Source organism: Carcharhinus amblyrhynchos, chromosome 11 (genome assembly GCF_965287045.1).
Source record: "Carcharhinus amblyrhynchos chromosome 11, sCarAmb.v2.hapA, whole genome shotgun sequence".
In the NCBI taxonomy this organism is placed as follows: Eukaryota; Metazoa; Chordata; class Chondrichthyes; order Carcharhiniformes; family Carcharhinidae; genus Carcharhinus; species Carcharhinus amblyrhynchos.
In genome coordinates this window covers 87,691,955-88,845,387 of record NC_137334.1, presented here as the reverse complement: position 1 = coordinate 88,845,387, position 1,153,433 = coordinate 87,691,955, and the positions used below count along the sequence as shown (strand labels likewise).

Here is a 1,153,433-nt window from a genome sequence, read left to right as displayed (position 1 = left end):
TACCTGACATCAGCCCGCCGACTGTGTCCCATCCATCACATACACATTCCTCACCAGAATCCTTTCACACACCTCAGGCTGCCAGTTTGCATATTCAGGGAGCTTAATGTCTGCTGTAGGCAACCACCCTCCCAGGATGTCCAAAACACCAACCCTGGCAGGTTTAGCAGTGGGAGCACCACTGCACAGATTGGGTTCAGGCTATTCCTCTGGTAAACTGGTATGTGTTCTGTCAGTTTATCCACCGACCCCACTTCACAAAAGGGGCTGGGATGATTTATACCAATTTCTACTCCATTGCTCTTTGGAGAAAAAAAATGCTTTATTGTATTTTTGCTGCTTAATATTTATTTTAAATTAATCTGCTTTTCCTCCTCTGTCTCTCTGGGGAGCTCAGTCAATGAACTTTCTTTAACGCTCTTGGCAAAATGAAGAGGATGATGAACTTGGGTGAGGAGAAGACTTTACAGAATTACTACAGTGCAGAAGGAGGCCATTTGGCCCATTGAATCTGCACTGACTCTCCAAGAGAGCAACTCACTCAGGCCTTACGCCCATGACCCCACACATTTACTCACTAATCCCCCTAACCTACACATCTTGGAACACTAACGGATAATTTAGCATGACCAATCCACCTAACCTGCACATCTTTGGAGTGTGGGAGGACTCCAAACCCCTTTTCCCTGGAATGAACAGAGTGAACCTCCTCTGTACTGCTTTTTACACAATTATTTCCTTTTATCAAATAAGGAGACCAAAATGTGTTGAATGTTTAAAGTTTATTAGTGTCACAAGTAGGCTTACATTAACACTGTAATAAAGTTGCTATGAAAATCTCCTAGTTGCCACACTCTGGTGCCTGTTCGGGTACACTGAGGGAGAATTTAGCATGGCCAATGCACCTAACCAGTACGTCTTTCAAACTATGGGAGGGAACTGGAGCACCCAGAGGAAATTGTCACATACATGGGGAGAAGGTGCAAACTCCACACAGACAGTGACCCAAGGCCGTAACTGAACCCGATCCCTGGTGCTGTGAGGCAGCAGTGTGCTGCAACGCTGCCCACATCTTAGAACGCTCCCCAACAACCATATGCATTTCTATAACCCCATGATGGTGGTGGTACTTCAAACAAATACCAAGACATATGTTAGCTAGTGTTGAAAGGGCCCTCGACATCAAATCCTTTAAGCACACCTAGAGTCTTTGCTCCCTTGAGGTGTCTTTGACAGAGAAAAGATCATTGTCCATCTCCTTCTAGAGAACATCTTTTCAAAGAAGGTCTGGCAAGAGATGCAGAGGTTTTCCTCAATGCTTACTCCAAACAGTTCCTTAAGTCAGGACTCTGCGGCAAGGACACAAATCAAGATAAACATCAACTGTTGCTCCTGCAGACGTTCTTTGCTCTGTCTGACTCTTGTTCCTCTTCCAATGGCCAGGGTTGTCAATGACTAAGCAATGTGGAGACATGTGTCAAGATCAAGCACAGCATGCTGAGGAGCACCACAAAAGCTCAATGAGAGAAAGCAACAGTGCAAGGCCTTAATACACCAAGGGTTTGGAACTCCTTGGAAAACCCTTGACTGTATGCAACAGAGAATGTTTGACACAAGACATAAGCATGTATTGTAAATATATTCTGTAATTGCAAGTATAGTGAGTCATCTCAGAGTGCCGTGCACTGTACGAAATTCAATCGTAATGCATGTATGTAATTATAGCAATGTCAAGTTTTGAACAGATACGTAATGTACTCCTGCAAAATTTTATGAATAAAGTATTCTCTTAGACAGAAGAAAACAATTAATGGATTATAACCTTTCGAGGCACTTACTTTTCAGCTGGAAGGTCTCAGTGGTCTCTTTAAGGATTGTGGTTAGGTCACATGGAAAACACAGTTTCCTCAATGCTGTCGGCAGCTCAAGGATTATTCATTTCACAAAGGAGGGCCTCAAAAAAGGTGTTAGGCCCTTCAGCTGCACAATGCAAAGCTGTGAGTGCCAATTTCAGGCACAGTCCTCTCTCACTCCCTTTACCAATATGGCGGAATACTCTTTCAAGATAAAGGCAGGGTGTCTGAGCAAAGATATCCATTTATACCAGTAAAAGGTAAATTTAAATTTACCAATATGGCGGGAGACACACTTTCATTGTTAAAGGTGCACATTGCCCACCATTTTGGAAACTTTGGTGCCTATTTAAAATAGACAAAGTGTCATCCAATCCCTAATTCTTGAACTTAAGGCTATCACCTCTGGTTGGATGTATTCGCAGAGATATTGTTAAATGGCAATAGGGGGAGATGGTGGCGTAGTGGTAAACTCAACATACCACTAATCTAGAGGCCCCCAGGCTAATGCTCTACATGAGTTCAAATCCCACCATGACAACTAGTTGAATTTAGTAAAATTAATTTTACTTGGGGTGGCACAGTGGTTAACACTGCTGCCTCACAGTGCCGGGGACCCAGGTTTGATTCCCAGCTTGTCTGGAGTTTGCACGTTCTCCCTGTGTCTGCATGGGTTTCTTCCGGATGCTCCGGTTTCCAGAGGTGTGCGGGTGGGTGGATTGGCCATGTTAAATTGCGCCTTAGTGTCAGGGAGCACTTGCATGGGGTTGTGGGGATAGTGCCTGGATAGGATTGTGGTCGGTGCAGACTGGATGGGCCAAATGGCCTCCTTCTGTACTGTGGGATTCTATGAATCTATGAAAATCTGGAATATGAATCTAGTCTCAGTAATGGAGAACAATTATCGATTATTGCAAACACCCACCTGGTTCATTAATGTCTTTTCAAGAAGGAATTCTGCCATCCTTACCTGCCCTGGCCAACAGCAATGCGGTTGACTCTTAACTGCTCTCTGCAACAGCCTGGCGAGCCACTCAGTTCAAGGGTGACTCAGGGTGGGCAACAGATGCTGGACTTTGACTGCAAACCTCCATCCTCGATCGCGGCTGGGGTTCTCCGGTGCTGCTGAAAGTGAATTGAGTTTTGCCAAATTCTCCATTGTCCCTGTTTGGCAGGCATGGATGAGATCGGAGGAGAATCCCTCGCTTTGTCAGCGACACATCCCATGAAAGAATAAAGGAAAAAAATAGCCGTCCTGTTTCAATCACTCTATCCTGCCATTGGCTGCAAGAGATGTCAATCTTCTCATGCACTGCCTTCCTGATCCAATTGGAAAGTGAGTAGAATATCCTGTACTTGATTGGATAAACCATCGAGCTGGTAAAGCAACCTTCCTCTCAACTCATCTGACAACTAATAAAGTTTTGTTACACAGAGGGTGGTGGGTGCCTAGAATGCTCTGCTGGTGGAGGTAGTGGAAGCAGATACGCTAGTGACTTTTAAGGGGCGTCTAGACAAGTACATGAATAGGATGAGAACAGAGGGATATGGTCCCCGGAAGGATAGGGAGTTTTAGTTCAACTGGGCAGCATGGTCGATGCAGGCTTGGAAGGCCGAAGGGCCTGTTCCTGTGCTGTAATTTTCTTTGTTCTTTGACTCTCACCAACGTTTACAGCTGCACCATAGAAAGCATTCTTTCTGGTTGTATCACACTTTGGTATGGCTCCTGCTCTGCCCAAGACCATAAGGAACTACAAAATAGTCGTGAATGTAGCCCAACCCATCACACAAACCAGCCTCCCATCCATTGACTCTGTCTACACTTCCCACTGCCTTGGAAAAGCAGCCAGCGTAATCAAGGACCCCATGCCCCCGGACATTCTCTCTTCCAACTTCTTCCATTGGGAAAAGGATACTAAAGTCTGAGGTCACGTATCAACCGTCTCAAGAAAAGTTGTCCCCTGCTGCCATTAGACTTTTGAATGGACCTACCTTGCATTTAGTTGATCTTTCTCTACACCCTAGCTATGACCATAACACTACATTCTGCAATCTCCTTTCCTCCTCTATGAACGATATGTTTTGTCTGTATACAGCGCAAGAAACAGTATTTTCACTGTATGTTAATACATGTGACAATAATAAATCAAAATGCCCAATAATGTTTCACCAGAGTTCTCAGAAGTAGGGTCCGGGACATTAACCTTTAAACTCTAGAGTCTCTGGGACAGTTCTAGGGAGTTGGCAACAGACATATGGAGCCCAATCTACTCAGCCTGTGTTTTGTACATGCTGTCAGCTTTGCCTCTTCAGTCTTATCTAATAAATTAGCTCATGCATTTTTGTAGTGGCTGAGTGAAGAAATATTTACTGTGATCTGCTTTAAATTTACCTTTCACTCGTATAAATGGATATCTTTGCTCAGACACCCTGCCTTTATCTTGAAAGAATATTCTGTTTTCACCTTATCTCTCTCACTTGGCATTTTATATACCTAGCAAGATCCCCTTTTAACCTTCCTTCTGTGGAGACAGTAAGCTTGTTTAATCTTCTCTTGTTCATTTCCCTTCACAGCTGGAATCAATCCCTGTTAACATTCTTGTTAAAGCCATTGCAAGCTGATTTTCACGAATATAGGATGCCTTGCGGCAATTTAATAGGTACTGTGGGGGGATGGGGGGGGATGTGAATAGAGAAAATTAGTTTTAAAATTAACTTTAAAAATATCCCCTTGACCATTTGTTTTTGACGTTACACCCCTCGCTGCAAAGACAGGATGTATCATTCAATATTTTGAGGTTTATGAAACCAAAACAGAGGTAAGATACAGATCAGACATGATTTGATTGAGTGGTCAAACATGCTCAAGGGGTTGAAAAAGCCTATTCTTGTAAATAAGTTCTAAGACAAGTTCTTGTATCTAAGCAGAAGACTAAGGAAATGTGATATGTCAGCTACGACTCTCACCAACTTTTACAGATGCACCATAGACAAAGCATTCTTTCTGGTTGTTTCACAGCTTGGTATGGGCTCCTGCTCTGCCCAAGGCCGCAAGAAACTAGAAAAGGTCGTGAATGTAGCCCAATACATCAGGCAAACCAGCCTCCCATCCATTGACTCTGTCTACACTTCCCACTGCCTCGGCAAAGCAGCCAGCATAATTAAGGACCTCACGCACCCCGGACACTCTCTCTTCCACCTTCTTCCATCAGGAAAAAGATATGAAAGTCGTTGGTCACATGCTAACTGACTCAAGAACAGCTTCTTCCCCGCTGCTGTCAGACTTTTGAATGGACCTACCTCACATTAATCTGATCTTTCTCTACACCCTCGCTATGACTGTAACACTACATTCTGCACTCTCTCCTTTCCTTCTCTATGAACAGTATGCTTTGTCTGTATACAGCGCAAGAAACAATACTTTTCACTGTATGTTAATATATGAGACAATAACAATAAATCAATCAAACAAAAGTTCTGAAGATACTCTAAGAACTTAATAGCATATGAAATAGGAGTAGGAGTAGACCATTCAGCCCTTCGAGTCCAAGCAGTGAGATCACGGCTGCTCTTCTACTTTGACACCATGGACAGGATTCTCATGTCAGTTAGATTCTCTGGTCCGACCAGCAGCGCGTCCCTGCCCGCGAGTTTCCCACCAGCGTGGGGTGATGTCAATAGGAATTCCAGAGAATCCCACTGCTAGCAAACAACACAACACTTCCTGCCGGTGGGAAATACGTGGAGGCTAGAGAATCTCATCCCATTTTCTTGCACCATTTCTGTATCCTTTGAACTTTTTAATCTGTAGAAATCTAATAGGGACAACTCTGAAGGCTCCCAACTGTTCATTCTCCTCAATTCTTTACCATATCCCTCCCTAGCTTTGAAAGTTCCTCCAAGTTCTACTTCAATTGGCCACACCTTCCTTAACTGTTCCCCCAAGTCTCACCCAATTTGAAGAGAAAAGTCCCAGCCAACATCCCTCTCCCAACCGGTGCCATCAAAAACTGATTTGACAGTCTGACAGAAAGCTTGCATTTATACACCTTTCATGATCTCAGCACTTCATTACTAATTAATTAAATACTTTTGAAGTATAGTCACCGTTGTAATGTAGTCAGTGCAGCAGGCAATTTACACACAGCAAACTCCTACAAACAGCAGTATGATATTGACCAGACATATCTGAGTGATATTGGGTTTGGGATAAATATTGGCCGGGGAAATCTCTCCGGATCTCATTCAAAATAATGCCATGAGATCTCTTATGTTTCACCCCAGGGAGCGGATGGTGATTTGGTTTCACACGTTACCTGAAGACGATGCATCTGACAGTGTCGCACTCCCTCGATGGTACACTGGAGTGTCAGCTCAAATATTGTCTCAAGTACTTTGAGTGGGACTTGAACCGAGGACTTAGCTGGCCCGAAGGTGTGAGAGTACGACCGCTGTGTAAAATGAGTACATAGAACATAGAACACTACAGCACAAACAAGCCCTTCGGCCCACAAGTTGCGCCGATCACATCTATACCTACCAAGCCATAGAACTATCTGTAACTCCCAATGCCATTAAATCCCATGTACTCATCCAGAAGTCTTTTAAAAGACCCCAGCGAGTTTGCCTCTACCATCACCGATGGCAGCCAATTCCACTCACTCACCACCCTCTGAGTGAAAAACTTACGCCTGACATCCCCTCTGTACTTGCTTCCCAGCACCTTAAATCTGTGTCCTCTCATAGCGACCATTTCAGCCCTGGGAAATAGCCTCTGAGAATCCACCCTATCTATTCCTCTCAACATTTTATAAACATCTATCAGGTCGCCTCTCAACCTTCGTCTCTCCAGGGAGAAGAGGCCTAGCTCCCTCAACCTATCAAAGAGAGTGAAAGTGGGAGGTAGAGCGACTGGAATCAAGATGGCACAATAGGCTAAACAGCATTGTTCCTGTGCTGAGATATTCTGTGATTTCAATTTGCTGCTGTTTATGGGATCTTGCTGTACCAATGATGGCTCCCTTTGATAAATGTTCTCGGAGAGTTGATCACGTACTTTATGAAAGGGAGTCTTCTTTATTTTTAATTCCCATCTTTGCCAGGGCAACTTTTGCAGCGTTAAGATCATTATGTACGAGTAATGTGCTGTTTATGTATGAATAAAGAGTTGAATCCTGCACAAACAATATTCGTCATAAAGTAAAGTCTTGTGTGTGTCAACTGCTGTTGTTTTATAACTTCTGCCAGGCATAGCTGTCATCAGTGGTTGTACACTGTACAGACTAAATACTTGTAGCATTGTAAACAATACAAGCTGAACACAGCATCTGAATTTGCTATACAAGGGCATTGCCACTTCAAAAATTCTTTGAGAGATCAAACTCGTAAAACAATGTGACTTACTGGTTCATCTTTTCAGAAACAAAAGCAACATATTTTAAAAAAGTAATAATAGCTTCTTCAGCGATCACTCGCTAATGATTATGATTGTCCAACTAAGAAACTCGGTGTCACTGGCATGGGTTCCTTGTGTAGCTGATGACTCTGATCCTTGTGTGCATCTCCAACCACACACTTGGCAGGTGTTTCCGGGAGGTGGATTCGGGCTTTGGCCTCGGGATTGTTGGTATTCCTTTTTCAGGCTCTTTTTCTGGGCCTCCACTCACCATTGGGTGTCCTGGAAGAACTGTGTCCCTACAGTGAGGAGGTCCCTCCAAGGGTGTCTCTTTAGAGCAAGGGTCCCCCAGACATTGACCCCCATGTTGCATTTCTCAAGGTAAGCCTTCAGAGTGTTTATGAAGCACTTCCTTTGTCCTCTTCTTGTTTGGGAGCCTTCCTTGAGCTGGGCAAAGAAGATATGCGTTTGGCAGACGGGACTCTAACATCCTGAGCACACAGCTGGCCCAGGAGAGTTGGTTTTGGGTGATCATTGCCTCAATGCTGGTGCTCTTGGCTCCTTCAAGGGTGCTGATGTTAGTGCGCCTGTTCTCCCAGCTGATGCAGAGAATAATAACACCACTCAAGTAAACCTACATTCATCTCAGCAATTCATAGATGGAGACCTAAGACGTTGGTTTGTTCTTCCTAATGCATAATTGGGCAAAATTCCTGTTCATTCAGGATTTGTTGGGATAGCACAGTTGTTACCGCTGCTGCCTCACAGCGCCGGGGACCTGGGTTCAATTCCAACCTTGGGTCATTGTTTGTGTGGAGTTTGCACGTTCTCCGTGCGTGTGCACAGTTTCCTCCAGGTGCTCCAGTTTCCTCCCACAGTTCAAAGATGCGCAGGTTAGGTGGATTGACCAGGCTAAAATTGTCCCTTAGTGTCCAAGATGTATAGGTTGGTGGGATAAATGTGTGAGGTTATGGGGATAGGACTTGGATAAGATGCTTTGTTGAAGATGGCACTGACTAAATGGGCCAAATAGCCTCCTTCTGCACTGTAGGGATTCTATGATAAAGGTAATGCCATTGAATGTTGATTTGAGGTGGTTAGATTCTTGTTGGAGATGTTCCATAATGTGGCACAAATGTTACATGGCAATTTTTTATTCTTTCATGGGCTGTGGATGTCGCTGGCTAGGTCGGCATTTATTGCCCATCCCTAATTGCCCTTGCGTGGACGGTGGCGAGCCACCCTCTTGAACCGCTGGAATCTGTGTGATTATAGATACACCTCACACAGCTGTAAGGGAGGGAGTTCCAGGATCTTAACCCAGTGACAGTGAAGGAACGGCGATATATTTCCAAGTCAGGATGGTATGTGGTTTGAATGGAAGGTGGTGATGTTCTCAGATATCTGCTGCCCTTGTCCTTCTAGGTGACAGAGGCCGCATTTTAAAAAGGTGCGGTCGAAGGAACATAGGTGAGATCCTGCAATGAATCTTGCAGATGGTACACATTGCTGCTACTGAGCACTGGTGTTGGAGAGATTGGGTTTTTAAGGTGATGAATGGGGTTTCAATCAAGCGGGCTGAATGGTGATTATCTTCTTCAGAGTTGTTGGAGCCGCTCTTATCCAGAGTATTCCATCACACTCCTGACTTGTGCTTTATAGATGGTGAGCATTTCAGTGCGTTGTTCAGGCCTTGCTTCATGTAGGCACGGACTCCTTCATTATCTGAGGAACTGTAAGTGGAGCTATACCTGTATACTAACCTTTTACAATTCAGGTACTAGGACATTCTGCATCTCAGAGTTCTGCAATCCCTCACTATTTCGATAATATAATTCTTTTTGGCCTTCTCTCTCCTATCTAGTTGAATCAAGTTACCTACATGAACCCAATCTACTCCCTTATCATCTTATAAACTTTGACAAAATCAGCCCTAAGTCTACACTTCTCCCAACAGTTTGATCTTAGTTTGGTCAATGAGATGTTTCAAACTGGGAGATAAGCTAGTGATCCTCTTCTGCACCCTTTCCAAAACATATTGTCACTCATCACTCAATGAACCACAGAGACATCTCCAAAATTCAACACCACACCAGGTTGTAGTTGTAATGCAGTGATATGCATTCAGATTGACATGTGTTTGTGTTTGGAGAGGATATTGCATTGCTTGTCTCTTGCTACGATGCATAACTAGCATTGTACTTCTTCATTCCCTGGCTAGGAGGGGAGGTCTAAAACCAGGAGACATACTCTGACAATAAGGGGAAGGGTACAATAAGGGAAGGGGCCCACCCCAGTCCAACACCGGCATCTCCACAATAAAGGGAAGGCCAGTTAGAACTGAGATGAGAAGGAATTTCTTCACTCTGAGCAGGTGAATCTTTGGAAGTTGTGGGAGTTCAGACGAATGAGGGGGGATCTCATAGAGATTTATAAAACTCTTACAGGACTAGACAGGGAAAATGCATGTTCCCGATGGTGGGGGAGTCCAGAACCAGGGGTCACTGTCTGAGGATCCAGGGTGAACCATTTAGCATGAAGACTAGTGGAGTGCCTCAGGGGTCGGTGCTGGGGCCTCAGCTATTTACCATTTATATAGATGATCTGGAGGAGGGAACCGAGTGTAGGGTGTCGAAATTTGCTGATGACACCAAGATTGGTGGAAAGGCAAATTGTGCGGAGGGTGTGGAGAGTCTGCAGAAGGATCTAGATAGGCTGGGCGAATGGGCCAGGAACTGGCAAATGGAATTTAATGTTGGCAAGTGCGAGGTGGTCCACTTTGGTAGAAATAATGGTAGGAAGGATTATTACTTACGTGGAGAAAAACTGCAGCAGGCGACGGTGCAGAGGGACCTCGGGGTCCTTGTGCATGAGTCGCAAAAACCCAGCCTGCAGGTGCAGCAGGTGGTCAGGAAGGCGAATGGGATGCTGGCCTTCATAGCGAGGGGGATTGAATATAAAAGTAGGGAGGTCTTGCTGCGGCTGTATAGGGCATTGGTGAGGCCGCAGCTGGAGTACTGTGTGCAGTTTTGGGCGCCGTACTGACGCAAGGATATTTTGGCCTTGGAGGGAGTGCAGAGGAGGTTTACTAGGCTGATGCCGGAGTTGAGGGGGTTGAGCTATGAGGAGAGGCTGAATAAACTAGGCTTGTACTCGTTAGAGTTTAGAAGAATGAGGGGAGATCTCATTGAGACGTATAAGATGATGAATGGGATGGATAGGATAGAGGTGGAGAGACTCTTCCCGCTCAGAAAGGACAGTAGGACTAGGGGGCACAGCCTCAAGATAAAGGGGGGTGCGGTTTAGAACGGAGTTGAGGAAGAACTCAAAGGGTGGTGAATCTCTGGAATTCTCTGCCCGTTGAAGTGGTGGAGGCTGCCTCGCTAAATATTTTTAAGAAGCGGGTTGATGGGTTTTTGATAAGAGAGGGGATTAAGGGTTATGGGGAGAGGGCGGGAATGTGGAACTGAGCCACGACAGATCAGCCATGATCTTATTGAATGGCGGGGCAGGCTCGAAGGGCCAGATGGCCTACTCCTGCTCCTATTTCTTATGTTCTTATGAAGATGAGGAGACATTTCTTCATGCAAAGAGTGGTGAGCCTGTGGAATTCATTATCACAGGAAGTAGTTGATGCCAAAACACTGAATGTATTCAAGAGATGGTTGGATAAAGCACCTGGGGCAAATAGGATCAAAGGTTATGGGGAAAAAGCAGGATTAGAATATTGAGTTGGATAATCAGATATGATTGTAATGAATGGCGCACCAGGCTCGAAGGACCAATTGGCCTCCTCCTGTTCCTATCTTCAATGTCTCTATGTTTCTATTCCTGAAAATAGCAGGACAGGTAAATGAGATAGTCGAGAAGACATATGGGATGCTTTTCATACTGACGAAGATTGAGAGTATCAGAGCAGGCAGGCTACGCTGGAACTGTATAAAGCAGGGGTTACCAAACTTGCATTGCGGGGTACCGGGAAGGGTCTCCAGGGGGGTCTGAGGAACCGGTGACTGCCACAAGATCAACAAAGGCCAACTCGAAAGGAGCAAGCCAGCAATCTCAAATATACTTGCTGCAATAGAATCAGCTAATCAGAGAGTAAGGCCTTTTGGGGCATAAGGTGCTGATAGGCTGACTGGTCAACACATCAACATCCAACTGACCTGAGAAGCTTTTCCCTGATTGGTCCATTGGATTTATACTACCTCACTGTTGCTGGGCAGAAAGGATTGATGCTGAGAATGGAGCCAGTGGCAAAAGAGGTGTTCAGGCCTCAGACAGGTATGTGTGTGTGTGTGTGTGTGTGTAGGAGAGCACAGGTGTTCAGGCCTCAGACAGGTGTGCATGAGATGGGGGGCTTCGGGCCTCAGAGAGGCATGTGTGAGTTGGGCGGGGTAGGGGGTGAGTGTGTGTGAGAGAGGGGTATGTGAGCGAGAGAGGTGCACGTGTGAATTTTTTTTTTGGTTATTCGTTCAGAGGATGTGGGTGTCGCTGGCCATTTGTTACCCATCCCTAACTATCCTTGAATGGAGTGGGTTGCTAGGCTATTGCAGAGGGAATTTAAGAGTCAAACTGTGGGTTTGGAGTCACGTGTAGGCCAGACTGGGTAGGGATGACAGATTTCCTTCCCTAAAGGACGTACGTGAACCTGTAGGGGTTTTACAAAAATCCATGATAGTTTCATGGTCAACATAATACTTTGAGTTCCAGATTTTTATTGAATTCAAATTTCGCCATCTGCCACAGTAAGATTTGACCCAGATTTCCAGAGAATTACCCTGCGTGTGTCTGGATTACTAGTCCAGTGACAATATCACCACGCCAACTCCTCCTCTAATAGTGACGTGTGAGAGAGAGAGAGAGAGATGTGAGTGTGTGTGTACGCATGTGAGGAGTAAGATGAGTCTTTGTGAGGGAGGTGAGTGTGTGTGAGTGAGTGTGTGAAGTGAGTGCGTGTGTGCGTGCGGGGGTGAGTGTCTGAGAGAGGTGAGTGGGTGTTCTCTGTGTGAGTGTTTGAGGTGAGTGTGTGTGTGAGTGAATGAGTGTGTGAGGTGAGTATTTGCATATGCATGTGAGGGAGTGAGTGTGTGAGAGAGGTGAATGTGTGTGTATGTGTGTGTGTGTGAGGTGAGTGATTGAGGTGTGTGTGTGTGAGGTGAGTGATTGAGGTGTGTGTGTGTGAGGTGAGTGATTGAGGTGTGTGTGTGTGAGGTGAGGTAAACATCATAGATGTTTACAGCATGGAAACAGGCCCTTCAGCCCAACTTGTCCATGCTGCCCTTTGTTTTTTAGAACCTCTAAGCTAATCTCAATTGCTCGCATTTGGCCCATATCCCTCTATACCCATCTTACCCATGTAACTATCTAAATGCTTTTTAAAATATAAAATTGTACCCACCTCTAATACTAACTCTGGCAGCTTGTTCCAGACACTCACCACCCTCTGCGCTAAAAAATTGCCCCTCTGGACACTTCTGCATCTCTCCTCTCTCACCTTAAACCTATGCCCTCTAGTTTTAGACTCCCCTACCTTTGGGAAAAGATATTGACTATCTGTCTGGTCAATGCCTCTCATTATTTTATAGACCTCTATAAGGTCACCCCTCAGCCTCCTATGTCCTAAGTCCCAGTCTATTCAGTTTCTCCTTATAACTCAATCCATCAAGTCCCGGTAGCATCCTGGTAAATCTTTTCTGCGCTCTTTCTAGTTTAATAATATCTTTCTATAATAGGGTGACCAGAACTGTACACAGTATTCCAAGTGTGGCCTTACCAATGTCTTCAACAAGACGTCCCAACTCTTGTATTCAATGTTCTGACCGATGAAACCAAGCATGCTGAATGCCTTGTTCACCACTCTGTCTACCTGTGTACGTACATGTGTGAGGTAGAGACAGATGCTTGTGTCTGAAATGAGAATCAATTTTCCAACATTTCTCCCGATTAGAAATGACAAAAGGTAAAACCTGAGTATTTTTTAAACAAGAGAACTTTTTAATTATTTCCAGATGACCCATTTTAGGAGTGGATGCTACTTCCAGGAGTTAATATTATGGGGCACTGGAAGGCTGGCTTAGCCAGGGGTTTACGTAAGATGGCAAATGTATTTATGACTCTATGTCTCATCCTAATTTCTAATATATACATAGATATAGCTGGAAAAGATTTGTCTCGATCCGATTTCTGTATTCGCTCCTATCTCATGGCAAAAAGGGGCGTCGACATTATGGGAATGTTTTTAAGTTCCCTGATGCTCTTGGGGAGGTCACACGGGGTTCCACAGCTCATAAAGTTTAGGAAAGCCTGAAATAATCTTTTTTATCAATGAGAACTTCCATCTCACTGAGGAGATTGCATTCAAGCTAATCCACATCCAACAACCTGCTCAAAAAACTCTGCTCCCTTTTTGACAGCTCTTCCAAATTGCATCTCAGCAGCTGGGACGCTCCACTACATTGTAGAAATATGTCAGTCTCATTTTCCAGTGTCAATGGATCCTTAAAAAAAATCCGGAATTCAGATCTGCGTCTGCACCAAGACTAATCTGTTCTTTTTTAGGCCTTATCCTATGCATGTACCAAGATTTACATAAGAACATAAGAAATAGGAGCAGGAGTAGGCCATCTAGCCCTTCGAGCCTGCCCCGCCATTCAATAAGATCATGGCTGATCTGTCGTGTCTCAGTTCCACCTTCCCGCCCTCTCCCCATAACCCTTAATCCCCTCTCTCATCAAAAACCCATCAACCCGCGTCTTAAAAGTATTTAGCGAGGCAGCCTCCACCACCTCAACGGGCAGAGAATTCCAGAGATTCACCACCCTTTGAGTGAAGAAGTTCCTCCTTAACTCCATTCTAAACCGCCCCCCCTTTATCTTGAGGCTGTGCCCCCTAGTCCTACTGTCTTTTTTGAGCGGGAAGAGTCTCTCCACCTCTATCCTATCCATCCCATTCATCATCTTATACGTCTCAATGAGATCTCCCCTCATTCTTCTAAACTCCAACGAGTACAAGCCTAGTTTATTCAGCCTCTCCTCATAGCTCAACCCCCTCAACTCCGGTATCAGCCTAGTAAACCTCCTCTGCACTCCCTCCAAGGCCAAAATATCTTTGCGCAGGTGCGGCCATTGAAATCTGTCCAATTTCAATTTTGAGATATGATATTTACAAACAGACTAACAAATAGGGGTCAACCTGGACAGAGGTAACAACATTCGATGATGCACTTAAAGTTTTGTAACCTACAATGCTAAGGACCAAGAGCTAGAAGATTCACACTAATGGGCCGAATAGCCTCTTTCAGTTCCTTAGATCTTTCCATTCTCTTATATGCTTTTCCTTCTCTCCACAATGGTACATTGTGGCACGGTGGCACAGTGGTTAGAGAATCTTAAAATCATACGGTCCTACAGTGCAGAAGGAGGCTAACGGCACATCAAAACAACACCAACCACAATCACATCCAGGCCCTATTCCCATAACCCCCATGCATTTACCCTAGCTAGTGCCCCTGACATGAAGGGGCAGTTTAGCATGACCAATGCACCTAACCAGCACCTCTTTGAAGTGTGGGAGGAAACCGGAGCGTCCAGAGGAAACCTACGCAGACACGGAGAGAATGTGCAACTCCACATAGACAGTGACCCAAGCTGGGAATCAAACCTGGATCCCTGGCACTGTGAAGCAGCACTAACCACTGTGCCACCCTGGGTTTCACTCTCGGCTTGAGTCACTGTCTGCGGAGTCTGCACATTCTCCCCATGTCTGCGTGGGTTTCCTCCGGGTGCTCCAGTTCCTTCCCACAGTCTGAAAGACATACTGGTTAGGTGCATTGGCCATGCTAAATTGTCCCTCGGTGTACCTGAACAGGTGCTGGAGTGTGGCGACAAGGGGATTTTCACAGTAACTTCATTGCAGTGTTAATGTAAGATGACTTGTGACACTAATAAATAAACTTTAAACATTCAACACACTTTGGTCTCCTTATTTGATGAAAGGAAAGAATAAGCAGCACAGAGAAGGTTCACTATACTCATTCCACAGGCAAGGGGTTTCTCTTATGAAGAAAGATTAGACATAAAGCAATTCAAGTTTAGAAGAATGATCTTACTGAAACATAGATGTGAGGGGATTTGAAGAAGTGGATACTGGGAGGATGAAACCACTCACAGGAGAGACTAGAACTGGGGGACACAGATTAAAAATCAGAGGTTTCCCTTTTAAGACAAGAGATGAGAATTTATTTCTCTCAGAGGGTTGTTAATATGTGGAATTCTCTTCCCCAGAGAGCACTGCGGTCTGGGTCATTAACTTATTCAAGGCTGAGTTAGCCAGATTTTTGATAGATGAGGAAGTGTAGCAAGGGAGGATGGGGGAACAGTGGTGTAGTGGTATTGTCACTGGACTAGTAATGTAGAGACCCAGGGTAGTGCTCTAGGAGACCAGGTTCAAATCCCACCATGGCATACAGTGCAATTTGAATTCAGTAGAAATCTGGAATTAAAAGTCTAATGATAAGTGTGGCGTGGTGACACAGCAGTTAGCACTGCTAGGGACCCGGGTTCAATTCTGGCCTTGGGTGACTGACTGTGTGGAGTCTGCACATTCTCTCTGTGTCTGCGTGGATTTCCTCTGGGGGCTCCGGTTTCCTCCCACAATCCAAAGATTTGCAGGTTAGATGGATTCGTGGGGTAAATCCATGGGGTTAAGGGAATGTGGCGGGGTTAGGGGATGGGCTTTGGTAAGATGATCTGTCAGAAAGTAGGTGCAGACTCGATGGGCCAAATGGCCTCCTTCTGCATTGTATGAGACTTGGGGTCACTCACTGTCTGTGTGGAGCTTGCACGTTCTCTCTGTGTCTGTGTGAGTTTCCGCTGGGTGCTCCGGTTTCCTCCCACACTCTAACGCCGTACAGGTTGGATGGACTGACCGTGCTGAATTTCCCCTTCGTGTCTCAAGATGTATAGGTGAGGTGAACAACATCCCCACTTTCCAAACCCCCTGCCCCCAACTCCAACCCCCCCACTTCCAAGCCCCCTCCCGACTCACAATCTTCCCAATTCCCCCAACTCATAAACACCTCCGACTCACAAACCATACTGACTCCCCAACACCTCCTGACTTCCAAACCTCCCCAAATCCAAACCCTCCAACACCCAATACCCGCGACTTCCAATACCACCTGGCTCCCAATCGCCCCCGACTCCCAAACCACCCAACTCCTGACTCCTGATCCTGACTCCCAAAACCACCAGAATCGCAAAACCCCCTGATTCCCATTCCCCCGACTCCCAATTTCCAAACCCCGACTCCCAAACCTCCCGACTCCCAAACCCTCCTGATTCCCAATCCCCCCGATTCCCAAACCCCCAACCCCGACACTCCCATTCCCCCCAAGTCCCAATCACTCCCAATTCCCAAGACTCCCAATTTGCCGTGACTCCCAAATTGACTGAAAATCCCCCTCAACTCCCAGTCCCCCAACTCCCAATGCCCCCAACTCCCAGTCCCCCAGTCTCAAAATCTACCTGACTCCCAACAGCTTTGCCCACCCCTCCCCCCGCTCCACGACTCCCAATCCCTCCCCCACCCGCAGTTTCTAAGCCCCCTGCCCAGTGGCACAGGGTTACAATGGGAATGCGGGGCGGAGCGGGATCCCCGCCCGCCGGACTGAATGAATGGGAATCCTGGGCGCAGCGGGCTCCCCGCCCAGCGGACTGAATGAATGGGAGTCCGGGGCGCAGCGGGATCCCCGCCCGCCGGACTGAATCCGGATTGAGCCATGGTGACGCCGGCCAACCAATGGCGAGGCGGGGAAGAGGAGGGCGGGCCAATGGGAACTTGGGCCGGGGCTTATCGGGGGGGGGGGGGAGGGGTAACAAAGAAGCTCCGGACAGTGTCCAGCCAGGACTGGGTAAAAGCTGCACTCGCTTCACTCCAGAGTGTCCAGCCTCTCATTTATGTGTGTGTGTGTTAGGGAAAAAATGCTATTTCCTCCCCCTCCTCCCTACATGGCAGGATATTTGAAACTGTACATGTTTTATCCGCAATCTGTCTCCTGCAAAGTGATATTTCATTCCTGTTCCGTTATAAATTTATTAGCCTGGATTTTAAATTTACTACTGGGGAGGGAGGGGGGTAGTGAGGGAGGGGGGCAAGTGGGGGTTGGTGGAGATTGAAATTCGCAGGAACACAATTCACCCATTCTATGTGAGGTACACACACACACCAGCATTCTGTCCCCATAAAACACACGCACACACCAGCATTCTGTCCCCATAAAACACACACACACACCAGCATTCTGTCCCCATAAAACACACACACACCAGCATTCTGACCCCATAAAACACACACACACCAGCATTCTGTCCCCATAAAACACACACACACCAGCATTCTGTCCCCATAAAACACACACACACACACACCAGCATTCTGTCCCCATAAAACACACACACACACCAGCATTCTGTCCCCATAAAACACACACACACACCAGCATTCTGTCCCCATAAAACACACACCAGCATTCTGTCCCCATAAAACACACACACACACCAGCATTCTGTCCCCATAAAACACACACACACACCAGCATTCTGTCCCCATAAAACACACACACACACCAGCATTCTGTCCCCATAAAACACACACACACACCAGCATTCTGTCCCCATAAAACACACACACACACCAGCATTCTGTCCCCATAAAACACACACACACCAGCATTCTGTCCCCATAAAACACACACACACACCAGCATTCTGTCCCCATAAAACACACACACACCAGCATTCTGTCCCCATAAAACACACACACACCAGCATTCTGTCCCCATAAAACACACACACACCAGCATTCTGTCCCCATAAAACACACACACACACCAGCATTCTGTCCCCATAAAACACACACACACCAGCATTCTGTCCCCATAAAACACACACACACACCAGCATTCTGTCCCCATAAAACACACACACACACCAGCATTCTGTCCCCATAAAACACACACACACACACCAGCATTCTGTCCCCATAAAACACTGACATAGACCAGCATTCTTTCCCCATAAAACACACACACACCAGCATTCTGTCCCCATAAAACACACACACCAGCATTCTGTCCCCATAAAACACACACACCAGCATTCTGTCCCCATAAAACACACACACACCAGCATTCTTTCCCCATAAAACACACACACCAGCATTGTGTCCCCATAAAACACACACACACCAGCAGTGTCCCCATAAAACACACACACACCAGCATTGTGTCCCCATAAAACACACACACACCAGCATTCTGTCCCCATAAAACACACACACACCAGCATTGTGTCCCCATAAAACACACACACACCAGCATTCTGTCCCCATAAAACACACACACACCAGCATTCTGTCCCCATAAAACACACACACACACCAGCATTCTGTCCCCATAAAACACACACACACACCAGCATTCTGTCCCCATAAAACACACTCAAGCATTCTGTCCCCATAAAACACACACATACAAGCAATCTGCCCCCATAAAACACACATACCAGCATTAAGTCCCCATAAAACATACACTAGCATTCTGCCCCATAAAACACACACATACATGCATCCTGTCCCCATAAAACACACACACACACACACACATATATGGTCTGTATCCCTTTATGAGTGGGTGGACAGTTACAGCCAGTCTCTGTCTCTCTAGCTGATTTGCATTGAGTCAAGGCTGGGGTGGGGGTGGGGGTGGGGAGTGGAGAGAAAGGGGAAGGGGTGGGGGTGGAGAGACCGAGGGGAGAAGGGGGCGGCCGGGTGAGAGCAGGCTCGATTCCACCACCAGCACCCCCCGCCCCCCCCTCCCTCCCTCCTCTCTCTCTCTCTCTCTCTCTCCCACTTGCTGTGCTGCTGCTATTATTGCAGCCACACACTGTGCAATCGCCCTAGCTCCTCCCCAGCGCAGGCAGAGGCAGAGCCTGAGGCAGAAGCAAAGGCGATTCCCGGTCTGACTCTGCGCCTCCAACACTCAATCGAGCCGCAGCGATGGGGAAGCGAGGGAGCTCGGCCACAGCTGCGGGAGGAGAGGCGAGGGGCGACTGCCTGGCGCAGGGCGCTGCTTCCCGATGACTGGCGAGGCAGAGGATATTGCCGAAGTCCCCTTGCCCCTGTGCCAGCCCCCTGTATACATACACACACACACACCCACCTCCTCTTCCCTCCTCCTCTCCCTCTCTCTCTCTCTGGTGGATGTTACAGTGTGGAACCTCTGGACAGAGCGTTTTCTCCAGCCTCTGGGAGGAACAGATCCATTGTGTTTACAAGCAGTGCACGTCTGGTAAGACAAGAAGCTCTCGTTTGGATGTAGAGAAGCGTGTAGTGCCTTGAAGGATGAAGGCTTAAAATGGAGATGGCACCAAACCCTGCTTTCCAGCAAGGCTAAAATCCTCCAGACCCTGGATTCAAATGAAGCTCAACTGGTGACTGGATCTGGGAGGTAATTGGGAAGGAAACTTTAGATTATCTTCACAGTGTCATCATTTTATATCATATTTATATATAAGAACAAAACCTTGGAATTTGCAATTGTGACTGCCAGTCGATGGGATTGAAGGATTGGAGAGATTTTTTACTCCAGGATTAAACACAATTGAGAAAAGAGGTTTTTTTGTTGGGGGGGGGGGTGGGTGGGTTGGAATTCGGCAGACCTGGAAAATGTTTTCCAGTCCGATTGACCGCCTGGGAGGAATCTGCACCGCTGGGTTTGCCAAGAGGGATTGATTGGGAAAAGTTGAGTTGAGGGGTGGGGGGGGCTGCTTGAAAGTTGTGCAGAGGGAAGGGGAGACTGTCTGTCTGTGTGTGTGTTCCCCCCCCCCCCAACGGGAGAGGGGGTCAGAGGGAGAGAGGGAGGTCAGAGGGAGAGAGGGTCCTCAGAGGTAAGAAGGGAGAGAGGGTGGTCGGAGGGAGGGAGGGAGAGGGGTGGTCAGAGGGAGGGAGGGAGAGGGGTGGTCAGAGGGAGGGAGGGAGAGGGGTGGTCAGAGGGAGGGAGGGAGAGAGGTGGTCAGAGGGAGGGAGGGGGTGGTCAGAGGGAAGGAGGGTGACCAGAGGGAGGGAGGGTGACCAGAGGGAGGGAGGGAGAGGTGACCAGAGGGAGGGAGGGTGATCAGAGGGAGGGAGGGAGAGGTGGTCAGAGGGAGGGAGGGAGTGAGAGGTGGTCAGAGGGAGGGTGGGCAGAGGGAGGGAGGCAAAGAGGGTGATCAGAGGGAGGGAGGCAAAGAGGGTGATTAGAGGGAGGGTGATCAGAGGGAGGGAGGGTGATCAGAGAGAGGGAGAGGTGATCAGAGGGAAGGAGGGAGGGAGGGAGGGTGGTCCAAGGGAGAGAGGAAGGGAAGGTAGCCCAAGGGAGGGGGCAAGACACCATGTCCAGAGAGGGCAGCCTGAGTCCCCCGGGCACCGGCCCCCCTCCCGGGGGAGGGAACGGGCACAGGTCGGCGTGGGTGGAGGGCGAGGGGGGCACCCCGCAGTCCCGGGCCAACGGCATCCCCATCCCGGGCGGCAGGAGCCGGGACAAGAAGCGCTGGAGGGACAAGGCGGGCGAGGAGGGGGACCGCCAGCGCCGCCTGCCCGGCAGCACCGGCCGCCTGAGCTTCCCGTCCAAGTCGGCGTGGCAGGAGCAGCTGGACCGGGCGGCCGGGGCGCCGGGGGGCCGCAGCAGCGCTGCCCGAGCCCGGCTGGACGGCGAGGTCAGACCCCGCTCTGTGGAGGTGGGTCTGGAGGAGGGGGCGGGCTCCTCCGCCGCGGGGCTGGAGAACTCCCTGGCCGGGCTGTGCCACGCTCTGTCCCGCATCTTCCAGTCCAAGAAGTTCCAGTCGGACAAGCTGGAGCGGCTGTACCAGCGCTACTTCTTCCGCCTGAACCAGAGCAGCCTGACCATGCTGATGGGAGTCCTGGTCTTACTCTGCACCGTCATGCTGGCTTTCCACTGCGCCCACGGCAGCTACCAGCTCCCCTACCTGCTGGTGCTGGCCCTCACCATCGCCCTGGTCCTCCTCCTCATGCTGCTCTGCAACCGCAATGGCTTCCACCAGGATCACATGTGGATCATCTGCTACCTGCTGGTCCTCCTCATCCTGGCCGTGGACATCGTCGGGCTGCTCCTGGTGGAGCCTCGCTCGGCCTCCGAGGGCATCTGGTGGACCATCTTCTTCATTTACATCATCTACACCCTGCTGCCCATCAGGATGAGAGCTGCAGTCATCAGTGGCGTCCTCTTGTCAGCCCTCCACCTTGGCATCTCTTGGAGGAGGAACATAGTGGACCCCTTCCTGTGGAAACAGGTAAGAACTCTTGCTGACAGATTAACAACCTTGCCTGATGCTAGAATGTGTGGTCCTGCTGCTCCCCCTTGTTATCCACCCCCTTGCTGAATGGTACAGATGCCAGTATTGGACTGGCATGGGCACGGTTAGAAGTCGCACAACACCTGGTTAAAGTCCAACAGGCTTATTTGGTGTCGCGAGCTTTCGGAACGCAGGTGAAGGCCCACTCACCTGCAGCAATCCAAAAGCTCGTGATGCCAAATAAACCTGTTGGACTTTAACCTGGTGTTGTGAGACTTGTTGCTGAATATCAGTTCTTAATGCTGGATTAGCATTGATTGGGCTAATCAACATACATGCATGAATTGCCTGATTTACAACCCATTGTTTTACCAGTTGTTTCTGAAGCTGGCTCAGGATTGCTTGTGGCAATGAGGTTGCCACTGATACATCAATACTGGTTGGACAATGTCAAATTAGTGTTTCGCTGCGTATTTTTAACATTGGTTATTTTCGGTGGCATTTAGGCGCCTGCTCAATGATGCCCTCTTGATCTCCCCATATACACGTCCCATGAACAGAGAATGCCATTGGCTAAGCCAGTGTTTGTAGCCACTCCCTAAATGCCCTAGAGAACAATTAAGAGTCATCAACATTGCTGTGGATTGGAGTCACATGTAGGCCAGACCAGGTAAGGACTGTGGATTTCCTTTCCTTGAGTGAACCTGATGGAATTTTAGGACTATTGATCGTTTCATGGTCACCATTACTGAGACTAGCTTCCAATCCCAGATTTTTATTTCTCCTCGATTAATTTAGCTTAATTAGTTGAATTTAAATTCCACTAGCTATACTGGTGGGATTTGAACCCATGTTCCTCAGAGCATTAGCCTGGGTTTCTAGATCATTAGGCCAGTGACATCAGCATGAAGCTTCCCCATATTGCTTTTAATTAATGAAACAATAACAGTTGCCCTTCTAAAGGGCAATTAGACAATAAACACTGGCCTGGTTGGTGATGCCCACATCCCATGAATGAATAACTCAAGGATCCAAGAGCGATCCTGTGATTCTAAAATGTTATGAAGACATTAAAACCAAAGAATGTGTGTTGCTCAGAGAAATGATATTTTAGATTGAACAACAAGTTAGGAATGCTGAATGTATGACACCGAGGATAGGGGTAGACAGTGGGCTTGGATATTGTTGGCAGGGAACTGGACAGCCATCTGTCTGAGGGGTTAGTTTGTGGCATTCTTCGAACTTTGAAAGCAAACAGGAAGGTATGTGTTTCTGCCCCTTACGTTCCCTTGTTCCTGCTCACATATGTAATAAATTGGACTGTACCAAATCAACAGCCCTGTGGAAAAGCTGAGATAAGTTTCTAAGCATTAACAGAAACAGGACTAACCACAACTTAAAGCAGTCCTGCCAAGGCAATTATAAAACCCACTCTCTGTTTCATTACAATTCCACTGGGTCAAACCTAGGTCTGGCTCTTTTACCAAATGGCTGCTATCAACATTGGCGCACCTTCTGACTTTTAATTATGAAACAGTTTATTGACTTGAGCTGGAGCTACGGGGAGTCTCCACAAATGCTAGAACACCTAACAATCATTTTTATTTGCGTGCCTGAAAAAAATTGGTATCTTAAGAAAACGATGGAGGTGTCAAGTCAACTGCGCTGCGTCAGTGGCGACTCCGACTGACTGGTCACTCCTTCGGAAAAGTAGACTGCGGTGTCCTTAAAGGAACATTGTCCTCCTTATACAAACGCAAAATACTGCGGATGCTGCAATCTGAAACAAAAACGCTGGAAAATCACAGCGGGTCTGGCAGCATCTGTGGAGAGGGAATAGAGTCAATGTTTCGAGTCTAGATGACCGTTCGTCAGAGCTGACAGGTGCCCACCACCTTCTGGTGTTATCCTCCTTCTTGCTGAGAATGATGTCACAGGATGTTTGTAAATGTTGGATCATTTCCTCCCCCTTTCCCAATGACCATCACCACCCCCCTCGCCACTAAGATTCCCCCACCCCCACCCAATAATTACCACCTGAGATTACTTAATTCTGCACTGACAAACCTGGGGGTGTGGGGGCTTCGTAGCCTGCACCATTTGGTGTACGCCGCAGGACCATAGAAATGTTACGTGCGCAGAAAGAAAAGACAGAAGAAAGAAACTAGTCGCTCATTTTAATCCTACTTTCCAGCACCTGGTCCGTAACTTTGCTCCGGTTACAGCTTTCCCGGGATCTGTTCAACGAGTTGAGAGTTTTAGCCTCAACCACAAATTTCAGGCAGTGAATTCCAGATGCCCACCACCTTCTGGGTTAAAGAAGGTTTTTTCCTTACGTCCCTTCCGATCCCTCTTCCAGCTCCTTCAATCTATGTAGAACCGCACTGGTAATTGACCCCTCAGCTGGGGTCCTCATTGCCCTATCTTGGCTCCTCATCATTTTGTACCCCTCTGTAAGGTCGCCCCTCAGCCTGACACACACAAATTTCAATTGTATGCCAGAATTTCACCACCTTGCCCGCCCGAGGCTCGTAAGATTCCAACGGAGAATGCCGTGTGGGGTGGGCGAGGAGGTAAAATTCTGGCAAAAGTGTCCCTCCGTAGAAGCCTATTGTTTTAGTTTGTTTGAGTCTCCTCACTTACTGTCTCTACCCCCCCCCCCCCCACCCCCGGGGATCTTGCAATTCTTTGCATTTTCAGGATCTAATTTCAGAAGGCTTGCAAAACTATTTCACACAAAACCTAATCTCTTACCAGCATCCGACAGGGATTTCTTATTGCTTGCACATTATCTAAAAATCGTACATTTCTACATGTCCTTCTATGTATTTTTTGCTGAGTGCTTTATGCTGAGAGTGCAAATGCACTAGAAAATGATGCTTTAATTGAATGTGTTTTTTTGGTCAGGCATCCTGTCTCTGCTCAAAACCAGTCCAGTCCTCAATGCCGTCCTTAAGTTTGTTTCAGCCTGAAAGCTCCCCTGTGGGGGACACAACTTGAACATGGGTTCTCATAGTCATTGCAGTGTACTTAGGTTGGGGTCACTGGTACTAAACTCGGTATAGCTGGTGGGGACAGTAAGTGAGGGGTCCCGCTCCTTTCGTCCTTTTGGTGCTGTGCTGACGAGGAACTGAATACATTGAGGACAGTGAACTTAATGTGCTCAAAGCTGTATGTTTCAAAACGTGAAGAGCGAAGAGAAGAAAAGTAGCGAGGTTTATGTGTAGAATCGTAGAATCCCTACAGCTCAGGAGGAGGCTATTCGGCCCACCAAGCCTGCACCGACAACAACCCCACCCAGACCCCTATTCCACCTGTTTGTCCTGCTAGTCCTCCTGACACTAAGGGACAATTTACCATGGCCGATCCACCTAACCTACACATCTTGGGACATTAAGGGACAATTTACCATGACCAATCCACCTAACCTATATATCTTGGGACAGTAGGGGACAATTTACCATTGCCAATCCACCTAACCTACACATCTTGGGACAGTAAGGGACAATTTACCATGGCCAATCCACCTAACCTACACATCTTTGGACACTAAGAGATGATTTGCCACAGCCAATCCACCTACGCTACCCATCTTGGGACATTAAGAGACAATTTACCATGGCCAATCCACTTAACCTGCATATCTTGGGACACTGAGGAGCAATTTAACATGTCAAATCCACCTAACCTGCACATCTTTGGAGTGTGAGAGGAAACTAGAACATCCAGAGGAAACTCACGCAGACACAGGGGAGGATGTGCAGACTCTGCACAGACAGTGACCCAGGCTGGAATCGAACCCAGGTTCCTGCTGCTGTGAGGCAGCAGTGCTAACCACTGCGCCACCGGGCCGCCTCATGATTGTTTTCTCCCTTGTTCACCCTTATCACAGCACCCGGATAAAGTCTTTAAGTGCACCTTTTTCAAGGTTGAGACCAAATGCTGCTGATGATTGGCATATTATTTGATCATATGCACCCTTTCTGACCAGAATCACCAGATAGCAATAATTTTCTTAATCCTTCCTAACCCAAAGGCGCTGAAGGCAATTAAAATAGAAACCCGTTGAGTGGAAGTTCAAATGTACAAATAAGGTAATGTGCTTTGATTTTGAAAGGATTGATGGGGCAGAGGACTCCAGAATCTGCCCTATTAAACCGATGGAAAAAAGAGTCTCAGAATAAATTCCAGAATGTCATTTTATTTTAATTTGTTGATTGAAGTCAGCCTTGTTTGAAAGAATGTGCATTGGGGATAACTGGCTTCCCATAAGGCGGTGTTCTGGGAACTCAATGCCTTATTAGAACTATTGAATATTTTTGGCCATGGAAGTTCATGAAAACAGGATTTGACAAAAGAAATAAACACCCAAGGTGTAAGATGGAACACTCATATTTCCCTCAGCAAGGAAATAATTAAGTATCCGCTGCCTTATAAAGCCCACATTTATTGACTTTAGGAAGCAGCTGTCTAAGGCAGGCCTGATGCCTGGCTCCAGGCCCCGATGCCATGGAGGGTTGCCATGGAAACCTCATCTCCACTTTGCAGTCTCCGGATCCTGAAGCCAAATAAGCGTATTCCTTTCTTGACTGGAGATGTGTGGGTGGGTAAGAATATAATATTAATGGGACGCGGAGGTGGGTGGAGAGAGGGGGATGCATAGCAGAACTGTCAGGGGTCCGTAAGAAAGAAAAGATCCAGCCATCTTATTGAAAGGCGATTTTGTGTATTTTCGGTGTCTGCTCAGCTTACCCCTCTTAAAGGGGCCAGGCTCAATTCCTCAAGCGCTCGTAGGTTGGCCCATTTAATGTGATGCCACCTCCTCGCCAAAGTATTTTTAACAGTTTCCTTGCCGGCACGCACGTATCAAAGCATAAACTATTCCAAAAATGCACCTATGCCTCCTTTTTAATCCCACCCCCCCACCTCCCCCCTTGCTAGTGTCATGCCACAATAGCCAAGAGTGGGTGGCACGGTGACGCAGCGGTTAACATTGTGGCCTCATAGCGTCAGGGTCCTGAGTTCGATTCTCGGGTCACTGTCTGTGTGGAATTTGCATGTTCTCTCCGTGTCTCCCCGACTCCTTCCAGAGTCCAAAAGATGCTGGTTAGGTAGATTGGCCGTGCTAACTTGCCCCTTAGTGTCCCAAAATGTGTAGCTTAGATAGATTAGCAGTGGAAAATGTGCGAGGTTACAGGAATAGGGCAGGGGAGGGAGAGGGTTTGGGAATGATACTCTGTCAGAGAGGTAGTGTAGATTTGATGGGCTGAATGGCCTCTTCTGTACTGTAGGGGTTGTACCTGAAATGGATGTTCTAGCAAGTAACCCAAGGATGTAGAAAACCATCATGAACCTAAACTTTTCGGGAAGATGGTTTGTAAGGTCTAAAAGACATGCTGGTTAGCTGCATTGACCTGAACAGGTGTCGGATTGTGGTGACTAGGGGAATTTCACAGTAGCTTCGTTGCAGTATTAATGTAAGCCTTATTCGTGACTAATAAAGAAACTTTAAACTTTTGTATTTGCAATTGGTCCACCTTTTGTTCGTCTTTTAGTCTCTGTGGGACTGAAGTACAAACTGTGTTAGCTCAATGTACCTCACGCTGCCCGAATTCCAAATTTACTGAGAAATAGGAGTGTGCGTGAGCTGGTGTCCCCATCACCCCCAATTTGTCACCCCTGCTACAGATGCAAAGCTTGACATTGGCAAGCAGAAACAGCTGTTAGTTAACCTCAGCACTTCCAAAGGGGCTCAGAATTACCAGGATTTGCCAAGTTAGCAATAGTGTCCTTCAAGCAACTGGCAAGTTTGACAACCAAAGGTTAACTCCTCCGTGCTACCAGTGAGCTGCATTTCTGTCCAAATAAACTGCATTTACATTTGGTGCGTTGGAAATGGAATGAGCTGTGTTTGCTGCGTGTTTGCACACGGGTGTAGGGCGCTGTTTGCTGCATTTAGCCCAGATCTTTCACCAGACCATATACAAGGCTGATCAGGTATATGTTCACTCATGTCTTACCATGTGGGACACCCAATCCCATTGGCAAAAGTGTGGTTTGGAAGATGTTACCCCTGTAAAAATGATCTGGGGGCGGGGGGTGGGGTGGCGGGGGGATGTGGAGAAGGGGGAATCCACAAGAACCTTGCAAGTTGCTGTCAACTCTCTGTGAAAAGAGAGTAAGAGCAGTTTCAGAAGCTTGACTCTTGACACTAGCAATTGTTATTGTGGCTTCTCTTTGCACCCCACCCCCCCCACCCACCCCTCCCACCTCCCTTGTGTCCTGGGGGAACAAAACAGGAAACGTATTAGCACCTGGTTTCTCTGGAGCTGTATGCCCTGTAAATGATGCCGTGATGATTTAATAAGAGGGAGTATTGGGAAAAGGCTTAGAATGGGTGACCTGTCTGACCTCGCTGGCTGGTAATTGGCACTTGTGCTGTTCAGGAGGGGGAAGGGACCTTGCCTTTTTAAGGAGAAGGCAGAACGTTTGGAAGGTCAGAATAACTTGGGCCAGTAGCTAAAGAATTTGCCGAATGAGTGTTCCACTGGCTATTAGACAAAACAATTCCTGAAATGTTGAACATCTCCAATTTAAGCTACTGGAAGAGAAAAAAAAATCCACTTTGCAGCCTTGGACCCTCCTTCCTTTAATTTCCCGTGAATTTCCTGAGGCTGATTTTCACCTCTAAAGGGGACACAGGGTCACCTTGTGCTGTCCTGTCTATAATTGACCTCAGGGGGTTACTGCGGTACCTCATCAAGAACGTACAAAATATCATTCTCTCGTCGAGGTTCTCCTGTTCTTCCTCTGAAGACTGGAGCACAGTTTCTGCAGCAATTTCCTCCATTACTTCAGCTAAGGGCCAAGAGTCTGCATCGTCGAAGGTAGCTGAGGCAAGTCCTCTTCACATCCACCACTTTCCAAATAAACAAAAGCACAGATTTCACATCATTGGCAAAAAAGAGCAAGGACGATGGGAAGAAAGCGTTTCTCATGCGGTAAGCTAGCGGTCAGTAATGGGAACCCTGAGTGGTTTTTTTTGGCCGGGGAAGGGTTGGTTGGCTGGCTGATGAGGTGAGTTGCAGTATCATACCGGCTGAAGGAAGAGCTTGCATTTATCTGACGCCTCCCACAACCACAGGATGTTGTGGATCCAATAAAGTCATCTTTGAAGTGTGATCACTGTTTGCGATGTCAGAAACCATGCCAACCGATGAGCAAGGTCCCACACACATCAGTGTAAAAAAACAACCAGTCTGTTTGCACGGCGTTGGTTGAGGGAAAAATGTTGTTCGGAACTCCCCCCCCTCTAAAACGAGGCATGGGATTTTTTAAAAAAAAACACAGGACAGGGCCTTGGGTTTGATGCCTCATCTGAAAGGTGGCTCCTCTGACCGGAGTGCAAATTCAGCCTCGATTTTATGCTCGAATCTCTAGATTGGGGCTCGCACGCACAACCTTTGGGTCAGAGGTGAGGGTGTCACCCACAGAGCCATGGCTGACACCAAGGTACTCAGCGTTGAGGTTAATCAAACCCAGGTCCTCATTGGTAACAGCCCTGATTGTGTGTATTTGATACGCAGAGATTCATTAGCAAAGAGCAGTTGGATCTTTAATTCATTTTCAGGTGTTAAACCACTGCCATGTGCGCTGTGCTGTGCTCGGTTACACACTGCTTTGTACTACTTCCCTTTGCTGTAGGGACTGGAAACAGTTGCAGCTGCCAGCTATTCAGCTCCAGATGGATGTTAACTTATTGCTAACCATTTCTCCTCAGACGCACTGACCTTTACAAAGAGTCGTCGTCTTTCTTTTCGATGCGATGGCCCGTTGTTTGCCCTCTCACTGTCTATAGATTGTGGGGCAGCACAGTGGCACAGCCATTAGCACTGCTGCTTCACAGTGCCAGGGACCTGGGTTCAACTCCCGGCTTGGGTCACAGTCTGTGCGGAGTCTGCATGTTCTCCCCGTGTCTGCGTGGGTTTCCTCCAGGCGCCACGGTTTCCTCCCACCTTCTGGAAGACGTGCTGGTTAGGTGCATTGACCCAAACAGGTGTCGGAATGTGGCCATTAGGATATTTCACAGTAACTTCATTGCAGTGTTAATGTAAGCCTTACTTGTGACTAATAAAAAAAACAGATTCAATATGCTGTGTTCCCGCACGGCTAATGTTTGCGGTGGGTTCAGGATGAAGGAGAGAGGGAAGTCTAGGTGAACTATTCACCTGAGTCTCTTGGGGTGTGACCAGGTCTTCAGCAACCCATTTTTTTGGGCAGCTCCATCGATGAGCCATTTTCTTGACTGCAGGTGAGACCTGTACACCCTTCTGCTGCTTGAATATGTTTTCCCATTGTTTCCCTCATCCTCCTGAAGTCTTTGAAACTGAGCAAAGCTGACAGCCATCTGGTACCGAGTACAACTGGGGATTCATCCTCTATCCGCATAGAAGATGAAGCCCTCCAACCAGCACTGACCCATTTAATTTCAGGTGCTGATTGGAAAATTTAGTGAAAGAAAATGTACCGACAAAGACGGTAAGAGGCTAGGAATACTGTGGCGAGTAACTCACCTCCTGACTCCCCCAAAGCCTATCCACCATCTACAAGGCACAAGTCAGGAATGTGATGGAATACTCCCCACTTGCCTGGATGGACGGAGCTCCAACAACACTCAGGAAACCATCCAGGACAAAGCAGCCGCTTGATTGGCACCACATCTACAAACGTTCAAACCCTCTACCACCGATACTCATTAGCAGCAGTGTGTACTACCTACAAGATGCATTACAGCAATTCACCAAAAATCCTTAGACAGCACCTTCCAAACCCACGACCACTTCCATCTGGAAAGACAAAGTTAGCAGATACACGGTAGTACCACCACCTGCAAGTTCCCCTCCAAGCCACTCACCATCCTGACTTGGAAATATATCACCATTCCTTCATAGTCACTGGGTCAAAATCCTGGAATTCCCTCTGTAACGGCATTCTGTATCAACCCACTGCACAAAGACTGCAGCGATTCAAGGAAACTCACCACCACCTTCTCTAGGGCAACCAGGGATGGGCAATAAATGCTGGCCAGCCAGCAAAGCCCATGTCCACACAAATGAATAAAATAAAACAAGTTGTTTTCCCACACATCCTTGTGTAGTTTTGTTTTACTCTGCCAGTTATACTTTTCTAAGCACTTGCCTTCCAGTCAGAGTTTGTCACAGAGCTTGCTTATTACATAGCCAGGTACAACTTTGCACACTGTAGTCCTCCAACCAACAGAGGCGTACATCGCCAGTAATATGCCAGAGGTGTCTATTAAGTGAAAGACAAAGGCAATTTTCTAAGAGGGACTTTCCGCTCTTCAAGAGCTTCAATGGAATTGTCTGCACACCCTCACTATTTCTTCAGAAGGAACTCTCCAAAATGCAGCTCATGAAACAACAACAAAACTTACTCCAACTTATAACTCAAAGAAAGGGTTTAATAAAGAAACATCGTTACTCCAAACATGGGACCTTGCCCTGGGCCACTCCAAGCTTCCCACAGTTCTACACAGTTCTTTATTTATAGTGAATCAGTTGGTCAGCTGACTATTACACCACTCTGTGATTGGTTTCATGCTTTACTGGGTCAGCTGACTCCTACATCTTGTTCTCATTGGTCACTTTACATCCAATACAAATTTGATCACTGGTTACATTCTAACACTCATCACTGCCCTGGAGTCTGAGAGGTCAGCTGAATTGTGGAGCTCACTGCCCACTGATGGACAAAATCTCCGCCAATCAACATCTACACCTAGAGTTTCTGGCAGAAATGCAGACTAACGTTTTCTTTCCCAGCCCAGGAGCACCGAAGCGAACTCTGCCGCCCTAATTGTTGTCTTGGCTAAGGCCACATAACTTAATGTGGGCCAAATATTGAGCGTAGGACGCACATGGTCAGTACTACGCATCGGGTACGCGTTTACTCACTGAGACATTTGGAGGGAGCAAATTTTTTGTCGGGGTCGTGAGGAGGAAAGCAGTACACGTGTAACTAACGTAAAATGTCACTGACAATACATAAGGTTCAGGTAAGGCTGTCTGGGGATATGGAGCTAAGGCAGGTAAATGGTTTATCAATTGAGTGGTTGAATCATTTTGAGGGTCTGAATTACTGAATCCTGCCCCTCTATGTTTTGACATCAATTAATGCTGTTTTATTCTAGATTGGAATATGAATGGAGATTTGATCTAATTGACAAACAAGCTTGAGTTGGAGGGGGGTAAATGGTTACTTCCTCTTTTGCGTTTCTGCATAACTAAACACTACTTCTTCAAGGTGGGGAAACAAATGAAGTCTTTCTGTGTAAAGCGAGCGGCAATGTCTTGCTCCTATGTTCAATACTTCACTGATATGTGGCAGCAGCAGCCCTCCACATCATGCTGACCGCCAGTGGCATTGCTCCCAATGAGGAGCAAGGGGCAAGGTTCAACCCTCAACGTCACGAGGCGGTTCGGCGGTGCCGAGGGCACGAGGGTGCGCAGGAGTCAAAGGTCACCTTGGACGGAGAGGGACTGAGAGGCGGAACGAGAAAGGCTGTACCTGCGGGAACCTCGCAACACTGGATGGGCCAGTGGATGCGTCATGGCCACAAAAAGCAGGAACTGAACACAAGACTAAGCCTCATGAGAATGGAGAGATGAATGGAGGTAAGAGTGAGAGATTTGGCCGATGCAATATGCCAGCGTATTGGTATTTTTGTTTTGCATGCAAACTCTACATGTCTATTTTTGTAAAGGTGTCTGAGAAAGGAGAATGTCCAATTTAGCATTTCCTGCACGTCCATTGAGTGAATTTGAACAGATGTATGACTGTTCCGTTGTGCTGGGGACACGTTTGAAGAAGAACACTCAAGACACGCAGTCGTATGGGAGACAACCCCTGTGTCATTAATTGAGGATTCCGAAGGATACGCTCTTGATTACAATCAGGTATGATGCCTTGTAACACTTAAGGTACCATGAAAGCAATGTACTTTTCCAGCTGATCCTTTGGCTGCTTTGTTCATTACTTTACCCTGTACTTCAATCGAGATTTGCTGCTGATTTACTCTAGCTCAATCGTCCAATTGTTACAGGAAGTGGGCACAGCGCACAAGGCACGTTATTAGCAAACCTAGAAAAAAAGGAAACTTTTATTGATTTTAGAGTCTCCGTCTTTCATCCAGCCACTTAAGTATCCACCACGTAAAAGGATGAGGGAGTGTCACCATCCCTTCGTTCCCCTCCAAGTCATACATCATCACAGCCTGGAAGCCACTTCCCCATGAGCAAACGCCCTGGAACTTATAACTTAACAGCGCTGTGGAACTACCCTCACCAGCCGAGGAAGGTGTCTCACTATTGAACGTTGGCCAACAGATCGGGGAGATCTCTCTCACTCCTCTTCAAAACAGCGCGAGGGATAAATACAAGAATATGCTGCAATGTGGCAAGTAAGTGTGACGATTATAAGGCATTGTGCGTTTTAGCTAAGACTTATGAAAAGTGAAATTAGAAGCACTGCAGGTGTCCAAAGCTGTTAAAACATTTAATCCAACCAGTAGAAGCTACACTCCGCCATTGCACTGTGATTTGAATGCTGTGTCTTTGTTGCTGAAAGGTTAATCAAATGAAAACGCAGTTGATTCTTTTATTAATTTAACCATTGAGAACTTTTGGAACTAATCTCACCAGCAGATTTATTTTCCCTTTGATCCAGCAGCCTGACCTCAGGAAGCTTGTATGTGCAAGTTGGTAAGCAACCAGAATAGAATTGTGTAGATTATTAATGTTTTAATTTTCCAGGGACATTGGAGTGATCTGATAATGCAAAGTTAAAGGTGGTTGCTCTGATATATAAATAGCTGTATATGGGCGGCAAAGTGGCACGGAGGTTAGTATTGCTGTCTCACAGCACTAGTGACCAGCTTCGATTCCCGGCTTGGGTCACTGTCTATGTGCAGTCGGCACATTCTCCCCGTGTCTGCGTGGATTTCCTCTGGGTACTCTGGTTTCCTCCCACAGTCCAAAAGACGTGCCAGTTAGGTGCATTGGCCATGCTAAGTTCTCCCTCAGTGCACCTGAACAGGCGCCGGAGTATAGAACATACAGCACAGTACAGGCCCTTTGGCCCTCAATGTTGTGCCAAACTATGTCCGAACCCAAGATCAAGCTATCCCACTCCCCATAATTCTGGTGTGCTCCGTGTGCCTATCCAATAACTGCTTGAAAGTCCCTAAAGTATCCAACTCCACTATCACAGCAGGCAATGTATTCCACACTCCAACCACTCTCTGAGTGAAGAATCTACCTCGGACATCCCTCCTATATCTCCTACCATGAACCTTATAATTATGTCCCCTAGTAACAGCTATATCCACCCAAGGAAATAGTCTCTGCACCTCCACTCTATCTATCCCCCTCAACATCCTATAAATGTCTATTAAGTCACCTCTCATCCTCCTCCGCTCTACAGAGAGAAGCTCCAGTTCCCTCAACCTTATAAGACCTACCCTCCAAACCAGGCAGCATCCTGGTAAACATTGTGGCGACTAGGGGATTTTCACAATAACTTCATTGCAGTGTTAATGTAAGCCTACTTGTGACACTAATAAATAAACTTAACGAAGAATATCTTTAAAAGATGACAGATGACACCTGTTGCGAGGAAAACAGCTCAGGGGCTAGAAACTGGAAGCATTGAGCACTGTGGAGGCACTGTGTGATAGTTCTTGGATTCCTGTAACTCTCTTCAGTTTAAGCATTTGATTGATTGGCCGATCACGATGTCCCAAACTATTCTCATTGACAGGGGGGAGCATGAGAGCAAAATCAGGAAATGCGAAACCATAAACAGAATTGGAAAGGAAGTAAGAGGTTTCGGAATTCAATGAGACCCAATCAGACTGCAGTGAACGTGTATGGTTTCACTGGTGAACTCACAGTAAGTGCTGCTGTTAAGTATATGCTTAAATATTGTCAATGATAGTTACTAACGTGTTCAATAAATGTGTGAATTTTTACTTGTAAGGCTGTTGAATGTTAACCTATAAGTAAGGACATTGCTCAGTTAACATTGTGGCTGTTATGCTAATGGATTTAATTTTGTATTCTGTATACGCACAATGCTTGACGCTTTTGTTTTTTGGGCACCGAGCGAATCAATGGACGTAGGGCAGGAAAGTGGAGTTGGTGGAGGAGAGCATGGTCGGTGGGGGAGAAGGGCTCAAGGGCTCACGTTCTCGTGTTCTTAGAACTGTTTAATGATGCAGGCAGGAATTTACGCGTGGCTGCATTAGGAATGAAACCAGTGAATGGCATTTTGTGCAAGATCCTGGGTCAACTCATCAGTCCGATGTCTACAGGATTCTCATTCTTGAAGGCACATTGCTCGAATTCGTGGGAATGCAATGAGGCAGTAAGGATCTGATTTCACCATTCCTTGCCAAAATCATGCCAATTATAAAAGTACCGCAGGTTTGGTTGTATTAGATTTAAACGCACAGATTTGTCTCCTGATAATTTTCTTGTAAAAATCATGTCCGATTGAGTTGGCCTTATTTACATAAACCACCAGGGTTCGTTACACTGAACCAACTTGGGGCCAACTTGTAAGAAAGGAGGAGAATATTATTTTTTCCCCTGTTAAAACCCAGGCCTTTCATTCGTCAACTTGACCTTCAGAGAGGAGGACAAGAGAATGCCGTCGCCAACTGGTTCACACGTGAGCCCGGACTGGATGTACATCAACTGTCTTTCATTGTCGCTGGGTCAAATTCCAGCCATTCCCTCTGTAACAGTGCAGCAGCCGAAGAAAGAGGCAGGGTGCCAACATCTGCTTCTAGGAGCCAACAGCAAAACTCTTGCCTTAACCAGCGTGGCCACACACACACACACACTCACACACACAGACAAAAACGAAAAGATCTTGATGCTACCTCTCTGATTTCATGAGCAGGGTCCAAACGTAGCGGGTTTACTCAGTTAGCACTTAGTCCTTTCACGTTTGAGACCCGGGCTGAGACCTTGCACTAGTTGACAGGGCAGTCTTCTTCTTCTTCTCTTGCCCTGTGTCAAAACCTCACACAAAATGAGTTCAAGTAGTCATCTAGTTGCTATGAAAGGTCGTCAGTTTGAAACATTCTATTCCCCTCTCTCCCTCAGATGCTGCCAGACCTGCTAACTAATCCCAGCAGTTTTCCGATTTGGTGTTTTCAGGAAATCTGTGCCCTGTTTGACCATGTAAACAGTTTGCCATTTTTGGGATATATTACGGTTGAATGATCATTGAAGCTATCAGTTCAAAGGTGCAAATGGAGGCAAAGAAAAATTACATTGGTGCAGTGAACATAAGAACATAAGAAATAGGAGCAGGAGTAGGCCATCTAGCCCTTCGAGCCTGCCCCGCCATTCAATAAGATCATGGCTGATCTGTCGTGGCTCAGTTCCACTTTCCCGCCCTCTCCCCATAACCCTTAATCCCCTTGCCTATCAAAAACTTATCAACCCGCGTCTTAAAAATATTTAGCGAGGCAGCCTCCACCACTTCAACGGGCAGAGAATTCCAGAGATTCACCATCCTTTGAGTGAAGAAGTTCCTCCTCAACTCTGTTCTAAACCGCCCCCCGTTTATCTTGAGGCTGTGCCCCCTAGTCCTACTGTCCTTTCTGAGCGGGAAGAGTCTCTCCACCTCTATCCTATCCATCCCATTCATCATTTTATACGTCTCAATGAGATCTCCCCTCATTCTTCTAAACTCTAACGAGTACAAGCCTAGTTTATTCAGCCTCTCCTCTTAGTTCAACCCCAGAATCAGCCTAGAAAACCTCCTCTGCACTCCCTCCAAGGCCAAAATATCCTTGCGTAAGTGCGACGACCAGTGAGGATATTATAGAGAATGGTTTGTGTTAAGATAGATTCTAAGGGTAGAGAGAGATACATTCTAAGGATGTGCGGGTTAGGTTGATTGGCCATGCTAAAATTGCCCCTCAGTGTCCAGGGATGTGTAGGTTAGAGGGATTAGTGGGTATAATATGCAGGGATATGGGGGTAGGGCCTGGGTGGGATTGTGTTCGGTGCAGATTCGATGGGCCGAAGGGCCTCTTTCTGCACTGTAGGGTTCTATGGTTCTACGTTACAGTATTTGGCATTTCTTGACCTGTGCCTCCTAGATACTGAGCTAGAAGCCTGGATTTTTAGATAATTACTGCTCAATACATCAGCAAATGATGTTGACCCAGATACATGTGTCGAAGATGGAGAAATTTGGGTGGTTGGGATTATAAAATTAAGGAATTTAATGAGAATGCAAACTACTTTGGTTATTTGGGAAAGATTGGAGAAGCTGGGATTGTTTTCCTTTGAGAGACTATTAAGGAGAGCTCTTGTAGAGGTGCTCAGAGTTGTGAGGGATTTTGTCTAAGTAAGCGCAAGGAAAAGATGTTTCTTCTGGCAAGTGGGTTGGTAATCAGATTTAAAATAATTGGCAAGAGAACTCGTGGGGAAGTGAGATTTCTCTTCTCACACAGGAAAGTCAAAGGACCAGACAAAACGGTAGTTGCAACAGATTCCACAATTTGCAAAAGGCAATTGGACATGTGAGGCAGCACAGTGGGTTAGCACTGCTGCCTCACAGCGCCAGTGACCAGGTTCGATTCCCGGCTTGGGTCACTGTCTGTGTGGAGTCTGCGTGTTCCCTCTGTGGGTTTCCACCGGATGCTCCTGGTTTTCTCCCACAGTCTGAAAGACGTGTTAGTTAGGTGCAAAAGCTACACTAAATTCTCCCTCGGTGTACCCGAACAGGCGCCGGAGTGTGACGACTAGGGGATTTTCACAGTAACTTGTTAACGTAAGCCTACTTGTGACCCTGATAAATTAACTTAAACTGGTGGTGTTGGTGCGTTACAGTTCACTCAGGGTGTCTGAGTTGCTGTGGCAACAAACATTTTTCCCTGCATATTACAGCCTGGAGCTAGGGATAAAGACGGGAAAAGTGCCAACATTCCATCTATCACATGTGGCTGGCTGGGAGTCTCCCGCTCTTACTGCCTGCCATTGGCATGTGTTGGAAGGGTTTTGCATGTTGACATTCTGCCTGCTTGGCCTCATTATGAATGCATCTTCCTTGGAAATCAAGTCCGGGTGTGGGACTTGAACCTGGAGCTTTTGACTCAGAGGCGGGCATGCTTTGCTGCAAAGGATTATAGGCATCTCTTCCCATTGCAGAGAGAAAGACAACTGGTTTGATATATATAGTTTGATAGACACCATGAGTGTGGCACAAGGGAAGGAGAAAGGCCTTCATGAATGAACACAGCTGGCATTGAACCCACAATATTGGCATCATTCTGCATCACACCTGAGCCATCTAGCCAGCTGTGCTAACCAGTCCCCACAACTGGACAGACTCTTGAAGGGAACCAGGCTGCAGGGCTTTGGGGAAAAATCTGGGCCAGGGAAGTAAATTGAGTTGAAAGGGCTGGTACAGACATGTCAGGTCAAATGGCCGCCTTCTTAAGTGTCTGTGTTCCTAACTACCCAGTTTATTGGCAGAACATCTTCCTCAGTGTGTTCCGTCCCTGTTCAAGTCGTTGGAGACGTTGCCCTTAGCTGCGTGACATGTCAACACACTGCCTCCGTACACCACCGACTCCTGACAGAGGTGTGGGTAAGTCACTGAGGAACGATCAGACCTCTCTGCTTGCATAACTTGACACAAAACATTTGACGTTTCTCCTAATAAGCACTGCAATTGTACTCGAGCAGCAGTTGCTGTAGAAACCATTGGCAATCCAAACCTTCATTTTAATTTAAATTCCCGCAGTCAAAATTCTGTAGAACGTGGGAAGGTTTTGATGCAGGATCTTGCTGAACGAAGTTGCCATATTCTTACCAAACAAGGACACGTACTTGTGTCTTGAGAAGCATTGTGTGAGTTCTGTAGCCTATTTAATCCTTGGTTAATGTTAACTTAGTTACCTCACAAGCCACCTTTGTGACTGTTACTGTATCATATTTGCCTGTCGCATTGGATCGTAAAGAGGCTTCTAGGTTGCTGGAGCAGCTGCTATCTTAATGCTAACCCTGTCTTGTTACAGGTGACTCAAGCTTGTCAGGAATTCAGCCCCGGACATCTTGGCTCTCTGCTTGGTGTAATTGGAGCTTTGGAGTGATTGCCTCCTGAACTGGTCCCTTTGAGGAGAAGAGAAAAGTGACAATGGCCTCTCAAGGATTCAGAATAAGGGAATAAGGTAAATATTGGAACATCATGTTAGAGACTGTGACCGGTGCTATTGCCCAGCCTGTGGAGAGTTCTCGCAAATATCGGTGTCAGGGCATTGGTACCACTAAGGCCTGAAGTTACTCCTATTTTTTAGTCATTCAGGGGACATGGGCGTTGTTGGCTAGGCCAGCATTTTATCACCCATCCCTAGTTGTCCTTCAGAAGGTGGTGATGAGCTGCCTTCTCAAACAACTGAGTGGCTTGCTAGGCCATTTCAGAGGGCAGTTGAAAATCAGCCACATTGCTGTGATCCTGTCGTCACATGTAGGCCTGATCAGTTAAGGATGGCAGATTTCCTTCCCTAAAAGTGATGAGCTGCCTTCTTGCTAAGCCATTTCAGAGGGCAGTTGAGAGTCAACGATATTGCTGTGATTCTGCAGTCACATGTAGGCCAGATCAGGTAAGACTGGCAGATTCCCTTCCCTAAAGGACATTCATGAACTGGATAGGTTTTTTTTTTGACAATTGTTTCATGGTTAATTCCAGATTTGTTTTTAAAAATTCAAGTCTCATTCTGCCGTGGCGGGATTTGAATCCAAGTCCCCAGAACCTCTGTGAATTTTTTGGATTAGTGGTCTAGCCATAATACCACAAGGCTGTCACCTCCCTACTGCTAAACATCACCCATGGCCCAGTTCATCGACTATACTGTGAAGGATACTGGGAGAAAGCTACAGAATGAGACAGTAGGGAGATAAAGAGTAGTCTGACTGACTCTGCTGCTGATTAATGTTAGGAGAATGGCGACCATGTTATTTTCTGTCAGGATGCCAGGGCAGTGGGGTACTGGGAGGGGGAAATGTTGGCCAGTGTGTTGGAGCTTGCCTGGTTTTACTGATGTATAGCAATCTGCCCTGCGTGACTAGTTGGAAATGGAATCAAATCAAAGGCAGGTCTATTGTGTAATTCAGCTGACAACCTGTAGTTTAATGTTAATATGTGAATATCATGAATTAGAACCTAACAGCACAGAAACAGGCCTTTTGGTCTTTCTTGGCTGTGGCGAACCATTTTTCTGCCTAGTCCCACTGACCTGCACCTGGACCATATCCCTCCACACCCCTCTCATCCATGAATCTGTCCAAGTTTCTCTTAAATGGTAAAAGTGAGCCCGCATTTACCACTTCATCTGGCAGCTCATTCCACACTCCCACCACTCTCGGTGTGAAGGAGCCCCTCCTAATGTTCCCTTTCAACTTTCTCCCCTCCACTCTTATTGAGAGAGCGAAACGGAAAAAAGAATTTAAGAAAAGTCCTTGCTATTGTGGCTCCCTGTAAATACAACATAATCCCCACAGATATATTCAAAGCTTTGGGGAAAAAAATACATGGTTAACCATCACATCTGAGTCATCTGACAGTCTTTTGCTCTCATTGACTTGAGTTAGGGATTTGACCTGACTACATTTCATCCAATGTCCAAACATACTCAATCTCTTTATTCTCTGATCTTGTCTTGACAACTTCTGAAGGTTATTTTATGTCACCTATTATCTGCTTAAATCACCAAGGCATATTCAAGCTATGCATCAAGTGCTGGTTATAGGATTAGTATGGATTGGTATTTGATGGTCGGCACAGATGTGGTGGGCCGAAGGGCTTGCTTTGGTGCTGTATGACTCTCTGACAGCCTGACCATTTTTGTGGCAACAGAACAGGTGCCGAAATGTGGCGACTAGGGGATTTTCACAGTAGCTTCATTGCAGTGTTAATGTAAGCCTACTTGTGGCACTAATAAATGAACTTAAAATAGATAGGTTAAGTGAATGAGCAAAAATTGGAGCAGATGGAGTTTAATGGGAGAAAATGTGAACTTGTCCACTTTGGCAGGAAGAATAAGAGACAGGATATTATTTAAATGGAAGGAGATTGTAGAATGCTGAAATACAGAGGTCCTTGTACATGAATCACAAAACATTAGCATGAAGTGCATTAACTAATTAGAACGGCAAATGAATGTTGGCCTTTATTGTTACAGGGATGGAGAATAAAAGTAAGAAGGTTTTTGGTACAGCTGTACAAAACCCCATGGATACCTGCCCAAAACCACTACCCCCAAATTGCTGGTTGCCCAGATCTGGGGCTGTTCGTACCATGGACCCAGAGATGCAGGATGAATTGGGCATTGCTTGATTTGCTGTTGGCATGAGGCAGGTTTAGCAGTACGATGCCAGCTCCCCAGAGTACAAGCACAAAGAGACTGAGTCAGAGCTGATTTTGAAATTGTCCCTAGCCTTTATCTTGTCCTTACTCTGTCTGGATGTCACTTGAGATGAGGAAGGATCTGTAGCCAGCAGTCACAGATATAAGATGATTGGCAAAAGAGCCAGAGGGGTTGGGCATTGGGGTGTGAAGGTCAGGTCACTGAGAGAGAGAGATAGAGATAGAGAGGTTCTTGATTATGGGGAAAAGGCAGGAGCATGGGGATGAGAAAAATATCAGCCATGATTGATTGGTGGAGACAGATTGGTGGCCAAATGGCCTAATTCTGCTCCTACGCCTTATAGTCTAATGGTATGGAGGGGTGTGGGAGGTGAGAAAATGTTTCTCTACGCAGTGAATTATCGGGATCTGGAATCCACTGCCTGAAATGGTGGTGAAAGCAGGTTCAACAGTACAGCTACACTACAGCAAAACCGGCAGCCTCAGGACCCAGGCCACGCCGGATTTCGGTTTGGGCGGTTGAGGCCACGGGTGGGTCAGGTGGGGTCAAGGGTCGCTGGAGTGCAGGAATGGACCTGTGTTCAACCAGCAAAGCAGGTAACCAGACCAGCTGCAACACCGTGCCAGTGCAGCATCTAGTCAAATCGTTGGCTCAATTAGAATGGACGTAGAGCAAATTCTAAAAATGTCCGGTTTTCAGACAATTCTGGATTTATGGACAGTCTGATTTGTGACAGTGCAACTGCAGTTGTCAAATTGGAAATTGGATAAATAGCTGGAGAGAAAAGAAATTACAGGTATCTGGGAAATAACAGGGGAGTGGGAATAATTGGATAGCTGTGTCCGAGAGTTAGATCTGAGGTGTAAGATCCTACGCCATTTGCAGAAATGAATGGCCACAATTGTACTGAGATTACATTATGTGCTGCACAGTTCATTAACTCTGTTTACTGGAATTAAACCTGATTTACTGAAAGTCCTCTTCTTTCTGTGTTTGGGGTAACGGTTGCTAACTGTGGGGATTGATTTTTGCCAGTGATTAAAAAGAAACAATGAGATATGACAATGGACCACATGTTTCAGCAAGTAACTTAAAGACTGTCCAAAATTATGTACATGCAAATCAGGAGTAGGCCATTCAGCCTCTCTAGCCTGCTACCCCATCCAGTAGGATCATGGCTGATCTGATTGTAACCTCAACCCCACATTCACGCCTACCCCTGATAACCTTCCACATCTTTGCTTAACAAGAATATATCTAGCTCTGCCTTAAAAACATTCAAAGACTTTGGGGGCAATCTTATCAAAAACAAATGCGCTGAATAAGTGTGAAATTGGGAGAGAGTGGCGTTCGTTTTTTGAGGGAGGTCCCAGATGCAACTTAGAAACAAAGATTAACCGGAATGTGATTCTTGCCAGCAGGGGGTGTGGTTGGACCCTGTTCCCGCTGGAAAGCTGGCTGCTGAGCTTGAGGGGTGCCATTGCACAGATGCCCTAATCTCCCAGTGCACTGTGTATACACTGTGTACATCTTCATCGTGAGAAGCGAGAAACCAGGTGCAAACCTGATTTTTTTGCCTCTTGTCTGATCTTACCAGCTTGCCATGCCGATCCAATGATGTGACAATAAGCCTGTAACATTGCCCCCTTTGGCAGAAATCATAGAATCCCTACAGTGCAGAAGGAGGTCATTCGGCCCATCGACCATAATCCCACCCAGGCCCAATCTCCATAACACCATGTATTTATCCTGCTAATCCCACTGAGACTAAGGGCAATTTAGCATGGCCAATCAACCTAACTGCACATCTTTGGACTGTGGGAGGAAACCGGAGCAAACCCATGCAGACATGGGGAGAACGTGCAAACTTCACACAGACAATAACTCAAGCCAGGAATCGAACCCAGGTCCCTGGCGCTGTGAGGCAGCAGTGCTAACCGCTGTGCTACATGGCCCTTCCTGCTGATGGAAACCTGACTGCAGCATGTTCCCCAGTGATGGAGTGTGTGGGGCATACAATTTGATTTATTATTGTCCCATGTATTGGGATACAGTGAAAAGTATTGATTTTTGTATCTTTTACAGACAAAGCATACCATCCATAAAGTACGTGGGACAGAAGGAAAGGAGAAGGTGCAGAATACAGTGTTACAATTACAGATAGAGTGGAGAAGAAGATCAGCTTAATGCGAGGTAATGATGGCAGCAGGGAAGAAGCTGTTCTTGAGTCAATTGGTACATGATCTTGTATCTTTTTCTGGTGGAAGAAGGTGAAAGAGATAATGTTTGGAGTGCATGGGGTCTTTGATTATTTTGGCTGTGTTTCCAAGGCAGCAGGAAGTGTAGGTGACTCTGGATGGGAGGTTGGCTTGCATAATGGACTGGGCTACATTCACAACCATTTATAGTTTCTTGATGCCCTGGGCAGAGCAGGAGCCATACCAAGCTGTGACACAACCAGACAGAATGCTTTCTATGGTGCATCCGTAAAGATTGGTGAGGGTCGAAGCGGACACGCCAAATTTCATTAGCCTCCTGAGAAAGTAGAGGCATTGATGGCTTTCTTAACTATAGCATTGGTGTGGAGTGACCAGAACAGGTTGCTGCTAATTTTTGTTACATCAAAAAACTTGAAGCTGTTGACCATTCCCACGGCATCACCACTGATGTAGACAGGGGCATGTCCTCCACTACACTTCCTGAAGTCAGTAACCATCTCCTTCATTTTACTGACATTGAGAGAGAGATTATTGTCGTCACACCGTTTCACCAGATTTTCTATCTCTTTCCTGTACCCTGACTCATCATTGACTGAGATCCAACCCGCTACGGTGGTGTCATCGGCAAACTTGAAAATGGAGTTGGAGCGGAATTTGGCTACAAAGTCATAGGTGTATCAGGAGTATAGTAAAGGTCTGAGGAGACAGCCTGGTGAGGCACCAGTGTTGAAGATGATCGTGGAGGAAGTCTTGTTGCCTGTCCTCACTGATTGCGGTCTGCGGGTTAAGAAGTCTAGGATCCAGTTGTAGGGAGAGAAGCCGTGCCCTAGGCCGCGGAGTTTGGAGGTGAGTTTTGTTGGGATAATGGTGTTGAAGGCTGAGCTGTAGTCGATAAATAGGAGCCTGACATAGGTGTCCTTGCTATCTAGGTGTCCCAGGGTTGAATGTAGGGTCAGGGAGATGGCACCTGCTGTGGACTTGTTGTGGTGATAGACGAAGTCTAGTGGATCCAGGTAATGTGGGAGACCAGAGTTGATGTGTGCCATGACAACCGTTCGAAGCACTTCATAATGATCGATATCAGAGCTACCGGGCAATAGTCATTAAAGCACACTGCCTGGCTTTTCTTTGGTACCAGGATGATGGTCGTCTTCTTGCAGCAGGTAGGGGCCTCAGATCGAGGTGAGGAGAGATTGAAGATATCTGTGAAAACCCCTGCCAGCTAATCCGAGCAGAATCTGAGTGCTCTCCGGGTACCCCATCCGGGACAGTCTCTTTCTGTGGGTTGACTTTCAAAAGGCCAGTCTAATATCTGCGACGGTGACCTCGGATACAGCTTCAGCTTCTGGGGTGGAAAGCATCCTCTCGCTGACCCCTTGCTCAAAACGACAAGAGAATGCGATGAGCTCGTCAGGGAGAGGTGCGTTGTTGCCTGTAATTCTACACGCCTTCATCTTGTAGCCTGTTATGTCTTGTAGACCTTGCCATAGTGGGCAGGGGTTGGTGTGACTAGCCTGGGACTCTAGCTTGGTCCAGTACTGTCTCTTGGCATCCGTGATGGTTCTCGGTAGATCGCGTCTGTGTTTCTTGTATTGGTCAAGGTCGCTTGACTTGACCACCTCAGAGTTGGACTTCAGTTCGACAGTGGATATCTCTGTTCATCCAAGGATTGTGGCCAGCAGTCCCGATTAGCATTAAGGTCTTGTTAGTGAGTGTTGTTGCGACCAGTCGCAAGAGGGAGGGGTCGTGGAGTGAGGTGAGTCTGGGATATTGGGTGTGAAGGGTCCTCTTCTGGCCACAAGTGGCAAGTGACCTGTCTGCCATCGATCTCTCTCCATTGATGCTGCCCTGAGAGAGCGCCATGGCTGAGATTCATCGCCGTGGCAGCATGCTGCTTCGGGGTGTGTCCTGGCGTAACGTACATTTGCTTCTCTGGTGGCCTTCCTCAAGGTGGCGAGGGTCCCTGGAGTTTCCGCGGTCAGCCTTAATCATTGAGAGCTCTGCACACCTTTTCATGTTTTCAGATCTTCAGAGAATAAAGCTCTTCCCCCTCCTGCCCCTGCAACCCTCACCCCCCCCCGCCACCCCACTCCTCCTCACAGCAGCCCCCCCCCCCCACCTCCCTGCCCCTACCACCACACCCGCATTACTCCCCATCCCTACCCCCCACTGAGCGATTGGCCAATTCTGGGCTGGTTGCCTTGTCAGTGATGAACACCTTTTGGCAGCCCTGAGATTTGGGGGAGGTTGAGCGATCATCTTATTGACATGTAAAGATCGCATGGCTATGCAAACCTCTTTGTAACGCTGCATTGAATAAAGACATAAATTGCCTGAGCATTAAATTGAGTGAGTACACTCTGTTCTTTGCACTTAGTTCATCCAAAGTTCCATTTAATGTTGTAATTCCTACCCCCACTGCCGCCCCCTGAGGCCCCAATAGTAAAGAAATATTTTTGTACATAAATCAGACCATTCACTATGTACCTAAGGAATTAATTTGGATCAATTAAGGGACTTACTGACTGCCGTTTTATTTGAGAAGAGTGCTTTTTCTCTTTCACAGAGGGAGGTGATAGCATACTGGCATTGTCATTGATTTAGTAATCCAGCGACACAGCCCTGACAACCCAGGTTCGAATCTCACCACGGCAGATGGCAGAATTTATTCCAACAAAAATATGCAACTCAAATGGTGACCATGAAACCATTGTCAGTTATTGTAAAAACCTACCTGGCTCACAAGGGGCAGCACGGTGGCGCAGTGCCTCACTGCGCCAGGGACTTGGGTTCGATTCCCAGCTTGAGTCACTGTCTGTGCAGAGTTTGCACATTCTCCCCATGTCTGCGTGGGTTTCCTTCGGGTGCTTCGGTTTCCTCCCACAGACCAAAAGATGTGCTGGTTGGGTGCATTGGCCTTGCTAAATTCTCCCTCCGTGTACCAGAACCGGAATGTGGCGACTAGGGGATTTTCGTAGTAACTTCGTTGCAGTGTTAATGGAAGCCTACTTGTGACTCATAAATAACTCATGTCCTTTAGGGAAGAAAATCTGACCCAGACCGACCTATGTGTGACTCGTTTCTAAAATTAAATTGGCGGAGCAACCTCCCCAGTCCAAGGGTCATTAGAGATGGGCCATAAATACCAGCCTAGCCAGTGACACCCACATTCTATGAATAAAATTCTGAATTTGTTTGGTTTGCCCTAGTTGGCTACTCCACTTCTCTGCCGATTAACCTTTCATGTTCCACCCTTTGTAAACTTGAACTTGTCCAAAACACTGCTGTCCACTTCCTCCTGTGCTCGCTGACCTACATTGCTTTCCAGACCAGCTATACCTCGAATTACAAACTCTCAAAAACCTTGTATTCAGATGTCCACTACGGGCTTCACTCCTCTTGGTCTCCTTAAACCTCCTAAAGCTCTGCAATCTTTGGCGATCTCTGCTCTCCTCCAGCTCTGGCCTCTTGCGCATCCCCGATTTCCTTCACCCCACCCTTGGCGTCTGTGTGTTCAATCATTTGGACTCGAAGGAGGAATTCCTTCACTAAACTTTGGAGCCATCTCTCTTTACTAAAGGCACCATACAAATGCAATTTGTTGTTACTTGTGGCGCAGTGGTTAGCGCCAGGGATCCGGGTTTGATTCCTGGCTTGGGTCACTGTCTGTGCGGAGTCTGCACATTCTCCCCATGTCTGCGTGGGTTCCTTCCTCGTGGTCCGATTTCCTCCCGTGTGCTGGTTCGGTGCATTGGCCGTGCTAAATTCTCTCTCAGTGTACCTGAACAGGCGCTGGAGTGTGGCAACTAGGGGTATTTTCACAGTGACTTCATTGCAGTGTTAATGTGACAATACTTGTGACAATAATAAATAAACTAAATAATCTAAACTACTTATTTTCTTTACCTCACATCAGATAATTCAACAGAACTACAGGGCTCGGGAGCCTGGGAAAACTCTGACTTGACTGCGCAGAGAGCTAGTGTTGGAAGAGACCTCACCGGTGAGTTCACCTTTCATTTCTCTTTTTTTGACGAGAGCAGGAATCTGCTGCATGGTTGAAGATTGAAAATCCATTTGAATGTTTGCTGCGATTGGTAAGATAAGAAAAATATGTAGATCCGGCTCCAAGTGACTGAGTTCAATGTGCACAAAAAGGCCTTGATCGCTGTGAGTTTGTTTGAGACCCTATTGTATCAAGCTGTGGTTTTGAATTTCTGTATTTTTAATTAAAAATCTCATACGGGGCAGGGCCCCTTTAGCCTGATTACTTTGTCATTAACATACAGTCCTGGTTAATAAATCCAGCAGGGGATTCAGCAGAAATTTCTTCATCCAAAGGGTGCCGAGAATGTGGAACTCACGATCACAGCGAGCGCTTGATGTGAATAACAAGACGCATTTACGGGGAGGTTGGTTAAAGCACATAGAGTCACAGTGGTTTACAGCATGGAAACAGGCCCTTCGGCCCAATTTCTCCATGCTGCCCTTCTTTTAACCACTAAGCTGGTCCCCAGTGCACGTGTTTGACCTACATCCCTCTATGAATGTTTTTAAGGCAAGGATAGATAAAGTTTTGAACAATAAAGGAATTAAGGGTTATGGTGAGCGGGTGGGTAAGTGGAGCTCAGTCCATGAAAAGATCAGCCATGATCTTATTGAATGGCGGAGCAGGCTCGAGGGGCCAGATGGCCTACGCCTGCTCCTAGTTCTTATGTTCTTATACCCATCTTATCCATGTAACTGTCTAAATGCTTTTTAAAAGACAAAATTGTACCTGCCTCTACCATTATCTCTGGCAGCTTGTTCCAAACATTCACCACCCAATGTATTTATAATTTGCTCTCCCTGTGACCTCATCTCAGAACTAAACAGAAGCAATGAAACTTTACACGGTCACATCACCTGTCTTTTAATCTCTCACTCAATTTCCTGAAGATCACACCTTTTCTCCATATTGTTCTAAAATTGAGAAACCGAGGTTGATAGGGTTGTTAAGAAGGTGTGTGGAGTGTTAGCTTTTGTTGGTAGAGGGATTGAGTTTCGGAGCCATGTTGCAGCTGTACAAAACTCTGGTGCGGCCGCACTTTGGAGTATTGCGTACAGTTCTGGGCACCGCGTTATAGGAAGGATGTGGAAGCATTGGAAAGGGTGCAGAGGAGGTTTACCAGGATGTTGCCTGGTATGGTGGGAAGGTCTTATGAGGGACTTGAGGCTGTTTTCGTTAGAGAGAAGAAGGTTAAGAGGTGACTTAATAGAGGCGTATAAGATGATCAGAGGATTAGATAGGGTGGATAGCGTGAACCTTTTTACCTGTGATGGAGATGGCTAGCATGAGGGGACATAGCATTAAGTTGAGGGATGATAGATATAGGATAGATGTTAGAAGTAGGCTCTTTATTCAGAGAGTAGTAAGGGTGTGGAATGCTCTGCCTGCAGCAGTTGGGGACTCGCCAACTTTAAGGGCGTTCAAATGGTCAGTGGATAGGCATATGGATAATATTGGAATAGTTTAGGTTAGAGGGCCATTAGATTGGTTCCACTGGTCGGCGCAACATCGAGGGCCGAAGGGCCTGTACTGCGCTATTATGTTCTATATTTTCTTGCTGGATCCTAACGAATTAAAAAAAGCTCCAGTTTGGTCTCTTCCTTTTCTCTGTTGCATTTTGTCTCCTTTTTTTGGCTGTTTGTTATAAAAGGTAAAGTTGCTCTAGTCCTAGATGACCATAGGCTGCTCTCCCCTTTAAGGGGGGAGGGTGGGGGTGGAGAGCTGACCGGTAGCGATTTAACCTGAGGGTCACCACACACCTCAGGAAAGGAGCAAGGTTGAGAAGGCGGGGCCTTCTTGAATAGCCTCAGCCGGTACAGGAATTGAACCCACGCTGTTGGTGTCGCTCCGCATTACCAACCAGTTGTCCGGACAACTGAGCTAAGTGACATTGTGTATGATAGGGCCAGAGGAGCAGGTCATTTCCCCTCTCGAGCCTGTTCCACCACTCGCCAAGATCACAGCTGATCTGTGACATAACTCTATTGCTACGCTGCCCCATGGCATCTTGTGAAGCCAGACAAGACCCCAACAATTTTTTCTATTTTGGCACAAATGTGAGGGTGGGACGTTTTGCTACAGGTGTGATGCTGTTGACAAACTAGGGAACTTTTATCAAAACCTTTATTTAACAGCACAGTTTAACTATAACAAATGAATTAGCGTAACATTTTTGCACGGTGGTTAGCACTGCTCACTGCTCCAGGGATCCGGGTTCGATTCCCGGATTGGGTCACTGACTGTGTGGAGTTTGTATGTTCTCCCCGTGTTTGTGTTCGTTTCCCCCCACGTCCCAAAGATGTGTGGGTTAGTTAGATTGGTCACGCTAAATTGCCCCTTAGTGTCCTGGGATGAGTAGGTTAGAGGGATTATTGGGGTAAATAGGTAGGATTACGGGGATAGGGCAAGGATGGGATTGTTGTCGGTGCAGACATGATGGGCCAAATGGCCGCTTTCTGCACTGTAGGGTTTCTATGATTCTATGATTTAACAGTTGAACAATATTAAAAATGAAAGGAAACAATTCAAAGTTCCAACTTATCAATATATGAGATCCAACTGAGCAATATTTATCTTTTAGACTTAAAATGCACTTTAAGCATCGCTAGCAAAACCCAGCATACCTACTTTAACCTCTGTTAATTGTCTTGGAGCTTTGAGAAAACTTAGAGACAACGAGAGACAGAGCCTGTTCTTTCTACCAATTCCAGGCAGTAGGTGCTCTTAATTTTAAAATGAAAATGAAACTGTTTTTCCCTACAAGCCTAGCTCTTCCCATTTCTAGTATCACTTGACACCCTTTGTATTCCTAACTCATCTAAGTTTTTAGATGGCGTCCCTCAGTCCAAGACTCGTGAACCAGTGGAAATAGTTTTGTTTCCATCTGCCTTATCTGTTTCCCTCAATATCTCTCATTATATCTTTCTCATTTTATCTCTTTCACTCAGTCATTTTGTTTTCCGTTCTCCATCTCTCATGTTTCTCTCTTTCTCTAGTATATATTTGTTCTCATTCTCTCTCTCTCTCTCTCTCTCTGTCACCCTTTGTTTTTAGTTTCTGGGTGGGATTTTCCCCAAAATATTTGAAGTGCCAAATTTGCATAAAAACTGGAGTAATTCCTGCTGTTTTTCTTAGCAGAATTTTTGATATATCTCCCACAGTCTGAGCGCTGCAGAGTGCCATAGCATGAATCACGCTGATATTTCTGCTGGAGAGGCCGGCAGCATAGTGCTGAGCGGGCCACTGCACGTGCGCCGATCCGTCAGTGCCGAGATTGGCGCGTGCACCCCTGGTCTCCCGATCGCTGCCCAGCCCTGCGACCCTGCATCGCTGCCCCACCGATTTTTTTTTTTTCGCCGTGGCAACAGGAACCCCCATGTCCAATGATTGCACCCTGGAGGCCCCGCCCCTGTTAGGCCCCACCCCACTCTAGCCCCCAAACCTTGACAGGCCAGGTGGGCAGTGCTAAGGTGACCCCTGGTCATTTCCACTTTGCCCCTTGGGCAGTGTCGGGGGGCCAGGCTGGCGTGCCTGTGGGGTGGGGGGGGGGGGGGGGGGCTGTTGAGGGGAGGGCCTGCATGGTCTGTCTTCATTCCAGAGTGGTCAGGTTGCTGGCTGTCCGCTAGTGGGGAGCTGTTTTGAACCCACCGGAGTGAAACACCCATGGTGGTGGTGGGTGGGTGGGCAGGGGGGGAGGCTAGTGGGCCTGGAGACTTCAGCCCCGGGCCCACTAATGATATGGGAATCCTCATTTACATAAACTGGCATGGAGCTGAACAATTCCTGGCACGGAGCTGACAATGCCAGGCGTCCGGTGGCCGGAGGTGCGCGGAGGTTGTGGTGTCCAGCGGGAAGCCCATTGAATGGCCTCCACTTGAGTCTCCAGGCCCACTTCGCGGTTAAAGCTGAATCACCTCCCTGTCACTTGCTGCCTGTCACCATCAGTGTGTTTCCTTTCTTCTAGCTTTGTAAAAGATTCTTGGGGAACAAAGAGATTTGAACAGCAGCATAAGAAACTGCAACCTAGAGAGGCTGGGGGGAGTGGGAGTTACTGTAGATCAGGAGCTGATGGGCAAGAGGAAGAGGGAAGCTAAGCTTCGGTTGAGTTGAAGAAGAGGGGGTCAGTCAGGAATATACAAACAGGCAGCGTGTGGCCTGATGGTAGAGATATATCTAGAGCAAGTCTACCATCAGTCCACACGGTGCACAGGCCTGGTGGGCAGGTCATGTCATCCGTATGCCAGGCGAGCGCATGCCCACGCAGCACCTTTTTGGGGAACTCTCTGCTGGAAGACGCTCGCATGGAGGGCAGAAGAAACCTTTCAAAGACACACTCAAGGCCTTCCTGAAGTTGCTTGACATAGACGCAACCACCTGGGAAACGCTGGCTCAAAACCGCCCTACCTGGCGCTGCCTCATCCACAAGAGCTGTCAAGCTCACGAAGCAAGGCGCATTGCTGAAGCACATCTTAAGCACGAGCTGCGCAAGTCCAGAGCCACCAGCGCAACAACTATAGTGTCTACACAAGTCTGTGCAATATGCGCCAGGACATTCCGTGTCCGAATTGGCCCTGATCAGTCATCTTCAGACACACCGCATCCAGCCTCAGAATGACTAACGGTGTTGAGGTCCTCATCCACGATGATGGATGAACAACAACAGAAACAGGCAAATTATGAGCAGCAATAGGCCATTTGGCCCCTCAGGCCTGCTCTGCCATTCACTAAGATCCTGCTCGGAATTCTCCGGCCTCGCCCATGGCTGGGATTTTCCACTCCCGCTGCAATGAATGGAGATTTGTCTGAACGCCAAATTCTCCATTCTCGCTCGAAACAGTTGCGGGGCGAGTGAGGCCGGAGATTTCCAGCCTAGGGCTGATCTGATCATGGTCTCAACACTGTTATAGAATGTGCTAAACTAGGATTCTAGCAAGGAGGATCTGTGGGCATTTCAGGGTATTTGCTTAAAAGCTAATTTATTTACATTATTCACTGAATACACTTGATTTGATTTATTATTGTCACATGTGTTAGTATACAGTGAAAAGTATTGTTTCTTGTGCGCAAACTGTAAAGCATACCGTACGTAGGGAAGGTAGTGTTACAGTCATAGCTAGGGTGTAGAGAAAGCTCAACTTAATGCAAGGTAGATGGGTTACAAGGAAGGTACGTCTCCCCTCAGGGTTACCTGTCTGCTACCTACAGCACCTAGCACAGGACTGCCTAACATCAGTGTTACATTATCACATGCCTCATAGATCAGCATATCTGCCCTGTTAACTCTTTATAATGCAAAGACCATCACCCTGCTGACCCCGAAACCTTTCAACTCACTTGTTAGAATTTTAGAGTCCCTATAGCGCAAAAGGAGGTCATTCGGTCCATTGAGACTGCACTGACAACAATCCCACGCAGGCTCTCTCCCCATAACCCCACACATTTACCTTGCTAATCCCCCGAACACTAAGGAACAACTCCTTCTGCACTTCCTATGATTTCTATGAATTTAGCATCCAATCAATCCAACTCGCACATCTTTGGAGAGTAGGAGGAGGAAACCCACGCAGACACGGGGAGAATGTGCAGACTCCACGCAGACAGTGACCCGAGGCCAGAATTGAACCCAGATCCCTGGCACTGTGAGGCAGCAGTGCTAACCACCGTGCCACCCAAAGGAACGTATCTATCTCTAGTTTAAAAATTGTCAGTGACCCTGCCTCTACCAGCCTATGGGGGAGGAGAGTACCACTGATTCATGACCTTCTGAAAGAGCAAAAAAGATATTCCTAACCTCTGTCTCAAATGGGAAATTGAATGAAATCTGTGCCCGGGGATGACAGAGACGTGAGTTTCATAGGTGGAAGTGGGAGCAGAAATAGAGAGAAGGAGCGTACGAGTTCTGTTGCCTTTGCCAAGTGAATCTGATCCAATTTCTCTTAACTTGAGGTCTCCCTTGCACCGAATATCTGTAATTCAGCAGGTGATTAGATCTCAGTTGATGAGAAAGTTGCAGAGGTGGAAGTGGGCAGTCTTTGTGATGGATTTAATGCATCATAATAAAAGCAAATTGGATAAATTCCCAAAGAGGAGGGAATTTCCTCAGCATTGTGGAAGAGCAGAATTGTGAGACTAACCGGATAGTTCTTTCATAGTGGGCACAGACATGATAAACCTGATGGCCTCCTCCTATGCTGATTCTATCATTCTGAAGTGACGAGTCAGTATTATCTCCCTCCTGAAGTCCTGGCCTTTGAAGACTCGCAGAGGAGTCCGAAGATGTCCGGGTTAGGTTGATTGGCCATGATAAATTGCCCCTTAGCGTCAGGGGGATTGGCAGGGTCAGTATGTGGGGTTACAGGGATAGGGCCTGGGTACGATTGTGGTCGGTGCAGATTCGATGGGCCAAATGGCCGCCTCCTGCACGATAGGGATTCTATGGGGAAATGTGTCTAATTCAGTGAGGCTGGTGAGCAAACAAGCTCAGGGTAACAAAACAAAGTGGCTCTTTCCAATGAATTGCAAAGACAGAAGGAAGTTACTTTTGTACAGTACCTGCCACAACCTCAGGAATAATGTGGAACTTAGCCCAGTGTATAAATGATACTTTAATGAGGCTGGCCATTCAGCCTTAGAGAGCAGAAGGTCATGAGTCAGTGGTACTCTCCTTCCCCACAGGCTGGTAGAGGCAGGGTCATTGACAATTTTTAAGATAGCGATAGATAAGTTCCTTTGGGTGGCACGGAGCCTTGCGCTTATGATCACCTCCTTCCTGCCCCAACATCCAAACCACTAGACGTCTATACCCTGACTCCATTGGGCACCGGTCACCCATTAGCCCCCATGCTTGCTGACCTACTTATCTCGGCCTGGCAACATTCTTATCCTGTGTCCAAATACCTCATCTGACCCTTCCCTTCACATCCTCCAAACTGACCAGCCTTCTCAGCACTTCTTCTGTTCTGGTCTCTTGCATAGCCCCAATTTTAATTCCTCCACCAATGGCAACTATACCTTCAGATGCTCAGGCCCTAGATTCTGGAATATCAATCCTGCCACCCATATTCAACATTGTGCCCCTCCTCTCAGGTACGCTTTAAAACCCAGGGTGAGGCGATGGCCTCGGGGTATTATCGCTAGACTATTAATCTAGAAATGTTCTGGGGACCCTGGGTTAGAATTCCACCATGGCAGATGGTGAAATTTGAACTCAGTAAAAAATATCTGGCATTAAGAATGTCTCTGAAGGGAGAGGGTGAGCAGTCAAAGGTTGTGATACATATTGGTATTAAGGACATATGAAGAGTGATGAGGTCCTGCAGCAGGGGTGTAGGGAGTTAGGTAGGAAGTTTAAGAAGCCTAACTAGGGTTGTAATCTCAGGATTACCCCCTGTTCCGTGTGCCAATGAGGCTAGAAATAGGAAGATCATACAGCTCAACATTTGGTTAAATAGCCGGTGTAGGAGGGAGGGTTTCTGGACCATTGGGATCTCTTCTGGGGCAGGTGGGACTTGTACAAGAAGGACGGGTTGCACTGAAACTGGAAAGGCATAAATATTCTGGCTGGGAGGTTTGCTAGTGTCACAAGGGAGGATTCAAACTAGTTTGGCAGGCGGGGTGGGGAACCAAAGCAAAGGCGATTTAACTGAAGGGGAACCAGAGAGTAGGGTCAGTAAGACTCAGAGAAAGAGAAGGCAGGGCGTGGTTGCTAATCAAAGGTGGACTGCAGTGCATCTGTGTCAATGCTAGAAGTGTAACAGGTAAGGCAGATGAACTTAAAGCTTGGATTAGAACTAGGAACTATGATGTTGTTGCTATTACAGAGACTTGGTTAAGGGAAGGACAGGATTAGCAGCTTAACATTCAGGATACAGGTTTTTCAGGCGGGATAGAGGGGGATGTAAAAGGGGTGGGGGAGTTGCACTACTGGTTAAGACGAATATGAAACTGTACTGCAGGGAGCCACCTTGGAGGCTCATACAGTGAGGCGATATGGATAGAGCTCAGGAATAGGAAGGGTGTAGTCAGAATGTTGGGTGTTTACTATAGGCCACCCACCTGCCAGCGGGAGATAGAGGAACAGATATGTAGGCAGATTTTGCCAAGGTGTAAAAGCAACAGGGTTGTTGTGGTGGGAGATTTTAACTCCCCCTACATTGACTGGGATTCACTTAGTGCTAGGGGTGTGGATGGGGCAGAGTTTGTCAAGAACATCCAGGAGGGCTTGAAACAGTATGTAGACAATCCAACTAGGGAAGGGGCCGTACTGGACATGGAATGAGCCTGGCCAGTTGGTCAGTGTTTCAGTCGGGGAGCAGTTCGGGAACAGTGATCACAGTGCAGTAAGCTTTAAGGTACTGATGGATAAAGGTAAGTATAGTCCTCAAGTGAAGGTGCTAAGTTGGGGCAAGGTAATTACAGCAGGAACTGAAGAATGTAGATTGGGTGCAGATGTTTGAGGGCAAATCAGCATCTGGCATGTGGGAGATTTTCAAGTGTAAGTTGATAGAGAATTCAGGACTGACACATTCCTGTAACGATGAAGGATAAGTTCGGCAAGTTTTGGGAACCTTGGATAACGAGAGATATTGTGAACTTAGTCAAAGGTAAAAAGGAAGTATTTGTTAAGGCAAGGAGGCTGGGAACATACAAAGCAAGTGTGAAATAGAAGGAAAATAGAAAGAAACTTAAGAAAGGAGTAAGAGAGACTAAAAGGGATCACAAAAAGTCATTGGCCAGCAGGATTAAGGAAAATCCCAAGGCTTTTTATACATATATAAAGAGCAAGAGGATAGCCAGGGAAAGGGTTGGGCCACTCAAGGATAGGGAAGGGAATCTATGCGGGGAGCCAGAGGAAATGACTACTTTGCATCAACATTCACCAAAGAGAAGGACTTGGTGGATGAAGAGTCTGGGGAAGGGTGTGTAGGTAGTTTGGGTCATGCTGAGATCAAAAGGGAAGAGGCATAGGGGGTCTTGAGAAACATCAAGATAGACAAGTCTCCAGGGCCTGCTGGGATATACCCCAAAATACTGAGAGAGGCAAGGGAGGAAATTGTTGGGGCTTTGAGAGAAATCTTTGTCTTCTCACTGGCTACAGAGGACCTCTCAGAGAACTGGGGAATAGCCAATGTTGTTCCTTTGTTTAAGAAGGGTAGCAAGAATAATCCAGATAGCTACAGGCCAGTGAGCCTTATGTCAGTGGTAGGGAAATTATTGGAGAGGATTCTTTGAGACAGGATTTACTCCCACTTGGAAATAAATCGATGTATTAACAGAGGTAACATGGTTTTGTAAAAGGAAGATCGTGTCTCACGAACTTGATTGAGTTTTTGAAGGAAGTGACGAAGATGATTGATGAGGGTAGGGCAGTGGATGTTGTCTACATGGACTTCAGTAAGGCTTTTGACAAGGTCCCTCATGGCAGACTGGTGCAGAAGGTGAAGTTGCATGGGATCAGAGGTGAGCTGGCAAGGTGGATACAGAACTGACTTCATTGTAGAGGAGAGTAGTAGTGAAATGGTGTGTTTCCGAATGGAGGGCTGTGACAAGTGACATTCCTCAGAGATCAGTGCTGGGACCTTTCTGTTTGTAATATATATGTAAATGATTTGGAGGAAAATGTAACTCATTTGATTAGGAAGTTTGCAGATGACACAAAGGTTGGTGGATTTGCAGACAGCGATGAGGACCAGCAATGAGTAGAGATGGCAGATGGAGTTTAATCCGGACAAATGTGAGGTAATGCATTTTGGAAGGTCTAATATAGATAGGAAATATGCAATAAATAGCAGAACCCTGAAGAGTATTGATAGGCAGAGGGATCTGGGCGTGCAGGTACACAGATCACTGAAAGTGTCAACGTAGGTGGAGAAGGTAGTCAAGAAGGCATACGACATGCTTGTCTTCATCAGCTGGGACATTGAGTTTAAGAATTGGCAAGTCATGTTGCAGCTCTATTGAACCACACTACCAGAAGGATGTGGAGGCTTTGGAGAGGGTACAGAAAAGATTTCCCAGGATGTTGCCTGCTATGGAGCGCATTAGTTATGATGGGAGGTTGGAGAAACTTGGTTTGATCTCACTGCAATGACAGAGTTTGAGGGGCGACCTGATAGAAGTCTACAAGATTATGAGGGGCATGGACAGAGTGGATAGTCAGAAGCTTTTTCCCAAGGTGGATGACTCAATTACCAGGGGACACAGGTTTAAGGTGTGAGAGGCAAGGTTTAAAGGGTGTGTATGAGGCAAATCTTTTACACAGAGGGTGGTGGGTGCCTGGAACTCTGCTGGGGGAGGTAATAGAAGCAGATACGGTAGTGACTTTTAAGAGGCATCTTGACAAATATATGAAGCGGATGGGAATAGAGGGATATGGTGCCCGGAAAGGTTGGGTGTTTAGTTCACTTGGACAGCATGGTCGGTGCAGGCTTGGAGGGCCGAAGGGCCTGTTCCTGTGCTGTAATTTTCTTTGTTCTTTGTACTGATGATAATGAAACAATTGCCCATTGTCAGAAAAGCCCATCTGGTTCACAGATGTCCTTTAGGGAAGGAAATCTGCCGTCCTTACACTGTCTGATCTACATGTGACTCCAGAGCCATGGCAACGTGGTTGACTCTCAACTAATGACCGAGTAAGCCACTTGGTTCAAGGGCAACTAGGGATGGACAATAAATGTTGCCCAGCCAGTAATGCCCATGTCCCACAAAGGAACAAAAATAAACCTTAATCTCTCCGCCCGTGGCTCAGTGTCAAACTTTATTCAGTCGAGCTCCAAAGAGGTGCCGCATATAACCTTAAGGGCGTTACATAAATTGTTATTTTTGTTGCTATTCTTATCTTCTCTCCTACATGAACAGTTGCACTGTGAGGAAGTTAGTGCTGACAGGACAGAGACCCTTTTGAGAGCTAGAGCTTTGATGATGTTTCACTGAATAACAGTCGCTCATCTGTGATAACCACACAATTTATTCAATTCATCCTCAGAATGTGAGCGTGGCCTGTAAGATCACCATATATTGCACATTCCCAGTTGCTCAAGAATGCCGGAAAGGGAGACTTGTGTTCATAGAAAATCTTTCATAACCTCAAGATTTTCTGAAGTACTTCGCAGCCAATTAAATACTTTGGAAGTTGTAATGTCAGAAACACAGCAGACGGTTTGCACACAGCAAGATCATACACCAAGAGCAATGTGATAATGACCAGATAGTCTACTTTGAGTATTGGTTGAGGGCTAAATATTGACCAGTGTTATGATATCATGTACACATACTTTTAATGCAGGGGTCTCCAAACTATGGCCCACAGGCTGCATCCAGATCGGAGTTTGGAGACCGCTGCTTGAAGGGTTTCATATCTTGAACTATTGTCAACCATTACCAGCCCAACAGGATATTAGTCCCATGATTTGGAGTTTACCTTCACATATCGAACTCTCATTGTTGTTTCACCAATTGCTGTGTAAAGTTGCTCAAATGAGAAGAATTTGGTTTATTATTGCCACATGTATTTGCATACAGTGAAAAGTATTGTTTCCCGCGCTACATAGACAAAGCACACCGTTCATAGAGAAGGAAAGAAAAGAGTGCAGAATGTAGTGTTACAATCACAGCTAGGGTCTAGAGAAAGATCAGCTTAGTGCAAGGTAGGTCCATTCAAAAGTCTGATGGCAGCAGGGAAGAAGCTGTTCTTGAGTCGATCGGTACGTGACCTCAGGCTTTTGTATCTTTTTCTCAATGGAAGAAAGTGGAAGAGAGAATTTCTGGGACGCATGGGGTCCTTGATTGTGCTGGCTGCTTTCCCCACTCACCTGATGAAGGAGCAGCGCTCCGAAAGCTCGTGATACCAAATAAACCTGTTGAACTTTAACCTGGCGTTGTGAGACTTACTCTGCTTTCCTGAGGCAGTGAGAAGGGTAGACAGAGTCAGTGAATGGGAGGCTGGTTTGCATGATGGATTGGGTTACATTCACACCCTTTTGTAGCTCCTTGCGGTCTTGGGCAGAGCAGGAGCTATACCAAGCTGTGATACAACCAGAAAGGACACTTTCTGTGGTGCATCTGTAAAAGTTGAATTCAAAAAAGGAGAATGTAACATGGTGGCAGCATGATGTTTGAAGATTTAGATTGCAAAATACACAAGCCTCAACCCTTCACAGGTAACAGAAGAAAAGAGCCAGTGTGGAAGTGAAACAGCTCACTGTGTAAGGATTCTGCAGCTTTGCAATGATTTGGTGCTTGGAATGGGACCTGGCTTCAGCCAGCAGGCATTCGGTCCAGGAAAGGTTGCTTGCGCTTGGGGGAGCTGAAATAGAAATCTTGGGGAACATTAAAGAATGTATCGGCACAGTGGCACAAGCGGCACCTTTAATGCCACCCAGATTATACGCCAGATTATAAACAAAGGGTGAGCATCACCAATTTGCAAAACCGTGGGTGCGGTAGGAACATCCTTCCATTTTGCACATTGAAATACACGTACCTGCAAATGTGATGATTCGCGTAACCGATGCCAAGCTCACCGTGCGCAGTTCTATCCCAGGAATCCATTATACTCAAGTCTCCCTGCAAAATTCATCGTGGTCACCCCAGATATTTTATGTTGTGGACACCGCAGGGCCGGTGATCGTACAAGGGTCTGTACTCGATCACCATCCATCGTCAGGACAATGAGGAGGACCACAACTCACGAGGAGCACCCACGGCAAACCCGTGCTTACACTGGGAGGAGATCACCTAACCGCAACACAAACTACCAGCCGTCAGGCTACACAACAGTGTTTGAACTGAATAAATGCACCCCTTCTGGCTGATACCATACGGCGGAACCAACGTGGAAATTGCTATCCATCAAGCGAGTGTGGACAAACATCCCCAGTCATCACTCAGTGATACTCCGAGCAGCACGTGATGCCCTAATTGAAGAACCAATCGAAGATGAATGCTGACCATGGCAGGTCTGTGGACAGAAAGTTTGATAATGGCACCCATCTGATTGCACTTGAAATCCAACAGAAAGGGCCAACCTGTGCCCAGAACCAAGACCGTTTGAAGGATGAATGCCAGGTTCCATGACAGTGCAGCGAAACCCAGGTACCAAAGCGGGAAACCCAGCTAACAAAGCCGGACAATGCCACAATCAGAAACATCAGTGTCCGATGTTTCCACAGATGCAACGCAAACACAGCGCACCTAAGTAGCATTCTGCAAACATTCAGCAGCCACCAGCAAAGACCACCATAACAACAGCTGGATGGATATCCAAACCTCAATATATTTCAGAGACTTGTAAATTTATTGCTCTGTGTTAACGCATATTTTCATTGATTCATAGAATTCCTACAGTGCAGAAAGAGGCCATTTGGCCCATTGAGCCTGCATCGACAACAATCCCACACTATCCCCATAACCCCACATATTTACTCTGCTAATCCTCCCTGGGACAATTTATCGTAACCGATCAACCTAACCCACACGTCTTTTGGAGTGTGGGAGGAAACCGGAGCACGCAGAGGAAACCCGCAGACTCCATACAGATGTGGAGTGACCCGAGGCCAGAATTGAACCTGGGTACCTGGTGCTGTGAGGCAGCAGTGCTAACCACTGTGTCACCATGCCACCCCACAAAAATCCAGGGGTTGAATTCGTGGGGTGGGGAGGAGAGTGGGTGGGTGTTGGCTAGTAGGTGGACGCTGCACTGGGGGATTCCCAGAATTCCCCATGTGAGGACTGCATGGGACTGTGGAAATCATGCAGTGATTGTCAGTCCACGGAAAATTTAGTCCAATGCTTTGTTTTCCTTTTATATAAATAGTTTGATCTTGAAAGGTAAACATTACTTAGCAAGAAGGGGGGGTGTTATGATATGACGTGCATGTATCTTTAAGGGAGCATCAATCATTATGACCCCAACAGGATATGACATATTAGTCCCATGACTTGTTGACAGTCTGTGAGTGGTTGAGGTCGGATCTGGGCCTCACACCCTCCCAGTAAACATTTTCTCCGTATATTCTAGTCTAATCTTCAAATAATTATTGTTTCACCACTGTGTGTGTGATTGGCACATTTAACAGCCAGAGCGTGAGGGTGAATTTGGAAATAGTGTGATGGTATCTTCTACAAGCATCCAAGGGGGCAGATGGGGGCCTTTGTGATACCTGGATCATAGAATCCGGAGAATCATAGAATCCAACAGTGCAGAAGGAGGCCATTCAGCCCGTTGAGTCTACACTGGCCACATTCCACCCAGGCCCTTTCCCCATAACCCCATGCCTTTAGTCCCCCGACACTGAGGGAGAATTTAGTAGACTCCACACAGATGATGACCCAAGCTGGGAATCTCTTGGACTTGCACTTCCAATGGTGCAGTTTTCCTTCAGTATTGTACTGGAGTGCCACCTTAGATTCTGTGCTTAAGTCTTGACGGGATTTGACCCATGACCTTTTTGTTCAGAGTGATGCTACTGGGCCCTGTCAGACATGCTAAGGAAGCTTATATGGAGCAGATGCTCCAAACTGCATTCAGGTGGGGATTCCAGGGTTCTGACTGAGATCTGACAAAGGAACAACGCGCTGAAGTCATTTGGAATGAACCACAGTGCTCCTTAATGTGATGTGGCATCACCTGACAGTACATATGTCTCAGCCAGAAATGATGTTACCATTATTTTGACATTAACTGATGCCAAAAATGTGACCCTAACGGTGACAGAAGTCATGGGGGTAACTAGTCGAAAAGTGTTAAGAGTCATTATGCCGCAAAGGGAGGCCATTCTCCCCCATATCAGTCTGTACCGTTTCACTATAGAGCAACCTAGGGGGTTACCATTACCTAGGGGAAACTCAACTGGATTCGCCACATAAACACATTGGCTACAAGAGCAGGTTAGAGGCTAGGAATACTGTGGCAAATAACTCATGTCCTGACTCCACAAAGCGTGTCCGCCATCTACGAGACAGAAGTCACGAGTGTGATGGGATTCACTCCACTTATCTGGATGAGTGCAGCTCCAACAATCAAGAAGCTTGACACCAACCAGGACAAAGCAGCCCAGTTGATTGGCATCACATCCACAAATGTCTGCGCCCTCCACCACTCAGTGCAAATGCACTGCAGAAATTCACCAAAGGCAGCACCTTCCAAACATTCAACCACTTCCATCTAGGAGGACAAAGGCACCAGTACGTGAGAACACCCACTTGCAAGTTCCCCTCCAACCACTCACCATGCTGACTTGGAGAGATGGTGGTGTAGTGGTATCATCGCTTGACTAGTAATCCAGAGATCCAACGTACTGTTCTGGGGACCTGGGTTCGAATCCCACCATGGCAGATGATAACATTTGAATTCAATAAAAAAATCTGGAATTAAGTATCTATCGATGACCATGAAACCATTGTTGTAAAGACTCAAATGGTTCACTAATGTCCTTTAGGAAAGGAAATCTGCTGTCCTTACCTGGTCTGGCCTACACGTGACTCCAGAGCCACAGCAATGTGGTTGACTCTCAACTACTACTCAGTTTGAGGACAAGTAGGGATGGGCAAGAACTGCTGGGCTAGCCAGTGACGCGCACATCCCATCACAGAATAAAGAAAAAAATGCATAATCACCATTCCTTCGCTGTCACTGGGTAAAAATCCTGGAATTTCATCCATTGTGGGTCAACCCGCAGCACTTGGACTGCAGCGATTCAAAAGGCAGCTCACCACCACCTTCTCAAGGGCAACTAGGGATGGGCAATAAATTCTGGCCCAGCCAGCGATGCCCGTGAACCATGATTGAATGCAAAAAAGTCAGACCAATTCCTCCACTCTCTCCCAATAATCATATCACCCCACCCCCCACCAAATTTATTCCCTCAAGTAGCTATTCAATTTCGATCAGAGATGCAAAGTTGGTTCAGTAGAAAACTTGGCAGTGAAGTAGGGGTGAAGACAAACTATTGGGAACTTACAGTTTGCAGGCAACTGGCCCCTTGAGAGAAGGTCAAGAGGACATTCTATAAAGATGTTCAAAATCATGAGAGTTTTGATTTATGGTAATGGGAAAAAGGAACAGATGGGAGATAAGGAAGAATTCCTTTGACGCAATGGAATGTCCAAAAGTTGAGTTTGGACAGTAGATAGTGTCCTCTCAGCCACACCAATATCCTGAGAATGAGTTGAACAAATTCTGTGGTTATTGTAGGTGAATGAGTTTGCAGTAAAAACATCATCAAAGCTCCTGCCCTCAAAAGGGCCTCTTGTTCTGTCAGCACCAACTTTCTCACTGTGTGATTGTTCATGCTGAAGGGAAAATGGAAACAGCAACAATAACTACTTTCACAAAGCACCTTCAAAGTGGTGAAATTTCCTGAGGCCCTTCATAGAAGTGTTATCAAACAGAGCTTGGAGTGTGTCAGTAGCATGTATTTGGTCGCAGTTTTCCTTCTGGAATGAGCGGGTTGTCTTATGAGGAGAGGTTGGTCAAAGAAACATTGAAACATAGCAAATAGGAGCATTCGAGCCTGCTCCTCCATTCATTATGATCATGGCTGATTATCCAGCTCAATAGCTTGTTCCCGCCTTCCACCCTTGGAGCCCTCTCACCTCACGTGCCGTATCTAACTCCTTCTTGAAAACATACAACGTTTTGGCCTCAGCTGCTTTTGTGGTAGCGAATTCCTCAGGCTGACCACTCTCCGGATGAAGAACTCCCTCTTCATCTCTGTTCTAAATGTTCTACCCTGTATCCTCAGACTGTGACTCATGGTTCTGGACACCCACATCATTACGAATGTCCTTCTTGCATCTACCCTGTCTAGTCCTCTTAGAATTTCATAGGTTTCTATGAGATACCCCCCTCATTCTTTGAACCTCAGTGAATACAATCCTAACTGACTCTATCTCCCCTCAGACATCAGTACTGCCATCCTAGGAATCAGCCTGATAACTCTTCGCTGTACTCCCTCTATAGCAAGAACATCCTTCCTCAGATAAGGAGACGAAACCTGCATACAATATTCCAGGTGAGGCCTCACCAAGGTCCTGTATAATTGCAGCAGGACATCCCTGCTCCTGCACTCGAATCTTCTTGCTATGAACTGGGCTTGTTTCCGCTGGAGTTTAGAAGAATGGGGTGGGGCAACCCGAGTGAAGTTTATAAAATCCTAAATGGCCTTGACAGGATGGATATGGAAAGGATGTTTCCGCTTGTGGGTGGGTACAGAACCAGGGGGCACTGCTTGAAAATTAGGAGTTGCCTTTACAGGCCAGGGGTGAGGAGAAATCTTTATTCTCAGAGGGTTGCTGGAGTACTGTGTGCAGTTTTGGGCGCCGCACCTGCGCAAGGATATTTTGGCCTTGGAGGGAGTGCAGAGGAGGTTTACTAGGCTGATACCGGAGTTGAGGGGGTTGAGCTATGAGGAGAGGCTGAATAAACTAGGCTTGTACTCGTTAGAGTTTAGAAGAATGAGGGGAGATCTCATTGAGACGTATAAGATGATGAATGGGATGGATAGGATAGAGGTGGAAAGACTCTTCCCGCTCAAAAAAGACAGTAGGACTAGGGGGCACAGCCTCAAGATAAAGGGGGGGCAGTTCAGAACGGAGTTGAGGAGGAACTTCTTCACTCAAAGGGTGGTGAATCTCTGGAATTCTCTGCCCGTTGAAGTGGTGGAGGCTGCCTCGCTAAATATTTTTAAGAAGCGGGTTGATGGGTTTTTGATAAGAGAGGGGATTAAGGGTTATGGGGAGAGGGCGGGAAAGTGGAACTGAGCCACGACAGATCAGCCATGATCTTATTGAATGGCGGGGCAGGCTCGAAGGGCCAGATGGCCTACTCCTGCTCCTATTTCTTATGTTCTTATGTTCTTATGTTGTACGACTTTGAAACTCACTTCTTCAAAAGGTGGTGGAGGGAGGAATATTTTTTAAGACTGAAGTTGATTGCTTCTTAAATTTGAAAAGATAGGAGCACAAGGAGGCCATTTGCCCTTCGATCCTGCTCTGCCGTTCATCATGATCATGGCTGATTGTCCAACTAATAGCCTTAACCCTGCTCTGGCCCTGCCCACATCCGGGATCGTCTGGTCCCACTGAACCCCAATGGATTTTTGACGGGTGGGCTGCACCCTCCCCCCACCCCATCTTGTCCCACACAACGGGTGATGGAACATCCCAGCCTGGGATCTGAGCCACAAAAAGCATATTGTCACTGAAACCCCAGTGCAGTACTGAAAGATTGCTGCACTGTTGGAGGTGCCATCTTTCAGGAAGAACCATTAAGACCAAGGGATGCGCCTGGCTGCCTGGGTGGGTGCAGAAGACCCTGTGGCACTTCCTTGAAGAAGAGCAGGCGGTTTATCCCCTGGTGCCCTGGCCGACGTTCACCCCTCTCAGTTAAGGGCACGAGAAAGCAGATGACCTGATCATTGTCACATTGCAGGATCTTGCTGTGCACGCATGCTCTGTCGCATTTTCTGCATTACTACAATTCGCCGGTCCGTTGTTGGCCGTCAGCTGCCATGTGACCTGTGGTGATCGCAAAAGGTGCTACATGAATGCAAATCATTGGGGTTTTCTTTTGCATCGCTTGGGAAGTAGCACTGCTGCCTCAAAGCGTCAGGGATCCGCGTTAGATTCCCGGCTTGGGTCACCGTCTGTGTGGAGTTTGCACATTCTCCCTGTGTCTGTGTGGCTTTCCTCCGGGTGCTCCGGTTTCCTCCCACAGTCCGAAAGACGTGCAGGTTCGGTGAATTGGCCTGACAAATTTCCCCTCCCCCGTGTAACCCGAACAGGCGCCGGAGCCTGGCGGCTTGGGGATTTTCACAGTAACTCCATTGCAGTGTTAACATGAGCCCGCTTGTGACTAATAAATGAACGCTAACTCTAAGGCGTTGCAATCCCCTAACCTTCCTTGAGTCGAAGCTTTGAAGAGGAAAGATGTGGAGTCGTAATATTCAGGCAATCAGCAAGGGTGCGGCAGTGGGGGTGGGGGTTGGGGGGGGGGTGCTGGGGTTGGGGAAGTGGGGTGGGGGGGTGCGCCTTGCTGGAAAATTCTCCCTTCCAGAGCAGCAGTGCTCTGTGAACCAAACTGTCTCCTTCTGCATGATATGACTCTGCGATAAGATGTTGAGCGAGGAAAATAGTTAAACTTCCCGGCGTTCACGTCCCTCATTCCCAACAACACAAAAAAAAAGAATTCCTTTTATGTTTGAAGTGAAGGCAGAAAATCTTCAATCATCGTCCTGTCGGAATCTGCTTGCATGCACATGAGAATCCTCCCCATCGCTCAGAGGCAGGGCACATCTTGTTCTCTTTTGAAGCCCTGTTTGAATACTGACATTTGTAATCTCATGACTGATATATAATGGAATACTTCAAGTGACTACTCGGCTAGTGAGTGTGCTCTGTTGTTTGGCTGGCTTTATGGAAATGTTAAGTACTATTAATGATATTCAAAATCTTCCCTAAGGAATTATTTTTTTTTTATCCACGTCTGTTGTCATTCTGGGATTTGGTGGTTTGTGTTCATTGGCTCGGAATCAGAAGCACAAATGAGGCTTCGTTTTCACTTGGTGCGTAAAAGCAAGGCAGCCCCGCAGGATCGCGGCGTGCCAACCTTGAGTGGTGGAACTTATCCCTGCCTCAAATCCGCCCCCTTGTACCCTGGTGTTCTCCAAACCCACTCAGAGGGCCCCGCGGCCAGCTGCACCTCGATTTTAAAGCCCCCCCCCCCGCCTCGCTTTCGAATCCCTTCCCCCCACCATCTCCGCAGCTCACCGAGGGCTCCTCCGACAGCTCCTTCCAAACTCGTGGCCGCTACTGAACAGAAGGGACGAGGGCAGCAGGTACCTGGGAACCACCATCACCTGCAATTTCTCCAACCAACTCGCTCACCGTCCTGATTTGAAAATCAATGGGTCAAAATCCTGGAATTCTCTCCCTTGCAATACAACACCACACGGACTGTAGCGGTTCAAGAAGGTGACTTCCCAACACCTTCTCAAGCAGCGATGGCCGATGATAAGACGACCGATCCACTTCCCATGAAAGAATTTTAAGAATCTCCAGCGCCACAGCCCACCACGATACCTGCGTTCCTCCCATTCCGTCTGTTCAGCATCCCGATTTTAATTGTTCCAGATTTGATGGCCGTGTCTTGAGCTGCCAATGCCCTCGCCTTGGGAATTCCCACCCTCCACTGGTGGGGGTGTGGTGGGGGCATGGTGGCACAGTGTTTGGCACTGCTGCCTCACAGCGCCAAGGACCTGGTTTCAGTTCCGGCCTCGGGTCACTGTCTGTGTGGAGTTTGCACATCCTCCCCATGCCTGCGTGGATTTCCTCCGGGTGCTCCAGTTTCCTCCCCACAGTCCAAAGATGTGCTGGTTAGGTTGATTGGACGTGTTAAATCAACCCTAGTGTCAGGGGGATTAGTAGGGTAGGTAAATGGGGTTACGGGAATAGGTCCGAGTGGGATTGTAATCAGTGCAGACCTGATGAGCCGAATGGCCTCCGTCTTCACTGTAGGGATTCTATGAACTTCTCTGCCTCTGTTCCATCCATTAAGATGGTGCATAATGGGCAGGCGGTGGAATTGGGTATTGTCACTTGGCCTAGTGATCCAAGGACCCAGAGTAATGCTCTGGGGGACCCAGGTTTGAATCCACCACAGCGGATGGTGAAATTTGAATTCAATAAAAAATTGGAATTGAAAATTTAGTAATGACCGTGAAACCATTGTCAATTGTTGTAAAAATCCATCTGGTTCCCTCATGTCCTTTAGGGAAGGAAATCTGACCCAGTCAGGCCTACATGTGACTCCAGACCAACAGCAATGTGGTTGACTCTCAACTGCCCTCGGAAATGGAGGGTGGTTAAGGATGGGCAATAGATGCTGGACCCAGCCAGCGATGCCCCTGTCCCGGAAAGTGAGCAAATAAAGAAAGCTTGCCTCTTTGACCAGATTTTTGACCATCTGTTCGAACACCAGCTTTTCAAGTTTTCTTTTGCCACCCTGCTGTGGGGCATCTTGGGCCATGTTGTTGATTTAGAGGCTCTATATAAATATAAGTTGTTGTTGATGTAAAACTGGAGTGTTCGGAAAACAGACTGGGCAGGAGCAAATGGCAATCAACGTCTCGGTCTCGGAGATGTGAGACAGCTACAACGTCAAATGCTTTGAGAAGATGTTTCCAATGAGTACCAACTCCAGTTTGGAAAGTACCCCCAGGTCAACACATGAAAGAGGAGCAAGTTTCTTGATAAGGATTTCCGAACTCGGTGTTTGAAAGGCAGTGGTATAATCAGACAAAGTCAGCATGGATTTACAGAAGGGAAATCATCTTTGACAGATCTATTGGAATTTGACCAATCTATTGGAGGATCTAACTGGTAGTGTTGGCCGAGGAAAATCAGTGGATGTAGTTTATTTAGACTTTCAAAAGGTTTTCGACAAGGTCTCACGTAACAGACTACTATGTAAAGTTAAAGCTGTATGACTCTATAACTCAATGACTGTGTAGAATCTGCATGTTCTCCCCGTGTTTGCGTGGGTTTCCTCTGGGTGCTCCTGCTTCCTCCCACAGTCCAAAGGTGCGCAGGTTAGGTGGATTGGCACGTTAACTTGACTCTAGTGCCAGAGGGATTACCGGGTAAATGTGTGGGGTTACGGGCATAGGGCCTCGATGGGACTGTGGTCGGTACAGACTCGATGGGCCGAACGGCCCCCTTCTGTAATGTTGGGATTCTACTATTCTGTGACCCAGTGGGCTCTGGAGTCACACGTAGGCCAGACCGGGTAAGGATGGCAGATTTCCTTCCTGAAAAGGCATTAGTGATGGGTTTTTCCAATAATCGACAACGGTTTCATGGTCATCAGTAGATTCTTACTTCCAGATTATTTTTATTGAATTCACATTCTACCGTCTGCCGTGGTGGGATTTGTACCGTGGTCACCAGAATGTTAGCTGAGTTTTTGGTGATCATACCACTAGGCCAAGACACGCTTTACGTCAGGGGTCAACTATCGTCCCTCAATCAGTGATGCGTCTTTTTGGACTGTACAATAGTGATGACGGTCTGGAAAGTGCTTTGAGACATCCTGAAGTTGTAAAAGACGCTATGTTAACGTGAGTCTCCCTTCGTGACTTACTGCCACATGTTGCGCTGATGGAGTGAGGGAAACTGGGGCCTGTGCCTGTGGAGGTGAGGATTTTATGAAGGGGGTTAAACAAAGGGGACGGATGCTCTTCTCCCCAGGCTCACTCCACACTCCGCGGGGCAGGTCGACGGAACGGATCTGTCCTGCAGATAAAAGCAACAAGTCACCCTGTCAGAATGCATGATTTAACGTGGCAATCAATTGCCAAGGAGACTGGTTGGCAGGGGATGCAGAGCGATCAGCACATCCAGCAGCGCACCTGGTTGGCATGGCGACAGGCTAATTCCGAGGGCCTCGTTTGAAGCAAATGGCAAAATGAAAAGGGAGCCGTGAGAAGCGCGGTCAACAGAGAAGAAAAGTAAAGAGAAAATGAGAGGTGGAATGCACTCGAGCTGATCGGGCTATGCAAACTGAGCACTTTGGCGCCTTGCCAAAAATAACCACCGAAAGCTGACGGAAGGGATCCATCGGAGAATTAGATGGAATGTACAGCACAGAAATAGGCCATTTGACCCATCTGATCCATGCCAGTGTTTGTACCTCGCATGAGTCTCATCCAACCCCTCTTCACTTCATCGCATCAAATTATCCTTCTATTCCATTCTTATCTTTATCCAGCTTGTCCACTCATAAACACGTCCTTGAGTAACATGTTTCACATTCCTGCAACTCTCTGCATTAATTCATTGCAGGACTAGAGGGTACAGCCTCAAGATAAGGTGGGGGGGGGGCAGTTTAGATCAGAGTTGAGGAGGAACTTCTTCACTCAAAGGGTGGTGAATCTCTGGAATTCTCTGCCCGTTGAAGTGGCGGAGGCTGCCTCGCTAAATATATTTGAGTCACGGGTCGGTAGGTTATTGATAGACAGGGGAATTAAGGGTTATGGGGAGAAAACGGGAAAGTGGAACTGATCCACTTCAGATCAGCCATGATCTTATTGAATGGCGGGGCAGGCTCAAAGGGCTAGATGGCCTACTCCTGATCCTATTTCTTATGTTCTTATGCTCCTAAATTCCTTCATCAATTTGTTAAGGATTATCTTACATTTGGGGCCCTCAATCTTAGTGGAAAAATCTTTATCAAGTCTACTCTGTAAAGTCTTCTCATAATCTTTATGCTGCCCCCTCAGCCTTCTCTTTGCTATTGGGAAGTGCCTCAGCCTGTCCAATCATCGCATCCCAACAGTGCAGAAGGAGACCTTTAAGCCCATTGATCTGCACCGACCGCAATCCATCCAGACCCTATTCCTATAACCCCACACAGTTACCCTGCGAATCCCCCGACACTCGGGTTAATTTAGCATGGCCAATCAACCTAATCTGCACATCTTTGGACTGTGGGACGCAACCGGAGCACAGGGAGGAAACCCACACAGACATGGGAAGAACATGCAAACTCCACACAGACAGTGACCCAAGCCGGGAATCAAACCCGGATCCCTGGCACTGTGAGGCAGCAGTGCTAACCACTGTGTCACCATGCCACCCACTAACTTGACAGTTCCGATATCATGCTTGGAAATTAATTTTTTGTGTCTTCACCCAGTGTCTATTTTATCATTTGTGAGCCAAAAGCAATGTTTGATACATGCCTTTCAAATCTCCAGTTCTCCTTCTAAGGCAGATAGGGCGACATGGCGGCACAGTGGTTAACACTGCTGTCTCACAGCGCCAGGGATCCGGGTTCAGTTCCCGGATTGGGTCACTGTCTGTGTGGAGTTTGCATGTTCTCCCCGTGTCTGCGTGGGTTTCTTCCGGGTGCTCCGGTTTCCTCCCACGGTCCAAAGTTGTACTGGTTAGGTGCATTGGTCATGCTAAGTAACCCTTTCGTGTCAGGGGACCAGTGAGGGTAAATGCAGGGGTGATGGGGATGAGGCCTGGGTGGGATTGTGGTCAGTGCGGACTTGATGAGCCGAGTGGCCTCTTTCTGCGCTGTAGGGATTCTACGATTCTGTGATTCAGTTCTGACTCTCAAGCACCACAAGCACCAACACATAGAACATCACAGCGCAGTACAGGCCCTTCGACTCTCAATATTGCACCGACCGGTGGAACCAATCTAGTGACCCTCTAACCTAAACTATTCCAATATTATCCATATGCCTATCCACTGACCGTTTGAACGCCCTTAAAGTTGGCGAGTCCACAACTGCTGCAGGCAGGGCATTCCACGCCCTTGCTACCCTCTGAGTAAAGAGCCTACCTCTGACACCCGTACGTAGGTAGGATGAGGATGCAGGTTCCAGCCAGAACAACAATCAAATTCCATGCTGTTGGCACCAGTCTGATTCGCACCACCTCACCCCAGGATGGGGGGTGGGAGGGGGGTGATGGGTGGCTTGGGGGGGATAGGGTTGCTGTGGCGACACACACTTCTACATGCCTGTTGTAGCTGGGGCACTAGGAGTAGTGATGTATAGGCTCAGTCTTCCTCACCATCACCAGGAACCTCTCCCGCTGTGTGGGTGTTGGCAGGGTTTATGAGTTGTGAGTCAACCTGTTTGGCCACATTACGAACAGACCTCCTTTGGCCATCAAGCTCTGGAGTGGGACTTGAACCACGGCTCAGAGGCAGGGACGCTACCCACTGTGCCACAAGACTTCCCTTCTTTACCTCCAGAAATATCAGTATGTGTTTTTCTAATGAGCTGCTTTAAGTGGTTTGTGAGTGTCTACCCTGAGGTGAGGGAGCTGCGGGGAGGGGGCGAGGGGAGCTAGGGGAAGGGGCTGGGGGAGCTGCAGGGAGGAGGTGGGAGAGCTGGGAGGGGTGGTGGAAGCTGGGGGAAGGGCTGGGGAGCTAGGTGGAGGGGTGGAGGAGCAGGGGAAAGGGAGTGGTGGAGCTGGGGTTGGGGGAGCAGAGGTGGTGGGGGAGCTAGTGGGGGGGGGTGGGGGAGCTAGGGGCTGAGGGAGCTGGGGGGAGGGGGTGGGGGAGCTGGAACTGGGGGTTGGTGAGCTGGGGAAGGGGTAGAGGGAAGGGTAGGTGGGGAGGCATGGAGGAGAGATCCGCTGGTTCTGTTGAAGCTGCCCTTTGCTAAAGCAGAAATTGGACAAGATAGTACATCTGAGAAACGCTAAATTCTGGACAAAAGCCAAGATGTGAATCAACTTCTTGTATCTCAGAGGAAATAAACATCTCCAACTCATGGCAAAGGTTTTTAATCTCTCCTTTCCACATTTTAATTAACCACAAGAGGGGGAGAGAGTGTGAAAGACCCACAACAAGATACTCAAGTATACACACTCACCCACCCACACCTGCTCACACTCACACCCGCACGCACTCACCCACACCCGCTCACATTCACCCGCTCACTCCCACTCACACCCGCTCACATTCACCTACACCCGTTCACACCCACCCACTCCTGCCCGCACTCACCCACACCCGCTCACACCTGCTCACACTCACTCACTCGCACACACACACTCACACTTACACACTCACACATATACACCTGCTCACACCACACACCCGCTCACATTCACACACACTTGCTCACATTCACACACACTCGCACGCACACAATCACGTTCATGCTTACATGCTCACACTTGCACACGCACTTGCTTACACTCACCCCCCCACACACCTGCTTACACTCACCCTCACACACGCACACATGCACACACGTACACACATTCACTGTCACACAGTCATCCACACTATACACTCTCACACAAACACTCACCCTCACACTGACACTCACTCACACACACACACACACATACACACACATGCATACTCACCCTCACACACACAAAGAACAAAGAACAATACAGCACAGGAACAGGCCTTTCAGCCCTCCAAGCCTGCACCGATCGTGCATTCCTAACTAGACCATCTGTTTGTATCCCTCTATTCCCAGTCTGTTCATGTGGCTATCTAGATAAATCTTAAATGAACCTACGTGTCCACCTCACACACACATACACTCACCCTTGCACTCGCACACACGCTCATACAATCACATTCACCCACACACAATCACACTCACCCACACACAATCACGCACACTCACATACACAAACACACACACATACACTCACACACTCGCACACATACACTCACACACTCACCCACACACACACACATACACAAACACACACACATACACTCACACACACACTCGCACACATACACTCACACACACTTACTCAGACACACACATGCACACACTCACACTTATACAGACACTCACACTCACCCAGACACTCACACTCACCCAGACACACACTCACTCGCGCGCACTCACACACACATACCCATACTAAGGAGATTGTTACTCTATGGCTTTCTTTGTTTCTCAGTTATTTGCAAAGTCAGTGTGCCTCTGCCTTGCTAGTGGTTACTGGTCTGTGTAGATGGGTATGTGACTGTATAGCCTGGTTTTGCATCATTGGATGAGTGGAGCTGGAATCCAGGCTGCAAAAACTGAGCATGTTCATAAGAACATAAGAAATAGAATGATTGATTCAACATCATTAAGCCAGGGATGGACTTGCTTAACATTTATGAAAATTGAGGTTTGTAGTCTAAAGGAAGGAAGTTATAATTCAGAGAGTTGCCTGTGGGGAGGGAGAGGGGAGAATATAGATTCGGCATCCCCTCAAAAACGTGTTTATATTAAAAACTTGCAAGAAATCCCAGATAGAGAATCGGAGATGGTAGTTTTTAAAAACAGTTTAATCAGGGAATTGTTGCATTGAGTTTAGGTTTGAAAAGCCTCACAATTGTTACTGGAAGGACAGGTGCAGGAAGTGTTGAGATTATGTTTAAAATAAATTTGTTAGAATTCTTCAGAAATGGTGCAGTAGTTATTTAATGTATGAATAATTATTTTTATAGTTGCATTAAGGAGTTCCACAAATTAAAATTCATTCTTGGAAAGGGAATGTTACTACGAGAGCAGCATTTATTGCCCATTAAGCAGTCCATTTGATTGACGTTCCTTCAATCACCTTAAACGTTCACTCTGTCCATCTCCGGTGCACAGTCTACATCTACGGTTCCTTCGACAGCAGCCTCTAACCCACAACTGCTCCCACTTGGAAGGACAAAGGTAGCAAGGGAACACCACCACCTGGCAGTTCCCCTCTAAGCCGCACACCATCCTGACTTGGAAATAATGTCACTGTTCCTTCATTGTCGCTGGGTCAACATCCTGGAACTCCCTCCCTAATGGCATTGTAGGCATACCTACACCACATGGACTGCAGCATTTCAAGGATTGTAGAATCCTTACAGTGCAGAAGGAGGCTATTCAGCCCATCGAGTCTGCAACGACCCTCCCAACAGCGCATCCTACCCAGATTCTATATTTGGTATAGGTCCTATATTGTAATCCCACGTATTTACCCCATTAATTCCTCTAACCCACACATCCTGGGGCAATAAGGGACAATTTAGCATAGCCAACCCACTTGACCTAAACATCTTTGTACCGTGGAAGGAAATTGGGGCACTTTTTTGGGGCAGAATACGTCCTCTCGCTCACCTCTTGCTCAAAATTCAGTGACCAACCTGAATAAGTACGCCACTACGGTGACAGACTTCATTCATCAATATGAAGAGGACTGTGTGTCAAAGGAGCAAATCCTTGTGTTTCCCAGCCAGAAACCATGTATGAACAGGGATATCCACCACTTGCTGCAGTCCAGGTCTGAAGTGTTCAAGTTGGGTGACCTTGACCTACACAAGAAATCTCGATACAATTTATAGAGAACCATCGAAGATGCCAAGAGATAGAATGTGTTGAACTCATTGGGGAGGGGTGCGTTGGAGTTGACGATTCTGCATGCCTTCATCTTATAGTCTGTTATGTCTTGCAGACCTTGCCGTAACCGGTGGGTGTCCATGTGGTTAGCCTGGACTTTAGCTTGGTCCTGTACTGCATCAGTACTGGGGAAAGTGGGGGTTCTACCATTGGGATGCCTACATCTGAACTTTGCTGGGACAGTGTTCTTGTGGACTGTATAAAGTTTATTTATTAGTCACAAGTAGGCTTACATAAATACTGCAATAAAGTTACTATGAAAATCCCCTAGCCACACTCTGGTGCCTGTTGGGGTACACTGAGGGTCAATTTAGCATGGCCAGTTCATCTAACCCGCACATCTTTGGACTGTGGGAGGAAACCGGAGCACCCAGAGGAAACACAGACTCACAGAGACTCCACACACACAGTGACCCAAGCTAGGAATTGAACCTGGGTCCTTGGCACTGTAAGGCAGCAGTGCTAACCACTGTGCCACCATGCAACTCCATAACTAGGGAAGTAGAGAGGACTTTACTACAATGTTGGGGTACAATGATGTTCAGTTGCTTGGAAAATTAGAAAGTCAGTTTTTTAAAAAATTCATTTGTGGGACATGGGTGTTGCTGACTGGCCAGCATTTATTGCCCATCCCTAGTTGCCCTTGAGAAGGTGGTGGTGAGCTGCCACCTTGAATCTCTGCAGTCCATGTTCTGTGGACTGACCCACAATGCTGCTGGGGAGAGAATTCCAGAATTTTGACCCAGCGACTATGAAGGAAGAGCGATATATTTCCAAGTCAGGATGGCAAGTGGCTTGAAGGAGAACTTCCCATATATGTGCTGCTCTTGTGCTTCTAGCTGGAGGCGGTTATGGGTTTGGAAGATGCTGTCTCAGGATCTTTGGTGAACTGCTGCAGTCTGCCTTGTAGGTTGTACACACTGCTGCTCTGAGCATCGGTGGTGGCGGGATTGAATGTCTGTGGATGGGGTGCCAATCAGGTGATCTGTTTTGTCTTGAATGCTGTCAAGCTTGTCAAATGTTGTTGGAGCTGCACCCATCCAAGCAAGTGGGGAGTATTCCATCCAACCCCTGACTTGTGCCTTGTAGATGGTGGACAGGCACTGGGGAGTCAGGAGGTGAGTTACTCACCGCAGCATTGCTAGCCTCTGACCTGCCCTTGTAGCCACAGTGCTTATGTAGTGAGTCCAGTTGAGTTTCTGGTCAATGGTAACCCCAAGGATGCTGACAGTGGGGGATTTAGTGATGGTTACACCATTGAATGTCACAGGGCGGTGTCTCTTATTGGTGATAGTCTTTGCCTGGCATTTGTGTGGCATGAATGTTACTTCCCACTTGTCAGCCAAAGTCTGGATATTGTCCAGATCTTGTTGCATTTGAAGTTGGACTGCTTCAGTATCTGACGAGTTGTGAATGGTGCTGAACATTGTGCAATCATCGGCGAACATTCCCATTTCTGACCTTATAATGGAGGGAAGGTCATTGATGACGCAGCCTCGGACACTACCCTGAGGGACTCCTGGAGAGATGCCCCCGAGCTGAGATGACTGACCTTCCACAACCACAACCATCTTCCTATGTGCCAAATAAGACTCCAATCAGCAGAGAGTTTGCCCCCTGATGCCCATTGATTCCAGTTTCGTTAGGGCTCCTTGATGCCACACTTGGTCAAATGCGACCTTCATGTCAAGAGCTGTCACTCTCACCTCACCTCTGGAATTCAGCTCTTTTTTGTCTATGTTTGAACCAAGACTGTAATGAGGTCAAGAGCTGAGTGACCCTGGTGAAAACTCAGGTTATTGCAATAGTGCCAGACAACACGATAGAGGTTATTCTCAATGTGAAGGCAGGACTTTGTCTCCATAAGGACTGTGCGGTTGTCACTCTTAGCGATACTGTCATGGACAGATGAACCTGCGGACGGCAGATTGGTAAGGATGAGATCAAGAATGTTATCTCCTCTTGTTGGTTCCTTCACCATCTGCTGCAGAACCCAGTTTAGCAGTTATATCTGATAGTACCCAACCAATTCGATCAGTAGTGCTGCTGCCAAGCCACTTTTGGTGGTGGACACTGAAATCCCCCATCCAGAATACATTTTGCGCCCTTGCCATTCTCAGTACTTCCTCCAAATGTTGTTTTCCAACACATCCTCTTTCTTAAAGTCCACATACTCAATTTTTTCAGTCCGCCGCAAACCTGCAGTACGACCACCCAGATCTTTTTCCACTGTCAACACCGAGGTAAGAGTATTCATTAAGCACCTCTGCTATTTGCCATGTTGTCCAACATGGAGGAATACTGGTCCATCAGCTGAAAGAGGACGGTACGTGGTAACCAGTAAGAGGTTACCTTGCCCTTGTTTAACCTGAAGCCATGAGACTTCATGGGGGTCCAGAATCAATGTTAAGACTCCCAGGGCAACTCCCCGCCAACTGTATATCACTGTGCCGCCACTTCTGCTGGGTCTGCCTGCCAGTGGGATCGGACATAGCCAGGGATGGTAATGGCGATGTCTGGGGTGTTATCTGTAAGGTATGATTCATGAGAATGACTTATGTCAGGCTGTTGCTTGACTAGTCGATGAGACAGCTCTCCCAATGTTGGCACTAGCCAGTAAGGAGCTGACAGGGCTGTTTGTTTTACCGTTGTCTTTCCCGGTGCCTAGGTCGATGCCAGGTGGTCCGGTTTCATTTCTTTGTTGAGACTTTGAAGCGATTGATACAACTGAGAGGCTTGCTAGGCCATTTCAGAGGGCAATTAAGAGTCAACCACGTTGCTGTGGCTCTGAAGTCACATGTAGGCCAGACCAGGCAAGGACGGCAGATTTCCCTCCCTAAAGGACATTAGTGAACCAGATGGATTTTTCTGACAATTGACAATGGTCATCAGTAAACTCTTAATTCCGGATACTCTTTATTGAATTCAACTGGTGGGATTCGAACCCAGGTACGCAGAACATTATCTGGGTTTCTGGATTAATAGTCGAGCGATAATACCACTAGGCCATTGCTTAGTTAGTGGTAGGAGAGCAGGTTAATGATCACTCTGAGTGTCAACAGAAAACTACAGGTAGGGACAGATCATATGAATGTTATATTGTGCCAAGGACTCATAGGAAGAGGGAGGGTTCTAAAACGGAAGGATTAAAAATTCAGGGGTATGTGAGGGAGCGGTGGCACAGGGTCAAGAGGGGAACTTGACTGTCTTTGTGTGATAGGCTGGGGTAGACGCACAAACAATGCAACACAACTGTAAAAGAAATCAAAGCTAAGATTCTTTATCTAAATGCATGAAGCGTTTGCAAAAAAAATCAATAAATTGATGGCATAGATTGCAACATTTGAGTACGATGTATGAGCTATTAAAGAAACGTGGTTGCAGGGTGACCAGGACTGGGTGGTCAACATTCCAGGGTTTACAATAATTCAAAAGATTAGACCAAAGGGAAAGGAGGTGGGGTAGTGTTGATATACAAGGAAGAACATAAAATGACCTCCAAACCCTGATCATTTCACTTTTCAGTTGCAAACGGCTTTTATTTTCCACGTTTGCGACGGGAGTTGAATTTTTGTGAGTGAGCAGGGGGTTTTGCTAACTGCTCATGGGCTAATTGGACAGCTATGGACCTGGAATCCAGGCAGAGTAATGGTGTGTCTCAAGTCAGTTCTTTTAGACCGTTGTCCATTTTCGCATGCAGTTTGTTCACTGCGGCTGCGTTAGGAGCACTCTTGCCTCTGAGTCATAAGGTTGTGACTTACCCCAGGGACATTTCAATGAGCTGATTCTCACAGTTCCAGTACTGAGGAAGTGCAGCACAGGAACAGGCCCTTTGGCCCACCAAGCCTGACGCATGATGCCCTTCTAAATTAAGCATCTTTTGCCTTTATGCAGTCTGTATCCCTCTATTCGTTGCCTATTCATGTATCTGTCTAGTTGCGTCTTTAACATTGATATTATATCTGCTTCTACCACTTTCTCTGGCAGCAGGGATTCCAGGGACTTTTGGTTTTTATTATTGTCACATATTGGTATACAGTGAAAAGTATTGTTTCTTGTGCTATACAGACAAGGCATACCATTCATAGAAAAGCAAAGGAGAGAGTGCAGAATGTAGTGTTACAATCATAGCTAGGATGTAGAGAAAGATAGCTTAGTGCAAAAACTTGCCTCTCACATCTCCTTTAAACTTTCCTCCTTTTACCTTAAGCCTATGACCCCTAGTAACTGACATTTCTACCCTGGGAAAAAGACTCCGACTATCCATTCTATCCATCCCTCTCATAATTTGGTAAACTTCTATCAAGTCGCCTTTGATGTTCAAGTGAAAGCAAGCCGAGTTTGTGCAACCTCTTCACGAAAGGTCACCCGGACTTGAAACATTGGCTCTGTTCTCTGCAGATGATGCCAGACCTGCTGAGAGATTTCCCAGCAATTTTCTGTTTTTGTTTCAGATTCCAGTAGTACTTTATGTTTATCTTGGGAGCTCTCCCTGTTGCCCCCGGCCAATATCTTTTTATTGATATTAAACCTTGCTGGGGTGTGGGAGCTCGCTGTGTGTAAATTGATGGCCACGTTTCCTACGTTACAACACTTCAAAAGTACCTCAGTGGTTGTGGAGTGCTGTGGACATCCTGAGGTCAGGAAAACTGCTATACTTTTCCTTACAAACTGAAAGCTGGATTTGTGAAAACCACAAACAGTGTCTTCTACTTCTCTAATGTCTTTTTAATATAATAAATTGCCCCAGGAACACTGAGGTTGGGTAGGATTGGCCAGTGCATGGTGTAACACCTACGACAATACAGTAACTGAGTTACCTCTAGACGCACTCCAGTCAGGCCTCCCACATTCTACCCTCTGTAAAGTTGACATCATCTAAAATCCTACTGCCCCTGTCCTTACTAGTGCCACATCTGTTCATTTATTACCCCTGTGCTCTCTGACCTATCGTCTGTTGATCAAGCAACATCTTTGTTTAAAAGCCCTCATGCTTGGTTTCAAATCTTCTCCTTGGCCTTGCACCTATCATAGAATCCGTACAGATTCAGTCCATTGAATCTGCACCGACAACAATGCCACCCAGGCCCTATCCTATTTACCCTGACTATCCCCCAACACTAAGGGGCAATTTAGCAGAGCCAATTAAACTAACTTGCACATCTTTGAATGGTGGGAGGAAACCGGAGCACCCGGAGGAAACCCGTGCAGGCACAGGGAGAACATGCAAACTTCACGAAAACCCTGCGACCTCTTCCAGCCTCACAACCCTCGGAGGTATCTGTGCTCATCTGTTTCCAGCCTGGAGAACCTCACAGTTCATCAAGATCGTTCCTTCAGCTGTCTGGGCCCTAAGCTTCAGAATTCCCGACCTCACAATTTCTGCCTCCCTGCCTCATTTTCTTCCTCTAACCTTGCCTCTTTAATCAAGCCTTTGGACACCGAGTCTAAGTATTTCCACATGTGACTCAGAGTCCAAATTTGCTTCACCAAGATCCTGTGGGAATTATGACGTTCAGGATGCTATATAAATACACCTTGCTGTTGTTGAGCTGGTGAGCTTAGGAGCCATTAGCAAAGCACCAGGCAAGGGGAATGAAGCCCAGAGGACTTGGGGATTGGGACATGAACAGAAAGATCAACAGAAGGATATTATTCAAGGGGTAGAGTCTTCAGAAACAGAACAGTCATCACGATTGTCTTAAGTAGTTGGAGACAAGGTTTGGTACTTAGCATCAGAATTTAATTTCCACTTAGTCCGAGTTACCAGTTTTAATACATGTCGGTTGATAAGCTAATTGGTAGGGGAGGATTCAAAAGGTTTCAAGTTGAAAGTGTTGAGATTAGCCAGCACATCAAGATGATTACATACTTAACAGCAAAAATGGATTTCCTCAGGAAAAAAAATTGTATTTGCGAGTTTGACAGTATAAATAAGGTAAGCCAAGGCTGTTTGCTTTGAAGGTCAAGTTGACATCACAAACTCCAATAACACTGTCTCTCCTGCTAATAGGAAAGCAAATTCCCCACATCTTGCAGACGGCTTACTTGAATCGTAATCACAGAATTGTTATCGCACGGAAGGAGATCATTCCACCCAGCGTGTCTACACCAGCTCCCTGAATGAGCAACTCACCCAGTGCCATTGCTTCACCTTCTTTTCAATTTGATTTGATTTATTATTGTTACATAGATTAGTATACTGTGAAAAGTATTGTTTCTTGCGCGCTATACAGACAAAGCATATTGTTCATAGGGAAGGAAAGGAGAGAGCGCAGAATGTAGTGTTACCGTCATAGCTAGGGTGCAGAGAAGGATCAACTTAATGCACAGTATCTCCATCCAAAAGTCTGACAGCAGCAGGGAAGAAGTGTTCTTGAGTTGGTTGGTACGTGACCTCAGACTTTTGTATCTTTTTCCCAACGGAAGAAGCTAGAAGAGAGAATGTCTGGGGTGCATGGTGTCTTTAATTATGCTGGCTGCCTTTCTGAAGCAGCAGGAAGTGTAGACAGAGTCAGTGGATGGGAGGCTGGTTTGCGTGATGTGTTGGGCTTCATTCATGACCTTCTGTAGTTCCTTGCAGTCTTGGGCAGAGCAGGAGCCATACCAAGCTGTGATACAACCCGAAAGGATGCTTTCTATGGTGCACCTGTAGAAGTTGGTGAGAGTTGTAGCGGACATGCCAAATTTCCTTAGTCTTCTGGACTAAGGCTTTCTTAACTATTGTGTTGGCGTGGGGGGACCAGGACAGGTTGTTAGTGATCTGGACACCTAAAATCTTCTCCAGAACTGTGCAGATTCCTTCTTTTCAGTTAACAGCCTAATTCCCCCTCCAATATCTCAATTGAATCTGACTCCACCACACCCTCAGGTAGTGCATCCCAGATTTCCAACTTTAAGGGCATTCAAATGGTCAGTGGATAGGCATAGGGATAACATTAGAATAATTTAGGTTAGAGGGTCATTAGATTCGTTCCACTGGTCGGCGCAACATTGAAGGCCGAAGGGCCTGTACTGCGCTGTAATGTTCTATGTTCTAGATGCCAACCACTCGCTGCGTGAAAAACTTTTTCCTCGAGTCACTTTTGCATCTTTGACCAATGACTTTAAGTCTTTGTCCTCTCGTTCTTGATCCATTGACAAGTTTCTACTTGGTCTAGACCCCTCATGATTTCAAATATCTCTTTAAAATCTCCAAGGAAAACAGTCCCAACTTCTTCAGTCTGTCTTCATAACTAAAGTTCCTCTCCCCGGAACCATTCCTCTGAATCCTTTCTGCACCCTCTCTAACGTCTTCATATTCTTCCTAAAGTGTGGTGCCAAAAACTGGGACACGATGCTGTAGCGGAGACCAAACTCGTATCAATTTCAACGCAACCTTCTTACTCTCCTGCTGCATGCCCCTCCTCATCAAGCCCAGGAAACCATAAACTTTCCTCGCTGCAAACTGAAATTGTTGGCAAGGCTTTTCTGTGCATTGAAGGATTTACTGTCATTCACTGTCACCTTGCAGCCCACCGGACAGTTAGAGATTCTGATTGTTGTTATGAAAAAGCCGCTATCTGGCTCAGATAGTGCACTCGTGCCCTGGAGTCGCAAGACTCAGGGTTCAAGCCCCACTCCAGGACTTGAGAGCAGAAGTCAAGGTTGACACCCCAGTGCAGGACTGAGGGAGTGCTGCACTGTTTAAAGTGCTGTCTTTCGACGAGGACATTGTTAGACCGAGGCCTCTTCTGCCTGCTTAGGTGGAAGAAGAGGAAAGATCTCCCCTGTGTCCTGGCCAGTCAGTATCTCTCGATCAACATCGCTAGAACAGATCGTCACCTGTTTGTGGGATCGTGTTGTGCACAAATTGGTTGCTACATTACAACAACAAATAGACTAGGGGAATTTCACAGTAACTTCATTGCAATGTTAATGCAAGCTTTACTTGTGACTAATAAATAAACTTTCAAACAAAAACTTTGTAAAGTACTTGCTCATCTGTAAAGTGCTTTGGGACATCCTTTGGTTGTGAAAGGCGCTACAGAAATGCAAGCATTCATTCTTTCTAATAATTAGAAACATTTATGTATTTATTCCTCCATGGGATGTGCCCATCGCAGGCTGGACCAGCAATTGTTACCCATCCCTAATTGCCCATGAGAAGGGGATGGGAAGCGGCCTTCTTGAAGGAAAGAAGGAGGCCATTCAGTTTGTATTCAAGTGTCAGCGCTTTAAACATCCCAGAGCTGCTTAATGAGGAGCGAGGCTTATTCGCATAAAGCACAATCAACTTGCTTCCAAATCTGTCCTGTGGGCAGATGCATGTTTTACGGATCTAATCTCTTTTGTTAAAGTTTATTTATGTTGGTGTTTTGCCTTTGTCTGGGGAGAATTGCTGAATCAAGAAATTAAATGCAATGTAATGAAAGCATTTTCAAGCTGGCTATTTTTGTCCCAGTCCTCGGAAATCTCCTGTTAACTCTGCACTCAGCAATTCAGTTTATTGCTCTCTCAACATCAAAACCTGAACCATCTCCAAACCTCAGTTCCAGAAATTTGCTCTTGTGTACTTTCTTCATAGAATTGTCTTTCTGTTCCTTGGAAGGCTGTGCCTTTTGATCGATTCCTATGGATTGGGAAAGAAAGGTGGAAATAAAGAAATAGTGGCTTGGCAATAGTGAATTTGAGTATTGCTGATTAAAGAACCACTCTGTCAAATTTTTTGTCTTGGACTCATAAGGACAGACGCAAGAACACCAAATTTCAAAACAATTTATACTGCATGAGAAAAAGGTGCTGATTGGCTCTTTTCTCATGCATTATAAATTGGTGCTTCCTTGGAAATTTGTAATTCTTCCATCTGTCCTGATGAGTGCAAGATGAAAGTTTTGACGGCATCTCTTTTTTCAGTAAGAAACTGTTCGTATTTATATAGCGCCTTGCACACTCCACAGTGCCCCAAAGGAAGCTCCAGTGAAGTACTTCTGAAGTGAAGTCACTCCTGTAGTGTCGGAAACATTGCCAGCCAATTTGGGCAGAGCAAACTCCTGTAAACATGATCAGATAATCTGTTGGGTGAAGGACGAATATTCGCTGGGGAAATCCCTTTCCTCTTCTGGTTCACAGCAACATGCTTTTGCTATGGTTCAGAGGAGCCCGCCTGAATCATGAGTTTTAGATCTTGAATTTGGCTAGGATAAGCATGAGATGTTTCACTTCAGGTATGATTCAAAAGACCCACTAGGGAGTTTTTTTTATCAAACAAAGTTTATTTCAGAATATAGTTAATATGTATAGTAAGAAAATTGGCAGGAACTTTTATCAATTATAAACAAGAAACAAAACAATCATTATAATGTATAACCCTTAATGAAGATATATAAGCTGTCCCAATCAAACCAACCTCCATGGACAACAAAAGAAACCTTTTTCACAGGTTTAACACAACACAGACTAATGCTCACATGATACTGGGATTGAGGGCATTATTTGAATTCTGCCTCCAATGCTCTTGAGACTCAGAACATTTTGAAGACAAGACAGCTTCCCAAACACCAGAGCACAGATTCCTTACTGTAGCATGGCAACAAGCCTTTCTTTCAGCGAGCTGGCAAACGTTTCAAAGCAAAACAGAGAGAGAAAGAGACATCTTTTCCAGCTTGTTTCTAAGTCTGCTTTTAACACTCAACTCAAAACCAAAACTGAAATCCCTGAGCTGTCCACAGTTTTTTCTCCTCTCAACAATTACATCACCTAAGCATGAGGCACATTGACTGTGAGAGCTGCAGAGATCATGATTTAAAAAAAACTCTTAAAGGTACACTAACATCACACTTAAATGTGTGACATTTAATACTGCAGAAAAAGGAATAGACTTTATTGACACCTAGAATAAAGAATTAGCTTGGGGATTTTTAAAAAAAATATTCTTTTATGGGATGTGGGTGTCACCGGCCAGGCCAGCATTTGTTGCCAATCCCCAATTTCCCATGAACTGAATGGTTTGTGGGGCCATTCCAGAGGGCGGTTGAGAGTCAACCGCATCACTATGGGTCTGGAGTGAAATGTAGGTCAGAACAGGAAAGCATGGCTGTTATCTTAGTGAGCCGAGTGTGTTTTTATGACAATCAATGATAGTTTCATGGTCGCCATTACTGTGACTAGCTTTATGTTCCACATTTATTAATCTGCTATAGTGGGATTTGAACCCACAGTATGTTTCTGGGTCTTCTGGATTACTCATACATGTGACATTACCACTGTACCCTCCCCTTTCTGCCTTGTCTGGTGGCAGGTAGCAGGTGCAGATGCAATAGTAGCCTTCCAGAGGGAACTGTGCTGTGGTGTTCTCTATTGTATTATTTGATTTGATTTATTATATGTCTGTTGGGATACAGTGAAAAGTATTATTTGTTTTTTGCATATTATACAGACCTAACATTCCGTTCATAGAGTACATAGAGAAGAAGGAAAGGAGGGGGTACAGACTGTAGTGATATTGTTACAGATAGAGTGTAGAGAAAGATCAGCTTAATATAAGGTAGGTCCATTCAAAAGTCTGATGGCAGCAGGGAAGAAGCTGTTCTTGAGTTGGTTGGTATGTTATCTCAGACTTTTGTAACTTGTTCCTGAAGGAAGAAGCTGGAAGAGAGAATGTCTGGAGTGTGTGGGGTTCTGGATTATGTTGGCTGTTTTTCTGAGAGCATGGAAAGTGTAGATGGAGTCAATGGAAGAGAGACTGGTTTGCATGATGGACTGGGCTACGTTCATAACTCTCTGTAGTTTCTTGAGGTCTGGATCAGAGCAAGATCCATACCAAGCTATGATACATCAGAAAAGGGTGCTTTTTATGGTATATCCATAAAAATTGATGAGAGTCATTGTGGACATGCTGAACTTCCTTAGCCTCCTGAGAAAATAAAGGTGTTGGTGGGCTTTCTTAACTATAGTGTTGGCGTGGAGGGATCAGGCCAGGTTGTTGGTGATCTAGATGCCCAGAAACTTGAAGCTCTTGACCATTTCCACTTAATCCCATTAATATAGATTGGGGCATGTCCTGCACTACTCTTCCTGAAGTCGATGACTATCTCCTTCATTTTGTTGACATTGAGGGAGGGATTGTTGTTGCCGCACCAGTTCACCAGATTCTCTATCTCATTCCTGTACTCTGTCTTGTCTTTGTTTGAGATCAGACCCATTACGATGGTGTCATCAGCAAACTTGAAAACTGTGTTGGAGCGGAATTTGGCCACACGGACATAGGTTCAAGAGAATTGGAACAACTTTAATCAGCCAATTGAGATTAACCTGTTAGAGTAAGAGCTCCCTGATTATTGTATTTACCAGGAGTGTCAATTCCTCTGGGACTCCTAGTGTAGACTGCTAACTGAAAACACTCTGAATGCTATTGTTAGACTTGTAAATAAAGGGATTTTGGTGAAAAGACTTCTGCCTCCAAGGACTTATTACAAGAAGGCTGAGAGATATGTTGGAGGTCTTCAAACAAGAAGGAACTTTTGAAAGGAGCAAGTGTTTTGATTACTAGAAGTTTTGGTAAGCAGAGGACACAGATTTAAGATAATTTGCAAAGTGGAAAGATGAGAGAGTCTTTAACATGATTATTCCCCCCCCACCATAGAATTTGAACTGAAAACAATGACAAATTTAATTGTCATTATAATATCTCAAACTGCGTCAAGTTGGGCATATTTATTTGCCCGAGCGAGTTTTGCTTTGGAAAGTCCCATTGCTCAACACAAGCCCGTGAGCTATTCACATGTTCAGTGTAACAGGGAAGCAGAGGTAGTCAGCAATGTGATAATTAGATTCTTGACACTATCTACATTAAAAGTGATTCCAACCACACAACCCTTAAAACGTCAATTGCTTGCAAAGACTTCTCACTCATTCCGATGGCAAAGATATTTCAGATGATATGTGAATTTTTGTTAAGTGTTTTTGCTTCCGTAATGACATCATGTGGGGAAGCAAGCTTACTGAACATGATAGTGTACAGATTAATAATAATTTTATTCTTTCATGGCAGGAACGTCATTTTTGTTGCCCATCCCTGAATTCCCCCACTTGCGAAGCCATAAAATAATAGAATCCCTACAGGAAGCCATTCGGCCCATCAAGACTGTACAGACTCTCTGATAGAGTATCTTACCCAGGCCGTATCCCCATAACCCCATGTACTTTACCCTGCTAATGCCCCTCACCTACACAGGTTGAGGCACTAAGGGACAATTTAACATGGTCAATCCATCTAATCTACATATCTTGGGGCACTAAGAGGCAACTTAGCATGGCCATTCCACCTAACATGCACATCTTTGGAGCAGTGAAGACCAAGATAAGGCCAAATTGGAATGAATGATGGGGCAGGCTCATTGGACCATATAAGATCATAAGGCATTGGAGCAAAAGTCAGCCCTTCAGCCCATTGAGCGAGTTCCTCCTTTCAATAAGTATGGCTCTACTTCTCCTATTTCTTACATTCTTGAGTTTGTCATAAAATCCCTAAAGTGCAGAAGGAGGCCATTTGACGCATCAAGTCTGCACTGACCACAATCCCACACAGGCCCTATCCCCATAACTCCATGCATTTCCCCTAGCTAGTCCCCCTGACACTAAGGGGTGATTTAGCATGGCCAGTCTATCTAACCCGCACGTCTTTGGATTGTGGGAGTAAACCGGAGCACCCAGAGGTAACCCATGTAGACAACGTGCAGACTCCACACAGACAGTGACCCAAGCCAGGAATCGAACCCGGGTCCCTGGTGCCGTGAGGCAATAGTGCGAACCATTGTGCCACTGTGTCACCGTCATTCCTGGAAGTTGATGGAAGGGGGGCTGGAGTTTGAGTGGGGTGGTATCTAGTCCTGGCTCTCTGAAGAATGGAGCTGTCTCAATGGAGCAGCTGCAGTCGACCAGTCACCCTCCCTATGTTCATGTGTAACACTCACACCTTTCAGATCAAAACTATAATCAATAGGGAACCAACAATTCCTGAAGCAGGAGCGATGAAGTATGGTTGTGTGTCTTCATTCATTCCTGTCATGGTACATAACCTAATAAATGCATCACTAGTTTCACCAAATGTTGCCAATCCTTTTTGGCCTGCGGAAGTGCAGCCACTGAAAATGTTCAAATCAGAAATCGTTACTGGATACCAGTGACACCAAGGGATATGGGAAGAGTGCAAAGAAGTATTCATTGAGGTAGATGTTCAGCCAGTGATCTAACTGAATGAAGGATGGAGCAGGCTTGATGTGTGGAATGGCCTACTCCTGCATTCCTGTGGTTGACCATACTCCGAGGTTTCTTCAAGTGTATCCTCTCATGGGATGTGTGCGTCGCTGGCAAGGCCAGCATTTGTTGCTCATCTATTATTTACCTTGAACTGAGTGGCCCGCTCGGCCACTTCAGAGGTACAGTTAAGAGTCAACCACATTGCTGTGGGTCTGGAGTCACATGTAGGGACAGACCAGTTAAGGATGGCACATTCCTTTCTTCGTAGGCCATTCATTAGTGAACCAGATGGGTTTTTATGACACTCGATGACGCTTTCATCGCTTTCAATTCAAGAATGGCACGGTGGCACAGTGCTTAGCATTGCTGCCTCACAGCGCTAGGAATCCAGACTCAATCCGGCCTTGTGTGACTGTCAGTGTGGAGTTTAAACATTCTCCCCATGTTTGCGTGGGTTTCCTCTGGGCGCTCTGATTTCCTCCATGGTCCAAAGATATGTAGGTCAGATAGATTAGCCATGTAAATTGTCCCTTCGTGTCTCTCACGATCTGTAGGTTAGAACATAGAACATTACAGCGCAGTTTAGGCCCTTCGACCCTCGATGTTGCGCCGCCCTATGAAACCAATCTAAAGCCTATCTAACCTACACTATTCCAATATCATCCATATGTTTATCCAATGACCATTTAAATACCCTTAATGTTCGCAAATCCACTACTGTTGCAGGCAGGGCATTCCACGTTCTTACTACTCTCTGAGTAAGGAAACTACCTTTGACATCTGTCCTATATCTATCACCCTTCATTTTAAAGCTATGTCTCTTTGTGCTAGCCATCTCCATCCAAGGAGAAGGGCTCTCACTGTTCACCCTATCTAATCCTCTTATCATCTTATATGCCTCTATTAAGTCACCTCTTAATCTTCTTCTCTCTAACGAAAACAACCTCAAGTTCCTCATAAGACCTTCCCACCATACCAGGCAACATCCTGGTAAATCTCCTCTGCACCCTTTCCAATGCTTCCACATCCTTCCTGTAATGTGGCGACCAGAACTGTACGCAATACTCCAAAGTGCGGCTGCACCAGAGTCTTGTACAGCTGCAACATGACCTCATGGCTCCTAAACGCAATCCCTCTATCAATGAAAGCTAACACTCCGTACGCCTTCCTAACAACCCTATCAACCTGGGTGCCAACTTTCAGGGATCTATGCACATGGACACTGAGATCTCTCTTCTCAACCACACTACCAAGTAACTTACCAATAGCCCAGTACCTTGTATTCCTGTAACTCCTTCCAAAGTGAATCATTTCACACTTCTCCGCATTAAACTCCATTTGCCACCTCTCAGCCCAGCTCTGCAGCTTATCTATGTTCCTCTGTAACCTCCAACATCCTTCCACACTGTCCACAACTCTACTGACTTTAGAGTCATCTGCAAATTTACTAACCTGTCCTTCCACGCCCTCATCCAGGTCATTTATGAAAATGACAAACAGCAGTGGCCCCAAAACAGATCCCTGTGGTACACCACTAGTAACTGAACTCCAAGATGAACATTTCCCATCAACCGCCACCCTCTGTCTTCTTACAGCGAGCCAATTTCTGATCCAAACTGCTAAATCAGCCTCAATCCCATACCTCCGTATCTTCTGCAGTAGCTTTCCGTGGGGAACCTTATCAAACACTTTACTGAAATCCATATACACCACGTCAACTGCTTTACCCTTATCCACCTCTTTGGTCACCTTCTCAAAGAACTAAGTAAGGTTTGTGAGGCACGACCTATCCTTCACAAAACCGTGCTGACTATCCCTAATCAAATTATTCCTTTCTAGATGATTATAAATCCTATCTCTTATAATCCTCGGTTAGGGGGATTAGAGGGGTAAAATACATGGGGTTGTGGGGATAAAGCCTGGTTAAGATACTCTATCAGAGGGTTGATGGGCTGAATGGCCTCCCCCTACACTATAGGGATTCTATGATTTTAGCATTCTAATTCCTTATTAACTGTATTTTAAGTTTCTCCTGCTGGGATTTGAATCTGTGTGCCCTGCTGGTTTTTCTCACTGACCCTGCTGGTTTTTCTCACTGACCCTGCTGGTTTTTCTCACTGACCCTGCTGGGTTTTTCTCACTGACCCTGCTGGGTGTTTCTCACTGACCCTGCTGGTTTTTCTCACTGACCCTGCTGGTTTTTCTCACTGACCCTGCTGGTTTTTCTCACTGACTCTGCTGGTTTTTCTCACTGACCCTGCTGGTTTTTCTCACTGACCCTGCTGGGTGTTTCTCACTGACCCGGCTGGTTTTTCTCACTGACCCTGCTGGGTTTTTCTCATTGACCCTGTAGGTTGTTCTCACTGACCCTGTTGGGTTTTTCTCACTGACCCTGCTGGTTTTTCTCACTGACCCTGCTGGGTTTTTCTCACTGACCCTGCTGGGTTTTTCTCACTGACCCTGCTGGTTTTTCTCACTGACTCTGCTGGTTCTCCTCCTGGGTCTTCGCTGGCAGCAAGAGTGCCTGGAGATGATGTTTCCATTCAGGGAGACTCCATGATGATCCCAGAGGGTTGGTGACCCGAGCTGTAGCAATCAATGATGAGGAGGTTGGCTGTCTTCTGCCTGAGGATTATTAACCTGGCTGCCGTGGCAACACATTTTGAGGTAAACACAGTGAAAAAAAAACCCTTTCATTCCAGTTGACATCCTTTTCAGACAAAGCAAATTCTCACCTTGTCTGAGTCCTGTTGCGTTGAACATTGCAATCTGTCTGTTGCTATGCCGTCTGTGTTTTACTTTGTTGACCATTCCCCCCCCGTCGCCTCCCTGCACCCTTTGAAAGCGAAAGCAGTGACTGGGACAGCACAGTGGCACACTGGTTAGCACTGTTGCCTCAGAGCGCCAGGGACCCGGGTTCGATTCCTGGCTTCCGTCACTGTCTGCGTGGAGTTTGCACATTCTCCCCGTGTCTGCATCAGTTTCCTCTGAGTGCTCCAGTTTCCTCCCACAGTCCAAAGATATGCAGTTTAGGTGGATTGGCCGTGCTAAGTTGACCCTAGTGTCAGGGGGACTAGCAGAGTAGATATGTAGGGTTTTGGGGATAGGGCGTGGGTAGGATTGTGGCCGGTGCAGACTCAGTGGGCCAAATGGCCTCCTGCACTGGAGGGATTCTGTGACTCAGGGGCAGGACTGAAACTTAGGAGGTTCGTTTCATTTCTGCCTTCCTTCCTCTCTTCTCCCCTTAGCCTCATTGAAACTCCTAGTCAGGCACCCCCCCGCTCCCCCGACCAAACCCCAGCCCTTCCTCAACACCCATGTGCAAGTCTGGAGTGTGAGTAGCACGTGGAAATCACCACATAAACCAAACTTCGTGGTATCACATTATAATGAAGCACAGAAGAAAGCAAAGGCAAAATGCTGGAACCTGAAACAAAAACAGAAAATGCTGAAAAATCCCAGCAGGTCTGACAGCATCTGTGGAGAGAGAATAGAGCCAACGTTTCGAGTCTGGATGACCCAGCGAAGAAGGCCACTCAGCCCATCACATCAGTGTGGGCTCATTGAAAGAGCTATGTAATTAGAATCAGAGAATGTAATCATAGAATCCCTACACTATAGAATGAGGCTATTCAGCCCAAGTAGTCTGTACCAACCACAATTCCACCCAGGCCCTATCCCCATAACCCCATATATTTACCCTAACTAGTCCCCTTGACACTATGGGTCAATTTGGCATGGCCAATCCACCTAACCCGCACATCTTTGGACTGTGGGAGGAAATTGGAGCACAGGAAACCCACGCACTCACGGGGAGAGCATGAAAATTCCGCACAGACTCTACATGGACAGTGGCCCTGAAATATTAAGGGGTTAACATCACCTGCAACTAAGAACTTTCGAGTTGATTTCAAGATGACAAGGTTAAGACATCTGTGATTAACGAATTTACTCTTTAACAGTTCTCCTTCTTTCAACATAACAATATCACGACCTTCGATATGGTTAACCTGACTAGAACAAAAGGTGCCTTGTGATTAGCTATATTGTATCAGACCGCATGTGATCATAAGGATTGTAAAAGCTACATAAAGGGAGACTGTCCCATTATTCAGCGCACCTTTGCTATCTGATTTGCCACCAGCACTGGGTGGAAGTTACGTAGCAAAGCTTTGCCAGTTTGCATACATAAGAAGAATAAAGAACTTTTGAATCAGACAGCGGTTGGTGTTTGCCTTTGCATCAAGGACGGAAGAGCCTCCCGAAAACGAACATAACAACCCAAGGCCAGAATTGAACCTGGGACCCTGGCACTGTGAGGCAGTGCTGTGCCACCGTGCCACCTACTTTATTCGTCCCACTCTTCATGCCTTTCCTTTGTATTTTTCTCCTCTTCTGGTCTAAATCCCTTTCAAAAGTTACCATTGAATCTTTCAGGTCTTGAGACCATAACAACTCGTTCAAAAAGAAAATCCTGCCAGACACCTTAAATCTGTAGAACACAGAAAATGCTCAGCAGGTCCGGCAGCGTCTGTGGAGAGAGAAAATAGAGTTAATGTTTCGGGTTAATGATCTGGGATGAGAACGAGGAGAAGTCGGGTTTGCAATAGGTTTTGAATAAGGAGGGGGCGAGACAAGAGGGAAGGTGTGTGATAGGGTGGAGGACCATACGCAAGTTCTGTATTACTGAGCAACGTTAGTGTAAAATGTATGTTAAACTGAGGGAGGGCTGCACTGTTGAGGTGCTGCCTGTCGGATGAGACATTTAGCCAGGGCGCCAAGTACCATCTCACTGCTGTTATGCACAAAATGTTACAACCTGAAACACTGGTTTTGTATGGTATATATTTTTTTGAATATTAATGAGAAATGCTTGTGGAAACAATGAGAATGCCGACCTCTCTTTTGTTCAACAAACAGATAAGAGTATTTATTAAGGTAGAAGACAGAATAAAACACTGCAAAGAACAATCTTATAGTTCGCCAACTGAACATTATGCACTTAAAAGTTTTTAAAGCTTATTTATTAGTGTCATAAATAATAACATTAACACTGCAATGAAGTTACTATGAGAATCTCTAGTTGCCACACTCCGGCGCCTGTTCGGGTACAGAGAGAGAATTTAGCATGGCCAATGCGCCAAACCAGTGCATCTTTTGGACTGTGAGAAGAAACCGGAGCACCCAGAGGAAACCCATGCAGACACGGGGAAATGTATAAACTCCACACAGACAGCGACCCAAGCCGGGAATCGAACCCGGGCCCCTGGCGCTGTGAGCTAACCACTGTGCCACTTACTTAGTCTCTCAAAGTCGGAAAACTCAAAAGTATATGCTGCCCTCATGATCCTAAACTCTGCTGAGACTCCCATTTCCCAGACAAAAACCATAAACTTATTGGTCAAATCTAGTCAGTGATTGCTGCACTGTACAGTTTAAGTCACTAGGCTTTAGGAATGGTCTTTGGCTCAGTGAAGAAAATGACCCTTTGCACAAATTGCTTCTCTCTCTTGCTGCTGCTTCTTCAGCACCTCATCTGTGTCTCGACCGCTTTCTGGCTCTCAGCACTCTGACTACTATTTGTATCACTTGCATACAACACCCAGCTCCCTATACTTCCCTTTCTCTTAGTTGCTGCCTGGACGTGGTTTACAAAATATGTAGAAGTTTGATTTTACTTGTACAAAAAAAAGTTATAGAATCCTACAGTGCAGAAGGAAGCCATTCGGCCCACCGTGTCCACACCGACCACAATCTCACCCAGGCCCTATCCCCATAGCTCCATGCATTTATCCTAGCTAGTACCCTGACACTAAGGAGCAATTTAGCATGGCCAATCCAGCTAACCCGCACATCTTTGAAGTGTGGGAGAAAACTAGAGGATCCGGAGGAAACCCACACAGACACAGGTGTAGACTCCGCCAAGACAGTGACCCAAGCCGGGAATGGAAACTGGGCCCCTGGTGCTATGAGACAGCAGTGCTAATCACTGTGCCGCCCATAATAATTTTAACAGCATCCTTCCACTTCATTTCAGGTGAGATACAAGATCATGTGACTCTAATGGGAGAAGAATAGGGGCGATATCCCCAGTATCTAACTAAATGTTTGTTCCTCAGAGCAAAATCACCAAAACAGATTGTCTGCCGATTATATTGTGGTTGTTTTGGGAATTTGCATGTGTGTATTGGCTGCTGTGTTTCTGAACATACACCAATGGTTACACTTCAGAAGTGATATGAAGTGGCTGGAGATGGTAAAAAAAACACCTGTATCAATGCAAGGTTTTTTATTTGTTTGCCAGTCTAGGAGATTAGCACCCGAGATCCTGGTACATCAACAGATACTGTTGCTGGAATGGGGCACTAATTAGCTCGATGATGTGTAGTCTGTGCTCGGAATTATTGCCTCTTAATCTTGTGTTTCTCCCATGTAGGAATTGCCACCAACCCAGAGGGCCCAGGAGTGTTCCAGAATGGACAGCCAATTTGATAGGCGCTACTGCCATTGACGCAGAAGCGACCAGTGTTCTGCTTTCGGCCTGAGAGAAGTGGAGAGTTTGCCATCACAATTCTCCTGATTTCATGCAGGTGGGCAAACTTTGGGGAGTCGGGAGATGAGCCGCTCGCTTGCGAATTGCCAGCCTCTGACCAGCTCTTGTTGCCACAGTATTAATGTCCAGCCGAATTTCTGGTCATTAGTGGACACCCTTCAATCCAGGATGCTGGCAGTGAGTGAGTGACGATACCATTGAATGTCAAAGGGAAGAGGTTGGACCATCAAGTCTAGGATTGTCATTTCCGTCCAATTGTTGGCACTTGCCACATAGCAGCACAAGGAGGAATGTTATTCTGATTCTGCTGTTTGCGGATTGCTTCACCATCCGAGGAATTGCAAATGGAACTGAAAACTGTGGAATAATTAGTTAACATCACACTCCTGATCTTATGGTAGACCGGAGGGCATTAAGAAGCAGTTGAAGATGTTTCAGACAAAGCCAGTGTCCGGAAGAACTCCTGCACCCCCATCCTCGGGCTGAGGAGGTTACCCTCCAATAGGAAAAACGCGAGGTAAGACTCTGGAATTTGGAGTGCTTTCTTCGAGACACCGATCACTTCTGCTTTGGGAGTACTTGGTGCAACACTGGTGATTTTGAAATCTCAGGAAGTCACTGTCACCTCCTCTCTGGAATGGAGTTATTTTGTGCATGATTTGACCAGCGGCTGCAATGAGATTTGGAAACGAGTGAGCATGTAGGAACCTCAAATGGGTATCAGAGAGACGACCATTGGTGAGTAAATGGGATTTCAATGTCTGCAACTTACTTGGGCTGGACTGCACGATCATTTTATAGACAGAACACGGATTTCAAACATTCACATTTACAAAAGTGCTCTTCTGTGATCAGTTATGTTATATTCTCTCTCTCTGGGTACAGAGTGATGTTATATTCTCTCTCTCTGGGTACAGAGTGATGTTATATTCTCTCTCTGGGTACAGAGTGATGTTATATTCTCTCTCTCTGGGTACAGAGTGATGTTATATTCTCTCTCTCTGGGTACAGAGTGATGTTATATTCTCTCTCTCTGGGTATAGAGTGATGTTATATTCTCTCTCTGGGTATAGAGTGATGTTATATTCTCTCTGAGTATAGAGTGATGTTATATTCTCACTCTTTGGATACAGAGTGATGTTATATTTTCTCTCTGGGTACAGAGTGATGTTATATTCTCTCTCTGGGTACAGAGTGATGTTATATTCTCTCTCTCTGGGTATAGAGTGATGTTATATTCTCTCTCTGGGTATATAGTGATGTTATGTTCTCTCCTTCTGGTTACAGAGTGATGTTATATTTTCTGTCTGGGTACAGAGTAATGTTATATTCTCTCTCTCTGGGTAAAGAGTGATGTTATATTCTCTCTCTCTGGTTACAGAGTGATGTTATATTCTCTCTCTCTGGGTACAGAGTAATGTTATAGTCTCTCTCTCTGGTTACAGAGTGATGTTATATTCTCTCTCTCTGGTTATAGAGTGATGTTATATTCTCTCTCTCTGGGTACAGAGTAATGTTATATTCTCTCTCTCTGCGTAAAGAGTGATGTTATATTCTCTCTCTGGGTATAGAGTGATGTTATATTCTCTCTCTCTGGGTACAGAGTAATGTTATATTCTCTCTCTCTGGGTATAGAGTGATGTTATATTCTCTCTCTGGGTACAGAGTGATGTTATATTCTCTCTCTGGGTACAGAGTAATGTTATATTCTCTCTCTGGGTAAAGAGTGATGTTATATTCTCTCTCTCTGGTTACAGAGTGATGTTATATTCTCTCTCTCTGGTTATAGAGTGATGTTATATTCTCTCTCTCTGGGTACAGAGTAATGTTATATTCTCTCTCTCTGCGTAAAGAGTGATGTTATATTCTCTCTCTCTGGGTACAGAGTAATGTTATATTCTCTCTCTCTGCGTAAAGAGTGATGTTATATTCTCTCTCTCTGGGTACAGAGTAATGTTATATTCTCTCTCTCTGGGGATAGAGTGATGTTATATTCTCTCTCTCTGGGTACAGAGTAATGTTATATTCTCTCTCTTCTGGGTACAGAGTGATGTTATATTCTCTCTCTGCGTACAGAGTGATGTTATATTCTCTCTCTCTGGGTACAGAGTAATGTTATATTCTCTCTCTCTGGGTATAGAGTGATGTTATATTCTCTCTCTGGGTACAGAGTGATGTTATATTCTCTCTCTGCGTACAGAGTGATGTTATATTCTCTCTCTCTGGGTACAGAGTAATGTTATATTCTCTCTCTCTGGGTATAGAGTGATGTTATATTCTCTCTCTGGGTATAGAGTGATGTTATATTCTCTCTCTGGGTACAGAGTGATGTTATATTCTCTCTCTAGGTATAGAGTGAGTTTATATTCTATGTCTGCGTATACAGTGATGTTATATTCTCTCTCTGTGGGTATAGAGTGATGTTATATTCTCTCTCTGGGTATAGAGTGAGTTTATATTCTATGTCTGCGTATAGAGTGATGTTATATTCTCTCTCTCTGGGTATAGAGTGATGTTATATTCTCTCTCCAGGTATAGAGTGATGGTATATTCTCTCTCTGTGGGTATAGAGTGATGTTATATTCTATGTCTGGGGATAGAGTGATGTTATATTCTCTCTCTGGGTACAGAGTGATGTTATATTCTCTCTCTGTGAGAATAGAGTGATGTTATATTCTATGTCTGCGTATAGAGTGATGTTATATTCTCTCCCTGGGTATAGAGTGATGTTATATTCTCTCTCTGGGTATAGAGCGATGTTATATTCTATGTCTGGGGATAGAGTAATGTTATATTCTCTCTCTGGGTACAGAGTGATGTTATATTCTCTCTCTGTGAGAATAGAGTGATGTTATATTCTATGTCTGCGTATAGAGTGATGTTATATTCTCTCTCTGGGTACAGAGTGATGTTATATTCTCTCTCTGGGTATAGAGTGATGTTATATTCTATGTCTGGGGCTAGAGTGATGTTATATTCTCTCTTTGTGAGAATAGAGTTATGTTATATTCTATGTCTGCGTATAGAGTGATGTTATATTCTCTCTCTGGGTATAGAGTGAAGTTATATTCGATGTCTGCGTATAGAGTGATGTTATATTCTCTCTCTCTGGGTAGAGAGTGATGTTATATTCTATGTCTGCGTATAGAGTGATGTTATATTCTCTCTCTCTGGGTACAGAGTGAAGTTATATTCTCTCTCCGGGTATAGAGTGATGTTATATTCTCTCTCTGTGGGTATAGAGTGATGTTATATTCTATGTGTGGGGATAGAGTGATGTTATATTCTCTCTCTGGGTACAGAGTGATGTTATATTCTCTCTCTGCGTATAGAATGATGTTATATTCTCTCTCTGGGTATAGAGTGATGTTATATTCTATGTCTGCGTATAGAGTGATGTTATGTTCTCTCTCTGGCTACATAGTGATGTTATATTCTCTCTCTGGGTACAGAGTGATGTTATATTCTCTCTCTGTGAGAATAGAGTGATGTTATATTCTATGTCTGCGTATAGAGTAATGTTATATTCTCTCTCTCTGGGTATGGAGTGATGTTATATTCTCTCTCTCTGGGTATGGAGTGATGTCATATTCTCTCTCTCTGGGTATAGAGTGATGTTATATTCTCTCTCTGGGTATAGAGCGATGTTATATTCTCTCTCTCTGCGTATAGAGTGACATTATATTTTCTCTCTGGGTACATTGTGATGTTATATTCTCTCCCTGTGTACATAGTGATGTTATATTCTCTCTGTGAAGATAGAGTGATGTTATATTCTATGCCTGCGTATAGAGTGATGTTATATTCTCTCTCTGGGTATAGAGTGATGTTATATTCTCTCTCTGGGTGCAGAGTGATGTTATATTCTCTCTGTGAAGATAGAGTAATGTTATATTCTATCTCTGCGTCTAGAGTGATGTTATATTCAATCGCTCTGTGTATAGAGTGATATTATATTCTATGTCTGCATATAGAGTGATGTTATATTCTCTCTCTGGGTATATAGTGATGTTATATTCTTTCTCCGGGTACAGAGTGATGTTATATTCTCTCTGTGAAGATAGAGTGATGTTATATTCTATGTCTGGGTATAGAGTGATGTTATATTCTATGTCTGCGTCTAGAGTGATGTTATATTCTCTCGCTCCGTGTACAGAGTGATGTTATATTCTATATCTGCGTATAGAGTGATGTTATATTCTCTCTCTGGGTATAGAGTGATGTTATATTCTCTCTCTCTGGGTATAGAGTGATGTTATATTCTCTCTCTGGGTATAGAGTGATGTTATATTCTATGTCTGCGTATAGAGTGATGTTGTATTCTGTCTCTGAGTGTAGAGTGATGTTATATTCTCTCTGTGGGTACAGAGTGATGTTATATTCTCTTTCGCTGGGTATAGAGTGATGTTATATTCTCTCTCTCTGGGTATAGAGTGATGTTATATTCTCTCTCTCTGGCTATAGAGTGATGTTATATTCTCTCTCTGGGTACAGAGTGATGTTATATTCTCTCTCTGGGTACAGAGTGATGTAATATTCTCTCTGGGTATCGTGTGATGTTATATTCTCTCTCTCTGGGTATAGAGTGAAGTTATATTCTCTCTCTGGGTATAGAGTGATGTTATATTCTCTCTCTCTGGGTACAGAGTGATGTTAAATTCTCTCTCTGGGTACAGAGTGATGTTATATTCTCTCTCTGGGTATTCAGTGATGTTATATTCTCTCTCTCTGGGTACAGAGTGATGTAATATTCTCTCTGGGTATAGAGTGATGTTATATTCTGTCTCTGGGTACAGAGTGATGTTATATTCTGTCTCTGGGTACAGAATGATGTTATATTCTCTCTCTGGGTATGGAGTGATGTTATAGTCTCTCTCTCTGGGTACAGAGTGATGTTATATTCTCTCTCTGGGTACAGAGTGATGTTATATTCTCTCTCTCTGGGTACAGAGTGATGTTATATTCTCTCTCTCTGGGTATAGAGTGATGTTATATTCTCTCTCTCTGGGTACAGAGTGATGTTATATTCTCTCTCTCTGGGTATAGAGTGATGTTATATTCTCTCTCTCTGGGTACAGAGTGATGTTATATTCTCTCTCTCTGGGTATAGAGTGATGTTATATTCTCTCTCTGGGTACAGTGTGATGTTATATTCTCTCTCTCTGGGTACAGAGTGATGTTATATCCTCTCTCTCTGGGTATAGAGTGATGTTATATTCTCTCTCTGGGTACAGAGTGATGTTATATTCTCTCTCTGGGTACAGTGTGATGTTATATTCTCTCTCTCTGGGTACAGAGTGATGTTATATCCTCTCTCTCTGGGTATAGAGTGATGTTATATTCTCTCTCTGGGTACAGAGTGATGTTATATTCTCTCTCTGGGTACAGAGTGATGTTATATTCTCTCTCTCTGGGTATAGAGTGATGTTATATTCTCTCTCTGGGTACAGTGTGATGTTATATTCTCTCTCTCTGGGTACAGAGTGATGTTATATCCTCTCTCTCTGGGTATAGAGTGATGTTATATTCTCTCTCTGGGTATGGGGTGATGTTATATTCTCTGTCTGGGTACTGAGTGATGTTACATTGTCTCTCTGGGTATGGAGCGATGTTATATTCTCTCTCTCCGGGTGTAGACTGATGTAATATTTTCTCTGGATACAGTGTGATGTTATTTTCTTCTCTGCGTATAGGGTAATGTGTTGTTTTTCTCGATATACAATCATATTATATTCTCTTTCCCTGTGTTGGAATTTATTTTATGTTCTTTCTTTTTGTACCTTGTGATATTATTGTCTCTACACATATAGAAGGATGTCATATACTGTGTTGCTCTATTTGATACATGTTTGGATCAAACGATTTTATGTTCTGCGTTCCTCATCTTTAGGTATGCTCGGTGCTGCTCCTGACATGCCCTCATGCACTCTTGGCTGAATCAGGATTGGTCCCCTGGCTTCATGGCAATGCTTGAGTGGAGGGTGTGCTGGGCCATGAGGTTGCCGATTGTGCTGGTGTACAGTTCCATTGCTGTTGATGGCCCACAGCGCCTCATGGAGCCCCAGTCTTGGGTTGTTGGATCTGTTTGAAGCCCATCTCATTTGGCAGGGTGATAATGCCATCTAACACAATGGAGATTATTCTGAATGTGAAGACAGGACTTTGTCTCACAGGGGTGCGCAATTGAAACTAGCTTCATGGTGAAAAGGGCTGAAGGGCATCTTTCCATGCTGTAAACCTCTATGATTCGCTTAATAATATTTATTAATTCTACCTTCCTATGGAGTGATACCATATTCTCTCCTGGTTTGGAGCTTTTTTAATGTACCCATTGGAGAAGGGTGTCTCTGGATTTATTTCCATTTTTCATTGTCCTTGAGAAGGTCATGGGGAGCTGCCATCTCGAACTTCTAACGTCCAGGAGGTGTTGGTGCACCCAGCGTGTTGTCAGGGAGGATGTTCCAGGATTTTCACTGAACAGCAGTGAAGGATTGGCGACGCCTTTCTGAGGCAGGATGGTGTGTGGTTTTGAGGGGGGGGATGTGTTCGGTGGTGGTGTTCCCATTTATTTGTTGTCCTTGTCCTCTCAGGTGAGTTTGGATGGTGCAGACCAAGGAACCTTGGTGAGTTTCTGCAATGTGTTTTGTATTCTCCAGTGACAAGGGAGTCAAAGGATATCAGTGGTAGGCAGGAAAGTGACATTGGGATATCAGGTTGATCAGCCATGATCCAAATTGGAAGTCAAAACATAAAGTGCTGGAAATGCTCAGCAGGTCTGGCAGCATCTATGGCGAGAGGAACAGAGCTAACGTTTTGAGTAAAATATCACCGTTTCAGGGTCTGAAGAGATACGGTAACTGTATATTCTGTCTTGGCGTAAAATGATATTTTATTCTCTCTGTACAAAATAATATTCTGTTGTCTCGTGGTATCAGATGAGATTACATTCTCCCTGTGTTCACGAATGCTTCCGAGTTCATAGGATGCTCAAAGCAGCTGCACAGGTTGAAGCTGTGGTTAAGAAAGTGTCTGGCCTTCATCTATCGAGGAATTGAGATTAGGAGTCGGGAGGTAACGTTGCAGCTTTATAGGACCCTGGTCAGACCCCACTTGGAGTACTGTGCTCAGATCTGGTCGCCTCATTACAGGAAAGATGTGGAAGCCATAGAAAGGGTGCAGACGAGATTTACAAGGATGTTGCCTGGATTGGGAAGCATGCCTTATGAGGGTAGGTTGAGGGAGCTCGACCTTTTCTCCTTGCAGAGATGAAGGATGACGGGTGACCCGATAGAGGTGTATAAGACGTTGAGATGTATTGATCGAGTGGATTCTCAGAGGCTTTTTCCCAGGGCTGAAATGGTTGCCAGAAGAGGACACAGGTTTAAGATGCTGGGGAGTAGGTACAGAGGAGATGTCAGGGGTAAGTTTTTCACTCGGAGTGGTGGGTGCGTGGAATGGGCTACTGGCAACGGTGGTGGAGGCGGATTCAATAGGGTCTTTTAAGAGACTTTTAGATAAGTACATGGAACTTAGTAAGATAGAGGGTTATAGGTAAGCCTAGTAATCTCTAAGGTAGGGACATGTTCAGCACAACTTTGTGGGCCGAAGGGCCTGTTATTGTGCTGTAGTTTTTCTATGTTTCTATTCTCCCTCAAGATAAAGTGATCTAGACCAGAATTCTGTGGCATTTCATGCTGCTGTGAATCTCCAGTCCCGCCTGCAGCACAACCCCGTCCACGGAAGCCCTCCGGAGTTTGGGATGGAGGCCGTTGGCAACCCAGGACCCGGGAACCCCACTGCAGTTTGTTGGGGGGGGGGGTGGGGAAGCATCTACAAGTGTCCTCCAGGAGGTCCTCCTTCCAGATTCCGAATGTTCCTGGAGATCCGTCTGCTCTCTTCATTTCCCACAGATCCAGTAATGGGTCAGTGATATTGGGCGCAGTTTCTATAGGCTGTCCGGATACGACGGTGGAATATGGACCAACAGGCCTGCCCCACCGCAGAATAGGACGCAAAACCCTTGGTTGCATCATTAATGAGATGGGGGCCGGATAATTTGCCGTGTTTTGCCCATGGGCTGCGCAACGGAAAACACTCCTCCCTGCCGCAGGGATTAGTCCCAGGATCGGAGAATCCCACCCTCTGTGCCGATGAAGTGGCTTACTCCAGCTATTTTGCATGGAATCGTCACCTTTTTTTTGTGAATTCAATGTGTTGTCGCCTCGAATCTGAAGCAAGTTGAACTTCCATAATCTCTGACACTAATTCGATCCTTAGTACTGAGCGAATCCAAATAACCTTTTAACCAATCTGTTCCACACAGATTGTCGAGGCACAACCAGTGTTTGACATCACAGAAAACATCATCTGGTCATTAGCAGGCGTGCGTGAATGTGTTATGTGCAAATTGGCTCCTCAGTGACTACACTTCAAAAGTACTTGGCTGTAAAGTGCTTTGAGATGTCCTAAAGTTCTGACAGGTGCTATATAAATGCAAACCTTTCTTTTGTCGTGAAACGGTGTTATCTCCAGTTACATTTCACGATTGTGGTTCAGTTCGGGGGTGATCGTTAACCATTGCTTTTTCCTTTATTTCATAGTTGGGTGAATATTAGAGCGCAGCATGGGTCTTGTGAATGGCCAACTTAAGGAAAGGGGGCTTGCAATCTCTCGTCACCATTCCACGTCTCCATGAAGCAGCAGGATACAGGAATGTTGCAGTGTGAGGACCGTAAGGAGATACCCGATCGGGCAAAGGAGCGATCGCTGCTTTGGACTGTTGCCGGAGTGTGAGGGTGGGAGAGGAGGAGACTTCCCCCCCACAGCCGCCTCTTCCACGTGTGCTGCGGTGTCCCGTCGCGGTCGTGGAGCGAGCGGACGATGTCCTGCTGCGGTTCAGAACTCTGAGGCTGGTTCCTGGGTAAGTGATCTCCGCTGTGTGCCTTGTTGGGTGTGGTGACTAGCTGGGACCTCCCGGGTTGCAGCAGGGAAGGAAACCAAGTGAAAAAGTACAAACAGATGTCTGGATTGCATTGGTCACAGATTTATATTTCATTTCACCCGGCCGGCCGATTATTTCAGCTCAGTTGTGTTGTTCAGACTGTTGGTTGCTGCTGATTCATATCGCGCAGAAGGACACCATTCAGCCCATCAAGCCCGTGCCAACCCTTTGAAAGAACTATCCAATTGCACTCCCGAGCACCATAAAAGAATCCTGTACTTATTATTTTTCCTTTTTGAGTGATTATCCAATTTCCTTTTGAAAGTTATTCTTGAATCTGCTTCCATTGCCCTTTCGGGCAGCGCATCCCAGATCGTAACAACTCACCGTGTAACAAAATTCCCCATCTCGCCCTCTGGTTCTTGAACCAATCATCTTAATTGCGTGTTCTCTGGTTACCAAGGCTTCTGCCGGTGAAAACTGTTTCTCCCAGAAATTAATGCGATTGAAAGTTGATCATAGAATCCCTACAGTGCAGAAGGAGGCCATTTAACCCATCGAGTCTGCAATGACCCACAATCCCACCCAGACCCTATTCCCGTAACCCCACATATTTACCCTGCTAATCCCCCTGACATTAGAGTCAATTTAGCATGGCCAGTCATCCGAACCCACACATCTTCAGACTGTGGGAGGAAACCCAGAGCACCCAAAGGGAACCCACACGGGGAGAATGGGCAAACTCCACACAGACAGTGACCCGAGGCTGGAATTGATGCTGGGTCCCAGGTGCTGTGAGGCAGCAGTGCTCATCACTGTGCCACCGTATACCAATTCCCTGGATCTGATGATCTACATCCCAGAGTGTCGAAAGTGTTGGCTGTTGAGGTAGGGGATGCATTGGTTGTCAATGTCCAAAATTCTATACATTCTGGAAGGTCCAACAGATTGAAAGGTAAGAAATGTAACCCCAGTATTTAAGAATGGAGGGAAGGTGAAAGTGAGGAACTGTAGACCTGTTGCTTGACATCAGTAGTAGGGAAAATGCTAAAATCTATTATAAAGGATGTAGTAACTGGACAGTTAGAAAATAATAGTACGATTGGACAGAATCAACATGGTTTTGGCAAACCTGTTGGAGATTTTTGATGCTGTAACTAGCAGAATGGATAGGAAGCACCAGTTAATGTGATGTATTTGGATTCTCAAGAGGCTTTCAATAAGAACCCACACAGGTTAATCAACAAAATTAAAGCACATGGGATTGGGAGTAACCTACTGGCATGGAATAAAAACTGGTTAACGGACAGAAAACACAGAGTAGGAATAAACATTTTTAGGTTGGTGAACTGTGATTAGTGGGTTAAACAATAGTCAGTGCTGGACCCTAGCTGTTTATAATCCATATCAATGATTTGGAAGTATGGACCAAATGTAATATTTTCAACTTTGCTGATTGCACAAAACTTAACTTTATGCTTATTTATTATTGTCGCATGTAGGCTTACATTAACACTGCAATTAAGTTATTGTGACACTCCCCTAGCTGCCACACTCTGGTACCTGTTCGGGTACACTGAGGGCAGATTTAGCTGTGGGAGGAAACCGGAGCATCTGGAGGAAACCTGTGCAGATATGGGGAGAATTTGCAGACTCCACGCAGACACTGACCCGAGCTGGGAATCAAATCCTGGTCCTTGGCGCTGTGAGGCAACAGCGCTAACCACTGTGCCACCATGCCACCCCGTGGGAGTGAGAGTTTTGGGGAGAATGTAAAGAGGCTTCAAGAACATTCAGACAGGATAAGTGAGTGAACAAGAACATATAGTTTGGAATTTTCCTGTGCTGTTCACCACGGGAATCATAGGTCCGTTGGCCTCAAGAAGAATTTTCCGGTTTTGAGGTGAGCGTGGGAAATCCTGCCCACAGTCTGCAATACTTTTCACTGTACACCAATCTATGTGACAATAACAAATCAAATCAAACATGACAGGTGGAATTTAATGGGGAAAAATGTAAAAAAAAAAATCACCTTGTCAGGAGTAACAGAAATGCAGAATTTTTCTTAAATGGTGAGGTTGAAAAATGTTGATAGACAAAGTGTCCTTGTTCATAAGTCACTGAAAGCAAAAATGTAGGTGCAGCAAGCAATTAGGAAGGCAAATGGCAGTTGGGCCTTTATTACGAGAGGATTTGAGTGCAGGAGTAAATATATCTTGCTGAAATTGTGTGTAGCCTCGGTACAGAGCCAGTTCTATAGAATCTGGAGAACTGGGTACAGTTTTGGTCTCCTTACCAATGGGAGGGTGTACTTACCAGAGACGGAGTGCAACATATGTTCATCAGATGGATTCCTGGGATGGTTGAGGAGATTGGGCCTGTATTCTCTTGAGTTTAGAAGAATGAGAGATGATCTCATTAAAGCAGATGAAATGTGCTAGCTGGGAAATGACTTTGCACGCGCAGTTTGTGTTTTTTTATGTCCTTCAGCCCGGGGACCAGCCCTGCACGGACAAAAACAGGCAAAGAAATAAAAATGCGTGAAACTCCAGGTCAGGTCAGGTCAGGTGACCTGAAACAGACCACCCATCACCGAGAAAGGTGTCCAAAGGTGCAGGGCACAGGAAGAGGGACAGGGTCGAGCAGGACGTCTCAGGCAAAGACAAAGAGATTGGAAAGAGGTCTCAGGGATGAAACGTGGCGGATTCCAAGTTAAAGAGAGAGCTGCATGGAACAGACGTCAAGTGGAGCTGTCTGGAGAGAAGCCCTGATGATTAGGCCATAAGACATAGGTGCAGAAATAGGCTTGGGTGAAGCTAATGGCCCAATGGTATTGTCACTAGACTATTAATCCAGAAACTCAGCTAATGCTCTGGAGACCTGGGTTCGAATATCGCCATGGCGATGGTGGAATTTGAATTCAATAAAAGTTATCTGGCATTGAGGATGTACTGATGACCAGGAAACCATTTTCGATTGTTGGAAAAACCCATCTGGTTTACTAATGTCTTTTAGGGAAGGAAATCTGCTGTCCTTACCTGGTCTGGCCTACAGCAATGTCGTTGACTCGCAACTGCCCTCTGAAAATGGCTGAGTGAGACACTCAGTTCAAGGGCAAGTAGGGATGGGCAATAAATGCTGGTCAGCCAGTGACACCCATGTCCCGCAAACGAATTAAAAAGAAAGGTTATTTGGCTCATTAAGTCTTCTCTGCCATTCATTGAGATCTGATAAGATGATCCTCAACTCCACTTTCCCACCTTACTCCCATTATCCTTGATTCCCTTACTAATTAAAAATCTGTCCATCTCAACCTTGAACATACTTAATGACCCAGTCTCTACAGTAGTAAAGAATTCCACAGATTCACTACCCTCTGAGAGTCGAAATTCCTCCTCATCTCCATCTCAGATCTTAAAGATCTGAAGGACACAAAGCCAACGAACTCTGCGGGGGGCCTTTTGGAACAGCGATGTTCTTGTTTGGCAAGGTTAAGGGTGTGAAATTTCCATATAACTGAAGTCCCTCATATATCATATCAATTTGGTAAATAACCAATGCTTTCTTTCCAAGATCTTGGCATCCTTCTTGTAGTGTGGTGCCCAGAAATGGACACAGTAATCCAGCTGAGATCTAATAGTGAGTTATGAAGTGTTAGAATAATGTGTCTCCAATACCTTGTGCGTTCCCCTCTGCCCTGTGTACTGCGTATCTTGCTCAATGAAGGGTCACCTCACCCGCCACAGAACCAGAGGGGGCAAGGGGTGAACAATGGAAATGTCCATTGTCCTTGGGTGAAATTTTCCGGTCTCGGGTCGAGCGAGGCTGTAAAATCCCACCCACTGTTTCCTTTCCCTTGCATCCTAACCTAGTGTGGGATCCTGGTCAGGCTGCACCTTAGATGACTGAGCACAGTCTTGGTACCATGAAGTAGCAGTGGAGAACGAGTAAAGAACATTGCCAGGGATGCAACTGGAAATGGGTAGCTACAGCTGTCGGGAAAGATTAAACAGGCTGAGGCTTTTCTTCAGACGAGAGGAGACTTTGGAAAGACTTGATTGAGGTCTTTCCAATAATGAATGGGCTGGACTGGGCAAATCTAGGGAGAATACCTCACTTGTGGGAGAATCCAGAACACGGAGTGGAACGTAATGCCCACTTAGCCAACATTTATTGCCCACCACTAGTTGCCTGAGGGGAGATGAGAGTCTGTCACATTACTGTGGCTCAGGATTCACATGTAGGCCAGACCAGGTAAGGACGGCAGATTTCCTTCCCTAAAGGGCATTAATGAAGCAGATGGGGTTTTTAAAGTTTAAGTTTATTTACTTGTGTCACAAGTAGGCTTAAATTAACACTGCAATGAAGTTACTGTGAAAATCCCCAAGTCGCCACACTCCAGCGCCTGTTTGGGGACACTGAGGGAGAATTTAGCATGGCCAATGCACCTAACCTGCACATCTTTGGACTGCGGGAGGAAACCCATACAGAGAACATGCAAACTCCACACAAACAGTGACCCAAACCAGGATTCGAACCCAGATCCCTGGTGCTTTGAGGCAGCAGTACTAACCACTGTGCCACCGTGCCACCCCTTCTGACAATGATTTCATGGTCGTCAGCATATTCTTAATTCTAGATTTTAAAAAAAATTGAATTCAGATTTCACCATCTGCCGTGGTGGGATTTGAACCTGGGTCCCCAGAACGTTAGATGACTTGCTGGATTAATAGTCTAATGATAACACCACTAGGCCAACGCCTCCCACTTTCAACTTCTGGGAACTGCGGGCCAACCCTGGAGCATTGGCAGCCATAGTAAAGGTGGCAGACTCCCTTCTCTGAAGGCTATCTGTGACCTAGATGGGGTTTTACAACAATCAATGATAACTCCATAGTTACCATTACCAAAACCAGCTTAATAATTGAATTTATGTTCCAGCAGCTGCCTCAGTGGGATTTGAACTCACGCTGCCAGAAGATTAGCTTGGGTTTAACCAGTATTAGTAGCCTAGTGACGTTACCATTACAGCATCTCCCCAGTTGTCTGAATGCAGACCTCTTGACCACAGGAAATGGCTGAGGCAAAAAGCTTTGATTCTTTCAAAATGAAAATAGATGCGCCCAAGAGGGAATAGGGAATGGAATGAGTGTCGGACTGAATGGCCTTTGGCATGGTGGTTAGAACTTTGGCCTCACAGCGCCTGAGACCCGGGTTTGATTCCCAAGTTTACTCATCATTCAGCATGAAATTGAATTACTTGTCCTTGCCTGGCAATTATACTTTTCGCTAATCTGTTCGTTTAACTGATTTCTCACAAGTAATTCAAACTCCATGCAACTAGAGTGGAGTTCAGAAAAAGGTCAAGAAACACAATCAGGCCACAATGCGTTACTAACCCCCTGATTTTAATCACCATTGGCGTCCGTGGCCAGTCACTCTAGAATTCATACACTAAATTTCCACCTCATTCTCCTCCATCAAGATGCTCCTCAAAGCCCATCTCTTCATTAAAACCTTTGATCACCCATCCCACTATCTCTTTACACGGCTTGGTATAAAATGTTGTTTGATAAAAATCCTATGTGAAGTGCCCTTGAATGCTTTCCCACATTGCGACTGTTGTATAAATGCAAATTGGAGCCATTTGTCTGGGTTAAGTGTCAGAGTATAAAAAGTTTATTTATTAGTGTCACAAGAAGTCGGCTTACATTGACACTGCTATGAAGTTACATGTGAAAGTCCCATACTCCGGCGCCTGCTCGGGTACGCTGAGGGAGAACTTAGCATGGCCAATGCACCTAACCAACACCATGGGTCTTGGGTCACTGTCTGTGCAGAATTTCCATGTTCTCCCCGTGTCAGTATGGGTTTCCTCCAGGTGCTCCGGTTTCCTCCCATAGTTGGCTGCCTCACTGCACCAGGGACCTGGATTCGATTCCCAGCTTGGGTCGCTGTGCGGAGCCTGCATGTTCTCCCCGTGTCTGCGTGGGTTTCCTCCGGGTGCTCTAGTTTCACCCCACTGTCCGAAAGATGTGTTGGTTAGGTGCATTGGCTATGCTAAATTCTCCCTCAGTGTACCCAATCAGGCGCCGGAGTGTGGGATTTTCACAGTAACTTCATCGCACTGTTAATGTAAGCCTACTTGTAAGACTAATAAATAAACTTCGACACTTAACCCAGACAAATGGCTGCAATTTGCATTTATACAGCAGCCGCAATGTGGGAAAACATTCAAGATCACTTCATAGCATTTTGATCAAACACGATTTTATGCCAAGCTGTGTAAGGAGACATTGTTATGGGTGATCAAAGATTTTAATGAAGAGGTGGGTTTTGAGGAGCATCTTGAAGGAGGAGAATGAGGTGGAAATATAGTGTATGAATTCTAGAGCGACTGGCCACGGCTGCCAATGGTGGAGTGATTAAAATCAGGGGGTTAGTAACGCATTGTTGCCTGATTGTGTTTCTTGACCTTTTTCTGAACTCTATTTTTGTTGCACGGAGTTTGAATATCTGTGAGAAATCAGTTAAACGAACAGATTAGCAAAAAGTATAATTGCTAGGCAAGGACAAGTAATTCAATTTCATGCTGAATGATGGGTAAACTTGTGAACCTTTGGAAACAATTTGTGTTAAAAGTCTTTCCTTCTGGATTAGAAGTTTTGTAACACGCTCATCATATGGCTTTATTCAATTGAATATTGTTAATCTAGGCTGACAGTACAATGCGATACTGAGGGAGTGCCGCACTGTCAGAGGGTCAGTACTGAGGGAGTGCCGCACTGTCAGAGGGTCAGTGCTGAGGGAGTGCTGCACTGTCAGAGGTGCTGTCTTTGAGTTGACACATTAAATCTGCTCTTGTCAGGTAGGAGTCAGTGATCAGGCAGGTCTCTCAGGCTAGCGTTGAATCAATGACTGGGGTTGCCATGCGGTTAAACTGAGGTGTCACCTGATGCGATTTTTCAAAGCTATCTTGACCTTTGGGCTAGGATGAAGTGTCAGATTAAGCCCAGGATGGGGTGCAGTGCCTCATCTTGTCAGCTTGGATCTTACTTGATGAAGCCCAAGTTGGATCTTGTTTGTCCCTCTCGTGAGGACCATGAATTGGATTCAATTTAAATTTGGTCTTTTAGATGGAATCATAGAATAGAACATAGAATCCATAAAGTGGAGAAAGAGGCCATTCAGCCCATCAAGCCTGCACTGACAACAATCCCACCCAGACCCTATCCCCTTCACCCCACATGTTTACCCTGCTAATCTCCCTGATGTTAAGTGGCAATTTAGCACGGCCAGTCTATCAAACCTGCATATCTTTGGACTGAGGGAGAAAACCGGAGGAAACCCACGCAGACATGGAGAAGACATGCAAACTCCACACAGACAGTGACCCGAGGTCAGAATTGAACCCGGGTCCTTGGTGCTGTGAGGCAGCAGGGCTAACCACTGTGCCACCATGCCACCCACGGATAGAATGAAAACATTTTAAAAAGTGAGTATAAACGATCCCATGGGCACTGTTTCAAAGAAGAGCGTGGGTATTCTCCCTGGTGTCCTGGCCAATATTTATCCCTCAATCAACATCACTTAAGAAAAACGGATGACCTGGTCATTATCATATTACTGTTAGTGGGAGCTTGCTGTGCAGGAGTTGGCTGCTGTGTTTCCTACATGACAATGGCTGTAAAGCACTCTGGGATGTCCTGAAACTGTAAAAGGCACTATATAAATGAAAGTTCTTTCTGTCTAATCAACTGCTGTTCAAGAAGCTTAAGTTTGTGGCTTAAGTTTGAGATGCATAAATAAAATAAAAAGACATCCGCAGGATAACACGTGGAATTTTTCAAAATTCTTCCGTGGGGTGTGGCCGTCATTGGCTGGGCCAGCGTTTATTGCTCATCCCTAGTTATGTTTGAGAAGATAGCGGTGAGCTGCCTTCCTTGAATCGCTGCGGTCCGTGTGGTGTAGGTATACCTGGAGCACTGTTAGGGAGGGAGTTCCAGGATTTTGACCTAGTGACAGTGAAGGAACGGCCACTGTGTTTCCAACTCAGGACGGTGTGTGATTTGGAGGGGAATTTGCAGGTTGTGGTGTTCCCAGGTATCAGCAGACCTTGTACTTCTAGGTGATAGAGCTCACAAGTTTGGAAGGCGCCTTAGTGAGTGGCTGCAGTGCATCTGGTGTAGATGGTATGCACTGCTGCCACTGTGCATCAGTCTTGGAGGGAGCAAATATTGAAGGTGGTGGAAAGGGTACCTGTTAAACTGGCTGCTTTGTCCTGGATGGCATCGAGTTTCTTGAGTGTTGTTGGAGCTGCACCAATCCAGGCAAGGGGAGAATATTCTATCACTCTCCTGACTTGTGCCTTGCAGATGGTGGACAGGCTTTGGGTGGTCAGAAAATGAGTAATGCGGTGCAGAATTCCCAGCTTTTGGCCTGCTCTTGTAGCTACCCTATTTATATGTTGGGTCCAGTTCAGAGTGTGGTCACTGGTCACCTCTATGCCAGACTTTGCACAACACCGCGCCTTGGAGTCATTGTGCTTTTATTGCATCATGTGTGACAGAAATAGAAATGGTAATAGCAAGCTTCGGAGACACTGGGGCAAAGTTTAGTCCTGACTGGGGTTACTAACTCTGAAAGAGTTCCACTGTGTTCCATGTACAAGGTGCACTGCAGCAACTCACCCAACCTCCTGACCCCTGACATTGTGACACTGGGAAGGTGATGGCCTAATGATATTATCATTAGATTATTCATCCAGAAACTCAGCTGATGTCCTGGGGACTCGGGTTCAGAACCCACCACGGCAGATGGTTGAATTTGAATTCAATAAAAGATATTGATATATATGTATTAAAAGGTCTCAAGGCAGTATGGTGGTTAGCACTGCTGCCTCACAGCGCCAGGGACCTGGGTTTGATTGGGTCACTGTCTGTGTGGAGTTTGCGTGTTCTCCTCTTGTCAGTATGGGTTTCCTCCGGATGCTCCGGTTTCTTCCTACAGTCCAAAGATGTGCAGGTTAGATGCATTGGCCATGCTAAATTGATCCTTAGTGTCCCAGGATATGTAGGTTACAGGGATTAGCAGGGTAAATATGTGAGTTACAGGGATAAGGTCTAGGTTGAAATTGTTGTCAGAGCAGAATAGATGGGCTGACTGGCCTCCTTCTGCAGTTTGGGGTTTCTATGATTTCTATATCTGGAATTAAGAACCTACTGATGACCATAAAATCAGGGAAAAACCCATGTGGTTCACTAATGTCCTTGAGGGAAGGAAATCTGCTGTCCTTACCTGGTCTGGCCTACATGTGATGCCAGAGCCATTGCAATGTGGTTGACTCTCAACTGTCCTCCAATAACAACTTTTTATTCATTCATTCGTGGAGCGTGGGCATCATTAGCTGGCCAGAGTTTATTGCCCGTCCCTAGTTACCCTCGGAGAGCAGTGTAATAAATGCTGGCCAGCCAGTGATACCCATGGCCCACGAATGAATCTTTAAAAACACCCATCAATGTAACTGTAATTTACCTTATCAGGGTTGGGTGATCTGTAGTTCAGTGTTTCAGGCCTGCAGCTGCTGTGTGAGTATTTCCAGTCCGTGAGCAGGTGAAGTGCTGAAATATAGGGCTGGACGTTGGAGAGAGGTTACACTGAGGGTGCTGGAGAGGTAACGCACTTGGAGGCTGTCTCTCCACCCCTTTCCTCGTTGGGCCCTGCATGGTCTCAGAATCCCTGCAGTCTGGGGGAGTTGGAAACCTTGCTGGTCTTGTAGGAGTTGTGTGGAGTTAGATGTTACGTTCTTGGGTGACCTGAACTGTTGGATAGGTTTAACTTGATTTATTATTGTCACATGTATTAGTATACAGTGAAAAGTATTGTTTATTGTGCATTATATAAACAAAGCACACTGTTCATAGAGAAGGAAATGAGAGAGTGCAGAATGTAGTGTTACAGTCATAGCTAGGGTGTAGAGAAAGATCAACTTAATGCATGGTAGGCCCATTGTCGGACCATTGTCTTGTAGGACAAGACTACAGGAATAGAGCAGGGGAATAGGACAGACTGAATTGCCCTTTAAGAGCCAGTATGGACCTTTTCAGCCGAATGGCCTCCTTCTGTCATAATGATTCTATGATCCTACCTACTAACTAAGGGGGAAGAGGCCTGGATGGGAAACTGAGATTGCTGAGGCAGCAGCATGGTGCAGTGATATGGCTGAGCTGGCCTGATGTGGATTGAACGCTCTCTTCCTTCTCCTTAACCATTCATGACAGTGAAAAGCGCCTTCCGATACCTGGTGCCTTCAGTGTGAAGGGTGAAGGAAATAAAAGTCAATCAGCAAAAAGAAAAATAATTGACTTAACTTCAGAAACGGTGACTGCAGGCTTCAAAAGATTCCTGGGCCTCTGATCTCCATCAAGTTCAGCAGGGCCTAGCTAATTTAATTTAGTGCCTGAGTGCCAGAGTTGGAGTTGAAAGAGTATCTGCCTTGTCAGTACACTGACTATTACGTGGCTACAGGGCTCCCAGCTCCGTGTGAAAAGCAGCACGTGAGTAACAAATGGGCCTTTCTTTTTTTTACCTTGCACTGAGTTTAGAAATTTATTAAGACTCCATGTGAGTTCCATGTTCCCCACAACAAGTGCTGCTTTCTATTTTAACCCATTCTTGGGATGTGGGTGTCATGACTTTAATCAGGCCATTGAGGTTGGCCAATTGGAATGTGAATTCCCTGATTAATGAGTCCCGAAGTTCATTTGATTTCATTTATTTGGTTGGATGCTAAAAGATGTCGCCGCTTAATGAGCCAATTGATGGGCCGATCAGGGAGTCTTCTCCTTGTACTTAACTGGGAGTGTCAGTTCCTCTGGCACTCCTAAAGGTAGACTGTTGACTGATAACAACTCTGTGTTGTCCTTTCGGAACTGTAAATAAAGGGATTTTGGTGAAGGGATTTCTGCCTTCAAAGACTTATTATAGTGGGCACTGCAGCCAAAGCTAGCATCTATGCACCCCCACCCCCCCCAGATCACTGATGTGAACTTGGTCGAACTGGGTTTGTGTTTTATATTTTCTCATTGGCCAGGAGTGCATCAGCTGTGATCATAATGAATATGCTCGAAGGACTGACTGGCCTCCTCCTGCTCCTATTGTCCACATCTTTTACGTTTCTGTTGAGTAGTTTGATTTCACGACTCTCCCGCCTCCCTCTTTCTCTGCTCGGAGCTGCAGGTCGGTGAGACCTGATGGGCGTGCGGGGGCAAAGTGACAGAGAGAGGAAGTACACGGGGCAGGAAGTGCGAGTCTCTTGCAATACCCGAGAAATTGGCCTTCCGTTTGCAGCTGTCTCCCGGGGCAGCATGGAGGGTTAGCAACGCTAATAGTCGGGGAACTGGGTACCTGAGGGCCCTACTCATGAGGGCCTTGCTCCTGAGGCTTGTGTGCGAAACCAGGCCAGCTCATTGCATGGACAGTCTGCTTCCCCAGCCAACTCTGCGGGTCCGAAGGTGGACAATCTTGACCCAGCTTTGCCTGGGCAAAGGCCCTCGCCCATAATTCAGATCTAATTGCTATTAAACTGGCAATCATACTCTGTGAGAATGTATTTATAATTTACACAGGAAATAGAAGTGTCAGACTGTATTAATGGAAACCAGCTGAGGATAAGATTAAATATCTCGTTTGCAGAGTGTGAAAGAGCCTACCCCATAGTTGACTTGAGAATGTCTCATCTTCGTATCTTCTTTCCTTCAGTTTGACTGGTATGGTAACCCCCCAGGATTTGCAATGAGGAATCACTGATTGATCTCTCTGTAGGATTCGTTGAATATGAGCTCTCTGGGGATTGCTAGCTGAGTCACCAGGTGGAGCTTGTATACCGATCTCTGTATAAAGCAGGCCCCTGAGCGGGTTGATTATTGCTTATCCCAGTTGAGACCTGTTGTGTTCACCACAGGCTTGTGGTTTTTACTTTATTTTGAGCAATAAAGCACTGTTCCCTTACGGCCAACTCCTGGAGTTATTATAGCTCTGCATATCAGCAGAGCTTGATAATCAGTTTGGAAATTTTTGAAGCAAAACATGTAATGTCTGGTTTCCATCAAACGCTTTGAATTCCAGTTTGTGCATATCCCCACTGTCACTCTGGTTCCAGTTTCCTGGAACTCCATCTCTGACAGCACTAGGGAAACTCCATTACTAACAGCAGTTCACCGTCATAGAGTCATAGAGGTTTGCTGCATGGAAGCAGGCCCTTCGGCCCAACTTGTCCATGTTGCCCCTTGTTTTAACCACTAAGGTAGTCCCAATTCTCGCATTTGGCCCATATCCCCCTATATCCATCTTACCCATGTAACTGTCTAACTGCTTTTTAAAAGACAAAATTGTAGCCGCCTCTACTACTACCTCTGGCAGCTTGTTCCAGACACTCACCACCCTCTGTGTGAAAAGAATTTCCTCTCTGGACCCTTTCATATCTCTCCCCTCTCACCTTAAACCTGTGCTCTCTAGTTTTAGACTTCCCTACCTTTGGGAAAAGATATTGACTATCTAGCTGATCTGTGCCTCTCATTGTTTTATAGACCTCTATAAGATCATCCCTAGGTACCATACGCTCCAGGGAAGAAAAGTCCCAGTCTATCCAGCCTCTCCTTATGACTCAAACCATCAAGTCCCGGTAGCATCCTAGTAAATCTTTTCTGCACTCTTTCTAGTTTAATAATATCCTTTCTGTAATAGGGTGACCAGAACTGAACACGATATTCCAAATGTTTGTAGTGAGCAACTAAAGAAAGAGCAAAGCCGCGCAATCTTGTTAGTGACACCCACATCTGGTAAACAAGTAAAGAAAAATGGCTTGCCTGCAGCAGACGTGCTTTGACCACAGTTGCAGCTGCATGTTAATATATTTCCAAGGTGCGTTAGTTTTGGTAGAATTGCTCGCTGTGAGTTAGAAAGCCCTGAGATCACATCCCCAAGTCGTGGCTTTTGAAAAATCATTCTTCCCCAGGGCTGCGAGCATCACTACAGGCTAACGTTTACTGCTCATCACCTCTTTGGGGAGCCATGGCCTGGTAGCCGTCATACAGCAACTGTCACGGAGAGAAAAGGAGGAGCCTCACCGGATTGAGAAAGGCAGGAATTCTCCTTCTCCGCAGAAACCACACACTCCCCTTCGCCTGAGATTTAGTCCCTAGACTATTAATCCAGAAATTTAGCTAATTTCTGGGGAGCCGATTTCAAATCCCATCGCGGCAGATGATGGAATTTGAATTCGATAAAAAAAATCTGGAATTAAGAATTTGATAACCATGAAACCATTGTCGATTGTCGGAAAAACCCACCTGGTTCACTGATGTCCTTTAGGGAAGGAAATCTACTGTCCTCACCTGGTCTGGCCTATATGTGACTCCAGAACCACAACAATGTGATTGACTCTTTGTTTTGATTTACTATTGTCAGATGTATTAGTAAACAGTGAAAAGTATTGTTGCTTGCGCCTATACAGACAAAGCATACCATTCATAGAGAAGGAAAGGAGAGAGTGCAGAATGTAGTGTTACAATCACGGCCAGGGTGTAGAGATCAGCTTAGTGCGAGGTAGGTCCATTCAAAAGTCTGACAACAGCAGAGAAGAAGCTGTTCTTGAGTCGGTTGGTACGTGACCTCAGACTTTTGTATCCTCTTTTTCTCAATGGAAGAAGCGGGGAGGAAGGAAGTGCCCTTGGATGGGCAATAGATGCTGGCCAGCTAGCGATGCCCATGTCCCACAAACGAATTAAAAACAAATCTCTAATTGCTCTTGAGATTATGGTGGGAAGACCTCCAGTGCTGTACTTGGAAGTGCTGCACTGTCAGAGATGCTACCTTTCAGGTGATTCATTAGCCCCAGTGCCTATCTCTGAGTTGGTGAAAAAGATTCTATGGCACACGTTTCAAAGAACTAGGGCGTTCTCCTTAATGTCTTTGTGAAGATTTCTGCTCAACTGAAACATCACCAAAACACATTACCTGGGAGCTTGCTGTGCACTAGCTGGGTGTGATATTTCCAACATTACAACAGCAACTACACTTTGGAAGTCCTTCATGCTTTGTGAAGTTCTGAGGTTGTCCCAGTGCAAATCACACTTTTCTTTCTCAATCCATTTGTTGATCGCTTGGAATGAATCGAAGCTTTTGCCATGGGGCATCCCGTAAAAAGGTGGGACCGGGAAGAGCCTCCCCCTCCTCTACCCACCTGTCCCATCAACATGTTAGTCGTTGGTGATTGAAGATTGAATTACTGTTGAATATGTTCAGCCAAGGTTGTGGGAAGGACATCAAATATCCGCATTGAAACAAGTTAGGCCTCTGAAGGAAAGACTTTGGAATGCAACTTTTGTAGTCTTCGTCTCTTCATTCAGTCTCAAGTATTTTGACAGACAACAGAAAATAAGGGGTAAAATTCTTAAAATCGGGAGCAGCGGGGTGTATATATGTCTAGATCATTGAAGATGGCAGGACAGGTGGCGAGAACAGTTAGTAAAGCGTACAGTGTTCAGGGCTGTATTAATAGGGGCTTAGAGTAAAAGGGCAAAGAGATTATGCTGAATTTATACACTAGTTAGACCTCCGCTGGAATGTACAGTTCTGGGCGCCACACCAAAGGAAGGATATAATCGCAGCGGAGAGAGTGCAGAGGAGGCTTACAAGAATAATTCAGAATGAGAGGCAGGCAGTGGTGTAGTGGTTATTCCCAGAATCTTAGGGTAATGCTCCAGAGACCCACAGCAATGTGGTTGACTCTTAAATTACCTTGGGGCGTCCAACGATGCCCACATCCTACGAACAAATTTTTTAAAAAATGAGAAACTGCAGTTATGAGGATCGATTGGAGAGGTTGGGACTGTTCTCCTTGGAGAGAAGAAAGCTAAGAGGAGATTTGAGATGTTCAAAATCGTAAGGGGGCTGGACAGAGATAGGGAGAAACTGTTCCCACTCGTTAAAGAATGAGAGGGCACAGATTTAAAGTGATTTGACAAAGAAGCAAGTGTAATGTAAATAATATGCAGGGGTGCGGGGGAGCGGCAATGAGTCACGATGCTCGTTTGGAGAGCCAGTGCAGACATGATGGGCCAAATGGCCTCCATCTGCACCGTAACAGTTCTGTGATGTATGGAAATCTAAGGCGAAAGAGAATGTGTGGTTTCTGTGGAGAAGGAGAATTCCTGTTTTTCTCAATCCGTTGAGGCTCCTCCTTCTCTCTCCGTGACAGTTGCTGTATGACGGGCAGGCTTCTCTTTTTAAACTTGTCTTTTTTAAAATGTGAGAACCACTTTGGAAAGCCGTACCCAAGAACTTTAAATAACCCACGGATCAGCAGACTGCAGAGTCACTTTCCCTTCAAAGCTCGCCCCCTGAGAGGACGGTGATGAACTGTCTGCAGTACAACTGGCTGTCTAGCTAGGCCATGTCAGAGGGCAGTCACATTGCTGGAGGTCAGGGGTCACGTGTAGGTCAGATTGGGTAAGGATGGAGGATTTCCTTCTCTAAAGCAATACAGCCTGGCCTCCGTGACAGACATATCTCTCTGAGCTATTCTCCACCTTCAATTGAGAGAAGCTTTGGCAAAGGCTATTTTTATGTGAAAAGTGTGCATCTTTTTGTTTGATCCCCCGATTCTCTGGGGCCAGTTGTGTCTTGGTGGGCGACATTTCCTCCTCTGAGTCAGGAAGTTGTGGGTTGAAGTCCCACTCAGGATACTGGACCCCCCATAATTTGGACTGACACTCCAGTGGGGTACTGAGGGAGAGCTGCACTGTAGAAGGGTGAAATGTGAGAAACGAGGCCCCACCTCAGGTGGATCCCTTTGCAAATTACCAGAAGAAGAGAAGGGGGAGTTCTCCACGGGCATCCTGAACGCATTTAATGAGAGAATGTGCAAATTCCACACACAGACAGCCACTGAAGGCTGGAATTGAACTAGCGTCTCTTGCACTGTGAAGCAGCAATACTAACCACTGTGCTACCGTGCCACCCACTAATTCCCAAAGATGCAAATCCTTCCTTTCTAATTGCTTTATGAGTGCTATAAGACCATAAAATATAGGAGCCCGCAGTAGGCCATTTTTTCCTATTTTCAAATCCACTTCCCCGCCTTAACTTTGATTCCCTTACTGATTAAAAACCAGTCTACCTCAGCCTTGACAATCCAGCCTCAATAGCCCTCTGTGGCACTGGATTGTGATAAGAAGCATTATTACTGGGTCGACCCTCCGAGAGGGTGGTTAAATCAATGCGCAACGCTCTGTGTACTTCAGACAGAGGCCTTGTGTCGGTGGGGGAGGGCCGGCAGCTGATGGCGAGAAGTGGTCTTGGAGTGGTCACTTGAGGAGAGCTTCCATCGCTGCGGTTCAGTCAGTTTGTGTGGCAATTGTCTGATCATTGAAACATAGAAACCGCGAAGATAGGAGCAGGAGGAGGCCATTTGGCCCTTCGAGCCTGCTGCACCATTTATCCCAATCATGATGTGGAGTTTGGACTGGGGTAGGCACAGTAAGAAGTCTCACCACAACATGTTAAAGTCCAACAGGTTTATTTAGTAGCACGAGCTTTCGGAGCACTGCTGCTTTGTTACCTGATGAAGGAGCAGTGCTCCAAAAGCTCGTGCTACCAAATAAAGCTGTTGGATTTTAAGCCGGTGTTGTGAGACAACTTACTGTGCATTACAATCATGGCTGATCGTCCATAGCCTAACCCTGCTTCAACCTTTGATCCTGTTCACCCCAAGTGCTATATCCAGCTGCCTCTTGAATAAATTCAATGTTTTGGCATCCACTACTTCCTGTGGGAATGGATTCCACAGGCTCACCGCTCTCTGGGTGAAGAAATGTCTCAGTGAAAATGATTGGTAAGCAGTTGTGCCTTGGGTGTGTTTGGATAGGTATTTTCCAGCTCCTTTTGACCCATGCTGAATGCTGCGGCTGGCCGTGCAGGTATTGCTGAGATGTTATTTGATATTGTAAATTGAAAAGGAGCACTAACAGGCCTGAACTGTGCGTGCAGCTGCTTAAGGGTTATACTGTGGCCTATCAAATAAGAAATTGTGCATTTAAACTGCACAACAACTTAGCACTCAGTTCCATAAATGTGTCTGATTTGTGACCTAGCGCTGGCAAACTATTATGTGTTTATGTCGTTAAAAACTCAACTGATTCATTAGCGGCCTTCAAAGGTGGGATTGAAACAGAAAATGCTGGAAATACTCAGTGGGGTCTGGCAGCATCCGTGTGAGAGAGAAACAAGAGTTAACATTTCAGGTGGCACAATGGTTAGCACTGCTACCTCACAGCACCAGGGACCCAGATTCAATTCTGGCTTTAGCTTGTGTGATGTTTGCACATCCTCCCCGTGTCTGCATGGGCTTCCCCCGGGTGCTCCGGTTTCCTCCCACACTCCAAAGATGTGCGGGTTAGGTTAATGGGACATGGTATTTGATTTGATTTGTTATTGTCACATGTATTAGCATACAGTGAAAAGTATCGTTTCTTGCGCGCTATTAAGACAAAACATACCGTACATAGAGAAGGAACTGAGAGAGTGCAGAATGTACCGTTACAGTTATAGCTAAGGTGTGAAGAAAGATCAACTTAATGCGAGGTAGTTCCATTCAAATTCCGAAGGCAGCAGGTAGAAGCTGTTCTTCAAAGGTTGGTACGTGGCCTCAGTCTGTTGTATCTTTTTCCCGACAGAAGAAGGTGGAAGAGAGAATGCCCGAGGTGCGTGGGGTCCTTATTTATGCTGGCTGCTTTGCCAAGGCAGTGGGAAGCGTAGACAGAGTCAATGGATGGGAGGCTGGTTTGTGAGATGGACTGGGCCTTTTGTATTTTTTTGCGGTCTTGGGCAGAACAGGAGCCCATACCAAGCTGTGATCCAACCAGAAAGAATGCTTTCTATGGTGCATCTGTAAAAGAGAGAACGTCTGGGGTGCGTGGGGTCCTTAATTATGCTGGCTGCTTTGCCGAGGCAGTGAGAAGTGTAGACAAAGTCAGTGGATGGGAGGTAGATTGCCCCTTCATGTCAGGGGGATTAGGAGGACAAATATGTGAGGTTATGGGCATAGGGCCTGGGATGGAATTGTTGTTGGTGTAGACTCGATGGGCCAAATGGCCTCCTTCTGCACTGTAGATTCTACGAAACTGGATTGATGGCCTTTTCTGCGAAGCCATTCCAGCATCATTTCTGCTGGAAGGTCTGAAACATTGGGTGGGATTTCCCCCGTGCGCCCACCAGCAACTTCAATGGCAGGTGGATGGTGGAAGGTTCCACGTCGACATAGATTCCCCATGGGATCTTCTGCTGGTGCTCGCCATGGGGGATCAGGGAACCCTCCGTAGGCAGGCATGAAACTGATTTGCATCCTGCTAATAGGGTGCAGATGAATGTCCCGACTGGAATCTTCCCTCCCCACCCGATTCTCTGTGACCCCAGTGGGAAAACACGCCAGTGCAAAACATGTTCGGAACAACATTTCTTTGATTTGATTTATTATTGTCACATGTATTGGGATACAGTGAAAAGTATTTTTTCTTGCCCACTATACAGACAAAACGTACCGTATATAGAGAATGTGCAGTATGCAGAATGTAGTGTTACACTCATAGTTAGGGCAGTGTGATGATGAGGATGTCGGAACGCACCTCCGGAGTTTGGAATATAGACAGACAACAATCTTGGACCTCGGAACACCACAGCAGTGGGGTGGGGCGGAGGTGGGGGGGGAGCGGTGCATCTGTAGGTGGGTCTTCCAGATTTAGTGTCCTGGAGGGAGATCTATCTCCCAGCCTCTGGATGTTCCTGGAGATCCAACATCTTTCTCAAGAGGTCCATCTTCATTCTTCAACAGCGATGTCTTTTCAGTATGGCGGCCAGACCTGTCCCACCGCGGAATATGGAGCAAAACACCCAGTTGCATCATCAATGCGGTCAGATGAGCGCGGGGAAAAGAAAATAAAGGTAAGTGGTTGGACAGAAAATCGGGGTCTCGTCTTCATTCAATAAATAGGCTGCATCGCACTGGCAAAGCGCGGTGACAGTCGAGGAATTGCAATGTTTGCAGTCACGTTTGACAATCCCAATGCTTACCCAGGAGTCACAAGACATGTTTTAATTGGAGTAAAAATAGGCTAGGTGCACTGAGGTGTTCAAACAAAAAGAAAACTGCACTTTGAAAACTGGGCATTGCATGTGTCAACAAGGAAGCGAATGAATGTCAATCATTAATGAATGGGGAAATCCAGAGTATCTTTAGAAGGCGGAAGAACCACCAAACAAAACACACAATGACACACAGTGATTAAACAACTGAGGTGACACAAATGCACACTGAATTTTCATAATTACATGGGTATGGTTTTTAAATTTATTGTTTCATGTTAGTGTCACTGGTAAGGCCAGAATTTATTTCCCATCCCTAACTGCAATTGAACTGTCCGACCCAGGGCGATCACTTTGTTGTGAGTCTGGTGTCATGTGTGGGTCAGACCAGGTGAGGATGGCAAGTGTCGTAGATCATAGAATCCTACAGTGCAGAAGGAGGCCACTCGGCCCATCACAGTCACCAATCCCGACCAGACCCTATGCCCATAACCCTATGCATTTACCCTAGCTAACCCCCACTGACACTAAGGGGGACTCGCTAGGGGCAATTTAGCTTGGCCAATTCATCTAACCCGCACATCTTTGGACTGTGGGAGGAAACCAGAGCACCCGGAGGAAACCCACACAGACACAAGGAGAATGTGCGGGCCCCACGCAGACAGTCACCCAAGCTGGGAATCGAACCCGGGTCCCTGGCACTGTGAGGCAGCGACGCTAACCACTGTGCCATCATGTCCTTCCTTTCCTTGCTAAAGTTTTTTAAAGAATAAAAATCCCGCAGTGGGATTGGATCCCATGCCCCCAGAGCACTAACCTGGATTACTAGTCTCGTAACAATGCACTACACCACCATCGCCCCATTGCTACCAATCAGATTGCTGTGGTTGGCTTGCTTATTGTTGCATATATTCTTTGCGATGTGATCAGTTCTGAAGTCCACGCTAACGCCCCGGGGATACGGGTTCAAATCCCACCACCGCGGCTGGTGGAATCTAAGAATTGAATTAATAAAATCTCAAATTCCAGAAACCACTGTCCCCTCCCGTCTCTGGTTCAGTATGTCTCTACCTGGGCTGGCCTACATGTGACACCACACGTAGGCCAGACCGGTTTTTGTTGCATTTTTATGTCTGATTCCTTGTAGCTCCCAACTTGGGGTGGGACGATTAGGACAGAGACGATGAGAAACTGCTCCACTCAAAGTGGGGTGAATCTGTGGCGTTCTGTAGAGGATGCTGTACTGTTCAGTATCGTTCAGTGAGGTGGCACGCTGGCACAGTGGTTAGCACTGCTGCCTCACAGCACAAGGGAGCTGGGTTTGGTTCCCGGCTTGGGTCACTGTCTATGCAGAGTCTGCACATTCTCCCTGTGTCTGCGTGGGTATCTTCCGGGTGCTCCGGTTTCCTCCCACAATCCAAAAGACGTGCTGGTTAGGTGCGTTGGCCATGCTAAATTCTCCCTCAACGCACCCAAACAGGTGCCAGAGTGTGGCGACTAGGGGATTTTCACAGTAACTTCATTGCAGTGTTAATATAAGCCTACTTGTGACACTAATCAATAAACTTTAAAATTCAAGAAGGTGGTCAGTAGATTTTTAGGAATCGAGGTGTATATTAAAGTTAATTTATTAGTGTCACAAGTAAGGCTTACGTTAACACTGCAATTAAGTTATTGTGAAATTCCCCTAGTCGCCACACTCTGGCACCTGTTCGGGTCAATGCACCTAACCAGCGCGTCTTTCAGACTGTGGGAGGAAACCGGAGCCCCCGGAGGAAACCCACGCAGACAACATTGCAAACTCCACACAGACAGTGACCCAAACTGGGAATCAAACCCAGATCCCTGGCCCTGTGAGGCAGCAGTGCTAACCACTGTGCCACCCCAGGAGAGCTGGGGAGAGCGCGGGAAGGTAGAGTTGAGGCAGAGGATCAGCCACGATCTTGCTGGATTGTGCCATTGGTTCAGAGGGCCGAATGGCCTGTTCCTGCTCTACTTTGTTTTCTTGAAGAAAGAGCTTGTATTGATTTGAAGCCTTTCACATCTCAGGACGTCTCCGAGCACCTAACAGCCGATACGTTTGACGTTTCAGTTACTGATGTAACGGAGGGAAACCTGGCGCTCACTGCGCACACAGCAAGATCCCACTCAGAGCAATGAGAAAAATGGACAGATTGTCATCTCTTTGGTTCAGGGATGTTGAGTAGCAATCACTAAACGAGGCAATCCCTGAAAAACGTGTCCCCTCGCTTGCCCCCGGGAGTTTGGGATCTCGAGAAAGGATAGTTAGCCTTGGTTGTGTATTCATTTGTGGAAAGTTACCTTCTTGGAAACTGGGCAACATACACATGGCATGATCCGGGAGGAAAATTGGTAACGTGGGAGTTTAGCACTAAATTAGTTTATTTTAAGTGGTATAGTTTGAGTGCTGCAGTCCCTTTATTGGTACATTGCGCTCACTCATGTGAAACCAATAATACTTTTCTCTGTTTCCTTTGGCTGTTAGTGTGAGAGAGTCTGTTTTTACTTTCCCGTTCTCTCATGCCATGCATAGAGGCGTACACTGCAGCAGGGGGGCACAGTGGTTAGCACTGCTACCGCACAGTGCCAGGGACCCGGGTTTAATTCCAACTTTGGGTGTCTTTCTGGAGTTTGCACGTTCTTCCTGTGTCTGTGTGGATATCCTTCTGATGCTCCAGTTTCCTCCTGCACTTCAAAAATGTACAGGTTAGTATGGTTTCGTGAAACTAAATTGCCCCTTGGTGTCCAAAGATGTGCAGGTTAGGTGGTTTCGCCACAATAAACCGCACTTTAGGGGCGGGATTTTCCGGCCTGGCTCATCCCGAAACCGGAAAGTCCTGCCTGAGGTCAACAGACTTTTCCATGGTCCACCCCACGCCCGCTCCGATTCCAGTGGCGTGCGGAATAGGAAAATTTGCCCTTTACCGTCCAAAGATGTGCAAGTTAGTTGAATTGGTCATGCTAAACTGCTCCTTAGTGACCAAAGGCGTGTAGGTTCGGAGGATTGGCCATGCTAAACTGCCCCTTAATATCCAAAGATGTGTAGGTTAGGTGGATCAGCTATGGTAAATGGGTGGAATTATGGAAGGGGGCCTGGGATGGGATGCTTTTTAGAGAGTCGGTGCAGACTTGATGGGCAGAATGGCCCACTTTCTGCACTGTATGGCTTCTATAGTTCTGGGGAGGCCAGTTGGCCCATTGTGCCTGTGCTGGCTTCTTGAGAGAGATATCTAATTCGACCCTCTCTTTCCCCATCCTTCTGTTTCTCATGTTGTGCCCTAAGAAGGCATTGACGACTTTGTGCTTCCTTTGGAATGTCGGAGCCGGAGTAGACCATCCATCTCATCGAGCCATCCATGGTGTACGCTTGGCAAAGTATTGCAGTGGTCTGCGCTTTCTCCACACCCCTGTATATTTTGCTTTTCTAAGTCTTGATCCAATTCCTTTTTGCAAGTTACTATTGAATTTGCTCCCACTGCTCACACAATGCACTGCGGATCGTAAGTCACTGAGTAAAAATAAAAATTCGCAATACCTGCGCTACGACCTTGTTGCTAAGGATTTAAAATCTGTGCCCTCTGCTAACTGACCCCCTTGCCAGCGGAGGTAGTTTCTTCTTCATTATTGAACCAAAATCCTTTCATAATTGTAAACACCTTCATCCAATCTTCCCAAAATGAGGGCGGCATATAGTGGTTAGCACTGCTGCCTCACAGCGCCACACACCCGGATTCGATTCCCGGCTTGGGTCGTTGTCTGTGTGGAGTTTGCGTGTTCTCCCCATGTCTGCGTGGGTTTCCTTCAGGTGGTCCGGTTTCCTCCCACAGTCCAAAAGACGTGCTGGTTAGGTGTATCGGCCGTGCTAAATTCCTCCACAGTGTACCCGAACAGGCGCCCGAGTGTGGTGACTCTGGGATTTTCACAGTGACTTCATTGCAGTGTTAATGTAAGCCTACTTGTGACGAACAAATAAACGTTAAACAAAATCTTTTCAGCTGTAAAAGAAAAACCCCAGCTCCTCCAGTCTCTGTAGCTGTAATCTCACCCTGATATCATTTGCCAAGTTTTCTTGTTACCGTTTGGTCCCCAGATGTTGATAACAATTACACTCTGGGCTTGGAAAGATCTGAACTATTTATCTTTACCTTGCCTTGTCCACTGTTTCTGCCACATGTCACGTCAGCCTCAAGTGCAGCCATGAAATGTGGCCTCCTGGAACACTTGCACATATTGGTTCCTAGCTAATTGGTTCCTAGCTCTTTGCAGATACTCACAGATAGTACTCAGCAAACACTCTGGGATTCCAGGTTCCCGGAACAGTAGCCTCACTGTGCCAGGGATCCAGGTTCAATTCTCGCCTCAGGTGACGATGTGGAGTTTGTACATTCTCCCTGTGTCTGCGTGGGTTTAGATGTACAGGTTAGGGTTGATTGGCCATACTAAATTTCCCCCTGGTGTCCAGGGGCATTAACAGGGAAAAAACCTGGGGGATAGGGCCTGAGTGGGATTGTTGTCGGTGAAAGCTCGATTGGCCAACTGGCCTCCTTCTGCACTATATGGGTTCTATGATTCTATGAATCCCACCATGGCAGATGGCGGAATTTGAATTCAATAAAATATATCCGGAATTAAGAATCTACTGATGACCATGAAACCATTGTCGATTGTCAGAAAAACCTATCTGCTTCACTAATGTTCTTTAAGGAAGGAAATCTGCTGTCCTTACCTGGTTTACATGGGGTGGCATGGTGGCACAGTGGTTAGAGGGATTAGTGGGTAAAATATGTAGGGATATGGGGGTAGGGCCTGGGTGGGATTGTGGTCGGTGCAGGCTCGATGGGCCGAACAATGGTTCAATTCAGGCCTTGGGTCACTCTCTGTGTGGAGTTTGCACATTCTCCCCGTGTCTGCGTGGGTTTACTTCGGGTGCTCCGGTTTCTTCTCATTGTCCGAAAGATGTGTGGGTTAGGTTGATTGGCCATGATAAATTGACTGTAGTGTCAGGGGGATTAGCAGGGTAAATATCTAAGGTTATGGGAATAGGGTCTGGGTGGGATTGTGATCGTTGCAGATTTGGATGGCCTCCTTCTACACAGTAGGGATTCTATGATTCCAGAGCCACAGCAATGTAGTTGACTCTCAACTACCCTCTGAAATGGCCTAACAAGCCACTTAGTTGTAGCATTCACTACCATAAAATGTAATTGAGCTCAAAATGTTGTCTGACTTCAAGAAGAAATTAGATATAGCTGTTGGGACTAAAGGGATCATAGGATTCTTACAGTAGAGAAAGAAGCCATTTGGCCCATCGAGTCTGCACCGACCACAATTCCACCCAGGCCCTACCCCCATATCCCTACGTATTTACCCACTAATCCCTCTAACCTATGCATCTCAGGACACTAAGGGGCAATTTTAGCATGGCCAGTCAACCTAACCCAGACATTTTTGGACTGTGGGAGGAAACTGGAGCGCCCGGAGAAAACTCACGCAGACACAAGGCGAATGTGCCAACTCTACACAGACAGTGACCCAAGCCGGGAATCGAACCCAGGTCCATGGTAGCAGCAGTGCTAACCGCTGTGCTACCATGTTGATCAAGGGATATGGGAGGAAGGGAGGATCGGGGATATTGAATTTGATGATCAACCATGATCAAAATGGAGGGCGGAGCAGGCTGTAAGGGCCTGCTTCTAGTTTCTATGTTTCTATGTGACAAGGAAAGGACAGCCAGCAGTGCCCATCTTCCACAAAGAAAAGTAGAACGTAACTCGAGTCAGTCTTCCTCTTGTCTCCCTGTGAGACTTTGACACTGCTCCTCAGGAGTGGAGCTCAGGATTGGACAGACTGTTCCAGCTGAGGCCTGTAGCCTTTTCCAGAGTCCTGAGTCTGTAAGGGCAGCTGTGGAGATCACCAGATGTGACGGTATGGCCAGCTAGGGGTCTCAAGACATCATCGCTTTCAGCTAGCGAAAGGAAGCTGACCCTTTGTTGAGGCTAATCTATTCTGTTCATCGTGGCCCGCACGTTATAGTTTGCTGAATTATTTCAATTTCCCGTTCCCCATCTGTCTGGTTAAATGAATAACAATTTCTGTGAGGTTGGATGTGGTGATACTCTTTGACTTTAGAAAAAGGGGGCAGACCCTGGGGGACTCGAAAGCTGTTTTTATTTTGCATCCTTGTAGTTTAATTGGCGTAAGTGTTCTCAGTAACAGCATCATTTTTCAAACAATTTAGCATGAGTGGGTTATGTTGAGCTCAAGTGCGCTTGTTTTTTTCAGAACCAACTTGTCGATTGTTTATACTAAGAACAAGATTTTCCATAAACCGCAGTTAAAAATAGCCACTTTGTGAATATTTGCACTGAGACCCAATGCATCATTCTCTGTCCAAACGCTCCGGAATGGTAAAACATTTCCACAGAGCGTCTGTCTCGAATTATGAAATTGGGGAACGGTTTACATTTCATATTGAAATGCCGAATTGAGATAATGAGTTTAGTGGGACGTCAGCTGTGACTTAGCAAGTAGCTCTCTCGCCTCTCCAGTGGAACGTGGGGGCCTCACCAGCTCAAGACCTGGGCCGTTGTTTCCACTGCGAGAGCCTTTCAGACAAATCTTTCGCTGGTGGTCGTTAATGTTCCCGTGGCACCACTTTGAAGCACTGGTGCCCTGGCCAATATCTATCCCTCAACCAGCATCGCCCCACTGCTTGCGGGAGCTTGCTGTGCGCGAATGGGCCGCCATGTTTCCGATCTTACAAGAGTGGTCACGGAAATCTATTGGTGGCAGAGCACTGTGGGACATCCTTGGCTCATGGAAATCTTTTAAGGTTTTAAGTTTATTTATTGGTTATTACAATGATGTTACTAGTGAAAATCCCCTAGTCGCCACACTCCGGTGCCTGTTTAGACACACTGAGGTAGAATTTAGCATGGCCAATGCGCCCTAACCAGCACCTCTTTTGGACTGTGGGAGGAAACCAGAGCACCCAGAGGAAACCGAAGCCAACGCGGGGTGAACGTGCAGACTCTGCACAGATAGTGACACAAGCCGGGAATCGAATCTGCACCCACTTTCCAACAGAGTGTCTTACACAGGCCCTAACCACGTCACCCCAATTATTTACCCTGCTATTCCCCCAACCTATTCATCTGGGGACTCTAAGGGACAATTCAGCATGGTCAATTAACCTAACCTGCATTCTTTGGAACGTGGGAAGGAACTGGAGCGCCCGGGAGGAAACCCTCGCAGACAACGTGCAAACTCCATGCAGTCACCCAAGTCAGGAATCGAACCCGGATCCCTGGCACTGTGAGGCAGCAGTGCTAACCACTGTGCCACCGTACTGCCCCCGTCACTATATAAATGAAAACTTTCCCTTTCTTCTGAAGTGTATAATGAAGGCTGCTGGAAACAGGTAAGAAATATGCCCAATTTAGTTTTACACAACAGGCATTAGTGAGAAGGGGTCCCTCTGTGGAAACAGTGAGTTTCAGCCACTGAGAGTCCCCACAATAGGAGTGAATGGGAAGATGTTCCATCAGCTGCAATACTGATGACGACAAACAGATTACGGGGAGATGGTGGCATTGTGGCAATGTCACTGAGCCATTGCTCTGGGGACATGGTTCAAATCCCACCCGGGGCGGTTAGTGTAATTTCAATTCTGTTGACAATTCTGGAATGTAACGCTAGTCTTGTAACGATGGCCGTGAAACTACTATCAATTGTTATAAAAACCCATCCGGTTAGCTAATGTCCTTTAGGGAAGGAAATCTGCCACCCTTATCTGGTCTGGCCTACATATGACTCCAGACCCACAGCAATGTGGTTGAAGCTTAAAACTCTAGTGAGCCACTCAGTTCAAGGGCAGTTAGGGATGGGCAACAAATGCTGGCCTTGCCAGTGACGTCCAATTCTAAGAAAATATATATATTTATAAAAGACAGGATTTAGACTGAGAAAATAATACATGTGTATGAGCCTGGAGTGAGCTTATTTTAGGATTTCTATATATATATATAGAGATAGATGGACAATTCTCTTCAGAGATAGTTCTGTAGCTGGCAGGCTGGAGAACCACACAAGATATGACCTTCTGTTCTAGCTGGCTTTCAGTTGAACTCAACTGAACTCCCTGAGCAGAACTGGAATCACTGAAGGCAGTCAATTGAATTCCTATTTGTATATGCCTGACCTATGCATTTTCCTCTCATATGATTGGTCCACTGTTGACACAGCAGCAAATTCAAATTTGATAAGGTTCTGATCGCTGAATGTCTTCTTTAAACTGATGGGCTATCAAAATGCAACTGCCTGCAAAGCCTGTTACCAAGGCAACCCTGACGTGTTATTCACGGCAACAAATGTTGCCATCTATGTACTCTGTATACCTGCATTTTAAACATTCCAGCATTGAACACAAAAACAGTTTTTAAAGGGACCACACTCTGCTTTTCCCTCTAACAGTTTTTACAATTCTTTTACATCTTTACAAACTCAGCTTCACAATAATGTCATTGTCGCTTGGGCTGGTGACATCAGGTTGTCTCTCCGAGTCCCACTCACCGGCTCCTCAAATGGATCTAACGGGTGGGAGGGTGTCAGTGCTAGATTGCTAACCTGGCCAGAGTTAGCGGAGCTCCACGGGATTCGGGAAAAGGAAAGGTGGGAGACGGTGGGGCTTGGTCCCGGGGTGGACGTGAGGTGGTGGAACTAGCCTGGGTTTTGGATTGCTGTCGCTGCTGGGAAAATGTTTGTGGGGGTGGTCAATGCATGCAGCGGGCAGTGGAGGGCTGGCTCCAGGGGCATGTTCAACACAACCTTCAGATCGACAAGGGAATCGAGGGTTATGGGAGACAGGCTGGAAAGTGAAGTTAAGGCCACAATCAGACATTGTACTGAATGGCAGAGCAGGCGAGAGGGGCCAAATGGCCTACTCCAGCTCCTCTTCAGCACGATGGCACAGTGATCAGCACTGCTGCCTCACAGCACCAGGCTTTGATTCCCGGCTTGGATCACCGTCTGCGTGGAGTCTGCACGTTCTCCTCATGTCTGCGTGGGTTTCCTCCCAGTGCTCCGGTTTCCTCCCACAGTCCAAAGGCGTGTGCGATCGGTTGATTGGCCACGCTAAATTACCCCTTAGTGTCAGGGGGATTAACGGTGTGGATGCCTGGGGTTACGGGGATAGGGCCTGGGTGGGATTGTGGTCGGTGAAGACTCGATGGGCCGAATGGCCTCCTGCTGCCCTGTAGGGATTCTATAATTCTAAGTCTTGCGTTCCAAACCTAAGCATTTGTTATTTGGAATCAGGTGCAGTGAGTCGAGGCAGTGGGAGAGCTCCAGTTGGTGGAGTCTGTTTTTGGGGGAAGGACATTGCAGAGTGAGGGAGGATGGTGTAGGACGATTTACAAACGGATGTAGTGACGCTCGTGTAATTGAGGAGGCCTCAGTGTTGCTTTGCAAGAGGTCCCCCCTGTCACAACACAGGACGTTTGATGGTGATTCCCAGTGTTTACGGGATAAATGAATCCATTTTAAAGCTCATTAGCTCAGCACATCCGACCCGGTTGATTTTTCCCTGATTGTTTCAATCCATCAGCTCCCAAGGAGGGGAGGTTGTGAGTGAGCAGGAGTGTACACAGTGCAATCAGTCACCGATAAGGATAAGCAAACCCATTAACAGCTTGTCACTGCGTACCTGAATCTGTATCAGACAATGTGGTGGGCGTACAGCGGCAGTTATCAGAGCCACTTATCTACCAGGATGTTTCTAGGATCCATTCATTACCTGCTGTGTTTAGTGGAATAGTGGAGCGCAGAAGGTGACCATTCGGCCCATCGCATATGGGCCAGCTCACTGAAAGAGCCATCCAGTTACTGTTGCTCTTTCTCCCTTTTTGACTATTTATCCAGTTCACTTTCAAAAGTTTCTACTCAATCAGCTCCCGCCCTCCGCCTTGGCTGTGCTTGGATAATAATAACTCACTGCGTTAAAAACATTCTCCCCATGTCCCCTTCAGTTGTTTCGGTTAGTTATCTGAAATGAAAAGAAGCATTTCTTACTGAAACTACGTCCAAAGTGGGATAGGAAGAATGACGTGCTGAACGAGGGGCCAAATGGCCTACTCCAACTCCCCTTTCTTCTTGACTTGTGTTCCATGTCTATGATATGGAGATGCTGGCGCTGGACCGGGGTAAGCACAGTAAGAAATCTCACAACACCGGGTTGAAATCTAACACGTTTATTTGGAATCACGAGCTTTCGGAGCGCTGCTCCTTCATCGGGTAAGTGGAGAAGCAGGTTCACAAACATGGCATATATAGACAGAAGCATAATTGCAAGATGTTGGACTTTAACCTGGTGTTGTGAGACTTCTTACTGTTCCAAATCTAAGCAGTTGTTATTTAGAATTAGGTACAATAACTAGTGGTTGAGGCAGTGGGAGAGCACCAGTTGGTGCCGTCTATCTTTGAAGGAAGGACATTGCGGAGTGAGGGAGCATGAATGGTTTATAAATTGGTTGACAGGATTTAGTTATTCTTTATTGCTCCTTTATTGCTTGTGGAGTCACAGAATCATAGAACTGTTACAGTGCAAAAGGAGGCCATTCGGCCCATCATGTCTGCACCGACTCTCCAAACGAGCATCGTGACTTAGTGTCATTCCCCTGCCTTTTTCCCCGTATCCCTGCACATTAAGTATTCATCTAATTTCCTCGTGAATATCTCGATTGACCCTGCCTCCACCAGACTTCCAGGCAGAGCATTCCAGACCCCAAACACTCGTTGTGCGGAAAAGATTTTTCTAACATCACATCTGCTTCATTTGTGAATCAGTCTAAATCTGTGCCCTCTTGTTCTCAATCTCCTTACGAGGGGAAATTGTTTCTCCCTATCTACTCTGCCCAGAATGATTTTGAACATCTCAATCAAATCTTCCCTTAACCTTCCTCTCTCCAAGGAGAATAGTCCCACCTTCTCCAATCTAACCTCATAGCTGAAGTTTCTCATCCCTGGAAGCATTCTTGTAAACCTCTTCTGCAATCTCTCCAATGCGTTCACATCCTTCTGATAGTGCGGTACCTATACACAATACAGAGGTGGGTGTATCCGTGCATAGTCAGGTGGCAGGACAGGTAGAGTGAGCATAGAATCATAATATCCCTACAGTGCAGGTTAGCTCAGGTCTAACTAGTGTGCCAAATAACTCCAGCATAAGCTCCTTGCTTCTGAGCCCCAATTAATAAAGCCCAAGATACTGTCTGCTTTATTAACCCAATCAGACTCCAATCAGGAATACCAATCTGGAAAAACCCTCCCTCACAGGACTTCATCCCAAATTCCATCCGGACAAGTGAAAGGGAATCTTTGGACACGACAAACAAGAGCCTGATCTCAAACCCAACACAACAACTGTCTGGTTTCAACCTTCCAAGGAAAGAGTGGTCCCCCATCAACAGGTTCAGCACTGGCCAACCTCCATAGATGGGGCATTAGTACCAGCCCCTGTATGCCTTTGGGAGAAACCAAACTATGCAGCACATCATGCCGGAATTGAACTCGAGTCCTTGGCACTGTGAGGCAGCAGAGCATAGCACAGTGGCACAGTCGTTAGCACTGCTGCCTCACAGCGCCAGGGGTGCATGTTCAATTCCGGCCTCAGGTCACTGTGTGGAGTTTGCACGTTCTCCCTGTGTCTGCGTGGGTTTCCTCCGAGTGCCCTGGTTTCCTCCCAGTCCAACGATGTGTGGGTTAGGTAGGTTGGCCATGCTAAATTGCCTTTCAGTGTCAAGGAATTGGCAGGGTAAATATGTGGGGTTATGGGAATAGGGTCCAGGTGAGATTGTGGTCAGTGCGGACTTGATGGGCTAAATGACCTCATTCTGCATCATAGGGATATTATGATTCTATGCTTTCTTCACCTGTCCTACCACCTGATTATGCACATATACACCACATCTTCCTTATTCCGTACCATTCTTCATGTTCTTCTTCTGCCTCCTAACTCCCTCTGCACCAGCTTGTCTCTGTCTTTTTGAAGTTCTACATTTCAACCTCACGGTTAGCAGTAAGTTTTGTATGACCTGAAAGTTTTGAAATTGTCCCCTGCATAGGAAATAGATCATTAATATGTGTCAGGAAAAGCAAGGTTCCCAATACCGACACCTGGAGAACTCCCCTACAAATCTTCCTCCGGCCTGAAAAATATCCATAGTATATTGTCTCTGTTTCCTATTACCCAGCCAATTTTGTATCCATGTTGTTACTGTCCCTTTTATTCCATGAGCTGTAACTTTCCTCACAAGTCTATTGTGTGGCATTGTATCGACTGCTTTCTGAAAGTCCATGTACACCACATCCACAGCATCACCCTCATCGACACCCTCTGTTACCTATTCAGTCATCAGGAAAAGTCTGCAAGCAGGATCCAAACCTACCTGTCGCTTGCCACTTCAACACACCTCCCTGCTCCCCTGTCCACGTTTCCATCCTTGACCTTTCGCAATGTTCTAGTGAACCCCACCAATGCAAGCCAGAGGAACAGCACTTTGCCTTCCGATTGGGCCCTTTACAGCCTTCCGGACCGAACCTGGACTTCAGAGCACGAACTTTCTGCTCTATCTTCACCCCATTTCCATTTATTTTATTTCATTTAATTTCATCTCATTATCGCCCCCCCCCCCCCCTCCCCCAACCAGGCCAATTGCCATATTCCTCAGGCAGTCCTTTACCAAGCTGTACCTTTGTTCTCCATTCTGATCACTTATCAGACACTTTCAACCCTTTCTCAGCCTACTGCATCTTCATTTACATCCTCTTTACCCTCCCTATCCTCATAGTTTAAATCTCTGCTGGCTCTCTTTCCTCTCAGTTCTGACGAAGGGTCACCCAGGCTCAAAACGTTGGCTCTGCTCTCTCTCTCCACAGATGCTGTCAGACCTGCTGAGATTTTCCAGCATTTTTCTGTTTTTATATAATAGTAGAATAATAGAGCCCTTCAGTGCAGAAAGAGGCCCTTCGGCCCATCGAGTCTGCACCAAACACAATCCCACCCAGGCCCTACTTCCATTTTGGTTTCAGAAAGTCTTCTGGTTTCGAGATCACATGACTTTCACATTAAACATCAGCGAGGGACTAATCTGGCAGTTCATTGGAGTTTAGTGTTGTGATTAAGTGGTGGAATAATGCGAAAGTTAAACGGTTAGAACTGTTCAAGGCCAGTGTAAGCCACCAAGTCAAATTGAGATGAAAGACACTTCTCCCAAAGGTGAGGTAAGAATGTTGTTTTAAGAAGATCAGCTTTGGTCAACGAGTTCTAAATTGGGAACATCCAAGCGGTTTGAGTCCTGGGCTGGTAAGCTTAATGGATAAATGTCTTGATGAACTTGGGCATCAAAGGAGCCACAAGGGGCAGTGCACAGCTTGTCTTGTTAATGATAAGTGACACAGCATGAAGGACACCAAAATGGCGGCACCCTTGGGTAAAGTGGCTTATTAAATAATTACGTTTGGCATGACCTTGGATTACCGTGAATTATAAACTAGTTAGATAAGTTGTTTAAAAACCTAGACTAGATTCTTATGCTCCCCCAGCCCCCCATCCCACACCAAGCATCCTCCTTCTGCCTCCACTCCCAGCCAGTTCTGAGGCAGGGTGGGAGGAGATATTCTCAGGCATTCCACCTGCCCTGAACTAGAAGCAATTCTATGATAGGGTGGGCAAGGCTTTGGGTGCCAGAAGGATGGGTTGGGAAGCCCATATGTCCACTTACGGGCATATAATTGCAACTTAAAGGTTTTTTCCCACCCATGCTTTGGGCCAATAACAGATCTGAGGAAGAAAAATGAATGGAAAAACGCACACCTTAGATGGGAAGGGGTTTGGAAGTGCCTCTCCTGGGGTGGGACTTTGCTTCAAGGCCCAGAGACCTCCAGACCTCCTTGCACTCCTGCCACTCTCCCCCCTCCTCCCAGCTTACTTCCAGACCTCAAATATCTCCTTCGCAACCCTTGAGGCAATCCCTATCTTCCCCTCACGAGGACCCCTGTAACTTATTCAAACTCAGACTCCCACCACCCTGGCACACCGGTTAGCACTGCTGCCTCACAATGCCAGCGACCATGGTTCGATTCCCGGTTTGGGTCACTGTCAATGTGGAGTCTGAACTTTCTCCCCGTGTCTGCATGGGTTTCCTCCAGGTGCTCCGGTTTCCTTCCACAGTTCAAAGACGTGCTGGTCAGGTGCGTTGGCCATGCTAAATTCTCCTTCAGTGTACCCGGACAGGTGCCGGAGTGAGGCGACTTGGGGATTTTCACAGTTACTTAATTGCAGTGTTAATGTAAACCGACCTGTGACACTAATAAGTAAACTATTCAAGCCCTAATGTCAAAGATATAGAATGCTACAGTGCAGAAGGATGACATTTGGCCCATCTTACTAGTGCTAGCCCTAGATTGACCTGAGTACTATCGCTTTGCCCCGATCATTTCTCTTTTATTTTCAAATATTTATGCAATTCCTTTTTACTTTGCGTGTCAAAGCAACGCATCACTGCGTGATTAGTCACATGACATGCTGTGACATCACCAGAGGCATTCACAAGTTTTTAATCTCTTTTCTCTGTTGGATGTCAGTCTGGCAATTTTTTTTTTGTGCTGTTAGTACAGCCGATCAAAATACCAATTATTTCGCAAGATGAAGACTGGCGACAAGCAGGATTTGCAGAAGAATTTTCAACAAAAACCCAGTTTTTAAAGATAAAGCTGGTGAACGGAGACACTTCCAACCAGATTCATAGAATCATCGAATCCTACAGTGCAGAAAGAGGCCATTCGGCCCATTGAATCTCCACCAACAACAATCCTACCCAGGCCCTATCCCCATAACCCCACATGTTACCCACCTAACCCTACTAACCTACACACCCCGGATGTTGAGTTGCCCGCGTTGGATTAGGGTGGGCACAGTAAGAACTCTCACAACACCAGGTTAAAATCTAACGGGTTTATTTGGTAGCATGAACTTTCGGAGTCCTGCTCCTTCGCACTAAGGGGCAATTTAACCATGGCCAATGCACCTAACCCGCACATCTTTGGACTGTGGGAGGAAACCAGAGCACCCGGAGGAAACCCACGCAGACACAGGGAGAACATGCAGACTCCACACAGACTGTCACCCAAGCCGGGAATCGAACCCGGGCCTCTGGTGCCATGGAGATTTTTTTCCAGAGTTTTTATTTCAACCAGAGCCTAGACGTTGGGAAGAAAAAAATCCAGCGTCTCAACTCTTAAAATCAGTCGATGCGGCGAGAAAACATTGTTGAAAAAACAGCGAGTTGGCTGAAAGAAAGTGTTTACTTCTGATTTTGAAGCTTGGTAGACTTCCAGGCCGTGGGGAGCTCGCACGTTGCAAGTGGAGAACCTCATAGAGAGAGAGCGAGGGCGGAACGCTCGCCCCAAAACTGGAAAATCTCGCCCGAGGTTTGTATGATCCGTGTCCCATCCGCTATGATACCTGTGGCGGGCGGGGAGGGAAAATTTCCCTCACTCCCCTGACCCCAGAGCCTCTGAACTCTTAAAGGGGGAGCTACGACTCCAAATAAATAATAGAAGAATTCCAATTAAAGCTCTCTTTGCTCAGTTAAAAGGAGACTGATGGCCCACCAAGAAGTAGTTTGAGAAAAACTACAGATCCAACTAAGCCAATCAACAAAATAAATATTACAAACTAGTAAGGAAGAGAAGAAAGAAATGAAGGGAGGAAATGTTAAAGAAACTACTATGATTGAATAACCAGTAACCACAAGAGAGGCATAAAAAAACGTGGAAAAATGAAATACTCACAAAGTGGGATTTCAGTGTTATTTGGCAGCAAACAAGATACCAGATCAGTTTAAAGTATTCATTCCCCGCAGTGTTGTAGGGTTTAAAATCTTTGCACTTGTTTATCTTGTCTATCCTCAGAAGCCTAGTTAAAAAAAACTACAAGGGACTGACCAAGATTTTTGGAAGTAATTTCTCCCCTAAACCACTAACAATCGTTGAGAGATTCCAATTTCATCCATGGAGCCAAGAAGAGGGCGAAGAAAAATCACAGAATTTGTTGCAACGCTGAGAAGGTTAGTGAAGAACTGTGAGTTTGGCTCAGTCCTCGATGACACTCTGCGAGACAGACTCGTTTGTGGACTTGCTGAGATGACGCAATGCTCACCAAAAGCTCTTTAAGACTGAACCTTGTTGTTGAGAGTGTGGCGTCCATGGAATTGGCTGTGAAAGAAGCTTCCCAAATTGGTGCTGGAGCCAAAGTACAATTGATGGAAATGGACGGGAAGAAATCTCTTAAAGAGCAAACATGCCATTGTTGTGCTCAGGTGGGGCACTTTCCACATGAATATTGGAGTAGAGAAAATAAATGTGGAAGTTGTGTCAAGAAAGGTCGCATCACAAAGGCGTGTTGGACACGACAGGCTTTTCCAGCCCCACAGGTTTGCAAATGCAAGAACAGGCCAAGATCTAAAAAAGGGGTCTACAAAATATCTGATGAGGACAAAACTTTCTAAGTTGAAACATCCAAGAAATAGTGACTATCAATTTTGTCATGTCCTATCAGAATGTGACTCATGCCGCAAAACAAAACTCACTGGAAACGTTGTCGCTGAGAAGATTGAGAACTAAACTCGATCTACTCACACCACCTACCTCTACTACAATAGTCGAGTGACAACAACAAGCACAACACTCTGAACAAACATCGAAACTTAAACAAGGAGAAAGAATTTAAGTGAGAAACAACTCTACAAGTAAGAAGTGGTTTTCTGCAAACATTCTAACTAAGACAGGCCCACTTTTTTTGTACAGTGCAACTTGATGATGAGAGGATACGGCAGAGACACACGGATCAATAGAGAAGAAAAGGAGCGAGTGCAGAATGTAGTGTTACAGTCATAGCTAGGGTGGAGAGAAAGATCAACTTAATGCGAGATAGGCCCATTCAAAAGTCTGATGGCAGCAGGAAAGAATCAGAAAGAGAAAGTGCTGGAAAATCTCAGCAGGTCTGGCAGCATCTGTAAGGAGAGAAAAGAGCTGACGTTTCGAGTCCAGATGATCTTTTATTGAAGCTAAGGAAGAAGCGGAACAGGCTCGAAGGGCCGAATGGCCTACTTCTACTTCTATTTTCTATGTGGCGAGTTCCCCGGCAGCGCGACCGGCAACGCAAATGGCCATTGACTTTGGCGACGAGTGGCCAGCCAGCTTCACGAGGAGCTGGAAAATCTTGGCGAAGATTTGTCCCTGGAAAGAAAGATTTGCGTTTTGCTCAGTTGGCTTGGTGTTGTCAGGAAGGCGGGTGCTCCTGTAAGGGTATTTGGACAGTGAAAACACGATGTAAAATCAGGTTGCCTCTGTAGCTTTGCGTTAGTGGAGAGATGAATTTTGCAGCTAACTCTTGGAGGATAAGAAGTCGAAGTTTCCGAGCTTCTTTAATGACAGCTGTATCAGGTAGCAAACCATTCATGCTTATGTGATAAAGGCATCAGTTTAATGAATAATGGATGGTATTTATTAGTTAATGGCTGTGATTGTTAAATAATAAATATTGAGAACAATCTGATGCTATTCATCAATGAACAAGCAGCAGATGTCCTGACTGCATTGTGCAATAAAACAATGCAATAAAATCAATGACAGTGTTGGCATGACAATTTCACCAGTGGCGGTAATGGAGATGAATGATGGGATGGGATACTGGGACAAGCGGAGATCGTTTGGCCCCTCAGACAGGTTCTACAGTTGATCCAGCATTTATTGAGAGATAAGGAAAAAGAGCATTGTGGTAGAAGGTCAGCATCATCCAGCTGGATGGAGGAGCAGCCTCGAGCGGCCGAACGGCCTACTCCTGTTCCTATTTCCTGCGTTCCATCAGTTGGAAAACATTCCAAACTTCTGCCCATGCTTGGATGAAGAGGTGTTTCCCTCTTTGACTGAGGAAGGACCTGGCTCCAATTTTGAGACTCTTGCTGGAATCTTACTGCCTTGCCCGCCCAGGGCTCTCCGTGGCCAACGGAGATTGCCATTCTGCGAGCCTCACCTGCCCCGATTCTGGGAAAATGTAAGTCTTTCTGTAATGAATTCCTACAGTTTAGAAAGAGGCCATTTGGCCTATCAAGTCAGCATTGTCTCTCTCTGAGAGAGTACCTTACCCGTTCCTGTCGCCCCACACATTTTGATCTGATTTGTTTTGATTTATTATTGTCACATGTATTAACGTACAGTGAAAAGTATTGTTTCTTGCGCGCTGTACAGACAAAGCGTACCGTTCATAGAGAAGGAAAGGAGAGAATGCAGAATGTAGTGTTACAGTCATAGCTAGGGTGTAGAGAAAGATCAACTCAGTGCAAGGTAGGACCATTCATAAGTCTGATGGCAGCAGGGAAGAAGCTGTTCTTGAGTTAGTTGGTACGTCACCTCAAGGATAAAGGTGGAAGAGAGAACGTCCAGGGTGCGTGGGGCCTTTAGTTACGCTGGCTGCTTTGCCGAGGCAGCGGGAAGTGTAGACAGAGTCAATGGATGGGAGGCTGGTTTGCGTGATGGACTGGGCTACATTCACAACCTTTTGTACCATCTAATTTACGTTTCGATCTAACCTAAGCGTTTTGGAACACCATGGGGCAATCTATCGTGGCCAAGCCGTCTAAGCTACATATCCGATAAACTTCCGACCTCTGTCCCTGAGTCCTAGACTCCACAACCAGTGGAAGTATTTTCTCTCGATCTACCTTGGCTTGGTAGGAATTGCTTGGTGTGTGAGTGCTTAGACCTTCTGATTGCCAGGCCTGTGTTATTATACTGGATTACCTTGCTCTCCAAGGAGTTGGTTAATCGGTGGAATTTCACCCGTAGCTGGGTGGTTTTTGGGTGGCTGACATGCTCAGGTAAGAGATGGATTTTGCCCCACAAAGTTGGCAGGAAGAGGCAATTAAGAGTCGGCAGGAAGGAGGCGGCCAATTAAGGATTGCACTGGGGGGGGGTGGGGGGGTGGAGGTCTTCCACGATGCTGGCTCATTGAGAAGGCCACTGGGAGAGTTGGGGGGGGGGGGGGGGGTGGCCATTGCTTAGGCAGCAAGGAGAGAGTGGGGGCCCCTCTGTTTTGACGGAGCCCAGCAAATGGAGGGTAAATCCCACCCACCCAGGGCAGTGTTGGGGCTGCAGCGGGGGTATGTTCTCTGTCCGACAGTGCCCCTCACAGGGCCATGGAACCTCCAGCTGTGATGGACACGACCATTCTCGTGCTCTCCCCAAGTCTGTCTCCACATAGCTGGCAGGATCACCCCTTGGCAGGATTTACCCTGGCACTGTCAACATGCCAACCGCAGCCTGAGAAAATTGACCATGAACCGCTGCTTCTGCTCGGTGGGTAGACATTGCCCCCTTGTCCTACCCACCACTGGGAAATCTCCCTAGCAACAAGACTGCAGGTGAGAATTGCGATGATGCGACACCCCGATACTTTACCGTCATCCCACCTCCATTCCCATCACCCAGGGGGCTGACAAACCTCTACCCAACGGCACAGTGGCACAGTGGTTAGCACTGCTGCCTCACAGCGCCAGGGACCCAGGTTCAATTCACAGCTTGGGTCACTGTGTGGAGCCTGCACGTTCCCCCAGTGTCTGCACGGTGCTCTAGTTTCCACACAAGGTCCAAAGGTATGTAGGTTAGATGGATTAGCATTGATAGAGTACCCTGTAGTGTCCTAAAATGTATCAGATGGTAAACATGTGGAGTTACAGGGACGAGTAAGGTACTCTCTAAGGAAGAGTCAGTGCAGACTTGATGGGCCAAATGGCCTCCTTTTACACTGTAGGGATTCTATTGTTTCCATTAAAGAAAGACATGCGTTCTTTCTCAGTCTCACATCATCTCTCCACAGCAAATCATAGAATCATAGCAGAACAGAAGGAGGTCACTTGGCATGTCATCTCTCCACTGGCTCTCCAAATAAGCAACTCATCTGGTTTTCATCGCTTGGCTTTGCCCCTCAGCCGTAAAGACATTTAATTTTCAGCTACTGATCTAATTCCCTCTTGAAAGCCTCGATTTAATCTGTCTCCACCACACTCAGACAGTACATTTCGAGATCCTAACCACTCGCTGTGTGAATCTGTATCCACCACACTCTCAGACAGTACATTCCAGATCCTGACCACTGGCTGTGTGAATCTGTATCCACCACACTCTCAGACAGTCCATTCCAGATCCTAACCACTCACTGTGTGAATCTGTCTCCACCACACTCTCAGACAGTACATTTCGAGATCCTAACCATTTGCTGTGTGAATCTGTCTCCACCACACTCTCAGACAGTACATTTCGAGATCCTAACCACTCGCTGTGTGAATCTGTCTCCACCACACTATCAGACAGTACATTTCGAGATCCTAACCACTCACTGTGTGAATCTGTCTCCACCACACTCTCAGACAGTACATTCCAGATCCTAACCACTCGCTGTGTGAATCTGTCTCCACCACACTCTCAGACAGTACATTCCAGATCCTAACCACTCGCTGTGTGAATCTGTCTCCACCACACTCTCAGACAGTACATTCCAGATCCTAACCACTTGCTGTGTGAAAAATGTTTTCCTCATTTTGCTACTTTTGCCAATCATCTTAAGCTGGCGCCATCTGATTCTTGATCCTTTCACCAATGGGAAAGGATCAAGAATCATTCCTATCTACTCTGTCTAGACCCCTCATGGTTTATGAAAGCCTCTGTCAGATCTCCTCTCTCTTCTCCTTGGAGAAGAGTCCCAGCTTCTCCCAATACTTCAACTGAAGTGAATCTTGAATCACTGCTGCAATGTAGCAAATATGGCTTCCAGCGTACACACAGCAAGATTCCACAAATAGCAATGAGGCAATGATTAGGGGGGTAATCCTTTTTTGTTGGTGTGCTGGTTGTAGGCTAGATGTTGCCTCTCAAGACATTGGGGAGAGCATCCCCTGCTCCTAATGCCTATGGCATCTGTCATGGCCTCCCAAGAATGGGGCAGATGGAGCCTCAGATTCACTCCTCATCTGATAGGCAGCCATTAAACAGCGAGTGGACAGATGACAATTATATAGACAGGCTGATGATTACCCACCAGTAAACTGAAGGCTGGGTAGACCAGAGGCTGAATTGGGGCTAAAGGGGTCAAAGGATACGGGAGGAAGGGGAGAACCGGGATATTAAATTCGATGAGCAGCCGTGATCAAAATGAATGGCGGAGCAGGCTCGAAGGGCCAAATGGCCTACGCCTGCTTCTAATTTCTATGTTTCTATGACTTAAGAGTGAGGTGGAGATTTGCTCCGGCTCCAAATTTCATTGCTTCCGCCTCTGTTTTGCCTCCCACCGTCTTTCGTTTTCACTCTTAGGGCAGAATTTTCCGGACACGCTCACCCCAAAACCGGACAATCCCACCTGAGGTCAACAGACCTGGCGGGGGCAGGGTGAGGGGTGGGGGGGGTGGGGTGGGGGTGCTGGTGGGAAAATTCCCCCCTTTATATTCTTCATTACTTCTCTGTTCTCTTAGTCATAGAAAAATACAGCACAGGAGGAGGCCGCTCGGCCCATCATTCCAATGCCGGCTCGCTGAAAGAGCTCTTTGTCTTCGTTTTTCTCTTCCCTCCATATGCTCGCCTGAAGTGATCTGTTTGGATTACACTTCTAATGAACCAAGAACCACTCCATTAATTCCTTTGCTAAAGCAGGATGTTCCATGCTGTGGGGCTCAGAAAGCTTTGTGCATTCCTGGTTTATTTTCTGTTTGTTTTTATTCCTTCCAAAAATTAAGGCTTGTTAACTTTGCTGCCTTGTCGAGCACTGAGGCAAACAGACCGTGAACTCAGCGTTAACTCCTCGTCTGCTGGTTTGAGGCACAGCTGAAAGGCTGCTTCAGAGCTTTCTATCTGACCACTGCCCCAGTGTCTTCTCCACTGGTTTGGCATCAGTGATGATCACTGCCCCTGTGATGTCCCTTTGCGTCCTAGAATCTCCAGAGTGCGGAAGAGGCCATTCGGCCCATCGATTTTTGAAAGGAAATTTGGCACGCCATAGCTACGAATCTCACCAATTTTCACAAATGCACCATAGAGAGGTTGTATCAAAGCTTCCTGATCTGCCCAAGACCGCAAGGAACTACAAAAGGTCGTGAATGTAGCCCAATCCATCACACAAACCCGCCTCCCATCCATCTCTCTAAACGTCCCGCTGCCTTGGCAAAGCAGCCAGCATAATTAAGGACCCCACACAATTTGGACGTTCTCTCTTCCACCTTCTTCCGTCAGGAAAAAGATACAAAAGTCTGAGGTCATGTACCAACTGACTTCAAGAACAGCTTCTTCCCTGCTGCCATCAGAATTTGAATGGACCTACCTTGTATTAAGTTGACCTTTCTCTACAGCCTAGCTTTGACTGTAACACTACATTCTGCACTCTCTCGTTTCCTTCTCAATGAATGATATGCTTTGTCTATATAGCGCGCAAGAAACAATACTTTTCACTGTATGCTAATACATGTGACAATAATAAATCATATCAAATCAGAGCAAGTTTGCACCAACTCTCTGACAAAGTAGCTTCTCTCTAATCCCATATCTTTCCCATGGCAGGACAGATAGAGAAAGCATAGAATCAGAATATCCCTATAGTGCACAAGGAGGCCATTTGGCTGATTGAGTTTGCACCGACTACAATCCCATCCGTCCCTCTTCCTGTGACCTCACATTTACCCTGCTAATCCCCCTGACATTAAAGGGCAATTTAGCATGGCCAGTCAACCTGGAGGATGTGTTAGAACTTTTGAATTCTATCAAGATAGATAAGTCGCTGGGACCAGATGGGATGTACCCCAGGATACTGTGGGAGGCGAGGGAAGTGATTGCAGAGCCCCTGGCGATGATCTTTGCGCCGTCAATGGAGACGGGAGAGGTTCCGGAAGATTGGAGGATTGTGGATGTAGTTCCTATTTTCAAGAAAGGGAACAGAGATAGCCCGGGAAATTACCGACCGGTGAGTCTGACCTCAGTGGTTAGTAAGCTGATGGAGAGGCTTCTGAGGGACAAGATTTACGAGCATTTGGAGAGGTTTGACATGATCAGAAATAGTCAGCATGGGTTTGTCAAGGGCAGGTCGTGCCTTACGAGCCTAGTTGAGTTCTTCGATAATGTGACTGAACACATTGACGAAGGAAGTGCAGTGGATGTGGTGTACATGGACTTCAGCAAGGCGTTTGATAAGGTCCCCCATGCAAGACTTCTTGAGAAGGTGAGAGGGCATGGGATCCAAGGGCCTTTGGCCTTGTGGATCCAGAACTGGCTTGCCTGCAGAAGGCAGAGAGTGGTTGTGGATGGGTCTTTTTCGGCATGGAGGTCAGTCACCAGTGGAGTGCCCCAGGGATCTGTTCTAGGACCCTTGCTGTTTGTCATTTTCATAAATGACCTAGATGAGGAAGTGGAGGGATGGGTAAGTAAGTTCGCTGATGACACGAAGGTCGGTGGTGTTGTGGATGGTCTGGAAGGATGTCAAAAGTTGCAGCAGGACATAAATAGGATGCAGGACTGTGCGGAGAAGTGGCAGATGGACTTCAACGCGGATAAATGTGTAGTCGTCCTTTTGGCAGAACCAACGGGATGAACGAGTACTCTATCAAGGGCAGGAGTCTTAGTAGTGTTGAAGAGCAGAAGGATCTTGGGGTCCGGGTCCACAGGACTCTTAAATCGGCCTCGCAGGTGGAGGATGTGGTCAAGAAGGCGTATGGTGTACTGGCCTTCATTAATTGAGGGATTGAGTTTAGGAATCGGGAAGTAATGCTGCAACTTTATAAGACCCTTGCCAGGCCTCATTTGGAGTACTGTGCGCAGTTCTGGTCGCCTCACTATAGGAAAGACGTAGAAGCTATTGAAAGGGTACAGAGGAGATTTACAAGGATGTTGCCTGGACTGGGAGGCATGCCTTATGAAGTTAGGTTGAGGGAGCTGGGACTCTTCTCCCTGGAGAGGCGTAGGTTGAGAGGCGACCTGATAGAAGTTTATAAAATGTTGAGAGGAATAGATAGGGTGGATTCTCAGAGGCTATTTCCCCGGGTTGAAATGGTCGCTACGAGAGGACACAGATTTAAGGTGCGGGGAGGAAAGTACAGAAGTGATGTTAGGGGTAAGTTTTTCACTCAGAGGGTGGTGAGTGAATGGAATCGGCTGCCGTCAGTGGTGGTGGAGGCGAACTCGCTGGGGTCTTTTAAAAGACTTCTGGATGAGTATATGGGGTTTAATGGGATTGGGGGTTATAGATAGGTCTATAGATTGGTAGGTGTTGATGTGATCGGCGCAACTCGTGGGCCGAAGGGCCTGTTTGTGCTGTAGTGTTCTATGTTCTATGTTAACCTAACCTGCACACCTTTGGACTGTGGAAGGAAACCGGGAGAGCTCCCGGAGGTGACCAATGCAGACACGGGAAGAACGTGCGGACTCAGACAGTGACCCAAGGCTGGAATTGAACCCAGGTCCCTGGCGCTGTGAGGCAGCAGTGCTAACCACTATGTCACCGTGCTACTCTTTATTATGTTGCTATGTAAATGCAGGTGCTGTTGGTCTGAGTTAGGGATTCTCCAGCCCATATGCAGGCACCATTGTGGGCGGAATGGGAAAATTTGGAGAGTCCTTAATCTCAGAGAGGGAACAGTACCAATGCCACAGTTAGTCTCAGTTCTCTACTTTCCCTTCCTCTCTCTCACACAGCTGGAAGAGTTCAAATTATTAAAATCTAGAATGTGGAGTTAGTCACAGTAATATTTCCATGACAACATACAAACATATATTTTAGGAGCAGGAGTCGGCCACTGGGTTCCTTAAGCCTGCTCCAACATTCAACAAGATATTGGCTGATCTGATTGTAACTTAGGCCTGACATTCCTACCTACCCCAGATACCCTTTCATCCCCTTGTTAATCAAGAATCTACCTACTTCAGCCAGAGAGTTCCAGAGACTCATAAGAACATAAGAAATAGGAGCAGGAGTAGGCCATCCAGCCCTTCGAGCCTGCCCCGCCATTCAATAAGATCATGGCTGATCTGAAGTGGATCAGTTCCACTTTCCCGCTTTCTCCCCATAACCCTTAATTCCCTTGTCTATCAGAAACCTATCTGCCTGTGACTTAAACATGTTCAGCGAGGTAGCCTCCACCACTTCAATGGGCAGAGAATTCCAGAGACTCACCACCCTTTGAGTGAAGAAGTTCCTCCTCAACTCCAATCTAAACTGCCCCCCCCCCTTATCTTGAGGCTGTGCCCTCTAGTTCTGCTATCCTTCCTAAGCAGGAAGAATCTCTCTACCTCTACCCCATCTAGCCCCCTCATTATCTTATATGTCTGTATAAGATCCCCTATAAGTCTTATAAGACTCACAACCCTCTGAGCAAAAAGAATTCTCATCTCTGTCAGGGAGGACGTAGAGGCTTTTGATGGTGTACAGAAAAGGTTAACCAGGATGTTGCCTGGTGTGGAGGGTATTAGCTATGAGGAGAAGTGGAATAAACTGAGACTGTTCTTCCTGGAAATAGGGCGAACAGTTGGAAGCTTTTTTCCAGGGCAGAAATGACACTTCCAAGGGGGCGCTAGTTTAAGGTTAGCGGGGGGGGGAATTGTTTGGGGGATGTGCCGGGGAAGTTTTTACACAGAGGGTGGTGGGGGCTGGAATGTACTGCCAAGTGAGGTGGTTGAGGCAGATATTTTAACCGCATCTTGATAGACATATGAACAAACAGTTCATACGTTGGTTTAGATAGGTAAACGTGATCGGCACAGGCTTGAAGTGCTGAAGGGCCTGTTCCTGTGCTGTACTGTTCTTTGTTCTGTCTTAAATGAGCGACCCCTTAAAACAGTGACTCCTAGCTCTGGATTCTCCCACAAGAGGAAACATCCTCTCCACATCCACCCTGTCAATACCCCTCAGGATCTTAAAAATTTTGATCAAGTCACCTCTCACATTTCTAAGCTCTAATGGGTTCAAACCCAACCTCTCCAGCCTTTCCTCATAGAACAACCTGCCCGTTCCTGGTATTAGTCCAGTAAACCTGCTCTGAACTGCTTCTAACGCATCAACATTTTTCCTTAAATAAGGAGACCAATACATAAAAACATAAGAACATAAGAAATAGGAGCAGGAGTAGGCCATCTAGCCCTTCGAGCCTGCCCCGCCATTCAATAAGATCATGGCTGATCTGTCGCTGCTCAGTTCCACTTTCCCGCTTTCTCCCCATAACCCTTAATCCCCTCTCTTATCAAAAACCCATCAACCCGCATCTTAAAAATATTTAGCGAGGCAGCCTCCACCACTTCAACGGGCAGAGAATTCCAGAGATTCACCACCCTTTGAGTGAAGAAGTTCCTCCTCAACTCCGTTCTAAACCGCCCCCCTTTTATCTTGAGGCTGTGCCCCCTAGTCCTACTGTCTTTTTTGAGTGGGAAGAGTCTCTCCACCTCTATCCTATCCATCCCATTCATCATCTTAAATGTCTCAATGAGATCTCCCCTCATTCTTCTAAACTCTAACGAGTACAAGCCCAGTTTATTCAGCCTCTGCTCATAGCTCAACCCCCTCGACTCCGGTATCAGCCTAGTAAACCTCCTCTGCACTCCCTCCAAGGCCAAAATATCTTTGCGCAGGTGCGGCGCCCAAAACTGCACACAGTACTCCAGCTGCGGCCTCACCAATGCCCTATACAGCCGCAGCAAGACCTCCCTACTTTTATATTCAATCCCCCTCGCTATGAAGGCCAGCATCCCAAACAATACTCCAGGTGTCAGAGAGTCATAGAGTTTACAGCATGGAAACAGGCCCTTCGGCCCATCTTGTCCGTGTTGCCCTTTTTTTAACACTAAGCTAGTCCCAATTGCCCATTTTTGGCCCATATCCCTCTATATCCATTTTACCTGTGTAGCTGTCTAAATGCTTTTTAAAAGACAAAATTGTACCTGCCTCTACCACCACCTCTGGCAGTTCATTCCAGACACTCACCACCCTCTGTGTGAAAAAATTGCCTCTTTGGACACTTTTGTATCTCTCACCTTGAACCTATGCCCTTTAGTTTTAGTCTCCCTACCTTTGGGAAAAGATATTGACCATCTAGCTGATCTGTGCCCCTCATTATTTTATAAACCTCTGTAAGATCACCCCTAAGAACATAAGAACATAAGAAATAGGAGCAGGAGTAGGCCATCTAGCCCTTCGAGCCTGCCCCGCCATTCAATAAGATCATGGCTGATCTGAAGTGGATCAGTTCCACTTTCCCGCTTTCTCCCTATAATCCTTAATTCTCTTGTCTATCAGAAATCTATCTACCCGTGACTTAAATATATTCAATGAGGTAGCGTCCACCACTTCAATGGGTAGAGAATTCCAGAGATTCACCACCCTCTGAGTGAAGAAATTACTCCTCAACTCTGTTCTAACCTGGTGCCGCCGCCGCCCCCCCGCCCCCCCCCCCCAACCTATTTTGAGACTGTGTCCTCTAGTTCTGTTTTCCTTTCTAAGCGGGAAGAGTCTCTCTGCCTCTACCCTATCTAGCCCCTTCATTATCTTATATGTCTCTATAAGCTCCCCTGTCAGCCTTCTAACCTCAAACGAGTACAGGCCCAGTCTATTCAATCTCTCTTCGTAAGCTAACCCCCCTCATCTCCTCAGAGCTAACCTCAGGTTTCGGCAGTATGGTGGCACAGTGGTTAGTACTGCTACCTCACAGCGTCAGGGATCCGGGTTCAAATCATAGCGAGGGGGATTGAATATAAAAGTAGGGAGGTCTTGCTGTGGCTGTATAGGGCATTGGTGAGGCCGCAGCTGGAGTACTGTGTGCAGTTTTGGGCGCCGTACTTACGCAAGGATATTTTGGCCTTGGAGGGAGTGCAGAGGAGGTTTACTAGGCTGATGCCGGAGTTGAGGGGCTTGAGCTATGAGGAGAGGCTGAATAAACTAGGCTTGTACTCGTTAGAGTTTAGAAGAATGAGGGGAGATCTCATTGAGACGTATAAGATGATGAATGGGATGGATAGGATAGAGGTGGAGAGACTCTTCCCGCTCAGAAAGGACAGTAGGACTAGGGGGCACAGCCTCAAGATAAAGCGGGGGAGCGGTTTAGAACGGAGTTGAGGAGGAATTTCTTCACTCAAAGGGTGGTGAATCTCTGGAATTCTCTGCCTGTTGAAGTGGTGGAGGCTGCCTCGCTAAATATTTTTAAGACACGGGTTGATGGGTTTTTGATAAGAGAGGGGATTAAGGGTTATGGGGAGAGGGCGGGAATGTGGAACTGAGACACGACAGATCAGCCATGATCTTGTTGAATGGCGGGGCAGGCTCGAAGGGCCAGATGGCCTACTCCTGCTCCTATTTCTTATGTTCTTAGGTGACTGTGCGGAGTTTGCACGTTCTCCCCGGCTCTGCATGGGTTTCCTCCGGGTGCTCTGATTTCCTCCTACAGTCCGAAAGATGTGTGGGTTAGGTGCATTGCCCACCGAACCTAAATTGCCCTTCAGTTAGGGGGATTAGTGGGGTAAATTTGTGGAGTTAGTATCTGGGTGGGAAGTTCTGTCAGAGAGTCGGTGGAGAGACTTGATGGGCCGAATAGACTGCTTTTGCATTGTAACGATTCTGTGATTCCACTGAAAAGTGGGGGCGAGGTGGGGGTGAAATAGATTGATAAGTAAAAACATCACCTGAAAAGACATGTGGACTAATCCAATATGCCTGAGGTCATGTGTAAGATCATAAAGAGTGTGGGATGAATGGGGAAATTGTTTGAAGGAGATAAATGACTTGTACTGCAGAATATTTACTTCTTTGATGAAAAGATGCTTCTATGTGTGCCCAGCAATCGAGTAACAATGAGGGGGTTGTGATACCAAATGATCGTTATCGTAAATTAATAACCATGATTGGCAAACTGGCTGTACAAGAAATGATCACACTGCCTTTAGGGTAACAACAAACGTCATCTCTTTCAAAGCACAAGACCTTAATTGAGGAAAGAATTCTGTCAATGGGCCTCCCACCTTACCTGAAGCGATTGATAATCTCTTGGCACAAGGTGTTTATTCCTGAACGTCCACTCTATCTATCCCCCTCATCGTCTTATAAACCTCTATTGAGTCGCCTCTCATCCTCCTCTGCTCTAAAGAGAAAAGCCCCAGCTCCCTCAACCTTTCCTCATAAGACCTACCCTCCAAACCAGGCAGCATCCTGGTATGTCTCCTCTGCACCCTCTCCAATGCTTCCACATCCTTCTTATAGTGAGGTGACCAGAAGTGCACACAATATTCCAAATGTAGTCTCACCAAGGTCCTGTAGTATAACCCCACGGCTCTTAAACTCAAAACCCCTGTTAGTTAACACTAACACGCTATAAGCCTTCTTCATGGCTCTATCCACTTGAGTGGCAACCTCCAGAGATCTGTGGATATGAACTCCAAGATTTCTCTGTTCCTCCACATTCCTCAGAACCCTGCCGTTGACCCTGTAATCCACATTCAAATTTGTCCTACCAAAATGAATCACCTCACACTTATCAGGGTTAAACTCCATCTGCCATTTTTCGACCCAGCTCTGCATCCTATCGATGTCTGTTTGCAGCCTACAACAGCCCTGCACCTCATCCACTAGTCCACCAATCAACAAATTTACTGACCCACCCTTCAGCCCCCTTCTCCCATTCATTGATAAAAATCACAAATAGCAGAGGACCCAGCACTGATCCCTGTGATACACCGCTGGTAACTGATCTCCAGTCTAAAAATTTTCCATCCATCACCACCCTCTGTCTCCTATGAGACAGCCAGTTAATTATCCAATTGGCCAAACTCCCCTCTATCCCACACCTCCTTATGTCTTCATGAGCCTACCATGGGGAACCTTATCAAACGCTTTACTAAAATCCATGTATACGACATCAACTGCTCTACCTTCATCTACACACTTCGTTACCTTCTCAAAGAATTCATTCAAATTTGTGAGGCAAGACTTACCCTTCACGAATCCATGCTGACTATCCCAGATTAAGCTACATCTTTCCAAATGGTCATGAATCCTATCTCTCAGGGCCCTTTCCATTAACTTACCGACCACCGAAGTAAGACTAACTGGCCTATAATTACCAGAGTCATTGCTATTTCCTTTCTTGAACAGAGGAACAACATTCGCCTCTCCCCAGTCCTCTGGCACAATCCCCAATGTTTATGGAATTAGATGAAGAAGGGTTGGGAGGAGGCTTATGTGGAAACAATAATTACCTCATTCACCACCTTAAACATTCGCTGCCTCCAGCACTGACACACACTGTGTACTATCTACAAGTTACAGAACAGCAAATCAACATAGAACATTACAGCACAGTACAGGCCCTTTGGCCCTCAATGTTGTGCCGAGCTATGTCCAATCCCAAGATCAAGCTATCCCCTTCTAGCCACGTTCTAGATGGTATTTAGAAGGACAAAGGCAACAGATACCTGGGAATACCACCACCTGCAAGTTCCCCTCTGAGACACACCATCCTGACTTGGGAATATATCGGCCGTTCCTTCACTGCCACGAGATCAAACTCCTGCTCCCTCCCTAACTGTACAGTGGGTATACCTACTGTAGCAGATTAGCTCAGGAATGATGGCCTTTATTGAACCTAATTAACCAGCAAGTAGGTTCCCTGCATTGGCCCTTTCCCCCACTGACTAAATAGAGGGGTCAGTCATAGGATCATAGAATCCCTACTGTGCAGAAGGGCGCCGTTCAGCCCATCGAATTTGCACCAACCCTCCGACAGACCATCTTATCCAGGCCCACCCACCATCCAATCTCTGTAACCCCACGCATTTATCCCACTAATCCCCTTAACCGACATATCTTGGAAGGTGAAGGGGCAATTTACCATGGCCAATCCACCCAACCTGCACGTCTTTCAGAGCACCTGGAGGAAACCCATGCAGACATGGGGAGAACATGCAAACTCCACACAGATAGTTAGCCAAGGCTGGAGTTGAAACTGGGTCCCTGAAGCTGTGAGGCAGCAGTACGAACCACCGTGCCATTGTGCAATCCCACTGACGTGAAGCCTCTCCCCCGTGTTGTTCCGGCCACCTCCAAGTCCACTCTGGCCTGTTCCATTAAACCCGGTGATTCAGGGAAGTTATACATGTGGGTGGCACAGTGATTAGTGCTGCTGCATCACAGCACCAGGGGCCCGGGTTCAGTTCCAGCCTTAGGTGACCGTGTGGCATTAGTACATTCTCCTCGTGTCTGCGTGGGTTTCCTCCGGATGCTCCAGTTTCCTCCCACAGTCCAAAGATGTGCGGGTTAGGTTGATTGGCCGTGCTAAATTGCCCCTTAGTGTCAGGGGGATTAGCAGGGTAAAATTGTGGGCATGGGGCCTGGGTGGAATTGTGGTCAGTACAGACTCGATGGGCCGAACGGTCTCCTGTGGGGATTCTATTCTATGACATCTCTTTTCCCCCTCAAGAAAATAAAACAAATTTCCCAGATACTTTCCACAAATGCACAGACCTCCTCTAAGAAAAGGGAGTTCTTGTTTTAGTTATTATTTTGTGATATTGATTCAGCATCATTCGTTAAGGGCGAACCATTGTACTCCCTGTCAGGCATGCTTTTAAATCACAATCGTACCTGAGGATGGGTTTTTTTTTTCTAATTAACACAGCAGGCCGCAGTGATCTCATCAAACGGGCAGCCCCATTCATAGCTCTAGCAAGATATTGCTAAAGTAACGTCTTTCCTTCCCCCTCCCATTGCGGACTCGATAAACAACGTGGTACAGAATTTACAGAACTCAGTGCTCGCAGCTCAGGCAGGTAAGAGCAGGGTTAAAAATTCCCCTGCATCATTTTAAATATGGATCTTAATGCCGGGTTCAGTGGCTTCCTCCCGGCTTTATTACAGACTACCAGGAAGGGCACCATTTAGCCCAATGTTGTTGTTTGTGTTCCACATGAGGGATGGGGATAGTGTAGTGGTATTATCCCTGGACTAGCAATACAAAGGCACAAGGATCAAGTCCCACCAGGGCAGGCGGTGAAATTTGAATTCATTCGGTATCAAGAATTGAAAGTCTGATAGAATCCCTACAGTGCAGAAGGAGACCATTCGGCCCATCAGATCTGTACCGGCCACGATCCCTCCCAGGCCCTACTCCCGCAATCCCACACATCAACCCTCTTATTGCCCCGACACTAAGGGGCAATTTAGCACGGCCCGCCAACCTAACCTGCACATCTTTGGACTGTGGGAGGAAACTGGAGCACCCGGAGGAAACCCACGCAGACATGGGGGGGGGGAACGTGCAAACTCCACACAGACAGTGACCCGAGGCCGGAATTGAACCTGGGTCCCTGGTGCTGTGAGGCAGCAGCGCTAACCACCGTGCTGCCCATGATGATCATGAAACCATAGTCAATTGTTGTAAAAACCCATCTGGGTTCACTAATGTCCTTTAGGGAAGGAAACCTGCTGCCTTGTCCTGGTCTGGCCTACATTTGAATCCAGAGGCACAGAAATGCTGTTGACTCTTAAGGGTCTTCTGAAATGCCCTCAGTTCAAGGGCAGCTAGGGATGGCCAATAAACACTGGCCCAGCTGGTGATGTCCACCCTTATTCATCTCTTTCCACTACCATGTGCTTCAGTTATACTGGGAATCTCTGAGACCACACCTGGAATATTGTATATGTTATTGGTCCCCTTATTTAAGGAAAGACGTAAATGCGTTTGAAGCAGTTCAGAAAAGGTTCACTAGATTAATCCAGGAATGGGCAGGTTGCCTTATGAGGAAAGGTTGGACAAGCTTCGGCTTGTATCCATTGGAATTGGAGGCAACTTGATTGGAGCATGAAGGGTACTGACAGGATGGATGTGCAGAGGAAATTCCTCTTGTGGAAGAATCTGGAACCAGCGGTCACTATTTTAGAAATAAGGGCACGGCCTTTTAAGACGGAGATGTGGAAATTCTGTTCTGTCAGAAGGTTGTGAGACTTTGGAGCTCTTCCTCAAATGAGGGTCAAGGCAGCGCCTGGGCGAACAAGGGGGTGAAAGTTTATTGGGGGTCAGCAGGAACGTGGGGTTGAGGTTACAATTAGATCAGCCATGATCTTATTGAATTTTGATTTGATTTATTATTGTCACATGTATTAACATACAGTGAAAAGTATTGCTTCTTGTGCGCTATACAGACAAAACATACCGTACATAGAGAAGGAAAGGAGAGAGTACAGAATGTAGTGTTATGGTTATAGCTAGGGTGTAGCGAAAGATCAACTTAATGCGAGGTAGGTCCATTCAAAAGTCTGATGGTCGCAGGGAAGAAGCTGTTCTTGAGTCGGTTGGTATGTGACCTCGGCTGGAAGAAGGTGGAAGAGAGAATGTCTGGGGTGAGTGGGGGTCCTTAATTATGCTGGCTGCTTTGTCGAGGCAGCGGGAAGTATCAATGGTGGAGCAGGCACAAGAGGGCCTACCCCTGTCCCTAAATCATGTTTGTATCATTTGATTCCTTTCTCACTCTCGTGCTTTTTTAGGTTCCCCTTAAGAGCAAATGGTTCGCAGCTTCATCCAGCAGAGAAGGAGGCCATTTAGTCTATCGTGCCTTTGCTTGAATTTTTTTTTGGCTGTGTTTGAGTGGGGCTGAATATCTGGGGGTGTGCATGCGTGCGGGCTTGCACAATTTTCCATCCTGATGGCAATCTAATAAGTTCTGTTCCGAAGCCCGTGCTTAGTGAGACAAGTGAGGGCCAATTCTGGGCTCAATAATGCTGGCTCACACGATCAAATAGCTCACTGAGACTGCCTAGCTTCACACAAGCAGGTGACTTTTCGGGAAAGTCATCCCAGTAGGAGTCAGATGCTTCAGCGGGAGAGGTTTGTGTGAGGGAACAGAGGAATCGTATAACTCCATTTTGTTTATTTAATAACTCTTGTCTGAAAGGATGGCGGAGGCGGAGACTCTCGTAACATTCAAGAAGTATTGAGATGTGCACTTTTGATGCCAAGCCACACAAGTTCATGGGTCAAGTGCTGGCATTGGAATAGTTGAGTGGTTTGCCTTTGACTGGTGCAGATGTGATGGGCCAAGGGGCCCTTTTCTAGGCTATGTACATCTCTAACTCTAAACAACCGGGCGATACTTCTGGGACAATTCATAACATCCCCCAATCCCCTTAGGGACAACATTTCTCCGAATAAGCAAGAGCTCCAGATGTTTGTAAGAGAGACACTGCGGACAGTGGGATTTGCGGGAAATTGCTCCTGTTTGTCCATATTTTAAACATAAATGAAGATAATGACCCTCATGGCAGTTCTGATCTTGATAAACTGCTTCGTTAGGAAGGGGTTCTGCTTGGAACAGGCTTCCTGCCTGTAAACCTCAGACAAGAGTGGCCAATTTGCTCTGTTTTATGACTCAGTTAGTCAGCCTCTCAGCAAATTAAACACAACCCTGAAAAGAATTACACCAAAACTTCACATGAAAGTTACTTGGAGCCTCAATGATGCTGTTCTTCTGGATTAAGTTGCGTAGCTAGATTCTGTGGCCATTAGTGAATAACTTGGGAGTTGTAGACATGCGATGAGCAGCCTGGCAGTGTGACACATGGTGGATGTAAAGCTGACATTGTAAACCATAGGAGCCAGACTTCAGGGAGTCTGTCTATCTCATCTCCACTGATGTGTTACACAGCACGAATTCATCGAGTGCATCCAAAAGCACCAGCTGGCCTTTCCTCCACTTGGCTGTCTTGGTGTTCATGGGATTATAGACGATCATAGAATCCCTACAGTGCATAGGAGGCCATTCAGTCCATTGACCCTGCACTGGCAACAATCCCACCCAGGCCCCACATATTTACCCTGCTAATCCCCCTGACACTAAGGGGCAATTTAGCATGGCCAATCCATCTAACCCACATGCCTTTGGACTGTGAGAGGAAACCGGAGCATCCAGAGGAAACCCACGCAGACACGGGGAGAATGTGCAGACTCCGCACAGACAGTCACCCAAGTCCAGAATTGAACCCCAGCCCCTGGCACTGTGAGGCAGCAATGCTAACCATTGTGCCACCATAACAATGTTGGGTAGTTGTGTGGGGGACAGAGGGGCTTGAGCAATTGAATATGTTTTGCAGGGTGCAGGGGGGCGGGGTATGGTGAGCTACATTGCACCTTAGTGAAGAATGTGATCATTTGTGTGTACTAATGAACATCCCGTGGAGTTGGTCACCGCGAGTCGAATGATGTGTTGTTTGATGAAAAAAGTGTTACACTTTACTTTCCTTAGTGCAACACTGTGAGAACATGTATTTGTGTATATGTAAACTGTGTGCGTATTGATATTGTATTTGGGCTTGTAGGTGTAGTCTGCATGTATGTAGTGCGCATCATGTACATATTTTTTGAGATGTATGCATGCCAGGTGTATGCCATATGTATGTCAGGTGAGTGTATTTATGTTTGCCTGTCCGCACGCTTGAGAGTACATAAATTGATTGATTTGATTTATTATTGTCACATGTATTGGTCTACAGTGAAAAGTATTGTTTCTTGTGCTGTATACAGATGAAGCATACTGTTCATAGAGAAGGAAAGGAGAGGGTGCAGAATGCAGTGTTACAGTCATTGCTAGGGTGTAGAGAAAGATCAACTTAGTGCAAAGTAAGTCCATTCAAAAGCCTGATGACAGCAGGGAAGAAGCTATTCTTGAGTCAGTTGGTACATGTCCTCAGACTCTTGAATCTTTTTCTTGACGGAAGAAGGTGTGTCATGACTCGTGTGTGCATAGACAGGGTAGTTATAAAGTTCTGGAGATCTGTAACAGATGCCTTCAAAATCCAGATCTTGGTCAAGCAAGGTTGTGATATCCTTCATTCTAATTACCATCTACCTGATAGTGACCATTCACCTCTTCAAACACCAGCTGCCCTATGATTTCAGCATCAATTCCATCTAGAAAGCTCAGTTGCCTCCGTGTCAAAACAAAACTGACCATCATAGACATTATCTACAGTTTGTGGATGACCACTCTGCATTCTGATTTTTAAGCCATTCTTGACTTCTTGAACTCTGCATACAAGAATCTTGGTCTGTCAGTGAATGTTGTCAAAACACACTCATGTCAACCCAGACCTAGTCAGCCAAATCTTGCCCTGCCATGTCTGTTGAACAAGACTCTCTGGAATATGCTCAGCACTCCCTCTCCCTTGGCCACCACCTTGATTTCATTTATTATCGCCACATGTATTAGTATACAGTGAAAAGTATTGTTTCTTGCGTGCTATACAGACAAAATGTACCGTTCATAGAGAAAATAAGGAGAGAGCGCGGAATGTAGTGTTACAGTCAGAACTAGGGTGTAGTGAAAGATCAGCTTAGTGTATAATGTTCTTGAGTCAGTTGATTTGTGACCTCAGACTTTTGTATCTTTTTCCCGACAGAAGAAGATGGAGGAGAGAGAGTGTGTGGGGTCCTTACTTATGCTAGCTGCTTTGCTGAGGCAGTGGGAAGTGTAGACAGTGTCAATGGATGGGAGGCAGGTTTGTGTGATGGATTGGGCTACATTCATGACCTTTTGTAGTTTCTTGCGGTCTTGGAAAGAGCAGGAGCCATACCAAGCTGTTATACAGTCAAGAAGAATGCTTTCTATGGTACATCTGTAAAAGTTGGTGAGAGTCATAGCGGGCATGCCAAATTTTCTCCTCAAAAGGCCACCGTTGATGAGGAGATCCAACACTGGATCAGCTTTGCCAGCTCATTCTTCTGTAAACAACAACAGTAATGAGTGTTTGACAACAAAGACTTCCATAAGACAATGGAAGTCCTAGTGTTTGGAGCAGATGTTGTCACCGCAGTCTTGCAGTGCAGTGAGACCCGGACTGTGTATCAGGAACATGAGCTCTGGAGAAGTTTCCATCAGTAAGGCCTCCAGCGCATCCTCTGGATTCAGTGGGAGGACAATTGAAGAAACGCTAGTGTCTTTCTCAAAGCTGGTTCCACAATCTTCCAGGCGAAAACTCCTGAAAAATCAACTTCAGCAATCAGCGTTCCAGAGAAGGGCAAAGAAAATGCTCCAAAGACCTTCTGATACTCTCACTGAGCTACAGCAGCATTGACATGAGGGAGGATCTTACAGCTAATCGTTCAAAATGGCGACAAGCTGTCCATCAAACTGAATCAAGCTCTGAGTCACAATGATGGAGGCAGAGTGGAACCAAGAAATAATTAGAGGGAAGCAAATCATGTACTCTGCAATCCACTACTACATCCTGCCCCAGGTGCCCAAAGATCTGTGGATCAGGAATCAGCCTGTTCGGTGACATGGAGACCCGCAGCAGAAACTCATGACCCTGAGTAGACCATATTCAAATTGAGGGATAGTTACCATAGATACCATACAGTACAGAAAGAGGCCCTTCGGCCCATTGAGTCTGCACCGACCACAATCCCACCCAGGGCCTTCCCCCATATCCCTACACAGTTACCCACTAATCCCTCTAACCTAAGCATCCCAGGACACTAAGGAGCAATTTTAGCATGGCCAATCAGCCTAACCCGCACATCTTTGGACTGTGGGAGGAAACCGGAGCACCCGGAGGAAACCCATGCAGACACGAGGAGAATGTGCAAACTCCACACAGACAGTGACCCGAGCCTGGAGTTGAACCCAGGTCCCTGGAGCTGTGAAGCAGCAGTGCTAACCACTGTGTACGTCTGTGTGTATGGATGTGCAAATTGTCTATGTATCTGAGTCTGTGTGTGGTTTCACTGTATTGGGGGGGTTGGTATGTCGTGGTATTGTCACTGAAGTACTTAAAATTTAAAATTTATTTATTAGTATCACAAGTAGGTTTGCATTACATACCATGCTGACAGCATGGTAGCACAGTGGTTAGCACTGCTGCTTCACAATGCCAGAGACCTGGGTTCAATTCCCAGCTTGGGTCACTATCTGCGTGGAGTTTGCACATTCTCCCCATGTCTGCATGGGGGTTTCCCCCGGGTGCTCTGGTTTCCTCCCACAGCTAAAATACATGCTGGTTAGCTGCATTAACCCAAACAGGTGCCGGAGTGTGGTGACTAGAGGAACTTCATTGCAGTGTTAATGTAAGCTTTACTTGTGATTAATAAATAAACCTTAACACTGCAATGAAGTTACTGTGAAAATCCCCTAGTTGCCACACTCCAGCGCCTGTTCGGGTACACTGGGAGAGAATTTATCATGGCCAATGCACCTGACAAGCAGGTCTTTCGGACTGTGAGAGGAAACTGGAGCACCCAGAGAAAACCCATGCAGACACAGGGAGGACGTGCAGACTCCACACAGGCAGTTACCCAAGCTGGGAATGGAATCCAGGTCCCTAGTGCTGTGAGGCAGCAGCGCTAACCACTGTGCCACCATGCAGCCGAAGACCCAGCGAAATGCGTTGGGGGATCTGGGTTTGAATACCGCCATGGCAGGGTGAAATCTGAATTCAGTGAAAAATCTGGAAATACAATTCTAACGATAACCATGTAACTGTCATCGATTGTTTTAAAAACCCCGTCATGTCCATTAACATTCCTTAGGGAAGGAAATTTGCCATCCTTGCCCGGGGGTCTGGCTTACGTATGACTCCAGACCCACAGTAATGTGGTTGAATGTTAAATGCCCACCACTCAGTTCAAGGGGCAATTAGGGGTGGCTAACAAATGCTGGTGTTTGCCACAGACACCCACACCCCATGGAATAATAAAGAAAAACATGGACTCTTGGTATGATTGGTTTTTCTACAGCCAAAGGCCGAGTACTATTGGCCAATACACTCTTTGAAGTTTAGGAGAAGAAGATCCAGAAGCGTAGTTTTTGACAGAGGGGAATTAAGGGCTATGGGGAGAAGGCGGGAAAGTGGAACTGATCCACTTCAGATCAGCCATGATCTTATTGAATGGCGGGGCAGGCTCGAAGGGCTAGATGGCCTACTCCTGCTCCTATTTCTTATGTTCTTGTGTAGATCTCATTAAAACATACGAAATTCTGACAGGGTGGATGCTGAGAGGGTGGCTTGAAAAATACTCTCCGAAAATGGCAGGAAAACTCACGTGTCAACTTATTGTTGGACACAAAGACATCAGGTCACGTTGCTGGCATCCCCACGCCAGTTTGGGATAACAACCATAGCTGGGGTAGGCGAGAAATCAGGAGGAAATTGAGGATAATAGGCTAATTGTGTTCATTCAAAAGACGACTGGTGACTAAAATATTCACAGAAGCAGCATGGTGGCACAGTGTTTAGTATTGCTGACTCACAGTGCCAGGGATTCAATTCCGGCCTTGGGTCATTGTCTGTTTGGAGTTTGCACATTCTCCCCGTGTCTGCATGGGTTTCCTCCGGTTTCCTTCCACAGTCCAAAGATGTGTGGATTAGGTGGATTGGCCATGCTAAATTGCCCCTTCATGTCAGGGGGTCTAGCTAGGGTAAATGCATGGGGTTACGGGAATAAGGCCTGGGTAGGATTGTTGTTGGCGCAGGTTCGATGGGCTGAATAGCCTTGTTCTGCACTGTAGGGATTTGATGATTCTGTGAATGGAATAAAACAATTTCAGAGTGGGATTTCCACCAATTGCATTTCCTGTTTTCTCATCAATCAGCTGTAATGTTGAGTTGTCTGATGTAGAGTTAACTATTTGCTGTTCCGTGCTCTTTGGCCAGTGGAAGTTCTTTGTTGAAGAACGAGATGTATGCTTTCTGAAATTCATGAGTTAAGATTCTGAGACCTCAGTCCATTTCTTCACTGCACTGCTCAATAGGCCAGACTAACCCTTTAAATTAGGGGCCATGACCTCAATCTGGGTAACAGCCAATGTGTTGCTAAGCTGGATATCCCATGGGTGGGATCCAGTCATGGTGTGGCCCACCATCCTTTAATGGCTCAATTGATGCTTCATTTGGTGTATTTGGATGTCACAGTGGCACAATGGTTAGCACTGCTGCCTCACAGCGCCAGGGCCCTGTGTTCAATTCCAGCCTTGGGTCACTGTCTGTGGGGAGCTTGCACATTCTCCCCGTGTCTGTGTGGGTTTCCTCCGGGTGCTTCGGTTTCCTCCCACAGTCCAAAGATGTGTGGGTTGGGTTGATTGGCCGTGCCCTGAGTGTCAGGGGGATTAGCAGGACAAATACATGGGGTTAGGGGGATCTGGTCTGGGTGGAATTGTGGTCAGTGCAGACTCGATGGGCTGAATAGGATTATATTCTAAGTTGGAATACTGACTGTTTCCAGATGTACAGCCCACATGTCAGCACCAGTTATCCAGCCTGATGTTACCCCCAGATGGAAGGTCTAGAATTAGGGGGCATAGCCCAAAATTTTACTGCCCCCTCCCACCCCAATCATGGGAATCAGAGCAGGCGAGGGGTGGACCGTGGAGAGATTTTACAATTTTGGGACGAGCGAGGCCATAAAATCCTGCCCATCAGTCTCAGAATTAAGGCTCAGTATTTCGAAATTGAGGTATGGACAAATGTCTTCACTCGAGGGTTGTGAATCTTTGGAATTCCTTACCCTTGTGGAAGGTGGACGCTTGGCCTTTGAGAGATCCATGAGAGATCGATTTTCCAGATCTGGGAATATACAAGGATGTTGGTGTTGGACTGGGTAGTGGAGATGGGGCCAAGGTCAGATAGCAGCCAGGGGGATACTGCAGGTGAAGCAGGTTCCAGGCTGCCACACGCACTGAACTGTCTCAGGTCAATTCACCTTATCCAATGTGATGGATGAACAGAGTCAAGACAAAACAAACTGCTACTGTGTAAAAGTTGCAACGATGCTCCAGCTCTCTACTTGCCCCACGCTCGCTCAAATCCTGTAAAAGCCAAAAGGGTGAACAGGAGAAACACGGCAGTGCCCAGTCACGGCCAACACCTTCACTGCAGAGTGTGCTGCCACTTGCTGCAGGAGCTGGCTGTTTGTATTGGGCATCTTGGCTGCAAGAGATGCTGGGAAGTACATCTTGAAAAGGGTCTCGGTGACATTGGTGGCACACACAGCTGTCACTGCAGGTGCTGCTATTGTAAGGCGTGGCGCGTCTGAATGCTTTGGCTACAAGAGCAGATCAGTGGATGTGAATAAGTGAAAATTACTGCGGATGCTGGAATCTGGACCAAAATGCTGGAAAATCTCAGCAGGCCTGGCAGCATCTGTAAGGAGAGGAAAGAGCTGACGTTTCAAGTCCAGATGTCCCTTTGTCAAAAATAAAAGGCATAAAAACGTCAGCTCTTTTCTCTCCTTACAGATGCTGCCAGACCTGCTGAGATTTTCCAGCATTTTCTCTTTTGGTCAGAGGATGTGAATTCCTTGGTGAGTAACTCACCTCCTGACTCCCCAAAGCCTGTCCACCGTCTACAAGGTGCAAGTCAAGACTGTGGCTGAATTTTCTCCACTTGTCTGGACGAGCGCAGCTCCAACAACCCTCGAGAAGCTCGACACTTAAAGGCGAAGCAGCCCGTTTGATTGACACACTGTCTGCCATCATAAGCACTCGCGCCTTCCACTACAGAGGCAGCCATGTCTATCATCTACAAGATGCACTGCAGCAACTCACCAAGGCTCCTTCAACAGCACCTTCTAAACCTGCCATCTCCACCACCAAAAAAAAAACAAGGGACGGCACCACCGGCAAATCCCCTTTTCAAATCACGCACCACCCTGACCTGGAGCTATACTGTCGTTCCTCCATCATTATTGAGTCAAAACCCTGAACTTCTTCCCTCACAGCACTGTGGGTGAACATTTTCTTATTCATTCCCGGGATGTGGACATCTCTGGTTTGACCAGCATTTATTGCCCATCTCTAACTGCCCTCCACGTCAGAGTCAACCACACTGCCGTGACTCTGGAATCACATGTCAGCCAGACCAGGTGAGGACAAACAGACTTCCCTTCCCTACGGTGAACCAGACGGGTTTTAACGCCATCGACAATGGCTTCATGGTTATCAGCAGACTTTTAATTCCTGAATATAATCGAATTCAAATTTCACTCTCTGCCGTGGTGGGATTTGAACCTGGGTCCCCCGATCTTGCCCCCTGGATTACTAGTCCCAGCGCTAATACCACCGCCTTCCCGGAATCCATAGTTTGTGAAGGCCACCACCACCACCGCTACCTGAAGGGCAATAAATGTTATCAACACCCGTAGCCTGAGAATAAATAATGACAAGGATGTGGTCAGTGTTTGGGATCGGCCGTTGTGGCTGAGGTGGTTCACGCCTTCAGTCAAGGCGAAAAATAAGCACAACCAGTCAACAGGGGCACTGAGCTCACTCAACGGTGTGAGGGCCACTGAAACAAAGTCGATTTTTGAATTAATAGCAAGCAGTGGCCTGGCCATTCTACAAGCAGAGTCATAAACTAACATTCAGCAGAACACGCTTGGCAGCATTGATTGTTGAGGAAGCTTTTTTTGTTCTTTGCCAGCCACCCTTCGGTTGTGAATAGGGCTTTAATTTACCAGAGTCGCGGAGGGTGGATGGGTGGAGTGGGGGGGGGGGGGGGGGGGGAGGTTGCGTTCAGGTTGAGGAGAGAGATTTAGAAAAGTTGAGGCAACGGGGCAGTGTTACAATTCAGGCGGAGACACACACGGTGCTGCTGGGAAGGACAGAGAACTCGTTCAACAGGAGCGGTGCAGCAGCGGCTAAGGTTCACGCAGGAAATGTTAATTTAAGAAATTAAACTGAAGACTCTCTCTGTCTGGATGTATGAAGTGTCCGCAATTAGGTAGGTGAACTGGTGGACAAAGTGAGTCGCGATTGCAGAGACAGGCTCACAGGATGATGAAAGTTAGGAATTAAATATTCCAGGGAATGCACCATTTTGAAAAGAGAGATAGAATGGAAATGACCATAAAATACAGGAGCAGAATTAGGCCACTCGGCCCATCAGATCTGCTCCACCATTCAATCATGGCTATAGGATTATCAACACTACTCTCTTACCTTTTCCCCATAACCTTTGATCCCCTTACCAATCAAGAACCAATCTATCTCTGTCTTAAACACACTCGGTGACCTGGTCTCCACACCCTTCTGTGGCAATAAATTCCACAGATTCACCATCCTCGGGTTGAGGTGCCTCCCCTGAACCCATGGACTGCAGTAGTTCGTGAACCACCACCACTACCTGAAGGACAATAAATGTTATCAACGCCCACAGCAGGAGAATAAATAATCGCACAGATATAGTCGGTGTTTGGGATCGGCCGTCATGGCTGAGGTAGTTTCTGTGATAAGGCAAGGCAAAAAATAAGCAGAACCAGTCAACAGAACAATCGGGGCACTGAGTTGATTCAATGGTGTGTGCACCCTAAGTGCCACTGATCCAATGATCTTTGAGTTGTCAGCAGTAATCATCTGTCACTGAGTCTACAACAAGCAGGCGAGGAAGATCTCAAAGGTGGACAGATTTGGGTATAGTGTCACCCTTTTCCTAACAAGTACTCGCCACATGGCAAGGATTTATATACCCGATCCCAGAAACTTATTTTCCGAGATAAATTATTCATTCAATTAATTAGTATGAGCCACTTTTACCATCTCCTGAGGGAGCCTGCCTCATAGGTTCTTACCCCAATATAGGGTTTCTGCAGGTGAGTTTAGAATTGGTCTCCTTTGAGTTGGGTTGTGTCCTCTGGTTCCACCATTCTGGACAATGGGGAGCGGCTTGCCAAGGTCTATCATTATTTTTGAATCCTAAATGCTGAATTCACATGGCCTTACAAACTTCTTCCTAACAATGACCTTCTCAATGTACGTCACTATCCGTTCTCTCCCGCCCCTTGGTAGTTCCAGTCGCTGTTTTGTGTAGCCTTTCAATGGCTGCAAAATCCTTCATGTACTTTGGCAGTCCAGAGCAGTGCCCAGTATTCTAAATGTTGTGGAGCAATGGTTGGTAATTTGATTAGAAATATCTCCAGTTGCACTGTGTACAGAGACTAACTCTGAAGTGTACTGGCTGTTCTGTAAACAACATGGGAAATATTTTGTACACAGAATGCACAGACAGTAATGAGATCAATAACTATTACATTACAAACGACTTGTTCCATCAATCCAATCAATTTGCCCTAATGTGTAGCTCCCTCAGGGATTTAGTATTTGGTGTAGTACTGAGTCAGTTCGGAATCACAGAGCGAGTTATTCTCCCAAAAACATTCTGAATGTCGAATTTGCGTAAAAAACTAGAGTAAATCCCACTTGTTTTTTTCAGCAGGAGTTTCAGAGTGAATCTCCTACACTCTTGTGCACCGCAGAGTGCCTCAGTGTGAATCACACTGAAATTCAGGAGACGGGGCCTATTCCCACTGGAGAGGCCGGCAGCATAGTGCTGAGCGAGCCATTGCGCACGCGCTGATCTGTCAGCACCGAGATTGCCGCACATGCAGTGGAACCGTGATGCCAGCCTCCCAATCACTGGCCAGCCCCGTGACCCCCGCATTGCTGGCCCTCCAACCTCCCCCCCACCATGGCCTGACCACTGGCCCCCCACCCCGCCCCCCCCCTCTGAACATGTCCGGGCCAGCCTCCACACCTCCCCCCCTCCCCCAGCCTGCCTCACTGCCCCCCGCAGCCCCGATCCCCCGATCCCTCCCTCAATCCTGACACCCCTCCCTGCAGCCCCGATCTCCCCAGCAGGCTGACCCTCTCCCCCCACCCCAATAGCCAGCCCTGCTCGCTGCCCTCCCTCCCTCTGTCACTCAGCCCAAGTGCAGCGGGGGCCCCCTAACCCCACTGATCTCACCCTAGAGGCCCTGCCCCCGTCCGGCCCTGCCTCCTTGGCACTGCCTGATGTCCAGTGGGCAGTGTCAAGGTGCCCCCCCCGCCCCTTGGGCATTTGCCACTTTGCCCAGTGGGCAGTTCTGTGGGCCCAGGGTGGCAATGCCCAGGGTCCACCTTCCCCCAACACCTGACCCTCTAGGGACCTCAATTGCCCTCCCTTAATCCAGCGGGTTTGGGCTGTGAACTCCTCGCAAGTGGGGAGTTATAGTAAACCCCGCCGCAGAGAACCCGTCCTGGTGAGGGGTAGGGGAGGGGTGGAGGGGGCATGCTAGTGGTTCCAGAGTCTTCAGCCCCAGGCCTGCTAATGATAGTGAAATTGTAGAGAAATGAGGATTACCATCTTACCATGCTCCGCACCTTGAAATGGCCTCTGCTTGAATCTCCGTCCCGCTCTGCGACACAGCTGGGAGAATCGTCCCAGAATCTTTGCAGTGCAGAATGGAGTCATTCGGCCCATTGAGTCAGCACTGGCTCTCCGGAAGATCATTCCACCCCATCCCACTCCGCTGCCTTTGTCCCCATAACCTTTCACATTCTTTCCTTTCAGGTGTCCTGTTCCTCAGTCGGACCTGCCTCCACGTCCCTCTCAGCAGGCCTGAAACATTCAAGGTTTGTTGACAAGTTGGCACAGCGGCACAGTGGTTAGCACTGCTGCCTTACAGCGCCAGGGACCCGGGTTCGATTCCCAGCTTAGGTCACCATCTGTACGGAGTCTGCACGTTGTCTGCGTGGGTTTCCTCCGGGTGCTCGGGTTTCCTCCCACAGTCCAAAGACATGCTGGTTAGGTGTGCTAAATTCTCCCGCAGTGCACCAGAACAGGTGTCAGAGTGTGGCAACTAGGAGATGGTCACAGTAACTTCACTGCAGTGTTAATGTAAGCCTACACTAATAAATAAACTGAAAGTCACTGTCGCGTCACCTTATTTTAATCCGGGTTACTACAAATGATCTCTGTATATCTGGAGCACTTGGAGGTGCTGGGGCTATAACCTGATGTGTTCCATTGGCAGGGCAGTCTACTCATGATGCTCACTATCTTGGATTGATCTGTGAGGAATGGCCACGTGAGTAAGTTACCCAAATGAAATATGCCCGTTTGCTAATTGTTGCTGATCTCAACCCTTGTTTCCCTTCGGGCGTGGGCAGGCAGTAAAACTGGCACAGATTGACCGTCAGAACAATGCCGCCTTTCTCAGGGTACGTCACACATGCAGTGAAGAACTTTTGAATGTGATGATTATTGGTGAGCCCAGCAGTCAGTTTGCCCACTTCGGGAGCCCAGTGACAAGTAATAAGCTGGATGGCTCATTTTTGGTGATGTTGGTTGACGGAGGGGCCAAGAAACTTGAAGAATCCTTGACGCTTCAAGATCCACTTGAGGCCCCCTGAAACAGAATCCATTATCAGCAACGTCTCATGGAAAGGAATGGCACCTCTGACAGTGCAGCACCCCTCAACACTGCATCGCATTGTCAACGTGCTCAAGCCTTGAGTCCAGAATTGTCTGGCTGTTCCCACTGACGGGTAAGAATAACAGGAAAACAATAGATAGCGGCGGGACTGGAAGAACTCCCAGCTGGCCAAAGGCCTCCACCACCGTAAAACACCGTAAAAAGCGGTGGGCTCCTTGGAGCGAGTCCCCATCTTCATTCAGTCTCTCAGAAGCAGGAGCTGAAACCATAAAAAATCTATGAAAAGTTTGACCTGTTGACCTTATGAAATATTGGGAGGTGATTAGGGGAAAGCGTATGCTGTGAGCCAGCCCAACGCTGTACCAGTATTGTGGAGTGGTTAAAGGGGTTTTGTTTTGTGTAGAGATGACTGGGGTTCTGATGAGGGATCTCTGACCTGAAATGTTAAGCCTGTCTCTCTCTCCACAGATGCTACCAGCATTTCCTGTTTCTCACTGCGGATCGCTCTGACCCTTCAGTGTTTGAAAAACTGGCTCAATTACTTGGCCGCCGCCTTGAGCTATCGCTCAGCCGAAACTTACTGGACAAGCTTTGAAAAGTTGAGATCGCAAGAGTGAAAAAACAAATGATGCTCCGTTGACGTGGTGGATGGAAAAAGCTACGCGTATCCTTAAGTCGATAGTTATGCAGTGTGACCTTGCCAAAGATTTCATATTTTGTCTTCAAGCATTTTTCTTGTGTAACACTAACAATTTGAGTTATGCTGGGGTTGAATTCTTTGAATTTACAATATTTCTGCCATGCTAATTCCTGCATTTTTCTCAGGGCGTGAAGTTTAGGTATCTGGAATATTGAACGAGCTTTTCTTTCCTAATGATCTCCAGGTCATTCTGTCGTTTGACGGGATTCTGGGTGAGTAAAAGGGCAAACATCTGATCCGCAGGGAGGTCTCAAGAAAGTATCCTTCAGCAAAAGCCTGGAAGTTGTGCCAGTGGACTCCGACGCTGCTTCAGGGAGAGGCTGGTTACATAACCTCAAACTGACCAAATATAGCATTCCTGATCTTGCATTTCCTGAAGGTTGCTGCAAAAAAATGAGGAAATAAACTTTAGTGGAAACTTGTACATATACGGGTAATGAGTTGTCTCAGCTCTGGTAATCTTCCCTCACTGAGAGATCAAACCTCTCTGCCTCTGCCTCCTGGCTTTTGGCCACCTGTCCCGATGTTTCATTGTGTGGCGTGGTGTCAGAGCCTGATGATTAATGCTCCGACGCGATTTTCTTTACTTTGTTCAGGGTGTTATAGAAGAGCGCAAGGGAGGAGGGCCAGCAGAGCGGGGAGCAGTAGAGAAGAAAGGATCCAACAACTTGAAACGAGTGCGGACACCGGAATTTTCCTCTTCCGTCCACCACGGGAATCATAGCAAAAGTCCGCTGACCTCAGGCAGGATTTTCCGGCTTTGGGATGAGCGTGGCCTGAAAATCCCACCTATTGTCTCACTACTATGTGTAAATAGTTGTCATTGTCGATTAAAATTACCGACTGCAACCAGATTACTTGTCTCATTGATATTAATTTCCCGTTACTCTGGAGTTTTACACGGTCTTGGAAGGGGTTATGCTTTCCATCAGCAAGGGAGCTCCTTCCAAGGGGTTAGATTTCATTCCCTCCGCGTGGCGAAGGGACGCAATAGTCAAGCAGACACTGAAGAACATCATACTCGCTCGCCAGAGGGTCAGGAATGTCGCTCTGGCCCTCTTTGGCAGTAACAGGAAGGTTCTAGCCAGCGTCAAACACCTTAGTTAGAAGCTAGACTTGCAAAGCGAGTAAGTTGTGTCTTTATTATTGTATTGTAACTGTGGGGGAGGGGGGGGGGAAGCGCATTGGAAATTGACCGTTTCTCTGCAAGCCCGCGCCAGTCTTACGTCAAGTCAATGCGAGGGTGCTTTCCAGTCTGCCTTCCCTGAAGGAAGGAGAATGCAGGCGGCTGGTATGTGTGATGTTTTAGGAGGCTTTGTAACTGGCTTTGCAATGCTTTGCGCAGTGAGTTTCAGCAACGAGAGCTGGAACTCATCGACCTGGAGTTGGGCCTCACACCTCGTTTCTGTAAATACAGAGGAGCTGCAGTGGGCAATCAGGGCCGCTCCTCACTGACAGGACCTTCAGATGAAGTTCCTGGACTGTGGACCCTGGCTGAGGGGAAAGAAACCGAGTGAATGTGTCAAACTTGTAGATGGATGGATGTGTTTTAATCAAACAAAGGTCAACTGTGATTTGTGCGTTCATTCCCCTGTATTTTTCTTGCTCTCTGGTCTATCTCTGCCTTTCGTTGTAACAAGAGTCCAGGTACATCACCTATCAGAGTGAGGGTGGAATCTTCTCAATGGCCAATTGCAACGTTGTGGACAATCGGCCAAAATCATGGGGCTTAAGTGTTGTTGACGCCATTTCCTGATGGTTTGCAGGAACAGCAGGAGGCCACTCGGCCCATTCAGCCTGCCCTGCCAGTCAGTGAGATCATGGCCAATGTCCTGCCAGAGTTTCAGGAGCACATCTGGAGAATCTCCGTATAAACTCTCAAAACCCACCCCAACCACTGACTCAAGAACAGCTTCTTCTCTGCTGCCATCAGACTTTTGAATGGACCTACCTCACATTAAGTTGACCTTTCTCTACACTCTAGCTATGACTGTAACACTACATTCTGCACTCTCTCCTTCTCTATGAATGATATACTTCGTATAGCGCGCAAGAAACAATACTTTTCACTGTATACTAATATTTGTGACAATAATAAATCAAATGAAAAAACCACCACCCAGAACCTCACTGTGACACAAAAACATTTTTTATTTGGGTGCTTGGATTCCTTCTGGCAGGTAATGTTGCAGAAAGAATTAATACAAGCTGCTGCGGGATATCTCTGCCTAAACTCACATTTAGCTCTGGTTGGTGAAGGTGGATTGAATGAGTTTGCTTTTGATTGTAAGGGGAGGTACTTTTGTTGGACTGTTGTCGACCAATCTCCGGTTCTGGTGTTTTTGCTGGTGTTCGTGGGGAGTGAGGGAGTGAGCTGGGGTCCTTGCTGTCAGCCTGGTGTTGGAACTAATGAGGCTGCGCATCGTTCAAGAGCAAATGGCACAGCAACCAAACAGCGAATGTCTGGCTAAATTCAGGTAACCGTACGGTCGCTGGCCAGTTGTGTCCCCTTGAACTGTTGGCTGTGTGGAAATGGCATTGTCGTGTCTGTTTCTGCATTCGTAATGGGGCCAAGTGGGCTGTAAATCCTTCTAATACGCCTGATGGCAGCTGGGGTCATGGTCTCTCGCTGGCTGTGTGTTAAACTTCTCGATGCGGGCCTCCAGGGACCTGCCCCTGTGCTAAGTGAGATATTGAGAACGACAAGGGTTCTGGTTGAATACAAAGACATGCACAGGCCTCGATCTAAGCTGGTTCCGAAGGGTCGTATAGGTTAATCGCTTGACTGTATGCCTGATTCAGAGGCTGAGATGCCCCTGTTTACACCCCACCCTCCGAGCCCACGGTGTGTGTTTCTGCGGCAGACGCAGTTCTCTGCGGGGTTTTCCAGTCCAACCGCTCTGCCTCTGGGAACCTGCCACAGGGGAGCGATGGGAGTGGGGGGCTGCCTTTGGCAGGAGTGGTAAATATTGCCGCAGGAAGGGCCAGAAAATTTCGCACATAACTTATGCATTTATACATGAAGTTTTACTGATACTGAGCCACAGTCTGTAGTGAACATCTGCTATAGGGATCACAGGCAATAATGAACGTCTAACATGGACGCTGTACCTCCTATCCTCCAGCCTTACACGCACTGGTGTCGTAGTAATGTCATGATGCAGCTTCTTAAAGGTACATGCCACCATCTGCAACCCATGGTTCACTAATGTCTTTTAGGGAAGGAATCTGCTGTCCTTACCCAGCCTGGCCTACATGTGATTCCGGAGCCACAGCCCATGTGGTTGACTCGCAGTTGCCTTCTGAGCAAGGGCAAATAGGAATGGGCATTAAACGCTTCCCAGCCAGTGACACCCAGGTCCCATGAATGAATGAAAAAGATCATATCGGGTTAAGAGTGAGAGAGTCTCCAGATCAGTCATATTGCAGTACTTTGCCAAACGTAATCATGGACCAATCCAATGGAAGTTCATGGTCACCAACATCCTCTTAGGGCCTGATAGCTGGAGAAGGAGGATGTGGCCGTCTCACCATTGATGTGTGTGGAATTGCATGAACATAAGTGCACGAGAAATAGGAGCAGGTGTAGGCCATTTGGCCCTTCGCCCCTGCTACACCATGGCTGATCATGGCTGTATTTCTGTTATCAGCATGACTACACCCACTGCAAATGTGTAAAGGTTGTAATTACAAGGATATGTATCCTATTAATGACATGATCAATATTACAGCAAGTGTGGAGTCTCATTCCTTCTGGTTGTGAGTTATTTTAGGACTACATTTTAAAGGAAATTTTTCTCACTTTTACTTTCAGCCCCTTTGTTTTTCTCTTCATTCAACCTCTCTTTCCTTGCTTTTCAGTTTTTGCAGATTTGACATCGGACTGACCCCCTTCAACTTCCCTTCCAGCCCCTGTTCCCCATCCTCAAATCCCATTGATTAGGCAGATACCTGGTTAGATGCTGCGTTCCCTCAGCTGACAAATCTCCTACTTCCCTCGTAGCGTCATTACCAGATTGGACTTTTGACAGAATATTTTTGAACTGAAGGGTGTAGGAACGGTCCAGCTTAATAGGATGTAAAAGCAAATTACTGCGGAGATTAGGATCTGAAACAAAAACAAAAAGTGCTGGAAAATCTCAGCAAGCCTGACAGAATCTGTGGAGAGAGAATAGAGCCAAAGTTTTGAGCCTGGATGACTCTTCATCAGAGATGTTGTTGCAAGAGATGTTGCTGGGTTTTTTTAATTCATTCATAGAATGTGGGCTTCACTGGCAAAGTGTTATCCATAATCACAAAAGCAAAACTCTGCGAATTTTGCAAATCTGAAATAAAAACAGAAAATACTGGAAAAGCTCAGCCGGCGTGACAACAACTGTGAAACAGAACTGATATCCAGTGAAGAATCATATTGGACCCCAAGTGTTAACTGCGTTTCTCTCCGTGCAGATGCTGCCAGACCTGCTGAGTTTTTCTCAGCACTTTACATTTCCATATAATGTTACCCATCCTTAATTGCAGTGCCTGGCCTCACCCCTCTGTAAACTTGATCTCACTTCCCAACTGTTGCTTTTTTCACTTCCATTCGTGGGACGTGGGCATCGATAACTAGTCCAACATTTGTTGCCCATCCCTAATTGCCCTTGAACTGAGTGTCTCGCTGGGCCATTTCAGAGGGCAATTAAGAGACAATCCACATTGCTGTTTCTTAGGAGTCATATGTAGGCCAGACCAGATAAGGATGGCAGATTTCCTTCCCTAAAGGACATGAGTGAATCAGATGAGTTTTTAATGATGGTTGTTTCATGGGTCATCCAGATTTTTATTCAATTCAGACTTTCTGCCGTGGTGGGATTCGAACCTCCAGAATCCAGAATCTGGGTTACTAGTCCGGTGATAATATTGATACATCACTGTCTTCCCTACACTGCTCATATCCTAAAACCTTGATTTTTAAAATCCTCTTCCTTATTTTTGACTCCCTTGCCCCCCTACCTCTCCAATTTCCTCCAGCCTGCAAGTCTCTGAGATCTCTCTGCTCTTCCCATTCCGGTCTCTCGCACGTACTCGATTTTAATCGATGTACAATCAGCGGCCATGCCTTCAGTGGCTTTGGACACACGCTCTAGAATTACCTCCCTAAACGTCTCTACCTCCTCCTCCTTTAAGTCAATTCTTAGAACCAAGCTGTTGATTAACCAAAAGAGAAAAATGCTGGAAAATCTCAGCAGGTCTGGCAGCAACTGTGAGGAGAGGTCAGCTTTCGATTACCTCTTTATAATAGCCCCTTCTGTGGTTCAGTGCCAGATTTTGTTTGAAACGCTTCCTGATGAAGTGCCTTGGGGGGTTTTTAACAGCATTTAAATGCCAGTTGTTATTATCTACCTATGTTGACATTGGGTGCCAATGTTAGCCTTAGTGGTGAATTCCCAAAGGCCTTGTTGCCTGTGGTGATGTAGGGTCAGATCTGTAGAATGTGAATAGAGGGCAGAGTGTTTGTGGTTTTTTTTTTGCGTGTTGGAATCTTCAGACGATGAGTATAAAGTTGGTCCATTTTCAACCCTCCAACTTCTTCCTCTTTCAGCTGGTCTCCAATGTGCTGATCTTCTCGTGCACCAACATCGTTGGGGTCTGCACCCATTACCCTGCCGAGGTTTCCCAGAGGCAGGCATTTCAGGAGACGCGGGAGTGCATCCAGGCCAGACTGCACTCGCAGAATGAAAACCAACAGCAGGTGAGAATCCAGGAGTCCAGAGTCAAAGGGGCAGGTTACAGTGACATAGAACATAGAACACTACAGCACAAACAGGCCCTTTGGCCCACGAGTTGCGCCGATCACATCAACACCTATCATGACCATGATCACATCATGACCACGGTAACACCCCGAGGTTTGCATTTCTATAGCGCCTTTCCAAACCATAGGACACTCCAAAGTGCCTTACAGCCAGTGAGGTACTTTTTGAATTGTGTTAAGGTGGAAAATACATTTTTGTGCACAGCAAGATTCCACAAAACAGGGTGGAATAAACTTGGTTTGTTCTCACTGGAATGATGGAGGTTGAGGTGGGGCGGGGGGTGGGGGGGCGGGGGGTGGAGGGGAGGCGACCTGATAGAGATATACAAGATTATAAGTGGCATGGACAGGGTGGATAGTCAGATGCTTTTTCCTAGGGTAGGAAAGTCAAGTACTAGGGGACGTAGGTTTAAGGTGCGTGGGGAAAAGTTTAGAGGAGATGTGCGAGGCAAGTGTTTTCCACGGAGGGTGATGAATGCCTGGACGGCGCTGTCTGGGGAGGTGGTGGGAGCAGGTACAATAGTGGCATTTAAGGGGCAACACCGGAATAGGATGGGAATGGAAGGATACGGACTCTGTAAGTGCATACGGTTTTAGTTTAGGCAGACATCATGATCGGTGCAGGCTTGGAGGGCCAAAGGGCCTGTTCCTGTGCTGTACAGTACTTTGTTCTTTTCAATAAAGATCAGATAATCTTCTGCTTTTTAAGTTGAGGTGTAATTATTTCACAGGATATGAGGGAAAAGTCCCCTGCTTTCCTTTTGAGATAGTGCCAAGGGATTTTTTTTTTTACATACACGTTAGGGAGCAGATACAGCTTCAGTTTAACTCACGAACTGCGTGCCCGGATTCCATCAGCATTGTACGGGGACTAGGGAGGTAGCCTGGATTATGGGCCCCAAAACTCAGTTGAACCCACCACCTGGGTGGCACAGTGGCCCGGTGGTTGGCACTGCTGCCTCACAATGCCAGGGACACGGGTTCGATTCCCAGCTTGGGTGACTGTTTGTGCGGAGTTTGCACACTCTCCCCGTGTCTGCGTGGGTTTCCTCCTGACGTTCCCATTTCCTCCCACACTGTCCGAAAGGTGCGCCAGTTAGGTGCGTTGGCCATGCTAAATTCTCCCTCAGTGTATCTGAACAGACGCCGGAGTGTGGCGACTCGGGGATGCGGTTGCAGTGTTGATGTAAGCCGACTTGTGACACTTTTAAATAAACTTTAAAAACCCCTGGCCCAGAGGTGGGAGTGCTCTGAACTGAAGACTGACGCCATGAACGTGACGTTGAAGTCTTCCAATAAGTTTTGGAAGGCCAAAGGAGGAGACATGAGGCTCGAGTCAGCAGTGTCAGATCAGGGACATGGAAATGAGGTGTTGCAAAAACCACCCTACTTGCATTTTATGTGTCACCTTTAACATAGTGACATGTCCCAAGATATTACACAGGAAGTAAGAGGAGATGGTGGCAATGTTGCTGGACTGGTAACTCAGATTCCCAAGCTATTGCCCTGGGGACACGGGTTCAAATCCCAGCTAGTGGAATTTCAATTCAATTAGTAAAATCTGGCATTCTAAAGTTAGTCTCAGACATGGTGACCATGACAACCATTGACTGTCATGAAAACACATCTGGTTCACTAGTCTCCCTTTAGGGAAGGAAATCTGCTTTCTGCAAGTGACTCTAATCCACAGCACTGTGGTGACGTTCCAATGCCACTCAGTTAAAGGGCAGTTAGAAGGGTGTGAGGGATTTGAACCCAAGCAACCTGGGACCCTGGATTACTAATCCAGCGACATTGCCGTGATGCCACCACTATCGTAGAATTATAGAATCACTACTAGTGCAGAAGGAGGCCATTTCTTTAGAAACCAAAGCACCCGGGGGAATCTGCAGACACCGCACAGACAATGACCCAAGCTGGGAATCAAACCTGAGTCCCTGGCACTGTGAGACAGCAGTGCTACCTCTGTGCCATCAAGTGTAATGAGCTCAGCAAGGACTTGAGGGGAATCTGGAGAAAATATAGTTTGAGGGCAAAGGCAGTGGATTTTGACTGACTGGGAGCAGCTGAGAGCCTTTGTGACAAAGAGGTCCATGAGCGCCCCGAAGCTGTTGGTGGCAATCAGGGGATGGATTAAATTTTGGAAACAGTTACTCATGCAGACGGAAGCTACCTTTGCACTACTGCATGATTCTGGGTTGTGGCAGAGGGAAGCAGTGGACAATGTTGAGGGGGTGCATGCCAAAGATCATAGAATCCCTACAGTGCAGAAGGAGGCCATTTGGCCCATTGAGACTGCATTGACAACAATCCCACCCAGGCCCTATCCCCGTAACCCTGCTAATCCCCTGACGCTAAGGGGCAATTTAGCACAGCCAATCAACCTAACCTACGCATCTTTGGAATGTGGGAGGAAACCGGAGACCTGGAGGAAACCCACGCAGACACTGGGAGAATGTGCAAACTCCACACAGACAGTGACCCATAGACTCATAGAATCCTTACAGTGCAGAAGGGAGGCCATTTGGCCCATCCAGCCTGCACCAACTCTCTGACAGATCATCTCACCAAAGTTTCCCGCTCCTCCACGCCCCATTCCATTAACCCCACCCATTTACTGCACTAATTCACCTAAACTGCAAATCTTTGGACTGTGGAAGGAAACCGGAGCACCCGAAGGAAACCCACGCAGAGACGTGGAGAATGTGCAAACTCCACACAGACAGTCATCCAAGGCCAGAATTGAACCTGGATCCTTGGCGGTGCTAACTGCTGTGTCACTTTGCCATCCTTATCATTAGGCAGTGACCTGAGGCCGGAATTGAACCCGGGTCCCTGGCACTGTGAGGCAGCAGTGCTAACCACTGTGCCACGAGAGAGGGTAAGAATTTTAATGGGGAAATTGGCATACAAAGTGGGGGTGAGGACGGGATTGTTCAGATTGTTAGCTGCAGATCAAGATAAATTTGAAGCCGTTTCGAAATTAACTAGAAATTAAAACAATAATTCGAATTTATATTGTGTTTCTTTCCTAACAAAAGCCTCCAGTGTTTTTTTTATTCCATTTGATCAGTTCAAGCTGTTGAATAATTCAGGTTTTATTTTTAACAACAATGTTTAATTATCAGTAAACTGTAGCTCGCACAGGGAAAAGTGGGTGTAGCTAATTGTGCTAAGCAGCTGAATAATTCATCGGGTACGTTTAAATGATATGAATAATGAATATTTCTCGAAAACCTCCAATGAATATGTTAAACGGGCATACAAGGAAAACACTTAATGCTAATGGGATTCAGGCAGCAACTCAGGTGTGAGAATTGGCCAGGAGCCCAAACTGGGGAGACAGCAAATCCACGAGGATTCTCAGCCCCTGGTCAACAAACATTGACTGCTGAGTGGGCAGTGCAGGATGAATGGCCGTTGATTAGGAGCGGCACGGTGGCACAGTGGTTAGCACTGCTGCCTCACACCGCCAGGGGCCCCAGTTCGATTCCAACTTCAGGTGACTGTGTGTGTGTGTGTCTGTGTGCGTGCAGAGTCTGCACATTCTCCCCATGTCTCTGTGGGTTCCCTCCGGGTGCTCTGGTTTCCTTTCACAGTCTGAAAGACATGCAGACAACAAAAGCAAATTACTGCGGATGCTGGAATCTGAAACCAAAAGAGAAGATGCTGGAAAATCTCAGCAGGTCTGCCAGCATCTATGAGTAAAAAGTCTGACAACACCAGGTTTTAGTCCAACCTATTTATTTGATAATATTCTCACAAGCTTTCGAGGGGTTACCCTCTTCGTCAGGTGAATGGAGAGTTCTGGCCTCAGACAGAGCATATAAAGCACAGACAGTTTAGAGATTACTGATTAAAATGCGAATCCTTACACCTAACCTGCTGTTCAAGACCTGAAGTGGCTGACAATGTGAGTGGTAGGAGCACTGATCACAGTTTAAAGAGATGTGTATTGTCTCCAGACAGACAGAGCATCTATGAGGACAGGAAAGAGCCAAGGTTTCGAGTCCAGGTGACCCCTTGTCGAAGCAGTGCTTGGGACACTAAGGAACAATTTAGCAAGGCCGATCCACCTTAGCAGCACATCTTTGGACTGTGGGAGGAAATTGGAATACCCGGAGGAAACCCAGGCAGAAATGGTGAGAAGGTGCAAACCCCACACAGACAGTGACCCGCGGCCTGAATTGAACCCAGGTCCCTGGCACTGTGGGGATGCAGTGCCAACCACTGTGCCATCCATAAATGAACCGTAGCATTTAAAGGGAAGTTAAATGAAGGAGAATGGAATGGAAGGATGTATTAATAGGTCAGATGGAGAAGGGTGAGTTGAAGCTTATTGTGGTGCACAAATACCAGCATAGATGGGTTCAGCTGATTGGCCTGTTCCTGTGCAATAAATAGGGATTTGAAGGGTTGTCACGCCTTGAGTACGGTGGGTTTTACCCAGTGTCCTGCCAACACCACCAACTTACCTGGCCATTATCACACTGTTATTTCTGGGAGCTGCCTGTGAATAAATTGACAAAGAACAATACAGCACAGCGATGCTTTCTGCATTACAACAGCGAACACACTTCAAATGTACTTCTCTGGCTGTAAAGCATCTGGAAGATGGCCAAAACTCTTACAGAATGTCTTTTTTATTTGTATTATTCGTTCTTGGGATCCGTGTCTTGCTGGCCAGACCAGCATTTCCCCTAATTGCCCCTTGAGAAGGCGGTGGTGAGCTGCCTTCTTGAACCCACTGCAGTCCATACGGCATGGGTACATCCGCAGCGCTGTTAGGGAGGGAGTTCCGGGATTTTGACCCAGTGACAGTGAGGGAAAGGCGATGTATTTCCAAGCTGGGATAGTGAGTGGCTTGGAGGGAAACTAGCAATGGGTGGTGTTCCCATGCCCCCGCCACTTGCATCCATTTGCCTGCGCAGGCCCTATACTTGAGCCTTGCTCGGTGCTGATTAAGCTTGTTGCAGTCAGTGGCTGGGCCTAGTGTTCCTTGACCACAGACAGGGTGCAGCAAAATCAGGAGTAGCCCCGATTCCAGATTCCTGGATGGACGCTTCCTTTTTGAAAGACCTAGTTGAAGGGCGGCATGGTGGCACAGTGGATAGCACTGCCGCCTCACAGCGCCCAGGACTGGGGTTCATTTCCCGGCTTGGGTCAGTGTCTGTGTGGAGTTTGCACATTCTCCCCGTGTCAGCGTGGGTTTCCTCCGGGTGCTCCGGTTTCCTCCCACACTCCAAACATGTGCGGGTTAGGTGCATTGGCCATGCTACATTGCCTCTTAGTGTCCCGGGATGTGTAGGTTAGAGGGATTAGCAGGGTAAATATGTGGCGTTATGGCGATAGGGCCTAGGTTGGATTGTTGTCAGTGCAGACTAGATGGGCTGAATGGCTTCCTTTTGCACTGTAAAGATTCTATGATTCTATAAATGGATAGAATCGACTTCAGAAGGTGTCCCCAAACATCAAGTTGACATGATAGGAAGCGAAAGGGAGAGTTTTGGAGAAGTATGCCTTGACTCGAGTGCGGGGTCTATCTAATCAATTCCTCTCTATACAGGAACGCCTTCTGTTGTCCGTACTTCCACGGCACGTTGCCATGGAGATGAAGGCTGACATTAATGCGAAGCAGGAGGACATGATGTTCCACAAGATCTATATACAGAAGCACGACAATGTCAGGTAGGTGATACCACCTTTTTCCTAGGTGACCTCTGCCCATCAACAGTGCCATGCTTTGTGGAGAATTGTAAAGGGGCAGTTGCTGCGCGAATGTAAAATTGACCGAGACAGAAAACAGAGCTGCAATAAAGGGTTGCTTTTTCTCAGGTTAGAGGCAGATATACGGTTGTAGAGTCGAAGAATCCCTACAGGGCAGAAGGAGGCCAATCGGGTATAGAGGGATGTGGGCCAAACGTCGGGATGAGCTTTGTGGTTAAAAAGAGGACAACATGGATAAGTTGGGCCAAAGGGCCTGTTTCCACGTGGTAAACCGCTATGACACAGCTCTTTTTGATATTTATTAATGACCTAGACTTGTGTATATGGGACAAGTCAACATGCTATAATAAACACTGAGGAAAATAAAATGAGCCTTCAAGAGGCACAGTTAGAGGTGAAATGGGCAGACAGATGCAGATTAAATTGAATGCAGACTCATAGAGATATGTAACACAGAAAAATACCCTTCAGCCCATCGCATCCATGCCGTTCAAAGCCAAACCACTTAACTATTCTAATCCCATTTTTTAGCACTTGGCCCATAGCCTTGTATGCCTTGGCATCACAAGTGCAGATTAAATATTTAAATGTATTTAAATGTTGCTTCCACCAACCTTTCAGGCAAGTGAGTTCCAGACTCCCACCACTCTTTGGGGTGAAAAAGGTTTTCCTCGCGTCCCCTCCAAGCTTCCTCTTACCTTTATTCAATGACCCTTGGTTACTGATCCTTTCACCAAAGAGAAAGATTTCTTCCTGTCTACTCTATCTATGCCTCTTTCAAATTTGTACAAAGAGTGTGAGGTGAAACATTTTGGTTGGAAGAATGAAGAGAGGTGATATGAACTGTTATATATTTAAGTAGATGTATGATTGCTTTAAGAGCCGATCACATAACTTGATGGTGATGTCATTGAGGTATTGCACATGCTGTTGTTTTAGTTTCAGTTTCTACTCTATACAGGCAAGAGCTTCTAAAATAAACTTCTTGTGTGTTACTTTGAATCTTCATCTGCAAATCACGTCTTTTCCTTTTTGTTTAAAACCCACAGCCCCGAACATAGTTAGGACCTGACATAAACCAAAAGACCCCAACTCTAAAGGAGATGCCGCAGCAGAGAGAGCTGGGGGTGGGAGGGGGGAAGGTTGGCAGCAGGAGAAGACGAGGAGGTTGGTCAAAAAGCACCTGGGATTTAGAATTCAAAATGAAGGCAGTTTATGCTAACTCACTGGTTTGGCCGGGGTTTTGTGTCCAATTGTAGGCACCAGAGGAAGGATATTGAGTCCTTGGACAAGTTGCAGAGGGGAATGGGGCCAGAGATGAGGGACTTCAGTTATGCGGAGAGACTGAGGAAGCTGGGATTGTTCCCCTTAGAGCATAGAAGGCGGAGGGAAGATTTAATTGAGGTGCTCAAAATTATGAAGTAAACAGAGAAAAAAACCTTTCCCCCTGGATAACAAGAAGATGCAGATTTCAGTTAATGGCAATGGGACAAGAGGAAATTAAGAAGAAATATTTATACGCAGCGAATTATTGCAACATATTGCCTGAAAGGATGTTCAGTAGTAACTTTCAAAAACAAATTAGGTAAAGACTTGTAACGTTTTGTAGGGCTTTGGGGAAGGAGTATCCAGGGCTGATATTAATTGGATAGTTCAAGGGGCGATGGTGGTGGAGTGGGAATGTCGCCGGACTAATAAAGTTCTGGGATACAGTTTCAAATCCCACCTTGGCAGCTGGTGGAACTTAAACTTAATTGATGAATCTGGAATATAACTTTGTCTCAGTAAAGGTGACTGTGAAACTATCATCGATGGTTGTAAAGACCCCTAATGCTCCTTCAGGGAAGAATATCTGCCATCCTTAGTTGGCCTGGCCTGCAGGTGCCTCCGGTTGACTCTTGACTGCCTTCTGAAATGTCCAAGCAAACCACTCAGGTCAAGGGCAGTTAGGGATGGGCAACAAGTGCTGGCCTTGGCAGCGATGCCCACATCCCATGAAAGAATGAAGAGAAAGCAATGGGCCAAATGGCCTCCTTCCATGACACAAGATTCTATGATGAAGGAATCCAGAACAAAGGAGCACAATCTTAACATTATGGCCAGGCCATTTAGGAGAGAAATCAGGAAGCATTTTTTCGAATAAAGGTTGATGGATGTCGGGAATATTTTCCTGAAAAGGTTGTGGAGACTTTTTTTCTACTCATTCACAGAATGTGAGTATCACCATCGAGGCAGCATTAATTGCCTATCCTTAATTGCCTTTGAGAAGACGGTGGTGAGCTGCCTTGACTACAACTTAGTGACTTACTAGACCAGTTGCGAGGGCAGTGAAGAGTCAACCACATTGGTGTGGGTCTGGGGTCACATGTCGGCCAGACTGGGTAAGGATAGCAGATTTCCTTCCCAGCATGATAGCATAGTAGTTAGCACTGCTGCCTCAGAGCGCCAGAGACCTGGGTTCAATTCCCAGCTTGGGTCACTGTCTGTGTGGATTCTGTACGTTTTCTGCGTGGGTTTCCTCCGGGTGCTCCGGATTCCTCCCACATTCTGAAAGACGTGCTGGTTAGGTGCATCGGCCCAAACAGGCGCCGGACTGTGGTAACTAGGGGAATTTCACAGTAACTTCATTGCAGTGTTAATGTAAGCCTTACTTGTGACTTATAAATAAACTTTTTAATAAATCTTGAAAGGACATTGGTGACGGAGCGTGGTGACTGGGGGTTTTTTGCAGAAACTTCATTACTGTGTTAATGTAAGCCTACTTGTGACACTATTAATAAACTTTAAACTAAAACTGCCCTCTGAAAATGGCCTAGCAAGCCACTCACTTATCGGCATGCACTGCAGAGGTTCAAGAAGGCTAACACGAGGGGACATAGCTTTAAATTGAGGGGTGATAATTATAGGACGGATGTCAGAGGTAGGTTCTTTACTCAGAGGGTAGTAAGGGCGTGGAATGCCCTGCCTGCAGCAGTTGTGGACTCGCCAACTTTAAGGGCGTTCAAATGGTCAGTGGATAGGCATATGGATAACATTGGAATAGTTGAGGTTAGAGGGTCATTAGATTGGTTCCACTGGTTGGTGCAACATCCAGGGCCAAAGGGCCTGTACTGCACTGTAATGTTCTATGTTCTAAGAAGCAGTTCACTACCATCTTCTCCAGAGCAGTTTGAGATGGGTAATAAAAACGCTGGTCTAGCCAGCAGTGCCCATCACCAATTTCTAAAGAAAAATCAAGGATGACAATTTTCAACTTGAGCCCCTGCCATTCGAGCTTGGGGATTATGAGTGAACTGAGGTGTTCTGAATTTGGCGGCCTGTCGGATTCCCGCGCGCCCAACGCCATGAGGAGTTTGTACAATCAAGCAGGCACTGCCCAGGCCTGCAACGCACCCTGACGATGGATAATCCAGCAGCCAAGGGGAAGGAAAAGGTGATGGAAGAGAGAAGGAAGGAGACCAGGCTGAGCTGCGAAAGCGGGGCTGGATGCGTGGATAGGGTTGGGGGGGTTAAGGGGATGGCCCCTGTGCTCCAGGCATTACTAAAGGAAGTGGCAGTGATTGATGTATTATTCAGCCCACTCTATTCCTGGCCTCTGTTCGGCAAACAATGGAGCTCCCAGTGAGAATGGCAGCGGGCTTTGTGCAGGTCAGAGAGAGAGAGGGTCACAGTGAAGAGGAGAATAGAGCAGTTGACCACAGGGGGCTTGACATAATAAGATTTCAGTTTGTTATAACTCCAAATAACCTCATCTTCTTAGCAGTAAAGTTCAGATCCAAAACTCCACAATAAAGTGGTTTTCTCACTTATTATTTAGAAGAAATAATCACCATCTCTCTTGATAGAAAACAAACTGTTGAACACTTCAGTGATAAAAAGCAATAGAAAGATTTGGGTTTCTATCGCACCGTTACAATCCTTTAAAATTCTCTTAGCATTTAGATGAGCATTTGAAACGCCATAGCTTACAAGGCTACGGATTGGAAAACGGGATTAGAATAGTTCTGTGCTTGATAGCTGGTGTAGATATGATGGGCTGAAGGGCGTCGTCTTGTGCTGTGAAACTCTTTGGGTGGGATCTTTCAGCCGCACTCACTCCAAAGCTGGAATAATTCACCCACAATCAACAGATCTTTCCATGGTCCACCCCTCCGCCCAGTCTGATTCCCGTGGCGGGCGTGACGTGAAAATCCCAGCCTTTGACTCTATTATCATCATCCAGATTTTTTTGTTTATTCATTCATGGGACATGGGCTTCGCTGGCTTAGAACATAAGACGTAGGAGTAGAATTAGGCCACTCGGCCCATCAAGCCTGCTCTGCCGTTCAATCATGGCTGATATTTTTCTCATCCCCATCCTCCTACCTTTTCCCCCCAACCCCTGATCTCCTTATTAATCAAGAACCGATCTAACTCTGTCTTAAAGACACTCAATGACCTGGCCTCCACAGCCTTCTGCGGCAAAGAGTTCCACGGATTCACCACTCTCTGGCTGAAGAAATTCCTCCTCATCTCTGTTTTACAGGATCGTCCCTTTTGCCTGAGCTTGTGCCCTCTGGTTCTAGTTTTTTCCTACTAGTGGAAACATCCTCTCCACATCCACTCTATCCGGGCCTCATAGTATCCTGTAGGTTTCAATAAGATCCCCCCCTCAGCCTTCTAAACCCCAATGAATACAGACCCAGTCTCCTCAACCATTCCTCATACGACAAGTTCCTCACTCCAGGTATCATTCTTGTGAATGTCCTCTGGAATATTTCCAAGGCCACCACATCCTTGCTTAGATATGGGGCCCAAAACTGCTCACAATACTCCAAATGGGGTCTGATCTGGGGGCTTGGTCCAGCATTTATTGCCCATCCCTAGTTGCCCTTGAGAAGGTGGTGGTGAGCTGCCTTCTTGAAACACTGCAGTCCATGTGCTGTGGGTTGACTCACAATGCCGTTCGGGGGGGACTTCCAGGATTTTGACCCAGTGAATGGCGATGTATTTCCAAGACAGGATGGTGAGCGGCTCAGAGGGAAACTTCAGGTAGTGATATTCCCATGTATCTGCTACTGGTTGCAACGATGAGAAGAAATGTTTCCTCTCAGAGATTTCTGAATCTTTGGAACTCTCTTCCCAAGAGACCGGTGGAGGCAGAGGCAAGGAGTAATTTTAAGGTTGAGCTAGATAAATTCTTAACTAACGAGGGAGTGAAAGGTTATTGGGGGTCGGAGGAATGTGGGTTGAGGTTACAATCAGATCAGCCATGATCATATAGAATGGGAGAGCAGGCTTGTGGGGCCGAATGGCCTATGCCTGCTCTTAATTTGTATGTTGACGGCCACCTCACATCGCCAAGGACTTCACAGCCAATTTTGTAGCGTCGTCACGGTTATAATGTGGGGAAAGACGGCAGATAATCCTCATGCAGCAAGGTCCCACAAACAGCAATGTGATCATAGATAATCTTATCTATTGTGATGTTGATTGAGGGATAGATGCATCAAGGATAACTTCTCTTAAAATTAATACAGTGGGAACTTCCACATCCACATAAGTAGGCAGGTGGGGCCTGGGTTTAATGTCTCATTGTAGAAACAGCACCTACAGCAGTGCAGCACTCCCTCGGGACTGCACTGAAGGGTCAACTTGTGCTCAAGTCCTGGACTGGAACTCTTAACCTCGTAAATTATCTCAAGGTGCTTCAAGGAAGAGTAATTGGGAAAAAATCTGATATCAAGTGAAGGAACGAGACATTGGGATACTTGGTCAAAGGGGTGGATTTCAAGGAGTGTCTTTAAAGTTTATTTGTTAGTGTCACAAGTAGGCTTACATTAACATTGAAATGAAGCTACTGTGAAAACCCCCCAGTCGCCACATTCCGGCGTACACTTCGGATACACTGAGGGAGAATCTAGCATGGCCAGCGCACATAACCAGCACTTCTTTCGGACTATGGGAGGAAATTGGAGCACCTGGAGGAAGCCCAGATACGGGGAGGACGTGCACAGACATCGAACCCAGGTCACTGGCACTATGAGGCGCTAACCACTGTGCCACTGAGCCACCATCCATAAGGGTGGAATGGCCAAGAGCTTTGTGGAGAGAGAGAGAATTCCAGTGTTTATCGGTGAGATAACTCCGTCAAACCACAGCCTTCCAGGCGTGCCAAAGGGGGAAATGCAAGAGGCCACAGTTTGAGAGATCACATTGGATGGTAGAGTTTTAAAGTTTTTTTAAACTTTATTTTACTTGTGTCACAAGTAGACTTACATTAACACTGCAATGAAGTTACTGTGAAAATCCCCTAGTCACCACCTGTTCAGGTACGCTAAGGGAGGATTTAGCATGGACAATGCACTTAACCAACACGCCTTTCGGACTGTGGGAGGAAACTGGAGCACCCAAAGGAAACCCACACAGACTCGGGGAGAAGGTGCAGATTCCGCAAATTGAACCCGGGTCCCTGGCGCTGTGAGGCAGCAGTGCCAACCACTGTGCCACCGTGCTGCCCCACTGTGCCTCCGCGGCACCTTGGAGGAGATGACGGAGATAAGCAGGTGGGAGGCCACGGACTCGTACACTGGCTTGGGAGTACAGTATTTGGACGAATCTGAGCGTGTGCCTGCCACGTTAAAAACACTCGAATTCCTGGCTATCTTCACCATGGCAAGAAGCCTCAGAACACCGGGTTAAAATCCATCAGGTTTATTCGGCAGGACGAGCTTTCGGGGTCTCAGGCTCCTTCAGGTGGGTGAGGAGTTGTGTTCACAAACAGGCTATCAGTTGTGTTTCACTTCTCGCTCACCTGAAGAAGGAGCCTGAGACTCTGAAAGTTTGTGCTGCCGAATAAACCTGTTGGACTTTTAACCTGGTGTTGTGGGACTTCTCACTGTGCCCACCCCAGTCCAACGCTGGCATCTCCACATCATCCCTTCACCGTAGGCAGGAGCTAGGTGGGCCCTTGATGTTCCTCTGTTTGCAGAGGCCCAGAGTAGATTACTTTTGTCTGTGTTTTATTAGCACAGCTAAAATCAAAGTGCCTAAGAATAGCACAGAATAATTTTACAGCCACTCAGTGGTCCAATTCATTTCATTTGGAACAATCCACTCGTATCTTTGTAATTTTGGATAATGGCTGTTTTCGTGGGACACGGGCTGTTGGAACGCAAGGATATCATTGGATTACTTTTCAACGGAATGTTAACAGTTTGAATGGCCGATAATTAGAAACAGAAAATGCTGGAAGAACTCGGCAGGGCTGCCAGACTCTGTGGAGTGAGAAACAGAGTTAATGGGTGGGATTCTCCAATCCCGTCCGTTCCCACGGGGCTGCAAGTGAGGCGGGGCGGGGGGTTGCTGCATCTTACCAAAAAATGGCAGAGGGTTGTTGCCAGTGAGAAAACCAACCTGTTTCTCTCCAGAGAAAGAGGTCGGTTTTCTCTCCAGATCTTTAAACACTCTGCCCGAAAGAAAAATCACATCATTGCCTTAACACAGTGGCCCATCGAGTCTGCACTGACAACAATCCCACCCTAAGTCCCGAAATCCCACATATTTACCCTGCTCGTCTCCTCAAAACTAGGGTCAATTTAGCATGGCTAACCCACACATTTTTGGACTGCGGGAGGAAACCGGAGGAGACCCACGCAGACACGGGGAGAATGTGCAAACTCTACACAGACAGCCGGGAATTGAACCTGGGCCCTTGGCGCTGTGAGGCAGCAGTGTTCACCACTGTGCCACCGAGCTGCACCCGCGAGTCACGTAAAGCAGATTCACGCCAGCGAGGGGCGGGGAAAATCCGAAATCGCACTCTCGCTGGTGAGAGTCGTGACGTCCGAATCTTGAGCCCCCACCATCTATCTCGCAGGGAGTGAGTGCAGGTTAGAGACGCTCCCCCACCCCCCTCAGGGAAGTTAGCATCCAACCAAAACTCGACTCGCTGTCAGCGGCACAGGAGGGTCCCGGCCGTGAGCGAGGACGGAGTTTTTTTGGCCAACGTCCCAGGCGGCTGAACCTCCCTCGGAGCTGGGAAAATGTGAACGCTCTTTGGCAACGGAAAAGGCAGGGGCTGGGAAGAGGATGGAAAGGGAAACTCTGCGACAGGGCGGTAGTCAGGATATGTTTGATAACAGAAAGGATTGACGGCCAGGGGAGGGGGTAACGGGACAAGGGAAGAAACAGAAGATTTGTCTAGAGGAGGCATGAATGATGTGAAGGAGTTCCAGGATTTTGACCCAGCGACAGTGAAGGCCGAAAAGGGGATATAATTCCAAGTCGGGAAGGTGTGTGTCTTGGAGGAGGAACCTTGGCTTTATTAATAGGGGCTAAGGCGGTAATTTGGTAATGTTAATGCTTGACTCCCCCACTCCCACCCTCCTTCCCCCCGACTCCCCCAAAGCACGGGGGGAAGGGAGGATAGGGGAGGGTTGACTTGGTAAAACTGATCACCCATGATCTTAAAACGAGGAAGAGGGATAGAAAAAGGAGGGAAGACAGGAAAGCGAGACAGAAGGCGAGAGAGAGAGAGACAGTGGGAGAGAAATGAAGGAGGAACAAGGCTAGGAAGGACAGACAGTCATGAGAGGAATGAGCGAACAGCATCCCAGACAGCGGGCGGACAACAGAGAGAGAAAAGAGCAATAGTATCTTGTGATTTACTGTGCGTGGGTGATCTGCTGTTCTCTTATATAATAAACAATTGAGCTTACTGTACATAGTTTCAGAGAGAAAACAAAGACCTGCATTCATATAGCACCTTTCATAACCACAGGATGTGCCTCAGCGCTTAAGGACCAATGAAGTGTAGTCACTGTCGCATTATGGGAAACACGACAGCCAATGTACACAGAGCAAGATCTCACGAACAACAACAAAAAGGGTGGCACGGTGGTTAGCACTGCTGCCTCGTAGCACCAGGGACCAGGGTTCAATTCCAGCCCTGGGTGACTGTCTGTGTGGAGTTTGCACGTTCTCCCCGTGTCTGCACGGGTTTCCTCTGTGTGCTCCGATTTCCTCCCACGTTCCAAAGATGCGCAGGTTAGGTTAATTGGCCATGCTAATTTGCCCCCTGGTGTCCCGAGATGTATAGGTTAAGGGGATTAGCAGGGTAAAAAGTGGGCTGTTGGGGAGAAGGGCCTGGGTGAGATACTCTGTTGGAGATTGGGTGCAGACTCGATGGGCCAAATGGCCTCCCTCCCCACTGTAGGGATTCTATAATCTTTGTCTGTATAGCACGCGAGAAACAATACTTTTCACTGTTACGTTAATACATGTGACAATAATAAACAAATCAAATCAAACCAAATCAAATCTAACCGTTGTGCCACCGTATGATCCTGCATTCAGAGTGTAGGAAGCGAGGTCACAAATTAGCAAGCTGGACCATAAAGGAAATAACCTCCGGATTACCCCCATGCCAGGTGAAAATGAGTATAGGGCTATAAGGCAGCTGAATGTATGGCTGGAAAGATGGTGCAGGAGGGAGGACTTTAGATTCCCGGGACACTGGGTGGGGGCGGGGCGGGATTTTCCAGCCACACTTGCCCCAAGACCGGAAAAATCCGCCTGAGGTCAGTGGAGCTTTGCATGGTCCTGCCTTGCCCGCGGACACAGGTATATTTTTGTCTTTTGAAAAGCATTTATGTGGCTAAGACGGGTATGGAGGGATAGGGGCCAAACGCGGGCAATTGGGACGAGCTTTTAATGGCGAGGGCTGTAAACCTCTGTGATGTTATGACTCCGAGATTGATAAGGAGGAAGTGTCTGACCGTCAATACTCGAAACGTGGGAATTTCTGTCAGCGTAGCGTTCCTCGAAGATCCATGTCAGTGCCGTTTTTTTTTTGTTTCGCAAGGAGTGTGAGAAAGGCTAAAGGTTGAGTGAAAGTTACGGAGTGGGGGATGGGAAATGGAAGAGTTGTCCTGTTCTCGCAGTTTCTTTCTGCTGGCTACAGCCCATTAATACCAGCCATGATTACCCGTCACGCTGTTTTCCCAAAATAGGACGGATTCTGCAAACAGCGTGGAAAATGCCTTCGGATTGTTTTTTTTTAAACTGGTGAAAGTCAATGTTTTTGTTGGTTGGTTGGTATGATAGAAACCAGCTGTTTCCCAGCCAGTAATGTACTTCAGAGGATCTGCTGTAGACAGTTCTGCTAGTGCGTGGGAAAGAGCTACAGTAATAAACCTCCTTTGTGCACAGACCAAAGCGACAGCAGTTCTCAAAACCACCCTACCTGCTGGTGGACGGTCATCGTGTTCCTGGGGCAAAGTCTCCAGGCGACACCTCTCTCTCTCTCTCTCTCTCTCTCCTGCCTCTAACAAGGTTATCAAAATCTTGACTGCCACTTGTAAATATCTTGGATCTCATTGACTCATTAGCGGGGGTTTGGGGGGGGAGTTTTCCAGCGAATCCTGGAAAATTCGCGCCCAAGGTCAAAGGATCTTTGCATGCTCCTGCCCCGCCCACCATAGCAGGTGGGAAAATTCCGCCCGTAGAATTTTAAGCGCAAAAAGAGACCCTTCCGCGCCCCCCTCGGAACCACGCTGGTGCTACCTGGCAGCCAGTGAGAAAAGGGAAAAAATAAGGCCGGCCCTCATTAGTGCCGTTCACAACCTCAGGACATCCCCAGAGACATCCCCGCACTCTAATAGGGCCACAGAACACTGCAATGGAGGATACGCAGCAGCCAAATTACGCACAGCAAGATCCCACAAAGTGGTAATCATAGAATCCCGACCGTGCAGAAGGAGGCCCTTCAGCCCATCGAGTCTGAACCCCCCTCCCACCCCCCCATCCCACAATCTCACCCAGGCTCTGTAACCCCACATATTTACCCTGCTGGTCCCCCTGACATTAAGGGGCAATTTAGCCTGGCCAATCCACCTAACTCGCGTACCTTTAGACAGCAGAAGGAAACCGGAGCACCCGGAGGAAACCCACGCAGACGCGGGGAGAGCGTGCAGACTCCACACGGACAGTGAGTGACCCACGCCGGGAATCAAACCCGGGTCCCTGACTCTGCGAGGCAGCAGTTTTAAAGTTTATTTATTAGTCACAAGTAAGATTTACTGGTGCTAGCAGTGCTAACCACTGCACCACTGTGCCACCCCTAATGATGCACGTATCATTTTTTTTTAGCGTGATGTTGGCTGAGGGGTAAATATTGGGCAGGACCACAAGAGGTGGGGGGGGGGCGTACTGTGGGGAGGGGGGAGGTTAACTCTCCTGCAGTTCTCTTCCACAACGCGGTGCCCTGGGATCTTTCTTACTGACCTGCGAGGCCAGATGGGGCCTTGGTTTGTTATCTCAGCAGAAGGGCGCTACCTCCGACAGCGTGGCACCCCCTGAGCGCTGCACTGGGAGTGTCAGCCTGGGCCGTGCGCTCAGGTCTCCGACTGGGACCTGAAAGTCGAAGCCTCCCGACTCAGGCAGCAGGAGTGCTGCCCCTCGGAGCCGCTGCTGCTAGTGACCAGATCGCCTCGCCTCAGTGACGTCAGTCTGGGGGTGAACGTGGGCCAGGACACTGGGGAAAGCTCTCCGGCTCTCCCTCGTAACGGAGCCGTGGGATCTTTCACTTGCGTCTGAGCGGATTAGATGACAGCGGGGACCTTGGTGGTTTTTTTTTCCCCCTTGAAAACCTGTAGCTGTGGGGAGGCAGGAACGTGAGGGAAGCGGCCTGTCCCTGTCTGAAGGCAGCAACAGCCTTTCCATGAGTGTCTTAAATTGATTCAATGTGACACTCTGCGCATAGGTCTTGGCAGCGAGGCAGTGAGAGGCAGCCAGATTCCTTGGAGCCTGGCTCTGTCACAAGGCACAAGTCCACGAGACAGCAGGCAGCACAGGGTGGACTTTGCAAAGCTGCAAGTTATTTCTGGTGGCGGCCCCCCCCCATGTTGAAAAGCCGAAGCAGATGCGACCGTAGGCTTGTGTTAGTTTGGTGGGGGGGTGGGGGGGGGCGTTCTCTGGGGGTCTTCTTTAGGCTCCCTGGTGCTGTGAAGGTCAATGGCAATTTATCCTGACACCCGCCACCTCCTCTCCCAGCAGGGACGGGGACGACTCGCAATAAAAAGCAGATCATTTCTGCGGTTGCCTCAAGCCTAAATTGAGGAATTCCCAGCCAGCCTTTCTCTCTCTCCCAACGGATCCTTAGAAACCACCTCTTTGATTGGATCCAGGTTCAATTCCCAGCTTGGGTCACTGTCTGCGTGGACTAGGGGGCACAGCCTCAAGATAAGGGGGCGGGCTGCAGTTTCGATCGGAGTTGAGGAGGAACTTCTTCACTCAAAGGGTGGTGAATCTCTGGAATTCTCTGCCCGTTGAAGTGGTGGAGGCTACTTATATTTAAGTCACGGGTTAGATAGGTTTCTGATAGACAAGGGGAATTAAGGGTTATGGGGAGAAAGCGGGAAAGTGGAACTGATCCACGACAGATCAGCCACGATCTTATTGAATGGCGGGGCAGGCTCGAAGGGCTAGATGGCCAACTCCTGCTCCTATTTCTTTTTTTATGTTCTTTTGAGTCTGCACGATCTGCCCCAAAACACGGACAGCACGTTAGCACCGCTGCTTTACGGCTCCAGGGGCCTGCACTCGATTCTCGGCTCGGGTCACTGTCTGTGTGGAGTTTGCACGTTCTCCTTGTGTCTGCGTGGGTTTCCTCCCATGGTCCAAAGGTGTGCGGGTTAGGTTGATTGGCCAGGCTAAAGTTGCCCCTTGGTGTCCTGAGATGCTTAGGTTAGAGGGATTAGCGGGCAAAATATGTGGGGACATGGGGGTAGGGCCTGGGTGGGATTGTGGGCGGTGCAGACTCGATGGGCCGAATGGCCTCTTTCTGCACTGTAGGGGTTCTATGATTCTCCCCCCATGTCTGCGTGGGTGCTCCTGTTTCCCCCCACACTCCGAAAGACGTGCTGGTTAGGATGCTCTGGCCATGCTAAATTCTCCCTTAGTGTACCCGAACAGGTGCTGCAGTGTGGCAACTAGGGGATTTTCACATTAACTTCATTGCAGTGTTAATGTAAACCTACTTGTGACTAATCGATAAACTTTAAAATCTTTCCTAAATATCTAATTTGGCTGCGGGTGTGAAGCCAGTAAATGGGGGTGGGGACAGAGGGATGTCGCGTTTTGTCCAATTACATACCCGTCAGATACCGCACCTTTTTTTTTACTGAGCCTAAAGGCTCTACAGAAATGTTGTTTTTTAACTTTTACAGCCAATGTTCATTTCATTTATCTTTTTTGGCGTTATTTCTGGTGGCGGCGATGGAGGAAACCCACACAGACACGGGGAAAGTATGCAAACTCCACACAGACAGTGACCCAAGCCAGGAATCGAACCCGGCTCCCTGGTACTGTGACACAGCATTGCTAACCATTGTGCGGTCACTGTTTGTTAAAGCCTCGGCTAATTTGCGTGCATCAGACTCCCACAAAATCAATGCAATGTTGACAAGCTAATCTGATTTAAGTTGAAAGATCAATATTGACAAGGACACAAGGGAGAAACTCCACTGTTCTCCTCCACATGGGATAAGATATTGTTTTCCATGTATACTTCCATGGAATGTGGGTGTCGGATCTGGTGCCCATCCCTAGTTAGAGTTTAACGGCTGGAGGTTCCTGCCCAACATCTCAGACAGTGCTGCACTCTGTCAGTAGGGCTGTCAGTCAGGGTTGTACCCAAGTTTCTGCTGTGTACTTTGAACCCAAAGTCTTCTGGATTCAGAGGGAAGAACGCTGCCTCCTGAACCACAACTGGGAATGACCCCAGCCACTATTTTGCATTACCCTCCCTAAAATGGTGGAGTTTAGTGTAAACCTTCTTGGTTGGGATTCCCTCTGGAATCCCACATACCCCAGCCCAGGCACAATGTCACAATGAGGCAGGCAAGGCAGGGCCTTGGACAGGAAGCCTGCCCAAGCCCCTGTGAAGACCCTTAAGCGACCACTTAATAGCCATGTAGGGGCCTTTCCCACTCTTTTATTCATTCTGGGACATGGGCATTGCTGGCTAGGCCAGCATTTATTGCCCATCCCTAGTTGCCGTCATTCAGAGGGCAGTTGAGAGTCAACCACATTGCTGTGGCTCTGGACTCACAAGTAGGCCAGACCAGGTAGGGAGAGCAGATTTCCTTCCTTGAAGGACATTAAGAAACGGTTTTTCTGACAGTCAACAATGGCTTCAAGGCTATCAGTAGATTCTTAATTCCAGTTATCTTTTATTGAATTCAAATTCCACCATCTGCCGTGATGGGATTCGAACCCAGTTCCCCAGAAACATTAGCTGAGTTTCTGGCTCTGGAGTCTCATGTAGGCCAGACCAGGTAAAGACAACAGATTTCCTTCCCTAAAAGACATTAGTAAACCAGATGAGTTTTTCTAACAATCGACAATGGTTTCATGGCCATCCAGATACTAATTCCAGATATCTTTTACTGAATTCAAATTCCACCATCTGCTGTGACGGGATTCAAACCCAGATCCCCAGAAGATTAGTTGAGTTCCTGGATTAATAGTCTAGCAATAAAACCACCAGACCATCACCTCCCCAGCATCAGTTTTTAGGCTGGCAGGTGCTGGTTGGAGTAAGGTGCCAAATAATGTTAGAGTTGTACAGAGCATTAGTTAGGCCACAGCTGGAGCACTGTGTGCAGTTCTGATCTCCTCACTATAGGAAGGATGTGATTGTACTAGAGAGGATACAGGGGAGATTCACCAGGATTTTGCCTGGGATGGAACATTTGAGCGATAAGGGGAGACTGGATAGGCTCGGATTGTTTTCTTTGGAGCAGGGAAGGCTGAGGGGGGACATGATTGAGGTGTATAGGATTATGAGGGGTTTGGACAGGGTGAGTAGGCAGTCGCTGTTCCCCTTGGTTGATGGATCAATCACAAGGGAGCATTGTTTTTGGGTGAGGGGGATTTGAAAGAAAACTTTCTCGCTCCGAGGGTTAGTCTCAGTAATGGGGACCATGGCAATCGCTGACTCAGAAGGTGGTGGGAATGTGGAATGCCCTTCCTGGGAAGGTAGTAAAGACCAGAAACTTCTCAATCTTTGTAAAAAGTATTTGGATAGAACTTGAAACATCATAACATTCAAGGAAATGGGACAAGTGCAGGAAGATGGGATTAGCGCTTTTAGTGGTAGATATTGTCAGTGCAGACTTGATGGGCCAAAGGGACTTTGTGTGCTGTATTGAGTCTATGACTCGGAAAGACGTTTTAACCTCTGATGTTGCGAATGTTTATATTAGCCCCCTGAGATTATCGAATGGTGCAGTACAGAGGCCATTCTGCCTGTGGTGGATGCCTGCCCGAGTCCTGAGTATCCCTTTATGTAATATCAATGCACATTCTCTAAATTACATTTTTTTCCTACACGCAACAAGTTTTGGCAACTCTTTTCCCCATCCTGTCAAAAGAAAGTAATCCGGCGCATCCCAAAGTGTGTGTCGTGCCTTAACCCATGTCTTGCAGCCAGGGAAGGTGGCGTTGTGGCAGCATCACTGTGCTGGTAAGTCAGAGACTCAGGCTATAGCTCTGGGGACGTGGGTTCGAATCCCACCATGGCAGCTGGTGAAATTTTAAATTCAATTTATAAACCTTCAATTATAAAGCCAATCTCAGTCATGGTGACTGTGGCAACCATCTGACTGTCATGAAAACCCATCTGGTTCACTAGACTCCCTTTAGGGGAAGGAATCTACCTTCTATATGTGACTCCAGACCCACAGCACTGAAGCCACTCAGTTCAAGGATAAATAGGGATGGTGAATAAATGCTGCCAACCACCTCAAGTTCCATAAAAGAATAAACTAGCTCAGCCAGACTCAGTGCTTCTCAAACTTTCTTGTCCGCTTAAGAACTCTTGGACCATCAGACTGTCCTCAAAGTTTATTTATTTACTAGTGTCACAAGTAAGGCTTACATTAACACAGCAATGACTTTCCTGTGAAAATCCCCCAGCCACCACACTCCAGCGCCTGTTTGGGTACACTGAGGGAGAATTTAGCGTGGCCAGTGCACCTAACCAGCATGTCTTTCGGACTGTGGGAGGAAACCGGAGCACCTGGAGGCAACCCATGGGGAGAAATTGCAGATTCCGCGCAGACAGTCACCCAAGCGGGAATCGAACCTGTGAGCCAGCAGTGCTCACCACTATGGCACCGTGCCACCCTCACACACCAAAGCTCATTTGTCACCATAACCAAACTGATCAGAGTGAATGGGAATTTATGGAATTAATAAATACTTTGCTGCCTTTTCATCGCTCAATGTCATAACTGTGAGGTCATTCTTTTTTTCAGTTAATATCAGATGTAAATTATTAATTCACACCACAGATAAAAGTACAGATGTTTATTCATACATAAACATTAACAATGGAAGATTTGTCCCATTCATTTGAAATATTCAAACTAATACGTGTTATAAAATGTCACAATGACCTTCCAGGAAAATATTACTTAACTCACATCCATACGGATTAAAAAAAATTAAACTGGAACATAAATCATGTTTCTAAGACTACATTGTTGTAGCTCCCGTTTATGACACCTCGTGCAGTGCATGTGGGATCCGGTCCAGTTTCGTGACGCGACGTGTCTGATGGGGCTGAACGTTCCGGCCTGCTCTCTCGAGTGCCCCTCGGCTGTGGAATTGCATGTCAATGACTTGTATTTTCTGGACTTGTGCAAGAACCACCTGGAGGATCCTCGCTGAGGCCTGTGCTGTGTGGAGAACTGTGTGGCTACTTTGCAAGTGTCCTACACCTTGCGGGTTGCACTTTCCTGTTTCTTTCACATTCCTCTCGGAACAGAGTACAGGAAGAGAAGGTTCGAACTCCTCTGTTCCTGGCCATTTGTGTACCTTTGATTTTCATCACTCCATCATTGGAATTCATAGAATCATAGGATCAAAGTGCAGAAGGAGGCCATTTGGCCCATCGAGTCTGCACTGGCCACAATCCCACCCAGGCCTTATCCCCATAACCCCATGCATTTACCCTAGCTGGTCCCCCTGACATTGAGGGGCAATTTAGCATGGCCAGTCCACCTAACCCGCATTAGGTTAGGTGGGAGGAAACTGGAGCACCCGGAGGAAACCCACACACTCACGGGGGAGAAAGTGCGGACTCCACACAGACAGTGACCCGAACTCGGGTCCCTGGTGCTAATCACAGTGCCACCGTGCCTCATCGTCCACGCTGATGAGACGCAAAAGCTTCGAGCCCTTTCAGTTAACGTGACTTCCTAGACTCTACATCTGACCCACAAACACAACACAACTCAACGTGCAGAACCATTCCTTTGCGCCTTCTCCTTTAATCGTTCTTAAGGTGTGGGGCATTGTTGGCAAAGCATTGCTTTCCCAATTCAAGTTGCCACTTCAGAGGGTAGGTGCAAGTCGATTCACACTTGCGCAGCTCTGGAGTCGGTGAGGATTAGTGTTGCTTTGCTGAAGAAGCTCCACCTGAAACATTGGCCCCGATTTTCTGGTGGGAGTGACAGTGAAACTCTCCATCCTTTAGCTGCTTAAACTGACAGCGACTCAGGGAGTCCGCATTTGTGCAGAATAATGTGGAAATGTTTCTATCAGTGATTCTTCGCTCCCCCCCACTGAGGGTGCACTGTTAAAGTCCCATCAGAATGCACTTTCTAACCAATCAGTGAATTAATGAAAATTCCCATGTTAAATTGTTTGTCTTGCGGTGTAAACCCGCTTGTCACATAAGGTTTTGCTGGTCACTTGGTATTTCAAAGAACAAGGAAAATTCAGCACAGCAACAGGCCCTTCGGCCCTCCAAGCCTGCACCGACCATGCTGCCCATCTGAACTAAAACCCTCTACCCTTCCAGGGACCGTATCCCTCCATTCCAATCCTATTCATGCATTTGTCAAGATGCCCCTTAAAAGTCACTACTGTATCCACAGCCTCCCCCAGCAGAAAGTTCCAGGCCCCCTACCAGTCCTTGTGTAAAAAACTTGCATCTCCTTTAAACCTTAGCCCCTCGCACCTTAAACCTGCACCCCCTAGTAATTGACTCTTCCACCCTGGGAAAAAGCTTCTGATATCCACTCTGTCCACGCCCCTCAATCTTGTAGACTTCTATCAGATCGTCCTTCAACGTCCGTCATTCCAGTGAGATGAAACCAAATTTCTCCAACCTCATAGCTAATGCCCTCCATACCAGGCAACATCCTGGTAAATCTTTTCTGTTCCCTTTCCAGAGCCTCCACATCCTTCTGATAGTGTGGTGACCAGAATTGAATACTATATTCCAAGTGCAGCCTAACTAAGGTTCTATAACACTGCAACATGACTTGCCAATTTTTAAACTCAATGTCCCAGCCAATGAAGGCAAGCATGCCGTATGCCTTTTTGACTACCTTCTCCGCCTACATTGCCATTTTCAGTGACCTGTGCACCTGTACACCCAGATCCCTGTGCCTATCGGTACTCTTAAGGGTTTTGCCATTTATTGTATAAGAGCCTATTTCAGAACCTGAATATTGCTGAAAAAAGAGAGATGTTATCGAAGCTTTTCATCTTGCACTCATCATGCCAAATGCAGGAATGCCAAATTTCAAACCGTCACAACAATTGCAGGAGAAAAGGGTGCCAGTTGGTTGGCTCTGATTGGCCAAACTGTTACCATGGAGAGAACAGTGGGGAACTATAGACTGCCTACGCTCCTGGGTAATAGGCAGAGTGCAGACAATATTTAATCAATCCACCCTTACAGAATAATAAAATGCACTTCCTATTTGATGTGATTGTAGAATTGGGCAGTACTTACTGAAGAATCCTGACTCTGCCAATAGCTACACTGACAACTAATTTAGATAATCAGTCACACTGTCATCCTCATCCCAATCTCCATTCGCCACCTACCAGGATATGGTGATGGGACAGATAACAAAACCCTTCATTGCTGCCTGGGAACGAACCCTTGCCTCAGCTGTGCTTTGTATTTTTTAATTCATTCATGGGATAGTTAAGAGTCAACCACATTGCTGTGGCTTTGGAGTCACATGTAGGTCAGACCAGGTAAAGACGGCAGATTTCCTTCCCTAAAGGACTTTAGTGAACCAGGTGGGTTTTCCTGACAATTGACAATGGTTTCATGGGCATCAGTATATTCTTAATTCCAAATAGTTTTTATTGAATTCAAATTCCACCATCTGCCGTGATGGGATTCGAACCCGGATCCCCAGCTGAGTTTCTGGATTAATAGCCTAGCAATGATACTATTAAGCCATTGCCTCCCTCCCAGAACTAGTCCCTAGTGTAATTGTGACCTCAGTATCCTGCTGATTCACTTCCTGGAATGGACGGCTGTTAGAGGCGTACTGGGCTTTATTCCAAAGCTATTGGGGAATGTCAGTCATTTGTGATCACATGATTGATGTAGATGTGAAAATGCAAACATTTCATCCTTACTCATTCATCCAAAAAACCATTCTGAAATGCTTCCAAAATTATTGCCTTCACTCCCAACCGAGCCAGCTAAGATGCTTAAAGTTTGTTTATTTGTGTCATAAGTAGGTTTACATTAACATTGCAACTAAGTTACTGTGAAAATCCCCTAATCGCCACACTCCGGCGCCAGTTCAGGTACACGAAGGGAGAATTTAGCAACGCCAGTGCACCTGACCAGCACGACTGTAGGAGGAAACCGGAGCACTTGGAAGAAACCCACACAGACACAGGGAGAACATGCAGACTCCGCACAGGCAGTGACCCAAGCTGGGAATCGAATCCGGGTCTGTGGCGCTGTGAGGCAGTAGTGCATGCCCTCCTGACCTGACACCAGTCCAGAAGGGGTGGCACAGTGGTTGGCGCTGCTGCCTCACAGCGCCAGGGACCCAGATTCGAACCCTGGCTTGGGTCACTGCCTGTGCGGAGTCTGCATGTTCTCCCCGTGTCTGTGTGGGTTTCTTCCAAGTGCTCCGGTTTCCTCCCACAGTCTGAAAGACGTGCTGGTGAGGTGCATTGGCCGTGCTAAATTCTCCCTCAGTGTTACCCGAACAGGCGCCGGAGTGTAGCAACTAGGGGATTTTCACAGTAACTTAACTGCAGTGTTAATAAAGCTGACTTGTGATGTATCAACTTGGAAAAAAAAGTCACCGTTTAACTGCTCTGTCCACTTGTCCCAATCTCACCATTTTCACCCGTTGACAGAAAGATTCCTGATTCTTTAGGGAGTCTGTTGAACAAAATATTTTTAAGACGTTGTGTCAGGAAAGCAGCCACCCCTGGCTTGTCAGCATTTATTGCTCAATCCAGCTGCCCTTCAGAGGGTGTCGGATAAGCCGCTGGAGGTACCATAGCTGTCAGAGATTCCAAAGGGGAAACGTAGCTGCCTGAAATCACAGCTCGTTCTGACAGGGGAGAATCTCCCTCTGACATTGTCTTGTCAGTGACGCATTAATCCCTTGTCATGGCTCAGCTCATCAGCAGGTTGTTCAAGAGGGAACCTCCTCTGGTGAAAGGCCCCTCAGAGTAACACTGAGGTGCTCATGGGATGGAACTGAAATATTTAGGTTCATTGCATTTACAACCCTCCCTAAATAATTAACCCGCGCGAAATACTTACTGCTGCTTCATCCTAACGTGTCTCTGCTTTGCCGTGTCCCTGAGGAGGCCTCGCCATGCAAAGAGCTAACTCCCTAATTTTATCACTATGCCTCCATTGGCAGCACTCTTCCCCCTCTGCCTTGAGTTCCATTCCCAGCCTTGAGCCAGTAATCTGGGCTAGCCATCCGCCTTCCAATGTAGCCGGATCAAGGAATCGGCAACTGGAATTGTAGAATGCTTGCAGCGCGGAAGGGGACCATTTGGCCCATTGGCCGAAACTCTCCTGGGGTGGGTGAGATTCCCACAACAGAAATCTCCGTTGACCTTGGCTGGGATTTTATAATCACGCCCCACCGAGGCCGTAAAATCCCACCCCGTTGTGTCCGTGCTAGCCCTCTGAAGGAGCAATTCACCCAATTCACTCGCCCCTGAGGCCCTCCAGAAATTCCCCGACAGTGCGAGGCAGCAGTGCTAACCACTGTGCCACCGTGCCACCCAGTCCTCCTGTGCTATGTGCGTAAAACAATGGTTCAGCCTCAACTGGGGCATTGCGACCCCTCATGATTATGAATATCTTTGTTAAATCTCCTCTCAACCTTCTCTTCTCCAAGGCAAACAGTCCCAGCTTCTCCCACCTCTCTGCTGAACTGAACTTCCTCATCCCTGCTACCATTCTCATGAGTCTTTACTACACACTCTCTCTAACGCCTTAACACCCTTCCTGACGTACAGGACGCAGTTGAGGCTGAACCATTGCTTTACGCAGATGGCACAGAAGGACATGGGTGGCACAGTGGTTAGCACTGCTGTCTCGCACTGCCAGGGACGTAGGTTCGATTCTCGGCTTGGGTCACTGCCTGTGTGGAGTCTGCACATTCTCCCAGTGTCTGCATGGGTTTCCTCCGGGTGCTCCAGTTTCCCCCCATCATCCGAAAGACACGCTGGTTAGATACATTGGCCGTGCCAAATTCTCTCTCAGTGTATCCAACAGCTGGAATGTGGCGACTAGGGGATTTTCACAGTAACTTCATTGCCGTGTTAATGTAAGCTTACTTGTGACTAATAAATAACTTTAAACTTTAGGAGGCCATTCGTTCCATCATTATTTTGTGTTCTCTTTGAAATTAAGCTGTCCAATTAATTGTTCTTCCCCATTCTTTCCCCTGATGAAAGGTCACTGTATTTTTTTCCTTATCAATTATTTTTGAAAGTTGTTGAATCTGTTTGTGTCGCCCTTTCGGGCAACACATTCTAGAATCATAGCAACTCATTGCATCTTAGAAATGTTTTCATTTCTGATCTTGTTCTTCTGTCAGTGAAGCTGTGAAGGAATGAACAGGAGCAAAGGAATGGTGAAAAGCCATTTAGCCCTCAAGGCTGCTCCACCAATGAGTGAGACCATGGCTGATGGATCCACTCCAAATTCCCAACCTTTCCCTGATAATCTTTCACCTCCTCGCTCAGCAAGAATCTATCCAGCTCTGTCTTAAAGATATTCGAGACTGTACCTCCACTGTCTTTTGAGGAAGAAATTTCCAGAGATTCACCACTCAAGAAGTTTCCTCATCTGTCTTAAACGGACGACCCCTTATTTTTAAACCGTGCCCCCTAGTTCTAGATTCTTCCACAAGAGGAAACATCCTCTCCACATCAATCCTGTCAATACCCCTCAGGATCTTATATGTTTCAATCAAGTCTACTCTTACTCTTTTAAACTCCAGCAGAAACAAGTCCAGCCTGTCCAACTTGCCTTATAAAACAACTCACTCATTCCTTTTTGTTCATTCATGGGACATGGGTGTCGCTGGCTGGCCAGCATTTATTGCCCATCCCTAGTTGCACAAGGGCAGTTGAGAGTCAACCACTGTGGCTCTGGAGTCACAGGTAGGCCAGACCGGGTAAGGACAGCAGATTTCCTTCCCTAAAAGACATTAGTGAACCAGATGGGCTTTTCGGACAATCGACAATGGTTTCATGGACATCAGTAGATTCTTAATTCTAGATTTTTTTTACTGAGTTCAAATTCCACCATCTGCCATAGCGGGATTTGAACCCGGGTCCCCAGAACATTAGCTGAATCTCTGAAATAATACTCTGATGACAATACCACAATTGGAATTGGCCATTGGCCTCCCCCATTCCAGGTATTAGTCTGGTAAACCTTCTCTGAAATGTTTCCAAAGTACTTACATCTTTCCTTAAATAAGGAGACCAGTACGATACACAGTACTGCATCTGTGGTCTCACCAAAGCCCTGTACGACTCTCCGTATTCCAGATCCCTTGATATCTTGAATAACAAGAATCTATTAATCTCAGCTTTAGAATGAACAATTGTTCAAACATTGATTGCCATTTCTGGAAGATAGTTTCCAATCTTCTGTCAGCCTCGCGGTGTAGAAATGCCTCCCATTCTCATTCCTGAAGGGATCCGGCACTAACACTTAGATTCTTCCCCGTTAGCCCCAGAGTCCCCAACCAACAGAAGTAGTTTCCCTCTCAATCCCTAATATGACCAATGGGAGCAAGATGTAAGGGTCAGCTGTCCCAAGAAACCATGGATCCAATTACAGAGAGATTTAATAGTCAGCTGACCAACTGATTCACTATAAATAAATAAGGAGCTATGTAGAATTGTGGAGAGCTTGGAGTGGCCCAGGGTGAGGCCCCAAGTTTGGAGTAATGATGTTTCTTTATTAAACCCTATTTTTGATTTATAAATTGGAGTAAGTTTTGTTGTGTTTTCATAAGCTGCATTTTGAAGAGCTCCTTCTGAAGAAACAAAGCCAGTGCGTTGCAGTCAGTGTAAGAACAGCTAACCATAGTTGCAGCTGTATAAGGTGCTGGTGAGGCCACACCTGGAGTACTGTGTACAGTTTTCGTCTGCTTACTTGAGAAAGGATATACTGGAACTGGAGGGGGTGCAGAGAAGATTCATTAGGTTGATTCCGGAGTTGAGAGGGCTGGCTTATGAAGAGAGACTGAGTAGACTCAGGATATACTCATTGGAATTCAGAAGAATGAGGGGAGATCTTATAGAAACATACAAGATTATGAAGGGAATAGAACCATAGAAAATTACAGCTCAGAAACCGGTCTTTTGGCCCTTCTTGTCTGTGCCGAACCATTTTTTGCCTAGCCCCACTGACCTGCACTTGGACCATATCCCTCTACACCCCTCTCATCCATGAACTTGTCCAAGATTTTCTTAAATGTTTAAAGTGACCCCGCATTTACCACTTTATCCGGCAGCTCATTCCACACTCCCACTACTCTCTGCGTGAAGAAGCCCCCCCTAATATTCCCTTTAAACATAAGAACATAATAACATAAGAAATAGGAGCAGGAGTAGGCCAACTAGCCCTTCGAGCCTGCCCCGCCATTCAATAAGATCATGGCTGATCTGTCTTGGCTCAGTTCCACATTCCCGCCCTCTCCCCATAACCCTTAATCCCCTCTCTTATCAAAAACCCATCAACCCGCGTCTTAAAAATATTTAGCGAGGTAGCCTCCACCACCTCAACGGGCAGAGAATTTTTCTCCTTTCACCCTTAACCCATGCCCTCTGTTTTTTTTCTCCCCTAGCCTCAGTGGAAAAAGCCTGCTTGCATTCACTCTATCTGTACCCATCAAAATCTTATACACCTCTATCAAATCTCCCCTCATTCTTCTACGCTCCAGGGAATAAAGTCCTAACCTATTCAATCTCTCTCTGTAACTCAGCTTCTCAAGTACCAGCAACATCCTCGTGGACCTTCTCTGCACTCTTTCAACCTTATTTACATCCTTCCTGTAACTAGGTGACCAAAACTGTACACAATACTCTAAATTCGACCTCACCAATGCCTTATACAACCTTACCATAACATTCCAATAGATAAGATAAGGAATAGGTAAGATAGAAGCAGGAAGGTTGTTTCCACTGCCATGTGAAACTAGAACTAGGGGGCATAGCCTCAAAATAAGGGGAAGCAGATTTAGGACTGAGTTGAGGAGGAACTTCTTCACACAAAGGGTTGTGAATCTGTGGAATTCCCTGCCCAGTGACGCAGTTGAGGCTACCTCATTGAATGTTTTTAAGGCAAGGATAGATAAATTTTTGAACAGTAAAGGAATTAAGGGTTATGGTGAGCGGGTGGGTGAGTGGAGCTGAGTCCACAAAAAGATCAGCCATGATCTTATTGAATGGTGGGGCAGGCTCGAGGGGCCAGATGGCCGACTCCTGCTCCTAGTTCTTACGTTCTTACAACATTGATCTTTCCCACACAGGGATGTCTTGTAAAAGACATTGGTGCGTGGTTTGATTCTGTGGTTTTCTCTGGAGCAGCAGGAAGAATAAGTTATAACTCTAACTTGCTCTGACAGCTGTAATACCAGAGGGAGATTGATGGTTTCCAATGGTTACCCATAACGTCGGGGATTTTTTTTTTCTCTCCTCTCTCTTTTGCATTTTTAAAGCACACAGTGGATGAATAATAGGTGTTTGCATTCATTCGTTCAACAGTTCCCAGGAACTGTGTGTCTGAGGTGATAATTGCTAAGTGCTGTGGGGATGTTTGTTCTTTGTGTGACGTGTTGTTGAACAGGCACAAATGGTGATTAGAAACATCAGCGTCAAGATGCCAAAGGGTTCCTCTCCACCGCAATAAGGGGTACAGGATTGGAGGACGGGGAGACCCTATGTAAAATGGCAGGATTGATGGCCATTAGCCTGGGGTTTCCCACCCTCCAGGGTTGTCCAGGAGTCTTGTAGATTGAAAAATTAATCCCCTTGGACGCAGTGTCCAGCAATCCAGGGGGAAGAAAAATCACTTGGTGTTAAAAAAATTTCATGGGTTTATTTTTCTTATTCATTCGCGGGATATGAGCATCGCTGGCTGGCCAGCATTTATTGCCCATCCCTAGTTGTCCTTGTTCAGTGGGGAGTTGAGAGTCAACTACATTGCTGTGGCTTTGACCTCACATATCAGCCAGACTAGGTTACTGACTCCCGACAGTGAAGTACAAGGCACTGGTGAGGCCGCAACTGGAGTACTGTGTGCAGTTTTGGTCCCCTTATTTGCGAAAGGATATATCGGCCTTGGAGGGAGTACAGAGAAGGTTCACCAGGCTGATTCCGGAGATAAGGGAGTTAGCTTATGAGGAGAGATTGAATAGACTGGGTCTGTACTCGTTAGATTTTAGAAGGCTGAGGGGGGATCCTACAGAGAATTACGAGATTATGAAGGGGATGGATAGGGTAGAGGTAGAGAGATTCTTTCTGCTTGGAAAGGATAGCAGACCTAGAGGGCACAGCCTCAAAACAGGGGGGGGGGGCGCAGTTTAGAACGGAGTTGAGGAGGAACTTCTTCACTCAAAGGGTGATGAATCTCTGGAATTCTCTGCCCATTGAAGTGGTGGAGGCTACCTCGCTGAATATATTTAAGTCACGGGTAGATAGATTTCTGATAGACAAGGGAATTAAGGATTATGGGGAGAAAGCGGGAAAGTGGAACTGATCCACTTCAGATCAGCCATGATCTTATTGAATGGCGGGGAAGGCTCGAAGGACTAGATGGCCTACTCCTGCTCCTATTTCTTATGTTCAAGATCTTAAGTACTTTTGAGGTGAAGTTGAAACATGGCAGCCAGATTGAACACAAGCAACAATGATGTTGCTTTTGGCCAAATAACCTCTATTTGTGATGTTGACTGAGGAATGAATATTGGCCAGAACACCAGGGAGAACTCTTCAAAATAACGTCAGATGATTCCTTACGCCTGCCACGATGTGGAGTTGCCGGCGTTGGAATGGGGTGGGTACAGGAAGTAGTCTCACAACGCCAGGTTAAAGTTCACCAGGTTTCTTTGGCAGCACAAGCTTTCGGAGCCCTGCCCCTTCATCAGGTGAGGGGACGATCGGTGCTACTCTGCATTGAGATCGATGGGGGAAGGAGGGAGGCCATTAATCGGGGTCGGGGAGAGGGTCTGCTGGGGGGGGAGGTTGTCTGCACTGCAGGGGGTGGGAGCTGGAGATCAGAGCAATCTGGGATGGGGGGGACCAGGAATTGTCTGGGGGCGCAACTGGGCCATTGGGGGTGGGTGTTGGAGGGGCAGCACCGCAGGGGTCCTGGGCCGGGAGACTGACCATTCAGGGCCACTGCGCGTGCGCAGAGATCCATTGGTTTCAGCCCCCTGAGCAGGAGTAGGCCTTGGCTCCTGAAATCTGATGACACTCACGCTGTTGGCCTCTTCATTGCACAGAATATAGGAGATTCTAGTCTGAACTCCCACTGAAAAGACCAGCGTGAACTACAGACAGTCACCCAAGGCCAGAATTGAACCTGGATCCTTGGCGCTGTGAGGTAGCAATGCTAAACCATTGTCTCCTACCAATGGTGGAGTTTTGGCACTGGGCATTGGTCCTGGCCTTGGATAGAAGGTGAAGGAGTGTGAGGGGTACTTTGAGCTAAAGAGTAAGGGTAGTGCACATTCTCACACCTGTGTGTCCACAGACACCATCACTGTTGGTCCAGGGCGTGGCTGTGGGACAGAAATATTCTGGCAAAGGAAGATGGAGAGTGAAGCCGTTCTGCAATGAAACTGGAGTGAATTAGAGCCATTGAGGTTGAAATCAATGGATTCTTTTTTATTGGATGAGGGCAAGAGATATGGGGCAGAAGTTTCCCGTCCCACCTGCCACTGGAATTGTAGGCAGGACAGGATAATGTAAAGGCCCGCTGACCTCGTGCGGGATTTTCAAGTCTTGTGGCGATGAATATTGGCCAGAAAACTCCACCCGTGCAGTCAAGATGTGCAATTGGAGTTGAGCTACAGACACAGAGAGAGAGAGAGACATATAATCCTAAGGTGCAGAAAACAACCATTCGGCCCATCGAGCCTGCACTGACCACAATCCCACTCAGGCGCTATCCCCGTAACCCCGCATATTTACCCTAGTTAATCCCCCTGATACTAAGCGGTAATTTAGCACGGCCAATCAACCTAACCCGCACGACCGTGAGAGGAAACCAGAGCATCTGGGGGAAACCCAGGCAGACACGAGGAGAATGTGCAAACGCCACACAGACGACGACCGGAGGCCGGAATCAAACCCGGGACCCTGGCGCTGCGAGGCAGCAGTGCTAACCACTGTGCCACCACGCCGTCAAGAGCTGACTGTGTGGTGGAGCAGGTTTGATGGGCTGAAAGACTGCAAACGGCTAGTCTGTAGTCTTTCCGCCCCAAATTGGGATAGGATAGGACCAGCAACCTGCTGGGACATTCCTGAAATACAGTGTAGAAACACCCCGAGCAATGAATCTCCCGTTCTGTAGAGGAGTCATACAGACTCGAAACATTAACTCTCTTTCTCTCTCCACAGATGCTGCCGGACCTGCTGAGTTTATCCGGCATTTACTTTATCTCTTTCACCCTTCCCCTCTACCCTGCTGACATACCAGAGACAAGCCCCAAATCAGCTCACCCCAAGTGTACAACCTGGGAGTTAATTGGGAAAGAGTGAATCTGGTGTGACTTTATTTTGAATGAGTGGGGAATTATTATAAGACAGTCCACTCTGCCAAAACACATTCCATAAAAAACTTTCCACATTTAAAATTGATACCTCTGTATCTATATCTACATATAAGTGTGTTTTTGGCTCATGTAAATACAGTTTTACAGCGCTGTGCTAAATCCTGATAAATGCTAAGACATTAGATTTTGGTGTTAGGTTCTGTGTTTTGGATATTAGTTTTCTTTCACTTTTTTATTTTAAGTACTTTTCTGTCATCCACTTGTTGCTGAGAAGTGATGGACACAGATCAGTGACACTGTGCAGACGTTGCAGTGTTTACCCTGTGACACTGTGCAGACATTGCATTGTTTATCCTGTGACACTGTGCAGACATTGCAGCGTTTACCCTGTGACACTGTGCAGACATTGCAGCGTTTACCCTGTGACACTGTGCAGACATTGCAGTGTTTACCCTGTGACACTATGCAGACGTTGCAGTGTTTACCCTGTGACACTGTGCAGACATTGCAGTGTTTACCCTGTGACACTGTGCAGACATTGCAGTGTTTATCCTGTGACACTGTGCAGACATCGCAGTGTTTACCCTGTGACACTGTGCAGACGTTGCAGTGTTTATCCTGTGACACTGTGCAGACATTGCAGTGTTTACCATGTGACACTGTGCAGGCGTTGCAGCGTTTACCCTGTGACACTGTGCAGACATTGCAGCGTTTACCCTGAGACACTGTGCAGACATTGCAGCGTTTACCCTGTGACACTGTGCAGACATTGCAGCGTTTATCCTGTGACACTGTGCAGACATTGCAGCGTTTACCCTGTGACACTGTGCAGACATTGCAGCGTTTATCCTGTGACACTGTGCAGACATTGCAGTGTTTATCCAGTGACACTGTGCAGACATTGCAGTGTTTATCCTGTGACACTGTGCAGACATTGCAGCGTTTACCCTGTGACACTGTGCAGACATTGCAGCGTTTATCCTGTGACACTGTGCAGACATTGCAGTGTTTATCCAGTGACACTGTGCAGACATTGCAGTGTTTATCCTGTGACACTATGCAGACATTGCAGTGTTTATCCTGTGACACTGTGCAGACATTGCAGTGTTTACCCTGTGACACTGTGCAGACATTGCAGTGTTTATCCTGTGACACTGTGCAGACATTGCAGTGTTTATCCAGTGACACTGTGCAGACATTGCAGTGTTTACCCTGTGACACTGTGCAGACATTGCAGTGTTTATCCAGTGACACTGTGCAGACATTGCAGTGTTTATCCTGTGACACTGTGCAGACATTGCAGTGTTTATCCTGTGACACTGTGCAGACATTGCAGCGTTTATCCTGTGACACTGTGCAGACATTGCAGTGTTTATCCAGTGACACTGTGCAGACATTGCAGTGTTTACCCTGTGACACTATGCAGACATTGCAGTGTTTACCCTGTGACACTGTGCAGACATTGAAGTGTTTACCCTGTGACACTGTGCAGACATTGCAGTGTTTATCCTGTGACACTGTGCAGACATTGCAGTGTTTATCCTGTGACACTGTGCAGACATTGCAGTGTTTATCCTGTGACACTGTGTAGACATTGCAGCGTTTATCCTGTGACACTGTGCAGACATTGCAGCGTTTACCCTGTGACACTGTGCAGACATTGCAGTGTTTATCCTGTGACACTGTGCAGACATTGCAGTGTTTATCCTGTGACACTGTGTAGACATTGCAGTGTTTACCCTGTGACACTGTGCAGACATTGCAGTGTTTATCCTGTGACACTGTGCAGACATTGCAGTGTTTATCCTGTGACACTGTGCAGACATTGCAGTGTTTATCCTGTGACACTGTGCAGACATTGCAGTGTTTACCCTGTGACACTATGCAGACATTGCAGTGTTTACCCTGTGACACTGTGCAGACATTGCAGTGTTTATCCTGTGACACTATGCAGACATTGCAGCGTTTGTCCTGTGACACTGTGCAGACATTGCAGCGTTTACCCTGTGACACTGTGCAGACATTGCAGCGTTTACCCTGTGACACTGTGCAGACATTGCAGTGTTTATCCTGTGACACTGTGCAGACATTGCAGTGTTTACCCTGTGACACGATGCAGACATTGCAGTGTTTATCCTGTGACACTGTGCAGACATTGCAGCGTTTACCCTGTGACACTATGCAGACATTGCAGTGTTTATCCTGTGACACTGTGCAGACATTGCAGTGTTTACCCTGTGACACTGTGCAGACATTGCAGCGTTTACCCTGTGACACTGTGCAGACATTGCAGCGTTTACCCTGTGACACTGTGCAGACATTGCAGCGTTTACCCTGTGACACTGTGCAGACATTGCAGTGTTTACCCTGCTTTACAAACACTCAGATCTTGTTTAATTATTCCTGCATCCTTTCCCTGTTCTCATTCCCTCAGCATTCCCTCACCCATCAAACTTACCCCCCTGACTTCCCTCACTCACCCCCCCCTTCTTTGCTTTCCCTCGCTTTCTCTCCTGCTTCCCCCAAATTCTACCACTCTCCATCACCTTCCCCACACACCCCTGAGGTATCCCAATCACACGCCACTCTATCCCAGTCTTCCCGCTCTCTCCTACCTTATCCCATTGTCCCACTCTCGCCTTCTCTACCCCACCCTCCCCTGCGGTACTCCACCCTCCCCCTGTACCCCACATCCTTCCCTTTCCCCTGACCCTTCCACTGCGCTCCTCCCCTCCCTGCCCCTGATCTCCTCCGCCCTCTCCTACTCCCTCAACTTCTACCACTCTCCCAACCTCACCCGCCCTCCCCCAATCTCCTGCACTCTCTCCCACATTCCCCCACTTTCCCACATTTCCACACCCTCCCTCACTCTCCCCAATTTGTCTTACTCTCCCCCTCCCCCACTTGCCCAGCCCCCCTTCCCCCCCACCACCCCAATCCTCTATGCCACTTTTTCAAAGCATGGAGAAGGTTTGTGTAAAAGTATTAGTGAATATCTTCTCCCTAATTGGCATTCTGATTTTTTTTTTCCCCCTCTGGGATTTGGCCTCTTCCAGATGGTTATGGGCTGTTGTGGGGTGACAGAGATTGGGAGGGGGAGGTGGGAGTGAGAGGGTGGAGGTGAGAGGGTGAGGGGGCGGTGAGGGGTGGGGGTGAGGGACGAGCGAGAGAGTAGGGGTGGGGGTGAGAGTGTAGGATGCAGTGTGTTTTTTGTGATGCTGTGAACCTCATGGCGAAGGGTTTGCTCTGTTCCTGTCAAGTCCGAGTGTTCAAATGCTTGCCCAATTTGGAAGTGGCCCAAATCTGACTCTGGAACATTCTTGACCACCCACCCCCCCCCAGCCCCTCCGCCTACATCCTGCTGGCCTTGCTCTCTGCCCTCCAGAGTCCAACACAACTTGCAAAGGGATGAGTATCACAACACAAGCCAATCTCGTTTTCATACAAGCCTCACCATCTGCACTCGTTGCAATGATAATGTCACAGTAAAGGTGAACCTCCATTTCTAGGGCACCTTTCGTGACCTTAGGATGTTCCAAAGAACTTAAGAGCCAAAATATACGCTTTGTGCACAGCAAGATCCCACAAGCTGCAGCGACTGGAAAATGTGTTTGCGTGACAAATGTTGGCCAGGGTGCAGAGGAGACCTCCTCTCTTGTACTTCATTCGGAATAGTATCGCAGGATCTAGAGGGCAGGCGGGGGCTCCCAGTTCACCACCTGAGCTGGAAGGCGGTGCAGCATTTGATAACGGGTTGGGGTAAGGAACTGCAGCCCGCCCGCTGGTTCACAAGCCCAGCCGCTCCAAGGATGACCTCTGACATTAAACCGAGGCCCAGAAAAGATTCTGTGGCCCCATTTCAAAGAGGAGAAGGCAGGCGGGGCGCGGTTGTCCAGGGACCGGCAGGGGAAGCGGGGAGGTGGGGGGGTGCCTTGTACATAAGAACTAGGAGCAGAAGTGGGCCACCTGGTCCCTTGAATCTGCTCCACCATTCAATAAGATCATGGCTGACCTTTTCGTGGACTCAGCTCCACTTACCCGCCCGCTCACCATAACCCTTAATTCCTTTACTGTTCAAAAATCCATCCATCTTTGCCTTAAAAACATCCAATGAGGTAGCCTCAACTGTTTCACTTGGCAAGAAATTCTACAGATTCACAACCCTTTGGGTGAAGAAGTTCCTCCTCAACTCAGTCCTAAATCTGCTCCCCTTTATTTTGAGGCTATGCCCCCTTGTTCTAGTTCCACCTGCCAGTGGAAACAACCTTCCTGCCTCTACCTTATCTATTCCATTCATAATCTTATAAGTTTCTATAAGATCTCCCCTCATTCTTCTGAATTACAATGAGTATAGCCCCAGTCTACTCAGTCTCTCCTCATAAGCCAGCCCTCTCAACTCCAGAATCAACCCAGTGAATCTCCTCTGCACCCCCTCCTGCGCCAGTATATCCTTTCTCAAGTAAGGAGACCAAAACTGTACACAGTACTCCAGGTGTGGCCTCACCAGCACCTTTCACAATTGCAACATAATCTCGCTGTTTTTAAACTCCATCCCTCTAGCGATGAAGGACAGAATTCCATTTGCCTTCTTAATTACCTGCTGCACCTGCAAACCAACTCCTTGTGATTCCTGCACAAGGACACCCAGGTCCCTCTGCACAGCATGATGCTGCAATATTTTACCATTTAAATAATAGTCTATTTTGCTATTATTCCTACCAAAATGGATGACCTCACATTTACCAATGTTGTACTCCATCTGCCAGACCCTCGCCCACTCACTTAGACTGTCTCTATCCCTTTGCAGACTTTCAGCGTCCTCTGCACACTTTTCTCTGCCACTCATCTTAGTGTCATCTGTGAATTTTGACACACTACACTTGGTCCCCAACTCCAAATCATCTATGTAAATCGTAAACAATTGTGGTCCCAACACTGATCCCTGAGGCACACCACCAGTCACTGATCGCCAACCAGAAAAATACCCATTTATCCCCACTCTTTGCTTCCTGTTAGTTAATCAATCCTCCATCCATGCTAATACATTACCCGTAACACCGTGCACCTTTTATCTTATGTCGCAGTCTTTGGTGTGGCAACTTGTCAAAAGCCTTCTGGAAATCCAGATACACCACATCCACAGGCCCACTGTGCATGCAATGTTCTCAAAGATTTCCACCAGATTAGTCAAACATGACCTACCCTTCATGAACCCATGCTGTGCCTTACCAATGGGGACAAATTATATCCAGATGTCTTGCTATTTCTTCCCTGATTCAAGCATTTTCCCTACTACAGAAGTTAAGCTAACCGGCCTATAGTTACCCGTCTGTAGCTGGTGCCCTGGCCAATATTTATCCCACAAAGAACCATCACGAAAACACGTGAGCTGGTCATTATCACATCACTGTTTGTGGGAGCTTGCTGTGCACAATTTGTGTTTCCTGCATTTTGACAGTGACCACACTTCCAAAGAACAAGTACCTCGTTGGCTGTAGACCGCATGTGGAATCCCTGCAGTTGTCAAAGGCGCTGGCAATTCTTTGCTTTCCCGTGTGATGGTCATTGTTTGTAACTGGGCTACTGCTTCGTTTGATTTGATTCGATTTATTATTGTCACATGTATTAACAGTATTGTTTCCTGCGCGTTATACCGACAAAGCATACTGTTCATAGAGAAGGAAAGGAGAGGGTGCAGAATGTAGTGTTACAGTCATAACTAGGGTGTGGAGAAAGATCAACTTAATGCAAGGTAACCGCTTGATATTACAGACAAAAAACCTGGCTAAGTTTAACGTGATTCACATCACTGCTGTACTGATTAATCACATGATTGTTTACAATCCCGTAAACAATCCTTTTGTCTCTTTGAACATCCACGTTCTTCACATCTTGGCTCTTCTGCAACTTGGAGATTAATTTATTTTCTCTCTCTCTCTGTCCGTTCCAGCATCCTCTTTGCAGATATCGAGGGCTTCACCAGCCTGGCTTCACAGTGCACGGCCCAGGAACTGGTCATGACTCTCAACGAACTCTTTGCCAGATTCGACAAGCTCGCATCTGTAAGTGAGTGCCGCGGGGAGGGGGCAAACGCTTACACTCCAGCCTTGCCCTGTCCAATCGGTGTTTACGGTCGTAACATCAGAATGTAAAAACTAGGAGGAAGAGTAGGCCATTCGGCCCTTGGAGCCCCCTCCTGGGTTTAACTTTATTTATTAGCGTCACAAGTAGGCTTACATTAACACTGCAATGAAGTTACCGTGAAAATCCCCTAGTCGCCACTCTGACGCCTGTTCGGGCACACTGTGGGAGAATTTAGCACGGCCAATGTACCTAACCAGCATTTCTTTTGGACCAAGGGAGGAAACCGGAGGAAACCCACGCAGATACGGGAGAACGTGCAGACTCCGACGGGTAGTGACCCAAGTCGGGAATCGAGCCTGGGTCCCCGGCGCTGTGAGCCACCATTCAATAAGATCATTGCTGATCTGACATGGCCATGATGGCTCGGTGGTACAGTGGTTAGCACTGCTGCCTCACAGCGCCAGGGACCCGGGTTCGATCCCAAACTTGGGTCACTGTCTGTGTGGAGTCTGCATGTTCTCCCCGTGTCTGCATGGGTTTCCTCCGGATGCTCCGGTTTCCTCCGACAGTCCAAAAGACATGCCGGTTAGGCCATGCTAAGTTCACCCTCAGTGTACCCGAGTAGGTGCCAGAGTGTGGCGACTAGAGGATTTTCACAGTCACTCCATTGCAGTGTTAATGTAAGCCTACTTACGACACTAATAAATAAACTGAAACTTAAGTAACTCCACCTTCCTGAGTCTCCCCATAACCCTTGACTCACTTTTCAATCAAAAGTCTGTCCAACTCAGGTCTTGAATATATTCAATGTCCCAGCCTCCACTGCTCTCTGTGGAAGAGAATTCTAAAGACTAACGACCTTCAGAGAAAAAAATTCCCCTCATCTGCATTTTAAATGGAAGACTCCTTATTTTGAAACTCTCCCCTGCCCCCGTTCTACATTCCCCCACGAGGGGAAACGGGCTCTCTGCAACTACCCTGCCAATTTATTTCAACAAGGTTACCTCTCACTCTCCTAAACTCCAGAGTATCAGCCCAATCTAGGTTGCCCCACAAGAGGAAGCATCCCATCTACACCTGCTTTGTCAATATCTTTTATCATCTTCTATACCTCAATGTTGGCAGTGCTAACCGTTATGCCACCAGGCGACATGGTGGCTCAATGGTTAGCACTGCTGCCTCATAGCGCCAGGGACCTGGGTTCAATTCCGGCCTCGGGTGACTACCTGCCCCGTGTCTGCGTGGGTTTCCTCCGGGTGCTCTGTTTTTTCCCCACACTCCAAAAATGTGCAGGTTAGGTGGATTGGCCAGTGCTAACCACCGTGCCATCCTACATCTACTTGTAAATTTCTTATTTCCTCATTGCAACCGACTATTCCACCTATTTTAGCGTCAGCTGCAAATTTGGCTGTAGTACCTTGTATCCCAGTATCCAAGTCGTGAATATAGATTGTAAATCGTTGGGGCCTAAGGACTGAACCCTGTGGCACCCCACTCGTTACATCTTATTAACCCAAAAAATACCTATTTATCCTGACTCTGCTTTCTGCCAGTTAGTTAGTCTTCTAACCAAGCTAATAAATTACCACTAACCCAATGTGATCTTACCTTGTGCACTAACCTTTTGTGCAGCACCTTATCAAAAGCCTTCCTGAAGTTCAGATGCGCTACATCTACAGGATCCCCATTATCCACTTGTTTTGTTACACCCTCGAAGAACTCCAGCAAATTAGTCAAACACAACTTACCCTCCATAAAACCATTTTGACTCTGATGGTTGCGTTTTGACTTTCCCCACATCCTGTTATTACTTTCTCAATAATGAATTTGAACAATTTCCCAATGACAGATGTTAAACTGACTGGTCTGTAATTTCTCCCCTTCTGCCTCCCTTCCTTTTTGGAATAAGGGCGTTACTTTAACATTTTTCCAATCTACCGGAACCTTTCCCGCATCCAGGAAAATTTGGAATATTAGAACCAATAGATCCACTTGCCGGAATTTTATTGCTTCACGCACCCGAGGCTCGTAAGATCCTGCCCGAGGCCAAAGAAAAATGCCACTTTGTGAGTCGCGGCCGCCCTGATTCTGAGGTGGGCATGGTGGTAAAATTCCGGTCACTATCTCCACTGCCACTTCCTATAATACCCTTGGATGCAGGCCGTTAGTCCCTGGAGGCTTGCCTGCCTTCAATCCCAATAGTTTGTTGAGTACTCTTTCCTTGTTGATGATGATTGTTCTAAGTTCCTCCCTTGAACTGTTTCCAATACAAGCATATCCCTACTTAAGTAACTAGGAAAACTCTTTGCCGTCTCGCTGTTTCCTGTTCTCTTCTGCTCACCTTTGTTTTTTCCTTCTTTCCCTCTTCTCAGGAGAACCATTGCCTGCGGATTAAGATCCTGGGCGATTGCTACTACTGTGTCTCGGGCCTACCGGAGGCTCGAGCAGACCACGCCCACTGTTGTGTTGAAATGGGGGTGGATATGATCGAAGCTATCTCGTAAGTATGACAACCTTTCACCCGTGCCGCCCTTGGGCCAGGTGCGTTGTTTATTCTCGGCTTCAGGGAATCTCACCGGAACCGGAATACAACTAATCCCCAGTTGCATCAAAGGCTAAATCGGAGGTTAGGAGCAGCACTTGGCAGGCTAACAGTAGTAAAACACTGAATATTTATTCACACACTCAGCATCCCCTGGATATGAAGAATGTGTTTTTTCTTAATTCTTGGGCCAGCATTTATTGCCTATCTTTAGTTGCCTTTCAACTGAGTGTCTCGCTTGGTTATTTCAGAGGACAGTTAAGAATTGACCACATTGCTGTGCCTCTGGAGTGACAGGTAGGCCAGACTGGGTAAGGATGGCAGATTTCCTTCCCTAAAGGATGTGAAGTGAAGTAGGTGGGAATCTGAAACTCACTGCCTGAAACCCTCACAACATTTATGAAGCACTTAGACGTGCACTTGCGATGTCAAGGCTGTGGACCAAGTGCTGGAAAATGGGATTGAATAGTTGGGTGGTTTGTCTTTGACCAGCACAGATGTGATGGGCTGAAGGGCCTTTTACTGTGCTGTATACCTCTATGACTCTATGTAGCACCTGTGGCATCCGCTTGGACACGCCAAGGACACTGGTGACGTGGTAGCACGGTGGTTAGCACTGCTGTATCAGCACCAGGGACCCTGGTTCAATTCCGGACTATGTGACTGTCTGTGTTGAGTTTGCACGCTCTCCCCATGTCTGCTTGAGTTTCCTCCGGATGTTCCGGTTTCCACCTGCAAAGATGTGCCGGTTTGGTGGATTGGCCATGCTAAATTCTCCCTCAGTGTATCTGAGATCTGCTGGTTGAGGTGGGGATTAGTGGGGTAAATATGTGGGGTGATAGGGATAGGGCCTGGGTAATATACTCTGGTGGAGAGTCGGTGCAGACTCGATGGGCTGAATGGCCTCCTTCAGCACTGTTGGGATTCTGTGAAAATAGGAAACACAGCAGCCAATTTGAACACGGGAATCTCCAACAAAAAACCCAATAGTGGTCAGTTTGTGTGATGTTCGATGGTGATAAATATTGGTTAGGAAAGCAGCGGGGGGGGGGGCGGGGAGAGAATGTTCCCCTGCTGTTCTTAGAAATAATGCCATGGAATCTTCCATGTTTACCTGAGAGGGCAGGCAGACCCTTCATCTATCTATCAGGACAGCACGGTGGCACAGGAATGAGCACTGCTGCCTCACAGCCCCAGGGAGCCGGGTTCGATTCCGGCCTCGGGTCACTGTCTGCGTGGAGTTTGTATGTTCTCCCCCTGTCTGCGTGGGTTTCCTCCAGGTGCTCCGATTTCCTCCCTCACTCCAAAGATGTGCGGGTTAGAGTGTTAGCGATGGAAAGATGGTAGGAGTGGAGGGCCTGAATGACATTATTGTTACTGGAGAGGCGGTGCTCGACAGACTGGAGGGACTGATTGTGGACAAGTCCCCAGGACCGGATGGAATGCATCCAAGGGTTCTGAAAGAAATGGCGGAGGTGATAGTGGATGCCTTGGTGATTATTTTCCAAACCTCGCTGGATTCTAGGGAAGTGCCGGAAGATTGGAAAACGGCTAATGTTACGCCGTTGTTTAAGAAGGGTGCCAGGCAAAAGGCAGGGAGTTATAGGCCGGTTAGTTTAACGTCTGTTGTAGGTAAAATGTTAGAATCCGTGATCAAGGAGAAAATAGCGAGGCATCTTGAGGAGAATTGTTTGATAGAGAAGATGCAGCACGGTTTCGTTAAGGGGAAGTCGTGTCTGACGAATTTATTGGAGCTCTATGAGGATGTGTCTAGGGCGGTGGATAGAGGAGAGCCGGTGGATGTGGTGTTTCTTGATTTTCAGAAGGCGTTTGATAAGGTGCCTCACAAGAGGTTATTACAGAAGGTCAGGGGGCATGGAGTTGGGGGTAGGGTGTTAGCGTGGATAGGGGATTGGTTGTCAAATAGGAAGCAGAGAGTGGGGGTCAATGGGTGCTATTCGGATTGGCGGTTGGTGACTAGTGGAGTGCCCCAGAGATCGGTGCTGGGACCTCAGCTATTTACCATTTATATAGATGATCTGGAGGAGGGAACCGAGTGTAGGGTGTCGAAATTTGCTGATGACACCAAGATTGGGGGAAAGGCAAATTGTGAGGAGGGTGTGGAGAGTCTGCAGAAGGATCTAGATAGGCTGGGCGAATGGGCCAGGAACTGGCAAATGGAATCTAATGTTGGCAAATGTGAGGTTGTCCACTTTGGTAGGAATAATGGTAGGAAGGACTATTACTTACATGGTGAAAAACTGCAGCGTGCGACGGTGCAGAGAGACCTCGGGGTCCTTGTGCCTGAGTTGCAAAAACCCAGCCTACAGGTGCAGCAGGTGGTCAGGAAGGCGAATGGGATGCTGGCCTTCATAGCGAGGGGGATTGAATATAAAAGTAGGGAGGTCTTGCTGCAGCTGTATAGGGCACTGGTGAGGCCACAGCTGGAGTACTGTGTGCAGTTTTGGTCGCCGCACTTACGCAAGGATATTTTGGCCTTGGAGGGAGTGCAGAGGAGGTTTACTAGGCTGATTCCGGAGTTGAGGGGGTTGAACTATGAGGAGAGGCTGAATAAACTAGGCTTGTACTCGTTAGAGTTTATAAGAATGAGGGGAGATCTCATTGAGACATATAAGGTGATGAATGGGGTGGATAGGATAGAGGTGGAGAGGCTCTTCCCGCTCAGAAAGGACAGTAGGACTAGAGGGCACAGCCTCAAGATAAACGGGGGGGGGGCGGTTTAGAACGGAGTTGAGGAGGATCTTCTTCACTCAAAGGGTGGTGAATCTCTGGAATTCTCTGCCCATTTAAGTGGTGGAATATATTTAAGACGCGGGTTGATGGGTTTTTGATAAGAGAGGGGATTAAGGGTTATGGGGAGAGGGCGGGAATGTGGAACTGAGCCACTTCAGATCAGCCATGATCTTATTGAATGGCGGGGCAGGCTTGAGGGGCTAGATGGCCTACTCCTGCTCCTATTTCTTATGTTCTTAATTGGCCATGCTAAATTGCTGTAGTGTCGGGGGATTATCAGGGTAAATATGTGGGTTACGGGAATAGGGTCTGGGTGAGATTGTTGTTGGTGCAGACTCAATGGGCCAAATGGCCTCCTTCTGCACTGTAGGGATTCTATGATCCTATCATCCCATCGGAGTGATGGCACTTCCAACAGTTCGGCCCTCTCTCAGCACAGCTCTGGGGTATCGAGATGGGATTTTTCGGCCACACTTGCCCAGAGGCTGGAAATCCCCACCCGAGGTCAACGGAGATCTGCATGGTCCATGTCCCGCCCTCTACGGATCCCGTGGCAGGTGTGATGGGAAAATTCCATCTCGGTTCTTGGTCTTAACTTGAACCCGGAATGTGCCGAGGCAGAGGCAGGCCTGCTACCCAAATGAGCCACAGCCACTGTCATCCACCATTTCATCCAGCCAGCAAGTGTCATTGAATCATAGAATCCCTACGGTGCAGAAAGTGGTGGCACGGTGGTTAGCACTGCTGCCTCACAGTGCCAGGGACCCGGGTTCGATTCCCGGCTTGGGTCACTGTCTGTGCGGAGTCTGCACATTGTCTGCATGGGTTTCCTCCCGCAGTCTGAAAGACGTGCTGGCTGGGTGCATTGACCATGCTAAGTTCTCCCTCAGTGTACCCAAAGAGGTGCGAGGAGGGGATTTTCACAGTAACTTCATTGTGGTCTTAATGTAAGACTACTTGTGACACTAATAAATAAACGTTAACCATTTGGTCCAGCAAGCCCCCCCCCACCAGGTGGATGTCAGCCTCCAGCCGGGGTGTGAGGTGACCCTGAGAGAGGAGGCCAGATGTCAGGGAATGTCTGAGAAACCGCAGTCTTTGTGCTCAGAATCCGCCCCGCCCCCGGCTTTGCTTTAATGAGCTGTGATGTTAGAGGGTTAACGAGGCTGCCGTCACAGTCCTTGCTCAGCCCATCTCTTGGACTGGGTTCAAGTGAAGATATCATCCAAATTAATTAGCAAATTGTCTGTAATTATAAGATATCTTCTTTAAGAAAGTGTTTTTCATTGTAGGCACTAATTAATACCAAGGGAAGTTCCTTTGATCATTCGATAATGAGATCCAGAAATGTCATCCAGTCATGGTTTCACAAAGCGCCCTAACTTTACTCAGAAATAAATTAATATTTTACCAACACTCCTATGGGGAAAAACCAGTGGAAACAAAATAAGAATCATATCGCCACGAGTAGGCTGTCATCTTACACTCTTCAAGAACTCCCTAAAATTAATTTTCTGCTGAAGATTCGCTGCAAGTGTAATAAATAGCCCAGCTGTGTCTGCCTGGGTTTGCCCTGATAACGTAGCTAATAAAGACACCATCCATTGTGGTAATGAGGCTGACGGGGGCAGCCATGTCCCGGGTCAAACCCTGACCTTTATGGAATTTGATGACCTTAGCCAGGCTGCCACTGATTAGCTGCTTTTATAAATATATTCATTCATGGGACAGCATTTATTGCCCATCCCTAGTTGCCCGAGGTCAGTTGAGAGTCAACCACATTGCTGTGGCTCTGGAGTTACATGTAGGCCAGACCGTGTAAGGACGGCAGATTTCCTTCCCATTGCCAAAATATTGAATGTATTCAAGAGGCGCCTGGATATAGCACTTGGGGCGAATGGAATCAAAGGTTATGGGGAGAAAGCAGGATTAGGCTATTGAATTGGACGATCAGCCATGATCATAATGAATGGTGGAGCAGGCTCGAAGGGCCAAATGGCCTCCTCCTGCTCCTATCTTCTATGTTTCTTCTTCTAAAGGACGTTAGTGGACCCGATGGTTTTTTCCGACAATGGTTTCATGGTCATCAGTAGATCCTTATTTCTAGATATCTTTTATTAAATTCAAATTAAGGGTTATGGGGAGAAAGCAGGAAAGTGGAACTGATCCACTTCAGATCAGCCACGATCTTATTGAATGGCGGGGCAGGCTCGAAGGGCTAGATGGCCTACTCCTGCTCCTATTTCTTATGTTCTTAAATTCCACCATCTGCCGTGGCGGGATTCGAACCCAGGTCTTCGGAACATTGGCTGAGTTTCTGGCTTAACGGTCTGGACGTTAATACCACCAGGCCATCACCTCTCCTCTTTGTGTGGGGATGGGGAGTTGAGGAGAGGGTGTGGGAGGTGGGGAAGATGGGAGAAGTGGAGAGGGAGATGATAAGGGGAGGGGAAGGTGGATGGGGAGAGGAATGGGCTTGGAGAGAAAGGAAAGGGGTAGGAGGAGATGGGGAGTGGGGCGGGGGGAGGAGAGATGGAGCAGGGGAGAAGTAGGAGGGAGTAGAGAGAGGAGGGGGGAGGGGGTGAAGTTGAGGGGCGGCTGATGGGAAACATCAGCTGGTGTCCCTGGTAGCTCCCACTGGAGAGGATTGGGTGTATGTGGCTTGTCCGCACTTAGTTCCTGTCGGTTCAGTGGCCACTTGGACACGATACTAGCAAACGATTGAGGTTTAACAGAATTCAACCCAGTCAAAAAAGGGAAGGGATCGGATGACTGCGGCAAACTGCTGTGGATGCTGGAATCTGAAATCAAAAGAGAAAATGCTGGAAAATCTCAGCAGGTCTGGCAGCATCTGTAAGGAGAGGAGAGAGCTGACGTTTCGAGTCCAGACGATCAGCTTTGACAAAGGGTCATCTGGACTCAAAACGTCAGCTCTTTTCTCTCCTTACGGATGCTGCCAGACCTGCTGAGATTTTCCAGCATTTTCTCTTTTGGTGACTGCAGCTATGCTGTTCCCTTGTGTAAGGTCTGCTAATTCTTGATGTACCTATGCCGGTATCATGCCATTCTCATCACCTGAGTCTGTTGCTTCATTTCCATTACAAGTCCAGAAACTTCCTTCTGTATTGGTGGGAATTGGAGTTTGGTTCAGTCTTAAGAGGGCATTAACTTTTCACTCTGATATCGCAGTCCGGATGCACATTAGCCTGGAGACTGCTCATGCTGCATTTAATTAGCTGGATTGCTCCATTAATTAGGATGAGGCCAAGGAGCTCTGGTCGCCATGGCAATGAGGTTTATGTAGTTTGGCCAGGTCTTGTCTTTTTTTTGATTTGATCAGGGGATGCGGGCATCACTGGCTGGACCAGCGTTTGTTGCCCATTCCAATCCAGAGGGAGTTCACAAGAACGATCCCAGGAATGGAGGCTTGGTCATTGGAGGCGAGGTTGAGGAGTCTGGGTCGGTACTCAGTGGAGTTTAGAAAGATGAGGCGGGTTCTGGTTGAAAATTACAGATTACTGAGAGGCCTAGAGAGAGAGTGGACATGGAGAGGACAGTGGGAGAGACCAGAAACTTTAAAACAGAGATAAGGAGAGATTTCTTCAGCCAGAGGGTGGTGAATTTGTGGAACTCCTTGCCACAGAGGGGCTGTGGAGGCCAGGTCATTGAGTGTCTTTAAGACAGAGATAGATAGGTTCTTGATGAATAAGGGGATCAAGAGTTATAGAGAGAAGGCAGAAGAATGGGGATGAGAACCATATCAGCAATGATTGAATGGTGGAGCAGACTCAATGGGCCGAATGGCCTAATTCTGCACCTATATCTTATGGTCTTATTTAAGAGTCAATCGCAGTGCTGTGAATCTGGACTCACACGTAGGCTAGACCAGGGAAAGATGGCAGATTTCTTTCCCCTAATGGAACCTCGGTGAACCAGATGGGTTTTTACAACAATTGACAGTTGGTCATCGTTAAACTTATAATCGAGTGAGCAGCACTCTCCGTCCATCTTACTGCAGCCAGGAGCTTGGGGGTTCAAGCCTCAATCTGGAGCTGACCCTCTGGTGTGGTACTGGGGGAGTGCTGCACTGTCAGAGACACCGGGTGGGATTTTCCAACTGCGCTCGCCCCAAGACTGGAAAATCCCACCTGAGGTCAATAGACCTTCTCACGGTCCGTGTCCTGCCCGCTACAATTCCCGTAAGGGGCGGGACGGGAACGTTCCACCCACGGTGTTTTTCTGAGATGTTAAAGCAAGGCCTCAACTGTGGCATTCATAATGTTGCTCGAGGGACTGATATTGGTCATAATGCAGGAGAGAAACCCCCCCCCACTCTTAACTAGAGCAGTTTCAGATCTTTTACAGCCACAAGAAGGCTGCCGGGAGCCACAGTTTAAAATCCCATCTGCATATTGGCACCTCCAACAGTGCAGCATTTTAAATGTGCTGCATAATTCAGCATGGGTTATATGGGGAAAGAAAGATGGTGCTGTTAGCAGGGTGAGGGAGAGTTACTTGTTACCGAAGTTTAATTATAAAAGTAAGAAAGGTTTGCATTTATATCGCACTTTTTCTGATTTGCAGATGTCCAAAAATTAATTGTCAAGAAGAAATTTAGAACATAGAACACTACAGCACAAACTTTGGCCCACAAGTTGTGCCGATCATATCCATACCTACCAGACCATAGAACTATCTAACTCTCAAGCCTATTAAATCCCATGTACTCACCCAGAAGTCTCTTAAAAGACCCCAGCGAGTTTGCCTCTACCACCACCGACAGCAGCCGATTCCACTCACTCACCATCCTCTGAGTGAAAAACTTACCCCTGACATCTCCTCTGTACCTGCTCCCCAGCACCTTAAACCTGTGTCCTCTCGTGGCGACCATTTCAGCCCTGGGAAATAGCCTCTGAGAATCCACCCTATCTATACCTCTCAACATTTTATAAACCTCTACCAGGTCGCCTCTCAACCTTTGTTAATTTAAAATTAAAGTTTATTTATTAGTCACAAGTAGTCTTACATTGACACTGCAATGAAGTTGGTGTGAAAATACCCTAGTCGCCACTCTCTGGCACCTGTTCAGGTACGCTGAGGGAGAATTTAGCATGGCCAATGCACCTAACCAGCAAGTCTTTGGACTGTGGGAGGAAACCCACACAGACACGGGGAGAACATGCAAACCCCACACATACAGTGATCCAAGCCGGGAATCGAACCCAGGTCCCTGGCACTGTGAGGCAGCAGTACTAACCACTGTGCCACCTTTGGCAGACAATTTGCGCATAGCAAGCTCCCATCAATGGCAATGTAATAATGACTGGGCCATCTGTGGAGTGATGTTGGTTGAGAATATGATTGGATCAGGCATTTAGAACATAAGAACATAAGAAATAGGAGCAGGAGTAGGCCATCTAGCCCCTCGAGCCTGCCCCGCCATTCAATAAGATCATGGCTGATCTGTCGTGGCTCAGTTCCACATTCCCGCCCTCTCCCCATAACCCTTAATCCCCTCGCTTATCAAAAACCCATCAACCCGCGTCTCAAAAATATTGAGCGAGGCAGCCTCCACCACTTCAACGGGCAGAGAATTCCAGAGATTCACCACCCTTTGAGTGAAGAAGTTCCTCCTCAACTCAGTTCTAAACTGCCCCCCCTTTATCCTGAGGCTGTGCCCTCTAGTCCTACTGTCCTTTCTGAGCGGGAAGAGCCCCTCCACCTCTATCCTATCCATCCCATTCAATATCTTATATGTCTCAATGAGATCTCCCCTCATTCTTCTAAACTCTAATGAGTACAAGCCTAGTTTATTCAGCCTCCCCTCATAGCTCAACCCCCTCAACTCCGGAATCAGCCTAGTAAACCTCCTCTGCACTCCCTCCAAGGCCAAAATATCCTTGCGTAAGTGCGGTGACCAAAACTGCACACAGTACTCCAGCTGCGGCCTCACCAGTGCCCTATACAGCTGCAGCAAGGCCTCCCTACTTTTATATTCAATCCCCCTTGCTATGAAGGCCAGCATCCCATTCACCTTCCTGACCACCTGCTGCACCTGCAGGCTGGGTTTTTGCGACTCATGCACAAGGACCCCGAGGTCCCTCTGGCCCCTCGAGGCTGCCCCACCATCCAATGCGAGCGTGGCCCACATTCAACTCAACCCCACTCCATCGCCATACCCCCCCCACTGCCCTTAGATGCATCCCTCTCAGTCTTAAATAGATTGAACTGAGCAGCCAGTAAGAGATAAATGAGGATGCCGGGGAGAACTCCTCTGCCGCTATCTAAAACAGTGCCACTGTCACATCATCCTGAGAGAACAAATGGAGGCTGGGGGCTCAGTGGGAGGAGGGGGTCGTCAATCAGTGGGGGGGGGGGGTATGGCGATGGAGTGGGGTTGAGTTGAAGGTGGGCCACGATCGCGTTGGATGGTGGGGCAGCCTCGAGGGGCCAAATGCCTGATCCAATCATGTTCTCAACCAACATTACTCCACAGATGACCCAGTCATTGTTACATTGCTGCTGATGTGTGCTGCACTCCCACACAACGGGTAATATAATTGCTGTGGGTCTGGAGCCATGTGTAGGCCAGACCAGGCAAGGACAGCAGATTTCCTTCCCTAAAAGGCATTAGTGAACCAAAGGGGTTTTTACCAACAAGCTACAGTGGTTTTATCGATTTTTAATTCCAGACTTGTATTGAATTGCAGAAGGATCTAGATAGGGTGGGCGAATGGGCCAGGAACTGGCAAATGGAATTCAATGTTGGCAAATGTGAGGTTGTCCACTTTGGTAGGAATAATGGTAGGAAGGATTATTACTTACATGGTGAAAAACTGCAACATGAGTCGCAAAAACCCAGCCTGCAGGTGCAGCAGGTGGTCAGGAAGGCGAATGGGATGCTGGCCTTCATAGCAAGGGGGATTGAATATAAAAGTAGGGAGGTCTTGCTGCAGCTGTGTAGGGCATTGGTGAGGCCGCAGCTGGAGTACTGTGTGCAGTTTTGGTCGCCGCACTTACGCAAGGATATTTTGGCCTTGGAGGGAGTGCAGAGGAGGTTTACTAGGCTGATTCCGGAGTTGAGGGGGTTGAACTATGAGGAGAGGCTGAATAAACTAGGCTTGTACTCGTTAGAGTTTAGAAGAATGAGGGGAGATCTCATTGAGACGTATAAGATGATGAATGGGATGGATAGGATAGAGGTGGAGAGGCTCTTCCTGCTCAGAAAGGACAGTAGGACTAGAGGGCACAGCCTCAAGATAAAGGGGGGGCGGTTTAGAACTGAGTTGAGGAGGAACTTCTTCACTCAAAGGGTGGTGAATCTCTGGAATTCTCTGCCCGTTGAAGTGGTGGAGGCTACCTCGCTAAATATTTTTAAGACGCGGGTTGATGGGTTTTTGATAAGAGAGGGGATTAAGGGTTATGGGGAGAGGGCAGGAATGTGGAACTGAGCCATGACAGATCAGCCATGATCTTATTGAATGGCGGGGCAGGCTCGAGGGGCTAGATGGCCTACTCCTGCTCCTTTTTCTTATGTTCTTATGAATTCAAATTGCACTATCCGCCATGGTGGGATTCGAACTCGGATACCTGGACCTTGCCCTGGGTGTCTGGATTACTAGTCCAGTGACAATACCATTACGCCACCACTGAAAAATTGTCGCGTCTTTTTTTTTGTTCATTCATGGGACGTGGGCACTGCTGGTTGGACAGCATTTGTTGCCCGTCCTTAGTTGCCCTTGAAGTGAGCATCTCACGTGGCCGTTTCAGACGGCATTTAAGAGTCAACCATAATTACTGTGGCTCAGGAGTCACATGTAGGCCAGACCAGATAAGGATGGCAGATTTCCTTCCCCAAAGGGCGTTAGTGAACCAGATGGGCTTTTCCGACAGCGGTCTTCATGGTCATAGGTAGATTCTTGATTCCAGACGTTTTTTATTGAATTCAAATTCCACCAGCTGCTGTGGTGGGATTCGAACCCGGGTCCCCCAGAACATTAGCTGAGTCTCTGGATTAATAGTCACGTGATAATACCATTAAGCCATCACCTCCCCATTTGTGACGGTAATAAAATCTGTCCAGCACATTTAGCCATCACCATTTCAAATAAAAATGGAATTGGAACTGAGTGGAATATGACCCAGCAGGGCTGATGTTATCCTAATTTATCGAGTCATTAACATTTCATTTCAGCATTTAATAGGGCTGTGTTGAGTGCTTTCAGTTGTGGGGGCGTATATTGTATGGAATTAACCCGTGACATTTGTAAAGGACAGTTTGACTGTCTGTTCCGAGCGTTAACTCCTCAAGGTACTTCTGATTTCTGGTGCTATGCATCAAATAACTTCAAGAGACTTGTATGGAGCATTTCAAAGTCTCCCCAAGTACTTTGTCAATCTTTCCCAGATGCAGTCACTGTTGTAATGGAAGAAATATGGCAGCTATTTTGTGTACAGCAGGCTCCTGCAAGCAGCAATGCAATAACGATGAGTTCCATTCGCTTAGAGTTACAGAGATGTAGAGCACAGAAACAGGCCCTTCGGCCCAACTCGCCCATGCCGGCCAGATTTCCTGAACTGAACCAGTACCGGCTGCCTGCCTTTGGCGCATAGCCCCTCAACCTTTCCCATCCGTGCATCTGTCCAACTGTTTTTAAATGTGTTTGTACCCATCTCTACTACCTCCTCTGGCCACTCATTCCATACACGCATCGCCCTCTGGGTGAAAACGTTGCCCCTCCGATCCCTTTTAAATCTTTCCCCTCTCACCTTAAACCTGTGCCCTCTGGATTTGGACTCCCCTACCCTGGGGGAAAGACCTTGGCTATTCACCTTATCTCTGCCCCTCATGATTTTATAAACTTCCATAAGGACACCCCTCATCCTCCTACCCTCCAGGGAAAAAAGTCCCAGCTTATCCAGCTTCTCCTGATAATTCAAACCTTCCAGACCCCGCAACATCTTTGTCAATCTTTTTTGCATCCTTTCCAGTTTAATAACATCCTTCCTACAGCGGGGCAGCTAGAATTGTACACAGTACCCCAAATGTGGCCTTGCCAATGGTGGTGTTAGTTGATGGATGAATATTGGCCTGGTTATTTCAGATTGTGCCATCTCCACTGGCGAGGGTTAGTATCACATCCAAAAGATGGCACCTTCGCCAGCTGTCGGCAGTCGACCCCTCATCAGTATCAGTCTGGATTTTGGGCTCAGTTCTCTGGAATGGGACTATGATCCGCAACTTTCAGGCTCCAAGGTGCTACTGACTGAGCCATTTGTGACTGTATAATCACCTAGATCCACAGACTTCCATTTCTTGAATGCTCCTTTTCCTTGCTTTCCTTTCCAAAATATATTAGCTGCCACAATTACCAGCATTAAATTGTGTCTGTCACCTGCCTGCCCACTCCGCTCCCCTTCTACAATCCTGGAACCTGCATGTACTCCCCATGTCTGCGTGGGTCTCCTCCGGGTGCTCTGGTTTCCTCCTATAGTCCGAAAGACTTGCTGGTTAGGTGCACTGGCCATGCTAAATTCTCCCTCAGCGAACCCATACAGTCGCTGGAGTGTGGCGACTAGGGGATTTTCACAGTGACCTCATTGCAGTGTTGACGTAAGCCTGTTTGTGACAATAATAAATAAACTTTAAAACTTTAACTTTATGTAAATGGAATTGTTTTTTTTTAAGGGTAAAGTTAGTTGTGGGTGAACACTTAGAAACCACCTTCCGAGATAAAATTAGTGAGCTTCTCGCAATACTCTGGTCCATCGAGTTTCAGGTGGGGTGGGCGGTGTTTTGGTACGTGAGATAACCCAACTGTGTGAGGCTGGTTGGACAAGAACTGTTACTATTGGTGCATCTTGGAAAGAGGCAGGAGAGAATTGCAGAGGGCAAGTGGTGCCTTCAAGTGCACTTAACAATGATATCAATGGCCCTCTTAACTGCTAATGATAACATTATTGGTAGAGAGAAGCTAAATTACCTGCCTTCAGACCCGCAGTTAATGTTGACTGGGGTCAGTGACTATTTCTGTCTGACGTGCGGGTCTATTATGCGGTCAAGCTTTTATGAACTTCCTGATATAACTTTCCTTATGCAATTAATGCCTAGGATTTATGATTTTTAGCATGTAGCCAACCCTCATTGTAAAGTTGTTTTTAAAATCAGTTGTTTTTTTTATCACTTGCCTTTTACAGCAGTTACATTCTAATCAGTAAACCACTCATGTAAAAATGTGCCTAATGTTATTTTTGATCTCTCTGACACCAGCATTAACTATTGCAAGTCTCAACATTTAGGGGCCAATCTTTAAATTAAAAAAAAAGTTTTCTTTTGGTTTATTTATTAGTGTCTCAAGTAGGCTTACATTAACACTGCAAGTTACTGTGAAAACCCCCTAGTCGCCACACTCCGGCGCCTGTTTGGGTACACTGAGCATGGCTAATACACCTAATCAGCACGTCCTTTCGGACCATGGGAGGAAACCGGAGCACCCGGATGAAACCCACACAGACACGGGGAGAACGTGCACACTCTGTGCAGACAGCAACCCAGACCAGGAATCGAACCCAGGCCCCTGGCGCTGAGAGGCAGCAGTGCTAACCACTTTCTTTTCATCTCTTGCTTTCCATCTCTTTCCTCTCTTTTCATTGCGCCCTCTCTTTATTTTTTTCATTCAGTAGTGGGAGACCATGGTGCAGGGGTAACGTCACTGGACTGGTGACAATCCAGAGGCCCTGGTTAATAATCTAGGGAAATGCAGCTAGTGGAATTTAAATTCAATTAATAAAATATGCAAATCGTCTCAGTGACCATAAGTTTATCATTAACACGCCATAAAACCCATCTGGTTCACTAACACCCCATTAGAGAAGGAAATCTGCCATTCTTACCTGGCCTGGCCTACATGGCCACAAATCCATAGCAGCGTGTTTGACTCTGGCCTAGCAGGTCACTCAGTTCAAGGGCAGTTAGGGATGGGAAGCAAATGCTGGCCCAGATAGCAACGCCCACATCCCATAGAAAAGAATAAAAGCTTGATTTAATGTTGAATTTACCTTCCTTCTTTATCCTTGCATTGTTTATTTTCCATTTCTTATCGCCCACTGGTTAAGGACCAGCAACTCTGCTGGTTGCCCTGTTCACTCTGATACCCTGTGACATCATCAGCTGGTATATCCATTCACCGTGAGCGGCACGGTGACACAGTGGTTAGCGCTGCTGCCTCACAGCCCCAGGGACCCAGGTTCGATTCCCGGCTTGGGTCACTGTCTGTGTGGAGTTTGCACATTCTCCCTGTGTCTGCGTGGGTTTCCTCTGGATGCTCCGGTTTCCTCCCACAGTCTGACAGATGTGCTGGTTAGGTGGATTGGCCATGCTAAATTCTCCCTCAGTGCACCCGAACAGGTGTCTGAGTGTGGCGACTAGGGGATTTTCACAGTAACTTCATTACAGTGTTAATGTAAGCTGACTTGTGACGCTAATAAATAAATTTTATGGGGTATTTTGGTTTGAGCTGGAAGGTGGAGGGGCAAGTTTAATTCAAGGCTGGTGCTGTTAGATATCCCAACACAGCAAACTCTGGCCCTATCTACATTTCTCACAGATTCATGTTATTTATATTTCACTCACCAGACTCAGAGCTGAGATCAGAGATGTTTGGTGTTGATTTATAGGTTTAAGTGTCATCCAGAATTCTAGGTTGCGGCTGTCAGAACCCAGGTGTTGGCAAGAGCTTTGCTGCTACAAGGACATGCTCATCATCAGATACTTAATCCATCTCTCGCTTGTGACCTCAATACTTTTAACAACTAGTTTGGGCAGACATTTAACGGTGCTTTAACAAGCATTGGCTTAGTGAGGAGCAGCTCACACCTCTGAGTCAGGAGGTTTGTTCCTTAGTATTTCCAGAGATGCCAGCATTGCTTACCCATTCCTAGTTGCCCTTGAGAGGGGCTAATAGTCAACCAAGTTGGCCAGACCAGGTAAGGGTGGCAGATTTCCTTCCCTAAAGGACGTCAGTGAACCAGGGAGGTTTTTAACAACTTTCAAATCCAGATTTATTAATTAATTGAACTCAAGACTGCAGATCTTTCACCTGGGCCTCCAAATTACTAGCCAAATGTTGTTACCACTGCCTCACCATCTCCCCCTACTGGTTGTGCATTGAAGTGCAACTCCAGAACCTAAGTACGAAGTCTAAGTGCGAGTGCAACGCGAGAGGTGACATCCTTCAGGCGAAAGGTTAAACCCAGGTCCTGTCAGCCCAGGTCAGATGTTTTTAACTGCTCCCTGGCTGAAGAATTTGAAACAATCTTCAGCCAGAATTGGCGAGTGGATGATCCATCTTGGGCTTCTCCAGAGGTTCCCAGCGCTACAGAGAGTCATAGAGGTTTACAGCATGGAAACAGGCCCTTCGGCCCAACTTGTCCATGCCTGCCTTGTTTTTAAACCCTTAAGCTAATCCCAATTGCCCACATTTGGCCCATATCCCTCTATATCCATCATAAAATGGTCAGTCTTCAGCCAATTCGATTCATAGAAATCATAGAAACCTTACTGTGCAGAAAGAAGCCATTCGGCCCATTGCACTGACAACAATCCCATCTAGATCGTTTCCCCGCTTAGTTACCCCACTAATCTCTCTAACTATCACATCTCGGGGCACTAAGGGCTGGTTTAGCATGTTCAATCAACCTAACCCACACACCTTCAGACTGTGGGAGGAAACCAGAGCATACCCATGCAGACACGGAGAAAATGTGCAAACTCCACACAGGCAGGGACCCAAGTTGGGAATTGAACCCAGGTCCCTGGCGCTGTGAGGCAGCAGTGCTAACCACTGTGCCACCCACATGATACTGAGAAATGGCTGAAGGCACTGGATACTGCAAAGGCAATGAGCGCTGATAACGTTCCAACAATAGTACTGACAACTTGTGCTCCAGAACTTGCCGCTGCCCTAGCCAAGCTCTTCCAGTAGAGTGATGGCACTGGCATCTCCCCGGTCTAGGTGGAAAAATTGCCCTGTGCACACAAAACTGGACAAATCCAACCTGGCTAATTACCAACTCATCAGTCTACACTCAACCATCAGTAAAGTGATGGTTGAGCTCTTTGGCAGAGCTGCCTAGTGGCATTTACTCAGAGATAACCCATTCACTGATGCAGAGTATGGGTACCAACAGGGTCACACAGCTCCTGACCTCAGAGAATCCCGCCACTGATCTCTCTGTTTCTCCTTTAGCCCGTCCTATAAAGCAAAAGTTGAACTTTTCAAATCTTTCTTCAATGGAAATGTGATGTTGAGATGCCGGCGTTGGACTGGCAACGTGGGCACAGTGAGAAGTCTCACACAACCAGGTTAAAGTCCAGCAGGTTTATTTGGGCTTTCAGAGTGCTGCTCTTTCATCAGGTGAGTGGTGTGGTGACTCTCCACTTACCTGCTGAAGGAGCAGTGCTCCGAAAGCTGACGATTCCAAATAACCCTGTTGGACTTCAACCTGGTGTTGTGAGACTTCTCAACGCAAATTGGCAAAGGAAGTTCGTAAAAGAATGAATCAACCGTCAGAATGTGAGTGTGAACTTGATGCATGATTTGATACAATTCTTCTTCTTTCCTCCTCCAGTTTGGTGCGAGAGGTGACGGGAGTAAATGTTAACATGCGAGTGGGGATTCACAGCGGGCGCGTGCACTGCGGGGTCCTGGGCCTCCGCAAATGGCAGTTCGACGTGTGGTCCAATGATGTCACCCTGGCCAATCACATGGAAGCAGGAGGCAAGGCTGGGTAAGAGTTACCTCTCTGTCTGAAGCTGGGCCTATAGCAACCTCCCCAGAGACAAAAGAGCATTGCCCCACTACCCCCAGCCTCATACACCAACTGGCCCTCAGCTTACCCCCTCACAGGCACAAGTTGCTGCCCTTTTGCATCACCTGTGGATGGCACTTACAGTGGCACAATGTATTAAGCACACTGGGCTATTCGAGGTTGGGAGTGGGGGGAGAGTTCAAAGGGTTCTTCACACTGGTTAAGGTGTTCCTTTGTATTTTAAAGTGACCAGACTCCCGTCTCTTTCTCTCCCCGTTCACATTTAGCCAGTGGAGACCAGATCATTTAAGATAGAGATAGATAGGTTCTTAATTAATAAGGAGATCAGGGGTTATGGGGAAAAGGCAGGAGAATGGGGATGGGAAAGATATCAGCCACGATTGAATGGCAGAGCAGACTCGATGGGCCGAGTGGCCTAATTCTGCTCCTGTGTCTTATGGTGTAACAGAAAGTGCAGCCACACAGGGTGAAGATTCCCTCGGCACCGAATAAAATCGTACTGATGTAGACTTGCCACCTCAGACACTAGGGAAGTAGCATCGTCGCGGGGGAGGCGGAGGGGGTTTTGAGGGGAGGAGGGGTGTGTGGTGCTGTAGGGAAATAAGTGCACGGCACTGGGGAGGAGAGGGTTAGCCAGGGTGCCTGGCTCCTTCGGTTATATTCCACTTTGCAAAGTGATATTTGTGAGATGAATCTTTGAATAATCCCTCGCTTCATTAACTAGCGAGGGAGGGAGTGAGTGCAGAAGTATCTCTGGTTACAGGTTTTGGGCAAGAGCGTTCTGGAATGTAACAGGAACTCTGATCTCCCAGTCTCCATTTGATGTAACTGGGTCAGGTTCCAGATACATGAAAAGGAACAATAACTTTTATTGCAGCAATCAAAACATCAAACCCCTCTGGCCCCGTCTCCCAGACTCGGGGATCAGCATCAACTTAAATTTTATCTTTTGTTTTTTCTTTGTGTGTTTTTTTTTCTCCTGCTTAATTGCCAGATCAGCTTTTGTGGCAATTCCTGAGACAGGCCAGCTAGGGAGAAAGCAGGAGCGATATTCCGATAGCTGTCAGCAGCCCTCGTGTCTGGGCTGAAGGAGAGGGAAGGGTAGCTGGGCGGGATTTTACAGTAAAACCCCACCCAAAGTCAGCAGGCTTTTCCATGATCCACCCCTTGCCCGCTCCGATTCCCGCGGTGGGGGGATGGTAAAATTCCAGCTGATATGTCTCTCACTCACACTCTCTGTCCCTCACACTCTTCCTCTCTCCCTCACACTCTCTGCCCCTCACACTCTCTGTCCCTCACACTCTTCCTCTCTCCCTCACACTCTCTGCCCCTCACACTCTGCCCCTCACACTCTCTGCCCCTCACATTCTTTGTCCCTCACACTCTTTGCCCTTCACACTCTCTGTCCCTGACATTCTCCATCTCTCCCTCACACTCTCTGTCCCTCACATTTTCTATCCCTCACTCTCTCTGTCCCTCACACTCTGTCCCTCACACTCTTTGCCCCTTAGACATTCTTTGCCCCTCACACACACTTTGCCCCTCACACGCTGTCCCTCACACACTCTGTCCCTCACACTCTCAGTCCTTCATACACTCTACCCCTCACACACTCTGTCCCTCACACTCTCTTCTTTGTCCCTCACACTGTGTCCCTCACACTCTTTGTCCCTCACACTCTTTGTCCCTCATATTCTCTGTCCCCCATATTCTCTACCTCTCATACTCTCTACCCCTCACACTCTCTACACCCACACACTCTGTCCCTCACTTTCTCTGTCCCTCTCACAATCTGCCTCTCACTGTATCTCCCACACACTCAGTAGTACTTTATGTCTCTGATTTGGTGGACCACCCTGTATCTCTCAAGGTCTGTCTCATATTCTCCGTACCTCTCTGTGCCTCTCGCACTCAGTCTCTCACACTTTGTCCCTCGCACACACTATCACCCACATGTCTGTGATTCTCTGTCACACTTTATATCACGGTCTTCTGTGCCACACAGAAGCCTCCTGCTATGATGTATCATTCTATGATTCTATGATATAAGACGACTGAATTCTGAGTTAGATTCCAGCCTCCAACTCCTGGGCATCCAATATTCCATACATAATTCCCAAAGCCCTGAATCCAGCCCATAACTTGTTCCCCAGTGCCCACTCATCCAAACCAATGGTTTGGTTCCAGTTCTTGTTGGCAGACTGAGATCTCTGGGGAAGGGCTGGTGATTTTAGATTGGACTTGGCTTGAATGCATGGCCTGCCTTTCTCAACCCCTTCACTCTCTTTCTTACAGGCGAATCCACATAACTAAAGCCACACTGAACTACCTGAATGGGGACTACGAGGTGGAGGCAGGTTTTGGAGGCGAGCGGAATGTCTACCTGAAGGACCACAACATTGAGACCTACCTCATCGTGGGATGCAGCCAAAAACGGGTCAGACACAAGAGCTCATAAGGAACATGAGAAATAGGATCGGTAGCAGGCCATTCGGCCCCTCAAGTCTGCTTCACCTTTCGATGAGATCGCACTTGATCATTTCATAGAATCCTAGAGTGCAGAAGGAGGCCATTAGGCCCATCGAGTTTGCACCGACCACGATCCCACCCAGGCCCTACCCCCTGCATTTACCCTAGCTAATCCCCCTGACACTAAGGGACAATTTAATATGGACAATGCACCTCACCCACACATCTGTAGGTGGAAACCGGAGCACCTGGAGGAAACCCATGCAGATATGGAGAGAACGTGCAAACTCCACACAGACAGTGATTCAAACCAGGAATTAACCTAGGTCCCTGGCACTGTGAGGCAGCAGGGCTGACCACTGTGCCACCGTGCCATCCCAATTACCTTATCTATACCCTGCCCCCCACCTTTCCCCTCAATTCAGTGACCAAAAATCTATCGCTCTTAGTCCTGATTGTAGTCAGCACCTGAGCATCTGCAACCTCTGAGATAGAAAATTCCAGAGTTTCACAGCTTGCCAAGTGTAGAGACGTTCCCCCCATCTCAATCCTGGCCAGATCATAGGGAACATTGGAGTTTAGCCTGTAGATTTTGTTTGAAACATAGAAGGTAGGAGCCAGAGGAGGCCATTTGGCCCTTCAAGCGTCTTCCACCATTCATCATGATCTTGACTGATTGTCCAACTCAATAGCCTAATCCTGCTTTCCCCCCCATAACCTTTGACCCCGTTCGCCCCACTTGCTATATCCAGCCGCCTCTTGAATACATTCAATGTTTTGGCATTGATACATTATTAGAACATGTAATTGCCAAGAGAACTGGTAGGGGCATCAAGGTGATTTTTCTTTAACACAGTGAGTTGTCATGTTTGCCAACGCACGAGTGAAAAGTGCGATCAAAGTAAATTCAGTCGAAATTTTCAAAAGGGAACTGGATTAGTACTTGGAAAACAAAAGTTTTTAAATCATTCATGGGATGTGAGCGTCACTGAGTGGATCAGCACTTTTATCCTTTGAGAAGGTGGCGGTGAGCTGTCTCCTTGAGTCGCTGCAGTCCGTGTGGTGTAGGTAAACCAAGCGTGCTGTTGGGGAGGGAGTTCCAGGATTTTGACCCAGTGATTAGTGAGGGAACGGCCAATATATTTCCAGGTCAGGATGGTGAGTGGCTTGGAGGGGAATCTCCAGGTGATGGCGTTCCCTGGTATTTGCTGCCCTTGTGCTTTGAGATGGTGAGGTTGTGAGGTGCTGCCTCAGAGGTTTTGGTGAGAAACGCTTTCAAAGCTATGGGCAAAGAGATGTGGAAGTGGTGGGATTAACGGGATTGTTTTACAAAAGACATACTCCGAAGTCTACCTTCTGTATAACTTAAAGTTCTGTAAAAGGGGGAAAGGTCATCAAACTGTAATAAGACAGCATGTTGGATAAAAAATACATTACAGGGTGGACCTTGCTTTCTCACAGTAGGTAGCAAATCATGATCGCCTGAAACACTCCCACAGCAATGCGCATCATGGGGCGGCACGGAGGCACAGTGGTTAGCACTGCTGCCTCACAGCACCAGGGACCTGGGTTCGATTCCTGGCTTTGGTCACTGCGCAGTGTCTGCACATTCTCCCCGTGTCTGCGTGGGTTTCCTCTGGTTTCCTCCCAGAGTCTGAAAGATGTGCTGGTTAGGTGCATTGGCCCAAACAGGCGCCGGAGTGTGGCGACTAGAGGAATTTCACAGTAACTTCATTGCAGTGTTAATGTAAGCCTTACTTGTGACTAATAAATAAACTTTGACGTTAATGATTTTATACTCAAAGCATTTGGAGCGGGTATCCAAGGTGGGAGTATTACCCACTAAGTCTCAGCTAACAACATGCCGGAACAGAATCCTACAGTGCAGAAGGAGGCCATTTGGCCCATCGAGTCTGCAGCGACCACAATCCCACCCAGACCCTATCCTTATAACCCCATGTATTTACCCTAGCTAGCCCCCCTGACACTCAGGGGCAATTTAGCTTGGCCAATCTGCCTAACTCACACATCTTCGGAGCTTGGGAGGAAGCTCACGCAGACACGGGGAGAACGTGCAAACTCCACACAGACAGTGATCCAAGCCGGGAATCGAACCCGGGTCCCTGGCACCGTGAGGCAACAGCGCTAACCACTGTGCCACCATGCCGCCCATAGATAGATGTTCCGGTGGTAAAGTGGAGGATGGGAACAGCGGAGGGATGGAGAAATGGGAAGGAGGGTTTTGAACCTGGTGCTTTGACAGGATCCCAGTGGAGGGTCTATCGGACAGGATGTGGGGCGAGGGGTGTGGTTTCAAACCTGCTGGAGTCTTTAAACAAGAAGTTGGAGTGGGGAGGGGTGGTGAGGGTTGAGCTTAGATGAGGTTTCAGTGGGTGCAGGTGAGTTAGCAGCCTCTGAGCCTGGTTCGCGACTCATCTCATTCCCACTGTTCAAACACCCGCGCAGGGGCCAGCTGAGAATGTTACAGACGGAGCGAGATTAAATCGCCATCTCACAGCAGATCAGACTGTGAACTAAACAAAGCGCGCTTCCAATCCTCCGACAGACACAACATCTCTCACCAGTCCTCCACTTGCAGACTTTAATTTTCACTTGTAAAGATCACACTGAGTGACTCACTGAGGCACCTGATCCCAGGTGTCAGTAATGTTTCACAGGGACAATCCATCACAGGCGACATTAAAACTCAAAGCAATTTTCAGGAGCTGATTCAGCCAGCTTGCCCGATCACGGAAGGTCGGTGGAAGAATCCCTGTTTCCCTGAAAGTCCGGAAGTTGTGACAAAAGGTTTGGCGGGGGGGTCACATCTGTAAATCCGCAGAGGAATTTCCGTAGAATGTTTCCCTGCAGTCACTCACATCCTGACACGACAGTCTAAAATTAAAGTTTATTTGTTAGTAAGCTTACCTTAACACTGCGATGAAGTTTCTGTGAAAATCCCCTAGTCGCCACGCTCCGGCGCCTGCTCGGCACTGAGTGGGAATTTAGCACGGCCAGTTCATCTAACCAGCGCGCCTTTCAGACTGTGGGAGCACTAAGAAATCCCTCAACAGCAGGTTAAAGTCCAACAGGTTTGTTTGGTAGCATGAGCTTTCGGAGCGCCGCTCCTTCATCGGGTGAGTGGGCAGGAGCAGCGCTCTGAAAGCTCGTGCTACCAAATAAATCTGTTGGACTTTAACCTGGTCTGGTGAGACTTCTTACTGTGCCCACCCCAGTCCAACGCTGACATCGCCACATCAGGACTGTGGGAGGAAACGGGAGCTCCTGGAGGAAACCCCCGCAGACACAGGGAGAACATGCAATCTCCACACAGAGAGTGACCCAACCCAGGAATTGAACCTGGGTCCCTGGTGCTGTGACGCAGCAGCGCTAACTGCTGTGCCACCATGCCGCCCAGATCTGTCCAGATTTTGATGCTCTAGAAGCTATAGCCCTCTTGATTCGAGGGGTGAGAAACCTCAGCCAAGGATCATGATCGCTTGCAGTGAGTCTTCACTGAGGAGCGAGGAATGGGGAGGCAAAGGGTTAAAGGAAAGAATTAGGAAGTTTAGAATCAAAGGCGCTGTAGTTATGGCGAGCAAGGGTGGAGAAGAGGAAGCTTGGTATGTACAAGAGACCAGTGATGCATGGATGCAGAGATCTGAGAGAGGAAATTGAGTTATGGTCTGTGAATAATTTGATTTGATTTGATTTATTATTGTCACATGTATTGGGATACAGTGAAAAGAATTGTTTCTTGCATGTTATATAGACAAATCATATTGTTCATGAGGAGGAAAGGAGAGGGTGCAGAATGTAGTATTACAGTCATAACTAGGGTGTAGGGAAAGACCATATTAATGTATGGTAGGTCCATTCAGAAGTCTGATGGCAACAGGGAAGAAGCTGTTCTTGACTCAGTTGGCATGTGATCTCAGACTTTTGTATCTTTTTCCTGACGGAAGAAGGTGGAAGAGAGAATGTCCAGGGTGTGTGGGGTCCTTAATTATGCTGGCTGCTTTACTGAGGCAGCGGGAAGTGTAGACAGAGCCAATGGATGGGAGGCTGGTTTGCGTGGTGGATGGGCTACATTCACAACCTTTTGTAGTTCTTTGTAGTCCTGGGCAGAGCAGGAGCCCATACCAAGCTGTGATACAACCAGAAAGAATGCTTTCTATGGTGCATCTGTAAAAGTTGGTGAGAGTCGTAGCAGACAAGCTGAATTTTGAGACTGATATGTGCTATATATAACATACTTGGGGGTCGGGGAGAGGGAGGAGGATAACTTTCAATCCATAGTTTTCAAGGTTTGCCATCATTGTGAGTTCTTCTAACCTCCTTCCTGGGTTTGTTGTAGACTATTGAATAGAGTTTGCTTAGTCACTCCATTGTTGTATCATACAATTGCCAGAAAGTTGGAAGGTGAACCAGGTCACCCTTTGTCTTTCCTTGTCTAATATTTCCGTTTTTTATTAACTCAGGTTAGAAACAGATCACTTTGTCCAGAACTTTCTCTGTTGAGACACTAATTAACTCTTTCCTATGTGGTGGTAGAATGTGTCCAAAATGCTGCAGTAGTAATCCGATTCCTATTAGGTGTAGTGAAGGTAAAAGGTGCCTATTCAAAGATTAGGTTTATATCTCATTGCATCTGTTTAAAGGTCCGCATGAATCTCCATCCGCTCTCTTCATTTAACCTCACCGACATATTCTTGTATTCCTCTCTCTTTCTTTTAATGCGACTGTGCTCTTTGTCTCAATCACTCTTATGGTAGTGAATTCCACATTGTAAACCTTCTCTGTAACCATCCCCTGGCTAAAGAAGTTCCTCCTAAATTCCTTATAAGATTTATTGCTAACCAGCCTATATTTATGGCCTCTAATTTTGCACTCATCCAGAAATGAAAGCATTTTTCCTATGTCTATCCTCCTCCTCCAGGTACACTGCTCTAAGAGAGCTTAGCAACCGTGGACTCCCATTGGATTGGCCCATTATGATGCTTGGCAAAGTCCTGCTTCGCTGCCTTCTACAGTGTGGCGGACCAGGAAACTCTCCCACTCTTACCGCCTGTCTTATTGGAAGGATTTATAGATTGATGATCAACCTCTTTGACCACATTATCAATGCGCCTCCCTTGGCCATCAAGTCCTGGGGTGGGACTTAAACCCAGGGCTCCTGTCTCAGAGGCAGGGACATCACCCACTGTCCCACAAAACCACTCCCTCCCATCTTGTACCCCTTCAAAATCATAAAGTCATTCATGAGGTCACCCAACCACCTTCTCTGCTCTAAGGAAAAGTTCCTCAATCTTCTAGGTTTTTCCTGATAGTTATCATCTCTCAGTTCTGGCATCAACCTGACAAATCCTCTTCCTTTTATAATAGAATACAAACACTCAAACCAGCCTTCCATCCATTGACTCTGTCCACACTTCCCGCTACCAGCATAATTAAGGACCCTACGCATGATCTCACCAACTTTTGCGGATGCACCATAGAAAACATTCTTTCTGGTTGTATCACAGCTTGGTATGGCTCCTGCTCTGCCCAAGACTGCAAGGAACTACAAAAGGTCATGAATGTAGCAAACCAGCCTTCCATCCATTGACTCTGTCTACATTTCCCACTGCCTCGGCAAAGCAGCCAGCATAATTAAGGACCCCATGCACTCCAAACATTCTCTCTTCCGTCAGGAAAAAGATACAAAAGCCTGAGGTCACATACCAACTGACTCAAGAACAGCTTCTTACCTGCTGCCATCAGACTTTTGAATGGACCTACCTCGTATTAAGTTGATCTTTCTCTACACCTTAGCTATGACTGTAACTCTACATTTGCACTGTCTCCTTCTGTATGTACGTTATGCTTTGTCTGTATAGCATGCAAGAAACATTACTTTCCACTGTATACTAATATATATGACAATAATAAATCAAATCCAAAGAAGGAGGCCATTCACTCCATTCTATCTAAAACCTGTATCCCTATTCTCAGACTGTTGAGTTTCAAATTCACTTTCCAACTAGGCGTTCAGTTCAGGTCTATGGAGTTACTACTTGTAAGAAGTCTTGCAGAGGCAGAAGTCCCTTCACCAAAATCCCTTTATTTACACACTCTAACAGCAGGACACAGAGTGCTAGCAGTCAGCAGTCTACCTCCGGGGGTGTCAGAGGAACTGACACTCCCAGTTGAGTACAAGGCAAAGACTCCCTGGTTGGCCCACCAATTGGATCCTTAATCAGGGAGTTCATACTCCAATCGGCCAACCTCAATGGCCCGATTGAAGTCATTGCACTAGTCCGATGATTGAACCATCACGTTACTGTGTCTCTTCCTCCTCCTCGTTTCTTCCTGTCTTATCGTGAACTTGACATACTTTCCGTTTCGTCCAGAATTTCCTTCCCCTTCGAAGCTGGTGTTGATTCTGCTTCGTTCTGATTACAGAAGGACGAGAAGGCAATGATCGCGAAACTGAACAGGACGCGGTCCAACTCGACGTCCAACATTGGTTCACCCTGGAATGTGGAGCGTCAATTCTACAACCACATCTCCAAAGAGATGAAGACAATGGTAAGGCTTACCTCACTGTCACATCAGTTTTATTAACTCCTGCTCAGAATGTTTGGCGCCGCTGGCATTTGTTGCCCATCCCTCATTGCCCATAACCTGAGGGCAGCTCCGAATCTGGAGTCGCATATAGGCCAGACCAGGTAAGGACGGCGGAGTACCTTCCCGAAAGAACATTAGCGAACCAAATGTTGTTTTTCAATCAGTGACAGTTTCATGGTTGCCACATTGAGACTAGCATTCAATTCTAGATTTATTAATTCATTGAATTTTTAAATTCCACCAGCTCCTGTTGTGGGATTTTCCAATGTATTAGCCTCAGTCTTTGGATTATTAGTTCAGCGACATTGCCACTACACCATTCTCTTTCCGTCCTCAAGAAGTTAAGGATAAGAAATCTGTATAATCAATTCCTGTGTTGCTGCTTGTAAATATTTCTTACTGATGTTTGCAACATGTTGCATGTTCCATTGTTCAGAAGCAAATATGATTGGCTGCAATAAGCTCCTTCTGTGATTCATTACAACACTGGTGTTCATTACAGCATTGATACACAGCACTGATATTACAGCACTGATATTATAGCATTGATACTGCACTGATACACAATACTGAATATTAATTGCAGCATTTATATACAGTACTGTTGTTTATTACAGCACTGATATGCAGCACCAGTATTAATTACGGCATTTATATAGAGTACTGATGTTCATTACAGCATTGATACAGAGCGCTGATATTACAGCACTGATATTACAGCACAGATATACAATATTGATATTTATTACAGCACTGAAACACAGCATTGATATTCATGACAGCACTGATATACCATATTGATATTCATTACAGCACTAATATTACAGCACTGATACACAACATCAAAAGTCATTACAGCATTGATAAAGCACATTGATATTCATTACAGGAATGCTGTTACAGGACTGATATTACAGCACTGATATTATAGCACTAATATTACAGCATTGATATTCGTTACAACACTGATAAAGCACATTGATGCTCATGAGAGCATTGACATTACAGCCCTGATATTACAGCACTGATATTCTTTGCAGCACTGATATACCACATTGATGTTCCTTACAGCACTGATACACAGTACTGGCATTCATTACAGCACTGACATACAGCACTGATATTTATTACAGCACTGGTGCTCAGCACAGATTCTCAAAGCATCACTGATATTAATTACAGCCTTTTCAGAAGACCCATTTAGCCAGTGTTGCCAGGGTAATGTGCCTGAATAAATAAGCACATTGTGATAACCGAGATCTCAGTTGCAAACTGTTACTGTTTAACCACAGCTCAAGGGCAGACTAACGCAACAGTGACAGCTCACAACCTCACAGCTCTGAGAGGCAGAGGAGCAACAAACGAGTGCATTGGGTGGTTTATTCCTGCACGTGGAAGCATACAGACTGACCCCCTGCCAACCTAACAGGGTAAATCATTGCCCCCCCCCCCAAGCAATTGATCACAAGTGCTGATATGTTCAGGCTGGCATCAGTTTTCCCTAATTGGGCCTTTATTGTGTGGTTTAGATAATCCATGACAATCGGGTTTAGTTGTTTTACATTCTCCTGTCTCGGGTAGAAAATTGTGGGATTTAAGACGATTCTGAATATTGTCAACATCCTTCCACCTACAGAAGGTGATGGACAAATCATGTTGATTAGGGTTGGGTAGCTTTATATGATTGCTGATGGCTGAAGAAATCAGTTCGAGGCTGGTTAGAGCACAAGTGTTATATATGTGAAGTTTTTAAGAATGTATTCTTTGATGGGATGTTAGCCTTGCTGGCGAGGTCAGCATTTGTTCCCCATTCCTAAATGCCCTTGAACTGAGTGCCTTGCTGGACCATTTTAGAGGAGCAGTTGAGAGTCAGCCACATTGCTGTGGGCCTGGGGTCGCATGTTGGCCGGACTGGGTCAAGGCAGCAGATTCAAAGCAAAATACTACAGATGCCGGAATCTGAAACAAAAGCAGAAAATGCTGGAAGATCTCAGCAGGTCTGGCAGCATCTGTGGGGAGAGAATGGAGCCAACATTTCCAGCCAGGATGACCCTTCATCAGAGCCCACACTCAAAACGTTGGCTCTATCCTCTCCCCAACGTTGGCAGATTTCCTTCCCTGGAGGCCATAGAATCATAGAACCCTACAGTGCAGAAAGAGGCCCTTCGGCCCATCGAGTCCGCACCGACCACAATCCCACCCACGCCTTACCCCCATATCCCTATATATTTTACCCATAATTCCTCTAACCTACGCATCTCAAGACACTAATGGTCAATTTTTTAGCATGCCCAATCAACCTAACTCGCACATCTTTGGACTGTGGGAGGAAACCGGAGCACCTGGAGGAAACCCATGCAGACGCGAGGCCATTTCCACCATCCGCTGCAGGATTCGAGCCCACATTCGCAGGTCCCTGGATTTCAGCCCAGTGATTTTACCACCATGTTACACTAAACTGCTATCAGGTGTGGTAGTGAGTTGCTGTTTTCGGTTTTGGTCTTTGTTACCCAGCTGCTGTAGTGAATGATTGCTATGGCGACACATGCCAGTCCACGCGTGATGCCGCCATTTTCTTCTGTCATCGGCTGGCGTTTCTCAACTTGATGTTTCGGGCCTTGTAAATATCCTGGAAATGGAGCTTTGGGAATCTTATTGGTTCACTGTCTCCAGCGATCTCCACTATGACTCTCACCAACTTTTACAAATGCACCATAGAAAGCATTCTTTCTGGATGTATCACAGCTTGGTATGGCTTCTGCTCTGCCCAAGACCGTAAGAAATTGCAAAGAGTTGTGAGTGAAGCCCAATCCATCACTCAAACCAGCCTCGCGTCCATTGACACTGTCTACATGTCCCACTGCCTCGGAAAAGTAGCCAGCATAATTAAGAACCCCGTACACTCCGGACATTCTCCCTTCCTCCTTCTTCCATCGGGAAAAAGATACGAAAATCTGAGGTCACATACCAACCGACTCAAGAACAGCTTCTTCCCTGCTGCCAGCAGACTTTGAATGGACCTACCTTGCATTAAGTTGATCTTTCTCTGCACCCTAGCTATGACTGTAACTCTACATTCTGCATTGACTCATTTCTTTTTCTACGAACTGTATGCTTTGTCTATATAGTGCGCAAGAAACAAAACTTTTTGCTTTCACAATACGGGTGACAATAATACGTCAAATTAGATGAGTCTTGTGAATGAGCCTGAACCTGCAAAGTTGCTTCTGCAGATAAATGTCAACAGATGTTGGAGATTCGCCTGGGAGGGGAGTGTCTTATTCATGACTTTGTCATTTCATGAGCTGCACAGAATTTGCTGCAAATAGCGAAGATTAAATTTGTCGAGCTTCCTTCCTCGCAAGCTAACCTCCCGGAAATTCCATTCGCAATCCGGCATCAGTTGCAGCTCAGTTGAAAGCGAGCCGAAAAGTGGTGAGTTCAAATCCCACGCCAGGGACTTGAGCACAAAACCTAGGCTGATGCTCACAGTGCCAGTACCGAGGGAATGCTTCAGTGTCAGAGGTGCCCACTGTTGGACGAGATGTTAAACCCTCTCAGATGAAGATGAACCAGAGAGAATCTGAGCCAATATTTGTCCCTCCTCAATATCACTAAAAAACAGACGATGTGGCCATTATCACATTGCTGTTTGTGGCAATATGCTATGTGCAAACTGACTGCCGTGTTCCCACATTGCAACAGGGACCACGTTTTAGAGGTACTTTATTCCTGGGGTCTCCTGAGGTAGTGAAAGCTGGGATATAAATGCAAGTTCCTTCCTTTCCTCTACCACGCTGACCTTCTAAGATACCTTCATCACACGGGCATCACACATATTGATGTAACACTAATGTGGTAATTATCGAGGTATACTTAGGCCCAAGCATCAGTGGCTGAGGCCATCAAACAGTGAGATAATGAGAGCTGGCGAATTCACAGAGACGACATTATCTCATGTCTGATATTGAAAGCAAAAGGAACCATCTGATCCGCTGAGAATTTGAGAAACAGCATGTGGCCTGTTATTGTTCTCTCCTCTGAAGCACAGCATTGAGCTCTAATCAGATAGAATGGATGCTGCCTCCAACCCATTGAAGCTCTCCTGACATGTGATTGGTTAGAGTCCTTACAGTTCAAGTTAGGACAAAGGTTCAAATCCAGTTTACAATAGCAAGATGAAGCTTTCTACACACAATCTGGATATAGGGTCCAGTGTGGCATATCTTACAGATAGAACGTTCAACTGAGGCTGTGTCTTCCCTCTGACGTGGATGTAAAGGATCTCAGGGCACTATTGTAACTCTGCAAAGTTACCACGGCCAAACCACTTAACCTGAACCTCGCTGGACACTAAGGGACAATTTTACCTGGCTAATCCACCGAACCTGCACACCGTTGGACACTAAAGAGCAATTTAACATGGCAAATCCACCTAACCTGCACAGTGTTGGACACTAAGGGGCAATTTAACACGGCTAATCCACCTAACTTGAACATTTTTGGACACTGAGGGACAACTTTACATGGCTAATCCACCGAACCTGCAAACCGTTGGACGCTAAGGGACAATTTAGCATGACTAATCCACCTAATCTGCGCATCATTGGACATCTTGGACATGGAGAGAAGGTGCAAACTCCACACAGTCACCCAAAGCCAGAATGGAACCCAGGCCACTTGCACTGTGACGAACTGTGGTGAATTTGCAGAATCACAAAACTATCCCAATGCTGCCTCATTACTCTGGTATATCTCTTCTCTCCTTTCCAGATCTGCACAGTTTTCCAACCCCTCAGATTCCTCCTCACCACAGATTTCTCGCTTAAAACAGATGAACAAAGGGAGATTGAGAAATGCTTGATCTGCCTTTGTGATTCTGGGCTAACAGAGAAATTTGGAAAATCAATGCCTCTCCTTTGTGAGTGAATCGGGTTACAAACTCTTTAATTCAGGTTTTTGAACATCTTTTATAATCAACATCCGCTGGAAACCACAGGCTAATTGAAGTGAATTAAGGGAACATGACAGACAAACGCTTGGAGAAAAACAAAACAACTTCCTGGCATTTGTCCATGGTTTAAAACCATCTAGGAGATAGTCTGGATGCAGAATGCAACACTGGGCCGAATTCCCATACTCAATCTGGAAGCTTCTTCGTGAAGCCCGATATATTTAATGGATAAGCAAGTCAATCACTTTTACCGTAACATAGGCAGGGTGGGGAGAGCTGCAGTCATCGACTCATAGAATCCCTACAGTGCAGAATGAGGTAATTCAGTCCATCAAGTCTGCATTTAACACAATCCCTCCCAGCCCCGTCCCACATATTTACCCTGCTAATCCCCCTGATACTAAGGGACAATTTAGCACGGCCAATCAACCTAACCTGCACATCTTTGGACTGTGGGAGGGAACTGGAGCACCCGGAGGAAACCCACGCAGTCACGGTTGAATGTGCAAACTCCATGTAGACAGTGACCCGAGCCATGGCCTTGATGTCTTGGCCAGACGAGGTAGGTGGCTGGGTGTTGAATTTACCCTGAACGCACACAATCCAGGCTACTGCTCCCGCTACCGTATTGAGGGAGTTCTGAACTATCAGGAGTGCTGACTTACAAACATTAAACCGAATCTCCCCATTCGTGTGAGCATAAAACATTGCGTGCTTGCTGTTTCCAGGAGAGATCCCCCGCCCCCCGACGAACATTGGAAACCTGGTCATCCTTCCATTGCTGTTCTGTGGGAAATTTCTATCATACAGTCATAGAGGTTTACAGAAGGAAGCAGGCAGTTTGGTCCAACTTGTCCATGCCACCCTTTTCTTTAAGCCCTTAAGCTAGTCCCAGTTGCCCGCATTTGGCCCATATCCCTCAACCCATCATACCCATGTAACGCTTTTTAAAAGACAAAATTGTACCCACCTCTACAACTACCTCTGGCAGCTTGTTCCAGACACTCACCAGCCTCTGTGTGAAACAATTGACCCTCTGGGCCCTTTTGTATCTCCCCCCTCTCATCTTAAACCTGTGGCCTCTAGTTTTAGACTCCCCGGCCTTTGGGAAAAGATATTGACTATCTAGCTGATCTAGGTCCCTCATTATTTTATAGACCTCTATAAGATCATCCTTCAGCTTCCTATGCTCCAGGCAAAAAAGTCCCAGTTTATCCAGCCTCTCCTTATAACTCAAACCATCAAGTCCCGGGAGCATTCTAGTAAATCTCTCCTGCACTCTTTCTAGTTTAAAAATATCTTTCCTATAATAGGATGACCACAATCGTGCACAGTATTCCAAGTGTGGCCTTACCAATATCTTGTACAACTTTGACAAGATGTCCCAACTCCTGAATCCATGTTCTGACCCCAATGAAACTGAGAATGCAGAATGCCTTCTTCACCACACTGACCACCTGTGACTCTACTTTCAAGGAGCTATGAACCTGTACCCCTAGATCTCTCTTCTGTAACTCTCCTCAGCGTCCTACCATTAACTGTGTAAGTCCTGTGTGGAAACTGGTTGCTGCGTTTTCTACATATATTCCCATGAGTAACATTGTGTTAATTATTTGACAGTCTTTGTAGCGATTGTTAGCTGAGGAATAAATGTTAACTCAGATGACAAGGAGAACTTCCCTGCCTGTTCATGGAAATTGTTCCCCTGGGATGGGGCTAATGTTCTGGGGACCCAGGTTCGAATCCCACCATTTCAGATGGTGGAATTTGAATTCAATAAAAAATATCTGGAATTAAGAACCTACTAAGGAGCATTAAACCATTGTCGATTGTCGGAAAAACCAATTTGGTTCACTAATGCCCTTTAGGGAAGGAAATCTGCTGTCCTTATCTGGTCTGGCCTACACGTGACTCCAAACCCACAGTTGACTAGTGTAAACGCCTTCTGAAATGGCCTAGCGAGCCATCCAATTGCATCAATCCAAGGGCAACTGGGGGTGGGCAATAAATGCTGGCTAGCCAGCGATGTCCATGTCCCACAAATGAACTTTAAAAACTGGAGAGTCAAATTATCCACAAAGAATGGGCTAAAATGTACATTTTTGTAACCTTCTGCCTCAATCTACGGCAAGTAAATTGCAAGCCAGTACCAAGAGATTTGAGCAATGTTCTGTGTGGTAAAAGTTGTTTAAGATGCACCAAGTTTCCCTTTACGACCATTGCTAATCTATCACAGTCAGTGACTCCTCACAAGAACATTGTTGAAGGGTGGAGCTAGACCAATGGAGTGTCGCTGACCTCACAAGCCAGTGTTCAATAAATCCTTGACTGTGTGTAAAGGAGAAGGTCCATACATCATATCTGAAGCACTGAGGCTGCAGCACAACATCTTACAGCACAGGGGGAGGCCATTTGGCCCATCACACTCAGGAGACTGGTCAGGCAGAGTCCACAGGAAATCAGGTTGAACCTGGTCTGTTGGTGGAACATGGTTGAAGATCAAAATGCCCTTTTCTCATTCCATGTTTATATTGTTAAAAGCCTCCTGTGCTTTTCAACAACTACATTCACGTAGAACTTTTGATGCAATGAAATAAGGGCGACATGGTTATCACTGCTACCTCACAGCGCCAGGGACCCAGGTTTGAGTCCAGCCTTGGGTCACTATGTGGAGTTGGCACATTCTCCTCGTGTCTGCATGGGTTTCCTCCGGGTGCTCCAGTTTCCTCCCGCATTCCAAAGATGTGCAGGTTAGATGGGTTGGCCATGCTTAATTGTCCCTTAGTGCCCAAAGATGTGTAAATTCGGGGGAATTAGTGTAAATGAGTGGGATTAAGGGAATGGGACAGGGTGTGATCCAGAATAAAAGACTCCATCGGAGAGTCAGTGCAGACTCGATGGACCGAATGGCCTCCTGTGCTGTCGGAATTCTATAGATTTAATGACATCCCCAAGGCATTTCACAGGAGTGAGTATCAAACAAAACTTGACACCAAAGAATTGGTCAAGGAGGTAGATTGTAAGGAACATCTCAAAGGAGAAAAGATAGATAAGAAATATGGTGAAATCTGGGGTGTCTTTTCCAAAGCTTTGGGCCTAGGCAGCTGAAGGCTTGGCTACCAATGGTGGAGCGATAAAAATTGAGAATGTGCAAGAGGTCAGAATTTGAGAAGATCTCAGAGGGCTTTGGGGTGGGGGGAGATTTTTAATAATTGTGAATAGGACGGCACGGTGGCACAGTGGTTAGCGTGAGAGCACTGGGGACCCAGGTTCAATTCTGGCCTTGGGTCACTGTCTGTGCGGAATCTGCACGTTCTCCCCGTATCTGCGTGGGTTTCCTTCGGGTACTCCGGTTTGCTCCCACACCCCAAAGATGTACAGGTTAGACTGATTGGCCACGCTAAATATACACTAGTGTCAGTGGAATAGCAAGTTAAATATGAGGGGTTATGGGGACAGGGCCTTGGTGGGATTGTGGTCAGTGCAGACTCGATGGGCAGAATGGCCTCCTTCTGCTATGATTCTATGAATACACAAATCAGGATATTGCTCAGTTGAGACTAATGAGCTGTTTTTGTTCTCTCTGCTGTCATTTCTAGGGCATTGTGGACTACATGGGCAAAGACAAGTAAGTGATGTGCCTTTTTCCCTTCCTGTGCCTAAATGTATTGTCACCTGCTGATTTGAATAAACAGATGAGAACATTAGCCCTTTGCAAAGAATGGTTTGAAGTTCCACATTGTCAGCTGTTGCTCCGTTTGTAGCATGCTCACCTCAGAGTTCAAAGGTTGTAGGTTCAAGTTCAACTCCAGGAATCGGAGAAGAAAATCCAGGTGAATATTCCAGTGCAGCACCGAGGGAGAGCTGCAGTGCTGGAAACGGCATCTTTTCAATGAGAATGCAGTGATTCTCTTGTATCCTGAGCCAATTTTTGTCCCTCAGTTGACAGGTTTCCCTGAACTGTGCTGGGACCAGAGGTAACAATAAAGGGAAAGGATGGCGGGAAGGGACAGAGAGTGGGATTTTCCCTCCCGGGACTAGGTCCCTTGGTGGGGTCGGGAACAAGTTTTCAGGCAAGTAGACCACTGAGAATTTGAGCTGTGTTCTGCGGCCCTGAGCAAGATAGTTGGGGGGTTTCCCAATGTATGATGACACAGCGGAACAGGCTGGATGATAGCACCTCCAGGTGTTGGTGAAACCACCTCCAGAGTAAAGTGTGCAGTTTTGGTCTCCTTATTTAAGAAAGGTTGCAAACGCGTTAGAAGCAATTCAGAGAAGGTTCACTCCACTGAATCCTGGGATGAAGGGTTCACCTTCTGAGGAAGGGTTGGGATCTGTATTGGCTGGAGTTCAGAAGAATGAGAGATAATCTTATTGAAACATGTGAGATCCTGAGGGGAGTTGACAGGGCCAGTGCTGAGAGGCTGTGTCCTCTTGTGGGAGAGATTGGAACGTGAAGTACACAGTTTAAAGATAAGGAGTCTCCCTTTTAAGGCCGGGATGAGGAGAAATTATTTTCTCTCAGAAGGTCGTGAACTCTCAACTCCAGAGAGCGGTGGAGGCAGCAGCATTGAATATTGTTGAGGCTGAGGTAGACAGATTCCCGACTAACAAAGGAGTCAAGGGTGGAGGTGGGAGGTCACCATGATCTTATTGAGTGGAGGGGCCGAATGGCCTTTTGCTCCTCATTCAGGTTGTAAGTTATGAGTTTCACCACGCATATTCTTTTGAGACTGAGGTCTCAAAGTGTTGACACCTTGGGTACAATCCCGCAAGTCGGCTGCAAACTATTCAAACTGAGGCTGTTTTACAAGATGATTTTTGTTTGTTTGAGTTTCTTAGTAAATGTTTCAGAATTATACCCTTAAACTTTTAAAAGATCCCTTGCGCCTAAAAATATCAGCTTGATGCCGGGAGTCTGGTCAAATGGGCACAGTTCACCGCGGTGATTCATGCAGCCTGGCTGTGTGGGAGCAGGATCCACACAAAAGCCACTGGTTTGAAAACTAGTGCAAAGGACCGTCGGAAAGTGATTTGGGCCAAATCGATCTTGTGCTGAAAATTCTGCGATCTCTTTCATCAAGGTCGACGCTGTGGCACTGTGGTTAGCACTGCTGCCTCACAGCGCCAAGGGCCCAGGTTCAATCCCAGCCTCGGGTCACTGTCTGTGTGGGGTCTGCACATTCTTCTCGTGTCTGCATGGGTTTCCTCCGGGTGCTCCGGTTTTCTCCCACAGCCCAAAGATGTGTGGGCTAGGCTAGGTTGATTGGCCATGCTAAATTGATCTTAGTATTAGGGGGATTAGCAGGGTAAATGCATGGGGTTACGGGAATCGGACTTAGGTGGGACTGTAGTCGGTACAGACTCGATGGGCTGAATGGTCTCCTTCTGTACAGTAGGGATTCTATGAGTCTATAATCCTCATTCTTTGAGAATCATAGAACTTCTACAATACAGAACGAAGCCATTCAGCCCATCGAGTGTGCACCAACCACAATCCCACCCTACCCCCGTAACCCCACATATTTACCCGGCTAATCACCCTGACACTAGGGTCAATTTAACGTGGCCAGTCAACCTAATCTGCACACCTTTGGACTGTGGGAGGAAACCGGAGCACCCGGAGGAAACCCATGCAGACACAGGGAGAACGTGCAGACTCCATACAGACAGTGACAGGAGCCGGGAATTGAACCCGGATCCCTGGTGCTGTGAGGCAGCCGTGCTCACCTGTTTGGTTGCTTTTTGGGAGAATTCCACTCAGGGGACGGGGTTGGGGTGGGGACAGACAGCAGGCCGACTGGAAAGTCCAGGTTAAGGTGTCTTTCCAACAGAACATGTGTCAAACCAGGCTTACCAACACCAGGAACATGACCTCAGGATACCTTGCAGGACCTTCCGGGCAGGACCTGGACATGATCCAAGACGTTACTGCGCAGAATTAATTCCCAAATTCCCAAATCGAATAATAGGGATGCCTGAATGCATGAGCGCACATTATAATCTAATATCCTGTCACCTTTCATTTCCATTCTGTAAGAAGCCACATAATCCACTTTATAGATCAGGGAGAGAGTAGGACCTCTTAAGAATCAACAAGGCCATCCGTGTACATAAGAACATAAGAACATAAGAAATAGGAGCAGGAGTAGGCCATCTAGCCCTTCGAGCCTGCCCCGCCATTCAATAAGATCATGGCTGATCTGTTGTGGCTCAGTTCCACTTTCCCGCCCTCTCCCCATAACCCTTAATCCCCTCTCTTATCAAGAACCCATCAACCCGCTTCTTAAAAATATTTAGCGAGGCAGCCTCCACCACTTCAACGGGCAGAGAATTCCAGAGATTCACCACCCTTTGAGTGAAGAAGTTCCTCCTCAACTCCGTTCTAAACCGCCTCCCCTTTATCTTGAGGCTGTGCCCCCTAGTCCTACTGTCTTTTTTGAGCGGGAAGAGTCTCTCCACCTCTATCCTATCCATCCCATTCATCATCTTATACGTCTCAATGAGATCTCCCCTCATTCTTCTAAACTCTAACGAGTACAAGCCTAGTTTATTCAGCCTCTCCTCATAGCTCAATCCCCTCAACTCCGGTATCAGCCTAGTAAACCTCCTCTGCACTCCCTCCAGGGCCAAAATATCCTTGCGCAGGTGCGGCGCCCAAAACTGCACACAGTACTCCAGCTGCGGCCTCACCAATGCCCTATACAGCTGCAGCAAGACCTCCCTACTTTTATATTCAATCCCCCTCGCTATGAAGGCCAGCATCCCATTTGCCTTCCTGACCACCTGCTGCACCTGCAAGCTGGGTTTTTGCGACTCATGCACAAGGACCCCGAGGTCCCTCTGCACCGTCGCCTGCTGCAGTTTTTCGCCACGTAAGTAATAGTCCTTCCTACCATTCTTCCTACCAAAGTGGACCACCTCACACTTGCCAACATTAAATTCCATTTGCCATTTCCTGGCCCATTTGCCCAGCCTATCTAGATCCTTCTGCAGACTCTCCACACCCTCCGCACAATTTGCCTTTCCCCCAATCTTGGTGTCATCAGCAAATTTCGACACCCTGCACTCGGTTCCCTCCTCCAGATCATCTATATAAATGGTAAATAGCTGAGGCTGTGTACGGATCCACAAGGGATGGGTGAGATCCTAAATGAATATTTCTCATCAGTATTTACTGTTGAGAAAAGCAGGAATGTTAGGGAACTTGGGAAATAAATGGTGGTGTCTTGAGGAGCGTGCATATCACAGAGGAGGAGGCGCTGGAAGTGCATCAAGGTAGATAAATCCCCGGGAGCTGATGAAGTGTATCCCAGGATGTTCTGGGAGGCCAGGGAGGAAATTGCGGATCCTCTAGCTGAGATATTTGAATCATCGATCGTCACGGGTGAGGTGCCATTCCTTCACTGTCGCTGGGACAATATCCTTGAATTCCCTCCCAAACAGCACTGTGGGTGTACCTACATATTAGGGACGGCAGTGGTTCAAGGCAGCTCAGCACCACCATCTGGAGGTCTATTAGGAATGGGCAATAAATGCTGGCCTAGACGGCATTTTGCATCAAATGAGTTTAAAAAAACCCAACAACTTGCATTTATATAGCGCCTATATCCAAAGTATTTCATAGAAGCATTGTCAAACAAAATTGGACACTATGGAGATGACCAAAAGCTCGGTCAAAGTGCTGTAGGTTAAAAGGGGAAGTATAAAGGAGTGGGGAGAGGTGAAAAGTTTTCAGGAGAAAGTTCCAGAGCTTTGAGCCTAGACAGTGCAAGTGTACAGAGGGGTTAGTATTCTCTCCTCTTCCGCCTGCAGCTGGGGGCCAGAATTTCATTCTCACACTGCAATATCCCAACGACAGGCCCAAAAGCCAAGGACAACCCTGCCTTGTCTGTCTGTAAGGACCCACAACTACATTTTATGGCTGTCAGGTAACCACTTGGTTGCCAATGGGCATGTTGTCCCTACTAAGAACAGGCGGCCAACCCCCAGGAGCTGGCAGCCAGTCACCAACCAGGTAATTTCATTGGACGTTCAAAAGATATTCCTTACTGTTCTTTAGGGAAGGAAATCTGCTGTCCTTACCCAGTCTGACCTACACATGACTCCAGAGCAACAGCAATGTGTTTGACTCTCAGCTGCCCTCTGAGGGCATTAGGGAGAGCCAATAAATGCTGGCCAGCCAGTGACGCCCATGTCCCATGAATGAATATTAAAAAAAGTGGGGTCTGGGTGGACCGGTGAGGGGATGAGTGTTGATAAGGTTGGGCAGCGCCATTGCAGTGCAAGTGTGGGGGAGACTGTTGCCATTAAGGGCCCTATCATGAGCCATAGAGAGCACCCCCTCTGCCTATGAGCCCCCAGGACTCTCCATGGTTTACTGTAGCCGCAGCGAGGAGAGAGTCTTAACTGGCCTCTTGTGCGTTCCCCATTGTTGGAAGAATGTTGTAGCATCAGGTGGGTGAATTTGTTCCACTCCTCCCCTTCCCTCACCATTTTACACAATAGCCCCAACAATGTATGTCCTCCCTGGGGGTGGGGTTATTGCATTGAAGTGTTGGCCTAGATTTTGTGTTCAAAGATAGGCCTTGGATCCAGGACCAACAGCAACAATTTATATTGCATCTTTAATGTAATACATCTCAAGTGAGGGCAGACAAGTGTGCTGCTTTATTCCTGGTGTGTGAGTGGTACCCATTTTAGGAGTGGACCACTCGTCCTTTCAACAGAGGAGCAAGATACTGGCAGAGCCCAATCCAGCTCACTGGGCCTGTCTGTTAACAGAGGCCTTTGATAATTCACTACAGGCCTGCCTTAATAACAGAGGCCTATGATAACTCTCTATAGGCCTGCTCTATTGACAGAGGCCTATGATAGCTCACTGTATGCCTACTCTATTAACAGAGGCCTATGATAACTCACTGTAGGCCTGCTGTATTGACAGAGGCCTATGATAGCTCACTGTAGGCATGTTCTATTAACAGAGGCCTATGATAGCTCACTGTAGGCCTACTCTATTAACAGAGGCGCATGATAGCTCATTATAGGCCTACTCTATTAACAGCGGCCTACAATAACTCACTTTAGGCCTGCTCTATTAGCAGAAGCCTTTGATAACTCACTGTAGGCCTGCTGTATTGACAGAGGCCTATGATAGCTCATTATAGGCCTGTTCTATTAACAGAGGCCTATGATAACTCACTATAGGCCTGTTCTATTAACAGAGGCCTACGATAACTCACTTTAGGCCTGCTCTATCAGCAGAAGCCTATGATAACTCACTGTAGGCCTGCCTGCTGTATTGACAGAGGCCTATGATAGCTCATTATAGGCCTGTTCTATTAACAGAGGCCTATGATAACTCACTATAGGCCTGTTCTATTAACAGAGGCCTACGATAACTCACTTTAGGCCTGCTCTATTAGCAGAAGCCTATGATAACTCACTGTAGGCCTGCCTGCTGTATTGACAGAGGCCTATGATAGCTCATTATAGGCCTGTTCTATTAACAGAGGGCTATGATAACTCACTATAGGCCTGCTCTATTAGCTTGTGGAATGATGGAAACAACACAGCAGATTGAGGAAGCAAACATTTAAAAAACATGATGGAACCGATGAAAGAGTTAAATACACAGTTGAGGTAAATTAGGTGCTGAGACTTTTTTTTTGTAATTCTTCCTTTAGCAGAAACACTCAAGAAAACATGAATCCTGAGGATGAGGTGGATGAATTCCTCGGGAGAGCAATCGATGCTAGAAGCATAGATCGACTACGCTCTGAGCATGTGCGGAAATTCCTGCTCACGTTCAGGAAACCCGAACTAGAAAAGAAGGTAATTTATTTATTTCCCTCTTTTATTCTTGTGTAGGACGTGGGCATTGGCAGCAAGGCCCGCATTTACTGCCCAGCCCTAATTGCCCTTGGGCCAGTTCAGTGTCAACCACATTGCTGTGACTTTGGGGTCACACGTTGGCCAGACCAGGTAAGAATAGCAGATTTCCTTCCCTAAAGGACCTTAGTGAACAAGGTGGGTTTAAAACAATTGACAATGGTTTCATGCTCACCATTAGACTTTTAATTCCAGATTTATATTGAATTCAAATTTCACCATCTGCTGTGGCAGGATTTAAGTATTACACTGAGTCTCTGGATTACTAGTCCAGCAAGTGCGAAAGAGTCGAGGGTTTATAGGGCTGGAGGAAGTCACAGAGATAGGGTAGAGGGGTGTAGGGCTGGAGGAGATCACAGAGATAGGTTAGAGGGTTATAGGGCTGAAGAGATAGGGTAGAGGGTTATAGGGCTGGAGAGATAGGGTAGAGGGGTGTAGGGCTGGAGGAAGTCACAGAGATAGGGGAGAGGATTATAGGGATGGAGGAGGTCACAGAGATAGGGTGAAGATTATAGGGATGGAGGGGGCCACAGAGATAGTGTTGAGGCTATAGGGATGGAGGACGTCACAGAGATAGGATAAAGTGTTATAGGGATGAAAGAGGTCACAGAGATGGGGTGAAGAGTTACACAGTTGGAGAGATAGGGAATGGAGAGATGATGGAAACATTTGAAAACAAGGATGAGAATCTTGAAATGAAGATGTTTCTTGACCTTACCAGCACAGGGGTGATAGGGAAACAGCATTTGGTGTGAGTCAGGACAATTGCAAATGTGACCAGGGATGATCGGTTTCATTGGTGAGGAGAGGTTGGAAAAGTCAGACTTTCCACCCTGCAACAGAGAAGTTGAAGAGGTGACATATTCACACTTCCCAAGATGACCAGAAATTTTGATCGAGAAAGTATTCTCTCTGGTGAGAAAGTTAATAACCAGGGATCGTTGGTTTAAAATGATTGGTTAAAGCTTTGGAGGAGAGAGACGAGAGGAAATACCTTTCATTCAGAGAATTTAGAAGCTTAAGGACATAAGAACATAAGAAATAGGAGCAGGAGTAGGCCATCTAGCCCTTCGAGCCTGCCCCGCCATTCAATAAGATCATGGCTGATCTGTCGTGGCTCAGTTCCACATTCCCGCCCTCTCCCCATAACCCTTAATCCCCTCGCTTATCAAAAACCCATCAACCCGCGTCTTAAAAATATTTAGCGAGGCAGCCTCCACCACTTCAACGGGCAGAGAATTCCAGAGATTCACCACCCTTTGAAGAATCCCTACAGTGTGGAATGAGGCCATTTGGCCCATCGAGACCGCACCAACAGAGCATCCCACCCAGTCCCTATCTCTGTAGCCCTCTGTATTTATCCCGCTAATCCCTTAAGGAACACATCCTGTGACACTGAGAAGCAATTTAGCACGGCCAAATCCACCAAACCTGCACACCTTTGGAATGCAGGGGAAGACTGGAGTGCCTGGGAGACGCCCACGCAGACATGGGGAGATTGTGCAGACTCCGTGCAGCCCCCCCAAGCTGGGAATTGAACCCGGGTCCCTGGCACTGTGGGACAGCAGTGATAACACTGTGCCGCCGTGCCACCCTATCTGCTGGGATCCAGCAGATTCTCCATCCGAAAAGATGGTGGGAACTGAATTCCATGAATAATTTGAAAAGGACTTTGGACAGGCTTCTTGAAGATGAGGCTCTTAAAGGATTATGGACAAAAAGCAAGGTTTGGGCCCTAAGCAGCTTTGCTCTTTCAATGGGCCAGCAGGCACACTGATGGGCCGATTGGCCTCTTGTACAGTTTTTGCGGTTCTAACCACTTTCTCTGTTTGCTTTGCAGTATTCGAAAGAGGTGGATGACCGATTTGGAGCCTACGTGGCCTGTTCCTGTCTCGTCTTCCTCTTTATCTGTTGTATCCAGATAACCGTCATGCCCCAGTAAGTCTCCTCGGTGGTGGACATTCGAGAGGAATGTCCGGATTCTCACTTATTCCCAACCACCGTGTTGGAAGGAATTGGGAGTCTGGTTGGCAACCAGTCATAAAATCTCAACAAATAGGAGCAGGAGTTGGCCATTCAGCCCATCGAGCCTGCTCTGTCATTCAGTGAGAACATGGCTGACCCTGGGCTTCAACTTCACCTCACTGCCTCATAACCAATGGCTCTCTAGTCTGTCAAAAATTTGTCTAATTTAGCCTCAAATATGTTCAGTGATCCTGTTCGCACTGCTCATTGAGGAAGAATTCAGAATAACAACCCTCTCAGAGAAAAAAATCCTCCCCAACTCCACCTTAACTAGAAGATACCCCCGGCCTCCAGTAGTTGTGGATTCCCCTAGATAAGGAAACATTCTCTCAGCATCGACCTTACCAAAACCCCCTCGGAATCCTACATGTTTCAACAAGACCATCTCTCATTCTTCCAAACTCCAGTGAGTATGGGCCCAAACTGCACGCAATCTTTCTACCAATCACTTAAGTCAATGTCCCCCCCTCCCCCCATCACTGACCTCTGTGCTAAAGTGAATCAGCCCCTTCCCATCCACTTTATCCAGGCCCCCCTCTCAAATTCCCCCTCAGCCTCCCCTGTTCCAAGGAGAACGGTCCCATCCTCTCCAATCTTCCCTCATCGCTGTAACATCCTGGCGAATCTCCTCTGGACCCTCTCGAATGCCGTTCCTTCCTTTCTGTTAGGAGGGGAACAGGACAGGACACGGTATTCCAGTGGTAGTGCCGTCCTCTGGGTGAAATATTAAACCAAGGCCCGACCCCTCAGACAGGTATGAAGGTGCTGTTTGAAGAGCGGGGTGGGGAGGGGAGGGAGGGGGGGTTCTCTCCTTTGTCCGGGCCAATATTTATCCCTCATTTAATGTCACATAAACTGATTCTCTCTGCTCATTCTCACGTTACGTTTTGAGGGAGCTTGCTGTGCACAAATTGGCTGCTGCAGTTCCCACATTATAAAGTAACCTTTGAGCTCCCCAGTGTTGGATTGGGGGGGACCCCAAACGTATGCTGGGGAATATAGAACAGAATCCCTACAGTGCAGAAGGAGGCCATTCGGCCCAGCGAGTCTGCACTGACCCACTCCCACCCAGGCCTTATTCCTGTAACCCCCTATATCTACCCTGCTAATCCCCCTGTCACTAAGGGTCAATTTAGCATGGCCAATCCACCCTAACCCATTCATCTTTGGACTGTGGGAAGAAACCGGAGCACCCGGAGGAAACCCACGCAGACACGGGGAGAATGTGCAAACTCCACACAGACAGTGACCCGAGCTGGGAATCGAACCCGGATCCCTTGCGTAATGAGATAGCAGTGCTAATCACTGTGCCTCCCCGGTGAACTTATTCATAATGTCAAAATAATAAGGTGTTATAATTCCGATCCTTTCTGTGCGACGTGTGACCAAACGTGAGTTAATCGCTGCGTTTTCTCTCTCTCGCTCTGTGCAGTTCCACGTTGATGTTGGGTTTCTATCTGTCATGCCTCTTGGTCCTGGCCAGCGTGCTGTTCATTTCCACCATCTACTGCTGTGTGAAGGTGAGAATGTGAGAGCCCCTCTACCTCCCCTCTAACCCTGCTCAGTCCCTGTAACCTCGCAGCGCACACTCACTCGGCACAAGGATTTCATTGGAATCCAGGAACAGGGGCTGGCCATTCAGCCCCTTACACCTGTCCCACAACTCAATGCGAGTGTGGCGGATCTGTGTCCACCTGCTTGCCTTTGGCTCCATAACCCTTATCAAGAGATTCATAAATATTAAGTACACCTGCTATTTCTCTTCCCGTGCTCCTACTCTCCCCTTACTCCTGCTCTCCCCGTGCTGCTCTCTCCCTGTGCTCCTGCTCCCTCCCTGTGTTCCTGCTCTCTCCCCGTGCTCTCCCCATGCTCCTGCTCTCTCCCCGTGCTCCTGCTCTCTCCCCATGCTCCTGCTCTCGCCCCGTGCTCCCACTCTCTCCCCGCACTCATTCTCTCCCCATGCTCCTGCTCTCTCCCCATGCTCCTGCTCTCTCCCCGTGCTCTCCCCATGCTCCTGCTCTCTCCCCGTGCTCCTGCTCTTGCCCCGTGCTCCCACTCTCTCCCCGCACTCATTCTCTCCCCATGCTCCTGTTCTCTCCCCATGCTCCTGCTCTCTCCCCGTGCTCTCCCCGTGCTCCTGCTCTCTCCCCCTGCTCCCGCTCTCTCCCCACGCTCCCGCTCTCTCCCCCTGCTCCTGCTCTCTCCCTGTGCTCCCGCTGTCTCCCCGTGCTCCTGCTCTCTGCCCGTGCTCCCGCTCTCTCCCCGTGCTCCCGCTCTCTCCCCGTGCTCCCGCTCTCTCCCCGTGCTCCCACTCTCTCCCCGTGCTCCCACTGTCTCCCCGTGCTCCCGCTCTCTCCCCGTGCTCCCGCTCTCTCCCCGTGCTCCCGCTCTCTCCCCGTGCTCCTGCTCGCTCCCTCTGCTCCTGCTCTCTTCCTGCGCTCTGCTGTGTCCCTGTGCTTTATGAATGTTATCCGGTGTTATAATTTAGATGGGTTGGGTCCACGATTATTGGTAATCCATTGGGAAAGAGCTGCTTCGATTGAAAACATTGGTGAATCACTGGGTTAATAGATGCCGTTTAATCTTTGGACTTCCTGTAACAGAGAAACCTTGTGGACATGTTGAAACAATATTTGCTTCATTACTCATCCTCAGTCTCACTCAATCCTGAAAATATGTGACAAAAGTAAAAGAAACGTGTGAGTGGAAATTAGCAGTTACACACGGGAGCCTGAAGAAGGTCTGTGTCCCATGGAAGGTTTGTAGCGAGGGTGGAATGGGGGGATTGTCATCATCCAACGATTATCTGAAAAGTTTCATCCGAAGTAGCAGCACAAATTATTCCTGTTATTGTAAATAATCCTAACTCCGACCCCGTCGCTGAATTGTTACGGTGCAGAAGGGATGTTTTCATCCGGAGGGCGGTGGCGATCGGGATCTCACTGCGTGAAAGGGCTGTAGAGACAGGAATCCTCACCACATTTAAGAAGTATTTCAATGTCTACGTGCAGTGCCAAGGCTCACCAGACTATGGGCCAAGTGCTGGGATATGGGGTTAGGATAGTTGGGTGGTTTGTTTTTGGCTGGCACAGATGTGATGGGCTGAAGGGCCTTTTCCCGTGCACTGTGATTCGAAGGGTGGTTTCATGGTCATCAGTAGATTGTGAATATTTGGAACTGTGAGCTTTCGGAGCACTGCTCCTTCACCAGGTGAGTGTCTCAACTGATGAAGGAACAGCGCTCCAAAAGCTCGTGATTCCAAAACGACCTGTTGGACTTTAACCTGATGTTGTGAGACTTCTTATCTGATAGAAGGAGGCAGTGCCCAGCTCCAGAAGTGACAAGCTATCGTTCTATGGTGACAGGGCCATCTGCAGCTGGGTTAATTCCAGTGGTGGTGGAATCAGGTCCTTAAATTATCCATATTCAGCCATTTGAGGGCCTTAATCGGCCGGTGGACGGAGCTGAGAGCCAAATTATCCATCCTCATCAGAGAATCCCAGCCCTTGTCTCTTTTGCTTCTTATTTTCCAGCGGGTTTTTCACAATGCGGTGCAACTCATCCCCAAATTGTGTTGCTTTTGCTGATGTGTGGAGGTCATTCAAAGTTCTCTCAGTCAGTGACCCTGGAGACCAGCTCTTTGCAAGTTGCTCAGTGGTGTGACTTTTAGACTTGATACTGAGCCACAAGGAAGGCATTAGGATTGGTGACTATAGGCTTGGTTAAAGAGCAGGGCAGAGGTAGTGGCGCATTGGTATTGTCACTGGACTAATAATCCTCAACCCAGGATAATGGTCTGGGGACTAGATTCAAATCCCACCATGGCAGATGGTGAGACTTTGATTGAATAAAACTGAAAGATTTGATTTATTATTGTCACATGTATTAACGTACAGTGAAAAGTGTTGTTTCTTGCGCGCTATACAGACAAAACATACCTTTCATTGAGAAGGAAACAAGAGAGTGCAGAATGTAGTGTTACAGTCATAGCTAGGGTGTAGAGAAAGATCACCTTAATGCAAGGTAAGTCCATTCAAAAGTCTGACGGCAGCAGGGAAGAAGCTGTTCCTGAGTCAGTTGGTACGTGACCTCAGACTTTTGTATCTTGTTCCCGAAGGAAGGAGGTGGAAGAGAGAATGTCCGGGGTGCGTGGGTACTTAATGATGCTGGCTGCTTTGCTGAGGCAGTGGGAAGTGTAGACGGAGTCAATGGATGGGAGGCTGGTTTGCGTGATGGATTGGGCTATATTCACAACCTTTTGTAGTTCCCTATGATCTTGGGCAGAGCAGGAGCCATATCAAACTGTGAAACAACCAGAAAGAATGCTTTCTATGCTGCATCTGGAAAGAATCATAGCTGACATGCCAAATTTTTTTAGTCTTCTGAGAAAGTAGAGGCGTTGTTGGGCTTTCTTAACTATAGTGTCAGCTTGGAGAGGCCAGGACAGGTGTTGGTGATCTGGACACCTAAAAACTTGAAGCTCTCAACCCTTTCTATATTGTCCCATTGATGTCCTTTACGCTTCCTGAAGTCGATGACAATCTCCTTTGTTTTGTTGACATTGAGGAAGAAATTATTGTTGCCGCACCAGTTCACCAGATTTTGTACCTCATTCCTGTACTCTGTCTCATCATTGTTCAAGACCCGACCCACTGCGGTGGTGTCCTCAGCAAACTAGAAAATTGAATTGGAGGGGCTTCAATAAGCCATGATCTTATTGAATGGCGGGGCAGGCTCGAGGGGCTAGATGGCCTACTCCTGCTCCTATTTCTTATGTTCTTATGAATTGGAGGGGAATTTGGCCACACGGTCATAGATGTATAAGGAGTGTAGTAGGGGGCTGAGAACACTTGCGGGACACCGGTGTTGAGAATGATCGTGGAGGAGGTGTTGTTGCCTATCCTTACTGACTGTGGTCTGTGAGTTAGGAAGTTCGGGAGGGAGACGGAGTCGCAGAGGGAGGAGCTGAGGCCCAGGCCACGGAGCTTGGAGATGAGTTTTGTGGGAATAATAATATTGAAGACTGAATTGTAATCAATAAGTAGTTATTGTTGTAAAAGTGATCATCTAGTGTCCCTTAGGGAAGGAAATCTGCTGTCCTTACCCGGTCTGGCCCACATGTGATTCCAGAGCCACAGCAATGTGGTTGACTCTCAAATGCCTTCTGGAATGGCCTGAGCAGAGGCTCATTTCAAGGGAACTTAGGGTTGGGCAATAAATGCTGGCCTTGCCAGCGATGCCCACATCGGATGGAAGAATACATCTTTGAAAAATTGACCAGAGTTGACTGAGTTCGGAGGGTTTGGATTTCAAAGATAGGGAAAACAGAACAAGAGCATGGAGAGATTTAGAAACAAGAATGGGAATTACATCTTTGTTCATGATAGCGCTGGAACGAGGCAACTTTTGCGAACTGTCCTCAGCATATCCTCTAATTCTATCTTCCTCTCATTTACTCTATGAGTTGTATGTTTTGTCTGTGTAGCGCACAAGAAACAATGCTTTTCACTATATTCCCAATACATCTGACAATAATAAATCAAATCTCCTCGTATGTAGTAAATTTGAAGGGGACTTGTTGTAGCTTCAACAGGGAACAGTTTATTTAGGGGGGGCACAATGGTTAGCACTGCTATCTCACAGCACCAGGGACCTGGGTTCAATTCCTGGCTTGGGTCACTGTCTGTGTGCACTCTCCATATTCTCCTGGTGTCTACGTGGGTTTCCTCCGACGGTCCAAAACTGTACCGGTAAGGTGGATTGGCCATGCTAAGTTGCCCCTTAATGTCAGGGGGAGTAGCTAGGGTAAATGTATGGGGTTTTGGGGATAGAGCTTGGGTGGGATTGTGGTCCGTGTAGATTCGATGGGCCAAATGGCCTCCTTCTGCACTGTAGGGATTCTATGATTAGCTCACATAATATATATACAGGATAAGGGTCTGACAGAGCTGTAAACAGTCCACTCTCTTCCCTGGCTCCAGCTAACATTCCTTTCCTTCCCAGCATGTATGCCCTTGCTCCCGATTGGCTCCACTTCCCACCCGACCTCTCCATGTGATCTGGCCGGATCACATGACCTTCAAAGGATCCACCCCTCAAAGGGGCCATGTTACCACATAGTTTATGCAACTGTCTCTCACAATTGAACCCCTCTGGCCTCGGGTTCTTGCTTAGAATCTAAGAAAAAAAAGATTGCAGTCACGTTTCTTGGCAAATTGGATCCTTTATTCAACCCTTCCATTTTCTTTCCAGAGTCCATGCAGGCTCTTTCTCTTGTTGCGCTGCTCTTGCACCTGTAGCTGAAGACAGTGTTGGCAGGCACTTTGATAAAGAACGCCTCAGCTGAAGCTTAATCGTAACCTGGTTAAATCTTTCCCTCATTAATTCAGAGGAGCTGAGGTTAAACGTAGACCGCCCGTGTACCATCGCAGCTGCAGCCTTTCAGACCAAGATGTTAAACCGAAGCCTTGTCTGCTCTCCAGGTGGGCGTGAAAGATCCCAGCGTGGTGGCACAGTGGTTAGCACTGCTGCTTCACAGGGACCTGGGTTCGATTCCCGGCTCGGGTCACTGTCTGTGCGGAGTTTGCTCGTTCTTCTCGTGTCTGTGTGGGTTTCCTCCGGGTGCTCTGGTTTCCTCCCACAGTCCAAAGATGTGCAGGTTGGGTTGATTGGCCATGCTAAAAATTGTCCCTGAGTATAGTGAGATGCTTAGGTTCGGGGGATTAGTGGGTGAAATATGTATGGATATGGGTGTAGGGCCTGGGTGGGATTGTGTTCGGTGCAGACTCGATGGGCCGAAGGGCCTCTTTCTGCACTGCAGGGTTCTATGATTGACTCATTATTTTTAAAAAGAGCCCCAGTGTCCCGACCTATATTTGCACCCTCATCCAACCTCAACTACAGACAAATCGTTTCTCTCTGCAGCTTATGGGAGCTTGCTGTGCACAAATTGGTCCCTCCAGCGGCCACTAAACTTCAGAAGTAGTTTGTTGGTTGCAGAGTGTTCTGGGGACATTGGAAGAGTGTTGTGGAAATGCAAATTCTTTCTTTCTTCTCGACTCTCTGAATTCCACCTCCGTCCTGCCGCGTTTGACACTTTCCCTGACAATCCGTGCTTATCTTACTCGTGCTGATCCGGAAATGGCCGGAAAAATACTTTCTTCCCCCCCCCCCCATGGTGGGATTTGAACCCTATACATCCAGTCTACTCCCGTAGCCCCGAGGCTGTCTTTGTGTCCTGTCAATTCTAAGTTCCAGGGAGGGGGGTGAACCTTTGGACTCCTCTACCTTTTTAACCATAGAATCCCTACAGTACAGAAAGAGGCCATTTGGCCCATCGAGTCCGTGCCGACCATAATCCCACCCTGGCCCTACACCCCTGACCCTCATTTATCCTGCTCATCCCCCTGACATTAGGGTCAACTTAGCCCGGCCCAATCAATCTCGCACCTTTGGAGCGTGGGTGGAAACTGGAGCACCCAGAGGAAACCCATGCAGACACAGCGAGAATGTGTCGACCCCACACGGTCAGTTACCCGAGGCCGGGATTGAACTCGGGTCCCTGGCCCTGTGAGGGCAGCAGTGCGAACCACCGTGCCGCCCTCATCAGTGGCGACTTCAAGCCGTTACCTATTGCGGTTATCTCCAACCACACTCTGTCCCCTAACCACCAGAGAGAACAGGATCGAGCGAAGGGCAGACAAGACAGCACATAAATTCCAGTTCAACAAAATAAATTTCGATTTCATGGTAATCCAGTGGGTGTCATGCACTGCACAGCTGCAATTAAAAATGCACAATCTGTGGAGTCATGTTCTGCTACATATTTAGGACACGCCGCGTGCTGCTGGAGAGAGAGTTTACTCTGAATTAGTAATAAAGCTTACATAATAGCAGACTGCAATATGACTCACCCAATATGACTGAGGCTAAAATAGGAGCAGCAAACAGGGGTGTGCTAGTCAGCAGAGGTGCATTAAAGCCACGTTGCCTGATGTGGTTCCTCTCTCTCCCTCGGCCCTCTCTGCCTCAAACCCCACCCGCTCCCCCCCACGATTCACTCCGCGCCCCCCTCCAGTTCAAAACGAAAAGGCCTTGCATTAAAAGAGCACTTTTCATTGGCCGCAGTAAAGCTTATTTTATTTATCAGTGTCACAAGTAGACTATCATTAACACTGCAATGAAGTTACTGTGAAGATCCCCTTGTCGCCACATTCCAGTTCAAGTACCCTGAGGGAGAATTTAGCACGGCCAGTGCACCTAACCAGCACGTCTTTTGGACTGTGAGAGGAAACCGGAACTCCCGGAGGAAACCCACGCAGAGACAGGGATAACGTGCAGAATCTGCACAGTGACCCCAAGCCAGATTTGAACTCAGGCACTGTGAGGCTGCAGCGCCAACCCCCATACCGCCATGCTGCCCTAACTGTCTAACATTTGAAGAGAGAGGTGTGTTGCTGAAACTTTGTGTCTTGCACTCAGCAGGACAAATGCTAGAGTACTAAAATTCAAACAATCACAGCAACTTACACTGCAGGAGAAAAGGGTGCTGATTGGTGACTGGTATTAAAAAACAACTGTTCATAATAGAAATTCCCAAGGCGCGTCTGAGAAGTGTTATATTTTGATTTTGATTTGATTTGATTTATTATTGTCACATGTATTAGTATACAGTGAAAAATATTGTTTCTTGCATGCTAAGCAGGCAAAGCATACCGTTCATAGAGAAGGAAAGAGTGCAGAATGTAGTGTTACAGTCATAGCTAGGAGGTAAAGAAAGACCAACTTAATGCGAGATAGGTCCATTCAAAAGTCTGACAGCAGGGGGGACGAAGCTGTTCTTGAGTTGATTGGTATGTAACCTCAGACTTTTGTATCTTTTTCCTGACAGAAGAAGGTGGAAGAGAGAATGTCCAGGGTGCGTGGAGCCCTTAATTACATTGGCTGCTTTGCCGAGACAGGGGAAGTGTAGACAGAGTCAATGGATGGGAGGCTGGTTCGTGTGATGGATTGGGTTACATTCACGACCTTTTGTAGTTTCTTGCAGTCCCGGGCAGGGCAGGAGCCCATACCGAGCTGTGATATAGCTGGAAAGAACATTTTCTGTGGTGCATCTGTATATATCGAGCCACATTCATTCAGGAGATATTAAGGTGCGTGACCCAAAGGTTGACCAAAGCAAGGGCGAAAGCAGGGTGGTGAGGGGCAGAGAGAGGCTTAAGGAAGGCTTTAGTCGGGTGAGCGACTAAAACTGGGGATGTCGGTAGGCTAGGATTAGATGAGCAGGAGATTTGTTGGAAAGACAAGAGGATACAATGGAGGACTGAAGCCATGAAGAGATTTGAAAACAAGGATGTGAATCTTAAAACTGAGACGTTGTTTAATCAGGAAATAAAGTAGGTCGGTGAGCAGAGTCTTGGCGGACCTCCAGTTTACAGAGGGGAGAATGTGAGAAGATATTCCGGTGTGTTGAAGTAGTGAAGTTCCTCATTTGTTTTTATTTATTTGTGGGACATGGGCGTCGCTGGCTGGCCAGCATTTATTGCCCATCCCTAGTTGCCCTTGGAGCGCAGTTCAGACTCAACCACATTGCTGTGGCTCTGGAGTCACATGGCCAGACCAGGTGAGGACAGTAGATTTCCTTCCCTAAAGAACATTAGTGAACCAGATGGGTTTTTCCAATGATCAGCAATGGCTTCATGGTCATCAGTACATCCTTAATTCCAGATAGATTCTATTGAGTTCAAATTCTGCCATCTGCCATGGCAGGATTCGAACCCAGGTTGCCAGAACATTAGCTGAGTTTCTGGGTTAATAGTCTAGCGGTAATACCAATAGGTCATTGTCTCCCCACTACCCAACCCTTCCCTTGGAAGAGCCATCCACTTAGCTACACCCTGCCTTCCCTCTCTCCATAGCTCTGCAATGTTCTCACCCTTTGTTTATCCAATTCCCTTTTGAAAGTTACTATTGGACCTGCTCCCACCCTCCCCTCTGGCAGCATGAATCCAGATTAAAACAACAGCGGAAAAATGAAGGTTCCCTGTGCTCAGTGGGTCATTGAGAACTTTTTATGCCGAGTGAGCAAACTTGGAAGATTTGCTGAGGCTCACTTAGCACAATAAGAACAATGACAACAAGAGTTGCCAACTCTTGTTAGACTGTTGCCAGAAGTTCACTGCGTGACCCTCCTGCCTTCAAGTGTTCCATCCACATCTCCAATTATCTGCGTTATTAATAAATGAAAATGTTCAAAGAAAATGATTTGGGACTGTAGGGATTCTGTGAACTCCAAACTGAACTGTAGCTTCTGTGTTTAACACGCCTGCCTGAGCCAGAATATTGAGGCCTCAAGTCTCACGCTGGCTGACGTTCTACTGCTTGCGCCGAGGGAGCGCTGCACTGTCAGAGGTGCCAATTTTGAGTGAGACATTAAGAACAAGACACGCTCAGCTTTCTCAGGCAAATGTAAAAGACCTCCTAGGATTAAGAATTGAGGTTGAGAAAGTCTCCAATTCAGTTTGTAAGATAGATTATAAATTGTTCAGTGCAGCCATTCCAAAGAAATGCTCATGATCCCAGTGTGGAGGGTAGAGGGAAATTGGACGGTACTTAGTTGGCTGACAAACTATACTTTGGACAAGATGATTATCAGAGGCCACTCTCCAGTAGATGTCCAGGGACTATTCAGAAGATAAGGACAGGAGTGTAATGACCTTACCGAGGCCCCATGAGATTGGCCTCTTGGAGTATGAGCTCCCTGATTGCGGTACCACCCCACGCTTCTAATCTACAGGCGCCTGGTGCGGATGGAGGCGGGGAATGGGGAGGACCTCCTCATGAATCTGCTTCTGGGCCTGGCAAGGCATGCCCTCTACAGTCCTGACAGCGGGCGATCGAGGGGGTCATCCAACTTGACTGTCCGCCCCTCTACCATGGCTATATTAGCGGCCGGGTGTCCCTGGAAAGGGAGCATGCGGTGTCCGAGGGCACTGTTGATGCCTTCTGTGCCCATTGGATACCGCAGGGACAAGGCGTGTATTATTGACCCCTTTAGTTTGATGTTTTAAGTTTCCTTTTTGCTTTGTCTTTTGTTTTGGGTGGTTCCCCTCCTTTTGGGGAACTGTGCTTTTTGAGTTGCCCCTAAGTTAATTTGATTTTGTTTATTTGATTGGGAAGAAAAGTTCGATGACTGAGGGAGTCACACCTGTGTATATATCGACAGGTCTACTGACACTCTGGATTTTGTATCTAAAGCGCTTTGAGGAATCAAATTGACAATACCACAATGCCACTGTCTACCCCATTATTTTATTGTGTTATAAATGCAAGGAACTGTTGTAAAGTTACTGGGTACTATAGAACTTGAATATTGCTGAGAGACGTGTTGCCAAAGTTTTCATCTTGCACTCTTCAGGACAAACACAAGAATACCAAATTTCAAATGATCACAGCAATTTATTCTCCAGGAAAAAAAGCATGCTGATTGGTTGGCAAGTCAACTCGTGATTGGTTGAGGCGTTGCCATGGAGAAGGTAATGGGGAACTATAAGTTCATGGATAATTCAAGAAAGGTGCAAGATTTGAACTTTGACTTTCTGTGGGTCCCTGCATGGAATGTATGTTGTTTCTAATACGTCACAAGCTGGTGATGAGCTTGACTGATTATCTTAAATTAAGTTAATGCAGCTGTTAGCACACTTAGGATTGTTCAACAAGTGCTGCCCAGTCACTGAATCACATCTAAGAGTAGACATTTTGTTTTGGTTTTGTTTTTGGGTATCTCACTGATTTTTTTTATTGTGTTAAAGGTAATCCTTTTCCCTGACAGATACAATGGGTGGGATTTTCGGTACAACTCGCTGCCTGTTCCGCAACAACTGAGGCAGCCCAGCATTGGCCGGTGGTGGGATCTCTTAGTCCTGCCATTGTCAATGGGGATTCCTGTTGAACGCACCCCTCACCACCATGAAACCCGCGGTGGGGGTGCACCATTGGCAGGACCAGAAGATCAACGGATAGAAAGTTCCAGCCTGGGGGAGTGAGCTTTACTGTCTGAGTTCAGCCAGTTTTAAAAAATTCCTGACTGCTTTTACTGAAAATCCTTCCACACCTCCTTCCTTCTCCAGTCAACTTATTTAGCCTTACATTGCGGCTTAAAGGCTGTAAATTTGTTTTCTTTTTATAGACAGTCTCTTCTCAAGACAAGGGAATGAAGGGTTATGGGGAGAAAGCGGGAAAGTGGAACTGATCCACTTCAGATCAGCCATGATCTTATTGAATGGCGGGGCAGGCTCGAAGGGCTAGATGGCCTACTCCTGTTCCTATTTCTTATGTTCTTATGTTCTCACTGGCAGTGAATTACATTAGTTCTGACCCATTACAGACAATTTCTAATCAGGTACCCATTATCCATCCTAGTGTAAAGAGTTGTGAATGTCATAGTGCACAGCTAGATCACCGATTACTTCACGCTCAGGTCTGTGTAAAGTTCTCCCGATTCGTTCACTGCGTTGTTGCAGGCATGTGTGTAAAGGTAGGGGCAAACAGAAATGGCTAAACTGGCTTACGGAGGGAGATAGGGGCACTGGAAACAGGAGGAAGCCATTCAACCCCTCAAGCCCGTTCCGTACCATCCAGTTAGACTGGGCCTGATCTGAATCTCAAACCCATTTACACAGTGAGTGTGTCGGAGTGAAATTCCCCAGAGAACACACCGTGCGAGTCAGGAGGTGGGAGAACATTCCGCAGAGGGTATCGGAGTGAAATTCAGCGGGGAACACGTTAACGTGGGTCAGAGTGAGAGCTTGGCAATCGCAGCTGATGAAGTGCACTGAATTTGGGATCGTTGATTCTGTAACCGTGTCAAACACGGACGGCTTAGTTTTGAAACCTCCACTTTACACAATTAAAATCTCCGTCCTTCTCTTGCTCCCCTCCAGCTCTTCCCCCGCCCACTGCAGCAATTGTCAAAGAAGATCGTCCAGTCGAAGTTAAACAGCACGATTGTCGGGGTGTTCACCATCTCACTGGTGTTCCTGTCTGCCTTTGTCAATATGGTAGGTGGAGTCTGTTATGAGATCAGAGCATTGTTTTACAGCAGGCTACGCCCATTATAAATAATGGGAATGGGGTGCCCCATCGTCAGATCCCGGATAATCCAGTGTGTTCAACCCAGGATAACCCAGGATACAGAGTGCATTACACACACGATGACACAGTATGGTTAGGCACAGGATAACACAGAGTACAGAATGTGTTAGACATGGGATAACACAGTGTACGGAATGTGTTAGACACAATAACACAGTGTGGAGCATGTTAGACACAGGATAGCACAGAGTACAGAGTGTGTTAGACATAGGAAAACACAGTACAGAATGTGTTAGACACAGGATAACATAGTATGGAGTGTGTTAGACAAAGGATAACATGGAGTACAGAGTCTGTTAGATACAGGATAACACAGTACGGAGTGAGTTAGATACAGAATAACACAAAGTATGGAGTGTGATAGATACAGGATAACACAGAATGGAGTGTGTTAGACAAAGAATAACACAGAGTACGGTGTCTGTTAGATACAGGATAACAGCATGGAGTGTGTTAGACACAGGATAACACAGAGTACAGTGTGAGTTAGACAGAGGGTAACACAGAATACCGTGTGAGTTAGACACAGGATAACACAGAGTACAGAGTACGTTAGATACAGGAATAACACAGTACGGAGTGAGTTAGACACAGAATAACACAAAGTATGGAGTGTGATAGATACAGGATAACACAGTATGGAGTGTGTTCGATGCAGGATAACACAGAGTACAGAGTGTGTTAGGCCAAGAATAGCTCAAAGAATATTGCATAATAACAGCTACTACACTTCAAAACTACTTCATTAGTTTTAGTCTGAGGCAATAAGAGGTGCTATATAAATCTAAGTCTTTCATGTACTGTCGCTTAACTTCACTTTTGGAAGAGTGAGTGCGCTAAGGACCTCGGATTGCAGACATTGAGAAATAATTGGGAATAGGATTAGCACACAATGAGGAGAATACAATACTCAGCTCCTCGGGGCTTCTGAAGGACTGTATTTCATCCAATATTAATTCAGACTCCTCTTACTGCCGGGGATCATTAATTCCTCTCAGACACCCCCACATTCCCTCTTCGTGTTACTGATTTCATCCTGACTGATCTTATTCCAGCTCCCTGGTGCTGTCTGGGTCAATGACCTCTTCCAATATCCCATGTAATCGACGGCACTCCTCCAGATGTTACTGGAATTCCCGTGTCAGGCTTTGTAATTCCTCCCAGCTAGGATCCTGTGTTCTTCCCAGGGTGGAAGAGCCAATTACCAGGGGACGTAGGTTTAAGGTGCGAGGGGCAAGGTTTAAAGGTGATGTACGAGGCAAGTTTTTAACACAGACGGTGTTGGGTGCTGGAACTGGCTGATGGGGGAGGTAGTGGAAGCAGATAAAGTGATTTTCAAGGGGTGAATAGGATGGGACTGGAGGGATATGGTCCCCAGGGGGTTTTAGTTCAGTCGGGCACCATGGTCGGTGCAGGCTTGGAGGGCCAAAGGGCCTGTTCCTGTGCTGTAATTTTCTTTGTCCTTTATTGATACAGGAAAATGCATTGCATAGAATGAGCCGTCATGCCTGTGATGGCTTTGTAAAGGAGCCAGCCAGTTACTCCAACTCGCTCCTGCTCCATCAACACAGCCCTGTGTACTTTTCATTTTAAATACCTGTCTAATTTCCTTTGGAAAGTTATTATTGAACCTCCTTCAGGTAGTGAGTTCCTGATCACAACTCTGTGCAAATGAACTTCTCCTCACCTCCCCCCTGTGGTTCATTTGCCTTTAATCTAATATCTATATACAAACGCATATTAACTCACCCATGAGGGGGTGAGTTTAGCCTTTACAACCAAGTGATTAACTGCATCTTCATAGAATCCCAACAGTGCAGAAGGAGGCCATTCAGCCCATCAGGTCTGCACTGACTCTCCAACAGATCATCTTACCAAGGTCCACCCACCGCTCTATCCCCATACCCCACTCATTTACCCCACTAATCCCCCTATCCTACACATCTTTGCACACCAATGATCAATTTACCACGGCGAACCCGCCTAACCAGCACTGTGGGAAGAAACTGGAGCACGCGGAAGAAACCAATGCAGACACAGGGAGAATGTGCGTAGAATCCTACAGTGCAGAAGGAGGCCACTCGGCCCATTGAGCCTGCACCGACCACAATCCCACCCAGGCCCTATCCCCACAAACTCACGCACTTACCCTAGGTAGACCCCTAATACTAAGGGGCAATTTAGCATGGCCAGTTCACCTAACCCGCACATCTTTGGACTGTGGGAGGAAACCGGAGCACCCGGAGGAAACCCACACAGACACAGGGAGAACATGCAAACCCCGCACAAACAGTGACCCAAGCCGGGAATCGAACCCAGGTCCCTGGCGCTGTGAGGCAGCAGTGCTAACCACTGTGCCACCCAGAGATCTTGCCTGATTATCTTCTCCAATCAGATGAGGTGTAGCAGCAGCAAGCCTCGCCAGCAAATGCTCACATCCCAAGAATGAATTACAAATTTGGAAGCTAACAACTCAGGTGTTATGTCTGGCTTCAGATACCAGCACTCACGCTTCTGATCCCTGTTCATGGACTCTTACTGTGTAGGTGTGAACACTAGATAGCACCATAGAATTCCTACAGTGCAGAAGGAAGCCATTTGGCCCATCGAGTCTGCGCCGACCACAATCCCATCCAGCCACTATCTCCGTAGCCCCTCCGTAGTGAGGTTTTACCCCACTAATACCTCTGACACTAAAGGGCAATTTAGCCTGGCCAATCAACCTAGCCCGCACATCTTTGGACTGTGGGAGGAAACCGGAGCACCCAGAGGAAACCCACACAGACACAGGGAGAACATGCAAACACCACACAAACAGTGACCCAAGCCGGGAATCGAACCCGGGTCCCTGGCCCTGTAAGACAGCAATGCTAACTACTGAGCCACTGTGCCACCCGGATAAGGACCAGGAATTATCTTACAAAGCTGAGGAAGAAACTAATACCAGATGTTTTCAACTAATGGTTGGAAGACAGAGTTAGGTAGAATAAGGCCTTCTGGTGTCCGGACAGCTCCAACAGAGGGTAGATAGAGCAGGCAAGAGAGGAGACAACTGTGGAGCAAAGTGCAGACACCGCTCAGATGGATTCATGCTGTGACCTTATGATGCTTTGCTTTGTTTCTTCACTCCAGTTTGTGTGCAGCACCCAGGATTTGCCCGGCTGTTTGGCTGAGGAGTACAACACAACCCCAGAACTCGTCAATGCCTGTCACATCGCCAACTCCATCGCCAATTACAGTCTGGACCTAGAGACAGGATTCTGCAAGGGAGAGCGACCCAACTGTAACTTCCCTGAGGTACCTTATTGCCTGATTCAAAGTTCGCAGACTGATTCTGCACAAAAGGAGGCCATTCAACCCACCGAGCCAGTGTTGGCTCTTTGCAAAGCTTATCCAGACAATCCAACTCGAAAAGATTTAGTAGGATGCTACCGGGACTTGATGGTTTGAGTTATAAGGAGAGGCTGGATAGGCTGGGACCTTTCTCCCTGGAGCGTAGGAGACTTAGGGGTGACGTTACAGAGGTCTATAAAATAATGAGATCAGCTAGGTAGTCAACATCTTTTCCCAAAGGTGAGGGGGTCTAAAACTAGAGGGCATAGGTTTAAGGTGAGAGGGAAGAGATACGAAAGTGTCCAGAGGGGCAATTTTTTCACAAAGAAGGTAGTGAGAATCTGGAACAAGCTGCCAGAGGTAGTAGTAGAGGCAGATGTAATTTTGTCTTTTCAAAAGCTTTTAGGCAGTTACATGGGTAAAATGGATATGGAGAGATATGGGCCAAACGCAGGAAATTGGGACTAGCTTAGTGGTTAAGAAAAAGGGCAGCATGGACAAGTTGGGCCAAAGGGCCTGTTTCCATGCTGTAAACCTCTGTGACTCTTTTCTGATTTTTCTATTTCTTTTGAATTTACTATTTTGTATCTGCTTTCACAACCTTTGTACGCACTGCATTACAGATTAATTTGTAAGGTAAAAAGCTTCACCATCCTCTGAGTGAAGAAATTCCTCCTTATTTCAGTCCAAAATGGCCGTCAGAAATTTTAGCTCCCACTCAGTTCCAAACATCTCAGCTGCGGTTAGCAAAAGAACACTTCTTGCTTCTTATCTTCACACAGATGGTGCTGAAATTTCTAAACTCCCCCCGCTTATTTTCCTTAAAGATTTTATGAGTTGAACTGGCTGACGGGGTTTAGAGGCTGAGTTTCCAGCTCTCCCTCCTTCTCTCCAACCCTACATCCTGCCCTTATTCTGAGACCCTGTTCCCCTGGTTCTAGAGCTCCCCTAACCTCCCCAGTATCCCCACCTACCCCTCAGTCCCCCAGCCAGAGGAAACTGTAATAAAGTAAATTTTATTCATTCGTCACAAGTAAGGCTTACATTAACAGTGCAATGAAGTTACTGTGAAAATCTCCTAGTCGCCTGTTCGGGTCAATGCACCTAACCAGAACATCTTTCAGACTGTGGGAGGAAACCGGAGCACACAGAAGAATCCCACGCAGACAAGGAGAGAGCATGCAAACTCCACACAGACAGTGACCAGAGTCATAGAGGTTTACAGTATGGAAACAGGCCATTTGGCCCAACCTGTTCATGCCACCCTTTTTTTTAAACCCCTAAGCTATTCCCAATTGCCCGCATTTGGCCCATATCCCTCTACACCCACCTTACCCATGGAACTGTCTAAACGCTTTTTAAAAGACAAAATTGTATCCGCCTCTACTACTACCTCTGGCAGCTTGTTCCAGAATCGAACCCGGTTCCCTGATTAATTAGTCCTCAGACGCAGAAGTCCCTTCACTGAAATTCCTTTATTTACAGGCCTGACAACAGCGTACACTGTACCTTCAATTAGCAGTCTACACTAGGAGTGCCAGAGGAACTGACACTCCTGGTAAGTACAAAGTAAGAGTCTCCCTGATTGACCCATAATCAGGGAGTTTGTATTCGAACAGGCTCACCTCAATTGTCTGATTAAAGTCGTTACAGAAACATTCATCCTGCATCTACCCCATCACTCCCTGAAAATACTCTTTACGAGATCACTGCTCATTCTTCCCAGGCTCAGTCTCCTCAATCTTTCCTCAGGGAACAATCCCCCATCCCAGGGATCATCCTGGCAAACCTTCACCGCATTCCCCCCTGTGGCAAATATATCTCCCCTTAGGTAAGGAAACCAAAGCTTGGTGGACTACAATCAGATCATGATATTATTGAATGAGGAAGCAGGCTCAATGGGCCGAATGGCCTACTCTTGCTCCTGTCTCTTATGATCTTATAATTAACTGATCACAGGGCAGTGGAAAGTCGGGTTTAGAGAAATCGAGTTGAGATCGATGTCCTCTCTTGAATGTGTTTATATTAATGACCCTTGTAGAACTCATTCTGTTATGATTTGATTTGATTTATTATTGTTACATATATCAGCAAACAGTGAAAAGTATTGTTTCTTGCATGCTATATAGCAAAGCATACTGTTCATAGGGAAGGAAAGGAGAGAATGAAGAATGTATTGTTACAGTTATAGCTGGCTGTAGAGAGAGATCAACTTAATGCGAGGTAGGTCCATTCAAAAATCTGATGGCAGTAGGGAAGAAGCTGTTCTTGAGTCGGTTAGGTACATGGCGTCAGATTTTGTATCTTTTTCCCGACGGAAGAAGATGGAAGAGAGAATGTCCAGGGTGTGTGGGGTCCTTGATTATGCTGGCTGCTTTTCCAAGGCAGCGGGACAGAGTCAGTGAATGGGAGGCTGGTTTGCGTGATGGACTGGGCTTCATTCATGACCCTTTGTAGTTTCTTGTGGTCTTAGGCAGAGCAGGAGCCCATACCAAACTGTGATACAACCAAAAAGAATGCTTTCTATGGTGCATCTGTAGAAGTTGGTGAGAGTCATAGCGGAGATGTTAAATTTCCTTCATCTTCTGAGAAAGTAGAGGCATTGGTGGGCTTTCTTAACCATAGTGTCGGCATCTGACATCAATCAAAATAATATCTTCATTATTACTAATATTGCTGGTGCAGGGTGGAGGCCCTGGGTGGTAATGGTACAGTTCTGACATGTTAAAGATAAGTGAGAATTACTGTCTTTTGTATAAGGGCTAATCTGACAAATCCCTCCGTTTGCCTTTCTTTTGGACAGTACTTCACCTATTGTGTGTTACTGAGTCTCCTGGCCTGTGCGGTGTTCCTCCAGATCAGCAGTATTGGAAAACTCGTCCTCATGTTACTCATTGAGTTGGTTTACGTCATAATGATGGAGGTTCCTGGGGTTACCCTATTTGACAATGCGGACTTACTAGTCACCGCCAACAGTCTGTAAGTAGCCATTTCCGAGCCCGGTCCTTTGTTCTGGAATTCCGTACTCCTGTAAATTCAAGACAAGTTGATGAAGATGTCTAAGATGAAGCTTATGGGATGCTTGACTTTGTACATTCAGTCATAGAGTATACAAGCACGGAGATTATCGTAAAGTTTTATAGATCACTGGTTAGGCTTCAGTGAGATGTCCAATTTTTGGGCACATCACTACTAACACAGGAAAGAGAGACCATTCAGCCCCTCAAGCCCTGGGGTGGCACGGTGGCACAGTGGTTAGCACTGCTGCCTCATAGCACCAGGGACCTGGGTTCGATTCCCAGCTTAGGTCACTGTCTGCGTGGAGTCTGCATGTTCTCCCCGTGTCTGCATGAGTTTCCTCCAGGTGCTCCGGTTTCCTCCCACAGTCCGAAAGACATGCTGGTTAGATGAATTGGACATGCCAAATTCTCCCTCAGTGTACCGGAACAGGCGCCGGAGTTGTGGCAACTAGGGGATTTTCACAGTAACTTCATTGCACTGTCTTACTTGCGACACTAATAAATAAACTTTCAAACTTTAGTAACACCACTCGATCAGATTATGGCTAATCTGTATCCTTAAGTCTTTAAGGAGGCTATCTAAACATTGGAGAGGGCACAGAAGACATTGGCTAGAAGTTCGGACTATTTCTGCCAGTGGGAACTTGCAATCTTGCTGATGGCGAACTGCCATTCAGAGTTTCTCAGCAGCAGGGGGTGCATAGAATGGTTAAAGTTAAAGTTCAAGTTTGTTTATTAATTACAAGTAAGACTTACATTAACACTGCAATGAAGTTACTGTGAAAATCCTCTAGTTGCCACACTTCGGCGCCTGTTCAGGTACACTGAGGGAGAATTTAGCATGACCAGTGCACCTAACCAGCGCATCTTTCGGACAGTGGATGGAAACCGGAGCACCCAGAGGAAATCCATACAGACATGGGGAGAACATGCAAACTCCACATAAACAGTAATCCAAGCAGGGAGTCGAACCCGGACCCTGGTGCTGTGAGGCAGCCGTGCTAATCACTGTGCCACCGCAATGGGAAACCCCCATTGCCCACGGCACGATCTTCTGATCCACCATTGGCCAATGGCAGGCTGCCTCTGTCATTGCCAAATACCCCGCGGCAGTTGCAAAAAATCCCACTCATTCACTTGGGGGAGATGGTGCCTTAGTGGTACTTTCTCTGGACTAGCAATCCAGAGGCTCAGGCTCATGCTTGGGGACATGAGTTCAATTCCCAACATGGCAGAATCTAAACCAATGAACCTGCAATTTAAAGTTAGTCTCAGTAATGGTGACCATGACTATTATATAATCAGTAAGAGAATGAAGGGTTATGGGGGTAAAGTGGGAAAGTGGAGATGAGGATTATCACATCAGGTCTCATTGAATGGCAAAGCAAATGTAATGGGCTGAATGGCCTACTTTTGCTTCTATGTCTTGTGGGGTTATTTTGAGCCAGCGACAACGAAGGTACGCTTCCAAGTTAGGATGGTGAGCGACTTTGAGAGGAACCTCCAGTAGTGATGTTTCCAGGCATCTGCTGTCTTTGTCCTAGACAGTAGTGATCGTGGGTTTGGACAATGTGGTCAAAGGAGCCTTGATGAGTTGCTGTAGTGCATCTTGTAGATGGCACACACTGCTGCCACTGTGCATAGGTGGTGGAGGGAGTGAACGTTTGTGGATGGGGTGCCGTTAAGCAGACTGCTTTGCCCTGGATGGTATTGAGCGTTGTTGGATCTGTGCCCATCCAGGCTGCTTACCATCTGTTTCCTACATTAACTTCTGAGCAGCCCCCCTTCCCCAAGCCCCCAAACTGCGACCGTAGGTTATATAAAATAGTGTAAAAATGTGACAAACGAATGGATAGGGATTGAGTCGGAGCATTGGCAAATATGAAGGGAGCTGGAGGAACAGGGAGTAATTACAAGACCATTGGTTTCATTTTTAACTCACAGAACGTTCAAAGAGAAAATTGCAAATGTGACACACAAGCAACAAACACTGAAAATACAGATGTGTCAGCATCTAGAATGAGTGAAGACAGTTTAATGTGCCAAGTGTCAATACTTTCTGTTGACACATACCAATAAACCCACTGTGTATGGCCAGCATTTGCTAGCTTCTTTACAGCTGTCTCGCTAAGTGGGCAGAACCATCGCCTCCGTACACTTATTAAAACCCAGGCTCTCTCTGCCTCTCCAGTGTCCCGGCCAAGTGTCCTCCCTCAACCAACACTGCCTGATAAACAGCTCATGACCAGTGTGAGCGATACACTTGAAGGAACATAGGTAGTTGACGTACTTTTAAAACGCTACATCCATCAGCAATGTCCCCTCCAGAGATCAATCTGTAATAAGAAGGCCGGTAGGAACTTTATGGATATTTAAATAGTGCCTTTTCTATTCACCAAGCAACCTTTGGAGCAAATGCCGTATTTTTATATGAAGCGCAGTTACTGTTGCAATGCAGGATGAACAGAGGGATCTAGGTGTATGTGTACATAGATCCCTGAAAGTTGGGAATCAAGTAGATAGGGTTGTTAGGAAGGCATACGGTGTCTTGGCGTTTATTGGTAGGGGGATTGAATTTAGGAGCCGCAGCGTCATGTTGCAACTGTACAAGACTCTGGTGCGGCCGCACTTGGAGTATTGTGTGCAGTTCTGGTCCCCACATTATAGGAAGGATGTGGAGGCTTTGGAGAGGGTGCAGAGGAGGTTTACCAGGATGTTGCCTGGTATGGAGGGGAGGTCCTAAGAGGAGAGACTGAGGGATTTGAGGTTGTTTTCGTTAGAAAGAAGGTGGCTAAGAGGGGACCTTATTGAAACATATAAGGTGATTAAAGGTTTAGATAGGGTGGATAGTGATAGCCTTTTTCCTCGGTTGGAGAAAGCTAGCACGAGGGGGCATAGCTTTAAATTAAGGGGTGGTAGCTATAGGACGGATGTCAGGGGTAGGTTCTTTACCCAGAGGGTGGTGAGGGATTGGAATGCCTTGCCTGCTGCAGTTGTAAATGCACCTAGTTTGGGGGCGTTTAAGAGATCCGTGGATAGGTTTATGGATGGAAAGGGTTTGGTTTAGGTTAGAGGGTCATTGTTTTTTAACTGGTTGGCGCAACATCGTGGGCCAAAGGGCCTGTTCTGCGCTGTTATGTTCTATGTACTTCCAATTTGGGCATAGCAAGCTCCCACAGACAGCAAAGAAAAAATAACCAGCTCACCAAATCCAGTGATGTTGGTAGAGGGATGAATATTTTGCCAAGATATCAGAGCAAACACAAACCCCCAGCTCTTGCTCTCAAAAGATCACAGGAATCTTTACTTCCATCTGATCTGATTTGAATTATTATTGTCATTTGTATTAGTATACAGTGAAAAGTTTTGTTTCTTGCACGCTATACAAACAAAGCGTACCATTCATAGAGATGGAAAGGAGTGGATGCAGAATGTCGTATGACAGTCATAGCTAGGGTGTAGAGAAAGATACGGATTAAATGAGTTAGGGTAAGGTTTTAAAAGCATAGAACCAGAATAAAAGATAGAATTAGAGGGTATGCTGGGCACAGCTCGCAAGAAGTCACCATGAATGGTGGCACAGTGGTTAGCATTGCTGCTTCACAGTGCCAGGGGCCTGGGTTCAATTCCTGGCTTGGGTCACTATCTGTACGGAGTTTGCACATTCTGTGTGGGTTTTCCCCGAGTGCCCCAGTTTCCTCCCACAGTCTGAAAGACATGTTGGTTAAGTGCATTGGCCTTGCTAAATTCTCCCTCAGTGTACCCGAACAGGCGCCGGAGTGTGGCGACTAGGGGATTTTTGCAGTAACTTCATTGCAGTGTTAATGCAAACCTACTTGTGACACTAATAAATAAATCAATAAATAAACTCCAGCCCCATCTTGACTCTGAGAGAGCAGGCGGGATTCAGATTAAGATTGCATTGGAAAATTGACACCTCTGACAGTGTAGCACTCCCACCGTCGCACACTAGCAGTGTCAGCTTCGATTTGAACTATGCAGCCAGCTGACTCAGAGGCAGCCCCCGGTGGTCTGCCCAGGGCTACGTACAACACAACGATCACTTTGTCACCTTCTAAACACCACCTCCCCCAACCCCCGCACCGGAGGCAAAAATCGATGTTTAAGTTCACCCCCACGCAAGCCCAGGGCTTGAGCACAACAATCAAAGCTGACACTCCAGTGCAGGGCTGAGTGCAGTGCTGTACTGTCAGAGGTGACATCTTTCGGGTGAGAGAAACCAAGGCTCTACCTGCCTGCTGGGGTGGATGTAAAAAGATCCTATGCACTAATTCAAAGAAGGGTAAGGGAGTTATTCTCAGCATCCTGACAAATATTTAGCCCTCAGTCAAAAGAAATCACCTGTTCAGTATCACACTGTTGTTGCTGGGAGCTTGCTGTGCACACATTGGCTGCCATGGTTTCTACATTACAACAATGACAACACTTCAAAAAGTACTTTCATTGGCTGCAAAATGCTTTGTGATATCCAGTGGCCGTGAAAAACGCTATTTAAAGCAAGTGTTGCTGAAAAATGACATTGTTGAAGCTTTTCGTCTTCCACTCATCAGGACAATTCGCAAGTATGTGAAGGGGAACAACAATTTGTGGGGCGGTACGGTGGCACAGTGGTTAGCACTGCTGCTTCACAGCGCCAGGGACTCGGGTTCAATTCCCAGCTTGGGTCACTGTCTGTGTGGAGTCTTTGCGTGTTCCCCCCGTGTTTGCGTGGGTTTTCTCTGGGTGCTCCGGTTTACTCCCATGGTCTGAAAAATGTGCTGGTTAGGTGCGTTGACCCGAACAGGCACCGGACAGTGGTGACTAGGGGAATTTCACAGTAACTTCATTGCGATGTTAATGTAAGCCTACAATTGACTAATAAATAAACTTTAATTTATACTTTGTAAGAAGAGAATGCTGATTAGTTGGCAAGTTGACTCTGATTGGTACAGGCATTGCTATGGAAAATGCACTAGTTATCTGATGACTGACAGTTAACTCCCAAGCTTTATTTAAACTCAAACCAAGGAGGTTGGTAAAGGCATTTCCCTGAGGAATGAACCAGCCGTTTTTATCTAGTTGAAACAGGTGCAATGTGTGTATGTGTTCTATCTGTCTCCAAAAAACTTGGGCTCTGTGTATTAATTCATGTAGGTCCAGCACATATAAATGAGCCACGCTGCGAGCCCGACAGATAATCTTAAAATAGTTATCAGCACAATTCTTAGCACACTTGGGGCAGAATTCTCCTGTCCCACCCGCCACGGGAATCATAGCGGGTGGGACATGGATCTGGGTCTATTGATCTCAGCCAGAATTTTCCAGACTTGGGGCGAAAATCCCACCCTGCATATTGTTGAGCAAATGCTGTCCAATCGCAGAATCATATTCAACATTGGTATTCTTGCAAACTGTCCTGTCCTGATGAGTACAAGACGAAATGCTTCGACAACATGTGTCTTTTTTCAGCAACATTCAAGTTCTGTACTACTAAGTGACTATGTAAACACAAGTCTCCCTTTTCTTCTTAGTTATTAGCCACTTTGATTATTTTTCACACGTTCTGCACTAGTTTTTAGTGATGTGTGTGGCTGGACATGTAAATCCCTTTCCACACCAACACAGGCTCCTAAACTTTTTTGACTTTCATCAGGTGTGGGGGCGAATGGGATTAAAAGTTATGGGGATAAAGCAGGATTAGGCTTTTGAGTTAGATGATCACGATGAATGGTGGAGCAGGCTCTGAGTGCCAAATGGCTTCCTCCTGCTCCTATCTCATATGTTTCTTCTACACTAAGTAGTCTCACACACCAGGTTAAAGTCCAATAGATTTATTTGGTATCACAAGCTCTCGGAGCACTGCTCCTTCATCAGATGAGCCGTCGAGGGCAGCGGCTTTCCACAGGGGTCTCTGCCAATGGGGTCTTCTACCTTCCTTTCTAAATGACAAACCTGATGAAGGGCCAGTGCTCCGAAAGCTCGTGATACCAAGTAAACCTGTTGGACTTCAACCTGGTGTTGTAAGACTTCTTACTATGTCCACTCCAGTCCTATGCCGGCATCTCCACATCATGTTTCTTCTCCGTTGCAAGGTTACATTACCACGTCTGAATAGTGAAGGGGTTAAAGTCCAACCCTGTGACCTGTCAGAAGTAATATGTTCTGGCATCTCCCAGCATTGCTGGCTCACAGGGAGAAGCTTGGACACTACCCAAGTCAAACAATTAGCCTTAAATTCAACATTTCTAATACATTATAAGTTTTTCAATGTTTGGTTCCGATTAAGATCAAAAGGAGCAGGAAGATTGTGGTTCTGTTTTACTTAAATAACCAGGAACTGACCACTCAGCCAATACTATCCTGAACCGCGCATTTGTCCAACTCAAATATTTATTTTACACATTTCACTGAAATTCCCATTGACGTTTGAATATGAACACACGCACCTTCCGATAGATTTTACATCCGATTATCATTGCCTTTCTTGCGGGATATCACAAAGTTATTTGGTGCAAGCAAAACCCTGATGCAGTAGGAGGGAGTGTGCGCACTACGGCTGATTAATGGGTCTACGCAGTGAGATGTAAATGTGGATTGTGTTGATGTAAATTGGCCCTGTAATTCATAGATGGCAATCAAGGGAGGTCGGTGTACAGTTATTGGCGTCTGCCCCCTTCCTGTCTTTTGTTCTGTCAAATTTGCTGGTGAATGATGGCTGGTAAACAGGTGCTCTTGTACTGAAACCTCCCCCCACTGTCACGGCGGGAAGTTCCGCCCCAGTGACAACTTTAACAAGGAAACAAGCACCGGAATGTTCTGGAACTCCCCAGCAGGACAGGCCAGTGAGCAAAATCGTTGGAGGATTTTGGGTAGAATGAACAAGGGCCTCCACAAGGAATTACTTGAGGCGATTTTGGGGGGAGGTTTTCCATTCTACCCGTCATGGGAATTGTGGCGAGTGGGACACGGACCATGCCAAGGTCTGTTGACCTCAGATGGGATTCTCTGGTCTTGGGGCAAGCGCAGCTGGAAAATCCCACCCTTTGTCTTTGTTCAGATGACTGTAAAAAAAAAAATTCCATCGTGACTTCAGGAGATTGCAAAGTCGACAAACTATTTTTAAAGTGAATTTACTATCGTAATGTGGAAAACATGGCAGCCAATTTGCAAACTAACAAAGTCCCACAAATAGGGATAAGATAAAGGGCAGATAAATTAATGTTCCTTCTAATGATGTGGAGATGCCGGTGTTGGACAGGGGCGGGCACAGTAAGAAGTCTTAACACCAGGTTAAAGTCCAACAGGTTTATTTGGCAGCACAAGCTTTCAGAATACCGCTCCTTCATCAGGTAATGCTGAAGGAGCAGTGCTCCGAAAGCTCGTGCTACTAAACAAAGCTGTTGGACTTTAACCTGTTGCTGCGAAACTTCTTGGTGTTCCTTCTAATGATGTTGATTGAGGAATAAATATTGGCCGCAACACTGGAGAGAACTGATGAAGGGGCATCCAGCCTCGAAACGTTGGTCCTATCCTGCCTTCACAGATGCTGCCAGACCTGCTGAGTTTTTTCAACATTTTCTGTTTTTGTACAGGAGAGAACTCCCTTCATCTTTCGCAAAGTAATATTATCCAAAAGGTGACACTTGTGCAATGCTCTCTCAGTACTGATACTGGGAATGTTAGCCTTGTATTTTGTGCTGAAGTACCTGGATAGGCATTTCCAGCAAGTATGAATGAGCCACTTTACCAATTCAATAGATTATCTCAAACTGATTGTTAGTGTAGCTGTTAGCACACTCAGGATTGTTCAGCGACTGCTGTCTAGAAGTGACATTATTCATATGCAGAGACATGTTCTCTGCAACCAAAGTAATATTTTCATTGCTTGCACCTTTTGTGAATTACCCAGGACTTTGGGGAGCCTATTGTTTCCCTGTTGCTTTCTCCATGACAAAACATCAGCCAATCAGATTGAACTTGTCAACCAATCAGCACCCTTTTCTCCTGTAGTGGAAATTGTGATCCTTTGAAATTTGGCACTCTTGTGTTTGTCCTGATGAGTGCAAGGTGAAAAGCTTTCGCAACGTGTCTCTTGTTTCAACAATGTTAATTGTAATTAATTAACAATCCTGGAATTAAAAGATGGTCCCATTAATGGTGGTCATGAAAACATCACGATGGTCAGAACCAACCCCCTGGTTAGTTAATGTCCTTTAGGAAAAGAAATCTGCTGTCATTACCCGGTCTGGCCTACACGGGACTCCAGATCCACAGCAATATGGTTGAATCTTAACTGCTCTTTGATATGGCCTCACAAACTGTTCAGACTAGAGGCAATTAGGGATGGCCAGCATCATCCACGTCTGATGGAAGAATAAAAAATAGAGTTGTTTATCAGATAGGAAGCGCGTCTCATTCCAAGTGTATTATAATTGTATAACCATTCCTTATAAATCCACTGCACTCTAGTGGGATATTCCCACCCAGCAGAATACTTTGGGTTATGTGGAAGTAATTCATGACATCTGTAAATTATTCCTGACTGAACTTTTCTTTTCTCCAGTAGCCCCTCCAATGGAACATGGACTTGGTGAGTGCAGTCATTTATTCTAACCACAGCTTTGCCAGCTCAGTCCTCAATAATGTTGTAGACCTTACAGGAGCAATAACGGTGAAGCCATCAGCATTTTTGAATTGTAAATCAGGCAGCAGATTTGGCAGCAAGTGCGCAAATAATGTTTGGAAACTGGAACGAGCTGTCCAAGGTGACCGGCACTTCCCGGTACTTCACCAGACCATTATCTTGCTAAGAGGTTCAGCCTGAAAACACATGATTGCTGCACTTATGTCACAGATACCCTCTGAATGTGACAGAAATACTCCGGGTTTGTCCTTTCTAGAGATTATGGCTGGCATGGTAGCACAGTGGTTAGCACTGCTGCTTCGCAGCTCCGGGGTCCTGGGTTCGATTCCCAGCTCAGGTCACTGTCTGTGTGGAGTTTGCACATTCTCCTCGTGTCTGCATGGGTTTCCTCCAGGTGCTCCGGTTTCCTTCCACAGTCCAAAGAAGTGCGGGTTAGGTTGATTGGCCATGCTCAGAAATTGCCCCTTAGTGTCTAGGGATGCGTAGCATAGAGGGATTAGTGGGTATGATATGGGGGTAGGGCCTGGTTGGGATTGTGTTCGGTGCAGATTTGATGGGCCGAAGGGCCTCTTTCTGCACTGTAGGGTTCTATGATTATCTTGAGACAGAATTAACAAGCTCTGTGGAAATGAATGCTGACTTTTACAAGTGTGGAGTCTCAGTCCTTCAGATTTTTAATTATTGTTGGAAATTTTAAGGCTGTTTTAAAAATTTAAGTTTTCCCTTCTGCCTTTTTCATCTCGCTCTTAATCTCATCTAATTTGCCCCTTGCTCCATTTTGCTTTCTGAAAATGAAATTAAACATTCTGGTTTACACTTGCTGGTTTAGACTTGGTTAAAGAGACACACAGTTACCTCTTCACAAAGATCCCCAAGGTGAGGGCGCATAGGCTTTGCCATTAATGGATGACATATTGGCATAAAATGGCTGAAAGGAGTACGATGGTGATCACTAAATCATTTTTCTGCCACATTGACCTCATATAGTACAGTCAGTAGGGCAGCACGGTGGCACAGTGGTTAGCATCGCTGCTTCACAGCACCAGGGACCCAGTTTGATTCCCGGCCTAAGTCACTGTCTTTTGCACATTCTCCCCGTATCTGCTTGGGTTTCCTCCGGGTGCTCAGGTTTCCTCCCACAGCCCAAAAGATGTGCTGATTAGGTGGATTGGCCATGCTAAATTGGTACTGGGGATAAGGTAATGGGGCTAGGCCTGGGTTAAGATGCTCTGTTGGAGAGTCAGTGGGCTGAATAGCCTCCATCTGCACTGTAGGGATTCCATGTTTCCATGAGTTCAGTTGCAGCCCCGAGCTACTGATCAGCCAGAGGCTGACAGCTCTGCTCTACTGGCAGCACCACTGGGAGAGTAGTGGCCACTGCCAGTATTGCACTGGGTTCTACACTGGGATCGATGATGGATCCTCTGGGAGTTAGGTAAGCAGAGTGGGATGGATCCCCCAGGGAGAGGGGTGAGGAGGGAAGCAGGCGGTCCGTGGAGAGGTGGGTTGACAGCTTCCTGTGGGGAATCACCCTTTCACGATCATGGGTCCCTTAATCGGACATAGAGTATCTGAGGATGAGCCTCCTGCACCTCACGTGAAGATCTGCAGCAAACAAAACCAGTTTGTGAATTTCCTGGATGGTGAGTCCCTCTCCTGCCATTGGTTAAGGGCTTCAGTTGGCGTCTGGGCTCACAAACCCTCCCCCCCCCACCCTCCAGCAGGTGGCAGGATCTCCGCCCTGTAATGTCATAAGACCATAAGATATAGGAGCAGAATTAGGCCAGTCGGCCCATCGATATCGCTCCGCCATTCGATCATGGCTGATATATTTCTCCACCCCATTCTCCTACCTTTCCCTGTAAGCTTTGCCCCCTCACCAACCAAGAATCTACCTGTCTCTGTTTTAAAGACACTCAATGGCCTGGCCTTCTGCGGCAAGGAGTTCCACAGATTCACCACCCTCTGGCTAATGTCTCCTCATCGCTGTCCAATCACACTGCCCCCTGCCCTCTGAACTCACCTCAGGGTGAGGCAGTAAACTCCACCCATCATTTCATTCCAGCCCATGTTTGAACTTCAGACGGAATGCTGATGTTGCCTGGTATGGTGGGAAGGTCTTACGAGGAAAGGCTGAGGGACTTGAGGTTATTTTTGTTAGAGAGAAGGAGGTTAAGAGGTGACCTAATTGAGGCATACAAGATGATCAGAGGGTTAGATAGGGTGGTCAGTGAGAGCCTTTTTCCTCGGATGGTGACGGCTAACACGAGGGGACATAGCCTTAAGGTAAGGGGTGGTAATTATAGGATGGATGTCAGAGGTAGGTTCATTACTCAGAGGGTAGTAAGGGCGTGGAATGCCCTGCCTGCAGCAGTTGTGGACTCGCCAACTTTAAGGGCGTTCAAATGGTCAGTGGATAGGCATATGGATAACATTGGAATAGTTTAGGTTAGAGGGTCATTAGATTGGTTCCACTGGTCGGCGCAACATCGAGGGCCGAAGGGCCTGTACTGCGCTGTAATGTTCTAGGTTCTATGATTGGGTCTAGGTTCCTATCGAGCCAGCTCTGAAAGGGTTACCTGAGAACCGCTTAACAACTGGAGTTTGCTCAGTGAGATTATTTCCTCACCTCATCGCTTTCAAGTCAATAGTTATTTATTTCTCCAATTTCCTGGTAGAGCCTAATGGTAAATGAAATTAATATTTTGCAATCCCTGCAAAAAAAAACATACAAGTGGAAATTAAAGGCCAGCATCTATAAAGCAGACGGAATTAGTTATTTGCTGGAATTGTTGGTGGTAGGTTTACATCGACTTTACGTTGGGGAAACGGAATATAAATTCAGGCAGTTCTGTTCATTGTGCCGCACTCAAGATAGAATTGGCCAGGTGCTGCGAACCTGGAGACTGGAATGACCTGATCTGCTTTTGCTGGGGTCACCTGTTTCAGTGGAGCCTTGGAAATATTGGACAGAATGTTCCTCACTGAGGCTAGTAGCGGGAGTAGGGAAAATTCCTGCCTCAGATCCCGCCCCCCCCCCCCAATGCCTTGGAGGAAGTTCTTGCAAAGGCAGGATCTTCTTTTCCTGGGGTGGGAAGTGGTTGGATGCCGACTAGAGGCTGCCACAGACACAGCCAGATGCACAGGTGGGTTGTTTGAGAGATACGCCTCAATGCTGTGGAGCTTTATCCCAGTTATAATAAAGAGCAAAAGACCAAACCCTCAACCCCACAGACTCCCCCTGCCCCATCCATGCTACTCATGCTCTCAGCCCACCACCCCTTGCCCACTCATGCCTCACATAGATTCATAGAAATCCTACACTGCAGAAGGAGGCCATTTGGCCCATCAAGTCAATACCGATGCCAATCCCACCCAGGCCCTATCCCAGTAACGCCACATATTTGCCCTGCTAATCTCTCTAACCTATGCATCCCGGGACACAAAGGGGCAATTTAGCATGGCCATTCAACCTAACCCGCACACCTTTGGACTGTGGAAGGAAACTGGAGCACCCGGAAGAAACCCACACAGACACAGGGCGAATGTGCAAATTCCGCACAGACAGTGACACAAGCCGGGAATCAAGCCCAGCTCCCTGGAGCTGTGAGGCAGTAGTGCTAACCACTGTGCCACCGTGCCGTCGCACATACCAAGCTATACCCCTCCATCAAATCCCCCATGGCCCATGATGCCTTCTAGTCTAAGTTCTGCCCCTCCACTACCTCCCGTGGCCTCTCATGCCCCCGTGCCAAGATATTTCATGCCCATTGATCTGTGCAATGTAAAGAACAAATGAATCCTATAGCGACAGTCGGATGTAAAAGTAAAACTGAAGTCACCATAGTCCCAGGTGATCATTAATTGCTCTCCCCTTTGAGAGGGAGGGGAGAGCTGACTAGTGGTGATTTTAACCTGCGGATCGCCACACCTCAGGCGAGGGGCGAGAATGAGAAGTGGGACCTTCATGAATAACCTCAGCTGGTGCAGGAATTAAATCCAGGCTGTTAGGGTCGCTCCACATCACAAACCATCCGGACAACTAAGCTAAATCAACCCGATGTATAAAAAAATTCACTCATTCATTATGTCCCAAGATGTTGAAAAATGTAATTTCACTATTCGGGCGATAAAAGTGTCAATCATCCAGACCATTTTAAGTACCCATATCAGAAACTGCAAGCACTTGAAACCATTTAACCTTGTGTAAATAAAAAAAAATGTGAAATTGACCACAGAAATCTGAGAGCCAGAGTTGTCAATCAAAGAACATTTTCTCTGGGGCACAGCAGTGTGAGAGAGGGGAATTGACGCACTGATAAGCCCCCCAAAACTCACCCAGCAATGAATGGAAATGTGGACATCACTGCCTCAGCCAGCATTTATTGCTCTTCCCTAGATGCCCTTCAGGAGTTGGTGGTGAGCTGTCTTCTTGAACCGCTGCAGCCCCTGAGGTGTAGTTACACCCACAGTACTGTTTGCGAGGGCATTCCAGGATTTTGACCCAGCGACAGTGTAGGAGTGGTTGCTGTATTTCCAAGTTTGGCGAGTGACTTGGGGGGTGGGGGTGATGGTGTTCCCAGATATCTGCTGCTCTTGTCCTTCTAGATGGTTGTGGTCGAGTGTTGGGAAGGAACTTTGGTAAGTTCCTGCAGTGCGTTTTGTAGATGGCACATACAGCTGCCACTGTATGTCAGTGGTGGAGGGATTGAATGTTTATGGAAGGGATAGTAAACAAGCAGGTCGCTTTGTCCTGGGTGATGTCAAGCTTCTTGGGTTGGAATTGCACTCATCCAGGTAAGTGGGGAGAATTCCATTACATTCCTCACTTGTGTCTTGCAGATGATGGACAGGCTTTGGGGAATTAGGAGGTGAGTTACTTACCGCAGGATTCCCTATCTCTGACCTGCTCTTGCAGCCACAGTATTTATATAACTATTCCCACTAAGATTCTGATCAATGGCAAACCCCACTGGGGGATTAAGCAATGGTAACGCTATTGAATGTTCAGGGGCGGTGGTTAGATCCTCTCTTCTTGCAGACGGTCATTGCCTGACACTTGAATGTTGCGAATGTTACTTGTCACTTGTTCACCCAACCCTGGATATGGTCCATGTCTTACTGCAGTTGGACATGAAGTGCTTCTCGTGTCATTCCCTGCTTCGGTGTGCCATGTGGGAGACAGACATAGGGGGCACAGGGACAAGCTCTGGAGGATCTAGGACTGGAGCTGAATGTGGTCCCTGATGGCATTCAGGCCCTTGCTCACATGGCAAAAAAACAGCATTGTTACTTTGCAGAAAGGTCAGACTGAGCGCTAACAATGCACTTCTGTCCTTTGTGCAAAACAGGAAATACACAGATCAGATCATCAGGCTAAGACTACTAAATTAAATTTATTTACATGTTTTCAATTACACGGAATGAGATAAAGATGGAAAAGTAATGTGACTTATACAATAGTTCAAATTGTCTAAAGAGGTTAGTTTGCAAGATGTTAAGTGTCATTTAACTATGAAGGTGGCAGCAACATGACTTTGAGTCTTTGGGAGTGGGAAGACGAGGGAAGAACAACAGAAATAAATAGCAGTAAGATGCTACCTAATTGCGAACTCAAATAAATGACCTAAACCTGACTCAGTTTTTCAATTGTTCATGCATATTTCAATCAGTCTTTTTCAGATGTAAAATGAGAGCTCAGCAAGGAAAAACCTTCAGCTCTGGCTGTTTATTTCAATTATTTCTTTCTGTGCGACAGCTCCCTGAAGTTCTCGAAGGTAGCCTTGAAGATCATGACTCCTATTGTTATCACGGTGTTTGTTCTGGCACTCTACCTCCACGCTCAGCAGGTAGAATCAACAGCCAGGCTAGACTTCCTCTGGAAACTGCAGGTAGGAATACAGCTACAACCTTCTGATTACAACACTCTTCAATTATTCCGCTGCCAAATCCCCTCTGTGCCAAACCACGTCTGTATCTCCCCGTTTGCTTTAACCCTTCGGTTGTTGATCAACAGTCAAAAAAACCTTTTGTTGACCTGAAATGATTCCCCATCTTTTGATTCAGCGCCCGATGAGTCACTCGTACCAGTAAGTTTCCCAATCTATGCAGTGTCAATTGATCTCGTTCAACAGCCATTTAAGATGGGAGTGGTGGGGGATGGGGAAGCGGTGTGGAACGGGCTCTGCTCCGTATTTAATCACAGTAAGAAGTCTCACACCACCAGGTTAAAGTCCAACAGGTTTATTTGATATCACGAGCTTTCGGAGCACTGCCCCTTCATCAGGTGAGTGGAGAGTTGGGTCCACAAACAGGGCATATATAAACACAGACTCAATTACAAGATAATTATCGGAATGCGGGTCTTAACAGGTAATAAGAACTTGACGTTTCGAGTTTGGATGACCCTTCATCCAGAACGTTCATCCAGACTCTGAAACATTTGCTCTGGTCACTCTCCACAGATGCTGTCAGACTTGATGAGATTTTTCAGCATTTTCTGTTTAGATTCTTATGATGCTTTCTCAAGACTCGGGGGCGGTGGGGGCGCGCGTGGGGTATAGGGACGGAAAGTGTAATAAAATAACAAATGTTAGTGTGCCAGTTTGTCTCTGTGTGTACCACTCTTAACTATTAGCCAGAAGGTCGTGGATTCGAGTACTGAGAAGCATTGGAGCTGTTGTCTTTGTTATGAGACCGGTAAGATGTAAAAAGAAATCTAAACTTCCAGTTAACGGCTGAAAAATAACACTCATCAAGATTTCACGTTTTAAAACTTACTGTAATAAATTTGGCAAGGAAGTATACTATGAAAGTTGATAGAGCAGACGCAGCACGGTTTCATTAAAGGGAAGTCGTGTCTGACAAATTTACTGGAGTTCTATGAGGATGTGTCTAGGGCGGTGGATAGAGGAGAGCCGGTGGATGTGGTCTTTCTAGATTTTCAGAAGGCGTTTGACAAAGTGCCTCACAAGAGGTTATTGCAGAAGGTCGAGGGACATGGAGTTGGGGGTAGGGTGTTAGCGTGGATAGAGGATTGGTTGTCAAATAGGAGGCAGAGAGTGGGGGTCAACGGGTGCTATTCGGATTGGCGGATGGTGACTAGTGGAGTGCCCCAGGGGTCGGTGCTGGGGCCTCAGCTTTTTACCATTTATATAGATGATCTGGAGGAGGGAACCAAGTGTAGAGTGTCGAAATTTGCTGATGACACCAAGATTGGGGAACGGCAAATTGTGTGGAGGGTGTGGAGAGTCTGCAGAAGGATCTAGATAGGCTGGGCGAATGGGCCAGGAAATGGCAAATGGAATTTAATGTTGGCAAGTGTGAGGTGGTCCACTTTGGTAGGAAGAATCTTATTGAATGGCGGGGCAGGCTCGAAGGGCTGGATGGCCTACTCCTGCTCCTATTTCTTATGTTCTTATGAAAGTTCTGACACTGGGAAGTTCCGAAGAACAAGGAAACCTTGTCCAGTGAGCTCTGAAGGTGGAAATGCAGGTTAATAGGGTGGTGAAAAAGCATATGGTACACTCGCCTTTATCAATCAGGGTACAGATTACAAAAGCAGAGAAGTCGTGTTGGAGCTGTACAGAACTTTGGTGAGGCCACAGCTGGTGCGCAATTCTGGTTGCTACATTATCGGAAGGATGTGATTGTACTGGAGGGGGTGCAGAGGAGATTCACCTGGATGCTGCCTGGGATGGAATATTTAAGTTATAAAGAGAGGTTGGGTAGGCTTGGGTTGTTTTCTCTGGAGCAGAGAAGACTGAGCGGGGGGCGACCTGATTGAGGTGTTCGAGATTATGATGGGCAGGATGGATTGGGAGCAGCTGTTCCCCTTAGTTGAAGGGTCAGTCACGAGGGGACACAAGTTAAAAGGGTGGGAGGTTTACGGGGGGTTTTGAGGAAAAACCTTTTTACCCAGAGTGTGCTGACGGTCTGGAATGCGCTGCCTGGGAGGGTGGTGGAGGTGGGACGCCTCACGTCCTGGATGAGTACTTGGCACATGGTAACATTCAGGGTTATGGGCCAAGTGCTGGCAGGTGGGATTAAGTGGGCAGGTCAGGGCTTTTCATGCATCGGTGCAGACTCGATGGGCCGGAAGGCCTCTTCTCTTCTGTAGTATTCAGTGATTCTGTCATACCACAAAGAACAAAAACAGCCCGGGAAACAGGCCCTTCGCCCCAACGAGCCCGCGCCGCCATCTTAATATTACTGATGAAACACTATTTCCTGTTTCTAGGCAAATTGTACTACAGAGGGGATCATTCTCCTTTAAGACTTATCACATATAGCAGTCTCAGTGGAATTATACTCCTCATAACAAACAGTCCACAGTTGCTCAAAGCTTCCATAGCCTCACTGTGCTGAGGGGTAGCTTTGCCTGACCAGGCTCTTCCCTCAGTTTTCGGGATGTTCCTCAAATCCACCACCGGCAGTAAAGATTGCTCCAGTGATTCTTAGATTGCTGCAGGATGTTTCAGAGCTCTGACCAAGGGTCATCTCGACTCGAAACGTTGGCTCAATTCTCTCCCCACAGATACCGTCAATACCTGCTGAGATTTTCCAGCATTTTCTGTCTTTGGGTCAGGTCTAGTTACGGCGAGGACTGCAGTTGAGATTAAAACAAGGAATAGATGTTTCGGCTAGGATTAGGCTTAAGTTTACGTTTGGGGTTTGTCTCTGTGACTACCACTAGCGTTAGATTTTTAAAATAGAAATTTATTTGTTGGTGTCACAAGTAGGCTTACATTAACACCACAATGAAGTTACTGTGAAACTCCCCTGGTCGCCACATTCCGGCACCTGTTTGGGTACCCTGAGGGAGACTTTAGCATGCCCAATGCACCGAACCAGTGCTGTGGGAGGAAACCGGAGCACCGGATGAAACATAAGAACATAAGAAATAGGAGCAGGAGTAGGCCATCTAGCCCCTCGAGCCTGCCCCGCCATTCAATAAGATCATGGCTGATCTGTCGTGGCTCAGTTCCACATTCCTGCCCTCTCCCCATAACCCTTAATCCCCCCGCTTATCAAAAACCCATCAACCCGCGTCTTAAAAATATTTAGCGAGGCAGCCTCCACCACTTCAACGGGCAGAGAATTCCAGAGATTCACCACCCTTTGAGTGAAGAAGTTCCTCCTCAGCTCCGTTCTAAACCGCCCCCCTTTATCTTGAGGCTGTGCCCTCTAGTCCTACTGTCCTTTCTGAGCGGGAAGAGCCTCTCCACCTCTATCCTATCCATCCCATTCATCATCTTATGTGTCTCAATGAGATCTCCCCTCATTCTTCTAAACTCTAACGAGTACAAGCCTAGTTTATTCAGCCTCTCCTCATAGTTCAACCCCCTCAACTCCGGCATCAGCCTAGTAAACCTCCTCTGCACTCCCTCCAAGGCCAAAATATCCTTGCGTAAGTACGGCGACCAAAACTGCACACAGTACTCCAGCTGCGGCCTCACCAGTGTCCTGTACAGTTGCAGCAAGACCTCCCTACTTTTATATTCAATCCCCCTCACTATGAAGGCCAGCATCCCATTCGCCTTCCTGACCACCTGCTGCACCTGTAGGCTGGGTTTTTGCGACTCATACACAAGGACCCCGAGGTCCCTCTGCACCGTCGCATGCTGCAGTTTTTTGCCATGTAAGTAATAGTCCTTCCTACCATTATTCCTACCAAAGTGGACAACTTCACACTTGCCAACATTAAATTCCATTTGCCAGTTCCTGGCCCATTCGCCCAGCCTATCTAGATCCTTCTGCAGACTTTCCACACCCTCCTCACAATTTGCCGTTCCACCAATCTTGGTGTCATCAGCAAATTTCGACACCCTACACTCGGTTCCCTCCTCCAGATCATCTACATAAATGGTAAATAGCTGAGGCCCCAGCACCGACCCCTGGGGCACTCCACTAGTCACCAACCGCCAATCCGAATAGCACCCATTGACCCCCACTCTCTGCCTCCTATTTGACAGCCAATCCCCTATCCACGCTAACACCCTACCCCCAACTCCATGCCCCCTGACCTTCTGTAATAACCTCTTATGCGGCACCTTATCAAACGCCTTCTGAAAATCAAGAAAGACCACATCCACTGGCTCTCCTCTATCCACCGCCCTAGACACATCCTCATAGAACTCCAATAAATTTGTCAGACACGACTTCCCCTTAACGAAACCGTGCTGCGTCTGCTCTATGAAACAATTCTCCTCAAGATGCCCCACTATTTTCTCCTTGATCACGGATTCTAACATTTTACCTACAACAGACGTTAAACTAACTGGCCTAAAATTCCCTGCCTTTTGCCTGCCACCCTTCTTAAACAACGGCGTAACATTAGCCGTTTTCCAATCTTTCGGCACTTCCCCGGAATCCAGCGAGGTTTGGAAAATAATCACCAAGGCATCCACTATCACCTCCGCCATTTCTTTCAGAACTCTTGGATGCATTCCATCCGGTCCTGGGGACTTGTCCACAATCAGTCCCTCCAGTCTTTCGAGCACTGCCTCTCTAGTAACAATAATGTCATTCAGGCCCTCCACTCCTACCACCTTTCCATCGTTTACACCCGGCAAATGATTCACGTCCTCCTCCGTGAAGACCAAAACAAAAAAATTATTCAGGGCCTCGGCCATTTCCCCATCCCCTACCACTAAGTCCCCCCTCTCATCCTCTAAGGGTCCAACGTTCACCCTAGTCAGCCTCTTCCTTTTTATATATTTATAAAAACTCTTACTATCCTTTTTTATATTAAGCGCTAGTCCAGCTTCATAGTTTATCCTACCCTTCTTTATCAACTTCTTTGTCAATCTTTGTTGATATTTAAACCTCTCCCAATCCTCTTCTCGCCCACTACTCTTAGCTACTCTAAACGCATCCGCTTTTAATTTAACACTTTCCTTCACCTCCTTCGTTATCCACGGCTGATTATCTCTCCTCCTACGATCCTTTTTAACCATCGGAATAAATTTCTGCTGAGCACCAAGAAAGATCTCCATAAAGATCCTCCACTGTTCCTCAGCAGGCCTACCTTCCAACGTGCTCCCCCAGTCCACATTCGCCAATTCTTCTCTCATCCTATTGTACTCCCCTCTGTTCAAACAAAGGACACATGTCCGGGAACCCACTTTCTCCTCCTCCATCTGCATCAGAAACTCCACCATACAATGATTACTCTCCCCAAGAGGATCCTTCACCACAAGGTCCCTAATTCTACCCGCCTCATTACATAACACCAGATCCAAGATAGCTCGTTCCCTCGTCGGCTCCAACACACACTGTTCGAGGAAACTATCCCGGCAGCATTCCAAGAACTCCTCCTCGAGCCCACCGCGTCCAACATGGGTCGACCAATCAATATGTAGATTGAAATCCCCCATCATTATCGCCGTTCCATTCCTGCACGCCGCATTTATTTGTGCGTTAACAGCCCGCCCCACCTCCAGATCATTATTTGGGGGCCTATAGACGACACCCACCAGCATCTTCCTCCCTTTGCTGTTCCTAATCTCCACCCACAACGATTCCACTTTCTGCTCCTTGGCTCCAATATCATCCCTTGCTACCACCCTGATGCTATCCTTAATCAGCAGAGCTACGCCCCCCCCTTTTTCCTCCCGCCTGTCCTTCCTAAACACTTGATAGCCCTGTACATTCAGCTCCCAGTCCCTGTCGCCTTGCAGCCACGTCTGTGTAATGGCCACCAGATCATATCCATTTGTGTCGATCTGCGCCACCAGCTCATTCACTTTATTCCGAATGCTTCGTGCATTCAAATAAAGTGGCTTCATCCCAGCCTTCACCTGGACCCTATTTGCCGTAACGCCACCAACCATACTCACGCCACCTACTCCCTTTATTATTGGGACATCCTTGGCCTCTTCCCTTACCTGTACCATCTCCTTAACTTTAGACCCTGTAATTTCACCTACCCTCGCACCCTCCCCCCCCCCCAAATTAGTTTAAAACCCATGCAGACACAGGGAGATTGTGCAGACTCCGCACAGACAGTGATTGAACCCCGGTCCCTGGAGCTGAGCGGCAGCAGCACTAACCACTGCCACCATGCCGTTGGGGTTTTTTTTTCCCCTGTGACTATTGAACTTGGATCAGACTCCAGAAAGAATCAGCAGAGTGTGGGAATCCTGGATTTTTCCAATGTTACTATTTCCATTTGTGTGTTATGCCAGCATATAAGAATGTTACCCAGAAGATCCTGGTCCTAATTTCAGAACTCTGGTGCCAAGAGTGATTGGTCTTCACTGAGTGGTTAAATTAGATGGAACATTGCTGCATTGGATGGATTTGTACAGGCACTGAGAAACTATAATCCGAAAGCTGGACTCAAAATAATTGACAACAGTGGCCCCAAGTGGGTCTGAAGGAGTAGTGCATTTAGTTGAAAGATTTTCTACGTTTGAATATCTCTGTTGTTTGGGGCTGAAAAGGATTGGCAGGAAATGCTTGCACCCACTTCAGCCTATGTCTCTTGCCCTTGCATGTTGGTTGCTACCCATTTGGGTGACAATGCAGATGTTTCTGCATCTGTTGCCCATAAAAGATTCAGATTTATACAGTACATTTCCACAACTTGACTTATCTGAGTTTAAACTCACAGCCCTGACCTGTTGGCAATTGGCTCAGTATCGTAGCCAGGACAATTATACTAACCGGTAAAAGATCATTGAATCAAAGGTTCCTACAGTGCAGAAGGAGGCCATTTGGCCCATTGAGCCCGCACCGACCACAATCCTATCCAGGCCCTATCCCCATGCATTTACCCTACTAATCCCCCGGCACTAAGGGGCAATTTAGCATGACCAATGCTCCTAACGTTCACATCTTTGGATTGTGGGAGGAAACCGGAGCACCCGGATTCATACGGGAGAACGTGCAAACACAGACAGTGACCCAAGGCGGGAATTGAACCTGGGTCCCTGGCGCTTGAGGCAGCAGTGCTAACCACTATGCCACTGTGCCACCCCTGTGATGAGAAGGCTGTGGTTATGGTCTGGAATGCACAGCCTGAAAGGGAGCAGATTGAGAAATAACTTTCAAACGAAACTGAAAAACAGGGCAATGGGGAAGAGCATGGGAGTGGGCTGAATTCGATAACTCTTTCAAAGAATCGACACAAGCATAATGGGCCGAATGGCCTCCTTCTATGCTTTATGGCTCTAGAAGGATCATACCTGAGAGGCGAGATGAGGTACAGTGCAATAAATGTGACCGGGCACTGTGTACATAAACATGAGTCGTTATAAGTGTTTGAAATTGTCCATGTGCCCATTCTTGTTCAGGCCACTGAAGAGAAAGAAGAAATGGAGGAACTTCAGGCGTACAACAGACGCCTCCTGCACAACATCCTGCCCAAGGATGTAGCCGCACATTTCCTTGCACGTGAGAGGCGGAATGACGAGCTGTACTACCAGTCCTGCGAGTGTGTGGCTGTAATGTTCGCCTCCATCAGCAACTTCTCCGAGTTCTACGTCGAGTTGGAGGCCAACAATGAAGGGGTCGAGTGCCTCCGACTTCTAAACGAGATCATTGCTGACTTTGATGAGGCAAGTGTTGCTAATAGCACTGTCAGTGGGTGCGAGGATGTGTATAGATCTGTGTTTCTGTGCTGAAACTGAAGGGGTAGTTGCCTGGCAGTAACATCACTGGGCTAGTAATCCAGAGGCCCAGAATAACCCTCTGGGGACATGGGTTCAAATCCCACCATGGCGGTTGGTGGGATTTAAATTCAATTAATAAATCTGGAATTGAAAGCTAGTCTCGTTAATGGTGACCATGAAATTTTCATTAATTGTTGTCAAAAAACCCATCGGGTTCACTGATGTCTTTTAGGGAAGGACCTTTACTCAGTTTGGACTTCAGAGCCACACCAACGCGGTTGACTCTCAGCTATCGTTGGAAAGAGCCCAGCAAGCCACGCAGTTCAATTAAGGATGGGTGACAAATGCTGAGCTTGCCAGTGATGCCCACATCCCATAAAGAATGAATCAAATTAACCCTCATCCATTACATTGAGTCTGCACCAACTTCCCATAGCATCCCATGTGGGCCCTCCCCTCCGCCCTATCTCTGCTATCCCTGTAACCGCGCACATTTAGCATGGCTAATCCACCTAACCTCCACATCTTTGGACACTAGGGGGCAATTTAAATTACCTTTTTCAATGACTATGGCCCACTGTACTCACAGTGCTGTTACGGAGGGAGTTCCACAAATTTTGGCCCAGCGACAGGGAAGAAACGGCAGTATATTTCCAAGTCAGGTGGCTTGCAGGGGAGCCTGGAGGTCATGGTTTATCATGTGCCTAGTGCTACACTGATCCTCCTGGGTGATAGAGGTCACGCGTTTGGAAGGATGTCCAATCTTCATCCCAGTCCACCTTTCAAAAGATTGCTGTTGTAGCGAGTGTCTCTGAGTCACGACAGGATGTTGTTTGGTTCATTACAGATCATCAGCGAAGAGCAGTTCCGACAGCTGGAGAAGATTAAAACTATAGGTAGCACGTACATGGCAGCTTCAGGTCTCAACGACTCCACATATGACAAAGCTGGCAAAACACACATCAAGGCACTGGCAGACTACGCCATGAGGCTGATGGACCAGATGAAGTACATCAATGAACACTCGTTCAATAACTTCCAGATGAAAATAGGTAACTTGCGCCTTTATAAATCATAGAATCCCTACAGTGCAGAGGAGGCCATTCGGCCCATCGATTCCGCACTGACCACAATCACGCCCAAGTCCTATTCCCCTATCCCTACATATTTACCCTGCTAATCCCCCGACTCTCAGGAACAATTTAGCATGGCTAAGCAACCTAACCCGCACATCCTTGGACTATGGGAGGAAACCCACACAGACACGGGGAGAACGTGCAAACTCCGCACAGGCAGTGACCCAAACTGGGACTCAAACCTGGGTCCCTGGCGCTGTGAGGCAGCAGTGCTGACCACTGTGTCACCGTTTCTCCCAAAGGGGGAAGGATGAAGGGTAATACAAGAAGTGCAGAGGAGGTTTACTTGAATGGTGCCAGGTATAAAACGCTTCAGTGATAAGAGGACCTAAGATTCTTCCTCTTAGAGCAGGGAAGATTAAGAAGGTAATTTGATAGAGGCGTTCAAAATTATGAAGGGGTTTTGATGAAGGAGAAAGAGAGGAGGTTTCCACTAGCTGTACTCAGAGGACACAGATTTAACATGAATGACAAAATGATCAGAGGTGACCTGAAATGAAACTTTTTTTTTACACAGTGAGTTAGTATGATCTGGAAGGATTGCCTGAAAGAGCGGTGGAAGCAGATTCAATAATAACTTTTGAGAGGGAACTGGATAAGCACTTTTCTGAGGCAACTGGAAAGGGGTGGAATCAGTGGAACTAATTGAATAACTGTTTGAAAAAGAAACAGCACCAGCTCAATAGGCCAAATCCTCCTCCTGCGCTTTGAGGTTCTGAGGCCGGAGTTTTTCCATTCCACCCGCCACGGGAATTGGAGCAGGCGGTGGGGGCGGGGGTGGGTAATGTAAAGGTCCTTGACTTTGTGCAGGATTTTAGTTTTGGGACAAACGAGGCTGTAAAATCCCGCCCTGAGATTCAGAGTTGCCGCTTACGCTGCAGTCATTGTATGGTTTACTTCTTGCAAGAAAGCTGCCACTAAGTACCCTGGATGTATCATTCAGGAACTTGATACCCATCGGCACACACACAGGACGTGCTGGTGGTTTACGCTCACTATAAATTGCTTGTATCAGTTTGAGAAGTTAAGAACATAAGAAATAGGAGCAGGAGTAGGCCATCTAGCCCTTCGAGCCTGCCCCGCCATTCAACAAGATCATGGCTGATCTGAAGTGGATCAGTTCCATTTTCCCACTTTCTCCCCATAACCCTTAATTCCCTTGTCTATCAGAAACCTATCTATCCGTGACTTAAATATATTCAGCGAGGTAGCCTCCACCACTTCAATGGGTAGAGAATTCCAGAGATTCACCACCCTTTGAGTGAAGAAGTTCCTCCTCAACTCTGATCTAAACTGCACCCCCCCCTTATTTTGAGGCTGTGCCCTCTAGTTCTGCTATCCTTTCTAAGCGGGAAGAATCCCTCTACTCTCTACCTTAGACACTGTGACTGCTTTTTCATCTTCATAGAATCCCTACAGTGCAGATAGAGGCCATTCAGCCATCGAGTCTGCACCAACTCTCTGACGGAGTATCTGACCAAGGTCCTCTCTCCCGGCCTGAATCCCTGTAACCCCATACATTTAGCATGGCCAATCCACCTAACCCGCACATCTTTGGAGTGTGGGAGGAAACCGGAGCACCCGGAGGAAACCCACACGTAGATAGAAATCAGGGAAACCCTGCAGTACAGAAAGAGGCCATTCGGCCCATCGAGTCCACACCGACTACAATCCCACCCGGGCCTTACCCCCATATCCGTATATATTTTACCCACTAATCCCTCTAACCTACACGTTTCAGAACAGTTAGGGGCAATTTTAGTATGGCCAATTAACCTAACCCGCACATCTTTGGATTATGGGAGGAAACCGGAGCACCCGGAGGAAACCCACACAGACACGAGGAGAACACGCAAACTCCATGTGGACAGTCACCCAAGGCCAGAATTGAACCCAGGTCCCTGGCGCTGTGAGGCAGTTGTGCTAACCACTGTGCCACCAAATGGAAGATTTACATCTACTGCTGCTGAAGAATGTTCCTGATGATGGGGACATCCAGAACTAGGCATCACAGTCTAAGAATAAGGGGTAAGCCATTCAGGACTGAGATCAGGAAGAATGTCTTCACTCACAGAGTTGTGAACCTGTGGGATTCTCTACCACAGAAAATGGTTGGGGCCAGTTCATTCGAGTGGTTCCTGACTCAAAATGTTGGGTCTATTCTCTCGCCAAAGATGCTGTCAGACCTGTTGAGATTTTCCAGCAATTGTCTGTTATTGTCTTCATTCCTGGGGTTCAGTTGTTGAGAGACTTGGGTGAAAGAATTAAGGACCAATTGAGTGAAACACCAGTCAGGCAGGATAGACTTAACACAGAACTCTACAGAAGGTGGTTACTTAGCCCATCAAGTCTCTAGTGCAATCCAGTCAGTCCTGTCCTGCAAGTTTATCTCCCTTAGAGTAGGATGAGTTTATCAAGGAGTTGAGAATAAGGGTGGGATTTAAAAATGTATAGATGGTAGGATGAAGGAAACCATAGGAAAATATTGAATGAAAGCAAGCGGGAAGACTGGAAGGGGTGAGGATTTCCACATCATGTGGTCCTGGAAAGAAGCTGGAGTTTTTGTCACACATCCGAGTGATGCATCAATCTCTCTTTTTTTCTGTTTAGGACTGAACATCGGTCCCGTGGTAGCAGGAGTGATTGGAGCCCGCAAGCCTCAGTACGATATCTGGGGAAACACTGTCAATGTGGCGAGTCGAATGGACAGTACAGGAGTCCCTGACAGAATACAGGTAAAGAAGGAAACTACAGCAGGGACCTGACTTCAGGGTGAAGTAAAAACTAGCGGCATGGGGAACAAGCTTCAGTTTTCCATTAGGCTATAATTACCTCCATAGTCTTGAGATTTTCAAAGGTTTTTGAAACATGTTCTTCCTATTTTTCTATTCATTCATGAGATGTTGGCATCGCTGGCTGGGCCAGCATTTGTTGCCCATCCGTAATTCCCCTTGAACTGAGTGTCTTGCTCGGCTATTTCAGAGGGCAGTTAAGGATCAACCACATTGCTGTGGGTCTGGAGTCACATGTAGGTCAGACCAGGTAAGGAAGGCAGATTTCCTTCTCTGAAGGTGAACCAGGTGCGTTTTGATAACAATCGATGATAGTTTCACAGTGATCTTTGTTTCTCCAGAAGGAATTCTTCAAACTCACACAATAAACATATAACAAAACTTAATCCAACTTATAAATCAGAAGAAAGGGTTTAATAAAGAAACTTCATTACTCCAAACATGGGGGTCTCACCCTCTGCCATTCCAACCTTCCCTATAATTCCCAAGAGGTTCTTATTTATACTGAATCAGCTGGTCAGCTGACCATCACATTCTGTAATTGGTTCCATGGTTTAGTGGGTCAGCTGATCCTTACAGCTTGCTACCATTGGTCCCATTACATCTGATACAAAGTTGGCACCGTTTACATTCTAACAACCATCACTGAGACATGTTTTCAACTCCAGACTTATTAGTTGAATTTAAATTCCATCAGCTGCCGTGGTGATTATTAAACTTTAATTTTTTTTTAAAATTCTGTAAATGAAACCTAGGCATCAGTACTGAAATTAACATTGATTGTTGTAAAAACCCATCTGGGTCACTAATGTCCTTCAGCGAAGGAAATCTGCCGTCCTTACCTGGTCTGGCCTACATGTGACTCCAGTGCCACAGCGATGTGGTTGACTCTTAACGGCTCTCAATGTGTGACTAGACTTGGCCAACATATACCAGCGATGCCCACACCCCATGAAAATAACTAAATTAAGAAAATCTAGAGGTGAACAATGTCTTGCCAGGACACACACACACAGACATACACACACAGACACACACACACAATCATAGAATCTTCACAGTGCAGAAGGAGGTCATTCAGCCCATTGAATCTGCACTAACTCACACTATATCTCGTTCCACTATCCTGCTTTATCCTTGTGCATTCTTTCTTTTCAGACAGCGATCCAATTCCATTCTGTATACCCCAACAATGACATGACAAGCATTATTAATGTTTTTTAAAATAATTTTTAAACATGTTGAGAAAATGGTTGGATATACGTGGTAAAACAATCCTATCCAAAAGGGGGATAAATATATCTTGGGTAGTTTCTTCACCAGAACTGGTTTGCTGGGGCAAGGCCAATTTTGATGGTATTAGGTAGGAACTTTCAAAAGCTGATTGGGGGAATCTGTTGGCGGGCCAAGGGATGGCTGGTAACTGGGAGACTTTCAAAAATGTATCAACCAGGATTCAGGGTAAGCATGTTCCTTTTAAAGTGAAGGGCAAGGCTGGTAGAAGTAGAGAAACCCAGATGACTGGGGAACTGAGGCCCTGGTCAAGAAGGAGGAGGCATTTGACATGCATGGGCAGTTAGGATCAACTGGATCCCTTGAAGAGTATAGAGGGTGTCGGGAGGCTTTCAAAAGTGTGTTAACTAACCAGGGTTTAGGGTAAGCACCTTCCTTTTAGAGTGAAGGGCAAGGCTGGGAGAAGCAGGGAACCCCAGATGACTCGTGGGAGGCCCTGGCCAAGAAGGAGGAGGCGGCATTTGACATTCATAGGCAGCTGGAATCAAATGGATCTCTTGAAGAGTATAGCGAGTGCCAGAGTAGAGTTAAGAAATGAGGAGGGCAAAAAAGGGACACAAGATTGCTTTGGCAGGTAAGAAAAGGAGAACCCGAAGAGCCTCTACAAAAGCATAAAGGGCAAAAGAGTAACAAAGGAGAGAGTAGGGCCTCTTAAGGATCAACAAGGCCATCTATGTGCAGATCCACAAGGGATGGGTGAGATCCTAAATTAATATTTCTCATCAGTATTTAGTGTTAAGAAAAGCATGGATGTTAGGGAACTTGGGGAAATAAACAGTGATGTCTTGATGAGTGTATGTAACAGAGAAAGAGGTGCTGGAAGTCTTAAAACGCATCAAGTAGATAAATCCCTGGGACCTGATGAAATGTAGACCAGGAGGTTATGGGAGGCTAGGGAGGAAATTGTAGGTGCTCTAGCAGAGATATTTGCATCATCCACAGCCACAGAGGTGCCTGAAGATTGGAGGGTGGCAAATGTTGTGCCTTTGTTTAAGAAGGGCTGCAGGAAAAGCCTGGGAACTACAGGCCGGTGAGCCTCACGTCTATAGTGGGTAAGTTGTTAGAAGGTATTCTGAGAGACAGGATCTACAGGCAGTTAGAGACGCAAGGAATGATATGGAACAGTCAGCATGGCTTTGTGAGTGGAAAATCATGTATTACGAATTCGATTGAGTTTTTTGAATGGGTAACTAAGCAGTTAGATGAGGGCAGTGCAGTCAGCGTTGTCTACATGGACTTTCGCAAGGCCTTTAACAAGGTACCACATGGTAGGTTGTTGAATAAGGTTAAATCTCAGAGGATCCAGGTAGCCAATTGGATACAAGGTTGGCTTGATGACAGAAGATAGAGGGTGATTGTAGAAAGTTGTTTTCAAACTGGAGACCTGTGACCAGCAGTGTGCCTCTGGGATTGGTGTTGGGTCCACTGTTACTTGAGACTTATATTAATGATTTGGATGAGAATTTAGGAGGCATGGTTAGTAAGCTTGCACAAGAACACCAAGCTTGGTGGCATAGTGAACAGTGAAGAAGGCTATCTAGGATTGCAACGGGACTTTGATCAATTAGGCCAGTGGGCTGATGAATGGTAGATGGAGTTTAATGATTAATAAATGTGAGGTGATGCATTTTGGTAAATTGAACTGGAGGAGGACTTATTCAGTTAATGGTAAGGTGCTAGGGAGAGTTATAGAACAAAGAGACCTAGGGGTACAGGTTCATAGCTCTTTGAAAGGGGAGTCCAGGTGGACAGGGTGGTGAAGAAGGCATTTGGCATGCTTAGTTTCATTGGTCCAAAAATTGAATACAGGAGTTGGGATGTCTTGTTGAAGTTGTACAAGACATTGATAAGGCCACATTTGGAATACTGTGTACAGTTCTGGTCACCCTATTATAGAAAGAATATTATTAAAATAGAAAGAGTGCAGAAAAGATTACTAGGGTGCTATCGGGACTTGATGGTTTGAATTATAAGGAGGCTTGATAGATTGGGAGTTTTTTTCCCTGAAGCGTAGGAGACTTAGAGATGATCTTACAGAGGTCAGTAAAATAATGGAAGGCATAGATGAAGTCAACATCTTTTCCCAAAGGGAGGGGTTAATTTTGTAGGGGAGTCTAAAACTAGGGGCATAGGTTTAAGGTGAGAGGGGAGAGATACAGAAAGGTCCAGAATGGCAATTTTTTTCCCACAGAATGTCTGGAATGAGCTTCCAGAGGTAGTAGTCGAGGCTGGTACAATTTTGTCTTTTAAACAGATTTTAGACAGTTACATGGCTAAGATTGATATAGAGGGATATGGGGCAAGTGTGGGTAATTGGGACTAGTTTAACGGTAAAAACTGGGCAGCATGAACAAGTTGGGATGGAGGGCCTGTTTCCATGCTGTAAACTTCTCTGATTCTATAACTCTGTAACTCAGTTGGTGACACTTTCACCTCATGGGTTCAAATCCCACTCCAGGACTTTTGAGCATGGAAATCCTGGCTGGCGACCCCTGTGTAGTACCTGGAGTGCAGTACCTAGAGTGCTGCACTGTCAGAGGTGTTGTCTTCTGAGTTAGGTGTCCATCGTCTCAAGCGGCCGTAAGCAATCCATGGGTCTGTTTGGAAGAAAAGCAGAAAAGTTCTCCTGAGCACCCTGATCAATAGCAATCCCTCCACCAACATCAGAAAACAGAATATCTGCCCCATGAGCTTGCTGTGTGCAAATTGGTTGCAGTCCTTCCTGCAGAACAATAGTGATTGCACCTCAGGAATTACTTCACCAGCTGTAGGTGCTCCACTTGTAGGATCCCTACAGTGCGGAAGAGGCCATTTGACCCATCAAGTCTTCACTGACCCTCTGAGAGAGAACCTCACCTAGGCCCTCTTCCTTGCTCTATCCTTGTAACCCCACACATTTGCCATGGCTAATCCATCTGAGCTACACATCCCAGGACACTAAGAGGCAATTTAGTATGACTAATCTACTCAAAATGCACATCTTTGGACTTCAATTGGCACGTCCTGAGGTTCTGAAAGGTCTATGTATGTTACACTCGAAAGATCAGCGCACCTTTTTCTCTGCACTTACTGCAGGGTCCTGCCATGTGTCTACAACAGTTTCAGATTTCCAGTTTGTTCCTTATTTCTGTCATCCTTTAAATTAGTTGTTCCCTCTCTCCTCAGGTGACGACGGATATGTACCAGGTCCTGTCAGCTGAAAACTATCACTTGGAGTACCGGGGACTGGTGAAGGTCAAAGGCAAGGGAGAGATGTGTACATATTTCCTGAACGAGGGACCAGACATTAGTTAGCGAGGTCGGGGCACAGAGAAAAGAACTATGATCGTCAAAGCTGTTGGAATTGCTGTGCCCTCCATGTGATTATGAGGAACGAACTGAGGATGTACAATGTTGGAACCAGAGCCAGTGATGTTCTTGACCCCAACAGGATAAACACCGGACAGAGACCTTTCCAAGAGAATCCCCCACCCCCCCACCCGCCCCCTCCACCAAAGTAGAAGACAACCTAGAAGAAAATGGGAACAGGAGGAGGCCATTCAACCCCTCAAGCCTTTTCCACCATTCAGTAAGATTGTGGCTGATCAGCCGACGAACTCCATCCACTCATCTTGTTCCATCTTGTGTAAGACACAAAGATCATGCAAGCTCTGGCCCACATTCCAATCGGATAATCATTTCCCTCCTCTCACTTTTAATGTCACACAATCAAAGAATGTATATTAAATAGTAGTGTTGTGGAGACTTGGAGTACCAGGAACAACCACACACACACACACACACACACACACTTACAGATGCATAAACACATACATGTATATACAGACACATAAACTTACGCAGAAACACTGACATCTTCACACATATTTACATATGTACAAATGTACTTATGCACACATTTGTAAACACTTACATCTGCACACATTTGCATATGCACAAACATATACATACATAACACACATACACACACACACATAAACACTTACTGATAGACACACATATTTTGATTTGATTCATTATTGTCACATGTATTAGTATACTGTGAAAAGTATTAATACTTGCATGCTATACAGACAAAGCATACCGTTCATAGAGAAGGAAAGGAGAGAGTGCAGAATGTAGTGTTACAATCATAGCAGTGTAGAGAAAGATCAGCTTAGTGAGAGGTAGGTCCATTCAAAGGTCTGATGGCAGCAGGGAAGAAGGTGTTCTTGAGTCGATTGGTATGTGACCTCGGACTGTTTTATCTTTTGTATCACTTAGAAATGCAGATACTTACATACACACACTTACATACATAATTATGTATGTATACACAAAAAGATTTCCATATACACACATAGACACAGACACGTACATAACACATGTATATATGCTAACATAAATGCATATACTGACAAAATTAGACAAAATCATTCATGTACGCACATATATACATACACAAACCTTTACACATACACACTTACGGACATACAAACATGCAAACATTTACAAATACAAGCCTGTATTATTAACACTTAGGCCCCTACAGTGTGAAACTTGGACACAGCACAGATTTCAGATGGACACTGATCACAGATATATGTTGATGTGTTGGGCGAATGCAGGGAACAACAATCTGTGCCAATGTGATATAGATGGCCTCCCATGTGAATGTTTATGACTTGTTAAAATCAGGCCAGGTGTCATTCCTGCTATGATATGCCCAAGGTGAGACCGAGATTGAACACTGGTGATTAACCTGACAGCATTCTCTTCTTCTTAAGTAGATTCAACAGACCACTGGGGCTACTGTTGGGAGTCCCAAATGATCAAGTGAAAATGGGAGAACCTTTGGGTGTTCTGACGGCACCTTCCAAATGGGGGAGATGGGGGGGGGACACAAAATTAGTTTAAAAATCTACCACTTCTTATTTTAGTTTGTAATATTACAACTGCGGACTTAGCAGAGTACTAGAATTCTATATTTTTAATGATAATAGCAGACGCTACATACAGCAGTGCATATTATTCTGATGTATTAGTTGCCATTACAAGCACAAAGCACAGTACTCTCTCTACTTAAAACACACTCTCTCCCAGTCACACATTACTCTCAATTTGCAATATGGCTTCATTGCATGCAGGTCAGAGGACTTAACTGATCTTCCATCTACCTTACACAGCCCACCATCTCTCGATGCCACCATCCTTGCTTCCTCTCCTCCTGGTATTCATCCTTTCATGTTTAAACAGTACCTGAATCAACGGGCACTTTCCCACTGCTTGACCAGCCCATGAGCAGGGATCCACAATGTTACGTGAACGGAGAGGATCACTTATGGGTCTCTGACTGCTGGAACGTAATTGGTAAAATAAAATTTTGTGATTTACAAGAGGGAAATGCACTCTTTTTTTAATCCACATCTTGCAGACATTATGGTAATTTCCCATGGAAATTGAAATGTGTTCAATAATTTATTACAAACTGTATTAAACAAGATATTGCTTCACTTGAGAAGGTCTTGCGTGTCCTTTGTTGGTGGCCCTGACTCCAGGATTAGGAATCAATAAAGGAAAAAAGTCACCATTGTTCTGATGTAAGGTTTAACCCAAAATATTAACAAACAAAAGCAATAACTTGTACTTATTGCCCCCTTCCTAATTTTCCTTGAAGTAGTGAGCTGCCTTCTTGAAATGCTGCAAGTCTCTGAGGTGTAGGTACACCCACAGTGTTAGGGAACGCGTTCCAAGACTTTGAGCCAGAGACAGTGAAGGAATGGCGATATATTTCCAAGTCAAGATGGTGAGTGACGTCACTGAATCGCAGAATTGTTACAACACAGAAGGAGGCCATTTGGCCCATCGTGTCTGCACCGGCTCTCCAAATGAGCATCATGACTCAGTGCAATTCCTCTGCCTTTCCTCTGTACCCCTGCACATTGTTTCTATTCAAGTTATCATCTAATTTCTTGATCTTGAATGCCTGATTGAACCTGCCTCCACCACAATTTTAAGCAGTACCGAAACACGCTTTCTGAAAATGTTTTTTTCCCTCACATCATATTCATTTGCAAATCACTTTAAATCTGTGTTCTGCCTATCTACTTTGTCTGGCCCTCTTCTGATTTTGAACATCTCTATCAAATCTTCTGTAAGACCACAAGATGTAGGAACAGACGTGAGCCATTCGGCCTATCCAATGTATTCTGCCATTCACTGAGATCATGACTAACCTAATGTGATTCTCAATTGCACTTCCCCGCCTTATCCCCTTGATTCCCTAACTGATTAACAACCTGTCTATCACAGCCTTCAACATACTTAATGACCCAGCCTCTACAGCCTTCTGTGGCAATGAATTCCACAGATGCAACCTAGTGAACCTTCTCTGGACTGCCTCCAATTCCTGTATATCTTTAATTAGATAAGGGGACCAAAAACTATTCACACTACTCCAAGTGTGGCCTTGAATGGTTTTAGCAAGACTTCCTATTTTCATACTCTAGTCTCTTTGAAATAAAGGCCAATATTCCATTTGCCTTCCCAATTACCTGCTAAACTTGCAAACTAGCATTTTGTGATTTCTGCCCAAGGTCCCCCAAATCCCCCTGTACTGGAATTTTCTGCAGTCCTTCTCCATTTAAATAATATTTAGCCCCTTTATTCTTCCTACCAAAGTGCATAACTTCCCATTTTCCTATACTATATTCTTCTTACGTACTCTCTCCAATACGTTCCCATCCTTCCTATAGAAAAACTGCACAATAATCCAGCTGAGGTCTAACTACTGTTTTCTATCAATTCAGCATTACCTCCTTGCTCTTATACTCTATGCCCCTATTAACAAAACCCAGAATATTAAATGCTTTATTAACTGCTCTTTCAGCACCAGGGACTTGGGTTTGATTCCCGGTTTGGTCACTGTCCTACACCTCAGAGACTTGGTCACTGTCTCCACACTGTCTGTGTGGAGTTTGCACGTTCTCCCTGTGTCTGTGTGGGTTTCCTCCCACAATCAGAAAGACATACTGGTTAGGTGCATTGGCCAAGCTAAATTGTCCCTCAGTGTACCCGAACAGGCGCTGGCATGTGGCGACTAGAGGATTGTCACAGTAACTTCATTGCAGTGTTAATGTGAGCATACTTGTGATTAATAAATAAACTTCAAACTTGTCCTGCAATGTTTAATGACTTATTCACACATATACCCAGGTCTCTCTGTTCCTACACCCTTTTAAGAATGTTACCCCTTATTTTATTCTCTCCATATTCTTCCTATAGAAAGGCAAAACCTCACACTTAGCACCTTTAATGTAATAAAATGGCCTGAGGCACTGCCCAAGAACATCAATAAATAATATTTGATACAGAGTCATGCAGTAGGGCAGAAGGTGAAAAAATTGACCAACGATTTTAAGGAGTGTCTTGAAAGAAGAGAGGTGGAGAAGTACAGAGAGGGATTCCCTGAGCTTAGGGATCAGGTAGCTGAAGGTACAGCCATCGAAACTAGAATGATTAAAATCAGGTCAGGAACAGAGGAACACAAATACCTCAGAGGATTATAGGGCTGGAGGAGGTTTCAGAGATAAGGAGGGGGCCAGGTCATGCCGGGGTTTGAAAACAAGTTTGAGCGTTTCCAAGTTGGGTCATTGCCCAACTGGGAGCCGATGCAGATCAGTAAGCAGGAGGATAATGGATGAACAGGACAATTTAGCAGAGCTTTGGTTGAGCTTAGATTTGTGGAAAATGGGAGCCCATCCAGTAGAGCGCGGGATTAGTCATCCAAAGGTAACATAACCATTATTTTGTAACTTGAGTTTGTCTCTTTATATGCCCTGTTTGTGAACAGAACTCCCACTTACCTGACGAACGAGCAGTGCTCCAAAAGCTAGTGGCTTTTGCTACCAAATAAACTTGTTGGACTTTAACCTGGTGCTGTGAGACTTCTTACTGGATAAATATTGGCCAGGACACTGGAACTAAGAACATAAGAAATAGGAGCAGGAGTAGGCCATCTAGCCCTTCGAGCCTGCCCCGCCATTCAATAAGATCATGGCTGATCTGAAGTGGATCAGTTCCACTTTCCCACTTTCTTTCCATAACCTTTAATTCCCTTGTCTATCAAAAACCTATCTACCCGTGACTTAAATATATTTTGCGAGGTAGCCTCCACCACGTCAACAGACTGAGAATTCCAGAGATTCACCACCCTTTGAATGAAGAAGTTCCTCCTCAACTCCGTTCTAAACTGCACCCCCCGCCCCCCCCCGATTATCTTGAGACTGTGCCCTCTAGTCCTGCTGTCCTTTCTGAGCGGGAAGAATCTCTCTACCTCTACCCTATCCACCCCTTTCATATACGTCTCTATAAGATTCCCCCCTCATCCTTCTAAACTCCAACGAGTACAGAGCCAGTCTCGCTTCATAGTCCAACCCCCTCATCTCCGGTATCAGCCTTGCTCGTCTTGAGAATAGTTGCCATAAGGATCTTTTACTTCTCCCTTGAGAGGGATGACAGAGCCCCGATTTAATATCTCATTCGAAAGAATGCACCTCCAACAGTGCAGCATTTCCTCAGCTCTGCACTGGAGTGTCATCCTAGCATTCAAGGTTAAGGCTTTGGAGAAAGCTTTAAATCCACAAATGCTAAAACTGTAGTAAATCTAGTTGTATAACTAATCTCATAATATTTATACGGAAGCGAAAGGCAAGTAATGTTTGCACCACACAAATGCCAGGCAATGACCATTCCCCAATAAGAAACACTCTAACCACCATCCTTTGATATTCAATGGTGTAACCATCACCAAATCTCCTACTGGCAACATCCTTGGGGTTATCATTGACCAGAAACGCAACTGGACTCACCACATAAACATAGTGGTTCAAAAGCAGGTCACGTCTAGCAATATTGCAGCGAGTAACTCACCTCCTGATTCCCCAAAGCCTATCCACCAAGTACAAGGCACAAGTCAGGAGTGAGATGACATATTCCCCACTTGCCTGGTTGGGTGCAGCTCCAACAAAACTCAAGAAGCTTGACACCATCCAGGATAAAGCTGCCTGCTTGATTGGCACCACATCTACAAACATTCAATCCCTCCACCATTGACGCTTAGTAGCAGCAGTGTGTACAATCTACAAGATGCACTGCAGCAATTCACCAAACTGATTTAGACAGCACCTTTCAAACCTATGACCACTTCCATCTAGAAGGACAAGGGCAGCAGATACATTGGAACATCACCACCAGCAAGTTCCCCTCCAAGCCACTCACTGTTCCGACTTGGAAATGTATCACCGTTCCTTCACAATCACTGGGTCAAAATTCTGGCATTCCCTCCCTAATGGCATTGTGGGTCAACCGACAGAACATGGACTGCAGAGATTCAAGAAGGCAGCTCACCACCACTATGGATGGCCACTAAATGCTGACTAGCCAGCAACTTCCATGTCCCACAAATGAATTAAAATTTTTAAACAATTAATTGTTAGTAACAGTGGTATGATCTGTTTCACATATATTTACTTTAGACTGCTTCCGTGAATGAAATATTTGAACAGGAAAATTTTGTTCCTCCCACCTGTAACAGAAAAGGCAAAGTTCAAAAGTTTATTTATTAGTGTCACAGGTAGGCTTACATTAACACAACAATGAATCATAGAGTCATAGAATCTTACAGTGCAGAAGGAAGCCATTCAGCCCATCCACTCTGCACCAACTACAATTCCACCCATGCCCTATTCCTGTAACCCAATGCATTTCCCTTAGCTAGTGCCCCTGACATTAAGGGGCAATGTAGTATGACCAATCCACCTAACACGCACATCTTAGGACTGTGGGGGAAAAAAAAACCACAGCACCTGGAGGAAACCCATGCAGACACAGGGAGGATGTGCAAACTCCAAACAAACAGTGACCCAAGCTGGGAGCCAAACACGGGTCTCTGGTGCTGTGAGGCAGCAGAGCTAACCATTGTGCCACCATGCTGCCCCGAAGTTATGGTGAAAATCCCCAGCACCTATTCAGGTACACTGAGGGAGAATTTAGCAAGGCCAATGCACCTAACCAGCACATCTTTCGGATGGTGGAGGAAACTGCAGCACCTTGAGGAAACCCACACACAACATGGGGAGACTGCGCAGATGCCACACAGATAGTCACCCAAGCTGGGAACTGAACCCAAGTCCCAGGACACTGGAGTATCATCCTACAATTCATGGTCAAGGCTCTATAGTGAACCTCGAATCCACAAATACTAAAACTGTAGTAAATCTAGATGTAAAACGAATCTCACAATATTTATATGGAAGTGAAAGGACTAATTTTTAAAAAATCTATTGTCAATAACAATGGTATGATCTGTTTCACTTATATTTAAACTATCTATTTTCATGAATGAAATATTTGAACAGGAACATTTTGTTCCTCCTACCTGTAACAGAAAAGGCAAAGTTTAAAAGTTTATTCATTAGTGTCATAAGGTTTACATTAATACTGCAATGAAGTTACTGTGAAAAATCTCCTAGTCAGCACACTCCGGTTACTGCTCGGGTACACTGAGGGAGAATTTGGCACGGCCAATGCACCTAACCAGCACATCTTTCAGATTGTGGGAGGAAATCGAAGCACCCAGAGGAAACCCACGCAGACATGGGGAGAACATGCAGCACCAACCACTGTGCCATCATGCCATCCCAAGGGTCCGGCTGAAATAAAGATCATTCTTAAATTCGCTAAATGGAACAAGTCTGGATATACTCTTAACACTGTTATTGCATTGATCAGTGAGTGTCCCAACTGGTCCAGCAGAGGGAGCTAGTGTGCACCTGTAAGGGTGGTGAGGTTCTGCAACAGTCGTTCAGAACAATCAGAGTTTTAACAATTACCATTCAAAATAAATCTGCAGTTTTGTTTGCTGTTTTTATTGACTCAACACCAGAGACAGTCTCCATCCCCAACAAGAATATGCATGTCTTACAGGAATTCACTAGATTGATTTCGAATGAGAGTGAAGGGGCTGGGTGGGGGGGAGGGTGATTGAGTAGCATATTCTGTCGTCTAAGGACAGATATAGTATAAGGATGTCTCCTTTAAATATTGTCATGGGATCTTTTATGCCTGTCTGGTAGAACAGATGGGGCTTCAGTTAAACATCCTAGTGCAGAAACCCATCAATACTGGAGTGTGATCCTGGATTTTGTGCTCAAGTCTCTGGAGTCGAACAAAGAACAAAGAAAATTACAGCACAGGGGCAGATCCTTTGGCCCTCCAAGCCTGCACCGACCATGCTGCTCGACTTAATTAAAACTCCCTACCCTTCCGGGGACCATATCCCTGTATTCCCATCTTATTCATATACTCGTCAAGACGCCCCTTAAAAGTCACTACTGAACCTGCTTCCAATACCTCCCCTGGCAAAGAGTTCCGGACATCCACTACTCTGTGTAAAAAATCTGCCTCGTACATCTCCTTTAAACCTTGCCCCTCGCACCTTAAACCTATGCCCCCTAGCAACTGACTCTTCTACTCTGGGTAAAAGCTTCTGACTATCCACTCTGTCCACGCCTCTCAGAATCTTGAAGACTTCTTTCAGGTCTCCCCTCAAACTCCATCGCTCCAGTGGGAACAAATCAAGTTTCTCCAACCTCTTCTCATAGCTAATGCCCTCCATACCAGGCAAATCCTGGTAAATCTTTTTTGTACCTTCTCCAGAACCCTTCTCGGTTCCGATCGAGTCAGAACTTGAATCCACAATTTTTTTAGCCAGAAGTGATGGTGACACACTAAGATTCCATAATTCTAATATCTCTCAACAGTTCCTTCCTTGCTCTGTCTGCGTCCAATAAAAGTTCTGTTATCTCCAGACCAAACCACCTTTTGCCATTTGTTACAAACCCTGGGCTTTACAAAGTGTTTTATTTCAAAATGTCTCCTTTTATTTAAGGTGAAACAGAATGGAACACTCATTGGGCTATGCTCACTGGAATTTACAAGAATTAGGGGGGATCTTATGGGCCAGGAAATGGCAAATGGAATTTAATGTTGGCAAGTGTGAGGTGGTCCACTTTGGTAGGAAGAATGGTAGGAAGGACTATTACTTACAAGGCGAAAAACTGCAGCAGGCGACGGTGCAGAGGGACCTCGGAGTCCTTGTGCATGAGTCGCAAAAACCCAGCTTGCAGGTGCAGCAGGTGGTCAGGAAGGCGAATGGGATGCTGGCCTTCATAGCGAAGGGGATTGAATATAAAAGTAGGGAGGTCTTGCTGCAGCTGTATAGGGCATTGGTGAGGCCGCAACTGGAGTACTGTGTGCATTTTTGGGCGCCGCACCTGCGCAAAGATATTTTGGCCTTGGAGGGAGTGCAGAGGAGGTTTACTAGGCTGATACCGGAGTTGAGGGGGTTGAGCTATGAGGAGAGGCTGAATAAACTGGGCTTGTACTCGTTAGAGTTTAGAAGAATGAGAGGAGATCTCATTGAGACGTATAAGATGATGAATGGGATGGATAGGATAGAGGTGGAAAGACTCTTCCCACTCAAAAAAGACAATAGGACTAGGGGGCACATCCTCAAGATAAAAGGGGGGCGGTTTAGAACGGAGTTGAGGAGGAACTTCTTCACTCAAAGGGTGGTGAATCTCTGGAATTCCCTGCCCGTTGAAGTGGTGGAGGCTGCCTCGCTAAATATTTTTAAGACGCGGGTTGATGGGTTTTTGATAGGAGAGGGGATTAAGGGTTATGGGGAGAGGGCGGGAAAGTGGAACTGAGCAGCGACAGATCAGCCATGATCTTATTGAATGGCGGGGCAGGCTCGAAGGGCTGGATGGCCTACTCCTGCTCCTATTTCTTATGTTCTTATAGAAACATAAAGGATTCTGAAGGAAATTGATTTGATAGGAGGGAGGGAGGTTGTTTCCACTGACGGGTGAAACCAAAACTAGGGAGCATGGACTCAAAGTAAGGAGGAGCAGATTTAGGACTGAGTTGTGGAGGAACTTCTTCACCCAAAGGATTGTGAATCTGTGGAATTCCCTGCCCAGTGAAGCAGTTGAGGCTACCTCATTTTTAAGGCAAATATAGGTTTTTGAACAGTAAAGTGATTAAGAGTTCTGGTGAGTGGGAGGGTAACAGGAGCTGAGAACATGAAAAGATCAGCCATGATTTTATTGAATGGCTCAGCAGGCTTGTGAGGCCAAATGGCCTACTCCTACTCCTAGTTCTTATGTGGAACTTTCTGGAAAAGGAGATGGTGAGGATATACTAAAACACGTCCACCCAGATGTAGGCTCATGTGATCTGGTTACCATGGTGAAGAAATTCAAATAGAAACCTACTGAAAAATCAAGTGACCATTTTCACACCTGGGAAGCCGCTTTGTGAGAAACAAGAGGTGAGCCATATTGCTGTGGGGAGAGAGACAGAATAACTGCCGCTGTGAAGAGGACTATTTGTGTGTTAACAATCAGGATTCTTGTTGGGATTTGTGTTCTGTTTGAAAGGAAAAGGATAGAACGTATGGGACCTTTGAAGATTTAAGGAAAAAGAAGTTGCTGAAATGGGCCTTGCGGGTCTAAAAGAGTCAGGCTGAATGGAACAACTTTGGAAGGACATTGGAAGTTTTGACCCAGCACACAACGGTTGAGAACAAGGAGTAACTTTGGAGTTAGCCTTGTAATACATCTGCAAGAAGTGCAGTGCACAGCAAAAAAGGTTACAAGACATATTTCGATTATAGAACATAGAACACTACAGCACAAACAGGCCCTTTGGCCCACAAATTGCGCCAATCATATCCCTACTTACCAGGCCTATCTATAATCCTCAATCCCATTAAATCCGATATACTCATCATTATATTAGTTCTTTAGTGCTTAGTACCCTTTCTTTAGTTTGGTACATTCGTTACCTGTTAAGTAATGTTTGGTCTATATTAATTTAGTTTTTTTTAAACAGTAAAAGTCATGAAACTTTACTTATTTTATCCTTTGGTTGTGTCGGTCACTGGGAAATGCATTTATTTTAAAAGGTTACTGGTCTCTATGGAGATCGTAACAATTGCAGCAACTTGAGCAATGGAGCACTAAATCCCCAGCACCACAAACATGATTAAAACAGATCACCAAGTCATTATCACAACTTGTGGAGCCTTGCACAAATTGGCTGTCACTTTTCCTACATTATAACAGTGACTACATTTTAAAGTACTTTATGGGCTGTAGTGTACTTTGGGATGCCCTGGGGCTGTGAAAGGTGCTATATAAATGCAAGTCTCTATTTCTTTTTAAATTCCCATGTCATGCATGCCAATTCCACTCTGTAACCATCATCTGGGAAATGTACATGTGTGATTCCTATCTCCTACTTGTCCTCTCTGTATGCACACTTACCAATCAGTGGCCCAAAGTTTTGGCACCATGCCATCTACGCAGCAACAACTTAATTGACTATTTCATAATTCACTTTTATTACTGTGATGTTTAAAACTTGGCACTGAATCTAAAATTCTTTGAACCATTATTAGTTAGTTAAACATATTTGAATTCACAATATGCATAAAGCTTCTGCTAGAGCAATACTTATTTAATTTGCAATTGGTTACACTTCAGTAGTCCTACTGCGCTCTGAATTTGAATATTTTATTCTACATTTTGTATTCTGGGGCAGCTGTTTAGCTTTGTACTTGCAAATTAATGAGAGTGCACTTACACCCTACACGTGTGATCAAACACCTTAAACACTCCAAATTTAATGTGACATTGTCAGAAATAGACTATAACTTAGCAACAGTAAGCATTAAAAAACTTAATGCTTTATGCAAAAATATGGAGCAGACAAAAAGAAGTAGAACCATTGACTTAAAATCAGTGGTGGAATGTTGTAGAGTTTAAATCACAGAGACAGGCCATTTGGCCCAATTGGTTCATGCCAGTGTTTGTACTCCTATGAGCCAAGTCTATTTTTCCTCATCTAACTGATCAGCCTAACATTTCAAGTTCTTTCTCCCTCAATGTGTTTATTTAGCTTTCTCTCTTTACAATGAATTATTTAAACATCCTAGTAGATCTCCTATCGCAAGGCGCTTGGTGATGTTTTAAGCCCTTTATGAAGTTATTAGAGCCTATCTTAACTGCGATCCAGCAGTCATTGGAACAGAGACAGCAGGGAGATGGCAAGCCACTGGATCCTCCACAACATGAAATCCAAAGGCACTTAAACTCCCAGGTCTCATTTGCACAGGCTGTGAGGGGACTGGGAGATGTCGAGAGCAGCACAGGTAAGGGAAGGCCCCATGCTTTTCTTGTGAAATTTGGAGGAATATTCCTGCTCGTTGTGGTCTGACAAAAAATGAAAAACAATTACCTTTCTGGGTCTCTTCCGATTTGGCCTGACAGGTAAACCACAACCTCAGGTTAAAATTACAATTGTGCCCAATCTAAAGAATGCCGCCAGTGCCTTCTATAGCTGTGTCCTTCTCACCTATCTAAAGAGTAGGTTGTGGTTGAACCTGTGGAAGGTGGCGGTGGCCATTCTGACTGCTTGGCCACTGAATTTCCACTGTGGGGGCAATGCGATAAAATCTGCGTTCATAATCAATGCCTGAGAGCTATAATTTGTGCATTGATTTTAAACATTTCTGAGGCTCTTCGGTTTTGAAATAGGTTGATCAAATTTGGATATAACATCCAAGAGTAATAGTTTGCATTTAACCATATTCCACAGCCTCCAGATGTACATTTTACATTGTAGTTGCTGGCTGCCAACGTAACAACTTTTAAAACCTCAACAAAAAAATGCCTTCTGTTTGTTTCTACTTAGAATATTAATACAGAGGTCTCAATATTGCATGCATTTGTTAGTCACAAGTAAGGCTTACATCAACACTGCAGTGAAGTTACTATGAAATTCCTAGGAATCCAAGATGCTACTCTTTGAAAAATAGCACCCTCTTTGTAAAATTCTGCTTTGCCACACTGCTTGGTATCATTCACACAGTAAAAGAACCTCACTGAAACTGTTAATAAGCACATGACACATGGTAAGAGTCTCAGGGTGGGTGCCTGAGGGGATCCATCAGTTAGAACTGTTTAATTGTTACCTACAGTATGCTTCAAAATATCCAGTAAAAAGTCTGACAACACCAGGTTTTAGTCCAACCTATTTATTTGATAATATACTCACTAGCTTTTGGGGTTACCCCCTTCGTCACCTGACGAAGGGGGTAACCCCGAAAGCTAGTGAGTATATTATCAAATAAATAGGTTGGACTAAAACCTGGTGTTGTCAGACTTTTTACTGTGTTTACGCCAGTCCAACGCCGGCATACCCACATCAAAATATCCAGCCCATTTATCATTTAATTTTATGATTTCCTCCTTGAGTTTTGGAACTTTCACTTTAGTCGTAAGTCTCTTGCAAAAGATTTTTTTTCAAAAAAAAAGGCAAGATACAGCAAGTCAGCCACATTCCCTCAGAGAATTCCACTAAGACTATTTGGCATGATCTGCCTTTTATGAACCAACTTTGGCTGAGATATATTGTCTGCTCTCTTGCCAGGTTGCTTGAATCACTTTCTTTGTAACAGACTCACATTTATTTCATTACGGATGCTGACCTCACGGACCTACAGTAATTTCTTCCATAATTCACGCCATAACATATTAAAACATTAGCCACTTTCCAGTTTGCTTTTGGTTGCGTTTCTTTGTGAAAAAAATTTTGTAAATGTTCCATCAGAACACTTCTATTTTTACCCTTTTTTTTTAAGGGTCAATTCAGTTGCTGGTTACTTTTTTAAATTTGCGAATATCCCTCTTGTGATTTTTAAGTATTTGATTTGGAAACAATACCTTAAACTAAAATGCAGTGAACACCACTGATGTGTTAAAAAGAGTATTATTTTAATAGTCTAGCTGAAAATAATATAGACTGAACAATGAAGTTATACAGAAATAATTCTTACACAACACACGGCACATTTTTATTCCCCTATGTGCATAGGGGATCAATATCAGCATTGTTTGAAACAAAATCTAAAGTCATCACACAAATTAACAAATTTTTCAAATATAGACAGGACGAAATACAGAAGCTGGAAATTGCTATTTTAACTCTCGATGTGTAATTCAACTTTGCTTCTGAGGTTTCATTCTGTTCCTTCACCAGCTAGAGGAGAAAGCATTTGGGGAAAAAATTTACATGATGAAATTAACACCAAAGCAATAATTTGCATATACATGCACAAATTAAGGACAACATAATAAATTCAGGATAAATATGATGGTTAATTGGTGTGATCAATCGCAAATACATGCAGAGTTTAATGACAGTAAGATAATTAGATATATGTGCACAAGTTTAATGCTATTGTAATAATGGATACACATCCACAGTTTAACACCAATGGTGATAAATTGAGTATAAATGTTGGGGTTAATTGCATTGTAGTAAATTGAGTGATCGAGCATGAAATTGCTGATGGTAATAAAATGGCTATACCTGCAGAGTTGGATGGTATAAGTGGAATATATTCAGTATGCATGCAAGAGATTAATGATGGTGTAATAATTTGGTATGAGTGCAAGCCCAGAATTTCCTGAAATTGCCAACTGCTTCTTTGTTTGGGTAGGAAACTTTGACAGGATAGACCACAATTCCCTGCCTATCTTATGTCATATCAGACTCCTCCCTTTTTGGCATGTGGGGGTTCCTCTGCCATATCGGGATCAGCTGTAGAGATTAATGGTACTGTGATGAATTCAGTATTTATACTGAAGTTAATAGTAGCATCATAGATTGGGTGTACATGGCACAATATTAATGATGGTAGAATAAACTGAATGTAAATGCAGCATTTAATTCCAGTGTAATAAATTACAAACTAATTAATTATAAATGAAGTGTTTAATTGCAGCATATCAAATTATAAATGAAGTATTTAATTGTAGCATAATAATTTGTAGCACAATATAAATGCAGTTTAATGCTAGTATAATAAATGATAAATTAATTATAAATGAAGTGTTTAATTCCAGTATAATAATTAGTTATAAATGCAGAGGTTAATAGCAGGACAATAAATTAAATGCATATGTGGAAGATGATTGATGATGGAATAAATTAAGACTAAAAGTAGAATTTAATGGCCTATGCCCTAGTAGGGGATTCTACAAAAGTTAGATATTGCTTGTTTAAAGTTTATTTATTAGTCATAAGTAAGGATTATTACACTACAATGAAATTACCCTGAAATTCCCCTAGTCACCACACTCTGGCACCTGTTCAGGTCAATGTATCTGACTAGTTGTGGTATAATGTGAAAAAAGATTCCCCTTCAAATATATATTTTAAATTCTTTAAACATATTTACAAAAAAACATGAAATGGAGACTATTTGTTTGTATTCAGCTAAGTTTTGTGCTTCTGGTTCCAGGAATATAAAACTTTTGGATGAAATCTCTATGCAAAATTCCTCATTTTGCCAGCTGGGAGCAGCCTTTCACCACTTCTGCAGTAATGCTCCCATAACAAATCTGGCCAGCGGCAGTGTACTTTTGATAATGCAGATTTGTTTAACAGTCACTTAACTAGTGCAGACATTAAGTCTAGCTGTGGAGTGCAATCCCGCTCTTTATATCTCAGCCATACATTTGGAGAGCTCATTTCCTGGACAGGGTCTTGTCCAAACTTGTGGATGCAATGCTCAAACAGAGAGATGGGGGTCATTTTAAATTAATTCAATAGTGTAAAGTGAGCGATGTTAGATTGCTTACTTTACAAAGCCCCTCCTGATCTCCACCTCTAAATTTCAGGGCAGCTGATCTGCTATCGCCTGTTTTACATTGTTGGTAAAGGTTGGTAAATCTTGTGGGTAAGTAGGCATGAATACCACCAAGGTCAGTTATTTGAAATCATTCCAAGAATAAATTCTAACCCCTCCCTCAAGGGCAAAGCTTGTAAAGATCTGTAACTTGTATGTGAATCAGTGGTTTACAGAGAATAACCCATTCATTTCATCACTTTTATATTCACTCGCATTTTCAATGTTCATAAATTAAACAGCCAGCACTAACTAGTTCTGTAATCCACAATACCCCTTAAACCTTCCTTTGCATCTTTCAATTAGCACTCATGGGATCACATTGCAAGTTATATTTACCTCTTTTTAGCCTCAAAGTTTAAGAACGTCAATACTCTCGACTTGTATATCTCCAAAAACTGTAACAGTATCTGGCTTCCAATCTTCTAATCGGTGTGGGTAGTCAAGGATATGCCTACCATTCACAGATACCTGTGAATGTAGATGATAATTAATTTTCAAAACAAAAGGGCCAACAAATGGTATGTCTGATACAGCATTACAGGAAATAACAATGTGGAGTTGCCGGCATTGGACAGGGGCGGGCACAGTAAGTAGTCTCACAACACCAGGTTAAAGTCCAACAGGTTTATTTGGTAGCACAAACTTTCGGAGCGTTGACTCACTTGAAGGGGCAACACTCCGAAAGCTCGTGCTACCAAATAAGCCTGTTGTACTTTAACCTGGTGTCAGGAAATAAAAAGTTACTGCTGCTGATACAACTTAGTGAAGGGTCCCAGTGCTATAACCTGCAAATACTACTATGCCCACCCATATTGCAGGGATTAAAGTTCAATGGATATATTTAGATTTAGAAGAATTTTGGCAATAATGTTCAGGAATAGCACACATTGCTTCAGAGATACCAATTTAACCAAGGTCACAAACTTGTAGAATTATAAGTTGTATTTTTTTTTGGATGTTGACTGAGCTTCCATTTATTTCCAGGAATTTTTGTTTTTACACCAGATTTCCAGCATTTGTAGCTTGCTGTGGCATTCAGGGTCTCGTCTGCTGGCTGGAGAGCCAGCAAGAGACCCACAGTGTCTTGTTTCTGGAAGGCCCACTGAATCACAATCAGGCAGTGGCAAGGTCATTGGTGGGTCATCCTCTGGAATCATCCAAGTTCACAACCAGCTGGGGTGGGGATCGCACCTAGTGAGAGTTGTCAGAAAATCAGAGGCCGGCAGTTGTTGCACTCCACAGCTCAAGCCATGACTGCTGTCGAAAGGACACCATCCTGGAGGCCCAGGATTGTGGAGGACCCAGGCTACAAGTAAGTAATGTGGGAGAATGGGAGTTATGGGATACGGGGGTGTGGGGAAGAGGAGGCATAATTGGTCAGAATCAAAGACGGGGTGTGCCTCTTCCAACATCCAGTCCCTCAATCAGGTACTGATTACCTTTGATCGAGGAAATCTACCCATCCCCCTCGTGACAAGCGGCCCACCTGTCATGAATGCCGCATGGTGACAGGCCTGCCTGCCACTGGGTTAATTCCAGAGGTGCTGGGATGAGGCCTTTAAGTGGTCATCATTTGACTACTTAGGGGATTCAATTAATGGTGCGGTGGGAAGACTGACCATGAGCCTACCCAGCCAAGACTTAATTCTGGGGGAGAAGGGAAGGTGCCATGGTGAAGTGTGCCACCACCCCACCTAATTACATGCCCTTTCCACATCCAAGCTCACCAGCAACAGCAGAACATTCTACCCAAATTTCAGCAGAACTATATTGGGGCAGGCCATTAAGGCTACCTGAGCAGCAAATGTGATCTATTTATCTGCAATTATTGCTCTATCACTGAAATGTGATCAGCTTTTTACCACATCACTAACATTCCCTTAATCACATAAGCGAATATTGTATGCAACTATACAAATTAAGCACCTTAACAAAAGACATTAAACAGCTACACATTTTATAACAAGTCAGTTTATTTCACACAGTGTGAATAGAAGGAAGTGGATGCATTTTTAGTTTCTGCTGCCTCATTTAGATCAATATCAGTTCTGAAAGTAATTTCTGGGTGTCTTGTTGATTATATGAAAGCGCTATAACAATTTCAAAGTATTGAAAGAACCTAAAATGACATAGCACCCTGTGCCTAAGTATCTGGACTATGCTTAGGAATTCCACACAATGAGATGATCAGAGGTAAAATCATAGAAACCTATTCAGTGCAGGAGGCCATTCGGTCCATCAAGTCTGCAGCGAAAACAATCCCACCCAGGCCCTATCCCCATAACTTCAAGTACTTACTCTGCTAATTCCTCCTGACACTAAGGGGCAATTTAGTATGGCCAATCTACCTAACCTGCACATCTTTGGACTGTGGGCAGAAACCCACGCTGACACAGGGAGAATGTGCAAACTCCACACAGACAGTGACCCAAGTCCAGAATTGAACCCAGATCTCTGGTGCTGTGAGGCAGCAGTGCTAACCACTGTGCCACCATGCCGCCCAAAATGATGCAAGAGATTGTCAGCATAAATCCATATCCTACCATTCTGAATGTTACATATTGGTACTCCACCACGCCATGCTGCATATAAATGTATGGGGTTATGATCTGGGTGTTAAAGGGAGAAGTGTCATTTACAACTTTAGCATCCCTTGAGAACATGAATGGCAAACAAGTCAAACATAACACAAGTCACATTTATAAGCTTTGCTGCATTTGGAGAAATATTAACAGTTTAAGGAATAGGCAATTAAAAAACAAATTATTATTTCAGATTATAACCTATCATTCGCATTAAGATTTTTAATTCTCCTTGTCAAACAAATCACAGATTTTTGAAAAGATTGGTAAGACAATACCTGGAAAGAGTTATTCCACACCATGAACACCAGCTTAAATGGAGAATTTCTGGAAGCAACCTTTTCATACTTCTCACCCTGGAATCCCCAGCCATCTGGTCCCCGAGAATTAAATACCACTTTTTCAAGATCCTCTTTAAAACGGGGATTAAAATGGAATAAAATGTCTGCATCAGGATGGTCACCCCTTTGAAAGTTAACATCGAATCTAAAGAAAAGATATCCCTAAGTGTTAGTGATGACAAAGCAATGGAAATACTGATGTCAGTGACCGGCAGATACATAGTTAGTAGCATTACAAATTGGTGGCCTTGCCAAACATTCCATGGACATGGAAAACTGAACAGCTTCTTCATATCAAATGTTGTGGAATAGTGAAACTAAACATCAGAACTTATATCACATGCTTAACTGAGCCTCAATAGTTCTCATCCTTCCCACAATAGGTTACATTTGATGCCTGATCATTTTATTAAAACAAATGCAGAATATTGATCGGGAATAAACAGCACCAACTTATATTTGCATAGTATCTCTGAAACAATAAAACTGCCTAAGGTGCTTCACAAGAGCCTTATAAACATGACACCAAGTCACATGGGGAGATATTTATTCAGTCAGATGACCAAAAGAGGTAGGTTTTAAGGATTGCCTTAAAGGAGGAATGAGAGATAAAGGAGTGAGGGTTGTGGGGAAGGCGAGGGTATTCTAGAGCTTAGAGTATGGCTATCAATGATAGGGCAACAAAACCAGGGATCTGCAAGAAGCCAGATATAGATGAGTGCAGATATCGCTGAGGGTTATGAGGATGGAGGCAATTACAGAGATAGGAAGGGGTGAAGCTGTGTAGGGATTTGAAAACAAGGAAGGGAATTTTAAAATCAAGACATTGCTTGACCGGGGTGAAAGTGAATGGGATGTGTTGCGAGTTAAGGCACGAGCAGCAGGACTTCAGATGTCCTCAAGTTTACAGAGAGTAGAATTTAGGAAACCAGCTAGTGTGTCAGACTAGTCAAGTCCAAGATTAATAAAGACATGAATGAGAATTTTAGCAGCAAATGAGCTGAGCGATTGGCGAAATCTGGTGATGTTACAAAGATGGAAAGGAGTGATATTAATGACAGTGTAAATATCTGGTCAGTAGCTTTTCTTGGGGTCAAATATGAAACCAAGATTGTGAGCAGCTTGATTTAGTCTCAGACTGCTGTGAAGGAGAGAGAGAGAGAGGGGGAGTGGGGGGGGTCAGGGCTGGTAGCTAAGTAATAAAAGTTTAGTGTGAGAGCTGAAAGCAATAGCTTCAGTTTTTCTAATAATTAATTGGAGGAAATTTCAGCTCATCCAGTATTGGCCCAAAACAAAACAATTCAACACATAGAAACATTTAATTAAGTTTACTAAAAAAAAGGTGGATTCAGACCCAATGGCACCAATGGTGGAGTGAATATAGCACCCAGAACCAGAGGACTGAAGGAGGCTGCAAGAAGTTGCAGAGCTTAGGTGAAACTGGAAGGGGGTGAAAATAAAGATTTTAAACTTAACAATTAAGCTGACACTATATGGGGCAGGGAATGGGGACCAATGCAGGAAGTCAGAGGAAAATAAAGTGGGGACAGAAACAAAAGGCAGCGGAAGGCAGAGAAGCCAAAGACAAAAATCAAAAAAGGCTACAGTACGGAGTACAGAGACTGCGCAGAACTCGGTGAATGTATCCAGTAAGGCTAATAGAAATAAATCACAAGGAGAATGTACAAAATATGACCAGACAGATAGTCTGGTGTGTTTACTTTAACACAAGGAGTATGACATATAAGGTGGATGAACTTAAAGGTTGAATTACTACATGGAATTATGATGTTGTGGCAACTATGGAGACTTGAATGAAAGAAGGCAGAATTGGCAGCTTAGCATTCCAGGATTTAGGTGCTTCAGGAGGTAGTGATGGTGACAAAAGAGGTGTGGGTGTTGCTCTGCTGATTAGGGAGAATGTCACAGCTATACAGGGGGTCCTCACACCTTAGTGGGATCATGCAGTGAGGCCATATGGGTAGAACTCAGGAACAGGAGTGGTACAATCACATTGTTGGGGCTGTACTACAGCCATCCCAACAGCCAGTGTGAAATGGAAGAATTGATATGTCAGCAGATTACAGGAAGGTGTAAACACAACAGGGTTGTTGTGATGGGCGATTTTAACTTCCACAACATTGACTGGGATTCCTTTAGTGCCAGGGGCTTGGAAAGGGCAGAGTTTGTTCAGTTGTCCAAGAATACTTCCTGAGGCAATATGTAGATAGTCCAACTCAGGAAGAGGCTATCTTAGGCCTGGTTCTAAGAAATAAGCCCAAACAGGTAATTGATGTCTCAGTGGGGGACCATTTTGGGAACAATAATCATAATTGTATAAGTTTCAAGATACTTGTAGAAAAGGATAAAAGTAGTCGCAGAGTGAAAGTACTAAACTGGGGGAAGGCTAATTACAACAGTATCAGAAAAGAGCTAGAGAACATAGACTGGTAGCGACTGCTTCGGGAACCCTGGATGACAAGAGAGGTTATGAGCTTAATGAAAAAGAAAAAGGGGGCATGCATAAATTTCAGGAAATTGAAAATGGATGAGGCTCTTGACGAGTACAAAGATAGCAAGAAAGAGCTTAAACAAGAACTTAGGAGGTCCATAGAGGGCCATGAAATATCCTTGGCAGACAGGATTAAGGAGAATCCCAAGCGTTTTTATACAAAGGAGGAAGAGGGTAGCTAAGGAAAGGGTTGGTTCACTTAAGGACAGTGGAGGGAATTTGCGAGTGGAGCCAGATGAAATGGGTCCTTAATGTACTTTGTATCAGTATTCACAAAAGGAAGTGGTGGATGGTGAGTGTAGAAAGTAGGATGTTGACATTCTAGGACATGTTGAGATATTGGAGTTTTTGAAAAACATTAAGGTGGACAAGTCCCCAGAGCCGGATAGGGTCTATCCCAGAATACTGAGAGGTGAGGAAAGAAATTGCTGAGGCCTTGGCCAAAATCTTTGTATCCTTTTTAGCCACAGGTGAGGTACCAGAGGATTGGAGAGTAGATTCTTACAGACAGGATGTACTCACATCTGGAAGAGAATAGGCTTCTTAGCTATAGGTAGTGGGGAGGTTGTGTCTCACAAACTTGATTGAGTTCTTTGAGGATGAGAACAAAGAACAGTAAAGCACAGGAACAAACCTAACAAGTCTGTGCCAACATGTGCCTCTCAAATTAATATTTTCTTGCTTCTACATGGCCCATATCCTTCTATTCCCTGCCTATTCATGTATCTATCCAGATGCCTCTTGAATGTTGTTATAGAATCTACTTCTATCATCTCCTCCAGTGGCACATTCCAGGCATTCACCTCTCCTGGTGGAAAAATTTGCCCCTTACATCTCTTTTAAACTTTGCCCCTCTCACATCCAACCTATACCTCTGAGTAATTGACCCTTCAACCCTGGGAAAAAGACTCTGGCTGTCCACTCTAGCCAAGCCTGTCATAATCATGTAAACCACTATCAGGTCCCCCCTCATCCTCCAATGCTCCAATGAAAACAACCCAGGTTTGTTCAACCTTGATTTCTTCAAACCAAGCAACATCCTGGTGAATCTCTTCTGCATCCTTCCCAATGTATCAACATCCTTCTGGTAGTGTGGCGAACAGAATTGTACACAATACTCCAAATGTAGCCTAACCAAAGTCTTATACAGCTGCAACATGATTTTCTACTTCCCAACGTCCCAACTGATGAAAGCCAGCATGTCATATGCATTCTTGACACCTTGTCCACTTGAGTTGCCGATTTCAGGGAATTGTGGATATGCAAGCCTAGATCCCTCAGTATGCTAATATTTATAACGGGTCTACTACTTACTGTATGCTTTCCTTCTGCAGCAGACCTTCCAAACTGCACCACCTCACATTTGTCCGAGTTAAATTCCATCTGCCATCTTTTGGCCCAGGTCTCCAGCTGATTTAAATCCTGCTGTATCCTCTGACAATCCTCCTCACTATCCGCTACCTCCCCAATTTTTGTATCACCTGCAAATTTACTAGTCAGACCACTTACATTTTCCACCAAGTCATTTATATATATTACAATCAGAGGCCCTAACACAGATCCTTATGGAACACCTCTTGGCACAGACGTCCAGTTAGAAAAGTACCTTTCCACCACTCCTCTTTGCTTCCTATGCCCAAGCCAGTTTTCAGCCTGCCACGAGGCACCTTATCGAAAGCTTTACTAAAGTCCATGTATACAATTCCCACTGCTATGCCCTGGTCATTTTTTCTTGTCACTTCCTCAAAAAACTCACACCCAAAAGACAATAGGCTTATTAGCGATAGGCAGCATGGTTTTGTGAAGGGGAGATTGTGTCTCACAAACTTGATTGTGTTGTTTTACAAAAGGAACTAAGGTTACTAAAGTTAAAGGAACAAGAGTTTGCTGTTATATAAAAATTGAGTTTCAGCAGGTAAGGATGAAACTGATGAGGCATAGAAATGGAAGGGGTGGAAAGCTAGCAAAGTTCAAGAACAGAGAGAGGGAGGGAAACAGAAAAGGCAGCTGCAAGAACAATTTTAGAAATAAAGAAATATGTGCATTTTTATTTGTGATGCTGGCATGAAGACTGGAATAGCAAGATGGAACTTAAAAGGTTTGAAGAGTTGGTTAGTCATGAAGAAAAGGAATCTCGGTTGTAATATATACTTACACAGCACAATTTTTACAAATGTGAAACATAAAATTGAAAACCATAAATTGTTAAAAATGGTTTGGGAATTATTTCTCCTAATTTTATCTTAATTTGGCGTATTGTTCAAGACGCTGGCCATTTCCCGCCAGAAGCTACCTCAAGGAAAGTAATGTATTAATGTGCACTTTGTTCTTCCAACAGTCCTCATTAAATGCATCTGCAAAATAGCAATAAAACTGCACATTTATTCTAAAACTGAGTATTTCACACCTTACTTGTGGTATAATTGAATGTTCCCAATTTGTCTGGAATGATTCCCAGATACAAACATGACTTATACAATTCACTCACACATTACAATGCTGCTGAGATTTTTGGGACAAATTTTTTAATCAGCACCTAAATGATGATTCTGCTGTTTATAATATTTCTCAGCACACTAGCTGTCAATCTTACATAAAATGTTATGATTTCAGCTAATGTTACTATTGGAGAAATCAAATGCCTAATTTCATAGATCCTAACTTTTATTTTATGTTTAAAAACATGGAGGGCAGCACCTGAACAGACATTCAAGAGTCTGCTAAAGAACTTTATCAAAATAAAACATTATCAAACAAGAAAAATGAACTTTATTAGACAAAATGGTTGGTTGAAGATTTTTCAATACAAACATAAGTAAATGAATTACTTGGCATACTCCTTCATCTCAACTATACCTTTTACAGATACTTAGAATTTCACAATTGCACAATTTAAAATGTATATCTTGTTCTAATATTCATGGTAAGTACACAGTCCTTGCAAACTAATGTGCAAACATTGGTCAGACACACAACACTCCAAAATCAAATGACATACACCACCAAAGCAGAAAACCAATCCCTCTCCCCCCACTACTGCCCACCCTGCAGACGCTTTTCACCTAATGAGTCAATTGGTATCATTGAAACTTTGTTTTCCTCACAAAGGTTTCCAATCTATATTCTTGAAGAACTCGTCTTGGAATTCTCCCCCACAAAGCACCTTTTCTCAATGTCTTCAGCAAGGATTCACCTCCAGAGTTTCAAGCTCTCCTTTCAATCTTCATTCCTTTTGATCATATCATGCAATCAAGCTCCACCTTCCACACACACTCTCAGATTTCAGCAACACAGAACACCACTGCTCCAAAGTCCATAGAAAGGGATCATCAACTCGTGCTGTCTTCTCGGATCTTCTGGCTTCTCTCATGCTCACTTTGTTTTAAGTCTGCTCTCTATATCTCTGTCTCTTTAATGCAGAGTATTTTCCTCTGCTCCTTCCTTAACTTCAACAAGCAGGATCTGCTTAATGTTCCTGTCTTTGTCCTTTGACCAGGCTTCCTGGGACCTTTTTCTCTCCCACTCTCTCGTCTTCGACATTCTTCTTTGCTTTGGGACCAGCTCCATGCAGCTTTTGTGCCCAACTTCTTCTGGCACTTTTTGTGGAATGGCAGTTTCTTCCAGGTCAGCTGACCTCTTTTTCCATGCTGTTTCACTTTTGAGGTTTTCTTTCCCTTCTGCACGGAGCATGGAAACGGCTTCCAGCTGAACAAATAAAAAAAACAAATGCACCTGTATGCAAGGCTGTTCACCTGCCTGACAATGAAAAACTAGCCAACTGTGCATGTGCAATCATTCTCTAGCCAGCACATGAGCAAAACTCAAAGATCACAAAAAAGACAAACTGCAGATATGTGGCCATTCCGTGGCCTGCACACCGCAGACACTGTGGAGTACCATAGTTCCTGAACTCCGAGGGCCCAATTTCCAACTTGAAAGATAAGGTTTTCGTTTTTGGGTTCACAACACTCCCATGTTTTTTTTTAAATTAACAAATACACGACACCCCCTGTGCAAATATTAGGAATGCATGATTTCTTTGCTTGCCAAAGTTCATAATTGGATAATAAAAATTAATTTCAGCTTATTTGAGTATGTTACCTGAGGGGATCATCAGTCAACTTTCCTTTAATAACTACTATTGACTCTTCATGCAATTCTTCATCAAACTTTGCTGTGCAAGGAACCATCTGAAATATAAGATATATAGCAAGTAAACAACTGGTAGGAATCATAATTGAATACCAAGATAGATGCCCAATTCATTTAATCTTTCTGGGGATCCTTGGGCCATACAACTCCCAACAGACAATAAAATCTATGAACAAAAGAGGAGACTCAGGAGATCGAAGGCGACACCAAAAAAAACGTTCCTAGTCTTAACCACTGTTGATGTGGAGTCCATAAATTCCATTAACATGGAAATGGAAAGTTGCGTAAAAAAGTGTCAATGTAGAATATGAAAAGGAAACAAAAGATATCTCTTTTGGATATCTCATTCAAGGCCATAAAACTGAGCCAACTGGCATGTTTCGGTTGTGAAGAATTACATGATTCTCATTACATAATAGTTTCTTTTCTGAAAGTATTAATTTTAAAATCCAATATACTATACACTAATGAGAAATAATAGTGATGTTTCATATTTGAATATGCAGTGTATGAAATCCAATTAAATAAAGATGATCTACTTTGTAGAGCTGTCTCTTTTAAGAAACCTGTAAATACAGCTGAAGTGATCTGGCAGCAAACCTCATGCTTGGAATAACAAAGGACAATCTCTCTAAATTTGGAGAGTTTTGTGACGACAGAACTTTTGCATGATATACAAGTACCAGAACCATCAGTAAGTTTGAGTTTATTTTCAATTAAAGCATTTCCTGGGATGAACAAATGCCAATTACTGCATTTCTACCCTGGGCTGGCTATTTGGAGGTGTAGGGGATGCTCCTTAGAATGCCTAGTTAGGTAATCTTTCTCCATCCTAAATTTACATTATCCTTACATGGTTAGCGATTGAGTAAAATAAAGATTGAGCCAAGAAAGCTAGAAGGTTTTCCAAGGGAATATAGAATCAAGCTGCCAAGACATGCCTGCCAAATGTTATATCATCCATGGCTGGTAGAAAGATTGGATATGGTCTATATAACAAAAAGGGAACCCTGGAGGGATCCACATTACGAAATGTGTTTCTAACTCAGATTTATGAGCTGAATAAAAAGGAAGCAATTATGATTTTTTTTTTGGCCTATATAAAATTGGGAAATCACCTTCAACAGGCAACATGTACAATGATTTAGAGAATGGCATTTGTCCTCTGAGATCGGAGTTCAACTCTAGTATCTAGTGAATATGTGGAATGGTAATAATCCAACACTAAATGACAATTTTAGTTACAGGTAAAAGGATGTCTGATGTGGGAACATTACTTCTCTTCAAGCCTTTTCTTGGTGAATGGCAAAGTAAAAAAGGATTTCCTGATTCATGACTGAACCTTCCTCAGACACCTTGCATCAGTTAAAGTATCTTAAAATAGGCCACATCATGCCCACAAGTCAGGCAAGACATCTAATGTTTAACCAAGGAAGCTTCCAATTTTGATATGCATCAAAGCAGATGTGATCAAAGCACTTTTTGATTAACATCATTTATTTTAACACTCCAATCAAGTTTTTCCTCGAGACTCATCCAGAATCGTAGGACTGAATTTTAGTTGAGGTTACAATGAGATCTCCCATTAATCATATTGAGTGGCAGAGCAGGCTTGAAGGGCCGAGTGGTTTACCCCTGCTCATATTTCATATGTAACTTCACTGTCGCAATTCGTACTTTACAACAGGGTCTATACTTCATTGGCTGTAGGCACTTTGTGACATCCTGAGGTGGTGATAGGTGATACATAAATGCAAGGTCTCTTCTCTCTTCACCTTATGCTCTTTTTGTTATAGTTTCCAACTCCGAATATTGGATTTTAAAACAATTCATTCATGGCATGTAGATGTTGCTGAACATTTACTGCCCATCCCTAACTGTCCTTGAGAAGTTCATGGCCTTCTTGAATCACTGCAGTCCAATAGGCCATCAGTACACCCGACAACCTAAAGCTTAAAGAGACAGCTAAAGATTTTGACCCAGTAACAGTGAAGGAACGGCGAAATACTTCCAAGTCAGGATGGTGAGTGGTTTGGAATGGAATGTCCAGCTGGTGTTGTTTCCACATATCCCTTTCCCTTCTAGAATCTTGATAATAGTGATTGTTAGGTTGGATGGTGATGTCTAAAGCACCTGACGAGACCCCGCAGTGCATCTAACAGAGATGGTGCATATTGCTGCTGCTATGCATCAGTAGTGGAGGAAGTGAATGTTTGTGGATGCTGACTAAAGTAACATTGCAGATCTTACAGGTCTTTGAATCAATATTTGATTAGTTTAGAGTCTAGATGGAAACAAAATGGTGTATGAGGTGGTGTGCTATTCCACATTGCCGAGAAGGGTAAGTGTGGAAAGTATGAACCAAAGTCAAATACCGTCATGTCTACAATGATATTCCCGGAATGTGAGTCTGTTCTGGATCTGACTCTGCCAGCATCATTTGACAAAGAGAAAGAATTTCACTTTAACTTTACTGATTACACAACAACCATTAACTTCTCAGAGACAGTAAGGTTATCTGTAAACTAGATGAAGTCACTGGCCCCAAAATGGTCTCTGTTGACTCTACAACACAAAAAACTGATATGCCACATTTTCCCCCTGACCAATTCTAGCAAAAAGAGATGGACTAATTAGTCCTGGAACGATTCAGGGAGGAGGCCATTTGGCTCATCATGCCTGTGCTGGCTGATTGAATGAACTACCCAATTGATCCCATGCAAATAAAGAATAGTACAGCACTGGAACAAGCCCTTCGGCCCTCCAAGCCTGTACCCAAACACATTATCCTATCTAGACCAACCACTGTAGCCTTCTAATCCCCGTCTGTTCATATGTTGTTCAGATAAGCCTTAAATGTTGCTAACGTGTCTGCCTCAACCATCTCATTTGGCAGTGCATTCCAAGCCCCCACCACCCTCTGCATAACAAATGTCCTCCACACATCTCCACTGAACCTTTCCTTCCTTTCATTGGACTTGTGCCCCCTCGTAATTGTCATTTCTGTCCTGGGAAAAAGCTTCCAATTGTTCACCCTATCCGTATCCTTCAGGAGTTTATAAAATTCTATCAGATCACCCCCTCAGCCTCTGTCTTTCCAGGAAGAACCATCCCAGTTTATTCAATCTCTCCTCATAGCTAACACCCACCACACCAGGCAACATCCTTTTTCATACTCTCTCCAAAGCCTTCATGTCCTTCTGGTAGTGTGGGCCAGAATTGGACACAGTATTCCAAAAGTGGCATAACCAAAAGTAATTCCTCCTGCTCCTCCTTTTTCTTTCCAAATATTTATCCAATCTCTATTTAAAAGATATGACTGGATTTGCTACCATTCAGAGACCTCACACCGGATCATAACAACACTTCGGTGTGAAAAAAAAGTTCATGTCTTGCCTCTGTGTCCATCAGTCAACGTCTCTCCTACTATTGGAAACAGTTTCTTGCTCTACCAAAACAAGCTTGACTGGTTTGCAGGAGAAGACAGCGTAATCTCGTGGTTGGATCTTGCTGTGTGTGAAATAGGTCACGAGCAAGCCTCTGCTGACATATCACCTCCACTTCCAAACCAACCAAACGTGAGGCCTTATGGGGAAATCATCAACCTGTTAGCTTACCTTGAATGGAGGAGTCGAGTTGGGGCGCTGGACCCAAGCAAAACCAGAGTTGGGACGTAAAATGGTAGGAAATCAACACCCACCAAAACGATGCAAACTAGCCTTTTCTAAACAAAAATCATCAGCTGAAATTGTACTCCAACTGACAGTTGAAGACGAAGACGAAGACTTTATATAAAAGAATAGGTTTTTGAAATGAGATACCTACCGGGCGGTGAAGCTTTAGTATATTCATCCTTCCTGTTTTTTTGTTAAAAAAGGCAGGGCAGTGTGAAAGTTGAGGGTTTTGGCAGATTTGTTTGTTGGAAGGAAGTTAGGGGGAAGGGCTTAGAAGTGTTTTCAAATGAGTACCAACCCCTCCCCAGCTCCAATGGGCAGCAACAGCTCAATGGGGCTCAGGTGGGACCAACTGCCATGGAAGGAGCTACCGTTTGCCGCTCACGTGACAATGGGACTGGTTCACCCTACTGGCTCCGCGCTCGGGGCCGCAAGGGAGGGGGCGGGGCCGCGCGGCGGGAGGGGCGAGGGGCGGAGCTCGCGCGCTGCTGCCGCCAACTGTTTTGTACCGCGTGCCCCCTACCGCCCTCATCCTGATTGGTGGATTGCGTCCGCCGCGTGCGACGCCGTCTTTTCCCGCCTCCCGGTTTGAATCCGCGGCCGTTGGGAACGCGCTGGCTGGCCGCCATTTTGTACTGATGGGGTTCGGTCAACCGAAATCCTCACCCCCACCACCTGCCTTTTTCAATTATCTGTTTCTTCCCCAATTATAACAAATATTTGTCAGAAACAAATATCCCATCTGATTTTTTTGGGCCTGTGAATTTCGCCCCAAGTTTTGTCCAATTCCAAATCTAGTAGGCATGACCTAAAATATTGGCCTCTCAGATAATTGAAGGCGAGGATTTTGTTTTTGGCCTGTATATTGAGATGGATTTTTTTTTGCCAATAATCCTATCTTAGATGAGCCTTTCTATAAGAGAGAAAAGGAAGATTGTTCTGATATCTCTGACCAAGGGTCATCCTGACTCATAGAAACTAGAAGCAAGAGTAGGCCATTCGGCCCTTCAAGCTTGCTCCACTATTCATTTTGATCATGGTTGATCATCAATATCCTGATCTGGCCTGCCCCCATTTCTCTTGCTCCCTTTAGCCCCAATTATATCTAATTTCTTCTTAAAAATCACACAATGTTTTGGCCTCAACTACTTTCCACGCATTCACCACCCTCAGGGTGAAGAAATTTCTTCTCACCGCAGTTCTTAAAGATTTACACCTTATCAAACTATGACCGCAACTTCTGGATTCCCCCACCATCGGGAACAGCAACATTCTCTCTACATCTACCCTGTCTAACCCTGTTAGAATTTTATAAGTTTCTAAGACTCGAAATGTTGACTCTATCTCCACAGATGCTCAGACCTGCTGAGATTTTCCAGATTTTCTGGTTTTTGTTTCAGCTTCCAGCATCCATAGTATTTTGCCTTCATATAAAGGCAGATAGTTGCTGTGTTTGAGTACCTAGCACAATGTGTTCACATTTCACACAAAATGTTTGATTCTCCGAGATTAAAAGGAACATACAATGAACAAGGAGATCACTGGATTCATCTGGCCTCTTTGAAAGAGCTAGCCAATTAGCCCCACTTAACCCTTCTCCTTCCCCATGATCCTAATATTCCCTTTTGAGTGTTAGTGAATCCTGCTATCACTCTTTCAGGCAGTGAATTTTCTTAGGAGCTTTGTGAATTGGGTTGAACCTCTACAAAGACACTTTCAAACTACTTCCTCCCTCCCCCAAGGACACCACAATAACATCATAGAGAAACCATCGTCTCAAGATGTTTAACTTACTCTTGTAGGATAGTCTAAACAAGAGCAGGCTGCCCTTAGTACGAAACTTGTTTTTCTTTGGCAGTCCCTCAGGGTTGAGGATGACTTGCTTCCACTCCAGGAAAGAGGGTTCTGTGGTGGCTGAATAGTCCAATCCTAGTGCCTCAGACTTTGCCATACATTTGGAAGATGGTGTATATTTGTAAATACTTCTAAGAGTCAATAAAGACTTATAGTTAACTTACACATGATTATGGAGTCTTTCTCAGAACTACTCAACTACAACCACAGATGCTATGACAAAGCCACAAGTTTAATTTAAAATCTATAGTGAGATTATTTGGCCTCCTTTGTGTTTTTCTTGGTGCTGGAGGCAGCGTGCCATTTGCTGGTGGCAAGATCTTCTGGTCCTGCCACTGTCAGTGGGAATTGAAGCCAACCCATGCTACTAGAAAATCCACAGCAGTGAGTGCGCTACCAGTGAGACTGAAGAATCCTGCCGGCATCAGCGGCTGTAGAATTCAGGCCCTACTTTCTGAAAATTGATCTCAGATCAGTGTAATGCAGTTTTTTCTAACCTAAAGCGCAAGGGGGTCCCTCACATAGTTGTGGAATAAAAGCCCCGGAAAGAGTTCAGAGCAGGCTACTAGATTGATGCTTAGCTTAAAACATTTTAATAACCATAACAGGCTGAGAGAAGTAGGTCTTTTTACTTTAGAAAATCATAGATTGTGAGGAGTTTTGATTGAAGCCTTTAAAGTAGGAAAAAAAGATTAAATTTTGTTCATGTATACAGTTTATTTCTGTTAGATTCAAAAATATCAGGGAACATGAATATATGAGTTATGTCACCACAATGCTAAGTTAGGTGTCAAGACTTCTTTTTGCAAAGTTAGCGAATTCTAACAATTATGAGATGAATATAAATTTGTTAAAAATGTAAAATGACTGAGTTTCTAGCAATGCCATATAAACACCAATAAATTGCATTTATATAGCACCTTTAACATTGTAAAATATAATGAGGTGCATTGGGGGGGGCACTGTAAAACGAAATTTGATACTGAGCCACATTAAGAGGTATTGTAGTAGGTGACCAATCGCTTGGGTAAAAGGGCAGGTTTTAAGAGCATCTTAAAGGAGGCAAGATAGAAAGACTGAGAATTTTAGGAATGGAATTCTGAAACTTAGGGCCCAGGTAGCTGAAGGCATGGCCAGCAATGGTAGAGTGGTTAACATTGATGATGCAAGAGGAGTTTGATCTCATGGGCAGGAAATGCTTAGCAAGGGCATGAGGAGAGAAACTAGAGAAAGATCAAGACTAGGGCAAGAGGGGGAGGGAACCTTTGGAGAAGTTTAATTTGGTGGACTAAGAGAAGAGAAGCAACTGAGGCAATTAAATAGATGGTCTCAGTATTAGTAATAAAAAGGTCTATGAGCTCCTTGAACTTAACTGTGGAGGTGGTAAAGGGAAGCTAAGCATCCCAGGATGACCTTGGTATAATCCAAATTTAGAATAGAGTCTTTAAATACTGTGTCTTTAAGAAATATATGTGTATTATAGTTCTTGTAAAGGGTATGTCTAGAATTCAGATCCATTTTGCAAGGTACCAATTTTTCCAAGAAATCTTTTAAATTGGGAGCTGGGAGAACAGGATAAGTACCTGGGTGTTTGCTTTAAGCTGAGTTAATGCATTTGTGTTTACTTAGATTTCCCCTGGGGTTTCGGTGTAGAATTTTGATTAAACTGATTGACAGGGTGTGTGGTTAGTGCATACTCATTGGGCCAAATGGCTTCCTTCTCACTGTATCATTCTATGAAAGGAACTAAGCTTTCAGGGAAACCAGTTTCTCTTTCATCTTAAAAACAAATAATTTGCTGCCTGGACTGCCAGAAGGAAGCAGCCTCTCTGAAAAAGCCTTTCTGAGAGCTCTGGGGCTGTTAACCCAAGACAAACAAGTAAACCTGTGCTTTGCTGACCAGTTTTTAAGAGGAGATTTAAGTTTATAAGAGGAATATTGATTGAATTGGAATTCATAGTGAGAGATTAGCAGTTAAGAATTGTATCTTGTCTTGTTTAAGTATTGTCAGTTGTTAAAAGTTGTTAATTCATTTGTTATAGTTAAACTGTATTGTTTAATAAAATTTGTTTTGATAAAAACTTCCTAGTAGAATCTTGTCTAGCGTGAAACATAACTTCACGTTAATGCCAAATAACAAATTGTTGGGATCTAGTCTGACTTCATAATATCCCCTGGGGTTTCTGATTCGTACCCTAACATTAGGTAGGTGGGGCATTTAAAAATGCTCTTTGTGACTTCAAATCATTATGTGTTGATTGCTTTCTGGGATCAGAAATTAACGTCACAGATTTATCTCTCCTGAATTGGCCTGAAGTTATTTCCCCTATTTAACCCCCCGCCCCATCCGCCGCCCCCCCCCTCCCCATTTCCAGGAAATGATGTGAAGTAAAAGTAAATGGTATTTATTAGTCACAAGTAAGGCTTACATTAACACTGCAATGAGGTTACTGTGAAATTCCCCAAGTTGCCACATTCCGGCACCTGTTCAGGTCAATGCACCAAATCAGCGTGTCTTTCAGACTGTGGGAGGAAACCAGAGCGCCCAGAGGAAACCCACGCAAACATAGGGAGAATGTGCAAACTCCGCACAGTGACCCAAGCCACAAATCGAACCCAGATCCCAGTATTCTCAGTTGCACCATGATGATATGGTTCAATTCTTTTTTATTCAGTCATGGAATGTGGGTGTCATTGGCTTGGCCAGCATTTATTGCCTATCCTCAACTGCACTTCAACTTTCAGAGCACATTTCAGAGTCAACCACACCACTGTGGGTCTGGAGTCACATGTAAGCCAGACCAGATAAGGATGGCAGATTTCCTTCCCTCCTTCATTGATGAAACAGTTGAGGTTTTATGATAGTGGTTTCATGGTCATCATTGGACCTTCAATTCAAGATTATTCTTCATTGGATTCAAATTTCACCATCTGCTGTGGTGGGATTCGAATCTGGGTCCCTAGAGGATTACTCTGAGTCTCTAAATTACTAATCCAGTGACAAAAGCATTACACTCCCATGGTCAAGCTGCTCTGCAATTTTTCTATGTTCATATTCAATTAAATTTTCATTCCACTGATCACACTACTCTTCAGAAAATCTACTCCAAGGTCTTCCTCAATCTTCAATGAAGTTCCTCATCTTCCAGAAACAAATTATGTCAAAAAGCGGAAATAAAGAACAAAGAAAATTACAGCACAGGAACAGGCCCTTCAGCCCTCCAAACCTGCACCAACCATGCGGCTAGACTGAACAAAAGCTCCTTAACCTTCCAGGGATCATATCCCTCTATTCCCATCCTGTTCATGTATTTGTCAAGACACCCCTTAAAATTCAATATTGTATCTGCTTCCAGTACCTCCCCCGGCAACGAGTTCCAGGCACCCACTGGTCTCTGTGTTAAAAAATTTGCCTTGTACATCTCCTTTAAACCTTGCCCCTTAAACCTGACTCTTCTACCTTGGGAAAAAGTTTCTGATTGTCCACTTTGTCCATGCCTTGTATACTTGTAATCTTGTAGACTTCTATCAGGTCACCCCTCAACCTCCGTCGTTCCAATGAGAAAAGTTGAGAAATAAATTTAGAAAAGTTGTAAAATCGACAAGGACCAAACATATAGATGGAGATGGGAAGAAAACAGCATTAATTGGCTTAAGTTCTCCATGACGAGGGAAGTAATGTTGGGCATTTTTTACATTCTAAACTACAAGCCCCCTTCCCACTGCATTTTCAATGTTGTGACATTATAGGCTTACCTCAACTGCTATGTAGGTTTTAATGAATTGTTACTTTTTTAACGTTATTGGACACTTTACTAATTTCCTAGGCTGCCAAGCATGCTTGAAGTCTCTCCACTTTTTGGTCTTCAGCAAAAAAAAATTCAGATCTCGCTTGGTAGGACAGAACTTGAGTATTGTTGAAAAAAGAGACTTACACCCTGTTATGGATAGGTGAGAGAGGCAAAATCTTTCATTCTCTCATGCACTCTTTTTTTAAAAATAGGCTGTGGTGCATATTCCAAAAACTCTTTGTGTAGATTTTAAGGTAACTATCAGCAAACGCCTTTAAGATTAAATTGACAGTTTAGTTTATTCACACATTCAAACCCAGGTGGATCGATCACAACCACTTTCTGCCCCACGCACAATTAGGTCACGTATTTTCATGTGGTAGCACATTTCCTTGTCCCACTACACATCTCAGGTAAGTCATCTTGGCCTTTGCGAACTCACTTTTATCCAAATTTACCATCAGGTTTTTCAGATGCTGGAATATTGTCTCCAGATAACCTAAGTGTTACTGTAAATGATCTAGTCATTCGGGTACATAGCACAGTTGCTGAAGCCAGCCACTACATGGTTTCCCAACCTCTGAAAGGTTACTGGGACATTTTTTAAGATCAAAGGACATGATCTTACATTGGGATAAGCTAACCAAGGTGATAAAGGCTGAGATTTCCCTCATCCTGAGGGTCATGGGGACTTGCCAATACTCACTTTGCTGAGTGGCTCACCTTGTCTATACAATCCTCAAGACATGGGATTGGGTAGGAGTTAGCCTTGGTTACAGCAGTAGTTAATACAATTTTGATCCACCCAGCCTTAGGACTGGTGGGAGCTCCAACTACTCAGGCTGACTCAATTATGTCATTATCCAACGGGTACTGGATATCCTGTATGACCTAAGCCAGGTTAACACAGTAAAAAGTCTGACAACACCAGGTTTAAGTCCAACCGATTTATTTGATAGTAAACTCACTAGCTTTCGGGGTTCCCCTCTCCGTCAGGTGAGTGGAGAGTTCTGGCCTCAGACAGAGCATATAAAGCACAGACAGTTTACAGATTACTGATTAGAATGCGAATCTTTACACCTAACCTGCTGTTCAAGCCCTAAAGTGGCCGACAATGTGAGTGGAAGGAGCACTGATCACAGGTTAAAGAGATGTGTATTGTCTCCAGACAGTACAGTAAGTGAAGTTTTGCAAACCCAGGCAAGTCATGGGGGTTACAGATAGTGCGTCATGAACCCAAGATCCCTGTTGAGACCATCCTCATGTGTGCGGAACTTGGCTATCAGTCTCTGCTCAGCGACTCTACGCTGTCGTGTGTCGTGAAGGCCTCCTTGGAGAATGCTTACCCAAAGGTCAGAGGCTGAATGCCCATGACCACTGAAGTGTTCGCCACACTTCAGTGGTCATGGGCACTCAGCCTCTGACCTTTGGGTAAGCATTCTCCAAGGAGGCCTTCACGACACACGACAGCGTAGAGTCGCTGAGCAGAGACTGATAGCCAAGTTCCGCACACATGAGGATGGTCTCAACAGGGATCTTGGGTTCATGTTGCACTATTTGTAACCCCCGTGACTTGCCTGGGTTTGCAAAACCTCACTTACTGTACTGTCTGGAGACAATACACATCTCTTTAACCTGTGATCAGTGCTCCTTCCACTCACATTGTCGGCCACTTCAGGACTTGAACAGCAGGTTAGGTGTAAAGATTCGCATTCTAATCAGTAATCTGTAAACTGTCTGTGCTTTATATGCTCTGTCTGAGGCCAGAACTCTCCTCTCACCTGACGAAGAGGGGAACCTCAAAAGCTAGTGAGTTTACTATCAAATAAATCGGTTGGACTTAAACCTGGTATTGTCAGACTTTTTACTGTGTTTACCCAGTCCAACGCCGGCATATCCACATCCTGAGCCAGGTTATCAGGGCTCAGCCAGTAAGGGTTATGTTTGATTGTTAGGTGCCTTCAGCATCCACATCTTTAGTTTATTCATGCATTCAAACCTGGGGTATGATCACAACTTCAAACAGGGGGATAGGAAAGAGGGGTTTTACAACTATTAAAAAGCTTAACAGGAAAATGAACCACAGAAATGGATATCAGCTCACATGATTTCCATGGTCCAGAAAGTCCAAATCCCTCACAGAGAAGTTTCAGTTCAGATGGGTTCTGGCTGAAAGCAGAAAGGAAGAATCCCTTTTAAGGATGATGGCAGTGCACTGAAGTGAGGTTGACATTCAGAGACTTTTAGGCAGGTGATGACCAGTGGCTGTTCAAAGAGGCTCAGACTTGCCAGCTATTTTTTTTTGCTACTTCAAACACAGAGTCCTTGCATCATTCTGGTTACCCTTTTCTGAACTGGTTCATCCCATGAGCCCTCAAGCTTCTTCTGCTACCTCAGCTGTGGAAATGCCTTCTGAAAACCAAAGGATATTATATCCTTATCCAGTAGTTCAGTCTGTTCAAATTTTAGAGGACTAATGAGCCGTAGCAAACTGTTTCTAAATCTATCTAGATTAGATGGTATCTGTGCTCTTTAGGTGAGCATTTATATAATCTAATAGAAGTCTTTTGATCATCTTCCCTATTACAGACGAACCAATGTATAATTTCTAGATTTATCCATCACACCTTTTTTATAAATTAGGGATAAGATTTTTATTCCCTGGTTCTCAAGTGCAGTTCCAATATTTATAGGGATGTTAAAACACTTCCTAGAGCATTACTATTACTAGGTGGAGATGATAGTATCATGAAAATGTCAAACATAAACAGAAAATGTTGGATAAATTCAGCAATAGTGAAATAGTGATGTCTTGAAAAGCATCCACATTACAGAAAAGGAGATGTTGGATGTCTTAAAACACACAAAGGTAGATAAATCCCCAGGACCTGATCAAGTGTATCCCAGAACATCGTGGGAAGCCAGGGATGAAATTGCAGGGCCCCAATGGAGATATATCATCGACAGCCACGGGTAAGGTGCCAGGAGACTGAAGGGAGGCAAATGTTGTGCATTATTTAAGAAAGGTAACAGGGAAAAGCCAGGGAACCACAGACTGGTGAGCCTAATGTTGTTGTTGGAGGGGATTCTGAGAGACAGGATCTACGTGCATTTGGAAAGGCAAGGACTGATTTGGCATAGTCAGCATAGCTTTGTGTGTGGGAAATTGTGTCTTACAATTTTAATAAAGTTTTTTGAAGAGCTAACCAAGAAAATAGATGAGGGGAGTGTGGTAGACATTGTCTACATGGACTTTAGCAAGGCTTTTGACAAAGTGCTACATGGTAGAGGGCTCAGTAAGGTTAGATCGTATGGGATCCAGAAGAACTAGCCAACTGAATACAAAATTGTCTTGCTGGTAGAAGCCAGAGGATGGTGGGAGAGGGCTGTTTATCAGACTGCGACACTATGACCAGCAGTATGCCACAGCGATTGGTGCTGGGTCCACTGTTGTTTCTCATTTATATAAACAATTTGGATGAGAATATAGAACATAAGAACATAAGAAACAGGAGCAGGAGTAGGCCATCTAGCCCTTCGAGCCTGCCCCGCCATTCAATAAGATCATGGCTGATCTGTCGTGGCTCAGTTCCACATTCCCGCCCTCTCCCCATAACCCTTAATCCCCTCTCTTATCAAAAACCCATCAACCCGCATCTTAAAAATATTTAGCGAGGTAGCCACCACCACTTCAACGGGCAGAGAATTCCAGAGATTCACCACCCTTTGAGTGAAGAAGTTTTTCCTCAACTCCATTCTAAACCGCCCCCCCTTTATCTTGAGGCTGTGCCCCCTAGTCCTACTGTCCTTTCTGAGCAGGAAGAGTCTCTCCACCTCTATCCTATCCATCCCATTCATCATCTTATATGTCTCAATGAGATCGCCCCTCATTCTTCTAAACTCTAACGAGTACAAGCCTAGTTTATTCAGCCTCTCCTCATAGCTCAACCCCCTCAACTCCAGCATCAGCCTAGTAAACCTCCTCTGCACTCCCTCCAAGGCCAAAACATCCTTGCGTAAGTACGGTGCCCAAAACTGCACACAGTACTCCAGCTGCGGCCTCACCAATGCCCTATACAGCCGCAGCAAGACCTCCCTACTTTTATATTCAAAAGGCATGGTTGGTAGGTTTACGGAGACACCAAAATTGGTGGTGTACTGGGCAGTGAAGAAGGTTATCTAAGACTACAATGGGATCTTGATCAACTAGACTATGAATGGCAGATGGAATTTAATTCAGATAAATGTGAGGTGTTGCATTTTGTTAAGACAAACCAAGGCAGGACTTACACAGTTAATGGTAGGGACCTGGGAATGTTGTCAAACAGAGAGACCAAGGAGTGCAGTACATAGTTCCTTGAAATGGTGTCACAATTGACAGGATGGTGAGTAAGGCATTTGAAATACCTGCCTTCATCGGTCAGAGCATTGAGTACAGGAGTTAGGATGTTATATTTCAACTGTACAATACATTGGTAACGCCACATTTGGAGTACTGTGTACAATTTGGGTCACCCTGCTATAGAAAGAAGGTTATTAAACTGGAAAGGGTACAAAAAAAGAGATTTACAAGGGTGTTAGCATGATTGTAAAGTTGAATTATTAGGAGAGGCTGGATAGTCTGCATCATTTTTCCCTGGAATATAGGAGGATGAGGGGTAACCTTAAAGAGGTTTATAAAATCATGAGGGCCATAGATAAGGTGATTAACCAAGGTAGGGGAGCCCAAATCTAGAGGGCATAGGTTTGAAGTGAGAGGAGAAAGATTTAAAAGGAACCTGATGGGCAACTTCTTCACAGTAAGAAGTCTCACAACACCAGGTTAAAGTCCAACCAGTTTATTTGATAGTAATCCCACAAGCTTTCGGAAACGGTGTTCCTTCATCAGGTGTGTGGAAGGTTCTGATCAAAGAAGAGCATATAAAGTCACACACAGTTTACAGAATACCGATTAGAATGCAAGTCTTTACAGCTAACCTAAATTGGTGGCCTTACGGACCATCTTTGTGATGGCCTTGAATGTCTTCCTCTCAGCATGAGGCAAAATATGTACTGAGGTGCTGGAAATCTAAAATAAAATCAAGAAATGCTAAAAGCACTCAGGAATTCAGGCAGCATCTGTGGAGCGACTATAGCCTAGAGGATCAAGCCTAGGGGCTCTTATCTGCATAACCCCACCTATTTACCCTGCTAGCCCCCGTAACAGTAAGGGGAAAATTACCATGGCCAATCAACATAACCCACACATTTTTGGACCATGGGAAGAAACCGGAGGAAACCCCACAGACATCGTGAGAATGTGCAAACTCCACACAAAAAGTCAGCCAAGGTTGGAATTGAACCGGGTCCCTGGTGTTCTGAGGCAGCAGTGCTAACCACTGTGCCACCGTACTGCCCCAAATTCAAATTTCACCACAGTGGGTTTTGATCCCATCTCTCCACAGCATCCTGGGTCTCTGGATTACTGGTCCAATGACAATACCGCCACACCACTAGATCCTACAATTGAAAAATTTCCTTCCCTAAAAGATTTGAGTAAGACAGATTCTTTACCACAATCAAAGATAATTTCACAGTCACCTTTGCTGAGACCCCCATTCAATTTCAGATTAATTTAAATTACACCAACTGCCCTGGTGGGATTTGAACACATCCACAGAGCGTTAGCCTCGGACTACTGATTACTAGTCCAGTAACATTTCCATGAATAATAAAAGCAAAATACTGAGGATATAGCAGCATCATCTGGACTGGAAACATTGGCAGGAATTTTACTGTCCCGTCCACCATGGGGATTGAAGCAGACGAGAGGCAGACCATGGAACGGTCCATTGACTTTGGATGGGATTTTCTGGTTTCGAGGCGAGCGAGGCTAGAAAATCCCGCCCATTAAGTCTGTTTCTCTCTCCATAGGTGCTGCCAGACTTAGAGTCAAAGAGATATACAGTATGGAAACAGGCCCTTCAGCCCAACTCGTCTATTCCGACCAGGTTTCCTAAACCAAACCAGTCCCATTTGTCCGCAATTCACTTGGGTCCAGCAAAAATGTGCAAGTGTGTGAGTGAGAGAAGTGTTGAATACCTTGTAAGAAACCCATCTCAAGCATGACAGATTGTAGTGATTATATGGCTGTGACACTGAATTCGAGCGACTTCCTTTCTTTCCTCAGGGGAAAAGTCATATTCTTTCTCCATGCAAAGCAATATTTCATACTGCTTTCCAACTCAATGATGTCAACTAAACTTTCAAATAAGAGCAATTGATTTTACATCTAAAAGCATTTCCAGCTGAGAAAAATATGTCTTTCCTCAATCTAAATTGAGTTGTTTTTCCCAACAACTGACAACCATTAATAACTGTTAAATTGCTCGTTCACCCGTTTAGGGAAAACACAACTCGGTTACTTACAGATTAAAACTATATAGGGGCTTGCAGCTTTGTGGCTGCAATCAGCTCTCAAGATGACACTGAGTACAGAAATCCATATTTAACAGAGTGATCCCCCCACCCTGCACCCCAATTGGTTTCCTGGGTCTTGTGACACTTACTCCGCAGATTGATACTTGAAGGGACAATCACCACAACAGTCTCTCATTGACTCCAACTGTGAGCTTTGACCACTAACTTTTTGTTAGAATGCCTGCGAATAGGAATGGTTGGCTATTATTGGTGTTGGGCCAGCCTGGTGAGATAATAATAGACCACCAGACTGCTACAGTGAACTGAAGGGACTGCAATCTTCAATTCAGTAAAGTTTCAGCTTTCACATCGGCATGTCAGCGCACCATGATGATTTTTTAATAGTACCTCAGCATAGATGTGGCATGTACTACCTGGCCCAAATGTGCAAATGAACTCCATCTCTGTGATAGTAGGAGGGGTCAAGAGCAAGGTAAAGCAAGCCAGGGAGGCAGACCTTCTTTACAATTCCACATCCAAAAAAGGGTCTGAGAAACTTCAAGACAATTGCATTCTCTTTACATAAGAACAATGACAATCTTCCATCTGGTCCATCCCAAACAATTTTGGTGCCTTGTACAATATACTCCCATTCCACATAAAACCATGTGGTCTCCTGGGAGATAAAAAGCCATGCAAATTTGGGGGAAAAAATTCTGGGAAGTCCATCTTTCACCCCACTAGGTAATCAAAGCTAGTTCAGATGATCATTCTAGCCTTAAATAATTTACTATTGTTTACTTTTTGCACGGGTTCATTTCTGCCCTGTCAGAAACTGGTCCAGCTTTCACTAGAAGGAAGTCAGTGAATCAGCATTCACCATGTGAGATGACAGCATGCTCCGAACATTGAGTAATCTCTAGAGAAAAAAAGAACTTTCTGACATCTCATCAATTCTGACTTTGTGCAATTTATAATTGTGACTCCCCTGGTCCTTTCCTAGCCTATTTAATTAGAAAAAAAAATAATCTATTCCCTTCATCATCTTAAAAACCTCAGTCAGATTACTCCTAAGCCTATGCTGCCCTGAACAGTCTCACCACTTTGAACCTACCTTGGTAAGCAAAATTTGTCAGACTGGAAGCTGATCTTGTGTCTACCCCACCCCACCCCCCCCACGCCCCCCCCCCCCCCCCCCCCCCCACCTCCACCACCACCTCCCCTCCCCACAGCTAACTCCACCCTACATCATTTCCAAAGCCAAATATCACCCACCATGTGAAGAGACCAAAACTGGACTTGGTGATCTAGCCGCGACCATGCATGTTATATGGTAGATTATAGTTACAGCTTTATTCAACTTAGTTCATTTGTTATGAGCTTGATCTATTCTGGATGCCAGTCTAATTTCTAAAAGTTTGTTTAATGAATTTCACTCTACTTTGCAGTAAACTTTAGACATGGTTTCAAGAGCCAAAACCTCTCAGCGCCAGGGACCCGGGTTCAATTCCCAGCTTGGGTCACTGTCTGTGTGGAGTCTGCATCTTTTACCTGTGCCTGCATGGGTTTCCTCTGGGCAGGTTAGGTGCATTGGCCACGCTAAATTCTCCCTCAGTGTACCTGAACAGACGCCGGAGTGTGGCGACCAGCGGATTTTCACAGTAACTTCATTGCAGTGTTAATGTAAGCTTTGACATCCAATGCTTTGACAAACAGTCATCTGGATTTGAAACGTCAGCTCTTTTCTCTCCTTACAGATGCTGCCAGACCTATTGAGATTTTCAAGCATTTTCTCTTGGTTAATGTAAGCCTGCTTGTGATATTAATAAAAAAACTTTAAACTTATTTCCTTCAAATGCCTTTGAATTGAAGACACATTCTTGGATGTCAGCATAGAAAATATAATTGAAAGGCTAATTCCATTCATGCAGGCGCAGAACCAGAAACCAACATTTTCAGGTTTTAACAGGTTTGGGAGTAAATGTAATCAATCTAATCTTCAGAATATAACAAGTGATAGAGGACTAAGCGAACAGGCAGCTGAACAGAGACAGGGATTTTGACATTTTAAATTAATTTTGTTTCTGTAAAAAAAAAATTCCCAGTTTCTCATGGATGTTCTTGCTGAATAACCTTTGTCACTTTCGACAAGATCAGGCAGACCCAGGTCAGGACATTAGCATGGAATGGTTGCTAAGTAACCACAGAAAGGCACCCTTACCATTCAATCTAAAGTGACTCTTTGAACAATTTTGGACTTCTGCCTTCAACGTCAGCGCAGAAATTTGCTTTAAACCATGCTGTAATATTGCAACGTTAGATCCAGCTTGTCACACGATAGCTCCCAGAGTTGTGCTGCGTCTTGTTTCAGCATTGGAGCCCCGATGATTTTGAATCCACAGCGCTATCCTAGTAACTGAGAGTGATAATTAAGAAATAATGGGAGTCATTGAGTGCAGTTCGAAACGTTTTACATCATGGTGATAGAATGCTCCACAGGGAACCTCATGCAGCCGAGTCGTGAAGTCATTTATTTTTACATGTTACTGCAGCTTTGAAACAATGAGAAGACTCCATGGACCAGTTAACTTAACCGATCATATCATTCAGGAGCCACTGGGGCCATCTCCTTTGCTTTGACAATTTTTGGTGAAATATGCATCAGCAGTTAATTAAGCAAGAAAAAGCATATTGCCCATATACAGACTTCAGATAGCGAGATCTGTCTGTCAGAGATACCACTACGCTCTGGATAAAGAATTTCAATGACAAAAGAAATTTCTCCTTTTTTTAAAGTTTATTTATTAGTCGCCAGTAGGCTTACATTAACACTGCAATGACGTTACTGTGAAAATCCCCTAGTCACCACACTCCAGAGTCTGTTTGGGTACACTGAGGGAGAATTTAGCATGGCCAATTTACCTAACCTGCACATCTTTGGACTGTGGGAGGAAACCGGAGCACCCTGAGGAAACCCATGCAGACACAGGGAGAAAGTGCAAACTCTACACGGACAATGACCCAAGCCAGATCGCTGGCGCTGTGAGGCAACAGTGCTAACCACCATGCCGCCACAGTTCTCAGATCCAAAAATCTCAGCTTTAAAGTTTTGAACAATTATTTTGAAACTGTGCTGCAAGTTCTAGGTTCCACCCTGAGGGGAAACATCCTCTCAGCACCTACACTGCCGCACAAGGAGACAGTGGCATTATGGTAATGCCACTGGACTAGTAATCCAGAAGCCCAGGCTAATGACACAGATTCAAGCCCTAGCCTAACAGTCAGTGGAATTGAATTTAAACTCAATTAATAAAATTTGAATATCACGCAAGTTTCAACAAAAGTGACTATTAAACAACATTTGATTGTTGTAAAATCCAATCTGGTTCATTAATGTCCTACGGGAAAAGGAATCTGCCATCCATTCCTGGCTTGGCCTAGATCCACAGGTTTAAAAAAATCATTCATGGGATGTAGGTGTCACTGGCCAGGCCAGCATTTATTGCCCATCCCTCATTGCCCTTGAACTAAGTGACTTGCTAAGCCATTTCCAATGGCAGTTGAGAATCAATCACATCGCTGTGGCTCTGGAGTTGTGCGTTGGCTTGACCGAGTAAGGATGGAAGCTTTCCTTCCCTAAAGGACCAGGTGGTTTTTACAACGATCAATGACAGCTTCAATGGTTATTACTAGACTTCTAGTTCCAAACTTTCTTTCACTGAATTCAAATTTCAGCATCTGCTGTGGTGGTAATCAAACCAGGATCTGTGGATTACTAGCCCAGTGACAATAACATACCACCTTACACATCCCCTCCACCCCAATCTGTGAGCACTTTGGTTGACTGCCCTCTGAAATGGCCACTGAATTCAAGGGCAAAACAAATGCTGACCTTGCCAGTGATGCCCACGTTCCAGGAAAGCATAAAGTAAACTAAAGAAAGCCTCCTCAAAATCTTATATCCTTCAATAAAATCGCCACTCATTCTTCTAAACTCCCAGCTGGCTACACCATATCACACACAGAACAACAAGGTTCATCTTTCTGTGGGAGGGAGAGAAAGGAATCAAGTGCTCCCCTCCTCAAAATGTTGCCACATTCTTCTGAGCAGCTGCCGAGAGAGTGGCAGTTGAAACTCATCACTTTTATGGAAGACAAAATAAATAATTTTTTCCACAGCTTTTCTTTTTAAACACAAAAGATATTTTGAAGGATGCCTCAACAGCTCCAAGGAATTCCTAAATATTCACGTCAGCCTCTAGGAAAAATTTTCAATACATAGTTTTAATACAGCAGATGAAAATGAAAATTCTTAGAACCTCAAGGAACTCATTAGATTTTACATCTATTTATAGAGGATGCTTGATGGCATTTCATTCACTGAAGCACAAAATTTGTGTTTATATAGCGCTTTTAAGATAGAAAAACATCCTGAGGCACATCCTGAGGAGCAGACTAAATCTACAAGACTCACAGGGCTACATTAAGACTAATAGCCAAAAGCTTGGCCAAGGAGCTTATTTTTAGAATCATAGAGTCATTTACAGCACAGAAGGAAGCATTTGACACTTTGAGCCCATTTTGGTTCCTATGGAGCAATCCAATCAGTCCCACTCCCTAGCTTAGTCACCGTAGCTCTGCAAATTTATTTACTTTCAGTGCCCATCTAACATCCTTCTCGTAACTTCCACGGAATGGTAATCAGCATCGAATTGCCACTCCATTCCCGATTACTTATGCAAAATTCGTCCTTTGCCCAGCTCTCCTGATGGGGCGGAACAGTGGCACAATGGTTAGCACTGCTGACTCACAGCACCGTGGACGAAGGTTTGATTCCCGGCTTGGGTCACTGTCTGGATAGAGTTTGCACATTCTCCCCGTGTCTGCGAGGGTTTCCGCCGAGTACCCCAGTTTCCGCCCAGAGTCCAAAGATGTGTGAGTTAGGTGGATTGGCCATGCTAAACTGCCCCTTAATGTCAGGGGGACCTGCTAGGGTAAATACGTGAATTATGGGAGGCTGGTGGGATTGTGGTTGGTGCAGACTCGATGGGCTGAATGGCCTCCTTCTGCACTGTAGGATTCTATGATTTTATGAGCTTATGATTCAGGCCATGCAAAATCCAGGCAACATAGTGTCAAAATGCAGGAGAGGCAAACTGGAGGACAACTGGGGCAGCAGCTGCCTTCAATCAGGTATATTTAAATGTCCAATCTAATTTTTTTAATACACATTTGTGAGACTTGGATGTAGCTGGCTGGCCTCCATTTATTGCCCATCCCTAGTTGCCCTTCTTCAGAGAGAAGTTAAGAGTCAACCACATTGCTGTGGGACCAGGGTCACATATAGGCCAGACCAGATAAGGATGGCAGATTTCCTTTCCTAAAGGACATTAGTGAATCAGAGCCAGGGAAAAGAAAAACACCTAACGCTTGTGGATAGGATTTGGGGACCAGGGGAGATTAGATGGGTGGGGTTGATAGGTGTGGGTGTCAGACATGAGAGGATAGGAGCTGTTAGACATTGGAGATGGGTGTCTGATATAGAGAGGTCAGATTGGAGGTAGGTCTGGTTGGGTTGTGACGGATGGTGGGCCAGGTCTTCAGGGCGGCTCCAGTTGGGGCGAGGGATTTCTTATGGGGTGTCAGAGGAATTGGGAATACCATGGGTAGGTAGTCGAAGGGGTGTGGGGAACCCCTGGGAGGACTGGAATGTACGATAAGTCCCATGGCGGGGGCCTGCCTGTGTCTTTACAATATTTACTCAGAAATTAGAAGAGGTTTTAATTCTGACTTTTTCTGAGTAACTATTTGTTTAACACAGCTGGAACTATACAAAGTTTGTGATTTAAATAACTTTTTTGGATGATTCCTTAGGGTGTGGAAATTCAGCAGGGGAGGTTTGCATTTCTGGACAATTGCTGTGCAAGCCCTTACCTGTGAAGTTCTGACAGGGTTCTCCGAGTATCTTCAGGATACCACCACACCTCCCACCCCAATCTGATATTGGAGAGTTTGGAGGTTACAGGCCAATGTTTCTGCTTTCAATATCCTCGTGGGCAGCAAGTTCCAAGTCAAAACCACTCGCTGAGTAAAATTTGTTCTTCCTGTATTTCTCACGCAAAACCTTAAATCTGTGTCCCCTCAGTCAGCTAATGGGAAGAATGTTTCCTCATTTCAAAGCCTGTCACAATCTGGTATGCCTCTGTCAAATATCCTCTCAATCTTTCAGGGAACACCATGAAGGAGGAAAGAAGGGTGGAGGGGCTTAGAGAGTGAATCCCCTGAAGGCAGGTGCGACACAACCACCAACAGAGAAAATCAACCAAGCTCAGAAGGCCTGAATTGACTAAGTGCAAAATCCCAGTGTTGGACGAGATGGAAGAGGGGTAGGGAAGGGGGGTGGATGATGGCCTAGTGATATTATTGCTAGACTATTAATCCAGAAACTCAGCTAATGCTCTGGGGACCTAGGTTCGAAGATCACCACGGCAGATGGTACAACTTAAATTCAATATAAAATATCTGGAATTAAGAATCCACTGATGATCATGAAACCATTGTCGATTATTGGAAAAACCCATCTGGTTCACTAACGTCCTTTTGGGAAGAAAATCTGTCGTCCTTACCCAATCTGACCAACATGTGACTCCAGAACCACAGCAATGTGGTCAACTCTCAACTGCCCTTAGACAAATAGAGATGGGCAGAATGAATAAAATAAAAGACAATGGAGGGCCTTGAAAACAAGGGTGAGAATTTTTAAATAAAGGCAACTGGGTGCCAGTATAGGTCAACGAGCACAGGAGTGATAAGTGAACAGGACTTGATGAAAATACGTAGACAGACAACAGAACATTTGGTGAGCTCTGGTCAGAAGATGTTTACCAAGTGCTCCTGTGCAGTTTACTCACAAACCCAATTTACTTAACACCTTTTATGATTTTGTTTTTTAATGTAACAAAACCAACAAAGATTTGCCAACTGCAGAAGATTGCCGCATGATACAAAGCATCTGTAACGTGATGTGGTTACACAGCGGCTGAGTTCAGTGCCCCAACAGCTGGCTGACATGCATATTATGAAGCAAGAATAATTATGAGAGAAGGGTTCTAATTTTATTTGTGCATTAAACACCGAAAGAGACTGAACAGGGATAGATCAAGCATTCCCTGAGCAGCATGAGCTTTGCATGATGCCGTTTACAGTAAATGCAAATAATCCTGGTTCCAGAAACAATTCAAAAGAAAATTAGCAACCTTTGACGCCCATGTATTTTAATATGCTCTATCTTATATCAGCCTTGCTGTATTTTAGAAATTGTGATTAGCTCTTTGTTCAGACTATTCTACTGATGATTAAGATTGGAAAATCTCTTCTGACTGGTATGCATTTGAAATGTGGTTCTGACCTTTCTCTGTAACAGACTATCCAACAGATATGCAGCAAACTTTCAAAGGAAACATTTTTAAACATTACCGACAGAAAACACAAACTGTTGAAGGAATCCTGCATTGCAACTCGTAGAAATCATGAGTGAACCATGTCTTTGATTTGATTTATTGTCACATGCATGAGTATACATTGTTTCTTGTGCGCTATACAAAGCATACCGTTCAAAGAGAAGGAAAGGAGAAGGTATAGAATGTACTGTTTTCGTCATAGCTAGGGTACAGAGAAAGATCAACTTAATGCAAGGTAGGTCCATTCAAGCGTCTGATGGCAGCAGGGAAGAAGCTGTTCTTGAGTCAGTTGGTATGTGTCCTCAGACTTTTGTATCTTTTTCCCAATGGAAGAAAGTGGAAGACAGAACGTCCAGCCTATGTGGGGTCCATAATTATGCTGGCTACTTTTCCAAGGCAGCGGGAAGTGTAAACAGTGTCAGTGGGTGGGAGGCTGGTTTGATTGATGGATTGGGCTTCATTCACAATCTTTTGTAGTTCCTTGTCTAGGGCAAAGCAGGAGCCCATACCAAGCTGTGATACAACCAAAAAGAATGCTTTCTATGGAGCATCTGTAAAAGTTGGTGAGAGTCGTAAAGACTCAAAGAGGGAAGAAAAGCAAAGAATCTTTATGGATGGTGTGTAGATTGTTTATCTTCTACCATCTAACAGGAATTATTCCAAATGCCACAATCCAGAATCAATCCAAAATCCAAATCCAATTACTAATTGTTCTCATCCAGGATAGAAACTCCAAGGTGTTTTATGAAGACAGCCTGGATCCTAAGTTTTTACCTTTGAATTTGGTACGGGTAAGCATAAGGGCCAGGATTCTCCCAAAATAATTCCAAGTGCCGAATTTGCGTAAAAACGGGAGGAACTCCGCTGCTTTTTCTAATAGGATTTTCAAAATGAATCTCCCACCCTCTGAGCATCACAGAGTGCCTCAGAGAGAGATTCATACTGAAAATCAGGGGGTGAGGCCTATTCCCACTGGAGAGGCCAGCAGCATAGCAGTGGGTGGGCCACTGCGCGTGCGCTGATCTGTCAGTGTCGAGATTGGTGCATGAGCATTAGCCCTGCGCTGCTGGCCTCCAGGTTGCTGGCCTCCAGACCTGCCCCGATTTCCCCCACCAACCGCCCCTTCCCTCTCCACCAGCCCTGATCTCCCTGAATGCTCCCCCCATTCCTCCCCCCACCGGTAGTCCTGACACTGCCCACCGCCCCAAATCCAGACGGCCGATCCCTGACCACTCACTTCCTGCCCTCTGCCCACGATCCACCAATCCCAAGTGCAGAGTGGCAGCAGAACTGCTCAGCCCTATCAATTGCCCCTATAGCCACTGCCCCTTTGGTGCTGCCCAATGCCCAGTGAGTGGTGCCACTTTGCCCCTTGGGCAGTTCTAGGGACCAGGTTGGCACTGCCCAGGGGGCACCCCCTTATCTCCAGCCTCTTGCGGGGGGCCTACATGGCCTCCCTTCACTGTAGTGGGGTAGGGCCACCAGCTCCCTGTTAGAGGGGAGCTGTTGTAAACCCCACTGGAGTGAACCACTTCTGGTGGGGTGGGGGGGGGATATCACCAGGCCCTGAGATTTCAGTCCTGGGGCCCGCTAATGATACTAAAATCCAGAGTTTAATATTTAAATCAGCTCCGTGCTGATTTCCAGCATGGAGCTGATGACTCCAGAAATCTGTCCTCTGGGATGCACAGAGGCTGGCACCCAACAGGAAGCCCACTAAATGGCCTCTGCAGCTGTCTCCTGCTCGTTGCGCTGCTGGACCATCGCCCCCAAGGTGTTTCACTCCAAGTATGATTCAAATGATCCACTAGGAAGCTTTTATCAAACAAAGTTTATTTAAGAACACAATTAAAATATAAGAAAAATTAGCATAACTTTTACTAATTGCAATAATCAACCATGAAATAGTTTAAACCTTAGCTACGATGTTCCAAGTCAAACACCACCCGACAAACATACACCCCTTCCTAGACATGGCAAAAAAAAGTATGCTCACGCAATGCTTGATTTTGCAGCTTTTTAACACCTACTGTGAACTGATCCTTTGAATTTCAGATTAAATCTCTGAGGCTTCCCAGTCCTAGAACTTTCCAAGAAGCCTCTGGAGAGACAGAGATACTGCCTGCCTCCACCAGTTTTTACCAGTAACTCACAGCATTTCCAACTCCAGATAGAGGGGAAAACAAGAAATACAGTTCCCTGTCTCATGTGCAAACAGCTTCTGAGCAAAATGAAACTAAAAGCTGGACTTCTTTCCTGAGGCATAGCTGTCCCAAGCCACATGACATAAACTGTCAATCACCCACAATTAAATTTCTCTTAACAATCCCCAAGGCACCATAAACCCCCAGAACACTGCATTAGGCCAGATTAAAATCAGCAAGATGCCTATTATATTGTTTCAGTAACAATTAGAGATCACCATCTCCAGGCAGTTCAGCAACAATAAAATACCAAGGCCTAATGAAAAACCTGCAGAGAAACATGATTAAAATACATTTCTTAAAGGCACAGTATTGTCACATGATGAAGATTTGAACTGAAGTCATTCAATGAGATTAGCATCCAGATGAAAACTCTGGCCTTGTAAAATGCTGGTCCCATTTTCTCCGTGGACCCATCTGAGACATAAGAACATAAGAATGATAAGAAATAGGAACAGGAGTAGGCCGTCTAGCCCTTCGAGCCTGCCCTGCCAGCAGTTCACCCATTGCAAAAGTTCTTCTGGTCTTTGCAGAATCTTAGTTTCTTTTTTGGTTTTCCTGTTGGGACTCTACTCTCCCCTGCCAAGTTTGAGAATAGCAGGCATAATCTGATACGAAGCCGTTGTCCCATTAACAGCTTCACTGCAGCAACACCTGTTACTGTGTGTGGTGTGGTCCTGTATTCAAACAAAAATCATGCCAGTTTAGTATCCATGGGTGCCACCAGTTGTTTCTTCATGCCATTTTTGAAGGTTTGAACTGCCTGTTCTGCCAGTCTATTTGATGATGGGTGATAAGGTGCAGTCTGGATGTGTTGGAGAGCACAAAGTTCTAGAAATCACAGCTAGTGAAGGCTGTCTCATTATCAGACACTAGGACTTCTGGTTTTCCTTGTATACTGAAGATTTGATGTAATTTCTCAATCGTAGCCTGAGAAATTGCAGAGCTCACGTGGTGCACTTCCAACTACTTGGAGTGTGTGTCCACCATGATTAAAAACAAAGAATCCATAAGGTGTGCCTGCAAAGTCCAGATGCAAACTCACCCATGGCGTCCCAGGCCACTCCCATGGGAGACTGAGTAAAAGTAAAGTTTATTTATTAGTCTCAAGAAGGCTTATATTAATACTGCAATGAAGCTACTATGAAAATCCCCTAGTTGCCACACTCCGGCACCTGTTTGAGTACACTGAGGGAGAATTTAGCATGGCTAATGCACCTAACCAGCACGTCTCTCGGACTGTGGGGGGAAACCGGAGCACCCGGAGGAAACCCACACAGACACGGGGAGAGTGTGCAGACTCTGCACAGTCAGTGACCCAAGCTGGGAATCAAACCCAGGTCCCTGGCGCTGTGAGGCAGCAGCGCTAACCACTGCGGGAGTTTTTTATTTTCCTGGCACATCGCTTCATCGAGTCTGTGATGCCAGAGTCAAGACTGGGCCACCAGACGTAACTCCGAGCCGGCATTTTCATTTTTGATACTCCCTGAGGGGCCATTATGTAGTTCTGTTAATATTGAACATCATCCTGGAGGGCGGAACAATTACTGGGGACCCCCAAAGAATGATCCCTTCCTCAACACCAAGTTCATCTTTCTTAATAAGGTAGGATTTCACTTCTTCAAAGGGTGGTCTTTGGAATCCACTGTATAGGATCATGTACCTTATTTTGGATATGGTTGGATCATTTTGGGTCTAGGCCTTAATCTGCCTTGCTGACACTGACAAAGTCTCCAAAAAGTTCAGAGTCATCACAACCTCTTCCAATGCTGAAAAAGAAATCAGGCTTGTGGGCAATGGAAGGTGACTCAGTGCATCAGCATTCTGGGTTCCAGGGCAGTGTTCCAGAAGATATTCGTAGACTACCAACAACAAGGCCCAGCATTGTATCTGAATGGGCGAATTGTCATGTCCTCTCTGAGGTGGTCCAATAAGGGTTTATGCTTGGTAACTATAAAAAACTGTCGCCCGCGGACATATTGATGGAACTTCTTCACACCAAATACAACCACCAACCCTTCTTTCTCAAGTACCTTCACACTGCGTCTGAAAGGGTCCTGGAGGCATACACAGTGTGCCTTTCCATCCCATCTTTCCACTGAAGTGACATCACCCCACCAATCCCATACAGGAAGCATCACAAGTCAATATCAGTGGTCTTATGGTGGAAATGAGCCTGCAAGTTGGATGACAGTAACTGACGTGAAAGTCTCTGCCTGCAAAGCTTCCCTCGATCATAGTACTGCGTGCAAGGGGGCTAGCACAGAAGCCAAATTCAGGATAAATTTTCCGTAATAACTCACTAATCCCAGGAAGGATTTTAACTCTATGGTGTTGCTTGTGGTTGGTGCTTCCTTGATGGCCTTTAGCTTATCTTCTCTAGGATACAGCACCTTGCTGTCTGCTCAGTAGTCGAAAAGATTACTTCAGCCACTTGGAAAATGCATTTGTCTCTCTTCAAGGGAACATCTGCTCTGGAAAATCTCTGCAAGACTTCTTCTAGATTCGCCAGGTGTTCCTGTTTTGGAGCCCCCATAACCAAGATGTCATCTAAGTAGACTTCTTTAAAAATTAATTCGTGTGACATGGGTGCTGCTGGCTGGCCAGCATTTATTGCCCATCCCTAGTTGCCCTTGAGAAAGTCAAGGTGAGCTGCTTTCTTGAAACGCTGCAGTCCATCTTCTGTGAGTTGACCCACAATGCCATTAAGGTGGGAATTTCAGTATTTTGACCCAGCCACAATGAAGGAAAAGCAACAAATTTTAGGATGGTGAGTGGCTTGGAAGGGATCCTGTGGGTGGTGGTATTCCATCATATCTGCTGCCCTTCTCCTTCTAGATGGAAGTGGTCATAGGTTTGGAAGGTGCTGTCTAAGGAGGTTGAGGGAGTGACCTACTAAAAGTCTACAAGATTATGAGGGGCATGGACAGAGTGGATTATCAGAAGCTTTTTCCCAGGGTGGAAGAGTCAATTACTAGAGGTCACAGGTTTAAGGTGTGAGGGGCAAGGTTTAAAGGAGATGTATGAGGCAGATGATTTACACAGAGGGTGGTGAGTGCCCGGAACTTGTTGTCGGGGGAGGTAGTGGAAGCAGATACAATAGTAACTTTTAAGGGGCGTCTTGGCAACAACAAGAATAGGATGGGAATAGAGGGATGTGGTCCATGGAAGGTAGGGGGTTTTAATTAAGTTGGGTAGCATGGTTGGTGCAGGCTTGCAGGGCAAAGGGCCTGTTCCTGCACTGTATTTTTCTTTGTTCTTTGGTGAATTGCTGCAGTGCGTCTTGTAAATAGTACATCCTGCTGCTATTGAGTGTCCGTGATGGAGGGAGTGGATGTTTGTAGATGTGGTGCCAATCAAGTGGGCCTGCTTTGTCCTGGATGGTGTCAAGTTTCTTGAGTGTTGTTAGAGCTGCACCCATCCAGGCAAGTGGGGAGCATTACATCACACTCCTGACTTGTGTCTTGTAGATGGTGGACAGGCTTTGGAGGTCAGGATATGAGTTATTCGACACAGAATTCCTGGCCTTTGACTTGCTCTGTAGGTCAAAGACTATTTATGTGGGTAGCCCAATTCAGTTTTTGGTCAATGGTAACCCACAGAATGTTAATGGGAGATTCAGCCATAGTAATGTTGTTGAGTGTCAAAGGTCAATGTTTCAATTCTCTATTTGCATGCAAATGCTTCTCCCCCTCCCTTCCCCACCAAGTCTCTGACTTCATACGTTTAATTGAGTTGACGGTTTCACAACTTTTGTTGATTGTGATCTTGTCAGACCTGGTGAATTGGTAGTCTCCCCCTTGGATTTTGGTTTGACTTGATTAGTGTTTGATGAGAGTTGCTGCATCTGGTACATTGTCAGTCTAAATCTCAATGCCTGATTCTCCCAGGAAGAGGATGAAGAAGGATAGAATGAAGGAAATTTATCAATGGACAGCAGCATCGATGGAAGTCATGACAATACAGAAGAAAAGCCATGAATTCTTGATGGGACCTGATTCTTAGAAACCCATTGTAACTGAATCTTGTGGAACATGGTGGCTGAACATCAAAAATACATTTTTTTTTCAATTGCCAAGGTGATTGCTGTAAAATGGAAAAAACCTTCTTTAATATAGTTAATATTTGGTGACAAATATATATTTGTTATATGATGGATGGTTCTCCAGTCTGGATCGAAACCTGATCCTCTTTTTCCACTCCTTGCTGTTATACCTCTCTCAGTCCAATGTTTCTTTCTCATGTTTGGAGCTTGTAGCTTATTCCTCTCCTCATACATTTGTTAAGTGGAGCCTGGTTTGTTTTGACAGTTTTGTCTGTTTTACGATCCTTGTGATCTCTTGTTAGTGAACTCGTGGATAATTCTCATTTTCTTCAACTTTACTTTGAGAGTGTTTGATAGTGGAGAGCAAATCTGAGCTGAACAAAATTGGAAAGCAGACATCTGCATTTGGGGAAGTAAAATTAATGCAATCTAAAACTTTTGGTTAAAATCATAGGATGGTACAAAACTTTAAAATTCCTCCCCATGCTTGATCTGGACTTTAGATCCAAAAATACACCTGATGTTGCCTTCATTTTGTTGCTGTCAAATTACACCAAAGTCTCCTTCCAATCTCAATAAATTGCACCCAAATTTACAATGGATGTAGATCAGCTGTCAGAGCCCTGGAGGAAATGTCAAATTCAATTCAATGCATTCCCTCCCTTCATCTTAAAACTGAAGTAAATTTAACCATGATTCATGCAGATCAACCTGTGACCAGGGAGGTTTTGCACGGCTTGGTGAGGATTTGTTTTTTTTGGGGCCAGGGGAGAGAGTAAAGGAAACTAAGACATATAAAAAAAATTAAGAAACCAAAAAAGACTTTATTTCCCACTGTGCCTGACAAACTGATGTCTTGTAAAGACCCTTGCCCTCAAACAAGCACAACTGGAGAAGACCAGTACTTGAGAATTGAGGACATGGCTAATTTATGAGGCAGAGATTGGTTCAGATGAAGTTTTTGGTAGAAGAGGTTGTGAGAAGTAGCAGAGAGTTGGTACGTTGTAGTTATCCAGGTAACGTGCCTACGCCCCAACCATCCACAAATTTGTAAGGCATGTAATTTGTTCCTGCTCAGATTATGAGTGTCTCTGGGCTCAAATGCAGATGCAAACTCCAACCAAAGCTCGGAGCACAAGTAGACATTTTGGGAAGTACGGTGGTATTGTGGTTATGTGAGTGCGCCAGTAAACCAGCGGCCGAAAGTAATGATCCAGAGGCTGCACCAGGCGAATTGGGGAGTTTAATCAGATACATCAGCCCCTTTTAGCCTGTGACATCATTCAACTAGATCATAACTCTGTTAACCCACCCCGCTTCCATATCTACCCTTAACTAATGAAAGTCTGTAAGGCTCTGTTTCAGTTTGCAGTGAACTCCTGGCCTCAGAGCTTTTAGGCTCAAATTTTCCAATCAGGATTGGAACCCCTTTTTTCACCCAAATTAGACAAAAATCTACCCACTTACCTCCCTCCAATTTTTCTGATCATTCTGACAGAGGGTCGTCTAAAACTCACTCAGGGTAGGAAACCCCTGGGGAGCAGTAGAGAGAATCGGCAGAGGCCATGACATTTTTATCATCAGCACTACCACATTCTGGTAAGAGTAAGAATTTTAATGTCCTAAATCTCCTCCGTGTGTTGGTGAACAAGTGAATGAATAAATGGGTGAAGGTGGGTGAGGTAACATTTCTGAGTAAATATTCAGGTAATTAAGTCGAAACTGTCCAAAGTGTCCAACATTCAGAGTTAGAGACTTTTTCAGACAGTTCTGTGGAGTAGGGAAATTCCCAGCGGAAGTTTAAACTTTTCAGGAAATGCCCACGGAGTCAATGCAAATCCCCTGAGGGGTCCCAAAACACAAAGACTGGTCGTATGGCTGTTGTCCGATAATTCAGAGACTGGAAGATCTGGGCCTTAGTGTCAGCCACGTTGGTAGTATTCTTCCAAGTCAGAATGTTGTTGGTTTAAAGCCCATTCTCAAGAACAGAGCAGAAAGAGCTAGGCTGACACTCTGAGTGCAGTACTAATGGAGTGCTGAACTGTTGGGTCATCCCTCAAATGAGATGTTAAATCGAGGCCTTATCCGTTCCCCAAGGTGGATAAAAAGGTCTCGTGATTCTATTTTGAAAGAAGCTGTGGAGTTTTCCCAGTTGCCATGGCCAATATTTAGCCTTCGCAAAAGCAGATCATCCAGTTGTATCACACTGCTTCTGTGGGAGTTTGCTGCGTGCAAAGATAGAAGGATGGTACGAGTTGAGGGCCTGAACGCGATTACTGTCACTAGAGAGGTAGTGTTTGATAGACTAATGGGACTGATGGTGGACAAGTCCCCAGGACCAGATGCAATGCCTCCCAGGGTTCTGAAGGAAATGGCAGAGGCGATAACTTCGCTGGATTCCAGGGAAGTGCCGGAAGATTGGAAAACGGCTAATGTTACGCCGCTGTTTAAAAAAGGTAGCAGGCAAAAGGCAGGGAATTATAGGCCGGTTAGTTTAACGTCTGTAGTTGGAAAAATGCTTGAATCCGTCATCAAAGAAGAAATAGCGAGGCACCTAGAAAAGAATGGTTTGATAGAGCAGGCGCAGCACGGATTCGTTAAGGGGAAGTCGTGCTTGACAAATTTATTGGATTTCTATGAGGATGTGACTAGTGCGGTAGACAGAGGGGAGCCGGTGGATGTGGTGTTTCTCGATTTTCAAAAGGTGTTTGATAAGGTGCCGCACAAAAGGTTGCTTCAGAAGGTTAGGGGGCATGGAGTTGGGGGTAAGGTGTTAGCGTGGATAGAGGATTGGCTGTCAAATAGGAGGCAGAGAGTTGGTGTCAATGGGTGCTATTCTGATTGGTGGTTGGTGACTAGTGGAGTGCCGCAGGGATCAGTGCTGGGGCCTCAGCTATTTACCATTTAAATAGATGATCTGGAGGAGGGAGCTGAGTGTAGGGTAATGAAATTTGCTGATGACACGAAGATGAGTCGAAAAGCAAATTGTGCAGGAAGTCTGCAGAGGGATCTGGATAGGCTGAACGAGTGAGCGAGGACCTGGCAGGTGAAGTACAATGTTAGCAAGTGTGAGGTTATCCACTCTGGCAGAAATAATAGTAGGAGGGATTACTATTTAAAGGGCAAAAAGCTGCAGCATGCTACGGTGCAGAGGGACGTGGGGGTCCTTGTGCATGAGTCGCAAAAACCCAGTCTGCAGGTGCAGCAGGTGATCAAGAAGGTGAATGGGATGCTGGGGGATAGAATATAAAAGCAGGGAGGTCTTGCTGCAACTGTACAGGGCACTGGTGAGGCCGCAGCTGGAGTACTGTGTGCAGTTTTGGTCGCCGCACTTGCGCAAGGATATTTCGGCCTTGGAGGGAGTGCAGAGGAGGTTCACTAGGCTGATACCAGAGATGAGGGTGTTGGACTATGAAGAGAGACTCAATAGACTGGGTCTGTACTCGTTGGAGTTTAGAAGGATGAAGGGGGGATCTTATAGAGACATATAAGATAATGAAAGGGATGGATAGGGTAGAGGTGGAGAGATTCTTCCCGCTCAGAAAGGACAGCAGGACTAGAAGGCACAGCCTCAAGATAAGGATTGCGGGGGGGCGGGGGGGGGGGGGGGGGTGCGGGGGGTGTGGCGGCAGTTTAGAACAGAGGAGGAACTTCTTCACTCAAAGGGTGGTGAATCTCTGGAATTCTCTGCCCGTTGAAGTGGTGGAGGCTACCTCGCAGATAAATGTGTAGTCGTCCATTTTGGCAGAACCAACGGGATGAACGAGTACACTATCAAGGGCAGAAGTCTGAGTAGTGTTGAGGAGCAGAAGGATCTTGGGGTCCGGGTCCACAGGACTCTTAAATCGGCCTCGCAGGTGGAGGAGGTAGTCAAGAAGGTGTATGGTGTACTGGCCTTCATTAATCGAGGGATTGAGTTTAGGAGTCGGGAGGTAATGCTGCGACTTTATAAGACCCTTGTCAGGCCTCATTTGGAGTATTGTGCGCAGTTCTGGTCGCCTCACTATAGGAAAGATGTAGAAGCTATTGAGAGGGTGCAGAGGAGATTTACAAGGATGTTGCCTGGACTGGGAGGCATGCCTTATGAAGTTAGGTTGAGGGAGCTGGGACTCTTTTCCCTGGAGAGACGAAGGTTGAGAGGCGACCTGATAGAAGTTTACAAAATGTTGAGAGGAATAGATAGGGTGGACTCTCAGAGGCTATTTCCCCGGTTTGAAATGGTCGCTACGAGAGGACACAGATTTAAGGTGCGGGGAGGGAGGTTCAGAAGTGATGTTAGGGGTAAGTTTTTCACTCAGAGGGTGGTGAGTGAATGGAATCGGCTGCCGTCAGTGGTGGTGGAGGCGAACTCGCTGGGGTCTTTTAAAAGACTTCTGGATGAGTATATGGGGTTTAATGAGATTGAGGGTTATAGATAGGTCTGTAGGTAGGTAGGTGATGTGATTGGCGCAACTTGTGGGCCGAAGGGCCTGTTTGTGCTGTAGTGTTCTATGTTCTATGTTCTAAATATATTTAAGTCATGGGTAGATAGGTTTCTGATAGACAAGGGAATTAAGGGTTATGGGGAGAAAGCGGGAAAGTGAAACTGATCCACTTCAGATCAGTCATGATCTTATTGAATGGCGGGGCAGCCTCGAAGGGCTGGATGGCCTAAATGGCCTACTCCTGCTCCTATTTCTTATGTTCTTATTTGACTCCCATGTTTCCTAAATTACAACAGTGACTATATTTCAAAAGCATTTAATTGGCTGTAAAGGTGCTTTGGGTCTTCCCGAGATTGTGAAAGGTACTATATAAAGGCAAGTTCATTCTTTCTAATTCATCCAACCTAATATTCCACTGTACTCTGAATGCCCCAATGTCTTTAACACAATCATTAAGTGAAGAAATAATCTGTACCATAATCGTACCTGATCCTATCAGTTTCAAACCACTTCTTAGCCAGTGAATTACTTTTGAAGTGCAGTCATCTGTTATATGGGTAAAAACAGCTGCCCACTTGTACACATCAAAATCCTGGAAACAACACAATATTGTGACCAGTTAAACTATTCACTATTGCAGTAACGATGCACTTGGAGGGAGTACAGCACTGATTTACCAGAATGAGTCCTGGATTCCAAGCATTAAGAGGAGCGATTACACAAACCTCGGTTGTATTGCCTAGAATTTAAAGAGTTAAAGAGCGATTTGTTCAAATCTTTTGAGATATGTAGAGGACTATATTCGGTAAACAGAGAGAAACTATTTCCAGTGGCTGGGTAGACTCAGGCTGGGGAGTGTAAATGTTACGGCGAGTGAAATCAGCAACACTTTTGCACACAGAGTGGGTAGGATTTTGGACCTCTCGTCAAGAATAGCAACTGATACTGAATCAACTGTTAAGCTTATCACTTGAGATTGATAGATTTCTGTTTGCCCCATATCTCTTAGCTTTGGCTAAGAAAGATTTATGGAGTCAGGTTGCTCATGAACCGATGGCAGAATTGGCTCAAGGGGCTAAGTAGTCTACTTCTATTCCTGTTATTCCTAGCATACCAGATTTCCCTGTTCATCCCAAGTGCCACAGGGAGCTTTTGCGTTCACCCGAATACCTTACCCATGGGACTGCACTTTCAACAATGTAGCACTCCCTCAGTACCAAGGACGGTTTGGATTATGCACTCAAGTTTTAGAATGGGACGTGAATCCATTAACCGTGCTAACCAAGAGATAGTCATTAAATAAGATCTACACCAATAAATTATTTTCAATGTTTTTATTTAATTTAGCCATGACTTATTTCCCCAAATATTTGTCCAAAGTTTATTTTTCAGCAATCCACATTCAAATTTCTTGGTCTTATTGGCTTGATTTTCTTCAAATCAGTGTTCAGTGATCATCTTATCTGCACCGTTTAACACTTCATTTCTGTTAGTGTGATTCTCCTTCAAATTCTTTTCTGGACTGTGAAACTTAAATTCCTCCACATACTTCATCTCCTTTATGCTTGGTATGATTCTTCTTGGCTGATCCACTTCAGATCAGCCATGATCTTATTGAATGGCGGGGCAGGCTCGAAGGGCTAGATGGCCTACTCCTGCTCCTATTTCTTATGTTCTTAAATGCTCTTTCTGGCCAGAATGCATATGTCTCTATGAAATATGGTGATTAAAGTTGCCAACAGTGTACCCTGAGGTTTCATTAGTGCATTCATCCCGGAAGATCTACCTTCATATGATTATAAATCACAACATAAGGATTGATGCAATAGGAGCGTAGCAGGCCGTTTGAGTCCACTCCACCACCCAGTGAGATCATGGCTGATCTTCTACCTCAAGATCTTGTCCCATCTACAAGGGGTGGCATGGTAGCACAGTGGTTAGCACTGCTGCCTGTCAGCGCCAGGGACCTGGGTTCGATTCGCGGCTTCGGTCATTGCCTGTGTGGAGTTTGCACGTTCTCCCCGTGTTTGCGTGGGTTTCCTCCGGTTTTCTCCCACAGGCTGGAAGACATGCTGGTTAGGGTGCATTGACCCAAACAGGCGCAGGATTGTAGTGACTAGGGAAATTTCACAGTAACCTGTACAGTTGCAGTATTAATGTAAGCCTTACTTGTGACTAATAAATACACTTTGCAGCCACTCCCCTAGGCTCCTTCCAAATTCACGGTCACTGCCATCTAAAAGGACAAGAGCAGCAGATACTTGGAAACACCACCACCTGCAAGTTCCCCACCAAGCCACTCACCATCCTAACTGGAAACTATATCGCCGTTCCTTCACTGCCACTGTGTCAAAATCTCACAACTTCCTCTCTAACACTATGGACTGTATCAGTTCAAGAAGGCAACTCGCCACCACCTTTCAAGGGCAATTAGGGATGAGTAATATTGGCTCAAAACCCATAAATGAATAAACTAAAGATTATATCCAAGCCTTACCCTCACATCCAAAAATCCAATGGTCTCAGCTTTGAATGTACTCAATGACTGAGTATTCAGTCCTCTGTGGAAGCGAAGTCCGAAGTTTCACAACTTTTATGTTGTTTAGAACCTGACTGTTCATTCTAAGACCATAATCCTAATTCATAGTGTTGCCAACCCTCCAGAACGGGCTCCAGGAATTGAAAATCAATCTCCAGGATACTGCTGTGTGCAACCCTGGACAAAATCATTAGGACATTTTCGTTATTTTTGTTAAAATTTCTCTTTAACAGACATAAAAATATAAAAATGTTTTGGAAATTAAGACATTTTGGCTGTCAGTCAAGCATCATCCATTTAGATAAAGAGCTTTTTTGCTTTCCAATTGGCTTAGGAAGGCAGTGCGTCAGAAGGCTGGACATGTTGGTCAACTAAAGGCTGAAGTCGGGGGGTAAGTCACATGATGAAACCGCCAGAAACACATTTAATCACAATTGACAACCCAGATAATTCTAGATTCTCTAATCTGAGGAAGCGTTCTCCTGTCTCTCACAAAATCTCAGGATTAATGTACGAGGAGAGATTGAGTCGGTTTGGATTATATTCCCTAGAGTTCAGAAAAATGAGGGGGGAAATCGCCTAGAAACTTATAAAAAGGTAACAGGACTAGACAAGGCTAATCGTTCTCTACACCCTACTTATGACTGTAACACCATATTCTGCAGCCTCTCCTTTCCTTCCCCATGTACGGTATGCTTTGTATAGTGTGTGAAAAATAACACTTTTCACTGTATACCAACATGTGACAATAATAAATCAAATCAAAACCAAAGATGCAGGAAGGATGTTCCCGATAGTGGGAGTGTCCAGAACCAGGGGTGATAGTCTAAAGGTAAGGGGTAAACCTTTTAGCACTAAGATGAGGAGGGGTAGTACATTTGGTGGTGGAACATGTCGCATCCTTTCAGGGCGGTTTGTCCATCTTTTGTCCCCACCTGGCACTTAGCTCTCACCTGTGGCTCCCTGTAGCTGTTTGCACGCGACAGTGGCCACACCCCAGGCAATGGCCTTGACAAGCCAGCTAAACCAGGTGAGGGTAGCTGAAGGGTCTCAACTCTCGGTGAAATAGGGATCCCAGCATCTGAAGACAGAGTCCAGCGGATTGAGCAGACGTGGCCAATAGAAGGTCCAATGGTCAAGAAGGCAGTCTCTGCAAGCGTCACAGAACACGTACAGCGGGACAAGACAGAAGACGTCCTGGTCATCCACTGCGCCTAATCCCACCTCCAACCGTCATGACTCTTGTCTTGCCACTGGATCTACATGGGAATTGGGAAGAGACAGTGAGGCTGACACTGAGCAACTCTCCCTCACTTTAATCCAAATCAAGCGCTAGTTTCAACACCATCATCATTATCATCAGTGTCCAGTTCAACACTTGAAGTCCTGTGGTGATGGGCGAGCGACAAAGCAGGTGTGGATACACTGGAAACTGTAGTTACGGACCTGCACGTAGCCGGCTCAGGTCTAATGGTCGTTTTTCGCTGACTGAAGCAGCAGTGGAACTCGGCGACTGAGCAGTCCTCTTCAGGAACGCACTGCTGACCTCCGTAGAATGAGGAAGGGGCTAGAAAAGGTGCGCTAAACATTGCGTGCTTCACTACACCCTGGCCAGTTTACCACAGCTTGTGGGGATCCCACCTTGCGGCTGAACAAAACACAAGATGACACCGCTCACCATTGGCACTTGGAACGTGCGCACACTTTTGGACAACCCTACAGCAGACAGACCAGAGAGAATAGCCTTAGTTGCCAGAGAGCTTGCAAGATACAACATTGACATTGCAGCTCTGAGCGAAACTCGTCTTGCTGACATAGGTCAGTTGATTGAAACTGGAGGTGGATACACTTTTTCCTGGAGTGGTCGCGGCAGCGATGAGCATCGTGATGCTGGAGTTGGATTCGCCGTCAGGAGTCACCTTGTTTGGAAACTTGATAGTCTACCCAAGGGTGTGAACGACCGGCTTATGACATCACAGCTTCGGCTACAGAAGTCAAGCCACTCTGATCAGTGCCTATGCCCCCACAATGAACAACCCGGATGAGATGAAAGGCAAGTTCCATGAAGAACTAGGCCCCTTACAATCAGCAGTCAGCAGTACTGGCAAGCTGGCGATTTCAATGCAAGAGTAGGGTGCAATCTGGTAGGGAGTCATTGGGAGGCATGGAGTGGGCAAGTGTAACAGTAACAACCTACTCTTATTGAAGACCTGTGCAGCACATGACCTCCTCATCACCAACACAACCTTCCATCTGCCTACCCGTAACAAGACCTCCTGGATGCACCCCCGCTCTAAACATTGGCGTCTTATCGACTATGTCATTGTCAGGACAAAAGACAGGCAGGATGTCAGAGTAACCAAGGCCATGTGTGGTGCTGACTGCTGGACAGATCACAGGCTCATTGTCTCCAAAATGAGCCTCCGCATCAGACCCAAGAGGCGGCCACAGGCAGCAAGGTTATGAAAAGAATCAATGCGGTCAAGCTAAAGAACCCCAGCATAGAAATCAAGCTTGCTGACCTACACCTCGCAGGCAGCGCTGAGGATGACTGGGAATGCTTCAGGGATGCTATCCATACATCTGCGCTGAAGATGCTCGGGCCCTCTACCTGCAAGCAGCACGATTGGTTCGATGAGAATAATGAGGAAATACAGGCTCTACTTGTTGAAAAGCACCGTCTTCATTGGGCCTGTCAGAACGACCCATCTTCAGCTGCCAAGAAAAATGCTTTTATCAGTGCTCGAAGGACAGTCCAGAATAAACTGCGTAAAATGCAGGATGCCTGGCTGAGCGCCAAGGCAGATGAAATACAGGGATACACTGACAGAAACGACTTGAAACAGTTCTATGAAGCCCTCAACACTCTCTACGGACCTCAATCTCTCTGGAGTCGTCCCCCCCACCCCCCTGAGTACAGATGGTACAACTTTCATTACAGAGAAGGCTCAGGTCCTGCAGAGATGGGCTGAATACTTTGAAGCCGTCCTCAACCGGCCATCATCTATTAATGATGAGGCAATAGACAGGATTCCCCAGGTTGACGTCAACAGCGCCACGGATGACCCACCGGTAGTAGCCGGTCATGAAAACCAAGTTGTTCCAGTCCTTTTGGAAGAAGGATCCATTCCTCAGGAACTTAAAGATGCTTCTATCGTACCCTCTACAAGAGGAAGGCAATCGGCAAGTATGTGAGAACCACTGAGGAACCTCGCTGCTTTCCATCACAGGAAAAACCCTTGCAAGAGTCCTGCTAAATCGTCTGGTCATCCATCTGGAGCTGGGCCTGCTTCCAGAGTCACAGTGTGGCTTCCACAAAGGTCGTGGGACTACTGAAGTGCAGCTGAAGTTGCCTTGGTGAGTTGCTGCGTGCCAACTTCAGAAGTGTCAGGAGCAGAATCGCGAGCTCTACACAACCTTTGTTGACCTCACGAAAGCCTTCGACATTGTAAGCCGACAAGGCCTGTGGAGGATCATGTCAAAGTTCGGCTGCCCTCTCAAATTCATTCAGATGGTACGCCAGTTCCACGATGGCCAGAGTACTGGACAGCTGTGACAAGCTGGCAGCTTGTTTATTGTAGAATCATAGAAACTTACTGTGCAGAAGGAGGACATTCGGTCCATCGAGTCTGCACCGAGCACAATCCCAACCAGGCCTTAGCTAATCCCCCTGACACTAAAGAGCAACTTAGATTGGCCAATCAACCTAACCTGCACATCTTTGGACTGTGGGAGGAAACCGGGGTACCCGAAGGAAACCAACGCAGACACAGGGAGAATGTGCAAACCCCACACAGACAGTGACCAGAGCCAGGAATCGAACCCAGGTCCCTGGCACTGTGAGGTGACAGTGTTAACCACTGTGCTGCCCCACTATTGACTAAGGCTGAAAAAAGCTAAAAGTTAATAGTAGAGCAAAGTTAAATATTAAATGGACCATCTTACATACACAACTAAGAATTAGAAGCCAGTCAGAGGGGCATTGGAATAGTTGGGATTAGGGTTTTGTCAGAGGACTGCTCGTCAGAGACAGACAAGATTATAGAGGTGGAAACAGGTTTTTTTTTGCAGTCAAGTGGATTTAGGACTGATTGGCTCAATTTGAGGATGAATTGGATGTTACTCTTTCATTGGATGTGGGCATTGTTGGCTAGGCCAGCATTCATTGCTCATCCTAATTGCCCTTGAGAAGGTGGCGGTTAATTATCTTCTTGAACTGCTGCTGTCCATGTGGTGTAGATGCACCCACAGCGCTGTTAGTGGGGGAGTTCCAGGATTTTGACCCAGCGCCAGTGAAAGATTAACACTACAGTTCCAAAAAGGTGATGTGATGTTCCTATGCATCCGCTTCCCTTGGCCTTCTAGGTTATGGAGGCCACTGGTTTGGAAGTACTGCTGAAGTTGCCTTGGTGAGTTGCTGCACTGCTGGAGAGATTGATGGTGGATGGGGTACCAATCAAGCAGGGCCACTTTGTCCTGGATGGTGTAGATTTCCTGAGTGCCATTGGAGCTGCATTCATCCAGGCATTCTATCACGTTCCTGACTTGAGCCTGATGGATAGGCTTTGGAGAGTCAGGTAACTTGCCACTTAATTCCTGGCCTCTGACCTGCTGGCTGCTTCAATTCAGTTTCTGGTTAATGGTAACCTCCACTGCAGGATCAGTGATGGCAACGCTACTGAATGTCAAAGGGCGACAGTTAAATGGAGTCATGTTGGAGACGGTTGGAACTGAACCTGGGTCCCTGGCACTGTGAGGCAGCACTGCTAACCACTGCCACCATGCCATCCATAGATTCTTAGAGATGCTACAGGTAATAATACAAGGGTGAGAATAAATTGTTGGAGATGTTCTAATTGCAATTGAATAGGTAAGAGTGGAAACAAACAAGGGAAATCCCACTGAGCTGGATATTTACATTTGTTTTCTGGTTCATTTCGGATATTGGAAATTTGAAATGCTCTGCATATATTATTGATTTCACTTACGTCAATCATGAATAAGTTGCAAGTCCGCACTGTGTTCTCTTTGGGTTCATTGAGCAAATTGGTGCTGGAGTTGCAATTCACAAGAGGTTATTGCAGAAGGTAAGGGGGCATGGAGTTGGGGGTAGGGTGTTAGCGTGGATAGAGGATTGGTTGTCAAATAGGAAGCAGAGAGTGGGGGTTAATGGGTACTATTCGGATTGGCGGTTGGTGACGAGTGGAGTGCCCCAGGGGTCGGTGCTGGGGCCTCAACTATTTACCATTTATATAGATGATCTGGAGGAGGGAACTGAGTGGATGGTGTCGAAATTTGCTGATGACACCAAGATTGGTGGAACAGCAAATTGCGCGGAGGGTGTGGAGAGTCTGCAGAAGGATCTAGATAGGCTGGGCAAATGGGCCAGGAACTGGCAAATGGAATTTAATGTTGGCAAGTGCGAGGTGGTCCACTTTGGTAGGAATAATGGTACTTATGTGGCGAAAAACTGCAGCAGGCGTCGGTGCAGAGGAACCTCGGGGTCCTTGTGCATGAGTCGCAAAAACCCAGCCTGCAGGTGCAGCAGATGGTCAGGAAGGCAAATGGGATGCTGGCCTTCATAGCGAGGGGGATTGAATATAAAAGTAGGGAGGTCTTGCTGCAGCTGTATAGGGCATTGGTGAGGCCGCAGCTGGAGTACTGTGTGCAGTTTTGGTCGTCGCACTTACGCAAGGATATTTTGGCCTTGGAGGGAGTGCAGAGGAGGTTTACTAGGCTGATACCGGAGTTGAGGGGGTTGAGCTATGAGGAGAGGCTGAATAAACTAGGCTTGTACTCATTAGAGTTTAGAAGAATGAGGGGAGATCTCATTGAGACGTATAAGATGATGAATGGGATGGATAGGATAGAGGTGGAGAGACTCTTCCCGCTCAGAAAGGACAGTAGGACTAGGGGGCACAGCCTCAAGGTAAAGGGGGGGCGGTTTAGAACGGAGTTGAGGAGGAACTTCTTCACTCAAAGGGTGGTGAATCTTTGGAATTCTCTGCCCGTTGAAGTGGTGGAGGCTGCCTCGCTAAATATTTTTAAGACGCGGGTTGATGGGTTTTTGATAAGCGAGGGGATTAAGGGTTATGGGGAGAGGGCGGGAATGTGGAACTGAGCCACGACAGATCAGCCATGATTTTATTGAATGGCGGGGCAGGCTAGATGGCCTACTCCTGCTCCTATTTCTTATGTTCTTATGAGCTGAGACCAGGTTTATTTGAAATTATTTGATACAGATTTTGATACTTCAGGCACGATTCAAGGTAGATGAAATCTAAAACTCTGCCAGGGATTACGCCATCTGTATCATTGAAATTCAACCCATGAATCTGACATTTCAGCAAAACTAATGTGGTAGCTAAGTCAGACACGAGCAATTTGAATCAATTTAATGGGATGTCAAGTTGTCTGTGGGACAAAGTGTACGTACTCCTCCTCTCGCTCCCCAATGGTAGAGGGATATGGGGCAAAAGCCGGTATTTAGCATTAGGTTGCAGATCAGTCATGAATTCACACGAACGGTGGAACAGACTTACGAGGGTAAATAACCCCTCTGCTTCCCTATGTCCTGAAGGTGGGCTTCCAACCTGGGAGTCTGACAATCACCCTAAGTTCACATTCGCATCTTCCTTTTCGACTTACTGCTTGTGTACAAAATAGGGAGTCCTGACTAACAAAGTTGCAACGCTCGTTTCCTTGCCTTATTCCATTCCTACCATCCGCACCCCCCCACTCCCCAACTTGTTATTTGGTCTCCCCAACTGTTGGAAGGTAACCAGTGATAACATTGGACCTGCTCCAGTTTGAGCTATGGCAACAAGCTATAACGGTCAGCTGACCCAGTAGACCATGTAACCAATGACAGAATGATGTGGTGGTCAGCTGATTCAACACAAGTAGGAATTTGCTGGGAACTGTCGGGAGCTTGGAATGGCCCAGTGTGATGCCTCAAGTGTTGGAGTAATGAAGTTTCTTTATTAAGCCTTTTTATTTGATTTATCTGTTGAACTAAGTTTTGTTTCATTTTACTGCCTATAATTGAAGAGTAGCTTCTGCTGGATGAACACCAAGGGGCTGTTGCCTCAACCCACTGCTTCATTTCAAAGGAGGCAGTGGAGAAGTAAGCTACAGCCTGATCTATGCCTTCCAGCTCCAAATGGACCAAACATGTACCAGGAACAGCAAAGAAACAATGGGACCTAAAGTTGGCTCCAAAGGGTTAGGATATAACTCTATTTGTTCCAAACTTATTACAATACTAAGCTTTGCCAGTCCCCAAAGATCACAGAACTGAAACGTTAACTGTCTCTCTCCCCACAGATGCTGAAGACCTGCTGGGTTTTTCCAACATGTTCTGTTTTTATTTAGGATGCAGGTGTGCAATTTTAGGCTGAATAACACTAGAAAAAGTTACACAGCAAATTATTTTTTGATGGGAAGGTGGGGAATAGCTATTCCGTTGGAATTGCCATATTGAGGTCAACAGATATATATAATGAGATACATTTTGTACTGGAGAAAGCATTTGACATTACTAGTTCCTCTAAATATATACCTTACTTATTTTATTTCTTACCAGTTTTCAACAAATGTTTGGACCATATTCATGTACTGCATATAGACATCTGCTCATATTGTACTTTCCCAAAAAGATTACACGCTTCACCCACAACTGTGAATACCCGATTGGAAAAGAATCGAGATCCCAGCAGGCAGTACGGTGACATAATGTGTGGGTGTAGCAGGATATCGTGTCACAGTCTAGGAGAAAACGGATTCAATCCCGCATTTGCTGACAAACTCAGAAAGGCACGGCTTAAAACAAAGGCTCCATTCTTCACAACTGCATCTCCGTGCAAATAAAAATTTGAGGCACACTTATATTTAGCCTTTTCTCAGTTACAGGATGGCACTGGCAAAGTAGCTTGGCAGTCAGTTCCCTTGCCTCTGTGGATTCTGGGTAGAGCAGAAAGGGTTAGAACTAAAGGGAGCAAGTTTAAATGAGGAAATAACACAGGCAAATTCAGAAAGGAGCGCCATAAACAACAAGTGGCTGGCTGGAAAAGGAATGTTGGACAGATATTGATTCGGATGCAGAAGACAACTCCCCTGATTTTCTTCACAAGTGTGTGATCTGTAACATGCAGCTGATGGGGGAAGATGGACCCTTGGTGTTACAACTTAGAGAGTCAGCGCCACCCCCCTCCCCCCTCAGTTTCCCCTGGTACTTGTTCAAGTCTCTGCAGACACCCTTGTGATCTGTGGTCATGAAGAGCCCAGAGGCTCATGCCCCGAGTATGAAACGCTGCTTTCTGAAGAGGATCAAAAATAAACTGAAAACACTAGTAGTAGAATAAAAGGAAAAGAAATCTCACACCAGTTCAATCCAAACAAAGAACTAATGTAACATCCAGGATGTTTCTAATTCCACACCAAGACAGGTGGACTTTTATACATATATTGCAGCAATAAGATATTAAGGAACCTACAGAAGAAATTCGCCTTCACAATTTTGATTAGTAGCTTTCAGTTTTAGAGTGGCAGCATTTGGCCACAACATTACTGAAGAATGCGAATAAATTCTTCCCCATTTGGCCCATTAAATGTACTTGTCCCTTTTTTATAAAAAAAAACCAAATTCTTTGTCTCAGATCACATATACTTCCCATGGAATCATAAATCTCCTGAAACAAGCACCTTCTATAGTCAGAGTCTCAGACATTGTAATCTGGGGCTTTTCCCTGCGGCTGCCTCATTCGAGTCTGCAGAGTGGCGAAGGCAGCCACCGTGACGTGAAACAGAATCTGCCAGGTATTGCGGAGTTCGTGCAGGTACAGATTGCACAGGCAGACCAAACCCAACATCAGAAACGATTTCAAATTCCTCCATCCGCTGCAGCATACCAGCAGGTAACACTGAAAGAAAATCGAGATTTTTTTTTAAAGAAAAAACAACTTTTTGTTTGGAAGATTCAATCTGGAGGTAAAACAAGCCTGGTGCAATAACAGAATTCATCCCCATGGCATCGGCAGTACAAATAACAAATCATGCTTTTGTCTCTTCCCCAAACTGAAAAAAAAAATGACCAATTCAGTTTAAAACCCAATTCTAAAATGAGATGAAGTGATACCAGAGATTAGACAATTGAGTTACAGGCAGAGACTGAAGTAGCCAGGCATGTTTACCACAAAGAAGAGAGATCAGGAGACTTTATTTAACCTATTCATTCTAACAGATAAAAGTTAACTATTTATTAACAAACTGTTTGACAATATTGAATATTTCTAACCAGCGATAATGACTCCGACTCAGAAGTGAAGAACTAAGAGAATTCGTCGAATTACAGAAACCCTAGAGTGCAGGAAGAGGCTATTCAGCCCATCGAGTCTGCACCAACCCTCTGACAAAGTATCTTACACTGCCCTAAGCCTGTAACCCATTTAGCCCTTTAATCCCCAGCCTACACATCTCGGGCTGAAGGGGCAATTTAATATGGCCAATCCACCTGACCTGCACGTCATTGGAGTGTGGGAGAAAATCGGAATATCTGGAAGAAACCCATGCAGATGTGGGGAGAATGTGCAAACTCCAGACCCCAAAGCTGGAATTGAATCTGGGTCCCTGGCGCTGTGAGGCAATGTTAATCACTGTGCCACCCAAATTCTGAATTCAGATGGAACAATTTCACACACGGTAAATAATTCAGTGCGTCAGTTTATGGTGACTTTAACTAGATTTTCCTCATGGGTTGAGCTAGACAGAGGCAAACTGTTCCTTTTTCTGCTGTGCAGTTACTTCTTCATTCAAACACAGGTATGCCTGGTGTGCTTTTGTTCAAAAACTACTGCAGAATCTCAATACTTGGCACCACGTCCACTGCAGTATTTACTGTCATGCAGGAGAGTTGAAAGAAATTACAATCTAAATGGCACAGTACATAAAAGAAAACAGCAGTACCTTATCACATCTCATCCATGAATGCATTTGGTCCTGTATTACTTTAGTCGCGCTCCTTACATCACCTTTGCAAAGTTCAACAGTAGTTACAGAACACAGTGCAGACTGTGACAGAAACCTGCCTGGTACAATTTACTGCAGGCATTGGCAAGTATCAAAAGAGAAAGACAAATCTGCAAACTGCCTGCCGTGCTGATCCAATGACAAAGACTGCACTGCAGAGGTCATTTATTGGCTATCATGTACTCTGGGGCATTCTGTGGATGTAAAAGGCGCCAAGTTAATGCACGTACTATTTTTCTTTCTAAGTGCATCTGTGCAGTCGAAAACAAGGCTCAATTCAGTTGGCATAAGCGAGATTCCAGAAGTGACCAAAGGCAGTACTTTACAAAATTGTAGCTCACTGAGGAATGCGGATTAGAATAAGGGATCCAATAACATCATAACCTGCTCTTGCAATGAAAGTAACCGTTTAATTTTATTCTTCCAGGAAATCAACCTTAGACCTCTTATTATAGCAGCTCGCTATTCACAAATGTCCTACATTACCTATTCTTCCTGTTGATTGCCCTTTGTGTAAAGAAGTAGTTTTTAGCGACATCTGCCCTTTACTGCACTCAACATACACAGCTTATTTCCCCCGAGCCTGACGCAGCTGGAGTGAATGTTTACTTTATGTATCACATTAACTATCGCATTTAACTTTGTAAGGTCTACGCAAGCGGTATTATTCAAGGCTAAAGGCAAGAATGGTAACAAGAACATAATGATAATCCAGAGAACAGACATTCTAGCTGAAGGGATTTCTCAGCAGTCTTGTTCAGAGACTCCAAGATAGTGACGTGTTTCCACATGCATCAGACACCTGGCTGCACTCTTTTTTCCCCCCACACATGCGCCCAACCACCACCCACCCATTAAAAAAAAGGTTCATCTGAAGTTACTCAATGACCGGAAACCTACCTGGTACAAACATGCAGCAGTCCCAATGAAAAATACAGCAACATTGTTGAATTCCTCCTCATCGTCCTGTTTGATTTAAGAACAAGTCTGTGTCAGAGTGCGGAGGAACATAGAAGGCACAGGAGAAAACACTCCCTCCGGGAAACTGCACCATCCACATCGCAGGTTCTTCTAGCTGTTGCTGAGCATTCAGCAGCACAGTTAATACAATCATTTAGATGAACATTTTAACTTAGTTTCACATTTCTTTATGACACGGATTCAAACAGGAAGTGACAGGAGGGACATAAATATATCTAATCTTTTAAATTGGTATCTGGTTTAATGTCACAAAAGTATTCCTTAATTAAATTTAAGGACATAGATGAGGAGAAACTGTTGGGCTATTGCTGGTGTCCTTTTACCTGGCACAGTGGTTTGCACTGCTGCTTCACAGTACCAGGGACCTGGGTTCAGCTCTGGCGTTAGACGATTGTGTGGTGTTTGCACGTTCTCCCCATATCTGTGTGGGTTTTTCCCCAGGTGCTCCAGTTTCCTCCCATAGTCCAAAAGGCATGCTGGTTAGCTACACTGGCTGTGCTAAATTCTTCCTCAATATACCTGAGCAGAGGTTGGATTGTCGCGACTAGGGGATATTCACAGTAACTTCATTGCAGTGTTAATGTATGCTTACTTGTGACTAATAAAATTATTTGTTTTTTTTGGGGTTCTGTACCACTTGTTTGTCTCTGCAGTTATCAAGTTTAACCTTAAATTGGATTTAGAATTTGAATTTGGTTCTGGTAGATGGAACGAAAGCAGTCTTTCTGTTGATTCCTCGGATCCCAAGTGAAGTGCCTCAACCTTTTCTATTAAGCATCAACTCTCACATTTCAAAATCAATTGGTGTGAGAAAGCTGCAAGTTTTACTTTTGCAGTCAGGCCTTCTGAAGCTGGAAGAGTGGAGACATTTCTCCTCAGCTGCCTTTGTAATAATCTGACTGGTCAATGCTTCCTGCTGATATCGTGTCCTAAACTGGGAGTGTTGCATGCAAAAAAAATCCACAACAAACAATAAAAGGGAACTAAACCATGGGTTCAACGTTCATTAAGAATTGTTAAGGTATCTCCCTGCTGTCAACACGTATTGTATTGTACAAAGCCACAGAGGCTCCGGGTTAATTACTGATCTTGAGAGTTTAACGCAACATGAGACTGGTTGTGGGGGTAGAGTATCTACAACTGGCCTCAATGCCCTTTGGTTAGGCCCAACCCCCTGCAGTACATGTATAAACAGAATCAGGCCCAACTCTCCTTGTCCTCCGCAGTCTGCAGACGGCACTCATGGTTTAGCTTCACACTGGCGAAACTGGGAGAGTGAGTGGGTGGGTGGGTGCAGTTGGTGCCTGGGGAACTGTATCTCAGCCACGAAAAGAATGGGTAAAATAAAACCTCCACAGCAACAAATAACAAGCACGCGGAGACTCCAGCAGAGGGCCATGTAACACCACAGCCTCAATTCAAATCACCATTCACCTGCTCAAAAAATCCTGAAATGCAATAACTGTCTGAGTGAGTGAAAGCATTACAGGTCACAGAACATTAGTCTTAAGAATTGATCTGCTTTCTGGCTAATCCTTTTAAATTCCAACACAGCAGAATAGATTACTTGCATCCCTTGAAGACAGTAACAGAGGAATATTAAAATAAAAGATCATAAATATGCATTAAAATAGACGATTAAAGTGCAACATTAAAATGCAGCATGTTCCATAGATTTGAGAGAAAACAGTAAATGAAGACAAGGTACTCTTGGCTTTGTATTACTTTCCAACATTTTTGTAACACCGAATGATGGGACTAATTTTCGGGAAGAAGTCTGAGTACACAGGATAAGAAGATACCAGGTACCAACGTGCTACAACTCAACAGGCTTGTACCAGTAACTTTACAGATGAAGAAACCCTTAGGGGATGGCAGTTGGCCAAGCACATTCCTACAAAGAAGAAAGGAAAAGAACTGCCAGCAAATATTTCTAGCGGATTTGCCCAATGGCCAGTTACAATGGCATATCAAGGACAATGTGCTTGGCTGCAACCCCAACTAGGGGCTTAGACTGTAGCAATAAGGACATGTGGAAGAGAAACTAACAAGTGTTCCGTTGGCAAAACTCCCACCCAACATAGTCTCATTAGTTGCCACTGATCCAAACCGCCCCTACTTGTGTCACAAATGAACAATTATTCTGGATCACACATGACACTTAGTGTATCAGGGCCAGTAACGTCAGTAATGACTGTGATTCTGTAATGGAGCTGGTGATCCAGACGCAAGGATTAATAACTCGGAGGCACAAATTCAAATCTCAAGACAAGAGCTGAGGAAATTAAATTCAGTTAATTAAATAAATCTGGAATAAGTAGTTAGTAATGGTGACCGCGAAACTGGTTAAAAAACCCAGCTGGGCAGCACAGTGGTTAGCACTGCCACCTCACAGCACCAACGACCCGGATTCAATTCCGGCCTTGGATGACTGTCTGTGTGGAGTTTGCACGTTGTCACCCGTGCCTGCGTGGGTTTCCTCTGGGTGTTCCTGTTTCCTCTCAGTCCAAAAGGTGTGCAGGTTAGTTGGATTGGCCATGCTAAATTGCCCCTTAGTGTCCCAAAACATGTAGGTTAGTGCAATTAGCAGACTAGATGTGTGGAGTTATGGCCTGGGTAGGATACTCTGTCGGTCAGTCAGTGGAGACTAGATGAGCCAAATGGACTCCTTCTGCACTACAGGGGTTCTATGATTTGCTACTGTCCTTTAAGAAAAAAAATCCACCAGCCACAGCAGTGTGGTTGACTCCCAAAATGCTCGCCCGAAATGGATTAGCTGGTAACTTGAGATTCACCACTTTTTCTAGGAGAATTTGGCTTTGGCAGCATCAGTCACATTCCTTCCATTGGGTAAAAGGCCATTTGGTCCATCAATCCTGCACAGAATATATCCAACCAATCAGTTGTACCCATTCAATCTCATGCTGGAAAGATTCCGCATGAAGATTTTCAAAACAATTTATGCAAACTTCCAGACAATCTGAGCATAGCAATTAGCAAAGGATTAGTGATGTCCTGTGGATCAGTTGATCAGCACAGTCTCATTTACAGCCTTTAGCCCGGTACTCAATTAACAATTAAATAAGAAATGTCACTTAAATAGTGTTTCACCGGAAAAATAAATAACTAATGAGTTGAATCTAAAGGAGAAAGAAGTGGGAATGTGTAAACACTCACTGTGCAACCTCAGGATGTCCTGAAGTGCTGTTCAGCCAAAGGTCACTGTTGCAGGAAATGGGGAAGCCCATTCCTACACAGCAAAATCCATATACAGCAATACAATGATCAGATATTCTGCTTTCTATTTATTGTGATGTTAATCAAGGAATAAATATTGGTCAGGATATCAGAAAGAATAGTCCTGCCCTCCTGAGTGTTACACAGGGTCTTTTTCAGCCCAACTGAGGGGGCAGACAGAACTTCAGATTAACATCTCAAGTGAAATGTGACATGTCCACCAACAAAGTGCTGCACTGGAGTATCAGCCTTGATTATATGTTCCTGTCTCTTAAATGGAGCATAAACCCATAAGATGCTGATTCTGAGTTACTTTCCCAGTTATTGACGCCATCCTTCTCTCTGGCAGCAGTCCATTCACAATCCTGTTGTCACATTTGACCTTCAGGTGAAATTATGAGTACACTTCTCACCATCACTAAGACAATTTATTTCCACATGCCAAACTTTGATCATCACACCTTATCTGCTGCTGAAATCCTCCTATGTGCCTTTGTTACCTCGAGACATGACTATTCCAATGCACTCCTGGCTGGCCTCCCACATTTTACCCTCCCAGAACCTGAGGTCATTCAAACCCTGCTGACCATGTCACATCTCGCAACAAATCCCATTTGTCTCATCATGCCGGTTGTAGATGACCTACAGTGGCTTCCCGTCATGCAGCACCTTGGCTTTAAAATCATCACCATTGTTTTCAGCTTCCTCCATGGCCTCCCCATCTCTGTAAATCTCCTGCAAACCCACTACCCTCTGAGAGAACAAGGCTCCTCTAACCTTGGCTTCTTGGGCATCCCCAATTTTAATCACTTCATTGCTGATGGCCATGCCTCAAATGCCTAGGCCCTAAGCCTTGGTATAACCCACCCTACACCTCTCTATCTCTCTTTCCTCCCTTAAAGCTTTTCATCATCTGACCTAATCTATCCTTGTGTGACTCGGTGTGATATTTTGTTTTATAATGTCCTGTGAAGCACCTTGGGACATTTTATTAGCATAAAGGCCCTATGCAAGCTGTTAAGATGCAGACTGCATCCCTGGCACACAAATTATGTATCTTATATGATCTAGTAGTTTTCTTTCTAATAAACCACAAAGTTCTGTTGGATACTAATATTCAGAGTCAACGGAAGAGAAAATACATTGAAAAGGAAGTAGAACCAATTTGTCCCCTGTATTCTATTCACTTATGTTCTTATGACTCTAAAGGTTAGAAAATAAGCAAAGAAAAGTCAGACAAAATACTGTGACTTTCTGTTACTGAAAAATCCAAGGTATTTTTAGATTTGTCACACTGTAACCCCATGTTAATTGCAGAAGGCAAGAGTTGTCAGAGACAGAAGACAAAAAGTCCTTTCCCCAGGACAAGTGTCAAAATTTTCTCTCCTGTTTTCTCCACTTCAATCAGAAAATGCTGGAAATCCTCAGTAGGCCAGACAGCAGCCAAAGAGAAAAAGAATCAACTTTTTACAATTCTAATGGTCATCTGAAACAATGACTTTTACAGTTGTGTTCGGTGATACAGAACGTGTGCTAGGAAATGTGGATCATTTAAATAATTTATATTTGTACTCTGCATGTTAGAAATAAGGTACAAGTTTAAGCTTAATTTGTGTTTCTGTATTTGTATGCTAGAAAGAATGCATTTCTATAGATTCTAGTTTCGCTTTAAACTTTGTGTGCATCGTAAAAGCAATTATAAGCATTTAAAAAAAACAAAGTTGTTGCTTAGCAACCAGAGATTCACACCGAAAAGCAAAAGCAGTTGTTTTCAATCTGGAACCAGGTAACATAGAAGCAAGAGACTTTTTACAGAAGCTTTCAGTACAGGCAGAGCAACAAAGTAAGGGGCAGAAAGCATGTCCTAGAAGCTAAAGGACAGAAAGTTCCAGAAACCAGGGAATAAAAAGAAGAAAGCCCCAGGCAGACTGAACAAGGTACTGTTCAATGAATTTAAAGGAGCAGAATATGATAACATTTGTAACTTGCGTTACCCTTATAAATTATATATATCTGTAAAGATATGAAGGTGTATTATAGTTAATCCTTTCTTATTCAATAAATGTTTTATTCTTTTGTTAAAAGTTAATTGACGGCCCTGTGACTACGTTCATTCATGTCTCTAAAAAAAGGAGAGTTCTGCCCGATAGTAACAGCAACTGGGATTGTCACACTTGTACATTACTGGAATATTCTATCAATATTTTTCATCCTGCACTCATCTGGGCAATTCGTAAGAATACCAAATGTAAATGGAACAACAATTTATACTGTACGAGAAGAGAATGCCGATTGGTTGGCAAGAGGACTCTGATTGGTAGAGCTGTTGCCTTGGAGAATGCAGCAGTTGATGAGTGGGGGAACAAAAGGCTTTGGCAAAACAAAGACGCGATACTTTTATAATAGTTAACCCTTCAGAAATGCTGTCCTAAATTAGACATCATGCAGATTTTAATAATCTACCTAATGGCGCGGCCATTAACACTGGGGAAAGGGCAGGGAAGTCTATTGATTCTACCTATGACTCTGTGGAGGGGAATTTTTAAAATTCTTCCAATCGCCAGCCTTGCTTTTGGCTAGTTAACCCGTGTCTTTTCAACTGCTCCAGCTCCATTAGTGCTCTCAGCGTTTCACACTGAACATGCTGCCAGAGAGGGTGGTGGAAGTAGGCACATTAGCAACATTTAAAGAGGCATCTGGATGGGTACATGAATAGGGAGGGAATAGAGGGGATATGGCCTAAGTAAGGGCAGAAGGTTTTGTTTTCAGTTTAGTTAGGGCACCATGATCAGCATGGGCTTGGAGGTCAAGGGGCCTGTTCCTGTGCTGTATTTTTCTTTGTTCTTTTAAAAAATCCTTGGTCAGGTTGACTCTCAATCTTCCTTTCTGTACTTGAAACAAGTTCACTTGTTTAGGTCTGTCTTCAAAACATAGAACACAGGATGCTAAATCATCTGTGTCACTGCTCTGTGAAGTCTTTCCAACATATCAATACAGTTTTGATGGCAAGTTACCAAAACAAACAGTAACCCAACTGTAGCCTCAACAATTGAGTATACAAGGTTAGAACAACTTACATTAAATCAAATGCCCTCAAGATACATCAGTTGATGTAGAACTGCACTTCCTGCTTCCTGTTGTGCTAGTCTTGTAACTTCTAAATGTTGAAATCTCCTGTGATTCACAGAATGACCTCTTGTGCCATCTCATGCCTCAACAATCTCACCTCTTAATGACAAGTCGATCGCAGTTGCCAATTATTACTTTGTTGAATTTATCAAGACTAATTTCTACTCTGATTGCCTCTGCTGTCTCCTGTTCTGCTCCAGTAAATGCCTTTTCAATTGCTATTATGGTTCATAGAGACATAGAATGGTTACAGCACAAAAGGTGGTCAATCAGCCCATAGTGTCTATGCTAGCTCTCATACAATCCCTACAGTGCAGAAAGAGGCCATTTGGCCCATCGAGCCTACACCAACAACAATCACACTCAGGCCCTATCCCTGTTACCCCATGCATTTACCCTTCTAATCCCCCTGACACTAAAGGACAATTTAGTATGGCCAATCCACTTAACTCGCACATTTTCAGTGGGAGGAAACTGGAGCATCTGGAGGAAACCCACACAGACATGGGGAGAACATGCAAACTCCGCATAGACAGTGGCCCAAGCTGGCAATCAAACCCGGGTCACTGGCGCTGTGAGGCCACAGTGCTAACCACTGTGCCACCATGCCGCTCTCATTGGCAGGAGGAGGACATTGATGTAAAGTGGCTGGCAAAAGAAATTACATTAACAGAAGAAAAATCTTTTTAAAATAGCAAGTGGTTTGCCTGAGGCAAATATAAATGCAGTTTTTGAACAAAGAACAAAGAACAACCCAGCACGGGAAACAGGCCCTTCGGCCCAACGAGCCCGCGCCGCCGCATCACCCTACACCTATTCTACCCTGCATGTCTACGAATGGAACCCTACTCAGTCAGATTCAGGGAAGAAATAGTGTCAATTTGGTAAAAACCGATAAGCCTAAGAGCACATCTTTGGGGTGTGGGAGGAAACCGGAGCGCCCGGAGGAAACCCACGCAACCACAGGGAGAATGCGCAAACTCCCACAGACACAGGCCCAAATCCATGTGTCTGCACAGCCAGCAGTGCTAGTCACTGAGCTGTTGCGGCGCCCGTCTACAGGTCCAGGATCAAGCACACACACCGACATGAAGTACTAGGCCACTCCTGGACTTCCAAGAGCAGCCCACGCACGACCCGCCGTGTGCATGCCCCTCGCTTGACACGAGGTGGACCTCCACCTGTGGAATAAAGACAAAAATATTAATCTTACAGCCTGCCCTTCCGGTGTCTCCCGAGGTTTAACCCTATTTAATAGCCCCTACCATATCCCTCCATTCTCGTTTCACTCATGTGCCTATCAAAGGGGATTGGAAAATCACAGTGGTTAGCATTGCAGTCTCATGGTGCAATGGACTCAGGTTTGATTCCTGCCATGGGTGACTGTGAAGTTTGCACATTCTCCCCGTGTCTGTGTTGGTTTCCTGCAGGTGTTCCAGTTTCCTCCCACAATCCAAAGATGGTGGACTGGCAATGCTAAAATTGCCCCTTAATGCCCCAAGATGTGTAGGTTAGGGGGATTAATGGAGTAAATATAGGGATAGGGCAGAGGGTTGGACCTGGGTAAGATGCTATGTCACAGAGTCAGTGGTGACTCGATAGGCAAAATAGCCTCCTTCGGCACTGCAGGGATTCTATAACTCTCATCACAAGAAAGAATAAACTCTAGGGATCCAGAGAATGGACAGGGGAGTGGGATTAGCCAAGCTGTTTTTGCAGAGGGCCATCATGAACATGACAGGCTGAATGGGCTCCTTTGTAACTGTAACCAAAGTTTCTATGTTAATGCCATTCAACACCAATGTGTGGTTTTAACTGCCCTACGATGTAGCTGGGCCACTCAGTAGCCGCCACCACCTTCTCAGGACAACTGGCAACGGGAAATAAATCAAATCTTCTTTGGTTTTCCACAACTAAGAACCATTGTCTTCCATATAGCATTTAGCAAAGTGACAGCAGCCTCTGATTTAATCCAAGAAATCTGTCTTCCTCTTATCTCCAGGTATTGAGAGACAATGTGGGAGGTCAATCTCTTAAAAAAAGTGGCCGATTTATTAGATCCAAAGAGATTTTCAAGAACAAAGAAAATGACAGCACAGGAACTGGCCCTTAGGCCCTTCAAGGCTGCACCCACCATGTTGCCCGACTGAACTAAAACGCCATACCCTTCTGGGGACCATATCTCTCAATTCCCATCCTATTCATGTATTTGCCAAGACGCCCCTTAGAAGTCACTATCGTATTTGCTTCCACTGCCTCCCCTGGCAACATGTTCCAGGCACCCACCACCCACTGTGTAAAAAAAATCTGCCTCGTACATTTCCTTTAAACCTTGCCCCTCGCATCTTAAACCTAGACCTCCTGGTAACTGACTCTTCCACCCTGGGAAAAAGCTTCTGACTATCCATATTTATATATTTCTTTATATTCAGGAACCTCTTCCAATTCCTTCACATCATGAACATTGCCTCCTCTTATTGTTTTGATCAACCGTAACTATTTTCTCAAGCAAGATCATCCCTCTAAATCCTGGTTAAATGTCTTGTTGCTTTCTAATGGAACAATCATTCTAAATACATGACACTTGCAAGCTTTGGTATTGAATGTGCTTATAAATGAATCTATTTGACAACGAATAATCCCCTTCGGGCTCACTTCACAAAGGTTGCATTTAAGGCATTCAAAATGTCAATACTCCAGTTCATATTGAATTTAATTCAGCCATTAGTAACATTTAGCTGCATTGTTGAACCATTCATTCTGCATTAAAGCCAACGTATTGACTAGGAACAATGATCACACGGACCACCTAAAACAAGCTGAAGGAACAAATTTGGGAGCAAAGTGCTTAAAATATATTAGAGTGAACTTTATACCATCACCCACTCTTTCCCCAACCCAGGAATAGCTAGCATTTGGGTGTGGAGTTGGGTGGCATAGTGTGGTGTCCATTGTCTTTTACCAGTAGCAGAGAGGGGTTGGCCAGCCTGCACACCCTTGAACATGCTGAGGTCTGTAAGTGGCCAACTAATGGTCACTTAATGGGCCTCTTTCTGCTGCTTTGGTGGTTCCAGCAGTGGCTGGGGGGTGGGACCAGGCCATAAGTATCTGGCAGCCTTGCCAAGGGAAGGGGCAGGGTCTCCTGTTTCAGCACTCTGTACTCAATGGAAGGGATGTTGACAAGCACCTCCTGGCCTCCAAAATGGGTACTTAAAAACCCCTCATCCCTCCAACTCCCTTGCTGGGCCTGCCAGATTGATCCTGGCAAAACAGCCCACCACCACCTGAGTGTCTGGCTTGAGGAGCAATTGTCGTTGGGGATGGTACGCAGTCCCAGTGGTGGCCACCTTCCCCCTGTGGTGCTGCTATGATTTATTATTGTCACATGTATTAACATACAGTGAAAATATTGCTTCTTGCGCGCTATACTGACAAAACATACCGTCCATAGAGAAGGAAAGGCGAAAGTGCAGGATGTAGTGTTACAGTCATAACTAGGGTGTAGAGAAAGATCAACTTAACGCAAGGTAAGTGCATTCAGAAGTCTGACAGCAGCAGATGCTGGGGACCAAGATCTGCTGGACATTTGATTGGTCGGTAGTTCTTGAAGGCAGGATTTTCTCATTTAGCATGGTGTCACTTGTAGACATCTACACATTTAGATCATAAGCACTTCCTGTCACCAGCCCAAATATTAAAGCAAAAACAGAATGCTGGAAAATGACATATGAATTGTTAAGTCTGCAGATTTTATAAGGGATGACACACATTACAACATATTCTGAAGGCATCAATTCACTTGGGGTTTATTGAGAAATGATTCTGCTTTTGCGGTTTAGGAGTCAGTTCCAACTCACGTTAAAACTTGCACTGATGCTACTGTAAAATACCCAAGTTGTATTTACATATATGTAATTTCACAGAAAATCTAGCATGTGTCTGTCTATACTGAAAGCAGTAGGAATATTATTTGTTAATGCTTTCATTGCTGTATCCTTCAAACCATATCAAAACAACTTGCTTGAATTTTTTAAATGAAAAAAAAAGTGCCCAAGACCCAGGTTCAATTCTATCGGGTGACGGTGTGGAGCTTGCATGTTCTCCCCATGTCTGCCTGGGTTTTCGCTGGGTGCTCCAGCTTCCTCACAAAGATGTGCTGGCTACGTTGACCGACCATGGCAAATTGCCATTTGGTGTCAGGGGAACTAGCATGGTAGATGTGTGGGGTTATGAAGATAGGGGCTGGGTGGGATTGTGGTCAATACAGGCTCAGTGGGTCAAATGGCCTCCTTCTGCACTGTAGGGATTCTGTGATTCTATATACATACACAACCCCAAGATTAGTGTTTGATTTAATCTAATTTTCTTACAAGTTTTTGGTTTCTCTTTGCTTAATGATAAAAGTCATCAATTCTCGTGATGCTTTAGGATTTGGTCTGTTAGGGGTTGAATTAGGTGATAGTATGGCTTTGTGGTTTAACAGGGTGATTCAGGTTCATGTTACATGGGGAAACAATTAGCCAAGGCAGTTTAAGAGGTGGGAACAGTGGAAGAACAGGCTAAAACTGCCGGAATATCATTTGAAGAAAGTATGGTTTTTTTTGGGATCTTATTTACAATAACATCTGTCACGCTTTGATTCTTAATCTATGACATGTGAGAAAGAGACTACAGAGACCTCACGCTCTTAACAACTTAAAGGAACAAAGACAGTCTCACACCTCTACCCAGAGAGAGAAAGCACAGTTGCAAGGTTTATTTTTCTGCATGTCCAACTGCTTAAAGTTAGTGTGTGTACCGGATTAAATCACAGAAGAATCACAGAAACCCTGCAATGCAGAAGGAGGCCATTCGGCCCATCTAGTCTGCAACGACAACAATCCCACCCAGACCATATCCCCGCTTAGGTACCCTGCTAATCCCTCTAATTTATCACATTCTGAGACACTAACGGTTCATCTGGCACGCCCAATCAACCTAACCCGCACATCTTTGGACTGTGGGAGGAAACCCATGCAGACATGGGGAGAATGTGCAAACTCTGCACAGACGGTGACCCACATCGGGACTCAAACCCAGCTCCCTGAGGCTGTGAGGCAGCAGTGCTAACCACTGTGCCACCTTGTCGCCCATACTCTTGTACATACTCTCGTACAAATAAACAAGAGTTGTTGAAACCATAATCTGATCAGGAATCTGACTCTTAAACCAATTTCTGGTTGAGACACTAGGCAGTGGCATCAAATGGAATTGATCGCTCAACAAATTTTGAAGCAAGGTCAATGAAATGTTTTTTTTAAACTGTTCTTGAACACTCAAACGCAAAGACTGGTCATCCATTGCCTGTTGTGCCTATTAAGATAATTGGCATGAAATCTGTGCGAGATTTTCTATTGTCAGATCAATTTTGCAGTCTCCGTTATCATCGCCTTCCATTGCTCTCAGCCGCATAACCTGGAAGGTAGACACAGAATGCTGCCAATGCCACTCTAATTGTTCATTTACACAAGAGCAGCATGGGTCAATCTGCTCTCAAATTTTCCCTCTCTCCATCTCCGCAGACCACTGCTCATCACCTCCCAGGCAGCAACCTCATCACCTCCCAGGCAGCAATGGAAATTCTTTGCAGCAGTCGGGAAATTGCTAGAAGCTGGCAAGGTGGTGTGTTTTTTAGACCAATCTATCACTGTTTGAAGTGTTCTTCGCACAAGATGCTTTCGTGCAGTAAAGCCTAAATTTCAGGGACAAAGTAAACATGTCGACTTGAGGAAATGTTGCTATGGAATGTTTGCAAATTGCACCTCTCACCTGGAACATGTTCTCCATTGCATGAAACCCACGAATTAGATTCAAAGCTGCACACAACACACAGAGTAAACAAGATATGATTCCCGGCAGCGTCACTGGTTCCAGTCGCTGATTTGGAGCTGTCGGCAACAAAAGCAAAAAAAAACATGAATCTAGCCACACATTTCAATCACCAGCTTAGCTTGCACATTCTGGGGGAGACAATGGCACAGTGGTATTGTCGCTGGGCTGTTAATCCAGAGACCCAGGGTAACGCTCTGAGGACTTGGGTTCAAATCCCATCATGGCACTTGGTGAAATTTGCATTCAAAAAGTCTGGAATTAAAAGTCTAATGATGAGTACTTAGCAACCAGTGCCCTTGGAGATGTTTTTTGGGAGGTGGGGGGCGGTGAGGAGGGGGGGAGAGGAGAGAGGGAGAGGAGATGCTGCAAGGAGTCAATAATAAACCTGTTGGACTTTATGAAAAAAGCTTGGCACATTCAAGGCTAAAGGCCAAGTGCTGGGAAAAAGGATTAGGTGGGAAGTCAGGTGTTTCTCATGTGTCAGTTCAGACTTGGTGGGCCAAAGGGCCTTTTCTGAACTGTATGATTCTGTGATGACCATGAAACCTTATTGACCATCATTAAGGAAACTATCTGGCTCACTGATGTCCTTTAGGGAAGGAAATCTGTTGTCCTTACCCGGTTTGGCCTACAAGTAAAATAAAGTTTATTTATTAGTCACAAATAAGGCTTATATTAACGCTGCGATGAAGTTACTGTGAAATTCCTCATGTGATTCCAGAACTACAGCAATGTTGTTGACTCTCAACTGTCCTCTGGAATGGTCCAGCAGTTCAAGAGGAAGTAGGGATGGACTATAAATGGTGGCTAAGCTGGTGACACCCACATCATGAATGAGGTTTTTAAAAATCCCATTAGTACTAACTTCCTGAATGGCTCAATAGGTAATCTACAGAGATTGGCTTTGACTCCAACTCGGTGCCAAGTGTGTTGATCTCAATCAAGACCATTGTTCTGCAGAGATTTGCCTAAACATTCCCAATGTTGGGGAAAGCAGATAGTTGACTTGGATACCTACAGAATGTTAGATAAGACTGTGTTTGGCTATTATGCTCCCCATAAGCTATTATCAGGCCAACATTTGCCACCTATGAAGAATGTTTAATTGAACAATAAACTGGAGGGTTAGGAACTGCAATCCAATGGAGACAATGGTGGAAAATTGTTTTAGTTAAAAAAAACCCCACCACATCATTCACCATCTGTTATATGTGGTCTGCTTTATGTCAGTGATTGGGTAAAAAGAAAAGGTAGCTTGCAGCAGATATACAGAGAAATGGTTTCCACTCACTGAAGGGTTGGTAAATAGAAGATGTACAAGATAACTGAAAGAAGCAGAGGGTAGTGAAGACTTCTTTTTAAACACATTAAGTTGTTATAATCTGAAACACACTGCCTGAAAGGATAGTAGAAGCAAATTCATAATAACTTTCAAAGAGGCATTGAATACATATTAACAAGAATTGAAGTTATACAGGGAAAGAGGAGAGAGGAATGGAATAAATAGACAGTGAGCCAAGTCTTTATCAGACAGTTGCTTCACACCAATGTCACCCTGACATTCCACTGAGGTGAACACCTGAAATGGCAATTGGACAGACTCTCTTCTGCCTGTAAAGAGTTTGAACATAGAACATAGAACACTACAGCACAAACAGGCCCTTCGGCCCACGAGTTGCGCCAATCACATCAATGCCTATCTATAACCCCCAATCCCATAAAATCCCATATACTCATCCAGAAGTCTTTTAAAAGACCCCAGTGAGTTCGACTCCACCACCACTGACGGCAGCCGATTCCACTCACTCACCACCCTCTGAGTGAAAAACTTACCCCTAACATCGCTTCTGTACTTTCCTCCCCGCACCTTAAATCTGTGTCCTCTCGTAGCGACCATTTCAACCCGGGGAAATAGCCTCTGAGAATCCACCCTATCCATTCCTCTCAACATTTTATAAACCTCTATCAGGTCGCCTCTCAACCTTCGTCTCTCCAGGGAAAAGAGACCCAGTTCCCTCAACCTAACTTCATAAGGCATGCCTCCCAGTCCAGGCAACATCCTTGTAAATCTCCTCTGTACCCTTTCAATAGCTTCTACGTCTTTCCTATAGTGAGGCGACCAGAACTGCGCACAGTACTCCAAATGAGGCCTGACAAGGGTCTTATAAAGTTGCAGCATTACCATTGGTTTGACAATCAGCATCAGGAAGACAAATATTCCAGGATGCGGACACACCACCATCAGCAATGACAATGTGATGCTGGAGTTGTTGATAGCTTCACATGACTAGACTCCACAATCACCAGCAATCTGTCACTCAATGCTGATATCAACTGATGGATCAGCTGTTATGCCCAAGCTGAGTCAGAGAGAGTAAACAAACAGCAACCTGGCTAAAAACACCAAATTGCCAGTCTATTCAGTGTGCTCAGTGCACTCCACAACTGTGGTGAGACTTGGACAACATATGCTAGGCAGGAGAAAAGGCTGAACAGTTTCCATCTTTGCTGTTTCAGACGTATCCTCGACACCTCTTGGCTGAACAAGGTCAACTTGGGGGTGCTACTTCCTTTAGCATACATACACTGTTAAGCCAACGATGTCTGCAGCAGCTCAGCCACATTCATTGGACGGATGACAGCTGCATAATCAAAAACTTCCATACAGTTTACCGGTCACTGCATCATGACCTCCGGGATGTCCATACATCCACTACAAGGACGTCTACTTGCAAGCGAGATGTGAAGATGGTGAACACTGACAGAGTCAGGGATTTACAACATGGAAACAGACCCTGCGGCCCAACCTGTCCACGCGGCCCAGTTTTTACTACTAAGCTAGTCCCAATTGCCCATGTTTCACCCATAACCTTGTATACCCATTTTACCCATGTAACTGTCCAAATACTTTTTAAAAGACAAAATTGTACCTGCCTCTACTGTTGCCTCTGGCAGCTTGTTCCAGCTTCTGTGAAAAAAAATTATCCTTCTGGACCCTTTTGTATTTCTCCTCTCTCACCTTAAACCTTTGCCCTCTAGTTTTAGACCCCCCTACCTTTGGGAAAAGATATTGACTATCTAGCTGATCTATGTCCCTCATTATTTTATAGACCTCTATAAGATCACCCCCGTGTCCCCTATGCTCCACGGAAAAAGTCGCAGTGTATTCAGCCTCTCCTTATAACTCAAACCATCAAGTCCTGGTAGCATCCTAGTAAATCTTTTCTGCACTCTTTCTAGTTTAATAATATCCTTTCTATAATAGGGTGACCAGATATGCACAGTATTTCAAGTGCGGTCTTACTAATGTCTTGTACAACTCTGACAAGACGTCCCAACTCCTGTATTCAATGCTCTGACCAATAACACCAAGCATGCCGACAACTGGGGGACAAACCTTGAGCCTGGAGGCTGAACGCTTGGCAAGCAGAAACCAAAAGCTAAGCTAGCCGAGGAGGGAGCCCAGAGAAAACAGAGTCTAGTGACTGTGTGCCTTCTCAGCCCACTGACTTCCCCTGCAGCCACGTCCAGGGGAGGGCTCCTGATTCGCACCAAATGAGGCTCAACATCGAACTGACCACCAGGACGCAGAACATTGCTTTGCGAGATCAAAGAGCCAGAGCGGACACGATGGGACAAACAGCTTCCTTCTGTGCCGTATCATTCTATCTAAGCTGCAGCATTGCAACTGCTTGGGAGAATAAGCTATGTTCAGCCCACAACTGATATTTGGACCAGGAAAACCACAGGAAAAATAAGGCGAGCGTTTTAATAAAAACTTCACTAAACATACAAATGGTGTTGCTTCATTGAACAGGCAGAATAGAGCAAGCAGCAAGGCATTCATTCCATGGCGGAGATAACATCTTATTCATGTGGGCTTTGAATGTTATGAAAGTAAATCATCCATTAGCATATATAATTTAAAAAAAAACAGAAATCTGATAGGATTCGTCTGCCACTTGACCAATGCATCATTCCGCAGAACCTAACGGTGAACTAGAGATACACTAATCAATTGCCGGCCCCCGAGTTACAAGTTCCTAGACTATTAACTGCTTGTTTCCTGACAGGAAGTCATTTCTTTTTAATTTCCTTCCCTTTCATGTGAGATACTGAGCCATTTTCAATCCACTGCATTTGAACAATGCTTTCCTCTGATGGTCACAATGGTGTCGGCAATCTTGGTCCCTTTCGATACTGATTTCAGAGTGGCGTTAACTTGGCAGCCAGACCCCGCCTCATTACCCCAACTGCGTAGTGTGCAGCGTGGAGTGAATCCACCAGCTATTTCTTTATGAGCAACTCTCTCATATTTTCCGATGGTCACCCATAAATCCAATGTGGCATTCAGGAGAAATTTCTTTATCCAAAGTGTGGCTGAAACGTGAAACTCACTGCTGCAAGGAGTAGCAGCAAGTAGCATAGAAGCTAGATAAGCACTGAGGGAAAAAAGAATAGAAAGATAAGCTGGCAGGGTTACACAAAGAGGGGGAGGAGGCTCATGCAGAGCATAAACAATGGCAATAGGTTAGTTGCGCTTAATACTGTGTATTGTGTAAATATTATAGCTGCACTTGTGGAAAGTTTGTAGATTTTCTCTTTCCCTTATATACAATATGGCTGGAGAGACACTTCAGAAATCCACTTTAAATCATCACACAGTCCCCAGAACCTGCAGCAACTGCATAATGAGAATGAAGACTTGTGCAGAGGAATTACGTACCCCACAGCAACAACTAGAATTTATGCAGCACCTTAATAAAATTCCAAAAAACTGCACAAGAGCATAATCAGATCAAATTACTGATGGTAGCCTACAATGTTTTATCTTTATTTATTTCCTGAAAAGTTTACTTAGTTCAACTCCATTGTTATTCTATGCAGATACTTTTCCTCTGAAGCTAAGCAATCAGCTGTAAAATTATATCTATAATGCTACACAGTTGCTGCCCTGCGGCATGGTATCAAACTGCACTTCCACACAATTGTGAAGTGCCTAAGGATTTACATTAAAGTTGCTATATAAATAAGTCAGACTCTTCCCGCTCAAAAAAGACAGTAGGACTAGGGGGCACAGCCTCAAGATAAAGGGGAGGCGGTTTAGAACGGAGTTGAGGAGGAACTTCTTCACTCAAAGGGTGGTGAATCTCTGGAATTCTCTGCCCGTTGAAGTGGTGGAGGCTGCCTCGCTAAATATTTTTAAGAAGCGGGTTGATGGGTTCTTGATAAGAGAGGGGATTAAGGGTTATGGGGAGAGGGCGGGAAAGTGGAACTGAGCCACGACAGATCAGCCATGATCTTATTGAATGGCGGGGCAGGCTCGAAGGGCTAGATGGCCTACTCCTGCTCCTATTTCTTATGTTCTTATTATCCTACATCTCAAATGAATGCCCAGTTTGAAGGAATGTTAAAATTTGACACCGTTGCCTCATAACCCATGACCACCTCCATCTAGAAGGACGAGGGCAGTAGATAAATGGGAACACCACCACCTGCAAGTTCCCCTCCAAGCCATTCACTATCCTGACTTGGAAATATATTGCCACTCCTTTACACTCACTGGGTCAAAATCCTGGAATTCCCTCCCTAACGACACCGAAGGTCAACCCACAGAACACAGACTGCAGCGATTCAAGGCTGCAGATCACCACCACCTTCTCAAGGGCAACTAGGGATGGGCAATAAATGCTGGCCCAGCCAGTGACGCCCATGTCCCAGGAATGAATAAAAATGAGATACCTGGCTGTCGTCAAAAGGTTTGGCCAAAGATGGAAGGTTTTAAAGAGCATCTTGAAGGAGGAAAGAGAGGCAAAAATACGGAGAGGTTTAGGGAAGGAATTCCAAAGCAGGACTTACAATCCAGCAATATTCAATGGATTCACTCAATCAGGAACAACAGACAGGCGCGCAGAAGAGAGACTTGGGGGCAGAGGGGTCACTGTTGCCCATACCAACATCGGTCCTTGCAACTGTAAAATTAGGCCCTATATTTCTGCATTTGGCAAATTCTGCAGCAGACTTTAAGGGCAGAACTTTCCAATTTGGCCAGGGTGTGAAATGGATTAGTGGATCAGTTGCTGATTGTACAATCACTTGACTTTCCAGGGGCCCACTGATGAAGAAAGTTCCACACTTACAACAAAAAAAAAGTCTCTCATATAAATTAGGTTAACAATGAGTGACAAATAACATAGCAGATTCTTGGGTTAAGTATCTACTTCTTGGCATAGAAGAGCATACGCATCTGACTTCAACTCTCACTGTTCCACATCCTAATAGACAGACTGTATTTGAAGAGATCAATTGAAAAAATGTTTACATAAAAAATAGGATCAGGAGGAGGCCATTCAACCTTTTGAGCCTGCTCTGTCCTTCATTATGATCATGGCTGACTTTCCAATCAACAGCCTGATCTCCTCCTCCCCTCTATATCCTTTGATTCTCTTTGCCTCAAGAGCCATATCCAATTGCTTCTTGGAAACATTCAATGTTTTGACCTCAACTACTTTGTGACAGTGAATTCCACAGGCTCACCACTCTTTGGGTATAGAAATTTCTCTTCATCTCTGTCCTAAATGGTCTACCCTGTATCCTCAGACTGTAACTCCCGGTTCTGGACACCCCCACCATCAGGAACATTCTCCTTTCATCTACCTTGTCTAGTCCTGTTAGAATTTAATAGGTGTCTACGAGATCTCCCCTCATTTTTCTGAAATCCAGCAAATATAATCCTAGCCAACTCAATTTTTTCTCGTGTGTCATTCCTGCCATCCTAGGTAAACCTTTGCTGCACTCCCTCTGGAACATCCTTCCTCAGAAAAGGAGACCAAAACTGTATACAATATTCCAGATGTTGCATTAAGACATCCCTGCTTCTATACTCAAACCTTCTTGCGATGATACTTGCCTTGTTTACTGCATGCTGCATTTAGAATCATATATTCCTACAGTGCAGAAGTAGGCATTCAGCCCATCAAGTCTGCACGACCACAATCCCACCCAGGCCCCATCTCCACAACCCCATGCATTTACCCTAGCTAGTCCCCCTGACACTGAAAGGCAATTTAGCAATCCACCTGACCCATACATCTTCGGAGTATGGGAGGAAACTCATGCAGACATGGGAGAGCGAGCAGACTCCATACAAACAATGGCCCAAGCCAGGGATCTAACCCGGATACCTGGTGCTGTGAGGCAGAAATGCTAACCACTGTGCCCACCATGCCGCCTGCATGCTTTCCTCCAGTAACTGGTGTACGCAGACACCCAGGTCTCATTGCACATTTCTTTCTCCTAATTTATGGCCATTCGGATAGTAACCTGCCTTCCTGTTTTTACTATCAAATAGCAATTACTACCAATATTTGGCTTTAATAGCTCCAGTATATTGCTGTTAACACTATCTTTATTTTATCACTGGCACCTGAAAGGACTTTGCAGCTTAATGTGCAAACAGCCATTTGATTAGCGAGAACATTTAGATCATAGAACTCTACAGTGCAGAAAGAGGCCCTTCGGCCCATCGAGTCTGCACCGAACACAATCCCACCCAGGCCCTACCCCCATATCCCTACATATTATACCCACTAATCCCTCTAACCTACACATCCCTGGACACTAAGGGGCAATTTCATTAGCATGGCCAATCAACATAACCCGCACATCTTTGGACTGTGGGAGGAAACCGGAGTACCCGGAGGAAACCCACACAGACACGAGGAGAACGTGTAAACTCCACACAGACAGTGACCCGAGCCGGGAATCGAACCCAGGACCCTGGAGCTGTGAAGCACCAGTGCTAACCACTGTGCTACCATGCCGCCCCGGAATAAAACAGAAAAACAGCTTGAATGCAACACACAAATAACTATATCATGATTCTATGACACATATAACATAAAAGGCATTCATGCTAATTTACACTTCACACAGTTGCATTATATGATTCAATTAAGTTAGTCAGTCACAGAATGACAGAACAGCATAGAAACAGGGCCATTACACGCTGTAGTTTTTTTTCCCCACAATCTCACTCTCTGCTTACATTTTTCAATATGTCAATCATTCAAGCAACTTATCCTCTTTCAAAAAAATATAATGAAGTCTGCTTCGCTAACTGTGACAGAATTTCATACACCAAACATCCCTGAGATTCCTCTGGTGTCACAAGTGGAAGCAATCACTATGTACTAACATAATCTTGAAAAGTTTTTTTTTAAATCAGGATGCTGTTTAAGTTATGCTGCTACAATATAAAAATGCTTTAATTCCTCCACTCTCACTTCATAGATATAGCTCCAGCACCCTCATCATGGTACCTCTTTCAGTGTCTTCTTGTGATGGGTTACTTAATACTGTATGTAACCATCGGACCATCATTCAAGAAGAGAAGTAGGGAAAAGTCAGGTAGTTACAGAACATGAGTCTAACGTTAGTAGTAGGAAAATTATTGGAAAAAATCCGAGGGACAGAATTAATCTCTACTTGGACTAATCAAGGCGCTGTGTCGGGGAGGTGATAGTTACAAATCTGATTGAATTTCAGGAGGAGGTGACCCTATACATGGATTTTAACAAGGCTTTTGACAAGGTCCCACATGGGAGACTGATCAAGAAAGTAAGAGGCCATGGGGGCCACAGCAATTTGGCAAACTGGATCTAAAATTGGCTTACTAAGAACATAAGAACTAGGAGCAGAAGTAGGCCATCTGGCCCCTCGAGCCTGCTCCACCATTCAATAAAGATCATGGCTAATCTTTTCGTGGACCCAGCTCCACTTAATTGCCCGTTCGCCATAATCCTCAATTCCTTTATGGTTCAAAAATTTATCTATTCCTGCCTTAAAAATGTTCAATGAGGTAGCCTCAACTACTTCACTGGGCAAGGAATTCCACAGATTCATAACCCTTTGTGTGAAGAAGTTCCTGCTCAGCTCAGTCCTAAATCTGCTCCCCCTTATTTTGAGGTCATGCCCACTCGTTCTAGTTTCACCCACCAGTGGAAACAATCTCCCCACTTCTATCTTATCAGATCTCCCCTCATTCTTCTGAATTCCAACGAATATAGCCTCAGTCTACTCAGTCTCCCCTCATAAGTCAAACCTCTGAACTCTGGAATCAACCTAGTGAATCTTCTCTGCACTCCCTCAGTGCCAATATATTCTTTCCGTTCACCTATGGTGGGGCCAAAAATCCATCCCCGTGTTTCTCGCTCTCTGCAAGTTGTGAGAGCGATATAAAGGAGATATCCACCATGTAACATGCAGTGACTGGAAATGTTTCAACCTGGACACCATTCCAGATCTCAGAATCAGCCTCAACATGTTTGACCAAGTTAGCTCACATCTAACTATTCCCTATATAGTGTCCATAGTTTAAATATATTAGCTTGCTTGTTGAATCAGGGACACTGCATCTCCCTTTTGGCATAACCTAACAAGGTCACGTGTGAAAGAGAGATTTGGTAGCTTTAAAGTCTAATTGGTCAAATATTAACACAGAGACAATGGATTCAGCAGAATGCGAACGTCAGTCTAGAATTACTGAAGAGTGAGTTGTTGAAGCATTACAGGTGTGACAACATAATTCACGGAGAGAAGTTAAGTTTAGTGTGATCGTCTCCACTCTTAACTATTGCTACTTTCAAACCTAGCTTTATCCAATCTCCTAAAATATTCAGAACATGAAAATAACATTTTATGCAAGATACAGCACTATTTACTCTAATTACAGATGCGTACGAGTGACGTTTCAGTTTTACTAGTTCTGGCACCACTGCACTATCAGGTATTTGAGAATAAGTTGGCAGCACTGTTGACTTCGCTATGATGTACAGTAAAAACACAGCAGGGACAACAGAAACAAATGTAAAATATGACAAAGCATATAGGTGCGGGAACGTGGAGCGATTCCCGTGGGGGGGGGGGGGGGGGGGGGGCGGGGGGGCGCAGTATCCCATACATTGCATCTCATTAATGGAATGCAGATATAGGCCCAACTCTACACATGCGATTCTCCACAATGTTGGCTGGAAAACAAGCCAGCACAAAGTTAGTTTGGAACAACATGGAATGTAAATGTCTGGATCCACTGGCAGCTGTTGAGCTCTTCTATTATGCACCTGAGTGTTTCATGCCATATTCAGTGGTCGGGAGGCCTGGATGGTGCGTAGTCTGTGTAGTGTATTGAAATGGCATCCAACACCATTCACCCACTGCTGAAGAAAGATGGTGGACTGGAAAATGGACCTCTTGAGAATGAAGATGAACCTTCTATAACGTTGAGCCTGGAAGATGGATCCCCTACAGCACAGTGCACCTGGAAGGTGCTCCCCCAACCCTTTGCTGCTGTGTTCCATGGTCTAGCATTGTGGGCAGCATCCATCCTGAACTCCGGAAGCAGCCTCATGCATTGTTCAGGTGACTCCTGACATCTGTATGCCTGTTCTGAATGCATTTCGTGTTCCTACAGTAAGAAGTCTCACGACACCAGGTTAAAGTCCAACAGATTTATTTAGTAGCACAAGCTTTTGGTGTGTCGCTCCTTCTCATTTCGTATCCCCATCAGGCCTGCAGATAGTCTGGCACGGACTTCAGGCCTTCACCTATATCTCATTAATGGGATGAAAGTGGGGCCCACTCTGGTTTCCGACCTGCCATGGAAGGCACCGGTGAAAAATCTCACCCATTCCTGGGTCTCCCACCATATTCTCCTCTCGAATGCCTACTATTGAACATGCTGGCGGGGTATTGAGAGAATGGCACCCAAGTAGCTTTTCTCTTCCAATCCCATCCCATGACCTGAACACCCATTTTCCTTAGATTAGGTGGCTCGGAGTGTGTGACTCCTCAATGACGCAGGAAGATGTACTGTGCCAAACGTTCCACAACGGGATTGATTCTGCTGCAGTTCTTGTTCTCTCAATCCCAGTCAACACACACTGCTTCCATGTAGAGGCGCTCACATCGAGGTGCAATGAAGTTATAAAATCGCATTCACTCAGCAGAACCGAACTCAAGTGAAATTCAGACAAGTGTACCAACTCTTACAGGTTGACAAGTCAAAATCCATCCCAAAAATACAAATAAAATTGTTAACATGATTGAGGTGAATGGCAGAGCAGGCTCGAGGGGCAAAATGACCTCCTCTTACTTCTATTTTTTTCCCCAAGGTTTATTTACTAGTCACAAGTAAGGTTTACATTAACAATGCAATGAAGTTATTGTGAAATTCTACTAGTCACCACACTCTGGTGCCTGTTTGGGTCAATGTACCTAACCAGCCCATCTTTCAGACTGCGGAAGAAAACCAAGCAGACACAGTGAGAATGTGCAGACTCCATACAGACAGTGACCCAAGCCAGGAATCGAATCGGAGTCCCTGGTGCTGTGAGGCAGCAGCGCTAAGCACTGTGCCGCCTTCAACGTTAACAAGAGTATGAAGCTCTTCGCCACAGTACTGAAAAATCAGAGCAGCCATCACAATTTGCTGAACACTTCCAGCAACTGCTTTTCGTCCCACTTCAAACAACCAAAGGACACCTGCCTTTCCCTGAGTTCGGACTTAAAGTTCAACCTTATCCACTTGCACTGCTGCCCAAACAGATCTTTTCAATGATGTATACAATTCTATTCGCCCATCCCTACGCCTGAGCAAAGCAAGCAAATTCCAGTGCCAGCCACAAGTATTCACCATTTTGAGGCCATAAGCCATCAGTTCAACACTGCCTCTCCCTCGAACGTCAGCACAAGTTTAATGCCCAATGCAGGTGATTAGCTCTCAATCCATATCTACCAATGATTATCTGTTTACACACACTGAGCTTTAGCTCAAGTTTTTCTTTCAAGGCAAGAAAAAGATATGGGGTCACATTCCTTCTCTGCTGAGGTTGTTCTTACAAATATTTAGTAGTCCACATTTAAAAAAGCCTATGCTTTTAAACTGGAGAGTACAAAGCACTGTGCAAGTCCTGTTAAAGCTCTGACTAAAAATACACTACAGGGTTTGACATCTGGATAACCCCCCAACTGACAAGAGGATCAATCATACAAATCTAAGGCCTTCAACTCACTCAATACATTTAAAGTCAAAGGATTTTCATTTTCTTTGACTTTTTTAACCCCACTGATCATCATATTGCTATTAATTTTTTTCTGAGCGCTATTTTAATGCAACAGCACAATGATAAGCACTGCTGCCTCACAGCGCAGGAACTGGTTTTGATTCCTGGCTCGGGTCACTCTCTGTGTGAAGTGTGCACGTTTTCCCCATGTAATTTTATTCATTTTACATGATGTGGGCATCGCTGGCTGGGTGCAGTATTTATTGCCCATCCCTAATTGTCCTCCACTTCAGAGGGCATTCGAGAGTCAACCACATTTCTGTGGGTCTGGAGTCACATAGGCCAGACCAGGTGCTGTAGATTTCCTCCCCTAAAAGGACATTCGTGAACCAGATGGAGTTTTACAACAATCAACAATGGCTTCATGGTCATCAGTACATTCTTAATTCCAGGTTTTTACTTTGAACTTCACCATCTGCCATGGTGGGATTTGATCCTGGGTCTCTGGATTCTAGCCTAGTGACAATAACATTATGCCACTGCCTCCCCTAATGTCTGCATGGGTTTTGCTCCGGTTTTCTCCCAGACTGAAAGACGTGCTGGTTAGGTGCAATGGCCGTACTAAATTCTCCCTCAGTGTACCTGAACAGGCGCTGGAGTGTGGCGACTAGGGGATTTTCACAGTAATTTCATTGCAGTGTTAATGTAAGCTTATTTGTGACAGTGATAAAGAGAAAAGATAATAGTCAGGTTGGACTGAATGAGTTAGTAACCACGTGAAAATAAAGAAAAATAAATACAAAGACAATATATTTACCAATGCAAGAAAAAAGGGGTGGATTGAAAGTTGACGTAATTTAAAAGATCTTTGGGTGCCAGGCTGCAACTTATTCACTCAGCCTCTTGGCCACTAGTGCTCTCCTTCCCTTAGTCAATCCTGAAAACCCATCCCTTCTCCCAATCTTTTGTTCGTCTTTGCTAATTGTCTCTTTATATGTCTCGATGCCACATTTTGTCAGCTAACACTGACAGGAAAAGTTTTGGGGTGTTTTACAATTAATTTTCATTTGTATTGCATTCCAATACGGACATTTTGCTGGAGTACCAACAAATGAAATCTGACACTATACCACTTCAAAAGTACAACATACAGGCAAGTTGCTGCTGTTGAAAGCACAGTTTCAAGTAGATTGAAGCAGGCAGCCAATATCATTTACTTTAATTTTTTCCATCTTAAGTCCACTCAAAAATCATCACTCGCCTGGCAAATGAAGAAAAGCAGGTTTCTTGCTGCTCTCTGTCTTTGGCCTCTGTTGCGTCCGAGTTGGTGCTCTGCACAAATTAAGCTCAGACGTCAATGGAGATCAGGGATGGCGATGGTATCATCGCTAGACCATTAATCCAGAAACTCAGCTAATGTTCTGGGGGTCCGGATTCGAATCCCGCCACAGGAGATGGTGGAATTTAAATTCAATAAAAAAATTTGGAATTAAGAATCTACTGATGACCGTGAAATCATTATCAATTGTCAGAAAAACTCATGTGGTTCACTAATGTCTTTTAGGGAAGAAAATTTGCTGATCTCATCTGGTTTGACCTACATGTGAATCCAGAGCCACAGCAATGTGGTTGACTCTCAACTGCCATATGAAATGGCATAGCAAGTTACTTAGTTTAAGAGCAACTAGGGATGGGGGATAAATGCTGGCCAGCCAGGGACACCCACGTCCATGAATGAATAAAAAGAAACACTGATCCTAACTATCCCTTGACAGTAGTTATTAATAGAAATTCAGAAGCAAATACTTGCACACGAAGAATAGGGCTCATGATGGTTCTATACATGCCAATTGCATCAACTACATTTAAGTAGCACCTTGAATGCAATAAACTAAGTATGGTTGGCAATGTTAGAATGATTGCCCTTGGTGAAGGCTGTGGAGAGGATAAGGATGAAGAAATATCAGATTTGCATGCCCTCTTGTCTGAGTTCTTTAATGGAGTTTGATGGTGGATGAAGGGCAGTTACAATAGTCAATGGAGAGTTGGCTTAAGTCATGGAAGCAAAGAAAGTTCCTCAGAGACCTGCACTGGGACTATTAGACAGCATCACATAGACATGGCTATGCGTATGGGGTTACAAAACCCAAGGCAAATTACATGGAAATATGACAAGGGAACAAGAGTTAATCATTTGAGGTTGCATTACAATCTTCATGAAGTCAGGACTTCTTTTTAGAAGTTATTTAACTTCCAGTCAATAGTTGAAAGGAAAACATGATGATTTCACATTTTATGATTGTTATTGTAACAATGATAAAAATGCTATTGACTAAACACACTGTCTTTGAATGCAAACCAGCCTCCCATCCATTGACTCTGTCTACACTTCCCGCTGCCTCGGAAAAGCGGTCAGCGTAATTAAGGACCCCATGCACCCTGGGCATTCTCTCTTCCGCCTTCTTCCATCGGGAAAAAGATACAAAAATCTAAGGTCATGTACCAACCAACTCAAGAACAGCTTCTTCCCTACCATCAGACTTCTGAATGGACCAACCTCATATATACACACACACACACACACACACACACACAGACACACACATACATATACACACACTATATTCTGCACACATACTCACACTATATTCTGCACACATACTCACACTATATTCTGCACACATACTCACACTATATTCTGCACACATACTCACACTATATTCTGCACACATACTCACACTATATTCTGCACACATACTCACACTATATTCTGCACACATACTCACACTATATTCTGCACACATACTCACACTATATTCTGCACACATACTCACACTATATTCTGCACACATACTCACAGGAAGATTATGGGAAGAAAGCAGGATTAGGCAACTGAGTTGTCAATCAGCCTTAATCGTGATGAATGGCGGAGCAGGCTCGAAGAGTTAAATGATCTCCTCCTGCTCCTATCTTCTACGTTTCTCTATGAATGGTATGCTTTGTCAGTTTGCACAAGAAACAACACTTCTCATTGTTTACTAATACGTGTGACAACAATAAATCAAATTATTATTAAAATCACAAAGCAGAATATCCCTGGAATGGAAAACACTTCCTAGGTATACTTTACATTGCCCTTTAAGTAGGGCAGTGAAGCCGGCATTGGACAGAAGTGGGTACAGTAACCTGGTGTTGAGAGACTTCTTAAAGTCCAACAGGTTTATTTGGTACAGCGAGCTTTCGGAGCACTGCTCCTTCATCAGGTGAGTGGAGCTCGCCTGATGAAGAAGCAATGCTCCGAAAGCTGGTGATGTCAAATAAACCTGTTGGACTTTAACCTGGTGTTGTGAGACTTCTTACTTTAAGTAGGCATTCAATTCTCCTGGAACAAGTCCAAGGCGACTTTTAAGTGAATATAGTTTATTCTGTTATTCTCTCTCAACCTGAGACCTTTTAATCTCAGCACTACCATTCACAGTCAGGCTTTCCCCCCCAGAGATGATTCTTCTACTGCAAACTAGATAAATCTCCCAGCCCTCTTTCAACTTCTCATGAATTTTGTCTTTCAATCAGAGTGCAGGATCCCACCTGCAATTCTGCATGGTAAACTGCAGCTTCTCGCTGCCTATAGTTGCTTTCTCTTTCTCAGTACGTGAAGTTTTCAGAAATCTTTTCACCCCCAAAGTCAATCTCCATGACAATTTGAACCACATGGGCCTTGTATGCAGGTAGAAATGCTGATCAGCTTTTGTTAAAACCTCAACTCTCCTATATCCAGGAAGAAAATGGATAATATAAAGCATTGATGTGCCAGAAGGAACTCTTCAGTTGTAAAATAAAACAAAATTTACTCCAACTTGTAAATCAAAGGGTTTAAGAAAGAAACTTCATTACTTCAATACTTGAGGCCTCACCCTGGGACATTCCAAGCTCCCACAAACCCAGCAGTTTTTTATTATACTGAGTTAGCTGATCACCACATCATTTTCTCATTGGTTTCACATTTACCGTGTCAGCTGACCCATATAGCATTACAACAGATCCAATGTTACCATTGGTTACATTCTAACAGAAAGAACAACTATTGACAAACCAGCATTCTCAACACCTTTCTGGGGCTTTGATTGATTGATCGATTAATTGATTCATTATTGTCACATGTAAATCACTGTAGATATGCTAAATAGGGTGGTCATGTCCATGAAGTACAATAAATAGACAGTGCATACAGTGAAAAGTATTATTTCTTGCGCACTATACAGACAACGCATGCCATACATAGAAAAGGAAAGGAGAGAGTACAGAATGCAGTGTTACAGTCACAGCTAAGGTGTAGAGAAAAATCAACTTACTGCGAGGTAGGTCCATTCAAAAGTCTGATGGCAGCAGGGAAGGAGTTGTTGCTGCCATTGTCTCCAAGCATAACCAACTTGCACCTCATCTCAGTAAAACAACGCGGGCTGCCTTTAATCTTTAAATTACATGACCCTCTTTGTTTTACCTACAGCTAAAAACAGCCCCAAGACATAACAATTTTATAAATCTCTTAGGTGTAACAGCTTCTGCAAGAAATGCAAATCAGTCGATCTTGTATTGCTTCTATCATGGAGTATAAAGAATTGATCAGACTTTGATATCTCCACAGAATAAGAGTAGGATATACACTGTACCCACACACATAGTAACGGCAATTCAAAGGGTACACAGCAGGGCAACCAGAACACTTGAAATCATCGGAGTTCTTTAATATGAATATAGGCTTCAAAAATTAGCATTACCTTGAAAAATAAAACACACATTTGATGTGTATATGACTGAGGTTTACAGAATGATAAATGGATCCTGTAAAGTTAGATACCGCTATTTGAAATGAATGGGGTTGACAGACCCAGAGGTCACGTTTTTAAAGTCCACAAAGTCTGTGCTTAAATGCTAGGAAATACCTTCCTTCACAGAGCATCAGTGTGCTCTGGAACAAACAACTGTGTTACGATGAGTACAAGCATGCACTTCCTTTACAGGGACTTCAAACCCAAGGCTGCATTTGCTGGCAAAACACTACTCACACATGCGGAATGCATTATCATCAGTTGAAAAGTTACTACCAGCCGTGTCTCAGGCAGCTGCCTACAACAAAAGACGGCACTTCTGTAACTCAACTGAGCACAGGAAGTAAAGCAAATAAACTCAGGAGAGTAGTAATGGTACAGGGTTTTAAAGAGAGAAGGATTAAAGACCAGAAGAGTGCTGAGAAATACATAATGTGGAGATGCTGGTGTTGGACTGGGGTAAACACGGTAAGAAGTCTCACAACACCAGGTTAAAGTCCAACAGGTTTATTTGGTAGCAAAAGTCACCTTTTGCTACCAAATAACCCTGTTGGACTTTAACCAGGTGTTGAGACCTCTTATTGAGAAATACATAGCCAGGCTCATCCACATGTTTGGCGACCACCTCTTCTATTCCTCTGACTGAGTTTTAGATATCCCCAGCTCCCAGGTTCTAACAGAGGGCAATATCAGATGTTCTGATCACCCAATTATAGAAAGGATATTAAACTAGAAAGAGTGCAGATACTAGGATGCTACCGGGACTTGATGGTTTGAGTTTTAAGGAGAGGCTGGATAGACTGGGATTTTTTTCCCTGCAGCATAGGAGGTATAGGGCTGATCTTATAGAGGTCTATAAAATAATGAGGGGCAATATCAGCTAGATAGTCACTATCTTTTTCCAAAGGTAGGGGAGTCTAAAACTATGGGGCATAGGTTTAAGGTGAGACGAGAGAAATACAAAAGGATTAGAAGGACAAGTCTTTCTTAGAGGGTGGTGAGTGTCTGGAATAAGCTGCCAGAGGTAGTAGTAGAGGTGGGTACAATTTTGTCTTTTAAAAAACATTTAGATAGTTATATGGGTAAGATGGGTATAGAGATATATGGGCCAACACGGGCAATTGGGACGAGCTTAGTAGTTTAAAAAAAGGGTGGCATGGATAAGTTGGGCCAAACAGCCTGTTTCCATGCTATAAACCTCTATGACTCTATGTGGAGATACATTGTGGACAGTTTCATTGGTTAGGGCAGGAATGATCAACCAGCCGACTAAAAGGCCATTTGGAGAGTGAAAGGATGGAGCAGCAGGCTGCCTCTATCCCAGCTGATGCTGTACTTCTAACACACCCCCGCCCCCTCCCTCACTCCTCCCCAGTGTCCCGCCTGATCCAGTACTCCCCTGAGAGTCTGGGAATAGTGACAAGTCAAGCCATGAGGGAACAAGGGAGAAATAGCCATTACACAACGGATGTTAGGGATATGTGCACATGTGCAAATTAATTCTGCCAATGGCAAATTTGCTGACAGTTTCTGGTGACATCAGTGACTGCTCTATGGATGGCAGGTAACGTTTCTGTGAAATGTCTTGAAAGGTTAAAGGTGCTATACGATAACTCAGTCATCAATAGCTGAGCAGAGAAGGAATAAGGAAGCAGGTGGTAGGACTTCGGAGAGATTTGAAACTGCTAACACATCGCTGTGGTCTGCATATTTCAGAAACTTGGCAAAAACGAAGTGTCTCACCTATTCCCTTGTAAGGGGCAGCATGTGCATTTACGCTTCCATTTACTGTTCCAACATCTAGCATAGTTAGCTGATGGGCTGGCCTCAGTTTGATCTCTGTCTGCATGTCAGCAAGGTTTATCTTCGTTGACAGAGATCGAGGATTATTGTACCTCTGCTTGGTCTTCTGGATAAAATTATCTAGAGATTTAAAGGAAACACATTTTTGAAACGTAGCAATCTTTTCACTTTTTTGAAAAGATAGATTTTTCATTAATTTCAACATCCTGGAATTCCCTCCCTAACAGCATTATGGGTCAACCCACAGAACAGCCAATCAAGAAGGCAGCTCACCACCACCTTCTCAGGGGCAGCTAGGGATTGGCAATAAATGCTGACCTAGCCAAGGACATGAATGAATTAAAAAAAAAAGGATCCTCAGGAGTAAGGACGGTACTGGGCTGCACTAAGGTGGACGACAGGACACGTCAAAACTAGAGTTTGCAACGGGAATATCCCAGAGCGGCCTAGCAAGGATGAGAACACTCCATGAGGCAATAAAATTAACTTTATACAACTCACAGTATCGTAGTATTGTTACAGTGCAGTAGGAGGCCATTCGGCCCATCGTGTCTGCACCAGCTCTCCAAATGTTCATCATGACCTAGTGCTATTTGGACAGTTTGTTTTTCTTCACAAAAAGGTGAAGTGCTTTGAACGTATCATCATTTCAACCAATCAGCATTCTTTGATGGCCCTGCAATGACTAATTGCAATTCATTAGCCAACAATTAACAAAACAAGTAACTTAAGGAACAAAATCAGAAAATGCTGCAAAATCTCAGCAGGTCTGAAATCATCTGTGGAGAGAGAACAGAGCTCGGATGATCCAGACTCAAAACATTAGCTCTGTTCCCTCCACACAGATGCTGTCAAACCTGCTGAGATTTTGCAGCATTTTCTATTTTTATTTCAGATTCCAGCATCCACAGTAATTGCCATTAAAATTTTAAGATAACATATCAATGGAAGTTTAATTCCATCAACCCTCCATCATTTGCCATTTGGTAGATCTCTATTCTTAACCAGGCTGTTCGGGAGGGAGGGGTGTGTGTGTGTGTGTGTGTGTGTGTGTGTGTGTGTGTGTGCGTGTGCGTGCGCATGCGCGCGGGGAATCTTGTAACCGCAAATCAACCTCCGCACCTGTGTCAAAGTTGTAAAAGTGACACATTTCCAGTTGAAGATATGATGTGGATTGCCGACGTTGGACTGGGTAACCACAGTCAGCAATCTCACAATACCAGGTTAAAGTCCAATAGGTTTATTTGGTACTATGTGCTCGATAAACTCACCTGATGAAGGGGCAGTGCTCCAAAGTCTCGTGCTACCAAATAAACCTGTTAGACTTTAACCAGTTGAAGATAGGGAGATTGATTTAATCCCATTAGCCCGAGATGGTCTGAACATCTTAACACTGAACTCGAAGGAGTATTTGCTCAGTTAATGTGCCTTGGGTACTCATTACTTACTGTACATTATTCTACAACATGTCTCAAAATAATAAATTATAGCTTGATCTCAATTACACAACAGACTTCCTTGTTATAAGCTCCCTCCCATCCAAATTAGCACACAAGATAAAGATGTGACCTTATGCACCTGGTTTCACAGTACCAAAATTAAATATTATATTTCACATAATAAAATTAGATTAACATATTTTCAAATTATAATGGCTTCCTCCTCCGTAATATGTAATTAACACTTTTCATATCTCTCCTCTCCATAAATTTGCACTTTAGAAGACAGATTATCATTGCTTCCATCATCATATAATCCATTTACTGAAAAGAAAGCTGTAAGCTCACCAAATTCTATGAAGGAATATGGCCTGACTGCAATGTTTATCCTCATCGTGTCATATAAAGTTATGAATTCTCGTTGCAGTTCATCCAAGAAGCAGAAAGCGAGCACATTCGGGTAGTTTTCAGAGCAGATCATCATATACCCTAGGCCTAGTGAACTTATAAAGCTAAGGAGAAGAACAACAAATTAATAATTAAAGTAATGCATAATACAGGAAAGAGTGAAACAACTAATGTAATAAAATGATTCATGAATAATTGAGCAAATGGTACACAATATTAAAATTACTCATCCATTCTAGCATTGCACATCTAAGTAACAGAAGGGTAGGGGGTTTTAGTTCAGTCGGACAGCATGGTCAATGCAGGCTTGGTGGGCCGAAGGACCTGTTCCTGTGCTGTCATTTTCTTTTTACGCGGATCCTACAATTTGCAAATGCGCCTGCCCCTTCTGAAGGAGAAAAAAATCCCTTAAGAACCATGGGCGAGATTCTCCAGCCATTCACAACGATGGGATTTTCCAGTCCCGCTTCTGTGACCAGAGGTTTGGCTGAGTGCCAAATTCTCCGTCCGAGCTGGCAGCGGGAAGCGGGAAGCGAACGGCCAGAGAATTTCGGCCCACGTTTCATGTATCAGAGCTGGGCTGGTTGCGTGGGATGCACAGAACATTGTGGCACAAAAGCAGCAGGTTTGCACCAGTGTTCACCCTTAATGAGCCACCTAATTGAATCTCGTTCTTGGCCCACAAGTTAAAGAATTTAAGGACTGTGCGTCAACAAAGAATTCCACATCCTATCTTCCCAGCTAAAAAAAAAGCCCACAATCTCATTAATGATTCTTTTTGAGGTGATCATAAAATTCATGCCCTCTTGGCACCATCTCACTGACAGAAATGAGCTTTTGAATATTTACTTTAGGTTACCCTGTCACATCTTGGAGGTCAATATCAGGTCACCTGTCAATTTTGCCAGCACTACTGAAAACCCCAATTTAAATCTCTCTCCTTATCTGTAATGTCAAACCTATGATGAATCACTTCCATTGGTTTTAATTAGACCTTAAGTAGGGTTTCACTAACCAAAAGAGAAAATGCTGGAAAATCTCAGCAGGTCTGGCAGCATCTGTAAGGAGAGAAAAGAGCTGATGTTTTGAGTCCAGATGACCCTTTGCCAAAGCTTTGGCCGGGATTCTCAGCTTTGACAAAGGGTATTTCAGATTCAAAACATCAACTCTTTTCTCCCCTTACAGATGCTGCCAGACCTGCTGAGACTTTCCAGCATTTTCTCTTTTGGTTTCAGAATCCAGCACCCGCAGTAATTTGCTTTTATCTAGGATTTCACTAATTTCTTCTGCCTTAAAATTGCTCCGAACAGGCCATGTGAAAGCAAGCCTCAATTTTCAGAAAATCATGTAAACAGCCAAAGTGATTCTTAACTTTTCTTACACTATATACCCTATTTTTAAAAAAATGGAATCCATAATAGCTTTGTTCAAGTTCTGAGCTTCATGGTTAATCGTAAAGTAACTTGAGATATTAACAGGAGGAATAAAGGCTGGTCTTACCATTGGCTCGAAATACAAAAAAAAGTTGACCAGCCTATTCACAGGAGACTAGATTGCATCAGTGCTGATAACGAGGAACAGGGAGTGAGGGTTACTTCAGAAATTGAAGCACATTATTGCCAACAAACCTCAAACAGCACATCAGAATAGACAACAATATTTCTGGGGGGCAAAATGCCAAACTCTGCCTTCATAAGTTTCACAGAATCTCTATAGTGAGGGAGGCTGCCATTCAGCCTACACCAACAACAATCTCACCTGGACCCTATCCCTATAACCCCAAACTTTTATCCTGCTAATCCCCCTGACACTAAACGGCAATTTAGCATGGCCAATCAGCTTAACCCACACATCTTTGAAATGTGGGGGGAAACCGGAGTGTCCGGAGGAAACCCACGCAGACAAGAGGAGAACATGCACACTTCACACAGACAGTCACCCGAGGTAGGAATCGAACCCAGGGCCCTGGCGCCATGAGGCAGCAGTGCTAACGACTGTGCCACCTTGTTCTGCTGTATCCTGGTGTCCCCACATCACACGCCATTAAGGAGGGAAGGCATGCCTTCCCTTACTCTTAAGGCCCACAAAGATGGAATGGGGGTTAAAAAAAAAAATCAACCACTGAAGTACTCTCCCAATTTGTGAAGAAAAATTCCTCACTTCCCCATCACAACACAACTGAGACATGCAGAACCATGCGTTGGTGTTCCAATGCCCTGTGCAATAGTGCTGGGCAACATCAAACAATTTTAACTCCTGTATGCTTGTCACTCTACGGTAAACTCATGTTGCCTCAGGCAAGATCAATGATCCTAAATGTATAATAACAATTGTGATTTTCCAGTTGTTCTTGTTGGTAGGATCTTCCAGATACACCACCAGCAAGGCCCTGCTGCAGGTTTTCTAGTGACAGGGGGCGCATAGAACGGTAAACCCCATTGACAGTGACAGGGTCAGAAGGTCCCGATGGCGGACTGCCTCCACCACCTTAAAACGTGCTTCAGGGATGGGCGGAAAATTCAGTCAATGTCTTTAAGACAAAATTCATGATTGATAAAACTCATGAGAACATAAGAAATAGGAGCAGGAGTAGGTCATCTAGCCCTTCGAGCCTGCCCAGCCATTCAGTAAGATCATGGCTGATCTGAAGTGGATCAGTTCCACTTTCCCGCTTTCTCCCCATAACCCTTAATTCCCTTGTCTATCAGAAACCTATCTACCTGTGACTTAAATATATTTAGCGAGGTAGCCTCCACCACTCAACGGGCAGAGAATTCCAGTGATTCACCACCCTTTGAGTGAAGAAGTTCCTCCTCAACTCTGATCTAAACTGCCCCCACCCGCCCCTTATCTTGAGGCTGTGCCCTCTAGTCCTGCTATGCTTTCTAAGCAGGAAGAATCTCTCTACCTCTACCCTATCCATCCCCTTCATTATCTTATACGTCTCTATAAGATCCCACCTCAGCCTTCTAAACTCCGAGTACAGACCCAGTCTATTTAGTCTCTCTTCCTAGTCCAAGCCCCTCATCCATTCCCCCCAACTCCATGGGGGTTTAACTACATTGCACCAGGCATGGAAATACAAGGCCATGTTAACATAATAATAAAGATGACGTCAAATACTTTAGAAGTACATTCCTTACTTGCATTCTGATGTTATCTTAGGATGCATTTACAGCATAGCTATAACATTGGTTTGAAGCAAATCTACTTCACTTTGCAATTATAGCATAAAAGCAGATAGAATCTAGTCAAGGGTTAATCTACCACAGGAATAAATGGGAGCAAAACTCATGAAAGTCCCATTCTACTCTAAACACAATTTATTCAACTTAAGCGTAGTGCTGTTAGTATTCCAAACACTGAACTCGAGAGCATGAATAAATCTTGGAACCAGAAAGTTACCATACACTTGAGATATCCTCAGATCACCCTGTAATAAGAGGACAACATTGTGTGTTTATCCTGCAATTTTCCACTTGAAACTGATTATATTAGGTATTTCTTGTATCTGCGATATTAGACCTATTTCTCTTGCCTGCTAAAACTACTAACCACAGTGTTAAATCATGATAGCTGTATCTTCACTAGGATATTTGCATTTCTGTACTCTTTAATAGGCTACATAAAATGTATTTTAAGTAGAATAGCAAAAATTCAAGCTTGAAAAATCGGTACAGAACTTAATGCTCAAATTGTTAACAGATTGATAGTCAATGCCTACCATTCTGCAAAGAAAGGGAGGTTTGAAACTATTTGTTTTCACATCATTGTTCCTCTGACAGATTTCAAATGCTACATGATCTATTTAAGGAGCCAGATTATGAAGTATCTGTCTGCACTATACATTCTAGTTTCAAACAGGAGTGTTCAAAATTACACTTGGGCAATAGAAGAATGGCACAATAGTTAGCACTGCTGCCTCACGGTGCCAGGGACCCTGGCTTGGGTTACTGTCCATGCGGAGTCTGCACATTCTCCCTGTGTCTGTGTGGGTTTCCTCTGGGTGCTCCAGTTTCCTCCCAAAGCCTGAAAGATGTGGTTAAGTGCACTGGCCATGGTAAATTCCCCCTCAGCGTACCCAAACAGGTGCCAGAGTGTGGCAATTAGAGGATTTTCACAGTAACTTCATTGCAGTATTAATGTAAGCCTACTTGTGACACTAATAAATAAACTTTAGGAACTTTAGTAGAGGACAGAGTGGCACTGTTGTTAGAGTCAAGAGACTGAACACCAAGATACATCATGAAGCCAGAATAGATCTCAACAACTTTTATGTTTTGGCATAAATGTGAGGAAAGATACTTTGTTCCAGGAAAGATTCCACTGACAAAGTAGGGACTTATACAGTGAAATTAATTTAATAACGCAGTTTAAATATAACTCTAACAAATGAAGCAACTTAACTATTAACAGTTGAAGAGTACTTAAAAGGAAACAACTTTAAATTTCTAATTTATCACTGTATCGGTTCCAAATAAGCAACATTCCTCTTACAGACTTAAAGACTACTTTAGATATAGCTAAAAACCATAAATATACCTCCTATAATGAGTGTAGGCAGTCTTGAAGCTTTCAGAGAGAGATAGAGTCCCAGTAGAATGCTTCAAAAACTCAACCAACTACAAACTAACTATTTTTTGCAAAAATAATTTTTCTCTGCTACAGATCCAGGATTGCATATAAACAACATCATCACACTGCCCTGTCAATCACTAATCTGAAACCCTAAGGGAATTAAGTAAACAGAAGTCAATTTACTCTAACAAACATAACAACTTGCAACGCTAAAATGGGTAATTATCCTGCCCTCCCAGCATGAGTTGCTTTCCCACCAGACATACTGACTGCCTACAGCATAAAGCTGAACTTTTAAACATTCCTCTTAAACACAATATACATCCATGTCAATTGAACAACTGTCATCACACTGTATGTTAACAGACTGCCCTTTCTCAACTACAGCCTCTAATCCATCTAGACTTGAGGAATAAAAGCCTTATTGCTAACGTAAAAAGCAGTGTCAACCAGTTCTAAGTCAGCATGGGCTAACAGCAGAAAAACAGCCATGCTGTGGCCAACTCACTCAGAGATGTCATTCAAATAGTTCAGTGACAAGTGACTTACTGAAGTGTGTACTTTTCCTAAAAGGTGGTGTCCACAACTGAACACTACTCCAAATGAGACCTGGCCAGTGTTTTATGAAGGTTTTGCCAAACTTCCACACTGTTTGTACTCTTTACTGCTATTCATACCAAATAACCAGTCACAACTCATCCTGGCACCTTTGAAAGATTTAGGTACACATCCCTCCATGTCTATCTGTTCTTGCTCTCGCTTTGAAATTGTGCCATTTACTTTACATTCTCTTCCTCATTATTTCTTACCAATACATACTGCTTCACAATGCTAAGTTCATTTTATTTTGCCATGTGTTTTCTCATTTCACCTGTCTGCCAATGCCCTCCTGAAGTCTATTATTATCCACCTTGCTGACTGCTACATTCTTGAGCTTTCTAACTCCATTGCAGTTTACAACAGGAAAAGGTAACTTAAAAGGATTGAAACCTTAAAGATCTTGAGGGGTATTGACAGGGCGGATGTGGAGAGCATGTTCCCTCTAAGAGGGAAATCTAGAATGAGGGTTCTCTGTTTAAAAACAGGTGGTCAACCATTTAAAATGGAGATGAGGTATTTATCCCAGCTGTATGATACCCTGTTTACTGGCTCCTGGAGAATGTCACAGTATACCTCTTTGCAATCTGAGAAACAACCATTCACCACTACTATTCCATGCGTTCTGTCCCTTAGCCAAATTTGTAACAATGCTGCCTGTGTCCCTTTAATCCCATTGGCTTTAACTTTGCTAACAAGTCTAAATTGGCACTACTTTGTCAAATGTTTTGTTGAAGTCCATATGCACATCAAGTATCTCCATCACTTCAAAGAATTCAATCAAGTTAGACAAACATGATTTGCTTTTAGCAAATCTGCGCTGACATTTAATTATTAGCCCATGCTTTTCCAATTGGCAATTAATTATTTTCCAGATTGTCTAAGCGTTTTCCACTGCAAACGTAAAGCATACTGGCCTCTAAACTGCCAGGTTTAACCCTCAGTCAACTTTGGAAAGACAAGTTTTACGGTTATACGTGAAGACTACAGGTGGGGTTCCAATGTGTCTGCTTTGTAACTGTCTGAATACCACTTACAACGTTTACACTGGTGAAGGTTAGAAACTACTTCGTAAATAATCATATCAGCCAACTACAATGAGCAGATATCCAGGTCGTGGTTTTGTTTTCTTTGGGTAGAAATGTCTCTCCAGTCTTATGCTTTCAACATGTCCATTCATTTTAGATTAAAGAGATGTCAGTCATCACTCCCCCGTCGATCTTTATGCTAGGTTACACTGGACTTCAACAGGGCTGACCTCAGATTGCAGTGGGAACTGCAGAAACATGATGACATTTAAGATAATTAATGAAACAGGTAAACATGCCTTAGGAGCCTCAGACCTCCAGAATAATAGGGAATGCTGGCTTTGTTGTACTTACTTCATTTTAAGGCGAGTTTCAACCAGTCCCGCAAACAAAAGCAGTTTTAATATCTTCATCTTGCACACGCCAAAGCCAATAAGGGGCTACATGCACATTACCAATTCTCCACCAACTATATTTATTTCATACAATATACACAAAACAATGACTAATGCTTGTGCTAAAAAAAACACAACTGACACTTTGGCTGACATTGACCGATATGCAAGTTTGAACAAAAGCGTTCTGCGGAGGACATTAATCTGCATTCAGGTTTACACAGCTTTGTTCCATTTGTTGTCAACATTTCTCATCTATGCCTTCCTTTGTAACATTCAGAATATTTTTGTTTTCAATTAAGGAAAATAAACGTAATGAATGTTACAACAGAGTGTGGAGAAAAATAGGAATTACTTCATCAACGTAGCTTACAATGAAGGACACTTTGCTTACTTAATTCACTAATTTAATGTTCCTCAAAACATTTAGTGTCTGCTAAACTGAGCCATGTGATTTCTGCATTCTCCAAGTGCACTCAAACCCCCTCTAAAAACAAGATCTCTCAAAAGCATTTGCTCTCAGTCGAGTGGGAAAACTACACAGCAGAATTTGGGTACATAACCTCAGTGCAGCTAGAGAGAGTGCTGTATTGTCTACAGCTACTGTCAACCTGATTGCTCAAGTGGATGTAAAGGACCCAAACTGTATTGTGTGAAAAATAAAACAGAATTCCATCAGTTTCTTGCGCAACATTCAAGGCACTGGTTAGACCTCAGCTGGAGAATTGTGTACCATTCTGAGCAACACACTATAGGAAGGATGTGAATGCACTGGACAGAGTGCAAAAGAAGTTTATGATTCCAGGGATGAGAAACTTCAGTAATGAGGATAGAATTGAGAAGGTGGGATTGTTCTCCTTGGCGAGAAGGTGGCCAAGAAGAGATTTGATAGAGATGTTCAAAATCATGAGGGGGGCTGGACAGAGTAGATACAGAGAAACTGTTCACACTGCAAAAGGCTCAAGGATGAGAAGATTCAGATTTAAAGTGATTTGCAAAAGAAGCAAATGTGATGCCAGAAAGTTACTGTTTGGAGCCTGAAATGCTCCACCTGGCATTGTGGTGGAGGCAGGTTCAATTGAGGGCATTCAAGAGGAAATGAGATGATCATCTGAAAATAAACAATGTGCAAAGGTACAGGGAAAAGGCAGGAGAATGGCACTAAGTCCTAATGCTCATCTGGAGAGTTAATACTGACATGATGGGCTGACTGGCCTTCTGCACCATAATAAATATTTGTCTGATTAATACCAGTAAAACCAGATTAAGATTTGACTACTTGACGACAATAACTGCATTGTAGAAGCATTGCACTGGTCGCAAGGTGCTCAAGGACATAAGGCACACTATAAAATTGCAAGTGCTTCCTTTTCTTCTGCATATAGAGGAAAGGGGCAGAGGTGACTTACTGTATATTGTACTGTACACCTTTCAGAGTACATCGATCAGGCAGTTGTCCTAGCTTTTTTGACAGTACTTTAAGATACTTCTTGACCTCCTGAACACCTTTGCTCTGTTCAAAATCTGTGGAAGCAGAAAGCGGAAGGCCATCTCTGACACGCACAACAGAAGCAAACAGGACCATGGACATTTCCGACAACTTCCCAGGAGTGCTGGAAAACATTGAAGGAGAGATGCTTGAGCAAGCTGTTAAATAATTACATAGCATGTAAAAATTACTTCAACAAAAACTATGTTTAAAATGTTGGTACATTTACAATAATTCAGGGTGACAGGTTAGGAATTAAACATCGAGGTGAAGTACAACGAAACTCCGATCTTACACTCCCCGATTTAGCGTGAATTCGGATATAACGCGATGAGTCATTGGACCCTTTTGTTTTGCTCTTTCCGGGGAACTGAAAAGTTTTCGGTGAGTTAATTTTGTGTTTTCGATCACTTTTTTTAAGAAATAAACTGTTGTTTTGTTTATTAAAAAGCTTTATTAAAAATTAGTTTGTGTTTTAATTTCTACTGTAACAACAATTTATTCATGGAATTCTTTAATTAAAAGGTAATTTACTTGCCAGATGGTAAACATGCAAAAAACGGGTCAAATACGACGATAGTAAGGATGTTTTAGGATGTGAGATCAACATTGGGTCAGTGCGAACACTGAATTTCTTGAACCCCGATTTAGCGCAACCCCGCTTTTTTTGCGATAACATTTTATGGACCCCAACCATTGTGTTATAACGGAGCCACACTGTATTGTTTGGTGTAAAATGAAAAAATGTTAATTCAATCGATGTCAAACAAGTAAATAATGTGCAAACGTATGAAGCAACATGAATAGAAATTTCCATCGACATTTCCTCAAGAGCAACATGCAGGCATCTAAATACACCACTCATAGCAAATACAGATCTTAAGTTGCCAAATGTTTCACTCTCCCTCACACCACTTTTGGTCTCAGCATTTCTGGCCATAGGAAGGGAAAAAACAGCTGGAGTTCTGTGACAGGGTGTTATAGTAAGTATCTCCCTACTTGAGTACATATCTTGATGCCTTTGGCCGACATGAACAAGCGCGAGTATTCAGAGTCCTACAGTGCAGAAGGAGGCCATTTGGCCCATCAAGCCAACACTGACTACAGTCCCACCCCAGGCCCTATCTCCCAAATCCCATGCATTTACTCTAGCTAGTCCCCTTGATATTAAGGGGCCGTTTAGCATGGCCAATCCACCTAACCCACACGTCTTTGGCCCGTGGAAACTGGAGCACCCAGGGGAAACCCACGCAGACACAGGAGAACGTGCAATTTCCACATTGACAGTGACCCAAGGGTGGAATCGAACCCGGGTTCCTAGCACTATGAGGCAGCGGTGCTAACCACTGTGCCACCGTGCCGCCCAAGTGATGTTATCAGTACTGCAGGCTTTCATGGCTCTCGTCTTACCGTGAGTGACTTGTGTAACTAGCTGCCTCCTGTTCTGAGTCCATGCTGTACTGTACTTTGATATAATAATCACAACATGTTCAATTACCTTTTCATGGCCAAGTTACCACATCTTTTTGGTGACAAGGAACAGCGAAATGAAAGGAAAATAAAAAGATGAGGTTCAGCATGGCGCCACGAGGATTTGATTTGCACAGAGTAGCCAGTTTGTAAGTGGCTAAGGGCTCTGATCAACGTGAGTTTGACAATGAGAAACAGGTTAGCAATGCCATGATTATGTTTGCCACTATCAGTGAGTTTGTGGAAGAGAACAGAGACAGGGCCGAATATGTGGAAAGGTTGGAATACCTTTCTTGACAAACGGAATTGCAGACGAGGCTAAAAAGTGTTCAATTCTCCTGAGTATGTGCGGGGCAAAGACTTTCAAGTGAATGAGAAATTTAGCAACACCATGGAAATCAAGGGGAGCATCCCATATGTGGATTTAGTTGCACTTGTTCAAAATCATTACAATCCTAAGCCGCGCCCCCCCCACCCCCCCCACCCACCAATGATTGTCTATCATTTAAGTTCCATAATCATTTCCAGAAGGTAGGATAGTCTGTAGCTAACTTTGTTGCTAAACTAAGACAGCAACACTGAATGTTTGGAGCAGCAATGGAAGACCTGCTCCAGGACAAACTAGTCTGTGGCACACTGACTTTCAAGAAGGCTCGAGAAATTTATCAGAGTGTGGAAATGGTTGCTAACAATATAAAAGATATTTAGGTCAATGGCAGCACACAAGAGGGTAGAATCAAGAAAGAGGTTACAAACAAGCAGGTGAAAGCAGTGGAATGTTTCAGGTGTGGAGAGCCAAAACATGCAAATTCTTGCAAATTTATGGATGCTGTTTGTCACCATTGCAACAAAAAGGGCCATTTAGCTAAGAAATGCTGAGGTGCTAACAGCAAGTCAAAGGCTGACTCGAAAATTTAAATCTGAAAAAGCCTCAGTCAGCTACACATCACTGGAGAGCTCAGAGCACACAGAGGAGCACTCTTACAATATGTTTAATATGAATGAGGGGCATGCGCAGCCTATCAATGCTACAATGGAGGTTGATGGAAAACAAAACGAAGATAGAGCCTCTTCATCTGTAATTAGTAAGGAGGCCCACAGAAGATTGAGCTCTAAGCAGGCACCAGCCTTTACTCGGGCAGGAATCCTACTTTGGGCCTATACTGGAGAAGACATACTATTGCTTGGGGTGTTAGAGGTGGACATTGCAAACAACAGCCAAGAAACAAGAGCACAGCTTCCAGTAGTGAAATGGAAAGGGACTCGTTCACTAGGATGCAACTGGTTCAGTAAAATTCAGTTGAACTGGCGTGAGATTAAGCACACACAAATGATACATTCAGACATATCCTGAGGTTTTCAAAGATGAACTGTTCAACGCGTGACACTACAGTCAAATTGTTCATAGATCCTCAGGTTACTTCACGCTTTTTCAAGCCCAGGACAGTGCCCTATGTCAAGAAAAGCAAAGTGGAGGAGGCACTGGAGCAGCTGCAGAGACTTGGAATCATTGAGCTCATTCAGGTCTCAGATTGGGCAGCTCCAATTGTTCCGGTTCTTGAAAGTGATGGTATGGCACGCACACACAGGGATTACAAACTTATCATTAATCAGGCCTCAAACCTGGATGCTTACTTGTTAAAGTGAGTGGAAGATCTGTTTTCAATCCTGCAGGAGACAAGACGTTCTCAAAATTTGACACAAGCTCCCCCCCCCACCAGCAGCTTTCATTAAGAGGATTCAAAATGGTATGTCGTCATCAATACATGAGGGTTTGTTCAAATACAACCATCTGGTTGTTGGGCCAGTCTGGCAATTTTTCAGAGGACAATGGACAACATGTTGCAGGTGATTCCTCATGTAGCTGTTTACTCAGATGGCATTCTGATCACTGGGAAAACTGAGAAGGAACACCTCAGCATACTGGATCAAGAGTTATAGAGATTTCTGGAGGCAGGTCTGCGTATGCCAAGTGCGTCTACCAGGCACAGAGGGTGGAAAATTGCGGTCACAAAATCACCTCTGTCCCTGATGGAATAAAATCAGATCTATCAGGGAAACTCAGGTCACTTCTGGGCATGGTAAATTACTATGGGAAATTCCTTCTGGATCTTTCAACAGTGATGGTGCCACTGTATCTACTACTTTGCGAAGAAACAAAATGGAAGTAGGACCAGCACAAAAGAAAGCTTTCAGGGCTGTGAAATCACTGCTACAATCAGCTAATCTGCTGGTTTGCTTTGATTGAGAGAGAGAGAACTCATTGTGTCATGTAATGTCTTGTCCTAACAGTGTTGGGGCAGTATTCTCTTACCTGAAGGACAGGTCAGAAAATTCCACTGGTTTTGCATATGCTGACAACAGCTGAGAAGTGATATTCAGTTAGACAAGGAAGGTCTAGCCACTTACTTTTTCTGTGAAACAGTTTCATCACTACCTTTACGGTCGTTCATTCACTGATCTCTTTAGTGAATTCCTCCTGGCCTCTCAAGAGAATACAGTACTGGACTCTCACTTTGTCAGCTGACCAGTGTAACTTTGCGTACAAGGCAGGAAAGGACAATGTAAACACAAACACAGTGAGATGTCTGCCTCTTCCAGACATGTCCAATTGTCCAGAGACAAACTTCTCCCTTGACAGACTTTCACATTCTCCAGTGAATGCTAAACAGATTTAGCAGTGGATGGACAGGGACACTGTTCCATCTTGAATGAAAGGATTCTTTACGCAGGTGTGGCCTACAGTTATAGGGGATAATGAATGGAGACCACGTGTAAAGCAGAAAGATGAGCTAGTTGTATCCTTTGGGGATCCACTGTGGTTGTCCTATCACTTGGTCATTCACAAGTTTTGGATGAAGTTCATGAGGCTCACCCAGCTGTCTCCTAAACGAAATGTTCAGCCAGGCTGTACGATTGGTGGTTTAATATGGATCAGCACTTATAAGGGGAATAAGGTGAAATCCTGATCTACGTGTCAGATCAACGAGAAGATGGTGCCTCTACATTTGTGGGAGTGGCCTGTTTGTCTGCGGTCTGGGCTTTATGTGGGCTTTGCAATTCATGTTTCGATTCATCATGGACATGCATTCTAAGTGATCAGAAGTGCACATCATGAGCAACATTACAGCTGCCATTACGACAGAAAAGGCACGCCAAGTTTTTGCAATCATGATTTATCAGATTGTCTTGTTTCTGATAACAGTATGACATTTGAGTGATTTGTTCCAAGACTTCATGCAAAGGATTGGAATATGCCATGTGTGTACTGTGCTTTATATTCAGCTTCAAATGGTTTAGCAGAGCGAGCTGAAAGGAGGATTGAAGAGAATGGCAGATAGGGCGAACAGGTTCAAAGGTTATGGGCAGAAAGCAGGATTAGAGTATTGAGTTGGACCATCAGCCATGATTGTGTTGAATAGCGGAGGACCACAACCTTTCGACTCAGAGGCAGGAATATCACTGAGCCAGAGCTGAGGCACACTTCTAAAAGTCAGTAACTAAAATATTATGAGAAACAAACTTGCCTGGGCAACTGTGAACTTTCTCCTGTCAAGTTTCAGGTTTGGTCAAGGTTAACCTGCAAAATGCATGACGTGTTTCAATGACGGCATTGTGGGTCAACCCACGGTACATGGGCTGTAGCGATTCAAGGAGGCTCAGCACCACCTTCTCAAGGGCAACTAGGGATGGACAATAAATGCTGGCCAGCCAGTGATGCTCATGACCCACAGATGTATAAAAAGGAGAAAGCCTTCACTGTTCTATTATGGGGTCTGGATGATAAACTGCTCTATACAAGAGGATGAAGGAAAGGCTTCATCCTTCGCCTCAGGCAGCAAGGTTATTCAGGTGCTTGATCAATACAAAGTCAGCCACTGCAGCTTCCGAGACTATTTACAGGCACCGAGCAATCTTGCCAATCGATTCTAACTCTTTTTCTACAATCAGATATTCATGGGCAACATTGATAACAAGATCAAGATCACATCATGCAAGCGCTGGCATTCAAGTTTCAACAGTAATTTTGGATTTTGTGTTGCCGCCACTATGATTTCACCAGGGGACCATATAAATCAATGCTATCTCAGCAAGCACTCTGTCTCCAGTTCACAAAGTTCAATAACAACAACTTGCATTTAAACAGTGCCTTTAAAGTAACAAAACAGCCCGAGGCGCTTTGCAGGATGGTGCAAGGTGGGAGGCCGACAAGTACACATCAGGATAGTCAGTGTAACAGTAACAGAGGCATCTTTATCTGCTCACATCTGTAGCTCATGGTTGTTTGGGGTGACTTGCTGCACGCTACAACAGTAACTACACTTTGCAAGTATCTCCAGTGGCTGTCCATGTTTTATGATGTGCCAAGGCCACGAAAGGCCACCATACAAATGAAGGTAAAAGCAAATTACTGCAGATGCTGGAACTGGAAAGAAAAACAGAAAGTGCTGGAAAATCGCAGCAGTAAACGTAAGTTTGTTCTTTGTCTTCTTCAAAAGCAAAGACTTAGGTACAAATAAACTAGCATGCTTATGTATTGAACAGTATGACTTGAGCAAATAATTGAACTCAATGGCCCCTGCACTGAAAACCTATTTTATTAACGATGCTGAACCTACGCTGACAGTCAGTCATCAGTAAGGATGACCTTCATCCTTTGGGGCTTGGATAAAAACTTGATGCTAAGTTGCTTATGAAATCACAGCTCAAACTCCATAAAGGAGCAGGTAACTGTCCTTGACAGTAACAATGTTTGCAAGGGAATTTAATCTGCTGCCAAGGTTGAACGCCACTTTATTAATGAAAATGGAAATAATCTATCCAACAACTGGTCACTAATACACATGTAGATAGATTTAAAGTTAAAGTTAAAATTTACTTATTAGTCACAACTAAGGCTTACATTAACGCTGCAATGAAGTTACTGTGAAAATCCCCTAGTCACAACACTCTGACGCCTGTTCAGGTACACTGAGGGAGAATTCAGCATGACTAATGCACCTCATCAGCAAGTCTTTCAGACTGTGGGAGGAGACCACAGCACCCAGAGAAAACCTATGCAGGCACAGGGGGAACATGCAAACCCCACGAGGACAGTGACCCAAGGAATCGAACCCAGGTCCCTGGCGCCGTGAGGCAGCAGTGCTAACCAACGTGACACCATGTCGCCTTGGAGGAGATGACGCAGATAAAGCAAGGGGCAGGCCATGGATCACTATACTGGTACACAGATTTGCTCTGGAAGCACTACTAAAATGCAGAAGAATGGATTATTGGAGGTATAAGTATCATCATAATAATCTAAATATATGAAACCTTTCATGAATCAGTGGTTAGGTCCCTGCTGTCACGTTATGTCCAGTTCTGGTCACCACACTTGAGAAAATCTTAGAAAGGGAATTGAGGAGGTGCATCAGGACGCTAGCAGGAATATGGGACTTCAGCTATGAGAAGCTGAAAAAGTTAGCACTGTCCACCTGGGAACTGAGGAGGTTAAGGAACAATCTCACAGAGGTTTCCAGGGTGATGAGAGATTTTGTAGAGAAAAAGCTATTTCCTCTAGTGAATGATTAAACCAGAGGTGATAAAATTAAAATGATTGGCCAAAGATCCAGAGGGGAGACGGAGAGAAATATTTCAATTCAGAGAGTTGCCGGGTTGGGGAGTGTGCAGCACCTGGCTCACAGTTTCAATCAGGTTGTCAATGTTAGGAATCATTGCAATCAACTAAAGAAGCTGACAAGATCGAAAACAGTCCACCTAAAATGGTGAGGGAAGACAATTCCATAAATAGATTTTAAAAGGAGTTATATGATGTGTGAGGATCAGGTACTTACAAGGTTACAAACAAAAAGCAAGGACAAAGGACTAAGCACCAACAATATTGTCAAAGAACCAGCGCAGGCACAAATGGCCTCCTTCTACCACACAGGGTTCAATGATTTTCCTATGATTCCACTCACAGTGTCTTAACTGTTAATATTCTAATAGATAATTTTTACTTAGCATTAATTCCCATTTTATTCACACTGCTTAATTCAAATTATTGGATAATTCGCTTTTGACTCCAGCAGTTGGCACTGGTTTTGTTTATGTCACCCACAGAACACCATGTAAGCAATTAAAGGCATTTATATTGCAATACAAATACTAGGCTCTCTTGTGCAGCCAGCTGCAAGCCAAAATGTTGAAGTGCCAGGGTCTCATTAAGACCAGCAGACTGGAAGATCCGCTGAAAACAAGAACTTGAAACCCTTCCCTGCAACCTTCAGGAATTGTTAAGTCCAAGTATGTACACTCAATAATAAACCTGCATAGAAACAGGAAGCCACTCAGCCGCCTGAGGCTATTCCATCCTTAAAAGTTGAGCTGTACCTCCATTCCAATTAATCATCTTCGATTCCTATCTCACTTCATAAAAAAAAATCTGTTCCCCTCAGTTTCGATCATTTTAATCACCCACTATTCACAGCCCACTGAAGCGAGGTATCCGCATGGTAGTGGTACTGCTCCCTGACGTTACTTCTGAAGGGTTTAGCTCTTATTGGGCCTCTGTTTTGGATTCTCTTGGTAAGGGATGTAAATTTTCTGAAGTTAGCCTATCAAATCCTTTTTAACATTTTAAAACGCCTCAATCTGAACCTTCCAAACACAAGGAGATACAAACTGCGTTGATGCAACTTTTTCCAGTGAATTGTTAATCTTTGTTTACTGTGAATTTGTTAATCATCACTCCAAGTGACAATTCTGGGGCTAGCCATTGTTAAGCTAGACCTCTCCTCCCTCAGACATCATGCCCCAAGACAGCATCGGCAACCATAAACTTCCACTGGGTTGGGCAAAGTACTGCAGTGAAGTGATTGATGTCTGCAGCACAGCTGACCAGGAACTGCCACAGTTATTCACTGCCTGCCATCAGGTGTATTGGAGGGGCTTTTGGGCTGATAATCAATCTGTATGGCTACATTATAAATACACTTTCTGTGACTTGGGACTTGAATCCAGAGCTTCTGGCCAGACAGGGTTGAACAATTTAGGCCTATATTCTCTGAAATTAAGAAAGAGGGGAGATCATATGGAGGTACACAAAATGATAAAAGAGAGGGATAAAGTAGACGTGGAGCAGATGCATCCTCTTGTGGGGCATTCTAGGATGAGAGGTCATAGTCTTAGGATGAGGGAGCAATTTTAGAACAGAGTTGAGGAAAAACTGTTTCTCACAAAAGGTTGCAAATCTGTGGAATTCACGACCCCAGAATAGTGGATGCTGGGACAGCGGATAACTTTGAGGAGGAGTTAGACAGATTTTTAATTGGTAGTGGGTTGAAGGGTTATGGGGAAAAGGCAGGAAAATGTGGATGAGGAGCATATCAGCCATGATCGAATGGCAGAGCAGACTCAAAGGGCCAAATGGCCTAATTCTGCTCCTATATCTTATGAACTATCCATGGTATCACAAGACCTTGTGTTAAATTAGACAAGTTTGGGTTTATTTTATTAGCGATCTCAGACACAGACCATGCAAACTACAGTTCCAAGAGCACCATCAGTATTTTGCTGAAGTACACATTATTCATGCATGATCCTAGAGTGGCAGCCAATCACTGCAGGGGAACATCCCCATCAAGGCGAATATTCTTATCCACATTTTTCAACAAGTTTTAGCAAGACAGCCTTTAGGAAGGGAAACAGTGTATGTAGATCTGCTACCAATAAATGAGCCCTTACCATCATGTCATACAAAATGTACAAAACTGACAGGCAGCTAATGACCTTCAATCCAGGCTCACACCACGATGGCTGGACCTTCTTCAGCCACCTCCCCATTCCCTCAGCCGCATAGTCTCGAAAGAGAAGTATAAAACCAGAGGGGAAAACAAATCTAGCTGGAAACAAGATTAAAGTATTTTAAAAAAATGTCGAAAATTCCTCTCCGACACCACCCCCCCCACCCCCCATCAATGAAAACCAGTCCAGGAGATCGCAATGTGTGATCTATAAAGACGTTACCTTCTTTACTATGTGATCGCTGACCCAGACAGGCACCACTCCAGCTCCCTAAAGCAAATAGAGAGAGTTGGGATCCAGCACACCAGCCAGGAACCTATTGCAGAAACTCACTACTGCCTGGAAAAGTGTCTTACCATCCAGTTCTCTTACAGCTAAAACCCATGTTTAATGATCTTCCCCAATCTGGCAAAAGAGAACAATCCAGCAATCGGAATGCTATCCAGTCCTTTTACTTTTACAGACTTTAATCGGGTCACTTCAGAGTGAATGAAGCTCTTATTAAGAGTGGTACAGTGGATAGCACTGCTGCCTCACGGCGCCAGGGACTCAGTTTCAATTCCGGCCTTGGGTCGCTGTCCGTGTGGAGTTTGCAGTTTCTCCCAGTGTCTGCGTGGGTTTCCTCCGGGTGCTCTGGTTTCCTCCCAGTCCGAAGATGTGCGCGTTAGGTTGATTGGCGATGCTAAATTAACACTAGTGTCAGGAGATTAGCAGGATAAATATGAGGGGTTATGGGAATAGGGCCTGGGTGGGACTGCGGTTGGCGCAGACCTGATGGGCTAAATAGCCTCCTTCTGCACTGCAGGGATTCTATAAAATTCACTGCTTTTCTGGAAACTCGTTTGACTGATCAACAGAGGACTATACAAGATCATCTAACCCAACTGAGAGCCACGATCAAACCTGGGCCCTTACTAGTCATTGGGGGCACTGTTAAACATTACATTGTTCTAACCAAATAAATTGCTGCCTGTTCACACGAGCATCTGATTAAAAGAACCACTATTTTTTGCATTGCAGTAAAGAGTAACAGTGTCAGACTTGGCAACCACATTGACTCTGCACTCAAACATTTGTTCAGAGTGAAACATTCCCATCAGAGTATCTTTGGGATCATATGCTTCACATTATTTTTTTCTTTGAGGGTCCTGCTGCAAATATAATGCAGGGATCAATAATTGAGTGAATATAAAGTGAGTCGTTTGGCAAAGACTGAAAACTTTGGCACTTAAACAGAACCATGAAATATGCAACACAGACGAAATCCCTGAGTGAAGTGGCCAGGCCTGCAAACCCTCCCACATCTGCCAGATGTCTCTCGCACTTTGATTCCGAATCTCTAAAGGAGCACTTTTCCAAAAAGACTGGCAATTTTTTTCCACTGCAATTTAACCTTAAAAAGTGAGAGGTGATACACTTTAGAAGGAATAGTTTGATAATAAAGTACTCAATGAATGGTAGGACACTAGCAAGCTCTGTGGAACTAAGAGACCTTGGCACATTTCTCCACAGATCTCTGAAAGCAGGAGGACACATTAGCAGGGTGGTGAAAAAGGATATGGGGCTACTTGCCTTTATCAATCAAGGCACAGATTACGAAGGAAAGGGGAGTCATGTTGGAGGTGTATAGCGCTTTGGTGAGGCCACAGTTGGAGTACTGTGTGCAGTTCTGGTCGCCACATTATCGGAAGAATGTGATTGCACTGCAGGGGATGCACGGAGGTTCACTAAGATGCGGCCTGGGATGGAACATTTAAGTTATGAAGAGAGGTTACAAAGGCTTGTGTCGTTTTCATCGAGCAGAGAAGTCTGAGGGGGAAATGACCTGATCAAGGTGTACAAAATTATGAGAGACAAGGATACAGTGGATAAGGAGCAGCTGTTCCCCTTAGCTGAAGGGTCAGTCATGAGGTGACACAGGTTCAAGATGAGGGGCAGGGAGTTTACAGGGGCTGTGAGAAAATTTTTTTTTAACCCAGTGGGTGGTGACAGTCTGGAATGCTTTGCCTTGGAGTGTGGAAGAGGCAGGTTGCCTCACATCCTTTAAAACATATCTGGATGAACACTTGTCACATCATAACATTCAGAGCTATGGGCCAAGCCCTGGCAGGTGGGATTAGGTGGGACTCAGGCATTTCTATCTAATGTGATGGTGTGAATTTAACAGGCCAAAGGGCCTCTTGTGTGCTGTATGATTCTATGATTCTTCACTTGGTTAGAAAAACACGGGAGATGAAAAAAAGGCATTTGACTCGATGGGGTGGTCATGTGATAGAAATAGGTACAACTCAAGTTGACAAACCAAAGGTTAAAGGGGTGGTATTAGGGTTAGTGACTGCTGCTGTGGGAGGAGGGGTTAGGATAAGCCATTGATAAGGCTGGAACACAATGCTGGGGGGTGGCATCAGGGTGACAGCACAGGAGAAGATTTCTTAATCAGAGTTGAACCCAGTACATGGATTCTCTAACTTAGTATTAGTAAAACCACCTCCCTTGTCATGTCAGCTGATTGGTCCACCAAATTCTGAGTCTGCCAATGATGCAATTGCTGGGATATAGTAGACTTTACAATGTAAACACTGGAAGCCAAACAACTGACCTTACTCTCCTACCCCGAGAACTGCAAAGCACAAAACATAAAAGCACATTTAGTTTTAATTAGAGATCCAAGAACAGCTTCAAGACTCAGGAATAACTAGATCTCCAAATTTCACCATCAACAGCACTCCATCCTCATTAATATGAACACCCTGGGGATATGAATCACATTGTTATACATCAGTATTTCATTATTTGGCTGTGGTGATCTTTATTTTCCTTATGATTTTGATGAATATTTGATTAGGAAAATTATGTTCAGTATTTTACAATTTTAACCTCAAGATGAAAGCAAAATGTTTTCATTTCAAATTCCCAACTGCCACAAAATGTTGGAAAAACTCAGCAGGTCTCACAGCAGCTGTGGAGAGAGAAACAGAGTCAATGTTTCAGATGGAATTTGACTCTACTCTGGAATTCACTATTTTAAATATGCCGTTCCACAAGCAAACATGCTAGCCAATTGTACAGAATAACGTGCTCATAAACAACATAATGGAGTGACCAGTTATATTCTGATACTGCCGAATTTTGAAAATGAATCATATTTGACTCAAAACGTTAACTTGTTTTTTTTTTCCCTCTGCACTGGTACTCCAACTGAGCAGTGCTTAGTAATGTCCCTCCGACAGGGCAGAGCTCCCACGGTACTGACAGTGCAGCATTCCTCAGTACCAATCCTCTGACAGTGAGGCGCAGGCTCAGTAAAGACCCTCTGATAGTGAGACACTCCCTCAGTACTGACCTTCTGACAGTGAGACACTCCCTCAGTGCACACTCTCTGACAATGAGACATTCCCTCAGTGCAGACCCTCTGACTATAGAGGCACTCCTTCAGTGCAGACCTTGTGACAAAGAGGCACTCCCTCAATGCAGACCCTCAGACAGTGAGGCATGCACTCCAGACATTCTCTCTTCCACCATCTTCCGTTGGGAAAAAGATACAAAAATCTGAGGTCATGTACCAACCAACTCAAGAACAACTTTTTCCTGCTATCAGGCTTTTGAATGGACCTACCTCGCATTAAGTTGAGCTTTCTCTATACCTTAGCTATGATTGCAACACGACATTCTGCATCCTCTCTTTTCCATCTCTATGAACAATATGCTTTGTCTTTAAAGCATGCAAGAAACAATACCTTTCACTGTCTACTAATACGTGACAATAAATCAAATCAAAGTCAAACTCCCTCAAATACAGACCCTCTGACAATGCAGTGCTCCCTCAGTACAGACACAAACACTGAGGTAGGCCAACACAGACTCTCCAACTGTGCAGTGCTCCTTCAGGGGCGACCCTTCGAGAATGCAGATCGCCCTCAGTGCTGATCCTCCAACAGTGCAGCACTACGTTAGTATTGACTCTCTGACAGTGCGGCACTCCATCAGTACTGAAGACTTGCACTCCAGAACTTGTTGCGCTCCTAGCCAAGTTGCTCCCACACAGCTACAGCACTGTCATCCACCCGGCAGTGTGGAAAATTGTCCAGGTATGTCCTGTACACAAGAAACAGAACAAATCCGACCTGGCTAAATACTGCCCCATCAGTCTACTCTCAAACATCAGTAAAGTGATGGAAAAGGTCATCAACAGCATTATCAAGCAGCACTTACTCAGCAATAACCTGCTCGCAGATGATCAATTTGGGTTTTGCCTGGGTCAGTCAGCTCCTGACCCTTAATACAGCCTACATTCAAACATGGACAAGACAACTGAATGCCAGGGGTGATCTGAGAGTGACTGCCCTTAACATCAAGGCAGCATTTTACCAAGTATAGCATCAAGGAGCCCTGGCAAACCCAGAGTCAGTAGGAATCAGAGGAAAACTCACCACTGGTTGGAATCATACCTGGCATGAAGAAAGATGGCTGTGGTAGTTGGAGGTTAATCATCTCAGCTCCAAGATGTCACTGCAGAAGTCCCACAGGGTAGTGTACTGAGCCCAATCTTCAACTACTTCATCAATGAACTTTCTTCCATCATAAGATCAGAAGCGGGGATCTTCACTGATGATTGCACAATGTTTAGCACCATTTGCGGCTCCTCAGATACTGGAGCAGTTCGTGTCCAAATGCAGCAAGACCTGGACAATATTCAGGCTTGGGCTGACAAGAGGGGATCTAACCATCATTCCTTGATATTCAATGGCATTACCATTGTCAAATCCCCACCATCACATCCTGGGGTTACCATTTGCCAGAATCTGAACTGGACTAGACAAATATAGGCTGTGGCAGGTCAAAGGCTAACAATCCTGTGGCAGGAAGTTTACCTCCCAACTCCCCAAAACCTGCCCATGTTCTACAAGGCATTAAGTCAGGAGTGTATTGAAATACTCTCCACTTGCCTGGATGAATGCAGCTCCAACAACACAAGATGCTCAACACCATCAGGACAAAGCAGCCCACTTGACTGCTACCCCTTCCACAAACATGCAATTCCTCCACCAACGAGCAGTGGCAAGCTAGAAGATGCACTGCAGGAACTCACCAGGGTTCCTTAGGCAGCATGTTCCAAACCCACAATCGCTACCATCGATGAGGACAACAGCACATACCTAGAAACTCCTTCCTGGAAGTTCCTTCAAGTCACTCATCATTCTTGAATTGGAAAGAAATCACCGTTCCTTCATTGTCTCTGCATCAAAACCCTGGAATTCACCCCTTAACAGCACTGTGGATGTACCTACATTACAGGGACTGCAGCGGTTCAAGGAGGCAGCTCACCACCACCTTCTCAAGAAGGACTAAGGACGGACAATAAATGCTGGCCGAACCATATCTCTCAAACGAATAGAGAAATTTTGAAAACCCGACAGTGCAGCACTCCCATAGTGCTGTCCCCACAACAGTGCAGCGCTCCCACAGTGCTATGCTCAGAACAGTTTTTTCCAGTGGAAAGGACGACATCTGGCCTGTTCAGATCGTCTTATAAACCTGCCATCTCCCCATAACTCTGCACATCCTTCTTTTTCGGAAACATTTAAGTACCTTTTGCAATCCTGAATTGAACCTGCCTCCATCAACTCTCAGGCAGTGCTTTCCAGAATTTAACCACTTAATAAGAATATAAGAAATAGGAGCAGGAGTAGGCCATCTAGCCCTTCGAGCCTGCCCCGCCATTCAATAAGAACATGGCTGATCTGAAAGTGGCTCAGTTCCACTTTCCCGCCTTCTCCCCATAACCCTTAATCCCTTTGCCTATTAAAAACCCATCAACCCGCGTCTTAAATATATTTAGCGAGGCAGCCTCCACCACCTCAACGGGCAGAGAATTCCAGAGATTCACCACCCTTTGAGTGAAGAAGTTCCTCCTCAACTCCTTTCTAAACTGCCCCCCCCCGCCTTATCTTGAGGCTGTGCCCTCTAGTCCTACTGTCCTTTCTGAGCGGGAAGAGCCCCTCCACCTCTATCCTATCCATCCCATTCATCATCTTACACGTCTCAATGAGATCTCCCCTCATCCTTCTAAACTCTAACGAGTACAAGCCTAGTTTATTCAGCCTCTCCTCATAGCTCAACCCCCCTCAACTCCGGCATCAGCCTAGTAAACCTCCTCTGCACTCCCTCCAAGGCCAAAATATCCTTGCATAAGTGCGGCGGCCAAAACTGCACACAGTACTCCAGCTGCGGCCTCACCAGTGCCCTGTACAGTTGCAGCAAGACCTCCCTACTTTTATATTCAATCCCGCTCGCTATGAAGGCCAGCATCCCATTCGCCTTCCTGACCACCTGCTGCACCTGCAGGCTGGGTTTTTGCGACTCATGCACAAGGACCCCGAGGTCTCTCTGCACTGTAGCATGCTGCAGTTTTTCGCCATGTAAGTAGTAGTCCTTCCTACCATTATTCCTACCAAAGTGGACAACTTCACACTTGCCAACATTAAATTCCATTTGCCAGTTCCTTGCCCATTCGCCCAGCCTATCTAGATCCCTCTGCAGACTTTCCACACCCTCCGCACAATTTGCCGTTCCACCAATCTTGGTGTCATCAGCAAATTTCGACACCTTACACTCAGTTCCCTCCTCCAGATCATCTATATAAACGGTAAGTAGCTGAGGCCCCAGCACCGATCCCTGGGGCACTCCACTAGTCACCAACCACCAATCCGAATAGCACCCATTGACCCCCACTCTCTGCCTCCTATTTGACAGCCAATCCCCTATCCACGCTAACACCTTACCCCCAACTCCATGCCCCCTAACCTTCTGTAACAACCTCTTGTGCAGCACCTTATCAAACGCCTTCTGAAAATCAAGAAACACCACATCCACCGGTTCTCCTCTATCCACCGCACTAGATACATCCTCATAGAATTCCAATAAATTCGTCAGACACGACTTCCCCTTAACGAAACCGTGCTGCGTCCGCTCTATCAAACAATTCTCCTCAAGATGCCTCGCTATTTTCTCCTTGATTACGGATTCAAGCATTTTACCTACAACAGACACTAAACTAACCGGCCTATAATTCCCTGCCTTTTGCCTGCTCCCCTCTTTTGCTTGCTGCGTGAAGAAACTTTTTCCTCAGGTTGCTTTTACTTCTTTTGCTAATTATGCTGAAATCTATTCCTTCTTTTTCCTAATCCTTTCATGATTCTGAGTACCTCAATCAAATCCCTCAGCCTTCTCCAGTCCAAGAAAACAGTCCAATTTCTCCAAATGGTCTTCATCATTGAAGTTCCTCATGTCTGGAACTCTCTCATTAAACTTTTCTACACCCTACTGTCTTCACATCTTTCATAAAATGCTCGGTCCGTAACTGGATGCAATATTCCAGCTGAGATCTAACTTGTGCCTTATACAAGTTAAAAAAACCTCTTTGCTTTTGCACTTTATGTCCTGATTAACAGAGCCCAGGAATTGTATACTTTATTTACTGCTCTCTCCACCTGTCCAGCCATTTTCACTGACAAAGGGTCTTCTAGACTTGTAATGTTGGCTCTGTTCTCTCTCCAAAGACGCTGTCAGATCTGCTGAGATTTTGCAGCATTTTTCTGTTTTTGTTTCAGATGCCAGTGTCCACAGTATTTTGCATTTGTCTGCCATGTTCAATGATCTAAGCATAGCCAGAACCCTATGTTCCTGCACCTTTTTAAGATGTTTTTCCTACCAAAATAGAACCATAGAAAAGTTACAGCACAGAAACAGGCCATTCAGTCCATCACGTCAGCCAAAAAAAAAAAGCAGCTCACTGCAACGACTCGACCACTAGAAGCATGTGCACATCGCATCGCCCCATCTTCCAGTATCTCATGTGGTACAGGGTTACAAACATTTCAGGTGCAGATCCAGGTACGTTTCAAAAACTAATCATTTCATATTTCTCTACATTGGACTTCATCAGTTAAAGTTTATATTTTGTCACTAGGCTTACATTAACACTGCAATCAAGTTACTGTGAAAATCTCCTAGTCGCCACACTCCCGCACCTGTTCAGGTAAACTGAGGGAGAATCTAGCATGGCCAATGCACCTAACCAGCACATCTTTCAAACTGTTGGAGGAAACTGGAGCACCTGGAGGAAACCCACGCAGACACGGGGACAATGTGCAGGCTCCACACAGACAGCGGCCCAAGCCAGGAATCAAACACGGGCCCCTGGCACTGTGAGACAGCAGTGCTAACCTTCATGCCACCAAAAGGTCCACCTTTAGGCCCATTCACCAACTTGCCATCCTCTCTTCCACCTTCTTCCATCGGGAAAAATTTGCAAAAGTCTGAGGTCACGTACCAACCGACTCAAGAACAGCTTCTTCCCTGCTGTCAGACTTTTGAATAGACTTACCTTCCATTAAGTTGATCTTTCTCTACACCCTAGCTATGACTGTAACACTACATTCTGCACTCAGATTTCCTTCTCTGTGAACGGTATGCCTTGTCTGTATAGTGTGCAAGAAACAATACTTTTCACTGTACGTTAATACATGTAAGAAGTCTGACAACACCAGGTTTAAATCCAACCAATTTATTTGATGGTAAACTCAGAGCTTTCAGGGTTTGCCCTTCGTCAGGTGAATGGCGTGTTATGGCCTCAGACAGAACATATAACAGCAGTTTACAGATTACTGATAAGAATGTGAGTCTTTACAACTAACCTGCTGTTCAAGTCTTAACGATGCTGACAACGTGAGTGGAAAGAGCATTATGTATAGGTTAAAGAGATGTGTATTGTCTCCAGACAGTACAGTAAGTGAGGTGATCTTTAAGACTTGAATCACAGGTTAGTTGTAAAGACTTGCATTCTAATCAGTAATCTGTAAACTGTCTGTGCTGTTGTATGCTCTGTCTGAGGCCAGAACTCTCCATTCACTTGACGAAGGGCAAACCCCAAAATCTTGTGAGTTACTATCAAATAAATTGGTTGAATTTAAACCTGGTGTTGTCAGACTTCTTACTGTGTTTACCCCAGTCCAACGCCAGCATCTCCACATCATATTAATACATGTGACAATAATAAATCAAATCAAGTCCTTTTGAAGTGAATTTACACCATGCTCCTCACAGTGCTTCCAAATTTGATTTCATGGAAAAATTTTGTAAGTGTGCCCTTTGCACCAAGGTATTAGGTTAATATATAATATCTATATATCAGGAGGATTCAAGGTCCAGGCACTGACCCCTGGGGATGGAGCTCCCATTACAAACCTTCCTGCAGCCTGAGTGAAGTGTAATCGTAGTGACAGCTTGGATTGTTTTGCTATGAGTGGGGCTCTCACTCACTGCCACTCTTGTGTCTGCTGCTTACCCAGCTGCTGCTCCAAGCGACTCCTCCTGCTGTCTCCCAGGCCCCAGGCCTCGGCCTTGTCCCAGTGACCGGCCCCCCCCAACTCTCCCCACCCCCCAGGAGCTCAGGCCTGAAGCTTCCCGCCTGATGTCAGAGGAGCTGGATGCTGTGGCGCAGATTCAGCCGGGCGGCTCTGGAGGAACGCCGAGCTCCGGGAGTCCTGATCTCCAGCCTGTCACCCCCCTACCCCGCCCCCCCTTCCCAGACTGGCAGATCAGCCGCGCACGCGTCAGGGCCGGACACCGGCAACAGCCGGCTGAATACGCACGCGCATATCATCCCCGCTCTCGGCCCGGCCAAGATAGACGCATGCGCACACTATCTTCGATGCCGACCAAGATAAACGCATGCGCACACCATCCTCGATGCCGGCCAAGATAGACGCATGCGCACACCACATCCAGGCTCCGAGCACCTTACACATGCGCACACGGCACCTTGGGTCGTATCACCGGACGCATGCGCACACGACGCTCCCGCTTCAGACTGCCAGGTGCATGTACACTTATTTAAAAGCAAATTCCTGCGGATATTGGAATTGGAACCAAAAACAGAAACCGCTGGAAAATCTTAGTAATGCAGTCAATCTGTTTCTGTTCTGTTGGTATATGCAATCTGCCTGCGTACCGCTGTCCATCGGACGCATGCGCACATTGCGTCCTCCGTGGCGGCCACTGGACACATGCGCACTTCGCTCCTCGCTGGGACCCGCCGCATCCTGACCCGAGCTGACAGGCGCATGCGCGTCCCCCTCCGGCTCGCGGCTGCGCACACGGAGCGGGGGAATCGCCAGCTGTCAATCAGAAGCCACGTGGCACCCGGGGCTGCAGCTCCTGATGGGTTTGCAGACAGTCTGAGAAACCGCATTTATTATTAAAGAGACATAGCCGGGAGCAGGAAAAGCTGCTTGAAGCAGATATAACCATTAGCGGCAATATTTGCAAACACCCAGGAATGACAGAAGTTGCAAACTCATTTGTTTTTCCCAAAAGAGGGTATATGTAAGAAAGATGATCGGATGCTGCATTTTGATAGGATATAACTACAGATAGGGTGATAACTATAGATAACGATGTAGTTAGTACCAAACACAAGCAAAATTAAATATCAGAATATTTTAAAAAAAATACTGGCTAGGACACCAGGAATGTTTTTTAGGAAACCTGGTGGTCATGGACACATTGTGCTAAGGGCCTGTTTCTGTGTAGTACGATGACTCTATTCATTTGTGGGACATGGACATCACTAGCTGGCCAGCATTTACCCAGCTGCTGGTTAGGTGCATTGGCCATGCTAAAATTCTCCCTCATTAATGTGTATCCGGAAGAGAGATATTGAGAGGAAGCCTCAACAGCCTGATGGTTTGTCACCAAGAGACCACCTTCAACCTCAGCAAGGGGACGCACCCTCTTTTGGGAATATCTCCCAGCCATTGACTTTGTCCACACTTCCCGCTGCTTCGGCAGAGCAGCCAGCATAATTAAGGACCCCACGCACTCCAGACATTCTCTCTTCCACCTTCTTTCGTTAGGAAAAATATATGAAAGACTGAGCTCATATACCAACCAACTAAAGATCATCTTCTTCCCTGCTGCCATCAGACATTTGGATGGACCTACCATATACTAAGCTGGTCTTTCTCTACACCCTAGCTATGACTAAAATACTACATTCTGCATCCTCTCCTTTCCTTCTCTATGAACGGTATGCTTTGTATAGCACACAAGAAACAATACTTCTTACTGTGTACAATACATGTGACAATAATAAATCCAATCAAATCAAATCTCAGTGTACCCGAACAGGCGCCAGAGTGTGGTGACTGGGGGATTTTCACAGTAACTTCATTGCAGTGTTAATGTAAGCCTACTCGTGACACTAATAAATAAACTTTAAACTTTCATTTCTTGCCCATCCCCAGTTGCCCTTGGCAGACACTTGAGAGATACTTGAAACATTGCTGTGGTTCTTACCAGGCCTGACCAGTTAAGGAAGATGTCCTTCCCTCAAGGAAAGCATACTAATTTACAGCACGGAAGGAATCCATGTGGCCTATCTTGTCTGCACCAAGCCACAAAACGACCCATTCAGCTTATTCCCATTTTCCAGCTCTTGGCCGGTCGTCTTAGAGTCATAGAGGTTTACAACACAGAAACAGGCTCTTTGGCCCAACTTGTCCATGCTGCCCTTTTTTAACCACTAAGTTAGTCCCAATTGCCCGCGTTTGGCCCATATCCCTCTATGTCCATCTTATCCATGTAACTAAGTGCTTTTTAAAAGATAAAATTGTACCCACCTCAACAACTATCTCTGGCAGCTTGTTCCAGTCACTCACCACCCTCTGTGTGAAAAAATTGCGCCTCTCAACCCTTTTGTATCTCTCCCCTCTCACCTTAAACCTCTGCCCCCTAGTTTTAGACTCCCCTAACTTTGGGAAAAGATATTGACTATCTAGCTGATCTATGCCCCTTATTATTTCATAGACCTCTATAAGGTCACCCCTAAGTCTCCTACGCTCCAGGGAAAAAACAGTCCCAGTCTATTCAGCCTCTCATAACTTAAACTGTCAAGTCCCAGTAGCATCCTGGTAAATCTTTTCTGCGTTCTTTCTAGTTTAATAATATCCTTTCTATAATAGGGACCTGAACTGTATACAGTATTCCAAGTATGGCCTTACAAATGTCTTGTACAACTTCAACAATTCCTCCCAACTTTTGTATTCAGTGCTCTGACCAATGAAACCAAGCATGCCAAAAGCTTTCTTCACCACTCTGTCCACCTGTGACTCCACTTTCAAGGATCTGCTATTCCATGGGATCATGACTGATCTGATCATTTTCAACCCCACTTTCCTGTCTTATCCCCATTACCCTCAATTCCCTTAATGATTAAAAATGTCTATTGCAGTCTTGAACATACTTAACGATCCAGCCTCAACAGTGAAGAATTCCACAGATTCACTACCCTCAAGAAATTTCTCTTCATCTCTGTCTTGAATGGGCGACTCTTATTCTGAGATTATGCTCTCTGGTTATAGAATCTCCCACAAGGGGAAACAATCTCTCAGCATTTACCCTGTTAAACCCTATGAGAATCCTATATGTCGCAACAAGATTACCTCTCATTCTTCTAAACTCCAATGAGTACAGGCCCAACCTGTTCAACCTCTCCTCATAAGAAATTCCCTCCATACCCGTGATCAACCTAGTGAACCTTCTCTGGACTGCCTCCAATACCAGGGAGACGTGGGGTGGCATGGCGGTTAGAGCTGCTGTCTCATAGCGCCAGGGATCTGGGTTCCACTCCTGGCATGGGTCACTATCTATCTGGAGTTTGCATGTTCTCTTCATGTCTGAGGGGATTTCCTCCAGGTGCTCTGGTTTCCTCCCACAGTCCAAAAATGTGCAGGTTAGGTGGATTGGCCAGGCCAAGTTCTCAGTGAACCTGAACAAGCACCGGAGTGTGGTGGATTTTCAGAGTAACTTCATGGCAGTGCGAATGTAAGCCTATGTATGACTAATAAATAAACTTCAAGCATATCATTCCTTTGATAAGAGGACCAAAACTATTCACAATATATCCAGTTAACTAGTGCCTTGTATAGTTTTAACAGAACTTCTTTATTTTTATATGCTATTTCCTTTAAAGTAAATGCTAACATTCCATTTACCTTCTCTATGAGCAGTTGAGCTTGTATCTAGTTAGCAGGTCATGTAGAAATGTAGTAATTTTCTTACTATTGCTTTACATTTCACACAGGAAGAGGCCATTCAGTCTATCATGTCTGTGCCGGCCCTTTGAAAGAACTATCCAATTAGCCCCACGGCCAAACCTTTCCCTATTTTCAATTATTTATCCAATTTCCTTTTGAAAGTTATTATTGAATATGCTTTCAGGCTGTGCATTTCAGATTGTAACTCGCTGGGTAAACAAAATTTTCATCTCCTGCTGGGTTTTTGTGAATAATTTAAAATGTGTGTCCTCTGGCTACCGACACACAGTGTCTTTTTCAGCCAAACAGTGAACGGCACAGTGGTTAACACTGCTGCCTCACAGCACCAGGGATTGGGGTTCAATTCTGGCCTCGGGTGACTCTCTGCATGGAGTTAGAATCATAGAATCTCTGCAGTGCAGAAAGAGCCATTCGGTCCATAGGCCCTACTCCCATAACCCCACATATTTACCCTGTTAATCCCCTGACGCTAAGGTCAATTGAGCATAGCCAATCAACCTACCCCACACATCCTTGGAGTGTGGGAGGAAACCAATGCAGACACAGGGAGAATGTGCAAACTCCAGACAGACAGTGACCTGAGGTCGGAATTGAACCTGGCACTGTGAGGCAGCAGTGCTAACCACTGTGCTATTTTTTAAAACTTTATTTATTCATGACACAAGTAGGCTTACATTAATACTGCAATGAGATTCCTATGAATGTTCCCTAGTCGCCACACTCTGGTGCCTGTTCGGTTACACTGAGGAAGAATTTAGCATGGCCAATCCACCTAACCAGCGTGTCTTTCAGACTGTAGGGGGAAACCAGAGCATCCGGAGGAAACCCATGAGGACTCCATACAGACAGGAATCGAATCTGGGTCCCTGGTGCTATAAGGCAGCAGTGCTAACCACTGTGCCACCCTATACAAAGCAGTGGAAGCAGAGTCTTGTATGTTTTTAAGGTTGAGTTAGATAAATTCCTGATAAAGAAAGGAGTGAAGGGTTATCCGGGGTAGACTGGAAGTTACAATCAGATCAGCCATGATCTTATTCAATAGTGGGGCACCTCAAGGAGCCGAGGGGCCTACCCCTGCCCCTAATTCATATGCCCAGAATTATGTTGCAAGGTGGAGATGCTGAGATACATGGTAATTAAGAAACAATAGAGCCAACCCTTAATTCTTAATGATTTTCTACAAGGTGAAGTAGTTTGTAAATTGCCCACTCCCTTGTCTTTTAGAACTGAAACAGTTAAAGTTCTGCCTGGTGGAACAAGTTTCAACAATAATTTTCAGAATGAAATTTGATTTATGTATTTGGAGCGAAAAGTTTTGCAGAGCTGTGAGGAGGAAAAAGTGGGATGAGTGGGACTAGACGCATCCTTCTTTCACAAGAGCCAGCACAGGAAAAATGGGCCAAATGGCCTCTTTCTCCACCATATAATTCTGTGAAAAACTTCTGCTGATAACTGAAGAAAATGATGAGGGGTGTAGCCAGCAAAATGGGGGTGGGTGGGGGTGGTATAATCATGTAAAATATCTCAAGAGGGTTACAATTCCCACAACGATTTGCAATTAAGGACACAGTGATTGATTTGATTCTAACGCTCACCAACACAAACAAGAAATACCACAGTAACGGCGAGGAAAGTGACTTTGAAACCAAATTTTATTTTGAACCTTGGGGTATTTTGTAAGTTAGACCTTTGGTTAAAAAGCTCGCAAAAGTGTAATCTATCATTTAACCTATATATATAAAAAAATCAATACTTATTAAAATGTCTTGAAGATTCATGCGTTCTTGGGTCAGATTCTATAATGGTATTCCCTCAGGAGTAAGATGGGTTCAATATGCTACATAAATTAGCAAGACAAAAATTATACACGCACCAATTTTAAACCAGCTCAATTCAAAGTGCATTTGTAAACAGGGTATGATTACAAAGGAGACGCAGGCAGCTGTTGGCCTTCAGTTCTGCAGCAATAGCTCCCACGACCCCGATTTGAGGAATTAAATTTAGTCCCTGCTCATAGTAATGATGCAATGTGCATTTCACTCCCCGAATACAGTTCAGATATTAACCATGCTCCTGCCAGAAAATCCACAGCTGGGAAACCTTGGCGCCAAGCAAAGCCACTCCACCCAATCCCATGTCAAAAAACTTTTGACACTGAAAATCTGTTTTTGTCCCACGTCCTCTAACTTGAAAACTATTTTGGCCCAGGTCAGTAGGGAGTGACTTCCAAGAAAGCATCTACTGGGCTATATTGAGTGCATTTCACTTTCCCCAATTTTAATTTCAATCCAGGCAATTTCCCTCATCCAGCAGCACTGATGTCAGAGCGGCCAATCACATGAAAGAATTCCCACCAACAGCAAAGCAGGAAGTTATAAGCTGTTTTTTAAATCATACTTTTGAAGAAAGCAAAAAGATTGGAACATGCACAGGGGACCAAGGTAGGACTTGCTGTATCATAAGTGAGTCATGGCCAATGTGGCACAGTGGTTAGCATTGCTGCCTCACAGAACCAGGGACACGGGTTTGATTCCCTGTCTATGTGGAGTTTGCACATTCTCCCCGTGTCTGCATGGGTTTCCTCTGGGTGCTCTGTTTCATCCCACAGTCCAAAGGTGTGCGGGTTAGGTGGATTGGCTATGCTAAATTGTCCCTTAGTGTCAAGAGGGATTTTAGCTATGATAAATGCATCGGGTTATGGGGATAGGGCCTGGGTGGGAGTGCGGTCGGTGCATTCGATGGGCCAAATGGACTCCATCTGCATTGTAGTATTCTATGATAATGTCATTAGGTAAAGGCAGCCGTCACTTGGCCCATCAAGTCCACCCGGTTCTGAGGAGAGCAGTCCAATCAGTCCCATCCCTTCACTTTCACTAGCCCAACAAGTCGATATCCCTCAAATGCCCATCTTTTGAACTCACATCATCGTTGTTTCTACTATAGCCATGAAGTTCCATTTCAGCATTAAAACATTCTTTCTCACATCCCCCTCCATCCTTAAACCAGAGTCCCCTAATCCATATATCATCAGCTAATGGGAACAGCTTTCCTTTGCCTATGATATCTAAACCTGTCATAATCTTGTATAACTTTATCAAGTTTCTCCTCAATCTCCTTTGTCACAAGGAAAGTAACCCTAGCTTCTCCAACTTAACCTTGTAGCTAAAAAACCTCACCACTGTAACCATTCTGGTAAATCTTCTGTGTACCCTCTCAAGGACCCTCACATCCTTCTTGGTGCAGTGACAGAAACATGCCACAATTCTCTAGTTGCAGCCTAACCAGGGCTATGTTTTGTTACAGCATAAATTCCCTGCTTTCTCCCCTCCTCCAAACATTAATGGCCTTTGTGCTGCATGATTCTACTCTACCAGGAACAAAACTTGACAAAACCAACTTTTGCTCAAATGGACCAAAGCTGGGGTCTTGCCCAAGGAGTGGGTGGCTCCAACAGTGCACACTAAGCGGGGATGTTGATGACAACTTTGGAAGGACTCCTGTTGATGCCTCTGATAGCTTAATCCAATGTACCCTTGTATTGAAAGTTCCTTACATTTTTACAATGGGACCATAATATGGGCTGGCATGGTGGCATGGCAGCCAGCACTGCTGCTTCACAGTGCCAGGGATCCGGGTTCGATTCCCACATTGGGTGACTATCTGCATGGAGACTGCACATTCCCCCTGCGTCTGCGTGAATTTCCTCCAGATGCTCTGGTTTCCTCCCACGGTTCAAAAGATGGATTAGGTGCATTGGCCATGCTAAAATTCTCCCTGAGTGCATCCGAACAGGGTCCAGAGTGTGGCGACTAGGGGATTTTCCCTAGTAACTTCATTGCAGTGTTAATGTAAGTCTATTGTTACACTCCTAAATAAAGTTTAGGAAAATTTCCCCTTCTCAGATATATCCATGGAACCTTGGACAGCAGCGGAGTATAAAAAAACCAGGGTAAGTAAAACACAAGAACACTTTATTTGATTTTTCTGGTAAGATCATCTTCCATATTCATATTCAACATGCAATCCAAAAATAACCAGTCATTACTGGACCAATACGCGAAGGCAATAAAATTATACCCATGATCATTTCAATTTTCTCTAATCTTCTATCTGCTTCATTTAGCTGCAAGTATTCTGAAGCACCCTAAATAATCTCAGAATTCAAAAATAATTACGTTTTTGACGTGCTGTTTTTTTTGGAACTTCCTCATGCCATCCCTGAGCAATTAATTTGATTAAAACTATTAACTGGTTCCTACCCCTCCTACATTTTAACCCCAAAATCACCTCCACACCACCCCCCCCTCCCCAGACTCCCAGCCCCCCACCCCCCCCCAAAAAAAAAACCTGGCAACATTAGGCAATCTCAGCCAAATTTATGGACCTTAATATAGAAAATCAACTACAAAATATTTGCATAGGACACGAGCTAGAGATTGACGATGAAGTCCAGTTGAAATGCTTCTTGGCTGGATAGGGTCCGGTATAAGGTTGGTCTATTCTTGCGCAGCTAATAAGGCGGATGCTTTAAGCCTTGCTCCAAATTCGGCACATAGTCACACTTTGTCTTCCAAAATCTTTGAAGGAATGGCTTTGATCCTGCATTTATTGAACCCCTACTTTAAAAAGTAATCCGAAACTGGAATATTGCGATCAGTGGGGGTACTGACAACACTGGCACTGGGATGCGTTTGTATCAGTCGGTCACCAGTTACAAGCATTGCACTTGGACACAACAGTAGGGAAGGTGGCACCAAAACTCTAGTTGCATTCTTCTCGTGATAGAGTGCGATCCTTTTAAAAAGAAACTGCAAGTGGTCCACTTATGACAACATTTTTCTTTAATAACTGGGCACTCTTCATTTAAAATAAAAACCCCAAAGCTCTCAGTCTAAGAAAGTGTGATGTGTCAGTACAGTAGTGATGGAAATAGGGCCCTTTCACAGTGCAGTGGCAAGCTTGAGGTACGCAACGTTACAACTCCTCTTTCCTCTTTGCAATTTTCTCATGGTCTTGCCCCCTCATCCCTCTGATGTAGTTAACAAAAGCAGCTTCCTAAGGAAACAAATAAAAACACACACTCAAAACCAGTTAATGTTTTTGTAACTCAGTTAAGCCTTTACCCTGGCAGTGATAACACCGCTCCCCCCACCCCCCCACCCCGGCCAAAGGAATGACAGGTAGTGTTTGGGCAGGAAACTTGCAAGTCCCGTTGGAAAGGTTCAAACACATTGCCTTGAGATTCCAGAGGCCAGCCGACGGGAGCACGCACAACTCTAAAGCTCAGAGGGACTTTTACCAGATCGCAGAGATGCATCATTACCCTCAGCTATGTGAAGCATATCATCCTGGTCTTTGTAAGAAATCTCACTCACAACACCAGGTTAAAGTCCAACAGAGTTCATTTGGAATCACCAGCTTTCGGAGTGCTGCTCCTTCATTAGGCGACTGGAGAGTCACCACGCCATTTACCTGGTGAAGGAGAGCGCTCTGAAAGCTCGTGATTCTAAATGAACCCTGTTGGACTTTAACCTGGTGCTGTGAGACGTCTTACTGTGTCCACCCCAGTCCAACACTGGCATCAAGGCTTCATGGTCTCTGTGAGGAAGTTGTGTTTGTCGAAGGGAACAGTGTTATGGGGTGAGGAATGAATCGCGCTTGCCTTGTGCCAGTATCAAAGCATTCAGACAAAATATAGAGTGGTTAGCAGCAGGGTAGAGCCCAGTCTCATCTGCTTCAGCAATTTGTCTTGGGGGTAGTCTTGGGAGGGAGACTTGACCAGTGCCTTTGTCCATTTCCCACTCCATGGCTTCTCTGACTAAGATAGCTGAGTGAGATTAATTGATGGTGAAGCAGAGGCAGTATTATTCTGTAGTTGTCTGCTCGGAACTGGATAGAGACTGCCCGAGCATATTGCACATGTGAATCTTACAGCCAGCAGAATAGTCTGGAACGATGCCCAGAATGCCAAACCCATTGCATCATCAAGTCCATTGTTTTCTTTAAAATTAATCGCAAAGCCTGTGATTCAAGTCGTTGGAATACTTTCTCCAAAACATTCACTCATAATAATCACGCCAGCATGAGATCTCCTCATTCTGCAACGATTCCAGGCAAGGATTTGTGCTAAATTTTCTCAACCTTTTCACCTCTGCTCCCTCTTAGTGCTGAGTGACAAACTCATAAAAACATCAGGAACACGAACAGTAGGCCACGTGGCCCCTTGCATCCATTCCACCATTTGTTAAGATCATGAGGTGGAGATGCTGGTATTGGACTGGGGTGGACATAGTAAAAAGTCTCACAACACCAGGTCAAAGTCCAACAGGTTTATTTGGAATCACGAGCTTTCAGAGCGCTGGTCTTTCATCAGCGCTCTGAAAACTCGTGATTCCAAATAAACCTGGTGGACTTTAACCTAGTGTTGTGAGACTTCTTACTGTTAAGATCATGGTTGATCTAACTCTATTTTTTCACCTGCCCCCAACAACCCTGGACTTCCTTGCAGATTAAAAATCTGCCAAACTCAGTCATGAATATATTCAATGACCAGTGATAGTAATCACTCTCTCCTTACCTCAAGATAGGAGGTGTGATGACTTCAGTCAGGCAAATGAGGTTGGCCTGCTAGACTATGAAGTCTCTGATTGAATCCTAGGCGGCACGGTAGCACAGTGGTTAGACTGCTGCTTCAGAGCACCACAGACCCGGGTTCGATTCTGGGCTTGGGTCACTGTGTGGAGTTTGCACGTTCTCCCCATGTCTGCATGGGTTTCCTCTGGGTGATCCGGTTTCCTCCCACATTCTGAAAGACGTGCTGGTTAGGTGCATTGACCCGAACAGGCGCCTGACTGAGGCGATTAGGGGAATTTCACAGTAACTTAATTGCAGTGTTAATGTAAGCCTTCATCAAAAGATGTACCTGATTGACTCCTAATTGATGGCCCAATCAGGGGGCCATCCTCATGTTCGTATTTAAAGCAGGTGTGTCAGTATCTCTGCCTGCTGAAGCAGGGAGCACTCTGTTATATAGTATGCCTTGTGAAAAAAGGAACTTATGGTGATGGGACTTTCGCCTCCGTGGATTTATTACAGGAGGGTACAAATCATCTACGTCAAAAATGAGGATCTGTTTGTGAGGAATTAGGAGCATCATGGTGGTACAGTGGTTAGTACGGCTGCCTCGATTGGAGTTTGCACGTTTCCCTCGTGTCTGCATGGGTTTTTTCCGAGCGCTCTGGTTTCCTCCCACACTGTAAAGATGTGCAGGTTGGGGGAAATTAGCCATGGTAAATGTGTGGAGGTACAGACCATGATGTGGAGATGCTGGCTTTGGATTGAGGTGGGCACAGTAAGAAGTCTCACAACACCATGTTAAAGTCCAATAGCTTTACATAGTAGCAGGAGCTACCATATAAACCACGATAGTTACATGGGTCAGATGGGTTAAGAAGGATATGGGCCAAATACGGGTAATTGGGACTGGTTTTGGGGTTTTAAAAAGGCGGCATGGACAATTTGGGCCAAAGGGCCGGTTTCCATGTTATAAACCTCCATGACGCTATGAGCTTTCGAAGCGCTACTCCTTCATCAGGTTTAACCTGGTGTTGTGAGACTTCATACTGAGGTTACAGGGATAGGACCCGGGTAATAGAGTCAGTGCACACTCAAAGGGCCAAATGGTCTCTTCTGCACTGTAGCAATTCTACAATTCTAATGAATGGCTAAATTAAAGCTTTTCACAATAAAAGTGAAAGGTTAGAAGGAACAAAATAGAAGTTCTGCAGAAGAGTTATACAGACTTCAGACGTTAATGCTGTTTCTCTCTTCACAGAGGCTGTCAGACTTGCTGAGTTTACCCAGCATTTTTTGTTTTGATTTCTGATTTGTAGAATCCACACTATTTTGCTTTTATTTGAAGGTTAGAGGATATTAGCTGGAGGTGTTCAAAATCATGATGGATTTTAATGAGTTAAATTGGAGAGATCTATTTCCATCGGCTAGAGATTAAGATCATTACCAAAAGGAGAGATCTATTCTAAACCTGAAGGGTTGCATGGAGATGGAGTGCTGTACCAGAGCAATGGTGGAACCAGAATCTATAATAACCTTTCGAAAAACGTCTCACAACACCAGGTTAAAGTCCAACAGGTTTATTGGGTACCACAGGCTTTTGGAACACTGCTCCTTCATCAGATGCAGTTCCAGGACTCACTTGATGAAGGAGGAGTGCTCTGAAAGCTCGTGATTCCAAATAAACCTGGTGTTGTGAGACTTATTACTGTCCTCACCCCAGTCCAACGCCGACATTTCTACATCCTTTCTAAAAATGTGAATTTATGTTTGTTTTTTTTCCTTAAACAAAAGGGACTTGAACTAGAGAACTTTCTCAGGGTACTGGCAGAGATGCAATTGTGGGGCGGCACGGTGGTTAGCACTGCTGCCTCATAGCGCTGGGTTCGATTCCCGGCTTGGGTGACTGTCTGTGTGGAGCTTGCACATTCTCCCCATGTCTGTGTGGGTTTCCTCTGGGTGCTCTGGTTTCCTCCCACTGTCCACAGTTCAAAAATGTGTGGGTTAGGTTGATTGGCCGCACTAAATTGTTCCTCAGTGTCAGGGGAATGTCAGGGGGATTAGTAGGGTAAATATGTGGGGTTACGGGACAAGGCCTGGGTGGGATTGTGGTGAGTGCAGGCTTGATGGACCCTATGGCTTCCCTCTGCTCTGTAGGGATTCTATGCTTCTATGAATGAGCTGAATGGCTCTAGTTTCTGCAATAACATTTGACGATCCTATTTTTCCAAGTGCCACTGTTTGCATGAAGTTACTGTGAACTTCCCCTCGTCACCACACTCCAGCACCTGTTTAGGTACACTCACCTGATGAAGGAGCAGTGCTCATGATACCATATAACCTCTTGGACTTTAACCTGGTATTGAGAGATTTCTTACTGTTTCGGTTCACTGAGGGAGAATTTAGCATGGCCAATGCACCTAACCAGCACGAGTTTCAGACTATGGGAGGAAACCGGAGCACCCAGATGAAACCCATGCAGACATGGGGAGAACATGCAAACTCCACACAGTCACCCCCAAGCGGGGAATTGAACCCAGGTTTGATTTGATTTTATTTATTATTGTCAGATGTATTAACATAGTGAAAAGTATTGTTTCTTGCGTGCTATGCAAACAAAACATACCGTTCATAGAGAAGGAAATGAGAGAGTGCAGAATGTAGTGTTAACAGTCATAGCTAGAGTGTAGAGGAAGATCAATTTAGTGCAAGGTAAGTCCATTCAAAAGTCTGACAGCAGCAGGGAAGAAACTATTCTTCAGTCGGTTGGTACGTGATCTCAGACTTTTGTATCTTTTTCCCAACGGAAGGTGGAAGAGAGAATGTCCGGGGTGCTTGGGGTCCTTAATTATGCTGGCTGCTTTGCCGAGGCAGCGGGAAGTGCAGACACAGTCAATGGATGGGAGGCTGGTTTGGTATTGGATTGGGCTACATTCATGACCTTTTGTAATTTCTTGTGGTGTTGGGCAGAGCAGAAGACATACCAAACTGTGATACAATCAGAAAGAATGCTTTGTATGGTGCATCTATAAAAGTTGGTGAGAGTCATAGCTGACATGCTAAATTTCCTTAGTCTTCTGAGAAAGTAGAGATGTTGGTGGGCTTTCTTAACTACAGTGTTGGCATGGGGGGACCAGGATAGATTGTTGGTGATCTGGACACCTAAAAACTTGAAAGCTCTTGGCCCTTTCTACTTTGTCCCTGTTAATGTGGACAGGAGCATGTTCTCCTTTAGGCTTCCTGAAGTCGATGACAATCTCCTTTGTTTTGTTGACATTGAGAGAGAAATTGGTGAGAGTCCTGGCCTTGTGAAGCAGCAGTGCTAACCTCTGTGCTGCTCCACACAGGGAGTAATCATTTAACACAGAGTAATCATTTAATCCTCCTCTCTGTCAAAAGCCACCCATATTTGCAGCTCCATAATATTGTATTTGCCCATTATTGACCCAGGTCCATCTGCTGTCGAAGCCGTAGATTGTGCTTTTGTTAACTTAACTTTGTTAACTTCAGACTCAATGTTTGCCTGTCCATCTTCCACCCTCTAGAAAGCTGAACCCATCCAAATGACGCTGTGCCAGCAGACAAATTTAAATTAAAATGTTCAGCAAATAAAAGCAAACCATTGCTGGATACTGGAGTCTGAAAGTAAAACAGAAAATGCTGGAGGATCTCAGCAGGTTTGGCAGCACCAATTTTTGACAGCTCTGTTCTCTCTCCACAGAGGCTGTCAGACCTGCTGAGATTTTCTAGGATTTTTGCTTTTGTTCAAAATCCCCAGCCTAGTGTTTGATGTTTTTCTTTTAACCCTTCTGACTCCATAACCTCTTACAATCCTACAAATCTGAGCGATCCCTGCGTTCCTCCAATTGTGTGCAGTTTTGGGCGCCGCACCTGCGCAAGGATATTTTGGCCCTGGAGGGAGTGCAGAGGAGGTTTACTAGGCTGATACCGGAGTTGAGGGGATTGAGCTATGAGGAGAGGCTGAATAAACTAGGCTTGTACTCGTTAGAGTTTAGAAGAATGAGGGGAGATCTCATTGAGACGTATAAGATGATGAATGGGATGGATAGGATAGAGGTGGAGAGACTCTTCCCGCTCAAAAAAGACAGTAGGACTAGGGGGCACAGCCTCAAGATAAAGGGGAGGCGGTTTAGAACGGAGTTGAGGAGGAACTTCTTCACTCAAAGGGTGGTGAATCTCTGGAATTCTCTGCCCGTTGAAGTGGTGGAGGCTGCCTCGCTAAATATTTTTAAGAAGCGGGTTGATGGGTTCTTGATAAGCGAGGGGATTAAGGGTTATGGGGAGAGGGCGGGAAAGTGGAACTGAGCCACAACAGATCAGCCATGATCTTATTGAATGGCGGGGCAGGCTCGAAGGGCTAGATGGCCTACTCCTGCTCCTATTTCTTATGTTCTTATGTAATCCCTGGCTTCTTTTGCCTCCTCATAAGAAGCTATGTCTTCAGCTGTCCAAACTCTGGGGTGCCCTCCCTAAACCTTTCCCCCACCCCAACCCTCTCTTTAATACACATCATAAAACAACCTTTTCTGCGCAAACTTGGATTATTTCTCTCTATGACTCCTAATTTGGCGGAGTAAACGTGAAGCAAATGTGAAGTATCGTGGAGAGATCATGGCGTTTTGGAAATGTCACTGGATCAGTAAGCCAGAGACCGAGGCGAATTCTCGGGCGGGACACGGGTTCAAATCCCACCGAGGACTTTAATAAACCTGGAATATAAAGCTGCTCCCAGTAGTGGCATTTCAATGATTGCTGAGTTGTTAGCAAAGCCCACATTCAGTTCTTTCGATTAAGTAAAGTGGGGCATCGAGAAAATCAAACGCAAACAAAAACCCACCACAAAGTTCCATGCGCTCTAGAAAAGGGAGCAAAATGGACAACGGGGAAAGGAAGAGGGAGCTTTTCACAGATTATACTTATACTCTCAGAATCTAATTTCATTTTTCAAACTATCCTCCCCACCCCCCAAACCTTTCAATACCAAAAACAAATCATTATTTTTACTTTCAAAAATAATTCATTCAGTGAAGCTCTTTGGAATGTTTGGATGAGGAAACTTGGCACATATGTTATAAAAAATATTCTATATGATGAAAAACCTGTGTCTCTGAATGACTGAAGTTATTTGAAAATGTAATTTCTGTGGGTAGACTAAACTGCCTGCGTGAAGGTCACTTGTCTCTTGAAGTCTTTGGCAATTTACTGTCCCGAAAATTGCTCTTTTGAGCTCCCAATTAAGATTTTTTTCTTTTGTTTAGTCGTCAGGCTGAGTTCTCTGAACCGTAAGTGCCATACTTCAAATCTCTCAACCCAAACCTAGTGTGAGTGCTCCATAGGTAGATCTTATTTTTTTTCCCGATCTCTTCTCCCCCCCCCCAGGGATGCACTGCACTTACGAAATGCAGCTTGGCCTTAATTGTGCACACTTGGGGATGCAATGGACCTACTGAGCTAAAACCATGCGGCCTAGCAAAGCTACTTGAATGTTCCCCGCTGGTTCTCATGCTGGGACCACTCACTTATAAGAAAGACTTGTACAACCTTAATTGTGACCTCTATAAGTGACCTTATAGAGATCTATAAAATAATGAGGGGCATAGACAAGGTAGATAGTCAGTATCTTTTCCCACAGATAGGGGAGTCTAAAACTAGACGGCATATGTCTAAGGTGAGAGGGGAGAGATACAAAAGGGTCCAGAGGGGCAATTTTTTTCACACAGAGGGTGGTGAGTGTCTGGAACAAGCTGCCAGAGGTGGTAGTAGAGGCGAGAACAATTTTATCTTTTAAAAAGCACTCAGATAGTTACATCGTATGATGGGTATAGAGGGATATGGGCCAAAGGTGGGCAATTGGGATTAGTTTATGGGTTTTAAAAAAAAGGTGGCATGGGCAAGTTGGGCCGAAGGGCCTGTTTCCATGCTGTAAATCTCAATGATTCTATGACTCTAACCTCAGGATGTCCCACAGCGCTTTACAGCCATCGGAAGTGCTTTCGAAGAGGAGAAATTGAAGCTGCCAATTTGTGCACATCAATGTCCCGTGATCAGCAGAGGTAGATGACCAGATAGTCTCTGCTATAGTGGGGTTGGTTGAGAAACAAATATTGGCCAGGACACCAGGGAGAATTCAAAACAAAAACATAAAATGCTGGAAATACGCAGCAAGCCCATGGAGACAGAACCTGGGTTAACCCTTCAGTCCTGTGAACTTTCATCAGCAAGTGCCTCTCCATTCTCCCGTACAGTGCCGTGGGATCAGCACAGCGTCGCGATATCACAGCGGTTAGCGCTGCTGTCTCTCAGTGCCAGGGGCCTGGATTCCATTCCAGCCCCAGGTCACTGTGTGGAGTTTGCACGTTTTTCCCGTGGCTGTGTGGGTTTCCTCCGGGTGCTCCGGTTTCCTCCCACAGTGTACAAGTTAGGTGGATTGGCCACACTAAATAATCCCTTGGTGTCCCAAGGTGTGTAGGTTAGGGGGATTAAAAGGATAAATACGTGGGTTACGGGAATAGGGCCTAGATACGATGCTCTGTCGAAGAGTCAGTGTCAACTCAATGCGTTGAATGGCCTTCTTCTGCACCGTAGGGGTCCAATGATCTCTTGCATCCACTGAATAGTAGACAGAGACTCTATTTAAGGACTTATTCAAAAATCAGCACTTCTGACAGTGCAGCGTTCCCTCAGTACTGCACAGATTTTCTGCTCATGTGCCCTGAGTGAGGGTCGATTCCACATCCTTCTGACCCAGAACAGGGTGCACTGAGCCACTGCCGATACCTCAGTGCACAGATTGGGAGTCAAAAGGGAAGCACTGTTGCCCCCACACCTAGTTTAGCCCCTCCAGGTTTTATTAGACTATCCAGTCAATCTGATTGTGAGATCGAGGCCGTTAAAACTTCTACAAAGGAAAAGGAAATTTGGTACGTCAGTTACGACTCTCATTAACTTTTACAGATGCACTAAAGAAAGCATTTTTTCTGGTTGTTTTACAGTTTGGTATGGCTCCTGCTCTGCCCAAGACTGCAAGAAGCTACAAAGGGTTGTGAATGTGGCCCAATACATCACGCAAACCAGCTTCCCATCCATTGACTCTGCCTACACTTCCTACTGCCTTGGAAAAGCAGCCAGCATAATTAAGCACCTCCACGCACCCCAGACATTCTCTCTTCCATCTTCCTCTGTCATGAAAAAGATAAAAAGTCTGAGGTCAAGTACCAGCCGACTGGAGGACAGCTTCTTTCCTGCTACTGTCAGACTTTTGAATGGACTTACCTTGCATTAGTTAATCTTTCTCTACACCCTAGCTATGATTGTAACAGTATATTCTGCACTCTCCTCTTTGAATGGTGTGCTTTGGTTGTAAAGCGCGCAAGAAACAATGCTTTTCACTGTATCCCAATGTGACAATACTAGATCAAATTAATAATAAATCAATAATAAATCAATTTTTGACAAATTGGGCCAGTGAGCTGATGAACGGTAGATGGAGTTTAATTTAGACATATGCAAGGTGATGCATTTTGGTAGATTGAACCACGGCAGGACTTACTCAGCTAATGGTAGGGCACTGGGGAGAGTTACAGAACAAAGAGATCGAGAGGTACATGTTCATAGCTCCTTGAAAGTGGAGTCACAGATGGACAGAGTGGTGAAGAAGGCATTCGGCATGTTTGGTTTCATTGGTCAGAACATTGAATACAGGAGTTGGGATGTCTTGTTGAAGGTGTACAAGACATTGGTAAGGCCACACTTGGAATACTGTGTGCAATTCTGGTCACTAGTATAGAAAGGATATTATTAAACTAGAAAGAGTGCAGAAAAGATTTACTAGGATGCTACCGGGATTTGATGGATTGAGTTATAAGGAGAGGCTGAATAGACTGGGACTTTTTTCTCTGGAGCGTAGGAGGCTGAGGGGTGACCATATAGAGGTCTGTAAAATAATGAGGGGCATAGACAAGGTAGATAGTCAATACCTTTTTCCAAAGGTAGCGGAGTCTAAAACTAGAGGGCATAGGTTTAAGGTGAAAGGGAAGAGATATAGAAGTATCCAGAGGGGCAATTTTTTTACCCAGAGGGTGGTGAGTGTCTGAAACAAGCTGCCAGAGGTAGCAGTAGAGGCAGGTACAATTTTATCTTTTAAAAAGCATTTAGATAGTTACATGGGTATGATGGGTATGGAGGGATATGGGCCAAATGCAGGCAATTGGGATTAGCTTAGGGTTTTTAAAAAAAGGGCGGCATGGACAAGTTGGGCCGAAGGGACTGTTTCCATGCTGTAAACCACTATGACTCTTAAATGAAATAAATCAGTGCCAATCACTAGGTATGTTAACCTGGAGCTGCCTCATATCTATTCCTCAGCACCGACTCCTGTGCACACCTCCCCATTACCTGTGCCTCCTCATGGAAAAGACAATGAGAATTGAGCCTCAAGTTGCACTCACCGCTCTCTCCCCGCTGTACCGCTCTACAAATTTGCCGTAATTGTAGTAGCTAATCATTGGGTATCCCTCCACACCTTCCTGTTTGCATAATTCGTGATTCTGCCCTTTAGTGCAATCCACTGCAGCGTAGGCAATCTGAAAGATATGAAATTAAAACAAGCTAAACCACAAGAGAGATGAAAGCAGAGTGCATGCTTTGGACTGAACAGAAACAGTGACAGGGTCAGCTGGTGCATTGGTGAATTACAAACCTTTTACTGGTCAAAGCTCTTTGGGATCATTAAGTGACCTCTGGGACCTAGCACACACCTCACTGCCATGATCCCTACACAGAACATACAAAGGAGGAAGCTTCCTCCCATCATTCTTCATCTATCAGCATGGTTGTCAAATCTCTTCGCCCTTATCTGTTTAGTTAGTTTCCTTTAAATGAATCGATGCTATTCACTTTGACTAATCCCTGGAGCAGCGAATTCCAAATCTCACCATTCCCTGGGGAAGAACGTTTTGTCTAAACTTTTTATTCATTTATCAGACATGGGTATCATTGGCTGGCCAGCATTTATCACCTGTCCCTAGTTGCCCTTGAGAAGGTGATGGTGAGCTGCCTTCTTGAATCGCTGCAGTCCACCTTTCTTGCTTTCATTTCTTTTGGCTATCCTAGATTGACAACCTCTAATGTTGCTCTTCCTCAAGTGTAAGCACTCTCTCTGCGTTTAGTTGATAAAGCTGTTCACATTATAAAGACTTTGATTACAGTGCCTCCCAAGGCCGACTGTAAGGCAAGTGCAGTGTAATTATATGGCACGCAAATCTGAAGTAGATGTTAATGCTGATTCTGTATGGCAGTGGTTCTTGCATCCTGGCAGATATCTGGCTCTATGTATCTAGTGGCCTGAGACAGGAACTATCTGAAAGAGTCCATGAGAATGTGGGTCCGATATCATATACATAATTTCTGCCAAAAGATTGCAGGAAAAGGACAACTATCAGCAGTGATGACAAGAGGAAAACAGCTACTTCTGAAATAGTCTCTAAAATATGGCAGTATTTATAAAAATACTTTATAGAGAGGTGGGACCCGGGTTCAAATCCTGCCATGACAGGTGGTGAAATTTGAATTCAATAAAAATCTGGAATGAAAAACCTACGGATGACCATGAAACCATTGTCTATTGTTGTAAAAACCCATCTGGTTCACTAATGTCATTTAGGGAAGGGAGCTTCCATCCTTATCTGGTCTAGCCTACATGTGACTCCAGACCTACAGCAATGTAGTTGATTCTTAAATGTCCCCTCAAGGGCAATTAGGGATGGGCAACAAATGCTGGCTCAGCCAGTGAGGCCCACACCCTGTGACAGAATAAAATAAATTTCCTTTTCTTGCTTATGAAAAGCAGCAATTCCAGCTGGACCCAAAGCAGCTAGATGCAGTTGTTTGTGCGGAAGTATTAATAGGTAACCAGGACAGGCTATTAGGGAGAACAGGGGAATCCACCCTGATTCTGTCATCAGATTCCCAGATTTCAATGGATAATCTCCAAAAGTGGGATTGTTGGCTGCTTCAGCCTTCTTAAGGAGCCCAACGGAGGAGGCTATTCCCACTGTACCACATGTGACCAACAGTCTCAGTTTGGACAAAATGAAAAGTAAAAGCTCAAGGTTTAAAGTTTATTTATTAGTGTCACAAGTAAGCTTACATAACACTGCAATGATGTTACTGTGAAAATCCTCTAGTTGCCACACTCCAGCAACTGTTCAGGTACACCGAGGGAGAATTTAACTGGGCCAATGCACCTAACCAGCATGCCTTTTGGATGGTGGGAAGAAATCGGAGCACCCGGAAGAAACCCACGCAGACACAGGGAGAACGTGCAGACTCCGTACAGACGGTGACCCAAGCCGGTAATCGAACCTGGGTCCCTGGCGCTGAGAGGGAGCAACGCTAACCACTGTGCCACCTCCTCCTGCAATATTCCTGTTCAGGTGCTCAACAGAATGGACTTGCACCGAGCTCGAGAGCTATTTTTCCCTTTTCATATAAAATTACGTTGAATTTACAGCAGAAGAACAGGCCATTTGACTCAACTGACCAACACCATACCAATCTCCACCTTCCAAGATGCATGTAGTAGTAGGCTTTTGACCTGCCTCACAACTGAAAACATTTTCTCTACATCCACCATGTCGATCCCCTCAGTTATTTCTTAGAGATGACACAGCACCTATATCCAGCACATGTGCTGTCACCCAGAACAGGTACTGAAAGGAAAGTGATGGCGTACGTTTAAGAAACAGAAGGCAAAATAAACTGGTGCTTCACTTTGTGTTTTACATTTCTTCCCCCCCCCTCTTTCTCCACAGGCCATGAAAACAGGAAGGAGACTCACTGCAAGAGGCTGCCGAGAGAGAGTGAGAGCAAATGGTTTGGAATGCAAGTTGTTAATGTTGCGCAACAATGACGATGCACGTGCAAGTGTATGCAACTCTCTGCACGTTGATAAAGATCCCGTGACAAAACAAAGGGAGAAAGTTCACCCTTTGACCTGCCAACTATGAGAATTCCAATAAACCTTGTAATTATTCTAATCATGCTGCTATCACGATTATAAGTCCACGTATGCATGACATTTGATCATAACGATATATTGTTAAGTGCCCAGCTACCATTTTGGCATGGAATTCTGATGGTTCGATTAATTGGAAAAAAATTTCCTGCATGAAATGTCGTGAGATTTAGTTTGCATCTGTTACGAATGTTAATCTCCAAACTAATGCAGCTAACAAAATGATTAGTAAACTGGGGCAGTTCACTTGTTACAGCTAACAGCAAAAGTGCAGAGAAGGCAAAGTAACTGCAAACAGATGGATTGTGCCGGGCCAAATTTACCAACTTAAATGAGAGACTGCTGCTTCTTCCTCTTATTACACTGCCCTGGGGCAGCACGGTGGCACACTAATTAGCACTGCGGCCTCACAGCGCCAGGTACCTGGGTTCAATTCCCGGCTTGGGTCACTGTCTGTGTGGAGTTTGTATGTTCTCCCCAAGTCTGCGTGGGTTTCCTCCGGGTGCTCCGGTTTCTTCCCACAGTCCAAAGACTTGCGGGTTAGGTGAATTGGCTATGCTAAATTGTCCCTTGGTATCAGGGGGACTAGTTAGGATAGGTGCATGGGGTTATCCCTGGGTGGGATTGCGGTCGGTGTCGACTTGGTGGGCCGAATGACTTCCTCCTTCATTGGAGGGATTCTATGAAATGTTTTCCTCCTTCTCTTTAGGAATCGCTGTCTCCTTGTGGTGGTGGAGTATCATGATCTAGCACGTGTGTTTAAGTTAGTGAAACATCCCACCTTTGCTTCATGCAGTGGACATGGAGTAAGAGTTATGGGAGGGCAAGAAAGATGAATTAGAGATGATTGAACGAGGCTCAGGATGCAGGGTCAAGAGAAGCCCACAGTTGTACAAAGAGAAAATTGTAGAAAGAACTTGCATTTTATATCGCGCCATTCACACCATCAGGATATCCCAAAGTGCTTTAAATCCAGGGAAGTACTTTTTAAAAGTGGAGGAAGCATATCATGAACAGGTGGGGAATAGAGGGATACAGACGATTGGTCTAGAAAGGACAACGTGACCAGCTCAGGCTTGGAGGGCTGAAGAGTCTGTTCCTCTGCTGTACTGTTCTTTGTGTCAGCCAACTTCCACATCAACGGCCAGAAATAGCGTGATAATGACCAAATAAGAGATGTTGGCTGAGGGAAAAAAACTGGGAATAATCTTTCCCTGGTCTTCAAATGCACGGAGTATTTGGCGTTCACACAGGGGCTCGATTAATGAAAAGACGGTATCTCGGACAGTGCAACACTCCCTTACCACTGGGCTGTCAGTCCAGGTTTTTGTGCTCACACCTCTGAATGGGACTTCAATCAACAAAGCTTCTGGCACAGAGCTGAGGGCACTACGCACTGAGCCACGGCTGAATACCTTACCAGAAACGCGCAGCATACTAGCTTTGGAAGAGGATAAAAACTGGGAGGTAAAAATCGAGGCCATAGGGATAATGTGTACTGAGGCCTTAGTGTGATCTGTAAATGAGAACCACAATATCGAAGATGATAGTATGCACCAAAGGTTGAATTTTAACAAAGAAACTAGAATTCGTACGATGCCGTGAATCAATGGAAGTGATAACAACTTGTATTTATAGAACGGGATAAGGGCGATGGTGTAAGGAGCTGAAACTTGTTTCAGGAGAAGCTGGGGAGTTTGGTGATTTAAGTATTGGAGCAAATTAAGTCTGAAGAAAATGAAGGCATTGGTGAGGGGATTGCAAATCTTTGGAATTCTCTACCTCAGAGGGTTGTGGATACTCCATTGAATACATTTAAGGTTAGGGACAGACAGACTTCTGGTCTTTCAGGAAATCAAAGGATATGGGAGCTGGCAATAGTTATGGGGCTTGCATTGGATAAGATTTGAAGCTTAGCTGAGGATCGGCACGGTGGCACAGTGGATAGTGCTGCTGTCTCACAGCATCAGAGACTTGGGTTTGATTCCCGGCTTGGGTCTGATTCCCGGCTTGGGTCACTGTGTGGAATTTGCATGCTCTCCCTATGCCCGTGTGGGTTTCCTCCGGGTGCTCCGGTTTCCTCCCGCAGTCTGAAAGACATGCGGGTTAGGTGCATTAGCTATGCTAAATTCTCCCTCAGTGTACCCGAACATGCACCAGAGTGTAGCAACAAGAGGATTTTCACAGTAACTTCATTGCAATGTTAATGTAAGTGCTATTATTATGGTACTAATAAATAAACTTTAAACTTTTAGCTGACACAGGAAGGTGCTGGCGCAGTGGTATTATCACTGGAATCCAGAAACCTAGGATAACAGTCTAAAATGGCAGATGGTGGAAACTGAATTTAATAAAAAAACTGGTATTAAAAATCTAATGATGACCATTGTTAATTGTTGTAAAAACCCATCTGATTCCTTAATGTCCTTTAGGGAAGGAAATCTGCTGTCCTTATGCGGTCTGGCCTACATGTGACTCTAGAGCCTCAGCAATGTGGTTGACTCTTAATTGCCCTCTGAAATGGCCTAACAAGAATTGTCTTTGCAAGGACAATTAGGACAGGAAATTAATGCTGGCCTTTCCAGTGATGCACACATCCCATGAGTTAAATTAAAAAAACGTGGATAGCAAATACACAGTAAAAGTGGATGCAGCCGCATTGAGATTAAAGTTTATTTAATTTATTTATTAATCACAAGTAAGGCTTACATTAACACTTCAGTGAAGTTACTGTGAAATTCCATATACCGGCACCTGTTCGGGTCAATGTATCTATCCAGCACATCTTTCAGAACATGGGAGCACCCGGAGGAAACCCACACAGACACGGGGAGAACGTGCAGACTGTGTACAGTGACCCAGCCCTGGGAATTGAACCCGGGTCCCTGCTGTTGTGAAGCAGCAGTGCTAACCACTGCACTACTGTGCTGCCCTCAAGCCGCTGACAAGTTCAAGAAGCACAGAAGACTTTATTGTGTTGAGTTTGAGATCGCCTAACTCAGCAGCGGTAAGGAAACGGGGCATCCCTAAATGTTTATGTTCAGTCACTTACTGCCTTAGATCAAGGGAGCCTGACAGTGCATTCTAGCCAGCCTGAAATGACCTGGATCCTTTATTAGCGCAAGATCCTATTCGTGTAACTGCTTTATTGGCCAAGAGAAATGGGCCTAATGGAATTGTTATTGACAGTCATTTGGGAAAATAGGGAAAGTGAACAAAGCAGCATAAAATGCATTGATTTTTGGCACTGTTTGCAAGGCGTGCAAGAACAGGCATTGTTTTATTCCATTAACACAAGTTGCTGATCAATATGTACTCTGCAAAGCAAGGCTGGGTAGAAGCATAGGTCAATACCACATCTCTGATACATCACATCATTTTGCATTTAGATAATCCTGGATTTAGCTTCTGAAAATTGGAATTTCTGCAACTCACTGAGGGCAGTGCATCAGCTAAAAGGGTTAAACCAAGAGGTCAAGTTACATAGACCAGCCTTACATTCCCTGAGTGTGGAAGATTAAAGGGTGATCTAATCAAGGTGTTTAAGATGATTAAAGGATTTGATGAAGTAGAGCGAGCAAAACTATTTTCTATGTTGGAGGGGATGGGGGACCAGAATAAGGAGGCACAATCTACAGATTAGAGCTAAACTGTTCCCAGATTAAGTCAGGAAGTCCATCTTCGTAAAAAGGATAATGGAAATCTGGAACACACTTTTCCAAGACCCAACCTCCAATGCCTTCATTGAAAAGAGGATTCCACAGACTTACAGCGCTGGAGAAAAAATTTCATAGAATCCCTACAGTGCAGGAGAAGGCCATTCAGCCCATCAAGTCTGCACCAACAACAATCCCACCCAGGCCTCATCCTCATTACCCCACATATTTACTCTGCTAATGCCCCTGACACTACACTAAGGGAGAATTTAGCACAGCCAATCTAATCTGCACATCTTTGGACTGTGGGAGGAAACCGGAGCACCCGGACACAGGGAGAACATGCAAATTCCATACAGATAGTCACCCGAGTCGGGAATTGAACCCAGGTCTCTGGTGCTGAGAGGTGGCCACTGTGCCACCCGTTGTCCACATCTCATCTTAAAAGGCAGATCTCTTATTCTTAAAGAATGGTATCCCCCAGTTTTAGAGGAAACATCCTTCTGGTGTCCACCTTCAGGAGCTTTTATGTTTCAATATGATCACCTCATTTTTTAAAAATTCTATTTGTCGTGGGATATGGACGTCGTTGGCTGGGCCAGCATTCATTGCCCAGCCCTAATTGCCCTTGAACTGAGTGTCTTGATTAACCATTTCAGAGGGCATTTAAGAAACAACCACGTTGCCGTGGATCTCATTCTCCTAAACTCCAGTGGACTTAGGCCCAATCTGCCTTCATAAAATAAACCCTTTGTCCCAGGAATGCGCCCAGTGAATCTTTTCTGAAATGCTTTGAAAGAAACTGTATCTTTTTTAAGTGGGTAAATGGAGTTAAGATAGCGGCCAGCCAAATCTTACCAAATGGGCGGAACATGACCAGGAGGCTGAATGGTCTACTCTGTCCCTATGTTTTGTGCTCTGTTGTTGGGTCACACCAGGGTTACAAAATGGAATCATTAATCCCCAGGTACAGTGAGGTTGCTCTCCAGCTCCAAGCTGCCCAGCGTCATACACACCCACTTTGTCACAAGAATTATAATCGTACCAGCACCATCAAGCTGGGCGGAGGGGGGGGGGGGGGATAATTTTGTACAGCCCAAGGCTCATGGATTTCCAGTATGGAAGTGGGTGAAATTCGCCCACCACCACTGCCACTTCCAGGTAAATAGGTGCTTGCCTATGGACTTTGAAAATCTACCTGAAGAAATGGACTGAACCTCACTTGAATATTGGGGAAGAATTATCTAAACAACTATAAATTGGCAATGTCCATTGGTAATGTGGACAGCTGAAGCTGGTAAATGTAATACTTGACCAAACAAATGCATCAGTGAAGGCACGGGAGATAGTCCACTTCCAAGCTTGATGATGTTAACCAGCCTGAATGAAACACTGGGCACTGCCGAGGGATAGCAACCACAAAGGTTAGGCATGAGATGGGACTGAGAACGACTGCAGACCAACCTCAAACAAACTTCAAAGATATAAAGAAAGCAGCTTTAACACATTGACTGAGAATGATTTTCAACAACAAAGTGAACAAGTGAGAACTTTAAAGACATAACATTGTTCATGCTACTGGGACACATACAAAACCTGTATCAACAGATATACACTAAATATGGGTGGCGCGGTGGCACAGTGGCTAGCACTGCTGCCTCACAGCACCAGGAACCCAGGTTCGATTCCAAGGTTTGGGTCACTGTCTGTGTGGAGTCTGCACATTCTCCCAGTATCTGCATGGGATTCCTCCGGGTGCTCTGGTTTCCTCCCACAGTCCAAAGATGTGCAGGTTAGGTGGACTGGCCATGCCAAATTCTCCCTCCGTGTACCCGAACAGGCACCGGGAATGTGGCGACAAGGGGATTTTCACAGTGACTTAACTGAAGTGTTAATGTAAGCCTACTTGTGACTAATAAACTTTAAACTATGGGACTCAGTTTATAGAATTAGGGGTCGCCCTTTAGGGCAGAGATGAGGTAATTGTTTTTCTCTCAGGGGGTTTATGATTTTAGAACTTTGGCTCAGAGGGCGGTGGAATTGGGGCTACTGAATATTTTTAAGGCGGAGGTAGATAGATTCTTGTTAGGCGAGGGAATCAGAGGTTGTTGGGGGTAGATGGGAATGTGGAACTCAACACAAACGCATCAGCCATGATCTTATTGAATGGCAGAGCAAGCTGAAGGGGCCAAATGGTCTACTCCTGCTCCTATTTCATACGTTTATATGTAAACCAATTGACAAATTAATAAGTAATATAAGCAAAGGAACAAAAATTAAAACCCATGTAGGGGAAAGGCAAAAAAAACCACTGGGATGAGTACAAAAGCAGATGCAAACACATTAAAAACGGTGACCAGAGTCATAGAATCCCTACATTGCAGAAGGAGGCCATTTAGCCCATTGAGTCTGCAGCGAACACAATCCCACCCAGGCCCTATCCCCATAACCTAATGCATTTACCCTGACACTAAGGGGCAATTTAGCATGGCCAATCCACCTAACTCGCATCTTTGGACTGTGGATGGAAACTGAGGTGCGAAGAGAGGATTGGACGAAAGCAGAGCTGCAGAAACTAAGAGTTTCTAACTGTTAACAATAAGAGGGCAGTTAGAAGGAAGATAATTAACTATATTCTTAATTAAACTTTGTTTGATAAAAGCTCCCTAGTGGGTCACTTGAATCATACCTGAAGCAAAACATCTCATGCTTATCTTCCCCAATTTAAGCTGCAAAACTTACGATCCAGGCAGGCTCCATAGAACACTTTGGAGTTTCTGACCTGAACCATGACACTTGTCAGTATTTACTATGTGCTGGAAAGAAAGGCTTACATTTATAATGTGCCTTTCACGACCTCCCCAAGCACCTTTACAACCAACGACACACTTTAGATGTGTGGTCGCTGTTATAATGTATAATGTGCTGACACTGATTTGCATCATTCACAATTGGGGGATTAGTGGAACTCAGAACAAGGAGAGAAACAAAGACACATGGTGCTCTTCCATGTGCATAGATCCCTGAAAGTTGGCACCAGGTTGATAGGGTTGTTAAGAAGGCATACGGTGTGTTAGCTTTGATTGGTAGAGGGGTTGAGTTTCAGAGCCATGAGGTCATGTTGCAGCTGTACAAAATTCTGGGGCAGCCGCACTTGGAATATTGCGTACAGTTCTGGTCGCCGCATTACAGGAAGGATGTGGAAGCATTGGAAAGGGTGCAAAGGAGATTTACCAGGATGTTGCCTGGTATGGTGGGAAGGTCTTATGAGGAAAGGCTGAGGGACTTGAGGCTGTTTTCGTTAGAGAGAAGAAGGTTAAGAGGTGACTTAATAGAAGCATATAAGATGATCAGAGGATTATTCAGGATGAACAGTGAGAGCCTTTTTTCTCGGATGGAGATGGCTAGCACGAGAGGACATAGCTTTAAAATGAGCAGTGATAGATATAAGACAGATGTCAGAGGTAGGTTCGTTACTCAGAGTGGTAAGGGCATGGAATGCCCTGCCTGCAACAGTAGTGGACTCACCAAAATTAAGGGCATTTAAATGGTCATTGGATAAACATATGGATGATGTTGGAATAGTGTAGGTTAGATGGGCTTTAGATTGGTTTCACAGGTTGGCGCAACATCGAGGGCCGAAGGGTCTATACTGTGCTATACTGTTTTATGTTCTATGTTGGCAAATGGAGCACAGGGTGGTGAGTGCACTAAGAGATGGATGAGATGTGGTCCTAGTGTGGAGTTCATTTGAAAGTCCTTCCTTGTCCATGGGCAGCTGTAGAAGTCAATATCTAAAGCCCTCCCTGTGCTGGGGATCAGGGGCTCACTCTCTGTGGGATTCCATGGCGAGCAATGGCTCCCCTTTGTGTCACCTGATGGGTGCTCAGTTGTTGGAAGTTTGAACATTTCAATCATCAAAGTGGAGGAATGGAGCGTGAAGGAGAGAGGCTGAGGCAAAGGAAATAAAGTGGAAGGGAAAGGAATGCAAGCTGGTGATCCAGCTGGGAGCGTCTGTCTCTCGACTTGTTGGCAAACACAGGCACAAGTGCTCCCTGTCTCACTGCAAAGTTAATTCCCTTCAAGTTTGCAGAGTCATCAAAATATCTAAAGACTGCGACTACAAGCATTGCTGTGATGTGAATTACCGGACAGTGATTTAAAAATCAAAGACTTTGTCCCTTTGACCACAATTCTAACAGGATGACGTTTGTGTCATCCTATCCGAGATGGAGAAGAGTGAGAGCAGCCTCGCGTAGAGCAGAAACTCTGGCCCCGCACAGTTTCTGTGGCGTACACCGGATGCAATTCCATATTTCGGGACACAAGCAGCGCAGAGAGAACTCTGGTCTGCCAGTCACCCACAAGAGATCAGTACAGCAGAGGCGGAGGGCATTCCGTCCACCAAGTCTGCTCTGGCTCTTTCGAAGAGCAATCCCGTTAGTGGGAATGTGGAGTTTACACGTTGGGGCGACACAGCGGTTAGCGCTGCTGTCTCATAGCACTAGGGACCCCCGGGTTCGATGGCCGGATTGTGTTACTGCCTGTGTGGAATCTGCACGTTCACCCAGTGTCTGCATGGGTTTCCTCCAGGTGTTCCAGCTTCCTCTCTCAGTCTGGGTTGAGTTAATTGGCCATGCTAAATTGCCCTTTAGTGTTAGGGGGATTAGCAGGGTGAACTTGTGGGGTTATGGGATAGGATCTGGGTGGGATTGTCATTGGTTCAGGCCATTGGATGGCACTGTGGGATTCTAGGATAGTCCCACTTGCCCCATTTTCCCTCCATATCCCAGAAGGATTAAGCTTCTGTGCAACAAATCCAAACCAATACCCTGGTTTCTCTCAATGCATGTTTTTCCAGCACGGGTGACCATTGGGAGCTGGAAATGAGTCCAATTCCCATTCTTGCACTCCAAGAGGTGCAAAGCTAAATTTTGTGCCCTCATTGCTACCTCAGCTTAAATCAGCTCTGCAGCCTCGGAAGATCCCAGACTATCTATGTCAAAGTCCATTTAAAGGAAATTACTGCGGACGCTGGAATCTGAAACCAAAAGAGAAAATGCTGGAAAATCTCAGCTGAGCTTTGACAAAGGGTCACCTGGACTCAAAATGTCAGCTCTTTCCTTTCCTTACAGATGCTGTCAGACCTGCAGAGATTTTCCAGCATTTTCTTTTTTGGTTAAAGTCAAAGTCCATGCTTGGCTCATTTACCCACTTAGCTACAAGTTGGAAGGGATGTTGCATGGGACAGGCAGGGATAGCTTACACAAGTTCATGCAAATTTAAGGATGAATTGTCTTACACCAAGTTTAAGAGACAGGAACCAGTCCCTTAAACCACAAAATTACCTTTCGTTCTTCCTTAAAATGGTCAGCGGCTGTTGTGAAATGTGGGATAGTATTCTTACAGTGAGGGCACCCTAGAATAAAAAACAATGAAAGAGTTCATAAATCGCTCTGGGCACAAAGTGAAAGCTTGACCTGGAAGACTTAATCATATCGTTAAAAGAAAGAGAAAAGAAAACTCCCAAAACTTAGCTGTTATTACACCTAGCCACATTAGTGTTATGACAAAGGAAGCCAAAGGCCAAATTTGTTTTTCCAAAGTTGTTGCGATCAGATTCCTTCAAGTGCATTGCACTCATGGGAACTACTTGTTTTAACATTTTATGTGTGGAAATAATTCCCGTGTGACATTGAGAACAGATTGGTTCCAGTCTCCAGCTTTGTGTGTGGTATTGGCAGCCTTAACTGGACGTGGCATTCATTCATCACAATTACACAAAGGTCTGTACTGCCCAAAAATGTGGACAACAAGGCTTCTTCGGATCAATCAGCAAGTGGATATCATTGCCATTATATGTGGTTTATATTTTTGCGGCCATCTCGTTTTCATGAGGCAGGGTCACGCAGACCCAGGTATAGATGCGGAGGTTATATTTTATTTTAGCGTCTCAACAAAACATTTTATTAACTCAGTGGTTTTGCCCAAATCCAAATGACAGATGATTGATGCTCCACCCAAAACTACAAGATATTTCACCTTTCTTTCCCTTCTCCCTATCTGGAAGTCCTCTCCATGCTAAGAGGAAACAGCTTTCTGTCAGCAGTCCTTAATTTGTCCCTCTGTTTGGTTGTACATGTGTCACACAATCACAGAATTGCTCCAGCACAAAAGGGGATCATTTGGCCCATCACATCTGCATTCGCTCTTCACATGAGCAAGTCATCTTAATGCCATTCTCCTGCCTTCACCTGGTAACCCTGCACATTGTTCCTTTTCTAATGACAGTCTAATTCCCTTTTGAACCTGCCTCAGCCACACATTCAGGCAATGCAGTCCACACCTTGCCCCTACAGTGTGTGAAAAAGCCTTTCCTCATGTTGCTTTCGCTTCTATTTCCAATTGTTTTAAATCGGTGTCCCCCTGTTCTTGATCCTTTCCTGACTGGGAACAGTTTCTCTCTAACAGACTCCTCATAAGAACTAGGAGCAGGAGTTGCCCATCTGGCCCCCCGAGTCTGCTCCACCATTCAAAAAGATCATGGCTGATCTTTTCATGGACTCAACTTCACTTACCCACCTGCTCACCATAACCCTTAATTCCTTTACTGTTCAAAAATTTATCTATCCTTGCTTTAAAAACATTCAATGAGGTAGCCTCAACTGCTTCACTGGGCAGGGAATTCCACAGATTCACAACCCTTTGGGTGAAGAACTTCCTCCTCAAATCAGTCCTAAATATGCTCCCCCTTAATTTGAAGCCATGTCCCCTAGTTCTAGTTTCACCTATCAGTGGAAACAACCTCCCTACTTCTATCTTACCTATCATGATTTTAGACATTTCTTTCAGCCTTCCCCTCTCCAAGGAAGAGCGTCTCAACCCCTCCAAATCTAATTTCATAACTGAAGTTCCTCACCCGTTGGCACCTATAAGGCAGGTTCAGCTGAAAGAGTTTGCAGGGTTAACTTTTCGTTTCACTTAATATCTCATTAAACTTACAAAGTTCTGAAGGGAGTGGATCGGGTAGATGCTGAGGGATTGCTCCAATCGGTTGGGGAATCTAAAACGTAGGGCCACAGTTTCAGGATATAGGCCAATCATTTAAGAGCAATGAGGAGAAATTGCTTCACTCAAAGGGCTGTGAATCTTTGGAATTCTAGGTTGTGGGTGCTCCATTGTTGAATACATTTCAGGCTGGGACAGGCAGGTCTTTGACCTCTCAGGGAATTAAACAATATTGGGGAATAGGTGAGAAAAATGGAATTAAAGACCAAGATTAGCCACAATCACACTGAATGGCGGAGCAGGTTTGATGTGCCATATGTTCTACTCCTGCTCCTACTTATGTTCTTATTCCTTGACCTTCTCTCAAGGTTAATGAGCATAGGCTTTTCTTCAAACCTTTCCTTATGAGTCCTTGTGACACTTGCAATCATGGCTCTTCACTGCACCATTTCTTGGGGTTGAATGTTTCCCTAAGTGTCTCTGTGACCATAAACGAATGTCAAGGGACAGCCTTACACTAGGCGGCTTCAATCATTTAGGGTAACATATGTCACTTTAGCTCTGCGTTTGTTAACTTCCACACGAAATAGGAATGGGGTAGATTGGTTGACTCCCAGTGATGGCTCCATCATTAAGATCATGGCTGATCTCCTTGTGGACTCAGTTCCATTTTTCTGTCTGTCCACCACCCCTCCCCCCCAACCCCACCCTGCCCCCTCCCAACTCCACCCTGCCTCCTCATAACCCTTGACTCACTTAGAAATCTAAAATCAGTCCAACACAACCTTCAATACAATCAATGATCTCACCTCCACTGCTCTCTGGGTGGAAAATTCCAAAGGTTGAGACGAAAATCTTCCTTAGTCTTTCATCAGTCTAATATAACCCCTACGCCCTAGCTATGACTGTAACACTATATTCTGCACCCTCTCCTTTACTTGTCCCCACGTAATCTATGAATAGTATGATTTATCTGTGTAGCATGCAAGAAACAATACTTTTCACTGCATCAGTACATGTGACAATAAATCAATTCAAATTCAAATTCTTATTTTGAAACTGTAATCCTAGTTCTAGATTCCCTCACGAGAGGGAACATCCTCTCAGTATCTCCATGTACTGAAGCAGTCCACGTCCAAATGCAGCAAGATCTGGACAATATCTAAGGCCAGCCAGAAAGATCAAAATGGTCCCATGCTTATAATCTGGAGTGACATTTGAATTTTAGCCCAGCAAGACAATTGCTTCGAGATAAGCCACTGTTCCATCTCCAACCTTAAACACCCAAACTCAGCCACAAAACCACTCTACTTTATCCAGTTACCAATGAGACTGCCCCCCATCAAATTTTTCCACCCACCTGGTCTCCACCAACTATCCCAATTCATACTCTTCCCTCGACCCCTCCATTCAATCTGGTTCTCTTTTCTCATCACCCCCTCCTTATTCAACCTGCCATTAATCTTTTATCAGCCAAGTTGCAGCTAATATTCTTCATACCCTCCCACTCACGTCCTCCCACATCTTACACCTCCAAAAACAATTCAGCTCGGTACCCAGTACAAGCTCGCAACTTTTCTTCCCTCAGAACGATGCAGCACACACACTCTTTTCTTCATAACCCCTTCCCTTTCCACTTCATTGCACTCCTTCCTTTCATTCCTTCTCTCACATCTGCCACCTGCTCCTTGGTCTGCTCCCTCCCCTTAGTCCTAATTTTACCGAGCCCCGGTCTGATGCCAAGTGATTCTGCTGCAGGTGGGCATGCTGGCTCTCTCAAGAATTTCCACCCAATGCATGCAGTGACAGGATCTGCCTCCAAGTAGCCTGGAGGAGAGGAGATCAAGGCTGCAATGGGCAGACTTGGCTTCTAAATACAGACCACTGGTAGGCAGCAATGTTATTTGGGAAGAATGGTGAATAAGGAATATTGATCAATAAGCAACAATGATCAATGAAACATAACTCAGCATTTACAGTGCATATCCCACTGTTCAGCACAGTAAGTACAGCAGCAAACGAGCAATTTTGTGTGCTTCAAATGGACCAGAAATGTGGACCACTTCAATGCTAAATGTCTAAATCAACATGCAGGCACCTTGATCAGTAGCGTATGTGGCTTCCTATATCCACATTACGCCTATCCAGACCACAGAACTTAATATACCTGTGCCAAACTGTATTTCCTCAACTCCATGAGACAGAGTCTGTGCTGTGTCAATTTAAAATCCTTGCCTCTTGTGCCTTCTATACATGCATCAACTGTTTTGCGGTGCTTAATTGATGGTCCAAGATAGTGGTGCAGTTCTCCTCTCCTTACCCCCACCCCCAGTTCACCCACAACTCAATAGGCAAATGTCACAGCACTGAGTCAGACAGACGATGAAGATCCCAGATTTGGCTCACCGTCTTTGTGATTAGCTGATCTTTGGGAGGACAAGACTACATCTGCCCCACAGTCTGATACCTGTCCCGTATCTGTCCTGAGAGATTTGGGAAAGAATGATCAGCTCGGGATTGTGTTTCTGAAGGTAACTCTGCAATCCTTCTTGAACTACGTACAAGGTGAATGCTGACTCGGGATAAGATCAGGACTTCATGCTCCCTGTGTTTAAAACAAGCCCCTAATACTCATTGACCCCTTACTCAAATGTGGAAAAATGGCCCTAGACGAAATGCAAGGAAATAACTGTGGAAGCATTTCTGCGACCCCCGCCACCTCCAATGCAAGTTTCTGTTTTCAGGGAGAGTAGGCAAGAATGGAGAATGGGAAGGAAAACTGGAATGGACAAACGTGATAGTGTTACCAAACCATGCACATTAGTTTGAGAGATGCCCGCTTTCTCATGGATACTAAGGGAGTGCTGCACTGTCAGAAATGCTGACCTTCAGGTGAGATGTTAAATTGAGGCTCTTCTTATGTGGGCATAAAAGATCCTGTGGCTCGGTTATGAAGAGTAGGGTATACTGTCCCAGTCCTGGCTAATACTTTCCCTTCAATCAACATCACATTACTGTGTGTAGGAATTTGCTGTGCACACACTGGCTGCTGTGTTTCCTACAACACAACAATGACTACATCACAATACCATTGTAAAGCATTCAGGACACCCAGAAGTTTTGAATCAGTGCTTTTTAATACCAATCTTTGTTTTTAAAGTATAAATATACATATGGGAAGAGGGACATCGTTTCACTAAGTACACCACTCTGCTCTTACTCTCACCTTCTCAAGGCCACTAAGGGAAATGATGACAGTCCCCCTACACTCAACCAGCCAACTCTACCCCGAAACTCTCAAGGCTTGAACTCTGGTTCCATGGTAGGCCAAATGTCTGTTATTCATTGGACAGTTTCAACAAGGACAGTCTGCATGTGATTCTTCTGCAGGGCAATTTTGTTCATAGAATCTGACAATGCAGAAGGAGGCCATTTGGCCCACTGAATCTGCCCCGACCACAATCCCACCCAGTCCCCAACCCTGTAAACTCCATGCATTTACCCTAGCTAGTCTCCTTCTGGCACTGAGGGGCAATTTTCACATGGCCAATCCAGCTAACCCACACATCTTTGGAGGAAACTGGAGCAACCTGAGGACACCCATGCAGACACGGGGAGAACGTGCAAACTCCACACAGACAGTGAGCCAAGCTGGGAACCGAACCCAGGTCCCTGGTGCTGTGAGGCAGAAGTGCTAACCACTATGCCACTGTTCTCACTGAACATTCACAAATTATTTCTTGTGAGGGTCACTGGCTAGCACAAAAGAGCTGGAACATTACCCAGAACACCAAGAGTGATTTTACTACACTGTGTGAGATCAGCGCTCTGAGTAAAGATCAGAAGGTTAAAATGGATACTGTTCCTGGCCTGCAAAATCAGGCTAGCTACTGGATAGAATTCACTGAGCCATCAGCTGATTTGTCATTGTGTTTATAGGAGGACACCGCATCTCTGAACCAACTACGGCCTTGCATCAAAATTTCCTGCACAGTACACCATCTTCAGCAGACATTTCACATCAAAAGCATACACAGTGTGCTACAAATTCTGGCAACTGCAACCATAGAGGTACCCCGGATGCTCACTTTCCTGGCTGGTTTGAGATTGCATGGGCCAGAATGTAACATTCCTTTTGGTGTGCAAGTCCACATTGTGTAGCTCTTTGAATTAAAGAAGTAAAAGGTTTATTAGTCACAAGTAAGGCTTACAGTAACGCTGCAATGAAAAAATTGTGGAATTCCCCTAGTCACCACAGTTCGGCGCTTGTTTGGTTCAATGCACCTAACCTGCACGCTTTCAGAATGTGGGACGAGACTGGAGCACCCGGCGGAAACCCACACAGACACGGGGAGAACATGCAAACTCCACACAGACAGTGACCCAAGACGGGAATCGAACCCGAGTCCCTGGCACTGAGGTAGCAGTGCTAACCACTGTGCTACCATGCCATCCCAAGGAGGTTACAGAACCTCCTTAGTCAGAAAGCAAGTGAATTTAAATCTCCATCCATGATGCTCCTTAACCGGCCATTGGGAGCAACAGCTAGTATTTAAAAAGCCCTTTTAGTCAAGATAAACATCCCAAAGCACATCACAGGAGAATTCTCCATCAAAAATTTGACAGACTCACTTTCGGAGATATGGAGTCAGATGACCAAAAGCTTTGGTGAAAGAAGAGGATGTCAAGGAACATCTTAGAACGATTATGGATGGGGATTCCAGAGTTTGGAGCCGAGGTAGCTTAAGGTACAATGCTGAAATGATAAAAACTGGGGCAGTGCACAAGAGAACAAAATTGGAGGCGTGTAGCAACCTCAGAGGGCTGTCAATTTGGAGGAGACACAGTAAGAAGTCTCACAACACCAGGTTAAAGTCCAACAGATTTATTTGGTAACATACGCCACTAGCTTTCAGAGATAGAGATACGTTTGGTAAGGTCATAGAGAGATTTTAATAGAAGGACGAGAATTATACAATTTCATGCAGTGCCACAGTAGGTCAGAAATTCCCCGAGACACTGTTCATCCCCCATCCAACGGGACATCACCTGGCCTCTACTCGAAAACTCAGCAGTAAGAGACCAGAGATAGAAATCTATTATTCAGCGCGTGATTGAGTTCCATCAGATGAGCCACTAATCCGGCTGCAGTAGATCCTTTCCACGGAGCTGGCATTGTGAAGTATACTTTCACAGTAGTTTTTTTTTAGAAAGGAGCAAGAATGTTGCTTTTTACTACATGTGTGAGCATTAATGAAGGTTGAATCAGGATGTCAGTGATGGGCTAATATAATGCAAGACGTGTTTGAAAAAAAGTTCATGCCATCTAGCTCAGTGTGCCAATTTTAGTGTTTCTCTTTCTTCCTTTAGAAATACGACACATTCCACACCAGATTCTTTACAAGTCTCCTCAGAGCACTGATATCTCCCTCGTAGCAATTCACTTTCACAATGTTCTTTGTGCTCCCCAATAGTGGGCCCCATTCCAGTTACCAAGCGTGGTCAGGTCATCAAAAAGACGCACACAACTTTCAAGTCTATTCCGTATTTACATCTGCCTGCATCACAGTAATTCATATTCTCCAATGCTGCTGAAATCACCTAGATTTCCGTGTCAAAGCAAACCAGCCTTTTGTCTGGATGATAAAAACAGATTTTGCTGATATTGTGCGTGTGCAGGAGAAAGGCTTACAGAGGAGCTAAACTGGGCAACGATTCCGGGTCTGGTGCACTGAGTCACCCGTGTAGGCATTTGAGCAAACCAAAATTGACCTGACACAGCGCTGGAAGAAAGCCCAAATTTTCAGACCAGATGAGTACTCACATTATACTGTTCGCAGTCATACTCGCTGGCCACAGATTGAGCTGCTTGGGAGGTCAAACAGTTAGGCATTGTTTTCAACAACAAGCTCCCTTTTCAAAAGGCGGCTCTGTGGAGAGTCGCGCTGATTTGTCATTGCGGCAGGAATTAACTGATGGATCCATTGTTCCCATCGAGTAATCTCACTGATTTTCAGCTGGCCCGTCTCGATCTCAAGTTAACCTGCGACAGTCCTTGCAGAGTTCCACATGTAGCTGCACAACTTCACAAGCAAGCAACAAACTTCTAGCCTCGAAGCAAATCAATTAGCCAACTGTGACGTTACTCAGTATTGGTTGGGTTGTGAAAATTGAAGGAGCTCGCTCCAATAACAAGAAACTGCACTGAAACTAAAGGTGCTATAGCCAATTATCATAAACTGATCCCTTTTGTTTTATACACCAGTGTTAAGACTTTGGTTATAAACTAGTTGGATCTGAGGCTGGAGACACTCAAGGCAGTGGTGTTGGCTAGTTACCTTCCACGTCACCGGATTTAAATTCAGCTTGGGTCAAGAACGTCATTGAGCAGCTGCAGGACATTCAGAAGGGGGAGGGTGAACAGCCAGAGGTCGTGGTCCATATCAATACCCACGAAACAGGGATGAGATCCTGCGAGCAGAATATAGGGAGCTGGGAAATAAATCAAAAAGTGGGACCCCAAAAGTCTCAACTTCAGGATTTCACCCAGTGCTTCGTGCTAGCACGAGCAGAAATAGGAGAATAGACCAGATGAATGCGTGGCTGGAGAGATGGTGTAGGAGGGATTTAAATTCCTGAGCTTGATGGGTGGTACCCCAGCAGGAGTGGGCCAATACCCTAACATACACTCGTACTGGTTTAAACGGAATGGCAGTGGCTGGGAACCTGAGCAGGGATACACAGGAGAGGGAAACAAAGATAAAAATGAAAGACAGAACAGTAAAGTGGAAGGCACTGGAAATAAAGGTCAGCATCAAATAGAGGCATAGCACGTAAAAAAAAATTGTAAAATGTTAAAAGCACAAATCAAAAGGCACTATATCTGAAGGCATGGAGCACTCACAACAAGACAGATGAACGATCAGTCCAAATAGATGTTAATGGGTATGGTATGATATGACTGCGATTATGGAGACATGGCTGCAAGGTGACCTAGGTTGGAAACTGAATATCGAAATATATTCGCTATTTAGGAAGGATAGGCAAAAAGCAAAAGGAGGTGAGGTGGTGGTGTTAGCAAAGGATGCAGTCAGTGCAATAGTGAGAAAGGATATTGGCAAGAAAGTTAAGATGTAGAATCAGTCTGGGAAGATCTAAAATCCAACAAGGGGCAGAAAACATTGGTGAGAGTTGTCAATAAGACTCCCAGCAGTAACGGTAAGGTAAGGGACAGCATTAATCAAAAAAATTTGAGAAGTATGTAACACGGGTCCTACAGCAATCATAAGCGACTTTTAAACTTCATAGCGACAGGACAAACCAAATTAGCAATAATATTGTGGCGGATTAATCCCTGGAATGTATACAAGCTTTTTTTTTTAACATCACTACGCCAAAGGAATAACTAGATTGGTCCCTTATAGTTTATCCTAGATTTGGTATTGGCAATGAGAAGGGATTAATTTGTAATCTTATTTAAAAAAGTAGGAAGGGACTAAACAGGGAATTACAGACCAGTTAGCCTGACATCAGTAGCAGGGAAAACTCTAGCATCTACGATAAAGGATGTGATAGCAGGACACTTCGAAAATGTCAATTAGAATTGGCAAAGTGACATGGATTTATGAAAGTGAAATCATATTTGACAAAACATTCTGGAGTATTTTGAGGAATAATTAGTATAGATATGGGTGAATCAGTGGATGGGGTGTATTTGGAATTTCATAAAGTTTTTGACAAATTCACGCAAGAGATTAGTGTGCAAAATTAAGGTGCATGGGACTGAGGATAATGTATCAACATGGATTGAGAATTGACTGGAAGCAGACAGGAAACAGAGCAGGAATAAATGGTTCCTTTTGTGAGTGGCAGGCGGTGACTAGTGAGGTCCCACAGGGATCAATGCTGGGACCCTAGGAAAGGAGTGGGAAGGGTGTCTAGAACAAGGGATCACAGTCTTGGGGTAGGGGATGGGCAAATTTAGGACTGAGATGAGGAACTTCTTCACTCGGAGGGAGTTGAATCTTTGGAATTCTCTATCGAAGGCTGGGGAGGCCAAGTCACTGAATATATTTAGGGAGGAAGTAGATAATTTTTTAAACATTAAAGGTGTCAAGAAGTACTGAGAAGCACAGGAGTATGGCATTGAGATAGAGGATCAGCCATGAACATATGGAATGGCAGAGCAGGCCTGAGGAGCCTAATGGCTTACTCTTTTTTTATATTGGGGGGGGGGGAACAGCTAACTGGCTAAGGCTTGTTTCTGCTAGCCAAGATTGACTTCCAGTGTGAACACCAACTTCAGGGAAAACAATCCCAAAATGCTAGCAGAGGGGCCCAGGATAGAGCATGATTTTCACTTTCACCAAGTCTAACTTGCATCTTATCCCGGCAACCACTTGGTCCTAATAATTTGGGATTGGGTGTAAAGTAGGTATAGCGATCCAGCATTAATGTGAAACAGCAAGAAGAACGTCTCTGCGTTCCCTTTGCCTTAAAGAGCAACCTTTCCCTCTCTGGTGTCAGCCTTGGCTGTGAGTAACATTCTTTCGACTGAATCTCAAGACTGTGAGGTTAAAATTCCACTCCAGAGACTTGAGCACAAAAACCTAGGCTGATACTTCAGTGAGGTACTGAAGGAAGGCTGCGTCCTCTGCTCTGCAGGAGTAAAGGAATGATCTCGTGGTTAAACTTCCACTCACCTGACGAAGGAACAGCGTTCCGAAAGCTTGTGGCGTTTACTATCAAATAAACCTGTTGGACTTTAACCTGGTGTTGAGACTTCTTACTAAACTTCCAAAGAACAGGAGGACTGTTGTTGGCGCCGAATACGTTTTTCAATAAACGTCAAGCGATTATCTGGTCATTATCACATCGCAGTTTGTGGGAGCTTTGTTTGATTTGCACAAATTGTAGCCAAATGTAACCAGTGGCTACATTTCAACACCATTTCTTGGGTTTCAGAGCAAATGGGACAGTCTGAGGTCTCAAAAGGAGATATATCAATTATATATACACTTATACTGTGCACATTCTCACGCAAGTCTTTCTTTCCAGACAGAGTAACGTGGAGTATCAGATGTTCTCACAGAGGAATAGGACTTATCATTAAGTGTTGAACCTATTCCATGTTTTTAAGGAGACTGTAGCTGATCGGTATCTTGACTCCATTACCCATTTTGCTGCCATTTTCCTCAATAACCTTGGCTAGCAGACATCCATAAATCACAAATTTGAATTTATTGGTTAAACTAGAGTTTGCTGCTTTTTATGGAGAGTTTTCCACGCTCCTACTCTAACCTCTCGTAGCATGGAAACGTTAGTTAAAAACGGAGCCATGCCATCGAAGAGGAAGGTTAAAGATTATATCCCCTCCTCTCAGAATCTTACACCAGCAGAAAAGGTTTCTCTTTCTACTAATCAAAATCCTAAAAAATCTCAATTAATCTTCTATAGTCCAGAGGCTGCAAACCTGGATTATAGAAACTTTCAATTTAACCCTTGGATCTCTGGTGACATTCTAATGGATCTCCACTGCACTCCTTCCAAAGCCAATACATCTAAAGGTGCTGTGTTCAGAACTGCGTACACCACTCTAGATGTGGTTTAAACAGGACTTTGAATAGTGGTAGCAATGTATCCTCTCTTTACAAACATGAAGGCAAATACTGCACTAAACTTCTTGATTCTTTTGTACTTGATTTGACTTTGATTTGATTTATTGTCACATAGATTAGTATACAGTGAAAAGTATTGTTTCTTGCACACTGTACAGGCAAAGCATACTGTTCATAGAGAAGGAAAGGAGAGACTGCAGAATGTAGTGTTACAGTCAAAGCTAGGGTGTAGAGAAAGATCAACTTAATGCAAGGTAGGTCCATTCAAAAGTCTGATAGCAGCAGGGAAGAAATTGTTCTCAAGTCTGTCGTTCTGTGACCTCAAGCTTTTGTATCTTTCCCCAATGGATGGAGGTGGAAGAGAGAATGTCCGGGGTGCGTGGCGTCCTTCATTATGCTGGCTGCATTGTCGAGGCAGCGCGGGAAGTGTTGACAGAGTCAATGGATGGGAGGCTGGTTTGCGTGATGGATTGGGCCACATTCATGACCTTTTGTGCATTGCAGTATTGGGCAAAGCAGGAGCCATACCAAGCTGTGGTACAATCAGAAAGAACACTTTCTATGGTGCATCTGTAAAAGTTGGTGAGAGTCGTAGCTGATATGCCAAATTTCCTCAAGTCTTCTGAGAAGTGGGGTTTCTTAACTATAGTGTCAGCAGTGGGGGTACCAGGACAGGTTGTTGGTGATCTGGACACTTAAAAACTTGAATCTGTCCACCATTTCTGCTTTGTCCCCTTTGAAGTAGACAGGGGCATGTTCTCCACGATGCTTCCTGAAGTCTATGACAATCTCCTTCGTTTTGTTGACATTGAAGGAGAGATTGTTGCTGTTACACTAGCTCAAAAGATTCTCTATCTCATTCCTGTACTGATTACTACATTTTAGTTTCAATCCTATTCTTGATCCCTCAATTACTGATGAAGTCAGTGCACACATACATCAAGATGTAGTTGACACGTGGTAAATAAATCCATGCAAGTGTCAAGCAATGATCATCTCCAACAAGAGAGTTTGAAACCATCTCCCCATGACACACAACAGCATTATCATCATGACAACCCCAACTGACCAGAAACTGAAACTAGATCAGTCACATAAAAACCGTGGCTACAAGAGCAGATCAGAGACTGGGAATTCTGTGACTAGTAGCCAACCTACTGTGTGATGGAATATTCTCCACTTGTTTGGATGAGTGCAGTTCCAACAACATTCATAAAGCTCAACACTATCCAGGACAACATGGAACAGCAGTGGCAGGATGGTTGGCACTGCTGCCTCACAGCGCCAGGGATCCAGGTTCAATACCGACCTTGGGCGACTCTGTGTGGAGTTTGCATGTTCTCCCCATGTCTGTGTAGAATTCCTCAGGCTGCTCTGGTTTCCTTCCACAGTCCAAAGATGTGCGGGTTAGGAAGATTGGCTATGGCTAAATTGGCTCTAGTGTCCGGGGGACTAGCAGGGTAAGTATGTGGGGTTACAGGAATAGGTCTGCGTAGGATTGTGGTCGGTGCAGGCTCGGATGGGCCGACTCCTTCTGCACTGTAGGGATTCACTGATTCTATGAACAGAGTCTGCTTCATGGACCTTCCATCCATCACTGACGCACAGTAGCAGCACGATGTATTATGCACTTTAGCAATTCCCCAAGGCTCCGTCAACAGCACCTTTCAGACCCATGACCTCCATCAATTAGGAGGAGGAGGATAGCAGATGTATGGAAACAACACCTGCAGGTTCCCTGTCAAGCCAAAAACTATCCTGACCTGGAAACACATTGCTGTTTCTTCACTGTCACTGGGTCAAATCTCCCTTCTCACAGCACTGTGAGTGTACCTACATTAAATGGAATGGAGTGGTTCAAGAAGGCAGCTCACCACCATCATGGATGGGCAACAAATTCTGCCTTTGCCACTAGTGCTCTAGTTTTAATTTAAAAAAAACACATGGACCATTAAATTTCTTTGGATCTCCACCATTACTAGCTTTACATAATTACTTGAACCCACTCTTTATTGGTTTGATTTGTCACATGTATTAGTATACAGTGAAAACTATTGTCTCTTGTACACGATAAAGACAGCGCACCATTCATAGAGTACGTAGTGGGGAAGGAAAGGAGAGGGTGCAGAATGTAGTGTTACAGTGATAGCTAGGGGTGTAGAGAAAGATTGGCTTAATATAAGGTAGGTCCATTCAGAAGTCTGATGGCAGCAGGGAAAAGGCTGTTCTTGAACTGATTGGTATGTGCTCTCGGCCTTTTGTACCTTTTTCCCGTTGGAAGAAGGTGGAAGAGAGTATGTCCAGGGTGTGTGGGATTCTTAATTATTCTGGTTGCTTTTCAGAGGCAGACGGAAGTGTAGTTGAGGTCATACCAAGCTGTGATACATCAGGAAAGAATGCATTCTATGGTACATCTGTAAACATTGGTGAGAGTCGTGGCAGACATACCAAATTTCCTTAGCCGCCTTAGAGAATAGAGGCATTGGTGGGCTTTCTTAATTATAACGTTGGCGTGGAGGGACCAGGACAGGTTTTTGGTGATTTGGACATATAGAAACTTGAAGCTCTCCACCATTTCCACTTCATTCCAATTAATGTAGACAGGGGCATGTCCTCCACTACACTTCCTGAAGTTGGTGACTATCTCCTTCATTTTACTGACATTGCGGGAGAAATTATTGACGCCACAGCAGTCCACCAGATTCTCTATCTCATTCCTGTACCCCATCTCATAATTGTTTGAGATCTGATCAAACTTGAGAATCGAGTATAGTCCAAATTGGATGACCTTCTATTTACTGCATTAAAATCCGCTCATCAATTTTGTCTATTTGCTCAATCTTTTAATTCCTTTGTAATTTTATGCTTGCGCCTGCCCTGCTTGATATGCCACCAATTTGTTGTCTTGACAAACTTGGACATCTGGCTTTTGACAGAGAAACAATCTTCCCTCATTGTAAGGTCAGAGTGGGGGTTGTCCGCTGGTGATCCTACCCTGCTCGGCCCAAATTCTCTTGCAACTCCGATAATGGAGCACAGCAGAGCGTGGTCAACCATAGAATGCATTCTTTCCTGATGTATCACAGCTTGGTATGAATCCTGCTCTGACCAAGGCTGCAAGAAACTACAAAACGTTGTGAGCATAGCCCAGTCCATCACGCAAACCAGCCTCCCATCCATTGAACTCAACTACACTTCCCTCTGCCTCAGAAAAGCAACCAGAATAATTAAGGATCCCACACACCCTGGACATACTCTCTGCCACCTTCTTCCAATGGGAAAAAGGTACAAAAGGCCGAGATCACATATCAGTCAATTCAAGAAGAGCCTTTTCCCTGCTGCCAATAGGCCTGTGCAAATATGATACCTGCCACTTAACTGCTGGACAATGACTATCACAGAGAGAAGGATCTCACTGCTGCCCTCTAGCCTTCAACAGAGGCATCAACACACTAAAAGAGGAGAGTTAGAGGAAGGGTGGGGGAAGTTACCATTGAACAGAAAGTTAATTGGAATGGCTATTAACATCATGGCTATGAGGATAGAGGCTATGAGGACAGATCTTGTGCCTTGTGAGAACAGACTCACTTCTTGACCCCTAAAAGCCTGCTGATAAACCACAAGAGTATCAGGAATGTGGTGGAATGCTCAGAACCAGTGAGAATGGAAGCAGCTTAAGTAATTCTCAAAATGTTCAGCATCAGTCAAGTCTGTAAACTACTTGGCTGGTCACCCTGCCACTAAATGCTACATCCATTCACTCTAACATTGCAAGAAGTCTCACAACACCAGGTTAAAGTCCACCATGTTTATCTGGAATCAAGCGCTTTCAGAGTGCTGCTCCTTCATCAGGTGAGTGGAGAGTTGGGTTCACAAACAAGACATATTTTGACAGAGACTCAATTGCAAGATAATGGTTGGAATGCGAGTCTTCACAGGTAATCAAGTCTTTACAGGTACAGATAGGGCAAGTGAAGGGAGAGAGAATTGGTATGAATTGTCTCAAGCCAGGACAGTTAGTAGTAGGATTCTGCAAGCTCAGTCCAAATGGTGCATGTTACATGTAGTGTGACATGAACCCAAGATCCTGGTTGAGACCATCCTCATGCGCACAGAACTTGACTATCAGCTTCTGCTTGGTGATTCTGGGTTGTTGTACGTCTTGAAGGCCGCCTTGGAGAGCGTTTACCCGAAGATCGGAGGCTGAATGCCTTTGACTGCTGAAGTGCTCCCTGACAGGAAGGGAACACGCCTACCTCTAACACTGCTGCATCATTACTACATGTATCATCTCTTGCAGGGTTTCCCTAAATGGGGTCTGTGAAGGGCTTTCCAGGGGGTTCGCAGGGCTGGTGGATGCAAATGCTGGCCTGAAAGGAGCAACCAACCAATTTCACAAATGAAATTACAACAATGAAATAGGCCAAATTGGAATAAGGCCTCTTGGAGACTAGATGCTTACCAGGGGAATAGTCAACCAATCATCATCCAGTAATGCAAGACCTTTTCTCTGATTAGCCCATTTGATTGATTTCATCTTGTTGTTGCTAGGCAGAAGAGTCCAGAGCCATAAGCGAGGATTGATCTGGAGGAGTGGGTCTGATATGAGAATCAGCTCTCCAGCATCATTCCTCCCATTAAAAATGGCAAAAGATAACACAAGAATTTTTCTTTGAGTGAGAGAACTTTTTAATTATTACCAGATTACCCACTCCTAAAATGGGTAATACTTTCAGAGGTTGTGAGGGGGCTTGGCCAAGGGTGAATGTGAGGGGACAGGACTGTGTGCCTCTTCCTAACTCCTGGTATAACATGTAGATATAGTTAGAAAAGACTGGTTTACATTTGATTTCTGCGGTCCCACCTATTTTACGGCAAAAAAAAGGTGTCGTACATTGAGAATGTTTGCGATTCCCTGATGCTCTCGGGTCAGGGTTCTGCAGCTAAAAAAGTTTGGGAAACCCTGATTTCTAGCGAGCACTGCAGCCAAGCACTAGATTTACCTCAACAAATCCATCCAGCCTCTACTGTAACTGAGGACAAGAGCAACAAATTACAGGCATGTCACCTCGCCCAACATGTTATTCGCCTCAACCACTACACGTGGTATTAAGTTCCACATTCTTGCCAAGCTGAGTAAAGAGATTCAGGCCGAGGTCTTTATTGGATATATTAAAGACTATCTTTTTATTCGTTTGGTACTGAATCCACTATGGCTGGAATCATTTTCAGCACATACATCCTATCAAACCCTCTTCAGGCTTTTAAAGATCTCAATCAGGTTCTCTCTCGGTCTTCTCTCCTTGGCCCTGCATTCAACCTTGGAACACTTAGATAACAAGGACACCTATGTCAGACTCCCATTTATTGACTACAGCTCAGCCTTCAACACCACTATTCCCACGAAACTCATCTCCAAACTCTGTAGCTTGGGGTTCGGCACCTCCTTTTGCAACTGGATCCTGAACTTCCTAACTCTCAGACCACCATCAGTAAGGATAGGCAGCAACACCACCTCCACGATTATCCTCAACACCGGTGCCCCACTAGGCTGTGTTCTCAGCCCTCTACTGTACTCCTTATACACCTATGACTGTGTGGCCAAATTCCTCACCAATTTGATTTTCAAGTTTGCTGATGACACCACTGTAGTGGATCAGATCTCAAACAATGACGAGACAGAGTACAGGAATGAGATAGAGAATCTGGTGAACTGGAGCAGCAACAATAATCTCTCCCCCAACGTCAACAAAACCGAGGAGATTGTCATCAACTTCAAGAAGCATAAAGGAGAACATGCCCCTGTTTACATCAACATGTCAAAGTAGAAAGGATTAAGAGCTTCAATTTTTTAGGTATCCAGATTACCCACAACCTGTCCTGGCTCCCCCCATGCCGAAACTATAGTTAAGAAAGCCCACCAATGCCTCTACTTGCTCGGAAAACTAAGGAAATTTGGCATGTCCGCTACAACTCTCACCAACTTTTACAGATACACCATAGAAAGCATTCTTTCTGGTTGTATCACAGCTCGGTATAGCCCCTGCTGTGACTAAGGCTGCAAAGAACTACAAAAGGTCGTGAATGTAGCCCAATCCATCATGCAAACCAGCCTCCCATCCACTGACTCTGTGTACACTTCCCACTGGTTTGGAAAAGCAGCCAGCATAATTAAGGATCACGTGCACCCCGGACATTCTCTCTTCCACCTACTTCCATCGGGAAAAAGCTATAAAAGTCTGAGGCCACATACCAACTGACTCAAGAACAGTTTCTTCCCTGCTGCTGTCAGGCTTTTGAATGGACCTACCTTGCATTAAGTTGATTATTCTCTACACCCTAGCTATGACTATATTCTGCACTCTTTCGTTTCCTTTTCTCTGAACGGTATGTTTTGTCTGTATAGCGAGCAAGAAACAATACTTTTCACTGTGTGTTAATACACATGACAATAATAAATCAAATCAAAGAGAGAAAGTAGCTGAACCGTTGCCGATAATTGGACCTCGATGATTCTGGTATCTATGTAAATCTTCTTTGCACTTTGTCCAGCATTTCTATATCCTGTTTGTAAATTGGAGATAAGAAGAGTGACAGCACGCAAAATATGGTCCAACCAAGATTCCAAATAGGTCATCGAAGTTATCTGAAACCTGAGTTAGAGGATCATAAGTTCCATCCCATAAATTGCAGCAGAATAATCCAGGCTGACGCCCCCTTGTAGTAATTATATTTGAATGCAATAATGGATATTTGTTGAGGTACGGGACAGCACGGTGGCACAATGGTTAGCACTGCTGCCTCACAGCACCGGGGAACTGGGTTCACTTCCAGCCTTAGGTGACTATCTGTGTGGAGTTTGCATGTTCTCCCCATGCCAGTGTGGTTTTCCTCCAGGTGCTCCAGTTTCCTTCCACACTCCAAAGATGTGCAGGTTAGGTTGATTGGCCATGGTAAATTGCCTCAATGTCAGGGGGATTGGGGCCTTGGTGGGACTGATGTCAGTGTAGGCTTAATGCACTGTAAGGATTCTATGATTCTAATAAATATAGGGTGGATCACTTACTCCTCTTCCAAGATAGCATCATTGGATCTGTTGAGGGTGTAGACAAAACTTTGGTTTAAGGTCTTTTGCCAAGATGGTGTCTCCAATAGTGCAGCACTCCCTCAGTAGTGGATTATAGTGTCTGAAATCCAGACTTGAATCCACAACCTTGTTGCTGTATAAATTTAAGTTTTTACTTTATGAACAAAGAGCAGGTTGGATGTTCCCCACTCTCCAAAAGGAGCCAGAAACTTATTGAGCCCATAAAATAGCAAACAGATTCTGAATATTTGAGTATGAACCAGGGCACAGTGCATTAACACATCACCCAACAGGAAGGAAGGAGCAAAATGTAAATTTAAAAACAAAATTATCTGCAGCCTAGTATTCTGGATAACGAATCACACTTGGGGATTTGCTACTTACTCCTCCAGAAGGAAGGATCAATCATTGTCAGACTCGCTGAAGCAACCTTGGGAAGTGAATTTTAAAACGTCACAAATTACATTTCTTCAACATAGAAAGATGCTGAAGTTATTAATTAGCAAACAATTTCAATATTACAGTTTAAAAATTATACTCATTCTAGATGACAGCAACACATTGAGCAGCCTCTCCAAACAGCAAAACAGACTGAATTTAGGAACACTCATGGGTATGTTGTGCACAAATTTATGCAGAACATTGATTTTTTTTTTAAAAAAGTGACTTGCGTTGATAAACTGCTACTTAAATCCAAATACAACCACAACAACTCACTTATATAGCACCTTTAATGTAATGAAATGCCCCAAGGTGCTTCATCGGAGCACTGTAAAATAAAACATGACACATAAGGAGATACTGGGTGAGGTGAATGAAAGCTTGGTCAAATAATTTTGCCTTAAGGGATGTCTTAAAAGAGAGCGGCAGTGAAAGGCAGGGTGGTGTAGCAAGGGAAGCTCACAGCCTGGGGCACAGATGTCTGAAGGTGCAACCAATAATGATAACGCAATTATAACTGGAAACCCTCAAAAGGTTAGAATTGGAGAAGTGGAGATATCCTGGAGGATGTTGGGGCTGGAGATTACAAAGGCTTGGAATATATGAAACAGGTATAGGTGACATAAGGACAAAAGAACTAGGAGCAGGAGTAGGCCATCTGGCCCCTCGAGCCTGCTCCACCATTCAATAAAATCATGGCTAATCTTTTTGTGAACTCAGCTCACTTACCTGCCCGCTCACCACAACCCTTAGTTCCTTTACTGTCCAAAAATGTATCTATCCTTGCCTTAAAAACATTCAATGAGGTAACCTCAACTGCTTCAGAGGGCAGGGAATTCCACCGATTCACAACCCTTTGTGGGAACCACTTGGCTCCTTGAGCTTGCTCCACCATTCATAGTTGCTTCATTTGTCCTTTGAATTCTATCCCCCCAGCCTCCCCAAATAATCTTTGATTACCTTGCCTAGCAAGAATCTATTTCTCTCTGCTGTAAAAACGTACAGCCACCACTGCCTTCTGAGGCAAAGAGTTCCTGAGTTGCACAACCCTCAGAAAACAATTCTTCTCATCTCTGTCCTAAAAGGGTGCCCCTTAATTTTAAAACAGCACCTGCTAGTTATGGATTCACCCACAAGAGGAAACATCTTTCCCACATTCACTTTGATGATACTATTCAGGATCTCCTTTATTTCAACTGAATCATCCTCATGCTTCTAAACTCCAGTCAAAACAAGCCCAGTCTGTCCAATCTTTCCTGACAAGGCCAACCCGCTCATTTCAGGTACCAATCCAGTAAACATCCTCTGAACAGTCTCCAACACATTTACATCTTTCCTTAAATAAGACAGTCAAAATTACATACAATATTTGAGATTTTTGTCTCGTCAATGCCCTGTATAACTGAAGCGTAACGTCTTTACTTTTATGTTCTATTCCTCTCAATGAAGGATATCATTCCATTTGCCATCTTGATTGGCTGCTGCATCTGCATGCTAACTTTTTGTGATGCACATACTCGAACACCTAGATCCCTCTGCACCTTGGAATTCTGCAGCTGTTCTCCATTTAAGAAAGATTCTGCTTGTCTCTTTTGTTCAGCTGAGGATCGATTCCCAGCTTGGGTCTTGTCTGTGCGCACACAGTCTTCACTTTCTGCTTGTGTCTGCATGGGTTTTCCCCGGGTGCCCCGGTTTCCTCCCACAGTCCAAAAGACGTGCTGGTGAGGTGCACTGGCCATGCTAAATTCTCCTTCAGTGTACCTGAACAGTCGCTGGAGCGTAGCAGCTAGGGGGTTTTCACAGTAACTTCTTTGCAGTGTCAATATAAGTCTACTTATGACACCAATAAAATTTAAAAAAAGTGAACAACTTCACATTTCCCCACCTTATACTGCCTTTTGCCTACTCACTCAACCTATCTACCTACACCCATCTGCAGCAATGTAAAATTTACATTCATAGCTGTACTTTAAATTAGGGTGTACTTTAGAAATCTGCATCTTAAGCTGCTATGGAATCAAAGTATTTAATTTCAACTGAAAATTTGAGTTATGTTGAATTATACAGCACAGCAACAGGTTTCTCCACATAACAGACCAATAACTGTGGTCCCATTGTCCCGAAAGATGTGGTTAGATGCATCAGCCATGCTAAATTCTCTCTGTGTATCCGGACAGGCAGCAGAGCAGATCTTCACAGTAACTTCACTGCAGTGTTAATGTAAGCCTACTTGTGACACTAAGAAATAAAGTTAAAGAAAACTTTATTCTCCACACTAGCCTCTGTCTACCTTCTTCCATCTCATATATTGACATATTGACATATTCTTCTATTTCTTTGTTTATGTATTTATCAAGTTTCCCTCCCCGAGTGCTTCAATCCATTTAGGACTCAGATGTGGAGGAATTTCTGCAGTCAAAGACCAGTGAAGCATTGGAAGTTTCTACCCCAGGGGGCCGTTGAGGCTCAGTCACTGAGTGTGTTCAAATCAGAGCAGATAAATATATAGTATAAAGGCAAAATACCATGGATGCTGGAATCTGATTCAGCATTTTCTTTTGTTGTAAAATCTCAGCAGATCTGACAGTATTTGTGGAGAGAGAATAACGCCAACATTGAGTCTGGATGACCCTTCGTTAGGTCGACCCTTTTGACAAAGGATCATCCAGACTCAAAACGTTGGCTTTATTCTCTCTCTACGGATGCTGCTGAGACTTTTTAGATAAATATATGGATACAAGTGATAGAGAGATATGGAGTAATACGGGAAGATGGCATTGAGGCAGGTGGTCAGCCATGATCTAGTTGAATGGTGAAGCAGGATCAAGGGGTCGAATGGTCTACTCCTACTCCTGTGCTGCGACGTTCGCCTCACCTATTCGTGACAGTGAATTCTATGTTCTAACTTCTCTGGGTACAAAAGATTTCTTGGGCAATCAGCCACCAGTCCGTCAAGATGGCAATTAATAAACAGCCGTGTAAGCACGGGTTAAGCGTATTTATTTCTTTGGTGGGGGCTGGTGCAGTCGGGAACTTGAGTTTGAAAACACTGGTGGTTTTGCTTCGCCAATCCATCTAACCAGCACATCTTTGGGCTTCCTCCGCATTGCATTACTGCACAATTTTAGGATGGGGCACAGGCATGCAGGTTCAGTCGGCAGTTGGGAAGGCAAATGCAATGTTAGCATTCATGTTGAGAGGACTAGAATACAAGAGCAGGAATGTACTTCTGAGGCTGAAAAAGGCTCTGGTCAGGCCCTGTTTGGAATATTGTGGACAGTTTTGGGTCCCATATCTAAGGAAGGATATGCTGGGATTGGAAAGGGTCCAGATGAGGTTCACAAGAATGATCCCTGGAATGAAGAGCTTGTCGTATGAGGAATGGTTGAGGACTCTGGGTCTGTACTCTTTGGAGTTTAGAAGGATGAATAGGAGATCTTATTGAAACTTATAGGATACTGCGAGAACTGGGCAGCGTGGATGTGTAGAAGATGTTTTCACTAGTAGGAGAAACTAGAGCCAGAGGGCACAACCACAGGCTAAAGGGACGACCCTTTAAAACAGAGATGAGGAGGAATTTCTTCAGCCAGCGAGTGGTGAATCTGTGGATCTCTTTGCCACAGAAGGCTATGAAGGCCAGGTCATTGAGTGTCTTTAAGACAGAGATCGATAGATCCTTGATCAATAAGGGGTTATGGGGAAAAGGCAGGAGAATGGGGATAAGAAAAATATTAGGGAACAGACTCAATGGGCCTAATTCTGCTCCTGTGGCTTATGGTCCTCTAAAAACTAACAGGGAACTAAATCAGAGAGATGGAGTGACATCCATGAAAGCATGTCCACTTGTTGATGTGCCAAGACAGCCAAGTGATCTGGTCCCACTCCTTTGCTGCACAAGATCCAGAGTAGCAGCGAACTCCTGTGTTCATATTAATACAGGCAGCCTGTGATCACGTGACACCCGGCTTTGGAAACAAGCTGCTCAATTAAAACAAAAGAACTTCCAGTCACTGAAACATTGTCGTTAGAAAGAGTTGTTTTTGGAGGCGGACAACAGTTTACATTTATAAGAGCCTATTTGCAGGGTGAGAATGTTTGTCTTGTTCAGCCGTCCTGCGCACACATCAGCCTCATGTCACAGTCTAAGTAAAATAGATGGTCTAGTTGCAAATTCATGTAGATGTTCAGTTGAAGGTCTGACATTGCTTATGAGGATTGATGCTGTCTAAAGCAAGTATTGTTTTTGACACAAATCCAAAGAGTGAGTGCTGGGTATGACCCCCATACAGAGGAAACTTTCTAGAGGTTAGTCCATTAGATATCAATGCCTTCAACCAAGTGAAGTGAATTTACGCTCGTCAACATGCCTAATATTTCTTCCAAAACACATCCACTAACATAGTGACAGCTACCCAATGTTTTATTGCCAAATTAATTGAAGGACTATTTATATTTACACAAACCTTGATCAGCGAGTACAGGCTATAAAAGAAAGGCAACATCTACATTTAACATCAGAACAATGAAGAGCAAAAGCTGATGAGGCTCACTGAGTTTGAGAACCATTAAAGATTTTCTTTGCATCATAAAGATATTTCATCTGTTTAAGAGTTTGTTTTTTTTAAATCAGAAATTACACTGTTAGACTGGAAAGTGGCGACCATCCTACTCAATGGAAAAGACAGACAGCAGAGAAAACAATGAAGGATCCAGGTTGTAGTTGAGACCAGTGAGCTCAGAGTTACATTAAATAGGCTGCACTCCACGTTCAGAGGGAATAGGGATGTCTTGGTTCCTTCCGTCCAAAAAAACAGTTATGCTTTGAGCATACCATGATAAGTGTACTTGCAGATATCAAAGACAGAACCCAGCCTCGAATACACTTGGGATCGTAATACCAAGCCACCCTTCCACATTCCGCCAACAAAGTAACTTCAGTACACAGACCGCTGCGATTCCACTAAGTGGTATATATGGAACAGTTAGCAGCCTTGAAGCATTCCACGCAGAATGAGATCCAAGATGGGCTGAAATTTCAGTTTTTCTAGTGTACCAGGCACAACGATTAGCACAAGGGGCAAGATGCGGTCTGATAATTAGACCCCTTTATATAATCACTTCTCTGAGCTTGGGAGGTTTCTGGATTACTCACATTTATGTCCATGGACTCATAGCTTGACAACGTTGGGCTCAGAGCTAAAGCTTGCCCTTTAGCAGAAGTGCACTGCTGGCCTTTGGAAAGACCTGATTTGAATCTGCAATGTCAACATTGGAGCTGACTGCCATTGCAGCTTAGCGCAGCAGATTAAAAAATACATCCAGCACCAATAGCAGAGATCGATATGGAATGGTCACTGGAGTTAATACATTGCAGAATTGAACAATGCATCTGAACATAGAAGTTAGTAACAGGGGTAGGTCACTCAGCCCCTCGAGCCGGCTCTGTCATTCAATAAGAGTAAAACTGATTTAACTGTAACCTTGACTCCTCACTGCCACCTATCCCTGATAAACTTTCACCCCCTTCCTTACCAAAAATCTATCCAGCTCTGCAGTAAAAATATTACGAAGTCTCACAACACCAGGCTAAAGTCCAACATGTTTATTTAGTCGCGCTAGTCCTTCATCAAATAAACCTGTTGGTCTTTAACCTGGTGTTGAGACTTCTTACTGTGTCTACCCCAGTCCAATACCAGCATCTCCACATCATGGTTAAAAATATTCAAAGACTCTGCTCCACTGTCTTTTCAGGAAGAGAGTTCCAGACACTCATGAACCTCAGAAAATGTCTCCTCACCTGTTTTATTTTTAAACAACGACCCCTAGTTCTCGTTTCTCCCACAAGGGGAAACGCCCTTTTCACATCCACCCTGTCAATACCCCTCAGGATCTTGCATTTCAATCGTTACCTCTTACTCTTCTAAACTCCAGCAGGTAAGTCTAGCCTGTCCACATGTCCTTCGTAAGATAACCTGCCCATTCCACAGAGAAGTTGAATTCTGTCCCTAATTCTGGGGAATGAAGCCAGACAGGTGGTGGTGGAGGGGCATTTTAGTGATAGCGATCACAACATGGTACAATTTAAGTTTGTTATGGACAAGGAAATAGACAAGCTGCAAAAAAGTTTTGGACTGGGGGAGAGATGATTTTAGTAAAATAAGACAGGATCTGGCCAAGGTTGGCTGGGAATAGCTACACAGGAAAAATCTACAGAAGAGCAGTGAGGGGCATTCAAAAAGGAAATGAGGATGGTGCAAGCCCAGCATGTTCCCCGTCAGGTGATAGGTAGGAATAACAAGCCCTGAACCATGAATGACCAGAGATATTTAGGATACAATGAGAAGGAAAAGAAAGGCTTTTGAAAAGTACAAGGGAAGCAAATCAGAGTAAGATGGGAAATGAGAAAGCTTTGCTGGTAACAGTAGGGAAAATCCCAAGATATTCTATAAGTATATCAATGGGAAGAGGATATCCAAGGGAAGTGTAGGGCCCATTAGGGACCAAAGGGGCAATGTGGTGGTGGAGCCAGAGGACATTGGTAGAGTGTTGAATGAATATTTCACATTCATCTTCACCCAAGAGAATGAGGTCGAGGGTATGGAATTCAGGCAGAGAGACCGAGAGCTTCTTGAGCAAATTGACATACAGAAGGACAAGGTATTGAAAGTGCTAGAAGCCTTAAAAGTGGATAAATCTCTAGGTCCAGATGACTGCTGTGAGGGACAAGGGAGGAGATTGCAGGGGCTCTGACCCAAATTTTCAATTCCTCTCTGGCTACAGGGGGCACATCCCAGAAGACTGGAGCTCAGCTAATGTGGTTCCTTTATTTAAGGAGGATTGTAGAGATAAATCAAGGAACTACAAATCAGTGAGTCTCACATCAGCAGTAGGAAAACTATTACATAAATTTCTGAAGGACAGCAACTTTCTCCACTTGGAGAGGCAAAGCTTGATCAGGGATAGTCAGCATGGCTTCACCAGAGGGAGATCATGCCTAATAAATCTGACTGAATTTTTTTTTGAGTGGTGACCAAGTGCGTAGACGAGGGTAGTGCACTCAATGTAGTTCATTAGGATTTCAGCAAAGTCTTTGACAAGGGCCCACGTGGGTTTCATGGAAAGAAAGTAAATGTACACGGAATCCAGGGTAGTTTGGTAAAGTAGGATTCAAAATTGGCTCAGTTGGAAGAGATAGAGGGTGATGACAGAAAACTGCTTTAGTGACTGGAAGTCAGTGTCCAGTGGTCTGTCACAGGGATCTGTGTTGGGCCCCCTATTATTCGTCATTTACATAAATGACATTGATACCCTCGCGGGGGGGGGGGGGGGGGGGGGGGGAGTAGGATTAGTAAGCTTGCGGACAACACAAAGATTGGACGGGTGGTTAACAGAAAAGCTTGGGCCACATGAAGATATAGAGGAAATAGTCAAATGGGCAGATAAGTGGCGGATGGAGCTTAACCCTGAAAATTGTAAGGTGAAACACTTTGGAAGGAGTAAATTGACAAGAAAGTACTCAATGAATGGTAGGACTTCAGGAAATCTTGTGGACAAAGGGACCTTGGCCACAGAACTCAAAGCAGAAGGGCATGTTAGAAGGGTAGTGACAAAGATATATGGGACACTTGCCTTTATCAACATAAGAACATAAGAAATAGGAGCAGGAGTAGGCCATCTAGCCCTTCGAGCCTGCCCCGCCATTCAATAAGATCATGGCTGATCTGTCGTGGCTCAGTTCTACTTTCCCGCCCTCTCCCCACAACCCTTAATCCCCTCTCTTATCAAAATCCCATCAACCCGCGTCTTAAAAATATTTAGCGAGGCAGCCTCCACCACTTCAACGGGCAGAGAATTCCAGAGATTCACCACCCTTTGAGTGAAGAAGTTCCTCCTCAACTCCGTTCTAAACCGCCCCCCCTTTATCTTGAGGCTGTGCCCCCTAGTCCTACTGTCTTTTTTGAGCAGGAAGAGTCTCTCCACCTCTATCCTATCCATCCCATTCATCATCTTATACGTCTCAATGAGATCTCCCCTCATTCTTCTAAACTCTAACGAGTACAAGCCTAGTTTATTCAGCCTCTGAATTATCAATTGAGGCATAGACTACAAAAGCAGGGAAGAAGTCACATTGGAAATGTATAGAACTTAGGTGGGGCCACAGCTAGAGCAGTGTGTGCAGTTCTGGTCACCATGCTATCAGATGGATGAGATTGTACTGGAGGGGGTGCAGAGGAGATTCACCACGATGCTGCCTGGGGTGGAACTTTTAAGTTAGAGGAGACGTTGTGTAAGCTTGATTTGTTTTCTTTGGAGCAGAGAAGACTGAGGGGTGACCTGGTCGAGGTGTACAAGATTATGACAGAAATGGACAGAGTTGATAAGGAACAGCTGTTCCCTTTAGTTGAAGGATCAGTCATTAACAGGATGTAGGTTCAAAGTGAGAGGCAAGAGATTTGGCGGGGGGGAAATGTAAGGAAAAAGCCTTTTTATCCAGAGGGTGATGACAGTCTGGGATGTGCCACCTGGGAGAGTGGCGGAGGTGGCTTGCCTCACATCCTTTAATAAGTATCTGGATCAACATTTAGGATTATGGGCCAAGTGCTGACAGATGGGATTAGGTGAGTGTTCAGGTGTTTCTAATGTGTCAGTATGGGCTCGATGGGCCGAAGGGCCTTTTCGACACCTTATGATTCTATGAGGAAGATCCCTGGTGTGAAGGGATTGTCTTGTGAGGGAAGGTTAAACAGGAATTTAAAAGAATGAGAGATGATCTCATTGAAACGTACAGGATTTACAATGGGCTTGAAGGTAAACGATGGGCTTGAAGGTAAACGCTGAAAGGCTGTTTCCCTTATGGGAGAGTCTAAGGCCAGAGGGCACAGTCTCAAAATGAAAGGGTGCCAATAGAAGACTGAGGAGTCCCAGACGGTTGAGTGTCTTTGGAACTCATTGCCACAGAGAGCAGAGGAGGTAGAGTCTCTGTGTATATTTAAGGCTGATCAGTAAGGGAATCAAGGGTTACAACAAAAGGGCAGCAAGGTGGGCATGAGGAATGTTGGATCAGCCATGATTCTATTGAATGGTGTAACAGGCTCAAGGGGATAATGGCCTACCCCGTTCCTATTTCATAGAATCATAAAATCCTTAAAAATCCATAAAATCAACTCTTTAGCAACCACAATCCCACCCAGGCCCTATTCCGTAACCCCACACATTTAAGCTGCTAATCCCTCGACACTAGGGTCAATTTAGCACGGCCAATCCACCTAACCTGCACAGCACTGGACTGCGGGAGGAAACCGGGGCACCCGGAGAAAACCTACGCGGACAGAGGGGGAAGTGCAAACTTCACACAGACAGTGACCCGAGGCCGGAACTGAACCTGGGTCCCTGGCCCTGCGAGGCCGATAGTAGTCATGATGTGGGGCGGTGATGCCGAGTTTTTCAAGTTTCCTGTTCTCTGCGAGGCAGCAGTGCTAACCACTGTGTCACCATGCCACCCCTTATTTCTTATGGTCTATGATTCTACCCCCTGAGTGATGGCTGGCTGAAAGAAATCTCTTCCTCCTCAGCAACACATTGCATCTTGCCCTCTCGGTTATTGTTCTGCATAGCAGCAAGTAAGATATTAGTGTCATAAGCTATAATGCCACTGAGGCACTTGGGGATTTTTTTTGGACGTGCTTTCCAATAATACTCAGAACAATTCCTTTCCATCTTAATCACATCACGCAGATTAAAGTTCTTCTGCAGGAAGGAGCTCTCACCTTTGGATTAGTATTTTGCCATTTCTGCGCAATTCCTTTCTCGTCATTCAGCCTACAAAGACTGCTGGGTATGACCAGAACACAGAGTCAATTTGCATATGAATTGAGACTTGGACAAAGGGGGCCATGAGGCTCCAATGATAATATTGCGAGAGGAATTTCGTGACATTTTTTAAAGGATAATCTTTTTGTTCGAGACGTGGGGTGAGGGGGTGGGGGGGGGCGTTGGTGAGACAGTGAAGGGAGAGCTCTAGGAGAGAAAGTGCAAGTTTGCATCTCCACCCATTCATAATGACGGAAGGATTTGTTACAATAACCAGACTCTTCAATACTCCATCCTGTTACATCCTTGTTGGGATTGGGAACAGCAAAAGGATTTTGAATTTAAATTAGGAAATAGGTAGCTCAGAAAATTCCTCTCTTTGCAAGGTTATCACAAGGACAGCTTTGTCTGTCACGTTTTACAAAGGCTGCTATCGGCTTTTCAATGCGCTGCTCTTAAAAAACTAGTGACTCTGTCCAATGTTCAAAATTGCTTTTCTCACAGATTAGCTCACTCGATGCTCTGCATCTCACTATTAACCGTATACTGCCGTAAAGCACTGCGCAAAAAAAATATAAATCCAAGCTGTTAAGACGGTATGACATTTGCAGGATGTGCTAAATGAAACAATTTTACCATTATCCTGGGTTTAAAACATTCCTATTGTCTGGCATAAAATTCTCCAATCACTCCTGTTCCCGGAGCTTGTTATTTGATAGACAACGCCTCTCTCGCCAAAAGCCTCTACAGTTACAAATTTGTACCTTGGTGATTAGAAACATTAAAATTTATAACACAGGCAGCTATTTGGCACACTGGTTAGAACTGCTGGCTCACGGCGCCAGGGGGCTGGGTTTGATTCCCGGCTTGGGTCATTGTGTAGAGTTTGTACATTCTCCCTGTGTCTGCGTGGGTTTCCTGCAGGTGCGTCGGTTTCCTCCCATGGTCTGAAAGATGTGCTGGTTAGCTGCATTGACCTGAACAGGTGCTGAAGTATGGCGACTGGGGGAACTCCACAGTAACTTCATTGCAGTGTTCATGAAAGCCTTACTTGTGACTAATAAATAAACTTTAGCTCATGAATGAATACAGAGAAAAGAATGGATAAGCTGAAGAGCTAAGTTTAGTAACGGTACTTCCCCCAAAACCGAAACATAATTAAAAAAAGCAGCTGATCACGGCCAATAAATTCAAATATTTTGATCCACAATCCTCAATCCCGCTCCCCTTCTACTGGGTCGGTGCAAGGTACAGCTTATATGGAACTACACAGAATTCAAATATAGACTGCCCAAATGGTTTGCGGTGACGTTTATGCTCTATACGGGCTTCCCAACCTACTTCATCACACCTTGTACACTCTGTACTTCTATTGCTTTCCTCCCCCATGTACCTATCCTGCTTCCCCATGAAGGTACCAATGTAACTTTCATTTTGGGAGCTTTACAAACAATGCAGAGAATCCATAGGGTCAATATTTTAGTGCGGAATTTGTGTTGTGCGAGTTAAGTTAATTGGCCATGATAAATTGTCCCTTAACGTCAGGGGAATTAGGAGGATAAATACATGGGGTTACAGGGATAAGATACGACCTGAGTGGGATTGTTGTCCGTGCAGGCTCGATGGGCCAAATGGCCTTCGTCTGTACTGTAGATTATATTATTCTATAAATTGCAGAATGCTTACCAAGTTGTTTATAAATCAGAAAAGGGAGACTAGAGGTTAAAGGTAGTTACCTGAATTGACAAGTTATGGGGAGTGAGGTTCTATAGGATTGGTGCTGGGATCATTGTTAGTTGCCTTTTACATACACATTTCCTCTGAACACCAGCCTTGCTAACATGTATCAAGAATATAATTAGGGCTGAAAATGCACTGCACTAAGTTTTCAGAGGGCAAGGACATGTGAGCTTGTGCCCAGGACACACTGCCACGAGTTTGACCTGTCTGACCATATCGATTATGCAATTATACAGGACCTTAGTGAGGCTACACCTAGAATATTATGAGCAGTTTTAGTCTCCTTTTCTGAGGAAGGATGTTCTTGCTCTCGAGTGAGTGCAGCGAAGGTTTACCAGACTGATTCTGGGGATGGCGGCACTGATGCACGAGGAGAAGTTGACTAGGTCAGGTCTGTTTTCGCTGGAGTTCAGACAAATGAAAAGGGATCTCATAAAGACTTCTAAAATTCTAACAGAACTTGACAGAGTAGATGCAGGGAGAATGTTGCTGATGGTGGGGGCGAATGGGATCAAAGGTTATGGGGAAAAAGCAGGATTAGGCTATTGAGTTGGACAATCAGCCATGATCATAATGAATGGTGGAGCAGGCTCGAAGGGCCAAATGGCCTCCTCCTGCTCCTTTCTTCTATATTACTATTAGACAAGGGAGTGCTGCATTTTCGTCATTCTCCTACAATGACACAGGACCATTTACATACATCCATCAACCACCAGTCACAAGGTTACACTGAGGGGAAACCAACTAAGGTCATTAGAGGATAGAAAGAAGCGGCGGCCAGTCAGCCCCTCAGCCCTCCTCTACCATTAGGGGGATACAATGACCTACTGGTATTGCTGGGCTACGAATCCAGAAACTCAACTAATGTTCTGGGAACCGGGTTCGAATCTTGCCACAGCAGATGGTGGAATTTGAATTCAGTAAAATAATATATGGAATTAAAAATCTACTGATGATTGTGAAACTATTAGCAGTTGTTGGAGAAAGACATTTGGTTCACTAATGTCTTGTAGGAAAAGAAATCTGCCGTCCTTACCCGATCTGGCTTACATGTGACTCCAGAGCCACAGCAATGTGTTGACTCTCAACTGCTCTCCAAGGGCAACAAGGGATGGGCAATAAATGCTGGCCAGCCGGCGATGCCCATGTCCCACGACGGAATTAAAAAATATTAGATGACTAATTTATATCTCAACTCTGTTTACCCATTTTTGTAACATATCACTCCAGCAAAAGGATATCAATTTCAGTTCTTTGGGGAAAGATGAGGATTTTGAGTGGGGGGGGAGAAAGACAAATTAGTTTTGGGCTGGCTGTGATTTTGTGGTGGTGTCCCTTGTTCCCCGCCAGAGGAGAAAAGACTTTCTCATCATGTACCTCAGCAAAATCCACTAATCTAAGATCACCCCTTAGATTAGATACTCAAGGGAATGAATGCGAACCTAGACTCTGCAACGGTCAATTCCAGCCCACCTTTGCAGATGGGAAAAGATGCCTGGTGATGGAAGTTCAAAAGTTGATAACATAAAACGTTCAATATGACACCCATAAATATACAAACAGGAACTTACAGGGAGCGTAGAACATGACCAAAGCATGCTTCTTTTTTTTCATGAACTCTTTAAAATCTTCCACACCGAGGTGAGTGACACTGGTCTGCTGCTCGTCCCAAGACTGTTCTGGTGGTGGAGGGGCTTGAGGACTGGTGGAGTGGGAATGAGGAGATGGTGGTGGGAAAGAAAGGAAAAAAAATGAAAGTGCATTCTGGGGAAATAAACTTTAAGATCCTTCTCTGTGTTTCTCTATCCCACCCCAGCTACAATCACGTATTCAGGTGGTCTCCTCCAGTTTTACACAATCCCTCCCAATACAGTACCACTCTTCATCCCCCTACATTGATATGGGTGGTCACCGCTTTTTTTAAGTTCCATTAATATTTCCCTCAGGCCACCTCCTACCCGGTTTTCTAAAAACCCTCATTTTCATCCCCACCCTTGGCTGCCTTCCAATTTCTCCTGTCATTCCACCCACTCAGCATCCCACCTTTTTCCTATTGCTCCAGAGTGTTTAGGACACCGGAAAAGACTGGTACACTCTGGAAACGTGACCTGACGACCGTCTAACAGTGAAGAGTGGAACTATGGTCGTCAAACTTAGACTGTCTGTGACAGCCAAGATATTTGTTCAGGGAAGCAGGGTTTATGCCTGCAATATGACCAAAAGCATGAATGAATGTTTTGATTTATTTTGTAAATTCATTTGTGGGACATGGGCGTCGCTGGCTGGCCAGCATTTATTGCCCAACCCCTATTTGCTCGAGAAGGTGGTGGTGAGTTGCCTCCTTGAATCGCTGCAGTCCATGTGCTGTGGGTTGTCCCACAGTGCCATTAGGGAGGGAATTCCATGATTTTGACCTGGCAACTGTGAAGGAATGGCGATATATTTCCAAGTTAGGATGATGAGTAGCTTGGAGGGGGACTTGCAGGTGGTAATGTTCCCACATGTCTGCTGCCCTTGTCCTTCTAGATGGAAGTGGTTGTGGGTTTGGAAGATGCTGTCTAAGGATTTTTGGTGAATTGTGCAATGCATCTTGTAGATAGTATACATTGTTGCTACTGAGCGTCGGTAGTGGAGAGATTATAGACGTAGTGCCAATCAAGCAGGCTGCTTTGTCCTGGATGGTATCAAGCTTCTTGAGAATTGTTGGAGCTGCACCCTCCAGGCATGTGAGGAGTATGTCATCACACTCTTGACTTGTGCCTTGTAGATGGTGGACAGGCTTTGGGGAGTCAGGGGATGAGTTACTCGTCGCAATATTCCTAGCCTCTGATCTGTTCTTGTAGCCACTGTGTTTATGTGGTGAGTCCACTTGAGGTTCTGGTCAATGGTAACCCCAAGAATGTTGACAGTAGGGGATTTGGTGATGATGACGTTTGCATTCAGCATCACAGTTGCCAGTCAATATTATGCATTCTCCATCCAATTACTTTACCCAAAGTGGGTGGCACGGTGGTTAGCACTGCTGCTTCACAACATCAGGGACCCGGGTTTGATTCCTGGCTTGGGTCACTGTCTGTGTGGAGTTTGCACATTCTCTGCGTGTATTTCCTCCGGTTTCCTCCCACAGTCTGAAAGACATGCTAGTTAGGTGCATTGACCTGAACAGGCACCGGACTGTGACAACTGGGGAAATTTCACAGTAACTTCATTGCATGTTAATGTAAGCCTTACTTGTGACTAATAAATAAACTTTGATTAAGCAATGAGTATATCTCAGCAAAAAGTACTGGAAAAACTCAGATCTGGCAGCACCTGTGGAGAGAGAAACAGAGTTAACATTTAGACCAATATACTCTTCAGAAGCGTGGATGCTACCAGACCTGCTGAGCATTTCCACCGCTTTTTGTTCTTTGATTTCAGATCACCAGCATCCACAGCATTTTAATTTCATTTTAATAATGAAATCATGTTCATGCAACATGCTTACAAACAAACAAAGAGCCAGGTCAATAGAATGGATCCCTCCACATGAACAATTTACTGTTATCACCAATAGAGATCCAGGTATTACCAGGATTAGGTCTGGGTGCAATCGGAATTATTTCAGTTCATTAAGTGAGTAATTGAGTAACCCAGATGTACAACATCATTGACTTTGAACAAGGTCGAATTAGACCACATCATTTTTTTTCTTAGAAGCCAAACTAGCCACCTGCATACAAATCAAGGTTCCAGCGCACACAGAGCAACTCAAGAGAACAGCAATCAGTGTAATGTGAATATGTGCAGCACAAGTGAATCCACATCACTGTATCCGTACATCAACACCATTCCTAAACAGATTTTTGTTTTGTTTCCTCCTGTTTCGGCTACGCACTCCACTCACACAGTGCAGACACTGGCCAATCAAGCGTGTGTCAGCCCTTTGAAAGAGCTATCCAAATAATCTCTCTTCTATGGCCCCTGAGCCCTTATTTTGAGAGAGAACAGTATTGCCATTATCCATCTCACCTTACAAGTGAACTTTCTACAATAGAGCGGCATGGTGGCACAGTGGTCAGCACTGCTGCCTCACGGCACCAGGGACCTGGGTTCGATTCCCGGCTTGGGTCACTGTCTGTGTGCAGCTTGTATGTTCTCCCCATGTCTGTGGGGGTTTCCTCCGGGTGCTTCGGTTTCCTCTCACACTCCAAACACGTGTGGGTTAGGTTGATTGGCCATGCTAAATTGACCATACTATCGGGGGATTAGCAGGATAAATACATGCTGTTACAGGGATTGTCGTCAGTGCAGGCTCGAATGGCCTCCTTCCATACTGTAGGAATTTTATAATTCTAATTGAGCAGTTCAAGAGTCATACCTATATCAAATATAGGAAGTGGGTGGACAGGTCTTATGCTGGTTTAGGGTCAAGCTCTGAAATTGTCTTCCAAAACCTTCCCATCCTATTCTCCTCCTTTAAAGGTCCACCTTAACTCTCAAATCAAATGTTTGGTCCCAAGACAGTAACAATTTGCATTGATACATGTTATTTATTTGCTCATGTCAGGCCAGCATTTATTGCCCATTCCCAATTGCCTTCTTGAGCCCGCTGCAGCCCATGTGGTGTAGGCACTCCCACAGTGCTGTTAGGGAGGGAGCGCCAGGATTTGGACCCAGCGACAGTGAAGGAATGGTGACATAGTTCCAAGTTAGGATGGTGTGAGGCTTGGAAGAGTTGCAGGTGGTGGTTTTCCCATGCATTTGCTGCCTTTGTCCTTCTAGTAGGTAGAGGCTGCAGGTTTGGAAGGTGCTGTTAAAGGAAACTTGCCAAGTTGCTGCAATGCATCTTGTAGATGGGACAGACTGTTGCCACTGCGTGTTGCTAGTAGAGGGTGTGAATGTTGCAGGTGGTGGATGGACTGCTGATCAAATGGGCAGCTTTGTGCTGGATGGTATTCTGCTTCGAGTGTTGTTGGAGCTGCACACATCTAGGCAAGTGGAGAGTATTCCATCACACTCCTGATCTGTATCTTGTGGATGGTGGACAGACTTCGAGGTGAGTTACTTGCTGTGGAATTCCCAGCTCTGACCTGCTCTTGTAGCTTCAACGTTTATATGGTTGATGCAGTTCAGTTTCTGTAACGGTGACCCTCAGGATGTTGATTGAGGGGAATTCAATTATAATGACATTGCATGTCAAGGGAAGATGGTTAGATTCTCTGCTGTTGGAGATAGTCATTGCCATGCATGGTGAGAATTATACTCCTCAAGCCAAGCCTGACTGTTGTCCAGGTCTTGCAGCATATGAACATGGTCTGCTTCAATAGCTGACAAGTCATGAATGTGCCAAACAGGAACATCCCCACTTCTGACCTTATGATAGGAGGAAGGTCATTCGTGACGCAGCCAGTATGACATCAACTAGTAAAGAGATTTCCCCCCCGTTCCCATTATCTCCAGTTTGCGAGGGCTCCCTAATGCCACATGGTCAAATGCTGCCTTGATGTCAAGATCAGTCACTCCCTCCATTTGTCCATGCTGTAATGAGGACGGGTGGAACCCAAACTGAGCACCTGCGAGAAGGTTACTGCTGAATAAGTGCTACTTGATAGCACTTGTTGATGATCAAGAATAGACTAATGGGGCAATAACTGGCAAGGTTAGATTTGTCCTGTTTTTTGTGGACAGCACATACCGGGACAATTTTACACATTGCCGAGTAGATGGTAATGTTGCAGCTTGGTTAGGGCACATCTAGTTCTTGAGCACAAGTCTTCAGCACTATTGTCAGAATATTATGAGGTCCCATTGCCTTTATAGTATCCAGTGCATTTAGCCATTTCCTGATATCCTGTTGCATGAACTGAATTGGCTGGAGACTGACATTTGTGATGCTGGCGATCTCTGGAGGAAGGAGGGTTGGATATTGCACTCAGCACTCCTGGTAGCAAATGCTTCAAACTCATCTGTTGCACTTATGTCCTGGGCACTCCAATCTTTGAGGATGGGGATATCTGTGGAGTCTCCTCCTCTGGTAAGTTGTTTAATTGCCCACCACCATTTAGGGCTGTAGATGCCAGGACTGCAGAGCTTAGACTTGATCTGTTGATTGAGGAATTGCTTAGTTCTATCACTTGCTGCTTATGCTGAATGGCAGTCAAGTAGTCCTGCTGTAGCTTCACCAGGTTGACACATTTTTAGATGTGCCTGGTATTGCCCATGGCATGCACTCCTGCACTCATCATTGTTTGTCAGGTACGATTCCTTGAGTATGATTAGGTCCAGCTGTTGCTTGACTAGACTGTGCCCAATTTTGGCACAAGCCCACACTAGCCTCAAAGGCGGTCGGCAGGGCAGGGTTTGCCAATTTGCTCCTGGTGCAGAGGTGGCCTGGCTGGTTTCATTCCATGTTGTGGGCCTTGTAGCTGTTTGATACAACTCAGTGGCTTGCTAGACCTTTTCAGAGGACAGTTCAGAGTCAACCACATTGCTGGGCAGCTGAAGTCATATGTAGGTCAAACCAGGTAAGGACAGAAGATTTCCTTCCCTAAAGGACATTAGTGAACCAGATGGATTTTATGATAATCGACAATGGTCAGCGTTAAACTAGCCTTTAGTTCGATTAATAAATCTGGAATCAAAATTCCACCTGTTGCCTTGCTGGTATTTTAACCCATGTTCGGGTGGGTTAAATTAGTGACATAACTATTGTGTCAACACCCACCCTCTTCCGCCCCCATATAGCATCTTTAAAATAAGTAAATGTTCCAAGTGGCTTTGCAGAGCATTATCAAATATTTCTGACAACGAAATTCATTATGAAATGTAAGAACAGGTAAGAGGCAGGTATAATGGAGCATTTTTGGGGCAGCATGGTGGCACAGTGGTTAGCACTGCTGCCTCACAGTGCCAGAGACCTGAGTTCAATTCCTGGCTCAGGTCATTGTCTATGTGGAGTTTGCACATTCTCCCCATGTCTACGTGGGTTTCCTTCGGGTGCTCCGGTTTCCTCCCACAGTCCAAAGATGTGCAGGTTAGGTTGATTGGCCATATTAAATTGCCACTTAGTGTCGGGGGACTAGCAGGGTAAAAATGTGTGGCCAAGGGATAGGGTCTGGGTGGGATTGTGGAATTGATGGGCCAAATGGCCTCCTTCTACACTGTAAGAAGCTTCTATCTCAGAAGGAGGGAGTAGGAGAGGTATAAGGCGGGGTGGGGTAAGGAGAGTTCCAGCGCTTACATGGTCAGACAGTTGATGTGACAGTCAACAAAGGGGCAGAAATTAAAATTAGAATGTGCAAGAGTTTAGAACTGGAGCAGAAATCTCTCGAGGTTGTAGCAGTGCTTGGAGGTAGAGAGAGAGTGATATCTCCTACTTTGGCTCAGGGTCAATTTTTCTTTAATTATGCTCCTGTGAAGAGCTGAAGGTTGCTCCACTGGGTTCCAAGCGCGATAGAAATGAGAGTTGCTGCTACGTCAGAAACAACGCCAGCCAGAAACAATGCCAGCCCAGGTCGAGGGTGTTCCCAACTGCACCTAGGCCGATCACACTCGATCTGCGAGTGCTTGATGAAGATACGGAGGGCAAGGGTGGGGAGAAAAGGGAGAGACAAATTCAGGTTTTACCAGCGCTGTCTCCTTCATAACAATGCTCATCCCCCCCTCAACCAACCAAATAAATATACACATGGGCTTTTTACAAGTGGAAACAATTTGCTCCAGCCCATTCAAGATCCTCTTTAAATCACTTTCATTGTATATTCAGCGAGCGCTTCCATAAGCATCAGTTCGATGTGATAAAATGTTTCCAACATTTTTGCAGCAGAGGTAGAAAATGTCAAGTGTAGGATTTGGATTTCCTGCCAGAAGCTATTGGGGGATTTTAATAAAACAGTTCTCTGAGCCAGCTGCAGCTCTTGGTTATGCTTTTAATAGATCAAAAAAAAATACATTGAGATTTCTGAACAGGGTGAAACACAGTGACTGCCAAACACCGAGAGACTGAAATTTCCATACATTTTTCCACAGGAACCAAATGGATTAGCCCAGGTCACTTCCCCCTTTTCCTCTTACACAATTTAATTAAAGGTTTATAGCATTGAGGATTCACTGCTCACCCTTTGTCATCAAAATGTCAAATTAAAAGTAATTAGTTCCACCGTGGTTCCTGATGAATGACACTGCGTCTGATAGAGTCGCTTATCTGCGGGCTGCCACTGGAGCAGTAACCGTTGAGTGATTCTGTCACAATCAAAGAGCACATCGATATAACCCCTTGAACCATCAAGGACAATCAGCAGCTGGGGGAGCTTTATGTGGGAAAGTAGTGCGGAGCTCAGTGACGACAGACATGTTGCCAGTCTGGGGGGGGTTGGGGGGGAGAGTGGAGAGACAGTAAAGCTCCCATCAGTAATTCCAATGCTCTCCAGGCTGACCTCATTTTAAGTTGCCCGGAGTCCTGCTCACTTATCGTGTGTGCTACATTGGTCCGCAGTTCAGCGAGGCTTGGTGTTTAAATTCCTCTCCCATGCCTTCAAATCCGACTGTGCCTCATCCCTCTCCAGCGCTCTAACATCTTATTGACCCTCTGTGATATTTGCTGCTCTTCAATTCTGGTTTCTTGCATAGCCCTGTCGTTATAAATAAAATCAAAATACTGCAGATCCTGGAAATCCAAAAAGAAACAGAAAATGCTGGAAAAGCTCAGCAGGTCAGGCAGCTTCTGTGGGGCAAGGGACTGAGTCCAAATGACTCTTCTTCAGAGCTGATTTTGATTGCCCCACCATTGGGACCATGCCACAAGTTATCTAGGCCCTAAGCTTGAGAATTCCTTTCTCAAACTTCTCCTTCCACCTTTTAGACACTCCTCAAAACGCACCTCGTTCACCAAAGCTTTTGGTCACCTGTACCAAAGCTCCTTCAGTGGATTGCCATCACGTTCTTATTGAATCACAGAATCCCTACTGTACACAAGGAAGCCATTCGGCACATCGAGTCTGCACCGACCACAATCCCATCCAGGCCCTATTCCCGTGACCCCATACATTTACACTGCTAATCCCCCGACACTAAGGTCAATTTAGCATGGCCAATTAACCTAACCCACACATCTTTGAAGTGTGGGAGGAAACCCATGCAGACACGGGGAGTATGTGCAGACTCCACACACATTGTGACCCAAGACGGGAATCAAACCTGGCCCCTGGCACTGTGAGACAGCAGTGCTAACCACTGTGCTGCCCTTTGTATAATTGATCCTGTGAGGTACCTTGGGACTACTTTACTATAACAGCAGCACTTTAAATACAAAGTGTCATCATTGTTAAATGGATTTTCTCTGTGGACCGAACCAGGGCGTGAAATATGCCGCGCGGCTGAGATGCCTCCTCAAGGGCAGCAGGGTGGCACAGTGGTTGGCACTGCTGCCTTACAGCACCAGGGACCTGGGTTTGATTCCCAGATGGGTCACTGTCTGTGTGGAGTTTGCATGTTCTCCCTGTGTCTGCACAGATTTTCTCTGGGTGCTCCTGTTTCCTCCCACATTCCAAAAGACGTGCTGGTTAGATGCATTGGTCGTGCTAACATTGTACCTGCACTGGAGTGTGGCGACTAAAGGTGCTTCACAGTAACTTCATTGCAGTGTCAACGTAAGCCTACTTGTGACACTAATAAATAAATAAGAATCTGTAGCTTTAGCATATCGCTGATCAAACACAAGCCTGGGACCCACCTGTCAATCACCCCCATCTGTGCCATTCACTCAATCTACCCTTTGCGGTGTCCTGTGCACAAGCCTCAAGTCCACCATGTGGAGTTGTCATGGAGAAAAATTCAGTACATGCAATGATTAATGATCAATAACATACTTGTAGATCCACTCGATGATCTTGTCCTTGGTCCGCAGATGTGGAAGTGTCCATTTCTCTTCAGTATTTTCAAAGTATTTGAGTGTTGGGAAGCCAGTGATTTGATACTTTTCTCCCAAGTACTTCTGAGCTGTGACGTCAACTGCTGCCAACACGCCTGGACTCTAGGTTAACAAAGCAAAACAGTAACTGGAGGTGGTGAGCAGGAGAGAGGTTAAAAAGGCACGCTAACATTTTTGAGAGTATGAGTAAAGGCATCACTATTTCTCTTTTCCAAGTGCGATCGCTCCACTAACTTTGGTTGAAGTACTAAAGTTTAAACTTTAAGTTTATTAGTATCACAAGTAGACTTACATTAACACTGCAATGAAGTTACTGCAAAAATCTTCTAGTTGCCACACTTTGGCGCCTGTTTGGGTACAAAAGTAGAATTTAGCATGGCCAATGCACCTCACCTGCACGTCTTTCAGACTGTGGGAGGAAAGCAGAGCACCCAGAGGAAACTCATGCAGACAGGGAGAGAACGTGCAAACTCCGCACAGACAGTGACCTAAGCTAGGAGTCGAACCCAGCTCACTGGCGCCGTGAGAGGCAGCAGTGCTAACCACTGTGTGAGGGAGAATATAGCACGGCCAATGCACCTTACCAGCATGTCATTCGGACTGTGCGAGGAAAGCGGAGCACCCAGAGGAAACCCACGCAGACACAGGGAGCATGTGCAGACTCTGCACAGACAGTGACCCTAGCCCGGAATTGAACCCTGGTCCTTGGCGCAGAGGGAGCAGTGCTAACCACTGTGCCGCTCATTTTTAGGAAGAAGAGCATCACAAACATTTTCTTACATCACTGTCATTACTCAGCACCTCAGCAGCTTCCTCGTACTCTGGCTTCATCTTCTTACAATGACCACACCCTACATCAGAAACAGGATGAAAATTCAGAATGTACCCATCTCAGACAGGAGTAGCAAATTAATCACATTACTGTTTTTGGGAGCTTGCTGTGCACAAATTGGTGCACTTCAAAAGCACTTCATTGGCTGTAAAGTGCTTTAGCACGTCTGGAGGTTGTGAAAAGTGCTACACAAATTCAAGTCCTTTTTTCCTCCCCAAAGATGGCAGGGCTGCAAAGGCATGATGTGGAGATGCCGGTGTTGGACCGGGGTAAACACAGCAAGAAGTTTCACAACACCAGGTTAATGTCCAGCAGGTTTATTTGGTAGCAAAAGCCACTAGCTTTCAGGCCTCTGATCCTTGGTCAGGTGATCAGAACTCTCCACTCACCTGACAAAGGGTCAGAGTCCCGAAAGCTAGTGGCTTTTGCTAACAATAAACCTGTTGGACTTTAACCTGGTGTTGAGAGACTTCTTACAGGGCTCCATAGGGTCAGGCAAACAGAAGATATAGTGATGTTAGATTTGGCAATAATCCAAATAGAACAAGTCACTGAATTTTGTTAATCAACACAAAACTGATTATGGACCTCTATAATTGACAGTCCATGGATTAAGGACAATTGGGAACTAAACATTGATGTCATTTCAGTAGTAATTGGTTAGCTGTCTCTGCCTTAGCGTTAAGCAGAGGGGTTTAGTCCCCAGCTATTATTTCCATGTTTAATAACTTCCTGTCACCATGGCAATTATCAGCCGTCACCTCAGCAGTGCATCGTCTTACTAACACACACACGCACACCTGTCAACTGTTCAAATGCACTTGAGAGAATCTGGATTTAAAAACTCTTCAGAGGCTAAGGGTGGAGGTATTTTTGGATTATTTTAACAGATTGCATCCGTGTTTCCAAAATTCTGTATTCATCCACCTTGTTGACTGTTCATCCACGAATGTTGACTGGGGGAGCGCACTGGAAGGTAGGTCTGCTGAGGAGCAGTGGAGGATCTTTAAGGAGATCTTTCTTGGCGCTCAGCAGAAATTTATTCCGACGGTTAAAAAGGACGGTAGGAGGAGAGGTAATAAGCCGTGGATAATGAAGGAGGTGAAGGAAAGTGTTAAATTAAAAGCGGAGGCGTTTAGAGTAGCTAAGAGTAGTGGGTGAGAAGAGGATTGGGAGAGGTTTAAATGTCAACAAAGATTGACAAAGAAGTTGATAAAGAAGGGTAGGAGAAACTATGAAGCTGGGCTAGCACTTAACATAAAAAAGGATAGCAAGAGTTTTCATAAATATATAAAAAGGAAGAGGCTGGCTAGGGTGAACGTTGGACCCTTAGAGGATGAGAGGGGGGACTTAGTGGTAGGGGATGGGGAAATGGCTGAGGTCTTGAATGACTTTTTTGTTTCGGTCTTCACGGAGGAGGACGTGAATAATTTGCCGGGTGTTAGCGATGGAAAGATGGTAGGACTGGAGGGCCTGAATGACATTATTGTTACTAGAGAGGCGGTGCTCGACAAAATGGAGGGACTGATTGTGGACAAGTCCCCAGGACCGGATGGAATACATCCGAGGGTTCTGAAAGAAATGGCGGAGGTGATAGTGGATGCCTTGGTGGTTATTTTCCAGACGTCGCTGGATTCCGGGGAAGTGCCGGAAGATTGGAAAACGGCTAATGTTACGCCGTTGTTTAAGAAGGGTGTCAGGCAAAAGGCGGGGAATTATAGGCCGGTTAGTTTAACGTCTGTTGTAGGTAAAATGTTAGAATCCGTCATCAAGGAGGAAATTGCGAGGCATTTTGAGGGGAATTGCTTGATAGAGCAGACGCAGCACGGTTTCGTTAAGGGGCAGTCGTGTCTGACAAATTTATTGGAGTTCTATGAGGATGTGTCTAGGGCGGTGGATAGAGGAGAGCCGGTGGATGTGGTCTTTCTTGATTTTCAGAAGGCGTTTGACAAGGTACCTCACAAAGAGGTTATTGCAGAAGGTAAGGGGGCATGGAGTTGGGGGTAGGGTGTTAGCGTGGATAGAGGATTGGTTGTCAAATAGGAGGCAGAGAGTGGGGGTTAATGGGTGCTATTCGGATTGGCAGTTGGTGACTAGTGGAGTGCCCCAGGGGTCGGTGCTGGGGCCTCAGCTATTTACCATTTATATAGATGATCTGGAGGAGGGAACCGAGTGTATGGTGTCGAAATTTGCTGATGACACCAAGATTGGTGGAACGGCAAATCGCGTGGAGGGTGTGGAGAGTCTGCAGAAGGATCTAGATAGGCTGGGCGAATGGGCCAGGAAATGGCAAATGGAATTTAATGTTGGCAAGTGCGAGGTGGTCCACTTTGGTAGGAATAATGGTAGGAAGGACTATTACTTATGTGGCGAAAAACTGCAGCAGGCGACGGTGCAGAGGGACCTCAGGGTCCTTGTGCATGAGTCGCAAAAACCCAGCCTACAGGTGCAGCAGGTGGTCAGGAAGGCTAACGGGATGCTGGCCTTCATAGCGAGGGGGATTGAATATAAAAGTAGGGAGGTCTTGCTGCAGCTGTATAGGGCATTGGTGAGGCCGCAGCTGGAGTACTGTGTGCAGTTTTGGTCGCTGCAATTACGCAAGGATATTTTAGCCTTGGAGGGAGTGCAGAGGAGGTTTACTAGGCTGATACCGGAGTTGAGGGGGTTGAGCTATGAGGAGAGGCTGAATAAACTAGGCTTGTACTTGTTAGAGTTTAGAAGAATGAGGGGAGATCTCATTGAGACGTATAAGATGATGAATGGGATGGATAGGATAAACGTGGAGAGACTCTTCCCGCTCAGAGAGGACAGTAGGACTAGGGGGCACAGCCTCAAGATAAAGGGGGGGCGGTTTAGAACAGAGTTGAGGAGGAACTCCTTCACTCAAAGGGTGGTGAATCTCTGGAATTCTCTGCCCGTTGAAGTGGTGGAGGCTACCTCGCTAAATATTTTTAAGACGCGGGTTGATGGGTTTTTGATAAGAGAGGGGATTAAGGGTTATGGGGAGAGGGCGGGAATGTGGAACTGAGACACGACAGATCAGCCATAATCTTATTGAATGGCGGGGCAGGCTCAAAGGGCTAGATGGCCTACTCCTGCTCCTATTTCTTATGTTCTTATGTTGGCAAATTAGAAAATCACCCTCCATTTAAATACTGTCAGAAAGTGCAGAAGGCCTTTCTGCCTATTTTGCCTCCGAAAAGCTACTAATTCATTCCATTCCTCTGCCCTTTTCCCTGCATACTGTTCCTTTTCAAATACATATCCAGCTCCCTTTTGAAAAAAATACAACTAAATCTGCTTCCTTCACCCTTTCACGCAATGTATTTCAGGTTTTAACTTATCACAATTTCATTTCTCACCCATTCCCAGTTTTTATTTTCAATTGTCTCAAATCCATGACTTGCTTGCAAGTGACAAGTTTTCACGCTCCACATCCTGACCCCCTCCACCCCAATCCTACACCTCCCTAACTGCTCTCATCACACACTTGTAATTTTGAATTAAATTGCCTTTTGACCTTTTAAGTAATTCTGTTGGCTAAATCATAGAATCCCTATAGTACAGAAGGAGGCCATTTGGCCCATCGAGTCAGTATTGACCACAATTTCACCCAGGCCCCATTTACCCTGCTAATCCCCCCGACTCCAGGGTCAATTTAGCATGGCCAGTCAACCTAACCTGCACATCTTTGGACTGTGGGAGGAAACCGGAGCACCTGGAGAAAATCCACACAGAGAGAAAGTGCAAACTCCACACAGACAGAGACCAAAGCCAGAACTGAGCCTGAGTCCCTGAGGCTGAGAGGCAGCAATGCCAACCACCGTGTCACCTATTACTTATTTTATTCTTTCATAGGATGTGGGCGTCTCTAGCTAAGCTAGCATTTATTGCCCATCCTTAATTGCCCTTCGGAAGATGGTGGTGAGCTGCCTTCTTTAACAGCTGCATCTCTGTGTGTAGGTTCACCTGTAGTACTGTTAGAGAGGGGTTCCAGAATTTTGACCCAGCAACATTGAAAGAACAGTGATCTATTTCCAAGTCACGATGATGGGTGACTTGGAGGGGAACTCGCAATTGGTGATGTTCCCATGTACCTGCTGCCCTCGTCTTTCTAGATAGAGGTCACTGGTCTGGAAGATGCTGTCGAAGGAAGTTCGGCTAGTTGCTTTCCTCAAATGACAGTAACTCGCACAAATTAGTTACATTTAACAAGTTATTTGTGGTACTGTACATGTGGAACTAACTGTCAGCTTTTCAAAGGAGATTCACTGCCTGAACTCAGACGAGCAACGATCTCCTCCAGGTTACTGTAACTATTCTGTCGGTTAGCTTTTATGGTCACTACGTTAACTCGCTCACTCAGATGGCTGTGAATCTTTGGAATTCTCCATCCCAGAAGGACACGGATGCTCAGTGATTGAGATCAATAGCCTTTTAGACATTAAGCGAATCAAGAAACATAAGGATAGGGCAATAACGTGAAGCTGAGGTAACTTAGCCATGATCTTATCAAATGGCAGAGCAGGCATGAGGGGCTGAACAATCTACTGCTGTCTGGAACTCCCTTCCTCAAAAGGCAGAGGGAGCAGAGACTTTGAATGTTTACAAAGCAGAACTTTTTGGTAAATGAGGAGGTGAAAGGTTATCGGGGGTAGGTAGTTGATCACAGTTAGATCAGCTACAAGCCTATTGAACGGTGAGCAGGGTCCAAGCACTGAGTGGCCGACTCCTGCCCCTACCTCGAATGTTTGTATTTTTTTACATTAAGGTAAGACAACAGACAGTGGAAGAAGAGTGGTTTTGTGGCAATGTCACTGGTCTAGTGGGTGAGGTTAATATTCTGGGAGAGGAGACACGGCTTCTAATTACACCATAGCAGCCGGTGTGATTTAAATCCAATTAATAAATTCTGCAATTGAAAGCTCTGCTTAGTAACAAAACTATCATTGATTGTTATAAAAACCCATTTGGCTCACCAATGTCCCTAGGAAATCTGCTACCCTTACCCGGTTTGGTCTACATTTGACTCTAAACCCACAGCAATGTTATTGACTCCTATCTGTTCCTCTGAATAGGATAAACATGCCAGTTAGTTCAAGAGTAATTAGGGATGGGCAATGAACGCTGGCCCTGCCAGTGTCAGCCACACCTTAGGAAAGAAAAAATGAAAAGCTCTGAGGGCTTTCTTTCATTGATTAATAAATTTATTCAGCGGCTGATTGAGCTATACAAACTAACATGGCCACTGGGTGAGGGCTTCGCTGAGGCGCCAATCCCACCCCACCCAATTAAGCAACCAGTTTGCAGAAATTCATCCATGGTTGGCAAGTGCGTAGCATGCTCATGGGTGTGGCATTGGAGGGCTGAGATTGTGGAACTTTTCGACAACAAGTATCCATTGTCCCTGGAAAAAGGGTGTTGCAGGGGAGGGGGGGGAACATTCATATGATAAAGCCCACCAGGTAATGTTGAAGTGGCTGCGTCTTTTTTTCTTAAGAAAAGAGAGAGGGACAGTCCGTTCAAGGTCATGCGAGACCAAAACAACAAGCCACGAATGTACGATAGTCACTAATAAATACAATAGGGAATTCAGGAGAATCTTCTTTAGCCGGAGTGTGATGAGAATATGAAACTCACTGTCACAACACTTAAGATATATATACGCACATATGAATTAGGAGCAGGAATAGGGCTTGCAGCCCCTGCAGCCTGCTCCATTGTCATAACAAGGCTGCTCTGTGGACTCAAGTGCACTATCCTTCCTACCTCCATACCCTTTGACCCCACCTTGTCAATCAAAAATCTCTCACATTCTGCATTAAGCTACTCAATGACCTCCACTGCTCTTTGGGGAAGAGGATTCCACAAACTAATGACCCTCATGAAAAAAAATTCTCATTTCAGTCTTAATTGGGAGACCCCTTATTTTTAAACTGTGCCCCCTAGTTCTAGTCTCTCTCACAAGGGGAATCATCTTCTCAGCATCCATCCTGGCAAGTCCTCGCAAGATCTTATATATTTGAATAAGACCATCTCTTAATCTTCTAAACTCCAATGCATACAGGCCCAACCTGTCCAACTTTTCCTCATAAGATGCAGTACAAGTTGCATAAATGTATTTAAGGAATCTTCTGAGTGGAGTAAAGAATAGAACAATATTCCGAAATGGTTGGATGAAGTAGGGTGGGAGGAAGCTCATATGGAGCACAAACACTGACATGAACATGTTGGGCTGAATGGCCTGTTTCTGTGCTGTACGTTCCATGTGATGCTATACAAAGCTTGTTTCTTCCTTATAAATTTTTCCTGCCACACCATTAACCTCAGTTTCCATCAAACAAAAAAAACATTAGTACCTTGAGCACAGATGGTCAGTGAAAACTGAAGATTATTGCCAGGGTAGTGTGCCCACATCCATTGTACAGTCCCTGCCATGGTTGTGATCAAGGATGTGGCTTTGTGCAGTGGTCCCACGTCAACTGGGTGCTGCTTTGATAATAACCAAAAACTCATTTCACTTGGCAGCACATACATTGAAACAATAGACAGTGAACACCAATCCTGTCATACCTTATCTACGCACAGCCGAGCCAGAGTGGCTTGGCCAGCTTCTTGCTGGAATGAGATTAAGCAAAATGTGTTGCTGCCTAGTTACCAATTGTCCTCAATTCATGGATTGTCAATTATAGAGGGTCGATAAACAGGTCGTGTTGATTAACAGCATTCTAATGACTGACTTTGGCTTGTTGACATAACAGCATGTCACTGTTACTCAGTCTCTATTTGCTGAAATGTATTTGAAGCACAGAGTCCCAGGGGAACAAGCCAAGGTACAAAAGGCATCAGTGGTGCCAGCCTCAGTGACCTTTTGGAGCAGGCCTGATCATTTATGAGGGGGTGGTCACAGAAAATTTCCAGTGTTTTGCTTTCCCTAAATATTTCTCCCCTGGCCAGAGGATTTTGAGGTTGGGATTGAGGATGGGTGGATTTTACTGTGTGGGCAGAAGCAAGCTGGTCATTTCCTCTTCATAAATAAAACTGGAGATTGTACAAATCAGAAACCAGGATCTTCCTCCCAGCTTTTAAAAAAAAGAAACACAACCGCTTTAATATTTCCATTCTTTCTAGAACAGCTCAAACAATATTTAAATAGCAGCTTGTATTTGTATAGCACTTTAAGAATAGTGAAAGTCACCTCACAGGAGTGTTAGCAAGCTGAATTGGCACTGAGCCACTCAGGATATTCTAGAACACAAATACTTCCTCGCTAACCTCAATGATGCTTGTTCTCAGGAAGTGGTCTCCTGAAGATCAGGAGGTGGGCGGACTCTTTACTCTTCCCACCCCATAATGTAAACATGGGTCTGGCTGGTGCGATGGTCAGATGGTACAGAGGAGATTTACAAGGATGTTGCCAGGACTGGAAAGACCAGGCCTATTGACCTTGGGAGTGGTCAGTGACTAGGGGACATATATTTAGCGAATGGTAGAAAGGTCAGAGGGAAGGCAAGGAAAGACTTTTACCCCCAGAGGGTGTAGGAGTCTGAAACTGTGCCTGAACACATGCAGGCAGTGGGACTTAGGAAGGAAGTTGCAGATTCGGGTGACTTGAATTTCTAGCAAACGGGATTGAAATACGGTGGATTTCAATTAGCTTTGAAAAGAAAGCCTCGGAGCAAACACACAATCAATAGGAGCGAGTGGCATCTAGTTTCCTTAGCCCTTTCAGGGCAGGCTTATAAGCACCAGACAAAGGTCTTCTTGAATTCAGACTGTAACTTACACGGCGCATAAAACAGAACGAGCACTGATGAATGTTCCTTCACGAACCCATCGAAGCTATCGTCGGTTAAGTGAGAGACTGCAGACTCCTGCTCCGCCCATGGGACCTCTGGGGCTTTTGGCTGCACTGCTTGTGGACTGGTGGCAAAAGGAATGCAAGGGCTTGATGAAGATGAAAACGCACCAGAGAAACTATTGTCCAAACCATCAATCGATTACCAGATTCCGCTTGATAATGCTTCAATTCAATTGCACCCCCATACATCTTGGTCAGTCTGATTAAGAGCAACTCTTCTGATGGTTGAGTGCATTGAGCCCAGCTGCACTGAAGTTTATGTGGCCAAGCAAGATAAAGTACAACACAAAGAACTTCGTTCTAGAAAATTTTTGTCATTAAACAAGTAATTCTTTTTGTGCTTTTGGCCCTTTTGATTGCTCAGATCCAGGAACAAAATACTTTCACAGACAATAAGCTATTAGTAAACATTTGTTTAGATGAACGATAAGGACATTAAAATAGTCCATGTGTTTCACTGAGTTATTATTAAAACATGCCCAATGTAATTGGACTAACATCAAAGTTTAAGATGAATTCATAATCCCAATGCAATAAAGCATTTACAATGCTGATGTATTAAAATAGCCTGAGGGGCAAAAAAAATCATCCATTGTATCCATGACAGTAGCGTCCGCAAGATAAGGCACATAATTTTCTTTATACATACAACACTTAATCTTACTCACTTTTTCATCCATTCAACAAATTCTTGGGCTGTAGCTCCGTAGTTTTCAAAATTAAACAGAAACTTTCCCTTCCTTTTGAAAGAAGCCAGAGGGGAAAAAAACTCAATTATCAAGTAAATCTATGCAGCATTGCACAATACTCAAAATCGTCCTGATAAAGGACGGGGATTCATGGGATTAAATGGGCTGAAAGGACTGCTTCACACAAAGCCATCTAGTGAATGCATCGTACTGAAATCGGGGCAGCCATTACTTTTCATTAAAAGCAGAAAATGCTGTATAAACTTAGCATATTTAACCAGTTTTTATTTCAGGTTCCCAGCAGCCACAGTATTTTGCTTTTATTTGACTAATATGTCTCATGTTTCACTTATTCTAGTGCAAAATCCAACATGATAGTACTTCAAATTTTGACTGTCCACACATAAATAAATAGTGCAGAAATTAGGCCCTAAACAAGTTCCTGAGACTTGACTAACAGAAATGAACGTAGGAGTTTGTTTGCAAAAAGAGATCACTTTCCCTTTGCCTCCAGGACTGCTGACTCAGGTTGAACCAGAGATCTAAGTCCACGGAGGCTGTTCAATACCTCAGGCAAGAGGCAATTATTTCTGGACAACAGAAACCTTTGAGCGCAATTTCATTTTTTTTCACCAGCACTGGGGAAAATTGGCTCAACGGCCAAGTCAAGTCAGATGCATTTGCTTTCCTGCAGCAACCAGCGTAGATGAGTAGGGTCGCTAGCTGACTCTCTGTTAGCCGTGGCGCAGTGGACAGCTAGCTCGCTGTTAAGGGTTCAAATTCCGTAACAAGTACTGAAGCACAAAACCTCGGCCAGCACTCTCACGCAGTACAGAAGGAGCGCTGCACTGCTGGAGATGCCATCTTTCAGATAAGATGCTAAACCAAGACCCCGTCCGCCCGGGTGCATGCACAGGATCCTGCTGCAACCTTTTGAAGAGTGGGATGTCGTCCCTAGTATCATTGCCAACATCCATTCTTCAGCCAACATCACCAGAGCAGACGGGCTTGAGGTCATATTACATTTGCCCATGGAAGTCATCAAGATCTTTGATCTAAAGGCACTATTTTAACATTTGGGGTGGCATGGAGGTTGGCACTGCTGCCTCACCACGCCAGGGACTTGGATTCGATTCTCGGCTTAGGTCACTGTTTGTGTGGAGTTTGCACATTCTCCCCGTGTCTGCGTGGATTTCCTCCGGGGGTGTTCCGGTTTCCTCCCACAGTTCAAAAATGTGCGGGTTAGGTGGATTGGCCATGCTAAATTGCGCCTTAGTATCCCAGGATGCAGCGGTTAGAGGGATTAGCGCAGTAAATATGTGGGGTTATGGGGATAGGGGGTGGGTGGGATTGTAGTCGGTGCAGACTCGATGGGTCAAATGGCCTCCTTCTGCACTGCAGGGATTCGACTCTTAAGATATCTTCACAATCCAACACAAATAACACGGAAGTGGAAATTTATACCAGTTTTCTGAATTACATCCAGACCTGCTGGGACAATTAAGTCGTGTACTCATTGCCACAGAATAAAAAAACAGCAGCGCGCTCGCGAACATCAATTAGAAGCATTCTGTGTGAAAAATTACCTTTTTTTTTCAATAAAAGCTAGATCGCTTTCAATTCCGAAGACAGAGAACCCAGAAAGTCATGCATTTTAAAAAAACACTTTAAAATTCATAATTTGACAGTTTCTGTGAAATGATTCTTTGGGCAATTTGTGAAGAGAGAATTTTAAATAGGTCCTCAGGAAGCTATGGTAATTTTAAAACAGCTTTTATAGCGATCAATTTTAAGCAACACTATAAACATCATTTTATAAATATACTTCAGAAACATTTCCTAATTTGCTCAAATTAACAAATGGCAATCAGTCTGGGCAAAATTCCAATTAAGTTCATCGACATTCCCCAAAGGATCGGATTTTGCAACAGTAATTACCATCTTTAATGCCAAAAAAGATCATTCTTTTTTCCCCAGCCAAATTGTCATATGCAAATCATTCCTTCCCCCCACCCGCCAGTCTCCAACTTTAGACCGCGAATTGCTTCAAGAAGTCAGCATGACTGCAAGGCAGAAAATAAATATTGATCGGTTGGATTGAGCAGGTTTCCCTCCAGTGCATTCTTATTCATCTTTCAAACTAAATGCTCATAATCGGTGTGCAGAAGACATTGCCTGCCAAAATGATGACTGTTATTCTCTTTCTAAATCTTTTCCTCTGTTTATATTAGACATAAGGGATTCTGAACTTTATAAAGAGAGGCACAAGAATTCAAAAGTCAGGAGGTTGCACTGAGCCTTCAGAAAACACTAGCTCGGCCAGAGCTGTGACCAATTCTGTGCACCGCACTTTTAGGAAGGATGTCAAGGTCCTGGAGCAGTTGCAGAGGAGATTCACCAGAATGACCCATGGAGTGGTAGGTTTCAGATAGGTGGGGAGATCAAAGGGGCAAAGATCACTTTCTTTGCAGGAGAGATTAAATCTCAACACAGATTTAAGACAGATGCTAAAAATATTGAAGGATTTGGACAGAAGAAAGGGCGGGGTGGGAGAAAACAGTAGGGGGGAACAGGAGGGGGGGAAAACAGGAGGATAGATTAAAGGAAGAAAGGATGGAAAAAAGGAAGCAGAGCTATGCAAATCAAATGACCTCCTTCGGTGCTATATGGCTCTATCAAAATTAAATAATTTCCAAGAATATGCTTGACTTTGAAGTGCTGCAATTGGCCTGAAAACCCCCAGGATTTGCAAGAGGAATGGCTACTTGGGTGAGATATTCTAAGTAGGCCAACATCTGTGCAAATATATCCCAATAGAAGCCCTTCAGCGAAGGAACAGGCAAAGAGTCAGATAGGAAAACATCCAGTGTTTTGTTTTTAACCCACTTCAGCAATTGTTTAACATTTGTACTGTTCTGTGAAGATAGAATTGGGCCACATAATGGCAGTAAACCACAGAGAAGCAGCAGTGACTTGGCAGACCAGAAAGACTTGATCGAATCGAATCCTTTATGCCCTTAACACAGCCTCTAATCCGGGGAATGATGCATTCTTCCTCAGACACATGCTTTTCAATGGTTGGGTGGGTTTACAATTCCCAGACTATTTGATGCTGTGGCCACGGCAACATGAAAAAAAAAGACGCACACTCACCAGTGGCATTATCAGTTGGAGTTAGAAGCAAAGGAAGCAAACTGGGGCAGAATGCTCATTTTCAAGTGATCATAAACATCTTTTTTAAACTCCCCAACACTTCTCCAAATCCTCACCCGCCTGCAACCAATTTATCAAACTTCCTTCAACAGCAACCTCCACAAAGGTCAACTGATCTATAGGAACGCCACCAAGATCCCCTCCAAGCCCCACTCCATCTTGATTTGGAAACGTATCACCGTTCCTAGGGCGGCATGGTGACACTGTGGTTAGCACTGCTGCCTCACAATGCTGGGGATTTGGGTCCGATTCCAGCCTCGGGTGACCGTATGGAGTTTGCATGTTCTCCCCATGACCATGTGGGTTTCTTCCAGGTGGTCTGATTTCCTCCCACAGTCCAAACATGTGCCAATTAGGTACACTGGCCATGCTAAATTGACTCTTGATTGTCCAAAGGTTTTAAAGTAAAGTTTATTTAATAGTCACAAGTAAGGCTCATACTGCAATTAAGTTATTATGGAATTCTCCTAGTTGCCACATTCTGGTGCCTGTTCGGGTCAATGCACCTAACCAATAGATCTTTCGGACTGAGGGGGGAAACTGGAGCACCCAGAGGAAACCCACACAGACAAGGGGAGAATGGGCAAACTCTGCACAGTCAGTGGCCCAAGCCGGCTATTGAACCTGGGTCCCTGGCACTGTAAGACAGCAGTGCTAACCATTGTGCCACTGTGCTGCCAGTGTGTAATTGGAGAGTCAGTGCAGACCCAATGGGCCAAATGTCCTCCTTCTGCACACTAGGTATTTACAGTTTCTTTACTGTCATTGGGTCAAAATCCTAGAACTCCCTGTGTGATGGCATGCTGATTAGCACTGCTGTCTCACAGTGCCAGAGACCCAGGTTCGATTCCCATCTTGGGTTACTGTCTGCGTGGAGGCTACACGTTCTCTCAGTGTCTGCAAGGGTTTCCCCTGGGTGCTTTGGCTTCCTCCCACATTCCAAAGATGTGGGGTTTAGGTAGATTGGCTGTGCTAAAATTGCCCCTTAGTATCAAGGGGACTATCTAGGGTAAATGCGTGGGGTTATGGGGATCGGGCCTGGGTGGCATTGTGGTCAGTGGACACTCAATGGGCTGAATGGCCTCCTTCTGTACTGTAGAATTCTATGATCCCTCTCTAACAGCATTGTGGATTATCCACAACCACATCAACTGCAGCAGTTCAAGAAAGCAGCTCATCGCCACCTTGGAGGGCAATTAAGGATGGGTAATTAATGTTGGCCTCACCAGCAACACCTACATCCCATTAAAAAATAAATTAAAAAGTCTCAATTCCGACGAGAACAAAGACAGGTTTTCACTGATATAAACACGTTATGGTCTCAAACTGTCTGAAGCCACTTAATCGAATATTTCAAAATGTGGAGCTTAGAATGCAATAACTATTTCTCCGATTATATTATCCTAATTATGTGTTTCACTTCTTCTGACTTGAATCTTTTTCCTCTTCAAGGTTAATTAGGCAGGAAGCAACTGCACACATCTCCCATCTGCAATTCAATCTGTAAATACTCTGAAGGGAAATTAATAGTTAAACCATTGTAGAATCCAGCAGTGTCTTCTCTTCCTGCCCCATAATGCATTACCTCTGGAATGCTACATAAATCTATCAGAGTCCTTCCTTTTCTGAATGCTACTCCCTTTGGCGACAGCATCTGAAGACTCAGGTTCCACCTACACACCAACCACCCAGTTCTACCCCTCTACCATCTCTCTTCCCCACCTCCAGACCTTGGCGTTGTCGCGCTGCTGTCCAACATCAAATCTTGGATGAGATTCAATTTACTCCAGTTAAGCAGTGGGAAGATTGAAATCATCTGCATTGGCCCACATGATAAACTGCATACCTTGCTGCTCTTTCCAATTCCTCTCTGCCCACTGTCTCAGGTTAAACCAAATTGTTCATCTTGCACAAGAGTTTCAGACCAGATCCTCCCCATCATAAAGACCGTCAACTTCCATCTCCATGACATGATACTCCTGCCTCAGCCCAGCTGTTGCTTAAATCCTCGCAATATTGACTACTTCAATGGGTTCTTGGCTGTCTCATCATCCCTCACATTCCATGACTTCACCTCATCCAAAACTTTGCTGCCCATATCCTTTGCCATATCATCTTGCACTCGCTCACCTGCATTAGCTCTCAGCGCCTTAAATTTCTATAGGCCATTCACAATCATTACAGCATCAAAGGAGGCCATTCAGTCCACTGTGACTGCACCAGCTCTCCGAATGAGCATTTCACTGAGTGTCACAAGTAAGCTTACATTAACACTACAATGAAGTTACTGTGAAAATCCCCTAGTCGCCATACTTTGGTACCTGCTTGGCTACACTGAAGGAGAATTTAGCATGGCCAATGCATCTAAACTAGCTTGTCTTTCAGACTGTGGGAGGAAACACACGCAGACACAGGGAGAACCTGCAGACTCCACACAGACAGTGACTGAAGCCGGGAGTCGAACACGGGTGCCTGCCGCTGTGAGGCAGCAGTGCTAACCACTGTGCTACCATTGAGCCACCCAATTTTACAAAGTTGTGTAAACTAGCAAAATCACACGAGATTGTTTGGACTAGATTGGTTAACCTCAAAACATGCCTTGCTGAACTTACTCAAAATAACAGAAGGTTGGATATCCTTTGACGTTAAATTCCTGTTTGATATCATCAAATTCAGATGGATGCACATTCATTCCAGCCATTACCTATAAAGGAAACAGTTAGCATTAGAATTGAAAAGTCACTGGTACAAAATTGGCCGAGTGTTTAGCGAATACTGGATGAATTAGATGGAGTATTTTAAGACTAGGCAATCTCTCTGAATTGCATCCTAACAGTTGGGGTTGACCTTAATATTAGGATATTATTAAACTAGAAAGAGCACAGAAAAGATTTACTAGGATCCTACCGGGACTTGATGGTTTGAATTATAAGGAGAGGCTGGATAGACTGGTAGTAGGTTTAGGGGTGATCTTATAGAGATCTATTAAATAATGCGGGTCATAGATCAGCTGGATAGTCTATACCTTTTCCCAAAGGTGGGGGGGAGGAGGTCTAAAACTAGAGGGCATAGGTTTAAGGTGAGAGGGCAGAGATACAAAAGGGTCCAGAGGGCAGCTTTTTTCACTCAGAGCGGTGAGTGTCTGGAACAAGCTGTCAAAGGTAATAGTAGAAGGGGGATATAATTTTGTCTTTTAAAAAGCATTTAGAAAGTTACATGGGGTAAGATGGGTATACAGGGCTATGACAAAATGCGGGCAATTGGGACTAGCTGAATGGTAAAAACTGGGCGGCATGGACAAGTTGGGTTGAAGGACCTGTTTCCATGCTGTAAACCTCTATAATATCTACTTCAACTGAACATTAGGGATTCAGTCAGCAGGATGTCCACTAACTACAGCGAAACATTAGAACAATAGAATTCTTATGGTGCAGGAGAAGGCCATCTGGCCCATCGAGCTTGTGCTGGCAACAATCCCACCCACGGTCTATCCCCATAACCCCACCTTTTTACACTGCTAATCTCCCGAGACTAAGGGGGAATTTAGCATTCGCCAATCCACCTAACCCGCACATTTTAGGAGTTCCTTACAGGCCACCAAATAGTTGTGATAATGTAGGGCAAGGTAGAAGTCAGGAAATTATAAGCGCTTTGAACAAGGATAATACAGTAATAATTGGGGGACTTCAGTCTGCAACGAGATTTGGTAAATCTAATGTTGTGGAGGACAAATTCCTGGAATATACACAAGACAGTTTTCTGGAACAATGTGTTGAGGAAGCAACTTGTAATATGGGCTATTTTAAACCCAGTATTGTGCAATGAGAAAAGGCTACTTAATAATCTCGTTACAAAGGAGCCTTTAGAGGAGAAACCATAATATGACAGAATTTTATACGAAGATTGAAAGTGATATCGTTCAATCCAAAACTATGGTCAGAAATCTGAACAATGTACGAAGGTGTGAGGGGCAAGTTGGCTGCGGTGGATTGGGGAACTACGTTAAAAAGGTATGAGGTTAGGCAGCCAATGGCTAACACTAAAAGAATCAATACACAGTCACCAAATACACATTCCTTTGAGGCACAAAGAAACCCAACAGAAAGGTGAGTCAAGCATAGCAACAAGAGAAGTTGAAGATTCTATTAGATCAAAGGAAGAGGCTTATGAAGTTACTAAAAATAGCCTGAGGATTGGGAGCATTTTCGAATTCAGCAAAAGAGACCCAAGAAACTGATAAGGAGAAAATAGAATATGAAAGCAACCTGGCAAGAAACACAAACACAGACTGGAATGGCTTCAGACTGAAATAGGTTTGTAGAAAGGAAATGATTAGCAGAGACAAGTACAGGGGAGAATTTATAATGGGAAATAAGGAAACGACAGAAGTTAAATAATTACTAAGTCATAGAATCCTGCAGTGCAGAAGGAGGACGTTCAGCCCATCGAGTCTACACCAATCACAGTCCCATCCAGACCCTATCCCCATAACACCATGAATTTACCCGAGCTGGTCGCCCCATGACACTAAGGGGCAATGTTGCAGATTCACAATGTTATAGATTCTGGAACAGTTCCTGCAAATTGGAAAGTAGCAAACGTCACCCCACCCATTTCAGAAAGGAGAAGGCTATAGACTTATATAGCCTGGCATCAGTAGTGGGGAAATTGCTAGAATCTAGTATAAAGAAAGTCATAACTGGACACTTGGAAAATAATAGTACACTTGGGCAGAATCAACATGGACATATGAAAGGGAAATCATGCTTGACAAACCTGGAGTTTTCTGAGAATGTAATTAGACTAGATAGGGAGAATGAAAATGTGGCAAATTTGGATTTTCAGAAGGTTTGACAAAAACTTCTTGTGTGGGACCTTAAGAAAAATTTGAGCATGTGGGATTTGGGGTAACATACAGGTTACACAGCAAACAGAGTAGAAATAAATAGTTCATTCGCAGGAGGGCAAGCTGTGACTAGTGGGTTAACACAAGGATCAGTGCTCGGGCCCCAATTATTCACCATCTATAGCAAGGGCTCGTACATGGGAATCAAGTGTAAATATTTCAAAGGTTTGCTGATGACACAACACTCGGTAGAAATGAGAATTTGCTACCCCTTGGGTGGATGCTGGGACAGTGAGTAAATTTAAGAAGGAGTCAGATTTTTAATTGGTAATGGGTTGAAGGGTTATGGGGAGCTGACAGGAAAATAGGGATGAGGAGCATATCAGCAGTGATCAAATGGCGCAGTGGACTCGATGGACCGAATGGCCTAATTCTGCTCCTGTGCCTTATGAGTTTTGAGGAGGATGCAATGAGGTTTCAAGGAGATTCAGACAGGCTGGCTGAGTGGGTAAGAATATGACAAATGAAATAGAAGGTGCAAAATTGTAAATTTATCTATCCCCTTTGATAAAAAATAAAGTTTATTTATTATTGCCACAAGTTGGCTTACATTAGTACTGCAATGAAGTTACTCTGAAAATCTCCTAGTTGCCACACTCTGACGACTGTTTGGGTACACTGAGGGATGATTTAGCATGGCCAATACACCCAACAGCACGTTTTTCAAACTGTGGGAGGAAACCCACGCAGATTCGGACAGCATGCAAACTCCACACAGACAGCGACCCAAGCCGGGAATCGAACCCAGGTCCCTGGTGTTGCAAGACAGCAGTGCTAACCACTATGGAAGTTATTTCTTAAAAGGGGATAGGTTGGGAAGTGTTGATGCTCAAAGGATCCTGGGTGTCTTTGTTCAGAAGTTACATGTCTGTTCAACAAGGAATTATGGCAAATGGCATGTTCACATTTATTGCAAGAGGATTTGAGTATAGGAGTGAGGAAGTCTTGCTGCAGTTGTCTACAGCCTGATTGGGGCCACACCTACAGTTTTGGTTTCCTTACTTAAGGTTACACTTGCCGGAGAGGGAGAGGAACAAAAATTCACCGGGCAGATGGCGTGATCACCCTAAGAGGAGAGATTTAGGAGCCTGGGACAGTAATCTCTCGAGTTTGGAAGAGAGGTGATCACATTGAAACCTACACATCTTTTTACAGGCCTTGACAGAATACATTCAAGGAGGATGATTCCCTTGTCTTGGGTTTGGTTGGGGGGGCATAGTGATGATGGTGGTCTAGAACCAGGGGACAGAGTCTCTGAGTAAGAAGTATATCATTTAAGACTGAGGTGAGGAGCTATTTATGAGGATGGTGAATCTTTGGAATTCTTTATCCCAGTGGGCTGGAGAGGCTCAGTCATTCAATATATTCCAGACAAGAGGCTGACAGATTTCTGGATATTAAAGATAGCAAGGGTTATGTGGCTAGGGCAGCAAAGTAGTGTCAAAACAGAAGATCAGCCAAGATCTAATTGAATGACAGAGCGAGCTTCAGGGGCCTTGCTAGCAGAATCAATACTCTCAGAATCAACTTAAAAGAGTGTCTCCCTGCTGCAAAGTGAGTGCACTTGCAGCTCGAGAGTGAAGCGGGATCGAGCCCAGTTATAGCAGTCCAATAGCTAGTTGGTCACTCACACCACTTCTGAGAGACAAAAGAGCCTAATAGCACCTGTTAAACTTTGTCAACTTAAGTGAACACTTTAAAGAGAAAAGGGTTTAGGGCAGGTCATAAATACTATATGGTGAGTTAGCAAGGCTGTGTACTGCTTAGTGATGAGTTAAAGATCTGGTCTTGGATGTGTATTAGAATGCTGGACCGGAACCTCAAATTACATCAGGAAGCCAGACCAACAATTTTTCTATCTGGCATAAATGGATGTTCCACTCCAAGAGTGATTCCACCGACAACATTGAGATCTTTTATGGTAAAACAAATTTTACTTAACAAGACAATTTAAATATAACTTTAACAAATGAATCAGCTTACCCATTAACAATGAACAATATTTAAAACTGAAAGAAAGCAACTTTATTGCTAGCTTATCACTGTCCCAGTTCCAAATAAGTCCCATTCATGCATAAATCAAAACCACTTTTAATTAAATAGCTAGCAAACCCAGGCATACTTGCTTTCAGACAAAGATAGAGTTCCAGAAGCCTGCAAAGTCCTTCTAACTTCAACCAAGCTTCATGCAGTTGACAACTTTCCACAAAAGCTTTTCTTTTCTGCTACAGATCCAGCTCTGCACATAAACCATATCATCAAATGGCCCTGTCAATCACGCTAATCAGAAATCCCAGGGGAACTTCAGTAAATATAAGTCCATTAGCCCTACTTAATATAAACACTTGCAAGGTTGAAATGATTAATTATCCTGCTGTCCCAAAATCTGAGTTGCATTTCCTCTAGACAAACCAAAGGCCTGTAGAGTAAAGCTGAATTTTTAAACATTCCCCTTGCACTATGCTAATCACATGGGACTTGTTCCAATAATGCAAGCTGTATAAATTGGGGTTACACAGAGGAATCAAATCCAACAGGACGTCCTCGCTTAACATTTTAGTTTGGAAAGCGCAGTGTCACGGGAAACAGTCTGTCTTGAGGTTCGCACAGTAAGAAGCCTCACAACACCAGGTTAAAGTCCAACAGGTTTATTTGGTAGCACAAACTTTTGGAGCGTTGCCACTTCATCAGGTGAGTCTCGTCGGGGGACTCACTTGATAAAGGGACGGTGCTCCCGAAAGCTCATGTCACTGAATAAACCTGCTGGACTTTAACCTGGTGTCGTGAGACCTCTTACTGTGCCTATTTCAGTCCAACGTCTCCACATCATGCCTGAGGTTCGTAACTGCCCGCTTCCCACCGTGCCTGAGACCAAACTCTCGCATGCTCAACATGGGCAAGAATGCCCAGGCATTAATTAATGCAAGGCAGCAACACAATGAGAATGTAGGATTCTAATTGGAGAGCAACATTGATGCAAAATGTCATTGTGCAGGGTGATGTTAAGCGGCAACATCCTGTGCAGTATTCACCTCCTGGGTTTCACAGCCTATAACACACTGAAGCACAAGCTTGCGTTTCATTATTGATATCATTCCCCCAGCTTGATAATCAAAAGTCTGATTGAAAAACCTGAACAGCATAACTGAATCAGGATTGAATATCTAACTGATCTGCACACAAAATTAAGAAAAAACACCAGAAGAGTCCCCACGCACGGTGCTTTTTTTTTGAGAAAAACGAAATCGGCCAGTGAAACCGAGATACTTACATAGGCTCCCTTCAACTCGGTGGCAGCTTGCTGAAAGGCTGGCATCATCCGCTTACACACCCCACACCCTGACTCACGGGGGCAAAAGGTCAGGTCAAAGGCAACAGCAGAACAAGAAGCAGAAACAAAGAGACACAAACATTGTGCTAAATGAGTCAGTGACAGCTTTAACAAAAATCATTTCACCAAATGACATTCCGCGGACACGACAGCATGGCAAAATGTCAGCCCTTCAATTAAAATTGTCCAATCCAGTCACGTTCCATTAGCATCTCTCGATATTTATTTCATTTTAAATGCACTCTACGGCAATGTTACATGCGGGGACGGCAAATTAGAACACATAAGAAGAAAGCGTGACTTGGAGGCAATCAAATGGGGCTTTGATAAAATAGGAAGGAGAAGTTCCTACTGGTGGGCGGATGGGGGTGGGAGGGTGGGGGACACAGGGACAGTTATCAGCCAGTGATTTAAAATAATTGGCCAGAAAAAAGGGGGAAATGAGAATGCTGTTTACACACAATTGTTAACATCTGCAATGCGCGATCTGCGCGAGTAAGGGAAGTGGATCCCTCCAGAAGTTTTGAAAGGCAATTAGACAGTGATTTAACCAGAGCTGATCTGCAGATGTGCGAGCCAAAAAGCTGGGGTCTGAGGCTAAATTGGAAAACCCTTTCAAAGAGCTGGCACAGCACAATGAGCTGAATGGCTTATTTCTGCACTAAGATTACGCAACTTGCTTCTAGCCCTTGTCCTCAATGTAAATCCACTTGTTCACGATTCTTCAATCAGCACAAACTGTCTTTCACTGTTTATCCTCCATCATTTTGAAAAGCTTTATTAATTTGTCTCTACTTCACGCTTCACTATACCACTGAAAGAAGTGTCCAGATTTATTCTGCCTTTCTACACACAATCAGAAATTCTCATTCAATTACATCCTGATCAATATAATTCAGCTATTTATTTGCTATGGTTCTAACATTCTCCCACAACAGCACCTAAGATAAATCCAACAATGCATTATATTCTCAGAAACCCATCTGCCTTTTTACACCCTCTTCAGTCCACAGACAAGATTTCTGTCTTTCTCTACTCAACAGCCATTCAGGGACATTTAATTCTTTTAACTATTCCTCTTCTAAAAATGTACCACTTCCTGTTTGACTGAACGATCTCTGCCCTGCACTGCTAACCTGGCTTTGGTCCCTTTTTTAAAAAAAACAATTTGGTGAGATGTGGATATTGCTGGCTGGGCCAGCATTTATTCCCTATTCCCAGGTGCCCTCGAGAAGGCAGTGGTAACTGTCTTCTTGAACCAATGTAGTCACAGAATCCTTACAGTGCAGGAGGAGGCCACTCGGTCCATCAAGTCTGCACTGGCCACAATCCTACCCAGGCCCTATCCCATTAACCCCGTATATTTACCCTAGCTAGTCCCTGTGACACTCAGGGGCAATTTAGCATGGCCAAACCACCTAACCTGCACATCTTTGGACCACGCGACGAAACCAGAGCACCTGAAAGAAACCCATGCAGACACAGAATGTGCAAACTCCACACAGACAGTGGCCCAAGCTGGGAATCGAACCTGGGGCCTTGGCGCTGCAAGGCAGCAGTGCTAACCATTGTGCCACCGTGCTGCCCTAGATACACCCACAGTGCTGTTAGGGAGAGTGTTCCAGGATTTTGACCCAGAGACAGTGAAGGAACGGCAAAATACTTCAAAGTCAGGATGGTGAGTGATTGGAGGGGAAACTCCAAGTTCTGGTGTCCCCAGGTATCTGCTACTCTTCTCCTTCTAGATGATAGTGGGTTTGGGAGGTGCTGCCTAAGGAACCTTGGTTAGTTTCTGCAGTGCATCTTGTAGATGGTACATACGGCTGTCACTGTTCATTGGTGAATGTTTATGGAAGAGGTAGCAATCAAGCGGGCTGCTTTATCCTGGGTGGTATCAACCTTCTTGAGTATTATTAGAACTGCACTCATTCAAGTAAGTAGACAGCATTCCATCGCATTCCTGAATTGTGTCTTGCAGACGATGGACAGGTTTTTGGGAGTCAGGAGGTGAGTCACTCACTGCAGGATTCCCAGCCTCTGACCTACACTTGTAGCCACTGTATCTACGTAACGAGTCCAGTTTAGTTTCTTGTCAATGGTAGTGGAGGATTCAGCAATGTAGTGCCATTGAATGTCAAGGGGCAAAGATTGTTAAGATATTGCTTTGTTGGAAATGGTCATTGTCTGGTACTTGTGTAGCAGGAACGTTACTTGCCACTTGTCAGCCCAAACCCATATATTGTCCAGGTCCTGCTAATATTTGGACATGGATTGCTTCAGTATCTAAGGAGTCTCAAACAATACTGAGCATTGTGCAGTCATTAGTGAACAATTCCACTTCTAACCTGATGATGGAAGGAGAGTATTGATGAAGCAGCTAAAGGTAGTTGGATTGAGGACACTTCCCAGAGGAACTCCTGCAGTGATGTTCTGGAGCTGAGATGATTGACCTCTAATCATCAGAACTATCTTGCTTTGTGCCAGGTTTGACTCCAACCAGCGGTGGGTTTTCCCTGATTCCCATTGACTCCACCTTTGTTAGGGCTCCTTGATGCTGTATTTAGTCAAATGCTGCCTTGCTGTCAAGGGCAGTCACTCTCACCTCACCGTTGGCATTCATTTCTTTTGTCCATTTTAAACCAAGGCTGTAATGAGGCCAGGAGCTGAGTAACTCTGGCAAAACCTAAATTGAGCATCCGTGAGCAGTTATTGTTGCTTGATAGTGTGACTGATGATCCCTTCCATTACTTTCCTGATGATTGAGAGCAGACCAATGGGGAGGTAATCGGCTGGGTTGGATTTCTCCTGTTTCTTGTACACAGGACTTCTCTAAAGTTTTAAAGTTTATTTATTAGTCACAAGTAAGGCTTACATGTGAAATTCCCCAAGTCACCACATTCTGGCACCTGTTCGGGTCAACGCACCTAACCAGCTCGTCTTTTGGACTGTGGGAGGGAACCAGAGCACCTGGAGGAAATCCACGCAGACACGGGGAGAACGTGCAAACTGTGCACTGACAGCGACCCAAGCTGGGAATTGAACCTGAGTCCGTGGCGCTCTGAGGCAGTGGTGCTAACAACTGTGTCCCCCCCCCCCCCCCACACTTTTCCACATTATCAGGAAGATACCAGTGTTGTCGCTGCACTGCAACAGCTCAGCGAGGAGCACAGAAAGTTCTGGAACACAAGTGTTCAGTCCTATTGCTGGAATATCATCAGATTCGGACTTTACAGTATCCAATACCTTCAGACATTTCTTGACATCACGTGGAGAGAATCGAATTGGCTGGAGACCAACTCGTGTGATGCTGGGACCTCTGGAGGAAGCCGAGATGGATCATCCACTCGACACATCTGGCTGAAGACAGTTGCAGATCTCAATCTTACCATTTGCACTAATGTGCTGTGCTCCTCCATCATTGAGGATGGGGATATTTATGGAGCCTCCTCCTCCAGTGAGTTGCTTACTTGTCAACCACCATTCTCAACTGAATATGGCAGGGTTGCAGAGCTTAGATCTGATCCGTTGTTTGTGGGATTGTTTAGCTTTGTCTATACGGGGTTTTATGGGATTGGGGGTTATAGATAGGTGTTGATGTGATCGGCGCAACTCGTGGGCCGAAGGGCCTGTTTGTGCTGTAGTGTTCTATGTTCTATTACTCGCTGTTTATGCTGTTCTGCATGCAAATAATCCTGCATTGTTGACACCTCATTTTTAGCTATGCCTGGTGCTGCTCCTGGCATGCCCTTCTGCAGTCTCCATTGAATCAGGGTTGATCTCTGGCTTGATGGTCATGGTAGAGTGGGGGATATATTGGGCCATGAGTTTACAGATTATAGATGAGCACTATTCTGCTGCTGCTGATGGCCCACAGCGGCTCAAGGATGCCCAGTTTTGAGCTGCTAGATCTGTCTGAAGTCTGTCCCATTTAGCACAGCGATAGTGCCACATAACACGATGGAGGGTATCCTTAGTGCAAAGACAGGACTTTGCCTCCACAAGGAATGTGCAGTAGTCACTCCTATAGATACTGTCATGGACCGATGGATCTGCGGCAGGCAGCTTGGTGAAGATGAGGTTAACTGTGGTTTGGCGAAGTAACGAGTGCAGTTGACAGAGGGGAACCAGTGGATGTGGTGTTTTTAGATTTCCAGAAGGCGTTCGATAAGGTGCCTCATAAAAGGTTACTACAGAAGATTAAGGTACACGGAGTTGGGGGTAAAGTGTTAGCGTGGATTGAGGATTGGCTATCTAACAAGCAGAGAGTTGGAATAAATGGGTGCTTTTCTGGTTGGCAGTTGGTGACTAGTGGAGTGCCACAGGGATCGGTGCTGAGGCCTCAACTGTTTACCATATACATAGATGATCTGGAGGAAGGGACTGACTGTAGGGTAACAAAGTTTGCTGATGACACAAAGATGAGTGGGAAAGCAAATTGCATGGAGGATGCGGAAAGTCTGCAGAGAGATTTGGATAGGCTGAGTGAGTGGGCGAGGATCTGACAGATGAAGTATAACATTGGCAAGTGTAAGGTTATCCACTTTGGAAGGAATAATAGTAAAATGGACTATTATTTAGATGGTGAAAAATTACGACACGCTACTGTGCAGAGGGACCAGGGGGTCCTTGTGCATGAATCGCAAAAACTCAGTCTGCAGGTGATCAAGGAGGCAAATGGAATGTTGGCCTTTATCGCGAGGGGGATGGAATATAAAAGCAGGGAGGTCTTGCTGCAACTGTACAGGGCACTGGTGAGGCCGCAGTTGGAGTACTGTGTGCAGTTTTGGTCCCTTTATTTGCGAAAGGATATATTGGCCTTGGAGGGAGTACAGAGAAGGTTCACCAGGTTAATACAGATGAGGGGGTTAGCTTATGAGGAGAGATTGAGTAGATTGGGCCTGTACTCATTGGAGTTTAGATGGCTGAGGGGTGATCTTATCGAGACATAACAGATAATGAAGGGGCGAGATAGGGTAGATGCAGAGAGATTCTCTCCACTTAGAAAGGAAACAAAGAACTAGAGGACACAGCCTCAAAATAAGGGGGAGTCAGTTTAGAACAGAGTTGAGGAGGAACTTGTTCTCTCAGAGGGTAGTGAATCTCTGGAATTCTCCACCCATTGAAGTGGTGGAGGCTACCTCGTTAAATATGTTTAAGTCATGGGTAGATAGATTTCTGATAAGGGAATTAAGGGTTATGGGGAGAAGGCGGGTAAGTAGAACTGAACCACTTTCAGATCAGTCATGATTTTATTGAATGGCGGGGCAGGCTCAAGGTGGCCTACTCCTGCTCCTATTTATGTTCTAGCCCTCTTGTTGGCTCTTTCACCATCTGCTGCAGTCCCAGTCTAGCAGCTATGTCCTTTAGGACCCAGCCAGTTTGGTCTGTTGTGGTATTTCCAAGCCTCACTTGCTGATAGACATTGAATTCCCCACCCAGAGTACATTCTGCAGCCTTACCATCCACCGTCTTCCCTCCAAGTAATGTTCAACATGGAGGAGTACTGATTCATCACCTGAGACAGGATGATACATGGTCATTAGAAGAAGGTTTCCTTGCCCATATCTGACGTGGTACCATGAGTTGATATTGAGGACTCTCAGGGCCCCCACCCAACTGTACACCACTCTGTTCTATTGGTGACACAGGGTATACCCAGAAATGATGATGAAGATGTCTGAGACATGATTCTGTGAGTATGACTACTTCAGGCTGTTTCTTGACTAGTTTGAGAGACAGTTCTCCCAATTTTGGTACAAGCCCCCAGATGTAAGGAGGATTTTGCAGAGTTGACAGGGCTAGGTTTCCCGTTGTCGTTTCCAGTGCTGTTCCGATTAGTTCCTTTTTGTACCACTTGCAGCCGTTGAATACAACTGAATTGTTGTGGCAAAAGCAGAAAACATTGGAAAATCTCAGCAAGTCTGACAGCATCTGTAGAGAGAGAAGATAGCCAATGTTTTGAGTCTGGATGACCCTTTTGTCAGAGATTTTCCAGCATTTTCTGTTTTTGTTTCAGATTCCAACATCCACAGTATTTTGCCTTGATCTGAGTTGCTGTGGCTCTGGAGTCACATGTAGGCCAGACTAGGTCAGGATGGCAGATTTCCTTCCCTAAAGGATACGAGTGAACCAGATGGATTCTTACAACATTTGCCATTGTTTGATTTTTAATTCCAGATATTTTACTGAACGTTTAAATTGCACCATCTGCCATGATGGGATTTGCACAGGGTCGCCAGAGCATTACTCTGGTTTCTGGATTATCGGTCAAATGACAATACCTTGTGCCACCCCCTCCCTCCTACAGGTTAATTCCTGAAATGTTAACTATGCTTCTCTCTATCGGTATTGTAGCCGACTTGCTGAGTGTTTCCAATGATTTGTTTTTTTGTTTTTTTTTCCTCCTCCCACAAAGTCTTCCCACATTTATTCTGTCAGCAAACTTCAACATCATTCCTTTGATGCTTAAATCCAAACTCTGGCGGGCAATGGAACCATGAACAAAAGTTACTGCAAAGACAAGGGAATTGTTAGTGCTTCGTACACATCAGAGGACAGCCTAAAACTCGTCACCAGCCAGGAGTTTAGCACAGAAAACACAGCTAGTTACGAACATAGGAATTAGGAGAAGCAAGCAGATTCAGCCCTTCAAGCCTGCTCCGCTATACCATCAGATCATGGCTGATCTCTCCCAAATCCATCTTCCCCACCTGTTCCTCATATACCCTCTTTCCCTTTTCAATATTAGAAAAATGTCCATCTCCCTTATGAAACCATTCAGCGTTTCAGACTCCACTGTGCTGTGGGGCAAGGAGTTCCACAAATGCACCACCCTCTGTGAGTAGTAGTTCCTCCTCATCTCAGTTTCAAATATCGCCTCTCTTGATGCTTTGTTTGCAACTCATCGCACCAGGGCTGGCTAACAATGCAATGACTCAACAATACCTGAAACCAACCCTTTTCCCTGACATCCTGATTCACCTACAGTGCAATTCCAGCCCTTTTCCGCTTTTAATTTAGGTTTCCAAAATTTCTCTCATTACCTATCACTGCTAGGCTGTTCTACTCGTTCAGTAGCGTAGTTGCTGGAAAAACGTCAAGTGCTCCTTTAAATCTATGCAAAACAGCATATGTTTTGTGAACTGTGGACCCTTATTTCTCACATTTCTATTTGCGCAGCTGCAGAATTCAGATGTGAAAATGCACCGCAGAGATGCAGCTATAGGTTGATGGTCATGATCCTACACTACTAAGAAGGTGACAGGAACATAAGCAGATGCATGGCTCACCCTCAAACCCTGGGAAGCATTGGTGCTGGGGGGTTAAAGGGAACAAAAGTGGGGTTAAAAAGAGAGGAAAGTGTTTAGGAGCCAAATCAATGCCTGCTGCACAATGGAGTGGAACAGATAGACTGGGATGCATCCTGCACATCAAAAAAACAACAAAAGCAGCTCTGGCAGCACTCACTTTATTCAATAAATGTATCACTATACAGGTTCTTACAATTTGAAGACAAAAAAAAACACAAAAGCACTAGCATCTGTTCCAGAATTAAAATAAGTCACAAAGCAGCAAACCACACTGAGTAACAGAAGGCTGAGAGGAATCTTGCTGCTTCATTATCATCAGGGGTTACAGCAGTGAAAACGTTGTAAAAAAGTATTCTCTGCAAAAATAGCAAGGAGCGTTTTTCTAATATGATTGGATGAGGAATGCTACAATTTCATCTCCCGCATTTTGCTCTCTCCTGCGCTTCAGTTCAGGAGGCAGGAGGGATGGCTTACATCCCACCGAAACAGCCACCTCTTCAAGCACTATCAGCGTCAGTGAGTGGGACACAAGAACAGGAATGGGCCAAACATTTGTGTTTTCCACTGCAGGAGGAGGAATCCTGGCTGATAACCCACTCAAAATGCCCCAAACCTCCCACCACAACCCAGCTCTCTTCGTAGTCTACATTTTTTTATTTCTTAGTCACAAGTTCGGCTTACATTAACACTGCAATCAAGTTACTGCGGAATTCCCCCATATGCCACACTCTGGCGCCTGTTCGGGTCAATGCACCCTAACCACTATGTCTTTCAGACTGTGGGAGGAAACCGGAGCACCCGGAAGAAACCCATGCAGACACAGGGAGAATGTGCAAAGTCCACACAGACAGTGACCCGAGACCAGAATTGAACAATCCGTAGCATTGTGAGGCAGTAGTGCTAACTATTGTGCCACCGTGCTGCCTAATATGGCCCTCCTGATGGTCTGCTCTTAAAAAGATGGGTGTATAAAAGGAGTCGTGGTTGATCATCCAGCTGAGGTCACTTGCTCCTACTGCCAATCACTCTGCAACATTCACAACTGAGCTACTGAGAGAGAAAACATACACAGAACTACAACCGACCAAGAGTGTGAATACTCAAAGGAAACTTACATGGGGCGTAGAAAATCATGAGAATGGGACGCTCCTCCTTCTTGATCAATTTTCTGAATTCCTAAGGAGACAGTGAACAAGATGAGCAAGGAAAAGCAAGTCAAATACTTAATACATTCGAAAGCAGTGCAACAGAGGTGGGAGAAAAGGCGAGAGAAGCTCATAGGTTTGTAAAGAAATGTGGTACAAAAACAGACCGTTCAAGTGCAGTACGGAGGTTGTGTTGTGCTGTCAAGAGTTGAACATCATTTGGTAAAGGCAATAAACAGAGCTGCTTGCTGAGGTGGACTCAAAAGATTTTCTTGGTGTTATCTGAAGAGACTGCTGGCCATCGCCTCATTCCTCGCCCAATACTTGTGAAACAGAATGCATGGTCAGTTAGTATACAGCTACTTGTGTCCAAATTAGATGCTACATTTGCCTGCAGCAGACAGTGATCACACTTGGGATGTGGGGGAAATCCAATTGGATGTGAGACGGCTTTAGGATATCCCGAGGAGATGAAAGCGATGCTATTAAAAAGTGCAAACTCTTACTCGGAAAAATTACATTGCAAAAAATGTTTCTATGTTTTTTCTCTCTGCAGCCAGAGAGAAAAAACAGGAAAAAAGTCCAGCATGTCACAGGCTGCTTTTCCCCAAATGAATCAACAGATGCCCCTGCTCAAAGTAAAGGCCCAATTATTTTTGAACACTCATGCTGACGTTTGCATTGGACGCTCAAAAGTGCTCAACCCTTAAAAAAAGCAAACAGAACCCCTCTCCTTGGCCACCCCTCCTAACACTGTAAATGTCCTGGGTATAATCAGCGCAAGGACACACCTTGTTGTGTGTATGCTTGGGGTTGACTGCATGCAGCTCTGATATTTTTGACTTGGGATTAATGTTTGAAATTGGGTGCGTTGGGGGAAAGTGGGACCAGATCGCAGTGACAAACACAAGGAGGATGAAACACGAACATGTAATAGCTGTGTCGGGCTTCAGGCTCTAGAATCTGGAGTTTGTGTTCACAAAAAAAAAAGCAGGTATTAAAATTGATGACATCTCACGATGATTTCCTCCCACCACCTGTATTTAACCTGCTAATCTTGTTCATTCCAGAACAGGGAGGGTGCAAAGCATCACAAGCTGTTCCAGGAGGAATACAATGCTTTCTATATTTTATTTGCCTATTTTTATTCCTCTCTGTGACCAGCAGGAAGGAAGAGTAAAAATAGCAAAGATAGTGCTAGCTACAACATCGTTAATGTTCCAGAAAAACCACGGCATTTGACCAGCAGTAAAACATCTCTGGAATATGCATGTTGGAAAGACAAGCTTTGGAAAACTGCCTTGTCTTTATGTTCAATATGACCTTGAGAAAGATCAAGCCTACTGATAACTACATAGTTCCTGGCCTTAACCACGTTCCTGTTCACAATGGGCATCCAATCCCTCTGCACTGTCACCTCCATTCCCCTCATAAGGATGGTCACAGAGCCCTCTGCTTCTCCCTCAAACCGAGTCCCAACCACCACACACTCTTCAGGGCTGAGCTTGTTCTCAATCTGAACAACAATTTCTTCAACTCCACACACTTCCTCCATGGATACCTACATGGGTCCCAATCTTTTTATGGATTAAGTGGAACATACATTGTTCCAGTCCTAATCTATTACAGACCTCCACCTTTATTTTTCCTAAACCCTCCCCTCTTCCACATGCTTAGAAATGCTCATATTTCTTCAGTTCTGATGAAAGGACAATGACCTGAAATGTTAAATGTTTCTCTCTCCACAGATGCTGCAGACTTGCATTTTCCCCCAGCATTATTGGATCTTAAAAATAGAGCCAAACATCATTTGTGAAACTAGATTTGCCTGGAAATTTAATGGGCAAATGGTCAAATATTTTAATTCAAAAATTTATGCAGGCCATACTTTTACATTATTATGTTTACTGGGTCTATCTGAAGCAATAAAGTTAAGTTTATTTTTAAGTCACAAGTAAGGCTTACATTAACACTGCAATGAAGTTAGTGTGAAATTCCCTCAGTCACCACATTCCTGCACCCGTTTGGGTCAATGCACCCAACCAGCACGTCTTTCAGATATGGAAGGAAACCAGAACACCTGAAAGAAACCCATGCAGACACAGAGAGAATGTGCAAACTCCACACAGACAGTGACCGAAGCCGGGAATTGAACCCAGGTGCCTGGCGCTGAGAGGCAGCAATGCTAATCACTGCCACCCATGCCACCACGTAAGTTTGCACCTTACTTAAGATAAGTCTTGCACACTGGTTACTTCCAGTTTGCTGAGATATATTCATACTTGAACTCAAGACACCCACATGTCACATTGCATGTGCGCCCATGGTGCTCAGCACCCTCTCTGTTTTGGAGACTAACAGATTATATACAGTTTAAGTGAAATGGCACATTTTGATGGGCCAAAAATTGCATCAGAGCGTAGACCTGCAGCAATTTTAATATTTGCTATTTTTGTCCCAAAAAATTTGCAAATAGCAAATTCTCTGTCCCAAGCTCAGAGAATTCTTGAGTCCCACATCACACATAGCTATTACATATCTGTTTCAAGTATTAAATTCCACTGTATCCCAAATATTACCTGAAGTGTGCAAAAATGTATTCAATGGCAATAGGATTTAGCACCTGGGGCGAATGGGATCAAAGGTTATGGGGAAAAAGCAAGATTAGGTTATTGAGTTGGATGGTCAGCTATGATTGTAACAAATGGTTGAGCAGACTCAAAGGGCCAAATGACCTCCTGCTCTTCCTATCTTCAGTGTTTCTAAGAGTTGAACTGTTTTAAGGAGATACGTCGTACTTGGGAGGGGGAAGAAAGACTTTTATATACCTATCATATCCCTTGAATTGCCCAGAGCAAGAGACATGTAATGAATTAATAGAAATGCAATAACTCTTGCCATATAGGCAAGACAAGGCAGCCAGTTTGTACATAGCAAGATCCCAGGAACACTTCCAAAAATTGTGCGAGTTAGCTGAACTTGCCATGGTAAGGATCACCAAAGATCTTCAGACAGCATCTTCCAAATCCACGACCACTTCCATCTGGAAGGACAAAGGCAGCAGAGACATGGGAACATCACTATCTGTAAGTTCCCCTCCAAGCCACTTGGAAATATATTGCCATTCCTTTGCAGTCACTGGGTCAAAATCCTGGAATTCCCTCCCTAACAGCACATGGAATGCAGAGATTCAAGAAGATAGCTCACCGGCACCTTCTCAAGGGCATCTAGGGGTGGTAATAAATACTGGCCAGCCAGCGAAGCCCATGTCCCAGAAGGGAATATTAAAAAAAATTATCCCTTAGTGTCAGGGCAAATTTGCATGGTTTACAGGTATTGTGCCCCACTAGGATTGTCGTCGGTACAGGCTCGATGGGCTGAATAGCCTCCTTCTGCATTGTAGGGATTGTGAGTCAGATGAATAGCCAGTTAATCATTTTTTGGTGGTGTTGGAAGCTGTGTCAAAAGCATCTCCTCCCAAAAAGGTGAAGAGTAAAATTGTTTTTTCAGAAAACATCTTCCATCTAACCTGTGTTTCCTGTAGAGCCAGAAAAAAAAAGGTGGGGCACCAACACCTCAGACTTAAAAAGACCTGCTCAATGCACAGGCCATCAATCTGTTGACTGGCAGCTGCCACCCTTCCTGCTCCTGGGTGCCAGGTACAGGTCGAGGGGATGAGCAGAAAAGAAAAGCACCAAATACTGGAAATCCAACAGTAAAAGCACAATTCTGCTGAAGGGGTTACACTCAAAACACACAGCTTCCTCTTTCAACTGCTGACCAATATTCTGTGCATGTCCAGTGCTTTCTATTTTTATTGCGAAGAAAAGCTTTGCGTATTTTGCTTCTGGCTCTTTCTACTCTATGTTGTCCTTGGATCTCTGCCCCTTACATGTTGCAGCTTGAATGACGAGGATTTGCAGAATCAGGGTTATGCAGCTTACACTCATCTATCAGAAAATCTATCACTTGCGCCTTGATAGACCGGCCCATTAACCAGCAAGGTTAAGATTTTTAGGGCATTATTCCCATTGGCGTAATCTCTCCTCCCATGGGGTTATCATAGAGTCGCTGAGGGTTATAGCATATACACAAGCCCTTCTGCCCAACATGTCCATGCCACCATTTTTTTTGAACCATTAAGCTATTCCCAGTTGCCTGCATTTGGCCCATATCCCTCTATACCCATCTTGCCCATGTAACTGTCTAAATGCTTTTTAAAAGACAAAATTGCACCCACCTGTACCACTACTTCTGGCAGTTTGTTCCAGACACTCACCACCATCTATGTGAAAAAATTGCCCTTCTGAACCATTTTGTATCTCTCCCCTCTCACCTTAAACCTAAGCCCTGTAGTTTTAGACTCCCCTACATTTGGGAAAAGATATTGACCATCTAGTTGGTCAACGCCTCTCATTATTTTGTAGACCTCTATAAGATCACCCCTAATTTCCTACACTCCAGGGAAGAGTCCCAGACTATCCAGCCTCTCCTTGTAACTCAAACCATCAGGTCCCGGTAGCATCCGAGTAAATCTTTTCTGCACTCTTTCTAGTTTAATAATATCTTTTCTATAACAGTTGGAAATAAAAAACATGCATTTATACATGCCCCAGGCTGCCCAAAAGTGATTTTCGATCAACAGACCTCTTTTGAAGTGTAGTCGCTGTTGTGATGTAGGAAATGCAGCAAATTACACACAGCGAGCTCTCACAAACAGCCATGACCAGGTAGTGTGCTTTTAGGTGTTGACTGAGGGATAAATATCAGCCAGGGCACCAGGACCAACTCCTTTGCTTTATTTCAAATAATGTCATGGGATCTTTTACGCTCAACCAGACAGGGCCTCCTCTGTTTAACATTGCATAAAAAGGACAGCACCCCTGACAGTACAGTGCTCCTTCAATAATGTACTGGGAGATTCACCGAAGATTGCTGGCTCAAGTCTCAGAAGTGAGTCTTAGATCTAGATAGAACCTTCTGATTCAGAACAGTGTGTGCTCTCACTGATCCAATGCTGACACACAAAACACACAACTTATTCCTGCCTTTAAAAACCTGACCTGAGCGCAAGAGCCACAATTGGCACCCAAGTCCTGAAACTGGCCCCTAGGTACCAACAGATGCACATCCTGGATTAGGCAGAGGTGCAGAAACACCAAAATTGGACCTTTACAGCTGGATCTCCAAGATTCTAGTGACCATCTTTTCCCCGGCTAGACAAGTAAAATGATTGAAATCTCTGCTGCTTCATCCTCACATCAAGTCCAATTCAGCCACTAATATTTATTATTTATTTGTGTCACAAGTAGGCTTACCTTAACACTGCAAGGAAGTTACTGTGAAAATGCCCTAGCCGCCACACTCCGGCACCTATTCAGGTACGCTGAGGGAGAATTTAGCATGGCCAATGCACCTAACTACCCCGTATGCTTGCTGATTTGAACTTCTGGATCACTAATAGCTCACATTTAAAATCCTCACCCTTGTATTCAAACCCTTCCTGTGTTTTCCCTCCCCCCCCATTTCCAACTCCAGCCTTCACTGCCCTCCTCCAATTAACATCTTGTGCAACCCCTCTCTATTTCCTTCACACCTCCTACCCCCATACCCCACTTCTTTTGGGCCCAGAAGTAAAAATTCTCTTAGCCCAACCACAAAACCTATCATGGTCAGCTAGAAGACATGATAACTTTCTCGACAAGTAAAATTTGAGAAGCCACGGAAACGGAGACACATAGCGCGCTGCTGGCCCCAGCATATCCTGAACATGCTGTACAATTTCTTGAAGTTTTTGGCCACTTGTACTAATGTCTCCTCCTTCTTTGGCTGTATGTCAATTACACACCATGAAGGGGTATTTCACAACACAGAAGGTGCTGCATAAATCCAAGTTGATACACCAACTGAAATATTTACTCCTGGGTAGACATTTGTTATGTAATATACTGCTGTGCACGTAATTCTCGCCCTCTCCTCACCCTAAATGGCAGTCCCTGTGAAGACTGAATGAGGAAACAGTTATTCCAATATCAAAGGAAATGATTCATTATTCAAAGGGACCTCATGAATGTCCAAAGATGGCTTGAAATAAATTGTACTGCATGTACAGGATATGCTGTGGTCAGCAGTGCGATATCTGCACCTCCATTTCCATGGTTTCTCATATTTTACTTCTTGAGATATTTATCATGTCTTCCAACTGCCCGGAATATGTTCTGTGGTCGGGCTTTGAACAGAGTTGAGCCGAGACAACTCCTGCTTTAGATGCAAGGAAGTCAAAGAAAATTTGCCCTTTGATGTAATTTTGGGAGTCTGCACGCATCCCCCTTCCCCGCCTCATAGAATTGTAAACATGGACAGCAAACTGGTCAGGTTGAAGGCGTAGGAGGAGGCTCGTGTGGAACATGATCATTGACATGAACAGGCTCTAATTAATGACCATCATTCACTCGACAGGTTAACTGTTTCTCTACACAGGTGACGCCTCCTCTGGGGAGATGAGGTCTCCTGAACATCTGCATCATTTGGCTTACTTGTTCAGCAAGAAGTTTAAGTTTATTTATTAGTGTCACAAGTAGGTTTACATTAACACTACAAAGAAGTAACTGAGAAAAAGTTGCTGGGGGGACACAGTTTTCCACAGGGAGCATTTACAGATTGTACTCCAAATAATGATCCATAGAATCACAGAATCCCGACACTGCGGAGAGAGGCCATTCGACACATTAAGCCTGCACCATCAACAATCCCAACCAAGCCCTGTCCCCATAACTCCACATATTTACCCTTCTAATCTCCCTGACACTAAGAGACAATTTAGCATGGCCAATCCACCTAATCTGCACATCTTTGGACTGTGGGAGGAAACTGGAAAACCCGGAGGACACTACGCAGACACAGGGAGAACACGCAAACCCCACGCAGTCAGTCACCCAAAGTCAGAATTGAACCCCGGCCCCTGGCATTGTGAGGCAGCAGTGCTAACCACTGTGCCATCCCTTAAGTGACAAAGGAAGGGAAGATTCAGACCTACTGGGTTGCGCGGTGTGTGTGTTTGGGGGGGGCGGGGGGGGGGGGGGGTGCGTTGGTTTTGGTGGCAGAGAGCACTGCTGTGGGATTAGTTCCACATTGTTCCAGCAAAGAGCCAGGATAGATGTATGTGAAAGACTGAACATCACCCTGCTGTGCTGCAACTCTCTGAGGCCTTGTGATTGTCTTGTTGTGACTTTGCAGTGGTTATTACTTCAGATTTTCAGCATTAAAAATTTATCTGGTAATACCGCGTCAGCATTAAATTAAAATTTCAAAATATACATTTACATTTCTTTCTCCAGATAAAAATGAAAACCTTCTGCATGGGCACACTGACCATTTCAAGAACAATTCTTTAAAATAGAAACTATGAGTTAAAACAAGGTCATGCTGTGCTGCATGCATTACATGTCCTTTATGCAACGATCTACAACACTTGACAGCGTTCACATTCTCTCGTGTGCACAAACAAAATAAAGCAGCATTGTTATCACCATTGAGTATCCCATTTCCCAGCCAAGTCCATTATCAGGAACAGTGTCAAACCTTCTCACTGTCAATGTGAACCACATCCTTTGCCTCAGGATTCTCTTCCCACAATGGAGCACCCTCCGGGTCCCTCATAAATGCCACCATTGACTGTGAACAATCAGAAACAGTGCAGAGTTCATGAGTTTCTAAGCTGAGCAGCAGAACCTCCGTTTTGAATACACAAATTATTTGTGGTGGTGTGGAGGATTAAAGGAATTGAAAAAGACTATTTGCATCTAAAACTTCTTGGGCTCATCAGTGGCATTGTGCTTATTCCAGCCCGATCCCAAAGAGGTTTCTCACAGACTGGCAGGGACAGGGAGGAGATTACATCAAGCATTACAATGCTAACCACCGGGACAGGCCAACAGATGAGACTTGGAGTGCGTAACGCATGGTTGTGATCCCTTCTTTTCCCTCTCCCCTCACAACACACCCATCGCCAGCCAGCAGAGGAAATTCCAATTAGGGTTTGGTTTGCAAGTGTTAAGTCACATGCGGGGGGGAAAAAAAAAGCAATGGCCTCTTTTGCAAGCGGAATCAAAGGAAAGTGTTAGGTTTTCCACTAATGCTGGTTTTTGCCAGAAAGTCGCCTTTGTTGTGACGCAAGGATTACAGCTCTGCAGCGGGCTGCCAAGACACCCCTGCCACCAGAGTCTGAATACCACCATTCTACAGTCAGTGCATTAGTACACTGATGAGCCAGACCACCAGACCTTTTACAAACCTTCTGCAGGAGAGCCAGAAAGTGGAATTCTTCAGGGGATTTACGGAGAAAGATTCAAAACTTTAACTCAGGGGATGGAGGGAAAAGAAAGAGAGGGAGAGAGAGACAAGCGGCTTAAGGATACAGTTGAAAAAAACACAACACTGGAACGCTGAAGCAGAGGGAAGATGGGGAGGGGTGAATGGTTTGGCAGGAGTAGTGAAAGGCTGGACTGCTGTAAGTCCAATTTAGGAGAGGTAACAGAAGGCTCCTCATGTGACCAGCGATCAGCACATAAAATAGCTTTACAATGGGGAACTTGAAGTTATAAAGTTTATTATTAGTGTCAAAAGTAGGCTTACATTAACACTGCAATGAAGTTACTGCGAAAATCCCTCCGTCAGGACACTCCAGTGCCTGTTCAGGTATACTGAGGGAGGATTTAGCATGGCCAATGCACCTAACCAGCATGTCTTTCGGATTGTGGGAGGAAACCGGAGCACCAGGAGGAAACCCACGCAGACACGGGGAGAACGTGCGGACTCCACACAGACAGTGACCCAAGCTGGGAATTAAACATGGGTCCCTGGTGCTGTGGGGCAGCAGTGCTGACCGCTGTGTCATCGTGCCACTTTGGAAATCGTTCAAAGAAAATGATACATTTTTAACGGAGTGAGTGAGTGAGAGCACAAGAGCGTGCATGTGTATAGGTGGGCAGCAGAGTGGATTGTAGAATTTGAATGCACCAAATGCAAAAAATGTGAAATTATATGTGAAAAGTAAAATATTCCAAAGCATTTGTCATTTGACAAGATATGTAAAAAAATAGGTAAATGTGGTTTACCTCAGGTCCTGTTGTAACTTTACTGTTACGGAAACAATACATCTTACATAATGTGTGTATTAAGAGTCAGGTTAACCAAATGACACCCACAAATACGACCTGTGGTTTATCTTCTTCAACCATAAGAAGGGATGTAATTTTAACACTTCCTGCGTTTAGATCTTTACATTCAGCACCTTGTAGCCCATTTTATATGGAACTTCCTTTTCAAAAAATCTATTGGGCAAGATATTAACTTTCAACACGGGAATCTCTTCTGCAGTTTTTAAAATATCTCTATTTGCACCTAAAAAAAAACAAAAAGGCAAAATGTCTTGCACTAAGATTAGCTGATTTCAGCTCAGATACCAATCGGCTTCAGCGATCTGGAGGACAGCTTGCCTTTGATATCCAGAGACATGTGTTATACACGGCACACTTGGATGTCAGGGAAGGGCAGGTCAAACATTAATGCAACCCTCTTCCAAGATGGATAGCTGCCATGGTTTACTGCCACTAGATTCACAGGATGAGTGGACAAGTTAGTGGCGGACAGCGAATGGAACCTTTCCCTGGCAGGAGTTCATCCTTCCAGGACAAAGAGGGAGAAAATTTGACTCTTCTTGTGGTGCAAGAGGTAGGGTGGGGAAACCTGCAACCAGTCAATAAGAGAGTCAACAGCCGCTTGAGGTTAGCTCCCTATCCCACTTCTCATCCTTACTTAAATAAAGTTATAGTCATGACTGCATTTAACATTCTTCATCAATGACTGGGCTCACACTGGAAAAGGGTATTATAATTACAGACACCTTGATGGGACTGTTGGATTTATTTTCCACATAGCCACATCCACTGATAGGCAGGATAGGTGATTCAGAAATGCTACTCAAACAATTGCACAATTATGAAGGTAACTGAGTCAAACCACAACAGATTGCAGCAAGCTAATTGCACAACTGTGAGAGAGGGTGGAAGAGGGCAGTGAGGTGATACAACACGTAGATGAGAAATGCCAGCCAAAGGAACTATCCTTTCTTCTTGGCTGAAGATTGTTCAGGGATTAGCAATAAAGTTTATTTATTAGTTCCAAGTAAGGCTTACATTAACACTGCAATGAAATTACTGTGAAATTCCCCTAGTCGCCATACTTCGGTGCCTGTTCAGGTCAATGCCTCTAACCAGCACGTCTTTCCAAATGTAGGAGGAAGCCAGAGCACCTGAAAGAAACCCACGCAGACATGGGGAGAACGTACAAACTCCACCCGGACAGTGGCCCAAGCTGGGAATCGAACCCAGGTCCCTAGCGTTGTGAAGCAGCAGTGCTAACCACTGTGCTACTGTGCCATTCTATAAAACTAGGTATGCAACTGTGTTTGTGTATGCATACATGTGATAGTGCATATGAACATAGTGTGCATGCACATATGTAGTGTGCATGTGTGCGCGTAGCATACATCAAGAGGGCTTGCAAATGGGTCTCTCAGCATATAGTTGAAAGCATGGTCACCTGCAAACGAAGTGGACACAGACCTAAAGGAACCCTCTGGCCACAGTCATTGCTAATGGAACCCCTGAATTTTTATTTGGAGCGCTCAGTTGCGATAACTCAAAAGAACTGACCAATGTGCATTCTGCATGGGGTTTTTCAGATGGCTGTGTGGCCACATAGGGTGGAGGGAAAATGAGCTCATCGCTCTGTTCTTTCTCTTGAGCGAAAATGGCATGTGCAAGGCTGATTGTACATTGGAACTCGACTGATTGACTGACAAAACAAAACAATTTGCAACAGGCACTAGGGACAAGCATTTGAGCAATTCACTCGCTCTCAAGCACAACACATCAAGACTTGTAGCCAAGAATATTGTAAACATAAAGACAGCGCACTCTCCAATTAATCACGTGGAAACCAAGTAGCATGTAAATGACCACAAATAGTCGGTAGAAACATTTATTACCTTGTAGGTTTCAGGCCTTTCATATTCAACATGGAAAGCTCCGTCCCTAGACAGACAGTCAGAAACAAGGAGATATCAGGACCTTTCAGTACAAATATCAACACCCTTCTCCCTTGAAAAACAAATACAATATCGCTCTCATTATACTCCTCAAAACAGAGGGAGACTGATTAAGAGGCACAGAAACACATCTGGTATACCTTAAAAACAACAAGAACTGATTCAACCAGTTTCTCATAATTATGTGGCCTGGACTTGACTCTAACTATTGCTTGATCTGAACTGAAGTTAAACACATCATTAGCACTGGCATCAGTTGGGTTGGCAAGAGAAGAATTACTATGAACACGGCATTCCTGGACTTGGTAGGGGAAAAAACATTGAGTACACCAAGTTCGTCCAGAAACCCCAACTCCAAGTGCAGGTGTTGATGATGCTTTCAGCTGCTCAACCATGATGGCTAAACACCACTGCAACAACCTATGCTCACGTGTGGCCACTTAAGTAGCTGTTCCGGATCGGGGTATCGCAAGCAGGGCATCAATAAATACAGCACAGGGAAGGACAAAGAGGCAAAAATAATTTTTGAAAAGTAGCGTTTAAAGATTCTTGGTACGAAGCAAACTCTCATGTTCTTTTATTACTTCATAATGAGAGCAGAGTATAACTAACTAAGGATTTCAATTGTGTTCATTTTAGCATGTAAGCCAACTCACCCCAATAACAAATATAGCGTCTTTCTCAATGAAACAGACTGCACTATATTTTGACAAAATGGGACCCATGTAGAAGGACTTTAAACATTGAGTCAGACTCAATGAACAAGCAGTGACTTTAAAATCCATCATGTTTGTCACCTCATTATCTTTTGACACAGTTAGCTTGTTGCTGTCTTTTTAAGGTTTCTTCAAAGATTGACTGGTGTTGATGTACTAATCTTTGCTTTAGTGCTGAGGGGGGTGTGTAATAACTTGCACAGCAAGATTTCCACTCAAATGGATCCAGCTGTGTTAAACAGAACAGCAAGGCCCCAAATTCGATGCCTGTTCTCTTCTGACCTGGCTGCTCGTCAACCTAGCTGGCTTTAAAGCCACTTTAACTGGCTGATTTAGCTAGAGGTGGGTGAAATATTGGTCAACATTTACACTTATGATGGAAAGTGTATGCTTGGACAGGATCACTTACAATACCCCACCCCAGTCAAAATTCCTGAAGGCACTTATCTGGCCTCTCACCTGAAGAACAGTAGAAGGGTGTTCAACAAAATAGCCAAAGTTCTAGATTAGAACAAGCACTAACCTTTGAATTAGGAAGTTGAGAGACACAAGACCCATTCCAGAGCCTTGAACACACCAGCTACTTGCACACTGCACTGTCAGAGGTGTGAAATGGTGGCACAATGATTAGCACCACTGCCTCAAAGCACCAGGGAGTTGGGTTTGATTCCCAGCTTGGGTCACTGTCTGTTTGCACATTCTCCCCCATGTCTGTGTGGGTTTCCTTCGGGTTTCGTCCCACAGTCCAAAGATGTGTGGGTGAGGTGGATTGGCAGAATAAACAAACAAATGTTAAATTGCCCCTTAGTATCAGGGGACTAGCTGGGCAAATGTATGGAGGTAGGGCCTGGGTGAGATTGTGGTCAGTGCAGACCCAACATGCCAAATGGCCTCCTTCTGCACTGTAGGATTCTATGAAAGGTGCTCCTCTGAGACGAAGCCCTGCTTATCCTCTCAGATGGACTTAAGATTTCTCACGACACTATTTAAAGAAGAATATGGGCAGTTCCACCTGTGTACTGGCCGATATTCATACCTCAACCAAATCCTAACGTGGGATGGGAAATAAAGGGCAGCAGCCAGTGCTGTCTGTAACACACAAATGAATGAAAAAAATTAGAATGATAACTTCAAAAATAAATGGGGAGGCAATGGCCTAGTGGTATTATTGCTGGACTATTAATCCAGAAACCCAGCTAATGTAATGGGGACCGGGGTTTGAAGCCTGCTACAGCAGATTAGGGGGATTGAATATAAAAGTAGGGAGGTCTTGCTGCAACTGGACAGGGCACTGGTGAGGCCGCAGCTGGAGTACTGTGTGCAGTTTTGGTCACCGCACTTACGCAAGGATATTTTGGCCTTGGAGGGAGTGCAGAGGAGGTTCACTAGGCTGATACCGGAGTTGAGGGGGTTGAACTATGAGGAGAGGCTGAATAAACTAGGCTTGTACTCGTTAGAGTTTAGAAGAATGAGGGGAGATCTCATTGAGACGTATAAGATGATGAATGGGATGGATAGGATAGAGGTGGAGAGGCTCTTCCCGCTCAGAAAGGACAGTAGAACTAGAGGGCACAGCCTCAAGATAAGGGGGGGGCAGTTTAGAACAGAGTTGAGGAGGAACTTCTTCAAAGGGTGGTGAATCTCTGGAATTCTCTGCCCGTTGAAGTGGTGGAGGCTGCCTCGCTAAATATATTTAAGACGCGAGTAGATAGGTTTTTGATAGGCAAGGGGATTAAGGGTTATGGGGAGAAGGCGGGAAAGTGGAACTGAGCCACGACAGATCAGCCATGATCTTATTGAATGGCGGGGCAGGCTCGAAGGGCTAGATGGCCTACTCCTGCTCCTATTTCTTATGTTCTTATTGGATGGTGGAATTTGAATTCAATGAATAATACCTGGAATTCAGAATCTACAGATAATCATGAAACCATTGTCGGAAAAACCCATCTGGTTCACTAATGTCCTTTAGGGAAGGAAATCTGCCGTCCTTACCTGGGCTGGCGTACACATGACTCCAGAGCCACAGCAATGTGGTTGACTCTCAACTGCCCGCCAAGGGTAAACTACGGTTGGGCAACAAATGCTGACATGTCGGTAATGCCCATGTCCCATGAATGAATTAAAAAAACCTTCATTGACTGTAAAGTGCTCAAAGGCCCTCAAAGAAAGGCGCTATATTAATGCAAGTGTTTATTTTGTTACTTTTTATAGTTGCTGCTGCTGCCCAAGATGCACAAAAGAGTTGTAGCACACACTGTCATCAAGCTCCTGTCACTCGACATGTTTTGCTTTGAAAAATTGTTTTACCCTCCTGTTTCTTTTGTCGATAAAAAAAAGAAACAGGAGGGTAAAACAATTTTTCAAAGCAAAACATGTCGAGTGACAGGAGCTTGACGACAGAGTGTGCTACAACTCAAAGTGTGCTGCTTAGCCGCACTGATATGGGGAAGTGCCAAGCCAGGAAGACAGGAGGGAAAAAAAACAGGAAGAGCGACTGTAGCCCAGCAGCTGGTTTCAGAACAACACTTGCGGAAGTCATGCAGCAAGGCATCCATCTGCTGCTCCCTGTCAGAGGATGATCCGTGGCTTCGGGAGAAAGGGGCATGCAACAGTAAGCAAGATCCCAGAAAAAAATAACAAATGGCCTCGTTGGAAATACCTAACCCTCGTCACTTAAAGGACGCGGTTTCTGCTTACTTGTAATGCAACAACTCGATACCATTTTTCTTTGAGGCTGGTTCCACTTTCATCTTCTTGCACAGCTTCCTGCTCTCACTGTTCCTGTAAGAAGACAGCAGCATGATATGACTGCAAATTGGGGGAAGACACTCTTGTCTTTGGTTTCCATTGAAATTCCTCCCTCACAAAAAAAAACCAAAAGGTTCTTATACTGCAGAGCAACCTGCCAAGTGCTCTCATAAATTCAGCAGCAACAGATTAAACTAATATCTGGGCTTAATCTTTCTCACAGGTTGCCAGCAGGTAGCAGTCATATAAGCTTGCCTGGCAGAAGGAGCTCCGGTGACACAACAGCAAGACAATTGTCATTTTTGTTGGTAGTCAAGGGCAGGAGTCACAAATCAGAAGCAGTGATGCGGCAATTAATCAATATATCGGGAAACAATTTGGACAAAGCTACTTATCCAGCTTATAAAATGTTCACCTGCTGTACATCACAGCCCTTGTTTTGTTCCCCCCATTTCAAAAAACACCACACAAGCTCTTCCGATGACACAAGGGCACTAGCTTAAAAGGAGAACGCAATGAAGACAGGTGGGAAAAGGCACAAGTGGAACGTAAATGAAAGTACAGACTAGCTGGGCTGGAAGGCCTATTACTGTGCTGCAAATTACTGTGGAGGTGACAAAGAGAACTGACAGGTAGGAATTAAGCAAGCCTGCTTTTGGAAAACCAGAGCAAGAAATGCTAGCAGATTTTCATGCACTGTACCTGAAGGTGTTGTCAATTCAGATGTTTAACAGGAAAAAGCTACTTACTTCAGAATTAAATGAAAAAATTGAGGAAGGTGGGATATTAGGATTAAGACATTGATCGATTGCCACAGCTGACATGAATAGCTAAATAGCCTACTTTAGTCCCTAAATATGCTGTCCAAAGATAAACTTGAGTTATATACAGAGTAAACAAACAAATTAGGAGGAGTATGCCACCAGGAGTAAGCCTGGTCCAACATTCAGAAAGATCATGGCTGATCTGATTGTAACCTCAACTCTACATTCCCACCTACCCTCAATAATCTTGTTTATCAAGAATTTACCTGCCTCTACCTTAAAAATATTCAAAGATTAATCCTTCCACCATCTTCTGAAGAGCATTCCCTCAGAGAAAGAAAAAAATTCTCATCTTTGTCTCAGATGGATGACCTCATGTTTTCACATTGTGACCTCCTAGCTCTAGATTCTCCCAAAAGGAGAAAGATCCTTCTGACATCCACCCAGTCAAGTCGCTTCTTACTCTTCCAAATTCCAGCGGTTCCAAGCTCAGCCAGTCCAACCTTTCCTCATAAGAGGAGGCTCAATCACTGCTCAATGTTGAGTTTGTCAGCTTCGGCCAGAGTGGTACTGAGGGAGATACAAATGTCTTCAGTGCACCTGGCTGAAGGGGGATGGGATACAATGGCCGGTTCACATTCTTGATCATTATGTACTGGCCTCTTTGTGGCTGTGTCCACCACGCTCACTCAAATATCCTGCCAACCTTCACGCTTGAGGCTCAAGGATTACTCTCATAAGATATTAATGATTTTGGCATGAAGATAACCACTAAACAAAAGAATTGATTTGCATGACAAATTAAGTACTGCTCCCCGCCGTGCTGTACGAAGAACAAATTATCCTCTCTGTACAAGCTTAAAATGTAACTGTTGTCACTATTATCCCTGCTTCCCCACCCACTTTCCCACATCACTGGCAAATAAGCGTTGAACCTTTGTTGTGGTACATTTCCACTGACACAAATATCTCACTTATTATTCAATGAATTTGGAGTGTTACAGCTGGCAGATTATCTGACCACAAGAATGGCGGGGACGGAGGTAAAAAAAGAGAGGGGGAGTGAGGGATTGGCATCAGTGCCTTCGCTAATCTTTGCTTCACCCAATGTCCACAGATGCATTCCCAGCAAAGGGAACAGTCTCCAGAAACAAAGACTGTTACAAAGTATGTCGGAGGACCTGCCTCGCAAACGAGGTTAAAACTGGCCCTTCTGTTGCTCCAACTGTAGGTCATCTACCTGAAACATTAAGTCTCCAAAAAAGCTCTTGGATCAGCTAAGTTGTTTCAGATTTCCAGCCATGGCAGTATTTTACTTTTACTTAGCTACCCTGAACGTTGCTTTAGAAGCTAAATGACAAGAATAAAAAGAACAAAAAGGATTTGTGATATATTTGAATGCACGTCATCACCATCATTCAATGTGCTACAGCAATTCTTAACTTGTCAATCAAAAACCCTTCCGATTTTATACACTGTGCACATGCCCCAGTCACCTCAGTAAAAGAAAAACAGTTGAATGGAACATTGAAAATAAGAAATGGAATAGGAAGGGTAAATCTGAAACAAAACTTCAAATAAGGGAGAGGCAAGAGTTCAAACAGCCCTTAAGGCAGGCAAAGGATCTTCATACAAGGGCTGTTCAACTTAGGTATGGGTATGAAGGCAAACACTGTGGAATCATTTTAAATGCATAAGATGTTGTGGTGGGAGGACTGCAAGTTTGCTGTAGGAGGGCACAGGAGCTGGATGGGTTGATTGACTATTCATCTTGTGACCCAGTGCACAGTGAATCACAATAACTGCAGAACGGTGCCAACTCTTCACCTCTCTCATCCTTATTTTCCTACAATCTAGACGCACAAAGCTTTAGCTTGACATCAGCCACCCACAACTTTGTGATTTATCTCACATTCTCTCCTACTTGCCCGACTCTGTTAATATTCTGCATGATGAGTCCTGGTCTTTAGCTGACATTCTTAGTGATAAAATAAGTCTAGGGCATAGGTTGAACACTCGATGCTGGCATCAGTGTAAGCAAAGAACCACTTCATTGCTCTTTCAGGATACACTAATGGAAAGCAACCGCATCCATCTTTTACTGACGTTGAGCAAAGAGCACAGCTATGAGACGAGACTGGATCAGCTAGGATTGTTTTCCTTAGAACAGAGAAGGCTATGGAGAGATGTAATAGTGGTGTACAAAATAATGAGGGGGCTAGACAAGACAGACTTGTTTCTCCTAGCTGTGGGGTCAATTATTGGATGGCGTGGTGGCACAGTGGTTAGCATATTGCCTCACAGCGCCAGAGGCCCGCATTCAATTCCTGGATCGGGTCACTATCAGTGTGCATTCTCCCCATGTCCGTGTGCATTTCTTCTGGGTGCTCCAGTTTCCCCTCTCAGTCCGAAAGACATGTTGGTTAGGTGCATTGGCCGTGCTAAATTCTCCCTCAGTGCACCTGAACAGGCACTGCAATGTGGCAACTAGGGGATTTTCACAGTAACTTCATTGCCGTGTCAATACAAATCTACTGGAGACACTAATAAAAAAACTTTAGATTTAAAATGATTGGTAGAAGAATTTGAGGGGACATGGGAATAGGGGAGGCGATGGCCTAGTGTTATTATCGCTAGGCTATTAATCCAGAAACAACTAATGTTCTGGGGACCCGAGTTCGCATCCTGCCATGGCAAATTGCGGAAACTGAATATTAAAAAAAATCTGGAATCAAGACCAATGACCATGAAACCATTGTCGATTGTTGTAAGAACACACCTGGTTCACTAACGTCCTTTGGAGAAGGAAATCTGCCATCCTTACCTGTTCTTGTGGCTGACACAACTGTCCTCCAAAGGGCAACTAGGGATGGACAATAAATGCTGGCCAACCAGCGACACCTATGTCCCATGAGTGAATAACAATAAGAACTTATCCCAGGAGATGTGGGGGCCTGGAATTCATGGTCTAGTTTGTGACTGAAGTGCTTAGGTATCCAGATCTACATTTGAAGGGCTGTAACCTGCAAGGTTACGGACCATGTACTGGAAAGTAGGATTCAATTGAGCGGCTAGTTTCTTTTCTCTCTTTCTTGGCCAGTATCAACATGATGGGCTGAATGGCCTCTTTCCATACTGTAACCCTTCTGTGGTCCCTTTCCTAACTGCTCTGTGGTGGACCTACACCACAGGAACTGCAGAGGTTCAAGAAGACAGCCCCCATCATCACCTCCAGGGGAACTAGGGATGGGAAATAAATGCTGACCCTAACCAATGACACTCACATCCTATAAACAAATAATAAAAAATATGATAGAAATATGATAGAAATATGACATCCGCTTGTGAGTCATTGGATCAGCATGTTTATATTGTTAAAAATAGGGCAGACGCAGAAATTATTTCCTTTGATGGGCAGGGATGTTGAGGAGGGGTGTAAGCATCTTGGGTTGCTTTGACAGGTTAAAGCTGCTCTATAAATACCATTTAGGATAATCTTAAAATTGGGGCTAAGCCATTTGAGGGGGAAATTAGCAAGCATTCCTTCACACAAAGAGGACTGGAAAATCTGAAATACTCTCTTACAAAATGAATGAGGCGAGCGGAGCTTTTGAGATGGAGAACAATAGATATTTCTTGGGTGACGCTATTAAAGGGTAAGCAGCTAAGCAGGTAAATGGAAATCAGTCTCAAACTCCCTCGAATAGCAGGACAGACTCTAGAGTCTGAATGGTCAGCTCCTGTGTTCTCAACGGATGAGCATATACTAAATGTGCCTGGTGGAACAGGATAGGGGTCTGAAAGCTGGTTAGGGAGCCTGTCGACCCCTTTAAAACAAACGTGCAGCAAATAAATAAATCCAACAGCGGAAAATATTAGAGAAGAGATGGAGGCACGAGAATGAGTTAAATCAAAAAGATTTATTGCTGTTAAAAGATAAAATAACTTACCCACAATCTACCCAGGCAATGGTGCCCTGCCCCTTCACTGCTTCTGCCACGTCAGAGAGCAGTTTCAGTGGTCGTTCAGCAGTGGCAGCTATCACAGTAAGAAAGCAAACACGGGCATTAGTAAACATTGCTTATCACCCACCATTCTGCTGTGATCGGTCAATAGAAAGTACACTGAGCTCATGAACAAGCCCTTCAGCAATACCGCAGTTGTCATGTAATCACCCAACCAGGCACACACTGGCTGCCTGGAGATTGGTGAAATCTGCCAAACTTGCCTGCACCAGTGCAGTGTGACAATGGCTGAGCGCGGTGTTACAACATCTGGGGAAAGGGAAGGTAGACAAGGAAGTATCGCCTCCATAGCCATTCCCAAACAATGGTGGAATCCAGGAGCAGGCAATACTGGTTGCTTCACAGGTCAAGAGAACAGCATGCACGTGGACAGAAGCTAGATCAGTGCTGTGTGCACTCTCAAACTTCTGAACAGGACATCAAAGGCAGCAAAAAGCTGAGTTTACAGACCCAAGGAGGTCGCATTGCAGGGATCTCTGAGGAGCCAGTGAATCTTGGCTGCTGGAGCAGTAGACTAGCTACGTCTCTAGGGAGGCGGAACAACGTTAGAATTTGGGGAAAAGAAACAAAAAGGGAGTAAGCATGGAGCATGAGTCCTGGGAGGGTTATCACTATTTACCAACTCCAGCTAGAAGTGCAATAGTGAAAGGGGGAGGGGGACATGCCAAATGAGAATTGGACTTCACTCCAACGGCCTGCTCTTGGTCAAGTTGCTTGCTGTTAATTGACCAACCGAGCTCACATGTGAAGAATTTTGACATGTTGAAGGACCAGGCTGATTCTGGAATGGCAGGTCTGTCATACACGAGGAGAAGCTAAGTCAGTTAGGCTTATATTCATTGGAATTTAGAGGGGGCCAAGGGGGATCTCACAGAAACTTTGAAATATTAACAGAATTATAGGGTAGATTCAGAAAGAAATGTTCCCAATGGTGGGCGAGTCCAGAAGTAGGGGTCACAGCTTGAGGATGAGGGGTAAACCTTTTAGGTTGAGTTGAGGAGAAATTTCTTCACCCCAAAGGGTGGTGAATGTGTGGAATTCACTACCGCAGAATGTAGTTGAGGCCAAAACTTTCTGTGATTCCAAGAAGAAATTAGATATAGCTCTTGGGGCGAAAGGGATGTGTGGGGGGAGGAAGGATCCAGATATTGAATTAGATGATCAGCCACGATCAAAATGAATGGCGCAGCAGGCTTGAAGGGCCAAATGGCCTACTCCTGCTTCTAGTTTCTATATTCACCGGGTGCCACCACCACCCAACTCCAGGAATAGTTTGTCTTTTAAAAAAAAAATCAGTAACTAACCGCGAAAGCTGTTGGAATGTTGTGAAATGTCAACTTTCCATTTAATTTCTTCTATTTTAGTGCAACGTTATTTCACAGTAGTCAAAATTCTTCACACACCTGGTTGAACAATTTTATCTTTTCGGTATTTGCACAAGTACTGTCCAAGTATGAGCACCAAGTGACTCACATCGCACCTGGACTACAATTAGAGTGCTTCGGCTACGATATAATACATTAGCTCAAAACGTGCCATGAAATAGTATTATCTAAATTCATTCTTGAGGTGTGAGAGCCATTGGCCAGCCTGGCATTTCTCCACCCCTGGTCACCCTCTTCCTTCTCAGGCTGTTGCGTTTTTGCTTTGTGGTGTTCTGATACAACTGAGTGGCTTACTAGGTCATTCCAGAGGCCAGCTGAAAGTCAGTCACTTTAGCGTGGAGCTGGATTCAGATATAGGTCAGGCTGGGTGTTAAAAGACAGAAGGTGTCCTTCCCGAAGGACATTCGCAAACACAGTTGGCTTTCTACAACAACATAACAGCTTCATGTCACAGCTATTGATTTCTTTTTGTTTTGTCTTTAAAAGGTGTGCCTCCTTTTTCTTGATAGTATTCCAGTCAGGGATATACACTGTGCAGCTTCACAGGCAAATAGGCTGCACCTTCACAAAGCCTTAACTGCTGATTAAAATACAGCGCACAGAGCTGCGAGTAGGATTAAGGCAACGTGGGTGTGAAATTTCCATGTTTTAAAGACCAGCTGGAGATGATGCTTGTGCCGTCCAAATGTGGGTTGTTCCTGAAGAAGTTTAGTGAGCTACACAATGCTGGTGGTTACACACTATCACAGTGGTGGTGGGAACAGTTCGAGGTGATGGTTTTGACATGACATCAACTCATGTGAATAAACAAGGACTGTAACTGGAGGACAATATTAGACATGCTTGAATCTTGCTACAATTCTTTGAAGAGCCATCTTTTAAGGTGCCATATTTAATTCTGAAATTTGATTAACAATTAAAGATATTGTCCTTGGACTTGTCTGTCCCCCTTGGGTCCACTTTTCATTTAGGCCTCAATTTTCCTTTACAGTTTTCTGGCTCTCGTTGTTCACCCATCTCCCCATTGCTACTTCAGGGAATGGGGGACTGGTCTTCAGCCATCCCATGTTCAACTGAGAGCTCATTCAAAGAAGATGGACAAGGAAGGGCCTTCAATTACCATTTTCAATAAAAAAGGAGACGTATCACTTGGCAACACACCAAAGGTCACCCACGTCTAATAAAAAATGGTAACACATTGGGTGAGACAGAAGCAACAATTTGCACTTATATAATGGCCTTAATGCACCAAGATGCCCCAAGTGCTTCACAGCACCATTAGCAAACCAATGGTGACACAAGGTTATGTTGGGGTAGTGGCCAAAAGTTTGATCAAAAAGAGGTAGGTTTTAACCATTGTAAAGGAAGAGAGAAGCAGGGAGGGGAAAGGTTTAATTAAGCCAGCCGGAAGTCAGTCCCTTTGTTATGGAACTGGAGTTTCACATCGGCCAGGTTGGGTGTTGAGGTCACCAGACCCCCTTCCCAAAAGGGGAGGCGGCAAATAGAACAGCTTCTAATGATGGAATGATCAAAATAGGATATTAACAAGAGGTATAAAGTGGAGCAATGTAGATATTTTGGGGAATTGAAGGGCTGGTGAAGGTTACAAATATATAGAAGAATTGGAAAACGAGAAAGAGAATTATAAAATTTGAGGCACTGCTTAACTTGGGAGCCATTACAAGTCATGGAGTAGAGACGATAGGTAACAAGGAGCTGGTACAAGTTCAGATTTGGGTGGAAGAGTTTTAGATTAGTTTAAGATTATAAAGGATGGAAGATAAGAATCTCGACACATCTAAACTAAACCAGTGCAGAGTGAAGCGATGTTACAAAGATGGACGAGGGCAGCCTAATGTGGACATGAGCTGGTAGCTTATGTCAGGGTCAAATATAATACCAAGGTTGCAAACAGTTTGATTCGGCCTCAGACAGTTGCCAGGGACAGGGATAAAGTCAATAGACAGGGAACAGAGTTTGGGCAGGGACTGAAGACGATGGCTTTAGTATTTCTAATATCTAACTGGAGGAAGTTTCTACTCATCCAGTACTGGCCATCAAACAAGCTGTCTGACAGTGGAATGATTGAGAAGGTCATCAGTGTACATGCAGAGCCAGATTGCATGCTGTTGAATGAGGTCACCCATGCAGATAAGACATGATGTCACGATTCAGGTGAAATGGGGTGCGGTTTACAGGTCAGGGAGTACAAAGTAAAAGCTCCAGGTTATCGGACAAAGACGCAGAATCTGCTCACCTGATTTGGAGTATAGCACCAACACGTTGTTTCTGGTCCGTGTGAGTTTCTTTAGTTCTTTTTGGTCATCAATTTTCTCAATCAGCGGAGACACTTTAGCTGCCATTAGGCAAGTGGACAGGACCGTCTTGGGGAAGAAAACAGGTAAATCGGGCAGCTGGAAATAGGTGCACTCACACAGGATAATGCCTGCAATGGTTCCATTGATTTCCCATAAATCTTACATCAGCAGAGTTCCAGACCTTAAGCACAGAAGTAGATACAAGCCGCTTCCACTATAATTTCACATGACAGTATTTTGTTCAATACTGAAAATATTCGCCAAAAGACTAAAACTCCATTGCTGGAGAAACCATTTCGCTGTTCAAAAATAGCTCTCCTTATAAATCAGCATTTATAGTGGTTACGCAAAGTTAACTTGGCCTTTTAAAGGTTCAGCCTGGTGCCAGTTACCCTGAGATTTTTATGGGGTAAACCAATTAAACTAAATTAACCAAATTGCAGGACAAATCAAAAGAGCAACTTCTTAATGTACTCGATATTGAACAAAGGCTTAATGTTAATGGCCACCGGCTTTGCATCAACAACTAGCATTTTTGTAACACATGCCAATTATAGAATCCTACAGTGCAGAAAGAGGCCATTCGGCCCATCAAGCCTGTACTGACCACAATCCCAACCAGGCCCTATCCTCATAACCCCATGAATTTACCCTAGCTAGCCCCCCCGACACTAAGGGGCAATTCAGCATGGCCAATCCACTTAACCCGCACATCTTTGGAGTGTGAGGGGAAACTGGAACATCTGGAGGAAACCCTCACAGACATGGGGAAAATGCGTAAACTCCACACAGACAGTGACCCAAGCCGGGATTCGAACTCAGGACCCTGGTGCCGTGAGTCAGTAGTGCTAACACTGTGCCCAATGTAATAAATCGTTCCAAGGCATGTGATTGGGAGGCAGTGGTGTAATGGTATTGTCACTGGACTAGGATAATGCTCTGGGGAATCAAACTCCAAGGATAGAAAAGTTGTGGGATGGAATTCCAGAACTTAGAGCATACGCAAAGTCCAAAGATGTGAAAATTAGGTGGGTTGGCCATGCCAAATTGTCCCTTAGTGTCCAAAGATGTGTAAGTTAGGCAATTTGGCCATTGGTAAATGCATGGGTCTTCAAGAGTAGGGTGTGGGGTTGGGCTTTGGTAAGATTCAATGGGCTGAACGTACTCCTTCTGCACTGTACGGATCCTATGGTTGTTCTGCCTTTAATGTCTGAAGCCATGGCCCCCAGTGGTGGAGTAATTAAAATCAACCATGCACAAAAAGCTAAAATTGGAGCGGAGAGAGCTCTGAGGCTTGTAAGTCTGGGGAAGTGATGGCCTAGCGGTATTATCTCCGGGTTTAACATAACATAACATAAGAAATAGGAGCAGGAGTAGGCCAACTAGCCCTTCGAGCCTGCCCCGCCATTCAATAAGATCATGGCTGATCTGTCGTGGCTCAGTTCCAAATTCCCGCCCTCTCCCCATAACCCTTAATCCCCTCTCTTATCAAAAACCCATCAACCCGCGTCTTAAAAATATTTAGCGAGGCAGCCTCCACCACTTCAACGGGCAGAGAATTCCAGAGATTCACCACCCTTTGAGTGAAGAAGTTCCTCCTCAACTCCGTTCTAAACCGCCCCCCCTTTATCTTGAGGCTGTGCCCCCTAGTCCTACTATCCTTTCTGAGCGGGAAGAGTCTCTCCACCTCTATCCTATCCATCCCATTCATCATCTTATACGTCTCAATGAGATCTCCCCTCATTCTTCTAAACTCTAACGAGTACAAGCCTAATTTATTCAGCCTCTCCTCATAGCTCAACCCCCTCAACTCCGGCATCAGCCTAGTAAACCTCCTCTGCACTCCCTCCAAGGCCAAAATATCCTTGCGTAAGTACGGTGCCCAAAACTGCACACAGTACTCCAGCTGCGGCCTCACCAATGCCCTATACAGCCGCAGCAAGACCTCCCTACTTTTATATTCAATCCCCCTCGCGATGAAGGCCAGCATCCCATTCGCCTTCCTGACCACCTGCTGCACCTGCAGGCTGGGTTTTTGCGACTCATGCACAAGGACCCCGAGGTCCCTCTGCACCGTCGCCTGCTGCAGTTTTTCTCCACGTAAGTAATAATCCTTCCTACCATTATTCCTACCAAAGTGGACCACCAAAGTGGGTTTGAATCTCGTCACGGCAAAAGGTGGAATTTAAATTCAATAAAAGATATCTGGAATTACGAATCTACTGATGACCATGAAACCATTGTTGATTGTCATAAAAAACCCATGTGGCTCACTAATTTTCTTTAGGGAAGGAAATCTGACGTCGTTACCTGGTCTGGCCTACATGTGACTCCAAAGCCACAATTGCCCTCCAAGGGAGTTAGGAATGGGCAATAAATGCTGGCCAGCCAGCGATGCTCATGTCCCATGAATGAGTAAAAAAAAACATATTTGCAGAGATAGGGAGGAATAAGGTTGTGGGGGGATTTGGAAACAAGGATGAGAATTTTAAATGGAGGTGCTGCCAGGCCAGAAACCACACCATCAGCCAGAAAGCACAGGGGTGATACTGCAAGTTAAGAGTATGAGCAGCAGGTTAATATCGGATGGGAGATAGAGGCTGGACAGGAGAGCTTGGAATAGTTAAGTGCAGAGGTAACACACATGTGCATGAAGTTTCAACAGGGGAAGCTAAGGCAGGAGCAGAGTTGACCAATGTAGCAAGGGTGTCAGCAGTCTTCGCATCTCTTTTCAAACCCGTACCTAAATAAATGATTCCAAACTCCAGAGTTCACAGAGTGAGTGCTTGTGACTGCGCTTCACTTATTGACATCTATCACAATTGCCCAGCCTTCAGTTAATGGAAGAGACTACAAACCAAGGCTTGGTCTATAATCCAGTGTGTAGATTTATTTGCCATCAAACAAGCAATATCTATTTTCCTCAAATTGTCAAAGCAAGCAAAATGATTCTCCTGCACTATCTCAAATACAAATTACATCCTTGAAACAGGGCTGCTCATTTCTTTGCCAACATGAAGGCACTGATTGATTCAGTTTAGCAGTTTTCAGACAAGACAGTAAGTAGGCTTGCGCAAACAGGAATGGATAAATCCTTCAACATCTTTCAAAACAAACTGAAACAAAATAATTAGACAATGCTATCTCTAATAATTGCATTACGTTCATCATTATTAACGGCTTGTCAATTATCAAAAGTGCTATTTTGACAAACAATTAGAACAAAGCTTCAACGCAATGCTCAGTCTGTTGGACAAAAGGGTCAAGATAACCAAACTGTATCTGTGGCAACTGTTTAGAATTACCTGAGAGAAGAGTCCTTCAACAATTAAAACTCACGGACCAAACTGTCTATCTCGTTCGAAAGTGTTAAAATTAGAAATTGTGATGTGCATTCCATGTGACAGGGCGAAATGTAAGCACTAACTTATCTCAACTTGGAGAGTGCCATGTTCAGTGAGAAAGAAGTGTTAATGCATTTATAGTTCAGTCCTGTACAAGGTGAACAGGTTTTCAATCAGGAACTCTAGCTGCTTCCTCACCATGGTATGTTGAAGCTGACTGTACCACTCACCCTGCTGGAAGATTAAGTCACCCACCACAAACTGGCACGGTAGCACAGAGGTTAGCACTGCTGCCTCACAGAGCCAAAGGCCCACGTTCGATTCCCGGCTTGGGTCACTAACTGTGTGGCGTTTGTACGTTCTCTCCGTGTCTGCGTGAGTTTCTTCTGGGCGCTCCAATTTCTCTCCAAATGCAATGACCCGAACAGGTGCCATGGTATGGCGTTTAGGGGAATTTCACAGTAACTTCATTGCAGATTTAATGTAAGCCTTACTTGTGACACTAATAAATAAACTTAATTAACATGGGAGGTGGACTGAGTGGGGGTGAGAAGTGTTGACACTGGGCAAAGCCAATAAACTCTTTCAACAAGGGAAGGCTCTTCTGCGTTTTAGTTTTGAATTCACCACCTGACTGGAATCCTGTCAAACACTCCTTTCCCTGAAGAGTTCGGTTATGCATTGGACAGAGTTCTCACTTGAGGGAATACAGAGGGAGTGCTGCACTCTGACAGATGCTCTTTCAGGAGGAGATGGCAAACCCAGGCCTTGTCTGCGATTCAGGCAGGGGTTTAAAGAGTAGGGAGCTCGACTGATATGCTGAGCAGGGTTCCGATTTCCAACACCACCTACACAGATATTCGTCACATTGCTGTTCGTTGTAAATTACTTTGCACACATTAACTCAATGATTTCCTACAGAACAGCAATGACAGCTTTTCAAAGTGAATTCATTATTTATGCAATTCTGAGTACCTCAGTTAAATTGATAGGATATTTGCTGGAGGTTAGAAGGATGAGGGAGAAACCTAGGAAATCCTAACAGACAAGACAGGGTAGACGCAGGAAGGACGTTCCAGACTGGCAAGGAAGACCAGAACCAGGGGTCCCAATCTAAGGACATGGGTAAAACATTTAGCATTGAGATGGAGAAAGGTTTCTTCACCTGGAAAGTGCTCAGCCTGTGGAACTTGTTACCACTGAAAGCTGTTGAGGTCAAAACATTGTATGCTTTCAAGAATCAGTTAGACGTAGCTCTTGGAACTAAAGGGATCAAAGGATATGGGGAGAAAGTGGGAACACGTTATTGAGTTGGATGATCAGCCATGATCAGAATGAAAGGTGAAAGAGGTTACAAGGGCTGGACGTGCAGGAATGGGACGGCAGTAGTTATGGGGGATTTCAATCTGCATATTGATTGGTCGACCCATGTTGGACGAGGTGGGCTCGAGGAGGAGTTCTTGGAATGCTGCCGGGATAGTTTCCTGGAACAGTGTGTGTTGGAGCCGACGAGGGAGCGAGCTATCTTGGATCTGGTGCTATGTAATGAGGCGGGTAGAATTAGGGACCTTGAGGTGAAGGATCCTCTTGGAGAGAGTGATCATTGTATGGTGGAGTTTCTGTTGCAGATGGAGGAGGAGAAAGTGGGTTCCCGGACACGTGTCCTTTGTTTGAATAGAGGGGAGTATGGTAGGATGAGAGAAGAATTGGCGAATGTGGACTGGGGGAGCGCGTTGGAAGGTAGGTCTGCTGAGGAGCAGTGGAGGATCTTTAAGGAGATCTTTCTTGGTGCTCAGCAGAAATTTATTCCGATGGTTAAAAAGGACAGTAGGAAGAGAGGTAATAAGCCGTGGATAACGAAGGAGGTGAAGGAAAGTGTTAAATTAAAAGCGGAGGAATTTAGAGTAGCTAAGAGCAGTGGGCGAGAAGAGGATTGGGAAAGGTTTAAATGTCAACAAAGATTGACAAAAAAGTTGATAAAGGAGGGTAGAAGAAGCTATGAAGCTGGGCTAGCGCTTAATATAAAAAAGGATAGCAAGAGTTTTTATAAATATATAAAAAGGAAGAGGCTGGCTAGGGTGAACGTTGGTCCCTTAGCGGATGAGAAAGGGGACCTAGTGGTAGGGGATGGGGATATGGCTAAGGTCTTGAATAACTTTTTTGTTTCTGTCTTCACGGAGGAGGACGTGAATAATTTGCCGGGTGTTAGCGATGGAAAGGTGGTAGGACTGGAGGGTCTTAATGACATTACTGTTACTAGAGAGGTGGTGCGCGACAGACTGGAGGGGCTGATTGTGGACAAGTCCCCAGGACCGGATGGAATGCATCCGAGGGTTCTGAAAGAAATGGCGGAGGTGATAGTGGATGCCTTGGTGGTTATTTTCCAGACGTCGCTGGATTCCGGGGAAGTGCCGGAGGATTGGAAAACGGCTAATGTTACGCCGTTGTTTAAGAAGGGTGCCAGGCAAAAGGCGGGGAATTACAGGCCGGTTAGTTTAACGTCTGTGGTAGGTAAAATGTTAGAATCCGTCATTAAGGAGGAAATTGCGAGGCATCTTGAAGGGAATTGCTTGATAGGGCAGACGCAACACGGTTTCATTAAAGGGAAGTCGTGTCTGACGAATTTACTGGAGTTCTATGAGGATGTGTCTAGGGCGGTGGATAGAGGAGAGCCGGTGGATGTGGTCTTTCTGGATTTTCAGAAGGCGTTTGATAAGGTACCTCACAAGAGGTTACTGCAGAAGGTCAGAGGACATGGAGTTGGGGGTAGGGTGTTAGCGTGGATAGAGGATTGGTTGTCAAATAGGAGGCAGAGAGTGGGGGTCAATGGGTGCTATTCGGATTGGCGGTTGGTGACTAGTGGGGTGCCCCAGGGGTCGGTGCTGGGGCCTCACCTATTTACCATTTATATAGATGATCTGGAGGAGGGAACCGAGTGTAGGGTGTCGAAATTTGCTGATGACACCAAGATTGGGGGAAAGGCAAATTGTGCGGAGGGTGTGGAGAGTCTGCAGAAGGATCTAGATAGGCTGGGCGAATGGGCCAGGAAATGGCAAATGGAATTTAATGTTGGCAAGTGTGAGGTGGTCCACTTTGGTAGGAAGAATGGTAGGAAGGACTATTACTTACGTGGCGAAAAACTGCAGCAGGCGACGGTGCAGAGGGACCTCGGGGTCCTTGTGCATGAGTCGCAAAAACCCAGCCTGCAAGTGCAGCAGGTGGTCAGGAAGGCGAATGGGATGCTGGCCTTCATAGCGAGGGGGATTGAATATAAAAGTAGGGAGGTCTTGCTGCAGCTGTATAGGGCATTGGTGAGGCCGCAGCTGGAGTACTGTGTGCAGTTTTGGGCGCCGCACCTGCGCAAGGATATTTTGGCCCTGGAGGGAGTGCAGAGGAGGTTTACTAGGCTGATACCGGAGTTGAGGGGGTTGAGCTATGAGGAGAGGCTGAATAAACTAGGCTTGTACTCGTTAGAGTTTAGAAGAATGAGGGGAGATCTCATTGAGACGTATAAGATGATGAATGGGATGGATAGGATAGAGGTGGAGAGACTCTTCCCGCTCAAAAAAGACAGTAGGACTAGGGGGCACAGCCTCAAGATAAAGGGGGGGCGGTTCAGAACGGAGTTGAGGAGGAACTTCTTCACTCAAAGGGTGGTGAATCTCTGGAATTCTCTGCCCGTTGAAGTGGTGGAGGCTGCCTCGCTAAATATTTTTAAGAAGCGGGTTGATGGGTTTTTGATAAGAGAGGGGATTAAGGGTTATGGGGAGAGGGTGGGAAAGTGGAACTGAGCCACGACAGATCAGCCATGATCTTATTGAATGGCGGGGCAGGCTCGAAGGGCCAGATGGCCTACTCCTGCTCCTATTTCTTATGTTCTTATGTTCTTATGACAAAGAACAAAAGAACAAAGAACAGTACAGCACAGAACAGGCCTGTTGGCCCACCAAGCCTGCTCCAGTCAAACTGTCCTGTTTAAAGCAACTGCCTGCGTACTTCTATTCCCAGCTGCTCGTATGTCTATCCAGAAAAGTCTTAAATGTTGCTAACATGGCTGCTTCAACCCCTCACTTGGCAGTGCGTTCCAGGTCCCCACCATCCTCTGTGTTAAAAGTTTCCCCCGTACATCTCTACAGAACCTTTCCCCTCTTACCTTGAACTCGTGCCCCCTTGTAATTGGAAAAAGTTTTCAACTCTTCGTCTTATCTATGTCCCTCATAATTTTATAAACTTCTATCAGGTCACCCCTCAGCCTTCATTTTTCCAGGGGGAGCAATCCCAGTTTATTCAACCTCTGCTCAAAGTTAATACCCTCCATGCCAGGCAACATCCTAGAAAACCTTTTCTCTACTCCCTCCAAAGCTTCCATGTCCTTCTGGTAGTGTGGTGACCAGAATTGGATGCAGTATTCCAAATGTGGCCTAATCAATGCTTTTTACATAATTGCAACATAATTTGCCAACTTTTATACTCAATGTTGAGTCTGATGAAGACAAGCATACCATATCTTTCTTCACCACATTTTCCACCTGTGCTGCCACTTAAGGATCTGTAGGCCGGTACTCCCAGATCTATGTGTCCATGCTCCTGATAGTTCTGCCATTTATTTTGTGGCTTCCACCCGAATTGGATTGACCAAGATGCATCAGCTTGCATTTGTTCGGATTAAATTCCATCTCCCACTTCTCCACCTAACTTTCTAGCCTATCTATATCCTGCTGTATTCTCTGACAATCTTCATCACTAATAACAACTCCAGCAATCTGAGTTATCATCCACAAGCTTGCTAATCAGACCAGCTACATTTTCTTCCAAGTCATTTATACATATTACAAACAACAGAGATCCCAGCACTGATCCCTGCAGAACACCACTAGTTACAGACCTCCATTCAGAAAAACACCATCTAATGCTACCATCTGTCTTTTATGACCAACCCAGTTCTGAACTCATCAAGCTAGTTCACCCTTGATCCCCTGTGATTTGGTCTTTTGCACCGGCCTGCCATGAGGGACCTTATCTAGTGACCTACTCTTGCTCCTATTTGCTATGTTTAGGAAAGGTTTAAGGGAGATGTGCGGAGGAAGATTTTCCCGCAGAAAGTGGTGAGTGCCAGGAACACGGTGCCAGAGGTGGTGGAAGCAGGCACATTAGCAACATTTGATAGGTATATAGATAGGTACATGAAAAGGAAAGGATGAGAGAGATACAGACCAAGTAAGGGCAGAAGGTTTTATTTTAGTTTAGTTAGGACATTGTGATTGGCACTTGGAGGGCCGAAGGGCCTGTTCGTCTGTTGTACTTTTCTTCGTTTCTATGTAATTGGGAATATCCCAAAGCCATGAAAGGCTGCACAGCAAGTCCTGCTTCACTCACTCTACCAGATACATCACAGTTCAGATGTCTATCCTGCCAGTTTTCGATTTCAGTGACCTCATTTATAAAATAGCCTCCAAAACCCCTCTTGGTAAGTCACATGTCCTTTTTAATGCTGCAGTTGGATTTGTGACTGCTGCCCCATTTCACAGCCATCACTGCGACCCGTACTCCCTGATTAACTGACCTGCATTGCACACAAGGTGCCAACACCATTGGCTTCTGTTAATTTATTGGACCTTGCTGGGGAAAACACCAGCATTTTTGAAAAAATTTAAGTTTTACTGTCCCTTTTTATGTGAGGTCATGTGATTTGATCAAATTGGTTCCACCAAGAGTGAGCAGAGTCTTCTGTAGTAACTCATTTCAGTTTACGATAGCCAGTGACTGGGACCAGGTACAACTAAAAATAAAGCCACTAATCTTTATTACCATTGGATGCCTTCCACAGAGGGTTAAGGCTCTGTTTACTGACACTTAGGTGCTAAACTGTCAACTCCATTTCACTGCTAATTTGTACTTTAGTGTTTTAGTCTTTAAGTAAATTGTATTGTGGTGTAGGTTTTGTTGCTGCAATGTTAAAGCCCATTGCCCAAGTCACTATTGCAAATGAGAATTGGTTCTAAATTGGATAAAAAGTTAAATAAACACATGCACGTTTTCTCTCTTTTGCAGATGTCTGAGCAGCTTTCTCAAAGGTCAACCTGCGGAAACTGACTGACGCAGATGGGGTACTTGGACGATCACCCAGATCCTGTGTGGATCAGCTACTGGGGATATTCACAGACATCTTCAACCTTTCTTTACAACAATCTGAGTTCCCTATCTGCTTCAAGACGATAACTATCATCCTGGTATCTAAGAAAAACCAAGCAGCGTGCCTTAATGACTATCAGCTTGTGGCTCTGACATTCATCATTATGAAGTGCTTCGAAACACAAGTCATGGCAAAAATCAATTCCAGCCTTCCGAACTACCTGGATCCACTACAGTTTGCCTACTGCCGCAACAGCAGACGGCATCTCCCTGGCCCTACACTCAACCCTGGAACACCTAGATAACAAGGACACCTTTGTCAGACTACAATTTATTGACTACAGTTCAGCTTTCAACACTATTATTCCCAGGAAACTCATCTCCAAACTCCGTAGCTTGGGCCTCAGCACCTCCCTCTGCAATTGGATTCTAAGCTTCCCAGTCACAGGCCACAATCAAGAAGGATAGACAACACCTCCTCCACGATCACCCTCAACACCCGTGTCCCACAAGGCTGTGTTCTAAGACCCTTACTATACTCCATATACACCTATGACCAAATTCCCCACCAATTTGATTTTTAAGTTGGCTGACAACACCACCATAGTGGGTCAGATCTCAAACAATTACGAGACAGGAATGAGATAGATAAATTCGATGAACTAGTGCGGCAACAATAATCTCTCCCTCAATGTCAAATGGCTCCTGCTCTGCCCAAGAACACAAGAAACTACAAAAGGTCATGAATGTAGCTCAATTCATCATGCAAACCAGCCTCCCATCCATTGACTCTGTCTATACCTGCAGTTGCCTCGGCAAAGTAGCAAGCATAATTAAGGACCCCACATACCCCTGACGTCCTCTCTTCCACCTTCTTCCGTCGGGAAAAAGATACAGAGGTCTAAGGTCATGTACCAACTGACTCAAGGACAGCTTCTTCCCTGCTGCTGTCAGACTTCTGAATGGACCTACCTTGCATTAAGTTGATCTTTCTCTACACCCTAGCTACGACTGTAACACTACATTCTGCACTCTCTCGTTTCCTTCTCTACGAATGGTACGCTTTGTCTGTATAGCACGCAAGAAACAATACTTTTCATTGTACGTTAATACATATGACAAAAATCAAATCAAAAATCAGTTTGGCATAAAGACAAGAAAAATTACAATGGAGAGCATGCGAGTGTGAGACCCTTTAGACTGACTACACAACTGAAAAAATACTAAACAATGTCGAGGTTCATATTTATTTATTTCTTGGACCAATTGATAAAATAAATTCATGACAGAAACCGTTTTCATGGCCACAAGATCTGCAGTTAAATTAGTGAATAACCCGTTAGCCATTTTTAAAAACATGTCAAGAGTTGAAAAGGAGTTTTTTGCTTAGCACAGTAATGATAAAAGGTGCAAAACAAACACAAAGTTTAACGTCTATAGTTTATTTGTTAGTCAGAAGTAAGGTTTAACACTGCAATGAAGTTACTGTGAAATTCCCCTAGTTGCCACAGTTTGGCGCCTGTACAGGTCAATGCACCTAACCCATTTCAGAAAGTGGGAGGAAACCAGAGCACCTGGAGGAAACCCACACAGACACAGGGAGAATGTGCAAACTCCACACTAACAGTGACCCCAAGCTACGAATCAAACCTGGATCCCTGGTGCTGTGAAGCAGCAATGCTAACTGCTGTGCCGCCCCTAGACAAGAAGTCACAGTTAACAAGTTCTTGAAACACAGTAGGAAAATTGGAAACCAGCATCAGCATTTCAGGAAATTCACCCAATTTAACCACAGTAGCAAAAATGAGATTTGGAATAAGTCCCAGGGTAAAGATATGTGCTGTTAAAAGGTTACTCAACATTATCTGTTATGTTAAATTCACAGTTGCAGAACATTATTCCGAAACGGTATTTTATTTCGGTTCACTGATGAGCCATTAACTGAACTAGAACAGAGTGATATGCAAGAGCGTGCATCAACCTTGGATCATTGTCACATCTCATTTGCTATTTTTGCATGCTAGAATTTGCATATTCTCCACAAATAGATACTAATATTCATAAGCAGAAAGAGATGCATTTGAAATACTGTTATCAACATCAGCTTTAAGATTGGAAGAAGAAAAGATAATCACCAACATTCTTACCACTGATTGCTACTGGAAGATTTCAGCTATAGGCAACGTCGCACCTGATCTTGATTTACTCTCAACCAGTGCCCTCTGACCAAAGATGGGCACACTGTCGGTCACTGAGTTTAAACTTAATGTCATCCCATAACCTTCCCCAATGTCAGCTCCATGACTTAAGAAGCTTAGTTCAATTGGTGGTAGCTAGCTGAACTCAAGGGTCTGGAGGTCACGTTAATGACAAATACATGAGCCTTTCAAGGTGTGTTGCATTGTTGCAGTTGCTACCTTTGGCATGAGCAATTAGGAAGGAACAGATGTAGGCCATTCAACCCCTCAGGCCTGTTCTGCAATTGATTTTGATCATGATGGATCTGTATCAAAACTCCGTTAAACCCAATACCCTTCCCTAATAAAAAATCTAACGACCTGTTTCGAAAATTCCCAATGATCCTCAAGCCTCAACAGCTGATTTTCTTTTTGGCAGGGAAGTGGAGATATGCCAAGGGTTTGAAATTTCCACTGCTGTATGAAGAAATATTTCCCTGACATCACCCCTAAACAGCCTAGCTCCCATTTTAAGGTTATGACCCCTTGTTCTGCACTTCAATCCATCAGGAGGTTTTCTCTATAGACCTAACCAAATCATTTTATACAACTGTTATATTTCTTGTATTTGCAGTCGAGGGAATACAAGCCTAGTCTATGCAAATTGTGCTATAATTTAACTTTTACCAGACCTGATATTACTCTGGTGAATCAATCTTACTCCTCCTTTACGGCCAACACATATATCCTTTCTGAGGAAAAATAGGTAGAACTGAACACAATACTCCAGATTGGGTCTAACCAGTTCAATACAGACCTATCCAAGCAGATACAAGAGATTCAGTAGCATTATTTGAACGAGTAGTACACAGCTCTCTGAGTGACTTTGGCAACCAACATTCTTCATACAACCCAGACTATTAAAACAAAATACAAAAGCCAAATACTATGCATGCTGGAAATCCAAGATAAAAACAGAAAGTGCTGGAAATGTTCAGCAAACCAAACAACATCTGTGGAGAGAGAGAGAGAGATGGCATCTTTCAGGTGTGGCCTTTCACTGGAACTGGCGAAATGACAGGATTGCATTGCATCTACAGTAAGTAATTAGGCAACTGTGCTCAAAGTTGCCCATGTCAGTGTTCATGTTCCACGTGGCCCTCCTCCCAGTTCTGATGAAAAATGATCAACCTGGAGATGTTAACTCTTATTTCTCGCTCCACAGATACTGCCTGACCTGTCGAGTATTTCCACCATTCATTATCGTCATAATCATTTTATTTGGCATTTACATCTCTCTACCGTATTTAAATTAGCTGTCATGTTTGTCTAGAGAATAGTAAATGTACTTCAAAAAAATAATTCACTGGTAGTGAAGCATTTTGGGCCATTGAGGATTACAATGTCCTTACATTAGGTAAACAGGCTATTCAGCCCAACTGGCCCATGCTGGTGTTTATGACCCAAATGAACTTCATCTCACCCTACCAAAATATCCTTCTGTTGTTTGCTCCTTCTATTGCTTTCTCCTTCATGCAGTAGTAGATTCCACTTAAATCTTAATTGACCCTTGTGATAGTGAGTTCCACATGCTCATCACTCCATAGTGACTACTTTATATTTATGACTTCTAGCTATTACCTTGCCTGCAATTGGAAGATTGCCCTATATTTACTGTATTAAACCCTTTCATAATGAAGAACTCCTAAGGTTATCTCTTAGTCTTCTCTTCTGGGAGCAAATAACTCCAACCTGTTGAGTTTTTTCGATTGAAAAAGATATCGCAAGATTACTATTTCTAATAGTCAGTCTCTTTTCTCTTAAAGACACATATTTATGTTTATATACACTGGTATATTTACAAACTTATTTCTGAGCATATGGTCACCTTCTTCCTACCAAAATGTGTCAAGGTAGGATCCTATTCCTCCTCAGACTAGCTTCCACTCTGGTTTGGATTTGGAGATGGCTGATACGTTCAACATACAATCTCCAGATGATCACATGCGTAGCAGATGGTGCTCAAAGGGTTGGGCAGACAGATCTTTGGAGACTTATCCCTCTGATGCCTCGATTTAATCTCTGCATATTCCCACTACATTCTCTCAATGAATGTGATGCTTTCCTGGATGAAACATCTCAGTTTTGTTTGGGCGATGGATGCTTGGAACACACTGCCAGTGGAAGTGATAGACGCAGGTATGTTAGCAACGTTCAAGACACGTCTTGATAGACACATAAATGGGAGGTGAACAGAGGGACAGAAACTGCAAATTGGTGTAGGGTGGGCCGAAGGGCCTGTTCCTGTGCTGTATTGTTGTTTCGTCACAAACCTCTTGAATCTGTTGGGATGTTTGACCTCTCAGGGATTTTTTTGCAGGCATCTGTAAAGCATTTCCAGTCCTCTGAGTTCCAAGTAGACCAGTTAGATGTTACGGATTCAGGCACATGAGCAACAAGTACTGCCCAGCATAGTTGATTTTGTATGATTAGTGCCTCAATGCTGGGCACTTTGGCTTGGGAGAGGACAATGCTGAAGCATCTTTCTTGCTGCAGGATTTGGAGGATCTTACGAAGTCACCGCTGGTGGTGCTTCTCCAGCGCTTTGAAGTGCCTGTTGTAGGCTGTCCAAGTCCCTGAAGCACTTTGCACAGAGATTACTGCTGCCTAGTAAACAATGACCTTAGTCATAGATTTGAGATCCTGCTCCCAAAATACTCTTTTCTTCAGTTGGCTGAAGGCTGATTTGGCACACTGGAGGTGAAAAAGAATTATCATCATCTATCATATCAGTGAATGATAAGGTGCTATATAGTTGGGACTTTCCAGCTCAAATCAGCCAACTTGGTGCAGATGGGAAACTGTATTTGGAAACACATCACCTTGTAAATTCTAAAGCATTCATAAGAACATAAGAACATAAGAAATAGGAGCAGGAGTAGGCCATCTGGCCCTTCGAGCCTGCCCCGCCATTCAATAAGATCATGGCTGATCTGTCGTGGCTCAGTTCCACTTTCCCGCCCTCTCCCCATAACCCTTAATCCCCTCTCTTATCAAAAACCCATCAACCCGCTTCTTAAAAATATTTAGCGAGGCAGCCTCCACCACTTCAACGGGCAGAGAATTCCAGAGATTCACCACCCTTTGAGTGAAGAAGTTCCTCCTCAACTCCGTTCTGAACTGCCCCCCCTTTATCTTGAGGCTGTGCCCCCTAGTCCTACTGTCTTTTTTGAGCGGGAAGAGTCTTTCCACCTCTATCCTATCCATCCCATTCATCATCTTATACGTCTCAATGAGATCTCCCCTCATTCTTCTAAACTCTAACGAGTACAAGCCTAGTTTATTCAGCCTCTCCTCGTAGCTCAACCCCCTCAACTCCGGTATCAGCCTAGTAAACCTCCTCTGCACTCCCTCCAAGGCCAAAATATCCTTGCGCAGGTGCGGCGCCCAAAACTGCACACAGTACTCCAGCTGCGGCCTCACCAATGCCCTATACAGCTGCAGCAAGACCTCCCTACTTTTATATTCAATCCCCCTCGCTATGAAGGCCAGCATCCCATTCGCCTTCCTGACCACCTGCTGCACCTGCAGGCTGGGTTTTTGCGACTCATGCACAAGGACCCCGAGGTCCCTCTGCACCGTCGCCTGCTGCAGTTTTTCGCCACGTAAGTAATAGTCCTTCCTACCATTCTTCCTACCAAAGTGGACCACCTCACACTTGCCAACATTAAATTCCATTTGCCATTTCCTGGCCCATTCGCCCAGCCTATCTAGATCCTTCTGCAGACTCTCCACACCCTCCGCACAATTTGCCTTTCCCCCAATCTTGGTGTCATCAGCAAATTTCGACACCCTACACTCGGTTCCCTCCTCCAGATCATCTATATAAATGGTAAATAGCTGAGGCCCCAGCACCCCCTTTGCACATACTGTAGAGATTGAAGTTGCTGCCATGATTGGCACCTTTCAGGACTGTATGCTCCAAAGCATTATTTACAATACAGGCAAATTTTATTTACTGTAACATATCCGTAAACTTGAAGCTTTCCATTTATCTGAAAGAACTTTTTGTTATGCTGTCAGCTTCAATATGCCCACCTTCCTCAAATGAATTGCCTTCATAGACCACTGCAGTCTGTACAGCAAAGATACACCCACAGTGCTGTTGCGGAGTGTTCCATTTTGACCCAGCGATGAAGGATCTATGATACACTTACAAGCCAGGATGGAGTGTGATTTGGAAGGCAACTTACAAATGGTGGTGTTCTTTGTTCCTTTTAGGTGCTAGCGATTGTGGGTTTGGAAGGTGCTAAAGCAGCAGCCTTGGCGAGTTGCTGCATTGAATCTTGTAGGTGGCACACACTATAGCCATGGCATGCCAGGGTTGGATAGAGTGCCAGTCGGATACTGTTGGAGCTGGCCTCATCTAGGCAAGTATCTGTTTTTTCTGGATGTAACTGAGTGGTTTGTCAAGCCACTTCAGAGGGCAGTAAAGACCGAGCACACTGGCATGGAACTAAAGTCATATCTGGTAGATCAGGTAAGGATGCATTTTTCCTTGCCCATTGGAAAAATTAGCCAACTGAATGGTCATGACAAAGCTGGCTTCACAGGGCTTTTAAAGATACCAGGTTTTAATGCATGTTCTAGTGCAAGCTTGATGAAGCTGGAACTTATGAGTACAAATATCAAATTAATTAATGAGGTAATTAGCACATTGTTGCAAGATGCCATTCTCATTAGAACATGGAAATTGTCTTTGGGAATAAAACTACAGATTTCAGATTGATGAGCAAGACAAGCCCTGGACGCAAACCCACCTGTGAAAATCTAACAAGTAGTCATTACGCACTCTAATTGGACTATTTGAGAGATTCAGAATTTACATTCATCAGTTATTAAACGTCAAATTAAGGAGGTTTATACAAATTTTCTTTAGATCTACTGAAAACAAGTGCAAAAAAGCAAAAAAACTGCTCTTCTGTGATCTGACTGCATAGTTTCTGGTTTATTAGACCAAACCTCTGATTGCTAATCTAGCCATTTAATCACTACATAACCTGTACCTGCCCTCTATAAAGCAATTCAGGCAATCAATATGCAGCTAGTCATGAGATGTTATTTTTAAGACTGGTTTCCTTTCTAATAAGACTCCAGATGTGAATATAGTCTTGTTGCACAGCTTAGCCTTTACAGAACAGAAGGGGGAACTTCAGCCCTTCCCAGCTGTGCCAGTTCTCTGCAGATGCAACTCAGCTAGTCCCATTCCCAGCCTTTTAACCATCGCACTGAAAATTCTCTCTTCCCATAATTATCCAATTCCCTTTTAGTCGCCATGCTTCACAAATTAAGATGTGTTTGCACAAAACTTAAGGTGTAGCACTCAATGTTGTGACCAGGATTTCAGTTAAGTACAAGAAAAACTCTATCCAAATTTGGGTAATAGGTAAAGAGTGTGTGGGGAGCTATAAAATGCTTGTGGTTACAGATATGCCACTGATGATGCAGATGGGAACAATGATAAAACATATATCGACACCAATACACTTTTAAAAAAAAAATCAAAAATACATTAATCCATCAATTTCAGGGTTAATTTTATAATTACTACAGCACTAAAGGAGGCCATTTGGCCCATTCTCTCTGCACCAGCTCTCCAAATGAGCATCATGACTTTATGCTGCTCCCCTGCATATTAAGTAATCATCGAATGCCATTTTGATTGCCTCAATTGAACCTGCCTCCACCACATTTCCAGGCAGCATATTCCAGACTTGAACCACTCGCTGTGTAAACAACTTCTCACATCATATTCACTTATTTTGCAAATCACTTCAAATCTGTGCCCTCTCGTTCTTGATCCGTTTACAGCATCTCCCCATCTACTCTGTCCAGCCCCCTCATGATTTTGAGTGTCTCTATCGAACCTAGTCTTAGTCTTCAATTATTTATCTCTAGGGTGTGGGTATCGCTGACTAGGCCAGCATTCATTGCCCATTCCTGTTGCTCAAAGTGATGTTGGTGAAAGCGATGGCCGAGATGGATCATTCACTCAGAACTTCTGGCTGAAGATTGTTGCAAATGCTTCAGCCTTACCTTTTGCGGTTGGCAAAGAGGAGCAGGGCTTCTCCATCATTGAGGATGGGGATATTTGTGGAGCCTCCTTCTCCAGTTGTTGAATTGTCCATCACCATTCATGACTGGATGTGGCAGCCTGCAGAGTTTAGATCTAATCCATTGGTTGTAGGATCACTTAGCTCTGTTTATTACTTGCTGTTTGACATGCAAACAGTCCTGTTGTAACTCCAACAGATTGGCAACTTATTTTTAGGCATGCCCACCTGCACACTTCATTGAACCAGTGTGGATCTCCTGGCTTGGTGGTAAAGGTAGAGTGGGAGATATACCATGAGGTTGTAGATTGTGGTGGAGTACAATTCTGCTGCTGCTGATGACCCATCGATATCCAATCTTGAGTTGCTGTATCTGTTTGAAGTCTATCCCATTTAGCACAGTGGTAGCACCACACGACACCAGGAAGGGTTTCCTGAATGTGAGTTCAACTTTTTAAGTTCAATTCAAATTCTCAAACTGCCATGGGAAGATTTGAGTTCATTCTCAGAATTATATACTGTTTATTTTTTAAACAAGGAAACTCATCCCAACTACGAAAAAGCATTGGCCAGCAGGATTGAGGAAAATCCCAAGGCTTTTATACAAATGTAAAGAGCAAGAGGGTAGCCAGGGAGAGGGTTGGCCCACTCAAGGACAAGGGAGGGAATCTATGTGTGGAGCCAGAGGAAATGGGCAAGGTATTAAATGAGTATTTTGTGTCAGTATTCACCAAAGAGAAGGAATTAGTGAATGATGAGTCTGGGAAAGGATGTGTAAATAGTTTGAGTCATGTTGAGATCAAAAAGGAGGTGGTATTATGGTTCTTGAGAAACATCAAGGTAGACAAGTCCCCAGGGCCTGATGGGATATACCCCAGAATACTGAGAGAGGCAAGGGAGGAAATTGTTGGGGCTTTGAGAGAAATCTTTGTATCCTCACTGACTACAGGGGAGGTCATGATGTGGATGTGCCGGCGTTGGACGGGGGTAAACACAGTAAAAAGTCTGACAACACCAGATTTTAGTCCAACCGATTTATTTGATAGTAAACTGTCTGTGCTTTATATGCTCTGTCCGAGGCCAGAACTCTCTATTCACCTGACGAAGAGGGAAACCTCGAAAGCTTGTGCATTTACTATCAAATAAATCGATTGGACTAAAGCCTGGTGTTGTCAGACTTTTTACAGGGGAGGTCCCAGAGGATTGGAGAATAGCCAATGTTGTTCCTTTGTTTAAAAAGGGTAGCAAGAATAATCCAGGTAGTTACAGGCCGTGAGTCTTACATCAGTGGTAAGGAAATTATTGAAGAGGATTCTTTGAGACAGGATTCATTCCCACTTGGAAATAAGTGGGCATATTCGTGAGAGGCAACATGGTTTTGTGAAGGGGAGGTTGTGTCTCACGAACTTGACTGAGTTTATCAAGGAAGTGACGAAGATGATTGATGAGGATAGGGCACTGGATGTTGTCTACACGGATTTCAGTAAAGTCTTTGACAAGATCCCTCATGGTAGACTGGTACAGAAGGCGAAACTGCATGGGACCAGAGGTGACCTGGCAAGGTGAATACAAAACTGGCTCGGTCAAAGAAGACAGAGGATAGCAGAGAAGGATGCGTTTCTGAATGGAGGGCTGTGACAAATGGCACAAAGGTCGGTGGATTTGCGAATAGCGATGAAGACCATCAGAGGATACAGATCAGTTGGAGACTTGGACAGAGAGATGGCAGATAGACTTTAATCCGGACAAATGCGAGATAATGTATTTTGGAAAGTCTAATACAGATAGGAAATATACAGTAAATGGCAGAACGCTTAAGAGTATGGATAGGCAAAGAGATCTGGGTGTACAGGTACAGAGGTCACTGAAAGTGGCAATGCAGGTGGAGAAGGCCGTCAAGAAGGTATAAGGCATGCTTGCCTTCATCGATCGGGACAATGAGTTTAAAAATTGTCAAGTCATGTTGCAGCTTTATAGAACCTTAGTTCGGCTGCACTTGGAATATAATGTCCAATTCTGGTTGCCACACTACCAGAAGGATGTGGAGGCTTTGAAGAGGGTTCAGAAAAGATTTACCAGGATGTTGCCTGGTATGGAAGGCATTAACTCTGAGGAGGGGTTAGAGAAACCTGATTTGTTCTCACTGGAATGACGGAGGTTGAGGGGCGACCTGATTGAAGTCTGCAAGATTGTGAGAGGCATGGACAGAATGGATAGTCAGAAGCTTTTTCACAGGGTGAAACAGTCACTTACAAGGGGACACAGGTTTAAGGTACGAGGGGGCAAGGTTTAAAGGAAATGTACAAGGCAGATGTTTTACACAGAGAGTAGTGGCTGCCTGGAACTTGTTGCTGGGGGAGGTAGTGAAAGCAGAAATGGTAGTGATTTTTAAGAGGCGTCTTGACAAATACATGAATAGGATGGGAAGAGAGAGATGTGGTCCCCAGAAGGGAAAGGGGTTTTAGTTAAGTCGGGCAGCATGTTCGGTGCAGACTTGGAGGGCCAAACAGTCTGTTCCTGTGCTGTAATTTTCTTTGCTCTTTGTACTTATTAAAAAGTTGGCCAAATATCCCTTTTGAGAAGAGAACTAAAAACCTATGAAGTGCAGGTCATCTGAGGCCAGAAAGATAAGAGTGAGCATTTCAGATTGAAGACACATCACCAACTTTCATATTTTCTTTCTGTCCAGCATTTGAAGTATTTTGATCTTTCACTGACGATGAAAAAGTTGCAGACTCGAAATGCTAACTTTGTTTCTTCAGATACAGACTTAACACACGTTAACATTTTCTGTTTTCCTCTGCCAGGATCTTGTTTCCTTTTGAGAGGATGTTGACTCAGACGCAGATAAGCTTGTGGACTGATGAAATAGCTCACTTGTTACATTGTCACTACTATGTCCCTCCCACCTCCACTTGTCAAAGTTTGCGGACAACCGACACGTATAACGGGAAAAAGTAGTGAAAAGCTCAAAAACGTTTGGGGCCAAATCACAGAAAGTTGACGGTGCACAAGCAGGCATTCTGTCCACCATTTGTGCACCAATTGTTTAAGACTCACCCAGTTTAATCCAACTTTACGGCACGAGGTGAGTAGCCCTACAGATTCCGACTTTTCAAGTACACATCAAAGTACTTTTTTACACAGTGAGAGTTTCCACCCCTATCACCCACTTCAAACAGTAACTTCCAAGTCCCCACCACCCCTCTGGGTGAAAAACAATCCCTCATTTCACTTTAACCAACTATTTTAAAACTTACATTGTTAATTTCTTTTAAAAAAGTTCCTTTAATAAAAGGGCCTTTCTTTTATTAATTGACTCAAGGCATTTGAGTCATTACAAATTATTACAAATATTTGCTTAAGGAAAACAGGTGACAAAATAACTTGACTTAAGTCAAACAATTGAACTACAAGGACATGTTGTGACAGGCCCCCCGGGGGGAGGGGCAGAACAGGCCTCTGAGAAGGGGGCATGGCACAGATCCCTTGCGGGGGGCAGAGCCCGGGGATTTGGCAGGGGGGGCAGAGCCCGGGGATTTGGCGGGGGGGGGGGCAGAGCCCAGGGATTTGGCGGGGGGGGGGCAGAGCCCAGGGATTTGGCGGGGGGGGGGGCAGAGCCCAGGGATTTGGCGGGGGGGGGGGGCAGAGCCCAGGGATTTGGCGGGGGGGTGGGACTGGGCAGAGCCTGGGGATTTGGCGGGGGGGGGGGGCTGGGACGGGGGCAGAGCCCGGGGATTTGGCGGGGGGGGGGGGGCTGGGACGGGGGCAGAGCCCGGGGATTTGGCAGGGGGAGGTGGGACGGGGGCAGAGCCCGGGGATTTGGCGGGGGGAGGTGGGACGGGGGCAGAGCCCGGGGATTTGGCGGGGGGAGGTGGGACGGGGGCAGAGCCCGGGGATTTGGCGGGGGGAGGTGGGACGGGGGCAGAGCCCGGGGATTTGGCGGGGGGGCAAAGCCCTGGGGAGGGGGTACACAGACCCCCGGGGTGGGGGGGGCTGTCGGCCAGCAGACCCCCGAGGGGGTGGGGTGGGCATCACAGACCCCCAGGGAGGGAAAGAGGGAGGGAGAGAGGAAAGGAGGAGGGGGGGGGGGGCGAGCAACACAGACCCCCAGGGAGGGAAGGAGAGGGGTGTGGGCAGCACAGACCCCCAGGGAGAGGCGGGGGAGCAGTAGCACAGATCCCCGACGTGTGGGGGGGGGGGGGGGGCGCCGCAGGCCCCCGAGAGTGGGGCAGAGAAACTGAAGCTTTGAATTGTAAAGATAAAATTACAAACAGTGGTTTTGCGGGTAAGTGATAAGAGCTGTAGTGGCAGCCGGATAGCAGCAGGATGTAGAAGCAGAGACACACACAGACCTCAACCACTTCCCCTCCCAACCCCAGAATAAAAACCTCTTCAACCAACTACCCCTTCCCCCCTTTACTACGACAACTATTTATTATTCCGCCCTTCTTTAATAAATGTCGCCTAACTGTTTCTCCCCTGAGGTAAAGGATAGGGGAACGGGGGTGGGAGCTCACCAGCAATAAGAAACAAACGCTTTGCAAAGTCCCAGCGCCTGGAGCCCTGCGCGCCGCCATCTTGCCACGGTGTCGGTTCGCACATGCGCAGTGTCGCAGCGGCCCCTATATATAGAGAACAGGCAGCCCCGCTGCACCCTGGGGGCTGTAGTCTCCCGTCCTGCCACTCGGGCCTCGGCTCTGGCAGGCGAGGACTACAGATCCCGTCTGGCCCCGCGCCGCCCGGGATAGGCGCATGCGTACTCACAGTCAGATGGTCGCTCCAAGGAGCTCCGACCAGTTGGTCTCTCTGAGCAGGAGCAGGGAGGGGGGAGCTGTTTACATAAATCAAAGAATTTGAGTGCTGGGCAAGACTGAGGGCACAATTATTGCCAGAAGGAATTTTTATACATTTTTTAATTTAACTGGTCTCATATTGTTGTGAAAGAAGCATTGAGTGCGAATGCCTATGTTATGTGTTTTTAACAAAGTCACCCCTTTGGCAGATGGGAATTGCAATGTCCCTGTGAAATGGTTCAGGCTGCGCTGCTGGTGAAAGAGCCATCACTTTGCTGATTAGTTCTTGTGGATACTGTAACCACAGCGGGCTGGAGAACCACTTCTTAAATACAATCCGGATTAAAGAGAGCCAGAAGGAGGGAAGACCTCAATTAATGAATTGATCGGGGCAACTATTCTTATGGTGAGCACAACTTTTGGGAAACCACGTTTTACAACTTGGGTGATTTTTGAAATACAAAAGTTTGGAAAGTTTTGCAAACTTTTATTGCAACTTCTAATTGACGCATGGTAGGACTTCGAGACAGAAAGGGCACTGATCGAAATAGCTGGTGTTTATTACTGATCAGTTACATTTGACCTCATCAAATCTTTTATTTAAAAAACATAATAGATGTATATATATTTTTTGGTAATCTTTTGCATGTTGTAGCTTCGGTGTGACATTTTAGCCATTGGAGGACGGATTGTTTTGTTTGATGGATTGGCTGGAGGGCTATTATGTTGGTGTTAATTCATCTCAGCATGTCTTTGTTTTCTTTTCGTGATATTGTCTTTTTTGAAATAAGATACACAATTAAAAACTGGCGTTTCTGATCATGCTGGCTTATCGCAGTGTTGTGAGTGGATGCAGCAGCCTGGGATCAAACGGGCATGATGGATTTAGTAGCGAAATCCGAATCCTCTTTCCACACACGCTCTGTTCAAACAAGCCATTGAAAGTTCTGCTGGATAACGGAGGGGAGGGGGCTGGGGTGGGGGTGAGCGCAAGGCTGCGACCGAAAAATAAACCTTATCCTATTGAAATAGTCCGGTTAATGAATTGGATTTGTATCCCTCCTTGTTTATTCGTGAAATGAATATCTTTGCAAAGGTCAGGGTTTTTTTTTCTTAAGCTGTTAGGGATGTGAAATCTAGTTGCTGCAGATGTTTTTTTTTGCGTGTGTTGCTGGGAGTGTGAGGAAACCTCGGTGTTGATGTGAAGGCGGTCTTGCCCCGGAGCGATTGAAAGTTGTGAGCTGGGAGCGGGTCCTGCAGAGGCTTGTGGCTGGGTCCTCTCTCTCCAATCCGCTGTATAGTGGGTCACATTTGGCTGGATGGAGCCGTTGCGCAGACCGAGGGTTTCTTTTTTTGTAATTAAAAAGAGAGAGAAGGCGAGACAACGATAGAAATGCTGTGCTGCATTTGCAATGTTGGAATAACATCACTTGCATCAGGAAGTCTGCAGGCAATTAAAACTTTATCCCACGCACCGACATAGCGAGGCTCCAGGTATTTTAGACGGAGGCGCAGAGATTATGGGCTCCAGTCTGACCTGTGATCATTAACGCGGGGACAATAATGTGATCTGTTGTCGAGTCCAGTTCCGTCATTCTGGCGTTCTCCAGTCTACCTGTGCACTTTGCACCTCCCGCAATTAAAGTGACAGCTCCTTGGCAATCAAGTCATGCTAATCAAGGCAACGCAACCTTCAGATACCCCTTTGAGCCGCATTGTGTAATAATTCCAAGTTTTAGGGCATGAATTAGAATTGATCAATTGACCCTTTCAAGTCCCAATATGAGTCGAAACCTGAATTCGTTATTAGCTCCTCCGTTGGATATACGAAATATATAGGAGTAATTAGTGTTTATTGTATGAATTAAATCTGTATGTGTGTATGTATATGTTTGTATGCGTGTGTGTTTGTATAAATGTGTGCGTATATTGTGTGTTTGTCTTTGTACATACGTATATTTGTATATATGTGTATATATGTTTGCATACATGTGTGCGCATATTGTATTTGTCTGTGTGTTTGTAGAAATGTGCCTGTGTGTTTGTAGAAATGTGTCTGTCTCTGTGTGTTTGTGTATATGTGTTTGTCTCTGTGTGTTTGTGTATATGTGTATGTGTTTGTCTCTGTGTGTTTGTATATATGTGTATATGTGCTTGTCTCTGTGTGTGTGTGTGTGCCTTGTTTAACGGGATTGGGGTAGCTTGCTATCTTCGCGTGACTGGCATACAACACACTGGAGGGTGGGGTGGGGTGGGGGGTCGCTCTTTCGGAATTTCGCCCACTGCCCTGACTCCAGTCCGCTTCCAAAGCAGTGCTAACTTCTGTTGGAAGTGGCTGGGGGAGAGAGTTAAGCCTCGTTTCTCCTCCTGCAGGATTGAGCAGCTTGATGTGTCCGCGATCCTCTCTTTCTCCCGCCGCCACGGGAGATGCGTTTTGGTTTTTTTTGGGGGGATAGTGAGTGCGAGTGGGGAGAAAGCGTTTGGCGTTTAATTCCTTCAGCAATGTATTTTCAAAGTATGCATGGCCCCCCCCCCCCCCCGCCCCAATTTACAGCACGGGTAGAGCACTGCCGGGGGGTGGGTTACATTTTTTTTAAAAAACTTGCTTTGTTGTAAATCTTACTCTAGTATTCGGAAACTCCGTTGGGCTGTAATACATTTACAGTAATAACTGGACTGCCCGTGCCTGGCTTGGTTCTGTTCGCAAGACTCCTCTTATTCGAAAGATTGTAGATTCCAGGGATTTGAGAATGTGGTCTAAATTGACAACCCAGTGTGTTGCTGAGAGAGAGAGAGAGCTGCATTCCCCTTATTCCAGTTCAGGTGGGTATAGAAGATCCCATCGCACTATAGAAAGAGCATGAACCCAGTGAGTGAATATGTAATCCCTCAACCATTGACTTTGTCTACACTTTCCCGCTACCTCAGAAAAGCAGCCGGCATAACTAAGGACCTCAGGCACTCTGCACATTCTCTCTTCCACCTGCTTCCTTTGGGAAAAAAGGTACAAAAGTCTGAGGTCACGTACCAACTGACTCAAGAACAGTTTCTTCCCGGCTGCAGTCAGCCTTTTGAATGGACTTAACGTTGCATTACGTTGATCTTTTTCTACATCTTAGCTATGACTGTAACACTACATTCTGCACTCTCGTTTCCTTCTCTACTAATGGTATGCTTTGCACAAGAAACAATACTTTCCACTGTATGTTGATACAGGTGACAATAATAAATCAAAAAATCAATGCCAGATTCACTAACTAATTGTAGGGAACTGGAGCAATGTTCAAAAGGCGTGTGCAGTGCTGTTGGGGAAGAGGGAGGGCAGAAGGCTCAGTGGGTAACACCCCCCAACCTGTGAGTGTGACTTCAAGTCCCACTGTAGGACTGGAGCACAAAATTCAAGGCTGACATCTCAGTGCAGTGCTGAGAGTGTGCAGCACTGTCAGTAGACCTGTCTTTGCGGTCAGAAATTAAGCTGATGTCCCTGTCTGACCTTTCAAGAGGCATTGAAGGTGAGTTCTCCCAGCTGGGTTAGGGTTAGTTCATAAAATATAGGAGCAGAAATAGGCCATTTGGCATTTTGATCATGGCTGATATGCTCCTCATCCCCATTTTCCTGCCTTCTCCCCATAGTCCTTTAATCCATTACCGATTAAAAATCTGCCTAACTCTTCAAATTTACACACTGACCCTGCATCCATTGCATTTTGGGATTGCGAATTGCACAGATTCACAACCCTTTGGGAGAACTAGTTTCTCCTCAACTCTGTTTTAAGTTTGCTTATCCTAAGATTATGACCTCTTGTCCTAGAATGTCCCAAAAGAGGAAGCATCTGCTCCAGGTCTACTTTATCCAAATCTTTTATCATCTTGTATACCTTAATTTGATCTCCCCTCGTTCTTCTAAATTCCAGAAAGTATAAGCCTAAACTGTTCAATCTCTCTTCATACAACAAACCCCTCATCTCTGGAGTCAATCTAATGCACTGTCCTGGCTAATATTTATTCATGATGCCAGCATTGGACTGGGATAAGCACAATCCCTGGTGTTGTGAGACTTCTTACTGTAATATTTATCCCTCAATAAACATCACAAGAACAAACCTCTCTGGTCATTGCTGTCTGTAGGAGCTTGCTATGCACGATTTGCATTTACATGGCACTTCCATGATGTCAGGGAATGCCAATGCAGCAGTCAGTTTTCACACAGCACATAATGTCATAATGATCAGAAAACCTGATTTTTTTTTAAATATCTGTGGCGAATACTCACGTTCTGACACCCAAAAGCTTGTCCACCATCTACAATATGAAGCTGCTGGTACTGGTCTGGGGTGAGTAAGAAATCTCACAACGCCGTGTTAAATTCTAACAGACTTATTTGGTAGCACAAGCTTTTGGAGCACTGTCCTTTCATCAGGTGAATCCAAATAAACCTGTTAGACTTTAACCTACTGTTGTGAAACTTCTTACTGCACCATCTACAAGGCACAAGTCAGGAGTGTGTTGGGATGCCCTTCATTTGCCTGGGTGAGTGCAGCTCCAACAACACTCAAAAAGCTCGACATAGAATCCCTACAGTACAGAAAGAGGCCATTGGGCCCATTGAATCTGCACCAACCACAATCCCACCTATTTACCCTGCTAATCCCCCTGGCACTAGGGTCAATTTAGCATGGCGAATCTATCTAACCCGCACATCTTTGGACTTGGGAGGAAACGGGAGCATCCAGAGGAAACCCACGAAGGCATGGGAAAAGTGTGCAAAGCCCACAAAGACAATGACCCAAGGCTAGAATTGAACCCAGGTCTCTGGCGCTGTGAGGCAGCAAGGATAACCACTGTGCCACCCCAAGACATGGTCCAGGACAAAGTAGCCCACTCGACTGGCACCCTTTCCACCATATTCACTACCCCCCAAACTGGTGCACCATGGCAGCAGTGTGTATCGTCTACAAGATACAATACACCAAGGTCACTTTGACAGCAACCTCTCCCATCTAGAAGGACAAGGGCAGCAAATGCCCAGGAATATCACTACCTGCAAATTCCATTCCAAGATTCTCACTATCCTGACTTAGAAATATTTTGGCTGTTCTTTCACTGTCATTGGATCAAAATGTTGGAACTCCTTCCCTAACAGCACTGTGCATGTACCTACACTGCATGGGCTGCAGAGGTTCAAGCAGGCAGCTCACCACCAGCTTCTCGAGGGCAATGGGCGAGGCGTGGCCCCGTGATATTATCAGTTTACTATCAATACAGAAACTCAGCTAATGTTCTGGGGATCCGGGTTCGAATCCCATCACGGCAAGTGGTGGAATTTGAGCTAAATAAAACATACCTGAAATTAAGAATCTACTGATTACCATGAAACCATTGTTGATTGTCAGAAAAACCTATCTGGATCATTAATGTCCTTGAGGGAAGGAAATCTGCCATCCTTACCTGGTCTGGCCTACATGTGAGTCCAAAGCCAAGCAATGTGGTTTAATCTCAATTGCCCTTTGAATAAGGGCAGCTAGGGATGGGCAATAAATGCTGGCCAGCCAGTGATGCCCATGTCCCATGAATGAATAAAAAAAATCAGGAAATGGGTCAATAAATGCTGTCTAGCCAGTGACACGCACATCCTTTGAACAAGTAAAAAAATGACAGCAGTGAGTACATGTTCAAATTATTTTGTTTGCTGTTAGGTATTGTGGGACCAAACTGAGTAGACAGGTACTTTATAAATGCTAGCCTTGCTTTTAGCTGAATAGCAGCCTGGGTATGATGGGCTGAATAGCCTCCCTCTCTGCTATAATATTCAATGATAACATGAATGATCTCATTGTTAACTCTGACACTTTGCTTTGCCAAATTGATTGGTTTGTTTGACAACAGAACAGTGACCACACAAGGCGAAAAATGTAATTTATTATTTGTGAGGTGCTTCAGGGGCACTCTGGGGTTGTGAAAGATGCTCTCCATTGATACAGTTTTTTTTTAAGCTGGGACATACTGGGTCAGTTTACAGATTCTAGTAGGTTCGGTTGAGAGAGGTTTGTGTGGCACTGACTGCCCTTTCCATGGTTGAGTTTTACATGTTGCTGTCATTCCGTGCTGGTGCTATTCTGAAAGGAGAAACGTGGTTTGAAGTACGTATAATTATCAAGTTAAACCTTGTTCTGACCTTCACATTTTGCCTGTTGTCTGGTGGTGTTGAAACACGTTTGGAGGGGCAGGGGAAAATTACTTGTGTTCTGTTTCTATTGAGATATCCCACCTGGTCTTAACCTCATTATAGGCTAAAGGGAATTTCAAAGTGTTAGAGACATTTTGTGCGATATCTTTAATTCCACATTTATGATAGATTTGCAGCTAAATTGCTTCAAAGCGTCAAGCATAGACTACAGTAAATAATACCAAGCTATCATACATCAAGGTAAAAAAAAATCCCATCTTCTCCTTTGGTGCAGACCTGGACTGTGAAGTCAAAGATTCAGATCAGTCTGGTATAAATGCTTTTATTCCTCTCCCTCGCTTTCATTTCTCTCTCTCTATTTCTCTTTTGCGCCTGCTCTCCGGGTAACTCTATCATTGCCAACCCAGGTTGTGAGTGAAGTTCCCACCCCAGAGACTGAGCACAAAACCTCCAGGCTAACACTCCCAGTGCAGTACTGAGGGAGTGCTGCACTGCCTTTGAGATGAGATGATAACCCAAGGCTCCCTCTACCCTTTTGAGTAGATGCAGGCGACTGGAAAGCACTATTTCAAAGAAGATTCTGGAAGTTCTCCTAAATGTCCAAACCAATATTTATCCCTCGGTCACTTTTCAAATCAAAAAGTCAGATTTTTATGGTTGTTATCACAATGCCGTTTGTCGGACTGAGCTGTCATCAGCTGGCTGCAGAATTTGGACTCCCTATCACTGTAGAAGGTGCTACATAAATGCAAATCATTTTTTTCTTCCCCTTGGTTTGAATCATAGGATCCTACAGTGTAGAAGGAGGCCATTCAGCCCATTGAGTTTGCACCGACCACAATCCCACCCAGGCCCTATCCCCATAACCCCATGCATTTTCCCTTGCTAGTCCTTCCGACACTAAGGGGCAATTTTAGCACGGTCAATCCACCTAACCCGGATATCTTTGGACTCTGAGAGGAAACCAGAGCACCCCGGAGGAAACCCACGCAGACACGGGGAGAACCTGCAACCTCCACACAGACTAGTGACCTGAGACCGGAATTGAACCTGGGTCCCTGGCGCTGAGAGGCAGTAGTGCCAACCACTGTGCCACCCTGAATGATTTTGCTGATTTACAGCGAGAGTGACAAAGTTTTACCTTTGTTGGGTCAAGTCTAAGAAATGCAAAGTTTTTAGCACTGGCTTGTAATTGGTGGGGTTTGCAGTTATGTGAGGAGGATACAGCAGCAGTGGGTGTCATTAGTGCGTCGATTTTACTTGTGCACCTAATAAACTTCTCCATTTCTCGCACACAATTGGAAGTTTCCATTAAATCATAAGCAAAGTGTTTATATAGGTGAGAGTGCTGGAGCACAGATAATTAACATTTTATAGCTGAACATCCATCTCTCTTTAGATGTTGATTTTCAATAATGTACAGTGTTTTATACGACCCTGTTATTGCTTTGCTTACATAGATAGAGGACACAGTGTTACTAGTGGCATGATGATAACAGTTGCTCTGAATATTAGCGCATTTTGAAATGCAGCCTTTACGGTACAACCCACTTTGTATGAGACTCCAACATTTTGCAACTGAATTTTTTAAAAAACGTTTTAGAGAAGAAAATCGGTTCGTCTCCCTGGTCTTTTTTGTCTAACCTTGAGAAAGAGCTGGCATTCTCCCAAGGAGCTGCCAGGGCGCGCACATTTCCAATAGCAACAATAATTAGTAACTCATTGGTCTCTTTGCATGCTGCTGAGTTGCTGTGAGCAATAATCACATTAAAGGGACAGACCAGGTGAGCAGCAGAACATCACAGCGTGCTCTGGACTGTTCTCAATGCACAATTCCAACGGGTGAGAAGCTATCGTCCTGCTCAAAAACTCAGGTCTGTCATACATTATCTCCAAACCAACCATCAGCGAGATTGAAGAAGAAACGCAAAACTGCATTGACACAGAGTCAGCTGTCACTTGCATTGCAGCTTGCACTAATTCTGGCATCCCTCCACCATTGGGAGCCGTGCCCTCAGCTGCCCACAACCCAAGCTCTGGAATACCCTTCCCTAAATCTTTCTGCCTCTCCAGCTCCACTTTCCCCCTCCAGGATGCTACTTACAGATAGAGTTTTCAAAAGATGTTCTAAGTGGAGACAAAAACAGAAAACGGCAGCGCAGTGGTCTCACAGCACCAGGGATTCGGGTTCAGGTCTGGCCTCAGGTGACTGTCTATGCTGAGTTTGCACATTCTCCCCGTGTCTGTGTGGGTTTCATTGGGTGCTCCCAGTTTCCTCCGACAGTCCAAAGATGTGCGGGTTAGGTCGATTGGCTGTGATAAGTTGACTCTAGTATCGGGGGATTACCTGGGTAAATTTGTGGGGTTACAGGAACAGGACCTGGATGGGATTGTGGTCAGTGCAGATGGACCGAATGGCCTTCTTCTGCACTGTAGGGATTGTATGATAAGAAAATGCTGGAAAATCTGAATGGGTTTGACAGCATCTGTGCAGAGAGAATAGAGCCAATGTTTTGAGAAAATTTGTCTAAGTTCTTTGAAACTTGGAGTGCCAGGATAGTCTGCTAAAACAATTTTAATATCTTGCCATGGGTTTTATAGCTTTTAGACCATTTGGAATATTTTAAATCAAATGTAAAATTTATTTTAAAACATATTTTCCTTTCGTTCATGATCTTTATAAAATAGTTTTGTTTGGGGTAGTGTGTTGCACTGCAATGTGACATCATTGGCCTTCATTCCCTATAGTAATCCAGCCCCTTCCTCCCTCCTCATAACACATGCCCAGAACCCCCTAAAATAAATTAATCTCTGCCATAATCATTCCTAGGAACCACAGTTCCCCGTATCCTAACTCGCACTAAGTCCTTTTCACCTCAATACTTGCTGATCTACATCAGCTGATGTCCCAGCTAAGCTTCTGATTCAAAATTCTCATCCTTGTATTCCAAACACTCCGTGGCCTCACCTCTCCCTACTTCCATTACTTCCTCTAGCCCTGCAACCCTCCAAGAACTCACTGCGATTCAATTTCTACTTTCTCAGAAGACTAAGGAAATTTGGCATGTCAGCTACGACTCTCACCAACTTGTACAGATGTACCATAGAAAGCATCCTTTCCCGACGTATCACGGCTTGGTATGACTCCTGCTTTGCCCAAGATGGCATGAAACTACAAAGGGTCGTGAATAAAGCCCAGTCCATCATTCAAATCAGCCTCTCATTCATTCACTCTGTCTACATTTCCCACTGCCTTGGAAAAGCAGCCAGCATAATTAAGGATCCCATGCACCCTGGACATTCTCTCTTCCACCTTCTTCCGTCAGGAAAAAGATACAGAAGCCTGAGGTCAAGCACCAGCTTCTTCCCTGCTGCCATCAGGCTTTTGAATGCACCGACCTCGCACTAAGTTGATCTTTCTGTGCACCCTAGCTATGACTGTAACACTACATTCTGCACTCTTTTGTTTCCTTCTCTATGAACGGTACGCTTTGTCTATATAGCTTGCAAGAAACAATACTTTTCACTGTACACTAATACATGTGACAATAATAAATCAAATCAAATTATGGCCAGTTGTGTGTCCACGGGTTCCTTTGCCCCACTCTCGGCAGTTGTGCCTTCAGCTGCCGAGGCCCAAAGTTCTGGAATTTTCTTCCCTAAGCCTGCCTGACTCTCCCAGCTGCCTTTCCCATTAAGATGCTCCTTTAAGATCTATTTCTTTGACCAAGCTTCTGTTCTAATATCTCTTCATGTGGCTCAGTGTGAAATTTTGTTTGATTACACTCCTGTGGAGTGTCTTGGGATATTATGCTGCATTCAAAGCTCTATGTATATCCAAGTACTTGTCGCTTTTACATTGATTTTAAAGTGATTTCACCATTACTGGAAACAATTGCTTTGAAATGATGTGTGGCATCAAGAGAAATGTCCTGAATGGGGAAAATGTAACATTGGATAATGTATATATTTTCTGGCCTACCGTCTATGGAAGTGCTTCCTTCAGTCAGGAGGCCGGGTTATTCAGAATAAATGAGCGCAGTCTTCCGCCTCATCACGCCAACGGCATCTTCTGGTCCTGCTGATGCCCCCCGCTTCCCGCCCACCGCATGTTTTCCAGCAGCATGAGGGGGAAATCCCACTGGCATTGGAGGGACTGGAAGACCCCACCGCTGACCAATGGCTCACTGTCTCCCGTCGCGGGGAGGCCAGAGAATCCCGGCGATCGTGCTTCTCCCCGACTAGCTATTCCCAACCAACATGCGCATCTTCCAGCACAAGTCATGCTGCGGCTAATGGAGCAAGAGTAGGCCATTGAGCCTTCCACCATTCAGGTAGATCATGGCTGGTCTGTACCTTTACCCAATTTTACTCTTGGCCCTTTAAGCCTTAATGCCCCCTGCCTAATAAAAATCTTAGTTTTGAAATGTGGGGGCAGACAGTTCCAAATTTTCAACGTGACTCGTGAGAAACAGTACTTCCACACAGGTACCCCTGAATGGTCTACCTCTAATTTTGAGGGTATGCTCCTTATACTGCATTCCATCCCCCCTCCACCTCGACCCCACCTACCGCAACCCCTCTCCCTCCCACTAAATTTTTACAATCCGCAGTGGAGGCTGAATTGGTAGCATTTTTGGGGAAAACTTCCCAGCCCCGCCCACTTCAGAAATTGTCGCCGACAGAATGGAAAATTGGGCGGATCGTTTAAATGCCCTTTGCCCTCGGGTGGGAATTTCTCATCTTGGGGTGGGCACGATGGGAAAATCCCGCCTCTTGTTTCCGTGTCAAAACATTATGTTGGAATCCCTCCCTGGGGAACAGGACCACAAAAGTTCAGGCTGTTGTTCCAGAACAGTACTGAAGGAATGCTGCACTGTCAGATGAGACATTAGAATGTCTCATGGTTCTAATGTCTCAGATGAGACATTAGAACCATGGAATGCAGAAGGAACCCATTCGGCCCATCAAGTCTGCGCCAACTCTCCAAAATAACATCTTCCCCCATCCTATCCCTGTAGCCCTGCACATTTAGCATGGCTAATCCAGCTGATCTATACATCTTTGGATACTAAAGGGCAACTAAAGCATGGACCAAACCATCTAACCTACATGTCCTTGGACACTAAGGAGCAATTTAACATGGCCAATCCACCTCACCTGTACATCTTTAGATACCGAGGGAAATTTAGCATAGCCAACCCACCTAACCTTCTTAGATTTCATAGAATCCCAACAGTGTAGAAAGAGGCCATTTGGCCCATCAAGTCTACACCAACCACAATCCCACTCAGAACTAATACCCAGAATTCCACATATTTACCATGCTAATCCCCTGAAACTAGCATGGCCAATCAACCTAACCTGCACATCTTTGGAGTGTGGGAAGAAACCAGAGCACCCTGATGAAAGCGCTTTATCTGAATGCACGAAGCATTCGGAATAAAGTGGATGAGCTGGTGGCGCAGATCGACACAAATGGATACGATCTGGTGGCCATTACAGAGACGTGGCTGCAAGGTGACAGGGACTGGGAGATGAATGTACAGGGCTATCAAGTGTTTAGGAAGGATAGGCAGGAGGAAAGAGGGGGTGGCGTAGCTCTGCTGATTAAGGACAGCATCAAGGTGGTAGCAAGGGATGATATCGGAGCCAAAGAGCAGAAAGTGGAATCGTTGTGGGTGGAGATTAGGAACAGCAAAGGGAGGAAGACGCTGGTGGGTGTCGTCTATAGGCCCCCGAATAATGATCTGGAGGTGGGGCGGGCTGTTAACGCGCAAATAAGTGCGGCGTGCAGGAATGGGACGGCAGTAGTTATGGGGGATTTCAATCTGCATATTGATTGGTCGACCCATGTTGGACGAGGTGGGCTCGAGGAGGAGTTCTTGGAATGCTGCCGGGATAGTTTCCTGGAACAGTGTGTGTTGGAGCCGACGAGGGAGCGAGCTATCTTGGATCTGGTGCTATGTAATGAGGCGGGTAGAATTAGGGACCTTGAGGTGAAGGATCCTCTTGGAGAGAGTGATCATTGTATGGTGGAGTTTCTGTTGCAGATGGAGGAGGAGAAAGTGGGTTCCCGGACACGTGTCCTTTGTTTGAATAGAGGGGAGTATGGTAGGATGAGAGAAGAATTGGCGAATGTGGACTGGGGGAGCGCGTTGGAAGGTAGGTCTGCTGAGGAGCAGTGGAGGATCTTTAAGGAGATCTTTCTTGGTGCTCAGCAGAAATTTATTCCGATGGTTAAAAAGGACAGTAGGAAGAGAGGTAATAAGCCGTGGATAACGAAGGAGGTGAAGGAAAGTGTTAAATTAAAAGCGGAGGAATTTAGAGTAGCTAAGAGCAGTGGGCGAGAAGAGGATTGGGAGAGGTTTAAATGTCAACAAAGATTGACAAAAAAGTTGATAAAGGAGGGTAGAAGAAGCTATGAAGCTGGGCTAGCGCTTAATATAAAAAAGGATAGCAAGAGTTTTTATAAATATATAAAAAGGAAGAGGCTGGCTAGGGTGAACGTTGGTCCCTTAGCGGATGAGAAAGGGGACCTAGTGGTAGGGGATGGGGATATGGCTAAGGTCTTGAATAACTTTTTTGTTTCTGTCTTCACGGAGGAGGACGTGAATAATTTGCCGGGTGTTAGCGATGGAAAGGTGGTAGGACTGGAGGGTCTTAATGACATTACTGTTACTAGAGAGGTGGTGCGCAACAGACTGGAGGGGCTGATTGTGGACAAGTCCCCAGGACCGGATGGAATGCATCCGAGGGTTCTGAAAGAAATGGCGGAGGTGATAGTGGATGCCTTGGTGGTTATTTTCCAGACGTCGCTGGATTCCGGGGAAGTGCCGGAGGATTGGAAAACGGCTAATGTTACGCCGTTGTTTAAGAAGGGTGCCAGGCAAAAGGCGGGGAATTACAGGCCGGTTAGTTTAACGTCTGTGGTAGGTAAAATGTTAGAATCCGTCATTAAGGAGGAAATTGCGAGGCATCTTGAAGGGAATTGCTTGATAGGGCAGACGCAACACGGTTTCATTAAAGGGAAGTCGTGTCTGACAAATTTACTGGAGTTCTATGAGGATGTGTCTAGGGCGGTGGATAGAGGAGAGCCGGTGGATGTGGTCTTTCTGGATTTTCAGAAGGCGTTTGATAAGGTACCTCACAAGAGGTTACTGCAGAAGGTCAGAGGACATGGAGTTGGGGGTAGGGTGTTAGCGTGGATAGAGGATTGGTTGTCAAATAGGAGGCAGAGAGTGGGGGTCAATGGGTGCTATTCGGATTGGCGGTTGGTGACTAGTGGGGTGCCCCAGGGGTCGGTGCTGGGGCCTCAGCTATTTACCATTTATATAGATGATCTGGAGGAGGGAACCGAGTGTAGGGTGTCGAAATTTGCTGATGACACCAAGATTGGGGGAAAGGCAAATTGTGCGGAGGGTGTGGAGAGTCTGCAGAAGGATCTAGATAGGCTGGGCGAATGGGCCAGGAAATGGCAAATGGAATTTAATGTTGGCAAGTGTGAGGTGGTCCACTTTGGTAGGAAGAATGGTAGGAAGGACTATTACTTACGTGGCGAAAAACTGCAGCAGGCGACGGTGCAGAGGGACCTCGGGGTCCTTGTGCATGACTCGCAAAAACCCAGCGTGCAGGTGCAGCAGGTGGTCAGGAAGGCGAATGGGATGCTGGCCTTCATAGCGAGGGGGATTGAATATAAAAGTAGGGAGGTCTTGCTGCAGCTGTATAGGGCATTGGTGAGGCCGCAGCTGGAGTACTGTGTGCAGTTTTGGGCGCCGCACCTGCGCAAGGATATTTTGGCCTTGGAGGGAGTGCAGAGGAGGTTTACTAGGCTGATACCGGAGTTGAGGGGGTTGAGCTATGAGGAGAGGCTGAATAAACTAGGCTTGTACTCGTTAGAGTTTAGAAGAATGAGGGGAGATCTCATTGAGACGTATAAGATGATGAATGGGATGGATAGGATAGAGGTGGAAAGACTCTTCCCGCTCAAAAAAGACAGTAGGACTAGGGGGCACAGCCTCAAGATAAAGGGGGGGCGGTTCAGAACGGAGTTGAGGAGGAACTTCTTCACTCAAAGGGTGGTGAATCTCTGGAATTCTCTGCCCGTTGAAGTGGTGGAGGCTGCCTCGCTAAATATTTTTAAGAAGCGGGTTGATGGGTTTTTGATAAGAGAAGGGATTAAGGGTTATGGGGAGAGGGCGGGAAAGTGGAACTGAGCCACGACAGATCAGCCATGATCTTATTGAATGGCGGGGCAGGCTCGAAGGGCCAGATGGCCTACTTCTGCTCCTATTTCTTATGTTCTTATGTTCTTATGAAACCCGTACAGACATGGGGAGAATGTGTAAACTCCGTGTAGTCATTGAACCTGGGTCCCTGGCGCTATGAGGCAGCAGTGCTAACCACTGTGCCACCATGCCACCGCATTTTAGTATGGCCAACGCACCCAACCAGCATGTCTTTCAGAGTGGGAAGAAACCAGAGCACCCGGAGAAAACCCATGCAGACACGGGAAGGACATGCAGACTGCGCAACTGTACATCTTTGAACATTAAGGGGCAATTTAGCATGGCCAATCCATCCAGGGCGAGGCCCTATTTGCCTTCTCAGATGGATGCAAAGGATACATGAGGCTTTTTGAAGAAGAGTGGGGGAGTTATCCCTGGAGCGGGATTCTATGGCCTCGCTCGTCTAAAAACTGTAAAATCCTGCTGGAGGAAAACAGACCTCCCTATTCTCTGCCCCCTCGCCATTCCTATGGCGGGCAGACCGGTAAAATATTTATCGCTCAGTCAACATCAATTAAACATAAACTGGTTATAGATTGTTGTTTGTGGGAGCCTGTTGTGCACAAATAGGCTGCTGTGTTGCCCACATTGACATTGACTTCATTTTACAATAGCACTGAATTGGCTGTACAGCAGTTTGGGATATTGTGAAAGGCACTATATAAATTATTCCTCTTGACACTACTGAATCGTTAAATGCCACAATTGGCTCACCCCTTGATCTTCTCACTCCCCAAAGGAATACAAGCTGAGTCTGTGCAAACCAATTCTCCAAATATAGCCCTGGTAACTCAAGAGAATCCCCCGAGTTTCCTGCTACTCTCCCACCCCAGGGGATGGTGAAGCGATTGCAACACTCCAATTGTAGCCTAAGCCCAGACTGGTTAAGTCAGCAGAGTCTGCCTGAACCATGATCTGATTCATTTAGCACCTGGTTTGTGTGTCTCGGCAAGCAACAAGCTGCCAGTGTGGAAAAACTAAACCGTCTCGGTGAAAGAATAATGGTTGTGTGTGAGTGTGTCTGTATCTGTGTGTGTGTGTCTGTGTCTGTGTATGTATGTGTGTGTGTTTGTATCTATATGTATGTCCTTGTGTGTATATGTATGTATATGAGTGCATATGTGCATCTGCCTGTGTGTCCTTGTGTTTATACATAATACATGTGTGTCTTCATCTGTGTGTGTGCCCTTGTGTATGCCTGTGCATGTGTTTGTGTGTATGTCCTTGTGTATATATGTGTGTGTATGTCTGTGCATATGTGTGTGTATGTCTGAATTTCTGTGTGTCCTTGTGTTTATATGCGCCTGTGCGTGTCCTTGTGTCTATATGCATGTGTGTGTGTGTGTGTGTGTGTGTGTGTGTGTGTGTGTGTGTGTGTGTGTGTGTGTGTGTGCAGTTTTCTTTTCTCAAGTATAGTAACGCTTTGTTGGGGGAAGTAGCAGATGCCTTTGCTAATATCAACGAGACTTGTTATTTTGAACGGGAGATTTCATGCAGCTTTGAGCTAGTAACAATTTAATTTTTTATTACAAGGGTTGCATGAGCAGAACCCCACACTGCAAATATTGTGTTAACATGAGTGGTTAACAGGGGGTGGGGAGAAGGGGGATGCAGTGGGAGTTAGGGGGATGGGGAGGAAGGGGATGCAGTGGGAGTTGGGGGGATGGGGAGGACGGGGTATGCTGGGAGTTGGGGGGTGGGGAGGAGGGGGATGCAGTGGGAGTTGAGGGGTGGGGAGGAAGGGGATGCAGTGGGAGTTGGGGGGTTGGAGGGAGGGGGAGGTGCAGTGGGAGTTCGGAGTGGGGAGGAGGGGGATGCAGTAGGAGTTGCGAGTGTTGGGGGGAGAAGGGGGATGTAGTGGGAGTTAGGGAAAGTGGGGGAGGGGGATACAGTGGGAGGTGGAGGGTGGGAGGTGGAGGGTGGGGGATGCAGTGGGAGTTGGGAGTGTTGGGGGAGAAGGGGGATGTAGTGGGAGTTAGGGAAAGTGGGGGGGGGGATACAGTGGGAGGTGGAGGGTGGGGGTGGGGGACGCAGTGGGGGGTGGAGGGTGGGGGTGGGGGACGCAGTGGGGGTGGAGGGTGGGGGAGGGGGATGCAGTGGGAGCTGGGGGGGGATTGGGGAGGAGGGAGGATGCTGGGGAGAATGGGAGGTGCAGTGGGAGTTGGGGGTGGGGAGGAGGGGGATGCAGTGGGAGTTGGGGAGAGTGGGGGGAGGGGGGAGAGTGGGAGGTGGAGGGTGGGGGAAAGGGGATGCAGTGGGAGCTGGGGGGGGATTGGGGAGGAGGGAGGATGCTGGGGAGAGTCAGGGGTGCAGGGAGAGTTGGGGAGGGGAAGAGGGATGCAGTAGGGGTGGGGAGAGGAGGGGGAAGGTGTGGAGGAGGGGATACAGTGGGAGTTGGGAGGGGTTGAGTGGGAGTTGGGAGGGGGAGGGGTGTGCAGTGAGAGTTGGGGGTGGAGGCAGAGTGCAGTGAGTGTGGGGGTTGGCGTTGATTTTTCAACATATTTAGCCTGTCGTGACAGCCGCGGATCACTCCTTCTCCACACATCAGAAAATCCTCCTTGTTCCCACCAGCGTCTCACTAATCTATTTCTGTCTTCTCTCAGTTGTCTTGATTTTTATATAAAACAAATCTCCTCGATTCTCTCCCTCTCTTCTGTTGGCAGCTGAATACACAGGGATATAATGAAGAGCAAGTTCAATCAGCAGTGAAACTGGGAGGGTAATTAGCACTCCTGGCTCGATTAAAATTCAACCCAATTCCATGGGGGCTCGGAGGGAGGGACAGGACTTTTATTTTGTTGTACATATTTCTTGTGTGTGGTTTTTATATTTTAAAAAAAGGGGGGCTTATCTAAAGATTTCCTACCTAACATAAGAACATAATTTCCTCCTGATTAAAACCTTGTCACATTATAGAGGTAAGGGAGGGGCTGTTGATTTTTCTCCCCCCTTTCTATCTTGCCTTGTTAAGACTCCTGCTGTGATTAAGCTGCCTTTGTATCGTCCCAGAGCCTGTCATCTCTCTGAGTGACATGCTTGGCACCGTGCAACCATAGAGTAATAATGTGTTCTCTTATCCATGTCAAAGGAAGGGGGGGTCAGGAATGTTAAAATAGCATAAATTAGCTGGGGGGGGGGGTGGTGGGGAGAGAGGAATGGTCAGGTTGAAGCTCAGTGCAGTGAACTCCAGTGACTTCTAACACGGTGGCCCTGTCAACATAACAGAACGCCGCGTTTTAGTATTCCAGCAAGGCTAATTGTGTGATGTATTGCACCGAGGAGATGCATCATCTCTTATAAGCTCCTAATTTTTTGTTTTAGAAAGAGCACTTTCTGTGCTCCCGGACCTGTCCCCGTGTTATCCCACAGTCAGCTCGGGCTGTGATGTTCCAAGCTGATTTATGAATGTGCTTTCCTTGTCATTTTTGTGTCCTGAACTGTTTCCGATGGAGTGTTTTTTTTCTAACTAAATGGTACGTGGCTTTTTTTTTTCACGTCTCTCCCTGAATCCGCCACGGTTTAATGGGGTTGACGGAAGGTTAGTGTTGGCGTTCGTGTGTGAAATATGAACTACATTGTTCACTGGAGTTACTGGGAAGTACTTCTGCAGCGGCCAGGCAGGGACCGGTGCAATATTCCGGAATACAAATCCCACTTCACTCCGTGCCTGTGAATCAAGTTTTGAGTGCGTTTTGTGTCCTGTGGGGACTGATCTTTACTTTTCAAAGCGGAAGCCCCCCCTGTGAAATGGGGCTATTGGACAGTACAGTTGCAGGAAGGGGAATTAAATCACCACAACTTTTCATTTTAATCCTTTTTTTTTGTCTCCTGTCCTAAGGTGGCGCAGTGTCTGTGTGGAGTCTGCACGTTCTCCCCGTGTCTGCGTGGGTTTTCTCCAGTTCCCTCCCACACTCCAAAGACGTGTAGGTTGGATGGATTGGCCATGTTAAATTGCCCCTCAGTGTCAGGGGGGAATCAGTGGGTAAATACGTGGGGTTACAGGGATAGGGCCTGGGTGTTGTCAGTGTTTGATGGGCTGAATGCCTCCCCCCATGCACTGTAAGGATTCTACGAAGGTGGTGAACTTCTGTTATTTAAAGTTTATTTATTAGTGCCACAGGTAGGCTTACATTAACACTGCAATGAACTTACTGTGAAAATCCCCTAGTCATCACATTCCAGTGCCTGTTCAGGTACACTGAGAGAGAATTTAGCATGGCCAATGCATCTAATTAGTGCGTCTTTTGGACTGTGGGAGGAAACCCATGCAGACATGGGGAGAATGTGCAAACTCCACACTGACAGTGACCTAAGGCCGGAATTGAACCTGGGTCCCTGGAGCAATCGGGGACCAGTGCTAATCTCTGTGCCACCGTGCTGCCCCTAGCTAAAGTGAATTCCTTTTGTTAAACCAAGGCAATGTCTGCTTGATAAGGTGGGTATTGCCTCCTCTCCTGGGTAACTTTGACCAGCACTGTCACAGAAGAGAACAGATAACTGGTTAACTATGGTTATTTGGGAGATCTTGTTCTGTTCAAAATGGTTGTGGTTTCTTGTATAGATAACTGCAGTTCATATCTCGGATGTTTTGAGACACTTCAGATATCCATTGTATCAAGCAAAGTTTTCTTCTTTTGAAAATTAAGTTTACAATGATTAGTTTTTTTCAATGGTTTTATAATTTAAATCCTTGATGCTTTAAGACCCATGAATAGTCTTGCCAGCATACTCAGCTAGTAACCTGCTTGCACATCACTTGTACTTTGACATTAAGCAACTGAGTGATGTGAAAGAGTCTCTTCTGTTACAAAGTTTCCTGCCTCATTCATTAACAGAAGACTCATTTATCTGCCAGAGATGAATTCACTCTGGATGAAATCAGCTCTCCTGGGGAACTGTGACTGGCTACGTGACTCACTTCCAACTGGGAAATCCCTGGGAAGGAATTCCAAGACCTCAGAGCCTTGGAGCTGAGAGTATGATTCCCAATAACAGGGTGATTAAAATCAGCAATGTGCAAGATGCAAGCATTGGAGGACAGCAAAGATCTTGATGGATTATAGGGCTGGAGGAAGTTTAGAGATCTGGAGGCATTTGCAGGCAAGGACATGGAATTTAAAATCATGGTGTCGCTTAACTGGAGCCAATATAGGTAAGAGTGGTAGAGTTGAGGGGGTTGAGCTATGAGGAGAGGCTGAATAAACTAGGCTTGTACTCGCTAGAGTTTAGAAGAATGAGGGGAGATCTCATTGAGACGTATAAGATGATGAATGGGATGGATAGGATAGAGGTGGAGAGACTCTTCCCGCTCAAAAAAGACAGTAGGACTAGGGGGCACAGCCTCAAGATAAAGGGGAGGCGGTTTAGAACGGAGTTGAGGAGGAACTTCTTCACTCAAAGGGTGGTGAATCTCTGGAATTCTCTGCCCGTTGAAGTGGTGGAGGCTGCCTCACTAAATATTTTTAAGAAGCGGGTTGATGGGTTTTTGATAAGAGAGGGGATTAAGGGTTATGGGGAGAGGGCGGGAAAGTGGAACTGAGCCGCGACAGATCAGCCATGATCTTATTGAATGGCGGGGCAGGCTCGAAGGGCTAGATGGCCTACTCCTGCTCCTATTTCTTATGTTCTTATGTATGTTCTTATATGAGTTAGAATGCAAGTGAAAGAGTGTTGGATGAATGTAAGAGGGTGGTAGATGGGAGAAGGGCCAGGAGTGTGCAAGCTTGGTCAACTCTAGAGATAAAGAAGGCATGACCAAGTGTTTCAGCAACAGGTGGATCGAGATAGGAGAGGAGTTGGGCAATATTATGGGGATGGAAATAGATGCTCTTGATCACGAGCAGATACATGGCCAAAAACTCATCCCAAGGTCAAGTGCAACACCAAAGTTGTGAACAGTTTAGTTCAGCCTCAGACATTGTTTAAGAAGAAGTCAGTTCATTGGATCAGTGTTTGTGGTGGGGTCATCACAGGTGACCATCCACTTGTCAGGCCCTCAGCTCTTGAATTCTCTCCCTAAATTCTTCCAATGCTCTAACTCCTCCTCTAAGACACTCCTCAAAAACCTATCTCATTGGAACTTAGAAGAATGTGAGGTGAACTCATTGAAACATATAAGATTCTTAAAGGTTTGGCAGGGTGAATGCTGAGGGAATGTTTCCCCTCATAGGAGTGTGTGTGTGTAGGACCAGAGGGCACAGTCTCAGAACAAAGTGGTGCCAATCTAAGACTGTGATGAGCAGGAATTTCTTCTCTCAGAGGGTTGTGAATCTTTGGAACTCCTTGCCACAGAGAGCTGTGGGGGCAGAGTCCTTGTGTATATTTAAGGCTGAGGCAGATTTTTGATCAGTAAGGGAAGGAATATTGGATCAGCCATGATCCTATTGAATGATGGAGCAGGCTGGAGGGGGCTTAACGCCCTGTTCCTATTCCTTATGGTCTTAACCAAGTATTTGCTTATCTGCCCTAATATGGCCTTAGGTAGCTCGGTGTCAAATTTTGCCTGGTAATGTTCTGGTGAAGCACTTGCAACATTTTAACTGCATCAAAGGCGCTATATAAATGCAAAAGTTTCCAGGAAAAAAATGTTAAAATTAAACTAGGAAACAAAGACCATTCCACCCCTCATTTGGTTAGGTTTTGATTGGTCTATATTTCCCTGTAATCATCTTTTCTCCCTATCCCTTGATTCCCCAGTCAAATCTCAACCTTAGGGTGGAACTCCTCTGGCCACGTTGGCTAAAAGTCAGAAATTCCCACCTGACCCATCACATTCTCCACAACTCGCCCACTAAAATCCCAGTGGTGGACAGTGTGGGAAGAAGTCGGCCTTAGTCTTGAAAGCTCTGGTCGACTCCCAGACTTTTGGGTGCGAGAATTCCACATTCCTGCTGCTGGTTTCCTGGAACAAAACGCTTCCCGATTTCACAACCCGAACTCTAATTTGAAGAACATGTCTCCTCGGAGTGAGATTCCCTGTCAGAGGAAATAGCTTTTCCAGCACTGCTGTGAAATCATTTTAATTATTGTCTCCACAGAATAACCCAGTGGATTTGAGAAATGTTCCGAAATGTAGGTCAGGGTCGAGGTTGAGTAGAGAGCATTATTACCAATGATTGAATAGGAGTTGGAGTGAAGACAAGTGTAAATTGAAGAGTACCTTCTCACTGATGCTTCACTTTGATTTAAAAGCCTGCAGATTTGAGGTGGGAAGGAAGATGGAGGCTTTTGTGCTGTCGGGCTTGACTTTCTATTTTTTTTGTTGCTCCCATTAAACTGCTGGACTTTGCAGATGAGCCAAAGGTGACACGTTAACCATGAATGCAAAGAGCAATAGAAAAGCACCATATAGTTCATGAAACAATGCACAGTCCAGGGAGCCAAATAATCAACTTGCAATATAATCCTGATGACATTGTAGCCAATAGTCCAAAGGAGCCAACGTAGAGAGCCAAGTACCCAGGGAAAACCCTTGCATAACATGTCTATGTGTTTGGCTGTGTGTGTGTGTGTGTGTGTTAAAACAGTTATGAACATTGATCTCAAGGAAGTTAGGGAATGTCTGCAAATGCTTGTGTCATCTTACAGGGTGGCACAGTGGTTAGCACTTCTGCCTCCCAGCACTAGAGACACGGGTTCAATTCCCGGCTTGGGTCACTGTCTATGTGGAGTTTGCACATTCTCCCGTGTCTGCATGGGTTTCCTCCAGGTGCTCTGGCTTCCTCCCACAGTCCAAAAAATGTGCGGGTTGGGTGGATTGGCCATGCTAAATTCTCACTCAGTGTACTTGAATAGGCGACTAGGGGATTTTCACAGTAACTTCATTGCAATGTTAATGTAAGCCTACTTGTGACTAATAACTAAACCTACTTGCTGACCATAAGACATAGGGGCAGAATTAGGCCACTTGGCCCATTAAGTCTGCTTCGCCATTTAATCATGGCTGATATTTTTCTCATCCCCGTTCTCCTGCCTTTTTCCGATAACCCCTGATCACCTTATTAATCAAAAACCTATCTATCTCAGTCTTAAAGGCACTCAATGACCTGGCCTCCACAACCTTCTGCGGCAAAGAGTTCCACGGTTTCACCACACTCTGGCTGGCTGAAGAAGTTCTTCCTCATCTCTGTTTTAAAGGATTGTCCCTTTAGTCAACAACATAGGAACAAGAGTAGGCCATTCAGCCCCTCGAGCCTGTTCTACCGTTCAGTAAGATTATGGCTGATCAGTGGCCTAACTCAATGTACCTGCCCTAGGCCCATATCCCTTGATAACCCTGCTCAATAAAAAATTGTCTTCCAGGTTTAAACCGAACAACTGAACCAGCGTCCATTGCCACTTGAGGAAGCGAGTTCCAAACCTCCCCCACTCTCTGCATGTGGAAGTGTTTTCTATCATCTCTCCTGAACGGTTTGGCCCTAATTTTAAGATTATGGCTCCTGGTTCCAGAGCCTTTAACTAGTGGAAACAAAATAATGAATTCTTCAAAAATGATGCAGGGATTCAGTAGATGACACAAATATATAAGGACTATCGTGTTGGCCTTGTGAAAGGCTCTAGTTAGGCCTCATCTGAAGTACTGCGTCCAGCTCTGGGCACCATACTTGAAGAGGGATCTGAAGGCATTGGAGTGCAGAGGAGTTCACAAGAATGATTCCAGAGATACAGAACTGTAGCTATGAGGATGGATTAGAAAGGTTGGGACTGGTTTCCTTCTAGAAAAGAAGGCTGAGGGGAGACCTGCTTCAAGCTCTTGAAGGGTATGGACAGGGTAAACTGTTCCCTCTCAAGAGAGCATCAAGAAGTAGAGAGCACAGATTCAAAATAATAGGCAAGTGATGTGCGGAAGAGTTTTTTTCACTCAGAGGGTGGTTGGAGTCTGGAATGAATTTCCTGAGAGGGTGGTGGAGGCAGCTTCGATCAAGGTATTCAAAAGAAAATTGGATTGCTATCTGAAAAGAGAGAATGTGCAGGATTATGGCAATGGGGCGGTGGTGGTGGGGGTGGGGGGTGGTGGGGAGCAGAGGAGTAGAACTAATTGGAATGCTCTTGCAGAGAGCCAGACTCAATGGGCTGTATGGCCTCCTTCTGCACAGAAAGGGATTCTGTGACTCATAAATCCCATAAGGAATTTAACAGAAACTTCATACAGAAATAGAAAGTCTTGCATTTATAGAACAATTTCCATGACTACAGGACATCTCAAGGCACTTTACAGCTTAATGAAACATATTTTTGAAGCAGAATCGACACTTCTAGTGAGGGAAATGTGGCAGGTAATTTACATACAGAAAACTCCTCCAAACAGTGATGTGATAATGACCAGATAGTCTATGCTTTTTCCTGATATTAATTGTGAGATAAATATTGGCCAGGATACTGGTAACCTTCCCCTCGCCCCCGCTCTTCTTCGAAATAGTGCCTTGGGATCTTTTACATTCGTCAGAGCAGACAGATGAGGTCTCGGCTTAACTCCCATCTGAAGGACAGCACCTCTGACAGTGCAGAACTCTGCCCCAGAGAGAATGGTGAGGATTTGGAACTCTCCAAACTTGAGGTTGTTAAAGTTTATTCCTGGAATGTGAGCGTCACTGACTACGCATCCCTAATTGCCCTTGAGGAGTCGATGATGACCTGCCTTATTGAACCTCTACAACTCATCCGGTCGAGGTACAACCAATGTTTGTTAGGAAGGACGTTCCAGGATTTTGACCCAGTGACAGTGAAGGAACAGCAACTATAGTTCCAAGTCAATGTTAGTCGTGTTCCCGTGCATCTGTTCCCCTTGTCCTTCTAGATAGAGGACGGTAGCATAGATGCATTTAAGAGAAAGTTAGCATAGTACATGAGGGAGAAAAGAATAGAAGATTATGTTGATTGAGTTCCATGCATTCGTATAGGAGGTTAGCACTGCTGCCTCACAGTGCCAGGGACCCAGGTTCGATTCCTGCCTTGGGTCGCTGTCTGTGTGGAGTTTGCACATTCTCCCCGTGTCTGATGGGTTTCCTTCGGGTGCTCCAGTTTCCTCCCACAGTCCAAAAAAGACTTGCTGGTTCGTTGGATTGGCCAGGCTAAATTGCCCCTCAATGTCAAGAAGATTAGCTAGGGTAAGTGCATGGGCTTGTGGTGGGGGGGGGTGGGGGGGGGGGGGGGGAGGGGGCCTGGGTGAGATTGTGGTTGGTGCAGACTCGATAGGCCGAATGGCCTCCTTCTGCACTGTAGGATTCCACGTGACTCATTGGCCTATCTCTGTGCAGTTATCCAATGTGAATACTAAGATGCAGGATCCAAAGTGAATGGGACTTCCCATTTTCAACCTTGCCAAGGTGAGAAAATGTATGTTTCAGTGAAAAAAAAAGAGTTCAGGTGAGTCTGAGTGTTGGTCACTTTACGCTGTTGTTAGTTAGTCACGTCCAAGTGACCAGCCCAAGAATATCACCAGTGAGGGCTGTCAGTAGAAATCCATGCTGTGCTATTGAACAGAGAAAGAACATAATCTCCTGGAAAGGAACAAGAAAATAACAAGAAAAAGGAACAAAGAAAATAATGTCAAATGTAAATAATTATCACATCTCCAACCTACACAGTACAGGAACTAAATAATGTACTTTAGAATGCGAGGCTGCCGCACTCTGTCGAGAAAGTGTCTCCTTCGATGCTGGGAAGTTTTCAAAAACATGAATACATTACACGTACCGAGTGCTTTTCAGTAAATGGGGGTTAAAAGGACCACATGGTAAGTATTCTGATGTGCTTCAATCCACTGTAAATCCATGCAGTTTCGAGTACATTGTCTGAGCATTCCTGTGGGTGGTGACAATGTTCCCAGGGGTGCAACAACCCACTGGATTGAGGTCCACCATTTGCTGCGCTTGGGTCCAGAGCGGCTAACCAAATGCACACATTTTAACAAGTGAATTGGTGCACTTAAAGGGAGGAATAATGGGATTATATAGTGCCTGCAATACCTTTTACAGCAAATAAAGCACTCCTGAAGTGCGGGCAGCTATTGCAATGCAGGGGAGCCCGAGGCCAATTGATGGACAGCAAGCTCTTACTAACAGCGTTACCATATAACCTGTTCTAGTGGGGACAACCCCTTCTCCCGTTCAGAATGGTGCTATAGGACTTTCTTTAAGTGCACCTCAAAGGGTGTACAGCAGTGAGTGGGCTGCACGAGTGGCCCTCCTTCACCTCGGCGGGCCGCAAGATTGGAATCGGGCTTTGTTCACTCACCACGCATAAGATCGAGTACATTTAATACACGCTGAATATTTCAAAACGAGTCATAGAAAATGCTTAATCGTTTATGCATCAATAGAACTGTCATCAACTTCAAGTGGTAAAAAACAACGGAGATATTTACACGTTGGACACAGAGGGAGCGCACGGCTCTCACAGTCAATGTTGTGAGCAATTAGCACGCACCTCACTTCACTTGCCCTCGCTTTACATGAGAGTCACTTCAGTCACGCCAGTAGGTAAACAAACTACACGGACGGAAATCAGTAGAATGTGGCAACCCTGCGCCAAGGGGTCAACAAATTGTCTCGTGGAACCCACGCGGAACCCAGATGGGCCACATTTGGCCCCCGGGCCGCAGGTTGCCCACTGTTGGCGTACAGTGCCCTCAGTATCTCATTCAGAAGACAGTGCCTTCAACAGTGTAACACTCCCTCAGTGTTGCACTTGCTGCATCAGCCTTGATTATCTCCTCTAATTCCTGGATTGGAGTTTAAAGCCATGACTTAATTAAGAGGCAAGAGTGTGATCCATTGAACCAAGGATATGGAGGACCAGGCTGTAATTTTGCCAGTGACTTGCTGGATGAAGCAATTACCCAGTGTCACAGACCAGTGGTGTGCTGAATGGTTTAGTGTGTGTGGTTGGGGATGGAAGGGGTAGCGTAGGTCTGGTTAATTTAACTCACGCAGTACATCTGTGAATATTCCTGGAAAATGCTGACTGCTCCAGACCCGGCACTACAAGAAACAGAGAGAAACCCCAACACTTCTTTATTCCGAAGAAGTTTCATATCGGACTCGCAGTGTTAACTCTGTCCTCTCTACACAGATCAAGTTAGTGACTTCCCCTTCACAAAACCATGTTGCCTCTCACTAATATCTGCTGGGTATTTCCAGCACTTTCTGTTTCTATTTCAGTATCTCTGCAGTGCTTTACTTTGATAAAAAACAGAGAGTCGGATTTTCTGCTCCGAGGCCAGAAAATCCTGCCTGAGGTTAGGGGGGGGTCTTATAGAGGCGTATAAGATAACGAAGGGGATGGATAGGGTAGAGGTAGAGAGATTCTTCCCGCTTAGAAAGGACAGCAGGACTAGAGGACACAGCCTCAAGATAAGGGGGGGTGCAGTTTAGATCGGAGTTGAGGAGGAACTTCTTCACTCAAAGAGCGGTGAACCTCTGGAATCCTTTGCTTGTTGAAGTGGTGGAGGCTACCTCGCTAAATATATTTAAGTCACAGGTAGATAGGTTTTTGATAGACAAGGGAATCAAGGGTTATGGGGAGAAAGCGGGAAAGTGGAACTGAGCCACAACAGATCAGCCATGATCTTATTGAATGGCGGGGCAGGCTCGAGGGGCTAGATGGCCTACTCCTGCTCCTATTTCTTATGTTCTTAACAAGCCTGATTCCAATCTTTGTGTGGCACGTGTCCCGCCCATTGCAATTCCAGTGGCAGGCGGGATGGGAAAATTCTGCCCAGAATTTGGGGGTGTTCAGGACCATTGTTTGAAGTTGCTGGGCTCCCTGTCATTGTAATCTGCGTGCCACGTGTAGGGAGCTTTGGTACGGATGGTAGATGGACCAGAGTGCACTTTGGACGTCAGTAGTGATGGTGTGAGTTGGGAGAAGGCGGGAGGGACTGGGTGTGTTGGGGGGTGGGGTGGGGTGGGTTGGGGAATAGGGATGTTGGCTATTATCTCAGTTTAAGATTATGCAGCAGATTTGTGAAATGTTGTGAGTGTGAATTCTGATGTCAAAGCCAGACTCTATAGAGGAACCTGCGGCTTCACATGGAAAAGCAGTTTGCACTTGTGGCTTTGGAGTTTGTTAAAGATGAATAGAGAAGTGGGACAATTTCAGAGAAGCAGGGATGTGATGGGATAGACTCCAGCATCAGCAATCTATCCGGTAGGTAGCTGAGGGGAAAATAAAGTAAAAAGTAAAGTTTATTTATTCGTCACAAGTAGGTTTACATTCACACTGCAATGAAGTTACTGTGAAAATCCCCTAGTCGCCACACTCCGGCGCCTGTTTGGGTAACACTGAGGGAGAATTTAGCATGGCTAATGCACCCTAACCAGCGCGTCTTTTAGACTGTGGAAGGAAACTGGAGCACCCGGAAGAAACCCATGCAGACACAGGGAGAATGTGCAGACTCCACACAGACAGTGATCCAAGCTGGGAATCCAACCCAGGTCCCAAAATGTCCAACCTTAAAGAATGGCAGATGTGAGGAGGGCAGGGGTGACACCAATTTTGAATGTGGTCATAGGGCTTGGGTTGAAAGAGGCTGGGTGGGGGGGGATAAGGACAAAATCCATATGCTGGTGGGATCCGGAGGAATTTGCTGTGAGCAGGGCTGACTGGAAAGTAGCAATGGCACCAGTCGTAGAAAAATAGATGGAAGGAAAAAAACAAAAGATTTAACATTTATAGTGCATTTGATGACCATTGGAATATAGGAGTATCCCTATCGGCCTCTCAAGCCTACTCCAACATTTTACTAGATCATGGCTGACCTTCTACCTCAATGTGATCTTCCTGCACTCTCCCCGTATCCCTGGATATCACTTGTATTTAGAAATCTACCAGCTTTTGCTTTGAACATGCCCAATGAGTGAACCTCCTCAGCCGCCCCTGAGGTAGAGAATTCCAAAGATTCACCAGCCTCTGACTGAAAGATTTCCTTCTCAACTTGTGCTGAAATGGTCGACCTATTTTTCTGAGACTGTTCTCCGAATCTAGACCTTTCCAGCCTGGGGAAACATCTTCCTGCATTTATCCTACTGAGTCCTGTAACAATTCTGTACACTTCAGTGAGATCACCTCTCATTCATCTAAACTCTAGGGAATACAGGCCCAGTTTCCTCAATATCTCCTCATGTTCCGCCATCCCAGGGATTAGTCTGGTGATCCTTCGTTGCACTCCCTCTATGGCAAGTAAATCCTTTCTTAGATATGGGGATGAAAACTGTGTGCGATATTCTCGGTATGATTTTACCAAGGCTCTATACAATTGCAGCAAGACTTATTTATTCCTGTACTCAAATCCTGATGTTATAAAGTGCTGTGTAGCTGACTTTATAGTTCCTGTTGCAATGCCAGTCCTCAGTTTGCACACAGCACGCCCTATAAACAGCCAAGTGATATGTCCAAATGTTGGCAATATTGGTGCTCCCACGTTGGTAATACTCATGAGGACATCAAGGATCAGTGGCTTCTTCAGAATAGCAGAATAATGTCATGAGGTTTTATACCCAGCTCACCTGGACTGAAAGATGGCATATCCAATTGCAGCACAGGTCAGTACGGCACCCCCTCAGTACTGCACCCCCAACTATGTAATGCTCCCTCAGTACTGTACCCCGACCTGTGCAGCACTCCCTCAGTACTGCACCTCCAACTGTGCAGCACTCCCTTAGTACTGCACCCCCATTCGTGCGGCACTCCCTCAGTGCTGCACCCCCGACTTTGCAGCACTCCCTCAGTACTGCACCTCCAACTGTGCAGCACTCTCTCACCATGGCATCCCCAACTATGCAGCATGCCCTCTCTCAGTAAACCGCCCACAACTGTGCAGCACTCCCTCAGAATGGCACCTCTAACTGTGAGGCACTCCCTGTGTACTGCACGTCTACTGTGCTGCACTCCCTCAGTACTGCACCCCTGACTTTGCCGCACTCCGTAAGTACTGCACCTTCAACTGTGCAGCACTCCCACAGTACTGCACCTGTAACTGTGCAGCACTCCCTCAGTACTGCACCCCTGACTGTGCTGCACTCCCTCAGTACTGCACCCCTGACTTTGCCACACTCCGTAAGCACTGCACCTTCAACTGTGTAGTGCTCCCACAGTACTGCACCTGTAATTGTGCAGCACTCCCTCAGAATGGCACCTCTAACTGTGCAGCACTCCCACAGTACTGCACCTGTAACTGTGCAGCACTCCCTCAGTACTGCACCCCTGACTGTGCTGCACTCCCTCAGCACTGCAACCCTGACCAAGCAGCACTCCCTCAGTACTGCCACCCCGGCTATGCAGCGGTCTGTCAGTACTGTGCTGCCGACTTTACAGCACTCCCTCAGTACTGCATTGGGTATATTTGAGATTTTTGTGCTCCAGTTACTGGAGTGGTTCCTGAACCCACAACCCTCTGACTCCAAGTCCGGGTTGCTACCTGCTGAGCCATGGCTGAGAACAATAAAACCAATAGTCTTGGATCTGTGAAAGCTGCACCCCGAGAAATAGTCTGCCAGGTGCAGAAATGTAGGGACATGACAGGTCTAGTATAACCAGAGTTTGTGCAGACGAGAATTGAGGATTGGGATGGTGCATGCAGATTGAGATTGTTGAACCGTTCCAGAGATTTGCTTTTGATAGGCAGGGCTAGCGATGGTTGATATATTTTGTAATGTTGACATTGCCTCACTGAATCAGGTTCTGTTGCTGACAATGGGAACTGTGTGAGGCCGCTTTGTGTGTTATATTCTCAATGGTGATTAAACATTCTGCAGTGTACAGCGTTAAAGAGGCAGAATTGAAATCCCAGTCTACCGTGGAGCTCCACATTCTCGGGTGGTTTAAGTAACGTTATCAGTGTGAGGAGACAAAGGGGCAAGATTGCCTGTGGCCTCTGGGACCCTGGGATCAAGCGGGTGCCCCGAGCCCTCGCTTGCCGATAGCCAGACCAGCTCGGCGAGAATCTGAGAGGCAGCCTCCGCGTTGGCTGGGCAGGATTCCAATGCCGGGCTGGCACTTGCCGATTCACGGCAACCTCAGCGGGAGAGGCGGGCTACTTGAGGCAGGTCAGAAACCATGAGGGTGCCTCAGAACGGAGGTTCCATCAAAGGGACACAACTAAGTTATTAAATCAGGGCAGGGCAGGGAGGCAGTGGACCCCTTTTTATTTGAGGGGGTTGAAACAGCTTGTGAGAGGCTGGAGTCCTTATTTACAATGGCTTATCACACTCAGGCAGCCACTTCCCGGTACAGGGTACTCACCCCCAGTGCCAGTGACCCAGACACTCCATTATACTGTCTCTGCTGCACTCCCTGATTGGGCAGCCTTAACAGGCCTCACAGAGTAGTTAGCACTGCTGCCTCACAGCTCCAGGGACCTGAGTTCGATTCCCGGCTTGGGTCACTGTCAATGTGGAGTTTGTACATTCTCCTCGTGTCTGTGTGGGTTTTCTCCGGGTGCTCCGGTTTCCTCCTGCAGTCCAAAGATGTGCGGGTTAGGTTGATTGGCCATGCCAAAATTGCCCCTTAGATGCATAGGTAAGAGGGATCAGTGGGTAAAATATGTAGGGACATGAGGATAGGGTCTGGATGGGATTGTGTCGGTGCAGACTCGATGGGCAGAATGGCCTCTTTCTGTACTGCAGGGTTTCTATGGTTTCTGTATTCAATTGAGGTCGCCGCTGGCTGTGGGGGATTTCGACAACATGGGTCTGGTAGGCTCCCCGATGCAGTTTCCTCTCTACGTGTCCCCTTCCTGCAGCACTCCTCCACACCCGCCTCTCCCAGACTGGGAAAATTCAGCCTGTGAGCGTCTGTCCCCTTTAGAAATCGGCACTGTGTCCGCTGGCTAAAGGGGGAGCTGGTCATCTGCTGGGATAGAGAGGTCTCCAGCTGTCATTCACCTCCCCTTCTCTGTAACAATGTCAGAGCGGAGTTGGAGCTTACCAAGGTGATTCATAAAGCATTTCTCCCCGCTGCCCCACCCTGCTCCATTGCCCTGCCCACCCCTTGGCAGACTGATGTTACAATGGCACTGTTTGCAAAGAGGGAGTGTAACAGTGAATATTGCAGCAATCAGGACTGAGCCTTTCCCATGCCAGCGCCTGTGCGTAGGACTTTGCACTTTAATCCTGGTTTACTCTGAAAGAATAGTTGCTCTGGCCTTTTATCGGTTTAGTGTTTAATGTGGAACAGGTTACTGTCAGTGTTTAGCATGTTACCATTTTGCACAGACAGAAAATAACAGGAAGTTGGACTGATTGGACAACTCTTTCAAGGGGTCAAACCAGGCACGATGGGCTGAATGTCCTCCTTCTGTGCCATGTGATTCTCTAAAGATATCTCTAAACATTAAGCAACATCTCAACGTAAGATTGTCTTTAAAAGACTAGTGGATACAGCAATCAGGCACTCTGTGTTCAAACGCTTACAATATCAATAAACAGTGGTTAGCGCTGCTGCCTCACAGCGCCAGGGATCTGGGTTCGATTCCCGGTTTGGGTCACTGTCTGTGCAGAGTCTGCATGTTCTCCCCATGTCTGCGTGGGTTTCCTACGGGTGCTCTACCTTCCACAGATGCCGGAGTGTGGTGACTAGGGGATTTTCACAGTAACCTCATTGCAGTGTTAATATAATCCTGAACTCTCTGTGGGATATATTAGTGACCTTCAGGTATTTATGGCCCAGTGGCTCTGGTCTCTGAGACAAATGAAAACTTCTCCTCTACGTCAATCCTGTCAAACCCCTTCATGATTCTAAAGACCTTTGTTTGACCATCCCTCAGTCTTCAGTGTCCTAGGGAGAGATGATGCAGCCTGTTTATAGTCTGAAAAGATATTGCAAGTAAGTGCTTGAGAATAGAGTGCACTCCCCTACTCCTTTCTCCATACTTTGAAGCCAAATTTTCCAAGTCCCATGAAAGGATATGGGGCGGAATTTTACTGGCATGTCTGCCTGAGGTTTATCTGCCAAGGCCAACGGAGAATGATGTTCTCTGAGCTTCGCCTGCCCCTTGGAATCGGGGTGGACATAATGGTAAAACCCCAACAGGCTTAGTCTCGGCCTTCCAACGCTGAAACTGTCAGGTTTTGTGAGGGGTCTATTGTGCATCTCCAATAAACTGGCCCTACACTCTCCAACTGTACTTCACACAAAATCGTGTGTGAGTCAAAACTCTCTGCCCATGTCCTAACTCGTGCTGCCCATTCACCATTGCTCTACATGTTGGATGATTTACATTGGCTCCTGGTCTGGAAATCACATCTTTCTCTGCAAATCCTCCCAAGGCCCCCGCCCTCCCTAACTCTGTACCCTCCTCCTGCCCTCCCTAACTCTGTACCCTCCTCCCACCCTCCCTAACTCTGTACCCTCCTCCCACCCTCCCTAACTCTGTACCCTCCTCCCGCCCTCCCTAACTCTGTACCCTCCTCCTGCCCTCCCTAACTCTGTACCCTCCTCCTGCCCTCCCTAACTCTGTAGCCTCCTCCTGCCCTCCCTAACTCTGTAGCCTCCTCCCACCCTCTGACATCTCTCTGCTTCTCTAATGTTTTTTGTGCATCATTGATTTTTAGCGCTCCACCATTTGCTCCTGAGACCATAAGACAGAGGAGCGGAAGCAGGCCATTCAGCCCATTGAATCTGCTCTGCCGTTCAATGAGATTTGATGTGCTAATTCTCAACTCCACTTTCCTGCTTTATCCCCTTGATTCCCAGATTAATAATCTCAGCCTTGAATATACTTAACAATCCAGCCTCTACAGCTCTCTGCGGTAAAGAATTCCTCAGATTCACTACCCTCCAAGAGAAGAAACCCCTCCTCATCTCTGTCTTAAATATGCGACCCTTTATTCTGATAATATGTCCTAGACTCTCCTACAAGGGGAAAAAACTTCTCAACATCTACACTTCAATCCCATTGAGGATCCTATATGCCTCGATAAGAGTCATAGGATCTCTGCAGTGCAGAAGGTGGCTATTTGGCCCATCAAGCCTACATTGACACTCCGATAAAACACGTTACCCAGGCCCTGTGCCCGCAATCCTGTGTATTTACTTGCTAATCCCCCTAACCTACATATCTTGGGACGCTAAGGGGCAACTTAGCATGGTCAATCAACCTAACCCACGCATCTTTTGACCGTGGGGGTAAACCGGAGCATCCGGAGGAAACCCACACAGACACGGGGAGAACATGCAAACTCTACACAGACAGTCACCCAAGGCTGGAATTGAATCTGGGTCTTTGGTGCTATGACGCAGCAGCGCTAACCACCAATAAGGTTGCCTCTCATTCTCCTAAACTCCAATGAGTACAACCTACTCAACCTGTCCTCATAAGAAAATTACTCCATGTTTAGGATCAAGCTGGTGAACTTTCACTGGACTGTCTCCAATGCCAGTATATATGGCAGTGTGTCTCATTTGACTAGGCCTTAAGTTCTAGAATTCACTAACTTTGTTCTTATTCATTCATGGGACATGGGCATCGCTGGCTGGCCAGCATTTATTGCCCATCCCTAGTTGCCCTTGGAGGGCAATTAAGAGTCAACCACATTGCTGTGGCTCTGGAGTCTCATGTAGGCCAGACTGGGTAAGGACAGCAGATTTCCTTCCCTAAAGGACATTAGTGAACCAGATGAGTTTTTCCATTGGTCAACAGTGGTTTCATGGTCATCAGTAGATTCTTAATTCTAGATTTTTTTTTATTGAATTCAAATTCCACCATGTGTGGTGGCGAGATTTGAATCCAGGTCTCCGGGACATTATCTGAGTTTCTGGATTAATAGTCTAGCGATAATACCACTCGGCCATCGCCTCCCTTCTCTGACACCCTAACCCCCTTTTAGAATCTCTTTAAAACCTATCTCCTTCACCAAGAATTTGGTCACCTGATTTGACATCGGGTCACGTGGCTAAGGTGTCAACGACTGTTGTTATAACTCTCTTCCGTGGATTGCCTTGAATATTTCACTCCGATAAATCATGATAATGACTGCAAGTTGTTGAGTGTCAATGTTCATCAGATCTATTTCACAAGGAATGAAGCCTGACTGATAGTTAGTGCTTGTATATGATTCATCAATTACAAATGCTTACATTGGCATTTAAAGATGTAAATCAAAATCTCGTCTAAGGAACAAGCTGCGGTGGAGGCTGACTGCTAAGCATTTTTAAAATGGAACCATCCTGGCAAGTTTAAAGTTTATTTATTAGTGTCACAAGTAGGCTTACATTAACACTGCAAGGAAGTTTCTGTGAAAATCCCTTAGTCGCCACACTCCGTCGCCTGTTCAGGTAGACTGAGGAAGAATCTAGCATGGCCAATGGACCTGACCAGCATGTCTTTCCTCACTGTGGAGGGAAACTCATGCAAACACAATGAGAACCTGCAGACTCTGCACAGACAGTGACCCAATCCAGGGATTTGAACCCAGGCCCCTGGCGCTGTGAGGCAGCAGTGCCAACTGCTGTGACACCATTGCCAGCAAGGCTGACAAAATGGCGATATCTCCTCAGGCTCAACCTCTCACCTTTCCAAACTCATTCGCAGGAGTTGGGAATCGTTGGCAAGGCCCAAATTTGTTGCCCGTGGTCTTAAAAGAAGTGATTGCAGAGAGTATGGATACATTGGTTTTCATCTTCCAGGATTCCCTCCTTTCTGGAAAGACCCCAGCCGATTGAAAAACAACAAATGTGATGCCATTACTCGAGAAGGGGGGAGGGGGGACAGAAAGCAGGACGCTGTAGGCCGGTTAGTCTAACATCTGTCATTGGGAAAATGGAAGCATCTGCTATTAAGGAGGTGATAGCAGCGCATTTAGAAAATCAGGATGCAACTAGACTGAGCCAACCTGGTTTTCTGAAAGGAAAATGGTATTTGACTAATTTATTGGAGTCCTTTGAGGATGTATAAAGTGGGACTGATAAGGGGGCAACCAGTCATTTGAGAGAGTATTAAGTGGGACTAATAAAGAGGAATCAGTTCTTTGGAGATGTGTTAAGTGGGATGGATAAAGGGGAACCAGTAGATGTGGTATTCTTGGATTTCCAAAAAGTATTTGATAAGCTGCAACATCAAAGAATAAGTGGGAGTTATAATATTAGCATGGATAGAAGATTGGCAAGCTAACAGGAGGTGGAGAGTTGGCGTAATGGGCTATTTTTAGGTTGGCAAACTGTAACTAGTGGAGTGCCACAGGGACCAGTGCTGGGGCCTCAACTGTTCACTATGTTGATGTTGCATTGTAGCTTCAGTTGCTGATGATTGAGTTAGAGAGAAGAACAAGTAGTGAAAAGCAATGAGTCTGCAAAGGGTGGAAATGGGTCAAGTGAATAGGCAAGAATTTGGCAGATGGAGTACATTGTGGGAAAATGTGAGACTGTTCACTTTGGTGGGAAGAAATAGAAAAGCAGAATGATGGATTGAGATTGCAGAATGCTGAGGTAAAAGTCGATAGAATCATAGAATCGCGACAGTGCAGAGGAGGCCATTTGGCCCATCAGGTCTGCACTGACTCTCTCTGTCAAAGTACCTTACCCATGCCTTTTCCCCCCACCCTATCCCTTTTGAACTGAGAAGCCAGGTCATTGAGTGTATTTAAGACATAGATAAATAGGCTTTTGTTCGGTAAGAGGATCAAGGTTTATGGGAAAAGGCAGGAGAATGTGTTTGAGAAACATATCAGCCATGATTGAATGGCGGAGCAGACTCGACGGGCAGAATGGCCTAATCCTGATCCTATATCTTATGGTTGTGCCACACATTTACCATAGCTAATCCACCTAACCTGCACATCTTTGGAGTGTGGAAGGAAACCGGAGGAAACCCAGGCAGATACGGGGAGAACCTGCAAACTCCACACAGACAGTGACCCAAGACTAGGATTGAACCCGGGTCCCTGGTGCTGTGAGGCAGCAGTGCTAAGCACTGCGCCACCCTGGATCTGGGTGTTCTTGTAAGTAAATCAGAATAAGTCAGCACACAGATACAGCAAGTGATGAGGAAAGCAAATGGAATGATGGCCTTCAGGGGAACGGAGTATAAGTGCAGTCTTGCCATACAGAGCATTAGTGAGGCTACACCTGGAGTACGGTGCACAGTTTTGCTCTCCTTACCTAAGGCAAAATATACTTGCATTGGAAGCAGTTCAGAGAAGATTCGCTTGACTGGTTCCTCAGATGATGGGGGTTGTTTTATGAGGAAGATTGAGCAGGTTGTGCCTAAACTTGTAGTAATTTTGAAGAATGAGAGGTGATCTTATTGAAACATAAGAATCTGAGAAGGGCTTGACAGGATAGACGCTGAGAGGATCTTTTGCTTCCCGGGACACCTAGAACAGGTGGTAGAGCTGCTCTACAATTCAGGATGGAAATTAGGAGGAAATTTATCTTTTGGAGGGCCATTAACCCTCAGAATTCTCTTCCACGTGGAAAAGTGGAGGTTGGGTCATTGAATGTATTCGAGACTGAGTTTGATAGATTTTTGAGTTGAAGGTTACGGGGGGGGGACAAGCTGTAGAATGGAGTTGAGGCCACAATCAGATCACCCACGATCTTATTGAATGGCGGAGCTAGGCTCGACGGGCCAAATGGCCCCCTGCAGCTCCTATTTCTTAGGATCTTGTGATTCCTAATCGCCCTTGAGAAGGGGATGGTGACCCCTAGCCTTCTCAGACGGCTGCAGTCCGTGTGGTGTAGGTACACCCACAGTGGCTTTTGGGAAGGGATTTCCAGGATTTGTCCCAGCGGCAGTGGTGGAATGGTGATAGAATTCCAAGCCTGGCTAATGAGTGGATTGGACAGGGAACCTGCAGGTGGGTGGTGTTCCCATACGGTCACCGCCCTTGTCCTTCTAGGCGGTGGAGGTTGCGTGTTTGGAAGGTGCTGTCACAGGCACGTTTGTTGCAAAGAAGTACAACGAACCTGTCAAAGACATTGCTGTTCAGAAGAGATAGGTAAGACTTGATGGGATGAATGGCCTCATGTGTTATGCTGTTCTGTTTTATGCTTCTATCAGCAAAGACAGAAGCTCATCAGTATAAAAAGAAAATGATTTACCAGAACATTACCTTCAAAGCAGAAAAGATGGACCAGACAATCCAGATTAATTCGGAAACAGATACATTAAGCAGAACAGAAACGTCCTGGTTATGTTACAGAAGCAATCATCCAGACTAATGATCTGGAGATGTGAATTGAAATCCCACTATAGCAGCTAGGAAATTTAAATTCATTTAATAAATAGATCAGCAATGGAGACCATGAAAAGGTCACAGAGGTAGATAAATCTTGTTACTGAGGAAATATATCAACATTGGACAGAAAGTGCGACTCAGAAATAAGACAGAGGACTGGAATGGCCAAAGATACATTTCAAAGACATGGAAAAGGCGACGATCGACTCAAAATGAGCCGAGCTGAAGAATAATCAGATTAATTTTGAGTTAAGCAAGCGAGTGATAAACTTATCAGTTTAGCAATGCAGGGAAGAATTGAAGCTGTGATGTTGTGGTTTCTGGGGCCAATAATGAGGATGTCTTGGACACATCACCCTACCAAAGAAGAGGTGCAAGTTAAATCCGAGATCAAATGAATTCTGCTGCCCGGATCAGGAAGGTACAGTGGGAATTTCTTAGATGCAAATCATGATTTAGAAAGTCTGGTGCTGTTGGGAAAGATTGATGGTGAAAGAGATCGAGGGAGACAAAGAATTTCATTTGATTTATTACTGCCACATGTATTAGAGTACAGTGAAAAATATTGTTTCTTGCACGCTACACAGACAAAGCATACTCTTTATAGAGAAGGAAAGGAGAGCATGCAGAATGTAGTGTTGCAGCCATGGTGGCACAGTACACATTGCTGCCTCACAGCGCCAGGGACCTGGGTTCAATTCCTGGCTTGGGTCTGCATGTTCTCCCCGTGTCTGTGTGGGCTTCCTCCCACAGCCTGAAACATGTGCTGGTTAGGTACATTGATCTGAACAGGCGCAGAATGTGGTGACTAAGGGAATTTCACAATAACTTAATTGCAGTGTCATCTGAAACTTGGATTCTAAACTGTGGGAGATTGCACGAGGAAAGGAATCCTAAGACGTACCTTTTACAGCCTCAGGATATCCCAACAGGTTCCACAGTCAATGAAATACATTATGAAGTGAACTCTAGGGCAACATGGCAGCCAATTTACACAGTAGGATAGCAATTCATAGAATCGTATTATTTCTACTGTGCAGGAGGAGGCCATTTGGCCAATCAAGCCTGCACCAACTCTCTGTCAGACTATTTTACCCAGGCCCTCTCCCCTGCCCTAACCCCAATTTACCATGGCAAATCCATCTAACCTACGCACCTTGGGTCATTGAAGTGACAATTTACCATGGCCAATCCACCCAACCTGCAGGTCTTTGGACTGTGAGAGGAAACCAGAGACACGGGAGAATGTGCAGACTCTACACAGACAGTCACCCAAGGCCGAAATTCAACCCCAGGTCCCTGCCGCTGTGAGGCAGCAGTGTTAACCATTGTGCTATGATGGTGCCTAGACCAATACTCTGGGTTCATGTCCCACCTTGATAACTGGTAGAATTTAAATTCAATTCATAATTCTGGAATATAAATGATGACCACCATCTAACGAACTCTCACTGATTGTTGTAATGACTCATCTGGTTCACTAATGTCCTTTAGGCTAAGAAATCTATCAGCCTTATCTGGTCTGGCCTACATGTGAGTCCAGACCCGCTCTGAAGTGTCCTCTGAAATGTTCAGTTAAAGATCAATTTAAGGACATGTTGGCTTTGTCACAATGCACGCATCCCACCACCAAATAAAGAAAATGAGCGATGGGGGGGATTTTCCACCCCCATTCCCCCCAGCGTGTTTCAGGGCAGTGGAGATGGACCATCTTCTGATCTCCCTCCCTCCACTTCCCGTTCTATGCACCCCTGGGACCAGGAAAGTGGAGCTTTGTTACGGTGGGACCGGAAGATCCTGCTGCCAAGAATGGCTGGAAAATTCCGGGCAAAATGTTTTTAGTGAGGGCTGAATATTGTTTAAGTTTATTTGTTAGTGTTACAAGTAGGTTTACATTAACGCAGCAATGAAATTACTGTGAAAATTCCCTAGGTGCCATAGTCTGGCACCTGTTCGGGTACACTGAGGGAGAATTTAGCATGGCCAGTGCACCTAACTAGCACGTCATCTTTCAGACTGTGGAAGGAAACTTGGAAACCCACGCAGACATGGGGAAAATGTGTAAATTCCACGCAGACTGTGATCCAAGCTGGGAATAGAACTCAGGTCCTGGGGCTACGAGGCAGCAGTGCTAACCACTGTGCCGCCGTACCACCCTGGAAGAGACGCTGGGGAGAACTGTTTATTGGAATAGAGGAGAACTATGTTTTGGAATATCGATACAAAATCTTTTGCATCCACCTGTGTGGGCAGTCATGGTCTTGATGTAATGTGTCTTCCGAAAGAGTGTGGCAGGAGAATGGAAGATGTTGTAAGATCACAACACTGAAGCCACAAATCTCTCTCAGCACGGCAGCTGGAACTTACACTTTCACTTTCAAACTGAAGAGCTTTTCTGTCCTGATTTTTTTTCCTGAGTAACACCACGGTGCAAAGAGTAAACATTGAATAATATCCTTCACTGTCTCAGGAATCGCACCTTCCTCAAGTAAAATCAACATTGTGGTTTCAACAGGAGGCTGTTAACAGTCCTGTGAGAGAACGAATCACTCTCACTTATTTGCTTTTCCATGAACAGATTTAAAATTTTGGAGTGGAGGCTGGCGCAGTGATTGACGCTGCTGCCTCACAGTGCCAGGGACCCAGGTTCAATTTCAGCCTCAGATAACTGTCTGTGTGGACGTTCTCTCCGTGTCTGCATGGGTTTCCTCCCGGCGCTCCGGTTTCGTCCCACGCTCCGGATGTGCAGGTTAGGTGGATTGGCCAGGCCAAATTGACCTTTTAGTGTCCCAAGATGTGCAGGTTAGGTGGATTAGCCGTGTGAAATACGTGAGGTTACAGGGAGAGGGCCTGGGTAAGATGCTGTCAAGAGTCGGTGCAGACCTGATGGGCTGAATGGCCTCTTCTGCACTGTAGGGAAAACAAGGCATTGTGGGACTTCCTACTGCTCCTCCTCTTGGCCACGACCCTTGAATCATAGAATGGTTACAGCACAGAAAGGGAGGACTTTCGGCCCGTCGGGTCGGTGCTACCCCTCTGCACGATCCTGCGATTAAAAATTTCAGAATTCTCATCCTTGCTTTCAAGTGCCCTCATGGCCTCCCGCTTCCTGACTCTCTCCAGCCTCCCCGGGGGTTGCCAACCCTCCAGGATTGGCCTGGAGTCCCCAGGGATTGAAGATCACTCCCCAGCACGCTGCTGTGTGCGAGGCCTGGAATCAAGTCCTTGGAGTGAAATCATACAACGTGATAGAAAAAAGGAAATTGCTTTCCCAAAAGGCTTTCGATGGTGGTGGTTGGCGGAGGACGGGTGGGGGGGAACAGGGAGGGCGGAGGGGGGGATTAGAACAGGGGGTGGGGTGGTGAAGGGTGGTGAGGGGATGGGATGGTTACAATTAGAATTTTTAAGTCTGAGATGGATTCATTTGAGTTGAGCATGTAGGTCAAAGGGTGTGCAGGATTAGAGGTAAATGGGGTGTGGATCAACCATGATCTAACAGACTGAAGGGCTGAATGGCCTTCTCCTGTTGCTATCACTAACCCCCCCCCACCCCCCACCTTCTGAGTTTATGTTCATAGCATCCCTACAGTGCAGAAGGAGGCCATTTGGTCCATCAAGTCTGCACTGACCTCAATCCCACCCAGGCCCTATTCCCGTAACCCCTCATATTTACCCTGCTAACCCCCCCTGATACTAGGGGCAATTATTTTGACCAATCAACTGAACCCGCACATCTTTGGACTGTGGGAGGAAACCGGGGCACGCGGAGGAAACCCACGCAGACACAGGGAGAACGTGCAAACTCTGCATAAACAATGATTCGAGGCCGGAATTGAACCCGGGTCCCTGGTGCTGTGAGGCAGCAGTGCTCACCGCTGTGCCACCGTGCCGCCCACTTCTTCCAGTTCCAATTAATGGTGAAGCCCTGAACAGCTCTCACGGTGCTGACTGACCTGCTCCACATTCCCAATAATCTCTGTTTTTGGCCAAATTGCCTCATACATTTTCAAAACTCCTTTCTTCAGATGTCTGTGTCACTGACCAGGGCAGCATCCGTTACCCATCCTTAATTGCCCTTGAATGACACGACTCAGAGCGACTTTACGTATCAACTGCGCTCCTATGAGTCTGAAGTCACATGCAAGCCAGGCCAGGAAAGGACAGCAGATTTCCATTCCCTCAGGGACGTTCGTGAATGGCACTAGTAAGTGGCACGGTGGCACAGTGGTTAGCATGGCTGCCTCACAGCGCCAGGGACTCAGGTTCAATCCCAGCCTCGGATAGCTGTCTGTGTGGAGTCTGCACATTCTCCTTGTCTCTGTGCGGGTTCACTCCGGGTGCTCTGGTTTCCTCCAACACTCCGAAGATGTGCAGGTTAAGTTGATTGGCCAGTGTGTCGAGGATATTGACAGAGTAAATTCATAGGGTTGTGGGGTAAGGCCTGGGTGGGGATTGTTGTTGGCATAGGCCCGATGGGCTGAATGACCTCTTTTTCCGCTCTTGGGGATTCTACGATTCTCTGAACCAAATGGGTTTTTTTTTTGACAATTGATGATTGTCTGAAGTCCAAAGATGCGTAGATTAAGGTGGACCGGCCAGGTTAAATTGCCCCCTAGTGTTCCAAGGTGTGTAGGTTAGGGAGATTGGTGGGGTAAATATGTAAGGTGACGGGGATGGGGTCTGGGCGAGATGCTCTTTCGGAGAATCGGGAGCGGAATCAATGGGCCGAACGGTCTTCTTCTGTACTGTAGAGATTCTACGATTCTATTGTGATGTGTTCATGGTCACTATTACTGAGATGAGCTTTGCAATTCCAGATTTACTCACTTGAATTAAAATTCCACCAGCTGCCATGGTGGGATTTGAACCTGGGTCCCCCGTGCATTAGTCTGGGCCTCTGGATTATTAGTCCAGCAAAATTGCCACAACACCACCATCTCCCCATGCAATATTCTTTGCTTGTTTATTTGTGTACATATATAGAAGAGATATATATATATTTATGGTATTTTTGAGTTTGTGTATTTTGGGAGGCTGGAGAAATGGAAATTACAATGATTACAGCCCTTGGGGAAGTATTTTGTTAAAAATTGAAGTGTGCATTGGATTGCAATAGTTGACGCCTGTTGGTCTTTTGTGGAGCTGCTTATACAGTCAGTCCTCAATATTTCCTGGGGTAGGAAACTGATAAGTGAGACGTGACTTTACATTTTAAAGCTGTAATTTTTATTTCAAAATCTCAGGGAAGAAAAAGGATACAGGGAACAGGTGGGGAGGTGGATTTGAAACCAGGGAGAGATCAGCCATGATCTGATTGAATGACAGAGGAGGCTCGAAGGGCTGAACTCGCTGACTTCTTCTGCTCTTAATTCTCGTGTTTGGATCACACCGTTTGAGTCCAAAAGAGAAAATGTTGGAAAATCTCAGCAGGTCTGGCAGCATCTGTAAGGAGCGAAAAGTCCTGATGACTCTTTGTCAGAGCTAAAAGGCATAGAAAGTGGGAGATATTTATAAGGTGGATGAGGCAGTGTTGGGGGGAGACATATGGAAATCCTGTCGGAGAGAAGAGCAGTACTTCTTCAGGGTGGGCATTCCTGGGAGTAAAGTGGGAGTGAGTTAAGCACTGGATAAAAGAATGAGGGGAGATCTCATTGAGACGTATAAGATGATGAATGGGATGGATAGGATAGAGGTGGAGAGACTCTTCCAGCTCAGAAAGGACAGTAGGACTAGGGGGCACAGCCTCAAGATAAAGGGGGGGGCGGTTTAGAACGGAGTTGAGGAAGAACTCCTTCACTCAAAGGGTGGTGAATCTCTGGAATTCTCTGCCCGTTGAAGTGGTGGAGGCTGCCTCGCTAAATATTTTTAAGACGCGGGTTGATGGGTTTTTGATAAGAGAGGGGATTAAGGGTTATGGGGAGAGGGCAGGAATGTGGAACTGAGCCACGACAGATCAGCCATGATCTTATTGAATGGCGGGGCAGGCTCGAAGGGCCAGATGGCCTACTCCTGTTCCTATTTCTTATGTTCTTATTTGAGTGATGGTTTCCATGATGGTTAATATCTTTACTTGAGTTCCGGGAGCACGATAGATTTTCTTCCTTTGTGTGTGAACGGTGTGTAATGATGGGTGAGATTGTTGGATGCTCTCTCACAGCTCCCACCTCAGTAGCCCTCCCAATGCAATTAGTTGAATACTGGATGCAGCCACAAGGGATGGAGTTGGTGGGGGTGGGGGGAGAGGGATTGGGGAGGAGGGAAGGGATTGAGACTGGGCTGTGTAAATTGGAGATGGCTGGTTAATCACTCTCTCCATCCATAATGCCTGGAGGTGATGGGTGGAATGTATGAATATAATCTGGATGTAACTATCCTCCAGACCTGCATTTAACCAGAGAAATCACCTGTCATTTATTAGGAGATGTTACTGTAGTTTCTGTCACAAGTTCTGGTTGCAGTAGCTTATGGAGACACTTTGTAAAAACAAAAATAGACTCTGTAGACTGTTTGCTGTGAGTCTTGCTGTAAGTCGCACCACTCATTGGTTGACACAGCAATGTCAATAGATACTGTGGGCGAACTTGTCCGTTCCATTTATTTTCATTACAACAGTGACTACACTTTTAAAATTATTTCATTGGTTGTAAGTTCATCAGATGCAGTAGCACATTATTCAGCTGAAGTGCAGGTGCTGCCAGTTTCCTGTACTTGATGAGTTTGGTAGGGGTGAAGACTCAGCATACACTCATTGCTAAACTGCCAGAACGTCTGCACTGGCCTGGCTACATTCTTTGGATGGATGATGACCATATATCCTTAGATCTCATGTCCTTGAACTGGTCACTGCTTCGAGACCCGCACGGTGTCCATTCACCTGCTCCAAGGACACCTGCAAGCAAGATATGAAGATGGTGGACATTGACACTAACAACTGGAAGACGCCTGCTGGCTGATGGCTGTGATCTCTGGAGGCCGACTGTTTGGAAGAACATTGAAGGAAATGAGCAGTAACCAAATGCTGAGCTGTCTGAGAAGGAGGTCCAATGAACTGGGCACCTTCCCAACTCGCTGTCTTACTCTGTGGCAAATGGAGTCGTGCCAGAATGGGGCGTCCGAGCCACATCAGGTGATTCTTAACATGGAGTTGACCACCAGCACACAAACCATCATCTCATGAGATGGAAGGCTGCCAGCAGAATCCAGAGGCCTGGGGATATGATCTGGGGGCACAAGCTCGAATCCCAACATGGTCTCTGAGGGAAGTTAAACTCAGTTCATCTGTACTGGCTCCACACAATGTAGCTGACTCTTAGCTGCCCTCTGAGCTAGCCCAGCCACCCTTCCAGTTTACTGAAACCACTAACAGTCTGCAGCAGCTTTGTTCATGGCAATACCCCACCACTTTCTCAAGGGCAATTAGAAATGGGCAACAATGGCTGTCCTTGCCAGTGACACCCACATCCTGTGAATGAATAAAAAAAATTACTTTGGGACATTGTGTAAGTCCCTCCTCTGTAAATTGGAGTCCTTTTTTTCCACCACACAACTTCCTATTTGTCCTGAAGAAGAACTCGAAATGTTAACTCTGTTTCTCTCTCCACAGATGCTGCCAGACCTGCTGAGTATTTCCAACGTTTTTCTGTTTTTATTCCTCTGTGTTGAGAGGTCATGCCTCTGTCGGGCTGTGACAGTGGGACAGCTCGGAAAAGATCTCACTTACTTCTGGCACAGTGTCAGGATTGTCCAGATCTTCCTGATTTTCCTCTTATTGGGCTTTGTAGTGATTGTTTCTCATTGTTGCTGGGCCACTTCAGAGGGCAGCTCAGTGTCAGGCATGTCGTGTGGGACCGGAGAGGCATGTCGAGCAGACCAGTTGTAGCAGGTTCCCTTTGCTATTTGGGTTTTGAGGATGATCTGAAAGTGTTCATGTTTTTAATTTGACTCTATTGCAGTGCACTAAGTGTAGTAAATTCAGTTTCACAGTAGGGAATGATTGAGGCAAAAAACATCGATGCTTTCAGGGGAGTGAGATCCGCCCATGAGGGGGCAACGGGACAGAAGGATATGCTGATAGAGTGAGTTGATGAGGGGAGGCTTGTGTGAAGCACAAACACCAGCAGGACCAATTGGGCCAAGTAGCTTCTTTCTGCATTGCAATACTACGTACGTAACTTTCCGTAGTTGAATTTGAACTCTCAATCTCTGGTTATCACCATAGCAATTCAGCTGTAATACCTGGAAACACGTTTATTGAAATGTCTGTTCATGCTTTCTTTGGGATAAACTGGTCTTTATGACAGAAGCTCACAGTGAATTGCTAGCTGGTTTTACACTCCCCCCCCCAACTGTCTTTTCCATTTCCCTCACGGTGTCTGGGAAGATGGGGTCTGGGTGGACGAAAGAAGGTGCCTGACATTCTCCCCGTGTCAGTGTGGGTTTCCTCCGGGTGCTTCGGTTTCCTCCCACACCCCAAAGATGTGCGGGTTATGTGGATTGGTCATGTTAAATTGTCCATTAGTGTTAGAGGGTTTAGCAGGATAAATGTGTAGAGTTATGAGGATGGGCCGTGGGAAGAATCGTTTTCGATACAGACTCGATGGGCTGAATGGCCTTCTTCTGCACTGTAGGACTCTGTGATTACAGATAATGACCAGCATCGCTGGATGGACGGATACCTCATTTGTAACCAGAATTGTTCTTGTGAAGTTTCTCCTCTGGGACATTGGCAAAATGTTGCTGTTCCATTTTAATTGCTTCTTTATGTGTATTATGTAGCTGTGTAACTAAAGCCTATTAAACCAAAGGAATTAGTCTAATTGTTTACCTTTCGTGTTTTCCTGCAACTGAATCCCATTATACGTCATAACTGTGTAAGTCTTCATGAGTAGAATTCAAAGGCAAATTGGGTGGTTTCAACAGAATGTCTTGTTATTTGGAGAGTCAGTTCTCAAACAGTGACCGTGACAATGTGGAGACAGGAGGTCAATAAAATCTGTTCTTCCTTTGCAAACATTACTTCAAGGTTAAAAATAATGAAATAATATAAATAATTATTCTGAACGGAGCTTGGACAACTAGCACTTGAGTGACTTTAATTGTAATGAGTTGCTCATTTAAGCGCACTGTTCCAATCTAGGTGTCAGAGTCCAGATCTCTTTAATGGTGAGTCCTGCTCTGACTAGCTACAAATAGCCACGTTTAGACATCTGTGCAGCTTCAGATATTATGAAAAGGCCCTTCCACTTTTCCAAAATGATCTGTCTGCCACACTTCTTTGTAGGTAAAAGGAACGCAGCTGCCGCTTCTGACATTGAGTCTCTGTCTGCCCTTAGAGCCCTTCCAGTGCCAAAGAAGGCCATTCTGTCCATCGAGTCTGTGCCAACTCTCTGACATCTTAACCAGGTCCACCTCCCCACCCTATCTCCGTAATCCTCTGCATTTACCCTGCTAAACATCCTAACCTACATATCTTGGGACACTAAGGGACAATTTACCACGGACAATCCACCTAACCTGTGCATCTTTCAGACAGTGAGAGGAAACCAGAGCACCCGGAGGAAACCCACTGGGAGATCGTGAAAACTCCACATGCAAGGCCAGAATCGAACCTGGGTCCCTGGTGCTGTGAGGCAGCTGTGCTAACCACTGTGCCACCATGCTGCCCCTCTTTGAAAGAACTATCCAAGAAGTCTTACTTCCCTGCACTGTTCTCATAACCCAGTATTATTTTCCTTTATGAATATTTATTCAATTTTCTTCCAAAAGTTACTATTGAATCTGCTTCCACCACCTCTTTCGGGCAATATGTATTCCTGACCGTATTAACTTGCTCCGTGTAAATTCTCATTTTTAAATGAGGCCATTTTCCAATTGTAGTGTTTTTATAATGAAATAAAGCCATCTTTCACTGTTAAGGGATTAGGTAAACATGTTGTGGGTTGATTTATTGAGACTAGGCGCATGCCAACAGATGTAGCTGTCTTGTAAATGATTTTTATTAAAATCAGTTGGTCATAAGAACATAAGAAATAGGAGCAGGAGTAGACCATCTAGCTCTTTGAGCCTGCCCCGCCATTCAATAAGATCATGGCTGATCTGAAGTGGATCAGTTCCACTTTCCCGCTTTCTCCCCATAACCCTTAATTCCCTTGTCTATCAGAAACCTATCTACCCGTGACTTAAATATATTTAGCGAGGTAGCCTCCACCACTTCAACGGGCAGAGAATTCCAAAGATTCATCACCCTTTGAGTGAAGAAGTTCCTCCTCAACTCTGATCTAAAGTGGTCACTGACAACTCTTAAGTTCTGACCACAGCGTCTTTCACCAACAGTTGAATTTTGCCGCAATGTGCATCCTGGGAAGACCCAATGGAGTACTGAGCCTCTCCCTCTACTTGGCCTTTCTCGCTCCTGTAGGAGCTGGCAATAGCTTTCCACTGGCACAGTGGTTAGCACTGCTGCCTCGCAGCGCCAGAGACCTGGGTTCAATTCCCGGCTTGGGTCACTGTCTGTGTGGAGTTTCCACGTTCTCCCCCAGCGTCTGCATGGACTTCCTCTGGGTGCTCCGGTTTCCTCCCACGGTCCAAAAGACGTGCTAGTTAGGTGCATTGGTCAGGCTAAATTCTCCCTCAGTGTACCCGAACAGGTGCTGGATGGCGACTGGAGGATTTTCACAGTAACTTCATTGCAGTGTTAATGTAAGCCTACCTGTGACACTAATAAATAAACTTTCCCACTACTTTTACCATCACACTATCCGAGTGCCTGTGAAAATGTTCTGGAAATTTTGCCAGCACTACTTTTGCCAGGAGCCTGTAATATCAGGAAGTGCTTTGTGGCATCAGTCTTGACGGTACCTTCACCCAGTTTGGATCTTTGACCCGTTACCCTGGAGTTTGCACTTTTACCTTGGAAAATGGGGGGGAGAGGGGGAAGCAGATTCCGGATTTGCCATTCCTATTTCACTCCCACTGATGGGAGTCAGGCGAAGAGTTAGCTCTCTGTCCCGGCGTCACTCTGTCTGAATGGCTGCGAATCCGCTCTTCAAATCGCAACCGTCTTTCCTGGGGGTGGAATCCCAGAGGCTCCAATCCGTCTCTCGCGCCCCCCCCCCCCCCGAGTTGTGCCGCGCTCGGGAACTTGACGGCTTTCGCTTCTCGCAGGACAGTGCGCGGAGGAGGCCTTCTGCCGCGGCACGCCTGTCACGTACGCTCAGGCCGTTAACCTTTCCACTGACGCTCGCTCACACAAAGGCCAGTGGTGGCAGCTGAGCGAGCTACTTTGAAGGGAGGGACTCCCCACATCCCTGGTGCCACCGCGCCCACCCACGCCACCCTCTTTCTTGTCTCCCCTCCTGGGCACTCATTGGTATCTTTCATGTTAAATAAAAAAAATTTGCGCTGTTAACTTTCCTGATTTTGTCAGCTGGGGTGAATATTGCAGCCCCAGCTTGGGGGTTCTGCTGGCTGGCATCTGCTATTTTGTGCGCTTCCTATTGACTGGGATGAGGCAACCTTTGAAAGGCTATTAATTATTCCTCCTCCCCCCCCCCCCCCACTCCCCGATTCCCCTCCTCCCTCTCCATGCAGCCCTCGAGGGATTCAACTGCCTTGACGACCTCTTCGCTGCCGCTCTGTTTACATTCCCAGAGCCCGAGCAGACAGTTTTGAAAGTGAAAGAGAAGCAAGGAGGGGGGGTTGTTGCGTGTGGGATGTATGACCCTGTCACTGGCGATTGTCGGCTCAGCCGCACACTGAACCCATTCACCACCAAATGGAGAGGCAATGAGTTGTCAGCTACCGGCTCGAGGGAGCGGTCACCAACCCTCCGGGATTGCCCCAGAGTTTCTAGGGATTGGAAGATAAATCTCCAGGTTCGGGCAAACCCAAGGGGAAAAAAAATCACATTAATATTAAAATAACTTCTTTGAACACTGGTTAGATACATGTTGGCCACGGAAGAGAGGACTGACTGATGGCCAAAGATTATCCACGCATATAATGAAGGCAGTAAGAAGTCTCACAGCGCCAGGTTAAGGTCCAACAGGTTTATGTGGATTCACGAGCTTTTGGAGCGCTGCTCCTTCCTCAGGTGAGTGACCAATTAAACCTGTTGGATTTTAGCCTGGTGTTGTGAGACTTCTTACAGGGCCTACCCCAGTCCAACGCCAGCATCTCCACATCAAGGGATGACCTAATAGAGGTCTTCAAAATAGTGAAAGGTTTTGATAGAATGGATATAAAGAGTGGAGAAGAGTATAACTGGACAATGATTAGAATCTTACAATTGTGTCCCGCCTATATATGCCGTGTTTGTGACACCTACCTCTCCATCTGATGAAGGAGCAGTGTCCCGAAAGCTCGTGGTTCCAGATAAACATGTTGGACTTTAACTTGGTGTTGAGACTACTCACTGTGCCCACCCCAGTCCAACCCTGGCATCTCCAGCTCATGTATAATGAAGAGGCTGTTTGTTGTTTGATGTTCGGTGATCAATAAAGGATGGTGGGGGAAGGAATGGGGGTGCTTTTGTGGGGGCTGTCAATAGGTGGTGAGCCCTCCAAGGTTATGCCCAACTGGAGTTGGCAACCCTAACCAGGAGGATGAGCAATGAAGAAATGATCAGGTGAATTGTTGTCTGATTTTTGTGAAACTCATTCGAGTGTGCCTTTTTAATAATTCATTTGTAGTTATTGCTGGCTGGGCCAGCATTTATTAACCCTTGAACTGAGTGGCTTGCTAAGCCATTTAATCGCCAACCACATTGTTGTGGCTCTGGAGTCACATTAGGCCAGACCAGGTAGGGATGGTAGATTTCCTCCCCTAAAGAACATTGGTGAACTAGGTGGGTTTTTACAATGATCAACAATGGGTTCATGGTTATCATTAGACTCTTACTGAAATTCAGATTTCAACATCTACCCTGGTGATATTCGATCCCAGGTCCCCAAAACATTACCCTGGATTACTAATCCAGTGACAATGCCACTATGCCACCACTTCCGCCTACCTTTCACCTCCGCTACTGTAGCCTTTTAATGAATTTGTCTTATCCAGTGAGGTGTTACTCCATGAAGAGGCAGAATCCCTAGCTTTGATCCCTGTTTGTGCCTTGATAATATATCACATGTCTTGACTCCTGCCTCAGCTGAGCTGATGCTGGAACCTTCATCTTATTGAATACAGGAGTTGGGACATCTTGTTGAAGTTGTACGAGACATTGGGTAAGGCCACACTTGGAATACTGTGTACAGTTCTGGTCACCCTAATATAGAAAGGATATTATTAAACTAGAAAGAGTGCAGAAGAGATTTACTAGGATGCTAGGAGACTTGATGGTTTGAGTTATAGGCTGGATAGGCTGGGACTTTTTTCCCTGGAGTGTAGGGGATGCAGAGGTGATCTTATAGAGATCCATAAAGTAATGAGGGGCATATATAAGGTAGATAGTCAACATCATTTCCCAAAGGTAGGGGAGTCTAAAATGAGAGGGCATAGGTTTAAGGTGAGAGGGGAGAGATACAAAAGGATCCAGAGGGGCAATTTTTTCACACACATATTGGTGAGTGTCTGGAACAAGCTGCCAGAGGTAGTAGCAGAGGCGGGTACAATTTTGTCTTTTAAAAGCATTTAGACAGTTACATGGGTACGATGGGTTTGGACAGATATGGACCAAATGTGGGCAATTGGGATTAGCTATAGTTCTTAAAAAAAAGCGAGGCACGTACAAGTTGGGCCGAAGGGCCTGTTTCCATGCTGTAAAACCTCTATGACTCTACCTTGGCTTTTGTTGCCTTGGAAGTTAAGTATCCCAATACTCCCATGCTGGCTGGCCTTCCAACCTCAAAAACCTGAGCTCACCGAGTCCTGTGCTCACTGACCCACAACACGTTCATCCAAATCTTCGGCCCTCCCAATCTCTGAAACCTCCACCAGCTCTGTAACAGTTTAAGATTTCTGTGTCCTCCAGTTCTGGGCTGTTGTGCCACTTCCGACAGCCATGCCTCCAGCTATCCAGGCCCTCGATCAGTGGTAGACAACCTCGGCTAGTGAGTGGGCCTCCTTCATCTCAGTTGGCTGCAAGACTGAAATTGAGCATTTTCACTAACTATCCCCCTGTGAATAAGTTTGGATACATTTAACCCATGGCAGATACTTTATAAATTATAGAAAATGCTGCAACATTCATTAATAAAACTGTCAGTTACAAATGGTTAATTAAGACAAATACCCTTTGAATCAATAAATCCCTACAATGCAGATGGAGACCATTCAGCCCATCTTGTCTGCACTGACAACAATCCCACCCAGACCCTATTCCCCTCACCCTATATATCTAACCTGCCTAATCCCTCTAACCTACTCATCCAGGCACACTAAGGGGCAATTTAGCGCGACAAATCCGCCTAATCCACACATCTTTGAACTGTGGGAGGAAACTGGAACATCCAGAAAAAACCCAAGTAGACACGGCAAAAATGTGCAAACTTCACATGGACAGTGACCTAAGCTGGGAATCGAACCCTGGCGCTGTGAGGCAGCAGTGCTAACTATTGTCCACCGTTCCGCCTAGTGGTTGATTGGACACCGAGGGAGAAAGGATGGCACGGTGACGCAGTGGTTAGCACTGCCACCTCAGAGCTCCAGGGACCTGGGTTCGATTCCCGGCTCGGGTCACTGGCTGTGTGGAGTTTGCACATTCTCCTCGTGTCTGTGTGGGTTTCCTCCGGGTTCTTCGGTTTCCTCCCACAGTCCAAAGATGTGCGGGTTAGGTTGATTGGCTGTGCTAAAATTGCTCCTTAGTGTCCTGGGATGCGTAGGTTAGAGGGATTAGTGGGTAAATGTGTAGGGATATGGGGGATAGGGCCTGGGTGGGATTGTGGTCGGTGCAGACTCAATGGGCCAAAGAGCCTGTTTCTGCACAGTAGGGTTCTATGTTCTATGTTACCACAGCACCAGAGACATCGGTTTGCATCTCGGCTTGGGTGACTGTCTGTGCAGAGTCTGCACATTCTCCCTGTGTCTGAGTGGGTTTCCTCCAGGTGCCCCAGTTTCTTCCCACAGTCTGAAAGACGTGCGGGTTAGGTGGATTGGCCATGTTGAATTGTCCCTTTGTGTCAGGGGGATTAGCAGGGTGAATGCGTGGGGTTACGCCAAAGGGATTGTGGTCGGTGCAGATCCGATGGACCAAGTGGCCTCCTCCTACACTGTAGGGATTCTATGAGTACATGGCTCTCAGAGTCAATGATGTGAGCAATCAGCATGCACCTCACCACTTGCCCTCCATTTACATGCATATCACTTGATTCATACCAGTAGGAAAAAAAACTATGCAGATGGAAATCAACGGAATGTGGCAACCCTTGGCAAACAGTCAAGAAAATATCTCGTGGGCGGCACTCAGACCCACAGGCCGCAGGTTGTACAATATTCTCCTTGGCACTATAATACCCTCCCTCAATCTCTCCACCCATGTATCACTCTTTCCCCCCCGCTTCCCCATTTGATCGACAGAAGGAGAAGTGACAGGATGAGGGGAAACCTTTTACTTTGCAGCGAATGGTTAGGATTTGGAATGCACTGCCCGAGATTGCGGTGGAGGCGGATTTAATCACGGCTTTCAAAAGGAAAAGTGGACAATTATCTGAAGAGAGAAGAAAATTTTACAGGGTGGGAGTGGGGGTGTGTGAGACCAACAGATGCTGTTGCAGAGAGCTGGCACAGACACAGTGGGCCGAATAGCCTCCTTCTGCACTAGGTAGTTTGCAGGGCCAGCACTATGGAAATAGAATGGTGTGGTACAGAAAGAGGCCATTCATTCCATTGCTCCTGTGCTGCCTCCAATTGGCTCCGCTCCATCTGCCTTTTTCCCACAGCGCTGAAAGATACTTTGAGTTTCCTTCCCGTATTGTTTCAGGAAGCGCATTCCCGGAAACCAAGCAAGCTCTTGGATTGTTGACACCTAGTGACAGTTGGGGGAGGGCCCATAGAATGCCTACAGTGCACAAGAAGACCATTCGGCTCATCAAGCCTACACCAATATTAATCCAATGCGGGTGCTACCCCCATAAGCCAATGTTTTTATCCTGCTAATCTCCCTAAGTGGCAATTTATCATGGCGAATCCACCTAACCTACACATCTTTGGACACCAAGGGGCAATTTGGCACGGTCACTCAATCTAACCTGCATATCTTTGGAGTGTGGGAGGAAATAAGAGCACCCGGAGGAAACCCACACAGATACAGGGAGAACCTGCAAACTCCACATAGACAGTGACCCAAAGTCGGAATTGATCCCAGGTCCCTGGCGCTGTGAAGACAGTGAGAAGTCTCACAACACCAGGTTAAAGTCCAACAGGTTTATTTGGTAGTAAAAGCCAATAGCTTTTGGAGCGCTGCTCCTTTGTCAGGTAAGTGGGAGTCCCGTTCACAAACAGGACACAAACTCAATTTACAGAATAATGTTGGAATGCGAGTCTTTACAGGTAATCAAGTCTTAAAGGTACAGACAATGTGAGTGGAGAGAGGGTTAAGCACAGGTTAAAGAGATGTGTATTGTCTCCAGCCGGGGTAGTTAGTGAGATTTTGCAAGTCCAGGTAAGTCGTGGGGGTTACAGATAATGTGACGTGAACCCAAGATCCCTGTTGAGACCGTCCTCATGTGTGCGTGGAACTTGGCTATCAGTCCCTGCTCAGCGACTCTGCGCTGTCTTGTGTCGTGAAGGCTGCCTTGGAGAACGCTTACCCGAAGATCAGAGGCCGAATGCTCGTGACCACTGAAGTGTTCGCCAACAGGAAGAGAACACTGACGAAGGAGCAGCGCTCCAAAAGCTAGTGGCTTTTGCTACCAAATAAATCTGTTGGACTTTAACCTGGTGTTGTGAGGGTTCTTACTGTGTTTACCCCAGTCCAACACCGGTATCTCCACATCACGCTGTGAAGACAGCCATGCTAACCACTGTGCCACCGTGCCGCTCTGCCATGCTGGACATATCCTCGCCTTTACATCACTCTCCCCCCACACACCATGGCTGAGATGAGCAACAAATCTGGCCTTGCAGATTGTCCACAAACAAATCAGTTAGTTATTTTATTCACTCGTGTGACGTTGGCATCACTGGCTAGGCCAGCATTAATTATCCATCCCTAACTGCCCTAAGAAGCTGGTGGTGAGTCTCTTGAACCGCTGCAGTCCATGTGGTGTAGGTACACCCACATTGCTGTTAGGGAGGGAGTTCCAGGATGTTGACTCAGCGACAAGTGAAAGATATATTTCCAAGTCAGGGTGGTGAGTGACGTGACCTGAAGGGCCTAAAAACATTTCCCTATTCACGATCTTAGCTTCACACAAGAGTACAGGGTACCTGTATGTCAGCAATTGCATGGGTATTTATTCGAATGGGAGTGCTGTGTTCATGCTACTTGGAAGGAAGTTATTGAAGCAGTTTAGAACCATCAAGGACAAAACTGTCAAGTATTTCCTAAAGAAAGCTTGAGGAGATTATTGGGAACAGCAAACTGACCCTGGTTTCATTATTTGTTTTTTGTTCCCTTCTATAACCCTCAGTGGCAGCGAGCGCTGCTTTGTTTGATAGCCCACTTTCCTCTGAGCCAGAAGCACTGTGAGTCCAAACTCCCCTCCAGTATGTAAGCTACTGAGAGAAAACTGCTTAAACTTACACATAAATGCCCTTCATGAACCTGATCTCCTCCAAAAGTCTGAACCTGTACCTGCTCCTGTTCACCCTGCGGCTGATTCCTAGAATCTTTGCTTGTGAGGAAAGGTTTTCTGTTTTAATTTCAGAGTCCCAGCCTCTGCAATAAAGGGCGGCACGGTGGCACAGTGGTTAGCACAGCTGTCTCACAGCACCAGGGGCCCAGTGATTGATTCCCGGCTCGGGTCACTGCCAGTGTAGAGTCTGCACATTCTCCCCGTGTCTGCGTGGGTTTCCTCCGGGTGCTCCGGTTTCCTCCCACAGTCCAAAGATGTGTGGGTTAGGTGGGTTGACCATGCTAAATTACCCCTTATTGTCAGGGGGACCAACTATGGTAAATACATGGGGTTATAGGAAAAGGGGCCCGAGTGGGATTGTGGTCAGTGCAGACCAGATGGGTCGAATGGACTCCTGCTACACTGTGTTTTAAAGATTATGGAGAACAGGCAGGAAAATGAGTTAAGGTCTCTGTTGGATCGGCCATAATCTCACTGAATGGTGGAGCAAACTCGAAGGACAGAATGGCCTGCTGCTGAGTTTTTATGTTTACCCCTGACTTCCTTCGTTTACCAGTCCATGGATGCTTCCGATATAAAATCCTTATCCTTCAGTTCCACGGTCTAATTCCTCTCTTTCTCTGTAACCTCCAGCAGCTTTACTCTGAGATCTCTGCTTCCCTCCAATTCTGGCCTGATGTGCATTCCTGATTACCATCACTGCATCTGCATCCAGCCACCCTGGCCCTGAGCTTTGGGCTTTCTTTCTGATACCTGTTTGCCTCTCCAGCGACAGAGTGGTTAACTCTGCTGTCTCACAGCTCCAGGGGCCCGGGTTCGATTCTCGACTTGGGTCACTGTCTGTGTGGAATTTACACCTTCTCCCTGTGTCTGTGCTGGTTTCCCCCCGGATGCTCTGGTTTCCTCCCACAGTCTGAAAGATGCGCTGGTTAGATGCATTGATCCAAACAGGCACCAGAGTGCGGCGACTAGGGGAATTTCACAGTAACTTCATTGCAGTGTTAATGTAAGCCTTACTTATTTCTGATAAATAAAATACTTAGGCCTCTGTATCCTCCTTTAAGAAGTTCCTCGGAGACCTACCTCTTTTGACCACCTTGCCCTAATGTCCTCCTCTTTGGCTCCGCATCAACACCTGTCTGATAATGTCTCTTGTGAAGTATCCCAGGATGTTTTACAATGCTAAAGGCAGCATCTCAGTGCAAATTGCCATCGTTATCATGTTTTGGTAAGATTGTAAACAATAATAAATCAACCTGTTCCACTGGTTTAAATGATCGCTCCATCTATCAATTCATTGAATATGTGACAGAATCTGCAATATGCAATGAGCTGGTGTGTAAAACCCTTTTCTTTTGGTTGCTGCTGCTAGTTTTGGGTGCAGAGATGAAGAATTTCATTCACTGGACCTTCAGTTTAAGGGAAAGAAACATAACAGAGAGATGCTCGTAACAAATAGTATCTCTTACAGATTTGATGAAAGACTCACGTTAAATTATAAGTGTTGTCCCAAAACCACTAAAATGTGACATAAAGTATATTTACAGAAAAAGTAATGAATATTAGGATTTAATACTGGACATTAATACAATCAAAAGAGATTTAACGCGAATTCCCTGACCATCACCTTCCTCCAGTTCATGTATTAATATGTATTTTAAAGGTATTAGCTTTTGTTCAACTTTATATCCATTTTATACTAACAGAGTTGAGTACATGTTACAATGTTAGTAGCTGATAGAAACATAGAAGATAGGAGCAGGAGGAGCCCTTCGAGCCTGCTCCACCATTCATCATGATCACGGCTGATCACTCAACTCAATAGCCTAATCCTGCTTTCTCCCCATTGACCCCATTCGCCCCTAATGCTATATCTAGCTGCCTCTTGAATACATTCATTGTTTTGATATCAACTACTTCCTATGGTAATGAATTCCATAGTCTCATTACTCTTTGGGTGAAGAAATGTCTCCTCATCTCCATCCTAAATCTTCAGACTGTGACCCCTGGTTGTAGACTCCCCCACCATTGGGAACATTCTCCTTGCACCTCATGTCTAATCCAATTAGAATTTTATAAGTCTCCATGAGATCCCACCTCATTCGTCTGAACTCCAGCGAAAGCAATCCTAACCTAGTCATTGCTTTGGAAGCCTTGTTGCTACGTACTACTCTGCAAGGGTCACACACTACTCTGCCCTGGGCTAAGGATGGGGGAGTTTCCGGTCCAATCATGTTGGCCACCAAAATGTGGCCACTTGAGCAGTGTGCCCGGGGGCTCCCACAGAACCACAAGAAAAGAACCTGCATTTATAACACTACGGGCTGTAGGTGGACCTAATCTTTCTGACTTTTTCACAGCACGTTCTCCTGAATGGCTGGGGCTGTGCTTCAAAACAAGTCTACTTTACTCCTGAAGTAAAAAAGCGCTGGGTTAATTCACCACACTTCCAGGTGATGAGTCTCTGGAATTCTCTGCCCGTTGAAGTGGCGGAGGCTACCTCGCTGAATATATTTAAGTCACGGGTAGATAGGTTTCTGATAGACAGGGGAATTAAGGGTTATGGGGAGAAAGCGGGAAAGTGGAACTGATCCACTTCAGATCAGCCATGATCTTGTTGAATGACGGGGCAGGCTTGAGGGGCTAGATGGCCTACTCATGCTCCTATTTCTTATGTTCTTAATGTTCACTTGGTAGCGTTGTCACCTCAGAATTTTGGGTTCATGACTCACTACAAGATACTTGAGGGGAGACACTCCCATTGCTGATATTGAGGAAGTGCTATAACATTGGACATTTTGTCAGTTGGATGTGATCTAAAGCTGGAACTGCCTGCCTCCACACTGCCCCCTCCCCCTCAACAAAACCTCTGTGCCCTCTCAGCTGGGTGGAAAAGATCCCATGGTATTATTTGATGAATGGTTGGACAGACCCCCCCACCACCCCACCAAGTCTTGGGCCATTTTTTATCCTTCAGCCAACGTCACGATAAAGGCATTTCTTTCCCATCCCTAAGCGACCATGAGAAGGTGGTGGCAACCTGCCTTCTTGAACCACTGCAGTCCATGTGGTGTAGGTACACCCTTGGTGCTGTTAGGGAGGATGTTTGACCCAACGACAGTAAAGGGACAGCGGCAGCGTCTTTCCAAACTCAGGATGGTGCGTGGCTTGGAGGGGAACTTGCTGTGGGTGATGTTGTCCCAGTGTATCTGCCGCCCTTGTCTTTCTAGGTGGCGGACATCAGGGATTTGGAAGGTGCAATCAGTCAAAGGAGCCTTGAGGAGTTGCTTGAGTGCGTCTTGTAGATAGCACACGCTGCTACCACTGGATGTCAGTGCTGGAGGGAGTTAATGTTGAAGATGGAATGGGGTGCCAATCAAGTGGGCTGCTTTCTCCATATTGAGTGTGCTGGCTGAGATACTCGAACACTCTCACAAAGGGGCCAAAGACCTCCTTTGATCAGTGTTGATGAATTACCCTCCAGGCACTGCATTTGCCCGCTGCAGTCCCTATTCTGGTAAGGAGACAAGGGATACAAGCTGGAGAAGGCCCCAGCTGTTCAGGCTGATTTCCCACATTGGTTGTAGCCCCGGGCTAGTGAGCGGGGCTTCACTTTCCTTCATCTCACTGGACCGCAAGGTTGAAATTGAGCTTGTTCACGAACCATGAATCAGATTAAATACACTTAACACAGGCTGAATATTTCGTAACGAGTTATAGGAAATGCCTCATCATTCATTTATTAATAGGACTGTCCATATGTAAAATCAAAAGAAGTATTTAAACTTGTTTGGATGCAGAGGGAGTGCACGGCTCTCACGGTCAGTGTTGTGAGCAATCAGCACTAACCTCACTTCACTTGTCCTTGCTTTACGTGGGAATCACTTCAGTCACACTGGTAGGAAAAAGACTTCACGATGGAAGCCAGCGGAATGCGGCAACCCTGCACGTGGGCAACAGTCAACAAAATGTCTAATGGGCTGCACGTTGTCCAACACTGCGTTAGGCTTTCTTACTCTATCCCCTTACCTCTGAATTCCCTGAGTATCCAAAGCTATCTCAAACATCCTGGACTCTATCACTGCTTCCTAATCAACACCTCATAGTGCCCAGATGTAGCAACACTGGCAACTTTCTGCTCCCTAAGCCTAGAATGCCTGACGCTAAAATGCCACTGGACGTCAAGTCTACTACCTTCCGTGGGAGTTCACCTCCATTATCCTGGCAGGAGTTTACATCCCACTCCATGCGGACATGCAGATCCCACTGGATGAAATATACGCAACTATGAATAGCCTTGAGACGAAATATCCCAAGGCCTTGTTCATCATGGCCGGGGACTTTAATCAGGCCAAGCTCAAGTTACCACCAGCCCATCTCCTGTTCCACCAGAGGCCCAAACATCCTAGACCCCTGCTACACAAAAATATTAAACGTGCCTACCGCTCTATCGCCTGCCCACACTTTGGCGAATCAGACCACAAGGCTGTGCTCCTGCTCCCGGCTTACAAGCAAAATGTGAAGCAAGGGAATCTATCAAAGAGATTCATGCAATGTTGGTCTGAGGATTTGGATGATCATCTGCAGGGTTGCTTGGAGGCAGTGGACTGGCCTGTATTTAAAAACTCTGCCTGAATGAGGATGCCACTATAGTAACTGACTTCATTAGTATGTGTAGAAGACTGTGTGCCAAAGAAGCAAATCCCTGTGTTCCCTAACCGGAAACCATGGATGAACTGGGATATCCACTGCTTGCTGAAGTCTAGGTCTGAGGCACTCAAGTCAGGTGACCCTGAACTATACAAGAAAGCCAAATACGATCTAAGGAGACCCATCAAAGAGGCCAAAAGACAGTATCGGATGAAGCTAGCCACATAGGCCCCCACCAATTATGGCAAGGTCTGCAAGACACAAGACAAGATGAAGGCGTGTAAAATTGCTGGCTCCAACACACCCTTCCCTGATGAGCTCAATGCATTCTATGCCCATTTTGAGCAAGAGGTCAGCAAGAGCATGCCCTCCACCCTGGAAGCCCTGGATGAACCTGTATGTTGGGCCGCCATTGCAGACGTCAGAGCAGCTTTCTTAAGGTCAACTCATGGAAAGCAACTGGCTCGGATGGGGTACCTGGACGAGCATTCAGATCCTGCGCAGATCAGCTAGTGAGAGTATTCACAGACATGTTCAACCTTTCTTTACAACAATCTGAGGTCCCTATCTACTTTAAGAAGATGAACATCACCCGGTACCTAAGAAAAACCAAGCAGTGTGCTTTAATGACTATCGGCTGGTGACTTTGACATCCATCATTATGAAGGGCTTCGAAAGGCTCGTCATGTTACGAATTAGTTCCAGCCTCCTGGACTACCTGGATCCACAACAGTTTGCCTACCGCCACAACAGACACCATCTCCCTGGCCCTGCACTCAACCCTGGATAAAAATACATCAATGTCAGACTCCTACTTATTGACTACAGCTCAGCCTTCAACACTATTATTCCCACGAAATTCATCTCCGACCTCCGTGGCCTGGGCCTCGGCACCTCCCTCTGCGACTGGATTCTGAACAATCAGTAAGGATGTGCAACAACACCTCCTCCATGATCATCCTCAACATCGGTGCCCCAAAAGGCTCCCTATTGTACTCCTAATGCACCCATGACTGTGTGGCCAAATTCCCCTCCAATTTGATTTTCACATTTGCTGATGACACCACCATAGTGAGACAGATCTCAAATAATGACAAGGTAAGAGTACAGGAATGAGATAGAGAATCTGGTGAACTGTTGCGGCGACAATAATCCCTCCCTTAACACCAACAAAATGAAGAAGATTGTCATTGACATCTGGAAGCATAGAGGAGAACATGCCCATGTCTCTACATCAATGGGAATGAAATAGAAAGGATTGAGAGCTTCACATTTTTAGGTGCCCAGATCATCAACAACCTGTCCTGGTCCTCGAGCTGACACTATAATTAAGAAAGTCCACCAATGACTCTATTTTCTCAGAAGACTAAGGAAATTTGGCGCGTCCACTGCGACTCTCACCAACTTTTACAGATGCACCATAGAAATTATTCTTTCTGCTTGTATCACAGCTTGGTATGGCTCCTGCTCTGCCCAAGACCGCAATAAACAATAAAAAGTAGTGAATGTAGCCCAATCCATCACACAAATCCCATCTATTGACTCTGTCTACACTTCCCATTGCCTCGGCAAAGCAGCCAACACAATTAAAGACCCCACGCGCCTCAGACATTCTCTGTCCCACCTTCTTCCGTCGGGAAAAAGATACAAAAAGAGGTCACGTACCAACCGACTCAAGAACAGTTTCCTCTCTGCTGCCATCTGACTTTTGAATGGACCTACCTTGCATTAAGTTGATCTTTCTCTACACCCTAGCCATAACTGTAGCATAAGAACATAAGAAATAGGAGCAGGAGTAGGCTATCTAGCCCTTAGAGCCTGCCCTGCCATACAATAAGATCATGGCTGATCTGAAGTGGATCAGTTCCACTTTCCCGCTTTCTCCCCACAACCCTTAATTCCCTTGTCTGACAGAAATCTGATAACACTACATTCGGAACTCTCTCCTTTCCTTCTCTATGTATGGGATGCTTTGTCTGTATGGCGCGCAAGAAACAATACTTTTCACTGTATGTTGATACATGTGACAATAATAAATCAAATCAAATCAATTCTTGGGGACAGAGACTTTCTTGGAGCAAAGGAATTTCTCTTTATCTCAGTTTTCAATGGTCAAAGCTTTATTCTGAGATTGTGCCCCCTGGTCCTCCACCCTTACAAATTGTATATGTTTCAGTGAGACCTCTCACCATTCTTCTGTGCTGCAGGGAATACAGACCTAATCTACTCAATCTCCCTCCCTGGGACAATATCCCTTCATCCTGGGAATTGGTGCATGAATGTGATCAATTGTGATGTAGGGTTGCAGTGAAGTCAAGGGGAAGAGAGGCTGAAAATATCTGTACTGCTTTGAACAATGTGATTGCTATTTATTTTAGTATAAATATTTATAGTTCCTAATCATGGTCTCTGAACTGTAAGTAAAGGCAGTATCTTCGTCACTGGTGGGTTACTCTCTGGAATGATTTGTCAGTCACTCTTGCAGGGTGGGGGAAATGCTTCCTTCTGCAGTCTCCCCACTAGAATACAATCTGAATTCCTCTCCAACCTTCCTATTTCCCAGCAGAGAGCCTCATTGTATTGAACTCAGAACTTACAGAAATCTGAGAGGCCTGGAGAGAGTAGATGTGGAGGGGATGGGAAAGGCTAGAACGAGGCCACAGCCTCAGAGTGAAGGGACGCTCCTTTTAAAATTGAGATGAGGAGGAATTTCTTCAGCCAGAGGGTGGTGAATCTGTGGGACTCTTTGCCACAGAGAGCTGTGGAGGCCGGGTTATTGAGTGTCTTCAAGAAAGAGATAGATTGGTTCTTGATCAAAAAGGGGATCAAGGGTTACGGGAAGAAGGCAGGAGAATGGGAATGAGAATCATATCAGCCATGATTGAATGGTGGAGCAGACTCAAAGGGCTGAATGGCCTAATTCTGCTTCTATATCTTATGATCACATGGTAATGGGATTTTCTTGTCAGCCAAGCTCATCCCAGCATTGATCTGAACACACACACACACACACACAAACACATACAAATACAGACACACACACACTCACATGTATACACAGACACAAATACAGACATACAGACACACACACACTCAAATATGGACACACACAAATACAGACACACACAAATACATGCACAAAAGTACAAGCATACAAGAATACACACAAACATACACGTACACAAATACACACACATATATATACACACACACACACACACACACACACACGTACATATACACAAATACAGGCACAAATATACACACACAAGTACTCACACACACAAATACATACACAAATACTCGCACACACATCCTCATATACACGCACAAATCCTCACACACACTCACACACATAACTACACACACACACACTCACACACATAACTACACACACACACACACTCACACAAACAAATACTCACACAAATCCTCACACTCACAGATACACACAGCCAAATACACACACACACACACACACACACATACACACACATTGACGCAAAGAATTTGCCCTTTCCAAATCTGACTAACAGCCAGTAATCCCCTTCAGCTGAATGCTGCCACATGCACTGGTATATTTACTGGGAACAGGGAAAGTGTCAGAAGGACAGTATCTCAGGACAGCCCTGGGGATGGTTAGTCAAGTCCGGCATTGAGACCATCTCGAGTGGGGCTGATGTGGTTGGGAGGAGGGGGGGTGGTGGGTGGTTATCGACTTGCCTTCTGTTTGCAGCCAGCTACTGTGAGAACAGCCCCTGGCACATTATTCCCTGGTCATCTATTTTTTTTTTCTTTCTTTTGGTCCCTGCATGAGAAGCGATTCACAATGGTAACTGCACAATGGAGGAAATAGAGGAGCTTTACTGGCTTTCGCAGCGTGACTGATTAGCAGACTTTCCCCCAGCACTCGCCCTGTAAAGTGCCTGACTGCAGTTCCAGCCTTTGAAGTATTCACAAATACTTTGAGGTAATTTATGCAGGATGGCTGATTCCGCTCTAACTTGCTGTTTGAGGATAGCTGTAACGTTGCAGGTCAGACAATCCGAAAATTGGTTTGAAATTTTTTGTTTTTAGCTCGTACATCACAGAGCCTCTTTTTCTTGTGTGGTTCTTGCTGATTCCCAAAGCTGTCTTAATTACAACACTGATCCCGCTTCCAAACTGTTTGTAAATCACTGGCCTCTACCTCAAGCTGCAGTACTGTGTCCAATGCAGCAGGCCACACTTTAGGAAGCACTTGAAGTCCCCGGCGAGGATGCACAGGAGCTTTTTTGAGCATCAGAAAGGTCAGGCAAAGATCATCTGTTTCCATTACCTGCTGGTGAGGGCCACAGGTTTATGGAAAAGAGCAGCAGGGATTTGAGGACCAACTTTTTATGAGGCACGCAGCACTGACCTGGAACATTTTTTTTTGTCCGCTATCTTTCTTCTTCCCTCTCTTGTTTCTCTCTACTCTCCTTTTCGCAGCATAACTAAGGACCCCCCTCCCGACATACTCTTTTCAATTTTAGTTTATATTAGTGTCACAAGTAGGCTTACGTTCACGCCACAATGAAGTTACTGTGAAAATCCCTTAGTTGCCACACGCCGGTGCCTGTTTGGGTAACACTGAGGGAGAATTTAGCACCTAACCTGCACGTCTTTCAGACTGTGGGAAGAAATCAGAGCACCCGCAAGAAACCCACGCAGACACAGGGAGAACGTGCAAACTCCGCACAGACTGTGACCCAAGCCAGGAATTGAACCCAGGTCCCTGGCGCTGTGATGCAGCAGTGCTGACCACTGTGTCACTGTGTTGCCCTCTTCCAACTCCTTCCATCGAGAAAAAGATACAAAAGTCTGAGGACGCGTACCAACTGACTCAAGAACACTTTCTTCTCTGCTGCATCAGACTTTTGAATGGATCTACCTCGCATTAAGTTGATCCTTCTCTACACCCCAGCTACAATTGTAACACTACATTCTGCACTCTCTCCTTCTTTATGTACAATATGATTTATCTGTATAGTGTGCAAGAAACAATACTTTCTGCTGTAAACTAATACATGTGACAATAATAAATCAAAACTTTTCTCCCTCTCATTTCTCTTTCTCGCTCACTTTTCTCTATCCTCTCTTTTTTCTCTCCTAACTCCTTTCTCTTTCCCTCTTTTTTCTCTCCTCCTCTCATCCTCTCTCCGTCTCTCTCTTTTCTCTCATTTCTCCTTCTTCTTCACTTTTCTCTACCCTCTCTTTTTCCCTCTTCCCTTCTTTTTCCCTTTCACTCTTCCTATTTTTCTCCCTCCTTTTCTCCTCTCTCTTTGTCCTCTTTCCTTCTTTTTCCCTTTTCTCTCCTCATTTCTCCTTCTCACTCACTTTTCTCTACCTTCTCTTTTTTTCTCTCTTACCTCCTTTTACTCGCTCTCTCTTTTTTCTCTCCTCCTGTGTTTCTTTTCTGTCCCCCCTCCCCCCCACCTCTCTTTTCTCTGTATACAGGCTCAGCCTTATTGCAGGCACATGCAGTTGATGGCGGTTTGGCAATGTGCAGGAATATGCCACCCAGTGCCTGTCTAAAGCAGGAAAACACATGGCCAAGACCATTTGGATTGCTGGATCTCCATGGGTGGCAAATTAGATCAGGGGCACAGATGATGCAGAGGTTGACCCTTCGCTGTTGCTGGGCATAAGTTCAAGCACTCAAAGATCACAAGCCTCAGATATTCTTGAGATATCCTGAAGTTCGCAACAGGATAGTGGGATCAGCTGTCCCGAGTTCTCGGATATCATGTAGTTTGGAATGGTATTGGAATAAATAGAGATGGAGAAGGTTGGGAACATGGTTGATAAAGCTAATAGTATCCTAGGTTTTATTAATGAGAGCATTGAGTACAAGAGCAAGGAGGTTATGTTAAACTTGTATCAAACACCAATTTGGCATCAACTAGAATATTGTGTTCATTTCTGGATGCCATGTTTTAGGAAGGATGTGAATGTGTTAGAGAGAATGTAGAAAGGATTCACATGAATGGTTCCAGGGATGAGGAACCTCAGTTATGAAGATGGATTGGAGAAGTTTGGACTGTTTTCCTTGGAGGAGAGAAAGTTGGGAGGAGATTTGATCGAGATGCTCAAAATCATGAAGGGTGATAGATAAAGAAGATGGGGAGGAACCGTTCCCATTGGTGGAAAGCTTGAGAATGAGAGGGCACAGGTGAGTGTCAAAACAAGCGATGGAGACAGGAGGAAAAGATTTTTCATGCAGTGAGTTATTGGGAACTGGAATGTGTTGCCTGAGAATGTGGTGGAGGCAGTTTGGATGGAGCGAGGAGGAGGAGTGGGACTTGGTGAATTGGAGAGTCAGCGCAGGCATGTTGGGCCGAATTGCCTCCTGTGCTTTAACAATAGCTGCCTCGCAGCAATGCCATCATCTTTGGATTTGATTTATTATTGTTACATGTATTAGTATACAGCGAAAAGTATTGTTTCTTGCGCACTATATAGGCAAACTGTACCGTACACAGGGAAGGAAAGGAGAGAGTGCAGAATGTAGTGTTACAGTCATAGATAGGGTGTAGAGAAAGATCAACTTAATGCAAGGTAAGTCTATTCAAAAGTCTGACAGCAGCAGGGAAGAAGCTGTTCTTGAGTTGGTTGGTACGGACCTCAGACTTTTGTATCTTTTTCCCAATGGACAAAGGCGGAAGAGAGACTGTCCGGGGTGTGTGAGGTCCTTGATTATGCTGGCTGCTTTGCTGAGGCAGCAGGAAGTGTAGACAGAGTCAGTAGATGAGAGGCTGGTTTGAGTGATGAATTGGGCTACATTCACGACCCTTCATAGTTTCTTATGGACTGTATCTAAAGCTGTGTCCAGGGCGATGAGAGAGAATGGCGCTCTTTGAGTGGCACAAGGAGATCTGGCAGGGGTGTAATGGGTTGAATAGCCTCCTCCTGCACAGTATGTTCCGGGTTATCACCGTGTTTACATCCATAAGGTTTTGGCTTGTGATGGGATAAGACTGGATCTCAGTAATTACTTTTCACCACTCTTATTCTGTAAACGTTGTGTAAAATCCTCACACCTGAGGTTATCCTTTATGGTGAGCAGGCGGGCAAGTGGAGCTGAGTCCATGAAAAGATCAGCCATGATCTTATTGAATGGCGGAGCAGGCTCGAGGGGCCAGATGGCCCACTCCTGCTCCTAGTTCTTATGTTCTCATTATTCAGTGCAATCATGCCGGCGAAATTTATCTTTTTAAAAGGAATTAAAATCTTTAAATTTTGATTTGGACCTCTGTTCCCGAGATTACCTCCCTGATTCTCTCTGCCTCTCTCTCTCTATCTATCTCCTTCCAGTTAGGTGAGGTAGATGGAGCACAATATAGGGATGTGCAAAGTTATTCATTTTGAAAGTTAGGGAAGTATGAAGTTCGGTCGTAAGAATAAATGAACAGATTGTCCAGAATTCTCTGGCCATTCGCGCTGGTGGGATTCTCTAGCCCTGCTGGCAGTGGACCCCTCCCCCCCCACAAGTTTCCCCCTGGTGTGGGGTGGTGTCATTAGGAATTCCCATTGACAGCAGTGGGACTGGAGAATCCCACGCTATCAAATAACTCACCACTTCCCGGCAGTGGGGAACACGCGGCTTGGAGATTGGAGAATCTCATCCAATATATTGTATAAAGGTGAGAAACTTGTAAGCGTTGATGTTCAAAGAGACTTGGGCATGCTTGTACTTGGAATACGGAAAGTTAGCATGCAAATGCGGCAAAGAATGAGGAAGGGAAATGACATGTGGACCTTTATTGCAAGTGGATTGGAGTTCAGGAATAAAAGGTCAAGCTAGCGTTCTCAGTTATTATGGTACAATAATACAAGATTTTAGAGAGAATGAGTGTATAGTTTTGGTCTCCGCATTTAAGAAAGGACAGACTTGCATTGGAGGTGGTACAGCAAAAGTTCATTAAATTGGAACCTGTAATGAAGGGATTGTCCTGTGATGAGAGGCTGAGTAAATTGGGTCTATTATCTTTGGAGTTTAGAAGAATGAGAGGCGATCTCAGTGAAACCTATGAACTCCGTAGGGGGCTTGGCAGGGGGGCTGCTGTGTTTCCGCTGATCAGGGAATCTGAAACACAGGGTCACAATGTCAGGGTAAGGAGGCTGCTCATTTTGGCCTGGGATGAGGAGAAAATGAGGAGAAATTTCTTCACTCTGATGATACTTTGCTATTTTGATATATTTTTGTGTAAGGTGGGGTTGCTTTAAGAGGCAGTGTTTTATTAAAGGATCGATTTGTCCAGATAAATATGCAGCCCAACTGCTGAGAGCAGGATAATAACTGATTTTAGCTAGGAATGTGTTACTTTGTGATGTTAATGGACCTTTTGTTTATTTAGGTTTTCCTGGGATTTTAGACTGGATATCCAATGTCATGTGAGTTTTTGATTAGATTGATTGACAGGGGCAAAGTCATGTGGTTAATAGGAGGAGCTAAGCTTGCAGGAAAGAAAGAGTTTCATTTTCATTTAAAAAAACAAACAGTTGCTGCCTGGACTGCCAGAAGAAAGCAGTATCTCTCTGTCTCTGTTCTCTCCAAAGGCTTTCTGAAAGCTGTAAGCCTGATAATCTAAGTATGTCTATGTTTTGCTAACTGATTTTAAAGGGGAGTTTAAGCCTATAAGCAAAATATTGGAACTGACAGTGATAGGTTAACAGTTAAGAATTGTATCTTATCATGTTTAAGTATTGTTCAATTGTTAAATGTCAAGCTAATTCATTTGTTATAATTAAACTGTGTTGTAAAATAAAGTTCGTTTGATTGAAACTTCCCATTGTATCAGTAGAATCAGGTCCAGAGTGAAACATCATGTCCTCACACTAATGTCAAAATAGAAAATTGGTGCAGCCTAGTCTGGCACCTTGGGGTTTCTGAACTGGTACCCAAACAGCTCAAAGCCTTGTCAGTCTTTAGAATTCGGTACCCCAGAGGGTTGTGGGTGCCATATTGTTGAATAGAATTAAGACTGAGATAAATAGATTTTTGATTTCCCAGGGATTATGGAATATGGAAAATAGATGGAAAAATGAAGTTGAAACTCGAGATTAGCCATGATCGTGTTGAATGGTGGAGCAGGCTCGATGGGCCGAATGGTCAATTCCTGCTCCTATTTCCTCTGCAACGATGCACATTAAAGCCTACCTGTCTTCTGGCCAAATCTCCTCAACATCAAAAACGTTATTTTTTGATAGTGTTCAGGTAATTTGCACATCTTCTGAATGTGAGAAGAAAATGGAGCACCCGGAGGAAACCCACACAGACACGGGGAGAATGTGCAGGCTCTGCACACAGTCACCCGAGGCTGGAATCGAACCCGGTTTTAAAAGTTTATTTATTAGCGTCACAAGTGAAGACAAGTAAAGATTCCATACTTCAAACTGCAATGTGAAAATCCCCTTGTCCCCACACTCCTTTTTGGGTACACTGCGGGAGAATTTAGCACGGCCAATGCACCTAACCAGCACGTCTGGTCCCTGGTGCTGTGAGGCAGCAGTGCTAACCACTGTGCCACCGTGCCACCCATTCAGTGCTGTCCATTAATCTGTGGAGTTCCCTGCCCAGTGAAGCAGTTGAGGCTACCTCATTGAATGCTTTTAAGGCAAGGACAGATATATTTTTGCGCAGTAAAGGTTATGGTAAGCAGGTGAGTAAGTGGAGCTGAGTCCGCGAAAAGATCAGCCATGATCTTATTGAATGGTGGAGCAGGCTCCAAGGGCCTGATGGCCTACTCCTGCTCCTAGTTCTTATATTCTTATTATTCAGTGCAATCATGGTTGATCTTTTGGGTGAATCCATCTTCTCTCTCATAAGAACATAAGAAATAGGAGCAGGAGTAGGCCATCTAGCCCTTCGAGCCTGCCCTGCCATTCAATAAGATCATGGCTGATCTGAAAGTGGCTCAGTTCCACTTTCCTGCTTTCTCCCCATAACCCTTAATCCCCTTGCCTACCAAAAACCAATCTACCTGCGTCTTAAATATATTTAGCGAGGTAACCTCCACCACATCAACGGGCAGAGAATTCCAGAGATTCACCACCCTTTGAGTGAAGAAGTTCCTCCTCAACTCTGTTCTAAACTGCTCCCCCCCCCAACTTATCTTGAGGCTGTGCCCTCTAGTCCTGCTGTCCTTTCTGAGCGGGAAGAACCTCTCCACCTCTACCCTATCCATCCCTTTCATCATCTTATACGTCTCAATAAGATCCCCCCTCATCCTTCTAAACTCTAACGAGTACAAGCCCAGTCTATTCAGCCTCTCCTCATAGCTCAACCCCCTCATCTCCGGTATCAGCCTAGTGAACCTCCTCTGCACTCCCTCCAAGGCCAAAATATCCTTGCGTAAGTGCGGCGACCAAAACTGCACACAGTACTCCAGCTGCGGCCTCACCAGTGCCCTGTACAGTTGCAGCAGGTGGTTGTAAAAGACTCTGTGGCTACTATTTTGAAGATGAGTCAGGAATTCTCCCCGTCATTCTGGGCACGATTTATCCTTCAGCCAACATCACTAACGCACATCCTGCCATCGATGTCACTGTTGTCTGTAGGGTCTTTCTGTGTGTAAATTGCCTGCTGCGTTTCCCTCCAGTACCACCATGATTTTTAATGATATTTTGGCACAATTTAACAGTACTCCTGATTTTCAGCCGTTCTTTACTGTTTGCAGGTCTCAGAAGTTAATTTTTTTTTGTTTTAAAAATCGGATGCACGTGTGCGTCACGTCAAAGAATGTTAACAGAAGAATACCGAGGTGCTGCAGTGGGCTAATGTGCTTCTGAGACTCGGGCAGCAAACAGACAGGCTGTTGATAAGCCGGATGCATTTGAGACGGGGGCTACATTGGAGGGTGTTCCGCATTTCCTACAGATCCTCAAAGACCAGCGGGAAAGTGCTGGAAATGGCAGGAGGTAGGGTCGGTGCTGACTCGATGGGCCAAATGGCCTCCTTCTATACAGTAGATGTTCTATGATTCTATGAGACAAGAGGAAATTATTAGTCTCTAATATCATAGAGAAGAAGATCGTAGAATCATAGAATCTACAGTGCAGAAGGGGGCCATTCGGCCCATTGAGCCTACACTGACAACAATCCCACCAGGTCTGATCCCCACAATCCCACATATTTACCCTCTTAGTTCCCCTGACACTAAGGGGCAATTTATATGGCTGATCAACTTAACATGCACATCTTGGCGTGAGGGAGGAAACTGGAGTACCCAGAGGAAACCCACGCAGACATGGGGAGAATGTGCAAACTGCACACGGACAGTGACCCGAGGCAAGAATCGAACCTGGGTCCCTGGCGCTGTGAGGCAGCAGTGCTAACCTCTGTGCCACAATGCCTCCTTGATGCAAAGATGCAATCCTCCAGTCACATTATTGGAGCAGATGAAAGACAGAGACAGTTACTGGAGGGGGATAGCCATGATGTGGCGATGCCAGCGTTGGACTGGGGTGGGCACAGTAAGAAGCCTCACAACACCAGGTTAAAGTTGAGCAGGTTTATTTGGTATCACGAGCTTGCGGAGCGCTGCTCCTTCATCAATTGAGTTGCTCACCTGATGAATACTCGTGATACCATAAACTCGTTGGACTTTAACCTGGTGTTGTGAGACTTTTTATTGGAGGTGGAAATCAATGGAAAACATGGAAGAGGAAAGCAGAGGGGGAAATGGATGACATGTAATGGACTGGATACAGTTAAATTTTGTGGATTTTTAAAATTCATTTATGGGATGTGGACGTCGCTGGCTAGACCAACATTTATTGCCCATCCCTAATTTCCCTTGAGAATGTGGTGGTGAGCTGCCTTCTTGAACCGCTACAGTCCCTGTAAGTGTAGGTACACCCACAGTGCTGTTAGGGAGGGAGTTCCAGGATTTTGACCCAGCGACAGTGAAGGAACGGTGACATATTTCCAAGTCAGGATGGTGAGTGACCTGGAGGGAAACCTCCATGTGCTGATATTCTTAGGTATCTGCTGTCCTTGAAGTTCTAGAAGATTGTGGGTTTGGAAGGCGTTGCCTAAGGAACATTGGTGAGTTCCTGCAGTACATCATGTAGATGGTGCACACAGCTGCTAATGTTCATCGGTGGCAGAGAGATTGAATGTTTGTGGAAAGGATAGCAATCAAGTGGGCTGCTTTGTCCTGGATGGTTTGAGCTTCTTGAATATTGTTGGAGTTACACACATCCAGGCAAGTGGTGAGTGTTCCATTACACTCCTGACTTGTTCCTTGTAGATGGTGGACAAGCTTTGGGGAGTCAGGAGGTGAGTTACTCATCGCAGGATTTTTAGCCTCTGACCTGCTCTTCTAGCCACAGTAGTTACATGGCCAGTCCAGTTCAGTTTCTGGTCAATGGTACCCCCAAGATATTGATAGTGGGAGATTCAGTGATGATAATGCCATTGAATATCAAGAGGTGATGGTTAGATCCTCCCTTGCTGGAGATGGTCATTGCGTGGCACTTATGAGTGGTGGGAGTGTGGAATGAGCTGCCAGATGAAGTGGTAAATGCGGGGTCTCTTTTAACATTTAAGAAAAACTTGGACGGGTTCATAGATGGGAGGGGAGTGGAGGGATATGGTCCAAGTGCAGGTCAGTGGGACTAGGCAGAAAAATGGTTCTGCACAGACAAGAAGGGCCAAAGGGCCTGTTTTTGAGCTGTAATTTTCTATGGTTTTTTATGGTTCTATGGTTATGTGGCGTGAACGTTACTTACTAACCATCAGGCTGAGCCTGGCTATTGTCCAGGTCTTGCTGCATTTGGACATGGACTGTTTCAGTATCTGAGGAGCCGCAGATGGTGTTGAACGTTGTGCAATCATCAGCGAACATCCCCGCTTCTGATCTTATGATGGAAGGGTGAGCATTGATGAGGCAGCTGAAGGTGGTCGGGCCTAGGATACTCCCCTGAGGAAATCCCGCGGTGATATCCTGGAACTGGGATGATTGACCTCCAATCACTTTTGTGCTAGGTGTGACTCCAACCAGTGGAAAGTTTTCCCCCGATTCCCACTGACTCCACTTTGTTAGCGCTCCTTGATGCCCCACTCCGTCCAGTGCTGCCTTGATGTCGAGGGCTGTCACTCTCACCTCTGGCATTCAGCTCTTTCGTTCATGTTTGAACAAAGGCCAGGACCCTGGCGGAGCCCAAACTGAGCATCGGTGAGCAGATTATTGCTGAGTAAGTGCCGCTTAGCAGCAATGTTGATAACCTCCTCCATCACTTTAGTGATGATTGAGAACAGACAGATGGGGTGCTAATTGGCTGGGTTGGATTTGTCCTATTTCTTGTGTACAGGATATACGTGGGCAATTTTCCACATTGCCGGATAGATGCCAGTGTTGTAGCTAAACTGGAGCAGCTTGGCAAGGAGCATGGCAAGTTCTGGAGCCGAGTATTATCAGGGCCCGTTGCCTTTGCAGTATCCAGTTCCTTCAACTGTTTCTTCATATCACATAATGTGAGTGGAATTGGCTGAAGACTGACACCTGTGATGCTGGGGACTTCCAGAGGAGGCTGGGATGGATTGTCCACTCTGCACTTCTGGCTGAAGATTGCTGTAAATGTGTCAGTCTTAGCGTTTGCACTGATATGCTGGGCTCCCCTGTTATTGAGGACAGATATATTTGTGGAGCCTCCTCCTCCAGTGAGTTGTTTAATTGTCCATTCATGGCTGGTTGTGGCAGAACTGCAGAGCTTAGATCTGATCTATTGGCTGTGATATTGTTTAGCTCTGTATTATTTGCTGTTTGGCATGCAAGTAGTCCTGTTTGGTAGTTTCACCAGGTTGATACCTCATTTTTAGGTATGCCTGGTGCTGTTCCTGACATGCCCTCCCGCACTGTCCATTGAACCAGGGTTCATCCCCTGGTTTGATGATACTGGCTGAGTGGGGGATATGCCCGGGCCATGAGGTTTCAGATTGTGGTCGAGTACAATTCCGCTTTTGCTGATGACCCACATCGATTGTCCAGTTTTGAGTTGTTAGATCTGTTCAAAGACTAGCCCATTTATCATGGTAGTAGTGCCACATAACACAGCAGAGGACATCATCAGCATGAAGACAGGACTTTGTCTCCACAAGGACTGTGCAGTGGTCACTCCTACTGATAGCGCCATGGACAGATGAGGATGAAGTCAAATATGCAGCATGGACAAGTTGGGCCGAAGGGCCTGTTTCCATGCTGTAAACCTTTAGATATGTTTTCCTCTTTTGTTGGCTCTCTCTATCCCAATCTAATCCCAATCTAGTAGCGATATCTTTTAAGATCCAGTCAGCTTGGTCTGTGGTAGTGGAATCGAGCCATCCTTGTGAAGGACATTGGAGTCCCCAATCCAGAATTGGAGTCTTTTATACTTTCATGAGATGTGGGTGTCACTGACTGGGCCAGCATTTGTTATTCATCCCTAATTGCCCTTGAACTGAGTGGCTTAATAGGGTATTTAAAAGTCACATGTAGGCCAGACCAGATAAGAATGGCAGACTTCCTTCCCTTAATGACATTACTGAACCAGATGGATTTTTCCAACAATCGGCAATGGTTTCATGTCATCAGTAGATCCTTAATTCCAGGTTTTTTTTTAAATTGAAATCAAAATCCACCATCTGCCATGGTGGGATTCAAAGCCAGGTCTCAGAAAATTAGCTGAGTTTCTGGATTAATAGTCTAGCAATAATACCACTAGGCCATCACCGCCCCACTGATTCAGTCACTGAGACAAGACAGTTTGTGGTAATCAGAAGGAAGTTTCCTTGCCCATGTCTGACCTGGTGCCAAGAGTCGATATTCAGATTCCTCGATCACCACCCCTGCTGGGTCTGACTTGCTGTGAGACAGGATGTGCCCAGGAATAGTGATGGTGGTGACTGGAACATTATCTGTAAAGTATGAATCTGTGATACAGCTCTCCTAATTTTGGCAGATGCCCCCAGATGTTAGTAAGGAGGACTTTGCAGGGTCAACAGTGATGGGTTTGCTGTCGTCATTTCCAGTGCCTCCGTCAATGCCTGGAGTTTCACTCCTTTGTGTTGTCTTTGGAGTGTTGGAATATAACCAAGTGGTTTGCAAGACCATTTCAGACCATTTCAGAGGGCAGTTAAGAATCAACCACATTGCTGTGGGCCTGGAGTCTCACGTGTGCCGGACAATCCCCATCTACACCACTTAAGGAGCAATAAAAGGGCTCCTCATTGTCAGATCAGCAACCGCTGTCCTTACGCAAAGACATGGTGCAGCAGTAGTGTCACTAGACTAGTAATCTAAAGACCTAGGGTAATCCTCATGGGGACCTGGGTTCATAATCCCACTAAGGTAGATGGTGAAATTTGAATTCAATAAAAAAAATCTGGAATTAAAAGTCTAATGATGTCGATTGTCGTTAAAATTGCCCTTAAAGTTGCCAACTTTAAGAGCGCTCAAATGGTCAGTGGATAGGCATATGGATAACATTGGAATAGCTTAGGTTAGAGGGTCATTAGATTGGTTCCACTGGTCGGCACAACATCGAGGGCCGAAGGGCCTGTACTGCGCTGTAATGTTCTGTGTTCTATGTTCTAAAATCCAACTGGCTCCCTAATGCTCTTTAGGGAAGGAAATCTGCCATCCTTAACTTTAAATTCTGCGGGTTAGCAAGGCTTCTTGCCCTCCTGCAGTAGAAAATTTACTGTTGGTACTTTGACCAGAGTCTCTCCCTGGATTTCTGGGAAGCTGTTCTGTCTTCAAACTATTCTGAGTGCATCAGGAGAACTGCAACATTCATCCAAAGGACTCAGTTCCAGTATCACACGAGCATTAGCCTTTGTTGTGTTAAACATGTTGAAGGGTTTTTGTTTGTGGGAGTGCTTTGATTAGAACATCTTACATACCTTTGTTAAGGGTTATACGTTATTGTGGTTGTTTTGTTTTTGTTTGTAATTGATAAAAAATCCTGCTAAGTTTCTTTCCATGCATGTTAACTGTATTCTTAAATAAACTTTGTTTGATAAAAGCTCCCTCGTGGCTCATTTGAATCTTCCTGAAGTGAAACATCTCATGCTTTATCCTCGCAAATTCAAGATGCAAAACTTATGACCCAGGCGGGCTCAATAAAACACTTCGGAGTTTAACAGTGTGGAATCACAAATCGAATCATAAAATCCCTACAGTGCAGAAAGAGGCCATTTGGCTCATTGCGTCTGCACCGGCAACGATCCCACCCAGACCCTATCCCCGCAATCCCACATATTTACCCTGCTAATCTCCCCACACTGAGGGATAATTTAGCATGGCCTATCCACCTAACCCACACATCTTTGAACTGTGGGAGGAAACTGGAGCACATGGAAGAAACCCACACAGACACGGGGAGAACGCTGACACTGTGCGACTGTAGTGCTAACTACTGTGCCACTGTACTGCCCTATGGTTGAATAGTCCAGACCAGGTGAGGATGATAGATTTCCTCCCCTGAACAATTCTCGTGACAGTTTCCCAGCCACTGTGACAAACTTTAAATTACAGATTTATTAATTGAGTTGAGCGACTGGTAAGATTTGAACCCATACCCCCAGAAATAATCATAGAATCTTACAATGCAGAAGGAGGCCATCGGGTTTACACCCTCAACAGTCACACCTTATTCCTGTAACCCCACATATTTACCCCTAGCTTGTCCTCCCGACACTAAGGTGCAATTTAGCATGGCCAATTCAACTAACCTGCACGTCTTTGGAGTGTGGGAGGAAACCCATGAAGACATGGGGAGAAGGTGCAAACTCCACACAGACAGTGACCTGAGGCTGGAATTGAATCAGGGTTCCTAGAGTGGTGAGGCAGCAGTGCTAAGCACTGTGCCACCGTGCCGCCCCTAGGCCTACAGGATTGTTAGTCCAATGACATTACTACTAGATCACTTGTTCCCCCAGACTCATCTCTTGTTTGGCATTCAATCAGAAAATCATTCTCTGAAACTGTCCTAACACACTTACACCCTGTAGGAGTTAGTTATCTTTTATTAGTGGTGAGGTTGCCTTGAAGAATTAGTCAGCAGTAATATTCAAGGTCGTTACTTCAGGGTTATCTTTATTCTTGTTTCATGTCAGAATCTGAATGTAAGGTTTTTCTGATTCTCGCAGCTTTGGGTTATAATTCATGTGAAGAGTATCGAATGGATGAAGGTTTCCTGAAAGAAAATCTTTAGCGTTATTTATTCCACCCTTACTGGAGTAGAGAACACTTGGTGAGCAAGGTCACACTTAGTGGTTCGACCCTCTGGACGAATTGATTGAGAGTTAATTTTCGGAAACCAGAGAGCAAGTGATGTGCTGGGTGGGATTTTCCAGCCTCGCCCGCCCCGAAACTGGAAAATCCTACCCGAGGACCTTTCTGTGGTCTGCCCCTCGCCTGCTCCGATTCCCGTGGTGAGCGGGACGGTAAAATTTCAGCCATTCTTTCTGGTTGTATCACAGCTTGGTATGGGCTCCTGCTCGGCCCAAGACTGCGGGGAACTACAAAAGGTCATGAATGTAGCCCAATCCATCACGCAAACCTACCTCCCATCCATTGACTCTGTCTACACTTCTCGCTGCCTTGGCAAAGCAGCCAGCCTTATCAAGGACCCCACGCACCCCAGACATACTCTTTCCCGCTTTCTTCCGTTGGGAAAAAGATACGAAAGTCTGAGTTCACGTGCCAACTAGCTCAAGAACAGTTTCTTCCCTGCTGCTGTCAGATTTTTGAATGGACTTACCTTGCATTAAGTTGATTTTTCTCTACACCTTAGCTGTGACTGTAACATTACATTCTGCACTCTCATTTCCTTCTCTATGAATGGTATGTCTTGTCTGTATAGCGTGCAAGAAACAATACTTTTCACTGTATGTTAATACATGTGATAATAATAAATCAAAAGCTGTGTTCAGTCTTGGAATGGTTTGTGGCTCAGAGTTTTGAGAAGGTCTCAAAATAGGTTGCTGCCTTACATTTGAAAGGGGAAATAATCAGAGTAATGAGGAAGGGGTAAAGTTTATTTATTAGTCACAAGTAAGGCTTACATTAACACTACAATGAAGTTACTGTGAAACTCCCCTAGTTGCCACACTCCGGTGCCTGTTCGGGTCAATGCACCTAACCAGCACGTCTTTCAGACTGTGGGAGGAAAGCAGAACACCCAGAGGAAACCCACGCAGACACAGGGAGAACGTGCAAACTCCACACAGGCAGTGACCCAAGCTGGGGAAATCGAACCCGGGTCCCCGGCACTGGAGGGCGGTAGTGCTAACCACTGCGCTGCCGTGCTGCCCATAGGGGAGTGGGACAAGTGGGACAGATCAAAGAAAGGCTGAATGACCTTGCTGTGTGCTGTGAGACCCTGTAATTCAACATTCTCCATTGCCTAAGGTGCCTTCTTCATGCATGTTGTTGCCACCGGAATGATTGATAACGCTAAGGAGGTGTTAAATGTACCAAATGGCTTCAGCTCATCTCAATACCCAAGCAATGCGCAGATGCCAACAGTTGGTGGGGTGTCAAAGAAGCCCCTTCAGAGGCCTCGGGCCTACTTTATAGACTCAAGATGACTGAATTAATGCAAGGCATGTACTCAGGGTGAGAAAAAAGTTCACAGAGGAAACATAACCCCAATTACACACATCCGCAAGGAAAGGAGCCAGCATTTACACAATCTACCCAGCCGAGAATGTAATCCTGACTAATGCATTTGATGGTTTTAAAATTTGCAGGTTACTTATCGTCAAGACTGTTTGAACTGCGGTTTGTTTATCAGAGCAGAGAATTGAGGTCCTGCACTGAAGTGTTTTATTTTAATTTAAAATGGATGCTGGTCTCAGCCCCTCCGCACAAGCTCCTGGCTCTGTGATAGGAGGCGGCTGTCAGCAAGGCCTCCAGGAAGCTTCTGGATGGATGAACGAGCAAGCGAAATAGGAGCAGGAGTTTACAGACCGTTCGGCCCCTCAAACCTGCTGCACTGTTCAATAAAATCATGGCTAATCTTCAACCTCAACCTCACGTTGACCGCCCCCACTCTCCCCCCCCCGATATTCCTTTATCTTCTGAGAAACAGAACATTCAGGGGCTGTCGCGATGTCCTAACATTCAATTCCTGGTTGTCAGTTTTGCAAATGATCAAATGCAAATTCACACAGGAAGAATGATTTGATTTGATTTATTATTGTCTCATGTATTAGGATACAGTGAAAAGTATTGTTTCTTGCGTGCTATACAGACAAAGCATGCCATTCATAGAGAAGGAAATGAGAGAGTGCAGAATGTAGTGTTACAGTCATAGTTAGGGTGTAGAGAAAGATCAACTTAGTGCGAGATAGGTCCAGTCAAAAGTCTGATGGCAACTGGGAAGAAACAGTTTTTGAGTCTGTTGGTACATGGGTGGCACAGTAGCACAGTGGTTAGCACTGCTGCTTCGCAGCTCCAGGGTCCTGGGTTCAATTCTCAGCTCGGGTCACTATCTATGTGGAGTTTGCACATTCTCCTTGTGTCTGTGTGGGTTTCCTCCAGGTGCTCTAGTTTCCTCCCACAGTCCAAAGATGTGCAGGTTAGGTTGACTGGCTGTGGTAAGAAATTGCCCCTTAGTGTCCAGGGATAAGTGGGTATGATATGGGGCTAGGGCCTGGGTGGGATTGTGTTCAGTGCAGACTTGATGGGCCAAAGGGCCTCTTTCTGCACTGTAGGGTTCTATGACCTCAAACTTTTATCTTTTTCCTGATGAAAGAAGCTGGAAGAGAGAATGTCCGGGGTGCATGGGGTCCTTAATTATTCTGGTTGCATTACTGAGGCAATGGGAAGTGTAGACAGAGTCAATGGATGGGAGGCTGGTTTGAGTGATGGACTGGGCTTTGTTCACGACTTTTGTAGTTTATTGCCATCTTGGGCAGAGCAGGAGCCCATACCAAGCTGTGATACAACCAGAAAGAATACTTTCCATGGTGCATCTGTAAAAGTTGGAAAGTTGTAGCTGACATGCCAAATTTCCTTATCCTCCTGAAAAAGTAGAGGCACTTGTAGGCTTTCTTAACTATAGTGTCCGCATAGAGGGACCAGGACAGGTTGTTGGTGATCTGTGATCACGAAACTGTGGATCTCTGATGAAAATCCCATGAGACTGCTTGGTAAATTTTCAGAGATATGCATTGTTCAATGTTTTCATATAAATACAGTGAGCAGTCTCACAACACCAGGTTAAAATCCAACAGGTTTATCTGGTAGCACCAGCTTTTGGAGCGCTGTCCCTTCATCAGGTGAATGGACAGTGCTGCGAAAGCTCGTGCTACCAAATAAACCTGTTGGACTTTAACCTGGTGTTGTGAGACTACTTACTGTGCCTACCCCAGTCCAACACCGGCATCTCCACTTCGTATAAATACAGAAGGGTAAACTCACATTTATGTTCTTCCTTTCATAGCCCTTGAATACCCCAAAGGGCTTCACAGCGAACAAAGTATATTTTTAAGGTGCGCTCCATGTTTTAATAGCGAGGGTTTTTGGTGCAGTGGGCAGTGTCCCTGCCTCTGAGCCAGAAGCCCTAGGACTTGGTGGCCGAGGAGGGGACATTCATAATGTGACCGAACAAGTTGAGCGTCTGGTCCTTAGCAACATCTCCGCAGCTTAGTCTGAGTGAAGAAAAATGCCTTCTTGATTTCCTTCCGAACTCCAAGCTTGAGATGATGCTCGGGATATTGCTGTCCCCGTGTTGGACAAACCTCACTCAGGCAGCTGAACGTGGACATGGGGGTGGGGGTAACTTCAATTTGTCACCTAGTTAGCCGCCATTTTGACAAACACAGGAAACCTGTTGTATTGGCAACCGCACGCACACAAAGTGACATCAGGTGTGGCCATTTATCATAGAATAGAACCCTACAGTACAGAAAGAGGCCCTTCGGCCCATCGAGTCTGCACCGAACACAATCCCATCCAGGCCCGACCCCCATATCCCTACATATTATACCCACGAATCCCTCTAACCTACGCATTCCTGGACACTAAGGGGCAATTTCTTAGCATGGCCAATCAACCTAACCCGCACATCTTTGGAGTGTGGGAGGAAACTGGAGCACCCGGAGGAAACCCACGCAGGCACTGGGAGAACGTGCAAACTCCGCACAGACAGTGACCCGAGCCGGGAATCGAAGCCGGGACCCTGGAGCTGTGAAGCAGCAGCGCTAACCACTAAGCTACCGTGCCTCCCATTCAAATTCCAACCTCAATTGCTCTCCCCCTCCCCAAGTTTCGGACTTTGAGGCTGGGGGTTCCTGAAACGACCCTTGGTTCACCTTTGAAGAGTAGGTTCTTTGCCTTGGGACATGAGGGCAGATCTTTGCCTGCAGTGTCGTGGGGAGGGATTAGGCACCGAGAGCCAGAGAAACACAAGGAGAATTCTTTGGTGGTGGCGAATTCTTGGATTTTGTGTTGCTCAGGCCGAACGCAAGCAACCCAATGAAGTCATACCCGCCGCTTAGAAAGGATCTTATTCTCTTTCATGACTGAAGTGCCGTTGCACGTAGACTCATTACATGCTCTAAGCTCCCAAGCTGGCAAGCTCACACATTCTCAATCCAGCAAGACACAATGCACAGCACTGTTACCATGTGGCCATCAATGAATTCTATGGCTTCTGCATTCACGTTGTGAATGGCTTTGATGGAGTAAAGAAGGAGAAAGTATTTTCAGGGACGGTAACCAGAAGACACAGATTGACTGCCAAAAGAAGCAGAAGCAACGTGAGGAAACATTTCTCTCTTTTTGCCGCCCGTTGCTATGACCTAGAAGGCACTGCCTGAAAGGGTGATGGAAATAGACTCAATAGGAACTTTCTCAAAAGTTAAATACTTGAGAGGAGCAAGATAAAATTCAGGTCTGAGGGATTAATACGATCGTTCTGCCAAAGCTCTAGCACAGGCATAATGGGCCAAATGGCCTCTTTCTGTGTCTGATCATTCTGTGATTTTAACATAGAACGTAGGACGTAGAACACTACAGCACAAACAGGCCCTTCGGCCCACAAGTTGCACTGATCGTATCCATACCTACCAGGCCATAGAACTATCTATAACTCCCAATCCCATTAGATCCCATAGACTTATCCAGAAGTCTTTTAAAAGACCCCAGCGAGTTTGCCTCTACCACCACCAACGGCAGCCGATTCCACTCACTCACCACCCTCTGAGTGAAAAACTTACCCATAACATCTCCTCTGTACCTGCTTCCCAGCACCTTAAACCTGTGTCCTATTGTAGCGACCATTTCAGCCCTGGGAAATAGCCTCTGAGAATCCACCCTATCTATACCTCTCAACATCTTATAAACCTCTATCAGGTCGCCTCTCAACCTTCCTCACTCCAGGGAGAAAAGGCCGAGCTCCCTCAACCTATCTTCATAAGGCATGCCTCCCAATCCAGACAACATCCTTGTAAATCTCCTCTGCACCCTCTCAATAGCTTCCACATCCTTCTTGTAGTGAGGCGACACACTACATTTTATTCCACAAAAGCTCCTTAGACAGCATCAGGGATGGATTAATAAATGCTGGTCCAGCCTGCGATACCCACGTCCCATGAATGATTTAAAAAAGAGTTTTACATTTTAAAAGGAGCCTCAGAATCATAGAATCCCACATTGCAGAGGGAGGCCATTCAGCCCATCGAGTCTGCACCCATCGCAACCCCACCCAAGTCCCATCCCCATACATTCACCCAAGCTACACCCCCTGACAGTAAGGGGCCATTTAGCATGGCCAATCCACCTAACCCACACACCTAGGGACTGTGGGGGGAAACCGCAGAACCCAGCAGAACACATGCAGGCAATGGGGAGAATGTGCAAACTCCACACAGACAGTGACCCAAGTTGGGAATCGAACCTGGGTCCCTGGCGCTGCGAGGCAGCAGTGCTAACGACACACTGGCGAATGCGCAACCGTGCTGGGCTACAATTATGGAGGGAAACACTACTCCCTCCAGGAGGCCGCTGCCTGGCAGCAAACCCATTCCCGACACCTTTGCGAGCCTCGTACGCTGACCTGAGCCCCTCAGTTGACCTTAATAGGCCATTAACCTGCTATAATTGGCTACCCGCTCCTTGTGAATGGGGAACTCTTGTACCTCCCGTCTCCCATGTAGGAAAGCAGACTGGCTGGGGTCAGGGAGTTGGGAGAGTTGCAATAGTTAGCACCCGCCTGCGTTAGTCCTTGCCCACCCCATGTGTGGGTGAAAATTTAGCCCACAGTTGGCTTCCCTGGCTGAAGGTTTTGAGGACGATTGTGGCGATTGTGTTGCGGACACCACGGAGAGAGGGGACAGAATGGATTAAGAGATATAAAATGAGCTGGGGGGTTGATGGATGGCGTTGCAGAGGCAGGGCAGAGAGAGATGAAGTGGCTACTTTATTTCTTGGCTTGGTCCACTTATGCAATCTGAGAGAAAGGTGCAAGTAATCTGTCACTGTACAGGCAGATTCCAGCGCGTGTGATCTGTGCCAACGACGGATGTTTGCTGAATCTCATGCAGCGCTCTGATTATTGTTCCAGCCTGTTGATGAATAATGTAATTAAAATAAGAGGCATGACTCTGCCTTCGCAAATAAACATTCTCAGGGCTGGTAACAGCCAGTCCTTGGAGGATTCTTCCTCCATTGAACAGATTAATCAGAAGCAACTTCTTGAAACCCCCGCACCCCGTCCCTTAACCTTAACCGCTTCTGTCTTGGATTATTCCAGGCAACACGAGTTAATTCGAGGTGGCACACTGGTCAGCACTGCTGCCTCATGAGCGCCAGGGACCCGGGTTCGATTCCTGGCTTGGGTCACTGTCATGGCGGAGTCTGCACATTCTCCCCGTGTCTGCGTGGGTTTCATCATAGAAATCATCACACACAATCATCATTCGCTCAAAGGGTGGTGAATCTCTGGAATTCTCTGCCCGTTGAAGTGGTGGAGGCTACCTCGCTAAATGTTTTTAAGACGCGGGTTGATGGGTTTTTGATAAGAGAGGGGATTAAGGGTTATGGGGAGAGGGCGGGAATGTGGAACTGAGCCAAGACAGATCAGCCATGATCTTATTGAATGGCGGGGCATGCTCGAGGGGCCAGATGGCCTACTCCTGCTCCTATTTCTTATGTTCTTATGTTCATCATAGAACCCCTACAGTGCAGAAAGAGGCCCTTCGGCCCATCGAGTCTGCACCGAACACAATCCCACCCAGGCCCTACCTCCTTATCCCTACGTATTATATCCACTAATCCCTCTAACCTATGCATCCCTGGACACTAAGGGACAATTTCTTCCCACACTTCAAAAGATGTGCTGGTTAGATGCATTGGCCATGCTAAATTCTCCCTCGGTGTACCCGAACAGGTGCTGGAGTGTGGCGACTGGGGGATTTTCACAGTAACTTCATTGCAGTGTCAATGTAAGCCTTACTCGTGACTAATAAATAAACTTTCAGGTTGAGTACAGTTGCTGCCAGTGTAGGGGACTCTGTAACTGAATGATGTAAGTATGTTCCTGGTTCAACTTGTACCCTCCATAAGCAGCAAGCCCTCTAAAAGTCTGCCTCCCAGCCCCTAAGTCACACCAAGCCCCGTTTACCCCCTCGCCCCCAACACTCTTGCTGGCCTCACCCTTTCCTGCCAGCAGAATTTCTCTCAGTCCTTTGAGATTTCCATGTCCTCCCATTGTAGAACCCCTACTGTGCAGAGAGAGGCCATTCAGCCCATCAAGCCTACACCAAACCAACTTTTTACCTTACCCAGGCCCTATCCCTGTAGCCCTACTTATTTACCCCACTAATCCCCCCCCCACCAACATCTTGGGACACTAAGAAGCAATTTAGCACGGCCAATCAACCGATAGCTTTAAATTAAGGGGTGGTAGTTATAGGACGGATGTCAGGGGTAGGTTCTTTACCCAGAGGGTGGTGAGGGATTGGGATGCCCTGCCTGCTGCAACTGTAAATGCGCCTAGTTTGGGGGCGTTTAAGAGATCCGTGGATAGGTTTATGGATGGTAAGGGTTTGGTTTAGGTTAGAGGGTCACTGCTTTTTTAACTGGTCGGCGCAACATCGTGGGCCAAAGGGCCTGTTCTGCGCTGTAATGTTCTATGTTCTATGTTCTAACCTAAGCTGCGCATCTTTGGACCGTGGGAGGAAACTGGAGCACCCAGAGGAAACCCACGCAGAAACGGGGAGAATGTGCAAACCCCACACAGACAGTGACCCAAGCTGGGAATCGAACCCAGCGCTGTGAGGCAGCAGTGCTAACCGCTGTGCCACTGTGTCACCATTGTAGGGGTTCCATGATTCTGTGTGACTCCAGACCCTCAAAGCAATGTGGCTGGCTCTCAACTGCCCTGTGAAATGGCCTAATGAGTTGGTTCGAGGGCAATTATGGGTGGGCAACAATAGCTGGCCTTGTCAGTGATACCCAACCTCCCATGAAGGAATAAAGATTTGTGCGTTAAATTTGACAATACTGGTTACGTTTTGAGAAAATCACTTCTTTATTTACAGCGGGAGCCTCCGCACCTCAAGATATCACAACTGGTGCGAAACTGCACAAGCTAGACAATTCGACCCCAAAAGTAAAAATAACATTGCAATCACACCAGCTTTGCAGGAATCACATGTGTGAGCAGGTAGTCAAACGCCGCAGCAGAAAATTAATTTGGCTGCCAAAAGAATGCAGCGCGGGTGGAGGCCATTTGGGCCATCATTCTGGTGTTGGCCCCTTGGAAAAGCTATCCAATTCATCCGACATCCTTTCCGGATAACTGTTGTACGTGGAAGCTACCTTAGATACAGAAATGACGTGAGTTTCTGTGACTGAGGCTCTCCCCTTGCCTGGCATTGTTGAGGGCGGGACAGGAAAGTCAATTGACTTTTGGCCACTCTCCAAATTTTCCTGTCCCGCCGGCGAAATATTTCACATCCACCCAAGCGAGCAGGTAGACAGGGCCTTAGTTCAATGTCTCATCTGAAAAGGGGTACCCCCTCTCCCCATTAGTGTAGCTCTCTTTCCCTACTGAACCAGATGTCTGTTGGTTTTAATATTTGTTCTCATGGCCTGGAGTGCAACTCAAACCCAATGTTGGCTTCTTCTTGAACCTCTAGTCCACGTGCTGTAGGTATGCCCACAGTGCTGTTAGGGAGGGAGTTCCGGCGTTTCGACCCAGCGACAGTGAATGAAGGGCGATCTATTTCCAAGTCAGGATGGTGATGTTCCCATGCACCTGTTTTGTTTTTTTTTATTTTGTTAGTGTCACTAGTAGGCTTACGTTAACACTGCAATGAAGTTACTGTGAAAATCCCCTGGTCGCCACACTCTGGCGCCTGTTCGGGTACACTGAGGGAGAATTTAGCATGGCCAATGCAGCTAATTTGCACATTTTTTGGATTGTGAGAGGATCGGAGTTGAGGAGGAACTTCTTCACTCAAAGGGTGATGAATCTCTGGAATTCTCTGCCCGTTGAAGTGGTGGAGGCTGCCTTGCTAAATATATTTAAGTCAGGGGTAGATAGGTTTCTGATAGACAAGGGGAATTAAGGGTTATGGGGAGAAAGCGGGAAAGTGGAACTGATCCACTTCAGATCAGCCATGATCTTATTGAATGGCGGGGCAGGCTCGAAGGGCTAGATGGCCTACCCCTGCTCCTATTTCTTATGTTCTTAAATCGGAACACCCGGAGGAAACCCACACAGATACGGGGAGAACGTGCAGACTCTGAGTGACCTGAGCCGGGAATTGAACCTGGATCTCTGGCGCTGTGAGGCAGCAGTGCTAACCACTGCGCCAGTCCTTTCGGATGGCAGAAGTCATGGGTTTGGAAGGTGCTGTTGGGAGGCTCGCCGAGAATCCGCAGTGTATGCGTCTCGTGGATGCTATAGACTGCGGTGACTGTGCGTCAGTGATGGGTGTAGCAAGTGTTCAGGCTGATGGATGAGGTGTCAATCAAGCTGCCTTCTTTATCCTGGATGGCATGGAGTTGAATTGTCAGAACTCGGAGCTGCCTGTGACTTAAAAGCTGCATTTCCACACTCGCGGTAGAATTGACAGGAGATTAAAGGCAGCATCTCAGCCTGATAAGGCTGTGAAAAAAAAAATTAATGAAATGCTAGGTTTTATCGCAAGACGTGTAGAGTATAAAAGCAAAGAAGTATTGATAAGACTGTACATAACCCGAACAAGACCTCAATTAGAACGCTGTGTGCAGCTTTGGACTGCAAGCACGCGTGAGAGAGGTGAAGTTCGCGGAAGGTTTCAGTGCGGGGTCTCACACGGACACAGCCTGGTGTTTGGAAATGTAGACTGGAAAACAGGCTCTTTTATCATCGGAATAACACCAATTCCAGGCCAGTCTGACGCAAGTCACAAACGGACGGGTTAGGCGAAATAGGAGCAGGCAGCAGATGGGGGTCTAGACGAGGGTCCACAGACACAAGATGAACGAGAAGGGAATTAAAATAGGCTGCAGGGGAATCCTTTTCACAAGGACAGCAGCAAGGCTGCGGGATTCATTTTCGGGGCTGATAGCTCACACATAAACTGCGTCAACATTCACGCTTAGAACCAGACAGGTGGAGGAGGGAAGAGGGGGATACAAGGATGTGGCAGCTGGGAGAGTAAACAGGACCAGGGTGATTTACTTGTACGTAAGGTCAATGCTGGCAAACGTTGGATGGGCAGAATGGCCTGTCTAACTCCTCGGTTAATCTGTTGCTGAAGTCGGGTCCATGCTGTTGTTATTGGCAGATGTGATTAAAGCTACGCCCTCCTGGATGGAATCCCATCTTTAACTCTTCCTTACCTTTAGGCACATCTGAAACTCTTGTCATCCCCAATCCTTAATTGCACCAGTTTCTGTTCACACATCACCCCTGTGCTTGATGAATTACAATGGATCCAGTACAGTAAAGCCTCCATTTAAAAATGTCACCCTTCCTATCTTTGTAAACCCTTCCATCCCCACAACCCTCCAGGGTTACTGCGTTCCTCCAATCCCGGCCATTTTCAGCATGGTGGATTTCCCCTGTCCCACCATTGGCACCCTCTGCCCCAAGCTCCGGAACCTTCTCTCCTAAACCTCTCCGCTCAACAAAGTGGCTCTTTCAAATCTATCTCTTTGACAAATCTATCTTTTTGCTCATCTGTCCTACAACCCCGTTACGTGGCTCCAAGTCCAACTAGTTCTGAGAGTGCAGATGTTTTTACCAGGTCAACAACCACCATACAAATAAAAGTTAATTGTTGGGAATATACCGGGATTACTGCACGGTGGCAGAGTGGTTTTAGCACTATTGCCTCACAGTGCCAAGGATATGGGTTCGATTCCCAGCTTGGGCCACTGTCTGTGTAAAGTCTGCATGTTCTTCCCGTGTCTCTGTGGGTTTTCTCCGTGTGCTCCAGTTTCCTCCCACAGTCTGAAAGTTGTGCTAGTTAGGCGCATTGGCCATGCTAAATTCTCCCTCAGTGTACCCAAACAGTGTGGTGACTAGAGGATTTTCACAGTAACTTCATTACAGTGTTAATGTAAGCCGACTTGTGACACTAATAAATAAACTTCAAAAAGGAATGTGGGCTTGAGGTCACAATCAGATAGGCCATGATCTTCTTGAATGGCGGAACAGGCTGAGGGGCTGAATGGCCTCACTCCTGTTCCTGTGTCCTTATTTAACCTGGTTTGGGATGATTCTTACCATTTTAATGGAAGTTCAATGTTTGATAAAGGCCCTGTTCTTTCACAGTGCCCTCTGTTAGGTTTCATCTCCTTCGATTACAGCAGTGTTGGGTGAAACTGGGCAGCATCTTCATGTAGAACTCCAGCAGCATCGGAAAAAGGAGACAGAAAGTCTTGACGCAACCGCTCACCATCTCTCCATTCACCTGACATCCAGTGAATCCCTTTCAGGAGCAGCCTGAAGCACTGGAACAGGCCGACGTTACATGTTGAATTTTTATACCGCTGTCCTGGGTGGGATGAATTAATTTAATACCAAACCATTTCTTGGTCAAAAGCAAAATACTGCGGTTGCTGGGAATCTGAAACCACAGAAACCCTGCGGTGCAGAAAGAGGCCATTGGGCCCATCGACTCTGCACCGACCACAGGCCCGGCCCCCCTATCCCTGCATATTTACCCACTAATCCCTCTAACCTACACATCTCAGGACACTAAGGGGCAATTTTAGCATGGCCAATCGATCTAACCCACACATCTTTGGGCTGTGGGGGGAAACCAGAGCACCCGGAGGAAACCCACGCAGACACGAGGAGAATGTGCAAACTCCACGCAGACAGTGATCCAAGCCAGGAATCGAACCCAGGCCCCTGGAGCTGTGAAGCAGCGGTGCTAACCACTGTGCTACCGTGCCGCCTAAATGTAAGCAATAGATGTTAGAAATACTCAGCAGAGCAGACAGCATCCGTGGGGAGAAATGGCCGGAATTTTCCAATCCCTATGAGCCGAAGACTTGGTCGAAGAGGTGGTTTTGAAGGTGTGTTTTAAAATGGGTGAGGAGGGGGGGGGGATTAAGCAGAACGGGGAATAAAATGCTGGGCAAACTCAGCAGGACTGGTAGCTCCTGTGGACTGAGAAACAGAGCGAACGTTTGTGAGACTCTTCCTCAGAGCTGAGAGGAGGTAGAAAGGTGACGGGTTTCACACTGTTGAAGAATCATAGAATCCCTACAGTGCAGAAGGAGGCCACTCGGCCCATCGAGTCTGGACAGACCACAACCCTACCCAGGATCTATTTCCGTAACCCCCCCAACGTATACCGTGCTTATCCCCCGACACTAAGGTCAATTTAACACGGCCAATCCACCTAATCTGCACATCCTTTGGACTGTGGGAGGAAACCGGGTCGCCCGGAGGAAACCCACGCAGGCACGGGGAAGAACGTGCAAACTTCACACAGATACTGACCGAGGCCGGAATTGAACCTGGATCCCTGGCGCCGTGAGACAGTGACGCTAACCACTGTGCCATCGTGTTGCCCCTGAAGCAAAATAGAAGGGCAGGGGAAGGTGGAATGTTAGGAGAGATCTGACAAAGATGCCATGGACACAAGACACATGGAGCGTTACTGACGGTGTTAAAGGCTAAAGGAGGTGCTAACAGTGGCCTATTAGTGGCAGAACATGGTGGACTCACCAATGGCGGGGGTAAAGATTAGTTCTGAGTGGCTGGTTGGCTATCAGAGCGATGGACGGGAGACTAGAATCAGAAGAACAGAGTATCTCACAGCCCTGAAACAGGAAGATCCCATAACTTATACACAAGGAAGCCATTCAGCCCATTGTCTCCGTGCTGGCTCCTGTGAGACCCTCTCTGCTATTCCCTTTACCACTGCCTTTCTTCTTTCTGAACAATTCTCTGATTCCCTTTTGAAATCCACCATTGACTCCGCCTCACTCTCAGGCAGTGCGTTCTGGATCTGAAGTGCTGACTGTGTAAAATATATTTCCGGGCAAAGCCCCTCTAAAGCACTGGTCTCTGGTTCTCGCTCCATCCCCTCCGTGACAATGGTTTCTCCCTCTCCGTACTGTTCAGATCGGGTTCAAAGCCAGTCACCCAGTTCTTTAGATCACATGATGCTCCAAAATGGCTGATGTACTGAAGAGAATCATGGGATTTGCCTGAGGATCAGTCGTCCAAATCTTAAAATCCTGACGGTGCAAAAGGAGGCCATTCGGCCCATCGAGTCTACACTGATACCCAGGTCTTGTCCTCGTAACCTCATCTATTTACCCCACTAATCCCTCTAACCTAACAGCCTGGGATACTAAGGGGCAATTTAGCATGGCCAATGAATGTAACTCGCACAAATTCGGACTGTGGGAGGAAACCGGAGCACCCGGAGGAAACCCACGCAGACACGAGGAGAACATGCAGGCTCCATACAGACAGTGATACAAGCTGGGAATCGAACCTGGGTCCTGATGCTGTGAGGCAGCAGCGCTAAGCACTGTGCCACCGTGCCACCCCTGCAGTGTAAGAACCCCAGATATTGAGTGGAGGCAAATTCTAAAATCCTAACTGAAGTTATGAAGACTGAAATAACTGAGAAACCCCGTGGGCAGTGACTGATATCTCTCCAGAGTTATCAAGGTGCAGTGTAGGGAGAACTGGAGAATCGACACCACGTCTCTCCCTCGAGGCCAAAACTTTATGATAAGAGGCCGTGTAGTCACAATAACCTGGGCTGCTCAGACTGGCACAGGCATGGGCTTGTGCATGTCTGTTTCTTTTGAAAAACAGTTTGTTCTGGAAACATCACCGCCCTTTGGCTGTTGCACACAAAGATTAATGTTGAAGCTTGACATTGTGGATAGAGGCCACCGGTATCCCACTCTGGAATCACAGGACGATGCCTGGCTTAGTCCGAGGGTTAGATGATGGTGACGGTTTGCAGTGGCCTACCCTGCATTCCCTGGTGTTCAGAAGCCTGGTGGGTAATCTGATTGAGGTCCTTAAGATGTCAACCAGGATCTGCCAGGATAGGTATGCAGAAACAGGTTTATTTCTGATGAGAGGAATCTAGAACAAGGCTTTAAGTTAACTTATTAGCATCACAAGTAGGCTGACAATAACACTGCAATGAAGTTACCGTGAAAATCCCCTAGTCGCCACAATCTGGTGCCTGTTAGGGTACACCAAGGGAGGATTTAGCATGGCCAATGCACCTAACAGGCATGTCTGTTGGACTGTGGGAAGAAACCCACGCAGACACGAGGAGAATGTGCAGGCTCCGCACAGACAGTGACCCAAGCTGGGAATTGAACCCGGGTCCCTGGTGGTTTGAGGCAGCAGTGCTAACCACTGTGCCACCTTGCTGCCCACACAAGGCGACATAACCGCAAAATTAAGTGACATCTGGAGGTACTCTTACACGCAAATGACAATATAAAATCTCTCCCCGCAAAAGGGTGTGGGATATCTGGGGTCAGTTGGTGCTTTCGAGTCTGATCGATAAGGTGTCGGTCAGTTGGGCGAGTGTATGGAAGGATATGGAGTTCAGACAGGTAAATGGAGTTGGGCGTACAGGTCAGCCGTGGTTAATCTACATCAACGGTGGGCAACCTGTAGCTTGGGGGCTACATGTGGCTCATCTGGATTCTGAGTGCAGACATCTTGTTGACTGTTGCCCGCGGGTGAAGTGAGGTTATTGCTCACAACATTGCCTGTGAGAACCGTGGCCTCCCCCTGTGTCCAACGTGTCAATGTTTCTCTTGTTTTTACCATTTGAAGTTGATGACAGTTCTATTGATATAGAAATGATGAAGCATTCTCCATAACCCGTTGTGAAATATTTGGCGTGTATTTAATGTCTTTAATCTTATTCATGGGGGTCATGGTGAGTGAACAATCCGATTCCAATCTTGTGGCCCACTGGGATGAAGGAGGGCCATTCGTGCGGCCCACTCACTGATCTAACCCCCAAGGGGCTGAATGGCCTCCTCTTCACCTCAACATTCAGCTAAGCCACCCCCACACCAGTGAGGTCCCAGAGATAACCAATTTCCGGTTTATATTGAATTAGTTGACTGGGGTGAAAACAGCAGTCATGATGCTATAATCAGCATCAGTGGCCTTGGGTCTAGGAGCAGCACAGTGGTTAGCACTGCTGCCTCACAGGATCCGGGTTCGATTCCAGCCTTGGGCGATTGTCTGTGTGGAGTTTGCACGTTCTCTCCATGTCTCCATGTGTTTCCTCCGGGCGCTCCAGTTTCCTCCCACAGTCCAAAGATGTGCAGGTTAGGTTGACTGGCCAAGCTAAATTGTCCCTTAGTGTCAGGGGGAATTAGGAGGGTAAATATGTGGAGTTCCAGGGATGGGATCTGGGCGGGATTGTTATTGGTACAGACTCGATGGGCCGAGTGGTGTCCTTCTGTACTGTAGGGGTTCTATGTAACAGGAGGGGAGAGAGAAACATAAGACACTTCCTGCCTCTGATTTGAATCTAGCGACACCTAGTGGAAGGATGTATGTGTGGACCTTGGGTGAGGATGGAAATGGATTTAGTTGTGATGGGGGCCAGGAAGTCTGCCAATAGGATTGAAGAACAGCCTGTTATTGCACAACTAGTGAAATCTGTTAACAGCTGCAATTACTTGGTGGATAAATAGATGATTTGCAGCAGTACAGGGTCAAAAAACTGACCACAATATCACCACTTCCAATTCCAATATCACCACTCCCTTATCTGGAGGCTGGCTGGTGGAGGAATATTGGCATTAATTGAACAATAACATTGCAGAAAGAAGGACAGAGGAGGGGGGTGTGATGGGGAAATGGAAAATGCCTCCCTGAGGGTAGAAAGTTTTCTCATCCATTTGTACTTGGAGGACCTGGCTTCTCATCAGATTTGATTTTGATTGGATTTGATTTATTATTGTCACATGTATTAATGTACAGTGAGAGGTATTATTTCTTGCGCAGTATACAGATAAAACATACCATTCATAGAGAAGGAAATGAGAGATGCAGAATGAAGTGTTACAGTCATAGCTAGGGTGTAGAGAAAGGGCAACTTAATGCGAGGCAAGTCCATTCAAAAGTCTGACGGCAGCGGGGAAGAAGCTGTTCTTGAGTCGGTTGGTACGTGACCTCAGACTTTTGTATCTTTTTTCCAAAGGAGGAAGGTGGAAGAGAGAATGTCCAGGGTGTGTGGGATCCTTAATTATGCTGGCGGCTTTGCTGAGGCAGTGTAGACAGAGTCAATGGCTGGTTTGCATGACGGATTGGGCTACATTCACAACCTTTTGTAGTTCCTTGTGGCCTTGGGCAGAGCAGGAGCCCATACCAAGCTGTGATACAACCAGAATGTTTTCCATGGTGCATCTGTAAAATGGTCACTCGTGGAAAAGCGAGGCATTGGTGAGACCACACCTGGAGTACCATGTACAGTTTTGGTCTCCTTATGTAAGGATGGGTGGACTTGCCCCAGAGGCAGTGCAGCAGCAGTTTTGGTTCCTGGGATGATCTCTCTGTGGTTACGTTGAGTAGACTAGACTGATACTCTCTGCCATTTAGGAGATTGAGCCGTGTTCTCATTGCAACGTGTAACATTCTTCAGAGGTTCGCCAGGGCAGACGCTGAAGAAAATGTTTCCCCTCCCTGTCTGGGTGATGTTGAATGCAAAGTCACGGGGCGCAATCTTACCGGCTGTTCAGGCCGCACTCCTGCGGCAGCGAGGTCGGAGAATTTGACAGCCAGTCAAGTCTCCCTTCCTGGGAAAATCCCGCCGGTGTGAACGGCAGCAAGATCCCGACCGCAGTCTCAAAGTGAAGGGTCTGGGACGAAATTCCTTCGCCCGTAGAGTGGCGGCGAATCTTTGGAATTCTCTACCCCAGAGGACGGTGGAAGCTCAGTCATAGAATCCCTATAGTGCAAGAAGAGGCCATTCGGCCCGTCAAGTCTGTACCAACAACAATCCCACCCGGGCCCTATTCCCTTTACCTCACATATTTACCCCGCTCATCCTCCTGACGCTAAGGGGCAATATGGCGCGGCCGTTCAACCTAACCTGCGCATCTTTTGGCGGCGCAGGAGGAAACCGGAGCGCCCGGAGGAAACCCACGCAGACAACGTGCACACAGACGGTGACCCGAGGCCGGAATCAAACCCGGGACCCTGGGACTGTGAGGCAGGAGCGCTGACCACTGCGCCACCGGTGAGTGGCACATCCAAGACAGAGGATCATAGATTTTAGATACTGAGGGAACTAAGTGGGGGGGGGGGGGGGGGGGTGGGGGCTGTAGCTCGGGGATTGGCAGGCTCACGAGGCCAAGCGGGCCTCGGTAGCTCCCATTTCGTCAGCTCTCTTCACGCTCCCACTTCCATCTCCTCATGTGCTGGCTGTAGTCGGCTGCAAACATTTCTCTCTCTCTTGCCACCGACAATAGCCTTGCTGCCTTGCGATGCAACGTGCGAAACCTATTCCTGCAGGCCCACCGAGGGGCCCGGCCCATCAACCCCCCCCCCCCCCTCCCTTGCTCTTTGCTTCCACAAGACAGATGGTTCTTCCCAGGATCTAGCTGTCACCTTTCCTTCCTCCTTCATGCTTCACCGACTTGACGCCTGTGATGGTTTTCAAAGGTGGGGAGGGGGTGGTGGGGGGGGGGGGGGGGTGGCGGTGCAGGGTAGAGGGCTACGTCAAGCCTTTTGTTTTTGTTTGGCAACAGCTTCTGCCAAATGCTGTCTTGTAATTAAAAAAAAAACCGAGTTGATCCTGGTAGTTGGCAGAGATCTCGGGGAAGGCCTCCAAGTCCTAATGGGACTTCTTTTCTCCTCTATAGTTCTTTTTCTCCCCCCCCCCCCCTCTCTCTCATCTCTTGTCGCTGCAGCAACCGTTTGCAGGATTTCAAGGCGACCAAAAGCGTGTCCTTGAAAAGCTGCAGGAACTTTAATTCCTTGTTCCCCCGTTTAGTGTGAACCTCGGTGCCAAGGCAGGAGGCCCAGGCAAGGATTAGAGAGGAGCGCGCGCTCTATGGGTGCGAGGCACAGAAGATTCACAGCTAACCTTGACGAGGGTCAGCAAGTGTTAAGTGGCACAGAGTTTAAAAGTTTATTGATTAGTGTCACAACTAGGCTTATATTAACACCGCAATGAAGTGACTGTGTAAATCCCCTAGCTGCCACACTCCTATGCTTGTTTGGGTACACTGAGGGAGAATTTAGCATGGCCAATGCACCTAACCGGCACGTCTTTTGGACTGTGGGAGGGAATCGGAGCACTCGGAGGAAACCCACGCAGACACGGGGAGAATGTGCAAACTCCACCTGAAGTTGGAATTGAATCCCTGATGGAACCAGAAAATCTGGATCTATGCGCTGATGGATATTAATGCTATAAAGTGGAATATAGCTTCCTGCAGAGATATGATTCTGGTTCTTCAATATTTTAATAAAAAAATTAATAAATGAGGCTTACATTAACACTGCAATGAAGTTATTGTGAAAATCCCCCGCTGGGGCATCTGTTCGGGTACGCTGAGGGAGAATTTAGCACGGCCAATGCACTTAACCTGCACGCCTGTCTGACTATGGGAGCTCCCGGAGGAAACCCACGCGGACACGGGGAGAACATGCAAACTCCACACGGACAGTGACCCCAGTTGGGAATCAAACCTGGGTCCCTGGTGCTGTGAGACAGCGGCTCTAACCACTGTGCCACTGTGCATGGTGAATGGGAATATTGGCTGAAGGATAACAAGTCTGTTATGACCAATGATGAGTGGAAAGCGAAGCTACCCCCACAGTGGGCTCCCCATTCAACAGGAAACCCTGACGATAGTGGGACCAGAAGATCCTGCCACCAGCCAGCAAATCACACGGCCAGTTGCGTGGGAAATCCCTGTTGCTAGTCTAGGGGTCCCGGAGCTAGGGGTCATCGTTTGAGGATAAGGGTCCTTTTAGAACTGAGGTGAGGAGAAATTTCTTCACCCAGAGAGTGGTGAATGTGTGGAATTCACGGAATTCGTTGTCACAGAATGTAGTTGAGGCCAAAACTTTGCGTGAGTTCAAGAAGAAATTAGATAAAAGCTCTTGGGGCTAAAGGGATCAAAGGATATTGAATTTGGTGATCAAACACGTTCATAATGAATGGCGGAGCAGGCTCAAAGGGCCAGTTGGCCCAACATGATTGATTTTCTATATTTCTATGGTCTCCTGTTTCCAAGATTTTGATTTGATTTGATTTATCATTGCCACATGTATTAGTATGCAGTGAAAATTATTGTTTCTTGTGAGCAATACAGAGAAAACATACCGTTCATACAGAAGGAGAGGGTGCAGAACATAGTGTTACAATCATAGCTAGGATGAAGAGAAAGGTCAACTTAATGCGAGGTAGGTCCATTCAGAAGTCTGACGGTAGCAGGGAAGAAGCTGTTCTTGAGTTAGTTGGTACGTGACCTCAGACTTGTGTATCTTTTATCCGACGGAAGAAGGTGGAAGAGAGAATGTCCAGGGTGCGTGGGGTCCCTGATTTGTATTCTGAAAGAAATCTACTGCATTTGAATGAAGCGATACAAACTATTCCCATCATCTTCTGAGGGAGCCTGTCCCATCGCTCACTTTCCCCTCCGTCCCCCGTCCACCCCAGTGATGTACTTTCCCTCCATTGGCTGGTGGCAGGATCTTCGTGTCTTGCCAGAGTCTACAGGGATTGGCATCCCTGCACCCTCCCCTGCCAGGAAACGAGCCACAGTGAGTTGGTTGGGGGGGATGCCATCGGTGGGACTGGAAAATCCCACCGGTGGGAAGGGCAGGAAAATTCCCACCATTGCCTTTGTCGAATTATTTACCCTTGTTTCCATGACTGTCCCTGGCAAGATGAAAGAGCTTCTCAAATCCCAGCACGTAGAATCCTAAAAGGCAACGATCATAGCACTTCTCAACCTTCTCTCTCCCTGCGACTCCGTACCCAATTTATGTAATCACTCGTCATAATTCAATCTCTTCATTCTCTCAATCATTGCGGTTGCTTGCTTCTGTATCCTTTCAATTGCTGCATTATCCTTTATGTACTGTGGCCACCAGAACTATGCACGGTGTTCTCAATGTGGTTGCACTAATGATTTACTGCCACAGTCCGTATCAGCTTTTTGCATACCTTGTGGTTATAAGCCTTTAAGTTCCAAGCTGCAGCCGATATTTTGCAAGACATACCAGTATCCGTGTGTTTTGGGCCATAATTTAATCCGCGCCGGCATTCATAAAACGTTCGAGGCCCCGGGTTATAATTTACACCTGACTTTAGAGCCACTGATCTGAATGACAGTCTTATAATTCCTACTCACCTTCTCTTAATCTTCACGCCTGCCACTGAATTTATTGTTAGCACATTACTGCAGCAAATGAAACGTGATATATGGAGCTGAAAAGGAAAAATAAGAGACAACAGGGCTGTGGAGAAAGAACAGGAGAATAAGACTAATGGGATAGTTCTTTCAAGGAGTCGTCAAAGGCATTATGGGCTGCATGGTCACCCTTCTGTGCCACACGATTTACTGAGTTGGAGTGGTATCTTTGAGTAGCTCACTCGGTAGCACTCTCGGCTCTGAATCACAGGGTTCCCGGTTCAAGCCCCGTTGCAGGGATCAAGTGCAGCGATAATCCAGACTGATATTCCAGTGCGATACTGAAGGAGCACCGCACTGCCAGAGGCACAGCGATAATCCAGACTGATATTCCAGTGTGATACTGAGGGAGCACCGCACTGCCAGAGGCACAGCGATAATCCAGACTGACACTCCAGTGTGATACTGAGGGAGCACCGCACTGCCAGAGGCACTGCGATAATCCAGACTGATATTCCAGTGCGATACTGAGGGAGCACCACACTGCCAGAGGCACTGCGATAATCCAGACTGATATTCCAGTGCGATACTGAGGGAGCACCGCACTGCCAGAGGCACTGCGATAATCCAGACTGATATTCCAGTGCGATACTGAGGGAGCACCGCACTGCCAGAGGCACTGCGATAATCCAGACTGATATTCCAGTGCGATACTGAGGGAGCACCGCACTGCCAGAGGCACTGCGATAATCCAGACTGATATTCCAGTGTGATACTGAGGGAGCACCGCACTGCCAGAGGCACAGCCTTCCAGATGAGATGCAAAACTGAGACCCCGCCCACCTTCTCAGCAGAATGTAAAGATCCCAGAACACTTGTTTAACAAAAATCAATATCTATCTCTCGATCAACACCATAAAAAACAGGTTACCTGGTTATTATTGATAAAGCACAGCAAGGAATGTTGGTGGAATGCAGATAGAATCGTACAATCCCACAGTGCAGAAGGGGGCCATTTGGCCCATCGAGTCTGCACCCATTCTCTGATAAAGCATCCTATCCCCATAACCCCACATATTTACCCCACTCACTCTCTAATCTACATATCTTGGGATACTAAGGGACAATTTAGCACGGCCAATCCACCTAACCTGCACGCATTTCGAACTGTGGAAGGAAACTGGAGCACCTGAAGGAAACCCACACAGACATGGGGAGAACTTGCGAACTCTGCACAGACAGTGACCCAAGGGCGGGAATTGAACCCGGGTCCCTGGCACTGTGAGGCAGCAGTGCTAACCGCTGTGCCACTGATGATGATCCGTGATGCCGGCACAACCAAAGCGGAAGAGGATAGTGTTCTTGCCTGTGACTCTGAAGGTCAAGAGTTCAATTCCCATTCCTGACAATAAAATCTCTGCGTCCCTCCTCTGGAGTACCGAGGGAGTGCTGTCGTGTTGGAGGTGCTGTTGCCTTTGACATGTGACAGTACCATGCCCGCTTTGCAGATGTTGAAGATACTGTTTGGAAGTCGTGCGTGGAAAGTTCTCGTTGGCATCCCGAGACATCCTTAACCAATAAGCATCTTCTGGTAATCTGACCCAATCCAACTGGTGCTAATCAGTGGATATCAGCAAGGTATTTGACGAGTGACGTTGGGTGAGGGATTCTTGCATCTCACACCCCAAATCTGTACATCTGTCAATGCACAACCATGGAAAGAAAGGCCTGCATTTGTATTGCACCTTTCCTGACCTCAGAACATCCCAAAGCATTTTACAGCCAATGAAGTACTTTCAAAATGCAGTTAAAAATGCAATGGGCCAGCGCGGTGGCACAGTTGTTAGCACTGCTGTCTCACAGCACCAGGGACCCGGGTTCAATTCCGACTTGGGTTACTGTCTGTGTGTTTTCACATTCTCCCTCTGTTTGCATAGGTTCCCTCTGGGTGCTCCGATTTCCTCCCACAGTGCAAAGATGTGCAGGTTAGCTGAATTGTCCAGAACAAGTGCCAGAATGTGGCGACTATAGGAATTTCACAGTCACTTCATTGCAGTGTTAATGTAAGCCTTACTTGTGACACTAATAAATACACTTTAACTTTATGAATAAACTGTAAACTTGAGCAAGCTCTCATAAACAGCAATGAGATAATCAGTGCAGAAGGAGGCCTTTTGGCCCATCAAGTCTGTACCGATCACAGTCCCACCCAGCCCCTATCCCCATAGCCCCACTTACTTGTCCCTTAAACTAAGGGCCAATTTACTGGATTACCAGACAACTTGATTTTGACTGTGGAGTAAATATTGGCCAGGACATGGGGAACACCTCTTCTTTAACAGTGTTAATAGAATTTAACAAGAATGATCCCAAGAATGAAGGGTTTGTCATGTGAGGAGCAGTTGAGGAGTCTGGGTCTATACTTGATGGAGTTTAGAAGGGTGTGGAGGGGATCTAGTTGAACCTTACAGAACCCTGAGAGGCCTGGATAGAGTGGATGTGGAGAGGATGTTTCCACTAATGGGAGAGACTAGAACTCAAGGACACAATGGTTTAAGACTGAGATAAGGAGGAATTTCTTCAGCTGAGGGTGGTGAATCTGTGGACCTCATTGCCACTGAGGGCTGTGGAGGCCAGGTCATCTCTTTAAGACAGAGATAGATAGGTTCTTGATCAATAAGGAAATCAAGAGTTATGGGGAGAAGGCAGGAGAATGAGGCTGAGAATCATATCAGCCATGTTTGAATGGCGGAGCAGACTCGATGAGCCGAATGGCCTAATTCTGCTCCTATATCTTGTGGTGCTATGGTCTAACAGAGTGCAGGGGATCTTTTACCCCCGTCTGAGAGGGTAGACAGGGCCTCAGCTTCACCTCTCACCCTGTCGTTGGTATCTCTGACAGTGCTGCACTCCCCAACACCAGGGCGTTGGCCTTGATGGTGTCTGTGGAGCGGCTCTTGAACCCACCGCCTCCCGCCCCTGAGATTCCCTGCCCTGCCCGCCACAGGAACTGTAGCGGGTGGGGGGGGGGCGGACCATCTGTCTGGAGTTCGCACATTCTCCCCGTGTCTGCGTGGGCTTCCTTGGGGTGAGTGGAAAATCCAGCTCCTTATCTCCAGACGTTCCGTTGCTCGTAATTTCAAACGCGAGAGTGATCAGGTGCTGTGGGTTCGCCTTTAAGAGGAGGAATGTGGTGGGGGCGGCGGTGGGGGGGGGCGGGGGAGGTCGGGGGAAGGGGGGATGGGGAAGAATTCAGTAATGAAGTTGAGTAAGACACTTTGCAAGTGACCTAGACATTGCTATTGCTGCCATAAGATGTGTATTTTCTAAGTAATTAATCAGCTCATTATTGCTTATTCCACAGGGGAAGTACGTTAAGAGTTTGCAGGCTTGAGATTGTTCAGCTAAATCTTATTCTAGCCGAGCATTTTTTTTTTGAGGGCTTGATTAGGCAGAGATGTATAGACCTTGGCAATACCTCAACACTGTTCTATCAGTTATATTTAAGTTGAATAATGAACAACTGACAGTAGTTTATGAGGGTTGCAGATGGTTTGGTCGTATATCCCAGTAAAGTATATTGTCAGTAGCTTCTCTCTCTCTCCCTTATTCTTCACTGTTGGAGAGTCAAAGTGAAAGGAGCCCAAGGTCAGTCCTGCATTCTCCTGATTGTTGCCCCCAAATAACAGTGGTAAGTCACATAGCCCAGCGCCCAACTCCTAAGCAAACTCCGCATTGTGTGGCACTGATAGCGGAGAGAGGGAGATACAGAGAGAGGGAGTGAGACCACAACTGATATTGCGTTAAGGGGCAGCGCAGTGGTTAGCACTGCTGCTTCACGGCACCAGGGACCCGGGTTCGATTCCCGGCTTGGGTCACTGTCTGTGTGGGCTTTGCACGTTCTCCCCGTATCCGCGTGGGTTTCCTCCGGGCGCTCCAGTTTGCTCCTGCAGTCCAAAGATGTGTGGGTCAGGGTGATTGGCCCTTAGTGTCAGGGGGGGCTAGCTAGGGTAAGCGCATGGTGTTATGGGGATAGGGCCTGGGTGGGATTGTGGTCGGTGCAGACTCGATGGGCTGAATGACCTCCTTCTGCACTGGAGGATTATATGAGTGATCTATGATGACTTCTCCTGAAAGCGCATCTGGAGCCCAATTCCAATCAAACTCCAGCCTCACCTTCTCTTCGCTATCTGGCACAATTCCACTGCTGCCATTGATAGAGGGAATGAATGTTCAAGGTGCTGCATGGATGGCAATTGAATTAAAGAGAAGTTTATTTATTAGTGTCACAAGTAAGGCTTACATTAACACTGCAATGAAGTTACCCTCATCGCCACAGTCTGGCACTTGTTCGGGGACACTGAGGGAGAATCTAGCATGGCCAATGCACCAACCAGATTGGCCTACTTTGTCCTGGGTGGTAGAGAGCTGATGACTGTTGTTAGAGCCACATTCATCCAGGCAAGTGGCAAGTATTCCTTCACATTCGTAGAATCCAGAAGGAGGCCACTCGGCCCATTGAGTCTGCACCGACCACAATCCCACCCAGGCCCTATCCCTGTAACCCCACGTATTTACCCTGCTAATGCCCTGACACTAGGGTCAATTTAGCACGGCCAATCCACCCAACATTTTTGGAGTTTGCGAGGAAACCGAAGCACTCGGAGGAAACCCATGCAGGCACGGGGCAAATGTGCAAACTCCATACAGACAGCGACCCGAGGCTGGAATTGAACCCGGTTCTCCGGTGCTGTGAGGCAGCAATGCTAACCGTGTGCCATGAATGCCACCTCCTGACTTGTGCCTTGATAATGGTGGACAGGCACTGGGGAGACGGGAGGTGAGTTACCCACCACAGGATTCCCAGCTTCTGATCTGCTCTTGTAGCCACAGTATTTGTGTGGCAAGTCCAAATAGTCGCTTGGTTGTACAGAACTTGAGTCTGACTGAAGAAAGAAACATGTTGTTGATGTTTGTCATCTTGTATGCTCCAAGACAATTGCAAGAGTGGCAAATTTCAAACATATGGGCACTTAATGTTGCACAAGAACAGAACCCCTTTTCACACACAGCATAAATTGTTGTCCCCTTTGAAATTTGGTATTCTTGCACTTAGCCTGATGAGTGCAAGATGAAAAACTTTGACAGCATGTCTTTTTTTTTTCAGCAATACTGAACTGACTGAGCCAGTTAAGTTTCTGAAGGAGGGAGGGATTCCAAGATTTATTTACTGTTTGTCAACCCTTGCACATTGAGTCCGAGTTTCAGTTTAGAGCAACAGTTCGCTGTCTTGTGAAGGAAAAGGCGCTGAGCCACTGTCTGCTGGATTTAGCATTCAGAGTTAGTCAGGGCAGGTGTAGACTGATCTGATCAAATCAGCAGAGGGAGGCGATGGTCTAAGTATCTTGAGTAAGGCAGCAGGGGACAGTGGAGAGATGGTGAATGTTACCTGGAGGCTAAGATTACACAGAGGAGGCATAGCTAGCTTTGAGCAAATATTCAGAACTTTAGCTTAAGATCAGCTGTGGGGGAATCAAGGAGCATTTATCCAGAGCTCTTCCCCCGAGCGAGGAAATGATTTAGACAGAATTCATGATTAGATAGATGAGGAGCCTAAAGTGGAAAGCTGGGAGGAATGTCATTGACGTAAAGCGTTCTTGAAGCGTAGATCGTATTGCCAACATTAACCATTGAAATCAAATCGACCATAACATTTAAGAGTGAGTTAGGTGAATCATTGAGACTGTGGTGGGAGCAGGCCAAAGGACAGATATGGAGCAAGATGGGGAGACATTTTTTACCCGGTGACTTATAATGATCTGGAATAAGCTGCCTGATAGTGTGGAGGAAGCAGATTAGAGAGGAACTTCCAAAAGGGAATTTGAATACTTGAAAAGGAAAGAAAATTCAAGCACTGTGGTGGCAGAGTGGTTAGCACTGCTGTGTCACGGCGCCAGGGATCTGGGTTTGATTCCCACCTTGGATGCCTGTCTGTGTGGAGTTTGCACGTTCTTCCCCTGTCTGCGTGAGTATCCCGTTTCCTCCCACAGTCTGAAAGACGTGCAGATTAGGCAGATTGGCCATGCTAAATTTCCCCTTTGTGTCCTGAAATGCCTAGATTAGGGGGACTGGCTATGGTAAATACATGGGGTTATGGAGATGGGGTGGTGGATGGACCTGGGTAAGATGCACTGTCGGAGAGTTGGGGCAGAGTTAATGGGCTTTCTATTGTAGGGATTCAATGGCGGTACATTGGGAGTGGGGAATAACTGGGTAAATCTTTAATGCGCCTTTGCAAAGATGGTCTGGAAAGAGGTGGTTTTTCCCAAGGTTCTTCCTGAGCATCTCCGTGACGCAGGACTCTGCTCTACGGACAGTTTTCGGGGGTGACACATCGAGACAAGCGGCAACCGCAGTTGGGGTCCATCAACTTGACATGGCACACTTTGGTCTGCCCAAAATCTGCCAGTTTTTCAGGACAAAGAAGTCCCCCATAACCAACTGTTGCAGTTGGGCACATTCTGAACTCCAGGACCACCTGGTGAGAGGTCGCACCATGTGTGGGACAGCCAACACGGGGGCGTAACGAGGGAAAGGACACTCTCTCAGGCCCCTCAGCCATGTTTTACTGAGAGGTTGGAAACTGGGTAAAACCCTTCACGGTTGACAAATAATAAATATTGTAAACATTTGTGAGTGTAATGAGTAACATATGTTATTGGAAGAAACTGAGTTTTGCACCTAATGTAATGTCAACTTTGAAAATTATACAACATACTTCTGTATATTTTATGAACGAAGTATACTTTTGGGGAGAAAAATCTCAATGCGCTGTCATAGCAAACGACGGGCTAAATGTCCTGTGTTAAATGGTTTGTACAGTAAGAAGTCTCACAACACCAGGTTAAAGTCCAACAGGTTTATTTGGTAGCAAAAGCCACTAGCTTTTGGAGCGCTGGCTGTCCCTTCGTCAGGCAACCAGCGCTCCGGAAGCTAGTGGCTTTTGCATTCAGCTTCTTCCCTGCTGCTGTCAGACTCCTGAGTTCTTTCTTTACAGCCTAGCCATGACTGTAACACCATATTCTGCACCCTGTCCTTTTCGTTTCCATGCCATACTCTACGAATGGTGTGCTTTGTCTGTATAACGCGCAAGAAACAATACTTTTCACTGTATCCCAATACATGTGATAATAATGAATCGAATCAAATCAAAAGTGGTTCCACATAATAGGATTTGATAGCTCTCGTGTAGGGCTAGTGTTAGCCCAGGCACAATGGACTGCATGGGCGAGATTGCAAAAGAACAAAGAAAATTACAGCACTCCAAGCCTGTACCGACTATGCTGCCTGACTGAACTAAAACCTCCCACCCTTCTGGGGACTGTACCTCTCTATTCCCATCCTATTCATCTATTTGCCCAGATGCCCCTCAAAGGTCACTATCATATCCACTTTTATTACCTCCCCCAGCAGCGAATTCCAGGCACCCACTACCCTCTGTGTAAAAAAACTTGCCTCATACCTCTCTTTTAAACCTCATCCCTCGCACCTTAAACCTATGCCACTGAGCAATTGACTCTTCCACCCTGGGAAAAAGCTTCTGACTATCCACTCTGCCCATGTCCCTCATAATCTGGCCCCTCAACCTACGTTCCAGTGAGAACAAACCAAATTGAGGTGGAGATTCTTCCCACTTAGAAAGGATAGCAGAACTAGAGGGCACAGCCTGTAAATAACGGGGGGCGGGGTGCAGTTTAGATCGGAGTTGAGGAGGAACTTCTTCACTCAAAGGGTGGTGAGTCTCTGGAATTCTCTACCCATTGAAGTGGTGGAGGCTACCTCGCTGAATATATTTAAGTCACGGATAGATAGATTTCTGATAGACAGGGGAATTAAGGGTTATGGGGAGAAAGCGGGAAAGTGGAACTGATCCACTTTAGATCAGCCATGATCTTCTTGAATGGCGGGGCAGGCTCGAAGGGCTAGATGGCCTACTCCTGCTCCCATTTCTTATGTTCTTAAATTTCCCCAACCTCTTCTCATAGTTAATGCCCTCCATAACAGGCATTGAGATCCTGGAGCCCATTGCATATATGCAGAGGTACCAAGATTGTCGGGCCTCGCTTGGCCTTGTTCCTGACGCACGTTTCCCTGTTCTTCCTTGCGATGAGTGTCTTCTGAAATGAAGAGGGAGTGAGGTCGCTTTGGTGGGGGAGGGGGCTACTCTTGGACTTGACTGATTTGCTGACGCAATTGGGACCGGCAGCGAAAGGCCTGCTGTCCGCCATTTTGGCTGCCGCGATTAAGTTAGCACTGCTAACAGGCTGCCTTTCTGATGCGCCAAGAAATCCTTCTGCAGTAATTAGACTTCCCTTCAAGTGGGAACATTTAGACAGCCTCAAATGCTCGCCTGATCAGCTTCACTTTGTTTACAGGCCCAGTAAACCTGCCCTTGCGAAACAAGTTACCAAGCAACAACGTTCTTTTTAATATATGTTGATAGTGATAATTAGAATTGATTAAACTGTTCATTCAAAAATGTAATGTGAAGGGAAACCGAAAGAAAGTGCTGAAGGAAGATTAGTTTTCAGGATGTGCTGGTGTATTGGGAAAAGAAAATCAGGCAGTCAATCAAGTTTGGGTTTATGAGGTAACAAGCCAGGTAAATTGGCATTCCTAAAGAGTGGGGATAAACGGGAGAGATGGTTCCGTTTGGAATTCCACGCCACAGGAGCTAGTGAAACCGAAGACTTCATACGCAACAGCTTGCATTTATATAACACCTTTGACACAGTAAGATGTCCCAGCATGCTTCACAGGAGCTTCATCAGACAGAACTTGGCTCAGAGAAAGGGATTTGGCCAAGATTTGGCCAAATTTTAAGGAGGATCTTAGAAGAGACGCGGCAGCGGGATTGGACCCCACGCTGTTGGCACCAATCTGGTCCACACCGGCCATCCACACCACGGGGTCAATCCTCAGCAGCCCCATTTCCCGTGGCAACATCCACTTTTACAAGCACGTTGGCAGCCTGGAGCTACGGACGGTGGAGGCTCCACTTTCTTTATCACACGGAATTCTCCCACACTTCAGGAATTTCTTCAGCCAGAGGGTGGCAAATCTACAGAATTCACTGGCACAAAAGGCTGAGGAGACCAGGCCATTGAGTGTATTTAGGACAGAGATAGATGGGTTCTTGATTGGTAAGAGAGTCAAAGGTCACGGGAAAAAGGCAGGAGAATGGGGTTGAGGAATATTTCAGCCTTGATTGAATGGCGGAGCAGACTCGATGCGCAGAGTGGCCTGATTCTGCTCCTGAGGTGCAGAGAGGCAGCACTGTGGGTGTAAAGGAGGATAAGGCAATGCGTAATAAACGCTGCCCTTGATAATGGTGCTCATATTCCACGAGTGAGTTTTTTAAAAAAAGATGTAAGTCTCAGCCTCCGCTGATGTTGACACCTCAAGCCATTGACCCAGGTGTTAAGAGGTCCTGTGGCACAATGGGTAGCGTTCCTGCCTCGGAGCCAGAAACTCAAGTCCCGCTGTCCCAAGACTTGATGCTCGAGGAAGGTACATTTATAAAATGGCCAGACAGGGTGAGCATCAACTTGTTAATCTATCAATCGTACGGCAATGGCAGGTGGTAAGACCATCAGGTATAGGAGCAGAATTAGGTCATACGGCCCATCGAGTCTGCTCCACCATTCAATCATGACTGATATGTTTCTCAACCCCACTCTCTAGCCTTCTCCCTGTAATCTTTGACTCTCTTAAAAATCAAGAACCTAGCTAACTTTGTCTTGAATGCACTGGATGACCTGGCCTCCATTACCCTCTGTCACCACCCTCTAGCTGGAGAAATTCCTCAAGAGTGGGAGAGATCCACAAGAAAGTGGACCTCTCCCATACTCTACCGTCCATAGCTCCAGACTCCCAACATGCTTGTAAAAGAGGATGTTACCAAAGAAAATGGCGCTGTTGGGGAGGGGTTGGCGATTGGCCCCATTGGATGGCCGATGTGAATCAGATTGATGCCAGTAGCGCGGGGTTCAATCCCGGGGCTGGCTGGGTTGGATGCCGGATCTGTCTTCTTGCCCTACGCATGTGGCACCTTCAGGCTGGGAACCCCTGAGGGAGGAGTCTGCGTTGAACCCACTTGGCCACTGCCTGCCCTGCGCTGCTGACCAAACTCAAATGGGTAGAGTGGGAAGGGGGGAAAAATCATCCGAGGTTCCTGTTCCCAGCTCCCATCCATCTGGCTGCTGCGGACAGCCAGGATTAGCTTGTCTCTGAGGGGCCTACGGAGGAATAACCTGCTGCTCCGGAGGGGGACGGCGACCACGTCCAAGGGAACCGAACCCGAGCACGTTCCAGAGAGGAGGGGAAAGTTAGCTTGTCCTTCAAACAAACAGCTGAGAGACATACAGCTGCCAGCAAAGATTTGGTTGCAGCTGCAGGTTGCAATTATGCTGCTTACAGGTTGGGTTAATGCCAAATTGAAGATAACAATCAGCTCATTATTATTTCAAATTAAACCTACGAACACTGCAAAACCTCTTTCATCCACGATCTGCGATTCAGGCTGTAAAGTACAGGAATTCCTGGGGGGCGGATGGCGGGGGGGAGAGAGGCCAAAAGAAAGCATGAAATAATTGCATGCAAATTACAGGAGCGAGTGCATCCCGAATCCTCACTAATCCTGATCAGAAAATGCTAGCCCATGGATTGGACAATTTAACCCTCTGCTGGTCACGTAAACCCCAGGAGGGTTTTTCACCATGAAGAAAGCTACGTTTCTTTGTGTGGTTTAACTGTCTCGCTGTCGCAAGAGTCAGGGGGATCTTGGTCTTTTCTATAGATCAGTGCAGTACTGAAGCAGCTCATTCAGCCCATCAGGTTAGTGTGGATCTCATGGAATCTCTACAGTGCTGAAGGAGGCCAGTCAGCCCATCGAGTCTGCACTGACCACAATCCCACCCTGGACCCTATCCCCACAAACGTCCTTACCTGATCTGGCCTCCATATCACTCCAGACCCATGGCATGACAGTGCAGTTGACTCTTAGCTCTATTCCCCTAACCCCACATATTTACCCTGCTGATCTCCCTGACACTAGGGTCAATTTAGCATGGCTAATCCACCTAACCTGCACGTCTTTGGACTGTGGGAGGAAATCAGAACACCCGGAGGAAGCCATGCAAACTCCACACAGACAGTGACCCGAGGCTGGAATTGAACCCGGATCCCTGGCACTATGAGGCAGTGGTGCCAACCACTGTGCCACCGTGGCACCCCCTACCTGCAGATCCTGCAGGGATCTGTTGAAGAATTGTCCAGCAAGTTCCTCTCCCTCGCTCTTTCCTTATCATCTTGCAATCTTCTTTCTCCTCCAAGTGTTCATCCAATTTCCATTTGAGTTTCAGGAGACTTTTGATAAGGTCCCACGTAAGGGATTGATGGGCAAAACAAAGTACATGGGATGGGGGTAATGTAAAGTTTATTTATCGTCACGAGTAGGCTTACATTGAACCTATTTCCACCACCCTGTTTCAAAAGGAATTAATTCTTTCATGGCGAGACCAGCATTTGTTGCCCAGCCATAATTGCCTGTGAAATGGGTGGCTTGTTCGGCAGTTTGTAAGAGACACTTAGAGTCATGAGTCTGGAGTCATATGTAGGCCAGACTGGGTAAGAATGGTTGTGGGGATAGGGCCTGGGTGGGATTGTTATCGGTGCAGTCTCAGTGGGCTGAATGGCCTCCTTCTGCACTGTATTCTAAAAGAGGCTAGACTCTACTATAAAAGACTTGATGACAGAACATTTGGAGAACATTAATGGGATTGAACAAAGCCTAATGGGTTTCTGAAAGGCAAATCATTCTTTACAAATCTACTGGAGGGTTTTGAGGATATAATTAATAGAATAGATAAGGGAGAACCAATGGATGTTGTGTATTTGGAGTTTCAGAAGACGTTTGATAAGGTTCCACATAAGGGATTGGTAGGCAAAACAAAGTACATGGGATGGGGATAATGTAAAGTTTATTTACAGTCACAAGTAGGCTTACATTGATATTGCCATTAAGTTACTGTGAAAATCCCCCAGTCCTCACACTCTGGTGCCTGTTCGTGTAACACTGAGGGAAAATTTAGCATGGCCAATGCAGACTGTGGGAGGAAACAGGAGCAGCTGGATGAAACCCACGAAGACACAGGGAGAATGTGCAGACTCTACAGATAGTGACCCAAGCCGGGAATCGAACCAGGTCCCTGGCGCTGTGAAGCAGCAGTGCTAGCCAATGTGGCATGGATTAAGAATTGGTTGATAGACAGGAAACAGAGAGTGGGAATAAATGGGTCTTTTTCTGAGTGGTGGGCAATGGCTAGTGGGGCACTGCAGGGATCACTGCGAGGGCCCCAGCTATTCACAATATATCTAAATGAGGGAGCCAAATGTAACATTTCCAAGTTTGCTGATAACACAAAACTGGGCAGAATTGTGAGTTGTGAGGAGGATACAAGGAGGCTTCAAGGTGATTTAGACAAGTTGAGTAAGTGGGTGAACCAGATGCAGTACAATGTGGCTAAATGTGAAATTGTACACTTTGGTGTGAAAAACAGAAAGGAAAAGTATTATTTAAATAGTGATATATTGAGAAGTGTGGATGTACAGAGGGATCTGATGTCCTTGTACACCAGTCAGTGAACATAGAACATAGAACATAGAACATTACAGCGCAGAACAGGCCCTTCGGCCCACGATGTTGCGCCGACCAGTTACAAAAACAATGACCCACTAGCCTATACCAATCCCTTTTCGTCCATAAACCTATCCAGAGATCTCTTAAACGCCCCCAAACTAGACGCATTTACAACTGCAGCAGGCAGGGCATTCCAATCCCTCACCACCCGCTGGGTAAAGAACCTACCCCTGACATCCGTCCTGTAGCTACCCCCCCTTAATTTAAAGCCATGCCCCCTCGTGCTAGCTTTCTCCATCCGAGGAAAAAGGCTATCACTATCCACCCTATCTAAACCTCTAATCATCTTATATGTTTCAATAAGATCCCCTCTTAGCCGCCTTCTTTCCAACGAAAACAACCCTAAATCCCTCAGTCTCTCCTCATAGGACCTCCCCACCATACCAGGCAACATCCTAGTAAACCTCCTCTGCACCCTCTCCAACGCCTCCACATCCTTCTTGTAATGCGGGGACCAGAACTGCACACAGTACTCCAAGTGCGGCCGCACTAGAGTAGTGTACAGTTGCAACATTACACTGCGACTCCTAAATTCAATCCCCCTACCAATAAACGCCAAGACACCGTACGCCTTCTTAACAACCTTATCTACTTGATTCCCAACTTTCAGGGATCTATGTACACACACACCTAGATCCCTCTGTTCATCCACACTATTCAAAGTCCTCCCGTTAGCCCTATACTCGACACATCTGTTGCTCCTACCAAAGTGAATTACCTCACACTTCTCCGCATTAAATTCCATCCGCCACCTCTCGGCCCAGCTCTGCAACCTATCTAAGTCTCCCTGCAGACTATGACACCCTTCCTCACAATCTACCACACCTCCAACTTTGGTGTCATCAGCAAATTTACTAATCCACCCAACTATACCCTCATCCAGATCATTAATAAAAATTACAAACAACAGTGGCCCCAAAACAGATCCCTGAGGCACACCACTCGTAACTGTACTCCATGATGAATATTTACCATCCACCACCACCCTCTGTCTCCTATCTGATAGCCAATTCCTGATCCAACTTCCTAGATTACCCACAATCCCATACATCTGCATTTTCTGCAGAAGCCTACCATGGTGAACCTTATCGAACGCCTTACTAAAATCCATGTATACCACGTCAACTGCCTTGCCCCCATCCACCTCTTTGGTCACCTTCTCAAAAAACTCAATAAGGTTAGTAAGGCACGACCTACCCGCTACAAAACCATGCTGACTATTTCTAATCAATTCATTACACTCCAAATAACTATAAATCCTATCCCTAATAATTTTTTCTAAAACAGAGAGGCAGGTACAACAAGCAATTGGGAAGGCAAGTGATTTGTGACCTTCATTGCAAGAAGATTTGAGTTCAGAAGTAGGGATTTCCTACTGCAGTTATACAGGGTCTCGGTGAGACCACACCTGGATTACTGTGTGCAGTTTTGGTCTCCTTACCTAAGAAAGGATATACTTGCCATAGAGGGAGTGCGACGCAAGTTCACCAGGTTAATACCGGGGTCAGTGGGATTGTCCTATGAGGAGAGGTTGGTTTGAAAGGGTCTGCATTTAGAGGGATGAGAGGAGATCTGATTGAAGTAAATAAAATTCTAACAGGGCTGGACAGACTAGATGCAGGGAGGATGTTTTCCCTGCTTTGGGAACCTGTAACTAGGTGACAGTCTCAGGATATGGGATAAATCATTTAGGACTGAGATGAGGAAAACTTTCTTCACTCAGTGGGTAGTGAACCTTGGAATTCTCTACCACAGAAGGTCATGGAGGTCAAGTCACTGAGTGCATTCAAGAAAGAGATAGATAAATGTTTTGATTTTAATGGCAACAAAGAGGGGTGAGAAGAAAGCAGGAATATGGATTTGAGATTGAGGATCAGCCATAATCATATGGAATGACGGAGCAGGCTTGATAGGCTGAATGGCCTGCTCCTGCTCCTATCTTCTAGTGTTTCTATAGTTACAAATTTGGACTAGCAACCTAGGGCATTGAGATCACAGACCCACCACTGGAGAACAGTGGAACAAAATACAACAAAGTATATTTATTACGCTGATTTCCTCTCAGTGAGGGGAAATAATGACCATGCAAGCATATGAACATGCAAATTAGGAGCAGGAGTAGGCCACCTGGCCTCTCGAGCCTGCTCTGCCATTCAGTAAGATCATGGCTGATCAGATTTTAAACTCAATCCCATATTGCCACTTGATAATCCCTTGTTAATCAGGAATCTATCCAACTCTGTCTCTAAAATATTCAAAGGCTCAACATCTAGATTGTCCTGAACAACCCCAACTGAATGCCTTCTGGGAGTTAGCATATTGGTGTTGGTGGGAGCTTGCTGTGCACAAATTGGCTGCCCCTTCATTACGATAGTCAGTATGCATCAGAAAAAGTACTTCATTGACAATAGAATACTTTGGAATGTCTCAAACTGAGGAAAGAGCTTCATTTGGGCAGTACGGTGGCACAATGGTTAGCATCGCTGCCCCACAGCACCAGGGACCTGGGTTCGATTCTGGTTTGGGTCACTGTCTGTGTGGAGTTTGCACATTCTCCCCGTGTCTGCGTGGGTTTCCTCCCACTGCCTGAAAGATGTGCTGGTTAGGTTCTCGTCCTGAACAGGTGCCGGAATGTGGCGACTAGGGAAATTTCACAGTAACCTCATTGCAATGAAGCCTTACTTGTGACTAATCAATAATCTTTAAGTTTCTTGCTTGCTGTTGCCTCCACTGACCATTGCAAATATGTTTGCTCAGGTGAGATATCGAGATAGCTCAGAGCCTGTTGAACTGCAATGACTTCCAACAAGGATAGAGATCAAGTTACTCGGTTCATTTTACTACCCCTCTGTTAAAGCAAATTCCAAGCGTGTAATGGGATCGTTACAATTGGCGCAATCCTTTACTGTTGATGTTCCTTTTCACTGGGCATCCGACTTTCCAGGAACAAGGAATTTTAGCTACAAGGTTAGGCGTTGGAAGCTGAGGGAGGTGCGCAGGGGCAGGGAAGGGGTGAAGTCATTCTCCTTGAAGCAAAGCACATCAGGGGGAGATTTGATGAAGGTGGAAGCTTAGATAAAGTGGATAAAGAAAAGCTGTTACCATTTCGCTGATGGTACAAGGATGAGGTGTTAGAGATTTAAGGCTTTGGGTAAAGAGGGGGGATAAATGTGAGGAAGAACATTTTTCGTTAGTGGTTGATAATGATCTGGAACCTGCTGCCTACATGGTTGGTGAAAGTGGAGATAGTCAATGATTTTGAATGGAAATTGGATGGGCACTTGAGGATACAGGGTTACAGAGAGAGAGTGGGCATAATGGAACAGAGCCTGGAGTCGATGGGCTGAATGGCCTCCTTCTGTGCAGTAGTTACTTTACGGCTCTCTTTTAATCTGATTCAAACTGAAGGAGACATTTTACCAATGGAGTTTTCCTATTTTACCTTCCAGGTCATTCGGGAGTGTCCGGGCGAGAGTTACGACACACTTGTGATGCAGGTACGACAAGAGCTTCAGAAACTTCTCGTTCCCGCAGATTAGTAAATCCTGTCTTCTGGGTTCACAAGTCTTTGGGCCATCATTAGTCATCCCAATTTAGCATACCTCATTGTGGGCAAGGCATGGAGAATTAGTTCGCTTTTTTACTGGTCACGTTGCTACGATTCATTTGTAAAAGTCTGGGGCCCCAGTGCCAGAAACTTGGCAAATCTGACATAGAGGTTATTCACAGAAAAGAGAAAGTGACTTAGTGAGGAAGAAGGGAGGTTTGTTTGAAAGGTGTGATGTGGTATGTTAGCCATCCCACTGTTGTTTTATTTGTTTATTAATTAGTGTCACATATAGGCTTACGTTAACACTGCAGTGAAGTTACTATGAAAATCCCCGAGTCATCACACTCCAGTGACTGTTCGGGTACACTGAGGGAGAACTTAGCATGGCCAATGCACCGAACCAGCACATCTTTCAGATTGTAGGAGGAAACTGGAGCACCCAGAAAAAACCCACGCAGACACAGGGAGAACATGTAGACTCCATGCAGACAGGGACCCAAGCCGGGAATCGAACCCGGGTCCCTGGTGCTGTGAGGCAGTGGTGCTAACCACTGTGCCACCATGCTTTCGATAGCTAATGAGATGATTGGTCAGTACCAGGTACAATTAAGGTGAGAGAGGTAGCAATCCTCCCCAATGCATTGGGTGAAAGGATTGACATTTGGGGTTGTGATATACTCGTTGCCTACAATTCTGGTGTGTTTTTATACCTCCCCCTTTTCTTTTTTCTTTCCCAATCCCTCTGGCTTGGGAGAGTAGAGACTTATAGGTTTTGACAGCCTCTGTAACAATTTCAATCCCTCATATTGAGTGATTGTAATTGAGGGGGTATCAAATATGATTGAATTGAGCTTAATCCAGCTTTTTTTCATTCGTTCATGAGATGTGGGCACATCTAGTAAGGCCAACATTTAGTGTTCATTCCTGATTGTCCATGAGAAGGTGTGGAGAAGTGCCTTCTTGGACCACTATAATTGTAAGATGCACCCTTGTTAGATGCACCCTTAGGTGCACCCTGGGATGTCTTGTTGAAGCTGTACAAGACATTAGTAAGGCCACACTTGGAACATTGTGTACCGTTCTGGTCACCCTATTACATAAGAACATAAGAACAGAAGAACTAGGAGCAGGAGTAGGCCAACTAGCCCTTCGAGCCTGCCCCGCCATTCAATAAGATCATGGCTGATCTGTCTTGGCTCAGTTCCACATTCCCGCCCTCTCCCCATAACCCTTAATCCCCTCTCTTATCAAGAACCCATCAACCTGCGTCTTAAAAATATTTAGCGAGGTAGCCTCCACCACTTCAATTATAGAAAGGATATTATTAAACTAGAGACAGTGCAGAAAATATTTATGAGGATGCTACAGGTATTGATGGTTTGAGTTATAAGGAGAGGCTGGATAGATTGGGTCTTTATTCTCTGGAGCGTAGGAGGCTTTGGAGTGCTTTTATAGAGGTCTACAAAATAATGAAGGGCATAGATAAGGTAGATAGTCAACATCTTTTCCCAAGTTGGAGACTCACTCAGACTTGCCTGGGCTTGTTCCAGGAAGATGTCTCACAACACCAGGTTAAAGTCCAACAGGTTTATTTGGTAGTAAACGCCGCTAGCTTTCGGGGTTTGCCCCTTTCGGGGTTCACTACCACATAAACCTGTTGGACTTTAACCTGGTGTTGTGAGACTTCTTGTTGTGTTTACCCCAGTCCAACGCCGGCATCTCCACATCTTGACCCAACAGCCAGAGTTTTAGGCTTGGTGGAGTTTGAGATCTTTTCCCTTGCCCTGCAATGTGTCTGATTGTCCTGTCAGTTCACTGGTGGAGTTTGAACCTTACTTTGTTTCACTGCACTATCGTAACCTGGGGCAGCTCCACGATTCAGAGCAAGTTAACCAATGCTTGAGTCTCCGGCTTATGTCTAATAGGTCACAGTTTCAATGCCACGCTGCATATTTGAAATGTGCATATTTACAATTTCCTCACTCCTGTTGCTTTTCCCTCCTCTCCTGAAGATAATGGCCCTTCCAGCCATGTAGTCACTTCGCTGCCAGTTTACCCTGCAGCATCTTCCCAAATGGCGTCTCTTCATGTGGAGACAGTGCCAGTTGGCTGATCATCAATGGGCGGCATCCCAGTTGAACCAACCTCATCATTGCCAGGCGCTCCCACCTGGCAGAGAGGAATCACTTGGGCCCATAATTGGCAGGTGAAGCCCAGGCTTGAAAGAGAAAAGGGACAAAGTGTGAAATGGGTTGCCAAGTTGTTATTGGCCATTCCGCGCCATCTCACAAAGTTCGAGTTCTAGCCCTGCCATGTCTCCGAAATCCATCTGCAAGGGGGTCAAGGAGTTTGCCGAGGTACGAGTCAGGTTTGAGCGGCAAATCGCGATGTACCACAAACATTTCAATTCATCGAGCTGGATCCTGTACAAACTCATTCTCTCAGATTCTCGTTCCAAAGCTCTTTGTAATGACAGAGGTTCTGTGCCAGAATCAAAAAAAAACTCAGTTGAAGTTTATTTTGTGTGAATGTGTGTGATTGTGTGTATGTGTGTGTATATGTGTGTGTGTGTGTGTGCGTGTGATTGTGTGTGTGTGTATGTGTGTGTGTGATTGTGTGTGCGTGTGTGTGTGTGCGCGTGTGATTGTGTGTGTGTGTGTGTGCGTGTGATTGTGTGTGTGTGTATGTGTGTGTGTGTGATTGTGTGTGCGTGTGTGTGTGTGTGTGATTGTATGTGTGTGTGTGTATATGTGTGTGTGTGTGTGCGTGTGATTGTGTGTGTGTGTATGTGTGTGTGTGTGATTGTGTGTGCGTGTGTGTGTGATTGTGTGTGCGTGTGTGTGTGTGCGTGTGATTGTGTGTGTGTGTGTGTGTGCATGTGTCTGTGTGCATGCATGTGAGTGTGTGCATGTGAGTCTGTGTTTGTGTGTTTGTAAGTGTGCTCGTGTGTGTGATTGTGTGTGTCTGTGTGTGTGTGCATGTGTGTGTGTGTGTGCGTGTGCGTGTGTGTGAGTGTGTTTGTGAATGTGTTTGTGAGTGTGTGTGAATGTACTTGTGTGAGTGTGTGTGTATGTGTGCTTGTATGTGAGTTTGTGTGTGTTTTGGAGTGTGTGTTGGAGTATGTGTGTATGTGAGTGAGTGTGAATGTGTGCCTGTGTGTGTGTAAGTTAAGTATGAATATGTGTGTGTATGTGTATGTATTTACGCACGCGTATACGTGTGTGATTTTGATTTTTTTAATTTGATTTATTATTGTCAAATATATTAACATACAGTGAAAAGTATTGTTTCTTGCACGCTATTCCGACAAAACATATCATTCATAAAGAAGGAAGCGTGAGAGTGCAGAATGTAGTGTTACAGTCATAGCTAGGGTGTAGGGAAAGATCAACTTAATGCGAGGTAGATCCATTCAGAAGTCTGACAGCAGCAGGGAAGAAGCTGTTCTTGAGTCAGTTCATACGTGACCTCAGACTTTTGTATCTTTTTCCCGAAGGAAGAAGGTGGAAGAGAGAATGTCCGGGGTATGTGGAGTACTTAATTATGCTGGCTGCTTTTCTGAAGCAGCGGGAAGTGTAGACAGAGTAAGTGGATGGAAGGCTGGTTTGTGTGATGGATTGGGCTACATTCACGACCTTTTGTAGTTCCTTGCGGTCTTGCGCAAGGAGCCATACCAAGCTGTGATACAACCAGAAAGAATGCTTTCAATGGTGCGTCTGTAAAAGTTGGTGAGAGTCGTCGCTGACATGCCAAATTTCCTTAGTTGTCTGAGAAAGTACAGGCGTTGGTGGGATTTCTTAACTATAGTGTTGGCATGGGGGTACCAGGACAGGTTGTTGGTGATCTGGACCCCGAAAAACTTGAAGCTCTCGACCCTTTCTACTTCATCCCCGTTGATGTAGACAGGGGCATGTTCTCCTTTACGCTTTTTGAAGTCGATGACAGTCTCCTTCATTTTGAGGGAGAGATTATTGTTGCCGCACCAGATCACCAGATTCTCTATCTCATTCCTATACTCTGCCTCATCATTGTGTGTGTGTGTGTGTGTGTGTGTGTGTGTGTGTGTGTGTGTGTGTGTGTGTGTGTGTGTGTGTGTGTGTGTGTGTGTATGTTTGTGAGTGTGCGCTTGTGAGTGGGTGTCTGTGAGTGTGTGAGTTTAATGGGATTGGGAGTTACAGATAGTTCTATGGCCTGGTAGGTATAGATATGATTGGCGCAACTTGTGGGCTGAAGGGCCTGTTTGTGCTGTAGTGTTCTATGTTCTACGTGTGTGTGTGTGTGTGTGTGTGTGTGTGTGTGTGTGTGTGTGTGTGTGTGTGTGTGTGTGTGTGTGTGTGTGTGTGTGTGTGCAAATGCATGTCCGTGTGTGTGGTTAAGGCAGACTTCCTCTCAAGCAATGTGGAGAATTGAAATTTGGCTCCGTCTCCAGTCCCTCCGGTTTATATCGGACGTCCAGACTCGTTGCGCACTCGAGACCTAAGAGTTGTACATCTGTAGCAATTGGAGATTAACCAGTTCCAAATCGTGGGTGTTGCGCTGTGTTCTTTGGTTGCACAACATTGCTTGGAAGAAACCTCTGGAGGAGGGGATGTCTCTCATTTCCGATGGAAGGAGCTGTGTGCACCGAATGAAGATTTGTTGTGACATCTTAATGGATATTGGCGTCGTATCAAATGTTTGCAAAGCTGGAGGCTTATTAAATTGGAACCGTTCTCTGTCTGCCTGTCCCAGGTCCCACAGAGGCACTGAAATGTTACAGCGCAGAAGCAAGCCAGTTGGTCCATCGTGTCTGCATTGTGATATCAGGACACCCCACGACACCTTTACAGGAAAACTGAGCACTTTTGACGTGTTTGTCTCTGTAGAAAACGTGGCAAACAATTGATGCACTGTGGGCCCCCACCAGCAAGCAAGGAGCTAAACCACCTGATGTCGTGTTTTTGTTTGAAAATTTAAGGAACATTACTGACCAAGACATCAGTCTTAAATGTCTATTTCGTTGTATTTAGCTAGTCGGATTCACTTCTACTCCAAGAAGTGGGAACAAGTCAAAGCTGTGGCCGTCCATTTTGGAGATACGTGCTTACCTCCATAAATAAAAGTCGACAAAGGGGAGGATTTTTCTGAAAGTGGGGGTTGGAAACCCCCCAAGCACCCAGAGAGTCAGTGCTTCACGCGTTCCCGCCAATCGCGGAGATCCCACGGATATTTAACAGTGAAGGAATTGGCAATGGGCAGCTCTGTAGCCCCAGCGGAACCACTGGCAGCAGTGACCAGAACTGGAACTACGGATGGTACCCAGATTCTAAGACTCAGGACCAGAAGTGGGGGGTTTGGTGGGGGGCGGGGGGGGTGGGGCGAGGGTGCAGTGAGGGCTGCCTCTTTATGACGAGTGGGAGGGAGGTGAGGCATGAGAAGGGGTAGGGGTCTTAGAATCATAGAATCCTACAGTGCAGAAGGAGGCCATTTGGCCCATTGAGGCTGAGCCAACCGCGATCCCACTCAGGTCATATTCCCCATAATCCCATGCCTTTACCCTAGCTCGTCCCCCTGATGCTAAGCGGCAACTTAGCACGGCCAATCTACCCAACCCGCACCTCTTTGGGACCCTGGGAGGAGGCTGGGGCACCCGGAGGAAACCCACGCAGACTCGGGGAGAACGTGCAAACTCCACACAGACAGCGACCCGAGCCGGGAATCAAACCCAGGTCCCTGGCGCTGTGAGACAGCAGTTCTAACCACTGTGCCACCGTGTCATGATGGAGAGGCCAGGGTGAGGGAATGAAGGGAGCAAATGCAGGCTGCCTACTTGAAAAAAAGTTGCATTTATGTGGCGCCCTCACAACCTTCAGATGCCCCAGAGCACTTTGCAGCCGGTGAGTTACTTCAGAGTGATGTAGAGATGCCGGCGTTGGACTGGGGTAAACACAGTGTTGTGTGAGACTTCTTACTGTATTTACTTCAGAGTGTCATCATTGTTGCAATCTGGAGAAGCCCGGGGCGGGGTGGGGAGGGTTGGGGGTGGGGGGGGGGGGGAGGTGGTGGGCAGTTTGCGCACAGCAAGATCCCAAAAATAATGAGCAGTTGGGCTGTTTTTTTGGAGGATAAATATTCGCCTAGGAAGCCACGAAGAGGCGATTGAAAGGAAATGGAAACATCAGAATCTGGGTAAATTTACACCAGGGGGTTTACAGTTCCACAACAACTGTCCCTGGATTAACCAGTCGGAGCCTCCCGTGCTGAGGAATGACCCTTTTCTTTGTCCATGGTTAGACTGGAACTGAAAAGCCCTTGGATTTTTAATCGGAAGTCTATATATCCCTACTTGCACCACGTAACTTTTTGTTTTGCAAACGGCTCCCTTTTTTTCCCTCCCCCCACGCTTTCCATTTTAATCCATTTTAAATATCCCAAATGTGTGTGTGTGTGTGTGTGTGTGTGTGTGTCTGTGTGTGTGTGTGTGTGTGTGTCTGTGTGTGTGTGTGTGTGTCTGTGTGTGTGTGTGTGTGTGTGTGTCTGTGTGTGTGTGTGTGTGTTCTTGTGGATCTACCATCCATTAGCAAAGTCTGGTTGGTCTTCAGTGACAGCACCACAACTCAGCCCTCACATGTGTGGTGTAGCACAACTTGTCTGCAGCTTAGACGCCGGGGTTGCGAGTCTGAGTTTGTCGTCTTTTGCATACTTTCTTTCCAGTTGAGTCAGATCTGACTCGGGGGTGGAACGGTAGATTTTAAGTTGCTTTTGCATTGAGTTAGTGCCCATGCAAATTGATTTGATTTATTATTGTCACATGTATTAACATGTGAAAAACATTTTTTCTTGCACGCTATACAGACAAAGCATACCAGGGAAGGAAAGGAGAGAGTGCAGAATGTAGTGTTACAGTCGTAGCTAGAGTGTAGAGAAAGATCAACTTAACGCAAGATAAGTCCATTCAAAAGTCAGACGGCAGCAGGGAAGAAGCTGTTCTTGAGTCGGTTGGTATGTGACCTCAGACTTTTGTATCTTTTTCCCGAAGGAAGAAGGTGGAAGAGAGAATGTTTGGGGTGCGTGGGGTCCTTGATTATGCTGGCTGCTTTGCCGAGGCAGCGGGAAGTGTAGACAAAGTCAATGGATGGGAGGCTGGTTTGCGTGATGGACTGGGCTACATTCACCATCTTTTGTAGTTTCACAGCTCAAAGAGCTCAATGCCAGTTGCTACCTTTACCAACTGTGTACTTGGACTATTCCACTCTCTTACCGAGAGTTTGGCAAGTTAAAGCTAGCGATTCTTCAATGGAAAGAAACGGAAGACCCCCCAACCTTTTGTATGTCTTGCCGAGTAGTTAAGATTGGGAGAGACTTCTAGCAAGAGCTAGTGGCAAACTGGAGCATTGAGAGAACTTTAAGGTTGAGCAAAAAGCTGCTAAAAATAGGATCAATAGATGAACAATGAAACGAAACTAGCAGAAAGCATAAACACTGATACCAAAGAGTAAAGTAAAATAAAATTTAATTAGAGTCACAAGTAGGCTTACATTAACACTGCAATGAAGTTACTGTGAAAATCCCCTAGTTGCCACACTCCACCTGTTCAGGTACACTGAGGGAGAATTTAGCATGGCCAACACACCTAACCAGCACATCTGTCAGATAGTGGGAGGAAACCGGAGCACCTGGAGAAAACCCATGCAGACATTTTTGACATTGGCATTAGTGTGAGAATAAGATGTTTCACTTCAGGTGTGCTTTTATCAAAACAAACTTCATTTAATAACACAGTTTAACTGTAACAAAATTAATTAGTTTAACTTTAGCTTTACCATACTTAAACATGACAAGTTATAATTCTTAACTGCTGATCTATCTTGATTAATTCCAATTTAAACAGTATTCCTCTTATAGACTTAAATCCTTCTTCAAAATCAGTTAGCAAACAACACAGGATTACATGCTGGAATGTATTAGCAGTCCTAGAGCCTTTACACACTTCTGGAGAGAGATACACAGAGACTCCTGTCTTCTGACCCTGCAACAGCAGCCTCTAGAGAGAGAGAGAGAGACCTCTTGCTTCTTTCAGGATCAAGCAGCTTTTCCCTGTAAGTTTAGCTTCCCCCCTTCACAGGACTCTGTTTCTTGTCAATCAACCTAATCAAACGGTACTCTGAAACCCCAGGAGAAAAACCAAAAGTAACAAAAAATACATTAGCTTAGATTAAAACAACCACCCTGTTAGCTTAGAGAATAATTCTCCTGCATTCTCAGCATGTGAGCTGCCTGGATTGCAGACAGATTGGCACCAGGTAAACTGGAGCTGGATTTTAAACTTACCCATCACGAGGAGCATGATGTAAATAAATATGTTTTTAAAGGCGCAGTATCATCACACCTACATCTCCTTGAGAACTCTGAGCTCCTTCTTACTCTAGCCTCGTGTTCCTCCTCCACTTCCTATGGTCCAACATTGGCAGCCTTGCTCTCAGCTGCCTAGCCATTGAGAGGCCTCGATAGAGTGGAGGTGGAGAGGATGTTTCTGCTAGTGGGAGAGACTAGAACTCGAGGACGCAACCTCAGCGTGAAGGGGCACTCCTTTAAAGCTGAGATGAGGAGGACTTTCTTCAGCCAGAGGGTGGTGAATCTGTGGAACTCTTCAGCCACAGAGAGCTGTGGAGGCCAGGTCATTGAGTGTCTTTAAGACAGAGATAGATAAATTCTTGATCAATAAGGGGATCAAGGGTTACGGGGAGAAGGCAGAAAAATGAGGATGAGAATCAAATCAGTAATACTTGAATAGTGGAGCAGACTTGATGGGCCAAATAGCCTAATTCTGCTCCTATACTTTATGGCCTTACAGTCCCTAAGCTCAAAAGTTGAATTCCAAGATCCCTTTTGCCTCTCCATCTCCTTCTCTCCCATTCCTTATGAATGATATGGAGATGCTGGCCTTGACCTGGAGTGGGCACATCATCACGAGCTTTTGCAGTGCTGCTCCTTGATCAGATGAGGAAGCTCCGAAAGCTCGTGATTCCAAATAAACCTGTTGGACTTTAACCTGGTGTTGTGAGACTTCCTACTATTCCTTAGGAGCTACACATTTGACCAAACTCTTGGTCACCTGTCCTAATGTCTTCTTCTTTGGTTTGTTGCCAATTATTACCAGAGTGTGTACTTCACAGTGAAACTGTTTCACCAGTTAAAGGCGGTGTATAAGCCTGAGTTGTTGCGATAGACTCTGTCGACAAAGCAGGTGTCTTATTTGTGTGATTTTCTTTGAAACAAGAAGAAATGCTGCAGGAATTTTAAATTTGGTTGAAGTCCTAACCCGAGCCTGCAGCAGTGTCACTGAATTGTTAGAAATTCTTTGATTAACTTTACTGGAGCACTCTTTGACTCTGCTGGAATGCACACTGGGGACCTATTAATACACAGCGCATTGGCTAAACATGCAACATTAATTCACCGTGCGTAGATTGTGTGTGGATTGTCTGACATTAGACCGTGTTACTGTGAAGAGAAAGCCGCCTGTGTTTGCAATGCGGATGTGCAACTCTTAGGGGCTGTAACGTTTTTGCATTGATTTTCCTTTTAGAAAAGCCAAGGCTTTTCTGTAACGTGCTGTCAAAGTCGTGTCTGTCTGACTGTCTGTCTGACTGTCTGATCTGTCCTCGTCCTGTCTTGTACAAAGTTCCTCTTCCCATTTCAACCTCCACTGCCCCGCTCCCCCCTTCCCCCCCCACTCCCTCGCTCCACCAATCGCTCCGGAACTGGGGAATGGTCCAACAGATGTCTGGACGTCTTATATTTGGGAAAGGTTTGAAGGCCAGTTTAACCTCTTCCTTAAGCAGTAGTTGCTTAAGGATGGGCGGCAGAGTAGTTAGTACTGCTGCCTCACGGCGCCAGGGAACCAGGTTCAATTCCAGCCTCAATTCACAGTCTGTGTGGAGTCTGCACATTCTCCCCGTGTCTGCATGGGTTTCCTCCGGGTGCTCCAGTTTCCTCCCACAAAAATGTGCAGGTTAGGTTGATTGGCCATGCTAAATTAACCCTAGTGTCAGGGGGATCTGTTGGGTAAATATGAGGGGGGTTATGAGTATAGGGCCTGGGTGGGATTGTGGTTGGTGCAGACTCGATGAGTCGAATTTCTGCACTGTAGGGATTCTATGATTCTAGTGTGTATGCTGCCATGGCCCTTGCACACATGTAACTCTCAAACCTATCCTCTGCCCCATGGGTTTGCAGAGACTTAGCTCATTATCAGCAGAATCTCACAGCTGATTCATGTTGCAGCAAATAACCTGTGGATAACTGGATTCCACTACCACCCTCAATGCGGGAAGGGAGCGGACATTAACTTGCCCCCTTTATTTACTGTAACCCAACACCTGCATCTCTAAGGGGAGAAAGAGTAAGCTGTTTGAATCGGGGACCAACGCAGACGAGGCCCTTTATCCATCAAGGAAGAGGTGTGTGTGTGTGTGTGTGTGTGTGTGTGTGTGTGTGTGTGTGTGTGTGTGTGTGTGTGTGTGTGTGTGTGTGTGTGTGTGTGTGAGTGCATGCATGGATGTGTGCATGGGTGTCTGTGTGTACATGCATGTGTGTGGGTATATGGGTGTGTGTGCGTTTGGGGGGGGAGTAGGTGCATGTGTGTGTGTATGTGTGTGTGTATATGTGTGTGAGTGTGTATGTGTGTGAGAGTATGTGCATGTGTGTGAGTGAGTGCATGTGTGAATGGGTGTCTGTGTGAGCATGCGTGTGTGAGTGTGTATGTGGGTGTGTATGTGTGGGGGGAATTGACTGCATGTGTGTGTGTGTGTATATGTGCATGCGTGTATGCGTATGAGTGTGTATGTGGGTGTGTGTGCATGTGTGTGCGTGTGTGTGTATGTGGGTGTGTGTGTGTGTGTGGGGGGGATAGTGAGTGCATGTGAGTGTGTATATGTGTGTGTGCGTGTGAGTGTGTATGTGGGTGTGTGCGTGCATGTCTGCGTGCGTCTGAGTGAGTATGTGGGTGTGTGTGTGTGTGTGTGTGTGTGTGTGTGTATTTGTGTGTAAAATGATTAAATGAGAAAAGCGATCATGGTGCAAGATAAGCATGGGGGTGAGTTAAGGTAATGGGACAACAAGATAGGTCCAGAGGAAGTGTAAATTACAACATCCAAAACCATCACCAGCACGATAGAGCCCACACAAATAGGAGTTGTGATTATGGTCTGAAACTGTTGAACTCATTGTTGAGGTTGCAAGGTTATAAAGTATCTCGATCAGACACTGTTCCTTGAATTCCCATTGACCCTCCCGTGGAATGACATACAATATCCAGCACTGAAACAGGCCATTTGGTCCATCGGTACTTGGAGAAATTTAGGGCAATCAGGCAGAGTCAATATGGTTTTGTGAAAGGGAAATCAGATTTAAGTAATTTATTGAAGCCCTTTGAGGAAGTGACATGTTGATGAAGGGGAATGGATGGATGTGCTGTATTTAGATTTCCAGAACGTATTTGATAAGGTGTCACATCGAAGGTTATTGTGTGAAATAAAAGCTCATGACGTAGAGAGTGACATATTGGCAAGGATAGAAGATTAGCTGGCTAACAGGAAATAGAGAGTAGGCATAAATGGGCCTTTATTTGGCTGGCAGGATGTGATGAGTGGCATTCCACAGGGATCAATGCCAGTGAATTAACGTTTCATATTTGTATAAATGATTTGGATGAAGGGATTGAAGGTATGATTGTTAAATTTGCTGATGTCATAAAGATGGGTAGGAAGATAGGATGAGAAGATTTGATTTGATATTTATTATTGTCATGTGTATTAGTAGCAGTGAAAAGTATTGTTTCTTGTGTGCTATACAGACAAAGCAAACCGTTCATAGAGAAAGAAACGAGAGAGTGCAGAATGTAGTATTACAGTCATAGCTAGAATGTAGAGAAAGATCAACTTAGTGTGAGATACTTCCATTCAAAAGTCTGATGGAAGTTGTTCCTGAGTCAGTTGGTATATGACCTCAGACTTTTGTATCTTTTCCTGACGGAAGAAGGTGGAAGGGAGAATGTCCGGGGTGCGTGGGGTCCTTAATTAAGCCGGTTGCTTTTCTGAGGCAGCGGGAAGTGTAGACAGAGTCAATAGACTGAATGATGGACTGGGCTTTGGTCACAACCCTTTGTAGTTTCTTGTGATCTTGTACAGAGCAGAAACCATACCAAGCTGTGATACAACCGGAAAGAATGCTTTCTATGGTTCATCTATAAAAGTTGGTGGGAATCGTAACAGACATGCCAAATGTCCTTAGCCTCCTGAGAAAGGCGTTGGTGAGATTTCTTAACTATACTGTTGACATGGAGAGAACAGGACAGATTGTTGATGATCTAGACACCTAAAATTGAAGCTCTTGACCATTTCGACTTCATTCCCATTGATGTAGACAGGGGCGTGTGCTCCATTCTGCTTCCTGAAGTCGATGATTATCTCCTTCATTTTGTGGATGTGGAGAGGATGCTTCCTCTTGTTGGAGAACCCTGTTGCCATTCTGACTGTGTGCTGGGTAAAGATGGTGAAGGGATGCAGCGTTGTTGGAACTCTCCAACCATCTTGCGAGTAAATCAATTTGTTTCCTTTCAGGCTCGTCTCCCAAGTCCCACCACCCTGGTAGCCAAGACCTTCAACAGTCACCATGGGTGTGTCACGGTTGGTGGCCTGCTGTCTGTCTGTCCCGTGTGTCCTACTTATCATCAGGTGCAAGCTTACGGCCTCCCAGAGTTCAGAACACCTTCGAGAGAATGAGCTTCAGTGTGACAAGAAGGACCATCCAATTGTGTTTTTTAACGGTAAGAAATTAAATTGAAAAGAAGTTATGGGTATTGTCTTTTGGAGATTTCTCTGCTTGTTAACATGAGTGTTTTTTAAATTCATTTGTGGGACATGAGCGTCGCTGGCTGGCCAGCATTTATTACCCATTCCTAGTTGTCCTTGGAGGGCAATTGAGCATCAACCACATTGCTGTGGCTCTGGAATCACATGTAGGCCAGATTGGATAAGGATGGCAGATTTCCTTCGCGAAAGGGCGTTAGTGAACTAGATGGGTTTTCTCTACAATTAACAATGGTTTCATGGTCAGAAGGAGATTCTTAATTCCAGGTGTAATTTATTGAATCTAAATTCCACCATCTGCCATGGTGGGATTTGAACCCGGGTCCCCAGAACATTAGCTGACTTTCCGGAGAGTGACAAATGTTGTGCCTTTGTCTAAAAAGGGCCGCAGGGAAAAGCCTGGGAACTACAAGCCAGTGAGCCTCATATCTGTGGTGGGTGAAGTGTTGGAAGGTATTTTGAGTGACAGGATCTATAGGCATTTAGAGACACAAGTACTCATTAGGGACAGTCAGCATGGCTTTGAGAGTGAAAAATCATGTCTCACAAATTTGACTGAGTTTTTTGAAGGGGTAACCAAGAAGGTAGATGAGGGCAATGCAGTTGATGTTGTCTACATGGACATTAGCAAGCCCTTTGACAAGGTACCGTATGGTAGGTTGTTGCATAAGATTAAATCTCATGGGATCCAGGGTGAGGTATCTAAATGGACACAAAATTGACTTCTTGACAGAAGCCAGAGGGTGGTTGTAGAGAGTTGTTTTTCAAACTGGAGGCCTGTGACCAGCGGTGTGCCTCAGGGATCAGTGCTGAATCCACTGTTATTTGTCATTTAATGATTTTGATGAGAATATAGGAGGCATGGTTAGTAAGTTTGCAGATGACACTAAGATTGCTGGCAAGGTGGACAGTGAAGAAAGTTATCTCCAATTGCAATGGGATCTTGATCAATTGGGCCAGTGGGCTGACGAATGGCAGATGGAGTTTAATTTAGACAAATGCGAGGTGATGCATTTTGGTAGATTGAACCAGGGTAGGACTTACTCAGTTAATGGTTGGGAAAAGTTACAGAACAAAGAGATCTCGGGGTACATGTTCATAGCTCCTTGAAAGTGGAATCACAGGTGGGCAGAGTGGTGAAGAAGGCATTCGGCATACTTGATTTCATCGGTCAGAACATCGAATACAGGAGTTGGGACATCTTGTTGAAGTTGTATAAGACATTGGTAAGGCCACACTTGGAATACTGTGTGCAATTCTGGTCACCCTATTAGAGAAAGGATATTATTAAACTAAAAAGAGTGCAGAAAAGATTTATTATGATGCTATTGGCGCTTGATGGATTGAGTTATAAGGAGAGGCTGGATAGACCAGGACTTTTTTCTCTGGCATGTAGGAAGCTGAGGGGTGATCTTATAGAGGTCTATAAAATAATGAGGGACATAGATCAGCTCGATAGTCTATATCTTTGCCCAAAGGTAGGGGAGTCTAAAACTAGAGGGCATAGGCTTAAGATGAGAGGGCAGAGATACAAAAGGGTCCAGGAGGCAATTTTTTCATGCAGAGGATTGTGAGTGTCTGGAACAAGCTGCCAGAGGTAGTAGTACAGGCAGGTACAATTTTGTCTTTTAAAAAGCATTTAGATAGTTACATGGGTACAATGGGCATAGGGGGATAAGGGCCAAATGTGGGCAATTGGGATTAGCTTAGGGGTATTAAAAAAAAGGGTGGCATGGATAAGTTGGGCTGAAGGGCTAGGGGAGACATAAACTTAACTTTACATAAGCTGGGCGGCATGGTAGCACAGTGGTTAGCACCACTGCTTCACAGCTCCAGGGACATGGGTTTGATTCCCGGCTTGGGTCACTGTCTGTGTGGAGTTTGCACATTCTCCTCGTGTCTGCGTGGGTTTCCTCCGGGTGCTCCGATTTCCTCCCACAGCCCAAAGATGTGCGGGTTAGGTTGATTGGCCATGGTAAAATTGCCCTTAGTGTCATGAGATGCGTAGATTAGAGGGATTAGTGGGCAAATATGTCAGGATATGGGGGTAGGGCTTAGGTGGGATTGTGGTCGGTGCAGAATCGATGGGCCGAATGGCCTCTTTCTGTACTGTAGGGATTCTATGAAACACTTCTTCAGCCAGTCATAGACATCTGAACCACAAGGCAAGAAAATAAAATTCCACTCACATTGACAGTTCATACCGGATCTGAAAACCAGACAATATTTTATTTCTCCAGCGCTAAGTCTCAGCAAACGCCCATCAGGAGACGCTAAGGGAACTCAGCGAGACAAGCTGAATAGTCATCACAATGGCCACATCCCATCCTATACAAACCTGGCTGCGTTTTCCTGAGGGAAGTTGCCATGGCAACCACATCCTTTTTCCCCAAAAGCTGAAAACAACCTATTTTGACTCATCTTCAACAACTTAAAACCAATCTTGACTTCACTCTGCTGTTGCGAAGCTGTCCGTAAAAGTATTCTGATTGGAGCTCATCCTCATGTCAAAGTGTTGAAGTATCGATGGAAGACCCAGTCCGCGTTCCCGATTTGATGGACGGTGTCGCTGCTTCACAGCCTGCGAGGGATTTTAAGGAGTTAAGCCTTTCTCGAGGAGGTCAGAGTAGCGACCTCTGGCTTACTCTCTTCTAGCCCCGACCCCACTCTTACACATCACTGTCCGCGTGTTAGAAGTCAGGTGGACAGGTCGTGTTGTGGAAAAGTCTCAAAATGAAATGAAAAAAAAAGTGAAATAAAACCCACATTAGTATTGCATCCCCCATCCACCCGTTGCATTACAGCCAATGCATTACTTCTGAAGTGTGGTTACCGTTGCAAATGCAGGAAACGTTAATGTTTTATTTATTAATGCCACAAGTAGGCTTACATTAACACTGCAATGCAGTGACTGTGAAAATCCCCTAGTCGCCACACTTGGCTCCTGTTCGGGTACACTGAGGGAGAATTTAGCCTGGCCAATGCACCTATCTTTTGTTTGGGCTGCGGGAGGAAACTAGAGCACCCGGAGGAAACCCACGCAGACACGGGGAGAATGTGCAGACTCTGCAAGAACAGCGATCCAAGCCGGGAATCGAACACCAGGATCCCTGGTGCTGTGAGACAGCTGTGCTGACCGCTGTGCCACCGTGCCAGGCAATTGAGAGTCAACCACGTTGCTGTGGCTCTGGAGTCACATGTAGGCCAGACTGGGTAAAGGATTTCCTTCCCTAAAGGACATTAGTCAACCAGTGGTTTCATGGTCATCAGTAGATTCTTAATTCAAGATTTTTTTTATTGAATTCAAATTCTACCATCTGCCATGGGTGGGATTCGAACCCAGAACATTTTAACTGAACTTCTGTATTAATAATCTAGCGACAATACCATTAGGCCATCGTCCCAATTTGATCACAACATTATCTTCTTTACGGACGGAACTACAGACCAAGTCTGGGCAATCTATTATAGCATAATCAAGGACCCCACGCACCCCGGACATTCTCTCTTCCACCTTCTTCCGAAGAAACAGAAGTCTGAGGTCATGCACCAACCACTTGAGTCCACAAAAAGATCAGCCATGATCTTATTGAATGGTGAAGCAGGCTCGAGGGGCCAGGTGGCCTACTCCTGCTCCTAGTTCTTATGTTCTTATGACTCAAGAACAGTTTCTTCCCTGCTGCCATCAGACTTTTGAATGGACCTATCTTATATATTTCTCTGCACCCTAGCTATGAATGTAACACTGTACGCTGCACCCTCTCCTTTCCTTCCTTCCCATGTATTCTATGAAGGGTATGCTTTGTCTGTATAGCGTGCAAGAACCAATACTTTTCACCGTATCCCAATACACGTGACAATAATAAATCAAATCAAAATCAAATCAATATCTATTTAAGCTCCGTATCGTTCTGTTTTCGGTGCTGAATCCCCACCAAGGCAGGTGTATCTTCCCAGAGGTATGGTGTTGAATGCTCCTAATATGAAAGTCCCGAGAATGAAGCCTGTTGGAGATAGATATTATTTTCTGGGCCAAGTGAGATGCGTGTCCCGACCGTTCCTGTGGCTGACGCTACAAAGGAGGAAGGGAATTTGATGCTGTTAATGTGCTGGGGATTGGCAGCTGATGGGCCGAGACATTGAGAAGACATTGTTTCTTTGTGACCGCCCAAAGGTGCAGGCTGAGAGTTGGCAGCCTGCTTTTAACCGTTGCCGTGGTAACCCGGGGAGGGGGGGGGCGGAATCCGTCAGAGTTACAAACCCCTCACCCCACGCGATAAAAGCAGAAAGTCTTGGCATTGAGTTTCCATTCGCTTAATTTAAAACCGTGCCATTGACAGATACCAGACTGAGATTCCCACAGCCTGAGGGTCTAATAAAACTCCTGACAGCAGAGGTTAGGCTTTGATGGGAAGGCTTTGGGCCCTGTTATAAATTAACCGTGCCATTTGAACTTTACAATTCCTTTTCCACTCATTAAGTATCGAGGTGGATACAGGACAACTGTGATCCCTCGTTTGTAGTGTAGTTAATAAATTCGCCATCCTTTGTGTAACAATTTATTCTTGGGATGTTGGAGGATGTGGGGGGGTTGGTTTGGTGAATGGTGGCAAGAATACATTTATTGCCCATTCCTAATATTGCCTGAAGGGGTTAATCGACTATTCCACTGCTCTTCTGATCCTGCTCCCACTCTGCAAAATTCACCTCGTCCAGAAGTCTGCAGCACACATGTTAAGTCGCATCCGTTCATTTATCACCCCTGCGTTTGCTGACATACATTGGCCCCTGGCCAGGCAGTTGAGAATTCTCATCTTTGTTCTCAAATCCCTCCACCCGCTCTGTGACATCCTCCAATCTTACAACGCTCCGAGGTTATCTGCATTCCTCCAACTCTGGCCTCCTGCGTATCCGTACGCTGGTGCTGGCACGGTGGCACAGTGGTTGGCACTGCTGCCTCACGGCGCTAGGGACCCGGGTTCGATCCCCGTCCTCGGATCACTGTCTGTGTGGAGTTTGATGTGGAGATGCTGGTGTTGGGCTGGGGTAAACACAGCAAGAAGTCTCACAAGACCAGGTTTAAGTCCAACATTCGTCAGACCACACCTGACAAAGGGACACCGTGTCCGAAAGCTTGAGGGATTATATCAAATAAACTGATTGGACTTAAACCTGGTGTTGTGATACTTCTTACTGTGTAGAGTTTGCACATTCTCCCCATGTCTGCGTGGGTTTCCTCCGGGTGCTCCGGTTTCCTCCCACAGCCCAAAGATGTGTGGGCTAGGTTGATTGGCCGTGCTAAATTGGCTCTGATGTCAGGGGAATAGCAGTGCAAATATGTGGCGTTTCAGGAATAGGACCTGGGTGGGATTGTGGTCAGTGCAGACTTGTTCTGCACTGTAAGGATTCTATGATATCTCTTCATTCCAACATTGGTGACTATACCCTCAGCAACATGGACCCTATGTTCCAAAACTTCCTCCTTGCATCTTCCTGTGCCTCTTTCTCTCTTTCCTGAACACCTACATCATAGAATCCTACAGTGCAGAAAGAGGCCATCCAGCTCATCGAGCCTGCATCCTTCCCAATCCCATCCAGGCCCAATCCCCGTAACCCCATACGTTTATTCTACCTAATCCCCCGACACTAAGGGGCAATTTATCATGGTCGATCCACCTGCCCTGCACATCTTTGGAGTGTGGGAGGAAACCGGAGCACCCGGAGGAAACTCACGCAGACACGGGGAGAATGTGCAAACTCCACACAGACAGTGATCCAAACCGGAAATTGAACTTGGGTCCCTGGCTCTGTGGGGCAGCAGTTGCCACCGTGCCAACTTAGAACATCTGTCCAAATAGCTTCTTATGTAGGTTGGTTTCCTTTACAAGAATTTCATGGGATAATCGCTAGCAAGGTGAGCATTTGTTACCCATCCTAAATTGCCTTTGAACTGAGTGACTTGCCAGGCCATTGCAGAAGGTCAGTAAGAGCCCCATTGCTGTGACTCTGGACTCACATGTAGGCCAGACTGGGGAAGGACAGCAGATTTCCTTCCCTGAAGGATGTTGGTGAACGAGATGGACTTTTACAACAGTTGGTGATAGTTCCTGGTCACCATGATTAAAATTAGCTATCAATTGCATGAGTCGCAAAAACCCAGCTTGCAGGTGCAGCAGGTGGTCAGGAAAGCGAATGGGATGCTGGCCTTCATAGTGAGGGGGATTGAATATAAAAGTAGGGAGGTCTTGCTGCAGCTGTATAGGGCATTGGTGAGGCCGCAGCTGGAGTACTGTGTGCAGTTTTGGGCGCCGCACCTGCGCAAGGATATTTTGGCCCTGGAGGGAGTGCAGAGGAGGTTTACTAGGCTGATACCGGAGTTGAGGGGGTTGAGCTATGAGGAGAGGCTGAATAAACTAGGCTTGTATTCGTTAGAGTTTAGAAGAATGAGGGGAGATCTCATTGAGACGTATAAGATGATGAATGGGATGGATAGGATAGAGGTGGAGAGACTCTTCCCGCTCAAAAAAGACAGTAGGACTAGGGGGCACAGCCTCAAGATAAAGGGGAGGCGGTTTAGAATGGAGTTGAGGAGGAACTTCTTCACTCAAAGGGTGGTGAATCTCTGGAATTCTCTGCCCGTTGAAGTGGTGGAGGCTGCCTCGCTAAATATTTTTAAGAAGCGGGTTGATGGGTTTTTGATAAGAGAGGGGATTAAGGGTTATGGGGAGAGGGCGGGAAAGTGGAACTGAGCCACAACAGATCAGCCATGATCTTATTGAATGGCGGGGCAGGCTCGAAGGGCTAGATGGCCTACTCCTGCTCCTATTTCTTATGTTCTTATGTTCTTATGTTAATTCCATATTTCATTCATTGAGTTACCACAAGCTTCAATGGTGGGATTTGAACCTGTGTCCACTGAGCATTAACTTGAATCTAGTGATGTTATCACTGTGCCACTGTCTCCCCCCGCCCCGTTGATACAGTTTGTTTTATAACCCTCCTGTGAAACACCTTGCGGAGCTGCTCAGTGTCTGACGGTCAGTTAGCAACATGGAGTAGGAGAGTTCTTCAGTTTGTCATGGACATCAAACTTTGGGTCGGGAACCTCAGCTCCCAACAAACCTTCGACTTCCCATGCGTGCACAGAGCAGGAGTGGGCGGCGTATGCGCGCAGTTTGGCAGCGTAAACTCTTTGAGCCAAGGACAGGCCCAATGCAACGAAGGAAAATGGTGCAAAAACCCAGGTCAGGTGACTGGGAGCAGAGTGCCATCTAGAATCCCAAACAGAGACCAAAGGAGAGATCCCAGAGAAAGAGAGAGGGAAGGGAGAGATCCCAAAGGGAGAGAAGACAGGGAGAGATTCCAAAGGGAGAGTGTGGACTGGGAGAGACCCCAAAAGGAGAAAGCAGACAGGGAGAGATCCCAAAGACAGAGAAAGGACAGGGAGGGATCCCAAAGGGAGAGAGGACAAGGAGAGATCCCAAAAGGAGAGGGGACAAGGAGAGATCCCGTAGGGAGAGAGAGAGGACAGGGAGAGATTCCAAAGAGAGAAAGAGGATGAGGGGAGATTCCAAAGGGAGAGAGCAGACAGGAAGAGATCCCAAAGGGAGAGAGTGGACAGGGAGAGAGCCCAAAAGGAGTGAGAAGACAGAGAGGCACCAAAGGGAGAGGGAGGACAGGGAGAGATCCCAAAGGGAGAGAGAACAGAGAGGATCCCAAAGGGAGAGAGAACAGAGAGGATCCCAAAGGGAGAGAGGATAGGGAGAGATCCCAAAGGGAGAGAGGACAGGGAAGGATCCCAAAGGGAGAGAGGACAAGGAGGGTCAGGAACAGAAAATGACCCCAGTTCAGCTAAAAGGGAAGAACAGAGAGAAAGGATCCCAACCAGATATGGGTTGCAGGGAACAGACTTTAAATGAAATGGGCTGAGGAGAATCCCCAAAGATCCAAGAAGGCAGCCAAAGATTGGTGACTTGGGACTGCAGGCAAAAAGAGCAAAGAAACATTTTTGGAACTGTCGCATTCTGCTTGGCTGGGTTGAGGAATTTAAGTTGTGTTTGATGATGTTCTTATATATACTTGGGAATCCAGGAGAACAGAATCCCAGGAGATGAGAGTGAAACCCTGCAAGATGTTGCATTTTAATTGGAATGACTTTTGGAGAAAATTTCTAGGTTAGATCTTCAGAGGTGAAGACTGGAATTCCTCACCAGAGAGATGGAGGTTGGAATTTTCCCATCCCACCGGAATCTTGGCGGATGGGACAGGACCATACAAAGGTCCATTGAGCTTGGGCGGAATTTTCCGATCCTGGAGCGAGCGTGGCTGGAAAATCTCGCCCAGAGTCTCGGTGTGACTGGTTGACTCAGTGTTACTGAGAAATGTTGAGAAATCCATGGACTCTGTCTTGGGGTCTCATCTGCCATTTACTATATTGTGTTCCAGTTATTAATTCACATGCAGACTTACCCTGAATATTAGATTATAAGGTAGAAAATTGTAAATAGCTTTATCTTTCTACCCATGCATAGTAAAATTTATTTTTATTTGTTCAAAACACATGGAATCTTGTTTTTTTCATTGAGCAAGTGTCTCACATCTCAAACCTTTTCTACTTTGGGACAAAATGTCTCTAACGAGATCTTATTAACAACATTGGGGTTTGGCCAAGGATCAGTACAAGTTAAACCTCTGATCTAGGCTGAGTCAGTTTATGTTAACTGATTTGATTTGATTTGATTATTGTCACAAGTGTTAACATATAATGAAAAGTACTGTTTCTTGCACATTATACAGACAAAGCATACCATTTATAGAGAAGGAAATGAGAGAGTGTAGTGTTACAGTCATAGCTAGGGTGTAGAGAAAGATCAACTTAATGTGAGGTAGGTCCATTCAAAAGTCTGACAGCAGCAGGGAAGAAGCTGTTCTTGAGTCGTTTGGTACATGACCTCAGACTTTTGTATCTTTTTCCCGACGGAAGAAGGCAGAAGAGAGAATGTCCGGGGTGCGTGGGCTCCTTAATGATGCTGGCTACTTTGCTGAGGCAGCGGGAAGTGTAGACAGAGTCAATGGATGGGAGGCTGGTTTGCGTGATGGATTGGGCTACATTCATGACCTTTCCCAGTTCTTGGGCAGAGCAGGAGCCCATACCAAGCTGTGATACCACTAGAAAGAATGCTTTCTAACAATAGGGGTGCTACAACGGGATGGGGGATGTTTTGGGAATCAGCTTGGATACCATCTAACCCGTTCTGAAAGGTATATGTGTAGATATTGGGTGAACACAAGGTGACCATGTTACCCGTCATTCCCTTGTCCCGGTGTTGTGTGATATTCATTGCCTGGGCACACTTGTGAGAAATAATCACTGCTTTACAGAGAAGCAGGGAGATTGGGGGAGGAGGAGGTTGACTGAGTGTACAAAATGCAGAACGTCTTGTACAATAGCTGAGGGTGGTAGGCACAGATTGAGTCTCCGCAGAATTATAATTTGAAATATTTATCACTATCTCAAAAAACCATCTATTCACAGAGACTTCATGGCAACATGAGTGATTGAGTTATAAGGATAGACTGGAACTTTCTTACTCTGGAGTTTAGGAGGCTTAGGGGTGATCTATAAAATAATGATCAGTTAGATAGTCAAATTTTCCCAAAAGTAGGACTCTCTAAACTAAGAAGGGAGAGATACAAAACAATCCAGAGAGGCAATTTTTTGACATGGAGGGTGGTGAGTGTCTGGAACGAGCTGCCAGAGGGAGTAGTAGGGGCAGGTACAATTTTGTCTTTTGAAAAGCATTTACATGGGTAAGATGGGTATGGAGGGATATGGGCCAAATGCAGGCAATTGGGACTAGCTTAGTGGTAAATCTGGGCGGCATGGACAAGTTGAGCTGAAGGGCCTGTTTCCATGCTGTAAGTCTCTGTGACTCTAAACTCCTAAACTCTAAACCTCTGTGAGCGAAAGATATCTTTGTGGTAGTGTTCTTGTCTGTGGGTATAAAAGTTTTGAGTTCTCAATTGATAGTTCAATGCGATGCCAAGGGAGTGCTGCACTGTCAGCAGTGCCCTCTTTCAATGGAATGTTAGACTGAGAGCCAGTCTGTCTTCTCAGGTGGGCATGCTTCAGAGAAGAGCAGTGAGGCTTTCTAAAGTCCCAGCTAATAGTTAGCCCTCAACCGACACCGGGAACAGATTATCGGGTGATTATCTCCCTGCTGTTTTGTGGGAGCTGCCTGTGATCTTTCCCGTGTTGCAACGTGAAAGGCACTCGGTAATTCCGAGTCTTCCTTTTCTTTATGTATCAGGCATGTCTTCCCTGGAGTCGATAGTTCCAAATGTTTGCTTTAATTAGCTGCCTCCTGTGCTCGTTCATTAACCTTGTTAGAAACTCTCATTTGCCCTCATTATCCTAATTAAGCAAGCATCTAAATTTTGGTTTCTTCTGTAAATATCTTTTTGGAATGCCTTTTGCAGCTTGCTAACTGAAAGGAAATTGAGTGTTATATTGGATTGATTTGCAGTTTAGGCAGTCAAAGGGAATTAATTTCATAGAGAGTGCTGATTCTAGCCTGCTCCACCATTCAATAAGGTCATGGCATCTCCCTGCTCCACTCAGCATTGGTTCTAAAGGCATTTATGCTTTGGAATGCCTCGAGTAAATCACAGTGGTGTAGTGGTCTTTTCGTAGGGCTCGTAACCCAGGGTAACACTCTGGGTTTTGATTTGATTTATTATTATCACATGCATTAACATACAGTGAAAAGTATAGTTTCTTGCCCGCTATACTGACAAAACATATCACTCATAGAGAAGGAAACTAGAGAGTGCAGAATGTAATGTTACAGTTATAGCTAGGGTGTAGAGGAAGATCAACTTAATGCAAGGTAGATCCATTCAAAAGCCTGACAACAGCAGGGAAGAAGCTGTTCTTGAGTCGGTTGGTACATGACCTTTGTATCTTTTTCCCCAAGGAAGAAGGTGGAAGAGAGAATGTCCGGGGTGCGTGGGGTCCTTAATTATGCTGGCTGCTTTGCCAAGGCATCAGGAAGTGTAGACAGAGTCAATGGATGGGAAGCTGGTTTGCGTGATGGATTGGGCTACATTCACAACCTTTTGTCATTCCTTGCGGCCTTGGGCAGAGCAGGAGCCATACCAAGCTGTGATACAACCAGAAAGAATGTTTTCTATGGTGCATCTGTGAAAGTTGGTGAGAGTCGTAGCTGACATGTGAAATTTCCTTAGTCTTTTGAGAAAGTAGAGGCGTTGGTGGGCTTTCTTAACTATAGTGTCAGCATGCGGGGGGTGGGGGGGGGGTCCAGGACAGGTTGTTGGTGATCTGGACACCTAAAAACTTGAAGTTCTCAACCCTTTCTACTTTGTCCCCATAGATGTAGACAGGGGCATGTTCTCCTTTACACTTCCTGAGGTCGATGACAATCTCCTTCGTTTTGTTGGCATTGAAGGAGAGATTATTGTCGCTGCGCCATTTGAACCTCAACCAGGCAAATTTGAATTCAGTAAAAGTCTGGAATTAATGAAACCATGGGCATTGGATTGTAATAAAAGCCTGCCTGGTTCACTAATGCCCCAAAGGGAATGGAAGTCCTGCGGTACTCAACTAGTCTGACCTATGTGTGACTCCAGATGTGGTTGACCCTCAATTGCCCTCAGTTTGATATGAAGCACATGGGCTAGGCTGACACCTCAGTGTCGTCAACCCGGTCCAACGGGCTGATAATCAGTTCAAAATTCCTTCCAGCACTTCCCCCCATTATCCCCCAGAGAGTAAAATACAGTATATGGGTGTGAAGGTACACCAATAACAATAACCTCAGTGTAACACTGAAGGAGTGCCACATTGTTGGAGATGCCACCTTTCGGGTGAGATGTCAAACCCGAGGTCCTGTCTGCACTCCCCATAGATGTTGAAAATCCCATATCACTATTCGCAAAAGCAGAAAGGTGTGTCACCCATTGTCCTGGCCAATCAATTTTCCTCAAAAAAAACGACCACAGCACGGTGGTCCAGCAGTTAGCACTGCTGCCTGACAGCTCCAGGGACCCGGGTTCGATGCCCGGCTTGGCTTATTGTCCACGAGGAGTTTGCGCATCCTCCCTGTGTCTGTGTGGGTTTCCTCCGGATGCTCCGGTTTCCTCCCCACACTCCAAAGACGCGCAGGTTAAATTGATTGGTCATGCTAAATTGCCCCTTAGTGTCCAGGGATGCGTAGGTTAGAGGGATTAGCGGGGTAAGTATGTGGGGTTATGGGGATAGGACCTGGATGAGATTGCAATCAGTGCGGACTCGATGGGCTGAATGGCCTCTTTCTGCACTGTAGGTATCTGTGACTCTAACCGCTATAAATAGATTAGCTGATTATTTATCTCACTATTATTCGCGGGATCTGGCTGTGTATAAAATGGTTGCTGCGTTTGAACTGTGGCTTTGTGTGGGCAGAGCAGTTTTATTGTGTGAAAAGTTCTCTTTGAGATGTTCCTGGGAGCGATGGAGCATGCGATAAACACTCATCTTTGATTGCAGTTTTCCAAAGCGAAGGTTGAACCGAAATTAGACTTTGAGCTTAACCTTTTATCAATGTTTAAGCATCCTGGTTTTACGCCTGAAGGCATTTAGCCACAACAAGATAGCGCAGACCGAGGGTCACTGGCTTGTGTTGAATATTCAACAGTCAGGATCTTAAATGTTTTGTCCGTAACTAGTATAAGTCAAAGGTTCCTAAGCTTATGTTTCCCTGATTCTGCTCTAGTACTTCACGCTCACTTTGTGTTATTGCTCCTGCGATGGAGGGAAGCAGCCTCAGCAGAAACCTTGAAGAGATAAGTAATGATGCTGGGTATATTCGGTGCTATGTTTGACTGATGAAACCACAGTTCACAGCACAGAATCCTAACGGATCAACTCCTTTCCGATTAAGTGCTGATGAGTAGAATACTAGTCAATTAAAACGCTTTCACTGTCCCCTCCCCTGTCACCCCCCCCCCCCCCCCTCAAGATAGAGACTGCGTAGTCATTAAGATTTCGGGATAGTGTCGCAAAGTCTCATCCTCTGACATCAGGCAGTGGTGGGTTTAGAAACCAGAGCTGTGTCAGGAGAGCACTGGAGGGGGTGCAGAGGGGATTCACTAGGTTGATTCCGGACTTGAGAGGGTTGGCTTATGAGGAGAGACTGAGTAGACTGGGGCTCTGTACTCATCGGAATTCAGGAGAATGAGGGGGAGAATCTGATAGAAACATATAAGGTTATGAAGGGAGTAGGTAAGATAGAAGCAGGGAGGTTGTTTCCACGGGTGGGTGAAGTTAGAACTTGGGGGGCATGGCCTCAGAATAAGAAGAAGCAGGTTTAGGACTGAGCTGAAGAGGAACTTCTTCACCCAAAGGGTTGAGAATCTGTGGAATTCCCTGCCCAGTGAAGCAGTTGAGGCTACCTCATTGAATGTTTTTAAGGATAGATAAATTTTTGAACAGTAAAGGAATTAAGGGTGAGGGAGCGGGTGAGTGGAGCTGAGTCCACAAAAAGGTCAGCCATGATCTTATTGAATGGTGGAGCAGGCTCGAGGGGCCAGATGGCCGACTCCTGCTCCGAGCTCTTATGTTCTTGTGAGACCTTATCGAACTGAATGATGCTAATACTAAAGTGGTAGAATCATTGAGGCAGGGAGGTGGGGGGAATTCTCTGGCTGCACTCGCTCTGAGGCTGGAAAATCCCACCCGAGGTCAATGGCCCTTTGCATGGTCCACCCCGCCAGCTGCTATGATTCCTGTGGCAGGCGGGACTGGAAAACTCCACCCATAGTGTTGTACAGTGCAAAGAAGGCTCTTCGCCTATCGAGTCTGCACTCACAAAAACTACCACTATAATCGTGCCAATCCCTTTTTCCTTGAATGTTATGATATTTCAGGTGCTCATCCAAATACTTCCTAAAGATTGTAAGGTTTCCACCCTCCACTATCTTCCCAGGCAGTGCATTCCACCACCCTCTGATTGAAAGACCTTTCCTCAACTCCCCTCTGAATCTTCTACCCCTTACCCTAAAACTATATCCCCTCATGACTGACCCCTCAACCAAAGGGGAATAGTGACTCCCTGCTCACTCTGTCCATACCCCTCATAATCTTATACACCTCAATCAAGTCCTTCCTCAGCCTTCTCTGCTCGAAAGAAAACAATCCAAACCTATCCCGTCACTCCTTATATCTTAAATACTCCATCCCAGGCAACATCCTGGTGAACTTCCTCTGTACCCCCTCTAGTACAATCACAACTTCCCTATAATATGGAGGTGCCAGTGTTGGACTGGGGTGGGCACAGTTAGAAATCTCACAACACCAGGTTAAAGTCCAACAGGTTTATTTGGTATCACGAGCTTTCGGAGTGCTGCTCTTTCATCAGATGACTGTATGTCAGTGCATCTGTCCTATAGTGAGGCAATCAGAACGGCACACAATGCTCTGGCTATGGCCTGACTAATACTCTGTACAGCTCCTTGCTCTTATACTCTGTGCCATGACTGATAAAGGAGAGAGTCCCATTTGTCTTCTGAACTAGCCTATTTACGTGCTCTGCTGCCTTCAGGGATCTTTGAATAATTACCCCAAGACCCACCCTTTGAGTTTCCTAGTGTCCTGCCATTTATTAAATAGCTCCTCGTCCAAACTGTATCACCTCGCACTTACCAGGTTACCAGCTGCCACTGCTCTGCCTGTCTGACCAACCTATTGATATCCTCCTCTAACCTATGAACCTCTTAGAAACGTTGAAATTACAAGCAGGAGTAGGCCCTTCAAACCTGCTCCTCCATTCACTTTGATCATGGCTGACATCGAATTCAATATTCCAATCCTCTCTTTCCCCCCATATCCCTTGATCCCTTCTTCTTCACGATTAACCACCCTGCCAACTGTGGTCTCATCTGCAAACTTGCTATATCATTTATGTATGTAACAAACAATGAGGGATCCAGCACTGAACCTTGTGGTTCACCACTGGACCCTGACCTCCAGTCACCTGATGAAAGAGCAGCGCTCTGAAAGCTCATGTTACCAAATAAACCTGTTGGACTTTAACCTGGTGTTGTGAGACTTCTAACTGTGCCCACCCCAGTCCAATGCCGGCATCTCCATATTATAGGAAAGTTGTGATTGTACTAGAGGGGGTACGGAGGAGGTTCACCAGGATGTTGCCTGGGATGGAGAATTTAAGATATAGGGAGAGACGGGATAGGTTTGGATTGTTTTCTTTCGAGCAGAGAAGGCTGAGGAAGGACTTGATTGAGGTGTATAAGATTATGAGGGGTATGGACAGAGTGAGTAGGGAGTCACTATTCTGGGGCATTGGCCCTCAGTGTATCTGAACAGGTGCTGGAGTGTGGCGATTAGGGGATTTTTACAGTAACTTCATTGCAGTGTTAATGTAAGCCTACTTGTGACATGAATAAATTAGCTTTAATCTTTACCACTCTTTGTGTCCTATTACATGTATGGTGTATACATGTATTACATGTACTGTATGGTGGAGTTTCTGGTGCAGATGGAGGAGGAGAAAGTGGGTTCCCGGACGCGCGTCCTTTGTTTGAACAGAGGGGAGTACGATAGGATGAGAGAAGAATTGGCGAATGTGGACTGGGGGAGTGCGTTGGAAGGTAGGTCTGCTGAGGAGCAGTGGAGGATCTTTGACGAGATCTTTCTTGGTGCTCAGCGGAAATTTATTCCGATGGTCAAAAAGGACAGTAGGAGGAGAGGTAATAAGCCGTGGATAACGAAGGACGTGAAGGAAAGTGTTAAATTAAAAGCGGAGGCGTTTAGAATAGCAAAGAGTAGTGGGCGAGAAGAGGATTGGGAGAGGTTTAAATGTCAACGAAGATTGACAAAGAAGATGATAAAGAAGGGTAGGAGAAACTATGAAGCTGGGCTAGCGCTTAATATAAAAAAGGATAGCAAGAGTTTTTATAAATATATGAAAAGGAAGAGGCTGGCTAGGGTGAACGTTGGACCCTTAGAGGATGAGAGGGGGGACTTAGTGGTAGGGGATGGGGAAATGGCTGAGGTCTTGAATAACTTTTTTGTTTCGGTCTTCACGGAGGAGGACGTGAATAATTTGCCGGGTGTTAGCGATGGAAAGGTGGTAGGACTGGAGGGCCTGAATGACATTATTGTTACTAGAGAGGCGGTGCTCGACAAAATGGAGGGACTGATTGTGGACAAGTCCCCAGGACCGGATGGAATGCATCCGAGGGTTCTGAAAGAAATGGCGGAGGTGATAGTGGATGCCTTGGTGGTTATTTTCCAGACGTCGCTGGATTCCGGGGAAGTGCCGGAAGATTGGAAAGCGGCTAATGTTATGCCGTTGTTTAAGAAGGGTGCCAGGCAAAAGGCGGGGAATTATAGGCCGGTTAGTTTAACGTCTGTTGTCGGTAAAATGTTAGAATCCGTCATCAAGGAGGAAATAGCGAGGCATCTTGAGAGGAATTGCTTGATAGAGCAGACGCAGCACGGTTTCATTAAAGGGAAGTCGTGTCTGACAAATTTACTGGAGTTCTATGAGGATGTGTCTTGGGCGGTGGATAGAGGAGAGCCGGTGGATGTGGTCTTTCTGGATTTTCAGAAGGCGTTTGACAAGGTACCTCACAGGAGGTTATTGCAGAAGGTCAGGGGACAGGGAGTTGGGGGTAGGGTGTTAGCGTGGATAGAGGATTGGTTGTCAAATAGGAGGCAGAGAGTGGGGGTCAATGGGTGCTATTCGGATTGGCGGATGGTGACTAGTGGAGTGCCCCAGGGGTCGGTGCTGGGGCCTCAGCTATTCACCATTTATATAGATGATCTGGAGGAGGGAACCGAGTGTAGGGTGTCGAAATTTGCTGATGACACCAAGATTGGAGGAAAGGCAAATTGTGCAGAGGGTGTGGAGAGCCTACAGAAGGATCTAGATAGGCTGGGCGAATGGGCCAGGAAATGGCAAATGGAATTTAATGTTGGCAAGTGCGAGGTGGTCCACTTTGGTAGGAATAATGGTAGGAAGGATTATCACTTACGTGGCGACAAACTGCAGCAGGCGACGGTGCAGAGGGACCTTGGGGTCCTTGTGCATGAGTCGCAAAAACCCAGCTTGCAGGTGCAGCAGGTGGTCAGGAAGGCAAATGGGATGCTGGCCTTCATAGCGAGGGGGATTGAATATAAAAGTAGGGAGGTCTTGCTGCAGCTGTATAGGGCATTGGTGAGGCCGCAGCTGGAGTACTGTGTGCAGTTTTGGGCGCCGGACTTACGCAAGGATATTTTGGCCTTGGAGGGAGTGCAGAGGAGGTTTACTAGGCTGATGCCGGAGTTGAGGGGGTTGAGCTATGAGGAGAGGCTGAATAAATTAGCCTTGTACTTGTTAGAGTTTAGAAGAATGAGGGGACATCTCATTGAGATGTATAAGATGATGAATGGGATGGATAGGATAGAGGTGGAGAGACTCTTCCCGCTCAGAAAGGATAATAGGACTAGGGGGCACAGCCTCAAGATAAAGGGGGGGCGGTTTAGAACGGAGTTGAGGAGGAACTTCTTCACTCAAAGGGTGGTGAATCTCTGGAATTCTCTGCCCGTTGAAGTGGTGGAGGCTGCCTCGCTGAATATTTTCAAGACGCGGGTTGATGGGTTTTTGATAAGAGAGGGGATTAAGGGTTATGGGGAGAGGGCGGGAAAGTGGAACTGAGCCACGACAGATCAGCCATGATCTTATTGAATGGCGGGGCAGGCTCGAAGGGCTAGATGGCCTACTCCTGCTCCTATTTCTTATGTTCTTATGTTCTTATTACTAAGCCAGATTCTGATCCATCTAGCCAAGTTTCTCTGTGTTTCAACGTTCTCAATCAGTCTCTCATGTGGGACCTTGTCAAAAGCTTTGCCAAAATCCATACAAACCACATTAACTGCACTTCCTCATCCGTGCACGCATCACTTTTTTTGAAAAAATTTATCAAATTTGTTAGGCATGACAAAGCCATCCTGACTATCCTCATTAACTGGTGCCTTTCCAATTAGAGATTAGTTCTGTCCTTCAGAGATTTCTCCAATAGTGACAGACTGATGGCTCCAGAAAGCAAATTCAAAAATTGCATTTATATAGCGCCTTTCACAACCTCGGGTGGTTTTTTTTTAGTGCTTTGCAGTCGATCAAGTACTGTTGAGTGTAGTCATTGCTATAATGCAGGTTAATCCCTGATGCTGGGAGATGTTTGAAAAGCATTGAGCATAAAGAATAAAGTTCAGCATTAATTGAGCGCTTGTGCTTTTGTGACATTTTTCTTATTCAAATGTTAAACTTTAAAAAAAGAAATTCTGAATTTCAATTGCAGCATGGCAGCTCATAAAAATGACCTTATAGTAGTTTGTATGCAGGTGTATGGGACATGAATTTGATGGGTAGTTTCTCCCCCGTGTCTGCATGGGTTTCCTCGGGGTGCTCTGGTTTCCTCCCACAGTCCAAACAGGTGGCCGTGATAAATTGCTGCTTAGTGTCCAAAGATATGTAAGCTAGGTGGATTGTCCATGGTAAATTGTCCCTTAGAGTTCAAAGATGTGTAAGTTAAGTGGATTGGCAATGGTAAAAGGTTATGGGGATAGGGCTGGGCTTGGGGGTAAGATGCTCCTTTAGAGAGTTAATGCAGACTCGATGGGCTGTAAGGATTCTGTGGGTGTGTTAGTGGGTTTAGAGATCCAATCACAAAACAGAGGCTGACGATTAAACTGAGGCCCTGACTGCTCTCTCTGGTGGTAAAAGATCCCGTGGCATCATTTTGAAGATCAGGGGAATCTTCCCTGGAGTTCTGGTCTATTTATGAAGGCCCCGCCTTCTCAACCTTGCCCCTTGCCTGAGATGTGGTGACCCTCAGGTTAAATCACCACCAGTCAGCTCTCCCTCTCAGAGGAGAGAGCAGCCTTTTGCCATCTGGGACTTTACTTTTACTTGACTCTGGTTAATATATTTCCCTCAGCGATTGTCACTAAAACAGATGATGACATTGCTGTTTGTGGGAGCTTGTTGTGTGTAAATGGGCTGCGGTATTTCCTACATTACAGCTGTGAGTGCACTATAAAAAGTGCTTGATTGGTTGTAAAGTGTTTTGGGATGTCTCAAATCAGGAGATGTGGAGATCGCAAATTCTCACTAACTGTCCTGTCTGGAGACAATACACATCTCTTTAACCTGTGCTTAACCCTCTCTCCACTCACATTGTCTGTACCTTTAAGACTTGATTACCTGTAAGGACTCACATTCCAACCATTATTTTGTAAATTGAGATTGTGTCTTTAGATGCCCTGTTTGTGAACAGAACTCCCACTTACCTGATGAGGGAGCAGCGCTCTGAAAGCTAGTGGCTTTTGCTACCAAATAAACCTGTTGGACTTTAACCTGGTGTGGTGAGACTTCTTACCAAATCAGGAGAGGCACTGTAGGCTCGATCACAGATTCAGAAGAGGAGGTGCTAAGTATCAGTTGCCTCTTCAAAACAAGGCACGCTGCTGTCTTACTTACTCTGAAAGCATCTTTCCAAAAACCATGACCTCTACTGCCTGGAAGGACAAGGGCAGCAGGTACTTTGGAACACCACAGCCTCTAAGTTTTCTTCCAAGCCATGCACCACCCTGACTAAGTTCCTTCACTGTTGCTGGGTCAAAAACCTCAGAATGCCACCCTAACAGCGCTGTGGGTATAGTTGTACCACATTGGCTGAGACAATTCAAGATGGCAGCTTGCCACCTCCTTCTCAGGGGCCATTAAGATGGACAATACATGCTGGCCTTGCCAGTGACACCCAGACTCCTTGAACCCGTTTTTAAAATAGACAATAATGACCTGGCCATTGTTAATAATTGAACACATCTTCTCAGGGAGCCTCCATCTTGGTGTGGCCTTGTTTCCTCCGGCCTGCCACAGCACCACCCTTCTTTCCCAGAGGTCCTGCCTGCAGGGTATCGCTGCAGGCCCCTCCTATTAGACCAGCCTGGTGCCCTTCCCTCCTGCCATCCTTAATTGGATGGTGCTTCCTGGGCTGGCCTCCGAATTGACTCTCTGAGGTGTGGCCTTATTGAAGTTTATTTATCAGTCACAAGTAAGCTTACATTAACGCCGCAATGAAGTTACTGTGAAATTCCCCGAGTCGCCGCACTCCGGCACCTGTTCGGGTACACTGAGGGAGAATTTAGCATGGCCAATGCACCTAAGCAGCATGTCTTTCGGGCTGTGGGAGGAAACCCACGCAGACACGGGGAGAATGTGCAAACTCCACGCAGACAGTGACCCAAGCCGGGAATCGAACCTGGGTCCCTGGTGCTGTGAGGCAGCAGTGCTAACCACTGTGTCACGGTGCCATCCCTTATTACAGATGTGTGTAGCCAAGCATCACCAGCGGCCTCAGAGAATCTTTAGCGATGATAAGATTCCTCTGGGCTTTAACCCAATGATTGATCTTGATTCAGGAGGATATTGGTGAAAAGGGATACAGGTTGCCGAAACTTTACATCTTGCACCCATCAGGCCAAATGCAAGAATACCAAATTTCAAATAATTGTAACAACTTACACTGAAGAAGAAGAGGGTGCTGATTGGTTAGCAGATCAACTCTGATTACCATGGAGAAAGCAAAAAGGGACTGTAGGTTCCCTGGGTAACCCAGAGAAGGTTCAAAGACTAAACTTTTTCCTTGGGAGCTTGGGCTGCCTTTAGTTTCCCATCACTTTCTCTAGAGACGACTCGCCAACCAACCAGCACCCTTCCTTCCTGTAGTACAAACTGTCGCGATGGTTCGAAATTTGGCATTCTTGTGTTTGTCCAGATGAGTGTGCGGCAGAAAACTTCGACAACTTGTCTCTCTTTTCAGCAGTGTTCAAGATTTAGTGCAACTTCCTTGTTTCTTCTTGTACTTCATGCTTTATTTATCTGCCTGATGTTCTGACAAATTGCTTTTGCCATTGGCCGCACTCTATCAGTCCCTGATTTCTCCTGACCTTTATCAGTCGCTGTTCAATGTGCTGACTCCTTGCTTCTCAGTCCTGTGCTCGTGATCGAGATTGCCCCGCTGCTATGCACAGAGGCATTAAACTGCGGAGATTTCATTACACTGCTTAATTTGGATCAGGGAATGCAGGAGTCGAAGGCCTAATAAATATCTCCAGTGAAGGTTGTAGTTAATCAGGCAGGCTGCTTAGTTCTTCAGGACGTAATTGCCACTGTGGTGCAGTTCAGTTGACGGAGTGCGGGTCCTGGAAGAATTTCTCGATTGGTATCTGTGTGGCAACGAAGACCAAAGGATTTCAGGGAATAATCAAAGAAAGTTTAATCCATTCTTCCCTCCCCCGGCCTTCCTGTTTCCATCAGAGTCCGTTGCCTTCACTGCTCCTCCTCTGAGTATGTCTATGTGAGCCGTGCAGTGTTATTATAAGTTGATAAGATATAGGAGCAGAATTAGGCCCATCGAGTCTGCTCTGCCATTTGATCATGGTTGATGTGCTCCTCATCCCCATTTTCCTGCCTTCTCCCCATAGCCCTTCAACCCATTACCAATTAAAAATCTGTCTAACTCCTCCTTAAATTTACTCACTGTCCCAACATCCACCACTCTTTGGGGTAGCTGATTCACAATCCTTTGGGAGAAGTAGTTTCTCCTCAACTCTGTTTTAAATTTATCCTAAGACCTTTCATCCTGGAATGCCCCACAAGAGGAAGCATCCGCTCCACATCTACTTTATCCGTACCTTTTATTAGCTTGAATACCTTTATTTGATCTCCCCTCATTCTTCTAAATTCTAGAGAGGTCTAAAATGTTCAATCGCTCTTCAAACGACAGACCCCTCGTCACTGGAATTAATCCAGTGAACCTCCTCTGAACTGCCTCCAATGCCACTATATCTTTCCTCAAATACAGGGACCAAAACTGTGCACAATTCTCCAGGTGCTGCCTCACCAATGCCTTGCACAATTGCAACAATACTTCCTCACCTTTATCTTCTAAAGTTTATGTTGGCAGGCGGTTCAGTCATCGGGAAGGCAGTAACCATTGTGCTCACTCACTGGTGACCCAAAACCATAAGGCATTTGACAGTCAGCCAAAGGCAGAACTTTGCACAAAGCCCATTTCAGTAGAGTATCAGTTCATTGTAAGCTTGGGAGAGAGCGTGATGCCTTACTCAGTAACAACAACTTATCTTCACTTCACAGGAGTGATCCTCAAACCAAATTTGACACTGATGCGGAGAAGGAGATATCAGGGGAGGTGATGGCCTAGTGGTATTATCGCTAGACTATTAATCCAGAAACTCAGCTAATGTTCTAGGGACCCGGGCTCGAATCCCACCATGGCAGATGGTGGAATTTGAATTCAATAAAAAATATCTGGAATTAAGAATCTACTGATGACCATGAAACCATTGTTGGAAAAACCCATCTGATTCACTAATGTCCTTCAGGGAAGGAAATCTACCTTCCTTACCCGGTCTGGCCTACACGTGACTCCAGAGCCACAGCAATGTGGTTGACTCTCAACTGTTCTCGGGCAACCACAGATGGGCAATAAATACTGGCCAACCAGCGATTCATGTCCCATGAATCAATTTAAAAAAGGGACAGCTAATCCTGAGCCTGAGCTAAGATTCATAAGAACATAGGAGCAGGAGTAGGCCATTCAGCCCCTTGAACCCACTCTGCCTTTCAATAACATCATGGCTGATGTGTGGCCTAACTCCATGTACCTGTCCTAGGCCCATAGAAACGTATCTATCTCAGACTTAATCTGACCAATTGAACCAGCATCCACTGGCATTTGAGGAAGAGAGTTCCAAAGCTCCACCACTCTCTGCGTGTAGGAGTGTTTTCTAACATCTCTCTTGAATGGCTTGGCCCTAATTTTTAGATTATGGCCCCTGGTCCAGAGCCTTCAACCGGTGGAAACAGTTTATCCTTATCCAGCCTGCCCTTCCCTGTAAACATTTTGTAGACTTCTATCAGATAGCCCCTCAGCCTTCTGAATTCGAGAGAATAAGGGCCCATTAACTATCTTTTGTAGAGTCACAGAGGTTTACAGTGTGTAAACAGGCCCTTCGGCCCAACTTGTCCATGCCGTCCTTTTTTTTAACTACTAATCTAGTCCTAATTGCCCACATTTGGCCCATATCCCTCCATCCCCATCTTATCCCAGTAACTATCTAAATGCTTTTTAAAAGACAAAATTGTACCCGCCTCTACTACTGCCTCTGGCAGCTCGTTCCAGAAACACACCACCCTCTGTGTGAAAAAATTGCCCCTCTGGACACTTTTGTATCTCTCCCGTCTCACCTTAAACCTATGCCCTCTAGTTTTAGATGCCCCTACCTTTGGGAAAAGATTTTGACGATCTAGCTAATCTTTGTCCCTCGTTATTTTATAGACCTTTATAAGATCACCACTCAGCCTCCTATGCTTCAGAGGGAAGAGGTCCCAGTCTATCCAGCCTCTCCTAATAACTCAAACCATCAAGTCCCAGTAGCATCCTAGTAAATCTTTTCTGCCCTCTTTCTAGTTTAATAATCTTTTGTTGCATAAACTTAACCAACAAAACTCTGTCCATCTTAGTCCCGAAAATTTCAATTAACCCCCAGGATCTAAAGCCTTTTGAGATATTGTGTTTCAAACCCTTAGTGATCCTTTGTGTGAAAAGTCCTTCATTCCTGAAGAACTGTCTTTAATTTTAAGGATATGCTCTCTTGTTCTGGATTCCCTCACCAAAAGAAAATAGTTTCGCTCCATTGACCTTCTAATTAAATACCTCGATTAGATCAGCATGAATTAATAATTGAGTTAATAAGAGAGAAGTGTGTTGCCTGGAAATATGGTAATGGGGATTGCAAATGATAATGGGTTATAGACAGTGCATTGTAATGAGGATAAAGTGTGAATAAGGGTTCGGTTTAGTTTATATATAAAGGGAGATGTGCTGATATGATAAAGAATAGTACACAGTGTCTAATGCTGATTCACAGCGCAACCTTCAACAATGAGGGATGGCTATGTTTGTTACTCTCCATTAAGCCAGACTTACACCCCTGTTGTAATGCAGTAAAAAGACCTATTAGATTGAAGTGATGAGATTTAATCATTTGGCTGACAAAAGAGCGTAAGGAACAGAAGCAACAAAGTGCAACAGTGGTTAGCACTGCTCCCTCACAGCACTAGAGACCCGGTTTCGACTCCAGCCTAGGGTGGCTGTCTGTGTGACGTTTGCACCTTCTCCCCATGTCTGCGTGGGTTTCCTCTGGGTGTTCCAGTTTCCTCCCACATGCCAAAGATGTGCAGGTTAGGTGGACTGGTCATGCTAAATTGCCCCTTAGGTCCAAAGATATGTAGGTAAAATAGATTAGGCATGGTAATTGCATGGGGTTGCAGGGATAGAGCAAGTCTGAGAGATGCAGACATGATGGGCCAAATGGCCTTGTCTGCGCTGTTAGGGATACATCCGTGATAAGGCACAAGGTTAGGCCTTACAGCCTTCTGAGTCTGCTCCTCACTTACCGTGATCGTGGCTGATTTACTACTTGTACTCCACTTTCCTGTCCGATCCCCTTATCCTTTAGAATTGTTATGGTGCTGAAGGAAGCCATTTGGCCCAGTGTGTCTGCACCGGCTCTCCAAACGAGCCTCATGGTCTCATGCCATTCCCCTGTCTTTTCCCCATAGCCCTGTGCAGTGTTTCTCTTCAAATAATCATCTCATTGCCTCTTGAATGCCTCGGTTGAACCTGCCTCCACCACACTTCCAGGCAGAGTCAGACCAGACCCACAACCGCTCGCTGTGTGAAAATGTTTTTCTCTCACATCATGTTTGCTTCTTTTCCAAATCACCTCAGATTCTTGCCCTCTCGTTCTGGATCCTTTTATAGGGGGGGAGCAGTTTCTCCCCACCTACTCCGTCCAGCTCCCTAATGATGAAATTTAGATTTAATAGAAAATCAGGAATTAAAATTCTAATGATGACCGTGACACCATTGGTGATTGATTTAAAATCCCATCTGGTTCATGAATGCTCTCCTTAACGTGGTTGACTTTGAATGGCCTAGCAAGCCACTCATGATGGGGAATAAAAGCCGGCCCAGCCAATGACATCCGCATCCCATAAGTGGCTTAGATCAAGTGTGGTTTTGGCATCCTGCGCTTGGTTGAAGCCACGAGGTTACATTGAGGCTTCATTTGAAGCAATTTTTTAAAGCGGCAACTTGTCCTTTCGGCTAAGATGCAAATGAGATCAAGCCTTGGAGAAGGTGCAATGCCTGCTCCAATCAGCTTGGATCATGTAGATCAAGCCCAAGACAGGAAGTGGTGAGCCTGTCTTGCCAGCTTGGATCGGGAATGTCTCACTTACTGAGACTTTGAATTGGACTTGGATTGGGTTGAGTTGGATATAAATAAAAGAAAAATGAATAAGGTGCTATTCAGATGCAAGTTTTTGTTGTTGTTCAAGTTTTAGTTGGATAACATTCCCGTCTCCCTCTCTCTCTGCAGATTTAAGACCCTGGGTGTTAAATTTCAGCTTTCCAGGGGTGTACGACTATTCCCAAATGGCAATTGACCTCAACAGGAATCAGCTGATCATTGGGGCCAGGTGAGGTACAACAACACGGGTTGTGTTTTCTTTGTTGAAATTTATTTTCTCTTAATACCCTTTTGCATCGTCCTATCCAGTTGCTGATGACAATCTGATATCTTTGTGGTCACCGTTACTGATATTATTCCAGATTTAGTTGGCAGCACGGTGGCACAGTAGTTAGCACCGCTGCCTCACAGCACAGGGACCTGGGTTCAATTCCGGCCTTGGGTGACTGTCTGTTTGGTGTTTGCACATTCTCACTGTGTCTGCAAGGGTTTCCTCCAGGTACTCCGGTTTCCTCCCACAGTCCAAAGATGTGCAGGTTAGGTGGCACTGGCCATGCTAAATTGACCCTTAGTGTCAGGTGGATCAGCAGGGTAAATGTATGGGGTTAAGTTGGATTGTTGTCAGTGCAGACTCGATGGCCCGAATGGCCTCTTTCTGCACTGTAGGGATTCTCTGATTCTACCAACTGCATTCGCATTCCCCAGTTGCCATGAATACATGATCAACTCATATCCCTGGGTCATTAGTTCAGCAACATAGGACAGCATGATGGCACATTGGTCAGCACTGCTGCTTCATAGTGCCAGGGACCAGGGTTTGATTCCTGGCTTGGGCGACTGTCTGCGGAGTCTGCACATTCTCCCTGTATCTGCACGGGTTTCCTCCAGGTGCTGCGGTTTCCTCCCACAGTCCGAAAGATGCTCAGTTTATGCGGATTGGCCATGCTAAATTGTCCCTTAATGTCTCAAGATGTGTAGTTTCGGGGGATTAGTGGGTTAAATATGTGGGGTTACGGGGATAGGGCCTGGGTAGGATGCTCTATCAGAGGGTTGGTGCAGGCTTGATGGGCCAAATGGCCTCCTTCTACACCGTAGGGATCCTATGGTGACAAATGTGCTAATATTTCTCTTGATCTCTGCCTGCCATTGTTATTATCATGCGACTCTATCTCCTTTCTCTCCTAATCCTTTCAAATTTCGGGGATCTTTGCACCGTCTTATATCTGTGTTTTTTTAAAAGTTCATCATTTACCTCAGGGGCATTGATAATGTTGCTGATTGTTTAAGAGATCAGCATCCTTAACTATTGTGTGTTGCCCAAGGAGTGGTTGGCTCCATATTGACTTGTCAAATGGCCTAACTTTACAATCCCGTTGCCATCAGTGAAACTTTCCCAAACTTTGAAGACAGGCTCCAGAACAGTTTGGAGCAGCCTGGAGCGAGTTGTGACAGGACAGGGCGTGGACATTACGGCAGAGGAACAGGCCACCTTGCTGTTACCCTGACCCCACTGCCCTTGGCCTGCTGCTGTATTCCAGCAAAGCTCGATGTACATACTAGGAACGGTACCTCATCTTTCAACTTACTGGCCGGAATTTTATTGGCACGCCCGCCCTGATCCCAGGAGCGGGCAAAGCTCAGAGAGCAACATTGTCCATTGGCCTCAAGTGGGATCGTATGAACTTCGGGCCGATGTGCCGGTAAAATTTCACCCATCATGTTCCCCCGGATGATGAGGGAGTCCAGAACTAGGGGTCATAGTTTGAGGAAAAGGGGTCAATCTTTAAGAACTGAGGTGAAGAGAAATTTCTTTACCCAGAGATTGGTGAACCTGTGGAATTCACTCCCACAGAAGGTAGCTGAGGACAAAACGATGTGGATCTTGAGTGGGAAAGATGCTGGTCCATCAGAAGCTCACTTCTGACTGGGGGGGCGCCTACCTCTTAAAGCCTGGTGACCTCTGGATCTCACTCACCGTCCCCACCCTATCTCCCAAGATCCCTATCGCTACCCCGTTCCCCCCCCCCCACCCCACCCTCGGTGACCTGCCAGGCATTACCTATCCTCTGGGGTAGGATTATCTATCCTCTGGTTCCCGGGGCTCAGTGCCAGGCAGCTCCCTGCAGTGCTACTTCCGACCACAACAGCGCTGTGCCTGGAGGGGCTGGAGAGCTGATGGGCCATTCAGATTGGCTGTCAACTCTCCAAAGCAAGACTTTCCCTTGAGTGAGGCGGGGGGGGGGGGGGGGGGGGGGGGGGGAGGGGGGAGGGGGGGGGGGGGTGGGGGGGGGGGGTGGGGAGGAGGGGGGGGGGGCGCCACAAGTCCTGTCTTCGGCCAATCTATGCTCGTCTGAGTGCAGGACGACAACGGAGCTGCTGGTGTGGGTGGAGGTGTGCTCTCGCCAGCTCCTTTGGATGGTGGGGGCTGAACCCACATCCCCGCCATCTTGAAAACCCAAACCCGGAGACCGCGTGCAACTCCCCGGAGGAACATAGAGGAAGATATGTGATGGTCACCTTTCTAATACCATATGTTTGGAAAGCCACTTATCCAGAATCTGAAGGAAAACAGTTTCCCATAAAAATAACAAAACAGAAAAGAAAGTATAGAATATATACCAGCTGTATTTTGATCCAATGTGAAAGGCAATTCTGAGCAATCATTTGAGGTTTCCAAATGATCACAAACGAATGTCCCTCAAATACCTTTCCAGAGCGGAAAATCTTTCAGACTTTGACGCAGTATTCAATGTGGGTCACAGAAACCCGAGGCCATTCAGCCCATCGAGTCGGCACCGCCCACAATCCCACCCAGGCCCCATCCCCATAACTCGATGAATTTATCCAAGTTAGTCCCCCTGACACTAAGGAGGGATTCAGCACGGCCGAGGCACACCTTTGGGTCAACAAGATCCTCTAAAGTTAATTACTTGTCCGTCAACCTCCAATGAACCGCCATAGGGAAGTGCTCCAGAACCCGCTCCTGTACAAGTCTCTGTCTGTGTGAGAAATGTGTCGAGTGTTTTTAAAAAACTAGACAAACGGGAGGGAGGTGTTTGAATGGAAAACAAGACACTTGCCTTACTCAGTCTCCCTTTCATTAAGAACCGTTTTTAAAATCAGTTGACATTTCCTAGCTGTCTGTGCTGTAACACAGTAAGCGGCCAGTGGGATGATTGACTATCAGTCAGACGCTGTCTCTAGTCCTCTTAATATTCTGTTTTTCTCCAGCTGTACACAAAGCATGAAATTCCTGCGAGGCCGACTATCAGATGACCTAGATTACCTGGTGCAGTTTTAACATGTCTGTCCCCGTTTTCTGACAAGTTAGCTTATCCTTTTGATCTCCCTTACTTCTTTATTTCCTTCTTTCTTGCTCTCTTTTTGTTCTTTGTTTTTCTGTTTCTCGGTCCCTCATTATCCCATGCTCTCTATCTCTGATCCTCTCTTTTTATCTAACACTGTTTCTTCCCTCCTTTTGTTTCCATTGCTTTCACCTGTTCTCATTTTTCTCTCTTTGTGCTCTCTTTTTCTCTCGCGTCCTTGAATCCCCTTCTTTGCTCTCTTTCATTTCTCTCTCCTCCTTCCTCTGTTTTTACCCCTTCACCTTTCCTTCTCTGTTGTGCTCTCTCAGATCTTATTTGCACATTTACTTCTTCTTTCGCTTGTCTCTCTGTTTTGCTTTGTTTTCTCTTCTCTAACCCTTTGCTTTCTTTCTATTGTATTTTTTTAAATTCATTCGTGGGACATGGGAGCCACTGGCAGCATTCACCGCCCATCCCTAATTGCCAGAAGGCAGTTGAGAGTCAACCACATTGCTGTGGCTCTGGAGCCCGTGTAAGCCAGACCGAGTAAAGACAGCGGATTTCCTTCCCTAAAGGAACCAGATGGGTTTTTCCGACAATTGACACTGGTTTCATGGTCATCAGTAGATTCTTAATTCCAGATATTTTACATTGAATTCAAATTCCACCATCTGCTGTGGAGGGATTTGAACCCTGGTCCCCGAAACATTAGCTGAGTGTCTGGCTTAACAGCCCAGTGATAATACCACTAAGCCATCGCCTCCTTTCTCTACCCAGAAATTTCTTTACCCAGAGAGTGGAGAACCTGTGGAATTCACTCCCACAGAAAATAGCTGAGGACGAAACGTTGCGGATCTCCAGTGGGGAAGGTGTACGCCGGTCCGTCAGAAACTCACTTCTGACGGGGGGGGCGCCTACCTCTTAAAGCCTGGCGACCTCTGGATCTCACTCTCCGTCCCCACCCTATCTCCAAAGATCCCTATCGCTACCCAACCCCCCCCCGCCCACCCCCCACCCCACCCCACCCCACCCCACCTTCGGTGACCTGCCAGGCATTACCTACCCTCTGGGGTAGGATTATCTATCCTCTGGTTCCCGGGGCTAAGTGCCAAGGCAGCTCCCTGCAGTGCTACTTCCGCCCACAACAGGGCTGTGCCTGGAGGGGCTGGAGAGCTGATGGGCCATTCAGATTGGCTGGCAACTCTCCAAAGCGAGTCTTTCCCTTGAGTGAGGGGGGGTGGGGAGGCAGGCCACAAGTCCCATCTTCTACCAATCAATGCTCGTCTGAGTGCAATATGTCTTTACATGTCTATTCTATTTCCTGTCTCTTTCTCTGTCTCGCTGTGTGTTGCCAAGGATCTGCCTTGCTTGGTCCATGCCAAATTTTCCTCCGTGTGATATGTACCCAGGAATTTGCATTTTAACCACCCTCTTGCACACTTTTGAATTTTTCCCAGAAAATGCGAAACGGAGTTACTCTTATTCATTGTGAAAGTTTTCAGGTTGAGTTCATGGAAAGCTGTAATAACAGATAAACCATGAGATCTTGTTTGATTTTTTTTTAATATTAGCGTATTTACCTGTGTCTGTCCTTTTTACAGAAACTACCTCTTTCGCCTCACCCTGGATAATGTCTCTCTTATACAGGTAAGGTCTTGTGGTCGCTGAACTCTGGCTGGGGGTGGCACAGTGGTTAGCATTGCTGCCTTACAGTGCCGGGGACCCGGGTCCAATTCCTGACTTGGGCCATTGCCTCTGCGGAGCCTGCGCGTTCTCCCCGTGTCTGGGTGGATTTCCTCGGGGTTCTCTGATTTCCTCCCGCAGTCTGAAAGACGTGCTGGTTAGGCACATTGGCCATGCTAAATTCCCCCTCAGCGTATCCAAAACAGATGCCGGACTGTGGCAAAGAAGTGGCAGATGGAATACAGTGCGGGAAAGTGTGAGGTTACGCACTTTGGTAGGAAGAATAGAGGCATAGACTATTTTCTAGATGAGAAATGGCTTTGGAAATCTGAAGCACAAATGGACTTGGGAATCTCTGTCTGGATTAACATGAATGTTCAGTTGACAGTTAGGAAGGCAAATTCAATGTTTGTATTCATTTCTAGAGAGGCGAGAGTAGAAGAACAGAGATGTACTGCTGAGGCTGTATAAGGCTCTGGTCAGACCCCATTTGGAATATTATGAGCCGTTTTGGGCCTCATTACTAAGGAAGGATGTGCTGGCCCTGGAAATGGTTCAGAGGAGGTTCACAAGAATGATTCCAGGAACGAGTGGTTTGTCATATGTGGAGCAGTGACAAGTTTGGATATGTATTTGTTGGAGTTTAGAAGGATGAGGGGGAGGATCTAATCGAAACTTACAGAATACTGAGAAGCCTGGATTTTCCCACTAGTGGGAGAGACTCAAACTCGAGGGCACAACCTCAGAGTGAAGAGACGCTCCTTTAAAACTGAGATGAGGAGGCACTTCTTCAGCCAGAGAGTGGTGAATCTGTGGAACTCTTTGACACAGAGGGTCTGAGCGTCTTCAAGACGGAGATAGATAGGTTCTTTATCAATAAGGGGCTTAAGGGTTACGGGGAGAAGGCAACAGAATGGGGATGAGAATCATATCGGCCATGATTGAACGGTGGAGCAGACCCTGGGCCGAATGGCCTAATTCTGCTTATGGACTAGGAGATTTCACAGTAACTTCATGGCATTGTTAACGTAAGCTGACTTGCGACGCTAATAAATAAACTTTATTAGAGGCAACTTGGTTTAACTCGCCCAGTGACACAAGGAACTTGGGAAAATGTGAATTGTAAATTACCGTCATAAATCATTAAATTAATTAAACCCACCACCAGGTGAAAACAACCAGAGAGCAGAGGATGTGGAAAACTCTCAGCGGGCCAGGCAGCACCTGCGGAGAGCGAAACAGAGTTAATTTAGTCTATGACTTTTCATCAGAGGTGGTAAAGGAATAGAACATAGAACACTACAGCGCAGTACAGGCCCTTCGGCCCTCGATGTTGTGCCGACCAGTGGAACCAATCTAATGACCCTCTAACCTAAACTATTCCAATGTTATCCATATGGGAGCAGACTATTGGTTAATGGCAGTGTTTTATGTTCCACATTAGACTTCTCCTTCTCCTTGTCTTTTTACCCCATCATCTTTCTTTCTCTTCCTTTCCCCCTCGTGTTTATGCAGCCTCCTCTGAAATGTTACTGTGTGGATCCCCCCCGCTCCCCAACCCCCGCCACCCCGATCTCACTGACCGAGATATCCAAAACTATGAAGGTGCTGGAGAGATTAGACAGGGAGAGAAACTGTTCCTGCTGCTAAAAGGATCTAGAACGAGAGGGCACGGACTCAAAGTGACTGGCAAAAGAAGCAAGTGTGACGTGAGAAAGAACTTCTTCACGTAGCCAGTTTTTGGGGTCTGGAACGCGCTCCTGGAAGCGTGGTGGAGGCAGGTTCAATCGAGCCAATCCGGAGGGCATTGGGTGATTACTCGAACAGAAACAATGTACGGAGGTACGGGGAAGAGGCAAAGGGGGAATGGCAGTAAGTCATGATGCCCCGTTGAAGAGCTGCTGCAGACACGATGGGCCAAATGGCCTCCTCCTGCACCGTAACAATTCTGCGATTCTGCGAAGTTTTACATTCTCGCCACGCTCTCTGCCGCAAAAGTTTCCCCGGAATTTGTTAATATTTTGGGGATGCTGGAAACCTCAGATAAAAGCAAAAATAGCTGGAAAAGCTCAGCAGGTCAGGCAATGCCTGTGGAGAGAGACAGAGTTAACCTTTCAGGCCAATCACCTTCCATCAGCAATTTGATGAAAGCTCGTATTAACCCTGCCATTTTTGATCTCCTGAATTCATTATTGGTTTTATAAGGCATTGTTCTTTATATTTACATTCTTTATATTCTGGTCTGACTGGAAACCTCTTCTCCACATCAACCGTGTTGAACCCTTTCTCTTGTCCAGAAGGAAGTTTTCCATTCTTTTTAACCTTCCCTGTTCCTTCATAAACGATTAAAATTAGACTCACTTCACCCAGTGCCATCTCCCGACTTAGATGCTCTGGAGAAGGAAGGCGCAAAAAAAGGTTTAGACCAGCGATGGGTAACCTAGGCTGGTGAATGGACCGCGTCAGTGGCCCTCCTTCATCTCAGTGGACCACAAGGTTAAAATCGTTGAATCATTATACAGTGCAGAAGGAGGCCATTCTGTCCATCCAGTCTGCACTAACAACAATCCCACCCCAGGCCCTATCCCCGTAACCCCGCGTATTTACCCTGCTGATCACTTGGTTCCTGCTCCCAGCCTTCCAAAGCAGTGCTGGGAAACCTGTGGCCCAGGTGTCACGTGCAGCTCACCTGGATGCAGAGCGCAGCTCCCATAAGACATTTTATTGACCATTCCCCACGCGCAGCGTTGCAACATTCCGCTGGTTTCAATCCGCGTGGTGTTTTTCCTGCCGGTGATTCACAGGCAAAATGAGGGCGAGTGAAGTGAGGTTAGTGCTGATTGCTCCCGACATTGACTGTGAGAGCCGTGCGCTCCCTCTGTGTCCAATCCAGCAGATACATTTCTTTTGTTTTGTGTCAGTTGAAGTTAATGATGGTTCTATTCATATAGAAATTATTAAGCATTTACCATAATGTGTATATTAAATGTAGAATCATAGAAACCCTACAGTGCAGAAAGAGGCCATTTGGCCCATTGAATCTGCACCGACCACAATCCCGCCCAGGCCCTCCCCCCACATCCCTACATTTTTACTCGCTAATCCCTCTAACCTATGCATCTCAGGACTCTAAGGGGCAATTTTTTTCAGCATAGCCAATCAACCTGTACACCTTTGGATGTACTTATCCATGTACTTACTCATGGGGTCATGGTTAGTGAACAAGCCTGGGTGGCACGGTGGCACAGTGGTTAGTACTGCTGCTTCACAGTGGGTAGCATCAACTGCTTCACCGGGCAGATTCATAACCCTTTGAGTGAAGAAGTTCGTCCTCAACTCAGTGCCAAATCTGCTCCCCCTTATTTTGAGGCTACACCTCCTAATTCTGGTTTCACCTGACAGTGGAAACAACCTCCTGTTGTGTGTGTCTTTCTCTTGTCCATCTCTCTCTTTATCTCTCTCCCTCTGTCTCCTTTTTCTCTTTCCCCATTTCCGTCTGTCTCTCCTCCCCATCTCTGTCTTTCATATACACTGTTAGCCTTGTTTCAGCTGGATTCTGGATCTGACGTTCCAGGCCCACTCCAAAATCCTGAGCTCAGAACCCAGGCTGAAGCTCCCAGTGCCGTAATGAGGAGGAGTGCTGCTTTGTCAGAGGGACTGTCTTTTAGTTGAGATGTTGAAACGAGGCTCCGTGAACCTGCCTTAATTCCACATTTCTTGTTGCCCTCCACTTTATCATTCTCCACCTTGAAGGCTCCCTACCAAACCTCCCACCTCCTCCTTCCCCACCCAGCCGTGCAATCTACAAGGTGTCGGGAGAGAGAATCCCAAGTGTCCACCACCTTCCATATGAATGAGGATTTCCTAATTATCCCCCCACCCGCCCCCAACTTGCGGTTTGACTCTGTCTTTTGATTTTGCCTCACACGTTTGTCGTTCTGGGTGAATCGCTTCTCTCAGCCCACCCAACACTGGGGTTGGGAAGAGACCAGCAGAATTGCTACTGCAATTCTCCAGCCATTCATGCCCCACTGCCTCCGCAAGCGAGGATGGCGAATTTGGCGCTCAGCCACATCTCCGTTCACTGCAGCGGGACTGGAGAATCCTGCCGGCGGGAACAGCTGGAAAATTCTGGCTGCTCTCTTGAGTAAAATCCCAGGCCTGTCACCAGAGATCCTTGAAAATAAGTGAAGGCGTTAAGTAACCAAGTGCTAACTATCTGACTGTTATATACAAGACAGTAATTCAATCGAGTGCTTCTAAAGATGATATGAAACCAGCCGGGCTTTGATATCCCTGTTTATACAATTCTGAAGAATCTCAGCATTCAATTACTGCCTTTAACCAGCTCCAAGGTATCTCTGATTGGTTATACACTATTTCTTTCTTTTCTTAGTCAGTGAGTGCATCAAGGCCAACATTACTCAGGTGAAGGACTAATACATTGATTGCAACAGAGCAGTTGAGAGCACACGGCACCTCCTGCAGTTAGAATTCTATTGCTTTCTTTTTTTTAAACAATTTAACGCTCCCCCCAGCCCCCACCCCGCCCAAACTTGTAAGTAGTAGGCTCAGTAGATGGGGCATTGGCCTCTGAGTCTGAAAGTTGAGGGTTCAAACTCCAGTCTCGTCAGACACAAGGGCAAATTTGGTGACTATAAGAACATAAGAACATAAGAAATAGGAGCAGGAGTAGGCCATCTAGCCCTTCGAGCCTGCCCCGCCATTCAGTAAGATCATGGCTGATCTGTTGTGGCTCAGTTCCACTTTCCCGCCCTCTCCCCATAACCCTTAATCCCCTCTCTTATCAAGAACCCATCAACCCGCTTCTTAAAAATATTTAGCAAGGCAGCCTCCACCACTTCAACGGGCAGAGAATTCCAGAGATTCACCACCCTTTGAGTGAAGAAGTTCCTCCTCAACTCCGTTCTAAACCGCCTCCCCTTTATCTTGAGGCTGTGCCCCCTAGTCCTACTGTCTTTTTTGAGCGGGAAGAGTCTCTCCACCTCTATCCTATCCATCCCATTCATCATCTTATACGTCTCAATGAGATCTCCCCTCATTCTTCTAAACTCTAACAAGTACAAGCCTAGTTTATTCAGCCTCTCCTCATAGCTCAATCCCCTCAACTCCGGTATCAGCCTAGTAAACCTCCTCTGCACTCCCTCCAGGGCCAAAATATCCTTGCGCAGGTGCGGCGCCCAAAACTGCACACAGTACTCCAGCTGCGGCCTCACAGTGGTTAGCACTGTTGCCTCACAGCGCCAGGGATCTGGGTTCAATTCTGACCTCGGGTCACTGTATGCGCGTAGTCTGCACATTCTCCCCATGCCCATGTGGGTATCTTCCGGGTGCTCCTGTTTCTTCCCACAATCCAAAAGACGTGCTGGTTAGGGTGCATTGACCATGCTAAATTCTCCCTCAGTGTACCCAAACAGGCACCAGAGTGTGGCAACTAGGGGATTTTCACAGTAACTTCATGGCAGTGTTAATGTCAGCCTACTTCTTAAATAAACTTAAGAAGGTGACCCACCACCACCTTTCCAAAGGCAACCAGTGCTGAGTAAGTAATAAACAAAGAACAAAGAAAATTACAGCACAGGAACAGGTCCTTTGGCCCTCCAAACTTGCATCGACCATGCTGCCTGACTGAACTAAAACCCTCTACCCTACCCGGGACCATATCCCTCTATTCCCATCCTATTCATGTATTTGTCAAAACGCCCCTTAAAAGTCACTACTGTATCTGCTTCCACTACCGCACCCCGCCCCCCGCAACGAGTTCCAGGCACCCAGTACTCTCTGTGTAAAAAATCTGCCTCGTGCATCTCTTTTAAACCTTGGCCCTCGCACCTTAAACCTGTGCCCCCTAATAATTGATTCTTCCGCCCTGGGGAAAAGCTTCTGTCTATCCACTCTGTCCATGCCTCTCATAATCTTGTAGACTTCTATCAGGTCTCCCCTCAACCTCTGCCGCTCCAGTGGGAACAAACCGAGTTTTTCCAACCTGTCCTCATAGCTAATGCCCTCCATACCAGGCAACATCCTGGTAAATCTTTTCTGTACCCTCTCCAAAGCCTCCACATCCTTCTGGTAGTGTGGCGACCAGAATTGAACACTGTATTTCCAAATGCGCCTAACTAAGGTTCTATAAAGCATCAACATGATTTGCTAATTTTTAAACTCAATGCCCCAGCCAATGAAGGCAAGCATGCCGTATGCCTTCTTGACTGCCTTCTCCCCTGCATTGCCACTTTTAGTGACCTGTATACCTGTACACACAGATCCCTTGGCCTATCAATACTCTTAAGAGTTCTGCCACTTACTGTATATTTTCTATCTGTATTAAACCTTCCGAAATGCATTACCTCGCATTTGTCTGGATTAAACTCCATCTGCCATCTCTCCGCCCAAGTCTCCAACTGATCTACATCCTGCTGTATCCTCTGATGGTCCTCATCGCAAATCCACCAACCTTTGTGTCGTCCGCAAACTTACTGATCAATCCAGTTACATTTTCCTCCAAATCATTTATATATATTGAAGAGAGCGAAGATCCCAGCACTGATCCCCTGACAAACACCACTTGTCACAGCCCTCCATTCAGAAACGCACCCTTCCACTGCGACCCTCCGTCTTCTTTAACCGAGCCAGTTTTGTATCGGCTCACCTCTGATCCCATGCGACTTCACCTTCTGTACCAGTCTGCCATGAGTGCTGGCCTTGCCAGTGATGCCCACATTGTGGCATTGTATCGGCCCTCAATCCAACCTCGAGTGAGTAAACGCCTAGCTCACCAATATTGCTTCATCCCATTTCCCACAACAGCTGTCCAGTGTCTTGTGTGCGATGGACCGTGACCTCACTAATTCCCAATTAGCTGATGAATTAGGACAGGTTTGCATTGAGACTCATCACCCATCGTTAGCCTGGCATCCCCCAAAGTCTCTCGGCTTTTTCACTGAACTTGTTTCTGCGTTTATTAAACTACAGGATTGAATTAAGAACCAGATTTATATTTATAAAAGCTTTGACATGAATTTCCATACGGCGCATTCAGCAATTGCTGTTTGCTTAGGAACGCCAGTCACTATAAGCTAGAATATTAATAATGTGAATAAACCAGTGAGGTTTTTGTAGTCATTTTCTCCTGTGATTGATGGTGGCATTTGAGATTGTGATGTCTAGATTATTAGTCCAGTAGTGTATGCACTATGTTATCCTTCTCAGAGTTGCCCAATGCTCTTTGGACATGTTCCCAGATTATTCACTTTGTTACCTAACTCCAACCAGCCCTCACTCACACTTCTAGCAATGTGGCACCAGATAGGCTCATCCTCACAATATATCGTCAACTGGAATGCAAACGGACGCTTCCTTAACATAAGAACATAAGAAATAGGAGCAGGAGTCGGCCATCTAGCCCTCCGAGCCTGCCCCGCCATTCAATAAGATCATGGCTGATCTGAAGTGGATCAGTTCCACTTTCCCGCCTGCTCCCCATAACCCTTAATTCCCCTTGTCTATCAGAAACCTACCTACCCGTGACTTAAATATATTCAACGAGGCAGCCTCCACCACTTCAATGGGCAGAGAATTACCCAATTGAATTATTCTGTCAGAGTGGTTACGGGTTCATGACCCACTCCCAGAGTGCAGAGTCAGTGCTGGCACTCCAGTGCAGTACTATGGGAGTGCTTCACTGGCAGTGGTGCCAGCTTTTGGATGAGGTGTTAACTCAAAGCCCTCTCACGTTCCCATAAAAGATTCCCGTGATGCTATTTCAAGGTGGAGCTTTCATGGAATCGAATCATAGAATCCCTACAGTGCACAAGGAGGCCATTTGACCCATCGAGTCTGCACTGACTCTCTGACCCAGTGCCTTAACCCCAGTGCATTTACCCCACTCATCCCCCTAGCCCACGCATCTTGGGACAATACGCACAATTTAGCATGGCATCTCACAAAATAATGAGATGCATAGACAAGGTAGATAGTCTATATCTTTTCCCAAAGGTAGGGGAGTCTAAAACTAGAGGGCACAGGTTTAAGGTGAGAGGGGAGAGATACAAAAGGGTCCAGAGGGGCAATTTTTTCACACAGAGGGTGGTGAGTGTCTGGAACAAGCTGCCAGAGATAGTATTAGAGGCGGGTACAATTTTATCTTTTAAAAAGCATTTAGATAGTTACATGGGTAAGATGGGTATAGAGGGATATGGGCCAAATGCGGGCAATATTGTTTAAAAACAAAAGTACGGCATGGACCAAAGGAACAAAGAACAAAGAACAAAAATCAGCCCTGTTTCCATGCTGTAAACCTCTATAACTCTGTCAATTGGAAAACAAAAAGACATAGTACCCAAGTGGATAATGCTTAACTGTCGGACAGGCAGCCTTCTGCCCTCCGATTTTTCCATATTTACATATCTGCTGTTCTAAGAAAATGAGCAAAAATACATCAATCTTTTTGAATGTTCCTCTGATTTATCTCCAGGGTTGTGCCTGGCAATTGATTCCTGGTGACTCCAGGCCAATCCTGAAGGATTGGAAACTCCAAAGGCTGGGGTACCATCAGATGAGGTTTGGAGTCGGTTGGGGGGGGGTGTGTGGGCGGGGTGGGGGGGGGGAGCTTTGGACCAGTCATCTGTGCCATTCGAGTATTGGGAACGGGTTAGGCCTAGCTCTGCCCTCAGAAGGGGTTTTCGATGAGATGTGACGCACCTCAATGAGCAACGTTTGAAAATGTTATGACCTCAAAGTGGCTGAGGGCAGCACGGCGGCACAGTGGTTAGCGCTGCTGCCTCACAGCGCCAGGCGCCCGGGTTCGATTCCCGTCTTGGGTCACTGTCAGTGCGGAGTCTGCACATTCTCCCCGTGTGTGCATGGGTTTCCTCCGGGTGCTCCGGTTTCCTCCCACAGTCCTGGATATGCTGGTTAGGGTGCATTGGCCATGCTAAATTCTTCCTCTGTGCACCCGAACAGGCACCGGAGTGTGGCGACTAGGGGATTTTCACCGTAGCTTCATTGCAGCGTTAATGTAAGCCTTACTTGTGACTAATAAATAAACTACATTTTTAAACGGGGAGGTCTGGGAGAGTGGGTGGCTGACCTGACTTAAAGAAATCAATCATTCGGAGTTCAAAGCCTGTCACTCAGTGCCGACACTTGCTAGGAAAACAAAAGTGGATGGGAGGAAGGGGCGGGGGAGAGAGAAGCAGACAATTAATGACTGTGAGTGTGACCAATGTTTGGGGAAAAAAAGAAATCTCGCCTCTATTTTTCTTTCCTTCCCCCAATTCTCAGTCAAACTCTCCGGGGAATAGCAAGCAAGTCGAAGTGTGTATTTGCACGTGCTGCTTTCTCCCCACCTTCCATCCCCACCAAGCACACCACGAGACTTAGAAGCTTTCCTCATCTTGTGATTCCTGAGTTGGGCAGAGTGCACACTCATATCTGTCTCTGTGGAACGGGTCGCCAGAGGCTGGAGCTTCAGAGACACAACTCATCATCAAACATGGCCCACAGAGTCTCTCCAAGTGGGATTTTCCGGCCATTCCCGCCAGAGGAATCTTCTGTTCCCATTGATGGCAACTCTCCCCGCAATCTCCCCCCCTCCCCCACCCCTCCCTCGGGAAGGCAAGTGCGGGTAACGATGTTCATAGTGGTGGGAAAGGAATATCCCGCTGTTGGCCATTGATGGGCCACCTCCGCAAAATACTCGCCGGACAGGCAGAAATTCCCGCCCTCCTTCTATCACCGCCTGACCATAGGTGTGTTGGGAGGATTTACAGGTGGATGATCAACCTGTTTGGCTACATTATGAACGCACCTTCCATGGCCATCAATCCCAAGGTGGGACTCGAACCTGGAGCTTCTGGCTCGGAGACAGAGACACTGCGCCGACTGCACAGCGAGACCCCCACCACATCGTTCCTCCTCCTTGTGCTCAGACACTCAATTCTGAATGGCTCACTATGCTATAGAGCTGTGAAAATTGACATTGCAATGGGAACCGGACCTTCTGATTGACCTCCTTGTCTGCTGCAATGTTGTCATCAAAGAAATCCTAGAATTATACAAGACAGAAGGAGGCCATTTGGCCCATTGTGCCTATATTGGCTCTTTGGCTATCCAATAAGTCCCATTCCGTTAATTTTTGCGAGTAGCCCAGTCATTTCTTTTAGGAAGAATGGCTTCTCCGTAACTCACTCAATGACACACACTCACTCGCTCTATCATTCACTCACTTGATAACACACAAACACCATCGCTCTCAGTCTCTCCCTTCTCTGTTTGTCTCTCCCTCTCTCTGTCTGTTTCTTCCTCACTCTATCTGTCTCTCCCTCTATGTGTCACTTTCTCTGTCTCTCTCTCTCCCTCTGTCTTTCCCTTTCCCTTTCCTTGTCTCTCCCTCTTCCTATCTGTTTCTGTCTATTACCCCTCTCTGTCTCTGTGTGTCTCTCTGTCTCTGTCTCTCCCCCTCTCTGTCTCTCTCTCTCTCTCTGTCTATCCCTCTCTCTCCGTCCCTCTCTCTCTGGCTCTCTCTCTCTGTCTCTCCCTCTGTCTTTCCCTCTCTTTCTGTCCCTCTCTATCTCTCTCTCTGTCTCTCTCCCTGTCTCTCCCTCTCTGTCTCTCTCTCTCTGTCCCTCTCTCTGTCTCTCTCCCTGTCTCTCTCTCTCTGTCTCTCTCCCTGTCCCTCTCTCTCTGTCTCTCTCCCTCTGTCTCTCACAATCCAAGCCACCCAGTGATTTAGTTCCGCTATGCCCTGGGTCTGGTGAAAGGAGACTCGCACTGTTTCTGTTGAGATGTAGACTTGCTGGATAATGTATGTAGATGCGGAAGATCAGAAAGCTGGTCAAGTTCAGTGAATCTGCCTTTAGGTGACAGGAAGGTATGCAGTTGCTATTTAAACCTTAAATCCCCTGACAGCTTGGATGCTGTGTCTTTACTCTGTTGCTTGATGTGTAATCACCAGTCCTTTCTCATATATATACAAGGATATTTATTGTTGATTCAGATCTGTGATAAGGAAAACCAATATTTTTTAAACACTTTTGTCATTTAGATGAGCTCTCACTGTGTTTTCAGGGTAAGAAGGCATTAAAGAAAGACTCTGCTGTCCCCTGTGTTCCTCCACGGAGGGCTTTCTGAATACGGGGAATGTCTCCCCCAGCCACTCTCTCTCCCTGCCTCCTCTCCGATACCCCACATCCCCACCATCCACCGCATTCTCCTCCCCGGCTGTTCCACAGGTTTCACCCCAGCAACCCCCCCTTCCCAACCCCATCACACCCACATCCCCTCTCCAAACCTGCTCCCAACATAACATTTCTCCCTCCCTCACCTCCTCTACACCCTCCTGTTCCTACCAGTCCCTCACATTCCTTTCCTATCATTCCCATTCGCTTCCATCCCCCTCCCCCTCCCTCCTTCCCTCCCTCATCTACCACTCCTTTCCCTCCATTCCATCCCCAACTCCTCCCATCTTTACTTCCCCGCCTCCCCTATCCATCCTCCTCCCTCTCCTCATCCATCTCCCCCTCCCCATCTCCCCCCTCCCCCTCCCCCATCCCCGTCTCTCCTTCCTCCCTCCGAGTCTGGGTGTCCATTGGAGACAAGGCTGTGATGTCGACAGTGTAGAGAGCGATTGTGCTCTTCATGTTCTCAGTCCGAATGGGGTTGTCAGGGGAAACAAGAGACAAACACTTTTAGCCTTTATCTCCACGTTTCAATCCCCCCTCCCCCCCTCCCCCTCCCGTCCCCCCGGCTGCCCATTCACTCAGTGACCTGCCCCGACCTCCCCTGGTTGCAGAGTTAGATTCCTGAGGCTCACTCAGCACCTTTGACAAAGCTGACCTTTGCTCCTGGCCTCAATGTCTTCATTTCGTCTGCCTTCCCATACCGACCCCTTTGTCCGACCGTGTCTTCCGACTGAACGAAACAAAAAGCCTGGCGGACGAGCGATTAGGGAGAAGCAGCGCGTCCGTCGCAATCTGCTGTCTTGGTACCGGCCCCACCTACTCTGTGGCCGTCTCCTGGGATCAGAGTTCAAAGGAAAACTGCCTGGAAAACGCGGGAACACCGAGGTGACAATGGGAATGCAGAACAGATCTGCCAGCCTTCCAACAAAAAGGGTGTTGAGCCAACATTTTTGCACGAGGCCTTTTAACTCAAGTTAACCAACTTCAAGTTGATCTTTCTCTGCTATGGCTGTAACTCTACACTCTGCACTCTCTCTCAGAAAGGACAGTAGGACCAGGGGGCACAGCCTCAAGATAAAGGGGGGGGCAGTTTAGAACGGAGTTGAGGAGGAACTTCTTCACTCAAAGGGTGGTGAATCTCTGGAATTCTCTGCCCGTTGAAGTGGTGGAGGCTGCCTCGCTAAATATTTTTAAGACGCGGGTTGATGGGTTTTTGATAAGAGAGGGGATTAAGGGTTATGGGGAGAGGGCGGGAATGTGGAACTGAGCCACGACAGATCAGCCATGATCTTATTGAATGGCGGGGCAGGCTCGAAGGGTTAGATGGCCTACTCCTATTTCTTATGTTCTTATGTTCTTTCCTTCTCTATGAATGGCATGCTCTGTCTGTATAGCACACAAAAAACAATACTTTCCACTATAAACTAATACACATGACAATAATAAACCAAATCAAAATGCTAATGAATGTGGTGCGGAAACTGCAGATTCCGAATTTTAAATTTAGGACTGAGGGAAATCTCACTCTTTGAAAGAGCAGCTGTGTTTAATCCCTTATCCCACCCTCCTCCTCCTCTCCCCACCTCTTCCTCTTCCCCCAGGATATACAGTACTTGGATTTCCAGAAGGCATTTGATGGAAGTGCCGCATGAAAGGCTATTGTGGAAAATAATAAGCTCATGATATAGGGGGCGGCAGGGTGGAACAGTGGTTAGCACTGCTGCCTCATAGCTCCAGGGGTCTGGGTTCGATTCCCGGCTTGGGTGACTATCTGTGAGGAGTTTGCACATTCTCCTAGTGTCTGCATGGGTTTTCTCCGGGTGCTGTGGTTTCCTCCCACGGTCCGAAGAAGTGTTAGGTTGATTGGTCATGCTAAATTGCCCTTTAGTGTCCCAGGATGTGTAGGTTAGAGGGATTAGCAGGATAAATGTGTGGGGATAGGGCTTGGGGTGGGATTGTTGTCGGTGCAGACTCGATGGGCTGAATGGCCTCTTTCTGCACTGTATGGTTCCTATCATATTGGCATGGATTGATGATTGGCCAGGAAATAGAGGGCCCTATTTTACATTTTGATTCTGGGTGGACTGGAAATTGGGAGTGTTTCAGATCCGACTTTTAGCCTCCTTCTCAGGCACCCCCATTCGCACTCTGCCTGAAAAATATCAGCGATTCCAAATCACACTACACAAGCCTGTGAGTGGGGCTTAACACGCCTGAAAACCTGCAGCTCCGATCGGAGATTCCAACTGCACACGCGCAAGAAAAGAAAATGGTAGAATGCGGCTCCCCTGCCACATCGCTCCCGGGACAGATAATGCCTCCCCCTGGCCCCCACAGACATTGCCCCACCCTCACAACATCACTGACCCCCTTATCCCCACACACCCCCAACCACACACAGACCGATCACAGGGTCTCTCCCCCACCGCTCTCAGGCAGAGTAGCAGCGGACCACCCCCCCCCACCCCGCCCTCCAACAATCTCCAGCAGAGAGCTGTCGGGTGCTCAGAACTTACCTCCGACTAACTGGAGCGCCCGAATCGGACATTTGCGGAGTCTGTTTCACACCGATTCTGGATGGGCGAACGAGGTGGTAAAGGCGGAAGTGCCGGTTAGATCCTGAGGGGTTTCGACAGGGCGGACAGAGCTTAGCCAGGGTCACAGACACCATTGGCTCAAGGTAGGGCTGGTGGGTGGAGAAGCCGGGAAGAGAAAGTGGAGTTGAGGCCAAAGTCCGATTAGCCAGAGTATTATCTCATGACGGAGCAGGCTTGAGGGGCTGAATGGCCTACTCCTGCTATTAATCCTTGTGGTTTCCTTAAAGCCCAGCACTCTCCTCAATGTCACTCTTGAATATATTGAACAAGCGAGTGTCTGGAGCTCTCTGGGTTTGACAGTTCCACAGATTCCTGTCCTCACGGAGGAGATTTACCAAGAATAGTACCGTAGATAAGGGACTTCATTTGTGAGGAGAGATTGAAAGAATTGGGATAGTTCTCCTTTGAGCAGTGAAGCTTAAGGAGATTCAGTCAGCAGAGCTGTTCTGAAGATGAAGGGTTCTGATGAGCGCACAGTGAATAACAAAGTTGAGGTAATTAGCAAAAGACCCTGCAAGGGCAAGAGAAGAATTTTCTGTTCCTCAGTGTGACCTGGAAGAGCTTTGGAAATAGACTCAGTGGTAACTTTCGAACGGGGATTTGATAAATACTCAAAGGGAGGATTTGTTGTACTACGGGCCGATGACAGGAGGATTATTCAGTAAACTCTTTCAAAGAGCTGGAAGGAAGATGTACAACTCATTACATGGTGACCTGAACAAGACTCATGAAGTCTTTGGTAGCACTGTAACAGATGAATGAAGAGTACCTTCAGGAAATCTTTGCTGCTTTAGATGAAATTGTGGGGAGTGAGGACTAAGGGTCAGGGTCGGCTCCCAGTCCTGACTGCTGTCTGGCAAACCAGAACTAGAGGGCACAGCCTCAGAATAAGGCGGGGTCAGTTTAGAACGGAGTTGAGGAGGAACTTCTTCACTCAGAGGGTGGTGAATCTCTGGAATTCTCTGCCCACTGAAGTGGTGGAGGCTACCTCGTTGAATATGTTTAAGTCACGGGTAGATAGGTTTCTGATAGACAAGGGGATTAAGGGTTATGGGGAGAGGGCGGGAAAGTGGAACTGATCCACTTCAGATCAGCCATGATCTTATTGAATGGCGGGGCAGGCTCGAAGGGCTAGATGGCCTCCTCCTGCTCCTATTTCTTATGTTCTTAATCCCAGTGGGACGATGGATGTTGTTGGGCTATTTTCCAGGGCTCCAAAAGATTGATAAACCTGTGAGTGCCTTGTGTCGGGGAACATGTCCATTTGGAAGGGGTTACGTTGGAGTGTGATTTGGCATTTTCAGGATAGGAGGCCTGTTCTGAGACGCGAGAACATTTAGAGATTGCTTCTGGCATCAAGGCAATGAATAGTTAAGGCCTTGCTCCTTTCACTGAGTTGACTTATGCGGGCTGTAAATGTTTACATGCAAATGAGAAATGATTCCCTCTGTTGACTTGTTGATTATCAAGGGTTTGAAAGGATTACTTTATTCATTGCCATACACAAAGCCAGTTAACAAAACATCTTGCTCACTAAGTCTCCTCATGGAATGTTGAGTATGAGTGAAGATTTTTAATTAGAATTTAAATGTTAACCCTTACCCCCACCCCTGCCCCCCGCCCCCCCCACCACCCCCCCACCCCGGCCCCATTCCCTCCTCTCCCTCAGTTCACATCCATCCTCCCTACCACAATCACCCTTTCTTCCTGCTCCTTCCCTACCCCTCACCCTCTTTCTTCCCTCCACTTTCACTCCTCCCTCACCATCTCCTTCTCATCTCCACTTCCCAAGCACCCGTTTCCCTACCTCTTCTTTCCCTTCATCCACTCTTCCTCCCACCTGCCCCCCCTCTCCTAAACCCATTTCCTCATTCTTTTCCCCTTCTCTCTCCCCTTCCTTACATCCACTGCCCCCACGCCCATCCCCACTTCTCCCTTGCCCTCCACTCCCTCTCCAATTCCACTAAACCCCCTCTCCAGTGACACCTCTCTGCCCACCGCCCCTCCTCCCACCTTCCCCTTCCCCATCTCCTTCCTCAACCTCACCCAACTCTCTCCGTTCCCCCGTCAACCTTTCCTGCTCCCCTCCTTTCACCTCACCCTCCCCTCTCTCCTGACTCCATCACTCCTTCGCTCATCTCTTGTTCCATCTCACCCTATCCCTCAGCTCCCTCCCCACTTTCTTCCCTCTGTTTACCCCTGCTCTCTTCTTCCTCCACCTCCCCCAGTCTCTCCTACCTCAACTTCCCTCCCTCTACCTTTCCCCCTCACTGTTCCTCCCTCAACATCAATCTCCTCCCTCACTCCACCTTCCCCTCTCCTTCCCTCTCCTCTCCCCTCCCGTCCTTCTTCATCCACCTCCTTCTCCATCCATTCCACTCCAATACTCAATCTTTACAACTTGACTGTTGGTCAGCTGAAGCATATCACATGATTTGTACATTCTTGTTTCCTAGGTGCTGGAATGGGGACCAGAGGAAGACACCAGGAAGGCTTGTCAGAGTAAAGGGAAGACTGAGGTAACTTTTTAAACATTGTCACAACACAACTACGGTGCAGTTTCATCGTTACAGCCTCACCAAATGATATTAATTCCTTTCTGTTTCCATTTACAAAACAATTGTTTGGTTTCTGTAATTGGGGCCTTTACACTGGATTTCCCTTGAATTGAATTAGGGCAGTTAAGAGATTCGAAAGAGAAACTCGTTGAAGCTTTTCATCCTGCACTCATCAGGACAAAGACAAGAATGCCAAATTTCAAACAATTTATACTACAGAAGAAAAAGTTGCTGATTGGTTGGCAAGTTGACTCTGATTGGTTGGCAAGTTGACTCTGATTGGTTGGCAAGTTGATTTTAATTGGCTTCCCCATGGCAACACCTCAGCAAATCAGTCAACTTGTCAGCCAATCAGCACCCTTTTCTTCTGTAGTGTAAACCGTTGTGATTGTTTGAAATTTGGCATTCTTGTATTTTTCCTGTAGTGGTGAATGTGTCTCCATGGGTAGACACAGTAAGAAGTCTGACAACACCAGGTTTAAGCCCAGTTTAAGTCTCCATGGGTAGGACAGAGAATAAAGAAACATAATGGGAGTTTGTCAGAAAGCTGGAAGCCTAGTGGTATTATTATTAGACTATTAATCCAGAAACTCATGTTCTTGGGACCTGGGTTTGAATCCTGCCACGACAGCTGGTGGAAGTTGAATTCAAGAAATAAAATATCTGGAATTAAGAACCTACTGATGGCCATGAAACTATGGTCGATTGTTGGAAAAAGCCATCTGGTTCACTAGTGTCATTTTGGGAAGGAAATCTGTTGGTCTTATCCAAAGAGGGTGGCACAGTGGTACAGTGGTTAGCATTGCTGCCTCACAGCGCCAGGGACCCAAGTTCAATGCCGGCCATGGGTCACTCACTGTCTGTGTGGAGTTTTCTCCGGGTGCTCCAGTTTCCTCCCACAATCTGAAAGATGTGTGGGTTCGGTTGATTGGCCATGCTAACTTGCCCCTTAGTGTCAGGGGGACTAGCTAGGGAAATACGTGGGGTAATGGGAGTAGGGTGGGATTGTGGTCAGTGCAGACTTGATGGGCCAAATGGTGACTAGGGGATTTTCACAGTAACTTTATTGCAGCGTTCATGTAAGCCAATTTACGGCACTAATAAATAATCTTCAAACTTCAAAACAATGTTAATTCTACAATCACCATCACTAAAGATGGATAATATGGTCATTAACACATTACTCATTATGAGAGCTTTCTATATGCAAATTGGCTCCAAGTATTCCTACATTATAACAGTATCTACACCTCATACATATTTAATTAACTGCAAAGTGCAACGACAGTTAAATTTTTGAACAGTAAAGGAATTAAGGGTTATGGTGAGCGGGGTGGGGTAAGTGGAGCTGAGTCCACGAAAAGATCAGCCGTGATCTTATTGAATGGTGGAGTAGGCTCGAGGGGCCAATAGCCAACTCCTGCTCCTTGTTCTTATGTTCTTAAGTTCATTAGTGCAAAATGGATGCCTGTTCCTGCTAGTAGTATCACCCCAAGACAGCTGATTGGAGCTCCACCCCTTGGTTTAATGGTTCCCAATGGTGGGGGAGGCCAGAACGAGGGCTCATAGTTTGAGGGTAAGGGTTACCCCTTATGTTAGAACTGAGGTGAGGAGAAATTTCTTCACCCAGAGGGTGGTGAATGTGTGGCATTCCCTACCAATACAGTTGGGGCCAAAACGTCTGATTTCAGGAAGAAATTAGATATAACTCTTGGGGCTAAAGGGTTCAAGGGTTATGGGAGCGAGGGGGATCAGGATATTGAATTCAGCCATGATCGAGATGAATGGTGGAGCGGGCTCAGAGGGCCGGATGGCCTAGTCCTGCTTCTAGTTTCTACGTTTCTGTGTGCTTAGGGATGCGCTGAGGCCATGAAAGAGGTTCTTTCTATAAACACAGTTCTGGTACTCTTTTTCTCCTGTTCCAGGTCGAGTGTCAGAATTACATTCGCGTTCTGCTCATTAACGGAAAGAAAATCTTCGCCTGTGGGACCAACGCCTTCTCCCCGACCTGCACCAACCGACAGGTAAAATAAAAACTTGCTGACTTGTTTCTCGGTAAAGTTCAAAACCAAACGTTCCTGTTGTACAGGGAGAAGCTCCTCAGACATGGGAGACGGCTTAACCCACATTCACGGAATGGTACACACAGGAGACCGTTCAGCCCATCGAGTCTGTACCAGCTCTTTTGACGGGCGATCTAGTTAGTCCCCCTCTGGCTCTCTGCTCTGACATTTATTTCAGATACTTGTGTTAGCTGCCCAATTTCTCTTCTTGGGGTGAGCGGTTTTCTTGATCAATACTCCCACCGCTGGACTCGATCCAAATTCTACCCCCACCCCCACCACTGTCCACTGGCATGTTTGCACATTTCCACCTTGTATGCAGCCCCTGTAGGAGACATTGCAGCAAAGTGCCAGGATTATCTCAACAGAACTTTACTTTCCTCCAGGAACTCTGCTACCAAGGTAGTCAAGAATACAAGAGCCATTCTCATCTGGAAGACCCGGGTATTCAATGAGGCTCCATCCGAGTTTAGAGAGGTCACATTGAGTGTCACGGTCTGATCTACTTCAGCTCATTCAAATCTTACCGATACCGTATAATCTGTTGCCAGGGATCATGTAGACGATACGGACTGTGCTATGAAGATACACTAGGGGTTTAAGACATTCTCACTCTTTGTGTCAGGCGCTGATGATATATCTAAATGATGACCACACATATCCACAGTTGACTTTTATCTTCAGCGTTTTGGCCAGTTTGTGGCGAGGTTTCTCAAGGCTTCTTAAGGCCAAATTCAACAGTAATCACCCCCGGAACCATTCTGATAAATCTCCCCTGAACCTCTCAATACATCGTGCCTTGAGGATGGTGCTCAGAACTGGATGCAATGTTCAAGTTTTGGCCTAACAGGAGCCTAAATGGTTCAGCACAACTTACTCTTGTTACTCGATATCTCCATGTCGGACATGATGGCAGTAGATAGGCTGCCGCTAGCTTCAGCATCTCTGGGAACGGATTACTAGATCCTTGATACTTAAGGATGGTGAGGAATTTCTTCTCTCGGAGGGGAGTGAATCTATGGAACGTGAAGATTGTCACATTGGATCACTCATGATCTCATTGAATGGTGGAGCAGACTCGATGGGCTGAATGGCCTACTTCTGCTCCTTATGGTTTTATGTCATTAGACCATTAATCCGGCATCCCCTACCTGACCGTGAACACCATTCTCATAAGACTTAATGAGCGATATGTTGATCTCTTTCTAGTTTCTTGGAAGCAGGGGGAGGGTGGGGGGTCAATCATGGACAGGAAATAAATGTGGCCTTCCCTGTTTCCCCACACCTTAAGGACAAATAAGTAATAAACTGAGCGAGATGGGTGTTTTTGTTTCCATTTAACCTGTTGCTATATCTCAATTTAGTTTTATTTGTTCGTGGGATGCGAGCGTCGCTGGCTGGGTCAGCATTTATTGCCCATTCCTAACTGCCCTTGAGAAGGAGGTGGTGAGCTTCCTTTGTCGACCGCTGCAGTCCCTGTGACGTAGGTACACCCACAGTGCTTTTAGGGAGGGAGTTCCAGGATTTTGACCCAGCGACGGTAAAGGAACGGCGATAGATTTCCAAGTCGGGATGGTGTGAGGCTTGGAGGGGGAACTTGCAGGTGGTGGTGTTTCCATGTGCCTTATCCTTCTGGATGGTAGAGGTCGTGGATCTGGACGGTGTTCTGTGTTTTACGGACAGAATTAAAATTACTCTATCACTTACAGTCCGATGGACACGTGGGTAAGTTATTGAATTGAAAGAGGAACCAGATTTCTAGGAATTGTCAGTAACACTGGCCAATTTTCAAATCATGGCACAGCCCATTTAATCACTCACTCAGTGATTCAATTAAGGATGAAAACTGAGTACACTGCAGAAAAATGCTTCATTCTATGGCTGACGTAATTAGACTAATGCAGTGCGATGCTGTCACCTGGTGACATCTGGCAGTGTGTTGACCATCCTTCATGTGCCAACGTTTTAGAAAGAAGGCTCTTATCTTGCCCGGGTCGGGATCTTGAATCAAAGCGCTCTGGCTAGAATGTAAATTCAGGGCATCGTGGACAAAACGAGGGTTTGACCCCGGTTAGCTCTCCCGTCTCCGAGTCAGAAGGTTACGTTCCAGTGACGAGGCTGTCACTCCCGGCGCGGTACTGAATGAGTGCAGCACTGCCGGAGGTGTCGTCTTTCTGATGAGACATTAAACCAAGGCCCCCACCTACCTTCACACAATTTCGAAGAAGAAACGGGAAGCAAGTACAGAGGAGATGTTAGGGGCAAGTTTTTCACTCAGAGGGTGGTGAGTGAGTGGAATTGGCTGCCGTCGGTGGTGGTAGAGGCGAACCCGCTGGGGTCTTTTAAAAGACTTCTGGATGAGTATATGGGATCTAATGGGATTGGAAGTTACAGATAGTTCTATGGCTTGGTAGGTATAGATACGATCAGCGCAATTTGTGGGCCGAAGGGCCTGTTTGTGCTGTAGTGTTCTATGTTCTATTCTCTCCGATGCCCCAATCAACGCCACCACTTGGAGTCATAGAGATTTACAGCATGGAAAAAGGCCCTTCAGCCCAACTTGTCCATGCTGCCCTTTTTGTTTTAACCACTAAGCTAGTCCCAATTGCCTGCGTTTGGCTCACATCCCTCTACGTCCATCAGTGAAGCAGATTGACAAAACAAAAATCACACGTGTTTGTGGGATCTTGCTGTGCATGCTGGCTGCCATGTTTTCTATATATAGATTGTATGGAATCTTAGAATCCCTAGAGTAACATTCAGCCCATCGAGTCTGCACTGACTCTCTGACAGACTATCTTACCCAGTCCATCTCCTCCGCACTATCCCTACACATTTCCCGTAGCTAATCTAGCTAACAACTGCTATAAGGTGGCACAACTGCTGTAGGTTAGCACGGCTGCCTCACGGTGCCAGGGATGCTGGTACAGCTTGAGGCAATTTAGCATGGCCAGTCCATCTAACCTGCAGGGAAAACACAGACTCTGACAGTGATCCAAGACAGGAAACGAACCCCTGGCACTGTGAGGCAGCAATGCCAAACTACAGCAGTTGTGCCACCCTACAGCAGTTGTTAGGAATGAGTTAACTGCAATCTTCTGCTTTAGACCGAATTTGTGTGTTATTTGTTTAGTAGCACTCACCAGGATATATAAAGGGGTTTACCAGGATATTTCAAGGACCAATGTTAAGCTTTTCAGTTGCAGTCCAGTGATAAAAGATGCCGTAAGCCCAGCTTCTTCACAAACACACTTCATTGTCTTTTACAGCTCCACAGACACCCACACCCTGTGCCACCTGTAACCCTATTAACCAATTCATGTACAAATTAGGTATAAAATGGAAGGTTGCAGTTAACCCATTCATAACAACTGCTGTAGGTTGTCGAGAAGGCTAGAATACAAGGTCAGAGATGTACAAGGCTGAGGTCAGACCCCATTTGGATTATTGTGAGTGGTTTTGGGCCCCATATCTAAGGAAGGATATGCTGGCCTTGGCAAGGGTCCAGAGGAGGTTCACAAAAATGATCCTTGGAATGAAGAGCTTATCGTATGAGGAACGGTTGAGGACTCTGGGTCTGTATTCATTGGAGTTTTGAAGGATAAGGGGGGAATCTTATTGAAATTCACAGGATACTGCGAGGCCCAGATAGAGTAGACATGGAGAGGATGTTTCCATTAGTAGGAAAAATTAGAACCAGAGGGCACAACCTCAGGTTAAAGGGATGATGCTTTAAAACAGAGATGAAGAGGAATTTCTTCAGCCAGAGAGTGGTGAGTCTGTGGAACTCTTTGCCACAGAAGGCTGTGGAGGCCGGGTCATTGAGTGTCTTTAAGACAGAGTTAGATAAGTTCTTGATTAATAAGGGGATCAAGGATTATGGGGAAAAGGCAGGAGAATGGGGATGAGAAAACTATTAGCCATGATTGAATGGCAGAGCAGACTTGATGGGCTGAGTGGCCTAATTCTGCTCCTATTTCTTATGGTCTGAAGTGGAAGGCTATCATAGAATCACAGAGTGCAGAAGGATGCCATTCAGCCCATTGGATCTGCACCGACTACAATCCCACCCAGACCCTATCCCCATAACCCTATGCATTTACCCAAGCTAGCACCCCTCACAATGCTAAGGAGCAACTTAGCATGGCTAATGCATCTAACCCACACATTTTTGGACTGCGGGAGGAAACCGGAGCACCCGCAGGAGACCTTCGCAGACATGGGGGGAATGTGCAAACTCCACACAGACAGTGACCCGAGGCCAGGATTCGAACCCGAGACCCCAGTGCTGTGAGACAGTGATGCTAAGCACTGTGCCGGCCTCATTGCAGTTGATCCAATCCTAACACCGTGACTACATTTAAAAATTGGCTGTAAAATCCCTGGGCCACCTTGAGGTGTGAAAGGTGCGATATAAACGCAAGCTTTTGTGTTATTGTTTTGTTTCCATTGGAATTATAGGCAGTTAGAGCGGATTGAATGGGTATGAATGAGATGAAGATTGGTATATCACACACCCCCATCTGAGATTAGATTGATCCAGTTGATAACTGTGAAAGATAGAGACAGAATAGAAAGGGAGAAACTATTCCCATTGGCGGAGGGGTGAAGAAACAGTACATTGAACTAAGGTCATTGACAAAAGGCAACATGAGGACAAACAGTTGTAGGCAGTGAGGGGTGAGGATCTGAAATGTGCTGCCTGAGAGTGTGGTGGTGACAGACTCATTTGTAACATTGAACTGGGAATTGGTGTCAGGAGCGTGATGAAGTATTCTGCACTTGCCTGGCTGAACACAGCTCCTCAAACAATCAAGAAGCTCGACACCATCCAGGACATAGCCCAACCGCGCCACCTTCACCATTCACTGCCTCCATAACCAGTGCACACTGGCTGCCGTGTGTACGATCTACACCACAGAACCTCACCAAGGCTCCTTTGACAGCGTCTTCCGAACCCACGACCTCTACAAGTTCAAAGGTCAAGGGCAGCAGATGCATGGGAATGGCACCCCCTCTATCTTCCCATCCACAGTAAGCAGTCTCACGACACCAGGTTAAAGTCCAACAGTTTTATTTGATAGCACGAGCTTCCGGAGTGTTGCCCCTTCATCGGGTGAATTAACCCGATGAAGGGGCAATGATCCAAAAGCTCGTGCTATCAAATAAACCTGTTGGACTTTAACCTGGTGTTGTGAAACTGCTTACTGTGCCTATCCCAGTCCAACGCCGGCAACTCCACATCATATCCTCCCATCAAAGCCACTCACCACCCGGAATTATAATCACTACTGTTCCTCCACTAGTGGAGTGCCCCAGGGGTCGGTGCTGGGGCCTCAGCTTTTTACCATTTATATAGATGATCTGGAGGAGGGAACCGAGTGTAGGGTGTCAAAATTTGCTGATGACACCAAGATAGGGGGAACGGCAAATTGTGCGGAGGGTGTGGAGAGTCTGCAGAAGGATCTAGGTAGGCTGGGCGAATGGGCCAGGAAAATGCAAATGGAATTTAATGTTGGCAAGTGTGAGGTGGTCCACTTTGGTAGGAAGAATGGTAGGAAGGACTATTACTTACGGGGCAAAAAACTGCAGCAGGCGACGGTGCAGAGGGACCTCGGGGTCCTTGTGCATGAGTCACAAAAACCCAGCTTGCAGGTGCAGCAGGTGGTCAGGAAGGCGAATGGGATGCTGGCCTTCATAGCGAGGGGGATTGAATATAAAAGTAGGGAGGTCTTGCTGCGGCTGTATAGGGCATTGGTGAGGCCGCAGCTGGAGTACTGTGTGCAGTTTTGGGCGCCGTACTTACGCAAGGATATTTTGGCTTTGGAGGGAGTGCAGAGGAGGTTTACTAGGCTGATACCGGAGTTGAGGGGGTTGAGCTATGAGGAGAGGCTGAATAAACTAGGCTTGTACTCGTTAGGGTTTAGAAGAATGAGGGGAGATCTCATTGAGACGTATAAGATGATGAATGGGATGGATAGGATAGAGGTGGAGAGACTCTTTCCGCTCAAAAAAGACAGTAGGACTAGGGGGCACAGCTTCAAGATAAAAGGGGGGCGGTTTAGAATGGAGTTGAGGAGGAACTTCTTCACTCAAAGGGTGGTGAATCTCTGGAATTCTCTGCCCGTTGAAGTGGTGGAGGCTGCCTTGCTAAATATTTTTAAGACGCGGGTTGATGGGTTTTTGATAAGAGAGGGGATTCAGGGTTATGGGGAGAAAGCGGGAAAGTGGAACTGAGCAGCAACAGATCAGCCATGATCATATTGAATGGCGGGGCAGGCTCGAAGGGCTAGATGGCCTACTCCTGCTCCTATTTCTTATGTTCTTATGTTATGTTCTCTACTGTCGCTGGGTCAAAATCCTGGAATTTCCTCCCTAACAGCATGGTGGATGTACCTATACCACACGGACCGCAATGGTTCAAGAAGTCAGCTCAACCCCCACCTTGTTGAGGGCAGTTCGGGGTGGTCAATAAATGCTGGCCCAGCCAGAGACATCCACACCCTGAGAAAGAATCAAACAAACAAATAAACATTGCGATGGATGAACCGAGCTAAAAAGCCTGTTTCAGAGCTGTAAATCTATCCAATTGTATTCCAACTTCCCTCCCTCCCCATTTTCTTTCCTTCCCCCTACTTCATCCCCCTTCCCTTACCTTTTCTCTCACCCCGCTTCCCCTTTTCTACATTCTACCTCTGCCCCATTCCATTCCCCCCCCAACCCCTGCAACATCTCCATCTGCCACAGCTTACAGCTTCTCTGTGGACAGCTATTTTCCTTTGGTTTCTGTGGCGATGACTCATCTTTCGTTCCCTCCCCTCGCAATATAAATATCTCCCACTTTCTAAGCCTTTCAACTTTGACAAAGGGTTGTCTGGACTGGAAACGTCAGCTCTTTCCTCTCCTTAGAGATGCTGCCGGACCTGCTGAGATTTTCCAGCGTTTTCTCTTCTGGTTTCATCTTCCAGCAGCCGCAGTAATTTGCTTGTATTCCAACGTCATTGGCTGTAAAGGGATTCGGGATAATCCGAGATAGTGAAAGGCACTATGTAAATGCAAGTCTTTCTTTCCTGGAAGCCCCTCGTGCTCGCACAATTCTGGGCTCAATCGACCTTTGACCCCTGCCCTGCTATTCAATAAGATCACGGCCTACCTTTGACCTCAGCTCCTCTTCCCAACTAATCCCTTGATGCATATCCCTCGATCCCCGTACAAGTAAAATGTTTCCCTTGATTGAGGAGTCTAGAACCAGGAGGCACAACTGCGGAGAAGTCACTTGGGGCCGACACGGGGAGAAGTTTCTTTGGGACTCTCTACCCAAGAGGGCTGTGGCAGCTCAGTCGATATTCATAGAATCGTAGGGCCCACTGAGCCCACCCCACCAGCGTGGTGGCACACTGGTTAGCACTGCGGCTCCACAGCGCCAGGGACCTGGGTTCAATTCTGGCCTCGGGTCAGTGTCTGTGTGGAGTTTGCACATTCTCCCCGTGTCTGTGTGGGTTTCCTCTGGGTGCTCCGGTTTCCTGCCACAGCCCAAAGATAGTTGGATTGGCCGTGCTAAATTGACCCTAGTGTCAGGGGGATTAGCCGACGTGGGATTACAGGAATAGGGCCTGGGTGGGATTGTGGTCTCGATGGCCCGAATGGCCTCCTGTATGAATTGTATGATGATGTTTGTCCGGGGACATTAGCATTCAGTCTGGTGGTCTGCTGGGTCACCCAATTCAGCTGTCAGGTTTGACATCAAACATTGAGCTACTTCCTTAACTACTGAGCGCAGAAAGTGACACCGATCATCTGTTCTTTAAATATTTGCCATTAATATTACAACGGAGGCGAAGTAAAGGCTGAATTCAATCACACGATATTTCATTATTCAAAGCTAGTTGCCTTATCTGTTCCAGCTGCTTGTAGATGGTGGCTGACATTGATTAATGATGCCCGTCAATGTCACAATGACATTGTATCACCATCGGTCCACACTCCCATCAAATTTCAATGTATGTTGCTTTTACCTTACTTGGTACCACTGCAACATTCAGATGAGATGTTCAGGCCCAGCTCTGCCCTGAAGGTGGATAGCAAAGATCCCACTGCGCCGTCTCAATTGAAGAGGAGAGGGGTTCTTCCTCACTGTCCTGGCCACTGTTTATCCCTCAACCAACATCAATATGAATGGTTGATGGCTCAAAAACAACAATATGTTGCATTTGTGTAACAGCTTTTATGTCACAGAATCCCTACAGTGGAGAAGGAGGCCTTTCAGCCCATCAAATCTGCATTGACCGCAATCCCATCCAGGCCCTTTCCTCTTAACCTCACGTATTTATCTTCCTAATCCCCTTGACATTATGGAGCAATTTAGCAAGGCCAATCAACCTAACCAGCACATCTTTCGACTGTGGGAGGAAACCCACGCAGGCACGAGGAGAATGTGCAAACTCCACACAGGCAGTCATGTATTAAAACATCCTAAGGTCCTTCACAGGAGGGATTCTCGGGAACAATTTCGCTCTCACAGAAGGAAACGGTCAGTCAGAAAACCAAAAGCGTCGTCAAAGGGGTGACTTTTAAACATTTCTCATTTCACTTTGTGATGCCTTGCACTGGCCACCTCATTTCCTACATTGAGACAGAGACGGTACTTCAAAGCGTCTGTGAAATGCTTTGAGACAATGTTAGGTGTCAAGAGGAAGGCTGTGGTATGGTGGTCAGTGGACAAGTAATCCAGTCATTGGGAGTAATCTCTGGGGACCTGCCTACGAATCCCGCCATGGCAGATGGTGGAAATTGAATTCAGTAAAAACCTGAATTAAAAGGCTAATGATGATCATGAAACCCTTGTCGTTGTTTTGAGGAGATGATGGCCAACCGGTATTATTGCCAGACTGTTACCTAGAAACTTAGCCAATGTTCTGGGGACCTGGATTCGAATCCCGCCATGACAGATGGTGGAAGTTGAATTCAATAAATTAATTTATGAATTAAGAATCTATCGATGACCATGAAACCATTGTCAATTGTCGGAAAAACCCATCTGGTTCACTAATGTCCTTTTGGGAAGGAAATCTACCATTCTTACCTGGTGAGGCCTACATGTGACTCCAGAGACACAGCAATGTGGTTGATTCTCACTGCCCTCTGATATGGTCCAGCAAGCCATTCAGTTCAGCGGCAACTAGGGAATGGGGAACTCACGCTGGCCTTGCCAACAATGCCCACATCCCAAGAAAGAATACAAGAGAAACTGTCGCTATCAAAATGCAAGCCTTTCTTGTAAAGCGGCCCGGTTGAAGGACTCTCACTCTGCTCTTGTCCTTGAGTGTGACCCCCCTATCCTCAGTTCCCTGGTACAGCACAGCTAGTCATTAATCGTGATTTAATTTGGAAGTTACGCTCATTAGAAAATCTGCCATTGCTTTCTGTTGCGAGACCATCGCGTGTCACCACCAACTCTGATAAAGTTGAGCGAGCTGGAATGTTATCAGACGCTTTCTGCCCGAAAGAGGATAAAAGGAGGAATGAGAAAATCTGATAGAGAAACAGGAAGTAGTGGCTTACAATGTGCCGAGATGCCGCAAAGCACTTTGCAGGTGCCTTATCTAACAGCGTTTGACATTGAACCAAAATAACAACTGGGCGAAGCAAAAGCTTGATCAAAGGAAAAGTTTTTAAAAGGAGGAGAGGATGGCAGATCATTGCGGAGGTTGAGAGAGAGAATTCTAATGCTTAGGCACGGCCACCGATGGTAGGGTAAAGGACAGGGGGGTAACGAAAGGAAGCTGGATTGGAGGCACGCCGAAAGACAAAATACTACGGATGCTGGAATCTGAAACAAAATGCTGGAGAAACCCAGCAGGTCTGACAGCATCTGTGGAGGGAGAATAGAGCCAATGTTTCAAGTCTGGATGTAGTAGAAGGTGGGGACAATTTTGCGGTAAGAGATATCGCACTTCCTTATGTCTGACAGCCAATGAGGAAAGGCAATGGTTAAAAAGTAACCTGAGACATATCTGAGGGTGTTGTGTGCCTGTTTCTCTCCTTCAGCTTGGGAACCTGAGCCGAGTGCTGGACAAGATTAATGGCGTGGCCAGATGCCCCTACGACCCGAGGCACAATTCCACAGCTGTGATCACCTCACAGGGAGATCTGTACGCGGCCACCGTGATAGACTTCTCAGGACGCGACCCTGCGATCTATCGAAGTTTGGGAAATGGACCTCCACTCCGAACTGCTCAGTACAACTCCAAATGGCTTAATGGTAACTGGCAAATGGTTAACTCGACGCATGGGGTGGGAGCAACACTTAAACTCACCTTGGTGGGATAGGATTCATCTTATTTTAAGTTAGGCCAGTTGTGCACTGGATTACCATTGGCTGTCCTGTGTTGGGTAGACCAATGTCCCATGGCATCATTGCTTCCTTGGCTGGGAATGCGTCAATTTTTAAATTCTCACCCTTGTTTTCAACTTCCTCCATGCCCCTCATCCCTCCCTATTTCTATAGCCTCCTCCAGCCACGGATCTTTTCCCGGTCTCTGTGTTCCAACAATTCTGACCATCCTCAGTCTATAACTGTGCCCTCAGCTGTCTCAGGGTTGTCTGGTATCTACCATGCCTGGTGCCCGTATCAATTGGTGCCCACTTAGAGGGCCCCACCCCACTGCCTTCAGGATTTAACCAACAGCTGGAGGGATCCACACCAAATGGTAAGCTCGGTGTGTTTCCCTACGCCAGCTGGAGACAGGCAGTAGAAGTCCTTACCTTAAAGGGCCAATTGGAGGGCCCCCCCTTGGGTGTAACCCCTGAGGTTGCTCTATCCCCAGTGCCTCTCAAAGCTGCCCCACCCTCTTGCCTCCGCCTACCATCCCTTCACTGGACCCTGCCTTTATTGCAGGTGGTGAGACCCCCTCCCCAGATGTTGACCCAAATCAACCCAGAGCCGCAGGTACGTCCTGAGGCGTCGCCAGCTGAGGTGGGACATCCAGATCCTGAAGGACAGAATTCCCACCTCCAGTCTGTGAGGGCCGATTGTCCGTTAAATGGCTGCGGGACATCCCATTCATTTTCGCAGACATCCCCCAAATGTTTAGCTGGGGTTGGGCGGGTGGTGGGGGGAGTGGAATCCAGAGTCAATTGAATCCAATTCAACCCCTGGAGTCGATTGAGGTCAATTAGTCCTCAGTTGAAGACTTGGATCTTTGCCAAGTTTGCAGCTGTTTTGGGCGGATATTCAGAAAACTGGCTCTGTCCCAAGCCTCGTATTGCAAAGCTGATGCCTGGGCCCAGTGGAGTTGTACAATTGGAATTCTAACGTTTGGAGAGGTACAGTGGAGGCCCCAGGTTAGGGCGGGCTACCTGGCCACCTTCCATCCTTCACACGCCTTACTGCCTTCTCCTTCCTTTCCAGAACCAAACTTCATCTCGGCCTACGACATCGGCCTGTTCATCTACTTCTTCTTCCGTGAGAACGCTGTGGAGCATGACTGCGGCAAAACCGTCTACTCCCGGGTCGGGAGGGTGTGCAAGAGCGACATCGGCGGCCGATTTCTGCTGGAGGACACGTGGACGACCTTCATGAAAGCCCGGCTCAACTGCTCGCGCTCGGGGGAAATCCCCTTCTACTACAACGAGCTGCAGAGTACCTTCTATCTCCCTGAGCAGGATCTGATCTATGGCATCTTTACAACAAACGTGTAAGTGCATGTTGAATCCGTGTTACACGTCAATCTCCTATGTCTTGGCACGCGCCAGGGAGTAGGATGTAGGTATGACTTTCAGGTGACACACACTGGGTGGGCTTGCCCTGTGCCATTTTATTTTTATTCATTTATGGGACGTGGGCGTCGCTGGCTGGCCAACATTTATTGCCCATCCCTTGTCGTCCGAGGGCAATTAAGAATCGTAGAGCCATTGAGGTTTACTGTTTGGACTGTAACCTGGTGTTGTGAGACTTCTTACTGTGTTTACCCCATTCCAACGCCGGCATCTCCACATCAGGTCCAGTCCATCCCAGTCAAAGCCCTGACTGGGACACTGCATACCTGTGATAAGGTGTTTCCCAGTGGTTAAATTGAGAAGCCTACTTAATGGTCCTTCTGCACTTTGCCTCTAAAAGTACAATCAAAGCATTAATGACCTGGAATCAGAGGCAGTCAGTGATTTTGAAAAGGAATTGGATAGGCACCTGAAAGTGTGATGGGGATAGTGATGATGAATGGGACTGGCTGGATTGCTCCACAGAGAAGCCCGTGTGCATCTAGTGGACTGAATGGCCTCATTTTGTGTTATAAATGACGGTGACTCTGTAAATCCCAGGATGCTTTCGGTAACAGCCTTCCAAACTTGTCCTGCCACATTTGAAGATGTTTGCATGTGAAAATCTGTGCATTAGTAGCTCCATGATAAATGTTCAAAATCCACACTCATGATCGTGGGAATAGGGCCTGGATGGGATTGTTGTCAGTGCAGACTCGATGGGCTGAATGGCCTCCTTCTGCACTGTAGGGATTCTATGATAGACACTCGCCCTAACATTGTTGAAAGTAATGGTGACCGTGAAACTATCTCCAACTATTGTTAAAAACACACCTGGCTCACAAATGTTCCTTTAGAGAAGGAAATCTGCCACCCTTACACAGTCTACATGTGACTCCAGACCCACAGCGATGTTGTTGACTCTTAACTGCCCTCTGAAAAGGGCTACCAAGCCACTCAGTTCAAGGACAATTAGAGACGGTCAATAAATGAGAAGGTGCAATGAGAAATGATTAGTTGGCAAACTTGTTGTGAGAGAATCCTTGGAGTCGAGTGACCATTGTATGGTTGAATTCTTTGTCAAGGTGGGTAATGATGTAATTGATTCTGAGACCAGGGTCCTAAATTTCAATGAAGATAATTGTGATGGTATATGGTGTGAATTGGCCACGATGGACTGGGGAACATTATTGAAAGGAAAGGCAGTAGATAGGCAAACGCAGTCATTTAAAGAATGAATAGGGGAACTCCATAAGTTGTTTATTCCTGTTTGATGCAAGAGTGGTACGGGAACTGTGGCCAAACTGTGGCTAATAAGGGAAATTAGAGGTAGTATCAGATCCAAGGAAGAAGCACACAAATTGGCAAGAAAAAGCAACAAGCCTGAGGATTGGGGGCAGTTTAAAAATCAGCAAAAAAGGACCAAGGAATTGATTAAGAAGGGGAAATAGAGTATGAAAGTAAGCTAGCGGGGAACATAAAAACAGACTGTAAAAGTTTCTATAGGTATGTAAAGAGAAAAAGATTGACAAAAACAAATGTAGGCCCCTTACAGTCAACACAGGAGAATTCATAACAGGAAATAAAGAAATGGCTCAGGAATTAAACTTGTACTTTGCTTCAGCCTTCCCAGAGGAAGACATGAATAATGTGCCAGAAGTGCTGAGAGAAATATGTTTTAGTGAGGAGCTGAAGGAAATCAGCATTAGTGGAGAAATGGTTTTGGGGAAATTGATGGGATTGAAAGTGGATAAATCTCCAGGCCCTGATGATCTTCATCCCAGAATACTCAAGGAAGTGACCCTGGAAAAAGTAGATCCATTGGTGCTTATTTTCCAAAATTGTTTGGACTCTGAATAGTTCCTACAGATTGGAGGGTAGCTAATATAAGACCCCACTATTCAAAAGGGAGGTAGAGAGAAAACAGGGAACTACAGACCAGTGAGCCTAACGTTGGTACTGGGGAAGTTGCTAGAGTCCATTATCAAGGATTTTGTATAATCAGACGAAATCAACATGGATTTACAAAAGAGAAATCATGCTTGACAAATCTGTTGGAATGCTTTGAGGATGTAACTAGTAGAGTTGACCAAGGAGAACCAGTGGATGTGGTTTATTTATACTTTCAGAAGGCTTTCGACAAGATCTCAACATAACATGACTGTGTAAAATTAAAGCACATGGGATTGCAGGTAGTACCTTGAGATAGATAGAAAGCTGGTGAGCAGATAGGAAACAAAGAGTTGGCATAAATGGGTCATTTTCTGATTGGTAGTCAGTGACTAGTGGGGTTCCGCAGGGATCTGTGCTGGGACCCCAACTGTTCACATTACATATTAATGATCTGGAATGTATTATCTTTAAATTTTCAGATGATACCAAGTTGGGAGAGAGGATGAGCTGTGGGGAGGATGCAGAGATGCTTCAGCGTGATTTGGACAGGCTGAGTGTGTGGGCATGTGCAAGGTAGATGTAGTATAATGTGGATAAATGTGAGGATATCTTTGGTAGTAATAATCGGAAGACAGATCATTACTTGAATTGGTATAAATTGAGAGAGTTGGATACTCAACATGGCCTTGGTGTCCTCATGCATCAGTCACTAAAAGTAAGTGCCCGGATACAGCAGGCAGTAAAGAAGGCAAATGGTATGTTGGCCTTCACAGTGAGAAGATTTGAGTCTAGGGACAGGGAGGTTTTACTGCAAATGTATAGGGCTTTGGTGAGACCACACCTGGAATATTGTGTGCAGTTTCAGTGTCCTTATCTGAGGAAGGATGTCTTTGCTATAGAGGGAGTACAGCGAAGGTTTACCAGGTTGATTCCTGGAATGGCAGGTCTGTCATATGAGGAGAGACTAAGTCGGTTCAGATTATATTCACTGGAGCTTAGAAGAGTGAGTAGGGATCTCATAGAAATCTATAAAATTCCAACAGTGTTAGACAGGGTAGATTCAGAAAGAATGTTCCCGATGGTGGGTGAGTCCGGAACTAGGGGTCATAGCTTGAGGAGGAGGGGGAAAACCTTTAGAACTGAGGTGAGAAGAAATTTCTTCACCCAGAGCGGGGTGAATGTGTTGAATTCACTACCACAGAAAGTAGTTGAGGCCAAAACATTGTGTGATTTCAAGAAGAAATCAGATACAGCTCTTGGAACTAAAAGGATCAAGGGATATGGGGGGAAGGAGGGTCAGAATATTGAATTTGTTGATCAGCCATGATCATAATGAATGATAGAACAGGCTTGAAGGGCCAAATGGCCTACTCCTGCTTCTATTTTCTATGTTTCTATGCAGTGACACTCACTGGAACGAATAAATAAAAATAAAAATATTCTTTCTTGTGAGTGGCGCTACCATAATTGTAGAATCGTAGAACCCCTACAGTGCAGAAGGAGGCTATTGGTCCACCAAGTCTGCACCGACACCAACCCTACCCAGGCCCTATCCCTATAAGCCCATGCATTTACTCTGCTAGTCCCCCTGGCACTAAGGGGCAATTTAGCATGGCCAATCAACTTAACCTGCACATCTTTGGACTGCGGGAGGAAACCAGAGTACCCAGAGGAAACCCATGCAGACATGGGGAGAATGTGCAAACTCCACACAGACAGCAACTTGAGGCTGGAATTGAACCTGGCTACACTGGTCGAATGTGACTGTACTTCTGTAACCTAAAAGAAAATTCCCTATGATTGTGAGGACCCATTAACTAGTGAGGGAATATTAAATGGTGGAGCCTTTTCTCTCTACTGACGCATTTTCCATTGAATGTGTTAGATAACGTCTGGAAATAGTAGCTCTGCTCCGAGTTTGTGTTCTGCTGGGACTGAATTCCATGTGGATGGAGGCTGCCAAGAAACAGAGCATTTTTGAACCCCAAATACCATTCATTTCTTTCCCCTGGCTGGGACACAGATGTGAGGCTTCAGGATAGAGATTCAAATGCTTTTCTGTTTAGCAAAATAAATGTGATAACCTTGTCTGTTTTCCTTTGAAATGTTAAACTCCCGTTGCCCGCTGCTGGTTTTGGTTAAAAACAACTTTCAGACTGGAGTTTTCTTCCTCAGACACTTCAATCTGCGTTTACTTTTGACCAAACAGTTGAGATTAAGGAGATCCGAGTGTTCGCAATTATAAAAGCATCGTTCAGGGTTGATGGAAGTCAGTTGTTTCCAGTAATGGAAGGATTTAGAAGTTGGCACTGCAGTGAGGTTATGATAGTGTAGTGTAGTGGTTATGTTACAGGCTTAGCAATACAGATGGTGCAGGCTAACAATCTGGAGATGTGAGTTCAAGTCCCATCAGAGTGGTTAATGAGAATTTAAATTCAATTGATTAAATAAACTCTGTAATTAAGAATCAGTGAAGATGACAATATAATTGCTGTAAAACCATGTCTGGTTCACTCATGTCCTTTAAGGAAGGAAATTTGCCACCCATGCTGTTGTAAATAAAGTTCTTTGTAACTGTAAATCTTTACTGACTCTTAGAATATAAGAAATAGGAGCAGGAGTAGGCCATCTAGCCCTTCGAGCCTGCCCCACCATTCAATAAGATCATGGCTGATCTGAAGTGGATCAGTTCCACTTTCCACTTTCTCCCCATAACCCTTAATTCTCTTGTCTATCAGAAACCTATCTACCCGTGACTTAAATATATTTAGCGAGGTAGCCTCCACCACTTCAATGGGCAGAGAATTCCAGAGATTCACCACCCTTTGAGTGAAGAAGTTCCTCCTCAACTCCAATCTAAACTGCGTCCCCCCCTTATTTTGAGGCTGTGCCCTCTAGTTCTGCTATCCTTTCTAAGTGGGGAGAATCTCTCTACCTCTACCCTATCTATCCCCTTCATTATCTCCACTATATACAGTAAAAAATACAAACTAGGAGCTGTCTCCATGCTGGCTGGTACACATGTGTGTGTCCAACACTGAGCTGACCCTGGCTAAGGGCCATGTGCTCCCTTACATCACTGTGTGGGCAGGACTGTACTTAATCCCATATTAACCCTATATTTGTCAGACCCTTATACAACACTTAGATGATGCAGTAGAGGTTCTTCCACATTCACCCTGTCATTATCCGGCTTACAAGTGACTCCAGACCTACAGTGGGATTAGTTTGGGATTGATACAGAGTGATGGGAAGTGTGTGGGAGAGTGGGATTAGTTTGGGATTGATATGGCTTGAGGATTGAAATGAGAAAATGATGGGGCTGGAATGTAATTCCAATAAAGCCCAAGAGCAGGAGATCTCAGGCAGCGCTACTTGAGATCTTTCAGTTACCCACTGTGTGTGAGATCTCAGTACGAAGTCTCACAACACCAGGTTAAAGTCCAACAGGTTTATTTGGTAGTAAACACCACTAGCTTTAGGAGTGTTGCTCCTTCGTCAGGTAAGTGGAGAGTTTTGAACTTGATGAAGAAGCAGTGCTCTGAAAGCTTGTGGCTTGTGCTATCAAATAAACCTGTTGGACTTTAACCTGGTGTTGTGAGGCTTCTTACTGTGTTTACCCCAGTCCAACGCCAACATCTCCACATTGTGAGATCTCAGCCAGTGGAGTATGGCTTGAGGAACATCCATAGAATCATTGTGTTAAACAGCATGGAAGGGGGCCATTTGGCCCTTCGTGTTAGTGAAAAAGCTTTCCAATTGGTCCCACATTCCGGCTGGTTTCAACTGACACATCTGAGAACTTTAATTCTTCATTCGAATCCTAGTCTTCTTCCGATTTGAATTAAGCTCTAAAGCAAAAAGGATTAGTTCAGGATTGATACAGAGCAATGGGAAGAGTGTGGGAGAGTGGGATTTGTTTGGGATTGATACAGAGCGATTGGAAGAGTGTGGGAGAGTGGGACTAGTTTGGAATTGATACAGAGCGATTGGAAGAGTGGGACTAGTTTGGAATTGATACAGAGCGATGGGAAGAGTATGGAAGAGTGGAATTACTTTGGGATTGATGCAGTGATTGGAAGTGTGTGAGAGAGTGGGACGAGTTTGGAATTGATACAGAGCGATTGGAAGAGTATGGAAGAGTGGAATTACTTTGGGATTGATACAGTGATTGGAAGTGTGGGAGAGTGGGATTAGTTTGGGATTGATACAGAGCAATGGGAAGAGCGTGGGAGAGTGGGATTAATTTGGGATTGATACAAATCGATGGGAAGAGTGTGGGAGAGTGGAAATAGTTTGGGATTGATACAGAGCGATGGGAAGAATGTGGGAGAGTGGGATTAGTTTGGGATTGATACAGAGTGATGGGAAGAGTGTGGGAGAGTGCGATTAGTTTGGGATTGATACAGAGTGATGGGAAGAGTGTGGGAGAGTGGGACTAGTTTGGGATTGATACAGAGCAATGGGAAGAGTGGGAGAGTGGGATTAGTTTAGGATTGATACAGAGCGATGGGAAGAGTATGGAAGAGTGGGACTAGTTTGGAATTGATACAGAGCAATGGGAAGAGTGGGAGAGTGGGATTAGTTTAGGATTGATACAGAGTGATGGGAAGAGTATGGGAGAGTGGGATTAGTTTGGAATTCATTAAGGGGCTTGAGAAGACAGGCTTTCAGTAGCATGAGGTCTGGATCGCTATTGCATTGACCTGACATAGAGTTGATGGGCCGAATGGACTCATTCTGTGCTGTGAAGCACCCTGGGCAGGAAGGTCCACCTTGCACCAGAGCCTGCCATTCACTGGCATTTCAGCAAAATTGGCAAACGGAACTTTGGTCATGTGTAGATTGTGGAAAACTCTGGCATTTAATCAGTGAAAGTTACTTACCCCATCGCACAGAGAAAGCGCATTCGTTACAGGTAAAAAAAAAACTGGGGCAAGATTCTGTGTGCGGGAACACAAATAGCAAGAGTTCATCTCCGCGTCTCCTCCCACCCTGTCTGACCTCCGAACAGGAAGACCTTGTGTGTGCACCTCACTCACCTCAGTGAACGAGGCTCTTTGGCTTTGAAAAGCAGCAGAGGCCACGAGCGATTTTTCCAAAAACAGTCCGATAGATCTCAGCCTGTGACTAATCTGCTGTGAGTGGAGATGGAGGGATTACATGTATTTGCGAGGGAACCAGTAATTGCCTTGGCTGTTTGCTTCAATAGCTGTCCCCAGTGTTTTCTGAGGGATTGTTGCTGATTTTGTTTTCAAAAAGAAAATGAAGTAAACATAATGTAAGAGCCCCGTGATCTGTGTCATGTGAATATTTCACCAGTCTCAGAGAGACGCTGACCAACCTCATGTGAGCCGCCCAGTCTATCCGGTGTGGTATGCCACCAGACTGGTAATCCAGAGATCTGGATTAATGATTCCCGAGACGTGAGTTCAAATCCCACCCCGGCAGCTCAGGAATTTAAATTTAGGTAATTAAGTAAATCTGGAATAATAAAGGGTTTTATTAAACTGTTAAAAATCCATCTGTCTCACTCATATTCCTTAGGGAGTTCCCTGGTTTAACCTACAGGTGATTGCACACTCTAACGCTGTCCTTTGTAGGTTGTACCTCAGAGGGCGATTAAAGGAGCAAGCAATAAATTGTGGCCTTGTCAGTGACATCCACATTGTGAGAAAGAATGACGTTAAATAAATCTTGCTGCAGACAGGTCTCAGTGGGATGTAAATGATGCTGCATTTACTTAGCCACCTTTAACAAGCCTCCTTGCAGAACCATACAATCCCTTATATTTGATTTATTATTGTCACATGTATTGAATCATAGAATTATCGAATCCCTACACTGCAGAAGGAGGCCATTTGGCCCATCAAGTACCGCCCTGACCATAATCCCACCCAGGCCCTACTCATATTTACCCTGCTGATCCCCTGGCACTGAGGGGCAACTTAGCATAGCCAATCAGCCTAACCTGCACATCTTTGGACTGTGGGAGGGAACCGGAGCACCCGGAGGAAACCCACGCACACGCAGGGAGAACGTGCACGCTCCAGATAGACCGTGACCCGAGGCCGGAATTGAACCTGTGTTTCTGGTGCTGTGAGGCAGCAGTGTTAATCACTGTGCCACCATGCCGCCCTCGTTGGTATACAACGAAAAGTATTGTTTCTGGTGCACCATACAGACAAAGCAATACCGTTCATAGGGAAGGAAAGGAGACAGTGCAGAATGTAGTGTTACAGCTGTAACTAGGATGTGAAGAAAGATCAGCTTAATGCAAGGCAGGTCCATTCAAAAGTCTGACAGCAGCAGGCAAGAAGCTGTTCTTGAGTCGGTTGGTACGTGACCTCAGACTTTTGTATCTTTTTCCCATTGGAAGAAGGTGGAAGAGAGAATGTCCGGGGTGCGTGGGGTCCTTAATTATACTGGCTGCTTCCCCAAGGCAACGGGAAGTGTAGATAGAGTCAATGGATGGGGGGCTGGTTTGCGTGATGGATTGGGCTACATTCACGTTCCTAGAAAGAGGTCATTCAGCCCATCGAGACTAGACCGACTCTCAGAAAGAGCATCCCGCCCAGCCCCTCCCTCTGCCCTATCCCCGTAACCCCGTGCATTTACTGTGGCCAACCCACCTAACCTGCAACGCTTCAGACTGTGGGAGAGAACCAGAGCACCCGGAGGAGACTCATGCAGATGTGGGGAGAATGTGCAAACTCCACACAGACAGTCACTCGAGGCTGGAATTGGACCCGGGTCCCTGGTGCTGCGAGGCAGCATTGCTAACCCCTGTGCCGAGAACTGCTGGCCCCTTGGGTCTCTGTGGTCCCAATCCGACTAGTGGAGCGATGGTCATGGCTCCGACTACAGGAGTCCTGACTCCTGAGGCCAGTCCAGAGTTCCGCCAAGACTGTGGTTTCAGATCCTGGCGAGGAGGTGTGGGGAGGATGGATTGGAGAAGCCATTTGAATGGTGATGCGGGGAACGGGCTGGGGGAGGGGGAAGGGACTGTGAGGGATGACCTTGCAGAGGAGGGCTGCCCCCAGGGGGGAACCAGAGCGGGCTGGGAGCTGGGGGGGGGGGAGGCAAAGTGAGGTCCAGGCCATTTAAGGGGCCCAGTTGGCCAAAGGGCGTGTGGACCCACCTGATGCCACCAATAATATACCAGTCAGCAGGGCGGGTGGGGTGGGGTGGGGTGGGGGAGGCCACTGGATTTTATAGACCTTCAGCTGCGTGGGCAGGAGTAGAAAACCAAGCCCCACGTCCAGCTCCCCCAGCTTACTGGCTCTTGCTCCGATACACTGGACAAACAAAAACTTGAACTCATGACCTCTTGAATTAAAGGCGAGATTGGAACCCACTCAGCCACGGCCAACACTTAATCAGGAACTAAGCGTTTCCTCTACTTGAGCTCATCATTCACGGTTGTTGCTGCAAATGGCAGCGGCAAACCAACGCTTCATATTTTAACAAATTCCTGTCATTAGTTTTAAACATTTGGCCTTTAGTTTGGAGTCTCAGATGTCAAAAAAAGACATGGAATTTAGCGGATTTAAGAGTTGACCTTTTCCCCCTTGTCCCCCCCCCGCCTCCGTCCCCCTGTTCCTGGCTCTGAGATTGGCAGGAAATGGGAGGTGGAGGGCAAGGGAGGAGCAAAGGTCAACCTGGTAAGTATACAAAAACACTCAGATTTCCTGTGAACGATCTCTGCGGCTGAACACAATCTGGGATGACGTTCCATTCTCCTTCCTCTGAGCAGACAAGTTAAACAACTCCACATGGCCTTTTATCAACCATTCCACTTTTGCAACACAGTCACACAGCGCAGAACATAGAACATTACAGCGCAGTACAGGCCCTTCGGCCCTCGATCTTGCCCTGACCTGTGAAAACCAACCTCAAGCCAATCTAACCGACACTATTCCAATATCATCCATATGTTCATCCCGTGACCATTTAAATGCCCTTCATGCTGGTGAGTCCACCACTGTTGCAGAAGCAGGGCATTCCATTCAGCCCACTGGAGTCTATACCAGCCCTTTAACAATCCTGTTCAACTCACGTTTCCCACTCTTTCCCCCCTGCTGCTTCACAGCTCCAGGGACCTGGGTTCGAATCCCGGCTCGGGTCACTGTCTGTGCGGAGTTTGCACATTCTCCCCGTGTCTGCATGGGCTTCCTCCAGGTGCTCCGGTTTCCTCCCACAGTTCAAAGATGTGCGGGTTATGTTGACTGACCATGCTAAAATTGACCCCAGTGTTAGGGGGATTAGCAGGGTAAATATGTGGGGTTATGGGAATAGGGCCTGGGTGGGATTGTTGTTGGTGCAGGCTCAATCGGGCCGAATGGCCTCATTCTGCACTTTAGGGATTCTATGAAATGATACACATTTCAGTTTAGTTTTGAGATGTCTATCTGACTCTGTTTTGAAAGTGATAGAAAATGACTTTTTCACACAGTGAATCTCAGATCCCAATAACTCACTGGAAGCACATGAGACATTTTCCCCCACTTTTGCCCTTCATAACCTCAGATTGTTCTTCATATGGGAGCTGTGAATCGAGACCGTGAAGGCGATTGGTCCCATTTCTCATCCTTTCCTCGTATAGGGCAGCATGGTGGCACCGTGGTTAGCACTGCGGTATCACAGCGCCAGGGACCCGGGTTCAATTCTGGCCTCGGGTCACTGGCCATGCAGACTCTGCATGTTCTCCCCGTGTCTGTGTGGGTTTCCTCCGGGTGCTCTGGTTTTCTCCCACAATGCAAAGATGTGCAGGTTAGGTGGATTGACCGTGCTAAATTGCCCCTTACTTCCAAAGGTGGGCAGGTTGTGAGGATAGGGCAGGAGAGAGGGCCTGTCAGGGATTCAGTGCAGACTTGATGGGCCGAATGGTCTCCTTCCACACTGCAGAGATTCCGTGGTAATGAATCAGACGTTCCATTCTCCTTCCTCAGAGCAGACAAGTTAAACAACTCCACATGGCCTTTTATCAACCATTCCACTATCCCTACAGTGCAGAAGGAGGCCATTCTGCCCATTGAGTCTGCACCGACAACAATCCCACCTTGTCCCCAACCCCATAACTCCACATATTTACCCCGCTAATCCCTATAACCTATGCATCATGGGACACTAAAGGGCAATTTAGTATGGTCAATCCACCTAACCCGCATATCTTTGGAGTGTGGGAGGAAACCAAAGCACCCGGAGGAAACCCACGCAGACATGGGGAGAACATGCAAACTCCACACAGACAGCGATCCAAGCTGGGAATCGAACCTGGCATCCTGGAATTGTGAGGCAGGGTGCAATACAGCCTCCCCGTTTATAGGCTTCACAGCAGAGTCACTGGATAGTGATTGGGATGAGGGTCTGGTGGATTGACGCACCCTCCCTGTTTGAGAGGTGGTGACGACATTTGTAATCCCCCTTCACAGCCCAGCCTGGCGTAGGTCCAACCCGCACCAGCAATGTCTCCCTTCTCCTCTTTAAGCTTAATCCCCTTCGCACCCCCTCGCTTCCCAACCTCTCTCCCTAAACAGGCCAAACCCTCCCCCCATCCCCATGCGCTAGACTCACCCCTATGACCCACTGAGCCTCTTTCGTGGGCCTGGTCGGAGTGCCCACCAACGAGATGTTGGCGTTGCCCGGATCGCTGGAGCTGCCAACCGATCGGACTGGCCGGCATCTCCTGAGGGTATGTGACGTCTCCCCCCCCCCCACCCCCCCACCCGAGGGGTGAGATACCCCACTGTCAGACACTGTAGCCACGCGTGTTATAGCTGTGGGGTGGGTGGGCTGGCGCAGAGTGAGTTGGCATCCAGTGGAGTTTGCTCCAGGAGTGGGATGCAGGTGAGAGGCAACCAACCTCCCTCCTCCCCGCCCCCCCCGACCACAACCCCCCACCCCCCCACCACCAATGTATAGTTTATGACTCTTCCTAGGAAAGGGCTGGCCCTGATTTTAAGGTCTGCTACATTAAAGATGCTTTGTCAATGTTTCTGGTGATACCCGTGCCCTGTGGGGCTAACTGTCACACTGACCTAATAATGAGCCTACTCATGGGCAGCAGGGTGGCACAGCGGTTAGCACTGCTGCCTCACAGCTTCAGGTTCAAATCCGGCATGGCGTGGAGTTTGCACGTTCTCCCCTCGTCCGCGTGGGATTCCTCCGGACTCGCCGGTTTCCTCCCACAGTCCAAAGATGTGTAGGTTAGGTGCACTGGCCACCTTGAATTGCCCGCTTTATGTCAGGGGGGATTGGCGGGGTAAATATGCGGGGTCGTGTGGATAAGGCCTGGGCGGGGTTGTTGTCTGTGCAGGCTGGGATGGGCTGAATGGCTTCCTTCCGAACTGCAGGGATTCTATCACTGTATTGAGCCAGACTAGGGAGGAAGATCTGCATTGTTGTACGTGATTTGCAAGACTTTATTCTGGATGCTAATCACTCGTGATTGTCAGTGGTGTAGTTGTCTGAAGCCAGGTGGGTTTTCAGTTTCCCTTTACTGTATTGCTTGTTCCTTTCTTCCTAGCTCCTGGAGATTTAGGGTATAAGCAAGCAACTGTTGGCCGTGGGCCAGATCGCTGTAATAACATTGCTCTTGTCACTCGATAACAAATGAAGCCATCTTTTAAGCAGGGCAGAATTCATTTGGGTATTGTGTGGAAGGGCCTGGATATACAGCTCAGCCCCTTGTCAAGCCGGTTGCTGCTAAATGCTGATTATATTCTTTCTTTCCTTGGGAATATTTAGCACAGATGAGCGAGCAGTAACTTGAGACTTGTATTTAATTGGAGATGTCAGTTTGAGTTTGCTCCAGATTTACAGCTGATACAGACCATGTAGCCCCACTTAGAGCTGTTTGCTGTCATCGGCTGCAACCCATAAACTCCCATTGCTTGACCCAAGGCTGCATTCTGATGCAGTAAGTCCAGAATGTGTGGCACAGTGGTTAGCACTGATAGCACGCAGTGCCAGGGACCTGGGTTCGATTCCTGGCCTGGATCATTGCCTGTGTGGAGTTTGCATGTTAAGAACTAGGAGCAGGAGTAGGCCATATGACCCCTCGAGCCTGCTCCGCCATTCAATAAAATCATGGCTGATCTTTTCGTGGACTCAGCTCCACTTACCCACCCGCTCGTCATAACCCTTAACTCCTTTACCGTTCAAAAATCTATCTATCCTTGCCTTAAAAACATTCAACGAGGTAGCCTCAACTGCTTCACTGGGCAGGGAATTCCACAGATTCACAACCTTTTGGGTGAAGAAGTTCCTCCTCAACTCAGTCCTAAATCAGCTTCCCCTTATTTTGAGGCTATGCCCCCTAGCTCTAGTTTCACCTGCCAGTGGAAACAACTTCCCTGCTTCTATCGTATCTATTCCCTTCATAATCTTATATGTTTCTATAAGATCTCCCCTCATTCTTCTGAATTCCAATGAGTATAGCCCTAGTCTACTCAGTCTGTCCTCATAAGCCAACACTCTCAACTCCGGAATCAACCTAGTGAACCTCCTCTGCAGTCCCTCCAGTGCCAGTATATCCCTTCTCAAGTAAGAAGACCAGAACTGTACACAGTACTCCAGGTGTGGCCTCATCAGCTAATCCCCCCGACACTGAGGGACAATTTAGCATGGCCAACCCACCTAATCCGCACATCTTTGGACTGTGGCAGGAAACTGGAGCATCCGGAGGAAACTCATGCAGACATGGGGAGAACATGCAAACCCCACATGAGACAGTCACCCCAAGGCTGGAATCGAACTTGGGTTCCTGACTGTCTCCAATTTATTTATAACATTAAATAGTGAATAGGGTTAATAGCCAGGCCGTTATTCTGGAGGGGGAATCCCTTCCGAAGGGTGATGTGATGCTGTAGCTGTGGTGAGGCAGGTAGGGAGGGCCTCAATGTCACCTCCACACTGCTGGCCTGCACTGTAATGTCTCCAGTTAGCCTCTGACGGTAGGCCTGTAAAGTGCCTTAAGAAGTGGTGCCAAAGAAGTGGTGTTGCAGCTGGTAGTGGAAAATTATATGCTCCACCCACCCCCATGCCTGCCTCCATCATGGCCTAAGAATTCAACCCATCGTGTGAAAAGGAATTGTGTGTAGGGAGGATTGGTGGGGTGGGGGGTGCAAACCGGGGCTCAGTATTGTCACAATTGCTGACTTAGAATGGAGGGCAGCCAAAGGCTAAGAATTTGGCTGGATCTATTCTATGATTTTATTCTAGGATTTGCTTGGCACTTCCAGTGAGTGTCCAATGTAGATTGACATGGGATAGCTTATGGGATGTGAGCCAGATAGCATTTACTGCCCATCCCCAAATTTCACTGGAAAAGACGGTGGTGAGCCACCTTGAACCACAAGGTGCAGATACACCCCCCTGCCCCGAGCTGTTGGGAGGAAATTCAGGATTTTGACCCAGCGACAGTGAAGGAATGGCATCATATTTCCAAGTCAGGATGCTGGGTGGCTTGAAGGTGGTGGTGTTCCCAGCCACCTGCTACTCTTGTCCCTGTAGGTGTTGGAGGTCATGGGTTTGGAAGGTGTTGTCGAAGGAGCCGCGGTGAGTTGCTGCAGTTCACCTTGTAGATGGTTGATGCTGCTATTGTGCATTGGTGGTGGAGAGAGTGAATGTTTATGGAGGTGGTGCCAATTAAGCGGGGCTGCTTTGCCCTGGATGGTGTCAAGCTTCTTGAGTGTTATTAGAGCTGCACCATCCAGGCAAGTGGAGAGTATTAAACATAGAAACATAGCAACATAGAAGAAAGGAGTAGAAGGAGCCCATTTAGCCCTTCGAGCCTGCTCCATCATTCATTACGACCATGACTGATCATCCAACTCAATAGCCTAATCCAGCTTTCTCCCCATAACCTTTGAACCCATTCGCCCCAAATTCTATATCCAACCCCCTCTTGAATGCATTCAATGTTTTGGCAGCAACTATTTCCTGTGGTAATGAATTCCATAGGCTCACCACTCTTTGGGTGAAGAAATGTCTCCTCATCTCCATCCTAAATGGTCTACCCTGTATCCTCAGGCTGTGACCCCTGGTCCTGGACTCCCCACCATCGGGAACATCCTTCCAGCATCTACCCTGTCTAGCCCTGTTAGAATTTTATAAGTTTCTATGAGATTCCCCCCTTATTCGTCTGAACTCCAGCAAAAACAATCCTAACCTAGTCAATCTCTCCTCATACATCAATCCTGCCATCCCTGGAATCAGCCTGGTAAACCTTCACTGCACTCCCTCGAGAGCAAGAACATCCTTCCTTAGAAAAGGAGACCAAAGCTGCACACAATACTCTAGGTGTGGCTTCGCCAAGGCCCTGTATAACTGCAACAACACATCCCTGCTCCTGGACTCAACCTCTCGCAATGAAGGCCAACATACCGTTTGCCTTCTTTACCGCCTGCTGCACCTGCACACTTACCTTCAGTGACTGGTGCACAAGGACATCCATGTCCCACTGCACACTCCCCTCTCCCAATTTACAGCCAGCCGGGTAAGTAATCTGCCTTCTTGTTTTTGCTTCCAAATGTGAATATTCCGGCACACTCCTGATCTGTGCCTTTCGGGGACTGTTCAGGGAAACAACCTGAGCAGTTTTATTTTGGAAGAGTGATGTTGTGATAGTTTGTGTGACATTGCTGCTTGTTAGCGAACCTCGTCGATTCTGCTCAGGCCTTGAAACACTGGATTATAGATTCATTCTGCATCACAGGTCTTGAAGACAATCATTGTTTACCACGGGATTTCTTTCAAAAACAGATTTGTGCTTTATCTGCTCCTTTATTCACCTTAGATCGCTGATTTACCTCAGGGTGAGGTACGGAGGAAAGGAATCCGCCATTCTTTCTAAGCAGTGGGGGGGCGGTGGGGGGTGGGGAAGGGGGGTTAGTGGGGGTGGGGGGGGGGTGGTGGAGTGGCGGGGGGTGGGGGTGGCGGGTTGGAGGGAAAGTCCAGAAAGGTCAAACCCAATGCCACACCCCAACAAAGCCCAAACTGGTGGGTGTCGACCGGCTATTCGACTGCAGGGGCAGGTCACCGCGCGTGCCTGGCCCTGTCCTTAATGTCCAGGCTGGACTGCAGGGGCTGAAACATTGGGCCGTTGAGATTCCGCCTCCCCAGCCGTTGGAGCTAAAGTCAAAAGAGAAAGGATGAAGAAAGACTCTGAATTTGGACATCACCTCTTCACAAACTCAGCGAGCCCCAAAGTGCTGTGCAGCCAGTGGCAGTACTTCTGAAGGGCAGTTGGGATTTAGCAAACCTGGCAGCCAGCTCCTGCACAGCAAGATCCCGCAAGCAGCACCGCGACAGTGACGAGATCGCCTGCTCCTTTACTTGGCCCTGTTGATCGAGGGATGATTGCGGGTTGGGCGCGTGGCCTGAGATCTCCGGCAACCCAGGGAGAGCCAGGTTCTCAGCCCCCAAGAAGGACAAGAGGACAATCATCGAAAATTCCAGAAGGAAAAGATCGCCGGTGCCGGAAACCTGAAATGGAAACAGGAAAAAAAATGCCGGAAATCCCCGGCAGGTCAGCGGGTATCGGAGAAACAGTCAATGTTTCCGATCGATGACATTTCATCAGATTGTGGAAATGAGAAGTTGTCCTGGTACACAGCTGGCCAGGGGTGGCAACTCAATTCGAATTGCATTGGTACATGTAGAACAAATGGGTGCGGGACTATTTGAATGGCTCTTTACACAGTGGCACAATGGTTAGCACTGCTGCCCCACAGTGCCCGACACCCAGCTTCGATTTCTGGCCTTGGTCACTGCCTGTGTGGAGTTTGCATGTTCTCCCCGTGTCTGCGTGGGTCTCCTCCAGATGCTCCGGTTTCCTCCCCGGTTCAAAGAAAGAATCACAGAATCCCTGCAGTGCAGAAGGAGGCCATTCAGTCCATTGAGTCTGCACTGACAACAATCCCACCCAGGCCCTATCGCTGTAACCCACGTATTTACCCCGCTAATCCCACTAACCTATTCACCCTGGGACACGAAGGGGCAATCTAGCATGGCCAATGCACCAGAAACACCATGCCTGGCATCTACTGTGGTAAAAAAAAAAGAGACAACCGCAAACGGGAGGCTGAATTGGAGGGGGTCGGGGCAGAAAGTTTTATTATTTCACCTCGTGACAACCGGATTTGGGGAGGGAGAAGGGGCAAACATCGAGTGAGAGCAACATCTTTGGACTGTGGGAGGAAACTGGAACACCCGGAGGAAACCCATGCAGACAAGGGGAGAACGTGCAACTCTGCACAGACTCTCAACCTAAGCTGCTAATCGAGTCACTGGCGCTGCGAGGCAGCAGTTCTTACCATCCATGCGGGTTAGGTTGATTGGGCATACTAAATTGTCCCTGAGTGTCAGGGGGATTAGCAGGGTAAATACATGGGGTTATGGGGTTATGGCCTGGATGGGAGGTTGGTGCAGGCTCGATGGGCACTGTAGGGATGATATGAACATACGTGCGTACATACAAACATATGAATTCAGAGCAGGAGAAGCTCATTCGGCCCCTCGAACCTGCTCTGCTGCTCAGTAAGATCGTGGCTGATCTGTTTGTAACTTGTTCCCTACATCCCTGCTTGCCCCCAATAACCTTTCACCAGGGGGGTTAATCAAGAACCTGGGTGCGATGATTCTCTGGCCTCCGGTTGGCGTGTTTCCTGGCGATGGGAGGTGGTGTGCCATTTGCCAGGAACGGAATGCTCTGGAATTCCCATTGAGCCACCTCGCACTGCCGGGAAACCTGCGGAAGGGGGTGTGCCACCAGCGGGACCAGAGACTACCCCCCCTCCGCATGAACGGCCAGAGTGTTCTGGCCTCTGCCTTAAAAATATTCGGAGCCTCCGCTTCCGCTGATCTGACGAAGGATTATCCAGACTCGAAACGTTAGCTCTATTCTCTCTCCACAGATGCTGTCGGACCTGCTGAGGTTTTCCATCATTCTCTGTCTTTGTTTCAGATTCCAGCATCCGCAGTATTTCGCTTTTACCTCTGCTCCCGCTGCCTTCTGAGGAAGAGCGTTCCAAGGAGCCATCACAGGCTCAATGGGCTGAACGGCCTCCTCCTGAGCCCTATTATTTCCGTGATTCCACCCTGGAGTTAACGCAGGCCTGTGTAACATACCTCCTGAGGGCCGATGAAGGTGATCTTGGAGATAACCTGGGATTGGCTGCCCTCTCCGGGAGTAGGGGGGGTGTGGGTGGGGGTAGAGCTGGAAGGAACCTGAACGAACAATGGAGGACACATAGAAACATAGAAAATAGATTCAAGAGTAGGCCATTTGGCCCTTCAAGCCCGCTCTGCCATTCATCATGACCATGGCTGATCCCCAAATTCCTGATTCCCCCTTTCCCTCCATATCCCTTGACCCCTTTAGCCCCAAGAGTTTATATTTAATTTCTTCTTGAAATCACACAACATTTTGGCCTCGATTACACTAATGTATGGTAGTGAATTCCACACAATCACCGCCCTCCGGCTGAGGAAATTTCTCCTCACCTTGGTTCTAAAAGGTTTACCCCTTATCCTCCCAGTTCCGGACTCCCCCACACCCTTCCTGAATCTGCCCTGTCTAACCCTGTTAGAATTTTATAAGTTTCTACGTTTCACTCTTGCAAACTCCAGTGAATGTAATCCTAACTGACTTAATCTCTCCTCCTATGACAGACCTGCCATCCCAGGGATCAGCCTGGTAAACCTTCACTGCGCTCCCTCTATAGCGAGGACATCCTTCCTCAGATAAGGACACTAAAACTGCACACAATTCTCCAGGTGTGGCCTCACCAACGCTCTGTTTAAACCAGGGTGAGGCGACTCCTGAGCTGACGCACCCACTCCGATATTAACCTCTCCCATTCTTCCAACAGAAACAGCATCGCAGCCTCCGCAGTGTGTGCCTACAATCTCAGCGCCATCACCCAGACCTTCAACGGACCCTTCCGATACCAGGAAAACCCTCGATCGACATGGCTGCCGGCTTCCAACCCCATTCCCAACTTTCAGGTACCTGGCATCGTCCCTCCCGATAAGACGACGCTCCGGTTACAAGCTCCGCTTTGAAAAGCTCCGGTGGTTTTATTTTTGGCCGCACTGCAGAGATTATTCCGAGCAGATGCCCCCCCCCACCAACCCGCAACTCAAGCTTATTTTCTCCTTGGAGTTTTTAATTTCGGATTCGATGTAGGTTTGACCTGTCGAGCGGTGAGGGATTGTGGGCGGGATATTATGGCCTCACTCGAGCAAGACTGGAAAATCCCGTCGGAGGCCAATGGACCTTTCCATTGTTCCCCCCCACTCCCGCTCCGATCCCATGGCGGGCAAGGCGGTAGAATTCCGGTGAGAGGATTAGGTAGCGTGGCTGATATTCTGGAGGGAGTTTTCCCATCCTGTCCACTGCGGGAATCATAGCGGGCTGAGGGGCAGATCATACAAAGGTCCATGGACCTCGGGGCGGGATTTTCCAGTTTCGGAGCGAAGGTGGCCAGAAAATCCCACCCTACATCTCTTCTTCATCTTCCCATGTTATCCTCATATCCTTTAATTCTCTTTGATTCAGAAGAATGAGGGGAGATCTTATAGAAACATATGAGATTAATGCTGGGAATAGATAAGATAGAAGCAGGGAATGTGTTTCCACTGGCGGGTGAAACTAGAGCTAGTGGGCATAGCCTCAAAATAAGGGGAAGCAGATATAGGACTGAGTTGAGGAGGAACTTCTTCACACAATGGGTTATGAGTCTGGAATTCCCTGCCCGGTGAAGCAGTTGAGGCTACCTCATTGAACGTTTTTAAGGCAAGGATAGATAAATTTTTGAACAGTAAAGGAGTTAAGGGTTATGGTGAGCAGGTGGGTATGTGGAGCTGAGTCCACGAAAAAGATCAGCCATGATCTTACTGAATGGCGGAGCAGGCTCGAGGGGCCAGATGGCCTACTCCTGCTCCTAGTTCTTACGTTCTTATCCTAGAAATCCTTCAACCTTGAATGTTGAGGTAGCCTCCGAGGCAGAGAATTTCAAACTCTTCAAGTGAATAAATTTCTCCTCATCTCAGTTCCTCATCCTGAGAGTGTGAACCTGTGCCCTTGATGTCCCTGCCAGAGAAAACATTTTCTCAACATCCACCCTGTTAAACCCCGTTGGAGATCTATGCTTTAAATTAATCACTTCCTTCTTCAACAAATTTACATTTACACTCCTCATAGGACAGTGTCCTCAATCCTGGAACCAGTCGGCTGAACCTTCTGTTGTATCTCCTCCAAGACAGCATATGTCTGTCTTAAATAAGGAGACCAAAACTATATATTATCTTTTCACAGGATGTGGGCATTGCTGTCTAGACCACCACTTTTATTGCCCATCCCTAATTGCCCCTGAGAAGGTAGTGGTGAGCCACATTCTCAAACTGTGGTGTAGATAGAGCCACAGTGCAGCAAGAATCATAGAATCCCTACAGTGCAGAAGGAAACCATTCGGCCCATTGAGTCTGCACTGACCACAAACCCACCCTGGCCCTATTCCCTTAATCCCACATATTTACCCTGCTAATCCCCAGACACTAAGGGGCAATTTAGCAAGACCAGTCAACCTAACCCGCACATCTTTGGACTGTGGGAGGAAACCGGAGCACCTGGAGGAAACCCACGCAGAGAATGTGCAGATTCCACACAAACAGTGACCCGAAGCTGGAATCGAACCTGGATCCCTGGAGCTGTGAGACAGCAGTGCTAACCATTGTGTCACCCTGATGCCCATGGGAGGAGGCTCTAGGATTTTGACCCAGTGACAGTGAAGGAACAGTGATATTGTTCCAAATCAAAGTAATGTGTGGCTTGGCTTGCAGGGGCTGCTGTTCCCATGTGTCTGCTGCCCTTATCCATCTAGGTTTGGAACATGCTATTGAAGGAACCTTGCTGTGTTGCTGTAGACCTTCTTGTAGATGTTACACACGGCTGCCACTACGTGTCAGTGGTGGAGGGAGTGAACGTTTAAGATGTAGATGGGTGTCAATGAAATGGGCTGCCTTGCCTTGAATGGTGTTGAGCTTCTTGAGTGTTGTTGGAGCTGCACACTTCCAGGCAAGTGGAGAATATTCCATCGCACTTCTGACTTGTGCCTTGTAGATGGTGGATTGGCTTTGAGGAGTCAGGAGGTGAGTTACTCACCACGGAATTCCCAGTCACTGACCTACTCTTGTAGCCACAATATTTCTATGGCCAATCCAGTTCAGTTTCTGGTCAAAGGTAACCCCCAGGATACTGATAGTGTAGTGATGCTGTACAAAATAGTTCAGGTGTGGACTCACCAACGTCCTACAATGATTGCAATAAGGCTTCTTTACTTTTATGCTCCAACTTCTTCCCAATAAAAGCCAACTTTCCATTTGCCTTCCCAATTCGGAGTCTTTGGGCAGCAGTCCAAGATAATGAGGATGGAATTTTTGGGCTGACGGAATCCCTAACCTGCCTGTGTTTCCACGACCTGGGATCAAGAGACTAAATAGACTATGTCTGTACTGGTTGGAGTTTAGAAGGATGAGGGGGGATCTTATAGAGGTGTATAAGATAATGAAGGGGATGGAGAGGGTAGAGGTAGAGAGACTCTTCCCGCTTAGAAAGGACAGCAGGACTAGAGGACACAGCCTCAAGATAAGGGGGGGGGCGCAGTTTAGATCAGAGTTGAGGAGGAACTTCTTCACTCAAAGGGTGGTGAATCTCTGGAATTCTCTGCCCGTTGAAGTGGTGGAGGCTACCTCGCTAAATATATTTAAGTCACGGGTAGATAGATTTCTGATAGACAGGGGAATTAAGGGTTATGGGGAGAAAGCAGGAAAGTGGAACTGATCCACTTCAGATCAGCCATGATCTTATTGAATGGCGGGGCAGGCTCGAAGGGCTAGATGGCCTACTCCTGCTCCTATATCTTATGTTCTTTTGTTCTGTAGTGTGGCTCACTCGGAGACCATGGACCCAACGAGAACCTGACAGAACGCAGCCTCCAGGATGCTCAGCGTTTCTTCCTCATGAACGATGTGGTGCAGCCTGTCACTGTTGACCCGCTGGTGACCCACGACAACATGCGTTTCTCCAAGCTTGTGGTGGACATTGTGCAAGGCCGGGACACGCTGTACCATGTGATGTACATTGGCACAGGTAAAACATGCTTCACCTTCCATCCTTGCAATCAGCCATGATTGTGTTGAATGGTGAAACAGGCTTGAGGGGCTGAATTGCCTTCTGCTCCTGGTTCTGATGTTATGTTCCTCACATCTCCGTTTATCTCTATTTGTTTCACCAGTTCGTCTGTCTTATTAGGGATGCTCCATATATTTGGATGAAGTGACTTAAATTTCATTTTTTTTGTCCCTATTCCCTGCATGGACCTTCCTTTCAGAATCATTATTACCATTAAACTCTGTCCTTCCTGCCCCATTCAGTGAGTTTTGAACCACGTTGATATATTTTACTACTACCCCAACTGGTTTCCAATGTGGGTGCCATAAGCATAGACATGGGTCAAGGGTGGAAGAGGAAAAGCACATCGTTAAAATGGCGGCGCGGGCTCGTTGGGCCGAAGGGCCTGTTTCCCGTGCTGTGTTGTTCTTCGTTCTTTGCTATTGTTGGATTTCTAAACCTCCCTTCATCTGAACCCTGCTCCCTCTCCATTAGATTAAAGACAGCTTTCCCTACTCTGACCATATTTCCTGTTGCATTTTTATGTTTGTACTCTCTGTCCCTTCCTGTCACACTCTGGTCACCAATACCTCAATGCTATCCAGCCTTACTGTCTTGTCCTTTCTCTTAAACTTTCCAAATCATGAATCAAAACCCATTTCACCCTGACCAATCTCTGAGCCACACATTCACTGTTCTGATCTTACTTTCCCCATGCTAATTTGCTTGTGCCTCAGATAGCAATCAAGAGATTATTACAAAGAACAGTACAAGACCCTTCTGCGCCAATCATGTTGTCCCATCCATACCAACTGTTTGTATCCCTCTGTTCCCCACAATCTTTGAGGTTGAGGTTATCTTTGAGGTTCTGCTTTTTAGTTTAGCCCATACCTCTCTCTGCAGAACCCCTTTCATAGTCCTACCTATATTGTTGGTGACCACACACACCACAATAACTGGATCCTTCCACCCCCACCCCCACTCTAAGTTTCAGCCTGGAAGATGGGTCCTTGATCCTGGAACCAGGCAGGTAACACAAACCAGCCTTCTGTCCATTGACTCTGTCTACGCTTCCCACTGCCTTGGCAAAGTATTGGCATAATTAAGGATTCTAAGCACCCTGGCCATTCTCTCTTCCACATTCTTCCTTTGGGAAAAAGATACAAAAGTCTAAGGCTATGTACCAACCGACTCAAGAACAGCTTCTTCCCTGCTGCTGTCAGACTTTTGAATGGACCTCCCTTGCATTAAGTTGATCTTTCTCTACACCCTAGCTATGACTGTAACACTACATTCTGCATTGTCTCCTTTCCTTCTCTATGAACAGTGTACTTTATCTGTGTAGCACGCAAGAATCAATACTTTTCACTCTATGTTAATACATGTGACAATAATAAATCAAATCAGAACAGCCTTCAGGACTTACGCTCTCGGCTGCAGAGGTCTAACCCCCTATTCCTACTGCCTCACGCACGATCAAACCCTTCTTCCACTGACCATCTACCAAACTCAAAGGATCTAACCAAAGGGATGTGGCTGTTTCCTGGAACAAAGCGACCGGGAACTTTTCCTCCTCACTGATGTGTCGCAGTGTCCGAAGCTCGGACTCCAGCTCACCAGCTCTGAGTCGACGTTCCTCGAGCTGCAGACGTTTACCGCGGACGTGGTTGCCGAGACTCACACCGGCGCCCACCAGCATCCCCCACATACTACAGCTGCAACACATCACCATCTTTGTTGTTTTTAGTTTAACTCAATAGGTTTCAAGTTTAGAAATACCACTCGACTGTTATCTGCCGTTTAACCGATTAGTTTAACTGGTTAAGCTATAAATTCAGTGCAGTGCTTACATTCCCTCGGTGTCGGTTTCAAAGTCTGCCAACCTAAGAGGGATAAAATCTTTAAATTCAGCAATCAATAGCCAACCAGATCACTTAACTAATGCCGTTGACTAGCTACTGGACACTAATAAAAGGCCTCCCCGTTTGTATGAAATTCCTAACTGTGCACTCGTTCCTCATTGCGCCTCAACTTCCTTTGGTGGGATTTTCTGGCTGTGCTTGTCCCAAGGCCAAAAGGTCCTGCCCCAGGTCAACAGTCTTTGCGTGGACCAGGTCCCACCCCACTACAAAGAACAAAGAAAAGTACAGCACAGCAAGAGGCCCTTCAGCCCTCCAAGCCGGTGCTGATCGTGATGCCCTAACTAAACTTAAAAATCCTTCTGCTCTTATTCTATAAGTATTCCTCTATTTCCTCCCTATTCATGTACCCACCTCGGTGCCTCTTAAATGTTGCTACTATGCCTACTTCTACCACCTCCTCCAGCAGCCCGTTCTAGGCGCCCACCACTCTCTGCATGAAAACCTTCCCCTGCAAATCTCCCTTAAACTTTCCCCCCTCTCACTTTGAGTCTGTGCCCCCCTTGTAAGTGACACTTCCACCCTTGGGGAACAGCCTCTGACTATCCACCCTGTCCACGCCTCTCATAATTCTGTAGACCTCTATCAGATCTCTCAGTCTTACAGTGAAAGCAATCCTAGTTTATTCAATCTCTCCTCATAGTCAACACGCCCAAGACCAGGCAGCATCCTGGTGAACCTTCTCTGTGCTTTCTCCAAAGCTTCCACGTCCTTCTGGTAGTGTGGTGACCAGAACTGCACGCAATATTCCAAATGTGAATTCCATGGTGGTGGGATGGTAAAATTTGGTCACTTGTCTCCACTCTGAGCTCCCACTTGAACCTTCACATGCATTAATGTCTGAATCTGGGTTTTTATTTGAATTCTGGTTTGTTTATTTGGGTTCGGTAACGTGACTGACTCCCGGTTTGAGTGATACCTGCTTATTGTTTCTGTCTGAACTCAGAACACGGCACCATTCTGAAAACCCTCTCATCAGAGACAAGGAACCTGCGAGGCTGCTACTTAGAGGAGCTGCAGCTGCTTCCACCTGGCCAACGGGAACCAATCCGAAGCCTGCAGATCCTTCACAGCGACAGGTCCCTGTTTGTGGGACTCAACAGAAAGGTGTTGAAGATCCCATTGGAAAGATGTTTCTCCTACAAAACCGAAGCGTGAGTCTCCTAAAGCCGTGGCTAAAAGACCATTAACTTATGTATATGTGAGTGCGCTGAGTGGTGTATATGTGAGTGTGCAGAGTGGTGTATATGTGAGTGTGCTGAGTGGTGTATATGTGAGTTGTAGAGTGGTGCATATGTGAGTGCGCAGAGTGGTGTATATGTGAGTTGTAGAGTGGTGTATATGTAAGTTGTAGAGTGGTGTATATGTGCATTGTAGAGTGGTGTATGTGTACGTTGTAGAGTGATGTATATGTGAGAGTGCAGAGTAGCGTAAATGTGAGTGCAGAGTGGTGTATATGTGAGTGCGCAGAGTAGTATATATGATAGAGTGCAGAGTGATGTATATGTGAGTGTGCAGAGTGATGTATATGTGAGTGTGCAGGGTGGTGTATATGTGAGTGTGCAGAGTGGTATATATGTGAGTGTGCAGAGTGGTGTATATGTGAGTGTGCAGAGTGGTGTATATGTGCATTGTAGAGTGGTGTATGTGTGCGTTGTAGAGTGATGTATATGTGAGAGTGCAGAGTAGCGTAAGTATGAGTGCAGAGTGGTGTATATGTGAGTGCACAGAGTGGTATATATGAGAGAGTGCAGAGTGATGTACATGTGAGTGTGCAGAGTTGTGTATATGTGAGTTGTAGGGCCGTGTATATGTGAGTGCGCAGAGTGGTGTATATGTGAGTGCGCAGAGTGGTGTATATGTGAGTGCGCAGAGTGGTGTATATGTGAGTGCGCAGAGTGGTGTATATGTGAGTGCGCAGAGTGGTGTATATGTGAGTGCGCAGAGTGGTGTATATGTGAGTGCGCAGAGTGGTGTATATGTGAGTGCGCAGAGTGGTGTATATGTGAGTGCGCAGAGTGGTGTATATGTGAGTGCGCAGAGTGGTGTATATGTGAGTGCGCAGAGTGGTATATATGTATGCGCAGAGTAGTATATGTGTGAGAGTGCGGAGTGGTGTATATGTGAGTTGTAGAGTGGTGTATAAGTGACTCACACAGGAGGAGGGTTTTCCTGGGAAATGGGATTGGGATAACTGGAAGTGGTGCCTCCAACACTGGAATGGAGAGAAAGATGAGCAGAGTTGGAATGTCAAAGGTCACCAACTAGGAAGGTCAGGGATGATGGGAATCACGTCACTGATTGGAAACTGTACTGAGTCTGGGGACCTTTCTTAAAATTCTTTCACGGGCTGAGTGTGTCACTGGCTCAACCAGCATTCATTGCCCATCCCTCGTTGCCTTTCGGAAGGTGGCGGTGAGCTGCCGTCTCGAACCGCCTCAGTCCATGTGGTATAGGTAGACCCACAGTGCTATTAGGCAGAGTGATCCAGGATTTTGACCCAGTGAAGGAACAGCTGATATATTCCCAAGTCAGGGTGGTGATTGACTTGGAGGGGGACTTGCAGGTGGTGATGTTCTCACGTAGCTCCTTCGAGACGGTAGCAGTCACAGGAAGCGCGTTTGTATCAGATTTCACCCACACACTGTGTTGGGTCAGATAAGGTTGTGGTGTCTGTGATTTTAGTCAAACTTCAGACCGAGTGTGACCTTGCCAGTTTCTGCAGAAATAATCCCTTTCTCTCTGAGATGCTGTGGGGCAGCTGGTATTTGTGTAATATGGGGAGGCAATCAGTAAAACAGCGGGGTCTCCATCTTCAGCTGGCATTTGTGACGTAAAGGAGGATTTGGTAGATTGCTGACTCCGGGAGTGTCCTATTTCCACTCGTGTCCCACCAGGGAGCGTCAAAAGTCAACACATGGTCTAGATACTTATTTTTCTGATCTCCATCCAAAGCCCTGGTACCAGTGGCGACAACCAACATGTCACTGAGGCAGCACTGAGCAAACACCTGGACCATTGTTTCCACACAGGGGGAGGCTGCTGGCTGTAGAAAGGCTCAGTGTGGACCTGCACATTGTCCCCACAAGCTCTCTTGCCAAATCCATTGAGATCATAGAATGATACTGTAAGGGAGGAGACCATTCAGCCCATTCTGCTGGTACTGGCTCTTTGAAACATTATCCAATTAGGCCACTGCCTTTTTCAACTAAGGGCGGGATTTTCCAACCCCTGGCGGCATGTTTTTGCGGAGGCAGAGGTGGCCCACCATTGGCCGACAGTGGGATCCTCCCTCCCTTTGAATCACGCTCTCTGGGTTCAAGTCCCACTCGAGGACTTGGTGACCAAAGAAGGTGGATTTGTAACGTGACCAAAGAGGTTGCAGATTCACTTGTAAATCTATCAAACATGTGCCAGTGGAATAGTGGGAGAGATCCCAGGTCAGCTATCTGCAGATAGCAAGGGCAAACCTTCATAGAATCTACAATGCAAAAGGAGGCCATTTGGCCCATCAAGTCTGCACCAACAACAATCCCCTGGCCCTATCCCTATAACCCCACATATTTATCCTAGCTAATCCCCCTGACACTGAGGGGCAATTTAGCATGGCCAATCCACCTAACCTGCATGAAGTGTGGGAGGAAACCAGAGGACTCTGAGGAAACCAAAGCAGGCACAGAGAACGTGCAAACTCCACACAGACAGTGACCCAAGCCGGAAATCAAACTTGGGTCCGTGGCGCTGTGAGGCAGCACTGTTAACTCCTGTGCCACCATGCCATCCAAACCTTGAACCCACGCTGAAGTCCATTGTCTCCGACGCCCTCTCAGGGCTTGGTGCCCAGAGAGAGATTGCCACGGGAGGGGGCTGGACCTCAGTTCAACGTCTCATCGCGGAGTAGGAACGTCACAGTCAGCCTGAGCGCCGGAGAGAGGGCGAATGAAACCAGGAAGGGTTCCCATTAGCTGAGAGTGGTCTGGTGGGTTCTGTGGGAATGTCGGACCGGGATGGGGCTGGAATACTGCCCAGGTAGGCACGCCATTGGACAAGTGGCCTTCACCTGCTGGATACACTCAACGGGGCAAATGATTGGGCGAGTGTTGGAGGGAAAAGGATTGTGGAGTTGGGGACGACAATCAGAAGAGAACAGCCTAGAAAACTATGAAGATGGAAAGCTGTCAAAGTCTTTTGGTTATCCAAACATTTGGTGGGGGGGGTGGTGCTGGTTGTGAGGAGACAGTAGCAGCAGCAGTGAATAATTATCTGTTACCCTACTCCCTGTTTAGTCAGCTACTCTGTGACTACACTAAGTACAACACTGTCAGAAAACAGATGTCTGCTGTACACCGCACCACCTATAGAATCAAAAACTTTCAAAATACCAGGAAAAATGACTTCCTTCCTCACCGCTGTGTGTCTTAAATAATATGATTATCCTCAATTAAAACTTCACTGTTTGACAGTTGAGATAAAATTATATTTTCCCTGGAAATGACTTGTCAAAGTCCAATACTCCCACTTGATTGAACTTACTTAAATTCAATTTCCTATCCTCTATGGAATCAGTATGAAGCTTGAATATTCGAGTTTCCCTTTCCCTCGTTCTTCTTTTATTAAGTTGCCCTCACACCCTGCGCTCCCCCCCCATCCAATTCAGACTCAGGTTGCCGAGTCGATCTCTGTACCAGTCGGACCAACCAAGGTCCCAGTCTGGCAGCTCCTCAGAAACTAAAGTCCTCTCCCTTACTGCCGGGCACATCGGAATAACTCCCTTATCCAACCCTCAATGAACCCTCCTCACTCCAACCCTCCTCACTCCAACCTTCCTCCTTCAATCCTCCTCACCCAACAATCCTCCTCCAACCCTCCCCATCCAATCCCCCTCCTCCGGCTCTCCTCCAACCCACCTTCTGATTCCAACCTTCCTCCTCCATCCCTCCTCCTCCAACTCTCCTCCTCCAGTCCTCCTCATAGAATCATCAAACCCTATAGTGCAGAAAGAGGCCCTTCGGCCCATCGAGTCTGTACCGAACACCCACCCAGGCCCTACCCCCATATCCCTACATATTATACCCACTAATCCCGCTAACCTATGCACCCCTGGACACTAAGGGGCAATTTCTTAGCATGGCCAATCAACCTAACCCACACATCTTTGGACTGTGGGAAGAAACTGGAGTACCTGGAGGAAACCCACATGGACACAAGGAGAATGTGCAAACTCCACTCAGACAGTCTCCCAAGCCAGGAATTGAACCCAGGATCCTGGAGCTGTGAAGCAGCAGTGCTAACCGCTGTGCTACCGTGCCTCCTCCCATCGTCCTCCTCCAACCCTCCTCCTCCCCTTCTCCTCCAACCCTCCTCGCTCCAACCTTCCTCATTCCAACCTTCCTCCTCCAACCCTCCTCCTCCCATCCTCCTCCTCCAACCCTCCCATCCAATCCTCCTCATCCAAACCTCCTCACTCCAACTCTCCTCCTCCAAATCTCCTCACTCCAACTCTCCTCCTCCAAATCTCCTCACTCCAACTCTCCTCACACTAATCCTCTCATTCCAATCTCCTCACTCCAATCCTCCTCACTCCAACCCTCCTCACCCCAACCCTCCTACTCCAATGCACTTCATCCAACTCTCCTCCTCCAATCCTCCTCCTCCAATCTTCCTACTTCAACCCTCCTCCTCCAACCCTCCCCATTCAACTCTCCTCGTCTACCCTCCTCGTCCAACTTCCTCAAGCAACCCTCCTCATCCAACCCTCCTCAAGCAACCCTCTTTGTCCCACCCTCCTCGTCGAACCCTCCTCGTCCAATCCTCCTTATTCAATCCTCCCCATCCAATCCTCTTCATTCAACTCCCATCGTCCACTCCCTCGTCCAACTTCCTCTCCAACCCTCCTCATCCTTGAGCAATCCTCCTCGAGCGACCCTCCTCCAATTCAGCCTCTTGCGCATCTCCACTTCCCAACCTGCAGCGATCACACTGGTGAGCCGAGATGCAGTGACTTGACAGTGCACTAAATAACCCTCTATATTGGTGAGCTTCTCATTGGTGACTGATTTGTACAGCTTCAGAGTCTTCAACTTCAGAGTCTGGATAAATGGGAGATTTTTGACTTGGCAAATTGCAATTAGCTGGGTGCCACAGGTCTGAGGCCTCAGCTCTTTACTATCTATGTTAATGACCCAGCTGAAGGGACAGAGTGTATCGTAGCCACAGAAAGGGAGGAAGCAAGTTGTGAGGTGGACACTAAGCACTGAATCAGCCTCGGTGCAAATTCAGGCCAAGGTTCTGAGGGGGTTTGTCAAGGTCCGAGCGGATTATTATCCTGTGGACCTCGGGAGGCACCGTTTCCAAGATCTCCCATTTGAGACGGAGACGAGGAGGATTTTCTTCCCTCGGAGAGTCGTTATTCTATGGAATTCTCTCCCCAGTAAGCAGTGCAGGCTGTGAGTCATTGAATACACTCCAAGCTGAGTGGGACAGATTTTGAATTGATCAGGGTCAAGGGTTATTGGGGACGGGCAAAAAAACGGAGTTGATGCCACAATCGGATAACCTGTGATCTTATTGAACAGTGGAATAGATTCAAGGGACTGAATGGCCTCCTCCTGCTCCTGCTTCCTGTGTTCTTCGTACGTGGTGGGCTAGAATTTCCTGTAGGCCAGGCCAGAGAGAGGTAGTTTCATGGACATCAGTAAACCATGTTTGTGACGATTGGGTGAATTTTTACAGCCCACACATTCACAGGTTCATTCAATTCATACTCACAACTTGGCCACATGAGGATGTGACCTCGTGAAGTCCGAGTTACTGATCCACTTTCATAAACATTAGGCTTCTGACCAAGGCAGGAATGCAAAATATTTCCGAGTGAACATTGACTTAACTCTAAGATTACACAGCAATTCAACTCTTCTGTATGTGTGTTTGTGCAGTGTGTTTGTGCATGTGTTTATGCGTGTGTTTGTGCACGTGTGTTTGTGCATGTGTGCTTGTGCACGTGTGTTTGTGCATGTATTCAGGTTCATCTGTGTGTCAGTGTTCATGTGTGTTGATTTTCATGATGTTCATGTTCATGTATGTGTTCATATTTGTGTTTGTTCATTTATGTGTTTCCTGTGTTCATTTTTATGTGTCTGTGTGTGTTCATATTTGTGTGTGTGTGTGTCCGTGTATGCATGCATTCATGTTTTTCTGTGTGTGTGTGTGTGTGTGTGTGTGTGTGTGTGTGTGTCTGTGTGTGTGTGTATTCATGTGTGTGTGTGTATGTGTTCACTGCCGTGGCGATAAGCTGGGCAAACAGAGATTTACTAAATCCTCATTGGAGAATTATAGGACAAGGCTCCGGGGATATGGACCGCTCTCTGTTATGTAAATGATTAACTGGGGGAAAGGGGAGCTGCAGGGAGCACAATGCCCTTTATCCTCCCTCCCTCCCTCCTGCTGGAAGTGGCTTTGCATGGAGAAATCACTGATCCAAAAACCATGCGGCCCTCTGCACCCCTGCACGGTGCTGGCTCCGCATTTGACGACGCTTCGGGTTGTTTCTTAAGCCTGTTGGTACATCAGAGCTTTATCTTGTCCTTGCCCTGGTGCCCACATGCCAACGCGAGCTGAAGACAGAATGCGGAGCGCTGCCTGAATTGTCTGAGTGCGTCCGTGAAGGAATGCCGCCTGGGCGAGCTGCCAGCCGTGCCCGCGAAACCGCATCACTGACCAAGAGTCGACGTCTTTGCCAGGGGCAGGTTTTTCTTCTGTGTGAATGGATTCCCAGCCCGGCTTGGTCGCCTAGGCGACGGAGCATCCAGCGTCTTGAGTCTGCTCCTGGTGCCTTTGCGTTGTTTCGTTTCTCTTCTGCTCTCTCTTGGCGGTTTTGACAGCGGTGGGGCAACGTTGTCGCGGAGGAAAAGATGAAAACCGCCGGAGCGTTATTCCCTGAGATTTGACGGAAGAGTGAGGGAGGGAGTGTGAGGCTTGCACATTACGTCCACTCGAGTCACACAATTATAGATGTCATCCTTCAGATCAGAGCTGTGCGTCGCCGGCTTGTCACCGGAGATGGGTAACGGTGGGAGCAATGTGAAGTCTTAAATGCGAGAGTGTCACGCAAGAGATGTGTTGGCACAACATTAAAGCGCAGTGTCTTAAGTGGAATCTTTTTTTTAGTGTTGACTGTTGCACGTTGGTGCCAACATCTGGAGACAGCACAGCAGTAGACGTGGCGAAGACCCTTCATGTTGATTTGTGACGGTTTCAGTTTTTTTTTTCCTGGAACGTGCTGAAGGATGTTTCTCCGATTGCTTTGTGTGATAACAGCAGTCACTGCTCGCTGTCAGAACCCCCTCGCCTCCTGACAATTGGAATGAATTCAGATGATTTTCTTTTTTCATGGCTGGCTGACATTTGCTGGCTCTCTGATAAGTTCCTATCACACACCACCAACACCCCCCCCCCCCCCCCCCAACGTCTCGTGATTCCGCTCTTGGTTTTATGTGGACTGCCTTTGGTAAACAAGCGTTGCCGTTTCCTTGGCTACCCAGCCTCGCTGCTCGCAATGTTCATGCGCGTCTCTCTTTGACGGCTCCTCACCGGTTGGCGTTCGGCCGCTGATGCCATCGCCATTTCGCCTTCTTCACTTGGCTTCATTCGCGATTTGCGTTCGGCAATCGCACAGCCTTCCGCTAAATCTGCAGCACCGGAGGAGGCTACTCGCTCCGTCCTGCCTGTGCCGCCCTTCGGTTCAATCAGGCCCGTAGATCTTCCGGCCACCGTCTTCTTCCCGTGTATTTATCCCGTGCAGCATGGCGGCCCAGTGGTCAGCACTGCTGCCCCCCCCCCCCCCCCCCCCCCCCACCCAGCGCCCGGGGCCCCGGTTCGATTGCCGGCTCGGGTCACTGTCTGTGTGGAGCCTGCACGTTCTCCCCGTGTCTGCGTGGGTTTCCTCCGGGTGCTCTGGTTCCCTCCCACAGTCTGTAGGGCGTGCTGGCTAGGGTGCATTGACCGTGCTAGATTCTCCTTCCGTGTACCCGAACAGGCGCTGGAGTGCGGCGATTTGGGGGGGTTTTCATAGTGATTTCAATGCAATGTTAATGTAAGGCTACTTGTGACAATAAACTTAAAAACTCTTTTTGGAAGTTCCTATTGAATCTGCTCCCACCACCCTTTCAGGCAGCCAATTCCACATCTTCCCGACTGGTTCTTGGGCCAGTGGGAATGTTTTGTTCCTGGCTCTCGGTTTGCCCTCCTTCACTCAGATAAAAACCCCAGATAAAATTCGAACACCTCCCTTGAACCTCCCCCTTAATCTTCTCCATTCTAAGGAGGACAATCTCAGCTTCTCCAGTCTCCATGGAGGAAGCAAATGTGATGTGAGAAAATCCTTTCTCCCGCAGTGAGTTGCTGGGCCCTGGGATGCACTGCCTGGAGTACGGTGAAGGCAGGTTCCTTCGAGCCGTTCAGGAGGGCTCTGGGTGATTATTTGAACAGAAATAACGTGCGGGGGGATGGGATTAAATCAGGATGCTCATTTCGATGGGCCAAATTGCCTCCTTCTGTAAGAATCCGTAACGATTCTGCGATCCCCTCACTGCGGAACCTTCTTTCCTGTTTTGCGGGGCAGGGTTTTGTGCGGGAGGTGGGCAGCACAGTTGGCACAGTGGTGAGCGCCGCTGCCTCACAGGGTCCTGGGTTCAATCCCAGGTAACTGTCTGTGTGGAGTCTGCACGTTCTCTCTGTGTCTGTGTGGTTTACTCTGGGCGCTCTGCTTCCCTCCCACACTACAGGGAGGTGCAGGTTAGTGGATTGGCCGTGCTAAATAGTCCCCGATTGTCCAAATGTGTGGATTAGGGGGGATTGGCTATGATAAATGCGTGAGGTTACAGGGAGAGAGTGGGGGAAAGGGTAATGCACGCTCTCAGAGAGAGTCAGTGCATATTCAATGGGCTGAATGGCCTCCTTCTGCACTGTAGAGGTTTTATGATTCTAAGGGGGGATGCGGGGGTCATGAGCATAATATTGTGTGGGGCCTAGTTCCTCTTTTGGATCTCTTTTCCCCCCAAATCATTCAGAGCAAAGCTTCAAAGCAGAGAAGCCAGGAGAGTTAGTTGAGTAATGTAGGCACAGTGAGTGAGTGAACTTTAGGTTATTTTATCAGATGGATGAGCTAGGATGGGTCAGATAGTCTTCGCTGTCCATATTTAACTTACGCTTTGCTAGCAAGGAGGGCATGTCTGCTGTTTCTAATCTTCAGACAATGATCTAACTGCTCCATGTTAAGTGTGAGATGGTTCATTCAATCTCTCCTTAACCTCCTCCCATGGTTGAAATGGTTGTTCTGGGCAATTCAGCTGCCCGCTCTGGTGTCAACCAATCCTTGGTGGGTGCCACTCTCCCCTCTGAACCCCGAGGTGAAACTGCAGGCAGGAGGCTCGATGAAACGGTGACAAGGCAAATTGCAAAGGGCACTGTCCTGAGTGAGAAGGTCAGAGGAAGGGTGAGTGGGAGGGTCGGGGGAGAGGTGAGTGGGAGGGTCGGGAGAGGGGTGAGTGGGAGGACCAGGGGAGGGGTGAGTGGGAGGGTCGAGGAGAGGTGAGTGGAAGGGTCGGAGAGGGTGAGTGGGAGGTTCGGGGAGTGTGAGTGGGTGGGTTGGGGGTAGGAGTGAGTGTGAGGGTTGGGGGAGGGTGAGTGGGAGGGCCGGGGAGTGTGCCTAGGTGGGTTGGGGGGGTGGTGAATGGGAGGATCGGGAATGTGGTGAATGAAAGAATCAAGGGGAGGGTCGATCAGGATCATCCGGTGTATCTGCCTCTGATGATTGTTCAAGCTTTCTGAAGCTAGATTTCCAGGGCTGATTCTATGGAGCCTTCCGTTGGAGTAACATTCTCTGCCTTCAGCTTCCAGGCTTTTCTCTCTAGCAGATTTTCTCAGCATCTGTTGGGAGCTTCCCTCAGCTCAGAATTGTATTAAACGTGAAAGAATTTGGTGCCAAGGTGCTGCCTGATGGGCTGAAGGGCCTTTTCTGTGCCGTATGACTCTGTGACTGTATGTAGAGAGACTGTTGGCTCGAAGCCACCTTCATCAACTTCAGTATATCTCTGTGTGGGCGGTATCGTACTCCGTCTCACATTAACTCCGTATGGGCCAGACCCTTATGGTGGAGAAGGTCCAGCAGACGGCTAGAAAACCAGGCCCAGCGTGAACCCCCATTTTCGGCAACGGTTCAGTCCTCAGAGACATCCTGCTACAACCTAGCAGCAGAATAAAACACCGCTCGTTAATAAGCCACAGCTTCCGCCTCACCCTCTGCAACACCGCAACCATTGACTTATCCCAGGACCGGCGTTGCAGAAAATAACCCCGTGGCTCCATAAGGCAGTGAGTCGAGATGCTAGGCGGGGTGGGTGGGGGAAGGCGGATATTGTAGTGAACAGGGTTACATTATGGCCAAATAATCCAGAGAATGTGAATTCAGATCCCACCCATTGTAGTCTGAGCATTGACTGAGTGCCACATGTGGAAAAGCGGAAATGAAATTTCTAGCTAGTCCACTGAGCCTCTTCCAAAACATTCAGGGCAAAACTAAACATTGTGACTCCTTGTGTAGCCTCGTAGCACCAGCAAGAAGCAATCTGAGACATTTCCTAGAGTGGTGATAAAATGCAACATAAACGCACATCCTTTTTACTGACTGATTACCCATGCATCAGGGAGAAGGCAACTAAAGTGCAAAAAAAAAATAGGACGGCCTGTAGATCTATTTAGAAGAGTAAGAATGATTTCCACCCACTCCTTTTCTCTTAAAATGAGCTTTGATTGCTGGGCTTACCTCATCCTCGTCTGCCTTTTGTGTTCCGCACTGTCTCACTTCAGCCCTGTCATTATCCTGACTCCTTTCTGGCCTCTATCCTCGTCACCTCTCCCTCACATGCCTACGTCAACCCTCTTTGTCCTTTCTCCAGTCGCACGGCGTCATTATGAAATGCGATGGGTTCAGGCTGTTAAGGCACGGAATGGAATCGGTTGCCCCGCAGTGAAGAATTGCTTGACGTTGACTGAGTGTGTTTTCTCTAACCGGTCAGGAAGGGTAAGAGAGCCTAGCAGGTAAACAGCGAAACCAGTGAGCCTGCTTCCCTTCCGATCAAGCTTTGTATCAGATGAAGCTGAACGGGGCCCGAGGCACCACCTCATTCCTTCTCCCTAAGTGTTTCATATTAAGTTATGGGACATGGGCATAGATCCACCATTCCTATTCGCTCCTGGAAAGGTGGTGGTGAGCTGCCTTCATGCAATCCATTTAATGTAGGTACACCCACAGTGCTGTTTGAGAGGGAGTTCCCAGATTTCAACTCAGCAACAGTGAAGGAACGGCTGATATATTTCCAAGTCTTGTCTTTTTGTCTTTTAAAAAGCGTATAGACAATTACATGAGCAAGATGACTAGCGAGGGATATGGGCCAAGCTCAGTCAATTGGGACGAGCTTAGTCATTTAAAAAAAAGGCTGGCATGGACAAAGTTGGGCCGAAGGGCCAATTTCCATGCTGTAAAGCTCTAACTCAGGGTAGTAAGTGTCTTGGAGGGGGGCTTCCAGGTGGTGGTGTTCCCAGATACTTGCTGCTCTTGCCCTTCTATTTGGGAGTGGTCGTGGGTTTGGAAGGTGCTGTCTGTGGAGCCTTGGTGAGTACTTGCATTGCATCTTGTAGATGGTACACATTGCCTGCTCCTGTTCATCAGTGGTGGAGGGGTTGAATGTTTCTGGATGGGGTGGCAGTCAAGTAGGCTGCTTTGTCCTGGATGGTGTTGAACTTCTTAAGTGTTTAGGAGCTGTGCTCATTCAGACAAGTAGGGAGTATTCCTTCACAATCCTGACTTACGCATTGTAGGTGGTGGGTAGGATCTGGGGAGTTAGGAGGTGAGTTACTCACCACAAGATTCCTAGCCTCTGACCTGCTCTGGTAGCCACAGTCTGGTTCAGTTAAGTTTCTGGTTAGTGGCAGCCCCTGGGTTGTTGATAGTGGGGGACTCAGTGATGGTGATGCCACCAAATATCAAAGGATGACGGTTAGACCTTCTCTTGTTGGTGGTGGACATTGACTGGCACTTGTGTGGCATGCATGTTACTTACCACATGTCAGCCCAAGCCTGGATATTGTCCAGGTCTTGCTACATTTGAACATGGACTGCTTCAGTATCTGAAGACTCGCAAATGGTGCTATTGTGCAATCATCGGCGAACATCCTCACTTCTGACCTTATGATGGAAGGAAAGTCATTGCCATAGGAGCTGAAGATGGTTGAGCCTAGGACACTACCCTGAGGAACCCCTGTGGCGATGTCTTCTAACTGAGATGAACAACCATCTTCCTTTGTGCCAGGTGTGACTCTAACCAGCAGGGAGCTTTCCCCCTGATTCCCATTGACTACAGTTTCACTAGGGCTCCTTGATGCCACGCTTGGTCAACTGCTGCCTTGATGTCAATGGTAGTCACTCTGACCTCACCTCTGGAGTTCAGCTCTTTTGTCTATATTTAAACCAAGGCCAGAGTGGCCCAGGCAGAACCCGAACTGAACATGAGTGAACAGGTTATTAAAACATTAAAAACATAGAAACTAGGAGCAGGAGTAGGCCAGTTGGCCCTTCAAGCTTGTTCTGCCATTCATTTTGATCATGGCTGACCATCAATATCCTGATCACTCCTTCCTCCCCTATCCCTTGATCTCTTTAGCCCCAAAAGCTATTTCTAATTTTTTCTTGAAATCAGACAACATTTTTGGCCTCAACTATGTTCTGTGGTAGCGAATTCCACACATTCGCCACCCTCTGGGTGAAGAAATTTCTCCTCACCTCATTTCTAAAAAGTTTACCCCTATCCTCAAATTGTGACCTCAAGATCTGGAATCTCCTATTGGGAACACTGTCTAGTGCTGCTTGATAGCACCCCTTTCCATCACTTTATTGATGATCAAGAGTAGATTGATGGGGCAGTAAGTGACCAGGCTGGATTTGTCCTCCTCTTTGTGTACAGGACATATACCTCTTCTGAAAGACAGCATCCCCAGCACTACAGCACTTCCTCAATCCTGCACCAGAAGTATCACTCAAGCTTTTGTGTTCAATTCTTGGACATGTGTTTTGACCCCATGAACTTCTGGTTCGGAGGTCAGAATGCTACCACTGATCCATGGCTGGCATGGAGGGAGGGTATTAATGGATGTCATTCCGAGATAAACTCAGGGCTCCTGGCGCGCAGGGTTGCTAGTGTCCTTCTGTTTGTATCAGTTACCCAGTGTGAAAGCAACAACAACAATGTGTATTTATATAGTGACTAACATAATGAAATACCATATCCCAGGGTGCACCACAGTGGAGCCATGGAAGGAGATATTTAGCAAGTAATTAAGACAGATAGCAAGTCAAAGGTTTGAACAAAGAGGCAGGTTTTAAAGAGGATCTTAAAAAAAGAGAGATATGGAGGCAGAGAGGTTTAGGAATTCCAAAGCTTAGAGCCTAATGGGGGCAGCATGGTGGCACAATGGCCTCACAGCACCAGGGACCCGGGTTCAGTTCCCAGCTTGGGTCCCTGTCTGCGCGGAGTTTGCACATTCTCCCCGTGTCTGCGTGGGTTTCCTCTGATTTCCTCCCACAGTCTGAAAGATGGTCAGGCGCATTGGCTAAATTCTCCTTCAGGGTACCCGAACAGGTGCCGGAGCGTGGCGACCAGCGGATTTTCACGGTGACTTCATTGCAGTGTTAGTGTAAGCCTTACTGGCGACGCCAGCTTCAAAACAATTGGCTGAAGGCGGGCTGCCAATTGGTGGGGCGCTTAAAATCAAGGCCGCTCAAGAGGCCAGAGTTCAGAGGTCGCAGAGGGAGGAAGATAGGGAGGGGGGGTGGGGGGGGGGCGTCGGAGGGGGGGGGGTGGTGTTCATAGAGGGATTTGAAACCAGGGTTTGAAATGTTTAAAATCCAGGCAGCACTGAGTGCGGTGATGGGTGAGTGGGAATGAAAACAGATATTAAACAGATATTTCAGACTGAGGCAGTGGGACTCCAGTGAAATCAGTGCCAAGAGGAATATAGAGAAGGAGATTTTCAGTGAATAATGGTTATGACGAGAAGTGAGTGGAGCGGGTCGGGTTGACTGTGTAGCTCCTGTATCATCTGCCCAAGGGCTGTCAGCTCTCCTAAAATACGCTTAAGAGAGAAAAAATGCACGTCAAAATTTTTCAGTCCTTCCTGCTGGTAGTTTCATACAATCATAGAATCCCTATTTTTACAGAAGGAGGCCATTTGGCCCATCGAGTCGAACACTGACCACACTCCCACCCAGGCTCCCTTCCTGTAACGCCACATATTTACCCAGCTAACGCCAGCGTCAATTTAACATGACCAATCAACCTAACCCGCACACCTCTGGATGGTGGGAGGAAACCGGAGCACCCAGAGGAAACCCCACGCAGACATGGGGAGAATGTGCAAACTCCACACACACACACACACACACACACACACACACACACACAGTCACTCGAGGCTGGAATTGAACCCGGATCCCTGACACTGTGAGGCAGCAGTGCTACCATTCTCGCCGCCGTGCCATACCAAACTGTGCCGGGTTCTTCCAGTCCCACTGACGGTGTTACCCCGTTTCCCCCTGGGGAAAATGGAACATTTTCTCCAATGCCTTTCACAGACCTCCGGAGCAAAACTAACTCACTGAGGGGGACTTCCCGCACAACCCATCATGTGGCGATGGCGCAGTGGTTCGCGCTGCTGTCTCACAGCGCCAGGGATCGGGGTTCGATTCCCGGCTTGGGTCACTGTCTGTGCGGAGTCTGCACGTTCTCCTCGTGTCTGCGTGGGTTTCCTCCGGATGCTCCGGTTTCTTCCCCACAGCCTGACAGATGTGCTGGTTAGGGTGTATTGACCGTGCTAAATTCTCCCTCAGTGCACCCGAACAGGTGCCGGAGTGTGGTGACTAGGGGATTTTCACAGTAACTTCATTGCAGTGTTAATGTAAACCTACTTGTGACTAATAATTACAATTTAAAAGTGTTTTGCGACAGTGGGGGGAGACCTGCCATTGCCTGGTGGCAATCTTCTGGCCCTTCCACTGTCAGTGAGGTTTCCCGTTGAGTCTATTCTTCACTACCTGCGTCCAGAGCTGCTCCAGCACTGGGACCAGTAGGTCCCTCCAGTCGTTGCTTCTTAAGAGTTTTTTTTCCATCGGCGATGGGGGCAATTTAATTTCTGTGTTGGAGTTTGCTTTGATTGTCAGTTGGTTGATTACTCATGGCCGTGTCTGCTTGGCAGATCCTGTCTGGGAGTGAGGGATCCTTACTGTGGCTGGGACCTGCGAAAGAAGAGGTGCACGACCATCGAGGACAGCTCCAACATGAGCCTGTGGAGACAGAACATCACTGAGTGCCCGGTACGTGTTTGGGTGAACCCCTCGCAAATGCTTCCCGTTAATGTCTGTTCGTTCGCCCGTCACTTTCTCCAAGGGTTGCGAGGCCTTCGGAGTAAGTTACGAAGAAACGTCAGGATGGTGGCAGGGTTGAGGGACTTCACTTGTACAGAGCGCCTGGAGAAGCCGCGATTAGAGCAGAGAAGGCTAAGGGGAGATTTAATCGAGGGGCTTTGATGGAGCAAGTGAGGAGAAGCTGGGACCATTGATAGAGGGGTTAGCGCAGTTTCTAAGGACCGATGAGAATGTTTGTTTTAACACAGTAGGTTATTATGTCCTGGGATGCTTTGTCTGAAATGGGGAGGCAATGGTGCAGTGGTATTGCCACTGGACTAGTAATCCAGAGACCCAATGGGCTGAAGGGCCTTTTCTACACTTTATGAGTCTATGGATGAAATTTTCCCACCCTGCCCACCACGGGAATCGCAGAGGCCATGCAAATGTCCGTTGACCCCGGGCAGGATTTCCCGATCTTGGGGATGAGCGTGGCCTGAAAATCCCGCCCTTTGACTCTCTGCACGTGCTGGGGATTTGCGTTCGAATCCCACCACAGCAGATGGTGAAATTCAAACTCAATAATAAATATCTGGAATTAAAAATCTGCTGATGACCATGAAACCATTGTCGATTGTCGGAGAAAAACCCATCTGGTTCTCTAAAGCCCTTCAGGGAAGAAAATCTGCCGTCCTTACCTGGTCTGGTCTACATGTGACTCCAGACCCACAGCGGGTCTGGAATCTCACCTCTGTACAGACTCTCCGCTCTGTGCATGGGCAACTAGGGATGGGTAATAAATGGTGGCCAGCCAGCGATGTCCATGTCCTATGAATGAATAAAGAAAGCATCCTAAAACATTTTGAAGTGTAGACCTTGTTACAATGTCGAAACGTGACAGTGAATTGCACATAGCAAGCTGCCACAGGTCTCCATGAGGTAAATAAGCAGATGGACTGGGTTTTGTTTAGTGTTCTTTGGAGAATAAATATTGGCTAGGGCACTGGGAGAACTCCTCTTCCCCTCTTAGAAATATTGCCGCTGGAGTTTTTGTTTCCATCATGGAGGGAAAGTGGAGGCCACGATTTAACATCTCATCTGAGAGACTGTACCTTTAACAGTGTAGCATCCCTTCAGTTCTACACTGCAGCGCTCAAGTTTCAGGGGTCTGTGGGGCTCAAACCTGTAATCATGTGACTCAGAGACAAGGATGTTACCCACTGAGCTAAAGCTGACCCACTACGTGAATGGTGGAGTATTGCAGGAAAGAGAGACATGTCGCTACAGATTTACATCTTGCACTCATCAGGACAAATGCAAGAATACCAAATTTCTGACATCATAAAATTTGTACTGCAGGGGAAGAGTTTGCTAATTGGCTGGCAAGCTGAATTTGATTCGACAGGGCGATGCCATGGAGAAAGCCAAGGGGAATGATATGCATCCCAAGCTCTCGGTTAATTCGAAAAAAATTCAAGCGAGTCTTGAACATATTCCTCTTGTTTGCAGAGAACAGGTCCCTGTGTATGAATGAATGTTGCTTCTGGCATTCATACATGCAACATTCAATGTACACTCATACACAAGGACCCACTATCTGCAAACAAAAGTAATAGGTCCAAGCTTTGTTTGAATAATCCATGAACTTGGGGAACCCACAGCTCCTCATTGCTTTCTCCATTGCAAAAGCTCATGCAATCAAAGATAACGGCCAACACCCTTTCCACCTGTGGTATAGATTTTTATGGTCGTTTGAAATTTGGCATTCTTGTGTTTGTCCTGATGAGTGCAGGATGAAAAGCTTTGACAACATGTCCCTTTTCAGCAACATTCAGCGACTGTATAAAGGGTAGAAATTTATAGGCGTCTTGTTATTTCTTAATCATTCGTTAGTGTCAATCTTCCTTTAAAAAAAAGCTCACACTTGCTTGTTAATGTGTTCTATTCACTGACTTAAAAAATAATAATTGAATGCTACTGGCTAGCTGTTAACAGTAGCAGATGGTTAGGAAGTTCGCTCATTCCTTCCTTCTGTGAAACTTATAAATTTACAAACAGACTGTTAAAAATCTTAGCTGATGAAATGGCCCTCTTAATAATTCAGAAGCGTGCAAAATCATGACACTTGCCCACAAATGTCTTCCCAACATAAAATTGGCAAAGAAAGGCACGATTACATAGGAACAGATTTCAATGTCCCTTTGGGGAGAGGAGGAAAACATTGGGTGTCACATTAATTGAGCAAAAGTGCTGATGTGACGGGCTAAGTAACACAGAGCTTAAGGCTGTGAGTTGGCACTGGTCACAGGCACTGTTTCCATATGCCAGGACATGTGTGCCAATTCTCTTGGCTGCTTGTATCTGAGCTCGCACCACTTTCCAATCGCCCACCACCCCTTGACCTCATTTATCACAGAATCATAGATTCCTACAGAGCAGAAGGAGACCATTCGGCCCATCGAGTCTGCACTGACCGCAATCCCACCCAGGCCGCGTCCCCATACACCATGCATTTACCCTAGCTAGTTCCCCTGACACTGAGGAGCAATTTTAGCATAGTCAATCCACCTAACCCACACATCTTTGGGCTGTGGGAGGAAACTGGTGCACCTGGAGGAAACCCACACAGACACGGGGAGAATGTGCAAACTCCGTACAGACAGTGACCCAAGGCCGGAATTGAACCTGGGTCCCTGGGCACTATGAGGCAGCAATGCTAACCTCTGTACCACCAGGCCACCTTGAATTTAAAGTTCGTATCCTTCTGGAAGCTCTTCCAGCCCTCTTCAAGATCTCTGCGATCCTCCATCTCTGGATTCTGATTCATTTTGCCTCCTCATTAGCAGCTCTGCCTTCAGTTCCTGAGGCACTAAGCTCAGAATTCCCTCCTGAAGCCTTGCCACCTCTCTCTATGCTTCCTTCAAACTGTATTTGACCAACCATTTGGTCACCTACGGTGGCACAGTGGTTAGCACTGCTGCCTCACACCTCCAGGAAGCTTAGTTCACTTCCGGCCTCAGGTCACTGTCTGTGTGGAGTTTGCATGTCCTCCCCGTGTCTGCATGGGTCTCCTCTGGGTGCTCTGATTTCCTCCAAAAGTCCAAGGTTAGGTGCATTGACCATGGTAAATTGCCCCTTAGTGTCAGGGAGGCTAGCTAGGGTAAATTCATGGGGTTATGGGGGTAGGGCCCGGGTGGGATTGTGGTCGGTGCAGACTCGATGGGCCAAATGGCCTCTTGCTGCGCAGTAGGGATTCTATGAATTCACTTCCCTGATATGTCCTTACATAACTCAGGATCAACCTTTGCTTAATTATTTCTTGGGACATGTTACTCCTTCAAAGTCATTTTATTTGTGTACTCTTTCTCAGGGTGTGGGCATTGCTGGTTAGACCAGCATTTATTGCCCATCCCTAATTGTCCTTGAGAAGGTGGTGGTGGGCTGCCTTCTTGAGCTGCTGCACCCCATGTGGCGTAGCTTTTATTTAAAGTTTATTTATTAGTGTCACAAGTAGGCATACATTAACAGTGCAATGAAGTTACTGTGAAAATCCCCTGGTCGCCATACTCTGCCGCCTGTTAGGATACACTGAATTTAGCATGGCCAATGCACTCAACCATCACGTCTTTCAAGGAAACCAGAGCACCCGGAGGGAACCCATGCGGACACGGGGAGAATGTGCAGGCTCTGCACAGAAGGTGACCCAAGCCGGGAATCGAACCCGGGTCCCTGGCGCCGTGAGGCAGCAGTGCTAACCACTGGGCCACCGTGCTTCCCTCGGTACACCCACAGCGCTATTAGGGAGTGAGATTTTGACCCAGCGACAGTGAAGGAACAGCGATATAGTTTCGGGGAAGGATGGTGAGTGACTTGGAGGGGAATTTCCAGGTGGTGTTCCTATGCATCTGCTACCCTTGACCTTCAAGAGGCCATGGGTTTGTAAGGCGTCTCAGGAACCTTAGTGAGTGCTGCAGTGCATGTTGTAAATAGCATGCAACTTATGGATGTCACTGGCAAAGCCAGCGTCTGTTGCCCATCCCTGATTGCCCTTGAAGTGAGTGTACCATTTCAGAGGGCAGTTGTAAGTCAGCCACATTGCTGTGGCTCTGGAGTCAGATGTAGGCCAGACCAGGTAAGGATTTCCTTCCTCGAAGGGCATGAGTGAACCAGATTTACGACAATCGAAAATGGTTTCATGATCATCATTAATTCCTGGTTTCCTTTATTTATTAAATTTTAATTCCACTGTCTGCCGTGGTGGGATTCGACCCAGCTTCCTCAGTCATTACTCTGGATTACTAGTCCAGGGACGATTGCATTACGCCGTGGCCTCCAGCTTCACTCATCCAGGCAAGTGGAGAGTATTCACCCACACTCCTGACTCGTGCCTTGTGGATGGTGGACAGGCTTCGGGGATCTGGGTTACTTGCCTCCCCCCCTCCCCTCCCCTCCCCTCCCCTCCCCATATAAATCCAAGTTGTCTTTGCTCCATGGTTGGGGAAGAATTGTTGGGGAAGAGTTGGCTTCAGAGGAGTGGCTTGGCCCTCTGGCCTGTCAAGATGGGAAAATGGAAGGGGGAGTGGAGGGGCGGGGGGTGGGGGGGGGGGGGGGTAAATTTTTAATGGGGCTAGACTTTATCCCCCGAAGAAATGCAATTAACCACAATATTTTCCCGGCTTCTGATTTAATGTTTTACCTTCTGAAGTGATGTTTGATCCATCTAAACTCTTGGGGATCCTTTGATTCAGGTGAGAAACCTCACAGTGGATGGTGAATTTGGGCCCTGGTCGCCCTGGCAACTGTGTGAGCACACAGACAAAGAGGCCACGGGGTCGTGCGTGTGCCGCTCCAGGTCATGTGACAGCCCCGCTCCACGCTGCGGAGGTCACAAGTGCGCCGGAGCCTGGATTGAGGTGGCAAATTGCTCCAGGTAAGAGGATGGAAATTTGTACCTTGCAGAAGACGATCAGGCCTGAGTAACGTCTTTGTTTGTGAAGTCCTTTCCAATATTTACTTGCTCAGCCCATCAGCTTGGTCCTGTTGGCGGCCATCTTGCTGCTGGGTCAGGTGGCCTAGGGCTCAGAACCCAGCCCAGGTCTTGGCATGTTGTAAGCTGACGGTCTAATGCAGGACCAAAAGGGTGCTGCTTTGGCACAGGTGCCAAACTTCGGGTGAGACATTAAAACCTGAGGCGTAGTCCATCATCTTCAGGAGGGACATGCATGATCCCATGGACAGTACCCTTGAGAGATCTCGCTCTGGCCAACACGCCCCTTTCAGTAAATGCAGCCAATCGTAAATCAACCTTCAAATTCATAGAATCCTGACGGTGCGGAAGGAGGCCATTCGGCCCATTGGGTCAGCACCAACTTGCCGACAGAAGATCCCACCCAGGGCCCCTTCCTGTAACCCCACATGTTTACCCTGCTGATCCCCCTAACCTACACATCTTTTGGACTGTGGGAGGAAACCGGAGCGCCCGGCGGAAACCCACGCAGACATGGGGAGAACGTACAAACTCCACACAGTCACCCGAGGCTGGAATCGAACCCGGGTCCCTGGCACTGTGAGGCAGCAGTGCTGACCACTGTGCCACCGTGCCATCCCTGCCCTAACTCCCAGATAATATTTTGAGAACTTTCCAAAGGCAGTGCTTGGTCCTGTCGATGAGTAGACATTAGAATGAATTTAAGCTGGCTATCCTTGGGCTGTGGATCAATTTCACCCTTCAAACTTTGGAAGGAAACGTGGGCGGCTCCAGCCTTGGGGGGGGACCTCTTCATTGAGGCGTTCTCATTGCTGCTGTTCAACCGTGTAATGCTGCACAGTTGGAACGAATACACGGCATATAATGTAACTGGGGCACAGGAGAATCATTCAGTTACTGGGTGGCACGATGGCCAGTGGTTAGCACTGCTGTCTCACAGTGCCAGAGACCCAGGTTCAATTCCTGGCTTGGGTCACTGTCTGTGTGGAGTTTGCACATTCTCCTCATGTCAGCGTGGGTTTCCTCTGGGTGCTTCAGTTTCAGTCCAAAGATGTGCTGGTTAGGTGGATTGGCTGTGCTAAATTGACCCTAAGTGTCAGGGGGACTAGTGAGGATAAATGCATGGTGTTACGGGGTAGGGCATGGGTAGGATTATGGTCGGTGCAGACTCAATGGGCCAAATGGCCTCCTTCTGCACTGTAGGGGTTCTATGATTCTAAGGAATCGGGAACTGGAGGAAGGAAGCCGGAAGGATAGAAAGAAAGATAGAAAGAAAGAAAGAAAGAACGACTACAGCTTAGTTTTATGAAACTTTTCATGTCTTTGAGTTCCCCAAAGCACTGATATGGAACTGAAGAAGGCCATTTGGCCCATTTGTGCCTATGCTGGCCCATTGAAAGAGCTGTCCAATCATAGTGATGCGCCCACAGCAGAGATGGATATTAGCCGGGCCACCGGGGAGGTTTCGCCCGCTGCTCTCCTCGACATTGTGCCACGGGACCTTTCACCCCAGCTGAGGGGGCAGAGGTGGAGGTGGGGCTCTCATCCAAATGATTAAGCCTCCGACAGGGCAGGCCGCATCCATAGCTGGCATTTCCAGTGTTGGCATTGGCCGTTTAAAGCTAGATTTAGTACTCAGATTTCTGGTGCGCGAGGTGAAACAACAAACCTTCTGACCCGGAAGCCCGAACATTGTCAGCTTGGTAGCAGCCGTCAGGGTGCATCTGGGACCGGGAATGAAATGCAGCTTGAGGGGGAATGGAAAGATTTTGATTTGATTTGATTTATTATTATCACATGTATTAGCATATAGTGACAAGTGTTATTTCTTGTGTGCTATACAGACAAAGCATACTGTTCATAGAGAACAGTGCAGAATGTAGTGTTAGGGTGTAGAGAAAGGTCAACTTAATGTGAGGCAGGTCCACTCTAAAGCCTGATGGCAGCAGGGAAGCTGTTCTTGAGTCAGATGGTACGTGACCTCAGACTTTTGTATCTTTTTCCCGAAGGAAGAAGGTGGAAAAATGTATGTCCCGGTGGATGGGGTCCTCGATTATGCTGGCTACTTTTCCAAGGCAGCGGGAGGTGTAGACAGAGTCAGTGGATGGGAGGCTGGTTTGCGTGATGGACTGGGCTTCATTCACGACCCTTTGTAGTTTCTTGCGGTCCTGGGCAGAGCAGCAGCCCACACCAAACTGTGATATAAGCAGAAAGAATGCTTTCTATGGTGCATCTGTAAAAGTTAGTGAGAGCCGTCGTGGATATGCCAAATTTCCTTAGTCTCCTGAGAAGTTAGAGGTGTTGGAACTCACCTCGCTCCGACTCTCCCGCTCCCTGCCAGCTGGAGGGACCCAACGTAAAACGCAGTTGGCGCAACATCAACTCCATTCAAACTGCCTGTAATTTTACACTGATTGCTGCTAAGTTTAGTTTTTCTCTGAGCTGTGAGCCTGTCAGGTGTGAAATCTGGAAATGTCAGCCTGGGTGCAGTGGGGGTGGACACGCTGGATAAGCTGCTTTCGGCATTAACCCACCATGTACCTGACCGGGGAACATTTGAGAGTTTTGTGTGCCAGAGTGGACAACTGTTCCGTGTGCGAGGCTGAACAAGCAGAATCTTGTTGTTTGGACGTAAAGACGCAGGCAGCAAGCCCAAATAACTGCACAGTTCAAGATCTGAGGGTTCAGTTTATTAGATACCAGATGTCAAATGTGAGATTATCATCTCTGCTTAGGCTCACAATCTGTATGACTGACTCGCACACGCACACACATACACATACACACAAACGTGCACGCATATGCACACACACATGCACACACACACACGCATACACACACACGTGCACATGCACACACAAATACCCACATACACACACATGCACATGCAGACACACACACATACAAACATGCACATGCACATACACATACTTACATTCACATAATACAAACACAGATGCACACACACAAACACACGCAAAAATGCATGCATAGGCACATACACATGCACGCACACACTCATACAGGCTCACACGCATGAACATGCACACACACATACATTCATGTGCACAAACATGCATGCGCGCACACACACCCAAATGTGTGTATGCACACACATACTATGTATGTACACACACGCATGCAGCGTAATAAACTTCTGCCATTGATCCTTGGCTCAATCAGCTAACATCACTAAAACAAATTATCTGGCCATTATCTCATTGTTGTTTGTGGGAGCTTGCTGTGCACAAATGATTGTGCTTTCCACATTACACAGTGACTCCGTCACAGAGCTTGACTTGATTGGCTGCCATGTACATTGGGACGGTCTGAGGTTGTGAAAGGTGCTATATGAACAGAAATCTTCTTGTTCTTGTATATTCTCAATGCCTGTCTCCTCACTGGATTATTTATTGATGGACTGAAAATGATCTAATATACGTCCTTCCTTCTCCTTGTCTGAACGTTGGTAGCTTTATGTTATTGCGAGGGAGTCTTTTTCTTCCCCCGATATCCAGATACATTTTGCAGTAGCAACAACAACAACTTGCATTTATCTAATACCTTGAGCTCAGTAAAGGTCCCAAAGCAGTCCACAAGAGAGTGATCAGACAATAGTTGACGCTGAGCCACATAGAGAAATATTAGGACAGGTGACCAAAAGCTTGACCACTGAGGTGGGTGTTATGGGACAACTTAAAGGAGAGAAAGAGGCCGAGAGCTGTAGAGGTTTAGAGAGGGAATTCCAGAAAGTAGGGCCTAGTCAGTTGAAAGTATGGCTGCCAATGGCGGAGCATGGTGGAAGGGTTTTCTCAATGTCACATAGAGGCTTGCGTGCTTGAACACAGAAGCTACAGTGCAGAAGGAGGCCATTCGGCCCATCGATCCTGCACCAACCACAATCCCACCGAGCCCCAACATAACCCCATATGTTTACCCTCCCAGTCCCCCTGACATTAAGGGGCAATTTATCATGGCCAGTCTACTTATCCTGCACGTCTTTGGACTGTGGGAGGAAACCGGAGCACCTGGAGGAGACCCATGCAGACATGATGAGAACGTGCAAATTCCACACGGACAGTGACCCAAGCCGGGAATCGAACCCAGGTCCGTAGCACTGAGGCAGCAGTGTTAACCACTGTCCACCATGCCGCCATATTAAATGGTTGATAACAACTCATAATTAGATACATTGTCAAAGGTATAACCCTAATTAGTTCCAGCTCTGTCCTTGTTGGCTTCTGCTGGTCTCTGCTGTGCTCACGTTGTGGGTATTAATGTTCTGTAGTCCCTCATTAATCCTTGCTGTGCCAAACACCCTTGGACTCTGGAGCGATGGAAATTGGCAACACAGAAGAGACCAGAATTGTTGAGGTACAGGGTTCTGGGAGCGTTGTAGAGCTGGAAGAGGTGACAGAGTGAAAGCGAGGAAAGGCTGTGTGGAGGAATCTGAAAACAAGGATGAGGCTTATAGAATTGAAGCAACGCTGGACTGGGAGGCAATGTACGGTCAGTGAATGGAACTTGGACGATGAACGGTCAGGAGCTGGAATCAAGGGAGGTATTCTCTCCCAGTCAGTAGGGGAAGGAGCAGACTGTGGCCAATTATAGCTTCCCTACTATACAACACCAGCTGAGATCCATGACCGCAGACTGCGTTCCGAACCTCAGGAGCTTCTTGTTAACTTGACAGTTGTATTATACCAGGCAATACTCCTCGCTATTAGAGAGCGGGGAAGCAAGACAAATCACTTTTGATTGAGCACGGCGTCAAGTCACAGCTGCGTCAGAACATATTTAATGTGAACATGTTGTATGCAAATTAACATCTTGTGGCGACATCTCTTTCTCCGTTTCATCTCCTTGAATTATTCCGTGGCAATCCGATAACACTGCTCTACAGCCTCGGCTTGGCACAGTGGTTAGCGCCGCTGCCTCACAGCGCCAGGGTTCGATTCCAGCCTCAGGGTGGCTGTGTGGAGTTTACACATTCTCCCTGTGTCTGCATGGGTTTCCTCCGGGTGCTCCGGTTTACTCCCACAGTGCAAAAGACGTGCTGGTTAGGGTGCATTGGCCGTGCTAAATTCTCCCTCAGTGTTAGCCCAGCAGGCACCGGAGTGTGGCGACTAGGGGATTTTCTCAGTAACTTCATTGCAGTGTTAAGGTAAGCCTACTTGTGACACTAATAAATAGTTTTATTTTTAAATTGCTGAGTTGGGTGAGGCTGAGCTGGGGGAGTTTTGTACTGCCATTGAAGACTGATTTTGATTTACGCAATGTGTGTTTTCAATGCGTTTCACACTCGCTGCCGTTCGTTACTGACTCCCTGCTTTTCTGTGAATCACAAGCTGTCTATAATGAATTAAAGCCACCTTTGAAGAAGGTGACAGAAGCCAGTGGTCACAGTGAGATTTGCAAACTCTGTGCGCTCCAATGAATTCTACCCTGCCTCCCTCCCACCCGTTCGAATGACAAACTATGTACGTGTGAAAGGACAGACAGAACTGGAGGTATTTTGTTTTTTCTTTAAAAAAAAAGCCCAACCTCCCTGATGGATAACAGCTCCCGGGGACATCACTGCCAATGCAGCCACAAGTGGTAGCAATGAATCTTACTGAATGTAATCTGACAAGAGTCTACAGGGGGAACAGGACAAGGTGAGGCTTGCAGGATGAATGGAGATGCTGCCAGCTGATGATAGATTGTTGCAGAGCTGTAGGAGTGCAGGGTGTGGGCTGAATGCTGAGAAGAAAGTTCCAGCCTCTGTTTATTCAAGTCCTTATTTGGGTCGGCGCTAAGTAGGGATCACTGACAGTGTAGAGACAATGAATGATCTGTAAGGATGGGAGAGCTCGCGTGCAACAGGTGACCTTTCGCCATTCGTATTGCATTTGGGGATGACTCGATACATTCCCGGCATGGTTCCAAACTTTCTTCTAAAGTTTATTTATTAGTGTCACCAGTAGGCTTACATTCACACTGCAATGACGTTACTGTGAAAATCCCTGAGTTGCCACACTCCGGCACCTGTTCGTGTACACTGAGGGAGAACTTAGCATGGCCAACCCACCTAACCAGCAAAAGTTTCAGACTGTGGGAGGAAAATGGAGCTCCCGGAGGAAACCTACGCAGACATGGAGAGAACGTGCAGACTCCGCACAGATAATGACCCAAGCCGGGATTTGAACCTGGGTTCCTGTCGTTGTGAGACACCCATGCTAACTGCCGCAGAATATTCAGGAAAACATTGAATTAATATCCTCGCATCCCCCAGTCACCCGCGTTTGTTCTGTATGATTTGTGATCTTGTTTGTATAAAGTGACAAATGACATCCCAAGTGATGGCAACAGAGATAAACTTCCTCTCCTTGTCCTTCTTGAGCTGTCTGCAGTCATTGACATGGTTTGACCGCACCATCCTCCTCCAGCACCTCTATCCTGTCACCCAGCTGAGTGGGGCTGCTTTTCCCGCAGTTCCATTCTTATCTATCGAATCATTGCCAAAGAATGGCTTCTCTTCCTGATCCTGCACCATTACCTCTCACGCCCAATTATTTATCCATAGTTACCTCCTACTTCTCATCTACATGAACATTGGAAACATCCAGCTCCAACTCCTTCACCATTGCAAAACTATTGGATTACTTACCAGACATCAGTGCTGGGTGAACAGAAATTACCTCCAATTAAATATTGGGAAGATAGAAGACACCATTTTCAATCCCTGCCCTAATCTCTATTCATGATGTGGAGATGCCGGCGTTGGACTGGGGTAAACACAGTGAGAAGCCTCACAACACCAGGTTAAAGTCCAACAGGTTTATTTGGTAGCAAAATCCACTAGCTTTTGGAGTGCTGCTCCTTTGTTAGGTGAGTGGGAGTTCTGTTCACAAACAATGCATCTAAAGACACAAACTCAATTTACAAAATAATGATTGGAATACGGGTTTTAACAGGTAATCAAATAATCTCTAAACCCCAGCTTCCCACTCCAGCCCTCTCCCTGGCAATAAAGAACAAAGAAAATGACAGCACTGGAACAGGTCGTCCAAGACTGCACCGACCAGGCTTCCCGTCTGAACTAAAACCCCCTACCTTTCCTGGGACCAAATCCCTCTATTCCCCTACTATTCACGTATTTGTCAAGATGCCCCTTAATAGTCACTATTGTATCTGCTTCCACTGCTCCCGCAGCAGCGAGTTCCAGGCACTCACCATCCTCTGTGTAAAAATAGTCTGAGACAAACTTGGTGGCCCTGAGATAAGCTTTCAGCCTCACAGAGTGCAGAAAGGGACCATCCTGCCCATCGCTTCTGCGCTGACGCTCTGAAAGAGCATCCCACTCAGCCCATCCCTCTGCTCTATCCCGTGCATTTACCACGGTTAATCTACTTAATCTACGCATTTTTGGACACTTTGTGGCAGTTTAGTTTGGCCAATCCCCCTAACCTGCACGTCTTTGGACTGTGGGAGGAAACTGGAGCACCCGGAGGAAACCCAGGCAGACACTGGGAGAATGTGCAAACTCCATGCAGACAGTCACCCAAGGCCAGAATTGAACCTGGTCCCTGGAGCTGTGAGGAAGCAGTGCTAACCACTGTGCCACCCACATAGTGGTACCATCACTACAACTGCTTATTTCTATCTCCATGGCATCATCCAACTCCAAACTGCCTCAACTCATCTGCTGCTTCATTCAAGCTTCTTGTTTAAATTTATTCATTCATGGCCTGTGGGCATCGCTCGCTGAGCCAGCATTTATTGCCCATCCCTGGGGGTATTTGAGAGTCAATCCCATTGCTGTGGGTTTGGAATCACATATAGGCCAGACCAGGTAAGGGTGGCAGATTTCCTTCCCTAAAAGGACAATTAAGTGAACCAGGTGTGTTTTTACGACAATCGCCAATGGTTTCATGGTCATCATTAGACTTTTAATTCCAGATTTTTGTTGAATTCAAATTTCACCATCTGTCGTCGTGGGATCCAAACCCAGGTCCTCATTACCCTGGGTCTCTGGATAGGTAGTCCAGTAACAATGCCACTACACCACTGCCTCTGTCTGTTACCTCCAGAGTCCATTATTCCAATGCACTATTGTCTGGTTCCCCCACATTGTATACTCCCTAAGCATACAGTCATCCAAACATCTGCAGGTTGTGTCTGAAATCGCAGCCAATCCTGTCCCCCTTTCACCCTCTGAATTCCCTACATCACAACATCTTGGTTTTAAGATTCTCATCATTTTTTTTGAATTCTTCCATGGTATCATCCCCACCCTATCTCTGTGATCTCCTGGATAAAGCACTACAAACCTCTGTAATATCCACGCTCTGTAATTCTGGCTTCTTGTGCAACCCCAATGTTAATCATTCCACATGGATGGTCACGTCATCAGTTGCCTTGACCCCAAGCTCTGGAAAATTTCAGAACTGAGATCGATAAATTTTTGTTGAACAAGGACATGTTAAAGGTTATGGAACCGAGGTTGGGTTAAGTTGCGGGCGTGCTGTGATCTCATTGAACGGTAGAACAGACTCAGTGGGCTTAATGGCTGTTCCTTGAGGCGTTGCACATGTTTGTTATGGCAAATCAAGGTGTTCAGATGGTCTTGTGTGTGTGTGTGTGTGTGTGTGTGTGTGTTAAAGTTGCTTTGAGTGACATTGGTAACTGGTGGGTAGGGCTAAAATTCTCTTTGCATCATTGCAGAGAGAGCTGCTGACTGATTTACTTAAAAACCTGGTACTGGGAAAGTGCAAATGGAGGGTCACTGCCGTACAACAAGTTGCATCTGGTTACAACAACTTGTTTTTGTTCACAACAACAAGTTGCACTTACATACAACAACTTGCCTTTGTTTACAACAACAACCTGCATTTATATATAACAACTTGCAATTGTTAGTACTACAACAATTCGCATTTATATACAGAAACTTACCTTTGTTACAACAACAACTCATCCATTTACAAGAACAACTTACATTTATGTACAACTTGCCTTTGTTTACAACAAAAACTTGCCTTTAAATACAACAACTTGCCTTTGCTTACAACAACAACTTGCATTTATATACAACCACTTTCCTTTTTTTATCTTCTTTGGATTTGGTATCATATTGGTACAGTTCTAAATTACTAATTGGGAGAGACATGAGTTCAAATCCTTTCATGGCAGCTAGGGAATTTAAATTCAATTTAATAAATCTGGAATTAAAATGCTCATCTCATTAATAATAATTGTGAAACCACTGGATTGTTTCAAAAACTCATCCGGTTCACTAATGCCCTTCAGGAGAGGAAATCCCCCAGCCTTATGCATCTAATCTACATGCAAGTGTAGACCCACAGCGATATGATTGACTGCTAGCTTCTCTCTGATGAAGGGTAACAAGCCACTCCATTGTATCAAACTGCTCAGTGAAGGCAAAAACACTGAGGGTATACTGACACCACATGCACCCCAGCGGTTCAAGAGGCAGTTCACCACTACCTTCTCAGGGGCAATTAGGCACAGTGGTTAGCACTGATGCCTCACAGCACCAAGGACCCGGGCTCGATTCCCAGCTTGGACCACTGTCTGTGTGGAGTCTGCACATTCTCCCCGTGTCTGCGTGGGTTTCCTCCAGGTGCCCCGGTTTCCTCCCACAGTCCACAGATGCACAGGTGAGTTGAATTGGCCATGCTAAATTCTCCCTCGGTGTACCCAAACTGGCCCCGGAGTGTGGCGACTAGGGGATTTTCATGGTAACTTCATTGCAGTGTTAATATAAGCCTTAATAAACATTTTACTTTGCATCTGACCCTGCTGACATTCACCCGTGGACCCAAATATCGAGGCTCAGTCGATAGCAAAAAGTGAAATCTTGCTAGATATTTACTCATCCTTATCAGTCCAAGATCACTCTGATTAATTTTATTTCCCTCAAGCTCTGCTGATACAGGAGCAGAAGACTGGGTATTGGATCTGGGCTACTCCTGGTCTAATGATCCCATGTCAAACTAGTCAAGTGTGTTCACCCATTGAACAATGTTAGGCATCTCAAAGTATTTTGTTGATTTTCCTGAGCTCATGGAAGCCTGTTCCTTGGTGGGTTCCAAGAGGAGCATTTATTTGGGGTCGTGTTGCAGGGACACGCGTTATCTAGTTTGACAGCAGCCGTGTTCTCTAGATAGATACAGATACTGCAAAGACCCCCTCCGCTTTTCCACTGGGTGGGGGTGAAGACTGCGATACTCCCTCCCTCCGAGAAGGACGTCTTCTCTTCAGTGCTCGCAAGAGCTTCTGGCACCACTGCTCCCCCCACGGGCCAGGTGCTGATCTGCAAGTGAGAAACTTCTCGATGCCGGGCCTCACTGTGCTTTGTGCTGTCATCTGTGGCTCAGGGGGTAGCACTCCTGGTTGTGAGTTCAAATCCCACTCCAGAGACTTGAGTATATAATCTAAATTGGCACTCCCAGTGAGGGAGCATCTGCTCTTCCAGTTGCATGTGAAATATCCTATGCCAGTAATTCAATAAACAGGGTGAGGTTGTTCTCTGCAGTGTCCTGGCCACAATATATACCTGATATCATGTCACTTATCATGTCATTATCACTTTGCTGTCTGGAGGATCTTGCTGTGTGTGTACTGGCAGCTTAGGCTATGGCAGTGACTACACTGCAAAAAGTATTTAATTGGCTCCAGAGTGCTTGGCACATTCTAGAGTGCTAAATGTCGCTATATAAATGCACTGCTGTTCATCTGAGTCACTGTTTGCAAAAGCAACAGCAACTGAGATCAAAGAGAGACATTGCCTGATGTCTGGGAATTCCATCAACTACGCTGTTAGCTAGCTGGAATGTGACTGATGAGTAATTCTTAGAATCCCACAGTGCAGAAGGAGGCTATTCAGCCCATTGAGTCTGCACCGACCACAATTCCACCCAGGCCCTTTCCCTAGCTAGTTCCCCTGACACTAAGGGACAACTTAACCTGGCCAATCCACTCAACCCGCACATCTTTGGACTGTGAGAGGAAATTGGAGCACCTGGAGGAAACCCACGCGGACATGAGGAGAACGTACAAACTCCACCCATAAAGTGACCCAAGCTGGGAATGAAACCCCGGTTCCTGGCGCTGCGAGGCAGGAGTGCTCACCACTGTGCCACCATGCTGCCCTGAAACAGTTGTCTTAATCTCCCAACTCATGGATCAAACCCTTCGCTCTCAATCAATCCTCAAGACCTGACCCGACAGGTAGAAAACGCGCTACTTTATTCTGTTGCTCGTCCAAGTTCTTTTTAAAGGATGTGAGGCATCCCGCCTCTACCACCCTCCCAGGCAGCGCATTCCAGACCGTCACCACCCTCTGGGTAAAGAGGTTTTTCCTCACATTCCTCCTAAACCCCTTGTCGCTCCCCTTGAACCTACTTCCCCTTGTGACTGGCCCTTCAGCTAAGGGGAACAGATGCTCCTTATCCACTCTTTCCATGTCCCTCATAACCTTGTACACCTTGACTGCCCTTCAGTCTTCTCTGCTCCAAGAAAAACAACGCAAGCCGACCCAACCTCTCTTCATAACTTAAATGTTCCATCCCAGGCAGCATCCTGGTAAATCTTCTCTGCACCACCTCCAGTGTAATCACATCCTTCCTATAATGTGGCGACCAGAACTACACGCAGTATTCTAGCTGTGGCCTCACCAAGTTCTATACAACTCCAACATGACTTCCCTGCTTTTGTAAGCTATGTTGTTAAGAAGGCGTACAGTGTCTTGGCGTTTATTGGTAGGGGGATTGAATTTAGGAGTCGCAGCGTCATGTTGCAACTGTACACAACTCTGGTGCGGCCGCACTTGGAGTACTGTGTGCAGTTCTGGTCCCCACATTACAGGAAGGATGTGGAGGCTTTGGAGAGGGTGCAGAGGAGGTTTACCAGGATGTTGCCTGGTATGGAGGGGAGGTCCTATGAGGAGAGACTGAGGAATTTGGGGTTGTTTTCACTGGAAAGAAGGCGGCTAAGAGGGGATCTTATAGAAACATATAAGATGATTAGAGGTTTAGATAGGGTGGATGGTGATAGCCTGTTTCCTCGGATGGAGAAATCTAGCACGAGGGGGCATGGCTTTAAATTAAGGGGGGGTAGTTATAGGACGGATGTCAGGGGCAGGTTCTTTACCCAGAGGGTGGTGAGGGACTGGAATGCCCTGCCTGCTGCAGTTGTAAATGCGCCTAGTTTGGGGGCGTTTAAGAGATTGGTGGATAGGTTTATGGACGTAAAGGGATTGGTTTAGATTAGAGGGTCAATGTTTTTTTTTAAAAATAAGACTGGTCGGCGCAACATTGTGGGCCGAAGGGCCTGTTCCGCGCTGTAATGTTCTATGTTCTATGTTCTATGTCCCATTTGATAAAGGCAAGTGTCCCATGTGCCTTTTTTACCACCCTCCTAACATGCCCTTTCATCGTCAGAGATCTATGGACAAACACGCCAAGGTCCTGATGAATGGGATGGATAGGATAGAGGTGGAGAGACTCTTCCCGCTCAGAAAGGACAGTAGGACTAGGGGGCACAGCCTCAAGATAAAGGAGGGGCGGTTTAGAACGGAGTTGAGGAAGAATTTCTTCACTCAAAGGGTGGTGAATCTCTGGAATTCTCTGCCTGTTGAAGTGGTGGAGGCTGCCTTGCTAAATATTTTTAAGACGCGGGTTGATGGGTTTTTGATAAGAGAGGGGATTAAGGGTTATGGGGAGAGGGCGGGAATGTGGAACTGAGCCATGACAGATCAGCCATGATCTTATTGAATGGCGGGGCAGGCTCGGGGGGCTAGATGGCCTACTCCTGCTCCTATTTCTTATGTTCTTATGTTCCACAGAACTTCCTAGTGTCACGTAGTTCATTGAATACTTCCTTGTCAAATTACTCCTTCCAAGGTGCATCACCTCACACTTTTCAGGGTTAAATTCTATCTGCCACTTACCCGTCCATTCCCTCTGTCTTTTGGCCCCTCTGACTTTATGTTGGTAGGACCATCAATTGTGTCTGCTCTATTTCATGCACTTCTGCCCTCACTCCCTTCCCCGCTCTCCAAGAACCAGTCCACCAGCCTCCGGTACTACAACATTCCAAGACACTTTACGGTGGACATGCAAAAATTGCAGCAAGCCAAATAAGGAGATAAGAGGACAGATGACCAACAACTTGGTCAGAGATTAATTTATTGGAGGAACGAGAGGAAGAGAGACTTAGTACGGAATTCCAGGGCTTGGGACTTTAACAATTAAACGCCCAATCACCAGTGATTAAGTCCATAAAAATGAAAGGGAATGTATGGGAAGTTAGAGGAGTGCAGAGATCCCAAAGGGTTTGCAAGGTTGGTGGAGATTACAGATAGAGAGAGATGAAGCCATGGAGGAATTTGTAGCACAGGGGAGGGAATTTTTAAAATGGAATTGTGGCCGTAAATTTGGAGCCAACATTGTTCAACAAGCACGGGGTGATAGGTGAAAGGGACTTGGTGTGAATCTGGACATAGTAGTTAGCACTGCTGCCTCACAGCACCAGGGATTGGGGTTCAATTCCTGACTTGGGTCACTGCCTGTGCTGAGTCTGCACATTCTCCCCATATCTGCCTGGCTTTCCTCTGGGTGCTCCGGTTTCCTACCACGGTCCGAAAGACGTGCTGGTTAGATGCATTGACCGTGCTAAATTCTCCCTCAGTGAACCCGAACAGGCTCTGCAGCGTGGCGACTAGAGGATTTTCATGGTAACTTCATTGCAGTGTTAATGTAAGCCTGCTTGTTACACTAATAAACTTTAAATAAAAACTACAGCACAAGACTGTAGCAGCTCAAGAAGGCAGCGCACCGCCACCTTCTCAAGGGCAATTAGGGATGAGCAATAAATACTGGTGTAGCCAGCGATGCCAAAACCCTGTGAAAGGATATACAAAAAAACCACCTTTGAAGTAGTAACATGTCCCAAGGAATAATTCGGCAAAAATTGATCCTGAACTATGTAAGGACATGGGCAGCACGGTAGCACAGTGGTTAGCACTGCTGCTTCACAGCTCCAGGATCCTGGGTTCGATTCCCGGCTCAGGTCACTGTCTGTGTGGAGTTTGCACATTCTCGTCGTGTCTGCGTGGGTTTCCTCCGGGTACTCCGGTTTCCTCTCACAGCCCAAAGATGTGCGGGTTAGATTGATTGGCCGTGCTAAGAAATTGCCCCTTGGTGTCCAGAGATGTAGGTTATAGGGATTACTGGGTATAATATGTGGGGGTAGGGCCTGGGTGGGATTGTGTTCAGTGCAGACTCGATGGGCCGAAGGGCCTCTTTCCGCACCGTAGGGTTCTACGGTTATATCTCCTCATGTCACCAGAGTGTGGCGACTAGGGGATTTTCACAGTGACTTCATGCCATGTTAATATAAGCCTACTTGTGACAATAAGAAATAAACCTTAACACGCGGAACAGAGGATTTGTGAGCTGGAGGTAACAGTGGGTGGTGGGATGGATGCCAACTGGGAGAGCTGGAAACTTCTGTGTCCTAGGGTCACCATTGGAAGCAAGAACACAATACAAACAGGGTGTAAAAATATCCTCCTTGATAATCACCAGGCTTCAGCTCAGGAGAAAGAAAAATAAATGCCTCGCAGATTTCTGCTGCAAATTGAAATGTTTTCTATCTGTAGCAAGTCAGTCAGAAACACTGCGGTCACCTTCAATTAAGACTACACTGTGCATCTGTTGGTGATTACTGTGTTGTGGCTGATACTGATCATGTTACCATGTGGAAGCGATAACAAAATAAGTTAAAGAGCTTCCAAAGAAATGAGTCGCTGAGGCAGGAAACTAACATCTCCTCATACCTAGATTGAGCCTTAGCTAAAGACTGTTGTTCTTCACACAAGAGGGTTGTTGTCTCTCTCTCTCTCTCTCTCTCGGCACTGCTTAAAGAGCCTCTCGGCCTTTTATCACCATATCTCCTTGAGATAAGCTTGGCAAAGGCAGAATGGAGCCCCAGCGTTGGCTGGGATAAGAGATCCTACTGGGAAAACCTCCCTCTTTGAGTTATCCTGCGATATTCCACTCAGCGGCTGGCTTCATTTTTGGCACGATGATTGGGAGTGGAGACATCTCAGGGGATTTGCGTGAGCAGCCCTCTGAGAGCCCGATAAGGGATGGTTATCTCCAGTCTTCCGCTGGGCGTGTGGAGGCAGGCTTGAGCCCGGCAGCGGGAGACAGAGGAGAGAAATTTGCCTCGGACAGCGCTGCTAGTAGTTCAAATAATCTTGCGTTTAGAAAGCAGCTTGCAAAACCCACACGTTACCCCAAAGCATTTCACAACCGATTAAGGAATTTTTGAAGTGCAGCCACTGTTGTAAGATTGGAAACGCAGCAGCCAATTTTGTGCACAACAAGCTCCCACCATCAGTGATGGGGTAATAACTGGATTATATTCTTTCCCAGCGATGTTGGTTGAGGGATAAATATTTGCCAGGACATTGTTCTTCTTCGAGGGAGGGCTGCAGAATCCTTGACACCCACCCGAGAGAGCAGACGGAGTCTCGGTTCACCTCATCCAGAAGACAATACTTCAAACAGAGGGGGATCTGGTCAAGATTTGTGACCCAAGAGCGATTATCTTTCTTTAAAGAGTCGCTGATTGCAGAAGGAGGGAGAAGGTGGTTGGCACGTTGGACAAACTGAAATTTTCTCTTCCCCTCGCCAGCTGGTATTGAGGTGGGGGCAGATGGTACTGCCATGCCCTGTTTGTCTGGTTTGGGGGTAGGGTAATGCAGCACCACAGTCTTGTAAGCTGTAAATTGCAGCATGTAAATCACAGGATCCTTTATCCACCCTCTTAAAAGGGCTCACATCAGAATTAGGAGCAGAAGTCGGCAAATTCAGCCTTTCGAGCCCGTTACGCCATGGCTGAACTCTTCCTGGTCTCAAATCCACCTCCCCACCTGTTCCCCATACCCCCTTATCCTTTCTTTTTATTAGAAATATATCTATCTCCTTGGAACCATTCAATAATTCAGACTTCACCGCGCTATTAGTTCGATTGGCCGTGCTAAATTAACCCTAGTGTCAGGGGTGATTAGCAGGGTAAATATGAGGGGTTACGGGAATAGGGCCTGGGTGGGATTGTGGTCGGTACATACTCGATGGGCCGAATGACCTCCATCTGCACTGCAGGGATTCTATTCGATGATTCTATCGAGCAAATTCACCACCTTCTGCTAGAAGTAATTCCCAATTATTGATAAGAATAATTAACAATAACAAAGTTATCTCCTAAACCTTCTCCATTCGAAGAAACGAACCGTAGCAAAGATCAGGCAGGGCAAGTTAAATCCCTTCACTGCTATTTCCCCGTTTGTAAAATGTGGATTTTTTTCAGCAATCGTTCTATGATTTCAACCTTTCTTGTCTTTTCTCTGTTTTATTCGCAATATAATCTTTGGTGCAATACTGAACTCCTCAGCCCACCTAATGCACCAATTTACACAGCCTCTTTGCATCCTCACTGTGTTACAGCTGGAGTTCATTGGACCATCTCCTGGACCCTCTTTATTCTTCTTATTCAATGAAATCTCTCTCCTTTAACCTTTGTTCCTCCCATTCTAACTCAGAATCCACGATATTACAATGCAGAAGAGCCTGCACCATCGAATGAAAGGCGCTGACCTGCCCACCTAATCCCACGTATCAGCATTTAGCCCATAGCCTTGAATGTTATGGCGTGCCAAGCACTCTTCCAGGTACTTTTTAAAGGATGGTCTGGAAGGCGCTACCTCCACCACCCTCCCAGGCAGCGCATTCCAGACCATCACCACCCTCTGGGTAAAAAAGATTTTCCTCAAACCACCCTCCCCCCCCAAATCTCCTACCCCTAGATGCATTGAACATAAGAACATAAGAAATAGGAGCAGGAGTAGGCCATCTAGCCCTTCGAGCCTGCCCCGCCATTCAACAAGATCATGGCTGATCTGAAGTGGATCAGTTCCACTTTCCCACTCTCTCCCCATAACCCTTAATTCCCCTGTCTATCAGAAACCTATCTAACCCATGACTTAAATATATTCAGCGAGGTAGCCTCCACCACTTCAACGGGCAGAGAATTCCAGAGACTCACCACCCTTTGAGTGAAGAAGTTCCTCCTCAACTCCGATCTAAACCGCCCCACCCCCCCATGCTAATTGGCCATGCTAAATTCTCCTCAGTGTACCCGAACAGGCGCTGGAGTGTGGCGACTGGGGGAATTTCACAGTAACTTCATTGCAGTGTTAATGTAAGCCTACTTGTGATGAATAAATAAACTTTAACTTGAACTTGTGTCCCCTCGTGACTGACCCTTCAACTCAGGGGAACAGCTGCTCCCTATCCGCCCTGTCCATGCCCCTCATAATCTTGAACACCTCGATCAGGCCGCCCCCCCCTCAGTCTTCTCTGCTCCAGAGAAAGCAACCCAAGCCTACCCAACCTCTCTCTATAACTTAAATGTTCCATCCCAGGCAGCATCCTGGTGAATCTCCTCTGCACCCCTTCCAGTACAATCACATCCTTCCTCTAATGTGGGGACCAGAACTGCACACAGTAATCTAGCTGTGGCTTCACCAAAGTTCTATACAACTCTGTCATGATTTCTCTGTTTTTGTAATCTATACTCCGATTGAGAAGGGCAAGTGTGCCATATGCCTTTTTCACTACCCTATTAACCTGCCTTTCCACCTCCAGGGATCTGTGGACAAACACACCAAGGACCCTTTGTTCTTCGGAACTTCCCAGTTCCAGTCTCTGATGAATCCCTGATGTCTTCCGCCCCACCCTTGGCAGTCGCACCGTCAGCTGTAGCTCCTAAATTCTTTGCGTTGTATGTACTGGGGTTCTTGGTGTTTTTGTTGAAACACTTCCATCTAACTAAACAGCACAGTGGTGAGCGCTGCTGCCGAGGAGCGCCAGAAACCTTGGTTCAATTCCAGCCTTGAGTCACCGCCTGTGTGGAGTCTGCATGTTCTCCCCATGTCTGCGTGGGTTTCCTCCCACACTCCAAAGATGTGTGAGTTAGATGGATTGGCCATGCTAAATTAACCCTTACTGTCAGGGGGGGGGATTAGCAGGGTAAATATGTGGGGATTATGGGGATAGGGTCTGGGTGGGATTGTTGTTAAATGGGCAACACAGTGGTGCAGTGGTTAGCACTGCTGTCTCACAGCGCCAGGGACCTGGCTTGGGTCAGTGCCGTGTGGAGTTTGCACATTCTCCCTGTGTCTGCTTGGGTTTCCTCCGGGTGCTCCGGTTTCCTCTCAACAGTCAAAAGATGTGTGGGTTAGATTGATTGGCCGTACTAAATTGACCCCAGTGTCAGGGGAATTAGCAGGATAAATATGTGGGGATACGGGGACATGGTGGAATTGTTGCTGGTGCATGCTCAATGGACCGAATGGCCTCCTTCTGTACTGTAAGGACTCTGTGACAACTGCAAGATGTAGAAGCAGAAGTAGTCCATTTGGCCCATCGAGTCTGCTCCGCCATTCAATGAGATTGTGACTGATTTGACATAATCCTCAACTCCATTGTCCAATACTACCTCCAAAACCCTTGATTCATTGACTGGTTAGAAGTGTGTGTAATGGTGCCTCTTTAACCCTGCATTGTGTTTTGTTTTAAGGAATGGAGGGTGGACTCTCTGGGCTTCCTGGGCTCCGTGCAGTACCACATGTGGAATTGGCTTTCAAGTCCGTCAGCGTTCCTGCAGTAATCCCACCCCCCGCTACGGAGGAAGAGTGTGCGTCGGTCAGAGCAGGGAAGAGAGGTAAGCTTCCCACATTCCTATCACCCCTTCCCGAACTGAAATGCTACATTTCTGGAGAAAGGAGGACAAATGTTTCAGTCTACCCACGGCGAGTTGGGCTTTCTTCTGCCTTAATTATCCACTTATATTCTGTTATTGGATGGATTTCCTCCCTTCCCCTCCTGCCCTTGAGGCGCTGACTCCTGCCCTCGGCTACGAAAGAGAGAAGAAATGAAGAGTTGAGGGAGAAAGCAAGAGAGAGAGAGAGAGATGGGCAGGGGAGGGAGAGGGAAAAGGAGGGAAAGAGAAAGAGAGAGAGAGAAAGGAGACCGAATGGAGAGGGGAAAAGAGAGGGGGAAAGAGAGATGGGGCACAGAGAGAGGGGAGATCGAGAGAGAGGAGATAGAGAATGTGGAGGGGGAAAGAGGGAGGAGCAGGAAAGAGGGAGAGAAAACAGAGGGGGAAAGAAAGAGAGAGGGTTAGAGGGAAGGGAAAAGAGAGAAAGGAGGGGAAAGTGAGGGAGAAAGGGGAAAGAGAGAGGGAGGAAGAAAGAGAGAGAGGGAAGAAAGAGAGAGGGATAGATGGAGGGGAAAAGAGAGAGAGAAAGGGAAAGAGAGCGAGGAAGGGGAAAGAGAGAGGGGAGAAAAGAAGGAGAGGTGGATAGAGTGGAGGAGAGATTTCCAGCATGCAGAATCAGCAGTATTTTGGATATCTAACACTCAGCCCATCACTGATAGCTTGCTGAGGTGGGATTGGCACATTAGACAGGATGCAGAGAGACGGGGGTGGGGAGGGTGGAGTGGGGGGTCTGAGATTGGGAAAAGTGTAGACTTGCGGCTCTCGGGGATGTGATGCAGCAAGTGGCAACAAAATGGAAAACACAAACAGCAAAGCTACAATACTGTGGATGCTGGAAATCTGAGCTTCAAACAGGAAACAGTGGAAATGTTCCGCTGACCAGACAGTAGCTGTGGAGAAAGATAAAGAATCAATGAGTCTTCATCACGAGTGGCCATCGAGAAAAAACATGAACTCCATTATCTGTTCCCCACAGATGCTGCCTGACCCCCGAGCGGGTTCCAGCACTTCCTGCTTTCAATTTAGTTTTTCCATATTTGCTCTGTTCTGCTGCAGTACTTGTATCTGTTTGCTTTAGAAGCATCTAGAATCCGGGGCTGGGCACCTTCATTTGCTTATTGGCAGAAAGGATGCCGAGCTTTGCCCTGTTTTCCCCTCTTCGTTGCGTTCTTTCCCTTGTTGGAGCATGCTGGGAGATGATTGGCCATGTATGGCCCTCTGTCCCTCGGCCATGACTCTAGCCTCATCCTGTTGGGTCGATGATACGTGTGATCCTCTGTCCACACAGACTCTTGTTTCAGTTGTTTCCTAATTCATTTCCAGGATTGAGTATTGTTGGCCAGGCCCAGCTTTCGTTACCCATCCTTAATTGCCCCTTGAGAAGGTGGTGGTGAACCCGTTGCAGTCTATGTGGTGTAGGTGCACCCAATGTGCTGTTAGAGAGGGCGTTCTAGGTTTTGACCCAGTGCCCATGAAGGATCAGCGTCCCGGTTGGGATGGCATGAACTGGAGGGCGATACTGTTACCATATGTCTGCTGCCCTTGTCCTCCTGGATGGTGGATTTGGTGGACGGTGCTGCTGTTATTTGAGCTCATGTGTTATCCGCATTGAACAGCACCCATACCCACTGGACCAAAAAGGATCGAGGTTAGAAAACCTCGTTCACCTACATCAAAGATGGTTTTTTTAAAGTTTATTCGTGGGACATGGGCGTCGCTGGCTGGCCAGCGTTTATTGTCCAACCCTAGTTGCCCTTGAGAGGGTAATGGTGAGCTGGCTTCTCGAATTGCTGCAGTCCACATACTGTGGGTTGACCCACAATAAATCGTCTCACAACACCGGGTTAAAGTCCACTCACCTGTTGAAGGGGCAGCACTCTGAAAGCTCGTGCTACCAAATAAACTTGTTGGACTTCAACCTGGTGTTGTGAAACTATTTACTGTACCCATCCCAGCCCAACACCGGAATCTCCATATCATTGACCCAGAATGCCATTAGGGAGGGAATTCCAGGATTTTGATCCAGAGACTATGAAGGAACGGTGATATATTTCCAAGTCAGCACGGTGAGTGGCTTGGAGGGGAACTTGCACGTGGTGGTGTTCCTATGTATCTGCTGTCCTTGTCCTTCTAGATGGAAGTGATCGTGGGTTTGGAAGGTGCTGTCTAAGGATCATTGGTGAATTGATGCAGTGCATCTTGTAGATAGTACACACGGCTGCTACTGAGCGTCGGTGGTGGAAGGAAATGAATGTTTGTGAAAGTGGTGCCAATCAGGGTGTCAAGTTTCTTAAATGTTGTTAGAGCTGCACCCATCCAGGCGAACAGGGAATATTCCATCACACTCCTGACTTGTGCTCTGTAGATGATGGACAGGCTTTGGGGGGGGGTCAGGAGGTGAGTTACTCGCCGCAGTACTCCTAGCCTCTGACCTGCTCTGATAGCCACAGTGTTTACGTTCTTTTCGTTTCAGGTTTTGCAACGAGAATGCGGCTTGCCCACTGCCCGTGTTCTGGTCGAGTTGGGGTCCGTGGACTAGATGCAGCGCTGATTGTGGCGGAGGGATGCACACACGACAGCGAAGCTGTGAAAATGGCAATACCTGCCCCGGCTGTACGGTGGTACGTGCAAGCGTTGTCATCCGGAGACGTGCAGGTTATCTTGGCCAGGCCGATTTGTCCCAAGGTGTGTCGGTTAGATGGATCAGCCACGGGAAACGTGTGGGGTTACAGGGATAGGACAGCCCGGGTAAGATGCTCTGACGGCGAGTAGGTGAAGACTTGATGGGCTGAATGGCCTCTTCTGCATCGTGGTTGCTGTTTAGTAACGGAGACACGAGTTCTGCTTCTTCATAAAATGCCTTTATCTCTTTGATTCAACATCACACACAGTTCTCCAGCAAACCTGTGGCCTCTTTATACATCGGCGACTCCTACTGAATAATTGACATTAAATTAGGACTTAATTGGAAGGTCTGTTAACCCATTTCTAACACTGCACTGTAGGGATTCTGTGATAGGTAGAAAGTATCTGATTTCAGTGTTGAGAATATGCTATCCTCCCAGCTCTTTCTCTTTCCTTCTTTATACAGAACTCTGGATGAAATCTGGTTTGTAAACTTTATCGAGCCGGAGAGGTTTGTCCCCCGTTGGAGGCAACTCACCTGTCAGTGCTTTAGGTCCCTGACTGCTCTCTCTGGATAGGGATCTACACTTTGCGCAGTCTTTCCCCCCTCAGCTCAGAGTGCTGTGTGTGTGTTTCTTGCCGGTTTCTACCTGGATTGTAACAGATATCCCGAGCCCCGTCGCACTCACTGGCAGTAACGCAGCCCCTGGTGGCCAGCGTTGTGTTGCGTTGGGACGGGGAATGCTTTAGGTTAGAAATTCCTGCCTCTCTTCACTGAAACTGAAAGTGACACAGACCGAGAGGAAGTGGTCAGTCAGGTCACAAAGCCCATGTGGGGATGTCTGTATTAAACCCACGCATCTACTCTGGGAACGCTTTACAGCACTCTGGCGAAAAAGAAACAAAACGAAAATAAGAGGAAATCCTGGCAGAATTCCAAAATGCATCAGTTGTCACAATATGCTGGGCTGGTTAGCAAAGATCCCTGAGTGGCGACAGTTTGATACGTACAATTGGGGCCCTGTTTTTTGGAGGGTGGGGGGTATATTATTACCGTAATCTTTGTTAAATTTGTTTTGACTTTCACCCCTTGAGGGAGGCTGGAATGTGTTTGCACACAAATTGTCGACAAGCAGACTTTACAGAAGTATCTGGGTATAATTCTCACAATCTTATTTGTGGAACAGCATGAGTTTTTATTATGAAGGATTTGCAATCCAACGCAGAGCAGTTTAGTGCTGAGTTTAAGCTGGATAAAAAGATGTGGTGGGGGCTGAGGTGAAGTATGTTTTGTTCAATACCAGTTTAAGACCTAAATCTTATTAATAGGTCTTGTGTTTACATACACTTTATGTCTGTGGGATTTAACTTCCTGTTCTCGGGAATGTCTTACATGTTTGCCACTTTTATCCCTGTATAATTTCTATGGCCACATTTGCCATGCGTTTCACTCATATATTTTCTGCAGTTAAACTTTAATTCCTAAAAGTTTATATTAAAATACATGAAACATGAACTGTTAGCACCACCAAAAGTAGTCACTAATAAAATTAAACTACAAGATAGTCACTAATAAAATTAAACTACAAGGTAGTCACTAATAAAATAAAACTTTCCCCAAATAGTGCTTAGAATGTGGATTTCACTATCGCAATAAGCAGTCGTGGTGAATGGTATGTGTTGGCCAAGATTCTCTGGCTTCCCTTCAGTGTTTTTCTTGGTGGCGGGACGTGGTGTGTGGTTTGCTGGTGGTGGGGTCTCCTGTGGGAATTCTTACTGAAGCCATCCCAAAGCCACTGAGAAACCCACAGCAGGTGGTGCACCTCCAGAGGGATTAGAGAGCCACGCTGACGTCATTGGCTAGAGAATTCTGGCCAAAGGGAAGCTAAGTCAACACATGAGGGAGAAAGGATTGAAGGAGATATTGATTGGGTTAGATAGAAGGGGGGGGTGGGAGGCAGATTATGTGGGAGGTCTTGCGGTACACTGATAATGTCCCTACCTCTGGCCCAGAAACTGCAGGTTCAAGTCCACTCCTAGACTTACTGGCCACAGGTGGAGCCCTCATGACGCGATTCATCAGCCGGCGAGTCTTTCCATCACCATTCTCCAAAGCGGTTAAAAAGCGTGCGTGAAGATAATGTTTGAAGAAAAATATTTTGTTTAGACAGCGAAGAGATTGGAAGGAAGTTCTAGAATCAAAGGACATAGGTTCAAGATAAGTGGCAGTAGGTACAGGGGAAGACCTTTTTTACCGAGAGGGTAGCGTGTATCTGGAATTCGCTGCCTGAGCTGGTGATGGAGGCAGAGACCCCAAACCCTGTTAAAAATTACCTGGGTCTGCATCTTAAGTGCGGTAAGCTACAGGGCTATGGGCTGGGTACAGGAAGATTGGATTAGAAAGAGCGTCCGGGTGTCCTTGAACTGGCATGGTCAAGATGGGCCCAATGGCCTCCTTCTGTGCTGTAAATTTTCTATGGTTCTTGACTGCACTGCATTTCTCCCGGAATACTGTTCCAATCTGAGGATTCGAAAGAATACAACTCCTTTCTTTTTAGCTGCAGATTCGTAGAAAAACACACAGCTTGGATATTTTAAAAGGTGCACGAGGGAATTGTTTGCTAAGAGAAATTGCGGGGGGGGGGCGGTAGTTGCCGGGAATGGGCTGAGGAGGGATATGTGAAGCTGTGTGGGTTAGGGTCAGCGAAGTGTCAACTGCTCTGTATTCTTCACCAGGGCCCACGTAACACATCTGTTTGGTATTCCCCTTAATTGAGTTGTTATTTTTTCATAAAATATAAGCCATGTCGAATGGTTGGGTCTCAGAACAGGATGCTGTGTTTCCAATGTGCTCTGCACCAGTCTCCAAGTGCCGCACTGATTGTAATTGAAAGCACATTTTGCACCTATTAATCAGGATAACATTTTTATCCGTTTCATATGCTCCGCGATGTTGGTTTTCTGAGGAGCGAGAAGAAATTCTTTTTTTTCCCCTCAATTTGAAATTTAAAAATAATTACCATGAGTGTTCCTTCACGAGGCGAAGATCGTGCTTAAATTCTTCATGTTTTGAAATCTGCGAGGACAACGGAAATGTGGAAACACTCTTTCCTCACACAAAGGGTAGTGGGAATCTGGAACTTCCTCTTGCGAGAGGCTGTGGATGCTTGAGGGAGATTGGAGCATTCATGGCTGGGATGGGTAGGATTTTTGTCATCTCAGGGTATCACGGGGTGCAGACTGTCCTCCATAAGCAGGAACTCAACCAGAATTACGCTAAAGGATGTTCCCTGGATTGGGAGGCACGCCTTATGAAGATAGGTTGAGGGAGCTAGGTCTCTTCTCCCTGGAGAGACGAAGGATGAGAGGCGACCTGATAGAGGTTTATAAGATGTTGAGAGGTATAGATAGGGTGGATTCTCAGAGGCTTTTTCCCAGGGCTGAAATAGTCGCTACGAGAGGACGCAGGTTTAAGGTGCTGGGGAGCAGGTACAGAGGAGGTGTCAGGGGTAAGTTTTTTCACTCAGAGGGTGGTGAGTGAGTGGAATCGGCTGCTGTCGGTGGTGGTGGAGGTGAACTCGTTGGTGTCTTTTAAGAGACTTCTGAATGAGTATGTGGGATTTAACAGGATTGAGGGTTATAGATAGGCCTGGTAGGTAGGGATATGATCGGCACAACTTTGTGGGTCGAAGGGCCTGTTTGTGCTGTGGCATTCTATGTTCTATGTACCTAACTTGCATCAAGGCCCAACTGTCCCATCACCCTCTCCCTTCATGCCTTACGTTGGCTCCCAGTCCTGGAATGCCTCAGTTTTAAAATTCTCATCCTTGTTTTCGAATCACTCCATGATGGTAGCTTTCCCCTCCCTTTCCCTGCGACCTCCTCCAGCCAAGTCAGCCCTCTGAGATCTCTGCCCTCCACCAGTCCTGGCACCCAGGGTTATGCCTTTCTGGCCTTTCTGTGAAGGTGGAAGCGAGTTCCGTTTGTAACTTTTGAAGCAGAATTGGGTAGATACTTGAGGGAGAAAGATTCACAAGGCAACGGGAGAAGAGTGAGCATAGGCAGAATGGGCCGAGTGGCCTCATTCAGTGCTGAACACTGCAAGTGGTTAGGATTTTGAATGCTCTAACCAATAGAGTGCCAAATGAAGATCCCCTTGTATCCTTCAAGAGGGAATTTTGGCTCAGAAGGAGTCCATTCAGTCCATCGAGTTCATGCAGGCTCTCTGTAGATCAGTGAATCCCATTCCCCCACTCTATCCCTGTGGCTCTGCAAGTTTATTTTCCTCATCCTTTTGGAAACATTCATCGTGTCTGCTTCCGCCCTCATGGGCAGGAAGGTCTGGGTGATGAACACTCACTGCATGGGAGAGATTCTTCCTCACGTTCCCCCTGCATTTTTTTTTGCACAAAACCTTAAATCTGCTTCCCCCAAGTGAATGGAAGCAGCAAATCTTTGTCTCCTTTATCTAAACCTGTCATAATCCAGTACATCTTTCATCTTACCTGCCCTCAACCTTCTTCGCTCCAGGGAGAACAATCCCAGCTTTTCCACCTGATATTGGAGCTAAAATACCTCACCCAAGGAATCGTCCTGGTCATCTAGTTCTGTTTCTACGAAGCGTTTGGGGACTCTGGGTCTGTACTTGATGGAGTTTAGAACGATGAAGGGGGATCTCATTGAAACTTACAGAATAATGGAAGGCCTGGGTAGAGTGGATGAGGGGAAGATGTTTCCATTAGTAGGAGAGACTAGGATCTGAGGGCACAGCCTCTGAGTGAAGGAACAACCCTTTTGAACTGAGATGAGGAGGAATTTCTTCAGCCAGAGGGTGGTGAATCCGTGTTAACTCATTGCCACAGAAGGCTGTGGAGGCCAGGTCATTGAGTGCGTTTAGAGAGAGACTAAATAGACTAGGTCTGTACTCGTCGGAGTTTAGAAGGCTGAGGGGGGATCTTACAGAGACGTATAAGGTAATGAAGGGGATGGATAGGGTAGGGGTAGAGAGATTCTTCCCGCTTAGAAAGGATAGCAGGACTAGAGGGCACAGCCTGAAGATAAGGGGGGGTGCAGTTTAGAACGGAGTTGAGGAGGAACTTCTTCACTCAAAAGGTGGTGAGTCTCTGCCCATTGAAGTGGTGGAGGCTACCTCGCTGAATATATTTAAGTCATGGGTAGATAGGTTTCTGATAGACAGGGGAATTAAGGGTTATGGGGAGAAAGCGGGAAAGTGGAACTGATCCACTTCAGATCAGCCATGATCTTATTGAATGGCAGGGCAGGCTCGAAGGGCTAGATGGCCTACTCCTGCTCCTATTTCTTATGTTCTTAAGACAGCGATAGATAGGTTCTTGATTGATGAAGAGATCATAAATTATGGGGAAAAGGAGGGAGAATGGGGTTGAGAAACTTATCAGCCGTCATTGAATGGCAGGGCAGACTTGATGGGCCGAATGGCCTAATTCTGCTCCTATATCTTATGGTCTTAAACCTTCTCAGCACCTTCTCAGGGGCCCTTGCGTTCTTTCTTGATGAGGAACATATTTTGGAAACATGGGGAAGGGCTTGGCAGGAGTGGATTGAGCTTTGAAAGGACCAGCACAGACTCAGTGAGCTAGCTGACCCCGACTTGTACCGTTACACGATTTACAATTCCAATCCCTTTCTGAGAAAGGAACATGTGAGCTGAGATGGTGAGAAACAAAACCGCCTTGGTTGCCATTGATGTTGTAGAGTTGGTATCGTGGTTGAAGGAGTTAATCCTTTGCCGATGTACCGATGCCTCATTTCCCTGTCTCTCTCTCCCCCTTGCAGGAGCACAGGGCCTGTAATGTCGATTCCTGCCCTGAGATCCGCAGGAATACGCCCTGGACGCCCTGGATGCCGGTCAACATCAGTCAGAACGGAGCCCGTCACGAGCAGCGGTTCCGCTACACCTGCCGGGCGCCATTGGCAGATCCACACGACCTGCAGCTTGGAAAGAAGAGAGTGGATACCCGCTTCTGCCCCTCAGATGGAACCTCTGCCTGCACCACTGACTGTAAGTCAAGGGAGGGGAGCGGGTCCGACCTTTCCTATGGAGCCAAGCATTTTTTAATCTCTTCATGGGCGTGAATGGTGAGGCCAGCACTTATTACCCATCACTTATTACCCAGAGAAACTATTGGTGGTTCTTCCTAACCTGTGGCAGTCTTTGGACTCTGGATTCATCTCTGCAGATTGGAAGGTGGCTACCCTCTATTCAAAAAGGACGGTAGAGAGAAAACAGGGAACTATTAAGTCTATAAGAAATAACTGTAAGAAATTTCTTCCCTCAGAGAGTGTTGAATGTGTGGAATTCACTACCACCGAAAGTAGCTGAGGCCCAAACATTGCATGATTTCGAGAAGAAAGCTCTTGGGGCTAAAGGGATCAAGGGATATGGGGGGGGGAAAGGCAGGATCAGGAATTTAATGATCAGCCATGATCATAATGAACGATGGAGCAGGCTCGAAGGGCCAACTGGCCTACTCCTGCCTTTGGTTTCTACGTTTAACTCGCTGCCACTGTGCCCTTGGGTAGACAATTCCACGTTTTTGACCCAGTCGCAATGGCGGAGTGGTGGACGTGTGTCCAGGTTTGGATGGAATGTGAATTGGAGAAGACGGTGACACACGGAGGGATGGGCCATCAATACTGGCCCAGGCAGCGATGCCCGTGTCCCATAATAAAAAAAGTAATGATGAGCTTATGCTGCTCTTGTCCTTCTGTGTGCTGAAGGTGGTGGATCTGGAGGGTGCTGTCAAATGAATCATAGAATCGTACAGTGCAGGGGAGGCCATTCTGCCCATCGAGTCTGCACTGACATCAATCCCACCCAGCCCTATCCCCGTAATCCCACCTATTTACCCCACTAATCCCTTGACACTAAGGGGCAATTGAGCACGGCCAATCCACCTAATCTTTGGACCCTGGGAGGAAATTCATGCAGGCAGAAGGAGAACTCCACACAGTCACCCCGAGGCCGGAATTGAACCTGGCTCCCTGATGCTGTGAGGCAGCAGTGCTAACCACTGCGCCACCGTGCCGCCCAAACCTTGGCGATTTGTTGCTGTGTAGATGGTGCACGCAGTGGGCAGAGACCTCCGGCCCGGCCTGCTGGTGGGATCTTCTGGAGTCGGCCCCCATCGATGGCTCCCTGAAGTGGGATACTGATATAGCTGATATACAAATCTGTTTAGAACCAAAGAAAGCAAAATAACTCCACAGTGTTATTCCATCTCATCCCGAGTAATACTTTCGATGGTCGGGATGTTGTGTGGGTTTGGGGGGGGGGCGGAGGGTAAAATTGACCTCAAAACTCCAGGTCTGGTGAGGGGGTAAAATCAGCTGGAATCCCAATGCAAATGGTCATCTAATAGATGCAGAAATATCAGGATTCAGCCCTCCGCAGTGGAATAGTCCGCGTGCACAAGGCCCACACGCCGCAGTGGCTCTTTGGCTAAACCACCAGTGAAAAGAAGGAGCACATGCCTGAGGAGTGCTGGGTGAGGCGTTGGTAAAAAGATGTGTCGGTTCGGTGGATTGGCCATGCTAAATCCGCGTCTGCATGGGTTTCCTCCGGGTACTCCGGTTTCCTCCCACAGTCCAAAGATGTGCGGGTTAGGTTGATTGGTCGTGCTAAGAAATTGCCCCTTAGTGTCCAGGGATGCGTAGCTTAGAGGGATAATGTGTGGGGATATGGAGGTAGGGCCTGGGTAGGATTGTGTTCGGTGCAGACTCGATGGGCCGAAGGGCCTCTTTCTGCACTGTAGGGTTCTATGGTCTAAATTGTCCCTTAGTGTCAGGGGGACTAGCTAGGACCAATGCATGTGGTTCTGAGGGTAAGGCCTGGGTGGGATTGTGGTCGGTGAAGACTCGATGGGCTGAATGGCCTCCTTCTGCACTGTAGGCTTCTATAAAGTAATGAATGTTTTGCTCCAGAGTGTGACACAAATTCAGGTCTCTCTCTCTCTCTCTCTCTCTATGCAGCCCTCGTCGATGACCTGTTGAAGTTGGGTCAGCAGTCTCTCCATCGGGTCAATGGCGGCTGGACCTCCTGGCTGCCATGGACACCCTGTTCCCGAGAGTGCGAGACGGGCTTTCGGACCAGGAGGCGGAGCTGTACCAACCCGGAGCCCAAGAGCGGGGGCCTACTCTGCATGGGGACAGACGTAGAGTACGAGGACTGTAACCAGCTGCCTTGCCCAGGTAATAGAATGAACTTGGAATCCGCAGTCATAGAATCTACAGAATCCAACAGTACAGAAGGAAGCCATTTGGCCCACCTAGCCTGTACCGACCACAATCCCATCCAGGCCCAATTCCTGTAACCCTCATTTACCCTGCTAATCCCCCTGACACCAGGGTCAATTTAGCATGGCCAACCAACCTAACCTGCCCATCTTTAGACTGTGGGAGGAAACCAGAGAACCTGGAGGAAGCCCACGCAGACACGGGGAGAATGTGCAGACGCCGCACAGTCAGTGGCCCAAGCCAGGAGTTGAACCTGGGTCCCTGCACTGTGAGGCAGGAGTGCTAACCATCGTGCCATCGTGCCGCCCCATGTCACAAGTGCAATAGCAAACAAATACCAAATGGAAGAATATGGTTAACGTTGAGGGAGAATGTGAGAAAATATAGCAAGACTTTAATAAGCTCGAAAAATAGACCTGTAATTGGCAAATAACTTCAATATTGAGAAGTGTAAGGGAAAGATTGTGGTGTAGTGGTATTGTCACTGGCCTAATAATCCAGAGACCCAGGATAATGCTCTGGAGTAAGGCAGGGAAGGCATGTCAGCTTGAATCAAATCTCACCACGCTTTCTAGTTAGTGTACACAGTTTGGGTGGCACGGTGGCACAGTGGTCAGCACGGTCGCCTCACAGGGATCTGGGTTCTCGATTCCGGCCTTGGGTCATTGTGTGGAGTCTGCACGTTCTCCCCGTGTCTGCGTGGGTTTCCTCCGGGTGCTCCGGTTTCCTCCCACAGTCAGAAAGACGTGCTGGTTAGGTGCATTGGCCGTGCTAAATTCTCCTTCAGTCTACCCGAACAGGCGCCAGAGCGCGACGACTAGGGGATTTTCACAGTAACTTCATTGCAGTGTTAATGTAAGCTTACTTGTGACACTAATAAGCTTGAAAAATCACTTGGCCTTATTCTAAAATCAATATAGAGGCACTGAAGAAGATTTGAAAAAAGATTTCCAAGGCTGACACCGGAACTGAGAAGGTACAAGCATCATGAATGAGTGCACGCACCAAGCTCCTTCCCTCTGGAAAACAGAAGGATGATTGATAAAGGACATTAAGATTATGGAAGATAATGAAAGGCCTAGTCAGTGATGCTCATATCCCGTGAACCAATAATTAAAACAAGTCTGAGATGATCCCGTGTGTGAACCAGACTGTAACTAGGGGCAATCAATATGAAATAGTCATCATTAAATCCATTAGGGAATTCAAGAGAAACTTTTTTACCCAGAAACTACCACAGGGAATGTTTGAAGTAACAAGTGCCAATGAATTTAAGAGGAACTAATTAGACACACAGGGGAGAAAGAAATGGGCAGGCATCATTGGCAAGGCTGATTTTCATTGTCCAGGGGACACAATGGATAGTGCTGCTGCCTCACAGCACCAGGGACCCGGGTTCGATTCCCAGCTTGGGTCACTGTCTGTGTGGAGTTTGCATGTTCTCTCCGTGTCTGCGTGGGTTTCCTCCGGGTGCCCCAGTTTCCTCCCACAGCCTGAAGGACGTGCTGTTTAGGTGCATTGGTCAAGCTAAATTCTCCCTCAGTGTACCTGAACAGGCCCCAGAATGTGGCAACTGTGGGGGTCTCACAGTAACTTCATTGCAGTGTTAATGTAAACCTATTTGTGACAAATAAATAACCTTAAACTTATTGTCCATCAGAAGGTGGTGGTGAGCTGCCTTCTTCACCTGCTGCAGTCCACGTAGGTACTCCCACAGTGCTGTTAGGGAGGAAGTTCCAGGATTTTGACCCAAGGCACGGATGTTCAGCACCTCGGTTCACATTCCAAGGAAAATAAACAAACTGGCCAATTCGAGAGGCAGGTTTGTGTTACGTGACTATTTTTTAAACTCTGTCCTTTCATGCGACTGTGTTTTCAGTGAAGGGAGCTTGGTCCTGTTGGTCTCCCTGGTCCTCGTGCTCAGCGACTTGCGGAGGTGGACACTACCAGCGTACGCGGACTTGCACCAACCCGGTGCCGGCTAACAGCGGGGACATCTGTATCGGGCTGCATACAGAGGAAGCTCTCTGCAACACTCTGCCCTGTGAAGGTAGGCTGTCCATCCTGTCTCACCTAGAGGGGAGATTCGGGAGACCTGTTGTCATCTTTTGACAGGATTGAGAGCTCCATTCTATTGGAATTTTGCCATGCGTGTTGTAATCTGGAGCGATGGAGAGTGATGGTCTAAGCTCCAACTTACTTTATGTCATGGCTTGCCAGGCATCTCTCCTGGTCTTGCCACCTGCCATGGGCGTGTATCGGAAGGGCTTTTGGGTCAATGCTTGACTGCCTTATGAACGCACCTTCCTTGGCCAGAATTGAACCAAGTCCCTGGCGCTGTGAGGCAGCGGTGTTAATTATGGTGTCACTGTACCAAACTCAACTGGCACTCCAAAGCTATAAAACAATGTATATATTCTTCCATGGGATGTAGGCATCATTGGCAGTGCTGGCATTTATTCACCTTTGCTAGTTACCCTGAACTGTGACGTACTAAGGTGTGGTACAGAGCCGCAGGTCTGGTCCACGTTTGCATGCCCAATAAACAATTGTTACCAAAACCAGCTTTTAAATTCTAGATTATATTAATTGAATTCCAATCCCACCAGCTCCTGAGGTGGGATTTGAACACGTTCTCAGAGCATCAGCCTGGGGCATTAGATTACAAGCGTGGGGGCGGCATGGTGGCGCAATGATTAGCATGGCAGCCTCACAGCACCAGGGAAGCAGGTTTGATTCTGGCCTCGGGTGACTGTGTGTGTGGAATTTGCACGTTCTCCCCGTGTCTGCATGGGTTTCCTCCGGGTGCTCCGGTTTCCTCCCACACTCCAAAGATGTGCGGGGTTAGGTTGATTGACCATGATACGTTGCCCCTTAGTGTCAGGGGGATTAGCAGGGTAAATATGTGGGGTTACAGAGATAGGGCTGGGGTGGGAGTGTTGTCAATGTTGGCTCATTGGGCCGAATGACCTCCTCTGCACTGTAAGGTTTCTCTGGTTCTACTATATTACCATTACAGCACCATCTCCTCTCGAAAGGGTAGTTTGAAAGTTACGAGTATCCTGTGATTATTATTCCTGCTTATGGCAGTCCAGGTAATGGAAATCAGTGGCCCACAAGGTTGCTGCCCAAGCTGCAATATTCTTACCAACACCAGCCGTGGTTCAAGGGGTAACCCGCTTGCACCTGAGCAGGAAGGTTGTGGGTTCAAATCCCACTCCTTTGAGCACAGAATTTCAGTTTGACTCCCTCCCTTTGCCGAGTTGAGGGAGTGCTACACTGTCAGAGGTGCCATCTCTCTTTGAGTACACCTCAGAGCATGGAAAGGTGGGGGATTTCCAGTCCTGCTGGAAGTCAATGGATCTCCATGGCAGGGCTGGAAAATCCAGGTTTAGGGATGGGAGTCTGTCCGTTCACTGAATTATCGAGGCCGCTCTCAGAGAGATGGTTGATCAGTGAGACCTCGCGATTGTCCAGCACTGATAGAGATCCAGGCTCATTGACTCCTCTGCTCCAGTCTGACAAGAGGGTTCCTGACCTCAGCTACAGCTGAAGGGTGGGCGACAATTGACCCCATTGTGCTCAGTGTCGCAGCTAGCGATGGCAAGCTAAACACTGAGCACAGCAGGACGCAACCTCAATAAAGAGAGTTGAAACGCTGCAGGTTGCCCGCTGTAGTCAAAATGTGTTATTAAAAATAATGAGATACTTTTCCAAATTACTCCCGTTAATTGAGATTTATGTGCAAGAAACTCCCCTCTAGTTGCTGCAGAGGAAGCCAATAATTGGATAAATGAATACCCACATGTATTTTCTTCCTGTTCCCAAACTCTACAGTCTAGCCGGCAGCACCAGTGCTCGAAACCTATTCCTGATTAACTTCCACCTCTCCAGCACCCCCAGACTGAGTGCAGACTCTGAACCGCACTCCCTTCACCAGCTGTGATCAAAATGGATTTGCTCAGGAATTTCCCCGTGTGGATGGAACAATTTGGGAACAGCCCGATTGTTTCTGTGTACTCAGCCCTGTACACAAGAGAAAGAAACACAGCTAAACACAATATTCCCTCTCTTTACTATTATCATTCATTGGTCTGTCGGACTCTCTTTCTGTGTATGTCCCTCATCAGCTGGCTGATCTCTGCTTGTTTTCCTGGTCTCTGGTGCGTTTTATCTCTCTCTCTCTGTCACTTCTTTGTCACCCACTGGTTCTCTCTCCCTGTTTCTGTCTAGAGCTCTGTTACTCTTCTCTGCCCACAGCATCAAAGGAAGCCACTTAGCCCATCTTACCTGGGCCAGATCCGTAAAGTTTATTTATTAGTCACAAGTAGGCTTGCATTAACACTGCAGTGAAGTTACTGTGGAATTCACCATGCCCCGGCGCCTGTTTGGGTCAATGCACCTAACCAGCGCGTTTTTAAGACTGTGGGAGGAAATTGGAGCATCCGGAGGAAACCCACGCAGACACGGGGAGAATGTGCAAACTCCACATAGACATTGACCCAAGCCGGGAATCGAACCCAGGTCCCTGGCAATGTGAGATAGCAGTGCTGACCACTGTGCCACCGTGTCGCCCATGGAGCATAGCTGTCCCAATTAATCCCGTTCCCTGACTCTTTCTCCATTGTCAGTACTCCCTCCAACATCGGAATGCTGCTGGCCTTTTGGATTGTGTGACCCCTTTAAGATTGGGGTGCGATCAGTCAAGCAAGCCTTCTTAAAGGGACTGTTCCTTTTGCATGTAGGGGGGGTTAAGGGTGAAGGAGGAAAGTGAGGTGGAGTTATGTTGGGAAGGAACCACAGAGTTTGGGACCCAGGCAACTGAAGACACAGCCGTAAGTAGGAGAAGTGATTAAAATCAGGAACGCTGAAGAGGCCAGAATTAGAGGGTAGCAAAAGTCACCAAATGTTTTGTGGGGGTGGAGAAGATTACACAGATAGGGAGGATAGAGGTCTTGAAATGATTTGAAAACAAGGATGAGAATTTTAAAATCGAACAAAATATAGGCATAGTGGTTAACACCGCCACCTCACAGCGCCAGGGATCCGGGGTCGATTTCCGACTTGGGTCACTGTCTGTGTAGCATCTGCACATTCTCCCCGTGTCTGCGTGGGTTTTCTCCGGGTGCTCCGGTTTCCTCCCACACTCCAAAGATGTGCTGGTTAGGTTCAGTGGCCATGCTAAATTCTCCCTCTGTGTACCCGAACAGGCGCTGGGGTGTGGCGACCAGGGGATTTTCACAGTAACTTCATTGCAGTGTTAATGTAAGACTACTTGTGACTAATAAATAAACTTAAAAAAAGATAGCAACAATTGTCACCACTTTTGAGTATTTCATGGCAAGTGAAGCATTTTCAGATGTTGCGGGCAGACACAGCAAGTTGCCAAGTTCAGGGATGTGACGTTATATTAGAAGACTGATTTTAATTTTGCTATGAAATTTAAAGTATCATCTTCTGATCTGAAAGGTGGTTGGTCAGTGTGGACTGAATGGAGCCTGTGCAACGAGGAGGACACACAGTTTCGCAGTCGTCGATGTGAGATTCCCAATCCTGACGCAATGCAATGTGTGGGAAACAGCACTCAGTTCCGACAGTGTCTCTACAATGAAATTCCTGGTGAGTTTGACAGTGAACTGAACTATGGTGTTCCGTGGAGCTGTGAAATATCAATATCACCCCATAGTGTCCTGGTCAATATTTATCCCTCAATCAGTCATTATCAGGATGCTATTTGTGGGATCTTGCTGTGCTCAAAGCAGCTGCTGAGTTTCCTACGTCACTCTTCCATGGGATGCGGGTGTCACTGGCAAAGCCAACACTTGTTGCCCATCCCTAATTGCCCTTGAGCTGAGTGGCTTGCTAGGCCATTTCAGACAGCAGTGGTACATCAACCACATTGCTGTGGGTCTGGAGTCACATGTAGGCCAGACCAGGTAAGGACAGCAGATTTCCTTCTCTAAAGGACATGAATGAACCAGATGGCTCTTTTTTGGACAATGGTTGCTTTATGTGTCAGATTTTTAAATCGAATTTTAAATTGCACCAGCTACTAGAGTGGGATTTGAACCTGTGTCCCCAGAGGATTAGCTGGGCCTACTGGGTAACCAGTCCACTGATATTGCCAATTCGCCAGAATCTTCCCCAGATGCAAGTCTTTCTTATCGGCACCTATAGTCGCAAAGCCTATCGGGCTATACATCTCCAACTGGAAGGCAAGCAGCCTTTTCCTTGGTCAGAATGGGCTGGATGGGCTGAATAGCCTCCTCCTGTGCCGCGATTCCATGGTTCACTACAGGCTGTGGGATCTTGCTGTGTTCAATTAGCCAACAAGTTGGTCTGAAGATCGGAGCGTTGCAATATATTCTGAAAGGCCGTTAATGCGTGGAAGGGTAGGGGCAACTTTGCTTGAAGTTTTCTTTAATCAAGCCAGTGGCAAAGGATTCACAACCCCAAACACTGTAGCTGGCAACAGCCTGATAGACTGACGGTGGGAAGCCTGTAACTGGGATTTCGTTGTCCTTTCACTGAGAGTAAGTTTCTATTTCAGGGGGTAGGTTCACCAGTTTATTGTATTGATTCTGGTAGGTGAGGTCGTCGCTGGTGAGTCCGGTATCTATTAGTGTTTCCCTCAAGAAGAAGGTGTTGCAACTGAATGGCAGGGTAGCTGAGAGTTGATGTGGGATGCACAGACCGGGAAGGATAGCAAGTTTTCCTGTCCTAAATTGGTTGGCTTTTTTATGACGCTGTGAACGCTTCACGGCCGCACTGTTACCAGGTCATTAAAAATATATTTTCCGGATATTTTGGACTGGATTCAGCACTCAAACTTGTTTTCCCAGGACTGTTAGTCCGGCTTTCTGAAATCGCCCACACAATGGATAGGGGGCGACACAGTGGCACAGTGGTTAGCACTGCTGCCTCACAGCGCCAGGGACACGGGTTCGATTCCCAGCTTGGGTCACTGTCTGTGCGGAGTCTGCACATTCTCCCCGTGTCTGCGTGGGTTTCCTCCAGGTGTTCCAGTTTCCTCCCACAGTCCAAAAGACGTGCTGGTTAGGTGCATTGGCCGTGCTAAATTCTCCCTCAGTGTACCTGAACAGGCGCTGGAATGTGGCGACTAGGGGACATTCACAGTAACTTCATTGCAGTGTTAGTGTAACCCTACTTGTGACTAATAAGTAAAAAACTTAAATTAAAACAATAACAGGCCCACTGCATGGATGCGACCACTGATTAGAATTCTGAATTGATCTCAGTTTGGGATTTGAGGTTCTGCTCCATTCAGGTTAAATGTTACTCTTCTTCTCTCCTGCAGTGATCCAGTCAGCCATTGGGAGTGACAGCAACTGTGGAGGTGAGTGCTAGAACTGTCACAACTGAACTGCATCATCACAGAGTCTGCTGTGGCCTGAGTGATCATGGCACCCTTTAGAATCAAATGTTCAGACTCTCTGTGATAAATCATTTCCCAGGAGGAGTGTTAGAGAGCAAGTAGTGGGGACAGTAACATGTACCGGAGGAATGATGTAGAGTGAGTATTGGGCACAGTGGTTAGCGCTGCTGCCTCCCAGCACCAGGGACCCAGGTTCAATTCCAGCCTCGGGTCCCTGCCTGTGTGCAGTTTGCAGGTTCTCCCCATGTTTGTGTAGGTTTCCTGCTCTGATTTCCTCCCACAGTCCAAAGATGGCCATAGAGCCATAGAGGTTTACAGCAAGCCCTTCGGCCCAACTTGTCCATGCCTCCCTTTTATTTTTAAACCCCTAAGTTAATCCCAATTATCCGCATTTGGCCCTTCCATAACCATCTTACCAATGTAACTGTCTAAATGCTTTTTAAAAGACAAAATTGTACCCGCCTCTACTACTACCTCTGGCAACTTGTTCCAGACACTCACCAGCCTCTGTGTAAAAAAATTGCCCCTCTGGACACTTTTGTATCTCTCCCCTCTCACCTTAAACCTGTGCCCCCTAGTTTTGGACTTGGTTGATTGACCATGCTAAGTTGCCCCTTAGCGTCGGGGGATTAGCAGGGTAAGTATGTGGGGTTATGGGGATGGGGCCAAGTGGGATTGTTGTCGGCGCAGACTCGATGGACCGAATGGTCTCCTTCCACGCTGTATTTCATGATTCTATGACAGCAATGAGGATTGTTAGAGAGTGATTTAGTTCTAAACCTCGGATTTAATTACAGAGACAGAATCGGGAGACAGCAATGTGTAGCTCAGGAAGTAGTTACAGGACATCGCGGGGAGCTAGTAACATGCTTCCTCACAGCAGCCTGCCTTGGCAGCTCAGTGAACGATAGCTGGACGGTAGCAGATCTGAGCTGCGTCCCAGTATAGTCTGAAGGTTGTGACATGCAATCTGGTGCTTCACTGAAGTTGCTAACCTTTGGTTCACCCAGCTTTTAGTGTCTACCATCTGATTGCCACCGGGATCTCCTGCTTCCTGGGTGCCACACTCATCACCCTGCTGATCTATGCATATTGCCAGCGATGCCACCGACAATCTCAGGAATCCACCGTCATTCATCCAACTACCCCCAACCACCTGAATTACAAAGGCAGCACTCAGAGTAACAAGAACGAACTCTACAATCCCATGGAAATCAAGGTAAGGGTGAATTTACATATCCTGTCCATTAGTGAGGGCTGGCATGTTTGTGCTTTGTTTGTTTTGAGATTGGCATCTTCCCTTCCCCTTGGCTGTTTCTCCTGTGCTGAAATGGGTGGCATGGTGGTTAGCATCCCTGCCTCCTAGCACCAGGGTCCCAGGCTCATATCCTTCTATATCCATCTTACTCATGTAACCAGGATCTTGGGTTCATGTCACACCGCATGTAACCCCCCCACCCTGATCATTGGGAGCATTGAGAGACCATCTGTGTGGAGTTTGCATGTTCTCCCCGTGTCTGTGAGTGTTTCTCCGGGTGCTCCAGTTTCCTCCCACACTCCAAAGCTGTGTGGGAGGAAAGAGGTGGGTGGGTGAACGCAGTCTGCGTGGGAGCCACATGTCCCCATTGAGAACTCACTGACACATCCAGGGTGTGCGATAAATAGCCTTTGGTGTGGAGAAATGCAAGTCCGTGGGGGTTGGGTAAGGTCACGATTGGGTTCTGCTGTGAGCCAAATTGCCCACAAAGGCTCAAGCTCTGGATCTAATGAATGGTTAGCCAGGCAAGATACCAGACATGTTAAAGGCACGGGAGCACAGGATGAGTCCTCGTCTGTAAGAGGGACAAGGGAAATCTTTGTCAGAACTCTATTTTCTCAGAAGGCTAAGGAAATTTGGCATGCCAGCTATGACTCTCACCAACTTATACAGATGCATCATGGAACGCATTCTTTCTGGTTGTATCACAGCTTGGTATGGGCTCCTGCTTGGCCCAAGACCACAAGAAACTACAAAAGGTTGTGAATGTAGCCCAATCCATTACATCCAATCCATTGACTCTGTCTACACTTCCCGCTGCCTCAGAAAAGCAAACAGCATAATTAAGGACCCCACACACCCTGGACATTCTCTCTTTCACCATCTTCTGTCGGGAAAAAGATACAAAAGTCTGAGGACACGTACCCATTGACTCAAGAACAGCTTCTTCCTTGCTGCCATCAGACTTTTGAATGAATTTATCTTGCATTAAGTTGATCTTTCTGTGCACCCTAGCTATGACTGTAACACTACATTCTGCACTCTCTCTTTTCCTTCTCGATGAATGGTATGCTTTGTCTGTATAGTACGCAAGAAACAATACTTTTCAATGTGTACTAATACATGAGTTTTAAGGGGCATCTCGACAAATACATGAATAGGATGGGAATGGAGGGATATGGTCCCCAGAAGGATAAGGGCTTTAGTTCGGTCGAGCAGCATGGTCGGTGCAGACTTCGAGGGCTGAAGGGCCTGTCCCAGTGCTGTTATTTTCTTTGTTCTTTGTTCTATGTGACAATAATAAACCAAATCAAAATCAAATCTAATCGAAAGACACGCAGATGGGTGAGGGCCCCATTTTAACACGGCATTCCACAATCTCCCATTGCCTTTGATCTTGTTTCTAACTGATTTGATTTATTATTGTCACATGCATTGAGATACAATGAAAAGTATTGTTCCTCGTGCACTTTACAGACAAAGCATACCGTTCGTAGAGAAGCAAAGGAGAGATTGCGGAATGTAGTGTTACAGTCATAGCTAGGGTGTAGAGAAAGATCAACTTAAAGCCAAGTAGGTCCATTCAAAAGTCTGATGACATCAGGGAAGAAGCTGTTCTCGAATTGCTTGGTATGTGACCTCAGAATTCTCTACCCTTTTCCTGATGAAAGAAGATGGAAGAGAGAATGTCTGGGGTGCGTGCGGTCCTTAATTATGCTGGCTGCTTTGCCGAGACAGCGGGAATTGTAAACGGTGTCAGTGGACGGGAGGTTTGCGTGATGAACAGGGGTTCGTTCACAAGCCTTTGTCGTCTCTTGTGGTCTTAGTCAGAGCAAGGTCTCTCTCATACATGGCTCTCGCAGATCTATTCAGTCCGTTTTTAGCTATGCAAACCATATCCCACAGAGAGTTGGGAAGGATGCGGGTGGAATCTGATAGAGCTTTACAAAATTATGAGAGACCTAGATAGGGTAGATCATCAGAATCTTTTCCCCGTGGCAGAGGGGTCTAAGACAGAGCGCGCAAGTTTAAAGTTAGGAATGAGCAGTTTCGAGGGGATCCGAGGAAAATTACTTATACCCAGCGGGCGTAGAAATACCTGAGAGGGTGATGGAGGCAGGTACTCTTGCAAAAGTGAAGAAGCACGGGGCGGCACTGCGATGCCGGGGACCCGGGTTCGATTCCCGGCTTGGGTCACCGTTTGTGCAAAGTCTGCATGTTCTTCCCGTCTGTGTGTGGGTTTCCTCCGGGTGCTCCAGTTTCCTCCCACAATCCAAAGATGTGCGGGTTAGATGGATTGGCCATGCTAAATTGCCCCTTAGTATCAAGGGGACTAGCTAGAGTAAATGTATGGGATTATGGGTATGGGGCCAGGATGGGTTGGTTGTCGGTGCAGACTCGATGGGCCGAATGGCCTCCTTCCGCACTGTAGGGTTTCTATGATCCTAAGGATCTGGAGAAGCACGTAAACCACCAAGACTATGGTCCAAGTGCTGGTAAACAGGAATAGTATAGATCGATATCTGATGGTCAGCATAGACATGCTGGGCCGAAGGGCCTGTTTCCGCGCTGTATGGATCTACAGTTTACAAGGGCTATCAGGTGAGAAGGAGGCCTGGTTAGCTCAGTGTGCTGGATGGTTAGCGTGTGGACCAGATCAATGCCAACAGCATGGGGGCTCAGTCCCCACTCCAGCAGGGACCTGCCACCTCACTCTATCCACAACAACAATAAAACATCAGCAGTTTTCCAGAGATCAGCAAAGAATGGGGGGGTGGGGTGGGGGGGTAGGGGAGCATAAGAACAGTCGCAGTGGAACTAAGAACAGTTGCAGGGGCGGCACAGCGGCTAGCACTGCTGCCTCACAGCACCAGGGACCCCGGTTCAGTTCCCAGCTTGGGGCACTGTCTGTGCGGAGTCTGCACGTTCTCCCCGTATTTGCGTGGGTTCCCTCCCACAGTCTGAAAGACGTGCTGGTTAGGGTGCGTCGGCCGTGCTAAATCCTCCCTCAGGGTACCCGAACAGGCGCCGGAGTGTGGCAACTAGGTAACTTCACTGCAGTGTTAAAGGAGAAAGAACAAAGAAAATTACGGCACAGGAACAGACCCTTCGGCCCTCCAAGCCCGCACTGATTTAGCTAAAACACTTCCGGGGACCGTATCCCTTCACTCCCATCTTAATGTAAGCCTACTACTTTCAGGATGGGCTGAATGGCCTTTTTCTGTGCTTGTGAGAATCTATAAAATGGTGGACAAGAAAGTAGATTGTTAATAAGTTTGTTTTCTGTTTGAACAGGAGAAGAGTGGAATTTGCTTTCAGTGATCCTGTTTATAATCAAGGCATCAAATCTGATTTATGCTTTGTTTAAACTGAAGGTTTATCTTTGTTGGCTAAAAGCCAGGCTTATTATAAAATTCCTGCACTAATCTTGTCTGCAGCTTGATGGGTTTTACGGATTAATGCCCTGTGCATTGTAGATGTATTAGAAGGAATAATTAGCTGTGTGTACTCATTACTGATAAGCGGGGGGTTCTGGTCACCTTCAGTCAACTATCGGAGGCTATTACACGGCCTGAGTGGGTCAGTTAGTTCTCAAAGTCGATATGTGACTTCTGTGCACACTGTAGCCCCCCCCCCCACCGCCTCTTGTTACTGTTTTGTGACTGGCGAGGGAGTTACGTGGAGATTGCAATTTCCGTGGAAAAGCTAATCACAAACCTTATATAAACTGTTTGCCGCATTTCATTTCATTTAAACACGTCGGCATCACTGGTCGGCGCTAATTGAAAACTAATTTCCTCTTATCGGGGTGAAAAAATAGTTTATTATAGCCACTTGTGTTCCGTTAATCAACCGTGACTCAGTGCCTTAGCACGCTGGCTTCCGACACTGAGGCTGTGAGCTCCAGCCCCACATCAGTGACTTGAGAGCAGAACCTCGGACGACACTACCAGTGGGTGGCACAGTGGGTAGCGCTGCTGCCTCACAGCGACAAGGACCCCGGGTTCGATTCCCAGCCTGGGTCACTGTCTCTGAGGAGGGTTTACCTCCAGGTGCTCCGGTTCCTCCCACAGTCCGAAAGATGTGCTGGTTAGGTGTTTTGGCCGTGCTGAATTCTTGCCCAGTGTACCCGAACAGGCGCCGGAGTGTGGTGACTGAGGAATTTTTACAGTAACTTCATTGTAGTGTTGATGTATGCCTACTGATAAATAAAGTTGAAATTAACCCAGTGTCAGTACCGAGGGAGTGCAGTATTGCCGGAGGTGCCGTCTCTCGGCTGAGAGATTAAACTGAGGCCCCCAGTGCGCTCTCTTGGGTCGACACATCTTGAAGGTGAGCAAGGGAGTTCTCACTTATCCCTCAAAAACATTGTTATTTATCTCACTGCTGCATGTGGGATGTTGCTGTGCACAAAACACCTTGGCCTACATTTCGACAGCTGCTACACATCAAAGGTACGTCATTGGCTGTGGAGCGCCCTGAGAGGCCAGGGAATGGCGCTAGATAAATGCAGATTCTTAAGTCAGCCAAGGAGCATTTTGACTAAATTGCCTGATGTCGCTTTGAACCTTCAACGTTAATTTGACTCTTTATTTTGCCCCAGACGCTGAACAAAAACAATTTGATTCCTGACGACCGGAGCAACTATTTCTCCTCGCTACAGCAGACAAATGTGTACACCACAACGTACTACCCCACCACCCTGAATAAGTATGACTACAGACCTGACTCCTCGCCTGGGAGAGCCTACACCTAAAGCCCTCCTGGCCAACTTGCCCCGGAGACGGTGCTTCGAACTGAACCGCAATGGATTTCCCCCTGAGAATGATCCATAATCATAGCAAACAACTGTAGTCGAGTCATAGCATCAGCCAATCACAGTCCAAATTTTGTGGAGTCCTTCATTAACGATTTGCACTTCTTCAAGATCCGCGGTCCAGCCATCGAGACTTGCTTATGACTTATAAGAAGCAATGACTTAGTAAGCAATGGATTTTTCTTTTCCTCTAAATAGACTCCCTGGCGAGAAAGACTGAGCTTTGCTTCGTGTGCGGGGAGAGAAACAAAATGGCGGAAACAAAATGGCCACCACAGTGGATGAACAATACGATAGTTGCCACAGCAACGTGTTGTCTCTGTGAAAGTAGATTTGCTGAGGGTTTCTCCACAGAGGTGATTTTGAGAATGAGACTGTAGCATCTGGATACAGAAATGCTCCCTCGTTACTGAGGGGGGAGGGGGTGTGTTATTTTTTATTGTCATCGAAAGTTTATTTTTTTCTCTCTCTTTCCCCCTTTCAGTATTAATTTTCAGATGTGTACCTTATGGAGCCTAACAGTAGCAAGACATAGTCTCACACATTGTATTTACAGCGCAGAAACAGGCCATTCGCTGCGGCAATTTCCATGACATTGTTTACGATCCTCTCCCGAACTCCTTCATCTCAGCCCATCAGCAGTCCAAAATCCCCCATCAAAACACTCTTGTTTTTTTTAAAACTGATCAGGTTTCCTTTGAGTAGCTTCAGGCTGTATTATGGTTTGTTTCTACTTTTGTCCCCGCTTGCATTCCCAGAATCGGAAATTCTGCACTTTTCCAATGAAATCTATGCGGAGGGCAACCCAAACACGCCAAACGAGGGCTCACAACGGCCCCGTTCGCTGTCGCTAGTCACCAAGTTCAGCTAGGCCTCAAATCCCTTTCAGCGACGAGCAACTGTTAAAATAATCTGGAGTAGGGTCCTTTGAAGGTTCAACTCTATTCGTTTGATGCAAGGTTGCCCTTAGTTTGGGCCGTTTGACTGCTTTGCGTATTTATTATTATTGGCGGATATAAGTTGCACCTCCATTTTACCCGCTCCACTGAAAAATAATTGTGCTAGTAGGCAAGGGTGATGGGGAAATGGGCAGAAGGGCCAGCAACTGCAGCTGTGTAGAGTTTCACAAATGCTAGTGTAGCAGGAATATTAACACCACCCACCCCCCCATCGTCTTACTGCGTGGTTTAAGTTCGACATCAGAATTTTAAAATATTCTTCCATGGGGATGTGGGCATCGCTGGCTCGGCCAGCATTTATTGTCCATTCCCAGTTACCCTGGAGAAGGTGCTGGTGAGTCTTCGCCACTGTAATCCATGGGATGTAGGGTGCACCCGGAGTGCTACTAGCGAGGGGGTTCCAGTACCCTGCCTGGAACAACAAGGGAAGGCCTGTGTTTTGGGGTGGGGGTGGAGGGCTGGCGCTGCCTGAGGGTGGGATGCCGGTGCATTGTTTGTCCTGTGAGTTGAAACTCGCCCACATACTCCCCAAAGATGTTTGAGCAGGAATTCGGAATCCTTCCATATATTCCCCGTGCTGACGAGCTTGGCGGGAAACCACGGACACAAGTTCTGTTCAAAGTTCAAAGCAACACGCTTGAGGTCTGGTCAGCTTCCGGAGCTCAAGCAAAGAAGCTGGGACCCAACTCAAAGCTCTCTGGCTTTGACCTCCTGTAACAAGTTATTGGTGTTTGGTGCCAGTTGGAAGGGGTGTAGATCTACGCTGTGATCTCAGCCATTGTTATGTGGGGATGCTGCACTCCAACCCTGCTGCATCACCTGCTTTGCCAAGTAATCGTCTGCTGCCGGTTGTGGTCAAACCTGCATTTCTCTCCATCGATTATAAGGGAGACCAAACTTCATACAATAGCTCAACCAACTGGGTTCCCCCAAAGGGGGCAGTCCAAATTTTCCTGGGTGATGTATGTATGTTTGTGGGATTGTGGTCAATGCAGGCTCAATGGGCCAAATGACCTCCTTCTGCACTGTAGGTAATCTATGATTCTATGTGTTGAGAATCGTATGCATTGCAAAGGTAGTTATAAGGTTACCTGCACTGAGGTACATGTGACAAGCTAAAAGAATCTCTTGCCAGTAGTGATGGTTTATACTCCTTTGAGTGAAAACTCCTGTCTTTTACACCACAGCTGCCAATTTTTTCTGGTGGTCTTTACTGACAGGGTTGTGGTTTGACCCATGCAGTGAACTGCTGTTTTGAACTGGTGGCAATTGCCCAGGATCCAAATACATTTGGATGCACCAGAGGAGATGTTTAGTCAGTTTTCCGAGATAATTCATGTGTGTGTGTGTGTGTGAGCGTGTGTGTGTGTGAGAGCATGTGTGTCTGTGTGTGTGTGTGTGTGAGTGAGCGTGTGTGTGTGTGTGTCTGTGTGTGTGTGTGTGTGTGTGTGTCTGTGTGTGTGTGTGTGAGTGAGCGTGTGTGTGTGTGTGAGTGAGCGTGTGTGTGTGTGTCTGTGTGTGTGTGTGTGAGTGAGCGTGTGTGTGTGTGTGTGTGTGTGTGAGTGAGCGTGTGTGTGTGTGTGTGTGTGTGTATGTGTGAGTGAGCGTGTGTGTGTGTGTGTGTGTCTGTGTGTGTGTGTGTGTGTCTGTGTGTGTGTGTGTGAGTGAGCGTGTGTGTGTGTGTGTGTCTGTGTGTGTGTGTGAGTGAGCGTGTGTGTGTGTGTGTGTGTCTGTGTGTGTGTGTGAGCGTGTGTGTGTGTGTCTGTGTGTCTGTGTGTGTGTGTGTGTGTGAGTGAGCGTGTGTGTGTGTGTGTGTGAGCGTGTGTGTGTGAGTGAGCGTGTGTGTGTCTGTGTGTGTGTGTGTGTGTGAGTGAGTGAGTGTGTGTGTGTGTGTGTGTGTGTGTGTGTGTCTGTGTGTGTGTGTGTGTGTGAGTGAGCGTGTGTGTGTGTGAGTGAGTGTGTGTGTGTGTGTGTGTGTGTGTGTGTGTGTGTGTGTGTGAGTGAGTGTGTGTGTGTGTGTGTGTGTGTGTGAGTGAGTGTGTGAGTGTGTGTGTGTGTGAGCGTGAATGGAGTTCCGAGGTGATCTGAACAAGGATTGCACCTGGAAAACGAATACTCCCACCTCTGTTTTTATTTCAACTCTTGCCAGTGCACCCCTCCCACCCTATCTCAGTAACCTCCTCCAACCCTACACTCCTCCAAGATCTCTGCACTACTCCAATTCTGTCTTCTTGTGCATCTCGTTTCTTAGTTGTCTTTGGCAGTCTGGGCCCCACAGTCTGGGATTCCCTCCCTCAACCCCTCCACCTCTCTCCTCCTTTAAGATGCTCTTTACAATCTACCTCTTCAGCCAAATCTTTTAGCCGTTGGTCCTAATGTCTCCCTATGTGATCCAGTGTGAAATTTTGTTTTAATAACACTCCTGTGAAGTGATTTTGATAAGTTTTAAAGGTGCTATATAAATATAATTTGTAGTTGTTGACGCGGAATTTTTTTACCCCCACTTTTGACTGGATGGTCATCCTACTTCTCCTCGATCATTCCCTCCTGCCTCTTGACGCACTAGTGAGTCTCAGTAGACTGTGGGCAGCATGTGGCACCGTGGTTAGCACTGCTGCCTCACAGCCCCAGGGACCTGGGTTCAATCCCCTGCTTTGTCTGTGTGGAGCTTGCACCTTCTCCCCACGTGTCTGTGTGGGTTTCCTCCGGGTGCTCCGGTTTCTGCCTGCACTCCAAAGATGTGCGGGTTAGGTGCATTGGCTCAATTGCCCCTTAGTGTCCCGGGATGCGTACTGCGAGGGCTTAGAGGGGTAAATATGTGGGGTTACAGGGATGGGATTGTTGTCAGTGCAGATTCGATGGGCTGAATGGCCTCCTTCTGCATTATAGGGTTTTTATAATTCTATGATTCTACAAGTCTCCAGAATGTGGTAACTAACCTGGTGTTCTTTAGTTTCCATCAACTGCTATAAGTGGTCCTTGTATCATACGTTGGTTCTTTTGTACATCGTAGCCTGAGTGGGCTGGGACCATTTTTTCCAGCGTACGTGATCTTTTCTTAGGCAGGTTGGGGGATGGAGAAGAGAAAATGCAGGAGTGTCTTATTACAATTGCCACCAGCAACAGTAACACTTACCATCTGCTACCTTAGTTTTGTATCGGTGTGTGAGTATGTACCTGCACAGTCCATGCACCACTGTTTTGTTTGTATTGGTTATGGTGCTCGTGGTTCCAAATGGTGTTGACATCACATGATTTTGGTTGACCAATCAGAAACCTGTTTGGGGAATGGAATTGGATTATGGTAGCCAGTAGAAATTGTAGGCCATAATCACGAGCCATCCGTCACTCCTGAGTGTTGAGTAGAGTTGTTGGATACTTTAGTTAAGAAGGGAGTGCGTAAATTCAGACGTAATCTTCAGTCAGTTATAGTCTTGGGCTCAAAGAGCCATTGATCCAGTCAGACCGAATTTTCCTCTCTCTACCATTGGGCTCTTTGTCAAATGAGTGGGGGGGTCTGTGCTGGCCTTGTTCATTGGTGAGGTAATGAGGGACTACATTTCTCCTCCAAGTTTGGGATTTGGAATGTCAAGTCAGAATGGTTCTTATTCACATTACTGCCCCTGCCTATCTCTGTAAAACCCCCGCTGTCTAACAACCCTCTGAGCTCTGTCTCTGTGTTCCTCAAATCCTGGCCTTCAGTGCATTCCTGATTTCCTTGATGATTTGCGCCATTGATGGTTGTGACTTTTGCTGTGTGGGGCCCTAAACTCTAAAATTCCCTTGCTAATCATCGCCACCTCTCCTTTAAGATGCTCTTACCACCTACTTCTTTGACTAAGCTTTTGTTCGCCTGCCTTAATATCTCCTTGAGGTACTGGGTGTCCTGTGAAGTGCCTTGGAAGGTTTTACTATGTTCCAGGCCCCATAGAAATGCAAGTTGTTGTTGTTGTGTGGATGCAAAGATATCGTGATTGGGGAGAAGAGCTGGAAATCGTGGAAAATGTGTAGAGAAGATAGAGGCAGCTGATTTTGAGGAGATGCCCATGTTTGCCCTCAATGACAGCTCACATGGCATCCGTTGACACTGAAACGGGGAACTCACCATTCTGTAGGACCATTCCCAACACTGGCCCTGAAGGGAAAGCAAGGCCCAACTTACATACTTCACCCTCATTCTTCAGATCATTTCATCTGAAGCACACAACCTCAACAAGCATCGATATTGTGGAAGCTTGCTGCTGTTCCCTCAGCACCTGGCACACAGAATCCCCGCTGGCTTGCATTCCAGAAACTCCAAAATGACCCTTCCTCCTGTAACTCAACGTGGCAAGGCCTTCTGCATAGAATCTCCACAGTGCAGAAGGAGGCCATTCGGCCCATCGAGCCTGCACCAACAATGATCCCATCCTATTCCCGTAACCCCATATATTTACCCTGTTAATTCCCTGACACTAAGGGGGCAATTTGGCACGGCCTATCCACCTAACCTGCACGATTTCGGACTGTGGGAGGAAACCGGAGCACCCGGAGGTAACCCATGCAGACACGGGGAGAATGTGCAAACTCCACATAGACAGTGACCCAAGGGCGGAATTGAACCCCAGTTCCTGACACTGTGAGGCGGCAGTACTAACCACCGTGCTGCCCCATCTGCCGATGCTGTCAAATTGGATGCAGAATTTGTAGTCATTATTGGAATTTTGGGAATCCAAAAATCAAAACTTCTCAGAAGTCTTCAGGCAAAGGGTGGTTGAAGTCTGGAACCCTCGTCCGGAAGTAGTAATTGATTCTGGATCCTATGTAAACTTTAAACTGAAATTGATAGGTTTTTGCCAAACACAGGTATTAAGGTCTGTGGGACCTTGATAGGATAGATTTTTGAACAGTAAAGGAATTAAGGGTTATGGTGAGCGGGCGGGTAAGTGGAGTTGAGTCCACGAAAAGATCAGCCGTGATCTTATTGAATGGTGGAGCAGACTTGAGAGGTCAGATGGCCTATTCCTGCTCCTAGTTCTTACGTTCTTGGTGGGTATGTGGAGTTAGGATGAGGGTAGCCATGATCGCATTGAACGGTGAAATAAATTCAAGGAGTGTTTGAAAATAATTATTTCATGGGGTGTGGGGTCCCTATCCAAGGCAGAACTTGTTGCCCACGCCTGTTGCTCTTGAATCAAGTGGCCTGATTAACAGCAGAGGGCAGTTAAGAGTCAACCACATTGCTGTGGCTCTGGAGTCACGTGTAGGCCAGACTGGGTAAGGACGGCAGATTTCCTACCCCAAAGGACATTAGTGAACCAGATGGGTTTTTACAATACAAAATGGGTTTGATGATCGTTACATTGTCGAGGCTAGCTTTGTTAATTGAATTTGAAATCCCACCAGTTGCCATAGCAAGACTTTATCCCCCGAGAATTAGCCTGGGCTTTTGGATTACTAGGCTAGTAACATTCCCACTATCTGCCACCCCCAGCCTACTCCTGTTCCTAAAGCAAAATGTGAGATGAAGAAATTATCTGAAGGCCGTTCCACTTCAGCTCTCCCTTACAACTTGCTAAAATAGTTGTCCTCGTGCTGATTTACCTTGCTAGGTCACCAGAGACATCACTGAGTGAATATGGTAATGCTCACTCCATTTACCTCGTCAGACGTCTCACAACACCAGGTTCAAGTCCTTCAGGTTTATTTGGTATCACGAGCTTTCGGAGCGCCGCTCCTTCATTAGGTGAGTGGCCCTTCACCTTCTTCACTAATGAAGGAGCAACACTCCGAAAGCCAAATAAACCTGTTGGACTTTAATCTGGTGTGGTGAGATTTCTTACTGTGCCCAGCCCAGTCCAACGCTGACATCTCCGCATCCAATTACCTGCACCATGTAACATCAATGTGAATTTACATTGATACACTCGGGAAACCCCTCCTTCCCCATTACTAAGTGTGCTGTCTACTGGATCAGGAAGGCTGCAGAATCAGCTCACCTCGGCCAGAGTGAAAACTGCGGGTCATTAGCTTGACCTGATGAGGTGGAATCAGCCAGGGTCCTTCTCATATTTGCATTGATTCCACGATTGGAAAGCTTGCATGAGGATCTGATGATTGATCTCCGCTGTGATGTGTCTCTTTGGAAGGGGAAATCACTCCCCCCGTTACACCGCACCCCCCCACCCCGGGTTCTGTATGAAACTCCACAATGTGGTCATAGCAACGGAGGAAGTTGACTGTTGTAGACACATGAGCCATCACTCTTTGGAAGAGACGGGAGGGTGTATTACCCAACACATAGGATTCATACAGTGCCTTTCCCCGCCTTGGAGCCTGGAGATGAAGCCAATGGATTGTTTCTGAAGTGCAGTCAGCGCTGTGATAGAGGAAAGGTGGTGAAAGCAAGGTGTCACTGAACCGTCAGACCCAAACACACAACAGCAGACAAGCCCATACCAAAGGGCTGAAAGGTGTAACGCAAAACAAAAGTGCCTCTTCAGTATTGCACCTCGTAGTCAATGTCATTCAAGTTAACAGCGTAGCATTTCCATTGGGCATGTTTGTGAATGGAGTTTCTCAGCTGACTGAACAAATCTGAACCATTGTCTATGTCTGCAGCGTATTGTACTGAGTGGAAGCTCCTTTGTATATAGGTGTCAACAGTGCGATGAATTTTTAGGGCAATTAAGTGCAAATGTACCTTGTGTAGTTCAGGCCATTCAGAATAGCCTTATTTTTTTAAAACTGCGGAACAAGTAGATGTTTTTGTAAATATCAGATTTGTAATTAGTATTGTTTTGGTAACAATTATTCATGCGACGGCCAGATTTGTCACGCTTTCCAGCCAAAGGAGACTGGCCAACAACCTGAGCGTTTCTGAAGTCCTGTCTCCACACCACTTCCATACAAAGTGAGTTGAGTCATCTGGCTCCGCTTCCCAATGATGCACGCTCCTTCAGTGCCCTTAGTCACACTCTGTCGAGTTCCCAGGGTTCCCAAACCCTCTAGAACCGTGCTGAAGTCTTTAACCATTGAGGATTGATAAGCGCATTGCTGTGAGCAAGGCCCAGGTGAAAGGTCACCGGATGTGAGAAAGATTGTGCGCTCCCCTTATTTTCTTTGGAAAACTTTGCATATTAGCTCTTAATAAAACTTGTTGGGAATGGGAAGGGAAGGCTGTTTGGCTGAAGTTGAAAATCAACCCATTAATTGGATTGTGAAGAGTTTGCTTGCCCCTTGTGTAGTAAGTGGTGTGCTGCGATGAGGACATGTTGGTCTTCAAACGGAGCAGGAGGGGGCAGGAGACAGGAAGTCATGTGACAAAGCCTCCATGATCACGTGCTACCAGTGTTGGCAAACCTGGCCACCCCTAGCTGGCTAATGGGCAAAACCCGTCATATTAAAATGCACTATTTGGACGCTGGGGCGGTATAAGGGGCAGCTTTACTCCGCAGCCAACTGCACTGTATCTGAGCCAGGAGTGTTTGAAACAAGTGCCATGCCTTTCCAATTTCAACCCACCCACCTGTAGGCAATCCTGTCATTACCACCCCCCCCCCCCGACCCCCTGCCACCCTCCCCCTGCCCGCCGATTTGCATTGGCACGCTCTACTTGGGACACAACCCATTTCACATTCCCTTGACAGCTGGGGGGGGTGGTGGGGTGGGGAGGGGGGGAGGATGTAACATGGGTACCCCCCATCCCGAACACATCCCCGCTCCCAACAGGGCTGGCGCAGTCTGAACCGAGAAGTTGTTCCCTTGCCCCACTCTTCAGATATTCGGGCTGCGGGAAAGAAAATAAAAAGGCAGCTGACCCCGGGGCATTATTAAGATTATTTTAATAATCACTATTTTTTGTTTTTACACAACTTATTCATGGCCAGTAGCCTCCCTGATGACATGATTGGCATCCTGACACGCAGAACAGAGAATGCTGACGATTTCCAATCAAAGTCACTATTGTATATCTATGGTTATGACGTGACCAAGCCTGGCGGAGCAGGTGGGAGATGGTCCAGGGTAAATGGTCCTCATACCGCCATCGCACCAACCTAGAGACCAAGGTGATGGGACTTTGTAACACTGCTACTTACCACTGCTTTGCTAAGGAGGCTTCTCCATCACATCGTGTGGAAGTGCCAGGAATGGGGCAGTAATCAATTGGAAGATGTGTACAGGGCCTAGGGTTGCTCCGTAACTGATTACTGCTGACATTGATCAATCCTGGACAGCTATTGCCAAGGGAATGAATGCTTACACTGTGCGCTCATTGAAGTTGTTGGATTATGAGTACCTTTTTCTTTAAATAAATGTATTTTTATTGCTTTTTCTTTAGGATTTTTTTCTCTTTAAAAAAAGATCATGCTAACGGGGAGGGGTGCATCTGAGAACTGTTGTGTGCTTGCGGATTTTCCTTTGGCAGAAGGTTTAGGCCAATGCTCCAATAGCGCTGAGGAAGTGTTGCACCGTTGGGGTGAGGCATGTCTGCCCCCTCCTGTGAGCCAAATTGATTAGGTCAGAAGCCTCACCACACCAGGTTAAAGTTCAACAGGCTTATTTGGAAGCAAACGCTGCTATCAGATAAACCTGTTGGACTCTAACCTGGTGTTGTGAGACTTCTTACTGTGTTTATCCCAGTCCAACTCCGGCATCTCCACATCGTGGCCAAATTGGTCCCCTGGCTGCTCTTTCAAAAATACAGCTGGAGGGGTCCTCCTCGCTGTCCCGGCTCATCTTTATCCCTCGGCCAGTATCGCCGGCCAACAGGTTCGGCCGGATTTTCTCACCTCCCTCACGGCTGGGATTCTCCGATCCCGCTGCGGTGAACACAAAAATGGCAGAGCGCCAGATTCGTCATCCTCGCTGCCAGTGGCCCCCGGCATGGCCCACATTGGTGTTTGTGGGAGCTTGCTGTGCACAAATTGACTGTCACGTTTCCTTCACGGCAACAGTGACCGCGTTTTTTTTTAAAAAAAGGACTTCATTGGCTGTAAAAGTGCTTTGCGATGTCTTCAGGTGCTATATAAATGCAAGTCTCTTGAGTTTTATTTTTGTCTGTGGTTTCAGTTCTCCCCCCCCCCCCCCCGCCACTTCTTTCTCTCTGCCTCATGAGTCACACTCCCGCGCCCCACTCCCCCTCCAGCTGTGGGGTGGGAATGATGGGGTATAAATGTACCCTATCTCTGCATCTTTGCAAAGTAGTTTGTCAAAGTCCAGTCCGAGGGGCTGGAAAACAATCCTGGAGTGTCTTCAGGAGAGGACATCCACTTTACCACTTGTCCCACCCCTGCCAGGTTAAGAACTCACTCTGGACTAGTTATCCAGGGGCCCAGACTAATGCTGGAGGGACATGGGTTTCAAATCCCACCACCGCAGCTGGTGGAATTTAAATTCAAATGAGTAAAATCTGGAATATAAAGCTAGTCTCAGGAAAGGTGACCATGGCAGCTATCAGCAATCTCCACACCCGTCCACTGAAACCTGCCCTCTTCACCCCGGTTTGGCCTTTACGTGACTCCAGAGCCCACTCCAGCAATGTGGTTGACTCTTAACTGCCCGCTGGAAAGGCCCAGCAAGCTCTTCAGGGCAATTAGGGATGGGCAACACAAGCTGGTTTTACGACCGTTTAACGTTCCGTTGAGCTCGGGTGGGAATTTCTGGTCTTTGGGCACACGCAACTGGAAAAATTCCATCCTACAGCAAGCCAAGCAGCCGCTGGCCAATGAAGTGCCTGCTTTGCCATGAAAAGTATCCAATGAACACAAGTAGAGTATTGCAATGATGCACAGGGAGGGCGTACAATAGCTCCATCTCAGTCCAAAAAGTGCAACCATGGTGTGCCACCAGTGAGGCTTTAGAGCTGAGATGACTAGTAGATACCCTCATCCTTGGGCAAGCAGACTATATTGTGTAATGGGCTTCACCTTTGAGTAGAAGAGATTTATAGCATTTTACAGCGCAGAAGGGGGCCATTTGGCCCATCGAGTCTGCACCAACCACAATCCCACCCAATCCTATCCCCATAGCCCCATGCGGTTACCCTAGCTACACCCCCTGACACTGAGGGGCAATTTATCATGGCCAATCCACCTAACCCGCACGTCTTTGGACTGTGGGAGGAGACTGGAGCACCCGGAGGAAACCCACGCAGTCACAGGGGAGAGTGTGCAAACCCCACACAGACAGTGACCCGAGCCGGGAATCGAACCCAGGTCCCTGGCGCTGTGAAGCAGCAGTGCTAACCACTGTGCCACTCAATGGACAGGACTGGAATTAGCCATTGAACACTGCACATCTGAAACTGGTCATGAAGAAGCAGGTAACAGGTCTTGCCTCCATTGTTGCATATCACTGAAAACCCAGGACTGGACAATTAGGAACCTTCCAACGGTGCAAGCAGGAGTGGGGGGAAGGGAAAGGAGAGACACTCTCGATTCACCCAATCCCAGTAAATACCCCTCCTCAAGGAAATTTGAACAAGCAAGTATCACAATGTATTTCCCACTGCTTATTAAAAACAAAGACCCTTCTCCCAAATATATTTTTTTACACCCACTCTCTGCGACCTCGTCCAGCCCCGTGACTGATGCCAGCTGACCTCTAAGGCAGCTGTCTGATTGGTCCCGCTGTAACCTCAAAGGCATGCAGTCCTCAGCATCCTACCAATGGGCAAATATTCGAGGGGCTAACACGCAAACCCTCAAGCCCACACATATAAGGCAGGTTCAAAAGCAATTTCATGCTCTCTTTTCTGAGGCAACAAGACAGGGGCACGAGGTATCCAGAATCTAATATTGGCACGTCTACCTTGACAAGGCTGAGTTATTATGGGCAGGAAAGGGGGTTGGGGGGGGTGGGGTTGCAATGTTAATCTAACCCACTGTTTGGGCAACTGACAGGTTGGGGTCCAATCTGATGCCCTGTCTCATCTGACTGTCCAGTGAGGGTCAACTTGAGAATGGTATGTGGCAGATGGGGTATGAAACTGGCAATCCACCCAATCCGACATCACAAGTAGGCTTACGATTCCACCCAGTTGGTCACCCGCGCCCCCCCCCACCCTGAGCCAACGCAGGACTATTTGCATGGCACATGACATGCTGTGCAAAACAGAGCCTCCGATGGGAGTTGTGCCATGTGGTTGGCACTGGCAGGTCGAAAGGTGTGCCCACTTAGGGGAATCCAATACATTATTCTCTGAGATGGCTCCTGCCTGCATAGTGCTATAATGCCCCTGCCGACCGCCAACGCCTAATCGTACGAACAATGTTACCCATCAGTCTGCCAATTATAGACCTCGAAGAAATAGATCGATGGCTCTGTAAATGGAAGAAACAGGCAAGGCCGTGTTGGCATCACAGAGACCCTGGTGAGTCGGAGGAGTTGTTTTTGAAGGTTCTCGCACCTTCCTATGCAATTTAAATTATGGTACTTTCGGTAAACTGTGGCATAGAGAGTAATCACTGCCTCTGTAGACACTGTGAATTGTTTTTTTTTTGTTATTCTATGTATTTTTTGTATATTGTACATTGCAAAAGATATGACAGAATAAACCATTCCAAGGAGATGCTAAACTGAAACTCTTTCCCTCAGTCTCTTTTCCTCTCCTGTCCCCGTGTGCGCTTTCGCCTCTCCTCGCTATGGGAGGTGTGGACTTACAGGTGCCACTCGCTGGGCAAGACGGTTCGAAGCGAAAGTGGACACAAGGAGGGAGCCATATTGTCTCCTCTCCCCAGGCTACGGAGATCCAATTGGTTTCTGTACCCCAGGATTCGGCAAATGTGGGTGAACATATTCCGGAGATTTCATCACATGAGAATCGCACAAAACTAATGGGGCACTGGATTTTAGGGCAAGAGAATATTATAAAGTATTCAAGATGTCAGATCTCTCAGAAACCTCAGTAAAAATTCAAGTCATCATGTGCCTCCCTCCACCACCCCCAGCTCCCACCATCCATCCCCACCCATCCCATTGACAGGGTGCCACGGTGTGCCACAGTGGTTAACACTGTTACTTCACAGCATCATAGACCCGGGTCCAGCCTCAGATCACTGTGTGGCGTCTGCACGTTCTCCCCATGTCTGTGTGGGTTTCCTCCAGGTGCTCCTGTTTCCTCCCACATTCCAAAGACGTGCGGGTTAGGCTGATTGGCCATGCTACCTTGTCCCTTCGCGTCAGGGTAAATTATTCAAGATATAATTGTCAGATCTCTGAGAAACCTCAGTAAAAATTCAAGTCATCATGTGTCTCCCCTGCACCCTCACCTCAAACTGCCACCATCCTCCCCCACCCATCCCATTGACAGGGTGCCACAGTGGTTAACACTGTTACCTCACAGCACCAGGGACCCGGGTCCAGCCTCAGATCACTGCGTGGAGTCTGCATGTTCTCCCCATATCTGTGTGGGATAGGGCCTGGATGGGATAGTGGTCGGTGCAGACTCGATGGGCCAAATGGCCTCCTCCTGCACTATAGGGACTCTACGATGCTATGATTTTATGAGGCAGCAGAATGGGAAATGAGTGAGATAGGGCAAAACGGGAGAATAATCAGCCAGATCCCCTATTCCTGATATTTTCTTGGCACTTCAACCTCACAGGGCCAGAGACCCGGGTTCGATTCCGGCCTCGGGTGACTGCGTGGAGCTTGCATGTTCTCCCCATGTCTGCGCGGGTTCCTCCAGGTGCTCCAGTTTCCATCGGCAGTCCGAAGATGAGCAGGGTAAGTGGATTAGCATAGTAAATGTGTAGAGTTATGGAAATAGGGCAAGGGAGAGGGCCTGATAATGATACAGTGTCAGAGTATCAATGCAGACTCCATGGGCCAAATGGCCTCTTTCTACACTGTATGATTCTATGATCATCTTGCACACCCATCCTCCCTTTGTTCTCTCTCTCCTTTTCCATATCCATTGGAAAATTACCAGAGCCCTCACTACAGGACGAGTGTCCTTTATCCAAAAACTGAACACATCCAAAAACCTCACTTTGTTCAACTTCATCAGCCTTTAGCACAAGAAGTCTGGCATTTGTCTGCATTGCTCACCTTGTGATTTTTGCAGTGAACACATCAAAAAGAAACTTATCATAGGTATCCTGTATTTATTTATGACAATTCACAATGGTTTCATGGCCATCATTAGACTTCTAATTCCAGGTTTTATTTAATTCACATTTCCGTATCTACCAAAGTGGGATTTGAACCCAGGTCCCCCAGAGCATTACACTGGGTCTCTGGATGACTAATCCAGTGACAATGCCACCACGCCACCGCCTCACCCACTGCCTCACAGTGGTTAGTATTGCTGCCTCACAGCGCCAAGGGTCCGGGTTCGATTCCCAACTTGGGTCACTGTGTGGAGTCTGCACGTTCTCTGCGTGTTGGCGTGGGTTTCCTCCGGGCACTCCGGTTTCCTCCCTCGGTCCAAAGATGTGCTGGTTAGGTACATTGGCCGTGCTAAATTCTCCCTCAGTGTGCCCAAACAGGTGCCAGAATGTGGTGACTAGGGGATTTTCACAGTAACTTCATTGCAGTGTTAATGTAAGCCTACTTGTGATACTAACACATTAAACTCATCCTCTCAAGTGCCCTTCAGGGGCAACTCGGGATGAGCAGGAAATGCTGCCCAGCCAGCGATACCCATATCCCACAAATGAACCAAAAAGATATTATTCAGAGATACACCTTATTTTCCTCACCACTTTATTATCATTAGACTATAGCTAGCCTAGGCTTCGGCTACAGTAATGTAAGTTTATATGTGATAAATCCAAAATGTAACTGACTCCAAAGATTTCGGCTGAAGGATGTTCAACCCAAGATGATTCTTGATTTGACAGCAAAGGAAGTCTACAAGAATGTGAGGGGCATGGACAGAGTGGATAGTCAGAAGCTTTTGAAGAGTCAATTACTAGGGGGCACAGGCTTAAGGTGCGAGGGGCAAGGTTTAAAGGAGATGAACAAGGCAAGTAGTTTACAAAGAGGGTGGTGGGTGTCTAGAACTCATTATGTGGAGATACCAGCGTTGGACTGCGGTAAGCATAGTAAGAAGTCTCACAACACCAGGTTAAAGTCCAACAGGTTTATTTGGTAGCAAAATCCACCAGCTTTCGGAGTGCTGCTCCTTCATCAGTTAAGTGGGGGTTCTATTCAAAATGCGATCCAACCATTATTTTGTAAATTGAGTTTGTGTCTTTATATGCCCTGTTTGTGAACCGAACTCCCACTTACCTGACGGAGGGGCAGCGCTCCGAAAGCTGGTGGATTTTCCTGCCAAATAAACCTGTTGGACTTTAACCTGGTGTTGTAGAACTCACGGCTACGGGAGGTAGTGGAAGCAGATACGATAGTGACGGTTAAAGGACGTCTTGACAAAAGACATGAACAGAATGGGAATGGAGGGATACGGTCCCTAGAAGGGTAGGGGGTTTTAGTTCAGGTGAGCAATATGGTCAGTGCAGGCTCGGGGGCTAAAATTTTCTTTGTTCTTTTTCGTTTGAAACGTTTCCATCCTCCCTCCATTTCCAATACTGCCAAAGTAAAAACAAAAAGCTTCAGGTGGAGTAAATAAGCAAAATCCATTTCCACTGGCAGCAGGGATAGAAACCACAAGACACAGATTTAAGAAAATTGCCAGAAGAGGCAGTGGAGACACAAGGCAGTGAGCTGTTATGATCTGTAATGCTCTGTCTGACAGTGCAGTGGAAGAAGATTCAATTAGAACTTTCAAAAGGAAATTGGATAATTACTTGAAAGGGGAGAAGACAGCAGGGCAACGGTGAAGGAGCAAGGGAGTGGGACTAATGGACAGCTCTTTCAAAAAAACAGCGCATATATCCCAGCTAAGTGGTCTCTTTCTGTGCTATATGATTTGAAAAATAATTCCAGCACAGTTTTAAACAAAAATGTTCCTTTGAATTTGCCTGTAACTCAGTGACCCGGAGGTTAATCTGTCTCTCTCCTGCCGACTCTGGGACAGCTCTGGCGGGTCGGCAACCCGGCTTCTCTCTGGTCCTCCAGACCGCACAGAAATGAAGTCAGGATGCCAGACAACGGGTAGACCGAACCTGTTTCTTGAGCTGCAGTGGGGCGCGGTGGCACAGTGGTTAGCACTGCTGCCTCACAGCGTCGGGGGGACCCCGGTTTAATTTCGGCCTTGGGTGACTGTGTAGAGTCTGCACTTTCTTCCCGTGTCTGCGTGAGTTTCCTCCGAGTGCTCTGTTTTCCTCCCACACTGCAAAGATGTGCAGGTTAGGTGTATTGGCCATGCTAAATTGACCTTCAGTTTCTGGGAGTTGGCAGGGTAGATATGTGGGGTTAATGAGAATAGGGCCTGAGTGGGACTGTTGTTGATGCAAGCTCAATGGGCTGAATGGCCTCCTTCTGCACTGTAGGGATTCTATTACTCTAAATATTGCTACTCAAATGTTTTGGCTTGGGCAGTCAGCTGCTCTTAAAATTTTGATTTGATGTGATTTATTATTGTCACATGTATTAACATTCAGTGAAAAGTATTGTTTCTTGCAGACAAAACATACCGTTCATAGAGAAGGAAACGAGAGAGTGAAGAATGTAGTGTTACAGTTATAGCTAGGGTGTAGAGAAAGATCAACTTAATGCGAGGTAAATCCATTCAAAAGTCTGACAGCAGCAGGGAAGAAGCTGTTCTTGAGTTGGTTGGTCTGTGACCTCAGACTTCTGTACCCTTTTCCTGACGGAAGAAGGTGGAAGAGAGAATGTCCGGGATGTGTGGGGTCCTTGATTACGCTGGCTGCTTTTCCAAGGCAGCAGGAAGTGTAGACAGAGTCAATGGATGGGAGGCTGGTTTGCGTGACGGACTGGGCTACATATAGAAAAATATCACAATTTCTTGGGTTTTCCTGCTAGGCTTCCTTGATACCAATCCCTGTAGCATGACTTCCATCTAAATCAAGGTGATTCTAACTGCACGGTATGAGGAAACACAAACATAAGCGTAACAGTGTGAAGAAATTGGAACCATTTCTGTTCAAACTGAGATTAGGGGCAGGATTAGTTTTTGTGTTGGGGCTCCCCATGGTAGCAATCCCACATTCTAACCATTCTATTAATAAAGAGGTTTCTCCTGAATTCCCGACTGGATTTATTAGTGACCAGCTGTAATGGTTTTGGAGTTCCTCAGTCAGGGGCAGTCCTTGGATTTTGTCTGGGTTGCTGGATTAGCATCCGGAGGGTAAGCGTGCCGCTCTTATCATGGAATGAAGCTAGAGGATCTCCAGCAGATTTAAGAGAGCCAGGGGGCAGTGGAGGAAGGGGGAGGATCTCCACCTTGAGGCACCTTCTTAGCACCCATTAAACCTCTGGAAAATAAAATGGCCACAGCTGCCAGATCACAATTGGGGTGGGGGATTGGTCCACAGGATGGCATGTGCCCCCACCAGGTCTACCACTGGGAGGTCAGGCAACAGGGCAGCATGGTGGCACAGTGGTTAGCACTGCTGCCTTACAGCGCCAGGGATCTGGGTTCAATTCTGGCCTCGGGTCACTCTCTGTGTGGAGTTTGCACATTCTCCCCATGTTTGAGTGGGTTTTCTCCAGGTACTCCGGTTTCCTCTCCCAGTCCAAAGATGTGCAGATTAGGTGGATTGGCTATGCTAAATTTCCCTTTAGTGTCAGGGGGATTAGCTGGGTAAATATGTGGGGTTAGAGCGATATGGGCGTTTTGTTGGTGCAGGCCCAATGGACCAAATGGCCTCTTTCTGCCCTGTAACGATTCTATGAGTGTATGAACTGCCAGGCTCCTGACAGGATGAAAATATTCCAATCAGCCTCTGATCAATGGCCTTCATCGGCCTTTTAATTTCCACGGAAATGTCCTAACGGTGGGATATTGGCGGAAAATCAGAACACTGGCTGGTGACACAAATGATGTGTCTCCCTCTGCCTGTTCTTGCCCAGATTGGGTCAAAACCCTGCCCCATTGATACAGGTGTTTAAAGTTAGTAAGAATGAAGAATGGCAGCTAGAAGCAGACAGCATCGAGTGATTCATTGATCTCTAGAGCTAGTGAATATGGATATCATCTTAAACCTGATTGATTTTGCTGAGAAAGCGAGTGTGGAAAAGAGATAGAAAGGCGGTTATGAGTAAAGGACAGACACATGAGGACCGTGACTCGCAGAGAGGATCCTCACTAGTTTGGGGAAGGTAGTGGCCTAGTGGCATTGTTGCTGGACTATTAATCCTGAAACTCAACTAATGACCTGGGGACCCATGTTCAAATCCTGCCATGGCAGACAGTGGAATTTGAATTTAATTTTTTTAAAAAATCTGGAAATAAGAATCTACTGATGACCATGAGACCATTGCTGATTGTCAGAAAAACCCATCCGGTTCACTAATAACCTTTAGAGAAGGAGATCTGCCATCTTTACCCGGTCTGGCCTACATGTAACTCTGGACCCACAGCAATGTCGTTGACTCTCAACTGCCCTCTTAAACAAGGGCAACTAGGGATGGGCAATAAATGCTGGCCACACAGTGATGCCCATTTCTCACAAATGACTAAAACAAAATGTCTTGAGCCCAGAGTTGTTGCCATGTCAAATCACTCTGAGAAAGCTGCCATCGCAGAATAACCAGCTTTGGTGTTTGCCAATCTCAGTGAGAAGATGAATCAAATTTACTAAACCCAGCACTATGTTCACACCCCACTCCGTTGTTCCTCAGGCTGTCTCAATGAGCAGCTACCAAGTTACTGGCACAAAAGTTTGTAGAAGCAAGATGAGGATATTCCCATCCACTCGATGTTGTCCTCACATTATGCGTGAATGTAGACACATATTACACACACGTACAGACACATATACGAATAGACGTGCACACACACATTCTCACACATGCAGATACACATGTGTATGCACAGACACACACATATATACACATATACATACAAATATGCACACACACATACACACAAGCACACATACAGATATACATACAAAAAGACATGCATATATATAGACACACATATGCATACAAATGTGCAAATGCACACATACAGACACACGCACACAAACACATAAATATATATGAACACAGTCACGCACATCCACACTACATACACAAACACACATGCTCTCACAAACACAGACACATCCATTACATACACTTTGAGCGCACTCTCACAAACACATAGGCATATACACACAAAGATACACACACATACACACATACACATGCACACACACACACACACAAACACGCACGCAACACATTTCACATCATATGGTGTGCTACATCTCTGAGAAGCATCTTGGGATGTTGCACTATTTAAAAGATGCTACGTAAATGCAGCTTGTGGTTACTTTGGGTGGAACTGGTGGATCAGTTCATCTCGTACCTAACCGAACAACTTTGACGTGACCTCTGCAGGGATTGCCATATTGCGCCGGAGTCTTCGGTTAGTGCTGCCTCCACTCATTTATCTTGTTTCTCCCCCTGTATATCCAACTTCTAATTGGCTCATTCACGGCCCATTAATCTCTGCTGTTTCTTTTGAAATTCTTTATTCAGATTTGTTGAGTACAACCAGATGGCATTTCCTGCACCAGCTGCTCCTCTTATTTACTGTAACTGGCTTCAACATGAATTGACTCATATTTTTTCATTAAAGCTGTAACATTAAGAGATCACCAGACACACGGGCAGGCAGCTAACCTAGCTGTTGGCAACTCTAGCTACAGAACGCTGTGCTAAGTGAGATTGTAAAGCAGCATGGAGGGTAGGCGGGGTGGGGTGTGGGGATTGCGGACAGAAGCTCGGTAATCAACCCTTAGAGACAAAAGGTTGCAAGTTCCACACTGCCAAAACCTAGGCAGGCACCCCCAGAGTAATGCTGAAGCAGTGCCGCACTGTCCGAGGCTCCCTGTCTGCGTACAATATCCTTCAGCACTATTCATATGAGGAGAGACTAAATCGGTTAGGATTTTATTCACTGGAGTTTGGAAGAGTGAGTGGGGATTTCGTAGAAACTTACAAAACTCTAACGGGTTAGACAGGGTGGATTCAGAAAGAATGTTCCCAATGGTAGGGGAGACCAGAACTGTGGGGGGTGGAGGGGGGGGGGGGGGGGGTCATAGTTTGAGGATAAGGAGTAAACCTTTTAGAACTGAAGTGAGGAGAAATTTCTTCACTCAGGGGGTAGTGGTTTCACTACCACAAAATGTAGTTGAGGCCAAAATGTTGTCTGATTTCAAGAAAAAATTAGATATAGCTCTTGGGGCTAAAGGGATTAGGAGATAAGGGAGGAACGGGGGGATCAGGATATTGAATTCGATGAACAGCCAAGATCAAAATGAATGGCGGAACAAACCCAAAGGTCTTCTAGTTCTTTTTCTACTAGTTCTTCTAGTTTCTATATTTCTATTCAGAGAGGAGCGGGGGATTTCTCTCAGATATCCTGGCCAGCATTTATCCCTCCAAAATTAACGATCAGGCCCATTTGCCTCAGCGCTCTCTGTGGGATCTTGCTGTGCACAACTTGACTGCCATGTTTCCGGCATCACATGAGTATTCACATTTTACTGGCTAGGAAATGCTTCGGGGTGTCCTGAGCTTGTGGAGGATGGCAAATCAATGGAAGATCCTTCTTTGGCCTCAGTTTCCCCAGTGACTCAGTAGAGTTCTAGATTCAATGTCTGGTCTGTGATGGTTGACCGTATCAGGATGTGCGGTTGAATGGTACGGCCTGACAGTTGGCAAGTGCCACGTAAACCAACTCCCGAAAGGAAACTCAGCAAGCTACCACAACTCTTCTTTTATTTGTATTTTCTTACAAGAAGATATGTGTTCCGATGACAGGAGCCACAAAATCTAATAACGCTTTAGGAGATTTTAAATGCTAAATTGAAACATTTCTTAGCTAAAGAAAAGTAAACTTAAACACAGGGGATTACATTTACACAATTAAAATTAGTCACACATATTGCTCCCCACAAAAACAAACACCCTACTTGGTTAGACTCAAAAATAAACGTGCCTTTAGACAACAATCCCATCTAGATTGTATGAATGTGAAAATCCAGTAAAAATACCCCTAAGGCAAAGTGACAACCACACCCAGAATATTGTGTGTAGCTTTGGTCTCCTTCTCTGAGGAAGGATATTCTTGCTGTCGAGGGAGTGCAGCGAAAGTTTACCAGGCTGATTCCGGGGATGGCGGGACTGATGTATGAGGAGAGATTGACCAGGTTGGGATTGTTTTTGCTGGAGTTCAGGTGAATGAGGGGGGGATCTCATAGAGACTTATACAATTCTAACAGGACTAGACAGGGTAGATGCAGGGAGGATGTTCCCGATGGTGGGGGAGCCCAGAACCAGGTGTCACAGTCTGAGGATTTTGGGTAGACCATTTAGGATGGAGATGAGGAGACATTTCTTCACCCAAAGAGTGGTGGGCCTGTGGAATCCATTACCACAGGAAGTAGTTGATGCCAAAACATTGAATGTATTCAAGAGGCGGCTGGATATAGCACTTGGGGTGAATGGGATCAAAAGTTATGGGGAGAAAGCAGGATTAGGCTATTGAGTTGGATGATCAGCCATGATCATGATGGATGGTGGAGCAGGCTCGAAGGGCCAAATGGCCTCCTCCTGCACCGATCTTCTATGTTTCAATGTTAGTGAGGCATGTCACACAATACTTAACTCCTCACATCTGCTGTGGAACTTCAGACTTTATTGTCCAGTGACAATACCCCTACTCCACCACCTCCCCCATGGATTCAATCCTGATGCAGTGGGGGAATCATATAATCTCCTGTCACTGTCTCAGTTCAAACGTTAACTGGTTGTGCAGTCCGCAGCAACACTCCCCTCTGTGTAAAGACAGATTTAACTATTTCCCCGAAAATTTAATCTTATCAGCAAATTCTCTCCGACACGACCAGTCTGTTTCCATTGACAACAACAACTTGTATTTATATTTAGCAGAATGAACCATTCCACAATGCTTCCCAGGAGGCATTATTAAACTAAATTGGGCAGCAAACTAGATAATGAGATATGTGGGCAGAAGGCCAGAAACTTGGTCAAGTAGGTTTTAAGGGACATTTTCTTTTTATTCGGTCATGGGATGAAAACATCGCTGCCAGAATTCGCTGCCCATCCCTGATTCATAGAATCAAAGGACCTCTGCAGTGCCGAAGGAGGCCACTCGGCCCATCGAGTCTGCCAATGGTAGGTAGAGTTTTAAAATCTGGGATGTTTAAGAGGGCAAGATTGGGGGATTGCAGATTTGTTGGAGGGTTGGAGGAGCAAAGAGCAAAGAAAGAGCAAAGAACAAAAACAGCCCGGGAAACAGGCCCTTCGGCCCAACGAGCCCGCGCCGCCATCTCAACACCACCAGTCCCCCTCTCCACCCACGACCCCTGTCTAATGTTTTATGGCCATCCAGATTGAGGGAAACTGATTTAGGGACAATTTATTCCTGCCAATCAGCCTAACAGCACATCTTCGGGGTGTGGGAGGAAACCGGAGCACCCGGAGAAAACCCACGCAAGCATGGGGAGAATGCGCAAACTCCCACAGACACCGGCCCAAATCCATGTGTCTGCACAGCAAACAGTGATAGTCGCTGAGCTGTCGTCTCGCCCAGTATCTTGTCCAGTTTAGGCACACACTAACGACATGAAGCACTAGGCCAATCTCAAACAACCAAGAGCAGCCCCAGTACGACCCATCGCGTGTACACCCCTCGTTGGACACAAGGTGGACCGACTTAAAACCTGTGAATGAAAGGAGGCGGAAGGCCCGTGGAGGGATTTTTAAAAATTAGAAAAGAGAATTGTAAATTTGATTCACTGTTAGATTTGGAGCTAATGCAAGCTAGAGAGCACAGGAAAGATGGCTGAGTGGGATTTGATGCAAGTCTTTTATTCATTCATGGGATTTTTTTTGTCGAATTCAAATTCCACCATCTAATGTGGTGGGATTTGAACCTGGGTCCCCAGAACATTAGCTGAACTTCAGGATTCAGGAAGGTTTTGGTTGGATTAGAGCAGCTTAGATATGGTTGTTAAGGGTTACATATTATTGTGGGTTTTTTTTGTTTGTAATTGATAAAATTATTGCTAACTTTTTTTCCATACATGTTAACTATATTCTTAATTCTAATTCTTAATTATTCTTAATTGTTTGGTAAAAACTCCCAAGAGGGTCATTTGAATCATACATGAAGTGCAATTAATCATGCTTATCCAGATTCTGCAGGGACCTATACTAGGACACCAACTGCTCACACTATATATTAATGATTTGGAAGAGGGAACTGAATGTATTACCTCCAAATTTGTGGATGATACAAAGTTGGGTGTGAGGGTGAGCTATGAGAAGGATGCAGAGATGCTTCAGTGTGATTTGGATAGGCTGAGTGTGTGGGCATGTGCAAGGCAGATGCAGTATAACGCGGATAAATGTGAGGTTATCCAGTTTGGTAGCAATAATAGGAAGACAGATCATTACTTGAATAGGTGTAAATTGAGAGAGATGGATAATCAACGAGACCTCATGCATCAGTCGCTGAAAGTAAGTGTGCAAGTACAGCAGACAGTAAAGAACGCAAATGGTATGTTGGCTTTCATAGTGAGAGGATTTGAGTATAGGGATAGAGGTGTTTTGCTGCAATTGTATAGGGCGTTGGTGAGGCCACACCTGGAGTGTTGTGTGTAGTTTTGGTATCTTTATCTGAGGAAGGCTGTCCTTGTTATAGAGGGAGTGCAGCGAAGGTTTACCAGGCTGATTCCTGGGATGGCAGGTCTGTCACTAAATCGGTTAGGATTATATTCACTGGAGTTTCGAAGAGTGAGAGGGGATCTCATAGGAACTTATAACATTCTAACAGGGTTAGACAGGGTAGATTCAGAATGTTCTCAATGGTGGGGGAGTCCAGAACTAGAGGTCATAGTTTGAGGATAAAACTGAAATTTCTTCAGCCAGAGGGTGGTGAATGTGTGGAATTCACTGCCACAGAAAGTAGTTGAGGTCAAAATGTTGTCTGATTTCAAGAAGAAATTAGATATAGTTCTTGGGGCTAAAGGGGTCAAGGGATATGGGGGGAAGGGGGGGGGATCAGGATATTAAATTTGATGATCAGCCATGATCATACTGAATGGCAGAGCAGGCTTGGAGGACCGAATGCTTCTAGTTTCTATGTTTCTCTGTTTATCCTAGCCAAATTTAAGATGCAAAACTCATGATCCAGGACGGCTCCATAAAATACTTTGGACTTTATAACAAAAGGATTGCAAATACTTTGACAGCTCAGAGGAAGCAGCAGAAAAGACCTCCTGTTGGGAATCTGCTGACACAGGTAGCAGCATTTGCATGGTTTTTGACTTAATTTATTCAGTTTTGAATTTGACTTAAGAATAAAGGGAGGCGATAGCTTATTGCAATTATTGCTAGACTATTAATCGAGAAACTCAGCTAATGTTCTGGGGGACCCGGGTTCGAATCCCGCCGTGGCAGATGGTGGAATTTGAATTCAATAAAAAATATCTGGGATTAAGAATCTACTGATGACCATGAGACCATTGTCGACTGTCGGAAAAACCCATCTGGCTCACTAATGTCCTTTAGGGAAGGAAATCTGCCGTCCTTACCTGGTCTGGCCTACATGTGACTCCAGAGCCACAGCAATGTGGTTGACTCTCAACTGCCCTCCAAAGGCAATTAGGGATGGGCAGTAAATGCTGACCCAGTCAGCGATGCCCATGTCCCACAAATGTGTAAAAAAAATTAAAGAAAGATTGAGGGAGTGGGCAACCTTTAAATTTGTAGCGTGAGCAACTCCCCATTCACAGCGAACCCCCTGTTCAGCACAATGTCCAGGCCTGGGCTTACGATTAGATATGGAACCCATCTTTGCTGTGTTAACTTGCCACCAGGCAGCCACTAATCAGACAACAGGAGCAAGAGTAGGCCATTCGGCCCTTCGAGCTTGCTCTATCATTCAGTGAGGTCATGGATGATCTGGTTGTGGGCCATCTGCCAACTGCTACCCCCCACATCCCCCTCCACCTTCGCCCCCCCCACAACTTCCCACCCCGACCCCTGACCCTTCATAATCCATGGCTCCCTCAGAAAACCTGATTGACTGGACGGAGAGAGTGGGGCGGGAGCAAGGGGATTACTCACTTTCCACTGCACCTCCCTCACTCTGGCCAGGGGAACTTAAAATCCAACTCCGTCGTCCCCATCTGGCGGTCCCCGTACCCACTCCCCCGCTGCTGCCGCCATCCCCGCCGCGGGCAAAACGGAAGAGCCTCTCAGCATCTTCCCTGTCAAAGGCCTCTCCACGTCCTGTGGCGTCTGCAGAGATTGGGGAACGTGTGTCATCCTTTACCGATGCTTAGTGACAGCTCACAATACCTCAAGAGCAAGGCAGTGAGACAGAACAATAGGACACAAAGCCAGATCCAGCAATATGACAGACAATTACTGAGACTAACATGAAAAGTTTGTGAAGGTGAATTGGGAACCTTGTGCCCCGGTGACAGGTAATTGGTTTGATTGCAGGCCTCAGAGCCAAAAGGCTCCATCGAAGATTAATTCAGTTTGAAAGCTTGTATTAAATATACCTTCCTGAAGCTGACCTTCGCAAATGTGATTTACTGGCAATTTTAATCTCTGTGCACAGGAGGGAATATGAAAGAATACCCAGACGTTGGAAGCAAAATAAAAGCAATTTTGAACTAAGAGATTTAAAAAGAAAATTGCCCAAAGGTTTCTCTGCCCCACGTGAAATTCAAGCACAACTCCTCAGCTCACAGACAAGAGAAGCCCCTTCATCTTTCGCTTTCTGCGCAATTCTTATTAGCCGTAGACTTTTCAAAGATTCAGACTCAGGATGGTCACCTTGGTCATCCCCAAGAAGATGATCTTGAATTTTCCCCTCTGTGGAGCAATTTTTTAATGACTGGCTGGCCAGCATTTACTGCCCAAATTGAGAGTTAATTTCTGTGGCTCTGGAGTCACGTGTAGGCCAGACCGGGTGGGGATGGCAGATTCCCTTCCCCAAAGGACATTAGTGAAACGGATGGGTTTTTACCACAATGACTTCCTGGCCATCAGTAGACTTTTGATCCCGGATTTTTATTGAATTCATCTGCTATGGTGGGATTCGAACCCAGATCGCTGGAGCATTCCCCTGGGTCTCTGGATTACTAGTGCGGTAACAATGCCACTACACCACCACCTACCCTCTTATTAGTTTGAACCTTTTTGCTAAATCAACTTCAGAGGGTAGTTAAGAGGTGGCCACGAAATGAGATTGGAGTCACATAAGGGGCTCAGGTTGGGTAAAGATTCCGAAGAACAAACAACAAAGAACAGGAATAGGCCCTTTGGCCCACCAAGCCTGTGCCAACACATGATGCCTTCTTAAACGAAAGACCTTTTGCTTCCACACAGTCCGTATCCCTCTATTCCCGGCCGATTCATCGATCTGTCAAGATACCTCTTAAATGTTGCTATTGTATCTGCTTCCACCGCCTCCTCTGGCAGCGAGTTCCAAGCACTCCCCACCCTCTGCGTAAAAAAATTGCCTCACATCTTCTTGAAACAGTCCCCCTTTTACCTTAAACCTATGTCCCCTAGTAATTGAAACTTCCACCCTGGGAACTTCCCTGCTGCCTTTCTCAGTGAAAGAAAATGGAGTTTTTAAATAACAATCTCACAACTTCCCGGTCACTTTGGCTGATCAGGAACAAGGAAGCTGAGAGGCTAAGACATCCAAGCCTGTGTGCACAATGTCAAATCCTATTCTAGCAGGATCTAAAGCCAGGGGCCATCGACTTCAGCTGATTGGCAGAAGAGGCAATGGCAACATGACCAAAACCCTTTGTACGTGGTCAGCGGGTTAGGATCTGGAATGTGCTAGAACATAGAACATTACAACGCAATACAGGCCCTTCGGCCCTCGATGTTGCGCTGACCAGTGGAACCAATCTAATGACCCTCTAACCTCAACTATTCCAATGTTACCCATATGCCTATCCACTGACCATTTGAACGCCCTTAAAATTGGCGAGTCCACAACTGCTGCAGGCAGGGCTGCCTGCGAGTTTGGTGGAGGCAGGGTCAGCCTCGGCTTTCAAAAGAGAATTAGATCATTATCTGCAGAGTAAAGAGAATTGCAGGTAAAGGCCGGGAAGTGTGACTAGCCAAATTGCTCTTCCGGGGAGACGGAACGATCACAATGGGCCAAATGGCCTCCTTCCCTGTGCTGGAAATGGTGTTTCTAAACTGAGTTTGGATTCTCAAATGTAGGGAAGCTGACACACCTTCTCGTGGCCTCAGGATTAGCTCAGTTGGTTGAGTGGCTGGTTAGTGACGCAGAGCGACACCAACAGCGTGGGTTCAATTCCTGTACTAGCTGAGGTTACTAGCTAAGCCCTGCCTCCTTATCCTTGCCCCTCGCCTGAGGTGTGGTGACCCTCAGGTTAAATCACCACCAGTCAGCTCTCCCCCCTCAAAGGGGAGAACAGCCTGTGCTTGTCTGGGACTATGGCAGCTTTATTAATCCATGAAATATAGCTCACCTCAGAACCACTGGTCCATGACAAACTGCGGCTGGCTCAGTGGTTAGATGCTGAAACCAGCCGTCTGGGAGGGTTCCCACCTTGGAGCCCGCATCTCCGCTGAGCGAGGTGATCACAGCTGGGGTGGCATGGAGGGGCAGCCTGTCACTGTGAGCTGCCTTGCCCCAGGCTGGGGCCGATTAGTAGCAGCCAGGTTTCCTGATTCTAATTGCTATCCAGAGATTAGCATCGGGAAGTGGGATCACAGATGTCAAGTGAGACCAGGTGGAGCTGCGATGACCCTCACAACTTTCGCTGTCTAGACTCACAAACGAGTTACATGCTGGCCTCTGGCACTGCCCTTGTAATGAAATCCAGGTTCATTCCTGATGTTCGGGGGGGGTTCTCTACCAACATTCAGAAAACCAACCTTTAAAAAAGTTCTTAAACATTTTAAAACTTGACTGCATACGCAATTGCAATTGGGTACGGCTTCATGCTCCTGCTTAAGTGCAGTTTAGGTGTCTGACCCTCGCATTGCTCTTTGTACTAATGGGAACTATAACATAACTGACCATGGTGACACAGTGGTTAGCACTGCTGGCTCACAGCACCAGGGACCCAGTTTCAATTATGGCTTCGCTGTCTATGTGGAGTCCACATGTTCTCCCCATGTCTGCGTGGGTTTCCTCCAGGTGCTCTGGTTTCCTCCCACACGCCAAAGATGTGCAGGTTTGGTGGATTGGCCATGCTAAATTGCCCCCTAGTGTCCAAAGGTATGCAGTTTAGATGGATTGGCCATGGTAAATTACCCCTTGGTATCCAAAAATGTGCAGGTCAGGTGGATTGGCTGTGCTAAATTGCCCCTTAGTGTCCAAAGATGTGTAGGTTAGGTGGATTGGCCATGCTAAGCTGCTCCTTAGTGCCCAAAGATGTCCAGGTTAGGTGGATTGGCCATGGTAAATTGCCCCTTAGTGTCCAATGATATGCAGGGAGGTGGATTGGCCATGCTAGATTGCCCCTTAGTGTCCAATGATATGCAGGGAGGTGGATTGGCCATGCTAGATTGCCCCTTAGTGTCCAAAGATGTGCAGGTCAGGTGGATTGGCTGTGCTAAATTGCCCCTTAGTGTCCAAAGCTGTCCAGGTTAGGTGGATTGGCCATGCTAAATTGCCCATTAGTGTCCAAAGGTGTGCAGGTCAGGTGGATTGACCATGTTAAGTTACCCCTCAGTGTCCAAAGATGTGTAGGTTAGGTGGATTAGCCATGCTAAACAGCCCCTTAGTGTCCAAAGAAATGTAAAAAGTTTATTTATTAGTCACAAGTAGGCTTACATTAACACTGCAATGAAGTTACTATGAAAATCCCCCAGTCGCCACACTCCAGTGCTTGTTCGAGTACACTGAGGGAGAATTTAGCACGGCCAAATCACCTAACCTGCACATTTTTGGACTGTGGGAGCAAACCAGATCAGCCAGAGGAAACCCATGCAGACACGCGGAGAATGTGCAAACTCCACACGGACAGTCGGCCCAAGCCGGAAATCAAATCCAGGTCCCTGGCGCTGTGAGGCAGCAGTGCTAACCACTCTGCCAACTGTGCCACCCTGATGTGCAGGTTAGGTGGATTGGCCATGCTAAATTGCCCCTTAGTGTCCAACAATATGTAGATTAGCTGAATTGGCCATGGTATATTGCCCTTTAGTGTCCAAAGGTATGCAGGTTAGGTGGATTGGCCATGCTAACTTGTTCTTTAGTGCCCAGAAATGTGTTGGTTAGGGGGGGATTAACCGCAGGTTTATGGGGATGGTGGTGGGCGGGTGTGTCTAGAAGTTTAGTTATTAGTCACGCGTGAGGCCGCTGCAATGGAGGATGGGCCTGGGTCTTTTGGGGAGCTGTTGCAGATTGGATAGGCCAAAGGGCTTCGTTCTGCACTATAGGGAGTCTATATATAGTGCAGTAGCAAAATGCAATCATCTGTTGGGTGTGTCAGACTAAATGACCCGCTTCTGCTGGAGAGTCTGATGAAGGGAAGCCGGAGCATTAACCCAGAGCGGCCAATCGTCATTAAAATATCCGCCCGCGATCCGCTATTCACTCCCCAGTCAGGAGCCCCCGGCCGCTGCGCTCTCAGCAGGCACCTCTCTCCGTTCTACAACCCCCAGAGTGGGGACTGATGGGTTTCAGTTACTCACAGAGGCCGCAGGATCTGGAATCGTTCTCCCGGGGCAGTCAAGGTGAAAGAGAAATTTAATAGAGGCGTTTAAAATATTGCGGCACGAAGACGGAGCAGTGGGGGGGATATTGCTTCCGCCGGCAGGAGGGTTGGTGCCCAGGACACAAATTTACAACAATTGGCAAAATAAATTGCCAGCGGGGTGGGGGGTGGGGGGTGGGGGGGGGAGGGGGTGGGGGGGTGGAGATCGTGGGGGGAATGAGGCAATTGATCTTTTTAAACACAGCAAGTTGCTATGATCTGCCTGAAAGATGGAAATAAATTCAATAATAACTTTCAAAAGGGAAATGAATATATGGTTGAATAGGAGAATTTGCAGGGCTGGGGGAAAGAACAAGGGGGGGGGGGGTGGGTGGGTGGTAGATCTAACCTCGGAGCTGCCCCTCCAACCCACCCACCATCCTGGCATGGAAATATATCGGCCGTTCCTTCGCTGTCGCTGGGTCAAAGTCCTGGAACTTTGTCCCTGACGGCACTGTGGATGTATCTACACCACGGAGGCCGCAGTTGTTTGAGAAGGCAGCTCACCACCATCTCCTCCAGGGGCAGTTAGGGATTGGGAATAATCGCTGACCGAGCCAATGGCATCCATCGAATGACTAAAAAAATTGGACGGCTGCCTCAAAGAACCAGAACAGGCACAACTGGGCTGAATGGCCTCCTTCTGTGCGGTATTGTTATGTGATTCTAGCACGGTGAAAGGGCAATGTGCTTAAGATTGTGTCTAGATTTTTCAAACAAAACAACTTATTTGCACCTGCTTTATAAATTGTTGTACCTGCTGCCAATATAGAATCACAGCACCCCTCCATGCAGGAGCAGGCCATTCGGCCCATTGAGTCTGCACAGCCATGTAGGGCGGCACATTGGCACAGTGGTTGGCACTGCTGCCTCACATTGCCAGGAACCTGGGTTCGATTCCCAGCTTGGGTTACTGTCTGTGCGAGGTTTGCACATTCTCCCCGTGTCTGTGTGGGTTTCCTCCGGGTGCTCTGGTTTCCTTCTACACTCCAAAGATGCGTGGGTTAGGTTGATTGGCCGTGCTACAATTGCCACTTGGTGTCGGGGGATTAGCAGGGTAAATATCCGGGGCTATAGGGAATAGGGGCCGGGTGGGATTGTGGTCGATTCAGACTTGATGGGCCAAGTGGCCTCCTCCTGCACTTGCAAGGGTTCTACTGGGGGGCATGGTGGCACAGTGGTTGGCACTGCTGCCTCACATTGCCAGAACCTGGGTTCGATTCCCGGCTTGGGTTACTGTCTGTGCGAGGTTTGCACATTCTCCCCGTGTCTGTGTGGGTTTCCTCTGGGTGCTCCGGTTTCCTCCTACAGTTTGAAAGATGTGTGGGTTAGGGTGCATTCACCCGAACAGGCACCCGGGTATGGTGACTAGGGGAATTTCACAGTAACTTCATTGCAGTGTTAATGTAAGCCTTGTGACTAATAAATAAACTTTACTTTAATAGGGTGGCACAGTGGTTAGCATTGCTGCCTCACAGTTCCAGGGACCTGGGTTCATTTCCAGCCCTGGGTCACTATCTGTGTGGAGTTGGTACGTTCTCACCATGTCTGTGTGGGTTTCCTCCGGGTGCTCCAGTTTCCTCCCAGAATCCAAAGATGTGCGTGTTAGGTTGATTGGACATGCTAAATTGACACTTAGTGTCGGGGGGATTAGCATGGTGAATGAGGGTTATGGCAATAGGGCTTGGGTGAGATTGTGGTCAATACATATGTGGTCATAGGTAGAAGAGGGCACTTACTGAATGTTAAAATGGCGCCGCGGGCTTGTAGGGCCAAGGGCCTGTTTCCTCTGCTGTGTTGTTCTTTGTACAGACTTGATGGGTCGAATGGCCTCCTTCTGTACCGTAAGGATTCTCTAGTATTCTATATTTTATGGACTCTTTGATGGAGTAACCCACCCAGGCTCTATCTCTGTAATCCCTATTACTCACTCTGCTGATTCTCCCTAACCTACAAATTTTGCGACACTAAGGGGCAGTTTAGCACGGCCAGTCCACCTAACCTGCACATCTTTGGACTGTGGGAGGAAACCGGAGGACACCAATGGGGAGAGTGTACAGACTCTGGGCAGACAGTGACCCAAGGCTGGAATTGAACCTGGGTCCCTAGTGCTGTGAGGCAGCAGTGCTAACCACGGTGCCACCGTGATGCCTACGACTGCCATTATTTGGTCCGCGCAGTGACATTATTTTCAGGAGTCACAGTGTCTGTCGGATCTTATCCGGACGCTGAAGTTGGTTACCCAACGTCTGAGCTCCACAGCAGACACAGCCTCCCGGCAGGTTCCTGGGACCGTGATGAGGAGGGAAGGGAGGCTCCTGATCTACCTGGTGACGTTCGCAATTCCCTACTACTGTCACGTGGCTTGCTCCCGGCGACAATCCTGGATTATCGGCCAACAGGGGGCATATACGTGGTGGGTCGTGCGAGGGCTGCTTTTGGATGTTGCTTCGAGAGTTGCCTAGGACTTCACGTCCGTTAGTGTACACTTAAACTGGACCAATTGACAGGCAACACGACAGCTCAGTGACTATCACTGTCTGCTGTGCAGTCACAGGGACCCGGGTCGGATCTCCGGCTTGGATCAATGTCTGTGGGAGTTTGCACATTCTCCCCGTGCTTGCGTGGGTTTTCTCCGGGTGCTCCGGTTTCCTCCCACACCCCAAAAACGTGCTCGTAGGCTGATTGGTATCAATAAATTGTCCCTAAATTGGATCTCCCTTAATCTGGCACACATAGAATTCCCTAAATTTGCACCCCTTTATTGTGGAGTCCACTAGAGGTAGACAAAAGTCATAGATAGACGAAAGACTTGAATAGGGCACTCACTGAGTGTTAAAATGGGCAGTGCGGGCTTGTAGGGCCAAAGGACCTGTTTCCTGTGCTGTGTTGTTCTTTGTTCTTTATTATATGGAATAGGCTCCAGAGCAGAAAATTCAGACACAGGGGAAGCTGTAATTGCAAACATCATTCCCTTTTGGCAATGGTAGAAATTTCCCAGGGTAGGAATGTCGGGGACAGAGGTTTAGGGTGAAAGGGGGAAAGTTTAAAGGAGACGTGAGGGGCAAGTTTTTAGACAGGGGATGGTAAGTGCATGGATGGAGGTGTTAGAAGCAGATACAGTAGCAACGTTTAAGAGGCATCTTGACAGATACACAAATAATAGAAAATAGAAGGAAACAGATGTCCAGAAAGGCATCATGTGCCGGTGCAGAAACAAAAACGGAAAATGCTGGAAAATCTCAGCGGGTCTGACAGCATCTGTGGGGAGGGAATAGAGCCAACGCTTCAAGTCTGGATGACTCTTTGTCAGGACTGAGAGCCAGGCTTAGTGGGCCGAAGGGCCTGTTCCTGTGCTGTACAGTTATTTGTTCTTTGGTGTTATCTTGATGCTCCCAGCATTGTGATGTTTGCAACTCTGAACTGTGATAAGAACATAAGAAATAGGAGCAGGAGACGGCCATCCAGCCCTTTGAGCCTGCCCCGCCATTCAATAAGATCATGGCTGATCTGAAAGTGGATCAGTTCCACTTTCCTGCTTTCTCCCCATAACCCTTAATTCCCTTGTCTATCAGAAATCTATCTACCCGTGACTTAAATATATTTAGCGAGGTAGCCTCCACCACTTCAATGGGCAGAGAATTCCAGAGATTCATCACCCTTTGAGTGAGCAAGTGATGAGCGTGCGTGCGCCCTGCTACACACTGCCTCTGTTTTGTTGCCACGAGGGCCAGGGGGACATCACGAATGGATCTCCAGGTGGGCTCAGTGGAGTATGAGCTGCCTTATTGAGTGGGTGGAGATTTGGCCCAATGGGAAGCTGCCAGCAGGGATTTTTAAGCCTGTAACTTTACCCAGACTACAGTTGTAAGTCCCGAGGTGAAGTCTACCCGACTGTAAGCTGCGGGAGCGGCCTGCCCCCATCACGATAGAGGTGATGGGGAAATGACACCTGGCAGAGTTACAGCAGCCCCCGATAAAGACAGCTTCCGCGCCCACAACTGAGCCGTGGCAGCGAGCGCACCTTCATAAACAACCGGATTTTGAAAGTCCGAACTGCTCTCCTTTTGTTCCGACTGAATTAAAACAGGAATTCACTTGTGTTGCTAAGCTAATAATCCTGAGGCCTGGGCTAATGACCCAGAGACATGAGCTCAAATCCTATCAGTTCGGGAATTTAAATTCAATTAATGAAATTAATCTGGAGTTAAAGAGCTACAATCTTAAAGGCCCATCTGGTCTACAAATGTCCTTTCAGAAAAGCACGCCTGACATCCTTTCCCATTCTGATCTCCATATAAAGTCACGGCTCACAGCAATGTATCTGAAACGCCAAGCTCCACTGATGGCAGTTCATTGTTATCTTCTCAAGGGTAATTAGGGGCCATGCAATAAATACTGACTTTGTGAGCGATTCTCATATCTCATTGATTAATAATAAACTACTGCACATTTCTTTGTAGATGTTTTGTCCCCTGGATACTGTCATTAATATCATTACAATATCCTGTGTTGTTTGCAGCAACAAGAACTAGGACAGAGATTATATGGTTACTGGTGAGGTGACGGCACTTTATTTATTAGTGTCACAAATAGGCTTACATTAACACTGCAATGAAGTTACTGTGAAAATCCCCTCGTCGCCACAGTCCGGCGCCTGTTTGGGTACACTGAGGGAGAATTTAGCGTGTCCAATGCACTTAACCAGCACGTCTCTTGGTCTGTGGGGGGAAACTGAAGCACCTGCAGGAAACCCACGCAGGCACGGGGAGAATGTGCAGACTCTGCACAGACAGTGACCCAAGCCGGGAATCGAACCCAGGTGCCCGCCACTGTGAGGCAGTTGTGCTAACCCACTGTGAACTTGCTGCTGGCCTCAAAGAAAGTTACCCACAAAGATCTGAACAATCTCTTGTGGTGTTGATTTCCCCTCTTTCTTCCCAAGGCTGGTTTGAATTTGGGATGAGAGAGAGGTGACATGATGGCACAGTGGTTCAATTCTGGCCTTGGGTGACTGTGTGGAGTTTCGATGTTCGGCCCACGTCTGCATGGGTTTCCGCCTGGTGCTCTGGGTTCCTTCCACAGTCTGAAAAACATGCAGATTAGGTGGATTGGCCATGGTAAATACACCAGGTTAGGGGGATAGGGTGGAGGGAAGGGCCTGGGTGGAATGCTCTTTCGGAGACTCGATGGGTCAAATGGCCTCCTTCTGCACTGTAGGGATTCTATGCTAACTCCAATTTCGACCTGATCTACAAGATTATGAGGGACATGGAGAGTGGATCATCAGAAGCTTTTTCCCAGGATGGAAGAGTCAATAACCCTTAGATTTAAGGTGCGAGGCGCATGGTTTAAAGGAGATGTACAAGGCAAGTTTTTTACACAGAGGGTGGTGGGTGCCTGGAAACCGCTGCCGGGGGAGGGAGTGGAAGCAGATACGATAGTGATTTTTAAGGGGCATCTTGACAAATTGATGAATAAGATGGGAATAGAGGGATATAAAAACATAAGAACATAAGAAATAGGAGCAGGAGTAGGCCATCCAGCCCTTCGAGCCTTCCCCGCCATTCAATAAGATCATGGCTGATCTGAAGTGGATCAGTCCCACTTTCCCGCTTTCTCCCCATAACCCTTAATTCCCTTTGGAATGGTCCCCGGAAGGATAGGGAGTTTTAATTCAGTCAGGCAGCATGGTCGGTGCAGGCTTGCCGGGCTGAAGGGCCTGTTCCTGTGCTGTAATTATATTTGTTCCCTGTTTAGGCATCCAGCAACAGTGATGTCATCAGCAAGGGGGCTAAGCAGCCAATCGTGTTGAAGCATTCTCAGAGACAGCAACCCAGGAAGTAAAATTCTTTTTGGCTTTCCTTCCCACGACTTACAGGGAGCTAAACTAGTGACCGAGAGATACGTAATGCTTCAAAATCGCAAAATTCAACATTCCACAAACACCAATTTGTTTGTCGGGGCCAGAGAGGCTGTTGGTTGGTTATTATGAAGTTATTATATTGTTAAAAGCCTTGCTGCACTTCATTCAACAAGACTTGACTTTTCAAGAGTTTTTCCAGCTCCACTGATAACATAAACAGGCAAGTTCTAGCCAGCTGAGTGATTACTAATTGGTTGAAGACCAGGGGACTTCAACTGACACTCCAAGGAGGAGTGTGGAATCACCAACGGCAACTTTTCAAGTTTAACTGCTGCAGAGTCCAAAACTTGCAGTCAGTTTCCAAGGCATTGTGACAAATGAACACATAGATTTATTACTGCAAACTCCAGGCCAGGACTGAACTCAGAGATTACTGATGATGTCTCACTGACACTCCATAAAGTGCAATCCTTCTTTGGATTTACTTTGCACGTCGTTGGTTATTTATATGCAATCACTGCCAGACACTGAAGAATATGGATCGCTAACAATGCGAGGCTGTGTTCTCTACTGCTCAGAACACTGTATGAACTGGAGGAAGCCGTTTGCCATCTAACTCCATGTACACACCGGAACACGAATAGACGCAGGAATAGACCATATGGTCCGCCTGACCTGCTCCGCCATTCAATCATGGCTGATCTTGGGGTTCAACTCCATTTTCTCGCCCGCTCCTCATGGTGGCACGGTGGTTAGCACTGCTGCCTCGCAGCGCCAGGGACACAGGTTCGATTCCCGGCTTGGATCACCGTCTGTGCAGAGTCGGCCACACGACAGCTCAGTGACTATCACTGTTTGCTGCGCAGATACAGGGACCCGGGTCGGCTCTCCGACTTGGGTCGGTGTCTGTGTGGAGTTTGCACATTCTCCCCGTGCTTGCGTGGGTTTTCTCCGGGCGCTCCGGTTTCCTCCCACACCCCAAAAACGTGCTTTTAGGCTGATTGGTGTTAATAAATTGTCCCTAAATTAGACCTCCCTTAATCTGGCGCACACATAATTCTCTAAATTTGCACCCCTTTATTGTGGAGTCCGAGAGGCGTAGACAAAACTCGTGGGTAGGAGAAGGATTGGAATGAGGCACTCACTGAGTGTTAAAATGGGCGGCGCAGGCTTGTAGGGCCAAAGGGCCTGTTTCCTGTGCTGTGTTGTTCTTTGTTCTTTGTTATTCTCCCTGTGTCTATGTGGGTTTCCTCCGGGTGCTCTGCTTTCCTCCCACAGTCCGAAAGACATGTGGGTTAGGTGCATTGACCATGCTAAATTCTGCCTCAGTGTTCCGGGATGCGTAGGTTAGAGGGATTAGTGGGGTAAGTATGTGGGGTTACGAAGATTGGGCATGGGTGGCATTGTTGTCAGTGCAGACTCGGTGATTGAATGGCCTCCTTTTGCACTGTAGGGATTCTACGAACAGGCGCTGGAGTGTGGCGACCAGGGGATTTTCACAGTAACTTCATTACAGTGTTAATGTAAGCCTACTTGTGACACTAATAAAGAAACATATCCCTTAATTCCCTCAGAAACCAAAAATCTGTCTATGCCACCCTTAGATATATTCAACGATGGAGCATCCACAACCCTCTGAGATATAGAATTCCAAAGATTCATAATCCGTCTGAGTGAAATAATTTCCTCGCATCTCAGTTTGAAGCGCTTGGCCTCTTTCCGGAGACAATGCTCCCGTGTTTTAGATTTCCCGACCAGCGGAAGCAATCTCTCAGCACCCACCCTATCAAAGCCCTTCAGAATCCTGTAGGTTTCAATGCAATCGTCTCTCATAGAGCCATAGAGGTTTACAGCATGGAAACAGGCCCTTCGGCCCAACCTGTCCATTTTTTGAAAACTCCTAAGCTAGTCCCATTGCCTGCATTTGGCCCATATACCTCTGCACCCAATTTTCCCATGGAACTGTCTAAAAACACTTTTTAAAAGACAAAATTGTACCTGCCTGTTCTACTGCCTCTGGCAGCTTGTTTCAGACACTCACCACCCTCTGTGTGAAAAAATTGTCCCTCTGGACACTTTTGTACCTCTCTCCTCTCACCTTAAACCTACGCCCTCTCGCTTTAGACTCCCCTACCTTTGGGAAAAGATATTGACTATCTAGCTGATTTGTGCCACTCATTATTTTATGGACCTCTATAAGATCACCCCTCAGCCTCCTATGGTCCAGAGAAAAATGTCCCAGTCTATCCAGCCTCCCCTTATAACTCAAACCGTCAAGTCCTTGTGCAAAACTCCAGAGGATATTCGCACAAGTTACTCGTCATCCCTCACCCCGGGACTAATTTATTGAACCTTTACTGTGCTGCCTCCAGAATGCGAAGATATCCTTCCTTAAATATGCAGATAAAAACTGTACGCAGTGTTCTAGATACAAGTGTTCCTTTCTATCCCTCAATACCTATGGCTAACAGGAACCCATCAACATTGGGTTTGAAATTAACCATTGACTCAGCGTCTATTGCTATTTGTGGAATAGAATGGCAAACAGTTGTATGTAGAAATGTTTCCTCATTCCTGAAGAATTTGTCTTTAATTTGTTTGATTCCATCTCCTAAATTCCCCAACTGGCAGGAATTGTTTTTCTCTCTCTCTCATACCTGTTCTCTTGAAAATTTTGATCAAGTCGCGACTTTAGTATCATAGAATTCCACCAGTGCAGAAGGGGGCCATTGGACCCATCGACCTTGCACTGACTCTCCAACAGGGCATCTTACCCAGATCCCTATCCTATCCCTGTAACCCCATTTACTTACCCCACTAATCCCCCGAAACTGACACATCTTTGGACACTAAGAGGCAATTTAGCACAGCCAATCCACCTAACCCGAACATCTTTGGAGTGTGAGAGGAAACCGGAGCATCCGGAGAAAACCCACGCAGACATGGGAAGAATGTGCAAACTCCCACACAGACAGTGACTGGAAATGAACCCAGGTCCCTGGCGCTGTGAGTCAGCAGCGCTAACCCACTGTTCCGCTGTGCTGCCCTGAACTCTGGAGATTTCAAAATTAATTTGTTTAATTAAAAACAGAAAATGCTGAAAAAACACTCAGCAGTTCTGGTGGAGAGAGCAACAGAATTAATAGGAGTTTTCCGGCTGGTGGGATTTTCTGGTTCCGCTGCAGTGAACGGAGATTTGGCTGGGCGCCAAATTCTCCATCCTCGCTGGCAGTGGCAGTGGGGCACAAACATTGCGCCCAATATTTAGAGCCTGATGTGGCTTGTCTTCTGGACTGTTTAATTTGTTTAGCCTCTCCTCTGAACTTAGTGGAATGCAGGTATCGTTCTAATAAATCTGCGCTGTACTTTCCCCAGGGTCTACAAACCACATCAAGAACTAACGGTTAGAATTTCCACACCAGACGTACTTTTCCCCTCTCCTGCTTTGGTGCATTCTGAGGGGATTGTCCCGTCCCTGCCTCCAGTCAGAATTCTTCCAACGCAAGCCCGGATAATAGTCGCTGCCTGGGTTACCATTCAATGGGAAGCATTGGAATAAATTCTGATCATATCCCACATCAACCTTTGCCAAGGAAATATCAGGAATGGGGGACCTGCCTGATTATCCTCCCTTGTTTAGCTCATTTCCTATTCTGCTGTCTCATAGAATCCTTCCAGTGCAGAAGGAGGCTAATCGGCCCATCGAGCTTGCACTGGCCACAATCCCACCCAGGGTCTATCCCCATACCGCCACGTATTCACCCTGCCAATCCCCCGAAACAAAGGGGCAATTTAACATGGCCAATCCACCTAACCCGCACATCTTTAGACTGCAGGAAGAAAGCAAAGCACCCGGAGGAAACCCATGCTGACACAGGGAGAATGTGCAAACTCTGTGCAGACAGTGACTCAAGGCCAAAATTGAACCAGGGGGCCCCTGGTGCTGGGAGGCAGCGGTGTGTCACTGTGCCACCGTGCCACCTTGTGTCCCTGGCGCTGGGAGGCAGCGGTGTGACACTGTGCTGCCCTGTTTCAAGCTGAGTTTGCTCAGCACGAACTCAGGTATTGAGCCTCTCTTTCTTCCTGGCCTGACCCAGTGGCCGCGATTCCCCACCCCAACCACCACCTCCCACCCCCCCACCGCCACCAACCCCCCCCCCCCCGACCCATCCCCTCCCAGGAAGGCGGCAGAGGTGGCACACCATTGGTTGCCAGTTGGATCTTCCAGTCCCACGGAAGAAGATGGCTACTTGTGTTGCTGGTGTGGCCCCCGGAGAGTGCGCTGAGGCACGAGTGGAGTGGTGGGGGGGGGGGCGGGGAGCGGAGGGAGGGAGTGGGACGGGGGGAGGGTGGGGGGAGCATGGGCGAGGCGAGGGGATGAGGGGAGGGCGGTGGATCGCCTTCGACAGGACCGGAAGATCCCGCCGGTGGGAAGGGCTGGAAAATCCTGCTCAATGTGTTTACTTACTGAGCCAGTGAGGGATCTCTGTGTCTACCCTTTATATTCCTTCAAACCGAATGTTGAGGGAAAGGACAGAGGGGGTGGAACTGATTGAGTATCTCCTTCACAGAGCTGGCACAGAGATGATGAGCAGGGCGAACCCTTTCTGTGTGCTGTTTCACTCACTGATATCATAAGGAGACATTGTCTTTCCCAACGTCAAGTGCTTTCTACCTCTTGCCCTTCCTCGCTGGTTGTTGGAAAGTCCCTTCGAATGATATTCTTTTGCTTTATGGTGTAGCCACCCAGCTCAGTGTCTGCACCGACACAGTCTGTTCACACCACTTGTCGAGATGCTAAGTGAATGTCGCCAGTAACAACGTTTTAAGGATTTATCACGGTTGACTTTACCAGCAGGCCTGCCCAGCCTGAACGACTCTCTCTTTTTTTTTATTGAATGCTCTCAGCTTGCCATTGCGTGGCCAATTATCCAGGCAATCTATCCACCCTTTGACCGTGGGTTCAGCAGGCTTTCACTTTCGCTTGCAGCCTCTCTGAGCGCGGTCCTGTCAAATGCTCTCCGTAAATATCACAATCTGCTGATATCAACCTCATCTCAATGACGTCCTCAAAAAAACAGAAATTCCAATAACTTGACTGGGAATAATCTTCCCCTGGCCTGGCCCCACGCTGGTTTTTCCTTTATTACTTTCGATCCCTCTAGATAGTCCTGAATTGCTTCTCTTATAAGAGGACTTACAGTACTTTAGCACCTTGTCCATGACTGACGGAGACCAAAGTGGCCCACAATTTGCAGATTCACATTTTTTTTTTGCTCCATTTTGAAAACTGTGAACCACGTTTCCTGGTGCTTCCCAGAACCTGTGAAGTGTAAACGAAATCTCAGGCAGCATCTCGCCCTCAATGCCACTCTCAGCTCTTTAATTATTCTTGGACGCCTTCCATCGAGAACAGTTACTTTGTGAATCACCGCGGTCTCAGGTTTCAAAATGACCTCAATTTCCATAACCTTGTCTGATGAATCCCTTGTACGTCTGATTACTGGAGCACAGCTACTGCCGCAATGAATACTTATTTAAACGCTCAGCTGTACCATTCTGTTTGGTCACCAGTTTCCAGCTTTTATCTGTAAGAGGGCCCCTGCCTCACCTGCATTGAAAACAGCACAATGCAATCATTTCCAGACAGGATAAATATCAGTCTTAAAAATGGCTGTTTCATCTCTGAGACGCGAGGTTATGGGTTCAATTTCCACTCTGGGGCTTGAAGCATGAGAAAAATCGAGGCTAACAATTTATTCATTAGTCTCAAGTTAACACTGCAATGAAGTTACTGTGAAAATCCCCTAGCTCCATCACCTGTACCTAACCAGCATGCCTTTCGGACTGACAGGAAACCGGAGCCTCCAGAAGGAACCCACACAAACACAGGTAGAACATGCAGACTCTATGCAAATAGTGACCCAAGCTGGCAATCGAACCTGGGTCCCCAGTGCTGCGAGGCGGCAGTGTTAACCACTGTGCTATCGTGCACTTGCTACTGACTTTGAAGAAAGTTACCCACAAAGATCTGATCAATCGCTTGTGTTGCTGATTTCCCCTCTTTTCCCGAGGCTGGTCTGAATTTGGGGCGAGAGAGAGGTGGCGTGATGGCATGGTGGTTGGGGTAATAAGTCTTCAGAGGCAGAAGTCCCGTTGCCAAAATCCCTCGGAGGAAACCCACGCAGACACAGTACTGAAGGTGCAGGCTCTCCAGACAGTGACCCAAACTGGGAATCGAAAGTGGGTTCTTGGTGCCGTGAGGCTAACTACTGTTGGGTGGCGGCACGGTGGCACAGTGGTTAGCGCTGCTGCTTCACAGCTCCAGGGGCTTGGGTTCGAATCCCGGTTTGGGTCACTGTCTGTGTGGAGTTTGCACATTCTTCCTGTGTCTGCGTGGGTTTCCTCCGGGTGCTCCGGTTTCCTCCCACAGTCCAAAGATGCGCAGGCTAGTTAGATTGGCCATTCTAAATTGCCCCTTCATGTCCTGGGATAGAACTCTACAGTACAGGTAGAGGCCCTTCGGCCCATCGAGTCTGCACCGAACACAATCCCACCCAGGCCCTACCCCCATATTCCCTACATATTATACCCACTAATCCCTCCAACCTACGCATCCCTGGACACTAAGGGGCAAGTTCTTAGCATGGCCAATCAACCTAACCCGCGCATCTTTGAACTGTGGGAGGAAACCGGAGTACCCGGAGGAAACCCACGCAGACACGGGGAGAACGTGCAGTCTCCACACAGGCAGTGACCCGATCCGGGAATCGAACCCAGGACCCTGGAGCTGTGAAGCAGCGGTGCTAACCACTGTGCTACCGTGGCGCCCCGATGCATAGGTTAGAGGGATTAGTGGGTAAATATGTATGGATATGGGGATAGGGCCGGGGTGGGATTGGTGGTCAGTGCAGACTCAATGGGCCGAATGGCCTCCTTCTGCACTGTCGGGATTCTATGATTCGATCATGCCTCCTCACTCCAACACCCATTGGTTTAAAGGAGGCCCCCTTGGATGTTTGTAACCCCCACGTTTATTTTTAAGAACTGACGCATCTCAACACAAGGAATATTATTTTTCGAAGTGGTGAAATGTAGGACGTCCCGTTAGAAGAAAAGAGAAGGGCAGGATGTGACATGATAGATGTGGAGCGACGTGGCGATGCGTTCTCTGACTGTGTGGCTGGAGGTATATTAAAAGCCACCTCCTTTGAGGGATGAGCAGCCCTTTGCCCAGAGACGATTGGTATGCTGAGCACCTAGAAGATGAATAATTACACCCAAATCAAAAATCCAATATTATGTGAAGTGAGTCGTTACATTGGAATCCTGTCCTCAGATGAAAATTATGATTCAATTGGCTGAGGGCAGCTGGAGCTGTAATTTATCGCAAAGTGCGAATTCGTAATGCTCTTTGTGTGGAAACTTTGCAAATTTCTGGTAATTATTGTACAAGAAGAAAGGTTTATATCCATAACTAACAACAACTGGGTACACTTAGAACAAAATAAATTTACAAACAGGCTGTTCACTTAATACAAATAGACACATTTCATGAAACCAGCCCCGGAGTATTCCTCCAAACTACTGGCATGTGATTAAGTTCTTTTAGAAGAACAGCTGCTGATGCATAATTATCCTCTTTCAAATCGGAGCCATTACCGATTTAATCAGATTTTGTGTGCGGGAGATGCATTAGGAAGTCATGTTGGAAGTAAAGGGACCTCAAATCACAGGGGTTTTAATGGCACTAGGGAGCAGACACAAAGGACCATGATACAAAGCATTTGCTGCCACACGCGAGGCGTTAGCTGCAGAGTCCCCAGAGAAAGCGAGAGCGCCCATCTCAACACCGCCTGTCACAACCTGAGGAGTTCCTGCTCAGTGTGGCTGTTTACTGAGCGCACAGCACGATCCCACAAATGGAAAGGTAGAGAGGTGATTGCTGAGAAAGGATAGCAGGACTAGAGGACACAGCCTCAAGATAAGGGGGGCTGGGGGGGGGTGGTGCGGTTTAGCTCAGAGTTGAGGAGGAACTTCTTCACTCAAAGGGTGGCGAATCTCTGGAATTCTCTGCCCGTTGAAGTGGTGGAGGCTTCCTCGCTGAATATATTTAAGTCACGGGTAGATAGGTTTCTGACAGACAAGGGGAATTAAGGGTTATGGGGAGAAAGCGGGAAAGTGGAACTGATCCACTTCAGATCAGCCATGATCTTATTGAATGGCGGGGAAGGCTCGAAGGGCTAGATGGCCTACTCCTGCTCCTATTTCTTATGTTCTTATGACCTAGTGGTATTATTGCTAGACTATTCATCAGGAAACTCAGCTAATGTTCTGGGGACCTGCGTTCAAATCCTATCACGGCTGATGGTGGAATTTGAATTCAATAAAAAAAATCTGAAATTACCAATCTACAGATGATAATGAAACATTGTCGATTGTTGGAAAAACCCATCTGGTTCACTAATGTCTTTCAAGGAAGGCAATCTGCTATCCTTACCCTGTCTGGTTCATTTGTGATTCCAAAGCCAAAGCAATGTAGTTGACTCTCAACTATCCTCCAAGAGCAACTAGGAACCTAAAAGAGGGCAATGGCAACTCGGAATGGGCAATAAATGCTGGCCAGCCCGTGTCTCATAAATTAATAAAAGTGACAGAATTGTTACCACGTAGAAGGAGGCCATTCGGCCTACTGTGCCTCTGCCATCTCCCCATATGCGCAATTTACCCAGTGCCAATCCCTGTCTTCTCCCCATAACCCAGCACACTCTACTTTTTCTGATAACAATCCAATTCATTTTAATTTGATTTGATTTATTATTATCACATGCATTGGTATACAGTGAAAAGTATTGTGTCTTGCGTGCTATACAGACAAAGTATAGCATTCATAGAGAAGGAAAGGAGATAATGCAGAATGTAGTGTTACAGTCATAACTAGGGTGTAGAGAAAGATCAGCTTAATGTGAGGTATGTCCATTCAAAATTCAGACAGCAGCAGGGAAGAAGCTGTTCTTGAGTTGGTTGGTACATGACTTCAGGCTTTTGTATCTTTTTCCAAATGGAAGAAGGTGGAAGAGAGTATGACCAGGGTGCGTGCGGTCTTTAATTTTGCTGGCTGATTTTATTATCACTAGACTATTAATCCAGAAACTCAGATAACGTTCTAGGCACCTCTGTTTGAATCCCACCAGAGCTGGAATTTGAATTCGATAAAAAAAAAGGCAGTGGGAAGTGTAGACAGAGTCAAAAGATGGGAAATTGATTTGTGTGATGGACTGGGCTTCACTCACCATCCTTTGTAGTTTCTTGCGATCAGAGCAGGAGACATACCAAGCTGTGATATAACTGGAAAGGATGCTTTCTATGATGCATCTGTAAAAGTGGGTGAGAGTTGCAGCGGACATGCCAAATTTCCTTCTTGATTCTTGAATCCATTCTTGAATGACTCAATTGAATCTGCCTCCACCCAAAACAAGTATGGAATTAAAAACCTAATGTTGGCCGTGAAACCATTGTCGATTGTTATAAAAACCCACCAAAATCTTTTAGAGAAGGAAATCTGCTGTCCTTACCTGGTCTGGCCTACATGCGACTCCAGAGCCATAGCAAAGTAGTTGACTGTTGTCCAGCGAGCCACTCAATTCACAGGGAACTAGGACTGGGCAATAAATGCTGACCCAGCCAGCCTCACCCACATTCCATAAATGAATAAATAAAACCCTCTCAGGCAGCACATTCCAGATCCTCGCTGCGTGAGAAAGCTTTTCCTCATGTCCCCATTGCTTCTTTTCCAATTACAGTTTTAAAACAGGTCATGTCATTTGATTGCTAAGGGATAAATATTGAGGGAAACTCCTCTGCTCTCTTCCAGGAAAAGGATGGCTGAACTAGTCAAAGTCTTTAAAATTTGGGAAGTGGTCGATAGGACAGGTGAACGTGCATGAAGAGTATGATAAAATGGGATCAGAAACAGTGGCAAGGACCAGTTGGTGCGATTGGCCTATTTCTGTGCTACAAATTCTATACAGTTCTTCAATGTAAAACCAAGGCGTTTTTTTTGTCCACCAAAGAGGGCAGCAGCAGTTTAACCTCTCAACCAAAAGACAGCATCTCCAACAGTGCGGCACTCTATCAGTACTGCACTGGCAACCACAGTCTATATTACAGTTCAAGCTGGGAGTGGGACTTGAGTCCATAAACTCTTGCCTCAGTGGTTAGGGTACTACCAGCTGAACCACAGCTAACAGCAAGCCCCAAAAGAGAGTTTTTAAATTTTACTTATGAGTGTCACAAGTAGGCTTACATTAACTCTGCAATGAAGTTACTGTGAAAATCCCCTAGTTGCCACACCCCGGCACCTGTTGAGGTTCACTGAGGGAGAATTTAGCACGGCCAATGCACCTAACCAGCACCTCTTTCAAACTGTGGGAAGAAACCGGAGCACTCGGACGAAATCCACACAGGAATGGGGGAGAATGTGCAGACTACACACAGACAGTGACCCAAGCCAGGTAATGAACCTGGGTCCCTGGTGCTGTGAGGCAGCAGTGCCAACCACTGTGCCACTGTGCCACCCCCAAAAAGTGCTCTGTGAGTATTAGTTGTGGAAAGAATCAGATCTTCCTCTCTAATCCTTCACGCGCAAGGAGCCAGCCAACACTCACCAGCAGAGTAATGATGTATCAAAAAACAGAAAATGCTGAAAAAATCTCAGCAGGTCTGACAGAATCTGTGGAGAGAGAATAGACCCAGTGTCAGAGCTGCTGGGTCATCTAGACTCGAAATGTTGGCTCTATTCTCTCCCCGCAGATGCTGTCAGACCTGCTGAGATTTTCCAGCATTTTCTGTTCTTTTTGTTTCAGTATTTTGCTTTCATCTTAGGGTAACGATGAACGTTCAGTTTCTTTCCCAATTTTCACATAATGGGACATCAGTAGGCTTGAAAATCAGAGTACAAAGGGCATCCGATTCCATATTGCATGTTTTCCATTAGCCCTCAGTGCCAAAATGACCCTGTTGTCTCAGCTGGAAGGTGAAGAGTAGATAGATAGAGAGAAAGACTAGCGTTTATTCAGCACATCTCATGACCATTGGAAATGTTGAAATACCTTCCAGCCAATTAAACGCTTAGAACATAGATTCGCTATAGTACAGAAAGAGGCCATTTGGCCCATTGAGTCTGCACCTACCATAATCCCACACAGGCCCTATCCCCATAACCCCACATATTTACCCTGTTAATCCCCTGACATAAGGGTCAACTGATCAAAGCCAACCAACCTAACACCCACATCTTTGGACTGTGGGAGGAAACTGGAGCATCCGGAGGAAACCCACGCAGACACGGGGAGAATGTGCAAACTCCACAAAGGCCATCACCCAATTGGGATTCAAACCCGGGTCATGACACTGTGAGGCAACAGTGCTAACCACTATGCCACCGTACTGCCCACTTTTTGAAATGTAGTCATTGCTGGCTATGTAGGAAGCGCTCCAGCCGATTTGCATGAAGGGCAATGTGATAGTGGCCCAATAGTCTACTTTTGTGATGCTGATTGAAGGGTAAATGTTGGCTAGCATGCTGGGGAGAACCATCTCAACCTTCTTCAAATCTGTGTCCCAGGAATGTTTATAGAACATAGAACATAGAAGATTACAGCGCAGAACAGGCCCTTCGGCCCACGATGTTGCGCCGACCAGTTACAAAACAATGACCCACTAACCTAAACCAATCCCTTTTCGTCCATAAACCTATCCACAGATCTCTTAAATGCCCCCAAACTAGGCGCATTTACAACTGCAGCAGGCAGGGCATTCCAATCCCTCACCACCCTCTGGGTAACGAACCTACCCTTGACATCCGTCCTATAACTACCCCCCCTTAATTTAAAGCCATGCCCCCTCGTGCTAGATTTCTCCATCAGAGGAAAAAGGCTATCACTATCCACCCTATCTAAACGTCTAATCATCTTATATGTTTCAATAAGATCCCCTGTTAGCTGCCTTCTTTCCAGCGAAAACAACCCCAAATCCCTCAGCCTCTCCTCATAGGACCTCCCCTCCATACCAGGCAACATCCTGGTAAAATCCTGGTTTATGGTGAGCCAAGCAGGCAGGTGGGGCCTTGGTTTAACATTTCATCCACAAAACATCTCCAGCAGTGCACAGGGATTGTAGTAAGAGTGCTCCCCCCACCACCGTCCCCCTTCCCCAACTTGCCCATCATCAAGTGGAGTCGGACACTTCAGGAACTTTCAAGCGGTTATTGGATAGGCACATGGAGCACTCCAGAATTATAGGGAGTGGGATAGCTTGATCTTGTGATTGGAGATAGCTTGGCACAACATTGAGGGCTGAAGGGCCTGAACTGTGCTGTAATGTTCTATGTTTCTATCATCATTCACATTGCATTGGGTAGCTTCATAAACATAGCACAGAGAATAGGGGTGGCACAGTGGTTCGCACAGCTGTTTCACAGCGCCAGGGACTCAGGTTCGATTCCGGGCTCGGATCACTATCTGCGTGGAATCTGTATGTTCTCCCCATGTCTGCGTGAGTTTCCTCCAGGTGCTCTAGTTGCCTCCCACAGTCCAAAGGACGTGCTGGTTAGGGTGCATTGGCCTTGCTAAATTCTCCCTCAGTTTACCCGAACAAGCGCCGGAGTGTGGCGACTAGGGGATTTTTCACAGTAACTTCATTGCAGTGTTACGGTAAGCCTTCTTGTGGCTAATAAATAAACTTTAAACTTAAATTAACAAGCATGTTCAACACATAAAGCAATTGGCTTATTAATGTTAATAAAAGCAGATTACTGCGGATGCTGGAATCCGAAACCAAAAGAGAAAACGCTGGAAAATCTCTGCAGGTCTGGCAGCATCTGTAAGGAGAGAAAAGAGCTGATGATTTGAGTCCAGGTGACCCTTTGTCAAAGCTAAAAGGCAGTGAAAGTGGGAGATATTTATACTGCAGAGGAATGAAAGATGAATCATAGCCACAGACACCAGGTGAAAAGACTGTTAGTGGCTGTCTGCAGAGAGAATAAAGGTGTGAATGGCCAAATGGCAGAAAAGCTAAAATGAAGATCATAGAAACCCTACAGTGCAGAAGGAGGCCATTCAGCCCATCAAGTCTGCACCGACCACAATCCCACCCAGGCCTTATTCCCATATCCCTATGTATTTACCCACTGATCCCTCAAACCTACGCATCTCAGGACACTAAGGGGCAATTTTTTAGCATGGCCAATCAACCTAACCCTTTGGACTGTGGGAGGAAGCCAGGGCACCCAGAGGAAACCCACGCAGACATGAGGAGAATGTGCAAACTCCACACAGACAGTGACCCAAGCCGGGAATCGAACCCAGGTCCCTGGAGCTGTGAAGCAGCAGTGCTGACCACTGTGCTACCCTGCCGCCCAAAGATGTTGGGGGTGGGGGTGCGGGGGTGGAGGGGAATGGGACAGAGTTAATATTTAGAAAAGGAAAAGGAAAGGAGGAGAAAAGGGAAGGGAAGGGGGATAAAGTGGGGGGAAAGCGCGGGGGTGGAAAGAAAAATGAAGAAAAACAATAAAGAATTAAAAGGTTGAGAACAGTAAAATAGAATGAAAACAAAGGGGTCGAGATGGGGTAGAGTTAATCATCTGAAGTCGTTGAATTCGATGTTGAGGGCGGAAGGCTGTGAAGTGACAAGCCGGAAGATGAGAAGCTGTTCCTCCAGTTTGCGTTGAGCTTCACTGGAACATTGCAGCAGGGCCAAGGACAGACCTGTGGGAATGGGAGCAGGATCTGGTGTTAAAATGGCAAGGCCAGATTTCACAAAGACTGAAGGTGCTCAGCAAAGCGATCCCCCAGTCTACGCCTGGTCTCTCCGATATAGAGGAGACCACATTGGGAGCAGCCTGGAAGGGTGGTGGGGACAGGGTCAATTGTGGCATTCAAGGGGACGTTAGACAATTATTCGAATGGAAACAATGTGCGCAGGAGTACGGGGAAAAGGCAGGGGAAAGGCACTAAACGCTCATTTGGAGAGCCAGTGCAGGCATGATGGACCAAATCATAGAATTTCTACAATACAGAAGGAGGCCATTCAGCCCATTAAGCCTGCGCTAACAATCTCACCCCGGCCCTATCCTTGTAACCCCACATATTTACCCTGCTAATCCCCTTGTGACAAGGGGCAATTTAGCATGGCCAATCCATCTTTGGAGGTCTGTAGGAGAAAACTGGAGCACCTGGAGGAAACCCATGCAGATATAGGGAGAATGTTCAAACCTCACGCGGATAGCAACCTGAGGCCGGAGTTGAACCCGGATCCCTGGCATTGTGAGGCAGCAGTGCTAACCACAGTGCTGCCCTGCACTGTAACAATTCTGCGATGCTGTGAAGTTTAGACCAATGTTCCTGCTTGCATCTGCTATCCTGGTCCTCCTTGGTGGCAGAGGTTATGGGTTTGGAAGGTACTGTTAAAGGGTTCTTCCTCCTTACTTTTCAAAATCCCCAGGAGAGGAGGGGAAGTAATTTGATGGAACCTTTCTGTAGAGGTTCCAGTGTATAGATTCATCTCCTAACCTGTGCTCAGCTGCTGAAACGATTGGGAATCTGTGGGATATGAGATACGATCTAATCCAACAGCAGTTCATTTTATGTTTGAGTAATGGTGGTTTGATATTCTTTTTCATAACTGCAGATGTTTTCTGTAACAGCTTCTGTCCTGAACTCCCAGAAGTGCCAGATTGGTATAATTAAGGAAGAAGTGAGTCTACGCTCCAATTAGATCTGACTACAAGCCTGAAACAAAGGCAGGCATGTAATTAAAGTGGAGAGAAAGTCAAAGGGGAAAAAGGCTTTGCTCAAAGAATCCTCTTTACTTTATTGCAAAGGAATGGCCAATCACTAGTTTTGAAAAGGATTGAAAGACCTGCATTTATATGGCGCCTTCCATGAGGTAGTCATGATGTAGAGACGCCAGCGTTGGACTGGGGTAAACACAGTAAGAAGTCTCACAACGCCAGGTTAAAATGCAAGAGGTTTATTTGATAGTAAGTATTCTGTAAACTGTGTGTGACTTTATATGTCCTTCTCTGATCGGAACCTTCCACACAGCTGACGAAGCAACACCGTTTCGGAAAGTTTGTGGGATTACTATCAAATAAACTGGTTGGACTTTAACCTGGTGTTGTGAGACTACTTACTGTAGCCCCCCCACATCCCCAACACACACACACACACACACACACACACACACACACACACACACACACACACACACACACACACGCACACACAGCAGTCAATGAGTTTGCTCAATGTTCACACACTCCATCGCTGAGGAATCCGCGGGGATCAGTGGGACTGGAAGATCCCGCCAGTGGAAATGGCTGGAAAATGTTGGCCAGAGTTAACATTCTGAGTTGAATCTGATTCTTCTGCAGAGTCCGGTTCAGAAGCAGAGTCATTTTCAATTCAAAATTTTAACTCTGTTTCTCCCTCCACACCTGCTGAGCCTTTTCCAGCATGTTCTCTCTTTATCTCTCCCCTTTGACTTTCTTTCCACTTTAACTGCATGCCAGCCTAACACAGTACCCACTTTTGGACTGACCAGCTTGGTCTGCGGTGTTGCTACTGAGCAATTCATGGTGATGGACACTGAAGTCCCCACCCAGTATACATTCTGCACCCTTGCCACCCTCAGAGCTTCCTCCAAGTGATCTTCGATCTGGAGGAGCACTGATTCATCAGCTTTGGAAGTGGAGGGGTTGGGATGTGGGGGTACGTGGTGAGCAACAGGAGGTCCATGTTTGACCTGGTGCCATAAGACTTCATGGGGCCTGGAGTCAATGTTGAAGACCCCTAGGGTTGTTAGCTCCTGACTGTATACCAACCGTGCCATCATCTCTGCTGGGTCTGTCCTGCTGATGAGACAGGGCATTTCCAAGGATGGAGATGGCGATGGTGGTGTCTGGGGCATTGTCGGTAAGGTATGATTCCATTAAGCTATTCTGTGCAATAGTTCCAAAATGAAGTTTTTTTAAAGTTTATTTATTAGTGTCACAAGCAGTTAACACATTAACACTGCAATGAAGTTACTGTGAAAATCCCCTAATTGCACCTGATTGGGTACACTGAGGGAAAATTGTGCATGGCCCAATGCACCTAACGGCACGTCTTTCGGACTGCGGGAGGAAACCGGAGCACCCGGAGGAAACCCTCGCAGACACAGACGGTGTCCTGAGCTGGGAATCGAACCCGGGTCCCTGGCACTGTGAGGCGGCAGTGCTAACCACTCTGCCACTGTGCTGCCCAAATTTGGCACAAGTACCCAGGTGTCCATCAGGAGGACTCTGCAGGGTCGAAAGGGCTGAGGTTCCAGGTTGTTGTTTCCGGTGCTGGGTGGTGCAACTAGATTCATTCCTTTTTCAGCAGATGGGAGCAGAGGCAAAGACTGTGACAGCCGTCATTGTAAACTTTTAGAGAATAGGAAGAAATGATTGCAGTGGCCCTGAACAGCGTCAGTGTGAGGATAAAAATCAACACTTGTCTGGGAATGCAAAGTAAAGCGTTCAGGCAAACTATTCTTGTTTGACAAAGGAAATGAATTAATAAGGAAAACTGAAGATTCAAAGACACGGTGGCACTGTGGTGAGAACTGCTGCCTCACAGCACCAGGGTCCCAGGTTCAATTCCAGCCTCGGGTCACTGTCTGTGTGGAGTTTGCACATTCTACCCGTGTCTGTGTGGGTTCCCTCCTACAGTCTGAAAGACGTGTGGGTTAGGTCAATAGGCCATGCTAAATTGACCCCAGTGTCAGGGGAATTAGCAGGGTAAATTTGTGGGGATAGGGCCTGGGTGGGATTGTGGTCAGTGCAGACTTGATGGGCTGAATGGCCTCCTTATGTACTGTAGGGATTCTATTTTTCTCCCCACCTTTGGCAGCACAGAAATAAGCGCAAGGACGTAGCAAAGAGGCAGAGAGGGCAAGCGAAAATAAGAACGCTGTATTAAAATGGAATTACAAACAAACACTAAATGGGCACTGGCCTGGAGTCAGGAGAAGTACATGCGACGGAAGATTGCTTTTGGGCTCAGTACCTCAGTGAAATCACAAGTGGCAGGTCTCAGATCGACTTAGTAATGATAAGTGACCTTGGCAGTGTGCAGTAAATGGGAAGTCATGGGGCCTCTGGATGATAGTGACTGATTAAATTTGATGTGATTTGGGACTTGACACTGCCAACATCTAGTTATGCCATTTCCAGAGTCAGCCATAAGGGCACGGCGCAAGAGTTACATTTGATTGAGTGGTGAAAATTGTTTTAAGACCTCAGTTGAGGATGAACAGAATATCACCAGAGATACACTAAAGAGCACCGTGGGGAGATAACACAGAATTACGCAAAGTATACAGCGCAGAAACAGTCCTGGAGACTATCTCTGTGGCTCACACGGGCACCCAGCAGCTGCGAAAATAAATTTGAAATTCAAACTGGACGTGGGCCTGAAATTGATGGAACTTGATGACGATCGCTGAGCCGCACTTGCCGAACCACTTCCCCCAGTTGACACCCATTTGGCACGAACACCAATTGTTCAAAGAAAGCTACGTGTTGGTGAGGATGGTGAGGCGGCAGTGGCTGTGGGGAGGAGCAGCTCAACGATGGTCCCCAAACTCTTGGGCAATAGTTTCTAGCGTTAAATTCGGAGTAGAATTTAACGCTAATAGAATCAGAATGATGCTGCACAAATGGAGGCCATTTGACCCACCATGACTGTGCTGGCTCTTTAGTAGAGCGATCCCACTGCCCTACACATCCCTTTGAATTTCTTTTCTTTAGTACCCATCCAGTTACTTTTCGAGGGTGGCATGGTGGCACAGAGGTTAGCACTGCTGTCTCACAATGCCAGGAATCGGGTTCAATTCTGGCCTCGTGTGACTGGCTGTGTGGGGTTTGCACGTTCTCCTAGTGTTTGATTTGATTTATTATTGTCACATCTATTAACATACAGTGAAAAGTATTGCTTCTTGCGTGCTATACAGACAAAGCATACCGTTCATAGAGAAGGAAATGAGAGCGTGCAGAATGCAGTGCTTCAGTCATAGCTAGGGTGTAGAGAAAGATCAACTTAGTGCGAGGTAGGTCCATTCAAAAGTCTGATGGCAGCAAGGCGTGGGTTTCCTCCGGGTGCTCCCGTTTCCACCCACAGTCCAAGGATGTGCAGGTTTGGTGCATTGGCCATGCTAAATTGCCCCTGAGTATCAGGGGGATTAGCGGGGCAATTACGTGGGGATAGGGCCTGGATGGGATTGCTGTTGGCGCAGACTTGATGGGCCAAATGGCCTCCTTCTGCACTGTAGGCATTCAGCGAAAGTTACTATCCAACCTCCTTCCACCACTCTTTTCAGGCAGATCAGAATAACTTGTTGCGTTGAGAGAGAGGCAAAAAAGGTCCCTCGCCTCACCGCTGGTCATTACCTTAAATCCACCTCTTCTGGCTTCCTAATACTTCAGCCAGTGTCATTAAAAAATTGGATTCATTAAGGCTTTGCAAACTAATCAAATAGGTGTCTGAGAATGGGGAGTGGCGTTCCCTCCGGGTTTGGGGCTGGAGTCACTTTTGTTCGCCACATGTACAAATGACTCGGATGTCAGCCCAGAGGGAGTGGTGCCAAGGTTAGCAGGTACTGAAATAAGAGGCACTGTTAATTTTGTTGGAAGATCAAAGCCAGCTGCGGAGAAATATTAATAAGATGGGGGAATTGGCTATGAAACTGCAAATGAAATTCAATGTCAGCAAGCTCGAGGTGTTGCATTTTGCTAAAAGAAATAGCAGAATTAATTAGATTGTGAATTAAGTAGACACGGTGTGGGTGTAAAAGAGGGATTCAAGGCTACAAGTTCACAGGACATTGACGGTAACGCCTCAGGTTAGGCTACTAGAGAAAGAAACCTAATGGAATTTTAAATTTTATCACAGGAAGGATAGAGAATCAAAGGCAAGTGATAATGATGAACCAATATGAAGCTTAAATAAAATATCAGTTACCACACTGTGTGCTCCAGCTGGTTTAAGGTGATTGCCAACAGAACCAGAGGTGATAAGAGGAAGTGGTGGAAGGAGATTGAATAAACTTTGCAGGAGGAGGCCATTTGGCCCATCGAGCCAAATGCACAGATCACAATCTCACCCAGGCCCTATCCCCGCGACCCCACATATCCACCCTGCTAGTCCCGCTGACACTCAGGGGCAATCTTTCATGGTCAATCAACCTAACCCGCACATCTTTGGAGTGTGGGAGGAAACCGGAGCACCCGGAGGAAACCCACGCAGGCACGGGGAGAATGTGCAAACTCCACACAGACAGTGACCCTAGGCTGGAATTGAACCGGGGTCCCTGGTGTTGTGAGGCAGCAGTGCTAACTCACTGTGCCACCTCTTTTAAAAGAGAATTGGATAGGGCAATTGAGAAAAAACATAGAAGGCAAAGGGGGAAGAGTAGGGCAGTGGGGTCGCTGAGCCAAACAGCCAGAACAAGCACAATGGGTCAAATGGCCTCCATCTATGCTGTATATCTTGTTGATATTCATTCATGGGATGTGGGTGTCAGTGACTGGACCAACATTTATTGCCCATCCCAGGGGGCAGCTAAGAGTCAACCACATTGCTGTGGCTCTGGAGTCACACAGAAACAAGTAGTAGGAGTAGGGCCTTCGAGCCTGCTCCGCCATTCATTTTGATCATGGCCGATCATCAAATTTAACATCCTGATTCCACTGACACGTAGACCAGACCGGGTAAGGACGGCAGATTTCCAGCCCAAACATGCATCAGTGAACCAGATGGGTTTTTCCGACAATCTACAATTGTTTCATGGTCATTTTTAATTCCATAATTTTAATTCCCGATTTTTTAATTGAATTCAAATTTCACCATCTGCCGTGGTGGGATTCGAACCTGGGTCTCCAGAAAATTAACCTGGAGAAATCCGGATTACTACTCAAGTGACAATATCATCGCGCCACCGCCTCCCCTCCCTCTGCAGGCAGTGAGAATCCAATACAGTCTCAGTCAAGTGATGCTCATTTGGAAGAAGTACAAGTGTGAAGAAGACCAGGCAATATGCTTCTTGTTTGTTAGGGAAACATTTGTTATTGGGTAATTGCGAAGAAATTAAATTTAACTAATTCACTTTACAACTTCAGGAAGCTGCAAAACACTTGTGCCAACTTTTGAACAATAAATAAAGTTGTAATGAGGAACTGTGGCCATCAGTTAACGCATGGTAATGCCCCACGCACTGCAATGTGACAAAGACCAGACCATCTGCTTTGAAAGCGATGGAAATGTTTTCTTGTGTTTTATATCAGCCCCGGGACTCTGGAGCTAACCCTCCTGCCCTTCATTCAAATAATAACACAGGATCTATAAGATGGCACAGTGGTTAGCACTGCTGCCTCACAGCACCAGGGACCTGGGTTCGAATCCTGGCTCGGTTCACTGCCTGTGTGGAGTTTGCACATTCTCCCCGTGTCTGCGTGGGTTTCCTCCAGGCGGCCCAGTTTTACAAAGAGTTGTTTAACCTGGAGTTAAAATGGGTTCACGGAGGATAGTTGGAGGAAATGTAGTGCAAATTTGGACACAGGTTTCATAGGTGACTTCAGGTCAATGGACGGCAAAATCATAGAGTCCCTACAGTGCATAAGGAGGCCATTCGGTCCATCAAACCTGCACTAATAATCTCACCCAGGCCCTATCCCTGTAACACCACATATTTACCCTGCTAATCCCCCCCCCCCCGACACTAGGAGTCAATTTAGCATTCTCAATCAACCTAACCCACACATCTTTGGACTGTGGGAGGAAACTGGAGCACACAGAGGAAACCCACGCAGACATGGGGAGAACGTGCAAACCCAACACAGACAGTCACCCAAGGTGCTGGACTCGAACTTGGGTCCCTGGTGCTAAGAGGCAGCAGTGCTAACCACTGTGCCACCGTGCCATCTTGAAGGAGACTGAAGTAGGGGCGGCACGGTGATTAGCACTGCTGTCTCACAGAGCCAGTGACATGGGTTTGATTCCCGGCTCGGGTGACAGCCTGTACGGATTTGCACGATCTCCCCGTGTCTTTGTGGGCTTCCTTTGGGTGGTCTGGTTTCCTCCCACAGAGCAAAGATGAGGCAGGGCCAGGCTGACTGGCCCTGCTAAATTGACCCTTAGTGGCAGGAGGATTACCTAGAGTAAATACATGGGGTTATGGGGATCGAGCCTGGCTGGGACTGTGGTCAATGCAAACCCGATGGGCCAAATGGCCTCCTTCTGCACTGCAGGGATTCAGCTAGGAGCGAGTTGCAATAGTCAAGTTTAGAGGTAACAGAGGCATGGATGTTTCGGCAGCAAATGAGTTGAGGCAGGAGCAATGGCCAACGATACGGAGGTGGGAAACGGACCTCGAAGTGACCCTCCCCCTGGAGGTGCGGCTGCAAGTTAATCAAACAAGACACTGAGATTGCAACAGACCAGTCCAGCCTCAGACAGTTGCTAAGGTAACACCTTGAACCTCACTGAAACGTCTCGAAACCTTTCGCCCAATAAGCTCAGTAAAATGGCCCAGAATATCACACCGAGAGGTGAGAGGGAGGGTATTGTGAGCACTCGGAGGAGTAAAGGGCAAGGGAGGCAAAAAAGAACATCCTTTTGAATTGAAAGATCTGGTTGAATGAGTGCTGTCTGAAACTCTTAGCGGTTTACCAAAGCTTTCGGCTAACCACAGTAGGTCACCGTAGGCTGACTGCAGCTGAGTGTTAAATATCCTTCAAACAATGACTACCAGTTAACTGCAGATGCAGCAATCCAAGAAAAATATAAAAGACTCCCTCTGGAATGAGGCTCAGAGTCAACATTTTTAAATCCTTGGGCATGTGGAGCTGGAATTAAAAAGCTGCTTTCTGGCTGAAATTCGTTTTAAAAAAATATCACCCGACTTTACAATTAAATAGGCGACAATGAAACGGAACATCGCTTTTGTTCAGGAGTTCGTCGCGCTCCGTTCCGATTATAGCCACAAACACACCCGAAATATTCCTGAACCCGGCAGCAGATTGTGGATGTTGAGAATGGGACGGCAGGGAGGCGCGGCGATTAGCACTGCTGCCTCACAGCGCCAGCGGCCCAGGTTCAATTCCGGCCACGGGTCACTGTCTGTGTGAAGTTTGCAGGTTCTTCCCGCGTCTGTGTGGGTTTCCTCTGGGTGCTCCCACAGTCCAAAGATGCGCGAGTTAGGTGGATTGGCCACGCTAAATTAACCCTAGTGTCTGGGGGATTAACGAGGTAAATATGTGGGGTTACGGGAACAGGGCCTCGGTGGGATTGTGGTCGGTGCTGAATGGCCTCCTTCAGCACTGTAGGGATTCTATGATTCTATGACATGCCCTCTAAGGAGGCGGGCGCTACACAGATGCAGTCATTTTAAAATGCCTGGGCAAAAGTACAGCACTCAGTTTGACCATGCATTCAGCTGTTACCCATGACTGCTCTCAGATACATAGAATCATAGACTCCCTACAGTGCAGAACAAGGCCATTCAGCCCATCAGCTCTGCACCAACAACAATCCCTCCCAAACCCTATCCCCGAAACCCCCATGTACTTATCCTAGCTAATGCCCCTGACACTAAGGGGCAGTTTAGCACGGCCAATTCACCTAACCCGCACATATTTGCACTGTGGGAGGAAACTGGAGCACCCGGAGGAAACCCACGCAGACATGGGGAGAACATGCGAATGCCACACAGACCCGAGGCTGGAATTGAACCCAGGTCCCTGGCCCAGTGAGGCAGCAGTGCTAACCACTGTGCCACCATGGCTTTGTGAACACTGAATGATAACGACTGATGTCCTCTACATCACGAGCCTATTATTAATGAGCTCTGTCGCTAATCAATGACACCTTTGATGGGGGAAGGATGAACTGTGCCCAGGGTGTACATCACTGCTACATTGGGCATTGCCTGCTCAAAGTGGAGTGACCAATTCATGAGCAGACGTCCCTTCCACTGTTGGCACAAATGAATAACGGCTAATGTTTTTCTGATGATCCCTCTTTCCTGCCACCTGGTCAATTCTTTTGCCCTCTGCTTTGTCCACACCTTTTCCTCCTGTTTAGCCCCAGACACACAAAACAGCAGCAAGGACTTCCCATGCATCAACAGTGCGGCACAGTAGCACAGTGGTTAGCACTGCTGCCTTACAGCTCCAGGGACTTGGGTTCGATTCCCGACTTGGGTCACTGTCTGTGTGGAGTTTGCACATTCTCCCTGTGTCTGCGTGGGTTTCCTTCGGGTGCTCCGGTTTCCTCCCACAGTCCAAAGATGTGCAGGTTAGGTGCACTGGCCAAACTAAATTGCCCCTTAGTGCCCCGGGATGTATAGGTTAGAGGGATTAGCAGCATAAATATTTGGAGTTACTGGGATAGGGCCTGGGTGGGACTGTTGTTGGTGCAGCCTTGATGGGCCGAATGGCCTCCTTCTGCACTATAAGGATTCTATTAACTTCCATCTTGGTCAACTGCAAGTCTTGCTCTGGACAACCTTATGTCACAAACGTGGCTAACCTGCTGGTTTTCTGCTTACAGCAAACCTGCCTTAAAGCATAACCTTGGGGGCACAAGTGTTATCCATTTGGCTAATATGACCTGGACATCGATGTGGCGCCTGACTCAAAGATGGCAAACATGCTGCGTGTGGATCCCTCCATGCTGGTGAACCTCCACATTAAGCACCTTGTCACGCCAGGACATCATAGAATCCCTAAGGTACAGAAGGGTGCCATTTGACCCATCAAGCCTGCACTATCTGACAGAGCATCCCACCCATCTCCTATTCCCATAAACTCACGTACTTACTCCTGAATTCATACATCTTAAGACTCTAAGGGATAATTTAGCATCGCCAATCCACCGAATCTACACATTTTTGGACTGCAGTAGGAAACCACTACATGTAGAGGAAACTCACGCAGTCATGGGGAGAACATGCAAACTCCATACAATTAACTAAGATGGGAGATGAACGTGGGTCCCTGGCACTGTGAGGCAGCAGTGCTAACCACTGTGCCACTGCGCTGCCCAATATTCATCTGAGGTGGAAGCTGTTCAGTTGCTTTTCTTGACTGGCATAAGTTGCCTCGCTACTGTAAAGGAGGCTGCTGAGAATGCAGGGCTGATACACGCACTGTTTTGGTCCATACTCAAATTCTCAACTCTGAGCTGACAGCTGTGGTCTTGGCGATCGTGTTGCTGATTTTTGGCACCAAGGGGCAGTTCGCTGGTAATGTTGATCCAACGTACGCGTCCAACGACCTTCAAAGTGGGGTTGTCAGTGTTGATGGATGGTGGAGTCTGTTTGTCCTGGCCCATAACTTTAGTGTTCCCGACACTGCTGCTATATAAGACCCTGGTTTGGCCGCATTTGGCATATTACGTGCACTTCTGGTCACCACACTACCGGAAAGACGTGGAAGGTTTGGAGAGAGTGCAAAGAAGGTTCAATTGAAGCAATAGAAAAACTGCAGCACAATACAGGCCCTTCGGCCCACAAAGTTGTGCCAAACATGTCCCTACTTGTTCATCAGAATGTTGCCAGCTCTCGAGTGTGTCGGCTCTGAGGAAAGATTGAATAAACTAGGATTGTTTTCACTGGAAAGACGGAGGCCGAGGAGAGACCTGATAGAGGTCTACAAAATTATGAGAGGTGTGGACAGGGTGGATAGTCAGAGGCTTTTTCCCAGGGTGGAAGTGTCAACTACAAGGGGGCACAGGTTCAAGGTGAGAGGGGGGGAAAGTTTAAAGGAGATGTGCAAAGGAGGTTTTTCACACACACAGAGCGGTGGATACCAGGAACGCGGTGCCAGAGGAGGTGGTGGAAGCAGGCACATTAGCAACATTTGAGAGGCATCTAGGTGGGTGCATGAATAGGGAGGGAACTGAGGGATATGGACCGAGTGAGGGTAGAAGGTTTTTTTTTAGTTTTGTTAGGGCTTAGAGGGCAGAAGGGCCTGTTCCTGTACTTTCCTTTGTTCTAAAAACAGCCATGTTGCGTGAAACACAACATAAAGGAGTAAAAATGCCATAGTTTTAACATAAGAGGGCCCAAGTAATAGGACTCACTCCCTTTTCTCCCCAGTCACTATACAAACCTAAAGTCAAATATTTAAGATATGAGCATATGATACGCTGTTGTGATGATCCTCAGTCTGTTATTTGAGCAGATGCACAGTTGCATTAATCCATTACGAGTAAACAACCCTGTTAAAATGACAGCAGAGATCTACCAATGGTATGTAAGGTAAATACCACACACAGTAACTCGGAGGTTATATTCTGATTAATAATGCAGATTAATAATAGCTATTCATAGCCACTGCCTACAAGCACTTACACCATTTACAATGATAAAACAGCGTGAAAGTTAAATACTGCTGGATACCCGGAATGAAAACACAAAATGCTGGAAAAACTCGGCAGGTCTGGAGGCATCCGTGGAGTTTTGAGTCCAATTTGACTCTTCTTCAGAGTTGGAGAGGTAGAAATGTGAAGGGTTTTATGCTGATAAAAGGGAGTGGAGCAGGTGGAGAGAATGGAAGGTCAGGCATAGGTCAGAAGTCAGGAGAGATAAAATCACAGAACCATAGAATCCTAATGTGCAGAAGAGGCCCTTTGGCCCATCGAGTCCGCACCAATGCATGGAAGGCCCTGACCTGCCCACCTATTCCCACTTGCCAGCACTTAGCCCGTAGCCTTGAATGTTATGGCGTGCCAAGTACTCATCCAGGTACTTTTTAAAGGATATGAGGCATCCCACCTCCAACACCCTCCCAGGCAGTGCATTCCAGACTGTCAGCACCCTCTGGATAAAAAGGTTTTTCCTCAAATCCTCTCTAAACCTTTTGCCCCTCATATTTAACTTGCATCCCCTCGTAACTGAACCTTCAACTAAGGGGAACGGACGGCTGCTCCCTATCCATCCTGTCCACATCCCTCACAATCCTGAACACCTCGATCAGGTCACCCCTCAGTCATCTCTGCTCCAGCCGAAACAACCCAAGCCTATCCAGCTTCTCTTTATAACTTGAATGTTCCATCCCAGGCAGCGTCCTGGTGAATCTCCTCTGCACCCCCTCCGGTGCGTTCAAATGGTAAAGTAGTCATAGACACAAGACAAAGGGATTGACAATGACAGTATTAAAGATACCGCTGTTAATAGCACGATAGTAGAATATATTTATAGAGGGTTAGTGCTTTCTGTAAACCAAGCATCAGAAGAAGATACAGACTGGCACTTTTGGGGGTGGGGGTGGGGCTTGCTGTAAAAAAATCAGAATGGAGGATAGCATTCAGGGTCTGAAGTTGTTGAATTCATGTTAAATCCAGAAAGTACCTAATTAGAGGAAGAGGCACTCCACTGTGCATTAGGATTCACTGGAATATTACAGTAGATCAAGGACAGGAATGTGGGCATGAGGGCTAGATGGTGAATTGAAATGCTAAGTAGCAGTAATGTCAGGGTCTTGCTGTGGGTTTAATGATTTATTATTGTCACACGTATTAGTATACAGTGAAAAGCATTGTTTCTTGCACACTATACAGGCAAAGCATACCATTCATAGAGAAGGAAAGAGAGTGGGCAGAATGTAGTGTTACAGTCATAGCGAGGGTGTAGAGAAAGATCAACTTAATGCAAGGTAGGTTTCCCGCACGGTGGCTGCCCAGTCTGGCATTGTACCGCAAAGCAGTCAGCCGGTCAGAATCTTTTTCCCAGTGTTGTAATGTCTAATACTAGGGGCATGCGCTTAAAATGAGAGAGGAGAAAGTTCAAAGGAGATGTGAAGGGAAAGTTTTTTTTACACAGAGAATGGTAGGTGTATGGAATGTGCTGCCAGGGCTGGTGGTGCAGATAAATACAATCGGGGCATTTAAGGGGCTTTTAGATAAGCACATGAATATGCAAAGAATAGAAGGATATGGACAGATGGGACTAGTTTAATTTGGTGTCATGTTCGGCACAACATCATGGGCTGAACATAAGAACTAGGAGCAGGAGTAGGCCATCAACCCCCTCGAGCCTGCTCCGCCATTCAACAAGATCGTGGCTGATCTTTTTGTGGACTCAGCTCCACTTACCCACCCACTCACCATAACCCTTAATTCCTTTACTGTTCAAAAATGTATCTATCCTTGCCTTAAAAACATTCAATGAGGTAGCCTCAACTGCTTCACTGGGCAAGGAATTCCACAGATCAGGACCCTTTGGGTGATGAAGTTCCTCCTCAACTCAGTTCTAAATCTGCACCCCCTTATTTTGAAGCTATGCCCCTAAGTTCTGGTTTCACCTGCCAGTGGAAACAACCTCCCTGCTTCTATCTTATCTATTCCCTTTATAATCTTATATGTTTCTGTAAGATCTCCCCTCATTCTTCTGAATTCCAATTAGTCCCAGTCTACTCAGTCTCTCCTCATAAGCCAACTCTCTCAACTCCGGAATCAACCTAGTGAATCCCCTCTGCACCCCCTCCAGTGCTGAAGGGCCTGTTCCTGTGCTGTACTGTTCTGTGATCTATGATTCATCGTGTGTGCCTCCACGTTCCTGCATCCTTCAATTCCCCAACCACGTGATCTCCTGGGAGGAGCAAGGGAGGAAAAAAACACAGGACTAATAAGAGAGAACAGAACAGAACCTCGAAAATTCTTCTCTGCATCATTCTCGAAAGCAGTCCAGATTCCATTCACGGTGTCTACGTTAACTGTTAATCCACTCACCAATCTCTCCTGTGCCAGTTTGCATTTTAAAAGTGGTGATTATCCGCTTGCAATTTGCCTGCACTTAACTGAGCCTAATGCGTCATTCTCCATATTTGACTCCTTGAACTAACAAATCTGACTGGAATATTCAACGGAAGTACACAGTCGTCTGCCAGGGATGAGCTTGTGAGGCGCGGCATGGACAGGGGGAATAGGGAGCAGCTGTTCCCCTCAGTTGAAGGGCCAGTTCGGCAAAGCAGCCGGCATAATTAAGGACCCCACGCACCCCCCCCCCGACGTTCTCTCTTCCAACTTCTTCCGTCGGGAAAAAGATACAAAAGCCTGAGGTCACGTACCAACCGACTCAAGGACAGCTTCTTCCCTGTTGCTGTCAGACTTTTGAATGGGCTTACCTCGCATTAAGTTGATCTTTCTCTACACCTAATCCCACTTGCCAGCACTTGGCCCATAGCCTTGAACGTTATGGCGGGCCAGGTACTCATCCAGGTACTTTTTAAAGGATGTGAGGCATCCCACCTCCACCACACTCCTAGGCGGTGCATTCCAGACCCTCACCACAGTCTGAGTGGTGTATGACTGTATGACAGTGGAAACAACTCCTCTGCTTCTATTTTATTTTGAAACCATGCCTCCAAGTTCTAGTTTCATCCACCAGTGGAAACAACTTCCCTGCTTCTATCTTATCTACTCCCTTTATAATCTTATATGTTTCTATAAGATCTCCCCTCAGTCTTCTGAATTACAGTCTATGACCGTAACACTACATTCTGCACTCTCTCCTTTGCTTCCCTATGAACGGTATGTTTTGTCCGTATAGCGCACAGGAAACAATACTTTTCACCGCATACCAATACATGTGACAATAATAAATCAAACCAAATCAGTTAGGAGGGGACACAAGTTAAAAGTGAGGGGTGGGAGATTTAGGGGGGATTTGAGGAGAACTTTTCCACTCACAGGGTGGTGGGGGTCTGGAATGTGCTGCCTGGGAGGGTGGTGGAGGCTGGATGCCTCATATCCTTTAAAAAGTATCTGAATGAGGTCTTGGCATATCATAGCATTCAAGGCTGTGGGCCAAGTGCTGGCAGATGGGATTAGGTGGGAAAGGTCTTTCATGCATTGGAGCAGACACGATGGGCCAAAGGACCTCTTCTGCACTGAAGAATTCTGATTCTGTGATGAGTTGTGGCTTAATTGACAGGTGTGTCTTCAGGCCCCTCTCCACTTGGAGCACAGGAATCTAGGCTGACCCTCAAGTACAGTACTGAGGGAGCGCTGCACTGGTGGCGCTACCAAATTTCAGAATAGGCTTCAAAAGGAGGCTCTTCACACCTGGGTGTAAAAGATCCCTGGGTCAGGATTTGAAGGAGGGTGGTTAATGCCTCAATATCACAAAGGCATCAGATAACCTGATCATTGCCACGTTACTCCTGTGGGAGCTTGCTGTGCACAAATTTGCTGCTGCGTTGCAAATGACTACATTTCAAATGTTTCATATAGTTGTAATTCTTCAAGTTCGAGTTCACAAGCATCCCCAACTTGAATGATGAAGCAAAAGGTGTCAACGCCTGGAGAGCAATGAGAATAGTAAAAAGTCTGACAACACCAGACTTTTTACTGTGTTTACGCCAGACCAACGCCGGCATACCCACATCATGAGCAATGAGAATGCCAGTTCCTGCATGTATCTGCTACATGAAGTGATTGAGGGAAAGCCAATTAGGGAGACAGGAATAGAAGGGTGTGTTAATGGACTGAGGTGACGAGAGGTGGGAGGAAGTTCAGTTGGAGCATAGGCAATGACATTTTGGCTAGAGTGGCTTGTTTCTGTGCTGTAGCCTCACGTAATTCTGAGTAAAGCTTAGCAAAAACAGAAAATGCTGAAAAATCTCAGCAGGTCTGGCAGCATCTATAGAGAGAAGACAGAGCCAACATTTTGAGTTGAGATGACCCTTCCTCAGGGCTGAAGGCAAGAAAAATCAGGTAAGATTTACAATGTGAGGATGGGGGCGGGGGGTGTAAGTGATAGGAAACAGTAAGAAGTCTCACAATACCAGGTTAAAGTCCAAGAAGTCTATTTGGTATCATGAGCTTTTGGAGCGCTGCTCCTTCACCAGGTGAGTGGAGAGTTGAGTTCACAAATAGGGTATATATAAACAAAGATACAATTGCAAGATAATGGTTGGAATGCGAGTCTTTACAGGTACGGACAATGTGAGTGGAATCTCCACCTCATTGATAGGAAAAGCACAGACAAAAAGACAAAGGGAATGTAAATGGTGATGATAAGTAGAGGAATGGTGTTAATAGTGTCCATTAGCAGATCAGAATGTGTAAATGGCAGAACAAAGTACAGGACTATAGTATAGGAACAGAGTATAGGAATATGGCAGATAGCCCTAGTGGGATGGGGGGGGGGGGGGGGGGGGAGGTGGGGGGGGTGTGAAACAAGATGGAAAGTGAGATATTACTTAGCACTTAGTTCAAAACAAAAGGACTTCTTAAACAGACTTTCAGTTAACACATTCAGCATGAAGGAAAAAAGTGACTCATGAGAGTCTCAATGCATCGATTATGATAATCTGGCCACTCAAAAGCAAAGAGTCACTTCAGAAAAATGCAACAAAGCATTTTTCCCTGATTAATTTCACTAGTTGCACTTAGAAACAAAGAATTAGAAAACAGTAAGAAGTCTCACAACACCAGGTTAAAGTCCAATAGGCTTATTTGGTAGCGTGAGTTTTCGGAGCACTGCCCCTTCATCGAGTGAGCGGAGGTACCGATGTGTTAATGGGCTAAGGTGACGAGAGGTGGGAGAAAGTTCAGTTGGAGCATAAGCAACGGCATTATAGTTCAAGTGTACCTGTTAAGTCTCGTTTTCCAACCATTATGTTGCATTTGAATCTGTGTTTATACATGCCCTGTTTGTGAACCCAACTCTCCACTCACCTGATGAAGAAGTGGCGTTCTGAAAGCTCGTGATTCCAAATAAAACCTGTTGGACTTTAACCTGGTGTTGTGAGACTTCTTACTGTGCCCACCCTAGTCCAATGCCGGGATCTCCACATCATGAATTTGAAAATATTTCGTCATTCAATTAAAAGGTTAGTACATTACAAAAATTTGTATTAATGTAATAGAATTCTTTGCGGCAGATGCATCGATAAAATTTGACAGCCAAGCTATATAAGGATGTATATAATCATTTGGTAGCACAGAAATTGAATTCTGCTGGAAAAAAGATGTGCTATTGGAGATTTTCATCTTGCACTCATTAGATAGTTTGCAAGGGTGCCAACTGTAGAGGGAACATCAATTTATATACTGCGTGGGAAGACATTGCTGATTGGTTGTGTTACGGACAGGAGTGGGTTTAGTTTAAGTCATCTGCTTTTTTCCTCTCACTATCTGTCATGATAAGTAGTCTCACAACACCAGGTTAAAGTCATCAGGTTTATTTGGAATCACGAGCTTTTGGAGCGCTGCTCCTTCACCTGGTGAGTGGAGAGGTAGGTTCACAAACAGGGTATCTATAGGCAAAGACACAATTGCAAGATAATGGTTGGAATGCAAGTCTTCGTGGGTAATCGAGTCTTTACGGGTACAGACAGTGCGAGTGGAGGGAGGAATAATGACAGGTTAAAACAGTGTGAATTGTCTCAAGCCAGGACAGTTAGTAGGATTTTGCAAGCCTCAGCCAAGTGGTGGGGGTTACATGTATCAAGGAGTGGTACATTGACAAGACCATGCGGATGCTACAACAACAGATGAACAGACAGCGCTGACAATCGCCAGGTAAGAGTGTTCCATTCGGTGCAACTTGTGGGCCGAAGGGCCTGTTTATGCTGTTCTATGTTCTATTCTAGTCGGGGAACACTTCAGCAGTCAATGGCACTCAGCCCCTGATCTTCGGGTAAACGTTCTCCAAGTTGGCATTCAAGACACATGACAACGCAGAATCACCGAGCAGAAACTGATAGCCAAGTTCTGCACACATGAAGACAGCTTCAACTGGGATCTTGGGTTCATGTCACATTACGTGTAACCCCCACCATTTGGTCAAGGCTTGCAAAATCCTAGTAACTGTCCTGGCTTGAGGCAATTCACACCTCTTTAAACTGTGATTAACCCTCTCTCCACTCGCACTGTCTGCACCTGTGAAGACTTGATTACCTGAAAAGACTTGCATTCCAACCATTACTTTGCAATTGTATCTCTGTCTCTATATGCCGTGTTGGTGAAACCTATCTCTCCACTCGCCTGATGAAGGAGCAGTGCTCTGAAAGCTTGTGATTCCAAATAAACCTGTTGAACTTTAACCTGGTACTGAGAGATTTCTTACTGTGCTCACCCCAGTCCAACGCTGGCATCGCCACATCATATCTGTCCATGAGCCGAAAGGTATTTTTGATTACCCACACAAGTGGTAACTTCCCCAACCCTTAAAATTCTCAATGAAGAACTTGCGCAGTAAACTTGAGATAAGATGAAATTAAAGGGTTGGTTTATTTCACACATCCACAAAACGCGGGAAAGGTTTTCACAATGTCCAACCCCTAAGGGGTTCAGGTCCAGGCCCACTCAAAAAGTACAAATAATGGTTTACGTGAATTTAGAATCAAAAGGCTGATGGGGGTGGGTGGGTTTCCTCAAAGGGTAGGTTCCAGGTTGATCAGTCTTTCCAGACTTCCACACTTCCACAAAGCAAGAAGGCATGGAGAGTTGATTTAACCTTGAAGGCACCAGTTCCAATCTTCCAGTAGTTCACAGTATAAATGAGGGCCAGGTGATCGTACCTGACAGAGCTCTTTCTGCTGTTACCTGCTACATGGTAGGATAATAAACTGTGACAGGCTGTTTGCCTGGGGTTAGTTTTCTATTTGACTTCCAAAGAGAAAAGCGAGTATAGAAACGTAGAAGATAGGAGCAGGAGGAGGCCATTTGGCCTTTCGATCCTGCTCCACCATTCATTACAATCATGGCTGATCATTCAACTCAATAGCCTAATCCTGCTTTTTCCCCATAACCTTTGATCCCATTCACCCCAAGTGCTATATCCAGCCTCCTCTTGAGTACATTCAAGGTTTTGGCATCAACTACTTCCTGTGGTAATGAATTCCACCGGTTCACCACTCTTTGGTGAAGAAATGTCTCCTTATCTCCGTCCTAAAAAGTCTACTCTGAATCCTCAGACTGTGACTCCTGGTTCTGGACTCCACACCACTGGGAACGTCCTCCCTGCATTTACCCTGTCTAGTCCTATTAGGATTGTATATGTCTCTATGAGATCCCCTCTCATTCGTCTGAACTCCAGCGAAAACAACACTAACCTGGTCAATCTCTCCTCATACATCAGTGCCGCTGTCCCCGGAATCAGCCTGGTAAACCTTTGCTGCACTCCCTCGAGAGCAAGAGCATCCTTCCTCAGAAAAGGAGACCAAAACTGCGCACAATACTCTGGGTGTGGCCTCACCAAGGCCCTGTACAATTGCAATGGCACATCCATGCTCCCTGCACTCTAAACCTCTCACAACGAAGGCCAACATACCATTTTTATAAAATCTGTATTCAGATTGCACAATTCTCAGTCATGCAACAGTGTGGTTTTGTGGCGACTAGCAAGGCCCCTGATTGAAACTCATTGTGTTTTGGGTGAGGTAGTGGTTGGGCCATTAACACCACATTGGATATTAAGGGTCACAACTAGCTGCCTTTGTCCATAGCAGGTCAGGACCCACATCTTGTCTGCTAAACCATTGTTTTGGCTTAGTGTGGTTATGCTATGCAGTAGGAGTGCTCCATTTCAAGAGGTGCTAGCTTTTGTTCACTTGCAAATTGCTCAGAAACTTCCAGAAGCTAGCATCTGGTCAGCTGGAGCCATTTTATCAGCCCAACAATTATCCATTTTCGAAAATAATTTTACAACATTGTATATGTATTGTTTCTTTCCCATTGCAACCAGTTGAGAAGTAGACTCTGATTGACAAAAGTATTGCTATGGAGAATACATCAGGGAACAGCTAACTGTCAAGCTTTTGTTCAAATTTAAACCAGGCAGGTATGAATTTCTTTCTGTAATAAACTGTTGGATTTTATCGTCAGTTTTCTGTTTGACCTCTGAAGAGGTTGCTTTGCATTTGAACGAAAGCTTGGCAGTTAACAGTTCCCTATTGCATTCTCAATGGCAACATCGTTGCCAGAGTCCACTTGCCAGCCAATCAGTATTCTCTTCTTATGCAGTATAAATTGATGTTGCCTTTACTGTAGGTATTCTTGCAAACTGTACTAATGAGTGCAAAGTGAAAAGTTTAAACAGCGTGTTTCATATTTCAGCAATAGGCAAGGATATCTTAGGGCAACTAGCCAAAAACCTGGTCAGTTGTAGGTTTCAGGAGTGTCTTAAAAGGAGAGGCAGAATGGTGATGATGAAGGGAGGGAGTTCCAGAACTTGGAGCCAAGACAACTTATTACATAGCCACTGATAGTGAAATGATGAAACCCAGGAGTGCACAAGAGACCAGATTTGGAGGACAGCAGATACCTCTGTGGAGTTTTAGAACTACAGGAGCTTATGGATAGGGAGAGGCTAGGCTATTGAGGGATTTTAAAAAAACAAGAATGTGAATTTTAATATCAAGGCTTTGCTTGAGCAGGAACCAACACAGGTCAGTCAGCACAGACCAATGGGTGAACTAAATTTAGTGTGACATAGGATACAACCAGAGTTTTACATGGCTGCCACATTATGAAGGGTGAAAACTGGACTTAGAATACATAGAACAGTCAAGACTAGTGCTAACATGGATAAAGGGTTAAGCAACAGATGAGTGAAATGAGCTCGGTGAGGCAATGTTGGAGGTTTGATTTGATTATTATCACATGTATTAACATACAATGAAAAGTATTATTTCTTGTGCGCTATATAGACAAAGCATACCATTCATAGAGAAGGGAACGAGTGGGTGCAGAATGTAGTGTTGCAGTCATAGCTAGGGTGTAGAGAAAGATCAACTTAATGCAAGGTAGGTCTATTCAAAAGTCTGACAGCAACAGGGAAGAAGCTGTTCTTGAGTTAGTTGGTACATGACCTCAGACTTTTGTATCTTTTTCCTGATGGAAGGTGAAAGAGGGTGTGTCCAGGGTACGTGGAGTCCTTAACTATGCTGGCTCTTTTTCTGAGGCAATAGGACATGTAGGCAGAGTCAATGGATGGGAAGTTGGTTTGCATGATGGATTGGGCTATATTCATGATCTTGTGTAGTTTCTTCCAGTCTTGGGTGGAGCAGGAACCATACCGAGCTGTGATCCAACCAGAAAGAATGTTTTCTATGGTGCATCTGTAAAAGTTAGTGAGAATTGTGGCTGACATGTCTAATTTCCTTAGTCTTCTGAGAAGATAGAGGCATTGGTGAAAAGAAGCAGTCTTACTGATACTACAGATATTCAACTAGAATCGCAGCCCAGGGTCAAATAGAAGACTATAGGTGCAACTATTTGTCGAACCTCAAGACAATGGCCAGGATGGAGTTGGTAATGGTTTAGGTCTTCCCAACATTTAGTTTGGAAACATTTCTGCTCATGCAATATTGAAATATGTAGTGTTTTTTAAATAATAATTTGAGAGCTGAGGGCCTCATTCACTACCCTTCCCTTATTTTTTTTCCTAAATTTTTTACTACATCCTTAAAGTTACAAAGCCAATGTTCAGAGTAGATTACCCAAGCCCATTCCTTGCTGGGTCCCAAAAACCAGAAGGGGTATAGGAGAAAAATCCATTGCAAATGACTCACTGGTTAGGATTGGATAGACATGAATCGAACCAGATGAGTGCAGTCGCACTCAACTGGATAATGGTGAAAGGGCATTGGAAAAAGATGGAGTGGTCAACCATATCAAAAGTCCAACAGGTTTATTTAGGATCATGAGCTTTTGGAGCGCTGCTCCTTCATCAGGCGCGTAGAGAGGTAGGTTTCACAAACAAGTATATTTCGACAGAAACACAATTGCAAGATAATGGTTGCAATGCAAGTCTTTACAGCTACAGACAGTGCGAGTGGAGAGGGCGATAACCACAGGTTAAAGAGGTGTGAATTGTCTCAAGCTAGGACAGTTAGTCAGATTTTTGCAAGCCCAGGCCAAATGGAGGGGATTAGATGTAGTGTAACATGAACCCAAGATCCCATCTGAGTCATCCTCAAGGATCTTGGGCTCATGCAACACTACATGATTTGGCCTGGGCTTGTAAAATCCTACTACCTATCCTGATTGGAGACAATTCACACCTCTTTAACCTGTGATTATCCCTCTCTCCATTCATACTGCCGATACCTGGAAAGACTACATTACCTGAAAACACTCGCATTCCAACCATTATCTTTCAATTGTATCTCTGTCTATATATGCCATGTTTGTGAACCCAACTCTCCACTCACCTGATGAAGGAGCAGTGCTCTGAAAGCTCACGATTCCAAATAAACCTGTTGGACTTTGTTGTGAGACTTCTTACTGTACCCACCCCAGTCGAGCGTCAGAATCTCCACATCATGTTAAAAGTCTGCAGATAGATGAAGATGAGGAAGGATAATTTACTACCGCCATAGTTACATCTGATGCCATTTGTGATAGATGAGGCATTTTAATATCCTGACAGGAGCGGGCTGGAGGAATTCAAACACGGGACATGACATCGGAGGTCTTTGTGGAAGAAGGGGTGGTTGGAGATGGGCCAGGACTTTACAAGGACAGTGAGTTTAAGAGTTTTTTTTAAAAGGGTGATGATGGCAGATTTGAAGAAGATAACCAACCAGCCACTTGGAGCCAGGAAAGGTAATTCAAGGAGAAAACGAAAGATCAGTGAAACTAGAAATGCAATTTTAGGACTAGGACAGAGAGGAACCTTAAGACTGGAAGATTGGGTCAATGGGCTAGGAGAAAGGGAGGAAAGCATCATGAATGGCTAATCTCAATCTTAGTGACAAAGTAGTTCTGGAGATCTTCACACCTATTGGAAGTGAAAGTGGATAAGGCAGGGGAAAGGAATTTAAGATGATCTTGCTTAATATACAAGTGAGTATTGAAAGCACTGTATCAATGAGTTGGAGGTGGGATGGGGTTTACAGTCAATTAAAAGTTCCTTGAACACTACAGCAAACACAACTCATGACTGAAAGTACAACAAAGTCTCCCAGTTAAAGTAGGATCACTTCTCCATCAAAATGCTATCAGTGGAGCAAAGTTATATCATGCACAGTGTGTTTGCAAACATCAATCCCAGTCACTTAATGCACTAATCAACAGGATAACAACATCTCCATTCTGGCCAAGAGTTGTGCTGTCACTATCTAAAGGAAACTTACTTGGTTGTTTGTAATAGGCAAGGTATGGACCATACCCAACCGGCCTGTCCTTACAAAACCTAAACAAAATTCTACTATTCAATGATGTTGCTGAACAACATTGAGTGACTCAGAATCGCGACAGTGCAGAAGGAGGTCATTTAGCCCATTCAGCACAGACCATAATCCCACCCTGTTCCTGTCCCTGTAACCCCACATATTTACTCTGCTAATTCCCTTGATACTCAGGGGCAATTTAGCATTGCCAATCCACCTAACTCACACATCTTTGAACTGTGGGAGCACCTGGAGGAAACCCACAGGGAGAATATACAAACTCCACAGTTACCCGAGGGTGGAATTGAACCCAGGTCTCTGGCACTGTGAGGCAGCAGTGCTAACCACTGTGCCACCGTGCACTAATAGCTACACTGACACCCAATTAAGAAATAAGCTTGTAAAGTGGCTCACTTACTGTTGCTGATGGGAACATATAATCATAGGCAGGGAGTTGTTCGCTGCACACTAAAACCCATTCAAGCTTTGTGTCTTTTTAAAATTACCCAGTAGCGTGGATGTCCATAGTTTCCCTGCTGTTTTCTCTGTGCAGTGCTTCAGCCAGTGCTAACTTGCCTATGAACGAGCACCCTTTTTGGCTGTACTATAAATTGTGATCATTTGAAATTTGACATTCTTGAGATGGTCCTGATGAATGCAAGATGAAAAGCTTCAGCGGCATCTTCCTTTTCAGTAATATACACGTTCATGGATTTTTCCATTCAGATTGGATACAAAGAACAAAACATCCCAGGAAACAGGCCCTTCGGCCCAACGAGCCCACGCCACCATTTTAACATTATGAGTCCCCCCTCCACCCATGACTCTTGTCAATGCTTATGGCATTCCACATTGAGGGAAGACTAATTTAGGGACAATTTGTTACACCAATCAGCCTAATAGCACATCCTTGGGGTGTGGGAGGATACAAGTGATTCAGAAACATTATGCATTTGATAGAGGTGTGAAATCATAAGTAAGGCTTACATTAACACTGTAATGAAGTTGCTGTGAAATTCCCCTTGTCGCCACACTCTGGCACCTTTTTGGGTAAAAGTGCCTAACCAGCATGTCTTTCGGACTGTGGGAGGAACCGGAGCACCCGGAGGAAACCCATGCAGATACAGGGAGAACTTGCAAACTCCACATAGACAATGACCCAAGCCAGGAATCGAACCCAGGTCCCTGGTGCTGTGAGGCAGCAGTGCTGACCACTGTGTCATCCTAGTTCATATGTATATGGCACATTAGCTGCAAAACTACCACGATCTGGCAAACGTGAAGCTGTAGTTTAAGAACCCTCATAAGTCCATAACAACAGAGCCAGCCACCTGCCATAGACAATGTAAAATGGAATTATTATTGGGAACTTCTGTGCAGTGGGAATTTGTTGTTCCACCCAAACAGATTAAAACGTCTTTTGTAAAGCATAATTTTTCCACAGCTTCTGAAATAACAAACACCTGCTCCTCTTGTATCAACTCCCAGTCCATGACTTTCTCCCTAATTTCTGCATCATCAACCAGCATCATAGTTTCCATGAACACTGCATTCATCCAACAAGGCTTTTTGTGCATCCCTCATTTCCTTTGCTCCAGCACTGGCCGTCAGCTAAGCCCAAAGTTTTGGGGTTCCCTCCCCAAACCTCTTAGAATCACAATAGCAAAGAGGGAATTTGGCCCTTCGTGTCTCCACCAAGAACAATCCCACCTAAGCCCTATCCCCGTAACCTTACATATTTACACCACTACTCCCTCAAACCTATGCATCCTGGGATACTAAGGGGCAGTTTAGCATGGCCATTGCACCTAACCAGCACATCTTTGGACTGTGGGAGGAAACCAGAGCACCCGGAGGAAATCCACACAGACACAGGGAGAATGTGCAAATTCCACACAGACAGTGGCCCAAGCCGGGATTCGAACACAGGTCCCTGGAGCTGTGAGGCAGCTGTGCTAACCACTGAGCCACTATTTAGCTTCTCGAAGCACATTTCAGATGCTGCATAAAGCCTAATTCTTTGACTAAGCTTTGGTTACCTGCCCAAATGCTTTCTCCTTTTGTTCAATGTCAATTTTCTTGCTGATTTTGCTCCAGTGCAGGTGCTTTAAGATGATTACTTTCCTTTTAATATTCTTTTAAATAGAATATTAGTTGGATACAAGGTTGGAAAACAAGTACAGCGATGACTCATTCATGCAAAATACTGGACTGTGTTGGCACAAGACCCCACCTATAGCAATCCTCCCTGGTTTATGATCTAATTATATATCCCAAATGGCCTGATCCTTCAGCTGCTCAGAACAATAAACATGAACAAATATTTCACCCACCTGCCTCCTGTGCACTTGAGACAATGTCAGAGATTAGTAAGATTGTAATATTGAAGTCTGCACTCGAACTGCGTTTTTGTGCAAGGGATTCCTTGAATTAAAGTGAGGGGAAGGTGTGGATACATCTTCCCTACCGAACAGGTTAATCATAGAATTCCTTCGTTGCAGAGGGAAGCCATTTGACACATTCAGTCTGCAATGACTCTCCGACACACCCAAGTCCCTTTCCTATAACTCCACATATTTATCCCATTAATCCCCTTAACATACACATCATTGGACACTATGAGACAGTAAACCAATGGCTAATATCCCTAATCTACACATCTTTGGACACTATGGGATAATAAAGCATGACTAATAGCCTTTACCTGTGCATCTTTGGATTGTAGGAAGAAACTGGAGCATCCAGAGGAAACTCACGCAGACATGGGAGAATGTGCAGACTCCATACAGCCAGTCACCCGAGGCCAGACTTGAACCTGGGTCCCTGGCACTGAGGGGCAGCAGTTCTAACCACTGTGCCACCGCACTGCCCTTAATGATAAAGCAAAGACCAGGGGATTTTGCCCTGAACCACATGTCCTTGACAGTGGAGTGGTGAGAAGGAAGTAGCTAAATCTGCAAAGAGGGTGACAAAACGATTAGTCTCGCGACTTATAATTACAGCTTCCACGAGTTTCTTCCTGTTTCCAAACACTTTATTTACATTTCTACACATTTTGAAAACTTTAGTACTGTGTGTCTGGCAGAACACCAATACATTTAACCATATACTTTGTCAAGTTTAATTAAATGTACAGAACCTTGTGCACAAGGTTAAATCCACTCATTTATCAAATCACTTTACAAATATTACAACTCAAGATGGTGAATATTAAACCTGCTCTCAACAAATGTTAGAATATTTAATGCAACTTCATTTTCAAGACATGACCATAAAAACCTGCTAAAATTGTAATTTAGTAACAAATTACAAAATAGAAACATCCGTATAGAGGAAGAACAGAAATACAAAGGCTACTTCCAATCACGTCTGTAAATTCTTCAACATTTGATTAAGAAAGGCTAGAATTTTCATACTTACAAATTTTTACACTTTACAAAGCTGACCCGTTCTCCAAATAATAAACATCCCCGTGTTGTGGAAGGAATTGACAGCTCTGGTGGCCTACATTTCAATGCAGGACAAAATAAGAGCTGCAGTTGCCACCAGTTTTCTCGAGCTCACCCTGAACACCTACACTGGACTTAACAGCAAAATACTGTTGTCCAAAGTTTCTGCGTACTCTCCAGGCTAGGTGGCCAATTTCCCACAAGTAACCAACATTCAGGAATACAATCCAGTTTAGATTTCTTACCTTACACTCAAGGTAGCAGCACTATTTGACATTATTTCCCCAGGATTTGCCATTAATCTGCAATACACAGAATCCATACAGTTCAGAAGGAGGCCATTTGGCCCATTGAGTCTGCACCTATCACAATCCCACCCAGACCCTATTCCCGTAACCTCATATATTTACCCTACTTATTCCCCGACCCTAGGGTCAATTTAGCGTGGCCAATCAACCTAACCCACACATCTTTGGACTGTGGGAGGAAACCAGAGCAGACACAGGGAGAATGTGCAAACTCCACACAGTGACCTGAGGCTGGAATTGAACCTGGGTCCTTGGCGCTGAGGCAGCAGTGCTAACCACTGTGTCACCGTATAAACTGTAGTCCGAGTATCTAATTCTGCGTACAAAAAAAACTTTCAACCTTCTCTCCAACATCAATATGCAGATCCATATGGTGCCTGTTGGGCTAACTTTGATAGGAAAGAAGTGTAGGACACTTGAACTATGACTGAAGAAAACATTCAGGTTAAATTTATTTTTACCATGTTGGGACAGATGGGAATTATTTTTTAAATGGGAAGGGGGGTGGAAAGAGAGGGATAGGAAGACAGAATTACTGAGACGATACTCTAGCAAAACATCGACTGCTGAAAAAATGGTACTGGAGAAAGGATTCTTAGACTTGATATCAGCCCTCCACTGTTGGGAATGTGCAATAGATCAAGAGTGGTTATGGATCCATTTGCTAAAGGTTTTACAAACACCAAACCCTGACATGACTATAAGCACTAAATTCCTTTGCAAGCGAATGCAGAATCTCTATAGTAAGTGATGTGAGTGAACAAGAGTAGGCTGTCAGTCTGTGTATTAACGTGTCCCTTGGTATCAGTGCACCTGGGATGCCCTTGTGTTGAGGCAATTCTTTCCATCACAATAGTTTAAGGACATCAAACGCTTGTGATTATTCATCAGTGACAACTACATCAGATTGTGCCAGGGAAAAAAAAATCTAATGGAAAGCACAGATGACTGAGGAAATAAAGATCCACATTCGGCTCGGCAAGACACACCAGTGAGAACTGGCTAGATACTGAGATATCTCAGGAGATAATTATCAGTGTAAGCAGCATACAATATCCTAACCCATTTCCAAGAGAAACTGTTAATTTGTATTCAGTCCATTACTAACATCTGCTATTGGCAGTTTCAGTGCAATGCAACTGCAGTAACCACCTGTCTTGTACTGCCTAACTAATAGGCAGGTCAAGACAATAACTCAGACTTGAACCAGTTTTGGCAAGTTCCCACTGTGCTTCTTATATCCAAACAGGAAGCGAGCACGTGAAATCACCAATATGTATTTGACTAGGTTTTCTTCCTCAGCACGCAATCATTCACTATTAGCCTGTCCAGTTTATAGAGTGGTGTTTATCACAATGAGATTGAGGGAATAGCTGTGGGTGCCGCCTGGATTTTACCAGCCTGGATTCTGTACCGAGCTTTTAAACTGAAGCACCACCTTTCCAATGTCTTCACTGATTGTGCACACAGCATCAGGCAGAAACAGCTTCATAACAGCTCGTCCATTCAGAGTTCTTCCGTTCCGAGAAAACACAGGTCAACCTTCACAAAATATTAATTAGCAATTCCAAGTTTTGAACATAGTGAGTTTGAATTTAACAAAACAAACACTCTCTTCTTAAATATATAAAAAAATGTGCAATTCCAAGCAAGTGTGCATTGCTATTCAACAAGGAGCTTCCCAGTCTTCTCAAAATTCATCTGTTTGCTCTGTCTACAACATCAGACAGAGACCAACACATCGAGGTAGAGTCTATCATAGGATTCCTTGAATAGCAGGATAAGGAGAAGGCTGAACAGACACGATGCAGTCAGGCACCAATTCAACCAGTAAACGTCTGAAAAGCAAACAGAGAAATGTCAGTGAAGAATGTCATGAGAAAACACCATCCAACTCTTACATGGCTATGCATTGATCTACATTTATCTGGGATATCTGCTCTTCAGACGCTCAGTGATCATTTCCAGAAAGAATGATGAAAGCAGGATTAGTTCCCTGGACGTCATTCTCAGTACTTACTGTACAAGCTTCGAGAATAAATAGTCTTTTGGATGGGATGCCATGTCGTAAGTGGAGCTATGCCAAGACAGAGTCACCAGCTACATGAGAAAGTAAGCAAGGAGAGAAAATTGAGGAAAACTAACACTCAGCTAAAAGGGGGCTAAAAACAACCAGCCTTAGACATGAACTCTTTCTCTCTCTCTCCACAGATATTGCCAGACCTGCTGACGGCCTGGAGCACCCTATTAAAAGTAGTGTTGGAAGTTGAATCCCTAACGGCTTTTCATTGGATCAAATTGTGAAAAGCAAACACAAAAGGGAACAGAGATAGTTTTTTTTTATTCGTGGGACATGGTCACTGCTGGCTGGTCAGATATATTACCCAACCCTAGTTGCCCTTGCAGGGCAGTTGAGAGTTAATCACATTGCTGTGGGCTCTGGAGTTGCATGCAGGCTAGAACAGGTAAGGACAGCAGATTTCCTTCCTTAAAGAGCACTGGTGAACCAGATGGGTTTTCCCAATTGGTTTCATGGTTATCAGTAGATTCTTAATCCCAGATTTAAAAAAATGGAATTCAATCTACTGTGGCGAGATTTGAACCCAGTTCCCCAGAATATTGACCTAGTTTCTGGATTAATAGGCTAGTGATGTAAGCCATTGTCTCCCCAGGATCTGGTAGCACCACACCAGAAAAAAGATGATAATAATAGCTGCAACATTCTAAAATAAATTAATGCTACAATCAAGAAATCGTCCAAATCCAACTCATGAACCACGAGGGCATTAAAGCTCAATTTTCTTGAAAGAAATGGCCAGAGTAAAAGACATAACCTCCCTTTCAGCTTTTAAATGTTGTTCATTTTGCTCTTTTTATTTTGCATTCCATCCTAACTGCAGTACAGCACAAACCATCTCAATTGCTCAACTGTATGCTCATTGCTCTTACAGAAAAAAGGTTAACTCTCCTCCAATTTGCTCAGCAGTAGAGATGTGCAGAACCGAGCGCTCAGATGAGATTGTAAAGGTGTAGGAGGAAAAGCAAGCACGAATACCAGAACGCACTGAGCCACTAAGATCTTCAGACTGGACACTTACACACAGAATGCTTGGGAGGTTTGGAACTGCAATGGACGATGACTGCAGGAAGATCAAATCAAAAGATTGAGGCCTCAATGCAAAGAATTAGTTGGAACCCTCTGATAACTGTCCGCTCTATGATTAAAACCCTAATGAAGCTTGCCCTGAAACACTTGCTTTCCAATTATATTTCTTTCAGCTCAAGTCATGATAAATGCTTTTATTCAGAGCAAGAGACACTAGAGGAATTGCTCAATTTACAAAGATTGTAATTTGTAAAGGGGCCCATTCCTTGCAGCATTTAAACTAAGAGTTTTCTGTAAAGGTTGTGCTGAATCTGTCATGTTCCAGCATATTATGAGCTTTCAGTAAATGTGTTAAAATTTTGAATATAGATATACCTGTAAATAGCCACCGCAAATTAGGTGACCTCTGACATTTGGAGCTGCAGACAACGCCGAGTTTCAAGCAAATACCGAATTAAAAATGGACATGCATAGCCATCTAAGGATTTTATACATCCCTTTAAGGATGCACCATCAACAAAAAAAGATAACATTCCAGCTGGCCTGTCTTTGTTTCACTGTGGACATAAGAAACATTGAAAGGGTGGCATGGTAACACAGTGGTTAGCAACGCTGCCTTGCAGTGCCCCAACACTGCTGCCTCATAGCACCAGGGACCTGGGTTCAATTCCAGCCTGGGGTGACTGCGTGGAGTTTGCACGTTCTCCCCGTGTCTGCATAGGTTTCCTCCAGGTGCTCTAGTTTCCTTCCACAGTTCAAAGATACGCCAGTTAAGTGTATTGGCCACTGTAAGTTTCCCCCCCAGTTTCACAAAGTGTGTAGGATAGATGGATTGGCCATGGAAATTGAGAGAGATTACGGGGATAGGATGGGGGAAGAGGCCTTGGGTAAAATACTCTGTCAGACAGTTGGTGTAGCCACGCTGAGCTGAACGGCCTCTTTCTGCACTGCTGGGATTCTATGAAACCCAATGTGGGCAAGATAAACGTGAATGGATCTATTGCATTATGCTGGTAACTCTTCCAAACTAGACTGAGTGAATTCTAAGGTGTTAAATAACACAGGATGTGCAATCAATACACAACTCCTTTATTGAAAATGACTTTGAACTTGAACAAGTCACATGCTGAGGAAGCAATGTTGCTGCCTGCTTTTGATCAAAATGCTGGCCTGCAGACAGTTCCACCAAAACGCCATGAAACCAACTGCAGGTTCTAAATAGCCAAGATAACAAACAGCAATACCCTGACTTTGTAAGCAAGTATCAACGATAACCCAAAGCAGGAGGATTCCCCCAATCTATTCTAATCACGTTCACCCGAGAACCAACTTCCTGGAAGTTCAACTGCAAGAAAACTTGTAGTTTGCTGAGAATCCTCTACTCTACAAACACTTCAACTAAAACATCATTTCACTTAAGAACTACAGGCCTGCTACAAAAGGTTCTGAGATAATTATAAATTGTAACTGCACTGCTTTACCTTTACCTGTATCTAAACTGTGCATGTAAGAGATAGGGAGAGTGAGGCATGTTTAAATCTCTGGAGGTGGTGAGATAATAAGGAACTTTTCTTAAAAGACTCACAAAAAGCTGACTGCTGGGATTATGTAAATTGGGACAATCACTCTGAAGGTAAAAGAACCACATGCATTTTTACCGACAAACATAATGATCCTCGGGAATAAAACATAACAGATTCAGTCCACAAAAAAAATCTCAGACAGAAACAGAAAAACTCTTACTTTTCATTCATAATACCCTTAGCATAAAAAACTGGCAGTCAACCTTTATCAAACACGTATGCTTCAGCTGTCTCTCCTGAATTTGCCTGGGCACTGACATAGATATAGGTCTAGCCTCTCCCACCGTCACTACCCATATGCAAGATTAATTTGTGCTCTTTAGGCTCTATATAAACTGTGCAACTATCCGTTACTGTTGTAGCATACAGGCTGTTCAGCAGATGTGCACATTTCGGTTTTAAAATGTTATGCTTACAAAGTTGCTGGCAATGAAGGCTGGTAACGTAGCACTGAGAACAATAGAGAAACCGGGACATTGGTGATTCAACCGGGGATTGATGGATTGAGACATAAACAGATGAATCGAGAAGCAGGGAGATTTAGAATGGCTGAATTCAACATCAAATCAAGTACAGCCAAAGCAATAAAGGAGGAGTAAGAAAGATTAGATTAAGAATGTAAGAGGAAGTCAGAGGGGGAAGAGAGAAAAGGGCAAGTATTTAAAATCTGCAACAACTTCTTTCTACCAACTCAAAAGATGTAAAACTTGCGCATCAACAAGGGGAGATCTGTGCCTGCTAATCTTATTTATTCTATTATGGGACGTGGGTGTAACTGGCAAGGCCAGCATTTGCTGCCCATCCCTAATTGCCCTTTGAGGGTAGTTAAGAGTCAACCACATTGCTGCAGGTCTGCAGTCAGATGTAGGTCAGACCGGCTAAGGATGACAGATTTCTGTCCCAAAGGATGTTAGTGATTCTGATGGGATTTTAAGACAAATGATTATAGTTTCACGGTCACCACCACTGAGACGAGCTTCCAATCACAGAATATTTTTGAGTAAGTAACTGAATTTGTTAACTGAACTAAAATTCCACCAGCTATCATGGTGAGATTTGAACCCATGTCTCCAGACTATTGGCCTGGGCATCTGGATTACTAGGTCAGTGACATTACCACTACATCACCATCTCAACCACATTACACAACCATGCGAATATGTTGTTCGGCTGCTGTTGATTTTTCAGCAAAATCTGGCCTATGTGCAAGTATTAAAAAAAATCCTTCCATTTAGTCACCGTAAATAATGCAGTCCATTAACACATCATTTCATTCTACCTTTTGAAATCTGGAGAGCTGTTTACTTTAATGCTTTATCTCTGCCATACATTGAGCGAAAGAGTCTCAATTTATTCAGACTTGGACATGACCTGCGTGAGCATTACTTGTGCATGTTAAATACCTTCCTTCATGCTTTAATGATCAGGCAGAAAAGTTTCAATGTTGCCTTGGGGAATCCATAATTCATGAAACTGAAGTCGAAAGTTTCTGTCTGTAGTTTAGTAAGGGAGCGAGGAAAAGGTCATGACACAAGTAGACAACCTGCAAATTAATCTTATGGGTTTAACTCTTTCATACTACACAGTCAAACAAATCAAACTATCTACAAATACCTCAATGTATTATTAAGATGATCTCTGAAAGCAGCTTATGGTGAATCAAAAATTAATGAGAGTTTTAAGATCTATAGGATCTCATGCATGCATGCATGCATTGGAGTATTGCCCAACACGGATTCACTGGGATTGGAACAAAGACCACATTCTGCATAGAGGAATAGGAGATACATTGAAAAAAACACAAGCTTAGATAGCCTGCATGCTATAATGTGCCAGAACATTATATAGATAGCAGATTAACAGGTGCACACCCTCATGTTATTTGGCAGGCTAATTCATCAGTATATCATTAATCTTCACAGCAGTAAATCTGGGTCAAAGAAATTCAAATGCATGCCAACCACATTAACATAGCAAAAGCTATGAGCTATTTCAAAACTACATTGCCAATCAGAATAACCTATACTTAGAACACATTTGCAAGGTTAAAGGAGTTGACCCCACCACCCTCCATACCCTTCCGTGATGAGGGACAGTACTAATGAAATTCAGTGCAGACCAACCAAGTAGGTTCTTGTATTCAAATACCAGTAGGCAGAGTCAAACAGAAAACAAACTTGAAAATATAGTCACTGTTTCTTACAATTGTACTGTTCCAAGATATCAGGTACACGAGCACTGACAGAATTTTTCAATTGAGAAATGACTAATACACAAGGTTTGGAGCAATGGTTCCCAACACCTTTTTAAAAAAATGCCATGAAACACCATTATAATAATAAAAACATGAGGTACGCTTGTTTTCTCCAACTGCCCTCTAGCAAAACATTTTATCTCTAATTTCAAAGGATGTAATGATTTTATCTAATTCATATTTTCACAGTTTGGTCTAATTTGGGCGGCATGGTGGCACAGTGGTTAGCACTGCTGCCTCAAGTTCGGTTCCTGGCTTGAGTGACTGTGTGTGGAGTTTGCACATTCTCCCCATGTCAATCCACCATTTAATGCAAGTTTGTAATGATTATCAGTTACATGTCAAAAATACAATATTGATATTGACAATGTACATACTTTAAAAAAGTTACCCATTAAAGATTCCAATTGTTTTCACCTTTTAAAATTTGCATTTCTCAATGTGAAAGTTCATATAAATGACGGAAATACCGTGAACAGCATCTTACTGATAACGTGACCCCTGGACTTGCCCGTGAGCAGTCTTGTGCTGTGGGAGGAACTGATGATGGGGCAACTCACAGGTCGTGCTTCGCTGACAGGTCTTTTGATTTTTGACGTAAGCCAGCATTGAGAATGCCCCCCCCAGGTTGTGGGAATCAGTAAGGGTATGGCTATAGTGCAATTTGAAACAGATGGGTAGTCTTGTCCCACAAGCAACCAAAATTTATCCAGAGGCATCTCTGCAAACTTCATTTTGTGTTCCATCCATCCCGACCTCTGCAAATTCCTCGCTCTTTTACCGACAATTTATTTGACAATTCAAGAGAAAGTGAACCAAACAGATCACGTACCCAATCAAAATCTTGTATACTTGTGGAGGTGAAATAGTATTCAAACTTCTCGTCACGTTTTAAGGTGTGTGGAAATGAGGTTGACTATGGTTTTGCCAGCAGGATTTACTGATGCCAGCCTGAATATCTCACATTTGCTATTTGTTCTCACCAAGGGGCCAGATTTGATCTGAAGTCTTGAAGCTTATCTGTGGCAATGTTCTAGCTTTCTTCCTGCATTCTAACATTCAGCTCATTCACACAGCTGAATGTATCTGAAAAGAATACAAGTTTAGCACACCAAGAATCGTCACATTTTCCTCTTTGTGTGGCAATTCATGCAGAGCCGAAAACTCTTCCAGCGTGTTGCAGAGTGCATAAACATGAGCGGAGCTTTCCCCAAGATAGCCACCGCACTCATGTGTGCATGAGTAAACCCTGGTACTCTGCTCTCATTTCCTAACACAAGATAAACAAGCCTGATTTCAAAGGATGTAATGATTTTATCTAATTCATATTTTCACAGTTTGGTCTAATTTGGGCGGCATGGTGGCACAGTGGTTAGCACTGCTGCCTCAAGTTCGATTCCTGGCTTGAGTGACTGTCTGTGTGGAGTTTGCACATTCTCCCCATGTCTGCATGGGTTTACTCCGGGTGCTCCAGTTTCCTCCCACATTCTGAAAGGCATGCTGGTTAGGTGCGTTGACCTGGAGTGTGGCGAATGGGGAAATTTCACAGTAACTTCATTGCAGTGTTAATGTAAGCCTTACTTATGACTAATAGATCTTATAATTTGGGACTGATCAGAAATGAGGAAGGGAACTTTTGTGTATGCATAAGCGGTAAGCAGGGTTTTTAAATGAATATCTTGTCTCTGTGTTTACCAAGAAAAAGGATAATGCAGATATCGTAGTCCAGGAGGGACATTGTGAGATATTGGACGGGCTAATAAGAGGAAGTACTCAAAGGGTTGGAATCCTTGGAAGTTGACAAGTCACCAGAGCCAGATGGATTGTTTCTGAGGCTGCTGAAGGTGGTCAGGGAGGAGATAGCAGATGCTCTGAAGATGATTTTCTGATCGTCACTAGATATTGGGGAGGTACCCAAGAATTGGAGGAATGCAAATGTTTGCAATGTTTAAAAAAAGGGACAGGAGGAAATGCCAAACAATTAGTTAGTCTAAACAGGTCGTTAAACAGTTAGTTTTAAAACAGTTAGTCTTAGCCTATTTGTTGGGTAAATTAGTAGATAGGATTAACTGTCACGCAGAAAAGCACTGACGAATAAGGGATGGTCAGCATGCATTTGTTAAAGGATGGTCTTGCCTCAAATTCGATTGAAGTGTTGAGGAAGTACAAGGTGAGTTGCTGAAGGTAGTGTTGTGCATGTTGTGTACATGGATTTTAGCGAGGCTTTTGACGAGTTCCCACATGGCAGATTGGTTAAGAACAGTAAGAGCCCATGCATTACAGGGTAATATGGCAAACTAGATAAAAAGCTGGTTCAGTAACAGGAAACAAAGGGTAATGGTTGACAGATGCCCTTGCGAATGGAAAGTGGTTTCAAGTTTCATAGGGCTTGGTGTTGGGACACATACGGTTATATATTAATGATGGGGACATGAATGTGGAGTGCAATTTGCATATGACAAAGATCGGCCGAGTGGTGGATAGTATAAAGGATAGCTATGATCTCCAAAACTATATTGATGGGTTGGTAGAGTGAGTATTAAAGTGCTAGATGGATTTTAATAGAGAAAAGTGTATGGTCATGCATTTAGGGAGGCCAAACAGTTTGAGATTACACGATAAATGGGAATATACTAAGAGGGATAGATAAAATGAGAGATCTTGGTGTACAAGTACACAGGTCCCTAAAGGTAGCAGTTCAAGTAAACAAGGCCACAAAGGCAGCATATGGAATGCTCTCCTTCACTGGCAGAAGTATAGAATATAAAAGTAAGGTTATAATTGTACAAAACACTGGTGAGGCCATAACTGGGGTGTTGTGTGCTGTTCTGGTCACATTACAGGAAGGACATAATTACTCTGGAGAGAGTACAGAGGTGTTTCCAAGAATGTTGCCAGGGCTAGGTTGGAGTTATTTTTCTTGGAACAAAAATGACTGAGGGGTAATTTGATCAAAGTGTACAAAACGATGAGGGGAAGTGGTAGACTGGACATGATAAAATGGTTTCCTTTGGCAGAGAATTCTCGAACCGGGGGCATAGATTGAAGATGAGTGGCACAAGGTGTGAAGGGGACATGAGGAAGATTGTTTTTGTTTTACACAGACTGTAGTTGGTACCTGGAATTCACTGTCTGAGTTGGTGGTGGAGGTAGAGACCCTAAATTCTTTTCAAACGTACCTGGATCCGCACCTTAAGTACAGGGCTGTGCTGTATGGGCTGGGTGCAGGAAGGTGGGATTTCAAAGAACACCTGGGTGTCCTCAGGCTGGCATGGACAAAATGATCCAAACGGCCTCCTTCTTGCTGTAACCTTTCCATGGTTCTATGGTACTGCAGAACTCAGAAGGCACTGCCTTGGCAACAAGATTTTCACTGCGTAGGACAGTGGTTGACAAAGAACAATACAGCACAGGAAACAGGGTGTCAGGATTCTGTTACCTCACCTTATTCATAAATTCTTTGACTTTTCCAGTCATGGGAGCTGTTCCATTAGTGCAGCTGCTATTGCACGCGGTCCCTCCAGCTGTGACACTAAAGATTTCTTCTTTGGTCACAATTCTTTCCTTGAGGATCCCTGCCAACATACCTGCTGGCAGTGTCCACTAATACCTGAGGAATCGATCTGCAGGGAAAGTTTTCCACTCATTTCTAATTTCTCTTGAAGTACCTGTTCAATATCAGCTGACATTTTGTCAATATGCTGTTTGATGGTATTATAAGAGGAACTTTGCTGATTCTTTGGCGACATCAGCTCCCAATGTTACTCTCAATATTATGCATGCTGGCAGAATTGGTGTTTCAGCAATGGTGCACAACGGTGCACGGCTTCTTCAATACCATTAGGAGCTCAGCCACCAGGTAATTTGCCTCCTGCACATTATCTGCACGCTCCATTTCATAGCTGGATTTTGCTTTACATTTTGTTCTCTCAGGCACTTAAAGCACTGTATATTCTTGCTGGAGAGAGAGTGGTGTTTTGCATTCAAATAGTGATTCAATTCACTTGGTACCATTGCAGCATTTGAGAGCTTCCCCCTTCAAATTCGGCATTCTGGGATAGGACAAGAGGCATCACCACACCACAAAAATCCAAAGGCCAAGAAGCTGTCGCTGCACCGTGTATAAAACCTTGCTTTTTGTCTCCTGATTGTCTCTTCTTTCGCCCAGCTCTGAATCAGAGTGGGATTCTTCACTTCTCTTTAAAAGCTTACCTTTGGCAAAGGACGGTCAAACACACCACACTGCACAATAAATACTCTCAAATATCAACTTAAATGGCACAATTTCAGCTCTTCAGCTCTGCCAAGCAGAACATGGCTGCTCCAAGTGTATACCTCTGATCCAACCTCCCGCAACACGGTTACCAACTTTTGGGTCTTCTTTTGAGATCTCCGACTCAGGTTTTTCTCAAGCCCACTTCACTCAAGGTCTCCTCCCACAGCGCTCTCTCTGATTGCAGCCCATTTCTCTATCGGTTCCTGTTATACCCATCTGCTTCCCTTCATAGTACCATTTGGTCCATGCGCAAACAGTCAGTGTTGGTGCTCCAGTGCAGTATTGTCGGAATGCTGCACTGGCAGTGGTGCCAGCTTTTGGGTGAGATGTCAACTTGAAAGACTCTCGGGTTCCCGTAAAAGATTCCCGTGATGTAATTTTGAAGAGGAGCAAGGGAGTTCTCATAGAATCGCTACAGTGCGCAAGAAGGCCATTTGGCCCATCGAGTCTACACCGACTCTCCGGCACATCTTATTCAGGCCCACTTACCATCCTATTCCCTTAACCAGACACATCCACTCCACTAATCCTTCTAACCTACACATCTTTGGACACTATGGGACATAATTTACCCTTGTCAATCCACCCAATCTGTACAGCTTTGGACTCTGGGAGGAAACCGGAGCACCCAGACGAAACCCACATAGACAACATGTGAACTCCACATAGCAAGCTGAGGCCGGAATCGAACCTGGGTCTCTGGTACTGAGGTAGTAGCGCTAGCCACTGTGTCACCACATCATTCCAACTTTACTTGCAACTTTGTTTTTTTTAAAAAAACCTCTCCCTGAATTCTCTCTCCTCGGTTTTCGCCCTCTCCCTCACTTCTTCCTGACTTTTCGCGCTCATTTTTGCGGTTTCACCCTTTGTGCAGGTACATGGGTCTGACAAGTGCAAAGAACCCTAACTGCATGAGTGTGGCCTGTCCCCAAGGTTCATCTAGACTTGGTGTTGCCAGTCTCAGAGCTGAAGACAAAAGGTTACTTAGGATTTGAATCTCATTTCTGGTCACACTTGGGGGATCATCACTTGCTGTGGTACACCGATTGGGAACCGTTACTCAGGAGAATCACTAAACCACTAAAAACATTCTTGGCAAGTTAGCTCCTCTGAAATACTTAACAAGATCCTTCATCAATACAATCTTAATTGAAGATGAGCAGATTTGTACTTCAGTATGAACACATCTAAAGTTTAGGCTGTTTTCTTTTGTAACAGCATTCCAATGCACTGTCAACAAGACAATCAAAGGCAGGTTTTTTATCACTTCGTACCACTCAACACTATAAAAATCAGGTTAGTACTACTGATAGGCACCTACCGACCATCAATTGACCATCTGTGGTGAGGAAGGAATACTTACTGACCAATTAGTTTTTCACAAGGTCAGATATTGAACAACTTAAAATTAAAACAGAAAATGCTAGAAATGCGAACAGGTCTGCCAATTTGTAGGGTGGCACAGCCTCACAGTGCCAGGGATCCGGATTCAATTCCAGCCTCAGGTGACTGTGTGGAATTTGCACATTATCCCTGTGTCTGCATGGGTTTCCTCCCACAGTCCAAAGATAAGCAGGTTAGGTTGATTGGCCAAACTAAATTGGTCCTTAATGTCAAGGGGACTAGCAGGGTAAATAAGTGGAGTTATCGGGATAGAACCTGGGTGGAGTTATGGGCAATGCAGACTCGATGGGCCAAATGGCCTCCTCCTGCTCTGTCGGGATTCTATGTTTCAAGTGACCTTCAGCTTTTTTCGTTCCCTCTTTACAGATGCTGCCATACCAGCCAGCCTTTTCAGGTTTCCAGCATCTGCAGTATTTTGGTTTTGAGCTAATTAACCTGAGATGGATGTAACTGATGCTATTTAGATGGCCTTTACAGTGATAAGTGGATCTGCAGTGGGAAGTTTTCCAAAACAGCAGCTAGGTGTTAGAAGAAAAATAGAAGATCCAAGAATTATTTAAATTGACCATGCCTCCTTTAACTTCTTTATTAATTCTATCATTCGATCGCACAATGAACCTATCTCAGGTTTGCCACTGTGTTGAGATGCCTTCAACTCTGTGTCAGCAACATCCCCTCGCATCTTTTTGTTGTGCATTTAAGTGCACAGTATTTTGAAGTCGCCGCTGTGCACGTGAAATAATTTAAAAGGGGCTTACTTGTGCTTGAGTTGCGTAGGAATATAGGTCTACAGCCACGGCCAAATATCAAAACCGTGTTCAAAAACTCTCAGCTCATCCTGACAAATTCCAACTTCATTCTTCGCCAACACAAGCATAATAATGCCACCAGTAATGAAAGGTCATAGTAAAATATATTTATTAGTCACGAGTAAGGCTTACCTTAACACTGCAACAAAGTTACTGTGGAAGTCGCCAGTTGCCACACTCTGGTGCCTGTTTGGGTCAATGCACCTAACCAGACATCTTTTCAGAATGTGGGGGGAAACCGGAGCACCTGGAGGAATCCCACGCAGACATGGGGAGAACGCATAGACGGTGATCCAAGCTGGGAACCGAACCTGGGTCCCTGGTACTGTGAAGCAGCGGTGCTAATCACTATGTTACCTTGTCACACAGATCTGAAATGTTAACTCTACTTCTCTTCCAACAAATGCCAGACTCATTGAGAATCTTCAGCATTTTTTTTATTTCAGATTTCCAGTACTTGCAGTTTCTTTGCTTTTGTGTTAGAAAACTTGCTCCTGAGTTTGGATCAATGTTACTGAGGATGCAGTTAATGATAGACAATGCAAGGAAAAGATGTCTGATTTCTCACTGCTACCCGGTTGCAATGCTGTGAAATGGCAAAGGTGTGTTGGTTTAACTCCCTTCAACGCTAACTAATTACCAGTTTTCATCCAGGATAAATGTAGCAGCAGCACACAAGTTATCAAACATAACGAGACATAAATAGAAGCAGTAGGCTAAATGGCCACTTGAGTCTGCTCAGCTAATCAATAAGATACTAGTACAATATTGCAGTGTTGTTACAATATTCTGGTGTACTAGAGTGTGCCACTTACTTCCACAATCAATAGCACCCTCCATTCTGAACTAACTGAAGCTTTCTCCCAGGCGGAAGAGTTAATTACTACAGGGCACAGGTTTAAGGTGTGAGGGGCAAGGTTTAAAGGGGATGTACGAGACAGATTTTTTACACTGAGGCTGGTGGATGCCTGGAACACGTTGCCAGGGGAGGTAGTGGAAGCGGATACGGTAGTGACTTTTAAGAGGCATCATGACAAATACATGAATAGGATGGGAATAGAGGGATATGGCTCCCAGAAGGATAGGGGGGTTTTAGTTGATTCAGGCAGCATGGTCGGAGCAGGCTTGATGGGTCGAAGGGCCTGTTCCTGTACTGTTATTTTCTTTGTTCTTTGTTCTGACTGGCTCAAACCCTCAACTTACACAGGTGTGAGTCAGCTTCCAATTGTTGCGTGATGGACCAGTCAAGTTTTCACAGCACACCCATGGTACAGAGAAATGCTCAGATACAGGGGCATGAGGCTATTGAGGGTTCGGTCAGCACATTCTGTAACAAATGTCATCTTGTCATGACCTCCAAGTCAATATATGGGATTTTGAAAAAAAAAATCACTGGAGGGCTAGCGATCATAACTTTGCCAATAAATGACAGGATGCAAAAGAAATCTTACAGAATTGTAGAAGCTTCCTACTTTTGATGTGAATATATTATGCAATTCAGGATGTTGGAGCTTCAGCACAGTGATATGACATTACCAGATCCGAGATTAGGTTCATTCTTGGATAAATATATGTACATGCACCAACATGTCCTGCAGTCTCTCGATACAGTTCAGCAGCTAGAACAGAATTGAATCATAGAATCCCTACAGTGCAGAAGGGGGCCATTTGATCCATCAAGCCTGCACCAACAACAATCCCACCCAGGCTCCGTCGCCATAACCTCACATACTTACCCTGCTAATCCCCCTGACACTTCATTCCATTTAATCATGTCCTACCAGAATATCAAGCTTGCAGTCTTTCACTAACCCAGTCATGTTTAAATCAAATTCTGAGTACCGGTGTTAATTACTCCCTCCTAACTACTAATCTTTCCTCCAGCCACATCCCTAGACTTGTGCTTTCTTGCATTGCCATGGTTTTTGAAAAAGTATTAAATAATGTTTTATGCTCTGTACCAAGTTAACCATCTACTATGCCACAGGAGACCCCTGCAGTGTCTCATTTCAAAGCTGAAGTACCCCCCGCACCCCGCCCCCCCAATCATTCCTTGTATGCTCTGTTCTGTACTGCCTTTGTGGATTGGACAGTCCTTTATGTTGTAGTAACAAGAATTCAAATGTTCTCTGGCCACATCACTGTACTTTTTAGCACAACCTTCAACTGAATGATTGTGGCAGTACATCCCAGCTTCCTGTTTGTCTTATTCCTATCATGTATGGAAATTGAAAGTGACACATTAATTAACATACATTGATCTCTCAAACATCGTCTCTGGCAAGTTGTGTCCTGAATATCCACACCTCCTATTTTAAATTCCATACGCAGTGCTTTTATATTTGTCTACAATGTGACTTTTTTTTGCACTGACATACCCAGAAGCAAATCCCATTTAGTTCTTTAAGATTTTGATGCTTCTCAAAGTGCAGGGAGCTGAAATGCTTTGTCACCCTCATGCTTTGAATTGATCCCCTTCCAATTAGTGCAGATACTGAACAACTGGAGCTGCAACACCACCTACGCAAATCATCCAGTTCAAAATGGATTCAAATTACTTTTCAGTCAGGTGTACATTTACTTACCCATGAAGGGAAAACAATTTAAATATTTGCTGACTGTATTGTAGGATGCATACATTTTTAATCAAGATTTGAAATAAATTCATTGGTTACAGCAGCATAGAGACTATGCTACTGGACTAGTAATTTGGATTACGAAGGGCGGCACGGGGGCAGTGGTTAGGGCTGCTGCCCCACAGCACTAGGGGCTCAGGTTCAATTCCAGCCTTTGTTGATTGACTATGTGGAGTTTGCACATTCTCCCCGTGTCTGTGTGGGTTTCCTGCAGGTGCTTTGGTTTCCTCCCACAGTCCAAAGATGTGCAGGTTAGGTGGATTGGCCATGCTAAGTTACCCCTCAGTGTTCCAAGATGTGTAAGGTGGATGGGAAACGTGTAGGGTTAAGGAGATAGGGCAGAGGAGAGGGTCTGGTAAGGTGCTCTGTTGGAGAGTTGGTACAGATCTGATGGGCCAAATAGGATTTCTATGATTCAAAGTTATCAATTTACTAACTGTACAATGATGTGAGTTCCAATGTCACCATGGCAGCTGGGGTGTTTAAATTAAATATATCTGGAATAAAAAGCTAATATGAAACTACTGAATTATTGTAAAACCCACCTGGCTCACTGTTAGCCTTTAGGGAAGGAAATCTGCTGTCCTTAGCCAGTCTAGCCTATACATGACTTCAAACCCACAGCAAGGGGGCAGCAACCTTTTTTTTACATTAAACATAAAAGATGATCTAATTGCCCCCACTCATTTTCCTAAGACCTCAAAATTGTGAAATCCTGCAACTTCCTCAGTATTCCCCACATGCTGCAGATGTTAAAATTCAATCTTAGCGTCATATTACCACATGGTCCTTTGCTTCATACCTTCAGTGCTATTTCAATCTTTACAGTCCTATGTGAAGACCTTTCCTCATCACATCAACAGAAGGGGGAAGAAAAAAGGCAATTCTACTTAGAAGAAAAATAGCAGCTTAAAATCCTATCAGATTCATGTCAGCACAAAAACAGGATGCACAACTTTCAACTGTTCCACATTTAGACCCGCTTCAAAAACTCCAATAATTGAAATACAGCTTGGTTTTTGTAACTGTTACAATCAGCATTTTGAATTTGGAAATCTAAATAACCGAGTTAATCACACATAAAAGCACACAAAACTAACGTTCTAATCATTCCACACCTTCAGTCCTGACAGCGTTAACTCTTGCTGTGCTAACAGTTTCACAGGAGCTAGCTAACCCTTTCTCTTTGTAAAGTCATCTATCCCGATCTGCCGCCCCCGCAGTTCAAGCAGTCTCATCCTGATCTTGCTTGTATTTACCTACTGCTTCTGAGTTGCAGGGAGCGGGTGCTTGCAAAGCACTATTCTTAATGCGGATAAATTCCGAATCAGAACACCAGACTCTGTTTGGACGAGGAACTTGAGATATGCGCAAGTTGAGAACTAAGTATTAATTTTTATACGTGGCCCCTCATGTCTCATACAGCCCATGTATGTAATCAACAAAGGCAAAAGATTGCAGAACTCTGCCTCGACAATGAATTTGGGTACAGTCAGACTTTGGGGACCCCTAACATTTTCATAAAATTTACTAGCATGTTAATGTTTTCCAGTAAATCACTTCCACAAAATAACAGGATCAGCTGAGCCACACTTTGAACCTACAGCTCCCTTAGTGTATAGGAGTGTATTTATGTAAAAGACAATGTACAAAAGCAGATCTTGATTCAGTGCCTTTACAAGACAGGAACAGCAGCATAGTCCTTGTGTTGCTAGACTAGTAACCCAGACACCTAGACTTACGATCCAGAACATGAGTTCAATTTCCACTATGGCAGCTGGGCCATTCAATACAAATTAAATTAAATCGGAAATAAAAAGCTAGCAACAGTAACGGTGACCATGAAACTATGAGTTATCGTCAGGACCCATCTGGTGCACTTGTGTCCTTTAGAGAACACAATCTGGCATCCTTATCTGGTCTGGCTCTAGATCTAGACAATACGATAGTATGTTTGACACTTAGTTGCCCTCTGAATTGGTTCACAACTACCTTGTCAGGTGCCATAAATGTGGGCCTTGCCAGAGTCATCCATATTCTGTGAATGGACAATTAAATAAATGTTGCAGTGGTGCACTGCAGTTAACAGTGCAGATGTAACCTGACTCCACAAGCAAGGTCCCTGCCTGACATGAGATTGAGTGTTGGAATATCTGCAGCAGGGATCTTTCCTCCTCTTTGCTCAGGAGTCAGTGCTAGCCTTTAATATCCGACTAAATTTTACAAAATTTTCATGCACACTACATCACAGCAACATTGAACTTGCATTAGAAATTCGTATTAAATTAAGTAATTTCCCACCTATCCAACTATTTCAATGGGTCTCAGGGATAGGTGGGTAGCAGATGAAGTGGAGCCTTTCCACAAAGAGGGAAAAGCCTGCTTCTGCATTAAATGAAAATCAGGTAAATCATTCACATGGGGTTCCAAAATCAAGTGCACAAATAAGATCATTTCACACAGTGGTTAGCACACTCAGCGCTAGGGACCAGCGTTCAATTCTGGCCTTGGGTTACTGTGTGGAGTTTGCACATTCTCGCCATGTCTGCATGGGTTTCCTCATGGTGATCTGGTTTCCTCCCACAGTCCAAAGATATGCAGGCTTGGTGGATTGGCCATGCTAAATTGATCCTAGTGTCGGGGGGGGGATTAGCAGACTAAATGTGTGGTTACTGGGTGGGATTGTGGTTGGTGTAGATTTGAAGGGCCGAATGGTTTCCTTCTGCACTGTAGGGATTCTACATAGAAGTCTTTAACAACCTGGTCACCCACTCTGCATCAAACCTCCCATTCCAATCACTTTGTTGCTCTCATAGAAAACGCTGGAAAACGCTCAAAGATTATCTGCAGACCAAGAAACAGAGTTAGCGTTTCAGGGCAATCTTTCATAAAAACTGCATAGACAAATATTTTATTTGCTTCCTAAATAAGCATTGGTTATAATGCGCTGGGGGAGCACATCAACAGGCACATGTAAATACAGATGGTTATAATCAGCACAAAAGCTGGCCCTCAAGTTGTTACTCCAAGTTCAGAGAAAGTTGGAGGAATGAAATGGGATACTAATGGGTAATTAAATTTCTAAATACCTTGCACACCAGCAACTTTAGTTCAGCAAATAATGGCCAACGCTGCTTTCAAACAGCAGAGTTCTCTCATCTATTGAGTGTTCCCAGGTGGCTTTGTGAAGCTTGCTCATCATGAACCTTCCACCTGGGTTTTAGTTTAATGCAGAACAGAATTTAGCAACAGTTCACATCTACTTGCATCTACCAAAGAGTCCAGCCTTCAGTTCAAAGCCTCTTTTGAGGACTGAATGTTCAGTCTTCTCTCAATGTGGCATCAAAAGCTAGAGGGTATAATTCAAGCGCTTTTAAGTTTCACAGAAATCTTTGATTACATTTCTGAACGGTATTCAAAAAACACTGATTCTAATATCAACATTACATTAATGCTGTATTATATATGAGTAGGATGGTAGAAGGCAAGCCAAACTAGATGGACCATGGTCTATTCTCATCTGGTAATTCCTGTTGTTATGCAATTAGTAGAGGTAAAGTACACATGGGGAGGTAGTAGCATAGTGGTATTGTTACGTAGTGGTATTGTCACTGGACTAGCAATCCAGAGACCCAGGGTAATGCGCTGTGGATCCAAGTTTGAAACCCATCATGGCAGATGGTGACATTTGAATTCACTAAATATATCTGGAATTAAAAATCTAATGATGACCACCATGAAACAATTATCAATTGTCATAAAAGCCCATCTGGTTCACTAATGTCCTGACTCCAGGCCCACAGCAATGTGGTTGACTCTTAAAACACCCTCAGGGATGAGGCAACAAATGCTGACCCAGCCAGTGATGTCCACATCCCATGAATGAACGAGAACAAAAATTCAGTTGGAATCAGAGATTCCACTATCAAAAGCATATAACCCGGCTAGGATTAATACGAGGTTGGAAGGAATTGAAATTTCAGCCTTGGCTTAGTGGTAGCTTCTTGTCTCTAGTCTGATGGTTGTGGATTCAGGTTCAGGTCCCCAGCATCTGAACAGTCATTCTGTGCTAGACCATTTTCAGTTGCTTCATTAATGATGTTCCCTCAAGTGCAAAGTCAGAAGTGGGGATATCTGATGATGTCCAGCACAATTCGTGACAACTCAGATATAGAAACAGTCTACTCCTACGTAGCAAGACCTGGGCAACACTGGGCTGATAGTTGACAAGTCACATTTACGGTACATAAGTGCTAGGAAATGACCATCTCTAAAAAGCAAATCCAACCGTTTTGTCTTGACATTCAATAGCATTATCATTGCTGAATTCCCCATCATCAATTGCCTGGCAGCTTATCTTTGAAACTGAAATGGACCAGCCATATAAATGCTGTGGTTAAAACAGCAGGCCAGAGGCTGGAGATTCTGCAGTGAGGAGCTTAATTCCTGACTACCCAAAGCCTGTCCATCACCCACAAGGCACAAATCAAGAGTGTGATCAAATATTCTCGACTTGCCTAGATGGTGCAACTCCATCAACACTCAAGAAGCTTGACAGCATCCAGGACGAATCAGCCTGCTTAAATGGCACCCCATCCACCACCTTCAATATTTACTCCCACCACCGACACAGAGGGAAGCAGTGTGCATTATCTACAAAATGCATTGCAGTAACTCACCAAGGCTTTTCTGACAGCACCCTCCAAACCCATAATCTCTACACCTGGAAGGACGAGGGAAGAAGATGCATGGGAACACCACTGGCTGCAAATTCCTCTCCAAGCCACAGTGTTCTGATTTGGAACCACATTGCCATTCCTTCACTAAAGCAGAGTCAAAATCCTGAACCCCTGTCCAGCCAGCACTGTGGATGGTCCTATAAAACACTGCCTACAGCAGTTCAAGGTGGCAGCTCACCACCACATTCTCAGGGGCAATTAGAAAGGGGCAATAAATGCTGTTCCAGCCAGTGATGCCCACATCCTATGAACAAGTGTAAAAAAGTATTTGACTCACTGAACCTGACCAATTCAATCATGACTTCAACAGAACTGGTTTGTGCTAGATAATCTTTTGAGATAGTGTATGCCTCTTATGGAATCTTTCCTGGACTTTTAAATGCCAATAGGAAAGCAAAAAAAATGCAGAGTGTGCAACTGTGCATACAGCAGCCCTGATTGAATAACAGCACAATTGTTTGTACACTGTACTGGCCACTGATACAGATGGTTCCTGCACAGCTCTCATAGCATTTTACTTTCCAATACAAGGCGGCTTACGGAGCTAGTGGACAGTATTGTTGAACAATTATAATATCCAGTGTGCACACATAGGGGGTTTCAGTTGAAAACACATCATCTTCACGCTAGGAAACTGGGTCAGTATGTTACAGGTCTTCAATGTACATTGCAATTTGACAGAAAACCTGAATGGCATAGCATGTCACTTTGTACAGAGCCTTATTGCAGAATCCTGTGATACAAATAACTTATTCGCCAGGCAGGGCTAAATTCCCTTCATCCATAGTACTCTTACTCATGGGTGAATCTTACATAGAATCCCTACAGTACAGGCCGCCACTTGGACCATCGAGTCTATATTGACCCTCTGATACAGCATCTCATTAAACCCCCCACTCTGTCCTGTCCCCATAACCCATTTACTCTGCTAATCCCCCTAACCTGCACACTTGTGACACTAAGGGGCAATTTTGCACTTAACCTGCACATAAGAGGACTGTGGTAGGAAACCAGAGCACGTGAAGGAAACCCACGCAGACACAGGGGAGAATGTACAAATTCCATACAGACGGCCACCCACGGTTGGATCCAAACCCAGATTCCTGGTGCTATGAGGCAGCAGTGCTAACCACTGTGCCACCAACATGACACAAAAATAACTGAATACACATTTATTCATATCACAGATCACATTTTAAAGTCTAAAAAGAATGAATGCATGTGAAAATAAATTATTCATGAAAAGAAAAGGTTCCAAATTACCTGTATGATAAAATGCCAGGAACATTAATAATAATCCCATGAAGACATTACTCAAGAAGGTCACAAATCCACAGGTTATCCCCTCAGGCACTGGATACACAGTCTCCACAAACAGTTCAAAGAAGAAGGGAATACTGCTGGTTATGAATACTCCAACTAATATGCACGATGTATATAATGTTGCTGCAATTACAAATAAAACCAGTTTTGTTTTTAGAAAAGTGATCCAATAGCTACATTTACACTAGAGTGATATGAACATACTATAGCGACAAGCACAAAGGCAGGCAGTAGGAATTCACTAATCATTTCTCGTCCTCCCCAACGAACAGCTGGTTGCAAATCAAAGAGGTTGGAAGGGGAAGAGAAAGAAAGTGCACAAACAGGAGCAGGAAAACAGCATGAAAAAAAGAGAAAAAGGTGAGAAATATGAAAGAGAGAGAGAAAGGGGGCTTTAACATTGACTTGATCCATTTTAAATGTGTGGTTTCCTCTCCTACTCCCATATTCTGTTTCTTAATAAATGCTGTTCATCTTATAATAATGTCCAATCTTGAGGATGAGCCTTTGGACTTGGAAACTTGGATTCACTTCATTGATTTTGGTCTCTGATATCAGGTTGTTACAAATTGAAATCAGCAATGAGATCTTTCACAAGATGAGAAAGGTGCACCTAACTGTATTCAAAACAGAAAGCAGAAACACCTACCATCACTGCCACTTAAAGTAGTACAGCATAAAATGAGGAGGTGGTTCCCAGGGTGACAAATATTTTATTGTGCACTTCTCCATGACCTAGCAAGGGAAGCACTTATTAACAAACCAAAGGCATAATCAACATGCTCTTTGCATTGAAAGCACTTAATAGGATTTGGATACAACAAGCAGAAAACCCTTTAAGCTTAAAATAGGCAGAATTAGTATCTGGAAACACAAAGCACAGTTTACACAAACTAACATAAGGAAGCTTGTTTTCCAAAGATATCTGAATTGGGATTTATTTGTATGCATTAAATACCTGGTGTTACAGGCAGGTGAGTGACGCCATTGAAGCAGGTGAGGGCAACCCATGCAGATGACAGTGTGGCTCCAGAGAATAGCAGGAGCAGGATAAGTTTAAGCATCCCTCTGAAGAAGTCTGCAAATCTGCAACAACAAAACATACAAAATGAGTCCCTCTTGCCCAGTTGAACTCAACAACGCTAAAGGGAAATGTTAAAAAGGAACACTCATAGTATAACCATGCATCTATAATAGCGTCTCATCATGTCTTCATAGTCAATGGATTGCTTTTGAAGTGTAATCATTGTTACATACAGGGAAACATGGCACCCAATCTGCATATAGCTAGACACGAACAAAAACGAATGAACAGTTTGAACAGCAAGTTTGGAATGCTGGCTGTAACACAGAACAATTCCAAATACATGAAGCAAAGTAAACAACTACAGAGAGGATGTAGTGCATAAAGTCATAAAACACAGGAACAGAATTAGGCCACTCGGCCCATCGAGTCTGCTCTGCCATTCAATCATGGCTGATATTTTTCTCATCCCATTCTCCTGCCTTTTCCCCATAACCCCTGATCCTCTTATTGGTCAAGAACCTATCTCTGTCTTAAAGACACTCAATGACCTGGCCTCCACAGCTTTCTGTGGCCAGGAGTTCCACAGATTCACCACTCTTTGGTGGAAGAAATTCCTCTTCATCCCAGTTTTAAAGCATCGTCCCTTTAGCCTGAGGTTGTGCCCTCTGGTTCTAGTTTTTCCCCACTAGTGGAAACATCCTCTCCACGTCCATTCTATCCAGGCCTCACAAAATGCTGTAAGTTTCAGTAAGATCTCCCCCTCATCCTTCTAAACTCCAACGAGTACAGACCCAGAGTCCCCAAATGAGGAGAGGCTGAATAAACTAGGCTTGTACTCGTTAGAGTTTAGAAGAATGAGGGGAGATCTCATTGAGACGTATAAGATGATGAATGGGATGGATAGGATAGAGGTGGAGAGACTCTTCCCGCTCAAAAAAGACAGTAGGACTAGGGGGCACAGCCTCAAGATAAAGGGGAGGCGGTTTAGAACGGAGTTGAGGAGGAACTTCTTCACTCAAAGGGTGGTGAATCTCTGGAATTCTCTGCCCGTTGAAGTGGTGGAGGCTGCCTCGCTAAATATTTTTAAGAAGCGGGTTGATGGGTTCTTGATAAAAGAGGGGATTAAGGGTTATGGGGAGAGGGCGGGAAAGTGGAACTGAGCCACGACAGATCAGCCATGATCTTATTGAATGGCGGGGCAGGCTCGAAGGGCTAGATGGCCTACTCCTGCTCCTATTTCTTATGTTCTTATGTTCTTATTAAATGCATGTTGGAAAAAACACTGGATGGAATTTCAGTCTTTTCCAAAGTCTTATACCTGTCTTTATAAAATTCCATGACTTTGCACCCTGTTTGGAAATTTCTGTGCCGTTAATCTGGCTCGAAAAATTACTTTTTGATTTGATTTATTACTATCACATGTATTATCATACAATGAGAAGTATTGCTTCTTGCATGCTTTACAGACAAAACATACTGCTCATAGAGAAGGGAACAAGAGAGTGCAGAATGTAGTGTTACAGTCATAGCTGGGGTGTAGAGAATAATCAACTTAAGGCAAGGCAAGTCCATTCAAAAGTCTGCTGGGCAGCAGGGAAGAAGCTATTCTTGAGTCGGTTGATACGTGACCTCAGACTGTTGTATCTTTTTCCAGACAGAAGAAGGCGGAAGAGAGAATGCCCGGGGTGCATAAGGTCCTTAACTATGCAGGCTGCTTTGCCGGGGCAGCGGGAAGTGTAGACAGAGTCAATAGATGGGAGGCTAGTTTGTGTGATGGATTGGGCTACAATCGTGACCTTTTGTACTTCCTTGCAGTCTAGGGCAGAACAACAGCCATACCAAGCTGGGATACAACCAGAAAGAATGCTTTCTGTGGTGCATCTATAAAAGTTGGGGAGAGTCACCACTGACATGCCAAATTTCCTCAGCCTTCTGAGAAAGTAGAGGTGTACTTATGTGTTCTATGATGCTGCGAGGGTTTCTATGACCTGCAAGAATTCAGATCACTACCCACCCCCCCCGACTTTCTTGGATAAGCATGGAAACTGGTCAACATCAACTGAATATTTCATTTGAAAGTACCTTCATCAACAGTATTGTTAATACTGTTCAATATCTTCAGGAGTAATGCATTGAGGTCAGATTATGTACTGAAGTCTGCCTTAGAGACAGGCGTCAACCTCTGCCTTAGCACTCACAGCTCTGCCAAGTGGACCCAGCTGTCAGCAGTCCAGGGCTATTATTCACGCTTTCCTCTTCATTCAAAGAAACATACTTCAACTATGAAACAAAGAACTTGAATTGGAAGAAAATCTTTCGTGGAGGGCAACTAACATGTGGAATTCTCCACCACAGACCAATGTTCGTGCACAGCCTATAAAGTAAATTCCCAGGATTATACAGCACAGAAGGATGCCATTCAGCAAATTGTGCTGACTCTAAAAGAGCTGTCCAAATTAGCCCCATTTCCATTGCTCTTTCCAAATGGTTCACAAATTTTTCCCTGCAAGCATATAAATCAGAACGTGGAAATAAACAGAATAGACATTCGAGCACTTCCTCATCAGCTGATGGTATGATCTCATTCGTTCTCCACCCACTATCGCTAGCCAAGCAATGAACTTCACAGGACGTGTTTACAAGTAGTATATATCCAATTTAAGTATTTCTTTTCCCAGACTCCCCAAGGCAAGCAAACTCCAAGACACTGGGCTAGCCCGTAACTCATTTCAAGTTCAAATTGCAACACACTTCCAATGCCTAAAAACGTCCTCATTTTGGAGCTTATAGTTATACAGGACAGGCAGGAAGAGGACACTTGACCCTAAATATCTGTGTTGGTTCTTTCACAGAGCTAACCAATTAGGTCCACTTCCTATGCTCCTTCCCCAAAACTCTGCAAATCTGTTTGTTTTCAAGTGTATCTCTAACTTTTGCTCCTTTAACAAGCCAGCATCGACACAATGGCTGACTGGCCTCCTTCTGTGCTGTGACCAAACTGTGATTTTTTTTTGGAATTACTTTTGAGAGAGGATTCAACAAAGGGATTCAAAGACTATTGGTGTGCATTTGCACCATAACTATTTTGTAACCATCAATTCTTCAGATGTCATCAGTGCACTTAGATCTGATATCAGAGCCTAAGCCAGTGGTAGAGTGATGCAGAGCGAGACTGTCAAGAAAGAAACTTCAATCTGCTTTGTTTTAGACACAGGTTGGATATCAATCATCAATTTACCAAATGTCACTGGAAGTCCCTAAATGGAGAAAACACTGAAAGTGAATAACCTTTTTCTGAGCCATTCAATGATAGCAACAGAATTGGAACATATTTTGACTACTCCTGCTACATGCATTAAGAGAGCAGCACTCTTAATGTAATAAAACATTCCAAAGAGCTTCACACTGCAGACAACAAACCAAATGGTAGTAACAGAATTAGTAAAGTTGAACAAGATCAGTTTTAGTGAAGCTTTTAAAGGATTGGGAATAGCAAGTTTTAGGGAAAGAATTCCAGCAAATTGGATGTAGACAGCAAGATGTACTGGTAAGTTCAGGATTACAATATGAGCGAGGTTGGATAGGCTCGGATTGCTTTCATTGGAGCAGAGAAGATTGAGGGGCAACCCAATCAAGGTGTACAAGATTTGAGAGGCATGGACAAAGTGGATAAAGAGTAGCTGTTCCCCTCAGCTGAAGGGTCAGCCAGGAGGGGTCATAGGTTTAAGGTGAGAGGTGGGGGTAAGTAGTAGTAGTAGTAGTTGTTATGTGAGGAAAAACATTTTTTGCCCAGAGAGGCATGACGGTCTGGAATGCGCTGCCTGGGAGGGGTGGATTATCGCACATCCTTTTAAAAATTACCTGCATGAACACTTGGCACGTCATAACATTCAACATCCTAGTAAACGGCATTAGGTGGGAGATCAGGTATTTCTTGCATGTTAGTGGAGACCTGATAGGCTGAAGGGCCTCTTCTGCACCGTGTGATTCTATGATAATGGCACCAACTTGTATTTATATGGTGTATTTATGAGAGTGAAATATCCCAAAGCACTTCATCACAGTGTTATCCAACAAACTTAGCCAGAGATATTAGGGCAACTCAATATTAGTCACTGAACAAAATTAATGCATTTGAAGAGGCAGCAGAGAAAAACAATAAGATGGATCCCAAGTGCATGGAGGATTAGATGTGAAAAAGATTTAGAGAAACTTGAGTTTCACAGTCAGGAAAGAAGAGTTCAACAAAATATTAAATTATAAAAATAAAAGACGCACAGGTTATTAGTTCAAAGGCAGAAAACTAGGACCAGATAAATTCAAATTAATTTATGTCATTTGATTATGGACAAATAAAAATATTTCAGTGGTAATTTGCACATTAATATTTAAATGGAAAACTAAAATCACAACCATGCCACGAAATGCATCGACATGCTTCTCCCAAAAGTGCAATGTAATTTAAACATACTCTAGAATAAGCATTTGAAAATACAATTAAAAATCATACACTGATCAAACAGAAAATTAACACAAAGATACCAACTGAATCCACAAGAGGAGACTTAGCTTCTTGCTTTTAACAAGTTCATCCAACATGTGTGAACATAAGTATGGCCTCTTGGCTGGGGAGTGAGGTAGCAAGAAGCTCTGCAGAAGTGATCTGCAATTGTCACCAATAACAGAAAGAAAGAGTAGGTTTCCTACATTAGAACAATGTCTGCATCGTTAAAGTTCTTACTTGTCTGTAAAGCACTTTGGGACACAAAAGGCACTATGTAAACACAAGTAAACACAGAGTCGAATTGCTCAGCAGGTCTGGCAACAATAGTGGAGAGAAAAATAGTTAAAGTTTCAGATCAAAACTGTCACCATCCAAACCCACAACCTTTGTAATTGGAACACCTTCGCAAACAGCTCTGTGGGTGTATCTAGACCTGCTGGACTGCAGCAATTGAAGGCAGCTCACCATCCTTTCGTGGACAATTAGGGATCGGTAATAGATGTTGATCTCGTTAACAAAACCCACATGCTGTGAACAATTTTTTAAAAAAATACCGAGACCCAAAGTTCTTGCATCTGGATAATTACGTATTTTGCCTTCCAAATATGGAGAATGTTTCAACTCCAGCAGCACAATTATCACAATGATAATCATAAAATGGGACACAAAATCATGGCACTCCAGAAAACCACATTCATGCCAACCTTTGATCATATGTGCCTTAAAAATGAAATCTGAAACAAGAACCCATGCTTGGATGGATTACTAAAATATGCGTGTCAAAAAATAAATTTCTTGGATGGAAAAATGTAAATAGGACTAACCGTGCAATCAGTATCCCAACAACACAACCACCGATTGTTGACCAAAACCCAATCCAGCCAGCATCAACCTGAAAAAAGAATTTAAAGGATTAATGAACGTAAAGTACTGGGTTGCTTCCTACTACTACTTCCAAAACAAGATATTATTTGGACATTTAAACTTGTTGCTTAGGAAGTATAAAGCAAGCTTTATGTTCTTTAGTAGATTTATCCAATTTGTCCACCCACTGCTTTTCCCCAAAAGCTCTAACTTTTTCCCTTCAAGTTTTTGCTTGAAACATGGGATAGAACCCTATTTTTAAAGCCTTCTTTAAACTTGAGGCCACAGACCATCCCAACATTGAACGGCATATTTATTGCTCACTCTCCAGTTTCTGGAAATGTAGTTCTCAGTTAATAAATCCAGTGACTGATTACTAAATTTGACCTCATTCGCAAAGTTTTCTGTACTTTTAAAGGTTTGGAGTACACAGCATCAAAGATTTTCTTTCATTTATCTCTTTGCTATTCTTCAAGCAACTAACTGCGAAAATCAAAACCCTTAAATGCAGGTGCCCGCGTGAAACAAGAGAACAATGAAGAAGTAACAAACTCAATTATTACAACTGGACCGGGGCACATCGTGCTCAGGGGCAGTACCTGCACTCCCCAAAGCCGTTTGTTATATAAGAGCTGTCTTAGGCAATGAACTTTTGAGTGAAGGACAAGTGAGAAAGATTCCAGTTTCTTACCTGGCTCACCTTGAGTGGTGTTAGAATTACGTCCAGTACTCCTGACCAGCCTGCAAATATTCCCAGAGGCATAGCAGAAGCCAATGCAACCATCAGAAACCTGAAATTGCTATGGTGGCAAAATAGAAAGTTTAAAGCATTACTTTCAAGTCAAGCCTCTGGCTTCAAATCAACTTTTATACAACAACTGTCTCATGTTGCACAAGCATGCCTGGGGTTTAACATTTTTATCATATTTTAGAAGCTTGCAGCACACAGTCCTCCAGATGTGGTCTCACCAATGCCCTGCATAAATGCAGCAAAACAACCCTACTTTCATGTATCATTTCCCCCGCAATAAATGACAACATTCAATTTGCATTCCTAATTACGTGTTATACCTAAAAATTAACTTTGTGACTCATGTACTCGGACACCCACATCCCGCTGTACTGAGTTCTGCAATCTATCTCCAATTAAATATATTGCTTTCCTATTCTTCCTTCTAAAGTGGACAAGTTCACATTTTCTCACGTTATACTCCAGCTGCCAATCTTTTGCCCACTTACTTATTTTTATCCCTTTGCAAGTTCTTTATGTCCTATTCACAAGTTACTGTGCGACTCACCTTTGTATCATCAGCAACTTTAGCAACTATGTATTTGATTCCTTCATTCAGGTCACTGTTATAAATTGTATTTAGCTGAGGCCCCAGCACTGATCCATGTGGCACTCCACTTGCCAACCTGAAAATAACCCATTTATGCCAACTTGTTTCCTGCTAACCAAACCTCTATCCATTTAAACATGTTACCCCTTACACCATGATAACCTTTGATGTAGCACCTTATCAAATGCCTACTGGAAATTGAGCAGCACATCCACAGATTCCCCTTTATCCATATTGTTTGTTACTTTCTCAAAGGACTCCAATAAGTTAGTCAAACATGGTTCCCCTTTCACCATTTTGATTCTGCCTGATTGCATTAATATTTTCTAAGTGCCCTGTTGTAACTGCCTTAATAATAGATGCTCACATTTTCCCTATGACAGTGTTAACTAGCCTGTAGTTTCTTGTTTCCTGCCTCTCTTTATTCCACTCTATTACCAGGTGACAATTTGGATGCTCATCTGAAGGTCAGCAATATTCCCCAAGTGCTGTACTTAGAAATCAGATTAGATTATGTTATCAAGTCCTACAGTGGCCAACCTACAGTCTCCGAAGAGATAAGGGCTCTAATAACTGGCAGTAAGAGGTTCTTGATCTATACTAGTAAATAAATAAAAGGATTAAAATCAGCAAGAACATTATGATGGTTTTTCTGAATGCCATATTCAGCATTTTCTAATATCGTACTTAATACATCAAGATTAAGGAATTCAATTCATGAATTGAGTTCTTCTAAGGTCACTCAAAGGAAAAGTAAACATTGGAAATACTTTTATGTTGTATGGTGCAGTACAAAATAAAATCAAAGTTGAAATTGATAGAGATTCAAGAACAAAAACCCTAGATAGGGAGTTACAAAGAAACTCATACCCAGCTTTAACTCAGTGATTCTTGATTCAATAACTGTTGTGCAAGAATAGGTTTCTATTTAATTATATGATCTTCAAGACTGATTAACAGTGTAGTCACAATAGCAAATTCAGGATAAATCTAACCTGACAGCATCAGAAATTTTCATTGGTGTTTGAAGGACAGTTTTTCTTAGCCACCAGTTCTGGCTCATGGATAAAGTCACTCTATATTTCAACAACGGCACAAGGCTCTCGTCAATCACAGATCACCTGGCACTACAAAAGCTCTGCTTGGCATCAAGATCTGGCAATGGCAATTCTCAGCACAATAGACTTCTCTGCTGGAATATAAATTACCTGACATTATGCGGGGCAAACCTACCCAAGAAGTCTGCAGATGCTGCTTCTGTAATTGAGCCTCTGGCTTGCGGCAGCTATACTGGGTGGAAGAGGTGGTTGCGATGGGAAGTACACTGTCAGAACAACCAGCAGCAAAGCAGTCACACCGAATTCTGGAAGAGGGAAAAAGGTCAGAGTGACAAGACGCACACTGGTACTGATCATTCTCAGGAATGAATAACTCTGTGATCAAATCTAATGCAGACTAAGAATTGTAGCATCGACACGTTGGCCACATTGTTGGCAAAAGCCAGGATACACTTGTGGATTTATTTTCTCAAGTATACCAACTCTTCTACACTCTCTGCAACCACTTTCATCTCCTCCTGTAACTCAAGTAGTAAGATTTCTTACACCAAAAGAGAAAATGCTGGCAAATCTCAGCAGGTCTGGCAGCATCTGTAAGGAGAGAAAAGAGCTGACATTTCAAGTCCAGATGACCCTTTGTCAAAGCTAGTTTCTTTTGGTTTCAGATGCCAGCATCCGCAGTAATTTGGTTTTTATTTATTAAGTAAGAATTCTTTATCGTTAAAACAGAGGGGAGATCTCATCATAAATGGCAGCAAATTAAGTTGACAATAACAAGTTTGAGATTATTATGGAAAACTATGGACCATACCAATTTACAGATAGAGCCAATAGCACAAGCTGCCTTAGAGGTATGCCCCTCTCTTTGAGGGCAAGAAAATAAGTTTGAATCTGCTGCAAAAGCTTTTCAGCTCGTCTCCCCACTAATTTAGTTTGGTGAGCCAAAGCGTCAAAAGACAGCTGTAGCGTAGGGATGGTGAGGAACTTACTGAAATAGAAACTAACTCAGAGTGCCACAACAAGCATTTCATTTAAGCAGCATTCATTACTTGAGCAACCCTGAGCAATTAGTCTTGGCAGCAAGTGTTGTATTTAGCACTTTCCCTTTAAGATAGATATTCAGGAGAATGGCACTGGCTCTTTAGAATGACTCAATTTAAATTAATGACATTTCAGCTGTGATTCTCTCACTCTGCAGAAGTGGGCATTTAAGAACTGTACGTTAATCACTCGCTTAATTTCCCCATTTGGATTTCAGTGGCAGTGCACCACTTTTGGCATCATGTGAGCTACTGGACCTTGATCAAAACCGTGGCAGTTTTAGTAGAACTGTAATTTCGGAATAGGCAACACAAAAGAGTATTTTAACATTTGAGAGAGCATAGTGCAATCAGTGTTTACCACAATCAGTTGAAAAGGAAAGAGAGATGTGGTTGTTAGGCTGAATACATGATTCTTTCCAGAACGGCAGCACATTCAAACACTAACTGTATAAGTTGTACAAATTGTCTTGTATAACTGTGCAAATAACGATCTTAGTAAAAATGGGCTTTAAAAAGAAAACATTTGGTCAGAGAGATAGATTGGCAAAATCTATTACAGGGCCACAAAAGATACAACCGGGGTGAGATTGCAATAGATTATAGTAGAAGTATATAATGGAGGAAGCAAATATGACCAAAACTGCTTCTGTTCTGTAGACCTTGAGTCAGTTATTGGCAGTTGCGAGTTCCATTAACGGCATTAGTCTGGAGCATTCAGAATGGATAATAGCATTAGCTTAATACTGCCACAGCTGTCAACAAAGGAGGCACAAGTGCAGTGAACTTGACTGAGCACAGAAAGGAAATATTTTTTCTGGTTGGGGGGAAATCCAAAACAAAGGGGCACACCAAGAGCTAGATTTTCCAGTAGTGAAATCAGAAAGTACGTTGGCACACAAAAACGTGGACTTCCCTTTCCCAAAATGCTGTGGATGCCAGATCAATTGAAATTTCCAAAATGGAGATATTCCTTTAATTAGGTAAAGCAATCAAAGGACCTGGATCAAAGGAGGATAAGTGAAGCCAAGTTACAGAAAGGACACAAATAATTGAATTGAAGGACAGACTGAGGAACTGAATGACCCTTCCTGTCCCGAAAATGAGACAATGGTTAAAATACAAAGACAGAATTCCATGATATAGTAATCATGGATGAACTCTGGATGGGGCAAGCTTTTTGTGACGAATGGTGTCAACTAAATGTTCTATCTTGTACTCCAAAAATGTGGGAGAGCACACAGCAACTCTGTGCACAAATTTATATCTATTGCACCTCACAAGATCCTAAATTTTATCCAGCAAACTGCATCTAGTGAGATCTGGAAATGTGCAGTCAGTTCTTGTCCAGAAGAAATCTGTACATACAACAGCTGCACTGAACTATTAGGCAGGTTGTTACTAAAAACAAAGTGCTGGAAAATCTCAGCGAGTGTGGCAGCACCTGTGGTGAGGAGAAAGGGAGTTAATGTTTCGACTCCAATATGATTCTTCTTCAGTACCCCAGCTGTTGAGTTTTTCCAGCACTTCAGGTTCTCATGTCAGAGCTCCAGCATCTGCAGTATTTTGCTTTTATCATAGGCAGGCTATTAATTGGTTTCCAGAGCCCTAGTCTGCAGCAAATTCCTCGGCATGCCAAGACTTCAGGGTCTGGAGAGATTATTTAGCACACTTGCAGATGAGACAAGGCGAGGCAATAACTTTCAAAATACTAAAACTTACAGAAAGAGGCAAAGAAAAAGCAACAGAAGTATTCACGAGCTAAAGTCCTAAGTCATTGGAGCAGGCATAGGCCATATGTACTTTTGAACCTACTCTTAACTGCAGATTCACTAGCCTCAGTGAAGAAATTTATCCTCAACTCAATTCTAAACGACTGACTCCTTATCCTGGGACTAATACACCCCCCATCCTACTGCTTTAGTCCACAGCCAAGAAAAACAACTTCTCAAGCCTACCAGCCTATCATGTCAAACCTAAGAAAACGTAACTGGTCTGATTAGCAAGTTTGCAGATGATACTAAGATTGGCAGAGTTGCGGATAGTGATGAAGATTGTCAGAAAAAAACAGCAGGATAGGCGGAAAATTGGGTGGAGAAATGGCAGATGGAATTTAATTGGGACAAATGCAAGATGATGCATTTTGGTCGATCCAATTCGGGGGGAGCTATAGAATAAATGGCAGAACCATCAGGAGATAGTCACACAAAGTAATCTGGGAGTACACGTCCACAGATCCTTAAAAATGGCAGCACAAGTGGAAAAGCTGGTGAAGAAAGCACATGGCATGCTTGCTTTTACTGGATGGGGCACTGAGTACAAAAGCTGGCAAATTGTTACAGTTGTATAAAACATTGGTTAGGCCACATTTGGAATACTGTGTCTAACTCTGGTCAACCACCACCAGAAGGACATGGAAGCTTTGGAGAGAATACAGAAGAAGGTTTACCAGGATGTTGCCATTATCTTAGCTATGAGCAGAGATTGATTAAATGGGGATTGTTCTCCCTGGAAAGTCAGAGGCTGAGGGGTGACCTGATAGAAGTTGATAAGATTTTGAGAGGTACAGATAGTGTGAATAGTTGGAAGCTTTTTCCAGGATAGAAATGACAACTACAGGGGACACAAGTTCAAGATAAGGGGGAAAAGGTTCAGTGGAAATATGCAAGGAAAGTTTTTTTTTACACAAAGGGTGGTGGGGGCCTGGAATGCACTGCAAGTGGTTGAGGCAGTTACGTGAGCTGCAGTTATGACTTGTCTTGATAGACATTTGAACAGAGAATAAAGGGATGTGATTGGCCTAGATAGATAAACGTGATTGGCGCAGGCTTGGAGGGCTGAAGGGACTGTTCCTGTGCTGAACCGTTCTTTGCTCTTAGTTGTCTATATATGCTTCATAAGATCACTTTGGATTCTTCCAAACTCCAGAGAATATAGATACTTCTACTCAATCTCCTCATGCCAAGAATTTCGCTTCCTCTAAGGCAAGCACAGCTTTTATCAGGTATGGATGGCCTCACCAAAACCCTGTAGAACTGCAGCAAGGCTTTCTTACCCTTATACTTCAAGTCCCTTGCTTAAAGGCTACAATTGACTTCTTCATTGTCTACCATATACACATTAACATTATTTTTCAATTTATTAATTTACTGCGCCGTTTCTTTACATGATACCCTGGAGATACATTTTGTATATCAAAAGTGGCAAGGAGCAGGACAGATTCACAAGATTGGCCCTTTCTTCTGTATCTTTTAGTCAAGAGGAAAAATAAATTTAGTTTGCACACTCTCCCCCAAACAGCTGTTCTGTAAGCGATTCCAAAGTTTCTTTGCATATTTTGAAGCACAGCATGGCTAAAAAGCAGGAAGAAACCATTTGGCCTGTAATGCCCATGCCAGTTCAAAGCAAGAACAATTCAAGTTATTTTCACTTCCTGTGTTTTCTCTGTAGCTTGGCAATTTTCTCTTTTCAGATGCTTATTCAATTCCCTTTTGAAGCCACTATTTAATCTTCTTCCACTACACTCTTGGATGGTGCGTTCCAGGACCCAATAACTCGCTGTTTTTTCTCATGTCCCTCTTGGTTCTTTCAGCAATCAGCTTAAAGCAGTGTCACTGATTTTTGACCTTTCCACTAATGAGCTACGATTTCTTTCTATTTATTCTATCTACTCCTCTCGACTTTCTCTTCTCCAAGGAGAACAACCCGGCTAGTTTAATCCATGCAAGGAATTGAATAACTGCATAAACTTCTTCTCAACCACAAGCTGTTCAAATCCGTACCCTTTCTTTGTCACGGTTTAAACTCTAAGTAGTGTTCCAGCTTAAATCTTTTAGGTGTCTTCTTTTGAGACTTCTACCATTTTAGCACAATCTCCATCAGGTCTGCACGGGAAAGCAAGAGTAAAGGATCTGTCTTCAGATAAGAATATCAGGTGTAGCACATACATTTCCAGATACTGAGGCAAACACAAACAAACAAGGAAATAGGGGGGTTTTTCTTATATCTAATATTACTCACCTGCGTATAACAGAGCTTGAATACGACCCTTCATAAAGTCAACATGACGGTTGGAGGCTGTTAGCAGAGGCATGGTACCATTGGGTGCTGGAACTATTAAAGGGCCCAGCAAAAATGCACAAGCTGCACCAAAGTAGTTGAACAGCGATCCAATGGCAGTGGCTGTGGCCCTCTGATCTGGAGGGAACCAGGTTGTTGAGAGAAATGGAGGTGCATTTACAATGATAGGACCAGCGAAACCATTGAGCAGCTGTCCAGTGTGGATCAACCTAAAAGCATAGAATAAAAATTACAACAGTGAATAGATGCCAACATTTCTTATATGCTCAATGACAATGAAACGTTACTTACAATAATTTAAGAATCAGATTTTGAACAAAGCAAATGAAACGCAACATGAAATTAAAACAAAGACAAGTAAATAAAGTCAGCTGCGAAGCAAGCTTTGGAACCAGCAGCTCTACAGAAGCAATGAATAATTTGCAGACTCATGCCAGAAGGTGTTCCAGTCTAATCCAGTCAGGACTAGCTATTCATCATAGAGATTTAGTGTCCTTATACTGTGTGTTCATGTTTTCAATAGTAAAGAGAACCGTCCAATAAAGATATGTTGCATTGAAGTACGAAAGCCCATTTGTTGAAACTACCTTCACCAAGCCAACTAGTTAAAATAGTCTTTCTGGAGACACCATCTTGAACAGCGCCAACAGCTTTCAAAAGGCTTTACAGACGTTCTTGGTTGGACAGGACAATCACAGCTTTGTCAGTTCCAACAAAATGACAGTTCAATAATGCTCTAAATCCCCTGACAAAACGGTGAAAAATCATTAATTACTTCAGCAGTCATCAAAACAAAGCTGACAGAACATGCAACACTACAGTATGGCATTGCTGAGGGACGCACACAACACAAGGTATCACTGGCATTTCTTTTCAAGCTCTTGCTCACAAAAAGAAATGGAACCTTGGTATTGCAACTAGACCACAATAAATTCATTGACAAAAACATATTATCATCCCTGAAAGAGAAGCAAAATTCCTTGCTTTGAGTTGGAAGTACAGTTTGTAATCTAAAATGAAATCTATTCCAGGATAGCCAATGGAGGAAGCCACTCAGCTCATTGGACCTGCTCTTTCAAAGAATTATTCCACCAGTCCTATTCCCCCTGCTCTTTCACTGGCAGGTCTGTCAATGTTTTCATAGAATCATCATAGAATTCCTACAGTGTAGAAAGATACCATTTGGCTCATGGCACTTGCACCAACAATAACCCCACCTAGGCCCTGTCCTCATAACCTCACTTATTTACACTGCTAGTCCCCCTGACATTAAGGAGCAATTAATTTAGCATGGCCAATCAACCTAAACCGTACATCATTAGATTGTGGAAGGAAACCAGAGAACCCAGAGGAAATCCATGCAGACAAGCAGAGAATGTGCAAACTCCACACTCAAGGCTGGAATTAAACCTGGGTCCCTGGCACTGTGAGGCAGTAATGAACATAAGAACATAAGAAATAGGAGCAGGAGTAGGCCATCCAGCCCTTCGAGCCTGCCCCGCCATTCAATCAGATCATGGCTGATCTGTCGTGGCTCAGTTCCACTTTCCCGCCCTCTCCCTATAACCCTTAATCCCCTCTCTTATCAAGAACCCATCAACCAGCTTCTTAAAAATATTTAGCGAGGCAGCCTCCACCACTTCAACGGGCAGAGAATTCCAGAGATTCACCACCCTTTGAGTGAAGAAGTTCCTCCTCAACTCCGTTCTAAACCGCCTCCCCTTTATCTTGAGGCTGTGCCCCCTAGTCCTACTGTCTTTTTTGAGCGGGAAGAGTCTCTCCACCTCTATCCTATCAATCCCATTCATCATCTTATACGTCTCAATGAGATCTCCCCTCATTCTTCTGAACTCTAACGAGTACAAGCCTAGTTTATTCAGCCTCTCCTCATAGCTCAACCCCCTCAACTCCGGTATCAGCCTAGTAAACCTCCTCTGCACTCCCTCCAAGGCCAAAATATCCTTGCGCAGGTGCGGTGCCCAAAACTGCACACAGTACTTCAGCTGCGGCCTCACCAATGCCCTATACAGCCACAGCAAGACCTCCCTACTTTTATATTCAATCCCCCTCGCTATGAAGGCCAGCATCCCATTCGCCTTCCTGACCACCTGCTGCACCTGCAAGCTGGGTTTTTGCGACACATGCACAAGGACCCCGAGGTCCCTCTGCACCGTCGCCTGCTGCAGTTTAACCACTATGCCACTCTTTTCAATTATTTTTCCCCAAACCCTTTTGAAAGTTACTGTTGAATCATCTTTCCAGGTGGTGCATTCCAGATCATAACACATGATGTGGAATTGCTGGCGTTGGACTGGGGTCGGCACAGTAAGTAGTCTCACAACACTAGATTAAAGTCCTCTCAAATAAACCTATTGGACTTTAACCTGATGTTGTCAGATCTCACCAGTACAAAACACAAAGAATCTTCATCCTTCTTTGGTTCTTTTACCAATTAACTTAAATTTGTATTCTCCGATTACCTGCTGGTAGAAACAAATCTCCATAACAGACATCCAATTTCTAACATCATCTCCATCTCTCTTGTGGCAACTGTCTTAGTCCTAATCATTCTATATGCAACTTTGATGTCATATCTGACCCTGGAAATGAGCTTTCAAATCAAATATCCAAAGTAAATATTAAGACTATTATCACATCATATAATTGTTGGACTCAGCCCGTGTCTTAGCTCATTTGCTGCTGAAACATTGCCATGAAACATTGAAATGTTGCCATGTCAACATTATTTCTCGAATTGACTATTCCAACACGTGCTTGGCTAGTTTCCCATAATAAATCCTCCATTACCTCAGGTTCATTCAACACCGCAACTCAGCTCTTAACTTGAACTAAGTCCCATTCACCCACTATCCCTGTGCCTGACGACCGACATTGGCGCCCAGTTGAATGATACCATGCAATTGAAATTCCCACTCATTCTCAAATCTCTCCTTCTCTAGTTGTGCAATCCCCTCTTTATTTCCATAATCTTACAATCCACGCAGAGAGATATACTCTGATCCTGGACTCGAGGACCCCCAATTTAGATGGCCTTATCACTGGCAGTTACACCTTCAGCAGTGCAGCCCCTGAGCTCTGGAATTGCCTCTCTCCCTTCTTTTTTTCTTTTAAAGATGTACATTTAAAAACTAGCACTTTTGTTAACTAGGTCATCTGCCCAAATGTGTGTGGGGCTTAGTGTCCACATTTTGCTTCATAACAGTCCTGTGAAACATCTTGGATATTTGATTCCATTGAATATGCTACATAAACGTTGCTGTTGTACTCTAACAAAGCTCCTCAAGTTTTAAAAAATCGTATTAAATGCCCCTCTTAAACTTCTGTCTCAAGGACAGCATTCCCAGCTTCGCCAGTCTCTCTCACATAACTGAGTCCCCCATCCCTATTATCATTCAAGTAGAGACGGCACGGTGCCCGGCTTGGATCACTATATGGAGTTTGCACATTCTCCCCGTGTCGGTGTGGGTTTCCTCCACAGTCTAAAAGACGTGCCGATTAGGTCCATTGACCTGAACAGGCGCCGGAGTGTGGCAACTAGGGGATTTTCACAGTAACTTAATTGCAGTGTTAATGTAAGCCTTATTTGTGACTAATAAATAAACTTTAAACTTTTAAAAACTTTAGATAACCAGCATTTCACAACAGGGCCCCCTGGAGAAAGCAACATTCACAATATTGCTGAGGATTTACCAGAAACACGAATGGAAAAATAATTTCGTCAAGCACGATGTTGATGGAATTTCTCAAAAAACAGCAAGTGTAAAAATAAAACTTGTCACCAAAACTGAAGCTTTCCCGCGCAACTTACTGAATGGTGTTAATTCCTTTATATACTTGAAATTTTAGTTCATGTCACAAGCTGCCAATAGGTTCAGGCAGCAGTTGGCAATACAAGTGGCATATGACAATGGCAATACAAATGACATTGCAAAATGTCATACAGGTTTACCAGGTGCAGTATAATTGTTGACCATATCCAATGTGGCAGTGAAAATGCTGACTTTTGAATGCATTTCTGCAATAAATGATCACTTGTTACTGCAGATCATTTCTAATAAAATCAGGTGTTAATTAAAAATGTGTACTTATATTGTAACGCCTTAGGCACTAAAGTGTTCAGCCAGGTGTCTGGCACACCATTACAGTGTTCAAAATCTTTGAGAAAAGATCAGTCATGTTCCTCTTTCTTTCCGGTATACGTACTTTAGATGTAAATCCAAAACTTCAGCGTAGCTAACTACACAGGTAACTCACCAGCTAAAGGCACCTTGCTTAACAAGAAGTTACATTTAGCTAGCACTTTTTTAAATACTCCAAGAAGCTTCACAAGAGCAATATCAAACAAAATTTGACACTGCCACGAGAAGACATTCGAACCTAAAGCTTGCTTAAGGAGGGAAAGCCCGGGAAATTACCGACCGGTGAGTCTGACCTCAGTGGTTGGTAAGTTGATGGAGAGGTTTCTGAGGGACAAAATTTATGAGCATTTATAGAAGTTTAGAATGATCAGGAATAGTCCGCACAGCTTTGTCAAGGGCAAGTCGTGCCTTACGAGCCTAGTTGAGTTCTTTGAAAATGTGATTGAACACATTGACGAAGGAAGAGCGGTGGACATGATTTATATGGACTTCAGCAAGGCGTTTGATAAGGTCCCCCATGCAAGACTTTTTGAGAAGGTGAGAGGACATGGGATCCAAGGGGCTTTGGCCTTGTGGATCCAGAACTGGCTTGCCTGCAGAAAGCAGAGAGTGGTTGTGGATGGGTCTTTTTCTGCATGGAGGTCGGTCACCAGTGGAGTACCCCAGGGATCTGTTCTAGGACCCTTGTTGGTTGTCATTTTCATAAATGACCTGGATGAGGAAGTGGAGGGATGGGTTAGTAAGTTCGCTGACGATACGAAGGTTGGTGGTGTTGTGGATAATCTGGAGGGATGTCAGAAGTTGCAGCATGACATAGATAGGATGCAAGACTGGGCGGAGAAGTGGCAGATGGACTTCAACGTGGATAAATGTGTAGTGGTCCATTTTGGCAGGACCAACGGGATGCAGGAGTACAATATCAAGGGTAGGAGTCTTAGCTGTGTTGAACAGCAGAAGGATCTTGGGGTCCGGGTCCATAGGACTCTTAAATCGTCCTTGGAGGTGGAGGATGTGGTCAAGAAGGCGTATGGTGTACTGGCCTTCATTAATCGAGGAATTGAGTTTAGGAGTCGGGAGGTAATGCTGCAACTTTATAAGACCCTTGTCAGACCCCACTTGGAGTACTGTGTGCAGTTCTGGTCACCTCACTACAGGGAGGATGTGGAAGCTATTGAGAGGGTGCAGAGGAGATTTACAAGGATGTTGCCTGGATTGGGAGGCATGCCTTATGAAGATAGGTTGAGGGAGCTAGGTCTCTTCTCCCTGAAGAGACGAAGGTTGAGGGGCGACCTGATAGAGGCTTATAAAATGTTGAGAGGAATAGATCAGGTAGATTCTCGGAGGCTATTTTCCAGGGCTGAAACGGTTGCTACGTGAGGACACAGGTTTAATGTGCTGGGAAGCAAGTACAGAGGAGGTGTTAGGGGAAAGTTTTTCACTCAGAGGGTGGTGAGTGAGTGGAATCGGCTGCCATCGGTGGTGATTGAGGCGAAATCGCTGGGGTCTTCTAAAGACTTCTGGATGAGTATATGGGATCTAATGGCATTGGGAGTTATAGGTAGTTCTATGGCTTGGTAGGTATGGATGTGATCGGCGCAGCTTGTGGGCCGAAGGGCCTGTTTGTGCTGTAGTGTTCTATGTTCTATGTAAAGGAGGGAATTTCAGAGCTCTGGGCCTAAGGAACTGAAGGCAAGGGCAACTGAAGGTATGGTAAGCAGCAATTTAAACCAGGGGTGCTTAAGCAGTTAGAATTAGAGTCGAAGAGGGTTACAGCACATCAAATATTTCAAATGTATTCCGCAGCACGTCCAATTTAGAATTTATCACAGACTTTCCAGGAATGGAAGTGAGAAGAATCCCAGTCTGCTGAAACAGGCCTTTCCTTGTCAATCTGTTGATGAGACATGTTATGTGTTAAATTCCAACATTTAGTGTAATCTGTGACTCAGTTGGTAGTGCACTCACACTCAGCTAGAAGGTTGTGGACACAGATTCCATTCTTGGACATGAGCATGCAAGACAAAATGAACCATGCAGTGCAGCAGAGGTATGCTGCAATGATGGACGTGCTGAATTTTGGATCCAGTATTGAGCTGAAGTCCCATCTGGCCCCACGGTGGATGAAAAATATCCCGTGGCACCATTCTAAAGCAGGGAAGTTTTTAGAACATCCTGAGTAATAGCTATCCTTCCATTAACACCATGCTGAACAACAGACAGAAGAATGACTTGATCCCAATCTTAGAAATTATTTCTGATGAATCCTCTTTTTGAAATACGCAAGGATTAAAAGATATCAATACAAATATCTAACTTCCTTTTATTCCATCACATGAGACACAAAGTTATTTAATTTTCTGAGAGTGTAATGGACAAACTTTGCACGAAGCAAGGGAACCCACAATTCTGCATTCAGCCTTAGAATTGTGGTCCAGATGCCATGAGTTTCAGGGTAAAAGGAAATCATAAGGCGTGTACCTTCTAACTCAAAATTCTGCCCCATTCTACCTGAAGATAATAGTAACCAAAGATTAATTTTGGTATATCTCTGGAGTTTCCAACCTTTGATACTTTGGCCACTGGGAGGTTCATTCACAGAAATGTTCCTTATGAAATTTAAGGCTTTTTACCATTTTCAATTTAGGGGAGGCGATGGCCTAGTGATATTATCACTCAACTATTAATCCAGAAATTCAGCTAATTTTCTGGGGACTTGGGTTTGAATCCTACCATGGTAGAAAGTGAAATCTGAAATGAATTTTAAAAATCTGGAATTAAGAATCTACTGACCATCATGAAACCATTGTTGATTGTTGGAAAAACCTATCTGGTCACTAATGTCCTTTAGGGAAGAAAATCTACCATCCTTATCTGGTCTGGCCTATTATGAGACGCTAGAACCACAACAATATAGTTGACTTGCAACTGCCCTCTGAAATGCCTAGCAAGCCACTCAGTAAGGGCAGCTAGGGATGGGCAATAAATGCTGGCCAACCAGCGACGTCCAAGTCCAATGAATGAATGAATGAAGAATTTGTCTGGAAGCCATAAAGTCTTGGATTCATGTCTTCATGTTACAGTTACGTCAGCACTAGCAGAATTCATTATTTAAGAGAACTGGAGGGCCTTGAAAGAAAATCTAATCTTTTCCTTCCCTTTAGGGGCAGATTTTCCTTTGCTACATCAGTGTCAGTGGATAGAAAATGAGGCAGGGAGTCCACTACAGCATGTATACCTCAGAAGCAGGGGCAGAAGTTTCTCAACCCAACGCTCGACTGTTTGGCCACATTAAATTGAAAGCATGGGGACTAAGGAAATGTGCCAAATTTCTTAATTTTCTTATGGGATACTGCTGACACCTGGCTCCACCAGCAAAAGGATGCCATAAAATATTGAGGTGGCAGCAGTAAGATAACTGATGGCCTAGATAGTGAGAGGAGGGGTATGGTCATGACCACCACTCCCTCCTCCTCTTTTCCTCTACCTGGTTCAACAGCGGCCACAGCTTATTCAGAGCCTTTTGTTCAGCTTGCGATTAAAACCTTCTGGGCTCTTTAGTTAATATTCCAGTGGGTCTTCTACTGCAGTTGTGGGTTACTTGCGCTTGGAGAATGCACCGTGAGATCACTCTGCATAGGTCATCAAGTTTGGACCAGGAAACAGGTCAGGTCCGCAACAGCTAAAAGTTCTGCCTCAATCAATTCTTCACCAGAGGGAAGTCCAGGCCATGATCTGATATTTGAACTCCCTTCTGAACTGTTGGCATTATTCCCCTCCACTCACCATCCAGCCCAACTTAACATAATATTAAAATTTCAGTGTGCTCGAGGGGACTGCCATTACTGCTGTCCCATTTAACCTCATCAAGATTTTTCTAAATGCAGTAATCCTCCAATTTAAACACAGTACTAATCCTTAGATGTTTAACAGATCTTCTTGCCATTTGCTTTTATATGCACAGTAGTCAGCATTTTCCCAATTCTCCCTAGTGCTTCTTAAAAGGAGGAAATGCAACATAGTTGGTTTCAATTAAATCTTTAAAAACCTCTTAAACACAGTAACAGCTAGGTTCATTAGGCAAGTCATAAAATCAATCATGTCTGATCTTAAGATTATACAAGCCTTTAAATGGGCAAAATGCAGTACTTAAATCTTGAATGATTTTGGTCAAATCCAAGAAATGGTTTTGTTTTATATGGCAGATTTGCTTTCTTTACACATTTAAACATCAATAATCCTATAGATTGAACATTGATAGCAAACTACAACTACATTCAAACTGGCGTAATTAAAAGGCATATTATTGGTTCCCATTAAAAATCCAATGAAATTTAGTTCAACACTCTTCAGAGGCAAAAGGGTTTTGGTTTTGATATGCAAGTTTTATCAATGTTGTGCTGTTTTGGGCGCCGTACTTACGCAAGGATATTTTGGCCTTGGAGGGAGTGCAAAGGAGGTTTACTAGGCTGATGCTGGAGTTGAGGGGGTTGAGCTATGAGGAGAGACTGAATAAACTAGGCTTGTACTCGATAGAGTTTAGAAGAATGAGGGGAGATCTCATTGAGATGTATAAGATGATGAAGGGGATGGATAGGATAGAGGTGGAGAGACTCTTCCCGCTCAAAGGACAGTAGGACTAGGGAGCACAGCCTCAAGATAAAGGGGGGGGGGGGGGGCGGTTTAGAACGGAGTTGAGGAAGAACTTCTTCACTCAAAGGGTGGTGAATCTCTGGAATTCTCTGCCCGTTGAAGTGGTGGAGGCTACCTCGCTAAATATTTTTAAGACGCGGGTTGATGGGTTTTTGATAAGACAGGGGATTAAGGGTTATGGGGAGAGGGCGGGAATGTGGAACTGAGACACAACAGATCAGCCATGATCTTACTGAATGGCGGGGCAGGCTCGAAGGGCCAGATGGCCTACTCCTGCTCCTATTTCTTATATTCAATTACAGCAAGGTATAATTATGTTTTAAAATCCATTCACATTAAAATATAAATGCTCGACCCGCAGCTCAAGGTTTGCAAGTCAAATTTGAACTACATCAGCAGCAATATAAAATCACCATTTTATCTCATTGAACCCCAGAATGGACCAGTTTTTGACTCAGCATCTTTTTTACCTTCTTAGTATTTTATATTCTGCCGGTGCTTCAGATTCTGTTTGTTTTCATTTCTTTGTATTTTCTACGTGGTGTTAAGTAATTTCTGTTTAAAAAAGTTAGCTGTCTTGCTTGTCTTGCACTCAACTTACAATGCTTTAATGTTGCGAGCTCTAAGGCATCTGAATGGGCATTGAGCACTCCAAAGTTCACTCCGTACTTTTGATAAAATGTTACATTATGTTGATAAAGTCACTGCCAACTCCCAGGGATTTCACTTCAGCACTGAATTATGCAAGATACCGATTGCCTTTGAGGGGTTTAAGTATTCGAGGATCCTACACTCTCCCCTCGCATTAAAGTTGGTAACTTAGGAAAAGGTATTTGGATAGGATCCAGAAGAGATCATTCTGGATCTATTGTGGAAAGCTTTGTGCAGAAAACAAAGGCTACAAAGTAATGATCCTGTCTTGGACCATGCTCCCTAGATAAAGATTATATCAGGTTACAATGTAACAAAGCTTTGCACAAAATTTTCAATAAAGACATTTATAGAATTAGTGAGACCACGTCTGGAGTACTGTGTACACTTTCAGTCTCCTTATTTGAAACGGGATATAATTGTATTCAAAGCACCTCAGAGAATGTTCACTTGACTCACTCCTGGGACGAGGGGCTTATTTTATGAGGAAAGGTTAAACAGGTTCAGCCTGTACCCATTGGAGCTTAGAAGAATGAGGGGTGATTTTATTGAAACATACAAGATCCTGAGGAGACTTGATAGTGGGGATACCAGGAGGACGAGAACAAGGGAGGTTTAAGAACAAGACACCTTCCTTATAAGACAGATGAAAATTATTTTTCTGAGGGTTGTTAGTCTGTGAACTTCTCTTCCACAGAAAGCAGTGGAGGCTGAATCATTGAATTTATTCAAGATCAAGCTAGATAGGTTTTTGAGTCAAGAATTACGGGGAGGTAATGGAGATGAGATCAACCATTGTCTTATTGAATAGCCCAGTCCTGCAAAATCTATGTTCCTAATAGACCATTTGGATGAATAATCCCAAATACACACAAAAAAATCATATATCATTTAGCATCAATTTGTCCAACCAGCAACACCTACCACTTCTTGACTGTTTGGTTGTCTATGGGAATACATCTCAGTAAGGCGCCAGTCATCATCAGCAAGGCAGTGAGAACCACAGATAGTCGCAGGCCTGTGGAGAAAACAAAAAACTGAGTCTCACTCACAAAAATTTTAAAAAAGCAGAAAGGAGAGCACTTTGCTTAGTGGGGGTGGGAGGAAGGGATTTCCAAATAAAGAAATCAATTACCGTCAAGTCTTTTCACTGTAGCCCCTCCCTCCCTGGTGAGAACAAAGAGAAAACTGCACAAAAACTTTCTACCTTCAAGACCTGGGAGAAAAACAGAATAAACCTTGGGGAAATGTCAACAATTGCAGCTCATGAACTATAGCACACGAATGGCCTCCGCAGTAGATAGTGGTAGAGGACCAGTTTCCCCACAAATGTTGCACTGAGAAGCAGTACCATATCTATTAGTATATTCCTGAAAAGTCTAGATACAGGTGAAGTTCTCCATAAAGGGAAAATGGAAGGAGAATCAGCACTTTCCACTTATATTTAGAATTTGATTTATTATTGTCACATACATTGGAATGCAGTGAAAAGTATTGTTTCTTGCTCACTATACAGACAAAACATAACCGTTCATTTATGAATATAGTGTTACAGTCACAGTTAGGATGTGGAGAAAGATCAGTTTAAGATGAGACAGATCCATTCAAAAGTCTGATGGCAGCAGGGAAGAAACTGTTTGTGTTGGTTTGTACGTGATCTCAGACTTCTGCATCTTTTTCCCAAAGGACGAAGGTGGAAGAGAGTATGCCCGGAGTGCATGGGATCCTTGATTATGCTGGCTGCTTTTCCAAGGCAGCGGGAAGTACAGACAGAGTCAATGGATGGGAGTAGAGTTTGCGTGATGGACTGGGCTACGTTCATAATCCTTCATAGTTACTTGCAGTCTTGGTCAGAGCAGGAGCCATACCAAGTTATGATGCATCCAGAAAGGATGATTTCTAAGGTGCATCTGTAAATATTAGTGAGTTGTAGCGGATGTGCTGATTTTCCAAAGCTTCCTGAGAAAGTAGAGGCATTGATGGGCTTTCTTAACGAAAGCATCAGAGTGGAGGGACCAGGACAGGTTGTTAATGATCTGAACACCTAGGAACTTGAAGTTCTCGACCACTGACAGAGACAGGGGTATGTTCTCCATTACACTTTCTGAAGTCGATAATTTAACTAAATCACTAGACGATTTCTGTATTCAGTGCAGATAAGAATTATTCAATTTTCTGTCCAGAAGGAGGTCAATATGGCCCATTGTGCAAGTACTCAATCTGTATCTTGAGTCCAATTTTCCAGCCCTTCCTCATAACCTTCAACACTTTTTTCATTCATTTAATTTCTTCCTAAAAGCAGTGATTGTCTCAGCTTAAACAATCATGCACATCTATAAGGAACAACTAACAGCAATACATCTAAAAGACACTTCACAAGAGGTGAAAATGCACATCAGCAGTATTGGGGGCAACCAAAGGCAAGATCAAAAGGGTTGGTTTTGAGCAGAATTTTTGAGTTAAGGAGGAAATTAGTGAAGCAACAGTTTTTAAGAGTATGCCAGAGAGGCCTTTAGAGAGACCAAATAATTCCTACCGCACTTTGGGGTAGTGAATTCCACAAAGCTGCAGCTCAGACGATAGTGGTCTCACCTCAAATCAGAAAGCTGTGACTTAAACTTCAATATTAGATTGAAAGTCCAATGTCGCATAAAGGGAATGCCGCACTATCAATGATGCCATCTTGCAAATGAAATATTAAACCGAGGCCCTGTCTACTTGCCCACATGGGTGCAGACAAAAGATCCCTTAGCAGTATCTTGAAGGACAGATGTACTCCCCATTGTCCTGACCAATATATATTCCTCAACAAACATCACTTAAGTAGAACTGTTTATCTATCTCAATGCTGTGGGACATTGCCGTGTGCAAATTGACTATTGCAACTCACTACATTGGAGTCACGGCTGAATTTAAAGGGTGCTTCACTAGCTATAAAGCACTGCCAGGAACCCCAAGATGGTGAATGGCACCATTTAAATCCAAGAACTTTCTCAAGGCAGCTCAGGATGATGATAATCCACTGTCTGAAAAAAAAACCTTTCCTCCCTTACACTCATCTAGACTTATGCTTAAACTTAGGTTGATGGGTTTTTGATAGGAGAGGGGATTAAGGGTTATGGGGAGAGAATGGGAAAGTGGAACTGAGCAGCGACAGATCAGCCATGATCTTATTGAATGGCGGGGCAGGCTCGAAGGGCTGGATGGCCTACTCCTGCTCCTATTTCTTATGCCTTACATCACTGATGCATGGGCCAATATTTCACTAGTATTTTGAACACTTCCATTACACTCCTGTGCTCCTGTAAATATGATAGATTTTTCAATTACATAGTCTCAATCCCATTATCCTGGTGGATCGGTATAGATAGAATATTAATTAATAATAACTAAATCATCACATTTAAGCAGGTTTGATGTAGAAAGTACTTTTGTTGAGGATTTATCTTGGTGAGACCACATTTGGAATAGTGTGTGCAGTTCTGGTCACCTCACTGTAAGAGGAGGATGTGGAGGCATTGGAGAGAGTGCAGAGGAGATTTACCAGGATGCTGCCTCGTTTGGAGGGTGGATCTTACGAGGAAAGGTTGAGGGAGCTGGGGCTTTTCTTTTGGAGTGGAGGAGGATGAGAGGCGACTTGATAGAGGTTTATAAGATGAGGGGGATAGATAGAGTAGACATGCAGAGACTATTTCCTTGGGTGGATGTAGCTATTACTAGGGGGCATAACTTTAAGGTTCATGGTGGGAGATATAGGAGGGATGTTCAAGGTAGATTCTTTACTCAGAGAGTAGCTGGCGTATGGAATGCACTGCCTGCTGTGATGGTGGAGTTGGACGCTTTAGGAACTTTCAAGCAGTTATTGGATAGGCACATGGAGCACACCAGAATGATAGGGAGTGGGATAGCTTGATCTTGGGTTTGGACATTGCTCAGCACAACATCGAGGGCTGAAGGGCCTGTGCTGTGCTGTTCTATGTAAAAGTATTATAAAGTAGGCTTGTTGAAGGCCAATGAGAGTCAAACGAATATTGCCATCACAAGATTTAACAGGATACATGAAGCTTGAAAAAATTGCTACGCTGCTCCGAGTAGCCTGCGATTGGTCAGTTTCCATTTACACCCTCACACGCTTTTGATGTCTTGTTAAGTGTTTCAAAACAGGAAAAGGCAGACAGTTACATGGTTTCACAATTACAAGTGATCCTTTGGAAAAACAGATGGAGGTAAGAAAGAAGCATATCCTTTCCAGTATACGAGCAGAGCTGCTGCAAACAGAAATTTCCTGTATCCATCAACTTCAAGAAAAAATTAAGGTAGGCTTCATGATTTGTGTAAAAATATTACTTTGAGAAAAACTCAATCCCCAATTTTCGTTGAATAAAAACCAAAACCAGTCAAATCCATCCAGTCGTTTCCTCCCCCTTAATACTTTGGATTCTGACAGTTCTATTTTAGGCACTCAAAAGCAAGAGCTCCTTTAATGAATGATCAACACAAGATACAGTGTTGCATACCCACCATTGCAAGATCGCCCAAGGCTTGGATACCAATGGTGTCCTGACAATTCTCACTACGCATCTAACCCACCCTGAAATCCACCTAGCCCCAGCCATGAACCGTATTTTTCTCAAACAGCTTTACACGTTTCCAGGTAAGCTTGGAAAATTCCAGCTTTAGACAAGAATGGTATTAAAGTAACAGGCCTGTTATAAGACTAATCTTGAAAAGCCAATTTAAGTGACAGCAAACTCTATGCACTACAGTAATTTGTTGCATTCAGCCCCCACTTGCCTCTTAATTATAGGTCCTGCTCAGCCAATGGCACCAAAATTCACTACCCAGATCTTAAAGCCAAAGGTTGGGAACCCGCTCCGTTACTCGAGTCTTCAAATCTAACATTCGGCTAAAGAAAATGGATTGGACAGCCAAAGAAGCCAAAATTTAAACAGCATTATAAAACACCCAATAACAATATTAAAGAGTAAAGATCAGTTAAGCATGTTGGTCACCAGTTCTGATAAAGAGTTACAGACAAATCACAAAACTTGCTCTTTGTAACGCTTGTTGGCCTCCTGTCAGCATTTGTTTCATTTAAACTTATAATATCAGGGCCATTTCCATCTTCCAGGTTGGGTTACACCTTTCAACACATTTAACAAGGTAACTTCAAAGCAGTACATCACTGTCCCTAGCTGATATATTACATACCAGCAAATGATTTTTCTTTGCTCCCAGTAGACTCAGAATGCAAAATGATACGTATTGTCGGACATAACCTTCCGACCCTTAGGCCACTGCTTGGGAGAGGGTGCTGCTTAAGTGAACTAGCCAACTGCCTGTAGTTTCTGCCCTTTGCTCTGTGTATAGAGCACAAGAAGCAGGCTGGTGCATGGCTTCGGTCTTTTTAATGTTGATGGTGAGTCTAAAGTTGTCACAAGCCATGGAAAATTTGTCCAAACTGACTTGCATCTTTGGCTCTGAGCCAGTATGTGGGAATGCCGGCGTTGGACTGGCGTAAACACAGTAAAAAGTCTGACAACACCAGGTTTTAGTCCAACCGATTTATTTGATAATACAAACTTTCAAGGGGACTGCCTCTTCGTCAGGTGAATGGAGAGTTCTGGCCTCAGACAGAGCATATAAAGCACAGACAGTTTACAGATTACTGATTAGAATGCGAATCCTTACACCTAACCTGCTGTTCAAGACCTGAAGTGGCTGACATCGACATGGATACCATCATCACACGTGAGAATACCATCCACCAGGTACATGGTAAATACTCTTGCAACTCGGCCAACATTGTCTACCTGATACGTTGCAAGAAAGGATGTCCCGAAGCATGGTACATTGGGGAGACCATGCAGACGCTACGACAACGGATGAATGAACATCGCTCGACAATCACCAGGCAAGACTGTTCCCTTCCTGTTGGCGAACACTTCAGTGGTCATGGGCATTCAGCCTCTGACCTTCAGGTAAGCATTCTCCAAGGCGGCCTTCACGACACACGACAGCGCAGAGTCGCTGAACAGAGACTGATAGCCAAGTTCCGCACACATGAGGACGGTCTCAACAGGGATCTTGGGTTCATGTCGCGCTATTTGTAACCCCCGTGACTTGCCTGGGTTTGCAAAACCTCACTTACTGTACTGTCTGGAGACAATACACATCTCTGTAACCTGTGATCAGTGCTTCTTCCACTCACATTGTCAGCCACTTCAGGTCTTGAACAGCAGGTTAGGTGTAAGGATTCGCATTCTAATCAGTAATCTGTAAACTGTCTGTGCTTTATATGCTCTGTCTGAGGCCAGAACTCTCCATTCACCTGACGAAGAGGCAGTCCCCTTGAAAGTTTGTGAGTATTATCAAATAAATCGGTTGGACTAAAACCTGGTGTTGTCAGACTTTTTTCTGAGCCAGTATACAGGGCGTAGTCCATCAGCAAAGAGGAAGTCTCTCAGAACAGTCTCCTTCACTTTGGTAATGGCTTGAAGTCTCCTCAGAATAGCAAAGGTAAGTTCTGCTTTTGGTAGAATGCGCTCCACTGTATGGGAACATCAAAGACTCAGCCCAGCAACAAAACTGAAGGTCTACAACACTGTGGTACTCATTACCCTCCTGTATGCCTGTGAAACTTGGACTGTGTATCGAAGCATGCAAGACAGCGCAATCATTTCCACATGACTTGTCTTCGCAGAATTTAATGCAAATGGCAAGACAAAGTGCCAGACACTGAAATTCTCTCTAGAGCAAGTCTACCATCAGTCCACACACTCCTGATGAGAGCACAGGCCCGGTGGGCAGGTCATGTCATCCGTATGCCGGATAAGCGCATACCCAAGCAGCTCCTTTTTGGGGAACTCTCTGCTGGAAAACGCTTGCATGGAGGGCAGAAGTAAAGGCCTGAAGTCGCTTGACATCGACACGATCACCTGGGAATCGCTGGCACAAAACTGCTCTACCTGGTGCTGCTTCATCCACAAGGGCTGTCAAGCTTACGGAGCAAGGTGCAATGCTGAAGCACAACTTAAGCACGAGTTGCGCAAGTCCGGAGCCACCAGCGCAACAATTACAGTGCCTGCACAAGTCTGCCCAATATGTGCCAGGACATTTCGTGCCCGAATCAGTCATCTTTGGACACACCACATCCAGCCTCAAAATGACTAATGGTGTCGAGGTCTTCATCGATGACGATGGACAAACAGCAGCAACCCCTTTGGAAACACAAGATTACTAGTTGGAAAGGCAGGATGTACACCAGGTACACTGGAGGTCTATAAAAATCCACAACTGCTACTGTCGTCCTGTAACAAAAGAGCTGGAGTCAGAATTTACGCTATTCACAATATTTATTAACAACTCAGGTGATGGAATAGAAAGTCACAGATCCAAGTTTGCTGATGACAATGTACTATAAAAATCAAGCCTGTCACTGCTGCCAGCTATGACAACGTTCTTGAATTACTCACACACCTTGGTCCACGTGCCCACTGCTGGTTGGCTCAATTCTTCAAGAATTATCTGCAAAAGACAACTGGATAAAGCCTGGGATATGGCCAAAATCACCTCTCAAAGTCACCAGGCAAAGATCCAAACTTATCTTCAAGCTCCTGACCAGCATCTCTACTTTCTTGTACTGCAAGGTCTTAGAGTGTCTCATCTTAAAGGTGATAGAGCTGAACAGGCTGGCTTTCAGCAAAGTTGAAGCACATGCGACCAGATCCTTGCCGTAATCATCTTCACGGACAATGGCTTTGAAAGTAACCTCAAAACAGACACTGTCTTTCTCAATCTCACAGCAGCATACGACATGGTCTGGCAAGAGTCTTCCCTCTGAGTTACTGGTGTTATTGAACTATTACTCAGATAGACGATTTGGGGTAATGAGACCATCACTTGGAGGAAATAGTCCAATGGGCTTCCCAAGGGATCCGTTCAACCCCAGCCCTTTTCAATCTCTATAAATAATGATTAGTCTTGGAAGTTGGCAGTTAGGAAAGCAAATACGATGTTAACGTTCATGTCGAGAGGGCTAGAATACAAGAGCAGGGATGTACTTCTGAGGCTGTAAAAGGCTCTGGACAGCCCCATTTGGACTAGAGAGAGCAGTTTTGGGCCCCATTTCTAAGGAAGGATGTGCTGGCCTTGAAAAGGGTTCAGAGGAGTTCACAAGAATGATCCTTGGAATGAAGGGCTTATCGTATGAGGAACAGTTGAGGACTTAGGTCTGTACTCGGAGTTTAGAAGGATGAGGGGGGATCTTATTGAAACTTAGACGATACTGCAAGGCCTGGATAGAGTGGATGCAGGGAGAACGTTTCCATTAGCAGGAAAAACTAGAACCAGCAGGCACAACCTCAGGCAAAAGGGACAATCCCTTAAAACAGAGATGAGGAGGAATTTCTTCAGCCAGAGAGTGGTGAATCTGTGCAACTCTTGGCCACAGAAGCTGAGGAGGCCAGGTCATTCAGTGTCTTTAAGACAGAGATAGATAGGTTCTTGATTAATAAGAGGATCAGGGGTTATGGGGAAAAGGCAGGACAACGGGGGTGAGAAAAATATCAGCCATGATTGAATGGTGGAACAGACTTGATGGGACGATTGGCCTAATTCTGCTCCTATGTCTTATGGAAGTTCATCTACGCTGACGATATCTGCTGCACCTCACAGACTCTGACATTTTCTAAACCAACACTAAACAATGAAGTTGCAAAGCTGGCCAAAAACTGTAAGATATGGCACCTTCAACGCAGCAGCAACAAAACAGTTTCAAGTATATGGGAGGGCGGCACAATGGCAAGCACTGCTGCCTCGCAGCTCCAGGGACCCAGGTTTGATTCCAGCCTGGGGTGATTGTCTGTGTGGAGTTTGCATGTTCTCCCTGTGTCTTGCATGGGCTTCCTCCCACAGTCCAAAGATCCACAGGTCAAGTGGATTGGCCATGCTGAATTGCCCCTTAGTGTCCAAAGACGTGCAAGTTAAGGGATTAGGCATGGTAAATGTGTGGGGTTATGGCAATAGGATGGGAAGGGTTGGGCATGAATAAGAGGCTCTTCGGAGAGTTGGTGCAGACTCAATGGGCCAAATGGGCCTTCTTCTGCACTGTATTCTATATTGTGTAACCCCACCTCCACAGTGCCAGTGCAAAGAAGGAAGTCAACATCTCCTTGAATCACAAGAGACTGAATCACAAACAACATCCCATTTACCTTAGTGTTACACTTGACTGAACACAAACATACAAAAAACAGCTGAGAAAAGCAGCAACGTAGGTCAAAATGTGAAACAACCCCCTTTTTTGTGGAATCTGTGGTGAGGGAGCATTTTTAATGGTGGCGTGTTGGTTCCATTCCTGCCACCAGAGGCCCTCTGCTGTTGTTCCTTGGTACAGTGGTCTTAGCCATACAGGCTAAGATGTGATGGGAAGTGAGCTCAACGTGGATTGATAAGGTGCAAGTGTAACAGCAGGCTTGGATTGATGTGAACCTTCAAGCTCCCTCCTACATGAGGGGACAGGATGTTGCTCAGGACAGGAAGCCAGGGAGTTGGGTTGATCATAGAGTACCCAAGATGATACACATTTTTGTTTTGAGCTGGGTGTGGGATGAGTTATACCATCTTGGTGCATAGTACTCTGCTGTTGAATGGAAAATGGCAAGAGCTGATGAGGTCATTAAAATGTAATGCTGGCCTTCATATTCAATGGACTATAAGTCATTGGCATGGGATCAACTAACTTAAATTATTCACAGTACAAAACGTATACTAATCAGATTCATGCATAATTAGGACTCTTGCAACCACTTTGCCAATTGACAAGCTCATGCTATTTACGTCACGGCATAGTTCCGTAGTCCACCACAATAGGTAAAGCTACCATTCAATTCCCTCAAATCTCAAGCAGTGGGTTAAATCAATAAAAGGGAGGGCATCCCCAGTCCATTCATTGCAAATGCCTGCAGCCAGATTGCATGTCAATCCTTACTTACATTGGAAGGAAAAACATTAAAATTAAAGCTATAAAATCAATTTGAGCGAGTTACTGCCAGAATACTTAATAAGATTTTTAAAAAAATCAAATTATACTGTTATTTTAACAATGATGACAACTCATTTAAAATCAAAAGGGTAATCACATTATAATAACTCATAGAAATTTGATACGAGTCTGAGAGATGTCACGAGTCATTTCTAAGCACAAGAATTTTCACTGTTAATTGTGTCACTCTTGTTCTGGTATGAGATGGCCAAGTTTCTGGAAGTGCTGTTTTGTCACGCTACTGATTCAAGACCAGCAGCTGCAGAGAACAGGCTGTGGCAAAAGATGGAACAACTCTTCCTGTCTTTCCCTTCACTGGCTTCAAGTTTTAACTGGGGTCCGTTGGCCAGTCATCTACTTTGGAATGAGAAGGTTGCACATTCAAGCTCTAATTCAGACAGATACTTCAGTATAATGCTGAACAAGCATTGCATGGTTGTAAGTGCAGCCGTTTGGCAGCATAGTGGTAGTGGTCAGCACTGCTGCCTCATGGTGCCAGGGACCAGTGCTCAAATCTTGCCTTGGGTGACCGTATGTGTGGATTTTGAACATTTTCCCTGTGTTGTAATGGATAATGGAGATAGAGCAGTTGAAAGATTGAGGATTACTAGTGCTATGGGTGTAGGCAATTCAAAGCTTAGCCACTGGTGGTGGAGCAATAAACATTGGGAATGTACAAGAGCCCAGAACTGGATGAGTGGAGAGATCTTGGGGGTGTTGGAGGGCTGGAGAAGGTGACAGAGACAGGGAGATTAGACCCTCAATAGCCTGGTGAATATTGCAAAAATACATTAACTAATCATTCAATCCACGCACGCTTACGCAACCTTATGTGGAACATGTCTGCCGAATAATGTGTGTTGCCATTATAACAAAGTATGTGAGGTGTTTGAAAAGGAAGATCAGGCACCATGCATTTATTCTCAAGCTTGAAAAGTATTAACTCAATGATGGAGTCAAGCCAGTTTCATTCACACAAAGCAGTTTATGAACTTAAACAGACATGTTTGTTTTTCTTTTAAAAATAGTTCAAATCCACAAATGTTTCCATCTACCGACTCAAAAGATGTGACACTTGCTTGTCGGCAAGGAGAGCTCCGTATGTGACTTGGTGTGAAATTTTGTTTAATCAGTCCTGTGAAGCATATTGGAAGCATTTACTATTTTAAAGACGCTATAGAACTATATTTGATTTATTATTGTCACGTGTTAGAATAGTGAAAAGTACTGTTTCTTGCGCACTATACAAAGCATACCATTCATAGAGAAGGAAAAGAGAGAGTGCAGAATGTAGTGCTACAGTTATAGCCAGGGTGTAGAGAAAGAGCAACTAAATGCAAGGGAATTCCATTCAAAAGTCTGATAGTAGCAGGGAAGAAGCTGTTCTTGAGTCAGCTGGTACGTGACCTCAGGCTTTTATATCATTTTCCCAATGGAAGGTGGAAGAGAGAATGTCCGGCATGCGTGGTGTCCTTAATTATGCTTGCTGCTTTGCTGAGGCAGCGGTATGCGTAGACAGAGTCAATGGATGGGAGGCTGGTTTGCATGATGGATTGGGCAAGTTGCTGTGCAAATCATGCTGAAAACACAATTCACAAGCGATGATGAATGGGATGGATAGGATAGAGGTGGAGAGACTCTTCCCGCTCAAAAAAGACAGTAGGACTAGGGGGCACAGCCTCAAGATAAAGGGGAGGCGGTTTAGAACGGAGTTGAGGAGGAACTTCTTCACTCAAAGGGTGGTGAATCTCTGGAATTCTCTGCCCGTTGAAGTGGTGGAGGCTGCCTCGCTAAATATTTTTAAGAAGCAGGTTGATGGGTTCTTGATAAGAGAGGGGATTAAGGGTTATGGGGAGAGGGCGGGAAAGTGGAACTGAGCCACGACAGATCAGCCATGATCTTATTGAATGGCGGGGCAGGCTCGAAGGGCTAGATGGCCTACTCCTGCTCCTATTTCCTATTTCTATTTCTTAACCCAGCAGTAGAACAGGGCTCTTAAATAACTCTTCAGCTCAGGCCAATACATCATAACCAGAATGTCATCAAATGAAACCAAGCCTCCTAAAATGTCAACATGTGCTCACAAACAAGAGGCAAAGTGAGGGAACCAGTCACATTATAATTAGTCACATACACATTGCTCCAAAGCACTTATATATGCACACTTTATGTATATTCTAGTTCCTGTCCCCAACAGTAAATTTTATCTTTAGGTTGCCACATATTTACATCTTTCTGGTTAACAGGCTATTTGAATTGCTCAGAATTGAAGTTCAGCCTAGCATGGTAACATACCCAATACAACAAACAGCTTTTAGCTGGGGATTGGGGGGGGGGGGGGGGGAAGCTAATTGAATATTTATACAAATCTAGCACTCACTGCAAAGTTCAATTTAAAGTGAGCCAATTGAAAAATTATAGGACTAAGCAGATATAAAATTCCACTTTCCACAGAAATCCCCCATAAAGGTGCTTCAAGCAATTATCAAAGAACTATTATCACAGGATTATTACCCTTTATCACAGAAAAACGATACAAATACTCAATACTGTTGGAGAGGAGCTAAATTCAGGCTTAGGTCAATAACTTATTAAAACTGGAAAAGGTTGAAATATAACAGGTTTTAAACAGGTACAGATATAAAGGAATGGAGATTGGAGAAAAGAACCAAAGATCTGTGTTAGGGTGGAAGGCAGGAGAGATTAAATGACAAAAGGTATGATGATACAAGGAAATGGTAATAGGACAAAGTAAAAAAAAGACAGATCTAGAAGAAGTATAAAAATGAAATCATTGACAGCTGTCATCGGAATCCTCAACCCAGGGTCTGGCCACCATTTTCCACAAGTGCTCTCACTCCTTAGTCTCTGTCTCAGAAATACAATAGGATTCTCTTGCCCTCACTCCATCTCGCATTAAGTTGATCTTTCTCTACACCCTAGCTATGACTGTAATACTACATTCTGCACTCTCTCCTTCCTTTCTTTATGAACAGTATGCTTTGTCTGTATAGCACACAAGAAACAATACTTTTCACTGTGTACTAATACGTATGACAATAATAAATCAAATCAAGCATTTATCTCTTCCTTGCTAAACCAGTTATTTACTTTATTTAGCCAATTGAGTCAGTTGAGAACCAATATGCATTTACAACAACAACCTGGTAAAGAGGCGAACATTGCATCAACAAAACTTAGCCAATAATGTATTTCATAAAAACAATCAAATAGAAATTAGCAGCAAAGAGAATTGGCAGTTTGGCATGTAAATGCACCCAACTGTACTAAAAGTTAGTAGCTTCATCTTTTGTTGTATCTGGTTCCAGTCACTGGCAGCCGTAAGCTGAAATGTGTTACTATAGAAGACTGTGCTCAGTCTTGGCGTAACCAAGTTGATCAAGTCACATGACCTCATCATAAGAAGGAACAATAAAACGTAACAAACTTTTGAAAAAGGTAGGTGTTTTCCCCAGCAAGGTCCAATAAATTAACAGAAGGCAGTGGTGTTGGCACCTTGTGTGCAATGAGGGTCAGTTAATCAGGGAGTACGGGTCGCAGTGATGGCTGTGAAAAGGGGCACCAGTAACAAATCCAACTGCAGCATTAAAGAGGACACCTGACTGACCAAGAGAGGTTTTGGAGGCCACTGCAATTGAAAACTAGCAGGATAGACATCTGAACTTTGGCGCATGGCAGCACAGTGGTTAGCACTGCTGCCTCACAGCTCCAGGGACCTGGGTTCAATTCAGGCCTTGGGTGACTGTGTGGAGTTTGTACGTTCTTCCAGTGTCTGCATAGATTTCCTCCAGGTGCTCCGGTTCTCTCTCCCAGTCCAAAGATGTGCAGGTCAGGTGGCTTAACCATGGTAAATGTGTGAGGTTACAGGGACAGATTGGGGGAAGAAGGCCTGGGTAAGATCCTCTGTCAGAGAGTCGGTGCAGACTTGACAGGCCAAATGGCCTCTTCTGCACTGTAGGGATTCTATGAATCTATGATCTGGTAGAGCAAGTAAAGTAGGCCTTACTGCTTTACAGAAAACCAAGTCTAACCTTAGCTTGTAAAATGTCAATGTAAAAACTAAAATTAAAATGGGTCCAGCTGTAACTATGAAGGAAAGCAAAATCTCATCAATGAACAGCAAACCTCAGCAACTTCTGATTATTCTGTTGATACAGGCTGCTCCAAGACAGCAAGATAGGACTACCATTATTTTAAATCAGAAACTTAAGGGGAGCCTGAGTCACACTATTTTAAAAGGAACACAATCCTGCATTTATATGGTGTTTTTAACTCAGTAAACCAGCTCAAAGTACTTTACAGGACTGTTAAAATGTGACACTGGGCCAGGCAAGATTATATTAGGACAGAGGACATTGACATTGTTCAGAAATGTTGGTTTAAAATTTTCTTTTAATTTCATTCTCATTTCATTTACTTTATTTCACTTTTTAGCCAGTCGAGACAATTGAGAACCAATAGCCATTTACAATCACAACCTGGTCAAGAAATCAGGCAGAGATAGAGACAGAGACAGAAAGACAGAGAGAATGAATTTAAGATAATTTTTTTCTATCAAAGGGTTGGAATTCACTTCCCCAGTAAGTAGTGGAGATTGAATCACTGAATATATTTAAGGCTGAGTTAGATCAGATCTGATTGACAAGGGGATCAAGGAGGGCAGACAGGAAAGTAGAGTTGAGGCCACAATCAGATGAACCATGATCTTATCAAATGGCAGAGTTGGCTCAAATGGGCCGAATGCCCTACTCTTAATTCTCGTGTTCTCGTAGAGAAGTTTAAGAACAGAATTCCAAGTGATGGAAAGGTGGTAGGACTGGAGGGTCTTAATGACATTACTGTTACTAGAGAGGCGGTGCTCGACAGACTGGAGGGGCTGATTGTGGACAAGTCCCCAGGACCGGATGGAATGCATCCGAGGGTTCTGAAAGAAATGGCGGAGGTGATAGTGGATGCCTTGGTGGTTATTTTCCAGACGTCGCTGGATTCCGGGGAAGTGCCGGAGGATTGGAAAACGGCTAATGTTACGCCATTGTTTAAGAAAGGTGCCAGGCAAAAGGCGGGGAATTATAGGCCGGTTAGTTTAACGTCTGTGGTAGGTAAAATGTTAGAATCCGTCATTAAGGAGGAAATTGCGAGGCATCCTGAAGGGAATTGCTTGATAGAGCAGACGCAGCACTGTTTCATTAAAGGGAAGTCGTGTCTGACAAATTTACTGGAGTTCTATGAGGATGTGTCAAGGGCGGTGGATAGAGGAGAGCCGGTGGATGTGGTCTTTCTGGATTTTCAGAAGGCGTTTGACAAAGTACCTCACAAGAGGTTACTGCAGAAGGTCGAGGGACATGGAGTTGGGGGTAGGGTGTTAGCGTGGATAGAGGATTGGTTGTCAAATAGGAGGCAGAGAGTGGGGGTCAACGGGTGCTATTCGGATTGGCGGATGGTGACTAGTGGAGTGCCCCAGGGGTCAGTGCTGGGGCCTCAGCTTTTTACCATTTATATAGATGATCTGGAGGAGGGAACCGAGTGTAGGGTGTCGAAATTTGCCGATGACACCAAGATTGGGGGAACGGCAAATTGTGCAGAGGGTGTGGAGAGTCTGCAGAAGGATCTAGATAGGCTGGGCAAATGGGCCAGGAAATGGCAAATGGAATTTAATGTTGGCAAGTGTGAGGTGGTCCACTTTGGTAGGAATAATGGTAGGAAGGGCTATTACTTACGCGGCGAAAAACTGCAGCAGGCGACAGTGCAGAGGGACCTCAGGGTCCTTGTGCATGAGTCGCAAAAACCCAGCTTGCAGATGCAGCAGGTGGTCAGGAAGGCGAATGGGATGCTGGCCTTCATAGCGAGGGGGATTGAATATAAAAGTAGGGAGGTCTTGCTGCAGCTGTATAGGGCATTGGTGAGGCCGCAGCTGGAGTACTGCGTGCAGTTTTGGGCGCCGCACCTGCACAAAGATATTTTGGCCTTGGAGGGAGTGCAGACGAGGTTTACTAGGCTGATACCGGAGTTGAGGGGGTTGAGCTATGAGGAGAGGCTGAATAAACTAGGCTTGTACTCGTTAGAGTTTAGAAGAATGAGGGGAGATCTCATTGAGACGTATAAGATGATGAATGGGATTGATAGGATAGAGGTGGAGAGACTCTTCCCGCTCAAAGAAGACAGTAGGACTAGGGGGCACAGCCTCAAGATAAAGGGGGGGGGGCGATTTAGAACGGAGTTGAGGAGGAACTTCTTCACTCAAAGGGTGGTGAATCTCTGGAATTCTCTGCCCGTTGAAGTGGTGGAGGCTGCCTCGCTAAATATTTTTAAGACGCGGGTTGATGGGTTTTTGATAAGAGAGGGGATTAAGGGTTATGGGGAGAGGGTGGGAAAGTGGAACTGAGCCACGACAGATCAGCCATGATCTTATTGAATGGCGGGGCAGGCTCGAAGGGCTAGATGGCCTACTCCTGCTCCTATTTCTTATGTTCTTACAAGTTAGGGCCAGTGGAGCAAGTAACATTCACTCCACACAAGTGCCAACCAATGACCATCTCCAAAAGAGGATCTGACCATTATCCCTTGACATTCAGTGGCATTATCATCACTGAATACAAAGAACAACCCAGCACGGGAAACAGGCCCTTCGGCCCAACGAGCCCGCGCCGCCGCATCCTCCTACACCTCCCCTGCCCTGCGTGTCTGCAAGTGGAACCCCTAATAGTGGAATACTCCACTATCAACATCCAAGGGCTTACCATTGACCAGAAACTAAACTGGACTAGCCATATGGATACTGTGGCTACCAGAGCAGGTCAAAGATTAGGAATCCTGCAGCGAGTAACTCACCTCCTGACTCTCCAAAGCCTGTCCACCATCTGCAAAGCATAAGCCAGGAGTGTAATGGAATATTCTCCACTTATCTGGATGAGTGCAGCTCCAACAACATTCAAGAAGCTCTATGCCATCCAGGACAAAGCAGCCTGCATGATTGCTAACCCTTCCAAATATTCAATCCCTCCACCAGCAGTGAACAGAGACAGCAGTGTGTATCATCTACAAGACGCAATGCAGCAACACACCAAGGTTCCTTGGACAGCACGTTCCAAACTCACAACCACAGCCATCTAAAAGGACAAGAGCCGCCGATAACTGGGCAATCACCTGGACGTTCTCCAAGTCATCTACCACACTGACCTGGAAATATATTGCCGTTCCTTCACTGTTGCTGGGTCAAAATCCTGGAACTCCCTCGGCAGCAACATAATTGGTGTTTCTACACCTCAGGGACTGCAGTGGTTCAAGAAGGCAGGTCACCACCAACTTCTGAAGAGCAACTCGTGATGGGCAATAAATGCTGGCCCAGCTTACATCCCATAAATGAGACTCAAATTCATTTAGCCCAATGGTGGAGTAAATAAAATTAGGGATTTGCAAGAGGCCAGAATTGGAGCAACAGAGCTTTAAAGGCTGGAGGAGATGAGAGATAGGGAGGACCAACAAATCTGTAAACAAGGATGAGAATTAGAAAATAGACATGTTGCTTTGATTTTGACTTTATTTATTACTGCCACATGTATTCATATACAATGAAAAGTATTGTTTCTTGCGCACAATACAGACAAGGCATATGATTCATAGTATACATAGGGGAGAGGGAAACGAGACAGTGCAGATCATAGTGTTACAGTTGTAGTTAGGGCGTAGAGAAAGATCAACTTAATGCAAGGTTAGACCATTCAAAGTCTGATGGCAGCAGGGAAGAAACTGTTCTTGAGTAGGTTGGCACATGTCCTCAGACTTTTGTATCTTTTTCCCGATGGAAGAGAGTATGTCCAGATGCGTAGGGTCCTTGAATATGCTAACTACTTTGCCAAGGCAGCAGGAAATATAGACAGAGTCATAAGAACATAAGAAATAGGAGCAGGAGTAGGCCATCTGGCCCTTCGAGCCTGCCCCGCCATTCAATAAGATCATGGCTGATCTGTCGTGGCTCAGTTCCACATTCCCGCCCTCTCCCCATAACCCTTAATCCCCTCTCTTATCAAAAACCCATCAACCCGCGTCTTAAAAATATTTAGCGAGGTAGCCTCTACCACTTCAACGGGCAGAGAATTCCAGAGATTCACCACCCTTTGAGTGAAGAAGTTCTTCCTCAACTCCGTTCTAAACCGCCCCCCCTTTATCTTGAGGCTGTGCCCTCTAGTCCTATTGTCCTTTCTGAGCGGGAAGAGTCTCTCCACCTCTATGCTATCCATCCTATTCATCATCTTATACGTCTCAATGAGATCTCCCCTCATTCTTCTAAACTCTAACGAGTACAAGCCTAGTTTATTCAGCCTCTCCTCATAGCTCAATGGATGAGAGGCTGGTTTGCGTGAGGACTGGGCTTCGTTCACGACCCTTTGCAATTTCTTGCTGTCTTGGCAGAGCAAGAGCCATATCAAGCTGTGATACAACCATAAAAAAATGCTTTCTATGGTGTGTCTGGACAAATAAAAAAAAAAGAACAAAGAATAACCCAGCACGGGAAACAGGCCCTTCGGCCCAACGAGCCCGCGCCGCCGCATCACCCTACACCCAATTGATGAGAGTTGTCGCAGACAAGTGAAATTTCGTCAGCCACCTGAGAAAGTCAAGTGCTGCTGAGCTTTCTTAACTAAAACATCGGTGTGGAGGGACCAGTGCAGATTGTTGGTGATCAGTATATCTAGAAACTTGAAGCTCTAGACCATTTCCACCTCATTCCTGTTGACGTACACAGAGACATGTCCTCCACTACCTCCCTGATGACTCTCTCTTTTGTTTTACTGACATTGAGGGAAAGATTGTCATTGCATCATTTCAACAGATTCTCTACCTCTTTCTTGTACTCTGTCTTGTCATTGTTTGAGATCTGATCCATTATGGTGGCGTCACTGGCAAACCTGAAAATTGAGTTGGAGCAGAATTTGGCCGCATAGTCATAGGTGTATAAGGAGTACAGTAAGAGGCTGGGAACACAGCCTTGCAAGGCATCGGTGCTGGACCAGGAGCCAATGGAAGTCAGTAAGCAGAGATGGCAATAGGCGAAAAGGACTTAATGCAAACTGATATAGGAAACAGATTTGGATTAACTCATGTTCACATAGGGCGGAAGATGTTTATCGTGATGCAAGTGTTTGCAAACTTGTTAAACACATTCTAAAAAGACAACCCACAAAAAACACATCAGCTGCATGACATCCCCAAGAAGTCTCACATTCTTCCCACTCAACAGTACACTTGAATAGCAATGCCTGCTACTTGCTTCTCAAAACTCTCTGTCTGTACAATACTTGATTTCCCCTCCCTCCTCCTTTCCCCAAAACACAGGAATTAGAAATATGTATCAAACTTTTGAATGTGAACACGCAACAATAGAGGTAGCAATACAAGATTACTTTGACTTTCATGTACTATTTAAATTAAAAACCCATGGCTGCTGTCAGACTAAGTTAGGGAATTGCATTTGGCTTACAATTTCCTGGTTGATTTTCATATGTAAACTGCACATTACATTTGAGCAACTCAGCTAAAAATCTTTACATTTCTATAGCACCTTTCACAGCCTCAGAATGTCCCAAAGTTTATAGCCAGTAAAGTGCAGTTGAAGTAAACTCACTGCTATAATGCAGGAAACACAACAATCAATTTACACAAATGCATCTCCCACAGATGAAAAATCACAGATAATCTTTTTGGTGGTACTGCCGGTGGGATGGTATTGATCAAGACACTGGGGATGAGTTTTCCACCTTGTGCGAGACACAGCATCCAATAGTTTGCCTCCAGCCCCTCAGCGTCTTCGCCACCACTCCACACGAACCACAAATTCCTAATATGGCTTCCTTGACACTTTCTCCCACTACATGCTTCTAACTCTCCTTCTCGCCTTCCTCTCACCAATCCTCTCCTCCCACCTTCCCACAGCTCCACCCGACTTCCCTCCCTGCCACCCTTCTCTTCATGTCTCCACTGTCCCTTCCTTCCCAGCATCCCTCCCCCTTAGCACCCTGCTCCCCTCACATCCCTCCCCTCTTCCACCCTGTCCCACCTCACATCCCTCCTGCCTCCTCCCTCCTTTCCCTACCCATCCGTCCCTTCTTACCATCCTGCTCCCCTCTCACCACTCTGCCCCCCCACCATCCTGCTCCCCTCTCACCACTCTGCCCCCCCACCATCCTGCTCCCCTCTCACCACTCTGCCCCCCCATACCATCCTGCTCCCCTCTCACCACCCTGCCCCCCCATACCATCCTGCTCCCCTCTCACCACCCTGCCCCCCCACCATCCCTCCCCTCTTACCACCCTGCCCCCTCACATTCCTCCTGCTCTCATCTCTCCCCTTTACCCTCCCCCCATACCTCCTCCCTCCCACCCCCCCCATTGCCTCCCTCCCACCCCCCCATTGCCTCCCTCCCACCCCCCCCATTCCCTCCCTCCCACCCCCCCCCATTCCCTCCCTCCCACCCCCCCCCATTCCCTCCCTCCCACCCCCCCCCATTCCCTCCCTCCCTTACCTTTCTTGTCCATCAGCCACATGAAGAGGAAGCAGGGCAGGAAGCCGATGGGGCCCCACAGGACCAGCAGTGTGATGTCCAGGGTGCTGAAGCCCAAGGCCTGCTTGGCCGAGTTCTGGATGGGGCCCCAGGAGTTCCACAGGAGACCCTGCATGAAGCCGAGCAGCGAGAAGACGGCCAGGATCAGCCAGCGGCGCCGGTAGAGGCGGCTGGCCGCGCAGACAGCGGGAGCCGGGCCCAGCAGCGGCTGGCCTTCCTCCTCGCCGCCCCACATCGCTCCGGCCCCGGTTCCAGCCGGATCGTTGCCCCGGTTACCGGCCGGCCGCGCTCCCCGATCCAAACCAGGTCCAGACCTCCTCTGCGCGCATGCGCGCCACTGTCGTTCGCGTCGCCGTGACGGAATAACGTCATTCGCGCTCCACACCGTTGCGTCACTCGCGCTGCGGCGAAGACCAGCGCGCTCCATCCGCGACGTGTTACGTCATTTGCGCCCGCACTAGGTTGCGTCACAGCCGTGGCTCATCTATGCGCATGCGCGCTGCCTACCTTCTCTCAGCCATGCACTTGTTAGCCAGGGTTTGTGACTGTGGTTGGGATGGGATTCTTGGCAGCTTGTATTCCAGGGCACCAGTGCAAATCCCACCACAAAACTGGGTATTTCAAACTCAACTATTTAAATTAAAAGTGTTGGAAAAGGACAGCAGGTTTGGCAGCATCTGTGAAGAAAATCATAGAATCCTTAAACTGCAGAAGGAAGCCATTCAGTCCATCCAGCCTACACTGACAACAATCCCACCCAAGCCTAATCCCCGTAACCCCATATATGTATCGTGCAATTCCCCTAAGGTGCAATTTAGTACGGCCAATCAACCTAACCTAAAAATTATTGGCGTGTGGGAAGAAACTGGAGCACCTAGGGGAGGCAGTGGCCTCAAGGTATTTTCGCTAGACTATTAATCCAGAAACTCAGCAGATATCCTGGGAGCATAGGTTTGAATCCTGCCATGATAGATGATTGAATTTAAATTAGATTGAAAAAATCTGGGATTAAAAATCTGCTGATGACTGTGAAGCAATTGTCAGAAAAACACATCGGGTTCACTAGTGTTTTTGGGGTGGCATGATAGCACAGTGGGGCGGCAGGGTAGCACAGTGGTTAGCACTGCTGCTTCACAGTTCCAGGGACCTGGGTTCAATTCCTGGCTTGATGTGTCTAGGGCGGTGGATAGAGGAGAGCCGGTGGATGTGGTCTTTCTGGATTTTCAGAAGGCGTTTGACAAGGTACCTCACAAGAGGTTATTACAGAAGGTCAGGGGGCATGGAGTTGGGGGTAGGGTGTTAGCGTGGATAGAGGACTGGTTGTCAAATAAGATGTGGGTATGCCGGCGTTGGACTGGCGTAAACACAGTAAAAAGTCTGACAACACCAGGTTTTAGGTTGGACTAAAACCTGGTGTTGTCAGACTTTTTACTGTGTCAAATAAGAGGCAGAGAGTGGGGGTCAATGGGTGCTATTCGGATTGGCGGATGGTGACTAGTGGAGTGCCCCAGTGGTCGGTGCTGGGGCCTCAGCTATTTACCATTTATATAGATGATCTGGAGGAGGGAACCGAGTGTAGGGTGTCGAAATTTGCTGATGACACCAAAATTGGTGGAAAGGCAAATTGTGCAGAGGGTGGGGAGAGTCTACAGAAGGATCTAGATAGGCTGGGCGAATGGGCCAGGAAATGGCAAATGGAATTTAATGTTGGCAAGTGCGAGGTGGTCCGCTTTGGTAGGAATAATGGTAGGAAGGATTATTACTTACGTGGAGAAAAACTGCAGCAGGCGACGGTGCAGAGGGACCTCGGGGTCCTTGTGCATGAGTCGCAAAAACCCAGCTTGCAGGTGCAGCAGGTGGTCAGGAAGGCGAATGGGATGCTGGCCTTCATCGCGAGGGGGATTGAATATAAAAGTAGGGAGGTCTTGCTGCGGCTGTATAGGGCATTGGTGAGGCCGCAGCTGGAGTACTGTGTGCAGTTTTGGGCGCCGTACTTACGCAAGGATATTTTAGCCTTGGAGGGAGTGCAGAGGAGGTTTACTAGGCTGATGCCGGAGTTGAGGGGGTTGAGCTATGAGGAGAGGCTGAATAGATTAGGCTTGTACTCGTTAGAGTTTAGAAGAATGAGGGGAGATCTCATTGAGACGTATAAGATGATGAATGGGATGGATAGGTTAGAGGTGGAGAGACTCTTCCCGCTCAGAAAGGATAGTAGGACTAGGGGGCATAGCCTCAAGATAAAGGGGGGGCGGTTTAGAACAGAGTTGAGGAGGAACTTCTTCACTCAAAGGGTGGTGAATCTCTGGAATTCTCTGCCCGTTGAAGTGGTGGAGGCTGCCTCGCTAAATATTTTTAAGACGCAGGTTGATGGGTTTTTGATGAGAGAGGGGATTAAGGGTTATGGGGAGAGGGCGGGAATGTGGAACTGAGCCACGACAGATCAGCCATGATCTTATTGAATGGCGGGGCAGGCTCGAAGGGCTAGTTGGCCTACTCCTGCTCCTATTTCTTATGTTCTTATGTTCTTGAGTCACTGTGTGTGGATATGCCGGCGTTGGACCGGGGTAAACACAGTAAAAAGTCTGACGACACCAGGTTTAAGTCCAACTGATTTATTTGATCGTAAATTCACTTTCAAATAAATCGGTTGGACTTAAACCTGGTGTTGTCAGACTTTTTATTGAGTCACTGTCTGTGTGAAGTTTGCACGTTGTCCTCGTGTCTGCGTAAGTTTTCTCCGGGTGCTCTGGTTTCCGACCCCAGTCCAAAGATGTGCAGATTAGATTGATTGGCCATGCTAAAAATTGCCCTGAGTGTCCTGAGATGCGTAGGTTAGAGGGATTAGTGGGTAAATATGGGAGTTGGGCATGGGTGGGATTGTGGTTGGTGCAGACTCGATGGGCTGAATGGCCTCTTTCTGTACTGGAGGGTTTCTATGATTCTATGACCTGGAGGAAACCCATATAGACACAAGGAGAATGTGCAAACTCTGCACAGACAGTTTCCCAAGGTCAAGATTGAACCCTGTTCCCTGACGTTGTAAAGTGGCAGTGTTAACGTGACTCTTCTTTGGGACTGAAATAAAATAAATCTTGCATTAAAATGTGGGTAGCATTTGCTGCTGCCTCTCGCTACTGATAGCAAGAGATCTACTACCATGATGTGTCACACTTGTCTGTCATCTGCTGTTGTCACACAACCACTGTAACTTGTCTGTGACCACTCTTTGATGTCTATCATCCAGTTACGCCGAGGTCAAACCCTCTTTCTGCTACCCTCCATTTTGCCCTCTGGCCCCAGTAGCTTTTCAGCTCGGATCAAATGAGAAAAATACTATGTTTTCTTTTCAAATATCACTCTTGCAATTTCAAGTATCTCTTCATTTGCCTTATGGTCTTAGAATCCACATCTTTAGCATTTCAAAGATCTCTATTTTCTTCAACACATCTTTATTTATTGTCTAGGTTTTTGAGGCATACAGGGAAGAGGATAGGGCAGGTAGCATCTTATGAACTTTTCCCTGGTTACAAATTTGTGTTTTCTTAATGCTGTTGTGGTGTTAGCGTGGATAGAGGATTGGTTGTCAAATAGGAGGCAGAGAGTGGGGGTCAACGGGTGCTATTCGGATTGGCGGATGGTGACTAGTGGAGTGCCCCAGGGGTCGGTGCTGGGGCCTCAGCTTTTTACCATTTATATAGATGATCTGGAGGAGGGAACCGAGTGCAGGGTGTCGAAATTTGCTGATGACACCAAGATTGGGGGAACAGCAAATTGTGCGGAGGGTGTGGAGAGTCTGCAGAAGGATCTAGATAGGCTGGGCGAATGGGCCAGGAAATGGCAAATGGAATTTAATGTTGGCAAGTGTGAGGTGGTCCACTTTGGTAGGAAGAATGGTACTATTACTTACGGGGCGAAAAACTGCAGCAGGCAACGGTGCAGAGGGACCTCGGGGTCCTTGTGCATGAGTCGCAAAAACCCAGCTTGCAGGTGCAGCAGGTGGTCAGGAAGGCGAATGGGATGCTGGCCTTCATAGCGAGGGGGATTGAATATAAAAGTAGGGAGGTCTTGCTGCGGCTGTATAGGGCATTGGTGAGGCCGCAGCTGGAGTACTGTGTGCAGTTTTGGGCGCCGCACCTGCGCAAAGATATTTTGGCCTTGGAGGGAGTGCAGAGGAGGTTTACTAGGCTGATACCGGAGTTGAGGGGGTTGAGCTATGAGGAGAGGCTGAATAGATTAGGCTTGTACTCGTTAGAGTTTAGAAGAATGAGGGGAGATCTCATTGAGACGTATAAGATGATGAATGGGATGGATAGGATAGAGGTGGAGAGACTCTTCCCGCTCAAAAAAGACAGTAGGACTAGGGGGCACAGCCTCAAGATAAAAGGGGGGCGGTTTAGAATGGAGTTGAGGAGGAACTTCTTCACTCAAAGGGTGGTGAATCTCTGGAATTCTCTGCCCGTTGAAGTGGTAGAGGCTGCCTCGCTAAATATTTTTAAGACGCGGGTTGATGGGTTTTTGATGAGAGAGGGGATTAAGGGTTATGGGGAGAAAGCGGGAAAGTGGAACTGAGCAGCGACAGATCAGCCATGATCTTATTGAATGGCGGGGCAGGCTCGAAGGGGTAGATGGCCTACTCCTGCTCCTATTTCTTATGTTCTTATGTTCTTATAAGATGCCACCGTTGGACTGGGGTGGGCACAGTAAGAAGTCTCACAACACAGGTTAAAGCCCAACAGGTTTATTTGGAATGACGGGCTTTTGGAGTGCTGCTCATTCATCAGGTGAGTCTTCTTAATGTTAACATCCTTCATCTTTACCAAATTACTTCTGACAATTTCTATCCTTCTGACGTCAGCATTGTATCGACCATCTTCTGTTATCGTTTGTCCATAATAGACAAGCTTATCTGCTTGTATCAATAAGTTCCAGATTGTCATAACTCATTCAATCCACGAATGTCCTTTAGCAAAGGAAATCTGCCATCCTTACTTGGTCTGACCTACATGTGATTCCAGACCCACAGCAGCATGGTTAACTCTTAACTGCCCTCAGGAATGGCCAAGCAAGCCCTGAGTTTACTGAAGAAGACCAGCATTCCCTCAAGGGCAATTAAGGATATCCTGCAAATGCTCATTACTGATGCCCACATCCCATGTATGAATTAAAATAAACATCTGGGTGAGGATGGAATTATCAGGATGTATTGAATGATATTTTTCCCCCATAACCTCTGAATAAAACATTTCCCTTAAAGTAATGCAATGTCCTTGTGACAAAGCATTTCATGCTTGAACAACCCTCTGTAGAAAAGGTTTCTCTTAACTTCTCCCTGGCTTTCAGTGAGGATTTAAATTGTTGTGACTTGTCACAGATTGCCCAAGCAGAGGAAATAGTTTGAGTCTCTTCATTCTACCAAAATCCTTTGTAATTACAAATAAAACTCTCCTTCAATTCTGCTGTCAACAACCTTTCCTCATAGCTAATCCCTGTCACCCTCCTGTTTATCCTCGATGCTTTTAATGTCCACATACATTGAGTTATGACATCTTAATGCTGAGACAAAGCAGCAACAGAGAAGAGAAAAAAAAGGAATAGAATCCTGCACTCCACATCCTACTTCCTTGTGGGAAGTTCTATCCCCGTGTGTCGAAAGATCTATGGGTTGAAAATCAGCCTGTTCAGTCATATGATGACCCATGGCTGGAACCTGTGATCCTGACGTCATCCTTGAATAGAGGAACAGTCAGCGATGACTGTCCTTATGATGTTCTGTCATGCAAAGAATGTTACCGGAGTTTATTTCTTGGTACATAACAGTGTGTGTAATAAAACACATCACAAGTCAAATGCATCCATATTACATACAAATCTTTTTGACTTCTCAGATATCAACTAAAAATTTGTATCAATTTGTTCAAAGTTTGAGCAAGAAAATGAAGATTCACTTGTGAATGGCTCAAATTTCCCAGGAATCAAAAAGCACCACTCACTTACTTCTCTTTGTCTCACCACCTCTCCCACAAATTCCCACTAAATCCTTCCAAAATAAAACTGTATTTATTAGTCATAAATAAGACTTACATTAACAATTCAATGAAATTACTGTGAAATTCCCCTAGTCACCACACTCTGGTGCCTGTTTGGGTCAATGTACCTAAACCTGGGACTGTGGGAGGAAACCGGAGCACCTGGAGGAAACCCATGCAGAAACGGGACAACATGCAAACTGCTCACAGACAGTGACCCAAGCTGGGGATCAAACCCGATTCCTGGCAGTGTGAGGCAGCAGTGCTAACCACTGTACCATCATGCCGCCCGGAACAATTGCGTACATGGAATGATAACACTTAGAAGGAACTGTATCATCCATTCTCTCTGTGCTGGCTCTTTGGTAGAGCTATTCAATCAGTCCCACCAACACAAACACACACTCTCCGTGTTTTCCACCCACCGTTCCCCCAATCCCCATCCCGCACCCTTCAAGCATTTATCCAATTCTTTTTTTGAATGTTTACTGTTGAGCCTGTTTTCATCACAGTGTAAGAAGTCTCACAATACCAGGTTAAAGTCCAACAGGTTTATTTGACACAATGGTGAGCACTACTGCCTCACAGCGCCAGGAACCCGCGTTCAATTCCCAGCTTGGGTCACTATCTGTGCAGAGTTTGCACCTTCTCCCTGTGTCTGCATGGGTTTCCTCCGGGTGCTCCTGTTTCCTCCCACAGTCTGAAAGACATGCTGGTTAAGTACATCGGCCGTGCTAAATTCTCCCTCAATGTACCCAAACAGGCAGCAGCAGAGTGTAGTGACTAGGGAATTTTCACAATAACTTCATTGCAGTGCCAATGTTAGCCTTCTTGTGACGACTTATAAATAAACTTCAAACTTCAGGCAGTCCAGGTTCCAAGGACTTATTGTGTTAAAATATGTCTCATTGCATCAATTCAGACTTTTGAATGGACTTACCTTGCACAAATTTGATCTTTCTCTACACCCTGGCTATGACTGTAACACTACATTCTGCATTCTCTTGTTTCCTTCTCTATGAATGGTACGCTTCGTCTGAATAGCGCGCAGAGAACAACATTTTTCACTGTATACTAATACATGTGACAATAATAAATGAAATGAAATGAAACTAAATCAAATCAAATCAATTTTTTTTGCCAGGCATCTTAAATCAGTGTACCCTGGTTACTGGCCTGCCAGTAGATACACTTTCTTCTCTTTCAAAGAGCATTCATGATTTTGGATGCTCTCTGTGAAATCTCCTCCGAACTTCCTTTGCTCTAAGGATAACATTTAAGGTTTATTAGTCACAAGTAAGGCTTACGTTAACGCTGCAATGAAGTTACGGTGAAATCCCCCTCGTCGCCACAGACTGGCACCTGTTTGGGTCAATGCACTAACCAGTACGTCTTTCAGATTGTGGGAGGAAATCAGAGCGTGCAGACACAGGGAGAACATGCAAACTCCACACAGAGAGTGACCCAAGCCCGGAACTGAACCCAGTACCTGGTGCTGTGCTAACCACTGCGCCACCACGCTGCCCAATAAGATAATATATGAATCATCATTCACATGATTTTAGCTGCAGCTGATTCATTAGTTTTTCAGTAGAGACTCCATTGTGCTGAGTCAGCTCTGTCTAAGGAGACAGCGTTCTTACCTCTGAGTCAGAGGTTCATGATGCCCACTTGAAGACTCCAGCATTAAAATCTGGGCAGTGTCGTACTGAGGGAATGCCGCACTGTCAGAAATGTGGGCTGAAATTCTCCAGCCGTTCGTACCAATGGGATTCTCCGGTCTCGCCAGCACCACACCCCCGCCCACAGGCTTCCCGCCGAGGTGGGGTGATGTTCATGGGAATTCCCACTGACAGCGGTGAGACGGAAGAATCCCACCATTAACAAACAAAGTGCCACCTCCCACTAGTGGGAAATATGCGGCTGGGAGGCCGGAGAACCTAGCCGTTCATCTTTCCAATGAGTTATTAACTGAGGTCCTGTCTACCCTCTCAGGCAGACGTCAAAAATCAAATATCATCAGTATTATTTGCCAATCAAAGACAGATTATCTGGTCACTAACACATTGATGTTGTCAGAGTTTGCTGTGTATAAATCGTCTGTTACATTTCCTACAGTACAATAATGAATCCCCTTCAAAAGCACTCCATTGGTGGTCCAATATTTTGGAGTGTCAGTGATGTTTGTGCATGAGCAGTGGGAGAGAGCACAACCCTGAGTAACACACAGCCAGAGTGAATGTGAGTATTGGCAATTTGAGACACAGTGGGAATTGATTTTATGCGCCTTCCAAAGGTTTAATTTAAAGGGGTAAATCATTGCAGGAGAGCTCAAAGCAGTGATGTGCTCCTTGTGCTCCATGTGGGAAGCCGGGACCAGCATGAGTACAGGAAGTGTTGTCCAGCTGCAGCTCCTGGAAGCCTGGTTTTCAGAACTGCGTAAGAAGTCTGACAACACCAGGTTTAAGTCCAACCGATTTATTTGATAGTAAACTTGTGAGTTTACTATCAAATAAATCGGTTGGACTTAAACCTGGTGTTGTCAGACTTCTTACTGTGTTTACCCCAGTCCAACGCCGGCATCTCCACATCATGACTACTTTCAGAACTGGAGCAGTGGCTAGGGATACTATGGAGCATCTGCGCAGCAGAGAGCATCGTGGATAGCACATATAGAGAGATGGTCACACTGCAAGCTAAGACTCCAGAGGCAGGAAAGGAATGGGTGACCATCAGACAGACCGAGAGGACCAGGCAGGCAGTGCAGGAATCTCCTGTGGCTATTCCCCTGCAATAAGAAGTCTCACAACACCAGGTTAAAGTCCAACCAGTTTATTTGATAGTAATCCCACAAGCTTTCGGAAACGGTGTTCCTTCGTCAGGTGTGTGGAAGGTTCTGATCAGAGAAGGGCATATAAAGTCACACACAGTTTACAGAATACTTACTATCAAATAAACTGGTTGGACTTTAACCCAGTGTTGTGAGACTTCTTACTGTGTTTACCCCAGTCCAATGCCGGCATCTCTACATCATGACTACCATATTCCCCTGCAAATCAGAAATACCTTTTTGGATACTATCGAGGGGAATGGGCTCTCAGGGGAAAGCAGAAATAGCCAAATTCATTATGCCACGGTTGGCTGTGCTGCGCAGGGGAGAAGTAAAAATTGTGGGAATGCGATATCAATAGGGGATTCAACTGTAAGGGGAATAAATAGGTATTTCTGCCGCTGCAAATGAGACTCCAAGATGCTATGTTGCCTCCCTGGTGCAAAGGTCAAGGAAGTCTCTGAGTGACAGTCTGAAGGGGGAGGACGAACATCCAATGGTTGTGGTGCACACTGGTACAAATGAAATAGTTTGTGAGGTCCAGAAGATGAGGAGTTAAGAAGTAAGTTGAGAAGTCAGACTTTAAAGGATTCTCAGGATTACTACCAATGCCAAGTGCTAGTCCGAGTAGGAATGGTAGGATATGTTGGATGAAGGGCAGCATGGACAAGTTGGGCTGAAGGGCCTGTTTCCATGCTGTAAATCTCGATAGCTCGGTGATTCTATGCATATATGGCTGGATAAGAAATCTCATAACATTAGGTTAAAGTCCAACAGGTTTATTTGGTAGCACGAGCTTTCGGAGAGCTGCCCCTTCATCAGGTGAGGCGCAGCATTCCAAAAGCTCGTGCTACCAAATAAACCTGTTGGGCTTTAACCTGGTGCTGTGAGACTTCTTACTGTGCCCACTCCAGTCTAATTCTGGCATCTCCACATCACATATGGCTGAAGAAATGGTGCGAGGGGGAGGATTTCAAATTCTTGGGACAAGCTCTGGGGGAGAAGGGACCTCTTCAAAATGAATAGGTTATACCAGGGGAGGAGTGGGAGTATTAGGGGAATACTTGCTAGAGTGGTTGGGGAGGTCTTAAAGTTAAAAGGCAGGGGGATGGGAGTCTATGCACGGAGTCAGAGGGGGTGGAATGAAGTACAAGAATGAAAGACAGAAAGGGGAAAAAGAAAAGTGATGGGCAGAGAAATCAGCAGTCAGAATCAAACAGGGTCACAGTGAAAAATAGTGGGAGTGGGATAAATGATGATATAAAGATAAGCCTTAAGGCTTTGTGCCTTAATGTGCAGAACATTTGTAATAAAGTGGATGAATTAATTGAGAAAGTAGATGTAATTGGGTATGATATAGTCAGGATTATGGAGACATGGCTGCAGAGCGACCAGGAATAGGGAATGAATGCCCAGCAGTATTCAGTATTTAGGAAGGACAGACAAAAAGGGAAGGGTGAAGGGGGAAATTAACGCAATGGTGAGGGAAGATATCGGCGGTGGATCTCCCAGCCCCCTGGTTTTGTAGTGCAGATGGCTGGCAGACTCAGGCAGCAGCCATTTTACAGGCTCCCTGCTGAGTGCCAACACCTCCTCACATCTCCGATAAGGGGAATTTCAGCACCATCAGCTCCACATCAGAAATCGGCGCGGAGCTGCACAATTTATTCAAATCATCATTTAAATATATTTTAAGTATTATTTGCAGACCCAGGACTAAAATCTCTGGACCCGCTAGTGTCTCAGTCCACCACCAGGAGTGGTTGACTCCGGCGGGATTTACTATAGGGGAGTTGGCAGCCTGACCCTGCTGGAGTAAAGCGGCGGGGGGGGGCCTCCAGAAGGTCAGGCACGGGGATGTGACCCCTGGTCATTGCCACCTTGGCCAGCCTGGGACCCCTGGCACTACCCAAGGGGCAAAGCGGCAATGCCCAAAGGACCGCTCCAGACTGTTCCTTTCTCATTACACACCTAGAATGGCCTGTTGCCTCATTGGTTCCTCAAACTGTGGTGGCAATGTTGAGGATAGCATTAAACAGGAAATTAGAGACACATGCGATAAAGGAACATCTGTACTTATTACAAGTGACTTTAATCTGCATATAGATTGGGCAAGTCACGTTGGTCACAATACAGCAGGGGAGGAGTTCCTGGAGTGTATCAGGAATAGTTTCCTGGAACAATAAATTGAGGAACCAGTTAAAGAACAGACCGTTCTAGATTGGGTATTGTGTAATGGAAAAGGAATAATTGACAATCTGGATATGTGAGGTCTCTTGAGGATGAGTGAACATAATGTGATAGAATTCTGAATCAAAATGGAGAGTGTTGTAAGTGAGACTGAAACTAGGGTTCTGATTCTTAATAAAGGAAAGTGTGATGGTATGAGACATAAGTTAGCAATGCTGAATTGGGAAAGTTACATGAAGGGGTGATAGGCAATGGCAAACATTCAAAGCACACAAGGGTGAACTGCAACAATTGTTCATTCCTGTGGTGAAAAGGTAAAATGAGAAGGGTGGCCAAGCCAAGTGTATAATGAAAATTAAAGATAGCATTAAATCCAAGGAGTGGCAGTTATACAGGATCTCGGTGAGGCCATATCTGGGATATTGTGTGCAGTTTTGGCCTTCTTATCTGAGGAAGGATGTTCTTGCTATAAAGGAAGTGCAGTAAAGATTTACCAGACTGATACCTGGGATGGCAGGACTCATGTATGAGGAGAGATAGAGTCATAGAATCCGACAGTGCAGAAGGAGGCCTTTCAGCCCATCGAGTCTACACCGATCACAGTCCCATCCAGGCCCTAGCCCCATAACATCATGAATTTACCCGAGCTGGTTCCCCCATGACATTAAGGGGCAATGTCACAGATTCACAATGTTATAGATTCTGGAACAGTTTCTGCAGTTTGGAAGGTAACAAACTTCACCCCACCATTTAAGAAAGGAGAAAGCGAGAAAACAAAAAAGCTGTAGACCTATACAGCCTGGCATCAGTAGTAGGGAAAATGCTAGAATCTGATATATAGAAAGTCATGACTGGGCACTAGGAAAATAATAGTACACTTGGGCAGAATCAACATGGACATATAAAAGGGAAATCATGTTTGACAAACCTGGAGTTTTTTGAGAATGTAACTAGAATAGATGGGGGGAATCAAATTGTGGCGAGTTTGGATTTTCAGAAGGTTTGATAAAAACTTCTTGTGTGGGACCTTAAGAAAAATTAGAGCACAAGGGATTTGGGGTAACATACAGGTTACACAGCAAACAGAGTAGGAATGAATAGTTCATACACAGAAGTGCAAGCTGTGACTAGTGGGTTAACACAAGGATCAGTGGGTTCGTACATGGGAATCAAGCGTAAATATTTCAAAGGCTTGCTGATGACACAACACTCGGTAGAAATGAGAATTTGCTACCCCTTGGGTGGGTGCTGAGACAGTGAATAAATTTAAGGAGAGGTTAGAGAGTCGGCTCGGATTATGTTCACTGGAGTTCAGAAGAATGAGGAGGGAGCTTATAGAAACCCATAAAATTCTAACAGGCCTAAACAGCGTAGATACAAGAAGGGTGTTCCTGATAGTGGGAGTGTCCAGAATCAGGGGACTCTGGGTGGGATTCTCCGGACTTTCATGCCAGATGAATTTGCAGTGAACGAAGATTTGGCTGTGTGGCAAATTCTCCGTTCTCTCTGGCAGGGGTGGGGTGTGACTTTAGATGGGAATGGGCACTGTGAACGGCCGGAAAATTGGAGCACAGGATAAACTTTTAGGACTGAGATGAGGAGAAATCTCTTCACCCAGGGAGTGGTCAGCCTGTGGAATTCGCTACCACAGAAAGCAGTTGAAGCTAAAACAAAGAAGCAGTTAGGGGCAAAAGGAAATCAAACGATATGAGAAAGAAAGCAGGGTTAGTCTATTGAGTTAGATGACTAGCCATGGTTATAATGAATGACAGAGCGGGCTTGAAGGGCCAAATGGCCTATTCCTGGTACTTTCTTTATTCATTCGCTGGTCAGCAACTATTGCCCATCCCTGGCTGAAAGTCAACCACACTTCTGTAGCTCTGGAGTCGCATGTAGACCCGGCCAGGTCAGCCATGATGTGGAGGTGCCGGCGTTGGACTGGAGTGGGCACAGTAAGGAGTCTCACAACACCAGGCTAAAGCTTGTGCTACCATATAAACCTGTTGGACTTTAACCTGGCATTATTGCGAGACTTCTTACTGAGTTCAGGTAAGGACTGCAGATTTTCTTCTGTAAAGGACGTTCGTGAACCAGATAGGTTTTTCCAACAAGCGATGATGGTTTCATTGTCATCAGTAGATTCTTAATTCCAGATTTATTTTTTATTGAATTAAAATTCCACTGTCTGCTGTGGCAGGATTTGAAACCAGGTCCCTAGAATACGAGTTGAGTTTCTGGATTAATAGTCTAGTGAAAGTATCACTAAGCCATCATTTCCCTGAGTTTTTTTCTATGTCTTTATGTTTCTCTGTGAAAAGTGGCATATAAACGCAGGTCTTTATTGTCTAGACAGAAATGGTAATCCATGGGCACAGCAGTGTGATGGAAGTCTGGTCATGTATTGCAATGAGTTTTACATTATGTTACACATTGCTGTTAGTGAGAGAGCAGAATTGCAAAGCAGATAAATGTTTCATACTATTTTTCACCTCATGAAGTGAAGTTCATCAACTAGTTCCTCAGACAGAAGAATCATTTTTGCAAATGATGTCACATAACCAAGAAATGTAAATTGAAACATGGACGACAACAGTGAAAATAATTCCATAATGTTGTCTGTTTGGCAAGCAGCAGAAAACTGATTCACAACCTCAAAATGTGAGGTCAGGAGGAAGGTCACCTCAGTGCTTAAAGGTGTCAATCACATGGAAATATCTAAACCTTGCAGAAACTGTCAGGATCATTGGGTTGGAGGAACATGAAGGGTTTTAACATTGTAGGAACAACAGGAAGAGACCATTCAGCTCCTCAAGTCTGTTCTGCCAACATTCAGTGAGGTCAGGTTGAACTAGAACGAGGGGACATGGCCTCAAAACAAGGGGGAACAGATTTAGGACTGAGTTCAAGAGGAACTTCTTCACACAAAGGGTTGTGGGTCTGTGGAATTCCCTGCCCAGTGAAGCAGTTGAGGCTACCTCATTGAAAGTTTTTAAGGCAAAGATAGGTAGATTTTTGAACAGTAAAAGAGTTAAGGGTGATGGTAAGTGAGGCTGGAGTTGGAGAAGGTTGAAGGGGGCGCTTGGGCAAGGATGGAAGTGCTTGGGCAAGGGGGAAGGTTGGAGGGAGTTTGGGGAGAAGTTTGGGAGGCAAGTTGGGGGAATTGGAGTAAGGTTGGAGGGAGTTAGGGGTAAGGTTGGAGGGAGTTGGGGAGAAGGTTGGAGAAGATTGGGGGGTGTTGTGGGGAGATTAGCTGCTGATTTAAATTGTTTTGCAAATGTATCTTTGACAAGGTAACACATGGTAGGTTGTGGCATAAAGTTAAATCTCACGGGATCCAGGGTGAGGTCTCTAAAAGGATACAAAATTGGCTTCTTGACAGAAGCCAGAGAGTGGTTGAAGAGAGTTGTTTTTCCAGCTGGAGGCCTGTGACTAGTGATGTGTCTCAGGGATCAGTGCTGGATCCACTGTTATTTGTCATTTATATTAATGATTTGGATGAAAATATAGGGGGCATGATTAGTAAGTTTGCAGATGACACCAAAATTGGTAGCGTAGCGGACAGTAAAGAAAGTTACTGCAGCAGGATCTTGATCAATTGGGCCAGTGGGCTGATGAATGGCAGATGGAGTTTAATTTAGACAAATGCGAGGTGATGCATTTTGGTAAATTGAATTAGGGCAGGACTTATTCAGTTAATGCTAGGGTGTTGGGGAGAGTTACAGAATAAAGAGATCTAGGGGTACGTGTTCATAGCTCCTTGAAAGTGAATCACAGATGGACAGAGTGGTGAAGAAGGCATTCAACATGCTTGGTTTCATCGGTTAGAACATTGAATACAGGAGTTGGGACGTCTTGTTGAAGTTGTACAAGACATTGGTAAGGTCACACTTGGAATACTGTGTGCAATTTGGGTCACCCTCTTATAGAAAGGATATTATTAAACTAGAAAGCGTGCAGAAAAGATTTACTAGGATGCTACTGGGACTTGATGGATTGAGTTATAAGGAGAGGCTGAATAAACTGGGACTTTTTTCTCTGGAGCGTAGGAGGCTGAGGGGTGACCTTAACGAGGTCTATAAAATAATAAGGGGCATAGATCAGCTGGATAGTTAATATCTTTTCCCAAAGGTAGGGCAGTCTAAAACTAGAGGGCTTAGGCTTAAGGTGAGAGGGCAGAGATACAAAAGTGTCCAGAGGGGCAAGTTTTTCACACAGAGGATGGTGAGTGCCTGGAACAAGCTGCCAGAGATAGTAGTAGAGGCGGGTACAATTTTATCTTTTAAAAAGCATTTAGATAGTTACATGGGTATAATGGGTATGGAGGGATATGGGCCAAATGCGGGCAATTGAGATTAATTTAGGGATTTTAAAAAAAAGTGACATGAACAAGTTGGGCCAAAGGGCCTTTTTCCATGCTGTAAACCTCTATGACTCTATGTAGTGATTGCTTTGTACTCACTTTTCTGTAATCAGTAGATTGCTCTGTGATGGATAATCCTTTGAGAAGCAGTTTTGGGGCTTCAGTTTCACTACTGTTGCAGTCATTCTGCTGTCTGTACCCAGGGAATGTTGTCAAATGCAGAGCAGATCCAGTGGGCTGAATGGCCTACTCCTGTTTGTTTTCTTTATTGCCTTTGCCAGTGATGCCCAGATCCCATGGTGAGATTATTAGACACCAAACTTCTCAATTACAAGATATTGGAGGAACTCTGCATGAGTAACTCACCTCCTGACTCCACGAAGCCAGTCCACTGTGATTGATAACAATCAGAAACTCGGGGGAAACGTAAGGGTTAATTCTAAGACTGTATGCTAATGAGACATCACCAAAGGAGCTGATGCCATGTGTCATGATCTTATTCTCTCTTGTAGCCTTTGGCAAGTAAGACGTTTCTTACAAAAGTTAATGCTGTCCTTACCTCAGCAGGCTGAATATTCTGTGTCAACATAATGAGACCATGAATATTATATCATAGGATCTCTACAGTGCAGAAGGGGCCACTCGGCCCATCGAGACTGCACTGATCCCTGACATAGCATCTTACACAGACCATCTTCCCTGCCCTATTCCCATAAGCCCATACATTTCTCCTGGTTAATCCACCTAACCTGCACATCTTTGGACTGTGGGAGGAAACCCACACAGACACAGGGAGAACCTGTAAACCCCACCCAAGGTTGGAATTGAACCTGAGTCTCTGGCACTGTGAGGGTGCGGTGCTAAGCACTGCACCACCATGCCGTGAGTGAAAGAACAGATAGAAAATTAATGAATTGGTGCTGAAGATTTGCCAGAAATCACACCACGCACTGCATCAGGCCACGCAGTGAAGGCAGCACACAGATGAAAAGCATGTTTTTGCATGTGATGGGTGACAGTGCAGATGGTATTCTAGTCAGGCAAGGATCAATGTTGGAAGTTATGTTTGATGAAATAATAAAAACACTTCATGCCTGCGTCAACCTGCAAATGAATGCTACTGCAGAGTGTGTGAAATTTCACAAGCGTACCTGAAGACAAGGGGAAGTATTGATACATTTATAAACAACCTGCATAGAGCTGGAGAGAATCGTGGAGATGGCAGCTTGAAAGATGAATGAATCAAGCAGAGATTTGCTGTCAGAATCTTGGAAGAAACATTCATCACTTTCGTTAAGAGATGAAGTTACCCTCATTCTACAGGCAATTCTACAGAGCAACCAAACTGCATCCAGAGAGCAAAACGGATTCTACATGCCAGGGCGAACCATATCCTGTTCTCATGTCATGAGAACCCCATGTACATAAACCGGGGAGGCAGGGGGAACAGTCATCAACTGCTGCTGCCAATGATATAATCGGTGTGGCAGGCAAAAACGCAAGTGTGAAAATTGTCCCTTCAAACGGGCTGAATGCCATTTTTGCAGAAAAAATGGTGACTTCTGGGCAAAAGCTCTGGACAGAATAAGCTGAAATAAAAACCTTTAAAAGGTGGCAAGTTCTATGAAATCGATGATGTCAATGATATTGAGACGTCTTTCTTTGGAAAGATCTAGAAACCAAACGGAAACTACTGGAATGCTGATATCCTTGTAGAGGCAAACAGGATGCACTTTAAGTTGGACACAGGAGCAGCAGTTTCAGTTCTTTCTGTGATGAACCATGGTTGGAAAAAAAATTTTCTTTAGCTCTCATACCAAATATTGCACGGGTCAGGAGAGATTGACTTCAAAGTCATAGGAGAACTGAATGTAATTCTTAAATATCGAAAGAGAAAAACCACTGAAACCATTTATATGATCTTGAACCAGATATGTTCACTGTTAAACAGGAAGTTCTGAACTGACTTGTATCTGATTGGCAAAGTTGAGAAGCCAAGAAGATCAGTGTAAAACCTTCAGAACTGAATTCCCACAGCTGTTCGCATGACTTGGAAAGCTCAAGACAGCCTTCGACACCAGTCTATGTCTTGAAATGAAATCAGCGTGTTTTTCCACACCTGGAGAAGTTCCTCATTCACGCTTGCCAAAGGTAAGTAAGGAAATTGATTCTCTTGAAGCAAGGGATTATTTCATCTGTGACAGAGCCAACAAGTTGGAGCTTGGGGAGGGTCTGGATGCCAAAACCCAATGGATTTATCAGAATGTGTGAATGCAAAATTCATCTGATGTTGTCTGTAGACGGCACCTTAGCAAAATTGGAAAAGAGTTCAATTTTCACACAGCTGCAATTAGTTTTTGGCACCTATCCCTCGCTGAAGAGCCTAAGTTTCTCACAATCTTTATTAAACCTTTTGGAAAGTTTTATTTCAACACTTTGGCATTCCATCAGCACCCCATATCTTCAGGAGGGTAATGTTAAGTATCCTAGAAAGACTGGATGGAGTCGTACACCACATGGATTGTGTCTTGATCCATTTGTTCACCCAGACAGAACGTGAATTTGATCCGTGCTCCCATGCCTGCAGAAAGTTGGACTTAGACTGAGCAACGAATGCAAATTCTTGCAGCCAACCAGTAATTCCTTGGGCGCAGATTGGATACATCCAGTGTCAGAAGACAAAGGCCTCAAGGAGCTTCCAGCTCCTGACAATATGACTGAGCTGCAGTGATTCATGGGCAGGATAAACCAAGTCAGAATATTTGTGTCTAATTGAGCTGTCGTCAATGAGCCACTGCGTTGGCTGTAGCAACAGATCAATGCATGGAGCTGGGCAGTAGCACAGCAGAGAGCCGGAATATTACCACCGTTCATGCCGGTGGGATTTTCCCATCCCGCTGGGCACCAAGTTCCCCGACCTCACTGCAGCAAGAGCATGGAGTGAACAGCCTGTAAGATCACACCCAACGAGTGCGAAAACCAAAGAGATCTCCAGATATGTTAGCTCTCTGTGACCCAGAGCTACCCACTATCATTGCAGCAGATGCATCTTCTCCAGGTTTGGGAGATGTACACTTTCAGATACAGACAGATGGAAAGCATCGACCAGTTTACTACACATCCCATTCATTGACAGAGACTCTACACAGATACACAGTGACAGAGGAAGAAGTATTTGCTGCTACATGGGTTTATGAAAAGTTTGCAGATTATATTCTTGATCGCCACTTCAAGATAAGGACAAACCACAAACCCTTAGTGACGCTCTTAAATTCTAAAGAGCAGCAAAAATGCCTCTGTGGGTACAATAATTCACAGCAAGATATTTTGCTGGTCACATCGCTCAAAGTCCTTGGGAGAAATGCTATCACTCTGTCTGACTTATTTAAAGTTTATTTATTGTCACAACTACGCTTCCATTAACAACTGCAATGAAGTTACTGTGAAAATCCCCGAGTTGCCACACTCCGGCGCCTGTTCTGAGGGAGAATTTAGCATGGCCAATGCAGCTAACCAGCACGTCTTTCAGGCTGTGCGAGGAAGCTGGAGCACCCGGAGGAAACCTACGCAGACGCAAGCCCCGGAATCTGCCACACGCCAATCACCAAATTGGAGTGAGCGAGAGGTGGAGAATGGAAATGTCCATCGACCTCAGGCAGGATTTTCTGATCTCGCATGAGCGAGGCTGTAAAATCTTGCCCATGAAGAAAGTGAAAACTCCACACAGACAGTGACCCAAGCCGGGAATCGAACCCAGCACTCTGGCGCTATGGGGCAGCATTGCAAACCACTGCTGTTGTTCCCTGTCAGGAGACTAGAAAACAATTGATATCATCTTCCTTTCCATAGCACAGGGGATTGCAGGTAATGTCTTGAGATGGATAGAAAGCTGGTTGGCTTTCTGGTTAGGAAACAAAGAATTGGCATAAATGGGTCTTTTTCTGATTGTCAGGTGGTGACTAGTGGGGTTCTGAGGGTATCTGTGTTGGGACCCCAACTGTTCACATTACATATTAATGATTTGGAGGAGGGAACTGAATGCATTATCTCCAAATTTGCAGATTATATACAAAGTTGGGTAGGAGGGTGAGCTATGAGGAGGTTGAAAAGATGCTTCAATGTGATTTGAACAGACTAAGTGTGTTGGCATCTGCATGGCAAATGCCGTGTAATGCGGATAAATGTGAGATTATCCAATTTGTTAGCAATAAAAGGAAGACAGATTATTACTTGATTGGGTGCAAATTGGATACTCAGTGAGACCTTGGTGTCCTTGTGCATCAGTCGCTAAAAGTAGGCAAGCAAGTACAGGAGGCAGTAAAGATGGCAAATGGTATATTGGTGTTCATAGCAAGAGGATTTGAGTATAGGGGCAGGGATGTTTTGCTGCAATACTATAGGTCATAAGTGAGGCCACACTTGGAGTATTGTGTACAGTTTTGGTGTCCTTATCTGAAGAAGGATGTCCTTGCTGTAGAAAGAGAACAGCAAAGGTTTACCAGGCAGATTCCTGGGATGGCAGGTCTATCACACGAGGAGAAACTAAATCAATTAGGATTATGTTCACTGGAGTTTAGAAGAGTGAGAGGGGAATCTCATAGAAACTTATAAAACTCTAACAGGGTTAGACAGGGTGGAGAAAGAATGTTCCCAATGATGGGGGAGACCAGAACTAGGGATCATTGTTTGAGGATAAGGGGTAAGCTTTTTAAGACTGAGGCGAGGAGAAATTTCTTCACCCAGAGGGTGGTGAATAAGTAGAAGTCACTCCAACAGAAAGTCGTTGAGACCCAAACATCTGATTTTAAGAAGAAATTTGATATAACTGTTGGAGCTAAAGGGATCAAGGGATATGGCAAGAAGGGGTAAATCAGGATAATGAATTCAATGGTCAGCCATGATCAAAATGAACGGCAGTGCAGGCTGGAAGGTGAAGTAGGGAAAAAGTGAATGCATTTTGTACCTGAAGGGAAAGGGTTAATGGATTTTGTACCTCGAATATGCCACAAACATAACCCTTCACCATGACTGATCTTCTCAAGCTCATATTGCTCCTGGCATTAATATAAGTTATTTGTTCATGTGTTACAGGCTTTAACTCTCACTTGTATAAAGACAGAGAGTTTAATGTGACTGTTATTTTGTAGACTTTGCAAATCTTACCTATTCGTGTTAGTTGGGCATCGTTACACAGATGGTAGTTTGTGATACCGGCTTTTGACAGCTGCTGATGGCAGATCGCGATACTGGCTTTTAACAGGAAGAGTCCTGTTAAGTTGAGGGGGTTGAGCTATGAGGAGAGGCTGAATAAATTAGGCTTGTACTCGTTAGAGTTTAGAAGAATGAGGGGAGATCTCATTGAGACGTATAAGATGATGAATGGGATGGATAGGACAGAGGTGGAGAGACTCTTCCCGCTCAGAAAGGATAGTAGGACTAGGGGGCACAGCCTCAAGATAAAGGGGGGGCGGTTTAGAACGGAGTTGAGGAGGAACTTCTTCACTCAAAGGGTGGTGAATCTCTGGAATTCTCTGCCCGTTGAAGTGGTGGAGGCTGCCTCGCTAAATATTTTTAAGAAGCGGGTTGATGGGTTTTTGATAAGAGATGGGATTAAGGGTTATGGGGAGAGGGCGGGAATGTGGAACTGAGCCAAGACAGATCAGCCATGATCTTATTGAATGGCGGGGCAGGCTCGAAGGGCTAGTTGGCCTACTCCTGCTCCTATTTCTTATGTTCTTATGTTCTTATGTCCTGCTGGGACAGCCATGATCGCACAAGTAACTTCAAAGACAGGAATGCCAGTACTGCTGCAGAAAGGTTTTGAATTGAGACCGTGTGTCATGACTGCAGCTGCCAGCTGGACTGTGAATCGTGATTAAATCTGGGGCTGTATCACGACCAAGGAAGGAAGACCCGGAGTTCTGGCCAGAATGGGAAACCTATGTCATGATTGATACTAAGACTCGTGATGTATAAATGCCCACTTGTGTTTGTATTCTATGAGAAGTTTGGTAGTCCATTGTAAGGAACCGGTTTCTCCTATAATTCTGGAATAAACCCCAGAGTTTTGAAATAAAAAGCACTGTATTTTGACTCACTAACAGTCTGAGGTATTATTTTACCTGCAACAAAAGGCCGACTAGTCTACTCCTACTGCAGGTTTCTATCAAGGATATGGGAATGTCTTGGGACCTCATTGAACATGGAGCTAAGATGTTGTTATTCATGGTGGATGGAAAGGAGTCAAGCAGCCATCGGGTCTTACTCCTGAAGCAGTGATTGCGGAACTGAAGCAGATATTAGCAATACCTGAGTCATAGACCTTGTAATGCCAGACTATTGCCCACAATTTAAACCTTGTAAAGAGTTCACAACGCATTTGGGTTTGTCCATAGTACTCACCAAAATACCTCAAACTGATGGTGAATCTGACAGGGGAGTCTATGCGGTGAAAGAATTGCTAAAGAAAACATCCACTCACACTTCTGAGCTACCATTCAGCTCCATGCTGAAGAAAAGTCCTCTGCACTCAGAGTATTAACTCTGTTTCTCTCTCCACAGATGCTGCCAGACCTGCTGAGCCTTTCCAGCAGTTTCTATTTTTAAACGTATTTCCTTCACTTAAGAGACATTAATAAACCAGATAAGTTTTTTGAAAAAGAGCGATAGTTTCATGGTCATCAGTAGATTCTTAATTCCAGATTGTATTTTAATTGAATTCAAATTTCACCATATGCTGTGGCAGGACTCAAACCCGGCTCCCTGGAACATTGGCTGAGTTTCTGGATTAATGGTCTCGCTAAAATACCATTAGGCCATCGCCTTCCTATGCCTCTAGTCACTGATATCATCTTCCTCAAAGCAGCTTTCAGATGTTGAAATGCTTCAGCTGTTAAGACGATATGAGGAGAAACCTCCTCAGTGGTGACGACATTATCTTCATCTTCCTCTGCTACTGTTTGCTGCTCCAATTCAATGAGACTGTGCTCCAGTTCTACGTGGTGTACTGTTCAACTCTTGGATGATAGGACACTTGGGAAATTAGGATACTTGGAAAATAATCAGTGACAATTAGAAAACATCCCATGAACATGGAAAAGTTTGGAAACAATCTTGGCTCAAGAATGAAGATGTACCTCATGTTTCTTGATTGTGAGTTCAATGTTATTATCCATATCTGGCTAATAGATTGACCCTCTCTCTTGTGAGTCTATTCGAATGCTTTATGCCTGTGTGTGTCTGATGAAGTTGCTGGAATATGTCATGTCGCAATCATTGCAGTATGGTGATCTGCTCGTGTCGGTGTTCGAAAGATACTCAGACACAAATGATGGATCTTTTATTGCCTTCTTATCGACGAGGAGATGAGAACTGGAGAATCCCTGAGGCTTCTTCAGTATGCGCTGATCAATTGTGTACAGTTAGTCTTTTTTATAGGGCATATCTTAAACTTCTAGTAAAGATAATTGTTTCTAGTCACTCACATTGATAAATTATTTACAGCTGATACAAAGAGGTAGGCCTGAGGCAATAGCTATTTCATTATATCCTATCATTAATGTCAGGTACATGGCAAATGGAGTTTAATCCGGATAAATGTGAGGTGATGCACTTTGGCCGGAATAATGTAGGGGGGAGTTATATGATAAAGGGTAAGCCCATAAGGAGTATAGAATCGCAGTGAGACCTGGGGGTGCAAGTGCACAAGTCTTTGAAGGTGGCAGTACAAGTGGAGAGTGTGGTGAAGAAAGCCTATGGTATGTTAGCCTTTATAGGAAGGGGTATAGAATGTAAGAGCTGGAGTCTAATGTTGCAGTTGTACAGAACGTTGGTTAGGCCTCATTTGGAGTACTGCGTCCAGTTCTGGTCACCTTACTACCGGAAGGACGTGGAGACTCTGGAGAGAGTGCAGAGGAGGTTTACCAGGATGTTGCCTGGTATGGAAGGACTGGGGTATGAGGAAAGATTGAATAAATTGGGGCTCTTTTCCCTTGAAAGACGGCGACTGAGGGGGGATCTAATAGAGGTATATAAGATTATGAAGGGTATAGATAGAGTAAACAGAGGTGGGACACACAGGACAAGAGAACATGGGCTTAAGGTGAAGGGGGAGAGGTATAACACAGATATTAGAGGGAGGTTTTTCACACAGAGGGTAGTGGGGGTATGGAATGCTCTGCCAAGTAAGGTGGTGGAGGCAAGCACGCTAGAGTTGTTTAAGAGTAACTTTGACAGGCAGATGAGTGGGTTGGAGATGGGTGGATATAGGGCATTGTTTTAAATAAGGGTCATTAGCATTGGGGCGTCCCTGGTAAGGTAAATGGATATGGTACAATAACAATGTTTTTTTTTCTCTTTTCATTCACAGGTTTTAAGTCGGTCCGCCTTGTTGTCCAACGAGGGGCATACACGCGATGGGTCGTACTTGGGCTGCTCTTGGTTGTTCAAGATTGGCCTAGTGCTTCATGTCGTTAGTGTGTGCTTAAAGTGGACCGGATACTGGGCAAGACGACAGCTCAGTGACTATCACTGATTGCTGTGCAGACACATGGATTTGGGCCAGTGTCTGTGGGAGTTTGCGCATTCTCTCCGTGTTTGCGTGGGTTTTCTCCGGGTGCTCCGGTTTACTCCCACACCCCAAAGATGTACTATTAGGCTGATTGGCAGTAATAAATTGTCCCTAAATTAGTTTCCCTCAATGTGGATGGCCATAAAACATTAGATAAGGGTCATGGGTGGAGGGGGGGACTGGTGTTGGGATGGCAGCGCGGGCTCGTTGGGCCGAAGGGCCTGTTTCCCGGGCTGTTTTTGTTCTTTGTTCTTTGCTCATAATCTTTTAGTGGTAGACAGATGGTATGTCTGTTCAGTCATTGATCACTTAATCACGTCTTTATTCCAGTTTCGGTGCTGTTAGCAAGGACATTCCTACTGATGAATTTAGTGAAATATCCACCTTTGTCTGCACTGTCTATTTCATGTATATGCAGAGATAACCAGTGTAGAGTAAGGGTGCCGCTGCTGATGTGCTCATTTTCATGACCTCCGAGCTGACCCCCCTGCTGAGCTCAGTCTGCTCGCCCATACTTGCCCTTTGAAGATGACTCCCCAGGATTTTCTTAGTTCATCCCAAAACACCCAAAACTCTCAGCAGTTTGCAGACATCCTGCCTATGTTTCAATAATCATTTTCCAGAGTTCCAGCAGCATTGAATCTTTTGCTGTCCCCCCCTGTAGATGCTGTCAGTTCTGCTTTGTGAAATTCATCAGGTCAAATAACGGAACATCGTCATTTTACTCGTGTGGTGAATCAGTCAATGGTGTGATATCCCCTCCCAAGTGTAACAGTGCAATATCTCCCTGAAAACTACTGATCCGATCTCTCTTCCACCTTCTTCCATTGGGGAAAAGATACAAAAGTCTGAGGTCACGTACCAAACGACTCAAGAACAGCTTCTTCCCTGCTGCTGTCAGACTTTTGAATGGACCTACCTCGCATTAAGTTGATCTTTCTCTAAATCATAGCTATGACTGTAACACTACATTCTGCACTTTTTCACTTCCTTCTCTATGATCGATATGCTTTGTCTGCACAGCATGCAAGAAACAATTCTTTTCAAAGAACAAAGAAAATTACAGCACAGGAACAGGCCCTTCGGCCCTCCAAGCCTGCACTGACCATGCTGCCTGACATAACTAAAACCCCCCACCCTTCCGGGGATCATGTCCCTCTGTTCTCGTCCTGTTCGTGTACTTGTCAAGATGCCCCTTAAAACTCACTATCATATCTGCTTCCACTATTTCCCCGGGCACCGAGTTCCAGACACCCACCACCCTCTGTGTGGAGGGCTTGCCTCGTACATCTCCATTGAACCTTGCCCCTTGCATCTTGAACCTGTGCCCCCTAGTGGTTGACTCTTCTGCCGTGGGAGGAAGCTTCTGACTATCCATTCAGTCCAGGCCAGGGCCAGGAACTGGCAAATGGAATTTAGTGTTGGCAAGTGCGAGGTGGTCCACTTTGGTAGGAAGAATGGTAGGAAGGATTATTACTTACGTGGAGAAAAACTGCAGCAGGCGACGGTGCAGAGGGACCTCGGGGTCCTTGTGCATGAGTCGCAAAAACCCAGCTTGCAGGTGCAGCAGGTGGTCAGGAAGGCGAATGGGATGCTGGCCTTCATAGCGAGGGGGATTGAATATAAAAGTAGGGAGGTCTTGCTGCGGCTATATAGGGCATTGGTGAGGCCGCAGCTGGAGTACTGTGTACAGTTTTGGGCGCCGTTCTTACGCAAGGATATTTTGGCCTTGAAGGGAGTGCAGAGGAGGTTCACTAGGCTGATACCGGAGTTGAGGGGGTTGAGCTATGAGGAGAGGCTGAATAAACTAGGCTTGTACTCGTTAGAGTTTAGAAGAATGAGGGGAGATCTCATTGAGACGTATAAGATGATGAATGGGATGGATAGGATAGAGGTGGAGAGACTCTTCCCGCTCAGAAAGGACAGTAGGACTAGGGGGCACAGCCTCAAGATAAAGGGGGGGTGCGGTTTAGAACGGAGTTGAGGAGGAACTTCTTCACTCAAAGGGTGGTGAATCTCTGGAATTCTCTGCCCGTTGAAGTGGTGGAGGCTACCTCGCTAAATATTTTTAAGACGCGGGTTGATGGATTTTTGATAAGCGAGGGGATTAAGGGTTATGGGGAGAGGGCGGGAATGTGGAACTGAGCCACGACAGATCAGCCATGATCTTATTGAATGGCGGGGCAGGCTCGAAGGGCCAGAAGGCCTACTCCTGCTCCTATTTCTTATGGTCTTATGTTCTTAAACACTTAGAAGAATCCCTATAGGACAATGCCGAGCAGAAGGAGGCCATTTGGCCCATCGAGCCTGCACTGACAACAATCACACCCAGGCCCTATCTCCGTAACCCAAGGGATTTTCACAGTAACTTCACTGCAATGTTAATGTAAGCCTACTTGTGACACTAATAAATAAACTTTAAAACTATGTGTTTATCCTCTAATTCCCAGAATAATAAAGGGCAATTTAACATGCCAATCAATTTAACATGCACATCTTTTGAATGTGGGAGGAAACCAAAGCACCTGGAAGAAACTAACACAGACATAGGGAGATATGCAAACTCCACACAGACTGGCACCATAGGGCAGAATTGAACTGAGTCCCTGGTTGAACAGGAGCTCGAGTGTGGCGACTAGGGCATTTTCGCAGTAACTTCTTGGCAGTGTGAATGTAAACCTACTTGTGACTAACAAATAAATAAAGGAGGGTAAGGATCCTGATTACAACAAGGTCGTAGCCATAACAGCAGTTGTGGATGTTTGGATGGTGTCACCATGGACACCTCATTAGTAATTAACCATTATAATTAGCCAAGCAGAAAGAGGCTGTAACTGATTAATTATTTTCACCTGACATAAACAAAGTAATCAGAATTGTTCGTTGTGATTAGAAATCAATGACTTCAGAACAAATGAATTCTTGCAAATTACTTGTAAGATAAGCAAAGTTATAATTGTTCATGCCACGTATCACACAGCAATCTGTACCCCGCCTTGTGGACGGCAGACTTCTTCGCTATAGTGTGAATAAAAGCCAATTAAAAACTCTGAAAACTTGGTCTGGTCTGTGGAGGGTGAGAAGTACGTGCTTGCTGGGTGGTGGCGAAATTCTGTATCAGTGGTTAGCATGTGAAATTGCGATACCCTGGTAAATGTGCAACTGTTGGGCCTTTGGTTTCTGCTATGTTTGTCTAAGCCAACTGATTGTATTTGCACTCCAGTACAATGGAAGCTAAACATATGATTATTGACCCACTGTGAGCTGAAAGTTTCACCGTATTGAGTATCGCCAGTAGCCTTCCACATCTGTGGGTAAGTTGCTTGCACAATTCCCAGAGACAGTATGTTGTTACTTGTCCTGTGTCCATTTTTGACAATAGTGAACGTTTATCAACTCCTTGTGAACTGACGGCCTGAACTGTGGCCAAAGGAATGGAAATTTTTCACAGTTCCTTTGCAGTCGCTGGGTCAAAATCCCGGAATTCTCTTCCTAATGGCGTCGTGGGTCAACCCACAGCACGTGGACTGCAGCGATTCAAGAAGGCAGCTCAACACCATCTTCTCAAGGGCAACGAGGGATAGGCCAGCCAGTGACATCCATGAGCCACGAATGAATAAATGTTTTCAGTGACATGGTTAGTGTGGAATGTATGGGCACTATGCTTCACAAATTCTTGATCATCATTGTCGCAGCCCATTTCATCTGGCACCTCGTGCACGCTCTTGCTGTGGGATTCGCTATGGTCTCAGTTGCTGTTTGCAGGTATTGCCTGTTTGTGGTTCACTTAAGCCTTTGCATTAATTCTTGTAGCTCCTTCAGCAGTTGCTTTTCGCCATTGTTTGTGCCAGTGACCTTTTGTTCCATGTGCCCTTGCAGAAGTCAGTGAGACGGTGGGCAACTCTTTGGTGTGTGTGGAAGCCTGCACTTGCCAGATGTCTTCCCAGGTTTGATTAACCTGGTTGCTGTGGTGACGGTTGGGGTCGCACACACTGCCAGCTTTGTCTGATTGCTTGTGTTGCTCTTTGAATAACTCACCAGCTTTCTTCTTTTTCCAGCTGATCTTTTTGGGACGTGTTTATTTGAGAGGATGCCTAAAGTTAAAGCAAAGTTTATTTATTGGTCACGAGTAAGGCTTACATTAACACTGCAATGATGTTATTGTGAAATTCCCCTAGTCGCCACACTCTGGCGCCTGTTTGCGTCAATGCATCGAACCAGCACGTCTTTCAGACTAATCACTAATCTGCCGATTCTCCCTGCCCGCTCTGCTTCTGAGCAATCACTGTGGGTGTCACTTTCTCTACATTGGCTAATAAGATAATCAATGGATCCCTTAGGCTGTTGACAATTCAACATAAACTCCAAGCGATGACATGGAAACTCACTTTGACCCTGAACTGATCTCCCAAAGTCATCCAAGTCATTTTGGGATCCTTTTAGTCAACTCTAGAGAGCTTGAATGTGTTGAACCAATGCAAAACTTCACTTTGCTAATGTAACTTTATGTCCTTCTTGTCTTGTTTACACACACCCAAACCAATGAACCATAGTTCTCTGTTAAATTCTGTTTAAACTCAGAGTAGATCAGCCACCTTCTAAATTAAGCTTGAGAATTTTATGGACACAAAGAACAGGGAACAAAGGAAATTGCAGCACAGGAACAGGCCCTTTGGTCCTCCATGCCTGCACTGACCATGATGCCTGACTGAACTAAAATCCCCTACCCTTCCAGGGACCCGTATCCCTCTATTCCCATCCTATTCATGTATTTGTCAAGTCCCCCCTCAAATGTCACTTTCATATCTGCTTCCACTACTTCCCCTGGCAGCGAGTTCCAGGCAGCCACCACCCTCTGTGTAAAAAAACTTGCCTCGTACTTCTCCTTTAAACCATGTTTGCAAGACTCCCCAGATCTTATTTTCTGTCAATTAACTGAATAATCTCGCTGTCTTACCGATCAGGATTCAAGCACTGTGAATGCTTTAAACATAGTGCAGTTGTCCACAGTTCCTCTATCTACCACAGCTTCAGTTCACTGCTTCTACAACACTTGATGAGTGACAATGTTGCCGCTTGCATGTGTGTTCCTGAGGCTCTTCCCCGTGAAGCTGAGTTGCAGAAGGAACCCGCCACATTGCTCCACAAAATGAATAATGGCATTGAAGCCTACAGCCATACTAATCTAAGCGTACAGCCATACTAGTCTGAGCCTATTGCAATACTCGTCTGAAGATGCCCAATTAATCTGATCTTGTGAAGCTAAGCAGATTCAAGCCTACTTAATACTTGGATGGGAGACACCTGGGCATACCAGGTGCAATGGGTGTTTTATTGGGTGGCATGGTTGTTAGCACTGCTGCCTCACATTTCCAGAGACCCGGGTTCAATTCCTGGTTTGGGTCAGTATCTGATGGAGTTTGTGCGTTCTCCCCATGTCTGCATGGGTTTCCTCTGGTTCCCTCCCAATGTCCGAAGATGTGTGTGATAGGATTGGCCATGATAAATTGCCACTTATTATCCTGGGATACATAGGTTGAGAGGAATTAGCAGGGTAAATATGCAGGGTTACATAGATAAGGCCTAGGTGGGATTGTTGTTGGTGTAGACTCAATGGGCCGAATGGCCTTCTTCTGCACCGTAGAGTTTCTTTGAAGACTTTTCCAGCCTTCTTCAACTCTCAATCTCACAACATTATTTGGCCTAGTTTCCGCAATGATTCTTGGTTCTCAGTTCTCCTTCGCCCCACAATCAATTGCGATAGCCCACTTTCCCATTCATCACCTTCCCTGACTGAATAATGCCCAAAGCACTACACTTTTCAATGTGCCGTTCCTGCCTATTAAGCTCACAGACTGTGCCCTGTGATCTCCAGTTAGGAACCGCACACTCCGTATTGGCTGAATGGTTTGATTCCTCAGATTCTCATTCTCTGCTCGCTACCCTCTTCCATCAGCGCTGACACCATGTTGTGCATACTGTACATAAAAATGTAAAAATCATCTTGCCCTGGCACTGGGCCATGCCATCTTTCTCCCAGTGCTTATTAACAAATAGACATCAAGGCACTGACTACACATCAGCGATTGATCAACACACAGACGTGTGGGTTCAGTTATTAAGGAGCGACAACAAAGTTGGAGAATCATAGAGTCCTTGCAGTGCAGAAGGAGGCCATTTGGCCCATTGAACAGGCACTGACAACGATCCCACCCAAGCCCTATCCCTGTATCCACATAGAATCATAGAATTCCTACAGTGCAGAAAGACGCCATTCGGTCCATTAATTCTGCACTGACCACAATGCCTCCCAGCCCCAATCCCTGTCACCCCACATATCTACTCTGCTAGTCCCCCTGACACTAAGAGGCAATTTAGCATGTCCAATCCACCTAACCCACACATCTTTGGACTATGGGAGGAAACCAGAGCACCTGAAGGAAACCTACTGAGACTCGGGGAGAATGTGCAAACTCCACAACGTCAGTCACCCAAGGCTGGAATTGAAGCTGGGTCCCTGGCATTGTGAGGCAGCAATGCTAACCATCCTGACATGTGATCTGTTTGGCTCCTAAGAGTCTGGATCATGTGATACTGTTGTATCATTTTCCCTCTATTAATGTATATGGAAAGCAGAAGCATAAGAACATAAGAAATGGGAGCAGGAGTAGGCCATCTAGCCCTTCGAGCCTGCCCCGCCATTCAATAAGATCATGGCTGATCTGAAGTGGATCAGTTCCACTTTCCCGCTTTCTCCCCATAACCCTTAATTCCCCTGACTATCAGAAACCTATCTACCCGTGACTTAAATATATTTAGCGAGGTAGCCTCCACCGCTTCAATGGGCAGAGAATACCCATCTATTAGTATACCAAGACAATATACAATATACCAAGACAATATAGACCAACCATGATCAATTGTTTGATGGAACAGGCAAAAGGCTGAATGGCCGATTCTGCTGTTCAAATGTTTCCAAACCTTTCTGCTGCTTACTTAGGGCTTTTAGCTCAGTCTCCAAGTGCAATGGGTTCGATTCCTGTCCTGGCTGAAGTAGATTTGGTCCCAGCCCTGAGAGAGAGGAAGGCTGTGACCAAACCACCTCTGACAACTGCCAAGGAAATAGCTCAGGATGAGGCATCAGCAGACAATGAGCCAAGGAGCTGCCTTCAGGCAAAGCAAACACACCGTAACCTAGTCCATTTACATCTAATTTTTAAGCAGCACATTTTTACCTATTAAAAACTCGCAACTGATTAAAGCATGATGGGATTCATTATGGCAATCATCTCTGGATTGCATTGAATAGAATGGGATGAAAGAACTGGCAATTTTATTCAATTGTGGGATATGAGCATTACTGGCTGGCCAGCATTTATTGCCCATCCCTTGTTGTCTGAGGGTAGTTGAGAGTCAACCACATTGCTGTGGGTCTGGAGTCACATGTAGGCCAGACCAGGTAAGGACGGCAGATTTCCTTCCTTAAAGGACATTAGACATCCAAGTTTGGCGACTAGGGGATTTTCACAGTAACTTGATTGCTGTTTTAATGAAAGCCTACTTGTGACACTAATGAATAAACTAAAACTTTATAGTTTTATTGATTTGTCACAATTAACACTGCAATGAAGTTACTGTGAAATTCCCTAGTCGCCACAGTCCGGCGCCTGTTCAGATCAATGCACCTAACCAGCATGTCTTTCAGGATGTGGCAGGGAACCGGAGCACCCGGAGGAAACCCACGCAGACACGGGGAGAATGTGCAAACTCCACACAGACAGTGACCCAAGCCGGGAATTGAACCCGAGTCCCTGGCACTGCGAGGCAGCGGTCCTAACCACTGTGCCACCGTTCCACCCACCGCGCTCAAAACCTAAACTTAAACTTAGCAACCAGCAATCACAGAGTGTCTTTTTTCCTTTTCAGATTCTGCTAAAGGCCAATGGATTGGAATCGTAGAATTGAGAACAGAGATGGTGGCCATTTGGTCCATCATGCATGTGCCAGCTCTTTGAAAGAGGAGTGTATCACTCCTCAGCTCTCATCCAAAGCCTTGCAAGTCTTTCCTTTAAATAACTTTAGTGACTGTAAGTGACTAATTAGACCAAAATAAGTTTCCACAAACAGCAGCAAGATGAATTGCCATTTTTGGTAGCAGTGGTTGAGTGATGACTGTTTGCTTGGATGCGAGGAATGCTCTCTCTGCTTTTATGTCCATCTGCATCAATTAACATTGATTGTTTAAATATTTTGCCCCTGACCTGACTTTGTTAAAATGCACTGGGACTTAATTTTTCAATAGCCGAGCTGTTACGGAGTCATTCCTTTATACAGTTGATGGATTAATTACAATTACAGTGGGTCCTTGTTCATCTATTCATTTAATTAAATGCACAGCGATGTGAAAAAACATTAATTTGTACCTCTTCTCCCTGACCCTCCTGGGCATGTTGTTGTTTTCCAATTTAAAATATGACACTCAGAATCTCAGTCCTTGGTCACGTGAGATGAATTGGCCCAGAATGAAGGAGATTTTTCTTGATGAAAAATTCAGTTGTTTAACACAATAAGGGGAAGGGAAGCTAGTCTACTTTTATTGTTTTAGAGGCTTCTGAATTTAAAAATATCTTAGATCTCAGCACCTAAATGCTTCAAGAAAGAAAAATGTGCATCTTTTTTTTATTAAGCGGATATGGGAGCTTGCTGGCTCGTCCAGTCTTTATTGTCCATCCCTAATTGCCCTTCAACTGACGGTTTCAGGGTCATAGAGTCCCTACAGTGCGGAAGGAGGCCATTCAGCCCATTGAGTCTGCACTGACAACAGTCCCACCCAGGTCCTACCCCCATAACCCCATGCATTTACCCTACACTATTGGGCAATTTTAGCAAGGCCGATCCGCCTAACCCACACATCTTTGGAGTGTGGGAGGAAACCCTCGCAAACATGGGCAGAATGTGAAAATTCCACACAGACAATAACCCAAGCCAGGAATCGAACCTGGGACCCTGGTGCTCTGAGGCAGCAGTGTGAACCACTGTGCCGCCCCGTGTCAACTGCATTGCTGTGGGTCTGGAATAACATGTGGGCCAGGCCAGGTAAGGACGGTAGGTTATCTTCTCTGAAGGGCATTAGTGAACTAGATAGGCTGTTATCACAATCAACAAGGTTTCATTGTCATTATTGGACTTCTAATTCCACATTTTTATTGAATTTGAATTTGCTATGGTGGGATTCGAACCAAGATTCCCAAGGGCATTACCCTGGGTCGCTGGGTTACTAGTCCAATGCCAATACCACTATGTCACCACCTCCCCATATGGTACCATTCACAACCTCAAGATGTTCCAAAGCTCTTTGCAGCCATTGATGTGCTTCAGAAGGGCCTTCACTGTTTTAGTTTAGGAAACATGGCAGCCAATTTGTGCACAGCAAACTCAGACAAACGATGATCAGGTAATCTGTTCTGATGATATTGGTTGAGGCTCACTGGGTAAATCTCCCTTGATCTTCTTCAAAACAGCGCTGTGGGATCTTCCATGTCCACCAGAGAGGGGAAATTGGGCCTCAGCTTTATGCTTTATTCAAAAAGCACCGCATCAGGCTATGTAACACTGGGGTGAGGGCCCTACCTTATGAAGAAAGTTTAAACAAGTTGGGCCTATGTCCATTGGAGATTGAGTGGTAAGATCCTGAGAGAACTTGATGGGGCAGATACTGAGACGATGGTTCCTCTTGTGTGGGAACATGTTTTCAGAATAAGATGACGAGGAGGAGTGTTTGTTTCTCTCAGAACATCCTTAATATTTTGAACTCTCCCCCGAGAGCAGTGGGGGCTGGGCTATCGAATATATTTAAGGCTGAGTTAGACAGAATTTTTGTAGCCATGTGAGTCAAGTGGGGGCGGCGGGGGGGGAGGTGGGGGAGGTGGGAGGCAGACAAGGCAGTGAATTTGGGACAACAACCAATCAGTCATGATCTCATTGAATCACACAGCAGACTTTAAGGGCTGAATGACCTACTCCTGCTTTGAAGTCCTATGTTCCTATGTTGGAATATAAGAGCACAAGAAGTAGGAGCAGGAAAAGGCCATTCAGCCGCCTGAGCCTGTTCTACCATTTGATAAGATCATGGCTGCTCTGGTTGTGGTCTCATTGGAGGCAGTTCAGAGGTGGCTCACGAGATGGATTCCAGAGATGAGGGGCTTGTCTTATGAAGAGAGATTGAACAGTTTCGGCTGATACTATCAAGAGTTTGGAAGAATGAGAGGAGACCCAATTAAGGTGTATAAGATGATGAAAAGGTATTGATGAAGTAGACAGGAACTGATGCTTCCTTCTGTGGGGCAATCTAGAACAAGAGGTTGTAGTTTTAGGATAAGGAATAGCAGATTTAAATCGGAAATGAGGAAAAACTATTTCTTTCAAAGAGTGGAATTCATTACCCCAGAGTCGGGTGGATGCTGGGATATTGAGTAAATTTAAGGAGGAGGCAGGCAGATTTTTAAGTTGTAATGGGGTTGAACAGTTATGGAGAACGGGCAGGAAAGCAGAATTGAGGCTAAGATGAGATCAGCCATGATCATACTGAGTGGCGGAGCAGGCTCGAGGGGCCAAATGGCCTACTTCTGTACCTAGTTTAGATGTTCTTGTGTTACAAGGTGTCTTTTTCCAGTTTCGTTGTGCGTTTAGTCGCAGCCTCTGTCACTCAGGGGCCCCTTCCCAACATCAAAACATAACAAAGACAAATAGGTTTATGGTGAGAGGGGAGAGATACAAAAGGGTCCAGAGGGGTAGTTTTTTTCATTCAGAGGTTGGTGAGTGTCTGGAACGAGCTGCCAGAGGCAGTAGTAGAGGCAGGTGCAATTTTGTCTTTTAAGAAGCATTTAGACAGCTACATGGGTAAGATGGGTATGGAAGGATATGGGCCAAACACAGGCAATTGGGACTAACTTATTGGCATGGACAAGATGGGCCGAAGGGCCTGTTTGTATGCTGTAAACCTCTATGACTCTAAAGACGGCAGTGTGGTTTAAGGAAGGAGAATTTAGTATCTGTCAGCAACAAGGTTGGGGTGGGAAGTTTCCAGAATACCCATACGTTCAATGATTGAAATAAGACATTGAAATGTGTGTACAATTACAAAAATAAATTGTTGCATCGATTTTTCATTGGCTCGGATTTATTCTCTGACAGGGCAGCTTGATTTTTCCTACTGATTTGATCTCCTGTCTAATGTAAAATCTTCAAAGTTAAAGGCAACTGTCACAGGGAATCAGCCTGTTAAATTATACCGCTTGTCTCCCAGTTTCAGAAGTGCTAAGTGGACCGAGTTATCCTCATCTCCTGGCAGCTGTCCTTAATGGTTTGACGCAATGTGAGAGGCGGCAGAGGCAGGCCAGGAACTAACGTTTACATCACACTGTTCACAGGATCCTGGCTCAAAATCCAGGAATTCCCTCCCTGACGGCACTGTGGGTCAACCCCACAGCACACGGACAGCACTGATTCAAGAGGGTGGCTCACCACCACCTTCTCAAGGGCAACTAGGGATGGGCAATAAATGCTGGCCCAGCCAGCGACACCCATGTCCCACTAATGAATTTAAAAAACTCCCCACCGGTGCTGCATAGCCAGTGGATTACGTATGAAAGGTTGGGTGGAATTTTGTCAATGGTGTTCCACTCCCAATGGCGGAACCAGAGGTTTGTGCCACCCTTGCGCGCTTGCTTTTTCCCACACCACGACCATTAGAATTCAAAGAAGAAACGCATGACGTGCCATACCGTGGCGATGGGTTCTTTCCAGCGATGAACCTTGCCATCCGCTGACAATGCTGCCACTACAGGTGAGCTCTGAAACAACCTCCTGATCCAACTGGAAAAGCAGGGAGTGAGATTGGGGCTGGGGGTGTGGTTGGGCTCAATATTACAGCAAAACTTTCCCGCCCAACCCCATTGCCCACTCACACAATTAACCGAGAAAGTGTTTCTGCTTACGGGAGATAAGCAGATAGTGAAAAGTATTGTTTCTTCTGCACTACACAGACAAACGTTCATCGAGTGGGAAAATGAGAAAGTGCAGAATGTGGTGTTACAGTCATAGCTAAGGTGTTGAGAAAGATCAACTTAATACAAAGTAAGTCCACTCAAAAGTCTGACAGCAGCAGGGGAGAACCTGTTCCTAAGTCAGTTAGTACGTGTCCTCAGACCTTTGTATCTTTTTCCCCAAGGAAGAAGGTGGAAGAGAGAATGGTGGAAGAGAGAGAGGGTGCATGGGTCCTTAATTATGCTGGCTGCTTTTCCGAGGCAGTGAGAAGTGTAGACAGAGTTTATGGATGGGAGGACGGTTTGAGTGATGGATTGGGCTACATTCACGGTCTTTTGTAGTTCCTTGCAGTCTTGGGTGGCGCAGGAGCCAAACCAAGCTGTGATATAACCAGAAAGAATGCTTTCTATAGAAAGTTGGTGAGACAAGAAACAGGGAACATAGTTTAAGAATGAGGAGACTAAGAACATAAGAACATAAGAAATAGGAGCAGGAGTAGGCCATCTAGCCCTTCGAGCCTGCCCCGCCATTCAATAAGATCATGGCTGATCTGTCGTGGCTCAGTTCCACTTTCCCGCCCTCTCCCCATAACCCTTAATCCCCTCTCCTATCAAAAACCCATCAACCCGCGTCTTAAAAATATTTAGCGAGGCAGCCTCCACCACTTCAACGGGCAGAGAATTCCAGAGATTCACCACCCTTTGAGTGAAGAAGTTCCTCCTCAACTCCGTTCTAAATCACCCCCCCCCCCTTTATCTTGAGGCTGTGCCCCCTAGTCCTACTGTCCTTTCTGAGCGGGAAGAGTCTCTCCACGTCTATCCTATCCATCCCATTCATCATTTTATATGTCTCAATGAGATCTCCCCTCATTCTTCTAAACTCTAACGAGTACAAGCCTGGTTTATTCAGCCTTTCCTCATAGCTCAACCCCCTCAACTCCGGTATCAGCCTAGTAAACCTCTTCTGCACTCCCTCCAAGGCCAAAATATCCTTGCGTAAGTGCGGCGACCAAAACTGCACACAGTACTCTAGCTGCGGCCTCACCAATGCCCTATGCAGCTGCAGCAAGACCTCCCTACTTTTATATTCAATCCCCCTCGCTATGAAGGTCAGCATCCCATTCGCCTTCCTGACCACCTGCTGCACCTGCAGGCTGGGTTTTTGTGACTCATACACAAGGACCCCGAGGTCCCTCTGCACCGTCGCCTGCTGCAGTTTTTCGCCACGCAAGTAATAGTCCTTCCTACCATTATTCCTACCAAAGTGAACCACCTCGCACTTGCCAACATTAAATTCCATTTGCCATTTCCTGGCCCATTCGCCCAGCCTATCTAGATCCTTCTGCAGGCTCTCCACACCCTCCGCGCAATTTGCCGTTCCCCCAATCTTGGTGTCATCAGCAAATTTCGACACCCTACACTCGGTTCCCTCCTCCAGATCATCTATATAAATGGTAAATAGCTGAGGCCCCAGCACCGACCCCTGGGGCACTCCACTAGTCACCAACCGCCAATCCAAATAGCACCCGTTAACCCCCACTCTCTGCCTCCTATTTGACAACCAATCCTCTATCCATGCTAACACCCTACCCCCAACTCCATGCCCCCTTACCTTCTGCAGTAACCTCTTGTGAGGTACCTTGTCAAATGCCTTCTGAAAATCAAGAAAGACCACATCCACTGGCTCTCCTCTATCCACCGCCCTAGACACATCCTCATAGAACTCCAGTAAATTTGTCAGACACGACTTCCCCTTAACGAAACCGTGCTGCGTCTGCTCTATCAAGCAATTCCCCTCAAGATGCCTCGCTATTTCCTCCTTGACGACGGATTCTAACATTTTACCTACAACAGACGTTAAACTAACCGGCCTATAATTCCCTGCCTTTTGCCTGCCACCCTTCTTAAACAACGGCGTAACATTAGCCGCTTTCCAATCTTCCGGCACTTCCCCGGAATCCAGCGACGTTTGGAAAATAACCACCAAGGCATCCACTATCACCTCTGCCATTTCTTTCAGAACCCTTAAATGCATTCCATCCGGTCCTGGGGACTTGTCCACAATCAGTCCCTCCAGTCTGTCGAGCACCGCCTCTCTAGTAACAATAATGTCTGCCTAAGGGGAATGGAATATAAAAATAGAGAAGTTTCACAGCAGTTGTAATTATTCATCAACGGGATGTAGGTGTCGCAGGCTGGGATAGCAATTGTTGCCCATCCCTAAATGCCCCCGAACCGAGTGTCTCACTCGGCCATTTCAGAGGGCAAGTTAAGAGTCAACCACATTGCTGTGGCTCTGGAGTCACACGTAGACCAGACTAGGTAAGGACGGCAGATTTCCTTCCCTAAAGGATATTAGTGAACCCAAAGGATTTTTATGACGATCAACAATGATTTTATCGTCATCGTTAGACTATTCTGGATTTTTATTGAATTCCATTATTGCCATCTGCGATGATGGGATCTGAACCCAAACCTCTGGATTACTAGTCCAGTGACAATATCACTAAACCACTGCCTTCCCCTCTGCCTCCCACAGATTGGGCTGAATTTTATGGCCTTACTCATCCTGAAACCGTAAAATCCTGCAAAAGGTCAATGGACCTTTTCATGGTCCATCCTATGTCCCTGCCCTGATTCCCATGACAGGCGGGACAGTAAAATTCCGGTCATTGTTCCAGACCACATCTGGAATAATGTGTACTGTTTTGGTCTCCTTATTTGGAATATAGATATAATTGAGTTAGATGCAGCACAATGAAGGCTCATTTGACTCATTCTTGGGTTGAGGAGCCCTATCTCATGTGGAAAGGTTGAACAGGTCAGGCTTATTGGAGTTCAGAAGAATGAAAGGTGATTTTATTGTAACATAAGATCCTGAGGGAATGTAATGTGGAATCTACCAGGAGGATGTTTCCACTTGTGATACAGTTCAAGAATAAGAGGTCTACAGTTTCAGACAGAGATGAGGAGAACCTTTTTCCCTCAAACAGCCGTCAGTCTGTGGAATTCTCTTCCCCAGAGAGCAGTGGAGGCTGGGTCATTGCATTCATTCGTGGCTGAGTTAAATAGACTTTCGATTGACAAGTGAGTTATGTGGCGAGGGGGTGGGAGGGGAGACAGGATTGAGACCATAACCAAACTAGCCACGATCTTATTGAATGGCTCAAAGGGCTGAATGGCCCACTCCTGCTCCTAAGTCCCTTCTTTCTATGTTCTTCACAGCACAAAGGTGGCACGTTTCCTTTAAAATGAAATTTCACTTGTAAATTTCGCAATACGTTAGTTTTGCTTTATTCATGTGTTCATCATCATTGTGTTAAGATGAGCTTGATCAGAGAGCTAACCATAGTGACACGCCTCAAGGTTGTTATGTATTTTTAAAAATTCATTCACTGGATGTGAGTGTCGCTGGCTAGGCCATCATTTATCATCTGTCCCTAATTGCCCTTGGGAAGGTTGTGGTGAGTTGCCTTCTTAAACTGCTGCAGTCCATGTGGTGTTGGTACACACACAGTGTTGTTAGGAAAGGACTTCCAGGATTTTGACCTGGCGATAGTGAAGGAACGGCGATATATTTCCAAGTCAGGATGGTGAGTGACTTGCAGGGGAACCTCCAGGTAGTGGTATTCCCATGTGTCTGCTGCTCTTTCCTTCTAGATGGTAGCGGTCATGGGTTTGGAAGGTAGTGTCTAAGGATTCTTGGTGAGTTTCTTCAGTGCATTTTGTAGATGGTGGCACCTGTCAATGTGAATTGGGGGTGTAGCGTGCGAAGGTGGTGGATGGAGTGCCAGTTAAGTAGCTGTCTTATCCTAGATGGTGTCAAGCTTCTTGAGTGTTGTTGGAGCTGCACTCATCCAGGCAAGTGGGGAGTATTTCATTACACTCCTGAGTTGTGCCTTGTAGATGGTGGAAAGACTTTGGAGAGCTCAGAGATGAGTTACCACAGGATTCCTGGTCTCTGACCTGCTTTGGTAACCATAGCATTTACATAGCTGGTCCAGTTCAGTTTCTGGCCAATGGTAGCCCCTCGGATGCATTGATGTTTCCTGGGAAGTTAGGGATATTTTATTTATTGTGGAAGAAACAATGTGGCGCTTTTTAATTGTTTTTATTAAATGTTAATATTGATGTCCACTGTTTAGTTTGCCATTCTGAGGGAGATGGCTCAGCTTTCATTTTTCATTGTCTGACATGGGTGGCACAGTGATACAGTGATTAGCACTGCTGTTTCACAGCACCAGGGACCCGGGTTCAATTCACAGCTTGGTGTTTGTGTGGAGTTTGTATGTTCTCTCAGCGCCTGTGTGGGTTTATTATTGGAATGAATAGCCATGGTAAATGTGTGGGATGGGGGGAGGGCCTGGGTGAAATACTCTGCCAGAGAGTCGGTGCAGACTCAATGGGCTAAATGGCCTCTTTCTGCACCCGAGGGAATCTATGATCTCCCTCTGCAGGGATAATCAAAATGTTGCCATGTGGGGTGCAATCTTTGTAAGTCAATACTCTGAGATGGACCCACAGGACTGACACCACCTTTCTTACCTTGACTGACTGTTCCCACCATCCAACCTTCAAACTTCACTTCTTGATGCCTTCAACACCACTCTTTTATCCTTCTTTGGATCCTTCTGACACTTCTCCATGCCCCTGATCCCACTCCACACCCCTGACAGCAACATGCCATCACTGGAGGGGAAGTGTGTCTTGTGATCCAGCCTCAGGTTCAGTCTTGCCTGTGAGCAGAGCACAGCTCTGCCGCTGATGTCTTCAGGTCCACTCGCCATGTATAAAATGAAAGATTAGTCAAAAAGGCGATTTTTAAGGAACGTCTTGAAGGAGGAAGTAGAGGTGGCAAGGTGTGGGGAAGGAATTCCAGAACTTGGCCAGTTCCAGGCAACTAAACCCACCCCCAAAAATAGAATCATAGAATCCCTACAGTGCAGAAGGAGGCCATTTACCCATTGAGTCTGCACCAATAACAAATCCACCCATAACCCCATGTATTTACCTTGCTAATCATAAAGTAGAATAGAATTAATCCCCTGCCACTAAGGGACAGTTGAGCCTGGCCAATCAACCTAACTCGCACACGTGTGGGAGGAAACCAGAGCACCTGGAGGAAACATGGTGTAGACATAGGAAGAATGTGACTGACAGTCACCCAAGCCCAGAATTGAACCCGGGTCCCTGGTGCTGTGAGGCAGCAGTGCTAACCACTTTGCCACCGTGCCACCCACAATAGTGGAGAGCTCAAATTCAGGGATGCTCAGGAGATTAGAATTGGACAAAGGAGGATGCTGGAATCTGAAACAAAAACAGAAAATGCTGGAAAATCTCAGCAGGTCTGTCAGCATCCATGGAGAGAGAATAGGGCCAAAGACTGGAATTTTACCAGCAAACCAACCCCCACCCCAGCGATTCTGGGGGCAGGCGAGGCTCGGAGCATGGCATTTTCCATTGGCCTCAGGCAGGATCGTACGAACTTCACACCGACGTGCCGATAAGATTCCACCCAACGTTTCAAATCAGGATGACCCTACGTCAGAGCTGAATTAGACAGGCGCAGATCAATGTGCGCGGAGGGGTCCCCTTTGCAAAGGATGCTGAGGTTGTCAGTGAACAGTCTACGAGAGTTGTTAGCGGACAAGCTGGCGCAATCATTGAGAACAACATATCTTTAATTGTAGAAAAGGTTGTTCCAGCCTGACTCTTCAACAAGAATCGCTGTTTCTCTGCTTTGGTCTTCAGTTCACAACGTTGTAAAAGAAATTACATTGCCAACCCAGATACTCCAGGCACTGTGACACTTGGGAAATCAGCTGAGATAACTTGAGGCTGTGTCAAGGAGAACTCCTGTCACTCATGACTGTGCCACTACATTCGTCAGTGCGACAGGAGCTGGAAGGGCGCTTTTCGCAATTTCATCCTCAGCTGCCTGTGATTCTCAGTGAAATTTCCTGTGACAAATCACTGCCCTTGAGCACAATGCTATTCAAAAATACAAAAACTGAAGTCAGCTACGGTTTCATGGACGTGGTTTTAATGCAATGCTCCCACATTCAAATTCAGGTGAGGACGTATGTTGTCTGACGGAAGCCCATTCGCTGGGACTTGCCCGTAACACCGTTGCCACGCTGAATTAAATCAGATTCCCGAGGATTTGGGAAGGTTGGAAGATTGAACCGCATGCGCCTGTGTGGAGAAAAACAAATGATTAAAAAAAAAGAATTGGCTCCCCAAATGTGAAGCCATCCATAATCAAAACTCTGGAATGTGAACTTGTCCTGGCAGCTGGTGGATTGCAGACACACATTGATCTGAAATGCACTGCAAACTATCTGATGGACGACGCTTGTGTTATGACCAGTTTGGCAGCTCAGACTGGTATCTGATCAAAACCCTTCGACAATTACCTGAGCGCGTTCCAGGAACGGGCTGAGTGACTGGTTTGCATTTCCAGTGGGGAGGGCTGAGCAGATTCGAAAAACTGGGGCTTCTTTCGCTTGACCCGAAAAAGGTTAAGGGTGGGTGGTCTGCGGCAGGGGGTCGGGGGGAGGGGGGGGGGGTGGTGCAGTGGTGGGGGTGGGGGTGGGGGGGGAGGGCAGCTTTTCGGAGGACTGACGGTGAAAGATTGCTCTGGCCGATTGAACAGTTGGCAACCAGGGGATGGAGCCACGAGAGAATATCGTCGGAAGAATGCAAAGGAGCGCGAGAAGTAGTGTTTTTGTGCTAAAATCTTCCTAGAAACATGGCATACTCTTCCATATCTGACAATTTAAGCTGTGACCATGGATCATTAATTGAAAAGGCATTGGGAAGGCAAGAATATAAAAGGGTGCAAGGAAAGAGCAGGGAAATGGGATTCAGCTGAAGAGCGAGCACTGGTACAGATGCTAAATAGACTCCCCCCCCATCCCCTCGCCCCATGCTCTCTTTTCCTAATACTTCCAAGTTAACAACAACAACTACTACTTGCATTTATGTAGTACCTCTATTGGAATCAATTGGTGGCAAGGTGGCACAGTGGTTAGCACCGCTGCCTCACAGCGGCAGGGAACCGGGTTCAATTCTGGCCTCAGGTGACTGTCTGTGCGGAGTTTGCACATCCTCCCCGTGTCTGTGTGGGTCTCCCCTGGGTGCTCCGGTTTGCTCCAAAAGTCAAGGAAATATGCGGGTTAGGTTGTTTGGCCATGCTAAATTGACCCTAGTGTCAGGGGATTAGCAGGATAAATATGTGGGGTTACGGGAATAGGACCTGAGTAGAGTTGCGGTTGGGGTGCACACTGGATGGGACAAATGGCCTCTTTCTGCACTGTAGGGATTCTATGAAAACACCCCAAGATCTTTTACAAGCTGTATCAACCAGAAATGACCAAAATTTAGCTCTATTTCTTACTGACGCCATTCAGCCCATCAATCCTGTTCATGTCATTCAATCAGATGATGGCTGCTCTGTGTCCCGATTCTGTGACCCTTTATACTCCGGCCTGAGAAAAACCTATCCATCTCAGTTTTGATATTTTTGGTTGACTCACAACCTCGACAACCTTGGGTGGGGGGAGTGTTCCAAATTTCCACCACCCCTTTGAGTGACTAAGCATTTCCTGATTTTGCCCCTGAACAGACCATTTCTACTTTTCGGGGAGCAGTGGCATCGTGGAGACCCAGGATGATGTTCTGGGGACCCAGGTTCAAATCCCACCATTGTAATTGGTGGAATCTAAATTAAATAACAATCTGGAATTAAAGGTTTAATGATGACCATGAAACCATTGTCGATCCATTGTAAAAACCTATCTGTTAAAGTTAAAGTTTGTTCATTAGTCACAAGTATCACATTAATCTTACATTCATACTGCAATGAAATTATTGTGAAAATCCCCTAGTTGCCACACTCCGGGTACACTGAGGGAGAATTTAGCACGGCCAATGCACCCTAACCAGCACATCTTTGGACTGTGGGCAAAAACTGGAGCGCCGGGAGGAAACCCACACAGACACAGGGAGAATGTGCTTTATTTATTTATTAGTCATAAGTAGGCTTACGTTAATATTGCAATGAAATTACTGTGAAAATCCCCTCATCGCCATACTCTGGCACTTGTTTGGGTACACTGAAGGGGAATTTAGTATGGCTAATGCACCTAACCAGCGCGTCTTTTGGACCTGGGAGGAAACCGAACCACCTGGAGGAAACCCACGCAAACACGGAGAGAATGTGCAAACAGACAGTGACCCAAGCTGAGAATCGAACCTGGGTCCCTGGCACAGTGAGCCAGCAGCGTTAACTGCTGTGCCACCTCTGATTCGCTCATGTTCTTTAAGGAAGGAAATCTGCCGTCCTTACCCGGTCTGGCCTACATGTGACTCCAGACCCACAGCAATGTGGTTGACTCTTAAATGCAAATGCCCTCAGGAACAGGCAATAAAAAGATATTTAAGCCTCCTATTGTTCTGGACTCACCCTATATGAAGAAATAGTCACTCTCTACCCCACCCAACTTTGAAATGGAGGAAAACACGCTTAACAAAAAGAATTCTCTGATCCCTGGCTACTTCCTTAAGGCAGCAAGAAACGTGGATGGCTGTGGGAGTTACCTGATGCTGAATCATAAGCAGTCTCTCTACCCCATTAACTCCTTTGAACACCTTAAACACCACAGCTAGATCACCCTAAGTTCTAAACTCAAGGAAAGCCAAACCTAACGTAGGAAACTTGTGCTTGGAATGTAACCATTTCAGCCCGAGTTTCTAGGATAACTTGGACAACTCAATCACAGCCTTAAAGTTGTAGCCAACCTTGTGAGGAGCCAGAACAACACTGCCACATTGGATTAGTGCCGCTCTGCATACAAGATGCCCTAACATATGTGGACGAGCACGTCGCAGCATGTTAACATCGGGGCAGTACTGAACCATTGCTTTTGTGGCTATGAGCCAAACAGGCCAGGCCTCTTATTTTTGTAAGCGGCAGGCTTGACTTCGCTCCGGGCTGTTCTTCAGATGTTGGAAGGGTTTTGTTTATGTGTTGCTGTTGAGATCTGCAGCTGGGTTTATTCAGGCCATCTGTGGGTTAAGGAAATGGCCTGATGGCTCAGAGGCACCTGACACCAGGCTCTCTCCCCCTCTCTCTCTTTCTCTCTCTTTGTCTCTCACAACAGCTGCTCCTCTGTTCAAGGATGTGGCAAGCCCTGTTTAATTTTCAAATTGTTTTCCACCAGGGAACAGGGTGTAAAGAAAACATAACTTTGAGCACCAGCAATGATGAAGGTTTAATCAACACTGGAGTTCAGATGAACGAGGGGGGAATCTCACAGAGATTTAGAAAATTCTAATAGGATTAGACAGGATAAATTCAGGGAGAATATTCCGATGATGGGAGAGTCCAGAATCGGGGGTCACGGTCTGTGGATTCAGGGTAGACCATTTAGGACGGAGATGAGAAGACATTTCTTCACCCGAAGAGTGGTGAGCCTGTGGAATTCATTACCACAAGAAGTAGCTGATGCCAAAACAGTGAATAGATTCAAGAGGTGGCTGGATAAAGCACTTGTGGTGAACAGGATCAAAGGTTATGGGGAGAAAGCAAGATTAGGCTATTGAGTTGGATGATCAGCCATGATTGTGATGAATGGCAGAGCAGTCTTGAAGGGCCGAATGGCCTCATTCTGCTCCTATCTTCTATGTTTCCAATTAAGCCCGAAGCTGATTTTAACTGCCAAGTAGGCAGGGTGAATGCCTGAAGACACACTCGCTGGCCTAAGCCGGAAGGCTCACGAAATTGGACTGGGAGGCTGAAGGGCTTTCAATCCTGGGTCTCAATTCGATGCTGTTGGACAGTTGACTACCCATTAGGGGCAATAAATGGTTGGGCGGGAGTTTTTTTGCTCATTTATTAGTGTCACATGTAGGCTGACATTGACACTGCAATTAAATTACTGTGAAAATCCCCTAATAGCCACACACCAGAGCCTATTCGGGAACACTGCAGGAGAATTTAGCAAGGCCAATGCATCTAACCAGCACACCTTTTGGACTGTGGGAGGAAACCGGAGGACCTGGAGGAAATCCACGCAGACACAGGGAGAACATGCAGACTCCACATGGACAATTACCCAAGGGTAGCATTGAACCCAGGGTCCCTGGCGCTGTGAGACAGTCGTGCTAACCACTGTGCCACTGTGCTGCCCTTTTGGCTGGGGCCATATTAAAGCTTGCTGGTAAACGGGTAAGTGACAAGGAAGGAGTTTTTAGAAGGATCAAGTAGAAGTGGGGGGAAGGGTTGGGTGTGATTGGAACTCCTGCACATGTCTTTGTGGAGCCTGTGAAGGAGGATTTCTGCACACCAGCGTAAGGAAGATTTATCTCCCAGAACGTCTTCAACCCTCTCAACAGCTGCCAGAAGTTCTCAATTGTTTCACCGTTCAGGGTCCAGCTTAAAAAATAACCAGGGGACAGGTAATTTTATGGGACCTTAATGGGTATACACTCAGCTACTGAAAAACCCTGCATAAAGGTTAACACTACAGGTGGTATCAAAGGAACAGGCAAGTCAAAATTGGGAACTAATTTGCGTAGTTTTTGCAGAGCAGATAAGAGTTACAATTGACTGTCTTGTCTCTGTTGTTTTGTATTAATTCTAATTTTCTGTCTAATTTTCCCTTCTGCTTCTGGAAGAGACCCACTGAATTGGAGACGAGACCACTGTCTACTGAGTCACAATTGACAGAGACACTAGGCTATCCAGCTGTGGCAGGCTTCACAGCTCCACTTGATCCTCTCCCCATCGATGTCCATGCATTTTGAGTGCTGCTCCACAGGCAGAGTTACCGTCTCCAAGTGTAATAAGGTTAATTGACTGTGTTAGCAAATTAAGAGAAAGGCTTGCATTTATACAGCGACCGTCACAACCTCAGCACAAGTCAACATGCTTTACAGTCAAAAAGGTACCTTTTTAGACTATTGTAAACTGGGGAATGCAACCGCCAAAATGCACAGAGCAAACTTCCAGAAATAACATGGTGATGAGTAGATAATCAGCTTATATTCATTGATGCTGATTGAGGGATAAATATTGGGCAGTACTCCCCTGATCTTAAAGATAGTGCCATGGGATCTTTTCAAGCCATCCGAGAAGCGAGACAGGACTTGGTTCATGTTATAGTCAAAAGATTGTGTCTCCAACGGTGCAACAGGCCCTCAGTACCATGCTGGGTGGCACGGTAGCACAGTGGTTAGCACTGATGCCTCCCAGTGCCAGGGACCTGGAATCAGTTCCAGTCTGAGGTCACTGTCTGTGTGGAGTTTGCACGTTCTCCCCATGTCTGCCTAAGTTTCTTCCGGATGTTCTGGTTTCCTCCCAAAGATGTGTGGGTTAGGTTGATTGGCTATGCTAAATTGCCCCTGAGCGTCAGGGGATTAACAGAGTAACTACACGGGGTGATGGGGATAAGACCTGGGTGGGACTGTTGTCAGGGCAGGCTCGATGGACTGAATGGCCTCTCTCTGCACTGTTGGGATTCCATGATAGCATCATAGGGTCATAGAGCTTTACAAAATGGAAACAGGCCATTGGGCCCAACTTGTCCATGCCGCCCTTCTATTTTTTTAAACTCTTAAGCTAGTCATGATGCTGGAATGTTGTATTAGATTTTTGCATTCAAACCCCTGGAGTAGGACTTGAACCTACAACCTGCTGAATCAGAGGTGAGGCCACTGCCAACTGAGTCACAGCTGACATGGACACTAAAACATCCAGCTATGGCGTGTTTCCCAGCTCCACCCGATTTTTTTCTCTTCACCGATGTGCGCACAGTTTCAGCTGGGATCACTATATTTCATCATTCTCTGGAGATCTGGATCTGTACTGAGTTCTAGTGCCTTGAGCTTTGAAGAGTTCAGCCCAGGCTGAGGATCGATTTATGGGACTTTCTGTGTTTGGAATGAGCCAAAAATCAGGAATTCAGAGAGAATAACAAAGGGCAGACAGCACAGAACAGGCCATTCAGCCCAGCTAGCCCATGCTGGTGTTGACGCTTGACACGAGCATCTTTCCTCATCAAAATTTTTTTTTACTCATTCGTGGGACACAGGTATCACTGGCTGACCAGCATTTACTGTCCATCTCTAGTTGCCATTGGAGGGCAGTTGAGAGTCAACCAGGTTGCTGTGGCTCTGGAGTCACATGTAGGCCAGACCAGGGAAGAATGGCAAATTTCCTTCCCTAAAGAACATTAGTGAACCAGATGGGTTTTTTCCGACGATCGACAATGGTTTCATGGTTATCAGTAAATTCTTAATTTCTGATATTTTTTATTGAATTCAAATTCCATCATCTGCTGTGGTGGGATTTGAACCTGGGTCCCCACTTTGTTAGCTAAGTTTCTGAAAATTATAGTCTAGCGATAATACCACTAAGCCATCACCTTCCCCATAAACCTAACCCTCCCATCCCTCCTCCCTCTTATGCTTATCTGGGTTCCCCTAAAATACATCCATGCTATTCACCTCAATAAGCCCCCTTCTCACCACTCATTGAGGATAGAGGGCTATTCTTAATTCCATAATGACTATTTTATATTGCTGGCCTTTAGTTATGCTTCTCCCCATGAAAGAGAATCATTCTCTCTGGGCAATAAATGCTGGCCTAGCCAACAACACCAAGATTTAAAAAAAAAACTTTTATTTGATTTGATTTATTATTGTCACATGTATTAACATACAGTGAAAAGTATTGTTTTTTGTGTGCTATACAGACAAACATACTGTTCATAGAGAATGAAATGAGAGAGAGCAGGATGTAGTATTACAGTCATAGCTAGGGTGTAGAGAAAGATCAACTTAATGCAAGGTAGGTCCATTCAAAAGTCTGATAGCGGCAGGAAGAAGCTGTTCTTGAGTCGGTTGATACGTGACCTCAGGCTTTTGTATCTTTTTCCCGACGGAAGAAGGTGGAAGAGAGAATGTCCGGGTTGTGTGGGGTCCTTAATTACGCTCGCTGCTTTGCCAAGGCAGTGGAAAGTGTAGACATAGTCAATGGATGGGAGGCTGGTTTGTGTGATGGATTGGGCTACATTCATGACCTTTTCATAGAAATCATAGAATCATAGAAATCCTACAGTCCTACAGAAATTCTTTGTAATTTGTTGCAGTCTTGGGCAGACCAGGAGCCCATACCAAGCTGTGATGCAACCAGAAAGAATACTTTCTATGGTGTATCTGTAAAAGCTGGTGAGAATTGTAGCTAACATGCCAAATTTCCTTAATTCCTGAGAAAGTAGAGGCGTTGGTGGGCTTTCTTAACTATAGTGTCAGCGAGGGGGGAACCGAATGGGATGTTCATGACGTTGGTTGAGCTATCCCTAACTGCCCTTGAACTGCGCAAGGCCATTTCAAAGGGCAAGAGGTGGGTTTTAAGGGGGGAATTTCCAAGAACGTGAAGATGTAGAGAGGTTTAGGTAGGGAATTCCAGAGCATGGGGCTAAGGAAGCTAAAGATACAGCTACTGAAGGTGGGGAGAAAGGAATAATGGGGTAGGCACAAGTGGGTTGTGAAGAAAGATCACTTCATTTCCCATACTCTTGGTAGCGTCACCAAAAAAATGGTTAATTTTTCCCACACGGGACCCTGATATTAATTTTAAGTTTATTTATTTGTGTCACAAGCAGGTTTTCGCAATTAAGTTATTGTGAAAATCCATAAGACCATAAGACATAGGAGCAGAATTAGACCACTCGGCCCAACAAGTCTGTTCTGCCATTCAATCATGGCTGATATTGTTCTTATCCCCATTCTCCTGTCTTTTCCCCAGAATCCCTGATTCCTTTGTTAATCAAGAACCTATCTATCTCTGAGTTAAAGACACTCAATGACCCAGCCTCCACTTCGACGGCAAAGAGTCCTCCAGTTGCCAAACTCTGACACCTGTTCGGGTACACTGAGGGAGAATTTAGCATGGCCCCCGAAACCGGAGCACCCGGTGGCAACTCATGCAGACACAGGGAGAACATGCCGACTCCACACTACATTCTGCACTCTCTCGTTTCCTTCTCTATGAACAGTATGCTTTGTCCGTATAGCACGCAAAAAACAATACTTTTCACTGTATGTTAATACATGTGACAGTAATAAATCAATTCAAATCAAAAGATTTTCTTTTTAATCTGGGGGTCGTTGTCTAGGCCAGCATCCAAGCCAAGAATCAAACCCCGGTCCCTGGCAGCTAATTTAACCCCCTTGCTGTAAACTTCTTGTAATAAGATCAAAGCTCAGGAATCTGGGAGCTGAGATCAGCACGCAAATGTCACGATTTAGTTGCAGGATACAATCTCTAGCTGGCCTTGTACATAAATTGAAAACTTACATTCACCTACTGAATAATGTTCATATCACATCGAGTAATGCCATCGACACCTTCCTTGTATCGTCGATTTAGAATTATTATCTTATCAGCGCGTTTTAATGTTTTTCTGCTGCAAACATATCACAAGACGAAGCAGGCCCTCAGGCCTATTTGATCTCATCTGGACCATCTTGTCTGTAGAGCACTGTGTGGAGCACAAGTCATATAATCAATTGGAATGAAGCAGAATTTTATATAAGTAGAATAGACACGATTACTTTTCATTCCGTGTTCATTTTACACACCATGTGTACAACTGACTCATACCAGAAGCGTTCCTTGCTCATGAATTATCAATCAGAACATATGGACCTGAGGGAACAGGAATTAGCTACTTGGTTCAATAAGCTGATCCCTTGTTAAACTATTTCAATCTGTTATTTGTCAGCTGCAGCTCAGTGGGTGGTACTTTCACCTCTGATAAAAAAGCTTCTGGGTCTATGTTCTACTTCGGAGGCTTGGGCCCCCAACGGGGGAGAATTTGATGTCATGCTAATGTCACTGGACGAGTAATCAAGAGGCCCTGGCTAATGTTCTGAGGACACGGGTTCACGTCCCACCGCGGCGAGCTGATGAAATTTAAATTGAATTAATAAATCTGGAATTGAAAGCCTGTCCCAGGGATGGTGACCATGACAACCTTCATTGATTGTCGTAGAAACTGTAGCCCGATGGGTAAAAAGACACCGGCAAAGTGGAGACACTGGAGAAGCCTGATGGGTACAAGAGCTCGCTGTGAGTCAGGCTAAGTCAGGGCTGTGGGAGTAGCAGGCTGGGATGATGTGCAGTCACAGGATCTGAATGGACACTGGCTGTTCATAAAATCCCTACAGGAGGCCATTCAGCCCACCTAGGCTGCACCTTCTCTCTGAAAGAGCATCTTATCCAGGCCCACCCCCTTGTCTTATCCCCATAACCCCGCATATTTAACATAGTAGACCTCCCTACTTCGCCAGCAGCGCAGTCACGTTCATCCTCTCCCCCTGGCCAGGTTGAGGGCTCGATCCTCAAAAGGTGCAATAAGTAACCTCACAACACCAGGTTAAAGTCCAACAGGTTTGTTTGGTAGCATGAGCTTTCGGAGTGTTACCCCTTCACTCACCTGATGATGAGGCAACGCTCTGAAAGCTGGTGCTATCAGATAAACCTCTTGGACTTTAACCTGGTGTTGTGAGACTTGTGACTGTGCCTACCCCTAGTCCAACTCCACATCCTCAAAAGGTGTGAGGGTTCGGGGCTCAGGCATGACTCCAGCTGGCTGCATCTGCTGCCGCCTGTTGCAATTGAGTTTGTCCTGCAATGACCCAGAGAGGGAGAGTGTGGTTGGAGGTGTTGACATTTAACACGGTGAGTGTGAGCAGCATTGCAGCTACTATGGGAACATGGTGTTTGTGGGAAGGAGGGGGAAACCTGGTGTTGGCAAAGGCTGAGTGAGAGAAGGGTTGATTGTGCTTGGGGTATACGAGGCGGTCCAGTGGGAGACTGGGGGAGGTTCACTAAGTTGGGCTGAGCAAAGAAGATCATTCATCTCCTACCAATACTGCTGGCCTGTCCTCTTTTGCAGGTCACTTGCACTGACCAGGGCTTCCACTGTATCTTATAAGACCATAAGATTTAGGAGCAGAATTAAGCTGTTCGGCCCATCGAGTCTGCTCCATCATTCAATCATGACTGATAATGATTCTCATTCCCATTCTCCTGCCTTCACACTGTAACCCATGATCCCCTTATTAATTAAGAACCTATTTATCTCTGCCTTAAAGACACTCAATGACCTGACCTCCGCAGCCCTTGTGACAATGAGTTCCACAGATTCACCACCCTCTGGCTGAAGAAATTCCTCCCAGTTTTAAAGGGTGCCTCTTCACTCTGAGGTTGTGCCCTCGAGTTCTAGCCTGTCCCACTAGTGAAAACGTCCTCTCCAAGTCCACTCTATCCAGGCCTCTCAGTATTCTGTAAGTTTCAATTTGAGCCCCTCATCCTTCTAAACTCCATTGAATATGGACCCAGACTCCTCAACCACTCCTCATATGCCAAACTCTTCATTCCTGGGATAATTCTTGTGAACTTCCTCTGGACCACATCCAAGGTCAGCGCATCCATCCAAAACTGCCCACAATATTCCAGATGGGGTCTGACCAGAGCCTTATACAGCCTCAGAAGAAGCAACAGGACCCCCAGTCCAGGACTCAGAGACATCAGAACAAACTCACCAGGAGGGAGTCTGGTCACCTCACCTCTCCACGGGTAGTATTTAAGAACAAGGATATTTTTGTGAACTTTTTGATATATTTTGAATACTTTGTGTATAACAAAGTAGGCCAGAGGTTAGATACTTTGTGCATAACAAAATAAGACAGAGTTTGAGTACCTCGTGTGGAATGAAATTTTGATGCATTTCATAGTGGAGTTTCCATACTTTTGTGTGAACTTGGTAAGGTACAATAAATGAAATTTTTGCACGATAATTGGAGAGTTTGAGGTTCATGGTCAATAATGTCAGATCACCGCCATATCCAAGGGGCAACAAAACTCATCTGGTTTACTTAGGTCCTTTTGAGAAAGAAATCTGCTGCCCTTACCTGGTCTGGCCTACATGCGATTCCAGACCCACAGAAATGTGGTTGGCACTTAATTGTCCTCTGGCATGGCCGTTCTCTCACTCTTGGTGCTATTTAATATCCAAAATAGTTGAAAAATCCCAGATGTTGATCTAAATCATTGGACGGATTGAAATGTTCTCTAACTCAACATCCATCCTGAATGGTGGCGGTGTATTAGTCACTTCCCAGGAATGTGGCAGCATTTGTTACCCGTTGCCGAATTACTCTTGATTGAAGTGGCTTGCTCGATCAGAGAAAGGTTAAGTCTACCACATTGCTGTGCTGGACTGCGGTGCCATCTAGGTAAGAATGGCAGATTTCCCTCCCTAAAAGATATTCGTGAAACAGATGTGTTTTTACGACAATCAATGATAATTTCATGGCCAACATTACTGATGATTAGCTTTATATTCCAGATTTTTGTTATTAATCGGATTTAAATTCCGCCAGCTCCTCCCCAGCACAGTGGTTAGTACTGCTGCCTCACAGCTCCAGGGACATGTGTTCGATTCCAGCCTCAGGTCACTGTCTGTGCGGAGTCTGCACAATCTCCATGCGTCTGCCTGACTTTCATCCGGGTTCTCCGGTTTCCTTCCGCACTCCAAAGATGTGCAGGTTAGGTTGGTTGGCCATGGTAAGTTGCCCCTTAGTGTCAGGGGGATTAGCAGGATAAATGTATGAGGTTACGGAGAGAGGGTCTGGGTGGGATTGTAGCTGATGCAGGCTTGATGGGTCGAATAACCTCCTGCTTTACTACAGGGATTCTATGATTTTAAACTGGGATTTGGATCTACCTCTCCAGAGCCAGAGGGTGGAATTTTCCCATCCTGTCCACCACGGGAATCATAATAAGCGGGGCACAGACCGTGTAAAGGTCTGTTGACCTCAGGTGAGATTTTCCAGCCTTGGGGTGAGCATGGCTGGAAAATCCCATCCTGGATATCTGGATTACCAGTAACAATACCACTACACCACCATCATACCATCTTTCCCAATTGTGAAAGACAACATGGCAAAGCACAGCCTGCTTTTCCTTTATATCTATCTGCCTCCATCCTAACCATATTCTTCAATCTTTCCTCTCTCCAGAAATGCATCTAATTGCAAAAGCTTGAGGTCACGTACCGACCGACTCAAGAACAGCCTCTTCCCTGCTGCTGTCAGACTTCTGAATGAACTTACCTTGCCTCAAGTTGATCTTTCTCTACATCCTAGCTATGACTGTAACAGTACATTCTGCACTCTCTCCTTTCCTTCTCAATGGACGGTATGTTTTGTCTACATACAGCGCAAGAAACAATATTTTTCACTGTTATGTCAATACATGTAACAATAATAATAAATCAAATCAAAAACTTGAACCCTCATGACTTTGTGAAGAGTCAGGTTGGAGAAGATTGTTGAAGGAAGGCCTTGCAAAGAAACAGAGAGGAATAGGGTAGAAATTCCAGACTGCTGGGTATCTGGGCAGTGGTTAGCACTGCTGCCTCACAGTGCCAAGGACCCGGGTTTGATTCCTAGCTTGGTACACTGTCTGTGTGGAGTTTGTACGTTCTCCCTGTTTCCGTGTGGGTTTCCTCCGGGTGTGCCAGCTTCCTCCCACAGTCCGAAAGACGCGCTGGTTAGGTGTATTGGCCATACTAAATTCTCCCTCAGTGTACCCAAACAGGTGCCAGAGCATGGCAACTAATGGATCTTCCCAGTTACTGTTAACGTAAGCCTACTTGTGACACGAATAAATAAACTTTAAAATCTAGGTGCGAGAGCTATTGTGTACATATTACAAATAATAATGTAATTAAGATACGCTAATAAGGGCCACTTTGAAATACGAATAATAAGCGACACATACGAGTGATTTACAGAGTCATGTCGCCTCCAGTAAATTGTGTCCCGTTATCCTACAGACAGATATCAATGTCTGTAGCAGATGCACTTTTTCTGGGCTACAGACGTTAATCACATGAGTTACGGTCGCTGAACCATTAACACAAACTATCACCTGTTGTTTGCAGGTTACAGACGCGCTGTACTCATTCACTGCCTGTGAAATGTTGACAGACTGATGGTGTGCTGGGTTTTATTTGACGACCACAGCAGGATTCCCACAAACACAGAAAGATTTATCTCGCCTCCACAGACTTTAAACTGCAGCCAGTGAGGAGGAGCAGCGATTTATAGGCAGCATGCGTACCTCGTGGTTTCCCAGAGTGACATGATATTTATACAAATGGAGCGAATCCTTTAACATCTTGTTGAATTGCCAAGTTATGTAAACAGAGGGTGCGTTTTCCTGAGTAGCGTGTTGTCATCCAACAGCACGCTCTCCAGTCTCGCCAGTTCCTCTCACACAGGGTCATAATTTCTTGTGGCAGAGCAACTAATGGTGTCTGCCAGCAGTCAAATGTGCTTTGTTTTGCTTTTTCAATTTTGTTTTATTGGAGGCGGGGGAACAAGCTGTTGAAATTGCAACATGATAACGTCACTGCCGGGGGAACTGGGACCTGAATAGACCGGCCGACCGACAGAGTATCTTCTTAGCTAACCAGCCGGCAGACTTGTGGGTGGATAGGTCAAGGAAGGAACGTGGAAATTAGAAAGGGGCTGGGTTCAGTGTGAATCCTGTGGAACTCTCTTCCACAGAGGGCAGTGGACAGAGAGGGCCATAGAATGTTTGTGAGGCGGCAGTAAATAGATCCTGGACTGACAAGGGAGTCAAAGGATATCAGGGTTAGGGAGCACCCAGGGGAAACCCATGCAGATACGGGGTGAACATACAAACTCTGCACTGTCATCCAAGGCTGGAATCAAACCCGGGTCCCTGGTGCTGTGGGGCAGCAGTGCTAACAATTGTGGCACTGTGGCTTCCCCAGCATTTGTGAACTTGTTGGGTTTTTAACAAAGATTTGTTAGTCTGGTGGCCACCAATACTGATACTAACTTTTTATTCCAGGTGTATTTAGGTAACTGAATGCAAGTTCACCAACAGCCATTCGAAAACACTTCTCCCAGTTGTCAGTTCAGGCCTCTAAACTACAAGTCAGGTAACACACGCACAATGCTGCCATTGCTGGCACATGTGGGACAGCAGACAACATTGTTGGACGGAACAGGCAGATGCAAGGTTGTTGTTGCGGTTAACTGAGGAAAGTGCCAAGAGGCGTAACAGCCAACATTTCACTGCAGAGGGGTCCGCCAGAGGACTGAGTGTTGGGGGTTTGGGAGGCGGGGGGGAGGGAAGGTGTGGGGTAGTGTTGATGTGTGTGGTTGTGGAATCAGAGTAGGTGACTGAACGTGCTTTTATGCTGGTGGGTTTCTCTCTTTTCGGCTTACGCGAGATTCTCCACTCTCGTCCGCCACCAAGCCTGCCGCTGGCATGGGATGGAAACATTCTGCCCTGTGCGACTCCAGACACACAGTGATATGTGTTCTGTTGTCATAATGTCATAAAGGCACCACTCGCTCAAAAGGGGTTGGCTAAACATATAGTGAGTTCACTATAAGAACAGGTATATGGATAGAAAGCCTGAAGACATCAGAGCTGTGCTATGTTCTGTTCACAAGCAAAAGTGAAACTAAGGCTGGATCACATAACACACTCACTTTTCTTTTTGATTTGATTTGATTTGATTTATTATTGTCACATGTATTAGCATACAGTGAAAAGTATTGTTTTTTGTGTGTTATACAGACAAAGCATAACGAACAAAAGGAAGGAAAGGAAAGGAAAGAGTGCAAGATGTATTGTTACAATCATATCTAGGATGCAGAGAAAGATCAACTTAATGCAAGATAGATTTGTTCAAAAATGCAATGGCAGCAGGGAAGAAACTGTTCTTGAGTTGGTTGGTACAAGTCCTCAATTTTTTGTGTTTTCTTCCCGATGGAAGAAGGTGGAAGGGAAAATGTCTGGAGTACATGGGGTTCTTCATTATGCTGGCTGCTATTCTGAAGCAGAGGGAAGTGCAGACAGAGTCAATGGATGGGAGGCTGTTTTAAGGGATGGACTGTGTTTTGTTCATGACTCTTTGTAGTTTCTTGCGGTCTTGGACAGAGCAGGAGCCATACCAAGCCGTGATACAACCGGAAAGAGTGCTTTCCATGGTGCATTTGTAAAGGTGATGAGAGGCGTAGTGGATGTGCCAAGTTTTCTTTTTGGTGATACCATGTTGCCATCCCTGTAAGGAGTCTCACAACACCAGGTCAAAGTCTAACAGGTTTATTTGGCATCACAAGCTTTTACAGCATTGTTCCTTCGTCAGGTGAGTCTCTGCCTATATAGGCCATACTTGTGAACCAATCTTACCTGAGCAAGGAGCAGCACTCCAAAAACTCGTGTTACCAAATAAACCTGTTGGACTTTAACTTGGTGTTGTGAGACTTCTTACTGTGTGCATTCCAGTCCAACGCCAGCATCTCCACATCACGACCACCCCTAAAAGGCAGATTACAACAATGTAGTTGACTCTTACCTGTCCTCTGAAATCTTGCTTTTCAAAAGGTGACTCACCACTGTCTTCTCAAGGGCAATTAGGAATGGGTAGTAAATGCTGTCCTTTTCAGTTTGGCTCCCACATCCTGTGAATGAATTAACAAAAAGTGGAAATTCTTCTGAGTTTGGCTAGCTTTCCTTTCTCAAACAATGCCACAGCTCGGCAGTATGTTGGAAATTATTTATTCATCGCCTTACTTATTGGCTGTCTAAATCATTATTTGATGTAAACAAATGCATTATTCATGATACATACGTAATAAATGCATTCATGACACTCCCCTTGCTGGGTGAAAGAGGTTGATTTTCAAAAGCTTCTCTTATCAATGTTATGTGGAAGGATTTTCCAGGACATGATTTAAACAAATTCTTTCCATATTCCCTCTCGATTAAAAGGAAAACAAGCATATCAATATTTTTACAGGAACTTAAATACATGACCCACAGACTCAGAGGCGAGGTTGCTGAGTCTGCGCCAAGGACATCTTGTAAACACTGTCTTCTTTATTGCTGGAACGCTTCCCCTCTTCTATGTTCTCCAGCTGTTTTCTATCATCCACAACCTCTGCGCACCAGCTAATTACTTCTTTTGACTACCTCTGGACTCCAGCTGTTTTTTTTCTATCTATAACCTCTGTAGTCCAACTGCTTACTTCTACAAAAGGAAGGACTTGCATTTATATAGAGCCTTTCATGACCACAGCCAATTAGGAAATGATGAAGTGTAATCATTGTAGGGTGGCACGGTGGCACAGTTCTTAGCACTGCTGCTTCACAACACCAGGGACCCAGGTTCGATTCCCGCCCTGGGTGACGTCTGTGTGGAGTTTGCACGTTCTCGCCGTGTCTGCATGCGTTTCCTCTGGGTGATCCGGTTTCCTCCCACAGTCCAAAGATGAGAAGGTTAGAGGGATGCTAAATTGCCCCTTAGTGTCAGGGGGACTAGCTAGGGTAAATGAATGGGGTTATGGGGGTAGGGCCTGGGTGGGATTGTGATTGGTACAGGCTCGATGGGCCCAATAGCCTCCTTCTGCACTGTAGGATTCTATGTTTGTTAGATTTCATGGTAACCCCCCCACAGAAAGCAGTGCAATAAATATTGATCGGGACACTGGGGATAACTCCCTACTCTTTTTCAAAATAATGCCACAGAATCTTATACATCCAGTGAAGAAGGCAGGCAGAATTTGAATGTAAGACTTCATACAAAAGGCAGTGTGGCAGTCCCTTAATATTACACAAAGGGCTTTTATCTCTGATCTCAAAGGTAAGTCTCCCACGAATTGAAAAACAGCTGATAAAAATAAAGCCAACAACTTTGCAGGGACTTATTGAGCTGTTGTCCATGCTTAAATGTTTTGTTTAAAACATTGTTACTGGCACTGAGAAAGCCCCTTTAGCCTAATAAAACATCACACGGAGCTTCACCACAGTGTTACTAGTCAAAGGAGTAGGAATTTAGGGAAGCAGATTTAGGACTGAGTTGAGGAGGAACTTCTTCACCTAAAGGGTTGTGAATCTGTGGAACTCGCTGCCCAGTGAAGCAGTTGAGGCTACCTCATTGAATGCTTTTAAGAACATAAGAACATAAGAAACAGGAGCAGGAGTAGGCCATCTGGCCCTTCGAGCCTGCCCCGCCATTCAATAAGATCATGGCTGATCTGTCGTGGCTCAGTTCCACATTCCCGCCCTCTCCCCATAACCCTTAATCCCCTCTCTTATCAAAAACCCATCAACCCGCGTCTTAAAAATATTTAGCGAGGCAGCCTCCACCACCTCAACAGGCAGAGAATTCCAGAGATTCACCACCCTTTGAGTGAAGAAGTTCTAAACCGCCCCCCCCTTTATCTTGAGGCTGTGCCCTCTAGTCCTACTATCCTTTCTGAGCGGGAAGAGTCTCTCCACCTCTATCCTATCCATCCCATTCATCATCTTATATGTCTCAATGAGATCTCCCCTCATTCTTCTAAACTCTAACGAGTACAAGCCTAGTTTATTCAGCCTCTCCTCATAGCTCAACCCCCTCAACTCCGGCATCAGCCTAGTAAACCTCTTCTGCACTCCCTCCAAGGCCAAAATATCCTTGCGTAAGTACGGCGCCCAAAACTGCACACAGTACTCCAGCTGCGGCCTCACCAATGCCCTATACAGCTGCAGCAAGACCTCCCTACTTTTATATTCAATCCCCCTCGCTATGAAGGCCAGCATCCCATTCGCCTTCCTGACCACCTGCTGCACCTGCAGGCTGGGTTTTTGCGACTCATGCACAAGGACCCCGAGGTCCCTCTGCACCATCGCCTGCTGCAGTTTTTCGCCACGTAAGTAATAGTCCTTCCTACCATTATTCCTACCAAAGTGGACCACCTCGCACTTGCCAACATTAAATTCCATTTGCCATTTCCTGGCCCATTCGCCCAGCCTATCTAGATCCTTCTGCAGACTCTCCACACCCTCCGCACAATTTGCCGTTCCACCAATCTTGGTGTCATCAGCAAATTTTGACACCATACACTCGGTTCCCTCCTCCAGATCATCTATATAAATGGTAAATAGCTGAGGCCCCAGCACCGACCCCTGGGGCACTCCACTAGTCACCAACTGCCAATCCGAATAGCACCCATTGACCCCCACTCTCTGCCTCCTATTAGACAACCAATCCTCTATCCACGCTAACACCCTACCCCCATCTCCATGCCCCCTTACCTTCTGCAATAACCTCTTGTGAGGTACCTTGTCAAACGCCTTCTGAAAATCAAGAAAGACCACATCCACTGGCTCTCCTCTATCCACCGCCCTAGACACATCCTCATAGAACTCCAATAAATTTGTCAGAACGACTTCCCCTTAATGAAACCGTGCTGCGTCTGCTCTATCAAGCAATTCCCCTCAAGATGCCTCGCTATTTCCTTCTTGATGACGGATTCTAACAAGGCAAGGATAGATACATTTTTGAATAGGAACGGAATTAAGGATTATGGTGATGGGTGAGTATGTGGAGCTGAGTCCAAGAAAAGATCAACTATGACCTTATCGAATGGCAAAGCAGGCACGAGAGGCCAGATGGCCTACTCCTGCTACTAATTCTTATGTTCTTAATGCCTTGCACTTAATTGGAACAAATTATATTCGACAATCGTCAGCCCAAACTTTTTACACCAAGAGAATATTGTCCAGGGCTTGCTGTATTTGGACATGGACTGCTTCAGTATCCGAGAAGTGATGAATGGTGCTGAACATTGTGCAGTCGTCAGCAAACATCCCCACTTCTGACCTTATTTTGATTTTGATTTGATTTGTCACATGTATTAGCGTACCGTGAAAAGTATTGTTTCTTGTGTGCTTTTCAGACAAAGCATACCATTCATAGAGGAGGAAATGGAAAATGGAGAACGCAGTGTTACAGTCATAGCTAAGGTGTAGAGAAAGCTCAACTTAGTGCAAGATAAGCCCATTCAAAAATCTGACCGCAGCAGGGAAGAAGCTGTTCTTGAGTCAGTTGGTATGTGACTTTAGAGTCTGCAAGTTCTCCCTGTGTCTGTGTGGGTTTCCTCCGGAGGCTCCAGTTTCCTCCATATTCCAAAAATGTGCAGGATAGGAGGATTAGCCATAAGAACATAAGAACATAAGAAATAGGAGCAGGAGTAGGCCATCCAGCCCTTCGAGCCTGCCCCGCCATTCAATAAGATCATGGCTGATCTGTCGTGGCTCAGTTCCACTTTCCCGCCCTCTCCCCATTACCCTTAATCCCCTCTCCTATCAAAAACCCATCAACCCGCGTCTTAAAAATATTTAGCGAGGCAGCCTCCACCACTTCAACGGGCAGAGAATTCCAGAGATTCACCACCCTTTGAGTGAAGAAGTTCCTCCTCAACTCCGTTCTAAACCGCCCCCCCTTTATCTTTAATTTATTTTAATCCATGCTGGATTAGTGTCCAATGTTTCATAGTTGAGATGGATTAGCCATAGTAATTGGTCCCTAGTCCCAAAGATGTGTAGGTTAGATGAATTGGCCATGGTAAATTGGTCCTTAGTGTCCCAACATCTTTGATTTATTATTCTCACATGTATTGGTATACAGTGAGAAGCATTGTTTCTTGCGCTACACAGACAAAGCGTACCGTACTTAGAGTGCAGAATGTAGTGTTATAGTCGTAGCTAGAGTATAAAGAAAGATCAGAAGTCTGACAGCAGCAGGGAAGAAGCTGTTCTTGAGCTTGTTGGTACATGGCCTCAGACTTTTTCACGACCAAAGAAAGTGGAAGATACATCTGGTGTATGTGATATATCTGATTATGCTGGCTGCTTTGCTGAGGCAGCGGGAAGTGTAGACAGAGTCAATGGACGGACTGAGTTGTGGGTTGGATGGAGTAGCCATGGGCAATGTGTGGAGTTACGAGGATAGGGTGCTGGCCTGGGTAAGATACATTGTCAGAGTTGGTGCAGATTGGATGGGCTGAATGGCCTTTTCAGCACTGTGGGGATTCTCTGACTCTATTAACTTTGATGTTTTGAATGTGGTTTCAGTCTGGGCCAATGTGGCTCTTCACAAATTCCACTCAACTATGGCCAGTAACATCAGCTGTGCTGCTGTTTCCTACCCCCCGCGCATGCGCGAGGCGCCCTCCTGTCATTTCCCCATTCGGTTCCACGGCTGAAGGTCTAGGCATGCGCAGATGGAGTCAACGTGAGCGCATGCGCAAGATCAGCGAAGGCGTGGGCATGCGCAGAGCGCAGAGAATGAAGCGTCTGCGCGGCTGTGGAAAGTCTGATGGTTGCTAAGGAGGGCCCAGTCACTCAGGCTTCGGAGTTGGAGGGAAGGGGAGCTGAAAATGAGCGAAGGTTAGGCTCGGCTGCTAATAAATTAGTGTTATTGTCGCGTTGAATCGATGGTGACTGGGAGGATTGTGGTGAGCCGCTGAATTTGGTCCTCCACAAGTTTCATTCAGCATCCCAGAACTGTTAAGGTGCAGAAGGTGGTCATTCGGCCCATTCTGGCTGGGCTAGCTCTGTGAATGAAAGTTATGATTTAGCGCCATTCCCCTGCCTTTTCCTGGCACTATGGCACATTGTTTCATAGGGCCATAGAAGTTTACAGTATGGAAACAGGCCCTTCGGCCCAGCTTGTCTATGCTGCCCCTTTTTAATCCCTAAGCTGGTCCCAATTGCCCGTGTTTTGCCCATAACCCTCTATACCCACCTTACCCATGTAGTTGTCTAAATGCTTTTTAGAAGACATAATTGTACTCGCCTCTATTACTACCTCTGGCAGCTTGTTCCAGACATTCACTGCCCCCTGAGTGAAAAAATTGCCCCTCTGGACTCTTCTGTATCCCTCCCCTCTCATCTTAAATATGTGCCCTCTAGCTTTATACTTTATTGACTATTGAGCTGATCTGTGCTCCTCATTATTTTATAGACCTCTATAAGATCACCCCTAAGCCTCCTATGCTCCAGACGAACGAAGTCCCAATCTATCCAGCCTCTCCTTATAACTCAAACCATCTACCCTGGTAGTATCCTAGTAAATCGTTTCTGCGCTCTTTCTAGTTTAATAATATCATTTGTATAATAGGGTGACCAGAACTCTACACAGTATTCCAAATTGAGCCTGCCTCCACCACACTTCCACGCAGTGCATTCCAGACCCTCACGTTTTCTCACATATGAAAGAAGGATTTTCTCATATCACATTTCCTTCTTTTGTAAATTATTTTCAATCCGTCTCCTCGCTCTTGATATTTTTACTAACGGGAACCGTTTCATCGTGTATACTCTGTCCATTCCCTCAAACTCACTGTCTGTGACACCTGGAATGGGAGCGACACCTGCAGTGTATGTTACTCTTCCTGCCCACCCTTGTGCCTCTCCCTTCCCTGCCGTTCAGTATAGTCATGGTTAATCTGGTGCTCTTTCCCACGTCCCGTATCTCTTAATTCATTTAAATTTAAAATATTTGTTTGCAATTAATGTGGAATTGAACGTTTTGGATGTTTTGTCCAGTAGTACTCTGGGATAAGGATGATAAGGTGTCACACTGGGATTGGAACCAACTCAAAGCAAATTTGTTTCAAAGCTGTGGCCAGATTGAAGTCTAACATGGAAGAGAGAGTAAAACCGTGAATGCCTTTGATATTATAGCACATCATGTGACTAATTCCTTCCCCCTTCCGTAGTATGACAAATTTTTAAATGTTAATGAATACCCACAATGCATATCAACTACATTACAAAGTATTACTACCTACATATGTACAATTAATATGAGTCGTTTTGGTGGACATCGATTTCGTTTTGTACGATATGACAGTCTGGAGTTTGATCTTTGACATTCTTAGTATCCTGTTTCTTGTGAGTATCAGATATTTCTAACTTGTGAAGTTGCTTTGTTGTCAGCCTCCAGAGCTGTTGGTTTTTCGACTGGTGTCGGATTTGATTCTGTAATACCATAAAACTTAGGAGCAGAATTAGGCCACTCAGCCATCAACTCTGCTCCGCCATTCAATTATGGCTGATATTTTTCTCATCCCCATTCTCCTGTCTTTTCCCCATAACCCCTGATCCCCTTCTTAATCAAGAAGCTATCTATCTCTGTCTTAAAGACACTCAGTGATCTGGCCTCCACAGCTTTCTGCAGCAAAGAGTTCCACAGATTCACCACTCTCTGGCTGAAGAAATTCCTCCTTATCTCTGTTTTAAAGGATGGTCCCTTTAGCCTGAGGTTGTGCCCTCTGGTTCTAGTTTTTCATACTAGTGGAAACATCCTTTTCACGTTACCACTCTATCCAGACGTTACCACTCTATCCAGACCACCCCCCCCCCCCACCCCGCCCAATCCTTCTAAACTCCAACGAGCACGGACCCAGACTATTGTATTCCTTGGTTCAGGGATTTCACAACCTCGGGTTTCTGATGCAAGTTTTTCTGATACTGTCTCTGAAAATTCATTTTTTGAAGTGAGAATTTGATTGGTGTGTCTCTGCCGTATTCTCATCGTTAAATTGCACTTTATAAGAAATTGGGCCTGTTTTAGCTAGAATGGTTATAGATACCCATTTCCCACATGTAGTTTCTTGCTATAATGCTTTCAATCTGTTTAAAAATCCTCAGTTTGTGTTTCTTCACAGCGAGTAACTTATGCTTGTTGTTGTCATTCTATTATTGTCATGTCGGATGGTGGGAGTAGATCCTCAGTTTCTGTCTCAGGAACAAAGTTGCCAGTGAATTTTGTGTGGTGGCATGAGTTGTGTCCCAATAAGGCATGAGAAAGTTGTTTGCTCTCCTGGGTAGCGAACCTTCATCTTTTGATGCTTTGATGGCATTTTTTAATCACTGTACAAGTTTCTTCACCAGCCTGTGAGTAGACGGATGATATGGGGCTGTCCTTACGTGTTGTATACGAATTCTTAAGACAATCCATAAATTCTTTGAATCTGAATTGCATCCTATTCTTGCTGACTAGTTGTTTGGGTTGTCCACATTTTGCAAACATCACATCCAACTTCTCGATGGTTCACTCTGTCATGGTGGATTTCATCATCCTGACTTCAGGTCACTTGAACGTGCGTCCATTAGGACAAGAAACATGTAGCTTTCAATGGGTCCCGCCAAATCGACATGTATCCTCTGCCAAAATTGTTTTGGCCAATCCCATGGGTGAAATGATTGTAGAGGTGGGTTATTCCACAATCTGTAGCATGGCTGGCGAATTTAATGTTGGCAAGTGCGAGGTGGTCCACTTTGGTAGGAATAACGGTAGGAAGGATTATTACTTACGTGGCGAAAAACTGCAGCAGGTGACGGTGCAGAGGGACGTCGGGGTCCTTGTGCACGAGTCGCAAAAACCCAGCTTGCAGGTGCAGCAGGTGGTCAGGAAGGCTAATGGGATGCTGGCCTTCATAGCGAGGGGGATTGAATATAAAAGTAGGGAGGTCTTGCTGCGGCTGTATAGGGCATTGGTGAGGCCGCAGCTGGAGTACTGTGTGCAGCTTTGGGCGCCGTACTTACGCAAGGATATTTTGGCCTTGGAGGGAGTGCAGAGGAGGTTTACTGGGCTGATGCCGGGGTTGAGCTATGAGGAGAGGCTGAATAAACTAGGCTTGTACTCGTTAGAGTTTAGAAGAATGAGGGGAGATCTCATTGAGACGTATAAGATGATGAATGGGATGGATAGGATAGAGGTGGAGAGACTCTTCCTGCTCAGAAAGGATAGTAGGACTAGGGGGCACAGCCTCAGGATAAAGGGGGGGTGGCGGTTTAGAATGGAGTTGAGGAGGAACTTCTTCACTGAAAGGGTGGTGAATCTCTGGAATTCTCTGCCCGTTGAAGTGGTGGAGGCTACCTCGCTAAATATTTTTAAGACGCGGGTTGATGGGTTTTTGATAAGAGAGGGGATTAAGGGTTATGGGGAGAGGGCGGGAGTGTGGAACTGAGCCACGACAGATCAGCCATGATCTTATTGAATGGCGGGGCAGGCTCGAAGGGCTAGATGGCCTACTCCTGCTCCTATTTCTTATGTTCTTATGTTCTTATTCCCCACATTTTCTTTGTGGGAGTCAGATTCTAGTCCAGTGCGAGTTCTTTCATCCGCAGTAACCCGGGATGACCTTTGCACCGTTGATCCTGAATTTTTGTAAGCGTGCAGGGATGATCATCCTGCATCTCTGTTGTGGTTCAGGTTAGAAACTCCGAAGTGTTTTGTGGAGCCCATCTGGATCAAAAGTTTTGCATCTTGAATTTGGCTGGGATAAGCAGGATATGTTTCACTTTGGTATGATTCAAACGACCCACTAGAGAGCTTTTCAGACAAACATTATTTAAGAATATAATTAACTTGTATGGAAAGAAAATTAGCAATAACTTTTATCAATTATAAACAAAAACAAAACCACGATAATACAGAATTTCCAAAACCAGAGAGAGAGAGAGACGCTGCTTTCCAGCTTGATCTCCCTTCTAAAACTAAAACTCAAACTGTAGTCAAGCAGAAAATGAAACCTTAAACTCGTTGGAAAGGGAAAAAAACTGATGTGCTGGTGAGTGGGGCTGCGGAAACAGCATGCCAGCGAGCGGAGCTGGGGAAATAGTGTGTTGGCAAGCGGGGCTGGGGGAACAATGAGTTGATGAGCAGAGCCGGGGAAGCAAGGTGACAGTGAGTGGGACCACGGAGATGAGGTGCTGGCAAGCGGGGCTGGGGACATGATGTGCCGGTGAGTGGGGCTGGGGAAATAACATGCAGGCTAGCGGGGCTGAGGAATGATGCGCCGGCGAGCGGGGGTTGGGGGGGGGGAAGGATGCGCCGGCGAGCGGGGGTTGGGGGGGGGAAGGATGCGCCAGCGAGTGGTTGGGGGGGGGGATGAGCCGGGGAGGTGGGGGGGGGGGGAATGAGCCGGCGAGCGGGGCGGTCGGTGGGGGGGGGGAGATGAGCCGGCGAGGGGGTGGGGGGGGGGGGGGGGAGATGAGCCGGCGAGTGGGGGGGATGAGCCGGCGAGCAGGGCGGTGGGGGGGGGGGGGTGGATGAGCCGGCGAGCGGTAGGGGAGAGTAGGGTACTGGGAGCAGCATGCCGGCGAGCGGGACCGAGGAAGCAGCATGCCAGCCAGTGGAGGGGGGGGGAATGGCATGCTGGTGAGCAGGGCCCCAGAATTGGGGTGCTGGCGAGTGGGACCGGTGGGAGCGTGGGGGCAGTATGGCAAGTGGGAGGGGGGGTGGGCAAAGGCATGCCGGTGAGCGGATCCGGGGAAACGGAGTGCTGACGAGCGGGGCCTGGGAAAACGGTGTGCCAGCGAGCGGGTCCAGGGAAACAGCGTACTGGTGAGCAGAGCCGGGGAAATGACGTGCCAGCGTGCGGAGCTGGAGAAACGGCGTGCCGGGAGAGGGGCGGGAGAAATTTGACCAAGGAAAGGAGGGAGTGATGAGTTTTGACGTCTACTATCTGGAGGTTAAAAAAAACAAAGATGGCCTAAGGTTTGAAGATGGTAAAGGGAATTAACAGGAGAGATGCAGGAAAGATGTGTGGCAGTCTTGTGGGGCAATCTCGAATGACCGGTCACAGTTTTAGGATTAGAGGTAGCAGATTTAAAGCAGAAATCACTTACTTCCCTCTAAGGGTTGTGAATTGATTTTGATTTGATTTATTATTGCCACGTATTAATATGTAGTGAGAAGTATTTACAGACAAAACATGCTGTTCATAGGGAAAGAAACGAGAGTGCAGAATGTAGTGTTGCAGTCATAGCTAGGGTGTAGAGAAAGATCAATTTAGTGCGAGGGAAGTCCACTCAAAAGTCTGACAGCAGCACGGAAGAAGCTGTTCTTGAATCAGTTGATACGTGATCCCAGACTTTTGTATCTTTTTCCCAAAATAAGAAGATGGAAGAGAGAATGTACGGGGTGCGTAGGGCCCTTAATTATGCTGGCTGCTTTTCCGAGGCAGCAGGAAGTGTAGACAGAGTCAGTGGATGGGAGGCTGGTTTGCATGATGAGCTAAATTCACGACCTTATATAGTTCCTTTTTGTAGAATTGTGACAAAGGGACTTGGATTAAGTGACTGGGCAAAAATTTGGTAAATGGAGTCTAATATGGGCAAAAGTGAAATTGTTCATTTTGGTAGCAAGACTGAAACATCTAAATGGTGAGAGATTGCAGAATTCTGAAGTGCAGTGGGATCTGGATGTCCTTGTGCATGTATCACAAAAAGATAGTATGTAGGTATAGCAAGTAATAAAAAAAGCTAATAGAATGTTATCATTTTTAGGGAGATTTTGCTTCAATAGTACAGGGCATTGGTGAGACCACATCTGGAGTCCCGTTTACAGTGTGGGTCTCGTTTAAGGAAGGATGTAACTGCATTAGAAGCAGTTCAGGGAAAGTTCACTAAACTAATACGCGGAATGGATGGATTGCTTATGATGAAAGGTTGGAGAGGTTATGTTTGTATCCAAAAGAGTTTATGCGCTCTCTTCCACCACCTTCCATCGGGAGAAAGATACAAAAGTTTGAGGTCACGTTCTGACTAACTCGAGAATAGCTTCTTCCCTGCTGCCATCAGCTTTTTGATAACACAATATTCTGCACCACTCCTTTCCTCCTCCCTAGGTATTATATTTTTGGTTTACTTTATAAAGCGCGTAATGTAATATACTATAAATCAGTTTAGAAAACTAAGAAGTGGCTTGATTGAAATGTTTAAATCCTGAGGGGTCTTGACAGGAGGGATGCAGAGTGAATGTTTACTCTTGTCAGAGGTCAAGCTCGTTTCAGATGGAGATGAGATATTTTTTCTTTGAGGGTTTTGAATTTCTGGGACACTCTTCCTCAAAAGGCAATGGAAGCATAATCTTTGAATATTTTTAAGGCAGAGCTAGATGGATTCTTGATAAGCAAGGGGGTGAAAGGTTATTGGGGTAAGCAGGAATATGGGGTTGAGGCTCCAATCAGATCAGCCACGACCTTATCGAATGGTGGAGCAGGTTCGAGGGGCCGAGTGGCCTACTCATGCTCCTAATTAATATGTAAATACATTTGTATGTAGTCAGTGTCATTATGTTGGAAACTTGGGCAACTAAGCAGTGCACAGCAAACTTCTACAAACGGCAGTATGACAATTTGTTTTTCTGTTTTCTTGTTATGTCTATTAAGGGATAAATATTTACCTGAACTCCCCCATTCTTCTTTGACATGAGGGCAGGCTCGAAGGGCTAGATGGCCTACTCCTGCTCCTATTTCTTATGTTCTTATGATGCGCGGGGATCTTTTTCATCCACCTGGATTAAGGGTTATGGGGAGAGGGCGGGAAAGTGGAACTGAGCCACAACAGATCAGCCATGATCTTATTGAATGGCGGGGCAGGCTCGAAGGGCTAGATGGCCTACTCCTGCTCCTATTTCTTATGTTCTTATGTTCTTTTGTTAGTGTAGTACACCCTCAGAATGACTCTGCAGTCAGCTTTGATTTTTGTACTCAAGTGAGAGTTGAACTGACAGCCTTCTGACTGAGAGACGACTGTCTTACCCACAAGCCACAGTTGTCATGTCAAATAGCAGCTGCCTGCAGCCTGAGCTCCTGTGTTTGTGATATTTTGCACCGAGTCAGACTTTTGGTGGTTTGCACTGACTTCAGTGTCATAATACAGAAGAAAACACTCTCCTGATCCTGCTAATCAACAACAACTTAAACCTTTTCCAGTGCATTTAGCATCGTAAAACATATCAATGTGCTTCACAAGAGTGTTCTCAAAAAAAAATGACACTGAGACACTGAGGCACATAGGAGACATTAGGCTAATGACCAGAACTTCGGTCAAAGAAGCACGTTTTTAGTAGTATCACAATGGAAGAAAGAGAAACAGCAAGGTTTAAAGAAGGAATTCCAGAGTTTAGGGCTCAGGCAAGTTGAAATTACAGCCGTATGAGATGGAATAATTAAGGTCGAAGGATACCAGAATTGGAGAAGTGTAGATATCCTGAAGGTTTGTGATGCACATAATAACATTCGAAAGGGAGCAAAGGTTTTCAATAAGGGCACTTTTGATCTGATTAAACATAACCCTGCAATTGGTCTTTTGTATGTATTCTCTTCCTGTAGCTGGTAAGCCATTTAACCCCGAGGAGGTCAGGGTTATCGTGGCATCACTGCAGCAGCCTGCAGTGTTTCTGAATATGGTTTCTGACTGGCCAGCACTGAAGTGGAATGTGGAGTATCTTTCGCATGTCCTCAATGGAAAACGATTAAAATTCAGGATCGGAGAGAGGAAGATGACAAAAGGTAAGGATTTGTGGCTGCACCATTTTGTTTACTGATCACCCCACTTAGACAACAAAAATAACAATTTGTGTAATTAATGTTAGTCCTTTTGCAAAAGTTTTAATGTCAAAATTAGCATTTTATACAAGTTAATTTATTATAGAGCAATGCTACCGTTTTGCCGTGTGCTTAAGCACGTATTGTGTGGTATGTAGGTTCATGGTTGCTGATTCCTCAACTGCTGAATTCAGATCTATCATAAAAAATTCTCATTATGTTTTGTTACTATAGTTCTTACTGCATTGAACTATTTTCTCTTTTTTTCATAAGCTGCAGCATACTATTCTTCATGTTCTTTTGTTTCTCTGCATCCTTGATGTGTTAAATAAAATCTAAGATTTTTTAAAAAACTTTGACATTGTGGCCTCCAAAATGAGGCTATCCAAAGAAGATTGCTTACTCAACATGTTTTGACTTTAAAGACAGCAGTGGAAATCGCACTGTTGATGGAACTAGTTACTAAAGAGGCTTCACAATTCACAGTGCAGGAATGAAGGTCCACAAGTTGGGAACTGCTCGTAAGAAATCAAAACAGCAACCAGCATGCCACAGATATGCCAAGATTGTCCATTCAGTGAGTGAATGCTGGAGCAAGGATAGCCAGTGCAAGAATTATGGAAAAATGGGCTGCATGGCAAAAGTTGGTTGGGCTAGACCATCTTCCACTGAGAAGAATATTCAGTGGAAGAACCTGGGTACCTTAAAGAAGGAGAACAACTTGCATTCTACAAGAAGAATTTACAATGTAGAAAACAAGAATTAGGAGTGTGAAGAAGAAAATGTGATCTCCAACGGAGCGTCATATCCATATGGGGGGAGTTATATCGATTCTGGATGATTTCAAAGTTAAGTGGACAACATATTCGGATGGAGGTTGATACTAGTGCTGCTGTATTGTTAATTTCTGAGACTACACACCAGCAAAAACTGAAACATCTTCCTTCAAAACCAGCTGATTTTAAGGACATACATTGAAGAGCTCGTACCATTAAAATGTTACATCATGGTCAACAGATTTGAGTGGAGAAACAGTGGAGTTGCCTCTCCATGTGGTCCATATTAATTTTCCGGCTCTGTTTGGGAGTTCGTGGTTGGAGAAGATCAAGCTTAAGTGGAGTGCTGTCAGCAGACTGGTCGATGTTAAAACAGATCTGCAGCACCTTCTGGATAAATTGAAGCGTGTATTCAAAGTAACACTTGGCTTAATGAAGGGATTTCAAGTGAAACTCGAGATAAAGCCTGATAGTCAATGAAAAAGTCTCAAAGTGGTGCCAAATGCAGTTTGTCCCAAGTTTGAAGAAGAACTAGTATTAATTGTTAACACTGGTGTGTTAGAGCTGGTCACAGTGAGTAACTGTGCCATCTGCAATTGTACCAAATGGTTCAGTTTGTATTTGTGGTGATTTTAAAACAACCATAAATCCAGTGTTTTGCCCTGGTCAATACTCACTCCCTTTCATTGAAGACTTGTTTGCTGGGTTATCAGGTGGCAGAGATTTAACAAGATTGATCTTTCATAAACATATTTACAGATAAATGCAGCCACTGAATTTCAATCATTGTTTATTATTGTTACTCATAAAGGTCTTTTTCGTTCTAAAAGATTGCCTTTTTGAATAACATCTGTTACCAGCCCTATTCCAAAGATCAATGGATCGTATTTTAAGTGGTCTCTGTGGTGTACAGTGTTACCTGGAGCACTTGAATAATTCCAAAGCAACATTGGATCATTGGTCTTAAACAACTACATGAAGGACATTCTGGTATAGGCCAGATGAAGGAATTCGCACTTAGTTATTTTTGGTGGCCAGGTCTAGATGCTCAGATTGAAGAAAAAGTAGAATGGTGTAAATCCTGTGCATGAATAAGAAATAGAACACTGTTGTCTCCTTCACACCCTTAGGCGTGGCCTAAATTGTCATTGCATGTAGATTTTGCAGGTCTGTTTGAGGGTTACAAGTTTTCAGTCATACTTGACGCACACTGAAAGTGGCCAGAAATTGTTATGAAGTGATCTGCTAAAGCTGAACAACCATTGAAAAACTTGACAAATCTTTTGCAGGATTTGCTAAACTGAAACAAATTGTTACCTCAAAAAATGTCTGAGGGCTATCATAAAGTAAATAGTATTCAGCATATAAGATCCACACCTTAGCATCCACTAATCAATGGTTTAGCTGAAAGATTCCTACAATTCTTGAAACACTCTTTAAAAGCTTCAAGAGAGCAAGATTCATTATCATATCGTGTGAATAGCTTTTTGGCATCTTAAGGAAACGTGACTCTTGCGAACTACCCAAAGTTCACCTGCATTACTGTTCTTAAAGAGAAAGTGGAGAACTACATTTGTTATTACCTCCCGAAACATCATAGATAGTCAAGCGTCAATAACAATTTCAAGTTGTTAGACAAAAAGTGAGGGCAAAACAACATTCATTTCAACAAGGAGATTGCATATTAGTGCATAATTATACCATACATGAGAAATAGGCACCAGCCATAGTTTTAGCAAAAACAGGTCCAATTTCTTACATGGTTCAAACTGAAGATGAATTGGTTTGGTGATGCCATGCTGACCGATTGTTATCACCTTGAAGTTATTTCTCTGAATCATCTCCAGAAATACAACTTATTTATCCTCTAGTGTGTGAATACTGTTACAGAAGACCTAGTTGAATCTGAGTTGCCTTGTTGATGGCATCTCTGCTGCTATACCTTGTGAGAATGAAGCAGAATTAATTCCAAGAGAAGTGTCCACTGAAGTTTTAAAACTAGGGACTAGGACAGCTAAATTCCAGAACATTGTTACAATGATAAAAGTGGGGAATGTTTGAAAATTCAACCTAATGCTCCAGGCAGTCAGTATGTCTGGCAGGAATGCAGCTCAAATTTTGGGAGAGCAGCATAATTTCAATCTGGCAGGTGTTTATTTTCAGTAGAATTAATGGACTTCTGTTTACTTAGGTACTCCTGGGATTTCTATTAGAGTGATTGACAGGGTCTTGTGATGATGTGGTTTATGTGTGGTCCTGGGCCTGTAGTAATGGAAGAAGGTTTTTGGCAGAAGGCAGTTTAATTTGTAACTGAAGCCTGGTTGAACTTAAAAGGAATTTTCAGGCTTCTGAATCTCTCTCTCTCTCTCTCTCTGAAAGTTTCAAGATTGTCAACATTCATTACAGTACATATATTTATGGTTGCAATCTGTATTTAAAGTGGCATTTAATTCTGTAATAGTATTGTTGCTTATTTGAAACTGAAAGTCATGAAGTAGAAATTAAAGTTGTCACCTTTTCATTCCTAAATATTATTGAGCAGTTAATAGTTGAACTGTTTCATTTGTTGAATTATATTGAAACTGTGTTAGTAAATAAACTTTGTTTTACTGTAAAAGATACATAATTTGTCTGTGGAATTACTCCTGGAGTTTGGCATCCTAAACTCATGTTTATGTCAAAAATACAAAAAGTGTTGGGGTCTAGTCTGGCATCCTAAGGTAACTTGGGGCTCTGATCCAGCACCTTTGACATTGTATCCAGCTAAAGAGGTATAGATACCCTCCTGATGAACTTCATTATTGATCCTATGTATAACATAGTTGGAATTTGTTGTCATGAAATAAAGGGAGAGGAATGTTATATGTTTAGGTTGTTGCATGATTGCTTTAAGGGCGGGTTACATGATTTGATGATGTAGTTGGAGTGTTATTCTTATTATTATGAATCTATGTGTGTAAATCACATTTTTTACTATTTGTGTGAAACCAATAGCCCCTAACATAGTTCGGCCATTGGTTCCTGCCTGACTACAGGGATAGAAGCTAACAATTTGGCGAGTATTTGATAAATAGTTAAGGTGTGTTCTATTCCTAAGGTTTAAAAAGAACACGGATGGTGCCAAGGGCAACAAAATATATAAAAAATGAATATAAATAAGTGAATAATATAATTAAGTCATTGGTTTAAACACATTAAGGATGGCAGGACAGATGACGTATCAAGGCTGTGATCTAGGGCAAACACATCTGCAGTATGGGTCTGCAGCTTGAGAAGCTTCATTAAAGTCATTGAATTGGAGGCTAAGTTGCAGACATGGCAATACATCAAGGAAGGGGAACATACCTGGATCTTTTGCACAAGGAAACAGTCACACCATTCACGATAAAGTCTTCTGATTTTTGACAGTGGTCATGTACAGGATGGTGTGGCTGCAACTGAGGCAGCTGAGGGACCCAGAGGGCAGGAGTGCAGGAACCTCAACCTTTGCAATTGTCCACCTGAATTGAGGTTCTTTGAGCTTATTTGGATGAGGGTGGGGGCTGCAGAATTGATGAACAAACTGACCATGGCATCTAGGTATTAGAAGCTGTCTAAACTGGGGGAGCAAAATTGAATGTAATGGTAGGAGAGGACAGTGTGCTGAGGGGGGGGTGGGGGGGAACTGATACTACATATAGAAAAAAGTACAAACTGGCAGCCATTACAGAGACATGACTGCCAATGACATTTTTTAGCCCTGAATAGTGAATGTTTCATGACTTTTGAGAGGGACAGAAAGCTAGGAAAAGGTGAGGACGTGCTCTGCTAATTAATGATTGTATTTGCGCATTAGAGAGGGATGATCTTAGCTCAGAAAATGAGGATGTAGAAGTGTTCTGAATCCAGATGAGAAATGTTAATGGCAAGAAGTAATTTGTGGGAGTGGTATGCACGGCCCTAATTGTAACTGCACGGTAGCACAGAGTATAACGGAACAGAGACTTTGAGCTTCTCAGAAAAGTACAGCAATAATCATAAAGGCAAAATATTGCAGATGCTGACTTTGGAAGGGTCATCCAAACTCGAATCATTGACTCTATTCTCTCTCCACAGATGCTGTCAGACTTGCTGAGATTTTCTTGCATTTTCTGTTTTTGATGGCGATAATCAAAATCTAATTTAATCTACATATAGACTGGAAAAATCTATGGGCAAAGGCAGCTAAGATGAGGGGTTCATGGAATATTTTTGGGATTGTTTCTTAGAACATCATGTTTTGGAGCTGACCAGAAAGCAGACTGGACTAGAGCTGGTATTGTGCAACGAAACAGGATTAATTGATAACCTCACAGTGAAGGCACCCTTGGGTAGCAGAGATCATAATCTGATTAAATTTTACATTTAACTTGAGACAGCAAAGAGTAGGTTCAAGACTCGTATTTAAACTTAAATAAGGGCAATTATGTGGGAAAGAAAGCAGAGCTGGCTAAAGTGAAATGGTAAGGTCAATAGGGATGTCGTGGCAAGCTTTTAAAGAGATAGTTTAGAACACACAGAATCGATACTTTTCAATAGGAAATAAAAAATCCAAGGGGAGGACTCATCAGCCATAATGAATTAACAAAATTATAGATAGCATCAAACTTAAAGAAAAGCATGTAATTGCATAAAAATGGATGGCAGGTAAGGACAGCGAAGGATGTTTTCAGGGCAGAACTAGATAGAATCTTGATAAACAAAGGGATGGAATATTCCTGGGGGTATAATTCTACTAGGGGGGCGTGGTGGGAGGTTACAATCCGATCAGCTATGATCTTGTTGAATGGAGGAGCAGGCAGAAAGGGCCTTAATTCTGCTCCTACTTTGTATGTATCCTTGCAAAACCACTGAGAAAAATAACTAAAGGTGAGGCAGGAGCGAGATTTTCATATATTTACCCAATAGCACTTTTTCCATTACTTTTGCTGAAATTGACATTGATTTGCTGTTCTTAGATTCAGGGTTGATTTCATGAATTGTTCTTCATAATAGTGGTAATGTTAGTGTGTTGGTATAAAATTGACAGGTCACCTTGGAAAGGAAAAGAAAATTCCTCCTTTGATATTTTTTGACTTCATGAATTGAGATTTTTTTCTATATTGGGTCAATTTAAAGTCTTAGTTTCTCTCTCTTTCTCTCACACACATGCGCGCGCACACACACACACTTCATTACCTCTAAATTTGACTATTCCAGTGCAATTCTGGCTAATGTCCCACATTCCACGAGCAGTTTGCTAAATCTCTGCTGTCTAACTTGCGTCAAGACCTTTCACCCCTCACTCAGTTCACTAGCCTGGATTGGCTCTGGGTCGAGCAAAGTCTTCAATTTAACACTTTCTTCCTTGCTTTCAAATCCCTGGCAGCTTCCTATCTTTGTATTCTACTCCAACCCCTTCCTATCTCTGTGCCACAGCCCTCCGAGATAGCTGCACTCCTCTAATTCGGGCCTCCTGTGCATGCATTGCTTATTTTAATTGCTGCATCTTCAGTGGCCACATCTGCAGTTGCTTAGGTCCTAAACTCAGGAGCACCCTTGCTCAACTTCTTCATCTCTCCACTATGTTTTCATTCACCAAACCTACCTGGGATGGTATTGTGGTTAGCACTGCTGCCTCACAGCGCTAGGGACCTGAGTTTGATTCCTGGCTTGGGTCACTATGTGGAATTTGCGCATTCTCCCTGTGTCTGTGTGGGCTTCCTCTGTGTGCTCCGTTTTCCTCACAGTCTGAAAAATGTGCTGGATAGGGTGCATTAACCGAACAGACGCCGGAGTGTGGCGACCAGGGGAATTTCACAGTAACTTCATTGCAGTGTTAATGTAAGCCTTACTTGTGACTAATAAATAAACTTTAACTTTCTCTTTGACCAAGCTTTTGCTCAACTGACCTAAGACTGCATCTCCTTATGTGGCTCGGTGTTATACTTTAAGATGCTCCTGTGAAGTGCTCCAGCAGAATGCTTTATTATGCCAAAGGGGCTGTACTAAGATAAATTGAGCTTAAAATATTTCATTATTCCTGTATTTTCAGCAGATTGAAACATGCATTATCCCAGCACAGCATGTTGTTCGTAACCTTTGTGCGTTTACATGGTTGAAGATGCTGCAGTTTCACATTCTTTATCCCACAAGCAGTACTATGTTGGAAAGATTTGCGATTAGTGACTGAGGATATCAACATGTTTGAATTGCTCAGCAAATTATTTTGGAAGCCTGCAATCCTATTCCTTCCACAGGAGAATTTCTGCAACTATTCATGATTCTTTGCTATATGGAATATTACTAAAACTAGTTGAAGTTAAGCTGCTTATTTTGTCTTGGCTCAACAGCTCTAGCTTTGATACTTGTAATCGGCGGGCTTCCAATTTTGCCCAGGCTTCAGACTGTACCTTTTTGCCAGGTCTGTGAAATCAACAAGCCCAAAGCCTAACTTGAGAGCACGGAATTTGTGCAATAGACTTAGCCATTTAGAGATGTTAATCTTGTGTTTAAAAACTCTTTAATGCATAGCTGATTGAACACCTGACTAAGAATAGAATTGAGAGGCTTCAGGATGAGCATAGCTGGAGATAATTAAATGCCGTGCAGAATCTATTTGTGGTTAGCGTCTGCATATTTAATCTGTGCTTTAGATAAGTTTTTCCATTTTCTCCCTCTCCCTTATTGTCTCTCTCTCACACACTCTCTCTCACACACACACACACACACACACACACACACACACACACACACACACACACACCTCCTTCACACATTCATCCCCGTGCACCTCTGCACACGAATCCCCGCGCACGTACCCCCGCACATGCATGCATTCCCTCGTGCACGCACACGCATTCTGCCCCGCATGCGCATATCGAAGCGTGCCCACTTCCTGCGTCCCCTATGTTTCCCCCGCGTTCCCACCCCACATCATCCCCGTCCTCCGCCCCCCCCCGCTGTCCCATGCTCCCCTGCATCCCCTGTGCCCCACTGTGTGCACGTACGTCTCTCGTCACTCATATGCATGCGCGCGCACACGTACATCCCCCGCCCCAAACACAAGTGTGCGCACACACATACGCACACAAATACACACACACTCATCCCCTCTCCCCACACACGCATGTGTGTGCACCCGAGCCCACACCTCTTTCCACGTGCACACACACCCTTTCCCACGCGCGCACACATATCACCCCTCCCCACACATTCTACCCCCTCCCCCGTCTGTGCATGCAAGTGCGCGCGCTTGCCCTCCTTCCCCATGTGCGCACACGTGTGCTCCCTTCCCCACACACACACACACACACACACACACACACACGTGTGCCCTCCTTCCCCACACACACACACGTCCCCCCCTTCCCCACACACACACACGTCCCCCCCTTCGCCTCACACACTCACACACGTCGCCCCTCCATATATACACACACACACACACACACGCGCGCGCGCACATGTGCACACATAAGCCTTGTAGTACGTGGATTGGTGAAAGCTCAGAAAAATAAGTTATGGAGACTGTATGAGAATCCAAAATTCCAGACTGGCAATTACCACCTGCCTGACAGCTGCAAACTGGCTTTGGGACCTCATGGGTCTTATCTGCGTGAAGCAGATAGATTTATGCTTACTGGAGCAGAGAGGGAGACTAAATAAGTATTTTAGAAGTGCAATAGCCATTTAAAAACAAATGTTGTAACTGAGCTTGTGGCATATTGGGAGAGCGTTCTAATGAAGATTTACAGTAATGTGTTTTTGCTTCCACTGTGCGCAAGCCAAATGGTGCATAAATGTAACCTGGGATTATTCATGCTTCAGAATGGATTGGAAATGTTTGGAAGGTGGGGAGCTGTAACTGGGCCATTTAGACTTGACTCTTGTATGAGTACACCTCTTACAGATGCCCCCTTCTCTAACCTTTACCAGATAGAAAGAAGACTCAACCTTGTAAATGTCCAAAAAGCAAAGGTAAGCGTGGTGATGGGTATCATATCATACCATAGAGTAGAATCATAGAAAGCCCACAGTACAGAAGAAGGCCATTTGGCCCATCCAGCCTGCACTGACAACAATCCCATCCTATCCCTGTAACACCACATATTTACCCTTTTAATCCCCCTGAAACTAGGACCAATTTAGCATGACCCACACATCTTTGGACTGTGGGAGGAACCTGGAGCACCAGAGGAAACCCACGCAGACACAGGGGGAATGTGTGCAACTCCAAATAGACAGTGACCCAAGCTGGGAATTGGACCCAGGTTCCTGGCGCTGTGAGGCAGCGGTGCTAACCACTGTGCCATGCCCTGTGCCTTGGTGTGAGGGGACATACTAGGAGAAATATGAGTGCAGATTATGATGCTCTGTTCCTAGAATATTATGGTTTCCTTAAGGGTTTTCACTGGAAAAGAGGCAATGAATATTATGATTGTGTCCGCTAGATTTTCAGAGGCTGTTGTCCCATTTACACAAGTACTGTGAATAGTGAGTGATGCTCATGAAGTAGTAAGTGACAAATTCCTTCAAAACAGCTAAATTCGTTGATTGATAGATTGGCATTCTGTTTTTGCACTCTGAGAGTCACAAAAACATTATGGCACAGAAGGTGACCATTCAATTTATCTTCTCACATGTCTGTTGAGATAAGGCCAAACCTTATCATACAGCCTTCTCCTCTTCCTAATGACTGTGAGGATGATGGGAAACATATTTTACTCAAAAAAACAGTCCTTTGTGACGAAAGATTGCCACAGATTCAGCACTGATTTATTGATCTCCATTAGGTGAGCTGAAGATATGTTTGCATTGATGTAGATTTTGAAAATCAAACACTGATGTGCAGTAGGAAGTGAACTTTGAAATTTGGGCTAAGACAGTAGAGGGGGAGTTTTATGCTAGTTCCATTTGATTGAGGAGAACTAATTGATGACACAGCATTACCTATAAAAAGAGACTTGCATTTACAAAGTGCCTTGCATGACCTCAGGACGTCCCTAAACAGTTAAAAATTAATGCATTACTGTGGACATATAGGAAAGGTAGTCACCAAATTGTGCAGAAAGTGTTGATGTCGTGGGTGTAGGATAAATATTGGCCAGAACAGCTGTGAAAACCCCTTTCCTCTTGTTGAAACACAGGATATTTTATGCCCATCTGAGGGGGAAAAATTGGTGTCACATCTGGAAGTCAGCACCACTTCATTACTGGCAATGGAAGTGTCTGTCGATATTTTGTGCTACAGTCTTTTGGATGAAACCTGAATCTAAAGCCTTCTGACTCGTTCAAGAATGCTAGATGCTGAGCCATAGCTAACACCATCTTTTGTTCTTAATGTGTTTAAGTGTTTGTCTCTCCTTTCTGGCTATTTTTATCCCCTTGTACCAGTTACTTCCTTTATCGATGCATTCTCGTTCATCAGCTAAGATCATCGCCAGGCTATTGCATCAGTTTTTCCTATTGTAATATCCTTTCTAGCACCATGTTAATAACCATGTAACTATTGATAATAAGGAACTGTTGCTTAAAATCTAAAATAGAAATGAAAAATATTGTAGAAGCACAGCAGCTCTTTCAGTAGCTGAGTTTAAGGTTCAAGATTTATTTATGAATCTTTCGGAACTGGAAATTGTAAAGGTAAGAAAATTTGTGAGTGTTTTCCTTTTCGCTTTGAAGCTTTGACTAGGTTTCCTTGTGTGGACTCGTCTTGTGAAGCCTCCTTTGGAATTTAGATTTCTGATAAGATTAGTAGCTTCCCCAGGCAAGCGTAGGTACTGACAGGGGGGCCAGATGTGAATGTTGATTCATTGCATAATACTGTGCCTCTGTTTGGTCAAGATCATCTCACACACAGACTCGCACTCACTGTCCCCCTCACGTGCATGTACACACTTGAAACCTGACTGAATGCTACCATGATATTATTGCTGGAATACTCCTCTCAACACCATTCCCTTGTTTCCCTGTCCTGGCAGACATTACTCCCCTACATTTCTGTCAAATTGCAACAACACACAAAATATCAAAACGTTTTGCATTTTGCCCCCAACCTGCCACTCCATGCTAATCCATTCAGTCCATCCAAGGTACGACTCCCATCAAGAAGGCTGATCTGGAAAAACCCTTCCACACAGGACCTCAACACAATTTCCACACAGGACCTCAACACAATTTCCACACAGGACCTCAACACAATTTCCACACAGGACCTCAACACAATTTCCACACAGGACCTCAACACAATTTCCACACAGGACCTCAACGCAATTTCCACCAGGAATAGGAATCATTGGACGCAACAAACAGGTGCCTGGTCTCAAACTCAACCCAACAACTGACCGGTTTCAAGGAACAAGTGATCCGCCTTCAAGAGGAGTTCATCACTGGCAGCCATCCCTACTAGCCTCCATAGATGGGGCATTAGTGCCAGCCCCTATGTACCTGGGAGGGAACATAGAAAAGAGTCTAACTCACAGACTCAGTGGAGCCCTATCCATGTTTAACAGAGCATGACTGGAAGAAACTGTTTTTTGATTTGATTTATTATTGTCACATGTATTAACATACAATCAAAAATATTGTTTCTTTGCGCTATACAGACAAAACATACCATTCATACAGAAGGAAATGAGAGAATGCAGAATGTAGTGTTACATACAGCTAGGGTGTAGCGAAAGATCAACTTAATGCAAGGTAAGTCTGATAGCAGCAAGGAAGAACCTGTTCTTGATTTGGTTGGTATGTGACCTCAGACTTTTGTATCCTTTTCCTGAAGGTGGAAGAGAGAATGTCCGAGGTGCATGGGGTACTTAATTATGCTGGCTGCTTTGCCGAGGCAGCTTGAAGTATAGACAGAGTCAGTGGATGGGAGGCTGATTTGTGTCATGGATTGGGCTATATTCACAACCTTTTGTCGTTCCTCGCAGTCTTGGATAGAGCAGGAGCCATGCCAAGCTATGATACTTATGCTTTCTATGGTGCATCTGTAAAAGTTGGTGAGAGTCGTAGCAAATTTCCTTAGTCTTCTGAGAAAGAGGGTTTGGTGGGTTTTCTTAACTATAGTGTCGGCATGGGGGTATCAGGACAGGTTGTTGGTGATCTGAAAACGTGAAGCTCTCAATCCTTTCTACTTTGTCCCTATTGATGTAGACAGGGGCATGTTCTCCTTTACGCTTCCTGAAGTCAATGACAATCTCCTTCGTTTTGTTGACATTGAGGGAGAGATTATTGTTGCCGCACCAGTTCACCAGATTCTCTATCTCATTCCTGTACTTTGTCTCATCATTGTTCAAGACCTGACCCAAACAGGCTTGAAAATAAGTTTAAGGAGTATAGTAGGGGGCTGAGAATACAGCCTTTGGAGGAGGAGGAGGAGGACCTGTGTTGAGGATGATTGTGGGGAGGTGGTGTTGCCTATCTTTACTGATTGTGGTCTGTGAGCTCAGAAGTTCAGGATCCAGTTGCAGAGGGAGGTGCCGAGGCACAGGCTATGGAGTTTGGAGATAAGTTTCGAGGGAATAGTGGTGTTGAAGGCTGAGCTGTAGTCAATAAATGGGAATCTGACATAGGTATCCTTGTTATCTCAGTGTTCCTGTGTTGAGTGTAAGGCCAGGGAAATAGCATCTGAACAAAGAAAATTACAGCACAGGAACAAGCCCTTCAGCCTTTCAAGCCTGCACTGACCATGCTGCCCGATTTGAACCAAAATCCCCTACCCTTCTGGGGACCATATTCCTCTATTCCCATCCTATTCATGTATTTGTCACAATGCCCCTTAAAAGTCACGACCGTATCCACTTCCATTACCTTCCCCGGCAACAAGTTCTAGGCACCCACTACTCTCTGTAAAGAATCAGCCTCATACATCTTTAAGCCTTGCCTCTCGCACCTTAAACCTGTGCCCCCTAGTCACTGACTCTTCCACCCTGGGAAAAAGCTTCCGACTATCCACTCTGCCCATGCCCCTCATAATCTTGTAGACTTCTATCAGGTCACCCCTCAACCTCCATTGTTCCAGTGAGAACAAACCAAGTTTCTCCAACCTCTCCTCATAGCTAATGCCCTCCATATCAGGCAACATCCTGGTAAATCTTTTCTGTACCCTCTCCAAAGCGTCCACATCCTTTTGGTACTGTGGCCACCAGAATTGAACACCATATTCCAAATGCAGCCTAATCAAGGTTCCATAAAGCTGCAACATGACTTGCCGATTTTTAAATTCAGTGCCCTAGCCAATGAAGGCAAGCATGCCGTATGCCTTCTTGACTGTCTTCTCCACTTGCATTGCCACTTTCAGTGACCCGTGTACCTGTATACCCAGATCCCTCTGCTTATCAATACTCTTAAGGGTTCTGCCATTTACTGTATATTTCTTATCTGTATTAGACCTTTCAAAATGCATTACTTCGCATTTGTCTGGATTATGGGCAGTACGGTAGCACGGTGGTTAGCACCGCTGCTTCACAGCTCCAAGGTCCTGGGTTCGATTCCCGGCTTGGGTCACTGTCTGTGTGGCGTTTGCACATTCTCCTCATGTCTGCGTGGGTTTCCTCCGGGTGCTCCGGTTTCCTCCCGCAGTCCAAAGATGTGCGAGTTAGGTTGATTGGCCATGCTAAGAAATTGCCCCTTAGTGTCCAGGGATGCGTAGGTTAGAGGGATTAGTGGGTAAGTATATAGGGATATGGGGGTAGGGCCTGGGAGGGATTGTGTTCGGTGCAGACTCAGTGGGCCGAAGGGCCTCTTTCTGCATTGTAGGGTTCTATGATCTAAACTCCAGCTGGCATCTCTCTGCCCAAGTCTGCAACTGATCTATATCCTGCTGTATCCGCTGATGGTCTTCATCACTATCTGCAAATCCACCAATCTTTGTGTCGTCTGCAAATTTACTAATTAAACCAGTTACATTTTCCTCCAGATCATTTATATATGCTACAAACAACAAAGGTCCCAGCACTGATCCCTGAAGAACTCCACTAATCACAGCCCTCCATTTGGAAACACACTCTTCCGCTGCTGCCCTCCGTCTCCTTCATCAGGTAAGTGGGAGTACTGTTCACAAACAGGGCACGTAAAGACACAAATTTGTGTCTTTATATGCCCTGTTTGTGTCGAGTTTCAGAGCAGCGCTCTGAAAGCTGGTGGCTTGTGCTACCAAATAAACCTGTTGGACTTTAACCTGATGTTGTGAGAGTTCTTACTGTGCTTACCCCAGTCCAACACTGGCATCTCCACATCATGACTTCTTTGACTGAGCCAGTTTTGTATACATCTTGCTAGCTCACCTCTGATCCCATGTGACTTCACTTTCTGCACCAGTCTGCTATGAGGGACCTCGTCAAAAGCCTTACTGAAGTCCACGTAGACAACATCCACTGCCCTACCCTCATCAATCATCTTTGTGACTTCCTCGAAAAACTCGCAACAGTTCTGCTGTGGAACTGTTGCAGCGGTAGGCAAACTAGTGGATCCAGGTTGTCGGGATGCTGAAATTGATTCGTGCCATGACTAACCTTTCAAAGCACTTCACAATGCTGGATGTCAAAGCCTCAGGCCAAAAGTCGTTAAGGCGTGCTGCTTGGTTTTTCTTGGATACCGGGATGATGGTCATTGTCTTGAAGCCGATAGGGAACTCAGATTGTTGTAAAGAGAGGTCTCTAAGCTTGGCTTAGAGACTTTACATTTGCTAAATAAATTGTTGTTCTTGTAGCAGAAGAAGCTAAGGTGAGATTGAAGGTATTCAAAATTAGAGTGGTTTTGATAGTGAGCTGAAAGAAACTACTAACTTTCAAGAGAGAATTGCATATGTACTCAAAAGGAAAGTATTTACAGGACTATCAGGTAAGAGTCTAATGACAGATATGATAGACTGAATGGCCCTTACTATCGAGTTTTAAGCAAACCCTGCTCTCATGTTGTTCAGTACTATAAAAAGCTTATTTATTGCTCAATTTCAGTTTCTGGTAAAAGATCTATACCTGAAGCGTTAACTTGTCTTCTCTTTGTCAGATGCTGACAGGCTCATATTACCAGCATTTTATTATAAATTCCTTGTGTTCTTTTCACCCCTTCTGCCCAAGAATGAATCTTATTGACAATCTTACAGCAACACTTGCCTTCTATTTATGGTAGCACTTAGAGCTTCAGTGTTGTAGCAACTGGAAAAAGAGCTTGTCATTTGTACACAATCCTAACAGTGAGTAGACTGATGGTGAAAACTAAATGTCACAAAAAATAATTGTTAAAGTTGTTATGGCAATATGTTTCAACTCAGATAGAGCTGAGGAAAGTGTCAACATCAAGCATTAAATTTACATCTAATCACCAAATCGTACGTCACAGAAGGAGGCCATCTCCCACCACCTCTTTGAAGGAGCAATCTGATTAGTCCCACTCCCGAATAGCTCTTCCCCAATTTCAGTCTTTAACCATTTCCCTTTTGGATGTTTAAGAACGTCCTCCCTGACGTTGATACAATCCTCTGCATTAACTACAAATCCCAGTTTAGTGTTGCTGAAAACTTTGGAATTGTCTTGTGTGATCCCAGCACCAATCTCACCTTTTGCCGGTCTGAATGGCTACCCTTCACCACTGCTGTTTGTTAGCTGTGAGGTAACTACCATTTTACTCTGCAAACTGACCCTTGATTTCACATGTTCTGGTCCTTAGTCATTAGACCACATAGTTCTTTATCAAACACCTTTTGAAAATCTAAATATGTAGCGACAATGTCATATTAGTATCTAACAACAGCTTACATTTATATAAAAGCAAATTACTGTGGATGCTGGAATCCGAAACCAAAAAACCGGTGTCAAAGTTGCTTTGACAAAGGGTCATCTGGACTTGAAGCGTCAGCTCTTTTCTCTCCTTACAGATGCTGCCTAACCTGCTGAGATTTTCCAGTTTACGTTTATACAGTAACCTCAGTATAAAACATTCCAAGATGCCTCAGAGGAGCATTATTGGATAGAATTTGACATTGAAGTAAATATGGCAGTAAGGATCAGGATATTGAATTTATTGATCAGCCATGTTTATTATGAATGACACAGTAGGCTTGAAGGGCCAAATGGCCTACACCTATTTCTATTTTGTACGTATGTTTTCAATGTCAGGAGGAGTCGGTGGAGGTTACGGGGGAGGCCATGGAGGGATTTGAGAATGAGGATTTTGAAACCAAGACATTATTGGATGACGAGCCAGTGTGGGTCAAAGAATGGTCGGATGAAGCTGGGGGTAGGAGGAGGAGGAAATTCCTGTGGAAGTGTTTTTAGTAGAGCGTAATTCCATCTCCCACTGCTTCCCCTGTTAATTTTTCTTGTATTTGCTGTGGCAGAGACAGGTATCTTATGTCTGTACTTCCTCTTTGAGCTTTTCTGGTCAGACAGGTTAAAGGGGACAGTCTGTATGTGTCCCTAAGCTGCACTGTTGGCTTGAATGGGAGGCAGTACTTGTGCTTTGAAAAGGATGAAAACCAAATCCTGGAGCCAGGAGAATACAACACTGCTCTGTGGGCAGTGGATTGCATTACATTCCAATTTTGGCGAGACGATAGAACAAAGCAGCCTTTATTCCTCTATCTCCATTGATTTGCTGGTTCAGTTTAGCTGATTTCAAGTCTGATCCTTTGTGGATTGCTGCAGCTCTTTCCTGTCCCACTGACCGTGTTATTTCACCTGCTGTGTACATTACTCTTTTTTAAAGAATTAACAGTCCCTCTGATTAAAGTTCAAGTGACTATTTTTGGCAGCCAGACTTGAAGTGGAAAAATTCCTGAACAAATAGCAAATAATTTCTGCAGTACCATGTGGAACTTTGATTGTCAGTGGTTGACAGGGAAGAGTACTCTTTGGTCAAAGTCTGCTTTTTATTTTTAGAAGTAAATAATGAGGAATTTCTAAAATTGTTTTTCCTTGAATGTTAATTAAAGATAGACAATACCACCTCTTCCACAATTATCCTCAACACCAGTGCCCCTATATTCCTTATACATTTATGACTGTGTGGCCAAACTCTGCTCCAACTCCATTTTCACATTTGCTGATGACACACCATATTGGGTTAGATCTCAAACAATGATGATTCGGATTACAGGAAAGGGATAGATAATCTGGTGAACTGGCACGATGACAACAATATCTCCCTCAGTCAATAAAATGGAGGAAGGAGATAGTTATTGACCTCAGGAAGCGTAGTGAAGAACGTGCCCCTGTGTACATCAATGGAGTTGAAGTAGAAATGGCTGAGAGCTTCAAGTTTCTTGGTGTCCAGATCACCAACAACCTGTCCTGGCTCCTCCCAAGTAGACTACAGTTAAGAAAGCCCACCAATGCCTCTACTTTCTCAGGAAGCTAAGGAAATTCAGCATGTCTGCTACGACTCTCACCAATTTTTACAGATGCACCATAGAAAGCATCCTTTCAGGATGTATCACAGCTTGGTTTGCTGTGACCAAGACTGCAAGAAACTATAAAGTGTTGTGAACATAGTCCTGTTCATCACATAAGCTCCGTCTACGCTTTCCACTACCTTGGAAAAGCAGCCAGCACAGTTAAGGACCCCACACACTCCGGGCATGCTGTCTCCCACCTTTCTCCTTTGGAAAAAAGATACAAAAGTCTGAGATCATGTACCAACTCACTCAAGAACAGCTTCTTCCCATCAGACTTCCGAATGGACCTACCATATATTAAACTGATCTTTCTCTACACCCTAGCTATGACTGAAACACTATATTCTGCATTCTCTACTTTCCTTCTCCCCTATGTAATCTATGAACGGTATGTTTGCCAGTATCGTGTGCAATAAGCAATATTTTTCACTATATCCCAATGTGCATGACAACAATAAATCAAATCAATTCAGATCAAGGCCATTCACCCTGCTTGACTTTCTGGTGCTGTCAGTTAAAAGGGACATTTGGGAATAGCAGTTTTTTGCATGTTGTGGGGTTGGCAGGGGCAGGGGGAGGGGGTGGCGGTCAATGGAAGGCAGGATGTAGTTGGATGAGGGATATCGTGTTGATTGCTTCAAGTTCATTTATACCCCGGATTCATCAAGGGTGTGACTACAGCTGGGAACACTAATTGGAGATTAGCTGTATTACTCAAGGCAAAAGGAAGTTGCCTTCTTCCCATCCTCACTGGCGTAGCTGGTCCCTAATGCAAAGGGCCATTATCTGTAATTGCTGTTGTCACAGAGTGGCCCAACAAAGAAGGGGTCTCTATCCGAGTTCTACGGGAGTGCTAAGATTGATATTTCTCCTTTGTTGGAGAAGAGTTGAAATATTGGGTAGAAGGAGAATTTCCTTCTCTGAAAAAGGAGAAAATGCAAACATCCTTGCATATTTCTTCCTGTTTTAGAAAGTTGAAACTTGTGGCTTCATTTTTTTGCTCTTGATGTTTTCTGATGTGCACACCTTCTGTGCCTGAGGTTGGTGAACTGGAGCCCTTATATCGTTGGCTGCTTGCAATTGTATATACGTTGCCTTGGGTCTTTCTCTCGCTCTCTCTTGCTTTCCCACTCTGGAGAACTGATTGGATTTCATATTTGATGTCTTTCCCCAATCACTTGATGGAAACCTCTCTGTGGGGACGCAACGAGGGTTGTGGACACCTGGTTTGGTGAATAGCTGGAGCTCCTCTTCAATTTGCCATGCTTCCTGCCCCTACCTGCATTGGTCATGCAACATTCTCACGGTGATTCTCATAATTTTACACTCCTCTATAGGCACTCAGCAAGCAGACTCTGATACCCAATTGAATGTTTTTTGACTGTTTACCAAATGACATAAAAAAAGTTAAAAGAAAATTTCTCCTTTGTTGTACTGGATATTAATCTCTGAGTTCTGGAGACTCCAGGCCATTCCTGGAGGGTTGGCAGCTTTAATGGGACTGTGCATTGCTGTTGTTGGAGTTCCACTGGGGATTAAATTTGTTTGAAGACTCAAGAACTGAGATGAACTAGCTGTGCAAAATGCGCCAAGTTAGAAACAAGCAGGAGGGCAGATGAGGTCAACTGGGAGAGCGGTGATGAGGGGATGCCACTTGTAGTTTTAAAAGCTAACGAGTTTTCGCAAGAACGATTGATTTTGAGTGCTTAGGAGTTGCGCAGTTATGACATTTTCGAGTGACATACTGTGCTCAACAGCCTACATGAACTTTTCAACTCCTCCATGCAGCTATAAAAATACTGAGGTTTTGTCCAAGTGATGAATTTGTGACTTGGTTGCAGCATTAGAAAAGTGATGTGCTGTGTTCTGCAGAGAAGGGAACTTTGCCTGCACCTCATCTCCAGTTTAATTTCTAGTGCCCTCTGAATATTGGGCCTTGCTTCCTGTGTGATCATAGAGTTACTTTGTCCATATTCTTCCCTCTGCTTCATTGCATTGAGGAGGAAAAGTGACTTATGTTTTTGTGCCTGTTTTGACCTTAAGACTTTCCAAAGCAATTTACAGCCAATGAAGTATTTTTTGTAGTGCGATCGCTGTTGTAATGTTACAAGCGCAGCACCCAATTTCTGTAGTAAGACCCTATAAATAGCAATGTCCAGACGATCTGATTTAATGATTTCAGTTAATGGCTAAATATCAGCCAGAAGGCTGGGGGAGAATTCTCGTGATCATCTTCAAAATAGAGCCATGTGATCTTCTATACCCATCCGAGAGAGTATATGATGGCTCGGTTTTTTGGTTTAATCACAAAGGTGGCACCTCTGACAGTGCAGCGCTCCCTCGGTAGTGCACTGAAGTGTAAGCCTGGATTTTTGTGCTTAAGACTCAGGAGTGGGATTTGAATACATGGCATTCTGGCTCGGAAATGAGTGAGCCGCGGACTGAGCATTGGATTTAACCGTGCTAATTTGCTGTTGGGGAAGAAACAGTCAGAGCGTGAATTATGCCAAAGCACACTCAGCTGCTTTATTGAGACAGCATTTGTTTCTCCAAATCAAATTAGAAATTGTACAATGTGACCTTTTCCAGGAAGTTAGTTACATCTCATCAGCAGCAGTCATCATTGGAACTTGGGTCATTTGTGATATTTTCATTAGCTTTTAATGTTAACTTCTGATTGAACTACTGACCCATTCAGCTTCACTTTAGGTTCAGCTGTCATTAACCGTTGTCAAGGTTACAGGGTGTATTGTGATACATGTAGACCATTGTAATCTAATTTAATACTGATTACTACATTTAAATTTTCACACATTTTAATTTTCTATGCTGACTGGTTGGTGAAGCAAAGCAGTTCAAGTAGTAGAGGCAATAAATTTCTAGAATGTGTTCAAGGCTGAATTTAAAAAAAAACTTTCATGGGATGTTGGGTGTCACTGGCAAGATCAGCATTTATTGCCCATTCCTAATTGCCCTTGAGAATGTAGTGGTGGAGACACTGTACTAATATTCCAGAAGCCCAGCCTAAAGCTCTGGGGACATAGGTTCATATCCCACCATAGCAGTTGCTGAGTGCAAATTTGACTAACGAAATCTGGAATTGAAAGCTCTCTCAGTATTTATACCATTAACCTCTAAGCAATTGCTGTAAAAACCCACTTGGTTAACTAATATTCTTCAGGGAAAGAAACCTACCATTCTTTCTTGATCTGGCATACATGACTCCAGACTCACAGCAATGTGGTTAACTGTCCTCTGCAATGGCCACTCAATTCAATGACAGTTAGGATCGGGCAACACATGCTGGCTTTGCCAGCGATGCCCATTGGTGTCTGGATTTCTGGTACAGTGATATTACCCCTCTGCCACTATATCCCCTAGAGATGGTCATTGCCCATCACTTCCAATCCATCATGCAAACCAGCCTCGCAAAGCAGCCAGCATAATTAAGGACCCCACGCACCCTGGACATTCTCTCTTCCACCTTCTTCTGTCGGGAAAAGGTCTGCGGTCATATGCCAACCAATTCTAGAACAGCTTCTTCCCTGCTGCCATCAGACTTTTGAATGGATCTACCTTGCATTAAGTTGATCTTTCTCTACATCCTAATTATGGCTGTAACACTACATTTCTGCACGCTTTTGTTTCCTTCTCTATGAATGGTATGCTTTGTATAGTGCACAAAAAACAGTACTTTTCACTGTATGCTAATACATGTGACAATAATAAACCAAATCACATCACTTGTGTGGTACAAATGTTACTTCCACTTATCAGCTTAAGCCTGACTTTTGTCCAGATCTTGCTGCTTTCTGGCACAGACTTCTTCAGTATCAGAGGTTGTGAATAGTACTGAGCATGTGTAATCATCAGCAAACATCCCACCTCTGACCTTATGATGGAAGGAAGATCATTGATAAGAACATTGATAAGACAGCTAAAGATGGCTGCGCCTGTGACACTACCCTGAGGAAATCCTGCAGCAATGATCCAGGACTGAGATGATTGATCTCCAACGACCACAATCATCTTCCTTTCTCTAGGTATGACGCTAACCAATGGGAGCGTTTTCCACCGATTCCAGTTCTGCTAGGGCTCCTTGATGTACATTTGGTCAAATGCTGCCTGTCAAGGGCAGTCACTCTTGTCTCTCCTCTTGAACATAAGAACATAAGAAATAGGAGCAGGAGTAGGCCATCTGGCCCTTCGAGCCTGCCCCGCCATTCAATAAGATCATGGCTGATCTGTCGTGGCTCAGTTCCACTTTCCCGCCCTCTCCCCATAACCCTTAATCCGTTCTTTTGTTCATGTTTGGATCAAGGGTGAGAAGTCAAACTGGGCATCAGCGAGCAGGTTAACACTGCAGTCATAGGTCACACCTTTGTAAGGATGGTAGATTTCCTCCTTTAAAGGAAATTACTGAAGTTTTTTTGATAATCATGTGGTAATACCATGGCCACAATTTGTGTTACTGATGATCTAGATTCTAGATTTGTTTTAATTAATTAAGTATTGAATGTAAATCTCCCAGCTACTGTGATAGGATTTAGATTCATGTATATGGATCATTAGTCCAAACCCCTGAATTGCTAGTCCGGAAGTATAGCTGCTATGCTACTGTATCTTTTTCTGAAACAACATGTTTTAGAGTTGACAGGTCATTCTTGATTGAGTAAAAAATCAGAATTATTTAACAACGTGCCAGTAAAGGAACTTCTTTTAATGAGTGACAGTATATTTCTGAATTTCATGTGTGTTGAGAAAGGAAAGGTTTTAGACTCGAGGAAGGCAAATATTCATAGAATTGTAGAATCCTACAGTGCAGAAGGAAGCCATTCAGCCCATTGTCTGCACTGATCACAATCCTACCCAGACCCTATCCCAAAACCCCATGCATTTACCCTAGCTAGTCCTTTGATATTAAGGGCAATTTAGCATGGCCAATCCATCTAACTTGCACACCTTTGGATTGTGGGATGAAACTGGAGCACCCAGCAAAACCCATGCAGACTCTGGGAGAATGTGCAGCCTCCACACAGACAGTGATCCAAGCCAGGAATTGAACCTGGGTCCCTGGCGCTGTAAGGCACCAGTGCTAACCACTGTGCCATCGCGCTGCCCAAATTGAAGGAAAAGAAAGGACCGAGTTAATTATTGAAAATATATTGGAGGTAATTACCTAACCATTAATCATACAGGTAGGAAACATCTTGTACAGCATTGGATATCTCTCAACCTTATAAACACTTTTCATGTGTGATCTGTAACTTGGTTGTGCAGTCACTGCTATTATGCTTATGAACCAGCAACTGCTTTGTATGCAGTAAGATTCCATAAACATCAATAAATTGAAGACGATTGACCTGTTTTTGATGGTGGTTGAAGAAACATTGTTTTAACCAGATACTAGGAAGATTCCCTGTCCATGTGATCTTTAAAGTTTGTCTGTACCATTTGAGGCAGGTGGCATTTTTGTTTAATATCTCATTCAACGTTGGCAATTTGGATAGTGTAGCAGTCCCTCAGTATTGCACTGAACTATCAGTATTCTGTGCTGAAATGTTGCAGCACTTGAACTATCAACCTTCTGCGATTGAGAATATGAGCAAGTGAGTCAAGCAGGCACTGATCTCAGTATAGCTACTCACCAATTACTGAGTTTCCATGAGGATAATTGTAGAACTACCTTGTCCTTTAAGAAAGTAACGAATTAGAGGACAAGGTTATGTGCCATGATGCTGTCTAACCTTGATAGCAGTTAATATCATATGTAGAATGATTTGTGTGATGCATTAGTTGTAGCAGAATTTGTCGGGAATGTCTAATAAAAACACAATGATCCTTGAGTATAACTACAGTTGATGAGGCGCATCTCCCTTTAGTGAAGGGTCATGATCTGAATAATGTAGAAAATAAAACTATTTCTCGTTGTAGTTCTGATGCCCTTTTCTCACTGCATGTTATTCAACATGAACATGTTAAGAAGCTTGGTTATTGAAACTGCACTAAGCCAAACAAGTATTAACTGATAAGGAAGAAGCTTATAAATAATGTCTGTACACGTAGTTAAATATCAAGTTACTTCATCAATACCTTTACTGTATCTGAGTTCTCTGACCCACTGGAGGGAAAAGCTGGGGTCCAGTTTTCACTGGGTTTAGCAGATCTCATGAATAACAATGTTTGAATTATGTTCATGTTTAAATTATGTTCATGTTTAAATTGTTTACTTGTGAATTTAGTGGTCATCAGGGTGCAGGATATTAATACTGGGAAAATCAATCTCTTCTATGTTGAGCACTCGGTTTCTGCATTCTGGGGTTAAACCTAGCACTGATCAGCAGGAGAGTGTTCATGTGCCTCGGATCCAACCCCAAAAGCATGTTCCCTATTCTACCAAAGTGCCTGTAACATTTTTCATTAACAGCCATCCTGTGAGCTCTCTCAATGAGATAGGCAATTTAATACTCATTAATGCAGAATTAGAGAGAGTTGTTTGTGGTGCCACCACATTCACGGGGGACCGAACTGAGATTGTCCAAATTCATTTCATCTGCATGGCTACGGTCAGTTTTACATCTTAATGTTGAGATTTTTTTAAAATATGTTAACTGTGACGTTAATTAAATTTCACATCAAGAATTCACTTCTTTCTATGACCAACTGTTCCATGGTGTAATTCTGGTATGTCGATTTGCATTAACTGTCAATTGTTTAAGAGGTGTAAAATTTGTATTAACATCGCAAATAATCTTGAAAGTGTCTGCTCAGGAAGAACTTTAATCTATTTAAATGTGTATGCCTTTGTTGACCTCTTTTTGGTGTGACATTCAGAATGCCTTTTAAATAGTTTCTTGTCAACAGACCCAAGGGTATTTTTTTCGTAATGTCGCCCACTTTTCTATTTTAACGATGCATAGCACATTCTCACCTACCTCTTTTCAATTATTAAGTATTCAGCTGCTAATGCTCAGGATGAAATCTGAGCACTCTTGTTTAATAACCTTCTGCTCCGGATACTAAGGAACATTGACTGATAACTTTTTCTAATGTGGAGAGGGTTTAAGATATGCTATAGGACACAATACACCAGAAAAATAATGGTCATTTAGCACCATAAACCTTACTGGTTTGACACCATTATTAGCTGATGTTTTGTGGTCCAAAAGATTGGGTGTATTTGTGTGTGGAAACAATACTTCAGTGAGCAGCTGATCAGTCTATGGAACAGATGCCCTAGAAAGTGGATTTTAAAAAAATTAGAATTGATTCATTAAAATGCAAATTAGATGGATTTCGTACAGAAAATAACATTTTGAGGCAGTATATGGATAATTTGAGACATGACCTATCGTAAGTTTCGCTTGTTTGCAGTAATTGGAACCTTGGATGTATGGTGCCCAATGGTCTTCACCACAGAGTTTTTCTTGCCTTTTGATTGGATCTGTTATAGCCTAATCAATGGTGTTTTAGTGCAATGATTAGTCAACAACTTTCATTATCATTGTAGCATGTGGACACCAGAAAAGTAGAAGGAGAACCGAGTGAAACTTTGTTTTTCATTATCGAACAAAGCATTTCCTAAACTGGTTTCTACAGAACCTTGGGCTTCGGTGGAAGACATTCTGCAGTAGGTCTGGCCATTGTAAATTTGAGAAAGCTGTTTTTCCAGTTTATACAATCGGATGCAATTTTTACTCCATGTTAGCTGCTGATAGGCGCACTAGTCAGCCTGTCAGCAGCCAATGCAATGAAAAGCTGGCCTTTGGACGAGCTGTAAATAGCGATAAAGTGAGGTTTCAAAGACCCAGGCAAGGGCGCGAGTGCAAGAGAACAAACTGTGGAGTGAAGGCAAGTGGATAGCTGAGTGGTGGTAGAACAAGGCAGGCAAAAGCCATGGGGCAGGAGGGGGAAGAAGCAATGAGAGGGCAGGGGAAGTGGCCATGGGGTGAGGCAGGCAGAAACCAGGGTGAGAGAGGTGTGTGGGGGAGAGAGAAAGAGGTGGGTGGGGTGGATGTGTGTGTGTGTCTGTGAGGGGTGTGTGGGTGAGAGAGAGAAAGTATGTGGGTGTGAGAGAGAGCACGGGCATTGTGTGTTACTCTTACAACATCTAAAGGGTTCCACGGCTGGAAAGGTTTGGGAGACTCTAGCAATTCCTAATTTACAGAAGTCAGAAGTAAAAATGAGCACCTTGTATGCAAATACAATGCACACAATACTCAGAAAACTTGACAAGACTACTTTCCTGTTCGCAGCTCAGTTACCTTAAATGTTTGTCTTTCCTAGTTCCTCAGTTTGAAACACACTGTGACTACATACAGGCCACACTACAGGAGTTCCTAGTCTGGCTTCACGGCGAATCCGATGTCTCAGCTGGACTGTTTGATGCTTTCCCTCGCTCTCAGCATTGGGCCTATGCCGACTACAAGTATATTGCCATGATGTTTGAGGAAAAAGCCGAGGTCTTTCAGGTAACCCCAACAGTTCAAAATGTGTTCAGCCCAAACTGAGCTTAACTAGATGTCCGAAGATTCCCTGCAACAGCCTTAGCCACAGAAAAACAATTTATGAATCAATTTGCAAATGCATAGTTTTAATAATATATCAGCTTTTTGGGTGAGATGTTAAATGGATTCCCTGTTTGCTGCCTCATCTGGACATAAAAGGTCCCACATCACTATTTTGACACACATTGGGCAGTTGTGTTGTGGCTGATATTGATCCTATAATCAATATCACTAAAAACAGATGATCTAGCTATTATTGCATTTCTGGTCGTGGAACCGTGCTGTATGTGAATTGATTGCTGTGCTTCCCATATTACAACAGTGACTGAAGAAATACTTCATTGGGTTTAGTCTGATTTGGGATGTTCTGAATTAGTGAAAGGCGCAATGTAAAAGCAACTCGTTCCTTAAGAATAAAAAAGTTCTTGTCAAATATTGATTTGAGATTCCTGTGCATTAGAAAACGAGGAACTGCGAACAGTTTTGGTCCCCTTATCTAAGGAAAGATATACTGGCATTGGAGGCAGTCCAGCAAAGATTAACTTAATCCTGGGTGCAGAAAGATTTTCTTACGTGGAGAGGTTGTGTAGGTTGGGCCTGTACTCATTGAAGTTTACAAGAATGAGAAGTGACCTTATTGAGGCATATTGGATTCTCGTAGGGCTTGATAGGGCTGAGAGGTTATTTCCTCTTGAGGGAGATTCAAAGACCAGAGAGGAGAATCAGAGTGTGGAGTCACTCATTGAGATGAGGGTTTTCATATTAGACCAGTCATGACCACATTGAATAGTGGAGCAGGTGCAATGAGCCAAATGACCTAATTCTGCTTCTATGTCAGAGGCAGAATTGTTCCAATAGAGCATATGATTGCTTTCAATCCTACTTTCCGCAGTCCATCCTGGGTTAAATTTATTCTCTTTGAGAAAATGTTTCTGTTTGGCTACGTATACATCAGGACAGGCCAGAAACAAGTTCAGTCCAGGAAGGTAAGTATTTGGTGCTGTTATTGTTGGATGAGACATGACTCATCAACTATCCAGTGTTTTTGGACAGATTAATCTGTTTCCCCAGGAAGTGATTGAGCCATCCAATTCTTGTTGATCTTTTCAAGGTGCTTTTAGATGTATTTTACTAGCAACTGTCATTGACATGAGAGGTACAGTTTTAACAATTCCTTTGTTACAATTCAAAATCTGAGGCTGGCTTCTTCAAAGCCATCAGAGTTCATTGCAGGCGAGAGATGTAGTTGCAGACAGCAAATTGGTGTGTAAAGTTAATCAGAAATCATATCCTGAAGGTTCACATTGAGCAACTTTTATTATTTTCTGTCTCCAAACGCAGTCTAATTAAAATATTTCTGTATTTGTCCGTGTCTCTTAAACCAGTCTGTACACATTTTTGAAGTTAAGAAAATTATATGATGTCAAGTGATGTAACCTGTAAACCAAAACAGTGATAAAGGTTCTCGCGCACACGCACACACACACACACACACACACACACACACACACACACACACACACATGCCATAATTACCTTGACATTGGACACATAAAGACACACTGATTTTTTTTTGAGCGTGAGAGGCAGTTCATAGGCTTGTTCTGTACCCTTTTCCTCGGGTTCAATGCGACTGTAAAGAAAAAAGCCCAAAACGTTACAAGCATATAGGAGAAATTGCAGCATTGTCTACTGCAGTGCCTTCTAATGTAATGTATGTTTAGCAACAGAGAAAATGTACGAAGAAGATTAACTGCAGTGAGAAAAAGACTTGCATTTGTATGAAGCCTTCCATAACTTCGGGCCATCCCAAAGTCAGTTTTTAGAATGTAGGAAACCTGTTTGTTTTAACCAACAAAAATCAAAAATGCTGGAAAATCTCAGCAGGTCTGACAATATCTGTAGAGAGAAAATAGAGCCAGTGTTTCGAGCCTGGATGACCGGAGTTTCTCCAGCATTTTCTGCTTTTTGTTTCCAACTCCGGCATCCACAGTATTTAAAGTTTATTAGTCACAAGTAAGGCTTACATTAACACTGCAATGAAGTTACTGTGAAATTCCAGCGTCTGTTCGAGTCAGTGCACCTAACCAGCATGTCTTTTAGACTGTGGGAGGAAACCGGAGCACCCGGAAGAAACCCATGCAGACAAGGGGAGAATGTGCAAACTCCACACAGACAGTGACCCAAGCCAGGAATCAAACCTGGGCCCCTGGTGCTGTGAGGCAGCAGTGCCAACCACTATGCCATCGTGCTGCCCGTTGCCTTTATGTTTGTTCTAATACTCCTTTTCACAAAGTTTACATTTAGTGACTTCACATTTTAAAGGATCTTTTCAAAATCTGTTGTTTTAATTACTTGATATACAATGAAAGCTGTCATGTTGCCACTTTACGAACAATAGTAAGTCTTTTTTTTTGGTGATGCTGGTTAAGTGGGAGAATGCTGTCCAGAACATCAGGAAAACTCCCTGTCCTCCTTCCTCAGGTGCTGTGGGTTTTTTTAACATCTGCCAGAAACCGCTGGGACAGGCAGATTGGCCCCCAGTCTCAATCCAACAGGGTGGCTCCCATACTTTACCAGGACCTTTACCTTGTGTGCTCAATGTCTTTAAGCCTACTTTTGACAGACACCTTATGTTAAAACTGTAGCACTATTAACTTGTGCATTTTTGTGCACTGGTGAAAGATGCATTGAATGGAGGAAGTGGCTAAAGAGAGACAAATGATTGTTTGCCAGCCAAATTGAAAGCTGCTGAAATGTTCTGCCAGGAAGGAGCTGTTTTAATAGACCTTCTAGGTTGCTGATCTTGGCCAGTCCCTGCCTTGCAGCTGGCGAAAAATTAACATGCCCTTTGGGAGGCCAGCAGCACTACAGTAGCTGAAAAGCACCTTCAAAGTAGGGCAAAAGAAAGCATGCCTGATGGTGCATTGCAGCACTGTCCTTCACTACTCAGTCACATTGCAAGCAGAAAAAAAACAATCATACAGCCAACAGCATCAGCAATGACATTAGTGATTGATTCAGATGTATACACGCACAGAGTCGTGCAGCCACTGTTACTTCTCTCAGCTTAAAGAAACATTAAATTTCTCAATCGGTATGTGGATAGCCTGATGAGACAGGGGGCAAAACTTGACTTCCTCTTGGGAAATAAGGAAGGGCAGGTGATACAGGTGTTAGCGAGGAATTACTTTGGGACCAGTGACCATAATTCCATTAGTCTTAAGATAGCTATGGAGAGCAGTAGGTCTGGCCCAAAAGTTAAAATGCTAAATTGGGGCAAGGCCAATTTTGATGGTATTAGACATGAACTTTCAAAAGTTGATTGGGAGTCTGCTGGCAGACAAAGGGACGCTGGTAAGCGGGAGGCTTTCAAAAGAGTGTTAATTGGGGTTCAGGGTAAGCATATTCCTTTTAGAGTGAATGGCGAGGATGATAGAAGTAGGGATGATTCAGAATATTAAGGCCCTGGTCAAGAAGAAGAAAAAGGCCCATGACATAGGCAGCTGGGATCAAGTGGATCTCTTGAACAATATAGAGTGTGTAGGAGTAGAGTTAAGAAAGAAATCAAGAGGACAAAAAAACCACAAAATTTCTTTGGGAGATAAGGCAAATGAGAATTCAAAGAGATTCTACACAATACATAAAGGGCAAAAAAGTAACAAGGGAGAGATTAGGGCCTATTATGGATCAACAGGGTTATCTGTGTGTGGATCCACAAGAGATGAGTGAGATACTTTCAGCTTCAGTATGCAACCAAGGAGCCAGGTTTGATTCCCGGCTTGGGTCACTGCCTGTGTGGGTTTCCTCCGGGAACTCCGATTTTCTCCCACTGTCTGAAAGAATGCTGGTTAGGTGATTAACCCGAACAGGAGTCGGAGTGTGGCGCCTAGGGGAATTTCACAGTAACGTCATTGCAGTGTTAATGTAAACCTACTTGTGACTAATAAATAAACTTTTTTTTTGAGTTTAATTTAGATAAATGCGAGGTGATGCATTTTGATAGATCAAACCAGGGCAGGACTTATTCAGTTAATGGTACAGTGTTGGAAAGAGTTATAGAGCAAAGAGATCTAGGGATACAGGTTCATAGCTCTTGGTAAGTGGAGTCACAGGTGGACAGAATGGTGGAGAAGATATTTGGCACGCTTGGTTTCATTGGTTAGGACATTGAATACAAGAGTTGGGGCATCATATTAAAGTTGTATGAGACATTGATAAGGCTACACTTGGAATACCATGTACAGTTATGGTCACCCTGTTATAGAAGAGATATTATTAAACGAGAGAGTGCAGAAAGGATTTACTAGGATGCTACTGGGATTTGATGGATTTAGTTATAAGGAGAGGCTGGATAGACTGGGTATTTTTTTCTCTGGAGCGTAGGAGGCTGAGGGGTGATCTAATAGCGGTCTATAAAATATTGAGGGGCACAGATCAGCTAGATAGTCAATATCTTTTCCCAAAGTTAGGGGGTCTAAAACTAGATGGCATTAGATTTAGGGGAATTTCACAATAACTTCATTGCAGTTTTAATGTAAGCCTTATTTGTGACTTATAAATGAATTTTAATTTTTAAATGAAGGTGAGAGGGGAGACATCCAAAAGGATCCAGAGGGGCATTTCTTTAACATAGAGGGTGGTGAGTGTTTGGAACAAGCTGCCAGAGGTAGTAGTAGAGGCAGGTACAATTTTGTCTTTTAAAAAGCATTTAGACAGTTATGTGGGTGGGATGGGTATAGAGGATATGTGTCAAACACGGGCAATTGGGAATAGCTTAGTGGTTAAAAAAAAAAGTGTGGCATGGACAAGTTGGGCTGAAGGGACTGTTTCCATGTGTAAACCTCCATGACTCTAACTAGAAGGGAGCACTTAACATACAAAGCCGTTAACTGAATCAACGTATATTGCATTGCTCCTTAGAAGCAATGTGGAAATGGTACAGAATTTTAGGCCTTTATGTTGCATGGTTGTTCTGGTCAAATTTCTAGCAACTGTGACAATATGAAGAGTCGACACTGGCATGCTGGGCTGATTTGCCTCTTTTTACAATATTCTATCATTTTTCTTCGCCCGTTCTGAGTTTCCACTGCACCACTCTGGAGGGCTGGGACTCAAATCATTTCTAGGGTTTAATCGTAGCAGGTTTCCTTCTCTGATCTAGCAGTGAACTAGAAGTTTTAAAGTTTATTTATTTGCGGCACAAGTAGGCTTACTTTAACACTGCAACAAAGTTACTGTGAAAATTCCCTAGTCACCATGCTCCAGCGCCTGTCCGGCTACCCTGAGGGGGAATTTAGCATGGCCAATGCACCTGACCAGCATGTCAGAGAGAAACCGGAGCACCTAGAGGAAACCCACACAGACAAGGGGAGAATATGCAAATTCCACACAGACGGTGACCCGAGGCTGGAATTGAACCCGAGACCCTGGCACTGTGAGGCAGCAGTGCTAACCACTGTGCCAACAAAGATGGATATATCCTGGCGCCAGCCCACAAATTAATTCAAATTCACAATGTGCCTTGATGGGGTTTGAATTCACGCCCTTCACATCATTGGTCTAGGACCAGACCCACTGCACGATTGTAATGTGGCAATAAACCCCAATGCACAACAAGAGGTTATTAATTTTTATTCTGTGGCAGTTGCAACCTGAATAAGGTCTATATGTCCAGCTGCTGCAGGGAGTTTCATTAGAGACATTGTGCTAGCTTTTGATAAATCCTCTCGCCAAAATTTCAAGTTTTGTTTTCTTTGATGCATGCCTCCCTGGTACATTTAGTCCCGCGTGTCTCTTTGAATGAATTGCCAGCAGAAATTAAAAGCAAACTTAAGAGCAAGGAAGTCAGCTCTTCTTTACTGATTGCTAAATGTTACAAGTTAACATAATTTCATCCTGCTCACTGTTAGAATAGTTATCGCCAGCTATAAATTTCTATCAGGAAGCATGGACTGTGAGGCCTTATTTTGTTTCAGGTCATATATTTTCTGTCCAAGTGCTTTCCTGCTGGATTATTGCTCCCATTGAGTTGACTAAATGTCTTCAAGAAGTCAAAGGAAGAGGATTTGTTTTGAAAAGAAGATTGCAATCAGCTATCAACTGATCTTTATCAGGTTTCAATCCCAAATAAAAGACTTAGAAAATGAAGCTGTTGCAGTAGTACCATGAAGATATTTTACATGTTAGAGTTTAGAAGAATGAGGGGGAGATCTCATTGAGACGTATAAGATGATGAATGGGATGGATAGGATAGAGGTGGAGAGACTCTTCCCGCTCAAAAAAGACAGTAGGACTAGGGGGCACAGCCTCAAGATAAAGGGGAGGCGGTTTAGAACGGAGTTGAGGAGGAACTTCTTCACTCAAAGGGTGGTGAATCTCTGGAATTCTCTGCCCGTTGAAGTGGTGGAGGCTGCCTCGCTAAATATTTTTAAGAAGCGGGTTGATGGGTTCTTGATAAGAGAGGGGATTAAGGGTTATGGGGAGAGGGCGGGAAAGTGGAACTGAGCCACGACAGATCAGCCATGATCTTATTGAATGGCGGGGCAGGCTCGAAGGGCTAGATGGCCTACTCCTGCTCCTATTTCTTATGTTCTTATGTCCAAAAAGCGTTCCAGCATAGGGCAGAGTACTCCCATTGATTGCAGCGTAGTAAGTAGCCTCTCAAGACCAGGTTAAAGTCCAATAGGTTTATTTGGTAGCACAAGCTTTTGGAGCACTGCTCCTTCATCATGTGAGTGCCTGGTCTTGGGTTGGGGGGGTGGGGGAGGGGTGTTTAACCATCATGCCTGGCTAACGTGGTGTGGGGCAGGCTTGAAACATCCACCCTGGGCCACTCCAAGCTCTCCACAATTCTACATAGTTCCTTATTTATAGTGAATCAACTGGTCAGCTGACTATTTAATCACTATGTAATTGATTCCATGGTTTCCTGACCCTGACGTCTTGTTCCCAGTGGTCACATTACATCCAATTCAAAGTTGTCACTGGTTACTTCCTAACAAGGCAGCATGTATGGAGAGAGAAAGAGAGCTGCTATTTCAACTCGATGATCTTTTGTCTGACGATGAAGCATTGATATAGTTTCTCTCTGCACAGATGCTGCCTGACCTGCTGAGCACTTCCAGCGTTTTTTGTTGATGGACCAACTTGTCTTTTCCTGTTATCTTGTTTTTGCCTACTTTCACGAGCCAAGCTGATTTTATCTGTGAGGGTGTCTCAACGTGAGATGCCAGTTTGCAGTAGTGTATAATTTTGTTTTGGAACGGTGTGAGGAATTACATGAAACCATCTGTGAGAATAAGCAGCCCAGTCACAGTATAACAGTTATCCAAGACTATTTATTGTATTAAAGGAAAGACAAATGTATATGAACAAGTCTGTGATGCTATATAAAAGTAAATACTTGGAAGTAATAATCATACACAATTTTGTTAATAATTACTCCTTGTTTTTAAGTTTATTTATTAGTGTCACATGTAGACTTACATTAACACTGCAATGAAGTTACTGTGAAAATCCCCAAGTAACCACACTCCGGCACCTGTTCAGGCACACTGAAGGAGAATTTAGCATGGCTAGTTCACCTAACCAGCATGCTTTTAGACTCTGGGAGAAAACCAGAGCACTCAGAGGAAACCCATGCAAATGTGGGGAGAAAGTGCAAACCCTGCACAAGCACCCAAGGGCTGGAATTGAACCAGGGACCCTGGTGCTGTGAGGCAGCTGTGCTGACCACTGTGTCACCATTCTGTTTCAAACTATATCTACAATATCTGAACGCTATAAGACTTCCCCATTTCCCAGACAATCTGTAAGTCAGATCCAGCTTATAGTTACCACACAATATCAGGAGGCTGAATCCGTCTACCAAGCATATTTGCCTGGTCCAGTGAAAACAGGTAAACTGCTTTACAAAGGTGTCTACTCTAGCTTGCTGTCAGACTTTAAAAGTGGCCTCGGCTGTTAGCTGACTTGCTGTTAGATGTTAAACTTACCTTCCTATCGGATGTTAAACTGCCTCTCTTGCTTCTGCAAGGAGGTGGCAATTATACCCTGGTTCTCTCTTTGATTCTGCTTACTGTATACTGGGCAATCTATGTCACTCACATTCCTGCCTCTCAAAATTAGCATCTGTATGCCTCCATTCAGCTTCCTGATGATAGGACTATTTACATTTGCTCTTATTTAGATGTCTGCTAATCACATTACTCGGAAAAGGGCATATCTCATCATCCCCTTCGAATGTTGGCTACTAGTGTTGCTTGGCATATTCTCCCCTGTTGCTGATTACATTCTAAAATCCCCTTTATAAATTCTGGGTTCTGCTGTTAGCAGGCAACTCCATGACACAATGAATTGTTGATAGAGAATGTTACAGCACAGAAGATGATTAAGCCCATTGTCCCTTTGCCAACTCTTTAGAAGAGCGATCCATTAATCCCACTTCTTCTGCCCTTCCCCAATAGCTCCGAATATCTGTTCTGCTTCATTCCCTTTCTTAAAGCTGCATCCCAGATCATTGCAATATGCTGTATTAAAAAAATCTTCCTGCTTCCCACTCTGGTTTGTTTGCAAATTACTTCAAATCAGTGCCCTCTGATTTACAGACTCTCCTGCCACTGGAAATAATTTGACACTTGAATTGACCGATTAGTGAGTAGAGGGGTTGAGTCTTGCTATTCTTCTGTTCAAAGGAGTCTGGATTTGGAAAGGAAAGGGTCCATGTGTTTGATGCAAGGAATCTGTTGAGAAAAAAATTAACATGCTTGAAAACACATAGCATCTGGCACAAGCTCTGATTATTAACAAGAAGTAACCAACACATGATCTCATGCAGCTGGCAGCATTCAGGTTGTGATCAGTCCTAGATGACATCAACATATTACACTTAACAAATTGGTTTGTGTAATTTCCCTCAAGACTGGCTTGTTAACAGGCAGAAGATTCCGGCTTTTAATTTAGACATGATGTAGGTGACAAAATGGATTTTGATAATAAGATGTGGTGAAAAGCGCAATATTGGAGACACAAATTCCTTTGTAAAAGGAAGAAGTGAGCAGTGGAATACAGACGGGGAAGGCGACAAAATGTCCAGTCAAACCTCGTTTGTGTCTTGGAGGACTGGGTGGTGCACCGATTAGTTCACTGTATTTTGACTTGCAATTGGGCTCAAGTCCCGGTCAGGCAAATGGAATAAACATATCCTTTCTCCATCCAGCTGTAAGGCCTGCTATAAATCAGAGTAGGGTCAGTCTGCCCCTGTGAAGTAATAGGTGGGAGCTAATGAACAGCAAGGAAAAGCAGAAGATCTATTATTTTTGGTTGACTCCGAAAATGAAAGAATTGCATTTCTGTAATACCTTTCAGAACCTCAAGAATGCCACCAAAGCACCTCTACTATTGTGAAGTAAGAAATGTTCCAGCTAATTCACACACAGTAAACTCACACAATCAGCATTGCGATAATGACCATCTAATCTGTTTGTTTTATTCAGTGATGTTGATCAAGGGATAAATATTGGCCAAGAAACTAGGAGAACTCCCTTTCCCTATTTTGAGGTGGGGCTGGAGAATTTTTTCATCCACCTGAGAGAGTACTCTGTTTAATGAGCCCTCCCACATCCCTTCTGAAGCTCAGATACAGAGCAGCATCAGTGGAGACTAATTAAGAGGAGTTATGCAAGGAGACTGAGCAGAATGAAAGCTTGAAAAATTGGTAATGGTGTACTAATGTGTATATTTCTTTAGTAGGACGTAATTTGGTCCGATTTTGGGTTTCCTGGCAGAGATGGACGAGACAGCACACTTTGGATTGGCAGTGAAGCAGCAAACACGCCCTGTCACCTTGATTCCTACGGATGCAATCTGGTATTGCAAGTGCAAGGAAGGTATAGCTAAGTTCATTTTAATGGGCTTTCCCTTGATTACAATATTTGCTTGGAATGGGAGGATGAGAATTGCAAAGGTGAGGCATTGCTTAAATGGGAGCCAACACAGATCAGCAAGCACTGGGGTGATGGACAAATGTGACTTGATTTGGGCATTAGAGTTGCATACATACACCAGTTAATTAGAGCAAGTAGCAAGTGGAATAGCAGAGGGGAAATCTGTAGAAATGTTAATTTTTGCTTTTACAATCATTATGCATTAAAATTAGCACAGCCGCAAACCTTGCCTCAAAGGTTGACCAGGTGAAAACGGGCAGTAGTGTAATACATTTAATTTTGTTAATTTATGTCGTGAAAATATTTTGGACTGGATTCAACACTAGAATCTGACTATGGAGAGATAAATCTTCAAACCCTACTAAACCTATACTGGATGTTTCCCATGCTACTCATAACTTGCTGACTGACCTGGCAGGGAAAGAGTTTCCTCCTCTCCCCAATCCCTCCCTAACATTGCAATGTCGATAAGTGGCAAATAGGAAGACCTGCATTGTGGTTTCCCCAGGTAACTTAGTGGGTTATTTTTTTAAAAAGCAGCGCACAGTCTGTAGAGCCTAAATTCAATTTCTGTTTGTTGCTAAATTAGCCAAACAACACCAGGGTCCTGGATGAAAACTTACAGTTACCCTCAGTGCCTCAGAAGGAAGAAACGAAAGACTTGCATTTATAAAGCAAGGCCTCCCAAAGTGCTTTCAACCGATAAAGTAGTTTTGAAGTGATTGTTGCAGTGTTGGAAACATGCAGCCAATTTGCAAGTAGCAAGATCCCACAAGCAGCAATATAATAATGACCAAATGATCTGCTTTAAGAATTGCTTTGAAGAACCAGGCAAGAGATTAAGAGATTCTCTTTTAATGCAGAGGTTTGCTAATGTGCTGAATTTCCTACTAGAAGCAGCAGTGGAAAGAGAATCCACAGTAGTTGGCAAAAATGAACTGCTGCAAGAAAAGATTAAAAGGACCAGGTAAATGGATCTAAGCAGACAACTCTTCCAGCGATGTACAGCACAGGAGCAGCTGGCTCATTGGACGACTCCTGTGCAATAAGATTCAATGATTCTAAACCCACACACCCAATATAGGTTTAGTAGGGTTTGAGGCATTGCCAACAGCACAGAAGATTTATCTCTCCATCGTCAGATTCTAGTGTTGAATCCTGTCCAAGATATTTTCACTACATAAATTAACAAAATTAAATGTATTACACTAGTGCCAGTTTTCACCTGGTCAACCTATGAGGCAAGGTTTGTGGCTGTGCTAATTTTAATGCATAATGATTGTAAAAGCAAAAATTAACAATCCTACAGATTTCCCTTTTGCTGCTTCACTTGCGACTTGCTCTAATTAACTGGTGTATGTATGCAACCCTAATACCCAAATCAAGTCACATTTGTCCATCACCCCAGTGCTTGCTGATCTGTGGTGGCTCCCATTAAAGCAATGCCTCACCTTTGCAATTCTCATCCTTCCATTCAAATCCCTCCACGACCCCCTCCCTCTCTATCTTTGAAATTTCCTTTAACCCTAAAATTCTCTGAGATACTCCTCTATTTCTGGCCTCTTGAGTTTCCCTGTTTTTAATTGCTCCATCATTGGTGGCTTTCTTTCAGCTACCAAGCCCCTACATTTAGGAATTCCCATTATAAGCCTCAGTGCCTCTCTACCCCTCATTCCTCCTTTAAGAAGCTCTTTGAAACTTATCTCATTGACCAAGCTTTTGGCTATCTGCCCTAATATCGCCTTAAGTGGCTTAGTTTAAAAGTTTGCTCTGTGAAGCTTCTATGAAGCCCATGGAGATATTTAATTATCTTAAAGGTGCAATAAAAATTCAACTTGATGTTTATGTATTCTCCCCAAAATTAATAAAATGTGACCTAATTGACAACGAGGTTATACTCTGAATGCAATTCCGTCAGTGTTGCTGAAGGTATGCAATGTGCCTAGATTTAAAAAGACATGATTAGAACTTTGAGGATCCATCAATCTAGAAAGACTACAGTTCTTTTGGATTAGAAAGTCTAAGATGAGACCTGATAGAGGTGTTTTAAACTAGAAATGGCTTAAACAGATGCATTCTTTAAAACAAAATTATTTCACATGACTTTGCTATTACTAACAAGTCCAGCTTTTAATGATCCCTCACCGCCTCTTTTGAGAATATGGTGCTGAGCTGGCTGGGGGAGGAGGTGAGGAGTTCCAAATTTCCAGTGCCCTTTGTGTGAAGAAAGTCTTCAGTTCTACTTTTATAGCAACGAACCTTTCTTCTGGACCACCCCACCTGAGGGAATAGTTTCTTTCTGTCTATCTATCCGATTAAATCCTTAAACACCTCAATTAGATGTTCCATTAATCTTCTACACTCAAGGGAATACAAGCTTTATTAACATTATTAATTGATTGCAGTTACTGTGTTAGATATTCAAGCATGTGGATGCTGCTATAGAAAAGAGTATTTGAAACTTTATCACAATTTTGGATGCCAGTTTTCCCTCGCTCCAGCGAGAGAACGCTCTGATATGAAAGCAAACTACTTTGAATGCTGGAGATCTGAAATAAAAACAAAGCTTTAGAAAAACCCATCAGGTGTCTGGCAACACTAGGGGAGAATAAAGAGTAAAACAGAGTTAATGTTTCGAGTCCAATACGATTCCTGTTTGGAACAATTCCGAACAAGACTCGAAGCAATGGCCTATAATTTTCTGACACAGCAGCATTGGATTTTGTGGGGGAACCAAAAGTTGCACTGGGGAATCTCCCTCGCAAATTCCCATGTAAGCATTTTTTTTCTTTATTCATTTATGAGACATGGGTGTCGCTGGCTGAGCAGCATCTGTTGCCCATTCCTAGTTGCCCTTGGAGGGCGGTTGAGAGTCAACCACATTGTTGTGGCTCTGGAGTCACATGCATGTCAGACCAGATAAGGATGGTCAGATTTCCTTCCCTAAAGAACATTAGTGAACCAGATGGGTTTTTCTGACAATTGACAATGGTTTCACAGTCACCAGTCCATTCACAATTCCAGTTATTTCTTTTCCTGAATTCAAATTCCACCATCTAATGTGGCAGGATTCGAACCCAGGTCCCTAGAATATTAGCTGAGTTTCTGGTTTATTGATAATACCATAGGCCATCTCCTCTCCTTGCATGGCAACTGTCAGAAACAATAACTTCCCAAGGACAATTAGTGCTGGGAACTATCCTACAAAATGATTTCAATCAATAACTTTGGATGGTTTTGCTACGGTAACGCTAATAGTCACTCAGAGAAACTTAGAAAAAGTAAAACCACTTCTAACACCAGCGTATCTATTTTAAATACCCAGACTAATTTCTGCCCGCCTTGGGACTTCCCTACCCCCTCCCCACAACTAATTATCCCCCCCCCCCCCCCCCCCCCCCCCCGTGACAGTAATCCCCACTTCCTAAATCCCCATGGGATTTTCACTGGCTGGCGCTCACCCAAATGGAACCAACACCCCACCCCACCCCCACTCCCACCAGCTCATGGGCCTGACTCTCATTCTGACCCCATACCCATTAGACCCTCTGCCAATGTCTGATTTCTGATCCTGTGACCTCCAATCATCCTCACACCTGACTCTGACCCTCCCAACCTCTCAAATGTCATCCACTTACCTTGGACACTTACCTTTTCCCTGGCCTGTCAATTTCACTGGGCACTTCTTAAGCTTGCCTGCTTTACAACAGGCAGGGTGTTAGCGATGGAAAGGTGGTAGGACTGGAGGGTCTTAATGACATTACTGTTACTAGAGAGGCGGTGCTCGACAGACTGGAGGGGCTGATTGTGAACAAGTCCCCAGGACCGGATGGAATGCATCCGAGGGTTCTGAAAGAAATGGCGGAGGTGATAGTGGATGCCTTGGTGGTTATTTTCCAGACGTTGCTGGATTCCGGGGAAGTGCCGGATGATTGGAAAACGGCTAATGTTACGCCGTTGTTTAAGAAGGGTGCCAGGCAAAAGGCGGGGAATTATAGGCCGGTTAGTTTAATGTCTGTGGTAGGTAAAATGTTAGAATCTGTCATTAAGGAGGAAATTGTGAGGCATCTTGAAGGGAATTGCTTGATAGAGCAGACGCAGCATGGTTTCATTAAAGGGAAGTTGTGTCTGACAAATTTATTGGAGTTCTATGAGGATGTGTCTAGGGCGGTGGATAGAGGAGAGCCGGTGGATGTGGTCTTTCTAGATTTTCAGAAGGCGTTTGACAAAGTACCTCACAAGAGGTTATTACAGAAGGTCGAGGGACATGGAGTTGGGGGTAGGGTGTTAGAGTGGATAGAGGATTGGTTGTCAAATAGGAGGCAGAGAGTGGGGGTCAACGGGTGCTATTCGGATTGGCGGATGGTGACTAGTGGAGTGCCCCAGGGGTCGGTGCTGGGGCCTCAGCTATTTACCATTTATATAGATGATCTGGAGGAGGGAACCGAGTGTAGGGTGTCGAAATTTGCTGATGACACCAAGACTGGGGGAATGGCAAATTGTGCGGAGGGTGTGGAGAGTCTGCAGAAGGATCTAGATAGGCTGGGCGAATGGGCCAGGAAATGGCAAATGGAATTTAATGTTGGCAAGTGTGAGGTGGCCCACTTTGGTAGGAAGAATGGAAGGAAGGACTATTACTTAAGGGGCGAAAAACTGCAGCAGGCGACGGTGCAGAAGGACCTCGGGGTCCTTGTGCATGAGTCGCAAAAACCCAGCTTGCAGGTGCAGCAGGTGGTCAGGAAGGCGAATGGGATGCTGGCCTTCATAGCGAGGGGGATTGAATGTAAAAGTAGGGAGGTCTTGCTGCAGCTGTATAGGGCATTGGTGAGGCCGCAGCTGGAGTACTGTGTGCAGTTTTGGGCGCCGCACCTGCGCAAAGATATTTTGGCCTTGGAGGGAGTGCAGAGGAGGTTTACTAGGCTGATACCGGAGTTGAGGGGGTTGAGCTATGAGGAGAGGCTGAATAAACTGGGCTTGTACTCGTTAGAGTTCAGAAGAATGAGGGGAGATCTCATTGAGACGTTTAAGATGATGAATGGGATGGATAGGATAGAGGTGGAGAGACTCTTCCCACTCAAAAAAGACAGTAGGACTAGGGGGCACAGCCTCAAGATAAAAGGGGGGCGGTTTAGAACGGAGTTGAGGAGGAACTTCTTCACTCAAAGGGCGGTGAATCTCTGGAATTCTCTGCCCATTGAAGTGGTGGAGGCTGCCTCGCTAAATATTTTCAAGACGCGGGTTGATGGGTTTTTGATAAGAGAGGGGATTAAGGGTTATGGGGAGAAAGCGGGAAAGTGGAACTGAGCAGCGACAGATCAGCCATGATCTTATTGAATGGCGGGGCAGGCTCGAAGGGCTAGATGGCCTACTCCTGCTCCTATTTCTTATGTTCTTAAAAAAAAGGGGTCACGGCCTCCCTGAATCTGCAGAAGGTAGACTGCGTTCTACCCTGTGGTGACTCTTTTATTATAGCTTCCAAGTAGCTCCTGCTATTGGAGCTTTCAGCGCAGTTTTCAAGAGCACCCAAATATATATAATTATAACTTATAATTCGGTTGGGGCCATTGCTTTCTGACACTAGGTGGAAGTTTTGACCCATTAACTTTGTTTCTGTCTCCACAGATGCTGCCAGACCTGTGGAGGTTTTCCAGCATTTTCTGTTTTTACATGAGGGAACATTCTGCTTTGTTAGGAGAGTGGGCTGGGTTGCATTACGGATTTAACTAAGTTGTATACAATCTGCTTGGCTTATGTAATTTCTCCAGGGCTTCAAATTCTCATTTCTCAAGATTCTGAATCTGTTTTAACTTCAAATGTTTTGCAAGTAGATGCATTGTAAATGACTGCATCTCTGAGGAAACTTTGGCCATGTCCCATGGGCATATGGGAGATACATCTGGAGTCCTGTTGTTATAGAACAGTCCTGTTACTTGCTCCGTCCACAAGGTTCGGTAATTTGATTTTGGCTGAACAAAAGTAGGGACGAAAGTTGCTGAAGTTGGACCACAATCTAAAAAAACTTATCTGTTGTTTTAATGAACTGGCTTGGTACAACTTCGGAAGATGTCCTTGAAATCAGATAGGGATAATTTTTTTTGAGTTTAACAAAAAAAAGCTTGTTTATTAGTCACAAGTAAGACTTACATTCACACTGCAATGAAGTTACTGTGAAAATCCTCTAGTCACCACATTCCAGCGCCTGTTCAGGCACACTGAAAATTTATCATGGCCAATTCATCTAACCTGCACATCTTTTGGGCTGTGTGAGGAAACCTGAACACCCGGAGAAAACCCAAGCTGTCATGGGGAGAACGCTTAGACTCCAAACAGACTGTGACCGAAGCTGGTGATTGAACCTGGGTCCCTGTTGCTGTGAGGCAGCAGTGCTAACCACTTGCATAACCACTTATGAGTTATGAGGTGGTGAATAAAATAAAGACTTGTTCCTGCGGTGTGCAACAATGTCAACCCATCTACTAGACCTGTCTCTTGTGCCAAGTGTTGAATGAGTTTGGAAATTTTGGCAGAGACTTTTAAGTAGTTTTATCCAGACTTGGTTTTGTGACTGAATTGAAGTATTCCTCGCAAATGTTTACTGAACGGCAGCAAGGCTTGGTGTAAGCTGAGGCAGTGGAAGAAGGTCTGAATACATTTTGGGCTGCTGATATTTACCGCTTATATCTTATATTTACTATTCTCACGTGCTTCATGTTGCAATCATTAAAAGAGTCAAAATAATAGGAGGCAAGTATTTTTTACGATCCTCACTGACGACCTGATGTAATATTCTCTCCCATTTATCCTCTTTCACCACCAAAATAATATATTTTATTCCCAGTTCCTTTGGTCTTGCACCATTACCCCAGCTGAAAGGTGAGTCATGTATTTTGGTTTATCCCATCCCTGACAATACACCTTAATTTAAAAAAGACCTGCAATTTATGGTCAAACTCCTGACTCTTGGATGAATTATTCCTTTACTGTAAAGGCAATTTACTGAAAATCAACAGTTTTTAGCAATTATCTCTTCAGTTCAGTGACAGGATGGTGCTGTGGTTTAGAGTGTTGTCAATTCACTGTTGAGATATGGATTTAAATACAGCCCAGGGTAATTGGCCGAAGGTTTCCCTGATCTAGTTTGCTGTATGTAAAATGTACTTAGGACATCCTTAAGCCAGAAAATAGTAAGCATGGAGCTACAGCACAAAAATTGCTGTAATTTGACACTCAAATTGTCAATCATACTCAGTAAGTAAGGTGTGGGCGGTGACAGTAAGATCATTTGGTCTTCTGAGGATTTGACTCCAGAACAAGAAGGAGCGATTTACTCTGCGCGATATCTGAGCTGGAAGTCTTTGATGCCAGCACTAGATGCTCAAGTAAAGAAGCAATATAAGAATTTAAGAAATAGGAACAGAAGTAGAGCATGTGGCTTCTTAAGCCTGCTCTGCCTTTCAGTACGATTATCACTGATTTTGTGCCTCAGCTCCTTTTCTTGCCCCCTCTCCATTTCCCTCGATTTTCTCTGCGATCAGGATCTATCAGCATTGAATGTACTGAACAATGGAACATCTGGGGCACCACAGTGGTTAGCACTGGCGTCTCACAGCGCCAGGGACCTGGGTTCGATTCCCAGCTTGGGTCTCTGTCTGTGTGGAGTTTGCATGTTCTCCTCATGTCTGTGTGGGTTTCCTCTGGATGCTCCTGTTTCCCCTCTCATTTTGAAAGATGTGCTGGTTAGGTGCATTGACCCGAATAGGCACTGGACGGTGGCAACTAGAGGAATTTCACAGTAACTTCATAGCAGTGTTAATGTAAGCTTTACTTGTGACTAATAAATTAACTTTATTTGTAGCCCTCTGGATAGACAATTACAAAGATTCACAAAGACCTGAATTTTTAAAAATTCTCATCTTATTCCTAAATGATGAGTCCCTTATCCATGTGTCCCATGTCCTAGATTGCCCAGCTAGGGGAAATATCATCTAGTGCCTACCCAGTCTAACCCTTCAAAATCTTGTACTTTTCAATGTGATCACCTCTTCTAAATTCCACAGGATTTGTGCAGCCTTTTGTTATAGAACATAGAACATTACAGTGCAGAACAGGCCCTTCGGCCCATGATGTTGCACCGACCAGTTAAAAAGCAATGACCCTCTAACCTAAACCAATCCCTTTCCATCCATAAACCTATCCACGGATCTCTTAAACGCCCCCAAACTAGGCGCATTTACAACTGCAGCAGGCAGGGTATTCCGATCCCTCACCACCCTCTGGGTAAAGAACCTACCCCTGACATCCGTCCTATAACTACCACCCCTTAATTTAAAGCTATGCCCCCTCGTGCTGGCTTTCTCCATCCGAGGAAAAAGGCTATCACTGTCCACCCTATCTAAACCTCTAATCATCTTATATGTTTCAATAAGGTCCCCTTTTAGCCGCCTTCTTTCTAACAAAAACAACCTCAAATCCCTCAGTCTCTCCTCATAGGACCTCCCTTCCATACCAGGCAACATCCTGGTAAACCTCCTCTGCACCCTCTGCAAAGCCTCCACATCCTTCCTGTAATGTGGGGACCAGAACTGCGCACAGTACTCGAAGTGCGGCCGCACCAAAGTTTTGTACAGTTGCAACATGACACTGCCGCTTCTAAATTCAATCCCCCTACCAATAAACGCCAAGACACCGTATGCCTTCCTAACAACCCTATCTACTTGATTCCCAACTTTCAGGGATCTATGTACACATACACCTAGATCCCTCTGAACTGAGCCACGACAGATCAGCCATGATCTTATTGAATGGCGGGGCAGGCTCGAAGGGCTAGATGGCCTACTCCTGCTCCTATTTCTTATGTTCTTATTCAGAGTCCTACCGTTAGCCCTATACTCTACACATCTGTTATTCCTACCAAAGGGAATTACCTCACACTTTTCCGCATTAAACTCCATCCGCCACCTCTCGGCCCAGCTCTGCAACTTGTCCAAGTCTCCCTGTAAACTATGACACCCTTCCTCACTATCTACTACACCTCCAACTTTGGTGTCATCAGCAAATTTACTAATCCACCCAACTATACCCTCATCCAGATCATTTATAAAAATTACAAACAGCAGTGGCCCCAAAACAGATCCCTGAGGCACACCACTTGTAACCGAACTCCATGACGAATACTTACCATCAACCACCACCCTCTGTCTCCTATCTGCTAGCCAAATCCTGATCCAATTACCTAAATCACCCTCAATCCCATACATCTGCATTTTCTGCAGAAGCCTTCCATGGTGAACCTTATCAAACGCCTTACTAAAGTCCATATATACCACGTCAACTGCCTTACCCCCATCCACCTCTTTGGTCACTTTCTCAAAGAACTCAATAAGGTTAGTAAGGCATGACCTACCCTCCACAAAACCATGCTGACTATCTCCAATCAATTCATTACTCTCTAAATAACTATAGGACAACTCTCATCATAGCGCCAACCTAATTAACCTTCATTGTACTTCTTCCGAGGCACTTATACGAAGATCAAAATTGCATTCAGTGCTCCAGGCATATGGGATTTTTTTTTTCTGTGCCTTGGCTGATAAACAGAAGGGCTTGCAATCTTAAACTCACTGCCTGGACGAATAGCAAAAAATAGTTCCATAACATTTAAAATTACTTGAATAAACCATAACCTACAAGGATACAGACCAAGATCTGAAAAGTGGGATTAGACTAGATGGCTGCCTGCTGGCCCATGTAGACATTATAGTTTAAATGGCCTCCTGTGCTGCAAGTTTCTATGCTTTCTAGGCATGGTCTCACCAGAGCCCACGTTCTTGTCCTCCAGCCCCCTTGCAATGAAGACCACCATACTATTTGTCCTCCTATTTGCCTGCTGTATCTGCATGCTCACTTTGTGCTCCTTGTACCAAGTATAAGTTTTTCTATTCTCATGACCAAAATAAAGAACCCTACACCCTACATTTTTCCCACCATATACAACATTTGTTACCTTGACGCCTGATTACTTGACCTCTCTACATTTTTCTTGCAACCTCTATGTCCCCTTACATAGTTTACGTTTTCACCCAGGTAACATCAGAAACGTTGATGCATTAACCCCTGTCCCTTCGTCTTGAGTCATTAACATTAGCTAGTAAATAGCTGAGGTCCCAGCAATTACCCTTGTCGGGCACCCCACTCGTTGCAGCCTGTCGATTTGAAACTATTCCATTTAACCCATCTCTCTGCGGATATGCCCTAACCCTACTATTCATTGAAAAGTTTTTTAAAAGTCCAAGTTTGGCTTGTTCCTTAAAAAAATGACACGAGAAATTTAAATATATATTTCGATGGGGAGGAATGGGGGACAGGACAAAATTGCAGGTTCCCATTGATGTTGCTGCGGTGGTGAGATGCCAAATCAGGTGCCTCTTACAGGGATGGAAGGACAATTGAGTGACTAGCCTAGAGTCAGAATGGCACTAACCTTAGTGGAGAGTTTGCCATCAGCTGGAGAATATGTACAGTCTGAGATAGAGTGATTAGTCTTAAGGAAAATAACATTTTAAGTACTATACATGACGTTTTCTCATTGAATTAATTAAGGAAATTTAAAATGTATGTATTTACAGAAAAAAATGGCATCTCTTCCCCCCGGAAGGCACCTCCTTCCTGTATCCCACTCGAATTCCATATGAAGAGTCCAGTATATTCAGTAGTGTGAACGTGGTCAACCCAGATTTGGAACGCTTCCCTCGATTTCGTGGAGCTCAACCACATGTTGTGACTTTGCACCCAGGAGAGGTAAGATTGTGAACTTTGCCAGAATTTTGGAGGAACCATGAGTAAGCTATTCAGCCAGTTCTGAAATTCCATTAGATCATAGCTAAATAAGTTTCAGCTTGTTGAACTGTTGTTGTGAATGATGCATTGCAATTCATTTCATTTCTCAGTTTTAGCCCCAAAATCTTTATTCATGCCTTTGTTAACTCTGGAACATCCCAATATCCTTGTGACTGGCCTTCCGTCTTCTATCCCACGTAAACTTGAGTTTTTGCCAAGCTCTGCAATCTATATCCTTGCTCATATCAAGTTAACTTTGTGTTGTTCCTGGAAGCATTTCAATTTGAACACCTTCCTCCTTAGTTTTCAAATCCCTCCATGGCCTTGTCCCTCCTAATCTTATCCCTCTGAGATCAGTGTCAAATTTTACAGTGTGCAATATAAATACGAGTTGTTGTTGTAGTATTATTTCTAAGCTAATGTTTAGTGAGCCCTCATAGAACCAGTGCCTTCTAGAGAGGGAAGGGTTATTTCAAATTGTTTTCAGGGTCTGGATAACACAACTTCCCAATTGTTTCCCATCCCTAGAATGTGATGGTGGATTTCTTCAGAGGACTTTCCTTGGGTGCCAGGAACACTCCAGTGTCAATCAGTGACACTGATATGGGTTGGGCCATTTAATTTTTTTTTAAGTTTATTTATTAGTCATAAGTAGGTATATATTAACATCGCAATGAAGTTAGTGAAAATCCCCTAGTCGCCACATTCCGGCACCTGTTCGGCTACATGGACGGAGAATGGATGGCCAATGCACCTAACCAGTGTATCTTTGGATTCTGGGAGAAAACTGGAGTATCTTAAGGAAACTCGTGCAGACATGGGGAGAATGTGCAAACTCCACGCAGACAGTGACCCAAGCCAGGATTGGAATCCAGGTCCCTGGTGCTGTGAGGCAGCAGTGCTAACCAGTGCCACCCCAGTGTTGAGATGAGGAGAAACTTTTTCACTCAGGTTGTTGAACCTGTGGAATTCTCTACCACAGAAGGCCTGCCCACCCACACCCTACTCGGGCACATACCATCCTCCCCTCTGCATACACCCACCTTGGCACATGCCATACTATTCACCCACACCCACCTTGGGGCATACCATCCTATCCATCCAACCCCCCTTTGGTACATACCATCCTCGCCACCCAGAAGGCTCTGGAAGCCAAATCACTGAATATATTAAAGAATGAAATAGATTTCTAGACTTTGAAGGGACTCTGAAGAGTATTAAAGGATATGGAGAGAGCATGGGTGTATGGTGCTGAGATGGAGAATTAGCCATGAATGATGGAGCAGGCTCAAAGGGTTGAATGGCCTACTCCTGTTCCAATGTTCTATGTTTCTATAATATTATTAAGTATTCCTTATGTATGAAGTGAGGAACAGGTGTTCGGTTGTATTTCTCCTCATCGGAAGTGGCACAATATAGCTGCTTGTGCTCAATTAAGTCTGTGTGGAATTCTAATCAGTTCTTTCCTGTTTCCACTGTCACTGTCACTAACTTAGCATGGAAGTCCTCATCACCTCTTCAGCTGAAAATTTGTCATTCAAACCAGATCAAGTGTTGTTAAGATATGGATGCAACAGTAGGGCATTCAGCCTGCTCTTCCATTCGATATGATCACCTGCTTTAACTCCACTTAGCAGCCTATCCCCATATCCCTTGATTCATTTAGTATCCAGAATTATTTGGATCTCTGTCTTGAATATGCTCACTGACTCTGTCATTCACAGTTCCCAGAGAATTCCAGACATTCACAAGACATAAGGTGAAGAAATTTCTTCTCGGCTCAATCCTAACTAGACAATCCCTTTTTCAGAGATTCATTAGAGACTCTCCAGCCAGGAGAAACATCCTCTAAGCATCTACTGTGTCAAGCTCCTCAAGAATTGTGTGTTTCAGTGCAAGCCCTCAAATTGGTGTAGACATTTAGGAATATAAGCCCAGTCTGCTCAATCTCTTCTCAAAGGGCAATCCTGTCATCTGAGGAATTAGTCTATTGAACCGTCATTACACTCCCTTTAAGGCAAGTACATAATTCCTTTGTTAAAGAAACGGGCTAGATTTTTGTTTTCCAATGAAGGTATGAATCAAGTCTTGAAACCCTGAACTTAGTTTTTATTTTCGGGAAAATAAATTTTCCTGTGCCTTTTTGCCTCCACACAATTTTGGTGTGGCCTTTTGCAAAATACACACGTACCTCTTCCAAGGTTGAGGTCCCCATTGGGGTAGCACAGGAAAATTACATTTCTTTCACATAATTTTTGTGTGGTAGTATAGTTTTTGGAAGCCCTAAGAGAAAAACCTCCTCAGAGAGTTTATGATCTCTAGGGGAGAAGCTTGCTGAGGAGTCAGAAACATCCTAATTGTTAAATGTAAAATGGCTTAACACTTTCAAGTTATTAGATGCTGGATGGTAATGTATTTTTTAACACAGTGATTCATCAAAGGATTCTGTCCTGCAAAGGTAAGTTGACACTTATATTGACCGCCATTCTATAAATGTTGCTATCAATTACAATACTTTTTTTCCATTGAAGAAAGTGCCATAATGCATTAAAATGTAAAAATAGAATGTCCTGTTAGCCTCTTGTTTTGTGTTGTGATATAAATTGACTGATGTGGACATGTTGGTGTTGGACTGGAGTAAACACAGTAAGAAGCCTCACAACACCAGGTTAAAGACCAACAAGTTTATTTGTAGCAAACGCCTAGTTTTCAGAACTGGCTGTTCCTTCGTCAGGTGGTTGGGAGTTCTGATCACAAACAGGGCATATGAAGACACAAACTCAATTTAAATGAATAATGATTAGAATAGGAGTCTTTACAGCTAATCAAGTCTTAAAGATACAGACAATGTGAGTGGAGAGAGCATTAAGCACAGGTTAAAAAGATGTGTATTGTTTCCAGACATGAAAGTTAGTGGGGGTTACAGATAGTGTGACATGAACCCAAGATCCCAGTTGAGGCCATCCTTGTGTGTGGAACTTGGCTATCAGTCTCTGCTCAGTGACTCTGCACTTTCATGTGTCGTGAAGGCCACCTTGGAGAACACTTACCTGAAGATCAGAGGCCGAATGCCTGTGACCGCTGAAGTGTTCCCCAACAGGAAGAGAACAGTCTTGCCTGGTGAATGTCGAGTGATGTTCATTCATCCGTTGACTGACATGTCTGACAGTTTTCTTTTTAAAAGGCTTCTGAAAAAAGCTGCAAGAAATCGCTTTCCCTGCTTTTTTTCCTTTGTTTGACCAGCACTCTGCTTTGAAGTGCAATTGGGGCACTATCCTGTTCTGGCAGTTTCACGTAATAGTTTTGACAGCTGTACCCAATATGAATGCTTGTTTGGGTTACAAAAGCTAATAATGGCTTCAGCTGAACAGATGATATATTGATCCGAGAATGATTGAAACTTTGAGGCTGTAATAAGAGTATTATGCCACTGTGGTTTCTTATTTGTTTACAAACCTAATGGGCACTTAGAGTTAGAATCTTTCTGCAGCAATGTAGTATTTTTCTTTTCATTATCAGAGTGAAAATTCAGGCTTTATTAGTTTGGTAGAGATTGTTTCCAGTGATTTTGAAGTAACTCTAATTGCTATTCCTCGGCTCCTGATGATGTACATGGTGCAGAGTGTATGAGTGGGTAGTGTGGATGATCTGAAAGGACCTGTGGTGGGATGGGATGGCATGGCTGACCTGATGCGACATGGGTGTTAGCGTGTGCAACCTGAAGAGGCATTGTGTATCATGGTGGCAAGGGCATTCTAAGAGAACAGTAGGTTGCATGGGGGATAGCGTGGGTGATAGTATGGGTGATCCGAAGGGCTTGGGGTGGCAGTGATGATTTGAGGGGGCCTTGGGTGGGATAGGTGACATGGTATTCCTGAGAGTGCATGGCGTGACATGGGGCAACTGAGGCGATGTGGTGTGATTAGTTTGTTAGGGGAATGTGTGGGAGGGTGATAGAGATGAAGGGTGAAATTTAAGAGACCTTTAATTGATATTGGGACTGAGGTTGCTTCGTTGGAGAATTGAATTAGACCTTCTAACTGGCCTACTTCTGCACCCATGCACCTCATGAACTCAATCACAGTTTTCAAAATGCATTATGAATCTGATTCCTTTGCGGAAGAACGAAAATCCTGGGCAAAGCTATATGTGCGCATCGGAATGCACAAAACTATACAAGTTGTATTTTCCTGAGGTCTTCGGAAAATCTAGCTCCAGAATTCTATGTAGTTCTGCAGGTGTGACCAAATCTAGTATTTAAATTGATATCGCATCACACAGTGTACTTACTCGTTGAGCCCAGAATCGGTGGTGCAGTTAAATCATCTTGTCCTGATTTCACGTTGTTTTTAGTCTGAAGTTGGCTTAAAGATTGCAGTAATATTCAATATTTAGATTTATTATGGCTTTGAACACTGCTGTTGACCTATCCAGAATTTGGGACCATGATAAGAAAGACAAAATATCTTTGAGAAAATCTCCACTGTCTGCACTTTTTAATAGTATTGAAATAGGCCAAGACTGGATCAGAGAGAAAGTGCAGTTTAAAGAGGTGTCTATATGGCTGGGTGATTTTTATGTTTGAATATTCTAACTTTGTAATACAATTATCATTGTTTAAACAGTACTGTTTAGTATGGATCAGGCACGACAACAAAGACTCCAAACATGGTGAAAACAAAACTGATTAAATATTGGATGTGCTCTGAGAGCGCACATTTTGCTTGGGCAGAGGTAGTTATTTTTTATTTTTATGGCAATGCTGAAATTTATTGGGAAAAGTCAGTTTTGTTGCATGAATTTTATTATGCTGTTACTCTGTGTCAAGTGTTGGAATCTGGTACGTACGCAACTCATAGTAGCTCAGGACTTTGGCTTCCCACCAAATAGATGAGAGCTCAATCTCGCAGTTGCATTAGTTTTAATTGAATGACTTTTAGTTTCTAACAAAATTCATAGAGGCTTGGATCTTACAGTTGATGAAACTGTCGGAGTTCATCTTGAGTACCCTGGGAAACTGACAGCAACTTTAGGAAGGTGTAAACACAGAAAACGATACTGTTTTTATACTTTTGTAGAGTGTCACTGGCTGAGCCAGAACTTACTGTCCATCCCTAATTGCTCTTGAGAACGACTGCCTTGATGGTTTTGCTTCAAGTACCCAAGTATGAGGCCAGCAGAAGAAGGCCATTCTCTTTGCCCCAGTGTCTTGCCTCCTGTTCCCCCATTCTCATTTGTCCTGGGCTCCCAGCACTTAGAATCTGGATTCCTGACCAAGACTTTTCCCACAACCTCAGGCTAAAGGGATGATCCTTTAAAACAGAGATGAGGAGGAATTTCTTCAGCCATGGAGTGGTGAATCTGTGGAACGCTTTGTCTCAGAATGCTGTGGAGGCCAGGTCATTGAGTGTCTTTAAGACAGAGATAGTTCTTGATTAATAAGGGGATTGGGTTATGGGGAAAAGGCAGGAGAATGGTGATGAGAAAAATATCAGCCATGATTGAATGGCAGAGAAGACTTGATGGGCCGAGTGGCCTAATTTTGCTCCTATGTCTTATGGTTATGGTCACACCCAACATCACTTTAATGAAAACACTGATTTTGTGGTCATTATTTCAGTGTTGTTTATGGGAGCTTGCTATGCACAAACTGGTTGCTTACAGTACAGGAGGAACAACACTTCAAAAGTACTTTGCTGGTCGTAAAGCCCTTTAGGACCGCCCAATGTTGTGAAAGGTGTAATAGAAACACAAGCTCTTTATTTCCAGAGGGTGCTTGACTGAAAATTTCTGATATTTTTCCAGCAAATGCGAAGTTGAAAAATTATGTGCACAGAACCAGAAAACAGACTCATATCATTCGATTCATGTTAGCGTATTTTCATTCCCTGAAGGCTCAAAGCCAGGGTTGGTGAGGGAATTGGAAACCTCTCAGAAATTCCAGCACAGAATTAGGCTATTTGGCCCTTGTGCTTGTGCTGGTTTTTAAACTGCAGCTACCCAGTCCATTCTTTGTTCTTGTAAAGATGCAGTAAAGTAGCAGTCCAGTGCTTGCAGTTAAGGCACATTAGTGCGATGTATGATGATACTGTGTACCTTTAAGAAATATATTTATATCACATTTCTTGTATAGAGTATGTTTAGAATTTCAGATTGGTTTTGCAGGGTGCTGATTTGTCCAGGAAAATCTTTAAATAGCTGGGAGCACAAGAGAATTACTAATTTTAGAGCTGGAGTGTTTCGTTTAGCAGAGCTAATGCATTTGTGCTTACTTAGATTCCCCCCTGGGGTTTCAGAGTAGAGTTTTAATGAGGTTGATTGAGAGTCACATGATTAATGGGAGGTGCTTAGCTTGCACGAAGGAAAGGGTTTCAGTTTCAAGCAGCCACCAGGACTGCCAGAAGAAAGCAACCCCTGAAAAGACCTCTCTGGTAACTTAAATCATAGCAAGTATGCCTGTGATTTGTTAACTAATTTTAAAAGGGGGGTTTAAGTCTATAAGAGAAATATTGCTTCAACTGGAATTCATAACGATAAGTCAGCAGTTAAGACTTGTGTGCCTTGTCATGTTTAAGTACTGTACAATTGTTAAAGGTTAAGCTAATTTGTTGTAGTTAAATTGTCTTGTTAAATAAAGTTTGTTTTGATAAAAGCTTCTTGGTTTGCCAGTAGGATCATGCCTAGAGTGAAACGCCTTATTCTCACACTAATGCCAAAATAGAAAATTGTTGTGGTCTAGTCTGCCTTCAAAAAATACCTTGATGAGAAGTCAGACGTCACCAGGTTATAGTCCAACAGGTTTATTTGAAATCACGAGCTTTAGTAGTGCAGCTCCTTAATCAGGTGATGTCATCTGAAAGCTTGTGATTTCACATGAACCTGTTGGACTATAACCCCGAGTTATGTGACCTCTCATCTTGTCCACCCAGTCCACCACTAGCATCTGCACATTATACTATACCGTAGGGTTTCTGACCTGGTACCCAAACAGATGGAATGAATTAATCTCTTACTTTCTCTTTGGCCTGCGCTATACCTGACCATTTGATGCCACACTGAGTGAAAGAAGTGAAAATCCACAAGCTAATAGTCAAACTTCATAGAATCTCACAGGCCAGAAGGATGTCATTCAGCTTTTTGTATCTGTGCTGGCTCACTGAATAATATGTTTAATTAGTTCCACTCCCCTGCTCTTTCCTCATAACACATTTTATTTCATTTCAAGTGTACACTCTATTCCCTTTTGAAAGTTGCCATTAAATCTGCTTTACCACTCCTTCAGGTTGAAAGCCCAGTTTTGGAATTTTTGTTAATTATCTTAAATCAGTATGCTTTGGTTATTGACTCTGCTGCCAGTGCACAGTTTGTAGAATCATCATAGAATCCCTACAGTGCAGAAGAAGGCCATTCGGCCCATCGAGTCTGCACTGACTTTCTGACAGACTACCTGACTCAGGCTCACCATCCTACCCTATCCCATGGCTAATCAATCTAATCTACACATCATTAGACACTAAGGGGCAACTTAACCTTAGACAATTGACCTAATCTGCACATCTTTTGACTTTGGGAGAAAACCCACACATACGTGGGAGAGCATGTAAGTGCCACAGAGACAGTGATCCAAGGCCAGAACTGAACTGAGGTCACTGGCACTCTGAGGCAACAGTGTTAGACACTGTATAACTGTGCCGCCCTTTGATAGGGAAACTATCAAAACAGTTCCTACGTTTGAACACTTCTGTTAAATCTTCCCTTTTCCTTCTCTGTATTAGGGTGAATGACCTCAGTTGTTCTGACTTGACATTCTAGTTTAGGTGGGAATTTAAGATAGTTTTTAAGTTGAGCATTAGGTGAAGGTTATTGAATCGGTACTTGACCTGCTCATCTTCACTCTGCCTGTGTGACTAGCTTGTATCTGGAGGTGATGATTGATGATGTCAGCAATGCGAGTGAACCAATTGAGTGTTGCTAATAACTTAAGACAGAGAGTACATGTTGCAAACATATCAGAGGTGGGTGGCTTGATTGTTTACCCAGACTCAAGAACAGTTTAATTGCATTTTATGATTTAATGAGAGTTTTCATTATTGTAGCTCTATCATCTCCACGGACTGTACTAAATTAATCTAGTTGGGGTGTGTGCGCCCGAGAGCAGAGCACTTCACCAGGCCTTGCAACATAATTTGGGGTCTCAGTGAACGTGTGGACTGTTTTATTTTTCCCATCAGCTTACACAAGTTATCTTTTTATTTTTCCCATCAGTAGAATACAGTTTTCAATTGTATTTTCAAACACAACTTTCCCCACTGAGTGATGTGTAGAATTAATTCTTCATTTGTTTATGCTTATTTTGCAAAATTGCATGGAAATTAGTTTCTGAAATATGACAGTATTTCAGAAACTAATCTTGAATTATAATTGAGTGAATGGGGACAAAAAAAATACAATCATTCTGAATATAAACTGTGTGTCACAAAACCCATAATGGGTGCAATTGTGAAATATCATGTTATGTTTTGTGTAGTAAAATGATGGATCGTGGTGCTCAATTATGCTAATCTTAGACAACATCTTAATGAAGAATAGTTTATTTTGATAAAATCTGACAAGCGATCCTGCGTGTGGATCAGAAACTATGTTGAATTGCTGAAGCATAATTTTCTTTTACGACTTTTGTAAAGCAGACAAAAATTAAAAGGACCCAGAATGGATCTACTATAATTTACATGTTTATATAGTTCCTTTTCAGTAGTAAAAGGTCCTCAGGTGCTCCACAAGAGTGTTATGAGATCAACTTTGACAACAAACCTTTAAGTAGATGTTAGGGCAGATGACCAGTAACCTGACCAAAGAGGCATGCCAAAATCTGATGCTGTTTACGCCAGATGGATCTTACGGCCCCACCAATGATACCCAACCGTCTACTCATTCACACCCCTGCTCCCACAGACTATCTTCTGGGTGGTTCATGTTGGGACCACAAGATCCCATTGCCAACAAGTGGTGCACTGCCTCCCACCGCTGCAAAAGACATGAAGGAGTGGGAGGAAGATCCCACCTGTAATCTTTTGAGTGTTGAGAGAGAGTCGAGTTGTTGAGGCTGAGGGAGTGCTGCCCACAGCAGAGGGCATAATTGCCAGCAATGGAGTAGTAGAAATCAGGCATACACATGAGACTGGAATTTGAGGAAGGCGGAGATGTCAAAGGAAGTTGAGAGATTAGGAGGTGTGAGGTCATGGAGGGATTTGAAAACGTGCTTGAGAATTTTAAGTTTGAAATGTAGCCAGTGAGCATTGGGGTGATAAGTGAAGAAGATTTGGTGCAGGTTAAGAACATAAGAACATAAGAAATAGGAGCAGGAGTAGGCCATCTAGCCCTTCGAGCCTGCCCCGCCATTCAATAAGATCATGGCTGATCTGTCGCTGCTCAGTTCCACTTTCCCGCCCTCTCCCCATAACCCTTAATCCCCTGTCTTATCAAAAACCCATCAACCCGCGTCTTAAAAATATTTAGCGAGGCAGCCTCCACCACTTCAATGGGCAGAGAATTCCAGAGATTCACCACCCTTTGAGTGAAGAAGTTCCTCCTCAACTCCGTTCTAAACCGCCCCCCTTTTATCTTGAGGCTGTGCCCCCTAGTCCTACTGTCTTTTTTGAGCGGGAAGAGTCTTTCCGCCTCTATCCTATCCATCCCATTCATCATCTTATACGTCTCAATGAGATCTCCCCTCATTCTTCTAAACTCTAACGAGTACAAGCCCAGTTTATTCAGCCTCTCCTCATAGCTCAACCCCCTCAACTCCGGTATCCGCCTAGTAAACCTCCTCTGCACTCCCTCCAAGGCCAAAATATCTTTGCGCAGGTGCGGCGCCCAAAACTGCACACAGTACTCCAGCTGCGGCCTCACCAATGCCCTATACAGCTGCAGCAAGACCTCCCTACTTTTATATTCAATCCCCCTCACTATGAAGGCCAGCATCCCATTCGCCTTCCTGACCACCTGCTGCACCTGCAGATATGGGCAGCAGAGAGGTAAGCTGGAGTTTGACCCAACAATCTGGTCACTTATGCCTTTCGGACCCTTACCAAACATTTATCTTTACTTTTAATTCTCTTCTGTCAGTATGCCTGGAGCTACGTTAAACATTTTTATGGTTTGCATTTAGGAACCATGAAATACCTATAGTGGGAGGCTCTTCAACCCATCGGTCTGCACCAGCTCTCCAAAAGAACATCTTACGCAGGCCTTCCCATCTGCCTATCCCTGAAACTCGAAGCATTTACCATGACCAATCAACCTAACCTGCACATTTTTGGACTGTGGGAGGAAACTGGACCACCCATAGGAAACCCATGCATTTTTTTCATGCTTCTCAAAATTTGCGGACATCCCAAAGCAGTTCACAACAACTTTTGAAATGTGATCATTGATCTGTACAGCAAGATCCCATAGCCATGATGAGAAAATGACCAGATTACCTGTTGATGTGATATCGATTGATGAGCCAATATTTGCCAGGGCACTGTGGGGAATAAGGCTGCTCCTTTTTGAAAAATTGCCAGGGATTCTTTACCATTGCCTGAGAGGGCAGATGAGGCCATGGTTTAATTTCTCATCTGAAAGCAAGCATATCCAACAATGCAGCATCTCCTCAGCACTAGCATTGGGAGTGTCACCCAAAATTTGGTGCTTAATTCTCTGGAGTGAAACTTGAACTCGCAGACTTCTGACTCCAAGTGAGTGCTTACAGAGAAACACTGGAGAGATTCAAGTCCTTTGGGTGCATTTAAAATCTTACTTTGAATGGAAACTCACTGTTTGCCCTATCAAGCACTCATACTGTAGACATAACTCGTGATTGACTTTTTGTGGTTGACTTCTTATTCAAGTTCCTCTTTTTTTTCATTTCTTGCCCCACTCCCACAGACAGATCCATGGCTTTTGTGTTTTGTCTGTCCTTGTTTATGGGTTTGCAACTAACACGCTCTGAAAGCTGAATCCTCAAATGATTCAAAAGAAAAATAACAATTTGCAGAGTAATGCCACATATTAATTAGTATTTGTGACAACACTGTCACTAGCTATACTTCATTTGCTTCTAAGTAATTACATCTGTTAAAGCAGTAATCAGCTCAGTTGCAGTGCTGGCTAGGAATCGTGCCCAGAAAACAGTATCTGCTGTCTTAATTGTTGATCGAAACCAACAGCACGTCTTCTGCTGGAATGAATCTCTCTGTGCTAAAACATACTTCAGCTGAGCTATACAATTAAGAACTAAATCTGAGTGGCTCTTGCAGTGCTTTCTTTTTTGAGTGATAATTGGCCTGAGTTTAGTTAGGTAGCCAAGTTCCATTGGTGTGAGATACGATTTAGAGAGCACCAGATCTTCTAAGTTTGTACAGAAGTTTAAAGGCGTTTCTAAGGCCTTTGCCAAATTCTTTGGATGGACACCATGTATAGTAAAACATTATGGCTTGCATAAAGTCAGGGTGTTAGTTCAGTTGTGATTTGTGTCTTTCTGTTTTGGCTGGGTTATTTCATGAGGCAATCTGAGAAGAATGTAGCCATAAAACAGATGGCACAGAGAAAAATACAGATCGTAGACTCTCGTTCATCATTTGGAAGCAGAGATCCACTTCAGGGTTAGACTGTGAGCTCTGTACAATTCTAAAATGCATGACAGCAATTGGAGATGTGCATTGAACAGGTATTTTGTATTGCCCTTCACAGTGGAAAACACAAATAACATGCAAAAATTGATGACAGGAAGGCTATTGGCAGTTGAGAACCTAGAAACTATCATTATCATGAGAGGTAGTGTTGGGCAAGTTAATGGGGCTAAAGGTAGACAAGTCTCCTGGTCCTTTTGGAATGCATCCCAGGGTACTAAAAGAGATGGTGGAAGAAATAGCAAATACACTAGTGATAATTTACCAAAATTTGCTGGACTCTGGAATGGTTCCCGCAGATGGGAAAATAGCAAATGTGATGCCACTGTTTAAAAAAGGAGGTAGATAAAAGATAGGTAACTATAGGCCAGTTAGCTTAACTTCTGTAGTAGGGAGAATGCATGAATCTGCCATCAAGGAAGAAATAGCAAAACATCTGATATAAATTGTCCCATTGGTAAGGTGCAGCATGCGTACATGAAGGGCAGGTCATGTTTGACTAACTTGGTGGAATTCTTCGAGAACGTTACATGTGCAGTGGACAATGGGGAACCTGTGAATGTGGTGTATCTGGATTTCCAGAAGGCATTTGACAAGGTGTCACATCAAAGACTGTTACATAAGATAAAGGTGCGCAGTGTTACGGGTAATGTATTAGCATGGATAGAGGTTTGATTAACTAACAGAAAGCAAAGAGTGGGGGTAAGTGGGTGTTTTTCTGGTTGACGATCAGTGACTAGTGGTGTGCCTTAGGGACCAGTGTTGAGACCGCAATTCTTTGATTTTCATGGATGATTTGGAGTTGGGGACTAAATGTAGTGTGTCAAAATTCACAGATGACACTAAGATGGTGGATGAGCAAAGTGTGCATAGAACGCTGGAAGTCCGCAAACGGATATAGATAATGTAAGTGTGTGGGCGAGGGCCTGGCAGATGGAGTACAATGTTGGTAAATGTGAGGTCATCCATTTTGGTAGGAACAACAGCAAAATGGACTATTATTTAAATGGTAAAAATTGCAACATGCTGCTATGCAGAGGAACCTGGGTGTCCTTATGCAGGAATCTCAAGGAGTTGGTTTGCAGGTGCAGCAAGTAATTAAGAAGGCAAATGGAATTTTGTCCTTCATGCTAGAGGGATGGAGTTTAAAAACAGCGAGGTTCTGTTGCAGCTGTATAAGGTGCTGGTGAGGCCACACCTGGAGTACTGTGTACGATTTTGATCTCCTTACTTGAGAAAGGATATACTGGCCCTGGAGAGGGTGCAGAGGAGATTCACTAGATTGATTCCGGAGTTGAGAGGGTTGGCTTATTGAGTAGACTGGGGGCTATACTCATTGTAATTCAGAAAAATGAGGGCAGAACTTATAGAAACATGTAAGATTATTAAAGGGAATAGATTAGAAGCAGGGAAGTTGTTTCTACTGATGGTTAAAACTAGAACTAGTGGGCATAGCCTCAAAATAAGGGGAAGCTGATTTAGGACTGAGTTGAGGAGGAACTTCTTCACACAAAGGATTGTGAATCTGTAGAATTCCCTGCCCTGTGAAATAGTTGAGACTACCTCATTGAATGTTTTTAAGGTAAGGATAGATAAATTTTTGTACAGTAAAGGAATTAAGGGTTATGGTGAGCGGGCAGGTAAGTGGAGTTGAGTCCACGAAAAGATCAACCATGATCTTGTTGAATGGTGGAGCAGGCTCGATGGCCTACACCTGCACCTCGTTCTTATGTTCTTATATTAAAAAATACACAACTTGCAGTTTCACATATTACTTCTCTTCCTGTGAGCTTGGTCCCTGGGTTTTCCACATTGAACATAAGCTCTTTGTGTTAGCATTCTTAGACCCCAAATGTTCCTCGGAGACCGGCCAATGAATTGATCAGAACCCTGATTGCATCATTCGATTAGGCCAATCAAATAAAGCCAGCACAGAGGCTTGGGCCCCTCCAGACCGCGCCCCCACCCCCAACTGTTTTTAGGCCCTTTGGAGCTAGTTTACATTCCAATACCCATATAAGGTAATACTGGCTCCAAAGGTTCCGTAAGCAATTTCCTCAGCTCTTTTGTTTGGGGACAAGCTGTTAAGTCCAACACATTGTGTCCTTTGATAAGTTTCAAGCCAGTTTAACCACAGGAAATCCCATCATACATAAAAACAATTTTGGCCAGAAATCAGGTTTTCTTGATTGAAGATCCTTTAGCATATTAAAAGTTAAATTTCTGCAGGTCATTCAGCCACAGGGTGAAGAAATTTCTCCTCATCTCAGTCCTGAAGGAAATATTACATTTTGTTCCCTCATTTAAATCATTAATATATATTGTGAATGGCTGGAGTCCTTGCACTGATCTTTGTGATACCTCACTAGTCATTGCCTTCCATTCGGAAAATGACCCGTTCATTTCCACTGTTCCCTGTCTGCCAACCAGTTTTCTATCCATCTCAATACACTATTTCCAGTCCTGTGTGCTTTAATTTTACATGCTACTTTCTTATTCGGGATTTTGTCGAAAACCTTCTGAAAGTGCAAATAAATCACATCCACTGGCTCCCCCTCATCAAGTCTACTAGCTACATCCTCAAAGAATGCCCTTTCATAAACCATATTGACTGTGTCTGCTTCTACCACTGTTTTGAGAAGAAATACTCTCCTGGTAGAGAAAAGGAGACCTTGGCTTAACATCTTACCTGAAAAGTGGCACTTCTACCAATGCAGCACCCATTCAACACTACAGTCAAGTGTCAGACTGGGTTACATGCCAATATCTCTAATGGTGCTCGAACCTACAACCATCCTTCTGACTTAAAAGTCGACAGCGTGTTCTGGTTCAAGTTTAAAAACTCAAGTGTTTTATGAAGTTCGCTTCAATCATAAGTTTTTCATTTTGATTTTGACTAGGATAAGCATGAGATGTTTCACTTCAGGTATGATTCAAGTGACCCACTAGGGAGATTTAATCAAACAAAGTTTATTTAAGAATATTGCTAACATAAATTAGTAAGAACTTTATCACTTATAAACAAGAAACAAAACAACCACTATAACATATCACCCTTAATGAATATATATAAGTTATCCCAATCAAACCAATTTCCACAGACCAAAAAAAACTCTCTTCACAGGTTTAACACAGCACAGACTACTGCTCACGTGATAATGGAAATTTGTGTCCTTTGGTTGAAGTCTGCAGTTCTCTGGATTCCCCCCAAACAGTTTGAAGACCAGACAGTTTTCCAAAGCAGCAGAGAGACTCTGGTCCAGCTCCCAACAACAGCAGACCTTCACTCTTTAAGGAAACAAGATCTTATTTTCAGCTAACCAACACAATTTTCAAAACAACAGGGAGAGAGAGAAAACACTTCTTTTTAGCTTGCTGTCCCTTCTGAAACTCAACTCCTAACCTGCAGCTCCAAACTGAAACTGAAAATCAATCCTTGTCACCTGACCTGCCCACAGTTTTTTTTCTCCTCCCAACAATGATGTCACCTAAGGCCGTGACCGTGAATTAAAAAAAAACTCTAAGATACACTAACATCACACATGTGATGTACTGAGTCGTGGCTGACATTCCAGTTGTGTTGTCAATAAATTTTAATTCTACTTTTTGCCTCCTTTCCCATCTTGATTTCTCCTTGATCTTGGAATTGGTGAAAGGGGATAATTATGAAAACCTCTTTTTGCTGTGTTCAGGATTGTATTTCCTGGTGTGCATTCTGCAAAGATTGCCATTCAAGATCAGATTACATGGTTGTTTCCTGTGCAAGTGAAAACAAAAGGATGATGGCAAGCTTTGAACATTGGTATATCCTTAACAGCAAAGAATTATATCCTCTTTTTTTCCCTAGCGTAATTGTTTAAAATTGAATGATACTACAAGTTTTCATAATCAATGAATCAATCACGAGAAGATGCAGACAGGTGAGTTTATTGCTGCTATGTTCTTCATGCATATAATTGCTTTCTCCCTCTAGGTCCTGTTCGTTCCCAGACATTGGTGGCACTATGTGGAATCCTTAGATCCTGTCACTGTCAGCATTAACTCCTGGATTGAACTGGTAACATATACAACCTCATTAGTTTCTTTACCTTTTGGATCAAAAGAAAGACCTGCATTTATATCATGCCTTTCATGACCACCAGAGATCCCATAGTGCTTTACAGCCTATTACTTTTAAATTAGTCGCTGTTGTAATGTAGGAAATGAGACAGCCAGTTTGCACATAGCAATCTCCCACAAAAAGCAGTGTCACGGAGTGTAGAGCAATACAGCACAGAAATAAGCTCTTCAACCAGTCCATGCCAACCATGGTGCCTTGCCAGCTAGTCCCACATTGCTGTAAGACTTTCCCATCCATGTATTTAGATGCTTTTAAAATATTGCTATTGTACCTGCCTCAACCACTTTCTCTGGCAGCTCATTCCCTATATGCACCACCATCTGTGTGAAGAAGTTGCCCGTCAGGTGCCTTTTAAATCTTTCCCTCTCACTTTAAACCTATGCCCTCTAGCTTTCAATTCCCCTATCCTGAGAAAAAGCCTATATGCTTTCATCCTGCCTCTGCCCCTCATGATTTTACACACCTCAATAATGCCACCCCTCATTTTCCTATGTTCCAAGGAGTAAAGCTCTAACCTGGCCAATCGCTCCCTTTAACTCAGATCAAATACCTCTGACAACACCCTTGTAAATTTCCTCTGCATTCTTGCTTTGTAATGTTGTTTGAGGGATGTACTGAAAGGCGCTATATAAATGTAAGTCTTTGTTTTTCTCCCCCACTCCTGCAGCCAAGCAGTTTATGGAAATATACAATGCAAAGCTGCTGATAAATTTTTATTACTGCACTTAGTACCAACTGCTTGGTAACAGTGGCAGAAAGGTTAGCAGATATATCTGTTGGATTCTGTTAAAGCTGTGAACTTCTAACCTTCTTACAATTTTCAACAATGCTGGAGGGTTTGCATCGTGTAGATAAAGGAGCCCTACTCGGTATGTATATTACCTCTGTAGAAGAAAAAATAACCCTTTAAGCCACAAGTGCCCTTGTATTTATGTGAAGTGTGTGTAGTAAAACAGAACAAAGTATTCGAGTATCACATCAGAAACCCCAAGTACATTATGATGCCAGATTAGACCCCAACAATTTTCTGTTTGGTGAGGGTATGATATTTCATAGAATCATAGCCTACTGTGCAGAAGGAGGCCATTCCACCCATTGAGTCTGCACTGATGACAATCCCATCCATGTCCGATCCCTGAAACCCCATACATTTACCTGCTAATCCCTCTAACCTACACATCCCGGGACACTAAGGGGCAATTTATCTTAGCCAATCAACCTAACCATCTTTGGATTTTGGGAAGAAACTGGAGCACCCAGAGGCAACCCATGCAGACACAGGGAGAATGTGCGAACTCCACAAGACAGTGACTCGAGCTGGAAATCAAACCCAGGTCCCTGGAGCTGTGAAGCAGCAGTGCTAACCACTTGGCCACCAGGCTCTACTGACACACCAGGAAGCTTTCATCAAAGCAAACTTTGTTTAACAATGCATTTTAACTATAACAAATAAATTAGCTTAACACTTAACAATTGAACAGTACTTAAACATGACAAGATGCCATCCTTAACTGCTAACCTATCCCTATCAGTTCTAATTCAAGCAATATTCCTCTTACAAACTTAAACCACTCTTCAAAATCAGTTCGCAGCACACAGGCTTACGTGCTTGTACTTAGGTTGCCAGCCCTCGAGCACCCAGACAACTTCCACAGAGAGGGAAAGACATGTTTTGCTTCTTTTGGAACCAGGCAGGAACTGCTTCTTTAAAAAAAGTGTTTCTCCCTGTGTGCTTAGCTCCTCCTATTATACACGTGACTCTGTAGATTGCACTGAAGGCTTGTGCCACTAGCCAAACTGTTCTAATAGACTTGGAACACTAACATATGGAAAATTGCCAAGGTATTTCCTATTCAGTAGAAAAGCAGGACAAATCCATATCTACTTTAGGCAAAGCAATGAAAGTGTCTTCGATAGCGTTACCATGCAGCACTTGCACAGCAATAACTTGCTCAATGATGCTCAGTTTGAATTCCACCAGAGATATTTGGCTCCTGATTTCATTTCCGCCTTGGTCCAAACATGGGCATAAGAGTTGAATTTGAGGGGTGAGGTGAGAGTGATTCATGTGACATCAAGGAGCCTTAACAAAACTGAAATTAACTGGAATTAGAGGGACATCTATCACTGGTTGGAGTCATACCAAACCCAGAGGAAAATGGTTGTGGGCATTGGAGGTCAATCTTTCGGCTCCAGGACATCACTGCACGCATGCCTCAGGAAACCTTGGCTGAACCATCTTTGCCACGTCATCAATAATCTTCCTTCCTTCATAATGTCAAACATGGGTACGTTCGCTGCTGATTGAATTGTGTTCAGTACAACAGATACTGAGGCAGCCTACATGGACATTGAGAGTTATGCTGATAAACAATTAGTAACATTTGCTCACACATATGTACCAGGCAATGACCATCCCCAACAAGAGAGAATCTGACCAGCTCCCCTTGACATTCAACAGCATTGTCATTACCGAACGCTTCACCATAAGCATTCTGGGATTCGCATTGACTAGAAACTTAACTAGGCTTGCTAAACAAATACTATGGCTTTTAGAATAGGTAAAATGTTAGTAACTTTACAGCGAGTTACTCACTTCCTGATTGCTGAAAGCCTATCCACCATGTACGAGTGTGATGGTATACTCTCCACTTGCCTGAATGAATGAAGATCAAAAACTGTAACACCCTTAAGGACAAAGCATAAGAACATAAGAACATAAGAAATAGGAGCAGGAGTAGGCCATCTGGCCCTTCGAGCCTGCCCCGCCATTCAATAAGATCATGGCTGATCTGTCGTGGCTCAGTTCCACTTTCCCGCCCTCTCCCCATAACCCTTAATCCCCTCTCTTATCAAAAACCCATCAACCCGCTTCTTAAAAATATTTAGCGAGGCAGCCTCCACCACTTCAACGGGCAGAGAATTCCAGAGATTCACCACCCTTTGAGTGAAGAAGTTCCTCCTCAACTCCGTTCTGAACTGCCCCCCCTTTATCTTGAGGCTGTGCCCCCTAGTCCTACTGTCTTTTTTGAGCGGGAAGAGTCTTTCCACCTCTATCCTATCCATCCCATTCATCATCTTATACGTCTCAATGAGATCTCCCCTCATTCTTCTAAACTCTAACGAGTACAAGCCTAGTTTATTCAGCCTCTCCTCATAGCTCAACCCCCTCAACTCCGGTATCAGCCTAGTAAACCTCCTCTGCACTCCCTCCAAGGCCAAAATATCCTTGCGCAGGTGCGGCGCCCAAAACTGCACACAGTACTCCAGCTGCGGCCTCACCAATGCCCTATACAGCTGCAGCAAGACCTCCCTACTTTTATATTCAATCCCCCTCGCTATGAAGGCCAGCATCCCATTCGCCTTCCTGACCACCTGCTGCACCTGCAGGCTGGGTTTTTGCAACTCATGCACAAGCATCCCATTTGACACCCCATCAAAGACTCTCAGAATTAACTCCGTCCAACATTAGCGTAGTTTTCAACTACTGTCATCACTGACCGTTTGAAAGGTAGCTGAGCTATTAGGTGAATCACGTTGTAGTCAGTGTTCTTCAGAGCTTCCTTTTTATTTATTGATTGGGAAGAGGTTCCCTTGGGTTGGTCTGGTGTTTTATTGTAATTTATCGCGTGTAGGAGATTACATGGTTGCTGGTGGTTGGAGCAACTTCATGGGTGCAGGTTCCTGATGCTTAATTAATACATTACCATATTTGATTTGTATTTATTTGGTAGAACAGAATCATAGAATCCCTACAGTGCAGAAGGAGGCCATTCAGCCTATCAAGTTTGCATTGACCACAATCCCACCCAGGCCTATCCCTGTAACCCTACATATTTATCCTGCTAATCCCCTGACAGTGACAATTTAGTATGGCCAATTAACCTAACCCGCACATCTTTGGGCTGAGCGAGGAAACCAGAGCACCTCGGGGAAACCCATGTGGACACGGAGAATGTGCAAACCCCATACAAACAGTGACCCAAGGCCAGAATTAAACTCAGGTCCCTGGTGCTGTGAGGCAGCATACTAAACACTGTGCCACCATGCTGCCCATAGGGATGGAAAATGCTCCTCTTATCCCAAATGTCTGTCTTCTATTAGTTGGCTAATCCTCATTCCATTTAATATATTGTCCACAGCAACATGGGCTCTTACCTTATTAAGTAGCCTTTTGTGTGGTAGTTTATCGATACTTTTTGGAAATCCAAGTATATTACATCTACTGGTTTCCGTTTATGCTGCTCATTACTATCTCAAAGAATTCAAACTAATTGGTCAGGCATGATTTCTTCTTCATAATTCTGCTTGATTATAGTGTACTTCTAAATGCTTTTCTATTACATCTTTTATAATGACCTCTAACGTTTTCCCAGTGATAGATGTTAAGCTAACTGGTCTATAATTACTTCCCTTTTTAAATAAGGGTGTTACATTAGTAGTTTTCCGATTCTCTGGAACTTCTGTAGAATTTAAGTATTCCTGGAAGATGACTAGTGCGTTCACCATCTCTGTAGCTACTTCCTCTAATATCCTAGGATGCAACCCATCAGGTCCAAGGAACTTACTGGCCTTTAGCTTTATTAGTTTCCCGAGTACACAAAATATTTATTTTACTCTTCTGCCATTTCTGGTTCCTCATTAATATTTCCCCAGTCTCATTCTCTAAGGATCCTATGTTTACTTTGGCCTCTGCCTTCCTTTTTATATACTTAAAGAAGCTCTTACTGTCCACTTTTGTTATAGCGTCTTCATAGTTTAACTTCTTCCTTTTTTTGGTCATCTTTTGTTAGCATTTTAAAGTTTCCCAGTCTTCTGGCTTACCATTAATCTTTGCCACATTGTATATTTTCTCTTTCAGTTTAATGCTACCTATAACTTCCTTGGTTAACTCCGCCTTCATTCCTTTGTAATTGTATTTATTTAGATTTAGTACAATTGTTTCTGACCCAAATTTTTCACAATCAAACTGAATGCTCAAGTCTACCATATTATGATCACTGTTTCCAAAGAGTTCTGAGATTGCTTATTAAACCGAACTTGAGTATTACTGAAAAAAATACATGCTATCAAGACTTTTCATCTTGTATTCTTTTGGATAGCTATGTAAGATAAACGAACAGTAAAGGAAGCAACAATTTATAATTCATGAGAAGAGAGTGCTGATTGATTGCCATGGATAATGCAGCACTGAACAATTAAATGTTAATTGCCAAGGTTTTGTTTCAACATCTCACCAGGCAGGTTGACTCAAATTACAAGTCATGTCATGGGGAAGGAATGGCTGGCTGACCCCTCCCACCAGATGTCTTTTGTTGGGAAAGGGAATGAATGGACATACTCCTTCGGTCTGCAGTGGTCAATTTTGACTTCAATTTTGGGCTGCCTTCGTCCCACGTAAAACAGGGTGAGGTATTTGCTGAGATTGAGCTCCTCTAATCCAGCGTTCTCAAAACAAACCAGAAGGTGCTGAATCTTAGAAAATGTGATCCAGCTGATCTAGCTCATGCTAGAGACTGGCTCCCATTGCTCCCTTCACCAAGTGGCTTTCTGGTATGTAACAGTGACCGCACTTCAAAAAGTACCTCATTGGATATAAAGCAGATTGGGACATGTCTAGATTGTGTAAAGTCTAAAGAAATACAATCTTTTTTTTTATGGCTTGTATTTTTCTTGGTGCTATACAGTTTCTTCACTTGTCCTTCCCAGAAAGCTTAATTTGCTGTCCTTCAGTGTGCTATGTAGAACAGCACTTAGTCTTTTTGCATGCAATTCAATTAAGCAACTGAGTAGCAGGATGGATGAAGTAGAGGTACAAAGGGGGTGAATCGTTTGCTGATATATAAATTGGATTTGAAAGTAAACAACTTAATCATAAAGAGACTAAGTGGCATTGCAGTTGATGTGGTTTGAGAACTTGGGCGACTTAAGCTGACAGGCTGTGTATACAAATGCATTGCATTGTGTACAAGTCTATTTATATATTGGTAAACATATTTATAAATGAATATTCATGCACACACTTAGATTACTCGTGTTGCAGCATCGCCTCCTGCAGTGCTGAATGTTTAAAAGTCTTGACTTTCATTAGACCTATAAGCCCCTGGATGGTGTAAACATTAATGTTCATTGTGCAGAGTAATGTAAATTTATGAATGTGACCTTCTGTTGAATTAGACTGATTCAGCATATGTTTAGATTATTCATATCACATTGTAAAGTCAAGTATCATATTACATTCGCTGTGCTTAAAATTATGTTCTTACCAACTGTGAATTAAGGGCACTGCAATATTTTAAACGCTGAGAGCTTAAGGGGCCAGGGGAGAATCAGAACTAAAGAATCAGCACATAGGAATAAATAAATCACTTTTATATAGTAATAAATGCAACTTACATTTATACAAAGGCAGTGTTTTGTGAATGCAACAGATGCTGGAAATCTGAAACAAAGACATGCTGGAAATACTCAGCAGGTCATGTAGCATTGGTGGAGAGAGAAATGGAGAGTTAACGTTTTGATAACTGACGTGATGTAAGATCATCTTTGGCTTCATACTGAAGGAGTAGATTATGAAGACAGTCATGATGTGGAGTTGCCGGCTTTGGACTAGGGTAGCACAAGTTTTTGGAGCCCTGTTCCTTCTTCAGGAGACTCATCTGATGCAGGAGCAATGCTCCGAAAGGTCATGCTACCAAATAAACCTGTTGGACTTTAACCTGGTGTTGTGAAACTACTTACAATATTAAGATAGGGTTATAATACTGTTAGAAAATTAATAGTCACTGTACTATTATCTTTGCGAGAGGGAATTGGAAAAGCAAATCTGTAGATATAGTGACCTCAATAGACTTAACAAAATGATTTTATCAAGATGATTTCAATGACCCACTCGTTGACTTGGATAAGGAGAGATGGAAGGGAGAAAAGTAAATGTATACTGTTCCTGAAACAATATATCTGTTCGCCTGCGGAAGAAGAGGTATTGCTAGATCAATCATGAGTAATAAAATAGTTCAGGCATCGTGAGTTATGTAATGTGTTAAACCTGACTTAAAGCTTTGAAAAATTGGGGCATTTTCCCTTCGAATAGAGGAGGTAGCAAGGTGATGTGATAGTTATTTAAAATCGTGAAAGGTTATGGTAAGAGAGAAAACTAATATTTTCTTCTGTTGAAAGGACACAGATGTTGCTGAAAGAGATTCAGAGCAGAGAACAGGCATATTAATGATTGAAGCAGCAATCATGTCAACATTAAGAACAAGTTAAAACAAGATTTCCATATATAGTGTCTTTGATGATGGCAGTTTACTCAAACAGCTTAATAACCAATGAAGTACTTTCTGAAGCATATTCACTAATGTAGGAAATATGGTAGCCAATTAGTACACAGCAGGGTTACATAAACAGCAGTGTGAAGAATGACAAGCTAATCTGTGTTAATGATGTTGGTTAAGCTGCAACAAGTGGCCCTGCAAGACATTGGGAGATCTTCAAAACAATTCCATAGGGACTGTTGTGAGAGGAAGCTCAGGTTCTCGGTTTAATGAAGTCTGACAGTGTAGTACTGCACTGGAGGGTCAGCCTAGGTTTCTCATTAAAGTCTCTGGAATGGGACGCAAAATTACAATGAGAGTGCTACCCATTCAGCCATGACTGGCACCTAACTGCTGAAACTTACAGACCAAGAAAGTTGCCAGGTTTGTCTCCTAGTCTGCTATGGTAGCTGATATTCAGTAGGCAGCAATAGGAATATTACAGAAGTATCTCCTCAGACCCTATACTCATGGAAGGACTTATCAGACTGATCTTCCATGCTTGCTGGCCTTTCAGTATCATTTGCTTTGCATGACTGTGATATTTGCATTTTCATAAGGAACAATCACTTGGTCAGCTGTCGGGAAGCCAATTGAACTATGCCTCAGTGCGGGTCAATACATTAAAGAATACATCAAACAATCAAACTTTCAGATGCTGGGTAACCTTTTCATGCAATGCTAATGGCATTACCTCCAGCAGGAAATTCCCTCAAAAGAACAAAATGACTCCCAGGAGATGAGTTGCAAAGGAGAACGGAAATGCCATATCTCTACCTTCCTATCCAACTGACAAATTGTGCTTTTGCTTGATCCTATTATTTATGCAGTATGGAAATGAAGAAAAATGTGAAAATGTACTTAAACATATCATGTATATGCCTCAGTTGTGTTTTACGTACAAAAAATAGCGTGCAACAAAAGGAAGAAAATGATTCAAGTGATGAGTTTTGAAAGCAACCGTGGAAAGTTATGAAAGGACCCTGAAGGAGTCTGTTTGTTTTAATTAAACATGTTGCATGTAGTACATTGTTGACTGCATTAGTGCACTTCGTGTTTTTGTTGTAGGACCTCTAATTACTTCAGGGTAATTCTTCAGCAACTCAAGTAATAAAGATACCTCATATGGTATTATGGTTTATATGACTGCTGGAATATGGTAGTAAAACAGCAGGAATCTTTATGGGTCTTTACTTATCATGATGTGATGGGCCAGGGAGTTTAAGAACCAAGTGTTATTATACATAACACATTATTTTTGCTCAAGGGTCATTCCTTATTGCTGCTTCATGTTGAGTGTTAGATATTTTCTGTATTGTTCCCCTCCCTGCTTCATGTTGAGGGTTGCACATTTCGATAATGCTCCCCGTGTATTTATTTTGCCTTAAGCAAAAGGATTTGGCTGTTCGTAAACAAATCTGTTTAAAAAAGACTAGTGGACAAGCGCAAAAAAGCAATTTAAAAATCGAATGGAACATTGGCTTTTATCTCTAGTGCCTGCTTACAAAGAGGAGGATATTATGCTTCAATTTTACAGATCCTTGTTCAGTGCCTCACTGGAGTACTGCGTATTGTTCTGGGCAACGCGTGTCAGCAAGGATATATTGGCCTTGGAGGGATTGCAATGCGATTCCCTGGTGTGATACCGTTGCTTAAGGAGTGAAATTCTGTAGACAAGTTACATAAAACTGTCTGTTATTCTTTTGAGCCTTATTTGGTGACCTAATTGAGGGATTTAAGATGACAAAATGATTCAATGATGCTGATAAACGACAAGGGGGAATAATCTTAAATTTAAAGCCAGACTCTTAAGGAATTAAATGAGACAGCATTATTCCACACAGAGGGGACTGCAATTCTGCAACTTTACCCTAGCATTTCAAAACAGTGACAGGTTTTTATTTAGACAAAGATTTTGAGTGATATGGAGCAAGAGTAGGAAAATGGGGTTGACCTGTTATGATCTAATGGAGTGATGGAACAAGAGGGGCTAAATGCCAACTCTTGTTCCTAGCTTCCTAAAAACAATACGTTTCAGATTTTCATATTCAGTTCACACTCATAACTGAACATGTAGTGCAGAATTGTAACCTGTTCTATTCCTGAAGCTTTAAAGGGAAGTTTCACTTTGGGAAATCTTTCTAAAGGGGGCATCTCTTACTCGTCAGCATCTGTGATGGGCAATTTGTGCTTATTGCAATAGAGAATAGTGAATGAAATGCTTTCTTCACTGCCTAATTAATTTTGAAAGCAAAATAATGAAAATTCACATCCAGTAAAGTAACAGCTGAGCCAGGTGGCTAGGGCCCTTGGATGAATTTTAAAAATGAAGTGTAGTAATTGTGACCTCAGATCTTGGTTGGGAGAGTTTGGGCGCTCTTCTAAACCTGAACCAGATAGACCATAATAAATTCTCTGTACTGTTGGACATATATTGGGAGTGTGGCACACTTTTAAGCTAGTGATAGCTGTATTTTTATTCCATTCCACTCTTTCTAGGATAATGATGATGAAGCCAGAGTTGGGGAGGCATTGACTCGCACTGTCGTATGTGCGCTGAAGTCTGCGGACCCTTGTGCTGATATTGCTAGCTGGCTGAATGCCACAGAGGTGCGTAAGTCTGTGTTGAGTTATGATGCAGCATCCGCATTTACCAGATTTGAATATCAAGAATATAAGCATTTGAATTTTACATCTGTGGGCATTTTAATGAACCGACTCTTGACTTCATTGGTGATCTTGTTTGGTGCAAACACAGAAAATGCTGCAAGTGCACAGCCAGTCAGTCAACACACTGTTTCTGCTGAAGAATTGCACCAGAAATGTTCGCTGATCTTTCTGATTTATTGCATATTTCCTGCTTAGATAACTAAGCATGAAATCATAGATTCCCTACAGTGTAGATGGAGGACATTCAGCCCTTTGAGTCTGCGTCAATTATTTTAGAAAGCATCTTATCCAGGCACCAGCCCTGTAACCACATTGTATTAACCTATGTATTTATCTGGCTTTTTATTTTCTACCCCTCACACACATTGGGACAGTGAAGGGCAATTTAGCATGGCCAATCAACCAAACGTGCACATCTTTGGACTGGGAGGAAACTGGAGCACCCGCAGGAAACCCACGCAGACAGTGGGGAGAACGTGCAAACTCTGCAAAGTCACTCAAGGCTGGAGTTGAATTGGGGTCCCTGAGCTGTGAGGCAGCAGTGCCGCCACCCCCCCCATCCCCCCCATCCCTGTAACCCTGCACATTTACCATGGCTAATCCATCAAGTCTACACATCTTGGGACAATTTAGCATGGCACGTACTATCTCCTGTGGTTTTGCTCATGGCAGCAGAGAGATCTTTAAGAATCAGTGGTGAATCTCTGACATCTAGTGAAGCAGCTGGTGGATGTTTAAGTATTTTCTCATTGGTGTAAATGCACCCGTGACCTAATTTGGACCAACAGTGTCAGGGTGTTTATTGATTGGTTCTAAAATTTTCTCTGATTAGGTAATATAAACAGTATCAAAGCATTTTCTGATTGGCTGCTGGGAAGCTTGAAGCCAGTGAAAATAAATAAACCCTTTGCATGATAGACACATTTAAAGTAGGATTGTTTTTTGATTAAATGATTGTTTTCCTTTGTTTTTCATGGGATGTAGGTGTCATTGAGGAGCATTTGTTACCTATCCCTAATTGCCCTTTAGCTAAATGGTTTGCTGGGCTATTTCTGAGGGCAGTTAACAAATCAACTACATTGCTGTGCAGTTTGAAGTCACATTTTGATTTGTTTGATTTATTGTCACATGAATTAACATACAGTGAAAATGATTGTTTCTTGCGTGCGATACAGAGAAAACATAGAGAAGGAAACGAGAGAGCTTAGAATGTAGTGTTACAGTCATAGCTAGGATGTAGAGAAAGATCAACTTAATGCAGGGTAAGTCCATTCAAAAGTCTGACAGCAGCAGAAAAGAAGCTGTTCTTGAGTGGGTTGGTATGTGGCCTTAGACTTTTGTGTTTTTTTCCTGACGGAAGAAGGTGCAAGAGAGATGACTGGGTTGCGTGGGGTCCTTAGTTATGCTGGCTGCTTTGCTGAGGCAGTGGAAAGTGTAGATAGAGTCAATGGATGGGAGGCTGGTTTGCGTGATGGATTGAGTTAGATTCATAACCTTTTGGACATATAGGCCAAATCGGGTAAGGATGGCAGATTTCCTTCCCCAAAGGACATCAGTGAACCAGATGGGTTTTGGCAACAATCAGTGATAGTTTCATGGTCATCCCATAACTGAGTCTGTTTATAGATCAAAACATTTTAAAGATTTCTCTCTCTCTTTGTTTAGGATGAAATCCCTTCGCACGAAACGAACCTGCACTACCTCAATCTTGCAGTCCAGGCCTGTTTAGATAAGCCAAAGAGTTGCTCTGCCAAAGGCGGAAATCCATCAGTGCTGGGTTCATCTGCCTTTTCTAAGAAAAGGAAATGTGGTTCAGGTGAAGGATCAGAGCACTCTGCAACTACAGATGCTGTGAAGAACCTTGAAGGACCTAAATCCGCCCTTGCCATCAGCATTCCTTTTGGGCCTAACCTAGTCCCGGTTGCCCAAGAAACAGCTGCTGCAGCCCAACACACCGTATCCAGAGTCCCTGAGGGTGGTGACGTCTCTCTGACCAATACCCTGGAAGCTAACCATAGCAGCGGAAGAATGGACTGTAATCCCAAACCTCCTGGTACTGCGAGAACTGTGATATCCACTGATGAGTTGCTGAACTGTTTGGTCCACCCTGCTGTGATCAGCCTAATGACTAACATTCTGCTAGACAGGCACTGCTCTCATTAGTCAGATGAGAGCATTAATGCCCTTTTGGTTTTTTTTTATGTGTAGAAATAAATCATTCCTAAAAGAGTCATAACTTGATTTATCAGTAATATTAAAAATATTATGCAGTTGTAAGAAATGGAAGTTGGAGTAAGCCATAAGGACCCTGGAGCTCTTTTCCACCATTCAATAAGATCACAGCTGATCTTCTAGTTCCACTTTGTTGCTCTATCCCTACATCTCTCATTGATCTATTTTGAATATATATTCAGTGGCGTTCCTCAGGGATCAGTGCTGGGACCTTTGCTGTTTGTAATGTATACAAATGATTTGGAGGAAATTGCAATCAGTTTGATTAGTAAGTTTGCAGATGACACAAAGATTGGTGGAATTGCGGGTGGTAATGAAGACCGGAGAGATGGCAGATGGAGTTTAATCCAGACAAATGTGAGATAAATACAGATGGGAAATATGCTGTAAATGGCAGAACCCGTAAGAGTGTTGATAGGCAGAGGGATCTGAGTATGCAGGTACACAGGTCACTGACAGTGGCAACGCAGGTGGAGAAGGTGGTCAAGAAGGCATACGGCATGCCTGCCTTCATCAGCCAGGGCATTGAGTTTAAACATTGGCAAGTCATGTTGCAGCTTTATAGAACCTTAGGCCGCACTTGGAATATGGTGTTCAGTTCTGGTCGCCACACTACCAGAAGGATGTGGAGGCTTTGGAGACGGTACAGAAAAGATTTACCAGGATGTTGCCTGGTATGGAGGTCATTAGCTACGAGGAGAGATTGGAGGAAACTTGGTTTGTTCTCACTGGAACAACGGAGGTTGAGGGGCGACCTGATAGAAATCTACAGGATTATGAGGTATGGACAGAGTAGATAGTCAGAAGCTTTTTCCCAGGGTGGAAGGGTCAATTACGAGGGGGCATAGGTTTAAGATGTGAGAGGCAAGGTTTAAAGGAGATGTACGAGGCAAATCTTTTACACAGAGGGTGGTGGGTGCCTGAAACTCACTGCCGGGGG

General features: G+C 45.5%; 7 protein-coding genes across 16 annotated transcripts; 3 read left to right on the top strand and 4 right to left on the bottom strand.

The window, feature by feature from the left end:
• Window positions 1-20,678: 20,678 nt before the first annotated feature.
• On the top strand, window positions 20,679-313,397 carry adcy5 (adenylate cyclase 5). 2 transcript variants are annotated; one of them, XM_080199523.1, is made up of 21 exons: window positions 20,679-21,596; window positions 175,731-175,880; window positions 181,510-181,631; window positions 215,712-215,823; window positions 218,218-218,345; window positions 234,771-234,929; window positions 237,267-237,408; window positions 243,885-244,010; window positions 252,603-252,631; window positions 258,690-258,837; window positions 260,735-260,832; window positions 262,352-262,439; window positions 273,861-273,977; window positions 277,204-277,368; window positions 280,208-280,383; window positions 288,991-289,014; window positions 294,827-294,959; window positions 302,367-302,630; window positions 303,532-303,736; window positions 306,431-306,555; window positions 311,071-313,397. In XM_080199523.1, exons 1-21 carry the CDS (start codon window positions 20,679-20,681, stop codon window positions 311,197-311,199), a joined length of 3,558 nt encoding a protein of 1,185 aa, XP_080055649.1. In that variant the 3' UTR covers window positions 311,200-313,397. The 2 variants fall into 2 exon arrangements, with proteins under 2 accessions (XP_080055649.1, XP_080055648.1); XM_080199522.1 differs by having other exon boundaries at window positions 288,988-289,014.
• An 11,402-nt stretch (window positions 313,398-324,799) lies between these two features.
• LOC145350312 (galectin-8-like) lies at window positions 324,800-340,293 on the bottom strand. 2 transcript variants are annotated; one of them, XM_080199521.1, is made up of 5 exons: window positions 340,120-340,293; window positions 336,244-336,332; window positions 329,568-329,775; window positions 327,044-327,175; window positions 324,800-325,050 (listed from the first exon to the last, which is right to left on the bottom strand). In XM_080199521.1, exons 1-4 carry the CDS (start codon window positions 340,144-340,146, stop codon window positions 327,056-327,058), a joined length of 444 nt encoding a protein of 147 aa, XP_080055647.1. In that variant the 5' UTR covers window positions 340,147-340,293; the 3' UTR covers window positions 324,800-325,050; window positions 327,044-327,055. The 2 variants fall into 2 exon arrangements, with proteins under 2 accessions (XP_080055647.1, XP_080055646.1); XM_080199520.1 differs by lacking the exon at window positions 327,044-327,175.
• Window positions 340,294-380,234: 39,941 nt separating this feature from the next.
• On the bottom strand, window positions 380,235-443,399 carry sec22a (SEC22 homolog A, vesicle trafficking protein). 5 transcript variants are annotated; one of them, XM_080199514.1, is made up of 7 exons: window positions 443,161-443,397; window positions 424,477-424,680; window positions 416,410-416,573; window positions 414,563-414,742; window positions 395,866-395,984; window positions 383,611-383,676; window positions 380,235-381,605 (listed from the first exon to the last, which is right to left on the bottom strand). In XM_080199514.1, the coding sequence occupies exons 2-7, from the start codon at window positions 424,656-424,658 to the stop codon at window positions 381,405-381,407; spliced, it is 912 nt and encodes a 303-aa protein (XP_080055640.1). In that variant the 5' UTR covers window positions 424,659-424,680; window positions 443,161-443,397; the 3' UTR covers window positions 380,235-381,404. The 5 variants fall into 5 exon arrangements, with proteins under 5 accessions (XP_080055640.1, XP_080055641.1, XP_080055642.1 ...); XM_080199515.1 differs by lacking the exon at window positions 443,161-443,397 and adding an exon at window positions 442,511-442,561; XM_080199516.1 differs by lacking the exon at window positions 443,161-443,397 and adding an exon at window positions 438,263-438,359.
• Window positions 443,400-451,553: 8,154 nt separating this feature from the next.
• On the bottom strand, window positions 451,554-588,519 carry pdia5 (protein disulfide isomerase family A, member 5). The gene is made up of 17 exons (XM_080199513.1): window positions 588,449-588,519; window positions 566,102-566,228; window positions 562,385-562,472; window positions 557,620-557,703; window positions 554,147-554,192; window positions 550,678-550,770; window positions 543,067-543,127; window positions 534,582-534,649; window positions 529,017-529,108; window positions 523,171-523,242; window positions 522,428-522,564; window positions 514,590-514,660; window positions 513,748-513,911; window positions 505,471-505,601; window positions 473,545-473,615; window positions 461,974-462,108; window positions 451,554-451,987 (listed from the first exon to the last, which is right to left on the bottom strand). Exons 1-17 carry the CDS (start codon window positions 588,506-588,508, stop codon window positions 451,907-451,909), a joined length of 1,581 nt encoding a protein of 526 aa, XP_080055639.1. The 5' UTR covers window positions 588,509-588,519; the 3' UTR covers window positions 451,554-451,906.
• A 493-nt stretch (window positions 588,520-589,012) lies between these two features.
• On the top strand, window positions 589,013-867,351 carry sema5ba (sema domain, seven thrombospondin repeats (type 1 and type 1-like), transmembrane domain (TM) and short cytoplasmic domain, (semaphorin) 5Ba). Of its 2 annotated transcripts, XM_080199511.1 has the most exons (23): window positions 589,013-589,130; window positions 702,812-702,859; window positions 715,515-715,720; window positions 741,298-741,397; window positions 746,075-746,120; window positions 762,411-762,473; window positions 764,438-764,536; window positions 774,623-774,836; window positions 775,986-776,271; window positions 795,103-795,238; window positions 798,176-798,383; window positions 801,270-801,477; window positions 816,629-816,746; window positions 821,525-821,706; window positions 840,418-840,561; window positions 843,092-843,239; window positions 849,058-849,283; window positions 851,254-851,472; window positions 853,397-853,567; window positions 856,987-857,136; window positions 858,836-858,874; window positions 859,924-860,132; window positions 864,775-867,351. In XM_080199511.1, the coding sequence occupies exons 3-23, from the start codon at window positions 715,567-715,569 to the stop codon at window positions 864,925-864,927; spliced, it is 3,273 nt and encodes a 1,090-aa protein (XP_080055637.1). In that variant the 5' UTR covers window positions 589,013-589,130; window positions 702,812-702,859; window positions 715,515-715,566; the 3' UTR covers window positions 864,928-867,351. The 2 variants fall into 2 exon arrangements, with proteins under 2 accessions (XP_080055637.1, XP_080055638.1); XM_080199512.1 differs by lacking the exons at window positions 589,013-589,130; window positions 702,812-702,859 and adding an exon at window positions 709,828-709,893.
• Window positions 867,352-940,843: 73,492 nt separating this feature from the next.
• Window positions 940,844-1,008,024, bottom strand: slc49a4 (solute carrier family 49 member 4). The gene is made up of 9 exons (XM_080199510.1): window positions 1,007,668-1,008,024; window positions 988,007-988,100; window positions 977,562-977,830; window positions 972,677-972,806; window positions 970,795-970,903; window positions 970,064-970,131; window positions 964,667-964,794; window positions 963,649-963,831; window positions 940,844-943,416 (listed from the first exon to the last, which is right to left on the bottom strand). The coding sequence occupies exons 1-9, from the start codon at window positions 1,007,939-1,007,941 to the stop codon at window positions 943,301-943,303; spliced, it is 1,371 nt and encodes a 456-aa protein (XP_080055636.1). The 5' UTR covers window positions 1,007,942-1,008,024; the 3' UTR covers window positions 940,844-943,300.
• Window positions 1,008,025-1,069,968: 61,944 nt separating this feature from the next.
• On the top strand, window positions 1,069,969-1,152,497 carry hspbap1 (hspb associated protein 1). 3 transcript variants are annotated; one of them, XM_080199507.1, is made up of 8 exons: window positions 1,069,969-1,070,063; window positions 1,077,806-1,077,985; window positions 1,103,480-1,103,664; window positions 1,113,454-1,113,590; window positions 1,124,273-1,124,444; window positions 1,140,129-1,140,212; window positions 1,150,091-1,150,201; window positions 1,151,927-1,152,497. In XM_080199507.1, exons 1-8 carry the CDS (start codon window positions 1,070,054-1,070,056, stop codon window positions 1,152,422-1,152,424), a joined length of 1,377 nt encoding a protein of 458 aa, XP_080055633.1. In that variant the 5' UTR covers window positions 1,069,969-1,070,053; the 3' UTR covers window positions 1,152,425-1,152,497. The 3 variants fall into 3 exon arrangements, with proteins under 3 accessions (XP_080055633.1, XP_080055635.1, XP_080055634.1); XM_080199509.1 differs by lacking the exon at window positions 1,077,806-1,077,985; XM_080199508.1 differs by lacking the exon at window positions 1,140,129-1,140,212.
• The last annotated feature ends 936 nt before the right edge of the window (window positions 1,152,498-1,153,433 follow it).

Coding starts and splice junctions, on each gene's coding strand:
- sema5ba (XM_080199511.1), top strand. CDS start 715,567: ATGGGTGTGTCACGGTTGGTGGCCTGCTGTCTGTCTGTCCCGTGTGTC. Junction 801,478..816,628: donor TTCTCCTACAAAACCGAAGC/GTGAGTCTCCTA, acceptor TCTGCTTGGCAG/ATCCTGTCTGGGAGTGAGGG. Junction 851,473..853,396: donor TAACCAGCTGCCTTGCCCAG/GTAATAGAATGA, acceptor CTGTGTTTTCAG/TGAAGGGAGCTTGGTCCTGT.
- adcy5 (XM_080199522.1), top strand. CDS start 20,679: ATGTCCAGAGAGGGCAGCCTGAGTCCCCCGGGCACCGGCCCCCCTCCC. Junction 237,409..243,884: donor TGGGATGCAGCCAAAAACGG/GTCAGACACAAG, acceptor TTCTGATTACAG/AAGGACGAGAAGGCAATGAT. Junction 280,384..288,987: donor CTAGTCACCGCCAACAGTCT/GTAAGTAGCCAT, acceptor TCTTTTCTCCAG/TAGCCCCTCCAATGGAACAT.
- hspbap1 (XM_080199507.1), top strand. Junction 1,124,445..1,140,128: donor TGACTTTGCACCCAGGAGAG/GTAAGATTGTGA, acceptor TTCTCCCTCTAG/GTCCTGTTCGTTCCCAGACA. Junction 1,150,202..1,151,926: donor GCTGGCTGAATGCCACAGAG/GTGCGTAAGTCT, acceptor CTCTTTGTTTAG/GATGAAATCCCTTCGCACGA.
- sec22a (XM_080199514.1), bottom strand. CDS start 424,658: ATGTCCATGGTCCTGTTTGCTTCTGTTGTGCGTGTCAGAGATGGCCTT. Junction 414,743..416,409: donor ATATTCCTTCATAGAATTTG/GTGAGCTTACAG, acceptor TTAAATCTCTAG/ATAATTTTATCCAGAAGACC. Junction 381,606..383,610: donor CTGCTGCATGTTTGTACCAG/GTAGGTTTCCGG, acceptor ATTTTCTTTCAG/TGTTACCTGCTGGTATGCTG.
- LOC145350312 (XM_080199520.1), bottom strand. CDS start 340,146: ATGAATATACTAAAGCTTCACCGCCCG. Junction 336,333..340,119: donor TACTAAAGCTTCACCGCCCG/GTAGGTATCTCA, acceptor CTTATATTTCAG/ATGGTTCCTTGCACAGCAAA. Junction 325,051..329,567: donor TGTGGAATAACTCTTTCCAG/GTATTGTCTTAC, acceptor TTTCTCCTCTAG/CTGGTGAAGGAACAGAATGA.
- slc49a4 (XM_080199510.1), bottom strand. CDS start 1,007,941: ATGTGGGGCGGCGAGGAGGAAGGCCAGCCGCTGCTGGGCCCGGCTCCC. Junction 988,101..1,007,667: donor GTGGCTGATGGACAAGAAAG/GTAAGGGAGGGA, acceptor TTTTCTCCACAG/GCCTGCGACTATCTGTGGTT. Junction 943,417..963,648: donor CCTGGCATTTTATCATACAG/GTAATTTGGAAC, acceptor TTTGCTTTTCAG/ACGTTTACTGGTTGAATTGG.
- pdia5 (XM_080199513.1), bottom strand. CDS start 588,508: ATGGCGGCGCGCAGGGCTCCAGGCGCTGGGACTTTGCAAAGCGTTTGT. Junction 554,193..557,619: donor ATCGAGTTGTTGCATTACAA/GTAAGCAGAAAC, acceptor CTGTCTGTCTAG/GGACGGAGCTTTCCATGTTG. Junction 550,771..554,146: donor AAAGGCCTGAAACCTACAAG/GTAATAAATGTT, acceptor GATTGTTCACAG/TCAATGGTGGCATTTATGAG.